This window comes from Temnothorax americanus, unplaced genomic scaffold (genome assembly GCF_048541705.1).
Source record: "Temnothorax americanus isolate GAGA-0224 unplaced genomic scaffold, ASM4854170v1 Scaffold5, whole genome shotgun sequence".
NCBI lineage: Eukaryota > Metazoa > Arthropoda > Insecta > Hymenoptera > Formicidae > Temnothorax > Temnothorax americanus.
This window is the reverse complement of record NW_027509657.1, coordinates 10,627-1,073,919: the sequence shown is the minus strand read 5'-3', so window position 1 is coordinate 1,073,919 and position 1,063,293 is coordinate 10,627. Positions and strand designations below refer to the sequence as shown.

General features: G+C 37.3%; 48 protein-coding genes, 6 long non-coding RNA genes, 2 other non-coding genes and 4 pseudogenes across 118 annotated transcripts; 36 read left to right on the top strand and 24 right to left on the bottom strand.

Moving 5' to 3' along the window:
- Positions 1-15,856: 15,856 nt before the first annotated feature.
- LOC143903734 (sperm flagellar protein 2-like) lies at positions 15,857-25,817 on the bottom strand. Its single transcript, XM_077417596.1, has 10 exons — positions 25,430-25,817; positions 24,264-25,139; positions 22,937-23,885; positions 22,372-22,661; positions 21,347-22,117; positions 20,267-21,042; positions 19,087-19,812; positions 18,566-18,839; positions 17,840-18,163; positions 15,857-17,379 (listed from the first exon to the last, which is right to left on the bottom strand). Exons 1-10 carry the CDS (start codon positions 25,694-25,696, stop codon positions 17,113-17,115), a joined length of 5,520 nt encoding a protein of 1,839 aa, XP_077273722.1. The 5' UTR covers positions 25,697-25,817; the 3' UTR covers positions 15,857-17,112.
- A 584-nt stretch (positions 25,818-26,401) lies between these two features.
- On the bottom strand, positions 26,402-45,637 carry Bsk (mitogen-activated protein kinase dJNK). 2 transcript variants are annotated; one of them, XM_077417694.1, is made up of 9 exons: positions 45,352-45,493; positions 39,973-40,248; positions 39,096-39,225; positions 38,200-38,397; positions 37,579-37,713; positions 37,357-37,486; positions 36,644-36,802; positions 36,361-36,485; positions 26,402-36,008 (listed from the first exon to the last, which is right to left on the bottom strand). In XM_077417694.1, exons 2-9 carry the CDS (start codon positions 40,107-40,109, stop codon positions 35,856-35,858), a joined length of 1,167 nt encoding a protein of 388 aa, XP_077273820.1. In that variant the 5' UTR covers positions 40,110-40,248; positions 45,352-45,493; the 3' UTR covers positions 26,402-35,855. The 2 variants fall into 2 exon arrangements, with proteins under 2 accessions (XP_077273820.1, XP_077273819.1); XM_077417693.1 differs by lacking the exon at positions 39,973-40,248 and having other exon boundaries at positions 45,352-45,637.
- LOC143903733 (uncharacterized) lies at positions 45,402-139,785 on the bottom strand. The gene is made up of 5 exons (XM_077417594.1): positions 139,772-139,785; positions 138,547-138,892; positions 101,813-101,853; positions 51,521-51,597; positions 45,402-45,785 (listed from the first exon to the last, which is right to left on the bottom strand). The coding sequence occupies exons 1-5, from the start codon at positions 139,783-139,785 to the stop codon at positions 45,607-45,609; spliced, it is 657 nt and encodes a 218-aa protein (XP_077273720.1). The 3' UTR covers positions 45,402-45,606.
- Positions 118,754-120,701, top strand: LOC143903872 (uncharacterized). The gene is made up of 2 exons (XM_077417885.1): positions 118,754-118,913; positions 119,276-120,701. The coding sequence occupies exons 1-2, from the start codon at positions 118,899-118,901 to the stop codon at positions 119,573-119,575; spliced, it is 315 nt and encodes a 104-aa protein (XP_077274011.1). The 5' UTR covers positions 118,754-118,898; the 3' UTR covers positions 119,576-120,701.
- A 37,827-nt stretch (positions 139,786-177,612) lies between the features above and the next one.
- On the top strand, positions 177,613-181,469 carry Pex2 (peroxisomal biogenesis factor 2). 3 transcript variants are annotated; one of them, XM_077417701.1, is made up of 2 exons: positions 177,613-177,635; positions 178,850-181,469. In XM_077417701.1, the coding sequence occupies exon 2, from the start codon at positions 178,870-178,872 to the stop codon at positions 179,770-179,772; it is 903 nt and encodes a 300-aa protein (XP_077273827.1). In that variant the 5' UTR covers positions 177,613-177,635; positions 178,850-178,869; the 3' UTR covers positions 179,773-181,469. The 3 variants fall into 3 exon arrangements, with proteins under 3 accessions (XP_077273827.1, XP_077273826.1, XP_077273825.1); XM_077417700.1 differs by lacking the exon at positions 177,613-177,635 and adding an exon at positions 177,817-178,482; XM_077417699.1 differs by lacking the exon at positions 177,613-177,635 and adding an exon at positions 177,818-178,438.
- Positions 181,470-182,313: 844 nt separating this feature from the next.
- Positions 182,314-218,545, bottom strand: Bicc (protein bicaudal C). 4 transcript variants are annotated; one of them, XM_077417670.1, is made up of 15 exons: positions 217,387-218,545; positions 215,389-215,684; positions 213,087-213,124; positions 201,062-201,131; positions 194,781-194,860; positions 191,247-191,462; positions 190,416-190,655; positions 189,873-190,091; positions 189,147-189,447; positions 188,437-188,817; positions 187,845-187,943; positions 187,497-187,747; positions 187,010-187,238; positions 186,759-186,878; positions 182,314-186,365 (listed from the first exon to the last, which is right to left on the bottom strand). In XM_077417670.1, the coding sequence occupies exons 2-15, from the start codon at positions 215,615-215,617 to the stop codon at positions 186,241-186,243; spliced, it is 2,598 nt and encodes an 865-aa protein (XP_077273796.1). In that variant the 5' UTR covers positions 215,618-215,684; positions 217,387-218,545; the 3' UTR covers positions 182,314-186,240. The 4 variants fall into 4 exon arrangements, with proteins under 4 accessions (XP_077273796.1, XP_077273797.1, XP_077273798.1 ...); XM_077417671.1 differs by lacking the exon at positions 186,759-186,878 and having other exon boundaries at positions 217,387-217,883; XM_077417672.1 differs by lacking the exons at positions 213,087-213,124; positions 215,389-215,684; positions 217,387-218,545 and adding an exon at positions 202,538-203,407.
- A 2,288-nt stretch (positions 218,546-220,833) lies between these two features.
- Mettl14 (methyltransferase like 14) lies at positions 220,834-223,968 on the top strand. Of its 2 annotated transcripts, XM_077417692.1 has the most exons (6): positions 220,834-221,126; positions 221,184-221,345; positions 221,767-221,943; positions 222,042-222,359; positions 222,662-223,044; positions 223,645-223,968. In XM_077417692.1, exons 2-6 carry the CDS (start codon positions 221,280-221,282, stop codon positions 223,880-223,882), a joined length of 1,182 nt encoding a protein of 393 aa, XP_077273818.1. In that variant the 5' UTR covers positions 220,834-221,126; positions 221,184-221,279; the 3' UTR covers positions 223,883-223,968. The 2 variants fall into 2 exon arrangements, with proteins under 2 accessions (XP_077273818.1, XP_077273817.1); XM_077417691.1 differs by having other exon boundaries at positions 220,834-221,345.
- Positions 223,969-224,995: 1,027 nt separating this feature from the next.
- On the bottom strand, positions 224,996-244,912 carry Pten (phosphatase and tensin-like protein). 11 transcript variants are annotated; one of them, XM_077417686.1, is made up of 10 exons: positions 244,349-244,500; positions 242,998-243,559; positions 242,672-242,888; positions 242,361-242,490; positions 241,992-242,270; positions 241,749-241,894; positions 241,366-241,529; positions 241,007-241,288; positions 240,520-240,697; positions 224,996-227,761 (listed from the first exon to the last, which is right to left on the bottom strand). In XM_077417686.1, the coding sequence occupies exons 2-10, from the start codon at positions 243,172-243,174 to the stop codon at positions 227,742-227,744; spliced, it is 1,593 nt and encodes a 530-aa protein (XP_077273812.1). In that variant the 5' UTR covers positions 243,175-243,559; positions 244,349-244,500; the 3' UTR covers positions 224,996-227,741. The 11 variants fall into 11 exon arrangements, with proteins under 11 accessions (XP_077273812.1, XP_077273810.1, XP_077273809.1 ...); XM_077417684.1 differs by lacking the exon at positions 224,996-227,761 and adding an exon at positions 228,235-234,496; XM_077417683.1 differs by lacking the exons at positions 224,996-227,761; positions 244,349-244,500 and adding an exon at positions 244,894-244,912 and having other exon boundaries at positions 237,246-240,697.
- Positions 244,913-246,499: 1,587 nt separating this feature from the next.
- LOC143903780 (outer mitochondrial transmembrane helix translocase) lies at positions 246,500-250,444 on the bottom strand. The gene is made up of 7 exons (XM_077417696.1): positions 250,234-250,444; positions 249,813-250,010; positions 249,451-249,693; positions 249,172-249,373; positions 248,735-248,931; positions 248,499-248,671; positions 246,500-248,369 (listed from the first exon to the last, which is right to left on the bottom strand). The coding sequence occupies exons 2-7, from the start codon at positions 249,966-249,968 to the stop codon at positions 248,204-248,206; spliced, it is 1,137 nt and encodes a 378-aa protein (XP_077273822.1). The 5' UTR covers positions 249,969-250,010; positions 250,234-250,444; the 3' UTR covers positions 246,500-248,203.
- Positions 250,445-252,203: 1,759 nt separating this feature from the next.
- On the top strand, positions 252,204-256,554 carry LOC143903960 (beta-catenin-like protein 1). Of its 3 annotated transcripts, XM_077418080.1 has the most exons (11): positions 252,204-252,276; positions 252,405-252,584; positions 254,106-254,162; positions 254,361-254,611; positions 254,693-255,033; positions 255,124-255,353; positions 255,430-255,624; positions 255,685-255,823; positions 255,915-256,081; positions 256,170-256,347; positions 256,434-256,554. In XM_077418080.1, exons 2-11 carry the CDS (start codon positions 252,489-252,491, stop codon positions 256,520-256,522), a joined length of 1,743 nt encoding a protein of 580 aa, XP_077274206.1. In that variant the 5' UTR covers positions 252,204-252,276; positions 252,405-252,488; the 3' UTR covers positions 256,523-256,554. The 3 variants fall into 3 exon arrangements, with proteins under 3 accessions (XP_077274206.1, XP_077274205.1, XP_077274207.1); XM_077418079.1 differs by lacking the exon at positions 252,204-252,276 and having other exon boundaries at positions 252,283-252,584; XM_077418081.1 differs by lacking the exons at positions 252,204-252,276; positions 254,106-254,162 and having other exon boundaries at positions 252,283-252,584.
- Positions 256,555-257,552: 998 nt separating this feature from the next.
- LOC143903961 (speckle-type POZ protein homolog) lies at positions 257,553-260,545 on the top strand. The gene is made up of 2 exons (XM_077418082.1): positions 257,553-258,254; positions 259,113-260,545. The coding sequence occupies exons 1-2, from the start codon at positions 258,240-258,242 to the stop codon at positions 260,286-260,288; spliced, it is 1,191 nt and encodes a 396-aa protein (XP_077274208.1). The 5' UTR covers positions 257,553-258,239; the 3' UTR covers positions 260,289-260,545.
- A 1,543-nt stretch (positions 260,546-262,088) lies between these two features.
- Positions 262,089-269,836, top strand: LOC143903873 (uncharacterized). Of its 3 annotated transcripts, XR_013258819.1 has the most exons (5): positions 262,090-262,351; positions 263,407-264,084; positions 264,511-267,176; positions 267,826-268,009; positions 269,277-269,836. XR_013258819.1 is itself a non-coding variant. In XM_077417886.1 (3 exons), the coding sequence occupies exons 1-3, from the start codon at positions 262,274-262,276 to the stop codon at positions 264,548-264,550; spliced, it is 717 nt and encodes a 238-aa protein (XP_077274012.1). In that variant the 5' UTR covers positions 262,089-262,273; the 3' UTR covers positions 264,551-264,683. The 3 variants fall into 3 exon arrangements, 1 of the variants encoding a protein (XP_077274012.1); XR_013258820.1 differs by lacking the exons at positions 262,090-262,351; positions 263,407-264,084 and adding an exon at positions 267,376-267,545 and having other exon boundaries at positions 265,138-267,176; XM_077417886.1 differs by lacking the exons at positions 267,826-268,009; positions 269,277-269,836 and having other exon boundaries at positions 262,089-262,351; positions 263,407-264,005; positions 264,511-264,683.
- Positions 269,837-272,783: 2,947 nt separating this feature from the next.
- Positions 272,784-281,658, top strand: LOC143903871 (uncharacterized). 5 transcript variants are annotated; one of them, XM_077417882.1, is made up of 8 exons: positions 272,784-272,888; positions 272,986-273,271; positions 273,875-273,958; positions 274,598-277,000; positions 277,135-277,301; positions 278,187-278,453; positions 278,560-278,817; positions 279,677-281,658. In XM_077417882.1, exons 2-4 carry the CDS (start codon positions 273,110-273,112, stop codon positions 275,777-275,779), a joined length of 1,428 nt encoding a protein of 475 aa, XP_077274008.1. In that variant the 5' UTR covers positions 272,784-272,888; positions 272,986-273,109; the 3' UTR covers positions 275,780-277,000; positions 277,135-277,301; positions 278,187-278,453; positions 278,560-278,817; positions 279,677-281,658. The 5 variants fall into 5 exon arrangements, with proteins under 5 accessions (XP_077274008.1, XP_077274010.1, XP_077274009.1 ...); XM_077417883.1 differs by having other exon boundaries at positions 272,797-273,271; positions 279,677-279,830; positions 280,191-281,658; XM_077417881.1 differs by having other exon boundaries at positions 272,797-273,271; positions 278,563-278,817.
- A 2,769-nt stretch (positions 281,659-284,427) lies between these two features.
- On the top strand, positions 284,428-288,008 carry LOC143903849 (protein maternal effect lethal 26-like). 2 transcript variants are annotated; one of them, XM_077417845.1, is made up of 3 exons: positions 284,428-284,803; positions 284,904-285,217; positions 286,106-288,008. In XM_077417845.1, the coding sequence occupies exons 2-3, from the start codon at positions 285,017-285,019 to the stop codon at positions 287,165-287,167; spliced, it is 1,263 nt and encodes a 420-aa protein (XP_077273971.1). In that variant the 5' UTR covers positions 284,428-284,803; positions 284,904-285,016; the 3' UTR covers positions 287,168-288,008. The 2 variants fall into 2 exon arrangements, with proteins under 2 accessions (XP_077273971.1, XP_077273970.1); XM_077417844.1 differs by having other exon boundaries at positions 284,901-285,217.
- Positions 288,009-291,385: 3,377 nt separating this feature from the next.
- LOC143903848 (UPAR/Ly6 domain-containing protein crok) lies at positions 291,386-294,160 on the bottom strand. Its single transcript, XM_077417843.1, has 3 exons — positions 293,997-294,160; positions 293,179-293,364; positions 291,386-292,354 (listed from the first exon to the last, which is right to left on the bottom strand). The coding sequence occupies exons 1-3, from the start codon at positions 294,148-294,150 to the stop codon at positions 292,137-292,139; spliced, it is 558 nt and encodes a 185-aa protein (XP_077273969.1). The 5' UTR covers positions 294,151-294,160; the 3' UTR covers positions 291,386-292,136.
- An 11,477-nt stretch (positions 294,161-305,637) lies between these two features.
- Positions 305,638-308,555, top strand: LOC143904145 (uncharacterized; annotated as a pseudogene). The gene is made up of 8 exons (XR_013258859.1): positions 305,638-305,711; positions 305,860-305,991; positions 306,141-306,350; positions 306,448-306,984; positions 307,040-307,235; positions 307,351-307,554; positions 307,710-307,944; positions 308,018-308,555. The product of XR_013258859.1 is annotated as an uncharacterized LOC143904145 (transcript).
- A 703-nt stretch (positions 308,556-309,258) lies between these two features.
- LOC143904144 (luciferin 4-monooxygenase-like) lies at positions 309,259-312,650 on the top strand. Its single transcript, XM_077418497.1, has 8 exons — positions 309,259-309,596; positions 309,687-309,809; positions 309,967-310,174; positions 310,270-310,769; positions 310,843-311,017; positions 311,091-311,363; positions 311,468-311,706; positions 311,791-312,650. The coding sequence occupies exons 1-8, from the start codon at positions 309,585-309,587 to the stop codon at positions 311,944-311,946; spliced, it is 1,686 nt and encodes a 561-aa protein (XP_077274623.1). The 5' UTR covers positions 309,259-309,584; the 3' UTR covers positions 311,947-312,650.
- Positions 312,651-357,153: 44,503 nt separating this feature from the next.
- On the top strand, positions 357,154-403,813 carry LOC143903774 (uncharacterized). 2 transcript variants are annotated; one of them, XR_013258802.1, is made up of 6 exons: positions 357,154-357,784; positions 363,997-364,606; positions 386,540-386,658; positions 391,867-391,960; positions 393,691-394,114; positions 394,610-394,741. XR_013258802.1 is itself a non-coding variant. In XM_077417669.1 (5 exons), the coding sequence occupies exons 2-5, from the start codon at positions 364,397-364,399 to the stop codon at positions 394,775-394,777; spliced, it is 591 nt and encodes a 196-aa protein (XP_077273795.1). In that variant the 5' UTR covers positions 357,155-357,784; positions 363,997-364,396; the 3' UTR covers positions 394,778-403,813. The 2 variants fall into 2 exon arrangements, 1 of the variants encoding a protein (XP_077273795.1); XM_077417669.1 differs by lacking the exon at positions 393,691-394,114 and having other exon boundaries at positions 357,155-357,784; positions 394,610-403,813.
- Positions 403,814-434,872: 31,059 nt separating this feature from the next.
- Positions 434,873-442,147, top strand: LOC143903891 (uncharacterized). Of its 4 annotated transcripts, none has more exons than XM_077417922.1 (12): positions 434,873-435,190; positions 435,876-435,923; positions 436,002-436,139; positions 436,488-436,650; positions 437,017-437,138; positions 438,518-438,756; positions 439,619-439,791; positions 439,880-440,057; positions 440,268-440,385; positions 440,680-440,839; positions 441,128-441,255; positions 441,729-442,147. In XM_077417922.1, the coding sequence occupies exons 1-12, from the start codon at positions 435,145-435,147 to the stop codon at positions 441,815-441,817; spliced, it is 1,602 nt and encodes a 533-aa protein (XP_077274048.1). In that variant the 5' UTR covers positions 434,873-435,144; the 3' UTR covers positions 441,818-442,147. The 4 variants fall into 4 exon arrangements, with proteins under 4 accessions (XP_077274048.1, XP_077274045.1, XP_077274047.1 ...); XM_077417919.1 differs by having other exon boundaries at positions 434,875-435,190; positions 436,002-436,166; XM_077417921.1 differs by lacking the exon at positions 434,873-435,190 and adding an exon at positions 435,518-435,578 and having other exon boundaries at positions 436,002-436,166.
- A 12,206-nt stretch (positions 442,148-454,353) lies between these two features.
- Ret (protein kinase receptor Ret oncogene) lies at positions 454,354-515,887 on the top strand. Its single transcript, XM_077417887.1, has 20 exons — positions 454,354-454,562; positions 455,247-455,458; positions 486,756-486,977; positions 487,091-487,209; positions 487,534-487,669; positions 488,846-489,099; positions 495,912-496,092; positions 496,200-496,297; positions 499,929-500,200; positions 500,871-501,062; positions 502,600-502,766; positions 503,256-503,468; positions 503,778-503,880; positions 505,697-505,865; positions 509,872-510,179; positions 511,039-511,240; positions 511,666-511,795; positions 512,229-512,430; positions 513,353-513,531; positions 514,023-515,887. Exons 2-20 carry the CDS (start codon positions 455,386-455,388, stop codon positions 514,430-514,432), a joined length of 3,630 nt encoding a protein of 1,209 aa, XP_077274013.1. The 5' UTR covers positions 454,354-454,562; positions 455,247-455,385; the 3' UTR covers positions 514,433-515,887.
- A 328-nt stretch (positions 515,888-516,215) lies between these two features.
- LOC143903878 (uncharacterized) lies at positions 516,216-520,648 on the bottom strand. The gene is made up of 9 exons (XM_077417894.1): positions 520,227-520,648; positions 518,966-519,026; positions 518,740-518,889; positions 518,384-518,614; positions 517,986-518,294; positions 517,780-517,884; positions 517,326-517,483; positions 516,765-517,170; positions 516,216-516,570 (listed from the first exon to the last, which is right to left on the bottom strand). The coding sequence occupies exons 1-9, from the start codon at positions 520,344-520,346 to the stop codon at positions 516,341-516,343; spliced, it is 1,770 nt and encodes a 589-aa protein (XP_077274020.1). The 5' UTR covers positions 520,347-520,648; the 3' UTR covers positions 516,216-516,340.
- Positions 520,649-522,319: 1,671 nt separating this feature from the next.
- On the bottom strand, positions 522,320-539,949 carry LOC143903880 (cytochrome P450 4C1-like). Of its 3 annotated transcripts, none has more exons than XM_077417898.1 (13): positions 538,931-539,944; positions 534,711-534,931; positions 533,451-533,560; positions 533,142-533,232; positions 532,380-532,565; positions 530,610-530,703; positions 528,961-529,063; positions 528,669-528,774; positions 528,352-528,458; positions 526,562-526,630; positions 524,597-524,765; positions 523,186-523,365; positions 522,320-523,110 (listed from the first exon to the last, which is right to left on the bottom strand). In XM_077417898.1, exons 2-13 carry the CDS (start codon positions 534,862-534,864, stop codon positions 522,932-522,934), a joined length of 1,548 nt encoding a protein of 515 aa, XP_077274024.1. In that variant the 5' UTR covers positions 534,865-534,931; positions 538,931-539,944; the 3' UTR covers positions 522,320-522,931. The 3 variants fall into 3 exon arrangements, with proteins under 3 accessions (XP_077274024.1, XP_077274026.1, XP_077274027.1); XM_077417900.1 differs by lacking the exon at positions 538,931-539,944 and adding an exon at positions 538,709-538,820; XM_077417901.1 differs by lacking the exon at positions 532,380-532,565 and having other exon boundaries at positions 538,931-539,949.
- A 2,347-nt stretch (positions 539,950-542,296) lies between these two features.
- Positions 542,297-549,319, bottom strand: Hgo (homogentisate 1,2-dioxygenase). 2 transcript variants are annotated; one of them, XM_077417906.1, is made up of 9 exons: positions 549,161-549,318; positions 548,647-548,782; positions 547,743-547,888; positions 547,132-547,318; positions 546,868-547,047; positions 546,375-546,598; positions 545,978-546,104; positions 543,008-543,339; positions 542,297-542,675 (listed from the first exon to the last, which is right to left on the bottom strand). In XM_077417906.1, exons 1-8 carry the CDS (start codon positions 549,176-549,178, stop codon positions 543,011-543,013), a joined length of 1,347 nt encoding a protein of 448 aa, XP_077274032.1. In that variant the 5' UTR covers positions 549,179-549,318; the 3' UTR covers positions 542,297-542,675; positions 543,008-543,010. The 2 variants fall into 2 exon arrangements, with proteins under 2 accessions (XP_077274032.1, XP_077274033.1); XM_077417907.1 differs by lacking the exon at positions 542,297-542,675 and adding an exon at positions 542,716-542,880 and having other exon boundaries at positions 549,161-549,319.
- Positions 549,320-553,894: 4,575 nt separating this feature from the next.
- Positions 553,895-569,872, top strand: F (espin protein forked). 2 transcript variants are annotated; one of them, XM_077417889.1, is made up of 12 exons: positions 553,895-554,820; positions 559,412-559,537; positions 560,176-560,449; positions 561,621-561,822; positions 562,535-562,713; positions 563,299-563,371; positions 564,351-564,493; positions 565,787-566,039; positions 566,996-567,378; positions 567,910-568,085; positions 568,259-568,449; positions 569,180-569,872. In XM_077417889.1, exons 1-12 carry the CDS (start codon positions 554,809-554,811, stop codon positions 569,421-569,423), a joined length of 2,256 nt encoding a protein of 751 aa, XP_077274015.1. In that variant the 5' UTR covers positions 553,895-554,808; the 3' UTR covers positions 569,424-569,872. The 2 variants fall into 2 exon arrangements, with proteins under 2 accessions (XP_077274015.1, XP_077274014.1); XM_077417888.1 differs by having other exon boundaries at positions 559,409-559,537.
- Positions 565,928-662,023, bottom strand: LOC143903890 (uncharacterized). The gene is made up of 3 exons (XR_013258823.1): positions 661,508-662,023; positions 661,251-661,403; positions 565,928-565,989 (listed from the first exon to the last, which is right to left on the bottom strand). It is a non-coding gene; the product is annotated as an uncharacterized LOC143903890 (long non-coding RNA).
- On the top strand, positions 571,245-583,269 carry LOC143903879 (putative inorganic phosphate cotransporter). Of its 3 annotated transcripts, none has more exons than XM_077417895.1 (8): positions 571,245-571,801; positions 578,830-579,137; positions 579,420-579,665; positions 579,932-580,016; positions 580,228-580,445; positions 580,666-580,815; positions 580,950-581,082; positions 581,364-583,269. In XM_077417895.1, the coding sequence occupies exons 1-8, from the start codon at positions 571,777-571,779 to the stop codon at positions 581,801-581,803; spliced, it is 1,605 nt and encodes a 534-aa protein (XP_077274021.1). In that variant the 5' UTR covers positions 571,245-571,776; the 3' UTR covers positions 581,804-583,269. The 3 variants fall into 3 exon arrangements, with proteins under 3 accessions (XP_077274021.1, XP_077274023.1, XP_077274022.1); XM_077417897.1 differs by lacking the exon at positions 571,245-571,801 and adding an exon at positions 573,770-574,221; XM_077417896.1 differs by lacking the exon at positions 571,245-571,801 and adding an exon at positions 577,256-578,292.
- Net (atonal bHLH transcription factor 8-like protein net) lies at positions 630,887-650,004 on the top strand. Of its 2 annotated transcripts, none has more exons than XM_077417842.1 (2): positions 630,887-631,530; positions 646,799-650,004. In XM_077417842.1, exons 1-2 carry the CDS (start codon positions 631,509-631,511, stop codon positions 647,977-647,979), a joined length of 1,203 nt encoding a protein of 400 aa, XP_077273968.1. In that variant the 5' UTR covers positions 630,887-631,508; the 3' UTR covers positions 647,980-650,004. The 2 variants fall into 2 exon arrangements, with proteins under 2 accessions (XP_077273968.1, XP_077273967.1); XM_077417841.1 differs by having other exon boundaries at positions 630,894-631,560.
- A 413-nt stretch (positions 662,024-662,436) lies between the features above and the next one.
- Positions 662,437-667,411, top strand: Surf4 (Surfeit locus protein 4). The gene is made up of 3 exons (XM_077417915.1): positions 662,437-662,622; positions 663,615-664,289; positions 664,682-667,411. The coding sequence occupies exons 1-3, from the start codon at positions 662,572-662,574 to the stop codon at positions 664,766-664,768; spliced, it is 813 nt and encodes a 270-aa protein (XP_077274041.1). The 5' UTR covers positions 662,437-662,571; the 3' UTR covers positions 664,769-667,411.
- On the top strand, positions 666,674-670,516 carry Smyd3 (SET and MYND domain containing, class 3). Of its 4 annotated transcripts, none has more exons than XM_077417904.1 (6): positions 666,674-666,805; positions 668,587-668,828; positions 668,909-669,213; positions 669,380-669,659; positions 669,802-669,964; positions 670,241-670,516. In XM_077417904.1, the coding sequence occupies exons 1-6, from the start codon at positions 666,675-666,677 to the stop codon at positions 670,464-670,466; spliced, it is 1,347 nt and encodes a 448-aa protein (XP_077274030.1). In that variant the 5' UTR covers position 666,674; the 3' UTR covers positions 670,467-670,516. The 4 variants fall into 4 exon arrangements, with proteins under 4 accessions (XP_077274030.1, XP_077274028.1, XP_077274031.1 ...); XM_077417902.1 differs by having other exon boundaries at positions 669,353-669,659; XM_077417905.1 differs by lacking the exon at positions 666,674-666,805 and adding an exon at positions 668,139-668,392.
- A 563-nt stretch (positions 670,517-671,079) lies between these two features.
- LOC143903877 (rab-like protein 6) lies at positions 671,080-676,606 on the top strand. Of its 3 annotated transcripts, none has more exons than XM_077417892.1 (6): positions 671,080-671,236; positions 671,738-671,915; positions 672,024-672,514; positions 672,972-673,777; positions 674,079-674,583; positions 674,704-676,606. In XM_077417892.1, exons 2-6 carry the CDS (start codon positions 671,789-671,791, stop codon positions 674,899-674,901), a joined length of 2,127 nt encoding a protein of 708 aa, XP_077274018.1. In that variant the 5' UTR covers positions 671,080-671,236; positions 671,738-671,788; the 3' UTR covers positions 674,902-676,606. The 3 variants fall into 3 exon arrangements, with proteins under 3 accessions (XP_077274018.1, XP_077274017.1, XP_077274019.1); XM_077417891.1 differs by having other exon boundaries at positions 671,103-671,236; positions 671,711-671,915; XM_077417893.1 differs by lacking the exon at positions 671,080-671,236 and adding an exon at positions 671,290-671,646.
- Positions 676,607-677,193: 587 nt separating this feature from the next.
- Positions 677,194-678,597, bottom strand: LOC143903889 (uncharacterized). Its single transcript, XR_013258822.1, has 3 exons — positions 678,452-678,597; positions 677,491-678,225; positions 677,194-677,413 (listed from the first exon to the last, which is right to left on the bottom strand). It is a non-coding gene; the product is annotated as an uncharacterized LOC143903889 (long non-coding RNA).
- A 16-nt stretch (positions 678,598-678,613) lies between these two features.
- Rnh1 (ribonuclease H1) lies at positions 678,614-680,692 on the top strand. Of its 6 annotated transcripts, none has more exons than XM_077417908.1 (7): positions 678,614-678,771; positions 678,888-679,058; positions 679,134-679,298; positions 679,404-679,599; positions 679,781-679,911; positions 679,987-680,251; positions 680,409-680,692. In XM_077417908.1, the coding sequence occupies exons 2-7, from the start codon at positions 678,958-678,960 to the stop codon at positions 680,499-680,501; spliced, it is 951 nt and encodes a 316-aa protein (XP_077274034.1). In that variant the 5' UTR covers positions 678,614-678,771; positions 678,888-678,957; the 3' UTR covers positions 680,502-680,692. The 6 variants fall into 6 exon arrangements, with proteins under 6 accessions (XP_077274034.1, XP_077274040.1, XP_077274038.1 ...); XM_077417914.1 differs by having other exon boundaries at positions 678,616-678,771; positions 679,002-679,058; XM_077417912.1 differs by having other exon boundaries at positions 678,616-678,771; positions 678,987-679,058.
- Positions 680,693-680,820: 128 nt separating this feature from the next.
- LOC143903888 (uncharacterized) lies at positions 680,821-681,608 on the bottom strand. Its single transcript, XM_077417918.1, has 2 exons — positions 681,258-681,608; positions 680,821-681,147 (listed from the first exon to the last, which is right to left on the bottom strand). The coding sequence occupies exons 1-2, from the start codon at positions 681,338-681,340 to the stop codon at positions 680,997-680,999; spliced, it is 234 nt and encodes a 77-aa protein (XP_077274044.1). The 5' UTR covers positions 681,341-681,608; the 3' UTR covers positions 680,821-680,996.
- Positions 681,609-681,772: 164 nt separating this feature from the next.
- Positions 681,773-686,757, top strand: LOC143903887 (uncharacterized). Of its 3 annotated transcripts, XR_013258821.1 has the most exons (6): positions 681,892-682,044; positions 682,680-682,733; positions 682,810-683,032; positions 683,263-685,083; positions 685,746-685,799; positions 685,924-686,092. XR_013258821.1 is itself a non-coding variant. In XM_077417917.1 (4 exons), exons 2-4 carry the CDS (start codon positions 682,681-682,683, stop codon positions 686,514-686,516), a joined length of 459 nt encoding a protein of 152 aa, XP_077274043.1. In that variant the 5' UTR covers positions 681,773-682,044; position 682,680; the 3' UTR covers positions 686,517-686,757. The 3 variants fall into 3 exon arrangements, 2 of the variants coding, with proteins under 2 accessions (XP_077274043.1, XP_077274042.1); XM_077417917.1 differs by lacking the exons at positions 682,810-683,032; positions 683,263-685,083; positions 685,746-685,799 and adding an exon at positions 686,334-686,757 and having other exon boundaries at positions 681,773-682,044; positions 685,876-686,098; XM_077417916.1 differs by lacking the exons at positions 681,892-682,044; positions 682,680-682,733; positions 682,810-683,032 and adding an exon at positions 686,334-686,757 and having other exon boundaries at positions 684,766-685,083; positions 685,876-686,098.
- A 1,295-nt stretch (positions 686,758-688,052) lies between these two features.
- Rpb7 (DNA-directed RNA polymerase II subunit RPB7) lies at positions 688,053-689,505 on the top strand. Its single transcript, XM_077417817.1, has 8 exons — positions 688,053-688,221; positions 688,347-688,456; positions 688,526-688,685; positions 688,795-688,845; positions 688,967-689,032; positions 689,104-689,175; positions 689,243-689,276; positions 689,358-689,505. Exons 1-8 carry the CDS (start codon positions 688,210-688,212, stop codon positions 689,372-689,374), a joined length of 522 nt encoding a protein of 173 aa, XP_077273943.1. The 5' UTR covers positions 688,053-688,209; the 3' UTR covers positions 689,375-689,505.
- Positions 689,506-689,672: 167 nt separating this feature from the next.
- Positions 689,673-692,785, bottom strand: LOC143903830 (uncharacterized). Its single transcript, XM_077417816.1, has 5 exons — positions 692,425-692,785; positions 691,198-691,725; positions 690,921-691,009; positions 690,600-690,824; positions 689,673-690,343 (listed from the first exon to the last, which is right to left on the bottom strand). The coding sequence occupies exons 1-5, from the start codon at positions 692,563-692,565 to the stop codon at positions 690,157-690,159; spliced, it is 1,170 nt and encodes a 389-aa protein (XP_077273942.1). The 5' UTR covers positions 692,566-692,785; the 3' UTR covers positions 689,673-690,156.
- Positions 692,786-693,373: 588 nt separating this feature from the next.
- On the bottom strand, positions 693,374-698,180 carry Naam (Nicotinamide amidase). 2 transcript variants are annotated; one of them, XM_077418494.1, is made up of 6 exons: positions 697,904-698,180; positions 697,551-697,791; positions 696,220-696,698; positions 695,525-695,723; positions 694,949-695,193; positions 693,374-694,711 (listed from the first exon to the last, which is right to left on the bottom strand). In XM_077418494.1, exons 1-6 carry the CDS (start codon positions 698,035-698,037, stop codon positions 694,156-694,158), a joined length of 1,854 nt encoding a protein of 617 aa, XP_077274620.1. In that variant the 5' UTR covers positions 698,038-698,180; the 3' UTR covers positions 693,374-694,155. The 2 variants fall into 2 exon arrangements, with proteins under 2 accessions (XP_077274620.1, XP_077274621.1); XM_077418495.1 differs by having other exon boundaries at positions 695,525-695,766; positions 696,347-696,698.
- Positions 698,181-698,341: 161 nt separating this feature from the next.
- On the top strand, positions 698,342-699,315 carry LOC143904139 (uncharacterized). The gene is made up of 2 exons (XM_077418489.1): positions 698,342-698,492; positions 698,735-699,315. The coding sequence occupies exon 2, from the start codon at positions 698,741-698,743 to the stop codon at positions 699,248-699,250; it is 510 nt and encodes a 169-aa protein (XP_077274615.1). The 5' UTR covers positions 698,342-698,492; positions 698,735-698,740; the 3' UTR covers positions 699,251-699,315.
- Positions 699,316-699,565: 250 nt separating this feature from the next.
- LOC143904133 (b(0,+)-type amino acid transporter 1) lies at positions 699,566-720,233 on the bottom strand. Of its 2 annotated transcripts, none has more exons than XM_077418477.1 (5): positions 720,085-720,233; positions 701,693-702,822; positions 701,251-701,464; positions 700,524-700,829; positions 699,566-699,978 (listed from the first exon to the last, which is right to left on the bottom strand). In XM_077418477.1, exons 1-5 carry the CDS (start codon positions 720,107-720,109, stop codon positions 699,914-699,916), a joined length of 1,740 nt encoding a protein of 579 aa, XP_077274603.1. In that variant the 5' UTR covers positions 720,110-720,233; the 3' UTR covers positions 699,566-699,913. The 2 variants fall into 2 exon arrangements, with proteins under 2 accessions (XP_077274603.1, XP_077274602.1); XM_077418476.1 differs by lacking the exon at positions 720,085-720,233 and adding an exon at positions 704,565-704,671.
- On the top strand, positions 704,999-718,504 carry LOC143904142 (uncharacterized). Its single transcript, XR_013258858.1, has 2 exons — positions 704,999-709,589; positions 718,233-718,504. It is a non-coding gene; the product is annotated as an uncharacterized LOC143904142 (long non-coding RNA).
- Positions 720,234-720,372: 139 nt separating the features above from the next.
- Positions 720,373-724,160, bottom strand: Cyt-b5 (Cytochrome b5). 3 transcript variants are annotated; one of them, XM_077418491.1, is made up of 4 exons: positions 723,686-724,160; positions 723,376-723,504; positions 723,225-723,289; positions 720,373-721,553 (listed from the first exon to the last, which is right to left on the bottom strand). In XM_077418491.1, exons 1-4 carry the CDS (start codon positions 723,845-723,847, stop codon positions 721,484-721,486), a joined length of 426 nt encoding a protein of 141 aa, XP_077274617.1. In that variant the 5' UTR covers positions 723,848-724,160; the 3' UTR covers positions 720,373-721,483. The 3 variants fall into 3 exon arrangements, with proteins under 3 accessions (XP_077274617.1, XP_077274618.1, XP_077274616.1); XM_077418492.1 differs by lacking the exon at positions 720,373-721,553 and adding an exon at positions 721,975-722,219 and having other exon boundaries at positions 723,686-724,156; XM_077418490.1 differs by lacking the exon at positions 720,373-721,553 and adding an exon at positions 721,975-722,181 and having other exon boundaries at positions 723,686-724,154.
- A 1,475-nt stretch (positions 724,161-725,635) lies between these two features.
- Positions 725,636-728,922, top strand: LOC143904136 (torsin-like protein). The gene is made up of 4 exons (XM_077418482.1): positions 725,636-725,756; positions 726,596-726,987; positions 727,772-728,037; positions 728,118-728,922. The coding sequence occupies exons 2-4, from the start codon at positions 726,789-726,791 to the stop codon at positions 728,718-728,720; spliced, it is 1,068 nt and encodes a 355-aa protein (XP_077274608.1). The 5' UTR covers positions 725,636-725,756; positions 726,596-726,788; the 3' UTR covers positions 728,721-728,922.
- Positions 728,923-729,162: 240 nt separating this feature from the next.
- Vav (Vav guanine nucleotide exchange factor) lies at positions 729,163-737,334 on the bottom strand. 3 transcript variants are annotated; one of them, XM_077418473.1, is made up of 9 exons: positions 736,719-737,334; positions 735,597-736,111; positions 735,416-735,484; positions 735,031-735,157; positions 733,298-733,660; positions 732,734-733,054; positions 732,206-732,610; positions 731,483-731,754; positions 729,163-731,245 (listed from the first exon to the last, which is right to left on the bottom strand). In XM_077418473.1, the coding sequence occupies exons 2-9, from the start codon at positions 736,001-736,003 to the stop codon at positions 730,888-730,890; spliced, it is 2,322 nt and encodes a 773-aa protein (XP_077274599.1). In that variant the 5' UTR covers positions 736,004-736,111; positions 736,719-737,334; the 3' UTR covers positions 729,163-730,887. The 3 variants fall into 3 exon arrangements, with proteins under 3 accessions (XP_077274599.1, XP_077274598.1, XP_077274600.1); XM_077418472.1 differs by lacking the exon at positions 735,031-735,157 and adding an exon at positions 734,014-734,203 and having other exon boundaries at positions 736,719-737,327; XM_077418474.1 differs by lacking the exon at positions 736,719-737,334 and adding an exon at positions 734,014-734,203 and having other exon boundaries at positions 735,597-735,665.
- A 378-nt stretch (positions 737,335-737,712) lies between these two features.
- LOC143904138 (uncharacterized) lies at positions 737,713-950,911 on the bottom strand. 5 transcript variants are annotated; one of them, XM_077418487.1, is made up of 4 exons: positions 950,459-950,911; positions 944,406-944,842; positions 791,981-792,058; positions 737,713-738,663 (listed from the first exon to the last, which is right to left on the bottom strand). In XM_077418487.1, the coding sequence occupies exons 2-4, from the start codon at positions 944,655-944,657 to the stop codon at positions 738,619-738,621; spliced, it is 375 nt and encodes a 124-aa protein (XP_077274613.1). In that variant the 5' UTR covers positions 944,658-944,842; positions 950,459-950,911; the 3' UTR covers positions 737,713-738,618. The 5 variants fall into 5 exon arrangements, 3 of the variants coding, with proteins under 3 accessions (XP_077274613.1, XP_077274614.1, XP_077274612.1); XR_013258856.1 differs by lacking the exons at positions 944,406-944,842; positions 950,459-950,911 and adding exons at positions 839,271-839,627; positions 842,291-842,818 and having other exon boundaries at positions 737,716-738,663; XR_013258857.1 differs by lacking the exons at positions 944,406-944,842; positions 950,459-950,911 and adding exons at positions 839,271-839,512; positions 842,291-842,818 and having other exon boundaries at positions 737,716-738,663.
- Positions 738,578-743,716, top strand: Dnaseii (deoxyribonuclease II). Of its 3 annotated transcripts, none has more exons than XM_077418481.1 (8): positions 738,578-738,718; positions 739,830-740,222; positions 740,738-740,915; positions 741,257-741,436; positions 741,737-742,061; positions 742,464-742,566; positions 742,657-742,795; positions 743,165-743,716. In XM_077418481.1, the coding sequence occupies exons 2-8, from the start codon at positions 740,128-740,130 to the stop codon at positions 743,288-743,290; spliced, it is 1,146 nt and encodes a 381-aa protein (XP_077274607.1). In that variant the 5' UTR covers positions 738,578-738,718; positions 739,830-740,127; the 3' UTR covers positions 743,291-743,716. The 3 variants fall into 3 exon arrangements, with proteins under 3 accessions (XP_077274607.1, XP_077274605.1, XP_077274606.1); XM_077418479.1 differs by having other exon boundaries at positions 741,728-742,061; XM_077418480.1 differs by having other exon boundaries at positions 738,592-738,714; positions 741,728-742,061.
- On the top strand, positions 913,529-913,601 carry Trnav-aac (transfer RNA valine (anticodon AAC)). Its single transcript has one exon. It is a non-coding gene; the product is annotated as a tRNA-Val (tRNA).
- On the top strand, positions 914,084-914,160 carry Trnav-aac (transfer RNA valine (anticodon AAC)). Its single transcript has one exon. It is a non-coding gene; the product is annotated as a tRNA-Val (tRNA).
- Positions 950,912-968,910: 17,999 nt separating the features above from the next.
- LOC143904137 (nucleoside diphosphate kinase 6) lies at positions 968,911-969,903 on the top strand. Its single transcript, XM_077418483.1, has 3 exons — positions 968,911-969,137; positions 969,289-969,592; positions 969,680-969,903. Exons 1-3 carry the CDS (start codon positions 969,060-969,062, stop codon positions 969,853-969,855), a joined length of 558 nt encoding a protein of 185 aa, XP_077274609.1. The 5' UTR covers positions 968,911-969,059; the 3' UTR covers positions 969,856-969,903.
- LOC143904134 (uncharacterized) lies at positions 969,868-972,639 on the bottom strand. Its single transcript, XM_077418478.1, has 5 exons — positions 972,366-972,639; positions 971,676-972,210; positions 971,077-971,367; positions 970,629-970,765; positions 969,868-970,517 (listed from the first exon to the last, which is right to left on the bottom strand). The coding sequence occupies exons 1-5, from the start codon at positions 972,424-972,426 to the stop codon at positions 970,357-970,359; spliced, it is 1,185 nt and encodes a 394-aa protein (XP_077274604.1). The 5' UTR covers positions 972,427-972,639; the 3' UTR covers positions 969,868-970,356.
- Positions 972,640-992,181: 19,542 nt separating this feature from the next.
- LOC143903732 (uncharacterized) lies at positions 992,182-998,953 on the top strand (annotated as a pseudogene).
- A 740-nt stretch (positions 998,954-999,693) lies between these two features.
- On the bottom strand, positions 999,694-1,005,612 carry LOC143903731 (uncharacterized; annotated as a pseudogene).
- A 116-nt stretch (positions 1,005,613-1,005,728) lies between these two features.
- On the top strand, positions 1,005,729-1,008,467 carry LOC143903730 (uncharacterized). Its single transcript, XM_077417593.1, has 2 exons — positions 1,005,729-1,005,837; positions 1,006,165-1,008,467. Exons 1-2 carry the CDS (start codon positions 1,005,729-1,005,731, stop codon positions 1,008,465-1,008,467), a joined length of 2,412 nt encoding a protein of 803 aa, XP_077273719.1.
- A 5,864-nt stretch (positions 1,008,468-1,014,331) lies between these two features.
- LOC143903922 (uncharacterized) lies at positions 1,014,332-1,016,732 on the bottom strand. Its single transcript, XM_077417993.1, has 3 exons — positions 1,015,272-1,016,732; positions 1,014,757-1,014,992; positions 1,014,332-1,014,659 (listed from the first exon to the last, which is right to left on the bottom strand). Exons 1-3 carry the CDS (start codon positions 1,015,288-1,015,290, stop codon positions 1,014,429-1,014,431), a joined length of 486 nt encoding a protein of 161 aa, XP_077274119.1. The 5' UTR covers positions 1,015,291-1,016,732; the 3' UTR covers positions 1,014,332-1,014,428.
- An 883-nt stretch (positions 1,016,733-1,017,615) lies between these two features.
- On the top strand, positions 1,017,616-1,021,912 carry LOC143903921 (uncharacterized). Its single transcript, XM_077417992.1, has one exon. The coding sequence runs from the start codon at positions 1,020,294-1,020,296 to the stop codon at positions 1,021,323-1,021,325; it is 1,032 nt and encodes a 343-aa protein (XP_077274118.1). The 5' UTR covers positions 1,017,616-1,020,293; the 3' UTR covers positions 1,021,326-1,021,912.
- A 1,955-nt stretch (positions 1,021,913-1,023,867) lies between these two features.
- LOC143904052 (uncharacterized) lies at positions 1,023,868-1,026,544 on the top strand. The gene is made up of 3 exons (XR_013258839.1): positions 1,023,868-1,024,570; positions 1,024,638-1,025,574; positions 1,025,889-1,026,544. It is a non-coding gene; the product is annotated as an uncharacterized LOC143904052 (long non-coding RNA).
- Positions 1,026,545-1,036,319: 9,775 nt separating this feature from the next.
- On the top strand, positions 1,036,320-1,038,124 carry LOC143904026 (uncharacterized). The gene is made up of 5 exons (XR_013258835.1): positions 1,036,320-1,036,336; positions 1,036,413-1,036,609; positions 1,036,705-1,036,916; positions 1,036,996-1,037,093; positions 1,037,628-1,038,124. It is a non-coding gene; the product is annotated as an uncharacterized LOC143904026 (long non-coding RNA).
- A 5,453-nt stretch (positions 1,038,125-1,043,577) lies between these two features.
- LOC143903729 (uncharacterized) lies at positions 1,043,578-1,044,646 on the top strand (annotated as a pseudogene).
- A 365-nt stretch (positions 1,044,647-1,045,011) lies between these two features.
- On the bottom strand, positions 1,045,012-1,045,969 carry LOC143904257 (uncharacterized). The gene is made up of 3 exons (XR_013258884.1): positions 1,045,842-1,045,969; positions 1,045,662-1,045,761; positions 1,045,012-1,045,591 (listed from the first exon to the last, which is right to left on the bottom strand). It is a non-coding gene; the product is annotated as an uncharacterized LOC143904257 (long non-coding RNA).
- A 302-nt stretch (positions 1,045,970-1,046,271) lies between these two features.
- On the bottom strand, positions 1,046,272-1,048,339 carry LOC143904143 (DNA repair protein RAD52 homolog). Its single transcript, XM_077418496.1, has 7 exons — positions 1,047,926-1,048,339; positions 1,047,715-1,047,836; positions 1,047,348-1,047,531; positions 1,047,060-1,047,259; positions 1,046,880-1,046,979; positions 1,046,687-1,046,809; positions 1,046,272-1,046,605 (listed from the first exon to the last, which is right to left on the bottom strand). Exons 3-6 carry the CDS (start codon positions 1,047,511-1,047,513, stop codon positions 1,046,694-1,046,696), a joined length of 582 nt encoding a protein of 193 aa, XP_077274622.1. The 5' UTR covers positions 1,047,514-1,047,531; positions 1,047,715-1,047,836; positions 1,047,926-1,048,339; the 3' UTR covers positions 1,046,272-1,046,605; positions 1,046,687-1,046,693.
- A 1,822-nt stretch (positions 1,048,340-1,050,161) lies between these two features.
- Positions 1,050,162-1,055,221, top strand: LOC143903728 (uncharacterized). Its single transcript, XM_077417592.1, has 8 exons — positions 1,050,162-1,050,813; positions 1,051,077-1,051,327; positions 1,051,559-1,051,859; positions 1,052,046-1,052,169; positions 1,052,235-1,052,501; positions 1,052,659-1,052,916; positions 1,053,044-1,053,874; positions 1,054,621-1,055,221. Exons 1-8 carry the CDS (start codon positions 1,050,162-1,050,164, stop codon positions 1,055,219-1,055,221), a joined length of 3,285 nt encoding a protein of 1,094 aa, XP_077273718.1.
- Positions 1,055,222-1,063,293: the final 8,072 nt, after the last annotated feature.

Here is a 1,063,293-nt window from a genome sequence, read left to right as displayed (position 1 = left end):
AAATGAAGAGGAGAATCTACATATTAATTCATCGATTTTAGTTTATCTCTCAGTGGCCAATTAATTTTAATTTTATTTTAACTTTCTTAAACAGAAGTTTTCATCATTATCCGCATCAAAAATTAATAAAGAGAAATATTTTGTTGCGAAACATGTTTAAGGGGTGAATCCATATCAAAAAGATTTAATTGTCAAAATCGAAAACGTTATTTAATTTTCTCTATTAAATTCTCTATGTCCGTAGAACCAGAACTATATAGAGAAAAGTTAGTTAAACTGTGATAAATCGTGTTAATCAACCGAAACCAGTCACTTGTTCCATAGATTCGGGTAACGGGGTGAAAACGCTTATCGGAGTCTCACATCGCCAACCGCCGACTCGCGAAACGCGGAAGAATGGGGCGGTCACGGGAAGTCAATCGGTAATGTAATTAAGAGCTTCGAGCTGCGATCAATTCTCCTCGAAAAAGTACTTAAGTGCCGTTCGATGTATTTTGCTAATGGACGGCTCCCAATGGTTTTCAACGACAAGACAAAATTGGTAATTTATTAAAAGAAAAGGAGAGGCAAATAGTCCAGAGAAAAGTCAACGTTATTTGATAGTAAACGTTCAAATTAATTGTTCTCCAAATTTTAACATCGGAAATATCTCGGCAAGAGTAAACTTGTAATACAAATAACTATATTTTGAAGATCTAATTAAAAAACTTTTAAATTAATTTTTGCTAATTTGTAATTGAAATAATAAAATTTCTGTTTCTCCGTTAATATAGAAACAATAGCCCTATACCTATTACTCGATTTGTTCAAAACTTGTTCGAATCAAACAATATCCAGTAGAAAAGTTTAGCTAGTCTATTAACAGATAATTTCGCTTCGTTCGCTTTTATTTCGCCAATATTTGTAAAATTTTTATGTGCCTCGAGATATAATTTGAGAAAATAACATACTTGCACATAATACGTTGACTTAAACAATCTGTCTGATGCTGCATTTTCCGCCTCTGCTCTGTAGTAATTCACATTAATCTGCATTCACGCTGATGCATTCCACTTCACGCGCGTCTCATTATGCAACTATATAAAAGCGAATTCGTGATGATCATCTTGAATCAATTATCTCGAGCAAAATGGATCGATTATATGCATCGATTATAAGCTCGCGCTTCTGTCGATCACTAATTCGTCATTTCAGGAAAATTATTTATGTAACACGTGCATGAAAAGTGGCCCATTACGCACGCGACGCGTGCGTGATAGACCACTTTCCACGCACTTGCAATATAAAATAGGGTATGCAAGCCGTGCGTGAAGATGAAAATTCCCGGGTGCGGTGACCGGGTCAACTCCGCACCCGTGAATTTTCATCTTCCAGCACTTGTTGCACAAATAACTATTTTGCATAAATATCGCATGCATAATTTATTTTTTCCCTCTGGGGCAATTTGCTCGAAGACCTGGCTATTAAAACGCGCCATGCCAAATTCATTTTAACCGTTAAAAAATTAAGCGATTCCCCATTTGCCCTCGCTCGTTTCGGATTAATTAATAACCTGTTCTAAAATTTATTTTATGAATCAATTTATATCTGCAATAATATTCGATAATTAACGTAACGTCATTTAATAATTTCTCTGCTTTGTCTCTATATGTACGATCGAAGAAAGTACGTACTAAAATCTAAAAATAATGTTAAAAATATTTTATATTAACATAAATGGTGGATTTATTAATATTCACGTCGCCAATCGAGGACAACGATAAAGCGCGTTGCAACGAGAGGTATCGCGGTTACACGACATCGCGCATGCAATATCTTACGACACGTGGGATATTTACGATCGAAAATAGCGGCTGTTGCCGCAAACCCCGCGGTCGTTACGAAACCCGCCGCTATATCGATGATTATGACCGCGCAATCCAGGGGAAAGAGCAACCGCCTGGCCGGCAAACGCAGGCTCGGGATCAACGATCGGTTGACATCGTACCTGCCGCAGCGCATATAATTTACGTTGTAACGCACCGCTTGGCCGCGATGGGGTCATTATCTGTAAGACGGAACACCGCCGTACCTCCCACGAAGCTACCGTTATCATTATCTCCGCACGACGAGTCATTACGGGTGCGGGAATGGCGAGGTCGTCACGTTGCTAATTATATAGACGCTCGATTGTCAAATAACGTGCACTCTGTATATAATAGCACATAATTCAACGTCCGGACGCATCAGTCTCTCATCGATATTAATGGCATTCGTATTTATTGTATCAATAATGGGATATTAATGAGCGGGGAAAATCGATCGGGGCGGATGCATATTGAAACGTCATGACCGACGTTATAAATCAAATGACACACACGGGGAATTGTTATTATTTAGGGATCATCGGGTGCAGCAAATAATTTGTTCTTTCCATTGACAAATTTGTTTGCCTCGCGAATTTACATAAATTTATGGCGTCGAATAATTCCTCATCCGGACGCTATTAATTACTTGGCTAGCGCTATAGAGAAGAGCTATAAACTAACCGAGAAAATTAGCGATATATTTATTGTAATTAATATTTACAATAAATTACTGTTTAATGCGATGTCGTCGAGATAAATATAACATATAAATATAAATATAACAAATATGTATCGCTGGCTATATATAACTTTTAATCATGACTACAATTAATTATTAGTTTATTTGATAACCATGCAATGATAACTTGTGTAAAACGGGAGAATTAAGGCGGTATATTTTATTTTGTACGCAATAACATCAGTGAATAAGCCGTAAAAAAACACGTACGGCTGTATAAATGATATTTGCGTTTCCGCGGGCGACCGTTTTCCAAGATTCCCGCTCGCTCTCTGTTTCTTGCGCACAGGAAGTCTCGTTAGACGCGATATATGCGTAGATACATCGCGCTTTCGAATTTCTACACGTATAAATTCCCCTCCGTATGCGTATGGTAACTAATGCCGTGCCCTCGCTGTATCCTTGTTAGCAAAACGCAAGGCCCCGCATACCGCCTTACCGCATGAGATAGAGATTAGTGCGCGGGGAAATACGTACGTTTCCGAACGAAGTCGCCTCCTTAGGCAAACTTCCCATCCCATTACCGTGGCAATAATAATAATTCACCGGGAAGAGAGACCTCGTTATCTCGCCATCCGATTTATTTTCCTCGCTGTCAGAAAGGCAGGTAGATAATTGAAATCTGATATTTTAATGGCACGTTGTGTACGTTAATATATTTACGGCACTAACAAAAGATACGCGCGTAACTTGTTGAAAAAAATTATTCGTATATGCTTGAAAAATCGCAGGACCAAGATATCTTGATAAAAATTTCACAGTTCAAAGAGTCCATTCGTATTAGATATGTTTAACTTCGAAAATTACATTGTAATATTCTAGACGGAATTTTTCTCGTGGAAAAATCGACTTCGATCTCTTTGATGAATCCGGAAATACAAAAGGAATGGAAAATTCTGTGTGGTCTGGTGGGTACCTACCGCCCGAGATATTCGGTGTAATATGTAAAAATGTAATATTTATCTGCGCTGGCTGGCTGATACCGGAATTTCCCAGTGATACAATAGGAGTAGTCTAGCTTATATGCGGACCATACCTCGGCCCTGTGTGTGGGTAGTCGGTGTGAGCGAATAAGAAAGCTCCCTCCATTCAGAACGAGCGAATGGAAAAGCGGCTTTCGGACGGCTGTACACATCCTGGAAAATATAAAGGGAGGCCGGGGAATACATGGGTTTCGTTTAAACCCGGCATACAGCGGCACACGCTGTCTCTCGAAGTCTGCTGCGCCTCAATAGGTTCGCTCTGTGTAATCCAGTCGCGGGCAAACCCAATTGCATTTTGCTCAATATTAATTTCGCCCGACGATATATACAGCGTGTCCCCTGGATCTGGCGGTGTAATTTCCTTCAGCTATAATACGATTCTTCGACTCGAATTTTTTAACCGCTTAATCTAGCAAAGATACCGCGGTTTGAATTAACCGAGTTTTGAATTAAAATGATAAGACAAATTTTCTTCCAGCAAGCAAATAATTTAATTCAACTCATATATCTTTCTAATTTTCGTCGTTAAATATATAGCGGGATTTAAACTCAAATTAATATTTAATGATTGATTAACGTTAAATAATGTTAAATAATGTTAAATAATGTTCTATAATAACTTGAACCTCGAATCACCGCACACTGCAATTTTCCATTAAGCACACAACAAAAATCTCTCACAAGATTTTTAAATAGATTTCATAAATGTGGGCAGATATCGTTTGTCGATTTAAGCTTTTTAAAGATTAAACGCAATATCTCGAAACTACTAGACGATCTCATTCTTGGATTTGGCAACGAAAATGTTTAGCAGGATAAACGTTTGAAGCACTCGTTTCGAGATAATCTCAAGGAAATAATTTTATTCGAAGCGCTTTGCTATCTTTCGGTTCAAAAATGATTTTGCAGTTACCGACATAAAGCAGCGCGGGTTTGATCGGGCGGTTTTCATGAAAAGGCTGGAAATGGGCCCTTTTCGGGAAAATCCACGTATGCGCGGTTCGAGTATAATCCGAGTTTGTGTCCCCGGGGAGAAGAGCAGCCCGGAATTATATTGTTATCAGGGGCATTCGAAGCGATACTCGCGCGCGCGCGCGGGATTATACTCTCGTGTATGCAGTAAAAGAGATAACCTAGCGCGCTATAGCCACTTTTCCACGTTTCATTAAGCGAAATCCTTTTGAAATTATAATCCCACTAATCAGTCCGAATGCCATCCAAAATCCAAATCCCATCGGCGCTCGCGCACACACACACACACACACACACACACACACACAATGCTGCTGCGAAATGCAAAGCAATCCATAAAAGTAAAAATGTCAATTCGATAAACGGATGAAGAACGAGAGTCACCTAGAAACGGTCGCGTCGAGAAGTATTCAAAAATAGTTAGATAAAATAAATTATCTAAGATAAAATATAAATAAAAAATTAAATTTGTTTTAAATTATAAATTATAGCGAGAAATTTTATATAATATCTACGTATAATTATATGTATAAACCAAGATAATATTAGAACAAAATTAATTAATGTACTAGTAATGTACTGATGAAATGTACTGATTTATGTCGTGATACAACAAACAAGTATTTCGTTAATAACAAACATTTGATTTACCTGCGTAAACACGTTCATTGTAACGCGCTTTACGAAGTAGTCTGAAACCGGTAATAAACACTAGCTGATGTTACGTGGTTTAGTGGGCACTAAATCTAAGTTAACTGTTAATTGTTACCAACAGAAACAGAAACCTAAGTGTTCAGAGAATATGGAGTAGCCTCTTCCACATAAATACGTAGGATATCATGATGTAAAGTTATAGAGCATATATAAGATGGAAAATATATCGCTTCGCTGGGAAAATGTCCTTCAACCCTAACTTTCGAGAGATCGCGTTCTACTTTCTCGCGTCGTTGACTCTAACTTATGTTAACTTATTAGAAATGAGTATCAGATAAATTTCTTTCCATTGCCAAACTTTATTTTACCGCACGGTCGAATTAATTTTATTTCTACACAAACTTTAGCTTACATAAATTTTATATAAAATTAATGCAATTAAATATAATAATATTATGTGATATCAAGGCATTCGCCAAGTTATGCATTTAAAGATCTAATTCAAATTGTTCGCACATGTATACTTCTGCAAATTTATAGGCGCCAATATATACACGATATGTATTTGGCGGCCCAGTTGCAAGGCGAAATTGTTCTTCCCCAGGGAAAGAGTACCCTCCTAGAAGCCCCGTTATTTCCTGTGGATGACCAATTATCGGAAATGATCGAACGCAAATTCGGGAGGAGAGGATTGGGACGGAAAGGACAGCCGCGATAGCTAGATAATTAGGCGAACGGGCCAACAATTAAATAGTACACTCGTAATGAATTACCGGGCCAGGTTGATATAGGATATATATGCGTGTATGTGTGTAGCAGTCGCACCGACGGGGCGGAAGAGGGTGGTCGGAAAGAGAGGAAAGGGATGGAGAGGTCAGATAATTGCGACGGCGGAACAATGGGGAATTCGGCGGCATTTCCGCCTCCGGCCCGGAACTAATAACGTCCGTCGCGCTTACCGCCGCACAAATGAGCGAAAGATTGTTAACTGATGATCCCTTCCCTGTATAATCTCCGTGTATATGTGTGTGGTGTCCACACGGGTCAGCGGATTTCGTTGCATTCCCAAATATGCGCTTCCGATGCGGATGAATATTTTCTTTTCTTTTTTAATTGCCGCGTCGGAATAAAAACTTTTTTTTAATAACAAAGAGAATGTATATAACATATATTTCCGAGTGCATATAGACGAAATAAATTCTATGTTTAATTAATAACAAAAAACATTTTTAAGCTTTTGAAGTAATATGATAAAATAATACAAATAAAATAAAGCAAATAAATTTTTATTTTACGACCCGATAATGACTTTTTAAAAGAGTTTCACAAAATTAATATCATCAAACATTTCAAAAATACGCGAAAAAGAAGTTATTATTATCGCAGTTTTTAATATATAGGTGACTACTAACATATTTTAAAATAACGACTTTATGTCGGGAAACAATTTGAAGGTGCTCATGCAAAATTCAACGTATACGTCGGGAAACGATTCCTAAAATAAAAACGATTCTGGGGTTTCATCGCGGGGGACATCACCAGACGAACGAACGTTTCTATCGGAAAACTATATGCATGTTCGCCATCGCCGCCGAAGTAATATTTCGCGAGTACTTTCGCGAGTTTCGTCTCTCGTAATGCCGAACACGTATTGCGTATCCATCAACCGTATAAGCGAAATGCGCCTCTTTTCCCTCCCTAATGGTCCACGTACAGAGCGTTTCACGGTTGCCGTTCGTTCCTTCGAGAGAACTTTAGACAACGTATAAACAAATGATTGAGAGCCAGCAGATATATCTTTTGATAAAGAATAATGTTTCTTCTACTTCTTTCTCTCATATTTTAATGCAACTTTTCATCGATATCCTCTTCCAAATGTTAACGTTCTTGTATTAATTTTTATTTTCTGCCTCTTATTTATTGCTACCTTATTAACAACTTTAACAAGGGCTCTTGTAATTTTCTGTTAATGACCCTAACGAAACTTCCCACGCACTCAATCTAAATCTTCCATCTAAACTATACCTGTCTGTCTTTCCTGAAAGAAGAACGGTGAACTCTCAAGTTTGCCGAGAATATATTGACGAACTTGTGGAGAAGTATAATACCGCGGCAAATTGGATGGAATTTTCTATGTTAATTATCTTCCCGTTTTGCTGGAGGCGCAATATCGATTTTCCCGGAAGAACGTTCAATCGCCGTATGCTCTCATCTTCCACTTTATCAATGTTTGACAGAGCAAACCGGCCTTTGTGTTCGGGCTTTCGTCGACAACGGTCTCGCTCTTTGTGTTTAATTTTTAATTTTACGTAAAAAAACAGGGATAATAAGGCAATGGATTATATACACAGTGGATTATATTACATGCAGAGGTAAATAAAAATTACAGGATAATGAATAAGATAAAATTATACTCCCGAAAATATGCGGAATTATTTTATTAACTTCGGTATTATTTCATAATTTCAATATTTGCACATCGAATATATTTCATTACCCAGTATTCATTTCGAAATTGTATATTAATTGTTTATTTCAGTAATTCTGTAATCAACTTTGTAAATAATATATGAGTTCGTAAATAAAAAATAAATATATCGAAATGTATATCTTTTTATATATTTCATATATTGATAATATTCTCTCTTAATTACCTATCTTGCTTTTCCATTTATCTCAGGCTTGCGCGCGTGTTGCGTATATTACCCGTTGTATCGTTTTATTTTGAGAATGTAAAAATCTGTTCAGGCATTTATGGATTAGTATTATACCTTCTCAAAAAGTTATTCACGATAAGCTCATAATGACATCACGGGAGGCGGCAGGACAACGTATATAGTCGAATAAGTTCAAGGATCGATGGAGTTTTGAGCTGTCCTGCAGTACCTACCGTCCAGGTCGTCAAGAAAAAGAGAAGTTAACGCTAATACGGGAAATGTTGGAAACGCAATCTCGACAGCGGAAGAATCCCAACGTAATCTCTCTTGCTCTCACGAGTGGAGAAGTTTTTCGCAACAACATAGTCGCGCAATAAACTTCTAATTACTTTCTGCCCGCCGTACAGACTGCATTCGCGATCAATATATACACTTTGCTTCGTTCGTGGAGTATCTCTATATCGTGCGAAACTCCACGAGCGAGCGAAGAATATCCTATTCGTTAATGTCCCATCGTGTTTTACCGAAAGGGGATACCGAATTGGAGATTCCATTTACCAGCCAGACCTCGCCATCATCATCTGAATATATTCCGTGTAAAGTTAAAAACGATATTTCCGTAATAATTTGATCTTTAAATAAATGATTTTAACTAGAGCTACCGGAGATTATTCTATATTCATTTCTACCGAAGAAATCTTGGAAAAGAAAAGAGATAAAGAGAAAATTGAATTAATAAATTTAATCGTCTATATGTAATTTCAATAAAAATGAGGGAAAATTTCAGAAACTAAAATGTTTTAAAAATGTCAAACGTCATTTTGATTTCTTGGTAGTTCTAGTGTTAGGAATGTATTAATATTCAAATTGTCGCGTGCGTAAAAAGTTAAGTAAAAAATATTAGTGTAATCCTTAAATCGCTTGAATAAATTTAGTTGAAGCCCTGCTTGTTTGAATCGACAAAATTGAACAATACGAGACGAAGAGTGTGTCTGTCACACAAATATCCAGACTTGGTTGAAGGATGAATTCCGTTTACGTTTCGAAACCGATGTGATCCGATATAAGCTTACAACGGTTCGATGAAGGCGAGCCGAACGTGTTCCTAACAATGTACCGCTTCCTCTTTACATATTTAAACGTTCGTATATATAGCCTGAGGGAACGACAGCAGCCGAGAAGGAGGGTATACCGTCGACCAAAATTGAAATCGCTAAAGAATAAGAAAAGCTCCTCCATATAAGTATCGATTGTACGTGAAGGCAGCCAAACGTGTGCCGGCAAAGTCAACCGTGATTGAATGAAAGAACTCTCGAATCCCTTGTCGGTGGCAGAGAATAAAAGTTGGAAAAGCCTCGAGGTCAAGGCTTGAGGTCTTTTGCGAGAGAAAATTGAAGGAACTTGAAAAAAGCTTTCCAATAAAAAAATTACTTGTTCTCTTGACATATACTTCATCGATATAACATGATGTAATAATTATAACATAATTATATTTTTTATTAGTTTTTGTAGCATTCTTATACATTTTATGTATTACTATTTTTTTATTTTACATAAAATCCTTGACCGTGCATTAAAGAGATAAAGAGAAATGAGCGAAATTTCTTACGCGCGGTAATCAAATCTCATTTCCTGAATCTCTCTCACGATTGTAGAAGTCAGTTATTATAATTCTCTTCGCCGTGAAAACCTTGTCGTCGGCTAGTGTTATCCGCGAGATTAATTCACCATTCGCAAGAACATGACACAGCTCCCTCAATCGCGACGTCGTAATGGCTCTCGCCAGAGTTATATGGCATCAATTATACTAAAGAGATAAAGTGTCAAGTGCTACATCTGCGCGGAATAACAGCGACGAATCGCAGCATCTATCCTTGTCGTGCTCGCGCCGAGGCTCGCGCGAACTATACGCCGCGCCGCGCCGTGCCGCGATAGCTTTCGGTCGCGAGAGCGACCGTCGTTAGCAAATGATTCGGCGAGATTTCTTGCGCATACTTACTTAATAAGCGACAAGGAAAGATAGAGAGGCTATCCGGAAAGGCGGAGGGGAAAGGGGAAATGGGGGGACAAGGGCTCGGTTCGGTTCCATAATTAAGTAATTCTCCGTCGAGGCAAACTTTCCTTGTCTGTCTCGGTTCTCTTCGACGGAATTGCATCCCTGATTAAATTACGGTGAAGCAGCCGCGGAAGTGAGTTCGCTGTCGACAACGGAAACAAGAAAACAATATTGATCCACTTTGGCAACGCGGCGTTTTACATCGCAAAAGAAACAGTCACGAGAAAAAGATATACCAAACTAATTTAATTGCTCCCGTAAGTTAATAATACTATAGACTGCTTTACATATAAGTTAATAATATTATAGACTACTTTATATTACTCTGGAATTAACATTAATTATTCTTCATTACAGTTTATATATGTATGTATACATATATAACTTTTAGATAATTAATATCTAAATATATAGAAAGATTTTGTGTTCAAATACATATTTATAATTATTTTATAGATTATTTATGTCGTATATTAATCAATATATGTTTTCAACATGTACATGTATAATTCATTAAAAAAGTAGTTAAAAGATCATTTTTTGAGGGTAAAGTTTGTCGTACGATACACTAGGGAAGCCAAGTCTGCGTGAATAAAATAATACGATACTGATAACACTCTTGTAAATAAGGTCAACAAGCAATTAATTAGTTGAAAACATGAATTCTCACGAGGATACTGTTATAAAATATTCCGGACAACTTTATGTATTACATGATACGTATATATTAGTACCTACTTTCAGTCGAGTAATTTTGTTTGCAATAATTTGGTTAATGTTAACAAATTTGGTTAACATTAACCAAATATGTTGTCATAATCATAATCACTAAACCCTTTAGTTGAAACTATTTCACCAAGCCTTGGTTATTATAACCAAAACCTTTTTTCAGTGTAGTAATATTCCCTCAAAAATTGTATAATAGTCAAAGAAAAAATAACACGCGTATCATATCTTGTTAAAATATGTTTCATTACTCGTATGTCGCATATATTTCATTAGAAAAATATAAATAAAATATATTTTTTAAGTAATTATTTCAAAAATAACGGATAAATATAACTGAACACAGACACAACGAAAAAATGTGCAGAAAATAGTTAATATAATAAATGTGCGATAGATACGAGTATAATCACGATATCGTTATACGGTAATACATCGACATTTTCTTACGAGTCTGAAAAATTATGGTTACGCTTTGGGAAACGCAGGAAATTCAAGCTTCCAATGCATTTCCATGTTACCATGTTAATCAATGTTGCAGTCGTATCGGGTATATAAAAATAATATTTAAAACAAAATTGTGTGGAAGCTGAGAAAGAGCAAAAGAGATGTAATTGTATAAACCGGTTTACACATAGATGCGATTACTATGTCGCACAATGATCCGCAATATACTAGGACCACTAGGTAATGGACGAGTATCGTATACGATTCTTCGCGGTCGTATCGGAGTCGAGAACCGGCCCGATAATTGTATTATATCCCTGGAATAATCGAAGGGATCGATGGAACATCGGGGAAGCGCTCGGACGTGCACAATACCAAAACGCGGCGCAAACATAGTCCCGTTCGATTCGGACGGACAGCTTTCAGGTATACGTATAATCGAGCCGCGAGAGACAAACAATTAATCACAGCCACGTGCCCGGTAACGATAGTCGTTTCGATAATCTTACCGGCGATTTCAATACATTACGAGCGACCGACGGCCATAACCGTGACGTTACTCTGATATTGTGTCACGGTCGCTTGTCACGAAAGCGATCGCTCGTCATTGTTCCGGTAGGAGACACTTAACGATCGCGTACACGAACAATCTAACTATTATTTAATTATATCACCAATGGAATGTACGGCAGGTCAGCAATTCGCTCCCATCCAGAAAAAGCTCGGTGGTACAAAATATACTTAATAAAACGCCGATAATCGCGAAAGTTATTTGCGAAAACAACCACCCATGCAAAACAAATTAAACTTTCGAACGAAGCTACATATTAATATGAGTCGAGTTAACACGAATATATATATATATATAAATACACCGCAGCATGAAAAAGCTCTCTATTTTTTTATACATTTCTCTTTTATTTCTATATCTTTAAAAATATCGAAACACTATGGATTACGAAAATAGTATCTCGGAAAAAATGTGGGAAATACAACAAAAATAATTTTAATTAAATTTTCAATTGTTTCCACTAAATTTCAATTTATATTTAATTTCCCATGTGTTATCGGCCCGATCCTTAATACAAAATTTTGTATAAGAAACATAAAATTACAAAATATTCATTTCGCCTCGCGCGACAGTGTTGCGCGTTCGGGAATTTATCGAAATGCTCTGTTTGCGCGCCAAGCGAAAGCCACAATCGAAACGCCCGGCATTAATTACCACCACTGCACGTAGGATGTAACTAATGACTCGTAGCATAATAAAGTACAATTTGCTGCAAAATTCGAATTGCCACCAGCCGGCCTGACGCACAGAGAGAATCGAATTTGTTATAATGTATATCGAATCGCACACACAATGGCAACGCTCTCGCACTGCCTCGACGTTATAATCGCCGAAATTTACAGCGCCCCATTAGCGTACAGAGAACTCATCTCGTTATATACAAAAAGCACGCGGCGTTGCGTTTAATACGCACGCACGCACGCGTTATAGGCACACGTGCCGGTCATTTTCACGCTTTGTTCACCGTTATGGTCGAATATCAAGTCCAACGCGCATGATTGTCTCTAATCATTTATCTATCGACCGGCTGATTATTTTCCGTTGATCCCAAATAATCAGATGAGAGAAAAGAAGAGATTAGTAAATGTGTACAATAAAATTAGAATTTTATCATATAAGACACTATAGAGATTTAGATCAACTTTTATAAATCCCATGCATAAACGCGCGCAAACAAATGAGAATTTTGTGCTACAAAAAAGCGGAGAGAAAAGATATTTATCGTTATAATTTTCTGCTTTTAAGCTAGAAAAAATATTTTTTTAATAAAAAGTACATATTTATCTCGTATAAGAGTTTGCGTTTTATATGCTTGAACTTTCTCGTCGAGCGTTTCCAGAGGAGCAAAGTTTCGCACGCTGTCCGGACATTATTTCGAGTCTCTCTCTCTCTCTCTCTCTCGAATAAACAAGGGAGGAGACTACTCGCGAGATGAATAAGGAAGGTAAAAACCTCCACTCTCTCTCAGCGATGAAGCGAGAAGTATTTTTTTGCGAGGAAGAGAAAAAAGGCGCAGAACGCGCTATTCGTCCCCGTTCTGTCCCCCGCGCCTTTATCGATGCGCGCACGCTTCGTCTCCGCGGATTAAAAGCGTACTGCCGCGCATTTAGGTCATCGTGCAACGTAGGGGTTTCTGCATTGTTTTTTTTTTTGCACAATAGCATCACGGTGATTTTGTCTCGAATTTCAGATTTTATGCGACCGATAGACCCCGCGTGGCTGTTATAAAAATTCAAATTGTCGCTATCATCAAGAGTTATATGACTGCGTTAAGCTTTCCATTTATTACAGCGATTTTCTCTCATTGCAACAACTCGCAATTAAATTCCCGATCATTTTTAGATATTCTATGTTATATACGTGTCAATTTGCAGCTTCATCTTGAACAGTTTTTTCTTAAAATAATTATAATTTTTTATCTTAAACAAGAATCGGAATACGAACTTTTAACTTTTTAGTTTAGAAATTTTAAACCTTTTAGTTTATCCCTCGAGTTTAAGAAAAAAATTGAAAACTGATATAAGTACCAATCTCAAAACTTTTTACTGCCGCGTGACTTAAAAATTCGAACGCCGCTTTTATTAAAGAATTATTTGACTGTGTTAAGCTTTCCTTTGGTTATCTCCATTCGTTGCGGTAATTCGCAATTGATAAAGTTTTCACAGTTTGATAAAGTTAATTTGCAATTTAATCCTGAATATCATTTTCTTAAGAAGAGAAGTTTTTATTTTTAAACAACATTCAATGTACGAACTTTGAATCGACAGTTTATTTATCCCTAAAGCTTTATAAGAAAAAGTTTTAAAAAAATTATCTTAAGAAAATAAGAAATATTCTTTGCTTTAAAGAAGAATTTTTTAAAATTATTTTACAACTTTTAAATTAAGAAAATAGTAATATCTCCCTTAAAATAGCGGGATGAATTGCTGTTTGTATTATATTCATATTGTATAAATTCAAATTAAACAGCATTTCAGTTTATCACCGCGTAAAATAACTATTGTAATAATATTAATATATGTATAACAGGTTGACTATTGCAATATTAATCCCACCGCGCAGCTTGTGCTCGTTAAAATCGATCGCGTGTAAATTCGAAATTAACAGGTTTCAAAATGCACTTCATTGAGACTAATACAATATTACGTTTTCCGCGTTTATAACATAAATGTACCAAGTTTGAGTTTGACATGTGTCCGGACGCACATTTGTGGGAAAACGTGCCAAATTACAATCTCCAGTATCTCCACGAGGTTTAATAAGCGACGAATTGTAGCGTATTCGCGAACTTATTCCTGCAATTTCATTTGGCCCGCGCGCTATGCATTAATGCAAAATGCGCGGATTACGTATAGTTTCGCGTTATGCGTCCCCGTTATACGAAATGAATTGTGTAATTTCGCCGTATTAAGTATCATAATCCGAGAAATAACACGGTACGGATAAGAGTGCACGCGAGCGTTTAATACCATTTTAAAATCTTCACGAAAGAGAGAAAGAGACAGAGAGAAAAAGAGAGAGAGAGAGAGAGAGAGAGAGAGAGAGATAATATATCTCAATTGGTTATCACTGTGCACGCAAGCTAAAATTGGCCGATTAATATCTAACAATGAAATAATTGAGACATATTCCTCTCATCGCAATTATATGCTTCGTCTTATATAATATTTCTTCGTGTAAGTTCTGTTAAAAAAATTGCATATTTAAAATTGGCTTAATACTTAATACCATCCGTATTATATTAAGTCCACTTCAGACTACAATTCGCATCATCAGAATTCAAGGATAGAATTCTATTCTAATATCTAAATACAAAAAATATTTGCAGCGTATGTATACGCATATATAAAACATATTTATTAAATTATCAAAATTATTTATTATCATCTGCACATATTTATATACGTATATATTGTTTAATATTAAAGTACAAATTTAACATTAAAGCAAAAAATATATGTATATATTAGAATATACAGAGAATGTAAAAATATCTGTTAAAAATTACTACAATTATTTATTATCGTATATCTATATATTCATAAATATTTATTATCAGAAATATATATATAAAAATATATATCAAGATATAAACGACATCTAATAAATAGAATTCTATCTGATGCGAATAGCGAATAGTGTCTAAAATAAATATCTGACATAAGTGGAACTTGACATTGCGCTTCGACGAAAAATAGGTTTCGAGCCTCTTATTTATTATCGCGTACATATTTGTATACAATACGATTTTAATATTAAATTAAAATACATACACAGAGCACATATAATATAAAAACATCTGTTATTACCACAATTATTTATCATCGTGTATATATTCGTATAAACATTTATCATCAGAATACATACATAAAAAATATATGTCAAAATATATACGGCAACTAATAAATAGAATTTTATCTAATGCGAATTATGGATCGTTTAAATTAAATATGACATAAGCGGAACTTGACATTTCGCTTCGACGAAAAGTAGGTCTCTCTCTCTCTCCCTCTCTCCCCCTCTCTCTCTCTCTCTCTCTCTCTCTCTCTCTCTCTCTCTCTCTCTCTCTCACCCTCTGTCTCTTTCTCTTTCAGCTGCGGTAATCTCTCGCCATCAGCTGTCACGTGAGCTGTCAGCCTGACGTAACCCACCGCAGGACATAAACAATAAATAACACGTCGACACAACACCGTGAACGCCTTACCTTTGTCGCGACGAACCGTCGTCGATCCGCCGATGACCGCGTCACCGTCTCGGCCTCCCTGCCTCCACGACGCGGACACGCAGCATCCGGATTCCAGCGGAGCGAGCGGGGCGAAGGGCAACACCACAACGGCACCGAAACGACGTCACATCCCGAACGCGCGAGATGAACGCGCCGACGTCGCAGCGTCGCACTGTTCGTCAATTCGGCGCTCGGCGCTCGCGGACGCGCATATACGAGGTCATACGAAGAAACGGACGAACGAACCGAATGAACGCGGAACGAAAGTGTAAACACGAAACACGATCGGTCGCGGAGGGGCCCCACGTGATCGCGTCGCGTCGGATCGGGTGACGTCGTGCCTGTTCGCGCTGCAGCTGCAGCTTCCAACAGCCGGCCTTGTCGCGAAGACGGCCGAGGCTGGCCGAGGCCGCCGCGTTAATTCGGGCGCGCCTGGTCTTTCCCTTCTCCCTTTCCGGCCGTTTCGGTTCTTATCGAATTATCGGCGCTGCCAGGGGCCCCATGAATCGCGGGCGTCGCGGCAGGCGTGCCGACGACGGTGCGCGGATAACGTCGTACGCCGGACGACGACGATCGCTCGGATCGCTCGTCTTGGAGCGGGGCGAGAGGGGGCACGGAGCTCTCCGCGAATCTCCACTCCACCGCGGAGGACATCTCGTCGCGAGACTGTGTACGTGTGTACTGTGTCGCGCGCCGCGAGCGTCCGCGGCCGCGGCCCGCGGCGGCGCCGACGGAAACGCGGCGCGCTGATTGGCGGAGCCGCCCCGCGGCCCGCGGCCCGTCCGACGAGCGCCAGCGCGCCGGCCGCGTGGCGGCATCTGACGGCTGACGGCGCCGACCGATTGCTCGCGCGCGAAAGGGCGGGAAAGGATCCGTTATGGTAAACTTGACCTCGCGGGGATGCCTTCACCATCCAGCCTCCTCGGATCGGGAAATCTGGTTCTCGAGGCGAACGCATGATCCAAATACTCGTGAATCACGATCGCCTTAGACGATTTGTAATTCGCGACATGAGTTTCGAAGCGAAATCTCGAAAAAAATATTTACGATAATTGTCGAGTCGATTTATAATAAATACTCCGTTTAAAAAGAATGGAAGACCGGAAGGATATTCATATATCTCATTTATGTTTATAAATCCCATTTATATATTTATATTTATGCACACTTATTTTTCGTTGATGTTATATTTTATTTTGTGTATTTTTATATTATAAGAATGCAAACTTTCCTCATTACGTCGTTCTGTCGTCCTCGTCCTTCAAGATGCTACGGAGCAGATCTGCCATGTTTCTCGAGGCAAACTTGGAAGAAGCGCGGAGCAGTTCGCGGATGAAGCCATGGTTCACCAGACGGTGAACTAAAACGAGGTCTTCTTCGTCGTTCAGCTCTTCGTTCCTCAACTCGTCGTACACGCGCGCTATTCCTTCGCCAAGGCTTAGACCGGTTTGAAAGAGATGCGCTTGTGACGCAAGCCACGGCAGGCACGTGGACAGAACCGTCTGAAAAAGAATCGACCACGTTTAAGCGAGATTGTTTAATTCTAATAAATTCAATAAAAATCAGAATTTTAGATAGATATGTCACGTCATTTTGCAGCTTATTTTGTTAACCCTTTTATCTCCCTTTTGTTTTTAAACATTTACATGACTCGTGTATACCATCAGTCAGGGAGAACAGAAAGTCACAATGAAATCAAAATGATGTCAAAATGATGGTAAATTGGCCAAAAAATCATCATTTTGCAGCCATTTTGACTTCATTGTGACTTGCTGTTCTCCCTATATTCGCTTTTCCAACTAAAATTCTGTTATTCCTAATATTCACTTATTTCCAACTTAAATTCTACTCCACAACGTGTTCAGAATAAAATTGAGCCTTCCGATGAAAAATATATTTTTTATTTTAAAGAAAAAATAAATATAATTGTAATTACTTGCGAGAGCAAACGAGAGGATTTACCAGACAAACATTCCGCGGCAGCCAGAAGATCACCCTTTCATCCTGTTGAACCCCATCGTGATCTTCGAGCGTTCCATCTTCGGTTGACACGAGAGACTGCTCGTATTCGTATTTGTCACTGACTGCCGACGGATCTTCCACAACTAAGTGTTCCGCTATCACTTCCGGTGGCAAGAGTTCAGACGGATCTATCTCGCTCGGTCCGTTCAGCTGCTGAATCATTATCCGACGTTTCCGATGTAAGTCACGATCGCGGAATCTTTCGAGCACGGTGACAATCTCTGCCGTTTTATTTATTATATAATTCACAATTTCTCGCCCTACCTGGAACCCGATATGTCGAATTAAATTAATCTAGTCTTTTTGATAACAAATAGTTAATATGCGCGGCAGACGCATTTTTTACGTATTTTTCAACGTTATAGTACTATACATAAAAATGCATACATCTGCATGGACATATATATAGTTATATATAAGTCATATTTATTATTATATATATAATATAATTGTTATTCACAATTATTTTTATATTATTTTATCTCTTTCTCCCTCTCCCTCTCTCTCTCTCTCTCTCTCTCTGTCTCTCTGTCTCTCTCTCTCTCTCCCCCTCATCTTATCTTATCTTTTATCTATTTAATTATATTATACGAACGCGCGCGCAACAAGTCAATGCTAAATGATGTGCGATTGCGTGAATCAGTATTAGCGTAAGTTTCAACGTACTTCGTATGCTTCCACTCGAAGATAATCTCGGCTCAATTTCAGCTCCTTAATACGGCGTTTCTGCTCAACAAGCTTCTCGACGTATCTTTCACCTTCTACTATATCAGTGCAAACTCTAGCTCCCATGGCAAGGGTGAACGCTTTTCCCAAACCTTCGCTAGGATTCTCATCCTTGCAGAAAGCCAATAGCATGGCGGTATAATGAACCGAGTCTTGATTTACCAGATACATCCGACAGAGAAGTTCCTTTGCCAATATCAGCCTCAGTATTGCGCTGTTAAAACAACAATTTACGAAAAATTGATTGAAAAAGAGAAGCGTGAGGATTTATAGAAAAAACATTGTTTGGAAAATTTTAACCGAAAACATTTGACCGAACGGATTATCGAAAGTGATTAATCAAATAAAAAATTGTTCAAACGAGAAATAAATTTTTAATCAAATTAAAATTGCGGATTCTCAATCCTTCTTAATTTTTCACTCCACAAATTTTCATTGTTCTCAATGCGTTTTCCACATACCCCGAATCGTCCTCGCTCTTTTCTATGAAGTCGCTCCCCAAACTTGAAACATTCTCGCCTAATTGTGCTTCCTCGCGCAGTATTATATTCTTTATCGTATCGGAATCGCTGTGATCAAGTCTCTCGTTTGAGAAACTCTCGTGCAAGGTGGACATTTCGAGAAACCACAAGGGTGTCGAACGGAACTGCTCGCGTGTGACCGTGTCTCTTGACTCGGGGTCCTGCACCCTGAAGGCTGCTCGGGCTGTCAGAATCTCCTGATGCAACGGCACAGGCAGATCCATCGCGTACAAGACGAATTCTCGCCACTCGATATACTCAGCGGCACCGCCGAACAGTCGTTCGATCAGGACCTCGATATCCGGAGGTCGCAATTGTCGCCAGGCGCACGGCACGAAGGGCGGATAACAGTCTTCCTCCCCGCAGGATACCAGGTCCTGGAGGACGTAAACCAGAACGCGTTCGCTCACGAGTCCGCGCGGGGCGATTCGTCGAAAAATGTCTATCAATCGGCCGAGTTGAACGATTCGGAATCGCAGAGGCGAAGGCGGTTCCCTGATCGGGGCGGCGAATCGTCCGTGATCTTCGGGAAACATTAGAACGTTCGGTCTTACGACGAATTGATCGCCGTCTAATAATAATTCCTGCTGAATCGGTCTCTTTTCCTCGATAGCGAAGCAAAAAACATTCGCCATTTCGCTGATGCTCTCGATCTCGCGTTTGTATCTTAAAATATATTAAATAACCACTCTTTAGAAATTAGATATATAGTATACAATCTAAAGAATGATTATTTAACATCAACTAATATTAATTATAAATAATAAAACATATAAGTAGCCATTTTAAAATTCAGATAATATTGCCGTTTAAAATTCACAGAAAGCTTTATGATGTTTTACTAAAAGAATTAATCGCAAGAGTTGCTTTTCATTCAAAATGTAAAAAAATAACGCGAATGAAATTATTCTACTATCTGCAACGAAGATAAAACATTAATGCAAAGTTATCAAATTTTAAAAAATTATATAAGCAAATAACAATTCTTAATAAAACAATTTAACATTTTTTATATCAAATGTTTCTACGAAACCAAACTACTGCATTCTCATTATATATCTTGTAGTTTTGTTAATTTACTAAATAAAAATTAATGCGACAAGTAATTTTTTGAGTCAACCTTTCGACGATATAATCGTGAATGCGATGGAAGGTCTGCCTCATGGTATCCAGCAGAAAGGTCACGTCTGATCGAGCAGCCGCATTCAGCACGTCCAATCTCTGATGCATACGACCGATCTCGAACAAAACGGCGTACCGCCATTCCTCAACTAGATCGCGATACCTTCTCGCTAGTTTGGCGAACGTCGAATCTGGCGAAGCGTTTCTTTTGCCTTTAATTTCGGTTTTTGGAATCGCGGCTTTCTCCTCCTTCCTCAACGTCTCCAATATCATGGACGAGATGGAATCCACGATATCTCGCACTTGTCGAACATTATCCTCGATAATATTGTAAACGATGCTCTGGTCAGGATCAAAGCTTTTCGATACGTCGATTAGCAAAATTTCAATCTCGGTCTTGAACTGACTCTCATTTATAACTCGAGCGGAAGCCTCGGTCGGTTCAGCCTTCGTCTTGGACGCCGTTCGTTCTTTATTTTTAACCAATGAGGTTTCCTGAAGAACGTCCTCCAATTCGACGTTGTCAAGAACGATTTTGGAGAACCGCGATTCCTGCAGTGGCTTCTGCGACATGGAGGTGTAATAATCCTGAAGGAGATGCATAGTGTCGACAAATCTGTCAACTTCGGTTTGCAAGATTCCGATGTACACGTTAACGAGGACCACGGCTCCCATCAAGGTCCACTCATTACGCAGCGTGCGTCTTCTCTCTTCTTCAGCCTCGTGTTTTCGCGCATCACACAGTTCCCACAATTCTGTTCGAAAGCTGTCGACCTAACACGATAATTTTAAGATTCTCAATAACGAAAAGATTAATATATGTATACATATAATCTTCGGTGTATATTATCAAAATAAGAAAATCGCATATTAAAGTTAAATTGGGATTAACTGATTTAATAGCAAAACCTCTCCGTTTCCTCACTTTTCTACTATATTATTATTTTCTATTTAATTTATATTACGTTTTAGTGGTGATGAAAAAGTACTGGCAATTGTTTTATTAAGAATAATAAATTATCCTTTAATAATATATCTTTCTTTTATTTATATAAAACTTCTGTGTGTTTTAACTTACTCGGCAATGCAACTCGCATTTCATGTCCAAATCTTCCCTGAGGTCTTCATCAATTTCATTAAAGGCGCGATGAAAATCTTGCAGCAAGATCTGCCGCTTGTCGGGTCTGTCCACAAACTTTATCAAATTACTGAGAACAAAGTTCTTGTAGGGTAGAATAGCCGATGTGTGCATTCTCTTTAAGGAAAGAATCTCTTTCAAATTCTCAATGTAGGCCTGTTCAACGCTTTCCCAAAGTGTGGCCAAAATTTCGAGTAAAGCTGGAGGCTGGAAGAGGTCTAACCATTGCCAGCCGCCTTCCCCAGGTCTGACATAACCATCTGCTAGCTGCGTTTGAGCTTCCAATTGTAATTCACGGCTTTCAGCTGCAATGTCTCTCTTCTCTTCGTGTTCTGAGAGTTTCCATTTAGATTTCGGTATTAAACGCTTGATAACAGCCGCCTTCGTATCAATAAGAGATTTTTGCTCATCGTGATATATCTTTTCGGAGAGTTCCAAAGATTTCTTTTTGTGAAAATGACCCGTGATAAGTTCGGTCAATTGTTTCAAGGTTGGAAGATCGAGAACGTTGTAAAAAAATCCATATGCGATGTTTTGATTAGCGTAATATTCGTCCATCGGGGTAGCATCGTCGGGTAAAGGTATACAAGGTTGTTCTTGGGTGTCTATTGCCTTTGGTTTCGGCATTGTCTTGATATAAATTGTCATGAACGTCGGAGAAAAAGTAGTATAATCTTTTGCTCTTGAAATTGGGTTCGGCAATAATCTGGACTGCCTATTAAAATTACATTAACTTTTAGAAAATCCATATTACATAACAATTAATAAATAATTAAATCAGTTTAATTCAAGATTCAAAACAGAGAGCGAAATCGAATTGACGCTTCAACGCATTATTATAAAAACTGTGAACAATAAATGAATCTGAATATATTAATAACGTTAGTAATATTAAATATCTCCTCCAAATCAATATATTAATATTTATGAAGCCATAAATTAATTTCGACATGAAATGATCGAACGCGCCTGCATATCGCAAATGTGTCGATCTCATCACCGTCGAACACAATCCTGGGAAATGAAGAATCGATGTCCTCGATGTTGACATTAGTAAGATTGACGGAATCGGGAGGTAGTTCGCGTCCTGTCAATGCTTTCTCCAACATCGCCATTTGCTCATACGTATTAGGATAATTTATTAATACCCATCCCACAACGTTTCCGATTCCTTTTAGGTACTCAATCAATATCTTCGTATTTAACTCGTTCGAAATCGGTTGACCCAAGGTGAGAAACTCGTAAGTCCATTTGCCTAAACATCGTAGATAGCATTAGTTGTTATTCTGCGATTGACAATAAATTATTCTCGGCTTAGGTTTTTCAAATTTCAATATTCATTAAAAAAGAACTAATTGTCTAGATACAGTACTATTTTATCTTTAATGAACTGTATGATATTTGTATATGTTATTTGATGTTATGAAAGTGAGAGATCATTAATTATAAACCGTGACTTCGGGCTTGATCTGATAACAAAAATTTGATTGTTATTAATTGACTTGAATTTCTATTCTCAAATTTCTCTACCTATATACGCAGTGTCACTTAAAATTGGGTCCATATCGTCATAGGGTATCTGTCTAGGTGTTTGCGTTTGTTTCTCCTCGGCTACGTTCTGCTGAGGCGTTGCTAATTTTGCTGATCGTTCGATCTTCTTCGGGTGACGCTCCCTCGAGTCGTCCGTCTTGTTCTTAGCTTCCAATCTCTTGATGCCTTTCGTCGTCGTTGAGATGATGTTCAGATCGATGTACTCCACGTCAACCATTTCCCGCTTGTACCTCTCCAGACAATGATTGATCGCATCTTCCATCGTCAGCAAACGAATTCCGGTGTTTTCCAACAACTCTCGCAGCTGTTCGTGCAAGGTTACATTTGTTATGCCCAAGATAATGGCCGCGACCTTAACTCTAGGCACTGGACAACCCACAATTTCGGCCGGATAAGGATATAAGATCTCCAACAAGCGATGAACGATGTAACCAAGCACAACGCAACCTAGTCTGTAAACTTCTTCAGCTTCCTCTTCTATTTTTGGTAAGAATTGATCCCAGGGCGAAGCTAGGTCCTGATAACTCTCAAAGTCTGCATCAGCCAGAGATCGCTGACGTTCCAATTCCAGCTGAACTAGTTTCTGCTTTTCTTCAGCTTTCAATTCTTTTTCAATCTTTCTTTCTTCGCTATTTCTTCTCGTACCATTCTCCATATCTATCACTTTATCGTCTTCATTGATTTTCATTTTTTCTTCGTTTTTCATTTCTTCTACATCTTCTTTTTCTTCGATATTATTAAAATGATCCGTAAGTTTAAATATCGGTTGATTTTTCAAAAACGACATTCTGCATTCGTTCCAAGCGAAATTTGGGATATGATTACCATTCGCCTGATGACGATAATCAGCAATTTTTACTGCGATGTCCGCGAAATCATTTATAATCTCTGAACAGATGTCTTGATGTTTCTCTTTCATCCCGCGCACCTTTAAAGTGTAAACATTTTATATTTGTATCTTCCATATAAAAAAACCATTTTTTAATAATTAAAATTACTATACCTCTCTCTTATTTCTGCCTTTTTTACATTCAATATATACATATATAAATATTTTTTCAATGTTCAAAATATTTAACTTTTGTATATATGTATAATGTCTTTTGATTTTGTATTCTAATTTTTCTAACTTTTGCTTTCTTGAATTTTTAAATTCAAGTACTATTCTATTCTTTATCCTGTTTGTTTTCACTTAATTTATATTGGTTTAAGTATTTCGTATAACCACACGGCTTATATTTTTCTTTCCATTCTTAGCAAAAGAGATTTTGTCTTAGGGCATGATAAAATATTGTCAACCACTCACTTTTTCCTCGCGAATTCTCCGTTGAAGCTCGCGCATTCTGTAGACCTCCATTTCCACGTCCTCTCTCTCTTCCTTTATTGTTTCTTGATGACGATCTTCCTTCAATCGCTGCTCGCTCTCTCTAGCCTTCAACAACATCTCATCAACCATCCTACGATTCTCCACGATTCTATTTCTCAAGTCTCGCACCTCGCACAGCTTCCTCAACATTTGTTTTTCGTAGCGCGACTGATCCAACACTCGTCTGCCGAGAGCCTCGTCGAAAGATCTGTCCTGTTTCCTCAGCAATTGTTCCCAAGCCTCCGCCATCATCGTTGTTTGCGTCTTCAGCTTTAACTCGTGAGATTTAGCTGATTTTTTGCTGCGCTTCTTCAAGAAATCGATATAATCCGCGGCAGCTGCGGGATCTTCGACCTCGTGGGACACGTCCAAAGATCTCTTCGAGGGGCAACACTCGACCACTTGGTATCTCTTCTTCGTCTTGCGAGCCGGATGCTTGCGAGTGAATTCGTCCAGTCTTTCGCTCACCTTCTGCTTCTTGTCCGGCAACTCTTCCGGGACGAAATGCTCGATCGGCTGTATCGCAGGATATTCCATGAGGGCCTCGAATCGCTCGCGTTCTCGTCTGCAGGCTTCCGTAATCGCCCAAAACTTATTTCTGTGCCAGTGTACGGTATCGGCTGCCTCAATTAACGGTGTCGAGAGAGAGTGCTCGGGTGGTACGTATGGAACTGGATCCTCGGACACAATGGAGACATCGAATCTACTGGGCATGTACTTCCGCTCTTTCTGAAGAGCGATAAAATGCAGTCGGTCCTTACCCTCGAGGCTCAAGTAAACCTTGTAGAAGAGCTGGAGAGACGCAGCGCCTTTACCCTAAAGCATCGTTCGTAAAAGTCACCTTACAACATAGTGTCTAGCATTTTTATAAAGAAATATATAAATTAATAAAAGTTGATATAGAAATATATGTCTATAAATTAATAAAAATATTTATTTCGAGATCAGCAATATATCTGAAGTTTTTCAAATAATGATGTTTACTTTAGGAAACTCGAAACTGATTTATAAAAATTTTTAATGCTTTTTTCATTTCTTTCCCTAGAATCCTTATAGCCAGCTTTATTTTTTAAAGCTATCTATTGTGCTGCTTCTTCAAGTGATACTTTAGAGATCTCCTCGATGCACTCGTCGCTCAGCGTGACGTTAATGAGCTTCAGCCAGATTCGCAGGGTCCTCAGGTTCACCCTGGACAAGGCGGGATCTCGCGTAAGAAGGATGGTGCTTAATTGATTGCTGGTGATTATATCGTAGCTGTGCAGGATCTGGGCCAGCAGGGTGCCGTCTCTCGTGTAACGACCGAACGTCTCCGGCGTGAGATCCATGATCGCACCCAGTCTCGTACGCAGCCATGCCTTCAGCGCACTGGCCATTCGTGGGAATTAAACGATTTTACGGAATTTCGAGCGTCTCGGGACCCAAGAGTCGCGTTTCCGACGTTGACGACGTGATCGAGACATCGCGACTTGACAAATGTGATCGTACGAAATTAGCATCGTATACACGTTTGAGAACCGAACGTCGAATTTTTCGGATAGAGCAAAAAATGAATAACGTGGAATGGTAATGATAAAGTAATAACAATAATGTAATTTTAATTTGTGTATTTCTTATTATGCATAAAAATGTTTAGAGACTTTGGTTTTTTCAAATATATTTACGAATTTAATATTTTGAAATCTGTTGCACATTTATAATGTCTGATAATTTTATGTTTCTGAAAATATTTTGCGCTTCTAGTCATTTTATATTTACATGCTGTTGATTTTCATATCGTTTATTCAAAGCTTTTGAGTTTGTTTAAATAGTAATTGTTTGTATATAAATTAAAAATATGTTGTCGCTGTAGAGGCAGAACGTAAAATATGCTGCAACGGGAGAAATAGTTACAAAAAATGAGAAACCCAGGTCCGATATTTTAAAACATCAATTTAAATAACCAAATAATTCATTCACACATACAACATGTGGCATATGGTATATATATATATATATATATATATATATATATATCTCCTTTAATATTAAAAATAAAAATTTATAAATAATGCATATATAAAAAGTGTGTATCCTTGTTGTTTTGTTTCTGCTTTTCTTTTTTTATTATTCCCTTATACTTCGCTGCATATACACGTTACAGGCCTATAGGTACAGACAGGTAAAGAAAATCGTGGTTCGTCAGCTTTTCTTTATTATCGATTTCGGACCAACAGCAGTGTCGCATTGAGCATTGGTTCGGCTCGCCAAGAAATAATGTACGGATATCTCGATTTCTCTTGTGCGAATCGAAATAAGATCTTGAGTCGAGACTCTCTTGGGATAAAGTACGCGCGTGAGAGAGAATCGTTCTCTCGTAGTGTCATCTCGTCTTACGTAAAGATAAAAAAAGGACGTGCACGGCTCCTCCGTGTTTTCTTCCCAGTAGGGGAAAACATGGGTGAATCGAAAGAAATTCGGTCTCATGAAATAAAATGGAATAATTTTTTTTTTTTTTTTTACATTTCTTATATCATTTTTTAGACTTTTTATTCAAAAAATATTTTGGTACGCGTTTAAACAAGTAAAAGTAAAATAAAACAATTATTTATAAATAATTAATTTGTTAAATAAAACGTTACAATAAAAATATTAAACAATAAAATTTAACAATAAAAAATGTAGTTGTAGGTTTTTGAATAATTTTATAATTTTACTTTTAGAAAATTTTAATAATTTTATAACTATTAAATATTTGCCAGTCTTTAATATTTTTATAATTAATCTTAATTCTGAAAAAAGATATAATTTTTTAATTTATTATTTACTTAAATAAATAGATAGAAATATAAAACAAATTTGAAAATATTTCCAAGAATTATGAATCTAACGTGGCACTGATTTCGAAGCCTAAGAAATCCCAGTTTCTTAAAATAAACCTCTTATAATTTTTTGCCCATTTTTCGCAAAGTCGCTTCTGATGAGCTTTGTGTATGTGTGTATGTATATCCCTAGAAAAATTCAAAACAGAAACGAAAAGGCTATCGATCAACGCGACTTAATATATTGGCATATCTGCGATACACTTGCAACAATGACTTGCGTGAACGAAAAAATTCGCAATTTTTCATGAAAATTGAAACGCTTTCACTTTTACGATATCTGCTTTTTTGATTGATGAGTGCCCGATTGTCTCGAATATACCGAAATAACCTGGCATCTTTGATAACGATTTCGATACCCGAGACAATGGGATAGTCATCAATCAAAAAGCAGATATCGTAAAAGTACACCTCATACTATCATAAAATATTGATACTGTGTCGCACTTTGGTATCATCCGTATATCTTGGTAAAAATATTTTTGGCGATAATTTTGTTGTCCGTCGCAACAAGGAAAAGAAAACCATCGAGTTCCACAAATAAAAATTTCCGCGGTTTCCGAATGTCGCGCGCGCGCGAAATTAATTTTCTCGATTTACTTCATTAAAGTGCAAGGAAAAAAGAAAACGCCGTTCCGAGGTTTCGCACGACGGTTCAACGGTGCCAATTGAAATAGAAAGAAAGAAACACGGTGGAATTTCTGATGAGGCTCGGCCGTGCAGCCTGGTCCGTATCGGTGGAATAATTAAGTACAAATGACACGACGCTCCTTGGATTTATTCTTCGTTTACTCGATACTGTTGCACTCACTCACGCCTAATTGGACTCTCATTCTTGTTTCAGTATATATTCCTCGGTACAATATAATACAACCATAATGATCGCAATAATAATGGTAATCATTATTAATTAATAATATTAATATAATAATAATAGTAATATAATAAAAATCACCATTGTCTTCACCATCGTCGTCGTCGTCGTCGTCGTTTCACTATAATGTTATAATATTTATACCGTATATGGGTATGTGTGTGTATGTGTGTGTGGATCCATACAATTAAATCATCGTATCGCCGCGAGTATAAGTATATAATTACAATCACTTATTAATATTCACAACTTAATAATCGTTCACCATTGTTCTCTTCTCCTTTCTTGCTCTAGAAACAATGCGCAATTATTGTGTTTGCCCCCGTTCTGCCGTTCGTCTTATCGCTCACGATCATCAATTATTAATCATTATTATTGTTGCTGCTTAATTGTATATACAGAAGAGGTATATATTCAATAATGTTAATTAATATTAGTATTTATAATAATTTAAGTTTACGCTTCACACGTGACTACCGTATGTGTGTGTGTGTGTGTCTCTTTGCGTGTGTTTATGAGAATTGGTGTTTCTAGAAAAAAAAACTCGACTCACTTCCGTTATCTTTTTCCTCCTTCCGCTTTATCCCCCCCTATTATTCTTATATAAGACCACGTGTATTTTTAAGAGTTTTCACCACAGAGTAAAATTTTCCGTCAGCATTCTTTACCTTCGACTTATCATATCAGAAAATTATTCTGTCGAGAGTCACTCTCGTACCAAAAAGTTAAGAGACTTGTTACATCGGATTTATTACGTATGATTCTCAAGTGGATTCCTCGAAAAATTCATTTAAAGCTCTCTAGATTTGTAAGAGAGCTCTCCTCTCAAAAATCAAAATTTGAGAGAGAATAAAGTCACCGCTTTCTCAAAGAGGTAAGATATTCCAATCTAGAAACTCTCGCGAGTACATCGGGACCGATAAAGTCTCTACGTCTACAAGAACAAATCCGGTGCCTGCCAGATTCTCGATGCCCCGATAGGGGATCGTCAGCGAGGAAACGGGCGACCATCGACGTCGGGATTTCCAGATGTCGATCGCTTCGATCCATTTTCATATAGGCAATCCGCCGACGCCGATTCTCGCGCCGAGGACGAGGCCGGAGTCGAGTGAGAGACTCCAAAAGAGTCACATAAATCGGTAGAAGTACATTATTGCTCGGGCGATTGGTTCTCTCCCCTGTCGGCAGGGAAAAATCACCGGGAGCATCGATCGGGCAGGCGTCTTGGTGGATCGTTTGGCCAAAATCATAATCGATCAATGCTAGTCTAACTCACTATGGAGCTCGAAATTCGATGCCAGTGAGACAAAGTTAAAAAAAAAACCGCTGAGTATGCGCGACGCGTCTTAATTGATATTTTAATTCAACTTGTCACGAACTGACGGAAGAAGAATCCCCTCGTCGAAAAGGATCTTGAAAATTTCCCACGTGGCAACGAAAAATCAATTCTCATCGACCGATTTCCGATCCTCCGCGTTTCGCGCGTGCGAAACAGGAGCTTGGAGGAAGAGCGCTCCATTTCTTCCTACGGCGTCACCGGAAGTGCCGGACTCGCGATGGTATTCCACCGTTGGCGTTTCCGGCGCTACGTTTTTTTTTTCTACGTACGAAGGAACGGGCTCGATAATTACCTAGAGATATAGCCTAAGTGATAACGTGGAACACTGCTCTGTTCGTGTGTATCCCTGTTTCTGTGTTTGTATGTTTTCCCATCTGTCTCTCTCTCTCTCTCTCTCTCTCTCTTTCTTTCTCTCTCTCTCTCGCTCTCTCACTTTCGCTTGTGTCCTAAAAACTAATTTGCTTTATAAACTAAGATGTCGCCTATACGCGATATATCTACCTCATCGCTAAGTTTAGCAACATGGACATTGTTATTTTGTTTCTTTTTATCAATCTCTCTATCTCCCCTTTTCCATCTCCCGCATCCCGTTCCACCCTCCCTTTGCCCACCCAAAGCTTCACTTTGTCGTTCAAAATATTCCATTTTTGTTACATATTAACCGTTCCCTTTATCGCGCTAAGAAAAAAGATTATTGTTTATATCATACACGCATCATACACGCATCATACGCGCATACACACATAAACGCTTACATTACACATACACACACTTTCTCTCTTGTTTTTTTAATCACGATGATGTTTCTTCCGGGTTTCTCCTCTTTCTTCTCTCTTTTTTTTTTCTCATTTATACTCTAGGTTCTATATGTATGTATATAATGTACGGATTGAAATTTTCCCTGGTTTCGGAAGCGATTTCGGCGGCTGCCAAGACGTCGACGGGATCATATCGCGAGTCGAGGACTCGATTCTGCTTCACGAACGCGCAATACGGTCGCGGTATCCTCGAATGGCGTAAAAACATCGAACGAGCGAGACCGAAATGCGAGAAGCGACAAAAATCGGGAATAAAATCGCGCTCGACGAAGGAACAGTTACCCAGGAGTGGATCAATTCAACGACGGAAAAAGCAAGAAATTGAATGAAGAGCCTGAGATACAACGCGATGAGTCGCGTATAGTGGAATAGAAATGAGAAAATGTCACGACTCATTAATTATATACAGTAATTATTAAGATTATGAATGCTCGCAAATGCGAAATCTTGATTTTCAATATCTACTCCTGGTTCCACGTTCCTGCGTCGTGCATCGTTAAATCGTTTATTGCTTATTAAATTTGATGTCCGATCTTCGAAGACGTTACTTTAACAAAGCGACAAAGCTCCAGACAGTCGTCAATCAGTTTCACAAATACAAAATGTTCAGAATAAAATAGGAGAAACTCAATATCGTCAAGGGGAGAGAGAATTAGTCTCTTTCACTACTAAAATAACGTCTTCGTCTTTAGACTGTCTCTATTCTTATCCCCTATCGTCTTTCGGTCTCAAGTGGTTCTAACAAATGTGGTTTCTCTTCCAAGGGTGTCAAGAAGGCACGTGACTGAAAGATATTTTCGCTATTCTCTACAGTCGTTTTCTCTCGCTCGACGATAAGCGCGCCTATCGCCCCCATTTCTTCTTCATTTTTCTTTCTCTTTGCCACCGATATTGCGCGTTCCGAGCGCGTCCGCCGCCGCGGATTATAACAATCGTATACAGTCGTGTTCTACGTATTGAGAATAGTGGGTTAAAGTAAGTTCCGATCCGATCGCGATTGATTTGCGATCGCCTGAAGAAACGCGCCGGGAAAATCGTCGTAGCGCGGCTTTTTAACGAGACATCACACACCGGGCGGATACATCCCTCCCTCCCCCCTTCCTCCCCAGCCTTTTCGCTATACTTTACTCCTCTTTTTATTTTTATTATTATCCTTGACTATTTATTATGTTACTTTACTCGTTATATCGTTACTCGCTATCGTTTATTATCCTTGCTACTACGCTTGCTTTAACTATGGAAACGAGAAGAACGTGGTACGCGAGCTGCCACAACTACGGTATGTACGTATGTGTATCTATATCTGTGTGTGCGCGCGCATATATGTGTGTGTATTTTATGTGTCAGACTGTCTACGTCACACACGCACACACACAGAACGTTGATCGAGGACAACGTCCTCCGGTGTGATCCGGGTCGCGCCACCGCCACCCCCCCCATCGTTCGCTTCGATAAAAGTTTCCGAAACCGGGCAAATATAATTATCACTTCGTTCTCTCGCTCGCTCTCGCTCTCACTCTCTTTTTTTTTTACATATCCAAAAATCTTTAGAAATTCTGTCTTGCGGTATATATAGGTACAAATATCGCGGGGAGAGATTATCGTAGCGAATGTTATAAAATTCTCAGTTTTTTCTCTCTTTCTCCCTCTCTCTTTCTTTTTCTTTCTTTCTTTCTCGTTTCGCAGACGGGAAAGAAACGTCGCAAGCGATTTAGCGATTCTCGAAAGTGATTTAAAAGATTGTGCTGGCTCACAAGAAGGAGCTGGACGAAATTTCATCAGGAATCACATAGTTCACCGAGTTTTCCTTCAGCGCGCTCACTGTGTGAAGAAAAAAGCTTTTTGCAGCTTGTAAAATGGAAAAATGGTTGTATCTCTCTCTCTCTCTCTCTCTCTCTCTCTCTCTCTCTCTCTCTCTCTCTCTCTCTCTCTCTCTCTCTCTCTCTCCCTTTCTCTCATCTCACATTCTCACCTTCAACCGCATCTCGTCTTCGCCTTTCGGAATAGCTACAACTTTTTTCTGAGTTCTTTCTTGCATTTTTCCCTTTCTTTCCTGTTTGTTTTTTTTTTTCGGTTAATTTCGACGAGAATCACCCTGTGAGTACACGCACGAAGGGCCGCAGAAGTTACCCTGTGTGCAGGTGCAAATGCCCAAGAGATATAATCTGGGTACGCATTTTTTTAACTGCTAAGTATCGTCCGCTGATTAAATATAATTGACTTTACTTAACGTGCATGATGGCGGCGAGGGCCATAAAATATATCTCTTATGTGTTAACGCGTTCGTTCTCGGGGTTGGATACGTGCGCAATAAATTTGCGAAGTGGTTGGGCGGAAAAGATATAGCTAGTCCACGCTAAACATCGAAATGCCACTTTAAAAACAGAAGAGAAAGTTGGCGAAAATCGAAAGACAGACTAGATAGAAATTTTCATTCTAGGAAATTGCTCTAGGAAAAGAAACACTGTTATTCAGAAATGTCGTGCGAGATATTAGACGAATATGATTTTTTTTCCTTAAAGACTGTCTTTAACAGACAATCCCAAAAATTTTGAATTTATTGTCTAATTAGAATTTTGTGTCCAATCCCCAATTATGAAGATTGAAGAAACATAATTACATAGAATGATCCTTTCAATTAACTTATGTTTTACGGGATTAACACCTAGAACGCCGGGAAGATGTTGCGTTCGATTTTCATCTTAATCACATTACTTTCGATGAAGTGTGTTATTGCAAAATACAACAATCTGTAGATATACATTTTTGACGACGAATTTTTTAGGCGCGTAGAGTAAAAAATAGCGCGGCGAAAAGATGCCAAAAGTGTTGTAATGATACTCTTAGTTTCGTAATGAAGAAGCTCGTTCGTAATATGCGTATATGAGACATGTACACAGTGATTGTTAAGACGCGAAAGAAATGCGATGATGGAAAGGGATGTTCGTCGTGGATCTACAACGCGACGACTAGCGACAACTAGCTGAATTTGTAAAGATTTTTGGCGCACTACTCTGAGCTTCCGTACACGTGACAAAATCGAGACTCCGCTTATTTGCAGCACATACTTCATAATTTTTAACCGTGTGTGTGCGATACAATTACGTGTAATTAGCAGTATCATCATTAGACTTTTTATTATAATTAGTGTTACAAAAGCTTGATTATATTTGGATCGGACTGTAGCAATATATTCACATAACTATCGTCGTGGAAAATAAAAATTTAACGTTTACATTATACAATTGTTCTTCACCATCATTCATCGATTCGCTATTTATTTGTAGATTCTCCTCGTCGATTCACGTAATAAATACAATTATTTTATATAATTATCATCATTATCATCTTTATCAGCATCATCGGCTCTCCCAACCCAGTTCACTCTCGTCCATTATTATGTACCGTTTTGCGATATTCTAGTCAAAAAAGTGTTTTCTTTTATATCATATTCCCCTATATATAACACGAATCACACGATCTATTTAAAAGAAGAATAATAAAAAATCAATAAACATTCGGCAAAGATTCACATCTTCGCAAAACAAACTAAGCGAAAACCGTCCCTTTTCGCCGCTTTCTATGCCGTAATCGATTGCAGTTTTATTCCACCGATTATTGCGTCGATTTTACATCGAATTCTCTCGGTTACTTCACCGATTGCAAAATATTAAGCACCGTGAGTTTTACATCGCGCGACACGTTGTACGCGAGATTGCACGAGAAGAGAATAGTAACGTTTATCACGATACTACTCGGGTACTAAGGGTATAATCGGTAATCCCGGGACCTGACGCAGAGATCGAGCGTTGTGACATTGCGCTACCTTATCCTTTTTCTTTCTCCCTGTCGATTTGATAAAATTATTTAGCGTTCGCCAATTTGTTTCTTACTTGACTACGAACCTACGAATATAATGAATCGCGCATCTACTGGTACTGATAACGACCGAGACGAAAGCACACAGAGCGGAGATGCAAAGTATCCGAACGAAAGGGGTATACGCTTATATATTATATAAAAAAAAAATCTGTATCGCGCGAGATCGTGCGGACACTCTCGTTCACACACAGCACTAAATTCACAATAATCAATTATTATGTACAAAAAATTCTATACTCCATCGATCGCGTCTCTTTCCTTTCGCAATCGGTTTTCGAGACTCAACGTGTAACGGCGTCATTTCTTCTATTTCTCTTGCGCCTCACACACACGCTTCATTGCATTACGCGGCAATCGCGGCATGCATATGTCGTACGGAGCCACATGAATTAAATATTAACAAATATTACCTAACTTATATATTTTCCTCGCGACTTCCAGCGACTTAATAAAACGAAATCCTAAGGATAGCCTCGTCCAGGTGATCGCCCGTTACATCCGCGACACGAAGATCGAGCGATTATAAACTCTGTAATAAATTTTCCTTTACCTCTTTACTTTGTTATCTCTGTACCCCGTACTCCAAAAGGGCATAGGGTATGTCATGTTAAAAAGTTACAATACATGATTCAGATTTGTGTGTTCCCGTATGTGCTTAACAATGGTAAGAAAAATATATAGTATATGTTGCTCGCACGCAAACTAAACACGCTCGACCGGTCTTTTCGGAAGCTGTAACGGGCGATCGGTCACTTAATCCTCCGGAAGTTAAAGAACGATCAGTTTCTTTTCCGACGTTTGTAAAACTTCATAACGGTATCACAGGAACGATATTTCTACATCGTTTCTCTTTCGCGTCAACTTTATTGCTATGAAATGCACGGCAAACATCGTCCGTGATTACAGGACGATCAGAGAGTACGAAACGACATCCGCTTTCAGGTTGCAAAGCGAATAAATTTGTACCAAAAGGAAAGTCAAGTAGACGCAATGAGGAATCGAAATAAAAATACCGTACTGTAAAACAAGGACTTAAGGGTTCCCGGAGGTGTTCGAAGAGCTCGCGTTGATCGAGGAAACGAATAAACTGAGGGGAAGAGAGAAGATACTCGTCCAACAACCCAGGCTGGCAGTAATTGAGGAGAGGGACAACGCGCGTGATAATTTCTCTTTCATCCAGGCAGTTCCATCGCTCCTTTTCTGATCCTCTTCTCTGCGAACTTGTCCTCCGACCCTGAAGATCTCCCTTATCCGAGCTCCATTGCTCTGGTAAAACGTAAAGAAAGCGACAAAGGTGTCTTGAGTGTTCCGGTGGCACCTGTCAAAGGTGCCGCATGGCGGTCGCGAGTCTCGCCCGCCGCAGAAACGTTTATCCAAGTCCACCCAGATCATTCCAGGAGAGAGAAGATCGAACGGGGGAATCGTTAACTGATCATCTTCGAGACTAGTTTCGTCACTTGATCACATGTGCTGCCAAAAAGATTATGATTTGTCTCCCCTGCGACACTCGACAGAGTAAGCTTCTTCCCTTTCCATGTTTTTTCCCACTTGCATTTCTTGCCTTCTCGAAGAAGAAGGAGACAGATTCGTGGACGTCGATTTATCTTCTTTCTTTTCTTCGTTCTTTCTACCCTTTTCTTACTCCGGTTTCCCCTCCCTCTCTCGCTACGACGCTCCGGGGATATCCAGGCGGTAGGTCAGCCTATCCGGATGCTTTCTCGATGAAAAGGGGACCGTGGATGGGCTGCTGTTCCGCGGTATCTACCGACTCCCAGCGCTCTCTGACGACTGAGCGACCGCCGCGGGATTGTGGCTTGTCTCGTACTCCATTACCTCTTGATAGATCAGCTCCTTCCACTGGTCCACCGTGTGTTCCCTCTCGTCCACGCTATGGTCATACGGACCTGGTGCGGGCTGCAAAACATATCAAATTTTCTTGTGAATCATTGAATAAAACGGAGATTAACAATCAATTTTGTATTTCATTAAAGCAAATGGAAAGTACATTTTGTTAAGAAGAGTTATCGATATTTCTTTATTACGTAAAAAAATAATTGTTTCTTAACTGTTTCTCATAAAATTTATTAGAACTATATTTTCCATCATTAATATTTTAAATAAGCTATTTTTTTAAAGATGCAAAAAGATTTTAATGTAGTTTCTCAAATTAAATCAGTGACTATGGTGAATCCTGCGGTCTCCGGAGAAGACAGTACGATTCGAAGCGACCATCCATTCACGCGATCAATCGATAGAGCCTACTTACAGCATTGACTTCCCCCTCGTCGTACCAGACGTTTATGTAATTGTGCAGCAACGCCTCGTCCACGGAAATGCGTCGCTCCGGATCGATTACGAGCATGCGCGACAATAGATCCCTGGCTTGGCTCGCTAGAAGAGGAAGTAAAAACCGTGAAAGGAAGAGTCAGGGGGAGGGCGAGGCAAGGCGATGACAAAAATGCGGATAATCTCGTCGTCCGTGCGTCGAAAACGCGCGCGTCCCGCGATCAATTTCGCGACGCGGAGCGTCGACTTGCTGACCTACTCACCTTTTAATCTATTGTGTTCCGAGGAGTCCGAGGGGAATAGGACGTCCGGAAATAGCCTCTCGAAGGGATAGCCTGGATATCGCGGCCTGTTCTCCACGTAATTCCTGACGGTCGGCTGCAGTCGTTGCATGAATTCCTGCGCCGGTGTGCCAAGTTGTTCTGCAGATAAGAGCAACTATCTTATTTTTACAATACAATAGCAGTCTGCAAGAAGAGTCTCTTCGCGATTATACCTTTTGTGATAAAAAAAAACATCGAGAGAAATCTGTAAGTACCACGATTAACTTTATAATAAAAATTATTAAGGAATCATGTAAGGTAATCATGATTATCCGCTTATAATAAAAAAATGTCATAGAATCTGTAAAGTATTCATCATAATTATTCCTGTGAGATGAAAAGTATCAGATAATTTATTAGAATTAATTAGAATTGCCCTTCCAATTAAATAAATTAAGTAATAATTAATGTAAAAATATTGCCAAGTGTCAATGCAAATAATTTTGTAGATTCTATTAAAATTATTTTATATTTTGTTTAACTCCAAAGACACGTAGAATGAATTATAATAGCACATACATAACATCATGAAATTTTATTCCAAATTTAATTATGTTCTCCATAATTTAAAATCTTAAAATTGAGTTTTATTTCATAAGATTTTATTAGTATTATAATTATCATTATTATCGTAACGGAAAACGTAGCCTTACCGATTATTTTGTTCCACTGGTCGATGTGATCCGTGCCCGGGAACAGTACGCCACCGCGTATCATCTCGCCCATGATGCACCCCACCGACCAAATGTCCACGTTCTCCTTGTACCCCATGCCCAGAATTACCTGGCAAGAAAAGACGAACGCTCCGAGTGAGCGAAACGGTCGAGCTAATCGGGAACAAATTGTGCGAAAAATTACAAGAGGATTTAACTCACCTCCGGCGCCCGATAATACCGCGTGACGACGTAGGGCGTCATCATGAATGTGGTACCGGCGGTCCTCGCCAAACCGAAGTCGAGAATCTTCAACGTACAGTCGGATTTTACGACGATGTTGCTTGGCTTTAGATCCTACGCGGAAAAGAGAACCGAATTTTAGAGATTCATCTTATAGTTTGAGAATCGTCAGAGAGGTAATGATATAAAACATTGATAATGAAAGTCAATAACGCGAGAAGATTCGAGCGATTGATAATAATCGCGAAACAGCGGGTATAGCGGCGAGTCAATCACGTTCGAGACCGTTCCGGTTGTATGAATTTTAATTTCTGGCACGTTAATTACGCAGGCAGTCCCGCAATCGTTGCGCCGCGTTCTCACTTTTAATGAGCGCGACGCCGGTTTTAGCTATTCTATTATAACGCGCGGCGCGCCGGGAAATTAATCGGAACGACGGCAGGTTATTTCTTTCGCCGGTGGGACAACACAGCAGCCAGGGGGGCCACGGAATGCAGAAATGGTCGTCGCTAATGAATCTCGTTACGGTAGATTAAATGGCTCCGCCCGTTATGCAATTTTCATTGGGGCTGCAACGCGCGAATAGCCGATGTCACCCACCCTGTGGATAATGCCGGCGGAGTGCAAGTGCTTGATGCCGCACAGCATCTGGTAGAGGAGGTACGACATGCGCTCGTGGTCCAGATCCATCTGGATCACCTGGCATAAGTTTGCGTCCATGAGCTCCATCACCAGATACACGTCTTGAAACTCGTCCAGCGACCGTTGCGGCGTGAACGCGTTCAGAAGACCGATTATCTGCAAGGCGATAAGTCGTAAATTGACCAGTCGACTTCGTCTCGGAAATTTTTGAACAATTATATTACAAATATTACGAATAATTGCGAATAAAACTTGCCCTCCTTCTGCTCCTTTCTCTCAGATTATTTAGAATTCAGATTATCTTTCTCGAAATTACGTGAACCTATTTGCGTTGTTGTTCCAACACCATCCAACATATCTCAGTTATGCTCTTAACAGCGAATTAAAAGGAATGGGATTGAAATGAATTTCCACAAATTAAAACCGTTGACTCGATTAGAACATAGACTTATGCATTCACCTTACTTTTAATTTCTATTATAATCTCTCGATTTACAATTTCATTAACAAAAACTACGCTCTCAGAAATTATTTGACGACAAAAACAAATTATAATTGCGAGTACAACGAAGAAAAGTAATGGCCGGAAGCTACTCGCGATGTATTGTTTACGTTCACTTACATGACAATATAGTACAAAGCGCTCAATTACAATTTTTGCGAGATAAAAAGTACGCTGTAGATGTGCTTAATTCAGCAGCAAGGCTTCATTAATAAATATTAGACATTTATATTTTAAGCCAATTTAAGAAAAAGACATTTATTGTACGTATGCAGCAAAGAATATATGTATATGTGTGTCACGCATTGCAAAAAACAGACGCAGTGGAATAAAATTAGAAGAAAGAACTTACGTTTTTGTGATTGACCAGCTTCATGAGCTTGAACTCTCTGTAGGCCCTCTTCGCGTGTGTCACGTTTTGAAAAGGTCTGGACAGTTTCTTGATCGCCACATTTTGCGCAGTGACGGTATCGTACGCCGCGCTGCAACAGAGATGGAGGAGCAATTGAAGATTATTCGATCATATACGCCTGACCGCGCGATGTTATCAAGCTAAATATACGTTAAACTCAAATAAATAATTAAAACTGAATAAATACTTCGTCGTTTAAAAATTTATATATCTAAAATTACTTTATTTTAGTTATAATAAGTCTTAGCGTGCGCCTATATCCCGTCTGTGTGCGGCACAAGATTCGATCAGATTTCTAATTAGTAAAGTAAAAAATATAGATTCATATTATATCATTTAATAGAAACAAAGCACACGCATTTTATTAGAAAAATTTCTCGTTAATCGAATTAGGGCCGGTTGTTCCAACCTGTTGGTAATCTAACTAAGTTAAATCATATGTCTATCTTTGTAAAGGATATGTAAAGGATAAACGAAGACATGTATATATATATGATTTAACTATTAGTTAGTTTACTAACAGGTTGGAACAACCGGCCCTAAATGTGGAAAACAATAAACTCGCACATAACTTAATTTGAAGCAAAATATATAACGAAAAATAGCTACTAAAATGTGAGGGAATACTACTAATGGGAGCGCAAAGGTCAAAAGATATGCACCAAGTTTTCAGCGGTGGCTGCTGCGAATTAAATGTACCTGGACGTGATATAAGCGCTCTTCGACGTAAAATTTAATTATATTAAAGTCAGTGGAAGAGAAAAATAGACATTCTTGCAGCGTATGATCCATCATACGGGCCGTAGATTTTACTCACCAGACGATACCCTGAGCGCCGACGCCACGCGGTACGACGTCGACGTATCTCTCGGGTATGCAAAGCTCGGTGTCGCCGAAAACGTGACGACGATAGCCGCTCCGAACGTTGCTCGTTTCCATCGCGTTCGTCGCCATCGCATTACCTCTTTTTAAAATTCTCTCTTTCTCTTTTTTTCTCTCTTTCTCTCTCTCTCTCTCTCTCTCTCTTTCTTTAGCTCTTAGACTCGTGGCGGTTCTCGTGCCTTAACTTAGGTAGTGTATATCACGCCTCTAGCTACCAAACCAACGACACAAGAACTACAGGATACAGGAAACGAAAACGATCAAGCCGATCGCGGCAACGGAGAAAATTTATCGTCGCCAGGGTTCGGCGACTTTCTCGCGGCCAAAAGCTCGTTCTCAGCGCGATTAAACGGCGCAGATTACGAGCCCGTAATAAAACTCATTTATTTTTGTTAATATCATAATTTATTAAATAAGAAAAGTAAACTCAACAATATTATTAATGTTATTAATTTACAACATTAAACAATTAAAATTTTAAACTTCTTTTGAAGACTTTTTTTTTCAAGTATAAACATATAAAAAGCTTTTTATTCTTCTAAATTTATTTTTTGCGAAACAAGTCGCCTAACAACGTAAATTAAAATACATCTGCGGCGGCAGACAGTGAGAATTTTATTTTATCACTTATCACAAAAATGTAGAAACTTGTCGAAAAATATTAAATTGTAATTTGCGCCTCGCGTTACAAAACGCGTCGCGTTTCGCGGAAACGTAATTTTTCTCCGTCGACCGCTGCAACAACGTCACCGACAGCAGTCTCAAAGGACAAACGAGCGAAATGTATAACTCATCTTGGAACGAGCTCGAGTTAAGCTCGTCGTTCTACCTGGCAAGATCTCGTTTGCTTTCTCTTTCTCTCTCTTTCTCACTCGATTTTCCTTCGAGAACAGTGTCGCGCGTGTTCGCTTGATGGTCGGAACCATCCATACAATCTAATCTTGCGCTTTTGCAAGATCGTAGCATGTATTTTGTATTTTGCGCCAATGTCAATCGCGTGTTAATTAGTGGTGCAAGAGTGTTGGATGGATCCAAAAACCATGCAAGGATAAGCAATAAATCGGCAAAATAAAAAAGAAATATAAAGTAAAATTAAAATCACTAATAAGATTGCTATGATACAATTGAAAAATTTTGTCACTGAATAATTACTATTCTAAATTATATTTTATACATATAGTTAAAATATAGTTCAGACTATTACACACACGGAGAGAATTTTTTGTTATATTTTACCCTTAAATTCACTACAAACTTGGGACAACTTGGCAACCAAGGAATTATTAAAACATACAAAAGACATTTTACAAACAACGTGATAAAAATTGCCAAGCAGATTGGCAAATTTTGAAAAATTATTGAAATTTCCTAGATATATTTGAGTAAAATTAATCAAACATATTTTATATTTTAATGTAATAGATATTAATATTTTTTATTATGGTAGATATTAATCAGAATAGCTCGCACACATTCTTGGTGGTACATGTTGTCCCACAACTACCATGATTTCAGGGTAAATTTTAAGAGAAAATTCCGTGCATGTATATGTCTACATAGAACCTCCTATAAAAAATTTATAAAGATAAAAAAATCGATTGTGCAACAAAAGAATTGAAATAAATATGTCAATGTTTATCGAGCCGTAAACACTTCATACGTTTCTTACAAGAAACGGTAATTTTAAGCTTCTCTGAAAATATCTATGTATAAATAAATAGCTTTGAGATTTTTAAATTTATAAAATTAGCAGCGCACATTAGACATTAAGATATTCACATCAGACAATCAGATATTAAAAATCAATCTACTAAATTTTTCAGGCAATGTTTCTTGGTATTGTGCTTCAGATTTTAAATTACATCGTGAAAGATTGATTTCACGATCTAAAAATACTTTCGCGGTTGTTCGCTCAACTTTAAGTACATTTGAATATGAATGATAATTATCAGAGAGTCTAAACCGGAAAAATAATGAGCGTCGCCAGAAATATGTTGCTAGAAAGCACTTGAAAGGCATACTTCCGTCGAACATGTATAATCGTAAGTATGGATGGTTCTTCACGACAGAACATTACCTTCGTCCTACCTTTCGAAATGTCGTGTTCACGACCGGGACCGTTTCCTCGTGAGAGAAATCGCATTCGACGGCCGGTTAAACGCGATCAAACGCGCTCAGAGATCTCTCCCGCTCCTCCTCAAACATTTCTGTGTACCTTGCAGCTTTAGGATAATGGTAAAAGCCACCGGGTATATTCTCGCAGGGATTTCAAAAAATCATTAACCCTTTCCCTCCGGAAAAGTCTGTGACTTCAAAACGACGTAGCGCATCTGGGCTCTTTACAGTAAGCTTCCGCAGTACAAATTGTCACAGTTCTGCAAATCGTAAATAAGAACTGCAACGCTATAAATTTCAGATAATCTCTTCTTAAAAACCACGACAATAAAAGAAAAGACACGATTAAAAACAAATGAATCGATACAACAGTAGCTTGACCCACTTTCTAAAAGAAACTGAGAAAAGTAATCTCAAAAGGTTGAGAAAACGAAATATAGATTGATTTCCCGAATTCTTCAAAAATATGCGTTGTATTGAAATGTGATCTCTTTTAACAGTTATTAAAGTCGTAAAATATCTGAATTACATTGATATTTCCATAAATTCTTAATGATACATTTCAGTAGGACGCAGAGAAATATGAAAGAGTAAATCATTTCTTTTGCTCTCTCTGAAATAATTTCGGAGAGAGAATGTGTGCATTTTCTTTCAAAACTTTCAGAATATATTTAATCTCCGAGAAACGCCGCCAACTCGAAATACTCTTCAGTGGCATTTTACAGCATCATCTCGATCCCAGCAATATCGAGATACCTTTCGTAACTACGAATTTCAATGGATATTTTATCCTCTCACAAGAGATCTTCGTTATAACATTTTCTTTATCCCTAATATTTTATTATATTAAAATAAAAAGGGCATCGCCTGATTTCTATAATATTATTTTTTTTTTATAGAATAATAAAATTTCAACGTTAGCAAAAATTATCTCCGGTATTTCTGATAACGCCAGGATTCATGTGCAGGTCACAGATTCCATCGTGAATAACATCCGGCCGTCGTTAGCCGATTTCCTTTCGCATCCTGACCTACCTTCCATGCGCGCGAAATCAACCGGCCTTTTTTCGAGAGCCAAGCCTAGCTCGCTCCTCGAGGGACGAGGTAAAACGAAAAGGCCCCTCGCATATTTTCCGTAATGGACCACGCTACGGCAGAATTTTTATCGAAAATCGATATTCCGCATTCCCCTCGACCGTCCGTTCGTCCGTTCGTTCGACTTACCTGCATACCACGGCCACCGTGTATTGTTCGAAATTGCGCTTTCTCGGATAATGCAGTATTTCAGTTTCTATCGGACGTCAAAGGGGAGACACGTGCGAGGGATGAGAAAGGCGATCCACGATCCACGGAACAATTATCATGATGGATCCTGGCTTATACCCGTATACGATCGATAATATTCGTCGTGAATTTCAACAATCTTCGAAGTGCGGTCGGAACAAAAATCGACTGACATTAACCCTAACATCACACTAACACGTTGGTAGAAACTAGAGCGAAGAATAAGAATAATGGCCAATTTGCGAAATCGTCAGATCTACTAAAAGAACAAATTAAACGGTATATAATAATTTGCTACTAGATTCTATATCTACTTCATCAAAAACTTGAGAAAATCGACGTTGTCAAAATTGGGAAACTTAAATTTAAGTAATTTTCTCTCAAGTTTTTAAGAGCAAATAAGTCATATAAAAAATGCAGAGAACATTCCGATTTTACTATTTAGGGGGAGTCCGGGAGACTTGACCATAGAGGAGAATTGAACCACTTCAAATATCTCGTTCAAATTTTGAACAAAGAGCTCAATCCGAGCACGTGACAACATGACGCTTGGTAGTGCGTTTCGACTGTGAGTGAGACAAACGTGTTTTAACGTGCTCGGATTGAGCTCTTTGTTCAAAATTTGAACGAGATATTTAAAGTGATTCAACTCTCCTCTATGGTCAAGTCTCCCGGACTCTCCCTATGTCTCTATACTAATTATATTCTAATTCTAGTTTTGGATTGTGATACTTTTAACAAAGGGTCGCAATTACAGTGAATATTCACAGTGATATCGCGAGAGACAAATCATATATATTTAAATTCAATGTTTTAAAAATTAATCTGCAAAATTAAAAATCAAAATATATAAAACAAAAAAAAACAAAATATATTATATACTAATTTAATTTTTAATTTCGATTTCAATCCTTCGTCAGTTTCTTTCTTCTGTTCGTATATCTTATCGAATCTTCAATGCAATCTCATTATACTGTTACGATCGTATTACCCTCTACCGATTGTTGCAAGATCTAAGTACCACTCTGAATATCCTCGAGATATGGAGGGAGCCACGACAAGAGATCTATGGCTCGGATATTCACGAGAAAAAGAGAATGTCGTCGAGACTTAATTTGCCTCGTCTGAAGATCGGGTATCGACGCGGCAAGCACGACGACGACGAGGAACGAGGAACGCCGTGAAACTGTCGTCGAGGACGATTTTTCCGACATCACGCCGCCGGCTTACAAGAAAAGGGCGTTCTCTGTCTCTCGTCGTCGTCGCTCCCCGTCGTCAGAAATCCGCGTACTCTCGCGAAGACATTCTCCCTCGTTCCAAATCGAATTGCCCGATTTACTCTGCCGCCCCGTTTCTCCGCGCGCCGAACGGTGCCGCCCGTTCCCCGTTGCCGTCGATTCGGGTCGGTCCTCGAGCGCGAGTATAAGAGAAATCGTAAGTTAATCCTCTTTCCCCCCTCGAGATATATGTCGACGTAGCCCGGCTTCAAATCCACCTCGAAACTTTTACCTCTGATGGATGCTGGCATTGTTATCGGTTGTATACGTAGCTTGAAAGCGGATGACGTTATTCTATCTAGGAAATATCAAGGCGGAACGTGTGTGTAATAAACATCGCGTGTGATAGATGAAACTTTTCATTCTGCGTATTCGATATTTGACGTTCAGATCAGTGTACTTTACGATCGTTCTCTTCAATTTTGCTATTTTTCGTTTTTGTGTAAAGTCGTTTGAATACAAAAGGAATTGGGGTTTCACTGAGAGTTCCACTGATGGGACTTCCAGGAAAAATTCACCGGTTCGCGTGACTCGCACGTGTCTTTCCTTAAGTCTAATAGTCTAATGGTCTAAGAGTCTAATAGTCTAGTAATTATAAAAAGAAAACGTCGAATTGCAATGGCTACTGAATCACTCACCAGACTATCCCCTGCGCGCCCGATCCGATAGGCTTGAGGTTTTGATAGCGCTTCAGGATGGTGAACTTGGTGTCCCCGACCTCGACCGTGTAGAACATGGCGGACAGCCGGGTTGTCATGTCAGGCCCCAGGTAAGGCATGCGCCTCGGTGTTCGTCTCTCTTGCTGATGCTGCTGCACCTGAGCCGCCGCCTGCACCTGCACACCGTCCACCCCGCTGGAGCACTCCTGGTGCACTCGACGGGGACTTACGCTCTTAGCCACTTTGGACGCGAGATTTCCAGTGCACCCACGGAATAGTAGCGGCGACAATGCAGGCGGGTGTTCCCGGAGTGCGCGGCACCTGATGCGAGTGCCAGGTCAGACCGTTCCTCAGCGGCAGATCGCGCCTCAGCACGCTGCTGCCCGATGAGTCCTTACGTAGCCCAGAATTGTCTGCAACGAGAAAAGGATCGAGGCGAAAGTTCGCATAAATCTGTTATTTCTAACAGCTAATTGTTAAATCGATATTGCTTGCCATATTGATCGCAGTCGCGAAAATTATATGAATCTTCAAAATGTAATAATTCACGACAAACCGAAATAACTGTTACCGTTTATTTTGATTTCACAGTAACTTTGATAACAATAGAGCGGGATTTTGCTATCAAGAAATTAAAACGAAAGAGAAAGAGTGACCTGAAAAGTGTGGACATTTTACATTTAGAGAATTTCACGCAACAATCTAATAATAATTTCTCTCAAGGACGCGGCAGCAAAATGCACGCGACATTTGCATAGCGGATAATCGAAATTGTATCATTTGTATAAGCGCGTGTCAACGTCATTTACGCAGATCTGTGCGTGACTGATTCACGTGTATAGTAAACAAACATTAATCAACGTTGGAAAACGCGACGTAAAGTCAAAGGTCGGAAATAAGTTCGTTATATTTCGTCACGAGAGCGAATTCATTCTGACGAGAAAAAAGAGACGGGGACTCCAATTCAAATCGAATTATAATTTGGATTTAGATGAGAACAAAACATCAGATGTGTCCAAATTGGATATCCGGTATGTAGATTAACACCAAGATTTGAAATAAGTCGCGATGTTTCAACGACGCTCGTGCCATGCATTCGAATATATGTATTCGAGTACTCGCTGGAAACCATTTTAATGTTTCCACAGCTCGTGCATAAAGCCAGTTAGAACCCGCCTTTGAGCTCATTGTTGGATCAAGCCTCAAGATCCAGCGAAGATCCACTTAGGATCTACCTAAGATTCAGCCAGGATCCAGTCTGAATCTAAAATGGGATCCAACTCTCTCTCCAAGTTTACATTAGAAAGTCAGGAAGAGTCCATTTTATGACTTATACTATGCAAAATACATTTTATATTTTCTTTAAATTATAGTTTTACGATTAGCATACTGAGTTACGGTTTTATAATCAGCATTTCTGAACAAATATTCAAGTAAAAAAATGGCATAATTTATCGCCACTTTAGAATTTTTTAAGAATTAGAAGTAAAATACTATATATATACCATTAATAATGCACAAAGACATTAGATGCGTTTGTTTCAACTCATCTCACATATTCTATACCTAATATGTATGTAAGCGTTATAAATAAGTTTATTAATAACTCTATGATCACATATCATATCATCAATCATAACAAGATATAATTTACCCGATAAAATCATAACTCGCTTTTGTTCACCGAGGAAATCTGACGTATCACCGAACACACTTAATACAACCAGTTTACATTGTTTGCAAATATTCCTTTTTTAATTTTAATCTCGTGTATCACGTCAGCAACGCAGAAAGAAAGAACAAAAGTATTTGTTATCTTTCAATTTTAAAAGTCAGCCACTCGTCCATTATTTTTTTGTTGAAAGTAAGAGAACCGTTACGAAACAAAATGTTTATTTGTTAGTAGAAATTACGTTATAAGAGCAACGAAACACGGTGCAAATGCACAAATGGAATCGTATCTTATCTCGACCTCCTACATTTTTTTTCGGATGGACAGAAAATTATACAACATGAGGAGCAGCTATCAAGGTAGTCGGTAATGAATTTTATAAAACTATTGTTTTATTCTGTTTCTGGACTAAATTCAACAACTAAGAAATAAGAGGATAAATAAAATAAGAAATTTTTAATAATAAAATTTTGAAAGAAAAAACTATAAACTTTAATATTGAATATGTCCTTTATTATAAATCTGTCAAACAGCATTCAATTTTACCAAATAAATAATTCACATTTATTAAAAACAAAATTAATAAGAATAAGATTTACATTAAACAAGATAATTCAGCAAATGTAAGTAGTAAAATTGAGAATTGCAGGGAAACATATTTAACGAGATTAAATGAATAAATGCGTGAATAAATAGAAAGAGGCAGAGACAGATGCAAGCGTACTTGTTGATAAAAGGATTTTGCGAGAAAATTATATTCTCAGACAAGAGATTAAAAAAGAAGTGAGAAAAGAGAGATGTTGTTTTATTTTCCTGAAAAGTCTCAGAATAAATATAACATCAAAGATATAATTTTTGTATATAATAACTAAGGAGTTTAAAACAGATTTAAACTCTAAAATCGGCCAAAAGTATATCTATTAATTTTGGCATCGTAATTTAATGTTATAAAAGAACTAATGTAAAATTTTCATTATTTTATTAATAACAAAGTGCTATTAATAATACAACTTCCTATTAAATATCCGATAGCTAAAGATTTTTTAAATAAGGGAGCAGACGAGCAACAAGATCTAAGTATGTGACTAAAATTAATTAAATAAAGATTTAGCAACTTACAATACTAAAACAGAAATAAGAATTTTGAATGCAAAGGCTAAGCAAGAAGTAGATTAAAGCGTTGAACGAAGATGGAGCGTCAAAGAGAAACTTCCTAACTAAAAGAGAGGAAGACAAGCAAAGATGTTTTCATCAGCTCGCAGAAACCAGCGCTCCATCAGCGAAAACCACAGCGAAAGGGAAATGAAGAGAGACGCGAACTCAAGGAATTCCATCAACGGGCGTAGCAGCGGCAGCTGTATAAATCGTTAAAGATAATAGTACCTGTCGCTGAGACACGTGATAGGGAGGGTGGACTATCTCCGTGGCATCTCATTTCGAGTGATCTGGGTCGTCTTGCCGCTATACATCGTTGTCGAAGACTACAACCGTAGAGAATCCAGCATCGCTACAATGTCCGTCATCGTGAACCCTTTGCGATCCGATCGACAGGGCGAACACACCACTGTGAGCGAATAAGCGGTCAAGCTTTCGAGCTTTGTGTGTAACGCAACTAACCCAATTGTATCTCGCGTCAACGCGTGGATAATGAGAACTCAGCCCTGTCAACTGAAGTATCGATCGATATAGAAAGAGAAAAAAAAAGAGAGAAAAAGAGAGAGGAAATTGACAAAAATGTATACGCGCTTGTAACTTTACTGCGACATAGTACAAGGAAAATCAATTAAATCCACTTTGTTAAAAAAAAAGCGACAGCTCGGTGCCGGGAGATGTATTAATCATTAACTATGCGATAAGAAAGTCTTTCAAGTCCCTATTTGTAAATAGCTTTGTTTGCGCGTCAAAACGTTACAATTTTTCCTACCTTTAAATTATTTTCATGACTCTCTCTTCTAGCTATTTCAATATAATATAAATAATTCTTTATATTATTTATCACAATTTTAATATTGAAATGGCAAATCATTAGATCATAATATAATGTTAACGTGTCGCAATTCGGTCGACGACATGACATCTCCGTCGCAGCGGCGAATACTTTCGCGGGAGTGTTTTCGTGCGCGCCGATATCTCTTCTAGCACCTCGGGATTCCCCCGATTATTTATAGCGACTGTCGCAGACGTAGACCGACAACGACAACGACGACGACGACGCCGCCGCCGCCGCCGCCGACCGACGCCGCAGTCGTACTCTTCGTTGGTTGCTGCTTGAGCCAACCACCTTCCATCGTTCGCCACCTGCTATCAATTACGTAAACACGTCGATGAAGGCGCAGGCCTCTAAAGACGTCTTTGTGGAGATAAAAAAATCATTGAGCCATGGCGATGCTTGTAAGATGCAAAAACGTTTGATCGAGATCTATTAAAAGCTGTAGAGATGTTCGGATTTCGAGAGTTACGAGGATTACCAGTCCGAGCTTTCGAAAGCTCGACGAAAACACTTATTAAGGATCTTGAAATTACGGAGACATTCGAGATTGAGGATGAACGAGATAGAATCGACACTATTTGATGAAGAGAAACAAATGATAAATTGCAAAACTTTTAGCATCTTGGGTCTTATCGACGTCTTAGTCCTTGAAGTGTAGAGTTACGTTCGAAGTAGTGATCTTTAAGTTTTAAGATTTTTAGGGGTCAAGGTAAGCGCGGTTTAACCCAGAAGTGTTTCGTAAACCTGAATATGCTTCGGTTAATTTTTGTGCTAGAAACTTAGAAAATATCACGTGCTAGAAAATATCACGATATTTAATTCTAATCAAAATATATTGTGATAAAACATTTAATTTTTACAATCGCTTTCTCGCTCGCGAGTAAACTTATCGCGTTTTGTATTTTCAGCCATGACGATGAAACATGATTGATGTTGAAGCAAACAAACACAGCAGGATGGAAAACAACACGCAGCCGAAAAAAGGGTACAGTATTATTTTCTCCGGTTCCGGAAAGCACTGAAGTCCTTTATAAAAATAACAAACTCCGGTGAATAGAAATACAAGAGGCTATGGAATTTTTACATACTTTTCAGCTTGGTGTGCTTTGTCAACTTCATAAATTAAATAAAAACTCCGCGAATAGAGAAAGTGGTCGCTCACTTTTACAGAGTTAACAGTTCATAGCTAGTACTAACAAATTCGATGTCAATTTTTTCCCGCTAAAAATATGAAGAGAATTCACCTTTTTTCCAATTAATGACTCTCGAATTAAAACAATAAATTAAAATTTACCTAAAATTATACAAAAAGTAAAATATTTTGTCATGGTTTCTCAAGCTAAAGACCATTTCTTAGTATGCGACGTGTAATGTAAAAATTATTAATATTTCCGTATGAAGAAGGTCGGTTTCCTATTTGGATCCCATGCAAAGATTGTGCCATTAATTTAATGGTTGATCCGGCAGGAGAGGAGACACCTTCTATATAAATTATTATACGATCTACGCTTCATTTTTCGTCTCGACGGGACTTCGGGTTCAAGTTAGGCGTGTTCCGAAAGCAACTCGCGTGACGGCCATTGTCGCGCGACCATAATTCAGCGGATAAGACGCGCGGATTTAAGAGAGTTCAGCTTCACGACGTCTCTCGCGCCGGAGATGATTTAGCGCGCGGAGGGCCGGATAGCTTCTCGTCTATCGCGCCTCTGATCTATCGCATTTAGGATGTACTTACAAGAATATACACGTTCGTTCGTTCGGGTAAAATTTATGTTTCGATTTGGAGAAACTTCCTGGATATATTTAGTACCGTGTCATCGCCACCAGCGCTGTATACAATTGATAAATACGGCGTAAAATGGGAATCTCTACGGGCCAATATTTCAATGTGTAGCAAAAATATTATAATAAATCTTCCTCTAATGTGTCTATGTTCTAAAATTCTTTAATATGTTTAAAAATTCAAAAGAAATATCGCGTAATATATAATCTGAAAAATAATAAAAAATAATATGAAAAATAAAATATCTAATAAATAATAAAAAAAATAGATAATATGTACCCATATTAAAATTTAAAAAACATGACGCGTTTATTTTGGCGTCATATCTGGCTTGATTTAACTAAATCGTACTTTTTTTTCTCTGTAACCAAACTGCAAGCCAAGCTCGCAAAAAAGCCATTTGCAAGCGTTCGCAAATATTTGAACAGCAAAGAACTATTGGCAGACTTCGTTACATTCGGACATTTGACGGGAGACGAGCGTTTCGATCGTAATCTATTTTAGTTATTTCAAGGGTGCGGGGGGAGGGGGAGAGAATTGATCGTCCGTCAGAAACGTTGCGCAAATTAATATCAAGAGACACGGTAGTGTCTCGCGCCAAGTACACGCGAAGCGAGACCGCACCGTGACTCTTTTACGCGAACGCACGAGTTGCGAGTATTCGAGATTTTGATGAGATTATACCGTTAACGCACACACTCACCATAAATAGGCGGCCATTGTGGATGCGGCGGCAAAATGCTGATACGGCCGTGCGGGGACGGACGCGGAAGCAGGGATCTGCAAGCAGACAGAACAGAGACGTCCCTCAGAGAGCGTGTCGACAGAAATTTGTATGCGTCCGCGGATGCGTTAATGCTCTGCATGCGCCTCGCTCGCGTATATATGTATATACGCGAGCGATGCACCGCGGTCCATCGATTCGCGCGCACGGGTGCCACTGTGCCACCGTGTAGCCTTTCGCTCGATACCGTTGCACCCCGTTGCACCGCTATGCAAATCAATGGCGCACGTGCGGCACGAGCCCCCCTCGCCCCCCCCCCGACGCCAAAAATTCAGCGGGGATCAAACGACTTCGATATTGCGGAACAATTGTGTAATCCCATTTCATAAATCGGTACGGACTGATCACACAAAGCATATCTCTCTCGCAGTAATGTTTATAAATTTATCATTATTATATTACTATTAATGCATATATAGAAACGCTTGGCTATCGATTAAAAAAATATGAAGTTTATGAAAATTCCTTCTCTCTGATCACGGTGCATTTTGATGATTGATGATAAAATATATCGCTTGAATCGCTTCTATACACTATTAAATATTAAAGGATGAAATATAAACCAATACCTTAAGTTAAATAACAATTTGTTACTTTTAATTACCATGTGTATCGAAATTTATTATTTGAACACAATACAGTATTATTTTAACTCTATCGCGGTTTAGTTAAATTAACATATTAAGGAGGAGCAGTGACGACCTATAGAAACGGTTAAAAATTGAGTACAATTGAAGCTATAAATTTAACGATGTATTAACAGAAGAATTAAATTTTTTTTCTCTATCAAAATTTTGTATATATTTTTTTAAATTAATTAATATCTACATAATAAAAATATAAATTCCGAACCAACACGAGCTGCCGATACCATCTTAGTTTTACCAGAAACGTTCACCCGCTCGGCGCAATTCGTCGGTTCAATTACAACGGGAATAATTAAAGATTATTCTTTTTAATTTCGAGGGTCTTGTCACTACTTTCATAAATTAGGGATTAATTGCCGTACTCTCGGCAACTCGCTTCTTGTATCGCAGAATATTTAACGAAAGCCCTTGGGAGACGATGCGAATTCCTGTGCTACGCATAATTAAGTTATCGATCGTCTGGGAAATTGCAACTCAGCTATACACGACGCGCGTCGTGAAAAATGCACTGTCCTTGCTCGATAATTCGCATATGGCCTAATTATTCCCGAATTCTTCAACCCCGAAGATACGACGTATCTATAATACGTGGGAGAAAATAAACTAATTGGGAGTGGCACATATTAATAAAATACACAAGTACAGTTGTGTTTAATTCCAGAAGTCGCGTCTCCCTTTGACGGGGATGTTCTCGTCGATTTATTTCTGCGGGCGGTCTCGCCTAATACTCGTCCCACGAATTTTCGGCGTTGAGAGCTCTCTCTCTCTCTCTCTCCGTCCGTCCCGCGCAGGAATGCTGAAAAAGCAGCACAAGCGCGCGCTGGCCGGTGCGCGTTAATTCGAATATATACCGTGTCTAAAATTAATATAAATTAGCGCCGTCGTCCGGCCCGCCGGCCGGAATGCCAGCGTCGTTCCTGGTAAATTGAGACAAGTCGCGCGCGGTCCGCGACCACCGCGCGCGAGATGGTTCCAACTTAGGGCCAAGGCACGAACATTGCCGTAGCGTCTTACGCCAGTAACGTAACGCATGTAACGTATAATATGTTACGTTACGTTTTTCTCTATGTGCGTTTTCGTACGTTCGGCTTACGTGTGGCGTAAGGCAATTCTCACGTAACGTGGCGTAAGACGCTACGGCAATGTTCGTGCCCTGGCCCTTACTCTCGGACTAAAGCGCCTTATTATAATGGCCCCGTTGTTTCTGCCACCGGCGCGGCGTTCGCCAGATAGATTCGCACTCGACGGATTGCGAGCAAACGCGCGATATGAATGACGGTACGTTAATTAAATTACAAAATTCATAGGCCAGTTCTTTTTACGTTATCGTTTATATAAATCGAAGAAGGTTCCGTGAAGTCCTCGATTTTGCTGCCAAAAGACCGACAAAAGTTTGAAAATTATAAAAAGAGATCATCACGTGCCTTGTAATATGTACAAACATGTATTATTAACTTAATCATTTCGTTATAATAACTGATCCTCTCGAAATGTAAAATTTGCAGCGCATTATTATTGTCGGATGTGTACGTCGAATCACACTTCATCAGAGTCGCCGAGGTAATTCCGCGTCAATCGCCACCAGCATAAAAAAAAATATATAATCCGCAAGCCACAGTTGCGTTCCAACGCAACACGCGTTACACATAGAGCAACGCTAACCCGGATTGTTTCATTAACCAAGTTTCAACGCAAAAAGTTACAGTCCGTTGGCTTTGTGGAGCACATCACAGCAAACCGATGCACGCGTTTGGTTTCCCTGTATAAAAAAAAGAAACGACGGGAATATGAAGGGAATAAAACTCGCAAACCCAGTTATACCGACAAAGAGGATTACGCGATTCTCGCACTAAGAATCGTTTCGCCCGAAGAAGGCCAAAAGGTCAGGCTTCTCGAGTTACAAGCACGAGTAGCAAAGTTCACGAGACTAGTCGCTTTCGATCGGTTTTAATCCGCAACGAGCGAGCCGGGAAAGCGGCGCGGCGGCGCGCGGCGGCGGCGGCGGCGGCGGCGGCGACTCGTGAAAAAGCGTCCCTAAAGTGTCGTCGATGGCGAGCACAGGGCGAATCCGTTCCGAAGGGTCCCAGAAAGTCGTTTCGGAACGGCAGGGACATGTGCCGCCTCCGGCTGCTAGAAGGAACGATAAATAGCGTCGAGAAGCTACGAAGCTAGTCTTCTCAATTAAGGACGATCGACGTGAATTGGGCACAAAGTGCTCTCTCCGATCGAGACACGATAAATATTTTCTCAAATTGCCACGAGAGGAAGGTGGATCGCAGGTTTTCAGCAGTGCTTCAAATTGAATGCAAAATTAAACGTTCATAAATGGGGAATTCTTGCGAAAGCGCGAGAGCTCTTCAGTCAGATATTTGCGGAAGTATATACAAGTTATAACGCAGAAATCATATGAAATATTCATATCCCATCCTTTTCAGGGAAAAGTATAGTAACTGCACAAAAGTATGGAAATATTCTAGAAATAAACTTCCATCTCTAGAATTATAATACGTGCCTAAGTTTAAGTCGGAAGTTATTTACAAGCTCAGACATGATCCACTGTGTCATTTCTCATCTTCTTTCCTCATCGGACAATAGTTACTTCGACAGACGTAACCGAACTTGCAGAACCTCCGGAACATCGACAGATCCAAAATGATCCAAGATGGTCAGAACTCCATTTCGTTTTGGTGATCTCCCGAAATGGAATATCACATTCTATCGAAATCATAGTCCAAAATAAAATATGTTCAATCCATCAGGAAATAGAGAAAAGGATCAGAATATTGTGTCAAGTTGCGTAGAAATATTCTGCATATTTTTTTCGTTTTTAAATTAATTCTAATCAAACAGATCAATTTAATTCTAATTTAAAAAAATGTAGACAAATTTTGAGTAATAAAGAACGATTTATTTTTTACAAGTAATAAAAGTAATGAAATTTAATATTAATCGATCTCACCAAAATAATGATTCGCGAATTAAAAATTGAGAAACATTAGGTTTATTTGTACATGGTGTACAGTATTTTCGACCTACCACGTCGAACTGCGATTTCGCACTGCGGACGGAAGTAAACGAGATAGCAAACGTATCGATGTCTCAGGAGCGAATCGATAATACACAGTGATGCTGCTCGGTCGAATCAACGCGCGAGCTGTCTGTTATGAAAGGGGGACGGAATGTCGATTCAGATATTAAATTTCCTTGCACTCGGCATGTTCCCTGCAATGCGCGCGCGAGGCTCGTCACTATTTCCCACAGGACCCCGCCGGCTTCTGTCAGAATGCATCGCTCACCCCGTTCGCTTTTACGGTGTCGTTTTTACCCGACCGTGTTACAGGACTCGTATAATGGCCGACCTGTCTCAGGACGACGATGAGTGGTCCAGCTACGACCACGTCGTTGAAATGAAACTCTGTGCGTTTTTATTGCGATCGGAGAAGCAATTGTGCACGTGAAATGCACAATTTGCGCTTGCATTTAAAAAATATTCTGAATTCTAGTTCTGTTAAACAATTTACAATTTTAAAAGACGCATCAATTAAAGTCATTTAATTTCTTATTAAGTAATTAATTTTTACAATAAATTGCAAATTAGAAATTATGTATTACATTAAGATATGTATTAAGATATATATCATTTATTAATATGTATATACACATATTTAAAATATTTATTTCTAATTATAAGAAGTACCTTGTTATAAAAACAAAATATATTTAAAGCTCCGATATGATAATCTCAATTAATAAAATTTCTTTTACATTAAAATTATTTTTGTTATCCTTAGAAGAAACCCAAAAAAGACGCAAAGGCAGAAAAAGATAAAGAGATAAAAGTTGCCTTTTAAAAATTATGAAACAGCATCTCTAGCTCGATTCTCGTACAGCTAGAGATGTCCGAGACGCCTCAGAGCGTTCCAAGAAAATCGAATTTGCTCCCTCGACAAAGCGCAGTAAGTCGTAGAATTCTGACATTCGATTTCAAAGCGTTCTTTCGAAGCGTATATCCTTCGTGCATCTATGAGTCTTTCGTTTCTCCTTTTCAGTCGTTAGACACGCGTCTCCGTTCCAATAAGGAATTATATTTTCCTATCGAAAGGAGTCAAGAGGACTTTTTCTTGCTGCCAAAAGTCGAAAGACTATACGGCTTGTATTACTGCTTACCCGTGACACTGCTGTGAGTGTTGCGTTTAATATAAAAAGAAAATATAAGTATTAAATTTATTAAATCCCTCGCAATTAATTTTTTAATAAAAAAAACAATATCAAGAAAATTGAGAATAAAAATATTCTTGCAATTTACGAACTGATAAATGAGTGTATAATACTAGATAATAAGACATATCTCAGCGGAGATTTTGTTGCACGCTTTAATTACACTCGGCAATATCACAAGACATAACTTTTTCTCGTTGCGTTAGAAGAGAGAGGAATTAAAAGCGATATGGCTGAATGGCGGGAGAGATGCAAGAAAGTACCTATATCATTAAGCGAATCCGTCGATAGTGAGGAACGTCGGTAATTCCATGCTACGGCTTCGCCCAACGAAAGGGAGATTCATCCCTCAATCAGACCCCGCCCTAGAGATTTGTCAGATAAGAAGTTGTCCGCAATAAATTTCGCTTTCTCCCTACCTACCGCCTATTACTTTGCCGTTTTGCCCTTTTCTTTTACCTATCGCATCGACCGTTTCCCGTAACTCTAACTTCGACGCCGTACAAGAGTCTTGGAAAAAAGCGGATTAAAGAAATTAATGGAAAGTTGCGCTGAAAACTCCCCCCAACGTAAGGATTTAGTTTAAATCCTAATAGTCAACGTTTAAATTCCTTCCTGTTTCTCTCCAGTCTTTTCAGAATTCTCTTACGAAATGATAAGAAATTGTAATAGTAGAATTAGTATCACGTTTTAGATTAAATTTTGTGTCATTAAGATTTATTTCGTTTAAAAAATCAAAAAAAATTAATTCGTTAGTTCTTAAAAAAAAAAATAAAACTATAATTAGAGTTTGATGCAGACGATCTGTCATATTTATCAAATAAAATTGAAAATAAAATTTCAGCAAGATCAAAGTAAAATTGTCCCGCTATGGATTTCGATATATCATTTTTTTTTATTTAAAGAAAAATTTTTCAATCTTGTTTTCAAAGAAAGACGTTTTCCAATAAAAAAAATTACAATTTTTTGTATTAAACTAAAATCAAGCTCCATCTCCGGAAATTAGAAATTTCTCAGATTGAGTTCTCATCATAAATCCTTTTCAGTCTCACGCTTGTCTTGCGCAAAAGCATATAGGTACTACTCCATGCATACGTCATATATAACACTCGAAATCAGCACCTTTATTATTCTCTTGAAATATTGTAAGTAGAAGCAAAAGAGACCATGCGCGACTCGCCTTATTTACACTGAATTTTCGCATAAATTTTTTAAATACAATTATAAACTTTCTAAGTGAGAGTCTAACATTAGCGAGTTTGGTCCAACAATTGTTGCTCGCGCACAGAGCAAGTTTTAAACTCATTTACGAAGTCAACATTAACCCTTTACAGACTAAAACTCCCGAGGGATGAAAAAAACGAGCTGCTTTATATCATCCGCATACTTGAGAGAAGAATTATTATGCTGAAACTATTATACGCGCTTGATTTACAAGGAACAGGAATAGAAATACATCATTTTACGATGTTAACAATTGTCCAAATCCAAATTTTCCCTTTCGCAAACTTTCCCTTTCGGAAGATTCTTTGAAATAAACAATAACGGAGAAAGCAAATCGGAGTTATCCGGTTGAAACGACTACGTCGTGTAATTTCGAATCCCCGTCCACGTGTTTACTTAACCGTTACAGGAATTAACCGCGGGTTCACGAACTAATCGACGTAGTCCAATGGGGAGCGCCGGGACGCCCGTTCGCGAGACGCCTCCGCAAGCTCGAATTACAAAAGCTGCCCGGTGATTTAACGGTATCGCATCACCTCTTGGCAGTGTCCTCGGGTAATTCGAAACCACTGTTTTGGCGCCGACGGCGGCGACCAGCCGACTTGTGTACGATCGTAATAATGGCGCTAACGAGTTGACGCCACCGCGCTTTCCAGACCATGACGACGACGTTGCAGGCTAATGGTCATAACTCCGCCGTTCTGCCGTTGGGAGAACCTTGCGAATCAATTAACGTTAGAAGGGAGCTCGAACAAGAATCCATTTAACCCCTTAACGCGATTTAAATGCGCCAACCGAGTCTATGGCTGCAGCCGTAAACAGTCTTTAGAATACAAACAAAAATTGCAGTGCGCATATTAATCGGTTTGTAAAACTGTCTCCATATGATATATTTATATCATTAGATACGTAAAATGTACATAAATTTTATTTCGATGAGAAATAGTTTAATAAGAGTTGATTTTATAAGAAACAATCTTGATATATGTAATCTTAAGATGGATAATCTTACAGAGCTAAGTTTGGTTCAATTATAAATTAAATTAAAATGCATTACATTTTGCGTCTCGCTCTTCAAATGTCAGATATACTTAGAATCGAACTTCTTTTAAATCCCTTCGAGAAATCCAGTAATTTTTTCGTACAACAAGTTAAATATAATATTAGAATCTAAATATAAATTCAGGAACATAGTGCATAGCGCGTGTTGTGCGCAAAGCGCTTTAACGAGAACGCATTAACGACGGATCTCTCTGTCATTCCCTTTTCTCGCTTTAGAATTTTGCTCCTCAGGTATATACCGCACCAGGCCGAAGTGACGCGCACGAGCGTTTCGTTATTGAATGTTAAATTCGTCGGCGTTCTCTCTACCGTCACGGTAATTACTCCCAATCAGTATTCCGCGGACGGCTGCCAGAGAGGAACGTCCCACCTCATCACACCTCACCTCGCCTCACCCTCTCCGGTACGACACCGGTAATTACCCGACGATTCGCCGGGACGAGAAGACGAGATCAGTTGCGGGTTCATCGACCGAATTTTCCGAGGGGCAGGGAAGCACACAGAGAGGGAAGGGAAACCAGGCGGGTGGGCAACCGGAAGCGACTGGGAAACCGCGAATAATTGCGGCCTAGTAAGATGGACGGACGAAGGAACGGGCGGGCGAAGCGTCTTGAATAAATCGCGACGATAATTGGCAGAGAACGAAGAGCGACGGTTTCACCGCGGTTTGTTACGGTGGTTCGCCCGCGAGGTATCTGGTTGAACCGGCCACCCAGGCGACGACGGCGTCGTCAGCGTGTCGCGCTGATCGACGTCGCGGGACGCCGCCGCGCCGTGCCGCCTAATCGTTTAGCAGCTCTCTTGGGCTGAACGGGCCGGTGTCAGGAACGTTGGCGTTGATCACTCGCCGCGCTAACTCTGTACGATAGTTGTCACAAGATCAAGATAGTAGTCGAAAAAAAATGCAAGAGAAAATACTAAAATATTTCAAAATAAATGTGTGTTTAAAGTTAATTACAATATTATGAACTGCTGATACTCTCTGCGAAAAAGAGCAAAAATCTCAACCTATATATTTAGCAATGTCGAATGACAATTAAATTAATTGGATCATTGGATGCAGTTATGCAATAAGGAACCAAGCGCCATTTTCATAATTTTTAGTTCTGTATTGATTTACATTCTGTATTTGTGGACAAAAGACTTTCTAAAAACTCACGTAACATATAGAATTGTATTTGAGGAGGATTATATTTCGGTCATTATATTTGAAAGAAATAACGTTATTGGCACAGAATTTTATTTCTTCTTATTTCGCGAAATTGCGGTTCTAGCGGAAAGATGAGATTTTGGAGTTGATTCCGCATTGCAGAACTTCAATTGTAACTATTGTAGTTGCCCCAACTATTAAAAGTTGCACTCAGACTATACGAATAGAAATGTATTTTTATGTTCTTTTGATATTTTTATATTCTCGGTATTTTCGAAAGAAATAAGACAAAAGCGAATATAGCAGAGTCACATTTTCTCGGGATATCGCGCGTCAGCGGTATAACGATTTATTAGCAACGACGATCACTGTTACGGGAGCAAACGGCTGCCGGGTCGGTCGAGTAAAAGCGGGAGTACGATCCTCGTGGCCGTAAAAGCCGCGTCCTACAAGATCGTAAGCCTTTGACCATTACTCGTCGTCGTAAGAGAAAAAGAGATAAGGATAGGGCTACTTAATTCTGCAAGTAATGGTCGCCAGAGGAAGTAAAAGAAAAGAAGACGAGAAAAAGGCTCGTTAGCAAATCGTTAGCCGCCAACATTCCCGCCGATCCGCTGTTATCCGCGTTAATTACTGCGAGAGAAGTCGAAGATATATCTCGATCGAGGGAACATCAGACGACACGGAGGCGACAGCTGCCGCCTATCTAGAACGTGTTCGGATAAGCGCCAAACCGATTTCCTAGGCAGGTGTCTGGGAATCAGCAGAAATTTTGTCGACGACCTTTTTACTTCCGTCTGCGAATTTAGACGGATATAAATACTTAAGTAAAGTAGAGAGATTTATTCAAATTGAAGACGATTCATAAAAAACATCAATTTCTCGAGTAATCTTGTAATAAAATGATCTTCTAACTCGTATATATCTGCAGAGATTCTAACACTCATATCACTAATTATTCTAATAATGCTAATTAATAATAATTAAGAAAATATGTCTATATAACAAATAAAATTACAACAAAACTGTTTCGTGAAATTTTCGTTAAATACTCTTTAAGATCACGCAAAAAGCTCCAATTAAAATTACTTTTATAACAAAATTACAAAAAAATTATGTTCATTAAATTTTCGCTAGTCTTAATCGCTATATAGTCTTTAAGATCATTCCAAAAAGTTCAACTTATAATTACTTCTGCTAGTAAAATTTGTGAAGTAAATAAATATTGAGAGTCTAAATTTTATATTACTTCAAATACACCGAACATTTTATACTGAATATTCCCTACATCACGAGCTTTCATAATTTGAAATTAAATATATATGTGAGTCTTCGTGCGAAAAGCAAGTGGTAACAGAAAAAGGGGACAAAGTAGCGCAGAGAAGAGATCGCGATAGGAGCCAGACGAAAGAGCATTTCGTGAATTTCAAAAATGCCACCAATGTCAGCGCGGCAGACAGTGTTGCACGCGGTGCGTCTATTTATAACGCGGCTGCGTGCGAAATTGGACGATCGTCGCGAAAGAGACGTCGCGAGGCGGTCGCGAGCGTTCGATCGAATTCCCCGCTGAGGAGAGAAAAAAAGTTCCAATTTCGTCGCAGAGTTCGTCCTCGGGATGCGACGCGACAGTCACACCGCATATGTGGCAACTGCATCCCCGCATCGCGATGAAACATTGGACGGCATCGCCGGACACAAATCAGCGTCGAGAGTTGGCGCGAATTACGGGGAGTCTGCCGCGAGGAAAGAGCGGTTATACATTCAGAGGCGTGAACAAGCGCGACGGATACTTTGAATTAACTTAAGACCGTATGTGCGCGAGAGAGATACGTCTGTTTCGTCTGTGAAGATAATGGAATACCGCACGCGTGAGAGAATTTCGGCGCGAGTCCAATCTCGCGCGTTAGGTATGCGAATCCTGTCGCAAGACCGTACGCTATTCTTATAAAATTCGTACTGAAAGACACTTGTATATACAGAGAGAAAACTTAATTCAGTATTCAAAGCATCATTCTCTTTACTTCGCTTGAGTTTGAATATTTATTTGTTCCAATCAATTATTCAAAGACTTTAACTTTTCGATCAGTTAGACAAGGGCTTAATAATACCACGACATATATGCGCTTATACTAGAAATAATTTCCACAATCCTACAAATCCCGTCCTCGTGTCATTTCTCTAAAAGCGAAACTCTCTTTAACAACCAGAAGTCACTAAAAGCGCCGAGTACGGGCTTTTTCGTGTTCAGGCACACCGGGAAAACGATTCCTTTCCGTCGGATTTGCTTGCGTGTAGACGGAGGGAAGACCGGAGGATAGGAAAGCAATCTCGTTAGGCGAACGCGAATCCCGCTCCTCCGCGATCCGCCGTTTCACTCGAACTTCGGATATAAATTAAAGGCTATATATTTTACGACTGTACGGCACGGCGTACGGCCGACCGGTCCTGATGGAGGCAGGAATCCGTCTGCGGGTCCCGTCCGCACTTCCGTCCGATTTCGAAGCGGTAAAACCCAGTTCGTCCGGGAATATACACGAAACGCGATATATCTTACGAGCGACATAGAGACCGATTAAAGTCGCGTTTTACGGTCGCGCGACTACTCGTCGACGGGCTTTCAAGCTAAAGATTATCGCTCCATATTGCGTACGATCGACAAACTGAAGAAGGACATTTATTAATTCCTCGAAGAACCGTTACTCGACAGGTACTTTTAATGCTAATCCGTATATCAATTACGAAGAGCAAAACAATAAGATAATAAAAATAGATCAAATATATCTTTTGCATGACATGAATCGGTAGAAGGATCGATCGACAAAAGAGCTCTAAAACAATGCGCCAGCGAAGGTCACCGAGATCAATTCGATCGCTGCATCCTTCGGATACTCTGGCCCGCCCGTCAAAGACAAGAATTAGAAGAGAACCCGGCGATAAACGTGATACTTTCTCGCATACGTTACGGTTGCGCGTCGTTTGAGATGAGACAGAGGAGCAAAAGACAGACGTCGAGCTGAAGAGTGTCGCGTGCCGACGTGTCTTCGCTCGGTCCTCTTCTCTCTCTCTCTCCCACTCTCTGCTTATCCCTTTCGCTTAGAAGCCCGCTTTTCTTTCATTCCCTGTCTCTTCTTCACGCACGCACACTTTCTTTTTTTCTCTTATTTCCGTTCTTCTCATTCCACGCCGCGTTATGCAATCCGCGGACGAGCGAGGGGGATGATATTTGCGTCGCGGAATGCCGCTAATTGGCCAAAAATAAATACCCATGTCGAAGAATGTTACCCCTTTTCTCTCTCATTCTCTCTTCTTCCGTTCCGAATCGCTCTATTATCGACCCTCTCTCGCGCCGTCAGTCGCGTAATTGATCGGCCAGCAGGACATTTTCATCTATCGTATCTCATAGTATCCGTACGAAATCAAATAAAATAATTTCTTTAGATAAATGTTTAGTTTAAAAAATTTTTGGTCTTTAATTGTATAACAAATATATTGATGTATATATGTACGCATGTATCAATATAAATATTATACACATAACATATAATAAAATATTTACATTATTTTCACATATATTTACATATAATAGTATAATATTTACGACATGGTTTTATCCAGAGATGGAAAACATTTCCATTGTTGTCGGGAAAACAGATTACCCGAATGTGAGAGTAAAGAGCCGCTGCGACTGCTTAACTATTTAATAAATAACTCGTATACCATATTACACTGTTGGGAGAATTATGTGCGTTGCAAGGATCATTTAGAGTCTGCAAAGTGCATCGGTGGATTAAGCACGACTTCGTCGTTAATTCCGCTTAAATTATATATCCCCGTCCCTCCCTGCCCTTCCGCCCCTGTTCTTTTAGCCGCGGATTACCTCGTGTAAAACCGACGCCCCGGAAGATCTACGACGCGACGCACAAGGTGGTAGCATACGTTTGCGAGCCGCGAGCAACGTGGAGAGTTCTATTTGTAACGCGTAGAAGTGGCCACAACCTGTCGGAAACAAGATGAATCTCGGGGCAACGCCCACGCGATCTCCGAACCGTCGTTCGTAAATTTTCATCCGCGAAATGTCCCGTCGTCTCGTTTTGGCCGTGCGCGCGCACGCTCGCTCTCGCTTTTCTCCACGCCCGATAAGTGTACTTCTCCATAAGAATTACGAGATCGCTGCCCCTCCGAGCGAGGTGCGAACAGTCGCGTTTCGAAGCTTTCGATCGCCAGTAAATCGTGCGGTCTCGCTCCGCGATCTCCGTAGACGGTAGAAAAAGGAGAACCGAGAAACGCGGTGCACAAAAAATCTTCTTTCGATGCTATCGAATCTTCGGTCGACCACAATTTGAAATTTTTACCGGATCATAAAATACTGACACGTACGTATCGTATATAAAGTTTTATAGCTCCAGCCTTCGAATCGTTAAAAAAAACATCATCGTTTGAAAATATTTATTTAACAACATAAAAGTCTTACAAAACATATTCGAGTATACTATAAATTATATTTATACTATAAATAGCTAAAAATTACAAATTCGAATATTTATTTTAGTCTTTTATAAAAAATGAAGATGAAAATACTGAAATATATGCATATGGCTCAATCATTGCGCATTGAAAATTCTCAAAAAGAAAGTAAGCTTTTTTTTTTATTTTGGAAGAAAATTTTACTAAATCTTGCTTTTGAGTGAGATAAATTCCACAACTTAAATGCAACTTGTGGAATTACAATAAAGCACAAAAAGCACTAATGGGTGTCTTTAAAAGGTTACACTTAAGTGACCATAAAACCTATTATTCTCTCCGAAAAGGACCGAGAAAGATTAGTTAGCAAAAATAGTTCCTCTAAAACCCAAGTGGCAACACGATATCAGGCTGGCGCTTTTAGCGTTAAACGTGCGCTGACAATGCGCCGCGAGTACACTTTATCCCTGCACTTTATGTAATCCGTTCCACGGTTATCCTTATCACTCTCAATCCTATAACAATTCGTTCTAAACCAAGACAAACGCCCGGCTTCTGACCTCTGAAATAAGTCGGATAGCTGGAAATTCGGCGGATGGAGAGAAAGAATCTCAATCGGCGAGAAAATAGAAAGGATGCAAGTCCGCCTTCTGATATCCGCTTCGGAATGATCGCGCGGGTCTGAGAAGAAAAGAAGAAAGGAGAACGCGAAGGCAAAGGATTGCCGGAAGGAATAGGATAATAAGGCAATAGGACGTGTAGAGGATTCCGGTATCGTCTCCTTGTATCTGGGCAATCAAGAAAAAGGAGCGCGTGATGGCTGGTCAAACCGACGTCACGTTAGATGAATTCTCCCGGAGAATACGTCGGCGTTGTATGTTCTGACGTATACGCCTCCACAAGATGTGCGAGTTAATGACCGTTGCAAGGCTTTCTTCGTTCTACTGTTCGTTTTCCGGTTTTTCAGGAGAAGAACCGAAGAAGAGAAATAAAGTCAAAAACCTTCGCTCATCCATCTTCTTTGTGTCTCGAACTTTTAAGTACTCTTACACTCTCTCTCTCTCTCTCTCTCTCTCTCTCTCTCTCTCTCTCTCTCTTACTTTTAACATTGTTAATTTTATTGTTAAGAACTAAAAAAGCTATATTGTAACTCTTCACATTGTTACTCAATATTTCAAAATTAAGACAATATATAATATAATCAATATATAGTATTTTTAGAGTACGGTGTGATATAAAATTGATATATAATCAATTATTATCTATTTTTACAATTTTGCGAATAATGTATATTGTCATATACATATAATAAATACTTTTATATTTCTCACTTTTTACTCTTATATAAGATGTAACATTATATTTTATTAATACCGTATAAAATTACAATTAAACTGCTAAATTTGTGTGCAGTACTAGATCTTTAGATTCAAAGACAATACTTCTTCTGGGAGAAATTTAATAAAATAGAATACGCGAAAGATCTAATTGAAATTCCTTGAGTCACGTCGACGTGCTCCGTTCCTCCGTCGCGTACAATAACGTGCGTAACAGTTGCTGCGAATCCCCCGAAATGCGAGCGTCGCGCATTTCGCCAGATTCGCACGGAGCGCGCACTTGTTACTTACCGGCACGAGAAACTGCGAACACAAGCGACGGAGAGTTTCGGCGTCGTTCCCCGTCATTCGTCTCGAGTATAAGTATACGAAGGAGCAAGTATACAAAGTTGCGCTCACGTTCCTGCCATAATTGGCGGCGGAGAGACTGCCGTTCTGCGTCTATTTTGCCAATATCACGCGCGCACCGTGCACTCGTACGCGTCGCAAATCTCGTAGTAAATTGTGGGATACGCATGGAAATCGTCACGAGGCCAGTGGGAAAAATAAACTTCTTTCTCCCTTTTTGTTTTTATTTTTGCACGAGATATATTAGACGTTTGTTCCACATAATTTCTGAATGCATGCCAACAATTTTCTTCTGTTAATCAGAGAAATAGAAAATTTATGTGCAAAATATTTAAGTTTTTTCTTCTAATATACTTATAAATAGTGTTTCCATTTTAAACATATTTTTCTTTTAAAATTAATATCGCTTTATATATATTTAAAATTTACTTCAATTTATATATATATATATATTTTAAATAAATTTCTCCATATATATATGCTATGCATTGCTAAATTATTAATAAGATAAAAGAAAGAAACAACTTTGTCTTCAAATTATCTTTATACGGTTTAAAAGAGGTCTTTACTTCTTCAATCGTATACATCTTTAGTAAAGTTATACACGGCGTATAAAAAAAATCGTTATCGTGGAAGTGTAGAAGAGCTCGTATACTTGGAACGAAGAGCTCGTATACTTGGATCGAACATTGTTTTGCGAACAACTCCCACAACTTAATCGGTTTATAAACTTCCGTCGATTCAACTCGCCCGGTTTTATTGATGCGCTATGTGGCCACCTCGGCCGTATTATAGATATATATTATATATTAACTATATATATATATATATATATATATATATATATATATAAAATATATAATAACCGTAACGTTCTAATTAGATGTAAACAGTCCTCAGGAAACAATGCACTTTGAACCAATAAATATAATTACCTTCTTTTCTGTCTTCTTTTCATTCTACAAGTAACTGTATTTCAGAACACAATATTAAGACAAAAAGTTAGAACTTCTATTTATAAGACTGTACGATGAACGTACACCGAATTTCAATTATCTGTTTCTCATTTTCAACATTAAATATCAGCATAAATAATTAAATTTTAAGCTAAATTTCTAACAGCGCTTAAGAAATCAAATTTGCTTTTTTTTACATCAGACGAGTTGTCTAAAAGATATCTTTTAACTATACATTTCCTGAACGAGAATGAAAATAAACAGATTATTCGGAATTCCTATGCATAGCTTGCATAAAATATGCTAGTGAGAGTTAATAAAGACACGGTAAAAATGCACGTAAACTTTCGCATCTCGTTCTCATTTGACGGCAATAACAGTTAAAAGCGAGCGGAGTTTAGAGGCCAATATTGAAAAACACAGAAATTTAAATATCAGCAATGATTTATTTAAAATTGTAATTGTGTAATTGGAATTAATTTGATTACAAACAAAAATATTGATCAAACAAACTCGAGTAAAGTATCTTGCATTTATAGCGCATTGACAAAGCTTATGAAACAAATAAAATCATACACTTGTGTAAAATGTCGTTTAAGATTTTATAATTTTGCAGGAAACATCTCGATGCAAAAATTTAGCAAATTACGACAAAATATCATTTGCTATAAATAATAAGGAATTATTTAAAATATTAATAAATTACTATAATGTGATATTACACAAAATTGTTGCTTTCCAAAAAAAAGTTTCTTACACAAAGATCAATATTCTTATATAAAAGATTTATTGAAAATGAATAAAAATTAAATATCATATTTAATTCCATACTTGACGTTTATTAGTAACTATGTAACATGTACATCCTTTCGTGCAACGATTAGCGAATAAGCGCAAGAGAGATATCCATTGTAAATGCCAACATCGAGGCCAACATGCTAGATTTCGTTTCGTCGACGATGCATGGAGATACGGTTCTCGTCGAATCATGGCAAACATTGAGAAAAGGAGGAGACGTGAATCGAAGGGAGCTTGGCAACGGGCGCAATTGTCGAGCGCGTTTGTATAACGATAATGCTTGCGAGAAACGGCTTGTTAACGGCGCACGACTGAAATGGCGCGAACGAGGTGAGAATAGCGATCGAATCGGGTGGAGAGCTCGTTATTTCGCATATATGTATACCCGCGCAGCTGTGCCACTCTTATTACATGTGTATTTATGAAGTCTAGCCTAGAAATGTCCCCAGTTATTGACGATAAAATCTCATAAAGTGTCCTCGAATAATTCTCGTCGATGACATTTTTAAATAACCTAAATTTTCCAATTTACTTTACGACATTGAGGCATAATTTGAAAATTGTATTTCTCGATCGTATGGAGAATTGCTGAAGCAGAAGAGCACAAGACATTAAAAAACCATGCACACATTATACTATAACTAGATATTTACATCGGTGATGTATGACCTAATTTGATAAGTATCGACCTATCAAGCTCCGATGTACCTATATATCTTCTAAGCCGCGTGCGCGATACGGGAAATCGCACGCGATGCAAAGATATGGCTTCACCGCCCCTGACACATCGGAGACCCGAGGAGACGACGAAATTATCGAGGTCTCGTCGTGGACCGATAAAATATCTAATACAGATAATCCTCGTGTGGAGCCGGTATCGTAAAGAATGGCGGCGGGACGAACTTCGACGACGCCCGCACCCCCCACAGTCTGATTTATTTCCGGATTTATCCCTTGGCCGGCCCCTTTCCCTTGCGTATTCCGGGGTGCGACGTTTCGTTTTCATTTTATTGCGTCGCTTTGCAGAACATAAGCCGCTCTACGAACGACTCTCTGACGCCGTAAACATGGAGGACTCGCTGGTGGACAAAAGGCATGCACCCGTCTTTGTCCTGCCTCTTTGCTCCTCGCCTTTTGGAGAGATCTACGTTCCCTCGATTTTTCCTTTGTCTCTTTGGCAAGGAACCTCGACTTGAAAATTCCCTCGCATATTTGTGCGAAAGATCAACGGTGATACAACCGAACGATTGCTCAGAATGTGACGGGGATATATTGAATCTGACAGGAAATAGCATAATATCGATTGAAATAAATATAATATCAGTATCTGTTACGTTTGATCAAAAATAGGTTTCGTATAAAGTATATCATAAATACTCGAACAAATAGCAAGCTTAAAGACTAAATTTTCTTTACATAACAGCATCCAAATTTAATATCAACTTAATTGTATAATAACATAATAACGATTTTCTGAGGGAATCAAGAGACACGCGGTAGTGTCTCGTGCCAAGTATACGCGGAGCGAGACCGACCGTGACTCTTTTACGCAACGCGACGGGTTGCGAGTTGCGAGTACTCGAGATGTTGAGATCTCGATATTTATTAATACAGCGATAAAAATACACCTAATTCGACTCACACTTAATATAATCATTTTCGTTAATCACGATTTCCAAACCACTAATATTAGAGACTCTCATTTAAATCAATTAGACAAAAAAGATCTGATGTACGTTGATGACCTTAACTCCTCAGTTAATAATTACGACTGATGAGTTGTAATTATGTTAAGTATCCAGAATACAGACCGGATGACTGCAAGCATCAATTGATACATGTCTTTTAGTAGAGACAATTCTAATATATGATGATTTATAGAGGCAAGATAATATAGCCCAACGAAATGTAAATACCGCCGACGCAAATGCCCCTAGGAGAAGACACCCCCTAGGTAGGTGGGGAGAATAGCTTGTTTGTTAGATCGAACAAACGCTCCCTTTTGCCCGCGGGCTCCCCGTGGACTGTCGCCCTTGTTGCTTATTTGTATCCGCCATTGGCAATCACCCCTGCATTGCCGATTTGCCCGTTAGATCGCTAAAGCGTGTTTCCTAGCATCGCCAGTGGTACACCGCTAACAAGTGCGTTCGACCGACAGAGATTGAAGTCAGTAGATTTCAATGACGGATAAAGACATGAATTCGTATATATATTAATACATCCCTTATCTCGAGAATTTTTATGACAGCAGAAGTCCTTCGATGGATATATTATTACGATCGCACAGAATTTTTAGAGATGGAAAAAACGTAAAAATTTGTATCGTTATATTCTCTAAATCTGAATCAGTAAAAAGTCATTGGAGTGGCATACTTTAGACCGATGTCAGATTAAAATATGTCATTCGAATGACTTTACACTGATTCAGATTTTCATATTTAATGTGTAATCAACTAGAAACATTATAAATACACGCTTATTGTGTAATTCAATATAATCTAATAATTATTTTTACTTTAAATATTTATTTAATCCAACCTAATATTTCTTAATATTTTCTTATTCTATAATACGAAAACATAGAAATCTATATCTTCGATAATCTCGATCTCATGATTTTATTTCATATAATATAATCATGATTTCTCTTATTATTTCGCGCAGCAGATAGTTAAGACAGAAGGAGATAGCGTTACGTCCGTAAAGCATAATCGCATTTCACGATGCAGTTGGATGATAAAATCACGGCGGAGGACGAAGCGACACGATACACCGGTTGCACCGTCGATTAAGTTTAACGACCGAGTTCTCGCCCGAATAGCGTGAACTGTTCAAGAGCTCCAGGTATATATCGGTAAACCGCAGAATTTCCGGACGAGTTTTGCGAGCAAATATTAATCTCCCGCTCTGACGATCGGCATTAATTATTGCGAGCGCAAAGCGCGTCGCTCGCGAAAGTCGCTCGATGATGTGACGGACGGAGTCCGTCATTAACACGTAGGCAGTATAATTAATTGCTGCGAATAATAGTGAGGGATGGTCGCAGACCACATTGCTCGACAATGTTTCGGTACAGTTGCCGTGAAAAATAGCCAGCCGAGCGTTTCCTATCGCGATTAAACATCTGAGAGGGCCAATAAAGAAACTGAAATAGTTTTGTTGGTTGTACCAATTTTGTTCTAACACTAAATACGATTACGGTCTTTAGATAAATTTTGTAAAATAATAGTAAGAATTTGTAAAGAATGCAATGCGATTTCAGGCGAGCGTGAGTTATCACGCCGGCTCCAAAATCTCGAGGATCGACCCTCAAAGAGAAACGGCTTTACTCCCCTTGGTATCTTTCGTATAATTACAAGCGCGTATAAGCACGTCGTTGTCTTAAGAGTGGTCGAAGTCGAGGTGCACGCACTCCGATCGTTATTTCAAGTCGGAAGAGAGGGAAAGCCAGACGCTACAGTCAGTAAGATATTCATTTTTACGGCCCCGTCTTATGAAAACGACGCGAGAAATGAGAGATAATAACGAACTGGTGTCTCCTCACGGCTGTTTCGCGTTCGCCGTGGGGTGCGACGGACTTGATGGGCTACGAAATTTCAGGGAAAGGGGAAGCCGCCAAGCCGCCGCCGCCGCGCATTATCCGGGCACGTCTCATACCGGCGGATATTCACGTTCTTCTTTTATGTCACGGCGATAAATCAATGCGCTTCGGTACGGTTACCGAGTTGCGCGCTGGCCGGGATGGCGAGACACGGAACCGGTAGACAGCTATAGCCCCGGACGGTGATAGCTAGAAATGGACGCAGGGATATAGAGACTGACTCTGGTCGCCGAGTCTGCTCGACCTGATTCTCGGAAGCAATCGCAGCGATCTGTTAGTATTCTAGAGCAAAGAACATCAAAGAGGGAGAATAAAGTGTAAAAAAAATTATGCAATAAGTAAAATAAGCAATAAAATAATAATAGCATAATGGAGAATAAAGAGTAAAGCGCGATATAAAAATATTAAAAAAAAATGCATGGAACATATAAATTAGTTGAAAAAGATAAAATATTAAAATGTGGAAATTTATATATACGTGTACTTATTTATTCGATTATTAATCAACCGATGAATCATCATCATAATAATATAATAAATTGTTTATATATAAGAGCTCGTAATAGCACCTCAGAGAACAACTGCAGGGAGATTATTGTCCCACATTTACATACAAATTTTTCAAATATCAAACATTTGCTACATTTTTTACTTCTTCCGTTTTAAAAACTATCGAAATTATTATCCTTTGATTATATCTTCAATTATATCTAACGACATTTTAGTTGACGTTATTATAAAGTAAAATATTAAAATTTGTCCTTATATAGCCAATATTTTATTATTTTTTGTAGATTTAAGATTGCCAATGTCAGGGGCATAAAATAGAAGGGCGTAATACGTTTTAGAGGTGTCTCGTTAATGGAAATGTCCCGAAATCATACCGCGCGCGTTTCTACTTGCTCTCCACCGCTTCGCAGCGGCGAGCCAAGAATCTGCGGAGCCGTCACGAATCATCAGACGCGATTCGATGCGTGGAAACGAGCTGCGGCAGCGTCGCGATGATGCACGTAATCGTTACGTGCTGATTATACGACGTCTAAGAATACGACGCTTTGCCCAGCTCTTGTCAAGTCGAGAACTTAAACTCGCGGACAAATGTAATACGTCACGTTTGCTGGTTCTAAACGTCAAATTTTAGCGCAACGCTTCGCTAATGAAGAATTAAAATTTAACAAAAAAACTTAACGTTAAAAAGTAGCTAAATTAATAATCATATACATATTATTAAATCAGACGTCGTTATTACTAGACGTTTTACTGTTGCGAATACATATTACGCGGAATTAAATAAATATTTTTATTTGATTTTTGATAAGTCTCCTTTTCTAATATAGTCGCCATATTCTTCATAATTACTCACAACATCCATACGTGCGTGGGACTGGAAGAGGAGACTCAAATGGATATCCAAAGATCCATATGCTTGCATTGGGTATCCCCGCGACGCGACGCCGGAGACAATAATCGCGGCGCAAGATTGCATCGCAACGTATTTGTGCATGCAATGCGTTAAGCCGAGAGGGAACATGAGAGAGAGAGAGAGAGAGAGAGAGAGAGAGAGAGAGAGAGAGAGAGAGAAAGGAGGGGGGGATTATGCGACCGGTTGCATAAATATCACCCGGCTCATCTACTAGCCGTATCCGTCTCCCTTCCTGGACGGGGACGAGCGCATTGATTTATTGCGACGGCGTAAAATACGCGCGGAACAGACCGCCGTCGCCACCGCCCTTCGCGCATAACACGCGAAAAGCTGAGCGCACCGAGGTGTATAAATGTTGTCTTTTTTTTACAACGTCATATTGGAATCGTCGCTTACGCAGCTGCATTGGTATAATATACAAGATGATCAAGGTGGCAAAAAACAAAATGGATTCATTTGTCATTCACGGTGAACGATTTGCTTTAATGGCAGAACATTGTTGTGCTGGAAGCACTCGACATTCTTCATATTTTGCATTTACATAATAGATATTAAAAATTCAAAACAGATAGTAATTTTTTAATTCGTAGATACTCATGTATTTAGTAAATTCGTAAATTAATGATAAAATGAGCATTGAATTATACACACGATATTAATTAATACTAAGATAAGTAAAAATTTGAAATAAAATATGATATAAAATAAATTTGTTGAATTAAACTGAAATATGTTAACAATTTAATTAATCACCACTTTTTCAAATGTTAATCACTGAAAAGTTCCGTATATACAAAAATTTTTGTGTGTGCGTAATTAAAATTTAATTTCTTTAATAATACATTTAAAAAGATCAATTTCAAAGTTGACAAGAAGGCTGCTATTAAAATCTAGAGTAAGATATCTAGCGGAAAATACAATCAAAAGGATTACGACGGTATAATGTATAATGAAGTTCGCGTACAACGAAGTAATATTTCATCGGCGCCTCCCAATTCCCAATCCGGTATCCAGTTGAACATTGAGGAGAAGATTTTGAAAATGAGTCCTTGCGGAGACTTCACGCCTTGTATAAAAGTAGGTATTGAAATGAGATTCTTTGCATTAATTCAACGATTCATCGATTCTACATTAAACTTCCACCCTCGCGGAAATTGTGAGGGAGCAAAGGAGAATTTCTGATTACACCGACATACCTCCTCCCCCCAGCTGAGCTTTCAGTTATTCCATCAAACCCTTTTTGCCTATATATGTGTTACAGAGAAATCCATTCGCAATCGAGTACGAAAGAATGTTTAATGTTTAATATATCGTGACATTAAATCCATTATTCAAAAGAAAGTATCATTAATCGTAATAAAATTATATTACTATCTTTCATTTCTTAATATTACACAGCTTACATATTTGGATGTTGTTATTTGAGAAAATAAAAATCTGTGCATTACATGGGCGAAGCTAAAATTGTGAAAATGAAGAGTAACGTCGCAAAGAGACTGTGTTAAGACATTAACACCGTGGACCTTTTATTATAGATACCAGAAAAAGGTAAAAATCACCGGAGCCTTCCACCGCGCGAAATTTCCTTAAACTAATTGGATGAAAGTGGTTGGTGATGTTTCGCTGCTCCCTGACAGGTTAATAACGGCAGACTAAAATCACGGTAGGTATATGCGGAGACGGAAGAATTTCTCTAATCCAGCAGAGTTTCTCGTGCACGACACTCGTTGACGGCCCGAAACTTTCTCTCTACGGAAACTTCATTTATCTTAATAACATTATTTAACAACGCGAAGAATAAAATGTCGACGTAAGTATGTATCCTCCGATTGTCTTAATCCCTTAATAGGAGGCAGAATCTCGCAAATTCATGCGAGAAATCTTCAGTCTTCTGCACAGCATATCTCATTCTGTAAATAATAAACTTTCACAAATTGTAACTATATCATCACTTTAATTTAAAACAAAAGAGATAAAAAATATTTCAACGAAATATTCTTCTCTTTAGTGTCAAATTGTATGAAAAGCTTACAACATGCCATTCTCCCGGAGTATTTTATTTTTTTCAGCATTTTATAATGTGAATCTCCAATTAAAGTTTCTTTGCAGTCAAATCTAGATTTAAAATTATCCAAGCTTTTTTCTATCTATTTCTATCTCTGAAACACAAGCTTTTGGGCTGATATCGCTTTAAAAAATGTTTCTGATATCGTAATAATCACTATTTCCCTCGGTCCGATTTACGATATCGCTCAACAGTCGCGCGCGTACGTCAAACGGTCGGCGGCCACGCGACGTGTCACGATGCTTATCCGGCATCGATTTTTCGCCAGACGACTTTCAAAGAAAGTCCCAAGTCCGACAAGCATGCTCGTGACACACGCACGCTTTTTCATCTCGCACGCGAGACACACACACTTTCTGCTTCTCCACGAAAACACTCACGGCGTCAGCTGATCCGAGAGTTTTCGGAAAAATCGATCGTCGCACGTGACCCGATCCACTTAAGCCAGCCTGCAACTGGGAGCATTCCCGCGCGCATTCTTATCACGTGGATATTCTTTCTCGAATTTCTTACGTTATCCCAAATAGTCATAATAACATTTGAAAAATGAAAGTCCTTATTCTCTTTCTCCACTCCAAAATCTAATAAAAGAAAGAAATTAAAAATCGAGCAGTAATAAATCAAACTTAAATGAAAAGTGAGTTAAATTTCTTAATGGATCATGATAATTTATTTATGACATGAATTTATATTATGTAGATCATGCACTTAAAAAATAAAGCGATCAAATTGTTACGCAAATTTATCATCTTCAATAACAGAGTAAAAAAATCGGAGTTTAAAAATATTATAAGATTAAGATACTATTTAAAAAAGTCAGAGTAAGCTTCTTAAATTTAATTAAGTAATTTAATAAAGTTAGAACGCGTAAATATGTTTACGCGTTCTACCTGCTCTTTTGCAAAGTTCCCTACAAAAGATCGAACTTTATGTTCGGATGCGACCCATAGAGCATTAAGATAAAATTTCACAGGCACACTTCGGAAAGTCAGTGAGTCCTGAAAGGGATAACAAATAGCTTGGCGACGAGAACGAGGTGCCTTCCCTCGTACGTTTCGTGGGATATCTCGAAAAGCGTAAATTATGCTCGCAGCTCGTTAAATGCACGCGAATATCTAGTAGGATACAGTAGTATAGGTGCAGATAGAGTACGGACAGGGCACACCGTGAAATTTGATGAGAGATATCGCGGAATGGTCGATAAAAATAATAGAAGGAAAGAAAGAAGGAAAAGAATGAGTGACGTGGGAAGATTTGCAGATGTGCTGCTGCGTGTCAGCTGTTTTTCATCGGTTGTTTTCTTATCGAGTTTACGAAGCATAGAATTTCCGATGTTAACGTTTACGTTAATATTTCAAACATAAAAAAAAAAAAAATTCTGACTCGCCGTTATAACTTTTATGAATATCAGACTAAAATTCTGAAATGATCATTGCTTTTTCTATCATTATCAAGAATTGTGGTCTATATTATATCTGAAGTCTATCTATCTTTAATTGTTGCTATCATTATCGGTCGTTATACCTTTACAATCTTTTCTGATTTTATAATAAAATTATTTTATAATCGCAAAAATATGATTTAATAACAAAAAAGATAAAAAAGTGAAGGTAGAATTGTAAACAGACATTAAGACGCGTGTTCTCAGCAGTGCCGTTATTACAGAGACGCCATGAAAAAGTAGTCGTCGTGAAAAAATAACGCGATAAGACAGACGGAATGATCTGTCGCGAGAGATAGGATAAAGTTGTTGAGATAATTTTAAAGAATCCACTATAAAAGAGAGAAAGCGCGCAGGTAGTTTTCGAGCAAACTCCGTAGACGCATCGTCCCCTTTAATTTTAAATGCAAATATTTCCGGCACAGTCGCGAGATAAGAAGAGAACTGTCGCAAGATCCTTCGGAGTTATTTTTGTTTGTCGCCCTCTATAGCTTGCGACCAGAGCTGCAAACATCACCGTTGCAACCCTCCATCGTCCCCCCAACTTGTAATCGAAACTTGATACTCGAGCTTTATACTCGACTCAGGCTGCATTACGCAATTGCAGACTTATTTTAGCGTGTCGTGCTGTTTCCTGTGTCTCGCGATATTTCGCGTTTGTTTCGTATACCAGAAGCTTTCATTTATTATCAAATTTATTCATCATTTTTATTTTTCCTTATTATAATTTGCTAATTATTCAAGCTTTGATAATCTATTTAACGCATGTATAATTTGTATATATATATTTTTTTATCAAATAAATTTATTCATCATTTAAAAGTTCATCAGATCGGCGTCGTTCTTTTGCCGACTTGTTAATTTATTAAGCGGACATCATAACTCGACGACGCAAGCAGATAACAGAGAAAAATCTCACAAAAGTCGGTTCTCCTTCGCCATTTAGATTAGATTTGCATATCGGAACCATTCGTGACCGCGCGCGGCAAATCCGCGATTAGAACGGTGAAAGGGAACGAAGGATTGCTCGAAAAGAGATATCGAACGGCCGATAAGCTCGCAAGATTCATGATAATGGATTGCCGGATGGGAAACCTTCAGTGGAAAAGTCGCGCCGCGGTCAGCCACGTTACGCGAGTTGCATTTAATTCCACGTCGATGCCAAATAACATATTCCATATTTCGGCAACAATATCAAATTGATTGTGGTAAACTCGTGACTATTTAAAAAATCATTTTACTATAATATATATCTATATTTCTTCCATAATATTTTTATTTTAAATAAGAGCTTTCAAAAATATTTACAGATAAATTAGATTAAAGATTAACAGATATTCAAATAATTAATATTTAAACAACATTTAAACAACACCTCATATGAGTAATATGAAAATTCCTCTAATTATTATTAATAGCGTGAAACAATAAATTATTGTCGATTAATAATTATGATAATTATAAGCATTATAATTAAATAATAAGAGAAAACAAGACTGCTATGATATACACAATCGAATAAGATGCAAGCCGTTTTCGGTCTAAGCTTAGATCTTAGGCAGCTCAATATTAATTTCCGTGTATAAAATATTATTATATAATACATATACATATATGTATATTCCAACTTATTACTGCGCGCCAATCACGTTATAATTAAATGTTTAATTGGTCAAAGGCTGCGCTATTTCCACCAATCGTCCGATTGATCCGAAATTTTGCGAGCTAGTGGCAATCGAGGGCGTTAATTAATCGAAATTGTATAAAAGAACTAGAGTCTTCGTACTATATGAGCTGCACTTCCTGCAAAGAGACCCCGAACACATTAGACCGTCGCGTCGCAGCAACTGCGGGCCAACATATGCCAACGGATGCGACAGAATTTCGCGTCCCTTGCCAGCCACACGCTCCGGAGTAGCCAAACTTCTGCCGGTGTGCTTAAAAGTCAACTCGATTATACGGGCTTCCTCCACTAATTCGCCACCTGGCTAACTCTCGACGGCCGCCGGCAATCGTCGTGATCCGTATTCAAGTTCCAGCGTTTTACTGCTAAATTTAGTTCAATCTAACTTTCAGATATAAATTATGTATTTTCTCGTAGGTATTAAGTTTTACTAATAATTACAGATCACGTTATCTCATTTGTTATAATTACATTATTATATTATCTGCCCGTGAATATAAACGTATTATAAATTATTTTTTATAGATGCTATATGCGCGACGTAATTTATAATTGTAAACGTACGGTATTTAAATTATATATATTATACAAATGCATATTATTTACGCTCGATTTATATTTGTATAAATGTAGTTTTAAATTACATTGTGTATATTATTTTATTCTAAATTTATAATTATCGTTAAAAAATTAGAGAGAGACTCCTTTAATCTTGATTGTTATTAATACGATAATATTACAACAAAGGTTCAATTATAATCATCCCACGGTACAACTAAAAATACAAAAAAAAAAAGAAACAAATTGACCATAACAACGCTTTTGAGCCATCTAAAAGTGCAATTAAGTCAAAGCGACGTGGCGTAAAAGCGTCACTGCTTCCGACAGGACACAGTTATTGTTCCCATTGGGATTTAGTGCGCGTAACAAACGAAGCGCGATACCTATATTGCACTTGAACAACGGAAAATTGACCATCCACCGACTGCTATCGGCCGTTTGGTATTACGGACTGGATATGTTTGCGCCGCGATTCCAGCAAAACAGAAAAAAAGTAATAAAGTGTCACGCGGTCACGAAACGAGCGTCTCATTCGAGCTGGAACAAAATCGATCTTTTGTCGGCTTCGGTGATCCTGACGCATTTCGCCAGGAATGCGCGTGTGGAATACCTCACGCCCCGATCGAGTGACCTTAACGAACCGCTGCGAGTTAATGGCGCTTAATAATATAGATTGCGTCGAGGATAGAATGTCAAGCACTCGTGAGCAAGTTTATGATCAGCGACGTGGGTGGAGCATACATTCCTGACTCCTACTGTGCTTAGAAACATCCACTTTCTAGAAAACTAAAAAAAATTCATGAAGTTGAACATTAATAAAGTCTTTAGGATACAACAAATTTTATTTACACTAACATACGATAATGCTCCCTCCACTCCCTTGAACAAATTATAATAGATATAAGATAAGACTGGACTTTACCTCGCATTTTACTTCGATCATTTTTTTTACGGTATAATTTATATTTATAATTATAAATTGTAAAATAAAACAATATAAAAATGCATATTTATAAAAATGATTGGCTGAAATATTCGAAACTCTAGGGAAGTTGTTAAAAACTTTAAAGAAACTGAGAGTCGTAGATGTCCATCTCTTCGTTATTTACAACACACGACACTTGTTTCTTGAATTTTCTTTATTCACATCTCTCTCATTCTTTGTTTACTATTCTGCAAAAATATCAGATCAAGAATCAAGCCTGGATTTCTAAAAGAGATAATTTATAGATGTGTGGACATACATTATGCCTGGCGCCGTGAAAACCATATTTCAGAAGCCTACACCGAGAAAAAGTCAGAAGCGAGCAATAACGGAAACGAGACCCTCTGCGATTCGATGTATCACTGTCAGAGTTTTTGATAGCTAGAGTGAATCCGCGGAAAGGACCAACACCTGGAACGACCTTGTTACAATCGCTCCCAAAGGAGTCGTGAGAGGAGACGACAGGATCTCTCCCGGGATCACCCGCAGCGACTCCGGAGTCCGTCACCGTGCACAGCCGCCTACACAGTATCTCGAAATTGACATATCGTCCCCGATGGACAATATTTGTGTTGGCAGGCTTCGCTAAATATTGTATTTCAGATATCGAATGAAATATTTGAACTCGCAGCACGACGATGTCGAGATTGCTGCCCATCGGATGGATGAATTGAAGCCTATAAATTTACAGCGCGATTCGTTAAGATTGCGGCTTTACATTCAGAGTTAAAGTTAGTTTTCCTATTTTTATAGATAAATATAATTTGTAATTAAATCTTAAATCACATTGTCTTTCAAACAAAAATCTTAGAATAACATTCTATTCGTTAAAATAAATTTTTTATTTATAGATACTCTTAAAAATTAATCACCGGTTTTTCAGCCGTAATTTTTATATTACTCATAGATCTTAATATTTTTTTTAACAAGAAATCGATGTCATTAAATATTAAATATTAAATTTAAATTTTTTAAATTGAACGATATATTACTGTTGTTTTGAAACATATTTTATATATGTGCACAGCATTTGCTATCTACGACAGCAATGATTCTTGCATTATAGCGACCGAGATGCAAACACTGCAGACTCTCGACCGGCAAAGTTTTATGGCTGGACCACCGTCGAAGTAACTGGGGCTCTCATTAGCTGGCCAGTCTAAACGGGCCCGATGAGTACCCCAAACTTCCATCTAATATCAAGTTACGAGTTGCGTCCTAAAACCGGCTGCCGCATTAAACGGCCGGGATAAAATAGAAAGCCGTTTCGCTTCGCAACAACAATTACGAAAGGACGATAAAGGCTATTTACGAAGAGGACATGTTAGTACTCGGATTAGCAGTTGAATACTAATGCTCGTATTAGATGAAACGATTGCTAACTAAATGTTTTCATTTTTCAATTTTATAATTCTATAAACAGTTACCAGGTTCATATTTTCAATCTTTTAAACCGGCATGCCGCGGCACATTTCTCCGAATTTTATAGATCAAATCAAATATCTATCAAATATCTATCTATAAAATACTTCAAAAATCATTATTTCATTTTTTTGTATATTTAAATATTATATTTAAACAGTATATTTCTCACTCTCTCAATATATTTGTATAAATTATTTGAGAAAGCTGTTTAATTTTTTGATACATTAAACGCAACTCTGTTGCTAAAAGCGAGTTTAAATTTTCACCAGAACGCTAATATAAAATTCGTGAAGGCATACGTTCCTGAGATTTCCCCGCATGATTTATGGGAGCGCTCCTGCACATCCAAGCACTACACTATATCGCAGAAGTTTGCATAACTACTTTATTTCCAAGATATATCGCGCGCCTTCGGCGCTTTTTACATGGCACATTTCGCAGCCATATCTTTCTCGAATTTCCACCGTCCGATTCTTCGGGACGGTTACCGGCGTGAAGCAAAGGACAATAAATCCTCCGAGAACATTGAAAATTCAACAGAAAACATCAATGTAAAATACTATCAATATAAAAGTCATCGTAAAAATATTTAAAAATCATAGATACATAAAAAATCTATCAAAACAATAAATAAATTTATTTTTCGTTGTCATTCATCGCAATTTTACAAATCGTTCACGCTTTGTTGTAAATTTAAACGTGACCGTAGCAACTGATAAAAAAGCTGAATATTTTAGAAGAGAGTATTTTAGAAGCTTTTTAAATAGTTAATAAATTGAGAAAATTGAAGTTTTTCTGTGCATTAATGCATTGCCTGAAATAAAAATTAAAAACGAGATAATTACATTTCGACAGAATAACTTCAATTCTCTCAATTCATTAACTATTTAAAAAGCTATTCTAAAATTATAAATTATTCAGTTTAAACTCATTTACTATAAATAAGTGTGAGAATAGTTATTTGTCAACTCCGCACTCGTGAATTTTCATCTTCACGCACGGCTTGCACACCCTATTTTATGTTGCAAGTGCGTGAAAAGTGGTCTATCACGCACGCGTAGCGTGCGTAATGGGCCACTTTCCATGCACGTGTTGCATAAATCTATAATTTTCACGTTTCTATTGCTAAGTACAGATAAACATGGAGGAAGATTTCTCGCGTCGACATCATTAAAACTTAAATCAATCGAGATTATGTTACGGTTTGAAGTTTTCCTTTGAGTACAAAAGCGAAACGAGAAAAAGACGAAGACAACATCGAGGCGAAAGACCGGGGGATTAATTCTGGTTGATGCATCGGCAGGAAACGGGAATTATCCGCATCGGGCTGATGCGCGCCTGGCTGCGGAGTCGCGGATTCGCCACATAAATCGCGCGTTGCGCCGCACCAGCCAGCCGCGGGTGCAGCCACGTGAGAGACACTTTCGAATTATGCATGCGGTGTTACGGCACGAGTATGATGCGGGAATGTAACGGCATTACGCGACGTAATCCACCCGCCAGTCTTGTCGCGATTGCTGCGTAGTCGCGGTTTAGACCCGCGCGATGAGACGCTCGAGGGGGACAGATGCAACAGTGTGCGAGAGATTTGCAAGGCGCCCGCGTGGCATTTTAATTAAGACGTCCGGGCCCATAAACTTCGTAGACCTTAGCAAGTACTTTGTCTTCAGCAGAAGCAGCCATTAAGCCATTAAGCTACTTGCGAACGGTTTTTGCATTGTCAAAGTCGTAAGCCTGGTTGTCATCATCGTGTAACGCTCTGTTTTCAATATAAATTAAATCTATAATACAATGTATACGTATATGAAGGAATTAAAAATGCTGATTTTTTTAAATAATTGTATTATATAATCGATATCACAGCTATTTTCAAAATATAATAATTTTCTAATTTTCTTATCTTAATGCAATTTCTGGTCCTATTTCCTTTTTTTAATTAAGTAATATAAATAAATAAAAATTTACTTCAGCTTTCGCTATCCCCTATACTCTTTCTATATTAAACACGCCGTATATGAGCTAGCTCTTATTCCTATTTTTCTCATTACCCTTTAAATTAAGTTATATGTATATTGCTTCGTCATTTTTCATCAAATGTTTATTGTACTATCACTCAAAGAAATATATGCATATATAAATGTATGACGTTCAAATGCATGCGAGTATGCAGTATATATAGAACTCGGATCCGTGCATGAGTTTGCTAACCGAATAGCAGCGCGCATCCGACATCCTTGTGGGCAACTTGTCCTTCGCATAAATCTCGCTCGCGCAACTTTGTGTAGAAAGCAAACAAATATTCATATCTGGCCTCTCTTCTCCATCGACATCGGATTAAGTACCGCTCGCATTTAAGCGCGCGCGCGATGATTCACCGGCGACGCCTGCGACGATAAATCAACCTGTGCCCGCCACCCCCTCGCAAAATGAAAGACAAAATGCACTTTTGCGAGGATCAGAATTTCAGCTACGAGCGCACAAAGCGGCGCGCCGCGGCAGCCGCCGCGCCGCCCGCGCGATTCGCGCAATTTATAATTCCGGAATGCGCGACGCCAGTCGATTTGACCTATAGCCACGAATTTAATTCCAAATTTTAGCTTCAATCCCTGTAAAAATAACTACCGAAAAATATGACCGAAAATGTAAAAATGTGACAATTTTAATAAATTAGTATTGTAATTAATTTCATTTCAAATTATATATAGTATAGTTAAAAGAAGTTTCATGATCCATTTTGTCATTTTCTAAATGCAAGCGCGATCGCGTATTTATTAAAATTATCGATGTCAATTTGACGAGTAATACGATATATTATCTACTGAAAATAAGAAAAGTGATAGATATTAACACGATTGTATCGCAGATCGATGTCAAATCGAGTTTGTTTGTGCAACATTTTTTCCAATCAGATTTAAACTATTATTCCTCCGGTTTTAGACACAATTTAACAAGTTCAGGATGGCTATATTTAACGCGAAACGAATTGAATAACATCTCTCTGATTTCAAGAAGAAATGGATCACATCTCTCCGATTTCAGCAATTTCAGATCTATAGATTTAATAACATAATTTCGACCAAAGATAGATATGTTAATATTCCCCTCCTTTTCAAAACGCTTGAAGATTCATCTTTTAAATCAATAACAATATGGGAGATGTGACATATTACTTATATTAAAAGGATACCGACTCGACTCTCCGAAAGTATCAAACTCAATTACGCTTGCATTCAATTTGTTATCGTAGCATAATTTTGAAAGCTGGACGTTTTCTGCCATTTTCCAACACGATCGCAATTATATCTACAGCAAATTCGATAATGGCGATACTGGCAATACGTCCAAAGTGCCAAGAAGCCGTGGCTATATAATACCGACTCAATTCTCGCAAGAGCGCGACGCGTGCCACGAGTGCGTGGGCGCGCGGTAACGCGCGTCGCGCTCGTTCGCGCGTAACCGCAGTTGCATCGAGCCGCGACGCGGACTGGCGATTCTGGCGAATGGATGGAGAGACGACGAATACTCGGACGACCGACGTAGAGTGGAACGAGGGATGGAGACACGAGGAAACGGTGAGCGCCGGCGCGACGTTCCTCTCGTCGTCGCGGTAAAAGGTCTGCGCCGCCGCCGCTGTCGCCGCCGCCACCGCGAGACTTCAAAGAGACGATAGAGCGCCGCTATAGAGCCGGTTCGTGTTTCTCGGAACCCCCGTAACGCCGGCGGGACGGAGAACGTACGCCGGATTTAGAATGAATTACCGAGGTATTAACGTTGTGCGCGCATGTATACGGATAACGCGCGATAAATATGACGGGATATCGTCGCCGTTCATTGCGAGCGACGAGCGACGTCCGGACAGACGTGTTCCTTCGACAACGACGCCGCGACGACGACGACGACTGAGATTCGTTGTGGCGTCGTCAGACATTGATTCAGCGAGAAATTAATGAGGAAAGGAAACTGTCGTGTTTTCTTTATATAGTCTCTCCAAGATTATAAATAATGTTAGAATTTATTAATTTAAAGTCATTAATTTAAAAAAAAGGCGTTTTAAATTTAGAATTTATTACAATATAAGGAGATTGATATGGCTAACAATATATGGATAACAATACGAACAACGTATTGTCGGCCATCAATTTCCTTATATTGCATTGCATATAACGAGCTTAATTTTCTATTATTTGGAATCCATTATAGAAGCCTGAACATTTTTAAAATAATGCATGAAATATAAATAATCTAGAAAAATCTAGTCACATTACAAATAAAGGTCGTAATTGCAGAAAACAACTTTACGAGAATTGGTCGCGCGCAGATGTGAAACTAACGAGACTTACGACAACGATGAGATTATCATGAGATCGAAACACGTGTGATCGTAATTTTAGGCCCTCTCGGAAGCTCGTCGCATGGATTCGTCACTCAACAATACGGTAATTATGTAGATGCGACGTATAACTCATTAATTCTAATTTAATCCGCGAGTGCCGACTTTCAGCGACTTGGCATTATACGGTCGACATCCGGCGCGACTTCAATTTTAATCGTTTACAAAGTCTTCACTGCAACAGAATACTTTTTTTATCGCGAAGCAAATAAATTGCCTAATCTAATAAGTAATGTAGAAAAAAAGAAAAATAAAAATTTCAGTAAGTATAACAATGTATTAACAATATCGAACGAATACATAATAATCTGTATTATTAATAAAAATTATTACGTAAAGATTATTATCAATATTCCTCTGATATAATTAATATTAATGATATGCGATTACAAATTCATCTTGAATTTTGAAAATATCTATCTATTAGAACTTCTATATCTATATATAAATCTATCTATTAAGACTTTATGAGCTTAAAGCAAGTTGGCTCGGTTAAATTACGTGCGTTCCTCAGTTTTATTGTGCGTCGCGCAAAGATCTAATTTGTGCATTGTGCCAAGGTTTAATTTGCGCACCATCCGCGAAATAGAGCCGTGTAAGAGAGCGGTATCCCGAGGGCAGCGACGCGAATAATTTATGGAAACAGGCAGACGAGACAAATAGATGAATCGAGTCTGCAGGCTTTGCGTATATAGTTCAAATCGTTCGACAAAGTGCATACATCTCCAAAGGTACATACGAACAAGACGCGTTGCACCTCGGGCTATAAATCGATTGCTGATGCCATCTCGTTCCATCTCGTTTCTCGTTTTCTCATACGGATAAAGCACGCTGTATATACATATGTATATTAATATGTATGCGCGACGCGCAAAATATTATGTGCGTGCAAAAACAGCCGCCGTGTTCCTCAGCGGTTCTCTCGTTCTGATAAAACGGCCGATAAGAACTTTCGGGACGCGAGAAATCCACGTCGACGGATCTATCCAACGCGCGCAATTCACGGGACAATAGAGATTCTCTCCCCTCAACGACTTATCGAAACGCTCTAATATAGCTCCTCTGACTTTTCGCGAAAGAGAAAATTCTGGGATCATCCGTTGTCCCGGAGGAACGGCAACCCCCGGGTCGGGCACAGATTTCGAGTTTTCCGGCCGGCCGGGTCCGAGGGATGACATTGGCAAGCGCAACGTCGAGTATCCCTTCGCGGTTATGCCGTCTGCATAAAATTATTACCGTACCGACCGCGTCCCCAAACTGTCCAAACTTTCCCTGGCGACCGCGGGGATCCGTTATTTATGCAACTCAATCAAACATAGTGGCGGTGAACCCTCTCGTACCCCAGATTTGCTGTAATAAGAGACTGGCTGCCTATATAAACGCCTTACAAACCGTATAATATATAGACGTCACATCTGGTAATTTTTTTCTCGCCATTATGATCTCTTTACTCTCTCTCACGTTTCTTTACGATATCTTATTATTCCAGCGAAATAAAATTTGCCGTTAAAATAAATTTTCATCTCATAATTGCTTGAAAGAAAATATATTTTACTTTGCGTATGTTTATTACATAGTTTTTAAGATATTTATATTAAAAATGAAAGAGAGAGAAATTTATATACGCATGCAGAATGAAATATATACTGAAAAATTACCTTTCAGTTTAAACTGATAATTTTTTTACTGTTATCATTAATATTAATATTACAAAATTGATTATATTTATTATTATTTTATATAAGGGGTCATTCATAAATTACGTAAGGCATTTAGGGGCGAGGGGGGGTATAAGCTCAATATTACTAATTCTTACTATAGAGGAGGGGAGTAAAGAATTTGATCTTATGTAAGTTTTTGAATTTAAAATCTACTACTTTTGCGCTAAGAAATGGCGCTATTGGATAGCGAATAAATGGACTCCCGATTGGTACTGTAGACATGTGAGGGAATCTCAGTATTTGCTGCAAATTAGCAAATGCACGGAATCTAAATGTTGTGGAGATTTAAGAAGCAGTTTGCGAATAATTCTACAAGATGGATTTATTCCGCCACCGTGTCCCCTTCAACAAACGAAAACTTTAGACATCCCACTTCCTAAAGACTCAGCAAATGCTAATTTTTGCCTTTTATTTGTCCAATTATCTCTAAACATTGAGATTCCTAGTCGCCCAGACTTTATTTTAGCACCATATGACTTTTATTGTTCTACCGTCCAAACGCAATTGAATGGACGTACACGTCCAACATGTGGATTGTATTTCGCATCAAATAAAAATGTTAAAAGTCAGTATCAGTTAGTTCATAAGTATCAGTGTGCTCGAACTGAAAAAGTTCAACCGATTTAAAGTTGATACGTCGTCGAGCTGGACAGAGTTTGGGTCTCACACCCTACACCAATAATAATGTTCACGATATAGAGTGGTACGAAGATGATGAAATTGATGTTGAAAGGTCGGAAGAACCTGAAGAACAAAATAATGAACCAGTCATCCCTGTGATTAATTCAATATCAGACTGGTTAGTCAGTCCATGGATAAATAAATAAGTAAAATTTGGATTAATTATCCATTTATATATTTTATTTATATATTTATATATTTTATGCTATTTTTATATATTTTTTATTTGAAGCAATTTAATGCAGCAATAAAAAAGTTAAGACGATTAATCGAAGTATAATTGCAATAAATAATATTTTTTAATCAAACTGTCTTTTATTTTATCAATACGATTTCTTACGAAAATTTCTTATCAAGGGGAAGGGGGGGTAGTTGAAATCTTGATATCTTACAATAAAGGGGGGAGGGTCAAATTAGCTTTAAAAATGCCTGACGTAATTTATGAATGGCCCCTAAATATCAATAAATAAATATAATTATAATTTCTGTAAGGACAAAACATCTACTGTGAGATAAAAATCATCGATTCATTGAAGTATTAAAATAACCGCAGAAAATAAAACCAGATTAAATCAGACAAGAAAGTAGTAGAAAACGTTTTCGACGGACAAAATGCGACACTACTTCTGTTACATACACGTTTTTCCGTGAAATGGGCAGACAGTACAGTCGCTGTAACGTTATTATACGACTGTACACATGTCACGGACAATCCGCTTAAGGAAACTCTCAACGCTGCCACCGTTACGTAACACAAACGCGTTCGTTTCGAGGAATTTTCGAGGTGGGTTTAACCGTCCCTTCGGCGGTTCTCTTAATTGCAAATATGGTTTTATGCAAATTGCCCGGATTAACGTTTACGGCACACAGCTCGTCTTACTTACTTTTAATGTACGCTAGCATTACTGCTGATAAGATATTATTTCTTGTTAAATTAGATGCGTGTGTGTATGTTTCCTTATAAATGTTTAATCCGCCAAAGAAATTATCTTTAAAGGATTATGAATCAAACTTCCGATAAATCTTTATCTGCGGGTGCAAACGAGATAAAATAGATATCTAAATTCTCATATATTTTTTTTAAATTACACTTTTGATATCGTGACAAACTGTATACTTTATCAATTTTTGCAAGTGTGTGGATATTCGAAAAATTATCCATTTTTTTTATTAAACCGGAATACGCGCGCGCGTGAGTACCTACATTATTTAATACACTACAGAGCGATATAAAATTATAAAAATATTATTAAAAAAAGGATGCGTGATTGATATCACAAATATCGATTAATATCAAAATACCAAAAATTATTCGTTTCTTTTTATAATTTTTCTAAATAGCTGCGTTTGAGGAAAATGCACACAACTATTTCTCTATAAACCTGCAATCTTTTTGAAAGTGTTAACGTTGTATCCTTAACTGCGCGCTTGATGTATGTGTGTTATTTTGAGTGCGAGGGACGCCAGACAATAGCGTTGTTACGACGTAAATTGAACTCTTGTCTGTGGATTGTTCGCGTCTTCGTCTTTCTGTTCCCAAACGGTCATGCAATCGTCGCCACAACAACGTAGAGCGAAAAGTGCGCTTTATGAGACAAAGTATAAATGCTCGGGTCGACCTCGTCAGCGATACTGACAAACGTATATATACGAGAGTCGAATTAATTCATTCGCGTGGCGGTCCGGATTGGCTCCGGCCGTTCATTACTCGTGCGAAAAGTATCATGCCCGCCACTGTCATGATTCTAATTCCGGTGAGTTGTAATGAAATGAAATATGGACCTCTATTTTGGAAGTACGCAGACATATAATTCGCGGAAGAGTGGTAGCCGTCCTAAAGAGATTATAAACGGGCTAGAGAGATTTAAGTCTCGAAAGCGGTAAAATATAAGGCGCTTTCGTCAGTGACAAGTTGCTAAGTGTCTTGCGTGTGAAACGACATGGAAATACCGATATTTTTCGCTTCGTTGAAATTGAAATACTACGCTTCGGTTTGGCGCTCGCAATGCAAATTTAAATGGCTTGTGTATAGTGAAGTATATAATAAAAACGTTGTATTTTTCTCTTTTTCTCTCGTGCAGAGAGTCATTCTAGAAGATAAAAGCAATCCCATGTCGACACACAATGTATACTCAGATTAGGTAATTAATCCAATAATGATAAGATAAGATATATTCTCGTCAATGACAATGAAAGATATCAATCATCGGAATTAAAGAGCCAGAGTATTTTGCCATAAATAAATTTGTTAGCAATGTTTACTAAAAAATACTAATATTACTTACACACACACACACACAGACACACACACACACACACATCAAAGGCAAAAAAGCTACAAATATCACTAAGCAATATCGTCAAGTAGTATACCGTTTCTGAATATTGTCATCATCGGTAACTATTACACTGTAAAAAATTTAATGTCAATAAAAATTCACTCTAAATTTTGTGTTAAAATAACTCATTCATTGTGTTATTTTAACACAAAATTTAGAGTGGACTTTCATTGACATTAAATTTTTTACTGTGTAAATTGCCTTAAAGTATTGTTTTCGTCGACTAATGAATCGTCTCCTAGTGCTTTTGTCCTCAATTCCATCCTTCCGAATAAAAGACATTAACGCGATAAGAATGACATACGTCTCGCTAAATTCCAAGTTGAAATCCCACGGCCGGTCCTCGCGACGACAGTCCGACGCCATTTCCGGCCGTCGCTAAATTCCCGCGACGATACTGTCGCAGAAAATACGCCACCGCGCGACCGTACGGCTCGTTATGTACTCACACGACCAATCGTCTGTGCACACCTAAAAACACACGTATACATGCGCACACGGGAGCATCGAGCCCGCAGCGAACGCGCTCTTTAATGAGAGCGATGCCGACATACGCGAGGTCTCGGGTCCCTCCCGAAGAACCCGAGGGTAAAACCGACTGTTTCCCTTAAAGGGAGACGGTGGGGCGGTGGGGTATCGTTATATTAACCCGCGGCGGTGAAAAGCCCGTGCCTCGTGGCGGCAAGTGGGCCAATCGTTGTCGACGCGCGATTTTTTGCGAGAGAGGAAGAGAGAAAGAGAGAGGCAAGCCGGCTCGATGTGAAATTAACTTTTCCCTCTTTTAGCTTTTTTTATTCTATTCCGACGAAAAGGGCGGCCGAAACCTGGCAAATCGCGCGCTAAAGCGATCTCGCATGACTTCCTCGGGCTAAAATAACGTTCTCTTTTCATATTTTCGATGAATCTGATTAAAGCATGGCCGGATAATAGAGGTTTACTTGAAATAACAAAAGAGCAATTTCCAGAAATTGCAATCAGTTTCTTTCCAAAAGATCCAAAAGAGGCTTTAAAATTGATTGATAAATTAGGGAATAAACAAAAGATTGGTCAAAAGTATAAAGTATCCTCTTCTAAAAAAGGCATGGATAGTTTATTGTTGCCTCTTTTCCGCGATGCTGATTGGTTCTCTTGCTGCGCTTACTTCATTTGCAGCTGTCATTGTATATTTTGACAGTTGTGTGTATCATGGGGTTAATAGTCTAATAGTAATAGCATAATGTTAAAGCTAAATAGCGCGCGCGAAGCGCGCGTCTGTAGTGTCTAGTAATATAAAATATAACTGTAGCGTTTTAGAAAAGAATCATCTTTTTCATTTGTCTTCGAATTAAAAATTAAACAATTTCGTACCGAGTTTAAAACAGATGACAATAAAAAATATAAACTAAATTTTCTTAGAAAAATCAATTTATCCCAATGCATGGATAAACTGTTTCTTCAATTTATTTGCTTTACTTCGCCATAGACGGATTCTGACGCGGCACTGCAATAAAACATCCTGTACGCAATTCATAATTACCATTCAACAAATTTTACACACATTTAATCGCCATGAATACCGAATTATATACCCGCATATTACAGCAAATTTAATCTCGATGCTCGCGTAATAAGTACACAATACAAATGAATTGTGTACTTTCGGTACACAATTCGTCGGTCCCATCAACAACACGCTTACGCGCGATTATTAATTATTCGTCAATAACGAATTTCGGTAAAATAAATACAAATCGTGATTACATCGGGCGACAAAAACCGAGCAAGGGACATATGCGGCTGTATGAATGAGGTGTCTCAGGCTCTCGGATACGCGCGTCAGACGGCTAAAAACTTTCGGTCGCGACACGTGTTTCGCATGTACTTATATAGGCCCAACTCGTGCGAAGCTCGATTCGAGCAACCAGAAGAAGGTCTCATTTGAAGAGCGTTGCCTATTATTAGCTCGCTGCGAGGAAAGCAAACTTCGTGAAATATGCAGAAAAGTTCCTTGAAGATCATCAAGTCTCTTACATTCCCTTTTTAAGTTTGGTGAAATTTCTAGCCTCTTTTTAACGAAGATCTGACCAAAAGTTACATTACAGATCTTTAACACTGGAGATTACAAAATTCAAGTAAACTGAATGTACCAATGAAACCGTGATATAAATAAATAATTACTTCAAAAAGTCGTTTAAATGCCAATTCTATAGCAAATCGTTTTAATATACGATATTAAATTCAGCAAAATCTATAAAAGCAAGAGAGTGTGTGAATTCTGGAATACCAGGTGTAGTCGAGACATTCATTCAAAGTAGCTTTATTTCGGCGCTAATGTATACTGTTACTAATCAACATAATATTTTAATTAAACTTGCGCAAGCTTTGCATGACATAAGAAGTGTGTCGTATTAACGGCGCGCTCCCCCCAAGCATGCGGCAAGTCTCTCGCAAGAGTTTTGGATATTAAATCGTATCTTGCGCTTAGCCACGTGCTACTGCGTTATCGCGGGTATGAGAATCTGTAGTCTGTAGTCTGCAATGTGCTCGGCATGGTTACGCAAACGAAATTCGCGTTTAAATAACACTATCCATGCAAACGCATCGTCTCGCTGGAATTGATTACGCAATCGTGGAACACATCGAACAGCTCGTGTACAGCTCGAACGAGGTACGGAACTCGATTTTCGTCGAATAAAATTGCCAGTGCAGTTGGAAATACATGTAGTTTTCGTCGGTCATTTCGGTGCTGTCTACGCCGCGCGTATCGTCAAAAGGTAGTTAATACATATACGGCATTAAAAGAGGAAATAACGAGAAACAAAAATAAAAAAAATATTCGCGTTTGCGCGCGTTAAGGAATGCCTTGAAAACATTTTTAAAGCTGAACAAAATTCGTTGTTTGAAGTTTTATTCAAAGTTAAATAAATGTTGATGTTACAATTATTTTACTTATTATAGAATAAAAAATAAAAATGACTTGTGAATAAATCAGGTTTTAAAAACCGCAAATTTCCATTTTAATAACGCTCCGCGAAATTAACCGCCAAGATAAATAACTAAATAAAGATGAAATAAATTTGTTCTAACAAAAAGTTAGCTTTAAAAACAAATCAGTGCAGAGTGAAAGATCGCATAAAGTTTTGCCGTATCTTTGCCAAGTAGTTTTGCCACACTTTTTGCTGACTAATAGCGCCGGTCGACACGATAGGCGTCCATTAAGAAGTTATTACGGGGCTTTCCATAAATCATAGTCTCTCTCGTCAGATCCCTCAACACGAGCATATACAAACGAGACTACAAATAAGTATGTTTGGGCGTGCCGCGTGCGCACGGTGCGCACCCTTCCTACACCATAATTCAGGAAGATGCAGCGGTTCTTACATAAGACACAGCCGGCAACCCCCTTGGCACACCCATACACACACGCAACCCATACACCCCCCCAACTTCTCTCTTCCTACGTTTCACTTTCCTTCGAATTCTCCGCGTTGCGAGTTGCGCGATCGACTAAATCTTTTTCTCCCGAGAGAGAGAAAAGCAGCAGTTAAAAGTTTCATACTTCTCCGTCGTCCGAGAATGTCATAATATTTGTTCACTCGGTCAAAATCATTCTTTCAATTACAAGATTAATCGACCGCGATCGCTGTGAGAGTCAATTTATCTGACGACAATGTCGCGCATAATGACGCAAGTATCTCGTTGTTTCGTGATTAAAAGATAGCAACGGAATTTTTAAGTTACATCATATCTCACACTGCAATTGTATATCTTTCTTTCCTCTCGGCTGCACTTTTCGCGATCGCGGGATCGATGAAATTTCTTTTCTCCGAGGATTATGATAATCTCGCAATTATCACATTGAAGTTTTATCATCTGAGACCGTAGCTCGCTCTTCGCGAGGGGAGTTTCTGAATTTTTCTAACTACAAATTGCATTGCAAATTAGCTGTCGGTCGATGAGCTTCGCATCAATTTGCGTTCTTCCATAGAAGATAGAATTACGGCGAACGGTACCAACAAATATTCCCGACGAAGCGCGGCTGAACGTTTAACTTCCGCCTCTCACAGCTACACGAGTGTCTCATTACTGCCTTTACGAAAGCCTTTACCGCGAGTCCTTTTTATCGGGCCACCTCGAAGAAGCGAACGCTAATTTTCCTTTTGCGCTTAACGCTTAATTATCGTATACCTGAGCCTTTTACACGCCGACGCGCATTGTCGGGTCGTTAAAAGCGGATCCTATCCTTTGGGATGCCGACATCAAAGGCCGCCAAAGACGACGTTCGCTTCCGAGACTACCGTGTCTCGTACTGAGAAAACGAACGTTTTGCGTGGAAGCGACTAATTAGATATATCGTCCGCAATTGAGTCGAGTGAATCATGACATTGTCACTCATCTGCATTACTCATCGACTGTTCTCCTATTTTTAAACTACTGATAAAGCGCGATAAATTAAAGCAATAGCGACAGTGACGCGCATATCTAAACCTGTCGGATACCTCGACTAGCAAAATAAGTCCGCGAAAAGGAGAATTTTGAATACGCGAAGTAGCGGTGATTCTAAAATTTTCATAATTTTATTAGGACCAAAATACAAATAAGAACGATAAAAGCGAAGAAATATCTGATAAACAAGTGCAAAAAGTAGATGCAAAAAGTAAACACGAAGAGAAGTTTTTGCATCTTTGCGAGGCGTGAATACAGAAAGTAGCGTTCTTATCGTTTCGCTAGTTTTTATAATTTTCTCTGCAATTTGAATTTTTACAGTTTTAATGTTTTGAATACTGAAATCTTAATAAAACTGGAATACCAGAATGGAAAAACAAAAACAAAAAATTTTTTGCAAATTAGATATAATCCTTGTATATACTGTAAATGCATTAATTTTTCCTGCCTCCGAAATACTAAAAATTTTGATTAATTATATGTAATGAATTATTAAATATTTTTCTATTATCGCAAGAATTTATCTTCACAATCTTCGATCTGAAACCGTCTTATTGCATGTATTTAAAGATTTTGAAGGATGTGCCAGTAATAGGTGAGATTCAACCAATTTTTAGAGCGTTTGTGTAAAAAGTGAAGGTGTGAAGACAGTGATAGTGAGAGTGTGAAACGCGCAGCGCGGACTATTCGTGCGAATTTGACCTGTCATAAAATTGTCTTACGTACTTTTATCGCAAACATAAAGACGGATTAAGGGGCGAGTACCTTCAGCTGTCCCTCTCTATCTGCCTCTCCTCCCCTTCTTCTTTCTCTTCCTCTCTTTCGCGCGTATTTGTTTCGAACGAACGATAAAGCATCGAGACGGATCGATTTTAAGACGTTTCGAGAGCAGGTAACGAATGACGGAGAAACGAAAGGTGGAGATATAAAGCGAAAGACAATACCTCGTATTCTCACCCTCATTTGCTGCCCCATTTAGCGCTTAAGTACCGTCTGATCCTAGTTTTATGGGACTGATACCGAGACGGTACGATGTTAGGCGAGGGTCGAATTCGCTAAATATATATTTCGCGGAAAAATGTAAAAATGTACGGTAAGAATTAATCTAAGCGCCGAAGAGAGTAATATTACAATTTGATATTTGAATCTGACATAATGATAATTGCACAAGATTTTAAAGTATATTTTGAAATTTATATGTAACGTATATTGTTGAATGATTCAGAAAGCCATACAAATAACTAACAACGTATTAAAACACGTAAATGAGAAAGGGGAAGACAAGGGAGAACTGTGTATTTTTTCTTTCATAATTAGAAAATTAATTAAATTTATTTTATCTATGTCTGCGTTTTCAGTATAGGTATATAAACCTATATATATTGGTTTCAATTAATTTTACGTAGTTACATAAATTAGACTTTTCATTAATTTTTAGCTTCTCTAAGCTGAATTTATTCATTTCAAATTTATGACATGTAATCCTGCGTTCAATGTAATTTTGTAAGTAATAGAATTATCGCAAAAAATAGCAACGAATTAAACAATCCCGCGGCCAATTACATTGCGTGAGTTTCGATTTGTGTTGCGCGTCGTGACTTATTCGACTGCCCTCGCAGTTCCGGCAGGGAAAATAACGACTCGAACTGCAGGAAGGAGAAGTAACAACGAGATAGATATTCTCCGTGGAAGGATACGGAATGAGTGAGGAAAGGATAAATGGGTGTGTACGAACGATCCGCCGAAATTACCTACGAGCATCTTTCTCCCCGTGTCTATTTTGCTGTCTGGTTCCTTTAGTTTTTTCGCTTTCTTTCTCTCACATACGGGAATAGCATTTCACGTGCAGAAATATCTTGTTAATCTTGTCATTCTAGCAAGATCCTATAGTCGTAGTTCTTCTTCGTACAAATAACTGGAGACTTTTAAAATTATTGTTACGAGAGTAGCGAATCTCATTAAAAAATAAGAAAAATAGATGCAAATGAAGAAGAGATGTAGGAAGATATTACTTTTCCTAAGCAAAAGAAAAATTTACTAAAAATTATCAGTATTAATATCCTATTCAAAGTTTATCTCTCATTTCTTCGAAGTTTTCTAAAAAAGAAATTCATATCGTCGATATATATAAAGACTAAAAGGAAACGCAATAACTCTGTGGTACGTATATACAATGAATGTTTCACGTTAGATACGACCAAAAGTTCTTCACCATTGTTCAACTTAAGAATTTCAAGATTGCGTTCTTCGCGCTCGTCGAGTCTCACGTGTCTTTTGTGTCCCCCTGTCCTCTAAATAGTGTCCCAAGTACGTGAGAGCAGCCATTTTGGTTATCATCGCTTTTGTCGGCGAAATCTTGGGAAGCTTGCCGCACCGGAAATGAAACAATCGTGATTCTCCATCCTTTCTCTTTACCCTTCATGAAACACACGTTTCGTCAATTTATTTTCCTCTTACGCGCGCTTTGTTGCATACGATATTTGTTTCACGCTTTTTCCAATATTAAATGATTTTATCGGGAAGGTAGGGGCAAAGTCTTTCCAATAAAACCCGTGTGAAATATCGATTACACAATATGGCGTTATTATCACTCAGTCAAACGAAGTGCATCGAGAGAAACCAGGGCGAGAGGCAACATATAAAATATTCTATGTCGCGAAACGGGGCGAGAGCAATGTGAAAAAAAAGCCAATACTTCAATGTTCCGAGGTAACCCATTTAAAAAGAGAAAAAATTCAGCTCACACATTAGAAAATATCGGTCGGCGAATAAATTTTATAAGCATTAACTTTCCGAGAACCGCAAAATCTCATTAAAATATATGATTTTTCAGGGAACTCTTAAATTACAAAATAATTTTTTAGAGAAGATAAAAAGATCCCTTTGTGTGATTCTATATTGTCAAAATGGAAATCAATATATAAATTATATTGTATAATAAATATCATAGTAAATAATAGATATATAATCAATATAGATTTAAATTTAGATTATAAATTTTATAATTGTATACAGTTTTGATTTTCTTGTTAGTTTCTACGTTTAACATCGATAGGGTCAAACAAATGACAGATTCGAGCTATGCTGTCGGCGCTGTAAAATCATGCACGTAGATTGCGTATACGCATATTGAACCACATGCCCATTGGTACAAGCCGGAAAGAGAGAGTAGAGGCCGGCAAAAGCAGGACGGCAAACTATGGATGGATATTGATTTGCCGTGGCGCCCATCAGAGGAGCAAAGAGAGTGATCAATCGTGAAAGTCGATGAACCGTGCAGGCCTAACGGCGGAACGCTTTTTATGGCCGGAACTTTCATAACTTGTCGTGTTACATTCGAAAAATATTCGCCTATAAACAACGCTACGCCTATGCCGCACCGAAAAGTTGAACGAATCATTATTAATTCTGCAGAAAGAGAGTTTTTTAAAAATTCCTCCTCAACTCGATTCGTAAAACTTGCCGTATATTTTCTTCGTTTTTCAATCATTATTTTTTCCATAATTAGTTATAAAATGGAAATCGGACTAAAGTACCGAGTGTGATGAACTCGATTAAGCTGTCTCGGCTTCGAATTTACGATGGCCCTCGACGTATCTCGCGGCGCTCTGTCGCAGCGATATAAATATTCCACGAAAAGTTTCGCATATCAAAATCAGCACGCCGCGCGCCGTTCCATTTTTATTCCTTCGCGATTCTCCTCTTACGCAAAAAGATATATCGCCGTATATACTTTCAGAGAATCAATATAATAAGTACGATGCACCATCCCCGAGTATATCGACAGGCTCGCCACAACGTGCAACGATAAATCGCGTATCGAAGTACGAGCAGGAAACTCGAGGAAGAGACGGATGAGTAGATCGGCAAGTACGATTTCTCAAGAAAATTGCGGCTGCCCGACAATGCGTACGCAGAGGATAGAAGAGTGGGACGATATTTGGGAAAAAGGTCAGCAATTTACGGGCATCCATCGACTTCGAGGGTTGCGGTAGCAATAAGAGACCCCGCTGCACGGTATCCTGACCGTCATGCGTCAGGTCGTTCCTACATGTATCGCATCTTTGCGGAATTCTGATCCCCGCGGTGATTTCCTCGCCCCCTCGCTTCTCTTTCCCGACGCTCATTCTTCTTCTTCCCGATTCTAGCCCCCATTTTGACGATGGCGGTGAAATTCATCGCGATCGCTCGCAAGGAAATATCGAGAAGTTCTTCCTCTCCTTCTCACCCCTTCTCTTATACCCCCGTCCACTCCTTAATCTCGTTCGTGCAAAACGCGTCTCCATTTCCGCGGAATGAATGGAGAATCCTCGGACGAGGGGTAGAAGCGAGAGCGGAGACGATAAAACAATTCCCGGCGGCCCGCGATTCGATTTATCGAACAGTTATGGCGAGCGAAGAAAATCCGACGGCTATAAAATGATCGGCGACGGGAGTGGTTTATTAGACGAAAGAAGAACGTCGTAATGTCGATCTCCGGCTTCCAGACCCAATATGCTCCGATTATAAATTTCACTTATTGCAAAGTTGAATCACGATTCATTTGTTATCCGTCTAGCGATATTTTATCATCAATTTGTTAAATATAAGCAATCATTAAATGAGTTTTCGTAATTAAAAGTTTTTTTATAAAATGTTTTTTTTTTTTTTTTAACTTTGAATTTACATGATTCCAATTCAAAAACAGCAGGAGAACAATACGATAAATATAAATTGACTGCTATCGATAAATTTATTTTTCAGGTGAAAAAAGAAAAAGATTTTAATCGAATAAGACACACCGGAAAGATCATGAAAAAAAGTAATTACTAACGAGGTCTCAAAAATCACAGCTGTACGTGTCTTTAATAATATTATATACGGCGAGTCAACAAGCTACATGCGATTATAGCTTCTTCGCGGCGGAGCGCCTTGCAAAACTGTTAATTCTCGAGAGGGTTATTGCTTATAATTACACCTCGCCGTTAGACATTATCCAACGCGGCATTCGCTCTTTCTACCCCCTTCCAGAGAAGTCGCTGAGCCTTAACGAAGGATAATGTCAGCCGGCTGGGCAGGCACAGCTCCTGAACATTAGCAATTATCCGGGGGTCTACGCAAACCCATCATTTACCTATACGCCATATTAACCCTTTCAAGACGATCATTTTCACGGTTTAATTCCATAGATAGCGTCTTTTGTCTCTTTGAGCAATGGATAATTAATTACGGTAAGTTTTCGCTGAGTTACAGTAATTTGCACATATTATACCTATCCTATAATGAGATATTACAAATGTCACCGCATCGTGTATGAACTGCGAATGCATGCGAATAATTTATAATAATATACAATCAATTATTTGATAATTAATTGCATGTTATAATTACTTTGTTATCAATTACTGATTCATTAAATGATTAAAACGCGTAATTTCCAAAGAGCGCTAAATATTCTATAGGACAATCTTTAAAGGGTTAAAATCGCGTTTGACTATAGTATAAACCATATTAAACCGCGGAGAGTTGAATAGAACGATAAATGTGTATACAAATCATAAAATGCAAAAGGCATAAACTCGCTGGGTCGATCATATCGATGGCCTACTTTAATAATCGCCACGCAGCTTGCGGGACACGCAAAGTCGTAATTCGATCTCTCACCGTACTTCGAACAATTCTAAGTAATTATTCAAAAGCACCCCGGTTATATTAATCCAGTCAAGTTACATGATAATTAATTTACGTCGGAGAAATAAATACACATGTCTCAAATGTAATCCTTTGAGATTTTATGTTACTTAACTTATAAAAAATGATCTTTTTAATAATTTGTTTTTAATTTTCATGCCAATTTTAATTACGTTTTTAGATTAATCAATGTATTTAACTATTGTAAAACAGGTGTATGGCATTAATTTATTGATGTTTATGACCAATATATTCTTCTATAGAGGTTTTCAAAAGCGCCTGATCATTCGCGAAGGATTAAGAAAGCGGAGGAAACGGAGGTGCAATGCATCGTCCGTCTAAAAAAATTTGGCAACGACCATCGTGTATTCTCCGCCCTTGGCAATTAATCAAGCTCGCAAGTCAAACAGCCTAATGAACGGGTATGTGCGTGATCGAACTGCCAGACTGCCACTCCTCTCATCTGAAGAGTCGACGAAAAAACAAGATTTCATTTTTTCTGCGATGGACGATTAATTAATGCATCGTGAACTATAAAATAAAAAATTATGCCACATGAAGATCCTTAAGAAAAAAAAATCATATGTCTTTCGTTAATGTCGCGTTTAATCATTTAATAAGTGCTCAATTATTACGTGAAATATTTCAGATATTTTAAAATTATTTTTTTTTTGTTTCGTTTTTTTGCGTAGAGAGCGATTTTGTTAAAATATGTTCTGAAATCATTTCTAAACATGCAAATTCGTTTTATTCGACAACTGGATATATTTACTGAATTAAAAATTGTAATATTTTCCAGGATGTATCGCCGAAAAAGCATAAAATTACATTTTATGTAAATATGTAGCAGAATTTTGATGTTTATACCTTCCTACCCACTCAAGCATTATTGTTGAATGCAAATGTATTTAAATTAATTGTCCGCAGTATCGATCGCGAACACTCGCGAATCCTGTAATGTTGTACCCGATGATTGCCCTGATGTCACTTCAGACTGGATGCAAGCGAATCGATCGGTCCTTTCACCCACGAAGCCGGTACTCATCCTCCGAGAAGACCCGTCAAGGAGCATCTCGACCGCGCGCGATCGATAAGGCATTGCGTATGCACCCACGCACGTACGCGTCGTTCATCACGTTCTGACAGATAGGTTCGCGGTTATTAATTTCGAAACTCACCGCCAATTTAGGTGGGTACGGGCGTGGAGGAAGACACAAAGCGAAATTCACGGTCGCAGATCTTCCCCACGTTCGTTAACGCATAGAACCAGACTCGCGTTTCGCGAAAATCTTAATTCTTATGATGATCAATAACAGATGAGCACTAATAATATTTTGATGGACAAAACTATCTACTATTTATTGCTTGATACGTGAAACTTTTAACTTTTTGGAGTATTAGAAAATCGCGTTAAGATGTTTCCTGACCGTAATATCCGTACGCTCGTTACAGACGTATCTACCTGCGTTACGAGCGTTCGCAGTTTTACGAAAGAAGACCCCTGAGGGATTCCTAAAAGCCTTTTCCGGGAGTAGTCCTCCACGAGGAAGCGGAGTAACTTCGAATGAGGATTGACTCAGGAAACGTTTGAAGACTTACCCGACAGGGAAGAAGACGGCCGCGGCGTGGATCAGAAATCCCTGGAACAAACAAAACGAAATTAGAGAAGTTTTTAGAGCGTACATTCTTCTAGTCGCAATATTACGGTATTCCACCGCTCTTAATCCTTAAAAATGCGCAAGTTTCCTTGCCACTGATTTAAACCGCTCCAAAGTTATACGTGACAAGTTTTACAAACGCGAAAAGTGTCGGGGAAAAAGAAATCCCGCGCGGTTGAGAAATAAATCATCTTTGGCCGTTTCCGAGGATATAATTGGTAGAGCTTGTTCCTGAAGCGAGCTTGTTCTTAAATCCGTTTTTTTTTTAATGGAGATTAAGCGATATAGGTCTTTGGAAAGCTTATAATAAGATCGCAAGAAAGTAATTTATACTTCCTTAAAAATACAAGCTACAGAGATGGTTTCGAGATAAGCTCTTCAATTATGTGTACAATCTATTTTATACTTCGTTTTATAATTAGGTATTAGAAAGGTCGAAAGTTTATACCTTGTATTTAATTAATTAAAAAAGATTCAAAAGAAGGACTTCACTTTTCAGCTAGTAAAAAATCCATGTTTAAAAGAGCGTATCTCTCCGAATAATCCAGATTAAAATGTTTAAATCGAAATAAAATTAAATAAAGAATTGGGTTTTATTATCATAATAATAAATATAACTCATAATCTACTGCGCTCATATTAAAGAACATAAATTATAAGTATATACATGCATGTATATAACAGAAAAGATTCGTACATAAGTATAACATTCATACATGCGTGATAAGTTTGAAGCACCTTACATTAATGTCCAAACATTTCACAGACCATTCGTTTCTAAAATCATGTAGCGCCATATATTAGTCGTGTATCCTGTATATCCCGAATGCTTTCCTTTGACGACATCCTCATTAATTGAGTTCACTCGGTGTTGCAGCTAATATGTCACTGCTACAGTCGACGCCGCGGTGAAAAGACGGTTCAACAAGATATCCTCGCTTCTAACTGCGGAAATGTTTCGTCGACTTCATGCCCCACGTGAATTCTCCGCGAACTTTCCACGACTTTGATGTACAGCTATTCACATTATATCCCGTCGACCGACCCGATTCATAATGAATCCCTAACGAACTCAGTGAATTAGGAACACAGATTCCTCTCAAACGGTTCGCAAGTTATTCCCCGAGGGTATCAACTGAATTTTGTTCGTATTATACAAACGTATCCGCGTTGCCTAAAGTTATTCGGCCTATCCGGATTTATTCGTGTTACCTGAATTTACTCGTATTATCTTGAAAAACGACTTCAAACGTTTGCGTTTCGCTCGAACACGTTGCGGAGGATCGTAGAACCTGCAAACCGACGATATTCCGCGGAAACTTTGAAAACGGTCCACGCACTTTTCTCAAGTTTTTAAACGGCTATCAAATGCAATTTCCCGACAAGACTTCTCGACGGAATTCCTGGTTTAAACCGACTAGAAAAAGCGTCGGCTCGTTTGAGCCGAGTCTCGTATCTCTAAAAACTTACTATTCTTTTACCATTTTTAGTGCGTAGCCGCATGTGTAGCCCTAAATAAAAACGTATTGCAATAAAAAGTTTTCACACATCTAAATCACATCTAATCTTCTAAATTAAATAATGACTAATAGTTCGTGCGTAAAGTTAAGAGATTCCAATGAAAAGTTTATAAACATATTTATACGCGCGTGATATCAGTGATAAGCCCATTCTATAAAATTCAATAGTTATGACACAAACTTGACAAAAGTAGGTACTTTACTCTTGAAAGCTTTTTCCACTTTTTCGCAAATCCCCAAAGAGTTGGCAAATACACCGCTTTGCATTCACGAAGAGGTTTTGCCGGTTTTACTGATGCGATAAGATGCAAATGTCGGTGGCTGTTCATAAATCATCTCGTGCGCATTTGGAAATCGAAGTGCGGCGATGCTAACCGGCGCCATTCGGTGGCGCAATACCGGTCATTAGCGTATGCACCGCGCGATGCCATCGTCGCGAGCGAGCACGATAGAACCGCCGATGTAGTAAAAGCCGACACATTAAGGCCAGCGAAAAGCGCAAACTCGTCAACACGTGCGGTTACTACATGCCTCGCGTCGTAACATAAATATCCGACCGGCCACGTGGTCGTTGGGTGGCCGCGTTCTCTCGCGAGGACAAGTCTTGCGCTCTCTCTCTCTCTCTCTCTCTCTCTCTCTCTCTCTCTCTCTCTCTCTCTCTCTCTCTTTCTCGCCTTTTCGCAGCGATAACGAAAAAAAATTAACGGCGAGAACGCAGCGTCATGAAATTTACGAATGAGCTCGATTCATCTTGCGATTTCGCGAAACACGCACTTATTTTTGCATTTGCTAAGCTCTAATCACTCTAATAATTTTTTCCTATTACAAGCCACAAAAGTTTCATTCAACTGTTTCACAACTTATCACTTATCGTTTTTAATAGCGTAACATCCGTGTTCTTGAAAAATTTATATTCGGATCTTAATGACAGTCGGATGCAACATTTGCAGATATAATGGATCGAGTGGTGTCGGTATTAGGTAAGACGTAAGAAATTATATGGAGTTTGTATAGATTCTATTGATACTGACAGAATTCAGAATTTTATACAGTTTTTTAAAGGTCTGTTTTTTTTTGCAGACCCATCCATATCTATAGAGATCTACAACCACATTTTCTGTCAACATTTTCAAATCTCATATTTCTCTGTCGACATTCCAACTATATGTATACAGCATTGTATTCTGAGTCTTTCTTCTTTGGAGTAAAGAAATGCGGTCGACTGCATCCTTCAGAGTATCACACAAATAATCTTCCTGGAAAAATCTTATAGAGATTTCACAATTTTAATAAAAAGAACTTCTAATGATAAATATCGCGAATTCCACATCCAACAAACATTATTACGAATTTTTTGCAATAATAATCTCATCTCATTTTCATAGCAATATTATCCCTACAATACGCCTGACCTTTTCCATCAAGAAAATCTTACGAATGGTTGCATTTCCGCAAATACCCGAGTTTTTTCATCGGATATATTGTCTCAAATTCTTTAATCTGTCTTCGGTGAGTAAGACGTTACAGCACTTCGAAAATCGCGTATAAAAGTCGCACAGAAGCGGAAAAACGAAATAGTTACTTTTCCTTCGCTTCGTGTACGAAAAACAGGATAATATCCTTCTCGCGAGGAAAGGATCGGGAGACACCAAACTTCTCGCATTATCGACACGCGGCGTCTCGGCCGATATCTTTCACCCGTCGCGATTCGCTTTTCCGAGGAAATAGGATGCGTCCTGAGGTATAAGAGAAAAGAAAAACTTTCCCGTCCTAATCTGAATTTGGCACTCCCCAATTTAACTTCGTTCGAACCAGCAGATTACCGGGCTGAGTCTGCAACACGGGACGGAAAACGGCTCTCGGAGCCTTTAACCGGCATGTCGTTTTCCCAAGAGTCTTTTTCCGGCAGCAGGTGCGCCGCGGCCTTTATTTTCTCCCGTGTCTACAGTTCGTCAAGAAGCTTTAGATATATATAATATTGTTATTATTAACCTCTTGGCCGTATTCGCACGATGTATATAAATCTAAATAAGATTGAAAAACTCTTAAAAGTAAATAAAATTTGAGATAAATAACACAGGCACACAAAAAAAGAAAAGTTGTCTGAACAGAATACTCCACTAGGCTATCTTTATGTATTTTGACGCGCTGAACACGAATCCGTCGTTAGATTAAGGGACATCTTCCATCAAGATATGAAAAAAATTGAAAGAAAATACCAGGGCAGATGAGATGTTAACATGATGGCGGACTACTGTTGGTTACTGAAAAAAGTAAATGAACGCGACAGTATAGTTTGAAAAGAGTTAGAAACCCACTGCACAGGTCGTTCGAGAATAAAAAAATATACGTTACTATTACAAACATAAACTATAGTAAACAGAACAATAGATTAAAGTATACATTTCTTCATTCGAGATAACGAAATTATTTCAACTGATCAGACTGGGGCTTGAATCATCTCCTGCGTTTTTTCAAAATACTCAAATTGGAGGAGGTCAGGCAGCTCAACCAATGCCAGATTCGTGTTCAGCGCGTCAAAATACATAAAGATAGCCTACAGTGGAGTATTCTGTTCAGACAACTTTTCTTTTTTTGTGTGCCTGTGTAATCATTTAAAGCTCTTTATTAGGCCAATGTTGATTTATCTTTTTTTTTTATATTGATTAATACGGAAATAATAAATTCAACAAAAAATAGTTTTCGTAAATTTTAATCAGCTTTTCCATAACTTTGTACGCTACTATAATGATAGTATAAAAATATTACTGATTATACTATAGAACTATTACTGATAGTTTATTACTTTCCAGTGGTATCTCAATAAATCGTAATTACAAATTTCCATAGGATCTTCGACGCTTTGATCGTAGATATCAAGAGACATAGTGTTTTTTTTTTTTTTTTTTGCGCCAAGTGTACGAGCAACGTGACACAGACCTATTTACACAGACCTGTATTTCCTTCCTTGTGCGTCAATAATCGAGCGATAAGCGCGATATATCTCACGTGTTCCAAGAACGTTAAATCGGTCGTAAGCAGCATCAAGATACTCGGCCGTGTGTGCCTGATACGTGCCATGATTACGAATCGAAATTCCAAGTCGAATGTGAGGTGGAGATAAGATAAAGTGACGGTGTCGGCACAACGATACAGTTACTTAATTATACCGATCAGACCGATGAGTAGCTCGTCGCATCGATATAAGCACGCAATATAAGCACCGTCATTTTTTTTATCGCGAATCGGCGATCTCCTTCGATCAGGGGAAAACCTCAGGAAAAACGATAGGGACTTCTTGTTGAACGATCGACTTTGCGAACTTTCGCTGGTTATCCCGTTGTCTGATAACGCGAGTTAATATGCAGAACGATATGCATTAACAGTATTATCGGGTAGCTTCGGGGTGTCTCGAAAGTCACGCACTTTCGTGGAGCTAGAGATAATGGAAGCCGAACTCTAAAGAAGATTATAAACGTATTTCAATGCAAAATGGTATTGACATTTCAATGAACTATTAATAATTTAAATGTCAGTGATTACAATATTTAAATCATCTTAAGTCTTGATTACATATAAGATTATATATTAAATTGATATTTCAATATTCAAGAGTTCTATGAAATGCAATTTTAATTTAAAGATTTGACTATCGAGATATATTCAAAGCTGAAAATGCTGAAAAAATTGACGCCAAATCAAGTTCACGCTGGAAAGACGTTACACACCAAATTTTTCGAGAAATTCGTAGTCGATGGGAACATTCGTGATTTGCATAACACGTACGCTATATGTCACATTTACAACCGCGGTTCGAAAATCCGCGAGTTCAAGAAATTTTTATAGAGGCGTATTTTCCGAAGCTTCACCTTGTACATCGTTAGTTTGATATCGAACTTGGCTTTATCCGCCGCGTATGAAGACCGGATGCGACTCGCTCCGCGACAACGGCAAGCGATCTGTCAACGTCTCGCCGTCCCGCCAGGGAGTCTCGACGAGTTCTCGTTGCGTATAGCTTCGAGCTTGTCTGGCCGAACTTCAATAATGTGTAAGAGCTCTCAACTTTGCCCTCAAACATACGAATCTCTGCACGGTTCTCCGAGGAAACTCATATTCTCTTTCTTACCTCTCGTATATTTTATTTTTACGTTTAACTTCGCTCTAAAACCTGAGTTTACAGTTAAAGATACGTCTCTGCAAATTTCGAGAGCGACGCAACGGAGGGCCGGAAAATTGTAAACGAAAAGAGGAAGATTTAGGCTGGGTGTAAACGAGTCGAGAGGGCGAGGAGTCAAAAGGGGGAGAAATCGGGACGACGCCGACGGCGGCGCCAGAGGTATTTATACCGTGGCGACCTTTGACGGCCGCGCCGACGTCTACGTTGACGTCGACAACGACGACGACGAAGACAACGACGTTCAATGAAGAGCCATCCGTCCAAGCAAACGTGGAAAGAAGCAAGGTAGAGAGCGGAAATTCGCTCGACACTCTAAATGTCATCGTAACGTCGCGCATCGGCGCCAGAGAGTATAGTCAAAGAGAGTAGTCTTTTGCTTTTTGAAAATCAGTGTTTAAAAAATGGGCTAATTTAATTTTCAGAAAAGGCTGAGCAAAATGTTTCATTTTGATATTATCTTCAACAAGGATTTCACATTCATTTATATAAAAAAAAAATTCTCATTATATATATTTAAAACTGTGAGATTGGAAACCTTAAAATAAATAAAATACGACCAAAATATAATTTTGTGAAAAATTTAGTAATAAATCAATCAGTTTTAATAAGACATAATAAAAAATAAGTCGATAGAAATCATTTCCATAAAAACAAAATTGTACGGCTCATTAATATTTTATCTAATTTCGTTTTTTTTTTTTCCGGAAAAAGTTGGCAATGTATTCTCACAATCAGTGTGAAAAATACGTACTTGAAGAATGTAAACGCCATGAAACTTTCGCAATTTCAAACGACGCTCAACTTTCTTAGCGCTCACCTCGCAGCGTAATCATCGATTTAAAATTTTAAATCATTTTTAAATTATTGCTTAACTTCAACAGTCAAGAATTGGTGTCAAATTAAAGAACTGATTAAAGCTCATTAAGATTCATGCAATTATATACGTAATGTAATTGTTAAACATTTTTCAAAACTTGCTAACTATATACAATATTGCGAATATTTATAATGCACATAATGTATAACAGTGCGTATAAAAATATATGTCTTTCTGTCATTACTCATCTTATTTTCATACTATTTTAATCACTCGTTTCATATTTACCTGAGTTGTATCTTTAAACGAATCAACTCGATGATTAATTAATGCATGATAAAGCTATTCGATACGATGTGTGTTTATCCTGCGATGAACTGATATTCAAAATTTATCAATGTCAAACTAACAAAACTAAACTCGATCGTTGTCGTTGCTGATCGCGATAAACTATAGCTATAATCAATCTTAATTAGCAAGAGCTCGGCAAAATTTTCCCCACTCTTTGAACTTTCTCTCTCCCTAAATTTTACGGACAAGCTACCTAAACGGGAAAGACAACCGAGAAGAGAAGGCGAGATTGCGCGCTTCGCCGGCAAAAGCTTCGATGCTTAATTGAAACTGCCGAGTAAGCGGGGCTCGTCACTTTTGCTTTCGAACCTGTGACCCTGCCCACGGCCGAAGGCGCGACTTCCGGTGGCGACTACACTTTCGAGACCAATGGCATCGATATGCCCTTGACATATCTCCTCAGCGTGAATAAAACAAGAAAAAAATCATTCACTTTCATAAATAATCTTTTATGTTTGTTTTATTTTCTCAGTAATGGTGTCTTCAATTCTTCATTAAATGTAATTGCATCACAAAATTTTATTTTTAACTGATTTCAAACGAGCTTTATTTATTAATTTACTAAAAAAGAGATTTGATTCAACTTAATATCTATACATAATTATGAAATACATTTAATGTTAAAGACAAAAATCTTTACAATAAATACAATATCTCGACTGTTTAGTGAAGAAAAGCCTATTTTAAGTTAGTCAAAGAAGATACATATGGAACGATTTTATTTTCAAGACAGCCATATAGAATATATTATTGGCAGCTTCCCGCTGTGCAATCAAAAAACTCGATTTCCCCGCGATTGACTTGTAACTTACGGGATTCTTCAAGTTCCACTCGCAGCGATAGAGCAAACGAGTATAAGCGCAAAACTACGAAAGTTATTGACGCTTTATGAAAACGCCAACTGTATCGCGCGATCGAGAGAAGTTTACGATGACTAACTTTCCCAACACGGTGTAACAGGTGCTTCAGACTGACGTCGCAAAAGCGCATCCACGTTTGGTCGATCCGCCGACTCTTGCTAAATTTTACCCGATCCACCAACTTCAAGCCGATCGATTAAAAAATTTAGCGTACACGTATATGTATGTTTAATGCTGCGTTATTCAAAAATCTGCGTAGCTTTGCTCTCGTGCCCGATCATTGACCTGACAAGTGCCGTTTATCTACGTATACTAAAAATGCTTCAAAATATCTTCAAAAATTCAAAAGAGATTAAAGAGATTTTTGAATGAAAAAATGAAAGCCAAAGTTAATACGTGCTATATGCTAAATTTAATTATAAATTTTATTCATGTTAATTGAATACTACCTTTGATATATGTAATATAACCTTTTAATACTTTATAATTTAAAATGCCATACTTTAAAACATCTTTATATTCACAAGTAAATATTGATTAATATTCTAACTTTTAATATTACAAAATTCTGATTTGACATTTTATCAATTTTTTCAAATATGACAATAATATCTTTAAAATTGCTATTTTTGTTACTCTTATTCTATCGAGCAATAATTTGATTCAGCGAGGAAGAAAGCAAAATATCTTTTCAAACTCTTATCATATGTATCGTACATGGCTAACTTAATAAAAATCTAAGTTGTTTAGACGTTTTATCATTTTTCAGTGATCGTTATTCAGCTCGAAAATAATCGAATAATTCGTCCGAGCGAACTATTCTCGGTATATGTACGTACCGATGCCATTTCTCGTGCTGCTGGTATATTATACTGCCTGCATGCTCTTGCCGACCAGCCTGTGCACTTCGCCCCTTTTCGGTCCGAGCTCATAAATTTTGAAACATTTTCCAGTTCGCGGCTATTGGCCGCGCTGGAGTTTGACAAATGGTATCATATCCCACCGACCGGAAACATTGTGCGTCTATCTCCACGACAGAATCTGGCGAAAATGATTGTGATCGACCGTCCGATATCTCAGGATATCGTATATTTAGAGAACATCGAGATCCTCTATAGAGAAAATCTATATTTGTTAAACCTCACAAATGTGTGTGTGTGTGTGTGTGTGTGTGTGTGTGCGTGTGCGCGCGCGCGCGCGCGCAAAGAAATATAAGATCCAGAACATGATCTAAAATCGTCTCTTTTGAAAAAGAATAATACTGCCATGGTCTCGTTTCTCTTCCTCTCATCTTTTTTTTAAATTTTCTTTTTAAAAGCGAGTAATAATATTCCAAAGAATACACTATTCTTCAAACTAGAAAAGAATAATATAATAACTGCTCTTTTAACCTGAATGTATTATACATTGTCAAGTTCCAAGAATATTTGGATGAGTCACCATTAAAATTTAATATATTAATTTTGCCATTACGCATTTCGTACCGCACTGCCACTCCGGTTCCTCGCTCGCAACGTCAACGAAATCGCGAAAAATTTCTTATGATGCGTTTCGGTCGTGCGAACGCGTACAGAAATCCAGAGGGGGAGATCCTTCTGCGAGAAAACCGTATCATCCCCGGGGGACGTCGACGCTCTTGGATTTCAAAAGAGCTTTCTTCGCGGCTCTCAACGCGAGTCGAAGGGGAACGTTTTATAAGAAATAAATGTTCTCCGTCTCTCACTGTCGCGATCCTTCTCTTTCACTCTCACGCTATGCGATTGGTGACGCGACGCGACGTCGTTACCGAGGTATTAACATCTGAGAAGTTGCGCTTCCGCCGCGCCGTCGAATCGCGCGTCTCCCATCCGCCGAGGAAATTATTTTTGGACATGTTGAATCGATGCCGACATATTTCGCGGTCCGCCGAAAATCCTGATGCCACTTTCGAAGAAGACGAGTGTTTTGCGATGTGTCCGATAACGTCAGTGCGCCACCCCCGTCTTCTATAATTGTTTGATGATTCCATCAGATTTGAGGAATTTCTTTGAAGAAATCTTCAGCCCGCAAATACGAATCCGTTATTCGTAATAGCTAAATAAAATTATGTAACTAATTCTTTTCATTTTTATGAAAAAATTAAATAGTTGTGCTTGTAAAAATTATTAATTTTTTGTTTTCTATATTTTTGTTGTCTCTTAATAATCTACTTAAAACTTAAGCACTAAAATTCTTGATATCTGTTATAACACAAGTATTACCATTACTAATAATTATTTTAAGCAATTATCAATTTTTTACTTTCAAAGATTATTAATAACAAATGTTATTACTAAAACTAAACACACTTAATAGTATCAAAAAAATTGCAAAATATGCAAAAAATATCAAAATTTATTTTTTTAAGATATACATATATATACTTTAACGTATTATTAAAATTTGAAGTAGACACAGTAATAACAAAATTCTTATTATAACCATATTAAAAAGACCTAAATCTTTGTACAGTTAACGGAAGTCTTGAGAATCTGAAATTAATATCAACAAATCGCAATAAGCTCGCGTCACGACAGTCAACGCTTTTAGCACGGCTTATCAAGTATGTTGACCGGATGATTTATCTGCCGCAACAGAATCTCTCTTACGAGTGGCTTATCTCATTCCGCGTCGTTCGCCACCCCCTTTCAGAATAACATTCGGTCTCCGACCGACGGCAAGAGCGAATGAAGGTAGGAAACGTGGATGGAGGTAACATGGGAAAGAAGAGAAGGCAAGCGCGCGGAGGTGGAGGACGAGGTGTTGCGGCACATTGTTCTCTCATGGAATCCGGAGGTTCGCGCAATTATTTTCGAGCGGCCATCCGACGAACGAAAATCCACTCCGTCATCGTGAAACAAAAGTCTCCCTCCTTCTCCCGAGGGCTTCGAGAGGTATGGAAGAGGACGAAGGTGGAAACGCGAGAGAGGGCACCCGCGAGAGAGGACCCTCTCGTGGCACGCAGTTTCCGGCGTTATCGATCCCGTCCTACGCTCACCCGACCTCTGTCCTCCGCACGCACGTCGGCAGACAGGACCTCTCCTCCTCTATCCTCTGGGAAACGAAAGAGATAGGGTTTCGTTTCTACTCGCGAAACCTTAAGCCGGCGTTATTATACGACTTTCACTTAACGCCGTGCAATTTTCAGTCTCCTCTATCCTTTACCCTGCCGCATTAAGCAATCCGATACTTTCCTTTATTCTTTTCCTGATGGCCGGAGCTATTCCGTTTGTTAGCCTAAAACGATACTTCTAATTGTTTTCCGCACAAAATGTGTCCAGATTAATGGTATTTATTTTATAGATCTTTTGATCAAAGATATAATATTTCTTGGAAATGCAAGCTTATTGTTTATTTCCTATTTAATTATATAATTAAAAATTTAGAACAGAGAATCAAGGCTTAAATTGAATTATTGCTGACAAGGATAACTTAAAATGAACTAAAATACAAGATGTTAATTATGTACTATCTTTTACTTAACCCTACTCATAGAGTTAAAATTTAGTTTCTAAAAATTTAGTTTCTTGTCATTTCAAACTACAAATAATTGTCTTATAAATCCAATTTACAATTAAAATTAATTAATCAATCAAATAGATTTAGTAGACAGTAATAACGAAATTCTTATTAAAAAAATCTAAACCTTTTGTATAATTAATGGAAGTAGTTTAAATGTAAAATATTATCTATTTTTAAAGCTTACTTTTCATTAAGGTAAAAATTAACTCCGAATTGACGGGAGAAAAATTCATTGATAAAAGAGACATTTTATCTAATACCCGATAGTCAATCGTCCTTTACTCTACCATTTACTTTTGAGACAATGAAATATCGATGCTTCTATTCCGAGATACTCCGTTCGGTGCTTATCTATAATGAATTTAAAATTGTGTCCCGAACGAAAATCGATTCGCGGCGATCCGATTCAAATTGTGATTCGGAGTCCGATACCGAAGCAGCAATCGACCAACTAACCAACGGGATCAACGCCATTCGACTTCCCATTTGATCGGGAAAGCTATTGCGGATTCCGGCAACGCAAATATGCACGGAAATCAAATATCGGTCGCCACCGTCGTAGTCGTTCACAATAAGTTGACTTTCGACATTTATTTAAAAAAAACCTTAACCCGACCGACCGACCGACCGGCCGGGATCGATCGAATGAATCGTTTCATCCCGACTGCGAGGATTATTCATTGATGCTCCTCATCCCCGATAATTCTCGAGCATCGCAAACTTTTAAATTCGATCATCTAAACCAGAGCAGTCGATTCAAATTTCCTATAAAACTTCTCCAATAAAAAAAAATTCATGCAGATAGAGTTTAGAGCGTTCATAAATCATAAAGAATATTTATTTATATAAAAAATTATAACAAAAAACCAATTTAATCACTTGACTATTTCTAAAAAGCTAATACTAAAAAAATAACTGTTATTTTTTTCTCGCACGTGAAAAGGAATATGAGGCACAGTATAAGATAATAGGTATCAAAATAGGTCTCTTTCAGACTCTTCTTGCATTTCCGCTCGCCTGAAAGTACAAAAAACGTAGCGCACCGACGACTTCGCAAAAACGACAATGACAAAAGGAAGCAACCTCTCATGGAGGATCGACGTGCGTCGACTGCTACTAGTTGAAATAGAAAATGAAAATAAGAGGAAAAAAGAAACAAACGCAAAGAGGCAAAAGGATAAAGCAGAAAGAAGCGAAAAGAGGATAAGACAAACGCGCAATGTGAAAAACAGAAAGGAATGAATATATAGCGGAAATTCACAATGAGAATAAGAGATCTTAAAAGAACTACGAAACAATGTCGTAGGACACATGCCATCTGACAACCGTATATTCTGAAAAAAATCGACGAAAACAGAAAGAGATAATTAATACATTATTACATTAGATAGTAATATCAGATTCTTATCATTATATACATTTGCTATGTTAGTACTATTAATATTAAATGTTTTAATTATTCGATTAGATTGAATACATTTATTAATAATTTCCCCTTCTCTCTTTCTATGTATATATATGGTCTAAAAATACTCTATCCGATTATGGCACCCTGTCCGGAACAGCGTGTACATTCGTCCAACGAAATACATACGCATCTGCATCGGAAGTTTACACGAGCTGTGTTGTAACGAGTATGACATCGTGGGGACAGCAAACAGCGCATATAGCAGCGGTATTACGTATACGAGTTGCGACGACGCGGCATCAGGGACACCGAGCTACTTATGGGTCCGAGTTGCTACCGGAATTTCAAATGTAGAAAAGCGACTGGAGAGGAGTTAAGTACGGAAAAAGCGATGTGAAGTCGGAAAATGACGAATGTCGCCTAGACAATTACGAGAGCTTCTTCATCATGAGAAATCGGAAGAGAAGGAAAAAAATTTAAGTGCGATTCTTTTTGCGTTTTATGGCATTCATCCTGCAAACAAAATATTAGAAAAAAATAAATATTTCTTTCGAGACATGTTTTTTCTTACATTCAACAGATTAAATTCTTAATTATTGTTATCTCAGAAAAAAATATTCAATAGGGCTCATGCACAATGAGAGGAATAAGGAACGAGGAATTAAACAGAGAAAATGTCATAGAGTCGCATCTTTTTTAAAGACAGTCTTATAATTCTCTGACAATTCTCTCTATATGTTTAATTTCTTTATTTCTTTCATTGTGCACATGAGCTCATATTCTCTTTTAGAAAATAAAGAAACATTTGCCGGCATTACATGTATTATCATTTCGTTCTTTTATTGCCCTGACTACTATGTCCCTGACAACCAAATAAAATTACATTTTTCACATTTTTTAAATATAACTTTTTTCCAAAATGATTGATTCTATAATATAATGAACATTTTCCTATTTGTCTATTTCAGAATGTAATTTTACTCCAAAATGCACTGAATACGGTTTAAAATCGATACTTCAGATGCAGAAATCTCCTTCGTGTCGGGAAAAAAACGCGAACGGCGCGCGAGAGATTCTTTACTCGCCCCCCGACAGACGAAATGGCGCAGGTTTATGCTCGTTTTAGAGTCCTTTTTATTTTCGGTTTACGAAGCGAGCATGTCGAATAACCAATCAGAGTCCTATGGGAAAGAAACGAAATAACTGCCGCAATCGACGGATTTTCCTCACTAGTCGAGATCGTCGTTTCATGTGTATGCATAAATAACTATAATATATCGTCTTTATCGCATTATCGTTTTTATAGAATTTATATGTAAGAAAAATAACGCAAAAAATATTATTAATTAATTTTTTAGCTATAACTTTAATATTATTAATACCTATAAATTTCCTACTAATTAAACAAAAAATTTTAGATCTAGTCGTTATTTGTATATAAAAAAATTTTAGAAAATAAAAAATAACTAATTTTTTATAAATTTAAAACACTGAGTTTCTAGGTTCCTGTAGAATTTTTCTGATATTTTATTTTATTTGAAAAAAAAAGGATTAAAATCAGATACTGATTTTATTTTAATAATAAAATCTTTTAGGATTAAATAACTCTTACATTCGCTACTCAATTTCATTTCACAAATATTGTATTCTTATTCTCTTGTATCTTTATCCCGCATAGGAGAATAAAGAGTAGCAAAAATAAAGCTGCAAGCAGTAAATATAAAATAAAATCGCAATAATCTCATCGTTGCCGGTGGCGAATATTCCTACGAAGATTACTCTACTTAGCATCCAAGTCGACGAAGCGACTCGGTATGCTAATACCGACGCGACGCGGATAAAAATACGGCTAGCAATCAACGTTTATATGAAAAACACTCCTCCGACACCCCTCCGACATCCACCCTGACAAACTGCCCCCGACCGTCGTCGCCGCTTTGCGATGCCGCGATATTACTCGAGCCTTGCCTCTGCGAGCCAACAAGTCCGTACTCTTCTCCTCTTGCGGCTTTCTTTCATCGTCGAGAGCGGAAAAATGACTGGAACTTTGGACGGATAATGCGAGACGCCCACACCCTCAGCCACCCTCTCACGCCGTCCTCCATCCCGCGACTTTACTGCGGATTTTCATCGAAAATCTTCTTTATTCGTCTGTTCGTCTGCAAGCGTCAGCTTTCCCAAAATGAGCGAGATAACAGAAGTAATGGCTTGTGCTAAAACGCTATCCTATACGTTACAGCCATTTTATATCGCATCTTGTAAGCTAACTATTGTTCGAATATATCTAATTTGATATTTTTGATCGAAAATCGAAGCTTTCTGTACCTAATAAACAATTTATCACCTCCAATATTAAATGAAATATTCAATACAAATATCTGTGTAGTATTATATAATTTGCAGGATATCTTAATATTCTTGTCTCATTAAAAATATGAACTCTATTATTTCTTAGCAAAAAGATTAATAGTGATAATTGTTCAAGCAAAAATAGATTTCGAATTTCACAAGAAATAATATATCTTCGCGAACTACAATATATTTTCATGGATGTATTCTAGAACATTATTTTAATGTTGCTGTGCTACGATACAACAAGACGGGATCGCCGAGATGTTATAGAAGTCGTCGAAAGGAGATCATCGAAAATGATGCACAATTTCGGCGCCGCGACGCCACGTTGTTTCGCGCAAAACACAATGCAACCGGCTGCAGCAACAGACCTTCATGAAAAATTGATCTCCGGCACTGAAAAGAGCGTAACACCGTGTTTCCAGCGCGATAAGTGGACCTGAATAAAATATGATTAACGACGGATCGTTACTCTTGTGCCAAGTTACTGCAGCTACTGTGTCGGGAGAGGCATGTATCGCGTGTGCTTTTCGTCTCTCGCGCATTGTCGTCGTACGAAACAATTTCGGACGGTAAATCATGCCAAGAATTCCACGTAATTCTTACGTGACCGCGCACCAACCGAGATATATTTTAATGACAAATTCTTTGAGGAAGTCGGAAATAACCTCTTCTGGAATACTTAATAAATGACTACCAAATGCTATTTTCTTTTCACACATTTTTGACTCAATATCCTGGAAATTGAATTTGAAATCTCACAACAAAGTTTGCGTAAACATCAACGGATAAGCGCGATTTATTTTCGAATTGGTAAATTAAACTGTGCGTTAAATCTTTGCTGAAAAAGACCCGTTTAAGATTAATCCATTTCGAACGAATCTATGTCATATCGAGTTATCGTCTTCGCGAGTTGCGGAACATTGTATAACAGAATTCCGCTTCCGATAAACGATATCGTTCGGGTTAACGCGATTAGCTCGCACGACCCGAGTCGAGAAATCCTGACTGGCAAATTGGATTCTATTGGACTTGCAATTTTCAGGCACCATTAGCGACCCTGCGGGAGAGACGTACACCACTCGGCCCTGCTCAATGGCGCGGGGACCATTTGGGATCCGCGGCCGCGAACGGGGTCCAATCGGGTACAAGGCTAGAATAGCTAAATCGTAGCCGTATCGTGAAAATTGTAGTGACGGCCGCGATTGCACGGAATATAAATTAGCAGTATATCGACAGTCTTATACTGACACTATTGTCCGCGAAAATTTGCAACCGTTTTATCAAATGAAAACTTGGCATTTCCTTACTTCAATATTAATGACTATTTGATTGAGCATATTTTATTTAGAATCGAAAATATCTTCAATTAAAGACGGACACAAGAGAATATTTCCAAAGTTTGGGCGAATCGCATTTGAGCATCACAGAAGCCAAAGATTAATTCTGTTTTTTGTAAATTTCTTGATTTTTGTATTCACAAGGTAAACTTGACATGACAAACTTATAACTTTATCAATGATCTCTCTATCTTTTTATTTCATGAAACTGGTCAGTTCAGTTTTTGAGAATCTCATTTGTCTCCGGGATGCATTATTTATATTTTGTTTCTACCGAAACGTCAACAACTCACTGTTATTCTAGCTCGAGACAGTATACAGAAGTAAGATCGCAGGAATTCCTAAATGCGACGATCGGCGGCGGAGCGTCGAAAAATTCTTACGTCTTCGTTTGGACGGCGGCCAAGGACGGGTTGCTCAACTTCGACACTCGCATCTACATTCGCGATGGTGCTCTCCGTCTCCCTCCGTCTGACGTACAATGTCACCAGAACAATAATTGCTATGCGCGATTACGCCAGTCGAAAACGGTAATCGCGAGTCGGTGCACGTACGCCTGAGCGCGTATAAAAGTACGCCACCCCGAGAGCACGAGCATCAATCGATCTTCGATCTTCGAGCTCTCCGAGGCTTTCCCGATCCTCTCTCAACAGCCAGCAGACATGAAGTACTTCGCTGTGAGTAAAATAATTGCATTTCTCTTCGTAATATCGAGTCTGAGCTAATATAACAGCTGTGTAATATAAGAACATCAATTAGATAGTCAACAAATTTTTGGCTGACTTTCGGACAGTAACACATTTCGCGATACTTGTTCAATTCTAACATGGAAAGAAATATCGAGTCAAGATTAAAAAGCCCTCGTAATCACATTCTCACCATCGATAATAAAAACAAAAGGCATTTTCTTTATTTTACGCTGGCCTGAAAGCATCGATTTAAAAAACTGAAAGTTTAATAGTCCTGAGTCTTTCAGAGCGCATATCGGACGCTTTTTAACGCAGTGACACGCCTTTATACTTCTCTTTGACGTCCACAGGCTATCGCTCTGTTCGCCCTGGTGGCCGTCGCCCTCACGGAGGCGAAACCCACCGGAGTGGAATCCATCGAACCGGCCGCGGCGGCGCGGGCCGAGTCCACCTCGCCGGAAGCGGGTAGGAACAAGCGAGGGCTGCTGCTGAGCGCGGCTTACACATCGCCGCTCGCTTACAGCGCATACACCGCGCCGGCCCTGTCGTACTCCGCATACAGCTACCCCTATGCGTACACGGCCTATTCGGGCTACCCCTATTACGCCGCTGCCTACAGTGCGTACAGCGCGCCCTATTACTTGGCCTAGATACGCGACCGCACACGAGCCCGAGGGAACACGCCAAACTACCGACCAGCCTCTCTAATTTCAACGACGACAACCGGCGACTCGACCGGCCGCACGAGGAGAACAAACTTGCAACGCGATCACGTAAGATAGTTTCATCGACAGAAGTATCTCATTGCAATCGGAATATCCGATACGTCAAATAAAATCTGTTTCCGTCAAGAAAAGTGTTCGGTTCGTTCACAAGTGAAACGGGTTATCTATATTTGCTTGATTCGATTTTCGTGGAAAGAGATTTCGTTTTACGAAAGTACTTTACTCGAGTTGCGCCGGTTCTTCGTAAATTATTCTTTGCAACTTGTTCAAGAGTCATACACAGGCACGCGGAAAAAATATGGGCATGACGCAAATAGTCATTCGTATGCATGACAAAGATTCTAAGAGGAACGCGAACAAACAGGAAGCGAACCATATTAAGAATCAGGCCTTATTCGAGTGAGGTACCTTCACTTTCGTTGCCGGTAATACCTCTCTTACAGTTGTATCTGTGTGGACTATGTTATTTACTCTCTAAGAAAAATACTCATACATTTATATGATCTATTTGTGGGACACTTATTACACCATCACATATATATGCACACGTATCTCTATATAGTACCTCTTATCAAATAATCTACGTATTTACATGAACATGAATGAAACGGACCGTCCACCATCTGGATTTGTACAAAGAGAACCATTCGCACAACGCGAGATATGATATATACTATATTGCACTTCATTTTATAAAATGTAAAAAAAGATCATTGATAAAGCGTTGTCAAGAATGTCTCTTTGGGCATACGATGCATTTACCATATAATTCAGTGAAAATACCGCAATTATAATATCACAAACCGTGTATTCTGCTATTTCGCCTAAATGTCTGTATAAATCTGAGTTTTCACCAAAAGAATCTCATTGTCAGCAGCGTGACTCTGTATAATATATCTCTTATCGCATAAAATATTAACAAAAAAAATTGACGGAACGCTGCTAATTCTTCTTCGCGCTTGTGTATCTTCTATAAGATATCTGTTGTGTATTCATAAATCATGTAAGTCACTGTATAGAAAACAAAAATATAACGCATAATACAACAATACTCACAATGTTTTTCTCTTTCCTATTACTTCGTAAAATTTATCTGGTAAAACGGCGTATTTTTAACAAATACAAGCCTGACTTTTCCTCCGTCACAAAAATTTAGAGTAAGAGATATGATTAATATTTAAAATAAAGGTCTTGATATACCTTTAATATTATTCTCCTTAAGAAAAGTTAATTCCCAGCTGGTTTATACAAACAGAATTTTAATCGGGGCATACTTATACAAGCGGAATATTTAATGTTAAGTACTTATTAAAGTTAGCCAAGCTGTGGAATTTCAAGGTGTGGAAGGTCGGTATGAACGTCGGAAAAATGTCTCGCTTGACCTATATATCGCGGGGTGTTACTCTCCTAGGCAGATAGAACTGTATTCTCGCCGATGACGACGACAAATGCATTTTTAAACCCATACCTTTAGCAAGAGTTTAGAAATCTTTCAGGGAAAATGGTAGCGCAATGTGTCGCGGAAGACTGCGCGAAAAATTCCTGCGAGAGAGCTTGAAAATAGAGTTTAATACTTTGCAAAGATAAAAGTATCTCAATCTTCTTATCTCACTCTTATCTAACTTATCTCTCATCTTCATTAAGTCTTCATTAAGTATAATAAAAAATATTCCGTCATAAGTTTTCTTTATTTTGTTTGATTATTCGTTAACCCTCAGTTACCTTACGTTTTTACAACCCCGATATTACCTCACCAGAGTCTGAGACCCCTGCCGTTTTCTCTAGCTTGTATCTTTAAGACAAATGCATCAATTTGAAGTCTTTTTTTTTTAATCAATGCGTCTTTTAAAGATCTACAAGACTGTGCAAGTTAGATTATTCCAAGTTAAAAAATGTAAATGTTATTTAACAAAAAAAAGAAAACGTGTTTTTCTGAAAAAGCAAAAAAGATTGCTTTTTTTTAAGTTGACGTAGTACTGACTAAAAAAAGATACAAGGGTTTTATGAACGTTTTAAAGACCCTGCACGTTTTAACAATGTGCAGGGTCTCTCAGACCCAGGTGAGGTAACTGAAGGTTAATTTTCTACATATTCAACAATTTCGCAATTCTACAAATTTTTTATCCTACTTTACCAATTATTAATTTCTTGCATTCTTGTATTACATTTTATCATTTTTAGGTATAGGTATGTACTTTAACGAATATTAAAATCGTTTTGAATAATAAAAAAATGGATTGACGTTTCTCAAATTAACTGATATGTAAATTGATATATAATAAACAATCATAAAAATGTATTCTTTTAGTAAAGTAAACGATATTATAAAATATTTTGAAGAAATTACTTCTTTTAACAAGCCAAATAACGGAGATCTTAAAATTTAATAGCCTAAAAAGCTGACGCCCCCACATAAGCCGTAGCCTATATTCAACTTAACGATGGAGGTATCTCCGTTGGCTCACAACGAATCAACGATAACGGATAATCCATAACGATCGGAAAATCTAAACCATTTTAGCGGAGGTGAAGCGATAATAAAATTGGCACGCGTTGCACATCGAATAAAATATATCGCGGTCAGAAGTGCACTATACGTAGCCTAATCAGGAAGAGGGGGGAAAGAGTTCACAGAGCCGCAGCTTCGATAACTCGGGTATGAAAAAACTTTTAATTGCTTCGTTTAATTGCCACCATTAACCGTGGTAATTAAGTTGAGTCGCGCGACACATCCGTCGTCGTGCCGGTGCGCTAAATTATACCGAGATTATTTCGCGCCGCGAGGAATGAAGGATTCTGAGATTTCATGCTAATCTTATCTTAAGAAAGAAATAAACACAAGATACACTTTCAGAAGTTGAACCTTCCAACTTTTCATATATTTTAAAACCAATCTCTTTAAATAACAAATGCATCATGCAAAACGCATAACAATAAAAAAAGCTCTACTTTAGAAAAAAATATGCATACTATAAATAAATTCTATAAATATAGAAAAAAAGAATAAAAATCAGATAAAGCTAGAATAAAAGATATATTATTTAATTAAAATTTGAATGAAATTCTGCAAGACATTCTGCAAAAGTTTATAAGTAGCATTAACGTTTATTTGCATAGTCCTCCAACTTTACGATAGCACATTTAGGAAACCAATTTAATTCATTATATCATAAATTAATCAATAATCAATTGCATTCGCGCCTCGCGGAAATGTCTAATCAATAAATCAAATAACCGCCGAAATAATTTTATCGACGGATCTCGTTATAATCCCAGTAACTACATTCGCAAATACGTTCGCCGCATTCGAAGTGAAATGCGAATTTCACATGCAACGTCGTGTCGCATATGTGTCAATGAAACTGCCCAAAAGTTCGCGTGTGTTTCACACGAATGAGTTTCGCGACGATTGCCCTGTTGACCCCTCTATTTCCGGTTATAGGTTTTAGTTCGCTAAGCGTTCACTAACAAATATATTTCTCGAACAAAAATATTTAATATTCATAAAAAGTAAAACAGTTTCTTTTTAAAGCCTTGATGAAAATTTTATCAAATTACAGTTATATGCATCGACATTAAATATCTTAGAAACCATCTTCTCCAGATTCTATAGTAAACTTAAAACTCACCTGAGATTAATCGAGGAGGAAAAATTTTATTATTCATTTACATTTCTGAAACGGTTGCAAGACCGCTTCCTTCAATCGATCATCAAGACGGACCACTAAGGCGCTGTCCGTCCCGCGATATTTTCGTTCAACGAATATTATTTCAGGATTCGCCAGGGAATACCGCCACGTGTATCGAACGCCTATTTTATCGAACGTCTCGTATATAACCGGTATAGAGGCAGCGAACGCACGCGCGTAATCCCGGGATTTGAAGCCCCGTACCGGCGCGGTTACCGAACCGAAACGGCCGGCGCATACTAATGGGCCCTCTTCCAAATCGTCGGGCGCACGTCTCGCGTTGTTTCGCGTATATAGCCGTAGTTTCCAGTCTGGTAGCGGTATTAATTGCCGCAACATCGAGCCCGAGCGAAAATTGCTCGGAAATTTCCAATCGCGATAACCGGCGTAACGGCGCGGCGTTTCGAACTTTGTAGTAACTTTGTCTCACAAAGTAATCGATTTTAATTCTTTGTTCCGGCGCTGCCAAACCACTAAGTGCGACTATAAACTATATTGTATAATAGTATTCGAAAATCTAATTCTAAAACTGAAAAGGATAAAAATCAGATTCATGAAGTAAATGCAATTTTGCGATATCTTTTCTTTAATTCTTTGACGGACGCGAGATACGTATATACGTTTTCGAATTTTTGTTTGAATTATGGAGACCCGAAAGAATCTCTTGACATATCGAAACGTTTTGAATATACGGCCGTTATATTTTCCGCGAAATGGGGTGCATAAATCTTCTCTGTACCATACTACTAAATTTTCTTTCGAAATGCGTTAATCTCGTTATTTATTTGCCGTACTTCGTGAAAAATCATGGAAAGCTCCTCTTCGTCTCATATCCTTTATCACATTTTCGTATAAAATATACATAAATGCAGAAACGATTAAGTGCGACGCAAGTTTTCGGTATCTCTGCGAAAGTCGCGACGCATAGCCCGGAAATGTAAGCGACATGCGCAATATGCAATCCGTATAATCACCGCAGTGGCAACTCATGCACATACGGTGTCCCTGATATTGCGTACTTTGTCCCGGAAAAGATCGCTTGTTTTTTGTCGGAATATCAAAATAACTCTCGAGTTACACATCTCATTTTTAAAATGAAGTATAAACGAATCATATAAAATTTAACGATGCAAGTAAATAATAAACAATTTTTAATTCTAATGGACAATAATAACAAAATTCGTAGGGCTCTAATCTAAAATGGAAGAAATAAAATATGAAGTTTTTGTATAGACAAAAGTTATTCAAAATTTCAAAGAAATAATCTCTAGTTAAAAGGAAACGTAATGTACAGAACACCAAGTATGTAGATGCAATATTACGAGGTGATCACTCTCGCGATAGCTACACAGGCGATGTAGTAGCGACCCCGGGCATATTTACCGAATTAATTTTCCAGAAAAGTACACGCGGAACGCTATTGTCACCCTCGACCCCTTAATTTAAGCCATTAATTAAACGTAACATTGAATGACATGAGCGTGCACTCTTGATGTTCATTCTGTATATACCTTGGTATATTTCGGAATTTCAAAACATATTACCTCTTATAAGCATAGTTTTCGATTCGAATTATGCACAATTAATTCCATTACACAGAGTGCCTTAAATTGCTATATTAGTTCTTTTTTTACGAAGTTCAAACACTTTTAGAAAAAGGGGTCAAACTAAAACGACTGCCACTTTTAGAAAAGTTGTCACATATATAGTTTTTTAATATTAATTCTTTGACTGGCTTAAACTCAAGCTAGTTACATTTTCGTCTTTTTTATGAATTAGTACGCACTATCTAATCAAATTAATATAACATATGTCTTTACTTAATTAGCCAAACATTAATAATTTTCAAAGCTGATTCTCACATAGATGCGCACATTTGTAACGATCGCTCCTTGCAAAAAGAAACAGTGCATTTGAATAATTAATTTTCTACGGGAATAATCAATAGCAAAGATAGTATAATACCTAATAGAATTAGTACCTAAAGAATTAGTATCTAATAATGAAATAATAACTATGTGTTAAATATCTCATTGCAGCAAGTCTCTAAATTCGAAATCGTCCTTACGAGATACTAATAAATTCGTCGGGCTTTCCTTAATTAAATACGAGTTCGCGGGCGTACAATATCTCTCGGGGACTACGCCGGAGGCTTTGCATTGCAAATCGTGGCCTCCGACAAATCTCGAGATCTGCATAAGTATAAAAATAACGAGGGGCAATGGCGTCCGGGCTCACGTGAATCCCGAGACGCTCTGCGGAGAAGGGTCGATATAGTACTCGTCCCGAAATTTAGATTCGCGGAAATAAACTCGCCCACGTTTTCAACCCTCCCGCAAACCCCTCCGGCGTTAATTAAACCCCAATAAAAGTGGAGTGCTCTCCTCGCTGTCGATATTTAGAACAGTTTCATTTACTATGTGGCAATTAATGGTTTTCGAAGCAAGCTGCCCCTGTAGTTTCACATCACAAAACTTGGTTTAAAGAAAAGAATTCGAGATAATAAGAAATAGTGATCAACCATCTTATATACACACGCACTAACTACATCAATGATAAGAATTGTATTTGTCTTTAAATATATTCCTAAGATAAATATTCTAAAGATGAGATTCAAGACTCTCAGTGTATACATATTTTTGGAATATTTTAAAAATATATATTTAAAAGTATTTGCAAGTAAAAAAGATAGAAACATCTTTTCAAAGCGAGATATTTTCTCCTAAACTATCGCCTCAATTTTAGGCCAACTTAGCCATTGCAGAGCACTCGATACATGAGGAAAGGCTATCGACACGGATATACAAACAGTCGTAAAAGAGAGTAACACGCGTTACGGAAATAAAGCTTGCGGATACAATAAAACGCGGCTGCAATTATTTCTCGGCCATGGAGAAGAATTACGACCGCAACTAGCACGCTGCATATTGCCGAAGGGACAGGAAAGGGTGAGCGAGTCGGCGAAAATACAACCGGCGTCCGATAGCAAAAGGGGAGGCGAACGGCGATCTCATCCGAATTCGGTCGGGGAGTCTGCTTAATTCCCGCGTGTAATAGAAGACAATTCATTTCTTTTATTCGAAATAAAAAGCAGCCACGCGCGTTCACGAATTATACCCGATGCTCGGAAGCATTCAGTGCGAAAATTGAAAATGCCTAAACAGCGTATCGTATAACGAAAAGAAGAAGAAAAACATATTATTATAAGATATATAGAAATAAATATACAGAAAAAATTGAAGTACGATTTATATACATTGTAAAGTTTCATTTATGCTGTTCGATACTTTTATAAGAAATATTACTTCTATTTAATACTTGTTTCAAATACTTCCTACCAATATCACGCGATCCTTCCCAGGGTTTCTTTTTCTTTTCTTTTCTTTTCTTTTTTTCCAAGAGACACCTCGAAAGAACTCTTCGATCACGCGTAAAATCATACAAATTCACCGAGCACCCTCAAAGTCACACGTCTCACTGAAGTTTCTCTTTTCACGAGGGGAGGCCTCTACGCAGTGCGAAAATACGTGGAAATTTTTCGTAGTCAGTTACGGGTCGACATCCGAAATAGGACATCGCACGTGTAACGATAAAGTGACAGCTGTCGAAGTCGTCGTTGCGATTTAGCCGTAATGGAACGTCTCTCTTGTCGAGGCGACGGGTTCCATCCCGGTCTCTCGGCACACGACACGTGCTCTAACAATTCTCGTGGAAAAAAGTTCGCATGATAATAGCAACCGACCGATCGATTTTGCGATGAAAATAAGCGATGGCGCAGCTCGATACCGACAACGACGATTTAGCACGAATTTATTTTCGTACAGGGACGCAACGCCGATCGAATCAATAAGGAAGCACATGATGCGCAGAGGCGCCCAGCACGACCTATTCCGGATCGACGTGAACCAATTTCTGCGGGAGGCGCGAACTCGAACGGAAGAGGCGAAAATAGAGGACACGGCTTGCTCGGTTCGCACCGTAAAAGCCGATACGTTAATTAAAGGAATCAAATGTACAGAAAAATTATATCGCGCATTTAAAATATTTCAAAGTTATATTATTTCAATCCAGGATATAAATTCTGTTATTTATTTGAATCAATTCACGAAGAATCGTCTTCTTTCTCAACTACCGTAGCACACGAGAATTATTAATCGTTCCATATTTCTATCGAAGAAAGATCAAACTCGTCAAAGAAATTGTCATTAAAATTGATACTGTTTGCTGGACTCCTTTTTTTAACGTGGTAATTCGAACTCTTGGATTTTAATCGATCACCATGACTAATTAAAAAGCATATCGTTACTTTTGTAAAAGATAAAGAAAAGTTCTGATTCCGATATCCTTGTCACAGAAATATATTTAAAAAAAGATTTGATGCAAAGATGTCCTTATGATATAAAATGTAAAAATTAATTACCTCTTAATCCAATAAGTACAATTAGTTGAATCGCGGATATTTGTAGAATGTGGTGAGATACATACCTGAAACAAAATAAAATAATCTTCTTAATTACTCGAAACATCAATAATTTCATGTCAACCGGTAAATATTCTTCAATTACCATTATTACAGTTTGTAAATTATTTTATAGAGATTACTAAAATGTAGTTTGCTTGAAGATAATTATTTACGTCCAACCGAAGAGAGTATATTGTCTTATTTAAGAAATATTAAATTTTAGTATCTCCATTCGATGGCCACAAAATCTCTGTCAATTTTAAATTTCATTCTTAGTTTAATATAAATATTATTCAGTGAAATTCAAGAATATATGTATAGTAATATCCAGTAATAGAGAAGAGGCAGTGTTATATAAATATCAGATAAAAAATCTCTCTCTTTCGCAAATTTATTTAACAATTATCAGTATTTCGATACCTATACTCCATGATATTCATCTCGCGAAAATTGAAGCACTTTTCCTATAATTAAATAATTTTAAAAAGAATAACAGACAAACGTGAAAATAGCCTGCAAAATATACTGCATCACAATTTAGATTAATTTAAATCACATTTAATTTTCCCTCTTCAATCATCCCCGTATAATTTTTCCAGAAGGGTGTAACGGGTGTCGGTACGGCCGCGACGTCTGTGATTAACACCATGACGCTTCGTGTTTCATCGGCGGGCGGACACATCGCCGTTATTAGCGTGTTCGATCGTAAGGAGGGCAATTTTCGGAGTCGAAAGGCGCGGTCGGAGGAAATCGATCAGGCCGGTCGACCGCCGGTGTCAAAACGCGGGACCGCCTGCAATTTCTCACCCCGAAGAAGCGCGCGATCGAACGAAGGGTTAAGGGTGAAAAAAGAAGAGAGAGAGAAAGAGAGAGAGAGAGAGAGAGAGAGAGAGAGAGAGAGAGAGAAGGAAAAGCTTTCGCCTGTGCACGAAGAAGAAAAAGGAACGCGAGAATGTGCGACCGAGAGAAGGGATCGAGAAAATAAGGGCGAGCAGCAGCTTCACGAAACTCAGCGGAGGAGAGAACGGCGACGAGAAACTTCCGCTATAAATCAAACGACCCTCCTGCGAATTTCGCGGGGACGGCCCTTTTCCCTTTGGCTTTCGGGAGGCAGGGACACGGTAAGGCAGAGAGAGAGAGAGCGTTTCTCACTTTTTCCCGGGCGCGCAAATCGGCGCGTTACGAGTCTGCAAGGGCAGATCGATAAAGGCCCACGCCAGAGATTGCCCGAATTCCACAAATATCGCGTTTTCAGGCGCGTGACGTGAAGTTCGGAGTCAATTAAACGGGACCACCCGGTACACATAACTTTGACCGTATCGAGCGACGCAACGACGAACGTTTCGTCCACATAAGAGATTCGACTTTTATCTCGAATTCTTACGCGATTAAAGTGTGCGCATATATATATGTCGCGTGATAGAAGTAAAATTGTATAATATTACGAAAATATTTCACGATTAAAAGTTACTCAGATCTTTTATCAGGAGACCCCCTTGATCATCGGATCTTTCGAAAACAGCTTAAACATCCCTAACTATAATCGTCGGACAACGTGTAGAAAACGCGGGTGCGTACTGCGAAATATGATTTGATGCGAAAATGGACCTTTCTCCGAAACTATGGACGCAAAATAAAATTTCGCGAACACGCCCGCGGCGGAAATGTCATGAATATGAAAATTTACGTTTTCCACGTACATATATACGTATTCATAGCACACTCCGCACCAAAGCAATTCAATCCACACCGAACAAATCGGAAACGACAGACAAAAATACGGAAATATACGTTCATCGTTATTACTATCTAGTCGTGCAGCGTAAGGCCGTAAAAGTTCGGGCGCGTATCTAGCTAGATCGGTACTAATGGCCATACAACACAGGCCAACGCGGAACACACGTTCCCGAACGCGGATATGCTCGGCTACGGGGATATCTTAATACCGATCTGCCGAGTGTTTGCGGAGAATGAGGAAAATTAATGTAATAATATGGGACAACGCGGTGCGAGACCGACCCCCGAGTCGTTTATGTCCCCGTTGCACGTGATCCCACGTCGAGAACCAGGCTGCCATGCAGTTCAGCCGTGCCTTTATGACTTCGGAGACCCTAACCATCTAAATTACTCAGGACTCCTGCTATCTAATTTTTTAGAAGATATATTTGCTTTTATGAAAACATAAAGAGATATATACATATGTATATAGGATTTATTTCGGTTTATGTCGAATCTTTCCATTCGACAAAAAAGAAATATCATCAGAAGAAAAATGAAAAATCATTATTGCTACCAAAAAATGAAAGTTTAAATATTTTTTAAAACTATAAAGAATATGATGTTTCTTTCAAGACATCTGAATCACTGATTCAGATTTAGAGAGTATAGTTCAGTATTCATCGACTTTTTATATAAAATAAAAAGAAAAGAAATAATAAAATGTATAGTTATTTCGTATTTGAAATACTTTATAGTCATTGTTACATTTACGTAAATGTAACTCTAAACTTCTCTTCAAAACATTAATTACTTGTCACTTTTTTCATATATAGAAATAGAAGAACTCGAGCATCTTCTAGCATCTGCAAATTTAAGACATTTACCTCCGATTTATCGATGCCGGTAGTTGCTACAGGGAACTCGAGGGCGTCGGGACATGTTATTATTAAGTGTTTATAAACATATTGGTGACAAAGGGGTGTCGCTGCTGTCCGACCGATGGGGTCCGCGGAAGAGGAGAAGGTGTCCGCGTTTCCGGCCAAGGGTTCGCGGAAGAAGGGGGGAGATTCGTGTTCTAGGGCAAGGGTCCGCGGGGGAAGGGGGGAGATGTCTGCGTTCTAGGGCAAACGGGTGCCTGGAAGAGCGCGCGTCGGTTATGGCGCGGCGGGGTATTACAAAGGCTAGCGGGCGCCGTTCGGGCTGCTGGAATTTTATCGGCGAATATAAATAAAATAAAGAGTTAGATCGCGAGACACTCGCCTCTGCAATGATCTCATCCTTTTAGAACATGCGAGCCGCCACTTGGTTATGGTGTCTCACACTACAAAAGCGAGCGCCGATGGTCCGACGACGGTTTAAAGATAAAATGTAGCCGAGGTAAACAATCGATAAAATTTGTCGTCGATGACGATTTAACCCCGTCGCGGAGTCCTCTTCATGTTTTTTTTCTAAGAAAAGCCGCTGCCGATAAGTCTAATTAAATTACCTCGTTAACCTCTGTCACCCTGAAAAAACGTTCTCTTTATAAAGCGTGTCCGCGTGATCTCGAAAATTAATCCAAATTAAACGCCAGCCTCGCCCTTCGTCTGCCCGAGAAGATATGCAGCTCGGACGTTGGCCGCCATCGAGAGGAAGAAAGAAAGAGAGAACTCTCACGTAATCCGCTTCCATCGCGAAACTAATGTCGCGTGCAAGGGTAGTGTCACGCCGATATATGATTAACTCATCCCTTGGGCGCAAAGGGACGGCCGAAACAACCTTTCCCATACGCGCATAATTTTCTCGTCACACGTGCCGTGCCAATTAGGATTATTCCGGATTTGTCGTCATTTTACGTCACGCGACTGATGTACGATTTAGTTGCCATTCTAAAGGCGGAATTACGACGAACTTAACGTATTAACGGAACGCGACGGGACGCGAAGTAACGTAAAACCTAAACACATTGTTTTTATATGCGGCTGATTACGATCGACTTTACGTAACGTGACGTGAAATATCAAAAAACAATGTGTTTAGGTTTCACGTTACTTCGCGTCCCGTCGCGTTCCGTTACGTTAAGTTCATCGTAATTCCGTCTTAAGTTACGTTGCGGTAATACAGTAAACAGCAGATCTTTGCAAAGCGTAACCTAAGATTAATATAGATTACTCCTGGCGTTTGCCAGAGATTTACGTCGGAAATTCGTGATACGCATGCGTCAGATATCATGTTACATTACAGCATTACGTAATAACCTCTTTAATGGGATAGAAGTAGGAATTTGAAGAAATTGATATGGAATAATGCGTCAGCAAATCAATTTTAATGATGTGTTTTAAATAATTTCAAGATTGCCATCAAATTTTTTTTAATCTAAAAAGAAAACTTATATTTATATTCCTGTTGGGAGAAAATCAAATGCAACTTCGTCAAAAAAGATAACATTTTGTAATATAATTATACATAAATACACGTAAGATAGAAGGACCTATTGGACTCATCAAAATGAAAGTTGCACGTTACAGAAAACCGACAACAACGTCTGCATTAATTGGAAAACAAGGCGAGAGATAAAGTGTTCACGGTAGCCAAAACTATCTTATTTTTACCCTCGACGATCGTCGTTTAATTAAGCAAACGGGCCGTGATTTCTTACAACGGTCTGATACGCGAGACGTTATCTCCAGACGAAGAAATTAATTAACCGTCGCGAGATCGAATCCGCGAGGACGAATCCCCTCCACGAAAGACGCGACGGAGAATCGGCGTTTTAATCGGTTACACCAGCTCAGCTCGAGCTAAAATTTTCATCTCGCGGCTCTCGAAACTAAATTAACGGCCGATCGATACGTCTCGACGAGTGCGCTCATAATTTCAACCGGGAGGAATTCCCAGCCGCTAATATAAATCTACCTCATCGGTGTAGTTACGGTGTGTGCATCGATGTGACTGCGTCTTATACTGACTATTTTCGTCACACTTGACAATTAATGAATAAACATTATTTATATGGCAATATCTGCTCCTTTCTAACTTTTTAAATTATTAATTTATTTTATAAAACTCATTACTATCAGCCGAAGATAATTAACAGCCCATCAATAACAGCAAACTTAAAAGATAAGTAAAATCATAACTAAATCACAATTTGTGTGAAAGACATCATTAAAAATATTTCAATATATATTTCGTTACTTCTCTAAAAAGATCGCTTAGAATTTTTTCATGATATATATTTTGTGGTAAATCCCTTACAGCTTCCATTATTTCGGATATACTTTCTCTATGTCCACTAAAAAAAAGATTTTCGACTAGATCTTATTAATTTTGGTAACGAGCGAAGGGTTAATCATTAAATATTAACTGATCGACGTTAATCAACGTCGGGATGCAACTGAGCCTTAGGATCTCCCGTGAAACTTAAAGTGACGCAGAGTAATACTCGGTGGGACGAAGGCAAACGTGTTGACTGTTACGTCCGCGGACGTATGTACGCGCATAATTCTCGAGCGTGTTACGTGACCGGCTGTAACCGCGCGTGTCCGCGTTTGCGGCGCGGCGCGGCGAAATCACGCGCAATTAGGCGCGAGCTATTGCGGGAGCAAAACGCGAGACGCGATGTGCGCGATTTAACAATTCCGTATGAGCGCGCCGTTGCATTAATCAACGTCAGATACGGCGACCGATTACGCCCCCGATGGCCCCGATATGAATCGCGAATATCCCCGTTGTTAAAAGCGCGGCTCAGTATCAACGGATTTCCGGTATGATTCGATCCCAGATCCCCGAAACAGCCGACCATCTTTTTGCACACACAAACACGCCGCGGTTAGTAGTCTCGTCGATGTCCTATATATATCGCACGCGACATTGACATTACAATTGGAATTGTGTATGTCTCGCGTATGGCGTATTTGCAGGTTTATTTTCAAAAATTTACAAACTTGCAAATATTTGATGCATTGTGATGTTTATTCATGTCGTGCGACGCAAGCACGCACATTTTTTTTTTTTTTTTTTTTTTAGGTATAAACCTGGAATCCTGTATGAATCCTATATATTATTCGCAAACATCGCAAACAGTTTTTATGGAGTATCACTTCTGTTAATATTAACATCTTTTTTTACTCCAAAATTTCATACATATTTGACAGACATTATTTCCGTCAAAAATAGATTTTTAAAAATTATAATTCTAAAAATTATTCACATGACAAATGTCGCTCTATAATATATAGTGCAAAACAGGATATATACTTTATTTTTGGAAAAGTAATCCTGAAATTTTGTATAAGGATTATTCTCAAGCAAATGCATTTCTCTTTACAAAATAATATCATATTTTTACATATCATTTTCATCCTACTTTTTCCAACAAAATCTAAAATACCTCGCATATGTTTAATTAAACTTACATTTCGGCGTTAAAAATTCACATATGGCGAATATGCCATCCATTTACATCATTTAAACCATCAGGATACGCAGAGCATACAGAGATCTCTAAAACGAATTCGCATATTACCTCTTGAACTTCTCCAAAATTTGCTCCCTAATCTTCCCTGATTTCTCGCGTCTCGTCTTCACCCGAGAGATGTGAGAAGACCGAGAGACTTCACGCTCGCCGTGAATTATTCTCGCTTATACTCGGAATATCCGCCTAACCGATTACCAGAGCGCGAAATAGGAAACGGTTATATATATACGTATATATAGGCTCGCCTAGGCGGCCGACGGATTATTAAATTTAATACGGCCAATTACTTCGAGGAGAGCGACGAAAGCTAATAGCCGTGGACGATGGCGTCGCGGTCCTTATAGGGCCCACTGGAAGAAAGTGGCTCGACGATACACAGAAAGTGCGAGGGAGAGAGGCGTGAGCGTCGTGAGCGAGAGAGAGAAACACGGTCCCTAATGACGCCGTTAAATCAAACAGTCGCGCCATTATTAACTGCGGACAGATCTAACGGCGGACGAGCGCGAGAAATACCACCTCGAGTGGTGGCCGAGAATAAGCACTCTCGCAGAACGCGGCGGTTAGGCAGTTGCGAAATTGTTCGGCTGCCACGAAGAAAGCGCTCGGTTTTGCTCGCGAAGATTGTGCGGTATACGTAAAATTTCGTGAAGGCATTCGTAATTGCTACGGACACAGGGAGGATGCAGCGACCGCGAACATAATATAGATACAAGCAGGTGACTAAAAGTATATGGTTCCTATATAGTAAGGTAAAAGATATGAGAGTAACGTAGAGCTCGTTGAACTTATTTTTTGTTTTTAATATATAATTTGTTTTATTCAGTTACAATATCATGTCAGTGTGTTCGCATAATCATCAAATATATCGATACTCATTTATAGTATCTTAAAGCAATTAAAAAGTAGTACATTTTGATAATTTTTCTCTTTTTACAACCCTCTGTACGTAAATATGTATTTATGTGAAGCATAATAGCAAATAGGCCCTGCTTTAATATTAATTTCCTATTGATAAGCAGAAGCAACAAATTAGCGATTATAATTGGCATCTAATTACTGTAAATCCAAACATGATTTCCAATGACAAGAGCGGTAGTTTAACAACAAGATTTTAGCGCTCGTTCTTCCTGTTCGAACAAAAAATTCCGGACAAGCGAATCCCGGCCATTCCCGGACACCCTCGGTCATCCCCAATGGCGCCAAGAGCGCCGCTGACATTTCGATCACGTGACAGTTCGTCACAGCCTTTCGGAGCGAAGGGCTGACACGGCGTTGACAAACTTTTGGAGTGTACATATAGTCGAGGGGAGAAGTCAATATGCAACTGGGGAATAAAGTGCGTTTCAAACGCACCAAAGATAAACCGAGAAATGAGAAATTATACAATCAATTTTGATTAAACATATATGTGTATGAATATAACTGGCCAAAATATCTCGAGAAATTCCCATTAAAAATTTCACTGACATTTGTTTTAATCTGTAGTTATTTCTTTTTAATTACAATGTATAATATATTCTTCTCTTTTCCGAAATTTATAATCTCTTTTACGATATATATAGTGTTCCTTAAACGGTGCGGTGCCGGCGGTTTAAGTCTTCTGCAATTTAAACTTCAGTGATTTGCGGTAAAAATAATCCGCAGTCGAAAATTCTCGAGGGATGTTTGAGAATTGCTGCTTTAGAAGTAGCTTTCGTTTCCACACCGCACTCTTTAGCTCGCGAACGAGTCCGAGAAGGCTTCCTATAGTATGTTACGCAAGTGGAGTAAAGAAAGGGAGAGCCCGTTTGAACCTGATGCTTTCAAAGTAAACACATTAACGATCGCCTTTTTCGCGCATGCACGAAGGTGTCTCGAAAGTCCCGGGCATTTTCTCTCAAAGCGGGCCTAACTGAGAAGAACCAGTCATTACTTTCGTATGAAAGCAAAAACGGTTCCGAGGTTAAAGCCATATTCATAGCTCCGTTACTCCCTCGTATAAGGTACCCTTGTTCCAAGAAACAATTATATAAATACAAATCTCGTTTCACACCGGAAGTAAATAAGCTTCCGCCGCAAGTGGCTTGACATTTGAAAATAATAGAAAGGATTTAAACAAGATCGAGATTAAACGGAGTATCAGTGAGTTAAATCTTGATGTATCGTATCTCGCAAGAGACGTACCTATGCGTTATATTGTCACGCGCATATGTTACACACGTAACGTCGGTATGTCGGGAATGCGACTAACGATCCAAGCTGGTGCACTCGCTGGTCGAGTAATTACCTGTATTACGCCTGTGAAATGACTGCTCGTTACTGACCCGAGAATAGCTGATAACTCGCGTCGATTAGATCCCGAATGGGAGTGGCGCGTAACATTAAGTTATAGTTATGTTATGTTATCCCCATAAACCTAATGAAAACGTTCAAATAATTGGTCGTCTTGCATCCACCTCGGATCGATATTTAAATGGTACCTAATTAGCAAATTTACTAATCAAAGATAATATTCATCGTTTAAAAACTTTCCTCTTAATTTTTAAAAATTTTCAATTTAAAAATAATTCTCGTGTAAAACCTGTATAGAAAAATACTGCAAAAAGATTACTAATAATACTCTATTGTGATTTAGGTTCCTTTTTTCTAAATCTTAATTTAGAACTAATTTTTTCAAGTACTTGTTCTATTGATATTTTGATATACATTTTAATTTTCCAACATTAACATTCATTTTCTCGGTTTTCTAAAGAAGTATATGCGTAAATTCACCCGTTGCAATTAATTCCTCAATTAAAACTGTACTGCTAATGCAACGCTATTATATAGAGATTACTAATGCCGCATCAATATTGTGCAGTGTGTACAGATATCTGTACTTGAATATTCATCGCGAATTTCCCCTTTCACCGGGGTAAAACGGGCAATTTCATCTCGCAATTCGCGCTCCCATTATATATCGTGAATTCGCAAAAGGATTCATTGATGGCTCTGTACGCGTCCGGCGGCGTCCGGCGGTTGTTGGTCAGATTCTAGAATTGTTTATGCGTCTTTACGATTAAATACGTAAACTCCGCGTAAACCGCTGCCAAAAGAGCGCGGTTACCACGCGCGGGCTCGTTTGCATCCGTACGTTTTTGCATTAGTAAGGTATATATTTACCGCGCGAGCACACTCTCTCGAGAGCCGGCCTCGCTCGCGAACACGGAATTACGTAACATCCTTTATTTATGCATCCGCATTTTCACTTTGTAACTAAATAAGTTTTTGCGCGTGCCATTGCTCGACGCACCGACTCATCGCACGGGATTAAATTTTATCCTGCAAAGTAATGCACACAGGCAAACGAAAGAGAAAATGATAATACTCTTCCAGTGGCAAATATATTTTAATTGACAATGTTGAAATTTCCTACACTGATATATCGAGAACTCGGCAAAAGTGATGATATTAAACTTTATTTTTGCATGGCATATTTGCTAATTAAGCGCGCTCTCGCATGCACAAAATTATTTATTGCGTACACTTGTTATTTTGCGCTGATTTCAAATGTTAATTATTAAAATTAAATTTATATATTACTCGTTGAAACGTATAGTTCGGTTGTTGCTTCGTACAGTTGTACATTATTTCCGAATAAATAAAATTTCTTATAAAGTGGTATACGCGTTTTAAAGTTATATACCAATTTAAAGAATTTTTATCTTTTGCGATATTCACCGACATAGAAAACGCATTTTTGTGCCATATATAGATACTAAAAAAAAACTTGTTTCAAGACTGAAAGTGATTGAAGCAAACCGAAAGAATTCCGGTCACTGCAATGCGATCGATTATTGCAAATGTCTATTATTAGAAAAAATACACAGAGGATTGTTATGCGAGCTTCGAGACGCTTAACGTCGTTTATGTAGTGGACTTGTTTTCGCTGTACATTTAGGTCTCCACGCAAAAAATAAAATTAAACGAACCTGTAAAGAATCGCGTTTTTTGTCGATTACTAAAAAAAAAGAAAAATCCGCAAAACCCACAAATAGAATATAAAATAATTTCGTTATTCATAAAAAAAGGGAAAAATTGTAATGAAAAGCTTAAACGCCTCGCATTATATTGTTTAAAATGCGTAAAAGCACAAATATTTGTCACAATTTCCGCACGAATTCATCGCAAACAACGTAATTCGATTTAACGATGACATTCACGTGGGATGATTCCAAACTACGCAAAATGCATACTTATATATAATTCATCGACAGTTACATAATCGTAATCTCGCGCGAAAAAACAATCGCCACTGCCAAATAAAATTCTAGGACGATATTTCCCGAAGAGAAAAAATTCATAAATTTGATTTTACATTCCTTTCCGGATCAAAAGATCAATCGAGGAAAACACACAGACGTGAAGGGAAACATTGGAAACGATATTTACACCCTCTAATTCTATCGGAACAATTTTGCGCGAAGAAGAACAACAACGTCGGCGCTAGAGATCAGTTCGAGGGATGGAAGATTCGGAGTCTGTGAACATGACCGCTCATACCGGCGCGGCCGAAAGTCGCGTAGAGAGAAGCGACGAGCCATCTTACCTCGTAAATATCGATCCCGCGACGGCTTCTCGCGGGGGTGGTGGTAGCGGATGGCGGCACGAGTCGACAGGGGTTGTAGAACGAGGAGAGCGAAGCGAGCGAGGCAGCTAGGCAGGTACGACGCGAGCGGCGAGCGGCGAGCGCGTTCCGTGGCGCAGTAGTAGAGGGCTTGCACTCGTCGGGCCTCGCGGCGGCCGAAGAAGAGAAACAGAGAGAGGGACACAGAGAGGCAGACACGAGGAGGAAGAGAATCCGTGCGAGAAAAGCACGGAGAGCACGAACTGCGAGAATCGATCCGTTCACAAGAAGAAACGTGTTCCTTTCTCTTGTGTGATCACACTTATTTCTTATTTACTTAAATTCACGCGCGCGCGCGCGCACACACACGCACACACACACACTCACTTTTTATCATTCACGCGGCGTTCCGCGAATCTTATCTTCACCGGGTACAATCACTGCGCGCCGATCACTTTAACATTAGTATACGCACTTGTGATCGACAACTAGCACACCGTGTGATTTTCGACACGAGTTTGCGACGTTCGGATTTGTTTAAATATTCTCAAAAAGTTGTTGAACTACGTGTATAGTTCTTTTACGCGACGCGCTGTTGACTGACACACAAAGATCTCTTTGGATATACCGCCAGAAAACTCGAGTGCTATAGGTCACCCAATGTAACAACGCTGGTGTATAAAATTTTTGCGCAATTACGCACCACACGTAATCGTCTCGCACCGAGAGCTATCCGCTACCCAGAACGGAGCGTCGCAACGTAAAACCGTCGCGCCGGAGAGAGCGCGCGAAATTCTCGGCGACACGCGCCGGTCGTGCCACCACGTGGTCCAGAGAGCACGCGATTCGCTTCACTTTCTAACTTCCGCGTGTGGCACATACACACATATACGAAACGCTCCCTCCGCTCTGCCGGAATGGAGAACGAGAGCGCACGGTAGCCGGGCGGAAAATCGGCGGCTGGACGAAAGGGTGAGGCGCGGGTAGGCGGGCGGGCGAGCGGCCGGGAAACTGACGTAAGAACCGACACTGATAACGAACGGAGGGAAGCGACACGACGCACGCGAAGGGCCGCGAAAGACTGAACGAAAGACGGAACGGTCGGAATCGGGGTAGTCGGAGCGTTGGAGGTCGACGCGTGCGCGGCCGGGTCCCCCTCTTCTTGCCTGCGATAGCTACCCCCACCACCACCCTCACCGCCACCCACCTCTCCGCTACCATCTCCACCACCAGCTGTCCCTTCGACGAGGAAAGCAACCTCGGGAACACGCCGCGATATCCTTCGGAGCGCGTTAACTCCGTTTTCTATGATTTCCACTTCCGCGTCGACTTAGGCCTGGATTTCGTTACGCGCGTTTCGCTTCACCTTTTCCTTCGCGCGATTTGGTTGCGCGAGACGCTTTCTGGATAATTGCTTGCCCTAACGTATACGCGTATAACAACGGTGAAATTGTAATAATCGTTGCAATAAATTGTTAGAATTATCGTAACGTATATAGAATGGATTGTATATAACCTGGTTTTTTTTGCAATAATTTTAAACGTTAAATTAGGACATAACTGAGAGAAACGGTCGATCGATAAGCAAAAATTCCCGATTTCAATTACCTGATCTAATTTAACAATATTTTTCTTCTCATTATCGCAAATTTATCCCAGCGAAATCAAACGTGCAAATACCGTCTCCATCCACTGTGTATCTTTCCTCAACTAATCTTTCGTTCTGCTATAAAAAAATAGGTACAAAATGAATTTCATAAATTTCGCGTTTACTTAAAAAAGTAAGTTTGCATTCCGTTACATTTATATCTCAGTTTTATTCACAAAGTCTCTTTTCCCATTCTTCCCCTCTGTTTTCTTTAGTCCCGGCGCGCGAACTCGGTACATATGTTATCCTAAGCGCGATAAGGAATCAATAACGAATGAATGCCCGATGCTCCCGTGGTTCGCAAGCCTCGTTATTCCAATGGGAAATGACAATACGTCTGCTAAAAATAAACATGCGTCGCGTTATCACGCATTGCACGGCGTCCGATGCGATTCACGGCGATCGCATTCCTGCCGAATTACAGGTTGATAAAAATATCACGGAGACGTCGACATATGTAACGCGACGCGACGCACGTCGACACTTTTATTTATTTATCTCGTCGACACATGCGCGCGCGCGCGCGCGCGCGCGCGCATGGCACGTTTGCTGGATGATGTATCGGCTGATCTCGTAAATATTTTATGCAAATATTTGCGTATGCCTCGGTGAAGAATAAAAATTGACTTTCGAACCTTTCAACGCCACTTTATCGAGTTTGCCGGAAAACTGCGAGAAAGTATAGGCGCACATATGGTTTCCCTGCTCCCATCGCGGCGGAGCACATATGTTTTCACGTAGCAATAAAATAGTGCCAGACCACATGTGTAATAGACCCTTCGAACACGAAAACAAGTATTAGATAATTCTGATTATCATATAACATATCAAAAATTAACAAATTTTAGAAATTAATGATGGTGTTATTATTGATATTTACTTTATTAATGCTTAATTTTAAAATTTTTTATACCAAGGATATGTTCACTTTGTCCCTCAATTTAAAATCTTTTCAATAAAATATACATAAAACATATTTATAAAATACAATATAAAAACAAAACTTCCTCTATGAGGAAGCAAAAATTGAATAATCCAAGGCCAAGATTTTGTCTGATCTAGCTGTGTAGATAATCGCTTTTACATAACACAAGAGGAAAAAAATGTATACTTAAAAAAAAAACTTAGGGATAACTTAAGTAAATGTAATGAAATGCAAACTTTTTCAAATAAAAGAGAAAATTATTCGTTTAAAATTCGTTTTGCATTCTTTTAGCCCTGCAGTAATAAACGCGCGTATGCAAAATTTAATTATTCAATTATATTATAATAAGCATATAGTCGCCTTATCTCGATTTAACTTTTTGAATAAAATACTCAAGCACAAGATATCAAATAACGTAAGCCGTAAGCAATAAGATTAGAATCTCTTATCTATATTTGTATATGCGCATTATGTACGACCATTTTACCCGAGAATACAGAGCTAGAATTTTTTGTTTGAAGTTTTACGTATCATCTGACCTTCTGCAATATGCAGACATATCTCCTAATCTCCTAATAGATTTGCAAAGTATCAGTCATAAACCGCACCCTTCAAAAACCATTCTCGGAGAAAGCCTATGTTTGGCACAATAAAATGATAAAATAAAACCTAACGAACTATAAAAGCAAAAAACTTCCCGACGTTTCTGAGCCTTTAAGAGAAAGACCCTATCCCTTTCATATATCTACGTTGGTTATTCCACTTGTAATGCACGTAATTAAATAAATAAAACACTGATGTATGAAATGTATGTGATCTAAATTTTGATTAAAACGTTTCCCTAATCCAATTCCAATTTCCCTCCAAGATCCGTGATCGAAATATTCCGGCGCTGTTGAGAACTACACCGTCTATACGCGATGCAACGCAGGTGCGTCTCTCATATTGCAAAGTTCTCGCACGATCACTAGATATGCGCGAGATTTGCTTATTCCGAAAAAGAAATACACAAAACCCCTCTCCGATCGCGACGAGATAAAAATAACGATTTGAATACGTTTCCCTTTCGCTCGTTTTTTTCGTCGTTTTCTTCGTCGGTGTGTTTGAAAGTCTAATAGCGTTTGAGTTTTCCGCCGTTTTCTCGCATGTGCAACTGGAACAAATGTATATATACCTGCAATGCACCGCTTTACTGAACCACATGCGATTTCGCCTAATACAGTAAGTTTCTTTTACCGACTTTTTAATATTTCTTATTTCTTTTTCAATAACGACGCAAATTATGCATTAAAGCATATTTAAGATTTATATGAAGAAATTAGTTTACTATACTAAATGAGATTCGAGATTCTCGTATATAAAAAATTTAAGATTTTAAATATATTTATTGACAGTAAAAAACAGTACTGGAATGTTAACAATCGTGTTTCTCATCTCGACTGGACTGGTGCGAGTTGCCACGAGACTCCGGCTTACACGTGCAATTCTCGCGCAAATTGGAGCATGTTCTACATCCGTGCAATCGATTGCCGCAACGAATTGCACGTGCAATTTACACTCGTCTATTAATTTCCTAACTTCTATTAGGTTAGATATTAAAATATTCAATTTTTAATGTATCGTTGAGAGATCGAAACATCGAATTAGGTTTACTTAATTCGGTTTAACAGGAACTTGAATTTAAATGTCGATCGCTTAAATATTTTTAATTTACTATTCTGTGAGAAAGAGGAGATATGAAAAGCATCGATCGCTTTACACCTTTGGACCACGTTAAACTTAAATATGCTCGCTGTATCGATCGACAACTATCACTTTTGTTAGTATATAATTTCCACGCGACCGTATTTTCTATAGGTTATAGGTAAAGAAGCGAGTCTCCAACGAAGCGGCAAATGAAGAACCAGGATCGACGCACGCGGACGAGCTCGTAAGACGACCGGCTCAGCCGAGAGGAAGAAGTATCGAACCAGAAAATCGACCCGACCGGCTACAGCGATGATATATCCTTATAATCGGCTTACGATATCTGTTACGAATACAAACACATATGCACACACATGCTTGTGTCATGCGTAGACGCACGTGACGCGAATTAAGTTGTGAATTTAACGACGATCCAGCTATTTACTGACTACGCCATAATTAGATCGTTTGCGGTTGCAAATATACAGAATTGCTGAAGATTATGTACTATGGAGCTACTTTTATACAGTACAATATCAAAAATATATAGAAGACAGATATATACAAGGTTAATTATAAATCTAAATCGTGTATTTTTCCTCAGCAGGAAAGTGACCAGGAATATCTTTTTGTGTTAAAATTATGTTATTTTATTCTTACCCTTAATTAAAGTTTATATTAATATAATTATTTGATCAGAGATACGTTAATTAGCGATATTTAAAATATATTACGTATCAATTATCTTGATAATATATAAAAAAATATTGCAAATATACGTCAATCAAATTTTAATATCCATTCTGACAATTTTTACTTGTCCAAACATGTTTTCTAAAAAGTCAGTTCTCCAAGCATATAAGTTTTACACATACCTACACGCTCATGAGAAACACATGCCGGATTGCTAAGCCGCCGGTATGTTAATCTTGCTGCTGCTCTTAATCTCGGGGAGATGCGAAATCACCGGGCGGTGTGGATTAATTAAAGTTAATTAAGCGCAGCAGACGTGATGCGTTTCGCAGGGATCGCTTTAAAAGGTCCATCGTTGTCGTATTTGACGTATTTGAGTTCGCCGACGATGAACTCGCGCTTTTCCAACACATAAACATCCATTTGCCAGACGAAAAAGAGAGAAACGAAAGACAGGAGAAGGAGAGGGAGGGGGAGAGAGAAGGGAGAGAGAGAGAGAGAGAGAGAGAGAGAGAGAGGTAGGATTTATAATCTTCTAGATGTTCGTCCCTCTCTGCAGCTAAACCGTGCTCGTGCTTGAAGTTTCCCTCTGTATCTTGAAAGTATCCTCGACGAATCAGAAATGCAATTTTGGTTATCATCCTTCAAGGAAATTCCTTCGCGTGCGCGAACGGATGCGATCTTTATGAAATTTCCTCGATGGAAAAGCGATGATGCTTATACAAAATTACGGTAGCTGGTTTACCGAAAAAACATAAAAGTAAATAACTATCGAGACCTATTCGCTTGAATATACTGAAATTCGAACGAAAGAAAATATATTGCGTTTCTCACGATCGCTCACTAGAAATTTAATAAATTCAATTTTTAGAAAGTTTACGTCAAACCCTTTAATATATTAATTCTTTAATTTTCATGAACTATATAGGATCTATATATGACAACAGTAATCAAATTTCAAAATCAAACAGTGATCAAACTTAATAGAATTCTTGCCAATTATATCTAATTTATATTATAAATACAGTCGATTCACTAATTGCTCAAAAGCAGTAAAAAAGAAATTAAACCCCTTTAAAAAAATAAAAAATTGTTGTTAAACAAAGATTCTCAATGGTTGTCAAAGCGCAAAGGCGATAAGCATTTGTGGAAAATTGCGAAAATACAGAGCGTATAATATGTGCAAACATAAAATGTCGAATTGGCGATTTACGATTGTATCGCCGACACTTTCTACGGGTTACACATCGACCGGTATTTGTATATTTTTCTCCACATTTATATACCTATGTGTGTGCACTCCTCCTAGACGTATCGCAGATACGACTTTATGGGGATCGTTTATGGCACCATAGCGAATCTGGAAACGTAAAGCGTCGTCACTGTCTTCGCTTGGGCACATATAATTCTTGCATCAGACTTCAAATAAACACGAATCGCGACAAGATATTCACTTAAGCGTTCGCTCGCTTTTCGATCTGTTACTTCTTTTCCTTTTACGTTCTAGCTCAAGTAATCCTTTATATATAATCAGATCTTTCATTGTCCTATCATTGTATATATTATATATTCATCTTGTATAACGGAATTTCAATTTCGGAACAGAAATAGTGTTTGTTTAATAAATTTCATTTTAAAAGACAAGATTTGTAATATATACTCTGTTATTAAGATAATATTTCAATAAAGAAATTAGAATCTTGTCTGTGTCTTGAATCTCCAAAGCACATCATATTTTAAAGTACGATTTAATAAATGTTTCACGCGTTTCGATACACCGTTATTCTGTTTCGAACTTACACGGTAACATTAGCCCGATGACCGAAAAATATCCGATCTATTCACTCGATGAACGCTACTTTACGATTCCACGTGTGTCAATCTGGTGACATCCGTGACATAGAGTGGCGGGAGTTTCAGCACGAAGAATGGAAGCGGGTCGTCAGAAGAGAGAGTGGCGAGAAGGGGAGGGATGGAGGGGGAGAGGCGCGGACATCTCATCGGACGGCTACCTTCCAACTCCTAAAATAACCACTTTGAGTCGCGCTTCCACCCTTTCCAACAGCCAGCCGAAGTATAGCTATACCGCGTTTGCCGAGAACGCCGCGGTAATAGTGATAGCGATGGTGGGGTGACCCCGTGCACAATTACACGTAATTGAGTTAGGCATTATGAATGCCCTCGAACGAGATCGCATCAGCAGAACGGAGCAATCGCCGGATAAACTTCCGAAAAGTTGTAACCCTCTGATTGCTTTAAATATTTCTCGAAAAGAGAACGAAATCTCTGAGACGAAGGAAAGATCCTAGAAATTCTCCTTTCATCATGACAATTTAATTCTTTAGAGTTAACAAAAATAACGTATAGTTATGTCTTGTTAAAGTCTGCGATTGCTATTTATGGAAAAATTAATGACGTAAACAAAACAAACTTGAGCATTATCCTCGCTTTGCGTTGCTCTGCAAAGTAAATGGAAATTTATAGACCAGTTTATCTCTCAAAGTTCTCAATTTTGGTATATCTTCTCTCTCCAAATTTGCGGATCTGTATCTGCAGAATCGCCGCGTAAAATGCGGCCAACACGCCAAATATCTGTAATCATCCCACGCTCGCCTCGAGACGTTCCCGCGGCATGTTTCCTCCCGTATCAGCGGTCATCGTCCGTACCTAACCATGAAACAAGCCACTCGCTCGCTGAGAATCCCAGCTGCGCGAGGAACCAATTACGCATTGTACGGCCGGGACTTGTAGTCCCTGGCCGTAGAATTTACGGGATTAATGCCGATTGGAAACACCGCCACTCAATATATATATATCACTTGCCAAGCCCTAGTACTTGGTAATATTAGTACTTTGCTTCGCCAATAATGCTTCCCGAATTTTTAATGTCCTCTCGATTTAGCGATATTAGTACCACCATATGAATAAATTTCAATCGACATCGCTTTACATTTGTGTTCATGTTTTGGTAAAAAAATGTACATTAGCTTGTATCTTAATTTATCAATTAATTCCTGAATTTATTTAATTTATTCAAAGTGATTTCGATTTATAATTAATAAATTTGTATTATCAAAGTTTTTATCTATAAAAATCAATTAAATAAAACGTTACGTGAAAAATTTCAGAAACTTATACAATTATTTGTAATATTTATATGTGATTAAAAATAGTTTAAATACAATTTGCATATAAAAATGTTAATATATGAAGTTTTAAAATTCATGGCATAATATAAAATGTGCACATTTTTCTCTATTATATTTATCTATTGCAAAATATATTTATCTCCGCACGCTCGTCGCGCCGTAAAGTGACTTTTTGAAGGCGCTAGCGATCACTGCCGGCGTTCCGCGCTATTAACGGATTACGTCTAATAATACGGACGGTACGGAGGTTCCGTGTCATTAGACGGGTGAATTAACGAGACACGCGTACGGGTAGGCCCACGAGGAACGCCCACGGGTCGTTCTCACGATCCACGTTGGGCCACGCGAGATTTTCTACTTTAACGAAAGGAAACGCTTCTCCGCTCCACCCACCTGATGGTTATTCCATGCTCGTTCGTGGTGGTGTCCCACGGGTAAATACAGACAAACGAAAATACGGCGAGATTAGAATCAACGATATATATGATTCATAAAATCGATATTCCACGTCGAAAAGAAAGCATCAACTTTACAAGGATGTTCTGACAATGAGACACAAGTTCTAATCTTAAAAAGAATTCGAATCTTTATGGAATCTTATACAAAACGCTGAAAGACAAAATTCACGCTGATGATAATAACAATCATCAAACGTAATTGGTATTAATACTATCCACTATTCATGGAAAGAAGATATATAAAAAGAAACAAGAATTGTTACATTGATAAATAATTTATAATTTATATTCCCAATATAATCATTATTTTCAATTCTAGACTCTATATAACCCATGCATAAAGGTTCAAAATTGCGCAGACAATAATTTCTTCTTCTTTCTTTTACCTTTTATCGTTTGCTATTTTCCTCCCTATATACTGTCCGAATGTCAAATCATAAAGTCACGAGAACCAAGAATATCTTCATCGATTGCCTATCGCGTGCAACATCCGCTTTAATTCTTCAAACGTAGCGCCGGCGACACTTCGCGCTTTGCTGAGCGTGCGTCAGGGACGATGTATGACGTCAAGACTTATATATATGTATATATTATACATATAAAGAGAGAATATATATATAATATGCATATTTTCTCTTTCTCTTTTTCTACACAAATAAACGTTCGGCGCAAAGTGAATCTGGAGAGAAAGAGAGAGAATCTGATGTCTGATGACCAACGAGAAATGCCGTGGGCGGAACAGTGACATGGCACAATTAAGTGACAAACGTGAGCATACGAACGAGATTATAAGGACAATAGACTTCGAATGGCTAGTCAAGCCAGAATCGCTAGAGAAATCCTTCCTAAATGTATCACAGTTGTCATCTTTACGAAAGTTCCTGTGCGAGATAAGCAACCATTTCAAAATCCTTCCGGATTTTGAACGTATTGTTGAACTAGTATAGTTTTCACGATATGAAATCTTCTACGCGAGATCTATTTCTGTAGCACAAAAAAGGTCTTAATTGCTTTGCATCAAATGACAGACCTAGGTCTGTATATTATACAATCGTTTCATAAATTTCAAAAATATCAGATGATATATGAGTTGGAATATTTAGGATAAAGTTTAGTATCTTACAACACATAAATTCACATTTTGATTAGAAATCAACTGAGAATATAGCTGTTTGTGAGCGGAGAAAAGATTACTCCTGTAAAATCTGACGCCATTAAAATATTGTACGAATTTTATGGAACGCTCCACAATATTACATCTGCGATAAGATACTTATTGGATCTCTCAAGCTACCAATAAATAAGGATAAAAATAAAAAAAACTAGAGTAAAACTAGCTCAGTTGTTATAAGAGTAGATATAAATGTAATAAATACCAAATTGGCTCTCAAAACCTATCAAATCGTATCTCAAGATTGAGATCCTTTTTCTAAGCTCGGATATAAATACGGGCTTAACATGATATAAAATTGAGGTTCTTCCTCTTTCATAATAAACTCATTCTTGTAGAAAAACTTTCCAACGAGATTGGATTAGGTCGTTGCTTAATAATGTAAGAGATCTGATCGATCAGATATTTTGTGCTAAGAATAGAATTTATGTAAAGATCTCAACTTTGATATTTAATGTACATCGAAACCCTTCTGAACCTGGTGTCTTTAGCGAATTGTCCCTCATCTGCCAAATTAGCAGATTAAACGCCCGTCAAGGTGGAAATTACACTTGACAGTTATGACGTTTACGTTACCTTCTTGGCGCGAATGAAACATTCATGATTTGCCGTAGCAATCTGTGCCACAGTATTAGATATCAAAATATACATTTCCCGACAACCTTTATTATTACAATCATCAATATACTTTACGAAAAATCAAAGTTGTATAGCATTTGAAAAGAATTACACAAAGTAAATCTTGATAGAGAAGAATTAACGATATAGTTTCAAAGTAATTTTTTCAAACCACTTATTTTCAATGATAAATTACAAGACATATCTAGTTGCAATATACTTTAAATGAGACAAAATTACAGTTAATTGCACAAGGATTCATCAGTGTCGAACTATTAGCACAGTAATTTAATTTTAATTAATTCATTTAAACCTTCATTTCTCCGTTAATAAATTTAATTAATTTATAATTACATCGGTTCAAACTGAATGGTTATTAAACGCGCATATCTTTTTACCAGCATTTCTCAGAAGTAATCAATCACGTATAGCGGTCATTGCCAAGAGGAAATGCGGTTCGTCAGAAACATTCTATACATTTGTTCCATATAACCGACGGTAGTCTCGCAGGTAATCCGATCAGTGGGGAACCGACAAGCTGCGGCCGGACAGATGCAAAACATCCCAAATTAGTGCGATCTCGATTATACGAGAAGTGACTATCACGTTGATCGGTTTCGCCCGTTTCCTAATTAAATTACTTATCACGGGAAACACCAGGGAAACATTGTGAGACGCAGGAAATTAGGCCATCCTAAATTACTATACACGCACGACTTACGATAATCCCTCTATACATACCTTAATTAATTCTGAAATGCTGAAAATCGCGAATGAAACGAAAAAGAAATACGAAATAGCACAAATTATTTATGAATTATATTTCGTCACTCTTGAAAGCAAATTAAATTGTAATCTACCAGTAATTTGTATTATATTTGTTCCCAGTCTTCAAAATTAAATTGAATTGAATTTTTACGTTTTCTTTAGTAATAAAATTTAACTGAATTAAATTTTAATTATCCCCCTTTCATTGTTATACGTGAAAAAATCGTTTAATTCGTTAAACAGTATTCAATTACAAAATTAAGATAAAAAAAGAAGACAACATCGACTCTTATTTATAAAAATTGTCTCAAATTGCAAAAGTCAGTTAATACACATCATATACGCACACATACATATCCTCGACGTTATCCCAATCTCTCCAATTATTCTGAATACGATAGCAGGATTTTATTATTGCGCTCGGCCAACTGCGATTGTCGCTCGTTTTTCGGTGCGAAGAGCGAGAGTTGTAATTACACGGGCCACCAGCCAATGACGATACTAACATTCAGCCATGACGGCGGGGCGGTGGCAAGCACAAGCTACTGTTTATTATTGTCTGGCATACCGTGGCTAACGATCCCTTTCGCGTCGACGCGCGTTAACCGTGAGATGTGGCGGATGCCACGACGGATTCCTTCCGCAGGGTCTTCTCTCCCCTTGCCAGTCTGTCGGACTACGCCTTAGCATTCTCCCCCTTGGTAGTCCTCGGGGTCCTACCAATTTGACCAGTCTAGACTACGATAAGCGAGTTTCTCGCTCGGCAAAGACGCGCACTCCCGAAACTGAACGGCAGACACCCGGCAAAAGCGATCCTGTCGTACATCGCGATTACGGATGATACTTGGCATGAAACCCTTCAGGCACGACGATATATCTATTGAGGAGAATGCCGAAGGAACTTTGTGAAAAAAGCGTAGCTTTCGAGAAGAGAGTGTGGGAAATGTAATACATTGTTATTATAAAACTTGATTATTATAGTTATTGTATAATTTTATAATAGATATTATTAGAAAAAATAATTTACACAATACTTTTTTGCAATTTAAAATAACACAATCGACGTGACGTATGCAAATTCATTTATCTATATTAAAAAACCGAACATTATAATCTTTTAAACATACTTTTTCTATACAAAGATACAGTAAATTCAAGTCGAACGAAGTAAATTGAGAAAGTATATAAAAACAAAAAATAAATTAAAAATAATATAAAAATATATAATTTTTTACAAATTTAAAGTACTTATCGCAGTAGTTATTAAAACTTTTCCCACACAACTTTCTCTGTTTTTGCAATATAACATTGTTTTCCCCCTCATATTATACTTGGTTCTTAAGGGCATCCTAAAGTGAAGGCTGAACTTCCTCGACGTCGGTAATGTCAACATTTCTAATCCTGTTTTCTATGTCGTCATATATCTATCTGTCCTTGTCTAACAAGAGGCATCTGTCCTTGTTTCGATTGCTGCGCCATCTCTCGCTACACGCAATGTCAACCTGAATGTGCTTTTGCACATATAAAAGTTTATTTAAAATCTTTTTTTCTAGGCTTTTTCAATCTTAGATCTAATTGCACGATATTGTTCTTAAATGTTGTCCCTAGGTCATGCCGGTCTAATTTTGTGGATATTTGTTGTGGAAGTTTTGTACAAAGCAAATATTGTCGTCACGTATACCAAAAATTAACAAAAATATTAATTTTTTCTCGTTTTCGATATAACGTCGACCACCATGACCTAGATTTTGATGCGTACTTTAATTCTAGACAAGAATTTTGCATTTCTATATAAAGCCAATTAAAAGATTAGTGCTAAGAAAAAAAGCCGGTATTACAGACGGCTTTAGGATCCCCTTAATGTTGCACAACGGCACTTGAAAATTTATATAACTAAATGGAAAATACCGATACTAAATATGGAAGTGTCGTAAGTATCTTTATGCGCATTTTGGCTGGTTCAACGCAGGCCAAGCCAGACTAGACCAGAACCAGACCCGAGAGCATCGGATCGAATCGTCGGATGTCGACAATAAGAAGCTTACCGAGTTACACGGAGCCTGGGCGAAGCCCGGGCCTCTCAGCCGAGCTCTCGATTTATGCCACGTTTACCGAGCGTGAAATTCTCTTCAGACATGTGTCCTCTTCCGATTTTCCCGGGAATCTAAATCAGCGTTTAAATCAGCGACCTGCTAAGCCGTCGTACCGTCTGGGTCATCTTCTCACGAGGAGAAAAGCATCGAGTAGCAGAAAAAAACGAAAGTGATCGATTCTTAAGCAATTTATAAAATTATTAATAATATAATGTATATCAAAATCTAATATATAAAAATTACATAATCAATCAATATTAAATAAGCCATTTACGGTCCAAGCTTGGATTTTAACTAATATTTTCTGTGTATTACACATATATTTTTTCCAACCTTAATAAACTAACTTGTCAGACTTACAACACAGCTATCGTTGGAGTAAAACCCCCTCCCTCCCCCCAATTAAATCAATTTGATTTAACTTTCAATTTAACGCTAAGCATCTAAATAACTGTAAAGAATTTATTGCGAAAAATATTACCTCAGCCAAGGTTCGAACCTGGAACCTTCCTCATTCCGTGAAAAGTGTCGTACCAATTCGACCACTGAGGCATATGGTAATATTTATCGCAATAACCAATTAACAATAGTTTAAACGTCTTTCTCAGGCAACGTAAAATAAATAATAAAAAAATATATATATGATTATATTATATTGTATATGATATAATTATCTACAAAGAAGACATATTATAAGATCCTAAGAAATACACAATTACGTTTCCAATTATGCGTATTATTTTCCCTTGAGTCGACATCTCTGCCGGCAGCTCGTAAGACGTAACATACTTGACGTTCCCCAATGCATCAATCTAATCCGTTAATTACCTGCGGAAGCTACGCAGGTATGATTCGCCCAAGGCAATTTGTATCGAGCTTCGCGCTCGTATATAGATGCTCGCGTAATTGCGCGGACACCTCGAAACGCACGGGTCGTTATCGTATTACGAATAAACAGTCACTAGTCATTGTTATATTATAGTCGCACGAGCAGCCCTCGAGACAGGGCCCAGCACTATCTTATGGAATCCTCCTCATCCATTTTACCTCTGAGAGAAATCTGTCCGTGCATGACGGAAAGAGCTTATACCTCGTAATTTTTATCGCTGCGATAATCGTGTTACGAGTAAATCGTGAAATATTGTCCGTGCAGTAGTATAAGCTTTTTAACTTTGTTAAAAATATTTGTCCTAACATGTTACACCGAATATATAAAGTTGAAAAGAAGGTAATCAAATTGTTCATTTATTTCAGACTCTGTATCACACGCTAAAGTTACTATAAACAATAAGATTAAATTACGAAGTTCCTTTTAGCGCGGTCTTTTCTAAGCTTCTTAATCGCAAAAGGCTGCAGTGCGCTCTCTCTCTCTCTCTCTCTCTCTCTCTCTCTTCGAAAATATCTCGACCTTATTTGTTTTTTACGCCGTGAAAGCCACGAATTTGCCTAGATTGGTCGCTTGTTCATGCCGCGTTTTCTTAACAAGGATCCGTGAACCAGGATCAGCGAGATTTTATTATTAAGTTTCGCGTTCATCTTGCGGTGCACCGTCGCGACAATTAACTGCAAACGAGTGCACGCGAGAGGGTGTTGTCGGCCGAGCGGCTCTTCCGGGGTGCGCTCTGCGCCGACGAGGGGGTGTTTATTAATTAATGAAGCGCGCGCGATATGTGCATGACTTGAATCGCAAACAACGTTGGAAAGACGAGCCTGTGCGCGAAGGGGTCCGAACGTTGTCCTCACTTTATGAAAGTTGTTGGTACGGAATACTGATAGAGAAAGAAATAAGCAAAATGGATGTTTAAAATTGGATACGACTAATTGTCGAAAAAAAAGAAAATTATTCGAACTCGAGTATTTATATAGAAATTCAAAATTAAAAAGCATAGTATCAAAGATTAGAATACCTATAAATATTAAATTTTTGTTCAGTATTCTTTATAATTAATTTGCAAATAAAAATAAAAATAATTTAATTGCAAAGTAAGATCAAGAATAAGCTTTTATTCTTGTCATTTAGTTTTAATTCTTTCCTTAAAACTTATTTAATCGCTATTGATATTTCGAGAAAAGTAGATTGAAGCAAACGGCATTTATATGTTCAGTGCTTGTACGATCTAACTCGAAAGAGTACAATTCCTCTAAAGTATATATCCAAAAGTGAAAAGAATGATCATTGTTCTGAAGTAGAAACGCGAATGGTTTTTAAGTCGCAAGTGACTGAAAACTATTAAAGGCTTTTAGTGAATTGAGTTTTAAGAATGTGAGTTACGAAATTTAACTTTAATTTCGTACATTTTTATCGTTAAATATTCAAGAGACGGATGTAATATTAAACTTTAGTTACATTACAAATACAATTTCTTCAAGCAAGCTCTGAACGATCTCGTACAACAATTTCAATCTAAAAAACAACGGCCATTTTTTTTTCTCTCCCGGAATAGTATTTCCGTTGTTGGATACCGAACGCACACAGATTTCTCAATTTACGACCAAGAATTTGACGAATATGGCGCAGCAGAAGACGTTAACGATGCTCATCCGCGCGCGCGCGAGCTTACGCGCCGAGGACAAAAAGCCGAGCGGAACAAAAGCGGAAGAGAAAGCGCGCGTGCGAGGTCGAGCGGACACGAAGAGAAAGAAGAGCAGAAAAGAAAGAGGATTGCACGGGAGGAAGAGAGGGTGAACGAACAACGGTGGAGGGTCTCGGGGCTGGCTGAAGAGGACGAGGGCGAAGGGTAGGCAACGAGATCGATAAACCAAGATGGCGACGCGTATTGCCGCAGAGTACCGCAGCCCGCGGCTCTCGACCGCCGAATCATCCTCCGCGTGTGTAGCTTTTACACGGATGCACACACAAACGTCCATTAACGGGATATACACCGGTTGCAGCGTGTCGTCGTCGTAATCGCAACAGAGAGCGTTTTCTTCCCACGGTATACTCATAAATATCGGCAAACACGCGCGTATTCGAGTATCCGACTCGATCATGCTTATGTCACCGTCGGATGTGGTCGGATGTTTATACGTTCGTTGCACTAAATCGTATAAAACTCGCTCTTGAAAGCGGAGGAAGACAATCGCGCGAGTCGACTGAACGCAACAGTGATAGAAACGTCTTCATGGTCAGACATGAGTCTGTTTCTCGCGTTCCGCTTCTACTTAGCAGATATATATCGTTTTATTATCGCGGATTATTTTTTGCAATGTTTTTTTTTAAATAAAAATTTCGATATACTGAAAAAATATGCAGCTAATATTTCTTATTTTTAGTTTATTTTCATTAAACTCTTCTGATTTCTATCTTATTTCCAATTGTGATAATGAGACTTTTGTCTATTCACATAGCAAGAATTTTATAAAAATTAGAAAAATAACTTCTGTCAATTTCGTAGATTGTTATATTGTCGTATGTATATGTATTAATAAACGTTGTATGTAAAGATACCAAAAAATATTAAATCTCTTTAATCAATTAAAAAACATCGATTAAAATTTTAATAAATAATTATTTTAGTGTGTAAATATATTTCAATTAAGTTGTCATTTTAATTAATAAATTCTAAATAAATTTTAATAAATTATCGTTCAACGTATGCATACTTTCATAAAAACTGGTAAGTATTAATATTTAATTGTAATAAACAAGCATTTTACTCTTCTCAATTATATTATAAAATATACCACGTATTATATGATACATTCTAAATAAATAAATTTTGATTTTAATAAATTAACGTTCCATATATATTATGCATTCAAATAACCAACAATATCAAACTATACTTTTCTTCTCCTCACAAATATTATAATAAAGATGGTTGCGACAATTAAAGCACACTCTATACTCCAGTTTCCTTTACGCTAAACTCGATGAATCGCGATTGTGCGATTGAAATGAAACTCGGCTCAGGCATAGGTATAAAGCACAAGCCGGATGTGTATTACACTCGCAGAAAATTGAAAGGCTGATGCGAGCCGCGAGGAAAACGCGCACGAGATTATTCCGCCCGGTATGCCCTCCCGGCCTCGCGTCCCCTTACCGCATCCGCCACTCGACGAATGCACTCTATGAATACCTGCAGACACCTTCGATCCGCACGCTCGACTGGTTCCGCGCTCCTGAGAAAAATTTCCGACAAGATAGCCCGCCGTAGTAGCATCACGCCACGACGCGTCTCTATATGTTCCAACACGAGGGAAGATTACGGGGATGTGATAGATAGCGGAATAAAACGCGGAGTTGTTTAAAGCCCCTTGCACAATGCCAGGCAACAGGCAATAAGAACAAGAAATAATCAAAAATTCGTTAATTATATACAAACCTAAAAACTTCGAATGCTATATGATTGGTTGGCAACAGGCAATAGGCACAGAATTTTCAACGTGACGGAAACTCTGTGTCTATTGCCTGTGCCATACTGTTTATTCTGCATTTATACGTGATTTATGATTTCTATTCTCTGTTCCTATTGCCTCTGTTGTTTGGCATTGTGCAAGAGCCTTCACTCCTTCACGGTTATATGCTCCCACGAAATATGGAATGTGCGTTGTTATATATAAATACATTGTTTTTGATCACTTACACAAACTGTTCTGTTCAATTAGAGAAGTTCATCGAAGCCTTCTTCTCTCGCATATTCTCTCGCATTCACCATCCCCCTCGTGAATCCCTCCATCTTCGCGTTCATCCATATATTCACCCTGTCTATACGTCACACATCACTAACAAACTTCCGTAACCTCGGAAGTAGCGGCGACGACGACAACGTCGATCGTCTCTCTCTTTCTCGCTATTGATTCGTATCATGTTCGATCTCGCCTAGCTCGCAAACCAACCGAGACCCTCTGCTTGATGGGAACTCCTGTGTGTGTGTATGTGTGTGTGTGTGTGTGAGGGGGGTGGGAAAGGGAAAGAAAGCGGACTCGTCGTCATCGTCATCGCACAAGAGGGGTCATTACAAGACTTAGAGCGTGAGGCTCCGAGATGTGACCCCAGAGAGTAATTACGGACGATAGCTGTTCGAGAAGTGCCTGAAGCGTTTATAAAGTCCCATCAAATCCTCCAGAAAACCGCCTAACCGCGATGTCAATCATAGTCGTGAAACTGTAAGCATCAGGAACCCACTTGGCACGTGTCCGTGCAACTTCCGGTAAGATAAGAATTGAGCAGTGTACACTGGGAGAAGTGTGCTCAATACGTCTCCCCGGAGTGCAAGCTCCTTGAGAAACTCGATATAGTATTTTTTTTAACAGAAATTTAATTAAAATAAGCTTCTCTCACAATATCAAATGTCGACGTAGAATATTTTAATAACATTTTGGAAAAAAATATCGGCAAAGTTTTGAAAAGCAAAATTCTTCTGATATTTCAACTTTTTACACTTTAAATATTTTGCTAATTACGCAATAAATTAATTAATGAAATAATAAAATTCCAAAAACATGAACTTCACGTTTTATTAACTACCGAGAGATGCAGGAGTAACTTTTAGATCGTTACTTTGCAAATCTCGATTGCCTCTACGGCCTCCCGAAAGTGCATCGTCCTGAACAAGAAAGAACGCTCGGCTTTAACATCCACCTTCTATCGCGTGACTAACTATAGCCGCGACATGCGATTCTGCGGCTGTTTGCAAAAGAAAAGCTGTCGACTTCCGAGCTTCGCCCGTGAAAAAAGAAGAGCTAAATAACATGTGAACTTATTATAACGCGCCAACCACCGTATTTGTTGAACGTAAGATAACATAATAAAACAGCTCTTTTATATATTCCGCTGTAAATTGTGCAGTGTACTCATTGAAGGTGAAACTTCGAATATTTATGTGCCGTCATAAAAATCTCAACTAATGGTCTAATAAGCATGTTAACCAAATCAACAATCTCCATCTTTCCTTACTTATCTTCTTATTTAACAAATAAAACAAGATAGTCACCAAGTTATGAAACCACTAAAAGGATAATAAGCAAAAACAGGCTCACCGTTCTTCTTAAAACTTTCTGAAACAGCCAACAGTGTTGTAATTTCCCTGTATCTTTAGCATTTACTTAATACTTCCTAACTCGATTTTCCGGCAGCAATTCCGTCATTTATCTACATTATCGCGCTAGGCACTTTGTCTCTCCTCAAGACGGGTATGAGATATCGATAACACGACGGCAGCAGCGAACGCACGAAACATTCGACGTAAAGGGGGATAGCACGTTGATGAAAACAGATCAAACATTGAATCGCAAAACGGAGCAAAGGGCGAGCGAGGAAGCGAAATGACTGGGACGGTGTAAATCGCAAGTAAACATGTTTCCTGACATCACTCGTGCTGTTCGAGGTGGACATACATATACTACATAAACCAAGCAGAGCATGTGGTTGTGTAAAAAGAGACTATTCGACTATTTCAATAGCTTACGCGCGCGAGGAGAGTCGTTTCTGTGAAACACCACCCCCAGGGGATGAATGCTTCCTTTCACATTTCGCATTTTTGATTTTTGCAATGCCTCCACCAAGCCTATTATTCATCAACGTTTTTTTGTATAAATTCACGTTTGCAGAATTAGCAGAGCTGCTGTGAGTTGGTTATTTAAGTTAATAAAGTAGTAAGTACAGTATCTTCCTATACAATAAAAACAAGTCTGTTATTTGCATAGCAGCATAGTAAACATCGATCATTATTTAAAGTAAGAGATACTTTTCTTTTAATGCAAAAGAATAAATATGCATTTTAATACGTTATATACTAAATATGCTTCTCGTAAAATAATGTAAAATGTAATAAATTTAGATGTCGCTTAATCTTGATATAAAAAATTAAAATACATAATAATAAAAATATCAAAATTGATGACCACTTTTGATATTTCTTTTAATGAAACATTTCTTTCTAATTTTGTATACCTACAAAGATTATTTGAACAAATATACAATTTTATTAAATTTTAATTTAAAATTCCGCATTAAATCCGCCTGAAATTATCTGAACTATATAGCATTTGTATAATGAAACTTATAATTATAAAATTCTTTCTTCTAAATCACTTTATAACTCACAAGACTATTGGTAATTAAACTTAACACTTATTACATCAAAAAAAGTGAGGAAATTAGGTTTAAGCTCGTAAATCGTAAGTGACGTATCCAACATATACGAGATGCGAGATGTATGAAACGTACCCACAAAAATGGTTTGTGAATGGATAAACTTATGTATGTCCAATCAATGGTAAAATATGAGAGCAGCCCACGAGGGTGGCTGCGGACATGTACGACAGCCAAGAGAGATCGTTTATCCGAGCGGAAGCGCGCGCCGGATTCTTCGCGAGCTGTCGGCTCCGGCGATACGAGCAACGTCAGTTGACAATATGCAGAGCGCAAGGAGGAGCGTGGGTCGACACGCGAAGGTCGCGATGCCCGAAAATCCATAACTATTCCCATTACAGGGTTGCGCTTGCGCGAGAACCGCTCTTCTCGCTCCCGAAGAAGCACAGGCTAATAGCCCGTCCGTGTCGCGCCGCATTTTTGGACGATTAGGAAGCTTATCTACGCGATTTGTATAGAAATGCAAATGGATTTGAATAATTAATTGGAATTTAAAGAGGTCAATATATATAAAAGTTGATAAATATATACAACATGTATATAGATACAATTTCAAAAGATTCTAACAATTAGTGATCCGAAAGTTTTCAAGTAAAAATGTAGAATCAATAATAGAAATGATTGTGACATTGCGATATTATTTATGCAAAATACTTTTAGTCATCTAATTTTTTATTAATATAATATAATATAACCGTAATGATAAAACTTTAAACTTATTAAATTATTAAAATCATAATTTAAATTATTATATAATATACCATTATTGGGAAATTCCATGTCAAAATCAAGGATCAATAAAAGTATAATTATGATATTATGGACCAATCAAATTTTCTGAAAGCTATTTTCTAATAGTAAAATTATTTATTACATTAATCATAATCATCAGTAAGTCTTAATCTAACTAATAGAGAATTATGTTCCAGTTATTCAGAATGTTATATAGTTATTCTAATTTAATTCCGGACAATCTTCCAAAACGGACAATCTTCCATCTACAGATCTCTTAATAATTAATTTAAAAAAAGCATTCGAAAAAGTTGTAATAGAATTCCTTATCGACATAGGGAGTGCGATATCGATGTAAAATAAATGTCGCGCAGACGCTGATTCGATCAACGCTATTGTGTTACCTAATTAGAAACGACCACGTGACAAAGGCCAAGCTCCACTCAACACAGTCTAAAAAAAGCGAAAAGTGTGACATAAAAGAGAAATAGATAATCCAATTAAAAGGGGAACACGTTGTTTCACAGAACTCTGAGTCGCTTTTCGCTTTTTATCCGCGAGCGCTTGATTAGTTCTATTAATTAAGGAACGAACTGAGATGCTTCGATCTCGCGGAACACAGTTTCGTTAATTAATTAATCCAACGTATAAAATTAATCCGTTATAAAAAATAAAAGTTTCACAATCGTAACTATTAAGCATTAAAGATATTTTAACATTCGGAAATAACGCGGAAAATTAGGTTGCGCAAAAAAACAGAATGTTAATTAATTTTTAACCATATTGGCATATTAATATGTGAACTTGTGTTCTATATTCTCTCGTGTTTTTGAATAAAAATTATAAAATAAACAAATCAAAAATAAATAAAAGTTAAAATTCGTAGAAAATTTAACGTAAAATACTTGTATTTGATGTTCACAAAATTGTTATTTATAAGAAAAATTGAAAATTAAGAAAGAAATAAAAGTTGTAAGATTAAAGAAATTTGAGCGAAATGCCGACTTAAAAATGTTAACTTCTTCGCCGGAAGTCTGCGTTCGCATCAATAAAACGATCAATAACGTCAATAAGATGCCATGTACCGTTGTTCATTAGTGGGGGATGCAAGCGCAAGACTTTAATTACAGGGTCGACGAGCACGTCCGAAGAGTCACCGCGAGATCTTTCACTTCTATAATAATCCCCGTCAGTCGGCAATTAATTACTTGCAAAATGATAACGTCGCATCGCCGAACATTGTCCGGCGCAGTTTCGATAATAATAATCCATTCGCTGATGACACACTCGGAATCGACCTTTATATTGATTGACAACCCTTAACGAAGATAGGTACTGATTTTCGAGCTTGTTATAGAGTTTTAATCATCCTTCTTTGTTTGTCCATCCATAACAGAGCTTATTGTCATATATTACATCAAGCAAACTTCCTTTATGTTCTTCGAATTTCTCGGAAGTAGCTTTATATATATATATAATTATTATCACAAATCTCGTTATTCGCTATTCAAATTTGAGAGTAATCCCCTAATACGACATAATTATACGTAATTGCTTTGATATGATCGCTGATAACGAATTTCCTTATATAGCGTGGCAAAGATGGAAATGAAGACTCACCGAATCAGAACGCCACGAAAAATCCCATGTTCCTCGCTGTTGATCCCTGATGTAACAGAGAGATTCGGACATCAGTCAGTGGGAAATTAACAAGACACTCGAGGCAAACAAATGTCGAAATCGAATAATTACAACAGGTCTGAGGGGAAACGATGAGAATCCGGCACTCCTTTGTTCTCCGGCGGAGGATCGCGATCAAATAAAAGGACGAATAATGAGAAAAAGCTCTAATGAGAATTATTCGAGAACAACGCAATCCTTTCACAGGCACAGGGCCGAATCTACTTCCTTTAGCGTATTAAACAAAGATGTTAAAATATCCTTCTTGCAAACAATATATGTATATGTACAACTATTTTTAAATTATCAAAAATATATTCCATAAAATTATTTGTACCCATTAAAATCTTTGTATTAAATTACTTAAATTAATTATATTAATTGTAAGAAGTTTAAGTTTAAGAATTTTGCAAGGCAAGATAACGCAAATTAAATAATGTAAATAAAAAAGTGATGGGTCTTTAACTTATTCTCAGTCATTATTTAAATTCATTAGAAATTAATTTGCCTTAACTATATCGATAAATTCTGTAGGTACTTCTCGCCATTTTGTGCAAAATAAAAGCTATCAAGAAACTTATAATTATTTACTGAGAGGTTTTCTTCAAAAATGCTCGAAAAATCTAAACATTTTAATACACAATTGCTTTTTATCTATTATAGCTCCTATAATGCAATCGATTTTGAGTTTTATCAGTATTTATATTATAAATAAAAATAACTTTCAATTTAATTTCAAATTAAAAATCTAATAATCAGACTATGCTGTACATTAAATATGAAATATATACAGATCCGAGTGGTGAAAAGGTCCGACCCTGTCCCGTTTCCACTCTGTCTGACTTTCGCAAATCCGCGGAGACGCGGTTGTTTTCACGGGCGCGGTTTCCTTCCCGCGTTTCCGATTCCACGAATGAACGAATGACTCCATCGGGAGAAGCGGAGTGGCCCCGAAGAGCCCTTCTTCGCCCTATGGCCGTTCGCGGCCCCCAAACGATGCGTCAACGTCGCCGTCACGATGCATCGTCTAATTGAAAACGACGTCTCGAGATGCGTAGAAACGAGGGTGAAAGCGCGAACGCACGAACGCGCGAGGAATACCGAGATAGTTGCTGAAAAGACGAGGGACTCCGAATAAAAAGGGTGTACCTTTCGGTGAAACGGCATATCGAGCAAATTGAGTTCGACGCTACTCATCCTCCCTTTTTCCCCTCGTATCGCCATTTCCTCTTGTTTGATATTTGATCAATTATGAAAATTAAACGTACACACTCTGCCGAACGTTTTCAACGATCCGAGGAGAGTTACCTTCGTTAGATTAACGAAATAAGAGAGGTTGATTTTCTCACCAGCCACGATTAACGAACGTTCTCATTTAATTTCAAGCGGATTTCCGTCCAAAGAGACTCCTGTTAAAAAAATATTTTTTTTTCCTCGTTATAATTATGGAAGAAATTGATGTGAAGGTATACTTTAATTTCTCAAACGAGCATATTATCTTTTTTATTCTATTCTCTTTTTTCCTATGTTTATATAAATATATAAGGTTATATGCATATAATAACATTTAAAAAATATATATATGCAAAAGATTGGTCTATTTTGCATGATTTCTACTAATTTAATATGTTATTATTAATACTTAAAAATCATATTTTTCCATAAAATTCCTTAACGTAAGGTGCGTAAATTCGTTCAGCTATCAGTACTTTCGGTAGCGAGTTTATGTAAATTAACCGGACGATAACGACATTTCGATAAGATGGCGCAACGGTGATTAATGGCAAGCTGCGGTGAGAATGTGATTCACACGCTCGTTAATTGCTATTAGGGTCTTACGGCTGATAAAGATAACGCAGCTGCCGATCAATGGTTTCACAAATTCCAACTTTTGCCACTATAAATTCCCATGCATTATACCTACCGAATATGGTCCTGGCTAGAATACGCTAAGTTTTTAACCGCTCAGTTTTTAAACAAGCAAAAAATTTTAATATCTACCATTTTTGGTTTTAATATTGACGTATATGTATAGACGTAAGCAAGTAATCCAATGTATGATTTTTTAATTCAAAATTGTAATTTCGAACTGTAATCCCGAAACTGCGTAATAATTACGCGTATATATATTTCAACGATTGTCGGCGACGCGTGTCGACGGATGGGCGCAATCTGCCGTCACAACAAAACATCGACGCGAGAGCCATTGTCCAATTTAACCGAGAGGTAGTACGAAGGGGTTGCGGGAGAATCAGACGTCTACCCTTTCACAAGGATCGGATACGCAACGTTGCAGCAATTATTTGGATTAGTGTGCGCTAAGTGCTCTCTCCTGACAAGATACGATTGCGAGAAATGTCATTTACAAAATAATGATATTTATTACGTAATAAATGAGAAATAAAGCGCTTCATAACCGTATAGGATGCTGCAAAAGTATATACTCAACAACTTCGATCGAAATAGTAATAAATCTTTCCTTAAGAAAACTGTCAAGCCCTTGATTAGTAATAGTTTATTTTTAGATAAATGTTATTAGACATAAAATACTCATTACACGAAAAGTAAGTTTTAAAGATATAGAAATAGATATAGCAGAGTCTTGATGGGAAGTGAAGTTTGCTTCAAACTTTAAACTTCAATATATAAGCTTGCTTATCAAATTATTAATTACAAGTCTTTAAAGCAGTCGTTTCTTAATCCTCGCTTGCTTATTACTTCCTGCTGGTCTTCCAATCTTATTCCTCGCCGCATGCGTATAATGGCGTTATAATGGAAAACGACGCAAATTTTAGTTAATGTTCGCGATAGTCGGTGCGACCATGATGTTAGTCAGTCGCATAAAAGTCCGCGGTCATAGTAATTAGCTCAATTCGGCCAAATTAACGTGTTCTTAGAAAGGGATCATAAAAGTTCATGCACGCGTAGTTTTTAATTAAAACATTGCAAACAATTCTGGTTTTGAAGTCGCTAGCGAATAAAACAAATTCGGAAGCAAAGCAATCAAGTCACTGATTCGCAACAAAAGATAAAAACTAAGCAAATAAAATCAGTCGTTTCTCAAAAAGATTTTATATTATTTGATATATACACATATAAATAAAACACCACAAACTGGATAATAACAACTATAATAAAACAGGCAGACAGGTAGACAGATGGAAAAAAAGAGAAAACAGAAATGGATAGAGATATAGAGATAGAGGAAAGAACGAGAGAGAGAGAGAGAGAGAGAGAGGAAGAAGAAGTCGAATGGTTTCTAGTAAAGATATTAGGTGCGATCATGTGCAAAAGACGATGTTGACAGAATCGTTGGCGTTCGATCGAGTGCATTCCCGAATGCGCAATAAGATAGAAAGCCGATTTCGATAACCTCAATCGAACTTCGATGAAAGATTCACACACACACACGCACACACACACACACACACACACACACACACACACACACACACACACACACACGCACACGCACACGCACACGCACACGCACACGCACACGCACACGCACACGCACACGCACACACACACACACACACACACACACACACACACACACACACACACACACACACACACACACACACACACACACACACACACACACACACACACACACACACACACACACACACACACACATTTGCTATTTCATATTAAATAGATCAAATATAAATTTAAAAAGTTGAAAAATGATATTTATACACATGCATATTCGCGATAGGGATATTTTTAGGCGCAATTAGACTATACAATACTAATAATTTCATAATATTTCAACTTATAATTTACAAAAAAATGTGGTTATAACATAATAAAAAATATATTCACATATTAAAATAAATATTTGACAGATATAAATTATTCAAAGAAAAGAAAAATTAATAGAAAGTATTATAAAGATAATAATATATCATATTTTTTATGTGCTAAATATATATAATATATATACTCTTTCTTTCGCAATCAATATAATAACAATTATTATTAAAATTTTAATTGCTACTGTGCATTTTCTCGACATTTGTAAGAGAAATTAAGCTTGAAATATAAATGTCATGTCTATCATCAATATAAATGTCATGTCTATCATCAAAATTTTGTCGGTTATTTCTGTGCGTGACGATAATCACACGTTTATATCACGCGAAATTTCGAATCGATAGCGTGTCGTATCCAGGTACAATAACCGCGATATGTGGAACGGGACAGAAATAAAACGGGTCGCAGCGTACGCGACAGAAATCCTATAAAATCCCAGAAGCGCGATTACCTGCTGGGAAAGCTCAGCGGAGTGATACGAGCGAGGGGGCGAAAGGTATTTAAATATGGATAACCAAGCCTGCGGGCTCAACCCCTTCGTAACCGAGGGAGACGGATCCCGTAAATAGACTGTGGACCCGTGAAAGACTAGCAGCATCCAATATATGCGCTTAGAAAACGCACAAATTTTTCCGCCTTGCCTCTCTCTCTCTCTCTCTGTTTCTCTCACAATATTTACGGCAATCTAAAATTGAACTGCCAACCACCAGTAATGCAACGGCGCGTATCGCCCCGCGATCTTCCCGCTTTTTTCCATGCTCGCCGACTTATCTACAACCGCGTGCCTTCCCCCTTTATCCGATCTTTGACGCATTGCACCCCCGGGAACTACCAACAATGTCAGGACGACTCGCTGCTTGTACATCCCGTTGCTTTATCTCTCGCAACAACACACCCGTTATATGCCGTCCACGTCCTTTGTTCGCACGATCCCGCGTGGAATCACGAATTACTCTCGCTTATATTGCGAGAATAATATATTATATAATAGAAATTTGTTTTATATGGCAATGCTCAAATCTAAATTTCGCTCGAGATTAATAATCGGAATTAATTGGAAGACTTCGAAACAGATTGGATGCGAGATCATAAACACCATGGTATCAACATCGTAACAGCCTAAGAGGCAATAAAGCAAAGGACCTCGGCTTCCGGCCATTCTTGGAACGTAATTACGGGGCTTCCAGGCCGTGGTCGTCTCGGCCTGACGCTGTTCGAGTACTCTCCGGGCAAATTCGCCTCCTAATAAAGGCTGCGGCTCGAAGCGGCAGGAGTATAGGTCAATGTGTGAAGCGACCTACTCGCAAAATGTCGACAAATAGCCACTCAATCAATGTGGTTAAGCCAAGGATCGCTGAACGCTCTAAGTGTATTGTTTGATATTCTAAGTATATTGCTTAGTATATTCTAAACTTTCTCAATGAGAGAACTAAGAAGGTTCTATTTCTAACATTCCAAGGATATCGTTCCAAGAATCACACGGCGTTCTAAAAACTTCTTCTCCTCCTCTGTATTTTAAAGGCTAAAAGCATTCTATTCTCAGTAGCTCGGAATCTAGAAAGAATCTGAAAAGACACGTTGAAATGCATCCTTCTACCGTTAACATAAATATCTCATTTGACATGAGAAATCCATGGGTTCCGTATAAAGCGCATTTATCTATATCATACGTAACATTTGCTATGAAAAAAAATGCACGCATATGCGCTTATTACGGAATCTAGGGGGAGTATTTCAGATAATTAAAATATATAAGTACGACAAAAATGCGACTCAAAGAAAAAAAAATCTGATTATATAATTTAGTTTACTTCTGTAGCAGGTTAGAAATATAACTTCATCATATTGTTATCTCGTGCAATTATTTGCTTGAATTGCTTGGCTTGTATAAAGATTAAATTTTCAGACACTATTTATTTTGCATCAAAAACGCACCCGTAACCGTTTTAACTTATGCTGTTTTATATATCTATGCTCTCAGATTCGAAAAAATATATCCATTATAAATTATTTCATACTTCCACACACAAAGGTATAAGTACAAATTCAACAGTTCGCCAGTGTGACTATACGTCACTGAATGTTTAAACTTAATTAACCACATCGATTACAATGTTATAAACACGAGAAGCATTTAATGCATAGCAATTACTCCGCGGTCTCATGCAGCAATCAGCCATATTGATTCCATATTACACGGAATCAGTGTTTCTGCAATGCGAGTAAGTCGGAATATCGGAGAGATTCGACACGTCCCGATCTTGTCGCGAAACGCATAAACGACAAAGATTTCTGTCGGAAACAGCGAGAATAGGGAGAAGTAGGAAGAAGGAAGAGACTGCGGAAGCGAGGAACAAAGCTGCGAAAATCTCTCGTAGGCGGCGAGCGTGAAATTCTTATGGGAGCTTCCGTTTCGTTGATCGTGGACGGAATCTCTAAGTAGCCCAGGTGCGCGAAGGTGCTCTTGCGGAGAGCGCAAATTTAATAGATGAAACCTGACAGAAGACGCCGTGGTCCGCGGAAATAAAACCTGATGAAAGCGAAGACAACGAAGTGAATGGGAAGGAAAGGAGAAGAGTCCCTGGAAGAAATTTATAAGCCGAGAGGGCGCATAAACGACCGCGGAGGAGCGGTGTCACGTTCCCGCTCTCTTCGCTCCCGTTTTCGCGCCCTTCGTTATCTGCCGCGAAATTTACAGAAATAGATTCTCTCCGCCGGTGGTAATCGCGCGACCGCGCCGCGACATTGGATTTTATGACGCGCGGTATAATATACCACGTCCACAAAGTTTCGGGATCGAATGAAGAAAAAAAAAGAGACCGTCGCGCAGATAAATATATCGATACAAAGTGACACGTGTCGAGTTTGATATTTTTAATACGATAATACACCACGCGGAAGAATATCTGAATATTCCTGTTTCTCTCTCTTTTTAATATAAACTGAATTAATAATAAATATAATTTACTGAATATTAACACGCATTAAATATGCATAAAGAATAATATATAACGAATATTGATGGGCATTACACATTAAATTATACAATGAATATTCATACATAAAAGAGAAAGATTTGGCTTTTCGCACATTTTTCATGTTTTAAGATCCTTGATGCTTTTAAACAAATGATAACTTTACAAATGATCTGTATGAATTAAAGTCATTTAATTGAATCTGTTTCTTCCTTGGCCGTTACTAATTTTTCTCCATTTTCAAAAACACTTTTCAATTAAAAAAAACAAATTATTAATGTTTTAGAATATTATTGTCATAAGAAATAAAAAACAAATAGAAAAATGCTAACATAGTAGCATTCTTTCTTATCTTATATTGTATTCTGAGAATTCCAAAATTTAACAGTTAATTACAAGGTTATAATTCAATTTTTTTAATAAGCTTAAAAATGTTTCGTCTCTACATTTTTAATTTGTATTTACGATATAAAAGTATATTGACAAGACTCGGATACAGTTAACGTGATCCGAAGAAGATCCAGGAGGATAAAAGAAGAAAGCCCATATAAGGCGATCCGGCGATCATCCCTCAGATATAGCGTCATCGGATTACTTAATGCGATTCTACGTATTGCATATGCATGTGCATAAAAGTACAGATGGACGCGCAAAATGAAAGAACTTTCTCTCTCCCTCTCTCTCTTACTTCTCACTTTCGCAAGCAAAATTGCGCGCGGCGGAAATATAATATAATTATATACATGCCGCGAATACGGCAATGGTGCATAACGAGGTGGTCGAGTATCAATTAGTCGACAGCACTACTAGTGATTTTAGTTCCGTCATCATGCTCTTATCTCCATGTAATCGCTGTATATATATATATATATATATATATATATATATATATGGCGAGAAACATGGAGATATATATATATATATATCTTAATTATTATTTTTATATCAAATGCCCGCGGAGAATTAAAATTTCCGCGCGAAACGAGGAGATACGTAGGTCGCGTGTATAGTCTCGGAGGTCTTTCATCGCGTGACCTTTCCAAAATGATTACGAGCACAGTGGCAAGGCGAGGATTAATATACAATTGCATGTCAGATAAAAATCTTGAAAGAGTCTCGACAACTCTTGTTCAGCGTAACTATTTCTTTGCGGAATACGTAAGTAATTTAATTAAATAATTTTTTTATCTATCAACTATATGCAGAGTTTATAAAAATTAAGCTTGATTGATGGTTATTATTGTAAAAAAATGTATAAACTATATGTCTCTAAGACAACTGAGAAGAAAAAAAGATTCGAATAAAAGAAACATACTATTACAAAATTTACATATATATTTTTCTAAAAAATTTAATAATTATATTCAAAATTCATAGCATAAATAAATCTATAAATTTAAAAAATTCTAATCAATTTTTTATATTATAAACTAAATTATAAATAATTATATAATAGAATATTAGAAGCTATAATTTTCTTTATAAAATTGCTTGTCTGAATATAAAATAAAACACTTTTAAGAAGGCTTGAAGCAATAATAAATTTTTATCAATGATCAAAACAGTACGCAAATGTTATTAAAAGATTTTATATTAAAGAAACCACAGAGAAATTTAAAAACAGTATTAAAGATTAAAAACTATACACGCAAAAGAATAAAAACAAATTGCAAAACTTTATAATGATTTATACAGATTGTTCGCGAACTGTACAATTCTGATCTTAATGCGATATATGTATATTACTGCGGTATCGCATGGCTATTAACCCGTTATAACTCTAATTAAGTATGAATTCTTTTAAAATCAAGACAGCTTTCCGTGTCAAGCAGGTTAGGCTTAATCTCTAAATGACACTTCCTGCGCGAAAATAACGAAATTTCGGTTGTTGGCTAATCACGATATAATGCCATTATACGAATCGCTGACTTTATAACTAATTTAACGATAACTCCTTGGCGAATGTTTACACGCCTCGTCGCTTACACATATGCTCAGGTATAATATAATTACATCGCTATATTTGTAATTACGTACCAAAATTACAACTAGAGTTTCGTGACGTAAAAACGATATTTTTTCTTATCTCATCGGTCATTAGAAGAATACATAGTTGTTCGGACAGGTCCGTATTTAAATGATTCGACAAATTTATGTATAAATCGTTAATGTTCTTTAATCATTACTTGGTAAATTCTTTTAATTCTTGTTGCAGATTCATAAGAAAATAATATTTTCTAAATTTAAATCTTTTTTAATAAAATAAATTTTTAATGATATGTTAATTATTTAACTAATTTCCTTATAAAAATTATAAATTTTATTTAATTAGCCAAAAATGTACTAAATCTTCAATTACATTTAATAATAATGTTATTTAATTTGCAATTTTTTAACGAGATAAAACAATTAAAGATAAATCATGGAATTTTGTAGGAAAGTAACTATCAGTAAACTCTTTTTCTCATTTCCTATTTTCAATATTTTTTGTGCAATTTTATAATTTGCCATTAATTTATTTATCAAATAATTAAAAACATTATATAAGTATAAATCTAAATTGCAAATATGCTTCATCAAAAACCTTAAGATTATGCAGTTCAATTTGAAAGTATAAATTCGAAATGAAAAATCGAGATTTCAATGAACACCAGAAGCGATTATAAAAGTATTACAGTAAGAGGAACAATATATGCTGCGGAGAAAGACATTTGAGTTTGAGTTCATCTCTTTTATGGAAAAATATTACTCTCGGTCAATATTACTTGTCATAACCTCGAAATTTCTGAAGTCTTTACAGTTGAGTGCAACAACTCGGAAAAAAATCACATCGCTCTTTCAATAAATAAAGATTGCCGAAGGGGTTGAAGCACCGACACGATCATCCCAACCGGTAACGTTCGTTTCGTCGTCCCGACGTCGAATGCCATCGACTACGACGAAGATGAAGAAAACGCTAGATATATGAGTGGGAGAAAAAGACAGAGATAAAGAGAGCTCTGGTAGGGGTTGCCGACGTTGAGGGGGGAACAGGTGGGGCAGCCGGGGGCGGCGAGGGGTTTAAACGGCGGATGACGTCGGTCGGTCGTTCGGTCGAGGGGCTGCAAGGGGACGGTCAGGGGGAAATCGCGCCACGTTCGTGGTGGCGATCAATACTTCGCCCACCACGCCTCGCCTTCGCCACCACCTACCTCTCGCGTCGCGTTGCGAGAGAGCAAAACTTGACTCTCTCTCCCTACGTCACGAGCCAGAGGGGTAGAATCGTCGAGCCGAAGAACGCCGATCACCTTGGACTTGGACGGGTCCGAGCTTTAACACCCCCCCCCTTCCTCTTACAAGAATCGCCCTCTTCGAGAAGGAAAAAAGTGTGGTGTCGTGAAAAACACGCAACCTGCGCGTGCCTCAATTTATCGCAGTATAAAAATTAATCTAAGAATGAGTTATTTCAGTAGGCAGCAATTTTTAACAAATTTTTATGTAAAACTGCAAACTTTTTGAGTGTCGATTATGATGTGTGTCTCGTCTTTAAATCTTTAATCTTTGGACGTGAACGCGAAATCTCTAAACTTTAATTCTCTTTCCTTCTCTCTCTCTCTCTCTCTCTCTCTCTCTCACCCCTAGGATTTGCTCCTTCAATGAGAAAATAACGTACAATGTATTTTCCGTGAGCCTTTTTGTTAAAATCGGATTTGCAGAAACTAATTCAAAATAGTTTCGAGTATTCTAAAAATGCAGAGTTATCAACGTTCAATGTAATTGTGTATTTAATCCATTGTTCTCAATTCTGTGAGTAGTTTTGCTTAATAATGTTAATTTCGCCTACGAACAAGTTATATAAATAAAGCTCTATTTGTGCTTCATAATTGTATATCAATAGTATTTTCAATATTTAATAATTATCTGAAAGTAGGCCACTCTGAACTGTACACAGAAAAATACGACTGCTCTTTGAAGAGAATCAAAGTTTTTAAAATTTGTTTCGGCGATTATTATATATATCTGTAAATATACGACTGATGTTTAAGATAAAAGGAATCTTCTAAAAAAATAATGAGATCCCTTGCGACCTAATGCAAAAGTAGGGAAGCTTGCTTGCTCGCGAGGCGTTTCTTCGACGAGCGAATGCTCGAACACGCGCGTGACCTCGTTCGATGGGGTCACGATACGGGGATGAAAACGCGGAAAACATGAGATGGCAGCACGTTGCAACCGGGAAAAATTTTTGGCACGTTGCTTCTCGTATGTGCACATCATTTCACTCGATTAAAAAATTAATATATACCTACTGAGAATTATACAGATCGCTATATATACATTGCAAAAAATCCTACATAAAATACATAATTATTATATATCAGTATAATTGTTAATCTCATTTAACACAAATTTATTTCCTGAATTACTATCTATCTTCAACAGATTATTTTTTCATTCTTAATCCTATAATTTATTCTTAATCTACCTAATAATTCGAGCCATTTCAATAATATAGTATAAAAAATTAAAGCCTTACCGCGCGATGATTTATACTTTTCCCACCTATTGTTATGCGTCATTAAACAAAAAAAAGATAATCTTAAAACAAATAGATAAAACGTAAAACATGTGATTAATTTATAGTACCTTATAATTCACGAGCGAAAGATCAAGAATACGCGTAAGTTAAACACGCGTTATCATGGCAGTAAACACGGCGGATAAACCACTGACCAGTCTATAGCCAGCGATTGTCCGATTGCTGCTGGACATCCGTTGTTTCGCAGCCAAGAACGACACGCGCGCGTGTATTTTATCACTGAACATAATTTTAATAAAATGATATCGCACATATAGACCACCCACGCAAGTCTGCCGATATCACATAATGGAAATTCCCTGCATTCTTTCTCCAAATTGACTGTTAACAATTACAATGAATTCACCTTTTTCATTGCTGAATTATCAAGTGACACGTATAAATGAAAATTAATTTTATTCACAAACTTTGAAATATATTATAGATATCATTATTTCAAATATATTCATGTAAATTACAGAATTTTCATAAAATTGATCAATGAGACCATTGTATATGAAATCAATTCTATTCTATTCAGCTCAGCTGGTAACATTTATGATTAAAAAGATATATAAACGATATTAGAGATACGTTCTAGACTACAAATATACATGCAAGTGCAAGGGTTTATTTTCAAAAACACATATACATATAATTGAAAATAACCCCTTAAATCTTAAATCAATTTAAATGTATTTAAATTACTTAATTTTCATAAAATTAATCAATGAGCCCATTAATTGAAATCGATTCTATTCTCTTCAGCTCAGCTAGCAACGTTTATAGTTAAAAAAATATATACGATATATAGATACGTTCTAGACATCACATTGTATATATTCAAAGATATACCCTTGAAAATAACCTCTTAAATCTTAAAGCTATTAAATCTTTCGGACCCAGTCTTTCTCTTATCAAAATTTTACGAAAAATCTTCTATCGGATCGACAAGTGAGACCATTTAGATGTCAAAGGCAAAGAAGAATTGGTATAACGCTTTCGTTCTCTGCAATTAAATTTCATCCGGTTGTACAAGTCGGAGTAATTAACGCGTCATATTTCAGGCATATCGGAACGATTGAAACGGAAGTTTCAATCGCTTGTATATACTTTATTAATTTTCTTCTATGAATTATTGCTCCCTCGCGCGACAGTCGCGCATGATAGATCGATACTGCACCTGCACCTCGCTTGGATATATGCAATCGAATGAATTATTCCTTCTCGTCAAATAAAACAAAGCTGTGCGTACCGCGCCATAAAATTATTCTACAATTCCTCCGCGTGGCATCCATGCGACATTGCAGGTTTTTTCTCGGCGCACAGATTGCAGACTACATCGATTGCGTAGGAAATAAACAAAAATATTTTCTTCAAGTTCCTTATTTTTGCACGCGTAGCAAAATGAATAATTAAACTTAATATAATTGAATTTTTTTAATTACATATCTAAAAACTAAAATATTATAGCACAAATCACAAATTTCCATTAAAATAAATTCCATTTGTGACCAAGAAAAGATATGCTTTTCAACTATTGTATTTACTCTCCAAAGCCTCAATCCGCAAATACACTTCAATCCTCATTATCTTTTCCCTCGTATTATGCGAATCTTACAAAATTCTTGCTAATTGTAAGAATATTTCTATACAGTCGATATTTTATCCTATCAAAACTTTATATACGGTAGCGGTACAAAAGAAGGACGTCCGATGCATCACATACAAAATTATTTCGTACGAGATGAGTCTTAAGGGGAGATCCGATTTCGGTAACGGTGAAATCTCGTCACGTGAAGCACGTAACAAAAGGCGGCAACAATTCTCGATAGCCAACGTAAATAGATCCCCCGAATAACACCACGTGCGCGCGGCTAATGCGAGGAGTGTGTGTAGCAGGCGGGTCCGATTTATCGGTGATATCGACAAGCCTTACCTCAGCGATAACAAGGGACCGAGTACGATGTAACGCGGCGCACGTCGACGTAGCGTCGTTGTCGTCGTCGCGCCGCGACAGATTTAGGCGCGTCGATAAATAACGTCGCCAGGTGCGCGAGCCACGCCGAAAAGCTCGCTCGTTCGCGCGAATGAGTCTTCTACGTCGGCGGCTTGCTTCCACGGGCCGTAAATTAAGGTCAGAGCCAAGAGCGATATAAGCGGCAAATCGCGAGAGAGAGAGAGAGAGACAGAGAGGAGAGGCAAAGAGAGAGGGGGAGGGAAGAGAGAGATGCGAATAGATATGCAAATCACGTATACACGCTCGGCTGTTTACGTCTGTCGATCTGCTGTCAAAGCAACACGCTGCTGCCGATATAACGTGAGCCCTACGCGGCAGAGAAAAGAGGGAGCGCGAATTTTTTTTTCTTTTTTTTTCGGCTGATAAACAAACTTTGGTCACGGGTAAGCTTCGATAAAAAAAAAAGCTTTACTCTCTGTTTCTTCATCTGAATTAATCTAATCAAGCAATATAGTATACAGTGTTGAACGATATGGCGAGACTGTCGTTTTGTAGTGTTTCAAAAAAAATTGTTAAATAAAAAAGAAGTGTCGTTCGACAAATAATTACTCATGATTGTGAACTAAACTCGGCGTTCAGTACATAATCGCAGCTATAATATCCGTTTCTATCAATGCAGATTAACTTTGATCTTTTGGTTTAACTCACCTTTTATCTTTCTCTAATTTTAAGAACTAGAAAAAGATGAAAAGAGTAAGTTAGACCGCGATTAAAATTAATCTACATTGATATAAATAGACACGAGAGGATTTATTCGATGTTAAAAGTCGACGATAATGTGTGTGATAAATGTTTCAGTCGGGAAAAGTCGCGCGAGAATCAAGTTTATCAAGAAATGCGTAAAAGAGAAAATTATAGGGCATCCTCTATACTAAATAAAAGACGATAATTTGTTCAGTAATTGACTTAGTAAAATTAGCGACTCCGTTATCACTTATTAATTAAATAATAATTAATTTCCCTCGAACTTGTAAGAAAGGGAATAATGCGTGGTGTAAAACTTATCTCATTAGACGGCAAGTCCAAGTGTGTTATTTTTACACGCATAAACGTCTAAAAATAACACATTAGATTGAAGCTCTTTTTACACGTTTCTTAATTTATTCTTGTGTGTTAAGTTAATTACATCATTTAACACGTTTGAATCGTATTAAATTAAAAGTTAATACGTTCAAGCGTATTAAATGACGTGATTTAAAAGCAAGAAATGTATAAGAAGAGCTTCAGCTAAAAAATAACCCCACTTGGATTTGCAGTGTAATCGCGAGTTTTACGTGCTTTATTTTTACACGATTGACATTTACTTCCTTTTGGTCAAAGTCTATTAATTCTATACATACAAAGCAGACACAAAACAATCTACGAGAAAGATAACGTATCTCGAAATATGTATGACGTATAATATGCTTCGCAGCCATGTGCTGGCGCTTTAAATGCGATTAGACTGCAGTTTCCCTTTAACACCTGAAATCCGGTCTACGTGTGAAACTTTAATCCGCATCGGGCTCTTTAATCCGTATCCCTCGATTAAAAAATGTTTACCCCAGGATAATTCCAAGATTTCCCTCTCGCTTTAAGTAATATGCCACGATAAACAGAAAGATATATATATATATATATATATATATGAGAGCTCGCGAGAATCCCTTTTTAATCGACGGTTTAAAACATTGCAGTCACGGCAAACGCAGCGTGACAACTATAATCACGACGACGAGAATAATTCTCCGGAGTCAGGTAACAATGTCGCAACAGAGCGATAATAGCCATCAATGGTAATGAACAACGATGACGATAATTAAACGGTAGCGATGAAATAATGTCGGATAATGATCGCGCGCTACGCACATTTCAAGGTTCACAGTCCGGATTCTTTCGTAAATATCACGACGTAATGATCGGTCGTCAACGACGAGGACGTCGACGCGTCGAGCAGGCGAACGGGCCGGGGGCGGAGGGTAACGCGGATCCCGCGGCCATGCGCTTCAAAATGACACGCTCGCACGTTATCGTCGGGCTTTCCCTTTAACCTGATTGTCACAGCAATGCATGGCACAATTCGAGCTCGCGATCCTTCTCTCGAGAGCAGTCGTCGCTCCGAGAGCTCCGCTCGCTGCCCGGCGAGGCTGTTTCGGAGCAGGATCGAGAACGAACTCCCCCGCGAGGAAAAAGATCGTTTCCATTAAACAGAGAAAAAGAAGAAGAGTCCCCGGTGCTCTCCTCGGCTCTCCTCGCCTGGCCGAATTGGAGGTTAACCTGTCACTCGATAGCGGATCGATTTTACGTGCGCGCGGGCGGGATGAGCGGGAGGGGGCGGCGAATCGCCGTTTCGACGTCGCGCGTAGACGACATTATGTAATTTCTGGCACTCACCTGGTTCGCCGGAGCCGTGCGGACGTTCCGCGGATGACTGGTGCGGCGGCTGGCGGCTGGCGGCTGGCGGCTCCCGATGCGGGGCGTCCCCGTCTGCGTCTCCGTCCGTGGAGAACGGCGATAGCGGCGCAGGAGAGACGGACGGCGATCACGGAACGGAGAGCGAGAGAGAGAGAGAGAGAGAACGTGCGGGGGAGAAGCGGCGAGGTCACATACACGCGTATACACACGTCGCGGCGGGTCGCGCCGTGGCAGCCCGCCGATGCGAATGATGCGGATGCCGATTCGACCAGCGACTCCGACGGCGGCTGCACACTCCGCGGTTCGCGAGATAAGAAGAGGCGAAGGAGAGAGAACGAGAGAAAAAGAGAGGGGAAGAGAGAGAGAAAAGGGAGGAAGAAACGTCAAACTTTATCACGAGAGCAGCATGACGTGCGACGGGGCTGCAGGCGGCGCGGACGCGCGACAACGGCGACGGGCGAGAGGAACGACGACGACGACGACGACGACGGGTACACACGCGCGGCACCACCGACACCGACACTCGATGACGTCATACCACCGGCGGCAACATGGAGCCTGCACGACGTACGCGCGAACACGAAACACGTACGCGAACCACGAACCACCACGCGCGACGATGACGATGACGATCGCGACGGCGGCGAGTCAGGTCGATCGCTTTCGCTACCGGCCAAAGAGCCGTGCCCGTGCGCGGCGTCTAACCTCGAAAAACGTTAGCGCCCCGGAGCCCGGAGCAATCGCGAGGGAGAGTGTGAGTGAGTGAACGAGAAAGAGAGAGAGAGAGAGCGTACAGTGTGCCAGCCGCGCGCGGCAGCGGACCGGAGCGGACGCACGACGCACCCCGTGCGCAGCGGCGACGAGAAACGAACCCGAACTGAGACGAAGTCCCGGCCGAGCCGCGCCGAGTCGGCCCGAATGCGCCCGCGAGCGCCGCGCGCTCTCATTGGCCGAGCGCCCGCCCCTGCCGCCCGCGCCAGGCTCGCCGGTCGCGTATGTTCGGCCGCTCTCGGCCGCGGCGCGAGTCATTCCGGCGACGCGTACGATGCGACGCGGACCCGCGGACGTGGAGTACGTGGATATTCGGAGCGATCGATCGTTCGGTGTCACTCTAACCTCTTCGCGAACGCGCACGCGAATCATCGACCGAAAGTCTCGTTTGATCGCTCTCGTCCGTGAACGATAGCCCGTCGAGCATCTGGCGCGGTTTGAACGCACGCATTTTCGCGCGATCGCTCGACCGTGGCTAACTTCATTCGCTTCGAGGGAGTCGATTCGAAAGTGAACCTTTCGCCCGGCATCGCCGCGCCTTTCCAACGCGTCATTCGTATATTTGGCCTCTCGTCGACGCTGGACGGGAAAGATTATTTAGACGCCGCTTACACGACTAGGTACGGGAAATGATAAGCGGAAATTGAATTCCGAGAATGACGAGGTAACTTGGATGAACTTTGAACGGCAGGTCGCGGCGTGCGCGTATTCCAAGGCCGCCGCGCGATTTTTTAGGCGCGATCTTGCGCAATCTATTTTTCTTCGGTAACCAACGTCGAAACGAAAGTCTTCAATGTTTAATTAAATATTGTCAAATTCCATTAAAGTCTACGCGATATTTAGAAAATTGACGCCTTATAAATTTTGTCGAACAAAAGTGGAGTCTAAATATTTGCTCGAAAAAGAATGTATTTTCGTGATATATTTATTAATTCAAGAAACTTTTTTGTAATTATTATATTATGTAATTAATGAAACGTTTTTCTACGTTGCGTCACGTATTATCGCGTAAAAAAACAAAATTCTTTCAGAGCTCCCCTAATCGATCGTCATGACGCCGTCGCCTTACGTCTCTCGAATAAATCAAATCGACGCCGCTCAGTTGGACACGGAGATCTACAAGGTATTGCGGAATCAAGCCAGGGAGATCGCCAGGTACGGCGCGCCCGGCAAGATCGACAAATGGCAAGCGGAAGTGGACGCCGTCCTGAAATTCTTCGTCTGGAAATTCTCGCTGCAACGTGGCTCCTCCACGTTCGGCCAGCGGCTCCTCAATCTGCGCTACTCCAACATCGATCACCGAAAGGCCGTGCTCTACTTGATTCTAAGCGTTCTTCCGCGGTATCTGAAAGACAAATTAGCTCACGAGAACCTGTCCGAACGTGGCGCGTTCGCCCAAGTGCTAAAGTCGCTCGTCGACTGGACGACGAACGCGATCAATCTCCTCGAGCTCGTTAATCTGCTGTTCTTCCTCCATCGGGGCGTGCAACCGCGCGTGATAGAGTTTCTGCTAGGTCTGTCCAGTCAGTCGATAACGACTCACCGACCTAGAATCATCGGTTACTCGTATATGACGAGGGAATTGCTCTGGCACGGTCTGATGGAACTCTTCACGATCGGCATACCCATGATAAACTTCCACTATCTGAAGCACGCGGCGATGAGGCTGTGGCGACGGCCGGAACCGTCGAGCGGCCTGTTCCCGGTGATGAACGCCACGACCAAGTGCGCCTACTGCTACGAGGACCCGATTCTGCCGTCGCACGCCGGCTGCGAGCACTTGTTCTGCTACTATTGCCTACAGGCGCACTTCACCGCGATGAGCGCGTTCCATTGTCCCACCTGCGACGCGGAGCTCCGTGCCGAGGATATGAAAAGATACACGGTCGCGAGCGCACCTCGGAGCGACGACGAGGAGTCGGACGATAGCTTCGAGAAAGTGGACGATGGATAACCGCGAACGTACGTATATTTTCAGTTTTATCAGAGACAACTGATGGTGACTCGAAGTGACGTGATTGTGATGAACGAGTCACGGTGCCAACTTTCGCTTTTACAGACCTCGTCAAATAAAGTGAAAATGATTGATGTTGCTGCAATGTGTGATAACGTGTTAATTCCGTTAGAAAGGATTCACCTCAATGACCAAAGTAATAAAAAATAAAATATAGAAAAGAATAAAAGAAACAATGTTTTTTGTCGCAAACGCGACAAATATAAGTACAAAACTAATTTTGTTATTATATCGGTGTTAATTAAATTTTCTAGAAACAAATAAAATTATGAATGGAAAGAGATTCGCCTCTCTGAGATCGCCGCATCGATTTGTCGCGGGACACGCGACGGAGGGGTGTATGCGCGTGACATTAATATTTTGTTTTTATTAAAAATAGCAATATACAAAATCTTCTTTATTCTTCATTTCAATACAACAAATCCCGATTTCGGGCGACTCCGACACTCTCGTTTTTTTTTTCTACTTTTTTTCCGAAACAAACAATAATGGATCAATATATACTCTCTTGGCTCTTATATCAAAATTAGATTACATTACATCATATAAAAATATTATGCTGCGCTGTATATTATAAAACGCTTCATCTGCCGCCGCGCAGGTTGATGCGGGTCGATTGTTCAATACGTGCAATAATGACACACATTCATCTCGATTAATTTATCATTCAGTTGCTGCACCTGCGCTGGATGGGCGGGCACGTCCCCGGATTTATTACACGAGAAACAACATTATGAACACTATAGCACAGAAAGGGGGAAAAAAACGCGAAACACATACACATAAATTAACACCTTCCATCCGCCTCTCCTACGACACTACAGATTTCATTCGAATCCGAACTCTTATTGTCTTTTCCTGGAATGTATGGATTTATAGTACGAGTATAGCGCGGTTTCTTTCATCTTGTCCTGTGAAAAATTTCTTCTCAAAATATCGGGCTTGTTAATTTATTTCCTGAGATATCCGCGTTTTACACTTGCGCTCCGCTCTAACATTAATCTTTACTAATCGCGAACGGAAACGGAGTTCGCCCGAAGAAAATAATAAGACGCACGGGAAGCATGATTTAAATTACACAATTCGATCTTTTTCATTCCTTTCCCGAATTGCGTGTGTATCGCGCGCATATCCTTCTTAAAATTAATTCAAACTTGGAAGTGTATTACTTTTCTCAAACTTGCCGCTATTTGTCGTTTGTAAATTCTTTCCTCGGGCGAACTCCTTGATTATTCTCTCCGCATTCTTTACCGGCACTTTAGCGACGATACTAAAGAGATCGATACGAAGGGCATCACTCTCTTAGGATACACTATCCTAAGAGAGTGTCCCTTCTGTACCGAGAAGCTTGCGATTTTACTGTTGGTCTCGCTAACAATAGGTAAGCGAAAAACACAATTTCCTGATATTTCGAGTATGAAAGAGAGAACACAATAGTGCGAGGCATTTATACTTATTGATACGTGGAAACGGTTTGCGCCTAAGTGCCATTATAGCTGCTGAATTAAACCGATATTACGTCTCGGACGAGATCGACATATTTCCCGAATCGCTTGCGTTTCACAATTTTTCGAGCTTGTCATTCAGGCAAGATAAGGTGCGATGTACTATGTATAAAAATAAAAGATTCAATGCAATACGGTGCATATCTCGCCTTTTTAAAGATTTGAGAAAATTAATAAAGTTGAGGAAACTCAATCAATCGATATTACAATGAGTTGGAATAAAACTAGATTTAATTCCAATCCAAATTGGATTAATTGACTTAATTTCAAATAATATTTGAAATATAAATTGCAATTAAATCAGATTAGGTTAAATTTTGATTTCCGCAACTTTGAGATTAATTTTCTGCAATTTTTAAAAAGTGTGATTAGATCGCTGAACCCTCTCTCTGATCGAAGAATACCTTCGAATTTTATAAGTAATCGCAAATCTATCGTTAAGACGTGGAAAAATCGTTGCACAACGATACGGCCTGTGGACTTAAAATCTTCCCGAGATTCTCAGAGAAGGTCTATATTATTTTTTTCCCTTTTCAAGTCCATAAATCATTTTTCATGGAAATTTAAAAACCAAGAAAATGAAAGTCACTAAATTGGGAGCGAAAACGGATTAATCCATAATTTGAGTAAGAGTCATATTTGACGTCAATCACACAAATTATAAGCTTAATCCGCTTTAACTCCGAACGATTTGTTCAAATCTAAAGAGTTAGGTAGGAAAGAGCGAGTCCACAGTTTGCTATTATGAAACAATATTAATGATTCGTTTTCGACGCAAAGACACAGTGAAAAAAAACATGCTTGCGATATGCAACTTCGAAGATTTACAGCGCATTCTCGTAAACGCAACGGGATCCAAATCGCGTATAAGTTTCTTAAGCGCGAGTTCGAGCGCAATTGACTATACGCATATATATCAGCTGACTCTAGGCTGAACTCATACTCGTTTTGCTTTTCTTTCTTTTTTCGAGAAAGAGAGAGAGAGAGAAGTATGTCATGTTATTTGCTGGATGCAAAAAATGTCAAGTGAGTAGGGACTAGAGAAAAGTGGTAGTGAAGAAAACTGGTTTTACAGTTTGTATATAGGTGTATCTTCTCTCTTCTCGATGTAAATCGATTCTCGTTAACCGAAACGCTCGAGAACGCTAACTAGAAACTCTTTGTTTGTCGTCGTCGTCGTCGTCGTCGTCGTTGTTCTTCTCCTCGCACGCGCATTTCCCTCTTTTTTTAACGCTAATTTCCGCGACTATACCTATATTTTACCCGTATACACTAAACTTTGCACGGGATCAGTGCGTATTCACGTAGGAACATTGACAGATTTCTTCTTAGGACTAGGCAGAAAAACCGTCGATTATTGGCTGGCAAAAGGACGATCTCACCGTATAATACACAGGGTGTTTTCATCTCGAATTCTGTAGTCGCACGATTTTCGAAAATTGCAAGTACAAAAAATAAATGTCGAGAAAAGAGGCCTGAAAGATTCCTCGAAATCAGAAGGCTTTTTTCTCTCTCTCTGTTACTTTCCGTTTCAGAATAAATTTAACTTTTTAATTGAATTTTTTTCAACTTTTGCTCTTTTCAAATTCTCGAATTTCGAGGTACCCTGTGTAAGGAACGAAATGCCAACGACCTTCGAACGAATGGTTTTTTAGACTCGAGGACGCTTGCGCTGCTTCGTTGATTCACGATTATGCGTACGTGTACATTTTATCCGCAGCGACAATGGATATATTACACATGATATTCGTTCAGTCGCGCACACTTCTTGCTTACATGCTTACATTTATTTTCCTTGGCGATTATCGTTTTGAAAAACCCTTTACCAATCAAAACCCTTTTTTTATAGATAACGATCATCGCTGCCACAAAAACCATTACCTTTTGCCCCTTATAAGAGAACGCAGCCCCTAAGGCAGCATAAGTGCAGGCGCAATTGGATAAAGGTGATATGCAGCATTTAGACAACATAAAAATTTAAAGAACTCTGTAGAAATTATTCAAAAAAGTCTTAATTTTTTCGAATGGAAAAAATTTATCTTGTCTTTAAAGTTTTTCTAAGCGTCTTTTAAACTTCTCTGAAATTTAAGATCGTACCAATTGTCGTTATCAATGAGATTTAATACGAATGAAATTCTTTAAAAATTATGCCGTCACAAATATAATATCGAGTTTACTGATCGTAGCAAAATACAACGTTTCACAATTTCTAACAAAGTGTTGTTTTAGAATCTTGTTAGGGGAACGGGGGGGTAGCCCCGGACAGTAGGTAGCCCCGGACATTATTGAAATTTAAGTATACCGCGTATCTATGGCCATTGTTTAAACATTCTGCATATGTCGAGATACGCATATTAGAATGTTTAAACAATGGCCATAGATACGCGGTATACTTGAATTTCAATAATGTCCCGGGGCTACCCCCCGTTCCCCTACTAAAAATTTTGGAATTTTTCTGATAAAGTAAGTTAACTGCTAACGAGACATCTATAAATATTGAAATTTAAGTTCACGAATTATCCTCTTAAACGGTAAAATTGTCAAAATCTATAGATTATTTTGTACAGCTAACGAGTTTCGCGGCATATCATCTTCATCTATTTGTTCTGCAATTGTTAATCCTACAGCTCTCGTGACGACCGGATCGTCCTGGAAAATCTTGGGACCTTTCTGTTTTAGATCATCGTTATTATCACTATTGAACGAAAAAAAAAAAAAAGAAAACGGACAATAGAACCAGGACAGTCCAAGATTATATCACACGTATTTGCGAAATATTCTTAATTCTCATTAGCTTATTCCTCTTTTCCGATCTATCTCGCGAGCGCATAAATAATTTACGCTTAAAAAGATTTCGCAAAAGACTTAGTCAAGAACTCTTCGCAGTAAAATCTTTCGTTAGGCACATGTTCGATCAGCTCGATCGCGCGATTCGGTCCTCTTTTAATCTCTACTCTTTTCTAAGAATCTGACGATTCTCGAGATTGACGATCGTGGTCTATGATCGCGCGATTCAAAGATTTCACGAAAGAATCGATTTTTTTTCTCTGCAAAATAATCGTACTTTCTTCTTCGATTCTAGTTCGATATAACATGCTACATTGACATCTGAATAATAATGCGCGTGACTCAAGAACTAATTTACCTAACGCTTTCATTCCTTTGTTCCAAAAAAAAAAATTAACAAAAATAACGCTTAAAAATTCGAATAAATTATTACCGAAAACGAGATATATCTTATGTCTATAAAACAATCGTTTTGCGAAATCGACTGCGGCCAATGGAGCTCTCTGCGTGCGAGGATAATCGGAAGAATCTAAACTTGGCAATATCGTTTTTAAAAGCGTAGACTATATATAAATCATATTTGCATACGTCGTCTAAATCATCACATTCGTATTATTATGTCATAAATAAATCTTAGGAAAAAAAAGAATTGCATTAAAGAGAGATAGCATTTTTGTATATCTGAATATCAACTTATGAACTTTTTTATATATAGTTTTTACATATATATATATATATATAGTTTTTATATCTTTCGCTATGATACAATTTCAAATTCGTTTTTTTTTTTTACTCTGCCAAGTTTAGAGTTAATTTAATAACGAAGGCTTCCTATAATTAACACGATGATCGTCGTCGTAAATTGTAATTTAGTATCGCTACCCGATTCAATTGACTCCTCGAAAAGTATCGGTTGCGCGGAGAGTGACACATGGAATATTTGCGCTATAGAAACCGTTCTGTCTTCAACACATGCTTTACAGGAAAAGTTCTTGCGGTCCATTGTTTGATGTGCGTCCAGCGTCTTTCGCGAAATAATTAATAAATACTTTGCAACTTATACTTACTTTGTAAAACTCGAGATCGCAACCTCATGCAAAGTCTTACCGCAAACCGCATTTGTTCGTCGCGCGACGTCGAATCTGATTAGCATCGATCGCTTATTCCGACGGTTTCAATTAAGAATACAGTTTCGGCGGACCCACGGTTGCATTCGAGCTTAGTCTGAATTAAATATATGTAAATTTTTTACTAGGACGAAAGGCCGCTGAACACACGGGACATCCCTCGCCCATCGCATTTCATTTTAAATTTCTAGTACCTGATATAAACTCCTTTTTTATTTTTTTATTTTTTCTTTTTTTTTTTTTAGATTTTGCTCGAATCACTTATGCCCGGTGTTCCATGCACTCACACACGCACATACACTCACACGTACCGATCACCCGGTCATCAAGCGAATCACCACACGATGTAACGAATAGGACGCGCGCGTCGACGTTTCGTGAAAGTTTTAAACACAATTTTACATGATTCTTTTTCGCCGCGCAACTGACGCGCTTTGCTTTCTAAGACTTAATTGGATCGCAGAATTGATTATATTGCTAAGATTCACGTAGAAGAACTTATTAACAAGGACGAAACGATAACGACGCGAATGTCCATCTTGGATAACGAACAAAGACTGCAAAAATAATAACGACTAATCCTAAGGCACCTTCCGCGCCGCGCGCCGAGAACAGCGAAAAAAAATGAGGAAAAAAAATAATACAGCCAGTTCTCGGTCACAAAAATAACTTTCTCCTGATACTTAAGTAATTTTAAATCATCAACATGCAAACTATTTGGCTATTTACATCCGTCGAGTTTCTCACGAGCTGAATAGCCAGATAGCCTTCTTGGTTTTTCCGTAAATCCGCGTGTGTGTTCCGTCCGAATGACCGATGTAACAGGGTAATGGTCCCCCACAATTACGCACGCGATCGGCATTATTAAGTACGTCTGTTTCCGCAATTTCGATCGATGTGCAACGGATCTCCGAGATCGGCTTCGAGAGCGCTGATTGAACGCGTCATTGCGTTCGGAACGAATAACATACACGCGATTGTTTTTCTTTTTACCATTTGGTGTCCAAATTGCATTTGCCCATCGACGACGACGTTGGCGCCGACGACGAGGATGCCTTCCGTTCAGCGCCAGGCGCAGCGCTTCCAGAGAACGGACTAGTGCGTTTGTTCATTTCTGAAAGAGAAAAGAGTTATCGAGATTAGCAGGGTATAGAAAGAAAATAGGATATATCCAGTTCTCGGTGTTCGTAATTTTTTTTTCTCTTCGATAATTTTATATCGTAACACCTAGATAATTTTGAATCATGCAAAATAGGTTTGGTTAGTCCGATAGCTTCACAGAGATTTCGAGAGAGAAAGAATTTTATAGAAATATATAGATATAGAGAGAAATATAGAAATATAGAGATTTTGCCAGTCCTGTAGTAGAGTAATAGTAGAGTGTAGTTGACAAAATGCAAAGATCAGCTTCCTCAAAATCTTTGTTTTGCTGTTAGATTATGAAAATCCGTTTAATTAGGCTGCTCGAAGTTAGGTAAGCTGCCCGTGCGTGTAAATTCTTACGTACCAGATATTAATAGCATTATTTTGCGCCTCGCACCCCAAGCGGTAATTCCGATTTCGAATAGGTCCTTCTCTGTCAGGGAAGGAAACGTGGCCATGTCCACCTCGTGAGACGTGAACAGGCCTAGCGAATGAAAAGAAAGCGGTGCTGCGTTTCGATTTTTTTCAAGCAAAAGCAGAAAATAGAGTAAAAGCAAAGCAATGGCACTCAATAGAAGGCGTGCAATTACTAGATTGTAACTTTTCTATACTCACGTATATATTTCTCCAACCCGATACTAGTCAACATGCTGCCCAGATCATTGTAGCGATGGGACGATGTAATTTTGTTCAAATGGGAGGTCGGCGTGTGATCCATATAATTTGAGGCCATCCCAATCTGTCCAACGCGGTCCTTGCTCGAGATAATACTACCGAAATCCATATCGGTACTGAACACCGGCGTAGTTGGTTCTTTCCACAAGTCTGAAGGATGTGGCAGCTCCTGCAATTTAAAAATTCTTGCGTCAATATCTCGATTTTTAATAAATATTAATTATTGATTTTATTAAATAATTATTGTCAGAGAAATAACTATTCACTTCAAATATTTCAAGAAACTGTTAGACGTCTATTTTAGATATTAATCTATAAACTCGCAAAGAATATCAATATAAATCCTTGATAGATTTTACTCTCATAAATTTCGGAGTTATTGTGATTTAATTATTTTTTATATAGCCAAGAAATCCGAAATAGTTACCTTGCTTAAATCACTCGTAGTTATGGACGGAATACTTTGGCTGAGGCCATAACCGGACCAAGCGGACGTTGGTACACGGAAATCGTTGTTGCTTGACTTATTCTGCATCGCCTTTGTAGCCAGCAGTTTCTTTTGCTCATAGTCGAAGGGCGTGAAATTCTGCTGTGCAGCCATCTCGAGTGATTTCTTCTCGCAACCAGGTGCACGTCGATCGGCAACCGGTAAATCGGACAACATGCTAGTTAGATCCGCTGAGAAAAAAAAACGAATTATTTGTAACTTGTAAATAGTAATAATCGATTGTTCACAATAGCTAGATCCGTTGGCTTCTCGAAACGTTTGACTTACCTAAGTTAGTAGCATCCGTAGGGTTGACGGGTGAGATGTTACGAGGACTGATGGCAGGACTAGATAGGGAGCTAGAAACGCTGCTTAGCGAAGAATAGGCTGCAAATAAATTCGTCGAATGAAAATCAAATCAGTTTTGATGGTTCTTATAATATAAAACGTTAAACAATATCGGGAAAAATGTTAAGTACTAATAACATTAAAATATATATTAACACTTCGACTGCCAATCCTACACGAATTGATCTTGTTATTCAAAATTCTTTTCTGCTTTGATACCTCCTAATTTATTTTTTGTGTAGCGAAACATTTTCAAATTCAAATTCAAATTTCATTAAACTACATTTATATATATATATATATATATATATATATATACGCAACTTCCTCTCGCTGCATCTTCCAAAAATTAGATCAAATAATGTCACGCGTCTTTTTTCATCTTACAAAAGTTTTTATATCTTTTTATATCTAAAAGTTTTCTGTCGTGAAAATACTGAAAAAGGCGTGGCAATCAAAACGTTAAGTAAATATTCGTACAAAATTGAAATGTATAAAAAATTTGCGTGGAATAAATCGGGTAATCACTCACCACTGCTACCGTCTTTGCTATCTATTAACGAATTGGCGTTCAGACCGTGGATACCGGAAAAGTTGGTCGGTAAATTGTTATGGTGAAACGCTCCGAGACCGGGAGGCATCACGTGGTTCGATAATCCATGGGGCCCTTGAGAAGATCCCATCATATTGTTGTGCAGCATGTGTTGCGTCGTCAGCAAGTGATTCATATGAGAGTAGGGATACGGATACATCGACTGATAATAATGATGAGCGAGGCCCCAGTGTGACGACAATCCCAGAGAATTCGGAGAATGCGAGATCGGTGATACGCAGTACGGCGAATTTTGCGTGTTTACATTTAACATGCTCGAGAAGTTTTCCGGTACGCCGCTGATCAGATTGTTAGTGGAGCCTAATTGAATATTAAACAATTTATATTAATATTAAAGAATAAAATAAAAACATTTATAATGAAAAAATGAATATATAACGGAATTGATCACATTCGTCTTTTTTTCCAAAATTCTTCTTTAATTATTAACTCGAAAATATATGAATGAAATTTCGCTAAATTAAAAAAAATTAAAAGATTTAGTTTTAAAAAATTAATGAATTTATTGAAGATGCCGCGCGACGTGGTTCGATTGCCACATCGATCTGTTCGAAGATTACATTTCTTTCCGATTATTACATACGTAACATATGTACAGTTACGATCTATTTCGACGAATTTATACTCACCGTCGTTATTGAAATTGCCTTGAAAAACATTGCCAGCATTCGGAATGTGATAAGTAACCGGTATATCGGCGACAACCATAGGCTCGTCCAGTCCCAACAACTGCTTCCGTGCCTTGTAAATATTACTGGCCTTTCTCTCGATTCCCTTGATAATCACGGAAAGCGTACTCTGTTTCGGCTTGTGGCGAACGTTGATAAACACGTCCAGAGATTGCATGAGCTGGGAGATCTTTTCGGTATCCACAGAAGCGGTCATAGAGTCTTCCGGCAGATCGAACATAAGTACCAGTGGTAACGAGCCCTAAACACGCAATCATCGTCACGGTAGTATCGTTACGTAGAGTAGTTAGTATAAATGAATAACATTTATACTAACCATACAGAGAGCCGAATTGTGAAAAGGAAACACGTAACATATGTACAGTTATTTCGCAATCAAGCATAAAGTAAATATATTTTGAGACTCTGTTCCGATTATTCTATGTAATATATAACGAGGCATGTGTAATAATTGAAAATTATAATATGTAATATAAAAATCATTAAAATTGCTAAAATTGAAAGTATAACGTAAAAATAAATTTTAAATAGTGAAAGATTAACTCTACAAAGTAAAAATGTTTATATAGAGGAAAAAATAAGAGAATATACAATAGTAATACACGTTTAGAAGGAGAAAAGATAAAATTTGGGATTAATTATAGAAAGCCGGATGTATAAACTTACCACTAACTGTTGCCTGGCCAAATAAACATTGTTTATGTCGCCAGTAATAGTGACGTTGCTTTTTTTGAGGCTGGGTATATTTGGATCGCCGGCATCCGGGAACATAATCTGCGTGGCGGTACGCTGCATTATCATCTTCAGATTGCTACTCTGTTTCCCTAGCACAATGCTATGGTGTTGGGGTGAGATCTCCATCGACATTTGTACTTGGATTTGACTCTGTGAAATGAAACATGCAAAAAAAATTAGTTTCCGAATAAAGAGCAAAAATTTCCAAAAAAAATATGACAAAAGTACTATTTGCTTTTTTCACACATTCGACTTTTTGACAAAAATTAGGAAAACGATAAATTGATATAATATATATTCTGAATATTGTTAATGAGCGAATCAAGAAACATGTAGAAAAAATGAATTACAAGACAGTGATCAAACAAGATTATTTTCATAGGAAGAAGCTGAAAAACAATTCCGAATTTAATTTTTCCAATTTTAAGATTAATTTTCTCTTGGAAACAAATCTTTCAATTTCTTGTTACTCACAGCTAAATTTTTGCACATATAACGGATCAGCAGATACGTCGCCTCTTTGACTTGGGCAACCTCCCACTCGCATCCCTTGACAACCACCAGGGTAGCGTGCAGCTTCGGTCTTGTGCGAAACATCACCTGTACGTTGTACTTCTCTTGTATCTTCACCACGTACGGTGAGGTGCAGTCTGGCATGCTCTGCGAGGCGCCCATTATAGGCAGCTCGAAGGAAAAGATCAGAGGCGTCAGATTCTAAAAAAGACAGGGATTGTAAGCCGATGTTTCTCGAACAGTTTCATCTTGAGGTGGGTATATGAGCGAGCCAACAATGAATGAACAGCGAATGCAAATTCCGCGCTGGTGGAAATTCAAGAGGGACCGACCGTTTACCGTGCAAGCAGAGCATATTATTTTTTAGCGTTCGCTGTTCGTTCATTGTGTTCGTTCCTGACCCACCTTCATATAAGATCTCCCAAAAATCGTCCACCACTTTTTTTACTCTCGATCAGAGATCTTTATTCTATCGCATAACACATAATATTTAACACAACATTAAATTCTTGATACCCATGCCTGAAATAGAAATTCTCAATTAACGTGGTGTTCAATTAATTGAGAAATAAGATTGTGTCTTCTTTTGAGATGTAACAACGTCTTGCATGCAATTTCCGCATGCGCACCGAATAGAAATATCGTGGATATCCGAGAAGTAAATACTATTTATTTTTTTACAAAACAACTCAATCGCTCGTGTTCGGTATTCACGTAGAGTGATTACCGAGCGTCAAAATTGTACATCTTCTGGGATATCCTGGACACACGATCTTGCGAGAGAAATCTCACCCTGACACGAGCGCGGGCGCGCTCGACGCTCTCCATCTCACCAGCGATGGAGACCTGATTGCTCTTGTCTTGGTGATTGCTGCGGTTGCTGTCTGGGAAATGGATGTGGCAGCCAGTTTCCTCCATCACTCGTTTAATTGTCAGGCCGCCTTTGCCGATGATGTGCGAATGGTCGGTGTAACTAACGTCCAGCTTCATGGTCACTCTATTACTTTGCTGAAAATCAAGTTTGCAAGATTGATCGTCTGTCGAATCGACATATTTTATATTTGCAACTCCATATCCTTATTGCCGATTATAGTTTATTTCGATTCGTTATTTCAATTTAACTTTCAAGCATCTTCGGTTTCGTTACTCCGAGAAATTAGACATTTGCTACTTGGAGAAATGCAGTTTCTCCAAGTGCTGCGATAAATTAAGATTAATAATCTCAGAAAACACTATCAAACATACCTAATTAAATATATATATCGATAAACAATTAAAGTTAACTCTAGATTAAAAGAAATTTAATTCAGGATTTAATATTATCAACTGAAATAATCTATCGAATATCGAAAATGGCATCAATGATGATGATTTCTCTTGAAATTATCATTGAAGGTAATCTAGATAAAATTCACTTTGATAAAAATTGACATTGCGATTTCATTGATATTATTAATGAGAATTAATAAAAAACCAAAAAGTTTCTACCAAAATATTAACAGATATTTAGATGCAACTTTTATATATATAGGAAATTGATTCCGTATCAGGAAATTATCGGCTACCAAGAGAAAATGCGAATATTTCCCGTATACCTATATCCTAATAATATTTCCTCTATATGTTTTTTCAGCCGGCATATTTACACGCGCATTACATTCCGCGCTAATGTAATATCTCTTCTCCGGCAATTTACATTCGTTTGCGTTACACTCCGTATTTCCACCAACTTCGAGATCGTCGACTTTACGCGCGTGAGTTTCTCGGACCATATCGCCGATCCGCCGCGGAACAACTCGTGCGCGCAACTTTAGATATCGCGTGGCTGAACGTTACATAAAGTCACGCGATAACGTCGCGCGATCCACCGTGCAACTTCAGGAATTCCTTCCTGACCATATAATGAGTCGTCGTCGTCGTCGTCGACGTATCGCTTCGCTCGCAACGAGGCCGAACCAAGAGTCTCGAAACAACTACTTTGTAAAATCGTCACAATTGCGAACGAAAAAAATATTTGTAAGAGTTAAAATACATTCAACGACAGTTCGCAATTTTTATATTTGACTAAATTCTACTGAACAAAATTCAAAATTTTGCAAATATACCGATAGTTAATATTATTTTTTATAATAGAGTTTTGATTTTGATAACGATGATGTTGAAATCAAATGGCAGAAGAAAGAACCACAATGGCGGTTCCGCTCGTACCATTCTATTCCGCCAGTTTAGATATTCAGTAAATGATTTCGAAAACCAGACAGATGCGATTACGATTGCGAAATTCAGGACGTCGACGTCCTGGCGTCGGCTCGAAAAGATATTGAATATCCACGCACGTGTCCGACTGAGCTCTATAAATACCTTTGCGCTATTTACGCACCATTCGCGGTCCGTAATTAGCGCTATATGCACAAGTGTCGCTGTCGCGCCACTTTTGCATGCTTGACGCAAAGCATGAAATGTCCGTGCACTTGCCGCGATTGCAATTGCCATGCGCTAGAGTAGATCACGCGAGGAAGAGGTGATATGAGGAAGGACGGCGGATTCTCTCGTGCCCGAAGAAAAACCGAGCGCAGAATTTTATCCACGTTTCTCTCGGGCGCGAGGGTATATATACGACATACGTGTTCCTTTCACACGTCCTTCTTTACACCGCTTCTGTCTCCGTATATATTCGTGTCTCTGGAATGTACGCGCGCACGTCGGAATGTACATTCGACAAAGTAACAGGAATCGATCGGTACGCTCGGTATGGCTGGCATAAAAGCGACAAGTCCGGCTCGCCTGCCGTCTCGCGATTTAACGGTAACGGAACCGGTTAACAACGTTTCGCTGCGTCGCGTCGTTGTCGTAACTTTTTTAGCTATATAAGGGATGTTCGCAACAATACGAGAATACGAACGAAAGATGCGGCGTAGTATAATAATCTATAAATCGCTCTTCTATAAGAATTTCAGAAAATAAATTTTAAAAAATCACAAAAAAATCAAGTTCGATCAAAATTCGACCTAATTTTCAAATATTAATTTTCGATTCACGAACAATTTAATCTCAAATTAATTTCCTTCTGTTCAAATTCTTTTCCTCGAGTTTTTAAGAAAGCTAGTGGTGCTAATCGTCTAATTAATCAAGATATCCATATTATCATGTCGCTTAGCAGTGACTTTTATCTTCTCTCTCTCTCTCTCTCTTTCTCTTTCTGCACGGCAATTCGGCTGCTCGTCTAAACGTAACGATTCGCTTTCTCGCCTGGGAATTTGTGACCGCGAACGGCAACGTATAAATAGAATATGTACGTTCTTTCCGCGTAGTCTTTCGCCTCTCCTTCCTTCACCGTCTACTTCCCTCGACCTTCCTCACTTGCGACACGCGTCTGGTAATTAAATAGAAAGGTGCACGAAACCGGATAAAAAAGATATCAGCATAAACCGAAGGGGAGTCGATCTGAAAGTCTATAATGACCCGACTAAAAGTCGTCGAATTAATCGATATCGCTCTTACTCGCAATTAGATAAACAAATTTAAATATGTATATATTAATACTACTATTTATACGTTAAACTTTCGATAGCGTATATTCTATAAAAGGTCTCGTTTATTTTTTATCGCCTTAATCTGCACTTTGTTTTGACAGTTTACAGGACAGTATCCTTATATTCGTGAGTGCCTAAATTATACAATTGATTATATAATTGATAAAATCTCCGATTCGTTACAAATTCAATACTGCTATTGATGACTATCGCCCGCGGATGATGTAACACTTAAAAAAAGAGGAACATACGGTCGATCTGCCATATCACGCAATCGAATTCGGTAATCGTCCATACCACATTTAACTGATAACTGATATACTAATAGATACACGTCCTTGCGTTCGATCATGCGCGCGAGTCGTTCCGCGTGCGACGTCGTTTCCTCTATTCTCTATTGCGAGACCGCTGCTGGTAATTGTGCCGCAGACAATGTTGCACCGTAGTAGAAAAAGACCTCTGTAGCCATTGCGTTCAATGTTTGCAGTTTAAATATTCGATAGATTCCCGTTACGCTGACACACTTCCTTCGTGGGAATTTTGCTCGTCGACAAAACGATTGCCCCTTCACAAGAAAAGAGCTTGCGATTATCGACGACAATTTTGCATTTTATTATTTGCAATTTTGCAAATAATAATTTATCGTGCCCCACTCTATCCTATTCATCTAAGATGCTATATATTTTTAATTACTAAAAGACCATTCCTATCTTTGTAATCTCGCAGTATTAATTGTGAAACTGGGGTTCTGTCGATATACCGGGTAGAAATGTGTACAATATATATGACTTACCCGTGTGTCCAAAATTTCCATTATCTTCTCCTTCGCTGATCGTACATCATCTAATCGTCCCGCGACTTTTATGTGCGGATCTGCGAAAAAAAGGGCAGAAAATTGAATTACGATAACGATCCCGCGTGTGGGCGTATAAGAGAGCACGTAATATTAATTTAAGGCGGCGGCGAGTCGCACCTTTATTACACCGAGCAATCAATTATAATAGACCTCGTTAATTACACGTTATACATAATTATACTTCGTTCTGCGCCTGGCAAAATAAGCAATTAACGGAAATAGTAACTTCTTCTTTAGCTACCAAATATCTCTCAGGGAATATAGATAGAGAGATTCTTCCTAAAAGAATATTTTTAGATATTTTCCACGTGTATATCTTTTGTCCGTATTTTTTCGGATTTATCGGATAATATAGCAATAGGCCCCTCGGGCAAATTGAGTTATATTGGAACCATCGACAAAGATTTCGCCGATAATGCTTTCATCGATACCGAGTTTGACCGACACCGAATATATGTTCACGCACACTGACATAAACAGTCACAGACTTTTGTGTATCGTCAGAAACTCTTTTGGTTTGTTACGATTTGAAAACAAAATATCTGCAAAACTGGGTAAAATTTTTCCTTTGTAAACGTCGACGAACTCACCGCGCTTTAGATGTATGTAACAAAGGCACCACCAGCCTGTAGCAAAGTAAGAATTCTACCGATTCAATGAAAATATTGGAGACGCATATATTGTAGACGATATACAAAAACGTTAGTATTGGTGAATATATTTGTGTCGCCGAATACAAACTATATCGGTCGATCTTGATGTCGGCGAAACAACGTCGACGAGAATATTTTCGGTAAAAAGTCTGTCGATGATTCCGATGTGATCCCGAACGACGCGGACGCGCAGGGCCCCGAGGATAGAAATACGTCGCTGGCGAGAATTGGCCACTGCAGAAAACCCGAAGAGTCAATCGATAATCATTTTAAAGTCAATCTTAGTATTCGTGAAGCGCACGCTTGCTTCTTCCTGAACGCGAGGCCTTCGACTGTATAACGTGCGTGTTCCAAAGTCGAGTGCGATGACGCGTCATTGACGCTGCATAATGATCGCACGTGCACGTTTCGCTCGTTACTCGATTCTTATCACGCATGGACGAGACTCAATAATTCATCCATTTAGATACAATAATTATTGGGAATTAGGAATCAATCATTAAATGTAAATAGATAATATGCGCGAAATAAAAAACTATGATTCATTGACGCTTAAAAATGTGTGACTGAAATATGAGTTTTGATAGGAGAAATCGACGTTTTCTCATTCCTTGAAATTTTTACTGAATAATCTGGTTATGTAATTTTTCTTACTTTTTTTAATAAATATTAAAAAATTCTGGCGCGCAAGTGGATAATGAGATCTAATTTTGAATTAATCTCAAGTAGGTTTGCTTCAACAGAAATCGAGTCGAAAATCGATTATTAAGGTAACATCGTTGTTTCAGTGACATTTTCTATTCAGTAGAATTGAGAATCATTTGGAGATTTTGGCACTGTCGCATTCTATTCCCGAACGGAGATTTCTCTGCGTGAAGAAAGACAAACACGCGTTTTCGGAATTTCATACAATCAAAACAACGATACCATATCGTCTGGCGTCGCGAAGTTCGCACTTCTTATCTCTCCCCGATTACGTAAGAGAGATACCGTGGAAAATAACGCGATATCTATATAAATAATAACGCTTTCGAAAATCAGAGTCCGATCAAATTCTCCTATACGATCGGCGAGGCGTTTAGATCATAGAAAATGCTACGTGTTAGTGCGATTATCTATCAGTCCTCGCCGCACAATCCGCGATTTTATTTTTAGAATCGACGCGACGGTAGCACGCGCGGACTTTTCGGTGCGAGACTGAGGCCTGACCTGACCTCTTTAGCCGCGCCGAGCATAGAAAGTAGATGAATCCTGTTTGCACAACGCGATAAGGAGTGTCGGCTGCCGTTGCGGTAACAAGAGAGAGGCAGGTGTCACACACGGAGGCTCGGCTGATTATCTGAGTGATACTAGATGTTCCTTAATAAAATGTATAATATATCGCTGTGCTGCGTGATCAATTCTCGTAAGAAGAGAATGCATACGAGGGGAAACAATGATAACAATGAGAAAAGTTATAATAATAACTGTCATTTAAAAATATAATATTTGTATCTGGATACACTGAAATTTAATAATAATCGTGGTTTCAAATAATCTTTCGTTATTGATCTTTTTAGTAACGATAAGTAATATTTAATCAGGTAAGTCACTTTTTTAATTCAGAATAATTTTAAAAATCCTTTTTCATAGCATTACTTTATACGTTGCCTATCCTATTTCCAGAATTTATGCTCCGATAAAGTTGTAACGAATTAAATCAAAACTTCCTCGATCGATCTCACGATAATCCTATAAATTTCCTCGATTTCGATCGGAAATAAAAGTTAGATAATTTTATGAAACAGTAGTATTGCGAAGTCACGCGATATCTGGTTTTTTGAAGTTTGTTGTTTACTTTGCAAACACACATCGTTCAATATCTGTTGACTAAATATAACTGTGATGTGATGAGCAAACAGAAAACTGGCAATTTATTGAGAAATAAATACAGTTTCAATTTCGAAATAAAGCTCTTTATCTCTCTCTCTCTCTCTCTCTCTCTCTCTCTCTCTCTCTCTCTCTCTCTCTCTCTCTCTCTCTCTCTCTCTCTCTCTCTTCCTTCACCTATTTTATTCTTTATTTCAAACTTTTTGATGTAAATATTTCTGTAAAATAGCAAATGTAAAATTTACTATATAATTTAGTTGGATTATAAATTGTATATAGATATTCGTTTAACCCTTCACCCGCAAACCTGGGTCATTTATGTCCGGGCGAAAATCAAATGTAGTTGTAACTTTTGAATACAAATTATGTAAAAAAATTAAATTGTTTATAATTTTATGATTGATATTTCAAAGTGAAGCTTTGAAACACCTTCATGAATTTTTTCAGATTTTTTGCAGCCCTTTAACATTGCACTAAAAAAAACATCAGGACCCAGGTTTGCGGCGTAAAGGTGCCAAAAAAACCTTTGCGGGCGAAGGATTAAATTCAATTTATAATTAAATTCATCTAAACTTGTGATTTCTATTTGTATCCTCTTTTCCTATTGATTCCGTGAAATAATACATTTTTTACTTTTATTGATTATACACTGCATGCATTGGATCGTTGTTGCATTTATAGAAAATATGATTGAATCCAGACATAAATATTGTGTAACGGTTATTATAGTTATTATAGTCTTTCCTCGTGTATAATAGTTACACGTCCGCCAGAGAGAAAAAACTACGTATAGTCTTATCACTCGAAGAGCACCGTGGCTTACGTGACTCGCAGCACATCGACATCTTCGCGCGGCGAAGAATTAGAGCGGGCTACATGATACTGATTGACGCTTAATTCGATCACAGACAATTATCCAGCTGGTTAGGCCGGACTAGAATCCCGTCGATATCGCTGCGCAAAATTCACAACAACGGCTTCGAGAGCAGGTCAAATCGCAAGGTGATATCCTATCGCGACACGGGGGAGATAACTCGATAATATCTATTAACCCTGAAGAACGAGTGATGTGAGTCAATTTGACCCATTCGCTGCCTCGAGTAGATTCCATTTCAAGTATTACATCTGTGCGAGAATACTTACTGCCATTCGTAATTTTCTTATATCAACTGCGAAGACGCGTATGTGGAAACATGTATAAGTTCGCAGAATATTTACAAAAATTTTTTTAATTAAAGATTATTCGACCAATTTCTAGAATTACTTAAATAATTTGAGATTATCGGTCTTCTTTCGATATTAAAGTCATGTTACTCTGAACATTAATTAAAATTTTATTTTAATAAAATTCACTTGACACAACTTAATAAAGAAACAGAATAATTAAAGGAAAGTTTTTTATTTTATACGTGCACGCGTGACGTATACGTATGATACAAAAAATGCCATTACTTTTTGTTTAATTTATTCGGAAGATATAAATATATATCAAACCTAATTAAATAAAAATCTGATTAATTAACTTAATGCTGAACAAAGAACAAAATTTACTTCAAATCAGCTGGAGCCTTCACCAAATAATAGCAATCATTTTAGAGCATTCTACGTATAGTTAAAAAAAATGCATTAAATAAATCCATAACATTCCGCAAATAATATTTCATGTAATATTCCGCAAGTGAATTTCTACAGAATTTAGACTTGCGACAGACTCTTGCGTTATCGTTTGGTGGTCGTTGACGTTTCCGCGATTGCATACAAGAAATTATTAGAATGACTATACCAAAACTTGGTAAATGACTCACAGTAATCCGATCATGCATTTGCATCCGCGTATGTGAATCGTTTTTATATCTGTGTATTTATTTGTGTTTGTGTGAGATAACTCACACGTTCTAATCATAATCTGAAGTCAAAACGAACAAGAAGATACCTGAGTTTATTTATACCAGATTACATGGGCTACCACGCGTGAGCAAATTCGTAAAATAAAGAAAAAGCAAGCGATAGAGAGAAAAAGAGAGAAGAAACATATATGCAACAGCTGTTTAGGTCACGAGAGGGAGGGATGAATCACCAAAAAATTTCCACAAGGTCCGGTTGTACGAGGCGACGACGCCGCCGCTTCAACGAACATTGGATCGATCGACGCGTCGTAATTTATTTATCGAGAAATAACTGACGAAATAATCTTGCAATCGACGTGAAAAACGTCGATGGATGATTAATCAATTGTGGCAGATACATGTGTCTAGAATTCTCGAATTTTAATGCGATCATTTTTATGCGAATTTTTGTGCGAACGTGCGATCTTTCGACCTTTTTGAAATTCTCATTTTAACGCTTCTTGCAACGCAATAATTTTTAGCGACTCATTAAAAATTCGTGGATTATCAAATGTTTTGTAATCGAGATGACATTTCGAAGTATAAAAACTCACTGTTCTTTGTTTAATTATACACTTCATTAATTATGCTCATCTCATTATAGAATTTCACAAAAACCCATGTGGATTGAAGTTTTTATTTAAATGTTAGAACATTGTTGGGTGCATCTATAATCTCAATTAAATAAAAAAATTTCTGGCAAGTTTTTAGCGCCAGTCAAGTCCGATCGATCTTAAAATTTCCGCTAGGTATATGCAAATGTTTTTTTTTTCGCACGCGATTTTACTTGCGCCAGCGATGAAACTTTAAATAGCGATCGTAGAGCAATGTGCGCAAGATGCGCGCGCGTCAGCTGACGAAGAGGCACGACCGACCACTCCACTCGGTTGACGCAATCCGTGAACAACGCGTATTCGCACGATTACGCACGAGTTCGAATATGCGGAGAAACGTGCGGAGGATCGTGAAAGATGATTTTCTCCTACGGGTGTATAATCTACCAAGGACGCGCGACACACCGAATCTGAATTCCGCGTCGCCTTCGAGCTATCGGTATAGCTTCCGTTTGCGCGTTCATTTCACGCTATCCTGTTTGTCACGAGAAAAAAACCCGGTAATCAATTCATGCGGCACATATTTTTAGGTGAATTTTGAATCTCGGTAAAGAAAAACATTACTTTTCCATATTACTGCTTTCGCACGGATATTTATAATTTTAGAAATTTAATTATTTTTAATTGGAAAGAGTACCATTCGCTTGGAATTTTTGCAATTTTTGTTCACGCTACCTCGGGATTAAACGAAAAACAGGCCGTCACAGTCCAATTATATTTTCGGCGTGCGTTTGCATTTGTTAATGGATATTTGGTCAACGTCAGACGACGATGACAATGCTACCGTATCAAATGCAAATGAATCAGTTGGCTTTTAGAAAGAACGTTGCTCCCCAATTCTCATTTGTCAGGAAACACAGATAAACATAATATTAATAAGCTAAAGGCATTCCGTCATCATGTCAGCCGTTGTAATCATATATATCAATAGCTCAAATAATGCCTTCTGGCACAAATATACATAGCAAGGAAAAATTTTATTTGCATTATTCGTATGGTACTTAAAATTTTAGATATTCCTGTTCTTAATTCCTAATCCCTTCGGCCTATGCTATCTGTACGTGCAATACAATACGACAATACAAATTTCTATATCTATTGTTATCTTATTGACATTTTAAACCGAAAACTTTTCTAAAGTAAGCAATCCAAATAACAGATTGCCTTTAGATGACTAAGTCAATAACAGTGCTTACCTTTCTTCGACTTTGCTCCGATCTTCAGTCTCGATGGCCACGTAACAATAGTGTTTGTTCTCTCCATAACCTGCAACAACGAAAAATCGCTATTGTTCTGCATCGTCAAATAATTTCTTTTGAAGATCTCTCTCGAGATACTTAATAATGCAAACACATGTGTCGTTAAAATGTACCAAAAAATTTTCGAAATATTTCCCATCTGTGGGTTTTTGCCGCACCTTTAGAGACGGTTCCTGAATTTCTATACATAAACTTCTAGATACAAATTATTTATTAATTATAAATGAGCTATGAGATATCTTTAATATTTTCTTAAATTCTTCATTTTTTGCTTAATATTTGTCGATGATTAATGATTCAGTGTTTAACATTTCTTATCAATTTTTCAGAATATCTCGTTTTTCACATGACCTTCACGAATATTTAATCTCTTCGACACGTAGCTTTTATCGAAGTTATACATTGACTGTTATTCACTTTCTGGAGCAATCGTCTTTATCTCATTTCGATTTTTATCAATTTTCTAGTTGCCATATATTTATATAACTTTCGAATATTTAATTTTTTATACACGCACGTACATACAGCACTTAATTTTAGACAAACATGCCCCTATTTTTAATCACGTGCGTTTATCATGAAAAAACAATTATAGGTACATATAACTTGTATTTCAAAATATAAAAAATTATTAGTATATTCTTTAATTAATTCTTTCATTAATGGAATTTCTTCATAGTGTTTTAGGATTTATGAGAACCTAAATAAATTCATTAATTAAAAACTTCTTACGGAATATAATGGAATAATTCTTTTTCTTAATGTGAGGAAATCTTTATTTCAACTGCATCAGTATCATCTGCACGATACTTAATTATTATTATACTTAATAGTAGACTTTAAAAAGGTTGCAGCAATAGTATCTATATGATCCAATTTTCGTTGAAAAGAATTTGCTACAATTATCGAAGGTTTCGTGTATCATGAAAGCGTATCGCGAGTGAGAGTGAGAGTATTTTTCTACAATTTCTATCTTTAGCCTGCATCCTTTACCTCTTTGAATTATTAAACGTCTACACAAAACTTTTAAATTTAGACAGAAGATAACTATTTTTGGATGCAAACTTCTGCCCGTAGCTTCGAAGAGAAACTTGCCTTAAACTATGAATTAGATTAAATCATATAGAATTCAGAATATATAATTTCACAGCATCTGTTCTCCAACCTAAGTACAACCGTGAAATTGTAATAATTAGAATCTAAGTATTATTAACTAGAATTTAATATTATTAACTTCTTAGGTATCCTAGACCATAAGTATTTGAATCAGATTTAGCATTAAATGTGGCTGTTTAATTTCCAATCCGAGAAAATGTTGCATGTGCACGTAAAAGGAATAAAACTTAAAATCGAACGAGCACAATGTCAACTGCAAAAAAATTTCCATTTGAAACTGAAAACATTTATCATTACCACGGTCATTTTCGTTGAATGCGTATCCCTCAATTGTCAACGTCCAGCTGCGAAGAAGGCCTTCATCTTCGCAGTGAAAACGAAAAGAAACGAAAGACAAAGGAAAAGACAGTCAAAGAGCGAATTCCCAGGAGAAAAAAAAAGGAGTTTTCACAATTGTCACTTATTAAAAGGTCGCTCTATGCGACACAGAGCGACCTCCTCGAGAATGGGAGGCGAATGGATCACTTTTTCACGATAACGATAACGGGTCACTCGGTTGGATTCGTAGGCACTGAGGCGCTAATCGCGCTACGGATGAATCGAGATACCGAGTTTACTTTCACTGCAGTCACCGCCGATTGCGGTAAAACATACCGGAAGATCTAATTAACTGATCGAGGAGGTTCCGGGGCAGGGTCGCGACATAAGTAATTGTCTCCGCGAGTTTATCGGCCGCACGATCAATCCGTCGGTCGCCGACAACGAGGATCCGATGTCACAAAGTGCCTTTTTAATTATTTCGCGTCGAAGATCACCGATCGATCGACCGCGATTCCCAATTACGGTTATTAGGCGGCTTTTTATATCACTCTATTCCATTTCGCCGCGCGATTCGACGCACGTGGATCACTTTGAAACTATACTACGATTTCAGTCGTCTCTCTCTCTCTCTCTCTCTCTCTCTCTCTCTCTCCCTCTCTCTCGGTACAAAAATCTTCCCCCCTCCCCTCAAACTTGTTCACAACCGATACGGGATCGCACCCGTCAAATACGTAGAATTTCGAGCCGGGACTTTTTTCTTTGCGCGGCCGAGTTCTCGTCGTCGTCGAATCGCATCGCAGGATCACCGCGGGATCACTGGCACGAAAGGAAACTGACTAACTGACTAACGCGAGATAATATAACGGGTCGGTCCGATCGAATCGCCTCCCACTACGTTTTCCAACTCCCGCCAACGGTCACGACTCACGACTTCACTTCACTGCGCACCATGTTGGCAGTCATCGCGACCCTGCCTCCGCGCGAACCCCCTTTCTTCGCTTCCTTACCTGAGAGACTCACAAGCTTCCATTGTCTTATATAAACCAAATTAAGACTAAGACGAATTAAAGAAAGTTCCGGCCCGACAGGCATTTCTAATCCTCCCATTGTTATAGAATTTATGTTTCTTTTTCTGTTTTCTTTGGAAACTGCTTGGAATTTGGAAAGTTTTATGGGATATTTGAACGTGTCTTTTCGAATATGCTCGTAGCTTCGATGAGTTTCGGTAGCTCAAAAACTGCATTGAGAAAGAAAATATGTTAATCCTAAAAAAATATTTAGTCCGATACGCGTGCAACTAAACATATTAGTTAGTTAACTAAACATCGGTTGTTTCAAAAATTATTACGTTGCACTAAAAAAGATATAGTGCATTCTTGTCAACCATAAAAACTTTTTAATCAAGAATTAATTAATTCAACTTGTGTTTAGTTAAACTAACTGTTTAACTATGTAAAATGTTTAGTTGCACATATCGGACTAAATATTTTTTTCGGATTAACAAGTTCTTTTTCTCAGTGTGCGGACAAGGATCTACGCTATTTTTAGGAAACGATTTTCCCGAACTCGTCGAAATATAAATGTTGCAATTTTTGTTATTTGCTATGCACATATTTATAATATGCGCATTCTAGACATATTTCTCGACTATCGAATATCTTAATTTTTGTTAAATAACAGTGAATCATATGATTATCTTATTCCTTTGAAACACTCGTCATGTGTGCTCAGTGATACACGACAACCTTTAGTCTTTAATATAATAATAACATAATCCGCGTCCGAAGTACTCTGTGTATCTTTTACTCATCTTAAATTATTAGATTCAAATATTAAAATTTAAATGTGAAACTTACCGAAAGAAGCGTCATGTTTTATATAAGATGAAAACTGTCTTGCTCTTTTAAAAATATCTAGATATAGATATCTACAATGTTATAGATATCGTTCCAGCTCTTCCTCGAATCCTCTTCAATCAAAGTATATTGCACCGAGATAATGTTGTACGAATAGATACTGTAGATGATACTGTATCAGCACAAATATCTGCGATTATCGGGTCGTATATTAGCCTGTCTATCTTTATGAGAAAATATTACTTATGATCACAGCACAGTTGTCACGTATATTTTTATTAAAAAATTACGAAGATATATACGATGCTCTGACTTGTTGCTATTGCACTACGTACTCTCTCTACCACGTCTCAGTAGAAACTAAAACCTAATGTCGACTGGAGCAACTCAGGTACTGAAGTGAACATAGCTCTGTAGGGCCTCTTTATAGGCCTGCATTCGGGGGTCGTATTGTTTCGGTTCTAAAAGGGCGTTTCTTTAAAAGCTGACCGGATTGGAAGCGAGGGAGATGCCGCACCAGCAAATTGCTGAGCTAACTGGCCATTGGCTAAATCCGAAATTGTTGATCTGTAGACGTTGCATGTAGGTATAAGTATATATTAACACTGCGCTCTTACGTTGCTATATTTTCACATACGACGTATAGTAGTTTTTGCTGCAGTGTCTGCAACAATGACAGCGAATGTAGCAACTTACAATTATAATGCAGCGATAACAGCGACGCGGTAGCAATTACAATTACGATGCAGCGATAACAGCCGACAAGTTTGTACATACAGAAAGATATATTGATACTGAACGTTGAATATTTAACATCTGCAACTTTGTCAACCTCTGCACAGTACGGTAAATTTTCAAAAATCCTATCCCCCATAAATCAGAGAAACTCACGAGATAAGATATATTTTCGCTTGCTAAAACTCATAAAAGCGATAAATAATAATATTTTCGGAATGTAAAGTTTATTTCTTTTCACAAAATTTTCCTGTGACAAATGGTTTAAGAACTCATATCACTTATGCCCGCTTTCACCAACGTCGCTTAACTTTAATCTGTTCAATTCACTCTTTGTCGGTTTCGAAGGGAGACTGTTAGAAAGACGTTGGTGAAAAAGGGCATTAAGAAGTCAAAATCTAACGAAACTATCTCTTTCTTTACCTTTTTCTTTTTTTTATTTCCTATCTTATTTCTTTTGTCGCAAATTAACTTTTAGTCATCAAATCATAAATAAAGCTTTTGGAATAAGACTTTCGTATTTCTAAACAAATCTACTCGGCAAATTTTTTCTATTTCACCAAAAAAAACCTTTTACTGCAATATTAAGTAAGAAAAGAATATAATAGAAAAGACTCACAAAAGAATGTTTTCAGGTAGAAAATCGTGCATTCACGCGTAAAAGTATTAATTAGACAGAGGATTTAGCCCAAACGTATACCTACTAGCACATTTTCTATTTATCTGATCTCATTGTGGACACGTGTATACTTTCACTTTACTTCTTAAAAATCCAGATAAAAAGGTTTACAACGGTTATGTCAATATTTCCTAGGTTTACAATAGGTACCTAAAGATTTATGTTTCTGCATCTTAAGTCCTATATTTGCGAAACCTATTCTATATACCTACATATAAAAAACTTTGCCATTTTTTGTCTAACGTTTCTGCTTTCACTCATTAACTGCCAAAAAATTTCAATAGAATATAGAAACTTGGTTATTTCCGCGATTGCTTCATACTTTCCAAATTAAATATCTAAACAATTAAATATATTGAAATTTCAAAAATCTTAAGCTAAATGTTTTTTAGACATTAAACATCAAATTAAAAAAAAAACGAAATTGGAATTTGACACAAAATATAACTTTAATTCGAAAAAGAATATAATTATGCAAGATAATTCTATATATAATTATGAGGATTTCAGATTATAAGATCGTTTAATATTTTAATCTTTTTGTTTGTTACTAACTTTTATTTCACTTATATCTGTAAATCCTCCGCAAAATACTTTGTCTCAAATACCAGGGAAAATTTGCATCAAAAAAATAGTTTTGTTTAAAAATACTCGGATATATGTTTGTTGCTGTTATATCTATACCATCTATTCGAATGTTTTATTCACGGAATATAATAACGAACAGCGAATTGTGCGCGAGTGTGTGTTTCTTTCAATAAAATTGGTAAGATCGAAAAAAAACCGTGCATCGTGCGACAAGCGAAGTTATCGCGAAGACATGCGGGTCTTTATCTTCAACATGCACGAGTCGCTGATTATAGGAACCAGATAAATATGTGTGCCGACTGGATATGAAAATACTTTTAATCGCATGTATCGATTGCGCAACGAGTTAACAAAGAAAACTGTGGACATTGAAAATATCGTGACAAACTTGACAATTTTATTCAACTATATTAAGTCATACTTTTTAACGAGTGTTTGACGGTTAGGTTAGGTCACTAAAATAGATTAGTGATTTTAATCTTTTTCGTTTTGCAAATGCTGAAAAAATTCTGAACAATTCAGGTGAAAGTTCGCGGGATATCATCCATTTTCCATTTTCAAATTGATTCCTCGACATTTCCGACTATATTAATCGATGGAAATTAAGTATGACAGTATACTTTAAGAACTATTTGATTAACATCTGTAACAAACAATTCGAAGAGAGGTTACCGATATTACTTAATTGATAAAGACTTAATCTATCGGCGATATACAGTATGTTATTGCGCAAAATGCTGGCTTATCACATATCGCAATTTAAAAACTCGCATACATAAAAAGCTCGACCACGCAAACTTTCACCGAATTCGATTGCTCTTCAAAAATTCCAGAGATTAAAGTACGTATACACATGTTTACTTGCGCAATAAAGCATCTTATTATAAAGCGGGATAACGCATTGCATTTAAATATACATATATATATACAATAGGGACTAAAAACTCTAAAATTTTCTCAACGTACGTCCGAAATCTCCCTTTTTCCGATTTTTAGATACAGAACTACAATTTAAAAGCAATTACAAATTTTGAAGTAATTGATAGAGATACATACAAGTGGCAAGTATAATCAAAGTCTCGATACTCAACCCGCGATTACGGTTAAAATTAATTTCCGGTTTAAAATCCTGGGAACGCTCTCTGGTCATGTGTGTGGTGCCCGTTATCACTACACGCGTTATCGTCGTTTCAAATCACCTCGGTTGCGTATATCGCGGTAGATTACGCATATATACAACTTCAACGAATCGCGAATTCAATTCGACGAATCAGAGCAGCGGTTGTGTATATCGCGGTTTTTTGGAGCGAAGATCACGCAATATGTATTCGTCTATCTATCTATACAAACGCGTGCGCTAGATTAAAATATTTAAAATACAAAGACGCAAGGATAGGAAATGCTCGCTTGAATTATTATTGACGTGAAGAAATAAGCTATGTGAAATTGATAAAGAAATCGTGAGCTCTCTGTATCATCGATATTCCACGAATTTCACGAAGGATTTATAGAAGTAATCATTCTTATATGCTTCACACATTATCTAATATATTCATAAAATTTTCTAAAAACAAGTTTACATCTATCTATTTATTTCATTATCACTTGATTTGAATTTGTTAGATATGTATTCGTGTCGTATACGTATAATGAGATTTTTTTAACGGTGCACGTCCTAACGCTAGATTTCAGGATTAAATGTCAGAAAGCAAATAATTAAATCACGAATCTAGAATTTTTCGTTTTTTTTCAGGCAATTTCTCTTATCTCTAAACTACAACATTACATATAACGATTTATATTTCATTTTATCTTGCTGCAGTTTCGTGTTTAAAAAAATGTCGAGATAATTCAACAAGAATTGCCGGCCATTCAGCATATAGTTGCTCAATATGGAATTATGTTAATCAAAAGATGAGTGACTATACCGAATAATCAAGCAAAATAGTTTTCATCAATTTAACATGCATGCAAATCGCTAAAGAAAAAAAAACACTCGAGCATAAGAAAACAAGTTCTTTCGAGCTGGTCGAGTTTTACAAATATTATTGACGTGAAAGATAGCGTTCAAGTATCCTTGAGAATCGCGAAAAATCATGCACGCGTGGTTTCGAACCGAGCACAAAGATGTTGAAACGGTATCGATATCGGTGTCATGATTAAACTACAGAGGAGGAGAAAATCGATTCTAAATTTTCGTAGAATTCATATGTAATAAAAATCCCTATATCCCAGAAAGCCCTATACGTGATAAATAAATTTGCCAGATTGTAACAAGAACGCATTGTTAAATGTGCATTATATTGCTATAATATATTTGTATATTGTTTGCTGACTTTTAAGCAACGATATTTGTATATAATGTCGATTCTAACAGATTATTTCAGCAAATATCGTAAGAAAACTAGCGACACTTGTAAAATAGCGTACGCATAACGAAGCGGTAATATGCGAGCATTATAAGCATTTCTAATTATAAGTGAACGATGTCAAAGGAGCAGTTGCAAATTGAAGAAGAAATTAAAACGTGACACACAGAGCTGCGTCTTGTACCAGAGGCGGAATAATATTTACGTAACGCGAGAGATATTGCATTTCCTTAGGTAGATTAAAAGATAATCACGAAGAAGAAACGTGATCGCGAAAATTAAAGCGTCCGCCCGCAAGACAAGCTCCATTTTGTAATTAATCGGGATTCAAGTTAAACGAACGAAAGTATCTGCAAGAAATTACAACAAATTAATAAAATGCATTTAAATGCGATTTGAGAAAGATAAATTGGGTATAATTAATTAAAATCAATTAAAATATACACTAGTCCCCTTTCCCCTTCTCTCTCTCTCTCTCTCTCTCTCTCTCTCTCTCTCTCTCTCTCTCTCTCTCTCTCTCTCTCTCTCTCTCTCTCTCTCTCTCTCTCTCTCTCTCTCTCTCTCTCTCTCTCTCTCTCTCTCAGTTCCTCTTCATACACATATACCTATATTATATATAGAAAAAAAAAACCATTAACCGATTATTGTAATTTAATTTGATAAGATAACAAAGCATCGATTATTCTTTTCAAAAGCCCATATATGAAATAAGAGATCTGAGTTAAAAATGATAATATCGATTGTAACGAAATCCTATATCTCAGCAGCTACGCTATTCATGCTAATTTAGGAGTTCCGAGCTATTTGCCTTACCGAATCAATATGCCTTACCGAAGAGGCAATACGCACGCGGACATTAATTAATGAAGCGCCGACTAGCAGCGCGCGCGATATCTCACTCGTTGTTATCGGCATCGGAGAGCCAACAGCGGTCAAGGATTACACCGTAGCGCTATAATTAACGTGGCGTTATCGTCATCAGGAGAAAATGAGAAAGAAAAAGAAAGAGAGAGAGAGAGAGAGAGAGAGAGAGAGAGAGGGGGGAGGGCAAACCGATATATTCATCATATTTGGAATATGTCATGCTGTACGGCGCGAGTTCGGCAAAATTTCTCACATACTCATCGGCGATAATGCCGGGTATCGCGCCGTGGAATTGCTTACAAGTGGGGAGAGGGCGGGGAATAGCGGGGAGAATGCGGTGCCGTTAAAGCTGCTCTATAAATAATCGGCCGGTGTATTTCCAGGGCCCCCCCCCTCCTCGCTTACGCAACGTCGTCGTGCAAAGGCGATAAGGATAAGCACGAACGTTGCCTTCGAACTTGCTTCGCTTGGTGGAACGCGCGGCTTTTATAAGGCCCCGCGGCCCGTACACGATCCGGTTATCGGCGCGATCTTCTCGCGACGTTTTTTAATTCACCTTTTTAATTCTCACACATACACTTATCTCTCATTCATATCCGATTTCCCTGATATAGGTTCTCCTTTCCGTCTATTAATTTCCTCATCAATCATTAAATATGTTTCCTGATGGATTGAAAAGGTTATGAAAAAGTACCTTGCAGAATTGCTTATAAGTTATCGAATTGTTGGAAAAGTCAGATGCATTGTAAGATACAAAAAATAATTATTGTCTTTAGAGAATTAGTAAAGCTCGATGCCAATAACATTAATATCAATTAGCTCGCAAGTCGTCAAAGTTATGCCATTGGAATGTTGCCGCGTCATCATGATACATACTTAAATCTCACGATTTCATTGTTTAACTTGGAAAATTCTCTTCTCTCAAATCTGATTCGAGCCGAAAACGTGCACGGTTCTCGACGGTTTCCCGATTCACGGCGTTATCCGATTACGCGCTTTCTCATTTATCTCTCTCATCGGTGCGAAAACCGCGATCCCCACGGATCGTAATTCGTCGATTGATTCTCTCTGTCGAGCTGTGTGTGTCGGGCGAGCGAAAGGGACCGGGGAAGAGAGGACGGGCGGAGAAAGTATGCGGTGTTACGTCCGAATCGGTAAGCTTCCTACTGCGGGCTCATTTAGCTCTACGATTGTAATTTCGAGTTACGTTATCATGACGAGGAGGAAGACGAAGGAGAGAACGAGTTTCTTTACGCGCTCTCGCGTTCGGATTTCTCCGCGCCGTAATCCAGATTTTTCGTGCGTCGTCGTCGTCGTCGTCGTGTCGACGCGCTCGAGAAATCGCGCGTTTGCTGTACTTACTGATTCTTCTACGAGAACACGCTCGCGAAACAACTTGTTCATTTCCGATGGCCGTCCCGGTGTTTTGATTGAAATAACAAGCGCGATCGCTAAACTTTGACTTGATAAATACTTAATTTGATCTGCAATTCCAAAGTCTTTCTCTTGGCAACGTACGACAACTCTTTGCATTTTACAAGATATTGCATATCTTTTATCATTTATATGAAATCTTCCTCTCCCCGCAATTTCTTCTTGTGATTATATTCGAAAAAGATTACGCGCAAGAAATAAGGAAATTGAAGGAGATCAAACGGCTTGAAAAAAAAATCCATGTGAAATTCAATATAAAGCTTCGGTTATGAGAAAGCCTGCATAAAAATTGCATCCAACGATTGAGTTGGCGAAATCTCGAAAGAGACAGGAGAGAAGCTTACGTATCTCGTCGCCGTTATCAGCGAAGAAATCGTATTGCGCGAACCAGTCGCAGTTCGCTCGACGTAACGCGAGTTATCGCGAAAAAGGAGAGGGGAGGAGATTGCGGCGCAAGAGGCGAAAATACATAAAAATAGCCTCTTTCGCTTTCGCATAATCACAAGGTCAGTGCAACGTTGCCTCGACAAGGAGACGCCTCGCCGGCCTCGCCCACGTCAGCAATTATCTAAGCGCGATCACCGAAGTCGGCCGAGTCAATCAAAAACTGCTATATCCATTGACCCCTTCGATGACATATCAATACAATAATATCCATGTCTTGTGAATTTTATAAGTTATGTATATGTTAGTCTGAATTTTAATATGTATTGTACGGGGATATCAGCCCTGCCGCCTCGTATTAGCTTCTATATATATCCACTTTTATATATATATATATATATATATATATATATATATATATATTCCACACTTCCCCTTCTTTTGCCGGAAAAATTGCCTATACTCTCGTATAAACATGGCATGAAAAAAAAAGAAGAAATTTAATTTTGTTGTCTGATAGCCGGCATGAAATCCAATTTTGCATCGAAAATTATTATTATGGCAATTAAATGAAGAAGCTCACTTGTCATAATTGTATGTACGTTACCTTCTTACAAAGTGAAAGCTACAGAAATTCTATGCGAATATGTGTATATGTATATAATCTATATAAATTCATTTAAAAGCTCTCACTTTATTATACTAAAAAAACAACGTTCTTTTTTAAGTTAACTACTTATTACATCGTATTTATTATAGTAATTTGCAGCAAGTTAACTTTTGTACATATAAATAACTAATTGTATGGCATATATCGTTTTAAACACTGTTTTATTAAATTCGATATTAAATGACGATGTAAAAAGAGTTTTATAAAGATTATCTTAAAATTTATTTTAATAATTACTTGACTTATAAATACTTAATTATATCAAAATAATGCGATATTTGAAGAAATCACTTTAACGAAATAAAAATAACTCGGCACAAACACGGCCAAGAAACTTTTACTGATCTTGCATCAAGAAAGATCTTTTGTGGTTGAGAGAAAGGAGTTGCATCATGAAATATCGCGATCTATCTTACGTGTCATTTATCAGCAATTGGATAGAAAGTTCTCACTTCTCACTAATCGATCAAAGAAATCTTCGCAATGAGACTTTACTTTTCATACTGAGATTTATAAGCAAGTAAACACAAAATCAACGACATTAATTATTCGTCGCTAATATTTCAACATATTAAAGATAGTGTTGAACAATACTAACTAGAATTAATTAATTTATTATTACTTAATTAATTATTTATCATTTCGAAATCTTTTTTGTTCTTAGTAATCTTCTTTCTCGTTCATTTTTTTATATTAAAAAAATTATGTTTGTTGAAAATTGAAAAAAAATTAAGAATTTAAACGATGAATTTTAAGAGATATGGAATCCTATATAAAGTATATTAATCTTGAAAATATTTTACTTGATTTTCTTTTCGCAGTGCATTTCGCAGTACTTATATGCGGTCTCGTTTCGCGTATACTTAGCGCGAAACACTACCGTGTCTCTTGATCTTATGACTAGAGTTAATCGGTCGTATAAAAAGAATTAAAAAAAAAAACTCACGCCGTGGAAGAAGGTATCCGCCGGTTTGTTGACATCACCTGCAAATAAAAAGATAAAATTAAAACACAGAAAGGTCTTTTAAACACGACGATTATATATATATATATATATATATATATATATATATCTCTGTCTCTCTTCCCGCCTTATCTTTATTTATCTTAATTTTATTATACCCTTATGTATGATGTAATCCTTGCCTCACTTTCGTGATAATTTAAATTAATCTACATAATCGTGTACGTCCGTTCCTCGTATCGATACAGAATCGACGAAAATCAACGTAAATACACGTATTCTGTAAGTCAAAATAGATTAATACGCCATTACATCGCCGATCGGCTGAGCGCGATGTTACAAGGCGCGAAAAACACCGGGGCTTGACAGCTGGCTATATAATCCCGTTTACAAACAAGCTGTCTATTTAAATCGTAGTTCCAGGTATATACCATTCGCGAATGCAAATAGCGGAAGCAAAATGAACGAGAAACTGCTGCCACATTTCCTCGATCAGTCTAATAACGTCTAATAATGTTGATAGACTTGACATTCGAGTAAAAAAAATAAACGATCGCGTTAAAAATAAGTATTACGATTAGAAGTTCTCAGGCGACGCAAGACATTGTAATTTTTTAAAACTTTTATCGCTTCCGTGAAATCCTCATTAGACTATAATATAGCAATAATGAATCTTCAATCTTAAGCCTGATCTTTTTTTCATCAAAAACTAATTGTATTATTATTTATGTAATATAATAATACAGGTAAGTAATATAAACGAGAGAAATAATAAAATTAAAAAACTTTTTTCAGTAAGGGTTTTTTTTTTAAATTTCTTGATTTTTAAAACAAGAAATATTTTATTGTTCGGTTCAGTTGGTCGGAAAAATTTTCGCAAACCGCGAATGCTTTCGCCGGCGCGGAAAGACAGCGAGAAGGAATCGAGTCTACGTTCGACGGGAAAGCGAAAGTAGACACCGCGGTGACTTGTTTCGCTCCTCGAACGTTATAGACACTCCAGAAGCAATGAAAGCGATAAAGGACACCGGAGTGCTTAGTGTGTCTGTATCGAGAAAAAGAGAGAGAGAGAGAGAGAGAGAGAGAACGGTAGGAGGGAGGGAGATTAAGCGCGAAATACATAACGGCGAAGTTATTGTGGCCCGTTCTTGGCGTGTGATTTAACGCTGAATACAGTGGCGATGATCGCGCAAGCTAACAGATTTTCGTCAGAAAACTAAAAGTCGAAATATAACTAGTGGCATTTAACGTTAAATTAGGGCAATTAAATATGCGCTGAATTCGTAGACTTGTCCGAAAGGTGACATTTTATCACCTGTAATCATGAAATAATTTCATAGCGTCTTGGTTCGCGTCAGAATCTTCAAGTAGTTGACAGTTCAGAAACGAGTTAGTCTATTTGACCATTGGTCCCTGACTATGTTAATATTAATATATTGACTTTCTTTGATAACCATCTACTCTCGGAATCTGATTCCACTGATTCGTGGTTGGGAGAAAGTGCGACAGTAATGGGGGACTTTGTCGTGTCACGGACAGATTGGATCGATCCTTGATACACACTTGCCATTTAAATTAGATCAATTCTCTTCGTAACTATGTAGTCGATTCAGTTTGCTTTCTATTAATGTTACATACGTATTCCATGAAAATAATCGATTTATCATTCCAGTATCTTGAGATTAGAACTAATATTTTATAAGAATAGAACGCGCGGAACACATTTTTTTTAATAGCTAAGAAACAATCTATTTAAGGATCTAATTTTATATTTATAGTTTAAGGATTAACATCTTGTTTTCGATGTTAATTACCATCCAAACAATAAAAGCATGATTAATAATAATAAAAGAAATTACTTATACCAATGAAACTTTTATGAAAATTTCTTATTATTTAAGAATATTACAAATAAATATGAATGTGTTATATCTAAAAAAAAATATTTTAATGTCGAATAGCGATGATAAAATTGATATGATAACATAATATACATATAAAACGAAAATGACTCTCTTTCTCTATAATATAAAATTATAAATAGAATTAATATAGCACAATTTCTTTCTCTTTTATTTAGCAAAATCGGCGGAATATATATATATTCTTCCATTCTTTTACTAATCCAACTTTTATTAAATTTGCTGCTAAAAATGACTCTAAATGTATGTTTTTCTTGGTTGATCACCTATGCCGTCGTACACGGTGTATCGATGTATTCGCCGATTTTGCTAAACGGTAAGTTCAATTAAGACTGAGAGATCTCTCTCGCGCTCACACTCACCGAGAAGCATCTGCTCCAGCTTGCGGCGGTCCACGCGGAAGCGTTCCTGGTGCAGATCCTCGGGATCGCTGATGCCCAGCAGGGCCGCGAGGTCGCGCAGCTCCTCGCGGCTCTCGAATCCGGACTTGCCGGACACGCTGGTGGTCGCGGTGCCTTCCGACGTCTCCGACATCGTCTCCGCCGCCCGCCGTGGTTCGCCGTTGTTCACCACCATCTCGTCGGGCCTCATCCTGCCGTCCGACGAGCGACGCGTACCCGCCGCGACCTCCGCCTACCTCACGCACCACGTCGCGACGCTGCCGACAGAGGAAATAGAATAACTCAAAATAGAAATTAGATATTACTTATTTACGCGGCGTACCAGCGAGAGAATCGAAAGCACAATTGACAAACAAGAGCGAAACGATATTATTAGATAACATCGTTGGCTGACAATGATGGTTGGGAGGTGGGGAACAGGCACACACATTCCATCCCGATGAAACTATCGCGCGGAATATTCCCATCCGGAGTTAATATCGCGCAGGATGGGCTCTTGAAGGACGCGGAGAGAGAGATTTCGAATTCTCATTCTTCGGTACGCGTTTGAGCCCGCTTCCAGCGTGGTTTCTCAGCGATTTTGAGGCGATCCTCGTCGTTCGCGATGGCCCGCGAAAAAGTACGATCGCGCGGCGGGGATCAGCAGACCTGTGGGTGTCATCCACCGTGTGCCACGTGCACGCCACGTTGGTTTAATCACGTGAATTACCGATAATCAGGATCACGTGAACCGTCTCTCTCTCTCTCTCTCTCTCTCTCTCTCTCTCTCTCTCTCTCTCTCTCTCTTTTTCTCTCTCTTTCTCTTTCTCTCTCCGGCGCATAATTTACGTCTCTCATGGCGGATAAGCGGTAGTTCCTACCTGCCGAGGTAGAAAGGCTCTATTCGGAGATCGTGAACCGAATTCCGAATTATTGTTTATAAGCCTCGTGTTCGTTTAAAATTCTATATAAAATTCCAACGTTTTCTTCCGCGTGCAGCAAATTCGCCGAAATTCCTTCATAATTCCGGGCAAGAAGACGGCTTGTTTGGCTTCTGCATGGTTCATAGTCAACGCGAAAAAAAGGTAAACATCACGTAGGCAATACCAGTCACGTAGACGTAATTTTAATACTCTACGGAGAGTCCAGGCCGGCGAGTTCGAGGACCATTAGACGAACTATTGTGTCCAATTTTGAACTATTAATTGTATGCGCAAACATAATAATAATAATTTAATATTTTAATAATAATTTATTGTCACGAGAGAAGTTACGCTCTATTTTTCTCGAATTTCAAAATTCGAGAAAGCGAGAAGAAATCGATAGAATCTTCGAGTTTGAAAAATCGGCAAGTTATTAAACGGACGTCGTTTAATTGCTTTCGATTTTCGGAGTCGTCCCGGAGTCACGAGGAGAATAATTCGAGGAAATCGAGAAAGAATTATTCTTTAAGGGGGCATTCTTCGTCGAGGGTGATGCCCCCTCGATTAAATGTGCATCCGGGACGCATTGAACACGTAGAAGACATTTCATTTTCGAACCAGACGCTTTATTCCCGTGCTAATTTTGCGGACATGTATCTCGGCGAGTCACACGGTATCGTCGAATACAAACTATCCCGGTATCGGGTCAAACCGTGTAAACTGTGTGGGGAGTGCTGGCGGCTCTTCGGAATAACATCACCTCTCGTCGCGCGGAACTGCCGGATTTTGAAATAACCGGAGGAGTATATCTTCGGAAAACGAGCATCTAAAGGTAGGGCACAAATTACTCCGAAAAGTAAAACAGACAGCGGTGTTCGTTGCCGAAGAGAGAGAGAGACAGAGGCTGGAGGCAGCAGGTGGTATCCGGGGGTTACATCCCGCAGGATGCGGAACCTAGATACGGGAGGGATATCCGAGGGGGGGGCGGGGGTGAAGGATATGTGTGTCCGATTACACTTCACATCACTGTCGGCGATCGAGGAGACCGCGAACTGACCTGCACGACGACGATGGCACTGCGTGTCGATCTTATCGAGATATTCGAGGTGATGGCGGTGTGGTGCCGCGGGGTCCTGGGTCCCGCCGCGCTGGGTCTCTATCTCCTTCGTCCCGGGTCTTGGTCCTCGTTCTCGCCGCTGCTGCCGTCCAACTCGATCGGCGGCAGCGCTGTAACCTGTCGTTGTAATCGGCGCGAGCGGGCGCCGAGCGACCGAGCGGAGCGGATCGGGCGATCGAGGAGCGACGGGTGTGCGGCGCGGTGTGCGCGGTGTAAACAAAATATGGCGGTGGTATTAAGTAAAAGGGGAGTTACCCCGGCGAGAGGGGGGTCGCGGGGCGCGCGAAGGGCCCCGGCACCGTTTCCCGGAATTCGGCCCGGTTTTCGGGGTAAACGCCGGGCTAACGGGGCGGGCGCGGCCGACCAATCGCGGCGCGCGTGCCACCGGCACCGATTCACCCGGTTTTTGCGCCGTCGTGTTATCCTCGGCTCCCTGACGAACGTTTCCTCAGCCTCACCCGCCCCCCGACACCGCCGACGCGCGTCGGTGTACGATACATTGCATATGTATGCGTGGCACACTTATACGTGTATATACATGTACGCGCGTAACAAAACCTTCGCCGGCGGGGGAACGCCGGCAAAAAATTGTTTTCTTGGACACATGTCGAAGAGCGGCGTGTATTACACGTCCGACACATCGAATTCATTTTCGAAACGATCTCGTGCTTACGACGATTGGAGAAACCAGGAGCGGAATCGCGGGGCGAGTAGAAGGGGACTTATTAGGGGAGTGACGCGGGCAGGTGGAATTTTCATGGGGCACGTGGCACGTCGACCGTTCGGGGGTGGAGAAAAAACGCGAGAAAAGATTCCTCATCGATATATCGAATGATTATTATGTATATAGTTGAATTTTTTGACCAAAGAAAGAATAACGATTCATTCTTCTTTGACGGAAATATTGGATATACGAGAGATATATATCTTCCTTTTCCATTCGTAATCCTGAAATTCGGGATGGAATTTTATTCGTGACAAATCTACAATCGCATGCACGACGTAATTAGTTCAGGGTTTAAAATTCTTCGGCGTCCACCAATATAAGATACGCGTTAATATAATTTCTTTGCGATATCTACACTGTTGAATTCCTAGTGTTAAATTTTACTCAATTTGAGTCATTTTTAATAACTTTTCCTGTCGCCACTGCTCCTGCTCAATATATCGTTCATTTAACTAACTGTGAAACAATTTTAATTAAACTATAATAATAAAGTTAAAATAACACTACTTAACTAAAAAGATTAAAAAAAATACTAACTTAACTAAAACAATATTAATTAACAAATAACTAAGTAAGGTTCTATAATGTAAAAGAAAAAAAGAAAATATTAATTAAACTAATAAAGTTAAAATAATAAATCGGCACACATGGTAATTAAAAATAACAAAATATTATTTAACTCAATAAGGTATCGGTTTAAAAATTCCATCCTTTAATATCTAATAGTGTAATAACGGAGAAATAAAATTAAATTTCCTCAACGAGAAATTAAATTTCCTCAACGGAATTTTAACGTCGTCGATGCCGCCGCGCCGTGTCAGTTCCTTCGTCCGGCCAATGCGATTCCTTCTCCACTGCGCGCCTCCGCTCCTTCGGTTGACCGCAGCCCTCCTTTCCACTGGGCCGCCCGGCGAGGCCCTCGCCGGAACATGTGCTCCCTTTTCTACTGCATGTCGCTGATTTCTTGACATTTCTTCCCTTCTCTTTTTTCTTTTTTTTTCTCTCTGAGTATACGTATTAGAATCTCTCTTCATCTCTTTATATACGCTGAGAAAAAAAATTTTCTGTATTTTAGTAAATAATTAGTTTACATGCAACTGTGACTCCATTCACTAAAATGAAGGAAATTTTCCTTTTTATTAGTATATTTTTTCTCGTCAGTGAATACACATATACTAATAAAAAGGAAACTTTTCTTCATTTTAGTAAATCGAGTCACACAGTTGTATCCAAACTAATATTTCTTAAAATGTGAACAATTTTTTTTAGCGTACATATGTATGTACAGATGTATAGATACGAAAAATAAACTTCTCCCATTTCTCGTATTTTTCCACGTCAGTTTTCTTTTCATTACGCGTCGTGAATTTTTTCACTTGGGGCTGCATCTTTCTCTTCCACTGCGCATCGCACTGGTTCCTTCGTCTGATTTCCTGCGCTTTTTTTTTCCAACTAACAAGTGCTGGCCGTTTCTTATTCACTACGCTCGCATTTCTTCTGTTTGATCTCCCTCACACACTTTCTCTCCATTTCTCTCTTTCTGTCAGACTATACGCGATGCATTTTTCCCGCAGAGAATCAAGCTAGGGCCGCGTTCATTGCTCAAATATTTGCTAGGCCACGTGGCACGGCATACGAGATGCGGTATATTAAATTCTACACGATCTAATTTTGCAACGTAATAATACTGTAATTATTTATGTGCAACAAAGCGGTAACACGTCTCGTAAAAATATAAATGGTGATAACGAGCAGAATAATAAGAAATAATAAGTTTTTTGCCTCAATAAAACTCGCAGCACTTAACATAATAATGATAAGCATAATGATCGGGTAGTCATTACTAGTGAAGTTATTTGACGATGTTTTTTGTTTTTCGCTATTTTTAATACATACGGTCTGGCTACGGTCCACTTGACGCTACAAATACTTCGAAAGCATTCCTTTTCTCTTTTTTTTTTCAGTGAAGAAAGAAGGAGAAGAAGAGAACGCTCCAAAGCATTTGTAGTGCGTCAAGTAGACCGCGGTCTCTGAAGCTCCTACGGTAGTTTATAAATTCTGTGTAATATAATAAATAGTATCCGTTACTTGTGTGTGTGTGTGTGTGTGTGTGTGTGTCCCCCTTTACGTCAACATATATAATGTATAATAATATATAAAAAAATTAAAAAATGAAATACAAACAAGTCGAAAAGAAAATGGAGACTATTATATATATATATATATTATTGTTTTGGCTTCTGCATTTTTTGCATTTACATATCTATCTATAGGTATATAGTATATACGTACAAGATGCGTTGAATCTTTCACGCACAAACATTTTTTGATTAATTTGAAATAAGTTTTGTAACAAAAATTAATATGTCGAACAAAAAAATCAACAAATTTTGCAATGAAAATTAACAGAACGGCATCGACAGACGATACGATTGCCTCGGCTAATTCTCCGATAGTTGGTGCAACACAGTGGTTATTTTTCTCGTCAAATTTCCTTTTTTTTTTTTATTACTCTACATTTTGTACGGTAATCCGCGAAGAGATAATTTTATTCGCAATTTTCAGCTTCGTGACACTGCACTAACGATAATTAAGAATGACGTGGTAAATGCAGCGAGCGTCATTACCGACGCAACTAGAAACGAAATGACGTAATCCGATCGCCTCGCCATGGCGTCGGGCGAGTCGCGATGGTCGCGAGTCTTGGCTGTCATACGAGGTTAGGTTAGGCACGTTCATGTTATCGGCGATTTTTCAAAGTTTCTGCAATCGAACAAAGTATCGGAGGAAGACGCGGGGTAACAAGAAAAAGAGGACGCCCTGCCGTGTTCCGAAGAGAACGGCTAAAAGAAGAAAAAGATTAAATTGAGAATGAGATCTCTCTCTCTCTCTCTCTCTCGTTGATCTTAGACGAGACGGCGCCGTGTAAATAACAACCGAGTTCACATCCAAGGTAAATTCTTCTTCGCGAGTAACGCGAATCACGTTTTGCCGGTTCGTCGCTCTTCAGCTTCGCTTCCTGGTGCCGGTGATGGTGATTCCGCGAGGCGAGACGAGACGCGAGAACTCCCTGGACATGGTCTCACTCACGACGACGTGAACGAGGATGCAAACGATGCTGCAGGCTCGTTGGGAACGCTCTCAGAAACGCAAGAAGCTCCTGGCTCAGACGGTGAGTATCAAAATCTTCGATCTATCTCGGAAAAAAAACGGTGACTGCCGTGGTAAGGTTGAGGTAAACCAGGGGAGGCACACCGGAAGAAACGCCAGTTCCTGGTGTGTCTCCCAAACGTTTGAGATAGGCCACCCAGGGGAGTTTTAGCCGGTAAGGGTCTATCCGGACAAACTTGTACAGGTGTATAAGGAAATGGATTGATCTATTTCCCTATGCACGTGTATATGGACCAATCGATTTTCTTACGTTTATGCCCTAAGCAAGTTTGGCTGGATAGACCTGGATACCCTAAGAATCCAGCATACTCCCTGGTCTCTCCCCAGGGACTAGGGGAACCTACGAAAGTTTCCCCTTTGTAAAAAAAAAAGGTTCAGATTAACGCCAGTATTTATTCATGTGTTTGTCCTTTTATTTGCAGCTGGGAGTCTCGAGCGTGGATGAACTGCGACAGATTCTGGGAACGGATGTGGAGGATACGCAGAAGAAGAGAGGCAGACTGTCCAATGACAAGTCTGACGGCGCGGTCAAGGATTTGAAGGACGACGCTGCTCCGACGGACGAGATTGTATATAAGGATTCCTCGACGTTCCTGAAGGTACTTACTGTCATTTTATACGTAGATCACAGGCATCTTATACAGTTCCATGTTGAGATACTGTATGTCTAAAATAATTTGTGTGTGTGTGTGTAAAGGGAACGCAATCGTCGAATCCGCACAATGACTACTGTCAACATTTTATCGACACTGGCCAACGGCCGCAGAATTTTATCAGAGACGTGGGTCTGGCGGATAGATTCGAAGAGTACCCGAAACTACGCGAGCTGATCAAGCTGAAGGACGATCTAATCGCGGAGACCGCGACCCCACCAATGTATCTAAAAACAGACCTGCTGTCGTATAACCTGAAAGAGCTCAATTGTAAATTTGATGTCATTCTTATAGAGCCACCTCTGGAAGAATATCAGAGAACGTGCGGCGCAACCAACGTGCAACTTTGGAACTGGGATCAAGTTGGTTGCATCACAATCGATCATGTTTAAATTACTTCAAATTTTTATTTTAACGATATTTCCTTAAAGAAAAAATTGAAATGCATTCTTGAAAAATTTATATTAAATATTCCTTCAACTTTTTCTATATGAATTATGAATTTCATTTGTGATATTAATTTTTGCTAAACAGATCCCAACAAATTTTAATCTTAGTTTCGAATTATTTGTAATTTCCATTTTCTCCATGTTGAGTTTACATCTAAATAAAAGTTTTAATAATAGAGTTATTATATGCAATTAATTCTCGTATATCTGTGCAGATAATGGAGTTGGATATCGGCGAGGTGGCCGCCAATCGTAGCTTCGTATTTTTATGGTGCGGTAGTAGCGATGGATTAGATATGGGAAGATTTTGTCTGCGTAAGTGGGGTTTCCGTCGTTGCGAGGATATTTGTTGGATCCGCACGAACATCAATAATCCGGGTCACAGCAAGAACCTAGACAGTAAGGCAGTGCTGCAGAGAACGAAGGAGCACTGCCTTATGGGTATTAAAGGAACGGTACGACGCTCCACCGATGGGGACTTTATTCATGCCAATGTCGACATCGATCTCATTATATCTGAAGAACCCGATTACGGATCCATCGAGAAACCCGTAGAGATTTTTCACATCATCGAGCACTTCTGCCTCGGCCGAAGAAGGTACGAAAATATACATATATAAAACTATCCTTCAGCTTTTTTTTGGAATATGCAAATTAAATTGTTATTTTGCGATAGATAGCGTGGAATTTTTTTTCCTTTTAATTAATAGGATTATACATATACATATAACATTATTAGAATTGTATATATTAATTGAAATATAGATTCTCGAAACGGATTGTTATTCACTTCGTGTTTCTTCACTCTTACGATCTTCAATTTCCAATCTTGTATAAAACTCAAGTCATACCTACATGAGATGAGGATTGTGATTAAATCCACAACAAATTAATGTATAATTTAACATGTAGAAATAAAACTTTATATGAAGATTAAGTCGTCATTACACAAATTTTGAAATAATATTAACAAATATAATTATGCGCATTAAATTTTTTTACACTGATTTTTTTATTCAAAACAGATATAATGAATAAGACTTGTGTTATTGGACACTACAAAGTGATTTGTTATAAGAAAATACATAGAGTAGTTTTCCATAAAGATGTAATACTTAAAGTTATATGCATCCTTTTTCCAGTATCCGTTATTTTTTTTTTCCTGGAAAATATTCTTAATTATTCTGTTTTCATTCAGGTTGCATCTCTTTGGTCGTGATAGCACCATTAGACCTGGTTGGCTCACCGTCGGTCCGGAACTAACGAACACTAATTTCAATGCGGACCTGTACCAAAGTTACTTCGCCAATGGTCAGATCACTACCGGCTGTACCGAAAGGATAGAAGCGCTCAGACCGAAGTCGCCGCCACCAAAGGGAAAAGTATCCGGCCGAGGAAGAGGAGGCTTTAATCGTGGCAGAGGCAGAGGGAGATAAATAAATCAGATTCTTGCGTTGTATGTCTTTCGAACATTATTACAATAGATGTAAGAAATCTGAAAATATAAATACATAAATAATTACGAAGGCATGCACGAGATATATTCTTCCTCTCTTGCTCTCTTGCAATATTTCATTCTTTAACAACATTCTTCCAGAAATTAATCTATTTACCATATAAACTCGATAGAATAATTATCGAGCTTGCTTATTTGTCAATATCAAATATTGATTTTTCGCCTAAAAGATAAGATTTTTATAATCTATTGAAAATCATTCACCCACGCACAGCTTTCTGTATTTATATTTTAAATATTTCATTCGTCATATTTTAAATTTAATTTTAAAAGTCTGTCACGTTGAAAAATAGTTTAAAATTGCATAACTGAATAAAATCAGGATGCTCTATCAGGATTCGTACAGGTTCTTGATGTTGTACGAGGAGTGGGATAAAAAAAAAGGATAAAGCATGTTGTTTTAATATCAAACTTATTGTTATTGCAAGGTACATTGTAAAAAACGCAATTTGTCATTTGAACGCATTATTACATGTAACTTAACTATCTGCGGATAGTATATAGTATATTGCCTCTATCTTTAAATCATTAACGATAAATCGGACTGCCAGAGTCGCAACTTAAAGGAGGAGGAAGGGGGCTGTTAAAATAAGACGCTAAAATGATCGTGTAAAATCCAAATTCGACGAATTTTCAACTAGACCGCATCTAACTGCGTTATATAAATCGCACTAGGAACAAAACGAATATACATATATATTATTTATATATAAAAATAAAACATATATTTCGTTGTTGGGTTGCGGAAGCGAAAAATTGTAATCGGGTCTTTCACCTAAGATAAATTAATGAATTAAATAATAGCGAAGAATTCGTTCTCGAGAAAATAAAGAAAGGCGCGCGCTCCTCGTCAGTCGTGCAGAATATCACCGAGTTACGCAAACAGTTACAAAAATAAAAAAGTTCTAAACAAAAAAAAACGAATACTATTATGACGTTCGTAATTACTATGGCATACTTCCGAAGGCGTTCTCCTCTCATGTTTTTTTTTTTTTTAATCTGTTTAAAATTCTTCTGTCGTAGTTCGGGTAAAATAAATGTTTTCCCGTTTCCGCGTATAAGACATATATCATTTAATATTGGATTTATTCCAAAAGTACGAATCATCGTGCTACTCACAAATGATGACGGAATTTTTCAGACGTCACTATCGCGTATATTCGACGAGAAAATCAATGCGATTGATAGATAGAGATCGATGTGCGATAAATTTAGAGGCTTCTAACTTTTTTGTTGTTGTAATGTAAAACCTGTCCTTTGTTAACATGATTCCTTAAACGTATACTCTCAATGATAGCCGTTCAAAAAAATTATCGCCGCGCTCATTCAGAAAGGCAGAGAAAAGGTAATTAATTTTCTATTTAAATCTGAGATCAAGTCACGTATTTTGTACTCTATAGGCTGAGTCGAGTAATTAATTTATAATATATACCATAAATATATAGAGCTCTTAAAATTAAGATCGCCAGCAAAGAAGAAAGAAATACGCAAACTTACAAGGTAGTTTTATTGGTCCCAGTAAAGCTTCCGGTAAGTGAAATGAAATTCTGTCTGAAAAGGCAAAATTCCGCAAAGTCCGTTCGAATGCCTTTTTTTATTGCGTGGACGCATGTATAGCGATTAGGCTAGCGAATATACATATACTTCGTTTTGTAATTTGTAAAAAAGCGGACTCTATTAATGATGCCACAAAAATCGTATCTGCGTGCCCAGGTCGCACGATGTACTCGTATACGTTAGCGACAAAACTTAAGCTCCTATTGCGGAATACATGCGAGAAATATCGATTTATTCTATTACAACAGAAAAGGTATTGGTTTTTTCTTTTTCTTTTCATTATTTTTTCTATTTTTTTTGTTTGTTTAATTATAATACTAAACGCGTAGAAATAAATCAAACGACGCGTTCACTTGTTTATTGCTATACTTATCGATCTAACGTAAAAATCGTCTATTTGTAATTTCAGCTATGATGGATCTTACGTACCTATTCTCTCGTAACGCCTTCTTAAATGCAACGCTATATCTCTAACTTTCTCGACGTCATTCCTCCTAAACGATGGCATGATAATACAAAAAAGATCGGAATATATATAATATATAGAGTATTAAAAACCCTGGTACAACATGATCATAAATAAAATACATAAACGATCCAATTAATAATAATAATAATAATAATAATAATAATAATAATAATATAATAATAATAGATAACAAAGTCTATTTTTCCTCAGAAACAATTGTATTTCGATACTGAACACCAATTGCATACGTCAACAATCAGTCATCATGTTTTCTTCTCTCACTTTCTCATCATTTTAACGCGATTAAATTAATAATAGATGACCACTATACACAATTATTATACGAATTAATTGTAGCGTGCATTTTTAACGAACAATTGTTGATATTTTATAATAATAGATATTCTGCTTTATAAAAAAAAAAGAACGGAAGTAATCGTATAAATTAAACCGACGAATTTCGTTTCAAGAAAACGAAAAAAACAAAATATAGGCGAACTTAAAGTAATAATAATATCAGCGCGCGAATACACAATGTTGCAACAAATCGGATATCTACGTCGTCGAAATGAATCGTCCATCACGTCGAAGAGACACCAGAAAAGAAAAGAAACGCTTGCGTACGTATATTATATAACGAATAAAACACACGTCGGGGAAAGATAATAAATAAGTTATTCGCGCAAGACACGAATATCGTTACTGCTCTCCTCGGAGAATGAATAAATAAATTAAAAAAAAAAAAAAGAAAAAAAAAGGAGAAACTCGATTTTACATCTCATCTATGCGCGTTACGCGCGACAGCGCGTATTTTAGGGATTCTTCGTACTCGAGGAGTACTTCGTACCCGGGGATTCACTCGACTTGTATCCGAAATCGATCCATTTCCGACAGCGAAACGCGTTTCTGACACGCGAGACTGAAACGAAAACGTTTGCCGAATATTCGTTTTTTTGTTTTAAATATATATAAAAAGATCCTCTAGCTAGCACTAATGTAAACAGCTTTTACACAGAAGAAACCAAGCGCCTCTCCGTGCAGCAAATTCAAAACGCGCTCCTAAAAGCTTCTTTAAAAAAGTTTTCCGCAATCTTTATCTTATAACTTCATCTTAATTTTTTTCACGGCAATAAAAACTTTTCCAGAAGATTTCTCTAATTTTCGTAAAAGCGTCTCTATCCGCTTGGCGCAGCCAAGACAAGGATTAATCTACTTAACGCAACGACCACTGGGTGGTAATCCGAGGTTCGACTTCGATCCGAATAATACCCCGTCGCGACTCGAATGATACATTAATTCATAAATACATTTGCGTTTATACAAAAAATCACGTGTTTCGCTATCTAATAGATCGTCGCGATTCATACAAATATTGGGGATTAAAAGAAAAAACTGGCGCTTTATTTCTTTCATATAAAAGCCGCGTACTGATCACGCGCACGATGCGGCACACGGCAATACGTTAAATTAATTAACTCTAAATGATAACGTAAACCTCTTTTCTTTCGTGAAGCATCAGCGTGTGTGTACCAAGAAGAGTTTTTTTTGCGGGGCGGGGGATGGCGGGCAGGGTGTGTATGCATGCGTGGCGTGGCAGACACGGGGATGGCGATGGTGGTCGTTTTCATCTATTCGCACACAATTCGTTTCGGTAATCAAGCGGTGCGGAGGTTTTCAGCGGTCAGAAGGTTGATCGTCACACAGGGTTTAGCCCCGATCGGCCCCGCCATCATCATCAGTCAAGTCTCAACAGTCACAAATATGTCGATTCCCCTGCAAGCAGACCTATCGTCAGTCGTGGAGAAAGGCGCGATGTCGAGGCGAGATATCGCAAATTTCTGGGTCAACCAACAGCTACGGGCGGGACATTTGGGCGGGTAGGTGGGACTGTGCGAAAAAAAAATGCCGTTTATATGAAGAGAAGCGAGGATAAGCGAAAAAAAGAGAGAGAGAGAGAGAGAGAAAAGACAAACGGACCTCTTTACACGCACGTTTACGTTCGGAGATGTAAAAAGATATGAAGCTCACATTATTCTTTCCGTTCTCCTCAGATCTCGACGCATTTTTCCAAATTTCCCTCACGCTTTTTCTCGCTTAAAGGATATTTAAAATGCAATGATGCCCTGTTAGATGAGAATACTTGTTTCGATAACTTTTATGTAAAAATAGGCGAGAATCAGAATTATTCTGTGAATAAAAAAAAGAGTAAAATGCGCCGAGTTCGAGGAAAATGACGCAAAAGAAAGTAAATTTCATTACGCTGCATTTTATTTGCATAAAATATGAACTTTTCGACAAGATTTCTTACTTATTGCTCTTGAACTTACCCTGACGAACGCAACGGACCTGATTGCGAAAAGAAAATGTATAAGATTATACATACATTGCTCATACATTACTTTTAGATTCGTAAGTTCGAGAGACACGCTCCAGAGTGAATTGTACAATCGTTTTATTTCGCAATAATGATAAGAGATTTAATCATATGCCTTTATTACATTTATTGCAGAGTTTGATCCGACAACTAATAGATATTAGTGTCAATGCTTGCGGTTCGCAATGGGGTTTGTTAAGGCAGGAATATTAATACAAGTTTATATCGAACATGTTTTTTTTTCTCGGACAAAGGACAGGCTTATATAGACGCAGGCAGACATATCCGTAAACATGATAAAATATAAAACTCTAAGAGTTTTGTGCGCGCTTTAATCTCTTTATAAATTCTGGAAATGATCAACGGGGTATAAATTTGCAGTTTTTTTTTTCCATTTACAAGTATTTCTCTCGTCATGTATCATACAATATCTACTTGTCGGAGAAAATTAAGTCGGAGGAGAGAGAGATGCGGCTCGTTCGAAAGAACACGAACAGGGATATTCTTATACACAAACTGCATCGTGTAACTTTTATTTGTCAGTAACTAACGTATGTATATATTCACAATTTTATGACAAAATTTTACTCTCGTCGTCGACACCGATTGGTGCGATATAAAAAATCGGCGAAGTAAACGTACTTTATTATCGGATCGCTCCGCGCGCTCTAAATCGATCTCTAATCCATATTATTTTGTTTCGTTCTAAATGATAAGTGACGGGGTAATTCACGCGTATAATCGTTAATTAATATTCGTATATAATATAATATGAGATCCTATATATTTTATACGCATCGAGAGGTACGCGGGCATACATACCTGCATCCAATTTAACAATAAGGAGAAAGTACAAAAATACGTTTATCGCGTAGATGTAAAACGACCGAGTGTCGAGTAGACGCGTTCGTGTGACAAAATGTACGAGAAGGATCTTTCGTCTGTCGTGTTTGTGAATGTTTATACAGAGGCAATCCAGAAAAGTTGGAGATTAAGAAAAAGGATGTGTTCTCAGAAAAGAGCGCGACTTTTTCAATTCAAATGTGGATAAACACAATAGATTGTGTCTCATAAAAAATAAATAACAAATAATATCAAAACAATATTCAAAAATTCGTAATATAACACGTTAATTAATATCTTTTATATATATATATTTTTAAATATGTACCATGTCGCATATATTATTAGTTTTAATAAAAAATTGAAGTAGGATAGCAAGATCTTTTATCTTATGGAATTCTGTTCATAGAATTGTCATACGGTTATTTGCATCGCAAATAGCAATAAAAAATCTTCGGTCGAATTTGCTTTAAGCAAAAATAAGTTCTTGATTTGCTCAAAAAATATATTATACACTGCCGTCACCCTTTTTCTGGACCGCCCAAACGCCTTTTAATGTAGATCGTGGATCGACAATGATAACTTTATGATAATCACCATAAATTCCACGCGCAACAGTAAAAATAACAGAAATCGATCGTTAACACGCGACCGCGTGTAAAATCCATATATATGCTGTTTTTAATCGTTCGCCTTAAATTGTTCGCCAGTGTTAAAAACAAGCTTCTCGCGTCGCTTTTATCGCGAGCTTTATTCGCAGCTGACACGTGTACACTGATCATCGATAGGGGGGAAACCCGTTTCGGGATTTTTCTCGCTTTCCGCGAGAGTACCGAGTTCGCTCATTAGACTCACTTAAACGCAACAATCACTGATACGCAGGCATATAGCAAAGTAATCGGAACGCCCATTTCTCATCTTTTTTTCTCACACGCAACTTTTGTACAACGAATTTGTTTGTCGTGTCGAAAGAACGGCTTCGTTGATTCTCTCCTCGTCGGCTTCGCTTTATCGACGGCACAAACGGGATGTCCCAATTCTCATTTATACTCCCTCCTCGTGTTTCGCGCACGAAAGTGAATCTTCTCCAAGTCCAAAATGTGTCTCGTTTTTCGATTAATAAATGATACATCGATCGGCGTGTGTGTGTGTGTGTGTGTGTGGCGAGTGGTCCCCTAGAAACTACATCTAGGTGCTTCCAATACATTCGCGAACATGTCGAGGACAAAAGCGAGCGGTTTCGAGAGGATAAAATTTCTCTCGAAAATCCTTTCGTCTGAATTATACCAATGAATATCAATTTGAAGAAATATAGATATTTCCTGAAATGAGATTCTAGGCGTTTATAAGGCGATAATAAAAGAGAAAAAAAACTCGCGACAAAATATACTTGCGAAACGTTTCAATTTTCACCCCGAAGAGACGATCAAACAAAGATTCTTTGTCCTGGACATTTCTTCAGATCCGAGGTACGCGTGTATTACGTTTCCGATGGACCGCACCCTGTTAGAATCGCAACTCGGCTAAATCGCAGCTTTTGATTTACAGTTTTGTTTTACTCTACGTGTAGGAACATTGGCGTCATCGTTTTCGGAAGTGGCTGCTTCAAGGGAGAGCCCTAAAACTTTCTATGTTAATTAGCGAAAGATCTAGGTCAGTGGAAGCTTGCTGATTATTTATATCAGACATTTTTATGTGTGATGGTTATTAACACTTTTTAAAAGCTAGTAACTTTTGTACGCAAATATCAATTGATCACGTTGACCAATATATTTATCGCCCAACACTAAAACCAAAATGAATATCATAGCTCAGACGTAGAAGAACAAATATAGCATGTTTAATAAAGATACAGACTTTCCAAGCTGCACGACAACGCTGATTGTCTCAGCTTTTTAAAATATCCGCGATCACCATTCGAAGTAACAGAAATTCTGAAAATACTCGATTAATCGTCATAAATGAAGTGATCAAGATTATCAAGAATATTAAACCTAGTTCCGTTATCTCCGCCACTTCAATATGCATGCATATGTACAAATGAAGAAGAGTATAAATTGTCCTTTATGTAACACAACTTCCACTGAATTACCGTTTAAACAACATCTTCCCTGACGATGGTCGTAACGAGATTCGTCTGTACATTTTATTAATCGAAAAAGTCAACCATTGCCGAGCGTTTGCCGATTGCGTTCGCCCGCGAACGGTGTGTCTCTCGGAGATTATGCAACAACAACTCGCGGCTTCCAAATGTGTACCACGAAGCTGGACAGATGTGTGTGTACAATATATACCGAGATATATACATACATACATACATATTATATATATATATATATATATATATATATATATATATATATATATATGAGAGGTGCTAGACATACTTCACACACACATACAATTCTCAGAAGAAGTTTATTAAAGTCAGCATTCATAAAGAGGTGCAGTGACATTTTTATTCTGAGACATGGCAGGTGGTTTCGCAGTGTGTGGTTTCATAGTGTTAGAACGTATAGTCCTAACTAACACTCGCGTTACTATACAAGTGCTCTATATCGATGCAACGCAAGACAATGCAACGGACCAAGGACAACGCACCGGAAAGAGAAATTCAGTATGTCAAGTCGGCGTAAGCTCTTTGTATAAACTTATTTATACACGCAAGGACGTCAACGGAGGATCCACGAGGTGAAATCCTTGCACGTATCTACGTATTTATCAAGCACTTCGTATGCCGAAATAGTGCTGAATATTAAGTGGAAATAATATTTGAAGGGTAATGCATATAATTTTCCTTTCCTTTTTGTAGACTCTTGCGCACGCGCGAATCGTGCTGTGAATTTATGTCAAAATGATATCGCACACGAGATGAAGAATTGGAGGATCGAACACTTTTAAAATCTGTATAACAGTCGAAAGGTATCAAGCAAAACAACGTGCCTTTCTATAGAATTTCGTAGATGCACAGGGTATCTAAAAAATATCACGATCTCTCCCAGCTACAAATTCCTTGGCAAAAGACTGTCCCGTTTAGCATAAATATAAAAAAAATTGTAATTATCAACATCAAAATAGAAAACAAGAATTGTGACAAATTAATCTACGATAAAATTATTTCCGAGTTGATTTTAAAGGAACATCATTTTACTTTCTCTTAAGAACGTAAAAGTCGCGCGAGAAGATACAAATATGTGCTGAATATAGTGATCGAGTTCGCTGATGGAGCAATTTGAAATGAAGCGACGAATCTGGGCGCATTCTGTGAGTCTGGATGTTAATAAAAAATCAAAAAAAGATTCTCGATCTCTTAAACGCGTTACCAGTCAATATTGAGCTCTATCAGCGCAACAAATCCCCTGCGAATCTTGCCCCGATTGTTGCAAGCGTACGAACCGCGAGAGACTCGCAAGGATATATATATATATACGGTGAGAATAGGTTCTTTCAGCGAAGAAATCACGAATGGCGATTGCATTCCATACAATATTCTCTCTAGACGTTATTATTATTGACTTACGATATTTATTCTTATGAAAATATTCGTTTTTTTACAGCATTATTTTCTCATTTTCTTTCCTTCCATCTCAGTCCATATAATAGTTCATATAAACATGCACTTCCGCGCTACGCCATATATGTATATATAGCCCGTTCATTTGTTTTCGACCTCTACCGGACACAATGCATCTACATCTGTCGTCGTTTTGAAATTTGGCTATATACCTGTCCTCTTTGTTTCTTTTTCTCTTAACCATCATTAATCACAGGTTCGCAAGCGGAAAAAAGTGCGGGATAAAGTATAAAGTATGTATCGATAATACGTTGAGCTTGGAAGTTCTCTATTCTTGTATTTCGCTTTCGTTTGACAAATGGTATGCAAGGTGGGACAGCTTCACGAGGTGTTCCTCGAATATTTGAATGCTTAGAGAAAGTTCAACTGCTCTTAACCCTTTCTCATTTCGCATTCATTTCAGACGAAAATAGTGTTTACAAATACGTGTCCGTGACGAATTCAGCATCCAAGAATTTACAAGCTCACTTGTGACAAATGTAAAACTCACATGTTTATATAGCATTAAAAGCTCCATTTAGAGAAGTTTCGCCAATTCCCTAAGCTTTTGCACGCATAGACAATTTTGCGGCACAATTCGACGGATCTGCTGCATCATTAGAAACTCCAATAGAAATAGAAATTTCTAATCGAATTAGTTACGAGAATAAAATAATAACGAGAAAAATTAATTACTCGAAATATTCATTCATAAATGTAATTATATCTCGAGATAGTTGAAGTTAATTAAAATTAATCGAAAACTTACTAAAAATCTATATATATATTTATGCGCATTTTTCGGATAAGTATTTGAAATAAATTGACAATAAGTATAAAAAATACTTGGTTGTTCTTACGTGTATGAGATTTGTAATTTTAGGATAATCTCCAATAAACTTTTTTCTTCAGAAATATTCGAGATAAATGAGAATTACGTTCAAACATGAGAAAAATTGTCTATGCGTCCAATTGCCGTATGAAAAAAAAATAATGTGCCATGTAAAGTGAAGCGAGCTCAACGTTGTCCACAAACGGTATCGCTCACAGAAAACAAAAGAAGAAAGAGCCCAAGTAAAAATGTGCTTAATATAAACAATACATTGTTAGTAACTCTGTGAATATGTTAATTTTGATTAGGTTCTTACGGATAATAAATACTTTCATTCCAATCACTCGGTCTTTCTCTCGCTCATTTTCTCTTCCATTCTTTTTCTCTCTCTCTCTCTCTTTCTTTTTATCTCTCACTCCCACATCCATTCGTAACAGTAATCATTCGCAAACCTAATCTCTATGTTTCTCTGTCGCGTGTATACATCGTGTAAAATCATCATCAATCGTCGAATCATAACGGCAAGAAAGCAAGTTAGTCTCGATATATATATATATCTCTTTTCCTTTTTCTTCTTTATGTAGAAAAAAATCACATTGGCTTGTTTTCTCTGGCCTTAAAGAGGATACTAACTCAAGTACAAAAGCTTAAACGTAAATGTGGACGCGTATAGTATTTCTTCGACGCGGTAACGTAAGCACAACGTCCGCGTCAGTGTGCGAATGTATGTGTCTCTGTGTGTGTGTGTGTATGTGTGTACGTATGTATGCATGTATGCCTGAAAATTTATTAAATATTAATGAAGTCGAAGGATGATTAGGGATGATTGGCGATGGGCTCACAAAAGATCTATCATCCCTCCATCCGACAGAAGACGGTACCGGCCGACGCGCTGGTCCAAGTCCACTAAGGGTGAACAGACACAGAGACACAATCGGTCAGTCAAATGGTTACAATGGCTTATTTTAACGGTTTTACATATAAAGAACGACGGTGGAAGGCAAAAAGTGCTTCTTCCGCTCTGATATCATTCTTTCGCTCATTGTCAGATTGGAAGGCGAGACACATTGAAATTCTATATTACTGGAAACCCGAGAGCTTTGTCTCTCAGGTATACGAGAGTACCGAAACTCGAACGATAATTCTGTGAATTACTTATACGTGCGATTTTTAGCAAAGAAAAATTACGCCCGTCTCTCGGGGAAAATTGACTCGTCACTCCTACCCTCACCTTCACTTCGAGAAACATTGTCTTGTCCTACAAAAATTTATCGAGAGCGACATGATACTGATAATACGTGAAAAAAAAATTGATGATAACGACCTGTAACAATGTACATTCCGACGGCATGCAGTGAACATATTAATGCGGAGCAATAACGATGCAATAAAATCGAGAATAGTGCAGTGTTGAATCACAAAATATTTCCTGTTTTATAGAATAATATCGTTCATACAATGTGGTCGTGATTGTGCTCTAATGATAATTAATGCAATATGTAAACAATATAAGAATAAGTGAGCACGTATAAAAAGCACTTGAAAAAAGACTGCCTGTGACGTGATTTATATATATATAAACGCGCCAATCATAAAAAAAGATCATTTAGAAAGAATTTATACAAAATAGCACAATGCAATCTCTTATAAAATTAAATTCTTCAATCGAGATATAAATGGATGGATGTAAAATATAAAACTTTCTAAGTTCTTTAGAAGATAAAAATTTTGTAACCAAGATTTTAAAACCGAGTTCTCTTCGGCAGTCTTCTTTCAGGATTGCGATCGAGATGTGACATTTCTACATATAAAAGCGGATTATAACAACATTCGGTGCAATAGATAAAACGCAAGCCTTTATGGAATTAATCTAACATAACTTCGCGCGCGCGCGAATGTGTATTATAATACACTTCGGTCCTCTCAACGGGCATCAAGGATTGTGAGGGGATATCAAGCATTGAGAATATAATTGTTGCAATTACGGATGTCGCTACACGATCCTTCCGGGAGGGAAGAGAAAGAGAAAAGAAAATGGTTGAGAATGTAAAGAAAAAACATTGGAGATAGGATTGAAAAAAGTAACATGTATGTTTCTCTACAGAAATAGGCGCTGCAAATAGAAAATATTACAAAATGTATAGTACCACGTATTTGTATGTAATGTATATATGCATATATATATATATATATATATATATATATATATATATATATAATCTTATCCTTAAAAGTATCGAATTACAGAAGTACATTCGTAAACATAATAGTACATTATAAACATAGTAGTACTTTGAAAAATCGTTAACATCTCAATTATGTTAAGTAATAATTGTAAAGACACTCTCGTGGTTGATTGGAGAATAGCATATATGCGTATGTATATGTATGTACATGTATATGTGTGAGAGAGTGTGTGTGTGTGTGTGTGTGTGTGTGTGTGTGTGTGTGTGTGTGTATGTGTGTGTGTGTGTGTGTAGGTATGTGTGTGTGTGTAATAGCAGTAGCTATTCTCTAATATATTAACATATTAATAGTACTAATAATAATGATAGAACAACGATACGGTTAGTAATGATAATATAAGTATATATACGAATAGTATCACAAAATAATTATTATACAATTAAAACAGACGTATCTTGCTTATACAGATCTTGCACATGTCTCAAACATTGTAACAATATCTTCAAGTAGTCGCAACTGTATAAATTATTATTTACATGCAACAAGAACGAATACGAGAAGAGAAATGGGGTTTTAAAATAAAATATAAAAAAAATTATACGATGAAAGAGGGAGGGGGGAAAGAAAACGTAAACGGGGCTTCGGCTATTCGTTTATTCGTTCGAAAGGTATCGCGAAAGGGAGGTATGAAAGAACGAGAATAAATTGCTTCTTCGTCAATATCATAATACATTCGACATCCATGCTTTTCAGAAAATCCATCAAGTATAAATCTCAATGCCTACGACTACAAAAGTGTCGAGAGAAATCAAAGAGGGACTCGTCAAAGCTCGTTTCCGCATTTATAGAAACCCGTAAGAGCGTTCCAGACTTGGTTAAAGCAACGTTTACGGATTCTTCGATCAGTTCAAAGATCATTATTTTTGTCGCGCAAATTTTTCACAATTTTCAATATTAAATATATTTGCACATAACACTGGTCCCCAACTTACAAATTTGTTGCGTTAAAGTCTACCTAAAAATAAATAATAAATAAAGTTTTGCGATTCGTTTACGCTAGAATTTGATTCCAGAAAAAATTATCTATTTTTTTTGTTTGTTGAAGAAAAATCGACCTCAGATTAATGATATCAAAGAAACCGTAGACCGAGAAATAAACTGCCAAGGCTGGTACACTCGAATTAACTCGTGCCACACCGAATTAATCTGTCAAAATTAGTCCTTACGAAAATACATTGATACAATTAATCGACTACGTATTTACAAAATTGTGCGATAAACACTTAATTCTATCTTCCGGGAGGGGGGGGGGTGTGGGAGGAAATACACCGCTCCGAAAAATTTACTCGCGATTATACACCTCGCGAATTTCCTGGCCGTTTGACAAACTAATTCACCTATTTTTCACGATCACGGGCAAAGGAAACATCCGTAAAAAAATATGTACTGTTATTTTTATCTTACTTTCTTTTATTTAATATAAACTAACAATTTTTTTTTTTATACGTAATATTATGTAATAAATATATAATTATATTTCCTACACATTCAGAGACACGGCGGAACGTATGGAACGCGTCCCATTTTTACTATAATAACCGTTCGAAATAATCGCTTTATTAAAATCGTGAAAGAACCGTGCTAAACCCTTCTCACTCTTTTCTTCATTTCCCACCTTTTTTCTTTCTTTTCCTTTGAGACTTATAATAAGATAAGATATATTCCAAGTGTCGTTAAAATCCGACTCCGTGCGAAAAGTAAAACGCGCGGTTACTTTACCGTATCACAAGTCTAGCCTTGTACAAAGAAGAACGAATAGCTCGACAACGTAATACTTAGCGTGTTACCGCGCTAATCGAATTACGATTACCGATATCTATAATAATTTCGCTTAGTTAATGAAACAAGAATCGTAGATCTTGTGATAGTTAATTACGTAATAACTACACGTTCGATCCCGAAGCCAGTTGTGTGTTTTGTGTAAGTGTGTGTGTGTGTGTGTATTCACCGTCTAATAATTTATGTTTCTTTATATTTTATATATATATATTTTTTTTACGCAACAATAGTTACGTCTTAATCTAAGATCGCGTAACTCTCTCTCTCTCTCTCTCCCTCTCTCTCTTTCTAAGAGCAATAACCGACAAGCAATCGCGATTTTTAATCTAAACTCAGATTTTCCTTTTTCTCTTCTATTCCCCAACGCCGCCTGAATTCCCGTATTTTCCTCCCTCATCCAAAGTCCGAGTTCTCGTTTGAGAGAGTCATTATTACGAACCGAGTGCAAAAATCATCATCTAGTAATCAGCAGTACCCGCCGCTTATTTTAAATCCCACGACGTATACAAAGGCTGATTTCTACGTATTTGTACTTCCACGACAAACGGATCTGTCGTCGACAAACGGATAAAACGAAGGTTTCCTCGCGTACGCCCGAGCCCGTGTGTCGAAAGAAAAATTCCGGAAACTCTCTCGGTAAAATATCAGTTTTAATATACCGCTTCTTAAAATTGTATTTTACCGTCGATCGCTCACCGCGCCTCGCTTCCCTCTGTTTCCCTGCATCCTGGTTATAATTATCCCAAATAAATTATTCCGGAATTGTACAACGATTTATTTCGGTGGCATATAGCTTTCAGACTACACATAAACCCGAGACGTATTTCTATTACATTGATCAAATGTAATTGCATTTGTAAACCTTTCTATAACAATCTCTCGACGTCTTCGCATGTATCTCTTCTTCATATATACATATATAGTATCTATGTATGCATTTCTATATATGTACATGTATATGTATGTGTGTATATATGTCGCGCGCGAGCGTATATAGATGCACGTATATGTATATGTGTATCATGTGGCTATAATTACAAAATTAATATATATATATATATATATATATATATATGTGTGTGTGTGTGTGTGTGTGTGTATGTGTGTGGCCAACGAGCAATATTATTCTTACGAAGTTAGAGTGCATCGGCGCGAATGAGGTGTGCACGGAAACGCGAGCTCAAAATTGTTCGTAGAAGATATCCAAAAATTTCAGATACCGCACAGCCTGACCACGCGTATTCTGTTGTTCTTCCTTTCATCTTTCTATGTATACCGCGATTCACGTTTTATGTAAAGCTTAGTGCAAACTTGCGATTGTTCTCTACGCAATTCGACTCTAACGCGCTCATGGAAGTTCATTCCAATTTTCCCTTTTTACAACCGGCTTGCCGCGAAAGAGAAATATTGGAATTTCAAGTTTTATCTAAACAGAAAAATAGCATCGATTTGATCCGTTGGATTATACAGGTATTTCCGCTCTTATTTAAAAAAATATTAAAAGAAAAGAACAAAAGAAAATGAAATCAATAGAAGTGCCACGTTGTTTCGCGACTTCACGCGATAAAATATATGGATTGTTAAAAAAAGAAAAAGAATAAAACCTGCTTCGTTTGAACAGCGCACTTTTCACATTTTAAATTGCAGAATGTTATTGAAATTTAATTTTGTGCGTGACTCTATATAAATTTTCCTTTTCTCTCCCTTTTTGTACTCGAGATGCGAGTTAAAGCAATTTCTGTGTTTGAAAGAAGAAAAACTGGAAGAGAAAGATCTGCCCCGACGGTTTCCAGTATAAGTTTTTTTTTCCTATTAAACCACCTATCGATATTTGAATTACAAATCACTGTTTATCAATTCACTTCGGTTTTCTTTACTCATGGTAATTGTCCTCGGCTATTTTAAAAGTCTTTTAACAGATAAATGCCCATCCCATTTGCAATCGTTTCAACATCACGAAAAACTTCGGAAAACATGACACGAATCGTAGCGGGAGCAAAATATGCATCCTTCTTTACAGGTCGCGTTAGAATTTTATCATGTCGTAGTAATGAGGGTTGGGCTAAAGGTCGTAAACGTTCAGATGTGCATCTCCTTATTAAAATCACATTACACCGGTGCTACTTCTCTGCTACTACGTGGCAAACCAATCAATTTATACTCTAACGATTTACTCGAAACTCTTAATTGGTGCACATTCACGGTAACAATCTCGTTATCGAGCATTATACGTGAAAAATCGACCAACAGTTAATACTGTTAATAGTACCGTAATCGATAAGATATAAATCGTCAATACGAAAAAAAATAAAGCTCATGGTCCCACGACATAACAAAGAAAAAGTACTGAGAGAGAGAGAGAGAGAGAGAGAGAGAGAGAGTGGAGGGGGGGAAGAGAAAGAAAGAAAGAGTGAAAAACGGAACGATCGTGCAAAAAGAGAAAGAGTAAAGTAACGAGCGGAGGTCGCAAAAATGTCGTACAACGGATTTCTTCGGATTCTAGTCATCAGTTTTGCGCGTACTAAGCTGTCCTATGCGCGTCTGCAAAGGGGGAAAAAACAGAAGAAAAGCAGGACGCGCATGTCGCGACTTCGCGAAACGCGCGATCTTCGTGAAAGCGCGAAATGCGTTACGATGCGAAGCACCGCCGATCGTTCTTAAGTACCGAAAGCGTTCGTTAAGCTACTACGTGTCGAGAGTGAACGGAGCGGAGGAACGTTTCGCGCTTGCATCGGCGACGCTCTGCCTGTTACCGTTCCGGTTTTTGTCGCCGCGCGACAGCAGACCCTTGGCGGTCTCCTTGAGATTGCATCGCGGACGGAGACTGCTAACGTGTGTACGGCTACTGCTGTGTGTAAGAGGGTGGTGTTGGTGGTTCACCACCAGGGATGCAGAAGACTCACCGGATTCCCAACCGTCCTCGTCGCCGGTGGTGTCGCACTCGCTGCTGTCCGCTTCGCTCGACTCGCTCGGCGTTTCCTGCCCGCCTATCCCCAGCTGCACACCGTCTCCACCTCTGTTCGTCGTCGCTGGCACAGCTGGAGATATGTTCCCGCCCACGCTATGCATAAATAGACTCACCTGCAATTAAAAGACCGCAAATAATCAAATGTTTATATCTTGCGCTTGATAAGATCTCACTATTCTAACTTAAATAGATTGTAATATTTAATTGCTTTTATTCCAAATTTGACTAACAAGGTATCTAATGCTAAGTACTTGAAATTGAGACACCGTATACATTTGTTTTCAGAATTCTGATTCTAATTGCAATGAGCAAAATACCTAACGTTGAATGTTTTACAAGACATGCATACATTCTACATTCTACATTTGCTAAACTTTTATCATTTTTTAAAATTATATTTTGCAAACACGAGACAAACTAACTTTAAAATCCGGACTGTACAGCTTGTGATTTTTATCCTTGTGTGCATTGTCCAATCCTGACTTGTCTATCCGTAAAATGAGAGTGGGCGGCATAGGACCGAGACTGGCCAACGATCCAGTTCTAGGTTTCACGTGCGACATAACCATCGGTAATTCCATTGCTGTGCCGTCGCAGCTAAATGCCCTCGCCGATCTTTCAACGTGTAATTCGCCATTGTCGCACTCGGAATTCGCTTTCTCACGGACGAAAAATGTGTTGAACCAAAAATGAAACATTTTCTCCTGGGAAGTACAGTAAAACACAGTTCGTTAATCTATCACGCCAAATAAATTGATACAAATATTGTAAAGATACGTACCTTTCGTTTCATTTTTGGCCTGTAGTTGTAGAACTCCACCCGTATATCTCCCGTCAGAGCGACAGTGTGTTGCAATGGGATACAAATAGAAGATGTACCTTTCCGAACTTCGTAATCATCAGAAAATATCCTTTTGTTCGATTCCGAGATTACAAAATGCAAGCCTAGAAACACAATGTACAGAAATAACATACTTTACATGAGCTACAATACGATCAGAAATTATAACACACAAATATATATATAAAAGTCACGGAGAAAGATATTACGGAGCAAAAAAAGACACGTTTTTATTTCTTGCATAAATAAAAATTAATAAAATGATGTAAGTATCGATTGTTAGCGATAATATAATTCGTATAACTTTTATACAAATTACTTACAGCCTTGGCCTCCGTTGAAAATAGGGGCTGGATCCAGTTGTATCTTACGCAATAATAATGTCACTGGTTCATAACTGAGACCCTCTTGGAGGAGGGTAGCATAATAATCTACGTATCTTCTTTGCGACGGTATCGTTACGCCTTTCCTGGATCACAATAAAACCGAATAAGTAAGATAATTCTCGATCGTCGAGCCATCGCTACATGCTAAATCCTCAAAAGTGTCTTGTAGTATCTATTTACCTATCGTGAGTCCGTTTAGTTCCATAATAATTAAGGGCTTCCGTGGCAGTGGGAAACTGTTTGCTGTGAAGTAGATAACAGCACACCATTACACCCGTTCGACCTTTGCCCGCCTTGCAATGAACTGCGGCTACGTTGTCCTTATCTTGGGATAGCCACGACTGCACGTCCTCGCAGAAAGGTTTAATCTGTTCCAGCTTTGGCGGATTATGATCATCGAACGCGTAAGTAGCCACTCTCTGCTTGAACTTTTTGCAATCATACGATCGCTCGGAACACCTGAAACATTAGTGTAACGTTGTATTAAAGACATTTGTGGCGAAAGAGACATTTTAAGAGACATCAGTTAAGTCTTTCCAAAGAACTTACAGATTATAAATCTTATAATGATCTTTATGTTTCGATTCCAGCAGCTTAACAACGTCATCAATGTGATTTCTATACACTCCCTCCAGCTTCTCAGCAGGAAAACCCATCGCTATTAAATTCGCTTTTATATCTATAACGTCACAATAGTTAAGAAATTTATCCAGCGTCATCCAACAGTTGATTCATATTAGAATCTATATCGGTACTTACATTGTTAGTGTAAATATAAAATATGCAGAACGCATAGTATTCTAATATCTAGTTATTTCTACATGTTCGTGTGTGTACGTGAAACAATTAGGCAAGGATACATGTGAGATCAAGATTAAAACCGTCCTCCGTGAAACGTTTGCGGCGTTTACTAACGAGTCCCTTTATGGGATTAGTCATCTTCATGTTGCTGATAGTATTGGCCATACTCGGCTGGCTTTGTCTTAACTCTCCTGTCTCGATTTCGATCGAATCACCTTCCGCCACCTCCTCGGGAATCTCTTCTTCTGCCTTTTGATTCTCAAAGGTCCTTTTAACCTGTTACCAAGATTACAAATAAGAAAACAGTGTCACAAATTTAATTGTCACAATTTATCTTAATGGCACGCTGAGAGTTTGACAAATCAAAATATAAACGCAAGCTCACCTGAGGCTTGTGAGCTTGTGAGGCGTCACACGAGCCCAGTTCTGGTCTTCTTTGTTCCTCCAGACAAACATGGAGAGGAGTTACGGAGGCCGAGATATGCTCAGATATTTTACCGTTCAACCTGCCGCTGGTGGGTCTCCTGCAGGAAAAGCATATACCCATCAATTCCCAGAACATGTGTTCCTCTACTTAGGCATTTTTTTCATCGAGCATGTCCTATTTCTCCACCGTGAAGCTCGGCACTGGTTCTTGATCGGACACGGACCATTTTATGACGACATTTTATTATCACCATCGCCAAGTCCGGCGCGCGATTTCACGGAAAAACACACACAGCGAAACACACACTCCACAGAGAACGACGGATACGGTCTTCGAGGAGAAGCTGTCCACGCAGTCGCGGTGGCACTGGTGGCAGACAACGCGGAATATAAGGGAATGCACACCATACACTCTTTTCACAGGCTCCGTAACTCAACAGCTAGCCATTAAAGACACTGGCCTCCGGGTCGTTGCATTGTCCATCTTGTTCCTTCTCTCCGGTCCGCTCAGACAGGCATTCCTGCTTCAAAAATCACACAAAAGATCACAATCGTCATCGTCGGCAGTCAGCAGCGGCGATGGAGAAAGAGAAGAAAGAGAGTGTCTCGCGAAGGAGATCGCGAAAGACTCGGCGAAGCCGGAAGCGGGAAGGATCGCGGAGAGTACCGGGCGAGTCGTTCGCGGGTCCGTCGAGACTGTCGAGAGTATCGTCAACCTACATTCGCGTGTGTTTACGCCGTACGCGGACACTGGAGTCGCGGGTGGAACGGCAGGTTAGCATCGCGCGAGACGAAGCAACGGCGACGAGGACGATGCGCGACACTCGGCGGTGCGTCCCCGGGTCCGTATGCGATGCGATGCGACGGGACACGATGCGATTTGATGCGACGCGATGCGAGGGACGCAGGACGTGAGGACGTCGCGTCGCACCTCCCGCGTTCGCTTCACCGTGCCGCTTACCCCAGGCCGAACGACGACGGGGTCCGCAGGAGCCGCAGGAGTGCGAGAGAGAGAGAGAGAGAGAGAGAAAAAGAGAAAGAGAGATACGGTAACGAGACGGACGACGAGGCAGGGGTTTTAGATTTTAGGTTAAGCGCGCTCGCACTCTCTACGAAGGAGAGAGAAGCGGCTCTCTCGCTCCCACTTACGCGCGCTCGGCGGCGGCGGCGGCGGCGGCGGCGGCGCGCGGCGCGTTCGCTTTTCGCTTCTCTCGCGATCGACGGCGACACGGAGGAAGAAGGTTTCATAGCCGTGGAGTCGCGTCCGCGATCTCGTGCACCGTCTCGCGGGGGGCACGTCGAACGTTTACCTCTTCCGCGGATGAGGCTGGCCCGTGAGGCAGGAAGGTACCGCGAGCAATCCGAGCACGACGACCACGGCATGGACTCGGCGAGTTGAAGCCGAGCGGCTGACAACGCTCGCGCTGCTCTCTGCTCTCTCTCTCTCCCCCCTTCCTTCGCTCTCGCTCGCTCGCTCTCACTCACTCGCTCACTCTTTCTCCGTACCCCGTGCGCGGACGGACGGACGACGACGACCGCCGTCGCTCTCGCGTACGTTACCCGGGGGGGAGGGATGAGGGGGAGGGGGACTGTTCCGCGACGGAACGGCGGGGTATTACCGGCACCTCGCTTCGCGGCAGCGTCGCCGACGGCACGTAGTACGCTCGACACGCGTCGTTAACGTTAACGCCATGACAGCGTGTGCGTGCACGTATTGTGCGTATGCGTGCCTTTTCGCCGCTTTCTCGCCTCTCGATCCCCGCGGGCGGCCCACGGTCTCTCTCCTCTCCGTTCCGTTCCGTTTCGTTCCGTTCCGTAGGGCACACACCACACACATACACATACACACCCACACCCACACACATTCACGCACGACCCACTTATGTGTGCGTGCCGTTCGCTCGCTCTGACTCGCCCGCTGCAACTGCAACAAACTGCAACCCGCGGTCCGTCCGTTCTCGCGTTTCTCATTCAGCGCGCGCGCTCCGGCTCCGGTCGCGTCATCGCGAACGAATCGCGGAGATCTTTCGGGGTTTCGGATCTCGGGATCGGGCGGAGAAGCAGAGCAGGAGGCACGCAGGAGAGGCCGAGCGTCCACGTCGTCCTCGGCTCAACCTCATCCGGCTCATCCTGGCTCATCCCGCGACCCGCTCAAGGCTCATCCTGCCGCCGCGTCGCGGCCGCCACAACAGCGGATCTCGCATCTCGCGGCGGGTCGCTCTTCTTTATTCGCGCTTTGTCGCGAGAAGCGAGTCCCGAACGTCTCGGTGTGGAAAAACGAGAATCTTTTATTTATTTTACTCGTGTGCAAATGTACATACGAATTAAAAGATTCTCGTTCGCCGAGAAACTATCGCGAATACAGTTTATACAGTCCCCCGCGTCCCCCGTTCTCATCCTTATCTGTACTCCGTTTCCTGGAAACCTCTGATTCCATATCCTTTTATTGTGTCGAGACTGAAAAGCGTCGGTACTTATAGGAGATCGATGCGGTTCAATATATTCCGGGATAATCGGGAACTGCAATGTTCAAGGCATATCATCGCTTTGTACCCCGCGGTGCCCTTCTTTTGTGCGGCGCCTCCTAAGTGAGATACCGATGTATCAATGTGGTTAGCACCTTATCTAAAATAAATGTTCTAGGTGACAAGATTCTTTTCTCTCTGGAATCGGTAATTATCACTTTTTGGGTTGCGACACCGCCTCTTTCTCGCCTCTCACTACCTGAACCCGACGATTTTGTTCCAATATACCCTATATGTAGAATGAACCATTCTGTTCTCCCGGTATTTCTTTCGGTCACTCTTTTTCTCTCTCTCTCTCTCGCGTGTTTTCGGATGTTTTCAAAATTGAGAGCTCGACAAAATGAGAAGCGAACGAAAATCGATTTTTTTTTCTTTCTCTCTCGCCGTCTTCGTCTATAAAACGTACAACGCAATTCGATCGTGGAAGACATCTCTTTCACTGGCCGAACCGACACTCCCTTTGGTCTCTTTCACCTCTTCTTTCATTTCTTCCTCTCTTTACGAGGATGAAAAGAGAGGTTCCTTCGTTTACATCTCCTATATCGTCGTCCTTCTCTTTTTTTTTTTCTAAAATACGTAGCTCGCTTTTATTATTCCCAACGCGGAAAACGCGAGAATCTAAATCGATGCGATTTCTTTGGTTCCCCGATTCCGAGAAAACTGAGGAAAAAGAAAAGATTAGCTTTCTTTTTGTAAACGTGATGCAGACGAAGGCCGGTGCTTTGTTCCTTGAATGCACGCCTGCGATTTCCCTCTACCCCCGTGGCTCTCCTTCTATTTTACGTTTGATACGTATTTCTTTTTTTAAATTTTTTAATGCAGTCTCTGCGATGGATGTAATAAAATATTTGTATATAGTATTGTTTTTCAAAATTGCGCGAATTTGACTTACAAATTGGTTCTCGAAAAGTTTATCAGGAAATAGGTGTTGAAGGGTTTTCTGTAAATCGAATTTATTTCTTGATATAACATACATGTGTTACATTTTTTTAATTGTGCGCAATCTGATTTAATTTTAGACAGTTCCCGAAGATGTTTGCGAAAGTGTGAAGGTCTCCCGAATTTATATATACCTAATTGTTTATTCCCTTTCAATATTTCTTGATATATGAATCTTTTTATAATCTTCCTAAAATAAAACAGTTTTTATTTCGGAATGGCAATATACTATCATTAGGTATTGAATTAAATCTCATATTTTATCAACATCTATATTACATAATATAGAGTTGATAATTATTGTTGCTCTATTATATATATATATATATATATATATATATATATATATATATATATATGTATATCTTTCTTTACATATATTTACAAGTGTGAAATTACATAGTACACATAACCATTGCCAGATACTAATTGTAAAATGGAATTTATATTTCGTAATCGCTTAGAGACATCAGGTTTAATGTCATTTCGAAGTTGGAAGGCAAAGTAAAAATATATTACACTGCGAAGCGTAATTACATCTGTCATAAAACTGTAATATATAAAAATTTTTGGTGTTTTTGTCAGTAAATATAATTCGTGTGTGTCTGTGTATATATAAAAACTATATAATATATATAAATATATTAATATATTTATATATACATATAATGTATATAAAGTTCCTAATTTTTCTTTTAATATTTTTCTGTGAAATACAAAACTTATTAATAATGATATTAATCTATGTACTCAGGTAATTAAATATTACAAACGATAAAAATATTATATAAGCAATAATTTAATACAATCCGCAAAATTATAGTATCTTTTTACAGTTCCAGTTATATAAAGAAATGATTGAAGGTGGAAAAATTGACTCAAAATTGAATTAATTTGTTACATAATAGAATATACAAAAATGCAATATATGTGCCGTTAAAAGGTATAATAAATATAATAATAACAATACATGTAAAAAGGTATCATACATAAAAATCTCGTATAGCATTAAGGTACAGTTCATCGGAAATTCCAAAATTCTCAAATCGATATCATTGCTGTTAACTATTGACAATCAAACATTTTTTTCACTTTTTGCACAATTTAATACTTTGTTATACATTTTACATAATTTTGGACGTGTCTACCAGATTTAATTATAATAAATTTTAAGTGTATATGTATATTATAAAAAGAAATTATATTTTAAACTTATTTAAGTTTTTCAATTTTGAGAAGAAACAAAAATATAATTTAAGTACCTAATAGAATTACAATAAATTATATTTTCTACAAAAGAAACTAAATAAGATAAAATAAAAATTTTGACATAATAGAATTTAATGACGCCCTTGTCATTCATTGTCTCTCATCATCGATGTTTAATATAATATATTCAGAAAAATTCCATTTCACATTATCATACATTTTTTTCCTATGATGTCTTTTACTATGGAATTGTAAACACTTCGCTCGACGATTCTATTTGGGCTACTTCAACAGCATAATGCATTCATAAAAATTTTTAAATCGTTTACGACAAGGAAACCACTTCCAACAGCATCGAAGATTATAGTTTCATGACGAAGCGGAATATCACTGTCATCGTCGTCGTAAAATTTATGTAACACCTGAAGAAGTGTAAAAAAAAGAAAAAAAAACAGTCATAGACAGCGATTAACAGAGGATAAATTTCTTTCCTTAATCTAGATCCAGCTGCCTTGTACTGAGCGTTCCCGTGTGTAGTTTTGACGTTCTCATTTTCCTGAATGATTTGAGTAAGTCCTCCATCGTGATGGGCCGCACGGTATCGTGAAATTCTTCGTCATATTCATCGTCCGTATTGTTCTCGTACTTGAGCCCGTCGCTGTGAATTAAATAACATTATATATAGAAGCTGATACAGCGCGATTTCAATTTTTGGAACTGGCACAGTTCTGAGCTGTATATAATACCGATATTCAATTTACTTTTTACGAAGTGTTTAAATACATACTGTGAATATAAGTAATCTCTAATACGATATATAGATGCGTTCCGACAAAGTTCTTGTAAATCAGATCCAGAAAAGCCTTCCGTATGTTTCGCCAACGTCCCCATTTCGACGTTGTCTGCGGTTGGCTCGTTTTTCAATATCAATTGCAAAACTTTCAACCGCTGTTGCTCATTCTGAAACATATATTAGGATTACTTTCTATAATTATGGATTAATAATCGCATAAATATACGTACCGGCAATCCAACATGGAAAGTCGCTGGCATACGGCGCAGAATCGCTTTATCTAAATCCTGTGGCCTATTGGTGGCTCCCATTATAATCACGGTACAGTCAGGATCGGTTATCAAACCATCCCACAACGACATGAACTGTGCCTTCATCATTGCCGTGGCCTCGTGATCCTGTGAATTGCGCGATCTCAAAAACGAATCTGTGTTAAAGTTAAAAATATATTAAAACAAGAAATTGTATTTGTTACAAATAGATCTATTGTAATAAATTATATACATTAACAGTTTCTGTGATACCAATAAATTATATTAGAAACATATAGTAGTTGTATCTAGATTTATTTTACAATATTTTTATTACCTCAGAATTTTAAAAAAGAATAACAAAAATATTCTAAAATAAATCTAGATACAAAAGATTACTATTCTTGGTGACGTACCTATCTCATCAACGAAAATAATGCAAGGCTGCAGTTTCACTGCCAATGAGAAGACAGCAGCGGCCAGCTTCTGGCTTTCCCCATACCACTTATCAGTCAAGATGCTCACGTCTAGATTTATAAAACGTGTTTTCGCCTCCCGTGCGGTAGCCTTGGCGATCATAGTCTTGCCGCAACCTGGCGGACCGTATAGCAATACTCCCTGAAAGTAACAAGCACAAGGCATATTTAAAATATTGATTTCTCTTCAAGGAACAAGGAACCTGATCTGGTACCTACCTTGGGCGCTTGAGTCAGCTGCGAATCTTCAAATAACTCTTTCCTCTGTATAGGCAGGATGACTGTCTCCTTGAGTTCTTGAATAACGCTGTCTAGACCGGCAATGCTGCTCCACGATACTTTGATATCATTTGGATCTACCAGATGGTTGGCTATTATCATTTCGTAGTCTGTCAACTGGTCCATGTCGAAGGATCGCGCGTAACTGTCGCTCTCTGCCAATTTACGTAACTGCTCCCGAGCCTGAAACAATTTACATATAAGATATAAACCACCAGTTACAGTTGAAGCGTTGTTTGCAAATTGAAGACAATTTGTGATTCTGAAATTTCCTTGAGAAGATATGTAAGATGACTTCGAACCTTCTTCTTGGCTCTTTGCTTGGTACTCCTGGTAGGATCAAGCTGACTGATAAGCCACCTCATGCTGAAAAAACCGATCGCCGCAACACATGTCAATCTCGCTACCAGCATCAGCACCTCATGTCGCGTGAGACCAGCGCTCGCTGCCACGTTCATCGTTCACTAGGATACTCTGTTTGCCAAACTTGATACGTTGTGCTGAAACATTCAACATGGTTACGCTTAACAAGAAGAAACGAATAAATTCAGGAAATGCAGCAGTTGTAGAATTGTTAAGAAACTTAAAGCTGAAAGTCTGAATGAAGAGAGGATGAAGTTTTGTTAGTCGCTATTCGTAATACTTAGTCTCGTTTGTCGGACTGCGAAAAAAAACTGCAAAAATCTATGGTATACGCAACGGCGGTTTACCCACAATCATTACCGAATCGATGCTGGTCTGCGACACGCCGAGGGTCACTCCACTACGTACTCCTGGCGACCTAACCTCTCCGGGGCTCGCGATTTCGTCGAGCGAAGAAAGCGGAGTAGCCGAGTAGCGGACAGCGATTTGTAGGTTAGAGCGGAACGCGAGAAAGCGCAGGAAACATGCGCGGTGCATTGCGGTAACGTTGCGCCTTGAAGTCGGATTTGTTCAACGGCGCCTACGTTACCGGTTGGCGGTTACTCACTTTCTGCGCCTCGAACAAAACGCTCGAGTAGCTGTGAGTCTAAAAAGATTTCAAGTTCGACTGATCAAGATTCAACGGAAAAGCGAATGCGTATAATGGAAGAGCAGGAAGAGGAGGAAGAGATGGAAGAGGAGGAAGAGGAGGAAAAAGAGGAAAAGGAGCAAGTAAATTCTTGACAGTTGTTTTCTCAACTTCGTTGACTACCCAGCAAAAAATTTTTCATATATAAACATTTAAATATAAGTAATTTAATGTATAAAATATGTCTATAGATGTTTTCTTTCTTTTGTACAATCTCTGTTCGTATGTACAAGACAAATAATATGAAAAAGAATTAGAAAATAATTAGAAAAATTACTTCTTTTTTTTTTACGAAAAAGCAGTCTGAATAAATAAGAAAAATTTGCCCATATATAATCATTTTATATATGAATAGAGATTATTCAAAAGAAAAAAAACATATATAGACGTATTTCATATAATATGATTGTATACATATATATATATATATATATATATATATATATATATATATATATATATATATATATTTAAATATATTTTTATATAAAAAATTTTTTATCGGAGTTATTAGAACATTAGAAAGCGCATAAGATTTTGTATATAAACAAATTAATACATTTGTGATATTTTCTAAAGTGACAATTCCATGCACTCTACATAACAAAGAAAATTTACTTCCACTAGCATGTGTAATTTGAATGCGATTAAAAAGTTTAATGCAAAAAGTCTGGTTCAGACGAATGCATTACTTTTATCAGAAAAGATAGAATTCTATTTAGGATATATAATATAAAAAAATATTTAAAAAATTGGATTTATACAATATACATCAAAATGCATAGGATTATAAATAAGAGTTTTTTCTTAAATTTAACGGGAATTATAGATTTAAGTATTTAGACTTAGACAAAGAAAGCAGTTACAAATAATTCGTAAAATTTGACGCAAACTTATGACAAAACTTTTATTTATGAAATCAATTGTGATTAACGAAAATAGCCGTATTTATATTTTCTTCTATAATTTAGCTATTTATTCAACTTTTTCTGATTGTTTTTTTAATATAAAGTGTTATTTTTGCTTAAAAAAAGATATAAAGAAATAAAGAAATAAAATCAAGAAATAAAGTTGAAATTATTCAACATCCAACGCTGAATCGTTGATCGTCCCAGTACACTCAAAAATAAACTTTGAAATACGTAAAATATTAATTATTTTTAAGTAATATCTTCAAGTAGTAAAATATTTTACGGATATACATATATATATATAATATTATTTCTGAAGATTTTTTTCTCACTGAAAATGAGCGTCGAGCCGATCGAGCGTCAACGTGAAAAAGCACCTTAAGGCAAACATATTGAAGACTTGACCTTGAATGAGTTCGGTTTAAAGATGAAGAATCAATCAAATTTATAATAGGAGAGGAACAATATGTTATATCAAGAAAATTGTTGTGCGCCACGAATAGTATTAGTTACTTTAAGAATATTTGCCTTACACATGAGAGAATAGAAAAATATGTGACAAATGAATTAGTAACGTTTAATGAGATGTAGATTAGTATACATGTTATTTATTAGTATACATGTCCTCTCTACGGTAATGTCAGAAACCGGCCTCGGTAGCACGTGAGGTCGCGCTCTCAGCGCTCATATACGTATGTACATACACGGCACGCACATGTGTGCGGCACGTGATCCATTCCCTCCAAGTGTTACCGTATTCTACAGAGGCCGGTTTTCGCTACCTTTCCACATATCTTATTACAGGTGAGTCAGGGCTCAAATTTGGCATCTCAGAAGTGATCTGTGGCCGAGATTATTTGTTAATTCGCATTGTTTGTTGCACATCTTGACGTTATATTCACCAGTTTGAAAACTTGATTTTTGATAAAAAGAAATCAAAGAGGTACCACAGTTGCCACATCTCTACACGCATTAGTCTGATAGCTTCTTCATCTGTGTGAGAATATTACCGAAGCATGTCATCAGGGAAACGTAAGATCTTAAGTTCAACTAATCAAGATTCAGCGGAAAAGCAAGAAATATGTAAAATCAGTAAAATGGAAGAGAAGCAAGTAAGTTTTTAACAGTTCTTTTCTCAATTTTATTGCTCTATAATTAGAATGTTAGAAAGCACACAAAATTTTGTATAAACAAATCAGTATATTCGTGACATTTCCTATAAAGTGGCAATTCAATATTTTGTGTGACGAAGCAAACTCATACACATTAACTGACATTAACACATATAATGTATCAAATCTTGTTCTTCTGTTTCTTTTACTAGCACGTGATTTGAATGTAATTAAAAATTATTATTGTAAAAAGTCTATTAATTATCAGAATTTATAGAACTCTGTTTATACGTCATATGAAAAAAATTTTAAAATTGTATTTATATATATATAATATATATACATATCAAAAAATACGCATGTGATGGTATACAATTATAAATAAAAGTTTGTCTTTAAATTTAACTTTTATAGATTGTCTAAGACTTAGACAAGAAAGCAGTTTTCTAATTATGCTTGAAATTTAACACAAAATTTTGACAAAATTTTCAAGTATTTATCGAAATTGATCATTATTAACGACAACATCCATGTTTAAGTTCTTTCCTACAACTTGACTATTCATTGAATTTATTCTATTTATGATTATTTTACATAAAAAATGTGTTATTTTAATTAAAAAAGATATTAAATATAGAGTATCTCAAAAATATTTATGTACTTTTGGTGAAATCAGAACAAGTGGTTCTTATCTGTACATGTAAACATGTTACTACATGTTAGGATATTTATTTGAAATTTAACGTATTTTAACAAAAAAAATTATATATATATTATATATTGATGCTCTCTGAATAAAATCAAATAAGGTTAACAAAATTAGCAATAAGAAGAGTATCTCAAAAATATTTATGTACTTTTGGTGAAATCAGAACAAGTGGTTCTTATCTGTACATGTAAACATGTTACTACATGTTAGGATATTTATTTGAAATTTAACGTATTTTAACAAAAATATATATATATATAATATATATTGATGCTCTCTGAATAAAATCAAATAAGGTTAACAAAATTAGCAATAAGAAGAGTATCTCAAAAATATTTATGTACTTTTGGTGAAATCAGAACAAGTGGTTCTTATCTGTACATGTAAACATGTTACTACATGTTAGGATATTTATTTGAAATTTAACGTATTTTAACAAAAAAAATTATATATATAATATATATTGATGCTCTCTGAATAAAATCAAATAAGGTTAACAAAATTAGCAATAAGAAGTGCAGAAAATAGGGCGCGTATATATTTAATTATAATATAAACAATATTTTCAATATTATCTCATCTTTTGTTTATATGTATATATAATAAAATATATATGCTATACTTACTGCATCCAGCTCTTATTGTCAATCTATTTTATTAAACGCTAAATATCTCGCTTCGCAGGGCAGACCGCCGCAATTTTCTGCCAGATTCTTTCGTTTTGTGTCAAAACGCGCCGAATGAGCATAATTTTATTGACATTCGAGGTGCAGCGCGTATTCTAAATAATTACCGACACTTTTTTCTGCCAGATTCTTTCGTTTCGTACAAAAACGGGTCGATTGAGCATAATTTCATCGGGATTTGAGGTGGGGCCCCTAAACTGTATAATTACCATATTTTGTTTAATTTAACTTTCTCACTTATGTGTCATGACTTTTGATTTATCGGAAATTTTCATCGTGAAATTTTTAATTTCAATCAACAAAACAATCGTGAAATTTCACGTTTTTCCGTTTGTTGCAAATAACGGCGATATGATAATTAAACGATGGTAATATGTACAGCCCCCAAACACACCGAAACGACCGGCAGCGGGAGAGGAAGACGATGACGATGAATGGGAGAGTGTGAGACAGCCTAAGAAGCTCGGCGAACTAACGGAGAAGGAAAAGCAAGATATATTGAATGAGGAAACTGAGGCGCCTGAAGTCGAAGCGTTGAATGAAGCGACGCTCGAACGTCTGATCCTTCTATTCGAGATAAGAGCTCTGAGGAATCAAATAATGAGACTCAAATTCCCAGATCAACTGGAGAAGTAGGTGAATACGTAGAAGCTAAATGTCGGATGGAAATCTCAATGTATAATTGTTTTCGATTTCTTTTTGGCCTTTTGCAGGTTTATGGAATCCGAAGTAAAACTGCACAAAACTCTGCAAGAGCTTCAAATTGTAGCAGCAACCAATCCAACTAATTTGTATTATACGTTAATGGTAGAGTTAGGCGCCGTACCTTCTTTACTAGAATTGTTGTCTCATGAAAATACTGATATAACAGTTGGTGTGGTAGATCTTCTGCAGGCATTGGCTAACGAAGGTATATTACACAAATTTCAAGAAGGCGCGGCTACACTTATTGATGCTTTGTTGGAGCAACAAGTTTGCGCTCTCCTAGTACAAAATCTCGAGAGTCTTGATGAAACAGTGAATAAAGAGGACAGCGGTGTTTATAACACACTTGGTAATTACTTAATAAACGTGCATATCGTTTATCTTTCTGCAAAATAATGTTTCTACTAGATTAACTCAACGACGGTTTTTTGATTTCCAGACATTTTTATGAACCTACTGGAATTTAGACCAGATCTATGTGCGGATGCGGGAAAGCAGGGTCTAATACAATGGTTGTTACGTCGAGTTAAAATTAAAACAAAAACACCTTTTGACGGGAACAAATGGTTAGCCAGTTCACTCCTATCTATACTTTTGCAGCATACGCCAGAAAATAGGCTCCTTTTAGGTGATTTGAATGGAATTGATGTTTTGCTACAACAATTAACTGTATGTATTTGTATGTTTCTAAGCCCTTGCATATAACATTACCAAGCTGAATTATCTTAAAACCGATTATTTACAGTATTTACAGAGTCACGATCCGCAGACTGCACAGGAATATGAGACGAATGAAAAGATAATGGAAAATTTGCTTAACGTTTTGTGCTCAAGCTTAATGGCTACTGTAAATCGAGATAGATTTCTGCGTGGCGAAGGCCTCCAACTTATGAACTTAATGTTACGAGAAAAAAAGATGTCATGGAATGGATCTCTCAAAGTGGGTTTATTCGCAACAGACTTTGTTGGATTTATATAAATTACTATAGTTAAATTATAGGTTTTAGATCACGCTATGAATGGCCCGGACGGAAAAGATAACTGCAGCAAATTTGTAGATATTCTTGGATTGCAAACTATATTTCCTCTGTTTATGAAAACTCCAACACGCAATAGAAAAAGAATGCTTGCTGCAGAAAGTATGGCCTCGATATATCTATTAATATTAGTAAGCAAAATTTCAACTTATTTAACTGTTTATAGCGAAATAATTAATAATTAATTTTACAGAACACGTGATTTCAATCATAGCAAGCTTGTTAAAGAACTGTAAAGGACAACAGCGTCAAACATTACTTAGTTATTTTACGGAGAATGATTATGAGAAAGTGGATAGATTAATGGAATTACATTTCAATTATCTTGAAAAGGTAGAAGAAGTGAAAAAGAATGGGAAGGTACGTGCACAATGAAGAACATTTAACACAGACATCTAAAAATGAAGACGTATAAAAATTTACACTCTCTTTTTATTTTTATCATAAGGACGATGAAGACGAAGAAGAATCGTACTCGAGAAGATTAGACGGCGGGTTATTTATATTACAGTTAGTAGATTATGTACTTTTAGAAACTTGCACTGGTTGTCCGCCTGCAGTCAAGTCGCGAGTGACAAGAATCTTGGCGCAGAGATCCCTTAACAGAATTCGCCACATCATGAGAGGTAAATTATGTATAGTATAAAATCTATCTACATATTTAATTGTATTAACAATGTATTCATTCACATGTTTTTTGTTTCAAAACCAGAATACGCCGGTAATTTAGGAGATGCCGGTGATACCGAATGGAAAGAAGCAGAGCAACAACGTATCTTACAATTAATTGACAAGTTTTGATATGACTTTTCACATAGAAGAAATTAGGGATGTTACAGAATTTGAAAATCTATTGCAAGAAGATTTAAATAAGATACTAGAATTGACAGATAAATTTACGTTGGCTGGTAGTGATTCATAAATTAATATGCATAATACGAGATAAGGATATTTTTTTATTTAATTAATAAACATGGTTTTTTCTTTTCTATAATCATAACTTTCAATTTTTATATATGTAAGAATTTTATATGCAAATAAATATTAATACAAATAAAAAATAATTCATGATTTGAGTTTAGATGCACGAATAAAACTCTCTATTATTAATCTATATATATAAATTAAAAACTATTGAATTATACTTATTGTACTTATACTTATTAGTTTAGTTATAAGTTTCTCAAGTCTACAGGCTGATCTAGAACAAAAGGAAATGGAAAATAAGAATCCTTACAAACCTATCCTATGTTATCTATAAATATTTTATTTAATTTTATCAGTTCTATATTGTATTAAAAAATTCCAATTGTTCTGTAGATCATCTTGTGCATATTACAGTGTCAGAATTTTTAGCATCTACCTTTTCAACGAGCAAGTTATCTTTCATAAATTTAAACTCGATTTTTGTTGTTTAATGTTTATCGCAATTATACGTTTCCGACGTTGTTCATTAATTGGAGTTCAATAAAATGCGATTAAATTAAAATAATCAAATTCTTAATTATTTCTTAATATACATATACGTAGATAAGTATATATATAAATTATATTTTACTTATTTCTTTTTCTATCAGTTTATTTATCTTTGTTTTTATTTCAGAGACATATGGTATTGGCAAATTATGTGTATAGAGATATTCGATTTAATAGAAATATACTGTCCGATCATCGGTAGATAGAAGAAATCACTTCACAAAAATTATAAATCGGTTATTCAAATTCTAGTTTAATTTGATAACTCATTATTTTAAATTTTAAATTTGTTTAAAAAATAGAAATTAAACAAATATAATAGTTTTGGTAAATTTTGTATCTTTTTTAATATAGTTTCTGTGCTTAACCCTAAGGTGCATACGTGGGTCTACGGCGTCCGAGCCAAAGTGATATCTGCTCGTAACTGTAAAACTCGCAAACCTGTCAGAAGATATTAAATAAACGATGTTTATCAAAATAATTATAAAATCGTCAACTACAATATGTAGACATGTTTTATGATTTTTTTTTTTTTTTTTTTTAATGGAAGGAGCAAAGAGCCACATACGTGTGACACACGTAAACTCGTGGACAGAAAGGTTGTCCGACTTATACACCCGTATTCATACTATGAATACGGCTCAAAGTCGGACAACTTTTCGGACAACCTTTCTGTCCGCGACCATACGTGATTTTCTTAGAGGATGCGTATCCCCTTCACTTATTTTACGGGTGACGGTGAGCCCCGGGCCCCGAGCGACCCGGCTCTGTCTTGTGCAATGGTCGCGTTCATTTGTTCATTTGCATCGTTTCTCGTTTCTCGCACATCACATCTTGCTTGGCATCATATTTGCAGTAGCTTGGAAACTTGATTTGACAAAAGGAAATAAGAGGAATCAGTTGCTATATCTGTACGTGAACGCATTAATCTTGTAATTTCTTCGTCTGGACGGTGTTGGAATATTGGCGAAGCATATTGTTAGAGAAACGTACGAGCTTACGTTCGACTGATCAATATTCAGCAGAAAAGCGAAAACGTATAATGGAAGAGAATAAAGTAAGTTTTTTTTTCAACTTCGTTGAGTGCATGTTATTAGAACGTTAGAAAGTACATAAAACTTTGTATAAACGATACAATATCAATGCATTAATAACATTTCCTAAAGCGATAATTCCATGCATTCTACATAACATAAACATTCATACACATATCAAATCTTTTTCCACTAGCGTGTGTAATTTGAATGCAATTAGAAGTTATTGGTGTAAAAAATCTACTTCAGACGAATCTCTGTTACTTGTATCAGAATTTAAGATAGAACTCTGTTTATATATGTGATACGAAAAACGTTTTAAAAATTCGATTTATACGTGCATCAAAGTGCTTTTGGTGCTGAGGGAGAAAGTATAAAATTATGAATAAAAGTCTCTTAAATTTAACGGAATTTATAGATCGTGCAAGACTTGGGCAAAAAAGCAGTTTACTAATTATTCTTGAAATTTGACGCAAAATTGTGACACAACTTTTATTTATGAAATCGATTGTGATCAACAAACATAAATGTGTTTAAGTTATCTCCTGCAATGTGGCTATTTATTCAACTTTTTTTTGTTTAGTTTTTATTGTTTTATTGTTAGTAAAATGTTATTTTTATTTAAAAAAAGATACATTAAATATGTAATCTCACATCCCCCATCAATGTGTATTCTAATATTAGCCAATGTAATCTCAAAAATATCTGTATTTTAAGTTAAATGCAATTTCAAGTGACTCTTATCTATACATTTAAACATGTTAATTACATGTTAGGATATTTGATTGAAATTTAGTCTATTTTATTAAAAAGTACCGAAACTTAGGATATTTTGATATTGATCTTTTTTTATCATTCATAAGTAAATTAATTATTTTCAGATTTCTGACAAAAAAGAAGTTGAGAATATCTCTACTGTGATTACCTCGGAAAAGGAACAGACGGTATCTTCACCAGCTTTGCCTTCATATATCAAAAGCTATTCTCAAACACATATTGAATCGACTATAGTTGACCAAACATGGAAAATTGATAAAATTATGCGTTTTAATATGATCACGAATACAATACCGTTTCCATCGTTTCTAAAAATAGGTCCATGTAAGATTGAAATAACTTTTCCATTTAATTATTCGAACATTACAATTGATTTAATACAATGGTTTCAATTGCGTATACTTACTAATAAACAATCATTTGACGGTTCATGTACCACTACTATAATGGTACCACCCAAAAACGTTTTATCATCAAGATTCATTTCGGGTCGTATATCGGATAAGAGATTGTTAATTGAATTCTCGCTATCTGACTTGATTATTAATTATACAGATACGCTTATAATACGTTGCAAGTTTGAAATTTTTCACAATCTGATAAATAAAACTGTACATATGAATTTACTACCATCGTCAACAGAATTTTCAAAAAACGTGACACATGTTGAAGACTCGACCTTAGATAAGTTTCGATCTAGAGAAGCGGAATCAATTAAATTTATAGTAGGAACAGAACAATATGTTATATCAAAAAAATTGTTGTACGCCACCAACAGTCGTTACTTTAAAGATATCTGTCTTACATATGAGGGGATAGAAAAAGATATGAGAAATGAATTAGCAACGGATATTGAGTTACAAACTTTTGAACAGATTTTATTATATATTTTAACTGGCTCAACAGAACAATGTGATTATGAGATGCTTATAAAATTGTTAACAGCAGCTGATAAATATGATGTAGCAACTTTAAAATTAACGTGTGAACGTTATTTGTTACACTATATTACAACTGATAATGCTGTGGAACTTATACAGCTTGCGTTTTCGTCTAATGCACAATTTTTAGAAACACATTCGGCAGCTTTTATTAAATTTCATATAATTGAAATTAGAGATACGAAAGAATTTCGAAATCTACCATCAGAAGATTTTAATAAGATAATGGAATTGATTGGGAAAAGTGAAGTGCTTGAAATCAGTACTCATCAATTTTTTTCGTTACCACCTACGATAAAAGAAACATTTACACTGAGTGAGATTTTTAATAAATATTGAAGTCCTAAATACATTATTCATAAATAAGACATGTAGAATGCAGAACATGATAAAGATATTTTTTCTTATTTAATTAATAAACATGATTATTTCTTTTCTATAATTATATAACTTTTAATTTTTATAGGTATATGTAAGAATTTATATCCAAATAAGTATTAATACAAATTAAAAATAATTCGTGATTTGAGTTTAGACGTACGAATAAAACTATTATTAATTTTATCTACTTTTTTATATTATACTTATTAGCTAGGTTAGTTATAAGTTTCTCTCAATAAATTTCTACGGGATGATCTAAACCAAAAGGAGAAAAAAAAAGAATTCTTACAAATTCTTATATATCTATAAACGTTTTATTTAATTTTATCACTACTATATCTTATTAAAAATTTGCAATTGTTCCGTAGATCATCCCATATACATATTATAGTGTTAGAATCTTTTAACTATTTTGTTCAACGAGCAAATTATTTCTTATAGACTCAATTTTTGTTATTTGATGTTTATCGCAATTACACGTTTTTGATGTTGTCATTAATTGGAGTTCAATAAAATGCGATTAAATTAAAGCAATCAAAGTCTTAATTATTTCTCAATATACATACGTAGCTAAAGATATAGAGAAATTATTTCACTGTTTCTTTTTCTATCAGTTTATTATCTTCGTTTTTAATTAAGAGATGTATATGTATGGCATTGGCAAATTATGTGTATAGAGATGTTCGATTTAATAGAAATATACTGTTCGATCATCGGTAAATGTAAGAAAATGTTTCACAAAAATTATAAATCGATTACTTGTAAATTCCAATTAAATTTGATAACTCATTATTTCAAAATCCAAATTTGTTTCAAAAATAGAAATTAAACAGATGATATTTTTGGTGAATTTTGTATCTTTTTTAACACAGTTTCTGTGCTTAATTTGAAATAAAACTTTACGTTATATTACTTCAGGAGAAAATAATTTGAAAGTAAAGGTAAAGCAAAGAGCGAACCACAAAAGTAATCGGATAGAAATCTATTCCTATACGGAAAAAAAATGATGGTGTATCAATAGCATCATTTTTTGTATCAATATAGCATCAGTGTTATTGAGATAAAATTTATTGATGCAACTACATCAATATCAATGAACAAAAAATATCAAATAATTGTTTTGATAATTTAAATATTTGGTCCAATAAAATATCCAATTGTGAATTAACTATATTTATATGCTTGTGGCAGCTCGTGACGTCGACGTTTAATTGAAGCAATTTTTTTTTCCGTGTATAAGCAATAATAACATTTTTAAAATGTAATGCTGGATCTGTCAGTTTGTTAGCGTATTTTAGCGATGAAATTAACAGTTATCGCATAAATGAGGAAGCCGATACGCGTGTTAATTATTACAGTGGACTTGACTAGGCCAAAACTCTAATAAAATATTTTAGTATTTTAAAATTAATCCTCTATTGTGTGTCAGTGAAAATAGTCGTGAGTTTATAAACGTTCCTCGTGTAGATCTAGCATCTGATTATTCAGTTCCTTTCGGCAATTGGCAATTAATCGATGTACCATAATTAAGAAATGTCAGATTTGAGATTTGAACCGTGGCGCTCGCGGCTCACCCGGGAGATATAGATGGGGGGGACACGCATTCTAACAAGGAGCCACATACGTGTGACACGCATGGCTGCGTTCGGAAACGCACACGGGTATACTCCCTTCTCCTTCTAACTCGCTGAGATAGAAAGAGGAGGGAGTATACTCGTGTGCACTCGGGTGACGTTTCCGAACAGCCCATATACGTGCTCACATTCATTTGTTCATTTGCGTCGTTCCTCAACGTCACATCTTGTATCTTTGTTATTATATTCGCAGTATAGCTTGGAAACTTGATTTGACAAAGAAAAAAAAAAGAGATCAGTTGCTACATCTGTACCTGTAATGCGTTAATCTAATAATTACCTCATTTGGACAGTGTTTACAATAGAAGCATGTCATTAGAGAAACTTGAAAGTTTAAGTTTAACTAATCAAGATTCAGCGAAAAAGCAAAGAACGGAAGAAGAGCAAGTAAGTGATCTTGACAGTTTTTTTTCTCAACTTTGTTAAGGTGGTCCTTTCGTGAGAACAAGTATTAGATGGGTACCTAAATTTGATATACAGTAATAAGGGGCATGTGTACGAAAAATCGAGTGAGGTTACCGACACTTTACAAGAAATAAGTCGTTATAAAATGTGCGTTCGCGGAGCGTGCCATTGTCATTCTATCCTTGTTTACATAATCTAATGAACGAGAAAGATAGAATGATGCAAATCGCCACGTCCGAGGTTTTCAACGAATAATACATGTGTGTACTTAGCGATCAGATGAATACATTATTCATGTCTTAAAAGTTTCCGGATTTCGTACATACCTTGAAAATAAGGGCTTGCCGAATGTTTTGCTCTGATATATGAGGTTAAATACGTGGTGGATCCACGCGCGTATTGCTAATTGCTTTACTCGTACTGTCATGCCTGATCTAACCCTAAATCGAGAGTCCGACCGCACTACTATTGTGATATTCTTTTAATTAGTAAATAATTAAATACGATTAACGCGTGCGTGTAAAATCATGTTATATTATTATAATTATTGGGATGTTGCGCGTAATGTTCGTCAATATGTTTGTTTTTAATTATCTCATGACGGACTGTTACTTGACTAGCCGGGTCCGCGAAAGGACTACCTTAACCGCACGTGTTATGATCGAGGACGTCAGAGAGTAGAGCACATAAAATTTTGTATAAACAAATCGATACATTCATGACATTTCCTAAGTCCTAAAGCGAACAGTTCCATGCGTTCTATGTAACGAAGAAAATTTATGAACATTCACACATCAAATCTATTTTCCAATAGCGCGTGTAATTTGAATGCAATTAAAAGTTATTAGCGCAAAAAGTCTACGTCGGACGAATGTGTTGCTTGTATCAGAATTCAAGACAGAACTCCGTTTATATACGCAATATAAAAAAACATTTGAAAAATTGGACTTACATGTATACATCAAGGATCGAAGTGCTGTTATAGAGGTGAAAGGGGTATAAAATTATGAATAAAAGGAATACCGTCTTTCGCTCAGGTTCCGATGTCGTCCGTCGCGTTCGTATTATCCACGAGCGGAGGAAGCGAGACAACCGAGACTAGTACTCCGTCAATCAAAGCCGCGAATCTCTCCGGTCCGCGCTTCCCGATCGTCTCGAGCTCGAGTGCCACACCGCTATTCAACGAGTCGAAGTCGAAGACGACGATAGCATTCGACACGGACAAACCGTCGTCGTTCGCCGCAACGGGCAGCAATGATAAGCTGCCTGCGGTTTTGCCAGGATTTGCCATGCTCGAGAACAAAATTCCAACGTTCGGCGATAATGCCGAGAGTAAAACAGCGATTTTCGGTACGTCGGAAACGAAGTTGCCCGTATTCAATTCACCACCGCCCGCGGCAACTCCTCTACCAACGTTCGACACACCGTCCAACAAGACTACTTCGTCGCCCTTCGGATCATCTAATGCCTCAGCTTTTGGAAACACTGCCACACTTGCTTTCGGTGATGTTACGACAACACCTACTATAGTCTCAACCACGAAGCCAGGCGAGACTAATGCGCCGAACTCGTCTTTGTTCACGTTTGGTTCGGCTTTGTTGCAACAATCGGCAAGCAGTGGATTTAAATTTTCTGCGTATGTTAATCCACCACCGTCCGCGTCGTCTGCGGAGCCACGTCGTCTGCGAATCCATTCGGTGAAATTTAAAGATCGTGTAAGACTTAGGCAAAAAAGCAGTTTACTGATTATTCTTGAAATTTGACTCAAATTTGTGACAATTTTTATTTATGAAATCGATTGTGATTAATAAAAATAGCTGTATTTATGTTTTCTCCTACAATTTGGCTATTTATTCAACTTTTTTTATCGTTTATATATATATATATATATATATATATAACATAGTGTTATTTTTATTTAAAAAAAGATATATCAAATACAGGGTGTCTCAAAAATTTCTGTATTTTTACAATAGTTAAATCCGATTTCAAGTGGCTCTTATCTATGCATTTAAACATGGTATTACATATTAAGATATTTGATTGAAATTTAGTCTATTTTATTGCAAAGTACCGAAACTTAGGACATTTTGATGTCGATCTTTTTTTTTGTCATTCATAAGTAAATTAATTATTTTCAGATTTCTGACAAAAAAGAAGTTGAGAATATCTCTACTGTGATTACCTCGGAAAAGGAGCGAATGGTATCTTTGCCATTTTTATCGAATATCGAGAGCTGTTCTGAAACACAGATTAAGTCAAGTACACTTGACCATACATGGAGAATTAAACAATTTAAGTGTTTTTATGAATTTGTGAAGACGATGGAGTCTCCACCATTTCCAGAAACTGGTCAATACCGGATTCAAATCGAACGTCAATATGTACCTCACTCTCCAACGTATAATGTAGTATGCTTTTATATATGTACTAGTAATACATTTAACGGTTTGTGTATCACTACTGTAATGCTACCGTCTGGAGAAGTTGTATCATCAAAATCCATTTCAGGTTCTATATCGAATAACACATTGTTAATTGAAATCCTGGAAGACAAGCTTCTGTCAGCGTTAGATCATATAGATACGCTTACAATACATTGCAAGTTTGAATTTTTTTGTAATGTGGTAAATAAAACTATACGTTTGAATTCACTACCATCTTCAAATAAAGTTTCAGAAGACGTGACATATTTTAAAGACTTGACTTTTGATGAGTTTCGGTCTCAAAAGAACGATTTTTTGGAAAAAAAATTACTTGATGGAAAATAAATGGTACATAAAAAAATTGTGTACCAACGGTAGTTACTGTTTCTGAATAAATAAAATGTATGGTAAAAAAAAAAACAATGTGTTATACGAAAAACGTGCGCTACCAACAGTTATTCTAAGAATACGTACAACCTTGTAAACGATTTTTTTTTTATAAATTATACCTCTGGCTCAATAAGACAATGTGATTATGACATGTTTTAAAAAATTATTAACAGCTGATGAGAGTAATGCATGATGTATCAACTTTAAAATTAACGTGTAAATTATGTGCCACGGTTATTTTATTATTAAAAATGCTATGAAACGTCACCATTTATGACAGATAATAAATTAACTTTGGCTAATACTGGATTCATATAATATTGCAGTCTTTAATATAAATTTATAGAACATGAGGTATTTTATTTATTTATTTAGTAAAAGTATTATTTTTTTCTACATGGAAATATTACAACCTTTAATTTTTATATATGTCAGAATTTATATGCAAATAAGTTAATATAAGTTAAAAGCAATTCGTGATCTGAGTTTTAGATGTATGAAATTATTATTATACTTAATATAGTTATTTATACTTTTCTCAAGAGTTTACAGGCCGATTTAAAAGAAATAAGAATTTTCACAAACCTATGATATCTTTATTATTTTTATCAGTACACTAAGGCTGCATTCGAGGAGCGCGCTATTAGCGCTATTGCATCATTCTGTCTTTATCGCTCATCAGGTGTAAAACAAGGATAGAACAAGCAAATAGCGCTAATAGCGCGCTCCCCGAATCCAGCCTATTATATCTTATTAAAAATTTCTAACTTGATTTTTGTGTTTTTCAATGTTTCAATGTTTATTTCATTTATACGTTTTTGAAATTATCATTAATTTGGGTTCAATAAAATGTGATTAAACTGAAACAGAATCAAATTCATAATTAATTACTTAATATATGTAGATATATTTTACAAAATAAATGAACTTATATTTAGTTATTTGTTTATCTTTTTATCAGTTCATTTATCTTTTTTACTAATTTAGAGGTATATGCATGTGATGTTGAGCAAATGAAAATGTATGGTCCGATCATCTGTAGATGGAAGAAAATACGTCACGAGTTATAAATTGACTACAAAAATTTGAGTTGAATTTGGTAACTCGTTATTTCAAAATCTAGAAATTTGCTTCAAAAATAAATATAAAAGAAACGTGAAGTTTTTGGTTAATTTTGTATCTTTTATTGAAATAGTTTCTGCGCTTAACTCGAAATAAAACTTTATATATATTGTCGCTTTGAAAGAAGATAGTTTGACAATAAAGGATGGCCAAAGTGTGAACAGTGAAAACTCTGTAGCTGGTAAAAGAAATTTATTTTTAAACAATACAAATTTGTTGAACTGCAATGCTGGATCAGTCAGTTAAAACGAGAATGTAATGTATCCTGATGTATCCTACATAATGAAGGAAATTCGTGACATATGATTCATCGAATCTATATTCATTCGTTTATTTTTTGGCATATTTTAGCGATGCAATTAAAAAAATGTTCTAATATTTTGAAGTCAATCTCAGCGAAAATAGTCTTAAGTTATAAAAGTTCTTCATGTAGATCTATAGAATCTGATTATTCAGTTCCTTTCGGCAACTAATCGATGTACCATAATTAAGAAATGTCAGATTTGAGATTTGAACCGTGGCGCTCGCGGCTCACCCGGGAGATAGATGGGGACACGCATTCTAATGCATTCTAATAAGGAGCCACATATGTGTGACACACGTGTCTCACATTCATTTGTTCATTTGCGTCGTTCCTCGTCACATTTTGTTATTATATATTCGCAGTAGCTTGGAAACTTGATTTGACAAAGGGAATAAAAGAAATCAGTTGCTACATCTGTACCTAATAATGCATTGATCTAATACGTTCTTCTTCATTTGGATAGTGTTTGAGCAATAGAAGAATGTCATTAGAGAAACTTGAAAGATTAAGTTTAACTGATCAAAATTCAGCGAAAAAGCAAACAGGTACAATGGAAGAAGAGCAAGTAAGTTCTCGATAGTTCTTTTCTCAACTTTGTTAACTACGTGTTATGATCGAGGACGTTAGAGTAGAGCACATAAGATTTTGTATAAACAAATCGATACATTCATGACATTTCCTAAGTCCTAAAGCGACAGTTCCATGCGTTCTATGTAACGAAGAAAATTTATGAACATTCACACATCAAATCTATTTTCCACTAGCACGTGTAATTTGAATGCAATTAAAAGTTATTAGTGCAAAAAGTCTACTTCGGACGAATGTGTTACTTGTATCAGAATTCAAGACAGAACTCTGTTTATAAATGTAATATAAAAAACATTTAAAAAATTGGATTTACATGTACATCAAGGATCAAAGTGCTGTTATAGAGGTGAAGAGAGTATAAAATTATGAATAAAAGTTTCTTCTTAAATTTAACGGAGTTTATAGATCGTGTAAGACTAGGGGTTCGTTCCGTTTCACGCATGATGCGCGCATTGTCTATAGTAAACGTTACGTATGCTATAGATAAATGCGCGCATGTGCGTGAAACGGAACGGACCCCGAGTGACTGCCTGCGTTGTCCGCGTTCATTTGTTGATTCTCAATTCTCATCTTTTTTCACATCACCGGTTAACGTTGTATAATAGTATAGGTTGTATTCGCAACAGGTAACAGCTTGAGAACTCGATTTGATAAAAGGAAATCAGAGAGATCAGTTGCCAAATCTCGTTATACACGCATTGATCTAATATCATCATCATCGAGAGTATCTAGACAGTGTTCGAATATCATCGTAGCATATTGATAAAGAAACGCAAGATCTTGGTTCGACTGATTAAGATTCACGGAAAAGTAAGTACGCATAATGGCAAATCGACTAAAGTTCTCAACAGTTCTTATCTGAACTTCATTGACTACGTGTTGTTGGAACATTAGAAAACATTAGACTAATTATAACGAATTAATCATGAAATTTCCTAAAGTATCAATTCTATGCATTCTACTACATAGCAAAGAAAATGCATATATTTATATATATACACGTATCAAATCTATTTTCTACTAACAGGTGAAATTTTAGTGCAATTATTAATCAGTAAAATTATTAATGCAAAAAGTCCACTTGAGATAAATCTGTTGTATCAGAATTCAGGACGGTACTCTATATGTAATATAAAAAAATATTTTAATAATTGGACTTGTTTACATATACATCAATGTGCATGAAGGGGGATAAAATTTTACCCTTCGCAGAACATGTATAATTTACTGTTTCCGTCGAAAACGTGGGTCTTTTAGGGCAGTTAAGATTTTCAAGCGGTAATAGTGCCATAAAAAATCCGAAATATTCAAGTATACTTTCGAAAACATTAAGAATCTATTTATACCGTTAAATATGCATGATTCTTGTTTGGGGTTTTTTTATTAGTTCGTAAAATGTTCGAAAAATTCAAAATATTAACCGGATCAACCACTTGTTCACTTGTGAAGGGTTAAATACAAGTATCTCCTTAAATTTAACGGGATTTATAAATCGTGTAAGATTTGAGCAAGAAAACAGCTCTTACTAATAATTCTTGGAATTTGACACAAATATGACAAAAGTCATTACTTTCAAGTATTTATGAAATTGATCTTGATCAACGAAAATAATCATGTTTAAGTTTTCTTCTACAATTTAGCTGTTCATTCAACTTTTATGATTGTCTGACGTACAATTTATTTTTATTTAAAGAAAAATATGTTAAATATAAGGTGTTCCAAAACTTTTTATGTTTTTCAGGTTCAATCCACAGACTTCTATATGTTTTCACTTTATTATATTTGTTATATCTACAGACTTCTATACAATATCGCTGTATTTTTGGATAACGGTTAAATACATTTCTATCCCACAATAAAGACAGCTGCAATACGAGTAGCAGTCTGGAGTAATATATGTAGAAGTTTGTGATTAAACCCGATTTTAAATGGCTCTTACCTGAGCGTATAAGTGTATTATATGTTAGAATATTTGTTTGAAATTCCATCTATTTTATTATAAAAAGCACAGAGACTTTCTTAGGACATTTTGATGTTGATCATTTTCATTATTCATTAGTAAGTTAATTGTTTTCAGTTGTGCAGATCTGAAGAAGATAAAAATACCTATACTGAGACGAAAATGGAACAGAAAGTATCTTCACCATTTTTACCTTCGTATACCAAGAGCTATTCTCAAACACGATTTGAAGTGACTACGTCTGAGTATACATGGAAAATTGATCAATTTGGACGTCTCTCTGCAATCGTAGATACATTAAATTCTCCACCATTTGGAGAAAACAACCAAAAGATTCAAATGAATATTTCACGTAAAGATTTGTTATGTGCAATACGAATTTCAATACGTACTAATACAGCATTTAGCGGTTCATGTACTACTACTATAATGCATCCGCCTGAAAAGGCCAGATCGGAGGCTACTTTTCGATATACTGTTGAGAATATATCTAAGATGAAGGTCTCGCAGTTGTCCCCTGCATTTTACGTTCGCAATTTACCATGGAAAATACAGGTGCGTCCACCACAGTCAAGTCAGATACAGGAGAGACAGCGATATCTTGAATGTTACCTTCAGTGTGATGGAGAGAGTGAATCTACATCTTGGAGTTGTTACGCTGTTGCTGAGCTGCGTCTTCTTTCTTGCAAAAAAGGACAAGAACCATTTAGCATAAAAATTAAACACCTCTTCAACAGTAAAGAGAATTCCTGGGGCTATAATAATTTTATGATATGGCAGGATGTTTTAGATCCTGATAAAGGTTTCATAAAAGATGATTCAATCACGCTTGAGGCTCATGTAGTGGCTGATCCAGTTTTATCGTCAAGATCGTTTTCGGGTCTTATATCGGATATGGCATTGTTAATTGATGTCTCGGACCGCTCGTACATTTCTACAGAGGCATTTATAATACATTGCAAAATTGAACATTTTCATAACCTGATAAATAATACTATACACATGAATTTACAACCATCTGCACCGGTATTTAAAGAGGTAAAATCTCTTGAAGATTCAACTTTTGAATTCGAGTCTGAGAAATCAATCAAATTTATAGTAGAAGAAGAAGAGTATGTTGTATCAAAAAAAATATTGTGCGACACAAACAGTAGTTACTTTAAGTATATCTGTCTTGCACATAAGGAAAAAGAAAAAGATATGACTGATGAATTATTAACGAATAATGAGGTAGAATCTTTTAAACAGGTTTTATTATATATTACAACTGACTCCATTGATCAGGATGATTATGAGATGCTTAAAAAATTATTAACAGCAGCTGATAAATATGATGTACCAACTTTAAAATTAACGTGTCAACATTATTTGTTACGCAGTCTTAAGATTGAAAATGCCGTAGAACTTGTACAGCTTGCGTTCTTATCTAATGCAAAATTTTTAGAAACGCATTTGGTAACTTTTATTAAATTTCACATTAAAGAAATTAGGGACACTGAAGCATTTCAAAGTCTATCGCAAGAACATTTAAATAAGATAATGGAATTGATTGAGAAAAGGAAATTTAAAGTCAGCATTGATCAATTTTCTTTGTCACCACCTAAACCTAAGACAAAGACACATCAGAAATCTAATTATAATTATGCTCAAGATTATAATTATTAACATTTATATGTATAAGAATTTATATCCAAATAAGTATTAACATAGATTAAAAATGATTCGTTTTTTTGGTTTTGATGTACGAATGAAACTGTTATTAATTATACTAACTCAACGTAGTTTAGTTAAAACTTTCTCAAGTTTACAGGTTGATCTAAAACGAAAAGAAATGGAAAATATAAGCATCCTTGCAAACTTATGTTATTTAAAAAAATGTTTTATTTATTTTTATCAGTACTATATCTTATTAAAATTTCCAATCGTTCTGTAGATCATCCTGTGTACTATAGTATCAGAATCTTTAACAGCTATCTTTTTCACCGAGCAAATTATTTGTCATGAATTTAAACTTGATTTTTGTTCTTTTATGTTTATCGCAATTATATGTTTTCGATGTTGTCATTAATTGGAGTTCAATAAAATGCGATTAAATTAAAACAATCACATCGGTAGATGAAAGAAAATGCTTCGCAAAAATTACAAATGAGAGTTAAATTTGATAACTCATATTATTTCGAAATCTAGAGATCGGTTTAAAAATAATAATGTTATAATTATGATCTTTTTTTGGTTAATTTAGTATCTCTTGTTAATCTAGAAGTTTCTATGCTTACTTCGAAATGAAACTTTATATTGTTGCTTTGAGAGAAGGTAATTCGATAGTAAAGGGTAAAACAAAGTGTGAATTATGAAACCGGTCCTTTATAACCGAGTAGAAGAAATTTAATTATTCCTAAGTAATAATAATATTGAAATGTAATGTTGGATCTCTGTCAGGTAAAGTGAGAATTCAATTCTGTTTAATGTATTCTGTTTAATGTATTCTGTTTAATCGTTTAATGTATTCTATGTAATAAAGAAGTTCCTGACATTTCTTATACGAACCCATTTGTTTATTCATTATTTTGCTAGCATATTTGAGCAATTAACAGTTATTATTGCAAAAATAAGGTAGTCGACTCATTAATTATGAACTTGACTGCGCGAAACTCCAATAAAATATTTAAAATATTTTAGCATTTTGAGAGAGAGAATTATAAAAGTTTTTCATGTAAATCTAGTTTTAGGTCCTTGTTGCATCTTAAGTATCTTAAGTTATACCTAAAGTAAATCAATTATAAAGAATTACTAACAATACCTAAGCTAATTTTTCTGCTGATCATGTACATTATAAAGAGTACATTCCTAAGTCAATTAATAATTGAAAATCCATAATTTACATTTACATATGCTATATAGATTTTCAGTACCGATTACCGTCAGTACATTTCAGAATACGCCATAACGAAAGAATTAAGGTTTTTAAACGCTATGTGACAAAAGAAAGCATCTTTGACACAAAGATATACGAGAGCACATTAGGGAATTTTTCAAGATGGATTCCGATTAGAATACTTTTGTTTTCCTTAGAAGAGTCTTTATGAATCTTTATAAAATATTGGATTTAATTGATTTCCACATTAGTTTCAGAGCCAAAATCAGTGCAGGATTCGAGAATAAGCATTTTACATAAATCTGATTGGTTGAAAAGCTTTATAAGATTTTATTTATTTACTGAAACTTAGTTTATTGTGATTTGCGTGATATATTTATAATTTATTCGAAAGAGTTTTACAAGAAATTATACATATAAGTCCAATTGTCCAATTCCGGTTTTATATCGAATTGTGTTGTTATATATGAAACTACATCAGTGGAATATAGTTATATACAAATTATACTCTATTTGATTCCTGTCTTTAGCTCCTCATTGCACACATCTAACAATATAAAGTATCTTAAGTTATACTTAAAATAAATCAATCATAATATTAAAGAATTACAAGTTATAAATTTTTTTGAAAAGTATAACTTAATTATAAATAATGCATCAAAGAAAGAGCCAATAGGATGTGTGATAACATGTACGTGGCTCTTTCTTATTATTGTTAGTATACCTGTCCTCTCTTGTACATACACGGCATGTATGTACATGTGTGCTGCACGTGATCGTCGCGATCCGTTCCTTCTACGTGCTACCGCATGCTATTGAGGCCGGTTGCCGCTACCTCTCCATATATCTTGCATGTGAGTTGGAGCTCGAATCTGACATCTTAGCAGTGGCCACGTTTATTTGTTCATTCACATTAATTGTTTCTCGCACATCTTGACGTTATATTCGCAGTAGCTTGGAAACTTGATTTGCTAAAGCTAAAAGGGAAGAGGAAAGAAATCCAGTTGCTATACATCTGTACACGCATTAGTCTAATAATATCATCATCTGGACAGTGTTCGAGTATAATTAAAGCATGTCGTTCGATGAGAAATTTGAAAGATTTAAGAATCTTTATCCAGAGAAACAATTAAATTTTTCTGAATATTTAACGGAAGATTTAATGGGAGATTCAATGGAAGATTCAACAGAAGTGCAATACGTCGAAAGAACAATGTATAAAAGTAAAAAGGAGCAAGTAAGTCCTAACATCTTTTCTCAACTTTGCTGACTACGTGTTATTAGAACGTTAGAAAGCACATAAGATTTTGTATAAACGAATCAATATATTAATGATATTTCCTAAAGCGACAATTCCATACATTCTACATAATAAAGAAAATTCATAAACATTCGTATATCAAGTCTATTTTCTACTAGCACGTGTAATTTAAATGCAATTAAAAAATTTGATGCAAAAAGAACTTTACATCAGCCGAATCCATTACGTTTATCAGTATTTAAGATATCATTTATATTTGTATATTTATAATTATTAATTTATATTTATTAATATTTATAAGTTCTATTTACATGTAATATTAAAAAAATACTTAAAAAATTGGATTTATACATATATATGTCAAAGTGCGCATGGGGTATATAAAGTTATATAAATATAACTGTCTGCTTAAATTTAATAGGTATTATATAAAATTTATAGATCGTGTAAAACTTGCAATTAGGCAAGAAAGTTGACTAATTATTTTTGAAATTTGACTAATTATTCTTGAAAAATAAACTTGAGGACATTTTGATGTTCGTCTTTCTCATTATTCATAAGTAAATTAATTATTTTCAGATTTCTGATAAAGAAGTTGAGAATATCTCTACCGAGAATACACCGAAAAAGGATCCGGCAGTAACTCCACCATTTTTATATAAGGTGTCTCAAAAAATTTTTATATAAGGTGTCTTTATGTATTTTAAGTCAAATTCGATTTCAAATGGCTCTTATCCATACATGATTTATGCCTTATTACATGTTAGAATATTTGTTTGAAATTCAAACTATTTTATAAACCTTGCAACCATATATACATGTAGGTCGTTTGCGTCCTCGGCATTTCGACTATTACTACGTTTACGCGAGCGTTACTTCTGTAGTAACTTATACGATAATTCCTTCGCGTAAACGGGATTTTGTAGTAATCTACGATAATTTACTCCGCGTAAACGAGTAATATATCGTAAGTTACTACAGAAGTAACGCTCGCGTAAACGTATAGTATATGTGGTATTTTTCAGAGGTTTAACGATTAAATTAACAATTGCAAAATTAATTTTATAATATTATTATTGTTTAAACTTATAATTAAGATCTCAAGCACCTATGAATTTTTTCAGAATGTTTGGTAAAGTTTTAGGTTGTTTAATATATTGCCATGAACGGAAACGTTTTCATATACCGTTAGTAGGGGCCGAATAAAAGTGTACGATTGCAGGGTTAATTAAAAGCATGAGACTTGAGGACATTTTGATGTTCGTCTTTGTCATTATTCATAAGTAAATTAATTTTTTTCAGGTTACTAAGAAAGAAGTTGAGAATATCTCTACCGAGAATGCACCGAAAAAGAAGCAGACAGTATCTCCACCATTTTTACCTTCGTATACCAAGAGCTATTGTCAAACACATATTGAATCGACTACACTTGAACATACATGGAAAATTGTTCAATTTATACATTTTTCTAAGATCAAAAATATGATAACGTTTCCGTCGTTTCCAGAAATAGGTCAATGCGAGGTTCTAATGAGTATTTCACGTCAAAATAGTTCGCGGATAAATGCAATAAAATGTTATATACTTACTAATAATTCATTTGGTGGTTCATGTACCACTACGATAACGTATGCGCCGAGTATGCACTATGATGTGTTGTTGTCGTCAAACTTTATTTCAGGTCATATATCCAATATGACATTGTTAATTGAGTTCTCATCAGAGAAGTTTTCGTTTAATCCAACAGATGCGCTTATAGTACATTGCAAGTTTGAAATTTTTCATAATCTGATAAATAAAACTATACGTATGAATTTAAAGCCTTCGACAGAAGTTTCAAAAGACGTGATATGTTCGACTTTTGATGAGTTTCGGTCCAGAGATGAGGACTCAATCAAATTTATAGTAGGAAAAGAACAGTATGTTCTATCAAGAAAATCGTTGTGTGCCACCAATAGTAGTTACTTTAAGAATATTTGCCTTACACACAAGGGAAAAGAAAAAAATATGACAAATGAATTAGTAACGGATAATGAGATACAAACTTTTAAGCAGATTTTAATATACATTTTAACTGGCTCAGTAGAACAATGTGATTATAATATGTTTAAAGATATATTAATAGCAGCTCATACGTATGATGTACCAACTTTAAAATTAATGTGCGAACATTATTTGCTACACGATATTATGATTGAAAATGCTGTGGGACTTCTACTGTTTGCGTTGTCGTTGAATGCAAAATTTTTGGAAACACATTCGGCGACTTTTATTAAATTTCACATAAAAGAAATTATGGACACTGAAACATTTAAAAGTCTATCGCGAGAAGATTCAAATAAGATAATGGAATTGATTGAGAAAAGTAAATTTGAAGTCAGCACGCATAAATTTTTGTCACCACTTACGACAGATGGGGTATTTACATTGGCTAAAAATCCAGATAATAGAGTCACATCAAAAGACGTATTAATTTTGTCTTAATGACGTCTTTAACGTCATTGAGACGTCTTTAGACGTCATCTTGCTACCTGGGGATTGATTTGTATATGATTGCAGTCTTAAGTATAAAATCATAGAACATTATATATTTTTCTTATTTAATTTAGTAAACATGTTTTTTCTTATCTCTACAAATATAGTCCAGTTTTAAGTTTTATACAGAGTTGTTTGTTCAAAGAGCGTGATCCATTATAATTACTTGGCGCTATTCTTTGTCAAAAACTGAGTCGAGAAATTTTGAACCATTTTTATTCTATGATGCTCAATACAGCAGTAATTATTAAGTAAAGTCAATCTAATCGGTGCCGTTTTTTAGCCTGACATACGCTCGCCAGGTGTGTACGCCCAGTTAAAGGATGGTGCTGATTGAAAAAAAGAATTGACTTTATTCAATATAATTATTAATGTATTGTGCATTATAGAAAAAAAATAATTTCGGATTTTTTTACTTAATTTTTCATAAGAAATAGCGTTATCAGAAATTAACTGCCGTTCTTTAAGAAACAGCCTGTATACATATATGTAAGAGATTATATGCAAATGAGTATTAATACAAATTGAAAAGAATTTATGATTTGAGTTGAAATGTACGAATAAAACTATTATTAATTATACTTAATATAGTTTAGTTGTAAGTTTTTCAAGTCTACAGGTTGATTTAAAACAAAATAAAATAAGAATCCTTACGCCTATGTTATCTATATATAAATGTTTTACTTATTTTTATCAGTACTTGTACGTTACATATCTTATTAAAAATTTCCAATCGTTCTTTTAAATCATCCTGTGTACATATATAGTACAGTGTTATAATCTTTAGCAACTATCTTTTTTAACGAGCAAATTATTTTTCATAAATTTATACTTGATTTTTTCTTTTCAATGTTTATCGCAATTATACGTTTTTGATAGTGTCATTAATTGGGATTCAATAAAATGCGATATTACATTAAAACAAAATCAAAAATTCATAATTATTCCTTCATATACATATGGATACATCTGTAGAGAAAAAAAAAACTTATACTTTATTTATTTCTACCAGTTTATTTATCTTTGTTTCCAATGCGAAGACATATAATGTTGATCAATTATGTATAGAGATATCCGATGTAATGGAAATATACTGTCCGACCATCGACAGATGGAAGAAAATGCTTTACAAAAATTCTAAATCGGCTACACAAATTTCAATTAAATTTGGTAACTAATCATTTTGAAATCTAGATTTGTTTTAAAAATAAAAATAAAACATGATCTTTTTGGTTAATTTTGTATTTTTTATTAATCTAGTTTCTGTGCTTAATTCGAAATAAAACTTTATGTTATCACTCTAGGAGAAAATAATTTGAAAGTAAAGGATAAGGCACAAAGCGTGAATAACGAAAGCTCTGCAACTGGGTGGAAGAATTTACTCCTAAAACAATAATAATATTGTTGAGATGTATAATGTTGGATCTTTCATATAAAGAGAGAATTGATTTCTACACAATGAAGAAATAAGGTTCGCGCGGGTGATATCAAATCTATATTCATTTTCTAGTATATTTTAGTGATGAAATTAACAGTTATTATTGCATAAATGAGGAAGTCAACACATTAATTATTACTGTAAAACTTGTCTAAAAATTTCTAATATTTTAAAGTTAATCTCACAATTTATATATATATATGAAAATAGTCGTGAGTTATGAAAGTTCTTCATGTGTAGATCTAGCATTTGATTATTTAGCTCCTTTCGGCGACTGCCAATTTTATACAAAATATTTCATCATCCGACGTACAAGATTTATTTTTGAACATTGTTTCAGTCGAGTATATTTAAATTTCAACCGCTTTATGAGCCTTTATAAAATATTGGATTTAATTGATTTCTATACATTGGTTTCAGAGCCAAAATCAGTGCAGAATTCGAATAAGCATTTTACATAAATCTGATCGGTTGAAAAGCTTTATAAGATTTTATTTGTTTACTGAAACTGAGTTTATTGATATTCGCGTGATATATTTTATATTTATAATTTACTCGAAAGAGTTTTACATACATATAAATCCAATTGTCCAATTCCGGTTTTATATCGAATTGTGTTGTTATATGAAACTACAGTGGAATAGTTATATGCAAATTACTCTATTTGATTCCTGCCTTTAGTTCCTCATTGCATCTGACAATATAAAGTTATACTTAAAATAAATCAATCATGTTAAAGAATCATAATTATGTTATAAATTTTTTTGAAAAGTATAACTTAATTATAAAGTATATATGTATTCCGAAATGTATTAATAGTATTGAAAATCCATAATTTACATGTATCTTATAGATTTTCAGTACTGTAAGTACATTTCGGAATACAGATATGAATGTATATCCTCTTCTCTCTCGCAGAATTTTGCCAGAACTGTCAAGTCGCCAGATGGCTCCGATTAGAGGGATTCTAACTCATAAGATAAGTGGAAGGGGCACGCACCAAAGAAAGAGTCAAGAATGTATGATAACATACGTGGCTCTTTCTTATTGTTAGTATACATGTCCTCTTTTGTACATACACGGCATGTACATGTGTGCTGCACGTGATCGTCGCGATCCGTTCCTTCTACGTGCTATCGCATGCTATTGAGGACGGTTTCCGCTGCCTCTCCATATATCTTGCAGGTGAGTTGGAGCTCGAATCTGACATCTTAGCAGTATCTTAGCAGTGGCCACGTTTATTTGTTTATTCCCATTGTTTCTCGCACATCTTGCGACGTTATATTTGCAGTAGCTTGGAAACCTGATTTGCTAAAGCTAAAGGGAAGAGGAAAGAAATCAGTTGCTACATCTGTACACGCATTAGTCTAATAATATCATCTGGACGGTGTTCGTGTATAATTAAAGCATGTCCGAGATCTTTTCATTGGAGAAACTTTATTCAGAGAAAGGATTAGGTTCAACTGAATCTTCAACGAAACATTCAGCGGAAAATTCAATGGAAGATTCAACGGAAGAGCAATACATACATAAAATGGAAGAGGAGCAAGTAAGTTCTAACATCTTTTCTCAACTTTGCTGACTACGTGTTATTAGAACGTTAGAAAACACATAAGATTTTGTATAAACGAATCAATAGATTAATGATATTTCCTAAAGCGACAATTCCATACATTCTACATAATAAAGAAAATTCATAAACATCCATATCAGGTCTATTTTCTATACTAGCACAATTTAAATGCAATTAAAAAATTTGCTGCAGAAAACTACATCAGACGAATCCATTACGTTTATCAGAATTCAAGATAGAATTTATACTTATAATTATTAATTTATATTTATTAATATTTATAAGTTTTATTTATATGTACAACAATATAAAAAAGACTAAAAAAATTGGACTTATACATATACATCAAAGTGCGCATGGGGTATATAAAGTTATAAATATAAGTGCTTAAATTTAATATTATAGGATTTATAGATCGTGTAAGACTTACAATTAGGCAAGAAAGTTTACTAATTATCTTGAAATTTGACGTAAAATTATGATACAACTTTTTTATTTAATAAATCGATTGTCAATAACGCGAAACTAGCGGTGTTTAAGTTTTCTTCTACAATTTGGCAATTTATTCAACTTTTTTTTATTGTTTAATAAAAATGTAATTTTTATTTAAAAGAGACAATTAAATATAGGATGTCCCAATAATCTCTATGTACTTTTAGTGAAATCGGATTTCAAATGGCTCTTATATGTATATACATATAAATATGTTATTACATGTTAGGAGATATTTGTTTGAAATTCAATCTCTTTTATTAAAAGGCATAGAAACTTTTAGGACATTTTGATGTTCATTCTTTTTTTATCATTTATAATTAAGTAAGTTAATTATTTTCAGATTTCTGACAAAGAAGTTGAGATTATCCCTAGTGAGAATACTTTGAAAGAGAAACAGACAGTATCTTCGCCACTTTTACTTTCGTGTACCAAGAGCTATTCTCAAACAAAACTTGAATCTGCTATATATGATCATACATGGATAATTGAACAATGTAACCATTTTTCGAAGATCAAACATATGATTCCGTCGATTCCAGAAATAGATCAATGCGCGATTCTAATGAATATTTTACGTGATGATAGTTCATTGATTAAGGAAATAAAATTGAATATACTTACTGACAAATCATTTGATGGTTCATGTACCACTCTTATAAAGCGATTGTCTGGAGAAATTGTATCATCAAAATCCATTTCAGGTCATATATCGAATATGACATTGTTAACTGAGTTCTTGACACCGTACTGTGGGCTTGATCTTGGAAATACTCTTGTAGTAAATTGCCGGTTTGAAATTTTTTGTAATCTGATAACTAATACTATAAATATGAATTTACTGCCATTGTCAACAGAACTTTCAAGAAATGTGGAAAATTTTGAAGACTCGATCTTTGATAAGCAAGCGAATAAAGATGAGGAATCAATCAAATTTATAGTGGAAGAAAAACCATATGTAATAGCAAAAAAATCGTTGTGCGCCATCAACAGTAGTTACTTTAAAAATATCTGCCTTACACATGATGAGAAGGAGAAAGATATGACAAGTGAATTAGTAACGCATAATGAGGTAGAATCTTTTAAACAGATTTTATTATATATTACAACTGGCTCAATAGAACAACGTGGTTATAACACGCTTAAAGATTTATTAACAGCAGCTGATAAGTATGATGTACCATGTTTAAAATCAACGTGTGAACATTATTTGCTACACTATATTACTATTAACAATGCTATAGATCTTCTACAGTTTGCGTTTTCGTCTAATGCAAAATTTTTAAAAACACATTCGGCAAATTTTATTAAATTTTACCTAAAACAGATTAAGAATACTAAAGAATTTCGAGATCTATCGCAAGAGAATTTAAATATGATAATGGAATTGATGGAGAAATTACCTGAAGGCAGTACTCATCATTCTTCGTTACCGATTAAGGCAGATAAGGAACTTACATTTGCAAATATTGGAGTGTAATATTGCATGTAATACTGCAGTCCTAAATTCATAGAATATGATAAAGATATTTTCCTTATCTAATTAGTATATTTTTTCTTTGCGCTAATACATATATTCTAGCTTTTAATTTTTATACCGAATGTTTCTGTAAGAGCGTCCATTAATTACATATATAGCGCTATTTTTTGTCAAAAATTGAGTCGAAGAAATTTGAACCATTTTTTTTCTATAATGCATAATTCTAATGCCGATTCAATTAGCACTATTCTTTAACCGAGCGTACGCTCACTGACATACTGATTCAGAATTTTTCAACTCAATTTTTGATCAGAAATAGCTTTATGTAATTATTGGGTAATTATGTAATTCTTTAAGAAACACTATGTGAGAATTTATATTCAAATAAGTACTAATACAAATTAACAATAATTCTTGATTTGAGTTTATGTACGAATAAAACTATTATTAATTGCACTTAATGTAGTTTAGTTATAAGTTTTCTCAAGTCTACAGGTTGATTTAAAACAAAAGGAAATAAGAGAATTCTTACAAACCTATGTTACCTGTAAATATTTCATTAATTTTTATCAGTATTATGTCTTGTGAACAGTTTCGTTCTGTAGATTATTCTGCGTACATACACATTATAGCGTCGGAGTCTTTAGAGACTACCTTTTTCAACGAAGTATTAATTTTTTTTAAATCTAAGCTTGATTTTTGTTTTTCAACGTTTATTTGCGTTTTCGATATTGTCATTAATTCGAGTTCAATAAAATGTGATTTATTTGAAACAATCAAATTCATAATTATTCTTCAATATATGTAGATAAAAAAATAAATAAACTTATATGTTTTATTATTTATTTGTTTACCAGTTCATTTATCTTTATTTCAAATTCAGAGACGTATGTGATGTTGAGCGAATTACATACACAGATACTCGATTTAATAGAAATATACACTTCGATCACCTGAAGATAAAAGAAAATGCTTCACAAAAATTTATAAATCGGGTAATTGAATTAAATTTAATAAATTCAACAAATTTGAGTTAAATTTAATAACTCATCATCTCGAAATGTGAACATTTTGTTGTATGTAAACATTTTGAAATAATATGTTATTAAATTTATTCTTTGAAAAAATAAAAATAAAACATAGCTTTTATGATTGATTTTGTTTCTCTTGTTAATCTAGTCTCTGTGCTTCATTTGATATGAAACTATATCGTCGTTTTAGGAGAAAGTAATTCGAAAGTAAAGAATAAGAATTAAATAATTAAATAATATCATAATAATTATTACGATAAAATTGTGCAAATCTTTAAAAAAGTATTCTTATATTTTTAATTTAATTTCACGATGGGCGAAAATAGTCGTGAGTTATAAAAGTTCTTCGTTTAGATCTAGCATCCGATTATTCAGCTTTTTTCGGCAACTGCAAATTTTATACAAAACATTTTATCGGAAAAAATATTGACTGTTTTTAGCAATGATAAATGGGTTGATTATTTACAGATTTCTCGAATAAAAATAAAAATATTCGAGATTGCGATAGCTTAAAGATAGCGATAGATTCATAGCAGGCGCTTATCATAACGAAACTTGAACCGTTCTCGGAACTTCTGCGGCGATCGATGATTTGAACGTATGTTTCGTAACTAAACTACGTGTAAATTTTTCTCTTTCCCTTTTGTATATTTAGGCTGTTTAATAAGTGTAACAAAAAGTCACACGTTACACTTATATCTTAATTTGCATTAGTGTTAGTACGTTCCTACATAACATCACATAACTCGGCATCATCCATCTTCCTTCCTCACGCGCGTCACGCGAACAGATATCCTTACTAAAGATAAAAGAAACAGGCTGTATTTTCATCATTCGTCATACGACAAGATTTATTATTGAAACATTGTTTCAGTCGAGTATATTTGAATATATCTGGACATATTTTGATCGTTCTATGAGCCCTTATAAAGCAGTGGGTTAATCGATTTTTACACAGTTTTCAGAACCAAATTAGTGCAGGATTCGAATAAGCATTTTACATAAATCTGATTGGTTGAAAAGCGTCATAAGATTTTATTTGCTTACTGAAACTGGATAAAGGGACAACCAACCATTGCGACCCTTTAAATTTTGCTAAATTTTTAATACACCTCGTTCACGGTACACCTCATTCACTAATATAAGATACAGTAATTCTGTTTAATGCGTAATAGTTTATGAAATATTAATGTTTAAAATTTGTCGTGTGCGTAATTGTTTTAAAACTCTGCAAAATAAAGTTTATTTATGTACTATAATAATTATGTATATTATAAATAAGAAGAAACATAATTATAATGACTTTGCAAAGTAGTATATCACAATTAACAAAAACACATTACATAACAATTAATTAAACTTCACTATCGAAACTTTCAATTTGAGCACAATCAATATCATCATGATCACATTGTATATACGTTTTTGGATGCTATCTATCATAAAAACATTTCAAACACATAATTTAACCAAGCGCATTTTATGAATGCAACTTCTTTGTATATAAGGATGATTTACTTACCATTAATATAAAAAAAAAAAAATACATATTTTGAACATTAATATTTCATGAACTATTACGCATTGGAAGAGTTACTATATATCTTGTATTAGCTAATGAATGGTGTGTACTGGAACATATTAAAAATTTAAGGAATCAAAGGATGGTTGTTCCCTTGTAAGCCATAATAAATCAAAAAGAATCCTATGACAAGCACTAAATTACTGTATTGAGATTGAGTGTAGCCGTAAAAAATTTGTGTCACATGTGTCACGTGTGTGTGTCACGTTGTACATACGTCATACGTGGCTCTCTCTCTCTTAAGCCTTAGGCCTGTTCGTTTTAGCTGAACTTCTCGCACCGCGGTTCAACTTTCCTCTTTTTCTTTTCACGTTGGAAAGAAAAAGAGAATAAATGAACTGTGCAAGAAGTTCAGATAGCACGAACAGGTCTCTTGTGTCCACGATGCTAGAAATTGCCCCGAGATCTCAAACGGAAAAAGAATTAACCGCAATCGCATTGGTCAATTGAGCCAATTGTTTAAATGTGAATGGTCAATTCTTTCTCCGTTTGAGATCTCGGAGCGATTTCTAGCAACGTGGAAACACGTGGACACAAAGGCTTTAGGATGCGTGTCCCCCACCACTAGGCCTGTTCGTGTTATCCAAACCTCTTGTGCAAAGTTTATTTATTATCTTTTTCTTTCCAACGTGAAAAGAAAAAGAGGAAAGATGGACCGCGGTGCGAGAAGTTCAACTAAAACGAACAGTCCTAAAGCTTAAAGGTCTATCCATAACCATATATGCATAAAGAAACGGATTTATTTTTGAACAGTGTTTTAGTTTAGTCGAGTATATTTAAAAATATCTAAGCATATTTTTCAACCGGTTTATGAGCCTTTATAAAATATTTGATTTAATTGATTTCTACATTGGTTTCAGAGCCAAAATCAGTGCAGGATTTGAATAAGCATTTTACATAAATCTGATTGGTTGAAAAGCTACAGATGATATGAATGTATATCTATCTCTCTCGCAGAATTTTCCAGAACTGTCCAGTTAGCCAAATGGCTCTGATTAGAGGGATTCTAACTCATAAGAGGTTTGTTCGCGTTGCATGCCCCACCATGCTCCTAATCACTCCAACGCACTCCAAAAACTCATCTGCTCCAATCGCCACCTTTTATCCGTGATCCAAGTGCTCTTGGTGTTTATTGGAGTATGCGACGCGAACAAACCTAAAATAAGTGGAAAAGCCGGAAAAGGCACGCACCCAAAGAAAGAGCCAAGGATGTGTGATAACATGTACGTGGCTCTTTCTTATTGTTAGTATACATTCTCTCTTGTACATACACGGCATGTACATGTGTGCTGCACGTGATCGTCGCGATCCGTTCTTTCTACGTGCTATCGCATGCTATTGAGGACGGTTTCCGCTGCCTCTCCATATATCTTGCAGGTGAGTTGGAGCTCGAATCTGATATTTTAGCAGTGGCCACGTTTATTTGATCACTCACATTAATTGTTTCTCGCACTTCTTGACGTTATATTTGCAGTAGCTTGGAAACTTGATTTGCTAAAGCTAAAGGGAAAAGGAAAGAAATCAGTTGCTACATCTGTACACGCATTAGTCTAATAATATCATCTGGACGGTGTTCGCGTATAATTAAGCATGGAAACAACATTAAAGCAGCGTTTGGCGGAAAAATTCAATTTAGTCAGTTTATCTGATCAATCATCGGGAAATACAACGGAAGATTCAGCGGAAGATTCAGCGGAAGATTCAACGGATGATTCAACGAAAGATTCAATTAAAGATTCAACGGAACAGCAATACATCGAAAGAAAAATACATAAAATGGGAGAGGAGCAAGTAAGTTCTAACGTCTTTTCTCAACTTTGCTGACTACGTGTTATTAGAACGTTAGAAAGCACATAAGATTTTGTACAAACAAATCAATACATTAATGATATTTTCTAAAGCGACATTTCCATATATTTTACATAACAAAGAAAATTTACAAACATTTATATCAAGTCTATTTTCTACTAGCACGTGTAATTTAAATGCAATTAAAAAATTTGATGTAAAAAAAAACTCTACATCAGCCGAATCCATTACGTTTATCAGAATTTAAGATATAATTTATATTTATATACTTATAATTATTAATTTATATTTATTAATGATTATAAGTTTATATTTATAAGTTAATATTTATTTGTAATATAAAAAATTCTTAAAAAGCTGGACTTATATATATCAAAGTGCGCATGGGGTATATAAAGTTATAAATATAACTGTCTTAAATTTAATATTATAGGTTTCATAGATCGGGTAAGACTTACAATTAGGCAAGAAAGTTAACTAATTATCAGAATTATCTTAATGACGTAAAATTATAATACAACTTTTTTATTTAATAAATCGATTGTCATTAACGCGAAACTAGCGGTGTTTAACTTTTCTTCTACAATTTAGCTATTTATTTAACTTTTTTTTATTGTCTAGTAAAAATGTTATTTTTATTTAAAAAAGACAATTAAATATGGGATGTCTCAATAATTTCTATGTACTTTTAGTGAAATCGGATTTCAAATGGCTCTCTTATCTATACATATATATAAATATATGTTATTACATGTTAGGAAATTTGTTTGAAATTCAATCCTTTTTATTAAAAAGCATAGAAACTTTTAGGACATTTTGTTGTTAGTTCTTTTTTCATCATTTATAATTAAGTACGTTAATTATTTTCAGATTTCTTCGTGTACCAAGAGCTATTCTCGAACAAAACTTGAATCTGCTATATTTGATCATACATGGACAATTGAACAGTATAAGCATTTTTCGACGATCGAACATAAGATTCCGTCGATTCCAAAAATAGGTCAATGCGCGATTCTAATGAATATTTTACGTTATGATAATTCATCGATTAGGGCAATAAGATTGAATATACTTACTGAAAACCCATTTTATGGTTCATGTACCACTGTTATAATGCGATTGTCTGGAGAAACTGTATCATCAAAATATATTTCAGGTCATATATCGAATATGACATTGTTAGCTGAGTTCTTGACACAGAACTGTAAGCTTGATTTTGGAAATACTCTTGTAGTAAATTGCCGGTTTGAAATTTTTTGTAATCTGATAACTAATACTATAAGTATGAATTTACTGCCATTGTCAACAGAACTTTCAAGAAAAGTGGAATATTTTGAAGACTCGATCTTTGATAAGCAAGCGAATAAAGATGAGGAATCAATCAAATTTATGGTGGAAGAAAAACCATATGTAATAGCAAAAAAATCGTTGTGCGCCATCAACAGTAGTTACTTTAAAAATATCTGCCTTACACATGATGAGAAGGAGAAAGATATGACAAGTGAATTAGTAACGCATAATGAGGTAGAATCTTTTAAACAAATTTTATTATATATTACAACTGGCTCAATAGAACAACGTGGTTATAACACGCTTAAAGATTTATTAACAGCAGCTGATAAGTATGATGTACCATGTTTAAAATCAACGTGTGAACATTATTTGCTACACTATATTACTATTAACAATGCTATAGATCTTCTACAGTTTGCGCTTTCGTCTAATGCAAAATTTTTAAAAACACATTCGGAAAATTTTATTAAATTTTACCTAAAACAGATTAAGAATACTAAAGAATTTCGAGATCTATCGCAAGAGAATTTAAATATGATAATGGAATTGATGGGGAAATTACCTGAAGGCAGTACTCATCATTATTTGTTACCGTTTAAGGCAGATAAGGAACTTACATTTGCAAATATTGGAATGTAATATTGCATGTAATACTGCAGTCCTAAATTCATAAAATATGATAAAGATATTTTCCTTATCTAATTAGTATATTTTTTCTTTGCGCTAATACATATATTCTAGCTTTTAATTTTTATACCGAATGTTTCTGAAAGAGCGTCCATTAATTACATATATAGCGCTATTTTTTGTCAAAAATTGAGTCGAAGAAATTTGAACCATTTTTGTTCTATAATGCATAATTCTAATGCCGATTCAATTAGCACTATTCTTTAACCGAGCGTACGCTCACTGACATACTGATTCAGAATTTTTCAACTCAATTTTTGATCAGAAATAGCGTTATGTAATTATTGGGTAATTATGTAATTCTTTAAGAAACACTATGTGAGAATTTATATTCAAATAAGTACTAATACAAATTAACAATAATTCTTGATTTGAGTTTATGTACGAATAAAACTATTATTAATTGCACTTAATGTAGTTTAGTTATAAGTTTTCTCAAGTCTACAGGTTGATTTAAAACAAAAGGAAATAAGAGAATTCTTACAAACCTATGTTACCTGTAAATATTTCATTAATTTTTATCAGTATTATGTCTTGTGAACAGTTTCGTTCTGTAGATTATTCTGCGTACATACACATTATAGCGTCGGAGTCTTTAGAGACTACCTTTTTCAACGAAGTATTAATTTTTCTTAAATCTAAGCTTGATTTTTGTTTTTCAACGTTTATTTGCGTTTTCGATGTTGTCATTAATTCGAGTTCAATAAAATGTGATTTATTTGAAACAATCAAATTCATAATTATTCTTCAATATATGTAGATAAAAAAATAAATAAACTTATATTTTATTATTTATTTGTTTACCAGTTCATTTATCTTCATTTCTAATTCAGAGACGTATGTGATGTTGAGCGAATTACATACACAGATCCTCGATTTAATAGAAATATACAATTCGATCACCTAGAGGTAAAAAAAAATGCTTCACAAAAATTTATAAATCGGGTAATTTGATTAAATTTAATAAATTCAACAAATTTGAGTTGAATTTAATAACTCATCATCTCGAAATGTAAACATTTTGTTGTATGTAAACATTTTGAAATATATATATATATATATATATATATATATATATATATATATATATATATTTAATTATATATATATATATATATATATATATATATATATATATATATATATATTAGCGTGCAACATCAGTGTTAACTCAAACAACTGATTTCTTTAAATTGCTTTTTCCTTAGAGTGCAAGATGGTAAACGCGTTATGAAAATAAGAAGTGTCGTTAGAGAGGTTAAGGTCGCGCACTTTCCACCCTTGCGGCAACTAATTAAGTACGTCTTGATGTAAACCAGAAACTGTCGAGCCACCCATGGAAAATAAAGCGTCCGATCATGAAAATCACTGATATACCGTACTTTGTCTACAAATTTTATAATTTTAGCGGTCACAAACCTTTGCGTCTCTAATGACACATATGTATAAACGTGCAAATTCTTTTGAGAGGACAGGATATATTTTATATTTTGTAAAATCTCGTTCTGCCATGAAATTAGATTATAATTTGCAAATTATTATTTACATATACAAGGAATTCTTTTATATTTAAAGGATTTTTTTCAATATATAAAATACATCAGAAATTAAACCAGCGTGAAAAATCTTTAAACCGAATCCATTTTATATCAGTAGTTACATTTCTAAAGTTTTATTTGTAAAAAAATCTCGTTTTTTGTCTCAATTCTAAAAAAAATTTTGTCTCAAGTATTAACAGATAATGATTCCGGTATTCACGGTAAACACGTTCTATGCGTTGGTTGCGAGATACCCGATACAATCTAAGTCGGTCTCAGAAGGCAAGTATCGTTCTTTGGTGTAAACCTTCGTGGAAACCTTCCGGTGTTGTGTTGGGACGGAAAAGGGATCGGTGCGTAATAAGACCTTTCCCAAGTATTATCAACCAGCAACGCTGTTGCTGTTGCTGCTTTAACGCTCGCGGCGACGACAAACTTAATTATCGCACGGCACCCCGAGTAACGAGGGTTGGCACGTGGTGACGTAATGTACGAGAAGGGCCTAAATAGCCGAGACTATTGTTGTACATACAACGCGTACGTCGGATCTGTTGAGGCATTAATAGTCCCGCGTGACGTAATTAACTCGGGGTCGACGAATTTCCGGCGTTACGTGGTGACGTACGTTCAAAAGGGTGTCCTCAGGCTCATGTTTGGGATACCAGAAGTGGGGTATCCACATTGAGCCTGAGGGCTCAGTCGGGCGCAACTCTTCCTTACAAAAGTTCGGCCCGAGGACCGTTTATTTACGCACAATGTGCGTAATTTAATGCGCGTGTCGGTGATGTGTGATGGATAAGATGTAGGTATAATGTACGGCGTATCCCCGATGCGCTTTGTTCCTCGGAACTATTACGAAAGGAAATTCGTTATATAGATATATATTATAAATATCAATCATATTTTTGAACGAGACAATGTTTAATCTTCATGCTGTTATATTAAACGTTTCCAACAAACGTTTCTTTTAACAATGAACGTCATAGAGATAATAAGGAAGAATTAAATATGATTTACAAATAATAGTTTATGCAAATTGAAAAAAACCTAATAATACATTTTACTTTATATCTTTTAGATTTATTAATTTCATAGAAATAGATTAATATTTATTATTCTAAATAAAAAAATATAATCTTTACATATTATATAGTTAATCAATTATTGCATTTCTTTATGAATTTTTGAATAATCCCGGATTTTTAAAGAGAAAATATTCTTCAAAAGTCGTTAATTATACGGCTATGAATCGAGTAAAATAAAAGTGTGTAAAAATATAAGCATTAGATAAGCATGCATCATAAATCTAGATAAGAAAGGATGGTTTTAATCAGTTGTGGCGTTAAACGCGGCTGAAATAGCGTAAGTTGCACTTAAGCAGGCGTAAATAGTTTAGCAAATGAGAATTTCGCGCGGATGCGATCAGCACCGCCGCGGAAAACATTAATCTCCCGGCTCGCGAGGCGTGTTTTCTTCTCGGGGCCGCCGCAAAAAAGTCAGTCAAGTCGAGAGACAAAAGTAGGTTTCATTTTCGCCGTGTTTTTCCACCCTGTTAATGTTACCGCGTGCGACGTGGGCGAGCACAGGCGAGCACATCTAATGGCTTTTCAAAGATTCACGACCGTACAAAAAGCTGCGAAAAGGAACTGAGAGGGGAAAAAACGAAATAAAGCAGCTCTATAAGCAACGCAATCGGTTGCAAAAATGCGTGTCTGAGTTTTCTTATTAACTAAGTACGTTTTGAATACTGAGACTCGGATATTCTTCTTGTCACTGATTTCGGTTCTTATCTAATAAAAGTTTCATTGTAGATTATGTATCCTTAATATGTAGATTCATTTACGTGTTTCTTTTTTCTATATTACTTTATTTATACATAATAAAGTATATACAATTAAATTAAACAGTAAATCTGTTCTTTTTTAATTATGCAATACATGCATATACATAGAAAAATATAAAATGCTTTAAAAATTTAAAAATTGCGATAAATAAGTCGCGGAATTTAAAGCGACGCCGACGATGTGTAAAGCGACTAAGCAACATGAGAAAAAATGATATGAGAATATTTATTTATTTAACAGAGATTAATTAAACTGCACAATTGAAAATTATAGCATACAATTTCAATTCCATTCGAAATTGTAGATTCTTCAAAGTTCAAGTTGTTTAAGAGTTACGTAGTTTTTTGTAATACTGACGTATTGTGTAAAATACATGTAACTTACACTTAACTCATCGTTGCTCTAAATCCGTATTTCATCTAATTGACACGCTAGTCTAAATAGATTATCGAAAGCGATTGAACACTATCTCTGTATATAAAAAGGCACTTTTAATAAAATTTATTTTAATAAAATTCATTTTAATAGACTTTAAAAGACTTTTAAATTTCTCGAGAATAAATATATGCCATCTCGCCGAAACAGTTAGATACTTAAAGCAACAGGTTTGTCTCACTATTGTTCTGAATATTTTAAACTTACTTCACACTTATCTCGAAAAGTAACAAACAGATCTATCGTCTTAAAATTTAATCAGCTTCTGTGATTAGTCCTTTTTAAAATTACATTTAGTAAATTAGTCGTTTTATAGCTTAATTAGAGTTTCATTGAATAATATATAACGTTTCTTAGACACGTTAAAATGGACGGATATATAGATATAGAAATGCATATATCTTAGACTATTTACATAAAGGAGAATTCCGGATATGCTTTTTAGATTAGCATACGGTATATGGACGGATATATAATTTAACGTATTTACAAGCTGGCTCATTAAAGTGGAACCAGAGTATACTCTTTGGCAACTTCGGAATTGATTTTTTTCTCTAACGATAGTTTAACGACCGTTATAAGAATTACATATTAAACACTAAAAATTCTAGCAACGTTCTTTAAAAATAGTATAAACGAGATTTCTCGCTTCTGAATTATTTTAATGAATTTTGAATATAAATTGAGCATAGAGACATGAATAATGTTGATGGTGGTTTCACGGGAAGTCACAGTTTAGCTGAAGTATATAAAAATTAGGTCAAATACAGATCTGCAAAAAGTTTTGACCTTTTAGCTTGTCTAATATAATTATTTAAACGGTCCAACGTGATTATTTTCAGATCTGTATCTGGCCTAAATTTTAAAGACCCTAGCAAAATCATTCTGTCCGTATTTCAATCAAAATTTTGCTAAGAAGAAAACCAACTCCGAAATTCCTCGAAAAAAACATCTCTGTGTCATTCTTTGCTCGCTCACGTTAGCTAAAATCTAAACTTCTCTCATTCCCTACAACAAAACCTCCAACATCTATTCTTTCTAGTCGCCAATATTTATCTCATCGTTTTCGTCTCTCGAAAACTCGAGAACTCTGAAAAATTTGTTTCACTTGAAACAAGATAGCGTAACGATGACGCCGCACGTCGTGAGGAGCAGCGTGGTAAGGGATATCAGACTGGATGCCGCGTTGCAGGCGTCCTCGGAGCAGTAGCATTCCTGCCAGTAAACGCCGTTCTCGTGTACGCCCCAGTTACAGACCCCCGTGACCCCGGTACTGGCGACAGAAGCGCATCGCCGGATCACCTGTCGCCACCTGCCATCCCCTTGAACATCACCGATTAATTAATTAATTACGCACTCCACGCGCGCAATATATACGCAACACGGCATTCGATGCTGCACATATAACGTATGTCAGCTAATGCATTCGATCAGTCATGTGTTTTCTCATAAAGCGCGTTTAGTTCATAATTTCATTGTGGAAGATTAAATTAAAAGCTGTGTTTTTCTAACACGAGATTTCTCTCTGTTCGAAAATAAATTTGTGGGTATTAGATCTAATTTTTTGACTTGTTATTCAAGATAAGATAATCATCTTCGTCTCTGTATTGCGATTTGCGCTTTTATTTATTGTATATTGAGCAAATATAACAGCGTAAAATTTAATACAAAAAAATACCTTATATATATTGTAGTTCTTACTTGATAAAAAATTATTTTCATATAACTCCAAAAATTTTTAATTTTTTATAATTTTGTAAGTTTCTTTAATGAAAGAAACTTTTAAATTAATTAATTAATTAAAAATCGAAATGCACAAACAATAATAAATACAACTGATTGAGAAAAGTAGTTAAGGCCATTGATGGAATAAGGCTGTGCCTTTTCTGTAATTCGTCTGAATTATATATATATATATATATATATATATATATATATATATATATATATATATATATATAACATCTGAGTCGATTTTCGATCGAGAGACAAGACACGTAAGCCTGTGCCCTTTTTCCATCAATGGCCTCAATTCCAATTATATTTCATTTGTTATAGAAACTAAAAATGAGTCACAATACTAAAATATTTCTTTCTTTTTGACTACACAATACTATATAAATATTATTTTAATAGGTATACTTACAGATGAAACCACGCGGGCTTTGCTCAGTGTATTTAACACAAAATGTGCCAGGCATGTGTGACTCCTCGCTGTTACATTCGATAGGCACATTCCTCTCTTTGTCGAATTTCGTGTAGGCCCCACAAAGGTCCTCCTTGTCCGGATCAGTGTCGGAGCTGCATTGGTAACAGCGTATTGCTTTAGTGCCTGCGCATTCCGAAACAACGTAACAGCGTTAACCGTACGTTCGAGTCAACCTGAGGTATCTAATTGAAGTAATTAATTAAAGCAGAACCGTTGATTAATCTGAAGAATTACCAGTCCGCAGTAAACTAATCATATGTGGAGTATTATGATTGGAGTAATTGATGGAAAAACCTCGATTCCCCTAACCTAGAAATTATTAATACAGAGAAAATATCTCTATATATTACGTTTTTAATCTCTTTTCTACAGTTTTTTGCGGAGAAACGCTGAATTTTCTTTGTTGTCATTCCGTTTCTACTTTTAACTATATCTGTGATAAATTATATTCCTCAGAAAATGTAAATTTTTATACTCATGTCCCCCATTGTGCGTATATTATTTATTACATTATTATATTCTCCAAAAAGATATTCGAATAACATCCAAATATCCTCGAATAAGTCTACAGATGATTAAAATAATTAAAGGATCATATGGAAGTCGTTGAAAAATTTTCACGCCCATCGGTAAACAACCAAGAATGGGTCATAGGTTTGTTTCCAAAATGGCGATCGCAGGTGGCATTCGCCGAATTGCTTTAAGCACGTTTCTCCTTCGATTTATCCTCGGGATCTTCGTTTGGGAAGTCTCACCTGTCGTGGCAAAGAACAACAGCACGCACAACACAATCGTGATATCCTTGCGCATCATCGTTACGTCGCTCTCTCGGTTTTTCTTTTCGGAGTAATTGACGCGAGCAATTGACGCGCGTGTTCCACCGCACTGCACGTACGCACCTGACGTCATTCATTGGGCGTAACTGCTATGAGATAAATCGACGATCTCCCTCTCTCGACCTACGATCCCCTCCCTTAGGCTTCCTGCAACAACGGATCGTGATGCGCAGAGACCCCGAGTCTATATAATGATTCGCAGTGCCCTTTCGGAGTAATCTTCAAAGTTCCAGCTTTTAATAGAAGTTTAATTCCGATTAATAAGTACGGGATTTATAACTTTCAGTTATTTTCGGTTGATCTTACATAAATTATAATTTGGTCTTTGAATTGAATCAATCCCGGTGAAATATAATAATGCTGTACTCTCTAATAACTCTTATAATGCTGTACAGAATATAATACCAGGAAAGACTTTTATTGTTTAAAAATTGTCTACTAAAGCGTTCATTATATTATGAACGTATTTATGCGTTTTATATTTTTATTTCTTTCAAAAATGTTATTTTGAAAAAACTTCATTGGAATATAAGGTGCTTAATAATTTTAACCAAGGCTGTATAATCGATTATAATGAAGGGGGAGAATTGTCTTCTTGGCTCTTATTAAAGAAAGAAATGTGGTAAGAGAGAAATATTTTATGGAAGATCGCAACTAACGAAGCTCGTTAAGCAGTGAGCCAGGAATGTCGCCATTCGCTAGGCTAAAGTTTTCGAATTAAGATAAGAGCGCCGAGAGCTTCGCGGCTTCTTCGGATGGAGGCCGGGGAATCATTGCTCGCATTCTCTCCTCGATCCTTCCCTTTCTGACAAGAACACAGATGAAACGACAATAAGAGCGGACAAAAGGTGCACGATATCATTGCAGATCGCTGCAAAATCGCTGAACAAAAAAGTCGCTGTCTCCAGAGAGAGTGCTCTAGAGCGTGTCTTATCTGCCTCGCAACAATCTCAGGACGTTTCAATTTGTTCGCGTTTAACTAGCGAGGTGTCACGCTAATAACGTAACGACTAGAGCCCCTCTAATAAGAGTCGCGACACGGAGCTGCAACTTTTGATCGATTCGCATTTTCGGCAAAAGCACGAGAAACAGAAAGAGAAAGAGATGTAAGAGAGAAAGAGAAAGCGATGTGAATGTATATCCTTTTCTCTCGCAAGATTTTGACAAAACTGGCCTTATGGCCAGTCTCTTATTATAGGGTTTCTATAGTAACGACGTAGATGAGTGCAAATCCGAAGATATAATATCTAATAAAAGAGAGACCGATGGACATGAGGGATATAGGGAAAAAATAAATTTATATTTTCGAGCCATTCTGAAAGAATTTTAAATAAAAATATATTAAAAGTATAATTAAAAGAATTTTAAATAAACATTTTTTGAAGAACACTGCTACGCGCGAAAGGTACATTTTTCGGTATGAAATAATATATTCGAAATTTCGGAAACAGCACTCTTCCCTTTTATGTAAAATTATCCTGAAAGGACGAAGTATGTAAATAATTTTTTTAACTACGAATGTGAATCCGTAGAGTATGCGCCATTTTTTCACGCGTGTAACGTTGAATTTTTAAAAGTACCATGTAGCGTTGGAAGTGAATGTACATATGAAGTCTCTGTAATAAATTGTAATATATGTATTCTTGGTCACAAACATTTCAATATTTATAATGAATAATGATAAATAAATAATAATATAGATACATATAGTATTCACAAATTTTATTTTTTATTGTAAATTTTAATAAACATTGGAGCAAAAAATTATCAATAAAGTATTCAGGAAATATTAACGTGTTTACACATTTCAAATATTTAATTTCCGTACCTTTACATTCTACTCCTCTATATTTGTAAAAATTTATGGAATGGTTTATACTTTTGACAATACTAGAATGATTCGCGATAAATTGATTTTTTTTGCTTCCAATCACGATTACTTATCGCTCTTCGAAACGTATTTTCCGTAAGTCCCGGTATCTTTAATCGCGCAGGAAGCTCCACAGATCATTTCTTCTCAATCTCGCTACCAATCTGCACCACCCCTTTCCGAAAAGATGCGTTCCGAGCCGCTGATCGGAATTCTCCCGTGATTGGAAGTAAACTCGATCTCATCGCAACCTTGACACCTTCTTTGGCCCGTCCCCCCATCTCGCCGCGTGAAACAGATAGCCTCGGTAAATTATTCAAAACGTACCCTCTATGATCTATGGAGGCGCCCCTAAGCCTGGCACTGGCAATCCATCCTCCCTGCTCCCCTCTTCTCTCTCCCATCCCATCCCACCGACTGGCCTGTCCGTTCGTACCGCAAAACTCACCTCTTCCTCATCCCGCCCCCCAACCCTTCTCTCTCTCTCTCTCTCTCTCTCTCTCTCTCTCTCATCTCTTCTTCCTCCTTCTGGATCTTGCCGATTCTCCATCCCCTCATCACCCCGTTCCCTTGGTTTTCTCGCCGTCCCTCCCCAACCCGACTCGCTCGCCGCTTCTTCTCACAACAGCGCACACCATCCCCGGGGTATTCCGACTTTTCTGACAGCCGCCACCGCATTTATCCCATCCAACGTCTCCGGACGACGAGCTTACAAAGACGGCCCGGAATTCAATAAGTCCGATAACGTGCGAAGTCTTTCGCGATTGTACATAATAAGCTAGCCGTTCCCGATAACCGCCAACGCGAACACATTTGGACCGTTACTTGTCAGATCGATTGATCAATCTATAGTCGTCTAGAAATGCACAATTTCTAAATGAGGGAAAGATTCACACAACACTCAAGCAAAAATTAGTAAATTTAAGTTAGTAAATAATATTTTGAAATTATTAATGTTATTATATTATAATAATATTAATAAATAATACTAATGTTGTTACGCCAGTATTATTATTACATTTTTGTATTAATAAAACTGTCATTGTTATATTATAAAATTATCACAAAATGCTAATATTACTATATCATATTTTGGAGAGCATGTTCATTGTACATTATCATTTTATCGCAAAATTTATTTGAAATGTGCTATATATATATTAATTTCAATACTCTGAATAATTTTATTAAATGATAATTATATCAAAGAAGGAAATATAGATAGTCGCTACATTAGCACATAATATTAATATCAAATTAAATGGCGTTGTAATGTACTGAATTGGATGTGTTATCCACATTCAGAATGCGTAACAAAGAGCCAGCGCGCGCTCTTCACCGACAAAGACAGCGAAAACGCTTTTGCAAAATGACTACATCGTGTATATGCGCCAGCGAAGGGAAAATTGGTGAGGCAAAGGCGGAGCTCGATAACACACCGCGTCGTATATTTGCATTTCGGATGGGCTCCTTCGGAGCAGCGTGCCTTCCCTCGTAAAACGGAAAAAAACTTGTCTCGCGCGTGCTGCGTTAAATTCTTTTTCCGCGGCAAATTGCCGCACCGGCTGCCAGTGCACTCGCCCTCGAAGCCGTCCCGCAGTCAAGTATTTTCGCGGATAATATTGTATCGAGCAGCGCACACCGCGCGCGATGCACGCGTCAGATGCTGACAAGTATCGGCTTTACATCGTATCTCTGCCGCCCGATTTTTACACGAATGCAATTCGATCATTGTGTTTTCACTTGTGTTTTACAATGCGAGATAAATAGACAAAAAATTAGGATTTATTTATTAAAGAAATAAATCCTAATTAGCACAATTTATTTATTAAATAATGAAATAATAAGAAATTAGATGATAAGACACAATAACGAGAAACGTGTATAAAAAATATTGTTTTCTTAAAACAAAAAGTAGAATATAATGCCGAGGATATGCACTCGTGTTTATAACACATGTCAAGCTTTTATATTAAATTAAATTTGTCACATGCCCAAATGAAGTAACTTAGAAACCGCGGATTAATTATCCCCGCAACTCGATTCGCCGTTACGACTTCGCCATCCGCCTATATGCAGCAGCATTCGCTTACTCGCGAACGAATAATGTTATATTGTGACGTTTGCGTTTACGCGAGGAACACATCGATCCGCGTTGTCGCGTTCCGCCAAATACGATGCCATTGGAAAACGATAAGAGGAGCTCCCGCATGCACTCCCGCCCGCGCCGCTCGCCCGGGAAGCTGCAAATCGATGGGGGTGCGTATTTTATTTAAATTCGCGCGACGGAGAAAGACAAAATGAGAGCGCGCGAGGGAGGAAGAGAGAGACGGGACGCGACGCAAATTTGCAATTTCAAAATATTTCAGTGAAAAAGAGAACGCTCGGCGGGAGGAGGAGATGAATTGGAGGGATAGGGGGCTGGAGGGATTTAAATTCCCTCGCGTCGTCCTCTCGTTCTCGGCGCAATTGTTATTTTAATTCGACTTTTTGTCATTAGCCCGCCCGCGCTGCTAATTCGGCCGAACTCGCCGTGCTTCCATAATGCTTCCTTATCGCCGCTCTCCCTTTCTCTCTTTCTCTCTCGCTTAGTCACAGTCTCATTAAAACGATGTCAGATTGGCGACAGAGTGCTCAGACGGACTGGAGCGCACACAACTCCTGCCGGTTCAAGAGCAAAAAAATTACTTTGTGCCTCACCCAGACGAATGACAGTCCTTCTTGTCCGCTCGCTTCAACGGAAAATGTGCATTTTCTCGATTTGGCGAATTAATTCGCGACGCAAAGCGGCTTTTCAGCGTTGCTATTAGGCGTCTTACGCAAACAAAAGCTACGGCGTACAGAGCACTCGTAAGTATATACTGTTAGTACCATTTTTAGTATAAGTGTAGATTAAGGAAGAGTTACTTAATTGGCAGTATAACAACTTTTTAAATTATTTTAATATTTTAAGATAATTCAAAGTATATTACACTATTTTAATAGCAATAATAACGGTAATAAATAATTAATATGTCAATTGTTTGTGTCTAAAATTATATTCACTTCTGAAATTGTTAACAATCTCCTACAAGTGTTTTCTGTGTCTAGAATTGTTATACTAATAAATCACATAAATTATCCCAATTTTCCACAAGCTATGTATTAGTGTTTCATCAAACCTGCTTCTTATAAATAAAGATCAAATCGCCTAAGCATCAGTTTTGCCCTTTTGAAAGTTTCAATGTATACGCCGACCGTGGACAAAAGGTGACGCGACAGTCTTTTTACCAATGAGTTTTACGAACGCATACTTACGGAAAACCCACGAGATCACGATTTTTCCACGTTCCGAAACTCATCAAAGGGAGACAGGCGTCACGTTCCTTTTGCCGTGTAACGGCTATTCAGATGCAAAAAGGGGGATGAAAGTTGCAAGCGTGTAAAGCCGCGCGAACGCGATGGCCCATGTATCTATAGTGCTATCGGCACCTAGGTCTCGAGCTGAACCCGTGGTGTGGACAGAGACGAGAAAGTGATAGCCGGGGAAATGAAGAAAAATAACGCATCCGGTCGACGAGACGCGGACAACGACGCCGGCTCGTCGCGACGAGGCGGCGGCGGCGACGGTTGCGTTCCTACAAAAGCAATAACGACGTGGCCCGTGGGCGCGTTGAATATTTCATAGGGTAGCCACTATGGATGGAGAGAACCGCGAATGTTCGACCCATTCCTCTATCTAAGCGCACCCCGTCGCCGTTCACCTGTAAGCTCGTGGCAGACGCATGGTGCAAAAGGACACGGGTCCTTTTGCCGCGGCCGAGAGTTTACGTCTGCGAAGAATGAAAAAATATACTCACGTCTAACATTTTAATCAACTTTTGCAGTGATATATTACAGTTATAATTTATATAATCCCTAATAAGAAGAAATATATCGTGTACATATGTGAAATGTACCATTGTACAAATAAAATGTTTTTTTGCAATAATTTTTTTTACAGTAATTCTAAAAAGAATGCTTATATTTATTAGCATCAAAAGTTACATCGATTGAAAAGGGTCAAACCCATGGTCGAAACGTCGTGACGATTATAATTAATTAATTAATATATAAAAATGGCCAGTTATAGGTCGAATAAAAAATCTTTATTGTTATATTAATTATTTACTGGTGAAGTAAAAGTCTCTGATTTGATTTAAAATGTTTTTATTTGTGGAAACGTTGTTACTGCCATCTCGCTAATAATAATTAAAAAATTTGTTAGATGAGATATGGCCATAAGATTATTCTAGATGTGCCGATTTATTGGGAAGCAGTGATTTTTGTGAAGCTAGTAAATGTGTGGTGATTTTTAGGGGAAGTCTTGCTTTATATAGTCTTTCCCATGCACGCAACATTTAACTTCAAGAAGGTTCTTTAGGTCCCTAGAATGTTTCGAAGCGTTTCTCCACGTGGTGCATACTGCACAGTGAAAATCTCATCGCGATGTTCGCTTCTAAGGTCTTGTTTTATTAATAAAAGTGCTGATTTTATTAGGCGATATTAGAGTTGATATTTTATTCAAAACTTCTGTTGCAAGTGAAGGATTGTTAATACAACACGGAAGAGCATCGAGTGAAACGAAGGTTGAAGAATTTGTCGTGAATCATAGCCAATGTGAGTAGTCGTGCATGTGTTATGATAAAATAGTGATGTAAATAGATCGTAAATAAATCGTTGTGGAATATTTCTCATATGTTCTGTGTGCCTTTCAACAAATGTATCGCGGATCGGCCGGTGATCCTAAAATTTCTTTTCAGATCAAAAAGAAAACTTTTGAGATACACAATGTTGTGCCGTAAAGAATTTCTGCTGGACATATCTTCAAAACTTCTTTATAATATTTAATCGTGGAACAGCGGGTGGGTGAGCGATTATTATTGTTGCCTCGGTAAATAGTTGTATTTTTAAGAATAATGCCACGTCATTCCATTGGAAGATAAAGCTGAGATCTACGTGTTCTTGCACGTTCGAATGCACGTGATGTACAGTTATGCTTTTTTCATTGTTAAAAGATGATTATTAATATTTATTTTCACGATCTCCATTTTTTGAAATAAATTAAATTCATTTCAGAAGGCCCTGTTTCTAATTAAAATTACGAGTGATTCTGATTTATCCGAAAATATGCGTTTTCCAAAATTCGGTTTTAACATAAATTTTTTTTATTAAGCGGTCTGATAGGCATGGCATACTTTCTTTGTAAACTTTTTGAATTTTTGCAATATCTTCAAAATTGAAGAAAATATAGTACACGAAAATGTGCTGTGACGTCATACGTTTTGAAGTTGCCGTCATCAAAGAAACTTTAGCAAGCTGTAACTTTCTAAAATTTAGGTTTTTTTTTTTAATTTAAAAAGTACTAAAAATCGGCTTAGATTCTCTACATTAATTATATAGATACCGCTTAATAAAAAAAAATGTTAAAACCGAATTAATGCAATTGTAATAAATGTAATTAACTCTATTATCAAGTTCTATCAAGAATTATTATTTCGATGCGATTTCTATAAATTCCAGAAATTCATCTTTTATTCATATTTATTGTAAAAATTTGTTTTCTTATTCAAATAATTTGCTTTAATCTAAACTCATTACAAAAAATTTATAAATAACAATAGTTATTTTATTTATCGAGTATTATATTCGCAACTCTCTAAAACATTGCGTGCACGCTATTAATTTTTTGCAAGGAAAAGTTGGCTTCTCAGACATCTTTCGCTATAAATCTAGATATCTAGGATGTTTTGCTACAAGCGATCGATCTTTTCTTGCCTCACTATCTTCTACAGATGATTTTAGACCAATACCTCGCACACAGTAATCCACATAACTTCAAACAAAGCTAGCGCTAGGCCATGCAAGATAGCACGCGCTGCAACTTGCAACTTGCAACTGCAGCGTGCAGCGATCGAGATATCTTCTGTGTGCCATGGGCTTTATTCCGTCTCTCGTACCGAGCCACGTGTATACCGGTAAAACGAGGATAGCACACGTACGAAGCGAAGCTTATAGAGAGAACGGAGGCGAGCGAAAACGCCCGCTCGTAACGGAACCGAAGTGGTTGTCGGGGAATTTGCAATTCCCATCGGGCATTCGGCCGCCGTTCTCTCCGAATTTTGGAAAATTCCATCCCGGAACCCCCGGCGGGCTGGTTAAATCGCGCTACTTACATCGATCGATCGCGCACAACGAAATAGCTAACCTCCCCCCTCTTGGCGTTCAAGACACGCTTCATTGTGATTTGGATCTAAACGATCCGCGAGATCACGTTATATAGTTTAGTATCGTGAATTTATACGAGATAAAGTTGCAGTGATATTGAGTCTTAAACAAAACGCGTATATATATATATATATATATATATATATATATATATAATGACATATATATATATTATAAATATAAAATAAATAAAACGATATACACACACACACATATATATACTATGGTTCAGATGTTTGGAGGTACTGCTGCTTCCAAAGAAAAATGTCATAAAACTTTACCGTCTGTTTTAACTAATCAACACAGAATTATTTGTTTCTAATAATTTTCCAAGGAAGTATTTCATTCAAAGAATTTTACCGAGTAAACATGTTACGCCATTGTTTACCATCTATTATGAAGAAAGAGCAGGTTTTCATAGTTTGAGTTAAAAATATAATAAATATCAATTGTCAGAAAAAATCTTTAATTATATTAGAAAAAAAACCATGTACTATATATATATATATATATATATATATATATAATAATTATAAGTAAAAGAGAAATAAAATAAAATTATCGACAATTTAACGTTAATCAAATAAGATTTATACATGCAGAAATAAAGATCGCTATTCTGCAATTATTTTCACAAAATCCTTAGATGAATCTTTTCCATTGTCGTCTCATTCTTTATTTTTTATCTATCTAAAATATTATTTAGCCACATATATATATATTCTGTTGAAGCAAGACTTTCGGCTAGTTCCAGAACGAGCTCTTTTATTCGAAAACGGTTAAGTTTTTTTAATCTACCGCATCGGACCTTCGAAAGTACAATACAATCCTCGTGATGCACTAAAATGAATTCCCTGAAAAGAGAAAAAGAGAGAGAGAGAGAGAGAGAGAGAGAGAGAGAGGGAGGAGACAGAGAAAAAAATAGAAAGAAGAAAAGAATTCAAGCTCCTGTGGATAATGTTTTTGTTCGTCAGTTAAAACGTGAACAAAAGCGACGGTAATGTTCAGCATTCCCAATGGGGTTTTAGTCACAATAAAGCATTGGGTTCGGTAATATTCTAAATTTTAAGAAACGAGTTTCAAAAGTATGGGAGCAGTTTCCATTTTCTCCGAGCTACTTTTTTAAAGCTTCGTTATCGACAATTTTCGCGCGATTTTAATTTCATCTTTCGCGTTTTGCTTGCGGGGAACATCGTAGCCTGCAGTGGCCGATAAAGCGACGAGTGGCGAAGCTATAGGTAATTGATGTATCGTCCTGACTCCGCGCGACCGTTCGACCCCTTTGTATTTCTGACGTCAGGCCAAACCACGACCCATTAGTTACTTGGCGCTTTAGACGCGCACCTAGGTTCCCCATGATTCCTCCGACTTGTCGGTAGTAGGGTCAGGTGGCCGTGAGATTTTGGTGAACTTATGGTTGATTGCCGTAAATTGCAGCGCAGCTAACCAATATTGAGCTAGTGAATCTTCTTCTGTGTATATAGTATATAAGTTTATAGTTCAAGTCAGAATTTAGAAATTTAGTGAGCAGGTAAGTATAGAATAGATTGACTTGCGTTTAACAATCAAGAACTTGCGCTTACTTTCATCTGGCTTTGATCTCATCAGGAAACAGATGTAACTTTTCGAAACAAATATTTCCACACTAACTCTACTGCGTATTCCAAATAAAATCCTTCCTTAATTATATGAGATTATAATTCAGAATTACAGATTTTTTAAAATTGAACTTAAAAATATAATTATCTTTTAATTACCTATTAATAAGGAGTTACCAATAAAACGATATATATTTTATATTTCACAAATCAATGAATTAAATTTTATATATTATCAAAATTTATAGAAAAAAATTAAAAACTATTTATTTATTTAACATAAACAATATATTTTTTTGTAAAAAAAAATCAATTTTGTTTACAAATTTATATTGAAATTCACCTAATAATGTCTAGTAAGGTGAAGATACATAGTGATAGTATCTAAGTATCTATATATCGACAAATAAAGTGTTATTACACTTTCATCTATTTATCTATACAATTGGCACGGTGAAAGATTGATGAACCGATTTTCCTTTAATCTACATTACCTCCCGTAGCGTGCTGCAATTGAAAATCAATTTTCCAAGCACGATACATTAATTCTATAAACGCGTTCGAGGGTCAAGACGAATTGAACGCATTTTGAACGTATTGTAAGCGGGAAAACGAGAGAAAGAATTCGATCATCGCTAGCTATGTTATTCCCGGCTATGAGATATGATACGCGAAAGCGCGGTATAATTCATTCCAATTTCGACGCCCGATTTGTCATCCGCTTGGAACACAATTGCGTGCAGTATAGGTATTACGATGCCGTGTTACGATGCCGCAACTGCTATCATAGAAATTTTAGATTCTACGGTACAAAACTTCTTCGAGACGATTTTCTAACAAATAATACTTTATAAAATATCATATCTCCAATATAATATTAGATCATTTATCGCGCTATCCGTATTGTAATTTTAAAGATAAGATATTTCCTAACTCCGAAATTCGAAAACTCCGAATAGGACTTTCTCAATCACTGACTTTTATCCAATTTTTATCGCCTTTTCTTACAAATTCTAAATTTTATCTTCGAAATTGAATTAATCTTTTCTTTTTTTCATTATTAGGGCACTTCGTATTATTTGGTTACGATTATTTTAACAAAGAACCGCCTTGTTCATTAAGCGAAGATTTGCCTTGAGCTCAGCCTCAGTTCGCGTTAGCAATTCATATTATAGCAAACGAACCTCCGTCTTCGATGCGTTACCGTATTGTAATCCTATGTTATTTGAATAAAGCTTGAAAGTGTTTTACCATTTTCAACCCTTCAGAATATTACGCTGCGTTTCGCACGAAACGGCAGGCGGCGACGCGAAACGAGTCGCTGCTGACGATATAAATTTCCCCTATATTGAAAATCGACTGAGATCGACCCGGTTGTGTTAAGGCGATATGCTCGCCGAGTTTCGCGTATATATCGTAATAATGTCGGAAGCAAGAAGATTTTTCTTGCACCATACAACATTGAAAAAGCAGGCATAATCGAAATATAATTAATAGACACAAATAAACAAATTGAATGCGTAATAGATACGATAGAGGCATAAGATACGAGAAGGGCTTAGAACAAAAGCGAGAAAATTGCAAAAAGCGATAATATCGAAAGGCTAGAGGCTCCAGATCGGTGGTTTCAGTTGAATTTGATACGGCATCTCTGAGCAAAATATTGTCTTCTTGCTCAGCTATTTCTGAGGCAAATACTTTCACTAAACTCTTATAGCCGCGAGGTTACTTACACATTGTAATCATAAACAAATATTGTACTCGATAAAATTTAAAACTTAGTCACGTATAGCATTTGTTAATTGTGATATAAACAGCGCCGTTAACGTCTTTCTGCTCCCAAGAACATTAACGTTGTCGTTAGCGTCAAGAAACACGCACTCGCTCATCGATATGAAACCTGTGAAAAATGATTTGAAGGTAATAGATATGGTGTACATGTAAAAGATGTATAAATATAATACATATAAAAAATATGGTAATAGATCCGGTAATAAAGTACATTCTATCACACTTGCAAAAATATAGAGAAGCATCATCACTAACATTACCGTATATCTTTTTATAGTGTCTCTGTTCTGTCGACAAGCCAATAGAAACAAGCCAAAATTTAATTGGTGACCAAGATCTGATTCCCGAGGAAAATATTGGAGACTCGATTTTGAATGCATTAAAATCTAAACCGAATTTCATCGGACAGGTATATCAGTTTCTAACGATAAAAATTACTTTGTGCTACGCGGACAAAGGACGAGGAAGCATTTTTTAATAAACAAACGCGAGAATATATAAGGTACTATACTACTACATAAAATATGCAACATTAATTAAAAAGAATGCGATTCGCAGGTGAATGCGGAGACGGAGAAACAAATTACGTTCCAACAGATGAGAGAGAATAGCGTGAAGTGTGCATTATGGCTAAAAAAAGTAGGCGTAAAGAAAGGCGACGTAGTAACAATATGCACGCGCGCAATCCATCGGTCATCTATATGCCGTTTCTAGCGAGCATGTATATCGGCGCTATTGTTAATCCGTGGGAGAAGAAGTATTTCAGAGGTATATAGATTTACCATTTTCTGAAATTCAGCACAATTTGTTTTCACGCCAATGCCTAACCCATTTAATTATCTCCTACTTATTCAAATGTTTTTAGACATGATACGAGTTATGTACTTTCTGGTGATAAATGAACCAAAGGTGATCTTTGTCGACCGCGACAATTTTACTCCAGCTTCTCTTATCCATAGTGATCTTAAAAAGTATTAAAAAGGTAATTAAAATCGTAACCACGCACATCGGTGGGATTAACATTTCAATAAGGTTAAACTCCCTGGAAACTATTCTGAACGACGACTTTGATAAGGCCGAGATCGACCAATTTTCCTGCGAGAAAAACCATATGATGGATACTGCGATTAGGACATTTTCTTCCGCTGCGACAACTTATCCCGGTCAGGTAGACATTCCTTACATAGCGTTTACATCTCCGTCAAACAAGCAGATTATGCAAGCACCCGTTATGATTCCCGGTGCTATCGGTTTATGGTACGGATCTTTATGTTGGACTCACGGTCCACTCTTGACCGTTCATGCTATACTTCCACGTGTGACAGCGATAAAATCTGCGGTACTCAGCGAAGTTAATTTGTATAAGACTGTAAAAGAACTATAAGGTAATATGCGGAAGAGAGTATCCGAATTGTTTTGAGAGAGTGAATAAAATATTTTGCATGTGTGCTTCTCAGGTAACGTGGGTGTTTCTTGAAAGCGACGTGTGAAATTCGTTGTTCCCGTTCCATCAAATCCGCGGCCAGAACTTACTTTCGAAATATGACGTATCTACCTTAAAGACAATACTATTCGATAATTGGACAATACACAATCTTGTTCACGGAAAACTTATTTCATCGCTGCCAGACGTTTCTGTCATTCGAGTATACAGTGCGTAAATTATTATAATTACACTCGTCGTAATCAATAAAATTAATGAAATTGCGAAGCAAAAATGTAAAATCGATGATTCTTGAATTATGGGCTGTGTAATGGGCTATTTTAGGTAAACCAGAAATTGGCGTAATCGCCTATCAACGAGACAACGAGCTAACAACCGGATCTGCAGGTTATGTAGCTAAAAATGTACAATTATCGTTTATTAACAAGGATATGGAACATTCGGCTCCAAACAAAGGATTTATACAAGATGCCGATGTCTATTGCAAAACTCCGTATATAACACGTTGTAAGCACGGAACAGAACAACGTATGTGACACGAACTGTTGACTCCGATGTCGATAATCCGTAACAGTTTTTTTTTTAATTGTTCTTATACATTTTGTAAAATAACTGAAATTCAGAAGTTTACAAATGATTACGAACCATTAATGAAGAAATACTAACGATATTGCATCCTACAGCGTGGTGTTTCATCGGAGATAGGGGCTTTTATAGTGAGGATGGCAACATCACCGTTACCACTGATACAGTCATGCAATTTATTGAATATAAAGGGGGCCAACTCTCTATCCAAGAGTTATCGAAACCACGCTACAGCTCCATCCAGCTGTGTCCGAGGTCATTTTAACAGCTGTGCAACATCCTATTGATTTTCTGCATCTTGTGGCTTATGTTAAGACAAATCCCGGAGCAAAGGTTTAAAGCTGGTTGTTTTTGTCAAGTATATATTTATGAAAGTTCAACGTTGAAAGATTTCACATTGTCTTAGGTGACGGTGACGAAGTTGTAGCAATTAGTGGAACGATTTAAACTTCACGAAGTGCGTTTTATTACGTACGATATGCCATGGCTACCAAATGGAAAAATAAATGGAGAGTACTTCCAATTGCTCAATAACTGATCATTACGATATTTCTATTGTAATCATACATATATATTCAAGTATGAATGAATATATAATACTATGATGCTAATAATGCCATCTATATAAGATTAGATTGCAACTGAAGCATGGCATGCATAATACTCTAATATTGTATATACTTATATTTTGTTATTCATGTAACGAAAAAGAAGATATACTTTTTGCGGATATTATTAAAAATTTAAAAGTTACCGAGAATGTGTAAAGACTGGAATAAAAAAAATGCGCTAAATGTTGGATAGCTGTGACGGATGACATATTGACTGAAAGCATCGCCAATGACATTGTTCCTCCCGGCAAATATGGAATTTCTATAAAATTGATTAAAAGAATTGACAGTGATTTTTACAAACGTGTATTATTAGAATGTAAAAATTGTAAATGTAATAGTAATAAAAGACTACGTAAAGCAAATACAATTACATTATTATAATTAATTATATTAATGTAATACATAATAAAGTTACAATCTAAAATTTTTGTATAAAATACATTGCCTGAAATTCTTTCGATGCCAAATTACAATACTATAATTTCATGTCCGTGAACAAAAAAATCGTAAAGTGCGTTTTTCCCGATGCAGTTGGGAAAAATTGGTCTTTAATAAAAATATGACTAAATGAGACAATCGGTCAAAATATCTTCATACTGAAGAAAAGAAAGAAAAAATATACACTTTCAATTAGCCATCGGATTTTTATAGCAATACGGAAAAAAACAAATTTCTCCGAAAATCGTAATAGTACTTAATAACAATGAAAATTTTGACTCCCTCGAATTGATTCTTAACGGCGACTTTGATGAGATCAAAATTGGCGAATTTTCCTGCGTAAAGAAGGATCCAACGGTGCCGATGTTTGCTACCATTTGCAACTTATCCTAATATTGAACAAATGTTATGTCGACAAATTGTCGATAATGATTCGAGTCAGTAATTTTGAAGAACATAAAATCACCCATCTTTTACATTTATGAATAATTCTATATTACTTAACATGTTATTATTTGATTAATAAATCGAGAAATAAAGAAAATATTTTTATTTTTCAGCAAAATAAATATTCAAAGCTGCAAGTGGCAAGGTGTATTGAATTAATGGAATAAATCAAATCTGAAGAGTTTAGAAAATTATTCGGCTATATTTCAAAGACGCGAAATATATAAATAAAACGCAAAACAGAAGAGAAAACATTGTCACGTAACATCAGCTAGAAGCAACTTGAAAGGACATCTCTAAACAAAACAAAATTGTTTTACTTATAGCTGTAACGCCATTTCGCGCGCACACATAAATAAATATCAGTAGAAATTAAAACTTGTGTCCGATGCGGTACAAGAAGAGCTATTCGACATTTCTGTGATTTCAATAAAGTGTTCTCAGCATTATTAATTTAAACAATTTAATAGCGATATGGCGCCTAAGGTAACAGATATATATAAACATAATAGAGAACTCATTCTATATTACATTATTAAAAATGTAAAATTAGTGACATTATCGTGCTTCTTTTAGGATATACCTTCACCCGAGGAAAAAACTAATGTACTGTTCGGGGAAGAAGAAGTAGTTCATAATATAAATATTGGAAATATGATTTTGGACGCATTTAAATCTAAGCCGGATTTTATCGGTCAGGTAATAATAAAACTCTTTCCCCAATAATAAGATTTATATTATACCCAGAGAAAGCATTCGAATAAGAAAACATTATAAACGAATATAGCATCTTATTAACAAAAATGTATTATAATGCCAACGTATTTAATACCAATGCGACTGATACGTCTTGTAGATAGATGCAGCGACGAGAGAGGAAACTACATTCAGGCAGATGCAAGAGAACAGCGTGAAGTGTGCATTGTGGTTACAAAAATTACGCTATAAAAATATCGTAATATCAATATGCACGTCATGTAATCAAATGCTCGCCTATATACCGTACCTAGCGTGTTTATATACCGGTATTACTATCAATCCGTGGGATGCAAGCTATTTCGAGGGTACATCGATCTCTTTCTCTAAAATTCAGCGTAATTTACCTCTTCACATATATACCTACATATCTTTTATTTGCTCAATAATAAATATTTTTTAGATGACATACGACTTATGTATTTTCTGGCGGAATACGAACCGAAAATAATCTTTATCGATGGTAACAATTACAAGACGCTCATACGAGTTATCAGAAGCTTAGTTAATCAAGGAGGAATAACTCCTTCGAAAATTATAACTTTCGATAGGGTTGAAGGTGTCGATTCTCTCGAATCAATTCTGAACGCCGACGTTGACGGAGCCAAAATTGACACGTTTTCCTGCGACGAAACGGATCCTATGACTATTATGGCAGAAATGTTTTCTTCCAATGCAATAAGTTATCCTGGTAAAGCAAACGTTCGTTACTTCGCGTTGGCGTTTCCGTCGAACCAGGAGATACCCGCAATGTCTCCCGGTGACGTTGGCCTATGGTATGGATCTCTAGTTTGGACCCACAGTCTGATATTGACCGTTCGCAGCATTATTTCGTACGTGACAGTGATAAAGTCCTCCAATTTCACCGCTGAAGACATGTACGAAACGATAGAAAAGTACAAGGTACATAAAAACAATCAAATTTTTTTGTTTCGAAAATTAATGAAGTACGAGATATTTATTACGCATATTTCAGGTGAAATGGGTGTTTCTTGAAAGCAAAATGGGCCGTCAATTATTTCAAACCGATGTTCGTATGTATGATATCTCTTCCTTGAAGCAATTGATATTCGGTGATTCCACCATCGAGCAGAGTACTTACGAAAACCTCATCGAGTACTTTACAAACGTGTCTATCATTCAAGTGTACAGTACGTATAATTTTAACCAACTGTCAATAATAGGAATGTATTGTGTGAAATTGATATTTATTGGATTTTTCAGGCATACCAGACTCGGGCATAATTGCTACTTATCAGCGGGACAATGATCCGATCGCGTCCGGCGGTTATTTGGCTAAAAATATTCAATTAATGATTCTTAATATACAAAAGAAAAAAGCTTTAGGCCCAAATGCACTAGGCGAGATTTGGTATAAATATACGTGCAAGTGGTGCGACGCTGAAACATGCCAATCGCTATTTTGTTGTAATAACCGAGTGAACAAGAATAAGACTAAGAATAAGAATAAAGCGAAGCAGTTCGATAGCGCTGCTAGTCAGTATAATGATTTCTCTTGATTAACGTATTGTATGCTTGTAAAAGGCTTGCAAAAAAACTAAGTATTAATTAAAAAATAAAATAATATTATATGTTTTCAGTTACATCTACGTGGCATTGTACCGGAGATTACGGCTACTACGAAAAGGACGGTAAACTCATCATCATCGATAATATAAACCGCCTTATTAAATATAAAGAATTTCATATCTCACCTCTAAGAATTGAGAAAGTGTTACAATGTCATCCGGCTGTGGCGGAAGTCACTGTACTGCCTGTGCCAGATATTAATAATGGTCAACATCCTAGAGCTTTTATCGAGATAAAACATGGAGCGAAGGTTCGAACCTGATTGGTTTTTTTTCCCCGTAAAGAATTAAGTAAGAGTTTCTGTTTACGAAAAATTCACATTGTTGTATCTTAGGTGACAGCAGAGGACCTAAACCAACTTGTAGAAGAACATTTGCCCGACATCTATAAACTGCGCGGGGGAGTGTACGTCACGACACTCATGCCACATCTTCCCAATGGAAAAATCGATCGGATGCTGGTCCAGCGCCGGTCGCTGTCCACTCTGTGATTTAACGTTAACAGTATTATTTTTTTTTTTTACAATCGATAGAAGTGTTTCAGTAGACAATTTTATAACAAAATGCCCGAAAATCATCGAATGTCAGGTTTCAATGACAGATTCTTTAGTCAATTAAGATGATCAAATGATTTTTAAATAATTTTAAAAAATGACCACTTCCTTATCAAAAGGAAATGATTCAGAGATTATGACTTGCTGCAATATTTAAATTTATTGCTACATATATAGTTTTATAACTAAAACTGAAATTAAAAGTCTATTGAAACAAATTCCATCTAAAGATTCTAATGATTGTAATTTAGTTAAGAGCTATTCAGCTAAAGTTTATTTCGCGAAAATTCAATGCCCTTTTTTGTCCAACATTTTTAAGTTGTTCGTAAATTTAGAAATAATTTGACATTTAAGGGAAGCTGAACATTGTTTGAAGAATCTCCATTAAAAGAAATATAAATACAACGATTTTGGAATAAGGTCGAATTAAATAGTACAGAGAGAAAAAAATCATGAAACTCTCTTAAATATAAAAAAGTATTTTTGTATGATATTTCACGATAAAGCGAATTGTTATAGTGTGAGATTTATCAGTCTATAATATTTCGTGATATAAATGTATGTAGAATTAAATGACTTTATAGTATTAAATGACTTTCTTATTTTGTATAAAAAATATATTAATAATGCAAGTTTTTAAATTGCATATGTAATTACGGAAATGCTACGGAAATATTGATAAGTTTGACAATAAAGTTTGAAAATATAAGAAATAAAGAGAGAACTACTATACGAACAGTACATGTTACAGTTTTCTTTCATTCGTTTCTATATTTTTGATCTTAATAGATGAAACAAAAATGGATAACAATATTAAGATCGAATGGTTTAGAACTCTTTCATTTTCAAAGTCTTCTTGTCTCAGATTCCCTTAATGAATTAATATTGCCAAGTTGCAGTATTAACTTTATAAGCCCGTCAATGAAGAAAAACTCACAGTAACACACTGTTTTTATATTATCCAATTATACTCAATTTGAGTCAATTTTTAACCATTTTTCCTATCTAGGTCGTCACTGCTCCTACTCAATGTGTCATTAATTTAACTAAACCAATGGAGGTAAAATAATGCTGTTTTGCGTTAAAATAAATTTCGATACGCGTGATAGTTAAAAATAACAAAATGTTATTTAACTAAAGATATTGGTTTAAATTTCATCCAAAGAATAATTAGGAATGGAAGAATCACAGTGAAAATATGTCAGCGTCAACGAATTTTTTTTTCACCTCGAGGATGGCAGATATTCGAGCAATGTCACTATACGGTGAGACTATTAATCAGCAATCTATCGTCAATCGTAATGTCTCGCATTCACGCGAACTAAACGCAAATAAAAGATGAAAGGCACCGATCAGACGAACGCGCGCGCGCGCGCGCGTGATAGTAATCACTTCCAATAAATTGCATTCCTTGGCATGTACGTGCAAAAAACGTCATAAAAACATCATCAATCTACGCTCTACGATTTAAGCGAGTTCTTACGAAGTTTTCAGACACCCTCAGATATTAAAATTTTAAAAGATATAAGTAAAAAAAGAACAGTTTTTTCATATGTTAGAAGAAAATATTAATAAATAAGAATAATTACAAGTATAATTCTTTTTTATCTTAACTTTCGATGTGTGGAAGTTCGCGATGTTTTATTGTTATTATATTATATTATATCCTCCTGTGTATACATATATATTACCTCGATTATCATTAAACATTTCACATACACGAAGTGTGATTTATGCGACCTACACGGGCACGTCGATATTGAAATAAGTCAGCAGATCGGATTTGACGTTCACTTATACCGGATGTACGCTTTACATATCGATTCTGGTACAGAAATTTCGATCGCCACCGGGAGTAGGAAAGTTAAATGCGATCTCTCAAAGTGACGGTTGGTAATGGAGGCGGATTACAATTTTCTTGTGCCTCGAGATTTCATTGAATATGAAACTTGCCCTCCGGCCATTCGAACGATAGCCCTCCCGCATGAGATTCGGCTATGTAAAATAGGGGTCATATACGGGGTGTTCTGCTCCACTCCCTACATATAACGAAAGGTCTCCCTATAAGAGTAACTCAGGTCTATTTATCTTCCAAGTAATTCCGCTTATTTAATGAGGGAAAAAAATAACTTCTTGAAATTTTATTAAAATTTTACATGTATCTTAAAATAAATATAAATTCTAGTATACTATAAATTTTTGCATTTAATTATATATAATTCAAAAACAAATATAAATTTCTAATCAAGTATCTACATACTTGTGTGGTATCTACATACAAAATTGTTAAAGTTAGTTTAACAATCGTGTATTAAAAAAGTAGGTTAAAAATTACATATGATATTAAAAAATATATTCATCTAAAATTATCTGAAAGATAAGCTTTTATTTCCTCTTTGCGTTCTTATATATATATATATATATATATATATATATATAAGTTTCTCAAAGATTTTGTTTTATAGAGTCTTATATTTTAAAAGACTATTCCAAACGCGATACTTTGTATTCACTGTGCACAAGTTACTATAAAAGTTTGAAATGCGTCTTGTTAAAGAATTGATTCCACATCGATCATCCAAGATCAATAAAGCCAATAGCGACTTCGCGACACCTCGTATATAAACAACATGCATTTCACAAGCCGGCGATAACAGTCGCGTCCCTTATATAAGTCGGCCGGGGTCGCGAACTCGATCGACGCGAACTTTCGCTATAATGCGACTTGTAAAACGCATGAGAGAAGGCGGTGTCGTTTAAAGTTTAAACGCGCCATCGCAAGTTCTCGCGAGCGGATTCAGCGAGCTAGCCATTATCCGCCAAGTTCCGGCTTGGCCTGATGTCCTCGCGCGGATTTACACCCCGTGTGCAATTCGCGTTGGGGTGCATCTAAAAACAACAGTCCGGCTCTGCGTTGGTTCTAGGCTGGCTTGATACAAGAGAGAAGACGCGTGTATGCGATGGCGACGGTCGCAAAGCCGGACGAGAGCTTTGTGGTGTTAACGCGCGAGTTTCGCGCGAAAACGAAGCGAACTTTCGCGACTGGCACGACCGGTCATAAATATTCCCGGACAAGATTGAAGCGATAAATTCGCAAACTTTCTCGATCACCGGTGTTTTAATGGCCGCGACGAGTCTTTGGTGATGCCCGCCGCCGAATTGCATGCGGGATCACTGACCAAAAAGTTGCGATAAAAGTGCGACGATTCTGCGTAGTTATGCGACGATCTTCAATCCTGTATATCTTAATTTCTGTAATAAGTTGAGCGAATTTGTTCATCAAGTTCTGGTAAAAAATACGGGTATATATAACGAATTGAACATATTTAATAAATTCAAATTTTTATTTGTTGTCGTTTTTCAATTTTATCAGCAATAAAACTAGAAATTGATGCAATTTGAAAACTATTTTACTACTTTAAAATTTTAATTAATTAGATGAAATAAGATTATTATATATAAAATTTGGAATTGATTAATTATAGTATAATAACTATATACTAATTGTAAGTATATAAGTATAACTATATATTCATATGCAATTTTAAATATTAGCGAGAATAGATTGTGACGTAATGGCAAGGACTGATGTTATAAACGTTCTCGATAATATCAGGATTTCAAAGAAGGATACACGACTCGGATCAGTACAGTGAGAGAATATAATCTTTATTATACTTTCGAGAGATAAATTAATCGTACTGATAGCTTTTGTGGTGTCTCTGCGCTACTATACTGTCGCCGGGCGCTCCGCTCCTCATTCTCTAGCTCGCGCCTTATCTTTTGTTTACAAGCGATGCCCCGGGTGCATTCCCTCTATTTTTCCAGAACAACTGGAGACTTGAATTTACTCCTGGATAGGGTACTAATTCGTGAATATAGTATAGTGTAAAAATGTTTTTTAAAATTACCAAGTATTTTATTTCCAGTGGGTCGATAATAATCTATCATGCACGAAATTATATTACGGATCGTTCCTCAGTATAAAGTATATGTATAATTGATATATTTAACATTATTTTTTAAATTTTATTTCTAATTTTAACATTTAATCTATTTTCAAGGACTGTTTTATTTTTCACAAATTAAAATAAAAAGATATGTTAACTTGGAAAGAAAGAAACAGATCTGTTTTAATAGACGACAACGCCGCAAGTTCAACGATGAATTATGGCAGGACAGTTCGGATGCATTTGGCCTACGGGGATTATTTGGTTCTGATGAATCAAATCTGAATTAAAAAGAACTAAAAATTAAAAATTAAATTTTCTTTTGTAAACATTTTAAAATAAAAATTTCTTAATGTACTTCTCCTTTATCTTTTTTTTTCTCTGCTTTCTTTTCCTATAAAAAAAAGTAAAATAATAATAAAAAATAAAAAAAAAAAATCATTTATATCAAAAATTATTAATAAAATAAATACCACAATAAAGGGAAAAAGAAAATGCATATGAGAAAAAAATCAAAGTTAGAGAAACTTTTGCTGCTGATAAAGTATTTCGATAAAATAATTGTGATAAAATGTAAATATATATTGTCCAAGTTCGGTATGCTAATAGACATATAAAATGCACTGCGAGCACCGGTCATCGTCGGTACCAAAAAGATCTCAATGTTCTCCTTCGTGGATAACAGATTTTTACAAGTTAAAACACGCGAAAAGGCTCTTTCGCGGAAGTAAGATTTCAAAGTGCTGGAGAGACTGCCGGATATCTGAGAGTAAAAGTGGCTTCGATAGTCGATTCTCAAAAGTCTTCGTAGGGCGAGGTGAGCGAAGTCTCGACTAGATTGTCGAGAAGGAGCGCAACTTTCACGCTTATCGACAACGAGGCGCAGTTCCGATACGTGCTTTAATCGCGAGCTTTGATATAGGACGAATCGATAGCTGCACGCTGGTAGCGATTGCTCACAAGGGATTCAACGAGAAAGAATCTCCTTCCGGTTGGTAACTTGCACTCTCTCGCCGCTTTTACGACCGGAAGATTAAATAACAAACAGGAAGCAGTTTTTTAATCTTTTTTAATTTTTTTGAGTCAAAGACGAAAATATTTATGAAAGAGAATGTGCATATTTTTATGCCACTCATTTATAAAAAATACGGTCAATACAAAGTATAAGATAATTTAAAATAAAATTGATGTTTAAAAATCAAAATTAAGAAATTAAAATTATTCTGACATTAATGTTTATGTATAATTATTATATGAAGAAAGATATAGAATTTATGTGTATCTTTCCAAATATAGAAATAATTAATTTTTTCTAAAAAAAACTAAGTTTGTTAATTAAGAAGAAATCCTAAGTATTATCTAGACATTTTGTGACACCCTGACGTGCATATTACGGTTGCGATAATCCGCAAATCCGGCGGAAATTCATTATTACATCGTAATGATAAGCAGGCGAGAGGACATCTGGGAATATCGTGGCATCGATTTCCATTCGATTAATAATGAATGAAAGTGCAAAAGCCGAAGCGAAAGGGGTTTCGGCCGTGATAATGATAAGGACACAATAGAGTGCAATCGGTGCAACTGGGCACAAGCGAGCTAATTCGAGCGGCTGGCCGATAGCCCTCGGAAATGCCGATCCAATTAAGTCGGCGCATCGCGTTCATTCATCGCCAATTTCCGCGAGTTAGACTACAGACCGCGATATAATAGCTTGCGTTTTGCGATTATTTCGACGCGTATCAAATACAAAGTATTCGCAGAGAAAGTGCGAGATATGTGTATATTTGCAACCAAGTTTCCAACGCTTGGCAATATCTCAGAATTTGTTCTGTGAGAAAACTATACACACATAATAAGAGATCAAAATTAAAAAAATTATCTATTAAAGTATAAATAAAAAAAAATTGCAATTTGTGTTCAAAACAAAGACACAATACACTGTTAAATTAAAAATAAAATAAGTGTAATATGTATAGCAATTTTAATAAAACAGTAACTAATAAAACAAATAATTAAAAAAAAATTCGTAAAATTTTCTTCTTCAATTATTCTTAAGCGCGAGTTTTGGTTTATTTGAAATCTTTGTTAACAAAATTTAAAATCAATTTTATCACTAAGATATTTAATACCGACAGTGAAATAATGTCGCTCTATTAAATTTTTGTTTGTAAAAATCCTGCCATTTCAAAATTTATCTCGGACTTCTCGAACAAGTAGTCATAGCTTTCAAACACCCGGTACAATGTAACGCTGCTGCACTTCGCAAGCGCGTTCAGCATTAATAATTCTTATCTTTTCATCCGATCTTTTCGTCCGAGAGAGAAGCTCGCCTCTCGAGCTGCAAGAACGGCGACACTCGAGAATATTTCGCAGTCTTTCCTCTCGACAATCCCCCATCTCCCTATCTCGATCTTCAGCTCCTTTTCCTCGAAATGTATTCGAGGATGCAGCGTGACTTCCGGTGGGCGAGCGGAAGTTGCAGAGAAAACAGAGCGGAATATTTAAGGTAATGCGCTACAAAGAGAGAGAAGAGAGAAGAGAGAGAGAGAGAGAGAGAGAGAGAGAGAGAGAGAGAGAGAGGGGCGCGTAAACCGAATTTCTTCACGAAACGCGAGGGTGAGAAGAGACAATGCAAGACAGGGAAGGAGGAAAGGAAGAGAAGGGTCATTGGTCGATGGCAAAGGCAAAGACAGAAGGTAGCCAAAGAAAAGCCGGTCTTATTTTCCGTTCCTCAGATGGTCTCTTTTTCTTCCGGCGAAATAAGATTGACCCACACCTCGTTAGAGAATCATTAACAACGCTTGCATTGCCACTTCCGACAGACGGAATTCCCCATTTCCTTCGCGGTTCTTTCTTCACCTACCGTTCTTTCCGCCACGATCAATATAAATTCCCAGATCTTCATCTCTATAAAAGCGTATATAGTAAGTGCTATAACAAAGGTAATAAATTTTAAATCGTCTCTCAAATTTTAAGATTTTCTCGCTCGTCAAATTGAAGGAAACGAAAGTAATAACATTACTATCCTCTTTGTAAGTATATAAACGGCCCTTTTTCTAATAAAAAAAAAATTTTTTCTTTATAATCTTTGTTAATAATTAAAGACAAACTCATAAATTCTTTGTCAATGGTATTGTATTTTTCCGGAGCTGTAATTATTTTTTCTTCTATTTGTTAATAGATATCTTCGTACATTTGGCAGAACATCTATCTTCGCGCTTATATTTTTCTCGATATCGTATTTTCTAAGGTTCTCAATTTTCTTTGCTTTTACATTATATATTGAACAGTTTCGCGTTTATTGTGAAGTTCTCTTGTACGTCGCATTTTGGCACGGAACATGATTTAGACAAATGCATCACCGGGGTTCTTGTTACTACGGTGACTTGTCTGTTTAACCGCTACGACACGATATATCGCTATGACAGCGATATGTTTGCGTCTGCGTCTCCGAAGAGGACTTCGAACGCGCTCTCGCCTAATTACGGTCTAGACGAAGCCCTCATTGTACCTGGCATCTCTCTTGGCGTTCTCTCGATGATTAGCGCGTTCGCGACGACGACGACGAAGAGATATGTACATGGCGCGTCACGTAATTCTAGCTGCGAACGCAGCTGGCAAGCTTATTGCTCCGGGACGCTGAGCTCGAACAAAATATCGCCCGCGAAGCACCTTCGAGATAATCCTGACTTTCGATCATGTTTAACGTGAATCGCATTTTTGTTGTTTCATATATACGGGAGTTAATGTTCTGTACTGTTTTAATTTTTCGGACTAAAATATTCGGACAAAAAACCTTGTTATGTATTATTATATATTATTGTAATATATAATAAATATTGCACGATTGTCAGTATTTTTACTTAAAAGTATAATACAAATTAATTAAATTGTAATATATAATAATTATTAAAAAAAATTGACATTGCAGACATTCGAATTCTCGTCGACCACAAATGAAAAAATATATCATCGTACATTTTCAGTTCCCTCAGCCACAACACTTCTTCTTACCGCGTGACAGAGTTCTAATATTTATCTTATAGCTGGCCAGACACACGCACGCATGCACGCACGTACATTCGCGTGCACACACGTAGAAAGTGTTGAGGGACGAGGAGTGATTGTGAGTAAGAACTGAGAGTGTATGCGCGAAAACAAAACGGCAGTAATATGATCATTTGATTATCAATGGTTATCCAGTTGAGACGCTATACTCGTTACGCTACGACATAGTACAGCAACGGAGCGAGAAATATTATAAGCCTGTTTTAGCTGAACTTGTTGCACGGTTTATCTTTCCTCCTCTTCTTTTCACGTTGGAGAGAAAGAGAGAAAAGATAAACCGCGCAAGAAATTCAGCTAAAAAGAACAGACCATATGACACAACAGTATAGTTGTAACGCGTAAAAACGTGTTATATATTTAAAAAATTAAATATTGTGTGTTATATATACGCGTGTGTGACATAACAATGGGAAATCAAAGAAGGCTACATGGTCGATCTAGATTTAATATAGTTTAACATTTCACACACGTTTAAAAATGTTAAAGAAATATATAATAATAATAATTGGCTAATGGCGAGAATTAAGTAACAGATTAAATAATAGGTAATGATAAACTATGCTGTATAAAATTACTTCTTTCATGAAGTTCAAAACTTGGAAAGCATATTTTGTCGAAAGTGAGGAAAATATTCATATCAGATTCAGAAATAAAAATCTCTTATGAATATTACATAGATAAAATTTATAATAAAAATTTCTTCTTTATTAGAATATATGCAAGTTCTTCGTGAAATGGATGATATAGAAAAATAATAATACAATAAAAAAGTATTCAAGATTAAGAAATGGATCAACGTCGTGAGAGTAAGCCGATATCACAAGCGACTGATACAAGCTTCCTGCAACATCAGCTAGTATATCTCAGAGCAAACGTTTTTCCTTTCAATTTCCTTTCATCGCACGCCAAAGTTTGTTTACTTAAGTTATTGGTCGTCCCTCATGCATTTAACGAGCAGAACGATGCTTAGGCGGAACCACTGTCGTTTAGCGTAACGCTCGTGTAACGAGGGGTATTTTTCCAGAAATTTTTGTCGGTGGAAAACTTAGCGGGGTAGGGGAGGGAGTAAGTCTTATCATCAGCTGTGTGTGCGCCGGACAGCGCTACAATGCCGGTACTGGATCGCCGTCTTTCGGTTCAAGCCTCTGAAAGGTTTCCGAGTATCAGCCGCCGCATTGTGGCAGAATCCTCTCTCGCTCTTTCTCTTTTGGGGAATTACTCGAGAGAGACCCCTTTTATACTTCTCGGTTACCCTCGGTATAGCTCCGGCTTGCGCGTCTCTAGATTTTCCACTTCGACTTTTGGAACGAAAGCGGGAGCCTCCTTGGCGAGATACGAAGGGTAATTGGCGAGAAATTTAAAGATGAAGTTGATAAGGATGGACGACGGTATATAATTCTTACTATTGTTATGGATAAGTTAAAGATTATTTATACCTGAAAAAAGTATAATTTTTATGCGGCGATTATAATATTTTTTTTTTAAATACAGCTGCGTATAAATTAATTGTAAGAAATTATGTATAATTAAATTACTCCAAAAGTACTATATACTGATTTTTCTAACTTATCTGTTTCTACCTCATGTAATATTATATAACATGTATAAATGATACAAATGCATTTAGAAATACATAAAATAGAAAATTTCAATTTCATGTTTTTAATTCAGCAAACTCGACGCGTTGCAAAATATTTTTTGTCATTATACACATCGTGCAATAACCTATCATCCCAAATTATTCTGGAACGACGTTACTAGTATGATTCATCTCTCACGTTAAAGCTCTCACGCCCGATCCGCAAGCTAGTTTACGAAACTTGGCGAAAGTGGGTACACACGACCGAGGAAAGAGAGAGGGAGAAAGAAGGAAGATCCTGTGTGTGGTGGAACTTACTAATAAAAGTTTATACGTCACTCCTAGGTAAGTAGCGCCATTTCAGACGTTGATGCTCGCATGAAATATTCCAACGAATTCACTTCCACCTCCCACCTCCCATCATTCGCCGTCGTGGTGCCGACAAAATTCGAATGATATACAAATCGCTCCGCGGCATCTCTCTCTTTCTCTCTGAAAAGTTTCCCGAGAGCACGATACAAATACCTCTGACTTTTCTGCATCATTTTTTTTTTCATTTTTTCCTTTATCCTCTTTATGTATCAGCATGTATATATTATTAGCATTTATTTCCGATACATATGCGTATTTTCTTCCCTATATTTCATCTTCCTGCCTTGCAGGATCGCAGGACTATGTACCACAAATTACATTAATACATTTTCAATTCCTCTCGTCGCGCCGCTAACTTCGATATCCTCTCAATAAAGACACACAACACAAGCTCTCAGGTTATTTCCGCTCTTCGGGAGCGTAGCCGATTATTTCGCAGCAGTTAGGCGAATATCGATCGTACCATTTACAAGGGACCAACTACCGACCCGCGTAAGGCGAGGGCCAAGAGCAAATAGAATTTACGAAGCTGCGGCATTAGAGCGGCGAACGAGCGAGCGACTTCGACTCGTATAATGCGATGCCCGTCCCACTCGAGAGAAGCGGCGCGGCGGGTCTCGCAAGGAACTTTAAGAGGACGGATCGAGCGAAATTTGAATAAAAATACCGTCTCGCGACCGGCCGAGGGAGATCCCATGGGAGGCAAAATAAAACTCGATGTTGGGAGGGGCACGCGGAAGGAGAGGAAAGGATCGCGGAGGAGAAAGGAGGGCAGAGGACTGAACGATGGAAATACGCGTCGAGTAATAGCTAGATTTTCCGATACACGATACTAGATTCCGGATCACGTATTTTCTACCTACTTGGCTATTCCCTCCGAACATCGACCGATACACTTCAACCTCGCCCTCCCCCTCCTCCGAGTGAGAACCGTACGAATTTTTCGCTATTGCCTCCTCGCGTTATATTATTTAGATCGCTAAATGCGACTAGCGAGTTTTACCGTGAGGAATATTCGTGAATTCTCTACAACAATAGAAACCTCGTGCGAATGTAGAACGGCACGATATAAACATATAATTGGATGATGAACTTCTAAAGCTTGTTGCTTCCAGTTTTACATAATGATCGTTTTGGAGAAACAAAATTTTTGATGTAGCTTAATAAACGTTTAATTTGAGACTCGTAGTAAATGTAGTAATAAAGTGTATGAGAGTCCTACGGAATCCTAAGAATTCTCGAATACGAATAGCTAGTCGACGTCGCATACGACGACAACGAATACGAGTACTTGTCCCGATCCCGTCGATAGCGCGGTGTCGAGTGCGACTATCGTAGGATTTATTAGACGTCGGACTACGCGCGAACATCCAATTTTGTCGACGGATGTTGTCACGAGGCCGACGCGCCGCTTCGTGTCAAGCCCGGCGTCGTAATACAGCCTTAACGAGCTATACGCTACACAGCCAGTCTTAGCACATCGCTCCGCTGCGGTCCTCTGCGTTTCCCGCGTCCCCGTAAATAACCGGGGGGTACCGTCAGGACCGTTTTCCGTCGGCGACGCGAGCTAAACGCCCGGTTAACTCGTCGGTTTCGCTCTCCTACTTCGCCGTCGGATGCTTGGCAGATATAAACAGAGGGTCTTTATACTAAACTGCAGCCATTTAGGGGCTGCAGTTGTCCACCCGTTTTGCCACTTGCTTAGTGGCAAAATTGGGGTAATAATGATTGCATTATGCGTACAGTCTATTTCTGGCCTACTTCTTTGTTCATAAATTTGATCAAATTATTCTTTTGGTTAAAAAATATATATACATATAAACGCGTATAAAATTTCTAGAATTATACATTTGATAAAATTGCAATATTATGCAACAGAAATTGTGGACATGTAAAATTGGTCAAATAAGGCCGGGAAGTAAAAAGTAATTAATAAAATTTATTATAAAATCTATTTTAAATAAATCAATTTTTTAATAGTAAAACTGCTCTGAATTCCTTTTATTAATAAGAATCTTAATCATAAGCAAAGAAATACATATGTATAAGGAAAAAATTGAGATTTGTCAAAAAACTCAGTTGTAATATTTCATATTTAATCTCGAAAAAGTATCTGGATGTTTTTTTGGGGAGAAGGGAATAACTTTCTTCTGTAATTTCCAACTTCCGATGAAACAACGAGGGGCTGACACGATAGGACACCTCCATACGTCCTTCGGCCGAAGCCATCCCTCTCGAGGTACGAATCATCGTCGGTGATCGTTGTCTTTCAACGTTTCCTGATCGTTCCCGAGGAGGGCGAGCACAATGACGGTCGAACGACGTTTTATCGCGAGCCGGGACCGTCAAGTTTATATCCCGATCGCGTCGAGAACAGGATCCACGTAGCGGACATAACGGCGGACGGTATTACGACCGGGATGGGCAGTATCACCTGCAGGTAGCGAACGAGGCAGGGGGGGGAGAGAGAGAGAGAGAGAGAGAGAGAGAGAGAGAGAGAGAGATTTCCACCTCCCCTCGTGTGCCGCGAGGAAGAAACGAAACGACCCGGCGAGAGGAGAAACGGCCGTTCGCGCAGCCTTATCACGTGCGAAATCCCTCTACCGAACTCATCTCACGTGTCTGACTGTGCAGCTAGCTGCTCTACTGCGCGCCCACCGCGGTGCGCTGATGGTTTATCTCCGGGAGTGACGTAAATCCGAATTTCTTAGATGTTCGTGAAACATGATAATGCAAGATGGCCTATTTACGGGTGTCCTAAATAAAATATCACTCAAGACTCCATTTTCTGGGGAGAAAATTAACATTAAAATCATCAAGATTTCAAGATCAATAAGATACGAGTAATTAATAAGTAAATCTTTAACGTGATAATAGTGGCAATATACCACTTAATTGTTAATTATAATTATCACATTAGAGAATGTATATTTTATATTATTTTAATATAATACAAATAACATTAACTTTATTTTTAGGAAAAAAATTAATACTTTTTGAAATGATTAAAATTCAATATGATTGATATAAGTATTACAATAGATAATTGATACAAATATGTTGTATATAAGTAATAATGTACAATTATTATTAGGACAAGTTTATAGTTATTAAAATGAAAGATGCACTTAGTCTAATTCAGTTTAACGTGTTAATTAGCTAAAAGCAAAGCAAATGCGAGAGACGTTGCACTTATTAAGTTATGTTGACATTTGACAGAGAAATGAAAATCATATGCGGCATTTTACATCGCATTGCGGCAATTAGCACGATTGCGACAAATTTGCGGTAATTACAGGCAATTGGGTGACAAGATATCCTACTAGGGCGAGCTGTGATATATGTGTATTATCGACACGCGCGGAAGAAATGTATGAGCGCGATAAAATTGCGCGGGTAAACAACATTTGAGGGGGGGGGGGAGACGCGTTTTTACGCGACCTAATTTCGCAACTGAATTTCGCCGACGTAGTCGCTGCGAGCGCAATCGCAATGCGATTCGCGTGTCGATAAACAAAATTAATGACGCAATAAATCGGACCCGTTTATCGGCCCAACTTATCTCTCTTTTTCCCACCCCCCTTTTCTCCTTCGATACCGCCGAGTCTCGGCGGTAATAAAAAAAAACACTGATCGTCCATATAAAAAATGGTTGCGGAGAATGGTGGTTGCGATCTGATGAAAAACGAGCAAGTGTATATTTTTCCGTCCGTATATCGACGTAACATGAAGATGCTGAAGAATAATATGCGAATGAAAAAGTGTCGAAGTTCTCAATTGAATCTCGCAAGACCTTTACGTATGCAGACATTTCAATGACGACGACATTTTTGAGACAACGGCGATTTACCTCAGTTTACGTACGCAACGTTTCTAAAGAAAATTCTAGGAAGTGAAAAATTCATGAAGGAAAGAAGCATTTTGAAGATGTGAATCAAAAGCATATACTGAGCAATTTATTATCGAGCGGATTAAACATTCGTTTCTCATCAAGTTTGAACGTCTGATTTACTTCCCATCGTTTGCTTGCTCTAAAATATAATGTTGCAGCCTGAAACCACACGGCGGAAATCCATCGGGACGGGTGGGCAGAAACGAAGAGAGAGATAGAGAGTCACGAGTTAGTGCTCACCGTCGCAATCTTATCGAGAACCGCGCGATCGATTAAACATTTCGCGATTGCATCGCCTCTATCGTTCCACTCGAGCTGCCTCCTCGAAGCGTTTTTCTTTTGTCCGCTCTCTCGCGGAAAAGAAAAGTTTCCGCCGCGATTATATACGCGACAGACACACGGGAGGGTCTGGAAGAGGAGCGAGCGAGCTGCGGGCGGCGAGAAAGGGAGAGTCGATGGGGAAATTGGTTTTGCATTACAAAGCCGGTGGTCCGTGACAATGGAGCACTCCGCGAGAGCGCAAGTACGCGAGCGCTTATTCGCTATGAATTATCCAATTACATGATTATCCGAGACCGCCTGCGATCGCCGGGCGCGATGCTCGTTAAATTCGATTATCCTGCCGATTTTCGCGCCGAAACGAGATTCTTCTTGTCACGACGCCGATTCCGTTCCGTTACGCGTCCGTTTCTCGCGATAAAGCGCGGTGGACAATGGGTATATTTGAAAATATAATCTCGGAAAAGAATAATTTTCCGCGCGGATATATACAGGCGCGGAAAATAAAAGCCCGGCGGGATATGGTATGGCCGAGAGCCAATGAAGAATTGGATTATTTAGCCGGCAATTTGGGAACGCGTGATTAAGGGCGCGATAATAATGCCGATCCAAAATTATTCACATAGAAAATATTCTCTATACAGGAATAAGAGTTTTATATATTTATTACAATTATGGCTGCATTCCGATATTCACTGTCAGTACTGCAAATCTATATTTTACGTCACGTATACTATAGATTTTCAGTATTGAAAGTTGCTGACAGTGAATATCGGAATGCAGTCTATAATTATAGTACGAACATATTATATACCGTAAGCATATTACGGAGTTTGTGTTCATATCATGCATTAACATTTTTATCAGCAATTAGTAATTTTGCCGGATTTCATATATTATTGTTAATTTCTATTATGTCATTTTTGTAAAATTTTGTTATTAGGAGATATTTCCGAAATAAATCAAATTACTGTTACTAATTTGCGTTTCATTAATATGCATATATTCGATAAAAATAAATAAAGACCTTTTAATTCAGGAATTCATTCGCAATATTAAACTATAATATCTTTTTATCGAACATGTATACGATTTGCGAATGCTATCCCGAGTACATACATCTTCATATTTCCTTCTAAATTCGACCTATCGTACGGAAGAGCCTTCGCCGTGGGCCACGAGATTTCCCTTTGCTCGCATAATCCACTCCGGTCTTCCCTCCGCACGATCGGAAAATGCAACACGCTCGCGTCTCGCTATATAGCCTTAGGACTCCGATATGTGTGCCCTATAAAACGTGAGGCGCCTTGGTGAGGTCCTGGAAGGCGGAACGGAACAGCGGAACGGAGACGGAAGCGGAGCGGAGACGGGAAGTGGAAAGAAGCGATCCAGACTTTTCAATATCGAGCAAAGACGCGCGCTCGCTGGACCGTGACAAGCATCGAGGACATAATAAAGTCTGGATAAACGAGCGGGGCATCTCGCCGCGACGATGAAGCCCGAAAGTTTCGTCTCGCGCCCGCGAGTTTGCTTTGCTCGTCCGGCAGTATGAATATATAAGTTCGGTAATAAGTCGAAATATTGTCGAGACGTGAACAGTCAAAGATAATTATAACAAAACTTGAACTTCTAAAGATAATTTTAAATAGATCTCATCTCGATATAATCTCAGTTTATATCATCTTCGAATCTTGTAATTTTGGTAGACGAACATTATTATAATATTATTGAATGTTATTGATGTAACGTTATTAAACTTCAGCGCACGCATATCAAGAAAAATAAGGAACAATAAAAGAGAGGAGCAACACGCGCGACCAATTTCATCGGCCGTCCTTTGAAAAATCATACTCTGTAATACACGCCGTGTCGTCCTTTCCGCGGGATATTTTCTGCATCGTTGGTTCCGTTTGATGAACGGATTCCTGGGTGGATGCCGGCGGAGAATATACGGGGAGGAAAAATAATAAAAATAGCAATCTCGGTTTTTTTCGACGTAAATTTGTTCAGAATCTCACCCGGGCTATCCGATATTCTATATGTCAGCGCACGAAATCGGAAACGACAAAGCGAACGAGCATGCACTCGGTTATCGTTATCGCTCGTTTTTACGTGTCGTGCAGTGGGACACACTCAAGATCGCGTTAAAGAAAATCGTCAGTAATAGCCGTTTCAGATATTGGGATTTATTGTTAGCGCAATGATTGATACCAATAGACGTAATAATAGCTTTATCTTTGTCGTATTCTTTTTCGACATTATGTAATTTCAGTTACGCTTCTTCATGAAAGCGATAATTGGTAATAACAATAATAACAAGAATTTAATTAATGTCTCCCTTATTAGTTGGATCTGGATTTTGAATTCGCATCCTTTCCCAGTGCTTGTTGTATACGGCGGCTCTTTACGATGTAAGTAAACGTTATTCCAGCGGCAGCAGGCAGTTATGCATAAGGCAGGTCGGAGCGATACTATAATACTAACATGCGACTCGAAGCGTGGTGCAACATGCATCAAATGCATGTTGCACACGAATCGCGCGCGCGCATCGATTTTGACAAAGATTCATGTTCGATACGTGTTGCATCTAGAATCGCGCATCGCAGATTTCACACCGTGCTTGCTTTGACATTTGTATGTCGCGTTTCGATTATTGGATGACGTGCAGCTCTGACAAGGCGTTCCAATCTCTCATTGAAAAATATCCTTGTCTCCCCGAACGAACAATTAATTCGAAAATAATCGCGCCAAACAAAATTTGTATTTTAGTTAAGAGAAATTAAAAAGAAATTATTATTAGATTTATTACATAACTAATAATTTCACACATAATTATATTTATATATCAGGCTATTTTCTATTTTCCTCTTAAATGCGGTGAAGGGCAGCACGTCGAACCTTTCCTATTAAGGGCGATAAACACGTTTACGGTGTTCGCTTTCACCGATAACCATTTTTAGCCGGCTAATGGCTATATTTACTAAGCGTGTGAACCGTGATGCTGCAAAACCGCGGCAGACATGTATTATTCCACGTTGGGGGCGCGACGATATCCCGGAGTGGCCACTGTGAGTGTCGAGCCGTGTTTACGGCGAGATCGGTTCCCGTCGCCGCTAATGCCGTCGCCATCAGTTTTAGCATAAATATCACTATCGTCCCGAGACTGTCGCCATGAGCGACAGGGCGATCCGGCTTTTGATCGAACTATATACGCTATATCGCTTTCTTTCACTCCATTTGCGCGTAAATCCTCCCCGAAAGGTAAGACTATTTTTTTTTCAAGCTTTATTTTAGAAGATAAAAAAATAATGAAAGACTGAGGAACTTCTTAGGCAGAATAAATGAACGCGGGAGCGAAAGAGAATTTTACTCTTTAAGCTCGGAAGAGATTTAAGAGTCATCATTTAAACTTGTTTCTAACTAAAGTAGAATGTATATGAAAACATTTTTGTACTATATATAAATTATACTGCATTGTGAAATTTTTTTTAAAATTTATTTCTTAGAAAAATTTATTTGTTTATAAATATAGATAACGATTAATAATAGCGGGTGATTTATGATGTCAGAGTATCAAGTGTACTACACAAAAAAAATGTGGTTTTGTTCTCGCGGTGCAACCGCGATTAATCGTCGAAGGCGCGTACGATACTCTTATTACTACACCCTATGTCTAAATTAAGGGAACGTTAAGAAAGCCGCATGTACGCCGTGGCTGCCGTTTGCGAATGCCGCGAAACGTAAGTCGAGGTCGAAAGAGTCGTCGCGCCGCGGAATACGCGGCGATAAATAAATTAGCTAGGCACTAATTGACAAATTGCTAATCCTCCGGGCCATTACACGCGCCCGCAATGGTAACAAATGCGGGCAATAACGTCGGCCGTCCGACACTGTGCACGAAATACGGAGATCCCTCGTCGCGTTACATTACCTGGCTGTGAAAACCGACCGGGATGCGTCAGGAGACTAAATGCCAACACTGACAAAATAGTCATGTAATTCGATAATTAAAAATTAAAAAAAAAAAAAAATAAATAACAAAATACGATATAAGTTCTTATACATATTACGTGTAATCAAGATTATAAAATCAATAAGACACTTCCATATAAAAAGGTCCTACGAATTTTTCTTTTTTTTTTCGCAACAAAACATCATTTAGTATTTAAATAGCTTCAATTTTTAAATTTCTGATAACAATTCTTAATCTCTGTGCACTGACTACGTATCGGAACCATACAGTAACCCGTTTGATTGCGAACGTCGCGATAAATTAAGTCTACGTAACAAAGTCCGGGTGATTATTCTTTCCTATGTGGACTTCGTTATCTTGAATAAACGGAATAGGTACGTTTCGCGAAACTTTCCCGACGATGCGCACCCGCTGCGGGCGGAATCGTCCAATAAGTCAACTGTTTTCCTACTCGAGACTTCGTTTTTCCGGCTGTAAGCCGGCGGGTGGTTTATTGGCTCTTTCTCGACGAGAAGGCTAATGTAGCGCCGCTGACAAATCAGTGCCTCCGCCAAGGACCCTAAGCAAGAACAACACTCCTTCGTCTCGCTTTCCCCATCGAAAGCGCGCGTGTTTATGGACCTCCGGCGTGATGGCGCCATTCTTCCCGGCGAGAGACTTGAGGCTATCATTGATTCACAAAGTCAGTGAATGAAGATGTACGATAGCAATTAATATTAAGATTAATGTTGAAAATGTTCAATTTTATCTTTTAATAACAAATTTTTCTTGAATCTAAAGATTATTATTCGTGTCTTGGTGAAAAAGAATTATATAATTAATACAAAGAGTTTTGTGTAAACATTGAAATTAAAAGATTGATGTAGAAGAAATTCTAAATGATTAAGTGTGACTTTAGTACGCTCTGTATCGTATATGTAACGTGTACATACATGTGTTCTGACTGCACTCTGCTCGTTTCTACTTCCTGCATTGCACATGTCTACCCTGTTCCACCCGTATTTCTTTTACTAGTTCGATGATCCCTGGTGTATATCGCGGAAATGCGCGCTACAGACAGGTTCGTCGATATCGACATGTTTTGCGAAAGGTGCGAGGAAAGGAGAATCGCGACTTGCGAAGAATAGTAAAACATGTCTGCAAGAACGCGTTTTTTGCACGCGTTCTCGGTATTCATACCTATTCTCGCCGAATCGAGGAAATGAGAATGAAGCCAAAAACTCAATTGGCGAAAGCGTGCTTTTGCCAAATTGAACTTCGAAGGCAAGGGCGAATCCTTTGGAACTGATTATGTTTTTGCAGATGTATCTATTTTAAAACAAAAAACTCCATATTTACCTAATTACAACTATTTTATTTAAATGCAAACATAAAAAAATTTATAGATCAAAGGAAAATGTGATTTCGGTGTACAGTCATTCAAGTATTAGAAATTCTAAATTAAGCGTAAAATTTGATATTCAAATACACATTAGATATTTTAATATTATAAGGATTCATATTTCATATAAAATAATATGTATTATAATATTCAAATACAAATTAGGTATTTGAATTACAAGAACTCATATTAATATGGATTAATATGTATTATAATATTAATAAATTTTGAAAACCAGCATAAAAGTATATATGTAGTGGAAGTTTGGAGCGTTCTTGGAGTTCTCTTCTAAATATAAAAATATTTATAATATTATTACCTAATAAAAAAAGTGGAATGGAAGAAACGAAGGAAAAGTGGAATATGGTAGTCAGGATATAATTATTTTTTGTTGTTGTACAGCACTCTATTATTACTTGCTAACTTAAAACTGATGAGTATATCAGTGTGTGGATGAAGCTTATTCTTTCTAAATCTCAAAGGTCATAAAGCTGGAACAATATTTTCATTCAACATTTAGATTAAAATCTGGGAAAGAGAAGATTGATTCTGAAAGCCGTACTCCCTGGAGATCTTATGGATCCATCTCTGTGTTCGGTTGGCAACTTTCTGCTCGCGACACTCCAGGGAGGAGTGCCGGACCGCTGATAACGATAAGGACAACCGCGTATTACGTTTACAATCGTATTCGTGAAAGTCACGTAGGTTTGGCAAAAATGTACGTGGGTGTATTCAACCTCTGAAAGTTGCTCATGCTATTCAACCTGTTATTATTCCGCGTAAACTCAATTCCGACGTCAGTGTGAAACTGTGCGATTCCATAGCCAATCGAATAAATTTAGAAGTGCCAATCTGTTTTTTTTGTTATATAAAAACATTATCGTATTTTATTAATATTTAATATTTTTTTTAATTGTTTAGTATAATATCTCTTGAATACAAAAAGATTATATTTGATATTTTATTTTATGTGAAAAAGATTTCACACACACACAGAAACAAACATTATTTAAATGTTAATCTCTCGAATCCATTACAATTATATTATTCTCCATTTCATTTTCTATATATAGATTTGTATTTGTCATATTTTCATATCTCTCAAAAACTAATAATTTTCTTTTCTAAAATATCCATATCTTCCTCTCAAATATCTCCATTTTAAATGATTTACTAAAGATTACTAAATTTATAGTGTGTATGTATGTAATAGTATTACAATTTACTTGCTTCAAATTAATTTTAATTTTTACCTTATAATTGTAATTTTACATTATGATTTACGGGCGTAAATATATATTGCAACAACAGGAGATTTTGTGGTTCTGTGTGATGAGCGATTCAATAGCAAATACAAAATGGAAAGGTATGTTTACTATGTAAAGCACTGTATGCGGTTACAATAAAGGATGCGCTGATATTATCATCGCAAACTTCCGGTCGATATTTTGCAAGTTATTTTCGTTGTACAAACAATTAGAATCAAAAGCCATGCGATCCAAGCTTAGGTCTTTGAAAGCCTTACGTATACAGAAACTAATATAAGGCTTTCAAAGACCTAAGCTTGGATCGCATGGCTTTTGATTCTAATTGTTTGTATATCGTTACAATCCTATTTCTCTTATTATTATTTTCGTTGTATTCATCGATGAGTTTGATATGGCACAATGACATGATCACAATGCTTTCCTTGTCGCACTTTTCCCAAAAATATTTACGGAGAAAAATACGTTTATTAATCTACATCATCCGCATTGATAACTTTTACTATTTATTACCATTTTTACTATCTTATCTATCCTTTATTATTAACTATTATTTATCCATTCAGGATGTGTTATAAAGATTTAGAAACATTCTATTGCTTCTATCTATAAAAAGAAGTTAAATTTTATCGAGTCATTTTATTGAGTCATCTTTTTATATTTTGTAAAAAATCAATTATTTAAACAACTAGTCTAGGTAATTAATCAAAACACCACTTCCTGCTTTCTATTTTTTAATTCTTTGATCGCTGAAGGGCGACGCTGCTGCGCGATTAGTAAGTTTCGCATATGTTCTCGGACTTGGCTTTGCCCGCTAGCTTTCTGTCATGAATCACGCGACAAGCTTCAGGATCGAGAGAAAACTTTTCGATCCTACGGAATATACAAGGAACGTCACCGAGACGGGACCCTATGACCCTTCGGGACTTGGCTCTTGGCTCTCTGCCTGCAGAGATGTACCGAGTTTTGGAGGATTACTAAAGCTGCGAAGGATTACCCATCAGGCACCTGAGAAATAGCTGATGTGACTTAACGTGACGCCGAACCTTTCATCTTACCTACGGGAAAGGTTGAAACAGATTTCAATATTTGATCATCCACCTCCTTTTCCCGAAAAGTTTTTTTTCCGTTATTCTCATATAGGTATATATTTCATATCTATATTTTTGTGTACGAATACAATTTACGTGCATATAAAATAAAAACGCACATTTCAAAAAATCCTTGTGTTTTTAATACACCATTGCCTTACGCGTGTTTAAAGTTATATTAAATATCATTAGATACATTTTTTTAAGAGTTCAATAATAAATGGTAAATATTAAACAGCGAACATATTGTATCAAATATATATTTATTTTCAAGTTAATATTTTAAAAGGAAAATTTTGGATTAACTTTCTCTTACCCAAGTATCGCTCTATTTATATACCTATATATAAAGTATAATGTTTATCGAATATTTATATAATAATCATCGTTGTACTCCGTGAATTTTTCATCCCATCCACAATATACAAGAGAAACAACTCGAAAATAAAATCGCTATACTGGTTTTTCCAACACGTGTCACGTAATCTTGCATCCTGACGGGGGTAAGCGCGTTCGACCGCTTCTCGGAAAAAGGAACGAATCGAAATCGACAAATATTGTCGTCACGTATCGTGTCGGCGATAAGTCGCGCTCGTTCGATCTGGCCTCTCCTCTCTCTCTTTCTCTCTCTCTCAGGAGAGATATCCAGGACGCAAGGTTTGCGAGAATGGTCGGAAGAATGATGAGATTTTGTCGAGACACGTCAGTGGATCCGGGCATTCTCGCAGTCATTCGTCGAGGACGTGAGTAAATATATTGATGCGCGTGATTCGATCGCGCGCGTCCAGGATAAACGAGCTGCGGGTGCCGATTGCCTTCACCATCGTGTGTATGTCACGGTGTTTTATGACCACGATTACTATAAATATATAGTGCCATTAACCGCGTTTAAAGAAGCGATTGAAAGTTGTCCCATAACGAAAATGTCAATCTTAAACGATCAAATCTAACATATCTTCATTAAACTGCAAATTTTAGATAAAAAATTGATTTCAATTCGTTTCTTATAGATTTAAGCTTTTATCAATGAATAAAAAAATCTTATTCACTTTATAAATCCAACTTGATTTTCTGCAGAACTTTAACCCTTCATCCCACTAGGTGGGTCGTTTTCGTCCGGGCGAAAATCAAATGTAGTTATAATTTTTGAAAACGGGTAGAGTGGGCGCCACTGCGCATCCGTAAAAAAAGTTGTGCTCCTCGAGAACCCGCCTACCGAGTTTCAAGGCGCCAGACCCTCTTCAGCCGTCACAGAAGACACGTAATTCTTGAAAAAACGAGGTTGGCGGCGAACACTTAAGCACTTCATTTCAAAATAATTGCATGCAATATTTTTTTTATGAAAGGTACGTTTTTCCCCTTTAATTTCTTTTTTTATTCATTTCGATATCTTTATTTGTCTTAAAGTTATGATTTTTTGAGTAAAAGATGATTTTACAAGTTGTAGTTGTAGTTGCTCCATTTTTTAAATACAAATTATGTGAAAAAATTAAATTGTTTATAATTTTATGATTGATACTTCAAATTGAAGGTTTGAATTACCTCCATGAATTTTTTCAGATTTTTTGTAACACTTTAACACTTAAAAAAAAACGTCAGGACAAAAACGACCCACCTATGCGGCGTAAAGGTGCCAAAAAAACCTAGTGGGATGAAGGGTTAATTAATTAATTAACAAGATAATTAAAATTAAATATTTAAAATTGCAATAACTCTTTTGAAAAATACTTCCTAAGGACAGTTGAATGAAAACTTACCAACGGATATTTCTGCCATTAAACAGGATTTTGTGGAATGATTTAATTTAATACTGTAGAATTACGCTTGATAATTATCCAATAATATAAATATGGAATATATTTATTTAATACATTTCTCTCCCTTTTTTTTTCTTTCTTCTTAATATTGTATTATTTTAGATAATGACGTAAGAAATGTATTCGAATAATAAAACTTATTTATACAATTTAAAAATCTGTCGGACAATTTTTCGATAAAATTTCGTTTATATTTATTGAGTGACATTTCTGCTTTGGAAATACTCAAAAAGCGTTGAAATTTTTTAGTATAGTTGAGTTGTGTATATTAAAATTATTCAAATTTTGTTCTCTAAAGATGAATATTTTCCGCGACGCTTGGGGCGAAAACCAATGGCAATGACGGCTGACTGATGAGACGTGTCAGTCTCGTCCTTTCTCTCTCTCTCTCTCTCTCTCTCTCTCTCTCTCTCTCTCTCTCTCTCTCTCTCTCTCTCTCGTTCAATCAGAATATTGGATATCAATAACAACAGGCGAAGCTGATATCGAGGGCTTTTGTTCATCCACTTCATTCGCGAATAGGTATGAGTGCGGTATGACCATGGTGGTTCTGTTTTCTGTTCCTTGCTGGAGAACAATAACGTCAGATAACACGCGCGCTTTTTCTATATCGCAGAGGTTCCAGATTAAACTGAGAGGAATGTCCTCTGTATCAATAGTACGTCTCGATAGTTCATCTATTGTTAAAAGTGCTTTTGTTGTTAAAAAATCAAAAGACTTCGATTATTTTCTAATTTTATTTATAGAACATTAATTTGAAGCTTTTTTGATTATTTGACAATAAGAATTAAGGAAGTCGTGAAAAAGAAATTTAGCAGAAAATCCAATTTATTGCACTTGCTGCCGAGAAAATATCGCGCATCGTCTCCGATTAATTTATTGAGTCAGTAATTCTATCCTTAATCCTTTGATTACGTCACGAACGCGATAACATGAAACACTCCGTTCATTCGAGCGGTAATAGAAGACGTAACTTGCTTACGGAAATAGAAGAGGAATAGTCGTCGGATGAGAGCAACCGGAGGAAGCTGGGGAATTCGGAGCGTCAGCTTGAAAAGAGCTATGGTGGTCCGAGTAAGTTTGTAATAACCTTGCCAAATAATGAACGGCCGAGCGGAGATGAAGGCGGAATGCAGCATTTATAGTGTTTCGGAGTTATCGCCTCCGAAGTAGAATGGATGCTCGCAGCAGCTAACTTTATTAAACGGATATCGCCCAACTCGTTTAACGGCACGGAGAAATTCCCGAAGAACAAATCTGTCTTTGAGAATATGTAATTCCTGCGATTTCAAGCTGAATAAAACCTAGTTACTGCAATGGGTTACGGCGCGATTTTGATAAAACAGACTTTAAGGTAATGTAATTCAGAAGTTAAACAAGGAATGAATGACGAAACGGACTTTTCTCATTAATTGATTCTATCAATTCGTATTATTCGTATTACTTTTGTCATTACAACGTATAATATTAGTGTAGTAATAATGTAAATTGTAATTATTTAATGTTATAAGTTAATTTTAATTTTTAGATACGTATTGAAACGTCTTTTTATGTATGAAAGTATCAAATCGAAAGAATTTCCAATATCTCTACTTAAAATCCTTATAATCCTTAAAATCAGAATATTGCTCAAAATCCAACTCGTCAACCGATCCGTAGATAATCATGGTTATCTACGGATCGGTTGACGAGTTGAATTTTGAGCAATATTCTGATTTTAAGGATTTTTTTTCTAAGAATGCGACATGCTTCGTTCACTCACAATCAGCCAATTGGCGACTGGATTTCATGCAACGTCCATCGCAAGAGACAAACCACTCCTTAGACAAACAAACGCCAGCCCTCGAACAATATATCACGACTCGGCCGCGAGTCGTAAACGCGGAATTTTCGCAAAAACGGCGAATGTTCGCAAAATATCTCGGGAACAGCCGCGACAGCGACGCGGCTACAGCCGGTTACTATACTACGTTATATACACTATACGTAATGTCCGTAATAAATCGCGGTGAACGGTGAGTCGACATAGTCCGCTCTCGCGAGTTAACTTAGTTAACTCGGAACTTTGATCTGCGATTCCAAATGGCCGGCTGGCCGGCAAGCGCTTCGATTTCTGCACGGTCGGGCTTTTGGAGATTCCATTACAATCACGCGCGCGCGATGGCAGGGATCAATATTTAAATTCCTAATGGCAACGATCTCGATGGACCGCGATCGCGAAACGCGGGATGTATCCTGATGAAGCGTGGAGTTTCGGAGCTCATCTTCAGAGTGCACGCTTTGATAAGAAGTGAATGAGACGAATGCACTTACTTGATACATATCACGGAAGCATGTTAGCGCGGGTTGTGGTATACCTACTCGTGGTGTCCCATCAGTGATACGTAACACGCTTGAAAAAGAGAGAAACTACAATTAATACAGTAAATTAAAAAATAAAAAAAATAGTAGAGAAAGTAGAAGATACATATATGTATGTGCATTAGATATATGTACCATATATATGTACCAAAAAATAATAAAAGAAAGCCAGTACGCGCGAATTAAAAGAAAACATCGAAAAATATTACGTTAGATGATAGAAAGTTCGCTTTTTCGTCTTATTATTTATTACTATTGTTATACTAAAACGTACACAAGAGCCAGAGTGAGGAAAAAAGTAAACTAATTTTTTACAATCCTTCTAATAATTGCACAGAGATAGAGTTCATCGAAAGATGAAAGCGAGAAAGTGCAGAAGAAGGGATTTTGAATTCGAGAAGAATGCGCACCTCGTTCGAATGAAGATCAGTACGATCTTTCGGCAGGTTCCATCGGTCACCCGCTCTCGGGGAGATGAAAAATTTTAGATTAGAAATGGAGACATGCCCGGGGGGTATGATATTTCAACGACAAAGGCCGTCGCGTCGACTCGGTAATAAAGACAGCGAATTAAGGAACCCTGGGCATGTAAATTGCCGCTGATATGATTTACCGGCAATTTGAATGAAGAGCGCGCGCGCACGGGCCGTAATGTCGATTAGCATAGATTTGAATAAATTGCGAGTTACTACGACGTCATTAAGCGCGGCGAATCTTTTTACAGGCTACTTGTACGCGCGAATATACCCTGCAGTTATTACCAAGCCGCTGTCTCGCGAGGCATCGCGATTAGAAACGAAATGGGAAGCAGATGCGATTCCGCTGAACGTGCGATATATTATTATCGCCATTAACATGGATTTTAATGTTCTCCCGATGAAACCGACGAGGCCGATTTTATCGGCGACAAAATTTATGGATGGCCACGTGAATTATGCGTACATGCCTCACACGTTATTTGTATTGCATACGTGTTTTATATTGCATGTAAATCTAGGGAATAGTAATAATCAGATGTAGTAATTATGTATTATCCCAGATATCGAAATATACCAGAAATAGTGCAAATGCATATAATTACCCAGGGAGTTCATTATCGGGAGTTCATATTATCCTGATTATTCTTGTTTAAAATTTATATCAAATTCTGAGATACAATCTACAAATTATAATTTTCGTATATATTTTAATTTTTTTACGTTCATAATGCCTAGCGTTTTGCAGTTATAATTAATCTTTATTATATTCTGTCTTTTCCATTTCTTACGCATCTGTTCAAGACATTTTGCTCAAGAAAACGAACTTGTGTGCGAATCCGATTTCTATCTTATAGAATAGCATCTTTGTAAATCGTGGACGTCTGAGAATCTACTGTTGTTGGCATCGCTCGAGGGTTAAAAACCCATCACGGTTATTGTAGTACGTGTCGCTCTCTTGACGTGGGATTGGACCGGACAGACGGACGGAAAGCTGGGAGTTGGTCGTGGTGGAATTGTGCGTGGATCAATAAATCGCGCGTGGAACGACGGAGACGTCGAACGGCGAATAAAAAGGGAGCTCTGACGGCGGACGCGACGAACGGCTGTACAACGACGATTTCGGTGATCAAAAGTGGTATTGGCGACGACGACTCTTCGCCGGGACGACGACGGCTTCGATCGGCGATTTGCGAATTGGCCTGTTTAAGCTCGGGCCTAGTTTAATCCTTCTTACGACTCGTCTCGTAAATCGATTAACTCGCGAGCGCCATTACGAAACTCGGGATTGGAATTCTTCGAGTAATACACCAATTATCGTTTGATCGGCTCTCTCCTGCGCGCGCGCACGTATAACAATCGGATTAAATTAAGGGTGCGGATCGATCGGCGGGATATCGAGGCGCGCGAAATAAGGATTTTATCCCCGCGCTTGGATCTACCGTGAAATGTATTAGGTAAATTAAAAAAGAGAGCGATAAAGAATACAGAATAAATAAAATCTCTCGGCACATCATCTCTCTACATAAGAGTCCAACAATTATAGTTGACAGTTAATGGTAACATAATCCACAATTCCTTGATTATTGCACGTATACCTATGACATTATTGTACGTATATAAAGACATTTTTTGCACGCTCGTATGTGGAGACAATTTCTATGTCATATAAGCAGTAAGTAATCAGAAAAGACTTGTTGAGGGACAAAAATAAAATTGTACCAAAAGGACAAAAAAGTTAAATTTTTTAGCGAGAAAAAATAATCTGCGAATATATTTTGACAACTGAAATGCACGTTTTTGTAACAAAAATATTTCAATATTTCTGCGTAAATTCAGTTTCCGAGATCTGCGGTACTGCAATTTTTCTAAGCGCTTTGAAGAGAAATACCGTTGCAATTTTCATATGCTCGTGCATTAAAACACGATGCGGTTGCCCCGTATTGTGGGAACAATGCCGTGAACCATCTTGTCCGCGATTGTCCCGCGGATATCGTAACGAGTGCTCGCGGTCATTTTGCGGAGTTTAAAAACCAGTTAGCCGTAAAATCCACCGTATTTTCACGTGAACTCGGCGCCGCGCAAAGGCACGCCTTAATGAGCGGAGAATACATATTTACGCCCTCGACGATCGTTAGAGGGATGAAGTTCGGTGCACATTTTGCAAACATTATATGCGGGAACAGCGGAAAATTCAAGAAATGCTCCTAAAAATGCGAACTGTATGTAGCAAATACGTCACATTTTCAAAAATTATTCGAGAATTTAATGCCTCGTATTTTTTTTCTTCTTTTAATAAAAGTTTTTCATGTTTAACATAAAAGAAAAAAAGGAGAATGTAAAACACTTTTTATATAGCTGAGCATAAAAAACAAATGCAAAATAAACGCAACTGTGCGACAATATGTAAAAATACATATATAATTTATATATGCACAAAAAAAAACATTTGTTAATCCCAAAAAATATTTAGTCCAATACGAGCAACTAAACATGTTAGTTAATTAACTAAACATTAGTTGTTTCAACAATTATTAAGTTGCACTAAAAAAGGTATAGTGCATTTATGTCAACCTTTAAAATTTTATAATCAAGAATTAATTAATTCAACTAATGTTTAGTTAAACTAACTAAAATGTTTAGTTGCTCGTATCGGACTAAATATTTTTTGGGATTAACAAATTTTTTTTCTCAGTGCGTGTATACATATATGTATGTATGTATGTATGGATGTACCTATACATATATGTGTATATTATATATATGTCACATTTTCCGTACATCATCTTTCGGGTCAACTCTTCTCAATTGCACAGTTTCCGCCTGTATCCTTGCTGGATCTCCGCGAAATAGCGTGTGCGGAGCTACATCGTGTGTGTTGCATTATTCGCTTTTACGGTCAACATAGCTCCACTCAGCTTCGTCCAACCTCGCCGATGTGCGGCATAACGGATGTTTCGACCCTCGTCAGAAGCATTATACGTTATTCGTGTAGGTATTTATCACTGTATTCCGACGGGAAGCTGCAACTCTTCCTTCGACTAATATACGTAACAACGTAAACTCGATATATCTATATTTGATTGTTGGAACACTATATAGAGTTCCCTGAAACCTTGCTTTTTTTCAAAAACGCACATGATTGATACGATTGGTTAAAACGACTGATGGATTGTCAATTCAAATGGACATGGTGTAATTTATTACAAATACAACGGAACGTACGGAAAAATAAAATAACTTTTGCAGTATTCTCGAAAGCTCGTATTCTTTGTTTCTCCAGTAACAATTTGGAATTGGTAAACAATTTTATACAACTATAAATAATTAGAAGATTATGAATAATAGTAACAAAGTCCAAAATTTTGCTTTTAGAATTTGATTTGATTCGGTTACGTTCTATTTAAATTTAATGTTGTGTTTCAAGAATGCATCTAAGGCATTATTACATAGCCAAATAGGTTGTAAACGAGATATTACATTTGATGTGAATAATAACAGCGTGAAAATGAACATAACTGATAAGGCGAAACGTGACGAGAGGAAGGTTCAGCCGTTCTCATCTCTACTTCATTTGCATGAGTATATAATTAAAATGAGTATATAATTCAATTATGAATAACAGTAACAAAACTCAAAATTTTGCTTCTAAAATTTGATTTGATTCGGTTACGTTCTATTTAAATTTAATGTTATGTTTTGTGTTTCAAGAAGGCATCTGAGACAGACAAATACACGCGGCAAACAGATCAAGATTAATCCAAAAAGATTTATACACAGCCAAATAGGTTGTAAACGAGATATTACATTTGATGTGAATAATAACAGCGTGAAAATGAACATAGCTGATAAAGCGGATCGTGACGAGAGAAAGGTTCAGCCGTTCTCATTTCTACTTCGTTTGCATAAGTACGTAATTAAAAGTTTGTGAATAACGGTAACAAAACTCAAAATTTTGCTTCTAAAATTCGGTTTGATTCGGTCACGTTGTATTTAAATTTAATGTCGTATTTAAAGCATCTGAGGCAGACAGGTACACTCGGTAGACAGGTCGGAATTAATCCTAAGAGAGACTTATATACGCCGCGAAATAGATCGTAAGTGAGGTGTGTACATTCGATGCGAATAACAACAGCGTGAAAGTGAGCATGGCTGATGAAGTGAAACGTGACGACAAGAAGGATTCAGCCTCATCTCTACTTCATTTGCATGGGAAAAGGGGTAAGGGCTTGGCGTGGATACATCTCCTCGCTTGACGCCAATAATACGCAACTGGTCAACCAAACGACCGGAATTCAATTACGCGAATGTAGTCGGACGCGACCGCTAACTCAAACCCGGAGACAAGCGAAACCTAATAACCAAACAATAGAGCGCATTCTCTCTATTGCGTACAGAGCCTCAAGGTTGCCTCCGGGATATTGATAAATATACACCTATACTACAGACTACAGACTGTGTGTGACAGCTGCCTATATATGTAATACACGTATAGTTACAGTATTATAGTAATTAAAATATAAAGATCGCATATGTTACAATAATCTTACACATACATCTTAAATCTACTTTAGAATTAAGAATTTTATTTTATAAGATGCCATTTCGCAGGGATAATTATTTTTTATACAACTTCTTTATTTCTATGATATAAAATCATAGAAATGATATATAATTATAAAGAAAAAATATTTTTGTAATGTCGACTCTTTAAACTACCAAACAATACTGCGTATTTCGCGCACGATTAATACAATCCGTACACACGCAGTAAGGAAATCTCAAATATAAAGTTGAAATCCAGATTTCGAGCTACTTCAACCGCGACTATGGACGATCTACGGACGAACGAAAGTACTCAATTAATCCTTCGACGTATAGGCAGTGCAAACCGGCCCGGGTCATTATGGGGGAGGGAGGAGTTAAATTGCTTTCGTGCGCGGTGCGCTTATGTAGTAAATTGAAACAATGTTCGAAATTGCGCGCCCCGCCATTATGGTATCCGCTTAAACTATTAACGCGCTCTGATGGGCTAAGCGCTCGCGAAAAATCCGGACAGCGAGGAGAAGAATAACCGCGGGACGGAAAAAAGGCACGGGAGGAAGGAGGGACTGACTGGGTGGAAGGGGAAAATAAAACAGCAATGAATACGCTTCAATTATCGCGCAGGAGAGAAAATCCATTTTTATCCTCTACAAAATCGAATATCGGCCATCGCGTTACACCGTTGACTCCGTATACAGAGAATAGTGGACCCCGCGGGAATTTTCGGAAAATCTGGAACACAGCCAATGGGCGCAGCTTAGCGTTGTCGTTGTTCCGGGGGATAGTATTCCGCGCGGGCACTCGCTATCCGCCGAGTTTATATACCTACGGTCTACGGGCGAATTTTTCCGTCCCGCTCTTCTACGGGGAAAATTAACCGCGCTGGCTGTCTGTCGAGGATTACCGTCATTGTACCGCGAACGTAACAGGTTAATCCGCCTGTCAGAAAATTTTAGAATATTACGGTATTATCCCGTGTTATTTCGACAGAGCCGCAATATGTTATATTTTTAAGTTGTTTTAAAAAATATTTATTTAGCGAAAAGAGATATCAATTTATCTCTCTTCCCTTCTTTTCAGAATTTTACAATATATGGAAATAAACATTAATGAATAAAATTAACAATGTCAAAGCTTCACGAAAAAATGATAGATTTCTAGAAAACTTAATTCTGAAATAAAATAAAAATTCTCTAAATTATAGTTCACGCGTAAATAGATTCTAAATATTATTTCGTCGTATTTGATTAATCCCCGTTTCACACACACGTCTGCCATCGACAGGCATTTTTCCATACACAACGACTCGATCGTATTTTGCTAACATAAGTCGAGTGGTGTTTTCCTAGCGATATGAATGTTATTTCGTCAGATAGAACGCGCGCGCGGTCGCGGGAAATTGAAAATATCTGGGGAACGCGGGTTATATTATTCGGAAAAAAATATATCGAGGAGGGTGGACTCTATCGTGACGGTGTTGGGGGAAGCGCTGTATCGAATCGCCCTACTTTCGAGCGAGTCGCGGCAGCGAGTCCGGTACGCGGGATTCGGTCCGAGTGACGTTTACATTACAGAAGTGCATCGGATTTCTCGCCGATGTAATCGTCGCTGTAATCTCTGCCTCGCGCTCCGCGCATCTGCATACGGCTTAAGATATACATATATATTTTACATCATTGATAACGCTTGATAAACTTTTTTTCAATTAAATCGGGTTTCTGTCACATATACTTATAGAGATGGTTGGATTCGTACTCGTTGATCGTTTTAGTAATGTCGCAAAAAACAGGCGAGAAACATCAGAGACAAAGACTCGGACTAAAGTAATCTGCTTCTCTTCGAGAAACGTCAAGATATAAAACTTTGTGACATTCTAATTTTAAAGTGTCGCGTGGATTTGCGCGATTTAATTTACAAGAATCTTTGAATTTGCCAAGAGTTGAACATGTAATAAAGATTTCATATTTATATTTATTTCTGTATTTTTATTTATTATTGAATTTATCGCTTTTCATCTTTATTGCGCGAGATTTCATTTAATTCGCCTATTGTTACATAATATCTTTTCAATTAGTTTCCAAACAATTCGTGTTTGGTTTCCACGTAAAAAGGGGACGATTGTGAATCATCCGCCGTAAGACAATGACGAGCCGCCGGTATTAAAGTTGAATTATTAATCGGGGGTGGAGGGAGAGAGTGGATGACGGTGAAACCCTTTGACGGGGGTCGTGGCGTAGATACGCACGCGCTCGTCTGGGGGGGAGGGGGTCGTTCGTTTCATTATTGAATGCAAATAGGTTCGTTAGGACTCGTCGTTTTTAAGTGCTCGTCGAGTCTCGACCCTCTATCTAACTGAGCCTCCAGAAACAATACTACTCCCGCCCCCGGGAGAGCGAGGAAAATTACTCTGCGGAAAGTTTAACGTGTCGTGTCGTGACAACCGACCGTTGAGATCGGCGGGAGCCCCATAAATATACAGGGTGTCTCCCAGTCCTAGCGAATTATGTTTCACGGAAACTGTGGAACTATTTTATATTTAACTTAGAAATCACTTTTAGTGCTAAATTGAGCCATGTAAACAGATTGATATTAACATTACAACAAGTTAATATAACGTTAAAAGAGGAAGATGAAAAAGTGGACGCGATAAAATTAGTTAGTTTAATTTCTGCGTATTCTAACCGAGCAATAAAAAGGAATAACAAAGATTAGAGAAAGATAGGGAATTTACTGGAGAATATTTGTTAGAATTTAGAAATGTTTGGCTTTCGGATACCGCAATTGCGAGAGCCTGATCGACAAGTGTTATATTCTGACTACATCAGAATTTAGGGATGTCGAACGCATCGCCCCCGTTATTCGAATTACGATTAGAAACGTGCTGATCGCGTCCGAAACAATTGTCCCATAACACCTCGATCGTGACACAAATGGGATCTCTATTGGCGTTTCTCGTCCTACCCTCGCCCACACGCGATGCCAAAGCGCCGCCCATTGACCAATTCAACATAGAAACGGGAACGTGATCGGCGCAAGCAAAAATCGAATATGCAGGTCACATCCAGCAAAAAAATGATTACACAAAACTGGAAATAAAAATAGTTATTGCAAAAATAACATTTTGAGAGAATTTCCATTGAGAGAATTTCCATTTTTTCAGCAACTTCTAAAAAAATACAAAAAATTAATAATAATTAATCAATCTCAAGAAAAAAAGTAAAGACGAAAAGAAAGAAAAATTGAACAAGAATCAAGATAAAAACTAATGTAAGTATAATATAAAAGTATAAACATATGTATTAACAATAAGATGGCAGAAATGAAAATCAAATTAAATTATGTTATATATAGTATGTACATACAATTAAATTACATCATTTCTTTTTTGGAAAATTTATTATTACTTAGGGATTGAAAGAAAGCCGATTTAACATTGGTGTAATGGCCGGCGCGTCTATTAGTGTGTCAGACATTACGTTACTATCAATTATCGTAAAACGAGCACGGGACTGGAATAACGAGCGTCTCCAAAAATCGCTGACGCCGCGACAGATTTTACGACCTAATGCCATTCGCTATCGCGCAACTTGTCGCTCGTATGTAATTGATCCAGGCCGCGGCAACAGGTGATTTACGACGATAATTTGGTAAATATGACGACGATTCGTCGCGTCATTCGCCGAAATCGTGATAAACGCGTTAACAGCGCGTAGCATGTAGTATCAAATCCGATAGCACGATTTTGGAAAAGTTTTACTACTAAATATTCCTATGAGTCACAAAAAGTGGAAATTGTCGGAATAGAAATTCTGACCATGTATACATATTTAGAACAATGTTATTTTAATAAATGATAAAATAATGAGAAATAGATGTATATATTTTTATATCGTACCAAAGCGAGCGTTACGATATAAGCATGAAAATGCGAGAAACTACCAGACATTGAAAAGAAGTTACTTGACGGGTCTCATTCATTAGACTCATTCCTGAAGAACGCGATGAATGTATAAGGTGAACGGCAGTGGAAGCGGGCGACAATAGCTTCCGCGACGGGTTAGTAGGTTCATTTCAATTAAGAGCGAGCGACAATGAATATAGACGGAGAGAGTGACAGCTTTAGCGATAAAACAATGGGAGGCCGGCTATTTGTCATTGACAACGGATCGGATTGTTGCGGGGGCGAAATTCAATCGAGCATGGCGAACGTGCAGCACTCGCAACTGCGCGTTCAAGGGAGTTTAGAGTTTCTATACCATTCCACCATATTCAATCACGCTAAATTCCGTCTATGGCTAAACTACAATATACTAAAATGATTCTACAAAGGTTAAGTCGCGCGCGCGCGTACAGGAAATAATATTAATTAAAGAAAATAAGATAAATAAATAACATTTACAAATACAATGCCTACAAATTTGCATTATTTAACTTTTAGTCACGTACGCAGTTTAATATTCTTGATGGAACAAAGTTCGCATAAAAACAAAAAATTGTTATTTTTCTATAAAGGTTTAATTAATATTAATCAACAAGTTTGATGAATCCATTTTTAACTAACGAAGATAGAATTTGACATTTTTGGAAATATCCGATAATCAAGGGAGCTACCGGGACGTTTGACCTCGAAACGCGTCACTGGCAGTTCAATGATCCCTTATTCGAGCCGCACGGTATGCTGTTTCAAATAATCAAGGGAGAGTATATATCCGAGGGACCCTCCTTCCTGTACGTATACTGCCGGACGATCGAGATGATAGCAATTTGCACTGCTCGGCCTCGGAAGGACCCGGATCGCGTCGGAGGGCCCGCATGAATGGCGCGGAGGCGGCGGCGCGGGCGTGCCCGTGCCCGGGCTCGTATATGCGTGCCAAAGGGAGAATGGACCTGATACTCCTTATACCGGCGGCATAGTATCTATCGTTAATGGTCACGAAAGCGTGGTCGTAGTGCGGTTACGTGTTTACCGGGCTCGTTGATTATAATAGGATCGCTGGTATAAAGACATTTACACCGAGGAAGACATAAAGACGAACCGTGCTACAAATCATTCAGACCGAAAGAAGCTTGCCTCGTATTAAGAAAGTGTTAAATTCAATTGTATTGTACAACTAAATTATCTATAAAATAATGTGCAATGTGCAAGATAAGTTTCAGATGAGACAAAATTAACGAATCTAAATTCGTAATGTCTAAATTTCTAATGTTTAGATCCAGTCGTTGATTTCAGAACGCTCTGTAAACTGTAATAGATGTTCTAGGTGTATAATGCAAGTATAAATTTTAATACGCTATAAATCAGGAAGTCTTAAGAAACCCTAAGTCCTCCAGTATTATATACAACAATTACTTCGAGATTAATGATGATTCCAGGCAAGTTTGATATACTTCCCGGAAGTTCGCATCATCTAAATAGATACATTATTATACGGGTGCGGGACGTTCGCTATCATCCACGTGTTTATACTCGAAATATTGGCACGCGTATAAAATCGATACTGATGGTAAGTGCGTGAAAGCGTGTTGCCATGTTGCCATCTCCCACTTTATGAGAAATTCGCGTCTTACAGGATGCCCTTCTACTTCTTCGGCGATCGACGTGACGGTGCAGGAACGAAAATGTTGAGATAAACAAACTTCTTCGCGTCGACATCAGGTTTCGACGTATTGTACGAAAGCCATCTGGTTTCCCGGTTTCGACGGGTAATCCTTCAACAGAAGAGGAGAGAGAAGGGGGTAGGATCACCCCCTTAAAGGGAGTAACCTAAGCAAGTCTGCGAGGGAGAGAGAAAGAGTCGGGACATAGACGCGTTCGCGACCATAAATAACGCATACTGTACACATAGGCATCGCGTAGACAGCTTATTTATATTCATGTGTATGTACGTATATACGTACATACATACATACACGTGTACACGAACAGAAAGGGAACTGCAGAGACGGACGGATAGGAAAGTGCGAGACAGCTCGCTACTGCTTTCGGTAGCGTAACCCGAACCCTCATTCCGCTTTCCTACCTTCTTCTCTTTCCGCCCTCCTCGCAGCAGTCTCTTCATCAACCCTGATGTACTTTCGGTTACCTTCTATTACCTGACTATTCGTATTCTCGCGTAGGTTTGTGGACTTACTTTTAATTACTTTGATCTCTAGATTTTGTATTGCTGTTCGGCGAGAATCGATGAAGGAAAAAAGATCAATCGTGTAGTTGTCATTTCAGAAGAACTGAAAAAGCTTCATAAGCGAGTTTATAAGTTAATTATGTACCATGTTTTTATAATTTCCTACGGATTCTCCAATCAACTGAAGAACTGATGATCAGAAAACTCTGCTGCAATTTCAATTTATTATATGTTTCTAACATTATTGCTACAATGCTGTTTGATAAACTTAATTTTAACCTCGATTTTAACAAATAAACGATACATATATATACTTATTATATTAATTTTGCTCTATTAAAATAGGATTAAGTCAATTTGTTCACCTCAGAACTGCTAAATTACAAATTATTGCTGATGATCATCTTGATATCGTCGCATTCGTCGTCATTTTGCTTACCATAGTTTTTAGTTTTCGTGAAAGACTATAGAAATGGGCAAATCGTGTCGGCACGACAATCGTGTTAGCGATTTCGACGCGAACGTATCGAGAAAAATGTCGGATGTCTGGAGACACGGATGATCGGACATGAAAGTCGGGGGCGCGCGAGAGACTCGAGAGAGAAACGTGTACTTTTATTTCGGAAGGTCTTTCGCGCGAACTGAAGGAGCGGCACACGGCTGTGCGACTTCGGACAAGCGGAACGTTAGAGTCTATGTACCGTGGGAAATATCGTGAAAGCTACATGTTTCCTTGCATCGAGTTCCCATCGATCACGCACGACACTTTCGCTACGCGGAGCTGCCAAAGTTCGCGATTGGGGTGATTAAGATGACATCGCCCCCGATCCGACTAATCCATAAGGCGAACGTTAATAGAAGCTTTAATTAATTTGATCAATGCGCGGAGTGTACTGCAGGTACAGATAGAGCGTCGAGGCAATCGCAATTTATCATCCGACGAAAACTTTATACTTTTTAAGATAAAGAATTTTTCATTTTTTCATTAATCATGTAATTACTAGTTCCTTGACCTAGTTCTCTTTAAGAGAGATAGAAAAACGAATAAAAAAATAAAAATATAGAAAAATACGCTAAAATCTTTGAAGTTCTTTCAATATTTACGTTTCAACTTTCATTTTAAGTAAAATATATTTGCGAGATAACGCGACCTTCTAATTCATATCGAAATTTCGGAGTAATTTCGGAACTCGGTTCAATCTTTATCGTGAAATGCTCGAAGCTGTTTTACGTTATTCATTGCTTAATTTAACAGATCCAAACGAGCCGTAGTCATCCGGAAAATGTAAGACTCGTAAATTGATTGCATAAGATCGCGAAAAGAAAGAAAGAACACTAATGGAACTTATATCCTTGCAGATGGAGTTCTGAGATGCGCGCGTCAATAAAGAGTTTGACGCTTTACGTTTGCGAATCGTTTGTGTAACAAGTCATCGAAACTTTGCAGCAATGGTACGTTTTTTTAATCAAGATCCGAGCTGAAGGAAACGGGAGATCGAAAACTTGTTCGTCGATTCCGTTTGAGAATAAATTAACTGGAGAGAAAAAAAAGGAGAAGATAGAGAGAGAACGAGAATGCCGATCGACAAATTCGAGCGGATCAGTTAAAGTGCACGAAATCACTTTCATAAATCAAAGGGAGCAACGCCGATCTCTCGAGAGAGGCTTCACGAGCGTTGAGCAAAACATCGCTTTGAGGCGCAGTGCTCGTCGCAATTAACCTTCCGGCAATCGTGCCATTTCGCGCTTTACGAGCGGTCGAGCTGGTACGAGCTGGTATACAAAGTACTGAGAGTATCTTCGGGAAAATATAGTCTATTCTGAATTTTTGTAATTAAAATTGTTAATTCTTCAAACAAAATTTCCGGAATTTCCTAAATAACAGAATATATCTTATTTTTTATATAGAAAGCATATAGTGCGGATATAATAATATTATCACATAAGATATATATATAATTTTCTCTTTCTCGTCTTTCTCTTTTTAATACACCTATATCTTATTCTAGAATAGTATTAAACACAAAAAAATTGTTTAAATACGAACCGCAGATCGATTAATAATTTCAGTCGATGTCGACTAACGCTTTTTTGTGTTCTATACGTTGCGCGACCCTCGGAAGATTAATACTGTTCCGGTTCCACGTGCAGCAAGCAACTAACGGTTAACCGGTACGTGGGAATGCCCATATGTAACGTTGATACGCGCATCGTTTTTTCTTTTCCAATGGAAACTGGAAACATCACCGTGCATCCATTTGACGCAAGTGGCATCGCGCATTATACATTCGAGGCGTGACGCAACATATGCTGCAATAATCATTTTGATTCTTGTTTTCGCGCAGTCACGCGTGCTTGTTTTCACGCTGGGAATAGCCGCGTTTATGTATCTCCACCTTTGTTTTTTTTTTTTTGTTTTTTATTCGTGATTGTGCTTTTGTCAGGATGATTTTCCCTTCAGCTCTGTGCGAAACAACATCCGAATAGATGAGCCCAAAATTACAAAAATTCATTGCTCATGCAAGCAACAAAAAATTTGATACAAAATTGACACTATTCTTTGTAAATCCTAATTTTTTTTATACAATCCGAATTTAATTTATTCACTGGCGGTAAGTAATCTCTATCAAATTAATCTTACACCTTCTAGTTAATTATTATAATTTATCTTAATAAGTATTTAATTTATGAAATACAAATACTAAGAAAATATGAGTTATGAAACATTCAACGAAATGGCGTAACTTGTGTACAAATTCGCTCGAAGGAAATCTTTTCTGGACCTTGTTTTTAGAGGGCGATGCTCTCTTGAGCATACCGGCGGTCGTCCGAATATACTCGTATACCGAGACGTTAACGAATCTTCTCCTTTGCGAACGAAATTGAAGAGTACGAGTATGCGACATCGTTAGCCGCGGGTATGCGACACATTCGTATGCAAACGTAGCTGCACGTGTGAGTCCCCGATGTCCCCGAGAGTTCTAAAGTTAGAAACATGGGACGGGAATACACACTCGCTCGCAGAGCCGTCTGAACCCTTAGATCGCGAATGTAGTAATCCTGCTCATTTTATGTTAATTTTAACGTGCGTCTGCACTGTACGAGCATCGCTTTAATAACGATATTTTAATTAGACAAATTCCATTTGGATAGACAAAACTTGCTTAATCCTTGAATGCGCAATTTTTCGTAGCACTCTGAGTATTTTTAAAATAAATAGTGATAGACCCTTCTGGGTCTTTTCGTTTAGAAAGGAAAAAAGGACCAGAAAAGGCCCTTCACAGATGTGCAAAACCATGCGTTTTCAGTTCGAACTTCATAAGGGAGAGTACATGAAATCGCAGCATCAAAAAGTCGCTTTGCATATATGCTAAGCTGCGCACTTAAGAGTAAAAACCAATGCCCAATAATAAATCTTCAGCAGAACCTAACAATTAACTGTAATTTGATTGCAATTAGTTGATCAACTTGATCACGTGAGCAGTTCAATTCAGAAAAAATTTGTTCCGTACTAAAAAGACGAAGCAAAAAAATTATTTAATTACTTTGATTAAATTGGAAAAGAAAATAAAAAATACAATTTTTATTTATTAATAGTGGCACATATTAGTTTTATGCAATAATAAAAAAAATGATTGTGTGTGTGTGTATGTGTGTGTGTGTGTGTGTGTGTGTATGTGTGTGTGTGTGTGTGTGTGTGTGTGCGCGCGCGTATGTTTAAATTAAATAAATTCTTTTTCACTGAATTGAACTTTTGTGCGAACATTTTGAAAGCTGATGTCGAATGGCTCTAGGCCATTTAATTTCAAATGGTCGAGGCAACTCTGTGTTCGCTCGGCCGTAGTATCTCGCGAACTCGAAACGCACTAATAACGTTAACGGAGAAAAAAGGTCTCGCGACAGCGAGACGAGTTTTGTACGCGAGCGTTGCAAAAAGGTCAGATCCTCCTGCGTCTGGCAAATACGTACGTATAAGTGGAGGAGGATATCACCAGAAGTACCCCGTAATAAAAATGACGGACGGTGTATGCGGATGTGCATGCATGCTGCGAAAATTTGCAGTGCCGAGTGCATAAGAACGATAAAATGTTACCGAAAATTAATTGTTGCGTCATTTATTGCTTGCTTTCGTCAATGCTCCAATCGTTTAACTTTTCATAATTCTGAATAAATTTAAGTATCCCATGTTTTGCGATTAAGATTATAATTAAAACAGAGTTAACTAATTCAGGCCTAATTAACTAATTCCATTGATAGTGACTAAAGCAGATATGATATATTCTTACAAAAAAATATTAGCCATTTCATTAATTTTTACGTAATTATTTTTTTCTTCATACAATAACAATTTTTATAATATTTTTATAATAAGACGTTTATCAGCAGACTGTGGGTGACAATATATATAGGTACTTCCTTTCACATCACGTTATTAACTCTGTATCATTAATTGAATAATAAATTATTAGTAATCTTGTAATATGCAATTCTTTCCTATAGTCGTAGTAATAGTCATTGTAAATAATGTTTACAGCATAAACTAACGATCAATATTACATCGTGTTCTATTTGCTTCTGCGCATTCGCTGTACTTCCACCCAGTGTTATACGTAAAGCCATGTTAATTGATAAACATATTACGTTAATTAAGTTTAATGAGCGTATATTTGATTACACCATCGTTATTCGCATCTCTCTTTTCTCCAAAGATCTATAATCAGAAACAAATTAGGTATATCGATATTTCTATTTATTCTTGAGAAATCAATTGTACTACAAGAATAAGACACGTTAAAATCCGATTAATGTAAAAAACAAGAGAAATTGTATAAAATAAAATTTGATGAAAGAAGAACAAATTTAGGTGAAAACTGTTCGTTTCCCGAGCAAGTGTATCAAAAATTCGATGCAGTCTCCGCTGGTTGGACAGGACAACAGATTGTGTCGTCGAGATGTCATCCTAACGATATATGTATACTTTTTCAGTTTACTTTCTCAACCGCAACGCGCGCAGAGATCAACGGTAACTTTTGGGCAGCGACGATAGCGATCTCACGGTATTGCTGAAAATGCAATTCGAGCACTTGCTCCGGACACTCTAATCCTGTCCGTATCACGGGGAACGAGAATAAAAGCGGACAAAGAGGATGAAGGGTATGGAGCTGCGCGGTACGTGACACTGTGTGATGTACACGTGCGAGCCGACGTGCGTGCGTGCGTGTGTCCGACGGCCCGCCACGGAGCTCTATATCCGGTCTAGCTTCCGTTTCTCTGTCAGCCCCCGACATTATCGTCCCTCAGATCTTTCCCCGAGTTCGGCCTAATCCGATTCAAGGACTCGTGGTAGAGCGACAAAGGCACGGCCTTGTCCATGCGTTATATAGAATCGTGCGCGACTTTGCGCCGTGACTCGAGACTGCGACGTTAGTTTCGGAATAAAGGAGAAGAACATACACAATTTTCCATGTATATTAAAGAACTGACTTCTCAAGGCGGAAGTTTCACGTATTCAATCAGGATGCATCACTCGTCGCGGAGTCCTCCTCGAAGATGTCGATGACCGGCCCAGGACGATCAATTCTTAAAACAAATGCTTCGATCGTCCCAGTTTGCGTCTTGCGGTCGCGCGAAAAAATGAGATACTCGCGCCTTACGACTCGTCTCCTGAAATATTCATTCTTCCGGTTACTCGAAGATGCCTGCCGATGGCATCTCAACGCGGCTCACGTATCGCATTTCTGGGCATAAGAGATGCGCGTGCCCAACGGTCGAAACGATCCGCTTGGGATTGAGACGTGTCCATATGTCGCGGGGAATAATTGTCGTTAGCCAAGATTTCCTTGCGATTAATCGGCAGCGCTCGCGTCACACCGGTCGTAGTACAAAAATCGTCGCTATTAGAAAAAAATATGATGGAAAAGAGGTAATAGGAAATTTTCGTCTTATCGTGCGCTGTGTTCGTTCGAAACCCCTGTTCCCATTCGATACGATTTATGATCGGAAACAAGAAAATCTCATTATTTTTCCGCCATGTTAAAATTTCTCCTTTTTATTTCCGCTCTTTATAAGGAAATTTTTGCACTTTATAAGGGAAATATAGAGCGACATCTTTTTCAGTCACGTTTGGATATTTCAAATGAGTTACGAGATCGTGATGGACGTAAAAATGACCGGACGTGTTTTCCGACGTCTTCGGCGACTTGAAGTTAGACGTCCGTTTTAACGTCGAGCACCCAAGAGTAAACTGTAAGATATAAGTAAACGAGAGCACACTGCGCGATGGCGGTGGACGGCTACGAGAGAAAAGAGACAGAAAGGAAGAGAAAGAGAGAGAGAGAGAGAGAGAGAGAGAGAGAGAGAGAGAGAAAGGCAAAAAAGTGAAAGATACGAACAAACAACAGATAGATATCAAAGAAACGACTCGTGGAGACGATGCCTTGCAGACGAAGTGCCCAACTCTCGTGCTCGTTTTCCTTTACAGAAAATAAGAGAGAAGTCGGAGAGAGAATTGAGGAAGCGAGAGGAATGGTGATATTCTGTGGATCCCGGAGATGTACCGCCAAGGCACGTATACACGCGCGTACACGGTACACGGAGACGCACGCTGCACCACCAAAGGGTGGAACGGGGGAAAAAGCGGTAGCGAGATAGAAGCACAAAGAGTGGAAAGGAAAGTGGAGAAGGAGATGCTGCTTCCTGTCCTGTGTACCGCTTATTAATATACCTTTCGAGCCACGCGAATTGTGGCTGGTATCATGGCAATTGCAGCAGCGTGATCCTGCAGGATCTCGTGAATTGTCATTCTTACCGTGAAGTATGATACGGTAGTTATGCGACGGCGCGTGGTAGTTACGCGACAATATTTAATAACGGCCGGTAAATGGGATTTTAAATTAGACGCTCTCATTCGTCCATCCCTTTCGCATTGCTTCGTAGTAAATCTTCTGATTGTTTAATTAATTTCTGCAGTTTACGATTGAAAGCGTAGATTTCGAATGCAGAGATTTCAAAAAGATATTTGCACATAAATTATGACAAAAGAATGAGATCCAGTGAAAATTGCGTATTTTTCAGAATTTAGCCAAATTATATTTAAAATGTAGATATACGCTTTTTTAATGCTAAGATTCGTAGATTTATTCATTAAAAAGTTGCAAAACAATATGTGAAATATGCATTCGCGTTATCAGAACGATTCATATTTTTTTTTGATAAATTATTGAAAATGATCTCAATTATAGAATACAAAATTAAAACACAAAACACTAAATTGATAAAATCAGCGGCAAATAATTACAAAGTAAAAAACCAGCCATCTCTGTATAATTTATAACTGACAACTGTACAATAGTTAATTATTAAAAGTTGATATAATGATACAATAAAATTAATTAAAAGTTTAATTAAAATGAAAAGGGAGAATATTACTTACAATAATGTATAATTATATTATTTTATGTGACCAAACAAAAGTATAATATCTACAATGTGTATATATATATCCATTTGTTATTTATATTTTCATATAAGGTGTCGCATAAGTTTCAAAGCTAATATTAAAACACTACAATTCTGAACCAGATAATAAATATCCAATCAAAACCGTTATAGTTATTATTTTTTGGAAATTTTTTAAAATATGTACAATTTGCGTATAATTAATTTAAAAAATCAAACGTGCTTTTCATAATTTTTCTATGAAACACTCGTTTTCGGTTGGATTGTAGTGACATGATTTTGAGATGTATAATATTCCAGGTCAGAGGTTTCTAGACAATCGTGAGTCGATTCTTCCCCAATGAAACGATTATCCTTGACGAAAATTCTTCGGCGAGAGGGTGTGAGATCGGCGCGACTCGGGCACACGCGAACGAACGCAGGCTCGAGGGTGGGCTCCGGCTCCGGCTCCGGCGACGCGGCGCGGTGTGGCGCGGCGCGATGCGTCGCGTCGCGTCGCGTCGCGCGACGCTCGGCGCCGTGGCCTCCCTCAGTCAGCCCTGCGCCGTACGGGCGACGACCACGAGGGAAGAGGAAGCGCCGCCGCTTCTCGCCGTCGCGCGAGCCGACGCGACGCGACGACGAGCGCCTGTCCGTTCGTCGAGAGCTTTAGTCCGCGTCCGCACGTCGACTGAAACACGCGACCCACGTCCACCCGGTGCAGTGTTGCGCGGCTTCCCTTCTTCCTTCTGTCGCTCAAACGTGTACCGAAGGAACGGCCAATACTACCAGATCAGACAACAGAGTCTGTTCGTTCCCCTGCCGTTCTCATTTTTCGTCTCTCTCTCTCTCTCTCTCTTCCTTCCTTTGTCTCTCGTTGTCCTACTCGCGCCAGTCGTCTGATAGTTCTTGTCGTTCCTACTCCTTCGACAGATGCTTCGCGAGCCTTTCTGGAGATAGATGGAGGAGAGGATGTTTCGGGCGCGTGGGAGGAAGATTAAGACCGCCGGAAATTCGGAATGTAATATCCGGCGGCCCTAGTTACGGTATGTGCGCGCCAGTCAGTTTTCCTGTCTTCAAAGTCGGAGCAATTTCGATACAAGCCGGAGTAACGGAGGACGTTCGCGATATTTTGGTTTCGATCGGAGGATTTGCTCAACGAAGGTACGTTTCCGGATAATTCTATATCGTTTCATTTTATTATTCGGATTAAGAGACGAAAGTATCGCTGGACAATGCAATTAGTCATTTATACTCCTTTGTATTGTCCAAACTGAGTGCAACATTAATAATTTATAACTTAGAAATAAAAGCTATTTCAGTATAGTAAGAAAATATTCTTGTTTTTGTTTAGAATTTGCGAATTTCTATCTCAATGGATTCAAATCATACTGATTTGATCATTTATACATACTCACACAATGTTCAATAATTTTTTAGAGATGCTTATGAAAATTATCTGTACCAATAGTTACAAAAAACTTGTTTCACTCTTTTCTCTAAATCCTATAAAATTAATTTTTTTACAGCTTTAATTTATTCTTTTTCTACTTATTAGAATTACTTTATAAGATTATCGAGTGAGCGAAACGACACTCGCGTGAACAAACCACACATTTGTACACAATTTAAATATTTTAGATATATATTAACTTTTTCGATAAAAAGAAAAAAAGCTTCAGTCATATCATTAAGTCGCAAGAAGTTTAAATGCACCAATGTATCCAGCAATATAGCCTCAAAATACCGCGAAAAGTTAAACACAGTCCAACATGGTAGAAGATTAGGTATACGAAGTTCTCACATTACGAGAAAAGTCTCTTATTACTTAAAAAAAAAAAATACTTATAAATGAATCATACTACCAATTCAAGAATTTTAAATTTAATAAGGGAAAAGTTTCGTTGTTGTAAAGGCCGCAACATGTTTAAATTCACCACGGTATCCCGTTGAAGAGATATCGCGGAAGTTATATCTGCTCGACAATGGTTACAAGAATATTCTCTCTCATTCTCTCCTTCCGCGCTCGCTATTCCCACGTACTCTCGTAGACAACCCCTGTACGTTGGAAGGTGATTCTCCATCCACCCGTGCGACGCGGTGCGACGCGACGCGACGCGACACGACGCGGAGAGCTTCGCCTCAAACTTTTCCGTAATGAGATTTCCCGGGGAACGAAGAGGGATTACGGCGCGAAGAAAGAGAGAGCGAGAGACTTTTTGCTCGTGTCGTCCGCGCGCGTATCGCCGCGGTCCCATACATCAAACTGTCGGCCGGGGATGTTGCAGGTGCATATGATACGTTCGGCTCCGTTAAGCGCCTTTATTACTCGCGGCGAGGCCGCGGAAATGCGTATCGGCGAGTGAAATTTTTCCGCGAAATTCCCACGCGAATTAATCGACGTTGTTTCAGCCCTCAATCGGCCCCAAACTGATGACTTAACATCGTTGATCTAATACCGTGCTGAGAAATTAGCACCGTTAATCTCATGCACGTCAATGACATTAATCACATTTAACGCTATTGATCAACTTTTGAAATCCCGATTTCGGAAGCACTTATTTCCACTTCTCCGGTTCTCTCGCTTCTGCTCCGTTCGGAGAAGACCTGGCTTGTTGAAGTTCTCGGAGCGCTTCCCGAGCGCACGTGCTCGCTCGCTCGCCGCTTGGACGCGTGTGTTGTCGCACATGTGCGCGATCGTCCCCTCGCGCGGAGTTTACATTAACCTCCGTACGTTAGACATACCGACTCGCGACTGTTTATTTGCCGCGATAATTGTCATAGAAGTTTTATAAAGTCCGGAAACGAGCTTGCGCGTGCGCACGTGACTGCACTCGCAACCGGCACGGCTTGTTACAAAACTACTCGTCGAACTTACAAAAGGGGAACGCGCGTCCTCATCCGAAGTAACGACAACGGGATTTAACGAGCGTACTTTCTATATCGTATAAACGTGCGCGGAAAACACGCTTGTAACAACGAGCCGCACTTGCGAAATATATATTTCGACGAACTTTTCCGCGAAAACGACGCGCGAATATCAAAACTTGCTCCATTTTTTCGCGCTTTTATTTCTCGCGCGACGTGTCGCCGCCACTATAATTCCGGAATTAAATATAGTGAACCTAGAAATTGCCCTCGTTAGCTGCAATTTATTGAGCTGTCAAGCAATTAAAAATCGCGATACTTTGTCATTTTCAATGTTTACGTCCGCGATTTCGGTATTTCATTTCTATTATCGTATTTTTCATTCTTCAAGATTGTAATGTTGAATTTAATAACTGTACTGTACTATATAATTTCAGTTCCAGCACATTTACAAGAGAAAAGTTTTAAAGTAATCTTTTTCTTTTTGTAAAGATCTCTTTTGTTGGCTTTAATTAATTTCGTTTTTAATACATTAAAAATGGCATTTCTATTATTTTATATGTTTATATCTGTGTTCTCGTCACTTGACACTATCAAATTGCCTTCGTGAATACTCAGAATAAACTTCGTTACTCGATAATAATGAATCCTATACAAACTTTCTTGCGTAAATCGCATCAATGACCGATTTCTACGATGCGTCGCGTGTCGATACTACTGAAGGGGTTAATCTACGTTTTTACGGATTTTACGTTCCTTCGATGTCGCCTCTCGTCCGTAAGTTTCGCCGCGATTTAATTAAACTCTCTCCAGCCTGCCGTCGAAAAATCGATGCTGTCGCCGTTGATTTTACTAGCGGTTCCGCGAGACTCCGAACGAAGCAATTCCGGCGAGATCGGTCAAGTCGATTTAGCTCGTTCGTGCAGAAATCCGTGCCCGAAACTAGTCAGCCGACCCCGAAAAGTTGCGGATTGCAGGGAAAATTCACAGTGACGGCATGCAACGACAGCGACAAGGAATTGCTCCGAACTTATTCAATCGAGCTAGTTCACGATAGAACAGAATGCTTCGTCTGTGCTGTGGCAGCGATCGATATATTAACTCCTTAAACACTCGAATAAATATGAAAGTACGTACGAAAGAGAAAAATCGCGTCAGAGTGGAGACACGTATGTCGAAAGACAAAAAAAACTTAAAGAATGCTAAAAAAGGTAATTAAGTAGGTATAATATGTGTGTAATTATTAAGTTTGGCGCAATAAATACTATAAACTTTGCTTAAATTTTGTTTTCTTCGTGGTCGTGAAAACAATCGCAGTGACGTAATTAATAAATAATTATCAGTCGTTATCATTGTCGTGCAATCAGAAATACATGACTGTTGTAAAGGTACAATACATTAATATCCTAAAATAACCCATCGCTCATGTCCCGCTGCGCGATCCACCGCATTTTGCATAGCGCGTTATGTCAGAATAACGAGAACTCGGGATTACACTATGCTTTAGTGAGTAATCTATGACCACTCGGCCAGGAACGAAACGAGAGCAGGTTAAACTCTCGAGGGATAGCTCTAAGCCGGGAATGTCACGGTGAAAAATTGTTACATCAACGGACGAATGGGCCCTGAGAGAGAAAAAGAGAGAAAAGGAGGGAAAAAAGGCAGAAAAGGAGGGAAAGGCGAAGTCAAAAGTTCAAACAAAGAAACGCACTCGTAACACTCTCCGTTAAATTTTATTCTTCATGAACCCGCACTTCTTGCTTGATTTTCCGAGGCTCTTCTCACGAGGGTGTACGTTACGCGTGTTTACGATAAACGTTTGTTTAGTAGATTTATTTAAACCTTATGACGCGAGAGATCCGCAGATTTCCATGAATATGGAAGCTCGCTTCCGCTTCATCCACCGGGAGCCGTAAAATGTTTATCACCTGGCGTTTCCCACACCCCGACCGATACTGGTTAACGATTCAACGCTCTACTCTGGATACGAAAAATCCACCGATAATCCTTTGTTCGTCTCGTTAATATACTGATAACGGGTCTGTTAAGGATATCGATCCGTGTACGACAGTTATTTCTAATTATTTTTTAGTAATCTTTTTCTCAGACACGCAATAGATGTAAGAAGATGAAATGAGGAGTGAACGACATTAATTGTAATTAATGCCAATTGATATGACGTAACCGGAAAATTTTCATCTCTATGTTTAAGTCCTTTCGTTTCGCTCATCCCGCATGTTTGACCGATTACACCTCTTTACGACGCGTGCCGGATGATTTGAAAGTCTCTCTCTCTCTGCCAGGAGGCAGAGGCAGATCTCGGGCTACTCACGGTTCACGGCCTGCACTTTATTAAACGCGGGCTCGAGACGACGTCATCTGGCACAACCGTAAAGCAAACTTATCGCGCGTCCTCTCGGCACCTCGGCGACCCGTATTACGAGGTCGGACAGGAATTAGATTCAAAATTTGAGGAAACTGCGGAAAGCCCTGGGCGAGTTTGCGCGAAGTGCGTTCGGCTTTGTCTTGGGAAACGCGAAAGGGGCGTCTTCGCACCTCCACCGGAAACACATATAAATCGTGGCCCGATTAATCTTTCCGACTAATGCGACTGCACATTCTACCAGGATGACTCGGAGATACCGCTATATTTTTCTTCGCCGGATTCCTTCGCTGAGCATATTCTCTCCTAATGAATATTTTTTTTTGTATAACTTTTATTCTCTTATTTTACACACTAAGACATTTCTATGTACCCCGAGCTTAAATATAAACCTTATATCTATCTGTCTACATAATGCTAAAAAATAGGACATATTTTTCGATTAAGATTCGGCTAAAATGGAAAAGTTGAATTTTTTGATGGACCTACTTACTGTCGATCTTTTGTTGAAGGAAACGGAAGGTGGAAATTTTTCTCGCTATATTTTCTGTAAGCCGAATGATGTTTGCACAGTATGCGACGCGTTTATTACCCAAGAGTAGGGGAGACACAGCGCGCAAATTTTCCATTCTTAAATTAGGTCGCGCATTCCGTGACTAACGCACGGCCGACGACGACGACGACGTTTCTCATGAATTGCAAATTCCTGTTGTTTTTCTCATCTTTATGGCTTCACCATCGCTTCCTCCCTCGCTCTACCGCCTACTTTAGTCAGTTTGCATTGCGTTCGTTTTGTTTTGTCAGGAAATAAAACGTACGTCTCCACTGACAATTTCTCGGATGGCTCCGCGATGTAATCGAATGATTTGCATATACCATTACACATGCAATATATCAGTAAAAAATCGCTTTAAACAGAAAACCGCCTTCCTATTGATAATATATTTTTTTCTAGTTTAAGTTAATAGTTAATAGAGTTAAATTAATTCTTACGTACAACTTACGGAAAGAGGTGCAATATAAGCGCATTATTTAATTAAAGTTAGTAACGTTAGTTAGTGACACTATGTTTACCGTAATTATTTCTCGGTAATACTTTATTGAAAGAAAGAAGTTAATTACAGTTCAAAATATATTAATTGTTTGCAAACATTGTAACTTAAAAATTCATGTAATTAATATGGCTGTGTTAGCCACATTAATCACATGTAATAATTAATGTGGCTGTGTTAGCCATTAATCACATATTTTATCACCAAGACGTTCTAGTTTCCTTTCCTCGTATCTTACGAGATATATATATATATATATATATATATATATATCTGCCTCAAGATCTAAATAAATTATATCTATTTATCTCAGGTCGTCCTTAGAGAATCTATATGGCGGGAGGAAATTCATCCATCTACGGCGCCTATCCATCTATCCACCGATTTATCAAAACCTACCACGCTTTTCGCAGCAGTCGTTAATTTAAGTCACGGAGATCGAACGGCAAATCTAACGGCCGTTGATTTACGGAGAGCATGCTTTTTTGGCGCGGTAATGGATCCGGCCGTAATTCGAAGCGACATGTACTCGGATTTAATCGGACAGATTTCTTCGAAAGTCTGAAAAGCACGAACGACATTCGCGATGGAGCGATAACGGTGCAGCTTGACGCAGATATTCAAGGCGGGATTCGCTCCCCTCTTTGATGTCCGCCACGTTTCGCAGTTTTGTCCCGATGTTTCGCGAGAGAGCTCGAATTTAATTGACCCACCTCGGAATTAAGCTCCGCCGTGTTTCACGAATGCACTTCGTTCATTCGTAGTAAAAGGCAGTTACATCCAATTTCGAAGCAGCATAAATGTTAGTTTCTTTCTTATGAAAAACGATGTACAGTGCAGATAGCGCAAACGCGAAGCTCGTTTAATCTTCAGGATTCATGGCTGACGATTAATATTCCTCTTCTGTTTATCTGCTGTTTGTTATACTTTTGTGCTCAAGATAAGACAAATATGTGTGTTAGCGCTTTGGAGACAGCAATAAGAACATGTAGTTAAGAAAACTAAATCCATTCGCATATATACATATATCTAATACAGAGTTATCTCTAATCCATTTCCTTTTCTTGTTTCAGATCTTTACAGTGCTCATCGCCAAACGGCAGATAATACAAGATAATACTTGTTGCCAAATTTACGCCACGTGACAACCATCGTCGCCACCGCTTCAAATTTGTCCCTCTTGTAAAAGCATACGTTAACGAAGCCACACGACGCATAACTATTTGTTACACAATAATTCACAGTTAAAAATTACCAGATTTCTAATGAGATCTCCGTTATAAGAATTTCTTGAAGTTGGGAACAAAGTACAGAATTACTTTCCGAGGAGGCGAAGAGTTGGCGACCAGAAGGGCACAATGAAGAGATTTGTCTTCAGCGAAGCGAAGTGATCCTCGAAGAAACGAGGAAGCGAGGAAGAATTCGAAGTATTGGATCGGGCGAATCGGGCCGGCGACGGGCCCGATCGGTGTGATGGTCTCGGGGTGGTGCCCGTGCGTGCCACTGGGGCGTCGGCAATCGCCGGTCCAGCAGCAACAGCAACAACAACCGCAATCATCATCTAGGGCGCCGTTCACCGTCAGCGGCGCGACCGATCGCGCGGACATGGTGCAGATGTTTTACTATGAGAACCATGGCAAGTGTTGCAAGAAGCTGCTCAGATACAACGGATACCCGAATAAGGTTAGACAATTTGCCATCACAGTCTCATTTCGCAATACCATTGCAGAAAATTCAATTTGCTCAGCTACGCTTCATTATGGCCATTTAAAGATTTGACGTTGACCATGTTTGAAAGAAAATTCATAAATCTCAGTAAAGTAAAAATGTACTATTAAAAAATTAAAAAAAATTTTTTAAATTTAATTTCTTATTTAACTTTACTTGAATTAAAAATTGTCTAATATGTAATTTAGATGTTATATATTGTTTAACGATAATTAGTTTGATATAACAACCGGTGATGTTTTGTATCGTTTAGTTTTATAAAGTTTAGTGCGTCTAAAGAATTAAGATTTGAAAATTAACATCACGAAATTCTTTTGCGATTATTGGGTGAATAGTCGCGTGTTCATTGAAGACACGTCAAAGCGAATCTTAAGGCGCTTCGTCTCTTTTCGAGGAGAGCATTAATTATTTGACGAGCATCTTGATGAGCTTTCTCTAGAAAAGCACTTAAACTATTCTCCCGAGTAGTTTCTCGCGAAGACTTAATGTGCTCGTCCTAGTAACCTATTCATATTGCTATATATGTATATGAGCGAAACTAAAAGTTAAGAAGTTAAGAAATTAAGATAAGTTTAGTTATATATCAAGTTTTATTCTTCTCCATCGAATGCTAGTCTCGAGAAAATGCAATTGATTTACATCCACAAAAATCAATAGACTATCTCCTTCCAATTTTTATCTTATTCCTTCCTTAATCGTTCTTTATAAATATTGTGATATCTCCAATATATTCTAATGGTAATAAGTTTTTTTTTTTTTTAAGTTTTAAGCTTTTTCGTAATTTTTAAGTTAAATAAAATTGTTTAACCAGTAAGAATATACTATAATCTATATGCAAAAATATACGATTTGAATTCTTGATATTATTTTTTACGAAAACTATTCTGTATATCGTATATTATGTGCATGTAAGGAGAACAAATTTCATGAAAATGTGATACTATTCATTCAATCGCTTGGTCTTTCCATTAACGGTTATCGACTTTTCCGTCCGCTTTTCTTAATTGAATGTGATTTTAATCACATTTGTAGAGAAGCAATCGTCCTGATAGCATTATATTGGAATCTCTTCGATAATTGACCTAACTAGATATAAATCTACCCACATATCCATTTATCTATCTAATGAAACTAACTCTCCATCCATCTATCCATTTATCCGTATAATTAAACCGTCTATCTGTCACTCGATTACGTCGAATTTCCTGACTAAGAAGATGCTTTTAAAGCGTTCGATTGTTACATCAAAACTGAATTTTCCGGTAAATTAACACATAATATTAATTTAACTGTAACTTACATCATTGTTATTAACATAATTAGATTTAAATAAAAATAAAATATGGTTATTATTCATTTATAAAATACATTGGATCATAATAATTTATAAAATAATTTTAAATAGAAAAAACATGCGTTTTTAATTTATGAAAGAAATTATTACATATTTCAATGTATAAATAAATTCTCAATTTGTGTTGGGCTGGGAGCATAAATTGCAATTTATCTCAAGTGCTTCCCTTAACGGTCGATTTAGAAGATTTAGACAAAATGTGGCGATAAAAGTTTTGCGAAACGAATGTGACCCAATGAACATTTCACGCTCTATGGCAAGTCCAGGGTCTCGGGACCCCAAAGTGCACCGCAAAAGCGAGATAGAGGAATGAGAGAAAGAGAGAAAAACAGAGAAGGAGAGAAGAAGAGAGAGAGAGAGAGAGACTATTCCAAGTTCACAGCAGAGATGGGCGAAGTTTTCGAAAGCTCCCGGGGAAATAAATCGATTCGATATCTGAATAGCCATTATGCGGACGTGGCTTCGCGGAATAAAGAAAGCGTAGCAAAGTGGTCGATGAGAGGGAAAGGAGGAGAGGCGAGTCTCCGCGGAGAAGAAGTGGAGGAAGGGCCTTATCCGAGAACTAGGCTAATGCTGCGAGTTGGAAAACTCTCGTATCGGCCGGAATTTACTTTCAATAACCGAATTATTATTTATCGCGGTCATTTATTATTCGACTCGAATAAGTCGACGCTCTTTCCATTCCTACGTCTTCGTGTCATTTTTCCGCGAATTCTACACGCAAAGAATTCTTTTTCTTCGAACAATGTGGATAAATTGCGTTTCTTGCCGCTCCGGGGAGGAAAATAATGCCAGGCAGTCTAAAAGACGGAATTTCGGTGCAGCTATCTGATGTCGATCGTCGGGTTACGGGAAACGAGTCGCGATGCTTATCTCTCGTCGGAAATTTCAATTGTCTGATAACGGGAAGCGGTGCGCGGCGCCAGCTCTTCGCGTGGCTTCTCGGACGGATTTTCTATTTTCTTGCTCTCTCGTTTTCCTCGAAATATGCTTTCTCTTCCTGGTATATCTTACGCATCAATCTTAGACATTACGCGGACGCTCGAATACGGAGAATCTAAGAGTTATCCCAGATCCAGAAATATGAGCGCGGTAAGTTCCCATTCCGTGAAGATATTCTTCTCAAATTCCGAATGCCATTCTTGCAATTCCGAAGATGAAGTATAAGTGGATTCCTGAGATATCGCCTTGTAGTTACGTTTTACAGCGTTTACGTACAATCGTTCTCGACGATAGAAGATTCGGTTTGTTATATCGTTAATTTAGCACTTTTTAAAAGATTTAATCATTTTGATCACAGGCGATTTACCTAGTTGTTTATGGAATATTTGATTACGAGAATTATACATCAGCAAAATAGCACAGATGTTTTTTTTAAGTGTTACTTCAATCCACGACAATACTATCTTATATCTCAGCAACTGATTCATTAAAACTTCCTCGTCGCTATTCTCATTCGTCAAGCTATATGAGAGCGTAAAAACAATGTAATTCTAACAATAGTCGTTGGACTAATAATATGTAATTAATAGATCATAGATACCCACATTGTGGATTTTTCCTCGTCAATATGTCATTGACGATAATGCCGCAGTTATTTTTACGCGCCCTTCGATACTTCAGCGCGAACTAAATGGTAAACGTAGAAGATACCTGTGATCAGAGAGAAGAAAATGTTAGGGTCGATTGATAATTTTATGAGAATAAAATTTCTTAGAAAGTTACTAAATATAAGAGCAGATTATAAAAGCTGCCTGTGAAATAATCGTTTTCTTTTGAAATTCTAATTAAACTAGAAGCAATATTACACATATCTTATAAAATGTTAAATAATTACATAAAAATGTAAAGGCTATATATACATATATATATACTTAAATATGTCTTTGACGGTTGGTGTAAAATTTTATCTTTATATATTTCTAGATTGTTTTTTATGTACCTTTATATACCTCTACATATTTTAAGACTTTTATTTTTTAGAGTTAATAACACATTCTTTCTCGAAGCAGTAAGATAGCTACATTACTTTTAATATCTTTTCAAATATTTTTCCAAAGAATAAACAAAAAAATCCAGTTTTAACAGCTCTGTAATATCAGCGTAACTCATACCCGCAAAAACCTTGAAGAACCTATGAAAACGTCTGATCGAAGGGAGAAATGATTCACGAAGAAAAAAAGTGGCACGCAGGGATGCGCCGCTGATTTTAATCCATCACGCTCGACGTGTTGGTGATTAACGAGCGTGTCGCACTGGTTCTCTGGAGTTTGCGACTTAACGCGCGCTGACACGTGTTTCGTTAGCGGCGATGGTTACGGCATCGACTTCACCGAGAAGGTATCCTCGTGACGTCTATCGCGCTCTGATTAATCGCCTCAACTCACCCGTTTCGCGGATGATCAATGTACATTTCGCGGGCAATGGGCGAAAGTACAATTGGTACTCTCCCGCATTGTCTGACATTCGAACAACGGTAATTAACGATTGTTCGCGGACAGTCGTGTTCTCCGTGATTGTCATTTCCCTCGAGAAAGCTCCTTAACTTCTGATTTATGTAATAATCTGATTTTACACATCTATATGTGTATATAAAATAGAATGTTTGCCTGTGTGTGTGTGTGTGTATGTTCTCTCTATTAACTCCTAAACCCTTTGACCAATCTGGACCATATTTTGCACAATTACTCTCTAGATCCCTGCGGAAAATGCGGGCTATTATGAAACTTGGACTGCTTCCTCCCTCTGATTTAAATCCCATTGACACCTTGTGATAATCCCGGATTCCGGTCAACGTTGGGTAGTTTAAATTAGTATTTTATAAAGCAGAGAAAAGAAGAGAAAAAGCGGGGAGAGAGAGAGAGAGAGAGAGAGAATAAAAATAGTAAATTTCAAAAAGATTATCATAATAAATTCGTAAAATATATATTAATTCGAATTTTTAAATATAATTATTATAAATTTATATTTAGAATATAAATCGTGGACTCTCTTTCAGAATTTATTTTAAAGATTCGAGTCTTTATCGATCGATAATGTTAATACGATAAAAATATAGTATGTACACGTTAATTATTCGTGTATAAAACGAGGGAAGAGTTAAGAATTAATATATACGTACTTGTGTATTTTTCCTTGATTCTCTTGTATAGAAAAATAATTCTTCATGCGTACCCGGGAAAAATGAGGTCGCTTAGCTTATAACCCGACTGCGCGTTATCTATTTGTTCCTGTTAAAAGTTAATTAGCGAACCCGGCGAAATTGCCCGGAAAGATCTGACGGGAAAAACAGCGCGCGATCCAGGAAAATATATCTTTCCGCGAGAAATCTCTCCTCTGCACGAGATTGAATGAATCGTTATTAAAAGCGCGCTCGTGCGCTTATGGAATTATCCGTAAATACGAGCGATATACCGACTGGGACGGGATAAAGACCCAAATATATTGTATGACGTCGCTATTAAAGGCGCTTTTCGCGGCGAATAAAATTATCCGCGAGTGCACATTCTTTTCGCGAGGCGCGCGTGCACACGCAAGTATCGGTGGGGCACTTTGTCACGAAATGCACGATACGGTTGCAGTCATGCATGTGCACTCGGAAGAAAGCGGCGCGATTACAATTTACCCGCGGCATCAGCGCCGCGCGCCGTCGTATATATCTCCAGCGACGTGCTCTTCCCGCGCGGCGTCGCTTTCTTTCCTCCTCTTCTTTTTCTTATTCTTCACCCCTTCTTCCTTTTTCTCCTTCTTCTCTCATCAGCCACGGGAAATTTACGCGACTCGGGGAATAAACGCGATTCGCACGCGACAAACGCGTTTCCCGCGACCTTTGAGAGTCGGCCGAGCGGCAATGAGTAATTCAAGGTATAGCAAAGTAAGAACGCGCGCAAAGCGAGCGATTTGCAAGCGAGAAGTAGTCTCGTTGCGAACGGCTCTTCGTACGACGAGAGTAATTGCTTTTTAACAAGCGGGTCCGGGATTCCGGCACGCTCATTATAATAGGGATTTCCTTTATCTCTCGCTTCGGTGTGTGAATATGCAATTATACGGTTTGTATAATGACAGGAATATCAATATTTTTATAACGCTGATCGATTATTGATTACGGAAAAACAGAATTCTTCGATCAATGAGTAAAAAGCGTCTTCAGCGAGAGTTTTAAGTATATTAACTAAATACATTTTTAAATTATAATGTTAAGTTTTATATATAATTCGCACGCGTGTGCGTATGAATTATTAAACATGTCATAATATGAAATGTTTTTCAACCAAATAATTAGCCAACTTATTATGTTAATTTCTGCATTTCTCTCAAATACAAACGTAACTTCAGATTTAAGATATTTTTATATCAAAATTTTCTTAGGACATGAGTACGTACCCATTGATATTGATAACAAGCAATTATATCGACAGTTTAGATATTATCGCTGAAGAGCAATTACTAAATGAAGTCGTTTGTTCAAGCTTGCGACTCGTGATCGGTCACGATCCGCGATGAACACGTCAGGCCTTCGTGAAATTTCGTCGATGCGATAGTCACGTTTCGCGGGCCGTTATTACGCATTATCGATCGTTATCGCACAACAATACCGCGAAAGCGAAGCAGCAACATATAACGCAGTGCAGCGCAGTGCCAGGATTAAACTCGCCATGACGAAATAAAATCGCGTGGTGGACGATGCGCGATTAGATGTCGGAGAAGAAGGGAAGAAAAGAAGAGAGGCCAAAGCCAGCCACCGTTGCCTCCGTTGAAAGGGAGTCAGCTTGGGAACAAAAGAGGCTAAAGGGCCGGCAAGGGCGATGAGGAAGGTGGTCGGGGATGGTGGAGAAGGCGGCCGAGTGAATACGTATGTATACGGGGGAGAAAAACGCAAACGGTGAGAACGGTGGCAACGGTGCATGGAGGAGGGAGAAACAGAGAGAAGAGAGGGGAAGAGAAAGCGAGAGGGAGGGAAGAGATGGTCGAGGGAGGGAAGCAGGGAGAGGAGGGAATCGCGGAAAAGAGGCAGGAGGGTGGATATTCCAGGCTGCACCCCCGTGGCAGCGGTCCCAGAACGTATCGCCATGGCAACCGACCCTGAAACACCCTCCGGCCGTCGCACTACCATCGCATCGGAGAGAGCTTCGCTTTCCGATGGCAGTAATAATGTATCCTCGCTCTCGCTGTACTCGCGCCCGTTGTTGATGTAGGTCGCAGGACGTGGTGCATACCTACCGCGCGCGCGGGAGCGCAATGCACGCAGCCGTTTCCTCCCCCGAGACGCTGCCAGACGGGAGCGAGTATTTCGTGCTCGGTTCCTGGACCACCCCGATATCGCGTGCGCCGCCGAGATAAAAGCGCGTTGTACGACCGTTGTATCTTCGTATCTTCACACGACGAGACATATGTTTCGCGCAGGATATCTACTGGGTGGGCAGATCTAACAGCCCATCTCTCTCTTTCTTCTCTCTGACTTATTATTCGATCAATTTAAAAACAATAACCCGACAATTTTGTAATTTTAAAAACAATTCTGTTAAATTTAAAAAATTCAGGGAACAGCAAATAAACGATAGGCCTATCCAATAGAATTTTGATTTGCGGCTTAATTAATAGAATATTTTATTCGGCTGGTCAGACTAATTGTAAGATACTTAATATTGACATTAAAGTTGCGTGATAAAATCTTCCTCGCCAAAGAAAAATCGACTTTGAATAACCTAATTTCAAAATGTAATCAGTGGAGACTTTTTCCCTATATACTGGACGAATTGGAAATTCGTAATTTTAATGAATTGAACGAAAGATGACTTTGAATAATTTCCGAAGTTAAATTAATCGATTTCAGAAGTGCTTTGTTCCCTTGTGTCTCGTTTGAAGACGCATGTGGACATGTGTTACGATACTCGGTGACGTAATTCTTGCGTTTAGGATATCGCGTAGGTATACGGTACCCTTTCGCGTTTCGCCATATGGGACATAGAGCCCCGAAGAAGAAAGAGATACGACTACCGCGCTGCCATTAAGGATAATACGGACAAACTGCCGCGCGGCGTTGTAATAATAACGTAATGGCTCGTGACGATACGATACGATCTTGAATTTACCGTGTGCCGCCTAAGTCTCCCGTAATCGCGGGATCCGCCATTGTCTTCGCGACCGGGAGAACGAGAACGACACAATAAGCTTTCATGCTGATTGCTTGCACTCGGGGAATGCGTTTTTCATCGTATCGAATTATTGAGTTTCTTTGTCTGCCCTCATCCCTCCGGTATTCTGCATAATTTCGTATACAGCCGTGGAGAAGCGCGCTTCCATACCTTTAATTAAAAAGCGCTGTTTTCCTTTTTCTCCCTTAAACGAAGCTTTACGAAATTTGGCTCTGTCAACGTTGAAAAATGTTTATATTTCGTCGCTGTTCTTCTTAAGAAATGAATAGTAAAATAGGGCAAACCCACGTTTTTTTTTTCAGCAGGGTGATGCGGCGGTTTGTTCTCTATCCGTCCTCTCGGTACGCAACAATAACGTTTTATTGCGATTGCACCGCTGATCGATCCCCAAGGATAAATTTACTGCCGGCGGGTATAGGTCGGAATTTATGTCGGTGTAACATTCGAGAAACCGCGAACGGAGTCGCTGGTCTCTGAAGGTTGCAAGCTTGCTGCAGCTCGTTATTTCACTTCAAACGATCGAGAGGAAAATCTGGACGATAACACATGTAATAACAATCATCTCTCAAGCGGTTATAAATAAGAATTGCATCGCGATTCACTTACAACTTTTTAACCTGTATAACGTGCTAATCGCAGATTCCTAAATTTATAATTGAATGGCTGTTTATTGAGTACCATTTAATTATTTTAAAATTTTACAATGGAAATATTGTACTCTTTTTAGAAGTATATTATAGTTTTAGAAGCATAAGCATGTGAATTAGAAAAGTCTAACAATATCTTTCAAGAAAGCTTTTTTCTCTTTCTTTTTCTCTCTCGTGGTATATTCTCTTGTCGAGAGAAAATTAGTACATTTAGCAAAACGAGGTTAATATAGGTCAAATACTGCAGAGATCTAATATTACGAGATTCTAGCGCGAATCGTTTATCGCGGGTCTACCGTGTCCCGTGCCATTCCCCAAGGCAAAATGCGAGAGAAATGCCAGACAATCTCGCGCAACGTACGCGCCCGCTTTAAATATTATTATATATTACGTTATTATAACTTTGACTGACGTATCGTTAGTCTTAAACAGAACGTTCTATATGCCGCGCGCTTTTCCGACATGCCACGAATCCATTTCTCCACTCAAATTATGCAAAACGCGCCAGGGAAAAGTAGGCGCCCGCGCATGTATTCCACTTGGCCGCACGCGAGTAACTGTGCAATATTACAAGATATTACTAGGCAATGGGGAGGACTAGCGGTGTGCGAGCTGTTCGGGATGAGTTGGCGCCTTATTTATGCAGTATTCAACAATTATATATTTTTATGCAAATGAAACTTATTTCTAGTTCGATGAGAAAAGATAATATTTCTCTGCATTGGAATTAAATTTCGTTAATAAAATATTCCGCAATTTTTCGCATTTTCCTTCGGATAAACTTCTCGGTTTAATAATCTAAATCTTATTGTTCTTTTACCATTAATTTAGACTTCCTCGAATATAAACTGTTTCATGGAGAGAAAACAATTGCTTCATGGTAAAAGTCTTTTCATCTAAAATCTGAGCATTATGGTAGAAGACAACGCTATACGGATAAGAAAAAAAGAAGTAAAAAAAAGGATATATAAAAAATAAAGAACGAGGGAAGAAAAGAAAATGCAGCTTGAAGAAAAGCACCTTCGCGTATTTGCCGACGTATCACAGTGAGAGCGGGGTCGGCGTTTTTAATCGACGCCACTTGTTCCTAACGAGCCTCCCTTGTTTAAAGCCTCTTACCTGCACTCAAACCACCGCCCTTCTCTCGCGAGCATCGCACTGTGGATTTAAATAGGTTAAGAAGCGGATGCGGATTTTTATTGCATTAATATTACATTTTACGCATTAACATTAGGCGTGCTATTGAACTATCTAACTTATTAATAATTATTTATTATATTAATGAAATATTAAAAAATCAATTATTCTACAGTTAAGTCACTTTAATTTATGTTTATTATTATAGTTTATATTATAATATATATATATATATACGATTTACGCACACGCTTTATTATTATTTATATTTTATTTGTATTATTATACCTTTTATTCTACTCCAAATTATATTTATATTTTCGTATTTTATATTATTATAAAATTAAAAATATGCTATAATATATTAAATACGTTCAAAATGAATTTTTTAAAAGTATGCCAGACATTTTCAATTTATCGCGTAGAGAAATATCTCGCAGATCTGTCTTCCTTTGTTTGCCGCCATTACTCGCTGGCTATCCTCTCGATCATCCTCACGTTTTATCCTCAGGTTTCCAGTTTGAAAAGGGGTTACGACGTTACCACGTCGGCCATTGTGCCCTTTAATTTACGAGACACCATCGAGTGTGCCTCGTTTGCGGAAAGCGAGCATGTGAAGGCGTCGCATGACAGCCTGCGAGTTAGGCTGACAATTTATGCCTATTATCTTATGAAACCTCATGAAAAATAAGAGATAAAACATTGAAAGAACTACGGAAAGCGTATTACTGTCAATTAATTTTTAAACATTAACACTTTTTATCGTCAAAATTCTATCCGTAGAAAGATCAGATTTTAACAAACTTATGCGACTTAATTGACGATTACGTATGGAATTTTTTCGATATACCTGTATCGAATCAGAGGTAATAACAAACAAACGAGTTCTTTGTCCACGTTTTTTCCGATGCAAGGAGTGCGAGGGGGAGTTGATGTTCGTGTTCGACATAGTCAGTACGTATCGAGACGGTAGTCCCGCCTGTCCCGGTAAAACTCGATTGCTACGGTTTTAATAGATCATTAAAACTCGACCGAGCGAAGTGCGAATTTCATGGATAACAACTGAATGTAGCAGGTACACTGCGCGCAGCACGCTTAATTGTTCCGTGATGTGTTTTTACGATTTAACAGGGATGTGTTTTGCTGCTTTCGCAGAAAAATTGCGTTGCAACAACGGTGAAAAAAAACTTGAAGAGCATTTTTTTCGTTTTTAGAGAGAGAAAATTGCTCTTATTACTTTACTCTCTAATTATTCTCGGATTTAAAAATACATACACTGCAGTTTATTACAAATGTGATACATTACAGCGTATAAATAAAAAGTATATACTGTTATAACAGTATGTATTATAATACGTACTGTTTATAAATATGCAGTAAATGTATACATTATAATATATACAGTTTCATTTAAATCACATAATTTGAACTATACTGAGATTTCAGAAGCATATTCAATAAACTAATTTTTAATTACAAAAATAATATAAATGAATATTACAAACGGACAAATCTGAAACAGCAAAAATCCACATTAATATCGGCGCGGTCTGATCAACACCAGATCTCTACAAAATGTTTCATTAAAGAAATGCTATTGTCGATTTCATATAGCGTTAACGGCGTGTCAGCCGTATTCGTGATAAGTACTGGCGAGAGAGTAAATTCGCCCGGTGCAAATGAATGCCAGTGGAGAAACAGCAATTTCTCAAGACATAAATGGGAAACTTCGCGAGAAGGACTGGAAAAGTGAAAGAGAGACGAGGCGAGGTGGCGGCAACAGGATTGATTGAAATCGATGCCGTGGATATCTTCGGATTTCTGTCAGGAAGCCACTCTCCACTGAGAGAGGGGGAAGGGGGAAGAGAGAGAGAGAATTGCTCACGAAAGGAACTTGCTGGGGTCTATAGTTCGGAGAGTGCATTAAATCGAGGGAGACTGATTCGAAAAGCGGATAAAGCGAAGCAAAATGCGGACTACGTTTCGCTTGTCATTCCAGTAAATTATTGACGAAAAATCAATTTAGGATTAGCGATTCAGTGGCAAATATATAACGTGTTTGATGTTCACATTTTCTAAATCCCAGATTGTATTAAAAAGTGCGACTTGTTAAAGATTTAAGATTCATAGCATATATGAATCATTGTGCTATATAATTAGATATTTTTTTAACATTATTGAAATTACGGTAGTGTATCGTAATATTTCGTAAAAATTGATTCTTTATCCTCCAAGATGAAAATTTCGGACAAAATCCTACTGCATCTAATTAGATGTCGCCAACGAGTTCGCCAAGATGGACGAGAGAAACAAGGTCCGAATTGACATAGCACGATTTCTGGCATTTCTACGGGAAAAAAACCAGATTTAATCTTGATATATATTTATCGGCCGGTACCGCGCATCGTTCGCCCGCACCGTGTGTCGTTTTGCTGGTCTTTTTCCGGAACAAGGCTAACCCGGAAAATTCTCTCGGCACTTTGTCTTCGAGGTGCGAGTCACCAGCCCGCACGCGAGAAAGAACAAAACGAAGCGGCCGATAAAACCCCGAAGAGCGCGCAGGATAACACTGAAACGACGTAATCCGCTCTGAGACCGCCATAAGAAACACGAAAACGTGACTGCTGTCCCTTGTAAAAAGCCCTTTTCATACCGATTTATTATCTTATTTAGTTACCTATCTACCACTTCCTCGTTTAGAATTAATTTATTGTTGCCGATTCATGGGTAATTGATAATTTAGCGTCGCTTGTTTTTATATCTAGTTGCAAGTGCGTGGAAAGTGGTCTATACGCGTGCGTGATAGACCACTTTCCACGCACGTGTTACATAATACACATTTTATTAACTAATTGTATACTTTCCAGCGTGATCTTAGTTGCCCATATTCCCAGATATATACTCTATATATCGACATCTATGCTGTATACGTGAACTCGCGCGTAGTACACCGAAATTTCTATTGTGGCTTCGCACTTCGGCTAATTTCTTGGCCAAACTCGAATTACAATGTACGTGCGTGTCCTGAGAAAGCTCGGTACTGGGTGCTCGATTGGAGCTTAGCTGGCACAGGCGGAATATCATATTCTCCTTTGTCGAGCGGGCGCAACAACGTTATTTGCATGCATTCGACGACGCGTCGTCGTCGCTGGCCCACAGCACGTCCTCGGCGAAACTTGCCGGAGTCGTCGTCGCATGATCTCGCTAAGTGACGCGACGATCTTCGCATGTCTACCGCGACATGCTTGCAGACACCGGTAATTCGAACCGACACACAACGCGAACTACAAACTCGACACGACATTGATAATCATGGTTGCACGGCGTTTGTTCTCTTCTCTTCTCTTCTCTCTCTCTCTCTCTCTCTCTCTCTCTCTCTCTCTCTCTCTCTCTCTCTCTCTTTAGATTATCTTGCGGATTATCGCTGTCTCTAGAGACAGCATCCCTCGACAAGTGGGTTTCTTATTCTCGATCGTTTTGCAGCGGTCGGTCCTGCGTAATATACAGGCGCGATTAATTGAAGTTGATATCAAATACGATGTCATCATGTATATACCTATCAGTTTGAAGTTAATACGGACATTGCAATTAATTAATGTTTCGGGATTTTTGTTATAGTTAATATTAAATTAAGTTTCTAATTGAAGAGATTGACGAAATATAGCAATTTTTTATATATTTCTTCGCAAACTCGAGAAAATTACATGTTCAAGATCAATTTCAAAAATTGCTTTTAAAAAGTATTATCTATATATAGCATGTTATTATGTACCTTATATTGTACGCCATAAAGACAAAATTCTTGTGATTCATCGATTATCATGCACGCTTCTAACTACACTAGGCATAGCGGACGTTTGTAACGTCTAGAAGGGAAACGTTCGCCGGTCGCCTCGAATTACGAGGCGGGAGAATCACGGCAAGTGCGATATCGGGTGTCCTACGGATGCTTGGACATTTTACGGACAATATATCGATGCGAGGTTTCACCGGTCCCCCCGGCATTCTCATTCGCGACTCGAGATCGTCGACCGCATTTACGTGAGCGTTTTAGGGGCGCCGAGGATTTTCCGTGGTTCGCTTTCGTTAATCTCTCGCAACTTAAGCCGATTTTAAACATATACAACTCTATAGCTTCGTTTCTTTCGCTATTGATTACGCGAAAATCTAACGCTGCAGAACCATTGCAATTTAATATTTTTAAATATCGTATAATTTAATTCATTCCTGAACTATTTCAAGTTTCTATTAAAGCTTTAAATTTTTAAATAAAAATAGCCTTTATATCATTAGTTCGACTTGTAATGACAATTCTCTGAATATTTAATAACACACTCACTGTTAAATATTAAAGGAAGAAACCAATATCTTGAGTTATACATATAACATTTGGTTATTTTTAACTATCATGTGTGTCGAAATTTATTATTTTAGCACAAAACAGTATTATTTTAACTTTATTAGTTTAGTTAATCAACATTGTTTTAGTTAAATTAACGACATATTGAGTAGGAACAGTGGCAACCTATATGAATGGTTAAAAATAAGTATATATTGACATTACAAACAGTGCATAGGTACAAAAATGCAAATGAGATAACCCGAGCCGCCCTGGGCATTGCCGATAATGGTGCTGAGTGGCTCTATAATAACTAAAATGAATAAATGATATCGTGCGTACGGCATACGTAATAACTCGCTAATACACGTCGCTGAGTTTCCACGAGAACGCGGAAATAGGTTGAACAAATTTAGCGACGTCGACGGCGATGCGTATATGGCAACGTAACGAACCGAGTAATCCCGTTAATACGTTAATCGTGCCCCCCTAATTAATGGGACTCGATGCAAAAGCTACATGTTATTCGCGAAATATCACTATTCTCCACTGTAGATTAAACAATTCACTCGAATCACTGAGGAATTATCATAAAGCTTCAGTATCGAGATATAACTTCCCTCTGTTTATTAGAAAGAAAACATAAACATGAATAAATAAATAAATAACTAAACCACTGAGGAAATAAATGGAAAATATAAAGGCTCTTGCGATACCTTGCAATGTTGCGAAATAAAATTATATTTAGAGATTTGAGTGAAAAAATAAAATATTCCATAAAATATTCAAAACTTATTTCGATACTGTGTTTGATGCGATAACTCCGTTTGCAATGCAGACGAAAGAAAATTAAATACACCCGTACATATATGTATCATATGATGCAATGTATAATCCAGAAAATCCTGTTTATATTGTCCTAAAGGAAAATCGTAGATGTATATTTTCACGTGTGACCGATTTCTCCTGGCGGATTACTGGATCAATCATCAGATCTCCAGTCGCTCGCGCGACTTGATGCAGATGTATACGATGCAGTAGCAGCACGTCCCACGATCGCAATTCGCAATAAGCTAATCCCAGGCGGAATTTAGGTGCCGGCGCAATTCGCCCGGTCACGGAGAAAGCTGTCCGATACTTCATTCTGACAAGCAGATGGACCGAATCAGCGGCGCGTCGCATCACGATACGTCGAACAACGATGCCATCCAGTCGAATCGCTCCTCGAAGGACAATGACGTTTATCGTCAGTCCATCGATTTTACGTCCGCAGTCCATTAACCCGGGATTGGATTCGCGATCACTATGCGCGTTCGTTCCCTCGATAACTATAATGTACAACGAACGTATACAATCAGCGGAAACTTCTTGCATGTTATCGCATTATACTTGGCTGCTCAATGATCAGTGATATTAATGAAGGGTAGAAATTTAATCAAGTTTCGTTCACGGTGATGATTAAACATTCGGACAATTGTATTCAGAGACCGTGCGCTATATTAACGTTAGGATCAATAATGTAATTTCTCGCGAATTTGGAAATGCATAATGTTTTTTCTTCAGTAACGATAATTGCGTTTCCAATTGTTTATTGTTCGAAATCGATCGCGGTCACCTCGGTCTGAGAGACACCGGTGCAAAGAAATGCCTGTAGAGCTATTGTCGCGCGAACGAAGGGATGCTGCGCGTCCAGCATGGCTGCAGGGAGTGGGACGGGATTATGGCAGGGCAATGGACCGAACTACCGGATTATCGGGTAAACCGGTATCCCCCTATGCGCAACGTGCGCGGCCAACACGGTCGCACGAATGGCGAAACGCGGGCTATCGTTCACCGATGGCGAATAACCTCGCCTCGTCTCGCTTGCGAAACTGCACAACCACGCTTCAGCGGTCGCGCCGCCGCCGCGCCGCCGCCGCGCTTGTGCGTCCGAACCGGATTTTCCGAAATTAAGGTGAGCATGATACGACGGCAGCGAGGCGTGCACGATAAAGCTGCCTTGGCTGCATTCGCGCGATACATTTGACACTTGACAACCCTAATAGCACAAATTGATATTAGGTCGACAATATCTGGTACCAATAATGGATATCAGGATCGGCAATATCTAGTACCAATAACGGAACTGCTTGGCTTTTGTTGCTCAAGCTGTTATAGTTGGTTGGTTGTTTCGCATGCGCCCTGTTTGAGGAAACACGGCATCAATAACAAAAAATAATACAATAAATATTTTAATATAATAAATAAATTAATATAGTATATATAAAAAGTATTCAAAACAAAAAATATATGTGTATAACAAGTAGGAAGTGAAATGGAATAAACTTTCAGGATAAACAAGACAAAAAATAAAATTTAAATTTGAAATCGTTATTTATTTAAGATCACCCTCAAACGTGTGTGTGTGTGTGTGTGTGTGTGTGTGTGTGTGTGTGTGTGTGTGTGTGTGTGTGTGTGTGTGTGTGTGTGTGTGTGTGTGTGTGTGTGTGTGTGTGTGTGTGTGTGTGTGTGTGTGTGTGTGTGTGTGTGTGTGTGTGTGTGTAGGTATGTGTGTGTGTGTGTGTGTGTGTGTGTGTGTGTGTGTGTGTGTGTGTGTGTATGTGTGTGTGTGTGTGTGTGTGTGTGTGTGTGTGTGTGTGTGTGTGTGTGTGTGTGTGTGTGTGTGTGTGTGTGTGTGTGTGTGTGTGTGTGTGTGTGTGTGTGTGTGTGTGTGTGTGTGTGTGTGTGTGTGTGTGTGTGTGTGTGTGTGTGTGTGGGTGTGTGTGTGTGTGTGTGTGTGTGTGTGTGTGTGTGTGTGTGGGTGTGTGTGTGTGTGTGTATGTGTGTGTGTGTGTGTGTGTGTGTGTGTGGGTGTGTGTGTGGGTGTGGGTGTGTGTGTGGGTGTGTGTTTGTGTGTGTGTGGTTGTGGGTGTGTGTTGGTGTGTGTGTGTGTGTGTGTGTGTGTGTGTGTGTGTGTGTGTGTGTGTGTGTGTGTGTGTGTGTGTGTGTGTGTGTGTGTGTGTGTGTGTGTGTGTGTGTGTGTGTGTGTGTGTGTGTGTGTGTGTGTGTGTGTGTGTGTGTGTGTGTGTGTGTGTGTGTGTGTGTGTGTGTGTGTGTGTGTGTGTGTGGATTAATTCACTGTTCATGAATTATTTATTTTAAACGATATTTCGGATTCAACCGTTAAATTTTTATTTAATACGGTGTATATTTTAGCATTATTTTCTCCATTCCCTTTTTTCACGTTGTTAAGATGTTATGAGGTTTCAATTGCTTGTAAATTAAAAGATCCCTTCTCTGAAATTTTGCATTAAGAAAAGTATTGTACTTTGTTACAGTTATTGTCAATTATAATTGCTCTGTTTCTACACCTGTTCCATTTCGTCGTTAATGAGACGCATTGGCTCGATAATGGGACTCCAAACGCGACCTAATTACGTCAAATATTTTTTCCAATGTCTCCATTGTTCGTGCAGTACATACTAATGCTCTGGTCAACTTCTTCTTGGGCCGCTTGTATAAAACGCGCGGAAAATCGATCGCGCAAAATTATAACGAGCGTCAATGTCGTTTCCGACGATAATTAAGCACGATTCGTGACACGCGGCAGTGGAATAGGGAAATAGATGACGGGCGCGCGACTGAGAAAGGAATCGTTGCAAATTCCGGTCGCTGTGTGATATGAGATACGGTGAATTACTAAAGAGAGAACTCGCGAGTCGCGGAGAGAGAGAGGAAGGAAGTCGTGGCGACGACGGCGTGAGATCCACTTATTCAATCAACGGCATTCAGACCGATATATAAATGCGAGTCGCAGCGCGATCCTTGCGCGCATAATATCGGCCGCGTTTGTCGACGACTACGTTCCGTTCGTCGTTATCGCGGCGCGTAAATGCGACGATAACAATGCGAAATCGCGAGACTCTGCGCAAACAAAGTCAACGGAATAATTTCGCGGGTGCAACAGCGGTCCAATTCACTTTTTCGATGACTCGACTCGAAATTAATCTTGGAGCCGAGAAAATTAAACTCGTAAAGCTTAATTTGGCCCGAACTTTAATTGCGGGAGCATTAATTGCAGGAGAATTGCGGCGCATTGCGCGAAAGAATTTTAATATCTAGGATCCGAGTATATATATAAATGGATAAATGAAACAGAGCAGGTTGGTTTATTTTATCTCTAAATTTCGCGATGACTGATGATAAATTGCATTCTTGATAATTACATCGAATTTACTTTTTCTTTTTTTCATTATTTTACGCGTTAAAAGTAATTGCCACGCAACATAAATAAGAGATAAAAATATTTCTATTCAGCAAAAAAGGAAACCATAACGACGACAGGCAATTGGAATCGTTAATGGACAAATTGTTCGCCTCCGGGGGTTTCGGTGTTTGAACGTCGATAAATTTGCATGTTCGACAGGAAAGGGCAGCCATTATACAAGCCCGCGACCGCTTTCTGATCGTTTCCGATCCGCGAGAATTGGTTCAATTTGTTCGATTGTTCTTCTGCGGAGCAGAAAGGAGGATTGCAATTGTGGTTAACGTGTTCTCGTAATCGCACAGTGCCGTACACAAAATATCACTACTATCTTGTAAATTCGTATTAATGGACTTTGCTTGAAAAATATTTTCGTTGTCACATAAAGCTTTTACTAACTTCTCTATTTCATTAGTATGTGTATTTATTTACTCGTTCCAAAAGAAAAAATATTTTAATAAACAATAAACAAAAGTCTGATGCGTCGTCCTCAAACTGCGAAATATACGGGCGAAAAATACGGAAGCGGGACGGAAAAAAGGGATTGGAAAGAAAAATAGACGAGAGGAAAGAGCGCGGAAACTTTGGTCGAGAAATTCCGTCCTCCGTCCCTTCGGCTGTTTGTATTCCGCCCTTTACTCGCAACCCTTAGCAGCGCGGTCGCTTCTTTTTGCTCCACTTCGCGCGGGCGCGCGCGTGCATGGTCGTTTGCTTTTATTTTACTTTGCCCGAACTTCGTCCTTACGATCCACCCGCGCTCGAGCTTGAATCGAAAGCGGAAATTGCGAGATTCGTGCGTGATCCCTGCTTATTAAAAGCATCAAAAAGGCGGATATTGGCGCGTCGCGCGTCATTGGCTCGATTCAGTATACCCCGATACAATATATACAAGTAATTGCTGCCTCGAGACATTCTCGGTTAAAATTGAACCCGGGCTGAACTCCAATCAGTTTCCGTCTGATACCTCGATACATTTGACACTCGGATATGGAATCCGAGATTCTATAATAAAGCATTGATCTTGCGCATTTTTTGTTGTATCTGAAGCTTTCAATTATATTATCTAATTACATTAAAAAGTTTCTTCTAGGATGAGATGAATAACGCCGTTTACTTCAAAAACGAATTAAATTAATATCGAAGCATACTTAATATGTAAACCCCGCCCTTATTTGCATTTTAGTAATAATGATAAATAGAAAAAGAGGAGGAACTATAATAAAAATAAAAATAATTATATCTAGATAGAAATCATAAAATAGCAGAATTTTATATAGCAGGACATGTTAAAGACTGCATCATTACGGTCGGAGCAAAGATAATCACTGTGATATCATACCTGCCACGCGTTATAATATACCGTAGCACAAAATACTAAATAATGTAGATTTCACCGAATGGATGCGAAAGCGGATCTCGCTACTCCGACTAATGCGACTCGATGATTCGCGAAACATTATTAAAGACCAGTAAACACGGCCATGAAGCACGTTCGATTGGTTGCTGCGGTATCAAATCGTGGGAAAGAGAAAGAGAAGGAGAGAGAACAGTGGAACCGACATTGCGAACGTAATCATGCGAGTTTGATCGGCGAGCAAGCAAATAATTGCGCCAGTCTATCGCGAATTGTATTTCCAGCTTTATACATACTTTATGGCCGCGGGATAGATTTTCCACGTTGCAGAGATGTCGGTTTCGCTGTGATCGTTGTATATAGGCAATGCTATGCAAAAATGCTGTGGAAAAATTAACTAGCAGAAAACTTCAGGCAGCGAAACTAGCTCGCGCCAGGTAATATGGAACTTTGAATTTTTAATACATTAAAAAGTTCAGCAAAGTACATGTACATATATTGCGTACATGCGTTACTGTCATTTATTTCAGTTAAACTGGAAGTAGAAACGCGTACTTTTTCAGCTGGCATTTATACGAAAATACCCGGTTTCACGAATCGATTTAGAAAAACATGAGTTATGTGTAATATATAGTTGGATCAATAAAATGAAAAACTCAACGTTTTAATCTAGCAAAACTCATTATATATAATGCATCATATTTGTTTAAATAAAATCAACGGCATTAATGCATAAAAAATATTAAAATAGTTTTTGTAATGTAATTAAAATTAATACTTGCAAAACCGAATATTCAGTTTTGCACAACATCGTATACATGTATAATAGGCTGGTGCATTCGGCGATTAAAATCTAATATAGTTTCGAGGATTGTTAGATTATCGCGCGTCGATTTGGCTACTATTGGAAACGAGGATGAAAATAAAAAGAGAAAAGCAGGGAACGGACGTTAATCGTGAATTTGTTGCACCACTCTCGACTCGTATCGGAACGAAGGATGGAGAGACGAGGTGGAGGTTCATCTGAATCTCGATATATTCCCGTTTACGTGGCTGGAATGCAATTTCACGAGATCCGATAAAATCGCGCTTTCCTCCCCTTTCTCCCCCCACTCTCTCTCCCTGTCTCTTTCTCTCTCGGAGATTGTTCCCATCGACTATTCCGCTGTTCCAGAACGGCGAATCAAGAAATTTTGGCAACGAGCTATCTCGCGGCAACCCGAAAAAGAGAGAGAAAAGGAGAAAGATCCGATCGTCGAGAACGCAGCTCTTCCAACCCTTCGTCTTTTCGACTTCGCCGTGTATTCCTCTTCTCGGGTCTCCCTCTACCCTCACTCTCATAGCTCGAGGGAAGAAGAAAGCGCATTCTTGCTGACAGATAGCAATTTACGACGTATCATAATTTCGACGAAAATGCACGGTTATCGCGGAATATCTTGGGTGCCAGCAAAACTGTTGCCAAGGGAGCTTTGCAGATGCCGAGTAATAGTAATGAAGAAGCGAAATAGTTTGTGTTGATAAAGCGAATATTTGCCTCGGTACGTGATTTAGTTGAATTTGTTAGCGAAATAGCGCGGAATTTCGCATAGCTTCTGGGAGATAACATTAATTATATTTTACAAATACGAATTTTCCATGGAACTATTATATTAAAAATGGTGAAAGATGAGTATGATGCATAATGGTCATAAATATTTTAACGATTTGGATTTCATTTATAACGTTCTCAACAATAAAAACTGACAATCAGATCGATGTAAATCTGGAGGAGCTAAGTTTCACGCAACTCACCCGTTTCTGCCAAACTGTCAAGCGAAAGAAGAATAACCATCTTACGTGCTTCTTGTGAGATATGTGTACCGATTAAAAAGCAATTTATACACGTTCGCGGCATAGAAAATCCTCGAAATGACGGATGCCTGCATCGCGTGCGAGGGATCCGTAGGAGGAGAAAGACACACGGTGGTTCCTTCCTCTTCGTCGCGTGCGTAAGGGAAGAAAGAGCGCTCGGTGTGCGGTTTCAATATTTCGGTCACATAGCCGAGGTTCGGGAAAGTCGAAGAGCGGAAACCGGATCACCGGGGTGGGACGCGTGGGGTGGAAGAAGGTCGAGGGGGATGATTTTTTTTCTCTCGCGGAGGATACGTTCGACGGGAAGGCGTCCTCCTCCTTCCGCGGAGGGGAACTCGCTCCAACAAATCTTCCTCGGGAAGCCTCGAACTCGTCGAAGACGCCGCGAAGAAGTACCGACGGAGCCTTTTTCCCAATCCCGTCTACTTTTATTTGAGAGCGCTATAGCTTCTCCAGCGAGCTTACTATCGACGTTCTACGTTCTATTATCCTACACTGAGAAGAAAAAGTTGCCTGATGGAACAAAATGCATTCAATCAAGAATAAAATCAAGCAATTCATATAATTAATGAGACACGTTTCGTCGATAAAGTTAGATATAATTAAAATACATTGACGAAATTGCGTCAACATACAGTTTGTTCGATAAATTTGATATCTTTTAGATGAGAATGAGATTGTTGGTTTTATTCACTTGAGCAAACTTTTTTCTCGGTGCAGTGTTTCCAATACGTTACGCATACATTTGAAATTTTCAAGTGGAAGATGATGAGATGATATATAAAAGGTGACTTACCATTTGTCGCAGGTTCTTTTGTTCCCCGAAGAAGGCTGGGCGAGAAGTGCGAGTAGTTCCTACTGGACCTTGACGCCGTTCTGGTGGAGCCGGAGCCGGTGCAAGGTCGTCGAAGTCGCTGGAACAAGAAGGTGAGCAATTATTATTAAATTACAGTTGCAACACGGATGCAATTTCGATATTCAAGAGGCAATCAACGTATCTCCTTTTAAGCATCTTGTGTTTCATCTGATAATTCCGTAACGCCACTTCCACAATCATCGTTCCTCATCCGTTCGATATTCGTTTATATTCGATTATTATCATGTGATACCCGTTTGCAACGCGTTTCGGATCTTGACGTTCAGGATGCGCGCCGCGTTATCCCCGTCGAGATAACGAGCTCATGAGGGCACACCGTAAAGTGGATAGAGGTGGATAGAGGTGGAACGCGAACGGAGACAGAATACCGTATAACCGAGATAGGGTGAGACCTCTCTCCTCTCGGCGCGGCGGTCGTATCACTTTGGGAAACTAGGGCCCGTCTAACTTTCCAGCGACCATAGATTTCGGCGCCGTTAAGGTCGCCGGTCGGTGGTCGAAGCCGATAAGAGGTTCGCGATTTATAGCGATTCGTTCGATCGCGCGTGTGCGCAGAAGAAAAGACGTCCTCATTGTCTTCCTCCGAATGCTGAGAGCCATGATAAATCTCGAGGAGGTGGAGACGAGTCGGCAAGCTTTGGACCGTGCGATAAAATCGCGATGTTTTACGACGCCCAGGATCAAATGTTGTACCTTAGATTTTCTAGAGAAAATTGTGTGTATCCTGCGTTTTTTTTTTTTTTAAATAAAAAAAACCGCCCGCAAAAACATCACGGAGAGAATTTGTTGTTATATTTTACCCTTAAATTCACTACAAACTTGGAACAACTTGGCAACCAAAGAATTTTTAAAATATACAAAAGACATTTTACAAACAACGTGATAAAAATTACCAAGCAGATTGGTAAATTTTGAAAAATTATTGAAATTTCCTAGATATAATTTAGTAAAATTAATCAAACATATTTTATATTTTAATGTAATAGATATTAATCAGAATAGCTCGCATAAAATTCTTGGTGGTATACGTTGTCCCGCACTACCATGATTTCAGGGTAAATTTTAAGAGAAAATTCTCCGTGATTATGCGCGATGTTTATTTTAATAACTAATAATATACTGACAGAAGATATTTAAATATCTTGTTTCTGCAAATTATTAGTAATAAAGGACATTAAAAATAATACTTATTTTAACTCGTTAATTTTATATAGTTTCTTTCCTACATATAATTTATCATTTCAAATAAAATATTTCTTAAAAAAGTTAAGTACTAGAACAAGAAATGTATCTGTCAATATCAAAAAAGAATTATACAATTTGATCATCTGTTTCAAAGATAGAATATCAAGAGAATTTGCGCTGAAGGCTATCCCATAACCGTATACAGGTCATATTTTGAATAAAATAAAGTAAAATATTTCTTAGAAAAGTTAAATACTAGAACAAAAAATGTATCTATTAATATAAAAAAAAGAATTATACAGTTTGATCATCTGTTCAAAGATAGAATATCAAACGAATTCGTGCTGAAGCGGGTGTGCTATAGCCGTATACAGGTCATACATCGATTAATATATGGTCAAAATGGATTTCGGAGGCATCCTTAGCGCGGCGCACCGGGCATAGACGAGACGTCTCCGCAGGATCGAACGGAGTTTGCAAAGACGCGACCGAACTTGCCTAAATATCCCTCGGCTCCGCTGCGGAGTGCCTGTATGCCCGTCTCCATACGGCTAGCTGAGCTACGAGAACCAGGCTGCCCGTCTTAGTAAACACGTGGCATAACGGCTCTTGGCTGCACAAATCAATTTCTACGCTCCTATCCGTGGACACGTGTACAGTTCGCGTTATTCTCTCTGACAAGGATACCAAATACAAACAATATTACTCCATGGCCATGTATTTTGACCGACTGTTCAATTTACTCCGATCTCGGCCCGATTTTCGCGAAAAGACATTCCATTTCGATTCCGATAGTTTTTTTGGTCAACAAAAATTTTCAAGATTGAAATAAAAACCATCTGAGATCTCGAAAATTGTTACTTGGATTTTTAACCGTTTTTGTTTGACCAACAAAAATTCTCATAGTTAGAGCGTTAAGATATCTTATATTTAACCTGACTCGAATCTCGAAGATCGAGATTACTCCATTCTAATCTTCAATCTCGCTGCTTCAGTCAACAAAACTTTGCCAATCTCATGTTAAAACATCAAGATAGTTACATCGAAGTCCAATTGATCCCCAAAAATTACTGTTTTATACCGATCCCCATCACTGCTCGGTCAACAAAAGCTTTTACGACGGGTTGAAACGCAACGACAGTTCGATCGGCTCGTTGGTCGAGGAAATCTCGCCCATTTATCTTCATCGAGGATTTCGACCTTTCACGCGGTGCAATCGACTGCAACCAACATCAAACCGATTGGGGATACTTGACAAATATGTCGCGATGAGCTCGTCAATTTATCAATAATGAGCCAATACATGCTCTAGAAAGTAAACAATATCTCGAGAGTATCGATAATATAATCACTGATGCACATTAATTATCAACGTAATTATCGTCGCTAATTGCATGGTTCGTGATTTTGCTAATTGGCATTCGATATCACCCAATTCTTTTTTCCTTCAAAAGCTTAATTAATACTTGTCCCTCAAAAAGTGTTCTTATCACAATTTTATCGTAATGTTTTAATTTACTTCTTCGCTCAACTGATACTACATTTACGCGAGCGTTACTTCTGTAGTAACTTACGATAATTCACTCGTTTACGCGGAGTAAATTATCGTAAGTTACTACAAAATCCCGTTTATGCGAAGAAATTATCGCGAGTTACTACAGAAGTAACGCTCGCGTAAACGTAGTATATATGAGAGAGAGAGATAGGCACTTATTGTATATTATTTATTATAGATATTTGTGATATTTCGCGTAAACTTGTCGATACAACGGTATGTGATCGCCGATATAAATAAATAACATTCGATCCTGTGTAGCTTTCATTTTTCCTCCCAACTGATAGACATTTATTACAAGTATTCGATCGTGTTCGCTGCCAGCTGGTACGCATATATTAAAAGCACTTCATGCAAGATCGTCGATAACGTCAAAGCGGAAATGTCGAGAGACGTGTTGAAAAGCGTCCTCGAGGCGTACGTGTTTACGTCACGGGCACACGAAGTCACTATCTACTATGCCCGCATAGTTGCGTAAACGCTAGAAAAGTGACGTCTACATGCCTTTCTTCGACGGTTCGGATTTTCCCTTGCGCACCTTTTCTTTTCGGGGAAAGCCAGGGAAATCAAAGCGACCGAGACGCGGCATACTTCAAACCGAGTGTCGGATGCGCCGCTGTTCGCCTCAATGGAGGCCGTTTAAACTTTTAATGATCGTCGTCGGTCCTCGAGAAGTATCTCCGCCGGAATAAGCCCCTCGAGTCGACTGTGCGGGTGTTGGTGAATTCTACTGCCTGCCACCTCTGCCTCTTCTATCTCTCGTTTACTTTCTTCATGCAGAAAAAAAAAGAGTTTTCTTCCTCGAAAGCCTTTAGATAGAATCTTTTAACTTGATATTTGTTATTTTTATTTTTGCACAGTTTGTGTATGTCATTATTTAATTTACGTTTAACAGGGAGAAAGAAAAAGAAGGAGGATCTTCTAACATGAAAACATATTATATATCTTAGTTTTTAACTTAATTTTCTTCTTGAAAAATAAGAGAGAAAATGTAGCTTTATGCGTGAAATTCATGTATTAAGTTAGACTTATAAGATGTTGCTTTTAAAAAAGATTTGAAAAGATAATACAGTTCACACACACACACACACACACACACACACACACACACACAAATATAACACATAAACATATATATGTATGTATATTTATTTCACCATTATTATTATTAAGAGCTCGTGATTTCTCCTCTTATAATAAAGTTTTTATAATAATTATACTTATATATAAGAATCTAATAAATATTATAATACAATTGGAAATGTACATTTTGTTGTATACTCTTTCCCTTATCACAATCATAAAATCTCTCGTCACCAGTCAAGTGAAAGTCGCCCTCGTCTTCTCAATCATGCATTCCCGCTCTACAATTTCCCCTTCGCGTTCATCGCATCGATGGAGATCGTGTGGCCTAAAGACACGGCACGTAGCTAACGATCGTCAATTACCCTAATAACAATGCGCATTTGAGATGGCCCACAAAAGTTTCAAATCGGCATCCAAGTTCAAACACATCAAAAACTTCTACTGATGTCCAATAAGAATTTTATACTGACATATAGCAGATAAATTAATAAACTATATAGAAATATAATTTTTTAAATTAATATTATTATTAATTAGCAAAAAAAAGTAGAAAGAATTGGGACAATTAAGAAATGTTGAATAGCTTTAGTTTTGTTGCTTAAATCTAAAAGTTTAGGTTTCAATTTTATTTTTAATAAAAATAATCTGTCAGAACAAAATGTGCACGGAAAAAACAGTTTTGCTGAAATATCTAAAAATTTAGTTAGATGCAGATCTAAAAATAATTTTGTTGCACCATCAAAATAATTACGTAGAACACTCAAACTGATTGCTAAAAATATCAAAATTTTTTACAGCATTATCATCATACTTCAGCGACCTACTATAATTATTTTGATGGTGCAACAAAATTATTTTCAGATTTGTATCTAGTTAAATTTTTAGATACTTCATGTTCTTTCCGTGTGGTATCTTCAAATCCGTAAAATGTACTATTACTGTATCCTCTAATTGCTCTTAATGAAATGCGTAACAAATTGCCAGAATTTCCTATCGTAATATAAATATTTTCGCAAGTTTTTACAAAAGAGTAAGTAAGAATTGATGAAATCGCTTCCTTATATAAGGAACGCCTTTTATAAGCATACACAATGCCTCGCTATTGTATAGTGCAACTCGGGACAGAGGGTAAGAATATCGAGAGTGTGCTCGAGGGTCGATCTTCTTCTCAAGAATTATGTCAAAGACGCTGGAAAAGCGAACGAGCTAAAGATGACGAATTGATAGCTCTCTGCTATATTCGGTATATCAAAATCGATTACGCTTTTTCTTCTTTAACATTTCTTTCTTCTCGATAATATCCTATGAGAGAGACGCGATTCCTATTTTTTTCTATCCATAGATTTTTCCACCGACTTGAAATCGATTGCTTCGTACAAAAAATATTATTGGTCATAAGGTTTTAATTCGAAAAATCGTAATTATTTTTCAGGTATAGTACTCAGGCAAAAATGGTGGACACGGGTACGGGCACGCTTTATATTATCGGCTCGTTCAAGAGGATGACTACCGATCCCGATTTCAAGGTGTGGATTTATATACTTAAATTTATTAAATGTGTATTTCTTAAATCTAAGTTTAGGTTTCAATTATTCTTATTTTTAATAAAAATAATCTGTCAGAACAAAATGTGGTATTTTCTGATTTGTAAAATTATACGATTACTGATGTATCCTCCAATTGCTATTAATGAAATGCGTAACAAGTTGCCAGAATTTCCTATCGTAATTCCTAAACTCGATAACACGCTCCATCAACTATAGCTCGCGTTAATTGTTAACAAACTCGTCGCTTGTCGTGCTTGTTAGTAGAGAAATTGCCTTTAACCTCTTTAAAGGCTACACTACGTTGTATATTTTTTCATACCGCTATTTACCTTGACTTAAATTTATTTCGAAATCATAAAGTAATAATTTACATATCTATAAATACATTACAAATAAATAGGTAAACTATAAAAATTTCCTTCTATTAATGCTATTCTTTTAATATATCCCCTCTTTCTTTAATATATCCTTTTAATACATCTGTTTACTTGTGTAAACAGGAAATGTATAATTCATATTATAGAAATAACCTTTAGTTCTTTAATTAATAGTAGAATTAAATTCATTAATTCGAATTATACCTTATGTCGCACTAATTATTTTTTATCGCCGAAAGAACGTCGAGGCTCGCACAATTCTTTTAAACGATGCACCAGACGTTATATCGGAAGCTCGCAGTCCGCCCCAGCTATAATCTGCAGATTGTCGGATTACGAGAAATTTTGTCTCCGTGATATTTAAGCTCGCGCGGGCAACGTATTCACGGCGCCGCGCGCCGCGACGCGATCAACATATCTCCGCACTTCGTTTCTTTCCGCGTAAAAAAGTATCTCCCGGTAAATGCGCGCATGCAATTTTTAGACGCCTCTATCTCGAGAGCCGAGAGTACGCAGCGAGGACGATAATTAAATAAATGAAATAAATATACGGCAACGCGGAAAACTTGGTATCGTTGCGCATTGTAACGCGCGCGCATTCGTCGTCCCCGTTTTCGCAATTGCGAAAACAGGTCGCGCGCGTTTTCTGCAAACGAATTAAACCAATTGAAGAATCGCATTCCCGACCCGCGCGGATGTCCGTCCCGGTGAATTAACAAGATCGCTTGGCGCTCGTCAAAAAAAAATACATCTCGACGGTTCGTCGGGGACGGGGATGCCGCGAAACAGCCGAGGAAACACGCGAGAGCGTGACGCCGCAATATTTCCCGTCGCGATGATAAATTTCATATTCGTCAAACGTGCGAAATAACGGTTATCGAATTTATCACGGGATCATCATTACGTCGCGCTCGTTCACCATCGTGATCGCGCCGGTGGATATACATATACCATACGCATAAAAATGCGATTCTACAGCGTAACGATCGTTAAGTAATCTTTTTACTTGAGAATATACGCCACGTTTAATCATCGTCATCGATCACACCGACATACTCTTTACGCGTCGAAATGCGTTGTCATTATTGTTTACCGCGACTTTTATTTTTCGCCCCTTTTCAAGGAGCCATGTACAAAAATCCGCGAACGGACTTGCTAGAATCTCGGAGGGGAATAACGAATAAATGTCGGCCGACAAAAGGCGTCGACGCGTCGCGCCTATGTATGTAGTATGTACGTTGATGGCATGCCTCTGGCACACGTCGCGACGCGTTTTCGCGGCGTTTATCGAGCTGCCTGGAGAGGAGTCAAGTGCAGACTTTTTCTCCGCAGAGGGAAGACCCCGGGACAACCACGCACGTATTCCCCAAATGCTCGCCCAAATGCCTAAAGTAGATGCCATTGCGGGCAAACGACGGGGGAGTCGCATAGCTGCCGCGGGGGTTTTATGACGACACTGAAAAGGCGAAAGAGCCGCAACGTGTATGTACATGCGCTTATTACGCGTGTCGTCAAACGTATACTGGAATGTGTAGCGCGACTGGCGGCTGCTGCTGCTGCTGTCGGAAAGTAACACGTGTCCACGCGCCAACAGTCAGCCATAACTGTCGCGCATGCAATTTTGATGGAGCGCCCGGCCTGCATAAAGGACGAGCATGACCAGCGTCGTGCTTTGACAAGGCAGACGCGAGCTTCCCCTGTGTTCTAATGATCTGCCATTGAAGTTCGTCGGATTGCGTCCGAAATATCATCTCCGGTAATAGCGAAGGCACGAGCTACGTTTTTTAAATGTAAATTACCAAAAGAGCTCTGGGACGTTTTAATTAACACAGATACGCTTTACGGCAATTTTTTCCCAACTGGTTAACTTTTAATTACAAGCAGTCTGAAGGGATTTGGACGAATGGTTTTAGCCGCGCTTTTTTGTGTGTAAAATGAAATAACTGTATATTTACGTTAAAGAAATACTGGCACACAAACGTAACAAAATTATGGCTAAAAAATACTTTTTATCATATTACTATTCTTTCAATATTATTATCAATGTGATATCATTAATTTGTTATTATGGTTTTTATATATGTGTGTGTATCATTTACATTATATTATTAAATAAAATTACTATTATTGTAATATTAGCCTGAGGAATGTAGTGGAAAGAAGCTGCAGGAAACTCTTTTCGAGTTTCGTGTGTGCGCGCGAGAGCAACGCAGTGATATCGTATCGATCTGTGCTTGCCGCCCTGTTACAGCTGTACCTGACGTCGAACGTCTCGTCGAGCGACTTCAACATGGGCTACAGTATGACGGGCACGCTGGAGCGCGGCTACAAGAAGACCAACTCCTTCCAGATGACCCACTTCGCGGTGATACGGCGGCGGGACTACGAGAAGGCGTACGAGGACCCGAATCCCACCTAGTGTCCGTCCACACCCACGCTCTCCGAGTGTGGGGACTGCGAGCATTACACGTAGCTGGGGGGGGGGGGGCAAGGGGCCGCCCGGGTGCCGGGAGGAGCGAGATGCACTTCCGCGTGCGTTTGCATTCGCCGCACGATGGATCGTTGGGAAGGAGTCGCTCTCTCCTTAGCGCGAGATCGATCACGAAATCCCGAAGCTCCAGCTCGAGGCGGTTCGATCGCGGATCGAGAACCTTTTAGAGAAACATCTGTGTACAACATTAGACCGCTAAATTCGCTTGTTTGCATTTCTCATTTATCTTGCTCGCTTCTAAATGGAGTAATAAAGATAGGGTATAATCGTGCATAGACAAAAGCTGGAGATAGAAATAGCTGGAGAATAAAAAGTAAAAAGTAATGAGGGGAAAGTGGTTAAAAAAATAGTAGAAAAGATAAACAGAGAAGAAAGGCGAGCACCGCATTTTATTCTATATAGTTATCTACATTTCTCTTGTAAGACGTTATAAGGATGGGAGATAATCAAAAGTGCGAAGAAGGAAGCTTTAATTCGCGCAAAATCAACATTAGCGCGTGGTAATAAGAGATCATGGAGATGAAAGGAGGAAGTGGAGATCAAGATAGAGTGAATTATGAGGCAAAAAGAATGCTGAGAGTTTTAATTCCTACAAGATAAATATTTCTTTTGCGAGATTTTCCACAAAATAAACCCGGGATGGATCTTTCACGGTAACCGAATTCTTTGAAGATGGCAATGTTCTTTTGACTTCTAAGATTATAATATGCATATAATTGGTACAATTTTTTTCTGTATATCGGAGCTTGCGTTAGGGTTTAATTAGCGCTCTAATGGACTACACAGTGTCTCTCTGTTACCTCGAATTGTCAAGATACGTTATTTTCGCGCATAATCGAGTTCGAGATCGGATGAAACCTGCAGACGCTTCGTTTCTTCGAGGAGGTAAGAATGGCTGTATAGGGGTTCGTTATTATCGCGAAATATATAGAAACAAAATACCAAAGTTGAGTGGCGGCCCTGCGCGACAGAGCCAAACGTCCAAAGATAGTCCTTAAATTAGATCGAATTAATTAGCTCTTAATGGAAGTCATCGAGCGATGCGTATACCTAATACTTATAAGCGAGGAAGCGTATTATATATACAGAGAGGAGACGTTAATCGAGAGGATGCGAAAACTGTTTTACCAAAGTACTAGCACGTAAGTTACTAGCAAACTTTCTGCCGGCGATAATCCAAGATCGCAACACACACTCCTCCAATCCACAAGGTACACTGCTTCTCATCGATCGACGCATCGATGGCCGCCGCCGCCTCGTCGAGATTACAATTAGTAAGTGATTAACGACTAAGGCTTTTCCTTTCGGCGAATCAGCTGCCTAGAGTAGTGTTATATGTGCCAATTCAAAAAAGCCATCGTTGACGAGCACTGTACCTGGCAATTACTACAAAGTCAGAGCGCGCGAATGCGCACGGTGAAAAGCCAGAGACGGACAAAACGATGTTTCAAAGCCCATTTCGCGGCCAGTCGAAAGCTTAAAAGCATTTAAAAGAGATCCGCAGAACCATTGGAAGGGATTAACACATTGAGAAAAAAATTAAAACGTCTTTCAGCTTTGTATGACACTGCCAACTTTCTAACATATGGCATCGTTTGGCTTTTGCTCTCTTCAGTTCTCTTATAATATGTTCATACAAGTAAAAAATTTGATCGACAGTAAATTCTTAGAATATCTAGTCAATAATTTTCCTTCAATATTTATTGTAACATAAGTATCAACATTTTTTATGCAATTTAATTTTCGTACACAGTTCATCAGTTTATACCTTCAACGATCAAGTTTTCCTATTTTGACCGGTTTTGCCGAGGGACGTCTAGCGCATTTCAAGTTTGACGGTTCGCTAGAATGGAAAATTTCATATGGCGGGGCCCGTGTCAGGACGCCGGTTATAAATATCGTTTCGCTGGTCTAAGGCTTTATAGGCAGTATATAGCTGTAGCGTGTAGCCGGCTTACAAGGTATTTCAAAGCTTGTTACGCGCCCCTTTCTTTGAGCCACCGCCGACGGACGTCGCTCAAGGAAGGAAGAAAAGCCGCGGGAGAAAGAGAGCTTCGCTGCACTGACGCCGGACACATCGCACACGTGACACAAAGCGAGAGGCGTCTCTCTCGCCCTTATACCTTACGTACGGGATCATCGTGAGCCGGTGTTGTAAACGCGTAACACGATACTTATTTTTGCTAAAGAGTAGGAAGTCACTCACACCGGTCACGATGTATCCCGATGAGATCAGTCAACGATCGCCGATCGTTCGTTCGGGACGGGATGCGATCCCGGCGAGAAAAATAAGGAAAAGCCGTTAACGGGACGGCCATAAAAGATTTGACGAGTCTTTCTCTATGTCATATTTTATTAACGTGAAATGATTGATTATTATCCGTATTAGCGAGTAAAGTTACGTTTTGATGCCAAATTTAAATTATTTATTTATTAAATTATTGTTACTTGGCTCCCTTTTCGTGATTGTTTAATAATATTAACATCAATGTTTTTAATGTTGCGTCGCGAATTCTCAAATCGTTTCTACAAGTACCAATGGCAGGAGTGTCTCGTATACGAGTTTAACACTGCAGTCGTTAGAGAGGAGCCGATGAACGGCGAACGAACGGTCTCAGAGACTCTATTATAATAAACTCGTCGTGCGTAACTCCCCTTTATATAGTCCTCGAAGAAAATCTAGTACCTACCGCTTTTGCTCAAGGAATTACCTATAATGCCAAATAAATACTATGTGCAATAGTGCGCAAGAAAGTTGAGTCATTTGCATTTTGATATTAAGATATGCATTACGTTAAGAGCTTTCGTTTAACTATTGAGGTAAAGTAAGATGCATTTTTCGAGCGTTGAACAAAATTCTAGAGAACGCTGTTTTAGATTCTTTCTCTTAAGGACGCATCATGGTAGTTACTAAATCTATGTGTCAGGAATTCATGAAAATAATCCTTTCAGTATCAAATTCAATACAAATATTGCAACCATTACTTTTCATTAATTTTTTCATTAATTTTATTATCGATTGATTTCTCGTTAATAAACGTTAAATTAATGATCCGTGAATCTCTGAATATAACAGTGATTTTATAGTTACCGAATCAAGAAAAGATGATGTTCAAACGAACTTTCATAGTTTAATGAACATTAAACATATTAATCTTCTTAATAAACTACAATCCTAAATTATTAATAAAGTTCAATCTTTTGTGCATGGTAGATAACAAAAAGTAACATGCAATTATGGCGTAACCATACTGAAAGGATTAAAGAGAAAAACTTCATGGCTGACTGTCTTAATTGTTCTTTACTTTAACGTTGCTGGATAACGCGCGCATCGACGCTTTTCTCGAATTAGCGTGGATAGAGGCAATAAAATCCAGTCAGATTCCTCGAGTCTCTCATTCGAGTGGAGTTACATGTTTACAGGGTTTAGCGTTGTTTCGCAATTCAAGGGAGTAAAAAAAGTTTTTTCAACAATTTTTACCTAATCAGCGCTTCGATAGAAATTCCGATCGCTGAAGAAAGGAATAATTCTGTAAGCCGATATTGCTCGTGATACGGTAAGCTCTCGTTAGCTTGAGTCGCTCAACGCCACAAATCCTTCTCTGCAGCTATTATCCATCACGAACTACACTGCTAGTTTCGAGTTTCTCCGAATTCGCTCTAACGAGGGTTCATTGTACAGGTACTTGCCACTGTGAGCGCCAGAATTAAGTTCGTTATCATTCGCTGCGTTACTTGAATTGCGAAAATCAAGTAAAGAATTGATAAGATAAGTGTACCATTGCATGTATATAAGTATATAGTGTACATACAAAACTCCTACGCATCTACACTCACGTACACACACACACGCACGCATACAATAACTCCTTCCGCGTGTAGATGAAATTTTGCGAGATTCTCGTTGATGTTGTAGATTAGTAGATTAGCACTCATCAGTCGCTTCTTTTAGCCGATCTAGTCCCTAGATCTAGCACGGACCGCCCGTAGTAGGTAGATTGTTTTCAGTAGCGGCGGATTATATACCTAAAGGGTTACACCGAGAACGTTCGCAAGTCTATGAACTACAAATTCAGATTCTAGAATAGATCGACAATAAAAATTATATAGTGGCAATTTTCGTAACTCGTTTTTTCTAACTGAGGGTTATTTCCCTATTAAAACATAGCGCGCTTCGTTCGACACAATCCGCTTTTCTTCTCACTTACTGAAAAGCTTCACTTCTGTTTTACAGCGCCGCGGCTTCCAAGCTCGACAACGAAATTTCCGGCGTCGAACGAGCGAGCGAGCCCAGACGAGACGACGACGTCTCGCACGGTTTCCTGACTCTTAAGATTCATGACCGCCGGTTTATGACGCTCTCGATTGACGTGACTTGACAGGAAGTCGATCTATGAGCGCGGAACTTGTTAAGACCCTCGGCGAATCGCGAATATTTGTTACCTTCCGCTCTCTTATTCCTACGCTATCGGTGCCATTTACGGCCAAAATTCCCGTTGACTTTTAAAACCCTCGCAAAACGCGACAAATATTTTCGACTACGTGGCAGTGAAGCGCAACGAGATGTCGATAATATTGGAAAATTTCCTGGATAGTCACAAACACGCGTCCATTATATAAAGCGAAAATCCCGAATCAACTTTTTTCCAAATAAAAACGTCAAAGTGCTAATTTTTCCAAGTTATTAAAATTTTGCCTTATTTTTAATTTAAGCGATTAAATTTTCAATTAAAATGCATGATAAACTTAAGAAATAAAAAAAATTTTATATAAAAATTTGATTAATACGATTGACACACACTCACATTTTTGAAACCGCGGAAAATCACAGAAAATGTCCGATATTATTATGTCCAAGTTTTTATTAATTGCAAATTCAGGACTTTAAACAACTGTTATTTTGGCGTATCATCAGTATGACACGCTGCGCATTTATTCAGTTCATGTTCGTTGCGAAGGTTGTCGGTTTCGCCTCCAGCAGAATAATATTATCGTGTCGCCTAAAATGTTAGTGGTCGTAATGTCTTCACTTTTTGGGGTAGTCTTTTATAAGCCTTTTAGGATGATTTAAGTAAATACGTACGTCCGATATCACGGTCCCTCCTAACTACTTAGCCGTAGTCTAGACCCACTGATGCACGCTTCCTTCAAGTCTAAAGAGAGGTCACCTATCTTCGTCTTCAAGCTGCATAACGGGTCTCTAGTCTATTTTATTGCGTCGCGCTACCTAATCGCATCCGAATCGCTCAAAGTATATTCAATTTAACTTTTAGACGTATTTCGAATAGTTACATTTATTTAATAATTTCGTAAGCTCGCGTAAAGGAAATCTCTCTTGAAGTCGAGGCTGTGTTTCTTAAAGAATTTAATTTTAATTAAAACGCACTAAATAATGAAACATAATTATAAATAAAACACTCGAGAAATCCTTACTTGTATTATACCTCGACAGCTTTCAAATAATTTTTAATATACACGAATTTGTTAAAACATTCTTTATAAAGGCCAAGCTGTAATACTTGAGAAATTTTATTTTACATCAAATTGTGATAAAAATTAAAATATAATGATTATCAACAAAGTATATAAAAAATTCATTTCATATTTAACTTTATTCAATACAATATTGTTAACGACAACGTTTCCGACTTATCTCACTTATCCCTCATCTCACCCATGAAACCCGAATCAAAATCGATCTCGGTGATCCGGATGCGACCGAGGAAGCGAGCCGTGCCCTATCTTCGAGATATAACGAGAACGTAAACGTAGAGAGCGCCAAGTAGTGATCGTAGCAGAATCGATGGTCGTTGTCGTGCTCATCATCGGGCGTCGTCGACGCTCCGTTTCTCGTTTCTCTCCGAGTCGACCTCGGTATATAATACTTCTCTTTTTCTCTATTTTCCCCTTGTTCCCTCTCCCTTCCTCTCTCTCGTAGAGAACGCCAGTCGAATCTTCACCGCTCACGAGAACGTCGATCGGCAAATCTTATTTTTTCTAGGCGGCTAAGATCCTCGACTCGCGATCTCGCGCGGTCTTCGAATATACCTAATAACGCGCGCGCCGTGGGAGCGTCGACGATCGCGACGGATCGGTGATAATTTTCATTGAGAATTGGGATACGACAGTCGGTTTCGGTATTAACAAGTAATAAGATAAAAATTAGTGGACGATCGAAATGAATGAAATGATAATATATTTAAATCAATCCTTAGAAATTGTGAATGTTTTTGAACGTTTTGCAACTTTTGAATGCTGTGAATGCCACGGTTTTACGCTAAAAATGTGCAGCATTGGGTTAATTTTAACCCAAATTTGCCACATAATTCATAGTTGGGCTTGGAACGCGAACGTAGCTTTTATATATAGACTGTACGGTACTAGGAAACTTCTCTAATAACGTCACAAGCCTATTTTGCTAAAATTATTTTGAGGTAATGGTCTCTCTATGTACATAATATCACAATGTTATTTGTGGCTTTGCGACTTTTATCTTTATATATTAAATTGGTAATGCGCAAAATTGGGCAGTCAGTCACATTTGGCGTCATTAGAAATAGGAATACAAATAGACGTTATTAATTTGTTTCATAAATGTCTGCTTAATCACAAGATTAAGCATAATATGACACAACTAAAAAGATTTGAACAAAAATGTGTTTTAAATTTGACGTTTCATAAATTTCACGCTGCTGTAAGTGATCGTGCGACTGTCGCATCCGTGTTTCGTTGTAATCGATGTGTAGTTACGTAGCAGGTAGCGAGAGAATGTATCTTTGTAACAACTGCTAAACTGATTATGACGCTATACTGGTCTTAACGAGAAAACAAAAAAAAAGAAGAAAAAAAATCCGAATGAAACATTCGTATTCAAAGCTATGGCTGTGATCCTCATTAATTAATCGGTAAAAATCGGTTCATATTGTGTATTCGACATTATATATATATATACATATATAAGAAATAAATATATAAATATTATATATATTATATATATACACATACACGCGTAGGTTACGGCGATATATATTTAATGATAAATGGAAACGATATTTTGCACACATTGTTGCGTTTTGCGTTCGCATTCACTTTTTCCTTTTCTTCTTTCTTTTTTTTTTTTCTCGGCCGGTCGAAATTTACGCGCTCCTCCGCGGCGGCGCGGCGATATAAGCGACGACGGCGGCAGCGGGGCGGCTTTATTTTTTTTATCTGGTGCTAAATCCCAGAGAGTACTAGCATGCGATTTCGTTGATCGAGACATTGATCGGTCCCCTAGGTGTTTTACCCGGTGGCAGGGAATTGAAACCGGTAGAATTTCGATGGCGTGGACACGCAAAAAATGATCTCGACAGCGCTGAAATACGGGGCGATATTTTACACGTGAGTCATGAGTGAAAGCAAAGCGAAAATTCGCGATACAAATGTGGCTTCTAAAACCCGCGGTTTTTTTTTTCGTTTTTACGCAAATGGGATGTGTATGATAAACGAGAATTAAAACGATCAAATTCGTCTAGCACAACGTCAAAACCAATTTTTTGAATAATGTTAGTTGCAAATTCTGAATTGAAAATTGATCCTGCATTTTTCTAAAAAATTGAAACGACTACAAAGTTGGCGATTCTATGATCGTTATATGAAAATCTATGTTTATTCAAAAATTGTGTTTTTTAAATTATTATTGTCGCTTATTTCAGAGATTCATTGTTGAATGACGAATATTTATGCGCGATAATTGTCGTGCGATAGACTTTGCCGTGTTTACAGTACGAAAAATTGAGATTATGTCGGTTTTGATTCACGCGCATCGGGCATATATATAATTCTGTGGTTTCTAGAATAACTGATGTTCGGCGAATGATTGCTCATCACTGTTTTCGCGTTTGATTGAGAATCAAATCTCGAAATCAAAGCCCGTTAGCGCGATAGCTCTTAAGGTCTCTCTGCGAAGCCATCAATGAGTAACGCACACACGATTCGTTTAACAACGTAACGTCTAATTAATCGATTAGGCCGTAGGCTTAATGAGCGCGGTAACGCCGTGCGAGATTGCAGGTGCAATGGGTACGCGCGATGAAAGGGCATTCAACAGTGGCTGACTGTACACGCTGATTGCGCTACAAACCCAACTGAATAAAGGGGCTTTACAACAAACGAGAATGATGCGGATGAAAGCAACGAAGAGTATATTTGGAACTCAAATGGAGCAATAAACAAATTCCTCTGTGATATATATTTATATCTTTTTTTTATTTATATATATATATATATAAACAATTTTTGGTATAAAATCTATCTACTTATATAGATCAATTAAAAGTACTATTTTGATTTCACTGTACTTATAACGTAAATAATTGATACTAATTTATTTGTTGTACTTTTTGTATTTTAGTATCTAAATTCATGGAAAACATATATTTAACGGATATTTCCTTAGATAAATTCGATTGTTAAATTGACATTCTTTTGCACAGCATAATTCTAATGTTTGATGTATATTCTTTTAAGTTCAAATATATATAATTTAAATTGTGCAAGACATTTTTACATTCAGTGATGCCAATTGCGTTGTTTCTATATTCTTGCATCAGACATACATGCAGTATTGGTCGTAAAGCCTTTTCGTTCGTATGATATTGCATGGTACCGACATGAAAACGAAATAACAGCAGAAAATGTTGCCGTCGTACGCGAAACCCGAGGCTATATATTTTCTATGAAACGTATATATTCTCTCGTGCGAACGTGTAATCGTATATATTGTATATTATTCTCGCCATTGTTGTCATGTCGTTAATCGCGCGATACCACGCGCCCGAGAAGATGCTCGAAATATTTTCGAATTTCCTCTCCGCGCCTGCATCTGTAAAACAAGCGACAGAGATAATCAGTTAATCGCGATTTCTTCGTTCCTCGGATTAAGAGCGTCGTGAACGAGACAAGAATCAAAATATAGTGTTCTTTCCGATGTAGCAAAATCAAATTAGAATCATTTGAGATATTTTTCCTAGCCATAAGATAAATGTCAATAAAGCTAAATATCAATTAATAATATATAATAAAGGCTTTTTGCATTTTTAAACAAATTTTTAAAGCTCTAGTTTATATACAGTGCATGCATGGATTTCCGTTTTTCTGTATAAGCAAAACTGTATGTACAATCAAAATATGTTAATTTTGAAACTAGGTAAACATTGATATATACAAAAGGATCGGAAAGGGTTAAACGAGAGATACAAATATGCTTATATTACTAGTAAGAAAATCGCCGGAACGAAGAAAGCGTGAGCGTTTGATGTATTTTCACTACAGTCCTGTCTACAGTCAATTCATTTTGTAACTATACCTAATCTATGTATCTATGGTCATAATTTATGCTGAATAAATGTTACATTTACGCATAATAGGACGAATTTTCATCTTTTCTTCCGACTCTCCCCCCTCGAAAATGCAAGATCTGTGTCGGAAAATGAAGGCACGTATATAACTCGAACGACACGGAGGTAATTAGGATAGCGCGGCGAATTATGTAGACAGTGAAATGGAAATAGCACGCTAAGAAGTTCGATGAAATTCGTTTAACTTTAATTGACTATACTGTTTCAAAACACTCGCGAATAATGAAGGATAACTTCCCGGTTCCAATGGCAAGTTTGCCAACGATAAGTAACTCTCCGTCGTAGAACTTTCCTAATGTAACCGACTTTATCTGTCAGAATCCACGGATCCTCGGGACCTCGGCGAATTAACACTTTAATCTATCTTTTCGTCCGATATAACAAATCTTCTTTTCATAAATTACGTGTAAACATTGCGAGTATGTACTTATGTAGTTAAAATTAAAACTAAAGTACAGTAATGCAACTTGAGATTCCGTGATCTCTATCATATAATCTGTAATCTTAAAGAAATAAAATTCCGTTTTCTTCATTTATAATCTTTTAATCTTCTTCGTTTAATTTTTAAAATTTCAGTCACGAATGAATTATGCAGAATACTCAGAACAGCAAAACTTAAATTTTCAAATCTTAAAGATCCGGTACTCTATTATACATGGGAATATTAATCGATATTTCTCATGGTCTAAAATATTTTTTAATCAACATAAGAACGCAATTTATTACCATACTTAAATACTTATGTAATATAATTAATATTGATTGAGATAATATCAAAAGACACGGTAGGGTACCGCGCCCGTAACACGAGAAATAGAAAATTTAATTAAACACTTTAAAATATTAAAGCCTGTGTGTGTGTGTGTGTGTGTGTGTGTGTGTGCGCGCGTGTGTGTGTGTGCGTGTGTGTGTGTGCGCGCGTGTGTGTGCGTGTGTGTGTGTGTGTGTGTGTGTGTGTGTGTGTGTGTGTGTGTGTGTGTGTGTGTGTGTGTGTGTGTGTGTGAGCGCAACAAAATTGGAAATTAATCAATCACATATTAATTTCGTCGAACGTGACATCGGTATCCATCACCACGTGCGGATGAGCTGTCGCAGGTGCGATGCAAAACTGCTTCCGGCTGCTGAAAAGTTTTATAAGTATTTCTTGAACGCTTCGCTAACGGGTAACACATTTTCGATAGTAACGTCGCGTCGGAGTTACTAAACTCGCCGAACTTTTCGATCAGTCGCCGCACAGTCGGCGTCCGACGACGACGTAAAATTCGCCGGAAGTTATCGCGAGTGTGGAAAAACTTGCCGAAGAAAGAGAAGCGACTTATAATCGAGGATATAGGGCTGGTTTTATCTGGTAAATGTCCGATATTATTGACTTAATGAATAGAGACGTTGCTATTCCTGCTATACCCCTATATTAGCACAGCTTATTCTTTCCCCTTAAAGCAGACCAAAATTAATAACTCGGTGCCATCAGAGGACTTATCTCATGATCGAATACGAAAGTTGAGAGATACGAATAACGCATAAGAAGAAAGAAGATCAACCGATTGTTTTCCCGATATTATAAGAACGTACACGTTATTTTACATTTTATGTAAAATAAAATTTTGCTCTTATAATGCAATGATATATAATATGGACATGTACCAAAATACGATATAATGACCGAGAAAAAAATAAATTTTAATACGCTTGTCCCCTGAACCGACTTGCGCATTACGTTAATCATCAACCTATATATATCGTTGCTAAGGCCGCTTCGAAACGACAAAATCGATGCGAGTGGCGTTTAAAAACGCGCATAATATAACGTGCTGGAAAAATATTCCGATCACGTCGCGCGCCTCTAATCGTTCGGACGTTTCGTCGCGGTGACGAAAAGCAAATTGGATTATAGATTAAACGTACGTAATGGTGCCGTATATACGTCGTAAATCAGCGATTCAGAGCGCAATATTATACCAAAAACATAAATCCGTCCAGGGGGATCGATCGTCAGAAAGCGGGCTAGGAACGGCGAACGTGAAATCTACGCAACGACCGCTGAATTTCGCCGCGGAGAAACTACGGGGCCGCTATTCGAAATCTTTCCGCGAAATCCATCGCGATAATGGGAAGTATTTCGCATTCGTTTCGAAAAAAATCGCCGTCGTACGAGCGTGTCTAACGTCGCAGCCGCGACCATTCTTTCGGATTTACGTAGACGAATAGCAGTGGTTACGACTCTCACGTCGGCAATAATGGATTACGACTCCGCGTACAACGCTGGCGAGAGAATCAGAGAGGACGGAGAAGAACGTCTGTTTCGGAAAGTATGGTTACATTTGTTTCACATTGGGAATAATATTCCTCTGAATGAAATATATTACTGTGAGTAACTTCCAACCTTAAGCATAGTTTCAAAGTTTTAGATAAAGAATAGAACGTTAAAGACAATTTAAATAACTAAATGCATATCAATGCCATTAAGTATAGCAAAAGTTTGGGCTTTAACTAAATATATAATCACACGCGACTCTACATTCGTCAGAAAGAATGCACATATAGATATAAAATCAAATTTAATGTATATTTCGTATAACAGTACATAGAATCGTTAGATCGCGTTTATGCTATTCAGATCTTCTGTGCGTAATGTACGTTTTCGAGATCCCAAGGGTGTCGCAAACGAAAATCGGGAACGATTTGGCGAGGCAGATTTGCGGCTAAATTTCCTACCGCGTCGCCTAGTATAACGATGCCGATAAGATCGTCGTTAAATCCGTAATGGGATCTTAACGCGACGTGGGCCCCGTCGGTGTGAATTATAATTATTACAACGCAATCGTCCCGAGATAAAGCCACGATTTAAGTCACGGAAAGCCATGCCCGCACTTCGTGCTAAATTAAACGTCAGATGGATTCCATTCACAGCGTGAAAGAATCCGAGTGTAAAGTAATCGTAACCCATTTAACAAGTTAACTAACTAGGTATTTATTACCTCTCAATCTTGATCAGTTATTCAATAATTACGGTTATTTTATCTGTATTATACATATACGTATACATTGTGTGCACTGATATAACTTCCATTTTTCCTGGAAATACGATCTGTTGATTAAATTTAAATCAGCAAATAACCTAGTTATGTTTATTAATTATTTTCTTGGACAATAACTCTAAAAAACCATTTTGAATATAATGTATAAAATATACATATATATATATATTTGTATAAATATATTAAAGATAAAAAGATACAATGTTTAATTAAAATCTAAAAAATAAATCGTAAATTATTGCAAGAATCCAGTAAATGGAAAAGAGTGCGGATAAGCTGGAGAGCATACCCTATGTTTATTATCGATATTTGTACATCTCGTCGTCGGATAAACGGAAGGAAGGGGTGATTACTTCGCGAATCTCTTCGGTATAGTTAGCACGAGGAAAATGTTCTCCGGGAAGCGAACGAGGGGGGCGGTTGTATATAGCATCCAGCTCAGTAATTGAACTGTCCAAGTACGAGATGAGAGCGCTTCGCAACACGGTTGCACGATAGGGATCAGTTAGTGAGATATTACGAAATTGCCCGCCATATTGCAATATTTATCGGCACGCCGCGCGCGCGGAAAGTCGCCCCGTGCCCGATAAATCACGTTCAATCTCTTTTGTGCCGAGGCTCACACGCGAATGGAGACTCTTTCGATCAAGAGGGTGGAATCTCCGTTTTGCAATTTAGATCAACGACACGGCGCGCGAACCTTATTTCGCTCGTACACGGGTCGTCAGACAAGCGGAGAGATTATTCAATGTCGACGTGTTTTTCAACCGTTTCTCAGGAGAAGTCGAATACTCGATAAAAGTTGAAGTAATTTACGATGATTTGGAAAAAAATTTTTAAGCACGTTGTCATATTTATCCATTTTTCTCTTTTCAAAAAGACATTACGGATAAATATCTTGAAACTATAAATTATGAGATATTAAATATCCTGGAGTTTATCAAGTCACAGTGTTCAAAACCGTTTTCATCTATAAAATTAAAATTTTTAATTTAAACTGTCCACGCAGTAATTAAGTTAAATTTTATTTAATAACAATACTTCTAAAAATTGTTATAAAGTTACTTAGTTCGCTTTTGATTACATTTTTGCCAACCCTACGTCGACCTTATGCATCCTCGGTCGATGTCAAACAAATCGATGATAAAACGCTTCAAGCGAACATAATTTTCTGTGAAAATCATCTCCCTCGAACGTGGAACGAAAGGGCGCACGGATGACTTCAATCTCGTTAAAAGGGCGTCACATAATTATCGACCATCATAGTGTCCGCCATCTAATTAACGCGGACGTCCGTCGATCGAACGCGTCGACGCCGTCTCCGAAATCTCTCGCTATACTTTGTATGCGGTCGGCCGAGTAGCACACGCACGCACGCACACACACGCGCGCGCGCACGCGCGCACACACACACACACACACACACACACACGCACGCACGCACGCACGCACGCACGCACGCACACACACACACATAAGCGCACACGTGGCTCTGCATTGCCAGTTCAAAATAATTCAATTTCAATAGCAATGACTAATTTAATTGTCTCTCTCGCGATAATATCGCGCGCAGCACGCGACGAATTCTAATCGCGTGCTTTCCGTGCGCGAATTCGCGCGACGGCAAAAGGGACGGTGGCGCGTAATGTAACGCCATTACACTAACGTCATCCCTGCAGTAATCTCGCGCCACCCCGACACGTTCGCATGCCAAGTCGAGTGGCTGCCCTGAGAGTCTCAGAGTATTCACTCGAATTTCTCAGACGAATCCCGCCCAACTGCGACGATTAATTCTTTTTAACCCAATTGTATTACTTACCACCGCAGAACTTAAGTACTTTACTATATGTAAATACACAGATGCAAAAAGAATTTAAGTATTTTGTATCGCAAAAATCTTCCAATAAACGTTTCACTGTCAGAAAAGAGCAAATAGTTTTTTACGTCAAAATATATTTTTCCATTTAAAAGTAAAATTCCCTTTAAAAATAAATGGAGATGTAAACTTGCATTTTTTAAAATCTAATTTGCTATTGTTTTTTAACACTCGTTCCACGCAGTCGTGAGTCAGAATATTCACAAGTTATTTACATTTAGTACCACTTTCCGTTCTGTTTATTTCAAGAGAGATTAATCTTTTTGTTAAAACAACCAAAATGCATTAGTCAGGCACATTTGCTATACCTTTAGTATACCTTACTTTTTTACAGAAAGCTTCAAATACTCTTTTGAAAGCTTTCGAAATGGGTATTTCAAAAGTGTCCGTTTGATCTTCTTTTCGCTTGCATTCACATTGTTGGAAATTGATTTGCAAGCGTAAACTGATTTGCGTACATAACAAATATAATTGAGGTACCTAATGTTTACAATAGTCAATAAAAACGATATCGCATAATCCATATTTAGTTGCTAGGAGAGAGGAACTGAAATATCTTTCTTCACTTAAAATGGACCTTTGCAGGTCTGTTTCTTATTGTAAATTAAAAAAACAGCATTAAAGCACACCAATACACGCGCATGTACGAAAGAACAGCTCGCGGTTGCGAAAAAGGTAAAAAAAAAATGGGATGACGATATTAACGCAAAGCATAATGAAGTTTGGTGTGGTCTAGAAAAATCTCCTTATGAAAAAAATCTGTAAAAAAACATGAAAAGCAAATGCATAATGAATGCAAAGCAGAAAGACGCGAGTGGAAAGCAGATTTTTCGATGGGACCGCCCTTGTAACTTCATCGGTGTTGCATTATCTTTGCTTATCCGATATTTCCAGAAAATGATGAACGACATGATGAACGAAAATCTTAGAAAATTTCGCAATGCATACGAAATAAGAGACAATAGGCTTTCTCCAGCTTTCGTTAGATAAGTGAAGTCAGAATGAAGTACACGAAGGCTATCTCACGGTCGAAATTCCATCGAACGCCCACCATTGCGCGTGTGCACGGGCGTTTAATTTAACGACGGTCTCGCTTGGGGAACTTTCGCATCGCGAAGTGCGATCGGAAGTAAATTCGGAATGGATCGTAACCGGTGGTGAATTCCTTCGCTCAGCGATTTCGCTAATTTTCACGGAACTCGCACTTACTTCTGCGTTTAGTTAGTTTGCTTATCGTCGAAGTTGCGCAATTCGGTTGAAACGACATTTCCATCGATATAAGATATATCGATAACAATAGATTCTTACATTAATAAATATATCCTTATGAGTAAAAAGACCAGATTTGATAGAATTTGTTGAATCTTAAGTACATTTTCATTACTTTTGATGGCAAGACAAATGTTCAAGAAAATGCTTTATTTTAAAAAGAAAAATCTAATATAAATAAATAATTCTTTCGAGAATCACATCTTTTCTATAAAATCAAAGCTATTAACAACGTCTTTTTCTCTTTAAACATGATTACATAGTTATTTTTAATCTTGCAGTGATCAAATTTTTTATAAGAGTTTAATCTACGTTTCGTTCATTAGAAAAGATGCGAAAGTAGTATACTCCAACTCCACTTATGAAACTTCAACTCGACTTTCTTTATAACAATTCGGCTCCACCAGGCAACAATGGTACCTCTTCAACAGTGAGAGTTCAGTAACCGCATGTTTTGACGCATTCTCCAAAAGTTTCGTTCCCTTCGCTCTCCCCGACTAAAGACACTGGGTCAAGCGCACGCGTTGTTTCGCGGGACAATGAAGTGCTCAAAGATCATGGCGAAGGAACGCGAATTGGATATTTCGAACGGTCGAGGAGTTAGTAAACTCTTCGTGTTGCCTCCTTTCGCCGAGATTAAACGATTCCTGGCCCGGCAAGCAAACGGCGAAGTACGGATAGGGGATAAGTCGGTTGAAGGGGGTTCACGTGACGCCTTAACTGATTTCGGCTTATCTCCGAGTTTCGTCGTATTTAGGGAAAACACGAGCGCGAGCCCGCAGGATCGTTAAGGAAAGTTAGGGCGCGGAAGGCACAATGCCGGGCGCGTCTTTGAAGTAACAATGGTAAATGCAGTTTGCTGACAGTTCTCCGTCTGCCTTTGCGGGTCTTTCTCTTCTCTTTCCTCGCCCCGCTCTCGCCCCGTATACATCGCCCTTTTCACAGTCGAGTCTCTCGGCTCTTCAGTTGCCACCCTTCCTTTGCAAGCATAGTCACCACCCACGAACAACAACATCACGGCTTTACTATTGCCTTTAGTAGCAAATTACGCCGAGTGCAGTTGAGTCTTGTATTTTAAAGAGTTCTCAAAAAAAAAATAAAAGAAATAAATTGAATAAATTAAAAGAATATTACGAATCATTTGATTAAGCTGATGTTCTTGATTGAAAGATATTAGGAAACTTTGTGAATCTGTAGTATCTTGGATTTGTAAGATTTTAGAGATTAATTTCATCCATAATTTTTACAAAATATATTTGTTATTTTTCGACTACTTAATTCAAACGTTTCGTTGCTCGATTTATAGTTGCTTTTCGAAAGCTGAAGATGTCTCGGTTCTCCATCGTTATTATCGCCGCTGTTCGTAATTCTACGCACCGTGCCTATCGGCCTGACTTAGTTACAACCTGAGTAGGAGAACTTTTACACGCCCAAAGTTTCCTTGACAATACACCGATTCCGCGCACGACGCGCGCCTTGCCTGTGTATTGCGCCTGCTCGGTACGCGCGGCTGTCGGAGACGCCGTTAATTATGAACTCGATAACTCGTATAGCTGGAGCAACGGCCGGAAATTTTGGTAGTTGGGCGAAACGCGCGCAGAATCGATTATATCGGATAATCGATGTTTAACGCGCCGACAAGTTGCTAATCTCGCGTAAGAAAACTGTTTTCATTGATGTCGTAATAATCGAACCTTGGATGCGTCGGAATGCTGAGGAAACAAAATACTTTCAGCTTTCAACTTTGAAAATTTGTTAACGATTGTGCATATTTATGAACAGGATAGGTCTTTCGCGGTAAAAATACGACGTTTTTCCTCGTGCGAAAAAGGACCGCATTAAATGCTCGCTGGTTCCAATTAATCGTTTCGCGGTAATTTTATGCAAAGTAAAGTCAATGTTGGGCACCCAATGAGAGTCGTAACTCTCACGAGGAATCGCCTCGTGGCCGAATTCCATTATAAGCACGCGGTGTAACGTTAATTTTTATGGCTAGTAAAACTTCCTCTTTACGTTCCCCCGATCGTTTCCCCGCCCGCCCGTTTTTTTCTTTGCCTGATTTATTATTTTCTCCTAAGCACTTGGTATCGGTGGTGCTTAACTTTGTTTTACGGTGGCTCGGATATCTGTAAAATTTCCCCGGAGTATCAGATGAGTCAAATAAAAAATCGCATATATTAACCCCCCCTCTCTCTCTCTCTATCCCTCATAGTAATTAAAAAAAGACTATAGAAATAATTCACAATAAATAAAATCTCAATTTCAGTACTTAAGAAAATTCTGTTAAAAATAAAAAGCTTTCTTTTATTAGAAAATGTAAGAGAAAAAAGGAGTATGATATAATTCTAACAACACGGAGAAACTGAGTTTTCCTAATTTCATTGTGTTGACAGACATTGTGTAGAAAGTCTTTCTCTAATACTTTTTACTTATCCCTGCTTTCACTGAGAGGATATAAGATATATACTGTTGGATGTACGTAATCTGTCGCAAATGTTGTATGCGATGCGATTCCATTTAATTCTGCAAAAAATATCGCGGTATTCAGCATGCGAATATGTAAAGAACGGAACGAAATTTGAGGGAATATTAAATGCAGCGGTCGGCTATCACATATATCGAGCGAAGCGAGTCGGATGTCGAGTCGCAACTGCCTTAAATCTCGCGCGTTCCTAACTCCCGCATTGCGCGCGCTGCCTCGTTGTTTTAATTTGTTGCCTCGGACAACGCTTCGGAGCTGCGGTAATACCGCTTTCGACTTATTTGCATTATCCAAGCCGTCGCGTCCGAGCGGCGTAATGAAACGCCCTTCTAACGGGAGACGAGTGGAGAAGCAAGAATCTGAATAAAGGTTTAATCGGATTCGCCCGGCACCGAATGGCGTCGATCTTATCGTATACTCGAAAAAAGTTCCAATCGGCTTAATTGCTTATATTTTATATATATTCTGCTTACGTGCACGATGTCTTAGAAAAGATGTCACGGTACAGACGCACGCTTCAATCAATTTGGACAATTTTTTTCGATGTTTTGTTAAAATTTTATCTCAGATAAGCTTCTGGCCCTTTATGGATTATCGGAATTTTAAAAAATCCACTTATTCCCTTTGATTTATATTCCATATTTTTAAGTCACACGATTAGTTATTAATTTAAGTAAAACTAAAATGTTGCAATTTTTTACTTACCAAAAAAAATTAATATTTAGCATTATAAATATAATAAATACTTTACAGAAGCATTGAGTAACATTTAGAAATTCAATCTATAGAAGTTAGCAACTATTTTCATTAAATTTTTAAAGTAGAGAACTTTGTTAAGACAAGATTAATTTTGTATTTTAAGAAATATAATTCTCTTAAAACTAAATATTCATTAATTTATTATTTTCAAAGATGAAGTCTTTATTTGCAAGTTATAAAGACTTCCTAACACTCTCTAATTCGCCGACTAAATCTTCGTGAATAAAAGATTATCTTCTTAAGTTTGTCGAATCGTAAATTTCTAATACCGAACTTTCCACTCTTTTCGGGATACCTTATATACCTTGCGCTCGCGTTCGTCAAATGCAGTGAATGTCGTGCAAACGTCCGAGTATAAGTCTTCTTCGCGCTTTCTAGTCCACGGCCTTTGTTTCGTATCACGTCTTCCGCAATTTACGTTTCACAGCTATTCTCCGCACTCTCTTCTCTCCCTATCCGCTGACAACTCTCTTTCCCTACTGCCCCTATACCTACCCAAATATCGACGTCTAATGGAGATGTCTCGGCGCTGCATACTGTTTATTCAAATTGCCTGTAGTATCCAGTCGCACTCTATCGAACGAAGCACTTAGTGATGCTAAGTCCGGGATCGATATCTCGAATCTTAACGTTGAACTTTTCTATCGCATTTTCTTAAAAGGTACAAATAGTAGTACGTGCTGCTACAAGAAAAACTGATTAAATCTGGAGATTTTATATAATAATATTGCAAAAAGCTTTTGGAACTAGCCAAGTTTACCCTTTTCAATTAATAAGTCACAAATAACAGACGAATGACGAATAAATTCACAAAAGTGCAATATATTGATTGTTTGTTCCTTTAATACAAAAACTAAATAAACCGAATACCTATTACATAATAATTAAAAAGTAAAAAAAATATAAAATAAAAATTGCGTTGAATGTTTCCGATAACATTTTTAATAAAAATGGACAACTGTTATGATTTTTTACAGTTTTCTTTCATCTCTTTCGGTCCAGCAATGAAACTTTCTGTATCTATCAGCCATAAATTTAACTCTTATACTTTATTCATAACGTGCACATATAATTTTTTACCGTTAAGCAAATACTAATTTTTTTCCTTCTATAGAAAATTTGAAATTGAACGAACAGTTCCCATTTTTCTCATTTCGCGATATAAAAGAGCGTACGTGAAAATATTGAATATAAAATCCAGTTCACGATCGTACAAAGAGAGAAAAGATTGAAAATTTTCTCCCATCCTAATATAAGCAAACAGAATCTAATTAATTGTATGTACTTGATTGGATTAAATCTCCGTACTCTCTGAAATATATTGTATATATAATCGATTATTATATATATATATATATATCGCTTTGTTGTATACACAATATTTTACACACGGGGGGATTACTCGCGGCAGAAGTGCCGCGGAAAATCGCGATACGATTTCAAAAATCGGTTAACGTGATCGTGGCGACTGGTAAGTAACCTCCGATTCACGTTCACGCTTTATCGATAAACCCACGGGAACAGTTGGTATCCTCGCGACAGAGGGAGGGAAGCAGGGAAAGGCCGATTATTCAGCTTTCACGGATCTTGCTGACCAGAACCACGACTGCCGTGAGCTAGGGCCATCGAGTGTGTCCCGCCACGCTCGAGAGTCCATAGTGTATACACTGGGGCGATACGCGCATTTACACAGAGCCGTAGATCGAGTGGCATTTCTGTCGAGCTCGGAATACGTTGTAAGGGCTCTATATTATACCGTCGATAGATCCGTCAAAGGACATCGATACTAACGCGATGACGCTGTCCTCTGAGCTGGGATTCCTAATGTAATACGAGATGCTGAAGACGCAATCGGATACCGCAAGCGTCACAATATTGACATAATATGCAATGCCTGATGTAGAAATTCATGCATCTGAATTCATTTACGACGATCGTACGTATATAATATTACACAGAAATTGTTCGTATATGTATAATTGCATATAAATGTACAATTATATTTGGTTTCGCCGCTTCTCATTTATCGATCTGTAAAAGATCTGTTCCTATATCGACGTGGTGAAATATTCCTAGCAGGTGGAATGAGTCGTGAGAATTAAAAGGAGGCGAGCATCGTAATGAAAAAACGCGAGAAATTTTCGCACGAGCGAGGATAGAGGAAATTTAACATTTTTTTCTCCACTTCTCCGGTCGCCGCAGGGTACGCAAGAAACGGAGTTCGCGCGAAAGAAGAGAGGAAGCGCGATCGCTCAGGCGGAAGAGGTAATGGAAAATCTGCGCGATGTTACGCGCCTCTTACACTTCCGGAAAAAGAAGGCGAACGATATCGGGGGAAGAGAAGAGTGCGAGCTCTTCATTCTCCCGCTCCGGCACTTCGCGAATCATATATGCGCCAATCTTTTTGTAATAAAAATAATGTAAAAATTCTAATTAAAAAAAATGTAGCAATTAGTCGACAAAATTAATAGCTACCAAATAAAACTTACAAAATAACGATTAATTATTTCATCATTTAAAATTATGAATAATGTAATATTCATGTAGAACATTTAAAAAATTAAGTTGTTGTCAATTAAACGTGTTAAAACATCTCAATTTTAATTAATAGACGTCTATATAGCTTCAACTTTATCTTATTTTTCATAAGAAAAGGAAACATGCGGAGAGAACGCTATTATAGATAAGATTTAATTTCAGTAGACACACAAATAATTAGCGAGCAATGTCATGCCAGATCTGGTATATCGGTTAGAACTGGGCGATCCTAGTAGAATGAGCGATCGAGCTTTTCAAAAACGATTGGCACTTGAATGAGATAGGATAGATACTCAAGACGTCTGAAGGATCTCTCGTTCTGCGATACAGAATAGAAAGCATTCGAGGCAGCACCTTCTCGGACAGCCGAGAATCGTAAAGAAATAACGATAAAACGACCGCGGAAACGCTGCCAAATTGCATGAATTCACAATTACGATCGTTCTAGGTTGTTGTTGCGGTAATTTGAGAGAAGGTGAATGATTTGCCAACGAAACGCGAATGAGCCGTTATTTAACCAGATATACGCTACGATTGCCACATTGGTGAAACTCGATATTAATTTCGGATTGGTCGGAATAATGACAGAAATTCACGGTATAATCTACTAATATGCAAATATTTATCGTTATTAATATTTTATTAAGTTGTACTATTAATATAAATTAAATGAATATAAATTAGTGGATTAAATTTTTTTTTTAATTAACGGAAGAACTGCTTATAATATTTTAAAATTTGAGAACTGCAAAAATACGGTTTATTTCGGATGCAATACGCTTGCAACTTTTGGCTTGCAAGATTACACTTGGAAAAGTAACTGTGGAAAAGCGCATCGCGAAGGATACGCATGGTGTTCGTATTACACGCAGAATAACGACTCCCCTAAAATGTAACGTTGCGTCGCCTCGTCATTTTTGCACATGCATGCCACTCCACTTCGCATGAGTCTTTATACAACTGTTTGTGAAACAGTCGTTCGTGGTGCGTTGCGAACGGTCCGATGACCCGCTTATTCCGCCAATGTAAGCACATTGTCGTGTAACTTTGAACTTTTCGTCGGCAAGCGAGTCATAATGAGCTCGTAAGTTTCCTTTTATGTCCCGCATTGACAAGTAAATATCTCAATATTTGAAGCACAAAATATACAGAGCTAAACCGCAAGTAATTAAGCATGTCAAATTGATTTTCTAGCTGCTAAGCTTTCACAATACTTTTCACTTTGCACTAAAGTATGAATATTCAAAACATTTTATAGATTTTATGACAGAGATAGAGGAGAGGGAGGAAGGAATTCGACAAAAAGTGATAGAGATCAGCCTATCAGATAAAATAAGTTGTAAAAGATAAAGTTAAAAATAAGAGGGGTAAAGGATTATCTATTAATATAATAAAATATCACAAAGATCTCACGCAATTATTGAAATGGTTACAATTAGGTCGATGACTGAAAAATATCCCGTTTATTTATTTTATATTATCAAAAGTGTAATAAAAAAGGATTAACTAAATAATTCCTTATTGCGGTTGCGGTTATTATTAATTATTATGAGAATTTCTCGCTAGGTTACAGAGTAACCAAACACCAGTGAATACGCTAACTTCCAGAGGCCAGAGTCGTGACGAATGCGAATGCGACGGCGTGCAATACTCGCGTTAGTGTACTCAAAGCGAGACTTACTCCGAGGAAGAGTCTGGGAGCCTACGTCGCGGAATATTCAGGAATCGCGTGATTCCACGAGAATTTCCATTCTCTCAGCAAGTTTCCGTTCGGCGAGAAGAGTTCTCTCGCCAAAAGGTGTGCTGGAATTCATTACCGCCTTCGCCCGCTCGCTCTCTCGCTCGTCTGTTTCGTCCTCGAGTTAGCTGGCGCGGTCCTTCCAATTTCACGCTACCTTTCTTCCGGTTTAAAGCCCATCTCGTTCGCATTCCATCGCGACTTACAGCTGCGATTGGTCGAAAAGGCAGACGTAGCGATTTTCCGGATTGACGGAAAAAAGCGAGGCTTCGTTCAAGGCTTATTCGTTTGAACCGTGCATACGCTTCGTTTCATGGCTTCGGAAAATGGGCGGCCCGGCAGATTACGAAAATTCGCCCGAATCAATTCGGCAATTCACCGAAATATTTTGTCGACATAAGCAAAAAATGACTTCTGATTACTTTATGCTATATTTGCAAACAGAGGGAAAGTTTTTTTTGGAAGTTACATATTGCCTGATATACGGCTTTTGAACAGATAAATTATTGCACTGTCGACAATAATATTTTCATTTGATTAATATGATCAGAAAAATATTATCGTACTGGAAAGCCGACAAATTTTTTGCCCTGATAAATATTCTGATAAGTGAGAGCGCGCTTTGAAGCACCTCTCAATGAAGTTGAAAAGAACCTATTAAGATCGAGAATTCTGAGATGTCCTGTATATCTTCGTTTCGAGAACGAGAACGTTTGAGTTAAAAAAATTCATCTTTTGTAAGTGTTTTCTTATTATATTGACTATTTGCAGATAATTACTTACACTTTTTTTATAAATCTATTTTATATATTTATAAAAAATAAAATCTTTCAAATTACTTTTGCGGAAATGTAAACCGAAACATAATTGAATAATCCAATTTGTACCACTTCATTTAAACTCGCACGCATACATCTCATTAATTTTAATTAAGCTAAGGTTAAAATCCTCAACTGCCACTAGCAAATGAAGTATAAGTTGAAGAGCTGATTTAATAATAAAGAGCAGTTTAGCTATACAAGCCACAGGAGAATGAAACTCAGAGGCGTGTATATACCTCACAAAATCATCTCGAAATATGCACACGCATTAATTCCGAGTCGCCAAACACACGCGTCCGCTAAACTGACGAATCAAAGAGAAACACAAGTACGAGCTATCGAAGCGAATGGAAAACCCGCAGTTGACGATGACAAGTGGTGTCTAATCGAATTAGCGATTGTTAACGGAGCGTAACTCCGCGAACCAAAATCTCGAGCAAACACAAAAAAGAGATTCTTTTTATAATACTTAATAATAAATATTTAATAATAAATTAAATTAAATACTCTTGTATTATAGGTATTTTTATATTTATGTAAAAGTACCATATAAAAAAAATCTTACGTATATTCATTATGCTCTGATTCTCAATCTATATAAATTCAATAAGATTTTTTATATTAATATAAAATACTGTTTAATATTTAACACATTTACTATTAAGTAAATTACAAGTAATTTTCATTTAAATATTATTGCTGTTATCTTTATTATTATTTATTCTATATAGAATAATTTCTACAAAAAGTATAAAATTTATATATTGCTAAAAACTATTTAAATAAATTGTGAAAAATACTGTTTTTGAATAATATTTTTAAGAACTTGATATGAGTGTTTCAACTGCTAATTAAATTACACATTTTGCCTTGTCAATACATTAACTCTAGACGAGAGATGAACCCCAACAAAGTTTGCGAACGGAGATGAAATAAATTTCGGCGTTCGACCTTGTCTACGACGAAGCGAACGACGATTCCTTCCCTTTAAGGGGGACATTAGCGTGGTACCCCGGAGGCAATAGCAAATGGCGTGAACGTCGTTCCCGAGGGAGCGGTGCACCCCCCATCGAATGTCCCAGTCCCTGGAAAGAGCTGTTCTAGATTCTACGACTTAGTCTGGGAAAAAAGGGGCTCCTGCGAGCCATGGATCGAGGGAGAATAGACGAGTCGCCGGTAGATAAAGAGAGTTACGGTAATTGCCAAGTAAAGACAGAGGACCTATATGGAAAAAAGAGAAATTTCGACGCGAAACGGGTTTGCCGAAGAATAGTGCACGAGATGTTTCAGAAGTCGTTCGCTTTTGTCGAAACATAAAAAAGTGAACTAAAAACAATAGCGGTTTTCCCCCAACGTTGGTGTCAATAACATGAAAAAATATGAGTTTAATCCAATTTCAAGAAATTAAATTTTCTGAATATGTAAATAGGTAATAGAACTATATTAACTTATGAAATTTTACTGGCAATTGGGAATTGCATTAAACTCTACTAGTTTAAACTAAAAAAATCTGATTAAAAATATAAAATAAATTGAAAATAAATTAAGCTTACACTTAAGGAGGTTCTACAGGTACTCTCTAGTCAGTTTTAGATACATCTATTATCTGTAGAACCTCTTTAATTTAATTATTAACATGAAAATATTCTACATCAAACATTAAAAACTGTAGAGAAAATATTATCAAGTTTTTTTTGCTAAAAAAAATATATGCTATAAATTCTTCAAAGAATAAATTTATTATCAAAAAATTTTTTTTTGCAATACTCGTGGTGTACTATACGTTTTATTTCCCGATATTTTCACGGGACTTTGTGAGAGCGTCTAATACCATCAAGTACGCGACTGTTTTCGATGTACCGGCGCACGGCTATAAAGAGTATAAAATATGAACCAAACATAACGATAGAACGAAAAGGAAGCCTAGAAGGAAACAGACAGATGGACAAGCCGATGCTCGCCTGTATAAAGTATGAAAGAATTTTCCCGTCACGTGTTCGAAAACGGTGATACACTCGGGAAGATGCTACGTGCTCATCGATGATGGTGCATAACCCTCTACCGCAAACGCGAAAAATTTTCTTTAACGACACGCGATGTCGCATCTCACGGTTGCCGGTTCGAAACGTCTCGAGTTTCAAATATTGGAGGGCTTCGGAAAAATTTCAACTTCTTAATTTTAGAGCCTTCTCCCTTTCCCCTTCCGTGACCTTTTTTCCTGAGGGGAATCGGTCCGCGGGGATATCAAACGAATTCTGTCAGCTTTTCTCAAAACGACGGCCGGCCAACTTCGACCGGCGAGTTTTAAAGAGAGCCTCTCTCCCTTATCACTCTCTCACTCTTTCTACGAAAACGTAATTTAATTAACGCTTTACGACGCGCTCACGGAAAACAAAGTGAGGGAGAAATTTTCCTCTCTTTCTTCGTTTTCTACCTCCGAGTTGTTTCACAGCACTGACCCGGCACTCAGCCTCCATCTTCTCTGTAGTTCGTCATAAAAGAGTGTGAAAAAGAGTGTAAAAAAAAGTGAGGCATAGAGATAAGAAGCCTATAAGGAATAAGTCTAAGGACTGTTCTTGTGCGAGAAATAAACATCAGGACTCTTTGAGAACCTGCATGTGCCCCAAAGACATCTGGTTCTATTTGAGAATACTTACAATTTTTCGATATTACTAAAATAATTACATTTTGTTTTAAAAATTCTATTCAATCGCAACTTCGTAAAGTTATTGAAATACAATGATGAAATACACATAATTTGATGATTGGAAATCACTGGAATGTCGCACATATAATATTCATATAGAGAAAATTAAAAATCAATTTGCGAATGTTAAGAATTGCAATTAATTTGTACCTGAAACTTGATATATTCAGGATTGCTTCTATAAATGGAATATTATTAATCGAAAGATATCCGCTTTGTAAAAATAACATTTCAACTCGTTTCAGCAATCTTTCAAGTTTTCATCTCGCGATGAATACTAGTGAACTACTTGACGAAAGGCGGTCGACACCATTAGAATAACTCTTACATGGTTAGAACGGGGCGGCGCGCGGCGCGCGGCGCGAAGGAGGGTCTGTATGTAAATTCGCGGGCGAAAGTCGCGGCTGAAACTCGGAGAGGAAAGATCGCACTCCCGAGGTCTTGTCAGAGTTCAGTTACTCCACCTCCGGCTTCGGCAACGTCTCGCACTCCGCCGCCTCACTCCCGCGCATAATGTCCCATTGAAGTTTTAGTCCTCGTCAGAATAACGGTATTATCGCACCGATAGACCGTAAATTGCCTCGTCCTTTTGGGGTTGCGTACAATATACACAGTGTGCAAAGTTTACAGCGTGGATCTTCGAATCCTAAATAGTAGAAAAACCCTTTACATTTTTATTAAGTATAATTCAATATTCTAATTAGATAATTTAAGAAACTAAAAAATTTTCTTTTGTAATAGTTAAATTTGTAATAGTCTCTTGTTACAATAAAAATGTCAAAGTTTATATATTTCGCACAAGTTACAAGGGTATATAATTGAAACACCTTGTACTCACAATTATCTCGCATTTTTTAAAAAGAATCTGAAATTCTTTCAAGAACCATATTGTCTTAATCGAATACCGGTGCTCTCGATAGAAGAATTCAATTCTTATCGGAAGAGAATAAAGGAAAAGCTGCTGTATTGTATGAGAGGTGTCTTTATGGCGGGGACGCGTCAGGACACTTCGTCGTCCCGAAGAGCGACGACATACCAAGCGAAGGAGGTTCTTTGAAGAATCAGCCAGGAAAATAAATTGGCTACCTCGAATATCTCTCGCTTCAACGAGTACCCGTGTAACGTTGCAAGTGTAGCGCGCGTGCTTCCTGTGCGCGACGGTATCTCGTACCTCGTACATGTCGCGTACACGTCGGCGCAAACAAACGGAAGAATTCGAGGAACGAGGGGAAAACGCGAGGAAGTGTAGGTAGCACGGGCCGACTGGTAAAATGGGTTACCGTGGTGGCATCGCCTTCGAGAGGGATCTTCGGGAATTTCTTTCGCCATGGGCGGCCCTTCGCCACTCACTTGCTTTTCTTCTCGGCTTTTTTCCTCCGAATAATCGCTTGCTCGTCGTACTCGTCAAAGCCGCCGGTCGCATTACGATTTATGCGATTTTCCAAGAAAAGACGATATAGTAGTTATGAACGCGTTAATTCAACCAAGAAAATGAAACTAGAAACTTAATTCGTTCTCGAAATACCTTTTTCTCAAAAACTTCAGATTTTTCTTTTGGGACTTGAGAAAGATGTATATTCAAACAATACTGCAAGTTTGTATCAGTTATTGCAATCAAACACACATTTTAAGTAATTGTGTTTGTGCAAATAAAATTTGAAAAAAAGACTTAAAAGATTTGTGCATGGGCATGAATGTGTGTATATAAAAAAAGATGTATAAAGCTGTCCATGAAAATGCCATAAGTAATAGAAAAGCGGAAATACAAATTTTCAATGCAATGCGCGCGTATAATTGAAAGGGAAAAATATAAGATTTTCAAGCGCTGTTTCTGAAAGTAAAGCGTCTTCAATAAGATAACCAATAACAAATTCCATTAAAAGAGATTCACGAACAAACAAGCAGAATATTGCATTGTAAAAGAGCTTCCTTTTAGACGCTGAATAGTAAAGATTGAAGATGAAAGGCAAAGAACTGAACAAAATACAAGGAAAAATTGTGAAGGATTTAGAAAAGATTATTGATGCAATAGAAAAAGCACCGCGCGTTATTTTCTCTGTTTCGATAAAAATAAATAAATTATTTCTGTGTAAAAGAAGAGGAGAAGCTTTGTCCAAAATCTCCCTTAAGTAAATTGATTTAATCGCAGTGTTGGAAATCTCAACATGAAAGAAAAACTCTGCATACGTAAATTGGCAAATACAACTGTAACGGCCTGTACGAGAGTGTCAAATGTAATATATTTATAGCATCTGGTAATGTTTACTGTATATACGACCAATTTTCGCAAATGTATCCGAGATTATATCTTACGACCAAAGGGAGAACTGAGATGCGGATAGCATCTGGGTTTCAAAATTCAGAGAGCCTTATAGCTCCGCGTGAATTACCGCGGGATCTGGTTTTCGAAAGGAAAGAGGAGGAGGAGGAGGAACAGCAGGAGGAGCGCGAGAGCGGATTAGCGCACGACTAGTTTGTCTTTGTATCATTAGCTTTTGACGTTAGCACCAAAAGCCGACGTGTTTCCAATATTTGCTTACATCAATGGAGTCTGCGGATTTGCCGACGCAATGCTGCGCACGCCTAGCGCAAGCCGCAATATTATACGTATACTACTTGCCAGACTTTACAAATGCCATGGGTACCTACGATAATGAATTCGTGTACACCGTGTCCCGAAAGCTATAATACGTAACTATCCCTTCATAGATTTCTAATAAATAGACAATTATTTTCCTAAACGAAATTTTTATCGTATTGTCTCTTTTAATATTTGCTATAAAATAGCTTGTTAGTCACATTAATTAAATTACGTTATTCATATAGCGATATTAATAATTAGATTGCAACACGTTGAAATGATAATGATGCAAAATATCAATCATAAAATATACTATGCTATCAATTATCACATCCTACTTTTGCAATTAAATGATAATTGTGATCGTGTATTACTATTTAATTAATCTCAAAATATTGTTGTAACATGTATCTACAAATTATAATTACTTTTACACAAAGCAATATAAATAATATTGCTATAAATAATATTAAATGTGTAAATATAAAACAGAAGATAATCACAACGGAGAATCCTTTTTTAACCATCTTCGAAATAAATAATAATTACACATCTACATTCTATTGCCGCAATTATACTGAACGATCCGATTCGAAGTCCACGTACTTCGGCCGTATACATGATTTAAAGACACTTCACTGTCGCAATTAGCGCGCGGATTTTATTATTTCGCACGCAATCAATTTCAACACGAGAAATGGTTACGAAGCAGAACGCATTGTATACCGAACAATTATCTCGGAAGAATCTCACGGGAGTCGCAACTGGGCTGGGATCCGAAAAAGCGAAAATTCCACTCGTGAAATTTTCGCTGATTGCTTTTCCCCTACTTTTCAAGCCATCTCGTGTGTGTCCCGATATACGAACGTTCCGCTCCACATTCGTCCGTCGGCAACGGCAGACAATTAAGGCGCTTCACCGCTGATTCGGACAGCTCGAAGCGGAGAATAAGCAAAATTGAGACACGACATAGTATTATACTGAATGTCCACGCAGTCACTGTTACACAAATGACCATTTCGGGCATGATTTTACTTAAATAATGAAGTAAAAATTTCATAAAAATCTTCCTATGTGATCCTCTCGATTTTCAGAGTTAAATATTTAAATATCATGCTAAGTGAATTCTAAATTAATTTTTACCTTCAACAAAAATTTTACCCTCAAAAAATCTTTTATTACCTTTTATTATCTTTTCTTCTTTTTATCTACAAGATTAAATATTTTGATACCGTGAAATTTGAAATTAAACTTACCTTAACCTTAGGGTTTATTTACCCAATTTAATTTGTTCCAATTTTAACATAAAATGCTTTGACAATAAAACTTTAAATTCTGCTAAAAATCAAAGATTGAAATTAAACAACCTAAATTCTAAAAATTTTTTACCAAAAGTTAAGAATAGCGCAAACAAAATAAAATAGTCATTCAAGAAATACGAGATATTTTCTATCTGTGAACGTAAAATACGTTTGGTACTACACCGCTACTATATTTTTCTATAATACAGTCTCTCGAAGATGGTCTATATACTATATTTATTGCTGAATACGGTCGCACTCTGTCGTCAGCAATAGTGGATGGCAACGAAACACGTTTATCACTGGTGTAAACCAATTTCGTCCGTAGATCCTGCCGAAGATCTTTTCTATCCTCCTTGTGTTGTTCTTTCCTCCTTGCCATAATTCGATATCTACCGGTTCGTTAGCCTCATAAACTCGCCCGCGAGCTCCAGAATGGAATCGAATTTTCTGCGGCTCGACTCGAGATAACAGTCAATGACAAAGCGCGAGTAAGTCGGATATACCGTTCCTTTATATCCTAATCCTTTTCTTTTTTGTATCAACTTAACTCCTCCCATTAATCCTCACACGTCATATGCATAGCATATCGCCTTTAAATAATTTTTGAGAAAAGTTTTCAGCCTCATTCATGTTAATACTTGGTACGCAATTTGTGGATTTAAAATTTATCTCAATATCTTTTACGAAAAAAAAGTAACAGATAAAAAAGTGCCAAAAGACTTTAAATAGACTAAACAAAAATATTAAAACATAGCAAGAAACTTGATATTATTTTTTATATATAATAATATCAAGGAATCTATATCAACTTCAGTTAATAAAAAGATATTGATAAAATGAGTGTATAAATTACTCTATATTTAATTTTAAGTACACATCGAGGTACACATATTTCGCAGTGTGGTATTATTCAAACTAAAGAAAATTATTTCAAGGAAAATGAAGAAATCACGCGTGGACCGTATCTCCAATATTAGGCGAACGTATGCGTTTAACACATCGCAGCAGATGCAAGACCGCAATGATAAACTTCCGCGATAATAACCGTAATAAATGACTTAAGGGCGGCACTTCGTACTTCCGCACCGTCACCCCGATGCGCTTCCGAGAGTACCCAGTAACCGAAACGTACGGGAGTTTCGTGGAAGATCGCGAAAAGGTATATCGCCATCCTGAAGAGCACGTACGTGGCCTCTTTCGAACGTTTCCGCGTTTTTACGAGAGCCGGCGAGCCCGGAGGCCTCTGACTTTTTCATCGTCGCCATACTTCTTTCACAGCCCCCACACTTGTGACTTATACTTCAGCGAGCTAGCTTCGATATCTCTCGTGAGAAATGTCGACGAAGGAATCATTAAGCATTCGGTAAATAGTTTCTTTACGGCGATTCCTTATAATGTTATGGATCTCGACAATATGATATTGAAACTATATAAATAAGTCTTCAAGTCTTCAAATAAAAGCTTTTTTTTTTATTCGTCTCTGATCTCGAAGCGCTATTGAAATCTTTCACTTCTTCCTCGTCAGAAATTGAAATCTGTTTCGTATTAATTACATTCATATTTCCGCTTTACAGCTCTCGCTAGCCGCGAATATAATCATGCATGGATGTCGTATAATTGTGGATGCTACATATGATGTGTATTATACAGAGATATAACGTCGACGTATATGCGAACGCATAGAAATTACAGACGGCACATGGTGACGCCGTATGGTCTATGGCTCCATTAAGTCGTCGGTTAGTGCATGTGCCGCAAGGATCGAGGGATCTCACGCAAGACCCGCGGATATTGGATGGCATCCGCTGTATAACCGTCCCGTGTGTCTACCTACCAAAGGCCGTCATTTAGCGGGATTGATGGACTAAGACCTACGTCCAGTGTCCGTGAGGGTGCATATATTATTGTACGAGATGAATCGAGGGGGGTCCGTAACAAAAACAACGGCAGCGCGTATGTCAAATATGAGGTATAAAGTAATTTAACGAGACAGTAGTTAAACACCTTTATATACGATTTTTTTACAGCAAGTCTTATTACAACAAGTCTATCACATATGTATTTCGGACTTGTTTATTTTCGCTTTTAAAAAGTGAAAAAAGAATAAAAAATTGCGTCTATTAAAAGACGTAATAGAATATACGTAAGTCCTATTAAAATAAGATAGTATTTTCAAATGAGCCAAAATACAATAGGGAAAGGGTAGATTCTATTTAAAATAAGTCGAAATGATAGAATAATTTTTTTTCAAATAAGACCTTGTTTTCGAGAAAAGGAATTTAGAAAGTTAATTAAATAAATAATAAAATGATTATTACCATATCATAACAAATAATTTTGCAAATTACGCGAAAATTAACCCAGTTAAACGTTAATTACATTACATCAAAGCTATATCTTTAAGTCGCTTCTGACTCTCATCCTCTGTTGTGTGTATGAATCGCATAATTAGTACGAAACAATATACAGAGCACGTGACACCGCGGAAGATAATTGATACGGCAATTATACGCGCCATGCATCGTAGCGAAATTGCATCCTTCCGAACACGAGTAGGTATACCTAATCAGCGTCACCGCGTCGGTAACAGATGAATGGAGAAAAATACCGATTGGCCTTTTTAGGACTTTCTAGAAACATGGCAATCTAAAAGTTCAAAGTCGTATGTTTCTCTATCTTCTGATCACTTGCGTATCGCGTATCACCCACGCTTGTGTTTACGTCAGCTGGCGGTTACGTCACATCTGAGATACGCGTGGCCGTTGTTAATAACGTAATAATTCTCGTGTTTGTTTCCCAAACGTACATCGATTTGTCGTCTAGTGAATGGTCTGGGTAAATAACCGAAGAAAACCACACGGTCCACACGTAGAACTTCGATTAAGAAGTTCGATCAGAACTTCGTTCATGGAAAGACTCACGTTGAGGGGTTATTTTCCGCCGAAATCAGAAAGATTAAAGATTAAATAAGCACGGAGATATCCCTGATGGAGTGCGGAAAGATAACTTCTGATTATTTATAAGGATATCTTTGGCATTGAATTGAGAGAAAGCAAAAGAGGAAGAGAGAAAGAGAGAGAGAAAGAGAGAGAGAGGGGGGGTGCAATGCGATTGCGATAGATTTGCCAACGAAGATGAATGAGCAGAGTTATTTTAATACATTCCTATCACGTGCGATTCGTGATATAATCAATGTAAATAAAAACGTCGGTAAATAGATAAAAAGATCAAAATGTACTCAAGATTAATCCGAGAACACCTTTTTTTGTATAAATGATCACTTGGGGTGACTTTTCTACCTCAATTAAAAATCATTAATTACATATTGCATATTTTTTATTCTTCTATAATTTACTATTTGAGGACAATATGTGTATAAATTTACTTAACATTTTCTGAAAAAAAGTAAGAAGAAACCACAAAAATATTTTAAAAACGAAAGAAAGAAGCACATTTTAAAATTACTGTGACGTACCATATATACACGTAACATAAATATAAAATAATAATAATAAATGAAATCATTATGTTATAAATTATACAATCAATTAGAGAGAAATCGCCAGGTTCAAACTCTGGCTAATATTTTTCGCAATAATACATTTGAAAACATTTGAAAAATCAAAATACGTACATATATAAAATGTATATTAAAATACGTATCTTAATATACACTTTATACATATCTACGTATATTAAAACTATAATTATATATGTATATTTTATATATATACGACACAAAAAATTAAAAATAAAATTTTATCTTAAAATCTGACACAAATTATAGATCGTTTAAATAAGTTTTACCTAATATCATATTAATATCACAATTGCGTTAGTTTAGCATGAACAAATAAATATGCAATATTGTTCTGCATATTGATTTGAGTATCGTTAACATCATTATGGGATAAATATAAAATCCCAACGTGTAAGTACTAACTTTGTACGGAAAAAAATTGAGTTTCGCGTGCGTTACCAGATTGTGAGCTATCAATCTGCTGATGCGAGCTATAAATATTTTTAAAAATTGCTGGAAATATTTGCGATCTTCCATGATAATTACATTGGTTTTTCATACAACAAAAAATAGATTATTTTGTGAAATGTTATAGATTCTATTCGCGCACGTGATACCATCGAAAGATACTACTCCATATATAATCCATTCGGAAATAACTCTCTCTCTCTCTCTCTTTCTCTGTCTCGCGCGCGCGCGCAATAACGGATTTTCCGAGTTCCATTCCATTCGCTAGCTTAAGTGCACGCGCAAACTTGCCATTTCCTTTCCTTTTTTTCGGTGTTCGATGTGCGAGGAGGATCGCGCGAATTTACTCGCAAACACGAGATCACGGTTTCGAAGAGCTCGGTCCTCCAACTCTTCAATCTGAGATAGAAGAACTCATTGGAGCGGTTTCAAACACAAAGTTTGTCTTTCGCTTTCCCAAATTCAAAGAAAAGGAATAACGTAATATTCCTTTTACTTTCGATTTATAATCTTTCTCTTTCTCTCTCGGTTTTTTTTTCATACTTTTTGAATTTTTTCAAATTTCTAATCTATGCAGCTTATATTTGCAGATAATTACGGTGTTAAACCGTTTTTCCACAATTTCCTTCCTATGTGACATCCAAAATGTTACAGTTTCTCAACGAGTAAAAAGTTAAGTAAAACCGACGAATATGAGTAACAAGTCGAGAGTTAAGTAGATACTAGACTTACTAGAGAAACGAGATATCGTTACCGCTCTTTCGGCGTAGCAGCATCCCTGCAAGAATCCGAGAGCAGGGTGTTGCAAAAGCCGAATAAGTTTGAATAGAGCCCGCATTCCGCATCGAATATCCCGAGAAACTCATTAAGTGAGTTGCCCCATCAAGCGAGCGACCGGGCAGAGAGCGGCATGATGGTGGAGGGTGGAGGGTGGAGGGTGAGGGATTGACGAGTGGGTGGCAATGGCAGCTGTTTGTTCGACTTTAGACGGTTCGCAGCAAAAGTATCCGACTATAGTTACGAGGCCGCTTCGTTTACCTCGCTCGCTTCGTGACGATAACAATAAGCGTGTTACGCTTGTCCGGTTAAACTGCACTTGACTTCGAAATTACCCGAATTACCGTCCAACTTCAACGCCGAGATCATTTACATTACTTCTCGCATCGTCTCGTGTTTCTACTTCAAAATTATTAATTAATAAATTAATACGAATTGATGCTTGTTGTGATTGTGTGTTTAATAGTGAATATGTTTAATAGAAAATATATACAATTTTAAATAATAGTGATGGTAATAAATCAATAATAGATAGATTTAAGATACCAATAAGAAAAGGAGAATGTAAGCAAGAAACGTGAAAAATAAGAGGCAATATATGTAATTAAATCCAGATAAGATTAATTGAACCATATTTATATGTGACAACGTATAATATAAGAGTTTATTTCCTATCTATAATAATAATAATAATAATAATAATAATAATAATAATAATAATAATAATAATAATAATAATAATAATAATAATAATAATAAAATAGCTCATCTATAAATTTGAATTGCTTTAACACAATTTTAGCTATGTTTTGTACAGTTTATTGGAGAAGAAAGTTCTCAATTGGATTTCCAAATTGGAAATTGATGGTCCAAATGCTCCAAACAATTACAATTCGTAAATGAAACCACAATGGCCACTAATAACACGCTATTTTCACAGATTGTCGATATCAGTAACAACTATCATTAACCGACAATATATTGCAGAATATTGTATATCTTTTTATCACTTTTTCGTATATGCTATCGAATAAATGTTTCAATATAGATATATACAGATATTCAAAAAATATTTATTTAACATTAATTTTATCATAACTTTCAAGTCAAGGAGATCAAATTATGCTGTCGATAACAGCTTTTCTTAATTGCTATCACGTCAATTAAAAACTAAAAATAAATAATATAATATCTTTTCACGATAACCTTCCAGGAACGAAAAAAAATTTCTGTCGCTCACCGCGCTATCAGATGATATCGTTATTAATATGCCATGTACGCGATGCAAGTACCTGATTTCTCATCGTCGTACACCTGCGCGTGCAGTGATTCCGAAATAAATACGACAGTGAACGCACACGGGCGACACGCGTACAGCCGAGTGATGCAGGTTTTTTGACGATTTAACCGCGTCATCGAAAGACCATATAGTATTTTATTAGCTGTCAGAACGCGGTGTGCGATGCTTTTTATTGAAATCATATTTGTCTCTATTTTTGCTGAGTATTTTATCGAATATCACGAACGTACTTTCGTGGTAAAAGCGATGTTATCTAAACTGCGAACATTAAAAGTTATAACCATATCTGTGCTATATATCTGTTATCTAAATAATCATTTCCTGTTTCTCCAATTCCATTAAGAGCTTGTGGTATAAAAACTTGTTTAAAAGATACAGAGAAAGTGCTGATATTGTGAAAAGTGAGGCAATAAACCAGCATGATATCTAGCCTATTAAGTGTGAAAATTGAGCGGACAGTAGCGGAATTACTAGCTGCTGCATCCTTAAGTTAATATACAAAGCGGCAACGTAGTACAAGGTGTCATAATACGTTAAATTAAAGATTGGTGTGTGTATCGCTTACTGCGTAAGGTTAGTTTATAAACTTGCGTAAGGTTAGTTTATAAACTTTTATTTTGTGCAGTTAATTTACTTCACAGATACTTAGTACTTACAATTAGTCGCTTTTTATTGCACGTAAAACTAAGACAGAAATTTAGTGTAATCTATTTAGCAAGTGTATACATTTCATCATATAATGTATACATTTCTATTGTGATAAAAAGGTAAAAATACCGATGTCATCAGATAATGCGGGATCTACTTTTAGCTTCACAGACCTAATCTAGTAAAACAGAATCTACTTAAAATCTAACAATGATAGCGGAAAAATGCTGGAATCGTCTTGTACAAGAGTTTTTTCTACAATTGCCGACAATTTGTATGTTTACTTCTCTCGCTATTAAGCAAAAATCATCGATTACGGACTAGAGAGAAGACTATGTTGAATCCAATTTGAACCTGGTGTGGCACTGCTCTTGCATCTCTGTCAACTGGGTCGAATACCACTGAGAGAACTCTAGTCGGTGATCAAAGATCAGTGCGCGACACTGCCGGATCAAATATCCATTTCCGTTTCTATCGACATAAAGCGTTTGCATGGCCTGAAACCGGAAATGATGAGCCCTGCCTTTGCGATGAAATGAACGCGGAGAAAGAAAAACTGGTTTCTTTTCTGGACTCTTTTTTTTACATTAATAATCCAACCGTTCCTCTAGAGAGAATCTCATCAAGAGATATGGATCATGATTGCTTCAAAAAACATCCTCCTGAATTGTAATGGCCATTTAAAGCAACCTGATGCATTAAAATATATGTATAAGTATATAAAAATTTGTAGATGTGTATAATAATGACATATTAGGTCAATATCTTCTTCGATGCTTATTATTACTGTTATTATTATTATTTTATTTATTATTTTTTTAGGCATTATGAAATAAATTTAAATTAAAAAATGCAACAATAAGTATTAACGCAAATAAATATATATGTATAACTATTGACTTCTTTAAAGAAGTTTTATTTCATTTATGGTAATGAAACAAATTTAAGTGCGTGGTATTCGTCTTATAGTGTTATCTTGTTATCTAATCAGAGAAACGCAAACTTCTTGCATGAATAAATCCAAATAACGATCAACGACTACTTCTTTTGCCAGTCATATCTTGATAATTAAGGTAGCAAATAAAAAAACGCGAACATCAACATACACATGTGTACTAATTCACACCAGCGCTGCAGCGGTAAATGAGTGTATTTGCATAGTAACTGTGTAATATGTGATGTGTTAATCGTGATAAATGTGTCACATGCGATGTGTTAATCGCACGCTATTTCTTTTTTACGAGAAATTGAAAGTGAGAATAGCATTGTGATACCCATCAGCCATCACTCCATCGATATATTTTCTTCACCACGAATTCCGCTGAGTTCTATGTTATCATTTCTTCCTATTTTTAAATTGTTCGCGTTCTCACAAATAAGTTCCATTTATTTTAATATAGATCCGTTTTGTTTTTCTAATAACATTCGATCGAAAAACAAAAGAGATTAAAAGCACTTAAAAGCTTATACTCGCGATTAATTACACGATAGAAATTTTCTTTCTTCCTTTTGTCGAAATCGAGTGAACATGAATACTGAACAATGAAAACTCAAAAAACCATAGACCGTTTTATAATAGTGCTTTTGCTTTTTTATAACGTGTGACTGTCGAGATGGCTGTAGATATGTTAATATGACTTTTCGATTAATTGCTTTTCTATATGGTTTCTCCACGCTTTTTCTATGAAATGAAAATTTATACAATCTTATGAGATAATTTTTCTCTAAGTTATAAAAATAAGACCATATGTTCAATAATAGTTACTAACAGATGTTTCTAATCTTTTTTTCTAATCATATCTAGAGATTTCTAGGATTCACTGATTATTGCTTCCGGATCAATCTTTCCCGCTCGCTTAGATTAGCTCATAAACGCAAACTTTGAGAGAGAGAGAGAGAGAGAGAGAGAGAGAGAGAGAGAGAGAGAGAGAGAGAGAGAGGAGAAACACTGATTTACAATATTTATTATCTGCCAGTCTAACAAACAAGAAAAAAACATCAGTAATGAACAAAATTGAAGTGTGCGCAACATTGTTTCTGTTTAGTCTTTTATGCCGCTTTATACTTTAAGACGTAATACAACCACGTATGCGACACTTTATACTTTAAGGTGTAATACAATCATGTATGCGACGCTTTCGCACCTTGCCTGTCTAGTCCAGGCAGAAAGTCGACTTTGGTATTGTAACGTATTGTATGTGCATAAGTAACGTTACAATTAAATTACTAAAAATTAGATAAGAAACTGCAATCGTTTTAAATTCTCAATTAATATGAGTAATATGAGACTGTCTTAATGCGGTTAGTAAGGGTTGACTTTATTACGACAGCTTTGATAACGACAGATATGGTGAAACAAATAAAACGATTTAAATAATCGCTTTTATATAAATAAAAATTTTCATAATTATTTTAAAATGCAAATATATAATGATATTATCAATATCATTTCGTTAAATTAAATATAGTTCTCTCAAATATAATTTAAAAATAATAAGTAATAATAAATAAAAAATTTAAATTATTTATTAAAATGTCTACAATTTTTATATTTTATTATTTTTAATATATATATATATTTAAATTTAATCTATATATATATATATATATATATATATAGATTAAATTTAAAAATCAATATTTAATCTAAATTATAAATCGACTGATTTTCAAGACGCTTGATTCATTAATGAAAAACAGCTGAGACACATCCGTAACAATTGAATCGTTTAACCCGATTTTATTAGCGGGTTACGCGAGCGGGAAACAGAAAGAGCAATCGCGCGTTTTATAGTCCGATCGCACGCGTAGAATCGTATCCCACCGCGGATTGCACCGATAAAAAAATGCATATCTGAGCACATTCTCGCAAAATACATTTGCTTTTCTATCCAAAGTGAACGCACGGCCGGATACTTGGCGCAATTAGTTCTGTTCGAGAGCAACAAGGAGCATCTGGCGAAGAACGAGCTACCTAAATCGACTGGGGTTTCTATTTTCGTCCTGAGAGAAGCGGGACAAACTTCATCACGTCGAGCACATAGTCGTCTCTTCAGCTCGTCGCGTCGGATATGCCCACTAGTGACCGGGATCATGACAAGATCGCCACGACAACCGGTGAGAGCCCGAAGCCCTTCTTGCGTTACATCCGCGGTAGTGTTAACCCTATATACTTCGAAGTCGAAGTAATTCTACATAGTGAGTTAACGAAGTGGAGTACATAGGAGCAAATGAGAGTCATCCCACGAGTTCCTATCCAGATTACCGAACAGTGAGATATTAAGAGAAAATATAATTTTACTAATTAGTCTCTTTTCTAACAGATCTACTTCTGTGTATAAGTGTAAATTTCTGTATAGATTGAAAACATGTATAGATTTCTATGCTCGTCTGTGATTAACATATCACTTTGCAGAAACGATATGCAGACATAGTTATCACAAATTGTATGTATGTGTTATGCATGATTTTAGAAGAATTTCATATATTATAAGTATCTATAATTGTAAGTACAAGCAGACATTTTAATATCTATTTTCTCAATGACATATACTAGATAAGTTACGTTCTCACCGGCAACTTTGTGGTGATGTGTAGCATATCGTAATTATTTTCAAAAAATCTACTGAATATACGATCCTTCGTTTTCTTCTTTCTTCGTCTTATCTATAACCAGATGGTACTTTCTGCACGTAAATATCTCTGTATATAAATATATATTTTAACTACGTCGTTTGTTACATAATTCACAATGTAGATACGAGGTCTCATTTCGCAAACTCACTCGCTTTTCGGTTTTCAGATAGCACTAGCGAACCCGCCGATTTCGATAGAGCCATCTCTACGACCGGTAAGGTTTCTTAACGTCATTTCAAATGCATAACCATTTTTACTTATTTTTAAATCTTATTTAATTTTTTTGTATCAGGCTATGGGTTATTTAATGTATTGTTGTTACTGGCGGTGTTGCCAATCGCGTGGACCGCCACTTTTGACACCACTTCCGGCGCATTTATCTTGGCATCGGCCGAATGCGATCTCCAACTCATTACGTTCTTTCGCAAAGGTGTACTAGTTGCATTCCCTTACATAGGTACATAAATTTAAATTAGGATCAATTGAAGTAATCATAATAATCCTGTATAAATTTGATACTAACAATGTATAGAATCGTGATAATTTTTTAAAAGATTACTATATACTAAAACATATACCAATTTAGCATCAAAAATTTTCAATTTCTTTACATACCCTTTTAAAACAGTAAAATACTATATTAGACATTATTATATATCATGTTACAGATTCTTTATCGCAATTAACTTATAATATCTATTAAAATATTATTTTATCTCTTTTTATCTTACAGAGTTTAATTTATATTATATATTGTAATATTATTGATTATTTACAGCTATGATAACAACTGGTTTTATATGGGACTACATAACGCCCTACATAAGTATGAAAACACTGTTCATCCTCGCATTATTCGGTGATTCGATTCTGAACATTGTAAGCAGTGGTGTACAATCATACTATGTATTTCTACTAGTCAAATTTATCAGCGGAATCTTGTAAGTATTTTTTCTAAGAAAACTAATAAGAATTTTTGTTTAAAAATCTCTTAAAGTACAACTGTTTTATGATCGTTTTATTCTCTTATTCTGAAAAGAATATTTACTATTTATTCATGTTAAATATTTTGGCGAAGAATTATTTCTAGAATTTCTACTTAATAAATTCTAATTAGTCAAACATTTAACATCGACATCTATTTCTGATTAACAAAATAATACTTTCTACGTTAATCGAATTTTCTTCTAAAATTCTTGAAAATAATTCAAGCACATCCTTTTTTAGCCTAAAGGTTTATCGCGCAACCTTCTCTCTTCGCAAATCTTACGCCTGATAAAATGTAACGCGCAATCTATGATTTACAGCGTAGGCGGTCCATTGGCGATGGTGATGACGTATCTAACGGAATTTCATTCCGCGAAGTACAAGCCCCGCTTCACCACATGGACGGGATTTCTCTTCGCGGTGGCGAACATCGTACCAGCAGGTAAACACGCGATCGCATAATATAGCGTTTAATGCATCGTATATAATACCTACTTATCAATAACGATATATTTCTCGCACAAGCAAATAAACGACGCATGTAAAGATAAAAGCTATATCCAAGTTGGAGAAAACTTAGAAAGAAATATACATACATAGTTGTGTAAAATAGATGAACTTTATATACGAGGGAGAGTCAATAATTATCCGCACTCTATTTCCATAATTTATTAGAACAACAGCAGAGAATATACAATTACATCATTCTTCAACGTAGTCTTTTTGCTTTTCAATGTTTTAGCTTTCCACAAGCTTGCATATACTCTCGAAAATAAAATTTTTTGTTTGTCCTCAGCCATGTATGCACCGTTTCTCGCACATGCGTTGGTTGTTGTTGCATGACAATGCATATATTGCTATCCACACGCTGTTCAAAAGTTACATAAGATCTGTTTTTTATAGTTAAACAAGTGTACATTCTCTGTACTTAAAGTGAGATAGGTATAGATATATGTTTGAAATAGCGAAAGAAGGAAAGTTTGTTTTAGTATAGTCCATGTAGCAATAAAAAGCAAACCTATACAATCCAGATCTCGCTCCTTCGGATAACCATTTGTTTAGTCCACTTAAAGATTCTAAGAAATTCTCCCTTAAGAGAGGTCGTCGATTTGCCACAGACCAACATGTGCAAGAAATACATAACTGAGGGACAAACCAAAAACTTTTTTTCGAGGGTATATGCAAACTTGTGGAACGCTAAAACATTAAAAAGCAAAAAGACTATGTTGAAGAATGATGTAATTGTACATTCTCTAATATTGTTCTAATAAATAATGCGTGGATAATTATTAACTTACCCTCGTACATGACAAGCATCCACGTAATCGTAATAATTTTTATTTATTGTTGCGTCTATTGTTTATTTTATTTGCACAGTTAATCTGTCTTATAAACGTATAACTATAATAAATGACTCATGTAAAAAGGATTCAGAAGCGATCTCATAGCTCTCTTGTTGCCGAGGTTGGCGAAACTAGTTCGAAACTAGATTACTTATACGTGTCACTATCGCGACGTCCTGTGTATAATAACCAGCAAACTTTATTTAACAACGCGTACGGCGAATCACATTGACACCGAATAGTTCCGGCTGAATACGCGAGCTATCGAGATTGCAAAACTTTAAGAAATAAATCAATTAGTTTTGGACTGAAGGACTAATTTTCTGTACGATTAAGACTTCTCATTGTCGCCTATCACAAAAAAGACAACGCGAAAGATCGAAAAATCGGAAGATTGTTCATATACTTCTTGGGAAGAAAAAAATTAATAAAGACACAACATGGATTTGTCCCAATAATTAAACGTACGACTCGACAGCTCTGGGTTTCACGATACTACCGTTGGACTGGCACATCGGCATTCTTGGCCAAGATTACGACTCTTGGCGTATATACCTACTTATCTGCTCAATACCACCCGTCGTCGGCCTCGTGACGGCGACCATGTTGCCGGAAAGCCCTAAGTATCTTATGGCAATTGGCAGGTCAGATGCTGCTCTGAAATTGCTTAGAAGGATGTATTGTATGAACACTAGGCAACCTGCGGATACGTTCCCGGTAAGTCAAATAACGCGTAAAACGACTTAACTTTTAATTCTAGATCTCTTATTTTTCCCTGTAATTATTTTGATCTTCCAGATCGGACTATTCATTTTTATTAACCTTCAACCGAAACGCGCTAAAACCTAATTTAAAAAGTTTGATCTCTACAGATATTTTAGTTTTTATTATTTTCTATATTTTTCAAGTAAACATTGAACATATTGCTGCATTCGTTGTTGGCCGTTTTTTGGCAGGATATATACAGAAGAAGATACCATTTTTATTTCTGACTCGGGCAATAAAAATATTGCATTATTCGGGCGTTATTAACTTTTTACCGGCTTATCGAGCAAAACTCGTTATTTCGGGCTCTAACAAATGACCGGGAGATATCCGTCGCGACTTCATAGCACCTCGGCTAGATACAAACGACACGTTTTATTTGTGGCACGTTCGCAACGAAGAGAAAAAGAGCGAGAAAGCGGCATAAAGCGGAAACGGAAGTAGAGAAAGGCGCAAATCGTATTTTCCAGGCGAATGAAGGCAGGGTCGGTACTGGGCGTCACTACACACACCCCGAGCTAATTTAAATTTTGTCCTTCTTTTTATCGCGAAACCTTTTGGACAATAAATCACCATTTCTCTCTCGTAGATCTATTTATTCAGATCTTGGATAATGAAAACAATGATAAATTTATACCGTTCATACTTTGTATCATACATTATTTCCCTATCTTATGCTGTATGTCTGTGCATTCGTATTCTATGCCGCTGCCGCCACTGCATTTAGATAGCGGTGCACAAATCGGACGCATAATTCACTCGGTGAGCCGAGAAAAGGGCGCCTTTCATCTCGTCGCCTCCCTTCTCGTTGCAGATAAAAGAGTTGTTCGTTCGGCAAAAGACGCAATTGGCGCGTCCCGCCGTGCTCGAAACGAGCCTCGAGAAAATGCGCATCTCGCTGTACAACACGAAGGTACTACTGACGACGACGGCCTACCTGCCCGCCTTCTGCTTCGTAAGTTTTCTCCAATTTGGAAGTATGCTCGGGTAAGTTTGGATAAGGCTCAGTGCCCTAAACGCTTCTCGATGTGATAATACTCGAAAGCAATGACGAATATTGTTCGATTGCGTATAGATTCAACACGATGAGGCTGTGGGTGCCGCATCTCTTTATCATTCTCAACAACTTCGACGCGGAGAATTGGACACCGGAAGAAAGGCAACCAACCATATGTGAGATGCTGGACCGTCGCGCGGCTTTACCGGGCAGGCAAAATCTGAATTGCTCGAACTTTGACGACGCGTGTTTCAGGGTTGGTAAAAATCGCGCGACGCCAAGAGGCGAACCTTGCCGTTAATCTAATTATCGTCAAATCAATATTAAAAATATCAATCTTGGAGCAAAACCGCAGTGTTTTTAATTAACGGATCGTCAATTAACCGCAAACTGCGAGCCTCATTAACAATTTTCCTCAATAAAATTTATGCAATATAGCATTTTTAACGCCGTGGTCTTTTTCCAGTGGACTATCAATCCCTCGGTTTATCAAAATTCCACCATCATCGCATCGTCAGCCGTTTTATTCTCATTTCTCGCCGGATTTATAATGACTACCAAGCTTCGAAAACAGATCATAATGCGTAAGATATTGTATCATTACATTTACTGTGTCAAACTTAAAAAGTATCATCCTGTAAGCAATATATTTTGTTAGAGAAATTAATATAAATTATCTTATATTAAAAACGAGCGCAATAAGTGTAGTCACTGAGTTACATAAAAATATTTATTTCCTTTTCAAAAAAATGTCAATGTTTTTTTGCGTATTTTTACATACTCTATAGCTAGGCGTAGAAATGGCTAAATGTAGTCTATGGGACGGCTGTTCCGCGGGAATAATCCATAAATTAACGTGTACAACACCATTCTTGCAGTCACGGCCCTCTTGATATCGGTGGCAAGCAGTTTCGGAATAAATTGGGCGCAGTCTCCGCCGTATATGCTGACGCTGGCGGCGGCGGTTATCGTGACGACAAGAATAGCGGGTAATATCGTTACCGCGGTGAATGTCGACGTTATTCCCGTCCCATTAAGGTAATGCCGCGCGAATATATAAGCGCGTCTCTTTGACGCACGCGACCGTATATCCTCTGCACTCTCGCCCGCGCATCCCCGTGTAATTCCGATGAAATTAATTGCGCCACGTGCAACCACGTGGCAGATGTGGCAAACGCGCGAACGGCAGCAATCTCGGGACTTATCGAGCGCAATCCACGATTCGCCCGCTTATCAACGTCCGTATCCGTTAATGCGAGAAACGGAGATACATCGTCGCGAAAAATAAATATAATCGGTCGACGAAAATTAATATTTTTGTTGCAGAGCCACGAGCACCAGCATCCTCGTAATCATTGGAAATATTGCCGCTATCGTGGGAAATCTGATTTTCTCCGCGCTTCTGGATACCAAATGCATCATCGCGTTCATGGGATTAGGTTGTTTTTTCTCCGGTACGATCAATGCAACGCTCAACAGTTTACTTAATCCTTTCTATACAAATCGTGTCATATTATAAATAAAATAAACGTCCCATCAGTGGCCGGACACGTACCAGTGTCCGACCATATTGGAGAAAAATATTTACTATTTATTTAAACAATGAAAAATAAAAATAAGCTTTTTCCCAATAAATTGTTATAAATATTAAAGCTTTTTAATAATTATTATTATTTTTAATTTTAATTGTTTAAATAAATAGTAAATATTTTTCTCCAATGTGGTCGGACACTGGTATACGTGTCTGGCCACTGAAACGTTTACCTTAATAGATGAGAATGATGAGATTTATCTATTGCATTTTTTAAGATCTCTCAATTATTTTTCTCAAATATTTTTATTTGACTTAATTAGATAAGTAAAATTAATCCTAATTCTCTGATAGAGTTTAACCTAATTTCTTTTCTAATATATTTTCTTTTCGCAGTCTGCTTCTGCGTATCTCTATTCTTTCCGCAACCCGTGAAAGAATCGCCAGCGAAACCTGCTGACGTTAGCGAAATATCGAAAGCGTGAAGAGTGCAACACACAAATACTTCGAAATCATCCGCATATCCATAGAATTGTAAATATTCAATTAAATGTGTAGTTGCTTCGAAAAGCTCTCGGTTGCTCTAGGCTGTGATATTTATCTAAAAATAATTTATCGGAGAAAGAATTTAGAAAAATATAGTAACAAATTCAACGTTAAATAAATCTGCCTCTCTTTCTTTCTCGTTGAAAGTAGATGTAATATAATTTTTTATAGAACTTTACGACTGTCTCTTCTTTTATCCTTTCCCGATACTTCTTAGCCGAACAACGCAATATTTAATGACTCACAATAAAACAAGTACTTCCGACTTTTATGGAAACGTTTCGTGTACCTTGTTTAGAAAAATCTTTCCCGGCGTTACGCTTCCCGGCAGTAATTTACCTTCATAAAAGTTTATAGCGTCAGAAACAAGAAACGCAAATGCGAATATAATATTACTTTTTACGATTATGAAAATATCACCTATTAAATAGCGTTTTTAATCCTAGCAGCCATCTTCATTTATATTTTATATGTACGTGATATTAATTCTTCATTAAACCTTTAAAGTTTCTCTTTATAACATATTAACATTTCAAACAGAATAATAAATTTCTTTCGCCAGTATATAGAATAACAATTAAAGTAATGTAAATCGACCTGACTGGCAATATATATAACGTCTTTCCGATATGAAAATTGAAAAACTGTGAGCCAACTTGGTTTGTCGGATTCACACAGCACTTTTTTCAGATCAATATCGAGACATTATTAATTTTGACCATAATTTTGGTCCGTTGATGTAATTTCTAAATTAAATAGTTTTTAATTTTATTGCGAAAAATATTACCCCAGCCAGGGTTTGAACCTGGAACCTCCCGTATACCGTGCGGGTGTCGTGCCAATTCGACCACTGGGGCTGTGGTAATATTTATCGCAATAACAACTGTAAGATGGAGCACCGATTACTAGGTCGACGGTGTATAATAAACAGAATAATAAATTTCTTTCGCCAGTATATAGAATAACAATTAAAATAATGTAAATCGACCTGACTGGCAATATATATAACGTCTTTCCGATATGAACATTGAAATATTGCCAGTCAGGTCGATTTAAATTACTTTAATTATTAACATTTCATTCTAAAGAGGATCAGAAGCGATCTAGCGTCTTATTTTACCCATATTTTCCATCTTTCTATTCGCAAATTTTACATATTTGCAGGTAAACTGCTTTTAGTTTCGTCCATGGGATTTAAGAAATCACATTTGAATTGGAAAGCATTTTGCACTTCCGATTTGTTCGGAATTATTCAAAGTTCCTCAACATCGCTCGGTAACGACAGACTTACGTCAACCTGCATGAACATCGCGTCGCGGATTACGACGACAGGTTGATTACGTGTAAGCTGTGAGACGCACCGCCGCGGACAGTCGTGGTTATCGAAAGTTATCCGACGCGATAGTTAATTAGCTATAGTTGTGCGCGGAACAGGCGAGAGGCAAATTCACCGTAAAGTTTACCTTTGCCGAATATGCATGAGGGAACCATATAGCGCATGCTTATTGCCATAACGGCGGCAAGGCGAGAGTTACTTCGCTGGAGCTGCACTTCTCGGTTTTGCTCGAAGCATAAACATCCGAACTTGTATACGCAGTTTCCTCTGGTTTGGCGCAATCGTGCGATATATAGGGCAGCCACCACCGCGGAATTAACGTAAGCCGTACAGTTATTCGTCACTTAACCCTTTCGGGATAACTCCGGGGTTAACGCGGTCCCAAAGAATGTTTAATGCTACCTAGGGATTAAGAGCTTTCCGTACGTTTCTAGCTTACACGAATGCCGGGAGTTGTCTGAAGGAACAAAATTCAAATAATTGTAATATTTTGAAAGAGCAACGCGTTATCTACGAAAATTCAGTTCGAACTTGTACAAGAGTAATTTTTACATCTATGAAATTATACACGCTATAATATTATACAGGGTGAGTTTCGTGTACTAATTATCTCCGCCAATTATCTCAAAAAGTATTGGAAAAATGTTTCAGATAAAAGTTGGAGGGTTCAAAAAGAGCCAATAAACGATCTTATTAGATTTTGCGTCCGAGGCCTGTGTTAGGCCCTCTCTGAACCCTCCAACATGAAAGCTCCAAGGAGATGTATACACAAATATTTAAAAAAATTGGACTAATATTGCAACAGCATATTCTTAAGACCAAGTCAAGTTAAAAAGTATTGTACCACTTTTCCCTCTGACAAACAATTATCGAGATATCGTAAGCTAAATATTGAGAAAATTACCAAGTTTTCTTTGAATATCTCAAAAAGTATAAGCAAATGAAAAAATGGTTGTTCAAATCAATTAGTGGAAAAAGATAATACAATAAAAAATGGGGTTTTCATTTAAAAAATTTGACTTGAGCCCTACTGGGCTCAACACGGGCCCCGGACACAAAATCTAATAAGATCGTCTATTGGCCCCCTTCAAACCCTCCAACTTTTATCTGAAACGTTTTTCCAATAAACCAATATTTTCTGAGATAATTGATGGAGATAATTGACATACAAAATAAAACACCCTGTATAACGCACTGGGTTTTAGTGGTAATTATAAATGCTACAATTATCAGGTATTTCTGACAATTTATTATATCATAATTTAACCTTTCACTCTGTTTAAAAATGAAATTAATGCGTTATTATTTGATACAAAATTGACATAAGCGCTAGAATTTCACGTTATTTGGAAATTTACAAATTTGTGTGGCGGTCTACGTGGTAAACAATAATTTCATGATTTATTTTACAGGATTATATACTGAACAATACTTGTGTGAAATGACTCATCCCGCATCATTATTTAAACGAGTCCATGCATCATTGATAACTTCGGCAATTTTATCTTCGATTTAATCTCTGTTGCGTTTAATATATGTGTTATTCATTTTGAGTCATGTAATAGTCATGATGTGTCATTAATATTTTATCGCGATAAATATCACGGGTGCTTTATTAAATGCGTTAATTAAAGGCAAATATATAACGAAAGATGTTTGCACAAGCGTATATTAACTGTAATACAAATTGGGTAGCCTGTGACGTTATGATTTTCGTAAAATAAATATTTTGTTTTTCGCAAATTAAAGCGTTCTATAGAGTATAATTTGGATAAATTGTTATGCGACGATTGTCACATCTGTTATATTGAATTTTAAATAAATTCTAAATTGAAGTAATTTTTTAAAATCCTTTATTGTACCGATACGATATTTTTTTTAATTAAAAAATATAAATAAAAAATAAATTTCAGCTTTTACTAGCCTGCTCTCTCTTTCTCTCTTTCTCTTTCTGCATCTTTGTCAAATACCATATATACATATCTTGTTTTCTAGTCTTCTTATTGTTCTTAAACTATAAATTGCATCTTATTTCTAATTTTGCTCAAGTATTTATTATACGCGCATAAAATCGTGTGTAATAGATAATAAGAGCATATAATGCGTAAATATATGTGGGTGTTCGCAATGTATTGTGCTCGGATCTGTGGGTAGCTTGGAGGTAGCATCAAAATATATACTCTTCATGCCCTCTGATGTGAACCGGACAGAGAGATGTTGAAATTTCCGACACATATACTCCATGGATTATATAATAGAATTCCTGGAGTAGGTATTCGCTATTTTCGAACTTCAGGGCCGTTTGATACCTTTGTATTATCGGTTGAGTAAAAGTACCAAATACTGATACCTTATCTACTTGCAGCCATTTTACCGGCCGTCGCGTCATGCGCGATATACACGTGTTTACTGACTGTAGATTCTCGTTTTCTTGGAAATGCAGATTTTTGAAAAACAGCTTGACCCTCAAATGCATATGTAGAATTAATTTTATCTCAGTAGACAATAAATTCAAGACATACATAAAATTAGAATTAGAGATTCTGTGGACAATATTAATAAATACTCAATCAAAATTCGTTTATTTTATTCTTGTATAAAACAAAAATGCGTCGAAAAAATAATAAATATAGTAAACATGTGATTATATATTTTTAGGAAATATTCTGTTTCTCAGTAGTATTATATAATTCTCAATAATAGATTTAATATATATCTAATTAATATAACCCATTATACTCGCGTAAAAATCTTCCATTTGCTCCAACCTAAAAAGTGCATTTGCTGCGATAAAAGCAGGAACACCAGTAAGTATTCCTCGATAATGAAACATTAGAGTGAAATACACGCAAAAACTACAACTATATATATATAAAGGCGCGAACTACATTTTAATTTTCGTTAAAACATCCGCGAGATTATATACCATCTCATACCTCACCTACATAGCTATCTCATCCCGATCCTCTTTTTTCATCCTCCATCTTCTCCCTACAAAAAAATAGAGTAACAAGAGAAAGAGAGAGGGAGAAAATTTGTAATTATAATAAATTCTCGTGGTAAAGTGCTGTTTAGCACCTGCATCAATGCCAAGTCGAGTGCAAATCAACCCCTTCACTGTGGCCGACCCCGGCAGTAAACTGGCCATGCAGATGAAAAATAACACGAAGCTGACACGGCGATTTATCTCGTCAGAATTTTTCCACGTAAAAAAAGTTTTTATAAAACAAGTAACTTTATTCGCGCGCGATCGAGCAACTTGTCCGAGAAGCATTCGAGAATAAAAACTCTGAAACTAGTTATGTATAAATTTTCTCATTCAATTCTTCGCTGATCCTCTACAAACGCATGCAGTTTATGCAGTTTGCAAATATTGCGCGGCTAATATAAATCGCATTTCCGAAGCAACAAGTTCAGAAATGTTATACAAAATTTTAACAAACTATTTTTTTCTCGTATTATTCTCAACAAACAAAGATATTTACAAAGTTTTTAAATGCTCTCATCTTTTTAAAACAAAATATCAAAAATGTAACTTCTAAAATATATTTAGACATTTTCAGATAAATTCGTTTCTATTTATCATAATCTTATTCATCGTTTAATGCGGTTTAACACCGCATCATCTATTATAAAATCGTGTTATAATCAAATAAGCCGAAACAGAGAGAGTCGAATAATTTCCCCTTCATTTCACAAAAGTTTCGACCGCTTTAAGAACGCCGAATAAATATATTCACGCACATTCTTAAATAAGTACACGGTCTTGCAACCTCCTCGATCATGAAATAAAATCCGCGCTCTTATCGGTGGTAGAATCAAGCGTAGTACTAAGCTTTGCGCCCCCGCACCTCTATTTCGCCATGAATAATTCATCGCGTGCAACGCACTTGTCCGTAACAATGCATGCGGACGCGATCGACAAACCTCGTCATTCGGGAAATTAGCATTTTTACTCTGCGGCGCAATGCCGACGGTTCGCCGCGTTCGCCTGCGTAACTATAATCGATCCCCGAGTTTCGTACGATCTTATCACGATAATATGGTAAATGTGTCTTACGATAAAGACGATCCATATTAGGGGATCATTTCCTGATGACATGACATCGTGATGCGCGTATGCTGACATTTCACGTTGCTTATCGCCAATCAATTCTATGTGTGCCGAAGATTTCACCTCGTAGTATTTCCCTCAGAATTACATTCGATCCTGCCATCATGATTACGCTCGCGCCTCGCTAAAATATGTATCACGTTTCATCCCAAAAATGTGCAGATAAAATTGTTAGATTTCACCATCGATAATCTCGCGGCTCACGGCATTGCAATTTAAATAGTGGAAAATATTACGCAGAAATTACAATGTCCACGCGGCCGCATATTTGCGAAATTCCGGGAAAGCTGGAGCAATATAAAAAATTCGAATACCGAAATTCGTGGTCTATGCATATGTTTCCGATTCGATCCTGCTAACTATAAATTTTGCGAATTATATATGGCGAAAAATTGAATAATTTTCCTCTGCAGATTATCGATTAACGTCGCTGAATATTCAAAAACTGCCTTCGAATGCCACAACAAATTAAGTCACAAAATTAAACTGCATGCTACATTAAATTGAGAGATCTGTTATTGGTTTTCCAAGTACTTCGTTATCATAAATACAAGTACAAATCCATTTTAAATCATAAATATACCTAAAAAGCTTACGATACCGCTGGTCGTCAAAAATGCAATATATCTTTAACTAGAAACATCAATAGTAGAAGTAGAACAGCTAAAATAATTCGGTAAAAAATATTTTGAAAAGCATTTTGAAATCAGAAAAATGGGTCAGTTCATCAAGGACGCGATGTTTAAAAAGCCATCATCGCGTTATAAGGTTTTTTTTTCTTTTTTTTTTCTTTTTTTTTGTTTTTGTTTTTTTTGTTTTTTTTTTCCAAAATTAATGAGAATATATAGCCTTGAAGAACCGCGGTACTTATATCAACAGAAAGGAGAGACAAAAATACACTACCCGGAAATTTCATTATGTACCTTCCAAACTTATGCACCCTCAACTCTTAGATTTATTCATAAACTTTCAGGATATGATATTGTTCTTTTAAACAATTTCTCAGGATTTTACATGGCTCGGTAAAACGATTTTTCCAAGCGACAAATGAATTTTTAACCCATTACCTCCACATTTGTCATTTAGGGATTATAATTTTTCTTCCGAGGTTTATACATCAAACTGATTTTACGAGAAAGACTCTTAATGCTTCAAAGGGACTTATTATAGCTCTTTTAATTCGGTTCACTTTGAGGTATAATTCAAACAACGAGAAAAAAGATATTTTCTCTTTTGTGTAATAACACGTGTTATGTTCTATTGTATTTAAAAATACTATATTCATTCAATAATTTCGAAAATAATTAAAGATATTAATCTATAAATTAATATTCAGTTAACTAAATTAATATAAATAAAATACAATTATATCGAATACAATAAAACGTATTCAGTGTGATAATTTTGGTCTTCTGTAAATAACAGAATGTTCTGACTTATCCCCTTTATTCCAAGCATCAAAGGATCAAAGGATTAATTTTCCTACTGTGAGCTGTTGTGAAAAGGATGAAGCGAACTACTCTTCTCGGGGGATGATTCCGCCACTCTGACTCATCGGGATTTCCCGGTCTAGACGCAACGAGAGCGCACCACATCTTCCGCTGGGACATCGCGTTATACACAATGAAGCAATAACATGTGACATCATCAGTATCCTTGCAGTCATATCGATAAATCACAGACTGCCAGTCACAGACGCAAGGCAAGCATCGTTATTCATCTCATTTGCCTAAATAATGCATAACGTATACTCAAATCAAATTCTGATCAATAAATATAATTTTTCATGTCACACAAACAATAGATGAACAAATTGTTCTACGAAATAGATATTCCAGCAAAAATAAGATGCTGCAGGAAGAAAATTATCGATGTATAATTATAGTACATTTGTAAAATTGAATAAAATAAAACAGAAAATAACAAAAGTTGCCTTTGTTCGTTGTGAAGTAAATAAATAACGGTAATTTTTATCAAAAGTATTATAGTTAAACGAAGTTCGTAGAAGAATTAAAGCTTGATACATCGAGAAATGTCCTGTTTATCTTATTCGCAAGCTCGTCGCAGGAAATCGCGTAAAACACAGTAATTAGTTTAGTGTGGTAATTAACGTTCCTCCACAATAATTTGCATCCACCCTATATATTCGCAGCAATCGAGATTAGCGAGACTAATGGCCTTTCTGCTTTTAACGACGCACAAAAAATTTCGTCTGCCTGCGTTTTTTGTTTTGTCAGTAAGCATCAATTTATAATCGCACGTTTTTCTCGCTCGTTAAATGAACAAGAAACTCGGGAATGTGTGTGTCATAAATACAAAAGTAAAAGATGCAAAGAAAATTTCTGTTCATCAAAAACACTATTCAATGCTGCGAATAAACATCCTAGCCTCGTTGAAGGGAGAAATTAAAGCGTATAATGGGAGAAAGGAACAGAGAATCATTCTTTAGATATTGATTTTTCTTCGGACAATCGAGAAGTCGAATGCGTTTGCGGAATGAATCGTGAAAATGAGCAACCCTTCAGAAATTTCGGAACCATTAAGCATAAAACTTCTGTTTTAAGACAAAAGACAGATGAACCATTATATATAATTTAATATACATGAAAGATGTTTCCTACAAAAGTCACGCATCTTCTTCGAACCGTAGATAGTATAGAAACAAAAAAAATTGTCATTACTGTAAGTATAATGATATATAGGCAATTAAAGATTAAAAGACTGAAGGTAATTAACATCTTCAATATACTATTGTTCTACGCGGCTAATTCCCGATAGATTTTAAGTAATCAATTTGAAATAATTATAAGAAATTTAGAAGAAAGAATAAACAGAGTCAACATTGATTTCGTTGAACAATCAACGAAATCTGTTGGGTATATATTATAAATTCTGTATACATTATCTTCGAGCACTTAAGATTTAAAACTAATCAGAGAAACTCATTAGCTCCTTTTTGCTCAATTGCATCAATTAATTATAATCATCAAGCATGCCCATAGTAGAACTAATAACGTCGATGACCTTAATGGAGAAGCGATTGCTCTTCAAGGACATTCCAAGCAAGCGCACACCGAGACTTCGCGTGCGCTTCGTTATATACGATAATGTTGGTCAACGAACCCTCCTCGCGCGATAACGGTGGATCAATTGAAATGCACCCCTCGCGCGCGCTATCCCAGACCGGCTATTACTACGATGCAAGGGGCACTCCATTTTCTTGCTCAAAACATCAAAACATATATGTTTCTCGGATACAGGATCTCCTTCGAGTTGAAGTACTCGGGAATATATAAGCTTTTCGATACGCGCAATCTGAGATGACGCGAGATGACGCAAACAATTCTAGCAAAATTTTATGTCGCATCCATCATGCATTATGATTGTATTACGGAAATAACTGAATTATTTTCCACAAATATCTCTCGCAGCTTGTTTATGAAAAAGATGATGCAATCTTTCAAAAGATAAAAAATTTTGGAAATTATTGAAAATCAAAATAGAATTTTTATTATTTGAGAAATTATCGAAAGTTTATTTAATTGTTTATTTAAATGAAAAACTCAATTATTTAATATTTTCTAGTAAATATCTATCTATCTTTCTAGTAAATATATATATATATATATATATTATTTTCGATACGTCTATCCTATCTAAAGTGAAATTGGAAAGATATGACGAGAATCGAAAGGTTGTGACTTGACCAGCCGTAATACCAGATGGCAAACAACGTTACTACGCTACAATCTATACGCGACTATTTCACGGGGTGAGTTTTATCTTTTAGTGCAGCGTGCATACAGATAAAAATTTCACGATGCGATCGTCAGCGTCCCACTCGTGGGAAGATAGAAATGATAATATACTCGTCATATCGTTTGCGCTGTCATCGACGTCGCGACAAATAAAATGTTATGATCGCTGTATCGATTAATAAACGACTCGTGTCGTGCGTTGCAGTCATCGCATGGATGCTGGACGCTAATCCTGAGATATTGCGTATAACGGATCAACACAAAGAAAGCATGCAGATTCTCAGAATCTATTGTTCGACTTAAATAGCAAGCGCACTAAAACTTCTGAATCTTGGCGTAATAAAAAATGAGGGGAGGTTTAATTAAAAATTTTCAGATAGTTACAACTTTAATTATTAGTTGTAAATGGGTTATCATATTAAATACAATTATAGAGTTAGAGATACTATAAGTGTAAATATATTATAATAAATCATAAGAATTCAATATAAATTTTTAACAGAAAAAACACAATTAAAGTTGGAGATATATGAGAAATGATAATTAACGATTATCAAATATAATTCATATAAACAATTTTTCATCGGTATAGTCAATATCTTCTGACATTTTTGCAATCTTTTTAACACATAAAATTATCCTCATTGCTTCAATACGTCATTTTGCCATATACCTACATAATAATTATGCTGCAATAAATGCAGTCATATAATAAGATATAAAACAGACGCACGTGGCAAGAATTATATAGAAACACACAGATTACACGAGCCAGACGGGGGACTCTAATCTTTTGACTATACTATTCTAACAAAGACCTCGTAGCGTCGAATATATGTATAGAGCCAATCAACCACTTGGTCATTATGTCACTTTTCCCTGTAGGGAACGGCGTTTTATATATAAGAGAATTTTTTAGTCACGTCAATCACGAATACTAGAAATTAAATTCAGGGAAATAATATTATTTCGACATGCATTAATGATGTCAGAATCAGAAAAGTTTTTGGAATAATAAAATAAAATTTTTTAAAAAATTTCTAATTCGGAAAAAGTGACTTCTGCCACACCTTAAGGTGTATAATTTATGCTAAATTTCATAATTTGTTTATTCTTATGCATTGAAAATCGCGAAATCATGTAAATCGTGAAATTTACATGATAATAATAACGATTAGATCGACTTAATAAATTAATAAAAGTTATCAAAATACAGTTTCTATTTGTCTAAAACTTTTCTAATATATTGCGTCAAATTTCATAAGAAAACTATCAATTTTTCTCGCGATCTTATCTCAAGAATAAAAGACATCTATAAATCGCACCGAGTTTTCTATTCGCAGTTTTGCAGCATTCGATTCGTGACAAGATGTAGTATTATATAGCAAGATACATATCGTAAACGCAAAGCAAATGCATCATTCAAAGGTCACCAGCGACGACTTCGTTGTATAAATCGTAAATCATATGGTGCTGGACATTTGCTTCTGATATCCCGATAAATTTAACTTTTTACGAACTTTGCGAAGCAAAACGACAACGCGCAATCTTCGCTAAAACATGCGGAAGAAATTGCAGTAACGTCTTGAGAGCAATAAGAAAATAAGAAATAAGTATCCCCCAGTATCGGTCATGAATAATATATAAAAGAATTTATCCCAAGTTTCTAGAATCAATAATATATTGGAGAAAATATTTGATACATTTAATTTTAATATTTTTCAAAAACTTGTTTATTTTTGCTTTTAAACTTGTTACTTATTATTTTTTTAAATATGTTTCAAATAAAATTTAGAAATAAGTAGTTTTTAAAATAAAATAAAATCATTGTGTTTATAGTGTCATTTAAATGTAGTAAGAAAAAGCAATATCTTATATAATATATATAACTTATTATATATAAGAATTATATACAAATTATTTTAATATCCCGCGAGGGATCCTCAAAAATATGATGACGACACTGAGCAGGAAGGAGCATTTACTTAAGTATATTCGTCGACGAGAAAGTCGCTAAATCATAAAGACGCTTTTCATCGCGAATGAAATGTCCGCGAGACTGAAAAAACGCCGGCGTCTAAACGTCGTGCTCTAAATCAAACGCATGTCACGCGTCTAAGCGTCCTAAGAAAAATAGGGGAGAAACACAGCGGCATTCCCCTAACTACAGGCTCGGCATGAAGGGAGTACTAACATCTACGATTTCACGAGTCCTCCTGTTTACGGGAAGCAAGTGGGAAACTGAGTGAGCCTAGCGCCAAATCGATGTTCTAACTGAATTAGGAGAAAAAGAGGTGCATGAATAATGTAACCTAATCGCAGATGAGGCAGCAGAATACGATCAATACACAATTGTACGTACACACAATTGTATGTACTTTAAAAATTGATATAAAACCAAAAAATATATATATGTATATATATATAAATAAATGTAATACATTCAATAAAATAGTGATAATTATCACAAATTGTAATAATATAACGTGTATTTAAAAAATATCTTCTTTTACGGAATATTTTTTTATGTCCAATATTTTTTAAATATATATTCTTGCCTTCATAAATTTGTAACAAGTTTATATATATTTTGCACTTCTTATTCAAATAATTGATTGTAAATGATTAGTAATTTTTTAGATAATTGTAAAATATTCATCATCTTTTTAAATATAGCTATTCTTATCTTCTTATATTTATCATCAATATAAAAGATTTAAACTATTTTTATATAGTATATATTTTTCGTATTGTGTGTGTTATCATTATATAAAATTGTTCATTACTTCATAAATTTTTTTCTTGAAAATACCGCTTTATAAAATTTAACTTTCAATTCATTACTTTATCAATTTTTATTTCAATTTTTCTTTAATTTAATTTACATTCGACTTATAAATTTCTTTAAATCAAATTTCTTAAAACATTTTCGCTGCAGATCAAACTATTTCTGCTTCAAATCAAAGTGGCTCGAATGCACTCGCACTTCGTGAAACCGCGTTCATCGAAATCGTTATTGCGTACCGAGGGTACCGAGGCAGTAATAATCGAAATACGAGCGTAGTCCTGAGCCTACGAACGACGTGCAAAAGAGAAGTCGCACCTATTCCCAGTGCGGCCATAGGGGATTCCCTCGACATTGTCGCTCCGCGTCACCCCGCACCGCTTCAGCAGCCCCATCGGGTTCCTCGGGGGCGCGTGCGCACGAGTGGAAAATTGTGTCTGATAACGGCGGGTGTCCCAACGTCGTTTTAGTATTGGCCGCAACGCCGTAACGTCGCGACGTCTGGATACCGCCTCTTTTCCCTTTACGATATTTACGTCTCCAACGAAAACCGTCAAAACGCGATATCGAAAAATGAGACACCGATTTGACGCGGTAAAAAACGATTCCAACCTTCCGAGATCAGCGCCGCTCCGCATTGTTCCGGTTGTCGCACGGCCACGGCCGGAAGTATAGCGGATTTCGCGAGGAGGTATGATTGTGCGTCGGCTTAACAATAATCGGCATTGTTTTCATTAACAATATCATTAGCACTTTTCCGTTATCTTCGATGCAGAAAGCATGCAAGCAGGGTAGCATATATTTTTATAAACGCGCAAAAATCACCGATATCCAGAGTGTACCGTAAACAAATTTATTTTGAGATCTGACAGTACCGATTACTTGGAGCAAAGATATTTATCTTAGAATTAATAAATAAGAATTTTACGGAGTACGTTGATTTAAAACGGAACGGAAATAATTAACAGTGTTAATTATTCATGCAGCGAGACTCGAGAAATGTCAATCTAATGTACAATAAGATTTCACAAACAATAACGTTTTATTTTCTCTTTAGTTCAGAATTTACAGTATAAGTGCTCGCGAAATCGTACACAGATTTATACATTCTCTTTTGTTTCGTTTTCCAAAACGATCGCCATTACTATATCTTCCAAAATATTGACATTCCTTGGCGGGACACCCTGTATGTACATCTCTGCACCAAAGAGAACTTCATTCATTGTTTCGCGAAAATCAATCGCGGTTGTTCTATCATTGTTCACTTTCTATACCGCATTTTGCTTTGCAACGAAATATTACAATTATTTGAAAATTATTTGACGAATCATGCTTTATTACGCCAATTATAATTTTAATTTCTTTCACTTGACAGGAAGACGGATGTAACGGACGCAGCGGTGCATTTTGGCGAAAGAATAACTTCGCCGAATCAGTGCAATTTCAAGCCGCAGTGACTACGATGTCAAAGTGATTTTTGCAATTGATCGAACGAAAGACGTGTGTCATCCATCATGAAGAGACTTGGACTGCAGTTCGTGACTTTACTGTTATCCTCGTTGATAATAAGGATATCAGTGGTTTCAGGTACGTCCTAAAGAATTTTGCAAACATTTTTAAGACAGATTTCATCTGATGTGCATCCTATAACGCAAACATCATCTTTCACTGTGACAAATTGAAGTATAATTTTGTATTCGCAATGATAAGTTTAGATCGCAAGCAGAAAGTTTCAAGATTATTTTATATTTATACAATAATCTTTTTTGCCACATAATCTCTGAACTATATTTGTCCGACGAAAATAATAATCGTACTCTCGTAAATATACACGGTATATAATAGTCTCGCGCTGCGCGTGTACTTGGCGCGAAACACTACCATGTCTCTTGATTATTTCTCAGTTTCAGGAAACTTCTTCTTTCGTTTATAATTTATGATTTATTGAATAACAAAAGATAATAAAGTAATAATTTCGTATAAAATTTATAAGAACATCAAAAATACATTATTTCTGATTATTTGTGGTTTAATATCGTTACCAATAAATCCAATATAACAAGAATCCCAGGCTGTTGACCGCCTCATATTGATATATTTTTTAGCTGGATACCGTAAAATAGCGATATAATAATATAATTTTTAAAACAACAATAAAACAGACGATAGAATACAAGCGATCTTTTATAGTACAAGTAGTTGTAACCGAATCTTTAAGTCGCGCCAGATCCATGATTAATTAATTAACTCGCATCATTGTATGCTAAATTGCTATGTCTTATTTGCAATCCTATGTCGAAACACCGTCACGCAATATTTGTTGGGCTAAAACGGCTGGCGATGAGTGACGCATCAAAATTAATAAGCAGACGCGCCGTTATCGAATCTCGTTAAGTATAACATAGCCATTAAACGTTAACAGATATGCCAAAATTTTCCGCGTTTAATTTTTTTATAGAAACAATCCGCCCAAAATCCCGTTGTTAAATTCTGCACAATAAACGTCTAACGAGATAATTTATTTAGGCGTAATTATAGCAATTTCAACTTTACAGAACCAGACTCTGTTCAATTATATCGCGGTCCTCAGAATAATACAATCAAAAATCAGAATTCTCAGGGTTAATGGCAATTATGTCGTATAAAGAGAAGCTCTAGATGACAACCTAGTTGACCTAAGATCATCCTATATTAGACCAATCCCTAATTGGAGAGCGGAAATTGGGAGGGTGGCTATGAGATTAACCTTTGCACTTGGAACATAATTCTCCGTGTGGCAGATGCGCCGCGTTTTCCTAATGCATCGATGCTGCCGTGCTCATCCAATTATCCCCGGCTCGCGGCTCGTTGCGGTAAACGTCAGTGATGGAAGCAAAAGGTTTTATTCTGCAACCCCGTTGTTGTAATATCATGTTCTAAAATATCGTGGCGACCTAACGATCTGATAACATTATAATGTTACCATTATTAAATTGTAATTATAATATTATAATGTTGCGCTATCGCGGGATATAATAGTTATAACATTGTAATTGTACAATGTAAACTACAACATGATAATATTGCACTGACGTTTTCAGCGATGCGCAAAACCGAGCTCGCATTTAGTTGTAGCTTATAACAAGTCGCTGTTAAATTGCCATCTCTTTGCAACACTGGGAACACATCGCTCCAAGCGACTCGCTCTAATTCAATTCTTACGCTGTACGCGTTTATGGAATATAATATTCTAATGTAATTCCCAGGAAGCGGCATGTCACAAGACAATGCGCGAATTTCATTAACGCGCGGGAGACGGTAGGCGCTCGTAAACGCCACAAGTTGCAGACAGGCCTCGTCCGTACTCCGTCGGTCTTTGCTCGATTTCTCACGCACGCCTACAGGACTATCGATTTCGCGTACAAAGCCGCGCGAGCGCGAAAAAGGGTCTCGGGCAAGGGTGCATTGATAGGGGCTAACGATAACGCGTTCGCAGAACGCAGCTCCAGGTGCACCGGCAGGGTCGTTTCGCCCTTCAGGTGCTATAAGTCACGTTAAGCACGTAACTAAAATCTACGAAACTATTCGAGATCTAAAAAAATTACTAATTAAAATCCACAAAGAAACTACAAAAGTTGAATTCAATAAATAAAATTAATAAAATCAAGTCTGTTATTAATTAATAAGAGAAAACAAGACCGCTATGATATTCAATCGAATAAGAATACAAGCCATTTTCGGTCTAAGCTTATAGATCTTAGGCAGCTCAATATTAATTTCTGTGTATATATGTATTATTTATAATTATACATATACATATATATTCCAACTTTTTAAACTGCACGCCAATCACGGTCGGACTTGAAACACAGTTGTTGTTGGGACAATAAATCCTTCCCTCATCTCCCTGTGATTGAATCAATTTAATTTAATTATCTAAAAACTGCAAAGAGAGAGAATTTATTGCGAAAAATATTACCTCAGCCAGGATTCAAACCTGGAACCTCCCTCATTCCGTGAAGGTATTTTTTGCAATAAATTCTTTGCAATTTTTAGATAATTAAATTAAATTGATTTAATCACAGGGAGAGAGGGATTTATTGTTGGGATTTTCTATGATTATATATATATATATATATATATATAATATATATATAACTTGTAAAATTGTTAATAATCTTGACTATTTCATCAGGCATTATGTCATTAGAGTATTATGCCTTTCAAATATGTTTAAATATTACTTTTTCATATTGATATAATGTCATATTCAAAAGCGCTATTATGTCGCTATGAAAATTTTTGTAGACTCTTTCTTTTGTGCAGTTTTATGTTTGATATGAAACAGAGTAACGTTTTACAAAGCCTGCTGAAGTGCCGACGGCGATTGAGCCTGAGGACATCGAGGCAAAAGTCACGAATAGCATACCTCTTTGAACGATTTCGTAACAATGCTACGTAAAAGTTGACATTTTTATTTGATCATGCAACGATCACGGTGTCGCGTGCCGACCGCGTATTCTCACGTGCACGGCTCCGATGAACCGCGAAAATCGATACCGGCCTTCCGCATACAACTGTATTTTTTGCCAACCATTCAGGTTGATACGTCACGCGTAACAAGATCGAGTCGTGCGACAGTTCTCCGTATGGCCTATCGCAATTATAATATCTGAAGGGCAATCCTTTTTCAAGTGTAATCTTGGCATAATCCCAAAAATAAATCAAATAAAAGGCATGGCATATTCCAACCCTGGTAATATATACTTCGGATCTCTAAAAAAATATCAAATAGTAAATATCTCTTAAAATCTTTTTTAAAAGCGGGATTTATATTTCCAAAAAAATATGAATCAAACTATATTATTTTAACTTTCTATTATTTGCAAAAATTATACCTGCTCTAAAATATTAGAAAAATATTGTTTAAGCAATAAAAAGGGTTTACCGTGCCACTGTAAAAGCCATATGTGGGATACCTTTAGGCTCGGTTCCACCCACGTCACTTAACTTTATAACCTTATAGCTTAACTCACTCTTCGTCTCTTTCTAACTGTCCCCCTTAGAAAGAGACGGAGATTGAGTTAAGCTAAGGTTAAAGTTAAGTAACGTTGGTGGAACCGGGCCTTTTTTTAAGTCTTGTGTCTACAATGCTAGAAATCGCTCCGAGATCTCGGACGGAGAAAGAATTAACCAACCGCATTGGTCAATTGCTGCATTGTTTAAACATGATTGGTCAATTTTTTCTCCGTCCGACATCTTGGAGCGATTTCTAGTATTGTGCGGACACAAGGCTTTAGAGTCAAAAACATTCTCTGGAAAGTTGACGTCATAGTTTAAAGTTCAAAGCAATTAAACATCTCTCCATTGTCCATTAACTGCATTGTTTACACAACTATAAAAAAAGCTCGATTGCTCGCGACTGCATGAAAGAGAGGATTCTTTTTTTAATCAAGTTTAATTTTCAAGAAACTTGCGTAGCTGCAGGTTGCAGACCCTATTTGATTTTATCGTGCTATATCAAGGGGATCCGACTATGTTTGGTATCGACGGTTTCCCGCAGATGCGGCTTTTTTGCTCCTTTTCTTGCCGTGGCCCCGACGCATTAACGTATAGAAGGAGGATACGACGAGAGTGAACGCGGCGGGGTTGGTCCCACCCCACGCAGCCCACGACGCTGGTGCAGAATTCTAGCATGGCAAGACTGCGCCAGTTTATTGCTCGCGTCACGCTATCGCATTCGCTGTCCGGCCGAGCAGTATACGAAATTTGGCATCGATTTCGTCGAAGAAAGTCGCGTCGCGAGCTTATTCATTGACATTGAGTGCGCCATTCAATGGCGAGCCGCGACCTTGGCTGCGTTCCCGCGGCCGGCGTTTTCGCTTCGAGGTCACCATCGCGAAAAACTATAATTCACTTCTTCTAACGCGGCGACCGTCCCCGTTACTTTCGTCCCGAATATAATGGACGTTCTAACTAAAATAACGAAAGTTTATGAAGCGACAAGTCAGAATTCTCGACGAGACACCGCGTCATTTTCAAAAATTAATTATAAGAACAAGACTCATGCGAATGTGTAATTTAGCAAAGCAAGCACACGCGATCGAAATACATTGGACGACAGGAAGCTAAATGCGCGAGGGCTAATGATGTTCCGCGGAGATAGGTGAAGAATTGTGCATTTTTTAACGCCAAGCGCAGTTAGTATATCGGGTGCAATTTGTAATGGCGAGCTAACAAAATGCTACGAATAAGAAAAGTGTAAAATATGCAGGGCTCGACACGTATACGCACACGTGAGAAATATGAAACCTAACACGGCGTGATACAGAGGGCCACGAAATATACGGACAAGCAGCGGATAAGCATACAGTTTCCGACGCAAAAAGATAGGCGCAGCAGAGTTTGGTTGAGATAAGTTATCGCGCGCGATGGGATAACGCGAAAGGAGATATTAGCATTTCGCACGTATATTTCGGCCAAAAATAGAGAGCGGCGTAATTTCGGTGCGATATATATTCTTCGGCGATTCTGGTTTCTGTGAACTTTTCAAGTAACGCGACACACGCGATATATATTCGCATATATCGAAACTAGAGCGCTAGATCGTGGCCGCGGTCCTGTCGTACAATAGCGTCCACTGTTGACGGGATCCTGAAAGGGGCCCTTCACGATACCATCGATAAAGCCCCGCGCGAAAGTTCGATAAGTACAAATCGTCGCGCGACGTGAAACCCTTTCGAAGCACGCGCGTCATTCACGCCCGACGTTTATCGCCCCGCCGCAATAATAGCCTTTTATTTGCGGGCCGAACTATATAGCGTCCGCGATGTCATACGGCCACTAGGTTGCCTATTAGGATCGATAATCGAAACTCCGCCGCGTCGTGACGATGAAGAGTCGCGTATGAATGTTAATCCGACGTAAACGACACCCACGCCGCGCGTCGGTATTTATGCGAGTAATTAATGAACGCTATCACGTGTAGCGGTGGGCGATTGTGGGAATAAAAAGGACACGGCGAGCCGCGAAAGCAATGCGAGCGTGAATTGCAAAATGTCATTTTGGATAATGTTTCCGCAATTTTTTGGAAAAAACAGTATAAACGAGAATGTTAATTTAAATTTGCGCGTTATAAAATGAAATATAATATCCTGGGATGTAATTTGTATTTTTATTAATTTTATTTATTTATTACATAAATAACTCTATATAGTGATTTATAGTAACGTATACTATTCGAGTTAAAGTCTAATAACAATTTTCCAAGCGATAATGCTTCAATGACCGAATATTTCGATGTAGTGACAAATCCTTTTCCAAAATATAAATTTTCCAAAATATCAATAAGCGATTGGATGACTCGAGAGTAGTGAAAAAAAATTTAATCGTTCGTCATCGTCGCGAGGCACGACGCTTCACGTTTGCGCGTCAAGTCATCGTATATACCATATGAATAGTAATGAGAACGGCGAGACTCCCTATTAATGACGCGGCAGAACACGCAGCGGTGCAAAACGTTTGGCGTGGGTCTTCTCGCCGCAAAGTTACAGACTCCGTTTGCGGCAATATATTTCACGGCGGCATTACAGTTGCCAGGTTTAAAAGGAAAACTGTTTTTACTCTCCTAAATTAACTTTCTAAAGCGTGGGATCTCTGAGAATTTGTTAAGATTATTTCACCATCTGATTAGACTCGTAGCTGCACGATAATAAGCTGTTTTAAGTAAAGACTTGTAAAGAACAAATTAATTGGTTTTTGTAAAACTCGTATATAATAACACATTAATTGAAATTCATAAAAATATATACATATATATTTTTCTCGTATTCCTTTATACAATAAAAGCTATTTCATTTAATGTTATCGATTTTATCATGAATACAATATAATATATTATAAAAGGTTGGTGGTAATCGCTCCAAGCTATACCCGAATTTCGAATTGTAAATTCCCTCACAATTTGTCGATAACAATCGAAAATTAATGCACATTACAACTATAGAAACAGAAATAGGAAAATCAAACATCGCGTGCCGCATCGAAATCGTTAATCAAGACGAGTCCTGAAAGCAGCCCTCACCCTCGCTGCAACCTAATCAAAGGGCGCGTGTGCATTATGCGCACGTAAGAATCGATTTCCAGCGCCCGCCATTAGGCGGTGTAAGAAGGTATTCAAGTTTGCTTGATGGAAACTACAGGTTAAATTTAGCAACTTGAAGTTAAAGATATTTTAAGATTAATTCTTCTATAATAATCTAAAAAATATATACGAGTAATAATGAAAATTTGAACAAAAGGAAACATAACTTTTAAGATCGCTAAAGTACAATATTTTTTCTCTCTTGTGATTCGATTTTTGCAATTGACTCTAAATTATATATATTTCGACTATATAGTTCAGCCAATTCTAAATTGCATGTTTCGATTATGATTCAACCGATCGATTTCAATCAAGATGAGTTTGATTGGTAGAGTATTTCCTATATTAATCGCTTGCATCCTTAAGGATGAATAAAACAAACAAATAACATTTCTGCAAGTACGAAATTTCCTCGAAACTGTGAGCTATTTTACCGTCTCAACTGTTCTCGAGTGCTTTCTATGAATCACTGCCCGACAGCTGTTCCCTCCCAGTGAACTAATGGCCAGAAACAACCGAAAGGATTCGAATCCTAGAAGAAACTGCATCAGAGTGTCAAGGATATACGGAGTGTTCCAAATCGCACCTTTTCTTCCCACAAAACTGAGTGTGTCTCAACATGCTCCATTATCGTAGATAAATTGCCATGAAGTACATCCATTGTGTTGTTAACGGACGCGATTATTCCGCAGTCATTTTCGCGATTTGTGTTTTGCGAAGCACGCGAAATAATGCGCATTAAGTAATGCAAAAATGCTGCATGGTAATTTAATCAGGCGTTAAGCAACAATTATAATTACAATGTGTGTGCGACATTTTTAATTAAATTAATACCTCTATCACGAAACAAATGTTAAAGAAACGTCTGGCAAATTACACTTTCGAGCAAAAGTAGGCTGGGATCATTCATGTCACGAACGTGTTTCCAGATATATGCTTTATAAAATATTATCTTTTATATTTTACTGTTTTGAAATAATTCAGAGATATGACCGCTTTTCTTTTTGGTAAAAAAGTCGGCGTAGATTTAATTAGACAGATATAGAACAAACAAATGTAATGGAGGGAATAAAAAAATCTTAAAAGCTTAAAATTAAAAAAATTATAAACTTAAAGTAAATAGCACCATTTTGAACGTAATGAAATCTCTCTCTCTCTCTCTTTCTCTCTCTCTCTCTCTCTCATCAAGAGTAACTTTTCAATTCTTACAATTTTAAGACTAATAAGTCATTTGTTTATCAATTGAGATTGTGTATCACAGTTACATGTTTAAACATATATTTCGCGAATTTCATGAACAGTTAATTAATGATGCGGGCCAGAAAATGCCGAGATAAAATGTTGAAGGAAGAATTGATGATTTGGGTGAACCAAATAATTGTTTTACGACCATTATTCTGACCGTTGCACACATAATACGGACATATATCGACCGGTATATCCTGCATTCGCAATGCATAAACGCACACATACGTATTTTATACTATAGGTATAGCAGGAAATAATGCTCGAGGCATTGTTCGAACATGCAAATGCCTGGCCTTAACCTCGACGATCCTGTGTGCTTTTCCGCGTATTTCTAATCTTTTCTCATCAAATTCGCATCAAACTGTGCATTATTATTATTATAACTTAACAGTACCCCGAATCGAACAAACACTTTAGTCGTACCTGTACGTACGTATACAGCCACAGACGTATCGAGTACTTGCAAATTGTTCACGGTATAAAACAGTAAAACACGAAGAATTCCATCGCGTACCTTGGCCTTACCGTGACATTTCACGAAACATACAATTGTGCCACCCACGACCGCGTGTGTCCATTAAACGTAATCGCGAGCGCTTATCTCTCGTGTATGACATACAGTATTAAATGTGCTTATAAAATTGAAATATTTTTCGCGTTATAATACGGTGACTAGAATATCGATTTCCATCTCTTTCACGTTGCTTCTCAAAGCTTGCCACACCGCACAGCCGAAGAATATTAATGCGCGTCGTAGTGCTGCGGTGACACAAAGACAACGCGTCCATTAATTTAATAAAGCTCCGCGCGTAACGAGCGAAGACGGGGAGATATTCGACATAATAGCGCCAGTAACGAGGCTCCACGCTCAATCGCCATCTATATGTCTCATATAATTTGGCGGTTACGCGATAATCTTGTATACCTTAATTACACGATAAACTTCTGACTTTAGTGCTCCGCTATTCGACGGTGTGTATGCGTAATCACTAGGAAAGAATCAGAAAACATGTCCCGAATATGATTTATACAACACACAATCAGGAAAAAATATTAACTTTGAAACTGTTAATGATTATCGCGCCACTTTATTCGCCCACTTGACTCTAACGCATATAAGACATAAACTTCATGTATTATATTCATGCAGTACAATCTGATGAGTGCAGAATAATACGAAGCCGTCAATAAGTCGATATCTTAAAAGTTGCATCTATTACGATAACGAGGTTACACGCACCGTGACTTCTCTATACGGATTTCTTTGATCTCTCAGGTACATCAAAGGATTAATCAGTAATCATCGTATCGCCACCTTGCTTTTTCGTGTTCGACATCTATATAGCGTGAACGCATCGCGAGCGGTCCTACAATACACGCGTTACAGACACGTACAGACAGTACTTTACGATAACGTTTTCGTTCGCGTAATCATGAAACGGTACGATCGCCTCAGCAAAAATTGGAAGCATTTTATAGGATCGTTAACATGCGGCTGTTATCTGGGCCGCGTGGAAATAGAGCGTTTTCCGGAAAATAACGCCGACTTTGTGAAAACACGCCCGTCCAGTCATAACGGCGATTACGTGACTCCAAGTGAGCATTGTTTGCGTCGCACCGCGCTCATAATGAATATACGGTATTATTAACGCGATGTAATGGGACCGGCGCGATAATGTAATCGAGGGACTCGCCTCCCTCGACACGAATGCCCGTTACAACGCACCGTTGTAATTTAATCTGACTATTGCCGCCCCGCGCGAAAAGAGTCAAAGACACGTATGTAGGTAAAAATCCATCCTGTCGGTCCCACAATAAGAGGGGTGGCTGTCGCCACACCCCGTAACCCACATACCGAAAACGCACGTGTGACACACCACACACGGTGCGCGCTAACTATGTTGGCGACAACCGACCGCTGACATTTGTTACTAATTAACTGTGTACGCAAGATATGATTTCGCACGTACAAAGTCAAATGTCAAATTTCTGAATAATAATATTAACGCCTCCGCGTCACGTATCATATTTATTACGCAAATTGAAAATATGCTACAATTTCAATTACTCCCTATTAATCCTTTATGCCATATTATGCCATAAGTAAAAGAAATTATTTCATTGTAAATAATATATCTTGCAACATGCATTAATTTCTTTAAATATGAAAGGCAATATTTAACATATAAGATATTGCATTAATTTATTTGTGTAATATTAGTGCGTTAAAAATTTTTATTATTTAATTATTTTATATATATAACGTTTGCAATATAACAACGCATTTTCTAACGTTAAAGTTCAAGTTTATATAAGACGTTTACTTATATACCGTATATAAGTAAACGTCTCATATAAACTTTAACTTTAACGTAAAAAATGCGTCGTATATAAGATACGATTATACGATAATATATAGGTATATCTTACGAGATAAAATTCGGGTGTGGGTCCGATAAATGTATCGCGAAGCAGGTAAATATTTTCCCATAAAATTTCTCCTTTATATGAGAAGTCGAGTCACGTACCAGTTTTAAGTATCTAATTTTCTCTCTTGCCTAGATTTTTTAAATTAAAGCAAATGGGCGTTATTAATGGTTGCAAATATCGCACGCGATATAGCTCGTCTAGACATTATCGGTAGAAAATATAGTAACCTTTATTGTGTCTCGTAACATCTAACCTTTAGCATCAGCCAGACGTTTCCACTTTAAATGGGACGTCGCGGAATAGTAAAACGAGTTGTAAGACGCGACGAGAATATGTCGTCACGAAACGAGCGATCGAGTTTTTGCGGACGATCAATAGTCTATGCAAGCAGCATTTATTATATCAACAATTAATAAACGACGGTAGTGGACAAATAACAGAAAATGGTTCTTCATTGTTTATGTGTCTGCTTAAATTGTAATGAACGTTAAGTAATCGAAGGATAATTAAATAATTAATAAAACATTAATATAATGGTTTATGTAGATGACAAATGTAACAGTTTATAACAAACGCATTTTAACTATAATTCGAATATATGGGATAATCGACGACAATGAATTATTATTTAAATTCATCCCAATTTAAAAGTCTGATATGAATCGAGTCTGTGACAACGGGATGGGAAGAACGATACGCGAGAAAGTATACGAAAATGTATTCGCAGCTGTATTTTTCACGTGTTGTCATCTATGTAAATGCTGGGCCGACTTAAGAGGCAAACAGAATTCTCTCAATGTTCCACCTGGCGCTTCTATACGGGGTAGTCAAAACATCCATATTTAAATACATATTTTATTAATTTATGGTTGCTTTAAATCTTTCAGTTATGCGGTTGTTGATATTTGGACGAAGGATATTAAAGAGATTAATTTTATAAATAATATACTTTTTTGTATATTATATAACATTTAACTGTCGCGTAAAATATGGATTGCATTTTATTTCGATCACCCTGTATCTTGTCTGTCGCAGGCTCTATCTTCGAGAATTTCCACGGTAAATCCGTTTAAGCCTCAAATGTTCACGGCTGTCGTGTGCTTCATAATAGACCATTAATTTCTTCGTTAGGCTTCCTCAGCGTTTTCCCTGTTGTAGCCCGTATCACTCGTATTGCACGGTTTTCCCAGCGGAAATCATCCATTTTCGCGCTACCCGACACAACACAAGTCGTGTATCTCAGCCGACACATGCATGGTGATTAAAAAAGGCATAGCTACACTTCGGTGACCTGATACACGCCGCGAACAAAGTTTCGCGCAATCTGGGTTACCGTCAACTATACGTGAACAAATTGGCAGGAAAAGCAGTAATGCGGTGGAATAATAGTGATAACGCGTTAACATGGAAATCGATCGAAATTAATTAATTGGACTTTCTATTCAAGATGAAATTAATTGTGGAAATTGAAATTTTCATTAATTGAATAACATCATTAGTGATACATGATTAATTTTGTAATAGTCAATAAACATTATAATTATATCATCGTAATATTGATAAATTTCTCAAAAAGTTGGTTTTTAAATGAAAGTGAGATAGCTACGCGAATAGAGGATTCTAGAGTCCCTTTAATAAGAGTCGCGACACGGAGCTGCAACTTTTGATTGGTTCGCATTTTCGGCAAAAGCACGAGAAACAGAAAGAGAAAAAGATATAAGAGAGAAAGAGATATAAATAGGTATATCGCTTGTATATTGCTTTCTCTTTCTCTCTTATTTTGCTGAAACTCAAGATGTCCCGACTCTTAATAGAGGAACTCTAGAGGATTCGGGCATTATTAAAATTTACTTTTTCATTGGCGGGAATAATTTCCACAATCACAATAGAGATTTAACAACGCGATCACAATAACAGTTAGATCTCTTTCTTCTCAAAAGAAGGATTCGGTATGCTAAGACAGTCCTCAATAGCGACCGTTTTAGACATCTTTGAAGCGTTAAATCTCGTTCCTTTCAATGAAAAGATTTAGCGTGCTGGAAGAATCCGCGATAAGCCGCATGTATATAGTCAGTGTCGCGGCTATATATATATATTATATACATATATAGCCGCACAAACAATCCGCATCTTTCTAATATTTACGCAGGCAATATCGGAGACGAGAACGGCACCGCGCACGTCCGATCGAAGATCGACTCGCACCACTAGCGCGACGAAGGGGATATAAATCCCGCAGCGTGGATGCGAGAGGAGCCGCCGCCGAGAATTAATCTCATTTGTAAACACGAATGCTCGTCCCCGCGGGAACGAGCAGACATGAATCATGGAACGAGCAAAATTATTCGCACCTTCGAATATCGGAGGATACGCCACGGAGACTCCTGCACTCTCGTCGTTCGCATTTCGGCAAAATAAAAGGAATACAAAATAAAATATGAATATGGAGCGCGCCGTGATTTTTAAGCATCCTGCGCGGAATATTTTACAAAATGTTGAAACTTAAGCAAGCTCGGCTCAGCATATGACATAACAATGATAAAGTCTGCGTAGAATTATTTATTTTCATGCGAAATCTTCTATATCTTTTTCTTTTGTTTCTAAAATTTTCCACTGCGACCTTCGTGTTCAAGCATTTTAATTGAAAAATGTGCTCTGGTAAAAAGATCAATATTAAATATTTCGTATTATATATATTAAATTGCGATAACGCGGCACAATGGAAAAACATCGCCGATCTCGATCTCTGATATGTTAACGGTTGACCATTTCGATATCAGCCAATCGCCCTAAATATCAATTGTCGACGTAGATATATACATATTACATTACCGTTTGCATCGATAAGCTAATATTTACGATTCAAACGTGAACAGAGTTGAAACGAAAGGTCAAAGCGATAGGAGCCTTTAATAAAAAAATAACGAAAAAGATGTATGTTGCATGAGAAAGAGAGAGAGAGAGAGAGAGAGAGAGAGAGAGAGAGGGGGAGAGAGAGAGAGAGAGACGATAACAATTAATTAAAAATTACACAGTGTTATAAAAGTTTACGAGACACATTAATTTGGTTTATACCCTTTACAAACACATTGTTAGAGAATTTCTCTCGTGCCACGAAAATATATATATTTTTCACGTGGGTTAGAGACATGAAATCCGGCACCAAAAGAGAGCAAAACTGTTAATGGATAACTATCCGCTCGTCCGAGCGTTACGGAGGACTGATTGAGTTCGCTCGCGACCTAAGCTCGGTGCGTTGACACGAGCGTAATGCCGGCGGAATTAGCATGGTCGCGCGTCTCGTTGTTTACCGTATCATTTTCGCGGCACATCCGCAACATTATCGTGCGAAACGTATATGCCCGAGAGCAAACAGAAAACTGTCGCGCGCATACGTTACCCCCGGGGTCTGTCAACATCGCCCCTCTGCGACGTATCCGTCCACCTCGATATAGCCACGGACGACGAAGAGGACGGGCCTGCCTGCGTCCGGGGGAGAAATTAAATTCCCCGAAACGACACGCTTGTCCACGTTAAAGTATACCCCGGGACACGCGAAGTCTGCATCCTGGGACAGCTTTCTCCCACAGATTAATGCATCTCGGCGTCGCGGTCGCGAATGGTTCCAACTATATAGGTACGAGCGAAATTTCGCAGCTCTCGACTCAATAAGAGAGAAACGGAACTCTTTCCTCATCCTCCCAAATAATCCTAATTAATTAATTAATTTTTGAATAAAAAGAAAGTTGTAATAATAATTCTCAAAAAATAAGAGAATCTTATATATATATATATATCCCTGTTTTGTAACTTCGCAATAACTTCATTTATGCAAACGACTACGTAATTCTCACGTATATTCGTTTATTAAATTGTAATCGGCGTCGTGAATGTTCTAACTGCGAGTGAAATTTCGCAAGTCTGAACTCGATAGAGAGAGAAACGGAACTCTTTTTTCGCCCTCCCAAATAATCCTAATTGGATCATTAATTTTTTGTGAAAAAGAAAGTTGTAATAATAATTCTCAAAAAAATAAGAGAATCTTATTCCTGTTTTGTAACTTCTTAATAACTTCATTTATGCAAACGACTACGTGATTCTCACGTATATTCGTTTAAACTGTATCGGCGTCGTGAATGTTCTATAACTACGAGCGAAATTTCGCAGATCTGAACTCGAGAGAGAGAAATAGAAATCTTTTCTCATCCTCTCGAATCCTAATTAGATCATTAATTTTTAAAGAAAGAGTTATAATAATTCTCAACAAATAAGAGAATCTTATTCGTACTTTGTAACTTCAAAATAATTTTATGCGCAAACGACTATATGATTCTCACGTATATTTGTATAAATTATATTACGCAAGGAAATATGGTTATATTTCTCGCAATTATACGGTATTATATATAATGAGATATTCGTTCTCTGCTTCAAATTAAAGATTCAGTAATATTTGCAAAGTACATAAAATAAAGTAATACAATAGGGCTAAATATAAAATTCACTTAATTTACCTCTTGTTCGCAGTTTCCCTTGAATTTATGATACAATTTGTCATTCCGCTGATACAGGGGGATTAGATCTTAATGCCACAACGAACTAATGACTCCTAACGAGTGTCGAGAAATTCAAACGACGTCGATTGTCACCGTCGTGCTATTCTGAGAACGAACAACGTTTTGTTTCCCGACCGCGACGCCTACATCGTGTCCCAAAAGCAAATACCTCGAGATGTTAAAGATCAGAAGGCAAAAACGTTACATAAGAAATGTCAGTCAAGGAATATGTAAAAATGTCACCGAATACCGTAAAAATATATCCAAATGCAGATTACATTTCTTAAAAAAATATATATATCAATATTCCTCTATTTTTCTATATTTTAAAACAGTAATTTTATATTTTTAAAATAGAACGTTTTCTGTGTGTGTACATTTTTAAAAAATATAAAATTTATATATCTTTAAAATATTATAAAATATAAAATATTGACTGTATAAGACGTGTTTGCAATTGTACTAAATAATTAAAATTTGATTTGGGACACAAATATATGTAAAAAAGTATTTTCTCTACTTCAATGAAATCTGGTTACGCGTAATCTGCAGCTGTGAATTAATTGAGAGAAAAGATATGTTGCATAAAATGAAGGGAGGCATTGCGATTTAACGATCGTGAAAACAACACCCGGCATCTTTAGCTATGCAGGCCAAATCTGGAGCACCTATTTTCATTCGCGTTTCAGATAAACAATATATAGCCACGCATAAATATATTACATAAATTCACACACACACACACAAGGGAAAGTAAAGAGAAATAAATTAACCAGATTCCCAAATATCGGCGATATTTAACACGCTCGGAAAATAATGATCGAATTTTAAACTGCCGACAGTGCCATTTTATTATTTATCGTAAGGTATAAATATTAGTTTCATAAATTAATTTTAGATATTGTTTGAAACATTTTTGTTCACATTTCACATTTCTCATAATCTTTTAGATTTTATATTTGATATGATTAATAAATTCTCTATTTTTAATTATTGATTCTTATACATATATATTTCTTTCCTAAGATTTTAAAAAATAAAATAATTTTATTTTTCAATGTTTGCTTCTTATTTTAATTTTCCCTAAAATACTTTATAATCTTATAATATTTCTAACAATGTAAAACAATGTACGAACGATATATGATTATCTCAATATTACTTCATCAACTTTGCTCCATAATTTTCATTTCTCTTTAACAATATCTTATAATAATAATTTTAAGTCGTACACACATAGACACGTATATGAATAATACGTCTCTTTATCGTTTTCTAAAAACAATGGCCGCAGGCCATTATTTTCCGAGCGACCTGCAACGATAAATAAAACTTACTCACCGGTCGATGCGCCGCTGCCCGCGCCACTGCGTTGCTCCGCGCTCTCCGATTCACCGCTGGTTCTCTGCTCCGTCCTGTATCCCGTAATCTGGTCGCTGTGCTCCGTTTTTCCTTGCCAATCGCCATTTGATCGCGATTCGCATATACACACTAATCACTTCACTGACTTCACGCCACGTCAATCGTCCGTTATTCCACTTATCGTACCGCGACGCGATGCATCTCGAATCCGCGTAAATTCCGCTAACTTGAATCACCAGCCGAAACCAAAGACCTAAATATACTGTAACATCCTTCGAACATATATACTCGCGAATGAGTATACGCGAAGATCACAAACGATACGTGTAGAATCAGCGAAATTGTCCTGCCGTTAATCTGACCCCCTTTGTTTCGAGCGAACGCACCGCACGACGCGAAATATCGTCCGTGGATCAGAGAGAGCTCGGCGTTCTCGATTGATTATTTTCAACCGGCGCGACGTCGAGATTCAAAAAGTGTCATGGCGGACGCGTGCACTGACCACTCTCAACGTCCCTCGTATATCTCGACTATCTCGAGCGAGCGACACGCAATTACCTGCCTGCTTCGGCGGATCCGTTGCGGCAATCCGTCGACGCTCTTTATCCCTCGACGTATCGATAACGCTCGCGAGCGATTAACGCGAGATATATATCCGCGAATCGACGTACATATGTATACACACACATACGTATATCGGAGTCCGGCGATGGGATCCGCTTTCACGGACGCCGACGAGGAACGAGGAAGAAGAAGTAGGACGCGATTCCGCGCGCGCGGGCGACCGCAAGCACCACCGGCTGGATTAATGCCTCGAAACACCGGGCCGTCGCTAGATCCAGCACTCACCTGACTCACCCTCGCTCGCAATCCTCGCACAATATTCACTCGGGACGGTCGAGAGGGACGCGGGGAAGCGGAGCATTCGCGATTCTCAACCGGAGTCCGGGGACGCTCGGCGCGAAATGACCGGCCCGGCCCCGGCCGTTATAATGCCGCGTGACGTCACGCCAGTGCGCCTAATTTCACGCTGATGCTACGGCGCCGAAGGGACCCCTCTCGCGCGGTAAGTGATTTCCTTTGGGCGATTTTTACGTTTTTATCGATGTACCGTGATAGAAGAGTCAATGGCACGAAGAATTGAATTAATCGGGAGCTCCGGCACGAGATGTGTGTATTCTCTTTCGTCGAGTGCGTATAACGTATGAAAGTTTCAATCGAATATTTTTATGCTCACTTTTATCGGTAGAAATTCTTCGACGGCTCGCTTCTACCGGTATATCATTTTTATAGGGATAAAAATTCTTCGGCGGCTCATTGAGATATTTAATTAAGGATATTGGACCGTTGGAATTTCAGCCGCTCGATATTTGTCTTTAACGAATTACCGACAATATGTAAAAAGTTGCAGTCTTATTTACAAAGGAATATATAAAATTGAATAATACAGACGATTTAATGCGATCAACTTCGAGCCACTCGATATTTTCGGCAAACTGCGCGATTCGATGTATATTGTATTTTATCGTGTTTTTCGTTTCAAAACCCAACAGGTGTAGCAAATTACCGTATAGATAATTAAAAGAAATATGTATATAGATAATCAATCCGATGTGATTTGCGGTACTTAATTCTTCGGCGAGTTGTAACGAGATAAGTAATTCCTCGCGAAATTATCAAATGCAGTAATCGATCGAGGCGAAACGACACACGTATTGTACAACGTGTGATGATTGATGATAGCGGCACGTCGTCCAATTTAGAACTGCGTGGCTTCGGGATGCGAGCGAAACGTGAAATAACGTGGCTCGATCTCGATCCTCGCGGGCATGCGACGCGGCCGAGCGTTCGCCTTCGTATGATGACGACAGACGATGACGATGACGACGCCACGGTATATACCGTGACGACGCGCTCGCGCGCCGCTCAAGCTCAAGGTGGCGCGGCGTTCCGATCCGACCACGTCCCGCGCCCCCCGCGCCCGAGGCTCGGATTCCGAGAAGTCGCGCGGCGCGCAAAAAAACAACAACGGCTTTCCCGCGTGCGACAATACCGATATGCGCTGGTTGACTATTTTCAAATTTTTCGTGCCGTATAAATACATAACTTTCCGATGCTCCGCGCTTATCCTCCAGCTCCACGAGCGAGACGTGTCTTCCCTTTCCATCCCTTCCTTCTCATTCCTTACATCGCTCGTATGTACATCACAGGTATGGCACGTGGCAATATATTCGCATGCCCCTCGCGGTTTATCGTTTTAATCGTTTTTCTATTTTACGAACGCTTCTGTAGATATATCAGTTTTATGTAATATTTTTAAAAAAAATTTTATGTATATATTAAAGAAGAAGAATTTGTGGCAAGTCATATTCTTTATATATATATATAATCGATTACTTTTTATTCAATTATTTAATTATATATTTAATTATGTATATACGATATATAAGATATATATCGAGTACGTTGCATTCGCTAAAATTCACTGCACCGATATTTTTATTACAGCGGAACATTTATTTTTTCAAGTTTACATTTTTACGATTATTACGAAAAAAAATATAGGTATAAAGTACAGATGAAATATGTATAGAGATATTTTGTGAATATTAAACTCGTTATAAATTTGCCAAGCTTTCGAATTATACTCTCTTTGGTTGGTTTATATACTATTTATTCCACGCATCATCTGATTTTAACTGCAGCCGTTTGCGTTAATGAAATGCATAGACGTGAAATAGTGCATCCGTGCGGTTGCGAGACGTCGCATTTTATCTCGCACCGGTGGCTTTTACGTGCTCGTTTCAAATCTACATGTACAACACGTTGCAATCGGAAGACGCAATATTATCTTATAGATATATATATTTGCGTGGAAAGTTCAGAGCTTTGCTCGAGAAGTTGCAGTTATTTATTCGAAAATTCTCCGAGTAAGTAACAAAAAGTCAATTGTGGTTATACCAGTTTCTACGAGGTGTTAAACTTAATTGTAATAAATTTGATATTATAAATTAGCATTTGCCTCTCAGAAAAATATGCATTTTCCGCCAAAATTTATGTCATATTTCTCTCAATTTTTATACGGTATATGAAAATGGATGTAATAAAAATTTAATATCAAAATACAAATCGATTTGTACAATATAATGTATATTAAAATATATGGTTAGATAAAATGATGATAAACGAGTAAAATTGATTATATACGATATGGTTAAGTGTAATACTTATTAATTATCCAAAATAAGAGAGCATTTATGCGCGAAGAACGGTATTTCAATGTTTTAACATTATTCAATGTTCGCCGTTGAAATTTCGATGTTAAAGTTAATCGAATTAACGTATAGTGTTAATGGTATTAGACATTAATTGACCATTGTCCACTGAGCTCGGGGAACAAAATTAAGGAAGCAGTCGCGCGTGTTGGCCGTCGGGCGATCGCGATATGAAAACTGGGCCATGTTTACCGAGACTTTGATTAAGCCTTCGGCACCTTATTGCCGCGGTAAAAGCGCGCCGGTGTGCGCTCGTTCTCTGGGTAAACTTAGCTTAGTTGTGAGGCCAAGAATGGAACATAAAAGTCGAGTTAAAAGCAATTATATCCGTCGTTCGTTAGAAGGATGGGCGAGGAAAAATCGATTATCATCGGCACTAACCTGCGCACGCGAATTCCTAGCTGTTGCGATAATTAACGCGAGTGCAATTGCGACGCGATCCGATCGATTCGATACGAACTAAACGCGCGTTCCACGAGAACACAATCGTCCCTGTTCATAATTTATCTGCCTAATTTATTCGCCGTACAGCACGGGAAAGGAACGCCGCAGTTCCGCTACCGGGCGTACAGAAATTACGCCCGCCGCGTATTTAACGAAGACCGAGACTCGGCTGGCATACAAGTTTAATCCCACAAGCTCCCTAAAGCTGGCGTAATCATCTTTACGACTATTAGAAAATAATGCGATCTTAGGTACGTAGATATACACCAGGAATCCTGATATGAGGAATCCTGTTACATGGATTATAATTAAAGAATATTATTTTCAAACTTTCACCATAATTGCGTTTTCATCGAGAGTGGTGTTCAATGTGAAAAAAATTGCCGCGGTGACTGCGCGATCGAAAATCAACAAGTTAATATTTATTATCACGATTTACATCTATAAATTACGTTGATTCACTTCACTATAATCCTTTTATCTATATTGCGATACCTATCGAAAATATTTTTCAGGCGATCATTTAATTTTATTCTTCTCACTGTCAATAATGCAAAATAAATGCAATGGAGAGCAAATAAATCTCGAACGATATATTACGCAATATATTTTTTAATCTAACTAAAATTGTATCACACACACACACACACACACACACGAATTTATCTCGTTGGCAGAAAATAAATGCCGCGAGAAATAGATGTTAGCGAAAAGCAGCGAGATGAACATCACACGGATGGGGAAAAAGGAAAAATTTCGTTTTAATGAGTAACCAACTCGTCGTGTGAGCGAAATTGGGACGCGCCGGAAGACAAAGAAACTGCATGGCCTTTACGTGTTCGTGCTCTGGCGGGGAAGAATACCTCGAGAATATCTCGAAGAAGCTATTTCCGAGTTGATTTTGTTACTCTGTAATGCACAATTCTTGGAAAAGTTTATTTGTTGCCGCGAAATATAGCCAGGTGCATCGTTGCTCGTCGCGCCATTAACACGGCCTGCCGTATACCATAAAATTTAATGTACATCGCGCACACGGCAAGCGAATTACTTAAGCACGGCGTTACGATATCGCCCGCAGTATTATTCACCGCGGATGATAAGGCCGATTACCTGAGCAACATGAATGTAAAATTTAATAATATCCTTACCGACAGAATATCGTGGTGGTCAGCAACTATTAGGATACAGCTATAATTAATATGATATTAATGATAAATATTACAATACAACTGTGTGTGTAAAATAAACCAAATATGCTTCTCAATAATAATCTTATAAATTAAATGATAATTTTAATTTCTATATTAAAACGGGAATACTGAATCTAAATTTGATTTAGAATAAGCGCCGATAAAGCGTGTTTTTGTGTGACTATCATCTCTCGATTATTCACAAAAATATTTTATAAATCATGGGTTTAACTAATTTATTTATAATGTAATTTGGTGAGGCTATACGAAGATGATTGATTTTAATTATAGAGATATATGTATAATTTTCGTTATTAATATCTCAAGGTAATTATAGGTAATTATATGAACGCAAATTTATGATAAGTTATTAGTTATTTGTTAGAAATGTATGAAGCAGAAACATATGCGCCAACTCATTGGGATAATGGATATATGCGAAATTTATATAGATTTCTCGCATCCGACTTCTCGTGAACTCAATAAACTCGAAATTATCGCTTTCCGCAATAAATACCTCGGATACATAATTAAATAAAGTTATCTATTATGAAAAGAATAACTTGCCACAAATTCTTTTTTCTTAATATATATCAAAAAATTCTTTAAATATTTGTAATAAAGCGAACACTAATGTTATATTAAAATTTGACGTGCAAAATTAAAATGCCCAATGGTCTAAAGAACTATAGTGGCCGATCTTGGATTACATCAACGTCCTTTTCAACCCTCTCCCCAATATAAAATCACTTTCGTTGGCCAAATGGAGTAGGGCCATTGCTATAACGCAATAACGAGTCGCAAGTGTTTACGGTTTCATTTCTCGCCACATTCGTTACAGCACGTACTTACGGCATTAACGCACCATGCCGGATATTAACGTGTCGATGTTAACGAGGCCGTAAGTTCGTCTCTTAAAAGGTGCGGATGCCCGACAACCGCGGAGTTTTCCGTAATGCCATGTGTGTGTGTGTTGTGTGTGTCGAAGTGTTCTAAATATAGTTAAAGCTATTTCGGTGATCGGGATGGAGAGAGGTCGGCCATCGGGATAAAAGCGGGAAAATGAGGGAAACATAGGAGGGAGAAAAGAAATGGGATAACAGACGGCCCTCGTTATTTATCGGCGTCGCATGCACGCAGGTGTCTCCGCTTCGGGATCTATATAGTGCTCGCCAGTCGCGTGCATCGCGCCAGGATCATCTCCTTTGCCAAGTGTCGCGACAATAGCCAGCCGCTTTCTTCCCTCCAGCCTCCTACCTCGAGACCTATTGACACACGTGTTCTATATCGCATCGGTCTGTCGTCTGCGCATCAATACGTCAGCTTTAACGGATCGTCGGTCGGTATTAAGTATCAAGATATTCTTCGTGTGTTTCTTCATACGCAAACGATCGAGCGAACGATGGCGTATCTTTCACATTTTGTGAAGTGAAAAATACCGCTTGAAATTCGTCGATAATGCAATGTACAATGTATAAAAACAATGTATATAATATATTCGTTTTTATGAATTAAAAAAGAACGAAAACGGAATTTGCGTAATTTAGCAGCGAAGATATTTGAGGAAAGAAGAACAAAAAAGAAGAATGTTATTCTGTAATTTGGAAACCGAAATGCGCCGAAACGTCAATCGGCACGATTGCGTGGTTCAGGGGGGAAAAAAGGGCCTCTTCTCGAGATCGAGGTGCGAGGGACGCTACGTTGTACGGCTGCTCGTATCATGTTCACGTTCTCTATTTTCGGGAATTGTAATTCGATGTGCAAATACGGGGTTTCTACGTATAACGATCTCCCGCGTGTACCTGCGTTCGTGGATGCATACATGCGAGCGAGCGAGCGTGCGTGCGTGCGTGCGTGCGTGCGTTAGCATTACGAGCGTATCGCCCGCATAGACTGCATCGATCGGCCCGGACAGATTCTCGCCTCGATTCTCTCTATCTTTCCTACATTGCTTCGATGTCCAACTTCGACACGCCGCGCGCCGTCAATCGAACTTCTCAAAGTCGGCTTGTACGAGCCATTAGCTGGAGATTAACTGATAAGTAGTTTGCCATCGAAATTCGTACAGCAGCCTGCGCCGTTTGCTGCGCCAGTTCTTAGTTCGATTACAGCGCCAATTAGCGCTCTACTGATCAATTTAATTCTCCTATATGTTAATTGTATAAGACCAATATTGCTCGTATAATTTAATGTAATGAGATTTTTGAATATTTTTACTTAAATAAATATTTATACTTGAGTTATTTATTCAAATAAAGAGAGAATAAATGCATCCTCTTATTAATAATTCTGTGATTGTAGTAAATTAAATCATTTCAATTTTATATTAATATGGATAATATTTAATGGCGAAAAAGTGAAAATTAATGTCTTCAGTGGCAGTGTTCGAGATTACGATAGCTTTCAAATTAGCACTAGACTTATCAGAGGCACCGACATTCTTATCAATTTTCTTCTCTCTGTTTTTATGCCTCATAACAAAACTTGAGCCGTTCTCGGAGCTTCATCGGTAAAAAGCCTCTTGGGCAATCAATTGGACGCGTGTTGATTTCACGCGGAATCAAGACGGGACCAAACAAAAACCGTTATCTCGCTAGTGCTGCATCAAAAACTCAATCACAACAATTAATTCCGCGAAGCCTATTGATCTATCACTTCCGCTCGTTGTAGCCAAGGGCCCGGAGTCTCTGGCATACTTTTTGTTCTTGATGGCGAGTGTAAAAAACCTCGGAACTTTCTTACGTTTGCCAGTCATCGGTCATTCGTCGGGCAGTTACTTATCAGTCAATATCGGTCAGTCTTTTCGGTCGAGAGAAGTCGTAACTAAATTACGGTAAACGAAAATGTAAACGTTAGCGATTTCGATCCAAAACACTCTCGCCATTTGGTTTCTCTCTAAATTCTCTAAATCTCATTTAAATTTCGTTGTTTTCTGTTATCCATTGTTATATTTTTAGTTAAATAAAGTTACGCGTTATGCTTATATCTGTGTCACTTACTACGTTCACGCGAGCGTTACTTCTTGCAGTAACTTACGATAATTCACTCGTTTACGCGGAGTAAATTATCGTAAGTTGCTACAAAATCCCGTTTACGCGAAGGAATTATCGTAAGTTACTACAGAAGTAACGCTCGCGTAAACGTAGTAAGTGTCACAGTACATTCTCACACATATATAAAAATGTCTATATCTTTAAATGTCTATATCTCCCATTAAAATTAAGATGGTGATAATGCATCTTTATAGCTGGCTTATACTTCATTGTTGCGGCGTTTATTGTAACATCTTTATAGCGATATTAGACGAAGTGTGATAAGAACAGCAGAACAGTAAAGAAGATGAAGCGCGCGAACGTCAGGATATGTCTCTCGTGAAATACGAACGCCTCGATATGTAAGAACAGATATTTGTACCTCACCATATTTCTATACAAGAGAATAGAAGGGAATTTATTTAAAAAGTATTCCCTGTTATTTGTGAATAAAATTTCAGGAAATAATATATTTCGTATTACAAATGATATACCATATTTTATAACTTTAGGTATATGATATAACAATGTGAAAAATAAAGTACAAAAAATTGCTACATAAATCAGATATTTATATCTTTTGATTATTTTAAAATATAAATATCTGATTTATGAAGCAATTTTTTGTACTTTATTTTTCACATTGTTATACTCGTTGTTATATCATATAAAGTTATGAAATATGGTATATTTTAAAATAATCAAAGATTTCCTAAATTCTCTTTCTTTTTAATTTTTAAAAGGTATATATTTTTCAGCTGTTTTGAATCTAAATTCTAAAAAAAATATAGTTTAAGATAGGAAAAACATGATTAATACATGAATTTCATGTATTAATAGGATTTACGACGGTTTGGAAATAAGCTCTTCAATCATGCCTCTCCGCCTCTGAAAGAAAAATCAGGGAAATTTTCTTGCCAAGTCAATAACAGTGTTTGCGCTGCGAACTTCAACCTAATATACATTTCATGAATCTATCGGGTTGGTGTAAAAATCATACGAACGAATAGACGCTTGATATACGTCCTTTCGACATTATGACGATGAAATGTCGTGGTGCAGAAAATTGTATAAGCGGCATAACCCAAGCTCATCCGCCACTTTCGTCGCTCGGTGTCGAAAGCCCTAAGCGCTCCCGTCTCGTAAGTCATATCGACAACCTAGCACTTAAGAATACGAGCGTTGCAATGTTCTTTTTTTCCGAGCAAAAACTTTTTTAAGTAGAAGAAGCCTTCCATGAATATGATCAGCTTTTCTTTCACCACGATAACACATCATTGCAAACGTTTAAAGCTGCAGTGCTTTGAAACATACACATTATCCTGGCACGTTATTAACGTGCAAAGTTTTATAATATAACTTTTATCTTGAAACTTTAACCATACAATCATATTTGAATCTTACTTTATAAAGACATTATCATATAAGAAAGACATTTTAAATAAAAGAATATGTGTTCAAAAAATACACATAATTTAAACAAATATGCAACATAACAAAAATCACTGTATTATTACTTTTATCTTTGAAACTAAAATTGTCACAAGTTTTTTTATCTCGCAAATTTCGATTATTTTTTTAATTTAAACGCTATAAAAGTCTCGCCATCTTTCTTGCTTGAACTTCTTACTCCAGTATGTATGATCAAGTGAAATTGCGACCGCGTTCTAGGGAAGCTTGGATGACGATATATATATAATTCATTCCTAATCCCCGACGAAAGTCAGGTGGATCTCGATTTTCCGGAACGGGAACGAGCGCGTGCGTCGAGAGACGGACGACGCCATAGACACGTCGGGTAAAATGGTTTAATAAACCCATGGTGTCGTTTGTATGTCTCGGGGTGGGCTTGGACCGCGGAATAAACAATTCCGGGCATCCGTGGAGAATCCCCGGGATTAACGTTCCGCCGTCAGAGCAATAAAGCGGGGTTACAGAATGTCATTATCGTAGACAGGCGGCAAAAATACCGCGCACCTACTTCATCTACTAGGCGAGGCCCCTTTTATTTTCATTGTCACCTCGAAAAATTACACTGCCGACCACGCTATTTTTACGACTCCTCGAAACTACGCTCACTTTTATCTAAAAAGCGCGGAGAGCCTTCGAGAACAAGCGGTGACAGTCAACAGCGTCGGAATTAAGTATATGAAGATCGAAACACAGACGTTTGCATAACGCATAATGCATAAGAAAATTGATTGATGCATGTACATTTTCTTATGCTTATGCATTGTATGCGTTATGCAAAAGCCTGTGCTTCGGCCTTAAGCGCGTAAATATCGCACTATAACAATTCGCAAAATAAAAAGTAGTATCTATAGATAAAATAATCATTAAATCAAATGGTCTATAAAAACTCGCGCACATATTGGTTAAAAGAATCATAAAATCTAAGGAAAAATCGTAACTACGATATTATTAATTGTTTAACGTGTAAAGTAACATTCACAACAGAAGTTCCCTTTTAAGTAAATATTTGTGTTGAATGAATCTTAACGACCGCATTGAAATGCAAATTAACTCCCCTACGCCCTAACTCGTTCAATATCATCCGAAAATGTTGAATCGATCGAAAGGGATAGTGAGAAATGTGGCAGCCGAATGTTCATTAGACTTTGTTCCACAAATATAGGAGAAACTTGTCACAGATTGGTCACTGGTTTATAGGGCTAAATGCGATGCGCCATTATACTTACACGATAGCGTCCGGTTATTAGTGTATTATGGACATTTATCAAGGAAGCTTATTTCGTACAGCTGATTCCCCAAGATTCGCGGCTGATTTACGGCTCACATAAGCGCAGATCGAATCCATCCATTGCGAAAATGATCGTACGCGGAATTCCAAGTACGCGGTATTCTCAGTAGAACCCGCAAACTACGTCTGAAATTCGCATATTAATGGACTTGCCGATAAATATATCTAAGTAAAACATGCTAGCAATAGGTTTCTTTGATAATTCGATTGTTATTTGAATGGGGATACAGACTAAAAGAAAATTTTTATTGTTATCTTACAGTTTATCTATTATTATCTTAAAATGTCTTATATGTATTTATTTTATATATATTATTGACTTTATATCTTTAAAGCTTGAAATATTAATTTTATTTATTTATTTAAAAATTTTTCTATACATATATATTATATAATATATAAATTTATTATATAACATATATTCTATTATATATAAGGTGCGGTATCTCGAATATGTAAATATGTTGTCCCCACGTTTCAATGAGGCTGCCTGATATTCGGTGCCGAGAATTCAATTACAGAAAAGACACAGAAGGAGACGTCTGTGAGACGTATCTGTCTTGGCGGCGTTATCCACTCTTGAATATGCAAACGCTGCTCCGTGCGACGTTTAACACGCGAAGAACTCCCCTACGGTCGATCGCACCTAGGCTACAGACGGTCTGCACCGGGTGTACCTAAATGCATGTGCAACTTTAGGTACATGTTTCGTGATAGAGTGGGATTTATTCAGCGATAAAGCACCGTAGTATAATGCCCGAGATCCGTGTGAGTATCTTAAAATGAAAGTGCTGGAAGAAATTCCATTTACCGTGTTTCTTCCTATTTATCGGTTTTTTTTTACCTATTATTATTTTATATCGCATTAGGTTTTATATATTTCGCTGTTTTAGATTTTAAAATTTTATAAAGTTACTAAAATATTTCTTTAATAGCATTCCAATTTTATATTGAAATTTATGTATGTATCTTGGAGAAGAAAAATCAATCAATTTCATTCTCTAACTCAAGAGTATAATACTGTGGAAACGCAGAACATCGGTCTTTGTTTTCATGTCGCAGAATTAATTGTTCTCGTTCCAATGAGAAATAAGAAATTATTATTCAAATTAAGAACCCATGCTGAATATGTCTTATCGACAATACAGTGGGAGGAGGAGACAATATACATATGGTAATTTACACTTGCTTACACAGCAAATTAGCATCTGGCTAGACGTACTAAACATGAGCACGTGTAAAGAAATTAACTACTGCTTAGAAAGAATTTTTCGAGAGTGACCATTATTTGTCGCTGATTTTCAATATTAAAAATAGCTTTCTCTTAAATAAAATTAATAAGAAGATATTTAAAAAAAATTATATTTTGAATAATATTTTATATCTTTTTATATAAGAAATTATAAAACATTAAGTTTTATAAAATTTTAATAAGTGAAATATTTTGAAAAACTCAAGTGAATCTTATTTATAATTTTATTTATAACAAATGTATATAATGAAAAATCTTGCACTGAGATTGTTTCGCGATAATGTAATTTACGAAAAAGTTTTTTGCTCTTATTATGATTTCCCATTCGAAAACTCTTGATTATTTAGATATTTCAATCGCAAAAAAATCTTTCGAGTTCTTAATAAATCTATAATTAAAATTGATAGTTTTGGAACACACTATACACCGTGTGTGTCTGAGAGATATCTTTCGAGGATGGTGTATGTCGAGGAACTTGCGTGGGAGGAAGGGCGGGTTGTAAAAGTGCTCGTAATCGTTCCGTCTGTATCTAACCGCACACGCGATCCATGGATTAAAATTAACAACCGCTCCGGCATATATTGATTGCGCACTCACCTTGACACCAAGCGGGAGGTTCGTTCCTCCAAGCCGACAACGATGGCCGCACGCGAAGGTTCCGGTGTAGAGAACCTCGGTAATGTCTCCCTCTCTCGACATTGAACCTGCCCTCGTAAATACCAAAATTAGATGTCGCCATCCATTGGAAAATAGGATCGTTGTTTCAACAATTAACGTGACCTCGCAGTAATCTCTTTGAGATTAACTTATAAGCTAAAATTGAGTTTGAAATTTGAATTGCGGCAATTCTTCGGTAACTCCTCAATTAACTCCAACTTGTTTAATATATGTTTCAAATTATCTTACACTAAAAAATATGACGAAAGAAATTTACAAATATATTCAAAAAGGTCTGAATTTTTATTCTTCTATTAAAATTATTTTTGAAGTAAAGTTTATCAAATAAGAAAGATTGAGAGATTTAACAAAGAATAGAAAATACATAAACACAATTTGAACACAAATTTAATAAATTAATTAAATCAATGTAATAATAAGATGTGTGTGTGTGTGTGTGTGTGTATGTGTGTGCAAAGAAATTTAGATTGAAAATAAGTATTAAACGATAAAATAACATTGTTTTATACAATATTATGTATATTTTACGTATATTTTTATTTATACAAAAGACATTATAAAATCCTGTCAGTATGTATAAAATGTTGTTATAAATATGTAACCTCTGTACTATCTCTAAAATTCCTCGATCCTCCTTGACAGTTGCACTTAGGGGAGTAATATCGTCATTTCACAATGGCGACAAAATATCCCTCGACCGTTCCCCTAGCATGATCGAGTCGATATACAGGCTCTTATCTCTGAGTATACGGACTATCGACGAATGTCCATTCCAGTCGAAATTGGAAATACTCGTCGAATAAGGAGAAACCCACCGAACCGTAAGAAACAGAACCAGAATCAGAACGACTTTTCTAGTTTCTCGCATGAATACTGACCAAATACTTTTCTATTTCAGGAATAACATGTCTGTGTTTTCGACGTTTGTTTTACATATAAAAATAAACATTTTTAATTTCCTGACTGCAGATTTAATTTCAATTTTGCTAAAATAAATACAGAGCGCATCACATTTTTTTTACATCTACATTTCTCTGAAATGTATATACGCTCCAAGGTTTCGAGACAAACAGCCTTTATCACATTGTTATATTTTTCCATATCTCAGATCTGAAATTGCACGTGTGCGGTAGAAAGAATTTTCTCTGTTTCTCGCGAGCGCTTATCGCCCATATAATTTATAACGCATAACAGGAGACATGAGAGGAAAAGTCGCCTCTCGCGACATAATTTATTCGCCGAACGTGTGCGCGGCGGCGCGGCGGCGATCTCCAGAGCGTGTTCGACGTAAGCTCAAACGTAGAAACCGCCAGACGATCGGCTCCGACGTCTATATCGTAACGTATGTCTTACGCCAGACGACATTTAGATAGTCTCACGGCATATTTTATTCAGCGAAGCACATTTTTGCGGCTGAACACGCTTCAGCCGTTCAGCGATGCAGGTCCTGCATGCGCATACCGAAGTTCTTATGTCGGAAAAGCTTGCAAAAAGAATCCTTGCGGTATCACGAATGCGAGGAAATACTCGGTCAGTCCTCCTTCTACTTCCGCGAAATTATTTTTGTATAATATTTTAAACGAAGACGCGAAAAACTATCGCTTGGATATTCACTTTTCGGCAAAAATGCACACAAATTCTCTTACCGCTATGAAATATACATTAGAGAGATAGACTTTTCTACGATATGATTTATTCGCCTCTTTCTCTCTACATAAAATAACAAAATTGGATTCAGATAAACGGTAGTCTTCGTTTATTTAAACATTAAGCATAAGTTTTTGCAACATTATTGAATTTCCATTCAACAACAGATTTTAATTTTATGTTTTTTGCACTTTTTAAATCCAAATCGCCCTCGGTTCCACACGTAGAAGAAATAGTGCAAATATTTATATAATAGAGTCGCTTGAAAATATTCTTTTCGATTCGCGATTTGTTTTTTGTAACGTAATAAACAAAATATTGCTATAATATCGTTCTTAGAGAAACAGAATTAATAAGAATAATTAATAAAACCGTTATCACATTGTCCTAAATAAAAAGAATTTAATAAAAACCGTTCTCTCTCTCTCTTATTTTCTTCTTTTTCTGTTTGCCGATATATCCGCGCTGCACCTGTCAACCTTCAACGCAGCAACGACGGCAAACAGCCGCAAGATGTATACGTGACATTTCCGTGTACCAAGTAACTGTGAGACGTGTGCGCGAAATCGTCAGCAAAATCGTCAGCGAAACTAGAGTTACTACGCCACTATATGTCGTACATACCATTTACTGCCATTCGCTTCTCGAAATTCGGCCGTACCCTCCTACGCTTCCGAGTCTTCCGGCGAGCCATTGAGTTCGTTTCACGGGAGAATTTACGAGCAAGGAGCCATTGTTCCGGGTGCGACAACTTTCGGGAACGATATCCGATATAAGTCAGCCTAAAGCGCAATCTGAAAGATCCTAGCTGGAAAATCCGGAAAAATTGCAGGAAGAAAGACCACCTTTAAGAAATGGTCAAGTGTATTTCCTTCTTTGTGTTTCAGGACTTTACTTCCCGCAATCCAACCTCACTCTAAGGTTACCGTACTTGGCTCATAGCGAATTCGGTTGGACGCAGGTCACCGGGATGTATGTAATCGACCTTAGAACCCTTCGGAATGACTCCAGCAGACCGCCAGTGGAGTATCAGATCCTCATGCCGCGGGATCCGTCTGTAGTTTATCTTGATCGTAGGATAGTCAGACTAGCGAGTATTCCGAAAAATGGTAGGTACATTTTTATTTATTTATTATTTCCTAAGAAAATTTTATCTAACGTTGTAGAAAGATAATATGTATAATCTTAGCTAAAGTAGTTTTTTTTATTTTTACGTTGTAAGGCACCCTCGATATCGTTATTAAAGCGACGGAAAAGAATTTTGACGAAGCGGTGCTGGAAATAAAAGTGCAACCAGTACCGGTGATGGGAAAAACAATCAATTGTGCAGATTTCTTGCAGGTAAATTGATGTGATAAATTTCTACTTTCTTCTAAATATTCGCGCGAGTGACCCATCTAACCCATTAATCATTGCAATAGTCATTTGGAATTTGTACCGAAAAGCTATAAATAATAAAAACTGATTTTGATAATAAAAGAATTAAATAACAATCCATTTATTATATACAGTGAATATAAAAACGTCAAAAATAGTCGTAGACGCATTTGTTTCACTTGATGGCTTTGCGATACAAGAAGATAAACGACCATTAACGGGTTAAACTGGTTAAAGCGAGATATATTTTATCGGAGGTGTTGGTCTACATTGTTGCTAGTGTTGTAGGACATGTGCTTCTGGAACACGTCGAGATACAAGATTTACGAGAATCAACCGGTCACCGTGATTGGCAGGTTCGCCCCAAAGATAAACAGCTACATGTGTTCCGAATTTGACGTCACCGGATATGAATTATTGAATGGCAAGTATCTTCAGTGACATCTCAATCCTTTCAAATCCAATCTCGTCTCGTATAATTCCAGACACATTCGATTACTTTATTTATATGAATAAAAATAATTCAAATTTTAAACATTAATTTATCCACAAAAAAATTCTCAATTTCTGATGTATCTAGCGTAAGGTAAAACTCATTCATGAGGAATTCAGAAACTTAATTCTCCTCGCGTTAGAGATCTTTATCTTCTTTAGTTAAAGTGTTTTCGATAAATCGTGTTGTCGCCCTAGCGATCTTCGTTGAACCGTCAGGTTCATATTTACGAGAGATAAATTTTCCATCAAGGGTCGAGCATTTTTCACTGACAAAGGCGGGAAAGCAACGAAACGGTGATTGATTGGAGTCATTCGACGTAAAATACGAATAAATCGTGCCACAACTGTTCGTGGCAGTGTGCAACGCTATAAAGCTGCCGTCGGATCAGCGCAAAACTGTCGTCATTAAAACTTGCTGAAGACGTCGTTACTATTACAGTGACATAATAATACGTAACAACAGAAACCTGCGGCTCTGTTTGTGTGCGTCGAATCATATATCAAACCCCCGAATCTCTTCACCGACGGTTTAAATTTTATTTTTCGTCCGCTGAATACAATAGAAGTGTGGTTACCGGAAAAATGTTGCAAGCGCCATATTTCAAATGCAACTTTTTGGGAGAGATAGTTTAATCAAACAATAGTGGAACATGAACATTTTAAATTTTTATATAAAACTGCGAAATAAATATATTTACACACGTGCACGCGCATGCGTCAGTATTGCAATATTAATAATAACTTTGATATCCCAATATCCAAAATTATGATTGTAAAATATAAAAGTAACGCTTATGTATTAATTTGAATAGTAACTAGTAACATATTAAAATAATACATATACATATATTATTAGAACTTTTTGTCAGTGTTATCAAATATTATAACAATATCTTTTTATTAGATTCACATGTATCTGATAAATTTGGAGCTTGTACCATAAAACTTTCTCAGAACCTCTTTGATTATGTTAATTTATGTTAACGATATAGATGCTTTGCTATTGCAGACCACTTTTGAATAACGTACATGTTACTGCATTTGATATTGATGATGCATGCCGTTATAGGAACAATTTAAGATAAGTTTTATTCTCGTCTTTCAGGAACAGACTATTTTCATATAGTCGACGGTGAATTATTTGCGAACGCATCCTTAGACCGAGATGTTATTGGACCTCCGGGAGGACCTGGACCTCACGTCAAGATCCAAGTGAGATGTGTCGTTTGGGAACAAAAAACCGGGATGCAATACGTGCAAACGGACGTCCTCACCATCGACATCCTGGATGAAGACGACAATCCTCCGACGGTGCAAGGCGAAACTTCCATCGCTATAACACTTCAGGACTTCTCCAAGGTAACTTTACAGTATCAAAGAGCGAAATCGAGCCAACGTTCTAAATTAGCGCTTGCCACGATTGTTCGAGTAGCTTGGGACCAATTAACTTCCTGGTATTAAGGAAGTCATAGATTTATCGTCAGCGGAGCATAAGGGCGCCGCTGATATATCGAAATCCTGCCCGGTCTATGTTCTAATTTTAATCTAATTATGAATTTGACAATATCCATTCTTTTTGTTATCTTTTATTTAAAAAAAAATTTTAATTGTTATTGACTCAAATTTTAAATGGCGCCTTTATTTGTGAATAAACATATACAAAGTGTAAAAATTAAAAAGAGTAATATAAGATATCGTGCCTAAATTACATTTTTACAAGAATATCATAAAAAATAATAATAAAATATAAGTAAAAATCGTCGAATAATAAGGATTTATTTTTTTGCGTGAATAACTTTAATTGCCCTTATCTTTTCTATTAACATGTTTAACACCCGCATTTTATTTGACAAATTTCAGCGAATAAATCGCGTTTTTTAACCACAACATCATCACGTCGGAAAAGAGACTTAATCAAGCGCTCATTGTTCGCGTAATTACGGCGTTGTTTTCAACGCGACATGCATAATAAAAAGGAAACGCCAAGTGCGAATATTACAAAAGACATGCGAGAGTGATGAAGTATACCTACGACGAGAGAGGAATAGCTTCTGGGATTGATCTTGATTAAACCTCTCTCGGGATACCTCTCTCCAACGCGTCAAATCCTCTTTTCCTTCTTCACTTTTTACAATCCTCGGTAAACATCTTTTTTTTCTTTCATTCAGCGGTTACTTTTTATTGTTTATTTCACTTCCATGAAAAAGCAATTGTTTCGTTCGAATACTGAAATATCTGAGGATTTTCTACGAACCTAGTTGGACTTTAATGAGCGAAGTTCGATCGATTAATCGAAATCTCGCGTTGTTTCGTTAAGTGCAGTGAAAATACTTTATAGTTAAGTACTGAGGCAATCTAACACTATTAAAGATTGCAAAAAATCGTCACGCTAAAAAATAGCTCTCTCCACTTTTCTAAATATTGTAAAAGTATAATAAAACCGAACATTTTCTTTATAATTATAGAATAAATAAATTGTAACAAAAAATTATTGAAATAATAAAGATTATCTATATATAAAAAAATAATAGATAAAAATTATATAAATATTAATCAAGAGACACGGTAGTGTCTCGCGCCAAGTACGCGCGAAGCGAGACGCACCGTGACTCTTTTACGCGAACGCATGAGTTGCGAGTATCCGAGATTTTGAGATCTCAATAACGAGTGAACGGATCAACTTCTAAGTAGGTTCGATCGATAGCTTGGGGTTTGATTTATAAATAAGAGTCTTTTTTTTTTGTTACGTGCCCTACGAGCGAAGATATTGCAATGCAAAAACCAAATGTGGAAAATTTTTTTTTAAGAAACGTCCACGTCGGACAAAAATGGCGGCTGGTGTGTCACTTTCCCATTTTTGACACAAGAGTGCACTCGTGCACTGTCGCAGTGCGTGACAGTTTTTTACAACCTAGAAAAGGATAAGTGTAAGTGTGTGATAGTCGTGACCGTTGCCCCGTCGTGACAGATAGTGAAATATATATAAGTATTGACCGTAAAGAGCTGATGCCGAGAGATCTTTAAGAAGGAAGGTGTATCTACAAAATCGTACAAACACGTACGTATATGCTGCCTTGTAAAAGTTGTCAAACTGTATGTTTACGCGAGCGTTACTTCTGTAGTAACTTACGATAATTTATGCCGGGATTATGATGAATTTAACGTAACGGGACGCGACGGACGCGAAGTAACGTAACGTGAACTTAAGAAATTACGATCGCCGTAATTTAAAGATAACCTTAATCTTAACCTTCTATTCATACCAAGCTGTCAAATCATTTCTGAAATGCACGCTGCTTCACGTTACGGCGATCGTAATTTCTTAAGTTCACGTTACGTTACTTCGCGTCCGTCGCGTCCCGTTACGTTAAATTCATCGTAATCCCGGCATTACTCGTTTACGCGGGATGAATTATCATAAGTTGCTACATAATCTCCATTTACGTGGAGGAATTATCGTATAAGTTACTACGGAAGTAAAACGCTCGCGTAAACATAGTATACGTGACAGATAGTGTGTGTGTGTGTGTGTACTACGTTTACGCGAGTGTTACTTCTGTAGTAACTTACGATAATTTACTCGTTTACGCGGAGTAAATTATCGTAAGTTACTACAAAATCCCGTTTACGCGAAGGAATTATCGTAAGTTACTACAGAAGTAACGTTCGCGTAAACGTAGTGTGTGTGTGTGTGTGTGTGTGTGTAATTAAAATTATTTATATTTATATTATACATGTATATAATTTATTTAGTATTTATAGGATGATCTCTCGGCAGCAGGACGAGAAAAGCGGAAAAGCGACAACAATATTTCGATAGATTCGATAGATCGTATGGATGACATGCCCTTTTTAGAAGAGGATGTAGGCCAGTCATATTAGACATCGAACCTTCCAATTACTCTTTTCAGGTTCCAACTACCATGAATCGTTTTAATTTAAGGTGCTGTAAGTGGGATTAATTTTGCTTCGCATAATTAATGCGCATTAAAATGTTATTAACAATATTATCAACAAAAAACGCAATTTTTTTTATTTTTTCTCAAATATCTCGAAAACTAAGCAAGATAGGGTAATTAATTATACGTACCTTTTTTGTAGAGCGTAAAATTATCTACAATAATGATCTGAACAACATTTATCGTCAAGTCAGTCGTTTAGCTTGCACGCGCCGTCAAAGTCCGAGACTCGGATCTCGAAAACCCTCGATTTCATCGTTTTTTTGATGTTGCGTCGGTGATTTTTTTCAGTCATTTAAAATGGAATTAAAAATTTCCAAAAAATCACACATCATCTGAGAACTACAAAGAATACTTTTCAGGGTGTAACCGATTTTTTAGACCCTTTTTCTTTAGTTTGTTCTATGTAAGCAAAAAATTTTGATTTTTTGGATTACTCTTAATTTTTTGCTGTTTTCAGACCTTAGAATTTATTTGAGACAAATTTTATCGTATGCATCTTGTTGTGGACGAAATTTGCAAGAAAAAAGGACCCTTGTATTTTCTTCGTACGACGAACGCTGATTTTTTTATTCACGCGCAAAGTTATCTAATATTGCGCATAGGTCGGATAACGCTTGTTTTACACTAAAATAATTATTTTTTATTAAAATTTACGTAATTTTTCGCATTATTATTGAACCATATTGCAAAGCCGTTTTCAACACATTTTCTCATGTTTACTTATTTATTAACAAATTGTTTATTTAAAAATTATTATAAACAATTAGAAAAACATGTTATAATCGTTGTACTCGTCGTCTCATATCAACTCGAAAAATGTTTTTAAAAAATTTATTCATATTATTTATAACATTTTTATTCAAACATACAGGCAGTGCACCTTTGACTATTTTCCACACCACCTCTGAGGTAAAGTCAATGGTGCGTTTTTTTCCTTAAAAAAAAACCCCCCGAATTTACTGAAAAACGTACGACTTTTTGACGATCTTGAGGCAAATGTTAATATTCATCAACATCTGCGTGTTGGATAATTTTAGTATCCAAGAAATGTCAAAATAATTATCACATAGAAAGGACATATATTCAATGCTTGTGGATTAGGCCTACAGGGAAAACCACAAAAAACGCACCATTGCATTGGCTCAGAGATGGTGCGAAAAATAATCAAAAGATGCACTGCATGTTTGAATAAAAAAATGTTATAAATAACATAAATAAATTTTTTAAAAACATTTTTTGAGTTGAAATAAGACGACGAGTACAACAAATATAACATGTTTTTCTAATTGTTTATAATAATTTTTAAATAAACAATTTGTTAATAATTAAGTAAACATGAGAGACGGTGTTAAAAACGGCTTTGCACGATGGTTCAATAATAATGCGAAAAATTACGTAAATTTTAATAAAAAATAATTATTTTAGTGTAAAACAAGCGTTATCCGACCTATGCGCAATATTAGATAACTTTGCGCGTGAATAAAAAAATCAGCGTTCGTCGTACGAAGAAAATACAAGGGTCCTTTTTTGTTGCAAATTTTGTCCACAACAAGATGCATACGATAAAATTCGTCTCAAATAAATTTTAAGGCCTGAAAACAGCGAAAAACTAAGAGTAGTCCAAAAAATCAAAATTTTTTGCTTACATAGCTACAAACTAAAGAAAAAAGGTCTAAAAAATCGGTTACACCCTGAAAAGTATTCTTTGTAGTTCTCAGATGATGTGTGTTTTTTGGGGAATTTTTAATTTTATTTTAAATGACTGAAAAAAATCACCGACGCAACATCAAAAACTGATGAAATCGAGGGTTTTCGAGATCCGAGTCTCGGACTTTGACGGCGCGTGCAAGCTATACGACTGACTTGACAATAAATGTTGTTCAGATCATTATTGTAGATAATTTTACGCTCTACAAAAAGATACGTATAGTTAGTTACCCTATCTTGCTTAGTTTTCGAGATATTTGAATAAAAAAATAAAAAATAAAAAAAATAAAAAAAATCGCGTTTTTTGTTGATAATATTGTTAATAACTTTTTAATGCGCATTAATTATGCGAAGCAACATTTACTTACAAACACTTACAACATCTTAAATCAAAGCGATTCATGGTGGTTGCAACCTGAAAAGAGTGATTGGATGGTTACCCCTCTAAATTAGTCTAATATGACTGGCCTAATGCGTAACACTACAAAACGCATGATATCAGTACAAAATTACCTTTTTCAAAAAAGGTAAAAAAAGGGCGCCAAGTACACGCGTGGTTGTTACCTCGAAAAAAAAAACCCAAGTGGTAGTATCATTAATTTTATTCAAAAATAAATAAAATCTATTCTAACCTAGGTGGTAGTAGCTTTAATTTTTTTAAACAAAATTATTAAATTACAAAATTGTTACTTTATTTAATCCAAGTGATATCTACTTCAAAAAAGCCTAAATAACAAGTAGTATCTATTAAAAAAAAAAAAAAAAAAAAAATGTGAAATCTTTTAATACTGCGCCAATTACAATTACAAAGAGAATATATACCTAAAATAAAAACCAAGTGGTATGTATCTTTGTATTCCTGAGAGTCTTTCTATCAACCCAAGTGGTAATATAATAGTTTTAATTCTCCTTGATAAAATTATAATATTACAAAGAATTATTTTAATCACAAAAAATTAAAGAGGTAACATTATAAAATAAAAATATTTAATTAAAATAAAATAAATAAATTTTTCTTGTAAAAAACTTGGCGCTGCTTTGTCCAAGGTCAACCTAGACAAACTTGCATAGGTGCATATAAGCATATGCATAAAGAGATGGATTGGTCTATTTCCTTTTGCACATATACATATAAACCAATTAATTTCTTATGTTTATGCGCTATGCAAATTTGTCTGGATAAGAGCCTCCGCACAAGACTCTCGTATGATATCGTAGCGTAACGTAACGTGGATTAACGCACAAGAAACGTATCGGTTAGAGCCTCCGCACAAAATTTTCGTATGGTAACGTAACGTAGATCAACGCACAAGAAACGTATTGACGTATAAAGCGTCATGTGCGTTTCTTGTGCGTTGACCCACGTTTAGTTACACTACGTTGCCATACGAAAGTCTTGTGCAAAGGTTCTAAACCTTAAAAAAGCAGCGCCAAGTTTTTTACAAGAAAAATTTATTTATTTTATTTTATTTAATATTTTTATTTTATAATGTTACCTCTTTAATTCTTTGTGATTAAAATAATTCTTTGTAATATTATAATTTTATCAAGGAGAATTAAAACTATTATATTACCACTTGGGTTGATAGAAAGACTCTCAGGAATACAAAGATACATACCACTTGGTTTTTATTTTAGGTATATATTCTCTTTGTAATTGGCGCAGTATTAAAAGATTTCACATTTTTTTTTTTTTTTTTTTAATAGATACTACTTGTTATTTAGGCTTTTTCGAAGTAGATATCACTTGGATTAAATAAAGTAACAATTTTGTAATTTAATAATTTTGTTTAAAAAAATTAAAGCTACTACCACCTAGGTTAGAATAGATTTTATTTATTTTTGAATAAAATTAATAATACTACCACTTGGGTTTTTTTTTCGAGGTAACAACCACGCGTGTACTTGGCGCCCTTTTTTTACCTTTTTTGAAAAAGGTAATTTTGTACTGTAAAAAATTTACGCCGTTAAATCCATTATAATATGGTATAATACTTACATTCGTGACTTGAAGCATTATGAAAAGAAATATTTATGTTACAGTTACATTGTTCTAGCTTGGTAAACGGGAACCTTATAAGCAATATTTACAGAACTGTTAAATTTATAATACCAAATTATACTCAATTTGAGTCATTTTAATTATTTTTGTAGGTCGTTACTGCTCCTATTCGATATGTCGTTAATTTAACTAAAACAATGGCTGCGTCCAGCAGAGAAAGCTGTTTTGCAACTGTTGTAAAATTTGTGAATTTGATTGGTGTATACTCTTAGCTTCGGTCAAAATTAAAAGCACACACCAATCAGATTCACAAATTTTACAACAGTTGCAATGCAGTTTTCTCTGCTGAACACAGCCAATGTTAATTTAAATAAACAATAGAGTTAAAAATAATAAATTTTGACACGCATGGTAAATAAAAATAACAAAATGTTATTTAACTAAAGGTATTGGTTTAAATTTTATCCTTCAATATTTAACAGTGAATATTTATGTTACAGAACTCTAGATTGGTAGACGAGAACCGTTTGGTCGTGAAGGATGCGGATACGGTGACCAGCAACCAGTACACCGTTCACTTACTTGATGATACCTCCAATGCGTTGGACTTGATTTACAACATCCTGCCGATCGAGCATCACACGCGCCCGAATAAAGCGCCTTCCACCGCCATTTTTCCCAGTGAGTATCGAGCACCGTCCTCATTTCGCACTTTATTTTATATTTTATTCCATTTGATAAATGTATCGTCCGCTCGTAATCGGGAACTCGTTTCACGTGTTTTCCAGTGATCTACGCCAAGAAGACATTGCTGCCGAAATCGCCGTATCGCGTAGTTCTTCAGGTCACGGATGAGTCGCTTCTCGCGGGATACGGGGCGAATTCGGTGAGTCACTATCGATTCTATGTCGCTGACACTCGCAAGCTACTTGAAGCATTCGCTCCATTTGCAATGTGTCAAAGGACAGTAGTGGCCAAGTAACTTAAGAGCCGATTCCGAGCATGGTAGAGCATGTGGCAGAGTAAAAGCCTAGTTCCTTAACTTTCCTCAATGCACTTTAAAGGTCGGAACACTCCAAAGTACTCTGCCTCTATAATTTCTCTGATCTTACAGTTTGGAGGCTTAGAAGGATTTTTTATTTTACTTCTTCGCACGTATTCAAACAGTTTATATAATTTGAAGATCAGAAAATTAGATTCTTATTAATACTAACAAGATAAATCCTAGCTCAAATTTACAAAAAAAGAATAATATTTGCAATTCAATAAAATGCAATTTGTTAAAAAATTGACTGCTGCATCAGATAATCAAATCAGAGCTTTTCGTAATGCACTCGTCCATTCGTCGAAATGAACGAAGAGAACACGCGCAGCATGCCGCGCTGGGAATCTGTTGTTCGATTAAAAAAGTTCGCGCCGATAAATTTCGCAATATCGGCAGAGGTCCCCCGATATCTCACCGCCGCGCCGTATGTCATTTTGCCAGTGAACGGCACTGGAAAAACTCGAGGCGGAAGTGCGGAAGTGCACCGTACTGATCTCATAACTCGCGGAGAGCCTGGTTTAATATAGGAGAAGACCAAGACGCCCGCGTGATATCTCCGAGTTAGATCTATGATCACTTCACGCGAAACGTGAAATTTTCATTCATGAAATTTTCATTATTTTCACTCATTTACAGCAAATAAAAATCTCTCCGATAATCGGATAACGCCTACCGTACGTTTGCAATACTAGAAATTTATATATAAATTGAACAACTGTTAATCCTTAATCCTTTTCGAGACAAAGCTCTTTTCCAGATAAAAATATCTAATCGATCTCTTATTTGTTAATTTTGAAACTAAATTAATTCTGATACTCTTGTTTTTTCCCTCAAAAATGCGTATTTATATTTTCATAAATGCAAGCCTCTTAATTGCGAATTTCCTCTCATTTCTGTCGAGTCCCCTCCCGATCGGCACGAAACGACATCGATCCAAGCTTGTATCAAGGAAGCCGCGAAAGATAAGGACTCATTAATGGCCATTAGTCGTGCGCCTTGCATCCGTAATCCTCGCCTCTCGCCATATAATCGGAGGCCATTAAACAATTAGGTAGTGAAATCTCGCCTTGTTAGAGGTTCCTTGGGTGCGGCATTGATTTCGCGGAGGCGGCTAATCGTGGATTAAATACCCGCGTCCGCCATCTGAAATTGATGTGTGGGTGTAAAGTCACTTATTGCCGAGTTTCGTTTCGAAATAATGCGATTGTCGTTAACGCGGCTCTCGCTGATGTTTTTCTTGACAAACGAATGAACGGACTTTTCGGAAATTTTTCCATCCTCGGAAAGAGAACATTCGTTCAGTCGGAGATAAATCTGACTGATCGAGCTCGATGTGATGAAATTCGCAAGGAAGCTTCGGGAATTGCGGCATAAAGCACGAATAAATGCATTGTTCCGCGTACGTATAGAATGCAAATATTTGGCTCATCGTTTTCATGAAAAGAATGTTTAATCGTTCCCATTTAGCAGAATTTGTAGTCGATTTATACAGAGTACGTGACAATTAACAGCAAGAAAAAAAGGGTCCTCAAAAATCTTGAATAAATTCAAGATTACATGTAATTGCATACCAGCATATACCAGAGATTTCTTTTCCTAACATGATGAATTTAATTGCAAAACAATTTAATATACAAGTTAATCACGTTGAAAAATAAAATTTTATTTTTCAACTTCAAAAATATCTATATAATGTTAAATATTATATATATATATAAGAGAGAGTTACATTCATTTTTTACTACAAATCGACAGAAAAAAATCTTTTCGACTTGTCAATAATTATTATAAACATATCCTACTCTTGACATTTGCATCGTTGATGTTAAATTGCCACTCACGCGGCAATATCCCAGTATCACACATGCGGAACATACGTCATCCTGAATATGTAATTGGAAAGAGAATAATGATTGTAGAACGGTATGTGAAAGCGATAATAATCGGATGATATTCGTTCTAATTCGAGAGCCGCGCTCGTCGTGCACCTTTAATGGGTACCCTATATCATCCGCGCTGCGCACGACTAGCTGTTTAAATTGAAACCACGCGAGAAAATAAATCTTGACGCCGATATCCAAGCGACCTCGGCGACCTGCTCTTGATATATATCCCGTGACCCTTAAATCAGGCCGTGTCTGAAGTATCGCCGATCCTCCTGGGTAATCACGTCTTTCCTCGTGAAACGCGATACCCTAACGCTCTCGCAGTTGAACGCTGATCTTTAGCCCACATGGAAACGCAAATCCTTGCAAATCGCTCTCGTTAAGTACGCGTTGGAAGTTATTAAACTTTCTTCCTTCCTCATTTCTTCTTAAACAAATAATCAAAACTTGTTTCTCTTGACGTTATTAACATTAAAAATATAAATTAATATTAGACATAATTTTTTGTAACAAACAAACTGCAATAAGGTTTTATTCGTAGTTTCTACGCTTCCGTCGCTACCCGTCGCTTCAGAAAAGATTGGTATACGTGCGTTTAAGTACCATGAACACTTTTTCCGCCATAATCGTTCCATGGGTATCCCAAGAAATGGACGATAAATTCTAATAAGAGAGTCACGTAGCAGTCGCACCTGCGGTGGTCTTTAATATCGATCTTTTGCGGTAAAATATTATTTGAGTTTCTTTCGAGATCCTTTCTAAACGTGGCAAATCTTCTTAATCTCTTTTAAACCGGTTCTACAATACGTCGCAAACGATGGCAACTGCTATAGTTGAAAAGTGTTATTTCCACGTAACGTTTCGCTTGTCAATTGCGGTTGTCAAAAGAGAGTTGGCGAACTTTTAACTTTTTTGGCGACAATAACTGGCAATCGGCAATCAGAAATAACACTTTTCAACTAGCAGTTGCCATCGTTTGCGACGTATTGTAAAACCGGCTTTAATGTAACAATACATCGCACGCCTTAGACGTGATAAAAATGTCTTTTAGCTATTTTTAAAATAATTACAACTTATAATATTGTTAAAAAAATAATTTAGTCGATATTTAAAAAAATAATTAATATAATATAATAAAAATTATTATATTGAAAATTATCTAGAAATATACAAAATTACATTGATAAAAATAAAATGAGGAGCTTATTCAGAGCAATTCAAAGCAATAATATTTCTTCTCGTTATACTTTTTTGAGATCTTCTGTGAGCAAGCTAATCCTTCTCGCATCATTAATCATTATGTAAGCTCTTATTACAAGAAAAGCTTCCAAGTATTAAGAGTATTTTATTTACATTATTAAACATTTAAAAAATCAATACTTGTATAATAGCATCATAAAAAGTCGCTTGATAAAAAATGAGATAATAAATAAATCAAATTTAATTAGAAACGTAATAACTAGATAAATAAAAAATAAAAGTAATTATAATACAAAAAATAATATAATAATATATAATAATTATTTAATTTTTTTTAAATTTTATTTGGATTGGCTCGACAATAATTCTTATTTTTTTTTATTTAGGTGAACATCAGCATAACTTTCTCGGGGCCGATACATCAAGCTTTAACAACCGTAATACCGTCAACTGTCGCAACGTTCTCGTATCCGTCGAATGTGAAGATAGCCCGGATTTCGCCCAGATATCTACGCGTGGCGCAACCCACCACGAAGCCACATCCTTCGATAACTTTCGTCCTGAACGGTTCGGGCGCCTTCAACGTCACCCAACGGGACGGCATCATTTATGTGTCCAATGAAACTAAGCTACGATCCGAGCCCAACAACACCGTTCAGTAAGTCCGTCCGTGTCCTATAAATGACTCGATGTCATGCGAGAAGGAACTATTTTCAGTAGTCAGATAGCCATTTCTGTATAGGAAGAACAAAATGCTATTAGCATCTCGCAGATGTTCCTCACCTATAGAACGTAAATGAAATTACAATATTTTCTGTCGGTCGATTTTCTATATTTAAAAATGTTACAGTACTTATATATATATATATATATTGAAATGTGCCCTATCCTTCGAAACGGATTAAATATCCAGATACCTGATCAGGCACGAGTATGACCTAAATCTAAACAACTGTTTTCCGCACTATATACATAAATACTTGTATTACATTTTTATTGGTGTCGAGCATCTAAATATCTTAACTAAAGATACTTATATCGTTCAAGTATTTTTACTAAAAGAAGATCAATAAGATTTAAAAAAAACTTCGATACTTTATATTATATTTTTATCGCCTTAATTAGGAACGTATTTGTTTTCAGAGTTTTGAAATTGATTTAATTGAACACTATGAAAATTATAAGCGCGAAAAATAATTAAACTTAATAGCGTCCTGAGTAGATTTGCGTCTCGATCACGCCGGGTCGATGAATAACGACATTTTGCCCGTCCAGAACGAAGCTTCTTGTCACGTGAGCATAATACGGTATATCGATTTGTTCACCAGACTGAAATTAAGATGGATCGGAGTAAATGGTACTGCTACGACCAAGACGTTGCGAGTGAATCTGGTTGACGTACCACAATCGAAGATCGTCACGTGCGGGCAATCGGCTCAAGAGGAAATGCACTTGTGTGCGAACGCGGAAACACGCGAGAAATGCGAAAAGTCCTGCGGAATTGGCAGCGGAGTCCTTAGGTGTGTATATCATCTATTCTTCCTCAGACTGCATATAAGTCTCTTTGAGCAACCGTAATCCTTTTGGATGGTAAATACCACAAAAATCCTTAGGAATTTTATTTAAAAGATTTAATATCTCTTTAATAACGATTAAAGTAAATTTCTTTTATAAACATAATTGTCAATGTTAAAGAGATCGAATCGTGGTTATATATGAAACGAGATAATAATTAGTGTCTATCATCTATAGATTCTATAATGTTAATTATTACTAGGATTATAATTAATTTTAATTGTCTGCTCTTTTGCCGTGTAGATAATTATTGGCAGAACTTTCGTTAAGTACCTTTTCTTATTTTATGCGACAGGAACGTTTCCTTTAATTTCCAAGTGGTGTAAATCTACTAGAGTTTAACAGCAGAAGCGAATTCCACAAAGTGCTTGCGTTTCACACATGTTGCATATATCTTACTTTATAATTGCATCGCTGGAAAATGGCGCATAATCCCACTTGCTTCTATGTGTATCAAGAATTTTCAATTTACTAAATCTTTCATTGTATACCGTTTTTTACTTATTTTTTATTTTACTTTTATTTTATGATAAGTCTAACAATAAGAGGTCTATATTGTTTGACGAAAAATGCGGAAGCATATTTAGATAAAATTAATAAGTTTTTAAATAATAAATATAGAAGCCATTGTTCGAAAAATACTATTGACCGATAGCGACTCTTTATACTTTATATACAAAGCAAATCCATTTGATATCGAACCTCCGCACTATCATTGTGTCTCGGAATTGATGGTGATTTTCTACAATGAAATAAATGAGGAGACTGGGTCATTACTTTCGTTCTTTTTCCCGGAAGAACATCACATCGCCACGAGGCACAATTTCATCGTAACGATTTCGGGTGATAGCGCGTCCAGGTTTATGGCTCCTCCATTAGGTTCCACTTGACTTGCTTTCTGTATTCCTCTTGACGATTATCGTTTTCTGATATGATAAGGTAAAAGATGTTAATACGACGGATTATTTTTTCTATTCCTTTCTTTCCTTTTGCTTTGTCAGAATAAAATAACGATTATTATCGTTTTCGCATTTAAGTTTGTTTTCTGCATTAAAAAATGCCAATTTAATATTATATTGGAACAAACATCGTTTATTATTAAAATTATAAACAAAATTCGTTACAAAAATGTCTATTATTATTTAATTCATTACCGTAAATTTTTCTTTATTTATATTTTATATCTTTTTTTTTCCCTAATTAGTTTTTATTACTAAATTAAATTCACATCATATTTTATTTTTCTAAAAAATAATTTTAAAAAGTATAATATAAATTATTTATTTTAGTCTTATAGATAATAAAATAATGTATGATTAAGAATATTATTTCTTTACCGTTTAATATAATATAATCCGTATAATGTGGAAGCTACTTCTAGTAATACTGAAAAAAAAATAGCTTATAACACTTTATATATGAACCTTTTTCCGCATGTCGTAAATAATCATAAGAAAGCATTAATAATGAATTTATGCGTAGCAAGGGCAGTTTCAACGGTCGATGCGTATGGAGGAGCAACAACGCTACTCAAATGTCGGAATATTATTCCACTTGTTCTCCGAATCTGTTGTACTGTCCGGACAACGAATGCGACGAACTGGAGCGCAACGTTCCACATATATGTCCGCAAGACTGCACTGTCGAATGTGAGTCGCATGTATTGTTTCGTCGATCGAATTAGTGTAGTGAACCGGCCGTGTTAAAAAAATGTCACAACACCATCGCATGGGGGTTCATCGTATTGTGAAAAATAAATGATCAAATAGAAAATTATTCACGACAATTAAAGCGCTTTTATATATATATATATAAAAAGAGAAAATAGTTTTCGTATAAAGGGCCTAAAATTCATAATCTCTAAAGTTCCAAATGATTTTAAAACGATACTATAAGTTCTAGATGAGATACGTGTAGAAAAGTTATTAACATATATATAGAGCCGTGTTTTAGATTTTCGGCCTTGACATAGATACTTTTGGGTCCTTTCGTTCAAAAATCTTTCATTTAAAAGGATTTTGTATTGTCGTAGTATAGTATTTCATCGAAAGGGCTTTAAGGGTTTAAAAGAAGGATTACTATACTTTTCTCCGAGAAGCACTCGATCGATCTAAGAGTGGTTGTATTCGCGTTTTTAGCTGACGTTTTTCTCGCTCACATGAACAACGACGGCCGCGGCATAAAGAGCGGCCTGAATACTTGCATCTGCAACGATGTAATGCAATGCACCTGCGGAGTGGACTCCTTTTTGCAAGGAAATGACGTGCCTGAAACGACAAGGGAGGAACGACTGGGCACCGGAAAATTACGTGATCGAGGAAACGAGGTTGTCGTGTCGGGCGCGCGAAAAGGTCGGTTATCGAATCTTTTTCCCCATTTTCTTTTCCATAGAAATTATTTGTGCCAGGCAATATTAAGTCACAGAGAAGCCTAAGTGTAACTGTTGCGTAAATATTTATAAAAGTTTTGAGTATTGAAATTTAAAACTAATATTTCAAACAAATCAACTTCCAACATATCAAACATTCCATTTTCAACGCTTTTGGTTGAAAAAAAATTACGTGATCTTTCCTTTTAATATAACATCAAATTTTACATCAAACGGCCTATTTTTCACTTTATCAAGCAGCGCTAACCTTTGTCCTTTACGTTTCGTGCAGCGTCCAGCGGACCGTGCGGCCCCACATGCATGATGGGTGTCATCGGAGCTAGTCTGTTTGTGTTGATCGTGATTGTGGGGTCATTCGTGATGTGGAGATATAGGTAAGACGCCAAAACAGTTAATTATACAAGATATCACTATAAAATCAGATAAAATTATTTTCCCCCAATGCGATTTTGTATACATTATAAAAAGTTGTATATATGTACATATAAGTCTTCTTCAGAAGCACATAATTTTTCTTTTGCAAGAGAAAGAGAAGTACATTCTCTTTCTCTTGCACGAAAAAATATAAATTTATTATTATTCTTATATAAATTTATACATTTAATCTAACGATAAATAAGATAAGTCTAATTAGACTTATATAATATATATATTAGATTTATTTTATTTATTATTAGATTGAAATTTTAAAATAGCGGTGGAAGAGAAATATTAAAACTTGCTTGGAAAATCTAATATTGTTACGATGGATTTTAAGATGGTAGAACGTGACTATATCTTATTAGAAGTCTTTTGGTCCGCGCATGGATCTTAAAAGGATTTAGTGAATCGCTTCTGGACCAGTGGCTTGTGCAGAGCTTATCGGTTCGAATCTTATGTTTACAAGGAATTAAGGGCAGGGTGAAGCTTGTAATAACCGGGATTTGGACATGGTTTATTTAATCTCAAGCTTTCCGGGATTATACAAAAAGACGCAGATGTAAAACGAAAATGTATAATTGTGGAGATTAATGCATATTTATTAATACCGAAGTATAAAATTTTAAAACGTTATTCCTAGAAGTAATGCGCACAGCGCAGATAGCACGAATTGATAATTTATAAAAGTTTGATGATTGTTATATGCAAAGTAAGTTCATCGCTCAGCGTCAATTCCGTTTAAAAATCTGTAATTTATATCTCTCTTTATATTTTATATACATATATAACCAGATATATATTTGAATTTTATAACTTTCTGGCACATATCAAAGAATTCATTGCAAGAATACAAATCGAGAGAATTTTTCACGAGAGGAAAGAATATATTTGTTTAACTTACCCAGAAGTAAAGTCGAACTCGAAAGTTTCTGGCAAAAAGCGGAATTGGGAAAGTTTCAATGATATGCATGTTGCGATAGCACGTTTCCTCTTTACGTTCACAGCTTGGAATTGGTTACCTTTTATTCTTTTAGTGAATTTTTAGGTATATTTTTTAATCGGTTATTTTATATCACTACGCGTTTTTATCATTTTTTTATATGACAATTTTAAACTAAAACTGGATGTGTCTGAAAATTTAGCATTCAACTTTTGCCAAATAAATTTCTATTACATTAGCGAGAGATATTGTGGACGCTGGCATACCTTGTATATGCAATTTAAACTCACAAGCCTGCGAGCTATTTAAACTTTCGAATTTGGGTCAATGTCTACCAGAATTTCTCTCTCAGAGTGACCACAATGGGTTAACTTCCGCTAAGTTGAATTAATACACTCTTAAAATGATTCGATCAAAACAAAAGAAAAAAGATTAAACATGGCCGGTATTCATAGTCGGATCTTATATATAAGATTGTCGGCTACGGAGTATGTAAAAATGAATTTAAGACAATCTTATATGTATAAGATCTGACTATGAATACCGGCCATATTGTATCTTGTGATCAAATATTTATTGCATTAATTTCTTTTTATTCTTTTACTTTTTATTAAGTAAAAAACCATCAATTTTACATTTAATTATACAACGTAATCTTATTATAATTAATAATTACTATCGTAGAGAAGGCTAAAGTAATTTACACTGCCATAATTGATAATGGGTACGGTATGCTCAACCCCAATTATATCCCATTTCACTCCACAAACCAAAATAGCTTCATGAGCCAACATAGCTCGTCTTCCGCATCGCGATGCTCTGCGTTCCAGGATGGCGGCGAAGGGCGCTCGACGGGAATGCAAACACAGGGTGGACGATGCGGCAAATGGTATTGGTATTTTGCCGTCCGACTACATCGATCGCGGCGATGGTCTCTTGATCGGTTTGGACACGTTCACGGCGGCGAATCGTCATCTATTGTTACCGAAGACATGCCCGGTAAGAAATCTTTTACCTCGGTCAGAATATTTATCCACTAGAAATGGAAAAATTTAGCATAAGAATGAGATAAACCTGAAAATTATAGGGCTTACCTCATTCTTGGGGTGAAAAATCTTGAATTAAAGTTTGTATAATTTTATTGGAAGATTTTCGTGATTTCCGTATAAAATCTCTATTCCTTGTCATAAAAAGTACTTATGATTAGGAAAAAAAATTAAATTGTTTCTTTATTTATTACAAAAGCACGATAATCGGTCGAAGATGCATACTCTACGTTTGTAAGAGTGAATACTGAGTTCGCGGTTTTGATCTTTTCAATATATTACTCTCGAATAGACATTATCTAAGATACAGAGTGTGCAAAGTTGCAGAAACTTTCTTATTACTTTAACGTCGGTGTTATCTAGCGGCGGCAGACTTTTCCAGCGAAAGACGCAAGATAAAATAGGCGTTTTTTAACAGAGTTCTCGAATAGTAATATTCAATTATTCTGTAAGCTACTTCATATCCAGATTATCACGCCGCACGTCTGAGCTAGTAAATTAATCTTGCAATTCTCAGAGAGGTTTCCAAACATAGTTCAATGAACATTTATCACTAAAAAAGAAATTATAATTTCTTCACAGTCATGCACATTTGTTGCGCTTGAAATAAAAGAAAGAAAATGCCAAGAATGAGACAAAATGAACGGATGATGTACCGTTAAATCCTTTTCACATATGAATTCAAGAGAAAAGAAGCTCTTCTCTTTTTCATTTCTTTTATTAATTTTTTCTAGTCACATAGGTATATAACAAAATTTAATAAAACCACCAACGCGCAATATTGTTGCGAATAAAGTGATCATAGCTTCACATCTATACCAAGAAGTTTTGCGAGAAACTTTTAACACAGGGGGAAATAAAAATTTCTCACTTTTATTTATTTTTTAAATAAATTTCCTTCACGTGTGAAGAAAAATCGTAAAAATCGCCATCTTTGCACAGCTGTGCCAGTACTTAACTGCGCAACACGATCTGCAGAAACTTTCTCCGTGTATAGTCGCCTCCTGCACGTGATATGTCGTACGTGCGTGCTCGCGTGTTGGCGCGCATCCGCGTAAATCCCGCAAGCAGCGTGCTAAAGCGCATAAGCTCCCTCAGCTTTCCGCACGGAGAAGCGCGAGACTTCAAGAGGGTTGATTCTCGGAATCTAAACGCGCCTCGGAAACTCGGTCAAGCTTTCGTTATAGGTCTTCAAGTTCAGGATAATTGTTTAGCAGTGTCGTTGCTCGCGCTCGATCGTCCATCTCTTAGAAGCGCGTTAAATCGCGGAAGACGCATTTCCGCAAAATAAATGCGCGTATTCTTAGGAGAATTGCTCTTGGATGCCCCGCATTCTCTTGGAAAGATACGGCACTCCAGCTGACTACTGATGAGGGAATAAGAAATTGAGATTGCTTCAATTTAAGATTTAATCTAAAATTTTGTACACCTTCAAAAATTCTTCGTAAAAAGTCTTGAATATTTTTCATGAGAATGTGATACTTTGCGAATTTTATATATGCACATTATATCAGAGGGATTACGCGGAAATAGACTTATCAGCATTTTATTATTTTTTAGAAATAAAAGTCCGACGGTTTTCTCATCTTGTCGTTTTTCGCATCGTTGTTTTCTATATCTCAAGCAATCGCGTATTTTACCGCGCGCTTCTCACGTTACGATCGTGAATATCGCTCTTGGCCCGTAGAGACTTGTAATTTACTTTGAAAATACGCAAAGGAATCTCTCTTATCTAACGTCTGCGCTCACCCCCCCCCCTGATTACAGAAACTTTTTAGCACTCGTATATTTACCCTCAGAATTACACGAAATTAAAGTTCGACTTGGCATCTCTCTCCCGCATTTCGGACCAATTCCTAAAGTTGTTTGGCGTAATTAACAACGCTTGAGAATATATATGAGGGTCAACAAAATTTTTTTACAGAGGACTGTCAAGGATCTTCTTGAAACACAAAGTATCTTACTTTATGCAGATTTCTCTTGTTTCGTAAAAAGGTCTAGTTAATAAAAAGAACCTTTCAACTGAAAATCCCTTCTTTTACCTTTTAAAGTGGAATGCGAATATACTTCGTTGCATCTCCTTCAAATACCACAAAAGCTCGGAATATGCAAACATATCTCGTAAAATAATAAAATCTAACAAAATATAAAATTTAATATAATATACATCTTATATGCATTCAATCTGCTATTTTCTTTGCACAATATTCAAATTTCAAATTAATGAAATAATATTTATTACATACCCAAACTTTCTTCTGTTCTTTTTAAATAAATAAAAAAAATAAAGAAGGATGCACTTTCGGTTGTTCGGAGTATCCACAATCAAATGAAAGAATACGATAAAAATATCGATAAAATAAGACAAGTAAAGCCGCGAACTATCGTTGGAAAAAATTCACGATATTTCTATTCTTCGCGAGGCGTGTTCCTGAAGCGACACCAGCGAGATAAAGTCACTTTTATTCAATAAAGTCGAAACGAAGTCGGATCGACTCTAACATGGCATGTGCGGCTCAGTGAACAGTAGGTTTACGAAGGTAAACCCTTCCGTGATGTACACGCTAATTCATCGAAAGCATTTTTACGTCATGCAAATTTCATTCTTCATCATCAAACTTTTGAATGGATCGAGTGATTTTATCACAAAATTTCTTTGATCGGGGCGTAAATTAATCTGCTTTAATAAACAATTAATTTCCTCAAAATAGATTCTACGCAAGTTTGTTTGCTAAATTGCTTATTCGCAGCAAGGTCTGTTTAGCTTCTTGTTTATCGTAAACGTGACGTACTCAATAACCTTGCTTGAAAGTCGTGAAATTGAAAAGGTCGAAACTCTATGCCAAAGCCACGTCTATTTTCAAGCAAAAATACACTCTCTATATGAATTTTTGTTACTTCAATAGAAAATAGATACCAATCTTTCGAAGAAAATTCTTCGGAGATGTCGAAAATAACACGGTAATATCATTTTGAATTTCATGGAGTCAGCATGTTACAAAATTTATACATCGAGAAGCATTCCGTTCCGAAAAAGTTCTATTATCATGCCGGGAGAAAAAATTCCTGAGATCGCGATTTTTTGCAAAATAAAGCGGAATGTATAAAAAAAAATCCAATTTGTTATTCTTTCTAAATACAATCTCTGGTTAATGACTTATATTACAATTTATTGATTAAAAACTAATCTCTGTAACACTGATGGATACGAATTATGTCTAATTCAAAATCTTGTAACGAAATTCTCAGTGGATAATACGCTGATACTAATTCAAGGTGACTATTAATTTGTAGAGGTATTTCTCATTAGCTACGTGATCCTATTATCATTCTTGAACCGTCGTTTAATTGAGTATCCGTTCGCGTCCTTTACGAAGCAGATATCGTCTGACACGAACCTGGAAACATGTTCCACCGAGGCGTAAACACTGGATTAGAGGTAGCAGAGCTCTTATCGTATACAAGCTCGAAAGGATTTATTAATCGTGCAAGCGTTCTCCATCTTCGTGTTCAGGATTTCTCGAATTGTTCTACACGCGTTGCAGAGAAAGCAAACAAAAATTAAAATAAAAGTGAATTTATAGAACAACAATTTAGAAACGAGCAAAACCCATGGTCGAAAAAGTTTTGACGATTAATCTGACCAAAACCAATGGTCGAATTGTCACGACATTAGCCAAACGTTGTCGAATATAAAAATAGTCTTTCTCGTAAAATAAAAGTGATTACAATAAGATAACAAACTAAAATTACGACATTAGATGTAAATATAGGTCAAACGAATAAGTGTCTAAAGATAACGTCAAAATGTTAGCCTATCAACGATGACTGAAAGTTTCTCTATATAAGTTCAAGAAAAGAAATTAAGATCGTTATCCGTTAATCGGAGTGAACTTATGGTAAAATATGAAATTGATCGTGAACATGTCTAACTTCCGAATTTTCGCGTGTAATTTCAGCCGGATCCGAAGTGGGAATTTTCACGATCGCTCCTGAAAATCGAGCAGGTGCTCGGCGAGGGTGAATTCGGGCGCGTCTTGCGCGCTAAAGCTATGAACATCGGTGGAATTCCCGGTCTCACGACCGTCGCGGTAAAGACCCTGAAGGAGGACGCGTGTGCTTCTGAACTGGCAGATCTACTTTCCGAATACCAATTGTTGAAGGAAGCGCAGCATCCGAACGTGATTCGGCTGTTAGGCGCTTGCACGACACCGCCGGGCGCGCCCGTCTATCTCATCATCGAATTCGCCGAATTCGGCTCCTTACGGTAAGTGCGCGCCGTGATATATTCGACCGTCGCTGTCCTGGCGCTATTTATGACCTTTCCGTTTCACGAGCTTCTGGTCTTATCGATAAAAGTCCTGCTACGACCGCTGGAAGCGGAATGACGCGATTCGTGCGTCATGCCTGTCGAAATTATAATAGCTATCTTTCTTTAGATACTGAATAACACCCATTTTTTCAAGATTAAATTAGAGAAATCTTGTATTTATGTTTATTTTGTTATTTCTTATATCTGCAAATTTTTTTCTATTTTAGCAATATGAGAATAAATGTGATTATAATTTACACAAATGTATTATAAATATATATATATGTTGTAACCGATAATATTTTGAAAGATCTAGCAAAGGACTTAAACTAATGTATTATTCCAGAAAGTTAAAGGGAAATTTTTCTCTTTCTTTAAGCGTATAAAGACGAACAAATAGCGCACGGATATTACTGCTTGGTATTCATAGTATTTTCATTGTCTCGTTATAGTCGAGAGATCAAAAGTCGAACAGTTTTATCTTCTATTTATGCCAACAATGCCCCATATACGCGTCTAAATGAACGACGTCGCAACGAACGCGGCGGACTTACAAACGCGGAAATAACTCTGGGGGAATTCATCGCGATGCGGAATTCCGCCGCATGGAATTCCACCACTGCCAGGGGGGGGGGGCAACAACCTTTTAAACTAGTTGCTCTCGGTAATTAAATTTTTCCGCGGACGTGATGCACATGCCGGGAGATCCATCCCCTGTTCATCGCGATCCAAGTTTCTCCAGGAACGGACGGATTATTGACCACCAATTTCCCGGACAATGCGGCTTATAGAATAAATTTACACGAAATTTCAGTAACTATCTGAGGCGCAGCCGGCACTTGGAGTCGGAGTGTAGAATACCCGCACCGACGTCTCTGCTTTCCACTTCGCCGATCAACGCCAGTGAGGAATCGCAATGCAGCGATAATGCATTGAACTATACGATAACGCCGCGCGATATTCTCTCGTTCGCCTGGCAAATAAGCAAAGGGATGGGATATCTGGCCGATATTAAGGTACAATACCATTTCCAAATATCTATTAAATTATTTGGAATTTTCTTTTTTTTCTAAATTACACTGAACTCATTATTTTTACGAATTATTTAAACTTAAGGTATAATACCATTTCCAAATATCTATTAAATTATCTGGAATTTTATTTTTTTTCCTAAATTACACTGAACTCATTGTTTTTACGAAATATTTAAACTTAGAATGTCTAAGACATATAATAGAGTTAACTGAAAATTGATAATAGAATCCTATCAGTATTTAAATTGACTTTTCTTAGAACTTAGTTAATGAAATTTAAGGGTATATATATTCGATTGCAATTCTCTCTCCAATTCTCTCGAAGGCAATGCCAAAGTCGTGAAATGTCTCAAGTCGACTCTCGGTCAAGTCATTAGCAATTAATCAAAGTTTCCTCCGCATTGCAGTTGGTGCATCGGGATCTCGCGGCGAGGAATGTTTTGCTCGCAACCGGGAAGGTTTGCAAGATCTCGGACTTTGGTCTAACTCGTGATGTATATGAAGACGATGCGTATTTGAAGCGAAGCAAGGGACGAGGTGAGACCACTAATTAATTTCCTACTCCGAATCGCAATTTGCAGACTTTGTGTTATGTTCTCTCATCATTGAAATATAACGTAGTAAATCATAACAACATATCTTAAATAACTATGTAGATCAGTGTTCTTTCAATAATACGAATGCAATCTACACAAAAATATCATATAAATCTTATAAATTATAATCTTATCGCAATGATATAAATCTAAGCTATTAGACAAATAGCGTAATTCAGCATTGAAAGGTGCAGTATTGCGAGGTGCAGACAATATTTTAGCAAGCTTAATACTAACGATCCTAATTCAACCACGACGGAGTAATCCGGGTCGTAATTCTCTCGACGGATTCACGGGAAAAAACACCTTTAATGACTCGCGCGAGCCCGACCGTTACTTCGCGTTATCCAAGGTTTTACGGTTTGTGTCCGCAGTGCCCGTAAAATGGATGGCGCCGGAATCCCTGGCTGACCATGTGTATACCAGCAAATCGGACGTTTGGAGCTTCGGCGTGCTCTTGTGGGAGTTAGTCACGTTAGGAGCTTCCCCGTATCCTGGAGTGGACGTACATAATCTCTACAATCTGCTGAAGGCCGGCTACCGCATGGAGAAGCCGTCTAATTGCTCGCAACAGTTGTAAGTGCTTAACAATCGTTTCATCCTCTAGTGATTTAAAGCGCTTTAACTTTCATTAATCTTAAGAAAATCATCAATCTTAAACCCACTTTAGAAATGTAGTTCTACCTATTAAATAATATTTCTTATAATTGTCTTTTTACTTTTACAAAAAAATTACTTTTGCGCTGATCGCTTTCAACATAACGACTACTATTTTCCTTTCATAGTTGTCTTTGTATATGAAAATTATTCTTCATTATTATCTTCTTTCTCGCTCTTCTTCTTCTCCTTCTTACATTCTTATTCCTCATTATCTTTTTAGAAAAATGCAATTTACGTTCTTTAAAACTTAGCTTTTTCCGAGTTCTAATTGAAAGTTAAATTAACTTATAGCTGACTAACCAACGCTGATAAAATCAAAGGACCTAGGGCTGTGTGTAACTGTTACTTATGCGATATTCATAATTACGAGGAACTCGTACGTAATTATCACAGGGAGTTCGTGATTATAGTAGCGTGACTTCATATCACATGTGAAACATTCATCTTCTCTGAAAATTAAATCGTTGTACTGCGAAGTCAACCTTAATACATATGCTGTGTGACTATATTACTGAATTAATAACATAGTGATAAACATGTGATATGAAGTAACACTAATAAAGGGAAATGACCGAACCTTCGAACGTGACGTGCACGTGGTCTTTTCAATTAAACTATTGCCAAAGCTATGCCCTTGGAAAAGCGTTGGAAAAGTGCCAGTACTTAAAATAAAGTAGGTTAACTATTTCAGCTCGTCGTAAAGCTTGTCGTAAAAGTACATTCTCTCTATCGTACAAACGGAAGACGAAAGTCATTTCCTATTTTCTACAGCTTCTGAGAAAACATCTTCATTCGATTGTAGATAGAACGAGGGATACATTATTTTATATTTTTTCAGATACAGGTTGATGGTGTCCTGTTGGCATCAAGAGCCCGGCATGCGACCGTCGTTCAGGGAACTAACCAGCCACTGGGAGCGTATGCTGGAGGATGGTGTCGAGTATCTCGATCTTAATCCACGAACCGTCCATAATCAAGCCTACTTTGCGTCTCTGCCAATTTTGGACAACGCAAGTGGTAAGTAAAATTAATCGATTCGAAATATTGTTATCCTTATTAATATTTATAATACTCCAAAGATAAAAAATTTCTGGTTTTTGGCAGTTCCAAATTATTTTCAAATGTCACTGATTTGGATCTCATGACTCAATCATCATCAACAGTCGTTTAACTCGAGAAAGGGCGCCTGGGATGATTTTTACTCTTCAGTGAAACTCACGTCACAATAATTTTAATGTGCTTTTTTCGTTTTTTAAACATTCTTTTATTTTTCCCAACTTTTTTCAGAAAATATTGAGTAAATCTATATACATATTATTCTCAAATACTAATACATTATAGAATAATTAAAATTATGTAATTAATAACAATGACTTTAAATTAGAGTGTAAAAATTACCCCAGGTGACCATTTATGCAAAAAGAAATCAGGCAGCCGTTTCTGGGCTAACTATTTCAAATAATACGCGATTTCGAATTATCTTAAAGTTCTCGTCAACTCTTTTGCAGGTTCTAGCAACGACCAGATTGACAACGGGACTGCCAACGGGACTTTAAGGACGGACACTGTCAACTACCTCGGCCGGATATCTTCTGAGCCCGTCACCAAGTGCGACAAGGTGGACAAATTGCAGGCGCTCTGGCAGCCGTCCATAGCGTCCTTCCCCGAGGAATCCATAAAGTCGCCCTACGTGAACGAGCGATCCGCGAGCTTGAATGCCAATCATTACGAAAGCCCGATAAAGCTGAGAAATACCAGCGTGGCCAGCAACAGCGAGAACGACTTGAGAACACCTCCCAACGAACGTCCTCAGTCCTACATCGATATGCAGGGAAAGAAATCGACGGAGACGGAGGATCTCTTGGTGTTTGGGAGCATGGACGACGACGACAAAAACGACAATAACGTGACGAATTGATCGACGTAATCTCACGTTGGACGTTTGACAAATGAGAGAAATTCAAAATAGAAAACGTCAGTTTTCTGAATCTCAACGAGCTTTCGTTGTCTCGAGGCGGATGAAAAGAAAGTAAAGGTAACTAATTGAGGGAGCAATCGTTGATCGCAAATTATGCGAGAAAGAGAGGAATATTTATTTAACGAGGAAGTATGAAAGAGAATTGTGTGCGAGTAATTGGAAACGAATGATTCGCGATAGGATGAGAAGGAATTGCGCAAAATGACGATGACACGATGATGTGCTGGATGAATGAAAATCTGCATTTATAAAAGCAAATATTAACTCCGTGGAGTTGAATAAGTCGCGATTTAAATTATATCGCAGAAAGAATTCCTGAAAGAATTCTTGATCGAACGAAACGCTCTGTAGGAAGTTAGAGATAAACTATATCGCGCAAAACGGCTGCTATACCAAGTATAAATTAATAATTAATTTGCCGTGTTTTTATGTACTTAAAGTCGGCTGTATGTTGATCGCCATTGGTAAGACCGCTTTTAATACTATTGAATAATAGTTACGCATTACAATCATTCGTGCGATTTCTCAAAAAGATCATCGTACTTTCAGCATTTAAAAATCTTCCGTACGTCACACCATGCAACTGTGACGAGGTTTGATAGTGGCTCATTGAGAATGTCGAGCTTTCCAAACTGACATGAGAGTCATAGGTTGTTTCCTAACTGTCGTTAGCAATCTCTGTTAAAAGTACAAGCTTCAATGGAGTGCAATAAGTGAGACAACATTTTTCACAGTTAATTTTAAAATGTTCACCCGCAGCGTAATTTACGAGCGATATTAACTGTTTAAACTTGAGAAGTTGCACATTTGGTCTTCCATCAAATCTTTTTTGATAGATAGATCCGTGGTTGTGAAGTTGTACGGCACCGTATTCAACTCGAAACTTTAATCGTCACGCTTCCTTTCGAGACGAGATACTTTCTATTGTCGCACTAGCTTTTATGGCTTTCGCGTGTCCGACACAACGAAGCAGCAGATCGCACGCAGATCGAGATGATAACGACCCAGGCGTAAGAGTAGTATTTTTTACGAGACGCGTGTGTGGTGGACTCCGGTTAACGCGACGTCATATCCGAAGAAGACTGTGTTTCGCCGTACCTCACTGGGAACGGAATCGTCCCTTTTGTATTTATGTATAAGATGCAACATTCCACCCACCGATTTAGCCTAGTTACTTATCGTACAGATTTTATATATCACGACTGCGTATGATTTCGACTAGTACACGTTTACGGGCTACGCGTTCGATATTTTTCCTGTTTCCTTCTTAAACTCTCCGGGGCGTTAACGACAAGGATGTGGAGCACGCGTGTTACAAACCGGTTAATATTGTGCCATATTATTTTCTTGTAACTGATATATCACAAAAACATATAAAAGATGCTTCAAAATGAAGTATTCTATTATATTACTCTTACCTGATTCCCAATGCGCTTGTCCTCCTGTCGCAATGGTGATCTTCTTGAAGTTGGAGAAGAAAAAATGGAGAAAGATAATAAAACAAATTATAAGAAAAAAGATTAGTACGAAAAAGCGATTGCTCATATTATTATCGTTAGGCATTGCACATTTTTTTGTTAATATTTTTTGTTTTTTATATGAATTTTGCATAAAACATGATTATAATAATGCAAGAATTTTTTAATCAAAATGCAATGTAATTATGTGCGTGTGTGCTGTGTGCGTCGAGTTTCAGGATGCAAGAACATTCAAGACGAGCCGATGAACTTTATCGAAAATTATTTATTCTAATTAACTATTACATATAAAATCAATCGATAAGAAAATGATAAGAAAATAATCTTTCACGAACTATACATACTACACATATAAAAAAAAAGATAAAAATCACAAGTTCAACTTATCTATGCGAAACTCGCAATCATTCCTCGCGGAATTAGTGACAAAGGATTTCTCTTCGTCAATCTCACCAAGCAGATTCAGTTCGTCGATACGCGTCATGAAAGACTGAGGTATGACATCATTATCCGATGTGTCAGGCCTTCGGACTTCGATAGGAGGTCGATTGGCATCGCAATTTGCAGTCTCTCGTACGACGATCGGTGGCAATAAATCGTCTAAAAAAAAAATCAGACCGGCTGAACGTAAAATTGCTGATACAATAATAATAAAATAATATATAGCATTATCGAGAAAAATCAGTCACTGATATAGGAATCGAGGACTTGTACACGAGAAGGAGAGAACAAAGCGATAGCAAAGTGTTGCTACAGTAACAAAATCGAGCGTCGATCGCGATAAGGCCACTCACCGGTCTCCTCGGTGTTCTTCGTCGCGTTCGCGGTCTCGTCCTCTGATATCTTTGCCGTGGCGAATTTGATGCTTTCCAGCAGCTCCTGGTCGGTCGACGGGAAGAATCGCAGACAGACGATACCGTGGATCGTCTTCACGAGCTTCGTCAGGTCCTTGGGTATGCAAAACTTCCTGAAGAGCCGCGCCTCCTCCGGCAAATGCTCCGACTTGCAGTACGGCAGGTGTATCGCGTAATACCTCTTGTTTCTCCGTGGATAGTTCTCCTTCAGCAGTCGCAACAGGTGGTTGTCTACGTTTCGATAAATGATCGTCGCGTCGAATTTCGCGGACATCAACGGCGGAGACGTCACAACCAGGACAACGTCCGCGGTCTGAAACGCGGTGTTGCACCAGAGTCCCGGGTCCTGCGATCACGTTACACGATTATTTCGCTAAATCTGCCCGCTGAGAACTGTCGCGTCCGTAAAAATTATTATTAAATAAATCGATGAAACTCGCATTATCGAATCGTGAATCTCTATCTCTTTGAAAGGAATTGTCGTAATATTTCATCACTCACTTTGCTGACGGTTTGTGCGATGTCGACCATGTCGATCATGGCATTGATATTACAGTATCGTAAGTACTTTGCTAACTCCGCCATTACGTTCACGTGCGATGGATGCGTCGGTGAGTACACCAGCAAGCAGTTCGGCCTTATCGCCATTCTCTTCAAAACTGTATTGGGAAAAAAAAAAATGATTTATCAAAGCGAACTTAGAGTCCTTCTAATCAGAGTCTAGCCATACAGTAGCAACTTTTGATTGGTTCGGGATTTCTTACAAAGAGAAACAGAAAGAGAAAAATATAAAAAAGAGAAAGAGAAACCGATATGAATGTATATCGCTTGTATGTCGCTTTCTCTTTCTCTCTCACAGAATTTTGCCAGAACTGCAAGTTGGCCAGACTCTGATTAGAAAAACTCTAAAAGCGAACGAGTCAGACATATTCACGAGAAAAAAAAAGAATCTCACCGCTTTTTTTGTACAGCTTGAACGCGTGGTACAGCGCGTACAATATTGTAGGTGGTATCCATATTAAGCTGATTATCATAATCAGCAGTCGATGAGACGCGTGTTCTGTGAGAATAGAGAATAGTTAATTAGCGGCGTTGTAAGAAAGAGTCGGAAATGAAAAAAAAAAGAGAAAAAAAGAAAATTTCGAGTTAAATCGCATTTACTTATGTATATACAGGGCGACGTGCTGTTCGCGCATCCGTGCTCGCCGCACTCGGGATGCAGGGCAGCGACTTTGACGTAATAGATGCCGTCCGGTGCCGAGAAATTGTGTCGCACGTGCTCGTGGTCCTTGCTCGCGGACAAGATCACGGTAACGATCGTCGACTTCGTGTCGTTGTTAATCAGCCACGCCTTGTACTGCGTCACGTTGTACTTCGACGGGAGCGGTTGTATGTACAACGCCGGATTCGACGGATCCGACACGTCGATGTATACGAAAGGCGTGAACGTTTTGACCTGGACATCATCGTCTGGAAGAGATTCGCGGTCAGAGATTTACGCGAACGCGATCGCGCGAAGCCGCGAAACAGAAAGGAAAAGAGATAAATGAGAGACCTACCGATAAATTCGTGCTGCGGCACGTGGAATACGTATTTTCTGCTGTACGCGTAATGTTTTCCGATCGCGAGATACTCCAAGCGATACGGGGATCTCTCGTACGCAGCACCGGAGAAGGGGCACGACACGTACAAGTCTTTGGGCGCGGGATGGCTGGCGTTCCCGTACAGCTCGATGTGCCTGCACGCGTTCTCGTCGTCGTCGTCGATGTTTTGATAACGCGTGATTAACCCTGATTTACAAAGATTACAAAAGATTACAAGATCTTAATGTATACGGCAACGAGAGGTATTAAAAATATATATTTATATCGAGCGAGTTAAATATATCTCGATAGAGCAGTTGATGTCTCCTTACTGTGAAAATTAATATCCGAGACTGATAAATTGAACGCAGTCGCCTTTTCTTTATCGAAGTTTTTCACATACGCGTACAACGTGAAAATTGCAGCGTCATTCCGCATGGATGATGGTTTTCCGGCATCCACAAATCTTAGCTTTGCGCAACCTGGAAAGTCGTGAGGTATATTTAACGAATCTGAGAGAGATATTCTTCCAAATTATTATGGATTATCGTTTCCTACCTTCCCCCCTTTGTACTGCTGTTAGTACACATTGCGAATCCGGTGATGGTCCCAAGTGAGTCTAAAAAAAAAAAAGAAGAAATAAATTTACTCTGGATATAAAGTCTTGTAATTTTCTGCACACGATATTGGTAATTAGTCAATTCGAGGTGAAAATAAAGATTAAATATGACACAGCTATACTTTTAAGCTGTATCTTTTGTTTCAGCTTTTATCGTCGATCACTTATACATAATGCAAAAAGTAGCGTTTTGTTATTTATCGATTCTTATTATCTACCTGCTCACAATCCTGAGCAAATTAATAATTGATTATCGACGTTAGTCATATCTATATGAATAATAGCCATTTTCACAGAAGTTATACAAGGTGGTCCTCTACTCGCCCATTAATTTTTTTAACGGCAGAAGATAGATTAATTTGAAATTAGCTTTTTTGTGAAACTGTTTATAGTAATTTTTCAATTTTTAACATTATCTCTTTTGTGACAAACATTAAATTACAATTTAATTAAAAACTTTGCCTAAAAACTAATTAACAAATATAATTTTGACTCCGTAATATTTATAATCTGTAAAAAAAACTTGAGAATATAAGATTTTTTAATTTATTTTCTATTGTTATTGTCGCTGAAGATGGCCTGAAGTGGACTCGATACGTTCGGTTTTGTAATTCATCCTATATTATACATATAATTAAAAAAAGAACAACGTACACCCACAACACGCGCTAACAACCGCGTCACTGCCCTTTATTAATTCAAGTTTTGTATTCTATAATTGTCTTTCTAAAAAAAATTCAATTTGTTAAAAGACTTTTGGGGTCTCTCACTTTCTCTCTTTTATAACTCGAAAATTATTAGCATCTCGATATTTTGAAAGAAAATTACCTCTAAATTAAAAAAAACCATTGTTAAAAGATAAGAAAAAGGACACCCTGTATATAACATTGTTATATATTGACACACAAAGTGGTACTTTGCTCCAAAGATAACGCCCTGACAACATCTGAGCAATTCTATAGTTATAAAAACGATATAAAAAAAAGGCTTGTATCTTCGATCTAATTTTTATCTGCAATTAATATGTCATTGATAATTAGAGAGTTAATATAATTATTAATAAATCAATTTATCTGCGAGTTGACGTGCGAAGAAAGCACGTGATCCTCGAGACATCCAGTGTCCACGGCCGATGTGATACTTCGGAGGAACCTGGGAACCTGGGAACCCCGACACGGCTGGAGTAAGTCATATACTTACCAGATTCTGCACCAGACAGTAGTCATCCGGATAACAATGCGAGGCCGAGACGTATCCAGTCAAGGAACACAGGACGACCGCGGCGACGACGAGGAAGCCGTTGTTCACCGTCTCTCGCATTTCTTTTGGGTTATTGCCCGGTCGATCGACGATGCGCAACAATTCGGTGGACGGCACGTGTCACCGACCTCGACATGTCAACCGCGCGACGGAATCGCGACAACGACGGTAATTCGGATGTTCGTGGCGGCACCGATTACCATCCCAAAGTTTCCGGACTCGCACGCGACTCGCACGTCGAACGACGCAAAATACCGTACGTGAGTGTATACGTGACTAACGTGACCGCGGAAAACGGCGTCAACCGCGTCAACAACAATCACTTCTGTCGTCGGACGCGAGGTCGCGAGCGACGCGAGCTACTGCGCACTGCGCGTCGACGCGAGGAAGGCTCTGCTGGAAATGCCAGGTACTGCTTGCATCGCGTGTCGTCGACAAGAACGGAGTCTACAAGACGGATCACCGATGAATCGAAGTCATCCAGCGACTCGCTTCGTCGAATGGTTATGATTCAAAAAAGGAGAGATAAATGGAACAACGTGTGTATAGCGCGATAATATCGAATATATATCGATACTTCTTTTCAATTTTGGAATAAGTTATGTATTTTTAGCACGCAAATCGCTACAGATTATATAAAAGCGCGAACCAGAAACCCAATTCCTGAAAGGGAGATAAATTTCCTGACATATTGATAAGATAAAGAGCAAAAGTGTGTTAAAACGATATCGATTTTCAATGCGGAAATTAAACGTGAGATGTAATTGAAGTGAAACAAGAGAAAAAGAGAAAAGTATAATTATTTTTTTTTTATATATAATTTTTTATTTTTGCAGAAGTATGAAATGTTCGTTCAATTATTCGTTCAAAACAAAATAAACGTTGTTGCGGTGCACCTACTCTACCGGCATGAGTATGTCATAAACATATCAAAAAATGTCCAGGCATTCCTGCCGGTATTTAACGTTATTATTAACTGCGTTAATCAGTGAGGACAATACAGCATAAAGTAACTAATTCCAGGCGTTGCCATTGCAGGAAGAAAATAATAGCTGTGCAAGCAATCATCAGCGATTGGATGATGGAATCTGTAACTGTAAAATCATATAATTATTATAGTATTCCAATTACAAAAAGTGTGCACATCGTTTCCTCATCATTACAGATTGCCACCATTGCTCCTATTCAGAGCAATTTAACATTTTATTTCGCTCATAAAGCTTCCTCTTATGAGGAAGCTTGTATTTTGCTTGATGCATAATTATTAGTATTTATTAGTTTGGCTTCCTCATAGAGAAAGTTTTATGAACCAAATAAAATACGAGCAATAGCGATCGATCTGTAATGATGAGGAAGCAATGTACAAGTTGCTTTTTTGCACATTTTTTTTAAATTTTAAATTTAATTTTTTTATGAATTGATAGAGAGTCAGCTTAGTACCACAAGTAAGGTTTTACAATCGACGTAATGTCAAATCGATGTTGACTTCGGGAGTTCAGGCTATACGGACCATATATGGACCTTTGATCGCACGTATAAAGCTAGGTATAATCAACCAAATCTTAAAGAATTATATATGAAATAGGGGTAGATAAGACTGAAGAATGTAATGGAATTATAAATAGCCCAATACCTCAAAATTTGCGAAAATTTGCGCGCGCGCGCGTTAAGTTCCAGGTTCGAACTTTGGCTGAAGTAATATTTTTCGCAATAATTTATTTTGTCAGTCAGGACATCTTATATATGATACAATTATATATGAATTTTGTCTCTAAATACATTGGCAGCGACAACTTCAAAAAATTTTTTTCATAAAAAAAGAAGACAAGTATGCAAAGATACTTCAAAGAGAATAAAAAATAGAAAAAAAAATCACATTTTTGTTAAGTGTGGCATATTCCTCCCCAGTTACCCTAACTATATTTTTGATGTGTTTTATACTGCAATCGATTAATTGTGTAGTTAAGAAAAATAACATAGTTGAAAGATATTGGCGAATAGAATTTCATTCAATAAACTAAAATAGACCTCACTTACTCTATAGAAAAATTCTGTATATTTCCAATATAATATATATAATATCTAAGTACACAATATACATATATTTCATAGTGTGCATTTAATATATACAACATAATATACATAATAGTTCTTTCTATAATGATTCTTTTCTCAAATGTTATTAAATATACATTCGATTTGTTTTAATCTTTAAAATGCATGCAACCATTATGTAATATATATGTATGTTATAGATAATATAGATTATTCATAATACGCAAAACATATCTTTATCTTTGCTTGTAAGTTGTAAGAAGATTGCCAACAACATCGCCTGCGCATAAGCATATCGTACACAACGTGATATTATTGCACGTATATAAGTTGCATACACGACTATATTATACATATAAATACATAGCACACACCACTATATTGTACATACATATAAAATAGTAAAATCGTAGGAATTTTGTATATATTTTATATTTATTGTACTATATTTATATTTTAATTTTATAACTATATAATAATGACACGTGTATAAAGTGTTAACAGTACAACGCTATTGGCAATCAAATTGTAGGCAAATAGAGTCTTTCTTTTAATTGCCTTCTACGATGTTCATTAAATCGCTATTTGCTTCAAAGGCTTGAGTTTCCTTTACAGACAGGAATAAATTTTACACGAAGTGGATGAGCAGGGCGAAGTACCAAATCAACCTGCATCCGAAGATTCTTTAAATAATCAATAGGCTCCAAATAGAAATTGTGTACCAGAGGAGCTATCATCGCCTTCAATTCCAGCATAGCAAATCGTTGGCCTATCGTATAAAAATCAGTTTATGTAACAATGTATTATACATATATTTATCAGGATATAAAAAATTATAGTTTACCGATGCAGTTACGTGGTCCAGCACTGAACGGTAAATACGAATAAGGATGACGATTTCGAATCTTCTCAGGCAAGAATCTATCGGGATCAAATATATCTGGATTTGGCCAAAAATTTGGATCTCTGTGGACCGCGTAAATATTAAGAGACACAAGTGTTCCAGCCGGTACTAAATATGACTCTGAAAAGTTTATTATACAATAAGATTTACAAATAATATTTGAAAACCTTATTAAAATTTAAAATAAATGTACATCTAATATAACATAGAAATAAATGCCTATAGTTTGCACAATAAAAAATAGAATGTAGGGGAGATCGATGCGGAGTCGTCACCAGGGTGGAGTCATCACTACAATACTACAATATCTGAAAATCTGTATGTTGTGTGAACTCGCCATTAATATTGTAAACACTACTTATGGTGCCCATGTAACCAACGGAGTTTAGTGAGATTATATGCCATGTTGTGATTTCCATTAAGGCAAACGTGTTTTCGGAGGTCAAAAATAAAATTTTTTGCGCGTCGAAAATTTTAAATATTTTAAATATTATTTTCTCTCCGAATCTCGAGATAAGTGATTCTGAAGAGTAATGCATGCTGAACACGAATTTTTTATTTTCATTGATTTCTAATATTTCATGAGCAATCAAACTTAAAATCTGTGTCCGGGGTAAAGTCGTCACCAAGCCATATCATGGAGGCTTCAGGCGAAAATCAAAGTCAAAGAAGCAGCAGTGGTCGGATTCCGGCGAGGACTTAGACAATATGTGCTGCATGTGCTCAGAGATGACAGAATAGAGCTTTCTTGTAATTATTTTCCGCCATCGTGTTTTTAATTAATGTTTCCATTTTTCTATTAAAAAATAATAAAATGTATCCTATTATTTTTCATGATCGAAATTATGTATTTTTATTTGAAATCCAGTCCGAGAATGGAGTGACGACTCCGCCCCGGCAATTTTGACATTTAAATTTTTGCACTTTTATCGTTTTTACTTTATACCCGTTGAACAAAGCGACGTAGACCAAAAATGTTTTTATAAATTTTGTATCCAAGTATACAACGGTATACCACATTTTACTAAAATTATTTGTTAAAAATCGGCACCGAAAAAATAGTGACGACTCTGCCCCGGTCTCCCCTATTTAAATTTTATTACGTGCCATTTGCTTAACATTATTATCGGAAAATATTATATATGTTGTATTATGTGTAGCATGTATAAAACTTTTTTTTTAATATTATATAAATAAACTTAGCAATAAAACTTACATAAATTTTTAAATCTTTTCAATATATAAAAATCTTGCATTTTATGCGTATTTTTAGCTTATACATTTAATGAAAACGTTGCGCAATATATTATATTAAAAAATGTAAACAATAAGAAATTAGTTAGATACATACGTAATTTTACGTCTTCCGCAGAATATCGTGATATTAGAAATACGCTAGGATATAAGCGTAACGCTTCCTTTATACATCTATCCAAATATGGTAGGTCTTGCAATAATTTCATAGTATACCTCTCGTCATTCTCTTGCAAAGCAGTATCGATTTCGTTTCTGACACGATCCTGTATCATTATCGTTAATTAAAAAGCGATTCTTGTCATATATGGTAATGTTTTAATTCGTTTAAAAATGTGTATTGTCACGTCTGTTTACTTGGTAATCACGCCCGAGACGCAAGACGGATCAAAAGGGGGGTGAGGAGAGAAGGATGACGGGCCTCTCCCACTGGTCTCTCGCACAGTTCGACAATTATACTCAAAATCAAAGTTGGGCGCCAGACGCGTAAGCTCGCGTCCACAAATTTATACCAAAATCGCGAAAACCCGAAAATAAACACGATAGCGTAATTAGTCAGACGTGCGAGAGATCGGCCAGCTCGAACTAACGGCGATGAGCGGGGTTGATAAAGGGGCAGCGCAAAATTTCGGCGGGATGACGGTTAAGCAACACTCAGATATTTAATAATAATCAGTAACAATGTTTATTATAACTTGGCAATACTGTAAAATCGCAGGTCAAGAAAACTGAATCGAAGGACAGAATAGCGGAAATCAGACATGAATCGGAGTAGAATAATGCCGAAGACTCGTCTGTGTCCACTCGTCTGGATCCACGATCGCGATCTCCAGGAGCCTGCGGTAATCGATAACCCCTTTAGCCAATGAAACTATCCCGGGGCCTCTCGCCTAATACCGACGCTAACATAAAAAATTACGCCCTTTCGGCGATGTTCACTAATAAACTGCGGGTCGGCACCAGAGCGGGAACGTGACCCGGAGGGCTGGTTCGTGGCTTTACAAAGAGTTCAAGGCAACCTCACCGGCGTACGGACTCCTCTCTTACGCCGCTGCTCTCAATTCTCGAGGCTCAGGCCGGGACTTCGTCAATCTTATACGGTAGCCAAAGGTGCGCGGAAACAACGCGATTTTTCACGCCGGAGGACGACCAGGAAGAGATCGAGCAGAATTCGCTCGATAACGCGCCCCACTCAGGGAGTTGCGCGGCTCTTCTCATATATATATATATTTAAAAAGTCATTTAAGAACTCTTAAATATTGATATACAGGGTGTAACTAAAATAAGAGGACAAACTTTGGAGTCGTGCTCCCTACACCAAAACATGATAAAAGTTTATATCAACATATATCTGCAAACCTACTGTTACTGAGATACAGCTCAAAACGTTTATAAATGCAATTCAATATTTCTAATCGGAGCGATTGCTTGTCGGTCCTTGTCTAACTTACCTATTTATTTGATCTGTGACTATTTTCTTGTACAAATACTATGTAATGTATTGTTACATTGATAATTACCCCGACAGATGGATAGGTAGAGCAGGACCAGTTGTATGGCGATCCCTCGACCTCAATTCTTTAGATTTTTAACTGTAATTTTTAACTTTATATGAAGTTCAAATCGACAACAAAGATATGATATGCCAATTGATGGTATTAATGATATGAAACCATTCGCAACTCGCAACCGCTCCGAGATCTTTGAAAGAATGTGGCAGTCCATGAACCGACGTGTCCATGCGTGTATTGAATTGAATGAGAGACACTTTGAACATTTGCGCTGTAATTAAAAATTGAAAATAAATAATATTAAATAATAATAGATATTACTTTCATTTTCCACTAATAAATATTTGTTTGAGCTGTATCTCAATCACCCTTCTAAGTGACCTTCTGAAGATATCTGCATAATTATACTACTTTTTTCATGTTTTGGTGTGGAAAACTCGCCTCCAAAATTTGTCTTCTTATTTTAAAATCACACCCTGCATGTTTAATAAATAACTTTTGGAATTAATTGATTTTTTGCTTAGGAATGGCAACTCATACTTGACAGATACCTGAATGTCCTTATGCTCAGCTAATAGTGCAAAAATGAAGCACAGACCCATTGCTGTAGTGTCATGACCCTGTAATCATATGTGTCAATATAACATTATGTACAGGGTATTCCACATAACTCTTTCCAGCTCGATATCTCGAAAACTATTTCATCGATTTTAAAGGTTTAGATCTTGAATTGTATGGATCTGAAGGGCCTTCAATCTAAAAATGAAAGTTGGTCTTTCAACCCTTTTTGCATGAGTAAAACAGAGATCAATTTTAAAATTTTTAATGGAAACCCCTATAAAAAATTATATTTTTGAATTCTATAGAAGAAAACAGCTTAGTTTTGCCCGAAACATTTTTTTATCAGATGCTTCTATTAAAAAATGACACATGAAGTATTTACGAAATCAAAATTACACACAACACTCCTTTCTGATTTATTCAATTCATTAAATGTTTAAATTGTCCATCATGGATTTGCAAACATTTATTTAGCCGAATTAACAATTTATTCCTCACATTTGATAACATTTCGAGAGTCACTAAAGTGCAAACGTGGGGTGAGGAGAAGCACAAGGATACGCTACGCTTGCGCTTCAATGACTCTCGAATGTTATCAAATTTTAGAAATAATTTGTTAATTGGGCTAAATAAATGTCCATGGTGGACAATTTAAACATTTAATAAATTGAATAAATCAAAAGAGAGTGTTGTAATTTTGATTTTGCAAATGCTAAAGTCTCTTTAATTAGAGTCTGGTCAACTTGCAGTTTTGGCAAAATTCTGCGAGAGAGAAAGAAATATACACCTCTGTGAAATTGGCCGGACAACTTCACAGAGGTCTATACTTATTTCCTTCTCTCTCGCAATAAAGTTGGTTAGACTTTGATTAGGGGGACTCTAATAAATGCTTCATGTATAACTATAAGTCGAAATTTACACCATCATATTTTTTAATAGAAGCATCTGACAAAAAAAATGTTTTGGACAAAACTAAGCTGTTTCCTTCCATAGAATAACTTTAAAAATACTGGTTTTAAAAATCTAAAAAAAAATTGACGTTCGTTTTTTGGTTGCATAAAACGTAGAAAATTCAGTGACAAAATTGGTGTCATGACTTAAAGTTTTGTATTTATTTTGTCCCGCTTGACGTGTTTTTGCTCATATAAATAAAAAAGTGTATAAATTAAAAATTTGCACATTTTTTTGCTTATATATAACTCAAGAACTAATCAACCAAATTTTAAAAAATTATATATGAGAAAGGGGTAGAAAAGATTGAAGAACATAATAGAATTAAAAAAAAAATTGCCAATATAATAAAAATTAAACGGGCACAGTAACAACTGTGCCGCAACCAACAACGTAGTATATGTATACTATAATACGTTTACTGTCACTATCATGTTAAAGTGTTCAGCGTGACAGTAAACGTAGTTTTACGTTGTTAATTGCGGCACAGTTGTTACTGTACTCGTTTGATTTTTAAAGAAGTTTTCATTAAAATTTTAAAGTTGATCCATCCACGCTGTTCCATCTACGCAAAAGGGGTTGTGGGACCTTTTTTAGATCCATACAATTTAAAAGATTTAATGTTTAAAATGAATAAACCCCGATAGCACCAATATCCTATAAATATTCATATAACATCCATAGGCATTCTGGACATAATATGAACATCCATAGGATATTGTGTGCTGTCTGGGAAATCGAGGTGTAAAAAGTTATGTGAGCTACTCTGTATATCAATAAACTAAATAATCAATAAGAAAAGTTAAAGAAAAATTACAAAAATAGATACCTCAAACATAAAAGTGTCGATCTCCTCCCTGACATCTAAATCAGTCATAAGACCTTCGCGAGATGCCGCTATTAGAAGATCCAACATTGCAAGCCGTTTTTTCCGTACTAAATATGACAGCACATGGGAATCAATAATTTAATAGCCTAATTATTTTCTGTGATGTTTTCATTGCATAACATTGACTACGTTGAGAATTTAAACTACATTTAGATTTTAAGCTATATAATATTAGTAAGTTGTAAAATATAAATTATGATATTTAACATCGACTAAATATAAGAAACAGTTTACTGATTATTATATACATTACGTACTTCCTATCGGTTCTGCGTCATCTCTCTCTGCCGATGTCTCATTACCAAAGCTTTTCAAGTATTGATTATTAGTGCGATTATGATAAAGTTTTCTTTCAGCAATAATCTGTGTAAATATATTAATGTTTCTTCAATGATTTATATAATTTATTAGCAATGTGTTGTCATCATTGATGAATTAACTTAGAATATTATCTTACGTTTCTATACGATAAACGCATGGAATATTTTTTGTAATTTTCCAAAGTAGATATAATGTCTAAATATAATATTAAGTAGCATTTTTACGTACTTGTTCAGTAAATCCATGTAATATCTTCAGAATTTTTCTTTGCTCTCTACCTGTTGGCGTCAACCAGAATATCCAATTGACGTGCAACCATGGCCTCATTAATCTAAACCATAATTATTTAATAATAGACATGTTACTTTAAGAAGATTATAATGTAACTTTATAAAACGATTATTTGAGTTTTTTATACATATTTACAATTAGTAATATTACATTTACTATATAAAAAGAAAATATGCCAGGAAAAAAAAACCTCTTATTTGTTCATATAGTAGATATATAATTATATATGGTCATATAAGAAATGGAAATATAATTTTGAACAATATTATATGGCTAAACCTCTTTAAGTATAACTTTATATAGTCATATATGGTCTTATATACTAGTATATTATCATGTGTGATTCTTATATATAATCTTATATAATCATATATATGACTATATAAGTTCTTATCAGGTCAAAATTCATATATGAGCATATAAGATCGCTTCTTATATGATCATATAAGACATTATAAAAATTTTTTTTTTCCGGGATGTAAATTAATTAAACCTACATTGATCCTCTAGCATCTATAGATGTTAGAAAATTTAGGTCAGAAATAAGTCCAAAATTTCGACTCGGGAGACGAGATAGTTTATAATCTGCCACTTTTTAGTATTTTAAGTATTGTATTTTATATTGTATTGTTTCTTTTTCTTAGGTGTAATATTATTACAATGAATAGATATTAATGAGTAGTATATATGAGCAAAAGTTTTAAACGTCTAACATGCATTTGTATGACATTGTTACAAAAAGCACAAAAATTAAGAATAGAGTTTTTTAAATATATTTATAAAATTAAAAATTAAAAATAAAGTTTTTAATATATTATAATATAATAAATATATGTAAGGGAACGCGAGGAGTAGCCCCGGACATTATTGAAATTCAAGTATACCGCGTATCTATGGCCATTGTTTAAACATTCTAATATGCTTTTCTGCGTATCTCGACATATGCAGAATGTTTAAACAATGGCCACAGATACGCGGTATACTTAAATTTCAATAATGTCCGGGGCTACCTACTGTCCGGGGCTACCCCTAATATAATAATTATTATAAACTGTTTCGTTATTAATATGCTTCAAAATAGAATAAAAATTACTTTTTTGCAAGATTGATAAAGTGATACCTATACTTTGCCTAACATGGTTCACTTTACCCGATAAAAATCTACCTTCGAAAATTTTGCTATAACATTAAACTCACTATAAATAAACGAAATTGGCTAGGAACACGTTGTAATAAACATTTGGCATTACAACTCAGCGTAAACAAAGTTCAGCTATCTTTAATAGTTTTCAAGTTATATTTAAAAAGGCTTAGGGTGGTTTTTCAGAATACCTGAACTTTCTTTAAGGAATAATATACTCAAATATATTAATTATTATCAAATTAAGTTAACTTTAAAAATTGAATTTGACAGCCAAAAATACGTCTTATATGCGATAACGCGATAACGTTCTTTTACATATTTTATTAAAAATTAAAAACTGAAAATTTGACCTACTAGCCTCGATCTCCTCTACAATACGAAGTCATATCTTAAGACAGAATATGAATATACAATTACTTATTATATCTGTAAATTATTATACCTATAAATAAAATGTTCGCCCATCTGATGAACCGCTTCGCGATACCGCTGCTGGGACGCACCAAGGTCTCGTAGTGAAGTGCCCATGGCAGTTTCTGCAAACGCATTTGTAAAAGTATTATGATAATATTGTCAAATATATTTCAGAAACATTTGTAGCTATAAAAAATATATCCCGGAAAAAACCTCTTATTTGTTCATATTAGTTTATATTAGTAGATATATAATTATATGTGAGACTGATTTCTGAGCATTTTGTTGCCCCCGACGGGCGATTTGATCAGGTGCATATTGACATTATCGGCCCATTGCTTCCTTCCGAGGGTTACTCTTATTGTCTCACTATGATCGACAGATTTTTGCGTCGGGCCGAGGCAATCCCTCTTAAAGATATCTCCGCGCAAACCGTCGCAAGAGCCTTTTACGATGTATGCATGGATTTCCCGTTACGGAACCCTCCGGTTACTTACTACGGACCAGGGAGCCCAGTTTGAATCCCGCTTGTTTGCGGCGTTGCTCTCATTAATCGATTGCGAGCGAATTCACACGACCGCCTACCAGCCGGTGTGAAACGACATAATTGAACGTTGGCACCGGGTGTTTAAGGCCGCAATCATGTGCCACGCCGATTTGTGCTGGACCCGTACTTTGTCCACTATCCTATTAGGACTTCGGGCGCACGTCCGTGCCGACACTAATGCATCACCCGTCGAATTCGTGCTCGGGACAACGCTACGACTTCCCGGGGAATTCTTTCTCCCCGACGATTGCACACCAAACCCCAATTACTTTCTCGAAGAGTTCAGCAAATATATGCGCCAGGTTTGGCCTGTTCCCGCGTCGCGCACAAACATAAAAAACGCGCCTTTTACTTCAAGGATTTATATAATTGCACTCACGTGTTTTTACGTAACATGGCTAAGAAGGCTTTGGAGCGACCGTATATTGGCCCGCACAAGGTATTGCAACGCGTCTCGGAGCGTGTGTTCAATATTGACATCAACGGAAACCCAAAAATTAGGCACAGTTTTTGTATCGGTTGTATCGTGGAGTCCACTTTTATCAAGACTCTTATAATAAAGTGGCACACTTAAAAAATAACATTTAAAAATATATAACAATTTTCTGAAACTTATTTAAATATATATGTCCTTATATATAATCTTATATAATCATATATATGACCATATATGGGCGGCGGTGTGGTCTAGTAGAGCGCCAGACTCGTAATCTGAGGAACCAGGTTCGAGTCCACAAGAGCCATGTATCATGGAAAAAGTTTTTTCCGAAAAACCGCGCCCCTCCGTGCAAGATGCGGAGAAAACTGGGCTCCGTCTGTCGGAAGAGACGTTAAACCGTTGGTCCAAAGGGTTAAATACCTCAGGAAAAAGTCACCAACCCGCTCGATGAGCATGGTGACTTCTAGTTAGCGTAGGGCTGACAACCCACCTAATAAAACAAACCTGTCATGAACACATTACTATAGTAATGCAGGCCAAGGCTCTCCCGAGCTGTAGTGCCATGGATTTATTTATATGACCATATAAGTTCTTATCAGGCCAAAATTCATATATGAGCATATACAATAAGATCGCTTTTTATATGAGCATATAAGACATTATAAGAGATTTTTTTCCGAGATACCAATTTGCAGTAGATATAATATTGTAATATCAATATTTATAATAAAAAAATTTGATCTTGGTCCAATGTTATTTGTCAATAAAAACAACATATACTGTTAAAATGTACATTTATGAACGCATCATACCACATATTGCATTTAGCGTATGTTTACTAAAAAATGGTACTAAATCTTGTACAACTGTCCCTTCTGTATTTTTCAAAGATTTGGTCATACTATCGCCTTCCTCGATCAAAATCTCAACAAACTGCTGCAATATATTAAAATGAAATGTAGGGGTTATTATTTTCCGTCGTAAATGCCACTTGGCGCCTGAAACATAAACAACAATGTATAATTGTGAGATAACGATGTGAAACAAATATTGCGGTGCGATATATATATATATATATATATATATATATATATATATATATATATATATATATATATCGCACCGCAATATTTGTTTCACATCGTCATATATATATATATATATATATATATATATATATATATATATATATATATATATAGTCCGGACTCAAACCTAAAGGTAAAGTCTGTCCGAGTCTTTGGCTATCTGTTTATTAATGTGTGCTTTTAATATGAGTTTGTTAGAAAGTGGAGAAATGGCAAAAAAATTTTTTAACCAATTTCTTTATCACATTTTCAAGATAATTAGCTAACCGGTATTGTTCGCTGATCGGTATTACTCCGTTCTCCCCTATACTATTTAAATTTAATTGCAGAGATTTTTTTGTTATCAATGAAATTGGAATTTAAAACAAAATTTAATCGGCATCGCGGAAAAGCGCAACCAATAAACTTCGATAAATTCGAGTATCGACTTTACATGCCTTTTTTAAAAAAGGAGGATAATGAAAAAAATATTATTATGTTATATACCTCCACTAGTGAGAAGACCAGTACCGAGCCAAGGAAGTAAACTATCATAAAGAAAACTCTTTTGGATGTGTTTCGTACTGCTTAATATTGTCTAAAATTACAGAAGATAAGTTAAACGTTATTTAATTCAGACGCCATTTAAATAAATAATTAAATAATTTTAAAAGTATTTCGAATATTAAGTTATTTCAGATTTTTGACAAAAACAAATATTTTTGCAAAATAAAAAACGTAAAGAAATAAAGCATCTTATCGTTAATTTATCAATCCTAAAAAATAAGAGATTAAATTGTTTTTATATTTCATCACCTCTAAATCATCCGGATGACGGATGGATACTACGGGAAGAATAAATTCCCAGAATTTTAAAATGGGATAGTACTGGTTAGCTAAGGTAACCAGCTGCTCCCATAGTTTTTCTAAAAAAACATATGTATATAATTATTATGTAAATCCACAGAAATATTATAAATATTCCTCAAAAAATATACAATTAACTTTATCAATATATTTAATGTATTTTACACAGTAAAAAATAATACGTAATTTTAACATTTTTTACACGTCCCAGAAAGTCCACTCTAAATTTTAAGTTAAAATGTTCATCGTGTGCTTGTTGACAAATTAAAAATGTTAACTAATTGACATTATATTTTACATTTATATTTGTTCTTTTGACTTTATTTTTCAAGTTATATATTAACACATGATATTAATTATTTTACAGATTTTACTTAAATTGTGTGTAATAGAAACATTTAATTTTAGTAAATTTAATTATTTTGTCAAAGTTTACGATTATTTAAAAATTTACTTTAACTTTTCTTTATATGTTAAAATAACACATAAGACATTTAAGACATGTTGATTTTTTAAAGTAATTGTGTTACAAGAACTCAAAATAATATTTAATTTCTAAATAACATATAAAGTGTTAAGTTATCACGTTGACATAAATGTAACACATGAAAATGTTAAGAAAATAATAACATAGCTGTTGTATGTTAATTTTACATTGAAATAATCAAATCTTGGTAATACAAGAAAATTTTAACATATAGACCGCTATTTTTTACTATGTATACTGTTCCTCAAATAACTTCAATAATCAGAAAATCAATGTTATCGGTTTTGTTAGCTTCTTGGGCAGGGAAGATTATTAAAGACAGCCCGTTTGGATTATTCCTCAGTGTTTATTACAATGTATCCGGTAACTCAAAAACGCGGCTGCGGCTAGGCTAGGTATGTATCAGTATACACATATATTATAAGAGAAGAAACTCGTGCGGTAGAGCAGGAACAATACAACGCTATTGTAACTCGGTAAAAAAACTTAGCGGGTACATGAAAATAACTAAACATGTATAATATTATGTATATTACTATATCTCTACAGGTTTAAACAATTTATAACTTTAAATAATTCTTAAAATATAATTCATCAAAAAATGCAACAATATCAATAAATATTACATTAAGAAATTTGTGTACAAAAGCAAATAATAATTTGTCCAATATTACAAAGCACCACACTATTTCACTTCCTCTATATAAGAAATTTTAACTTACCTCGTGAACCAAGAAAATCGAATAAATTTCCAACAAACAGACTTCTTGGTGGTCCTGGTATAAGATTAATAAGTCGTCCGTTTCTTCCATGATGCAGATAATAATTATACATCAATAAAATAAGGATAAGCAATAGAAATATAGTAATGATCATCGTTCGTTGACGAAATAATTAGCTGGTTTAATCAAGTTTCGTCTTCTTCAGCTCTCTTCTTTTAGTTCTTAAATTACACAAATCATTAAAAATGTATTATTTGCTTCATAATAAAAATGCATTACATTCTTTAAAAAATTAAACAGTAGTACGTATCCAATTTTGTATTCCAATTTATGTATCTTTCTATTTTAACCCAAGTGGTAATAGTTTTAATTCTTCTTACGAGAATAATATCATAAAATTGTATTACCTTCAACCCAAGTGATATGCAAAAATTAATAAAATATTAAACATATACTTCAAAGAAATAGATAATTATTTCACAGAAAAAAACGACTTCGGGCGCCACTCACGTCTAGATTGTTAATTTTAGAAAAATGCTCTCCCGAACTTTTTTATAGGAAATTTAATTCTCTAAAAATTGCCTATGTGCAATTTTGCTGTATCTCGAACGGTTTTCGCAGCGTTTCACATGTAAAAGGTTGAAAGGACTACTTTCTCAGGACGTTATCTCAATTTTATGTCGCAAAACCTTATTTCCCAAAAAAAAGGCACAGTAATGAGCAGTGTAGATAGAGCGTTTTTACTGTCACATCCAAAATTTCATTTAAAAAATATAAAATGTATAATAGACACGCTTTTAGAGATCCATTACCATTTATTTTCAACACAATACATGAATTAAGTCTCTACTTAATAAATGTACACGCAGGCAAAATGAACCTTCACTGAACAACGATAACGAGAAACAACGCATCTGGTTTACTATTCCTTATGTTTCAAACATTGCGGAGAAATTTAGAAACGTTACTAAAGATTTAAATGTCAATCTTTCTTTTTTCAGCCTGAATAAAGTGCGAAATTTCATTAGGGCACAGAAAGACACTCTTCCAATCCAATCAACAAAAATGTAGTTTACAAGATTATGTAAAAATTTGTGATGCCCTTACGTCGGGCAAACGATGAGGCAACTAAAAACCAGAATGTCTGAATATCGGAATTACATCCACAGAAACACTACAACTCAATCCGTTATCACGGAACATAAGAATTTCGATCATGAATTTGATTGGGAGAATGTTGAAATACTAGATAGAGAACCATATTTAACTAAAAAATTAGTTTATGAAATGGCGCATATAAAGTTACAGAAGAATAGCCTGAATTCTCAAACGGATATTATACAGATTTCCTTCATCATGCTTATGTATCCATATTAAATAAATTGTAAACCATGCTGATTGCCTGTGTATGTACTGGGTCTAAGATGTACTACCGCTTTTGTCACTAGAAATGTTTATACTGTCGACCCTTATGTTTCATCTGTTATTTATAACAGTCGGTCACAATGACCCGTGACATGACTAAACGGAATCGACGTTAGATATTTCGTATTTGTCTTCCTGACAAGTTGGTTGATTCTATCTCTTTATATGCGGTATTGTACCTTTTTGGATGACACTCTTTATACTCGTAATATGGCTTTGCAATGGTCTCGTTCTCCTGGATATCGCGGGTGAGTTTTACAATATCATTGAAAACGACTTGAATTACAGTTAACTTTTTTACAGACATCAATTCGATAGTCAATGTCGTTTTTGGATCTTCCAATCGTGAAACTCACTGAGTAAGAATGGAGAAGGGGAGCAATTACTAATCAATTTTTGTATATTTTGCTGAAGACAGCTCAATCTCGAGCCGAAACGTTCGATTATATATACACTGTGAATAAATCAGTGAATTGAATCTTTTACGCACCGATAACTGCGTCTGACTCTCATATATAGCCATCCTTTATCAGTTTATTTAATTTCGAGAGTCCAATATTCATTTTTTTATTTAATCGAAATCGATGAATATTTCAATTTGTTTTCGATACATGTTTTTGATATCAACTTGAATCAATTCGATAAGATTTCTCGCTGGGTCAAGTTTCAGATAAAAAACTTGTACATTTTGAGTATGACAGAGCAGTCGTAACAGAGAACAAATGTTAAATTAGATAAGATCCCAGATAACATGCATGTTGCATAAGACGTCGTAAAGATATCTTTAAGACAATTAAGATATCTTAAGATATGTCTAGGATATCTTTACGACGTCTTATGCAACATGCATGTTATCTGGATTTGGGATATCATATACATATAGCTATATATGTTTATCCAGATAAAACGCGTGTCTTAAAAACATAGTAAAATATGTTTTTTAAAGACATCTGTAAGACATAACTAAAAGACCACTTGAAAAGTGTTTTCTATAAAATATTTCTTTGAGACATACTTAAAGATGTGACAAAAAAGACGTCTTAAGTATGTCTCCAAGAATCGTAAAATGATAGATATTTTGTACCGACTCTTGACTTGAGACTTCTTGCTGCGTGTTTACGGTTTCATATCGTTTGCTTGCGTCGAGGCGACAGGATCTCCGGATCGCTCTTTACATAATTTCTCACCATGCCTTTGTGTGGCACATACTATTGTTTTTTCTGTTCTCCAGACTACTTGGTAAGTTTTCTGAACTTGTGAACTTGTCTGGATTTTTACATTAAATTAATTTTACAGACTTGGCTGTCGTAGTCGTAAGTTTCTGCAAATTTCCAAACAGCAAACTTGCTATGTATGAAGGAGAACGTTTATTCTAATTTGAATTACTGCTGAGGATGACTCGAATTAGAATCGAAACGTACGGATTGTTTTATTGTGAATAAAATTGCTTTGAGACTACGCTTGAAGAACCGCGTGTGACCCTTACAGCCTTTTCCTTATTTTTTTTAATTTCGAGGATCTTGTCACTACTTTCATAGATCTTTTGCCCTATAAGCAAAAGTGGAGTGGACCTCGCTTGCCGTGGAAAGTTGAAAACTCGTACCGAACAATGTTATACAGAAAACTGTCCACGCGAAACAAAGTCCACCCCACCCCACCCCATCTCTGCTTATAGGGTAAAATGAGGTCTATCATTGTACGATTCAGGTTTTTTACTTTCCATGTGAACCAAGATCGACCCCACTACTGCAGGTGGAGGGGCGGTAGTCCTAAATGGTAGTAGCTTTATTTTTCTATATCAAAATTATTATTTCATAAACTTGCGTTACCTAACTTAACCCAAGTGATATTTTCTAAAAAATGTATGATTCTTTAAATTACTCCAATTACATATGTGTCACCTCGAAAAATAATTTTTGCATTTTTAAAAAATTAAATCCATGTGGTACGTATCTTTGTATTCCCATTTAAGGATCTCCTTATTTCAACCCAAGTGATATATAGTAGCTTTCTTTCTCCTTAAAAGAATAATATTATAAAATTGTGTTACCTTACTCAACCTAAGTGATATGTAAAAATTAATATAAAATTCGACATTTACTTAAAAGAAATAAGAATTAAATATACAGAATTAAAAAATTTTCAAAGTTTTATTTAAAATAACTAAGCGCTGCTAAACAAAATAGTATATTAAAATATTAATATAATATTTTAAATTAATTATATTTATTGCTTTCTCTCAGATATTTTGTGAGACAGACTGTTTTATTTTCAATTTTATTATTAATTAAACATCCTTCATCCGCCGTCCAGACTTTAAGTTATACAAAATTATTTGTTGGATGCCAAACAATTTTTATAAAATTGTTAAAGTATTAAAACAAGCATAAGTCAAGAGTGGACAGTTGGAAGGACTCTCAAATATGACAGATCATTCAAGATATATGTAAAATTGAATCAAATATATCACATATATTAAAACGATATACGAGGTCCGACAATAAAGTAATGAGACTGATTTTTTCCGCCTATTGCAGCAACCCTGCAGCCTTCTATCACACACCATGTTTTACCTTGATCCTATCCTCATCTCAACTCCAACTGGTACGGCCCTGCAATCTCTCAGTCTTGAATAGCTACGTAACTAGTGAAGACATGCGTGTGCTCCTCGAAAATGGAAAAAATCAGTTTCGTTACTTTATTATCGGATCATTTATATATTATTATATTAAATAATTAAATCTCAGATTATATGACTCAGGCAGGAGGATACAGATTTATTAATTTATACTTACAGTTGCCAACAGGAACTGTTTTTCTCGACAAATTCTTATCTCAAATATATATATATATATATATATATATATATTTTATATATAATATATATATATAAAATAACTTGGTGATACACACACGCACACACACACAATACAGCTTCGACGATATATACACAATCACTTTATTCAATGATAGATTTAACAACTCCCAGAATTACAAAGATGTATACAGTAAAACAGATTTCCGCAGAGTGAACTTTCCGGCAATCCGGTTCTCCGGCAAAAGTCCAGCATAGGCCGCTTTGATAATATTATTGACGCGTGCGCATCTTATTAGATTCGGACTTTGTCCGCCTTAGGCCCGAGTCTGAATGTATCTAATATCGCTGTATTCTTCTCGCTCTTACAATTAGCTGACATCACGAATCGTTTTCCCATCGATAGTTCCTTCATATATCGTACATCATCTACTGTTACTTTTCAAAATAATACGCTTCCTGCTCACCTGAGTCATTCTAAGCATCAACATAACATATTTTATACAGAATAATAATATTTTATATACATATACTAGCTGGTTACCCGGGCTTCGCCCCGAAGGACATGTATGTAATAAGACACGCAAATAGATGATAGCATATATTTATATTTAACGCCAATAAATCAAAATCGGTCCAATACTTTTCGAGATATAAAAGCAAACATACATACACACCTATTTATTTCGAGTATCATGTAAGTGAGGTTGGGATTGAATTTGACAATGTTCGTTAAAACGGTTCTTTTTTAAGAAAATTTGTACTTTAAACTTTTTGTAGAAATGTTTGTGGTTGCTCTAACTTCCGCTAATTTTTTGATATCGATCTATTTCTAATATTATAATATTCTTCAGTATTTGTAAAAAAAAAAATAATAACGACTTTCATATATCTATATATATATACAATATATATAAAGTAAAATATCCGTATAAAGCAGAATAAAAGACAAAATAAATTATGGTGACATAATTACTCAAATTACTAAAGAGAGTATATATACTGTTCAATAACATACTATACCTTAAAAAACAATATAAAAATAAAACTTACACCAATAAATTTATGTTTTGTACTTGTGTTACAGTTGCGTTATCCATAAAATATGATGCATAATACTAATAATATTCAGCACGATATAGAATTTAGCTCAAAAAACTTAGATGAAAATGGACTTGTAATAATATTTAAAGACATATATTCGGAGTAAATTAACAAAATAAAATTTCAAATAATTGCGATGCCTATAAAAAAGCAATATGCGAGTGGATAATGTTATATATACATATATATATATATATATATATATATATATATTATATATATATAATATTATTATATAATAAAATTTCAATCAAGTGCCAGGCAATCTCCTCGCAGAAAAAAAAAACCGTTTATAGATGCTTTCAGATAGGAGATAAATAAGTGAATTCCACACACACACACACACACACAAACACACACACACACACACACACACAGACAGAGGAATTCACTTTTTTCAGAACAATTTGTGAAAATGGTCGAACAAATTATGTTTTCAAAAATTAATATAAAAATCCTGAAAGTCAAAATATCGTCATGTAATGATTTTATGACGAGTCACTGTACAGTCATTTTGGAGTCATAATAGTTCGGTGATCAATCTTCCCGTCATTTTGACATCACAATGACATCATCTTGACTTTTTGTTCTCCTTGGGAAATACTTCGAAGCATTCTTCTTCTTCTTTCTTTCAATGAAGAAAGAAGAAAACAAAGAACGGGCGCGTTAAGTATGTTGCTGCTGGAGATTTTGTCCATCTCTATATTTTATCTCTCATATAATTTGCTGCTTGTTATAGATACTATTATATCTTTTTCAATTTCTACGCTTCTCATTACGCTATCTGTTAAATTTCATAATTTTATTGTATTTTACTTTCTACTGTATTTTATACATTTTAAATATCTTCCACATCCTATATATTAAGACTACTACAATTTTGAGAGATACTTTCTAAATTTCTAAAATATTGTACGTATTCCTTTAAATTCAATTTTGTGTACAAAATATATATATTTATGTATATATATATATATATATATTTTATGTAATATTACTTATTCTAAAATAAATATACTTGAGAAATAATACTATTATTTTACTTCTTCTTCATGGAATTATATTTAATTCTTTTCTTTTGTGTTTTTCAAATAAATATTAATTATTTGCATGGTTTGATCAGATCAAGGAAACGCATGGTGACAATTTATTTAAATTTATTGAAAATGGGAACGTATGCATGATGTAAGCCTGATCTACAATGTGTTCTTTGCTTCTTGTTCTTTGCTCTTTTAACCTCTTTGCGACTATCTCGTATTTCGCAATTCCGTCGCGTAACGCGACTTTTTGTTCTCTGTCGCCCAAGATAAAACTCACGGGTGCAATATTTCCACTGCTTTCGCGTTTTGGTTATCCACGCGGCCTCGTGTGAGTTGCTGCTCGCGTTCTGATCTATTGTATTTCCTGCGCTATATTACGAACGGTTTTGTGACCGCTTTTTCCTATCGGTTTGAAACTTTATTTGTATATTGTTGAATTTTCATTGTTAATATTAAACTTGTATTATATTAAGAAAACTAAGTGAGTGCTTTCTCCTCAACATTTACTGACACTTGTGCTTGCATTAACATAGAATTTATTAAGTAATTATGTTTGATTAATTATGCAAAACAGTATAGTACTAGATATTAGATACTTATTAATTTAAATTACAAAAACATTTATTCAGAAGAACATATCTCATTATGAAGAATTATACCACTTCTGTGATAACAATCGCGTAGATATATTAATACTCAAAGTTACGCAATAATAATTCTCATAAAACAATATTAATATTAATTACTTTCTAAGGAAATAAATTAAGCCAAAGATATAAGGCTGTGATAGATTAGATTTAAAAAGTTAGGTTAGCGTAAGAGAAGTAGCTAGTGTACGCATGGTATGAATGGATGAGTGTGGATAAGATGTTTTAAATTGTAAACCAAGTCTCTTCCTGGCTAATTTTGTAAAGCTGAAGTAAATAAATTCTATCTATTAATTACTTTCTAATTGTCATTGTAGGAGTTAATTACCGAGTTATCTTACATTTTGAGAATTAACCTACGCTAATTTAGTACAATTCATCAATTAGTTAAAGAAATTAGAAATACTGAGCGTGTCAGAAGTCAAACTGGCCAATTCCATTTTTGTAATTTTCTTCATTTTGCCAGGACAGAATAGATTTTATTTTATAGAATTGTGATCATTTAGCTTCTAAGAAATTTATCCAATTTACATATAGCAAGTTTTAAAAGCATAATTAATGATTTGATAATATATATATTTAACTATCATTTTATAGTATAATTTTACATGTATAATAATATAATTAATAAATTTTTATAGTACACAATCACCGTAATAAGTTTCAGTATATACATTTAAATGTCAATAATGCATAAATTTAACATACTTTCAAATTACATATCGAGAATTTTGACTTCGGTAACAGGTAGATGCAATTAAAAGTTCCTCGCACCCGGTAACATTCTTCATACGCAATGTTGACGAATTTATAATCAGTCCCAGCTTACACGCACCAGATAACTTTTTGCAGGTTTCGCACGATATCTTCGTGGATGCGACACCCCATAGGTAAAAGAGGCGACCAAAGAAAAGAAAGATCGCAAAGCGCACTCCTTCAATAACAAAAATATCAATATTCGTTTATGTTATATGTTATATTACCAATAATAATAATAATTTATTAGTAAGAAATATCTGAAAGACTTTTGGTTGCTATATTGAAAGAAAAACAAAAAAAAACTCTCATTGCTTGTTTTTTTCTTTTCATCAAAATAAATCATCAAAAAATTTTTTTTTCTCGAAGATGACACAGAGTTGCTAAAATAAAATGTTCAAAAATAATAAGAAAGAAAAAGAGATGTAAAAAATTTATTTTGAGAGCTGACAACAGTGTCTCCCTCGTGAATACGTTAAGATAGAGACGTGGATATTTTGTTCAACATACTTGTTAAGCAATTTTGGCCTGCTTATCAGTGAGATCGAAATGGTTTTGTAGATTCTGCCAGCATTTGTAGTAGTCGTCGTCCAGCTTATTGCAAAGCTTACTGGCCCATTCTGTCACGGCCATGCTATACGAGGTCTCGAACATAAAGGCCTGTGTATCGTCAGCGATCCGTTCTGGAACCAGCTCGCTGTTGGACGCAGCCTCGACGCATTGTTTATCGGGACCGTGCGGAGTCATAATGGAATGTAGCGATGCACCACCGGCAGAAAAACCATCCTCCTTTGCCTCGTAGCAGCCCTTTATTAATCCCATAAATTCGCTCATGCAGTTTCCTGAAAATCCGATAACAGAATGCCAGGCTTATTGAATATGCGTTATATGTTACAAATATAAATTATTGTAAAAGAAATTAGATAAAGAAAAAGATAGACAAACATATAGTAAATATCTAATAATATATTATTAATTATTAAGAAAAAGTTACTTTTTAGTATTTTATTTTCAATTTTATTAGATGAGAAACTAATGTATACCGTAATTTCTTAAGATTTATTTTTTTATAAAATTGTAAGGATTAAATTTAATAATAACAATTTTTAATATAATTTTAACAACTTCAAAAAGATTTCGTTGCGCGTAGGAAAAGATACCACAGCGAATAATTCTGCTCGATAAGATACCTATAAGCCACAAGTATAACATAAATTACGTTTTGAAAAAAAGATAAACAAAAGATAAAAATTGCTCATTGTCTCTTTCGAATTATCTAAACTAGTTAAAATTTCAAAATAAACCGCTGAATCGTTAACTGCGCGTCAATAGCGCAAATCAATTCTGCGAAATATTCGCGTCTTGTTAAAAAAAATACAAGAAAAAATTATTGGAATGTATCTATACTCGCTCATACAAGTTCCAACATTCGTCGATAAAATTTCTTTCTAAATAACAGCTGCGATTTGACTTTATAAATGTCAAATATCATTATATCGACAAAACTTATCGCAAAACGCATAACTCGGTGTTGGCAGATGCTGAATGATTCGTTTAGTATCAACAATGGACCGACTTAATCCGTCAACGTTAATCCTCATCGTCGATGGATACCATCGACAAGTCGACATGCGGGCGCGTATACGTCACGAGCGATTCGCGATCGCGCAACAAGACGCAGCGGCCGGATCTGCAATGGAAATTACGTTTATTTTGCATATTATCGCTCTCCACGCGCCGCCGATTTATTCATTAACGTGGAGAATGGTCCGCATTGAATACGCCGCTATACTGGTTATCGAATCTCGGAGAAAGCAGCGAACGGCTATACTCTTACTGGTGCTCAAACACATTTCGAGATACGTATTGCTTGTAGCCTCGTATACGTTGTTGTTGCGCGGTTTCACATTAGCAAAATTGTATAAATATCAATGCAATGTATATAAAAAAGATTTAATTAATTGAACATATTATATTAATTAAATTCCAGTGTTCTAGAAATATTGAAAATAAGTAAAATGAAATAGAACTAAATACGAAGTAAATTAACTGGATTAAAGAATTAAGTAAGAAGTATGAAATTAATAGAAGTTATAAATAATAGAAAATCTATATTAGAAATCTTTACTCATAAAATTACTCATAAAATTAAGATTAAAGAGAAGTTATCTTTAGCCAATTATCATTGAATTTTATTTTATAAAATATTTTTATAGAACGTAATAAAAGTGTCTCACAAAGATACAATTTTTAGTCACGTTTTCGTAGCCGTTTTCCATCGATTTCAGAATAATTACGGAATAAGTATATATAATTTCCTTCATAATAAACGCACATATATATATATGTATATATGTACACACTTTCGATATTCACCGATAACAAAAATGCCAATTACTCTCCACTTATTTATCACAGCTATTAAGCGAGCCTTCGTCAATTTTAATAAGATTACCGATAATCGGCATTAATTTTACGATTGGAAACTATCACAGCGCGCTGTCACAATTACTCGCCGATCGATTCTATAATTTTGCACGTAACTTCTGTACCACGGAATGGTACACATTGAAGACACCGATAATGGCCGCTTCTTGTGGTTTTCAATTACTCAACTCGTAAGAATGCAACCTCGTTGATAGGCACATCGTGCCTATCCGTCTTTCTCCTTGCACGCGATGGACTTTCTCAACAAGAGAGCGCGAATAACGCAGCGGAATATGACGAGGATAACCGGCGACGTCGAACGAAAGTGGCCCGTCCCGTCTCGTCATAATCGATCGGCATATTGCGATCGGCAGTGACAGGAAATCGGTGAAACGACCTACCGGGGAAAGAGACATTGTGCGATCGGTCGCCGGGAAAAATTTCGAGTTTTCTCCGAGCCAACTCGGTTGCACAATTTTCAGGGGCGCTCTTCTGGAACGAAGACGCCGCCGAGTCGAGTGCACTCGCGCTCGAACTCTTGCCGCGTGTAATCGATCCCACGGGATCGGCGACAAGGAAAAGAGCCGCAGAATCCGCATGTTCTTGGTGGTATACCGTGTTTAGTAAACGCGTCGCGGATCGTCGAATCGGTAGTTTAATCAAGATAGGTACCAAGCGGTTACCAAGCAAACCAAAGAACCAGTCTAAAAGAGACTTGAAAGATATGTCAAGTATCTAAGACGTTTACCTTAAATACCCTTAAATACAATATCTAATCTTTAACTATAATTTCTACAATTTTTTACATATTCCTATAATTTGGAACGATATTTATCAAATTAGCATCTTTTTCTTGCTAAATTACAACTACTGGAAATAATGAAGCACTTATAGAAGTAATCCAGTAATCTTATTAAATATTATCGGCATACGAGATTTATTTTCCTCGTTAAATTGCGTTAAGAAAAGTTTACACAGATCAGTTTCATCTGTACATCGGCGCGTATATATATATGAACGCAAAAGGTATGTACTTTCTAGGAATATACTTACGATGATAATAAGGGGGTCGGAAAGTGTGCTCCTGTACGGACCATCGGGGTGGAAAGATAACAAAGTCGGCCGCGGCGGTTCCAGGCTTGTTAGTGGGGCACGTCAACACGGTGAAGATGGAAGGATCCTGCGGAATTAATTGAGCTACTTAACATTCCGAGAGTGAGCATGATAAAATCCGAAACATCCGATGGATATATATGTAGAAGAATTTTAAAAAATCTTACTTATCGCACGTATGTATGTTTGTTACGTTAAAACACAAAAATGTAAAATGCTAAAGAAAATTAAAGAAGAAGCAGAGTAACGCAATTTACTATTGAAAATAATATTAAATCGTTAATAAGATTTTCCCTTGCGTTATATATATATATATATGTATATTGTTTATACTCACGCAGTGATCAAAGGAAACGGAATTGATGACCATAAACCTATTGAGATCGTATTTGTACGGTACGTAATTGCCATGCCATGCGACGACGTCAAAGGGACTGTGACCTTGATTGGCCACGAACAGCTTTCCCTGATATTTACATATGATCTCGTAATCGATCTCGCGATCATCGTACCAAGCCACCGGTGTCTGAAAGTCTCTCGGGCTCGCCAAACCGTTCGCCCCTGCGCATTTAATTCACATCCCAGCTCATTAATCCGCTTATTAAGGAAATGCGAATGTATCGACTCCCTATAGTGGGAGAAATGTAATTGTTCGACTACAGCATAATAGCATTATGTCGTTTTTCAACAGCTTTGTTTCGAAGATAAAATACGAAAAGTTTTATTTACCATTGTTGAGAGAAATGGGAATAATGATTAATTTTCTTAAGTTTCTACAAAAGAAATGTTACAAGCTACTCTTCCACAATTAATTCTTCGAATCGAATTACCTATTGGTCCTAATTCGGGCAGCTGGAAATGATTGTCGAAGACCTCGAGGATATAACCCCTGGACGGGCCGAAGACGGTCACGGAGAATCGCATACCTTGCTGAACGACGCATATCTCGTTCGGCTCGCATCGCATCTTGCCGAACTCGGTGACGATCTGCAGATCGCCCAACTGTGGCACTGCAACCGGAATAGAAATTTGACATATGTATATTCTTTTTTTTTCTAAAAAAAAGTAGATGTTGCATTCCTGTTACCACCTACCGATGAGAAAATCGCCATCAGCGTTATAGAAAGCCCTATTCTTCATGGAAGCGTTGCATAAATACACGTGTACCGCAACGCCCTGGCGTATCTTGGGATCGCCGGCACCGCACAGAGTGTGAAGACCCTCGATAAAGTCGACTTCGGGATCTCGTCGAGTCGGGACGTCAAAGGTCTTCCATCTTAACTGAAACGCGAACAATTAGCTTCAGAGAAGCTACTCCTTTCAATAGTTCGTAGATTGAAATATTCAGTACAACAGAGATTTATTTTATTTTTCTGTGAACTTAAGGGGGCTTTCTACGTCTTATTGCACATATTTTCTATAATATGGGCTACCCTTACATTTGTCGCCATAAATAAGAAAAAAAAATTTTTATGTACTTCAATATATGTGAGATAATATATAAAAATTTCGAGATATTTCAATACATTTTACTATGACAAAAAAATTCTTGAAAATATGTGCAATAAGACGTAGAAAGCCTCCTTAAAAAAACCGTAGGAGAAAAAGAAAAAAAAGAGATCTAAAAAAAAGTTAAATGTATATTAATCGTCTAGTTAAATCGTTGTTGCACCGAATCCTTGAATGTAATATTACGAAAATTTACCTGGTTAGGATTAGGATGAGTATCGTTCCAATCGTTCTTTACATAAGATTCGGCTCCACAAATTTTAACGAAAGGTTTGAACGGACTGTGAACAACGGATGGTCTTATTCGATAGAGCCATGATCTTTTATTTTGTCCACGCGGAGCTAAAAAATGGAAATATGGAATTGGCATTTTATAATGGAATATAATGGAATTGGCATTTTCGAATAATAAATTAATGTCTAGTATTATAACAAAAATAGGATGGTTTGTTCCGCCAACAATAATCAACAAGAAACGTTTATTAGTTTCGACTTCTAATGGCAATATAAATTGAAACGTTGCTACGTTTCGACCCCTCGGATCGGGTCCTTATCAAGCAATCTAAATAGAAAAACACACAATCCGGTATAACAAATAATTCGGTCAGCAGGATAAAATTAATAGTCAAGAGAACATATTACAAATAAAGCGATACCTGGTAACTCTTCCTAGTCTAGTATTATATATATTAGGGAAATAACAAAATTGAACTATTGATTTAGTATCGCGTTGATAAAAAATTCAAACCAAGTGACATTTATTACTACAGAATTCATATTATCTTAAGACTTCTCTTTATCAAAATTTGATAAAAGACAAGTTAAAGACTCGCGACAGAAATGTAATCGCACTCGAGCTAACAATAAGTTTACGTCTTTCAAAAAACGTAAATTTTCCATTTATTTCATTACTTTATAAATTTATACTTTGATTGACAGATTTTGGATGAAATTAAATTTTTTCAAGTTCTAAATTTATACTAACTTTTTGTTTGACAACCGTAAAAGTTGAAAATGTGTAGAAATCAAATCAAAACGTATAATTAAAATAGGAAGTGTTTTTTAAAGACAGATTCAAGAATAAAAGGATTTTTATTCACCAGTGAACGCTGTGCCCGACAATTGTTCGGCATAAAGACCGTATGGACACTTCTGCGGGTTATTCTGCCCAATGGGTAGCGCTCCCGGACAACGCTCATCCTCGCTGGAGAACTCACAGCCGAATCCCGTAAGATACTAAAAGACACTTCTCGATAGAACAAGCATTCTGTCTTTTCCCCGTTAAATTAACACACTATCTTGCAATGTCAAGCGTTAGTTTAGATTTCAGCGGTTCCTATATATATATATCACATTTTCCTATATCAAAATATTCTTTACTGTCAGTATTTTATACTCTCTTATTTAAAATGAGAAATATATATTAAATTCTAAACAAAATTACTCGAAAGAGTTTGGGTTACTCGCGGGGCACCATTTAAAAATTAGATCAGATAATTTTCCAGCTATCATTTCCACAATAAAAAGATAAGCTGTTTTTAACAGAAGATACGTTCCGAAAAGTGTTGCACACTAAATTCTTTTGATCTGTCAGAACCAAAACGGTTTTGCTACCTTGAGCTCGTCCTTCATGTCGCCAGCGATCCTTTTCTCCGGCGATACGGGCGTTTCTTTTTCTGGTGTGAAATACAGAAATTTCCGCGGCACTCCCCCGTTTTATATGAACGCGATCGTCCTTAGGCGACGCAACGACAAGAGATCGGTGTTATAATACAAAAAACATGTTTACTCACTCCTGACTCCTGGACCAATCGAGCGCGTAAACACGGCTTGCTTCTGATAACCAGTCGAAGAGCCAGAAATTCCACGTCACGCGACAGAATTTATCGTCAGGTCTCTCACGGCCGGGACGAGCCCCTCGCAACGCAACAACACGAAACTCATCGTACGATATTACAGAGTCGTGTGAACCGTATTCAAATCAGTCTCTGACACCGCCAGCAGGTATTTTCCGTGAGAGCGTCTATTAAATCATGATTTCATTATTTCGGCAATTAATTAAATTCTAACAGTTAAGCTCCTTAAATTGCTTACGCAATGAAGATTCTATTTAATAGTAATATTCTCCTCTTTGACGAACGTTTTCTTTTATTGTCATATACCCGATATATCTCCGTTTCGCACTTAAATTGGAATTATTAATCTAGTAATTGATATATGATAGCGTTTCTAATAATATGAGAATTTTAATGCATATATCATTATTTTTTTAAATACTGCATTATATTTTTTAATTCCTCTTTCTCGATTTCCATCATGTTTACCTGGAAACACTCTCGTAGCTTTGAGAAGGATTTACGAGTAGAAAATAGGCGTGTACCAACAACGTGTGTCGTACATTAAATTATAGCTGTTTTGTTGCTGACTTAATATCATTATAAAATTTACAAACTCGACTTGTTTGTTACATTCAATGACGTATCATTGTATCAAAGTACATTTGCGTTCTATAACATTTATATAATTTGTTTAATTATTTTATACAATTATTATATTATTCTTTTTTTCTCCTTTTTTTTCTATAATTGCCATATAATAAAATATAACTATTATGTGTATAGAATTTCAAAAAATAAGGAATAATTTAAAAACATTAGAATATTGAGAAACATTTATTTAATCTTAATTCCGTAATTTTTTAAATAACACCGATAACATCAGCCGCACCGATTTCTTCATTTTGTCATAACATACCTTATATCTTACAGATTCGTGAAGATTAGGAATTCAGTAATTTTCACATCTTTATTCTGGTAAATGACACGGGCAATGCTGTAATTTAACAGGAATTTGTTTCGCTTTTCGTCGAAGTTGAATGTTTTGCCGCCTCTGAAACGAGCACATAGCTCGCGCGCATTTAACGAGTAAGTACACAGCATCGCGCGCATTTATGATATATGCACGAACGTCAGAGGATCCTACATACTTATCTAATCGTTTTCACCTTGACGGCTAGTTATCGGTTATCGCGGAGAGTTTATTGACCGCGAGAAAGTTTTACGTTTTACGTCACGCCGAACGAGTATGCCTCCTCGCACCTTTGGCGTAATTATACGCGCAGTTTCCATCAATCATGATCGCAACGAAAACGTCTGATGCGCTGCAATCCAGATGAAGCAGCGGTAAAGAAAGCAACGTTTAATTCCAGATTGTCTGGCTACTATCGGCAACTCCGCAACGCTTTAGTAATTATTATAAATAAGATTTATATCTGTGTCTTATATAACATTACATTAAAACTTATGTTATGTTTTCCAAAAATAAAGCAAATTTAATTTACACCCGCGAATAGTCACAATAATATATATAATAGTCTGTTATTATAATTATATGTAGAATTATATTTCCAATATTCAATTATATTCGTATTAGAGCTCCAGATTTAAGCTCGCTCGCGGAAAGCGCGGTTGCAATGCAGAAAATAAGACTTGCCATAAACAAGGCATTTGTCATAATTGGCGCTCCATATTCTCGAACTTTCACCGTGCGGAAAATCAGTCATTTACTGATGGTACATAATAACAAGTCGATCGCGTTCGCTTAGGAAGGAAAGCCTTCGGTGTCTTTTTACGCTGTGAACAGAATCGAATTATCGGAATGTTTTTTTGCGCGCCGATCTCGATATTACGAGTAAATGGAAATCGCCACGCAATAATAATTAAGATGCGCGATGAATTTGCATACACGTTGTTTTCGCGAGCGACACAACGTGCGGTTGCGGAAAAAAAAGAGGAATCTAATTGCAGTTTTTGCTACAACTGGTAAACAGCTTTACGATCCGCGGTTGCATCGCGAATAAATCGACAAAGGCGCCACAGCGTGAGTCACAATCATGCAAATAGGGCAAATAAAACAATTCGCAAAAGTGCAATATTGTGGGGCAATAGGACAATTCCTATTCCCGTCATTCTTATTTCCGTCACAACAATATTCTATTTTCTCCCACGAGACAATAGACATACGTTATATGAAAAACAAATTTTCACGTTATTTGGTATTTTATTATGTAATATTATAATATCTAATGCTCATATATATAATACTTAGATATTTTCAAGTTTATTACTGATTTACGACGAAATAATAATTCATCTATCTGTATTTATACGCTTCGCGGTTTAACCGCCAAGTGTTACTTTACAAAAATTCCGATACATAAAAAACAATGAAAAATTCTACTGCACTCTGTGCATTGCGCAACACTGATCCGACTGGTTCCCGAACTGATAAAAATCGAAGTGACAGTCCTTAGGCTTTTTCGATAACCGGCTGCGTGTCGGGGAGCGAATGAATTCTCGAAACGCTGACGACGTCAACTCGGGACTGCTAGTTTTATTCCAGTCACAAAAATTGAAAATGCAGACTTGTTGAAAAATTAATGTACGCCCAACCTAATTTCACAGATGATTTAACAACGCTAAACTTAGTAGACCTTAAATTTATTGCTTTCACGTTCATTAATTCACATCCAGCAAACTAGTAATCGTGACATTTTATCGAATTCTATATAGTTTAATTAAAAATGCAAAATCTCTGTAAGAAACAGTGAAAGAGTTTGATCAGTAATATTACAATTAAAACGTTATAATTGCAATTAATCTTCATAATCAAACAAACAAACAAACAAACAAACAATAAGAATCTTGAATTATTCCTTGTCATGTCAATTTACATTTTATATTTTAAATTTAAATAATAAAAAGCAAATGACTTTGGACTTTTTTTTGCATATTTCAGACTACCAATGTTACTCGATTAAGTGGACCTGAGAAGAAAAAATACTGAAGCAATCCGCGTTAATAATATGAAATGAAGAAAAGAAATGGTCTACGTTGACTAGACTAGACTTTCTTCAAGCGGCATTAAAATCGCTTAATCCCACGCTGAATCATTCGGAAGTAAATATTCACAAAAAGCTGCGTTGATATTATAATTTTACGAATTTACGAGTCTCTATTCATAAATCGCTTATGAATAAAGCCCGCGATCACGGAGAACTCGCGATCGTTCGGTGCGAGACTTGCAGTAGCACCTGAAAGAAGAAACGCAGCCCAGCAGCAACAGCAGGGAATTATTCTTTACAGTTAGACGTAGTGGGACCACAAGCGAGGAGGAGGCGAGAAATTCTCCTCTTGGTGGGAGATGATAAAGTCCGCCTCGTAGAGAGGAAAGAGCGGTGCCACCTCGCGGCGCGGCGACGACTTCTCTCTTCCATCTCTCCGTTCGAGAGGAGACTTCCTTTTGCATCTCGGGAGAGAGAACTAACGGGAAATGCACAGATGCACACCTAAAGAAAAAGAGCTCGATCCCGTGCACGCTTTCTAGGTCGCGCTTACTTTTCAAGGAGGCGCGCGTCGTCTTCTCATCGAACTAATAAAGAGCAAAACCGAAGATGAATGTTAATTTTTATGTTTCAATAAAGATACCGCTTGTTCGAATCGAGATTTAGTTCGAATTGTAATCGAGATTTGTTTAAGACAAGTAAAAGCAAAAAAATCATTTGACGAAGCGAATATTTCCGTCAATTCTTGTTTAATATTTGAAAATTAATAAATGAGAAACGCACACCGTGTTCTTATAAGTTTCCCAGAAATTTCCGAATCATCTACAATCCGACAATAACAGAAAATTCACAGAGAACTCTCACAGAAAAAATGTAAATAAAATAAAATAAAAAATTTTACATACAAGTTGCATAGAAAAAGTTTCTCAATCAAGAATAATATCACGATACAAATGCCTCTAATAAAAATAAAACCTTCCGCGAGGACCAATTAACCTCGATCCTTCCAAAGATCGGAAGGTAGAACGGAACGTAGCGGGAAAAGCCGCAGGATTTGGCGTAGTCAGGACTAGGACGACCGCGAAGAAAGGTAAAAGGACGAGATCCGAGAGAGGTCTTCTCCGGTGGAGAGCCGCAGAGCCGTATATCCCTACCTCGAACGTCCGGGCGAGAGCAGGTGAGCTCTCGACGATCTGTTCGAGAGCGGCGAGAGAGTCCCGGTCTGCCGCCTCCTGCGCTCGCACCGCGGTGGCACGCACCGGCCTCCGAGAGAGAGACTCGCGCGAGAGTTCGTTGGCCGACCGTCACCCGCACGCCCGTTTTCCCGATCGCTCTCGCATTTGCTGTTCTCCATCCGGGAGGGCCACACCAGATTCTGGAAGCTGGGTCGGGAAAAGGGCAACCGGACCTGAACGTAGCGCGGGTGCGGTACGACTCGCCCGCGTTGTTCCCTTCTCCGCCCCGTCGATCGGAGGAGAACCCGCGCGAGCATCGTGGGTTCCAGTCGAGAAATCGACCCGCGTCACCCGCAGCCTGCCGGCAGGTGCTAACTCGCGCGTGACTCCGGTGTTAGCTCGCAGTCATAGTCGCGCGCCCGCTCGCGCTGACCGGACGTGTTCGCCGAGCTGGCAAGAGTCGGTGGGAAACAGCGTCGCGTGATTATAAAAACTTCGAGGACTCTCTGGAGAATTCTGACTGCTTTAAAAAATTTGGAGCTATTTAAAATAACCGGAAGATCCATTTGGAGATTTGTCCAAAATTAAAGACCTTTTTCATGGACCAGACTTGAAATTTGAATCTGCGAAAGATTCCGTTTTCTAGAGTGCGAAGATAATCAGAAGTGACCGTAAAACACCTGGAAAAGTTTTGAATATTCTTTGGACGGATCATACAGTTATCATATTTGTGATATTTTGGAAAATCCTGGATACTTGCCTACAGCACGAGGAGGATAAGAAGTAGCCGTACAGGCTTGGAAAAAATTAGACACCTGGACGGACTAGTTTAGAAATCCGAATCCACTGAATCTTTCACTTGAAATTTAAAGAAGGTCAAGAACAACTGAAGCCTATCTCGCTTAAAAGGTTTCCGACAGCAGTTTGGAAGACTCTGAGATTCCCCTGGACTCTCGTCTGGAGTACGAGGAAGATCAGCCGTTCGACCGACGCGGAGCGGAAGTACCGTTGTCTCCGGTCGTACTGGAGACTCGCGGATGAACGGCCTTGACGGCGCGAGCCTCAGCTAGTCTCGACTGGTCCGAACTAGGACAGCGAAGCGCGTGCACCGATGCATGGACGGGAAGATCGAACGAAATCTGCATCTTCTTCCAGAACGGAGAGGGCTTCCCTGAACGGCGACCGGTCGACCTGAGGCTTTTGGTTTTACGACGTTACGCGGCAGCAGCGAAATCCGGTTTTGCATGGGTGTATATGTAAGTGAACCGTAATCCGTAAGTACCGTAATGTCGCGGGGGACTACTCCTGATGCGTTCCCGTGAGGCGACGTTTAGCGCTGTTGAACTCTCTTCGCAGATGACTTCGAGATAACGCGTCGTCGAGATGCTACGTCTTTAGATTTGCGTCTTGAACAGTTAAAAATATTAAGCTGTACGAAGAAAGTTTCGCATTAAATAGTATTCGTTGTTTTTTTTCATAGTATACTGTTAGAAATTTGATTAGCAAATTTAAATAATTCGAAGTTCAAAACTTGAAGGTCGACTCCACGCTGACACCGACTCGCCTTTCGACGATGACTCGAAAGTTAGTAAAATCGGCTAGCTGTAACGGAGAACCGCGGTTTCTAACGTATACGATCCGGTTTTGCGTGCAAATCTAATAGCTGCTACTTTTCACTCGTTAATGAGCGGCGCGAACGTTCATGCGTGTAAATGGGAAAATACACACTTACGTGCGCGTATTTCCGCGTCGAAGATCGAGATAAAAGATTGTAAAATCGATATCCGAAATGCTTATTGCCCGTGTATGACTGGCGAATTCTTCTCGGATATTAATTTTTAATCCATAGCATCATCGCAACATATGGCGGTCTCAGGTTTTACTCGGATTAAAGATGCAACTTGCGTTTAATTTAACTCGAAGTATCACGTTCGGACAATTAATTAACATTATAAATTTAACGCGTAACGTGCGCTGCAATGAAAATGTATGAGATGTAAAACGGACATCGCGCGTTTTCTACAAGTTCAATTAAATAGAGAATAAATTTTTGGGAAAGCTTCCTCGATTGTTCGCGAATTTTCTTACGTTCACCAATATAAGTATCTTCGTTCGCGATTTACGCTTTACGCTCGATCGATCGGCACTGTCGTTGCGTCCGCGGTCCGTCGTGAATGAAACGGAATCGCAGTATCGCGAATTGCATTTTGCAGCGTGGCGAGTCGACCTTGCGCGGGTCAGTTCTACGCATGTGAGACTCGGATCTCTCTCCGCGTATCACCTTGAACGTCAACCGCCCGCGCGAATGCGCTCGCGAAGATAAGACGGACGCTACAACGCGGTTCATGGCCGATAACGAGACGAGGTGAGACGAGGTTAAATCTACTTTTAAGCGCGTTGTCCGCAACAATGGAAACGTTTGCGACGTCAAGCGTGAAATAAAAACAACGCAGCTCAGAAAACACGAGAAGGAGAGAGAGAGAGATTGATTTCTTAAATTTAAATAAATAATTCCAGGGATCCAGTTAAGTCAAAAAACACGGTACTTTCTTATTTTATATGAATTTTCACTGCTCTTATTATTTTTGTCTTACTTTTAATTTCTCTTAGGAGAAAGTGACGGTTGATTAATTCATTATATTATTAATACTTTTGTATTTTAAAGTCTTTTTTTTTAGATATTTTTAAGTTTCCCCGGGCAGTTTATTTTCAACGGTTTATCTGTTGATTCTAACAGTAAGATCAGTATAAGATCTAAAATCTACATTAAATCCATTTTCAAGTGAAATTAGAAGAAGGAAGTTTTTGTCGACTTTCTCGAGACCGATACATTTGACTTGACGCGTGTCTAAAATCACCGATTCGACAATAAAGATGTAACGGCTATAAATTCGTGGCTTTCTAATGTTTGCTCACACGAATTTGCTTACTTTGATTCACGGCAAAAATGCGCGAGATAGCGGGAGGAAGTTGCTCAGTCGGAAGCGAGAGATGCGCCAAACGTTGCTCGTAATTACGGTGGGCAATGAACCGACTATTGAAACAATATGTCAGCGGTGATTTGATCGACGTCGAGGAGAGGAAATCGCACACCGCGCGCACCTCGTGTGATCGCACACCGATGCGAAGAGTTCATTGCCATAATTACCCGACACTTCGTTAAAGACTCCATTGCACTTACAAAATTTCTTTTAATAACGCACTGTTTTACTTTGCGTTATCTTGTTTCGTTCGCGCTCCGAATTCTATTAAAAATCCGCCTGGAGCGCACCGTATGAATACATTTTTTTCTTTTTCGCTTTTCGTCCTTCACCCGGTTGAGCGGAAAGCGTGTCGTTGGCGCGTATCGCAACGGGATACACGTCACATCAGGGAAAGGATTCGAGTGGACGGGCATTTTTTCCGGGGTGGTGCCCATCGGTGACCAGTGACATCGCGCTATAGCTGTCGCGGCTAAGGCTGTCATCAAGGCTTTCCGTCACGATACATTTTCATACCTTCGTAAAGATCCGAGATGTCACTCAGGCTCACGCAACACTCTGATCAAGAAGTCAATAAGACTGCGGCAGACTGTGAAATCACAGTTGCGTTTTCTCCTGTCCAGTTTTGACGAGAACGAGATGAGACATATATATTATATTTCTCTCGAGTAAAAGAAATCTAGATTAAAACAAAAAGGATTCTTCAAGAAAAAAAAATTTTAATGAGTTTGTAATACAAATTGTGACGATTGGTAAGATAGTAATCGTGAGAAGCTGATTGATCCGTATATTTAGACGCAAGAACGTTGCGAGAACGAGAGATTTCGCGGCGCGAATTTCTCCTCTCGACCGGCACGGAAATTAGAGTACGCGTGTAGCCATCGTTTAAATCATTTAAAGTATCTAAACCACTTTCCCGCGTGCAGGCCAAGCGACACGAGATTTGTCACTTTTATCGCTCTGTAGAGACTAGATCTCAATCTCTTGCGCGATCGTGCGCTCTTCTTTCGCTTCCTTCTTTCATCACGCGACCCAATTACGCCACAGGCCAAGCACATCGCACGCGAATTTGCATAACTACGACGTACAAGTGTATTTCCGCAATGCTAAGACGCACGGTAGAGCAAGAACTAATCTCTTGATCACTCGTCCAATTCTTTTCTCCGTTTCTTTCGAAACAAAATATTTCGATATAATAAATTTTATTAATTTTAGACAATTTGTATTATAAATATTTTAAATATTATACTTCTGTAATTGTAATGTTAATTTATTAATGACAATTGATCAAACAATTATGATGCTAAATGTGGCTAAATAAAAATTCGTGTTTATAATAATAACGTTACATTCTCAATCGATGCTGATGCTTCTACATTTTTCGATTAAACGATAAAATCAGTTTTATTTGTTTCGCACGACAAGATATTCCAAAATGTGTTCTAGAAATAAACTCCCTTTGTCGCGTGCATTTCATGTCGAGTTAATCGCACGCTCGAGTGTGGAATCTTGCGCTGTATCAACAACGCGGTTTCACCTCGATGAAACGAGAGCGACTGGGAAGCGACGGACGCGGCGCGCGATTTTCACGCGTACCTACCTGGAATTACGCGGAAAGGGAGTTACAAGCCCGGTATAGCTTACGGTATAGCGTGTCAGCGGGTTACCGGTCTAACAAAATGTAAAATAATCCGGTTTCTCGACTGGCGACGTGCTAGTTAAAGTTGTCCCGCCTGGGGTTCTTCAAAGACCTGCGACACGTGTTTTGGACCATATAGATTCAATTTGCTTTTCCCGTGTCGATGGAGCGATCGATAAGAGGTCGACGTCCGCCACAGCTTCGCGCAAATCGTTATAATCAATATTATTATTATTATTTCTAGCCGTTAGAACAGATTAATGCGGAACATATTTTATTCATATTGCGCAAAGCCATAATTAATTACGTTTTCCTTTCGCGATCTTTCCGCTTTATTTAAATCGTAAAACATCTCATTCATCGTTTAATTAATTTATTAATGAATTTAAGATTGTCGGTAAAATGAGAAATTGATGATAGGAATAATACAGGTATGTTTTTTCATAAGTTTATATTATAAATCAATATATTACATATATAAAAAAAAAGATTTAATTGTTTCTGTGAATTAAACGAAGATAAACGGTAATATTTTATATTTTCTCACTTCTCTCATTTTTGTCGTTCAGACCCTAAACTTTATTATACCTATTCCGCGCTCGCTCTGTAAAGAAAAAAATAAATTCCTTCTCCTGACCTTCGTAAAAATTATATAGAAGCATTAATCGCGCGCGCGCGCAACCTGCGCGCTTCCACTTTCCTCCGCCTTATTACGAACTGCTTACATATGCAAGGTTACATATCATAAATAACCGCGCATCCTCCCGCGACAATAGTATAGTGTTCTTGCGACGTTCGCCGAATCATCGGCATTTTCCTCCTTCTTTCTTGGAGTAAACTTTTATTCGGTGAACGAGGTCAATCCCAGACTTTTGCGCATAACCGTAGATAATCGCTATTAGGCAACGGGGATTATCGCAAGTCTGCGGGCATAGTGTTCGGCAAACGCAATCGATTGCGGTACCTCGAGGAAACGAGCCAGAGAGATAGGGAGAATGAGAGAAGAGTGAGGGAAAAAGAGAGAGAGAGAGAGAGAAAGGAGGTTCGGGCGCTTTTATTACTCGCTCAATAAGGAAGAGGCGATCGCTTCCGCGACAGGTCCCACACTGCTACGATCAGGATCATTTCGATCTAATTGGATCTGCGGATAAACGCCGATCGGTTCTAATATTCTAATCACCGGCGAACGGTTCTAATCGCTCTTGCATTTGTCCCGGTATGCAGCAGGAGACCGGCAAGCCTCCACCTCCTAATGTCACCCCGAAGATGGCCAGGGATCGTGCCGGGTCGGACTACTCAGGCCACATGAGCGACACCACCACGTGCAGCTGCGTCGCAAGCTCCATCGACAAGGTAAGGACTTCGTGCACTCAAATATTTATTAACCATAATTGATGGCTATTAGACATCGCGTCAAGAGAAAATTTGCAAAAGTATACTTTTAAACCAACCTTTTAAAGAAAGAAAAGCGTCATGAATGACATCAAAAGTTTCCTTGATTTTTAATTCGACAATTTTTACTTCTTTTTTTCAAAACATTAAGGCAGGACTTGCTTCTGGATTGTATATAAACAAGATCTAAGAGGTTTGACTATTTGTTTTGACTATTTTATCTATTCGTGAGAATTTACATTTATAAAATGTACACGTATACTTAATAAATTATCTTATAAAATCTTAATCGGCAAGAAATACTTATTTCTAAATTTTAAAAAGAGATTATATAGATGCAACACTGTTAAATATCAAAGGATGAAATTTAAACCAATACTTTGAGTTAAATAACATTTTATTATTTTTAACTACCATGTATTCATTATTTTAATTGGTTTAGTTAAGTTAACGGCATATTGAGCAGCAGCGATTTATAGAAATAATTAAAAATGACTCAAATTGAGAATAATTTGACACGAATTTAAGCCAATAAATTCTCTTTCTCTCTCTTCTTGTGCATTTTCGAATGCTAAAGCCATCACTAAAACGCGTTGCAGTGCTCGTTACGCGGCTGCGGCATGTTCCAAGAGCCGTTCTTTCTGCATCCGCCGGGCTCTCGACCGCGGGACGGTATCTACATAAATCCCATGAGTGCGTACATCGGCGAGCCGCCCAAGCCCAAGAACACGGCCGAGTCCTTCTACCTGCACAGCCCGCACGATCTCGTCTACACCAGGATCACGCGGCTGTTCGGCGACGCCGAAAAGCCGCGGAACGGCGTCGCGGCGGAGCAGCGCCATACGCCGGAGAGGAAGGACGAGACTCTGACTGGTAAGTAGCACGTCCCAGATACTTCATCGCTACATTATAACGCGCGCAATACACGGTGTCCAGAAGATATCCTGTCGTTGATCGTCAAAAGTGAAGGGGTTTTAACCAAATAGCGATCACTCGAAGCGACAAGTCACCGGATTTACAATATTAATTCGTAGATGAAGGTGAGCATTCTTAGGATCTTAACTCAAGGCAAGGCTATTTCAATTAAAGTGTGAAATACGAGAGTTCAAAGATATATTGGAAAGATACCCCGAGCAAACAACTCGAATTTAAGAAAAGATGAATCCCATTAATGACTGAGATAAATTAAAGTGATAATTCTGAGACACCCTATTTACTCCGTCGGTTCTCGACAATCACTGCGGCTCCAGGGCGACCTCGATTCGCATCCGATGTTCGGTATCGTCTCTCTTTCGCTCTTCTCAATGATATTTACAAAGATCGAGCAAATGGAACCATTTGTCATGAAGCATTGTTTATTCCGCTTCATGTATCGATTCGCATCCATAAGAGATTAGGGTATATATATTTTTCTGGCAAATGTTAATTAATTATTAAATAAAAATCGCGCGTAAGTCGACGTCTGTACAAGATCTAAGAGAATTTCAATCGTAATTGCCCTGCTTATTCATTTTACTTTGCAAGCAGTAAGTTTAATCGTTCGTTTTATACGAACGACACGTGACTAGTGCATGATAGACTGTCGCAAGATTGATCTCGAAGAAAGAGAGATACTTGGATAATTGTCAAGGGAGCGAAAAAAGCCACACACGTCGCGAACAACGCGCGCGCTCTGCGAAACCGCTTAAGCCGTTACTGTGCACTGGCTCTTAATAAGCAAGAGCAATAAAAACAGCGATCGACGGATCGAGCGAGTTCCAGCGAAACGCGTAAAATAGTCGCCGATACAGCGCGAGAATCGAAATAAAGAAGAAATTTAAAATTTTATAAAAAGTCGAACTCCGATCTCTCTCTCGCGCGGCGCTATATAGAAATTATACTACAAAGCTGTCGGCAACTTTTACTAGTCGCAAGTTTGCGAATCGTTAGTTTGAGTTTAGCTCAAGATGATTTCTGGAAAACTTCTCGAGCGTGATGCTTTCTCGTGGAAGGCAGTTTTCTCGTGCGCGATACGTAATATTCCGAGCGGGGCTTTGGCTTTCAGTGAAAGTGGACGTGCACATCAACAACGGCGGCGGATTCGTCAGCCGGCCGCATACCGGCAACGGACATGCGGCGCGCTCCGAGATCGCGAGGGAGTCCTCGGATCATGCTTATGAGCAGATCTGCGTGAGACAAGAAGAAACGAGCAGCGTGAGTTCGTCGTCGCGCAAGAAGCCGGCGGACAATGCAGGCTCCGACAGCAGGTAACGTGAGCAATTTCGCGAGCGAGATCAAAAGGGTTTGGTCCATATAACATCTGATCTAATCTCCTAGAATTGAAAGAATTAATTTAAGAATCAAATTTCCCAAGTTTTTTAAAAAAGAAATATATTGTAAAGCTTTTAACTGAATCAATCATTCCAAAAAGGATACGCGTTCCAAAAGGTAGAATATTAAAAATAATATAAAAGTAGTAGAACAATAAAAGAAACTTTTCAGAAAAGATATACGGATCATATGTGTTTATTAGACATCTTGTTTTATAAAAGTTAAGTCACGTGTAAAAATTTGTCTGGCAAAGTGAATTTGTTAACTCAAGTAGACATTGAAGTCGTTCTCGCGATACCACGAATTACACGTCAAGCTTCTAAAAAGAGATTATTGATGAGCGCAGCACAACAAAATATCAGGCACTATATAAAAGCGACCGCGAAGGTAAGCAATATATCAAGCGATGTATCAACAAGTGGAACGGTGTGTAATCCTGTTACGATCGAAATTGTCTTTATAATCGTTAAGAGATGACTGTTCGTGGGCGCGTTCGGGGAACTGCATCGTATCGCTATTTTTCTCGCCCGTTCATTTATCTCGCAGATAAGCGATCGCGCGCCAGGTACTTAATCGGGCGTAGATTAAACTTAACTCGATTCGTGGATTCGCGAAACACATCGATAAAACCGTCTCTGAACGTTTCAGTCGTTCTCGCAAAACCGACAGGCGATACAGTCGATCCAGCAGCGCCAGCGAATCGTCGAACATGAGCAGCGAGGTTCACGGACTCTCCTCGACGACGTCCACTCCGTCCTTATCGCGGCACAGTAGCAGCGAACGGATCGGCAAGCCGGGAATCAAGACGAATGCGGAAGCACCACGCGGTACGTCGAAAGTAGCCGGAAATTTCTCGCAGGATGGCCACAGTGTCTATATGATCAAAGAGTCGTACGCGCAAAGTATCGCGTATGCACAAATTGTGTACCGTAACGAGTCATTATTAATGACTTTAAATAACCGAAGTGAAATATCTTTTCAACTTTTATTATGTGTGATCTATTGGATAATAAGATTAATAAGTATAAAATATATATAAATCATCGTGTGAGAAGAAAAGAAATCGTTTCAACAAGAGAGAATAAAAAATCGGAATGTATTATTCATAAAGACAATTATGCGAGGTAGAAAACAAAAGAACGGTTTTCTAGTGTGCGTTCGTTTACCTTTTGTTATTACTGCATTCCACGATTGTGTGTGATTGTGTGCCCGTGTCCAATGAGTAATGGAGTTGGAAACAACTTGTCTTAATTCGTCATCAAGTTTAACACGATGCAAATCGGCGCTGACAATTTTTCGACAAAAAGTGACAGGGCATTATATAGTGGCTATCCTGCGGAGTCTCGAATAAATTACGATGACGAGAACGGCCGCGATTGACCGGTTATACGCGATTCTGTTTCGGTTCGCAGAGAGGAAGGACTCGTCCGGCGCGCAGGTGGAAAGTGAAAAGGAGATCCGTACAAATGGCAACGGCGGACCTAGGTAAGTAGGGCGAATCGATATACCGGATCGAGACTTAAGTTAAAGCCGCGCCAATAAGAGAAGAAAGCTCGATCGAAAGTCGATCGAACGGCGGAGCTGCTCGCCACACTTCGCGCGATTCGATTCGCTTCTTTCCTTCTCGCCATTGACTTTGTTCTCCAATGATCTCCGAAGCATTTTCCCTTTGAGATATCATGCGGATAGGGCATGTTGTGAAGGCCGTTTTCTCTCGCCAGTAATCATCTCCGGCTATTAATATATTGTAAAACGAACGTGAATAATCGCAACGATAATCCGAATCGTACGATTCGTTCAGGCGAGCGCGAGCAGATTAAAGTCGATTAGCATTAACCCCAGACACAGTGACCTCAGATAAAAAGAGACTCTAAAAGATCCTTGAATGAAGGAATTACTTTCGAAACAAGATGTCTACTCCGCGTCGGCACCTCCATCAATTTTATTATCTTATAACCGTTTAACTTTCCACATATTTTCGCTCGTTTACATTTACTATCATTGTCTGCAATTAGGTGCAATTAGGTGTTTGCAATCTATTATCATGATTGTTCTCTATGATTGTTACTTTCACTTGTCTTCATAAAACTGATAAACGTTATCTAATCCCTTAATTGTTTAATAGACGAAATTTTTATTGCTACTATTTATTTTTATCAGACGGATCACTATAATGCAGATCACTATAATACGGAATGATAAAACTTAACTTCACCAATTTTCCGTAATTTTCTTTGTCAGAAAGATGATTTATACTTTCATTAGTACATGGGACCAATAAAAACGTTCATACAATCAAACTTTATCATTCGCGCTCGATCAACGAATATTTATCAATACTCTTTTAATCAATATTATTTAACAACAACATTTTTACGCGCGGTATCAATTTATTTTTCTATTATTTATATTCTTTGAATGATATTTTTCACGTCACATTAAAAACAAGATTTTTATTCCACAGTCTCTTGAAACCACCGCCACCGCCACCGCCGCCGCCGCCGGACGACGACGTAGTGGTCGTCCTGGTGAACGCAAAGCCGAACGCAGACGTCGACAAGAAAGATGCGCGAGGATACAGCCAGGACGCGAGGACCGAGTCTTTTGGTGAGAAATTGCGCTTGACGCCCATTTCCTCTTCGATATCCTCTCGTTCCCTTGCGAAATTGCCACGTAAAAGTTGCAACTCGACTTTGAGCCAGAAATGCGTGCACGCACATTCACCTGACATTTTCCACGCGGGTTCACTGCGAAAAATGCTTTCAATCCGAATCGGGCGTTTCTCCTGCAATTACAGCTTCGAAAGATCTCTTGGAAAGATCGAAGAAAAATCCGCTACTTCTCGCGCACGTGCTATGTAAACGCGATCATTGAAATTATGTTTATGTCTTTTACATTACTCCACGATGGATATGAAAGGACATTTTCTTAATATATAACAACCGTAATTTCACGTTATTCGCAACAATCGTGAAAAGAGATCGCGCGTCGCGCATCGACGATTTTATGACCGATCGATAGGCATCTTATACGACTACCGGTCAACGCGAAGACCATCGTATATACTCCCAATCACTTCCTCGACAAATTTTACTTAACGAGTCGATCTGTCTTAATGGCGCTAGTTACGAAGTATCTCCCCAGATTCGGAGTTTGTCTTCGACATTTAATATACTTCCGTAACTTAATTATCTCCGCTATAATTAGTTGATTTTTGTCGGAGAGAAAGATCAACTCTGAATTCGTTCAAGTCCCCACCGGCCTATAACCAGGAAATGCGATAACTCCGTTATATACAATTCGCTATTACCGTATTATTTTTTTTATCGCTGCGGTAATTGCCTCGACGGCCGTGTTACGCTCGTGCGAATTACGCTTACATTTTCGGGGCGCGTGCCTCCCGACTTTTCGATACAAACGTGAAGGCAATTAGCTGAATCGACTGTGATCAGCAATTACAGTTAAAATCGGGTGAAATTAATTCGTATGATGTTAATCAGCGCCACGAGTCTAATTAGGCCGGCTCGACTCGCGATCGGACGAAGGCGCGGGTAAGGCGGAAGGGTGTGGGGGTGGGAGGGAGGGAGGGAGGCGCGGGCTCCCCGTCGCGTCGCGATCTCGATTTGGGCTGCAAACGCGTATACTTCGGCATTTAATTAAACTGTTAGCGGATCATGCTCAGCGGAGGTGGCCTCACTTACTAGACCATGGCGCTCACCGGGCATATAATATACTTACCTAGATTTCACTTGCCCCTCGGTAACGACCGTCATCCAATGCTAGAGGATATAACGAGAGAAGCCCTCTTCCTCTTACTCCACCTTCTCTCTATCTCCCCCCCCCCCGTCTATCTCCGTCTCTTTCTCTTTCTCTAACGCTGGCTGGTCGGTCTCGGAACAGCGGCCAACAAGTCCGACGCATCATCCTCCGGCGAGCATCCGCAACAGCCGGAAGTGCCGGCTCCCGCCAGTGCGCCGGCGGACGCGGACGAAATTAAAGCGAGCCAGGCGTCCCACCTGGTAAACAGGCACATGGTGCTGCCGTTCATACCGCCAAAGTTCGCCAACGCGGACTCCAACACCCTGCTCAAGCCATCGGAGTACCTGAAGAGTATCTGCAAGGTGTCAGCTAAAAACAGCCTGTCGAAGGCGAGGTCAGTGACCCTTCCTATTACATACTTATATTATACGCATAGTGTTTACTTCTATCTGTTTCGTAACCTTTCGCGTATATAAAGTATGTCGCGATTGTCGTGTTGTTGAAGTGGCGAACATTCTTCTATTGTTCGTTTAATTAAATCAATTTCAAATTGACGATTTGAATATTCAAGACATATATAGTGCATTTCAGGGATGTCTGGAATATATGGAACAAATAACGCGAAATAAGAATTGCTTTGTGTGCTTTATCCACTTATTGTTAGATTACTTAGAAAGTGGGGATTTAAAATCTGTTCGAAGTGTTTCATTTATATTGTTTGTACGATTACTTATACTGTAGGCGCGCAACATTGCGCATGTTTGATAAACATCTAACACTTTGAAGTCTGTTATTTATCGTTAACATCTATGATTTATCCATTCAATCTTCGCGCACATGAAATAATATCGACAATCACTTTCGTAATGATCGTTAAAATCAGCTTTACGGCTGATGTAACAGGTGTCACCAGTTAAAGCCTTTCAGCTATGCGGAGAAATGTAAACTCACATGTGTGCATTTGACTTACCGATTACATACGCATAGAAATGTAAGAAATCAATTTAACATGATTGACGTTTTACTTCCGAAGAAATACTTCTTACTCGTGAGAAGGCATTTTTCCTTCGAAATAATTAAAATTTGACAAAGATTGATTTCTCGAACAGAAATTAATATATGAAACGTTTCAAATCTTTCGATACATTTATTTATATATGCTTTTATATGAATATAATTAAAAATATATGTTTATTAACATACATATTTAACACACGCTCAACAAAATAAAGGTAATGATTCTCTAAAAGGTATAAAACAAATGTTATTCAAATAAAAATAAATCAATCTTCGAGCAGCGCTATTACCAAATTTTCCGCTCGCGTGACAATGCGAAAATCGCGCTCGCAGGTCAGTGGACAACTTGGACATTCAGAGCCGGAATACAGAGCAGGGTGAGGAGGAGGAAGAGGAGGAGGAGGAGGAGGAGGAGGAGGAGGCGGACGAGGAGGAGGGGGCGCGAAGGAGCAGCGAGGAGGTCAAGGGATCTCCTACGGGCCCCCCGCCACCGCCCCTGTCTCCCTTGCAACAACGTGCACGGGGAGGGAATCAGGCCCCGGGTAACGCCGGCACCGGCAACGAGACCGAAAGCTCCAAGAGCTCCCCGCAACAACCCTTGGCCACAATCAGCATCCAGGACCTCACAAGTATCCAGCTACGACGGACCAGCACGAAGATGAACGCCACCAAGACGTTCTCCGCTCCGCCTCCTCGCAGCGTGTCCATGACTAACGGTAAGCTGGTCCGCGACACACATGCACGTATAATTTCACGCTTTTGCACGGACTCGAGCGTACACTGTTAAATATTAAAGGAGATGCAATTTTAAGTAATACCTTGAGTTAAATAACATTTTGTTAATTTGAATTACTATGTGTGTGCCGGAATTTATTATTTTAACACAAAACAGCATTATTTTAACCATTGGTTTAGTTAAATTAACATTGTTTTAGTTAAATTATCGACTTATTGAGTGGGAGCAGTGGCGACCTACAGAAATGGTTAAAAATGACTCAAATTGAGTATAATTTAACACTGCGAATTTAACAGTGCGTAAAGATTCAGAGTTCATTATCCTCTTATCCGAGAAATCCCTTGTTTGTAACTATATTCTACGTTACATTAGCGACTGTATATTTATTCTGAGGTCATTTCTACTATGTTCGTTACGCATGCTACACAAAATTTATACAATCATATTACCTTGCTACAAAGTTTAAAAATAGAATCATGGACAAATTCAAATAAGACCGTATCGATCTCAGTCTCGGAGCCATTCTTCGTGCAAAAGACGGACCTAATCGCCGAATTGAAGCGCACAAAGGATATACCTGGTATCAAAAAGCTAAAGGTGGAGAGGGCGCAGGTCGAGAAGACTCAGGAGCAGACCCTCATGTCGGAAATTAGCAAAGCGTTCAGCGTTACGAATTTCGTTGATCAAGTAAGAGCATTTTATTTGTCATTCTTCTTGAAAAATATACGTACAATCATATACAAGAAATTATATAAATCTCTAAATTTTTTAAATGTTTTATTTAAAAAACTTTTTCCTTTTATGATACTTTTATAATTTTATGCAGTTAAATTTTTGAAATTTTGAATCTTTTTTTGTAGATTCCCGAAAAGGACAGCTCGGGAAACGTAATACCAATCTGGAAGCGACAGATGCTGGCGCGAAAAGCCGCCGAACGAGCGAAAAAGGAGCTCGAGGAGCAAATAGCGCGAGAAAACGAGGAGAGGCGGCAGAAGGCGATTCCGCCATGGAAGCGACAGCTTCTCGCTAAGAAGGACAACGAAGAAAAGAGGTAACGGATCGAAGATTAATGGATCTGTATCAATCAATCAATCAGAAATGTAATTGGATGCTATTTCTCGGTGATTGGAGAAAGCCAGATTTAATTAAAACGAGTTTTGCAACGAGTGGAGAACGTAAATTTAACCGCTCGTCATAAAATCGTACTTGGATTGCGACAGATTTCAGAAGAGATTCATCTCGCGTTATTTTACTATATTTAACTCCGTTTTTAACGCAGGCAAGGAGGGGAGAGGGCTAAGTGCTCCAATTATTGCGAGTATTATACAATTGCTCCTCGTTGCAATTGGTCTCAAGTTCCCCCGTTTCGCGTTACATGCAAAATTACGCGATATGTATAATATTGTGCATAATATTTTATGCGTGTATTAATATTAAAAGATTGGTCCCTTAAATCCGACAATTGGCCATTTCCAAGTATAGAAACATCTTGTTATTCAGAACGTCTTGAATTTTCTTAAATTTTCAAATAAAACGAAAGGGAGGAGAATATCGAGAACGAAAGAAAAAGAGAGAATTTAATTTTTATATTTCATTTACTTCTCGAGATCTTCTCAAACATCCCTTTCTGTTACTCTATTTCCTTTGTTACGTCAATTATTACGAAATAATGTTGTCTTATCAATTAACTTTTGTACTCATTAATTAACAATTAATTAAATATTAATGCAAAAATTTTTCACGCGCTTTATTCAAGCGTCGAATTATCGGTTTGATTACAGACTGAATCCGACGCAGGTAACCGCGTCGACGAGCACAACGACAATGAAATTCGAGGCAACGTCGGTAAACCCGAAGAGGGATGCTTCGCCGGCGGCGCCGTCGTGCGTCATCAAGAAGGAAGATAAACCCGAGGTCGATGAGAAGCGGGATGATCCTGCCAAGGACGACTCCGACGACGGTCAGATTATACCATGGCGGGCGCAATTAAGGAAGACCAACAGCAAGCTTAATATCCTCGATTAATCTTGCGAATGCCTTTTCTGTTTGTCGTAAGAAACGCGTGTGATGTGAGTATTGTGTTTGATCGTTAAACGCGCGGATTTATGTACCATGAAATCTTTCCAAAAATAACGGGACTTACGCAATATGGAAAGAGTCTGTGTGAATGTGAGAAAGAAATATATATGGTAATCGAGATAATAAATGAACGTATAAGATGGTATCACGGAATTACACAACACGAAGCGTGTTCGATAACTCGTAAGACTAGCACGTACTGTACAGATGATCTAAGATGAAATCGAAAAAATACTTTATACGTTTCGTCGCAGAACCTCCTCGTTTGTAATTAACTCTGTAATATCAAACATATACATATGCATATCTTGATCTTTATTTTTATGAAAACTATCTTGGAACGGAGTGGAATTTAATAGTTATTTCATGGTTCCAAGAACTCAAATAAATGGGAACTCACACAAGTAATTCGTCCGTTTTACTTAAAATAACGGAGGATGAGAACAATCTTTTGAAAATACGATTGCTGAAATATTTGTTCGTAAAAAAAAATATGCAGTAATCGTTTCGCGAAGTTAAACGGAGACGAAGATACATCGGAACTGCGTAATTAAAGTTAATTATCATGCGTCTTGAATTGTATAGTACGTTGCGATATATGTAACATACGAATAAGTCTTACAATTCGTTTGCATTGTAAAGCTTGAGATAGCCTCTATTGCCGTTTATCAATTTCAGTTTCATCACTTTTAACTTTATCGCTATTGAAAAAGAAAAAGAAAATCTGTTCCTCACTTTAATTACTTTCTCCGATTATTTCCACTGGACTCAACGGAAATATCGTTCTCCGTTCATTTCAATTCGGTTACTTCAACGGACAATCTAGCATTTAATCGCGCAAAGTGTCCGAAGAGACAGTTGGCGATTCTAGGCCTAATTAATCGTGTCAGAGAGAATCATCAGCAGCGTGGCGAATATGCTTGGTAACTACCCAATTACAGTCATTAGAACGCTGAAGCGCCAGATCAGCGAATTAATGCTGACGTTGATTAATAACTACAACGTCACGATAACGCCTGGCGCGTTACAATTGTATATCGCTCGGACAACAGTTATCTTCCGCCTCTTTCGCGAAGATTTATCTCTTCGTGAAATAACGGAGCAAGGAACGAATGCGAGATATTTTGTGCGTGGAATTATACTAACCTCTTAACTGCGATATCACTGAGCGCGAATCCACGATATATTATCTAAGAAAAATTATATGTATATAACAATTGATATTTCTATATATAAATATATTTGTATAATTAATAATGCTTTGAAATTGTATATTATGACCATCTAGTAATTTTTTTCTCACATTATTACTTGAATTAAACAAAAGTTTGCGAAGATCTAACTTCGATAAATGTATAACAAGAACAAACTAGTTTATATAGTTCATCTAAAAATTAGATAGGAAAAAATTTGAAGACGATAAAAATATTATTTAAAAATTCGAAACACTGCAGGAGTTGAGTATTCGAAAGTCTTGAATCTTCTATATATCTCTTTCCAACGCAAAGGAAAACGTTTCATTAACATTTTGGTTCCACGTAGCTGATCCCTCGCTGTACGCCTCCCTCTGGGCGAGTGGCAGACACGGGGGGTAGGAAAAATCGTCCGTTCATTTGATAGGGCGCATTTATCTTCTCGTGGGCGCGCGGCGAACAAAGCACGTCATTGTACACAACCGCGGACGTTCGTGACGTGCGTGGTCGTGCCCCTCTTTCTCTCTCTCTTTCCCTCTGCCTCTACTACCTCGTCGTTTCATGCAGCCTTCGTTACGACACAACGAGAAACGTTACGACGGAACGAAGCGAAACGCGAAGCGGGAGAACGACGCAGCCCGCGGAAGACGTCGGTGTCGCAACGACTGACGCTGTTGACGGGCCTCTTCTTCGCCGTCTCTTCGCCTTTCGTCTTCCGAGCAGCCAGCGCCGCAATTTGAAGCTGAGATTTTTGGCAAAGCGTTTAGAGCAGAGCACAGTCAAAGCGCGGCGAGCGAACGAGCCAGTTGCAACGCTAGCGAAAGCGTTCGTAGACGAAAAGCAAGCTCTGCTTCCAAGCTCTTCACATCTCTAAGAGGGGTTGAATGCTCTTTCTCGTATCAAGAATCGTTCGAGTGACATGATGGTTTACACGTGAAAAATTTCAATTCAATTGGAAGAATATAAGTTTATATTCGTGTAGAAATATATTATAATAAAAAACTTTTTTTATTATTTCTAAATTAAATCCAATTTTTTAACAAGTGCGCTGAAATTGAGAAACAGAAAGACCGGAAAACCGGTGGGGAATTATCATCACCGGTGACATGGCATCCAATCGCAGCGTGCTAGGTAAGTCGCAGTATGGTTGACAAGGGGTTAGAGGAATGAATAATTTGTTATCTCTTTAAGTCCTTTAAGATCACAGATTATTTTAACAAAATAAGTGATTAGCAAACGAAAAATGTGAGAGATGTATTAAAGCATGTCTGATGTGTGTTATATTTACAAAGTAAATATACAAAAATAATATAGTGAAAAGAAATTAATGTTATGTTATCGTAAATATCATTGAACATTTGCACAATTATTATTTGTAGTAAATGTGATTAACGCGAAAAAAAAGAAGCGTAAGTCTTAACAATTAATAAAATAGCTGAAGCAGTGATATTTATTTTAACCTAATACCTTTTGTTTATCTTGATTTAATACCGTTAGGTTTAAATAAAAATTTATATCTCGTTGTGTCAGAATGTAAAAAAAGTCTATAATGAGAAGTAAGACCATTATACGAGCATTAATAGATGTTACGAAAAATTAATATCTAATTTTTATATGTATTATTGTAACACATATATATTTCAACTATTCACTGTGCTCCGATCACAGCCGGACTTAATACACAGTTATCATTAGAACGTTAAAAAACCCTTCCATCCCCCCACAATTAAATCGACACAATTTAATTATTAAAAAACTGTAAAGAATTTATTGCGGAAAAATATCACCTCAGCCAGGGTTCGAACCTGGAACCTCCCTCATTCCGTGTAGGGCGTCGTACCAATTCGACCACCGAGGCATGTGGTAATATTCTCCGCAATAACCGGTTAATAATAGTTGTAAACACTAAGACGCATTGTAAGGTCAGCTTGTAAGTTTCTTATTGTAAAAAGAGTCTTTAGCAAGTTGCACGTTTATAAGGTCAAAATTTCTTGAGTATTGTATGACGAAAATTTATTTATTGAAGTGCTTTTGTTTTATAATACATTATTAGTGTTTCTAAACATGTGATCTTAAAAATGTATTCTAAACGTGTGATATGCGATACCATACTTATTGGATGTTTGAATTCGCAGAAGTGACAAAAGATTCCATAATTGGTTTTATTAGATTTTCCACCATTAGCATGATGTTCCAACACGAAGTCATAATTAGTTCAAGTGATATGTTTGTTTTACACATCTCGTATCTTTTTCGCATCGCGTTCGGCTTTTCGATTTCAAACGAATAACATTATAAAATTGAATTTAATAATTTAAAAATTATTGATTATCGTTATAATCGATGTGAATATGGATAAAAATTATACTTCGTAATAGATTATGAAGTATTATTGAAGGATTATTTCGTTCTCTTCTAAACACGAATCAGAAAATCACTTAAATTCAATTTCTAATGTCGTGTTGCGTTTCTTCAAAAATAATTATTATGTTCCTGAAAAGACTGTTATGCGGGCGCATAATTTTCTTGAAAGAAAATGAACGGATTCATGTGTGGACAAGCTTGAGTTGCATGCGTGTCTCGTGACGGACGGCAACGAACGCGGCTTCCGCTTGGACGTTAATGTATTCTTTATTACGGGAAGGGATGATGATTCGTCAAGATGCCGACGCATAATTCGACCAGTCGACGGTGAATTAAAAAGTTAATAAAAGCATCAACATCCAGTATAATATATATTATATATATATATATATATATATATATGTATATATTATATATTAAATATATTATACACATATATATATATATATATCTATTATTATATATTATTATAATATATATTTATATTATTTATTATCAGAAAACATATATGCATGTTACTAATATTATTTTTTCTATCTTATTAACTTTATATACGTATAAAAAAGTAAATCATATATAAAATGAGAGTCAACCTAAAGACAATAGAGTTTTAAAGAATGATTGAAAACATTTTATACAAATAAATTCTATATATTTATACTGAAATGAATAGGTAATGTTAACTTTGTCTAAAGATATAAATATTATATGAGATAGAATTAATAAGGTAGAGTTGTAGAGTACAAGAAAAAAGGTATTAGAGCGCATTAGAGAGGCTCGGTATATTTAATACATATATGTATAGAGGAAATGATTGTTCAGGTAATCTATGATCTCTTTGAATGAAGTTTATATGAAATATGACCATAGTTTATCGCGATTGAAAATTCGCAATCGCCGTTTGCCCGCGGTTTGCCCCGAACCCTCACCTCTACATTCCAATAGCTCATGACGTTCGATAGAAGACGGTCGCGTATTGATATAATTCAACGCTTGTAGTCCACGCGACGCGACGTACCAGCCTCTAATCTTTGGCCAATTAGACTGCGTATAGCGATGAATGCGTATAGCAATGAATTTCATAGATAATAATGCCGTCTGCATCGTTAAACTCGTGTCTTGACCTGAATCCGGTGCTTCCGACTGTCGAAGCTGCAAGTCATCAAACTCGACTTTAAGAAAAGCAGGTATACTATTTTGAGCCTTCGCGAAACGACGAAAGCGCTATAAATAGCCTACGGGAAAACGTGCACAGAGTTCTGGGTGAAGGTCGTAATAGCCTCTGTGATGTACGACACAAACGATGGCGCCCAAAATGTCATGCATCTCAATACGAGAATGCGTTTCCACGAAATTGTGAAACAGAGCAACGCGATCACGTTGCAAACATTTATCTATTAATTTTTCACAATTTTATAATGTAAGATTTATATGTATGGTTTGCAATTTTATCAATCATTTATACAAAAGAATCGTATGATATTTTACGCGTTACTCTGTGTTAATTTTTTATAGAACGGGTATGTGAAGGGAAAGGCGGAAATGTTTAACGTTTATATATAAATAATTGCGTTAATATGTATATTTTGTACATCTCATTACTTACACGACTCATTAATGTCTTAATATTTTTATTGAGCAGACTCGGTTTTGATTTAGGTACCTTAATTACATTTCGTATAGAATTAATTGAAAAAAATCCGTTATTTTCGGGAATAAAGGTCAATGTACACCGATTATATCGGATCATGTTACCAAGTTTTCCAAGACTATTAAAACCGGTGTCACGTTATCGAGGTCATCTACGATATAACCCTGCGCTCAAGTGAAATCGGCTTGGTAATCAAGTATAAAGGCAGCCATAAAAATCGTGATTAGAGGCGCCGAGTATTGGTCAGGCTGACCCTGCTACATACTAACATGAAACAATGTGTAATTGACATTAATATGTTTTATATAAATTTATGACCAACGTAGACTGCTTATTAGTAGCAGAAAAGAAAGCGCTACTGTCTTTTGAAAATGAATAGTATTGAGAGAGAGAGAATATATATATATATATATATATATATATATATATATATTCTATTATATAAATAAATTTGTATATATATGAATATTGTATATATTGTATATATGAATTTATATATTCTATTGAATAACTTCAATTGATTAAATAACATTGACATGGGATTATTTATTCTATTATTAATTAATTAAAACAATTTTGACATTTTGAAAAATTCTATCTTTATCTATCTTCAACTCAATTCAAAGATTATCATTTCTCGTAATATCAATATTCGACTTTGATTAATTTAATAATGCGGCACAATATATTCATTAGAATTAGATCTTAATAGATATTAAGATCGATAAAGTCCGTAAATTGAGTAAATTATGTTGAACTATAATTGACCTCATGTAATCTCTTTCTTCGTCGATTTATTTATCTTCCACATATTGCAATCTCCCTGTTTCGCTTATCGATCGAAATTTTTCGTTTTGACATCAGACTCGAACTGAATCGCATGTTTTTATTATCATAATACGTCGCTATTATCAGCAGACGTTCAAAGTCGACAAATTTCAAATACTAGAAACACAATATATTTCCCGCATTTAAAGTATCAAGTTCCATTGCCGCATGATCGGGGAGCGTAATGATCGCAATAGCGGTTAAGTGGGTAGCACGACACACGTGGCTCTCGATTCACGAATGTCATTATTATATCGGTCAGATTGGGCTTTTAAATAGGCACTCCTCTCCAATCGTCCAAATTGCATTCACGGGCATCTCGTCCTCCCCAAAGCAATCCTACATGCGCGGATGACGTATATGGCTGATACGTTAAAATGAAAAGTACGATGGTAAAATGTCAAATAGTGCGTATAACTGTAACGCTACAATGTCAATTTGGAAATTTTAGATAAAAAAAAAACTTTATGTAATATAAATAGAACGAGGATGTCAGTGAACACACAAATCGATTAAAGTGAAAATAAGAAAGTGATCGTTCTTAATTAATTTCATTATTGTCGCCAGTATTGCCGTTTCTTCATGTAACGTGGAAAAACGGAGAGAGAGAGAGAGAGAGAGAGAGAGAGAGAGAGAGAGAGAGAGAGAGAGAGAGAGAGAGAGAGAGAGAGAGAGAATATAATCCATTGACGCAAATTAAATTTCCTCATTCAAAAAGGAGCAGCGTTGATTGGGAAAGCAAAGTTAATCTCGGAGTTTTATTTTACGCATTAGCGCATAATAAATAAAATCACAAATAAGTCTTTAAAAAAAGTTGTAAATAAAATTGAAAGTAAAATTTAAACAATGTGTGATAAAATTACCTTCATGTTAAATATAGATTTAAAAAAGAAGTATCTTATTTTTTTATCATTGTACAAAATGTGTTTTAGGCCAATTACATTTATTTTCCACATCTTTTATCAGTCGGAAAGCCAGCATTAATCTGCTAATTAAATTGAGCAATTTGTACGCAAAATACGGAAGCCAGAAAATACGGAAGCGGCTTTAACGCACAAAACCGCTCAAATTTGTCAAAATAAGAGTATTACTTCCTCGCGATAAGAATGCACCTGTCTGCAATTTCATATGACCTTACTCACGGTTTTAGTTACGTCAGATACCGCGGTTAGAACACGACTTTAGATCGGCAACCGCTGACATAGGTTTGCGTCGACGAATGTTTAACTTGCAAATTGTCCACCGACTTTTTGTCGCAATGACGAGGCTATCTTTTCAAGAAATTCTAATCCCGCGTATTGATGACTTTCATAGTCGAAGGCAGACACGTACGTTGCGATTGCGCAACGGGGCACAAACTTATTTGTCTCTCGACACGCGCTTCTCTGTTGTAACAACAAAATGCGTCAAAGACGAGAACGATTAGACAGAGTAAATTGACGTAAGAACCGCTGGCTTCACCCCATCGTAGTACATTTTTAGCAATCTGTTATTCCTCGCAGATAAATCAAATAAAATTCTGAAGTAAAGTCCATATATGAAATCAACTTGCCTACGATGATCTATCTATTTGCTGTTTATTTAAATTGCAGAAAATAAAGCTTCGTTTCCAATAAAGGCCATTGCACGCAACAAAGTCTCAGTCACAATCTTAAGGCCGCAAAAAAAACAGATCAATCACACTCGATTATTCTTCGAGCTCAAGGAAAATAATCGACTGTGATTGGTCTATTTTCTTACGGCCTTACGATTATGACTAAAACTTTGTTACGTGCAATGGCCTTAATTAATTTTCAATAATTATTTTAAAGTTGCTTACGTTTCGATTCGTGTTTTCAGCGTGGAAAAAATCGACTAAGGGGATTTGTCATCAGATTCTATACGGACTGGAATTTGATACTTGTAAAGCATGATTCATTGTGTGTATACATGCAGTAACATCGAATGCTACCGCGATAACCTTTAACGCAAATTCGCGATAAGCAAAGTAACCAGTCGGCTTTGCGGATACGATCACGTAGTGCATGCAAAGCGGACGATGCAAGGCGACCTAATGCTGACTATTAATATCGGGGACGAGGTGCGCCTGTTTGCGCTCTGCGATTAAGTGCGGGGCGTTTTTGCCCCGCGTCTCCGCCCCGCAAAGCTTCTTTCTTCTACAACTCATTCGGCACATTGACGTAACGTCCCGCGAAACCTGGAACTTTCATACCTCGACACGCGCACGTGTCCGCGATTTGCGAAATCGCAAAATGTTCGCGCGAACGATGAAGGAAAGGGAAGGGAAAATAATTGGCCCGTTTGCGCCATTCCTGAAATAACTTCGGCGACCTGCCAAAGAACGAGGAAACCGTCGGGCGACACTCATGTGACACCGCAGAGGTTCAATATCACCTAGGATATACGACGACTCATTAAAGCGAAACAGACGCGATCGGCCGAGTCATGAATTGGCACAACCAACCGCGCGACGCGCTTTTAATTAATCCATTCCGCCTTTGATTTGCGCTGCAAACTGTAGACATTTGCGTAGTTGCATGATAATTCCCGGGGTTTTCGTGTGTGATAACGCGGTGTCCGATGATACGACCGAGAGAAAGCGGGATCACGCGTGTTGGGATCTCCGGGATCCCCAATGATGACCTCGAGATGAATCGCAGTTGTGTACAATAGCACCGAGATCGATAATGGACCGAAACTATACGTTAGTCACGTGTATTGCGTGCTGACGTTACGTAAAAATTGTTTACAGCACTTGTGAGACGTATGACATAGATAAGTACGTCCTGTTTTCAACATACACTGTTGAATTGTGCAAAAAAAATCCTGGAAGACAAAATAATTTTTATGCAAATAAAAGTAACGTTACTCGTACATATAAGACGGAAATCAAATAGTCTTTTCTGGATTTCCACAAATACATTATTAAAAATATGTAAAATTTTGAACAAAATATTTATTTAGATTTAAAAAGTATATCAAACTACAGAAAAAAATCGTAACGCAAACAATCATAAACAAATTATTATATTAATATAACAACTGTTCTTTTCTATGATTATATTTTATGTCAGTATTTTTTAAAAATATTAATTTTCAGAACCAATAATTTTAAGAATAATTAGTATCTATATATATTTTATATCATGTTCAGAAATATAAATATCTTATTTTGCAATTTGTAATAAGAAATAAATAAATAACAACATTAAAATCGACCATTACTATGCATCAGTTTAATGCATCGACTAAATGCTTGCGGTCGATTTCGAGCCGCACAAGACCGCGAAACGAATAACCGCAAATGTTTTTCCAGATCGTCTATCATGCAGTCAGGTACTGAATATCATGGTGATTCTCGGCTTCATGTTAAACTACATGCTACGCATGAATCTGACGATAGCGATCGTTTCGATGGTGATACCGAGCAATAGCAGCGGTCAACATTCGCATTCCAACGGATCGACGTTGGTGCCGGATGAGTGCGGTGCCCAGGCGACGATGATGAACGACTTCACCCCTATCGGCGACACCAGGACCCCGGCGATCGGCGTCGACGTTAATAGAGTCAACGAGTTGAACAATAACGACAGCACGCTCGCGGCGCTCCCACACTGGCACCGGGTTCGTTGAAACTCGCGTAAAGCCGAACTTGCACGGTGAATGACCTCATTGCAGCAATCGCCCATGGCGAACACATCGCGCGAGCGAGATTTCATTTAATTGCAACATCGATACGATGTTTAACCGCGATTAATCGGAACAGATGGATTGTTTTGCTCTAGTCGATTATTAGAACTATATTTTTCTAATTCACTCGAATTCGTATTTTTGTTGATCGAAGCGAAAATTTTTTTTTTCTTCGTTCAATTTTCCTTTCACGAAATCTTCGATTTTCAATCTCAGGAGGAACGAGCCCAGACCAAGTATCCGTGGAACGAATATGAGGTAAATATGATTCTTGGCAGCTTCTTCTGGGGTTACATCTGCACGGAGTTTCCCGGTGGCCGACTCGCCGAGATAATTGGCACCAAACGGGTCTTTGGCTACAGTATGATGGCGTCAAGCTTCGTCACTCTGCTGACACCACTGGCGGCCAGGTTGGGCTACACCGTGGTCGTCGCATTAAGAGTCGTACTGGGATTTATGCTGGTACGTCGTTATCTCTCATCTAGGCATCATCATAATTACAATAAATCTGCGCGTCCGCCTCGTGAGAAACGATCTAACAGGCGAAAAATCTGACATCTGAATCTATCGAGCATCTCTCTTTCTCTCTCTCTCTCTCTCTCTCTTCTTTCTCTCTCTCTCTCTCTCTCTCTGCACGTAATCAAATTACGCTCATCGATCGAGTTTCACACGATCACGCAATCATTACTGACAACAATCTCTCAAAATTGATTCGTCTCGTAAATCAGGGTGCCACCTGGCCTGCCATCCAGCCAATGACTGCTCGATGGATTCCACCGACGGAGCGTAGCAAGTTCGTCTCTCACATGATGGGTAAATGATCATGATCTAATTCGCCACGCGATCGCGAAATCCAGGCCAATCGATGCCATAATCGTCTGCCCGCCCTCGTTCTTGGGGCCTTAAGAAACTGCGAAACGTACATACACACGAGATAGACGCGGCCGTTTTATGGTCGCGCGACAGAGATGCGCCGGTTGCGTCAATCGCCGCGCCGTAAACTTTTGCATCGTTAAACTTGCAGCCTCGTCGCTCGGCGCCGCGATAACTATGCTGATGTGCGGATTCCTTATCGCCTCGCTCGGCTGGGAGTCGGTATTCTACGTGACCGGCGTGATCGGGATTATCTGGAGCGTGGCGTGGTTCTGGCTGGTGTTCGACTCACCGTCGCAGCATCCGCGCATCAGTGCGGAGGAGCGGCACTTTATCGAGAGCGCGATTGGAACGACGACCACCACCAAGGTTGTGATCCCGTAGTGCACATTTTATTCTATTTTAGTTTTTTCTTTTCATTATTTTACCTTCATCTATTTTAATCTTCTAAGAAGGACCAAATAACAATATAAATTGTGACAAATCTATTTATTAGTCCCGGTTGGAAATATCTCGTTTTACTTCCTCTTCTGCGAGATGTCTTAAACAATGTTTAAGATACTTAAATAATACAATACTTTAACTGCAGCATCTACCCATACCATGGCGCGCACTTATCACCTCGGGACCCGTTTGGGCTATCGTGATAACGCACGCGTGTAGCGTCTTCGGTTACCATACCATTGTTAATCAGCTTCCGACTTATATGAAGTACATCTTGCACTTCAATATTAAAGAGGTATATATCGTTAATTATATTACTGATGGATAAAACCTTTTTCATGTCGTCGTTGTTTCACTGATCGATATACTGTATTCAATAGAAATGGTATTTATTAATGGTACACACACTGATAAGAATGATATTTACAGAACGGCCTGTTATCCTCGTTACCTTACTTGGGCAAGTACATTTTTGCCTTATCGATGTCCATCTTGGCCGATTACCTGCTCCGCAATAACAAGTTATCTGTGACGGCAATACGTAAAATTTTTACGACGTTTGGTGAGTAAAACGTTTACAAACGTTCTCTCTTTTTTTATGCCTCTTGTCTATATTAGGACGATAAGATCAGATTTTGTAACTAATAATTTTTTTAATACTGTATAAAATCTTTTTAGATATATACATTTTAACACTAAATAATAGTTTGTAAAAATTTCAATTATGCGCCAATTATTCGTGATCATATAACAGTCAACGTGTTGATAAAGTATTTGACTGTTATAAATAGAAAATTTTAATCTTTTCGGCTAATACAGAGAGACTTCGATTTTTTTTTCTAGCTGTGCTAACACCCAGCATGCTCATGGTGATGCAAGCGTACTACGGTTGCGATCGCGCGGCGTCGGTCGCCGTGTTCACCGTCGCTTTAACGATAAACGGCGGCATAACTGCCGGTTATCTCGGAAACGGTCTCGACATCGCGCCCAATTTCTCCGGGACCATATTCGGCATCGCCAACACCTTCAGCTCGATAGGCGGTTTCCTCAGCAGCTTCATGGTCGGCAACGTCACGTACCACAATCAGACCTACACGCAGTGGAGCATCATCTTCTGGATCCTAGCGGCCGTCTACTTCACCGGCGCAGTGACATTCGCCGTTTTCGGCACCGGCGAGTTACAAAGCTGGAACAATCCGTCCGGCAGCCACACGAAAGAGAACGGCATGACGGTGGAAGACGGCGCCGAATCGGTTCCTCTCAAGAGCAAAACGATTTCGTAGCATTTTAAACGGAAACGCTTAGATTCTGCTAAGAGATTGACGAAGAGGGTGTCGATTTATTGCGACACGATAAATTCCAAACGGGACACAGTATTCGTTTTCATTACCTTCGGATTTTAGGACGATGAGTCCCTCAGCTTGGCAGTAGTTTGCAAGACTTTTTCCTATCTTTTAATAGCCTAATTTCTAACTTGGAGATTTGAAATGAGACTTTTAATTCTCAAAATCGATGTAATTTATTATAATTTAATATTTTACTTTTTTAAATAGCGTTAAAAAGAATTTTCTTTGTAATTGTAAGACCGATTTTTTAACCCTTAAAGGCTACTATAGGAGGTCCATATATGGACCTATTCATAAAAGTGTAATTTCGCGTGTACATCTTCAAAAATTGATGTTTTTGAACAATTTAATATTAATAATTAGCAATTTTTTAAATTCTATTATATTCTTCAATCTTTTCTATCTTATTTTATATATAATTTTTTTAAATTTAGTTGATTAGATCCAGAGTTATACGCGATCAAAGTTGCGAAGTCCATATACGGACAGTGCGTAGTCTCAAGTGGTTGAGACTTGAAGTGTAGTCTTTAAGGGTTAATAGCTTTTATCACAATTATATGTATATCAAGTTAAAATCGCTTCTTTAGTTTTGCCAAGTTTAGGATTGAATAATATAGAATAATTGAGTGCGTTTTTTTACACTCATTTTCTATTGATAGTATAAGTTTGTACAGTTACTGAAAGAGAAAAGAAAAGACACGCGGCTAGAAGTATCTAATAGAAAATTCAGTGTGTGTTCACTCGATATTATATAAATAAATATACAATTTTTAGCAAATTTATCAAATTTCCTCTAAAATGACAGCCATGATATCAGTCTTAAGGGTTCATATAAGAAAAAGCTTTATTAATTAAAATCTTATTAAAATACACATTATTATCATAATTAAGTAATAATGTAGCTGACCAATGTATAAATTATTTATGTCATGATATGACAAGTTAACACATATTCAACTTACTATTTAATTTCTATGAAACAGAGAAAGTACGCGATTTTTATAATATAGAGACTGTATACATTCAGTTACCGACGTTGGTAAAAATCTGATTGATGATACCAACGATAAAGATAAAATCTCAAATGATGATTGTGTCATTAACGATACCAGCGCAGTGCCTGACCGATCAGTGAATTAACTTTAGAACCTATGTTGGTAAAGAGACTCAACTTCATCAGTATTGCCATCTACCATGAAGACATCCTACTGATTGTTAACGTCAGTATGCCAAGTTGCTGAACAATGACTGTTGCTTCTTCGTATGTTCTCTGACCAAGAGGTGGCGTCGAATGCTTGATAAACACAGCAACTCCAGAATGAATCAGTGCCTTTTAAATCGTGGTTTTAAAATCATATATATATTATATCAAAGGCAGAATAAAAAGAACTTTTTTACGACTATTTCTAATATTTATATTAAACTAAAATAGACTGAATTTCGTAAATGCCCTCGCCTAACTATTAGAGTATATCTTTATTATTCAACTGTCTCACTAAAATTCGAATTAAAACTTTACTGAAACAAAATCCATGTCACCAAGAATAAGTTTGTCTCTCACACAAACGCAAGTTTTTTTTCTAACTCAAAAATTGGTTTAATTGATTTTGAAAGCCCATTTTTGATCTATAATTCGCGTTAGATTTATATTATAATTTTATATGCGCCGTATTTTAATATACATATTTTATATGTGTGTAATCATTCATGTTACATAACATGAAAAACAGAACTCTATCTTGAGTTCTGACACGATCAACTAAAGATTGCCCAAAGCGGGTTTAGATAACTCAAGACTGCGGCTATTGTTTCTCGTGCGGTAAAGCTTTCAGACCAGGCTGAGGCTTGGCTTAAGGTGCTCGAGCGTCTTGGCACGCTGTTGCCCCGTTCCCATATCGTCATCCGCATATGCCGGACGTTGCTGGACGCCCGCCCGACGCGACGACGGTTCGAGGAGCAGCGCCGTCGCGGCATCGCGACGATGGTCGGCAGGAAGGAGTCAAAGGCGCGTAACGTATCACGGCGTGGCGTGGCGTGGCGTGGCCGCGTCGCGGTGGCCGGCGTAAGGGCGCCGCGCGTTGCGATGGTGCTCGCCGTGACGCGTGGCGCTGCGGCGCTGCGCCGATGTGCCAGGGGATCAGCTGCCCGAGGAGGTTTCCTCCATACTTGTGTCTCTATCGTTTCCCCGCCCGTACTCGCTCGCTCTCCGTCGAACCACCGTTATCCGCTCGCGTTTCTCCGCGTCCTCGCGCTGGGACGCGCGCACGCGGGAGAATCACTCTCGTTTCGTTCTCCGCCTCGTGTGCATCAGTACGTATATCCCTGCGATCTGACGGTCCGCGCCCCGCGCGTTTTAACGAGCCGAAAGCGAGCATATGCTAGAAACGGAAGGACATCAGTCTTGCGGGTGTTTTCCCTTCAGCAAGACGTGAGGAATTTCATTCCCGAAGAATAAATTATTTTCATTGACACTCCTCCGTCAGAGATGTCAATGTATCTGATCTCGCAGCGCTGAAGCTTCGCGCCGGCCGGCGTTCGACGCCCGTTTCTTCTCCTCGTCCTCGACCTCCGGAACGGAAGAGGAAACGGACGGGAGGGAAAACCGCGGTCGCGGACGTCGCGAAAAGGGAGCAGCCGCACGCAACACGCAACACCCGGACAAAGAGTATCGGCGAGCGAGCGCGGCCGTTAGGTATATGACGGCAGAATTTCCGGAATTCGCGGACTGCAGTACCGAATTCAGTTGCTATGTCGCGCGCAGCGGGCGAACATGAGCGGCGCGGAGCGCGCGCCGCGCGCGTCGATTTGCCGCGCGGGACCGCCCGCTCGCACGAGCCGCTACCGGGGGAACACGTGCCCGAGGAGTCCGTACCGTCGCGCGCCAGACCAGGGGAGCGCTCCGCAGCGCTCCGTAGTCCGTAGGAAGCGGGGGCAACTGGGGCCACACTGGGGGACATGCGCGCGTATGAGAGGAGCCGTGGGGGAGAACGCCCGGGGAGCGGGGGAGACGGTGAACGCCCCTATCGCGAGAGCGGAACGGCGCGGTCGACCGGGAGGGAAGGGGGATCAGGCGTACACCTCCAGTCACCTCATGCCGGCCTGCTCGGTTGTGATTAACTAAGGTTTAATCAGCTTTACAAGCTAAACTTCCTTTGTCGTCATGTGCACGCGCATGATAATCCGCCGGACTATCTCGCCCGGAAAACACCTCCGGCGCCGTCGGGGGATCCTACTAATATGAATACGACGTCGCGCGCGTCAACGAGAGACGCGCGTTGTGTTCCGGTCGCTGGCTCCGGGGACGAGCCCGCGCGACCGCGTCGTCGCTTCTCGAGGCACTCTCGTCTCCCGCGCACTCGGCCGGCCTTCATACGGTCCTAATACCGAAATTCGCGCGATGTTAGATGCAGAGTCTCTTCGTGACGCGCGAGACGTGCCAGCGCGCGTCCGGGACGCCGCGCGCCGCCGTCTGCGAGGACTGCGAGAATCGATTAATAGCTCGCGACAGCGCGCTCCCGCTGAACGTTCGGCGACGAAGGGCGAGAGATATCGCTCCTATTCATTTTCACTTTTATGCCATGCTATATAAAAACGACGACGCGTTTATTTATACCGCAGTCCTTTGACGGCGTTTCGTCAGATAGATGTTATAGATATACGTCAAGTTTGATCGTTAACATTCAGCACTTGTCTCGAAATATAAAGAAATATAAAGTTGCGTTGCCCATATTTAATTGTCGACAGGTAATGTCGATAATTTTTCATTAAATTGTGTCGAGAAACCAATTGTCGCAAATGATGACACTTTATTTCGAGAATGAAAGCTTCATCTCGCGGAAGCGTTGCGAGTAACGAACGACCGCGCGCGCAAATTATACCTTCCGTCGACATTGATCTGCGAAGGCCAAGAACTTCTTGCCTCGCATCGCTTCCTGGTTTATCCCATCGCGACATCGTCGCGAAATATTCGCGGCGAATCATATGCGACGTAATGCGTTCACCAATAGTGAAATTATTCGCATTCCTTGTTACATCTGCTGCTTTGATTACGCAAGATAGACATTTTACAAGCTAATCCTCCAAAGAATATCTTTCGAGAACTGAAACCGTGGAGTATCGGAGCATTAAACGTTTCACGAATTAATATCGACTGTTTGGAATCAGTTTTTCACATTTAAAAAAAAAAAAACAAATGTAAAGTATAATGATCTTCGACAATCAAAAATTTGTAATTTTTGATTAAAACAAATTTTTTCAAATAACTTATACATATATTGCACTTGTTTAAAACGGTATATATTTAATTGTCGAAACTCATAAAATCGAAAATTATATATGCAATTATTGCCTATTGTCAAGATTAATAAAAATATTGAAGCGTAATAGGCTCAATTAAGTGAACCATTTTTCCTTACACAATCCTAATGACTCCGACGCTTTAGGGAGCTTTAGATTTTAATAAGTTTCCAAGATAAAAAAACGAATTAAGCTTCGTCAGTTCTGACCGATAAAGCCACAAGATATGTCAGAGGCTGCATCGAGGCAACTGGCTACTGTGTATACGTTGTTGGAAGAACAGCTAATCCGATAGTTGAGATCGAAGCGAGGAAGAAGAAACGAAAGGAAGTCTCTTCGGGGGAGATAAAGAAAGAGAGAAAGAGAGAGAAAAAGAGAGGCAGAGGTTAACTTTCGCACCGGGTTATTAAGGGTTCCTGTAATAACGTGTTTGTGAGAGCGCGCGGTTGCACGCACCGCTCACGAGGTGGAACATGGCATGGCCCCCGGGTGCTCTCTCGGACCCAGCATCTTCCAGAGCCTACGAAAGCGTCGGCGTGGCCGCCCCCGACTCATGGGAACGTCCTCGGGGCAGCATAGGGTCGACGGGATCGCGCACAGCCGTAGAGCCGCCGCCGTCGGAATTTTTCTTAGGAACTTATTAAAATCTAAGGCTCCCTCATTAGAATTGCGTCGGAGTCGATTGCGCGTTCACAATCCCCAGATAGTTTCTGCGAAATCATTAGGCATGAATCGATTGCAATAAGCAGCCACGAAATAGTAATTACAGAAATAACAACCGCGTCATTTAAAAAATTGCAGTTATTCATCCGTTCGTTGTACGAAAATTTCACAAAAAGACGAATACTTATGACTTCTCAAGAATAAAAAATTCGGTCTTCAACCGACTTTTACCTAACAGTATACTTTGATAGATCATGGCATACTTTCTTGTAAACTTTTTGAATTTTTGCAATATCTTCAAAATTGAAGAAAATATAGTACACGAAAATGTGCGTGACGTCATAATGTTGTTGCGAAATCTTTTAAAGTTGCCGTCATCAAAGAAACTTTAGAAAGCTATAGCTTTCTCAAATTTGGGTTTTTTTTTTTAATTCAAAAAGTACTAAAAATCGGCTTAGATTCTCTACATTAATTATGGATACCGCTTAATAAAAAAATTTTACTTGAGAACCCAATTGTCATCTGTGCGCCGTGTGTGTCTTTAAAGAACTGCTATTAATTTCGCTCTCTTCGCTCTTTTAATTATATATACTTGTAAAAAATAAATAATAAAATTTGCATTAAAAGAATATAAACGAAAAATCTTAATTAACGCTACATTTTAATTAAATCTTCTATGCTCGTGGATATCCAAAGGGATGCATTATGCTTATATGCTCTACGTGTTCCTCTCTCTCTCACGGTGCTCATGCGATCGGTTTCTCAACATCTCTGTTCCTCATTGTGGGACCAGAGTTCCATCCCGCTTCTTCCCGAGGCCGCTCCTCTACGATTCTAATTCCGAGACACCCGGCATTGGCCGGCGGAAGGTCCGAGAGTTTACCGGTAGGCAATAATTTCGCGGGAATGCGGCGGCGCGCGCGTCGGCGGCGGCTTTCGTGTCTACGGAAAAGAATCTCGGACGGCTCGATAACGGATCTCACGCCGGATTCCGCGCCGTGAACAAATTGGACTCTCCCGAACGATCGGACTCCGTTATTCCCGAATAGAACGGTCGCCGCGAAAATTAACCCTCATCAGCGCGCGCGCGGCGGTGCGGCTCGCGCTTATCTCGCTGGAATGCGCATAAATATACGAGACACGAACACGAAAATAAATTCGTATAATTAAGTGTCTAATTTTATGGGCCGAGCGTAATGGTATTTCTATATATCTACGCACAGCGCAATATTTCATATTCCTACTTTCCCTCATACATTATATTCCCGATAGTCTCTAATCCCGTCCTAGGAAATCCTCAAGTAGAAATAAAAGGGCGATCCGCCTATCAAGAATTCTTATCTCGTACAAGCACGAGCGCGCTAAGTAATTCCTAAGCGAAAAGAAAGAGAGAATGACGACGATCCAAAAGAAAGATGAAGAGACGGAAGGAGAGCGGGAGACCGGGAAAGGATCAAGAAGCCGAATGGTAATGGAGAGGACGAGAGAAGAGCAGGAGAAGCCGAAGCGAGAGACGGGGGAGGGGGAGGAGGATGAGAAGGTGGCTGGCACGTACGTCAGGTATGCGGGTGAGAAACACCCTGGGGGCGCCCCTGCCGTTCCGCCCACGTTTAAGGTGCCCGTTGCGAGCGGGGCCCCGCGTGCCCCCGGGGGCCCCGCGATAAACTCCCGGCTCGGGCAGCACTCTTTTCCCTCTCGTCTCCAGCTGCGAGACTCGCACGCGATCCGCAACTCTCGAGGAGAATCGAACGCCCCCGCGGGCACACGCCGTCATCACGCGAACCTGCAGGTAGAAGGTGGAAAGAGGGGCACAACGCGGGGCCCTCCTCGCGATCATTTCTGCGTTTCAGACATCATGGGTAATCTCGTGCCCCGCCGCGGCCTTCTGTAATTTCCATGTGGGCCCGTTCTTTCTTTTTTTTCTTTTGGAACTCTTAGACATTCCTCTCGATTTGTTCCCCGGGAAATGAAAATGTGTTCCTTGCGTATATCGTCACGATGCGAGCAAACATGTGAAATCATTAGAAACGTTTCGCAAAGCGAAAGACTGTTTTATACGACGAGCAATTAGCATAATAATAAAAATGAAAATTCGATTGCAACTCGAGAGTCATTACTACGAAACATGATATTTCTAATTTATTTCCTAAAGTACATTTTCCTGTATCTTCTGCAAAGCGTTCTTTATCCTGAAATATATTGCTACCAGCGAAGAGGAACGCCGTGCGACTAGCAACCCTACCGTCGCCCATGTATTAGAGCGCCCATTACTTCTTCTAGAGCAGTAGATACATAACAATATGCAATCATAATCATATATAAAGAGATTTCTTGTCACGATACCGATACGTGATAACAAAAAAGTAGCCCAGAATTTACAGACAACGTCAAGAAGAATTGTTAGGGGATAAATGCTGTGTTTTTCCATTATTATACGTCTCACGAGGCTAATTCGGGGTCCTCTATAATTCCTCGCCAGATGCAAAAAGTCCTCGTGCCGATCTCCAAGAGGGGGCCCATATAAGCACGCAGTAGCCGCTGTATACGCGCGATATCATCCGCGAGGAAGAGCGCACTTTTCCCGCATAGCGGTCCCACGCTCTTCGGTGCATTACAGGTTCATCTCCGCCTACCGACCGCTCGCGGGGATGCGATGCATGTCGGCGATCGATATGCACGACCAAATCGAATCTATCGTATAACTTGCACTACTACCGAGCGCGATCGTGCCGCGAAAACGAAAAATTCTCGGTCAATTACAAACACTGCCCGCGAGATATGGATGGGTCGATCGAGTTGGACGGGCGATAATTAAAAGATCGTGGAAATTGAAAAGTGAAACGTGACATCGGGAACGCGTCGCTCAAAAATTGAATAACTTTTCTTTCCCCAATTTCTTTTTAATAAGGATTAAAGAAACATCAAAATTAATCATATAACCGCGAGAAACGTTATAATTAAACTTTTATCGCAATTAATCTCCTCATTCATGTAATTTGGCTTTTATACCAATACGCTTCGATTTTTTTTTTTTTTTTTTTTTTTTTTTTGGATCTTTTTTAACTTTAGATTCTCAACTGGCTGACGCGAACGCGGGGCACGCTCGCGCGATTCTCATGTAAATTCGCGCGCGATGTAATCCTTACGCGCGGCACCCGTCTCTTTCTCTAGGGACGGCCAATTTTGGGCATTACCGGCTATACGTGCGTAGCCCGGCAAATTGCGCGCGATGTATATGAATAGAAGCGGCGGCGGTTGTCTCGCTCGCGCACGGCGATTGTCATTAATTAGACAGTTGGCACGCGCCAGGTGAAGCTCGTTCGTGTTCACCTGCGACGAGTCACACGCGCGTTTCGTGTATATTATATATATAACACGAGCGACACGGCTTTTCGGCTCGCCGCCGCGCCGTGCCCGTGCCGCCGCGCGCCGCGTTGTGGCTTTCGTGCGACGGCCGATGCCGTTTATAGGGGTCGCCCACATGACATCTGACCCACATCCGGCCGATGTTCACCGGGCATCGATATCGTCCGGGCCGTGCCATTAAAACGTCGAATAATTTCGAGCCCGCGACGTATATGCTCGGGGGATTTACGGCGGTTAGATATACGCGCGATATCGCGGTATCGCCGCGCGAGCGTCGCGCGACCTGCTCCTATGATCAACGAGAAAGCGAGATTATTCGTTAAGTTTTTTATTTCAAACGTGGCAGTGATGAATAAAAATGTGGCGGGGATGACCAAATATGATTTAGTTATCTTATCTGTCATCCTGGTAAGCTATTTTAGTTACACGACTATTTTATCTCTGTTAAAAAGGATTGCCTATTCACAATCGCAAACTGAACCGCTTTAGCATATTTTATATGTTTTATTCGAATTTTTATAACCGTATATAGTTATGATAATAAAGCAATATATATGTATATATAAGTTTTATTATGTTTATATAAGATAGCAACAGTCTTATTGATTTCGCATGAGACAATTCCCATACTTATTCGTAAAATTCTAATATTGATATGTTTATTCGTGTTTAAAACATTCTCTTTTTTCACATTTATACTTGTGTCTTTGTGTAAAAAAGCAATAAAGGTATTCCTGAAGTGAAAACAACTTCCGCGTAAACGATACCTGCTTCTGTGCACCTTCTGGAAATTAAAAGGCAACACCTGTATCCCCGTGCACTCGCGCGCACTGCAAGATGCCGCTCTCGCGGGCGATGTAACACAATGGGGCGAGACGAGGAGAGTGAGCGCGCGGCGGCGCGGCGGGGCAACGCGCAACGAAAGCCACCGGGGCCCGCCCGGCACTCGATAATCGCCAGAAATTCCCGATTATTAAGCGTACAGGTGTTTACACCGGGAACCAATTCCGGATCTGCCCGAGACGCCTCCGAGGAGTACGCCGCGCGTACACGTTCGCGCGCGTGAACGACCCGTGAGGAACACCCTACACACTTGGTCGAGTGTATGCGTTGCCGTTGCGGGTCTTGCAGAAAGAAATTCTCTTGAGTTGCAGCTGGTGCTTTTTGCGCCGTTCCGACCTGAGATGACTCCTCGCGATAATTATGTAATATTGACTTTATGACGATAATGGATTACGTTTACCTCGTCTATAAGATTAATATGTCAGTTACGCGTAAAATGTTACGTGTCAGTATCTGAGAACTATCGATTATTAATACTAAATATCAATTAAAATTTCGATGACAATGAAATATCGTTCTCACGATTTAACTTTGAGTGGGTTACTTTTAATAGAAGTATAACAGTTTTACTCAGTATTTAATATCAACGTTATTTAAATGTCTAATGTCAATAAGCTTCGAATATTGCGAAAAGGTTTCCCAGTTAGATTTTGATGGGGCAAAAATGTCAGTGTTCTATAAAACATATATATATGTAACTATATAGTCTGCGTTTGTACTTGAGGACATTAAGAAATATGCAGATACATCAACTCGTCCCAGTAAACACCTTATCGAGCTATAATTATACGCGCACCTGAACGCGCACGAGAGTCGCGACTCTCAAGATCGCGAATCGATTCGTTGTTGCGGCTGTCTTGTTAATGCAAATTTCGCTGACATGCCCCTGTCTCACCTCCCTCTCGCTCCCTCCTCCATCGCGAAGCGTTTCACCCTAATTTCCTGCGCCGTAGCACCTGACGGTGCACGAAGTGCAGCGCTGCTCGCGTGCTCACCCAGCAGCTTCCGGTTCCGGCGCGTGCTTAAGCATTCCGGCTGTTTGCACTCGCGAGCGTGAACACGCTGAACGTACATACAAACACACACACACACACACACACACACGCGCGCGCGCGCGCGCGCGTGTATCCACCTGCCCGAGCATACGAACGTCCGCGATGTGCCGTTGCCACCCTGCCTAGGGTCCCCCTTCTCCTCTGCATTGTGCACCTGATGCATCGAGGAGCCGCGCTTGTAGATCAACCGATAGAGATGTTAATGATCGCGAATTGAGACAAGGAAAGGGCGCGCGGCTCGACAAATGGCCCGCTGAAAATAATTACTGCCCGGCTGCTGCCCGAAAATGCCCTCGCGCGCAAATCGATTCGGGATGCAATCGATATGATCGTACAATGAGCGAGCCATGCTTGAAGATGTATATCTTAAGAAAGATCGACACTAGATTCATCAAAGAGCTCGTCCCATTTCGAAATGACCGAAAAATTTGCAAAGAAGAATAAATAAACGACAAGAATCGCATATTTTCTCGTCCCGAAAGACGCCGCGTGAAGATATGCTTTGATACACGAGGACGAAGAGATATGGATCCTTTAATGGCCATGTCGCAGGTGCGAGAGCAGGTCGGTCGGTCGGTCGTCCAATATTCGCTTCGCGTTTCACGGGCGAGCAGTGACGCGCGCCGATTAACATCGTCGCAAAACGAGAAACGTGTTACACGACGTCGGTTTAACGCGTCGCATGCTAACCGGCAACGGTTTTCTTTTATACCGTAACCTTGGAATTAAACAAAATATTTGCACTAAATAAGTAGTAAAAAAAATGGAGTAAAATGGAAGTTTTAATCGATCCCCTTAGGGTTACAATTCTCATTCGTCACTACTCACTTTTCTCCTCTTACTTAACCCTTTGGACCAACGGCTTAACGTCTCTTCCCGAAAGACGAAGCTCAGTTTGCTCCGCACAAGAGCCTTTCTCGCGCACGGAAGGCGCAGCTTTCGAAAAATAAATTCCATGTTTACCTGCTCAAATGGACTCGAACCTGGTTTCTCAGATTACGAATCTGGCGCTCTACCACTAGACCACACTGCCGCCTAAATAAAGTAGTATATTATTGCCATAAATAATTGTTTACGAGTTGGTCTTACACAAAATTATTAAGCGCAACATTTGCATGTAAATTAGTGTCAGTTATTCGAGCGCGTCGTTTATCCGTACAATAACATTGCTATTACACAATTTTCGCACGATCAATTTCGCATGACCGTACGACTCCGAGAAATTGAAAAAGCATTAACTGATCTCAATTACTCTCATGACACAAAAGCTGCCTCATTCTTTCTTTGAGATTTTTGAGAGATCAACGGATCCCGCTAGATAAATTAAAGTGTCGCGTTGTACGCTTAACAGCACGGAGATCACCAGGTGAGCATTCAGTGAGCAATCGGCGCGGAAAACTACGCGCAAGCTGGTGTCGGACAAATATTATCGTTGAAACACATCGGACATTCGGGGCGGTCCAAATGCTGGCAATTAGCGGTGGCAGGTGGTGATTACCGGGGCCAGAATGATCCTCCTAAACACCGGAAACGTCCCTCTCCGCCGGTCAGGCGTGATTCTACAACCTCGCCGTATTAAGACGGCCACGACGCGGGACTCTACGAAGCGAAGGCGCAATAATTCACGGGCGATCGCGAAAGAAATTGCCGGTCTCGAGTCTCTCCTACAAGCACTAACGATCTTCCCGACCAATTACACGCCTCGCGGGTCGATAATCAAAGTCCTTTCCGCGTGTGCGGCGATTAGCGTCGCGGAGCTCTTACTTCGCAAGAAATTCAATAGATGAATTAAAAGGGGAGAATTATGAAAATTCATTTCGTAAGATTGAAATTTCTAATCTGCGAAATGGCTGATTGAATTATTCCTGCCTCCTATCTCCTCTCGGCGTTATAACACCATATGGCGTTTCACATAAGAAACCTAAGTAGCGTCATGGGATATCAAAATTCATTTAAATCTACTTAAATATTTATTAATGTGTTTTATTTATCAAATAATTATTAAATTGAGTTTTAAATTAAATTAATACGCACAAAACTAATACTCTCTTAATAGCGAAATAATTGTTTATAGATTTGCATTCCTGTACTAAATAATTGTGCGGCGAATATTCGATAATTAGAAGCGAAGCGCGATCGCGCCACCGAAAGTTCGCTCTCGAGTTTCTCACCCTTCTTCCCAGTCAGCGCGGAAGAACAGCGCGCGAGAGGGACAGATGGAAAAAAGGAATCCGACGCAAAAAGGGCATCTCGTTTGCGGCCGACGAGGCATGGAGACCGTGATTCGCTGCCTGGCTGACGCCATATGGCGTGCAAACCGAGAAGCTACTAGTCGATCACCGTTTCGCATTACGCAAACGAACGAGCCGCCCGCGTCATTCTGTCGGTCGTTCTGGAGCGTAAGTACCATAAATCCACATAAACAGAAAGGACGGCCGGAACGATCGTGGAGTAACGGTCCAGCTTCTAATTAGATCGCTTCTGCGTTCGTTTAACACGATGCATTTTTTTACATGGATTAGAAATGGAAATAAAATATTTTTGATCGGACCTTTAGTCATTTGTTTTTTTTTTTTTTGCAAAAAGTATCAGTGTGCAAAAATTAGATTTTGAATTAGCCTTGACGTTTTCTATATATAAATTTTTATTAATATTGTCGAATTTATTTAGGAATGGAAATAATCAAAATCGAGAATAATCGAAGTTGACCGTTATCACAAATTTATTTGTTTTGCGACATACAATATAGCGTGAACTGTTATTAACAACTCTTTCGCACTGGGTCGATGCTCGCTTTTTAAAGCCTAAACGTATATGCACATACGATTAAGCAATGTTTGTTTCTAATTACGGAAGAAAAAGTTCAATGACTCCAAAAATCATGTTACCACAATAATGTGTACGTTTTTTTCACTCTTCCATTAACACGTGAATGTATAATATTTGAGAGTTGATTGTACTAATTGTAAGTGGATTGTTTTGAAAATTCGGTCATCCATCATTTCAAGGCTCGTTCCAAACTGTCCAAGGCAGATCTCGCCTCATCGATCATCAATGGATTTATAAGCTCATATAGAAGGCCGCATTTGCAAATGTTAACTATCTCAAATCGCATAAAATATCAATTTCTTTCTGCGAATCCATTTCTAAGATAAGATTAGAAACTGGACGACAAGGAAAGCGAATGGAGAAGATGAGAAAAAGAGAGCTTCTCTTTCCCATGCCGTGGTTCATTCCGAGAAACGAAAGAGAGAAACCAAGGGAGAGAGAGAGAGAAAGGGAGAGAGAGAGAGAGAGAGAGAGAGAGAGAGAGAGAGAGAGAGAGAGAGAGAGTCTCTCAATGGCCATAAAAGCCGAATTATAATCGCGGTATCATTAACGACGTCGTGCGAAAGAAGTAATTAAAGCGCGTGGCTCGTGTTCCTCGTGAACCCGAACCCGGCTGGCTCTTTCTCGGCTCGAGTTAACGGCTCCTTCTTTCTCGCGGGGTTTTGCCGCGCAGCTCCCGAGACTACGCCACGTCATTTCGAGCAGCGTCATGAGCGCATCAGAGAGGAGACACGCCGCAGGAACGCCTCTACCTGCGCGCCGCAAAAAGTTGATCTGCCGCGCCGGTGGAAAGACTCGTCGGCGCCTCTCTCGCTCCCTCGTTTTTTGTATCAACGCTACTTACTTGTTAATCAAATCGCGGGGAGAATTTCAAGATTATTTCTACGCGCTAAGAAGCGATAAGATTAATGTACGATCGTCAGCTTGCGGCCGGTAAATTATAGTTCATATCTCCTAAGCGAGAAACAGTTTTCGGAATACGCATATCTTAAGTGTTCATTATTTATAACAGCAAAGCAACAATTTTAATTATTGCTTCAATTATTAAGATTAAATTGTTAAACCGAGATGTCAATCAATTTCTGTCGGATCTTCGAGAAAGATTTTTTTTTTATATACATATTTATAATGTCAAATGAAAAGCATTGGCAATTAACAAAATTTTACGTCGAAACAGAAACATCCTTTTGTCGGTTATTGACTTTTGGCATCTGCGTCAGTTCATTTCCGAGTCTGTTCTTATCCGAGGGGCAATATCGAGCAAAAAGGCTCATGAGAGACCGTAATTATACATCTCTGCGTGAGATAAAAATAAGCTTCCGTGGCTAACAACATATAAAGCATTTAACTGTAAGTGATTTTATTTCTTTGTGTCCTAGATATACGTATCTAAATGCATTTTACGTCCTGACCACCTGTATCACCCAGATACTGAAAAATAAAGGATTATATGTTTTGTATCCCATATCGACCGGCTGGAAGGTGGGTCGTATCTCCGACGCGGCGCGCTTCGACATCTCGTTTCGCATCCGCGATGATAAAGGGCCCCAGGGGGTGGGAGGAGGGGAGGGAAAGGGTTACGACGGGGCCCGTTCCTCACCGATCCTCTCTTCCTTCCTCCCTCTTCCCCTCGTCCTTGTTTCTGCGCACAGTAGCCGAGAGACGAGAGGCTACCTCTGAGTTTGGCTCGGAACTGCATTCCGCAGCCGGCTCCGCTCGAATCGCGTTGCACTCACCGCCATTGGCGCCACACGCGCATTTCTCGGCGTCGCCCTTTTGCACACGCACGTTTCTGCGTATAGGCACACAATACACATCCACACGCGCGCGCGCACAATCTAACAACGCCCGTGTGTGTGCACACAAACTTGTGTTCCGCGCGTCGCATAAGCGAAGATAGTAAGAGACCATAAAATTACGTCGACGTGATTGTTCGCGCGTGTCATCGTAGCCACCGGAATTCCGCAGCTTCGCATTATAATATGAGACGTGTCTCTAATTTCGTATCTACTTCGCTATTCTCTCTCTTTCCTTCCTCGTAACACTATCGCAACTTAAAATGGATATGTATAGATATTTGAGAAGGGATACCTATTTGTGTGTGTGTGTGTGTGTGGCAAACGAATATCTTGTTTGGTTAAATAGATATCATTAGGTATGTCATCTTTCAACGTCACTTTACTACTTAAGAAATAATTTGATTTTTAAAAATATACTTTCTCTATTGCTTTACGAATTATCAGCGAATTGCTCTTTATTATATTAATTATTATCCAATTAGGTGTAATTATTATTAACGTGTCACCCCCACACACGGCTTTTATTATCATTGTTTGATTTTTAATGGATATACAAGTAATAATAATAACATGTTTTTTATATCTTATTCAAACTTAAAGATCGAGTCTAATTGTTTTCGTCACATCACACAATAATCACCGTTTCGATAAAAACCGTGTTTCTTCGACTTCATCGACAGTTTCGACCTCGGTTTCGACAGCACGTGGCATACGACTCGCGCGCGTATTCCGGGTTTCGCGCTACCGGCTCATGAATAATAAAGCAAGTCGTGTGAGCGAGCAAGCGAGCGATCGCGAACTCGTGTCGATGACTCATTCGATACGAGGACGCGAGGCAGGAGGAAAAGGAGGCGTTACGCCCACGCGACGCTTTCTCACCCTCGCTCTCGGGAAAAAAAAAAGAACTGTCCTCGCGCGCGCCCGCGAATATGGAGATACATCAAATTAAGATACGACCGAGTTCCGCGGGGACAGGTGTCGCCTGGCGAGTGATCATCCCTTTCGAGGAATCGGGTCATCGCACGCGGCGGCGTCAACGTCGACGAGACGGAGAACGTTCGATCGCGCGGAAAAAAAGCGAAGACCGGAAGAGAGAAAGAGTGGAGCGCACGGGAGAAGGACGAGGATGTCGCCGATGCTGTACTTCCTCCCTTCTGGGTAAGTCCGTGTTCCTAGGATTCATTCTGTTCTCCGATCCGCCTCGGACCGGCCCGACAAACGTGCGCTGCGGCTCGCATGCGATGCATAATAAATGCAACACGAGCGCATATACGCCAGCGCGGTTACACCGCGGCGGGACTATCCGCCTACCTACCTACCTACCTACCTACACCACCAGCTATCTAACCATCTACTTATATCTATCTGCCAACCCCCGCATTCCCGCAGAGATCTTCGCGCCCGTGTTTCGGGGAACGCCTCGCTCTGTTCGGACTTCTCAATAGCGAGGCGCCCGTCTCCGTTTGCGAACGAGATCTCTAAAGGAGAAGATGCGGTTCGCGAGTAATTAAAGTCTCCGTGTCCCAATCAATCGCAAACAGTACTAATCGCGAACAACGTGATTTTCGTGCTAATGTAAGGCTCTTAATAATGAAAACTTTGCATAAATAAGCTGAGAGATGAGCGAAATAGCAGTGGGATTAAAATATTTCAATCTCATTGTCAATTTCATTTTTAAGCGCATGCAGATTTATTCTCAACCGAGAAAAGATCTAGGGATGGGACATAAAATGTATACAATCTCTCTCTCTCTCTTTCTCTCTTTCCATTATATAATTCTCTATTATAAAACTCCGTCTGCACGTGACGCAAGATAGATCGCGACCAATGGCGCCCAATTGGCCCGCGGTTAAAATTAATTCGACGTCGCGAGCATCGATCCATATTTTATTCCCCGAGTCATTGTTGTTGTTTTCGCGCAGATGTCCCGCTGACTGGGAAGAAAATGTCCGCGGCGTCGGATTCGCTGCGTTACACACAGTGTCACCCGGACGGCGAATACCGCGAATGTCCGGCCAGTGTGGCGCCGGTAACTTTATATCGGCACGTCTGTGCAGAGCACGGCACTGGTGAGGGCCGACATACCCGGTCACGACTCAACGACTCAAGCCTACCGAATATATTTATACGACAGGAGACACGCGGAGGGCAGGCGGGGAGTAAAAAGGGGTGGCGGAGGGCACGGAGGAGAAGGCGGGTACATCTGTTTCCATCCGGGCACGTGTCTACGGAATTAGAACGTTTCGAGGGAGACGAATACGCGCGGAAGAAAAGACTCGTGGGGACGACAAATCAGATTGAAAATATCCCACCCGCGGCCCCGCAGCCGCTGGACCGACCGACGGATTCTGGGATGCCTCGCGGTCAGCTGGCGCGAAATAACAACGCGGCGGGCGAGCACACTTGCCTCGAGAATAGTGCTCGAAGCGGTATATATATATATATATATATAAATGGTACCATTTGTTAATCTTTCACTTCCATTCTCTTGGATAGCTTCCATGTTCTTAATTCTAAAGGTGCTTTTTCACGCTGACGCTCGACGCTCGATTTTGGCGTCAAAATTGATCACGTGACAGGTCACGTGATAGTCTTTTAAATTCCAGCGTTAAATGACAAAAGCTCAACTGTGTTCAGCTTTGACGCTTGACGCTCATTTCGGTCAATTGCTCGTCAATTGCAAATCGTTGACTGTAAATAAAGTGTGTATATCGTTAAAAAATAATTAGACGTGTTTTACCGATGAAGTTGGTCACGTGACCAGTTTTGACGCTCAAATCAAGCGTCGAGCGTCAGGCATGAAAAAACCCCTTAAAAAAACAATCGACATGATGAAACATACATGTCCAAACTGAGGTGAAAGGAATTAAAGATTCTAATGCGAAAACTGGAGCAATGACGTAGGTTTGTATAAAATCTGATAGAATCACTAGTTCTATCGCTTGTGAATTGTTTTACCAATTTGGAAGTAGCTTCTTCCTCATGAAATATTATATGAATAATTAAACGTCGCTGGTGTTAATTTCCCCAAGTTAACAAAATCGCGAATCGACACCCTTTGATAAAGGGCGTTGCGTTGCGCGTAACTCGAGACGAATGCGTTCGTCTTTCACCGCGCCAGAGAAAACGACATCGCGGCGGGCCGGCGCGATCGAGATAGCGCGGAATTCGCGGCGACGCGCGGCTGTGGTACGTGTCAAGGGGGTGACAGGGATGCCAGCTGGACGTCGGCGCCGTGGCGTCGTCGCGATCCGACGTCCTTGTTTTGTAAGTCGCGGCGCGACGCGTCGTAAGTCGTCGTCGTCGTTGTGGCTGTGTGACACTTCGCGCATGACCACGCGACCAGACGAATGCGTGCAGGTGTTCCGCGAGTGGAATAGAAATGGTCCCGAGTTTCTAGCGTTGTGGATGTATAATTAGAGCATCTCGAGGCGTTCGGCGAAGATGCCAGCTTTGAGTTCCTGACAAATGTCCCGGCAACAGACGCGGCGCTCTCGACATCAAACAGGAATGTATTATATGTGGAAACCGCCAGGAAAAGAGACAAAAAGAGAAGGATTGTTTCTCTCTCTCTCTCTCTCTCTCTCTCTCTCTCTCTCTCTCTCTCTCTCTCTCTCTCTCTCTCTCTCGTGGAACTACGTAATCTTAGTATCTGCTTCGTCTAATATTTTTGCAAAGAGAATACTTCTCATATTTATAATAATACTTTATAATAAAATATATTCTATTCTATATTTTTTAGTTTTATTCTAATTCTAATTCTAATTCTGTTTTTAATATATTTTCTACTTCATATTTTCTGCACAGTATATATACATCCTGTCATTTCATTTTAATAATCTCTCTATCACCTGCCATGGCAAGCCTACTCTCTCTCACTGATGGTTACACATGGAATGGATGTTCAGGCTTGTTTCATGTATTCCGCTCGTATACACGCCGCTATTGTTCGCGCTTGCATATACGGCGGGCCGTAAAACATTCGCGAGGGCGAGTGCCGTTCGCCTTCGAGTGAGCGGATCTACGCGGCGGCTCGCGCCTCGCGCCTCGTCCCGCTCGTACGGACTACCGGACTGTAAAGAGTGTGGCCAGTGTGGGCGAGCGAGCGACTCGATCAGACTCGATCCCCCGAGCCCCCGAGCCGCGATCTCCGCGAGAGGAGAGCTCACGCTCACGGCAGACTCTCGGCATAAAACACATGGCACGTACGTGCGCGCGTGTGTGCGTGGCGCCAGATGTCTCGCCTCGTAATCTTTACGCCGGCCGGCGGTCGCGCGGTTTCCCCGCGCGACCGTCCCCGCAACCGTCGCCATCGCAGCATCGACCTTTCTCTCGCTCCCTCGCTCTCCCGTTCCATCTCGCTCCCACTCCCGTGTCTTTTTTTATCGCTCTCGCAGCCGAGAGAGGTCTGCCTTTCGCGCGAAGAGACATTGGAACCGCGCGCGCGTATCGTGTTTCTATAGCCGCAACAATAACGGCGAGTTTATGCGCGACCGGTCGTTGGTGCCGACATCGGTAGCGACGCCGGCGGAACGGGCAACCGGTAAAAAATTATCCCGACCCTAAAAACGTGTGCTTGGGGAGTCCCGAAAAACTCCAACGGTTCGCCCACATTTTGCGGAGGCCGCGGAGGCTATCACACGGCGGGAGATCTCGCGTGCGCCATCTCCATTTTTTAAATATCTGATCGTTTAAAAAGATGACACGAATAATTAGAGTGGCAACTATACATCGCAGGATTTAGGTGTTCGTGTGATTAATTAAATTTTTTTATCGCAGCGGCGCATCCACAAAAAAATGTGACGACATTTCTGGGACACCCAGTATGATGCGGTATAACGACTCAAAGGATACCGATTGCCAGAAAGCATGAAATTGCATTAGTCACCGCGTTTAACGTTCACATCTGGCCGTGGCGCGATGAAAATAACAGCTCGGGCCTGGCGACAGTATTAACGCGCGCGTGAAACGCGTGAATTATTATTTTGCTACCGATACACGAGTCTTGTGAAATTTTACGATTTACACATTTGCACCTGGCACGCTCGTTTGCACGTAGTAATGACCAATCCGTTTGGTCGTTACTGGTCTTCGCTCTGTGAAGCGCCTCACTTGGCTACGATCGCAATTTTATATATCGATATCGTGCAAACCTAGTTGATTTTTTTTAACAAAAAATCGTGAGAATTTTTTTACGAAAATTGATTTCTTTATTTTTAATTTACACACGTATCAACTGTAAATGACACATTTTTACTATTTTGACGTTCCACCTAAAACTTGCTATAACAATAAGAGTTAAAGTCCCCCCCCCCCGAATTTCATCTTTTTAATCGCAAAATATCAAATAGCAACAAAATCGAATCGTGATTGTTTTCGTGAAGCCATTTAAATGTTAACCACTGATGACAAGTCATGTAAATTTTTATCACGTGATAACAAGCCATTTAAATACCATTGGATGCAATTCCCAAGGCTAAGTCACATGAACGAACGGTTTGACAAAGTTCGAAGAAGCAAAACATCTCGCTGAGATACGAGACATTCATCCTTATTCTATCTCATCTGGCAATGAGTCGCGGGCTGACGTTGCTCTCGTTCCAAGGAGAATCGGCAATTCGCGTCGATTCATACAATCGGCGGGCGATTTCGCAAGGGCGGTTTGCCGGCTTGGATGAAGAGATTATGAGATCACATATATCTCGTAGAAGGCGCATCTGCCGCGCATTTTCCGCATCTGCGCCGAACGATCTCTCCGACTGATGTTGAGAACATCGATGAGGGACCATTCCGCGCGAATCGAACACACACGAATGCTCCACAAACGTCTCGTTCCCCAATGACGCGTGAATCACGCTCGCGATAACTACGTTTCGCGCGTAGGTATCTCGGCGAGAAGGTATCGGGACGCGAGGTATCTGTCGCCTCGTCGGGATGTCGGACCCGTAAATTAACATTTACGAGATATCCTTCCCGGAATCGATCGGGCCGCCGGCTACGAGCCCGTTTCGAAGGCAGAGATCGAGATCGCATGCCGCCGACGAAGATAACCGCTGATCTCCGCACGCTAACGAGAAAACAGGACCATTAGGGCAATGAGCCGTGTGCGGGAGATAACTCGATTATCGATTATCACGCTCGATGGAGAAGCTGGCGAGTCCTTGAGGGATCGACTAAAAAGAAATCGTGCTTCCACATTTCATTTCGTTCAGATCCAAAGTGCCGAGTAATCAGCAAGACAAAGACATTTAACGATTAATCTAATAAACTCATATGAATAACAAATCTCTAAATTTTGAAATTTAATTCATCCGTTTTTAACGTAAAAGCTGTGATGTCAAAGAAGAAAATTTTTATTTTGAATTGAATTTCGCTTTATCTTTATTCTTTACCGTTGTCGAATCGGCGATTCTTTTCAAGGCGCGATATGGAAGAACAGCTCGCGAGGCGCGCAGAACCGACCGTCCGAATGGCTGCCAGGCATCCGGTAGCATTGGTCGTCGTGTTTATATGACGACGATAAACGCCTTCGCAAAGTCTCATTTTTTTCCCGCTTCCTAAGTGCGCGTACCTGGCGGCTCTTTCCTCTCACCGGTGTCCTCGCCGTCGGTCCCGCTTCCAGGAACGATTCAATGGGAGCGCCGCGCCGAGATTATCTTGTTTGCGCGAGGTTTTCTCGCTACAAACGCGGAGGACCTACCGGCCGCGGAAGGACCGAACTTCTATCTTTCGGTGGATCAGCGGGCAACTTTAACCCAGCGGACCGCGGGAGAACGGTTGCAATTAGGCCGTAGAAACAAAGAGAATCGGTCGTCAACCTCAAAACAGCCGACTTGATTCGAAAAGCCGATAATAACGTAATCGCAATAACGACTAACGATTCAAACGGCGCGATTCCATTAGGGATAATGACGCCCGGCGAGGAAAGACGAACGGTCGAGCAACTGCCTGTAATATTATTACGTTCCCCGGGTAATTCCTCGGCGCGCATAAACAGTCGCCAAAGACACAAGCTCGTCTCCCCACAAGCACGAGGAACCAATGATGGCAGAGGCGCGCACTCGTCGAGAGATATACGCGCATTATGATTTGTAGAACGAGGCTGCCGCGGCACTTTGTGTTCCCGGCGTAGGAGAGCGATCTTCGCGGATTACGCATACGACCCGCGTTCTCTCTAATGCGGAACGAGACGCGTGCCATCGAGCGCGAGAGTATCGGGTTTCCCCTTTTCCTCATTTTATATTCCCGTTTACCAGGCCCACGTTTTCTGGAATCGCTCGACTCTCGGTCCCGTAAGGCGCGAATCTCATGTATTACGCGATAAAATCGTTCCGTGAGAGATCTGTCTGTATATATAATGTATATATATTTTGCAAAGAAAGCCAACAAAGTTAGAAACACGCCTAACACTAATCTCTCCGTATGCGCGTTTGTTGTGGATCCAGGAGAAACGTAGCGACTGCACGAAGGTACCGCTAATTAGGCGGGTCGAGGGAACCGCAGGTAAAAATCCGTGGCCCGTTCTCGCGCCAGTGTAACCTGAGACTATTGCTTACAATTTATAACAGCGAGGCAGAAAAGTATATTTGGAATGCCGGTGACATCGATACACACAAACGGCCGTGCCACCTGGGTCACCGAGTCGACGCGGACCTAGTTTTCTCTCTCTCTCTCTCTCTCGAGTTCTCTTAACACCTGTGTCTACTTGCCTACAACACACCCACCGAGTCCCTTCTTCTCTTTCTCCGGTTGGAAGAGAATGAGAAAATGAGTGATGCGATATTAACGGCCAAGATCCCGACCGAGGTCGTCCTCGTGCGGACTTTTTACCCGCGATACCTGAAGCCCTTGCGGTTCAGCCCTATTTGGACTCGTCTTTGTCTCGTCTATCCTGTAAAATATTGAGATATAATGTTTTATAATTTTAACTTGTACTAAAAAATTTTAAAAGGATCATGCAAAATTTCGTTTACAAGATATTCAATTGATCGGCGTTTGAATATTTAATTTCTCTTTATTACAATAAAGAGATTTACACTAAAACAATCAATTCCGTCAAAACGACTGATTTCAAATTTCTTGTTTTAAATTACAGAAATTATTATTTTTTAATTAAGATGTTTTTGTTGGAATTTATGTTGACTTTTGTCGAGATAAAAAAAATGATAATATATGCTAATTTATTTTAATTTTAAAGTTCTGTATATAGGATGTCTACATCTATCAAAACAACGCTGATTGTTCTAATATATAAGTGTGCGTTTCAACATAAAAAACAAAGCAGGAAGATTTAAAAAAAAGAGAGAAAAAGATAGTAAATATTGAGATCCTCAAATATTGTTATAAATTTGCACATGTAAACAAAATACTTTTAATTGGAAATATGCCACTGAGTGGCAGCATAAATTTTCATATTCAAGAATTCAATTTGCCCTCGATAATTATGATTATTATTCATGCTAAATTAATCCAAATCTAACAAAATTATAAAAGAAACATATTAATTATTCACTTTCTCAATACCATCTGAAAATTCCAAAAGACCTACGAAATATTCATCTATTTCTAGCTGTCGACGAGATTATGTATATTTTTCAAAAAGCCGTATGGACTCAGCACCTGTCTCGAAGGCTATTCTCTTTACATAAACCTAACATAAATCAGATAAATGCCTCGGTCAAGGAAGAGGCTCCTTGCGCAACGAGTATCCAGCTATCTAGTCAAAATTCTCCGGAACGTCCTATCGAAATGTGGCGCAGCGATAGTATAAATTCCTTTAAATGCACAATGGCGTCAGTCGACGCCACTAACTTTCGGGGATGGCGGGACCCTTGCTGCGTTTTGTAACTGATACCTACCTAGAACCGATCACCGATGGCACCTGTTCGGCTTGCCTCGGCAGGCCACTCGAGGCGCAACTAATCCGACTGTTAAAAGCCCTTTCAAAATTTTGTCTCGAGAAAGATAGAGTTTATTGTATGCATAACGTAATTCCCTCTTGAGACTGAAAGTTCTTTCCACTAGAAAAATGTCAAAAAATTCCAGACTTTTGCATTCCGAGCATAACTGCGCAGTTTTCTAGCTGCGTAGGCGCGACAGATAATATCGGTCATAAATTGAAGTATTTTTCAATCTGAAATCTTAAGCTGCCAGTAAAACTTTTAGGCATTTCTGTAAAACTGATAGAACATTCTCTATCGAGAAAGAACAATGTCAAGAAAAGTCTAATCACAATCTTCTTTCATCTAGCAAAAAATGAAAATTAAATGTTGTGCTTTGTAAAAGAGAAAAAATGAAAAGACTTTTATTCCGTCTTATCGAATTCTCTCTTTGTCGCGCGATTGGACGCCATTACGCATTGGTGATTAGGAATCGATATTCCTTAGCTTGATTAGCCATACAAATCTTTGTTTATACACTTGTTGCATCCGTGACAAAGGTATGAGTATAATACTCAATAATATTAAGCGTTAAAATAAAATTTAGAAGTGTGACATACGGAACAAAGTGCTCCGCTTCATTTCAGGAAAAGTTTACACAAAGCAAACGTAAAAGGTAAAGGCTATTTTTTTCTCAATCAGTTTGAAGTATATTTTAACGTCACTTTCAAAGCTTGATTTGTAGAATAATTGATCATCTCGGGCAGTAAATCACATCGGGCAGTCGTTAATGTCAAACTTTCTCTAGGGAAAAATCGACAGTAAATGATTTGAAAAAACATCGTTATTAAAATACACACCGTTTCTGTGGGTAGGAAGGAACTAATCATCAAATCTTCTCCATTTCGTGCCAAAGAAATTTCCCCTTCTTCCAAAAATAGCGCATAATAAATCCAATCCAAAGGGTGTGCCGAGACTAACTCCGCGTAGACGTGGAGAAGGGATGCACGGATGAATTTCTATAGCGGGTAACAGAAGAGAGCAAGCAGAAGGGACGAGAAAGATGATGGGCACGTTTGGAACGCGTCGCTGAGGATTCTCCGCAAGCGAGAAGCGAGAAAAGGGATGAACGAAGGAGAGGAAACGGGATCGAGAACCCAGGACCCGACGAAGAGGAGCGACGGGAAGACAGAGGGGGGAGAGGAAGAGGAGAGCAGAGGGAAATAAAGGCAATGAATGATGCCGCGGCAGGTGCGTCGTGGCGTGTTTAACGAGTGATCCGGTCCCAGGCTCCGGCGCACCTGTAACACTCGCGTCGAACGACGAACCGGGTCGAAAGAGGTCCCACCATCGACGGAGAGACGTTTTCCACTCTCTCCGCCTCCCCCTCTCTTTCTCTCTTTGTCTCATTCTCTCTCTCTCCTCTAACTCAGTCCCTTTCTTCCTTCATTTGATGGCGGCCTTCTTAAAGATAAATTACGCGGCCACGAGTGCGTAATCGCAGCGCCGCTGATTTACGGCTTCGCGGAAACGCGTATCGAGGTAGCCGATGCGTGGTAGACTTCTCCTCGAGGTGCTACTTCTCTCCTCTTCCGCCTCGTGTAATCATCCTGCCAAATGGGCCGAACGGCATGATATACTTCTCGCAATCGAGACCTCTCGAGAAGAACAGTTCGAGCCGTCCGTGAGACATTTATCAATCGCGACGACGTCGACGCGTCGTGGATGGATACGGTTACTCGATAAAAAAAACTACTCAGAAGAAGATTAAATAAATTATCTTCATGCGTCCGATGACGTCAATAAATTGTATATACTTATATACTGAAACTACTTCGCCCTTTCAGCCTTACTGTCAAACTGAAGAATTTATTTCAATGACGATTTTTGTGATAAATTGTCCTTCACTCTGCAATCTAAATCTATTTTACGATTAAATTACGTAAATTTTATTTTTTAAAAAGACATTTTTCACGATAAATTAATGCAAATGATACTTTACTCTATAAATATTTAATATACGTATGTACATTCTCCTAAAAAATAAATTCTTTAGAATTATTCCAAAATATTAAAACTGCATTAATAAGGATCGCTACTTGTGATGCTGAGACTTACACAAGCAAAAGTATCGATATCGCAGTCGAGCGTTGCTATTCGCGACGCGCCTCATCGAGGTCCGTAAGTCAGGAAGCCGGATGGCCGGGGCTTTAAGAACGTGAGAAATAAGCGGTACCGCGTATGTACGAGAGATGAAATACGATCGCTCCAGCCACGCTCGGAGAAAAGCCATTTCAGACGCGGCTGTGTGAGTGCGTGTATGCCCGTGCCCCGCCTTGCCTCACCTTGCTTCGATTCGACTCTCATTCCGCCACCCGATACCCACCTGTTGATGCGCCAACGGTTGCTCCGACCTTTCTCGACGATACCACCTACCTACGAGAACCTTTTTCTCTCTTCATCTCTTCTATTTTGGATTTAAGCAACGCAACCGATATTCTCTCTAATATAAGCAACGTGCTTTAACAATTTTTCGTATAGCACTCTTTTTATTACTTAATTGTTTCAGAGAATATTGTTGGAGTCAAATAAAATATATTAAAGTGTATATGTTTAAAAACTCCAATATTTTGTATATAGTTTGTAGATGTATATTTAGATTTATATCATATATATATGACTTCAATATTTCAAAAAATCTAATACAATATAAAAAAAAAAACAAATTTTTTTGATAGAGTTTCCCTTATCTTTTTTTTTTAATAAATATCTTGAAAACAGGGTACAAACGTGAATACATCAAGCAATTCGTCACAACATTCTAGCACTCCATTAACAATATTTAAAACCATCAAGAAATGCGAACAGAACACTGATTCTTTCACGGTGAAAGACGATAATCTCATATTTGATCGACGGATTCGATTGTAAAATCGATTTACACGAAAAGGAAAGAAGCGAGCGATCGAAAGCCGACGAAATCCAAACCTCGTCACGTTATGTTCGAAACTTGGAAGACGTGAAGCGTCTCAGGTGGCTAAAGCTCTACAGACGAAGAAATGGCTTTTTCGCCGGCCCACCGATGAAGTAGATCGAGAAGATAGAAGCTGGATTCGCTCTGAAATCTACCGGAAAGATATAAAGACGGAGATGGTGCCTATATCGGGTGTCGTAAAACTACACAGACGAACATCACCTAGACTTTTCGACTGATTCGAAGTCGATAATTTAATCGAGAAAATTTAGTTCAACTGGCTGTATATTTTTTTAAACCTCTTTTTAATTTCTAATGATCAGTTATCTCTTGATGGCTATAAAGCTTGCTTTAAAAATCTTTAAATAAAGCTAACTTGAAATTAATCTATCTGCTCAATGGAGGAACTTGTTTCAACTCATTGTCTTCTAAATTAAAGATAAGAGATTTCTTCAGATTCGTATCCAACTCTGTTTCTCGCTTTGCAATGTCGAAGTTTGCATGTGTGATTCCTTGGCACCGTGTAGAGAAGACTCGATATAGCGCGGCGCAGAGACAGAGAGAATAGAGAAGACGTGGTATATAGAACCCCGCGCCTGGGGTCGGGGTAAGGAAAAGGGAAATAATAGGAGCGAGAGGTGGGAGAGGGAGGGAAAGACGGGCAGAGGCGCACAGGTGTGCCGGGCACCGTGTAGGCGCCAGGTCCCTCATCGGACAATCCTGCCACCTTTTGCTTGCTTTTTTCTCATCGCCTTTTACCTGGGAGGGGCAGAACGAATCTTAGATCGTGGAGAGTCGATCGCTACGAATTCCTCTCGGTGAGACAATCGTCCAAAGTACCATTTTATTTTTGCTCCAATTCGCTATTGACTACCCCCTAAATTTTTTGGCAATGTTATATTTTTTAATGAGAAATTAATGACTTGTACGTAATGAAGGAATAGCGAAAAATATTTAAAAATAATATTTTGATTTGCTTTCTGTGCGTCAATCTCTCGTGTCCTTGTTAATCGTTTAAGGCAAGAACGCGTAGGTGGCAGAGGGAAAGGAAGGTTGCGCCGTCATACCTATATATGTATAGCCGTAAAAAGGAGAGCATAAGTCGTCCTTTACTGTCAGTTACTTGTCGAAAAAAATCGGATCTTTGCGTACGCGAATGACCGTGCTGTTCGAATATATCGCGTCGATGGATAACGCTTTAAGCCGCCTCTCGGTTCATTGCAAGCGTGAGTAAATAAAGATATAAAGGACAGACAGTATCACGCCGTAAATACTGTAAACAGCCGATGATTCGATGAAGAACAAAAAATGTATAACTCGTTTCTTGCTGTCGGTTGTCTGTCGAAAAAATCGGCATCCTGATGCATACGTGAGCGATTGAAACGATTATAATATTAATATAATCATGATTAGCATAAGATGTATGATAAGTTAATTATCAATAATAAAATGAGTAGCCTTTTAATTAGAATTAATTATGGAAATTTATCTTTCTATAATAACGTGTAGGAATAGCGGAACATTCTACTTGTCGTATCGGGCACAAGGATGTTAGGGATATCCACTTAAGGGTCATCCTGGTCCATCTTTGTGTACTTTCACATAGGCAAACACATCGCGACATAATGCTAGTTAGAGAACGCACTTTTACAACACTCGTGGGCGAACGTGTGTATTTTTCTCACGGGTGAAACCCCGCGGGTCTATTAAAATTTTTTCGGAAAGTCCGATTCTCGGAATCGAATTCCCATCGGTAACGTCCGAAGTAAGATCTACGATCGATTTAACTCTTTCGAGACTATAAAGAAGGATGTGAGTCATAAAGATAAGAAGAATCCTGTAGACTCTATAGAGTCTAGAGAATGATGCTTCTCTCTTCACGCTAAATTACAATATATTTTATACTTCCCGTTTATACGCACGACTGTCAGATATTATCCTGAAAATCAAAGTTTAAAAAATTTCAACTTGCTTCTCCTCGATTTATTTAACAAATTATATTTATTGCATAGCCGAATAAATTTCGGTAACATTGAAATTTCCATATTTATCTAAAATACATCGTGAAGCGATTAATGCGTGCCCTTGCATAAGTTTGACACAGCGGAAAAAAAGTCGATCTTTGAAGGATTAACCGGCATAACTACGGGGTACCGGGATCCGCCCGTGATCCTGGACTTTAATCTTGAGATAGTCTCGCGGGCAGCACCTTGACACTGCACGAAAAGGACCACTCCTCAAGCCGGACGATCCGGTTCTCCTTGACGTGAGTGTGTTAGGTGCAAATGCCACTGCCACCGTGTGTGCACTCATGTGGCTCGACGGCCACTGGCCGAACGGCTCCGAATTTTCGACGAGAGCCGGGCTACCGCGTCTCATTCTACCTTTTTATATTGATTAAATGCACAACGATTACAGGCATTAAAGCTACGGGATGTATCGTCGGATTTGCATAAAAATTTCAAGGTGCGCTCTCCCCCGGCGAATTCGAAAACGATTTTTTCCCGGCGACGGACTCGATCGGATGATGAATTCTCAATGCCGAATATTTTAGCGACCAAGCTCCAAATTAGGACTTCGTTGAAATCGAGGGCATTTGAAATTATCGCGAAGTCCTGAATCCACGAATCATACGATATCTAATAGGTATATATATATTTTTTTGATCAAGGTATAAATTTGTAATCATAGTATTGTTATTAAAAATTAATTAAAAAATATCAAATATTATTTTCAAAGAAAATATATAATTCATTAATCATGTAGTTTTAAAAAGACAAAACAAAATAATTAAATTTCATTTCCAGATCAGTTTACAGCAGGCTTGCTAAATAGGTACTATCAATCTCGACATACTCTTCCGGGTGTATTGTCGAACTTTTTCGATAAAATGCATGTCGGCCGGAACAGCGTGCGCTAGGAAAGGTCGATGGATCACGATAAAGTCGCGTAGCAAGACGGGAAAGGAGCAGCGGGAAGATTCCACTGGTTCATTATCGCGTAACTGCAGCCAGCGTGAGAGACTTCGGAGGCTTCTCTCCTTCGGCGGAGAGAGTCAGCCCCGAAGGGATACAAATTACTAGTATAAACTTTTAATGCTAGCTCGCGCCGTCGGCTAAACCGATCCCGCACACCCCGCGAGATGCGTGTTGCGCGCGTCTTCGAATTCCAATAGGGCGAGCGGAAACGTTCCCGCTTACTACCGGAATGCCTTCTCGCCACGGGAGCCGAGTGAGACGTCGGATCGGAACACGACCGAAGGGTAATCCGGAGGAATGGAATTCCACAGCGTGGGTAAACTGGGGATATCGCGTGTTTTGTTAAGATTATACAAAATTAGATTCCCTCGAAAGAGATTAAAAAAGAGCATTCTGATATCGATTCAAAGTATAATCGGCGTAATGTAATTATTTGAACACCGTTGCATCTAGAGAACTAAAGATACAGCGACGTACCTGCACTTCAAAATTATCAGTTTCTCAAATAGCGTTTCATTTTAGTAAATTTTCAATTTATTTGAATATATTTTAGGACTTAGAAGATAAGATCGCTCGCGCGCGTCCGTGAATATATCGACAGATAAGACGAGATAAAGAGAAACCTCTAACCACACGCATCCCCCGATCGTTCGCACGTTCACGCGTTTGTCTCCCACTCTCTCTCGTCCTTCCTGAAATCTCGCCTGCTTCCGTTCAGAGGCGCGCGAGCCTAGGAAGGGAATCGATCGCACAGGTGCGCCGACTAAACCGCGATTTCGAAAATCCTAAAAAAGGGTCGAGGAAGAAGGACTCGCTCCTCGCGAGTGGTAAAACGCGGTCTGGAGAGTGCGGTTTCCAGCAATCGCGTCGACAATTTACGGGCGGCGTTAGAACCACGATGTACGGACACGGTGCTATATATCGAGCGTATAGGTTGCCTCCTCCCTCCCCCTCACACACACATGCACCCTTGGTCATATATGCGCCGCGGCTACGCGGTTTCAGCTGTTGCTACTTTCTGGCGAGCAAATAAAAGCCCGAGCACCTGCGACCGCAACGAACGGCGGCGGCAGGCGGCGCTAATTAGACGGGAAAATACGATTCGTGTAGCGTGTCCCGCCATCCCCGTGGTCCTTAGCTACCGATGTCGCGACGTTTTGTGGAAACTCGCACCTAAGTGACATTGAACACCCGCATCGACTCGAATTTCTCGCGATAGTGTCTTCGTGAATTAGAATGTCCGACGAGATCGTTTGCTGTGTCGATATCGAAAATATTAATTAAATTTTCTATATACATAGAAAATATTTGATTAAATGTTATATATAAAATATTAATATTACATATCATTGATTATATATCGGATAACATATATACAGCGCTAAAATTGCACGTGTAACAATTTCAGTTAATATTATTGAAGGTCGGATTAAGAGGAAAACGAACTGAGGACAGCTGATCGTTTGAGAAAGTTTGACCGGAGATATTCAGATTCGGCGCGAATTTATTATACATTCGCTCGATTTCACCAATTACTCGTCGATCGAATCGAAAGAATACACCTGACATCTCCAACACGTTCGATAGAGCGACAGATGGGACGAGCCGTGCAATCTTCAACAGATAATTCGGACGCTTCGATGACACGCATACCCACAAGCGCGCGCACACACAGCGTACCCTACATACACGTTCCATTCTCTTATTCGCATCACGTTTGCGAGGAAACAACGAATTCGGTGATTCTGAGTCAAATTGCAGCACCTGCCTCCGAATGGAAGAAGCCATCGACCGGAATGATTGGATTGGCCGAAACTTACTGCTTTAATTCGCCGGCACTTGATTAACCCTTATTGCGAGACGCGCCGCGCCGCGCCGGAACCCCGAGAACCGATTAATTACGTATAATTGGCATTTGAACTTTTGCTTGTTGCTTTAACTACTTTCTTACTGAGAGTAGCAGCGTGTATCCCGAATCTCAATTTAAAGTTAAATTCGGGCAACTCAATCGACTCGACTGGATCGCGTACACAGGGTATATGGTCTAATTTTTTTCTGAACGCGATTTTAATCGAAGGCTCGTATAGAGATACGCAGATACTTTAATATATAAAACAATCTCGGATTTAATTATCTCAGATTTAAGATATTTTTAATTTTAATGATGGAAATCAAGATGAATTTGTTCGTGCGGGGCGATCCAAAATTGCATCCGTTTCCCAGTTTTCGGGTTTACTCGTGTATTCTATAATTACAAGTTTTTTTCCGTGCCATCCTGGAAATCCTCGGTTATAAATCAGAAATAGCCAGATGCACGGGGTAGAACTTATTCTTTTTCAAAACATCCCCCGCATATGGTGACCAACAACACATTTCAGCGCAGCCACGTCTGGCAACTGGATGGTCCACCGGTGATTTCCTATCTGCACATCGGGGAAACTCTGCACATCGGTGAAACTCGACCACTTTTTTCCGCAAGGACATCGTCTGTTTTGGGCGTGGTGAAGGCAATCGTCAACGAAACGACGATCGTCTAACCGACCGAGGAAAACCTGGATGAGAGAGTTTACCCTTAATTGCCCTGTGTCGAGTGCTCGACGACACGTGTTTCCAGTCTCGCTCATTTATGACGACCAACTATTTGGGCGTTACGCAAATGACGTAAATCAAAGACAAATAACAGAAAAGCCGACGACGGAGTTCCAGGTGTGGGTGTGATATAGGAAAAGCGGTTTAATCGCTTCTGTATATATGTATATATGTATATATAGGTGTGTAATATGTGTATGTAATTCTTAGATTTATAACACTTATCAATTTATGAGAGTCTGCTTTGTAGGATGCATCAGTTAGGATGTAAGAGAAATGTATAATCAACTTCATTAAAAATGTCTGCACTTCGTCTTATTATCGTTATTAACTTATCAAAAAAATATATTTACTTACTACTCCGAGGTAAATTATTTTAAAATAGTTGACTTTTGAAGTATTCTCGAAACTGTTGAAGCTTATAATATGTACATTTTCGGATGGTTCACTATTCCACATGTAGTGCTGTTTTGCACATGGCGATCCCTTCTTCGTCTATATTTCATGGGCTTTGCGACCCATATATAATAATATACGTTGCGTATAGGTATATTACAAAAGTCCGCATAGTTTTTATACGTTACATCACTCTTGGACATGTCGAACACATGTTCGCGAGCAAGAAAGGTCGAAAGTGACCTGGCTCTTCATGCTCCGGAATTTATTACACGCTCCGCGGCGGAAATGTGCGCGCATGCATTTGTATTCGATGATGTACGGTAGCATGATTTACGTCGTCAAACACGCGTTGTACGTACACGGATTGTCGATTATCCCTTAAAAAATTCGATCAAGTATCATCTTGTTCGATTTTTAACTTTGTACATTAAAATTTCATATAATTTACTGAAATTTCTCTCAAATACTTTTAAAATTACTTTGTGATTGAGAAACGTAGTTTTATCTATTCGTAATCTCGAGAGAATTTAATTCACTTCTTACACTTTACATTTATTATATTTTTATATTAAATAATCCTCGAAAATCAAAATTCTATAACAGCATACAATTTGTAATCAAACCAGGAACGATCTTTCTGCAAGCCTGAGATTTAATTTCGAGGTTTAATTCGTGAATCACGAAACAATCAGCACTATCATTTTGCCCCGCGCGTCCCATTATACATAGTATTATACATAGTATTCGCGGACGGGATTCGCAATACAATACTTTTCGGACACCGCGTGCATGCCGACGCGAAACCAGCCGACGCGCGAAGCGCGATCGCGTTAGTATTCACGGTGATTTGTCGTTCGTGCGACGGATAGCGTAAACAAAGGGGAATGTCATCGCGCCGCGCGTTGACAATGACGACCATCGTCAATGGGCGTCCCGACGTTTGTACGTGATTGCAAACAACCGCCGTTGCTAGCTCCGGAGGTATATTTGATGTCTCTCGCGTGCGTGTGCGATGCACCATCGGCCGCGCGCGCGGCGCATACGGATGAAGACTTCTTCCGATTAATCGCCGCTCGATGAGTACCGAAGTTATTTCCCGAACCTTTTACCCCGGTCCTCATCGGGTGGTCTACGATCAGCGTGGACGAAAAAAATAGGCGAATATTTTCGATGCGCCAGTAAATTAGATTACAATTTCCAACAGTTAGGATTTACGCTAGTTACATATATATTCACAGTAAATTTAATCAAAGTAAATTTAATTACGATTTCCAAGAGCTAAGGCTTCAGATCCCAGGTAAGCCGAAAGAAACAAAGAGAATTGTTGCAGCACGTATGATTGTGTTCCATTAATGTAATAAAAAGCTTGTAAAATGAGATAATGCGCGAGTATATCCTTCCGATGCTTCGAGTTAAAAGCTAAAAATCTACACCAGCTGACGTCACGTCCATTAAAATGATTGGTAGCGTAAAAATAAGTTCGACCGTTGATCCTTCAGGCTCAAGTAAGCGCAAACAAGTTCGCGAGGCAGCCCTCTTCTTTACTTATTTCAGCGAGGTCACCACGTGTCATTGTACCCGGCTGAAAAAGAGGGTTGAAACTCGTTCTCCCTGTTACTCTCTCGACAAATCCCGCCCTTACAGCGCTGTAATTGAAACAGCACGTGCCTCCCGCGACATGCGGCGAGCTAATGGCGACATCGTGAGCTATCAAGGACGAAGGAGGCAAGTGGGAAATGGGGGGAAAAATTAGAGCTCTCTCTCGTGGTTGCACGTTTCTGTTGTGCCCTTTTCTGCGGGTCAAATCGATAATAATGACTGCTCATTTCGAAACCAAGTTTCCTTCCTCAAGAGTAGTCGATGTTTTTAGGAAAGTATTTCGGAAAAAAGTAAAAAGTTACCTTTCGGTTATTCATACTTCGAAAGGTCCTTTGTCACGCAGGGAACCATTAGCAGAACCAAGAAAATTTGGAACTCGAAACAAATTGACCACAACATTATACCTACTTAGGAAAACAGAAGAAATATATACAGAAGTTGATTAGGTCTGTATCTTAATTTCAAAAAGTCTGGTGTCACGCGAAAAATTTAAATATTAAAAAACTAAAGACATTAGCGATGTTCAAGAAATCGATACCTATGAAATTACCTAATGTGAACAGAATTGAAAGAATTAGACGAATTCAAGATCAAAAGAGCGAAAAGTAAAAAAAACGTCTCGTTTTTAAAGCAGTTTGAAAATTATTTCAACAATTTAAGACTTAGAATAACTGTCCATATCAAAAAACAAATCAGAGAAATTAAAACATGTGATTTGTGCATAGGTACCAATACCCGGACATGTACCTATATCTCCGGACACCTTTATTATTTATATAGTACAACGCAAATTAAAATCAAAGATAAAAGTATTTTTTTGTAGTTTGAAACTTCAGTTGTAATATCCACAAACGTTTATTTTCATAAATTTATATTTCTTTAAAGGTACCCGGACACAGATACGTGTCCAGGTATCGGTACATTTCCTATGCTTAAGTATCCGGGTATTGGTACCTTTACCTTACCCGAATTAAACGACGACCGCGTACGTAGCCGGGTATGTGAACACCATCCGATCCGACCGGCCGCATCCGTTCATCTATCCATCAAATCCGATCATAATTACACACCGTACAGCGGTACAGCGATACAGTCGGGATCCCGCCGCCGCGCCGCGCCGCGCCGCGCCGCGCCGGCTAAAGCGTATCCACTGTCACGCGAGTTGTCGCGCGACCCCTCGCCCGCTCTTGATTTACGAAATTTCGTGTACACACCGTGAATTTCCAACTGGCGCGCGTACGCGTGTATCGCGCCAATCGCGTCACGCCCTCGATCAAATGAGCATAATAATAAAGAGATCCCGACCCGAGCTGTGTAATCTTCCCCTATTATTCCGAATGAAAACGTGACGAAATGAATGGCTGGCGATTTGGCGTAAGAACAATTTACACAGAAAAAATTAATACCCAGTTGGAATTTTAAACAAACGAAATTGTTTTTTGGACGAACGCAAAGGTTAAATTAAATTTTTGCGATAGTACAATCGGCCAATGTCATTCCATGCATAATGGAGAATTCTAATTAGCAGTAAAGACTTTAATCGACCCTACTGGCTATCATTATAATCGTTGTGACAATACGGCCATTGGTTTTGGTTAGTTATCATCAAGACGTTTTTCAACCATGCGGATTTTGGTGCTTCTAAATAATTGATATAAGTTTGATGCTTATATCTAAGCATCCTATTTAAATAATTTAATTTATTGCGAAAAATATAATATTACCTCAGGCGAAGTAATAAACGTTTCTTATTCGGTTTAAATTTATTTTTATTTTTTATTGACAAATAAATTCTTTTGTATTTATAGTTCACAGCAGGTATGGTAATAACTGTAACATACACTAGTTGCTTAAGCAACGTCAAATTCCGCAGCGGGGTACTTTCGAAATTGCGCCGTGTGTCTCAGGAGTGCCGGCACTCCTTCGAATTTCCACACGGGTCCTCGCGAGAATCGCGAAGAAGGGGGTCACGCAGGCGGCGTGGCAAGAGGGGTTGGGTAGGACGGATTAGGTACCCGGGAGAGGACATATGGCGGAGCTTTAATAATTGAAGCCGACACTGGCGCAGATGCGGCCACCACGCTATCGCCGCGCGCGCGGCACGGTCCGACCATCAAATATTTAGAGATTATAAACTACACACGGCGTGCACACACGGTTGTGTGCACTGCCCGCGTTCGTCCTTTCCGCGTTTTTGCAGCGACGCATATGCGCATCGCTCTTGCCAGTCGCATCGGAAACGCGCGCGACAATAATACCGATACGAGCGACGATACGTTCTCGTTCTGCGGCGGACAACTCGGCGCGCAAGTAACTATATTGAGCTATACGATATAAAATACGACAGGCTGCAAGGTCGTTCTTGTCCAGATAAATATTAGGAAACTGATAGATAATTTGCACAGAGAAATAGAAAAAAAGAATATAAGTTTGAAAAAATTTCAACTAACAGTAACATTACATCAATATTATAATTTCTCACTCAATATGTTGCAAATAACAGTTACATTGTTGAGCAGGAAATTATAATATTGTTACTGTTAGTTTGCTGGAATATTTTTTTAATTTGGAATTTTAATTAAAGACGAGCCGGTTTCAAATTTGTCGCTAAATTTAGATTGGTGTGGACCTCGGTGTGGACTGTGAAACTCCTGTATATCCCTATAAGCGCATATATATATATAATATTCCTAGAATATTATATAAATATTAATATTAATATTAATATTAATATTAATATTAATATTTAATATCAAATAATATTACGCGCTTATATAGGGATCTTACAAATTAATAAACTTGAGTAAACACGAATTTACTACACACACACACACACACACACACACACACACACACACACACACACACACACACACACACACACACACACACACACACACACACACACACACACACACACACACACACACACACACACACACACACACACACACACACACACACACACACACACACACACACACACACACACACACACACACACACACACACACACATACACATACACTGTTGGAAAATTTGTGTTAAATATAACATAAATCACATGTCCAAAACGGTCCACTCAAATTTTTGTGTTTAACATAATATGGATGTGTTAAGTGGTAACACTGATATTATATATGTTAAAATATTTCAACAGAAAGGAAATGTAATTCTGATCGTAATTTGAAGTTAATTATGTGTACAATTAACATAACTTTTATGTTGAAGATTGTAAGATAAAATCAACATTCTATTTCATTACATTTTTATTCCTACTTCTTTTATAGAGTAAAATCAACATTCTTTTTCTGTAAATTTTAACACATTTAATAAATACGTTCAAATTGTGTTACTTAAACATAATTTTTAAGTTATTTTAATTATTTTACATTTTGAATTTGTAAAATTCAATTAACATAGCAGGCATATGTTAAATCTACACACGTATTTGTTGATTATTTTACACAAAAATGTTAACAAGGACTTTTTTTAACACACAGGACCTCTGTTTTCAACAGTGTACACACGTGCAAACGCAATTAAAATATATGATTCTCAGCGAATTATAGAGAGACACGTAGCACGATGCCTTCGAGAAATACGTTAGAATGCCAATGGTACAAGAGCCACTAAGAGATTACAGTCGTTTCTCCGAGTCTGCGGGTAAGCGACAAAATTTATTAAGGTAACGTGCGGGCAGATGAGAGCAGCGAGCAGGTGTACTTTGGCCATAGCAACCAGCTACCAGACGAATCGCGACACATTGAAGACGCGAAACACAGTGGAATGGCATTGCGAGATCAGACGAATTCGTCATCGGGTAATTTTGGTAAGCTGACTAAACAAATAAGCGGAAGATGTCTGCGTGCGTATTTTACACTATCAGATAAGATCAGATTGGCATTAGTCATCGGCCAAGCCTTTACACGCATTGACGCATTTATCATTAAACAATGTTATCTTACAAAAAAATATATACAGCGATTTAAAACAACAACTATCTCGATGGCACATAGGATAATCATTTAAACCGAAACGCTCGAGAGGATGTAATAAAGCACTTTCAATTTGGAAATAATTTGCTTGAACGTGTCAGTTCATGGAAAATAATAAATCTGATCGCCGCTCGAGAGAGAGAGGCTTCATATAATGAATAGGCGTCGAGATCCTTTTCTCTCTTTGTTTATCTCGCCGAAGAACCGCAAGCAAAGAAACGGGAAAGAACGAATCTGACTGAAGCTGCTTGTCAGGTGGCGCGGGATTAGTTGAGGACCTGCCATCTGGTTACCCTCGAGGTCCCGCCGGATTAGCATGCCGTATCCTTCACGTGCCACTCGCAGGAGGGTCGTCCTGGCCCGTCGCGTCGGTCGATTGCAGGACGACGCCAGGATCGCGTTGAGAATGGCGCAGAGGGTGGCGGCGGACTGGCGGGATAATAGAATTTGAGTGCCCCAGCAGGCGGTCACCTTAGACTCAGACAGCCACGGAATGTCAACGCGATAGGGCTTGTGCCTTGTGGCACCGGGGTATATCTCTGGCTCTGAAGTGGCGCAGTGTGGAAAGGCATCTCGAGCGAGAATTTTGCTATTCTTCGAAAAAACTCACGCCCGTCCGGCCCGTCCCAAAATATGTAAGTCAAGTCTTTACTTCAAGACGATTTTCAAATAGCAGGAATTTCGCTCCTCTATAAACATTTTGTTTTATATAATGATAATGATAGTTTATTATGTATGCCGCTCGCGACCAGATTTTGTATTCTCTGTGAAAGCTAGTATGTAAATGCGGCTTCATGTAAACTGAATTGATATGCATTAATATAAACATAAATAAATATTAATTGTTGACAAAACGTAATATTATACATTCAATATATTTTTTTATTTTCTCCCAAATTACAAACAAATTTGATTTCGCGTGTAATCAATAACTATCGTAGGCATTTGTCTATTGGTTCTTCTTTTTTGTTCAAGTTTTTTAATAAAGAATTATCCTGATAGTGCACTTAAATTCGTTTCTGCGGAAAATACCTTGAAAGAAAGGCCCAATATCTTGAGTTCCTTATTAGTGTAATGTAAACACTTAGAGTACTCGAGGCTGATTAATGGAAAGGGACAGAACTTCGCGTGACACGCTCAAGGCGTGTGCAAATGGTCCACGAGGCGAGGGCGGCCTCGGGAACCCTTGGGAATTTCCTTGGCCCTTTTAGGGGAACATCTGGCCGACACACGCATCGGGGCTACGTGCGCGCCTTGTTTCCCCGATGGCTTCCCCGACGCACCCCTATCGGTGCATATGTTTCGTAGATATACCCGCGCGCGTGACGCGATGTGCCCGGTGTGTAACCTACGCGGCGCGTCGCGGAGATTCCCCCGCGGGCCCGGCCGAGCCCACGCATTATTGCACCAACTGTCATTCACAGTCCGCCGAGAAAAGGCTGCCGCCCCGTCTAATCGCGCCTGCGAAATCGGATCTTATTAAGCCGGCCTAATTTTATTGGCGGCTGACATGCAATTTCGCTGTGCCGACGCGAACGCGCGCGCGTCTGATTGCACCTGGGGACTCTCGACGCGTTTCTTGCGAAACAAGCTCTCGCATGACGCATATTCGACGAGTTTAATACCGCACGAAACTTGGAAAAATTAATGAAGCAAATCTTTTTAAAATTTTTGCAATAAAAATTATCGAGGAAATATATGATTAGAGATTAAAAAAAAAAAACTACTGAGACACAAATAAGAATAATATTTTTCTTGTCTATTGCTCTATTTTAAGTGGACTTTACTTTACCAGAATATTTAACTATATATATTTGTTTTCGGAGTTGTGCAAGAACATTCGATGTCGAGGATTAAAAAATCGTATTCAACAGCTTGGAATTCCTTCCTTGAAATTTCTCCCGAGAAAATTGACTCCCGATCGCCCCGCAAGATTTATCAATAGACCTCGATCTCCGGAAGTAGCAGGGATGACGGACCGCCGTATATAAACAAGCGATATGGGGCTGTTCCAAAAGGCAGCGACGATAACCGAGTGGGCAAATGCAGGAAGCGTGTGTCGCGCTCGCGCCACGATTACTTTCGCGGGGTGAACGCACGCACGCACGCATGCATACACGCATCGTTACGTTACCGTCACCGTAAATATAGAACGACACCCCGCTGCGGCTGTCGGCCACGCCATAAGGCACCGCGACGTGACTCTATATGGGGTCGGGCCGGGGCTGGACTTCCGCGGCACACGATGACGCGCTAACGACCCTCTGTCACGCCGAGTCGATTGGGTCGATTGGCTTGTAGGTAGGTCATGTACGACCCCTATTATCGAAAAACTGCCACGGTCAATTAGTATCGGTACTGCTATCTGATCGGTGGTCTCCTAATTATCGAGGATATCGTCGAAAAAATAAATATTATATTATAGATTAGGTATAAAAAAGATTTTTTAAATCTTTTAGTTATATTATTACTTATATTGTAATATTCAAGTAGTATGCTATAATAATTCAATTAGATTTAATAATCTTTGTCTTGAAATTGTCAGAATAATATTAATAGGTAATATTATATAATCGAAGAACTACAATGTCGCCATATTAAATGTGTTATAAAATACTTATATTAGCGTAAGGTAAATAAAATTTTTAATATAATAGAACGTAAATGTATCACGAGATTTTTAACTTATATCACGTTACAATAAGTAGATTATATATTGTTTTTTATATGTTTTTCATCTATATTAGTTTTAACGGGATAATATCGAGAACTATACGATATTCACGAAACGTGAATCAATGAACTGACGAGATAAGCGCGAATGCGTAAGAGATAACGCGTTAAATATTAGCGGATGTGTCACGTGTGCTGTCTTGGTTTGTTAAATCTGGAAAATCGATAAGCCAAAGCTTTTCACATGTGACACGCTCCAATTGTGCTCCATGTGTGTTCTGTCCAAGCATTTGTCAGGGAACAATTACCGCGTATCTACGTGTTCTGGTTATCGTTGGTAACTTTCTCAATTAGTTTGGCAGTTCTCGCCTCTGTAAGTGAAAATGAAGTGAAAATTCTCCGAAGTAAAATTTTACGCAATGTATTTCACGAAATTTAGAGATGCGTCTCTTTTAGAGAAATACTAAATATTTATATATCAATATTTTACACGCACACATACATATATGTGTGTGTGTTATTCTTTCTCCATTTTTTTTAAATAAAAATCTAAAATAGTACAGAAATATTTAATTTTATAATAATCAATTATAGGTTTTTAGTTTTGTAATAAAAAATAGCGATACAAAAGATTTACCGAACGTTGCTTAAAATTTTCGAAATAATACATAATTTATCTCGCAACGTGAATATTAAAGAAGAGATTATCTTAAACAAATTTTTATCTAGATCCTATCATTAGGAATATTAAAGCAGAATGTGACAGATTTTAAACACATTATCAGGCTATATAATTCCTATATATACTGGGTGTACCGTAAAGACCGGATCAACTCTTTTAAGGGTAGATTCCTGAGATCGTTTGGAGACATAAATCCTAATGCCAAAATGTCGAGGCTGCCAAATTGTTATCCCGATATTCGTCGGTCTTGCGAACAGTGTACAAAGAAATAAAGTAAATAATAATTTCAAATATTTCTATTGAGTTGAGTAAAATGTGCAAGAGCTGTTTTGACATGCAACGTCCGTGAGTGCGCAAAATTTCGACAAGCACACTAGTAAACTTTAAACCTTTTTCGTTTAAACACTGTAGCAGCCTCGACATTTTGGCATTAGGATTTTTGTCTCCAAATGATCTCAGGAATCTACCCTTAAGAGTTGATCCGGTCTTCATGGTACACTCTGTATATAAAATTCTCAAGTCCTCGTTCGAGGCTTTCTCGAGAAATGATCAGCATGCTTGTTGAGGCCTGTGAAAGAGAAGCGAGAACGGGGATAATGGGACAGAGTCAAGTTGTGAGGTATCGAGTGCAAGCACACAACTCTAAAAACGACACGAGCAGGCGCAACGGGCGTCTTGTGTGTGTGCGTCCGTTAACAGTGATTTCTTTCATTTCGTCGCGCCACTCATCGTCATATGGGAAAGGGAAAACTCCTTAAAACAAACCCCCTGTTCTCGAACTGTATTTTTTCCTCTTACAAAAAAAGACTCGTCAGAAAGAAAGCAAAGACGACAATTTTGTCTTGCAGTCTCTATAAGCGGTTGAAACTTTAACAGCTAGATCAAGCGAAGTCTCTTCAAGAAACTCGTGTGTTTCTTGCTTCAACACATTTTTCGCGTAACCGTGATGTTCTCCATCCAATGAACAGATGCGTTAGAATCGAAAGAGAAGAGAAACCTTAAAGAATTGTTTACCTACAGCTGGAATCTTTCTTACGTTATAAATAACTTTAGAAAATAATTGTAGATATAAAACTTTGCAATATAATATAATAAACAATTATAAATAATTTTTACAATATTTTTCTCAGAGCTACTGCAATATCTTCAGTACATATATAATAAAAAATGATCTATACAAGATCTATACTAGATACAAAATAATAATTTTATATAAAATATTGTTGTTCGGTGCTTATCATGGAAGATCAAAACATCCTCTTCACGGACCGCGCTAGCGATAATAAACGCAAACAGTCATAAAACGATAACATTCCCCCCTAAAGACCGAACCCGAGATCATTCTCGGTCTAAGGACGGGTTAAGCGATACCCGCGAGTGACGATGACGATGTCGAAGATCGTTATCCGTCTCGCGTGCGTGCACTTGTACGCGAGTACGCGAGCACCCCGTATTCCGATCTGATACGCGGTTCGGCTGTACGTCGGTTATCGCGTAATGCGTATCGGATGCGTTTAACGCGTCACGCGTCTCCCGGCGTACGGCGATGTAAGTTTTTATCGCGCGCGCACTCGTATAAAAATGGAACTCGCGCGATAAGAGCGAGACCGACGCTGATTCTGCGAAAATCGATTTTCGCGCGAATCGCGGAGTCGTCCGCTAAGATCGACGAGTGGCGGCGGCGTGGCTTTCCGATGGAAACGCGTCCTATCTGACGAGGGTGTCACTCGATACGACATTTTCAGAGACAGCGTTTTCCTCCCATCATTCGAATATTATCGATCATTAATATGGAAATGTTTTACGTGGCGAGCGTGGTTTATTCCGCAAGAATAAACTCAAATCCGCGGTATAAATATTCATCCTTTCATGTCGAGTATTACGTTATTTTTATTTACGTATTTTTATCAAACATTTTATATATTGAAATTTTTATCGATACGCGCGCACATACGTATATATTAAATAAAGTATTTGTTTATCGCAGCAAAACGGACTAACTTTCACGTAGAACATGAGCTTAAAAAACGCAATATGGACTGATAAAAATATTACGGATTCTCCCTCTAGGATAAATATGTGGGATGTGGGATTAATATACCGTGTCGTGTTCGACGCATCAAAAGTGACGTGTCGCGGTGAAAGATAAAGGCCACCTCCCGCCGTGCGCTCGTGTGTTGACTGTTAACGTAAATTACATGGCATTCCCCGAGTTAGTACACCGCCTTTAACGCGACCATCTACGTAGTCTCCTCCTCTCCTCCGCTCCCGCATCCTCCCCCGCAATCACCAGCTGTCGTCTGACTTCCGTCCCTGAGTGAAGCGTTCTTCGCTATACTATTATTACAAACGTGCTCGCGGTACCGAGATTGCGGGAGCACAAAAAGCTGTTGCTGTTATCTTCCCCACAGCGGTACGATAATTATCACACGATAATCTAAGACTGATTATAGGATAGGTCATTTGAATCCTACAAATGTATTAAAGTCGATACGCGCGATCACCGTCCGTTTCAAGTTCAATCAATAACAAGAATCATTAGAAAAAATAAAATAAAATAATAAATTTGTTTATAAACAATTAATTAATAAATTAATAATTAGTTACATTGTTATAAATTATAAATAGCTCAACAAGAATTATTAAAAAGATAAAATAATTAATTAGTTAATGAAAAGTTATAATTAATAATTAGTAAAATTGCTATATATCATAAAGAGCTCTTGCTAACCAGGTTCCAGATTAGATACATATAACTTTACTAAATTTTAATATTTTAATTTTTAATTCAATTTATAAAATTTCTTAAATTAATCTTTTCTGAGAGTTACAGATTCTTTTTATGCAACCTTTTTCTTTATTTGCAACCTTTGCACGTTTATAAACAAAAGGAAATAAGAGATCGCGGCCGTGTCCGGTGCTGAGGTTGCTTTTTGAATCCGACGCGAATTGAAAGGCGACCGAGCGCAGCACGGGCGTGTCTGTTTTGCGAGTGAACTCGTGCAATTGCGCACGAAATTGCCGGCCAAAATAACAGTCATTAATATTCTTTTTCTCGCTCGCGCGACTGATATTCGCCACGATTGAAAGCAGCTCTTTTTACAACACTAATATATAAATACACTGCGAAGGAGTGAAATATCTGACAATATCCGTTTGTTTGTTATGGAAAAGATCGTGGGATTAGCAGCGAATTCCCAAGAAGAATGATTGGATCGGTAGATTAACCAATTTCTCGATATAAATAATGAACCAACAAAAGAAAATTATCTCATCGACTTATGTATCTTTGTTTATCAGCATATAAATTGCTGAAGCTTTTTATCTTTAAAAATAAATTTCAATTTAAAAAATATATACCGTGATATGCAATTGACGCTCAATAATATAATCTACAACATATACGATGTTAGCGAAAATATTTAGGTGTAGTCTTTATCGTTATCAGGTCAGCCGTCCTTACTTTAAGATATACAATTTAATCGCCGATAGCTCGCGAAAGTAAGTCAATAATGATAGGATTCCCGATAAAACGTTTAACCGTCAGGTGACACGAAGAATTTTATCTCGATTAACATACTTTATCGAAAGAAATCTTCATTGAAATAATCAAGTCCCGAGAATATCACACTAGATTACGCGGTTCTTATAAAAGCGCAAAAACATGCGTTTTCGTTGAAAATTCTCGGTGCAATTTAATCACAAGTCATGCCCTATACTTATATAAAGTAGCGAGAAACAAAACAATATTTTTGTATATATATTTAACTTTAAATTAAGAACCGTAATTTACGTATAAATTTATAAACCTATACTTACTTATTTTATAACATTTATTTATATGTATTGATTTGATTTTTTCGCGAAATTTAGTTGCATGTAGAGCTTGAATTACATAGTCATCAGGATTATGTAATGTGAAAAAATTTCTGCACACGTCTTAAAATTAATCGTTTGAAAGTAGCTGCGTCACTTAAAAGTTCCGACCAATTCCAGGACGTAGTAAAAGAAAAGAAAGTGGTATAAATCATACTTAAGATTACAACCAAAAATCACTCAAGTATCGTTTTGAGGAACGCAGGTGTATTTCTTTATTTCTTTATTTCCATTTCCGGACGTTGTCGGTATACCCAGAAAGAGACGGAAACCAGAAACTTTTCCGGTCGGTAGACTCAATCAGAAGTGTGGTAATTTAAACTGCCGAAAGCTCCCTAGTGCGAAGAAAAGACCGACGTCACAAAAACGATGCTAAAGCCGAGCGGTTCATTTCGCAAGAGAATGCGTCAACTCGCCTATTTCAAAGAAAGAACGTCTGTCGATGATTATCTACAAATTCTGAATAAAGATGCGACCGTCTTTCAGATTCTTCTAAATTGCGATTATTTTTATTCTTTTAGATTTTCCGCGAACATATTAAGATTCTCGCTCATATAGTGATAGAGAGATAGCAGATATAAATAGATAAGTGACGAGTTTTGTTTGTTTTTCTCTTCAAGCATTTCTAAATACAAGTATCACCTTAATTTCTAAAATAGCCATGTTCTATCAAGAAAGCGCATCAAGAATATTAAAGGTTACGAAGACCACTGATAAATGATAATAATACTGAAAATGATCAGAATATCTAATAATTTATAAAATCTCCAGAAATCGTATTCTTTGATAAGAGATTGAGGAATTATATTATATATAATGCATACACTCATACATATATATTTTATACGTTTTATATTTTATACTGTATCTAGAAATTCACCATAATATTCTCCCCCCCCCCAATCTTATACATTAAGGGTCGATTGTTCCAATCTGTTGGCAAGCTAACTAATAGTTAAATCATAGATATGTCTTTGTTTTTCCTTCAATTTAGACAAAAATAGACTTATGATTTAAACATTAGTTAATTTACCAACAGGTTGGAACAATCGGCCCTAAATGATTAAATTTCATTAACGAGAGAAAGATCATGAAAGAACAAATTGTTTATCTCGTTAATTGTATATTTTGCTAGAGAAGAAATTGCAGCTTTCAATTAAGCGTATTCGATCAATCGAATAAAAAGGAGCAGTTACGTGCGCCGTGGGAAAATAATAACGCGATTAAATAAAAAGTTCCGGACGGCCTTGATCGGTTACGCTTGTTGATGCGCGGCCAATTTCTGGTTTGACAAGTCCGACTACTGTCGAGACGAAACACGGGACTCGTTGCAACCACGAAAATGCGACCCGCAATATGCGAACCACGTTCGAGGCACTATGATAGAATTGTTCCACGAGAATACAATTAAAAGATCATAAATGTTTTTTTTTATGTTGAAATAGATTCCGTCTTCGTTTATCGACGAAAATTATAACTATAAGAAAAATTGAAAATTAAATAGGCCAAGGAAAAATGAAGATTTAACGATTTCATTTAACACTCGAATTAACGATTCGAATTAAACGAAGCTGGTAATTCCGTCTCTTACAAAGCAAAATGCGCTAATCCGAGCGGATTGGCCATATGGATTCGTAGATTCTGGAGAACATACAGCTGTGTCTGCAGATGGTGACCATACGAACACGTGGTTACGGTATCAAGTACGGAAATATACTGAAATATTTCCAGAATCATAAAATCGGTAAAATAATGGAAAGACTGGCACTATTGTCTCGCTACTTGACCCGTAGAATCCTGAATTACATATGACGAACATGGATGCATGTTGCATTTGTGGCGAAATAAAGTCCCACATTTCGAAAGGATGGAAGAAAAATGTGTACATGTGTTAACAGTATGCAAGTCAGTTGCATGTGAACAAAATGTAACGCTCACATGGGCAATAATAATTATTTTAATTCGTAATTATGTAACAATTAAAAAACAAATATATGATAATTCAGGAAACTCAGAAAATAATTCAAAATTGAAAAAAAAAATATATATATATTAGTTGTATTCTTTTAATTAATACACACACACATGCAATAGAAATCATTTGTCTTTACATATATAATTTTTTCTTTTATATTTCTTATTATTGTCTTTGCTACTTATATCGATAAGTCTTATATAAAGTTTAAAACACTTGATTCCACTAACTAAATTTCTAAATAGATACAGATTCAATGATTATTTTAACTGCTCATTTATTGATACACCCAGCCTGCTTTAACATCAAACTTCGATTTTGTCCTGTAATTATTTTACCGCGACGGATTGTCGTTGCGTTCGCACAAGCCCGCAAGTATTTACGATTCGGCGGAACGACGATCCCGAGGAAAGAAGTGGCCCTAATACCCGCCCGTGCGCAATACGCCCGCGGGTGTTTCTCATGATTTTGGCATAACGAGAACATTCTTTCAGAAGGACAGGAGCGTTGCACCGGGTCTGCGTCCGGCGAACACGTGATAGCCGTGGATAGCGGAGGACACTGCGAAAGGGAGCGGAAAGGGCGAGGATGGTCGGAAACGAGGGGGCGGTAAAAGAACCAAAAATTCGGAGGTCGAATCTCCGGGAGATCAACGGCGGTAAACGGCCTCCGTCTCGAGACTCGGGGAAAGACTCCTGCGGTGGTCAGTGAGTCCCATAAACTCGCGATTCTTGGCCGCCCGCGGCATATCTCCGCACACGCACATTACACATGCAAACCGCACACTCGCAGCACGTTCGAGAGCGCTACCACTGGTGGGTGGGCAGAGCGGCTATAAGGCACGACGAAAGAGAGATGAATGTAGAGAGGAGAGACCCGTAGGGTCAGCGCAGTGGAGACTTGGGGGAAGGGGGACGAGGCGAGGGAACAGGCGCAGGGAGAGAAAGAGAGAGAAAGAACCAAGCGAGTGGTACAGAGAAACTGTGAGCTAAACTCTCAGCCTGCTGGCGCCGCTCAGTCGGCCCCCGCTAACTCCCGCCGCCAACAATGCGTGCACTTCTCCCCTTTCCCCTCGTCCCCTGTGGCCATCGCCACCACCGACGCCAACGCGCTGCGTCGTCTAACATCTCGGTGGTTACTAATACCAGCGGACGGCGACATCGCACCACAATCAACGGCGCCAACATCGGACACCAGCAGTGTCGCATCGAGAATCATTGATCACGAATCAATAGAAATCATTCAGAATCGTCAAAACCATTACGTCTTAACGTCATTAGAAATCAAGCATGAGAGACATCAAGCCATTCATAATTGTTATGCTACTGCGTCGGACCCTAACGTCCATCGAGATTCAACATAGCGGACCAATATTCTTATTGTCATAAGCTGCGACGCGCCTAGCATCACAGTGGAGTGACACATACCACTACTATCACTGGCGCCAACGCCAACGCCGTGCCGCTCTCTGTCACGGGATCTTTTCCGGCGCGATGGAACCCCCACCATCGCGACACTCTCGTATTGCCGCGTTTCGAGTCGACAAAGCTTGTGGGTAAGAGAGGGAGGCCGTATCCGCGGCGACGTCAGGTCGCCGGTGTTGCTGATATAGTGGTAGTAATACAGGCGGTAGTAGTTCAGTAGTACTACTAGTGTTGCTGGTGCTGATAGCGATGGTGTGACGGTGCGACGATGGTGGTAGTGGTGACGGAGTGGTGGTGGTAGTGATGGTAGCGCGACGACGTCTACTAGTGGCGGTAAAGCTGGTGATGGTGGTGGTGGTGGTGGTGGAATGGAACACGGACCAGTCGAGCCTCCCTCGCACACGTAAGAGCATGAAACGGAGTCGAGAGTACACGAGGCCAGCCAGTTCGCTGTCGACTGCGTTCGGAACAGGACGTCTGTCGTCCCGTGTCGAGTTTATCGCCTGAACGCAGACTCGCGAGGGAACTTCTTCTGAACATCCCATTCGTTCGATAAACAGAGTTTATTTTTTTTTGCTGGGATTACCAGGACCCAGCCAGAGTTTTGTTCTATACGTGTCGAGATTTTATGGATCTGTATCACTCGAGGGGAAAAAGGAAAAAAGTGTATATATTTGTGCGTGAGGGTGCGTGAATCGAGGAAGGAAGTAAACCCGGTGAAGTGCCGGTGATCCATGAGAGGAAAATGACCGACCACGTGGTGGAAAGTACGTTCGAGCTTTCAGCTTTCATGAAAGGTGAATTTTAGCCCGTAGTCCGTAGCGCGCGCTCCACGGACTTAAACAGAGGGATGACACGAGACCAAAGCGAACGTGATCACTTTAGATTGCTGATGACTTTAATCTCGGTTTAACTTACTTTTTTATCCTCTTCTAATTCCGATAATTAGAAAAAGATTTAAAAAAAAATAAGTTAAATCGAGATTAAAGTTAATCTACATTGGTAGAAATGGACACGAGTATTCCATCTCCAGTTCAATCTAAGTTTGTTTCCCATTCCTTCAACATGCTGAAGTTGATACAGAAATAGTTGACGCGTAACCAAGCCGTAACAAATGAAAAATTCGAACAAATAATTGGCACTAATAGTCACTATTTACCTATTTACCGCAAACTGTGAATAACAAGTCTAAAAACAGAACAATGTTCTAAATTCTACATCTGAAGTACATCAACCCACTTCAGCCTGTGATAATTATGATAGATAATTTTCCCATTTATCTGTTCTAGATTTGATGTCTTAAGAGCATTCGTTTTCGCACATTCTCGTGTCATCGCTCTAAATACTCTAAACGCTTTCAACTAGAAAATAAGACTCCAAATTGTGAGAAGATAATAATCCCCGCACAATTTAAACTCATTTACATCTCTAACCGGCGTGCGCCAGATTGGTTTCGTCGATCGCCGACTTTAAAATCGACATGTGCCAATTTGACATCTCGATGCGCGATAAAATCCATTAAAGCAGTATTCCGCTGAATAACACCAATATACCTCTAATGCACCGTAAATCATCATGTCGATCGTTCGAATGCGGGCCGATCGATCGGCCTCCCCTTGGTGTGGGGGCCGATAATTATCATTATAACCGGCGCCAACGCCGCGGAATGGAAAGATCGCGACTGGATGAATCAGGAACGGGGGGAACGAAAGGGGAATCGCCCTGCAAGGGATGATTGGAATGGACTTGTATACCGATATAAGGATTAGGCGAGTAGATATCCGCGCGTAAATGAATAGATACGCGGAATAGGATGAGAGAGTACACAAATGCGGGAAGATTGCCCTTATTAGCTGCACTCTCGTTGCGCTCTCCCGTCTGCATCCTATTTCTCTCGAAGCGGGGCGGAGCAAATGCAACTTGAATACCAAACATCTGATATTCATTCATCTGGGACATTTTTAATATCCCAGTCGAATATCTTGGCTTGGCTCGAATTAAAATAGATTTAGTGTAGCTTAGTGGCGATTTTAACGAAACATTACGAATTTGATTGAAACGATTTAAAGATTCAAATTATTAAATCTATGATAATAATATAAGGATGTTTTCTTCTTTTTATATCAAAAGCGTCGACTTTAAATTCACTAACATATTCACAACTGGGAGACTAGACTATTGCTGTTTACGTTAGATGCCGGATAATAGTCTCGGCATTTTTACTGGACGCCGAAGGTACATAGTATCGCGATCTCGATCGAGAAAGAGAGAGAGAATAGAAACGAGAATGCGAGGCAGAAGGCGGCGACGGCGACGGCGACGGCGGCTGTGGCTGCGACGGCGCCAGCGTGGGTCGCCACATACGCACGCACTGCTACAGAGATACTATCCCGGGTAACAGACGACCCCCTTTGACCGAGCTTGAAATCGGTGCTGAACATCTATGCGTAAACAACGATGCTCGGAACAGCAGAATCAGCGCGATGCGCCGATTTAAGCTAACGCCAGCGGAAGACCGAAACCTGATGATTTGTATGGCTGTATGTATGTGTATATGTATAAATGTTAGATATATGCGTCTCGATCTAACAATCGGCATGAGATGTCACACGAGAATAGAGTACATTTTGTCGTCTGAATCTATTGATGAAACGGTTGAAAATTATTACGTATGAAGTGGTCAATGAGATATTTATCTATGATATTTGATATCAAAACGTCATTTTATAGATGTTTCTCAGAAACCGATAACGCAGAAGTATGCAGTCGTTGAATTACCAAACCTTCGAGTGATAACAGTTAGGAGTAAAAACAGGATTCTATCTAACCATGGCAAGCATATATCTTTGTAATCGAATCCTAAAGTGACAACTTGTTAAACGTAACAGTTTTCGTGTAATACTTGAAGGATTACTTTAATTGCACAAAATTCAGTTATATTGCTAGTTATATTGCTCGCTATTTTACTAATTTTCTTAATTTATTGCCGCTCGCATTATATCAAACTTATTATTAATATCTTCGTAATAGAGAAAATTAGGTATTACTTATTCCTGCAGTATGAGAATATTATTATATCAAACGTCAAAATTACAGCAACAATATTATTAGGATTTTTTTTAGCAAAGGATTTAATATAAGCACATATAAGTGTGAAGAATTAGTATTGCTTTTTAGTTTCTTGTTTCGCTGTTTATCGTGATGGACGAATTTTCGCAGTATTATGGAAGAAATAATGTTCGATCGTGTCTTACTTTCCACTCTTCGCAAATCGAAAAAAACAGATCGAAAAATCGTGTCAATAAACTGTTACACCGTTGATCAATGCGATTAATCGTACGTATGTTAATGTCAATGCTTTAATTGTGACGTGCTCAAATCCAATATTTATCAGCGGTGTTAAGAGGTTACATATACGTTTGACACGTTGGCCTTAAAAACTAGGTCGAACTTAACGAATTTTTATTGTAGGTAAAATTATGTTTTATTAAAAAGTAAAAATACATGTCTTGTAGGGTACTCTTTTGAGAATATCTCTAAAAAAATTAAAAACTCAAAAATTGAGACAGCTATTTTCCTGAAACAATGTTTTAAAAATCGGTACCAGAAATATCTCGGAGACTAGTAAACTGATTTGTGCATAAAAATTTTTCAATCTATGGCTCAGTTTTTTATAAATAAAAGAAGACCCCAATTTTTGTAATCAAAAATCGCATTTTTCGTTACGAGTTGCTGTCAAAAAATTCGAAAAATCAATATTTTCAAAATCGGCTATGACAAACACTTTCTTCATCTGACGGTAAATTTTTGTTTTTTGTTTCACATATGAGAGGGGATGGAGGTACCGCAAACACCATTTTTACAAACACCGGTCGGGAAAATAGCTGCCAGGACCTCGTTTGATATTTTTTATTGAAATTTTCAGGAGATATCCTCAAAAAAGACTACTTTACAAGATATGTATTTTCATTTTTTATATATAATACATATATAATTTTACCACAATAAAAATTCGTTAATTTCGATCTAGTTTTAGGCCTGTCAAACGTGTGTAACCCCTTAAATGCATCGATCGCGATAATGTCGTGCGTGGACGATTGCGTGAGTCGTAAAAAAAATATTAATGAAAGACTAGATTGCGTGCGTGCCGTTCGATGTTTTCTTGCGTAAATCTACGCCCCTGTCGGTATCATCAACGAGACATAAAGTTAATTGAGATAACTGAAGTGCTGTTAGCATAATACCGCGATATTATTCAACGATAAAATTAGTAGTCAGCGTTTTCCGATGATTTCTGCACGCCTGAACGGTTAATACAATAATTAATAAGTGGTCGGTACAAATGATAAAGTGTGTCGAGATATTTGTAAATAAATAATACCTATTTAAACACACTCTAGATTATTTTATTATCTCACTTAATTTACCTCTGTTTTTTTTATTTTTACCTGAGTTTAACTTATTTTTTATTGCTTCGTTAATTTCCGTTATTTTATTAATCTTTTTTCTACATATTATCAAAAAATTATCCAATAATTGTAAAAAATCTGTTACATAGTAGTGGCTCTGATTGAAACGAACTTTACAACCAATGCCGTTTATTATCAGTTTATTGATCTCGGAGCAATCATCAATCTTATCGTGGAGAAACATCGCAGCTTCATTCCGCTATCATAATCGGCCGACACGAAAGCGTGCAGAAAACAAGCATTTTAATTAGATCGTGTCTGCCCTCCACGCCATAACTAGTACCTATCGCCTGTTACTACTTATAAGTTGCTACGCGCTCATTTGCATATCTCATCTCCTCGACCGACTATACTTTTACTCTCAAACCTGCCGCCGGCATCGGCAGCAAGTGGCGTTACACCTGATTTCGACTGCAATGAGTCGCAACGAAAAAATGACTTCTCGTAAGTTTCACGGCGTCAAAATTATAAGAGAGAAGGAGACAGAAAAGAGAAAGAGAAAGAGAGAGAGAGAGAGAGAGAGAGAGAGAGAGAGAGAGAGAGAGAGAGCACCGTCATTCGTTTATCACTGCATGCATATTCTTACGCGCAAATGGGCGCACTTTTATGCGCTTCATTATTCGCGATGTCATTGCGACGTATTTGCCTTTCGCGTGATATCCGTCGACTTTGACCGAAAGTAAATATGTTTATGTATTAAAACAAGAAAATACGTTTATATTATTAACACAGAACATTATACCAGCGCGCAGTGCTATACCGTATGCATATAATAATTAAAGGTCGACACTGCAGGCACTTACAATAGCATGGAAATTTTACAGTGTCCGTGATACACTCGGTACAATTCACTTTTAGATATCTGAAAAGTTTTGACCCGATCTTTCTCTTGGCAAATATTTGATTATAAACGTCATTTTTTCGCCGCTTCGTAATTTTCTGGACAATTTAACGGCTACTCAATTAAAATTCTCGAATTAAAATTCTATTAAAACAAACACGTAGTACGGGGCACAATATTATTACATTTAAATAGCATTGTACGAGATGTCTATAGATCGGTCAACACCCCGTTCTGCTGACACTTCGTAGACGCCTCGGGCAACGGCACAATACTCAATACAAATTTCGCTTGGGGTTTATTGCGCCGGCTTTGACCTCGCCTCGAGAGTGTAATCGATACCCTATTGAGTCCCGTCACAAATACAAAGGATGTCACGAGGCGAAGGGACTCCCCCATCGCCACCCACTTATGCATTACGGTCCCGCACCTGCTACCTGCTACCTGCGGTGCCACTAACTTCGATAATAGCTATCCTCCGCGAAAAAAAGGAAGAGCCTCTTGACCTTCGTCCTGTTATGAAAACAAGATCGTATCTGAAGAGATCTTCAATTTCCGCGTAGATTTACATAACGCGCGATTAGTAAAAACCGAAGGCGTATAGTTTTGACTTACAAGCGTCAACATAATTGTTTACTATTGCCCAAGGAACTTATCTTAAAAAATGACGTAAATACGTGTGTAATAATTTCGAAACCATCCAACGTATATTATATACATATAATCGATGATGTACGATGAGAGCATTGCGATGCACGCGACAGCGAGCCATCACTTGGTCTCGATTGTACGATTGGATTGACGTGATTAAAATAAGCGGTCCTCGGTATCCGGATCTCACCCGCGCCAGAAATAATCGACGACGGGAATTCCTCACCGTAGATAAAAAGAGATAATATAATCTGTCGGGGGAGATGCTGTAATAAAATTAAAAAAAAAACGATCGTCTTCGAACCCTTTTTGCACAGAGCTTACAAATCGCCACTGATACGAAATTTACGCGATATCACGTATACGCATTCGTTCGTATATTATAACTTACGATTTTCTGTTAGTTTAAACTTTAAACACAGATGAGTAAATACGAGCGATTTCGCGCGAGTCGGCGGCGTGGCACGTGGGCGATTTTACACGTGTTTATTACGGGGATTGATATGCACCGCAGCACATGCGTAAAATGAGAAAAACAAACATTCGATAGGTAAATTCATCAATAAAATTTTTACCTATTTTTAGGAGCTGTTTTAACGACGAGCAGATTACATATTTTGAGAAAAATAACGGTGATTTCAAATAAGATAAAGTAGTATCTCTTTTTAAATGTTTGCGAATTGCGTTAATTAAAATGAAATTAAATTTTGGAAGGAAAAACGAATCTTTACAGATATATAAATAAATAATAACGTCTTTATTTAATTATTTTTAATGTGATATTGAATATTAAAAATGTTTGAAAGTTGTTTATTAAGAGAATATTAATTTTAAATGGTTTGAACTTTCTTTTTTTATTTGAATTTAAAAATATTATCAACCTGAAAATACGCATTTGGTAATTTACAAACTTTTAATGAGTTAAGTATGAATATAAGAAGTTAAGTATGAACATAAACCAGTAAATATTTACTACAAATCAGCGACATGATAAGAGACTTGAAAGTTATTTTGAAATGTACGGAACACACGTAAGGCCGACACAGAATGACATCAGAAAAATTCATTCAGATTGGATAACTTGGGAGGTACCTACAGCTAAACTCACAACGATTTCTTGGAATTCATTATTCTTTTCTTATTAAGACGATATCTTCTTTCATTTGTAGAAATCTGATATATAAATCTTACTGATTAAATATATAATTATCTCACTGTTTGGATAAGAATTTATTTTGTAAATCAAGTCTCTTCCTGGCAATTGTAAACTGAAGTAATAACGTCTATTCTGTATAATTATTTCACATCACTGGTCTCTTATTATAAATTTTATAATTACATTATTACCAAAATTATTCACGGTTAAAATTAAAGCATGCGGAAAACACGATACTACTCGAAGGTTCGATATCGGTGCGAGTTAGGCATGCTGGCAAAGGCCAAGACATAAGGTCAATAAAAAAGAAAGAGAGAAAGAGAAAGGAAGAGAATTCTCGTATCACGTGTCTCCGATCGATATCTTCATTTGATGTTATTAATGCCCGTGCACTTTCTCTAATGACGCCTTATGAATCATGATCAATATTTTATTGTGAAAAGAGAACTAAAGTATAACACAGTAAAAGTAAATGTTACTTAATATTAAAGAAAAATATATATAATAAATATATACAATACACACATATATATAAATATATAAAATAAATAAATGTATTATTTAATATGAATTAGATATTTTTGTATGAATTCTAAATAATTGTATGATTTTCGTGGATTTTTTAACCCTATTCATTCCAATCAGCCCTTTCGTGTCCCAACGGGTTTCTAATCCTCGCATCATAACTCACGAACGAATTGACGAAATTTAATGTTCCAAAGCGCAAATTAAAGCTAAAAGTAGTAGCTTTAATTTGCGCTTTGGAACATTAAATTTCGTCAATTCGTTCGTGAGTTATGATGCGAGGATTAAAAAGGGCGGAAAACACGTTGGAGTGAATAAGGTTAAACTTATTTTTTCTATATAAATAAATTATACATATATTGTCTAATTTATATTTCTTGTAAAAAAGAAAATTTTAGAATTTATTGAACCAGTAAAATTGGGGAGGGGTCACGAATTCTATTTCTATTCTCTTCCATCATACAATTATGCCAAATGCAATTAAATTAAAAATTAATACTTCAATGCTGCATCGTTTATGCAAACGAGCTGTCGGAATAAATCATTTTTTTTTAAGGAAGAAAAGAAAAGAAAATAGAAAGCATGAGCGAGAAAACAATTTGACTCCTAGATCACGCGCGAGAAAATATTGGCAAAAACCAAATTACACTTTCAGCACGTACCGGCATTGTGTTTACGCGAAACCGCCCAATGCCAATCGACCAGAACGCGATAGAACGGACATATAACCGCGCAATACGAAAAAGCGGCGGAAGAGGTGAAGAAGTAGAAAACAGAACGAGCGTTCTCGCGATCGGGCCGGTCGGTCGCGCAAATGACCAGCCCGGTACATCGAGTCACGCTCGCTCTCACGACCATCTGGGCTAGCGCCATTGCCTCTCTCTCTCTCTCTCTCTCTCTCTCTCTCTCTCTCTCTCTCTCTCTCTCTCTCTCTCTCTCTCTCTCTCTCTCTCTCCTCCTCCTCCTCCTCTCTGCTATCACTCTGCTTCTCTTCTAGGCAATCTCCTCCGATTCCTGTCCCCAAGACGACACTGAATGCGCACGTTCGCATCGGGCTTTCTCTTATCATTCACGAGAGAGAATACTCGGATGTCGTGAGAGACATAAGAATAATTTCACGACGAGCTTTATAGATCGTTTCGCGGCGAATTAAGTTTCCTTTGGTAGCAGATTCTACGAACAAGTTCACCGAGCGTGATTTTTCCATTTTACGTAACAACACGGTAGTCCGTAATGTAATAAATAATTGGCTAACGATCGCGAAGGTCAATCGCGTCGGATACGAAAAAACGCGGTGGCAGCGACAGTTTTGCTGGCGACAGCGAAATTCCATCTCTCATGGACAGACGTGCTCCGATCGAAACCGCGAAAGTATTGATGCCGTCTCGTTATCCGGATCGAACCGAATCGAGCATGACGAACGAGCGTGTCGATTTTTTTACGTCGGACGAAGAAACTGCGCGACTGGTAACCCTCGCCTCAGTTCGGAAATCGGAAACAGCCGCTCTTGGCGCAGCGCGCGATAAATGCCGCGCGCTCCTCGCGCCGAGGATCGGGACAGGAAACGGCGCATCTCCACACACGGCGGCGGCGCGGCGTCGCGTCGCGTCGGCGAGATTTATCGGCGAGATGTTTTTTTTTTTTTTTTTTATTTCCTCCTCCCTTCCCTTTTCTTCTCTCTTCCGCGCGCTCTCTGGCTTCGCCGCTCGCTTCGCGGAAAGCCTCCGGCGGAAATGCGACGCGCCGCCACACGAGAGTGGAATATAATAGCGCGAGAGCGAGGGATAGCTCTCCCGTCGTTGCGCAGTCTTCGCGCACAATTTCCCTTTTGAACATTACCGAAATCCGTTTGCATCTGGCTTACAATTAATTCGAAGAAGCACGACGATTAGGCAAGTTAATCAAAAATAATTGTTTATAAATGGATATTTTAATTTCGTTAAATTATGTCTTTTACTTTTGGAAAAAATCCTCGTTTCAACACTGGGCTATCCTCAAAGAAATATTTTATTTTAATTTTTGTGATATTCTTTTGAAATAGTCAATTACATGGAAGCATCGTTGACAGTCCAAGTTTTGACGGTCCAAACTCCGCAACGTCACACGTATATTGATAAATATACTTTAATATTTTTCTCTGAATGACATGCAAGTAAATCTTATTCTGCTAATTAAAAGACAATTTGTTTCGTTTTCTCGTTAATATAATGCACGTATTATTCTCTGTTTCATTTAAAAAAAACAAACGTATGCATTGTATTAATACTAAATTTTGCTCAGATTCCTGGATATTTTGATCGATCGCATCTTGTTTTAATCCAAGCCCCCACAGTTATGTCTTTTACAGCATATATGCCCTGACGCCGGTTATTTTCGCAAGCGCGACGAATAGCGTGAGCAATGCACGGCGTGCCGTCCCCCCCCTCGCCCCAAGAAAAAGAAACAAGAAAGAATAATCAGACGCTTAATTCGGTCGGCGCGCACACTTTCGCGCCCACGCTCGACATGCCGCGGTCTTAAATCAACGCTCTCAAGCTGTCGCATATAATTCTCCCAATAACGCCGCGGCGAAGGCGACGCGCACGGTAAACGCGCCCACGAGCGGCGACTGCGAAACGCATTGACACGCGTCAAAACGGTAATCGCTAACAGAGAACCGCTCGTTAGGCAATCGTTAAGTATCGCGGTATATCGGAGGGAGATCATTAGGCACACATACGACACGTACCCGTATCGATCGGCGATCTAAAGTCATCGTCTCGGCGGCGCGGCGGTCGTGCGGACTCTCGTATTACGTCGCCATTACGCCGCGGTAACAGGTGATTATTAGCGGCCCACGGCGGCGCGCGGCGCGGCGTCTCGCTCGGCGCCGGATTGCGCCGGATGTAATTGGCGTCGCGTAATTACGCGAACTGGTCGACATCACGCGGCTGGCGCTTGACGGACAAGCGTCAGGCGGTACAAGCAGCGCGCGATGACGGAAAACCACTCGGCGAATGGATCTACGATCGAGAACAACCTTATTTCCCTTATTTAGCTCGGCTCGAATCAGTTCATTCGCGGGAACCCGCTTATCGATGAAAGAACAGCGGTGTCTCAATTTGATGTCAATATCTTGCGACGCATTCCCTCGAGATGAGCTTTAATGATCATTTCTGGTTTATCAACCCGAAACTTAACACAATTATTACACATCCTATGGTAATTTAGAGATAATATCCTCCATGAATACATCATAGAGATAAGGTTTCAATTTTGAAGAAAATACTTAAAAATTTTCCTTTGCATTGTGCTTTACGTATTCAAACGGAAATAGACTGATTGTTGACATTAATATTATCGTCGCATTCATTGGTGTTATGAAATGCGCACAGCGAATATTTTAGACGCATCAATCATGCATCCTACGTGCACGTGCTCTTTTTCCCTGTTTTCATCGAATCTCTTTTAATTGAGGCCATAGATCACGCTCGAATCTCTTATCGCTTATCGAATTCTTCTTGCACATTACACTACTGCGCAAAAGAGACTAGGAAGCGCATAATCGCTTCCTAAACAATATCGCTCGAATTCATTATCACAATTTCGAATGTCGTCGCGTGGACGATTGAATTTCGGCCACGTGCGCAAGAAGCGTCTGCGTACTTTATATTTAGCTACTTCAGTTCTATAGAAAGCTCCCGAGAGCAGTTGGATGTTTTCCGACACGTTCCACGTGTTCCCGCCTTCGCCGTCTCTTCAATCTTCCACGTGGGATGCACTCTTTTAGTGCTTCCCATCTCAATTAAAAAGAGAAAAACAAGCTTTCTGTTTTCTTTTTCTGCTTATGAATGAAATGGAAAGTATCCGGATTTATTTTTATTTAACACGTTTGAAATCTTTTTAAATATCCTATTCCAAATTTCTGTTGAATTTATCGAATTATTAATAAATAAACTAATGAAACTTATTGAATAATTGTCCCGGTAAAATTCATATTCTTTGTCGATTAATAAATGCCACGGCGAAAATAATAATACATCTCGAATTAAACTTGTTAAAACACTCATGATTCATTAATTTCGTCCTCCATAAAAGAATTTGTAATGATTAAGGAATAATTTGGACATCAGAACCGAGGCAATGACACGGTCGTACATATAACAATGATTTCGATAGGGCAAACACAGCTGTGTGGCAGACGCAACATCAAATAAGAAGAATTTTTTCCACGAAGAGGACGCTTCTACGAAGCGTCGTCACGTATAGAAGATGCGCACCCGGCGCGACGCGACGGAAGACCCGGCGGAAGATCGGCGTTACAAGCCGTTACGTTCTCCGGCGCGAGAGTTTGCACAGATGTGCCCGGCGTGTTTGAACAAATGCGAACGAGACGGTGGCGGCGGAAGTACATACATACGTCCCCCGAGACATTTCGCGAGCCTGTCGCGAAATGGCACGAGCGCGGACTCCAAGTGCGCGCGTCCGCAGACAGATCTCGATCGCCCTCTAAACTGACGACGGTTCCCAGCGGGATATCGTTATTCAATTAGCCGTCTAGAAACTGCAGAGAGAGAGAGAGAGATTGAGACCCTTTCTATAAGGTCAAAATTGCTCCACGTGGATCGTAATCGCGTCCGAACCTCGGGCGGTCTAATTTTGTATTTTGCGAGGAAAAGAACGGCACGTGTGTCCCCTTTATTCGTCTTTGTTCGATCGTTTTATCCGGTTATAACTTAAACTGCGAATATTCTTCTGTTTTTTTTTTTTTTTTTTTTTTTCCCGGAAAATTTTGAGGGGAAGATACATCCTGTTTGAGATGACACAAATCGAGATGACACAATCAGTGGCACGCAACGAGTCGTGAACGCGCGACCTCCTTCGTCGACTTGATTTTTTTTCGTCCGATCGATATTTATGAATCGGCCGATGATCAAGCATGCGTCTCGGCCGGCGCCTACCGATGATGACCCCAAATGACCTAAACTCTTCCCGGCACCGTCGCGATAATTTCCTTTCCACGCGCTCGCGACCTTTCGTTTTTTACGCGTGCGATAAGATTACGAGGCGATGAAAGTTTTTCTATGTAGAGATGCATAAATTTAGCAGATTGTCGTTACTTTTGGTATATCGGTACCACGCACGCAATATCGTCTTCGAAAATACTTATCGCTTTGTCCGCATTGTTTAAAGTAATTAAAGAAAAACTGATAAAAAATTGTGTAGAGATCGATATTTAAGCGCGTATTCTCAGTTCACTTTTATCATAAATGCGCACATTTAGCATATACATAGTTTACGTTACATATACTGTGGAATCTCAGAAATAAATGGCGCGCAATTATCGATGAAAGTTAACTGAGAATATGGGCCTTAGTCAATATCGAAAATGCAGCATTATGGGTACTTATAATATCGATGCATCGGTAATAAGCGAGTTCAAGTAAACACTACAAGGAAGAGATTTCTTCGTTCGTTAAACAATAATAATCGTCGCCAATGGCGGTGACAGATGGCCGCTATCGAGAGTGCGGCCTTGTTATCGGTACGATAACGCTTCTAAACTAACGCGCGCGACGAGCAGAGATGCCAGGTGGCCAGTTAACGTTATCTCACTTTGCGCGAGAGCAGCTCCGCCTCACTTGTTCGCGCTTTCTCGTTCTATTATAATTCGCCCTGTTTTTCGATCCAATTTGTTCGGCGACGAAAAGAGGAGCGGCGGCATTGAACAAACTAGGATCTCGTTCCAATTAATCCAACTTTAACCCATGACTTATCGCGTCGCGAGAAGTCAACGCCGGTTGGCCGCGCTCGAGCCGAAACGGCGCGGCGGCGGACAGAGAATCTATGTTTGGCTCCAATCGGCGAGCACTTCAGGGCACTTACCGCGCTCGGAGGAATTCCGGCGAGGAGCCCTTCGGTTGGACGGCTTCCAAGATACGCGGTATCTACGAGAGATTTTCGGGAAAGCGTCCGCGCCGAGGTCAGCGTGATCGCCAACCAGAAAGGAAAGACGATCCAGTTGCGATTCCGTCGCGATCGCGATGACTCCTCTTCTCAAGGAAAGTCAATAAAAGGAGAGCAACGAACAGACGAGGTTGGCGGCCGTGCTCTGCTCTTCCCGGCTTGTTTCTCTCGAGAGGAGAGGACACGAGAAAAAGGAAGAGTATATAGAGCGGCGGAGAGGAGAAGGGTGAGAAATGGCGTTTATTAATACCGCAGCATCGAAATCCAGCCAGTTTACGCCATTTGTCCCTTAGATTTCTAATCGGAGAACCGAGAGACTCTTATTAGCGTATTTTCCAATTATATCTTATTGCGTTTAGACGTTATGAAAATAATTTTTTTTCGTACACACATATTTTATCTTATATTTTCTATTACAAATTATTCTAATTAAAATTAGAGCGTTACAAAATTGGAGAGTTCAAGAAAGACAGCTAGTAATATATAAAGACCTTGTGCCAAACGCCTTCGCCGGCTTCGATTTTGAATAAATATAGCGTCAGACGCCTCTTAAGGATGTTAAACTAATTCCATTCACAGTAATCGTATTTGGAAGAGGAGACCGATAGTAAGACAGAAAGAGAGAAAGAGAGAGAGAGAGAGAGTGAATGCGAAAACGAGACAGAGCGAGATGAAAGAATCGCGCGCCGGCTGTGGCGCCAGCGATCCGCGTTCGAGAAATCCGATGCATCTGCAACACTGCAACGCTTAAGTTGCGCTCGATCAGTCGCTGCGCGGTGAGCGATCGTCGGCTCGTATGAATTATTAGCTTCGATCGATGATCGAATGAAACCGACCGTTCGTTTTCGCTACCGAATGCCCGCGCGAGAATTCATCGAATAATTTACTTACGTAATCACCACGGGAAGAATGTCAAAAAGTTTGAGATCGCGTATCACTCGCGGAATTTTACGTGTCTCGCGGTCGGGAAATGTGAGAAAGGTCGTGAAATCGCGATCGCCGCTCTGACGCCGGATAAAATTACGCACCGTCGTGTTTGCATACGCATTTGTTACACAAACAAGACGATTACGTCATTCGGTTTGATAACTCGCGCGTTGTATACAGTTTCGCGATTCTTGACTCGTGCGCGTCGCCTTGCGAAACGCGTATTGCTCCAGCTTTTCCAAGAATCTCTAGATATTAAAAAAAATATGAATATATATATATATATATATATCGCGTTGTTATTTCGAGGAAAGCAAGAGAACCTCGGTATCTGTAAAAGCACTAAAATCGTGCGTGCGAAATCATATAGAAATCATTTTGGCCCCTTCCGAAATGCATCAGACGATGAAAACGGGCGAGGTGGAACTGTTCGCGCGATGACAATAAGCGTCTTCGCCGGCGATACTAAAATCAGCGAAATTAGTCTCCGCCTTGGAATCCGAGAGTCGGCTCGGGTCGGCGAAGCGGACGGGAGGAGAGGCGAGCGAAGACGGCGCGAGTATATTATAATCCTCTATCGCTCGGGTCGGGGTCCCTGTGTGCGCGCCAGATGGTACCAGCTGGATGACGCATCAAAGCAGCAAAGCAGAAAACCTCCCGCGTGTCCGAAGCGCGGTTCCGCCCACGGAATCGCGAGGGAAACACGTGCGCCCGTGCGCCTCCGCCGCTGCCGCCGTCGCCCGTCGCCAGCATCGGCCTCCGTTCTATTGCGAACACAATCTCATAGTGCGAGAATTCGGTAGGATTTCGTAACGCGCCTACATTACCGAGGAACATTATTTACCTACATGTCGTCCGCAAGTGGACACTCGCACCGCGCATTCAATGACGAATTCCTCGAACGGTTTATCATACATTAATCATAACCTGATTGATTTATGCGGTAAACGATGTAATTTTCGTAACATTTTCTGTATAATAGAGCGACGAAGTGGACATTATAAACCGCAATTTAATAAAAAAATCTTCGTATTATATTATATTATATGTTCCACATTCTAAAAATACCACGGTATTAACGCACATATAATAATACAAAGGATAATAGAAAAGTTTTGATTATATTTTTAGATTCAGTACACGGAAAAAAAATGAAGTACTGCTTCAATTAAACGTCGACGTCACGGGCTGCCACAAGCATATGTAGTTAATTCAATTGGATATTATTATGGATCAAATATTTAAATTATTAAAACAATTATATCCGATGTTTTTTGTTCATTAATATTAATGTTGCATCAATAAATTTTATCTCAATAACATGCTGTTGATACAAAAAATGATGCCGTTGATACAACATTATTTTTTTCCGTGTATACCTATAAAAAGGAACGAAAAATTAAATTGTGTGGCGTAATTAATTATTTATTTCTATTGTATCGTCTACTTATTATATATAATACTTATAGTGCAGGATAGCCGGTCATAACTAACGCGTATTTTTCTCTATTTTGTTACAGCCGGTGTCATGGCGGGTTCCGAAAGGGACAGCGGCTCCTGCAGCAGCGTCGACGAGGACAGCAGATCGAGCCTGCATTCACCTACTTCGTCCGAGGATAGTGTCGAGGTGCAGGTGATACCGATCTCGTTGCGAAACAAACGGAAGCTAGCGGAGCCGCGGAAGATTCAGGAACCAGCGGTCATCGCGACGCCATTGAAGAAAAGACGATTCGATCCTATTTCCTCCTCGGAGATCGTCTCCTCGACTACCGTGGATCAAGAAGAGGCCAGGTCGCTGAACACGCCGAATCCCTTCCGACCGTGGATTCCTGCTTCCTACAAAAACGAATCCAAGACAACCGTGACTTCGACGACGACGTCGACGAGCACGATCTCCAACGCGACAACGACGACAACCACGACGACAACGGCATTGTCCAGCGAGAGAAAAGAAGAAGAAAGGAGGAGAGACCAAGACGAGACGACGCAGAGGCTGCACGAATCGTTTAAGAGACTACAACATTCTCCCGGTCATAATCGATCGGCTGTTTCCTCTCGACGAGAGCCTCGTCAGCGATCGTTCGAGTCGGCAACGCCAATAGCGACAACGACGTCTCCGTCGGGAAGCGTGATCTCTCTACCGCACCCTAGGCTGCAGGACGAACCGTTGTCCTTGGTGGTGAGAAACGAGGCGCCCCGAGTGCCGTCGCATCCCGCTGTAAGTGGTTCCTACGAGAAAACGCCGTCGTACATGATGGAACACCTGTTGGCGACTTCGTCCGGTCGTAATCATCAAAATCACCAGGCTCATCAGAGTCAGCGAAGTCACCAGAGTCACCAAGCGGCCTCCGCGTCGAGACACCACCATCAGGGCGGCCAGCAGAGAAATTACAAGAACATGACAAGGGAGAGACGGATAGAGGCGAACGCTCGAGAGAGAACCAGGGTGCATACCATCAGCGCGGCCTTCGACACGTTGAGACGCGCGATACCCGCCTACTCGCATAACCAGAAGCTGTCGAAGCTATCGGTACTGAGGATCGCCTGCAGCTACATCATGGCGCTCGTCAAGAGTCTCGAGAAGGACGGCGAGGTGATGGCCACAAAAAGCAACGGCCTGCAAAGCTTGAGTAGCTGCGTGGAGCTGGTCTCCAGGACCATTCAGACGGAGGGCAAGCTCAGAAAGCGGAAAGACGACTAAACGAATCGCGTTTCCACCTGAACAACGGGAACAATATGAAAATAAAGGACAGCGGAGAGTCTGTAACGGAAACAGAACGGGAGAGATGTTCCGCTCCGCGCTGTCAAACGCTTATACACGTCTTCTATTCTCGATGCCATTTGATTCGCGGGGAGGGGAGGACAACCTAGGGTTAAGTAAGCCGTTAACCTAAGCAACTGATCCTCGCCAGTTTCTACGCTACGCGTATTAATTCGTATAGACTATAGAGTATCGACCAGGAATGCGTTAAATAGAGTCGCGATGGAAGAGGATTTTCGAAAAGAACGATGATAAGATAATTTAAATTACGTCTTGTTCGCAGAAAACGTTATAGGATATTTGTCGTTTTACAAAAATTGTATGTTATGCTTTTTGAAATCGTAATAAGCTTTAAATTTTAATGGACACACTATCAGCATCAGAGAATTTCTCGCGGCGCCCGCAATGGGGATTCGTCTACCTACATACCGATAGCAGTTGCGCACAATCGGACAATAAATCTTTAGAAAGATTCTCATACTTAGATTACGCTCGATTTACAACAGACACTGCTGCAGTCATTACACCGCGTCACGGACATTAGAGAACGACGAACGTTTACGTAGAATTTGACAATTCATGATAGAAGCTAAGTCTCGAGGCTATCTTAACCCTTTCGAAATGATAACGGTAAATTTATTACATCTTATTTGCTAATCCCACAAAATACATCGGTATTTTTATCTTAAAGTAAGATGAAATTTTGAAAAATATGATTTTTGTACATTCGTAATATCATGAAATCATTTTTCATAATTTTTATAACAAAAATATAAAATCTATTTCCTTATTTTTTTCAATCCTAGAATCCTACAGACAGAATGATTCTTATGAACAAAATTTATTTTTCATGAACATAATAATTCTGTAAATTTCTATTTTCACGACGATAGATTCACAGAGTATTATAATGCACGATGTATTTTTCTGGCGAAATTTTAAATATTCTTCGGTATACGTTGCCGTTTGAAAGGGTTATAAATGTGAAGCATGCGATTGCGTCTTAGCTTAGCCGAGCGGATTCGTGTGTCGCCTAGAGCGATGATTTTCAAGCTACGATTCATTGAGATGCACTTATTTCAATGAAAGAACAAAAGGAATGATCGGTCGCCTCAAATCTGTTGCACTAGCTTACAAAATGACGATCTAGGAGACATATGCGCAAAAACGAAAAAGGACGAATAAAAAAAAAGAAAGACAATAATAATGTTGCTTGTGTGGTATTCTTGATAAGGCGGTGAATGTTGTGCATTAAATTACGAAGCTACAAACGGTATCGTCTTCCTAGAACATATGATAGTCAGGTAATGTGTACTGAACATGTGTAATGAAAGTATCATCGCTATAATTGGATAGGATCTGCCAGGATCGTCTTATTTTTCGAGAAGACTACTACTTTTCAATTTTTGGAACTCACTATTGATAATCGAAAACAGAATGTAAATGATATAAGTGTAATCTGTGGTTTTTTTTTTAGAATTGGTTTTAATATTAAATAATATTGAATGTTAATATCGGTAATCTTAAAAAAGTGTATTGAATGATTTTTACTCTGGGATATACGTTGAATTGTTAACAAAAGAATAATTGTGCGCAATTTATTAAAAAAATATTCCGTATAATAGCGTTAACGCTATCGCAATAGGAGGACGTTACCTGATACTGAGCTAAAGCTAAAAAAGTAATCGAAGAGGAGTTGATCTGTGCTCAGTCTTTTCGCGCAGTACCGTCGACTGCGTCTTTTGTAAATAGTGCGAATTTTGTAAATAGTGAATGTAATGATGTGTTACGACTAACGATATATGCCGAAGCGAATGTACAGTAATTGAACGCGGTGCGAGAAAGGAACGGATGTGCACGTTGGCCTTACGCGACGATCCGATGCGATATCCGATGTGTACCTTTCTATGTTATAAGATAAAAAAAACTTCAAACAAAGTTCAAATGAAAGTGAAACTCAACAACACAAAAATCGTGTCTTTTTTGTGCAACAGCCTTCCGTAGCCATTGCGCTGGCCATTCCACAACCTTTCCCCATTCTTTCCTATCACATTAGTTGATAACTATATTTCCCTGAAATTAATATCATTTCTTATTCGCGAATTTTTCGCTCATCAGAAATAGAGCAAAAATATACGGAAGCTCGTCAATGAGTTTTTAATTTATTCTGAATATTATTGCGTACATTTTTTTTATTCGTTAGCTTAGATTATAGAATTATCAAAAAAGTTTATCGCGACCTTCATCGAACAATTCTAATGAAACAATGGAAATTTTAGCACGAAAGTATAAGATATATGAGATAAGACGGCATCCGTATCGTCTCGCGAATACAATGTCGAACAAAAATTCGTGCATGGTAAATTCATCAAGCTCAGCGGACACATTGCTCGGTCAGGCGTACGTGCATAACCAGTTACAGCCAGATTTCGCGAGTTTGCCTAAGCACCCGAGATGGAATATGAAATCGCGACTGTTATCGCGGCGACGAGGTAAAAGTGGATCTAAAAGCGGTTCGTAAAAACGCGTACAAACGCACGCGCACGTGGACACGGAATGTATTCAGGTGTAACAACGCTGAACACGTCGTCGGTGTCGGCACGATGACGCGGGGGTGTTCCCCGGGCGAATCCACACATCTGGCCCACAAAAGATAACGATATCGGCCAACAATCCAATTGTGTTACTTGCCACTGCACAATAGACGGGACACGACCAGTTCGGTACGTATGTATATATGTACTCGCGAAACTGCGATAGTCTCGGCGATAGTTTTGCGTCGCTCTATTTGCGACAATCACAGCATTTTTTAAGTTGCGCGATACTTCCTTTATCTATTAATCTCAAATATTTTGTTTGTGTCTTTTCGGTTTCCTTTCGGCGCTTTTCGTAGAATTTTTGAAAAATTATTAAGATCGGACGGATCTGAATAGAACTCGATGCGCTGCAAATAGCACTTAACATTTTTTAGAGATCATGCAAATGTATGTTTTAATTGTTGCAGGGAGAGGGATTCGAGATGTTAAAGTGCGAAAGAATTTTATCTCCCGCATGTATATAGCTTTTGCGTTATAAATCTTCAATTTTATTTAATTATCCTTTTGTAATTCGATGTGACAGTCGGATTATTAGCGACGCGACGGATCGGCGCGAGGCGCGTTCGGGCCGTGTCCGGTTCGGCAGCTGTTTAGCATAAGGGCAAATTGCTTGAAAAAATAATAATTCTCTTGCGCTGCCGTCGCCTCGCCTCTCGCCCGTCTTTCGCGATCCGCGCCTCCTTCCACCATTATCCGGAGATGCGGCAGGTGGCGATGACGTTCTCGCGCTCGGCCGTTCGGCTACCTGCCTCGAAAACGCGAGCGTGCGCCGGTTTTACCCGCCGCGCTACGCCACGGGCGGCAGCATCACATACGCATGTAACACACGTGTGCATGATCGCCGTCGGCCGGAATCGCCACGAGTTGCACGTGTAACACAGGCGTTAGGGGAGTAACCTGGGCAAGTTGACGCGCGGGGGCTGCATGGAGCCGCAGGGGCGAGAGGCGGCAGTGTAAGAAAGATGCGTGCGCAACGAGATACGCACGCGGGAGTACAGAACAGAAGAAGCAACCGGGTATGCAAATATTTAAATGATCGTATTATTTGCGCGCACGGATGAATTCGGGCCTCACAAAAGTATTTGCATATTCGTACAACTTCGAAATGAAGCGAGTACTCAGAATATATCGGATTCCGTTCTGTGCCTACTCCGTCATTTAAGCATCGAGTTAATTGATCCTAATAACGGTTGATAAATTAAAGATTAAATAAAAATTGGATCGGGTTTTATTGATTCGTCTTCTATTTGTCGTATGGTATCAGTTGTACCCATTGAGTTAGCTAACCCAAACCTAGTAAAAGATTTAATTAATCTGCCCGAAGTAAAAGTGTGCCGCATCAAATCGATTATATGGATATATCGAATAGCGTTTTTCTTAAAGGAAGGAAAAAGGGCAATCTCGAGCAGGAGCAAACGTTTTTAAAAGGCACGATTCTCGCGTTTGAAAAGCGACGAGTTACAGCAACAATCTTGATTAGTTAATTACCAGGGATGTAGTCCCGTTACAGATAAAAATAAATACATGGAAAAGGTACATGAAACATGTTCCGTGTAGACCGTACTAGATAACACGTTGTCTATAGTGCGAGCGGAAGAGAGGAAATCGATTTAAGCGTTGATCGATTTTGACGCCACCGGAGTCTCGCGAGAGGTACTATTTATGACTTCCACTTGACTTCCATTTGCAATTAGAGCATCTCTATGCGCGATTCACGGATGGCAGTTTCGTTGCCTGCAGATGAAGCGAAAGAATGCCGACCGGGCGAGCGAGCAGGTGCTCGGAACGCAACATCGCGATACGGGCTCTCCTCTCTTCTCTTTCAATATCCTCTCTCACGCTACGAATGTCCCTTACGTTCCTCGCCCTTCTCGCGAACATATCGTTCTCAAGTATCAAGTATCTTAGACATTTCGCGGACGAACAAGATAACTGAGGAAAATCGATACATTTGAACAGTTTAAATATCCTGTTATATTCTAAAAAAAAAAAAAAAAAAAAATAGTGACATCAAAAATGCCACTCTTGACAAACGCAAAAGATGTCGATAATCTTTTGCATGACACACGGTCGTTTCGAATGAAATTTGAGATAAGATTGTTCGCGTTTTCTAACTGGTGTTCGAATATGACTCTTTTTATCTATATGCGTTGCAAAGATTGTGAAAAAAGATTCTAAATTTGTAAGGAATTAGAAATAGAAAATTAAGTGGCGGTGAGACAATCTGCCGTCGTCAACTACTATATCGTCGCTACGAAAGATAAAGGTCAGGAGATGCTATTTTGCGGAACCGTATAGCAACAATGAGAACCGCAAGGCTTACATGCGTGCACGTACCGCGAGGCTGATTATGCGTTTGCAGCGCAAGGACACGCGATCCGGCTCCACGCCTCTTATTTTCGTGTGAGGGCCCGAAAAGCCCGAACCGAACCGTGGGTACGCACCTGCTAAGAGGCAGGCGCAGGTGCATTTATCCGCCTTCATAAGCATTACTTAATTTTCGACGGTTACACACATAGCGCGAGTATAGTAATTGGCTCAGTGCATACCTGACTTGAAAAGGGATAAAAGGGCGCTCGTCTTGAACGGTTATGTTCGACTTTATGTCACGAGCGTTCCGTCGTTCCCGGTTCCTTTATCGTTCATACATTTTCTTTAATTTGACGTGAAATGACTAAAATACTTAATATTGAAAATCATAAAATGACGAGAGAAAACGTAATAGCTAATAATAATTGCCGGTCCTGTTATAAAAGAAAAAGAAGAGACACATCCCGGACGATCGTGCTTGCCTTGATCATAAATGTTCCACTCCTCTCTTTCTTCTTAATTCTTTCCCCCTCTTTCTCTCTCGTTACACAATTAGTATATTAATATATAACATTAGTTTTAATTAAAACATATAATTTTTAATATTACATTGTAGACATAATATTTCTTAATGGGTGTTGGTGTGTGCGTTGTGTTTTGTGTTAAATAATTTATTTAATTAGGAAAGAACAAAAATGTGTGTAAAAAATAATTTCGTTACAAAAGAATTAGAGAGGATACTTACTGTTTGAATTCCTAATACGATTCGACTAAAAGTAGCCTTCGCAAGCTTTTTAATGTTCGCTCGATACGCTCATATGTCGGCTAGATCAATTTCAACGTTTCGTTAACAAAGATTGCTCTATCATTTTGAAACAGAACACATTGCAGAGTTTGAGCACTTGATTACTGGCGCATTAGCGATTTTTGCACTGGCACATTTTGATCATTTTTATCATATTTCGCCGCAAATGCAATAGTGTTCATATACATAAACAATTTTAAAACATGTGGAATTATTTTAGAGAACACGAACGAGAACAAAGATGAATTTTTGATAACATTATTGATAATACGATCCGTGTATAATAATCCGAGTAACAGTTTAGAGATTTTCAATCTAATTTTGGACTCTGCAAATTTACTTTCACAAATTTTAAGTTTAATTTTAAGATGAGTTTTAAAGAAAGTTTGTTATTATTCTCCGTTTAATTTTTATATCGTGTAATGTACACACGTGACGCGTACGTACATCTTCATTACATATAAAACTCGCAAGACATCGAATATTTTCGTTTATTCTTTACCGAGTGTTATTATTTTAAATTTTCTTTCGAGATTCGTATCGTAACAGAGTCACAATACAGGGTCTTTTTCATGATTCGACTTAGGAATTCGACTTAAAGCTGTTTTAAACGGCGGATTGACCGGCACGAAGCGCCCATCGCGCCGAGAGAAATCGCGAAGAAGAGCGCCGAGGAGGAACCGAGAGAACGAGGGACTTAGGTGCAACAGCGGCTATAAAGCAAGATTAATGAGGCGAAGTGCGCTCTGGTAGGAAGCTGTCATGGTCCTGGCGCCAGCTGACCAGACGACTCGCACAACCAGCCACGGTATCGACCACACATACACCTACATGTATTTCACCCACACACACGCATACGAAATACATGAATCCGCGAGCTATGATCCAAATCCTCCTCTCTTTCTCCTCATCATGACGACGAACTCGCTCGTTTTGCGTCCTCCAGAAAATAGATCTCGTCAACGTAATCTAACAACAATTAATGATCCGGCGTAACGACAAAAATATCTAAAAATTAGAAGAAGATACGATAAAAGAGCGGAGAAGAAGTATAATAACAAGTGATTAATGTGGATTTCTTATGTGTATTTAGGCGAAAATTGAAGGACTTAAAACATAAATAGGTACTTCTGCCGCGTGGTTCCATGCTATTTTTTCTTTAGAATTGAGGGATGTTGAAGTTTCACTGATTGTAAACAAGCAATTATGAACCTAGAGTTTTATTAAGAAGGCCCTAAGGTAAAATATACAGAAGATTTCTTAATCACTATTAGGTTTAAAACACTAGTTTGTACTCATAAGGAATAAATCTTTCTTCTGTTTTCCGTTATACAAGAAATGTGCCTCGTAATTTCTTACGAGGCCCGAATCTATTCCTATATATATAACGAGGAATATTAACAACATTTGAAATTTTAACAAGTCTATGTATCAAAATGTCATACTTTTATCCCTTATTTATCATATAATAAGAAAATTATTACGATAGTTGATTACTACAGAACGGGACGATTACAACAGGAGATAATAATAGGTGATTATTATCATCTGTCATTATATCACTCGTTAACTCTCTTAAAACCGTTAATTAAAATCGATCTCCCACATAAATGATAAGATTCATATGAAACCTGCTATGAATTAATTCATGCCTCCCCATTGATAACTTCTTAACCCATATGCGATAATTTTTTCAGGCGAGGGACTGATTGATCTCTTTATCGGCGACGATCGTGACATTCAAGAACGCGGGGCTATCTTTCAGGGCTGTGGGCAAAGAAAACGCGGCAGTCTGCGGTCTGCGTGCGTGTGTGTGTTTACGTGTTCTCGACGCGGCCTTCCGCATCTTCTTCCCAGGCTGCCATCGATGATCGGACCGACTATAGTCTCGTGATGGTCGGCGTCGAGAGAGGAGTTCGGGACACCTGTCTCCGACGGTTATTCCACGTTAAGTACATAACATAACCAGTTTCGCAACGCGAGCTCGACTAAAGCCCCGCCGCGGCTATACCAATCGATTCGCCGGATACACGGACGCACATGCATCGCACACGCATAAGAATCGGACGCAGAGGACCGCTCGCTCGCACGCGTGCACGCATATAAGATCATACACGCGCGCGCGCATGCACGCACGCACGCACGCACGAACGCAGGGATGGACGGCCGAATTAGGCGAACGATTACGAATGCGGCAAATCGAATCGCGATAACGTACAGGGTGTCCTGGGATTGCGGTAGTTTCTATCAATTATATAGGAATCCCCCCGGGCAATGTAAAGACGATCTTTGGATATACTTTAATTCCAGAGCAATTTTCTGGTTATCTATATTTTATGCGATTTATGTATTTATGTTTATGAGTTATCGGATAATGTTGAAAACTGCAGAAATATGTTATGTCGAATTAAAATATTACGTGCGAGATGACATAATGAGAATTAAATATATCTATATATATATAATTACTTTAAAATGTACCGTTCCGGTAAGTAAAATATTTTACTTAATTATATTTTATAGTCGAGATATTTTTGATTCTTTCAAAAACATAAATAAAATAATTAAAATCAAAATATAAATATTAATACAACAATGTTACATTTTGCGTCAAATAAATAACTAATAATTAATAACTGATAAAAAAATATGATATAATGTTTTTATAAACACTTTTTTCTCAAAAAATTTAAAGTTTATAAAATATCTAGGAATTTCCCCGAATTATCGCGCTTTCTCCCAGCTGCGAACTCCTTAATCAATTTGGCGTCGATTTCTCTTTAGCGAAAGTTTAATTGGACGTCATCTTTTTCGCGCCTTCTTTATTTTCAGCATCAAGCGGCAATTAAACGGCACTTCGATCTCAGCATTTAAACTTCCGTTAAACTGCAGCCCATGAGAAATTGCACAAGGAAGATGACAGTCGTTTATTTGCAAACTTAAAACTTGGCTCGTAAAAATTTCGAATCACTTATAAATTTAAGAAATAAACATATTTAATTTTAAGAAACAAATTTTTAAAATATATTAATAATCTTAGAAATATGTATATATTGGCTTGAAATTGCTCAAAGATCAATAGATTAGATCTGCCGTAGATCAATTTATATTTACATTTTTATCGGATAGCAAATTCTGTATATTCGTCTTGCTGTGACGGGCATTTGCACGAATACGATTGTATTCGATAGAAGCGCGTATTGTAGTTGCGTATTCTCTAACATTAGAAAATCTAGAAAGTATCATTTTTATATCGATATCAAAACATTTAATCCGGATTATAAATACAAAAAATTAGAAATCTTTGGTTGCAAATAAATCCCACTTTAATATATGGATTTTTTTCAAGAAAACTTTTTCGTTGACATATCATATGTCTAATCAGAGTCTAAAGTATTTTATTACGCACTTAAATGCAATACTCTCTTAAATTATTAGGATATATAATGTTGAAAACCGCGCAGAATAATAGATTGCGTTTTCGTTCTATAGGTATGGAGTTCGGATTATTCGGAAAAATCCATTAGACAGTAGCGAGACGCGATTTCCGAGACACCCTCTACACGCCGTCGTATATTAGGTTCCGACCGCTGCGGCCGGACGAATACAAACGCGAATACGAATGGCAAATGGCGGGTGACAAGGCATCGGCATCTGCGCTTAATTAATGCAACACCGGCCGCAACGATACGGCGAGGAGGAGCCCATGAGAATGCTGCGGAACGATCGCTATGCCCGGACCCGGAGAGAGCACAGCGGATCGTGCCTCACGGAACGACGGAACGGCGATGAGGACGACGACGGTGTCCAAACCAGTCCGGGGTATTCAATTATGCGCGCCATCGACCCGCGCTTCGCGTCTCCGAATCGACTCGCACGAATGAAAAAGAAAACACGTCCGGGAAACCGATTCCCTTTTTCCGCGTAAGCATCGATCGCGCCGATAGCGCGAGGCATCTGTGATCGATCTTCGTGAAAGAATAATAATAAGAGTCAAGTGGTGATTCAGCGGCGGCCGTTTCGGACTAACCAGTTCTGCGAGAGCTCAAGAACTTGAATCTTGATTTGCGAGATTTTATGTAATTTCACTTTGGAATCAATTAAATTAAGTTTAACCTAATTTATGAGAGATTCTACATATATATATATATGTTTCTAATTAGTGCACTAATTAGGAAGTTATTACGATGTTAAATATTGAAATAATCCATTCATAATTAGAAATTAAATACTCAAATTTTGCTCGGTACTTGTAAATCATGCGGAAATTCAAAACTGTACCATCAGCCACATTATTTCTACTTGTTACTAATGAAAAACTATTACTATTACTATAATAATAAAAAATTTCACATTATAAGATATATCTTCATCAAACTTAGCTTCAATATATATCAATCTAATTTCCTAATCTAATCTCTTTATATACGACAATTCCATTCGTTCTATTTATTCTTCAAATTCATCCATAAAAGTTAATCTAAAATAATGACTACTCTTACCTGTCCTACATAACAAAATGCTTTTTTCAGTCGTCAATCAACATTTGTCAAATTATCATCAACGGAGTCGTGGATCGTTCTGCCCAAGGCAAAGACACGCCAATCGCAAATATCCAAATAATAGCGCGGCGACGCACGCGCGCCTTATTAAGCATCGGTATTTCGAGATAGGTAATAGTTCCGATTTTTTCCTCCTTCCCCTAATTTATCCCTCTACTCGTGCGGACACCCACGAGAGGACGACCGTCTCTCTGTGTCTCTGTGCGAAAGCAATCCTCTGTATGAGATGCGACAGCGCGGCGCCAGACAGCCTCGTGCGCGCACACGCAGAGAGCCGGGTTTTCTCGTCGCTCGATTCCCGCTGCGACGAACGCTTCGAGGAACGAATGCGACCACGGCTTGGTCCTCGGCTTACGTAAGTAAGTCTCGACCGTACCCGTGTGGCGATACGACCGCGACCGCCGACCACGCGAGGTCGGCGCGAAGGGATGCACTTGCAACCCCGCGGCGGCTTTCCAAGAAAGCGAAAACAAGTCCGAGAAGTCACCGTGTTGCGGGTACAGTGCGCGAGATGCTTTATCTTACAATTAGACTCGGATGTTGCTGGCTTTTCTCAGAACGTACATAAGATAATTAATATGAAAATGTGAATATGTCAATATATGACGATGTTATACTTCATATTAAACAGATCACTAAATTCGTCCTCTTGAAAAATGATGTAAATACGTAAAAATATAGAATTTCTAAAGTCGTTTCTATCAATGTTAAATTGCTGCAAGACGAGTGAAGCTTAATCAGTATTTTTTACATGTGTTCCTTCTTTTCAAAACATTAAAATAAATTTCATCTTGATTGTGTAAGATCAATGACAATTGAGCGCAAGATTAATAATCTTAAAATTAAATAATAAAGTAATTATAATAATTACATATTAAACCTCTGTGAATGCCGATAAACCGAAAATAATAGTCCAACGCAAAATATTTAAAGACCTAAATAGAGACTCGATCTCTACAAATTAAAATTAGTTATTATTAATTAAAAAGTATTTATTCCACGACTTTCTGGAGAATTGATATAAATACATACATGATGCTTCTCTTTATAAGCACTTGCAAAAAAAAAAGTTAAATCTTTGTAAAAGAGAAAAAAATATTTGTTCGCTCTGTCGGGGCACTTTTTTCCTTCTCCGATTAAAGTTTCCATTGGGATGTTGTAAAACTTATCCGACGAGCTTGCTTCGTAAGTTACAAGCGTACGTACGCGGAAGTTTAGCAAAGTTTCCGCGTTGCTAGAAAACTACCTGCGTGCGTGTGCCATTTAGAACGCGTAAACGCGAGCGAGATCAACGGGCAGATGCTCGGCTCGTCGGCTCCCTTTCCTGGCCGGTCCCAAATAGGATAGGGAGTCAAGTAACTCGGCGCCTACCGGCACCGCGGCGGGCGGCGATAGTAAACCTACTCGTCTCTATTGCAACCTTGATATACGCGACGTATACACACGTGGTATTCGTATTCGTATTCGCGGTAGCCAGATAGCGGCTATCGCGTAGCGGCATCTCGGAGCGAAAACTGTCGAGCTTCGTCGCTCGCGAGACAAAATGACGACGGTCGCATTTGTCGACTTTGTGCATTCGCGAAAATTTCGTCGAGACGCGATTCGCGAAGAAAATCTCTCGCGGGACGTTAAGGAAAATCGAGTTTGAGATGAGCGAATACGTGACTCCTTGTTCTCCGAGCAAAGTTCACGAATCGTATAGCAAAAAAAAAATTAGATGAAGATATTCTGCCTTCGATAAAGCGAAAAACAAATTAAAGTCAAATTTTGTTATTTAGTCTCGATATAACAATTACAATATTGAAAACGAGACGCACTTATTGATTCGCCAAGTTCTGTATAATTATATGCATACTGTTTCTTGATGGAAAATTTATAAACGGAAGACGATAAATATAACAGAATGTATAATGCGCTCCAAATTTTAAAAATAAGAATTCAAGACTTTTTCAAGATTAAATTTAAAAAAAGTTGCTACATATATTATCTATCAGATAAATAATATACACACACACAGCAACTCTTTTTATTTAATCTAATAAATACCCCTTGCAGAATTTTTTAATACTGTAACACCCACAGAAAAGATTTTTAGATACAATACTATTTAGGATCGAAATAGGGCCAATCATATTTAGTATTGAAAGAAGAATATTTTAATCTTAAATAGAGGAATTCTTAAATCTAGAATAATACTGAGAAAATTAGAGGAATAGCATCAAGATTATTTTATTCTATATTTAAGAATTCCTCTATTTAAGATTAAAATATTCTTCTTTCAATATACTGAAAATATGATTGGCTCTATCTAGAAGTCTTTTCTGTGGGTATGAAGGGCCGGTTATTTTGCAATCCTGTTGGTAAACTAACTAACAGGTTAAATCATATATATGTCTTTGTTTATCTTTTACATTAAACAAAAAGATAGACATATGATTTAAAAATATTATAGTTAGCTTATCAACAAGTTGGAACAACCGGCCCTAAGTGATTATTTGGCTAGTAATTAATTATTTATTTTAAATATTAAAGGCACTAGCTGTTTTTAATGCTTCGAATACTCAAAATAATTAATCACTAGCCAAATAATCACTTACACTGACTTACAGTATTAAATTTCTGTAAGGGACATTGACAGACAATTGAAAGAAGAACTCCAAGATAATTAAGTGTTATTTATAATCTATCAACTTTTTAAAGAATATACCCTGCGATTGTATATTAATTTTTTTCACAAAGATTTTACATACATTTTCTATTTTCGTATAGTCGCAATAAGACTACTCCCTCCGTATCGTTCCAATAATTTTAATATATGTATAGATACTGCCGAAGCGCAGTTTGTAAACATCGAATTTACAAATACATAATGCTGCCATCTAGTGCAGCGGACAGTACTGCGAATAGCAGTATCGATCAAAAATGAGTGGTACTTACCGGCGGAAGACAAGTTGTACTTATCGACGGAAAGCAAGTAGCAATCATGGCGATTCTTCCCGACGTTCCAGACGACAATATGTGAATTCCCGTTCTCTTTCAAGTTGCGTCGAATTTCCGCTTATCTCCCACTGCGTTCTCCATTTGCATTCCCTGTATGCACATAAAATGAGCTTTTAGATATATATATATATATATATCGGATGATTAGAAAGGTCGAAATTCATTAGTCTCAGCGTCGCGTCGGCGAGATATACCTCTGAAAGGGATCCACGATCCCGGATATAAGTTTTCGCGTCCGCCAAGCGGCCCCATCGGATTCAACGCGTTTACGACGAACATCGAACATCCGACCCTCGACGAGACACTCGGATAGAAAGAGTCCACGACGATAAAACGATCGCGAGAAACACACCGGAACCCGGAACGCGCTCGAACGCGATTCTACGATCCGTAACGTACATACATAGGTACCACGCAACCTGGATCGCCATTCGCCATTCCAAATCTACGCGATGTTGCGATTCTCGAAATATCGAAGCGGCGTGAACTCAGTCGCGAAATAGGAAAGGAAGTATTTCGCGATGTTGCAAAGAAATGGAAAAGATATTGCGTGACTCGAGGAAGCCGAACGAATATATTATATCCGAATAAAATGAGAAAACGCGATATAATCTCCAGATATACACGAAAATGATAACCTCGGAATACGTAATATATATATAAGTAGAATTCACACAGAATATAGTTTATTCAAATATACAACTCCCCCCCCCCCCGACATACAAATAAGTAATACCGAAATAAATACGTACAAAAAGTGAAAATTCTTTCAAATTCCTCGCTCTCGACGAGGAGGAAGCCGGCGCGCGGAAGGATCACTCCGAGTCGCGCGTCCCCCGCGTTCTCGGCGCGCGCGGCGCGAATCAAATTCGACGGCGAGAGAGCGCGAGAGCGGTGATGCGACGGCGCCGGCGACCGGCGACTCTGCGACAACCACGTACGCCGGAAGCGATGCGCGCGCAGCCGATCTCCACATCACACTTTTCGGGTGCGCGCAGGGGCGCCACCGAGAGCGCCCGGCGCGGCGTGAGGCGTCCCCACCACTCGCCGTCGCCGCGCGCCACCCCGCGCCAACCCGCGCGCCTTGTGGCCGTCGTGGTCGTGGCCTGCCCGCGCCGCCCGCTCCGCGTCGAGCCGAGCCGTGCCGCCGTGCCGCCGTGCCACTTGCGTGTTGCGTGCGCGCACGTGTGTACGTCGGTGTGTGCATGGGTAGATTTTTTCGGTTTTTGAAAGACGGTGCGCCGTTCGGTTTTGAAAGATGGTGATCTCGCGGGAGGTGCTTTCGAGGGCGGAGGAGATCGCCGACCAGGTGAATTTTACGTTCCCACGAGCGCTCAGCTGTCACGTACGACGGACGACTCTCGCGATTCCGATCCCGACAGGGGGGGACCCCGTGCGCGAGAGCGAGAAAGAGAAACGGAAGAGAGTCTGGGGTCCTGCGGGAGAACGAATCGCTCTTCCTGTCAACGTCATCGTTCTCTCTCTCTCGTCGCGCGTATTTTTCCATATTTTCACACGCGCGAAATTCGTACTCCTCGCGGTCGCGATCGCGTTCCGCGCGTCGTGCGGCCGCGATTAAAAAGCGACCGCACGTATTTGCCGAGGTTATGAATTCCACAGGTGAATTCCTCCGATATGTCACCCGGGGGAGGCGAGGATACGCGCGAGTCGCCGACGATCAGGCTGCGACACAAGTTTTTTTTTGCGTCTCTCTTTCTCCGCTTACCGGTCACCCCGCGTAGTTACACTCGTTTGATATACGAACAGATTTTCAATTTTTACGATTGCACATGTGTAGAGTGATGACTCTGGATTATTCGCTGATATATCGCTCTTATCATCTGTACGTTGTTTTGTAATTTGCTTCGTACGAAAAGATAATCGAGCGAGTTTTATTGATGGAAATATTGCAAGCGTATAAATGAAAATATTACATTTTACCTGAATGTGTTTATGTACGATGAACCGTAGTGGACATATGGATCTTGCTGACGCACTTTCACAGACCTACTTTTTATACCTGTGCACAACAATTATGATGCATATTTGCTGATCGGCAAGTTTCGAACGGAAAGATAATCCGTATCAAACGGTAACGTAAGACTTGGATAACAGAAGACGAGCTGTAAAATTTCTAGATAATCTGCGGCTCATAAAAATGTAACTTTTGAGACGCCAGACCTTGGAGCTTCCAACAAAATTCTACGAATCATGTCCATTCCTCGACGCAATCTTTTTATTCAATCGAATTAAGTGATTAAAGCATTGTATTAAGATATTTATTTATCTGTTGCGATATAGGTGATTCGCAATGGCAAGCACGTGCTTCCAACGATGGCACGATTGTGCCTTATCGCTACATTCCTAGAAGACGGTTTACGAATGTGGTTCCAATGGAGCGAGCAACGAGAATACATGGACGCTTCCTGGGGCTGCGGGAAATTCCTGGCTACTGTCTTTGTCCTGGTTAATCTTGTTGGACAGCTCGGTGGATGTATCATGGTGATTGGCAGATGGCGAGTCAGCATAGCCTGCGGAGTCCTGTTCTTCATCGTGATTCTACAGACCATCGCCTACAGCATTTTGTGGGACATGCAATTCTTGTTCAGGAATTTGGCGCTGATAGGCGCGCTCCTGCTGGTATTGGCCGAGTCCCGAGTCGAGGGTAGATCGCTGTTCGCCGGCGTTCCTAGTCTCGGCGACAACAAACCTAAGAATTTACTACAATTAGCCGGTCGAATCCTGCTGGCGTTCATGTTCATCACGCTGATCCGCTTCGAAATATCCTTCCTGCAAATACTTCAAGATGTCGTTGGCAGCATCCTGATGGTGCTAGTGACGGTCGGCTACAAGACTAAGCTGAGCGCGTTGCTACTTGTCTGTTTACTGACCGCATTGGACTTTTACCATAACGCGTGGTGGTCCATTCCCGATTACAAGCCACTCAGGGATTTCCTCAAATACGACTTCTTCCAGGTAAGTTTTTCTGGTTTTACTAATTCCACCATTTATTCGTGATTGGGGAAAGTATCAAATACTTTTATTATATTAAAATTTATCACAACAAAATACAAAGAAATTAGTTTTTTAAATATTTTATTTACAGTGCGGAGTGAAAGAAAAAATTAAGAACTGTTAGTTAAATTTAAAATAGATTATTAATTTTTATGTAAGAAGAAAATTGCTGATTGCAGAAATTGCAAAGAAAGAGTTAATTTCAATTATTTTGAATCTAGATTCTAATTATTGTTTAATTTTGGAAAGATTGTAATTTTAATATGATTCGATATAAGTTGAGCCTGAGGTTTGATATAATTCTAATGTTTAATCTCATCCTCTCATTCTCATACATTTGTATTTCATTCCAGACACTATCAGTCATCGGTGGCCTTCTGATGATAGTCTCTCTAGGTCCAGGCGGTGTATCGATGGACGAACATAAGAAAGAATGGTAGAAATAATTTTTAAAGATATGAAGGATGTATGCGTCATTGGGTTGTTGTCACGAAAGTTAAAGCGAATTATCATGTCTCCCATCTTTACCCCCGTATGCGCTCAAAGAAATTTTAAGCGAATCGTACGTCGAACAACAAGAAAGCCAATGCATAGATATCACCAATCCAGAGCGATTATTTTGACTAATCGGTTAATCGAGTTTTATATTTTAACATTACGACAAACTCGAAAGTCTTCGAGATGATCAGTAGTAAAACTATCCATATTTTAGGCCGGTATTCATAGTCGAGGGGATTTTATATTTAAGATCATCTTAAGTCTGGTCAAAGTATTAAGACTTCATCCAGCCAATGAAATTATCGTATAGCGTCTCGAGACGGTACTTAAGACGATCTTAAATATAAGATTGTACTATGAATACCGGCCTTAGAAAGTAAAATTAGAAAGAAAAGACAAGAAAAAAGTACATACATATACATACACACATATATGATGATATATAAGATATGTAAGACGGTTAATGGCATTGTACATACGACGCTGCGTCTCTGATGTGGATAATGTATTTTTTTCCATATATTTTTAATTTACCTAATTTTAATTACGAACTGAAACGATTGTTTTAAAACTCGTATTTTAATATCGGATATATGCTTCCACTTTCCCGAATCTAACGAGGAAAGCCTCAGAACTGAACTCCACCGATTTCGATGAAACTTGGCAGGATTTGCAGAGAAAGTTCCCCCGAATGTAATGATACCCTTATTTGGATACAACCGGTCAACTGTTTTCGAGATATTTTAATAATCTTTAATAGAGTTTATTAGAGGACTTTCACATACGAGTATTTGTGGCACAGTGGATATAATAACTGCCTCATAACTTGTGTATATTCGAGTTTTTAATTAATTAATATTTTTTTATTTTATATAAAGAAATTATTTTAATATATATATATATATAAAATATATATAATATATAATTTTAATATATATATAATATAAAAAATATATATTATATAAATTGTAATATAAACAGTCATGATATATGAAGTCTATAAATTATAAGATACTTACCATATCCACTACACCACTCATATGTAAGAGTCTTAAAAAACTCTACTAAAGACGCTACTAAATTTATTATTAAAATATCTCGAAAACGGTTACTTATTGCCCAATTTGAAATATTTGTCACCTAACATAGGCACTAAATCTCGCACTAAATATGTGCCTTACGAGAGGGATATTTTCTCTTATGTCATCTAGAAAATATTTTAGGGGGACTGACAGTATTCGAACCATTTCTTAAATCTTATTTTAATGATTTTGCATTTAGAACTATTGATACTACAGATTGGTTAAATTACTTGTATCAAAAATTTCCTAACAATAAGGAGGTAACATCGGTTGACCGTCTGCACCCAAATAGGAGTATTATTATCATTCGGAGGAACATTCTTTGTAAATTCTGCCAAGTTTCGAAATCGGTGGAGTTCAGTTCTGAGGCTTCCCTTGCAGAAGATCTACGAATTTCCGGAGAGAAAAAACCCGTTGTGACTCTAGTTTCACTGTAAACTTCTTTTTAGCTTAATTGACTGTAAATAAGTGTTCCAAACTTGTTTTAATTATGAAATATAATAGAGAAAGAGTGGGTTGTTAATGAGAAATCAGCAGGTTAAGGGTTATTATTAGGTAGCTCCAATAATATGTCGTGCGAAAATAAACCGATCTTAAAATAGCGTGCGTTCGAACCTCTCTCTACATCAGCGAAACAAGGAGAGGGAAGAAAGAGAAGCAAGGAGGACGCAGTCCTATAAAGCTACTAGGGAAAGTGCAACGCCTTCTCATTTTTACTGTACAAGGCTAGCCGGCGAGAAGGTAAAACTCCAAGAAGTCTGAAAAGATGAGAATCAAGAATCAAGGGTGTAAGCGAGTACCTGTAAATAAAGGTACCACTATTTTGTACGGACAACCATTTGCCTATGTTGTAAGATCGGTGGTGCGCGACGAACGATGCGACCATTGCCTACGAAGGTAAAAATGTTTTATCAGATATATGTGTATACATATACATACATATATATATATATATATATATATATATATATATATATATATATAAAAAGATAATCTTGATAGAACCGTCTTATCCTATTGTTCCTTCCTACTGAACCTTATTTTACGCTATTAATTGTTAAAATTTTATTATCTTTATGAAGATTGCTAATTTATTGGGGTCAATTCGTAGCAAAATTATTGTAAAATATTTTATACAAATGTATATAAAATTCAACAATTTTATTTGATAACAATTGACACGTCTCATAATTTATCGAATAAGTATTACCTATGAAATATGTCAATGATAAATGTCCCCTTATACATATATTGTGAATACGGCTTCTGTAATTTTTATACAAAATTATATGTAATGTGTGTTGAATGACAAATTATTTAAATTCAAATTTTACACGCATGTATGCATATACATATACATTTTATATTAAATCTATTTACAAACCTTTTTTTTCAATGGTGCGAAAGTTTAGCACTAAATGTGAGGCACGAGCTCAAATTTGAGTCAACTACTTTTTGTTAGCCCGATATTTCTAACAAATTATATAAATATTTTATTGATAATTTAAGCTTATTTTTTTAACCATGTACTTGTCAATTTTCTGTTTTTACAATATATTTGAGAATATAGTTGTGTTTTACGTTGGGTAAAACAGGTAAAACTATAACGAATTTGAAAAATTAAACTTAGAGTCTTTCTTTTCCATTTCTATTTTAAAAGATACTAATACAAGTGCCGCATTAAAATTTTCGGGAATGAAGGAGAGAGAAGAAAATTGTATCGGGTCTTCTCATAAATAATGTCCCATATTTTGGAGATAATTTTAAGCAATAAAAAAATACCAGAATTTTAAATTATTGCTTACAATATTCTTCAATTTCTAATTTAAAACATTTCACATTTGAATTAATTTTTAAAATAATGAATATTTTTGACACGAAATTCTTGGTTTTCAATTTTTCATTTAAGTCGTCCGAATTAATGTTTTAAATAATAAATAATTCAACATAAAAGACAAAAAACGATATTCAACATAAAAATATTACTTATGGGACGACCTAATGGAAAAAAAACGTAAAAAGTACAATTTAAAAAGATGAGATGTAAAAATTGCTAGAAACAGCTGTTGAATTAAAAATCTGCAAAACTAAACATGCATTTCTATTTTTTAAGTAACTTTATAAAACTTTATAAAAAATAATTGTTATAACCGTTATAATTTTTATTTCAATTATAAAATACTATATGCCACGAATGATCTATTGAAGAAAAATGCACCAAAAAATGCAACATGTTAAAAATTTGAGGTTATGAACAATACCGGTGTTTCGCTCGTCGAGCGAAGGTTAGGTTAGGTTAGATTGCGCTTTAGAATCTTCACGTTTACGAAAGATCGAATGTTTCGTAAATATAATTTACACCTGTGCTTGCAAAATGAGTGGCGACATAGTAGAAAAAGGAACAACAATCTTTACCGGCAAGCCATTCGTCTTTACTCTTAACTCGAAGCACAGGACTACTCGATGTGACAATTGTTTGAAGAGGTATAGAACAGCTTGTGAAATTGCGATATTTGCCATTTAATGATTTTCTATCACATTATTTTAAATTATTTCGGATGGGATTAATTTTATGTATGATAAATTACTATCAAATAAGACTGTACATTTAGCGTACACCGCATAGTACATACCTCTTTAAGTACCTCACGAGTATCTCGTGTGATTTATCATTGCAGCGGAAAATTGTTAAAGTGCTCGGGCTGTCAGTATGTGTACTACTGCGGCCGGAATTGTCAGAAAGAATCGTGGCCGATACACAAGGCAGAGTGTGCACGTCTGAAGAAGGTATCGCCGAAAGTGTTGCCAGATGCAGCCAGACTTATGGCGCGTATAATTTTCAAGCTCAATCAAGGTGGAGCCGATGAAGTGGGCTATTACACTGATAAAAACTTTAGGAAATTCAAAGATCTAATGTCCCGTAAGTACTTTCGTATCTTCCTAAGAAAGACGATATTAAGAATCATGAATCTATAATCAACTTGGATCTCTGGACTGTAGATTATTCGGACATGAAAGTGGATGCAAAGCGACAAGAACATTTCGTCATGCTGTACGGAGTTTTGCTCCAATTTCTCGACGAGACACTCATGCCCAACATCGCGGAGCTGATGGGTATTTATGGCAGGATATGTACTAACTGTTTCAATATCCTGGATGTAAATATGAATACCATTGGAGCTGGCATCTATCTGGGAGCGTCTGTGATGGATCACAGTTGCAAACCTAACGCGTTCGCCGTTTTCGAAGGGACCACCATCGTCATCAGAACGCTGACGGATCTTCCCTCTTTGGACTGGTCACAGGCAAGCATTGACAAAGATGCAAACTCCAATAGTCGAAAAACATTTGACCTTTTTAGTTTGACTCTCAAAAATTCAATTAAATTGGTCTTACCAATAATAAAAGCGGATTAATATAATTAGGAAATGTTTTACATTTCAGAATCTGTATAAATTTTATTTTGCGCAGGTAAGAATCTCGTACATCGATTTACTTAATTCTAATAAGGACAGACGCGAGGAGCTGCACAGTTCGTACTATTTCTGGTGTGATTGCGAAAGATGTAAAAAAGAGGAACCAATGGCCGAAGCGGCCGCATGCCCGAACTTATCGTGCGACTCGCCGTGTTCGGTTGAAGCTGATAAATGCGAGAAGTGCGACACCAAGATATCTGTAGAATTTAAGGAGACATTTCGGGAAGTCGTCGACTTTACCGCTCATCATTTGGAAAAAATGAAAACTATGGCTTGTATCCTTTCAAGATTCACATTAAGAAACCTAATAATAATTGTTTTCATTTCAATAGATGTATCAAATTTTGACTCAATGCATTTGTTCTGTACAATACAATAATAAACATTTCCTTGATATTTCCTTATTAATGGCAATAGATCTCGATGTTAGTAAAATATGTTTGAAGAAGCAGAAGGGTGTAATGCATAAGTTTAATATACAGCATGTCCGTACTCTAGAAATGGCTCATATTGCGGCTATGAATCTGGAGTGTTGGGAAGATGCGGAGTTTTATGGCAAGGAACTCGTGCCAGGATATTTGTGAGTGATCATTTACATAACGTATATAGATAATAAGATAATTCACAAATCATTTTCTAACTTTCAAATATTAATATCAATGTCTTTTATTTTTTATATTTGCTTATTTTATTTATTACAACATTGTAATAAGTCGTTGGAATGTACACGTGCTCTAATTAGCTGAGAATTAATTCGAAATAATTGCCTAATAACGATTCTCATTGGCGGGTTTTAATAAATGAAAGTTAGAAAGTTAATAATCCCAAATTAAGTATACCATTGCTCGTTTTTCAGATTGTATTACGGGGAAGTACACCCTTTGACAGGGTTGCTATATCTCACGACGGGAAAGATGCAGTTGCACTTGGGAAAACCGAAAGAAGCGCTCAAGGCGCTGAACAAAGCGAGCACGGTGTTAATGATAACACATGGTGATAAGCACTCCTTGGTGAGGGAGGAATTGAGACCTTTGCTCTATCAAGCTGTTATGGAGTCGAACAGTGATACTCACGGCGCGTAGCAATCTTATATTTTTGTAATTTTTAGTAATAAATTATTTTTCAAACGCGAGCTCAACGCATTGCTCTATGACCAGCTCAACATATTTCTCTTTTGTTTTCCTCACATGCTGATTATTATTATTTTTCCGAGAGCATAGATAGCTTATTATTAATCTCGTTATTAATACATTAATACATTTATTAAAGCATTAATTTTTTTTATTTTTTTTTTGTATATTCGTAATATCATGTTTATGATTAATTAGCTTAAATTGCTTAAATCTATTTAAATTTTAATTTTAAATAATCAAATTTAAATTTAAAAAAAATTGGGACGGTATATAAGAAAAGAGAAATAAAAATGCTATACGAGAATAGAGCGATCGATATATTTTCCTCGAAAAATCGAACTCGAGACGGTAATTAGCCTAGATTTTTTTCACATTTTTCTTTGCGTTTGAAATGAAGTAAATAAATGTAAAGTAAAATTAGCTCTAGCGAGATGTAAGGAAAAGATGATATTTAAAACGAGAGGAAAATTGCACTCGAAGATTAATTTGGAGAGATCTGCGGTTTTGTTGCTGCGAGGGGGGTTTATCGACGATCGATTTTTTATGAATGGGCACGTCGAGAGCGATCGTTGGTTGGCGCTGCCAACTTTGCGGCGTCGAGAAAGAGAAAGAGAGACAGAGAGAGAGGAACAGCTGCTGCATATGACAGCTGTCTCAAAGCAGAGTCGCATCCAGAGATCCGGCTTCGTTCACGGGGTTCGGAGCGTGCGACACACGTGGTAAGTGCGATTTCACCCGAATTTCCGACGAATCCTCGGGATGATCCTGGCCGCGCGATTTGTTGAACTTTCCCGACGATACCGTGAAAAAAATTCGATTTGGGTTAGAATGTCGGGTCTCGTACGCGAGGATGCGTGAGCCCTAATTGTTCCAATGCTTACATTCCTCCTATCCTCCTCCGAGGGGGGACACGATATGTTTCGTGATAACGAGGTGGACGGAATTTGTCGCCGCTGTAATAATCGTAATAATAGTCGAGTACTTAGAGCAATGAAGTTCTTTATCGTTATCGCAATGTTTTTAGTTCGCGTTACAAACCACGAAGTGTCCTCCAATAATCGCGTTAAAAACGAAAATTGTGCAGTCTTCATGTCCTGTGTTCAATAAAAAATATTTATGTTACTATTTTGTAAGTATTTTTATGTTATTTTTGCTACATTTTTAAAATATTTATTTTAATATATTTTCTGCAGGTGTTTGTGGTTGATTCCCCTTTTTAGGCATCAACGTTAATTTCTTGAACCGATGCTTCTTTGAGAAAAAATCGCACCATGTTTTCTGCCATTAAAAGACTAGCCGGAAAGTCTGACGGAGTCGGCAATGCGTCTCCCAGACCGGCCCACCAATCCATGCCGACGAATCTTCAGAGAAAGTTCGCCAAAGGCGTGCAATATAATAGTAAGTACATGTATGTGGATGATGCTAGAATGATGATGTAGAACAGCTTTAGATATAGATGATCGATGGAACACCGGTTGTAATGCAAATTTTACGTATTATTTTTAGTGAAAATAATAATAAAGGGGGACAGGAATGTAGGAAAGACATGTTTATTCTATAGACTGCAGGGGCAAAAGTTTATCGAAGAGTATATACCCACGGAAGAGATACAGGTGGCGAGTATACAGTGGAATTACAAAGCCACCGACGACGTGGTCAAGGTGGAGGTATGGGATGTTGTAGATCGCGGCAGACGCCGGCGGAAGTTGGAGGGTCTGAAAATGGATAACGCGCCGACTAACGCGGAAAACGCGATCGAGGAACCCGCTCTAGATGCCGAGTTCCTCGACGTTTACAAGGGTACCAACGGCGTCATTATCGTGATGGACGTCACGAAGAACTGGACGTTCGATTACGTACAGCGTGAGCTGCCGAAGATACCTAGCCACATACCCGTCATTGTCCTCGGCAACCACTGCGACATGTCACATCACAGAACCGTCACCGCGGATCACGTGACGTACTTCATAGATTCGCTCCGTGAGAGAACTGCACAAGTAATTGATTTATTTATTAATATAATGATTTATTTTGTGTCTTGCAGATGTTTCTCCAATAATGAACTAAAAAAAGTTCGAATTAGCATGTCCAACAAGAATTTAATTGGAATTATTATCATAATTTCTTAATTTCTAAAATTCTCAAAATTAAGAAATTATTGCCATTTTATCACACACACAATTTAACAGTTCTCAATATTTTAATAAATGTTATTAAAACATAGAACCATATCGTACTTTAACAAGTTTTAGTAATGCTGAGGGATTCCGTATATAATTGAGAGAGAATTAAAATTTTTATAAAATCATATTTTATTAACTTGATTTTATCGAGTTTATTATTTTATCTTGAAAAAAAATTTATCGGTCCATGTAACTTATATCGAGCAATATTCACAAATTCATCCCAACTAAAACAGTTTACTTAATTCTGAATTTATATGAATTGTTGCAGGTGAGATACGCGGAGTCATCGATGCGAAATGGCTTTGGCCTAAAACTGCTGCACAAATTTTTTAATCTACCGTTTCTGCAGCTGCAACGCGAGACATTGCTAAAGCAGCTCGAGACCAACGAGGAAGAGACGCGCCTGACTGTCCAAGAGCTCGATCTCTTCCAGGACAGCGACGATGCTGACTACAACAAATTCCTGGACAATCTTGTGAATCGTAGAAGAGCCCTTGCCGATTCAGTGTCCGCCAGTAATCTAGTCTCAAATGTTTCGTCGTCTATGAGCAACTATCATCTTGCACCTTCCAACGCAAATGCTGTTGGAGAAGTCAAAAGGTCAGCCTCGATGCCCGGTCCGATCGGCGGCGGAACTCCAATACCGATGAAAAATTTAGAGATGAAATCGTTACCGAGAAAAGAGAGTTCTACGGCGAGCACATCAGATAACGTATTTAATTCTACGAAAACGTCACAAATTTCCACATCGTCCATTTCGCAAAATTCCGCTGCTAAAATAGAAGCGGCTAAACCGGCTGAATCTGCCAATAACAACGGCGAGAGAAGAGATTCGCTTAATCGGCCATCGCTTATGTCCAAGATCTTCGGTCATAAGAAGGAAGACGAGACAGACGGGAAATTGCCAAATATTAAAAATGTTAGTTTAAACGCACCGTTGACTAGTGTCGAAGACTTTGTGCCGGATGGAATGCTGGACAAATCGTTTTTGGAAGGCTGCAGTATGAGCTCCAACTCCCTCACTCCAGAGCCAGATCCTGTACCTGTAGCTCAAGAAGGTGCGGAATCTGAGAGGTAAATGCACAGCTTTCTAAACTATCTTCTAATTACAAAGCAAATTGCTTTTTACAAACTTATTTTAATAATTAAAGATATTAAATTATTATATCAAAACTTTCTATTTAAGACTTCTTTTATTTTCCCCGTGCATATTAATGATTATTTTCTATCCGTTGTAAAGTTTTTTCAATAATATAATTCTTTCTATTCTTCAGTATATTATAAATACAATCAATATACAATAATTACTGAGAATTATTATCATTAAAATTATAACTAGTATTAATATACATTACAATATGATTTTTTCACACAGTGATGTGGAGACTGGTAATCCTCTAGTAGCCGGTTATGAGGATGACTTGTCGTCCATCGAAGAAGTAGTTTCTCCTGTACAGCCAAAATTAGCAGAGAATCCGCTGTCCAAACAAAAACACAAATTAGAACCATTATCAGGCCCAGAGATAAATATCGAGAAACCAATACAAGTCACGAAACGCGACTCTGTTTCCTCTATAGAGCAAGAATTGCGTATCTCCAATGAATATGAGCAACCGAATGAGCAATCGGACATAAACTCAGACGCTTTTGATAACTGGTTACGACGAGATTCCAAATGGCGGCAAAGTCCTGAAGGAGGTGAAGATGTGAGTAGCACTAGTACGAGGAAGGATAGACTGGAATTGAGCGATAAGAGTCTGGATGTTAGCGTGACGAGTTCCAATGTTCATTTGGAGCTGCTCGATGATACTAGCATGCGCCAGGTGAGCTCCAATGCCAGTAGTCCGGTGATGAAGGAAAAAAAGAAACACAAAGAGAAGGTAATTGTCTTTAACAGTGACATATAAAAGATTGTTAGTTGAACTAGAGAACGTATTCCTTTCAATTATCATGATAGATTTTGAATTATGGATTTATTACTTATTTTTTACCGATTCCAGGGAGATGAGAAGGAGAAGAGGAAAAAGAAAAAGTCAAAAGACAAGGATAAGGATAAAGAGAAAATGGAGAAGACCGAGAAGAAGAAGAAACGCTCGTCGCATCGAACGAAGGAAGATCGAGAGCGAGACGAGCTTGAGGAATTTTTGAACGGCTCGGTCACGAGAATCGGCGTTGATGTGGCCTACGAAGCGATTTAGCATTCCGGAATTATTATCAGTAACGATTTTTAAAAGCCACGCATTTTCCAAAAGAAGAAGTCTTCGCTCTCCAATGTAATATATGTTATGCTCTCGAAAGCGGAGAAATAAGATTTTTCGCGAAAGAGAAATAATGTACTTTGGATTGCGATCTATTAATCTGCGAAAGAATACATTCATTTTCCGCAAACTCGGCGAGACGTCCGTTCTGAGTCACTTTGACCTACGTTTCAGTCGGGTTCGGCATTTCAGTTTGCCACGACAAAAAAAAATTGTGATTTTATTAGGAATGTGTTTCAGCGATCAAACCTGCACTTATTTATATTGCATTTCTTGAATGTTTGTCGATTTTTAACGAGTATTCGAAAAATCCATATATGGCGATGAGTTTGTTGCGTGAATGGATATAATATTGCGAATATCTTTTACCCTGTACGTGATATCACGTGATATGACGACTGCGGCCAGTATTCATAGTTGGATCTTATTTCGAGACCGTCTTAAGTAATGTTTGAAAGTGCTACGGCTCTGTGATTAGTTTATGACATCTTAAGATTGTACTTAAGATGGTGTTAAATATAAGAACCGATTATGAATACTGGTCTACGTGACATTATAATGGCATATTTACGAAATTATTTATTAAACTTTTATTTTCAATATTTGTGTTCACTCGCATTAAGATTTATATGTATATTTATCGTTGATATCATTTTTATAAATCTTCTCTTTAGCTTTTAACACATATGCTCTGTCCTTGTTGAATATAATTCTTTTAAAGAAGTTATCCTATATAAGAATGTTATGTTATTGTTGTATTTTTCATAACGATGTATAGCATTGTATGATCATTGCAGCTTCATGTTAATAAATATATATACAAGTACGTGTTTACGTTCTTGTCTTTATGAGAAGATGAAAAGAAGGACGGTAAAGCGGATAAAGAGTTTTAAAAGTTCTATAAACATTAAGCTTCTAACAGCCCAATAGCTCTTTTCAGTAATTTAATGTGGATACATTTGCGTCACTATATCCTTCATATTGGAATTAATCGTTGGTCAATCTAATCCCAGATCAGAATAAAATGATCAAAAAAAATATTTAAAAAACAGATAGCTGGAAATAAGCGGTAAAATCCCGAAAATGTTAGCTTGGAATTAAGAAATCAATTTTACATAGGATTTACTTGAAGCCTTTCTTTTACAGACTCTTGTAAAAATATAATAAAATGCAACGTAAATTGCATAACACAAGATGTTTAGCTACAATTATTTATATAATGTGATATTTTCTTTTAATATTAGAGTAGAGACATTGGCTTGTAATCATATAAAATTTTTGCAAACGTGTATTGCCAGAAAATATTATCGTATATAGTTACACATTATGTATCAAAATTACTCGATAATCTTTCTTTGTGTATCATATTTTATTTAAAACTAGCAGTAGTTAATACAATATGCAAGTTTCTAAAAATAACAATTTCAAAATATAAGTTTATAATATTAACGATAGTGAGATACCTAAGCCAGTTTTGCAATATTATAACAATTTATTAATTAGAATACATATATACAACATGATAATTTTCGTATCGACAATTTGGTATCTATGTGTCGAAAATTTTAGATAATGTTTGTTAATAAGCAAAAGATTTATGCGTGTATACGTTTGTGTAAGCATAATAAAGAAATGTAAAAAGTTATATATTGATTACAAATGCGGTATGTCATACTCTTATACATATAAGCAGAATATGTTATATGATATCTTGTACTCGTATGTAAGCAGAAAATTTATAATAAGATTAAACGAGATAATATTTTTCGGGATACTACATTAAGATGAGATTGAAAGGGCGATATATATGAAATCAATATTCAGAGTGTTAAAAATATATACTTTATTTTTTATAATAGACTTATATACAAGTTGTATTCACAATATCTAACAATTCGATAGTTGCCGAAAGAACAAGATGTAACCATATCGTTAGTAGAATAAATATCGTATATCTTTCTTCTAATTTTCACATACGTATTAATTTAAAAATATACCATATAAAATAGTCCAAATAAAATTACAGACCATGGGCCCAATTCTCTAACGATAAACGTATGCGTAAACTCTGGTCTAACAGAAAAGCTGCAAACTTATTGGCTAAAAACTGTGCGATAGCTAATCACGTTGCAGCCTTTCTGTTAGAGCAGAGTTTGCGCATACGTTTCTCGTTAGAGAATCGGGCCCCATATGTCGGTCGATATTCTAAAAAAACTATGACTTATTTGTTTATAGTAATGTCATTTAGATTTCCTAATATTTAATGATAACTTCATGAGAAGGCAATCAAGATTTAATTTTTTGCAATGGCGAATCCCACTCGGTCGTTCCCCATGTCAAATACGGTGTAGTAACGACCAATAAATACATAGCCCAAAATCCATTCTATACCATCAAACGGAGGAGCAGCTTGGAAGCCGGGAATGCATTTATTTTCAATTTCAGCGCCGAGCTATGAGACATATTAAATATGGCATGATATTTATATTCTAAAAACAATTTAAACTTTTATATAATAATATTTTTTACCTTTTCAAGATATAATCTTGACCAGTGAGTCGAAACGTCTTACCACCTATGACGAAATTGATATCGGGCAATTTAGAAATCATTAATCGGAGTTCAGTAAAATGCGATTAAATTAAAACAGTCAAATTTTTAATTATTTCTTAATATACACATATATATATACGTAGATAAATATATATATAAATTATATTTTACTTCTTTCTTTTTCTATCAGTTTATTTATCTTTGTTTTTAATTCAGAGACATATATGGTGTATTGGCAAATTATGTTTATAGAGATATTCGATTTAATAGAAATATACTGTCCGATCATCGGTATTATAGGTGGAAGAAAATGTTTCACAAAAATTATAAATCGGTTACTCAAGTTTGAGTTAAATTTGATAACTCATTTCAAAATTTAAATTTGTTTCAAAAATAAAAATTAAATTAATTGATATTTTTAGTGAATTTTGTATCTTTTTTAATATAGTTTCTGTGCTTAATTCGAAATAAAACTTTATATTATCACTTTAAAGCGCGTCATTGCACTAATAACCTACATAGGTTAATGACGCGCTTTAAATAGTTAAATACAAAATATATATATCTGCTTTAATGGCAAAATCACACCTTCAAAATAATACATTCAATTTTTATTATTTATTGGATTCATATTGATCTAACATTTCTTTATGGAAAAAAAGGCTGTAACTGATGTATGTACACACGGTTGCGTCGCATTTGTCCCATATGCTACAAAGAATAAAAAACAATATACTTGTTTTGTATGCTATATACTACGTTTACGCGAGCGTTACTTCTGTAGTAACTTTACGATATAATCACTCGTTTACGCGGAGTAAATTATCGCAAGTTACATACAAAATCCCGTTTACGCGAAGGAATTATCGTAAGTTACTACAGAAGTAAAGCTCGCGTAAACGTAGTAATAATTATCAATAAATATTGAAAGAATTACCTCATGATTTAAATATCGAAATCTATATATATACTCAATATTGCGCTTCCTCTCAGCTCTCAGCTGTGTATATTTAAAGTTGGCGCAGTTTTCCATGTGCGTGCGGACTGAGCATGCACATGGCCACCATTGGCCATAGGGAATGTTCGTAGTCGCTACAGCTCGTCGGTATGACAGGAATCATAAAATCATAACCTAATTTTTGTCAACTTTAACGTTTAATATCTCGCTTCGCGGGGCAGAGCGACACTTTTTTCTGTTAGATTCTTTCGTTTCGTGCAAAAACGCGTCGATTGAGCATAATTACATCGATATTTGAGGTGAGGCCTCTAAACTAAATAATTACTCTACTAGTAAGAGATTTTCCTAAAAGATTCTTTAATTTTTGTGTCCTGAGAAAAAATCCTGAGAGTAATGCATTAATATTATTTGGTAGTAAAAGTGGAAACATTAATTAGCAAAAGTATGACTCTCCTGAATAAACGTCATTTGTATTGAGCAAATTGATGAAATTGAATTTCATATGTACAACAAGGCATTATTTCTTAAGCAAAATGCCTTACTACGCAGTAGCCAGGGGTCGAAAACCTGGAATTTACGCCACATGGTAAGGAAATCAATTTAATGACTAATAAATTATTAGCAAAGATAAATTAAATAAAGAGTTTTTCTATTTTATTAGGGATGAATGCAGCGCTCAGGTTCTTAAGTTTCCTGGATCGATATATAAGAAATTTGCAACGGGAAGCGAGGCTCAAAACTTCATAAAGGAGCATTCCTCTTCAACTGGGGAGACAAATTCTTCCGAGAGCCTTCTCCTTTCGTCAAAAATTGTTAAATCCGCGAGGTAAAACTTGAATAACAACTGTTCCTTTAATAACAAAAGAGCATTGTGAAGCTAATAAGATGGAAATCTCATTACAATATCGCTCAAAGTTAATATTTTATCTAGATCTCAGACTCTGCCGAAACAACTATATTTACTTGGTGGTAAACAGTCTGTGGTAGCCCCGACAAAATTATTCGCATCAGTTTCAAAGAGGACTTTATCGACAAATGACAATGCTAATGAACAATCGAGTAAAAAGAGAAAAATAGCGTTGGATATTTCAGACAATTGCCTGAGCTCAGCTCAGTGTCTTAATCAGGTTTGAAATAAATCACAGGAATTATATAAACTCTCGAGAGCTAAACTAATCAATTTCATTTTTTGTAAACTTTAATATCAGAGTGCGTAATCAGTCAATTCATTAATTTTTTTTTCATTCCATGGAATTGGGGTCGATTAGTATAGTTTCTGACACTCTTGTGTGATTTGGAATTATATAGGATGACAAAGCGGACTTTATTGTGGACGAAGACGGCTATGTGGACGTTTTCACGGATGGCGCGTGCAGTTCAAATGGATACAAGGAGGCGCGAGCCGGTATCGGCGTTTGGTTCCGAGACAATCATCCCTTGTACGTTTCATTTTTTAGTCTGTCAATTGTCTGTCGGAATCCAATGAATCGGTGTATAATATAGCTATAACTTAGAAACGTATCTGAACCGGTGGAGGGACGAGCTACCAATAACATGGCAGAGATCCAAGCCGTCACGGTAGCTGCGAGGCAGGCGAAGAAAGCTGGAATCAAAAAGCTGAAAATCAATACCGATTCCAAATTCCTTATCTCCTGCATCACGAAATGGATGCCAATCTGGAAGAGAAGAGGGTGGAAGACGGTGCAGGGCAAGCCAGTTATAAACAAAACAGAGTTGCTGGAAATGGAAAAGGAACTGAATTCTTTGACTATTGCTTGGGTAAGCAATCTTTTAATATTTAATTTAAAGTTTTATAGAAATGAAATTTAAATGTCATATATATATATATTTTTTTTTTATTTAATTAATATGATATAGATATATATATATATACACTCTGTACTATTGTAAAAATACCAAATATTTAATTTTCTAGAAACATGTGAATGGACACATAGGAATTCATGGTAACGAAATGGCAGACAAACTGGCAAGAGACGGCGCCTTACGATATAAAAGTCAAGTTTAACAACGAAGATTAACGGTACAAAATATTTTCTATAAATTGCATTCTAGATTATCTAATTATTTTTGTTTACGTAAACTTTCCTATAGAAAATATTATGTGATTAGACATTTATTATAAAATTTACTAAATCTAATATGTATAATAAACCTTTTCTTTTACAATTCTTGTGAGTAAAGCAGATTATGTTAGTAAAAGATAAATTGTAAGCTAAAAAAATTGCTACAATTAAAAATTATTTACACTACTTAATTATATTATTTAATACAGAATGGGGTTGGTTCTCCTTAAGTAAGGATAAATATACTGAAAGATACACAAATTGTTAAATTAAAATTTACATTTATATCAGATTTATAGCAAATCGTACAAGTTATATATCTTTATATCTACATAAATTATATACATTTCGTCTACGCGTCAATACATTTTTCGTAACATAATTAAGAACATTAATTGCTAACGTCAGTCTGATAAAAACGTCAATTTGATAAACAACTATTGTTTCCTCGAAGATGAGCCAGAAGCGTGCCCATCCTCATTTATCGTCTGTCGTTTCACCGATTTTGATGATCGCGTCGAGATTCGTTTGAGAAGAGTATAAATATCCTCTGGAGACACTTGTAACGCCAGTAATTCCAACACGATGCTGCAAACGGAGAAAGAGATTGTATCGTGTAGAATTGTGACAGAACATGCGTGGAGGTTATGTCACGCGGACAATGTGCCACTTTCGTCATCGTCGAGAATGTGTCTCACCGGAAAACGCCGGGTACCGCGGAGATTCCCGTTATCTCGGCCAGTTCAATCAGTTCCTGTTGATGCGACTGCGAGAACGCCATTATTCGCGAAATTTTGGATTTGCCGCGCGAAGAGGTGTTCGCGGACAAACTCTCGAGATTCAGATCCGACGAAGTGACAACTGTCGCGATCTATTCGCGCTTGCAAACCCTTTCTCTTCCTTCTCCTCTTTCCTTTCTCATTTTGACGAAGCCATAAGTATTTGTAATAGGGCACATGGAGCACGCTTTGACTTTCTTTCTCCCTCCGATGATCTCTCAAAACGGAGAAGCAACGCAAATATGCGCGACATTGCGCGATAAATGACTAATAAATGTTTTTGTCCGTCGTGCTTTTTTTATTGCTACACCATAGTGCAGCAACAAAACAACACAAGAAAAACATACTTGAAATGTTTCTCAACATTCATTGGCAACACTGGTGACTGGCAGCGCGCCGAAAGGATGACGTAATACACTTCCGATTTTCCTTATCTCTGCCCAATGAGATTTCTCGAGCGGCCACGTGACCCGCGAATCACGGGAATCACATATCACGGATTCAAATTTCCAAGCAATTATTTACCGTATATGTGTATCTCTATATAATATGTATATATATGCATAACAGATCGCCGCTCACAGCTCACATAACGGAAGAAGACAAAGGTCTCCTCGCCATTTTCGTACGTCTTCTGTCGAACGGAATCGGAAGGCTGATCTTTGAGATCGTTGGTCGGACCTTGCTGACATCGCAAATTGATCAAGTAAGTGGTTTAACGAATATTTGACGCTTTCCTTTGGCAAATATAGGATGACGTGGAGATCGATAATCGGATAATCCTGGTCCAGCTAGCGAGGCCTTTTTTAGCTTCGTTGCTTCGTTGTTTTGTGTCGTAAAATAAATCTCCTTCATATGTGTACCCATGTGTGTACCTATAATGTTATAATTAGGACTGCAATTTAAGAATATCACGAAATAGTTGAGATTTGATTAAGGATTGATGTTGATTACAAAAGAAAGGAAAAAAGACCTTTTCTTTGGACTATTCTTTTCTTTTTCCTTTATAATTATGTTTCTATTAATGCCACATTTTTAAGACCGTAATTATAGGTATAATAAAATAAAGGGAGTTTTCGATGATGCAAGATCTGTTCTTTTGTGGTCATACTTATTGTTTACATTCGCAAGATGGAAAGGAAAAAAAAGGGAAAATGGAAAAAATGCAAAAAGCAATCATAATTGGCACTTTTTTCTTTAATGCTACTTTTTATTTTCTTTTTTTGTAAATTCTAAGTCTATATGTTAATGGCATAACAATAAAATTAATAGTAGTGTAGCAATAGACAATATAAAGAAATGAAGTATGAAGTTTTGAAATTTATTATTTTTTCTTAATAGAATGCCCTACTACGCAGTGGCCAATGGTCGTAGGAATGGAGTTTATGACAATTGGTAAGAAGATAATGAGATAATTGAAATAACGCTATTTCTGAATAAAGCTCTAGATGAATGCTTTCTGTTATTAAAGGGAGGATTGTAAGGAACAAGTTAACGGATATTCTTATAACAATTATAAGAAATTTGATACACCCGACCAAGCTTGGGACTTTGTTGACCAACATTCTGCGAAAGGAAAAAATGAGAGATCATTTGATAGCAACAAAGCTATAGCTTGTCGAAATGACAATCAAGTTGCGATAAGGGGCAATTACCAGAGGGAAACTAGCGGATATCAACGTACTGATTATACTGTATGGAATAAAAAAATATCTTGGAAAGTGCCAAAGATATATATGTACTTTAACGTTGCATAAGATAGTTCAGTGATTACCACAGTACTTTATTTCAATAATACACAATGCGATAAAATATATTTCTTATATTTTATATCTCAATTCTAGTCATTTCAAATTTTTCAGCATTTTTAATTGCTATTTTTATTTTTATTTTCCCTTTGATGATGATTTTTGTTGATTTGCAGAAAGGAAAAAACTCCGTCGTCGTACGCGAACGTTCTTACAGGAGTGGTAGAGATGGAAGCGGATATTATGTCGAGAAATATATACGCACCTACTGGAAAAATAATGATTCGTCATCCGATGATGATTAACGAGATGCCAGAGAAAAATCTCCATTTCTCCATATACTGAAGAGTTATATAAGATATAAGTCAACAGCATGATCATGTTCTGAAAGAACTAAATAGTTTAAGTTGAGATCAGTTAGAATGTTATTTTTAGTTTTATATATTATCGATTACATATAAGTCACTGATTGATCATGCTTTTTTTAATATATATATATATATATATATATATATATATATATATGTCATTATTACTAAATAAATGCTATATTCTATGTACAACTAGTTTTAGACTCGGAATCACACATGATCTTTGATTTTTCATACAAATGGTAATCTTTAGAAGGATTTGTAAACAAAATCATCTCTGCTTTGAAAAATTGAGCTTTGTTTTTAAAACGTATTTGAAGATTTTTGTCCTTCAATGAACGACGAGATTTGCTTATCCTTAGGTTACTTGGGGGCTAAATTCATATTTTGATTTTTTTTCTATTGGGACACGTATAATACAGATTCCAATCGGAATTGATGAGTCATTTCGTGTATGCGTGGCGCGCGTGCGTATGTGTGTACATAGGCGAGGCGACAAGATTCTGAATCTGAATTCTTTACTTGCTAGATTACTAGTATGACTACTCTAGCATTAGATTTTTATAACTATTTATGCTTATATAAAAAGCATTTATCTATATAAAAAATTTATATATTTATAAAATACAATTATAAAAACAAACTATTTTTCTCTCTTTATTTTTCTTTCTTACATTTCTCCTGTTAAATAAATTTTTTCGATATTTGAAATGATAGAAATAAAATTCATTTAGTACGAAAAAAGATGACTGCATTTGTAAAATGCGCTTTCAGAATAATACTTGCTATAGGGATTTAAATTTCATGAAAATCTGTTTTCTCAATTCTCAAGCCTTGTTGTGTCCACGATGCTAGAACTGTGTACAAGGCCCGGCTTCACCAACGTGATTTAATCTACTCTTCATCTCTTTCCAACTGTTCCCCTAGAAAGAGACGAAGAGTGAATTTAATCGACCGATTAGATTAAATCACATTGGTGAAACCGGGCCCAAGTTTCGGTTTAAGCCAATGAAACTGCTACTTTTCTGTAAGAGCTACTAGTTGATTGGCTTAAGCTCGATGTCCACGATGCAAAAACTGTGTCCAAGCTTTGATTTAAGCCAATCAACTTGCAGTTCTTACAGAAAAGTAGCAGTTTCATTGGCTTAAACCGAAACTTGGACACAGTTCTTGCATCGTGGACACAAGGCTTCATCCCCTATCCGATTTCCCTATCTCTGCCCAATGAGATTTCTCGAACGGCCACGTGACCCGCGAATCACGGGAATCACAGATCACAGGATTCAAATTTCCAAGCAGTATTACGTATATGTGCATTTCTATATAATATGTATATATATGCACATAACAGATTAGCAGATCTCTCGAAGGTCATGCTCTAAGAAGAAGAAGAAGAAGCGTAACAGATCGCCACTGATATCGCCACTCACATAACGCCGTATTGTCCTATGAAAAGAGGAAGGAGCCAACTGAATTAAAGAAGAAGAAGAAGAAGCCACTCACATAACGGAAAAAGACCTTGGGCTTCGCCATTTTCGTACGTCTTCTGTCGAACGGAAGGCTGATCGCTGATCTGAGATCGTTGGTCGTTTCTTTGCTGACTTGCTGACATCGCAAATTGATCAAGTAAGTGGTTTAACGAACATTTGACGCTTTTCTTTGGTAAAAAGATAGGATGACGTGGAGATCGATCTCGGATAATTCTTCTCAATCCAGCTAGCGCTTTTTGTTGCTTCGTTGCTTTGTAAAATAAATCTCTCCTTCATATGTGTACCTATAGTATGTTATAATTAAGACTGCAATTTAAGAAATATCACGAAATTGTCAGCCAATATTAACCATTTGAAATTGTTGATTAACGCAATAATGGTTGAGACTTGATAAAGGATTGATGTTGATTACAAAAGAAAGGAAAAAAGACCTTTTCATGGACTATTCTTTTCTTTTTCTTTTATAATTATGTTTCTATTAATGCCACATTTTTAAGACCGTAATTATAGATATAATAAAATAAAGGAAGTTTTCGATGATGCAAGATCTGTTCTTTTCTGGTCATACTTATTGTTTACATTCGCAAGATGGAAAGGGAAAAAAAAGAAAATGGAAAGAATGCAAAAAGCAATCCATAATTAGCACTCTTTTTTTCTTTGATGCTACTTTTTATTTTCTTTTTTAGTAAATTATAAGTTATATGTTAATGGCGTAACAATAAAATTAATAGTAGTAGCAATAGACAATATAAAGAAATGAAGTATAAAGTTTTGAAATTTATTATTTTTTTTTAATAGAATGCCCTACTACGCAGTGGCCAATGGTCGTAGGATTGGAGTTTATGACAATTGGTAAGAAGATAATGAGATAATTGAAATAACGCTATTTCTGAATAAAGTTCTAGATGAATGTTTTCTGTTATTAAAGGGAGGATTGTAAGGAGCAAGTTAACGGATATTCTTATAACAATTATAGAAAATTTGATACACCCGACCAAGCTTGGGACTATGTTGACCAACATCGTTTAAAAGGAAAACATGAGAAATTATTTGATAGAAACAAAGCTGTAGCTTGTCGAAATGACAATCAAGTTGCGATAAGGAGCAATTACCAGGGGGAAACTAGCCGTTATCGACGTACTGATTATATGGTATGGAATAAAAAATATCTTGGAAAGTGCTAAAAACATATATGTACTTTAACGTTGCATAAGATAGTTCAGTGATTACCACAGTACTTTATTTTAATAATACAATGCGATAAAATATATTTCTTATATTTTATATCTCAATTCTAGTCATTTTAAATTTTTCAGCATTTTTAAATACTATCTATATCTTCTTTAATTTTTTCTTTGTTTGATGATGATTTTTGTTGATTTGCAGAAAGGACAAAACTCCGTCGTCGTACGCGAACGTTCTTACAGGAGTGGTAGAGATGGAAGCGGATATTATGTCGAGAAATATACACGCACCTACTGGAGAAATAATGATGACGATGATGAATCGTCATCAGACGATGATAATGATGACGATGATTACGAATCGTCATCAGACGATTATTATTAACGAGATGCCAGAGAAAAATCTCCATTTCTCCATATACTGAAGAATTTACTATATAAGTCAAACAGCATGATCATGTTCTGAAAGAACTAAATAGTTTATAATAGTTTATAGAAAGAACTTAATAGTTTAAGTTGAGATCTGTTGGAATGTTATTTTTAGTTCATATATTATCGATTACGTGATTGATCATGCTTTTTTTTTTTAATGTATATCATTAATAAATGCTATATTCTATGTACAACTAGTTGTTTTACAGACTCGGAATCACACATGATCTTTGATTTTTCATACAAATGGTGATCTTTATAAGAAGGATTTGTAAACAAAATCATGTCTGCTTTGAAAAATTGAACTTGGTTTTTAAAACGTATTTCAAGGTTTTAGTCCTTTAACGAACGACGCGAGATTTGCTTATCCTTGGGTTACTTGGGGGGGGGGGGGCTGAATTCATATTTTGATTTTTTTCTATTGGGGCACGTATAGTATGGATTCCAATCGGAATTGTTGAGTCATTTCGTGTATGCGTGGCGCGCGCGTGTGTGTATGCGAGGCCACATGATTCCGAAAATTAAATCTGAATTTTTTACTTGCTAGATTACTAGTATGACTACTCTAGCATTAGGTTTTTATAAGGATGCGTTCCCACTATACGCGTCGCGTCACGACGCCGCGTCATGAGTTATCCAATCAAAACGTTTCATTTTATGACGTCATTTCTGACGCGAGCGACGCGTCACGACGCCGCGTCAAGAGTTATCCAATTAAAACGTTTCATTTTACGACGTCATTTCCGACAAGATCTTGCGTCGGAAATGACGTCATAAAATAAAACGTTTTGATTGGATAACTCATGACGCGGCGTCGTGACGCGACGCGCGACGCGTATAGTGGGAACGCAGCATAAGGCTGAGTTTCCACTGAGCGCGTCACGCGTCGCGTCGTCCGAGTTGAACCAATCAAAACATCCCATTTCGATCCCGTCACAAGAATGTAATGAAATGGGATGTTTTGACTGGTTAACTTGTGACGACGCCACGCGTGACGCGCTCAGTGGAAACTCAGCCTAACTCTTTATGCTTATATAAAAAGCATTTATCTAAAAAATTTATATATTTATAAAATACAATTATATAAAAACAAATTATTTTTCTCTCTTTATTTTTCTCTCTTACATTTTTTCTATTAAATAAATTTTTTCGATATATTTGAAATGATAGAAATAAAATTCATTTTTTAGTATGAAGAAAGATGACTGCATTTGTAAAATGCGCCTTCAGAATAATACTGTTATAGGGATTTAAATTTCATGAAAATTTGTTTTCTCAATTCTTATCATAAGTTTGTTCGCGTTGCTTAAATCCCCAAACATTTTTGCACTTGAAATGAGATAAATATATATTCGGTCGTTGGAGAGAGAGAAAGCGAAGATGCTGAGTGCAAAAAGTGCAAGCAACGCGAATGGAGTGCATGTAGCGATGTAGCGCGTAGCACTGCGTAGCACCAGCACAATATACTGTGGCGCCACTCGCCAGGCCGCCAGTATTGGCCAGTCAGTAATCATGTTTACCGGAGTCCAGAATACCGGTTGCAGTTGATTGCGTTCTAACCTATACAGACATTTGTTTACTGTATTCATCCGAGGAACTTGAAAAAACCCCCTTGTTTACTGTATTTCAATTAATAAATAACCATCATGTTTTATCACGTAAGTAAAACTTCTTCATACTGTTTTCAAACTACTTCATTCTGTCATGCTCTTCCATCAATTATTCAAATTCACAAGGAAACATAAAATTTAATCGCTCTTTAACTTCTCGAATAAATACATAGATTTCGTTGGAGCATGAGATTTTGTTACATCCCCGGTACTTCGGTCCCCAATTACTCGACACTGTAAAGCAGAAGCTCTATACGGAGGTAGAAGGCACTTGCACAGGAAAGTGAGTACCGTACTTTTATTTTGATATTCAAATTCCCAGATCTTTTACTTTATTTACATGCTTGGTCAGATATGGTTTCGTCGTCGCAGTCACGACGATTGACAACATAGGAGCTGGTATTATACAACCGGGACAGGGCTTTGTGGTATATCCAGTCAAATATAAAGCGATTGTATTCAGGCCATTCAAAGGTGAAGTGCTGGACGCGATCGTAACTCAAGTGAATAAGGTAGGAATAGATGCTTTTTTTTTTTTCAAAAATGTAAAATGATCCGTTTGAATATTGATTCATTAAAGTATTGATCAACGGTGATGTTTCATGTTTTTCACACCTGTAGGTTGGCATGTTCGCTGAAATAGGTCCACTTTCGTGCTTTATATCTCATCACGTGAGTAATTGTAACGATTATGAAATTAATTAATTACTAAAATAAAATATTAATTAGTACAAGGTTAATTATTAAGTTACATACGATATATAAAATAATATATGAACCTTAATTCCTGTAGTCAATCCCAGAGGATATGCAGTTCTGTCCAAATGTGAATCCAGCCTGCTACAAATCGAAAGAAGAAGTAAGTTGTGTGTAAAGCATCGCAACAGAAATTTCGTGATTGTAAATTTACAATAACAATTTTTCTTTCAGGACGTAGTTATCCAAGCGGATGACGAGATTAGATTGAAAATCGTGGGCACGAGAGTCGATGCTACGGGAATTGTTAGTATTAATTAAATGAGAAAATTATTCTGTTTCACACTAATTTACATGTTAAATTATTTTTCAGTTTGCTATTGGCACGTTAATGGATGATTACTTAGGTAACTGCATGTTTAACATTATTGTTTGCACACACGATACATTTAAATGCAATATTTATAATTGATTTTTCCTTTTTCTAGGTCTTGTATGCAACTAGCGTGTCTGCAGTCTGCTTGTCCAAAAAGATTTTATTAATTTATCTAAATAAGTTTTTATATTCTGGAATTTATATTCTGGAACGGAACGATACAAGTGTCTTAAAATACTTTTTACGTTTTTATAGCATAAGATACTGATATAATCAATCCGACAAAAAGATATGAAAATATAGTAATAGTATAAAAAAGCCACATTTGTGGATGGAACATAATAGTAATAAATGGAAACGACTCATAGGAATTATAAATATATTGTGATAGATAATATTTATGAAATAAAATTTCAAGTACGAAATATATATTTAATAAACATTACTTTAATCATGTTATCTTACGCGTTATTAACAGTCCACAGAAGCGAAGCAAATAGATGCTATGATACACTGGGTGCTTCGTTAACTCTATTAAACAATCGTCTCATTTTTCAAAATTTTTCAAATATACTGTAATATAATCATGTTTTCTTACAGAAATACTAACGTAAAATTATTCGGATATTGCCACTACTAAGACAATTAAAAAACCAGATGTAGGTAGTTTGTAATCATACAAAGATACTGTTTAGGTAATTTACATCTTTTTAATTCACATATCTTATTTACTACCAGTCATCATTTCACAATGATGCATTTGTAACGAAATGGATACGCCAGCAACATTCGAAACCATCGATTCGTGGAAAAAGCATTCCTCTTGGTTTATTCGTTGTGACGGATAAAATCGTGTAATTCTAGCACTCAGCAGTGGATTAACTTCAATTGATGCGATTTTAAAGCGGAGCTCAATTCAAAGAATCCTCGTTGTTACTAAATATGTTTGTAAGGCTTGTGAATAGCGCTAATTTCGGTGCCATGCGTAGGTCTTCCTTTTTCGTGGCTGTATCCTGATCGGGCATCATCTTGTCCGCAATATGCTTATAAACTTTCCCATCAGCATTAACGTAAAAAGTAGAAAAGCCGTCGTACCATCTGAAATCGTTATATATAATTGTCTTGTTATTATAATCAATTTTATAATAAATATTGTATCCTCTTCGATAACACACAAGCAAAATTAATTTGAGGAAATCTAAATTATAATCTTTTTCCGGGTAGAATAAAAAACTGAACCAAAAGCGAAGTTCTTTCCAAATAATAGACAACTTTAATTAATTGTAATTAATGTTTAGAAGGACAATTTTATATTACTGTTAAAAGGAATGTTTGTAGCACTGATTACACTTACACTTCCTGGTCAGCGCTTATGGCATCGTGTATTTTCCAAATTTTATACTTCCAAAACATAGAAAATACCTTCCAGCCTGTGACACCTCGTATACGCCAACGAACCTGCACGGTACTGTTTTCAGGATGCATTGTGATCTTCATGATGTCAAACTTGACGTGTGCAAACTTTATATGACCAACGCACCTTAATAGTATCAATTGTTTCGCATAATTGGTAAGTCCCCTGCAATATTTTTTAAGCACGTACATCATGAGAAAATAAAAATACTCAATGCTAAAAACTCTCATTTGCTTTGGATACTTAATAAAATTAATTTACCTCGTCGTTACTCCTCTAATATTATTGATAAAAGTTATATCATCGGTATATATCGAAAAATTCTGAGGTTTTACAAACAGCTTTGGCAACTGCAAGCAACGTTTCAATCAGAAAAAAAATTATCTAGCACAAGAAGCACTTCTTGTGCTAGACAATTATGCCTCAAGAGTGTCTCAGAATTATTGTACTTTGTTTCTGAAACCGCGAAATTGTTCGAAGAATCCAAGTTAACAAAAGTGCAATAATTCTGGTATCTCCTATGAATCACATGACATACATCTTGACTAAGACAATCGACTATGGACTGCAGTTGTTCCTGCGATGGTTTACCCTCGTTTTCTCGCGGTGACGACTGTTGCGGGCTCGTCTTTAGAGTGCTCGTATCATCGGAGGTAAATACGATACTTTTGTTAATATTTGTTTCTCGACTACTGTGTAAGCTTTTAAAACAAATCCTATCATTATCTAGAAATGAATTATCTTTATAATTTCCTATAACACTTTGTGCCTGAAATATTTCAACGATGTCCGATGCGATTCCTATGGGAGCTACGTGTTTCCTGCTTTTCAAGAGGGCAACGCTGAGCCTCTGTGTCTTGTGCGGTTTGCGTGGGTTCCGGACCCAATACGTCATTGCGCTCTTGCTCTCGTCGTCAGCGTGTCGTTTGACTGGCTTTTCATTCCATTGATTGTGAACGTCGAGATAAGCCAGGGATAAATTTGGAGGCAATGTACATCCCACAAAAGGTAACGATTTGCCTGCGGTATTTGCTCTTACGGACAATGCTCTCTGTGTACCCAAGAACTGAAAATTGAGACAGATAGTAAGAGAGACAGTAAAAGTTATAGAGCCTTAGTAAAAGTGTACAGCTAAGATATAAAACTATAAGAAGCTACAAGAATATAAATTATTCCTATTAGTCATAAACGTGTGAAATAGCAGTTACTAGATTTATTTGGAATTCGTGCTATGATAATTTTTATTTTTAAACTTAGAATATAGCTCAAGTGTTGATTCGTAGCTCAGTCATTTGTCCATTATCGTAAATTTACGAGTCGTTGCTCCTCGTATTTTTGCTAAAGAAAAATTCGCCCCGAATAGTTTTGTAATTGAAAATTGAAAGGAAGAATATTTACGCAATACTTTCGGAACATTCCGTCAACAAACAATCCGGCGTTTTGGTCTTTGCATCAACGTGACGCGTGACGTCATCCGAGCAACTTTTGATCGTCACGATGTAACCGGGAGTCGGAGGCTCCGGTTTCGCGCGGCGTTACCGCGAAATTTGCGACGGAAGTCCGCGTTTTGGCGCATTTCCATCGAGTTTAACATTCACTTACAACTCTTACGAGTGACTACGGAGTCACGCGATTATGTTATGTAAGCGTTTGGAGGTTAGGACGGTCGGCCGCCGCGCCGGCGGGCACCTTCCGCACGCCGCGACGCGACGCGCGACCGCGCGCGGGACCCGCCGAGCGGAATCGGCCGTCGCGTACGACGCACCTGCTTCAGGAAGGCGGACGACTCGACGTTCTTCTGCAGCTGCAGCTGAAGACGGTCGAGCTTCGACAGCGGTTTTCGGCCGCCGCCGCCGCTGACGAGCGACGACAGCCGTCCGGGCAGTGTGCGAAAGCACTGAGACATGTTGCGCGAGCGTGCGCGACGACGAGTACGACGACTAGTCGTTTAGATCGACGACATCCTTCGCGACGGCCCGCAAAAAACGCACGGTGCCCTACTACGCGGCCTGCGCGCGTGCTTTTTGCTACAACGCAACGCGGTCCGTCCAGGTCCGTCGCACCGTCGTCCGTCGTCTATTTTCTCCGGTTCCGTTCCGGCTTCCGGCCCGAACGACGAAGCAGGCGAACTGCGCTACTGCGCGGCGAACACGTTCTTGCGCTTGCGCTTGCGCTCTTCGCGAGATAGCGCTTCGCTTCGCAAGGTACATACGTCAAAATACATAATTTTTTAAAAATGGCTCGAACTCATGCTCGAAACTCGTGAGACTACGGTATTTTTTAATCTTAACTGTATTTCCCGCGCTTCATTTTCTTGCCTGTTAATTACATATGTATTCAATATTTTATCCAATATATATATATATATATATATTTCTATTATTTGTATATAATTTTTCTATTTCTGTTTTTCTCTTTTAGTCCTATATATTTCTTATAAGAAATATATTTTTGATATTATATATATAGGTAATATATATACATATACATAAAATAAATATAAATGACATTAAGATTTTATATATAAATGTTTATGATAATAAAAGAATTTCTGTGATAAAAGCGGCGGTAAATAAATCGTGTCCCGCGCTAAATTCACGCGATTTATATCTAATATTTCTATTTATCTAATAAAAAAATGTCTCTTAAAATCTTACAACGTAATTGCAAATATCGACCGATTATTTTCTTAGAAATACACAACACAATATATATGTATTAATAATTAATTTATTTTCAATATTAGCAAAATCTATCGTAAATAGGAAACATATAACGCGCAAATTGTTGCGTTTCTAATACAAATAAAACGTGCGATAAAACTCACGCTTCTTTATTTTCTCCTCGCAAGATATTTAAAATTATTGAAACTTTACGTACTACCAACACATGTAACACACACATCTAAGATTTTAATTTTACCCTTTATTGTTCCATAACATTGTAATACTTTTATAGGAACCCATCGAACCCATTATGCGAATTTTGTTCCCAACTAACTTCACTCTCATTAATAATATGTATGCATGTATGTACAATGTACATACATACATGCATATAGATAAACCATCTTCAACGCAACATTTACTTATATATAATATTTAATATATAAATATTCTTTCTCTTCAAGTTCTAAAATAGAGAAATTGAATTTCATATATATCTATACTAAGTTTAATAAATGCTTATATCACTTATCACTTTCAGATCTTAGATCCAATTTTTATAAATTTTATCTCTCTTAAAGAATTCTAAAAAGATAACAGACTTATATTAACAAAAATTCAACGTTCACTTTCTAACAACTATTTTAACTACCTTAACACTCAGCGAAAAAAGGGATACATGCATTCTATAACTTTTCTGCAACTTTTTCTTTTTCATTTTCAACTGTTCTATGCTTACACAAAATCTGATTCAAAATGCAGATTGCCTTTCATATTAATCTACCAATCGAATGTTTCTAAGTATGTTAGTACTACACAATTTACTACAATTATTCGCCTAGGCTCATTTTTTGCTTGATTTCCAATGCAAGCTTGTAACCGAGCTCCGGTCGTCGGTCTCTTCCCTCCACCATTCCCTTCACCTGGGTGGAATTCACTATCACGCCGTTGCTGCCTATCACGGTGGCCTTGGTCTTCTCGATGTCGACGAGATCCACGCCGCGGCTGCAGTCATCGATCAATATAGTGCGGTAACCGCTGGTGAGCGCATCCACCGCGGTAGCGCCTACGCAAACATCGTAGGCCAATCCGCAGATGTAGATATCGGTGGCACCCTTTTCCTGCAGCTGCGACGACAGCGTGGTCTCGGTGAGCTTCTTGTTGTCCCAGAACACCGAGTACGAGTCGACCTCCGGATTCGTGCCCTTATAGATCTTGATCGCGTTGTCGCGGATCTTCAGGTCCTTGTGAAGCTCAGCACCCCATGAATCCTGCACGCAATGACGCGGCCACAGACGTTGCTTCAGCAACGGTGGTCCCTGGAACGTCACTGTGTCGTACACCCGCGCCGCTTCCTTCGAGATATTGCTGCTGATGTCCACCTCTCTGATAACGATCGCAAATAAATAAATATCAGTGCGAAAAGCTCTTCCCGCTTCTTTTACTTTCTTTATTAATGACCTCTACTCGATGTCTTTTATATCGAAAACTATATTAATATAAACAAAAGTTGAAATACTTTAATAAAAATATAGCAATTATAGTTTTAAGACAAACTTGTATAGACATTTCTTAAATAAAGGCATGGTAAACTTTTGCGTTTTGCAATATACTGATAATTACCTCAAGTGCAAATTATCAATGAAGGATACGTGATCCACGGGATGCCAGTCCAGGGAGTAAAACACCGCGTCGAACGGCACAGTTTCCAGCAACCGATTAATCGGGTCGATTACTTCCGAACCATCGTGCTGCGCAGCGCACTGCTTTATGTTCAAGGAACCTGTTATAAAATCATTTTGCACATCCACAATGAGGAAGGCGCTTTTCGGACGCGTGCATATTTTAATCCATCGGTTCCAGCAGACCTACAAAGTTGCATCAATGGAAATAACATTAAAAAAATAAGTCAATGTAAACACTTTCGGTAATTTAAGTGACCCATTTCAGAAAGTATTCTAAAATACCTAAACGTAAAACTGGTCGCATTAATATTATTACATAGACATTCTATTACCTTTCCAAGTAAGGCAGCAGAAGTAAAATTGTTAAAAAGACATTAACTTCCTCTAATATACTTTCTATTATTGACGGCGAAAAAGCTCAAAGTTAAATCATTTTCTACATTTTATATTTAAAGTTCTCTCTCAAAACACACGAATAATTTGATTGATAACATTCTGAGCACTCTTTATGTACCTCAAACTCTTCCCTGTCGATCAGGCCGTCGCCTTTGAGATCAAAGATCGAGTATACCTCGCGCAGCTGGTCCTCCTCGAGGCCGTAAATCTTGCCGCGGTCATTTCGAAACAACGCGCGGCATATGAGATCAAATTCGGAGATCGACAGAAATCCGTCGCCGTCCTTATCGAAGGCATTGAAACATGCGTCCATGTCTCTCAACGCTACTTGCCGACTACCTGTTTCCAAGTTCCAATCCACTTGTTTAATCAATACTCAGATTAGCGTCCGTCCGATCACTTTACACCTGGACCGCTCCGCCAAATATAGATCTATCGACGGAAATACTGCAGTATTCTATATATAATACTTATCGTTGTTACCGCAATATGTAATCTAGCCCCACTCGATTTTCTTGAAGGGTAACAAGTGTTCCGTAAGTATCGTTTTTTGTCGTCATTCGGATTGGTTTATTTTAAAATGGCTCGGTATATCACACCGGTATATTATACAACGGTATATAGAAAATTCTTTTATTCATCATGTCTTTTACATTTCAGAATTGCAGATGGAAGAATTAATTTTATCCATTTACGGTATTTAGGTTCAAGTTTAAAGCTTTATAATTGTACCGCGTCCCGAATTACAGTATTATCTCTTCATTTGGCCGGCATTACATAGATTGCGTGAGTCTCTGATGCGTCAACAACGACACGTCGACCATCGCTTCGGGATGCAGCAGTTCGTGCACTTCGTACTTAGAGGACTCCTCGTAAGCGTACGTCACCGAGGTATCGGATAGCAACATGTTACACTGCGCCAGGATCAAGATGCAGTTACGCAACCGTGTGCAGACGTTGCGATTTTCGACCGGGATTTTTGACAGATCTTCGGTGAAACCTCCCTCGGATTTATCGACGTTCTGAATGCTTGCGCCGATCCATATGTAGCCGTTGTAACCGAGTATCATAGTGACGCCGTTCTCTAGAGTGTGATAGTGCGTCTTCTTACGTTGAATCAACATCGGCGGTACCTTCAGCATTATTCCCTGCGACAGCTTGCCATATTTCAACACCCGTGTGTGCAAAGAGAGTGAGCCGTCGGCGAATATCGATTGTACTTCCGCGCAAATCAGGTCTCCCTCCTGCAGGTACCTGCGCATCGTCTGCTCATCTTCGGCGGATCTTCTTCTCTGTGAATTTTAAGAGCAATTCAATACATGGCGCATTCGGAGCTATTGGTATCTTTTTATTAATTTTGACAAACACGCATTAGCGTTTCCTAAATAGAAACTTTAGAGAAAATTTAATTGATTACAGTGGTACTTGATACCTCTAACAGCAATATATCTTGACTGAAAAATATTTTAATACACTGAAGAATAACAATAATGATAAATATCAAGACTTTATTTTCCACGAATTAAGTCTAACTTATCTCGTTGGATAAATTTGATCTTAAAATCAAGAACCCAGTATTTTCATGCATTTCAGGGCCACTTCGATCAAACTCCGATTAACGTAATCGTTGATAAGTCCATTGGAAATGACCAATCGCATTTGTCAATCTGCTTAATGAGCAAATGCAATTGGTCATTTTCAATGGACTAATCAACGATTAAGTTAATCGGAGTTTGGTCGAAGTAGCCCTCAGGTACAGTTTCACAAGTGTCGGTTAACTTTTAATCCGAGATTAACTCATTCTTCGTCTCCTTCTAACGTCTTATGTCCATTTCGATCAACGCAGGTTAATTTTGATCTTGGTTTAACTTATCTGTCATCTTTTTCTAGTTCTAAAAGTTAGAAAAAGATAGAAAGTAAGTTAAACCGAGATTAGAAGTTAATCTACATTGGTAGAAATGGGCATTAAAAAGAAACGAAGAGTGAGTTAATCCAAGATTAAAAGTTAACCGACACTTGTGAAACTGGGCCTAAAAAAACTTGTGAAACTGGTCCTTAGAGTTATTGAAGAAAAATAAACTCGAAATATTTTGTACAGATGTAAAAAAAAAAAAAAAAAAGTACTCCATTTATATGTGCCTTACCAATTCACCACCAGGCAGATTAACACTGGACAATAACAGGACAGCGTCAAGCTTGGCATTTACATCGACTTTCCAACGCTTCTGTTGCACTTCCGTTATCCTTCCCACAATGAGATCTCCGATCTCTCCGTTGTAGCGCGCCTTCAAGGGCCTGATCGAGATGAGTTTGTTCACCTTCTCCAGGATCCCAGCGACTGAGGCGCGCAACGTTTTATCCTCATCAACGTAAGTTCCATGTCCTCTAATTAAGCAATGAGTTCCAATGAATAATCGATTTTAATTAATTAAACATTCAAATGAATTAAACAGTCAGTTCCATAATCCCACGTTGCGAACCGAATATATTTATTTACCTCAGAAAATCCGGCTGATTGGATATCTCCTCGCCGGGAGTGTAGAGCCGTGGCTGGATACCATCGTTCGCTATTAGATTGAAGTCTACCCTATTCACCGCCAGACGTACGTTAATGGGCGGATATTGAGCCATTGTACAATAATATTGACAAAATTCGATTTCCCGATTGTTCTCACCTTCCGGCAATTCAATTTCTTTTGATTAAGCGTCACCGGCTGATAAATATTGTTGATGCTATGTCACGCACCACGTGGATTCCGATGAATAGGCATATGGATCTACACCTTCTCGTGTATGAGCACCGACGAGGTACATACACGAGGTGTCATTTTATTGCAATCAGTGCAATCGGTGCTACACTGCTCAATGTGATTGGTTCTTTCCTCTGGATTCACCAATCACGTTCCAAAAATAAAAGAAAGATGAAAAGTGCAAAAAGTTCAGTAACAAAAAGTAAACCTAACCTGAAGCAACAACGTTTTTACATTTCTGTACCGTATCTAATGTGAACGCGAAGTAAATACAGATAGATTTTAGAGCAAACCTGCGAATCAATTTTTCTAACGGAGTTATGTTTTTAAATTGATGTAAGTTAAATATTCACAATCACTGACACAGTCACATACATGTAGAAATTTATTTTATATTTTTCACCTTCAAAACATTTAAAGTTCGTTTCCGTGACTCTTTAATTACCTTTAAAGTTATGAAAATTAGTTTCCCCCTAACTTGTATATTGTTAACGGAGGTTAGGTTAAGAGTAGAAGTAAAGCACTTGTCTTTTAATATTAATTTCAATATTCTCACCTTTATATTAATTGTCTTTCAGTGAGAAATGGACGACTTTGTACCAACGCGTGGGTCTCAAATCAAGAAAACTGCGACGAGTAATTACGTCTCTGTGAATTATGAGACTCGAAAGAAAAAGCCAAAATCTACAGATAACTCGGATAGTAAAGAGAAGTCTGATGAGTCCGTAATGAAACAAACGCCTGCTGAGCTGAAGGAGCAGCAGGAAAAAGAGATGAAGAGGTTGCGATACGAAATTATCAAATTTGGTATGTCCGGTTTTGAGAAACCAAAGGCAAGGCGAGCAAAGGTCGAGCTCGCTATTAGCTTAGGTGCCAGACCTCCTAAGAACAGGAGGGTGAATTACAAAGCGTTAAAGACGAGTCGAAAGATAGAGAAGGAGAAGGAGAAGAAGAAGGAGGGACATAAGTCTGGACTCGCCAGTAGTTTGCTCAAACCCAAGTCTAAGAAAACGCGGAAGAAGGACAGCGGTATTCTACGCGTTTATGGGAAGGTGCCGAAGGATGTCTTGCTTAAACAGAAGCAGAAGAGCTGAATTTATTGACAAAAACGTTTTTTGAATCATGAAATTTTGTCGAGATTGGCAGAGTCCAGAGGAAATATGCCCAGAATATGTATAAATTATCTTGTAACGACTGTTGATTAGAATACAGACAAATATATTTGTTAATAATTTTGTCAATCAGATGTTTAATTTAAATTTTGTAATTAGCTTAAACATGAATTGTTCTTGAAAAGTAACGTATGAAAGAATGAAAAAGAGATTTGCGAATAAAAGTGATGTACAATAATTTGACTGATGGAAATTCGGGAAAAGGATAAGAAGGGTGTACAAAGAAAAAAAGTCAAATTTGTAACTGCAAACATTTAAAATATTTTCTGTTGATTCATCGCTTTCTCGTTACAACATCAACTATCTATTGTCTAACAATAATATCTCTTCTGCATGTTGTATACTATGTACGAAGAATAACAAGTAATAAAATAATATTTTTATATAATATATATGCCTTTTTTTCTTTATGTGGATTAATTTTTTTTGGGCCAGCCTTGAGCTTTGTAATACATAGGATATAACGCTCTCGTCTGCATGTATTTAAAATAGGGTATATTCAGGTGTGTGCATACAGTTCACGCAATGCCATAATGGAATGATTCGGCATTCTGGAGAACTGTACGTTGATCTTTCGAAATGAAATCAGTCGAAGGCGGCCGCCGTTGGAGCCACCTCTAGTAACATCTGCAGGAAGGCATTGACACCTTCTACAATCAGAGAAAATGAACGAAAACGTTCGACATAAAATTTAATATCAAACAGAGGTACAGTAGAAATATAAAACGGGGAAACAAGATTAAATTTCAATGAAACTTTTAACTTGAAATTTTTATCTTACATTCTTAAAAAGAGATTCGAAAAATTCTGAACTTAAAACTTATCTTCAGCTTTTTTGTGAGACTCGAAATTATAATCTTAATTTCATTAGAGTTCTTGTGGCAGCTAAATTCTATATATATATATTTCTTTTTAAGCTTAATCTCAGATTTTTTGAAATTGAATACCAGACTAGTCTTCAATTTGAATTTTAGATTTTTCGATCGTGAATGAGGGACTTGGAGTTTTACTTTTTGTTTCCTCATTTTATCAGCAAGATATTTAATTTATTTCTTTTTTTAAAAACGAGTTTATATATCGTTTTATATATTACGATTGAATAATGATTAATACAGGACACTGTAAAATTTCACCATAATTGTTCATTAAACTGAGTCGGTCTTTATTTTGGCCGTGTAACGGGATATATACCTACCCATGAATTTGGGCACATATCCAAATTTTACGAAGGGGAGGTAGACGAGCATGCCCGCACCGATAAAGCCAGCCGCGTACAGGTACTCGATCTGGGGCTTGTCGATAATCGGCGCCACTATGAGATACGCGGAGATGACGAGCACAAGCACAGGTATCACTAGCGGGCATTTGTACGGTCGTGGATGGTTGGGCCTGGTCCTCCGCATCACCAGTAGGGCGAGCATCGCGCCGCCGTAGAATATCCATGCGGTGAACGAGAAGAAGTCGATCAGCGAGTCAATGTTACCGGAGAGAACCATCGCGCCTGCGAAATCAGTAATTTGGCTTACAACACATTTAGATACCTTATAGTCGACACAGTCCGTATGGCAACGGTCTCGCCTTGGAAGTAGAACAACACATGTTATATAATATATAAAACAAAATCTCAAATAAGCCGGAAGAACGTCTACGGCAACTCGAAAATTTAGGTCTCCTAGATATCTAAAAGACGATCCAAAAATTTACATCTTAAAAATGTCTAATGTAAGAAACAATTTAAAAAATTTAGGGCGATTGCGTAAGGTCAGATTCCAAGCAAATAAATATATGAGCGAACACGGACAAACGTGAATAAACGCAAACGAGCAACTTTTGGCTTGAGTGCGAACGATAGTGTCGATAGTATACTTATCGAAGTTGCCTGGTCACATCTGTTCGCGTTTGATCTGGATTTAACTTGATACCTGCTACGAGGGAATGGAAGATGAGGCCTGGGGCAGGAGTGAAGCGTCGCACGTGCACGTAGCTCAAGCAGTCGAGCAGGTGACCCTGTCGCGACGCGGCGAAGCAGAGCCTACCCGCGGCGAACAGGGTGCCGTTAGCGGACCCGAATGTACTGATCGCTACGGAGAGTGGCATCAGCCATGCCATCACGCCCAGTATTCGATTGCCGAAGGTCTGCGAAGGAACATCCGTCATAATCAGACTATAGAAACAAATTGATCGGGCTAAGGTAGCGATCTGCATTCCCGAATCTACAGCTTCTCTGATGACTCGGCTTAATCTTAACTCGCAAATAAGCGACGTGAGAGAATGTACTTAATCAGAAATTATCTTGGCGCTATCGCGTTTCTCGACGTTTTCTCGATATTTCCTAAACGCGAATTTTTCGTCGATCATGCTCACCACTGCCACAGCCTCGCTCTCGATCATTTCTGACGGTGACATGACCGCCAGATAGGATACGTTGATGAGCGCGTAGCAGAGCGTGACGAGCGGGATGCCGATCATGATAGACCTGGGCAGATTCTTGGAAGGGTTCTTGATCTCCTCGGTCACGTAATTGAGATTATTCCAGCCGTCGTATGCCCAGAGCCCGGTGTAGAAGGCGGTGGCGAGGCGGCCGATGTTGATGGTGCTACCATCGATGGTGTCGAACGCCGTTTGCAGATGCTGCGTGTTACCCTGTATCAATTTGTACGAGCCGCCAGCTATCACCACGAGGATGGCCATCAGTTTGGCGGCGGTGAAGGCGTTCTGCACGCCGGTGGCCAGATTGACGCTGTAGCAGTTGATCAGGAGTATCAGAACGATCGCCAGCAGGGCGACGATCTTGACCACCTGGTCGGGCGGCTCGCAGTCGACGGTGAACGCCTCGACGGTGTACTGGGCGAACGACAGGCAGATGATCGCCATCTGCGACGGCTTGAGCACCAGGGTGGACACCCAGGAGAAGAGGAAGGCAGGCGGGGCGCCGAACGCGTCCATGAAATACGCGTACTCGGCGCCGCTGCTCGTGTTCATGGTGCCCAGCTCGGCATAGGCGAGGGCGCCGCAGAGGCTCAGCAGACCGCACGAGGTCCACACGAGGAAACTGAGGCCGACGCTGCCGGTACGCAAGAGCAGACCCGACGGCGAGACGAAGATCCCGGAGCCGATCATCGTGCCGACGATTAGAGCCACCCCACTGACGAGTCCCACCCGTCTCTTGAGGTGAACAGGGTCGTTCGCCTCTGCGTCCGTCCCCTCCAGCCCTCCGCTCCCTCCACCCCCGTCTTCGTCATCCCCCACACCCCCAGATTGGCCTTGTTGTTGTTGCTGTTGTTGCTGTTGGCGCCGCTGTTGTTGAGGATGGTGTAACGACGGTTTGCCGTTGCTGTTGCCGTTGACAGATTTTCCGGATCGGCAGACCAGCCCGCCGACAGTGTCGCCGGCACCACCTCCCAGCCAGCCCCCCGATTGTAGTTGCTGTTGCTGCAGTTGTACCTGACCGCCGTTGCTCGTTTGCGGATCATGTCCGGCATGTCCCACGGTAGCTGCGAAGGAAAAGATATCTTATTGTTATTTTGCTATTTTATACGTTATCTGCAATTCCGAGTCTTACAATTAACAGACTGAATACATTGAAAATTAACATGGCCAAAGGAATGAAAAAAATTGTAACGAAACAGCTAACATTCACGAATTATCGTTACGCTATCTTGCTTTGTAAAAAAAAATAATAAAAAGTACTTGAAAATATATATGGAATTAAGTAAAAATTACTAATTCAATTACATTAAATGATTACTAATTTGTAAATTAAATTTATTGCGCACGCTGCTTTTATTTGCCGGAATTTGAAGCACGATCTTCTTATAATCAAAAGCTGTAAAAAAGCTTGTTCTTATCCAAGCATGTCTAAGCAAAAACTATCTTTGTTTGTTCAGACAGGAATAACTCCGTATTCGCAGAATTATCTAATGAATAATACAATCTTGTTATTTGCTCGATGGATAGATTACTTCGTTAGTAACTTTAAAGTTGATTTGAAAGATTAATTAGACACAACGTTGTTTTGATACATTGTTTAATTTTTCAGGTATTCTGCAGCCATCTTTCTCGTCGATTATCCGATTAAACTTCTTTAACGAGTTACGTTAAGAAAGTCAAAAGACGGAGTAAACAGCGGTGAACTTCTCATAAATAATATATTGATTCTGTTGAAGTTTTGAATAACAAACTTTCCCAGTTCTTTAAATAGCAACGATCAAGTAACAAACTTGTCCGGGAGGCACGAAGTTGATTACTTCGCGAAGTGGTGCCGACTCGATTAAAGATATGTCGATTTTCTGATTTAAAATCTTATTTCGCAATTTATATCGCTGCAATTTATATCGTTACGGATTATGATTCCACTTCAATCAGAGCCATTTTACACTGCAGAATCCAAAACTTAGATCGATAACAGAATAACAGAATAACACAAGCGAGCGAGAGACCTGAATCCGGGTCATCGGACTGATTGCTCGCGGAAGTTTTATTTCCATTTAGCGAAACTGCAGGGTTTCGGAAAGAAACACTTACCACTTAAAGAAACATCGCGGTGGAGTATCGCGATTGGCACTTAGAGAGCATGATCAATAGTGAACGGATATACGGAAGTTTAGCGAATGGACCGCAGATCGAAATCGATAGGAACTGTAAACGCGGAAATTAAAGCTTAATAGTTAGGCGAATTTATATAATTTTTACACGCCAACTCGTCGCGCGATTTCTATATATTCATCGCGTTTCGCGCACGTCTGCGAAAAGGAGAAAAGGAGAAAAGAGAAAGCAGAAAGCGCCGTGAAACCAAATGGACTTCGTTATATTCGATTTGTGCCGGTTCCTAAGTTTAGAGCCACCCCCCCGGCGAGAGGAGGATCGGCGAGAGAGGACCACGTGGTCTGCCCTCGTCGTCGTCGTCTTCGTCGTCGCGTAATCCGCGCGCGGAGTTTCGTCGCAGACGCGCCGGGCTCGAAATAATTCTGGATTTCGCCGCTTCTTATTACATAAACGCGAAAATTGTTACGCGCTTCCGCCTCTGCGGCAGATCTCCCTCCGGAGACCGGCCGCGTGCGTAATTTTTTTTTTATGGGAACGAAACAACGTTTTGTGCGAACTGGTTTCCACCGCGCACCCAAAATCGTTTACATCGCTGTTTGAAATGTAATTATTAAAATGTAACGTTTGCGAATGTTTCGTCAAATTTACAATCGTGTGTTTACGCATTAACAAATATAAAGATTTATCATACCGGGTGTCGCGAACGAACGGATCGCCGAGCCTGGATAATTACTCGAGGGCGCGACAAAGAGACCGACCAACCCGTACCGCATTCCTCTCGCTTACTGGGATGCGCTGGAATGGTAAAAAGCGCGCGCGATTGGCCCGCGGCGCCGGCGGCCACGTGACCGGCCGCCGCCAGCCAACCCCCGCGTGTTCCCCGCGTCACGTGACGACGATGCGATTATCATATTATTATCACGAAGTCACCGCGTCGCGACCGTAATAGTTCGCGTGGCCGAGCGCCAGGGAGGCATCGCGCCGCCCGGCTCCTCTTTCGCGGCGATAAATAACGAGCGGGGAAATGCGCGCGAAACTCGCCCAGTCCTCTCAGGACGGCGCGGGAAATTTCGAAGCGCCCGCGAAGCGGGGGCGGGTGGTGCGCGTCCCCCTTCTCAAGGTGACCCCGCTCCGAGCTATCGATCTCATTGGATGCGCACCTAATAACGATGCCGCGCGTCGCGCTCCGCTCCGACGTTGCTCGCGAAAATCGAACTCGTTCATCGAAGAACGAATGGCGGGCAAATGAGATAACGTATACATGTACACGATCTATGGAGAACGGTAATTTTATTCGAGACTGCATTCGCGCGAACAAATGGGTAATTCAATCGATGACAGACGTGTCCGATGGAAGATGGAAATGCGTGTTTTTCATTTTGATCATCGTTTCCAGTGCCAGCGAAAGAATATAGCGTCGAAAATAAACCGTTGAGTTTCTAGGATATACTCAGCGTTTTCGGCAAGCGTGAATTTAAGCGCGCAATTAATGTTCTCGTTAACACTGAAACAATCAACCCCATCAAAATGACCAATATCAAATTTCTTAGCTGAAATTACAGAAATTGTTAAGCTTTTGTTGGAATTTATATTGGCTTTTGCAAAGATGAAAAAAAAAATTATACATGCCAATTTACTTTCCATCAACCACTCTAATTCCAAAGTTCTGTACATAGGATGTCTACGTGTATACCAAAATAACGCTGGTTGTTGTAACGTTAAAATAACTGGAATTATAAAATTATAAAATTATAGAATTGCAGAACAATTTTGTTATTCCGGGGACAGATCGTCGGAGTTATTGCGAAAGTTACCGCCGAGGATCGTAAAAGCTCTACTTTGACCCTGCGCGTGTATTTCTGAGCGGCGATACACCGGACTGATGGTCACGTAGCGTCTCTCCCGCTTCTCTCGTTGACTTGATTATTTCGTATATGACAGCTGCGCGCTTCGATCGTACAGCCAAAAAACGTGGAAGTCCAACAGCGACGAGAACAGGTCACTTATACCATGCAGCAAAACAATATTTCTATTGTTCACGATTTTACACGCGTGTGTGCCCGCGCACGCGTGATGTGTGCCCGAATCAGCGAGAATGATTGCGCGATATCGCGAAACGTGCGTAAATCGTTGAGGCCGTAAAATCAATAATTACCGATGTAACGTCGTTTACCGGGCTATTAAAGTGCGCTTATCGTAAAATTGACCGCATGGACGGTTCCGCAGGAAATTACATGCAGATTCGACACGGTATTGAAGTCGACCTATTATAACTTGTCAAAATTTTACGCTGAAAAGCTTTTCATCTCATTGCATTTCAATCACTTCTCTCGCGAATTTAAATAAAGATTTATTATTTATCTTTATAGAAAATCAAGCAAATATGTATGTGATAATACAATTAATTAATTATAAAAATAAGTACAATCTAAATTACAAAAAGTATAATTTATAAATTTATGAGAAAGCAGAGTCGCGTATAATAAGAGAAAAGAATTTCTAAGATAAATTACATATAAACGTCTAAAGGTTTACAAAGAGTTTTCTTCAAATAAACGCTTTTATGTACGGCAGGTCTTCCTCAAATACCGAGCGATGACATTTATCGATCTTTAGGAATTAGTCGCACTTAAGAAAAGAATCGAATAGAATGACATTGTCCTCTCTATTACGTACCGACAGACGAACGTATACATTATAGGCATTGGGAAAAAGTACAATGCCCTTGCTAAAAGAAGAACACTGCTATGCAGAACATTTATAGCGAATTCGGGCGGTTGCATTATAATTAGTGCACAGTGAGTGCGGACTAAGGCTTGTTTATAATCTGTTCTTATATTTAACACGTTCGAAAACTTTTTAGCCAATAAAACAATCCGTATGGATGCTGCACAGATTATTTTACTGGCTAAGAACTACTTCACGAGGTATTTAAGATGATCTGTAAATAAGAATTGACTAAGAATAAGCCTTAGTGTGCACTGTGCACTAAGTAGTGCAAGCGGCCAAATTCGTTCTATAAGTTAACTCGAAGAATGTAACCACGCGAAAAAAGTTGATAAAGCAAAGACCGATAAACCTTGCAGGTTTAATAATAATAGTGACAATAGTAATTTATTGCCGAACAATATAAAAAGTAAATGTAAATTATATAAAACTATAGCACAGATAACTATGATGTCGATATATAGGTAGGCAAAAAATATATCGTACATTAGATTACCAGCAACATTTTATATATACTGCATCAGAGAGAACGGGTTACGAATGTAGTTAATTCATTAACTATAGTTAATGAGTAAATCCTTATGCAAAAAATGCAAATTTTTTGAAATCAATTATTGATAATAGGTATATAGAATAGATGATAAGAAGATAAGTATAAATTCCAATTATTTAACTATGGTATCTATTAAGCAGTAAATCGATTAAGCATCCATTAAGTCTTAATTAGGTTTTCATTGTCATGGAGCATCGCAGAGCTGATTAAGATTCCTCGAATTCTCAGCGAATGACCTCCGATCTGGCAAATAATATACCTAAAAAAATGATTGGAAAAAGAGATGTAATTTTTAAGAATCATCAACTACAGATTCGCTGGCAAAAGAACAACGGCGCGAGCAACGGCGTTTTCGAGGTCGATTTAACGGAACAAGGTCGCGGGATCGTTATATCGTCGAAAAACAATAGATCTGTAGCCCTATTCTGTAACTCTAACGACAGTATCGGTATCGTTATATCGTCGTTGCGCAGGTTTTTTTTTCTATATAATATACCTATGCGCAACGACATCATAACGATAACGACACTGTCGTTAAGAGTTACAGAATAGAGGTACTGCTGAACGGGAGAAATGATCGCTATGCAAACACACACGCGTTGAGCCAAATCGCGAAGTAACTTCTATACACGCAGAATGAATTGTTAGAACTTTGTCTAATTCATTTCTTATGCAATAATAGATTATTGATTAATTAATCTTTCACGGGAAAAAAAATTGAAAAAGAATAAAAAAATATATATATATATAAAGTTAGAAGATGCGGATTTTCTATATCAATTATGCCATTAATAATAATCCTCTATCAATTAATATTGTAGCTTGTAGCAACTTAATTGTGGCCAAGGCGGGATGGATTTTCGTACACTTGTCACTTTAATTAATATTTAATTAAGTTTTATCCTTGGAGGTGTCGGAATTCTGATTAAGATAAACGGCACGTAGGGAATCCTGGGGATATTCCATTAAAAGTGGATCTTCTCATTATATTGAGAGGACAATTATAAATTATACGTTACTGTTTGCGTGCATTTGCATAATTTATTTTAAATAATAGTTAAGATAATAGTTAATTGGTTTAGAACAGTTTTTTGGGAAGAAGAAATATAAGAATTTTTTTTCAGAAACAGAAATTAGAATACCACTCCCTATATTCAATTATGTAATGTATAGGTGAAGAATCAAGTGGTAGCAGTGCAAATTAGTCAGACATGGCTATTTCAGTTTATAATAACAAATCGTTTTAATTAATATGGATATACTTCAACGTTATTCAGTTCCCAGAGATTTAATTATCCACGATACATGACTACAGTTTCCTTTCCAAACGAATTTGCGTATACGTATAACGTATAACGTGCGAGAAAGCGTTGCAATGCGCGCAATATGGGCTTTGCAAAACATCACGCTGAAATGTTGCGCTAACGATACCATATTCAATTTGACAGCGCATTGTCGTGACTGTAAATTATCCCTTTTGGCTGACTTTCGTTGTCTCACACTTTCGGTAATGTATTTTTTAGTTGGCACCGAACTAAACGGACTTTACTTGTCACATCGTCTTATAACTCATCCACGTCGTTGCATCACTCGTCGAAACTTTGCTAACTATTGTAACAACTGCCAGTTCGCGATGTTCTTGTGTGCAAAATACGGGAGTGATGTACAAAGGCGCAAACACATAAATATACTATAAATATAATGAGATGCGGGACGTGACGGTAAAATTCGTACTAGCGAGAGATCATTTCACACTTGGCGTTCAAATAAAATTACTTATAACTTATTTACTGAGTTACTAATTATAATGTTCTTAAAAACTGCACTTAATAATTAACAAGAAAAGTGTAGAAGCATCTTTGATTTAAAGAAAGATTACAGATATTCTATATTTTGAGAAAAATAATTTCTTTTAACGGTAAAAAAAAAACGTAATATAACCATTAAGTGCAGCATTAAAAGAATAGCACGCAATCGGATCGTCGTTAAGCCGATTAACTTTCAATCAGCGACGCGGCAATTTTCGACTTTTGTGAAATTTATATTGTCAGCGACAAAATGGAAATTGCGATTTCTTTCGCGTGACCGAGCCTCCGTAATCCGGTCTCATTTAAAACCAAGCGCGACCGATATTCCGTCGTTTAACGATGTAATTGCCGATGACGCCAGGGAATACGATCGTACGCGCGCTTCTAATGATTCTAATGGCTCCTCCGTCTACAATAGCTGTAAGAGTATGCAGTAAGACGTAGGCAGTAAGCTATTGACCAACCACAGTCGATTATTCTTGAATTGTAAAATTAGTTAATAGTTTACTGCTTACGTCTTACTGTATACTCTTATGGCTATTGTAGACGAGCCATTAAACGACGAAGATGACGACAACGAACACAAAGACGATAAGGACGGGACGGCGCGGAGCGAAGTATAAAGAAGGTGATTCCCCCTCGATCTTTCGTCTCTCAGCGCGGCGAATTGGGTTGGGTTAAATTACAAAATTCTGCGAAGTGTCAACACGACAACGACGACAGCAAATTGGCCGATCGGATAGCGTTCATCAACACGTGTCAGTGTTGATAATCGTCGTCGTCGTCTGACGCGTACGGCGCGTCGACATACACGGGGTGTCGCGAATAAAGACTGTCGAATAAAAAAGGATCGAAGTTGATTTCGATAGATTCAGTAGCTGGGTTTAAACCGACGAAGAATGTGGAAATAAACTTAGAAATTTAAGAAGCCCAAAGATACACAAATTACGCAAAATATTCTAGAAGGTGTCTTTTAAGGCAAGTAACGTGCGGTTGCAACTCCTTCGAATATTATTCGATATTAAATTCTTAATGACGGATCTGTACTATTTCCAATTAGAGCGAAAGCTGAATTATTTTTATGTCGACTTTTAATTAAAATCTTTGAAGCAGTACGGTTAAAAATCAACTATAACTAAAATTTTTATACTTAAAAAAATGAAAGATCTTAATAAGTATATAGCTGACACACAAACAACAAATTTTTTAAATCGATGAAAATGAACTAATAAGCTTATCCGAAAACGGATAACTTTACTAATGATAAATATACATTATATTATTAATAATAAATAGATTTTTCAATTCGAAAAATTGAGACCTTTTTTTGAGAAATTGAGAAATATATATTCATAGTCTGACGTCTGACATATGAATTTTCAATTTCACTTGACTTCGTATCCGCGGAGAAGATTTCCAATTACGAAGCTCATGTTTTTTTGTTAATAAAGCTGTCCGGTCAGCGGATGGATTGAGTGATTGAAAAAAAAATTCGTTGTTTGCATCCCGTCAACTACGCATTAGCTCTTATTGCCCGGTTTTGCTCATGGATCTCATGTGTTTGCATTGTTTCGGACAGTTTCGATTAGAGACCGGATCAATTTTCACCTGGATAACCGCGTCGTGTATGTTTTATCGCGTAACATTCGTCGTATGTATCTCGGGAGATATATGATACTGAGGATCAAAACGACACGCATTTTGCGCACATTAACGCGCTGTCGCAGGTCAAATCGTATTAATAACCATAACCGCGTTCACCATGAAGTGTCACAATGATCCAATTGTGTCTGACTCGAAGACGCATATATGCAGTACGGACGAAGCGTTTCCCATCCGCGGAGGTGTCGAAAAGCGGAATTACTGTAACTGCGTTTCACGGACAAGGTCGTGTCGATCGTAAGAATCCCATCGAGCTCGTTGTCGGAGTCGTGTCATTGCGTTCATCTTATCGTTTGCCTTTTACGTTGAAGTCGGAATTAAATAGAAAAAGTAATAACTCTCAAACTGAATCTTTCAAGAGCGAACAGGCAACAATATTATATTCTTTTGCAGAAAAATAACGCTTCACAAAAATTAGAATATTATAAATGTAATTAGAATATCATTAGAAATTATAAAATGTGCGCATATTAAAATACATTATTGGATAAATCTATTTCTTTTTTGATATTATAAAAGCTGTACGAAATATATTATATATATATATATATTTTGTAATAGGAACTTTCAGTTTAAATTCCAATTTGATTTTATGAAAATCAAAGAGAAATTTGTGTTACTCTTACAAAGGAGATGTTATAAAAAGTAATCTCCCAGTTTTCCCGGATAATTTTCAACTATAATATATATTTTCCAGCTTCTTCTAATATTTCTGGTTGAGAGAAAATTAAGGACACCTCGTACGTAGCAAGAATAAAGTAATTTCCAGTTTTAATTCTCAGCGGACTTTTTTATCCTGATGCTCGAGATCTTGCGATTTTAGAGGCCACTTCCTATTTGAGTCGCTTTTTGCACAATGCAACTTTTTTGTCTGATAATTCAACTACGATGGAGTAACGAACAAAAAAAAACCGTCATCAGAATGATTGAAATGACGTCAATCTTTGTGCGGACTGCGTACAATTTCGCATCGATGAAACCGAGCCGTGGCAAAAGATAAAATTTTTAAAAGAAATCTGAAATAAAATTCTATGTAGTATTTAAAAAATAAATTAAATAGATGTACAGTGTAAAAAATTTTGTAATGTAAAGGTAAAGGTACCACAATACCTGGACATATACCTATATCCGGACACCTTTATTATTTATAAGTATATCGCGAATTAAAATCAAAGATAAAAGTATTTTTTTCTTGTAGTTTAAAACTTCAGTTATAATATCCAAACGTTAATTTTCCACTAAATATAAATATATATTTATTTTTTTATGTAGAAATATCTACACAATTTTCAAATTTCCGCTATTAATTGCGTAATTTTTACACTTATTATTTACGTAATTTTACATACTTTTTTTACAGTGTATGTATGTTATGTATTTTTAATCTTTATTTTAAATAGCGTTTATCACATACTGAGATTAAATTTCTGAGAGAAACATAATTCTTTATCGTACATATTTTCACTCTATGCACACGTACATTTTCCCGCAAAAGGCCTCCACTATATATGTATACTTATTGTTAGATTCCAGTAAATTTTTCCTGAAAAGTGAATTTACGGTTACCACATTTCTTTCAACGTGATTAACGATATTGTTTCGCCAATTAAGTCACACATTAAAAACAAATTTCTTGTCGTTCGCAAAGCAATCGGTTTGGCTTCAAGGCGAGAGCATTTTTGCATCAAAATTACGCTCGCCTAGAAAGTAAATTTACTCAAGGTAATTGCTGTCAAATTATGATTATCATAATTTATTCGTTAATAGCTCGTTACACGCGTTCCGAACATCGCAAGACTTAATTCTTACAATGCTGACGAGACGTACGTGCCTCGTCGCACACAAATATTGTCTCTCAAAAAGACTTCGCTTGAAATCTGTTCGGGAAGTTATTTCAACGCCGTAGTACGAATCTCTCTCTCTCTCTCTCTCTCTCTCTCTCTCTTTCTCTCTCTCTCTCTCTGTAGTTAAACACAACGCTAATGCGTACAATGTTATGTGCTTCACGTTTGAAATTACGTCATGCGTCATAATAGCAGTTCATTCTTCCCAACGATCGAGTCTTATCGTAAAATTATATATTTTTTTCATAATTCTATAAGTATGTGTACAATTTTATAGAATACGTTTTGAATTATATATGTCTAATATATTTTAAAAAATTTATTAATAGAGGAAAGTCTCCTATTATGAGACAAGATCCTAATATGAAATATGTTAAGCTAAAAGGCCCTATATATATATAGGCCCCATCTGTTGATCCCAACATGAAAAAACCTCGCCATCTCATATTAGGATCCCTATCTCATAATAGGGAACTTTACTCTAATAATATAATAATAAAAATAATAATAATAAAAATAATAATAATAAAAATAATAAAAATAAATTAATAATTTGAAAAATATATTTTCTATGAGAAATTACACATTTATATTATTATTATATGGTGTATAATACATTTATATAATTATATGTACATATATAATATATATGTGTATTTATATTTCTTATTGTGCAATGTAATTTATCCGAATGTAAATCTAAATTTTTTGAGAGTCTAAGATCGATATTCTATTAAATTGTCTGTAGTTGAATGCATTCCAGGAATGTATATTACGTTGACTTTAGAAATATAAAATTGTAAAGTTATTAATAGAAAAAAATTGTATCGGGTACAAATGGGAAAAAACGGACGTGGGCGAATTGAAACCCTGGTAACTTTTATTGAGAGCCGATAGCATCGGGTGTATCGTTCGCGCGGCATTCGGGCTGATATTTCACAAACATTGATTTGGGAATGCAATTTTTCTCAGAAGCGCCTTCGTTTCACGATCTGACGCGCTGCTTTAATAACGTAACCGGCGCGAGTATATTGGTCTCGCATTGTTCGCCTTCACGTTATTCGCGTTCTATATCGATCGACACGCGTGTACGATCTCGTATATAATCCGCCTCGTACGGCAGTTCAGAATTTCCCGTATAATAAGTGTGTCTTGTTACGCGACGCAAAACCGTGACGTTGCAAAAAAAAATCGGAACTTTAAGAAATTACAAGAGGACACTTCGTTAAGAAATTACGATGATGAATTTTGATGCACGAGGTGTCCTCGAACGGGCAGATACGTAGCACAGTCCCTTGAGAAGCTTAGAATGAATTTTCCATTAGCGAAGATGTCAGGAGAATAGAAAGAAGGGCCATCAATTTATAATCTTTGAAATTTTATTAATTTTAACTTTTATACATGAATAACTGAAGCTCTGAAGTTTTGAAATCTCATTTAAATTGAAGCTTACTTAAAAAAACGTATAGAGATAATTATTATAATATAATATTGTTAGTTAGTATAGTAAAGCAAATTATAATTGCTCAGGCACTAGTCAAAGGGCCAGAAAATAGAACGTTAGTCAGATGTAATTTGGAATTTAATTATTACTTTACGTTAATAATCTCCTTTATTCACAAAGTTATTAATATTCTGTGAAAATTGTTATTAATTCTATTTAAAAAATAGCAAATTAGAATATCATTAAAAATATTTTATATATTATATATTATATCATACACCCCCCCCCCCCTAATCTCTCCGTTATTAATAACTCAATTCCTAATTCGTTAAAATCGCTATACGTTCAGATGTATTATACGTTGCATTTAATCGAATCAGTTTATCACATTTTGGTCCTTATTAGGGTGATTTATGCAATACGAGAGCAAATGCGGAGGAGGCTATGTGGAGTTGCGTCATCTCGTGTAACCAGAGAAACGCCAGGGGGAGAAAAAGAGAGAGAGAGAGAGAGAGAGAGATTCTGGAGCACGCAATGCCTTCCGTTCGACCGAAACGCAATTCGTTTCAAAAATATCCACGCTTCGTTGCACGTGTCATCAGTAACATTGAGCGCGAATGAGGTGAAATCGATTTGCTCGATCCTTCGTCGCTTACGAGATTACGTAGATATTACGTTACGAATGTGTCAACGTGGCAAGAAAAATAAATGTGCCTGACAAGCTGATTATTGTATTATAGCGCACAAATATTTATACAGCAAATATATGTACATATATTTTAAATATGATTCTATTAATTGTTTATTTCATTATCACAATAACTATACAAGATATCAATATAATAATTATGTACGAAATTAATAACATTAATTTATCATTGTAAATTATTTTATAAATTTAGATAATATATATAAAATAAGTAATTTTTGTTTCTTTCTCTCACAATAATTATTTTTCAAGAACTTTCAACGTTTCATTAGTTTGCTTATAACTTATGTTTTACAATGTGCTTTATAAATTTGTGAATATTGTACAGAAATAGCACGAACAGTCTTCTTGCTGACAAAAGGAGATACCACGTGTCTTTAGACGTGAAATTGAACGTTGACATGATTCTCGCATCTGGCAAATCACACAAATAAAATTCACGTGATTAGCGTGATCTGACGCTAAAGATATAGAGTCGCGACGATGCGGCCGAATGACTTCTCCGACATTTTACATATGTATAAAAATATGTATATATGTCGAAAAGAGATATTTCCTTATTTTCGTAATTTAATTCGGCAATACACGCCGAGGCTTGTCCACGTGAGCGCGATCACAAGATTATTTTTAACGATTCCAAATGGACATGCGGCATGCTAAAGTGGCCATAAATAGACGGACACGAGAAATAGACAGACTTCTCAACGAGCTCGAATCGATGAGAGACGAGAAAGAGAGAAAAAAGAGAAAGAGGGAACGGCAACAAGAGAGAGAGAGAGGAGCCGCGACGTTCCGTTTAAGCCAATCATTCTCTGCATGCGAACTCGTGCACGAGCCGCTTTTCATCAATGAATCCACGCTAAAGAAACGCGCGATAAAGTGCAACAGCACTCTATACTTCTCGTCGGGAGACGCGGTCTAAACAAGGCTTGGTCATAATGGATACAGTCGAAAGCGAAATTTCTTTTCATACGAGGTGCTAAAAAGTTAAACTATTATAACGCTGCATGGCCAACATGTATATTTACAGAACTTACAACGATAATAAATTCCTATATCTTTCGTATGTGAACTTTAAAACTACGTTTTGACACTCGGCCATTCGTTTCATATAGAAGTTAGCAAATTTTTATTATCTTCCATTGCCTTCTATCTCTATACATCGACTCTAAAAATTATCGTGAAAACTCGTTAATTTTCAAGCAATAATTTCAAGCATATCTTAAGAAAATCTTATCTATTTGCAATTCTTATACATTGTTTAACATATTTTAATAAAATAAATAAAACACACATAACAAAATTTACTTTTAAAAGACATTAATAAAGTTAATATGAGATAGACATAAAATGTTAATTTTTGCAGTAAAAACATAAATTTGAATTTACTTCTTAATTTTATTCATTAAAGTAGAATGTAAGAGAGAGACCTCGTGTAATTTTTTAAATCTAATATATAATTCCAGGATAAATTCCAGTGTCAAATGAAGTTTTCTTAGCGTTTTATCTCTCAAAACAAACGAGATCGGACATTGTCAGCATTGATAAAACACGTGAATCGTTCGCCATGGCGGCTGAGTAATGTTCGCATTAATCTGTCGAGATTAGGACGTACCGTGGCGAAAGTTGCGAGATGTAGGCGGGAAAGTACATTAACGTTATCGTGTAAGTACCTCTGTTTCTACGTAGGAAAAGGAGAAAGAGAACGTTGCAGCATCGTATTCTACTAACAATAAGTCTATTCCTGGTGCGTGAGAGGTCACGCGCGATAAAACAAGTCTTTACGCCAAAGTAGAATAAACTTGCGAAACTTGTTATAGAGAAGCGACTCTAACAAAATCGATGTCTCTAAGACTGTCATTTTTATCCAGTTTTACTAGTTAAAAAAGAACGGTGCATATATACGAGAGACAGGGTGAATGACATGAGAGAGAAAGAGAGAAGATACTTTAATTATATTTTAATTAGAATTATATGTGTATATATATATAATGTAATTCAACAAAAACGAAATGTTTAAAACGAGAATAATATTAAAAACATATTTAACTTTGGCATGCAATTAATTTTGAAAAATAAATTAATAAAAATCAATAAATACAAATTCTCATTAAAGAACAGAATTTCGTTAGTTGATCGTATAAATAATCACAATAAAACATATTCATTTGCTATTTATTCATCAAATAAATAATCATAATAAAAAATATAAGACGCAAGACAAATAAGAAGCTATATTTCGAGACATGAAAATCTTTACGGTATACTTATTAAAGTGTATAACACACTTTTGTAAAATAAGATTATTAAGTAATTGTAATTTTATGGATGAACTCTACATCTCTCATTGTCAGGGGATATATAAAAGGATATATACTAAGCACGCTAAGTATATTATGAATGGATGAAACCCGATAGCATCGTGATCGCTTCATTGGCGATTAATCATGAATTAGCGGCCCTCGTCGATTCAAGTGGACGCTTAACTTTATCGCGCGTTAAGCGCGATTTGTAACAATTGTGCGTCAACAGTCGTGAGAAAGCGGTCGATACAATAAGACAAGAAAATCGGCTGATACCGGTGATACTCTCAAAGTAGAGGCTCGCGCCCGATCTCGAGTTATCGTAGAATCGATCGTGTTCCCCCGCCTGACTATTTTAGCCCGTCTGACCATAACGTGCTGTTTTCACTTAAACGTAATTGCTGGCGTTTGATTAATAAATTATTAACATTCCCATAATAATATTACACAAATAAATAATCATAATAAAACATGTCCATTTATTATTTATTCATCGAATAAATAATCATAATAAAACATGTCCATTTATTATTTATTCATCGAATAAATAATCATAATAAAACATGTCCATTTGTTGATTAATAAATGATAAATTTGTCACGCGACCAATGGTTATAATACAGTTTTAATTATTTTTTTACTATTATTAATTGCCATATATTATCGTTGATAGTTTGAGTTGTCGCGGTTATCGTCGGTTTGATTACATTTTGTCTGACTACGTCCTCGACTAAGTAGTAAGTACGCGTGAAATTCAAGCGCAGGATTACGCAACGTACCGTTTCACGTAGTGTCGCATCTAAAAATGATTGACAGCCGCGAACTCACCGAGTCGCACCTAGCAAAACCCGTTTTTTTTTTTTCATTGACAAAGGGAATAAGAGGCTCGACGGCGAGACGTTTATAATTAGCAAACATCTCGAGACTCGAGCTATCGCGAGAGTAACCACTGGACACATCTTCTTGGCACACTACGCTCGATCACGAGGACGCGACCAACAGGTTTTTCGTTAATACATCTAAGTGTATTCGTGACGCGAAACGCTCGTTGCCTTCAATTGCGGGCACACCGGGTGCCCGGGAATTATTTATTGCCCCACCAAGTGACTAAAGACATAAAAGGAGAGACTTACGTTCTCTCTAAATCCGTCTTGCTATCGTCATGAATTCGCAATCTCTACCAGAGCCTTTAATAGACTTTTAATGCAAAGAAAACATTAAACCCCATAAACACCTCTACGATAAAGAAATACTTTTATCTTTCACAAGACGCTGTACTAAAATCATAGATATTTTCTTATTTTTGCAGGGGTGGCACACCGTTTACGCGATGCTATCGTTTTTCATCGATCACGCCCTGAAAAGGAATGTCTTCGTAATGTCCACGTGTTTCTCGCCGGCCTTCAACTACTCCTCATGTTTCATAATTAATAAGAGCACGTCTAATACCTCTTAAATGTTACCCGCAGCCGTAAAACGTCGTCGATACTCGATATCGACGTCACAGGAGGCGTTGAAAGGAATTGTTTACTCTACACTCGAGATGAGCTAGCGAGAGAATATAGATACTCTTGAATGGTTGAGCTATTTTTTAATTGAATTTTTTTTTCTTCCTTTCATGTAAATCCCCAAGAGTGCAGGCGCACTCTTTCCTTTTTCCCTGCCTCCCTTTCATTGTGCTAATAGGCTAGATTAATATTCGCAGAATGACGTCGGTGCTTATGTCGCATAAAACACATACATGCGCGCACATATGTATGCACATACATATACAGACAGTCCGAGATGATATTGTTTTCATCGAGATAATTCCCAAGATATTCTAGACCTAATAACATATTCTTGTGTAAGGGTATTTTCGTTTTCCAGCGCTATTTTTAACTGAAGGAAACTCAGTCGCGCAATTATTATCGGCTTTTACAACGCTTGCTGTTCTATTTGTTTTGTTGGTTTTATTATATTTTGCCGACGCGAAACGTTTCGATTCTTTATATAAAACTTTTTTAAAACCAACTGTTCTGGTTGAAGTTACTTTTCCCGCTGAGAAAAAAAGGTATCTGGACATGGGTTAATCGCGCCTTTTTTTCCTTCTGCTGAAACGGTAAACCGCGCCGATCGAGAATTTGTAATGACTAATAAATTTATTTATATAAATTAATAATAAAAAATAAATTTGTATTAAGAGAGAGATATTATATTTCCAACAATAATGTACGAAATGTGCACGCTATTTGATTAACAATTTTGTTAAACTGTCTTTTTTCAAAATCGAAAGACAAATCCCAAAGTTCTAACAAAAAAAAATAACATATATTCGCAAATAATAAATGGCAATTTAGCAACACTTTATGTAGGTGGTTTTCATAAAGTTCTATAATATCTAGAGTCGTTTTCTCATTGATACTTATTATTTTGTAATTAATTCGAAATTGTTTGCTTTTCTGTCAGAAAAAATATCATAACGAATCTCTCTCGTACGCAACGCGCGGACAAAGATTATTCAATTAAAATTTCATTACTTTTAAACGTTCCAGCAGTTTTTTTCCCCCCCCTGAAACAATTAAGCGCACCAGTTGTTTCCATTACAAACAAACAAACGTGAGCGTATCGCGTGCATACCGGCGAGGTGTGGGGACCATTAATCGCGAGGCTTTGTGGCGGAATCTCTTATACTTCTCCAGGAATTTGCAAGAGTTACTGATTAATTTAACTTTACTTTCGCACGAGATCATCTTTGTACCGAAGTCCTTAAGTTCTCAGTTAGAGTGAAAACAATATAAGAACCCTAAATAAATAAGTACAAGGTCAACAAGAACGTTCTGAAGCTAGAATTCACTCTACTTCTTGTATATACCGAGGAAGGTCCGATCGCATCGCAATCTCATTCACGGGTGAAATATGAAGAAAAAATTTAATTAATTAATTAAATTAATTAATAACATTCAGTTTTAATAATCCTTAAGATAGAGACTGGCTCGTTAATCAACCGTATATGATTTGGATCGACTCTCTTTCACGTTAGAAGACAAAATTGTGCGAAGCCGGTTAAACCGACCGATTACAGCAACGATTCGATGCGACCGGCATCCCTGTCATTGGCGGCGCGATCCTCCGACGTAGGAGGGTTGCTCATATACGCCGGGTTGCGATTACGCGCTTACCTCGTTTGAGGGGCGCGACATGCATGACTCTTGGAGGGACCGATAAGAAGGGCGGACCGTGAGACCGCCTCTCATGACACCACGCCGCTACGTTTCAATGCAACCACCGCCGTTCGCGCGCCTTACGCAGCTGCTATCCTCGCGCGTCCTTCCACTCGTCGTCTCCTCGTCCACTCGCACCCCCTTCTTCACTGCCGCCCCGTCGACCTCTGCCCTTCCACTTCCGGGACCGGCCGCTGCTCTATCTCCTCTCTCCTGCTGCCCTTTTCAGCGTGCGTTGCGCTCCTTTCTCCGCTTTCTGTCCTCCGGTTCTCTCTCGTTAGCTCTCCTCTCTCGTTTCTCGCTCTCGCCCTCGCGACGACACCGCTATATTCGGCCCGCCGGATCTACTTGTTCGCGATGTGTCTCCTCGCCCCCGGTATCTCTTTTCTCTCTAATAGATTATTGCTGACGCCTCTGTGACAGAGTAACGCTCCACGATGCTCACCTAGCGAGCTTTCGCGGTATACTGGGCGTTCGCGTTCGTCGGAGTCGGAGGCGAGGTCTAGCCAAAGCCGTCGCTGACGAGGAAGTGGAGAGACGCGAGAGGAGAGGGTGGACTGTGTGGAGACTGTGCGGAGAGACGCGAGGGCGAAGCGAGGAGAGCCGGCGCGGTGCGCCGCGGCGCAGCGCGGCGCGACGAGACGCGCGCGTCGGAGAATATTCGCTCGATAACCGACAACGGAGCGACGCCGCGGTGAATCCTTACTCCGGAATGGTGCGAAGCATCCATTGGTTTATCCCGCGCTCGTCACGCGGCCCCTGCGTGCTCCAGGACGTCTCGACGCCGGCGTTTAATTTCAACGCCAGCTCCGTTGAATTAGTCTCGTGCGGTTTAGATGAACGCTTATGCGCCTGAATTTTTGCAACATCAGAATTTTTATTTATGAATATATAAAATATATACAATATGAATATTTAATATAAATATGTATAAATAAATAAAGAATATGTATATGTATAAATTTTATACAAATAATGTAAAATGTATGTAAAACTTATATAATTTATAATAGGATATATAGTCTTATTAAAAAAGAATGATTTAATGGTAATATATTCTCTTTTTTTTGGTCCGCATGATCCATTTAAGAATGATTGATAATTTTCGCAAATACGGAATCGATCTAGGTTGAGATTTAGTAAATTTAAGTTCGATTCAAGTATCAAGTATCTCCAAATTTTGTACAGCGTCCTAATCTCGTTTGCACACATTATTTTCATTAATTCAAACTTTATAACTCGTACGCGTTATTATTTAGGTTTCTCGAGATGTATCGCGCGTTTATCGGTAAATAATTTGTCGGAAAAAAAACAAGTAAATGCAATTATAAATTCATCGTACTCGTTATATAAAATATTATTTTCGATGCAGCCACTTTTTTCTTCTCACCAGCGATGCGGTTGACACAGTCTTCTGGATCAAATTGCTGCAAGAAGTGTAAATAACGTAAGCAATCGCAATCACGTTTCGTACGGGATGATTGATGAATTACTTTGATTAGTTTTCGTCTGCTCGCAGCCGCCTGATTTTTTTTCGTTTAAGGATTTAAGGACGGGATTTTACTTCTTTGTTCCACGGGGGTTCTTCTTTCTAAGGAATTAAAGTAGTTTATTTAATTAAAGTCGTCAATTCGGAAAACGACGTCGCGTACGAACGCTACATGTACATATGCATATATATACCGTGTGTACAAACGTATACATATAAATATATAAATGCGCGTTATTTGTATATCATTATATAATACATCGTCGACTTTTCTCCTTATCCCCCTTTCTGTCTCGGTTTTAGAGCCTATAGGCCAGAAAATGCGTTATTTGGTTCATAGAAAACAACAGTGCGCGACATACATTCGGAAAAAATGTATAACAATTTATCAATCAATACATATGTATACATATCTATCTATCTATCTATCTATCTATATATATAGTTATTAACAAATAACATATGAAAAAGGGCTCGGAATGCTTTAATGTGGGCTGATAAAGTAGCGATAGAAGATGGTCGCACACACCCCGATGGCGATTGGAATCAACCAGGACCACCAAGAACTGCAATTGCCAATCATCACATCACGATGCAGCATCGACTATTTACATATAACGATTCTTAAAAAGGGAAACCTTGTCAGTTTCCAATAAATATGAATTTAGACAGTATGAACACGTTCACATTTGATTTTATTTATGCAGGTGTTAAATGAATTAAAATCAAACTGATGTATTTTGTCTACAAGTTTAGCGAGACTTTAAAAAAACATATTGAAACAAAGAGAAGCTAGTATATTAAAAATTAAATTATTATTATTATTAAATTATTTGTATCAAAAAGCCATAGTTCTCTATTTTCAGTGACAAATAAAAAGTATTTCAAATGTAAAACTAGACTTCCTAACATAATGCTGAATATTAATAGCATTGGAAAAGAAAGCATTAGCATTGCTGAAACTACTTCAAAGCATGGAAAATTTAACTAACAAAAGAAAATATCGTATTCTTGGAGTTACATAGGGCCAATTCCTTTTAGCGACACAAGTCGACGCAAACATCGTTTTATCCTTCTTGGCATTCAATGAATAACACTTGTGTCGACTTGCGTCACTAAAAGGAATTGGCCTATAATAAACAAGCTAATGAAAAATTGTGATTTTACTGTGATAAAAGACAAGTATACAAAATACTCAGCTTTAATAATCATTACACATCTGCATGGCCCAAGTGCAAAAATATCCAAAATCAGATAACGTTAGATAAAGTATTATGACATCATCTTTATTGAAAGCAAGTTTCTATATTCATACCGTCTTTGTGGAATAATCAAAATTAAAGAAAGTTAAGAAGAGAGAGGAGTTACTTATGCTAATGGAAAATTTAGAATTGGCTGTGAAACTGGAAAATTTAGGGATGGCTGTAAAAACGGAAAATTTAGGAATAAGTTAAAACTGGAATTGTTTTGTCAAAGAAAATAATCTTCTGGAACAGTAAACAAAGTATGATTATTCTGAAATACTGAAACGTGTTAGAGAATTGTTAGAAGAAAGTTTAGAGTCATGTTCTTAAAATAGCAGGGTAGGAAAATGGAAATGAGATCATACCTAGGATTTTCATTTCCACTAGACCAGGTTTTACCCTTCTTTCCGCCATCTTTCGTCCTGTCTTCCTGAAATACAAATAATTGACAATAAGAAGAAAAAAAAATGCAAGAGTAATATAAAACGTGACTTGAAATTAAAAATTAATTCTTACTTCTACCAGCTCTCCGATTTTGTACGATTCCATCATTTGTCTCGCATCGGTCGAATGTCCGATATCCTCGAAAGGTTCCGTAGCGTCGCGTCCATTTTGCTCCAGGAGTACCTCCTCGCCACCGGGGTGCTATTACAGAAAATTAACGCATTAGATTAGTTCCAACACGAAATATGCATGTATTTTGAATAAGAAAGACTAAGAAGATTTAGATTCTCATTGAATTTGATTCAAAGATACACAAGTCGGTGTCTAAAGTTTCTCTTTTTTTTTTTTTTTTTAATATTTGCGGGAGGGAAAAAATTGTAACCTCATTGAGAAACGGAGTGACATTGTAAACGTTATTGTGAATGATGATCCACGTATCCTGGGAGGCGTCGGTGTGCTTCGCTACTTCCGCCCGGGTGAAGAGCTTGCCGGTTGAAGTAGCAGCGGCCGCGGTGGCATCATCCTTAACGTCCTTAGTTGCCATCTCGTCGGTTAGCGGGTCTCGATCCTCCCCGTCGCCGATTCCGCTTCGTCGGGACTAAAGATCACGGTTCTCCAGCAAACAATTCACGTAGATTGACTCAGCGTTTTTTCTCACGCTTTCGTCACAATCGTCAGTCACCGTCACCGACGCGCGCGTCAGACCGTCAACCCCGTCAACCAACGACTAGTGCTCTATCTAGGCCTAGGGCCTCTAGACTCTAGTGACGCGCGCGGCTCGCGGTAGGATAAGATAAGCGTTTTCGATCGATCGGTGCCAGCGATTTCGTGTTATCATCGGTCGCTTGACGCCGTGCTGCTCCGGACTCCGGGCCCCGGGCGACACGATCGTCGAGATTCGAGATCGTCGTCGAACGACCGGTTTACATGAGAGTACGCGTAATCCGCACTTTCTACACCTAAAGCCCGTGTCACACTACGTATCGCGGACACGGATCGGATTGAGATTGCGGATCGCGGATCGTAATCGTAATCTAGCCAATCATAGACGAGTAGCTCATCTGTGATTGGCTGACATCCGATACGCGATCCGCAGTGTGACACGGGCTTAAGGCCAGCTGTTCTTTTAAAAGGGCGACAATTTCCAACGTCTGTTAACTTCTAACCGACCGTTAACGGCGTTAACTATCGAAATAGCCAACCTCTATTGATTATTTAACAGACGTTGGAAATATAGTGACCCTATGTCCGTTTTTACCAATACGGATTAAATTCTTAATATCGGTTTAATTTACTTTTTATTTTTTTCTAATTCCTAATAATAAGAGGAAAGATGAAACACATGTAACAAGCAAATTCAACTATAATGTCCATTTCTACCAATGCCAATATTGCCAATTAATTAACTTTAATCTCTAAAGTTATTAATCGGCATTTTGGTAGAATTGGACATTATATCTATTTCTACCAATGCAGATTTTAACTTTAATTTCAGTTTAATTAATTTTTTATTTTTTCGTTCTAGTTATAAGAATTAATTAGAAAAAGATAATTAAGTTAAACAGAAATTAAAAAGTTAAGGCCTATCTAAATCTATTGATACAATTAATGCAAATTATATGTTGAACATTATGTCTTTATGTCATCTATTTAAATAATGAGTAATCTATTATCGGAGGAGATAAGCAGACTCATATTTCGTTAGAAATATCGGAAATTTATATTTTGTTTGCAATTTTATTTTCAGTGTTATTTTATAGTTTGGGCACAATTTTTAGAATGCCAGGAAAAATTAATTAAAGGGTTTTAATTAAGGATTTTGATTTTATATTTGTGATAAAAGAAAATAAATATTATGTGCATATTGTAATGTATATATGTATTGCAACTGTATAAGCTAAGCAATACTGCTTTTTATTGTTTAAAAGCTCACAAGTCAGCTGATCAGCTAAATAATATTTCTATATATTGGTCACTATCAAGTTAGTCGAGGAAACGCTGATGATTTTCACAGGATATGCGAATTAATTTTACTTTGTTTCGTTATTTTGGGTGGAAAGTTGGATTTTATAAGAAACGCGAGAAATTAATGATGCAAATCTGCGTATTCTGACAGGGTGGTTTCTCTCAAATTTTCGCGATTACTCTTGCTTATATACATTAGGGATTAGTTTAGTCGTTAATTTAGTTAAAAAATGCGAAATATTCTTGTTCTCTTTCCCTCAATTTATATTATACAAAACGATTTCGTGTCTGACGGCAAGAATTGAAGTCCCAGGGGCTCCGAGGTGGTGCGCGGTCGCTTCATGGGATACAATCCAAGTGTAAGTAATCGAACACGATGAAAACAAATAACGGTATAAGCCGGTTCTCGTTTGAGTGACCTCCGCCCTCCGCCAGAGAGAAACCTGAGAGAGGCCATCCCGGCCTTTTTCGTCATCAATGGTCGAATTGTACTTACCTCGCGTTTCGATTCGCGCCACAACGGACCACGACGGATGCGGTCACGCTCAGGGTGCCATTACATGGAGCGCGGAAACGCGGAAACGCGGAAGCGCGGAAGACAAAATTTACTAGATTTCCGTCGATCCGTTCCGTCTGTTTTGAATGCCTTAATATTACATGGAGCATATTTTGAGCGGAAAAGCGGAACGGAGAATTATAAAATATTAATTTTTAACAGTATTTATTGATTAAAATGCTTGTATTCAATAGATAAGCTGAAAAGATAAGCATATTAATAAAAATTGCAATGAATTAAGTGAACACAATTTTAAGAAATGAATACAAATGTCTATTTGTCACTATACTGTTCCGCTTTTCCGCGCAAATTGTGCTCCATGTAATATAAGGAGAAACAAACTCGCGGAACGAACGCGTCAAAATCCGTTGTCAACGCGGATACAGTATACTCCATCAAATTTCGGAGCTGTTTAATCACATTGAAAAAAAAAGCTTTTACACATACTCTTCGATTACTTTATTATTTAATAAAAGTGGCAGTATAATATTATAGATCCAAACATCATGTTGATGGTTATTATGAAGTATATCTTATATGCAAGCCAGGGTACATACATAGGCTGCGTTAAGTACTGGCAGTGAATATCGAAACGCAGCCATACATACATACACGATAATAGCGGATTCCGCTTTTCCGTTCAAACGTGCGGGACTCAACTCGCGGAAACGCGGAATCTAGTTACTATTCTGTTCCGCGCTTCCGCGTTTCCGCGTTTCCGCGCTCCATGTAATGGCACCCTCACGCATTTGCTTACGCACGTTTTTTCAGGTGACAGATCCGCGATGGAGCGAAGAGCCGGAAGAGCGACGTTGGCTCGTGACGCAAGACGCAACACGGCGCGGCATACCATCACCATCGAGAATCCGTCATGTGAACCTGATGCGAGCATTGTGAGCGATGTTTACTTGTGAAGGGAAACAAAGGTGGAGAAGAAAGCGAGAAAGTACCCCGACAGCCAAACATGAATCTCGCCGATCGCGTTCTGGTGCCTTTGCTACTTATTTCTACGTTCCTCGCGTCCGCACAGTGCGAACTCATAACGCTCGGTGTGGTCGGTGCGTTAAGTGGTTTAAGTGGTTTAGGTTATTTCGCGTACGACAAGTACAAATGCCGGTATCAGGAATGCTGCACGGACGAGTACATCCATCCTGACTTAGACAGTGAGTGCGAATAATTTTTCTTCCGAAGAAAAGGAAGCTTAGATTCTCGTATCTCCATTAAATCGAATCGAAGACGCCTTTTCAATCCGATGAAAGACTCGTGTGTGTCTGGTGGATTTATTATTTTTATTAAAACTAATTTGATTTCTTTTTGAGATTTCCTGTCATTAAATTTCTTTAATAACCTGTCGTACGATTGTCGATGGTCATTAGAATTTATATTTAATTATCTATTTGTGGTATATTGTACTTGTATATTAAGAAGGAACCTTTCTATTTGCTAATTAACAAATGTTTTTTTTTATAGAGATCTAGCTTTGAGTGATTAGTATCTTTGTATTTTTCAATAATAAGAATAGCATATTTTTTACTAAATAAATTTCTTTATTTAATGAAAAATAAGAAATTAATTTTGAAATTCTGCAAGGAATTTAATCGTATTGTCTGTAAGACTTAATATTTTTATGTATTCCCTATACGATATTAAGGCTACGGTCAACGTGACGCTACAAATGCTTTGGAGCGTTCTTCTTCGCTTTCTTTCTTCATTGAAAGAAAAGAGAAGAGGAATGCTTCGAAGCATTTGTAGCGTCACGTTGACCGTAGCCTATGATAAAAATAGAAGGACTATGGCTATGGTCAACGTGACGCTACGAATGCTTTGGAGCGTTCTTCTTCTCCTTCTTTCTTCATTGAAAGAAAAGAGAAGAGGAATGTTTCGAAGCATTTGTAGCGCCACGTTGACCGTAGCCTATATATAATAAAAGAATTATTGGAATTATAGGATTAGAATACATGCTTACCGCTAAGTTATACGGACAACAAATTGCTCGTGAAACAATCATAAATGCACTGCGGGGCCACTGGGAAACTCACAATTCGCCCAAGGCATTGGTAATGAGTTTTCATGGTACGCCAGGAACTGGCAAGAACTTCGTGGTGCAGATGATTGCGAGAGCTTTTTATAAAAACGGTATGGAGAGCAAGTATTTCCACTTTTTCAACGGCCGCAATGATTTTCCTCTAGAACGAAAAGTAGATGAGTACAAGGTACGTTCAAATATATATAATTTATTGTATATAATATACTAAAAGAAAATAAAAATGTAATAGACAACTTCTTTTTCTAGGAAGTTTTGTATAAAATTATCTCCAACGGCCTGCAAGAGTGCGAGAGGTCGATGTATGTATTCGACGAGGTGGACAAAATGCCGGAGGGCCTGCTGAACATGCTGGTTCCCTTTCTCGACTACAACAGCTATCGCAAATCCACCAAGACAGGAGAATCCATGTACCAGAACAAAGCTATTTTTATATTTCTCTCGAATACCGGCAGCGCACAGATAGTGCAGCATCTCACGAACCTGTGGGAAAGGGGCAACAATCGGGAGGACACGCAATTGCAGGATTTCGAGAAATTGATAGCCGACGGAGCGTTCAGTGAGAAGGGTGGTTTCTATCACAGCGACACTATACAGACCAGTGTGATCGATCATTATGTGCCTTTTCTACCTCTTGAGGAGGTGCACGTTAGAAAATGCTTGGCAAGAGCTTTCACCGAGCGAGGGGTCAATCCAAAGGATGATGAGATAGAGGAGGCGCTATCGCACCTGACCTTTGGCCCCGAGCCGCATAATCTGTACTCGATGGCCGGCTGTAAGAGGATAGAACAGAAAGTTGCCGCGATTGTGTATCGTAAACGATCGGAGACCAAAACTATTAAGAGTGATTGAGATAATTTGAAACACTCGAATTGTTAATAAAAGTAAAAATATTGAGACACTATCGTATAAGCATTTGTATAACATCTCGATAAGACCCTTTATTTGATAGAATTTCTTATTGGCACACTCAGAAAAATATGTCTAACAATTAAAAAAATAGTAAAATTAATTTTTTATACTTACATTAAAATATATATATCTATTTATTATATATATATATTTTTTTGCATCTATATAGTTATTTGATAACCAGTAATATAACTAGAAGTAATATAACTATAAGAAAGAGGAATAATTTCTCAATTTCTCGAATACATTTTCTATAATTAATTAATTTTGTTACTTGGAATAACGATATATCAAGCAAATTTTACAAGCCGTTAATAAGATTTAGTGTATTTCTCTCCTAGACTTATAAACTAGTACCTAAATATTACTATTTTTCCCATCTAGACATTTGATTTGCACTAATTGAGCTTATAATAAATTAAAATTTTTAGGCAGCTTTTCTCTCGTGGACTTGTAACTCCAAGCAACAATCAGATCATAGAAATTTATATACAATTATATTTTATCTAAATACATGATATTATAAAAGTCAATAGACACCGATAATTAATAGAAAAGTATGAGATATCTTCAAGAATCGTAAAATTGAACGCGCTTGCAAAATGAATAATTTCTTGAGATATAATTAACACGTGAAACACGAATATAATTTATACAAATAATATGATCTCAGACTTAATGATCTTATTCTTGACTTGATCTTAATGAGAAATTGCTCTCTTTGTTCTCCAATTACCAAACACCCTGTATACAATTTGTGTACTTATTTGTTCGCAATTTAAATATAACTAGAAATATCTTTTATTAATTGTACGAGTAGGATTATGTACAATTAATTTCTGGCAATTGACTCTGAAATTTAATCATAAAGAAGAAAGTTGTTGACAAGAGAGATATAGACCACCACACATATAGTATGCTCATAGAAAAAAGGGAATCGGAAGCATATCTTTTAGGCGAAAAATTCACATTTCGTTAAAGTTGAAGTAAAAAATATTAGTTTCAATTCTTTGGTATGATTTTTCTCTTCTTTTAATTTTCTTTAAGAAAAATTTTATTCTCAAAGAAAACAATGAAGCTCCCGTTCTTTTCAGGAACATTTTGTATGTGCACATATTTTTCTAAATTCGCACTTTCAGACAAACAACTTTAGTCTTTATGATATCGCCTAACGATTATCAGGAATGCCGCGTCGCAGTAAAAAATATATATACGCAATTATCTTTATAATTCTATACACGTGGCTAAAAATATTTTTCTAAGTCTGGTATTCATAATCGAGACCGATCTTATATTAAGATATCTTAAGTACAATCTTAAGGTGTTATAAACCAATCACAGAGCATCTTAAGACATTACTTAAGACGGTCTTGAAAGATAAGAACCGACTATATATGAATACCGGCCTAAGTGTAGCGCCATGCACACATCGATGTGACGCGTTTTTATCTCGTTAAACACAAAAGAACAGTAGCGTCAAAATTACGCATGCGACGCGCAAACTGTGCATACATTTACCTACTTTTTTTTATACAACGCAAAAATGCCTCGTGAATATAAACTCGTCTTCTTATTCTTCCCTACTGAGGTATGCGTCGATAGAGTTATTATAATTGCACCGTAAGATGATTACCATGGCGTTTATCGGCCATTGAGAGGTCAACAAATATTAAGTCGTTGCATATAAGATGTCGGTTCTATAATTAAAAAAAATTAGAAGTTTATGTATTGTAAAATCTTATTTTTTACATTTCACCTTCGGTTATATACAACATTCTTCGTGCCGTGAGGTTAATAGATCTTACGTTATCACACAGAAGATTAAAATATCTCCTCCTAAGTGTAAAATTTATGTAACAAATGTCATATCTGTGTATGTAGGGATCTCAAATAATATTATACGTATCTCCTATAAAAATATCTCACAAATTTTCACCAATTCATTAAAAACTTGAAAATTTATATTTACAAGTATGCAGTTTCATAAAAGAATCTCATTGTTTTGTCACAATATATAGTAATCAATGATAAAAAAACGTCTAACCGAAAACTTGAGAATCCAATATATTATATGCAACGATATAATAACGGTCCGTTTTTAATAATCCTATTCCTCCTCCACATATTCTTTTGGAAAGAATCCTACTTGATCGCCTATTTTACCCTTCCACCATCCTTTGGCATCACCTTCCTTGCTCAGCACCACGACTCGACAACCACGTCGTAGGCTCAGTTGATTGCGTTCGCAGCCGCGGAAGTCGAATAGCGCCTTGGCCAGGACACGCCGGTACGGCCATAATAGACGCTGGTCCAGTTTCTCGAAGTTCTCCGAAAGCGACGCTCGTTCGTAGTACTCGACCAACTCAACGACACTCTTGAAAAACCGAGACTCGCTAAGATAGTACAGATCCGCGCCGTCCACATCGCGTTTGAACACTCGAATATGCTTGACTGCTCCTTCCGCTCTAAAAGATATAATATGGTCTTATCAGTATCCAATGAAAGGCTTTAAGAAATTCCAATAGATAAATAGAATAAATAGAAGAATGTTTAACTTTAAATATTAAAAATTTATCGACATAATAGAATATATATAAATGATCTAAATATGTTTTCTTCAAAATAATATGGAAACGGAAAAGATAAAATTAAATAGAATTATTCTAAAATAAAAGGATTTTTTGTCGCGCGTGCAAGCTTACTTGATACTAAGAGCGTAATTGGTTTCATGTTTAAGACGCGGTTGTCCAGCCGGACGGACGCGCAGCATGTAGGTGCCATCTTCACGAGATTCCAGTTTATTGGAAGCTGCATCTCTGCCCATCTCCCCAACGAACCACAGCTTCATGGTGAGTGCACGTTCGCACGGTAGCGGCGGTGGCGGTGTCGGCGACGGCGGCGTGGGCATACAGCGACCCGAGTGCGCGATGCACTGCTTGTGCACGGCAAGGCGACATACCTCGCATTTATAGCCCTACGTGATACGATACTCGATTAAAAAGTTTGTGAATTGGATTTTCTGATTCTCTGAGAAAGATCAAGAAACAGAATGGCAAATTTTGGAAATGCTAATTTCTCATATCATCGATTTTTACATTTCTCATTTTTATAGATTTAAATTACTTTAATTCTTTCTCTCTCTCTCTCATACTTTCGTTTGAATCTTGAAAATTACACGATTCAACAAGTTCTCGGTGAATTTTTATTAGAGTTTTATTAGGATTTTATTATGAATTTTATTAGTTTTATTCTCCAAGATTTACGTAATCCAATTTTTAAACAATTGGCACTTTTGAAAAAAAATTATAAAATTGGCACTTTTGGTATAAATTGTGTCCACTAAAGATTAGATTATCTATTTTTCGTATAGCTATAAGCGACTGATAATGCAAATAATTAAACATTTTGCGAGCTAAATCATTTACCTGGAATATGCGGCCTTTAAGAAATTTTCCACATCGTTGACAGCTCTTAGGTGTGTCGAACGTTGTCAACTTGAATTTATGATTGGTATTCCGACAGGCTGCAGGATTAACATTATCCATTGCATCCTGCAACGCCTTTATCCAGATCTGCTTTTGCTCCTCCGTTCTCGCATATAAAGTGTATGCCGTGTACGCCTGCTTATGTACAAGTAACCACTGGTAGGACCAACGTGAATCTCTGCCCAAAGTTCGCCGTCCTATGTGGTCCTCCAGTCTATAGTCGTCTAATCGTAGAGTTTCTCGATAACAATATTGATCTCCTCTGCCAGCTTTGCAAATCAGTACCACTTGTTCGAACACGAATGCATAACGGGCCTTTATTCGCTGGTCGCCATGAGCTTTTACCTGCAGAAAAACTGAATTAGTCATACGGTTCAATCGTACTGAGCTAACTTTATATTCCATTGCAACGTCTTATTGGAAATAACTGAACGTATCTATTTTTGTTCAAGAAGATATTAAGCAAACCTTGAGCTCGCCGTCACGAAGTAATCGGCCGAAATCCTTCAGTTGCGCATCCTCAGGCACATCCCAGTCGATTATCGATGCTTGGATGTCTTTGATGATATCAAGCGTGTCGGAATCGCGTTTCACTTCGTTTATATACTGAGCGACATCGACCATCACTTCCCTCGCCTTGGCCAACGCATGACAGTCCTCTACCCACTCGCGAGGAGTTTCCTCCACCAACTTATCCAATAGCAAGTGATACTTGAGCACCCTTTGCATCGGCACAGACAGTATATCGCGCAGCTTAAATTTACCATTGTTAGCTTCTTGTTGGCACCTCTGTAATAAGTATCAATGTTAAAACAGTTCAAATATATTACTCTGTTTTATGAATTAGTGATTTTATACGATTTTACAGGTATTTCTAGATATTATATTTCTGATATTATACATCGGAATATTAAATAAATTTGGCGAAGTATTGATTTCTTTAATTTTAAATCTAAAAAGTCTGAATGTAAAATATAAAACTTTCATTTTTTTTTTGTAATTTAGTTTTACGATTTGCACTGTAAAACTTACGATAACTTCTTGATTGGCTACTTCGTTACGCGCGCAGACTTCCTGCAGAGTATTTTGTGCTACGGTGAGATTTGCGCAGTAATCGCCGTAAATGAGGAACTTCTCCCGCCAGTCCAGGAAGACTTGGGCAAGCGCGGCGCCGTTTCGCGCCTTGCGTAGTTGACTGTGAAAGCCTACGTGGATTTCCGCGAGCTCCTTGATACCGAAGAAGATGCGGGCGCAATCTTCATGCCGGAGTAACGACGATAGCGGTCGGGCGAAGTGTCTAAGTAGGCTACCGAGAACTTCCGTGTAGTTTCGCTCGGTCTCCACGAGCTCCTGGATAACGTAATCTCTCTTCTCACCTCCAGAAATGGCACTACTCTGTTACACGAAGATTATCTCGATAAAGAGAAGCGTTTTTTGTGCGAATTACAAAGTAGTATGCAAGGTGTAAAGCGTAGCGCATGGTGAATAACAAAATTAATTGTACGTAAATGCGCTAATATAATAAATAAGAATTCACTCGATTTTCCTATATTCTCAATAATGAGATTAAACATTTAGTACATTCATGCAGTCTTTCTGCATTTTAGCAGACGGTCTCTCTGACTAGCTGCTTCTTCTTCAAGTTTTTCAAATAATGGCCGAAGAAAAAAGGGAAGGTTTGGCAACATCTTATACAATAGTATAAAAAGTTGTTAACTGAATAGAAATAAGGGAAAAAAAATGATAACCTGCGCAACTGACGGAGGAGGTGGTAAATGCAGACTACAGAGGTCCTGGTAGATCTCCTCGCTTTGCGCGTGGCTGCAAAAAGCTCCATACCCGTCTTCCTCGCCGACTTGATCCTCATTATCCCTCCCGCCGCCCGTCTCGTCACCCTCCCGTCTCCTAAACCTCCTGCGGCGACCCTCATCTTCGCGGCTTTAGCATAAAAACACGAAAAAAACGCGGCCATGCACTATGACATGCATACTGACGGGAATTGCTAAGTTCTCGGCAAAAATTAAAATTATAATATAGCACAATTATAAGGTCTGCCACTTATGATAACTGCGTTCAATATGTACAATCTTCAGCATGAAGAGCGAAACAGTACCACCATTGTATCGTGTAGACAGTATATATAATTTATGCATCAACATGTAAATTTAATATATATTATATATAATGTAGACAGTATATATATAATTTTATGTATAGGTACATGTAATTTTTTTAAATAATACACAATATGCACGTATATATAGATCAGTTATACATACATATTTTGAAAAATATTACGAGCAAATATTTATGCTTTATAAAGCATATAAAATATTATGAAATAGAGCCTCTTCCACACAGAAATATATACATATCTGTATAAAATGTATCATGCACAATAAAAACTTTCAATATTAAAAGAAATAATCTTTCGTACAATAAATGTAACTTATACTTATGTTTAAATAATTTTGCGGTATAAGTCGAGACAAAAATTTGACGTAAGAAAGTATCAGAAAGATTTCTACATTCACGAAAACGAAGCTGTTTGAATCAAAATGAAATTTTTTCCGAGCAATAGGTTTTAAATCACAGCATAACATTTTGTTTGTGTACACAAGAACGTTTCGATTCATGCTTTGGATCGTTTACTATTTATAGATTGAAGAGGCATAGACTGCATTTGCGAAAGAAGGATACAATGATGGCTGGTATTCTTTCAGCAAAATGTTTTCAAGATTGTTAAGTCATAAAATGACGTATACCTTCTCCACGGAAGGCCAGTTACGTTGAGAATTGCTCGAGAAGCAGAGCAATTCCTGATAAACCCGAGACTCATCTACGTCTGCAGCTCTAGTTTTTATGGTAAACGCCACCAATCCATGTGTGGCGCTAAACCAATATAAAAATTACTAAAGTCTCTGATGTTATTTTTGAAGAACAATACAATTATTTCTTTTCATTAATCGTTATTTAAAAGTTATTTATTTAAGAAGATATACACGTGTCTGTATAACGTGACAATAGAAAATGGAAGTTTCATTTTAAAAGAGACAAACCTTAATCTTTTAGAATCAAGATACAGTGCTTTTGGACTTCAATATTTAATAAACTCAAAATGTAACTATTATCTTAGCAATAGGTTCTTACCCTGCGCCAGCACTTTGCAAATCCTTATAAATGTCCTCTTGTGATCTTCCATGGCCAACAGAGAATCCACTGTAACAAATAAAATAGATTTCTTAATTATTTCATAATTATTAATCTATTTATCTTATAATTATGGCAAATTCTAATGTAATGAAAAATACAAAAATCGAAAGTTACTCACAGTATACCCTTTCGCCTCAGTCTTGGACAATTGGACAAAGCGGAGAGTGTGCAGAGGACGCGATGGAAGTTAGAAAGGTCGAACAGCATAAACGGTTCGAAGAGCTCCGAGTCGGAAAGGCCGAAGACACTCGAGCACACCGATAAGAACACTTTTATATTACGCAGACACAGGAACTGTGCCATCTGAGGCTTCTGATTCACATCCTTCATGTCTATGCACCCAGGATCCACAATGTTCAGTAGATTACACAGCAACACACCGTCCCGTAATGTATAGGCCAAGTCGAACGCAGTTGCCTGTGGCCAGTTGGCTTTGTGATCCGCTCGTAACGCACCACATCTGGTCAACCAACTGGCACACTCGTGCCAGCCCTTACCAGCATCCTCGCTCTCTGCCCTATTCATTTTGATACTTCTTCTTCTTTCAATGGTTAGAGCATTGAAGGCACATTTATAATTTTGCAAATACTTCACGCATTAGATTCTCCAAGGTTCCATTCGTCAAGCTGCTACCTGTTAAATACAAAACTATTATAAATATAAGTAGGTATAATTATTATAAAAAGAACACAGAAAAATCTTTTAGTATTTATTGTGGCAAAAAATTATTAAAAAAAAAAAAAAATAAGAGGATACTGAGAAACTTAAATAAATTTAGATTATTTAAGTAATAGCATGAGATTTTCACAATTCCTAATTTGTGATACTCTTTCATAAAATTCAAGATAAATACTAATGCAAACATCATATTGAGTTATATTGAATGTTCTAGTATAGGAATAATAAAAGATAAATGAGAGAAATATTCTTTTACACACATATGTCTGCTCTTTGTTACTACAATAATTAAGATGTTAATAAAGTATATTCTATGCTGGATAATATATATTCGTAGTACGTAGTATTAGATAGTATAACTCTTCTTGAGGAAAAACACGTGCCAATACTCAGGGCTTTATCTTTATTATAAAAATCGGCATTTTACGTCATGACGAAACGTTAGCGAGCAAAAGAATCTTCCTACAAAACACGCTGTTGGAGAGACCAATTTGTGAGATTAAATCGCGTGTGCGTGATTCTTATCGCCTCTCGATCTCCTCTATCGCGAGAGTGGACTGACCGACAATTCCAAGCCGAGCATCATCTCTCGGGACACCGGGACGGAAGTCATCGACGGACCCAACGACGCTCGCGTGGACTCGGTGGACTCGTACCGCGGACGGTGCCATCGGCTATCACGGCGTCTCCTCTCCTGCGAGAAGGGGGAAGGACCACGTACACACGGACGCGAGCAGCGAGCAGAGAAGACGAGAGGACTGAGGAAAGGCGGCGGACGGTGCACAGTGCACAGAACTCACAGAAGAGCAAGAAGAGAAGAGACGAGTCACTCGCGTCGCGCGCGTAGCCTAAGCCTCGTGCTGCACGCCACGCGTCGCTCGGTCAATCTCGTGATCCCCGCGGATCCTCGATCCTCTCGTGACGTTCGGCACCGCGTTGCCTCCGCACGGCGAACTCGCGCGTCCGCCATACACCGCCGCACGAATTGACTGACCGCGGACCGCGGCGGACCGACAGGACAGACACCGCACACCGACCGACCGACGGATATCCCCCACAGGGCCGGCCGCAAGCGCTCGGGAGCCTCGCGCCGCGCGTGTACATACCGGCGGATGTCTCGGATGTGCGACCGGATGTGGATCTTTTCAGTTTCGTCACGGCGAATTTTCGCTCGAAAATCGAAGAGCTTTGAAGCAGAATAAAAAAATATATATTTTTAGCAAAATTTCAATAATGTTCATACATTGTACGTCATATTTTTAAATCTTTTTCTGAGATTTTTTTTTTTAGTATTTCTCTGTGAAATTTAAATATATCAAATTAATTTCGTGTGTTTTAAATATTAATTGTATACTTTTGTTCATGCATGATGAGTTATTAAAGATTTCAAGCGATAAGGAAACATCTGCTTTAATTTAATTCGTTATCTAATCCTTTTTTCTCCATATATACTAAATAACAAAAAAAAAAAAATCATTCTCTCTCATGTCAACAAAATAATGCAGGATATTACTTTATAAGATAAGTTAATCACCGATTAAAGTTAAAAGTTTGAGCGAAAGTAGATATTTTATTTAAAAGTCGCTTGAGGTAGCAGTACAATCGATTACTCGAATTTCTTGGATCGATCTTGCGGGCTCGCGCTAGACGTTCAAAACCAAAAACAATTTTAAGTGCGGGTGCTTCCACATTTATTATCTTATTTATTATTATTTATTAAATATATATAGTTATATGTGTGTGTGTGTGTGTGTGTGTGTGTGTGTGTGTGTGTGTGTGTGTGTGCTAGATATTGAAATTATATTTTATAATTCAAAGAATGCAATGAGCATAAATAAACACGATCAATATACCACCTGTTCCTGAATAAATAATAAACTAGAATATTAATTAATAAACCAGAAATATATAAACCAGTTTATATTATACAAGTAATACAAGTATATTCGCACAAAGACAGATGCAAGTAAAACATTATAAAATGCGTGTAATAAATGCATAATGTAAATCAACAATTTCTTGATGTTTAAAATTCTCACGTTTTATTTCTTTATATTAGAACTCGTGTCTCTTCGTGATTCAATTCTGAAGAACAAATATAATAGTAATAGCCAATTAATGCATACGTTATTTCTATTATTTTTAATAATTAAATAAGTCTACATATACACATGACACACAATACACATATATACGTGGTGCCTGACTTTTGATACGATTTGTATACATAATTTTAAGATTATTGTATTAATGATTGAAATAATCTTAAAATTATCACGCGCATTATTCCTATTTCTCGCAATAAAGATCTAGTGTTCTATTGCAGGAATAATGCATATCGTCTGGATGCATTGTGCGCGTGGAAGGGACCGTGTGACGTCATCAGCGGTCACTTTTCTTTCTTGTGCTTTCGCGTCTCTCGGGCAGTCTTGGGTGTCTTGACGAAGTCCTTGGCCCTCGCGTCAGTCCTCGTCGCATTCATATCGTTGCGGCGAAGATACTCTGTCCTGCAACGGTATTAATATCATCAGTCGAAGAAGCAGATCGTGGGAAAGACTGTAGGTAAACATGTTTTCTTATTATTAGACGCACGCGTCTCTCATTTCGATATTATTAATAAAATTCTCACGCGGCGCTGCTGCACTATCAAAGGTCATCGCGTGAAGATAGGCGCAGATCGCGTGCAGAGGCGGTGCGCACTGCGCAGTGTGAGCACTGCGCGGCATCGCTCTGACGTTATCTACGTGTGGAGGCGGCGGTATCGCTTTGTTCTCTTCAAATAATTCTCAGTATTATACTGTGATATATTTCCTTTCAAAACGCTTAAGTTAATTTAGCATTTTAGTTTGAAAAACGACATAATTTTTAATATACCGAGCGTCAAAAATTTTTTGTTGGATTAAGTGACATAGAAGAATTAATTTAATATTATAAACTCAAGGAATAAATAGATCACATATTTTTCCATTAATCCAAATAAACTTTTTACGTATTAGATTTAAGATATACGTATATATCAACCTGTAAAAATATATCATAAAATAAATAGAGAAAAATAAATTTTGGGAAATTTCAAGTTGTAAATTTATATAAAGAATCTATTTTTATTGATAATAAAATATTAATAAAAAAAATCGCTCTTTTTCAATTTATCAAAATTTTTAATATTTAAAATTTTTTAATGAAATATTTATTACATAATATAGAAATTTAGAAATATAAAATAAATAATTATTTTATGAACTAAAAATATTATTTTACTAAAAATAGTCGAAATTAAAATATAGACTATTATCTTTCGCGCTATACGGATATTATGTAACAATTAAGCGGATTTAGTAATCAAAATGTATAACGCTTCTTTTGTGAAGAAGTGGAAAATTTTCATCAAATTTAACTGAACACTATATTTCTTTGCAATTCTTTTTGCAACTTCCAGATTTTTATTGCAGACAAATTACTTTTGACAAGAAACAGCAAGCAGCTTATTACATCCTAAGTACTCTGTACATATATATTATATATATATGTCTTATGTAACTTTTTATCGTTGTGCAAAATATTTGGAATGCTAATAATATGATAACGATTACAAAAAGGACATTATTTTCACGGCAAATGCCAATGTTATTATAGCTGCAAATTTACATATAAGTTCGTATATGTGTTCCAGAAAGTGATCCGACTGAAATGTGCGACGTTCGCTTCAATGGGCCGGATATAATGCAGACCGAACTATTTGTCGGCGCGACTCCAGCTTTCGCTTTGTAGTTTGTTGTTATGACGTAACCGTATAGTATGGGCATGGCGATACAACTGATACAAGGACAGTAGAAGTATATGTGTTTGTAGATGCATTTTTATTAACGCTATTATATATCATAAATGTTTGCTAATTCAGAGCAGCAGATCGTGATCTAGTGTGTTCGTGATCGCTATGCATTTTCGTCAAGTTTGGATAACATAACTTAATGATGTTTTCACTATTGTTCCTAAGCATTTTGTTATTTGTGTGTGATGCCGCAAATCCTCGGTGTAAAGATGAGAACAATCGAGTCGTCGATTGGTGAGTGCTTTGAACATGTTATGTATGCTTATGTTTTCGCTGCTGGTCACAAATTGTGATAACTTTCACAGATTTTAGAATTTTTTTAAAAACAAGGTCGACGTTGTCTTAAGTCATTACAATTTATAAGAAAAAGGCGTTTTAGATCTACAAATAAATAAAATAATATAAAGAATTTAATATGTATGCAATTTATGTTCATTATAATACAAGTTATAATACTTACAATTATTTAATTTAATTTAATTTAATTATTTATTTAATTTAATAATTAAATTTTAATTAATTCTATTCATTTACAAATCTTTAAATCTTTACTAGAAAAATTGAGTACTTATGTATTTCAGCAAACGTGAACAATCGTTATTTTTTAACGAGCTTATAACGAACGTTATTTTGTAATGTTTCCTCGCCAGTCTTATTAATGTTATCAATGTTGCATATTGAGCGTGCAATTATATCGTGTTTCCGCTATCGCGATAACTTATCGATAAATTACTGCAATGCAATTTCAGGTATGTACTTTACAAGTTGCCGAAGGTATCGGAAAGCAGCAATCCTGTGGTTAGACGTGGATTAGCGTATTTATATATAACCAGCAATACTGTCGATAAAGGTTGGCAGTTATCCACGAGAAAAATCAGCGCGAATAATTCTATACCGGGAAATACCTTAGCACCTTTATACGATGACGTAAGAGCGAATAAACTGTAATGTGAACGTGTATTTGTTTAATTATTCAGGCGTGTTTAGCACATAAATTATTTACGCTGGCGCCAACTGTCAGTTTCACTGCTGCGTAATAAATAACAAAATTTAACTTTTTCTATTAAATCAATCTAAATTATAAATTGATAATAATATTTTATTTGATTTAATTTTCAATTCGTTACAGTTCATATTTCGGAGAATTTTTCTTCTCGGATATTATAAAAATGTAAAACTTCTAATATTTTTCGGAATATAATTTTTTAAATTATATTATTCTTCAAAGTGTGCACGTAATATTTATTTATGTAATTGCATGCGTTTAGTCAGTGGCGTCGAAAGCTTTTTGGATCTTGTACAATGACGACCCGCCTAACAGACCTATCAATGGAAAAAACGGTCATACGAAAGGTGTTGTGATGGCGAACGAAAAGCAAGGTTTCTGGTTAATTCACAGTGTTCCGAATTATCCACCTGTACCCAACAACGGTAACGATACAAGACGGGTACGTATAAGCGTTTTGAGTATAATGAATATCGATAATTCCTTTTCATTACTCAGTTTTTTCCATAAACGTTCGATAATTGGATAATTTTATTATCAGCAAAATCGTCAGATAAATAAACCAGATAACGATCATCCGTTACAAAACAAAATTAATGTCGTCTTTTTTCTTTAACATTTTCGTTGCAATCATTAATTTAATAATTGAAAATAGTACTTTTTACCCGAATGGTTCATTACTATTATGACATCTAAAGATATCTTTAAATGGATTTTAATGGATAAACTAAAGTTTTTTCAGAGACAAAACGTGACCAAAAATTCGACTCCGGGAAACCGGTCTGAATATGATTATCCGACATCCGGCATGCATTACGGACAGAGTTTTCTATGCATCTCCGTGGATGGCGATCAATTCGATTCGATCGGTCAACAGTTGATGTACAATCAAATAACAGTATATAGGAGAAGCATCCCAGTCAAGTTCGCAGCAGCGTTTCCGGTGCTGACGGACGCGGCTAATCAGAAGCGTATCAGAAAAGCACCCTTTACCAGCAAAACATTGTTAAAATCATCTGACGGCGTCCAATTCGTATCATTTGCCAAGAGCGACAAGTGGCAGAAAGGTATCCCTGGCACTTTTCTGTATTTCGATATTGCGTAAAATAATTTAGAGCGATATCTTTAAAATGAGACTCAAAATATTTTGCCTATTCTTAATATACGTAATTTTCATTGAGCATGTTTTTTTATAAGTCTTACATATCTTTTACATATTTAGCAAGATATACATTTTTGATATTGTATTATAAGATACCCTAATAAGCAATATCTTTGAAATATTGCATCTGGATATCTGCTAAATTTTAAGAACTTCTACTTTTAATTTTAATTATTTATTTTACGATTAGAATTAATTCTACGAGTGGAATAAATATCTTTTTTTTCTTATATATAATTAATATATATATATTTTTTTACAAAATCTTGTAAATAATTAATGTATTCTTTAATATGTTAATCTAAAGATTTATATGACGAGTTTGTTGCGCCGACACTAAAAACCGATTTATTTGCCGAAACGTGGTTGAACGGACGAGGTAGATTACCATCGGATTGCGCACAAGTGAAGTAATATATCACATTTTTTTCCGTTTTGATTGTTTAGTAGATTTTAATTAAACTCATATCTCATTCGATTAAATTTTTTTGTTTTTATAGAGTGTACAACATCATGTCCATTCATTTGAAGCCGGTTGATATCGATTTTAAGAGTAGCCACGATCACTCCAAGTGGGCGGTGGCTGTTGAAGGTAAAGCTAACCGAACTTGGGTCTGCATTGGTGATATCAATCGAGCGGTAAGTGCGCATCTTTTGAAATATTTTGCAAAAAAGAAAGTTGTAAACTAAAATTAATAAAATTAATTAATAAGGGGGAAAATTTATTAAATGGAGAGTTAAAAAGAAGAATTAAGCAGTAATAAATGAAATTGGATCGATATGAATTTCAATTAAGTAGGTAATATAAATTATATTAGGCTACCAAGATTCAGCCTGACCGAAGATGGCACTTCTCTCTATTTAATTGAAGAATTAATTAATTTAAATTAATTATGTTTTTTCAAATAACAGATATATTTAGTTTATAGCTTTCAACATTTCTTTTATGTCTTCAAGGCTCATCTAATTTAATAGAAAAGTATAATTTGATTTTTCATTATCTTTTAGGATACCCAATACGTACGAGGCGGTGGAACTGTCTGCTTTGATAATCGTAAAGTCTGGGACAATTATCGAAAATCGGTGAATGACGTGGAACCATGTCCTAAGCAATATAAGGCAGTTTTAGTTTAATAAATTTGCTAATAGTTTGACTCAGAGAATAGTATATAGGTATTGAAAGATCTAATAATTTTATTCTTATTGCATATTTATTGTAATTAAAAATTAATGTATAATTCATGAATTATAGAAATAGTCCGTTAAATAATAATGGAATAACAGTAGAAATAATGCTATAATCGATATATTATATGAAATAATATTTTTCTACAAAAAAACAAGCTGTATAGTTGAGTTGGCAGAAATGCAATTTTATAAAGCTGTATTTTGTTATTGTTATTTTGCATATTATTAATTCCCACACACAAAATCTTATCGGCAGATTCTCGATGGAATACGTTACCGACGACGTGAAAACTGTCGATGCGGGATTATTACATTTCACACGAGAGGTCTCGTCGTTACTATACATGATTTGGAATATAAAAGAGTTGACATCGTTGACATAAAACAAAAAGATATATTAATAAAATGTGTATGCCGAAAATAATAAAATTAATATAATAAAACATTATTTTAAAAAAATTATTTTAAAATGCGATATATATTGTTATAATTATCTGAAAAAAATAATATAATCGTTTTTTGTATACAGAAAGTATTTCCGTTTTTATTTTTTAAAATAATTTTAGATTGAATTAATATAAGCGCATAACACAAAAATAGTTAAAGTTTTGTAAGTGGTTTATTATTATAATTATTTTAGTAAATAAATAAATACCAAATCTAAAAATTCTGTTCTCTTTGTTTTCAAAAAGTTGCGTTTTATACTTGGAAAAAAAAGAGAGAAAAGTACATTGTACGTGTTTATGGCTCCCTACGTTTTACACATTATTCCTATTATGCATTAACTGCAATCTTGAAGAAAGATGTCCTGTCGGCTCTTCACTACTTTAAAAAAATAAGAAAAACGACGGGGGTTGGAGGTCAGAGTAGTTCTTAAATTGGATTTTATGAAAAGCCGGCGGGGCAAGTGCAATGGAAGGGGGGGAGCGACGCTTCTCCTCATTCTCGTAGCCTCGTATACCTCTTTCTTTTCGTAGCTCTACTTATTGTCTAGTCGAGGAAATTGTAGAGTAGCCCGAGACGGGCCGTTAATGAGAGAGAAGAAGAAGGCGAGATACAGCGCAGCCGAGGGGCAAGAGGGTGAAATATGATTCGCTCACTAATGAAAACTGTGGGAAATCGAGCAAACTTCGGCCCAGCCGCTACTTATCGTCCGACAACTTCGGGGTTTCATCCCTGCGATCGGCAGAAATTTTTCCGTCTAAAGTTATCGGTCGGACTTTATCCCGCAGCATCAAGATGGATTTTTACCTCTAAGCGCTTTACGACTTCCTTCGAGTTTAGCCGAAAGCTCCGCTGTCTCCTCTCTCCGTACAGCCCCTCGATCCTTGTTGCATATGATGGTGCTGGTGATCCAAGTTATAAGATGTATTCGATCGACGCAGAAAATTTACGGTTGCGCTGTCGAATTCCGTTATAAAGAATATTCGAATAAAGTTATTGATTCGAGTTTCTTTAAACGCAGGATTGGAAAGCTCTTTTCCCTACCCTACCTCTGATCCTTCTAAATAAAAAAAAAGTTTTGAAATTAATGATGATTGTTTAGAATTTAGATTGAAGAAATCAGTTCTCTCGTTCTATAAAACGATGATAATAAATCTTCTTAAATCGCTTCGCAAAAATAAGGAACTTAGAAAAGAACAGTCTCAAGTTTTGGAAACAGTCTGAGAAAAGTCTCAGGCTGTTTAAAAATTAATGAATTAATTTCTACCGCGACGTTCGCTCGCATTTTTCCCTTCCGATCCACGTAGACGCACGTGATTCGCAAAATACCGGCAATAACGGACGATAAATCACGACAGCGGCGGCGGATTCTCTTTCTTGGCTCGTCGAAGCCGACGTGCTGTCTGAATGCGACTATATATGGACCAGCAGCCCCGTCCCGAGGAATTGGCCTGAGCGTTCGTTGCCAGCTACTGGCTCCGAACCCTCTTAATCCCCTTATCCTGACGACAGGCAGCTTGTTTTTCCGAGTACTAACTAGAAGCTTCCAGATGCCCTCGAAACTTCCTTTCCGCCCGCTTTCCGCCTCGGCGACTCGTTGTTTTGCCGTTCGGCTAACACTCAAACTCGAGACGTTTGCTCCCGCTTAAGCAGACATCGATTAGGCACGTAAGGCATTCAACTATGTCGATGGGATTACTAATCTTCCGTCTGTGTAACCAATATCTATGTATCCCATTTAATACTGCCAATGGCTTCCTTGCTAAATTACTCGGCAAACACTTCTCAGACAGAATAATAGTTATTGTATAATATATTAAAGTGTTAAAACTTTCCCAATAGTTACTTAACAATTATAGTTGTAACTTTATGTATATATACGCATGCAAAACAGCAGAGGGGTAGATTTGAGCGCGCGGTTAAGGGTTTTGCGCACTCAGGTCTCGAAATATCGCGCAGCAAGACGACGACGACGATGACGGGGCAACATTGCGACGTTCTAGCGATATTTCAGCATTAAAGACCGGTCTGCTCCGCATGCTAAAATCCTGGGCTGTGCACCGGCCAAATGTACGCGCCGACGTTATGTGCATGGAACCCATATCGTTTCGCGCGTGTGCGCTTAAGTATTCGTGCAACGCGCGCACATATCGCATGTTTTACTTCTAACGCGTTATTTTCTGACGACGGACTCTCTTTCGCCACTCAGAAAACGAATCTTCTTGAACGGAAGTGTCGGAGCATCTGTAACGTTTTTATGATATTTCAGTGATTGAGAATAAAGAGTGTCAGAGACGAATGGCAGCTCTAAAGAAGAAATGGTAACATTATATTCTTGGATTAATTTTAATGAATGGAATTTAACAGAGTTTCAATCTTACATAACGCTAAAGATAAAATTGTGATGAAGAATTATTTTACGAAAGAATAAAAGACCTTCATATTATGGCCAAAGTAATATGAATAGCTTGAGTATTTTGCATGTTTGCGAATACCGAAATATTGTTTCTTCTCGTAAATATACATAAAAGCGAGATAAAGTCAGTATCAATTGAATAAATAATGATAGATATCGGAAATAAGATGGCATTTAAAACATTCATCGATTAATTTGCGAAGGTATCTCTTCGCAAGTTTCTGAACATCAAGAAAAAGTATATATACTTTGTCTCTTAGAAATTTAAAGAAGTTTGATACTGAAAAATTCAAGCAGTAAAAATTTAAAAAAAGCTTTATATTTCTGACGTTTAAAATCTTTTCGCTGCTGTATATATTTCACCTCTGAATATATATTTTTAAAATAATCGGCTCAAAAAAATAATTTAGATGAGACGAAACATTCAACCTCTTTATATTTACGCATTTAAAAAAGAATACGAAAAAACGGAGAATATGCAGCGAGGGGAAAAGGATTTATAATGGTCAGCCTTGCGTGAATGGTATATATCCTATCCACTTGTACGCTTCGTTGAGGCAGAAAAGATATATGTATCGCGCAGTGGATAGCCCTATGCGAAGCTTAATATTGCCTTATACGTATTCATATCGTGCGCTAGAGGGTCCGAGTCCTTTTAGGTATAGAAACGAGCTTATATGTCCCGCGTCCCGCGGGTGTAAACGGAATACGCGAACTCTTCGATGGAAAATTGCGAACAGCTCGACAGATTGGAAAGCCAGTGCATGTAAACGAAGGTAACGCGTATGACGGCGTCGTTGTTCGTCGCAACTCAAATTTGTTTGTCGATTGCAAAGTGCCATAACCGGTACGACGACTAATTCGGGTTAATTCTGCATATTCTAATATAAATGTACGAAATGTATACGATATACGTCTGTATAGTGCGGACGTTAGTGGCGTTGCGTTAGACGGGTATATGAATTTCTCCCTATCAAATAATAATGCCCTATCAAATGTTCAGTGCAAAATGTTACCAATATTTTGCTTTAAAAATTCAAAATTTAATATTTCGAATTAAATTTTCGTAAAAATAGCGCAATAACAAAATCGCCATTAAAAAAATATCCTTTGGTAATATATAATTCGACGGCAATTTGATATCACGTATTAAATAACAATGATTTCTCTCCCCCCATGTTGATAGTGGATAATTCACAATTTGGATTTAAAAATAAATTCGAGAGGAGGTGTTATTTACGTGCTCGGCTCATCAGATTTCATTTTAAATTCGTTGAACGATATCGCGCATATCCGGCCTGGCGTATCCGGTATGCACAAACGAAACGGATCGGACAACATCGGGGGGAACTACGTCGAACGAACGGCACAGACGCGTTTAACTTTCGTCCGACCTCTTTCAAGCGAACGTTTCCAGGCAGATGGATGCTCATTATGTAAATTATATGCAACGCGAATGTATGGGTGACGCGAGTTGAAGTTACGGGCGGCACTGCATTTTCTCGTGTTTAGGATGAGCGAGCCCGTGTGTGCGTGCCGGTCCCGTTATGACGCATTATAACGTTTCCGGGGCCAACTTTAGTACCAGCCTTATATGTATTCGTACCGTATCACACCGACGAACCGTCCGGGAACGTCCGGGAAACATCTCTCTTCGTCCGTGCGTCGCGCCGACGACGGGGTTACATTTGCGGACGGGATAAAATGAGCTGCCAAACTTACGGTCCCGCACCTATTTTCGTGTAAATCTAATTTTACCGATACGAATGAGCAAACGAGCGAGTGTGCAATTTATACCAGCCCAGGTCGACCCCTAATACGCGGCCAGACAAGGGATGACGCGTTGATGCGGGGGTAGTGATGGCCGAGGGCGATTAAAACTCCACGAGGCGTAAAGCTAATTGTAAATAAATAATGTCTAAAGCAAGTGAAAAAGCTATTTTCACACTCCATCTTTTCCGGAATAGATTTCCCGCGTGCTAGAGAGAAGAACGTAAAATTAACTGAAAAATCTAATTTTGTCGTCTATTGTGTCTCTCGAAGCTTCGGGTTCGCTGGAGGTCTTTCATCTTTAAATGTTCAATTATTCGAAAATAATATGTATGCCTTTCCAGACAACGCACATGTCTAAAAGACGTTTTTAAAACTTTATAGAAAGATGCCTTAAATTTCAAGACTTTTTAAATGGAACGCCTGAAAGTCTTCTAAGTATAAGATATTTTTTGGAACATGCACAGATATTTACATTATCGAATATAACATTAATCGAATAAAATACATATATGATATGGCCAATTTGAATATAACATAATCTACAAAACATTTACTGCCAGCTAATTTGGTACTCAGATATTTTGCATTATTTAGTGGTCACAACGATACAATTAAGGCGGAACTACTTGGAAACGCGTTAACAAGAAGATGAATACGAGACAGAATGTGGATAAATTATCTGATATATCGGTATTAATTATTTAATACTTACATAACTTTGCTAACGACAGAACCGCGATCTTTGTTGTAATATATAGATTGTTATCAAGAACTATGTAAATATTAAATTATTTAGATACCGATTTATCGAGCAACACTACTGGCTGCTCTTTCGTACTTTTCTTCTTGTTAACGTGTTTCCGTATATCATGAATTTTTATTTTACAATATGTCTAAAAGTAGTCGTTTAAATTAATTAAAATAAGACGCTTATGAGACTTCCATAAGACGATAAAATTATAAGACGTCTTTAAGACGTTATAATGCATACTCTCTGGGTCGATACTATATCGATATCGTTGAAAAAGCATTCGTTTATTAATATAGTAATCGTAGTAAGATGGTATCGGTTTTCCAGCGAAGACGCTGAGGTCGAAGGTGAGACGTCGTGCGCAACCCCCTCTCGGCTGAAGTTACGTAAACGGAACGGAACGGCGCGGCGGCACGGCGCGGCACTCCCGGCGCCGAAGTTTGATATTCATGCCGCACTGGATAACGCCCTAATCGAGCCTTTGCGTCTAGTCGTGCTTTGGGGTCAACGGCGAAGTCCGACGAGGTAACGACGACAAAATCGCCCCGTGTGCATGCTGCGTCGTCCAGAGCAACTTCCGGGAGCGGGACGCTCGCGCGCTCGAGAGAGCGGAGCTTCGATTAACAGCTATAAGACTATTACCGCGAGCAAGTTTAAGACTGAGTTTAGTTAAGCTCAGATTACGTGGAAAGGGGACGGAGATATATATACGCACACGGGGAATCCCTTTACGAGGATTAGAGTGATTCTCGACGGTTCCGTTTCCCGTTGTTCCGCGGGAACTGTCGACGGCATATGGTTGCGCAGCTTCATTGATAAACTTATCTTTCCCTCTTTGGCCACTCTCTTCTTCTGGATAGATTTGCATAATATGAAATCGCGTATTGCGTGTAAAAAATATATAATAAATCTATAACACACGATGGTGCGGGGGTGAAAAAGGAATTTAAAAATATTTTAAATCTCTTTCTCTTTCTCGCGTTCTGATTAGAAATTTATTTTTCACTTTTTTTACATTTAGCATCAGTATTTCTATACCTATCAGTCTTTCTTATATGTATGTAATATATTTGATATTTCATTTAACTTTTATGTACGTTGTAAAATTTCCTGATATACTCTCCTGAGTATAACACCTTATTAAAAATTGATTTTTTGCTTCCTCCCTGAAGGAATTTACGCTGTTTACCTTTTATACGTACTTCGAGATATTATTCGGTGCTCCGGCTACGTAGATGTTGTCCATTCCACAACGCGCCACGTATTCATTGTAAAACGGATTACACACACTCAGTGTAATTTTGACTGACGCACCTGACTTGACGCGACGCAAACACTGAAGTTGCGGCAGCTAGAGACTGATCTCGCTGTCCCGTCGAAAGAGAGGAAGGAAGAGAGAAAAGGGAGAACAGGAAGAACAGAGAGAGACAGAGAAAGAGAGTTCGTTTGCGCCATTCTCAAAGTAAATACAGAACCTGACCAACACTAACAAGGTTACACGGCTGATGACGCGGTCGGGAGCGAATTGAAAGTTTCCGGTATCTGTCGGCGGGCGATTCGTTAGCCCGATGTAATCGCTCGGCGTGAGCCGGGATAACCGCTACGGCGAATTCCATTGTCAGTTATCGCCCCCGAGCCAATTACGCCGAGTTCCGTCACTCAACGGCAACTCGCCCGTGCATTCATCTTCCGATTTGCGCGCGCGTTAAATCCCCTTCTTTAAACAGGACTACGTACACAGAGGCAGTAGCGTTGTCGAAGAAAAGAAACTTAATCTGGAAATATTTCCTTAAAGGAAAGAGAACAAGTTTCGAAAAGAAGTTTCTAGAGTAGTACATATTATAGTCAGAGAAAGAAGCGCATAAAGATACATAAAATGTCTCGTTTAAATGACATCTAGCCTTTTGCCAATCTTCTTATATGTTCTTATTTATCTTGTATTAATTAATACAAGACAGGAAATTTTGATATTAATTTCACCATTAAACGCAAGAATATCTGCTCATGTTATACCATCATCGATTTACTTGAGTAAAGAGTATTTATAATGAGTATGAGTACTGAGCAGATCATCATCATAAACACGCGTTTCAACGTAGAACTTCCTTGAGAACATGAATTTTTCATCGCACATATATGCTTATTTAGTGCGCAGAAGATCTAGATGATATGATATATTAAACAGCTTTTAAAAATCGACCTACCCTTCCAGTCTATCATTAGACTACCATTTTTAAACATATGCTTCGACTATTTTTTCGATCATGAATCTTTTATTGTACGCGCGTATGCTTATCGAGTAAATACGGTTTTTGAAATTCAATGGCTGTTTTACATCTTCCAAACGGGTCCCTCGTAATCAACGAGAAGACGCGGAGTCGACAGGACTCCTCGCGTTTTACGAGTAATCTCTATAAAATCGTGTCTACGTCGTATTATCGTCGTTTACTTTGACCCAGATTTACGTTCATGGGGGAAACGGTGCGCGCGGGTACTCAAAAAGTTTTCGGGCATCAGCTCGCTGCCTCGCAACTAGCGGGCGGGCGGTGCGGCGCGATGAAGAGTTACGGCGCCCTTTTAATGGCGCGCTCGTGACTCACAATCCTTCAGGAGTTTCCTTCTTCGCGGGAGGCTTCAAGCGGGAGACTTCACCTGACCGGAAGTTGCGCGAAGTCTCTCTTAAACGCTATCTCGTAGATGTTAAGACGTGAATTATACGAGATGCGAAACGCGCGCGACGCGACTGCATTTAAATTGTAAGTAGCGCACAACTCACGACACAGGCGGCAAGCTTCCTGCACGTCATTGTCCCGACGAAAGTCGACGGAAGTTAACTTCGACTTTCGCGAATAATGGAGACGAGGATGATTTTTGCAACGTGATGCAAAGATGACGGTGACTGCCTGTAAGATGTCGGAAGTATTTTGCAGGGAATTTGCGAAATTCATGAAAATGATGAACTCTGGATGTTAATCAAGAATTTGAATGACACGAAAGACGAAGATCAAGATTGCGTAAGTGGAAGGTAAAATAAAAGAATAATAATAAAGAATAAAATCGAAATTTGAAACGCTGCACTATTAATAATTTTGCAACAAAAATGATTCTGTTATTGTTTTTTTACTTAGTCGACTTAGTTAGGAGACATGTTAAATTTAAGCAGAACGAAAAAAGAGAATATTAAAGAAAATGAATATAAAGTTCAGAACTTTCTAAAAAGTATCTTAAAATAGAAAGTTTGGCTCCCTTTTTCTCTTACACACACACACACACACACACAAATAGTCTTAATCCCAATTTAAAAATTTAAAATTCAAAACCTAAAAAAATATAATTATTAATTAATGATGTACCTTACTAATAAGTATACCTACCCATTTTGTTCATACATATATATATGTATATATATATAGCTCTTTCAATCTATTAAATATTTAAAACAGACATAGTGATGAACTTAAACTATAATGCAAAGACGAAGTTTGCACTATTTTATAAATCTCAGATTTTTACAAATCTAACTTTTCTAATTTGCTAATAGCTAAATGCAATCTAAATCCTTTTAACCCAGATTTATTTGCATCTAATTTGAGCCTGCTCTCTATAGTAAAATTATATTTAATTGAATTAAATTAGATGGATTTTCCGTCTTTCTCGTAAAACGATCGACGTATTCCAAATAACCACTTGAAGATTATCAAACTTGAACCCGAACGTCGGCCCAGGTCCTCCGTGAACTTATCGGTTGGCAGAAGAAGAGAGTCGTTGACTACCTATCCCGCTACTTCCACATTTCCGGTTCTCAGAAATTCCTTAAGGCTAATAGAGGTTTAATTCGTTCTGCGACGAGCGAACCGTCGCGCTTTAAAGACGGAGCATCATTCCGGATAATTGAGAAAGCAAGAAGAGATATTCATCCCGAGTTTCCCGACTGAAGAAGGAACAAAGGAGCACTATTCATCATCTGAAATAGTACTTAACACGATCTTATTAATGTTGCCTGCTGCTTCTGAAAAACGCACTTTTTGCATTCAAACTTTTGATGCGATCGTTTAATTATCTTGCATTAAAACTTACAAGAAGACATTAATTATATTCTTGGGGGTATTAAAATATTCCAAAAGTGAATTAAACTCTTAACGTGTTACTGTTATTGCAAACTTATTCACTACAATTATTGCAGTATTAATCTGCAGTTATTTTAATCGTGTCAAGGAGTAATTCGAGTTAGTAATTCGAGTTAATAATTCGATGAGTAATTTGATTAGTGAAAATGCCGATAAAATGTGAATCGTATTTGTCGAAAAGATTCTTGAATAGACAGAACGGGAACTAGAGATAGAACGAGTCGAGCGAGAAGACACAACTTCAGAATCTATTTGAATGTTACAGCTTATTAAACGTGGCTGGGGAGAAGCGAGAGAGGAGAGAGAGGAGATCGATGCCGGTCATCGGAGCGCCGCAACAATTACCGTTTTGCAGCCGCGCAGTGGTGGAGATGCGGTTACAGTCAGACGCGATTGTACAAGTACAATAGGTCGCGTTGATGGTACCAGTGCATATGCACTTATCGCGCTCCCTCTATAGGCTTTGACGTCGTCATTATCGGTTCACGTGGCCACGATGAGTTCTATACGTATCACGAATACGAACACTATTATACTCGCTGAAACTGGTTCCATCGTTAATCTAGGACTGGCCAAAAGTATATCTAAAATGTTGTGAAACATTTGGTTAGATTGAATTAACTAATTTTTCTGTCTGCATTATAAATTCTATGCCTGCTGCAGTGAGCGTAAACAGTATTTCTAACTCGAGTAGATATATAGCCAAGAGTATTAGAGAAGGGACAAAGAGAACAGACGGGTTGAGGGTGCGGAGGGAAAGTTACAAGGTTAAAGTTGAAATGCGAGCCCTGGTGGGAGGGGCTCGCTTCAGACAAAGCCTAACGAAGCTCCTATTCAACAGCGACAGTAGGTCGCGCGTGTTTCCACGACTTCACTTCCATTATACTTCCTCACGGCCGTGGCGCGGCGCCGAGTGAATTTTATCCATCAATGCGGAATTTCAGGCTAAAGTCCTCTCGGCTGCTCCGAGAGGCATCTCTCTAACTTTGGCATTCAGCGCGATGAGTGTTTATTTATTTATTTGTTTGTTTTTTTCCTTTCTAGTAACGTCCTCTTTGTGTTTTGCCTTCGCGAAAAGCGCGCCTCTCGCGCGTCGGTAGCTTCCTCGCAACGGCTTTATCGCGACAACATTCTGTGTGTGTTTGTATGTAGCTCTTTCTAACGCCGGTGGTTTACCCAGCGCAACCAGAGTGGAAGAGGAAAAAACGTGAGAGCTAACTAGACTCTCACGTGCGCGAGATTTTCGAGAGATTTCGAAATGACTTGGTAATAACAATGAGATTGAAAAAGATATGTGCTAATTTAGCAAGAATGTATATAAAGTATAAAATGTATTGTAGGAATACTAATTTAGGTGGAAATGTTTTATTAAAAAATAATTATAAATCTCGTTTTTGATAGAAGAGCATGATACGGTTTTTTAACCAACATTCTCTAACTGTATTACGATCTAAAGGACAACTGATGTAGTTCGATGTAAAAAATCTCGCAGTCTTTGAGATTTTGTCTTATATTCAGGTCTAACTATGATATGATGATAGAAAGTTATGATGCGTTACGTTATTTCTAATAATATAAAAAGTATTCTGCAGAAAGTATAAAAAAAAAGTATTTTATTCATATTTTATATTAAATATATATACAATTTTTTGAATAAAAAATTTATTATTTTTAAATTCTTCTATCCTTATTTTTTATGAATGAGGCGCAGAGATGATTATAAGTACACTTCTTATTTAATTTACTTTATCTGTAATTATCTTCATAATAATAATATATGCGAACCAATTACTTCTGGTTCACCACGTACATTCGCATGACCGTATATCTCGATATAATTTTTGTTTCTCCTTTGTCCTTTCTTTCCCATAGGGTTCTTCAAGTTTTTCTTGCTTTTAAATTTATCGGTGGTCGATGGCGTTCCGGGAAGAGGGAGAGGAATGGGGGAAGCGGGACAGGGATATGTTAGCGCGGATCTGCGGTCGGGATAAGCGTGTCCCCGACGTAATAAAACTCTCGGGGGAGGAGCAGCCAGCGGCTTCGCAGTCGAAACTTTTCTACAAAGAAGAAGAATCAATCGGGCAGTAGCGACCGGGTTCTCCGTTCTCTCCCTCCCTCATCCCTCCTTGCGTTGCGGTTACGCGGAAAACTTGCGGACGGACGAGCTCGCAACGAAGTTTGTTTTTCCGCCGGGCAGAAACTTGCACATTTATCTACTTCCCGATGGTGAGGCCCCTCTCCGTAAAATCACGCCTTTGCAAAAGGATATTTCACGATACGGCACGCAACGCTTTGCGATTCCCAATACATCTTTTCGGCTGTGCCAGAAAAGATTCGACTGATTACGTTGCGTCTATGAGCGGTATTCGTATTCCGATATCCTATATTCAAGATCGTCTTAAGTTTAGTCATGGGCAGTCTTAAGACTTCATCCAATCAATGAATTGACCGTACAGTCGCGAGATCGTACTTGAGATGATCTCCTGAATATAAGCTAGAACTATGAATGACCGGCCTATATTTCATTTTTCCCTTATCGGTAAATCGGTCTTTTAATTAAATAAATGCATCGATATTCAAATCTAATAATAATAATAATAATAAAAAGTATAATAATGGAAATAAACAAAAACAGCGAAACAAACATGACATAAATGTGATGAAAACATAGTTAAAAGTTCAATTGTAATTTGATAAAAATATAACAAAAAAAGAAAGAAAAAAATAAAGTTATAAATTTATATAATTTGATTTCCGAAATAAAAACGCTACTTTTAGTATATAAAAGAAATTATAAAAGAAATGTATCTCTTTTTTTTCTTCTTTTTAATATCTATTGTTAATATCTTGAATTTTTACCCTTATTTTTTATTACCTATTATTTTGTACTGGTTTACACATCGGCCATTCGTAACGAGAAACAAGGAGAAAAAAAGGAACAAGAAGAGGATGAGATAAAAGCTCGGAAAAATGCGGGAGCTCGCGATGCGCTTAGCTGCCGCTATCGCGTTTACGCTTTTACAGCGAAATCAGGTCGTGTGATTTGACGATTTAACGAACTGTGGTACGTGGATCGGGGTTAGTCGGCACCGGCGTGTTTTACAGAACGATACCGCCGCGGTTTTTGCCCGTCACGGAACGGCAGCGGGGGCGGCGGGGGCGGGAGCGATAGGGTATTGAGACGCGACCAGGTCAGTCACAAAACTCCGGCTTCGACTTCTTGCTTCGAGGAAACTTGCACGTCCTCTCGCTTCCGGCTTTATCTACCGCTCTGCTCCTCGATCCCCTGTCCCTCTCAAGCCCGGCATACTGCAGGAAGTCGAGCTGTGTGACCGGAATCGTAATATTTCGAGACGTTGCCTCGACGTTTTCCACAAGGTTGACCTCGAACTCGTACCCTCTCCTACCCCTCCCTAATATATTGTTGTTACGGACTTCCACCTTGTATAGACTTTGCAGCCTCTCTTTTTCCCCATCCTCGCAATACTTTTATTCTTTCCTCCGAGTGCCTCGGGACTTCATAGTTGGGAAAATGAGAGAGTGCTGAGGCTGGATAGGAAAGGGTGCAGCGGAAGAAAGATATTGTCGACAAATTCGAAAGTCGATCCGTTCGGGTACACATGTAAAAGTTACGAATTTCGATCCGCCTTGTCGTTGTCATTGCATCCGCCCTTCCGCCCTCGTCTTATCCCTTGTTCCCGGGAAGTTCATCTCACGAAGAGACGCGGAGAGTCGCTTCATGGAATTCTTGAAGGGACCGGAAAAGCGGGGACACGGGCGAACGAGGTAATGTCATTTCGCCGTGAAGTGGAATTCGAAACTAAATCAGGAGCAAGAGTTGCAACTATCGATGTCGCGCCGAATAACGCCGTAAATAATTCCCGTCATGTACTGTTTTGGATAAACGTCTATTTTAGAAATAATACGAAATTAGAATTGTGGAGCGCACGTTTCGAATTAGCTGCGAAAACGAGAACAAATATTTTGAAGACGGCGGCAAATCAGATTTCAAATTTTCTCAAGTTAACGTCAGATAATAAAATTACAGCGAACGGAGGTAACGGATTTGTTTTAATGAGATTTTCAATGAAAAGTAAATGAGAAGGAGGAGAGGCAAAAACGATCCATCAGTTCAACGTTCAACTCTCAAGGAAAGATTGTAATTTTTAATTCATAAATTTTCTAATATACCCGAATTCAAAATAACGTTCTTTAATCAGTAATATATATTATATGAAGACGGAAGTTTCTTTCCTAGTGTTTCCGTCAAAGATTGAGGTATTATATGAACTTAGCCGTTGCGATTAATGTTGGAATTTCATCGGATCAAGTTTGCTTGTAAAACGTGATGCAGATAATAACCGAGCGGTTGCCGTAACTACTTGCAGACATCAATCAAAAATTTAGCGTCGCCCGAAGTAATCAGAAACTAATGCTTTACTTTGTCAATTAGCCTGCTTAAGCATGCGAGGAATTCCTATCTTGAGCCGGTAATAAATCGCTCGGAAAACGTTAAACTTCCCTAAGGTCTCGACGAACGTCGAATTACAACACTCTTGTGCTTTTCGCAAATCAGAAGACGGAGGAATTTTCAATAGCCTTTATAATTTTTTTTTTATAATAAAAAAGACGTTATAGTAAAGTGCGTAAAGAGTAGATTCTTACGTTTGAAAAGACGTGGAAACTCTTTTTATAAATATAATTATTTCAAAAATTGTCTTTTTAATAAATAAAAAGATAGGTATAACTAGATGAATTTTCTCCTTCCATGATTTCTTATCACAACTACTCTTCATTAGTGAGAAATTTATAAGCTTTAGCACCATATTAATAATTAAATTTTAATTTCAAAGTATCAAATAAAGCTTGTTTGAAATTAATCAGAAATAAAATTGTTAGACAACAGCCAATAACAATCGTATTAAGTATATGAAATCACTAAATAGACATATCACATTATGCGGCACATTAAAAGTTAAATGGTCCGAGAAACGACGTTACGTACGAGCCTAATATGGTTGTTATAATTAGCACCTGTAAAGCCGATCGTTATTCAGCTTTACGCGGCGCTAAATAAACCGCGTACGAGCACGAGAGCGTCCTGCTATCGGTAATAAATACCCAGTGATAAATAGCGGGGCAGGGGGAACGGAGTCGGCCCTTTGTGTCATCCAAGTGCACGTGGTGAACGCGGCGCGCTAATTAACAGCTCGTTAAACGGAAGAGGATTAAATTCGCCGCCGCCGCCGCCGCCGTTCAGATCCTCTTCCTGCATAAGAACGCAAGAGACGGTTAACGGCGCTCGTAGAAAGTGAAAAAATGCCGCCCGTTCCATCCTGATAAAAACGCAATATTATATCTTTCTTATCAAACTATACGTTCGTTGGCTTTAATGACTCTAAATCGCGTTGTACGTATTTAATATACATGCACCAAGTTCCGCGAAACCAGAATATGATAGCGATGGTTTATAGTAGAACATTTGCTTAAAAGAAATTGAGTTAAAAAAAGGCTTTTTGTCTGGAAAGAAAATTTGGTGTAAAATATTAAAACTTAAAATGTATTAAAACAATTTAAATTAATGTTATTTTGTAAATTTATGAACATTATTAAAAATAGTATTATTTTTCATGTAGCAGCATCTCATGTAATTTTACTAGCCAAGCTGCAATTAATAAAAATTAAAAGTTCCAGTATCAAGTTATATTATTTAATAAGATTATTATTTTTCTTATTTTATGTTTTAACAAACAAGACATATTATTAATTTACAAACTACATCATTAGTTGAAAAATGATTATTGATATGTACTTTATAATTAAAGAATTTATCGCTTTATTAATTGTTAATAATATAACATATTATTCTTGTTTGATTAATCAATTTATCAGTATATCAAATTAGTTCATTTAAACCAGGATACCATTAAACTAATATCTTCCTGCAACCAATTCACTATTTCTCACGGAAAGCCGAGCTCAATAACATTGCACCGATCGACAACGCCGAGGAAGACGGAGGAAGAGAAATCTTGCGCCTCTTGGCAATTTCCTTGGGCGAACGAAGGAAAATTGATAATAAGGAATGCTGCCCATTAAGCAGCGCGGAAACTACGTTTCGAGCTCGATGGGATTGATTCGTGAGTGTTCCCGAGAAATGGTCCGGCTGTTGCTGAGGACGGCCGAAAGGAGAAGAGTGTCGGGGAAAAAAGAAAGAGAAAACGGGCGGCGGGCTGACAAATGCAAGGGAATGGCTCTGTCCCCGAGAGTGTCTAGCAAGCTCTATATAGTCCCGAGTAATCGAGCGCGTGATCAATGGGCTTAAGTCCTCCTCGGTGGTGATGCAAGTTGAAAGGCGGACGGGTGGAAAGGCGACGGCAAGTGGAAAATCAGGGTAAAACGAGACGAGCGAGATGGTGAGGAGGAGGTGAAGGCAAGGAAGAGGGATGGGAGGTGTTTCTCATCGACAAGTTCCTCGTCTATCGCCAACAAGATCGTCCGGAATTATTGCGACTACGGGAAATTGATTTACAGCCACATCGAACGTGGAATTGCGTTTTATACGATTCGAAAGTGAAAAACAGTCTGACGACGTCGCAATAAAGCGCGCGGCCTGTTTTGATATGACTTTTATGTTTTTTTGCGACTGAATTCGATGTTATATCATCATGGGATTTATGATTTTGCACGATAAACACGCAGCCATTCACAGGAAGTACGCGTGCACGAAAACAGATACGGCGATAAATATTGCCTTGGAAGGACATTTGGTGTTGGTCCCTTTTACATGCCATGAAGACAAATATTACGATTGGTGCTCCTCCACAAGCCACTATTACATTTCAAAGTCAGAGACTAAAATAACGACTAGTCAGAAACTAAAATAAAGAGATAAATTTTATATGTATAAAAGTACAAACTGATATTATACTAAATTAAAATATAAAATAGCACTAATAAGTGTTAAAGCAAAAAATCAATAGATATTTTATAAATGTATCCGAAGTAGGTATAAATTTTTTATTAAAGCCAGAGCTTGATTGATATCGTCGTTATTGCTTATACATAAAATGCTAAATTTGAGAAGTAAATAATTGTGTATAATTACTTTTGCAAGTGGCAAGTAAAATAAAAAATAGTAATTTATGGTCGTCTGATGCCAGGTCTCTTTTCCTTTTTTCGCAGATTCGTTCTTACAACGCAAAACTCACGAAAACACCGAAAGCATCAAAACTCGATGCAAGATACATTCGGATCTTAAAATCATAATTAAAAAAATTATTATCGCTTGCGTATAAATATTGCGATATGACAATATTTTATAATTTCGCATATCTTTCCGATTTTCGAAGTAAAGCGAACAAGTAGCGCGAAATATTCGCTTCGATAAAAATAGTCGATAAATTTACATATGTCGCTTGCGAAAGTTAATTAATCGTATGCGCTGGTAAACGGCTAATTGCTCGTCGGAAATAATCGCTTTTGAATAATGCGGCGACACGAGGAGTAGAACGCGCTCTATTACTTAGCGTCTCGAGTCTCGACACAATGACAATAAAGGCGTGCGGCGGTATTGCGTACGTCGGCGTACGAGGCCCGTGCAATGCGTTACCAAACAACATCAAGGCTGTCAGACAGCTTCGTAACACGAAATATTTAATGCTATTTCTATGAAATAGCGATACCAAGTATTTCGTTACTTATATTTTAAAATAATTTCGGTAAGTGCTCTGTTATAGCACACATTGTGCGATGAAACACGCGCGGATATTTCGGATTAAACAAAGCAGTTCGCGGGCTTCGTCTGTTAATAAACTTTTATTCCATTAAAGATTGTTCTCGCTCTTGCACACTTTGGCACAAAAGGCAGGAATGTTTATTATATATGCAAGTACAAGCGGATACTTCGGGTTAAACGGAGCATTTCTAGGGCTCGCTATAACAAACTATTTTTTTTTTACCGTCATGAATCTTAGAAATTGTCTTTTTGCTTGTATATTTTATAAATGCACAAAATACAATTCATCGTTTTCGTGAAAATTTTATTTCTTTCAACTTCTTTTATCTTTTGTTATTTGTTTATTAATTCTTAATTGGTTTTTTGTTATAATTTTATTGTATATATAATTATATATTTTTTAATAATCTTTTTTGATCGGAGCAAATTTTTAATTTTTGCTTCAGGAACGCTCCAAATTTCAACTACATACTTTGATGTCGCGTTTTGCATGACGCCCCGCAATTCCGATAAGTCGTCGCGAAATGTGCGGTTTAATTAAAGTGTGTGCGCAAGAAAGCGAGTCGTTGTAAAAGTTTCATGTTAGTCGCGTTGTTCTTTTGTCGGGGTGATTCTGTGATTAATAGGGTGTGATCGCGTAAATATAGAGGGTTAAGGTATCCCATATTTTTTTATGGTTGCTCATAAAAACTTTCATAGGTATAACGCCGCATTCAGAAGTGTGACCTATGAGTTGTTAGTATAAGCAATTGGGATTCTCGTATGTATATACAAAACTGAGCATTACGGGAAATAATATGTAATTGCAAAGATTTTATAAAATTTAAGACAAAAAGAAGCGGTAAGCTAATTCTTTACACACCAAATAACTTTCTCTTACAATATAAGATTATGTACAACAATCATAACTTATACACGCGTAATAAAAAAAATTAAGTATGTGTTTTTCTTTTTTAAATTAAAATTAACATTACACAGTAAAAAATTTAATGTCAATGAAAGTCCACTCTATAAATTGTTATATCGACATGTTATATCGACATTTTTTAGTCGATATAACATTTCTAAATGTAAAAAATAACACGATGAATGAGTTATTTTAACACAAAATTTATATAGAGTGGACTTTCATTGACATTAAATTTTTTACAGTGTATATAGAGATTAATTTTAGGTAAACGAATAATTATCAAAGTTTATTTTCCAAACAGAATGATTTTTTTCTCTAAAAGCAACATTGATTTGTGAAAGAAGAATCACGATAAAATATTATTCGGACGAGCGTAGGGAATGTGTGAATTGAAATTTGGACATAATAAAAGAGTTAAGGGAAGAGACTCGTCTCTTATGAAATTTTTTTGCATTTTTTTTGCTTAAAAAATTCATTTACTATCTGAAGAACATATTCCCGAAGTATTAAAGCCAAAACACAACGCTAAAGGTCCCTGAGAAGTCATCAAAGTGATGAGTTCCAGATGTGCCGCGAGCAGGTAAATGAGCGGGAGACTCGCAGAAACTCGTCGATACTAGTATATCGTTTGTTTTCACGTAGTGTGATTTGTATTTTTTGTACTATAAAAAAATTTTTTCTTGTACATTTCATCGTCAACATTATCATGTATTTTATTAGGATTCAATAAATACTCTCAGTTCTTTATAAAAAATTATCAAAGAAAGGGTCAAAGAGACGAGTCTCCCCCCTTAAGTACATAAAAGGATTGGCGAAAGATTGGCCACTACTGTTGGAAGTTCGTCTCTGTCCAAGGGTGGTTCCAGAGAAATGGGCCAATTACACGCTGCAAATAAATCTACGAGGCTTTTCGGGTCGGTATATGACTGTTGCGAGACAGAGGCAGAATGGGTTTAGTGAGCGAGAGGCAAAGAGATATGGTATAAAGCGAAAGAACGATGAAAAGAAAGAGAGAGAAACAGAGAGAGAGAGAGAGAGAGAGAGAGAGAGAGAGAGAGAGAGAGAGAGAGAGAGAGAGAGAGAGAGAGGGACAGACATAGGTTGTGAAGTGAAAAGAGGGATAAGAGGGTGATGGGGCGTGCAAGGGTTTGGCGGTCTCCATTGTACACCTCGACAAATTTTGTTGGACATTGAAAAGGGTTGATTTGGCACTCGTGAATGTATATTACACTGGCTACGTTTACACCCAGCGACCTGATCGCGGCCTGACCTATATTGTGACCCGAAGTAGGTCTAGTCATCATTCGTTTACACCGAAAAAAACCTAAAAATTGACGGGATCGTATTTGGGATCGCCCTGAATTGCAGCGAACCCGAACAAGCAAATGAAGCTTTTAGGACGCGTCGCGCTTGATCGCGCGTTTACGTCGCAAATGATAACGGCCGATTTCAGGTCGGGTCACTAAAATACGCCGGCCTGATCTGAAGTCAGGTCCGGTCGTCTATCAACTGTTTACAGCAGGCGGGCTAAATAATTTAGGTCGAATTTGAGGTACATACAGGCCGCGGCCTAATTTCAGGGTGTAAACGTAGCCATTAGCACCCACTACACTTTGGGCCTTGACCTAACAAGATTTCGCCACCCTCGCTACCCAATCTTTTCTTTCCTCTCGTACGCATGTATAGATGTATACACCGCGCACAGAGACGATGATCTCGTCCCATATTAGATATAAATGGAATATGTGTCTATATGATTTCGAAATATGACGAACAGTAATATTGATCGTCTCTTCGCTAAAATGTATAATTAAAATTTTACGAAGATGCATTATCCTTGTTATCGTGTATATTATAGTATTATACCATTCGTGCATTATTTATTGCAACTCTGTTTTCGGTAAATATAAACGGTAATAGTTTGGTAAAAATCATTAAAGCTCGAACAGGTAAATTAGTCGTGCTTAATAATATAAAACTTGGAGAAGCTAAAATATGTTAGAATAAATAATTTATCTCCATCAAAACATCTCTCTCTCTTTCTCCGTATTTTTATCATACTCTAGAAAAAGGTTTGATTTTAATACTTTTCGAAATATGTTTAGAAGTTATCCAGTGGAATCAATTAGATCAATTATATACTCTAATATTGGGTATGATAATAGAGATAGAGTTTATTGCATTATTTACGTGACTTATAAATTTAAAACAGTAATACAGAGTACATAAAAATGAATGCCAAATCTCAAGAATGGCATTGAACGCCACGTTGTTAAATCATTGGAAAAACGCGCGAGTGATGCATTCCGACGAATGAAACGAACCGCGATTGTTGGCATTCATTCGCGGGGTGCTTTATTTAGAGTCTAATTGTCTCAAGCGCTTTTAACCTTAATCAGCGTCTCGAATTGAACGGTTCGAGGAGCCGCTGCTGCCGGCAAGCCGTGAAAGTGGAAACAGACGACAGACACAAGTACATATAGGTGCCGCACAATATACTACAAGTGATGGTGGTGAAATGTATTCCCACCACCGCACTCCGGTCGGTATTTACAAGAGGAATCTGGAGCACAGGGCAAACTTGAATCACTTCGTTCTCGCTTCCGTCTTTCTCTCTTTCGACGAGCAGATGTACATGAGGAGGGGGAGGAGGAGGAGGAGGAGGAAGAAGACGAGGTGCTTTTGTACGTCGTTTGCGGGAGAGATGGAAGCGTTGAGGGATGCATTAGCGGTTGGAAAAGGCAGAACTGGGAAGAGAAAGAGAGCGAGCTATGACGAAGAAACTCTCCTAAGATGGTAGTAAAGTAATAAGGATGCGAAAAAGGAGGAAAAATACTTGAAGTAAAACTTGAATAATGATAATGATTGTATGCCATGAGAACTCAAGTTTGAGTTTAATGCAAATGTCTGTAAAATGTATATAGGATGATTAAATGTTCATAAAGTACTTATATTAAAAAATATTTTTACAAGGAAAGCATTAAATTTTTATTAAATCTTTGAAATAATATTTTACTTATATAATATATCTTTATAGATATATTATGTATAGATGAGAGAGATATTTCAGTCTTTTTCAATTTATTAATATCTTTATAAATGTTAATGGAAAAATAAGGTAGAAAAAGTAATTACCTTTAATAATTTTGCTATATCAAGGTTTTTGAAGAAAATAATAAGAAAAATGTGAGATAATATTTTATATAAGTTACGTAAATTTTATACGTAAATAATTTTTTCAACTTTATCATGAATTCCCTAAAAAATGTAGAATTGAGAGTTTTTCTTTTTTATATCCTTTACGTAAATTTTCAAATCATTATTAATCATGAATTGTATCTTTTATTAATCGTAAATAATAAGCATTTATTTTAAAGGAAAATATTGTAGAATGCCAGTAATATACAGAAGATAGATTTGTTTGACAGACAAAACGCGAATTGAATCTCGAGTCGTGGAAAAAACAGAGACAGATAGAGAGAGACTAGAGACAACTTAATGCATCGTGATGGTTTCATTTGTGCCACCGCACCGCAGGCAATCGGCAACCAACGGTATACAAACTATTTACTGGTTTTAAGTGGTGGTTCCGCCCTACGAGTCTTCGCTGTCTGCCCGAGAGAAGAAGAGGCTGAGAAGGGGAAGAAGAGGCTGGAGAGTTTGGCACGCGGAAACGAGCGCGACGCAAGAAGGAACCGAGCGATTGCTGGATGGAGCGAAACAAAAACAATCGGAACGCAGTGAATGCAGTTCGGCTGCAGTTAGACTCGCCGTCGTGTAAATGCCGCTCGACGACTACTCGCGATAGCTAGTCCTTCCTGGAAAACGCGAATGGACGTTAATGGGTGGATAAGTTTCGCTCCATTGGAATCCCGGTAATCGACACTCGCGCGATCTTGATGGAATCGTCTCTTGTTTGTCATCATTATTGTACTTCGTGTAACCGAGAAGTAATTTGATGCAACCGAGAGTTATATTAGCCGATAAAATAACGTAAAGATCACAAAGAACAATTTACAACTTGTTCTTATTGAATTGACAGCTAAAAAAATATCGGAAAAGTTAAAATCTCACGGATGTAGTTTTATTTTACTACAATATTCTGTTCTTGCGATTAATATTATCCAAAATTTGACTTATAATATTTAATAAGAATTAAATATATCGAAACTCTTGAGGGAATTAAAATAGAGTACCATGTTTAGAAAGATAATTGAAAAAAATTGCATTTCTTTCGCATTGAAAAATTGAAGAGCTTTTAAAAATGTTTGAAAAATGTGAAATGTAGTTATTTTATTATAATAATTCTTTATTAATATTAATAATTCTAATTAAATTCTTTATTATTACAAAAAGATCAATTGTAAAAATATGACACCGTTTGTCTCAAAATATTATTGGTCAATGTAACAAATTCACTTTGAATTGCCGAATAAAACTTCTATTCTGTATTTTTACTTTTTGTCACGTGTTCAATCATAGTACATTATTTCTTTGGAACGAGAAGAACCAATCTCATTCTGCGGCTTGGAAGTAGAAGAAAGAAAATGTTGTATGTATAGATACAAGATATATATAGATACGAGATATTCCTCCCTTTACCTTCAAGTTCCAGGATTACATTGGCTTTTCTTGTTCCAAAGTATCGAATAAGTTGCACTAAGCTAGAAGTAAATTTCTCAAGATGTAATTTCAAAAGCAATCTAAAATCTTATGCATATTGTATATCATAAATACTAATATAATCTATACTATCGATTTTAAATGTAGTCATTATTTTCCATAATTTTAGCCGATCCCCAATAAACGGAAAAATAGCGAAATATCACCTTAAAGCTTCTGTTAAAGTTTCAAATGGTTTTAGAAATAAGTTCTTGGACAATTAATAATTGTTAATAACATTAGTACATTAGTACCTGTTATTTGACACTATGTTGCTTACTGGTATTACTACATTAAGTGCAAATAATAAGACATCGTCGCGCGGTAGAGATGCATGAAAAGCTTTCTATTCTCCTCGCATTTTGATTTATCATATTTTTCTGACGTTCAGTATCTGTCTGATTAAACCCCTTCTTGTCCAGTGGTTTGTTCGCTCTCGGCAATGTCCTGTCTACGGGGAGATGTCGACGGAAGAGTGAGGTCCGTGGCATGACGGCCGGAGAAATGTAAGATAGATACATGTACAGCGGAAAGCCGGAAGGAAAAGAGGTCCAGAGGTCTGCGAGGGCCGGGAATGTGTAGGCGGGGATAACCCAGGAGGATTTAGTAGCACGATATCATAACCAACAGTGATTTCCCGCTAAAGCCGGGGCGATGCTATACCAAAGGACCTCGGGGAAAAGCGCCGGCCTTCCGCTCGAGCACCGCCATTACGACCGCGGTTATGTATGGAATGCGGGATTACGTGTTTCTCACTCCTGACTTTCGTCCCTTAATTCGCTGATAACAGCTTTTACAAAGTGATAATGTTACCCGCAGTGATTGTTCAGTGTGACTCGACAAAATGTTTAAGCTTTCCTAACGGCGCGGCGACGTTATGTGTTAAAGCAGCGTTTGCATTCTGTTTTGGCATTATATTTATAGATTATATTTCATTAACGATTCAGAGGTTTTAATAATTTTAATGTAATTTATAGATGTATAACTGTAAGTTTTATTCGATGACTCGTAGTTTTTTTTTCGATTAGTCAATTGCATCATAATAATTGTATTTATATGTATATGTATGTTATAATATTATTTAATATGTTTAAAATAAGGATTTTAACATATCAGATATTGCTTTTAATACATTTAGCTGCAGGATCGCTTTAATTCAGTACTTTTCCGGAGAGTAAAGCATGCTGCATGTAATTCAGCAACTTCCGATCTCCCAAGCTCTTCTATGAAAAGAGTACAACAGTAGTTCGACCTACTTTTTAAAAAGAAAATTAATCTTACATTCGAGAAATTTAAATTTAATAAGAAAATTAATAGATTATACATTTATATTGAGCTTTTATATTTTATTATATGTATATCTTATGTGTTTTATTAAATTTTTTAAATTAAGAAAATAAAATATTTTCATCACTTTTTAATTAATGTTTGAGAAAAAACGAATTATGCCGCTATTACACCAAATCTTTTGATTTATCTCAAATATTTATCCCGTGTCGGAAATTCCACTTATTTCCTTGTCTTCTCTCAACGTCTCTCTCTCTCTCTCTCTCTCTCTCTCTCTCTCTCTCTCTCTCTCTCTCTCTCTCTCTCTCTCTCTTTCTACTTCTCTTTCTATGTGGAAAGTCGGTCGCACGTATGATCGAGTATGTCGCGTGCTTCTCCGTTAACAACTGTCGTCTGGCCGAGCTCCATAGGCTCCATAGACGAGGCGACGGGCAAGACCTCGACGTACGTGCTGGATGGAGGATCCTCGACTTCAAGTAGGTCTCTTTTCAGCGTCTCCAGTACAAGCAAACCAGTCTCTTGTAAAAGGGGTTGACGAACCGACCGACCAGCCGACCGCCTTGCCATCCTCCGTGAAACATCCGGACTCGGATTTACGTACAAGCCACATAACCACTAAATCTTAGAATCTCTCATTATTAAAAAGATATTCACTTCACATGTACACGTTTACATTCACATAGATTTTTTAACCTTATTTTTAAAATATCGATGTAATAAATTGAGAGTTTTAATTATTTCTTGTGGAAGAAATCTAGAAAATTTTTCAATACACGTTCAAAAAGAAACACATTTAAATATTTAAACTGACGATAAAAGCTCAAGTAAAATTTTTGGAATTACAAGGAAATATATTATACAGCTTCACATGTAAGACACGATGCTCTATAAATCTTATATAGTCATATTTAAGTTTGAAAACTCTGCAGAACCACACTTCTCTGTTCATATGTCTACTGTATGAAAGCTGCAAGCTGCAAAGTTCATAATCGCGAGAAAATCGACACGGTAGGTTTTTACGGCGTGGTTGCCTCTATCGCGGTATTGGGTCAACAAATAAACGACCGCGATATTATACGCGCCACGACCACGCGGTGGCCTAATCCACTCGATCTAGCTACCGTTATTGTTGCGTACACCCGGTATATTGTGGAGTGTCCCGCGGCTTGTAAATAACGGCCGAGCTGTCAGGTGTCGAATTTCGGATATCTCGGCGATTGTACGCGTAAAATGCGTGTGAATGTGCATGCGTATAATGCACGTGCATTTCTGCCAGCTGTATGTCGGCCGAAAGAGTATTCGGCCCTAGAGGCATCCAATAATGGGGAAAATCCGAGATATTTTGCGACAATTCGTTCAAATTCATTCAAAAAAAAGTTACATATCAATATTAACCGAAAAATAAAATAGATAATAATAAACTAAAAATTGTATAATTGTAACATGGTATCAAGTACGTTTTATCTCTTAAAATAAATTTTAAGTTTATAAATTTTTAATAATGCCTATACTGACTATGGTATGCATTTTGTTGCCTACAAAATTTTGTATCTTTATCTAATTTAGTTGCGTTATAAAAATGCTCTTTTCTCATCCTACTTTTTATTCAGTATTATGAAAAGTTACTAGTTTATTTTGGTATTTTTTGTTTCAGTATTTTTTATTTTCAGTATTATTTCAGTAATTTTAATCTTCTAATACATTAAGTCGTAATTTACAGCATTTTATATATTTGCAGTTTTGTATACTTAATGGATGCGTATCTTGTGGCTTGTGCGAGCATTTCATCTAGTTATGAGCGGTACTCTTCTGCCCACTTAAATGTCGTCGGGATAACGGCGAGGAAAATAACGGTGCGGGTCTCGCTCCGAAATCAGTCGTTCGATAAATCCCGTTTTCAGGATTTACTCGCGATTCGGCTGGCCGCCGCGCCGGTACATCCAAAATGCTCCATTTGCAGCACTGTAAATTCTGTGTAGACCGACTTTTTTTTATTCCACTCGCCCCTATCTCGCTCTCTTTTACGCCACCGCATACCGGTCGCACTCACGACTGCAGTATTTAATCCGTGCAGTTTATCAGCAAACCACAGCGAGAGGAGGGCCTCGATACACCCTGGAATTAATTCGCGAGATTCTCCCCCTTCTCCCTTTCTCACTCTCTCTCGTTCTCCCTGCCCGCGGCTTTTTTTTATTCTCGCGGTAGCACAATGGCGTGTCGATCGGCCGACGCTCGTTGATCATTCGGGATTAATGGACGCGCGTGGCGCGCGATTTTTTTCTTGCGCTTTTCGTTGGTATCGCGCATCGTGTTGAATGCAAGAAAAATCGCTCGCCATGAAATCGAAAGGATCGAAGAGCTGAAAATCTTGCGGATGAACAGATTACTTACTCGGCTTAGAAAAGAATTTTATGTTACAATAAATTGCATTAAAAATTCAGTTGATGAAAATATTAATACACACTTGCTGTCATTCAGAGATTTTTTTAAAAGAATTTTAAAATTAATTTTCTCTGAATAAAATTCTAATATTTGGTTTTTTAAATATTTTGTTTTAAACATTTTTTAAATAAAATTTCCAATTACGATCTCATTAAAGTTCACTTAAGGTGGTCCTTTCGCGGACCCAGCTATAGTCAAGTAACAGTCCGTCATGAGATAATTGAAAACAAACATAGTGACAAACATTACACAACATCCCAATAATTATAATAATATAACATGATTTTACACGCACGATTTAATCGTACTTAATTATTTACTAATTAAAAAAATATCACAATAGTAGTGCGGTTGGATTCGATTTAGGTTAGGTCAGGCATGACAGTACGAGTAAAGCAATATGCGCGTGGATCCACTACTTATTTAACCTCATATATCAGAGCAAAACATTCGGCAAGCCCTTATTTTCAAGGTATGTACGAAATCCGGAAACTTCAGGGAATATTTTAAGACATGAATAATGTATTCATCTGATCGCTAAGTACATGTATTATTCGTTGAAAACCTCGGCCGTGGCGATTTGCATCATTCTATCTTTCTCGTTCATTAGATGTAAACAAGGATAGAATGACAATGGCACGCTCCGCGAACGCACATTTAGAATGACTTATTTCTTGTAAAGTGTCGGTAACCTCACTTGATTTTTCGTACACGTGTCCCTTATTACTGTATATTTAACATATATCAAATTTAGGTACCTATCTAATACTTTTCTCACGAAAGAACCACCTTAAGAATAATCAATAGCAATATTTTGTTTTCTATTTGTAATGTCCAAGAAAAGCAGAATTTATAACAAATTTAAATTTTTAACTACTTTTATAATTCAAGAAAAAATTGTAATGTTTTTAAAGATTATCTATTACTTTTTATCTATTATTTATTGCATTATCAAAATAAAAAAAAAACCTTTATATCTCTTTCCTCAATATGCAGGATTAACGTTATCAGATAATTTTAACCGTATTTTTTTAGGAAAGTTCACAGATCAAGAAATTCTCTTAATTAAAATGTTAATTATTACAATTTTGATATACCTATATATACATATTTAAAATATATTTTCTTTGCATCGATTTGTCATAAAATCATATGCAATTTTTTGTACATCAGCAATGTATTTAAGATTAGCATTACGTAAAACGTATTACATAAGAAAAATCGGAAATAACATTTCTGAAATAACAAATTTTCTGAAATATCATATTTCTCTGAGATTATTTCTTCTCGAATCTAAACATTTGATATTTCTTTACTTGCTGACTTCGTTCGAATATGTATTCTATTTATTCTGATAAATTCTGATATACGAGCCGATGAAATTCAAGGAAGATTGGGTGTCGATATTTAAACGCTGGTCCCTCATCCTCTGAATCAAGAGGGGCAATATTCATGGTATTAACAATGCGTTATCTCGTATACACGGATAATTATAATTACCATTGTAACAGGATAATTATAATAGAGTGTAACGGAGTGACAAAGATAGAATTCTACACGTGTTAACAAGTGATTACAGAACGTTAATGCATGTAAATTACCATCACGAAGTTAAGAAGAATTGAGGGATCGCGTATTTTGGTGGAATACAGAAAATCAGAAATTCGTATAATAGCTGATAGAAAGCATTAATAGTTTATATCTATCTGTAATTGAATAAATTGTCATAGTATGACAAACTTTTATTATAAAGATCCCAGAATATAACATAAAATACGTTCTTTTTTAAAGAAAGAAATATATGTTCTTTTTCTCTTTCAGCGTAGAGATGTTTACTGACCGTCTTTAGAGACAAATCTCAGGAAGTCCTTTTAGAACTCTTTCTTTTTAGGGAGAAAACAAAAATTGTCGCTGCGCAATGTATATGCAATTTTACTATTTTTAACTATATATTTTCCTCGAATAAGTTTTTATATGACTTTAATATCTGTTATTGTAATTATATCGTTAATAAAATAAAAAGAATATCGTGAAAAACGTTTCAGTTTAAATTTTATTTACTGGATAATAAAATTCGTTCAATTTGTTGCGTGCCATGCTACAGTAATTATTTCTATTGTTAAAAATAAGATTCAATATTTGAGAAATGTGTATATAATAAGTATGACGGTTGTAGCAAGAAATTTAAACATCAAAAAGTGCCACAGAAAAAATATTAAATTGCATAAGTATTTTGAATATATGTGTGATACGCGAATATTCTTTTGAACTTATTTTGAATGCATACATATGTAATCATTCTTGCAGTTTCATCGTCAAATCATATATTACCTCCTTCAACTTTTTACATCAACGACAGCGTTGCCAAGTGAAATGCAAATTTTTTCACAAAAAATTAATGATTTACAAATTCACGTCGAAAGCAAATTTGGGTAAAACAGAATATTGAATATTCTTGCGTGTAAATTTAAAGAGAGTAAAAGAAAATATACAAACGATTCGTTCAGGAATGTAGCTCGCATTTGCGGTTTCGTCTAAAAATTACGTCATCTATTGCTTTGCAAAAAATCTCATCATATATCGTATAATAATAAGAGAAATAGGATCGTAACAATATACAAACAATTAGAATCAAAAGCCATGCGATCCAAGCTTAGGTCTTTGAAAGCCTTATATTAGTTTCTGTATACATATATGTCTATATATATACATATAATTTTTCCAACGAACTGCGCGCCGATTATTTGTCGGACTTAAAACACAGTAATTATTAGAAATAAAAACCCTTCCCTCCCCGGAATTAAATCGACTCGATTTAATTATCTAAAAACTGTAAAGAAACGCCCTACACGGAATGAGGGAGGTTCCAGGTTCGAACCCTGGCTGAGGTAATATTTTTCGCAATAAATTTCTTTACAGTTTTTAGATAATTAAATCGAGTCGATTTAATTCCGGGGAGGGAAGGGTTTTTATTTCTAACAATTACTGTGTTTTAAGTCCGACAAATAATCGGCGCGCAGTTCGTTGGAAAAATTATATGTATATATATATATAGACATATATGTATACAGAAACTAATATAAGGCTTTCAAAGACCTAAGCTTGGATCGCATGGCTTTTGATTCTAATTGTTTGTATATATCGAATATTTATGTCGGATGGCTTGTTAGTCCCACTTAAAAGATTCAAGTCTTCGTTGCGCGGTGCTCGTTTTGAAGTTGGGAAATAGCATTGAGTTTTTCTATTTTTATGTAAGGCTCGACGATATTTTGCGTCGGTATGCGACCCTAGAGAACCGCGGGAGCAACATAAAACACGAACCTCATTGCAATGTCTCCCTGGTTGGGCAAGATTGTTGAGGAAAAAAAATCTAGAAGGGGAAGAGTTAGTGGGGAATGAGAGAAGGTCGCATGAAAACGAGGTTTGGGATCATGCTTTGTCTTTTGTTGTGGGTTCTGATAATCTAATTTTTTATTAATTCTTTATTCTCTTCTTGTCCGGATTGTTCTATATTTTTCGTATTTTATATTCTTTATATTTCTTTTTGTTATATGATATCTAATCCGTTCTTTATAATACTTTCTTTTCTTTATAGATGCTCAAATAAAATAGAAAAGATATCCTTTTCTTACTGTCATAGATGATTGTATTTATCAGGTTAATTTTTTAGAAATATAATAGCACTTAACACTTAATCCAAAGAATTTTAAGAATTTGAATTCTTGAAGAAAAAATTTATAAAATTTTTTATTTAAGTAATGCCAGAATAATAATTGCGATAATCACTAATAATATGAACTTGATACAACATACGTACTTGGATAAGTAGATGCTTATATTACCAACCAAAACTAATTAATTAGAGAGAAAGAGAGAAATTAACTAAGTTCCATCAATAGATATCAAGAGTAACGAGCAACTATTCCCAGGACCTTATCTTGCTTCGATTTTGCAAGTTCAAGCTGCGCGTGTCCTCGGTGCCATGGCACTGAATTGATTCATCAACGTCTCGCGAGTTCGTACTTCGTACTTCTGCGTTCTGGGTCTCCCGTGCAGGTAGTTTGGTGGCAACAAGTGATACAAGCAGTTCTGTGGTCGGACACTATGTACCTGGTCGCGCTAGTACGCCGTAAAGCGCAGGTCCTGTGATTACCGTCGACAAGAGCTTGTGGCTTACTCGCGCAAGACCTTCGCATATCAAACATTTGCGATAGAACCTTGGCGACGTTCTCTTGAAATTGACTCTCTTACACGCTCTCTCTTCGCCTCGTAGTCGAATGTCGAATCTGTATCTAGGTTAATCAAACATTTTCAGATCGCTTCGAAAGACCTTTGTCTACAATTTTGAGCTCCAGAAAAAATATCGTCAACAAATTGATAAAAAAGTACATTTATTCTGGATTTTATCCGCTTTTATTATTTCTTCGTGTTTATTTTTATTTATTATTTTCTTCCAACGAAAACGTAATAAGTTAAAATCAAATATTCATTACACACAATTAATTATAAAGTACAAAACGTATATTATTGCTATAAATTGCGTTATTTTGTTACTTTAGAATCTTTACAATGTTCAGTAGAGATTTGTAAGAAATTTTGAGTTTCTAGAGAACGTCAAGTCGCACGACTATCTTTATTAATTATATTGCGACTTCGTCGGTAGATTTGCGTTTAGTTGAATTCGTAATTTGGTCACGGAGAAGTCTACCAAGTTCCGTCAAAGCAACGCGTATCCCTTCCAATATAGCGGACTCTTTCTAATGAGTGTATGAAGGCGCCGGGCGACGCGACTCTGCAAGAAGATTTCCTTGCTGGCGCACGTAAACCGCTTGCAAACGGAGACGGCATAAAGTTCAAAGGATCCGTCGAAGTCCGATCCGATGGTAAAGGAGAGGAAGTTCTTCACTTTGTCGCGGCCTCGTTATGTCTCGGAACTCGGAACTACCCTCGCTAACCGGGAATTCGGCTGCGCCCGTCGCAGAGTCTACGATTACGCTCTTTGTCTAACGAATATTATCATGTGCCGAATGTATTGAATGTCCTTCCTACTTCTAGCTCACCTACGGAATGCCCTTTTGAAGAATTTTCTGAATGTTCAAAGTCGATCTTTTCTCAAATTTTATACGTGATTTTAAGCTCCTCGCTGATGTATACAATATTTTTTAATATTGGGTTAAACTCGGCAATTGAATTCTCTGTAAGCGAAATATCGATAAACGTGATTTTTTATTTTCCTATCACTTTTCCTGGAATTTAAATGTTGCGCTTTTACGTTATCTTGTACATAAAGTTTCCTGTATAGGTATGCGTATGTACAAAAATGCGTGTGTGCGTGCGGATGTATGTGTGATGTGTGTGTGCATTTAAGGATTAAGCTTTTGCGATGCTCAACAATCTGCAATTCAAATAATGTAACGCAAATCCACTTACAGGAGATGAACTTGCGTCAATCGAGTGCTATCGAAAATTAAGCGACATTGTTTCACGATTGCGCTCGTAAATACTGCAACCGTGATTATTTCGCGTGTGTTCAGCAAGTATTACCTAGCGACAAGTTAAAATTTCGCCTAATGTTCTCCATCGGAACAATTGTCTTACGATTCCCAAGTTTTCAAGCTTACATGTAAATTACTCGTGATATACATACGAATGTCGCGAACTTCAAAATAATCCTTCAAAACTTTAATCCTTTATGTCCTTCCAGCTTTTATACTCCGAAAATTACAGAATAAGCTTTAGAGTCTACATTGCTCCATTTTATCTGATGTAATTCAATATATTAAATCTGCAAGAAAATAGTTTCTGTAATTATATTAGAATAAAAACCGATCCTTTTTTTATCTAAATTATAGATATATTTATTTTAATTATTGAGCTTGTTAAAAATTAAAAAATTAAACATTTTAGTATATAATGTTAAATATCTCTCTTTGTAAGTATAAAATTCTGTAAAGATAAAATGTGAGTAATATTAAATGAGGAATAAAGTTTGGCTGGTCAATTATCGTTTCATCGGACTTATTTAAATCGTCAAGTTCTCGAAAAATTTCGTTTGTTACAACTACATACTGCCAGACAAAAACACTTTAAACAGAGAATCACACACAGCATTGCACGCGAGCATGTTTGCGTCAAATTCGCGCAGCTTTCCTGCGAGGAGAGCTTGCACAGCCAGTTGGAAAAAGGGACATTCGGCCGACTTTCGGTAAAAGCCCTCGATCATTCGTGCGTGAAAGCTCACAGTCGACGCTCCTCTTTCTTTGAACGCTTTCAGCGGATCTCTCAATTTTATTTTCTTTTTTTCTCAAAAGGCATGGTATATAAGAATAAAAATGTTCTTTTTAAATTCTGTGTAGATTTTGAGTAAAGCGTCGTCCGTTTGCCGGACAGTGGTGAAAATTGAAACGTATAGATAAGAATTCAAAAATCCTGCTTTCAGGTAAAGTACTTAATGTAACAGTGCATAATATCAGTACGGTAATATAGAGTAAACAATGTATATAAAGTGATCACAAATAATGTACTTTTCTGTGTTTCTATATTGAACAACTAAAATATCTCTGATGTAAACCGAGAAAATTTATAATTAATTATATCATCAAACAAATTACAATATAATAAGATTTATACCTAACTTTGATATATAAAAGAAAAAATAGATTCGATTTTTTTCAGCAGCTGGGTAGAGGAAATCGCAGACTACTGTCTCTCGTAAGCTCGAGATTAAGCTTTGCCTGCTCTTTAAGCGAGCGAGCCTGTTAAAGTCCGTTGGATGAAAGCCGAAAAGGGAGAGAAAGGGAAGGGACACAGTTGGGGTTTAACAAACTATGGAGAAAGACTGGAAACGGAGCGCGAGTCTCTGGTGAGAGTTCGCGAACTGCGGCTCTTTCTCAACAAATTGTAGTTATTGTTCCTGGGATGCTGACACCCAGCTGGAGATGCGTTATAGCTCTGTATGCTTGCAACTCGCAGAAATATTTAAGGTTTTCGATCACCACTATATGAAGCAACATCCGTATTAGGTTTTGCAGTTCGCAGATTTGAAATTCGATTATAAGCTTAATTAATATAACGTTGCATTTCAAATTCAAAAATGTCAAAAATCGCGAAGACAATATTATTGAATACCTCATGTATAAGTTTAACTTAAAAGATAATGCTATGAATACCTTAACAATTAATTAATCCTCATCATTATCATAAAATTGTTTTAAAAATCTGAAATAATAAGATGGCGCCAAGAAATATCTTTATGCAATTTTTTTCTTAATTCATTTAAATATTTTTTAACCATATATCACGTTTTATACTAATATTTTACAATACATCAACTGACTCATTCGATTGTTATTATAGAGATAATGTGATTCCAATCTTATTGAAATTTGTAATGTTTGAATTTTCCAAAGACCATTTGTATAAAATAAGCGGCTCCTATGTTAATTCCGTTTCGCACGTTGGCTCTGCTTTTCGAACGTCCTTCAGGAATGCACCCCGAGAGAAGACTTGATGCGCTTATCGCAAATCTCCGGAGAGTCCGGAGGTGCATTGCCGTGCACCGTAGATGGAAGTGACGAGGGGGACGCTTCTTTCATTCGAGGAGGATTTTCCGAAGACAATATGTGGAGTCGCGAGTGGCAAAACAATGGACTTCAAATACGAATAGGAGACAAAGTGTGCTCTCGAAGATTTAAACAGCTTTGCGTTACTTTTTGCTAGTGTAAAGCTGCTCTTTCCTAATTATGCAGGCGGACGCGAAGACAGTGTATTGGATGGCTGTTGCACAATTTGCATTCTTTATTTTCGTGAATTACGTATTTCTTTATTTATATAATGCGTAGAATATACCGTTCATAATTTTCCATAAATTAACATCATATAGAAATGGATAAGTATTATGACTTCACGTTTACGGTGCTTTGTTTCGCAAATTATAGTAGATAATTTTGCGAAGCAAAACGCTGACCTTTTACGGTAGCGGAAAGCAGCGAGACAAAATTGCGCACATCTAGAACTAATGCATGTTATTGTATTACTTTCACTCGTGTGGCATTGTGATGTTTCAGAATGCAATTATGCCACAGGCGAGACACGCGCGGCATATCCAGCGAAATAAATTACGTTTCGCAAAATAGCTTTTGCCACATTCAAGGGTAAATTCGACGAATTAATCGTGCTGTTCTTGTGGTAATAGAAATGTTTCTTTTTCTAATTGTCTACGCGTTATCGCTTTTGTGCGTGTAATAAAAGAAATTAGTAACTAAATATTACACATATATAAAAATTACATATGTACATTTTTAAATATAATAACAAAATTATAAACAATAATATCTGCAATTGTATATATGTATATACAATTCCCCAGTATGGTTATAAATTCATTAATATTGATTAAGTATAAAATTACAAAAATAAATGAGAGCTACAGAAAAAATGACAGAAATGATCAATTATTACAGAAATTATTGATAAAAATAAGGAATCACTTTTTCTCTTTTGATGTGACGTGTCGCAAGAATGTGATAATGCAATGCAATTCTATAATTTTCTTCTGTAATAACATGTCGCAAGAATATACATATAAAATATGATATAATAAATATATTTTGACCAGCAAAATGTGTTTACGAATTTACGTAATTTATGTTTCTGTGCATCTTGTTAATGCTTTTGTTTCGGTTTCGATACGGATATTATATACTGTAATGATGATAAATATTCTGCAGATACCGCGAATATACATATATTTCGCACGAGAATCCTATTCAGCCCTGTATATATCCACGTAATCCGTATTCAACGCTTGATATCCTGAATAGCAAGCGGTTCGGCCGTTGCACGAAATTTCCCCGTCTTTAAAACCCATTGCTTCGCGATCCCTCGGGCGATACCGGAAGTCGTCCAGTGCTATTATGCAGCTTTTTAATCCTATTACAGCGGTTAATTACCGTCTGGTGGCCGTTAGCGAGGCACGGGCGAAAAAGGAAGAGGTCGACACGTTTCTGTAAGAGTATCATTTGTTTTCTCTTTCTTTTTAAGCCCGCGACCTTTTATCTTTCGGCGAAACAAAAAATGTGCGTCTAATTAACGATCGCCCTTTGCTCATTTTTTGGCGCACGCTGAAAAAGCGGGAGCTAAAAGCGCAGAATCCAAAAAGAATTTTTTAGAGTTGTGTACAGAATGTTTCAGAAGTTGAACATTTAAGAGAAATGTATACGACAAAAGAAAAAGGAGAAGCATTTAATCCTTTTGTTAAGATTCGTTTCATTGGTTTTGTCAAAATCTTTTTTGTAAAAGAAAAAGTATTGCATTGTATTTATTGTAAGAAATCGTATCTTATTCGGTGCAACTATTAGGTTTTACATTGTATTAAATTATTTTTTATAAAATTATTTCTTTTTTATTCGGAAAAATAGAGGTTTTCTCTCTATGAATAGAGAAAAATACGAGAGAAATACAAAACCATCATCTTTGGTGTTATCAAACGTAACAAAAAAAGAGAATTCAGCTCTGTTGACGCATATATACTTCGAAAAACACTACAGTTACAATCGGATTGTTTGTATTGTTACCATAGTATCTCGAAAAATAGCAAAGATAATAGATTTCGGGGGAAAAAAAAACAACTCCACACTTTCCCATTTGCGCTACAGTACATATACATTTCGATCCACGGGATGTCGAGAAAAAGTAGATCGGACCGAGAATCTTTTCATGCGCGCGACAGGATAACGAATCTTACCTCTACGGTACGAGGAGCACGGGAGAATAGATATCGCCATGTAATCCCTCGAAATTAAAATTTTAAGACGCGTCAGTTCTTCGTGCCCTCCCCCGAAATGCCCCCGACCCCGTTTTCTCGCGGTCCTCTTTTTTCTTGATTTTAATCTCTGGCCGGATTCGTATCCTCGTCCTTGAGACGCGTACTCGTTAGAAGATGTCTCCGACACCCTCTTTTCTTCGTTCACCCTCGGGGTGTCGTTCTCTCGTACCATTCAACGAGCGACTCTCGAGTCTCGACACACCTCTTTTTCCGACACTTACGCGTCATTCTGCTTATCTTCCTCGACAGCTAATCGAAAAAAGCGTTTTCGGCGCCGTTTTATCGCGATTCAGTCTTCGAACACGTCTCTCCTGGCTACTTGTAAACGATTAATTCGACTTCTTTCCTTCTAAAATCGTTCTTTTAAACCTAAGATATAGATTACATATTTATATATATCTCGTTTTTTTTCAAATTTATCTTCGGCTAAAAAATTTTTTTCCAAATACATCAAGAAGATCATATATTTATTATACTTTATCATGTACGATTTTACTCGAAAATTTTTTCACATAAAAGTTTTCTCTAAAACATTTTTTTATATATTAAATTTTTGTATTTCTCATGCATTACATTTAAAGAATAATTTTTGTGAATATACAAAATTGTACAAATTATGAATTATTTCCTATTGTAGCATAAGGACGTATATTAATTTAGAAGTGCAATAGAGTTTAACGAGGCTAATCTATGAATGAATGGCCTGCACTAGATCGTACTACCGTGTTGGCTAATTAAGCGTTAAAGTCGATAAAGTACTATAAATGTGCTTTATCTTACTAAATGTGATATAAACCAGTATTTATACGTTCCTTCAATTATCACATACCGGAATATTAAAATTTAATCTAAAATAGATTCTATTAACTCGTAATATGGATCTGATATTTCCGCAATAACCGCACTAATGGATATCGATATTAATATCTACAATTGTAATTACGGATATTGTATTCAAATATAAGTATTACATATTTTCATCTGTAAAAGTTTTCACTCGTGCTGATAATTAATACATTTATCAAATACATTTATTTTATTATTTCAAAAATCGAGGAGAAATTTTGTTTGAAACGCATTAAATGTCCTGCGAGGTAACAAATATCTGTACAAAATAAAAAATTGCAAATTATATTTGCATAATCGTCGAGATGAAACAACGATATTAATTTTGCAACTGTCAAACATTCGCTAGAAGCAAAGGAATTTTGCGTTTCGTGAATTTTCCATCTCCCTGTTCGTGTAACTGCATAATTAACGACTGATTTCTATAACGACATCATTAAAAAGTGCCAGCGGGAATTCAACGCTTGCCGACAACGCTCGCTTAATAAGTTCGGTGTTGACAGGTTTCGCTTCTTTCGTAGCGTTGTCGTCATTCCTTCTCTTTTTTTTTCTCGACTTCATCTTACAAAGTTGTCACAAGTCATAAGATTTAAAAGGGCTGTTCGAGGGCTTAACTTCGCCGCTTAACGGATATACGGAGTGAGAAGAGTGAAGTTGCGCGCGAGGGGAAGTACTCGAGTTTAAAACAGCGACTCCATGGGTCGGAGAAAAGCTTGAAATTATAAATACGCCGAGATTCGGGAATTCGCCGTTACGCTTTATAAACGGCACGTTGTTATTGTATTTAACAACGTAGAATCGCAAGGAAGTATTTCATTGTTAGTATATAGCCCAATTAAATTTTTACAATGGAATTTTTTGTGGTAACAGAAGTATGTTAAAATAATTATACCTCGAGGAAAGTTAAAATAAACTATATATTTGAGGGATCTGTTAAGATTTTTTCTAGAAGTATGGCACGTTAATTATCTCGATGAGTTTGATTGCACGCTAATTAAATGATACTATATAAATATCTCTATAATAATATTAGTAATTGTAAAATTGCAATGAATCTAATGCACATATGTAATCATATATGTAATTACTAATATATACATTTAAATTATTTATAGTTTCTTTTTTAATTGGATGTATGTATAATTAAAGTCGATATTGAATACTTTATATTCTGTAATTAACATTTTGTGATATAATGGAATATCCATATAATTTTGTTAAAAGCATTTAAAAAAAAATATTAAACTTTTTAAGAGATTAAGGCCCGATCGCACCAACGTCGCATAACGTTTAACCTTATAGTTTAACTCACTCTTCGTCTTTTTCTAAGGGAACAGTTAGAAAGAGACGAAGACTGAGTTGAGCTAAGGTTAAATATTATGCGACGTTGAAATCGCGGGCCTAAGAGCCTTATATTTCACAGTAAAGCTTAATTTTTAAGTTTGTATTAGAGGTAATGGTTGCTACATTGTAATTATTACATATTGTTTACATGTAAAATTCTCTCTTCCTCCCACATGAACTCTTTTACTGAAGTATCCAATACAATAATTTTTAACGTTTTATATTGTCTGTTATCGGTATCTTTTTGGATCATTTCGATGAAAGAAAATTTCGTGATAAACATAAGAATCTTTGAAGACAATATTATGCTTACAATTAGAAAGATTTGAGAATGAACTGTGTACGCGCAAAAATTTTGATGTTTCTTCCTTTCGGCGAAGCTGCTCATTTGAGCGAGAAAGTAAAGTGCTTATGACATGAGACAACAATACGATTATTACATTTATTAACTAACTGAATAGCTATATCGTTGTAAATAAGTCGACGCTGCAATCCAAATATTTTTCAATTCGGATAATTTAATTCTTTTTCATCGAAATAGAATATGGATCACGTATATCATTTCACAGATGTTTCACGTTTCATATTTTTCGATAAAAAAAATCGTTTTTATAATAAAAATATAATAAAATGCAAAGAAACATGTTGTTCGTTTTTACGTAAAAATACAACCCCATACATCCTACAGTTTCTTACCAATTTTTCTCTGAAAAAATAAATGTTTTCTTTTTTTTTTATATAATGAGAGATAACTGATTTAAAAATTTCATTAATATTCATCCGCAAGTTTTGTCGAATTGGCTCAGGATAGAATGAGAGAGCACGTGGAGTCTGCAAACGCATAATTGCAGATAAACCGGTGGACGTGTTCGTGCAACTTCGCGCTATAAGGTTTTAACGGCACGAAGAAGCGCTTGGCTTGCTTCTAGCCGGGCAGAAGCGAGCAAAAGGGACATCAGGCATGCCTAAAGTGCATGGGCAAACGAACAGCGATCCTGAGGGAAGTTTGAGGTGGCCAGCACTCGAGGGAATGGATTATGGGTCAAGATAGGGCGGAAGGGAAGATTGCTGGTAGAGGCACACAGCGGCGGGCGGAGCCAAGTGATTGTGTAAATCAAGAAGGCACTTAGAGCGCCTGAAATTCTGTTCTAATGGGGCTTTTGGCTTCAATCAGCCGCCAAGGATTACGCAAATATTCTTGACGGTCCCTCGAACAGTCATTTTCACAAGTAAATTCTTACATAATCAGATTTTTCTCATGTTATAAGAGAAGAACGAAAGTGAATTATATATATATACTATAGGGAATATTATATTTATCTGCCACTTATTCTTTTATCATGAATTTGGATTGTTTGATAATGATAAAGATTTAAAACTGACTTTTTTATTAAAAATAATTGAAATTTACGTTACTATTTAAACCCGGTCAACGAGAAAACGCCGATAATTGCACTTGACACTTGGAAATACATTCAAACACGAAATATTCAGACAATGTGCAAATATCCAAAATTTTACATAAAATCCTCTTCTAAAAAGGGCACGTATCGATACTCGAATCTATCAAAATATTGTTGTCGCTTTTCCGCGATGCCGATTGGTTCTCTTGTTGCGCTTACTTCATGAGCGGCTGTCATGGCATGTTTTGTTAGTTGTGTGGTTAATAATGTAATAATAACAGTGAAATATTAAAGTTAGATAGCGCGCGCATAGCGCGCACCTGCGATGTCTATAGTATAAAAAAAAGATAACGTCCAATAAAACTAAAAAAAAAGAAAAAAAAAGGGTAATTTTCAAGATTATTATAGATGTACGTTACATTTATTGTCGCCCTTTCTTTTGCTTTTATAAAAGAATCCCGCAAATCTTTTTTACCTGTTTTTTTTTTTTTTTATTCCCAGCGGACGAACGGGCGTTTCTATTGGCAACCGAGTCATGTACAAACAGTTTCTTCGCGATATTCCATCGCTTTTTGCGCGGCACACAAACACAATTGCACGCGCGAATAAGTTTCCTATGGGGACCCTTTCGGTTTTTTTCATTTGTTCATATCAGATAAGTCTCGCTCGCGCGATAACTTTCTTTCTCGCGAAGTTTCGTCCGGTGCGAGCGCGCGCGCGCGCGCGCGTGCAACTTTCGGTTCTCTTTTTCGCTCGTTCGCTATCGCTTCCGTCCAAATTTCCCTCGACCGCCACTTGTCCCTCATCCCTTCGTCGAGAGTCTGGCTGGCTTTCATGGGGGAAGTAACTCGAGCCGCGTGATCGGATAACGCTTAAACACTCGTCCACTTGGCGAATGCTTCCCGAAACGTAGCACGCGCGACACTTCCCGTCACGACTCGAGTCTATGATCTAGATTTTAGACAATTGCTGTGGAACGTAAACAATATCAATTAACCCGCTACGTTCATCGCGGTGTCAAAATCGTTCTCACGGACTCAAATCTCGATCTTGAAGAATGTAGCGCAATTCCTCGACGGCCATACTCGTAAGAAAACGGGAACGACGAGAAAAATCTATGTGGAATATGCGTTTCTTTTGCGCAGATAAGACGGAAATCGAATCTGTGTGGTGTGTGTGTGTGTGTCGTCCGCACGCGCGCCCATACGCGGCACGTATACCTGGCACGAATGATCTTTCATATATGCTCGATCGATTTGAAGAATCTAATCGCGTGCTCGATTAAACCATTGTGCTCGTTCGAGGGGCTCAGAGGATGAAAGCGTCATTAGGAAGGACAATATAAGCGAATCATAGAACGGCACAAACAAGAAGAAGAATGCCAATGTCTGGAAGACTATGAGGAATTAAAAGAAAAAAAATAGTGGAAAAATTAAATTGAGAGCTTGCGATTTTATTCGAGAACTCAGGACAACAATTAGTTTTGAGTTTCTGGCAATTTACCTAGAAGTTAAAATTTTATTAAAGTAAAATCATTAAACTTTCTGCGTTCCAGACTGAAGTTCTCTTCAGATTGAAACCTTTGATATTTATTTATTTATTGAATCCTTACAATGTTAAGGTTGAGGTATTCCCGTAACGTAAACTTCTCGGTTTGCAAATTCGATCTTTATCGCTTAATGAAACACCATGTATGTGCATGTGTATGATTGGTAGATGCTGATGTGTGTGCGTATCGTACATTCCTGACATTGTGTTCCGTGTAAGCTGCGCTTATATAGTGCACGCGAGTATAGACACGCACGCACGCACGCATGCCGGGGTTTCACGCCTGCGTCACACGACGATTGTCTCCGCTCTATAATACAAGTCACCTGTTTATAACATTATGTGCTTTGCCGCGAATACGTTATATATTATAATATTACAAAGGTAAATTTTTATCACTGATACACTCGTACCGTCCACGTAACGCCGTAGCTTTTAAGATTTAAAAACATTCCATTTTACAGATGAAAATTGTGCAGGCAACAACTGGAATCGATCATGCGATTTTAAGTCGCGAATTTACACACGTCGCTGGAGGACGTGATCGTGTTGAACTCGAAATTAATATTTCTGGCGTTTAATCGCGAGAATTGCTCGAATAAAGTGGGAATTTCGAAAGTCATTATTGGAAAATTAATACTCATCAGTCTGTATTACCGTTTCTGTAAATGCCAAATGCGATACGGTTGATTAAATGGTACGCAAAATGCGATATAAAATGAGAAAGCAGAGATTAATTTGCGCATTTTTTAACCAATGCGATCTCTGACAGTAACAAGAGTTCTGACAGTCGCTTCGAATCACATCAGGAAAAATAATGACGCTGCTGCATTCTGTGTGCTCGCTTTGTTCTATACTATTTTTTCCTCTTACACACATCTCTATTATATTATTATAGCGCTGATTACTAAAAGATCACTGCGTACAATTCAACACGACGAAAATAATTTCATTTTGATTCAATGCAAACTTCACGCCGCAATATACCGTGCGTAACGAGTATCGTAGTGACTTCGATAAATGAAGAAACCTCGTAATCCCACCTACTGTTTGATCTCGTCTCAGATTCTGCCAAGTCGCTGGCAAAGCCGAGTCCTGGACCAGTTCGCACGTCTTCCGTCCGTAAATACCTATCCTGCCGCAGGCGCATCCCTGCAACATCCTGCAGGGACGCCTCCCGTCTGCTTGCACGGATCTCGACTTTGTACACTCTCGCTCTTGTCAGGCACCGTGCCGGAGAATTGCTCGGGCTAAGCAATTTGTTAATGGCGATAATTTAGCAAAGCGGATTAAAGCAGCGCCGCTCCGACGCAGCATTAATCAATGTTAAGTCTCATCCGCGCGCAAACCGACGACGCGGGCTTATGCCTGCAAACGATCGACTGATGTTATAACTTAATAGACATGACTGCACTTGAGAAATCGGCGAAAAACGCAGAAAGATCAATTGTGTCTCTCATATCTTTAATTTCTTTAACATTTTTATACGCAATATATATAAGAAAAAAAATAAAAAAATCCTTTGACGGTTTTTAAATGGCTAACAAAAATAATAACAAAAATTAAATTTTCAGTGAAATATTTATGAAATGATATATTTACATATAATTCATAAGTTAAGAAATTATTTGAATAAATTGTCAAAAACTAAAAAAAACAACATTTTTTTAAAGAAAAATATTAAAGCTAATAATTATGCATTTATATAGATATACATAATGTATATGCTAATTTTTTAATAGAATTTATACATGTAATATTTTATAAGTATAATATAATATTATTATTATGTATTTAATATGCACTTTTTATATAATTTTATACTGCAAATTTATATGTCAAAATGTATACGAGATTCTTGTTTTCCTTATTATTTATTTTTTACTTTTAAATTTTTTACTAACAATACTATTTTTTTAAATATACAAATTTTATTTATTCGCGATTTTGGTTTTTAATTCAAGATTACGTATTTAGTAAACATTTTGAAAATAAGATCATTTTATCTATGTTATATCTTTTTTATTCTACATTATAATGGACCGTCGACGCTGAATGAAAAACGTGAAAGCCACCTAACCACGTTGTGAATATCTGTGTAACCGCCAATTACTGCGCCGAAATTAATGTATATAATTTTGCTTTGACGTGCTTTGTATATAACTTTCAGAATATGATAGCCAGAGAGAACAATGCTAATTATCGCTCTGCACTGCAAGAAATATTAATCAATGTATTCTCCAGTTAAGATAACGAGCGTACGGCGTGCAAAAACCTTCATTTTTATTCATTATGATATATACGATGAAAATATGCGTATACATTTATTTTGATAAATATCAAACGAGATATACCTGTCCGTTCTTTATTATTTTTCTTTATCGCAAAATTAAGCGTATCGAAATATTTATCGTCCAGTACGATCTCTACGTAATTAACGTAATATCTACATTCATGTGTCTATAATTGTGATACAATATTTTTATATTCTCTCTTACAATAAAATAAAAGTTTCCTATTTATACAGAATATAGAAGACAAGATCTTATAATTCTCCATCGTATTACTTGCATTTATCCTGTTGTTGCATACGTTGATTCATCTTTGAAAAAGCTTTCGCACGCGCGCGCGCGTCGCTTTGTTATAACTTGAAATATTTTAACTTTTCGATGCAACTCTGAAAGACAGAGATTCTTGTGTTGGAGTTAAAGTGATATGATTTCAAAGAACTCAACGTGAGAGACGGTTCTGAGAGACATGACCTATCTCTATATTTGCTTTTTTAGCGCCGTTCTAAATCGTATAAAAATGCTCGAGGTGCGGATAAAGCGTTGTGTGAACTGTTCAATATATATAGCCATCGATTTTGCGCGAACGTCTAGAAATACAGCAGCGCATAAAGTTTTTTAAAGAATTTAAAGAGATGAGATAGTATTTGATATTTTTGCTATGAGATTTTCGCCGGTGACATCAGCGAGCGGATGGCGGATTTTGGGCGTAAATTTCGAGCGCGATGCATCGCCCTCGCAAAAACGGAGAATATGGCACGAAACGGTCGAAGGGGATGAGAGGCGTTTTAGTGGCTGTCGTCTATACAAATACCGCGATCTTCTCGGCGGAATCTGCATCTCGAAGGTCTGTGACAGCCCACCCCTGCACACGCTACCACTTTTGCCTCCTCCTTATCCCGTCTCTTTCATCGCCATTCTTTGACTCTGTCATTTCTCTCAGCGCTTCGTATATCATCGCATTTTTCTTTCGTCGCAATTTTTTGAGCGCGCACCTCCGTGTCTCTCTTTTTTTTTCCCCCTCGCAGTATATCCAGAGATATTTCAGTACACCTGCGCGCATCCCCTTCTCTGATACGCGGAATGTGGAATAAATAAAGCAGCATCTAGTGGAAAAACGATAAATCCCGAGAGGCGTGCCAGCAATTTGTTGAATGGCGAGAGAAAGAAGGTAAAAGAAAGAGAGAAAGGGCCCAGTGAAAAACGGGTTCGAGTAGAAGGAAGGGCAACGTGAGAAAAGCGAAAGGCGGGTCAAGAGCTAGTATAGCCGAGACGGGCACGTTCGAAATCTTGGCGTGTAATTTACGAGAGCAGGCATTACGTAATCTGAGCGATAAATAATGTTATCATAGCACTCTGACCCGCGATTTATCACCGCGGCAATCGAGATCTTTTGTTTGTTCACTCGAGGTTTACTTAGTTTGAGCTTTATCTACGTTTCGATATGAAGAGAATTCAAGATCCCATTATATTGTGTGTCTCGTAAATTTATTATGTCACGTGGAATTATTTGCATCTACATTGTACTCCAATTTCTGGATGCTCTACAAGATATATGCGTTTAATTGACGAATGCATGAAAGCAATTACGTCATGTTAGCACAATGCAATCACGGTTTAACATTAGAGATATCGCTGTGAATCATTTTTTTATATGTGCAATTTGTATTTTTTTAAATACAAATTTTACAATTTTACAAGAGACCCACCAAAAGCAATAATGTAATAAAATGTAACAAATACCGAGGTTAATATACATATTATTTCTTTGAATATTTATAGGACTAAATGTGTGTTTGCTTGTATTTTAATATATATAAATGCAATATATTAAATATATTGCTCTTATATAGTGCTTCGTAATTACGTAACGCAATGCGGTTCTTAGAATAAGCAATATACATCGTGTGCCCCGGCTTCTTCCTAAGCTGAGGATTAAAACTTGCGAAAGTTTAATCGAGTCACGTGTATATTCACTTTTATCCGAAGCAGCCGGGGTTATCTTTGAAAATTAAATGTAAACGTTTAGTTTCTATAATATCCGCTGAGTAACCCGAGATAGCTTCCTCGTGTTAAAAGTTTATTTAAACAAGCTGCGAAGAAAATAATAAGCTTAAGTCAACATCAGACTAGCGTATAATTGAAAAAACTTTAATTTATAAACTAACTTTGATCTAATGGAAAAATAAAACATTTAATTGAAAAATAGAATTAATACTAAGTATATAGTGTGTACAATTAAATGTAATTCATCATAAAACAATTAGATCAACATGACAAACGATTCATGTTTTTAAACTCATAGAGATTATAGAAGAACGTATGTTAATAAAAAATATTGTTTTTAATTTTTACTAATTTATAATAACTCTTTATTATTTAAAAATAAAGTCTTTATTTTCCATTCTGTCATGTTTCATTCTTTTTAAAAGAAAAGTTATACGGTCGTTCTATGTGATATACAAAATTTTACGGGATATTCGCCCAATTTTATGAAATCCCCTATATATTCCGTATTTCAAATTTACGACGTGAAAATTAGCGTAGCGACCCCTAAACAGATGCATTACTCGCTCCCTCGCGACACATTCTATTTTTACGGACGTCAAATGCGATTAACAAATCGCGGTCACGATTTACAGCTTGTGGAATAAATCGCAAATAATTACGCGATATTTCGGATCACCGGGGAAATATCTGATGCCATTTATTAATATTGATGCGAATATGACGCTCGCGCTCACCACGAAAATGAGACCGTGCGGTATTCAAAAAAATGCAACGTATCTCTAATTAGGCCATTCTTGCAAAATTAATCATTCTAATTAATATCGCTTGATGCACCGCAAATTAATGTCCTACATTCACCAAAGCTGATCTGCAATTTTATTAATTCACTTGACGAGCATTTATTCGATCTGTTATTTTCGTACTTTGCGACTTATTGCGACGTATCATATTACGATGGAATAATGTCGTTAAACTCTTTCTATGAAACTATTTTACAGACATTAATTTATTGAGAACGTATTGTATTGTACAGAACTCACTTTTGTAACATCTGTATTCTAGGCATTGATTGAAATAGTTAATCTTCTTTAATATTCTATATTTCTATAACCTGATTTATAATCTTTTTTATAGGAAAGAGAGAAAATTATATATATATATATATATATATGTGTATATTAATTAAATTAAATTATATATTTATTCCTTTTAATAATAATAATTTTTCTTTTAAATTATATCCACACTGTTAAATTCATAGTGTTAAATTGAACTCAATTTTGAGTAATTTTTAACTATTCCATAGGTCGCCACTGCTTTTACTCAATACATGTAGTTAATTTAACTAAAATAATGTTTAATTTGACTAAAAACCAATGGAGTGTTAAAATAATCCTATTTTGTTTCAAATTAATAAAATTTTGACGCACATGGTATTAATTGGTTTATATTTCATCCTTTTAACCTTTCACAGTGTATCTTTCATTTTCATTATTTAAATAAAATTATTCTTGCCTATTTTTTAGAATATAAAATTGTATTTTTTGAGAAATGCGTTGCGCATTTTATTCAGATGTGTTAAAATGAGATATAGGCGTATTCGCTACGATATAGTGTAATAACCTCGCGAAAGTGGCTTCTTTCCACCGTTTTCCCACCACAACGATACACTTAAACGAAATTCCGCGAGCATAATCGAAGCTACGAGGATAACAGCAAAATAACCGTGCGCCATTTACGAGTATACTTCTGCTAAGAAATAATCCGAAGTCCGCTCGTAAAAGGGCTATTACCGCCCTCGCTTGTCGCATGCTTGTCGGACATTACGTCGACTATTACTACTTCAGTCATTTATGGCTATCACTTATGGATATAAGTGGTCCCGTCGTAGCAGCTTAACCGCCGCTACTTTTTCCTCACTTGCTTATGAATGTTTCACCGAGTTTTCCTGCGTGGAAAATACGGGGTGTTCAATAGGCAGCACGTTTGGTATACACGATAATTTACCTGGAAAACTAGAACTAATTTGTGTTCATAAAAATACTGAGGCATAAATAGCTCAATAAGTAAAAAAGGAAGTTTTGACGAATAAAGCACTATGCTTGAGGAATTTTATAGATAAAATCTTATTTCGGAATTAATTTAAGTACGTGAATTTTTCCTTTATCAAAATATCTTTGACTTGATTTGAGGTATAAAAGAGATTAAAAGTTAAATAATAAAAGTATTATAAAATCTAAAATATGTTAAAATATATATTTAAAAATAATAAAAATTACACTAATTATATAAATTTAAGCAGAATTAATATTATTTTAATTTTAACAAAAAAAGATCGCTTTTTATTGCCAAACGTGCCTATTATCAAGTATGTCAATCGACATAATTTTATACCCATTAAGTATAATATCGATCACACAATATATATGTCTAATATAGAATAAATAAATATTAAAATTGGATTGAACAGAATCTCAGACTTAATAATAATTCTTGTAATGTATAAAATTCACAAAATTATTATTAGGCATAAGAATGAACGCTCAATAACTGAAAATGTCAAAGTTTACTTGCATTTATGTTTCCTTAACGTTGTTTAGATTAAGTAGATACTCTTACTTATTTGATGCGTGAATTATTTCATACAAAAATTTAATAAATTTTTATATAGAGAATTTTAGAAAAACGTGTCACTTCTTAATGTGTTTGATATTTTGGAATTAATAACATGATAGTGAAATTGTAAAAGTAATCACAATCCTACAAATAGCGCATTGCAATAAAGTGTTGTAACGAAAGAAACATTATAAAATTTACTCACAATACATAATAGTTTGGAATGACTGCTATTTATTTTGTTCAATTCTTTATTCATAGCGTCAATCGATGTCCATCGATCCTGCAACATAAAAGCAACATTAGTCATTAAAATGTTGTACTGTATATAAACATATATTTTACAATGTATAAATCTCATCACATTAAAATGAAATATAATTGAGAATCTGTGGACACATTTGAAAGTCCATTAACGCCAGTAACATTTACACTTTCTGCGAAAATAGAAAAACGGAAGATACCTGCATGGAAATGGAAAATCGAACTAAGTGCAGAGATTATCATAATTGAGAGTTCATAAATTTCAAATTAAATAATGTGGCTGTGAAATTGTAGTAGATGTAATATCCTAAAAGTGGCGTTTTATAATGGCCAACAAATAGCGCGTTTCACTTTTAAAATTCTGACATGTAAAATCATGTCAAGATTTAAACGACGATTTGTTACGGAGGAAAACTGATACGAGAGAAGTCACGGCAACACGATAATACATCTTTCAACGTATGTACGAGCTGTCGGTGCTTGAATTTACGAAAAGAATGCTAATGTCTCCCACGGCGCGCTCGTTCTTATATAGCGATCACTTCGCGAAAATACGTGGCGCATGTATATACGAATATTTCGGCGGGCAGGTGCAAACAGAAATGTACTTAAAATATTTGTCACCAAACCCCCGATACATTTCACAAATAATTAAAAAGTTCAAGCTATATAAATTTAAGAGAGATATATGTTCGCTTACTGGATGTTTTTCTTAGTTTAGCAAATTTTTCGTTTTGTTTGAAAATTTATACGGAAGTTTTAATGGCAAACATTCTACTAATTAAAATAATTACAATAATAAATAATTAACATATTTTTAAATCTAAAGAAAGATACATATATTACGTAGATAAATCGATTTCTGTCATTCTTCGACGAATTTTTCATTTGATTTGGATATACTGGTATATTTCAATTTTTGCAAACTTAAATAGAAGAGATGTATATAAAACTTAAATAGGAAAGAAATATTTATATATATTATCACGAGTAAAATTTTTTGTTTGATCTAAACTTGTTGATATTTTAATTCTCCCATTATAGAACCCCTTATAAACAATTCGGGAACTTTCAAAATAAGATATGAGGAAATATTTACGCTCGCAAGTATACAAAGTTCTATCTTAGTTTGACAATTTTTTTTATTTGGCTTGAAAACTTATAATGACGTTTCGACCCCGAATAGTCGTGTCTTTCCTCGCCATCCCTTCCGTACGTCACTGGTTTGCAAGGCAGTTTTCCCAGACAGGTATAAGTTCGTTTTAGCAGGCCGTGCACGTGTGCGCGGTCGTGTGCACTTCTCGTGACACGCCAACCACGTACAACGGACTGCTGCGATGGTGCCGCGCGGCGTTGCAGGCTAAACGAATAACTTATGCGTTCTGAATAAGAGAGACCGGCGCCGTCTGGCTCGATGCCCTATACGTCACTACTTTCGCGAAACGTGCGTCTGTATATAGGCTGTCTCCAAAAACAGCTCCTGTCTTGCTTAAAAACACGTAGAAAATTGATTAAAGGATTATAAAAAAATTAAGCATACCGCATTGTATCCTGAACAGAAACACATTCTAATTCTTTTTAGCTTAATAGTTAAATTTTAAGACGCTTCCATAAAGCGTCAGAGTGAGAATTGAAGCAAAAATCCTACGGATATTTTCGCGATGTACAATTTGTTGAGCGTACCCGAGGTCGCGATTGTTCGAAGCTGCGTGAAAAATGCGCGGAAACGCAAACGCTGGTATCACGGCGGATTTCACGGAAATATTGGCAAGAGTAAATCAAGCCACTTTGGGGGAGCGATAAATTTCTAGCAACAAGCAAATACTAACTGTCTGAACAAAGTTGCGCGTTACTATTTCGTCCCAATATTATTCGACGCTGTGCGGCGCGCTGCAAAGTCGCCGTCGCCGGGCCGATGATAACGACAGCTCTCGCGCGCAACTGGAGAAACCGCAATTAGCGAATTAACGGGGTGCAAGGTGCAATTATCACAGAGGATTCTATATATTAATTCCTCTCTATAGAATTTCTAGTGGTAGAATTTAATGCACATTAAACGTGACTAAACTCTAAATATTTTTGTTAAATGCGATGCCGGCATATCTTATTATTTGATTTTATTTGCGCAGCTCATAACTTTTCATTTATAAATTATAAATTATCAAAGTTGTATCTTTAAATAAATGTATGTATCAATTTTATTAAAAAATATATAATATTGTTTAAATAATTAATAAGAAAAAAAGAAATAATAAAATCATTGTTCATTAGTAGATAAATTGTTGCTAAATCGGATCCGAGTGTTCTCATTTCAAAATACTTGGTACAAATGCATGAATGGCGTTAATTAATAGCATTAATTAACTAATAATATTAATTTTCTTATTTTCGTTAAAAAAGTAATCGTTTTATATGAAGAATCAGATATATGATGCGATGGCAGGTGTCGCTATCTTGCATCTATTTTGCGTTAGTCATTATTTATATGGTCACCGGTTTACAACGATAATTCTGCCAAAACTAGGCAATCACAATAGATCAGACAGCGATGTAACATTTATGCCGCTAAGGCCACTTATCCGTTCTAATAGTAGTTAATCGAATCGGCCAATCCAATAGGTAGTGGCCCAGGTGGCGGCCGAAGCAGCATGTCCGATGGTCCATGCTAGTATTAACCGATCCGTTCATCTGACGTCACATCGATCATCCGAGCCCTTCGACCGGGATGGGGTCCTTGCATGTATATACACGTCCGCCGGCTAAACGCGTTACATTTGTAGCTACGGGCGATACGCGTCGCTCAGTATAATACATGTGACAGCTTCTTTGTTGGCTATTGTCAAACTGATTCGACTGGATGCAACTGAATTGACAGCGGGCCTTCTGTCGCAATTTCGTAGATGAGCGCAATGCCGGAGCTATAATATTGACCGATTGCAACTCCGCCGTTTCGCGGATTCCAAAATGGACTCGCTGAACGATATAAATGTCTATCAAACCGCTGAGCGGATGCGACGATAAATTGGATGAATTGGCCGATTCATCATCAGTCACTTAGCCTTCTCTGCTCCCTTCCCTCCCCCACCCGCCCGGCGTGAAGTTCTCATCGCAATTATATTTGTCGCAGCTAGAACTTTGTTCTTTCACTGTAATCGGAATGTGTGATTTTCTGCACAGCATATATTATTATATGAATAACGTTTTGAAATAACCCAATTTTTTATTGTTTTAAAAATTTCAATAATTTCTCCCGACTCCAACAATTACAACTTAATTGTTTGATTCGTTATGACAATAAAACCAATATACTTTTGCTTTCTTTTTTTTAAGAATCTAGTCTTATTTTCTTCATTTTATATGTGAGCATGTTTTTTTATTTAAATTAAAAACAGAAATAAAATGCCGCGTCAAATAAATACATTTCATCTCGTGAATGCATTTTACAATTGACATCTATATTTTTGGCTAAAGAGAAAGCAAAAATAAATAGATATATTTGCCCTGTATACAAAAGATCATCGAATACGCTATGCATTATTCCAGAGTAGCAGATGTAATAAATCCGATTATCTTTGAAGCAGCGAGATCCCTTCCTGTCTAGTTTGGCTTTGATATTTGAAGGACTTGGATATTGCGGAAGACGTTATCCGTTGTGGTATAATCCTCGGGTCGACTACGAAATAATCCATGATTTTTTACATAAAATATTTATCTTTGAATATCGCTGTTATTTAGAAACAGTCATTGTGCTAATTGACATTCAATGCGATTAATAAATTGAGAGCAGCGATACTTAAGAAGCATAATAAGCATATTGATTTTATCACAATGATATATGACAGAATCACAATGATATGTCAAGAGAGAGTGACTAAAAAATTCTTAAATATGAAAATCTCAATTAAGGTCTCAAAATAACTCTCTTCTTATTGATAATTGCAATGCTAAAATAACGCGCTTGATGCAAAATGGGTTTTCTGCTGCATTTGTGGAATTTAGCGCATTAAATGCGAGACTACCTAAGAGGATAATTTTAGTTGGCCGCCGCCGACGACGACGACGACGATGACAACGCGCTCGCCGATCGAAGGTCAAGAAGCAAGTAACGAGATTCGAACTTCCGGCACTCGACTGTGACTGACAAATGAGAGGCGAAGTAATGGGCCGACGCTACCTGCATAAATAATCGGGCCGACCAATGCGGCGCCGCAACCACTTCCAGGAACAGTTCCACATCGCCACCCGCCCGGTGGTTTATCGACCTACGATACCGTTGACCTACACCACCACTCGCCTGAGCGAATTCGCGCTCTACTGTACGATACTTTATTTTGTTGCTCTATGGAATCGCATTCCTCTGACAACTCAACATATTTAAAACGCTTCAGAAAAAAAATGCAATTTTATATGCTCTAAGAGTAATTTAATTATTTATATTTAAATAATAAAAATATTTTATGTATATGCTATGATTAATCATATATAGAAAAATATAATTTATTTTCCGAAATAGAAAATGTGATTTTTACGAACAAAAGTATAATTTTTAATACTTATACTAATTGGTGTGTGAGCTCTGATATATTTCAAAATGTTATTAATACATTTTCAATAGTAATTTTCATAACAATTCAATTTACCACGCTTCCTATAAGTTTATTTCATCCTTTGACTAAAATGCTGTATCATAAACATTGGTAAAATATATTATCTAATCAACGTTCCATTGAGCGTCTCATAACTCTTTCAAACTGGTTAATTTACAAAAAAAATTTATTTGAAAGTTTCTATGAATGAAAATTACTTCTTTTGAGTATATACACTAAAGCCTCGTTAAGACCAATTTAAAAGGAATCATGCACAACCGGTGCTTCGCAAGCGAGTTCATCCATTTTTGTTCGGACTCTTTTCTACTGAATTATACGGAGTTTGCATTAACGAATATTTGATTTAACATTAAATGTACCAGATAATTTAAAAGAAAAATTTGTTAAAATTAATCACGCGGTAATTGAAGGTTTCCTTCTAGAAGGGATGTAAGCCAATAACACCATTATAAGAAAAATGACTTTTTAATAGTAACTGCCAAATTACTAAAATAAAAAGTGCTATAAAAATTCTTTTTTTTTTTTATTGTCACAAAAATCAGTCAAACCAGACCGTCATAATCGTCGCTATCAATGATGGCTATCTTGCTGATGTCTGTTCAAAAAAAAATTGAGAGTCAAGCTACAAAAATTAGAAAACACTTTTAGCAAACTTTTTAAATGTTTTTTTCATTGTCCCATCAAATCTAAAATAGTAAGTTTACTTATATTCCTTTTGCAACAAAAAAAAAAACAATATAAGAGAAGCGTACTAATTGAGAGTCAGACGCGGTAAAAATAATGCAAAAGTTTTTTAAATTTTAGAATAACGCCTAATAATCCAGTATATTACACATATTTTCCAACCTTAGTAAACAGCGCGCCGACTAAATTGTCAGACTTGCAACATAGCTACAAAAATTTGGAGATGTATCAATTCGACCACTGAGGCAATGTGTAATTTTATCACAAAATAACCTATTATTAGTTGTAATGTTACGCGTATTCTCCAATTCGTATTTTCGCGTATTTTCAGCCAGCGTGACTTAAATTGAGTATATAGGCTCCCTTGGAAATTTACGAATATAAAAGAGAGAAGTGGGTTAAATGAGAGCCAGACGTGGTAAAAGATGCGCGAAAGTTCTTTAAATTTGAGAATAACGCCTAATAATTCTGTGTATTACACATACTTTCCAACCTTATATAGATGCTAGCATCAAATTAAATCGAGACGATCATTTAATTAGGAGAGTGGGAGGGGATTTTACTCCAAGAGTTGTGTTGCAAATCTGACAATTTAGTCGGCGCGCAGTTTATTAAGGTTAGAAATAATAAGTACGCAGAATTATTAAGCGTTATTCTAAAATTTAAAAAATTTTCGCGCATTATTATTGCGTCAGCTCTCAGTTAATTCACTTCTCTTATATATTCGTGGATTTCCACAGCAAAGCCAATATATATCCAATTTAAAAAAACAATAGGGACGTAAATGGACTTATATTCCTCTTGTATAGAAGTCCTCAATTATATAAAGTTATTATTATAACAATACTTCCATTTTAATGTAATAAACGTAATCTTTTTGCGTTACCTATTTGTGCAAAAACGAGATTAAAAGAGAGAGAGAGAGAGAGAGAGAGAGAGAGAGAGAGAGAGAGAGAGAGAGAGAGAGAGAGAGAGAGAGAGAGAGAGACTTCATATTATTTTGATATAAAATGTAATTACTTGGAACATCTATTTACGCTTTTCTTTATCCACATATTATTTATATAAAAATGTTAAATGTTATCGTTAATTTTGTCACATCTAATGAACAATTTTGTTGCAAGCTTTAAGAAACAACAAATTTATTCGCGTGCTGGTTACAAAACAAATAAGTCTAGGATAAAGATTTATATTTGCGATACATCATGTATAAATGGAGAAAAAAAAATAGACGATGAAGCAAAACAGAAAAAATTGACTATTGCAAAATAATCCTATAAATGATACGATAAATCACCGAAGGTGTCAGCGACGTAGAAAACTTAAAGTTCTCTTGCGATGTTTAAGTGTTGCGGTTTCGTTAGAATTTCCGTCGTCTCATTAATCAGGAGCGTTGCCGTCGGCCGCGTCAAAGTGAATGAGATCTGCACTACGTTTCCAACGTAAGGCTTTCTTTCGTGACGTATCGTCTTTTTGCAACGGATATAACTTTATTCCTGGTTTGGTTCAAAAAGTTTTACGAGCCGTATCGTGTCACTATTGATTTTTTAGCTCGCGTCAGGTTCTGCACGTTTCGTATTTCCCTCCAAAACCAAAATAATTGCATTCCGTCCGTGATAGAAAGGATATATTGGAAAAATCACGGAAGAGAGTTAAATGAATTCGGAAAGAAGTTCTAGTGCTCTTGAACAAACGTTTATTGGAGACCGTAACTCTCAACGGTATTATACAAGTTTGATGAAAAATCCTCTATCTATATTAGCCAGATTAAATAATAATCAATAATAATTAACGTAGGTTTTTAAAATTTATAAATCTTAATTCATTATTTTAACCTATCTGAATTATTTATTGTTAATATTTGATAATTGCTATTGCATTAATAAACAGATTGGAAACGTTATAAAACTAGTAAAAAATCCGTAAAATGTATTCAGCGAACATTAATTAAAAGTTAGTTTGAAATTATATCACCTACATCTCTCCACGAAGAAAACAGTTTTATATCAGATTAGGTCGACATGCTTCTTTATGCAAGGAATGTCTCTTGAAAAGGAGGGAAGACTTTCTTTCGCGAAGAGCAAAGGGTCAACTGGGTCGGTTAGATAAGGGACGGCAAAGCTTCTTAAAAAATGAAATATTACTCGTGTACATTATCATATAAAACACTCAGTTGAAATTTCTGTCGTATACCCGCGCGACCGCGACGGCGTGAAAAGTAGACGTGACCGCGCGCGGTTATAGTATAAGCGCACACTCGGGCAAAAGAATTTCGCGCGACATCCCGCCACAAATCTGCCTATCTAAATAGGGATACACGTCCAAGTCTTGGAAAACGCTTTTCGGATACGCGACGTCGCGATAAGTCACATTCTAAAATATGAGTTATATGTAAAATTGCTAGCGCTGAATATGAGATAAACTCACGTAAAAATGCGCTAAGTAATAGAGAGGTTCGTTATACTTGAACGGCACAAAATAGAAGTGAAAATATTTTTAAAATTTAAGCTTAATCTTTGTATGTGTACATGATTTTTAATTAAATATAGTTATACATAACGTACACTGTAAATCCAAGTGTGTTATTTCTACACGCATAAACGTCTAAAAATGACACATTTGACTGAAGCTCGTTTTACATGTTTTGTTGCGTGTTAAATTAATACGTAATTTAATCGTATTAATTAAAAGTTAATACGTCCAATCGTGTTAAATGACCTGATTGAAAATGCAAGAAATGTGTAAGAAGAGCTTCAATTAAAATAACACATTTGGATTTGCAGTGTAGGCTGTCAGATATTTAATCTTAATTATCAGTAGATATATCATGAAGTCTTTAGGTAGTGTGGACTAAAGAACTTTGCTGTATATAGAATTGCAAAAAATAAAGTTTTATACATGAAATGAGATAATCAAAATTACTTTCATATAAATGTCTTAATTTAGTCTTAATAACTTTTAATATAATATTTACAGATTCTACGTGATACCAAATATGGTATATGATATATAATATATTATGGTAACAATATATTTATGGTAAAAAAGTTATCGTAATTTTTTTTATATAAATCGCTTTTTTGCATAAACTATTTACAATGTGTTATCAGCAAGGCAAGCTTGTAAGCAACAAATCTAATATTATAATAAACTATATATGATTCTTTCCACTTATGTAATGAAAGAAAAAATGAAAAACGTCAATGAAAAGCGATCCGTTGAAAAAAGCTCGAGAAGTGAATTTAGAATAAGCCTTTCAAAGAAACTTGACTTTTCGGTGACGTTTTCTAATAAGAAAATGTTATGTTACGATGACGTGGCTGCAAGACGCGTTTGTAACGAGTTCTTGCTGACAGAAAAGTCATCCTGCGAAGATCGGGACGATAAGAAAGCGTAAAGTCGAAGAACGAGAACTTCGCAAGTCGCTCGAGGGAGAGGTGAGGAGACACGATCGGTTTCTTCGCGCGATAAAAGGAAATCGAACGAGGAGAAACGAGTATTCATCGACGCATGTATAACGAGTATGTATTCGAGTAAAAGATATCCCACTCGTCAGCGAGGACTTTTTAACGGGGTTGTCGTGGCGAGAGGTGAAAAAAATGGCCGTAGAGCGTATTAGAGAGACGAAGAAGCATGAGTAAGCTTCTTAGACAAAGAAAACTGATTTCCATTCGAGAATTTCGTAACAAAAACGCATCGCGTTTCCGCAACTTCGAACGTGAAGAATAAAGCGATGCTTTAAAATAAAAACCGTTGGAAGAAACAAAAACAAAGAATTTAAAGAAGAATAAATAAGTATTATAAGAGCGAGAAGATGCAAAGTACAAGAAATATTATTGAAAGAGAAAGAAAGTATAAAAGGAATCGATAACAAATGAGAAAAAAATACAGATTTAGCTTAGAGAAAAACAAAAGCGTAGAAAAAAAGTGATAAAAGGAAGAAAATAAAGCTTCTGAACCACCTATGTAAAGGGAAAAAAAGAAAAGAGAAAACGGAATTTCAAAGAAAAATGAAAGTGACGAGGAAAAACGGAAGTAAAACTTGAGAAAAACGTAAATACAAGGAAAAAGGAAAAAATTGCAGACTTAGAAAAGCGTGAACATAAAGGATAAAAAAGCTGGCTCGCGCAATGAGATACGACACGAGATACGGTGAATTGGATGAAAGTAGAAGATAAAGTAAAGTCAATGAAAAGAAGTAAAGGAAGCAGAGAAAGTAAAGAGATTCGCAGAAAGATAGACTTGACGCAGAACGACGCGAAAGCGAGAGCTCAAAAGAATGAAAAGAAAAACTTGTCGGTTTCTCAGACGCTCGAGTAAGCATACAATCGTATTACGCCGAAAAGCAAAGCTTATTAGACTGCATGACGTTGCGTTGCACAAAGAAAAGGACGTTAGATAAGGGCGAGCCGGGTCAAGTTTTCACTTCCGTCTTTTCTTCATTATCGGGCGAGAAACGCGCGCGGGCACGGATGCGAAATGTCGTAACGGACGTTATCTCGCAACGGGTATTTTACGCGACGAGATTAAACGGTTAGATAAGAAGGAACTGCGGTAAGATTTACGAAGGAACAATTTGTAAAAAACGTTATGTGCAAAAGAAATTAATACGCATAATAAAAAAAGAGTCAGAAGCAAGAATATATATAGAGTGTCATAATCTGTGACATCGTTTTGATAATAGAAATTTTGCTGTTTTTCTCCAAAAAGAAAATTGTCTTAAAATTCATCAAGAAATTTATTTTGCGAATTAAGGTATATATTAAGAAATGTGAGATTAAAATATATATATACTTTTATATACAATTCTCTTAAGTTTAACCATATCGTCAGTTTAGACTTTATTGGCATTTTTATTTAATTAAAAATAAGAAATTGCGTAAAACGATTCAATAGACTTTTCTTCTTACAGAGCAATTTATTCTTTAAAATACATTTTCACAGGCTTCCAATTTCGACCTTCCAAGATGGGTGCAGGATGGGTATTCCCTCATGTATAACTATGATCTATTCCAAAACATGCGCATGATTGACTGCTAAAATTTTTCAATTTCACGTTGCATTTCTTACGACGAGTAACCGGTGCTTAAATGCAGAGTGAAAGTGACGGATTACTTGCAAGTGTGCGAATTAATATCAAGTGTATATGTAACATTAAATATAATGTGGGAAATAATTCATGCTAATTACGCAAATGTGCATTGTAGCATATATGTAACATGCATATGCTCGAGATAAATTATGTTTTATGCTAAATCCTGCCAGTGATCCGTCATGTCGAGTGTACACGCGAAGCTTAAAATAGTACACGTATATCTTGCATATGCAGCATAATTAAAACATAGCATCACGAAGGGAACTAGTGTATTGATGACGATATATTGCTTAGAATTATGTATAGCTCCGAGTTATTGAATCGCTGTGAGTATACTCTATGAATATTCCATAATTGCAGCATTATTCTTTAATGTCGAATGCATTTGACCGAAATTGACCTAAACGGTAATTTTCTCTAAAATTTACCCTACATTTAAAATTATTTATTGATCTGCAATTTAGCGCGCAAAATTATAAATAACAAAATAAACCACGAGATAATTTGTATCAAACTGAAAAGGTTTTAAGAGTTTGATATAGTGTTAAGCTTTAAAATATGCTATCAAATTTGGTGGTAAGTTCTAATATTATCAATTAGTTTTATTTTAATTATTTTAACAGATATATTTTACCCAAAGCTACATATATGTGATCAGCATATTTAATACGGAGGAAAAAAGAAAGCGACAGAAACTGTGACATCTTGTTTAATCTTCGCCAAAGTAGACTTCAAACTCTTCGGAGGAAACTTCGTTAAAAATCAACGCAACGATCGCGAAACATTCTGTATAAAGTCAAGATGAGAGGAAGCTGGCGCTTTTGCCGGACAGGAAGAAAAGGTGAAGCCGGAGGTGGAACAGTTCAAAAGTTCTTTCTTTCTGATCTTCGGTTGGCGATGGTTGTAAAAAGGTGTTATAAGCGAGAGTAAAGGGTGACGTTTGCGATGGTCTATGGTTGCTGGAAGCTCCGATAATCCTAGCTTTTTTCCACCCATTTTCCTCTCTCTTTCTCTCGTTCTTTTTTGAACATGAACGGCCGTGTACACAGACAAGGTGTACTTAGAAACGCGATGAAAAAGCGCACACGGACGAGTCCGTGGCAAGTTGGTTAAGGCGATGGTTCTCAATATATTATAGGCAGTATAAGCCCTTTAGGTGCTGTGCTTATATGTTTATATTTCTAAGGGATTGCATATAAAATACAAAATTATAGTACAAATGTCTACGAAAACGCAAACATCTTTTTCTCTTAAATATTAGATGAAAAAGTACACGAATTTGTGGTAAATATCGGTCGATGTAATGATCATTGATATAGACCACACGGTTCTTCGCAAAGTACTGTTTCGTATTCATAGATCCACCTAAATTCTCCTTTTCTAATTAACAGTGATTATAAGGATATATAAATAAAGCTCAGAAGGGTGTCGCTATAACGGAAAAAAGGTTGAGGAACACTGGATTAAGGCCACGAACACCAGTGGCGCGGCTTTCTGTCTCTGTGTAATTCCCGGTGTCAAATCTAGTAACGAGCTTCGTGAGTGTAGACAGGCTTAATCCATGCGGCTTACGCCGATAAAAATGGTACTGCACTGTTGGACGTACGTCGTTTCGTTTTTACGTCTTCGAGTGCCAAATCAATACACTTAGGAAGATATAGGGAAGGAGATAATAGACTTCTTTAAAATTTTGATGACAATCGGGATTACTTATCTTCAATTCATGTAAAACATATCAATTATAATTCAATAAAAATATGTACAAGCATTCAACGATTTTGTCTTTTGAATAAATAAAAGTTTATATGTATTACGAATTAATTAATAATTAAGAAATTAATGTTGTATAATCAATTAAGATTTATGAGTAAGCAGAATTAACATATTTCTTATTTTTGATTTTTAAATCAACGAATAGTATTAAAATAATATAATATTCAGCGTTAGAGATTTCCGCCGATAATATCCCGTTCATTCAAAGTTTTTCTGTAAATGTATCTGGGACGTCTTTTTACAATAATTAACCTAGATACTTAAATGGCTTCTTTATTTTAAGAGTCATCGTCTCACCTCATTATATCAATATTTCATGTGCAAGCAGCTCATCATCACCTTCTCTCTTTTTTAAGAGTAGACATCAGGAGGTTTGCATGGTCAAATTGAAGACTTTGCAAATTTATTTCAGAAAAAGGAATGAAAGATCCTGTCTTCAATGACAAAAAACTTCTACATTTTTAATAAGTTTTATATAAAAATAATTAATTTTTTTAATATTACAAATATAGTAGTTAATAATACCTTAAATAGAAAATTGTGTTCATTAATTATTTTTCTTGAAATACATTCGCAAATTCCGTCTCTTTAATTTGACACAATGATACAAATCATTTGATACGAATCTCCTTTCTCCTCTTAAGTATAAGAAAAATAGAAATTTATCGCACTAACAACAAGTATGTAGGCTGAGCTAATATTTATTACATTTTTATAATACCATCAGCAAATCTTCACAAGAATTAATAAGATTTACCGATTTCCTGCACTTTTCCAATTTATTGGAGGCCATAAGCTCGTAATCTCGGGGCAAATGAGTAGGAAATAAGAGATGCGTGTTTTCTTCTGTGACGGCGGTGGCGGCGGATGTACGTAATGAATTTTGAACGAAAGAAACTTAAGCCCGAAATTAACCCGAAGAATTTAATTACCATCCAGTAAAATTAAACTTTGCCTTTTGATGCATATTCATGGTGAAGCTGCCGCGGGCTTTCTTCGCCGGTTCTGGAAAAAGAAAGGGCGAAACGTTGCAGACTGAGAATAGTCAGGCTCGTCATCCTGTCTCGTAATGAGGTGCATTGTGTCGCGATATAAAAGCCAAGTAATAATCTCGATTAAGAAATACGATAACTGGTTTAGACAGATTTTGCTGTCTCGAGCCGTATATAGTATTCTTTATGAAATAAAATATTATGAAAAATTGTCAATTATTTCTAGAAAGATAAGATCATTTAATTAAGAATAATTATATGTTTAAAAGACGTTTAAAGATAATTACGTATAAGTTGACAATTACCCAGAGATTGGCACGTGCCTTTACTTTGTAATACTTATAATAATCTTCTCGGATTCAAGGCCACTATCTGTTTCTCACTTATTTCGTTCACTCACTTAAACGTTCCTGTCGCACGAGCAGGTGGGTCCTCCTTTTCCGCGCGCTCGTCTTTTTATTCATGAAATTCGCTCTGGAAAGATTTCGCGAACCCGCATGAAGAAAAAAAAACGGCAGCGCATTTCGAGGTTTAAAAGCGTTGTTCGTCAAGTCACACTAAGCGGATTTTGCCTCGCGTGTGCACATGAGGGAGAGAGGGAAAGAGAGAAAGAGAGAATTTTATGTTCTCTATATACTATATAATTTTGGATGCGTTCGTTTGACAATCTTTGTAGAGGACATAATCGAATTGTTTTTTTCAAAAGCATGTATTTGCATGATGGTATAAAGTTTTCAGTAAAAATTCATAAAATAAACTAGAGACGAAGTAATAAAAATAAACATTTGTTCACGTGTTTCGTGAGATACATGTATTAAAGGTGGTGTGTAGATATTTTTAATAATATTGGCATATCTGTTTCTTTAGAATTATAACTGTTTTTACGTTCCATAAAAGTTAAAAATTATAACAATGATTTTTGGGAACAAATGCTCTTTAACTTATTTTAACGATTTCTAATCGAATGTTATAGATTATTTGTGAAAGATTTCGAAGATTTCTTTCCGTAAGATTATTTCCGCAAAGCTGACTTGTAAAAGTTAAAAGGTCACCAGATTCGGAGCCAATCTTTGTATAAAAGAATTGGATAATTTAAATAAAAACTTGGCTCTTTAGCCCAGTCAATAGAGACATTTAAATGGAATTAATTCCGGGAAGCAATTTTTTTTTACTGTTTCGGAGAATCATGGGTATTCTAAAACCGGATTTTTGGGATTCTAACCCTGGAGCGTTAGCCGCCATTTTAATTAGAAGAGTGATTTTGTAAATGTCGCGTTGGTGGTTTTTCGCGATTTAAAAAAAATTGGTGTGGTGGGGGTCAATTTTGACCCCAGATTTGGATTCAGTACGTCAAAATACATAAGAAATGATGGGTCTAGTCTTTGGTACAGACCACTTTTTTTTTGTGTGCCTGTGTTATCAATAACATAATGTTATTATAATATTTTGTCATTATATAAAAGTTGCATAAATCTAAGAAGAGCATGAAAAACGACTATTAATAAGGGTTCCGGAGAATAAATAAAAGGAACTAGCAGTTCATTCACAAAGTACCACTACCACTTTACAATTTCATTGCCTAAAGTAGGTCCTATAAATTATAAACTCAATCTATTTTTTCCAATGAATCCCTTGAAAAGGTTCCTTCAACTACATGCCCCTTTACATCTGTCTCATATCAGCATTTCATTAATTTTCAGTATTAATAGAATCTGGGAATTACAAAATTGTATAGTTTGGGCATTATTTCTGAAACATGACTTACATGCGGTATATGAATAATTCGATTATCCATATATATATATAATTCATAGATATATATTTTTAAATATATTTGAGAGGTTCGGGGGAAAAAATATTATTAATCTAAGAAATATACATAATAAATTGCCTTTTAACTCAAGAGAGTATACACAGAAGAGTATACACAGAACGTCTAAATTGCTTTTAAAACTTTTATAATGCCTTGACTTTACCGTTCGCTACTCGCCTACTCGTTAGTGTCACCTTTTTAAAGTCTTTCTCCGACCGTTTGCCGATTGCTATTGTCGAGAGGTTGTCGCGAGGAAACTCAGAACCGCCCTTATAATGTAAACGGACCGGGCGGATCCGCTTTTACCTTTCACGAGAATCGAATCGTTTCCGCGTCGCGGCGGACCGTACCTTACACCCTCGCCTCGTCCTTCATCTATCTCTGTATCCAGTCGTTCATGTATGAGGGTAGTGTCCTCCCCACACCCTATTGCAATTTCATCTTTCCCGCAAAATCTCGCGAAGGCGGCGGAAACTCGAACTCATCGGAGCTCGTAACTCCGAAGAAGAGATCTAAAAGTGCCACTGACGATGAAGGAAAATACCGGAATGATTTTGCACGTGCATCCATCCTTTTCCCAATCTGCAAAATTTTTATTACACGCGCTGCTACTTTACCGAGGAAATTTTTCTTGCTACATACAATATTTATGATAAAATTTTTCCAAAATAAATTTTGATCGAATTCTCGTAACTGCAATGTGAATCAAATGTTCAAAACTGATTTTGCTAGGCAAATCAGAAAATAAGATCCCTAGTTCAGATCCCTAATTTCATCTTATGGTTATTTTAAACTAAAAAATAAAAATAAATTAATAACAATGGTAGTATAATTATTGGAAATTATGATTTTATAGTTATATTTGATATTTATAATATTCATAACTTGTATATTACCTTTATAGAATATATATATATAACTTTCTCTCTCTCTATTTGTTTAAATTCAGTTGGTAAAATGTAATGAAAAATAACGGGTTGAAGCGCAAGTGTGCAGTTTGTACACGCACACAAAAATTTCAAAGCAGATTAAAGTAATTTAAAAAAAATGGAGGAAATATATTTCAATAAATAAAATTATAAACACGAGAACTCTATATGTGCGATTTCTTTATTCGAATGATGATAATATGAAAATCGAGATAAACTCGACTTAACTTTCAGAAAATTGTTACTCCTACCGCGCCAGTGCGACTTCCTAGCTCGCGCAAGATAAATCGTCAGATTGATACGAGATAATCAGGTTAATTGCGAGCGGTGCAACTCGGACTCGGTCTATTCCGGCGATTAGGTAGTGTAGGAACTACGGAATTAACTACCCTCATTATATGCGCCGTCGTATATAAGTTCCGCTTGACCCGCGAGATCGATGCTCGGTTTACGTGACGCGAGAGAGATTGGAATTGGACGAATCGCTTGCGCGGACTTGTCTCTCCTTACAATTTTTATTTCTGAAGAATTGCGCTTCGACGAAAAGGTGATGCACTTGCCATTTTTGGAGCCAAATCAACGGGCAGTGAACAATGAAAAGAAAACTAGCGAAAAAAAATGCGCGTGAATAAACGCGAACTGTGAACGCGCCGAGTCGAGAACAAAGAGTCAAGTTTATTTTCTCGCGAATTTTTCCGGGAAAAGAAAACTCGCACGAAATGTAACGGACGCTGTGCTCTCGATCATCGCCGTTGTACCTAACTGCCCCTTCGACGATTTTCGTATCTGGAGCGTGTAATTCCGCGTCTACACGAATCTCTGCAAATTCTTCATTTAAGTCTTTGTTGGTTCAATAAAAAGAATGCTGAATTTCTCATTAAAGAGAAAAACATTTCTTTAAATTAGTTTCTCCAATATAAAATGCTCTAATATATTATCTTCGGTAATTATTTTCTCGAATGTTAATTAAGTTTAATAATTCTCAGAAATGTTATATATATGGCGTATGTGTGTGGGAGAATCAATTTATGATAAATAATTCTAATAAATATAAAAAAATATTATAGATTTATACGTTTAATTTTATAATCGTTCATAAAAAAGAGAAACTAGAATATACATATTTTTTTACTAAACATATAAAAAAAGTATAAAATTAGTCTTCTTGATCTAATTTTGGAATTATATTTGATTCTGATGGTTAAAATTGAAGATATTATCCGATGCAGTTCTTCAACGATCTTTCCCTACGGTAATTCGACTGTTCCTTTAATTCGCTTTCCGATTAAATCATCGAAGAAGGAAACGCGATCCAATCGAAGATTTTCTTTCTGCCAGCGAGAATGAAGAGTGGAGAGAGAAAAAGAGAAATAGAGAAAAAGAAATTCGCTACAGAAAAGTTAGCACGGGAGCGGGCAGTCGGCCAACGAAGTAGCGAACATCGGAAGTTCCGTTCCAGGAAAAATGCCCATTCAAATCGGCCGAGTAACTCCCTTCGTCGCGACCCTGGCTTGACGCTTACCTACCACCCCTATTTAAATTTCACCCAGCAAGGACAGAAATCCGAGCTAAAAGCGTGGAATTCTTGCTCGACAAGACGCCGAAGAAATTTGAGGATGAAGAGACGAGAAAAAAAATGAGGGAGGAAGAGTCAGGGAGGGAAGAGGGCAGCGTGCCAACCTAACACCGAACCCTTCATCGATCGCTGCACACCTACACCCTTATTCAGAAACTGCCTCTCGTCACTCTTTCTCTTTTCCTGCACTGCTTTACTAGTCTTCCTCTCACTCGGACTTTGCGCGTGTTGCTTGTCTCTTCCTCCCCTTGCTACCTTACACCTTGTCGTCTCGCTTTAGAGCTTGCCGCTTCTCACTTCTCAATGTGTTAGTGTTCTCTTCCTCTCTTTATTCTGTTACCTCTCTTCGCTATCTCACTCTTTCAATTCACTAATATGTTGATCTTCTTCGTTCTCTCCTTCTTCCAACCTTTCGCGTCGTTCCGACCTTCTGCTTATCCATGTGCTCGTATGTTATCCTCTTCTCTCTATGTGTTCTCCAACTGCATTCCTTAGGCAACAAGAGCCGAGGGTGGGCAACGTGCCAGCACACACTGATGTAATTAACACCCCGACCTGACTCTGACTACCCGCTCTTTTCGTCTCTATCCTATAAGGCCTACTCTTTTGACTCTCGGAAAATGGGAAAGACTGCCGAGTAGGTCGGAGTGCTTCTATTCCTCCCTCTCCTTGTCCTCTTTATCCACCGCCGTTCTTCTTCCTATTTTGCATATTCTTCGTGATGTTATACTTATTTCGCTATGTGGCAAGTCGCACGGTGAGAATTACGTCTCGCAGAAAGTACTAATTTCTTTCGCGGTAACTAACGAGAGAAGAGAAGAGAGAGAGAGAGAGAGAGAGAGAGAGAGAGACCCGCGTGTGTATAGTCCCTCGCTCTCTGCATGAATCATAATGCAACGGTTGCTATGACGTTGCAATTATGCGGTTGCAACTCCGAGGCGTGTTTTAATTATACATATATGACGTGGTATCATGATGAAACAGTAATATTATATTGCAAATTTTAACGCGCCCGGCCATGCGTGGCAGTTCTTTCTGTGCTTAATTTGTGTTTCGTTATTTATGAATTTACAACAAATACATTGATGTATTAAACAACCAGAAAAATATTGATGACACAAAGAACATTTACACCGAAACTTTCCTCAGAAAGAATATACGTATAAACGTTATGAAATGTACTAATTTAATATTGAAAGCTTATTCTATCCTGTATACTTACAAAATTATCGGTTATTATTATATTATAATTGTAATATTAGGTACTGAAAATTTATTATTTGATTGTTTCATTTATCTGGCTATTTTAATTATCTCGTTTGATGTAAAATATTATTTGATATATATAATATATTCCAGCACTCTCTCTCTTCTAAAGTTCGTGGCAGTTTCAGGCAACTTTCTAGATTTTTGATAAAATTTACAAAAATAGAATTACGTCACCATAATATCATATCCATTTAGTTACGGCTTGGCAGGTAGAAATTGCTCATGCTTTTCCAACTGTTCTCTCGCCGTCTCTGTATTACACGCGATATTCGCGGCATGATAAATCAAGGCAAGATTGTATCTCGCTGGTTGCCTCAAATAGAATTTTGAAGAATGCAATAAAATTTTGACTTTTATATATACAGATGATACGTTGTTGCTGTTGGATGAAATAATCAACGTACTGACATGATTCCGTTTACTGTGCGCGTTTGCGCTTTGCGGCTTCCGCGTTTGTGAATCGTCGGGAAGAAAGTTGGATATATTTATAGACTCGTCTTTAAGACAGGAAAATATCGCAGAAAGCAAAGCGACGAAATCATATTGCCTGTTCTCTCTCTCTCTCTTTCTCTGATAAAAGTTACGTAACGTAACTGTTGAATTCCAAGTAGTAGTATTAGTACCTTGTATTGTGCAGCTAGTAATATTTCTCAGTAAATATAATTATTGGAAAATATTGCTTATAATACTTAACCGCATAGTACTTAGTAGACATAAATAATAGGTTTCATATAATTGAAAAATTTGCAATTTATTGTAGTCGACATTGCATATATATAACATTAAAAAAATCAAGATAATCATAAATGGCATCAGAATACGTAAATCTGTCAATTAACTATTAATTAAGTAAATAAGTTATATTATAGTTTGGAAAATTCTTTTGTTAAACATTACAGTTAATCTGTTAAATAGAAATTTTCTATTTGAAGAAAAAATCTAACGAGCAGAAAAGCTTTGGACTTTTGAAAAAAAATATGGATGATCGATCGATTGAATCGCGATATGTTTCGTTATTTGAATTTTTAACAAAAAATGTGCGAGGAATCAGATGAGGAAAAGATTAATGAGTGGCTCGAATATATAGAGAGAGTATTCCACCTGTCTTCTCTTGGTCTCTCTCTTTTGTTCAAACGTGCGGCACTGGCAGTAAGCTAAAACAGTCGACCCATGCACCGAGTATCTATGAATCATGGACAAAGTCTGTCGAATAGCTCTTCGCTTCAACGAGCGTAGGATGGACCAGTACACGTAGGAGAGAAATTGAATTTGTAGCTCCAAAATTAAAAAAATAGATCTTAGGGCCGACTAAGGAAACAGTTTCTGATTTAATGAAACGCGTGACGTTTTGAGAATTTAGATCTCCGGTTATAATTTGATTATGTACATTTGAAAACTATAGAAAATCGATCGGTCACAATATTAAATTATATGAAAAATCTTACAGATATATTGGTTTCTTTTTTTCAAAATAATTTTATATATTTTAATAGAATTCATCTTACTATATAAATACCATAAATGGCCTAAAATATATAATAACATTTTAAAAACTTAATTTATGAAATTATTGAAGATTTCACGCAAAATTTTATTATGTATAAGCAATATTTTCTAAAACAAGAATGTTTTATCTTCCGCTATTTAGCCAAGCATTGTTCATTAGCCTAATTAGTGCTTATCTGCAAATGTGTCTAATTTGAAACTGTGCACGTTTTAGCGACTAACTGTAATTACTAACCGTATCGCGCATTCAACGTTAGTCATCATGTCGCACGATTAATTCTAATACCATAATTACACTGTCGAGTCGATAAACCGAGTAGCTTTTATGATAATCGAAACTGTGGACATTAGTATAATTATGGTCATAGGAAAAAATATTGTAATGTATAATAATATTCAAAACTACATTACAAATTATTCACAAGTAGCTTATTAATTTCTGTTTGAGAATTGAAATTACAATTAAACTTTTATAATTCAAATTCAAAGTATTAATTTTCGCAACAAATGTAATAATATACCTTTTTTATTTTCTTTTTACTCGTATAACACTTTTATGGAATCAGATAAAATATTATTGCAAAAAATATACAGTTTTGTAGGGTGTGCAGTTTTTAAAGCTATGTAATTAAGAAAATTTAAAAAAACACACGTTTTAGAATCAATAGAGAGTAAGCGTTATTCGATACCAGGATTAATACATCGAAGTTGTCGTCTTGACACGAAAGTGCCTCGGGCCGTTTTGTTCCGCAAAGAAGCACGTGTTCTCATTTGCGGAGTGGTGGCGCACGCCAGCAGAAGTACTCGAGAGCGTTAAGGGTGACGGCAATGTACGATTGGAAGTGCCACTCTGTGCCAGTCGCTCGTTTAATTCGACAGGTGAGATAGCTCGTAAAAGAACGACGTTACGTAAAAAGAAAGTGCCGTCGCAATTGTATCCGAGATTTCATTGAACTTTAGTGGTCGTTTCGTTATGATTAGGTTGTCGCTTTAACTTATTTCTTTTCTGAATAACGTTAATGTCTGAACGATAAAAAAGATTAATTTACTAAATAGCAGTTTTACTTTATACAAGGACAATTCCAGAAATGAGGCTTTTCTTTAATCAAGACAAGATACAATGCTATAGTGTGTGTGTGTGTGTGTGTGTGTGTGTGTGTGTGTACTTGTACCTACATGTATGTAAAGGCCTATACTATGAAGCACATGTTAGAATAAAACATTTTCTGAAACAAGAAGATCTATATTTAGTATAAAACCCTTTCTAAAATAAGTAATTCAATTTTTTTTTGTATACGTCAAATATAAAATTGAAATTGTCGAAGAAGACGTCACAATTCGGGAGATTCTAACGGAGGATTTGTGTTACGAGGTTGATTCCAGGAGAACAGCCCGGTCATTTAATCTGGGGATGAGACGGAAAAAGAAATGACCGAGCGAGTGTTTAATTCGGCAAGAAGCCATCGGCGCGAACACGGTCGAGTAATTGTTGGAAGCGAGAATTGCTCCCGTGACGATCCGTCTCATTCTTCTCTTGTACCGAGTCTTTATCCCTCTCTCCCTCTCCCCCCCCTCTCTCTCTCTTTCCACTAATACTCGTTCTTAAAGTTAATTATCGCATTACGGCGTTAACACCTTATACACCGTACCTAAAAAATTAGACACGATAATTAAAAAAGGGAAGGACAGACTTAGAGAATAAGAAATGCACGGGCGTGGTTTATAAACTCGAGTGTTCTGATTGTAACGCTTGTTATATAGGTCAGACCAAAAGACACCTGGAGACCCGTGTTAAAGAACACTGCGCTGACATTAACCCTTAGTTACCTTACGTTTTTACACCCCGATATTACCTCACCAGGGTCTGAGAGACCCCTGTCGTTTTCTCTAGCTTGTATCTTTAAGACAAGTGCATCAACTTAAAGTCTTTTTTTTTTAATCAATGCGTCTTTTAAAGATCTACAAGACTGTGCAAGTTAGATTATTCTTAAGTTAAAAAATGTAAATGTTATTTAAAAAAAAGGGAGACGTGTTTTTCTGAAAAAACGAAAAAGATTGCTTTTTTTCAAGTTGACGCATTGCAGTACTGACTAAAAAAAGATACAAAGGTTTTATGAACGTTTTAAAGACCCTCCACGTTTTAACAATGTGCAGGGTCTTTCAGACTTAGATGAGGTAATTGAGGGTTAACAAGCGTTTCAACCAGCACTCAGTTGTCAGCAAGCACAGATTAGATTTCGACCACAACTTTAAATGGCAAGATGTTAAAATTTTACATAATGAAGCAAACCTGAAAAAACGTGAAATTGCGGAAATGTTGTTTATCAAAAAACATACTGATGCTATTAACTTGCAAAAAAATACGGAAAATCTACCATTAGTCTATGACCGAATTATATCTTCGCTTTAGATTTGCCATCTATACAATTCATATGGCAGTTTGCGTTTGTTTATTGTGTATATGCCAGTCGCTTTCCGGGCTCTGCATGGCGCGGTCATGTCTCTAATGTTCGTTGTATTTCGGACCACATATTTTAACGATGACAGTTAGATTTAAAACTTGACGCCCAATTTATGTAAGTTTTGCATTGTTACTTCTACCAATGTATATTTATTGTTGTGTAATACGAACAAATTGTGTTATTCCAGCATTGCTTATAACTTAACTTGATAAAGACCCAAAGCACGGGTCGAAACGTCGTTGTAATACATTAAATTTATTGCCAGTTAGGCCGACAAAATTTCATGTTTTATTATTCTATCACTGGCGAAGAAATATTTTATTGAAATTAATTATCGCAGTTAACGATTTGTGACCACCTAGTCCTCAATTTGTTCATTCTTGATTGCCTTCGAGCAGGTATAATATACATCTTATCGAAAAAGGTTTACTGCTCTCATTCTCTTCAAACGTGTAATAGTTCTTAATTGTCCAGATAAGTATATCGGAGATAAACATCGGTGTTTTTCATGTACTTTTGATTGTTGATCTTACAATTAGTATGGAATGTATTATGAAATATGTGAAAAATATTTGTTACAGTTATGTAATAATTTTTCCATTAGAAAATATAACAGTCCATTTATTTAGGAATATGATAGACATTTTATCATTAAGATGTAATTAAATTCTGAGCTATTTAATGTTGGAGAATAATTAAAATTTAGATTAAACAATATTAAAATGTTAATTACAAAATATTCTAAATAAAATATAATCTGATGATAATTAATAAAGAATATATATTTCTTTATATACTTCTTTTTTCTTTCTCTCGTATATAAAATATATGTATTGATATATGTATATTAAATCTTACAGAAGTGGAGATATATTAGCTGAAGTACGATTTATTATGAAGATCAAGTCTTCAGGAGAGGATATCGGTGAATTCACGTAGTTATCTATCGGGTTATCGCCGCGGAGATTAATATGTGCATAGCGATATTCTCGATCTTAAGGTTCCAGAGAGGGGTAAGAGCGAAGTTAATACCTCGGGGATGCACGTAGTATATATGTATATCCTAAGATTTTATTCAAGAGGTTACTGGTCCCCGTTGTCTTCTGGTCGAGATGTCGCCGCAAACGAGCAACGACCAACCAGCCAGAACTCCTGCCGGGTTTACAAACTCCCACAACTACCGCCACTCATTCTATACATATAATATTTCGGATGAGAGTGAATAAGCGATCATTATCCGAGAGATATCGATAGTATATTATAATATTACATTGTGATCAAGAGACATAAAATTCTCTGCAATATCAAAAGATTAATAAAAATAAAATAAGATTTAAAAAATGAGAAAATAGAATAAAAAATCAAAATTTGGTAATAGATTTTCATTGTTCACTTAATATTGTCAAATAGAAGTAGAAATTTTCGTTATCTTGACTTTGTTATAAAAATTATATTTTTATTGATATGTTTGATAAGTTAAAAAATTATAATAAAAATCTTTAAATAGACCATATTCTTTGGCATTCGTAAAATTTTTAATTTTCAGAGCTACAAAAAGCAAATTATTTGCTAAACTGTCTTTGGGTCCGGAAGTATGTGTTTTAGGTCAACAGCGTGGATTGAAGTAATCAAGAATTATCGACATGAATAATTTTGTGGATAATGCACTAGAGAGCCGTCCTATCTTAAGAACCTTAATACCACACGAGATACGCGAGCTAAGATTTTATTCACGACCTTCCTAGTGACCTGGCGCAGCAACCAACTCGGTCATCGCCAACGAGCAAGAATATACGTGCCAGTAGCCATGAGTCTTCCAATTCCCCGAGCAAACCGCCGCCGTCTCCGAGGGGTTCGTTGGGGTGGTATCAGAAACGGGCGTAAGGTGGAGGTCGAGCGAGATAGTAGAAGCGCAACCGGGGGCCAGTAACCACTAAACTAGGCGTCTAATAGCTCCTCTCGTCCACCCACGAACAATAGCCCGTGGCGAACGCCATCAGCTCCCTTACGAGTCCTCCAGGAATAATACCGTACTCTGCGGACAGTCGGTACACGTACCGCATCGCGCATAAATTCGCTCAGCCCCGTTCACCGGAATACAATTCAGTTTTCATACTAACTCTTAGATTACCGCGTTTTGATTTGCTGTATAAAATAGTATGTGTGTGTTCCCCTGGATCTCTACAAATATGTTTATTTAAAGATATCAGAATTTATAATTCAACGAATGTGTTTGTCATAATTGAAAAAAACATTGTGCAGATAGAGAAAAAAAAACAATTAAAAATATTAAAAATAATATAAAATTAATTTAAAAATAATTTTAAAAAATAAAAATTACATCTTTCTAAATTTGACGCAGTTCTGCAATGCGGAACACACTTCAAAACCTTTTCTGCTAAAGCAAATTTCGCGAAACATTAGAAATAAAATTCTACACCAACGTAAAAGTAATCTTAAATATAATGATCAAACTATAATCCTTTTCAAATATCATTCCATGTATTATTGTATTATATGCATTTTCAGAAAATCTCCTGTTTATTTTCTGATCACTTTGCAATAGAGAACTAAAAATCACGAAAATAATTGGTTTCTTATTGCATAACTGTATCCAATTATATTTATTTCAAAAGCATGTTTCTTATTTTTAATAAAATCTCGCTTGTTGAGTGCATTGTAATTCGGCGAACGAATAAAAATAATTTCGATGAGTTGTCGCGATGGAAAGTCAGCGCCTTATGCAACGCATTCCGTATAGGGAAGAGATAACCATCCGTGATATTTCATCGTGTGTCACGTAGCGCTTTAAACGGTTTTCGAAATATCGCAGGACGTTTCCTGAATATATACGGCGTGCATGCGCAAGCACGGATGCACTATCTGCTCAATAGTTCGAATGCATTACACTTCTGTCGGAGGAATATTAAGCTTTCTTCAATTCTATAGATGCCATCAGAGACAGAATATTTCATTTCAGTTTATCGCGTTTGTACATTGCACAATAAAATTTTATATATGTTAGATATACTTATGCAAATATCAAATATTATATCGACGCGTTAATTATACCAATTTTCACTAGAATCACGGATTTATTCTCTTCTCGTGTTTTGAGTCTGATTAAACACCGATGTTAATTAATCGACGTCTGTAGGTATACAAATACAGCACTGTGAATATCAACATGAATACACCAAGCGTCGTCTCGAATTCGATGGGAATGACATGTAATCATGCCAATTACGAAACTCAATTTGCAACAATCACGGAACGTTTGTTGCACCGTTCAGGGAACAAGATACCGCGATATGTATACAATAACTGCTTATGTCAAATTAGAGATACGTCACCGCGTATATATAAAGAAATAATATCGGATAAAGCATATAGGATCAGAGTGCTACATTCATCGCTAAATGCTCCGCTAAATAGCAGCATGAATATCAAGTATCGCCTCGGTGTCGGCGACAATAAGGCATAATTATGCCAATTAACCAGTGTCAATTTCCATCGTAAAGGCCTTCACACACGAATCGACGGAAGACGTAAGACGTAAATTGTAAGGAAATCCACCAATCAGAGTCGACTATTTCCCTCTTTAAGAGGGAAGAAGAGGGGAATAGTCGACTCTGATTAGTGGATTTCCTTACGATTTACGTCTTACGTCTTCCGTCGATTCGTGTTGTCCAGGCCTTAATTCGCGGAACACGTTCATCTCAATGTACTCGGCGCGCTGTTAGACACGCTGTATTTCGCAAAAGGTGCAGTTCGCGACGGTTGAGAACGAGAGACGCGAAACTCCGCAGATTCGTTGCCACTGAGCTGATGCACGCTTTGTTAGGCATGTGTCTCTAATATATCCGCAGTAAATACTAACTAGCTAACTAACTGCGCCTCCATTCCCGCAACTTGGCTCGCTCCTCCCTCTTTCGCTCTCACCCGTTTTCGGCGCATATATACGTGTGTTCCTCGGCTCTCTATTTTCTGCACCGATCAAGCGAGTTCGTTGAAGCCTCCCTCCGTGCCAAATTGCCGTACAAGTAAGATACGTCATTAGAAATCAAGAAGTATTCTACCGATGGAAACAAGCCGTGAGAAATATGTGTGTTTTATATCTAATATTATTGTAAATTTTTTTATTAACACAAAGGAACAGACCATAAAATCTTGGTAATTGGTAATTTATGTTAAAAAAAAAGTTGTATTCGGAAGCTTCTCTCTCAATGCGTTAAGATATTCAATGCAGAAAATTAAAAGATTTCAGCAAACAATAATAATCTTTCTTCATTTTTCTGCTAAACAAGAAAGTCGACTTTAAACGTCTTAAATGCCCTGTGGCTGAAAGAAATATTCTGCCAGTGTCTGAGTTGTGTATGCTTTTTCGCAAGTACTGACTTCACTGGAAATATTGAAAAACGTTATTGCTTTACTCTGCACGCAAAATATGATTAAAAAGCTAAAATCCAGAGCTGCAAGAGTTAAGATCGGCAAAAATGCAACGTATGCAGCTTTTTCTCTCTATCCCCCCCCCTCTCTCTCTCTCTCTCTTTCTCTCTCTTTTTGTGTCTGTGTCTCTCTTTTTTGCCTTGTCTTCATATCTGCACAACTCCCCTGCTAGTTCTTGTGTTGCTCAGAAGGTAAAATTCTGGAGCACGACACATTTCACGGTATGAAAAGCCTCACTTAAGTTTCGTCCGGAACTTTTTGTCAAGTCGGAGTTTAATTAAATTAAATTGCGCGTTCTGTCCTGAGAAACGGCTACGAGAGAACCGGAGGTACGCGTTTTTCTTTTTGAATTTAGTCTCTGGTTTCGTATAATCCTGCTGTCATTGTCCCATCTTTGGTGCAAATGCTAGCCCAACAATCAGAGAATTACTTCCACTTAATTTGGTTTGGATCGAGCGCTCCTTATTGTTTTCGAAGAAACCGGCGGCACCTCGTTAATTCATCGCCGTTGCGTAAAATTAGCTTAGAACGTTTAATTATCCTAAATGTAGTAACTATATACACTTCGGTTTTTCCACCTCTTCTTGCTTGTTCCTTGGCGGGCATTTGCACCTCGTAGATTTAAATTCGATTTGCAACGTTTGCACGCCAGAACCACTAGCAAGCTAAAACTGCATCTTCAAAATTCTCTTCTTGAATGAATTATCTTACACTGAAGAGAGAGAGAGAAAGAGAGAGAGAGAGAGAGAGAGAGAGAGAGAGAGTGAAAGAGAGAGAGAGAGGGAAAAAGAGAGAGAAAGAGAGAGAGAGAGAGAGAGGGGGAGGGGAAAGAATTTTCTTCGATCGATTATATTGCAGTACGTAAAACTGGAATAAACCTCAAAAGATTTTATTTACAAATATTATTATGTTACAATATTTAATAACTAAAACTATATTTCTGTTTAATACTTATAATTTTTTCTTTATATTTTTATTTTCTTATTATGTGTGTGTGTTTAAATAGAATATATTATATAGATAAACTTTTAGATATACACATTATTTGTATGTACACATATTTAATAGCGCATTTCACAAAAAAATAAGATTGAATTTTGTTACATCATTATCAAATTATTCGCTCATAAATTATAAATACCTACCACACATTGTCATATTTGAAAATTCTGTGGAATATTATTTGTGGTGACGTTTTGCGGTTTTGCAACAATGATAAATTATATTCATGCAAACTCTCTCAGATATTATCTGAATCTTCTAACTTAATGTTATCATTGTTTTCCTCTCGATTTATTACAATTTATGTAAGCCATTTGACTGAATGGACTCTTCGTCACGTTTTTTTTGCTTTTCCTTTAGATTACTGTCGATTACTGCAGTGTTATTAATTTACTGCTAAGCGGATGGTGACTTTCCTCCCCGTTCCGGTAAAATTCTCGTTGCAATCAACCAATCCAATATATCGTGATAGTTTTTTTCTAATTGTCCGGCGCCAATACTTTAAATCGTTATTAGCGAGTGCTCGCTTCGTGCACTTTTATTCTGATTAATTAAAAAACTTTCTACAGAAATAGTCTCAGCATAAAAAAAATACTTATATTATCGATTAATTTAACATTCTTTTTTTTTTCAATTGTAATAAGTTGAAAATATAAGAAATAAATGTGTATAAAACTGTGGTTATAAAGTCTTGTGCATGTAATGAAGTCTGTTTTACTATTATTTTTGCAAAAAAAGAGAAAAAAAGTAAAAAGATGTTAACACATTAATTTTGAATATCTAAAGTAATTGCTTATTATTATTTTCCCACCCGTGTTAATATGCACACACACATGTTTAATGAATTAATAAATTGTAAGGTCGTCGATTATACGCAATAATAAAAGCAAATACAACGTTGAAAATTATTAACTGTGCATTCATCAATGCACTATCAATTAATATGATTATGACAGCAAATAATTTGAAATTATTTAAATATAGAAAAATGCGAATTATTATAATATGTAAGAGAAAACAGAAATAACTAATAATTAGTATTGTCGTAGAAATGTCGTGCGGAATATACATCTTAATATTTGAGATTTCTTTCAACAGAAATGTAAAAAACGTATTGTAATAATAATGTCCAACTTTTTCAATATCATGCAAACATACAAAAAATTCTTCAACGAATACATCGTGTTACGATGTAGCAGGTCGTTCTTTTTATAAATATTCGTATCTCGAGAGTCAAAATAAGTTAATAATAAAATATATATTTCAGTCTTAAAATTTATATATCCTATATTACGCATTTGTTTAGTGTTTTATTTTTCAAAAAATTGTTAAAATGTACAAATATGTGGCAATATATTTATCAACCACATTTATATATTTTCCAATAAAATAATAAAATGCATATTACTTTCAATAAAATTCGTTTTTTTCTTATTTTTTTATTCGTATATTTCGAATAGTATATGTTATTTATAATTGTTAATACTTTTAATTAAAATATCAGTAAAATACGTTTATAGTTATATAAAATTACTAATAAAACGCAAATTGAATAAAATACATGTCTTTCAAATTAAATCTAGTATTTTCCACATATTAATTGCCTTTAAGTTAAAAATGTGGAAGAGATGAAATTTGAATATCTCGACTTAACAAAAATTATGTAATATTTAATACATTTCTTTTCACGAAAATATTTAGAATTAGTGATTCGTAATAAATTCGTAAAATTATAGTCTTCTTTTTCAAAATATATATAAAATAAATAAAATAAAAAAAAGAATAACTCATAATTACATATGCATGTATATCGATTATATTTCATTATTCGTTATATATTTTCATATTTTTCATTATTTCTCCTTTCCTATATATCACTTGTTAAACACATTTGCTATTTTAATTATACTAACTAAAATTTCGGATTAAAAATAAAAAAAAAAAAGGTTGGCAAATTGGTTGTGACAGACTTTTAAAATAAGGAAAATTTATTCGCCCTAATAGCGTGGTATTAATAATGTCACACAAAGGAATCGTCTGACAACGGAGACGATTCAAGGCACAAGAGCCGTGCTCAACTGCTTTATCTTATGCCAAAAGGAAAGCATATTTGAATTAAAGGTTAATTTTGAACAGTGCTCTAAATTTGAGTATTCAAATATATTCAAATCTCCAAAACAGCTAGTTCAAATCTGACACCAGGTTAAACGCGCATTCTCTAGCGCATGTTGCAGTGTATTTATCATTGTTATATCCAAATAATAATTATGTAATAAAAAAATTCAATATTAATATACAAAAGAGTTAAAAATACAGATTTTTATATCATTTGATATGTAATAAAGAAGATATTCAAGTTTTCTTTTTAATATTTAAATACATGAACAATTGTGGGGGAAAGGATTAACCACTCTAGCTGACTGAGCCTTTGAGAGAAAAAGCAAAACGAGTAGAAAAAGGGTTGAAGAGGCAAGTGGCCGGAGGGTTACTCACTTAGGAATTGAGACATGTTACAACGGCGCGCGGAGGCGTGGAAATGAAAGTATTACCAGCAGGAAGCAATTAGGAGAAGGTAGTAGGTGCCTAGGGATTAATTCTGAAAAAGCCCTGGGAACAAGCCGGGAAAATGAGGACGGAAAAAAATGGCAGACGGTAGTTTAGATGGAAAAATGGTGAAAATAGTTGCACGTAGTCAGAACCTTTGTTGAGATAGTGGAGGAACCATTCTTTTAATAGACCACGCAAATTGCAACATTGGGAATTAGAATTAAGGCTTCTAGCAGTTACAAATTGGGCAATAAAAATAATAAAATATTTGATTTTATTTGCGTATGTGTATAGTCAAAATGTAAAATACAATATACATATGAAAAAGAGATATTAAATTAAAATGGATAGAGTATAATAAATTATAAAAGTAATCTACAATGTATAAATTACGTAGTTAAAACATGATATTCTTTTCGCGATATTAATTTTTAATGTAAATTTTTTTTCAGATTATTATTTTAGCATTTTTTGCATTAATGATACGTGAATATAAAAATTAGAACAATTATAATTAACGATGGATTTGTTTAACACCTCAGTAATCAATCGATAGTTCAGAAAGTGAAGTTATATAAAAAGGTTCAGAGTCACGTTAATATAAGGCGCAGATAGATTAACAAAAAAGAGGAATATTGTACTGGGGAGGGGAGGAAAGAGTGTTGCGAAGTTGATTTTTAACAGTGGAAAATCAGAACAGATCGGAGAAGACATCTCGACAACAATAAAGGGAAGCTTCAGTGAATTTCCGCGCATTTCGAAAGGGCTTAATCCTGATGTCGGAGGGCTAAGATGTTAGCGCCTGTAAGTCCGTTTCAGGGTTTTATACCGCTGGAACGTGGCCAAAACTTTTCTCTGCTTGCCTGTCTCTGACGACAACGATCGTTACAACCTGGGCAAAGTCCTCGTAGGAAGCGAGCGACATTTGCTCGCTTTAAAGCCACTGACATTTGTTTTCGGGTCAAGAGAGAAAGAGAGAGCTCGAGGGCGTCCTTCTACTTTTAAAGTGCATTTCGTCTTGCATTCTTAATTACGGTCTTTTCTCGACGCCTTGTCCGCTGTCGTCTTACTGTGTGAATATATATGAAGCTGAAATAAAGTGAGTCTTTTGAATCATGTAAGTGACATCCCGAAAATCTTGTTAACTTGTTGATAACTTTTTAATTTTAGGAACTAAAAGCTTTTAATAGTTTGCTCAAAATATTGAAATTGGCACGTTGTCTGAGATTTTATTTGTACATATTAAATTTTATTTTGTACATATATTAAATTTCTTATTGTTCAAAGAATAAAAAACAACAGTTTGAAAATAATTATCTGACGTAATTAGTGGGCAATCATGAAGTTTTGAAACTAAATGGATCGTGAAAATAGTGGGTATGTAATGTAACTTCCTTTTATTCTTTTATAATTCTTAAATTGTCAAATTGTTCTCCTCTTTTATTCTTATTAAATTTATTAAATTATTTTATTAAATTATCATAACATATGCTATGGCAATATTTTAAATTCATTTTTTAGAAACAATATTTCAGTACCACCCATTCTATACTTTTACAGTTTTAAATGTCACTCAATTGTAGCATTTTTACGAAAGTGACAAGCTGTTCAACCAAATTAGTTTAATTTTTATTTGATTATACAACTATCCTTCAATTTTCTCTTATTTGCAAAATTAAAAATAGAATTACTGAAAGAAAGGACAATTCAGTCTTGTTGGTTTCTAGGACATGCACGGAAACTGTGACAAGCGAAATGCAACTCGAAAAGAAAAGTTTAAAGCATGTTTGCGCGCGAGCAGAGAGATTGAAGTCGAGGAAAAGTACTGCTTGAAGAAGAGACAAACGATAAATACTTCCCTCAAAGTTTTGTTTCAGCGCACGATTCACTCATACGTGAAACTTTGTCGACGCACCTTGCATTCATCGTGAATTATTGCGCCTCATGAGTTTATTTAGGAGCCCTGTGAAGAAACATCAACGATTATCTTCCCTCTTCGCTCGCCGGATTTCTCAATGGTATTTTTTTAACTTTTACATTTTGATAATAAATAATATAAGTAAATATAGTTTTAAAAAAGATTTTATATATATGAGAAGAATATATAAAAAATATAAAAAACTACATAGAAAGTATTATCCTGGTAAAATTATTTAATTCTTGACGGTACCCTGACAACACAGTTTTTATTTATTTCAAATAATAAATATTCTATACATTATTTATTACTTCCGTTATAATTGTTACAATATAACAACACCAAGCGAGAGACATTTTAATTTTATGTTAATTTTCTGCTTTTGTGATATCTGATCTACTAAATTTACTGTGTCTGCGAGAAATATCGTATACCATTAAAGATAAATGATAACGATTAATCGGAAATCCGGCACGTTCGTATATATAAATCATTGCTTCTCTCCATCACTCTATCTCCTTTCTCCTCCTCTCCACCCTCTCTCTCTCTCTCTCTCTCTCTCTCTCTCACGCTTGCGTCTGTAACCTTATTGCTCCTTTATCTCGTACCCTTCAACCCACTCGATACTAAAGAAACCCATCAGCGATTCAACCCTCGTGCCATCTAATCCACGCTAGTCTGGGTGGCGAACAATTAATTTAGGGGAAACACGCCAAACCCTCGACGATCTTTCGGATCCAAGCTTGAAGATGATGACGGTGGATAACTAAAGGTCATGGATGTTTCATGGGATTCGTGGTAGAGGAAAAAATATTTGAAGGAGTAATTAACTTGTTAAAAAAATTGATTACACGCGATACTTCACTGTAGATATTATCTGAAATATCAATTCAAGTAAAAAATTCAATCTCGAATCGTAACAAGAAACAATAATTCAGTGATAAAGAAATAAGTTGAGTTTAAATAACATATTCAAAGTCGTTCTTTTTATTTTCTTTTGACACTAATTTCTTTACATGTATATATAGCACAGAGATTCATTCTTTACGAATCAATAATTAAAATTTGTGCACGCGCCAGTTTATGTATAATATTTGACACACGCGCGTATTTGTGTATCAGATGAAATATTGATGAAGATGAACTACAAAGTTCCACATTTTTCGCTACATTAATTATATCAGACGCACTTTGGAAAAAATATGTGGAAAAAAATCGCAGAATGTATGGTGAATACCGGGACGAAAATAAGAATGAGGCGGAACTTAATCAACCAAGCGAGTTCGTTATTCTTGAGGTCGAGGCGTGCCGGTAGTATGATGGAAAAAATGTGCAAGAGAAATATTTCCGAGGTCGTTCCACTTTCGTCATAGTCTTAAAAAAAAAAAAAAAGTAAAACGACCGCCGGCTCGCGTAAAATGCTCCAAGATGTTGAAGAAATTTGAACGAAGCCACCGTAGGAGTGAAATAAGGATCTTTGTTAATGGCCGAGAAGTAAAGAGCTCTTCTTGACACTCTCTCTCTCACTCTCTTTATTTTTCTCTCTGTTTCTCTCTCTCTCTCTCTTTCCTTAGGGACTAATTACGTTAATAGCGTTCGCTATGGATCCTATTGCGAGAACGAAAACGGAAAAAATCGAAAAATTTTATCCAGAAGCGTCGTACGCGCCGGCAGCGGGATTATATATAATCGTCGCTGTAGAAGGAGCTTACAAAAGATATGAGATAACGGCATAACGAATGTTGGTGGAATACCAAGAGCAAAAAGCGTCTCTGAGAGAAGAATGGGAAAATAGAAATTAAACAAATATTAGAAGAGAAGCTCATTGGATTACAATAACGTCTTAATGTCGAAATGTGTAATTTCGTCAAAGGCACTTTTTTGCCCGGTCGATTTTGATCTTTAATTTCAGGACGATTGATTCGGAGTAGAAAAGGAACTGATCCGACACTAATTGTAAGAAAAACGTAACGCTATATATACAGACGAGATAAAAACCGAACAAAAAGAAGCAAGCTGGATTACTGATCCAACTTTTCGTATCATCGCTTCTTTGAAGCAAAGATAAAAATCAACATAAATTCTATAAGAAATCCAAAGAAACTGCAATGTTTTTAATATATATGTTTTTAATTTATCGCATGTAGCTAAATGCAAGAAACCACATAGATATGTTAAACTATAATAAATGTGAGAAATTGCGATAAATTAATGTTAAATGAGATATGCTATCTAAGAATTTTTAATATATTTTTAAGACTGAAACGCGGTTTTTTAATCTTCAAACGTAACGCGTCATTCTTTATTTGTTGCAAATGTTCTTTTATGTTATTATTGTTATGTTAGTTTTTCTATATTAGATCTATTCTCACGAATCGAGACTTTATTTAGAGAAAATGAAATAAGAATCCATCATGGGGTAAAACTTGGAAGTGAGTAGACGGGCTCCGCGGCGCATTCCTGAAGTCAAAAATTAATTATCTGTCGAGGACAAATGACGAAAAGGGTCGTGAGAGTCCTTTCTCGCTGGATTGCAACCGGAAAAATGTGTGTGACGTAAAAAAAAAGAAAGAAGAAGAAAAAGAAAGAGAAGGAAAGAAAAGAAGAAGTATAAGGCACTGTAAATGCCGCGGATATTTTCCTTCCTTGCCGCGGATAAAAATAATTTTAAACTCGGCAGAAGCAGAGCGCGGCTAGGAGACGAGAAGGAAGTGATTCCCGAGGGACAACGATGGCCAGGAGCGCATCAGCTAGGCAGGCAAGACCGGCAAAAAATCCCATTCTCCCTTTTTTTCAGGGATTTAAGCGCTCTTGCCACCGTTGCCGGGCGCAGCTGCGCTTTTCTCAAGCCGGCGGACGCCTCGATCTTTCTTCTCGCCCGTCCGACTATTTTAACTGGAACCTGTGAGAGCCGTGAGCGAATTTCCTTGCCAGCGACCGGCCTCACAACGCAGACTCATCTGTTTTTGTTTGTTCTCGCGGCGTGATATATACTGCAAAGTGGATGCGTTGCACTGGACTCGAAAAGTATAGCTTATTTTTATCTTTAGGTAGAACGTAAGGATTCGTGGTTTTTCGAGATATGTTATCATTTTTTACGTAAAAGTAAAGCCCCTTGCACAATGTCAGGCAACAGGCAATAGGAACAAGGAATAGAAATCATCAGAAATCATGTATTATAAATGCAGAATAAACAGTAACACAGGCAATAGACACAGAGTTTCCATCACGTTGGAAATTCTGTGCCTATTGCCTGTTGCCAACCAATCATAGCATTCGAATTTTTTAGGTTGTAATTAACGATTTTTTTGGTTATTTCCTGTTCCTATTGCCTGTTGCCTGGCATTGTGCAAGGGGCTTAATATGTGAGATTTTCAAGATAAAATTATTATTATATATTAAATGCTTAATGGGTAAAATTTGTAGATACCCACACACATATATACATTATGCATGTGAGAGTATCAATAGAAGATTTAATCCATTAAAGTTCATAATTATAATAAACAGAACTTTAACCCTATTTCATCCAACGTGTTTTCCGCCCTTTTTAATCCTCGCATCATAACTCACAAATAAAACTACTACTTTTAGTTTTAATTTGCGCTTTAGAACATTAAATTTCGTCAATTCGTTCGTGAGTTATGATGCGAGGATTATATAGAAACCCGTTGGGACACGAAAGGGCTGGTTGGATGAAATAGGGTTAATATGATGTACTTGGCGCGAGACACTGCCGTGTCTCTTGATAAACTATAATTATGTATATTTATATCTCAAATCTCAGAGTAATACATAAATTATTGAATAGCTAATAAGTTTATGTTTACAAGTTATACGCATATAAAGGTTTCTATAAGATCGTCTAGGAATCAGAAATCATTTCTTTTTAATAAAATAAAATTTTTATTACAAAAATAAAAAGTTCATTCTTCGTGTAATTTAAAAAAAAGAATTACAAATACCTTTGGACTGATATTTCATATTGAAATGAATTGGTATGAATTTTCTGTTAGTTATAAATATTTCTTTAGAAATTCCTTTTTACCGTTTTCTTTTCTCGATCGCGCTGTTGAGAATAAATTTATTATTGGATTCTTCTTCGAGGACAATCGCGATTGAGAGTATGAATAAGAAGTTCGGAATCCGCTCATATGTTCGCGATCGTATTTTTCCTTTTGTTCAGAGGATTCGATCGGCGCACTAAAACTTTCAATAGAAGATACGCGGCTGGCCGCAATAGATGCCGGTGCGCGTCCGAACGAATCTTCTGTCCGTTTTACTCGTTTGAGTTTACTGTATCGGGTAGAGATCTAAGCTTTTGAAAATCTTGCAAGGAATCTTGAACGCATTTTTGCTGACTGCCGATTCCTCTATTGCTCGAAAAAGCTTGCTCGTAAATTTAAAACCTGTATTTCTTTGTTTCAGCTTACAAATTATTCATATATGTATAGTTATGTTTGCAACCAGTTTACGATTTTCCGAATAAAAAGAGAATATTGTTTAGAAAACAAAAAACAAATAAATAACTTATGACCAAATCCTTTATTATAAAAAATAAACGTTTCTGTAATTCTAAGTATAATTTTATATTTTTTTCCTCCACGCACTATTACTCTGCAATGCGTATGTATATAGTTGTATTAAAATAAAAAATGCGGGGAAAGATAAATTTTAATTACATTTTTTCAAGTGCCGAAAATTATAGCGCGACCTTTGTTGTTTAATGTTATATCTTTTCCTTTATAAATTCTATTTAAATTAAATAAAAAAGTTTTAGAATTTTCTAAGTATAAACGCAGCAATAAAAGTAGATAAATTAATATAACAGTAAATTTAATTAATAATAAAAGTTAATTAAAATTATATACTAATAACAGTAAATAAATAAGAAATTTTAATAATATTAAAATAAACATTACAACATATATATGCAAATTATCATAATTTCACGACAATTTATTTTCCTAACACTGTCTGCCCAATACTCGAAAGAAACTACTCCCTCTTCAATGGCAGGAAAAGTACTTATACGACGGTAGTTTCAAAGTTACGAGGTTGTGCGGGCGTAAAGAAGGGAGATATCGTCTCGACTTTCCTTCGTCGCGATTTCGTAATCGAGTTTCTTAAGGCTGACAAAGAAAGTGGAAAGTTACGGTTGCAAATCGTAACTTTTGCGTATCGAAACGTTCGTATAACGGCTTAATACGCGGCTTGACGAACCATTCCGCCACTTAGCGCCAACTTTTTGACGAAAACGACAAAGCAGACGAAATAGAAAATGGGGATGTCAAGAAATCGTGACAGGAAATGAGAAAGAGAGAGAGAGAGAGGGAAAGAGAGAGAGAGAGAGAGAGAGAGAGAGAGAGAGAAAGAAAGAGAGAGAGAGAGAGAGAGAGAGAGAGAGAGAGAGAGAGAGAGAGAGAGAGAGAGAAAACGAGGTGAGAACCTGACGAAGGGTTGAACGAGACGAAACGAAGGGAAGTTTTCCTTTCGGCTACTATATCGTGCGGACGGAAGCTTCGAGCTGTTGGAAGTTTTCAGAGCTACCTGCGCACGAAAGCACACGGTCAATTAAGTTAGTTTACAATTTTCCGGCCGTCGTCAACGATTTGCCCCTTCGATTGCAACGAGTTTGTCTTCCTTTGTATTATCATTGGGAGATAACAAAAGAAATTGAACTCGAGAGCGAAAAAATTCGTTATTCTTTATATTCGAATACTTGTATTTATAAGTGCTAGAATGGAAACTCCTACATTTTAATTCCACAATGCATAATTTTTTAGATTATCTTTAATAACTATATTTTAACACGTAAGACATCGCGGTATTGCAAAATAAAAAATACGGAAATTATAAAAAAAATAGTAGTCTTTTAATTGATATATATGTTTATATATAAAATAGGATGTGTTAATGTTCGAGAGCACGCGGTTGCGCGAGATAGCGCGAGGTAACGAGACGACCACAAAAACAAGGCACAAGTATCGAATAGCAAAATAAACGAATATATTTAATAAAGTCTAATATGTACAGGTCTATACAGTTTTTTCCCTTTTTTTCAAAGGAAGCCGTGGAGCGCGCACAGAAGCAACGGTTAGCGATGCGGCGAAAACGTTCGAAACGCGGAACAGCGGTGTGCAAAGCGGAGTGCGAAAGCGGGTTTTCTATGATCTGCGAGCGAAATCGATTCCGCGGCGCGAGGACGGTCCTTTTAACATCTCCGAGGCGAAACTCCCTCCCTGCGGGTTTCCTAGAATTTCGGGAGGGTGATTGGCCGTCGGAGGCCCGCGTCATGGGGCCGACGTCACCGATTTCACGTGGCGACCCGACGGGGTCGTCACCTGTTTTCGAGTGCTTTGTGTATAGCATGGATCTTTCCTTTGTTCTAGCGTTGTTGTTTGACTTTATTATTGATGGCAATGTTAAAGTTTCTGAAAAGCGAATCTCGAAAGATCCATGCTATACCGAACGCTTCCTTGCCAAATTTCATGCGACGATTTCACGCGAACATTAGTTACTTTCACCGTATAAAATATGAGCACGAAATTTATTGCAAGCGTGCAAGTGCTGACATGCAGCCGAACGCGATGCTACTTTGTCGCGATGCTGCGTTTGCGATCTCAAACATCCCGCCCGCCTCGTCATGCCTGACGAAACAGGCCGGTATGGTCGATGGCTCGCTCGATGAGGCGCCCGACGTCGCGGTTGAAAATCGATATGCGGTCGATTTGCTCGCACGCGATTCTGGCACGTGGTGCAGGCGAGCGCCGGCGGCGTGGTGCGCCTGCGCAGTGTCACAACGCGCGTCGATCCCGAGCGAGACACATAAACAGTCGCGATATGTGCGTAACGCGAATTCGGTAACGTGCGAAACGCGAAGTGAAGTGAAGTGATGCGCGAAAGTGATTTCGTGTGTTGCACAAATCGTCGAGTCGAGTCGGAGAACAGAAATGAGCGCTTGCGTGATTTAACTTGGGCAGAGGGCCGAAACGGACGCATACGTGACATAAATGTGAAGAATTGAAGGCTGAAGGCCGATAAAACAATAAAGTGACAGCGAGTGTCGGCGAGCTCACGCATCCGTCGGCGGCGGCTGGTCCTCCGTCCCGGGGAGAAGCACGAGTTTGCACAGTGGTCGCACGAGCTCTGACGTTGAGGTGCGGATTGTCGCCACGCGAACAATGCCATCGTCGCCGGGGTGCACTCGAATGATGCGGGCCAGTGGCCATCGACTCGGTGGTGTGCTCTCGGCGCGTACCAAGCACAGAGAGCCGACGGCAGGTGCGTCCTCGGGTTTGGTCCATTTTGGGCGAGATGTCATCCCGTTGATGTACTCGTGCGACCACCGTGACCAAAAGTGATCGCGCATCTTTTGGAGGTGTTGCCACCGTGAGAGTGAGCTCCCGGCGACGTCATTCAAGGCGGGCTCGGGCACGGCCAGAAGAGGAGCGCCGATCAGGAAGTGCCCTGGCGTGAGGGCGGATATGTCGTCCGGATCGTCGGACAAAGCCTGCAGCGGCCTGGAATTCAGGCAGGCTTCGACCTGAGCGAGGAGGGTGCTCATTTCCTCAAAGGTGAGCGTGGTCTCCCCAATGACCCGACGGAGATGGAACTTCGTCGACTTGACGGCAGCCTCCCACAATCCGCCGAAGTGTGGTGCAGCCGGCGGGTTAAAATGCCATTTGACGCCTTCCGTGGCAGCGACGTGGGCAAGGCGGCGGCCGTCGGCGGATGATGCTCGGAAGAGCTCTCGCAGGACTCGGTCGGCTCCCACGAAATTGGTGCCGCAGTCCGAGTACAGCTCCTCGCAGAGGCCCCGACGGGAGATGAAGCGACGGAAGGCGGCGAGGAAGGCTTCCGTCGTGTAGTCCGAGACGACGTCCAGATGCACCGCCTTGGTGCAGAGGCACACGAACACGGCTATGAACGCCTTGTGCGCTCGGTGTCCGCGGCCTTTGCTCGTGCGGATGAGGATCGGGCCGGCGTAGTCCAAGCCGGTTCGGAGGAATGGGCGCGCCGGAGTGACTCGGCCCCTCGGGAGGTTGCCCATCGGCGGTTGCGGTGCCGCGGCTCGCCAGCGGGTGCAGGTGATGCAGCGATGCAGCCGCTGTTTGACAACTGAGCGGCCTCGAGGGATCCAGAAGCGGAGGCGGAGCAAGCCGAGGGTGAGCTGCACTCCTCCGTGCAGAGTTCGACGGTGGCACGACTCAACGAGCAGCCGAGTGAGCCACGAGGACGGAGGTGCGATCATCGGATGTCGCTCATCGGTTGAAAGCATGGCATGCTTGAGGCGGCCTCCGACTCTCAGAACCCCGTTGTCATCCAGGAACGGACTCAGGCTCGTCAATGAACTTCGGTGTGACACTGTGCGGTTTGCCGAAAGTGCCGTGATCTCGGAGGCGAAGTGCCGTGCCTGCACGACACGGAGCCAGAGAATCAGTGCGTCGTCGATCTCGTTCGATCGCAACGTGAGTGTGGTGGTGCGGGAAGCGGTGCGTCGCCAGCGGGAGCACCAAGCTGTGACTCGTAGAAGCCGGTGCAGCGAGGAAAATCTGAGAAGCATCTCGGGTTCTTCCTCGATTTTCTCGGTGGCGACGTGTGCCGCGACTCTCTGTTCGGGCAGATCGGCGTCGGGCATCGGAGGGTCCGCGCTCGGCCACAGAGATCGGTCCTCGCGAAGCCAGGCGGGTCCGGTCCACCACAGGGGGTGGTCCAGCAGTTCACCTGGAGTGATCCCTCTGGAGGCGCAGTCCGCAGGGTTGTCCCGCCCGGGGACATGTTGCCATTGAGCATCCGGCAGCTTCTGCTGGATGTGGGCCACGCGGTTCGCCACGTAGGTCTTCCAGCGGGAGGCGTGCCCCCGGATCCAGTGCAGTGTCACCTTCGAATCTGACCAGAGAAAAATGGGTGCTGCGAACAAACGTAACGTTGATCGAGTGTGACACGCGAGAGAAGTGAGCAAGGCGGCGGCAGTGAGTTCGAGGCGTGGTAGTGTCACCAGCTTGACCGGTGCCACCTTGTTTTTCGCGGCCAGCAAGTGGAGTGCCACGGAGCCGCCTCGAGTGATGCGGAGATACACGGCCGCGGCGTATCCTCGCTCGGACGCGTCGGCAAAGCCGTGCAGCTCAACCAGCGCGCTCTCGTCTCCGCTGCCAAGCCAGCGGTTCACGCGCAGTTGAGATAGGAGAGGCAGTTCCTCGAGGAAGAGCCTCCAGCAGTCCGCGTCGGCGGCGGGAAGTGGATCGTCCCAATCCAGCCGCTGTAACCACGCGGACTGAATCAAAATTTTCGCGCGAATCACAACGGGAGCCAGCCATCCCAGAGGATCGAAGAGACGTGCCGTCTCCGAGAGAACGCGTCTTTTTGTGAACGACGTGACAGTGCGCGGGTGAATCGCGAACGCGAATGTGTCTTCGGTCGGGTGCCACAACAGTCCGAGGGTAGAAAAACTTTCGCTTTCCCACGAGTGCGGTTCATGGCGAAGTCGGTGCTCGGGAGGAATTCCCGACAGCACTTCCTCGTCGTTCGCGGCCCACTTTCGAAGCGGGAACCCGCCCGCCGTGCACAACCCGCGGAGCTCGGTTTGTTTCGCGACCGCGAGTGACAAAGTGTTCGCGCCCGAGACAACGTCGTCCACGTAAGTGTCCTCGCGCAAAGTGATTGCTCCTTGCGGATAGCGCGATTGTTCGTCGTGGGCCAGCTGTTTTAGCGTTCGGATGGCCAAGAAGGGCGCGCACGCGAGACCGTACGTCACCGTCAGGAGCCAGAACACGCACACGCGGTCGCGGAGGGTGCAACGCCAGAGTATGCTCTGGTATTTCCTGTCGTCCGGGTGGATGAGGATCTGCCGGTACATCTTTTCGATGTCCGTGACGAAGGCGTAGCGGTGCCACCGCCAGCGCATCAGGACATCGGCTAGAACGGGCAGCAGGTTGGCGCCCACGAGGAGGTGTTGGTTTAGCGACTCGCCGGACGTCGTCAGCTGCGACCCGTTGAATACCACCCTGAGCTTGGTGGAGGTGCTCGATTCTCGGAGCACACCATGGTGAGGTAGGTAGCACTCGGGCATGATTTTGCAGTCTGGAGAACCGGAAGCTAACTCCATGTGTTTCAGCTCCTCGTATTCCCGCATGAACTGGCGGTAGAGCTCGCCGAACCGGGGGTCCCTCTCGCATTTCCGCTCCATTGCGGTGAGCAGGCGTTCAGCTGGCCGGCGTGTCTCCGACAACTTTGTCGGCTCCTTGGAGAACGGCAATCGAACCACGTACCTCCCCGTCTCCGTGCGAGAGTGCGTTTTCCCGTAGAAGTCCTCGCACTTCTGTTCGTCAGGCGTGAGGGCGGCGGGAGCGGAAGGCTCCGCTTCTTGCTCCCAGAAGCGGCGCACGAGATCGGCCAACTCGTGGTCGGCCGTCGCTTGGAAGCTGCCGCGCGTGTGGAGGGCTGAGGCACCGCAGCCACCGGAGAGAATCCACCCGAAGGCCGTCTTCTGCGCGATCGGAGCGTGCGGTCCGCCCTTTCGAATGCCCTCTTCGAGGATGGTGGAGCACACTTCTGCTCCGAGAAGTAGCTCGACCGGGTCTCCAGCCGAAAACTGCGCATCGGCTAGAGGCAGCCCTTTGAGATGGGGCCACGTGGCGGGGCTCTTCGTCGCCGAGCCTTGGTAGAGAGAAAGACGGGGCAGCACGAACGCGACGGCGGTAATCGTGGCTCCGGTCGTCACGGACGTAAGGCTCACCGTCACCTTCCCGCGGGTTGACCCGGATTTCGACCCGCCGATTCCGAAAATCGACACGGCGGAGCGAGATCGTTGCAGGTGCAAGCGCTGCACGAGAGATTCGGCGACAATTGAGACCTCAGACCCTTGGTCGATGAGGGCTCGCACAGGGTGAGGGTCTCCATGGCGGTCGGCGATGGTCACTCGCGCGGTTGCGAGGAGGATCGCCTTGCGGTCGTCAGCAGAGCGCACGGCGGACAGCGCGCTGACCTCGGTAGACGGCGACGCGGGAACGTAGGCTTCGTGAAGCATCGTGTGATGCCGAGCCTTACACGTGAAGCAGTTTTTCGACGATTGGCACTTCGCGACGGTGTGGTTGCCAAGGCAATTAAAACACAGCCGACTGGACTCTACAACCGTCTTTCGCTCGGTTGCGGACTTGGCTTTGAAATCGCTGCACGTCATCAGCGAGTGTTTCCCCTTGCACAGGGCGCACTGCGGATCGGAGCTGTCTTTCGACCCTTGTTTCGCGACGTGGGTCTTCGCGGACCGAGTGGAATCGGAAGCTTTCGCGGCGGGTTTCGGTCTCGCGGCGTTTAGCGTGAGGATGCGCTTCGACATGAAGTCCGTGAGCTTCTCGTGTTCCGGCGGCTCGACGGAGTCCGAGACAAACGATTCCCACTCGAGTCGCGTACGCTGATCGAAGAGCTCGACAACCAGGTGGTTGAAGAGGTCCATTCCGTGGGACTTTATGGGCCTCCCGATGCTCTCCTGCGCATTGACTGCGGTGGTGACGGCGTTATGGATGCGGCTCAGCTCGTCAGCGGTTTCTCCTTTCATTTTCGCCACGGCGGTAAACGTGGCGAAGTTGGAGCGTATCAACTCCCGCTTGTTCTCAAAATGTTTATTAAGAATAGCCCACGCGCGGTCGTAATTGTCCCCGGTCACCGTTAATGAGCTCACTAATTTTTCAGCGGGCCCTCGCAGACACGATCGGAGGTAATGGAGCCGCTCAACGTTCGAAATCGACGAATTCTCACCGATGACCGACTTGAAGAGGTCTCGAAACGACGGCCACTCCTCATACGCGCCCGAAAAGTTCCGCAACTGAATACGCGGCAGTGACGTTTTGGGAGCGTGATCGCTGCTTTGCTCCGTTCCAACCGGCACTCTAAGCGACGCGGGTTTGAGTTTGCTTTCGAGCCCGAGAAGCAAACCGCGTTGATGCGCGTAAGTGTTTTCAACGGTGTCGACAAAGTCATTTTTTGCGTACTCACTCTCGCTGTAGAGTTGCCCGTAGCATGCCCGAATGAGGTCGTGATTTGACTCAAATTTGGCCCACAGGTCGTCGAGAATGCGGATGCGAGTGCTCACCGTGCCGAGGTTGAGCTTGTCTGCACCCAGCTTTCGGAGGTTGTCCATGGCGCGGGAGATGCGGCCGTGGATGTCGTACTGGCTGTTCAGCAAGGCGCTCTGATCCATGCTCATCTTGGCGGTCACTCGTCGAGGATGCACTCCCGAAGTCGCGGTTGCTGGTATTATCCGGCTCGAAGGACCAGAAATGTTCGAGAGCACGCGGTTGCGCGAGATAGCGCGAGGTAACGAGACGACCACAAAAACAAGGCACAAGTATCGAATAGCAAAATAAACGAATATATTTAATAAAGTCTAATATGTACAGGTCTATACAGTTTTTTCCCTTTTTTTCAAAGGAAGCCGTGGAGCGCGCACAGAAGCAACGGTTAGCGATGCGGCGAAAACGTTCGAAACGCGGAACAGCGGTGTGCAAAGCGGAGTGCGAAAGCGGGTTTTCTATGATCTGCGAGCGAAATCGATTCCGCGGCGCGAGGACGGTCCTTTTAACATCTCCGAGGCGAAACTCCCTCCCTGCGGGTTTCCTAGAATTTCGGGAGGGTGATTGGCCGTCGGAGGCCCGCGTCATGGGGCCGACGTCACCGATTTCACGTGGCGACCCGACGGGGTCGTCACCTGTTTTCGAGTGCTTTGTGTATAGCATGGATCTTTCCTTTGTTCTAGCGTTGTTGTTTGACTTTATTATTGATGGCAATGTTAAAGTTTCTGAAAAGCGAATCTCGAAAGATCCATGCTATACCGAACGCTTCCTTGCCAAATTTCATGCGACGATTTCACGCGAACATTAGTTACTTTCACCGTATAAAATATGAGCACGAAATTTATTGCAAGCGTGCAAGTGCTGACATGCAGCCGAACGCGATGCTACTTTGTCGCGATGCTGCGTTTGCGATCTCAAACAGTTAATTAATTTATTATAATTTTTGATATATTTTTCTAACAACTTGACGTCAATATATAAGTTTATTTTAGACTTAAGTTTATTTTAGACGACTAGATATAATTTGCATCAGATTTCAGGAGAGATTAATTCAATAAAAAGACCTGTTTCTATTTATGTCTCTCTATTGTGTTTGTTAATGTGTATTTTTATCTACATTTTACACGATATATAAAATTATAAATAGAATTCTATTCTGAATTCCGATATGAATTTCAAATCGTCTAAAATGGTTTCAACTAAAACATCAAGAAAATACTAGTTTTTCAGTTACATGAGAGATTAGAGGAATAAATGATGCACGAAGCTTAACACTGCGCGGACATCGTGTTTTTGGAGCACTCATCTGGACATTCTGGGACTGAACTTTTAAGTCGCAAAAGGGTTTTTTGAAAGCGTTTCTGTGTGTGTTACAAAAAATATAAAATATAAAAATTCATGCATCATCTTGAAAGTTTCAAAAAGTGATTTCAATATTTACATAGGCCAGTACTGTTGCATTTTTTCCCATGGGAATTACCTCAGGAATTACAAATGCGAAAAATCGACTGTGCCTTAAAAGGCCCACGGTGTTAAGAATCGTTTGCAATTAGAAAATAAAAATAATATTTTAGTAGAAATATAAGAAAAAAAGCGTTATCAAACACAGAATGTCTCATATAATAAATTCGTCGCACTTTATACTACGCGATATATGGGACACGCTGTATATGATAATGTGTTTTTCGACACAGGAGGAAAATGAGCGTTGAAATTCTGTTTGCATGCTGTGTAATTAGTGGCAATTTTGCAAAAGTTGCCGCTATATACCTGCTTCTGCGTCTCTGTAGATTAAAAGATAAAACACAAAGGTAATAAACATACATAAACGGCCGTCCACGCGTAATCCGCTGTCGTTCAACAGTTCGGTGAACACTATTCACAAAAGCAGATTAAACCAGCCAGCTATGCTATATATGAAGCAAAATGAAACAAAACGGTTGCGGAATACGCCGCGCGCCGGCTCAAAAATAGGCGGACAATTATTACAATGTAAATTTCCTGCCGTTTCGTTTTAAAATGAAAAAATGATATAGGATATATCACAAGCGCAAACATTTATTCCTTTCATTTCTTTCAAATGTGTCTCCACTTTTTTCCCCATATTTATGACTGCTTATTTTAACTAAGCTTTTTTTAAACAGATTTTCACGGATAAGCTGGATGTTTGTGAAAAAAAAAATGACATTGCAGCGAACGTCGCTCTTTACACCGAATGAACGCGAACAATTATTCATATACAATTTATAATAAATACTCTTCTTTGATCGCTTTTTGTTTAAGTACGCAATAGGAATTTCAAATTTTATTACGCCGCACAATTAACGCGGATATCGAGATAAATTCTGATCTTTTATTAATTTACGGGAGCACGGGACTTTTGTTAAAAATCGCGTTTATTGTAACAATGCGTGTGTGTGTGTGTGTGTGTGTGTGTGTGTGTGTGTGTGTGTAACGCAACGACGCGGACGGACGCCAGATTGTCCCGCGAATAAATGAACACTCGTGCAAATATCACGGGGATGAAAATTTACTCACCGGTCGACGAACGCGGCCGGCGCCGCTGCTGCCGTCCCATTGCTCCTGCATTCTGCATCTTGATCCTGCATTCCGCATTCCTGGCTCCTGGCCGATACTATATATGCTCCTTCAGGCGGCCACTTCTCTCGCACGCACATATATTACAGGCACGTGCGTCGATCGGAAGCACGCGCTGTTAATTATGATCTCGCGCACCAATTAGCGATCGTCCGTCGCTTTGTTGCGCGCACATAACGCACCTCCGATTAAATACATAACGAAAAATGAGAAAACGCGTGACGAGCCGTCCGTCGCGTCTCGACATACGTATAACGTATCTACAGCGTTTTACGTTACGAAAAGGTGCGTGTCCACCTGCGAGTAAGAACTCTCGAGAGCAAAAAGAGAGAAAGAGAAAGAGACTCTCGAGAGTATCTCTCTCTCTCTCTTTCTTTTTGTTCTCGAGAGTTCTTACTCTCAGGTGGAGACGCACCATAATAATAACGTGACGTACGCTTGATTCCACCCTCTCGCCTTCGGGCGGAAAAGTCGTGATCGCGCGCGGACTACGCCAACGGCCGGGAATTGTTCGCGGAAACTCTCGATAACTCGTTACGCGCCCGGTACACCCTCGGCCATTAAAAGTAAAAGTAAAAAAAAAAAATTTAGCGCGACGCTGTCAGCCATTTCGATGACCGACGCCGATTTCGACGCCGTATTCATTCGGGAGTCATACACGGGTGTTTTCTCACGTACCTTAATTAACGTTTTTGCTCCGATATTAGACGGCCTCTCGCGTGACTCCTGATTGCTCCTGATGCTCGATCGCGGGCTGCGCGTGACGTAACGGCGTTATTTTAACGCGAAACGCGAGTATTTAGAGCGTGTATCTCGCGCTCTGACGGACTCGAGTCTATATATATGCGAAATCCTGATCGATGACTCGACGCCACGGTTCGACGAACAGACTCGCGAGCGCTCGCGAATCGCTTTTGATCGCGATCATACGGTGCTAATTGGTACGCCGCGCCGACGTGGATCGCCGTTGTGATGTATTTCACCCTCGCACGCGGGATTCACTATTCACTGGTCACTCTTGCGACCAGCGACGAGCGACCAGCGACATGCAACTGCGACGGTCAGCTGCGCCACGAATATAAAACACTCACGACGCGACACGCGACACGTATCGCTGACCACACGCATTTTGAGTAAGATGTAACAGAATATAACCAATCGCGTTACTCGAATTGAGCAATGCGATTGGTCGAAACTTCAAGCGTTGTCTACAATGGCAGCAGAATGCAGTAAGACGTAAACAACTAAAATAGCAATTTCGGGAGCTGCACTATAGTGCACATGCACACTGAGTGCGCGCTAAAGGCTTGTTCTTAATCAATTGTTATGTTTACAGATCATCTCAAAAATACTTCTTAGTCTGTAAAATGATTTGTACAGCATCCATATTACAGATATTACAGATTGTTTTATTGGCTAAAAAGTTTTTAAATGTGTATTTAAATGACTTTAAATATGAGAATAGAGATTATAAACAAGCTTTAGCGCGCACTCAGTGTGCACTAGTGCAAGCGCCCGAATTCGCTATAAGATCCACCTTCTCGCGCGCTATCGTCCGAATGCGTCGTGCGCAATTTTTCATTAAAAGATTCGAAAACAAGAATATTATAGCTGTGCATAACACGCAATGTCGCACCCCGAGAAGAACACTCGATCACAATTCAAAAATGTACAATTTTCAGGAGAGAGAAAAAACAAATTTAATTAAATTTCAGTTTCGTGAAGAGGTCTGCTGCGATTCATTTGTCAATTCACTTATAAAACTATTCATCCAGGAAATCACAATACATATGTATAATCGGTTTAAAAAAAAATAATGACATTTCTGTCCCGTGCAACGGATTTCGCATATAGACTTGGGTCACTTATCGAGACACTGTTACAACACGTAGATAACGTTTTAGGCACGCTTTTTATGGGCTTAACTCAAAATTGAATTTTTTTTTAGTTGTGACAGTATAATTCTTCTCGGGGTGCGATATGTTCGCAATGCATTATATTTGCGAACGTTATATTTAAAATAATCGTATTAAACCGTTAAGGATTTGTAAGCGTGTAATGCGGTAATTAATTTAATTACATGATTAACCGAGATATTTCTCCGGTAATCAAATTATAAGCTCTTGATGGACCGAATTAAATTTTATTACATTCGCGACTCGGGCTTTTCTCCTAGTGCTTAAAATTGAATTGTATAAATTGCAATGTATGACGCGAGGCTAATCGAGAGCGGTCGGAAAACTAAGTCACGTAGACCCGGATTTAAAGCTTCCACATACTTGACTATCTCGGTTCAAGAAAGTTATTCCAATTAACGTTTGATCGAGCCGAGCGAGTTTACGATTTCTTCGTACACTAAAAAACGAGTTGAATTCACGAGTGCTCGGGTTGCGTCCAGCAAGAAAAATCAGCTTACGCTTAATGATTCTTTAATATAATCGAGTCTTAAAAGGCCGGCATTCATAGTCGAATCTTATATTTAAGTCCGTCTTAAGTACGATCTTAAGATGCCAATTAACCAATCACAGAGCCGTGTGTTAGCATCTTAAGACATTACTTAAGACGATCTTAAAACAAGAACCAACTATGAATACCGGCCTTACACTTATATCCAGTGAACAATTAAAGATATAGGAAATAATATTATTAAAAAATTACTATGCGCTTTCTAAACTACTTTTCCTGAAATAATCTCTCTTTTCGAGACGCGTTCGTGAAAAATTTAAATCAAATATCGCGAGATTAATGCCCTGATTCACGTTATATGGTTCATGTAGATAGATATCGCCAGTCGCACCAAGAATAAGCGACGCGACAGCCAATCAATTCGCCGCTTCATCCGCATTCGTAAGAGCGAAAGTGATTGGCCACCGCGTCGCTTCTCAGGCATTTCCGCGTCCTGCTCGCACCTAGAGCCTAGAGCGTCACGGCATCCGAGGCGAGTGTTAATACAAGCGTACCGTGCGAAATAAGTGATCCCAAAGGAATCGTGTTACATCGTATTATACGCGAATACGCGACCCGATAGCGAGAACGTTGCTCTCGGCGTCGGAGCACGGGAGCACTCGACCGACTGCCATATATGTACGCCGCCCGCGCGCGACTGTGTTTCAAACGGGAATTGGTACCTTATAGCGTTTTTCACTGGATAGCACTGAGTGCGCACCGAAAACTCGTTGAGTTCAGATGGCACTGTCCGAGTGCACTGAAAGTGCGAATTTCTTGCGCTTCCAGCTAAACATCTCAGTGCAGTTCTGTGCATATTTGTCGCTCTGAATATGGAAAGCTTTATCAGTACTCGTGTTGCACAAAACTTCTTATTAAATTTTTTCTGTTTATCGGACAGATTTCCATAATCCCTATAGGGAATCATTAGCCATTCCCTTATAGGGTATGCCGCATCTCCCAATATATGAAATTTCCCTTCACAAATTTTTTGTAAATTATCATTGATGTCCGATAATTTTAAAACTCGGGAATCATGGATCTTTCCTGGAATCCCAGTGAAGACATCAATGAATCTTTTTCGAGCATCACATATACCCTGTAATGTAATTGCAGGAATATCGTGCCTATTTACGTAAGTGGACTTTATTTTATGTGCTGGTGTTCGAACTTTAATCGACGTCCCATCGACACAACCAATCACATTAGGAAAACTAGCAACCTAAAAATTTATATATCTTTATAAATAATTTTAATTTATATATACTTTACTCGCCTAAAATTCTTAAATTAGTGTTAATAATTATTGACATACATGCTATATATATATATATATATATATATATATATATATACATATATAATAGGCACGATATTCCTGCAATTACATTACAGGATATATGTGATGCACGAAAAAGATTGATTGATGTCTTTACTGAAATTCCAAGAAAGATCCATGATTCATGAGTTTTAAAGTTATCGGACATCAATGATAATTTACAAAGAATTTGTGAAAATGACAAAATATCCAATTCTGGAGTGGTAGGTTCGCTACCTCCTTTGCTCCGATCAGATGGATAGAATCCAGAATGTGCATACATCTCTATTATCTTGTAGGCTGTTGTTCGTGTAACGCGAAAATGACTTTTAAACTATAATAATATAATTATTTGTAATATTGATACTAATTTATACAAAACATATTATTGTTTTACATAATAATACAATAATAATACAAATTATAATCTATAAAGATAATAAAATGTACATATATGTATGCTTACATCCTTATCCGTAAGGTTATGTACTACCTGAAGAAAGTTTGCAATCTTTGGAATTTTTCGCGGATTTTTTTCTTGTAAAAAATTATCTTCATCACTGCTAGATGATGATGATGATGAAAGCAAATCTAACAGCTCAAATATTAATCGTGCATCCCGCCCAGCCATATTGCACTAAACTGGCACCGTCTCTCAGAGCTCGTGCCGAATTCTTGCACTAAAGTGCGAAAACTCGGCACTAGACTTTCCAGTGAAACAGCACGCACCGTTTTCATGCGCACCGAAATGCCCAGTGAAACACGTTGCCCATGACGAGTGCGCACTCAGTGCGCACTAGTTCTCCCAGTGAAAAACGCTATTAGATACTTTGACGAGGAATTCCGAGAATCGAGGTTGTTTGTCTCGCGCGAGTCCCCCCACCCCGTGGGGGGGGGGGTAGGACTGACGCAGAGACGCCGCGCGCGAAGGTCGCTTCGAAACGCTTTCAGATCGCTCCGACTGCTCCGAGCTATCGGAGCGGCGCGGGCGCATGACAATGATCTGAATGATCGAAGATGCCCGATCTCGCTTTCGCGAAAAGCCTCGCTGTGTCGGATACGCATTCGTTGGTTCGATCGAAAAGTTATATCGCCGAGCGGATCGTCGGCGTCGGGGCGACTCTGGGATACTCGGCGATAATTGGCCTTTTGTCGGTTCTCGAAGCGATCGAACTTCGAAATTGGCGTTACGGCTTCGCTCGTTTCAGCACCGTACTTGCCGCTTTCCGTATTCTTAAGATATAAAACGAGAAGGAGAGCGAGGGAGATAAAGGGACGGGGGGGGGGGTGCGCGAGGTGCGGAAAGGGTTGGCGAAACGAAACGGACGTATCTCTCTCATCGACGCGGGGACGGTGAGTATGTGAGTGGTGACGCCGCGATTCGCGTAACGGCGTGAAGTTGCCGCCGGGTGACGCGAACTTCAACCTTCGAGCAGGCAGTGCAGGCACGTTCGCGAAGATTTTCGACGAGCATGTCGGGTGTCGGAAACGCCGCGCGAAGCGACGGTTAATGTCCGTGTGTCACGCGATCCGATCACCGCGAGCGCGTCGGGAGTGCGATAAACGTGTCGGAGGTGTACCGTGTATAGGTATTAATTAGAGCGCGTATTATCGGCCGCGTTTTTCCGATCGGTTCGTATTCACGCGAGTGACGAGTGTTCGAAACAACGGAGCAAGATCCTGGCAGCGCGCGGCACCGTTCTACGTGAGTACATTTATTTACTATAGTTATTTATTGCTCCGTATTAAATGGACGGTTTGTTGTTGGGTACGTGCTTATCAGCGACGATCGAAACCGATATGATTTCAGTGAATTCGATTTACGATGCCACACGCAGGGAAAGACTTCGCGCGTCGCGATTCATTTATTTTGCGAATAAAGATCATCATTCATTACCGTGTGCAGCTGAGATATCTAAATGCTCTGTGAAATTATATATATGTAATCCTCATTTATTGGATATATATTAGATTCTATTTGTTAGAGAAAGAGATGCTTTACAGTTTACATGCAGCTTACGTTTCGCATTATAACTCATAAACTTTGTCTGCGAAAATTGTTTGAATTTTGCAAAAGCTTTTCACGTATGAAACAGCTGTAAAATTAAACGCACACATATTCGCGATTAACGTAAAATATAATTATAATATTATACAGAGGTTAAAAAACGTATTATAATTATATAAAATAGGTGCTAAATTTTTGTTGCACGTGCGTGTTTATCCAAATACGATTTACATATGGCTTCTTATTCTTTTTATTAATAAATTTAAAATTTTATAACAGGAATGGAATGCGGAAGCAGCGGGACAGGGATTGTCATCGTTCGGTGAGTGAATTTATTTATTGCATTTGCATGAATAATTATTATTCGTTTACTCGCGCAACGATATTTTCGGTATCTCGCATTTCGACTGATGAACGTCGAATTTCATATATGCGCTCCTTTATTTCGCTGGTTGTCTTCTACCGAATCGATAAAAATCTATATATTTATTCTAATTTCTCGTTGTGTGATATCCGTTTTTTATATGGATTCTTCGCATGGGAAAGCTACGTAACTAATTAATAAAATAATATGAAAAATCCTATATTAAAGTACGCACGTGTTATGCGCAAATTCATCTGATTCATCGAATTTTAAAATTTATCGTTTTATTCAAATACCTTTGACAAGATTATATTGAAATTTATTTTGAATATTTCTGACACAATCTTTGATACGATAATTGGCAATTCGATTTTTTAGCGTAATATTATACAAATCTTTTTTTTTTATAGAAAGCCTATGTCGTCATAGGTTCGTCCTGCGATATTTTATGTTATAATCAAAACATTTAAAAAATAGTAATGATAACAACGACAGAAGGACACATGCGAATAAATGCAAAGGTTTGAAAAATATTCATGTATCGCAGAGAGTAACTAACAGTAAATAATAAATCAACGGCATATTTTAATTATGTCGACGCCAATTATTTTTATAAATGAAATCGGTGTGATGCAAAATCAGGAAGCGTTCGCCGGTTATGCTCGCAAGATTTTAATGAAAAAAAAAAGGTGAAAAAGGAGGAAAAATCCAGAATCACTCCTCTCGGGCGAGATGAAATTTTCAAAGTCCGCTTTGTTGCATTTCCGTCGTTCGTTTTTTGTTCTGTTTTTGATCGCGGCACGCGGCGTTTGGCTGCAGGATCGAGATGATTTATCGCACGTAGATCGCGAACGCGACGCAGAATCCGATTCATGCGAGCGAGAATAAAATAAATAGCTACGCGCTAGCGATGAAAATTTTCGTCGGGGCGAAATTCCAGTCGGATCCGAATCGAACCGAACGTGACGCACCTCCCTTTTGTTCCTGGCCGTTGTTGAGCGCAAAACGCTAGGAAGGTCCTGCGTGTGACGATTTATCGTCCCGCTGCGTATCCGTTTTACTTCCGCGCCACTCGACGAGATATCTATATAGAGAGGAAAAACTATATCCTGCGGGATTTTCCCGGCAGCGCCGATGTTCGGGAAACACGAAACGATCTCGACGTTTAGTCAAACCGCTTCGACTCGCAAATGGATTTCGCGTATAATTGAATGTCTCCTTTTTTTCCCGTTTGAATATTATAGTCGTGATCTGATCCATTTTATTCAAGCTATTGCGTGGAACAGTGTTAAAAATCGGATTTCTCTCGTTTCGAGAGCCAAAGGACTTTGCAAAGGCAACGAACCGTAAAGGATATAATAGGGATTGGTAAAATAAATTTAGAAACACGATGAATTTCAGCGAAACATAAGTACATAAAAATTGATGGACTATTTACTTTAACGAGAAACTCGAACGTTTTGTTTATTATAAAGTTTACCCATTTCTGCTTTTTTATCGCTAAATATTTTAAAAGTATTGGAGTTATTATTTTAAATTATACTCCTATAATAATAATATTTTATTGTAATCCCATTATTCACTTACACATTATCATTATTCTACGTAAGCCTTGTTTTATACGGGTAGGATATTTTATTATATATTTTGCAAAAGAGAGTAAAAGCATTTTAAGAAAACGTGTTTTTTTCCCGGAAAAGTAATAAGTAAATGCACTTTAGAATTTAATTTATTATGCCATTTGCAACATAAATCTCTATACTTACCTTGCGAATACATCTTGTCAGAAAACAATTTTCACATAATTCGAAATAAGATTCAGCTTTTGTTTGCATTTTTCTTTTTCGGTCAAATAAAAATTTTTACCGAGTGTCCAACATATATATTTCCGATCGATGGAAATATCTGTGTAGTACGAATAAATATTTGATTCGTTATTATATTCATAAAGTACTGATATGATTAATTCCATGGGCATTATTTACCCGTAAGAAGATAAAAATTGTAGTGATTTATGTAAAAAGAAAAACAGCCTGAGTATAGATTTCTCCGCATAGTTAATACTCGAATTTCTGTTTTGCATCCGTATGACAGATATGCAGCTGGCTATACATTTTTATGGGATTGAAAATACGTATAAAGGATCACGATAAAAATGAGAAGAAATATGTGTAAAATTTGAATCAATTATTAAAAATGTTATCTATATTGTCGAGGTAAAACTGGCATTAATAACTGCAAATAATAAAGAGATGTAAAATATAAAAATATATATAATATAAATAATATACAATGAGACTTCTCAGTCTCACACATACACACACACACACATAGACGCGAAATTGTCGTTGACGCGAATCAAATATATTGCATAATAATTATTTACTATCCGAATTATTAACTTATTCGAAAAAGGCACTCGACGAAAACGGCTTTTAATATAAAGACTATAATAATATAATTAGACAAATATTTATGCTCTTGCTACAGATCTTTTCATAAATTTTCAAAAGAAATACGTAACAATATGGTATGATTTGATCAGTTTTGTGAGTTACTGACGTTACTGTATATATGAAAAGAGAATATAGAATGACATCGTTGAAATAAAATAAATGAAAAAAAATATATACTCTCTCTTCTTATATTGACGAAATATTTTAACATTTTTAAGGTGGGATATATTAATAAACACGCAATGTGTAAAAAACGAAGAACTTTTTTTTTATTACATTCGTTGTGTCATGAGATTTTGTGGTGTCGTCGTCATGGCTTCGTCTACGGGGACTCATTTCAAAAGTAGCCCCCTCAATTTCTCACTTTCGCTTTCGATACACTGTATAACTGTACAATCGATCCGACCCGCGGCAGATCGAATGAGTGAGATTTTATCGTTTGCCTTATTCTTATACGCGTTATCATGTCGAATATTGATACCATTGGAAGCAACACTGTAGAAAAGATCGAAAAGTATATAAGTAACATCACTAACATCATAAAATTGGCAACTACGAGAAGAAGATCTATATTTATATTGTTAGGCTTATGCGTTACGAGAAGTAGTAGTAGTAGTAGTACAGAAGTGGGAGGTACCACCAAGGTCCCTATCGGCCACTAGATCTAACTGATCCTCTGCGTTACGAGAAAAATATGTTATATTTTTAATTTTGGTAATCATTTCGCGGAAATAATATTGAACTGCTATAAGTTCAATTTGAGAAAAATTCTCATAATAATTTTATTGTAAAATTATGTCACTTGCTTTTTTTTTTTTAACTTAATGTTTATGTTTATCTGATATATTTAATTTTTTATTCTTTTCTTCAACTTTTTTTCATATAGTTATTAATATGTAACGTAACTTTTGCATCCGCTTCTTTTATAACTCACTCAAGTAATAATTAAATACATCAGGAAAGAAAGTTTTAAGAGACTTTCATGTTGAGATTGAAGAAGAATTAGAAAGTTTTTATTCTCGGAATTGCCAATCTATCTTTATTTAAGATTCTTTAAAAGTATATAAAATCGAAGCATCGGCTACACAAATCTCGATGTAAATGCGACGTGAAATATCCTTATCTGTAAATCACTTCAACGTTAACGGCAGTTAGCGAGAGAGAAATGCACGACGCAGCAGCGCACGTTTGCATGTCTTTTAATATCGTGAAGTCATATTACTTCGATATTGCTTCGATCTTTCTTTTGGTGCGTCCCTTTTGCTTCTTCCACTCTCGCATTGTTCTCTCCTCGCCCCCTTCGGTCATACGTGCGATATGTACCAACGGATAGTTACAGCTTATTTGTAGGTTATTCATATGTATATAATATATATATATATATATATATATATATATATACGCATTTTTTATTTTTATATTTCTCCGCCAGAGAGTTTGTTCATTCTCGCCTTTATATACGTATATTATATACACGCGTTATACACATAAGTTTTTTATATATACCGAGTGTTCCAAGTATACACCATATCGTTTTTTAACGACATTAATCAATAAATCTGATTTAATTTTTTTAAAGATAATTTGATAAAGTGTCATCAAAGTTTGCAATTTCTTACTTCTTAATATTTATTATCTTAGTAATGATATGAGATATTTTACAAAAAATTGATTAGTACTTACAATTCGTAATAATCAATTTACAACTATTTTATAATTTTAACTTCGTCCAAGAATCTGTTTTTAAAAAGTAAGGTATAATGAACTTGGCACACTCCGTATAATTATACGTGCTGCGCGCATAATCTCACCATCTGGATAATTTCTGATTCCGATCTCGCATATTCTTATACCGATAATAGTAATAATTATCTATATAGATAAATCTGAGCCGAAAACCATCAGTACAACCGCAGCCGCGGACTTTCGCTGGGATTCATCTCGGTATACCGATAACAGAGATACGTACGTACGTGTGAGGTTCGGCAGGATCTTTCTGATTACAAACTTTCAGTATACATCTTCGAGGAATCAAGAATCTTGAACTCTCTTGAATAGAAATATTTTTAAAAAATCTTTGCTCGCGCGTGAGACACCAAACTGGCGCGACCTGTACTGTACGTCGTTGTACTCTTATTATTTCCCGGAGCGACGGGTATCCGAAGGAAATGCCCCGTTCGCATCCTGTCAGAATGAAATTCCGAAGATGTTCCGCGTGAACGTTTCGCAGAAATGTCATCGCGTCCTGATCGAATACATCGCGTTCGCATTCACGCCTCGAGAAATGCTGACGTTTCACATCCGGTCGATTGAAATTTTCGGCGCATTCCGACATTTGCCCGTATTTTATGCGGCACTTTACGGTGCCTCGTCAATTTAATATTAATTAAATTGAACTGTTTAATGACAGTCAACGAAACTGCATTTTTTCACACGCTTTTAATTTCGGGATCGTATTATCTTTTGCGGTGTATATCACGGTGTATATCGTATATCTATAATATATGTCACGAATTCGCAACTCGTTTTAGTACAGGGAAGCAGTTTTATAAGAAAATTATATACGTATTGATTTTCCCGCGGATATGCTCAGAAAATAATAATACAATAAATGCGTTTTTCCCCATGTCTCTAATTTCGGGAACGCGATTTCCTTTTCCGGTTTTCGCGTATCCGCAGATGTCGCGAATTCACAATTCAGAACTGGGTGGATTCTCGACACGCGATAGCGCTCTCGAGACGACGGCGATATGGATTTTCCCGGCGTAGTCAACGTCGCACCTGCGGGCGCATCCCGCGCGAGCAATTTAATCAGATCCTTCTGATCCTTAACCCAGCTGCGCGCGGTTGGCCTCTGTGCGAATAAGAGAAAAAGGTCGGAGACAGGCCAACCCGGTGCAACGAGCTCGTCGAGGACTATAGGATGGCCGGGAAAAAAAGATGACAGAGGGTTGAGGGAAGGGAGAGGCGTATTACCGGGAGCAGATGGGCTCTCCGTGAGCAAGACTTAACTCGCTAATCGTGAGTTTAAAGTTACCTTACGTTACTTTCTTTTAACGGTAAATTACGGCTATCGATCGTGGAACTTAGTGGCTAGTGCGTAGTTTACGTAATAATATAGTTCGATCAGACATTTCAATCGCTTTGACTGTCGTTGCCTTTTTTTCACACGTGTCAAGATGTATACAGAGCTTTTTATCATTTCTCATATTTTATGAGAAAAAATATTTGATTGTATGTATGCGTAAAATCTAGAATTTAATACTTAATGATAGAGTTGGTTAACAAGTTATGGTCATTTACATTTTAAATAATTTTTCAAAGTGATACAAAACAATGGATTTTATTTCATACTATAATATGCTGTGAGACACTTTGTATACACGAGTCTATTTTTCATTGGTCTTGGCCAAAAGCGATGTCGGTCCCTATAATAATAATCACAATAATAATAGTAATAATAATAATAAACGCATACACAATTGTCAGGGAAACGAGTTTTAAGCTTCTCTCGAGACTCTTCTCTTTGTTAGATATAATTTGCTTTTAATTTCGTAGTGAGAATGAAATCTAAGCTTCAAATATTACAATCAATGCGATATTTGTAATATTCGATTATCAACATGAGTTACTGATACTATATCTTATACATTATAAATTATGAATAAAATTACTTGTTTCCGTGTCTTTTTCGATCAAGTTTTCGGTCAAGAGCTTAAGAATTACGAATTTCTAAAAAGTTCAAGTTTAGTTTAAACATGAGAACGGAACAACAAGATCAGATAATTCTCTTCTCGTTTATCTGATTTTGCGACAGACAGAAGGAACAAAGAACCGTCGCTGGTTCTTGGGGTGGACAAGCCGTCGCGGGTGGGTGAAGCAACCGATTATCCGTATTCGTAGAGCGGCAAAACGCGAGAGAGGGAAGTTAACGTGCCTTTAATTAATTCCGTGAAACTTTCTGATCGGCGCGGCGGATAAAAAGGTCGGTCCAAGTTCGGAGCGTGAAGAAGGGTGTTGGAGATTGAATTTCAGTTGGATATTCTGGGAGAGAGTGGTGTTCCGCACGACGGAATATGTTACTGTTTCGCATTCTGCAAGCGGATCTATAACGTCACGTCAGTGTCATGGAAAGCCTTTACTATTTATAAAAAAAAAAAATTTTTATGTTTACTTATAGTTATTTTTATATGAAAATAACAATTTGTTTAAGCTGATGCCTCTGTTATTTTTATATAGAAATTAAACATCGACTTTGCATCGACTTGCATCGACTTCTCTCAATTTTAATTCAACCAAAAATTTTTCTTTATGATTAATTACATATAAATTTTGGAAATATTGTAGTTACAATCAATATAAGCTTTAATAGAAAATTGAACAATTCTCTGAAATTATATTTTCTGAAATATAATTCTCTGAAAATAAGGTAACAAAACTATTATAATAAAAATATTTGTTATAAATATATATTACTATCTATCATACTATAATAAGATATATGATAACAAAATCTAATATCTCCGGAAAGAATATTTCTGTAACAATACAAACTTTTGATCTCAGATATCTTAGCCTAAATATTGACGAAGGGATAACGCGGATTTAACGTAAACTAAACGTTTCATATGCCTACGGTTATGACAAGAATAATTCTATGCGTAAATCGGTTTCACGATAAATTCGTAACTGCGCGATCGTGCTTGACGGACCATAAATATGGAAAGCCTTAATGATATTGAGTACCGTGGCTGATCGGTTAACCGCCTTTACCGTTCGTGGTCGTCCACATAGAGCGGAAGCCACGTTGCGCGCGAGTAATGCGCGAAATTTCCGCACAATTGTTTCCTCGCCGCATTTGCGGCTATTTCGAGATTCCATGCAACGTCCGCGTTTGACTTTTAGTTTCGAAACTGGCGAATCATAACAATAAAAAAAAAAAAAGAATTTTTTAAGACGGCAAATCGTAATTGATATTAGAGAATATTCTATGTTACACATATTTGCACGAACATGATTATCCTTTTAACGTTCGAAAAAAAAAACATCATAAAGAACGATCATCAAATATGCAACAGAGTTATTAGCGAGTTTCAGTTCGCAATATTTTAGTAAATTATGTTACACTGAAGGAAAATGAATTCTATATAGTAAAGAGTGAATGATGGAAATAAACTCCGCACAATTCCATATAAATTCTGCATAGTCTAAAAAGCTGTTATATACTCTAATTTATCCGAAAATATCAAAATCCGAAAATTTCATATCGTCTCGCGAAGAATACATTGTCGAAGAACATAGGCGTGAACTTTTTACATCTCCAAATATAAGAATCAGCCAAGTTTTAATTAGCTTTATTTGTATCTATAGTTAGAAAATTATATAAAAATAATACTTGTGTTATGAATATATATGATATACGCCATTGCTTATTCGAATTTAATATTCTATCTCTTTTTGTTATTTTTATATCTATAAGATTCTTTGCTTTCATTCGTTGTGAAATCACGTTTGTTCCATAGAGTTACAGATATGAAATATTTTAAGATTATTCACAGAGCTACCATTATCTGACTTTTATGTTTGTGAAAATTCGAAATTTTATCTCTGAAAAGTACAACGCAGCCATATTGTCGATATACAAAGACTTTTTTCGGCGCGGCGTATCCTGCGAATTTCGCACGCACGTTTCCAACGTGTCTATAATCCACGGTTGAATTTGTAGCATGTGGTCGATACGGAAGCATTAATAATACCGGTTGTTGCGGCCAACCGGATAAATACAGTTACTACTGGCCGTGCGGTGAAACTGCTGCACGCAACCGACTAGCATTCAGACTTCGATTCTCGGGTTGTTTTGCGTTTCAAAATGTACCGAGTTTACTTTGTCAGCGGAAAAACAGCGCGGCGGGGCGAGCGCGCGGAGTAACGAACCGGAGTCCGCGAATGTCTCTGTGCTTTCATTGCAAACATTTATTCGTATCGGCATTATTTATACGATCGGCTCTAACAAAAGTTAAAGCATCGACTGACGATAGCGGCACTATCGGTGAAATCATTTCGTTCGCGAAATCACGTATTTTTCGTATTTCCATTGGCGGCTGCATATATCTCGCAATTATATATATGGTAACTGATGTTAAATATTACGGTGCATCGTTTTTCCTCAAAATAATTTAATTTTTGCCCTCCCATTTTTGTTATACCAAGTTTTTATCGCGAAATCTTGATTAAAAGCTTCTTCATGTCATGAATTATAGGCTTATCATGTTTGATTAGTAATAATTAATGTATAAATAATGCGCCAATTTCTATTTGTATTTCCATATTATATTGTTTTGTTTGTAACAATGTTTCAATACTGATTGGATTTATTTTTGCTAATACATTTATGCGTATTGAGTACACACTGTCACGAAATTCTAATTTAACTGAAGCATATAGTGATACATTGACGTTTATGCGAATATTGATTTTGAAATACAATTTGTACCATACTGTCCACTCTATTGTCGGAAACGATACGACATACTGCCTATTATATCAAAACGTAGCTTTGTTAGGCTAAATTTAATTTCATTTACGAATTGAATCATTAAAGTCATATTGTATACAAGTTATTCACGGCATTATAATAGTGAATTTATAGAAAGTATATTGTAATATTTCCAGTTTGATTGAATATAAACCGCGTTAATATCAAAGGATTGAAACGTTAATTAACATTTGTGAAACTAAACTCTTGATAGTTGAAAATGCAAAAGAGATATTATTTTATATATAACAAAATTATATACGTTTTATAGTAAATAACAATTATAATAAAATATTATTATTATCGGGATCTCAGATTTGTCAGATATTTTCTTAATTATTTTAATCTTTTTTTGCGATTTAAAAAAGTAATAAATAAAATAAATAAAATAAAAAAGTAAATAAGAAATATCGTATTTTTTAATACCTTTAATTTGAATAAATTGTTATTTTTTATTATATATTTTCTATTTAATTTTTAGTAATTTGATACTTATGGAAATTATCTTTTTAATGAGTAACTTATCGAGATAGTCTTAAATTATATTCTTGCTATTGCCAATCACATTTTCGCAATTCGATAACCTTAAGGCAATATACTTTCTTTATGTATCCATTCATATGCAAATTAAATTGATTAATTGTGAACTTAGAGGTGACGTAAAATATTTAATCGAAATTTATGTAGACGTACGAGAATAATTAGTATAATAAATGAGCCAATATCGTGTTATATAATATGTATATTTTATAGCTATACCACGTAATGTTAGGCAGCTGAATAGCAAACTTCATTTAGTATTCTTATTTGCGTTGTCTGCCGTGGGTGTGCGTTTACATTTTTCCACCGAGAGGAAAATCGAACTTTCAGACAGAGAGAGGAAAAGAGCGTTCGGTCGCCGCCGGTTTCAGCGTTGTCCTTTCATTGTCGAGAATTTAATCGAAACTCGATCAGTTCTACTTCGCGACGTACCGTTTCGTAAAATATTCCCGGGAATAATGGGCTATTCGATACTCAGCGGAAAGTAGCGGCAGAGAACAAATAGGTCAGTGGCGGCTGTATTCCGTACGCGTCTGATAAAAAATTCACTATTACTTGGCTTTTCGCATGACTCAATGAAATATATCTCAACGTAATCAAATTGGACAATTTTAGTAATTGAAGTTAATTCGAAAATGAATTTAAGATCGTTGAGAGTGATCATTATTATTACTATTGATATTATTTGAATTTATTACTTTTTGAGATGTTTACTGGTTACTTCTCGGGCAATATACATCAAGGTTTATTAATGCTTTAAGGCCTAGTTGCATTAACGTCGCATAACTTTAACCTTAACTTAACTCACTCTTCGTCCTCTTTATAACTGTCCTAGAAAGAGACGAAGAGTGAATTATGCAACCGGGCCTAAGTATTTCAAATTTTTATTTTTCAGCGTTGCTGATGAAATTGACGATTATGATGATAATTTGCACGCTTTCCAAAAATGCAACGGTCTTATTATAGCAATTTATCGGATGAAATCACGGAGATTTGTGATTTCATCTGTAAGGCAAACTAAATGATCTTGATATTTTCGTATTTTGCTCTTGCGACCCACTTTTGCACAGAAATTCCAAATGGCATACCGTGTAACGGAGCCAATAAAACAATATTGATTGACTGTGACGTACATGATTAATTATGATGAATGAGTTACCCGAGTAATAATGCAATTCCGTTTCGTCACGGACTTTGCGGCATTAGTGATATTTGTGGAAAAAGAAAATATAATCCGTCATAATTGGCTGGATAATCACTTGAAGTTTCAATTCTGTGAAAACGTTTCTGATATTCTAGAAACGTATTTCTTGAAATAACGTAAATCAGCTTTAAATTTCTTTTTGAATAATAAATAACTTTAAGACTATTTTATAGCATACAATAATATTTTTATATGTTATTTTATTCTATTTGAATATAAAATCCGATTTATTTATATTGACGTAATTAAACATAAATTAATCTTTATTATAATTATCCAATAATTCCAATAAATTTTGTGGGTGTGTGCGCGAGTTTATAAATATATTCTTATATTTTTTAAACTTTGAAATTTATAATTCTTAATTCCGTGTAAATTATATTTCCGTCCCTCCGCTTTTGATGCCTCAAAAGCTTTAAGATATATCTGTCGAAGCCACTGATAAAATATAAACGTGTCATGCAAATGCGCCGCATATACTATCGCGGTTTTTAGAACATTTCGGCACGTAGACCTAAATATTTCACGCTTCGCTCGCGGTTAGGTAATCTTGAATATCGATATTCACAGCGTTCGGGCCTCAGTATATCTTTCGTAGCGTGAATATTCATGCATGCTTCCACATATGTACGTAACGTTTGTATAACGGCGTCAATTTATAGATCTCGCTGCACGGGATTCAATACAGGGAGCGTAAAATAGCTACGCATCCTTCACTGTAAATATCGCAATCATTCGTATAATCGAAAACACCGACGGTCGCGAAGAAAATTAAACGATAGTAAAAAATCATATCAGTCATGCAATTTTACAATATATTTTGCCTTCTTTCTTCTATTAACTTTTTAGAATCATTATTAATATAATATCATGATGTATATTTTTAAACAAAAGTTACTTTAAATAGAACCTATTATATCTAGGATTTAAAAATTGATATACCAGGAATAGCACAAAATATAATTTTACTTAAATAGTAACGTAGAGAAATTTACTTTGGAAAAAATATAAAATTTCTCTTATTTTCCACACAATTTTTATTTTATGTACATTTAAAATATTAGAAGAGTTTTTAATATTTTGTTTAGATTGGTTAATATTTTATTAATGTATTTTTCTCTTTCATCTTTATCTATTACTTATTACATTAATTCTTCAAATTAATGCTGCTATATTTCTATAATTATCTAATTATCTTTCTCTTTCTGAGATGATAACTTTTTGAATCATTACGTACCGATTTTTCTCTGGATACGATTCTGATTCTAGACAGAGCTTTCTCTCCCATACTGGGTGACTCGTAATTTTGGCGTCGCTCTTTCTTTTCGTTCGCTACGTATGCCGACACCATTTCCGCGCCATTATCGCGCCCGTTTTCACGGCGTGGCTCTCTCTCTTTTCGCTTTTTCCAGTATCCGTAAGTATCCCCTTTCCCTACCCGTTTCCCTAACCCCCAGGTTGGCATGGTTTTTCCGCGCTTATCTACGCGGCACTTATTTGCCGGGGCTATCTGGAAATTTAACGCCTGCGCCCTCACCAGGAAGATCACCGCCATTCCGACACCCACCCACCGCGCTTTCGAAACTATCTCTCACATTTCCCGACCTCTCCGCGCACACACATCCACACACACAGACAAACACACGCACACTATTCACGCACTCGTCGCTTTTCCAACGGTAGAAAACTTTGACCGGACATTATCCTCGTGCACCTCTCACTCGTGGACCTTGTTACTCGACGTTGTAGATACATGGATACGAGTGTTAGCTATGTCGTGGGCCACATAGAATTCTATTACAAGGGAATTTCCGTGAAATTTGTTTGCATTTGTACTACGAGGTCATCACTTCATTTTTTTTTTCTGAAACGAGTGTAAGTTGCCAATTTATGTTGAATCCCCTTAGATTTTTAAATAGACCTCTTCTAATCAAAATGAAATAAGCAATGATTCTAAATAAAGAATTGATGTTTAACACATAAATTATGAAATTGATCGTATAATCATGCTGGTTTAAGAATAGGTAATTTTTTTCACAGAAATAAATTATTAAATTTTTTACACGCAATAATCTTGCTGTGCTTATTATCGCGTTGCATAAATACAATTCGCGGCGTTAACAGTTAATTTGCATGTAACAATATCGATGCAAGGGCCGGAATAATTTTTTCACGAAAATAATACAAAGTAAAGAGTCTCGAGAGGGAACCATTCCATTTCACGCAAAGTCTCGTGAAAGTCGCGTTTGGCTTTGACAATTTTTGCCTGCGACATTTCCATATGTTCCACTGTCGTCATGCCGCAGCATCGTCCGCACAAAAAAAAGAGAGTGAGCCTTAAGTCTAAAGTAGAGACGCTGCCTCGGAACGTGTTTTAAAGCTTATAGATTAGCTCGACAAAAATCATTTAGAACGCGCCGCTCGCGTCGGATCATTTCTCCCTTCGGATGATACCTTTCCTCTTTCTTCCTTGCGTCGACATGCTGGACCAGGGAAGAAAGGGCCGTCACGTGTTATAGAGCGCACTACTAGCAGTCGTCTTGAGTCGAGGACGATTGTAGAAGCGCTGCTACTCGTTCTGAAAAATCGCCCGAAGCTGCACCTGAACACTGCAAATATAAAGACATCGATACGTTGATAGCTTCAAATCTTTTACACTTGGAATTAGTTTTATTACGAAATAAAAAAGAAAAATTTTTTAATACGTTAACCAAAATTATTTTTCTAGTATTATTAAAATTGATCCAATCCAGATCGCGCTGATATTTAAAGATATTTGTATGTATAAACAAAATACATATATGTATATAAGAATTAAAACATAATATTTAATTTCTTGCTACTTTAGTTACGCATTAATAGCAAAATTTGATGCTTTATTATTACTTTTATATGAACATTTGCTAATTTTAGTAGCAAACTTATCTATTTTTTTTCTTTGCGTTAAACAGCAAGAAACGTTATTCGAATAACGTAACATGTTTATGGAGGTAAAATTAGGCAATAAATGTTTCTTGCATTTGTCTCGTTTTCTTTTTTTGTCTTTTTCTTTTTGCTATAACATCTATTGGACATGTTCGCTAGGGGTTGAAATTAAGAAACGCACGCGTGCGAATAAGTGCCATGATTCTTCTATTATAATACTATTGTTGTATTATTGTGTCTCTTTTTTTCCTATCTTTCGTTTATCACGTCGTCACATATGGACATCAAGTTATAACTGTTATAATTGTTATAATTGTTTATAACAATTATTGGCACTATAATTTATGTTATATATACATACGAGTGAAATAAATTTTTTTACGTATTTTGAAATTTATACAATAACATTGAAAATATTTTAATAGTATTTTCAACTACAATCATTGTCTTTGATATTGAAGTTAGTTTATTAAGGATATTTTAACTTTCACAATATTTTTTATTGCTATTTTCCAATTATTTGTTTCAAGATTATTATGACAAAATTGACAAGATTATCAGACAAAAATGGAGAAATTCGACGACAAAATCTAGGTGGAAAATCTAAAATTCTGCCAAAATTCTCGTGTCATTACTTACATAAAAACGCAAAGACAAAAAACAGTAGCAATGAGATAAAAAAGCTGCAAAACATTCGACATTTTGCCGAGGTGGAAATTCGAGAGGTTGCACGTGGTTAAATTGCAGCTAGCGCGCGTTTGCCACATTTCATCCCCCATGGGAAGTATAGTGAGCTTGAAAGTTTAATGTTGGTTGAAGCCGGATGTGCGGTGATGAGATCAAGTCGATTGACGACTCTTCGGATGATAATGTTTACTTTGAGAATACATTATCTCTTGTAGATTAATTATTAAATGGATATGATATTTATACATATAACGAAGGAAAATAAATGTTAAATTAATACAAGTATAATTTTAATAAAAATAAAAATAAATATATTTTACTTTTTACTAAGAGTCCGATAAATAATGTCATGTTTGCGCTTTTTTTTTCTTTTTTTTATCTATTTATCTGTCTATCTGATGGTCTGTCTATCTTTCTGTCCATCTTTCTTTTGGCGTAGCGCGGCACTGTCGTCAATGAAAATAGAAAAGTTTTCGCTCTCCTTCGCGAGATCGCTGAAGGCGCAGACGATGTTGATTTCCCAATGGAGTGTTGCTCGTCTATAAATCTACACCCAAGGTTTGTTTAGTCGGTCTGTGTGCGCCGCGAGCGGTGTATTTTTGAGTGACGCGGGAGGATATCCCGCCGAGCGGAAGTTTTGCGTCGTTGAGTTTGAGTTTAAACGCGGGCTACGGTTATACGATCGAGAAATGGGAAACAGCGGTCGTTTATTCGGTTCACGGATCGTTTCTCGCGACGCGACCACCATTTATACGGCGCGGGAACACCTCGGCAATTATGCGACGCACCGCGGCATTTATTTCAGGATCGTGTCGCGGACTTTAAAATTACGTCTGCGTGCGGTTTTTCACCTTTTTCAGGCGTTGTTCATTTTTTCCTCACGCGGACAGTAAGCCGCACGAGCAGGAGAGAGATAATAAATTGTTCTCTATTTTAATATCTTGCTGTTTTGTGTATACGCAAAAAGATATTAATAAGCTTTTTTATCAGAGATATCTATATAACGATATCTACACATATGTAAATAGCGCGAGTGCTGGAGAAAAATAGAATTCATAAGAAATTAATTTTTTATAAGTAAATAATTAATTATAACTAAAGAATTCCGAAATTAAAATGAGTAACGAAGAAAAAGGGGACTTTGAGAGTCAAATGCGCTTAATGTAACATTTAATTAATAATTCGATATATACATTATGAATCGTACGTTTTGATTCTGCGTTCAGTCATCTTCAGCGAAGCGGTGCAGGTGGACTCGGTGCGATGAATATCTTGAGATATTCATCTAATGCTCGTCGGAGAGCGTAGAATTATTTAATTTATCTGTCACCACTTCGTTGAAGATGGCTCAAAGTGGAATTAAAAATATATAATTTATAACTTGTATCAAATAAATGTTACATAACGTTAACTAATCGCGTTTGATTCTCTGCAAAGTCCACTTTTTCTTTGTTAATTGTTACTTTTATAAGCAGTTTTAGCTTAGTTTTCTTTATTTAAAAGTTGAGGATATATATTACATTAAAAATGATTAATTTTAGAATAACAATGAAATCGCAGTTAGTCATTATTATTGATATTTTTAATGTAATAGAAATTATTAATATAAACTTATCTTGCAAAAGATGAATTGATTAATAAGGAAACAGAGATTATCTTGCAGTTTTGGTGCAAAATTTCAGAGAAATCGTAAAAAAATGTCAAATTGGAAGGCGACAAGTCATGAAAATATAGGAGAATTCTCGAAGGTGTAAATTCCACAGAAATTTGTGGGGGACACTGTGGTCTTGGTGCTTAAACAAATATCCTTAGAGATCCTTTTGGCTAACGAGCGCGGTTTCCTCGCAACAAAAGTGATAACTCGAAGGTTTCGGTATAATTACGGGTAGATCTGTGATTTGTAAAGTTTATTTTCAATATGAAGTTACGTGAAAAGAGATTTTGTGAATTATGGGCTTATCCTATTTCTGCACAGAGAATTTTTCACTTTGTCCAGTAAAGCTCAAAAAGCTGGAAGTCCGATTTGCCAGCTTGCGGGGAGATTCTTGTCCCTTCAGGCTACTCTCCTTTTCTACGCACCCTTCCACTCTGATTTTTTATGCCGCTTTGCTACGTTTTCTCGCAATTTCTCGGTGTAGACTTTTTCTCCTTTTTCAGGATTCCCCTCCGGTCTCTTTTTCTCTCAATCTCTCGTTTCACTTCTCTTCCGACTCTCGCTTATCTTTCTTTTTCTTTATTTAACCTCAACGAGATAAACACTGGAGCTCGGCGAGATGGCCGCTGTGCGAAATATCATTGGCCTCTCGCGTAAGTATGATATTACGAAGGCAATGGGAATAAAAAGAAAATGGCCAGGAAATTTTTCTGTACCATCAGGAAGCATACTATGGAAATTTCCAATTCTATCCTCATGATGAACCTTTCTTCTATCTGGCTTACAATACGATAAGTATATATTGTTTAATATATGATATGTCAAATGGAAAAATATTTCTTAACGCAACTACTACTTAGGGAAAAAATTATAGACAAGAGAAACAATGTGATAATTATTAGGAGACGCTTTGTACAGCGTCAATCATCTACAATTGTATAGATAATACATGATCATGAACAATAGGGAAAATTTACATGTAGGAAACCACAAGCAATTATAACGAGTTAGAGAGCCACACATTCGCGCGACTGCAAATATTACAGGTTTGAAGTATCAGTGCAAACTGTAAAATAACGGTTAAATAGGCTTTACTGATTCCAGGCGTTTATTGGTAAATTCCGATCGCGCGTATAGTTAGTAACAGTAAATTCAATCCAACTCTATTTGCCGGCCGACTGTTTCATTAGATAACGATTACCGTCGGCAAACGCGCGTTTGTAGGTAAAGCAAACGATACTCGAACGTTATATCCGGGGGGCTTCTCGGTTTATGTACGCGCAATTATTATGCAAGCCGCGCACACGGTGTGTGCGGCCCATTACGCATCGCATGCGTATCACACAATTAATTTATGTAGATACGCGCGTCGTAATCGCGCACGCATACCGCTGCACCGCCGCGCCGCCGTTGCAGAATATCGCGTTGGGCGACGCTCCTTCCTCTTCTCTCTCCTGCCCCCTTTCTCGTATGAAAGACCTCATCTATAATTGAATTAATTAATGTGTATCTTCGCGCATTGTGAACGCAGCGTAGTTGCGAAACGCAGTTTTACAAAGTTTGCGAAGTTCTAGAGTTGCTCGTTATCTTTGCTCAAGCATGACATTATGAGTTCGATAAAATTGGATGCTCATAAAAGAAATGATAGTGAAAATATAGGTTAATAAATAACAACAAATTATTTAAATAATTTTGTTTTTGTTCAATTTTTAATTTTATCTTTTAATTATTTAATTATCTTTCTTCAATGTGCAAGTTGTTTGTAGATGAACGTATTGATTACTGAATATTGCATTTTTGAGAATAAAAGTTGAGAAAATTTGGAAACTAACAATAAGATTCTGGAAAATATTTGTAAATATCTTTCTTCTTGTGAAGATTTTTTATATAAAAATTTACTTTTGTGTTTGTACATCTTTATATTAACAAATTCTTTTCTTCGTCAGTGAAAAATTAACAAGAGTTATATATTTTGACTAAACTGACTTTAATATCGAAGATTATTCTTACATTAACTCGACGTTTCGACACTGGTTTTGTGTCCTTATCAAGAGATTTCTAAAAAGTATATATACATAACGAAGTCATTACAAGCACATCGTTACAGAAACGAATGTCGCACAAGGAACAATTAAAAAGGAAATATCTACCTATCTACCTATCTCATCATGTTCGCGAATTATTTTAGCCACACGTAAGGTTCTTGCAGTTCTAGTAACTTTGTTAAAATCTTTATATTAATTACTGTTGCGGCAACAACGTTATAATTTTAACAAAGCGCACTGGCGAACCCTGACATTAATCATATTAATTGCAAATTTGACAAGTGATGAATGTGTACACACGCACACACTCACGGTTGTCGGTCGAGCAAAGGGTAATTGATATGAGTATCTCGTATCGACGCAACACGTGTGAGAGGTATAATTGCACCGTGTTACCGCTATACGAAAAGTGTAATTTGATGACAATGAAATGCTAATTATATCGGTAAACCGGTTTAATGTTATTTCGCGTAATAAATATACGCGTTACGATACACTCGGTACACATTGCCGTTGTCTGTGTCGATGAGCAATGAAAAGATACGAAGGGAAATAAAATACGGAAATTAAAGTTTGCATAATGCGCATTGCACTCGAAAGAGAATAACATTTTTTTAAATTAATGACATGTAAAAGGAAATATGAATAAGCATTCTGTCTATCTTTGCATGAATTTGAGCTTTAGAGCAATTATTCGAAATGCCAATTTTTCAATATACTTATTTATCCCGAAAATGCATTTTACATAAAGCTGATGAATGTTTGTGCAAAGTATTTCAGAATCTGTCCCTTTACAAATTTTGCAATTTATATTTATCTAATGCAAATTCTTTTTGAGTCTAAAAATATCAAATAAATATAAATATACATAGAAACGGATATAAACATTAAATCAAATCTTTATTTAAAAAATGTATTTTGAAAGAAGATTTTTATTAGCTGGTTATCCGCCGCGGGCTTCGCCCGGGAGTCGTTTTTCTTAAAGGAGTTCCATAAGGAGTCGGGTTGATTTAAAGACGGTAGTTTAACTTTTACACATGAATAACACATTTTAGGTGCTTAAGTTTTAAACTTTTTTGCTTAACAATGATCACATATTGGATCAATTTTCCATGTTATTATTTTCGGATGAAATTGATATTCGTAATTTGAATTATAACTAAATGTCTCTAATTTCAAAATGGACCGCATAAATGATTTCATGGATTAACCATTTCCGCTTCTCCGATATTTCACTTACCGATTAGCGACATCATCCTTTTTGGTTTACCCTGCCGTTTTTTAGGGAATTTTGAGATTTCTCGCTCGCGATGAACACATAACCTCGATTTTTCACTTAAAAAACCAATGGAAAAAATCTGTAATCGGTAAGTGAAACTTGTGAAGCTTATATATTATAAGCCGTAGTTCTACGTCAAAACTATACACACTCTATAGCACTCTCCGGAAAATTCTACCCCTATTTCATCTGGCAAAAATTCAGTCCAACAGTTTTTAAGTTAAAAACGTTTAAATATACATTTTGGGTGATGTATGTTAAAACGTTTTTAACTTAAAAACTATTGGACCGAATTTGTATTAAAACCATATAAAATAGGGGTAAAATTTTCCGGGGAGTGCTATAGGGTATAAAGTTTTTCGTTATCTATTTTCTGGAAACCGATTTCTTTAATTTTTTAAATCCTTTTTTCTAAAAAAGGGCATGTTAAGTCGATACTCGCATATCTCGAAGTATTTTGTTGCCGCTTTTCCGCGATGCCAATTGGTTCTCTCGCTGTACTTACTTCATTTACAGCTGTCATCGTATATTTTGACAGTTGTGTGTATATATCAAAAAATTAATAATGTAATAGTAATTGTATAATGTTAAAGCTAAATAGCGCGCGCGAAGCGCGCGTCTGTGGTGACTAGTATTTAAAAAATAAAGAATTAAAAAAATCGGTTTCCAGAAAATCGATAACAAAAAACTACACACCCTATAGCACTCCCCGGAAAATTCTACCCCTATTTCATATATTTGTGGTAAAAATTCGGTATAGTTTTTAAGTTATTAACGTTCAAACATACACTACCCGTAAGGATTTTATATAATAGTATAATAGTATAGATGTATTTTTATACAAACATCAATTCTAGCAAAAATAATACAAAAATTCTTTTCCATGTACAATATACTTCCAAAAGTTAATATAATATTTCACTCCAATGCTGGATTCAGGCATCTGTTATGCATTCTTTTCCCAGATAAAAATCCGATCGAAAAGATCGGCTTGGGTAACTCAAATAAAGAAGGTTCAATGTATTGGGGAGGGAAAAGCAAGGGTGGTCCCGTCGCGGTCGGTCGGTCGGTTTCTACACCACCGAATTCTTTATTTCCTTTCGGCGATCCTTTTATATCCTCCTGAATCTCTCCGTCCCTCGCGATTGTATCACACATTCAAGTATGCTTCCTTTATTATATTGATTCCCCAGTCGGGGTATCTCGCTATATCGTCTTTAAGTCATTTTGTCAACTATACAGATACGAAACATAAAATATTCAACGGAATAAGATATAATAACTGTATAAGATAAATGTACTCTTTCTCGTTTCCTTTCTAAAAGGATAGTAATGTGCTTTACATTACGCAACAATACCACACACAGTTATGCTTTTATATTTAAACTCTTGCTTTTGCGAGATTCCGCGTGGTTTATTTAATATCACTTATGGCATCAATTTGTGTTGGTCTATTTTTATGAATTCCCGCTTCTACTTTCTCTCTTCGAATACGAATTGAGTGAAATTGCATTAAACTAGATGAGGAAACAAACGTGAGAAGAAATCGAAAAAGACTGTTCGCGAAGGGGATTTATACGGGGTGACGGATGCCGAAAAGTCGGTGCGAGTATAAGGAGAAACTGATCGACTAGAAAAAAAAGGAAACCTGAACAAAGCTTTCTTCGGTTTTCTGGCGCAAATATTTGCCCGATATAATCCAAGTTATATCCGAACAGAAAATGATATCCTGCTGGGAAAATAATAATTCTGTTGTATTTCATAACGTAGTTAAGAAAACAACTGTGATCTTTCAAGAGAACTCCGTTTATTTTTCCATCGCTCGTGAAAGTGTGCAAGTGGACGTGAAAGTATATATACTTTTGTATTTTCGATTTACTTTCGATTAACTTTATTAAGATAAGGAACGGATGACGGATTCTTGAGTATTAAATTTTTCTCGTTATCAATTTTCTAATCTTCTTTTAATCCTTAATCAAGAGTCATGCAAGAATAACGTAAGAAATAAAATTAACTTACTAAAATCATTATTTTCTTTTCTAAATGGGTATAAAATATATTTTTACTAACAAGACAACGAGAGCGATTATATATTTATATCTTGCATTCTTATTATTCTTATTTAATTAATACATATAATATACTATATATATATATATATATATATATATATATATAGTAAAGTATAACAGTTATCGTGAAAGAATCTTCTCTTCTTTAGATTGATAAGTACATGCTTCTCGCGTGTAGAAATTTATTATTTTTTGGTTCAAAGCTTGTAACATCGAGACGTAAGGGTTAAAGGTAGTTCATCAACCTGCTAAACGAATCGACCTAAAATACATCGCACATCGCCTATAATCCACAACATGGTTAAGGCGTAACTGATACCAATTAAATCGTGAATAATTGCGTTGGTTAGCCGTACCGTATGTATATCTTACATGCTCGCGGCAGGATCGGTTACGTTGTATTTCGTGCTTGTAACGCGAGAATATACGACGACCCTCTAAGCATCTCTCCACACAAGTGCAACAACGGCAAGCTTCCGTGAATGTCCTGGAATATCGCAGCAGTATTTTCCTATTAAAATATTGCAAAACTATTGAGCAATGTATCCAATAAAAATCCACTTGTGTATTTTGAATGAAAAAATTATTTTTCAATAATTAAGAAAGCATTTAAAAAGATTATTTTATTAATAAGTTAATATAATTAATTAAGATCGATAAAATGCAGTTTGCTTAGCTTTGCGCTTTATGTATTACTGTCAATATGAATTTTATAATTTTGTTAAATTTAACAAAAAGGAGATAAAGCTTCTGAAGATAAAGCTTTCAAATGAGTATCCAAACTTAGTCGTTCGTGAACCATGTATTACGATGAAACACGTTCGTTTTTGTTATGTGACATTATTCTCATCTCTATCCAGCAAATGTTTCCAGTCGCAGTTTTTGCAGTCGGCGAAGTGGTGCTCTCGTTACTCTTGTTTTATCCGGATAACTTCGGCTTTCGCTTCTTATCAGCTGTTTATCCATGTAGGAATATATATTTTTTATTGAAATAATATTATATTGAAGGAGATCGTTCGGTCCACAATCGTCTTTACGTAAATCCGCGTTTTATAACGTATTATTATTAATTTTATGTTCTAAAGTGACGGGGCGTGGTTTGCCAAGGCAAAAGAATTGTAAAAATTCATTAAAAAATAATATTATAGACATAGGCAATCAAGATTCGGTCTTGACCGATTACTGATGCGTTTGCCTTATAATGATTAATAATTTTATATGATTAAAATTGTAAAGTTTTTGATTAGCAACATTCTATTCTTTATCTAGTTTTAAGAGGGTTTTATTAAAACATATCAGTGTTTGTAGAGCAAAAAATTTAATTTAAAGTAAATCAAGAGAGTTTTTGAGCTGAAAGAAAATTAAATATTTCTAAAAGACTTTGTATTATATAATTATATTATTAATCGCACAACACATCTAAGATTCTATGTTTCTAGAATCTTGGCGTCCTCTTTGTTTATAGTATAGCACTTTCGTGCGTGAGAGAACAGTTGTTTCTATATCTATTTTAAGTCTACAGTCGTTGCAATCCATATTTACGTGGAAGTGAAGTGAAAGACTTGATGAAAAGAGAGAAGAAAAGCAAGATGCATGCTTGAGACGTGCAAAATCTTCTTGGCAGTACTCTGCTCTCGCGCGCGCGCATATTTTGCAGAAGCTTTCGCATTGCAATAGAAAATATTTCACGTTCCGCAAAAGAGTGAGACAGATCGTCACTTTCATACTGCGACTAGGTAACCTGAGTTTCGAAGATTTCAAGTTTTCTACGAAACTTGGTATACGTAGGTAAAATTCTTTTCTTGATATTACAAACTGACAACTCATATTGCAACTTATTTTTAATAAATCATTATATCTCTATTCTAATATAATATTTATCTAGTATTTATATAGTATAAATTAAATTAATGTTAAAATACGTGTACTTATTTATAATATTAATTATATAATTTATTATCTTTATATATACGTAGTCTTTTCTTTTTTATAATTTTAATTAGGAGAACGAGGGGTAGCCTCGGACAGTGGATAGCCCCGAACATTATTGAAATTCAAGCATCCCGGCGCGTATCTATATGGTCATTGTTTAAACATTCTGCATATGTCGAGATACGCCAGAAAAAGGGCATATTAGAATGTTTAAACAATGGCCATACGCGTGATGCTTGAATTTCAGTAATGTCCGGGGCTACCCACTGTCCGGGGCTACTTCTTTAATATTATCATAAATAATTATAAAATATATCATTTATATATACAAATAGAAGAATTACACAGATAATTTCTATGAAACAATTCTTCCCTTTGAAATAATATTTTCTTCGAAAAATTTTTATAGATAATGTAAGTTGTTTAATTAACGCGCGTAATTAAGAAATAATATTTGAAGCAACGTCTTTTCATATTCAATTTATAACGCTCGGACATTATGCAACACACGGATCTGAAGAACTCCATTAAGCTCAATTAAAACGCAATGTGGACGCCGACTATACGAGGAAGAAATTACGGGCCCGTCGTTAATCAGCGTTAGGAAGCACCTCGAGGGTGCTACTCTATTTCTTTGAACTTTCCTGGATAGGGAGAGAGCGGCCGTTCAATTATTCGTCAGAAGACGTGCATAGAAAATATGCAAGAACTCCTCGCCGAACCGGATGATCGAGAAATAAAACTTGTTCCGATCCGAATCACTGGGGAATCCGCTCCATTTCTATCGTAATTATTTATGGAAAGCAGCGCGGCAGGATTTAAACGTCCCTCGTGTATACTCCGGCCATTATCATTTAAACTGGAGACTAAGAAGGCCGAGAGAGAGATTGGCCCAGGTCAAACAGACTCAATTTTCAATAGGTATAATTTATGAAGAGCAGATGAGCGCAGGAGAAGAACAAAGGGGATAAATTCTGCGGATATCTTAGCTCGAACGAAAGAGCGATCGAAAAAGTCGAGAGAAATTAAAAAACATGACTGCGCGAAAGAATTTACTGCGCAAAATCATCATTACGTAGCGTAACTTTGTCTGACAAATAATTTTCTTTTCCACTTATTGTTTAGAATCCTCGATTCTGATGTTCTCTATGAATTTTTATTTCTACAAAACTCCGAATGCACGAAGAACACCGATAGATAAATTTAACAATTTTCTTTATCTGTAACCACAAAATATAAAATTATTTGTTAAAAAATAAATCTTTGATTTATTGATAACAATTTGCATGAGACATCTACATAGAGTAATAACGTTTCACGAGAGCCAACCTCTCAAAGTAAAAAATTGTCACTTTGCTCGAAAGAAATCGGTTAACAGAAAGAAGCGCAAAAGACATACACAGAAATCAGTATGCACCGTGAATATAAGCACATCGCGAACTGGCATCTCGCTCTTTTCGCTAAATCAGTAGGAGTTGCAGTAGGAAAAGGTGGAAGATGGAGGTGGATGCGACGCGGTGGTAGTTGATGGGGTTTTCGCGGAAATCGCGTTGGCAACAAGGGGGGCGTAGACGGCAAGCGGGATATAGAGGAGTATAAGGTCGTGTACTCAACCGGAATTCGATTTCTCGATCTAAGGGGGAGAGAAACGCGGACAGACACAGTCGGAATGCTCAAGCGAAATCTTTCGTCGCGCCAACAGCGCGGAGTTAAACTTGCTATTCGGCGTATGTACGATCCCTGGTGTGATTGTGGACGCGCCTCGTCAATTTTCCCAAGAGATGTCCCTCGATCACCCCTCACCTACCTTTGCTACCAGGAGAGAACCGCGATGGATGATGCGAGCGAAACACTTTACATTTCAAAAGAAAAAATTTAAATATCCTTATTCTATAATGCATTCAGGATGGGGATTTATTTGATTTTGAATTATATATATATATATATATATATATATATATGTGATATTTTTATATCTAACTTTACTATATAGCGATATAAAATTAATACATTTAGGTAAATTTGGATATTGTTAGTATACAGCGTTAATATTATTTAATTGATTATTGTTATATTATTTGTTTTAAAATTCATATAAAAAATTAGAACAGCATTGGAGAGGGCAGTTTCATAAAAAGTGCAAATTTTTAAATTCTATATTTTTATAAGAAAATTAATTTTTTGTATGTGTTTATATTTTATACAAAAATGAATAATGAGCAAAATTCAATAAGAAAGTTCCATGCGGCATCAATTTCGTTATTATTTTAATTTAAGTTGATTTTTCTAAATTTGTGCCAAACTAAACCGAAGTTGAAGTCGAAGCAGAAACAGAGAAAGGGAATGGTATGGACTTTTCAAAGCGCGCAGGACAGGTTTTAATTGACGCGAGAAAAAAAGGATTTGCCCAACGCATCGATCCCCGCAGACAAGCTTCAGCCGCGAAATTTAATTGGAATCTGAAGAAGAGTTGATCCGAAAATTTGTCAGTTTCGAATTCACGAGTACAAAGCTCGTAATTTAATTAGTAGTGTATTTTTTGGTGGGCTGCAATTTCTAATAAAAAAGGCGAACATAAAAAAACTACTGAAAGGCAGCTGCACGATAAACTTATTGTTTTTTATATCAATTAGTGATTTTCTTTGAAAAGTAATTATTGACAAGCTATTCTATATAAATTAAATTTATATTAAATTATATTATAATATATATATATATATATATATATATATATATATATATACACACACTGAAATATTCAAATCTTTCGATACTGTTATTTCAACTTTTTGATGAACAAAGAGGGCATTATGAATCTCAGCAGTTGTTCAAAAGATTTCGAGCAATTTCAGCAGCATTGCGTATATGCGTCACAGCATTTCATAAAGATATAAGCAGGTCGATACACCATCTGGTACATATGCATCGGCCAGCAGACCGATATGTATAGATAAGCTCTATTGTTGTAATCGGCCGAAAACTCATCGCTACAATGGCCGAGGACCGCTGAAGCAATTGAATTAATTTCGGTAACAAGAAGCCGCCGAGAGCCGCTAACGATAATTGCTCTGCCTCTCACTTCCATCTCTGTTGTCGACGAGCGAGCAGAGCATTCGAATTAAATTTCAACGTCTGTACCGTAATCCATCAGACAGACTCGTGGACAGCTCAATTTCGAACTTTTTTAAGGTTTGAATAAGTCTTGAGTTGCTCGAAACACTTTTACGTAGGGTTTCTTTGATTTATTTAGATAGATCCTTCTTTAATGAGAATTTTATTCAACACCATACCTTTTTGCACTATTCAATGTATTGAAAAATGAAAATATTTTAATACTTAAGACTTAATAGAGATTTTGCTGAAATATAATGGGTGACATATTAATAAAAGATCTGATATTACAATGTAAATTAATTAATAAAAATTAATTTAAAAAAACTAATTCTATTAGAGTTAAAAATTATACGTTAGATTTGAATATTAGAAAATAAAGTATTGAAAAAAATAGATATTAAAACTTAAGTATTGAAAAATGATAATATGTAGTAGAATTTTGTCATCGAGAGATTGTAGAAATAAGTTTGAATAAATTTAACTCGCGCAACGAAGTTTTATAATAATAAATTATGTTTTACCTTTTCTTTTTTTAGCACAATTGTTTTCAACTCTGAGGAAAATTTTCGACTCGAGAATTCCAATTAAAATAATGAACTTTGAACGAGGTCGAAGATTAGCTGCACTATTGTTAAAGATCCCGAGAGCTATCTCATTCTCATTTTCGAGGCAATTAGTGAATCGGAGAGATTTCTCGATCAAAGAACTGTTGCACAAAAAATAGCTTATATAATTGGAGGTTAATCTTTTTATTTAGCTAATTTTTGAAATATCGTAGCGTTAAATTTTAATTGCATGATAAATTTATGTTATTACAGTAAGCTAAGTATAAAGTTTAAAATTAAAAAAGCACTTTCTAAATCTGAATCAGTGAAAAGTCACTGAAATGGCATACTTTAATAATAACTATAATAATATTTTAATAATAACTGGCATAAATAATTATTTAGGTATAATGAGATGTTTATCATTTACTCTCAGATTTAGAGAGCAAATGATAAACATCTCATTATTCCTAAATAATTATTTATGCCAGTTATTAGAATTATTTATTACAGAACCGTTGAATTAATTGCGATATTGTAATTATTGTTATAAAAATTAGATCACACATTGAAGCTTACCAGATGTTATTATAAAAAGTATATTATTTTGTTTAATTAGCTTATTACTTTTTACGATGAGCAACAAAGACGACAGCTATTTCGGATTAAAATATATAGATTGATTATATTATTTCAATTCTTTGCGTTCTTTAATATCAAACTCAGCCATTGAACAATATGATATAATGAATAACACAATCGAATAACACATAAATTATAAAAATCGATTTTGCAATATAGCAAGTGCGATAGATTTTAATCACCTCTAAAAGTGTAATCTTAATCCGTAGCACATGGTTACGATGTTGTTGAATATCGTCTGGGTACCCGATTCCCCGAAGACATGTCCCGGCAGCACGCCGGTTATCGCAATATTCATTTAGAAGAGAGCCAAGTTTCGAGAGTTTCGGCGATTTTCACAAGTTCAGATTCTTAGATGAGAAGTATACAAAGTTGACGACAGCGATATTTCCACCATTAGCTCGTCGTACTTTCACACGCTCCATTTCTATCTCCGTTTAAATGCTAATACCTATATATAATACGCAATTACAATTACGTTTTGCTTACACACGACTCCCGAGCGAATACCTTCTGCGGAGTGCATCGACCACTCCTGGGGGGACAGTTAAGGAAATGACGCGTATCCTACCGCGGAATCATCGTGTCGTCGCGTATTGTCGTCTCATCGGAAACGGACGCTCCGTAATATGCGTCGCCGGTTTTCATAAAGTAATTCTGTTTTCGGGTATACCCTGGGGTTCTCAGGGGATGATTTCTCTCTGATACTTGTGGTAATGGCGGGCGGAGAAAGAAGTAAAGAAACGGGTGAGGACAGGAAGCCCAGACGACGGGATAGGAGAACGATCTAAAGTGTCCCCGGCGAAATCCCGACGAAAATTACGAGGTTAAACTCATTCCCCCCGACCATTCGGAAATCTTTTTTCTTGTCCTGCTCACTTCCACCTTGCGACGCATAAAAATAAAACCATGCTTCAAGGACAACAGCGAAATGCTCCCTGCAGAACTCTTTCGAAGGACCGGGGCGGGGATGGCTCGAGACATGAAAGGGTAGGGGGCATAACAATAAAACGCCAATAGAATATTGCGCATCAATACATATTGCATGGGCCGAAACCGACCTCTTTGCCCTCGATACCTTCGCGGAGGGGGTTTCCTATAACCGATAACATATATACAAAGCTATGATCCTTTAGATATCGCGTCTGCCTTCCTCAGCGTTTTTGTAGGCCATTCTCTAAATGTGCTTGCGGAAAATTATTAAGAAAAATACAATTTATATGCGGAATTGTTTAGATATGGAAGAATTTATGGTTAATTTTTTCTAGATTTTTCAGAAATTTCTACGCAATTTTTAAAACCTTATCGATGAATTTGCGCAAAGACACTTAAGTTGCTTTAAAATCTATGTTGAAAATGTTTGAAATATGGAATTAATTTTTAAGAAATAAACAATAAAACTTTATATGAAAGTTTTTCTTAGGAATTACTTAGAAAATGTTTTTAAGTCGACCTTATTTCAAGCGCATTAGTTACTAATTAAAAATTTTTTGATATATTTTGAATAATATAAAACGTTTAGAAAGTCATTTTTTATGCATAATTACATAGGGGTGAGTTTGAAGACGACTTCAACGAACTACATTATTGTATAGCGTTCATACGCAATATCGCACCAGGAAGGCTTATGATGATCACGAGGTGTCCAATTTTCATGTAAATTTATATATGCATAGTGTTTTGCATATGATGGAGGGTTGCAAGGTTTACTTTTCTCGGAAGTTTGCATCTTTCAATCATATGCAGTGTTTTCATCTACACACAAATTCTCATGAAAGTTGAGCACGTCGCGATAATACTTTTATTTTTTGAAGAAAATGATTTTGTGTAAATTATATGTGTGAAAAATCACACAGGTATGACTTAAATCACCATTTTTTCTGCGCGATATCGGATATAGCGTAATACTTTGAAGGCAACGAGAGAATATGATAGATGGGTCTTAGATAGGAACGACGTAAGAACGAGATAGTTCCATTGTCTCAAAGTGCTTTTCTTTTCGACGGAAATTCAGGGACGTTCAGGGAGACCAAAAAAATGGATAGGAAAGCACGATGAGATATTTGCGATATATACAACCGATATTTCTGCCACGCTAGAGTGAATTGCTTCTACTATCCCCATCCCCGGTATTCCCGGCGTCTATGCCGCCGGTACAACTCCGGAGGTCTGTTATAGCCCGCTCTCAAACTACCCCCGAAGAAATACTGAGACAGACGGACTCGGCGATAAATGAGACTTTCCCGCTGCTTCCTGACCCGACTACTGCCCCCCCCCTCCTACCCCCCTCTGAATTGAGTCTCGCTCTCGACCTGGTGGAATGAACAGGATGAACTTGTCAGGAATGTATCGCATGCGATCTGAGCCCATATGCCCATAGAATCTCCACAAAAAAATTACAGACAGATACATCAAAAGTTGAAAATAAATATGAGATAAACTATTAAAATATTTACGTTACCATTAAAATATTAATTTAACTTTAAGATGGATTTTATGATAGGAGAAATCGAGAAAATATAAATAGAATAAAATAATTAAAAATAGATAAATAAAAAGATAGCTTATAGATACATGTTAAAAAAAATTAAGTATATTTTATCGGCTACTCGCTAAGAGATCATTAGAATTTTTATATATTTCCAGATTGGGTAAGAAAGTTGATGTATATATAGTGTTTAAACAGAAAAGTTTTTGAAAGTTTAGCGCGATATTGAATCTTTATCAAGCCGACATGAAACATCTCATAAAATTCTAAGAAAGCTTTCGTTCTTTCTCCATTTGAATGTCAGTTTTCGCCTAGAAAGTTACGCCACTGAGGCATTCGAAATCGATATCCTGTCTCTGTCCTCTTTTCCGTCTCTCTTTTTCTTTCCTTGTTTTTCTTTTGCAACGAGTATAGATACACGATCCCACTTGGCTGTTGCTTCTATTTTGCAAGAAAGCAAGGTGTCTTCCAGCTCTCTCTCCCTCCTCCTCCGCTCCTCATTTCATCTACTCCTGACTTCCCAACCCTTCTTCCTCGCGGCTACGAACGGTACTCCTGAATTATGTATGGCCAACGGTAAAAGTTCGACTGTTTCTCGTTGCTGTTGGCCGTAAGGATATAACCAGGATTTCGGAAATGTCGACGAGGAGTCGGCGGTTCGTGCGAGGATCCAGAAAGGATCTAGAATCGTATCGAAGATCGAGGGAATGCGCATTCGCTTTAATGCTGAAGAATCGCCAGTAATCTTTCGGTCTCCACCGCATCTTATTTTCGTTTGCTAAATTTATTCCTCCGCACACGATGATCGGGGAATCAATATCTAGGTTATTAATTCACTATGGCACTTCTTATCTTTAAAAAGATTTTTTATTTATGATATGACAAAGCATTACAGTCTATTGAACTTGACGATTTATTAATTTTTTTAAAATATTTAGAAAAATATTGTAAATTATCATATTAATAAAAAATTATATAAAAATTTTATTGCTTTATGTCAAGTTTAATTTCTTTTGCTGAAAGAGAGGTTATCTTTGATTATATTGTTTAACGAAGTAACTACTAAACTAAAATGAATTGCATTATTAATATCTTTCCGCCTCTTTGAAATTGACAATTATTTCGTATATATCAGCTTATCTTTTTTAGAATTTATTATGATCATAGTATTGCTAAATAAAAGCGGTTATTTAAAGATAAATATGCTTTATATGTAATAATAATAATAATAATAATAATAATAATTGATTGAAATATATTTGTGGTTATTAAAAATGTGATTTTAACTATCTAAAAACAAATTATTATTCCAACTAATTTGATTTTCTATTAAAAATTGAGATTTTTTAAATTTGCTAGTTATCGTATCTCCATATAGCTTCCTTAAAGCTTATTCTTGGAAACAAATATTGATCGCACATTTCGGTTAAGAGAATGGATGATTTGTCCGAGGAAAGAAATAGAATAATAAAAAAATATTGATGAAGAAAGGATGGATGGTGCAAAGCGGTAGAAAGCGGAGCGGCAGAATTGCGCCCGCGGGTACATAATGAGAGCGCGCGATAGAAGAACAAAGGTGGGGAGGGGGGGATTGTCCGACGAAACCAAAAAGAAAGGACGGAGTTTTCGCCGCCGGGAGCCGGACAGATTCTGAAAATTATTCATCACCGCCGAGGATCTGCTGTAACTTTTAACCATCAAAGCGGTCGATATGGCCAGCAATGTCCGCGCGATTCTCTCTCGAGCATTATTTCAACGCGTTGAAAGCGTCGTCCTTTCATGGGGAGTGAGACTTGGCAAACATCGCCAAAATTGAAAACGACCCGACTGGGAAGAAAATATATTTTTAATAGAAAATTAAAAGCGTTTTTTTATTCGAAGAATAAATGTTTACATTTAATATTTAAATAAATGAACGGGATAATGATAGTTCGTAATATTTTAACTGTCAAAAACTGCAAAAAGGTTTGGAAAGTATTTCTGAAAGAAACCTAAATAAATTCGAGACTAAGTAAAAAAAACATACATTCATATTATTAAAAAATAAAAATACATTTTTAAATTATTAAAACAATTATATTAAAAAATATGTTTATTTAATTAAAGGATCTCGCATCAGCAATTCTTGAATATATATTCATAAATATTTTTATCAACATATATCATTACAAGCAAAGCAGATTATAAAACATTCATGACACAAGTTTATTTTTTAGCAAACAAAACTCTTCTTTCTGAGAGAAAGAGGTCAATGAACCCTTAGAATTCTCTTGATTGTTTTATGCCGACAAACGAAAAGAAGAGGCTCGCGATGTAGACGACTTCGCCGTCACTCACATTAGCGATGGATCAGTCGATCGATGTAAATTGATGCCGTCCGGATATTTCTAAAGCGGAAATCGCGATTTGTCAAGACCGTTCGATTGGAATGACATTTGGCTGTTAGGCGCGGCATGCATCGTCGCAACGCGACGCAACGCTTGATTTCCATAATTATGCGAGTCAATTTGAAGCCACTGTCGATTATAATTTACGCGACCCTTCGCTTGATTGACGAATCCGTCGCTCGATCAGCCATGTTGAGAAGTCCTACAATCGATGTCAGTCTTCTCTATTGCTGATGTTATTAATTGACTGATAATAGTTACACAGGCAGTCGCATAGTTATAAGTCTTTTTTTAGGAAGTAGTATAAATATCTTTCTTTAGTGACATATTTTTATCGGGATTTGATTTTCATGATTATCTTTGATAGTTATTTTTTATTATTTATAATGTAAAAGTTTTCAAAAAAGTTACAAAATTTTTTTAACAAAAAGAAATTTAGGATATGGTCGATATAGTATTCTCACTTTTGAAATGTCAAATAAAAAAGACGATCTTTATAATATTTTATAACAATGTCGTTATACATACATTTATTTATAATATTTAGTAGTAGGTACGATATAAATAATTACTTTTTAATAAGAATTTTAAATCTACAAGTAATGATTTCGAACAAAAGTTTGTGGCGATAAGTAGTACGGAACTTTTATATACGGAAATTGAATATTTATTACATGTTTGCGATAGAAAATATTTTAAGATGTCGATAATTTTATCTTACAATTAATTACGACTCACGCGTATTTCCGTAGTTCGAATGAAACTTTTGACCCGATTACTTGTTCTTGGTGGCGATTTGTGCTTCATGAATATTTAATGACAAATCTATCTCCTGTTCTTATTTCTGACAATGTACTAAAAAATTAGTTGCTTACGTCTTGAAAAGAAAGAGAAAGGGAGGAAAAGAGGAAGAAACTGAGAGAGAAGGGAAAAAGAAAAAAAGCGTAAAACTGAGGGTGCAATTTTTTCCATTGTTTTGGTTATATACAAAGTACATATATTATTATGTTGAGAATTAGCGGTATACTTGTAAACTCTGTCAATCTCTAAAAAAAATATAAGTTTTCCAGAGGATTGATATTGAAAGGAACAAAATTATCTCGAAACTAGCGCTTATATGTATTATCAAGATAATTATTAGAAGTCAGTATTAAACATGAGAATGAGAGAGCCTCATACTAATTAATATCTCATATATACATGTATACACACACATACTACATGTAATATTATCTCAATAGTTCTGAAAGAAATGGAAAGCCCTGCTTCTGTTTTTCATCGGATATTCTTTGATAAAGAAAACGATGGCTCGTTCTGGAATATGGTCCCCTATCGGCGGGGGCATCTTAAATTAAATATCCCGAAGATTTAATCTAAAGAAGCGCCGAGGATCTCGAGAATCTTCCAAGTCGAAGGAAGCCTTTTTTCTTCCCGGGCCCAACTCGACATCTTTTTTACCGCACCAAGGGGATTATAGGCCAATAATAAATTTTTCAGTCGAGCTAAAGGGTGAGGGTTGAAGGTCGGGCTAAGTCCTCGATATCGCGGATAGATAGATAACGTAATCCCAGAGGGTTATAATTTGGCTCCATTATCCGGGATACGCGAACAGAATAAGTAATCAGCGGGTGGCGCGATCGGAAGAGAAAAAGGGACAAGATGGCGTCGAGGATGTCTCAAGGATTCCGGTCGCGTCCCTCGGTGGTTACGTCTGTCTTCGCTTGCCTTCGAAACAATCGATATCCTTTCGTCGATACTTGCATCTAAATTCTTCAGATAAGACAAGGTGCATACGAGAAAGAGAATGATTGAAGCAGATTCTTTTGGCTAAACCGATATTAGCAGTATTAGCACATTGATGATGAGCCAATTATATTTTACGGTTTTTTAAAATAAATTTCTATTTACTTTGAGATCCACAATTTTTAAATATCAATGTTGCTTTTAACAATGGGAAGTGATGGTCTAGATGGGTCTTTCTATATACGTACAAACATAAACAGTTTTAGAATTAAACTAATATTAATGCGATTGCCATTTAATTGTGCTCTATTAAAAGAGTTATGAATACAATCATTATTAAATTATAATTGAATTAATGATATTATAATTAATACCGAATGTTGCAATCTGCTCATGTAGGTAATCTGCTCATATATCTGCAAAATCACTATTAGTGCTTCACTTATTTTCATCATAATACTTGATTTTTAAGTTGTTTTTATGTGTTGTTTATCAATTAATTAAAAGATCCTCGAACGTGTTAGAAAGTTTCATAAAAATTACATCGGAGGGCTTCGATACCAACGCAGAACATTTACGATCAGTGTTCGCGTTGTTCGATGTTATTTGGGGGAATACAGAAGTTATTTAATAAAAAAGTTTAGACTTTAGACGCACATCGCCGTTTGTTTCATCGTCCTCATAAATTCACGGCTTCGGAGTTCGTGCAAATTAAAATCGCGTTATATTGAAGGAATCGTACGACAATTCCGCAAAAGTTATAACTATAATTAATAAAAGCCCAATAACAGCTTCAGTAAACGTCAAAATATCGTTATTATTACTAACATAATAATTAATTTTTTCTATATATTGATAGTTTATGTTTATAATAGCGTTTTGTATAATATTATATTATTTTATTATATTTTCTTTCTACTACATGTTGTGTTTGATAAGTTCAATAAATATTTTTTTATATGAAAAGAAGTCAGAAAATTATATTTATAATACACGGAGAGAATTTTCTCTTAAAATTTACCCTGAAATCATGATAGTTGTGGGACAACATGTACCACAAAGAATATAATGCGAGCTATTCTGATTAATATCCACCATATAATAAAAAATATTAATCTATTACATTAAAATATAAAATATGTTTGATTAATTTTACTAAAATATATCTAGGAAATGTCAATAATTTTTCAAAATTTACCAATCTGCTTGGTAATTTTTACCACGTTGTTTGTAAAATATGTCTTTTGTATATTTTAAAAATTTTTTGGTTGCCAAGTTGTTCCAAGTTTGTAGTAAATTTAAGGGTAAAATATAACAAAAAATTTTCTCCGTGTATCTATATCAACTTCTATTTAATTTTTTTACTTACTTTATTTTTATTATATAATTACAAATTTTACCGAAATTATTTGAACCCTTTTCTTAATAAAACATTCTTTTTAATACAGATTTGAAGCTTTTGCGAAAATGAGAAGTGATGAGACAGTTGCTAAATTTGCATAATTTACCAGATTTATTATATTATTAGATTTGTCATGTATTATTAGATTTTCCCGAATATGATCCGCAAAAAATTTTAATTGCATTTTTTGGATGCAATCGATACCACGGATGTTTCTAAAGGGGTGTGGGATCAAAAAGTCGCAAGATACGCGTCCAAGATGTCTGATGTTGGCGACGTGTTATTCTTTTTCGATTCTCGCTTGCTCTTTTCCTTCGTACGTCTTGTCACCCGTAACAATGCCACGCGCTTCTCCTTTCAGCTGGCTATCCTCATGCCTGTACAATCGCCAACTCGCGACACAATACGCATTCAACCTTATCGCTTTACCCCGTGCTCTCTCTCTTTCTCTTTCTCTCTCTCTGAAAACTAGATAGTCAAAAGGAAGAAACGGGAGAATACGATGGCGAACTTTTGAGGATTACGGGAACGCGGGAAGGATACTTTCGATGGGTATGGGGATGGCGTGAAGAGTTGGAAAGGATCGAAGGGAATTCGGCAATAAAACTTTATATCGACGGTCAACCGCGGCGCTTCGTGGCTTGACCAGCGAGACATCAAAGCGAGACCTCTTTTATATACGTCTCCTTCTTCACGTCTCCACCTTCTCTTCGATTTCATCCCTTTTGATATCACGCGCTTTCTAATTTCAAAGATGAAACAACGTCGTTCATAGAAGCAGAAAAAGGATTCGCGAGTTAAACAATTGTAATGGAATTTTATATATATAAACATTAAAAATATTCTACTTGTATCTTATAAGTTATAAGGGTTACAACTACAAGTGAATATAGGTAGATATGCTTTTCAATGATCAGAAATTATTTCGAAGCGACAGAATCGAGGAAGCGAACCATCAAAATGAAATAACATTCCCTGCGTTGTGGTTAAAACGGATTCCGTCTTACGAAGAAGATATTATTAGACTCTTCCTGAGCCAATCTGCTTACGGTATTCAGTTAGATTTAATTCGCAGCAAGTCGTCTACCTGAAATTTACGTTATCGCCAAGCGCGCTCGCGCACGCACGTCACAGAGTCGCACATTCCGCGAACTTCCACGGCTTAAAGCCGGTTGAATGGAATGTAATTATGCGGGTAACTCCCGACGGTACTATAACCGTATTCTATATCTGCTGTATTATTATTCCAAAGAATATCGTGTTCCTGCGTAGCGCGCGCGCGCGCGCGAGAGAGAGAGAGAGAGAGAGAGCTCTTAACTTACTATATAGTCAAAAATTAAATTCTTCTACAAAACTATGGAGGAGATCGCGAAATTCTAATAATTTTAAATTTTAGCAAAATATTTTTTTAATATATTGTTAGTGTGTACTTTTTAATAATATAACATAAATATTATATTAATGCACTAGCGTGCAGCAAGTAACAAAGCACATTCACTATAATATATTATTAATACTATAAAGTTTTTTCTGAACCGCAGAAAGCACAAGAGCTTTTTACCGTTGTATTCAGTGTCTGCAACTTTAGGTAAATAAGTCAAGTTTTACCTCTAATCCGATCTAGTCTACAATCCCATTTGCTCGACATGTAAATTTGTCACAAGGCTGCGAGAAACATAATATAAGTGTACCCTCTTAAAACCAGAAGTTAAAGGCCATGTCTCCACAAAGCCAGTTCTGCTTGCGAATTTACGGACGGTGCATCGCGTATGTATACATGCACGCGCCGTGCATGTGTACATATACATTGCGTGTAGTATATATGCGAGGAAGCCGGAAGTGCCTGGGAAACGTACGTCCACGAAATTTCGCTTGGCGAAGGGCCTCTGTAAAGTGTTTTCCTTCGAGCGTGACAAAGGGATGGATTTAGGGAGGGAAAAAGCAATAGGAAACACAAGAAACGATGAGAGTGTATGGTTCGCTATCAGAGAAATCGGCTTGGTAGCGCTCTCTCTCTCTCTCTCTCTCTCTCTCTCTCTCTCTCTCTCTCTCTCTCTTGAATTTACCGAATGCGACCGTAAAACAGAGAGAATTGCAAATCACTTATTACGCATTCGACACGCGAATTATCGAATTTTTTAAACAAATTTTTACTCGCGGTACGCGCGAAATTTTCGAGAGATGTGACAATAACGGTAACCTTTAATCAACGTGGCCTCTTCAGATGAACGGTCGCCGTGGAAGCTAGTATCAATTTTAATATTTTAATCTTTTCTCTATTAGTTGCAACAATATTTAACGTTGTAATTAAAAAAGTTGCGAAAATTTTTGCTAGGGAAGAGTTCCAGGATTTCTCATTAAACTTTAATGCAACGGGGATACGACAGCCCCCGTAGTTTGTTCCGATAACATAAAAATGCATGTATTTAAGGGTTAACGAGGTACATAGCTCATAAGAATATGTCACTTCGTGCAGCGCGTAATACACGAAGGAGTTACCTCCGGCGTATGCAGAAGGGCTCGACTTGTTGGAACATGTCGGCACGGTAAAAAATCGCGGGATTTAATGTGACTGTCCACGCGATGCGGGAGAGAGGGGCGATGTTAAAGGGCGAGTTTTTTTGTCGCGTAAAATTTCGTAATGCAGTTAGCAACGTGGGTTTATGACGACGTGAGCTCGCAAAAGCATTACTCTTCGCGCGAGGTAACTTGCTTCGCTACACGACGTCCTTCCTGAAACCCGTTTTCGCAAAGGATCGCTCGCGTTTCGTGAAAAGATAAGGATGTTCTTTTATCTGCGCTCCCATATCGCTACGTTTGCTCGAGGATTCTAAAAATGACGGCCAGATTGCGCGGAATGAACGAGTTGTATATTTTTCGCCATTTCTTCCCAACAAACTTTATAATCATATGTAACAAACTTTATAACACACATTCTTTTTTTGTTTCTTTACATCTATGTAAGTTCTGGTTTTATTCATTTTACAACTTATTTTTTATATTTTGCATATTGCTACACTAGGTGCTAATTATTATAATCCCAGAGTCACTTTATTTTGAGTTCTGCCTACGGAATTTTGCATTTATACTTTTGACTACAAGTTTAATTTTATTACTTGACCTGAATTTCACGTGACAAAATTTCACTGGATACTTTGGACCAACATATTCTCGCCTCCGAACAAAGAATAAGTTAAATTAACATGTTTTTTTAACAATTGATTAAAAAACATATTTTTCTCTGGTCATGACTCAATTAACTGATCAACTCAATTTTTAAATACAAGATAATGTTTCTATCCTTTGTCATAGCCTCTTACTGACCTTATGCTTGTGTACATTTATATGTTTAATTTTAAATTCTTAACGTATGTAAGTTTTGTGGTAACTTTAATTTAATTTATATCGTTAACTTATTCACTCCGTTATTATTATTTTTTAATTTTAATCTTATTCCATGCAAATCACTTTGTGTACTAAAGAAGACTTATTGTTGGTATAGTCAAAACGTTTATGATTTCCTTAATATTTTGAGAATAACTCAATGTAACATCTTCTTTTTGTTCGTATTGTTGGCCCATCAATCTCCTTCATTGCATACAACGAGCTTAATTTTCTATTATTTTCATATTTAATACTTTGAAGAGAGTGTTTTTGAATTTTATACCAGAATTTCTGTAGTTCAGTATATCTACGAAGAGTATCTTACTTCTTACAACTATAAATTTAAACATTTTTAGAAAAGAGAGGAATTCAAGTAAAGTGACGTTAAAAGATAACTCATTCTTGCCATTTTTTTCATTTGTAAGGAGAAAAGTTTATAAAATAAGGAATTAAGCGCTAAAGGAAAATTAAATAAAGAAACTTTTACTTCAGTGACAACATTTGTTCTGCATATAACTTTATGTTGTCGTTTTTATTATAAAAAAATTAATTAAGAATTAAGAATTATAATCGACTGTACACGAAATCTAATTATTAGAGCTTTCATCACGGAAAGGCTCTTTGGATCTATCTGGTATTGCTCCCTTTAGTATTGCTCTCGCGAGATTCTATGTACTTTACCTCCTTATGCGGCAAATAGCACCGTACTTTGCACAAGTGGAAAAGGCTTTTAGTCTCAGACACGTAGCCGAGGAGATCGTAGCATCGTAAGACAAGAAAACCGCGGAAGATTCGAGAGTCGTCAGAGGCTCGCAGTGATTCTGCTCGCTCAGACATAGGAGGAGGAGGAGGAGAGGAGGTGAAATCTTTTTTACAGCCTGTGCGTGATCGTTCTTTCGAAATGCGAAGAAGGCGGTCATGCTTTGCCCTTAACGTCTCTCTTGTGCCATCATGAAATTTTGATATCGACTCGTAGAACGGCGATTTATTAAACTACCTATATTTGGAAAAATAAACTTCTCTATAATAAAATCAGTGAATCGCCAAAACATGTGTGTTAATAATTTCATGCGTAGATCTAATTAGAGTGTTATATAATAATAATAATCGATCTCATCTTCGAGTTGATTGATTAAATAAATATGCTGATAAATGATCTTTTAGAAGAAGTTAAGTATAAATCTTATAAAATACAAAGTTTTTAATAGAATCTGCACTATTCTCACCAAAGTTAATGTGGATTTATCATAAAAAACTATATGTCAAATCTACTTCGACCGAGATACTGCCGCAATGGGTTAAAAAGGCAATCCGTTGATGATTAATAACAGCGTTTCTTGCAAACGTTGCATCACGGCGACGCGATGTTTAGTTATTTCTAGAACGGCTGATTGCCGTCAGTCTCGAAAACGTGCGGGCGCATTTATCGAGCTTATTTCCCGCTTACGCATTAAATGGAGGCGCCTTTTGATACCGAAACGGCGCTCGTCTTTACACAACAATGGCGTGCGACCGGCATTCTGCGGATTCCACGAGAGCTTTGGTCTCCGTCCTATTCGCGAGAGTCGTTCGCCTCGGGCTATAAAAAGGCCATATAACCGCGGAAAGAATATCGCGGGAACAATACATTGCGTTACACGACTTGTCTTGTATACGGGGTGTCCGTGAGATACGTGCGTATCGGATTTTACTCTTAGTACAATAAAAAAATACAATGGAGTGGGTAAAGAGGATATATATACCTCCGTATACATATAAATGTCTAACAATAAGTCGTGCTCAGAATATATTAATATTCTAAAAAATATAAAGATACTACTAAAGAAGGATGATATACCAGTATAATAAGATTTGTATATTAACTAATTTATAAAGTAATTATAGCAGAATGAAATAGAGTATACTGTGTACTTTTACAAACTTTCCTCGTTTCTCTTTATTCCGTTTTAAATCATTTATATAATGCTCTTTATATATATATAGAGCGCAGGCGATTAGTAATTCTTCATATATTTTTACGTAAAGAAATAATTGTCATTTGACAGAATTAAATGTTATAAGAATTCCGATCGGAGGAGGACACTCTGTATAGCAACGTAATAGCAATACGCATTTTCTTGTCGTTCGACCCCATAAGAGGCACAGGCTTCGAACGATGCGGGTTGAACCACGCGAGAAGAACATTACGGAAACACGCATCTGCCGTTCTTTATTTAACTCTCAGCAGTCGCAGAGAAGGAAAGAGAAAGAGAAAAAGAAAGAAGAGGAGGAAAACTGGAAAAGAAAAAGAATGCCTCTATAAAATCGCGAAACGATCGTGTTCGCGAAAGCCGTACCGTTAAGATCGACCCGCGCGTTTTATCGCGTGCGCGTGCATAGGATTTTCGCACATCGCTGCATGACGGGGTAAACATCGGAAATCGCCCTTCTCTCTCTCTCTCTCTCTCTCTCTCTCTCTCTCTCTCTCTCTCTCTCTCTCTCTCTCTCTCTCTCTCTCTCTCTCTCTCTCTCTCTCTGTCTCTCTGTCTCTCTGTCTCTCTGTCTCTCTGTCTCTCTGTCTGTCTCATATTCTTATTTATCCACCACCCTCGTTCACACCTTCAAGCTTTTACCCCATTTCTCGCTATAATCTCCGGAATATTTAGAGATAAAGCCCGGCATAGATGCGCACGACGCGAATTGCGCTCATTTTTTGTAGTGGACGATTATGGAAATTATTGTTATCACTCCTCTTATATATAATTCGCATTAATACGGCGCGAATCCATATTTCAGAGAGGAAAATAACAGTTATTGAGATATCTTGTAAAATTAGAATAAAGTACCAGAGTAAATTGTACAGGAAAAGAGAATCTTATTAAATAAAAAGGCGTGCTAATGAGCAAAAGAGGAATTTCTTTGTCTTTTTGATTTTGTAACGTCATTGTTTGTGTAAGATTGCCGCAATGACGAAGAAAAATGTGATATGCGAAACTTTTCAAGATTTTCGGTAAAAAAAATAACGTTTCTTTAACAAGCTTCTCAAGTAAAATAACGAGACGCTTCTCTAACAATACAAGATTATTTGTTAGTTATTATCAAATTAAAAGATAAATGTCTTTATTATTATCCTGTATGTCACAAGAATATTAGCTATTCCATTTTCATGACTGGAAAATTGACATAATGGAACAAGTGGGTACGTACCCAGTGGGAGAAATTTTGTTAGACAAAAAAGCGAATATGAAGGGATAGAAGGTATTAACAATGCGGGGGAGATATATAGGACGCGAGCAGTCAGATAGAAGGATTTCGGAGTAGTTTCCTTGGAGAAGCAAAGGGCTGTATATATGTGGTCTAAATCCGCCAACCGCCTCCATTAGAGTTTCGGAGACTACCCTTCGCTTGCCCTTTACCGCGGGGCGGTGAATGGCCCTCCTAATGTGCCGAGTGCTTTATAGTCCCTTTTTTACGGGATGATTACAGTTGTTCGAAATATTATCGCGAGATATGACTTTATTATACACGGACGTTAAACGTAAACTCACGTTGAGGCACGCGATACTGTGGATTAATATCCGAGGTTAACGATTTCCTAAGTTGACAATCTTCATAACATATAACAGTCTTAAAGCGAGAGGCGGTTTCCTGCATGCCTCGCTCGTTTGCGTCGAGATCTGAATTTTGAGGTCTCGCTTAAATATTCACTAACTGTATTACGGACTGTATTACAGCCTGGCCTTATGCGTTTGTAATACAGGAGGGAGGAAGGATCACCGCGACCGCGGTAGAAGCGCTTGAAGAAAAGACCATCGTGGCCGAGGAAGGAAGAGAACGGGAGATATATTAACTTCCTCAGACGGCCGAGATATATAAGCTTTTATGGCACACGAAGGCGCATTCCGCGGTGTATTTATAAGCCATTAATGTCAATGGTGCTCGACATTTATATTCTTCTTCGGTAGTTTTTAAAAGATATACAGAAATGTGAAATAGTCGAAAATTAAGACAATTAATGTAAAGCTTCGGAAATTATTACTTTAATAATTACACAAAAAATGTGTTTAAAATATATTTTAAATAAAGTTAAAATTATCTTTTGCAAATGCAACTTTTGGGGAATTTCATAAATTCTCGCGAAGCGCATCGGTGGCTTATATATAATTAAACCTTAATCAGGACGAATCGCAGACCCGGCAGGCCAGACTTATGATATCGATGATATCGTTTAATTCATGGTGCATTAGTATCCTGTGCATTCTGTTGGCGAATTTAATGGAACCCGATACCGGTTTCCGGAGGGAAGAATCTACCTTTCTCCAACGTTCTCCTCTTACCACATTCATATCCTTCCCGGCTCTTGCTTTGAGCGCGGACGCAGCGCACGGGACAATCTCGGAGTCCTGCGGCAGATTTCGCGTAATCGAGCGAGCGGGACCGTAATCAGGCACTGCCGCACGGCGTTGCGAAGTAATAACCGCCCGAGAGAGAACCGAATACCGATGAAACGCATTAATCCAGCTAGTATACCGGCGAAGCTTCCACTAGGATGAAGTACTGATATTGGGCTCAAAGCATCTGTGATGATTAAGCATAGCATGAAGTTGCGGTGCTGCGTCGGTCACTTATTCATTAATTTGTGGACTTTTATATGATGTTTGAAATAAGAAAGGCTCCAAAAAGTTCAACGTTGATTTTCTGCAGATTACGGAAATATGAATTGACTTCGCTTCGCTAATTGATTTCATAAATTCGCAAGTGCACGCGTACTGCCTGCCGACGACAGATCTCGTTCCGCGATTTAATGGAATCTCAAAGTTTAAGGGACATTCTCCGGCGCGATCCTCTTTCTCGTACGAGCGTCAACCATATCTGAGGCAGACAAGCGAATAGTCAGCAGATATACGAGCCCGAGTGTCTTCTTGTTCGGGAAAGAAAGAGGAACGGATAGAAGAAGTAGGAGGCGGGCCGGTAGGTGGAGAAATCACGCATTTATTTTCGGGACAGGGAATCTCGCCGTGGCTCTCTGGATGGAACTCGTGAAAGAGAGAGGATTGCTACGACCCGCTGGAAAATATACGTCTTCTCGCGCGAGGAGGTATAGGCTGGATCCTGCTAAATCTACTGGAATTAAACGCCGTTGGGCACTTAAGGAAAGGGAAACTCGAGGGCCGATTTATTCCGCAGCTTTTCAGACCCGTCTGCGCGGCGATTATTTACTCGCGCGTATCTTCTATCCGATCGCGACTGACATCTTATGTTATGCTTCTAACTGCGTAAAGTTAGCGCGATTTTATGTAAAGAATGACGTTTCTGACAAAAAAACATTTTTGTGGTAGGAATTATTATTGTCGATTTTCTTTTAGAAGATTTCTCAAAAGATTCTTTCAGTCCCAAATGTTAATGAAATATACATATATGAAATAATATACATATAAATATAAAATTATGTAAAATTCTTTTATGAATATTTATCGGAAATTGGTATTAAAGAATAAAATGAAAAAAGTTTAGAAATAAAATTTGATATAATAACATTGCGAGTTAAAAAATTCAGATCTAGAATCGTTGTAAATGGACAATTGAATTAACATTGGAAATTTGTTAGCATTTTAAAAATGCCATTGCATCAATTACTAGATTATCTGATTTCAGTTAACCTGATTTTCCAGCTCGTATTTCTATATCAAAATTTCGATGAAACTGAATTGTTTCAAATATTGGTACGTTTTAAGTTACGTTTACGTATTTGAGATCTGCATAAATTACAATAATTAAAGCTCCGATTAAAATAATTACTTTATGATTATTTCTTCGTTAATTCTAACACACCGTACATTTGCATCTATACAAAAAAATAAACGGTTTGTCTAAAAATTTGTCTAGATACAAGTCTTAAGATAATTTTGTTGGATTATTAAAATAATTATGTAGGACGCTCAAGCTGGTATAGCTTTAGCAGAACTGTACTTTCCGTTTATTATGACTTTTATAACTATTGCAAAATTATTATAAAGTAAGAAAGTTTTATTATTTTTTTGAGATCTGTCATGCGGTAGTTATTTTTGCACATTAGTAATTCAATTATCATGGTATACGATTCACCAGAGTCATCGGCAAACAAGCGCACCAAAGAGATCCGAAAACGGAGGTACATAATTGGAAAATAGAGTTGGAGTCGCGTCTCGTCGCATTAGCATAAGATGCCATTATGAAAACCGATTAATTATGCTACACCGTCATCTCGCTGACGCGACGCGAGGACAAACGAGATATGCATTCGGTGCAGAGTTCTGAGCTTGACGGCTGTTATGCAGGTGCCTGTCTTTGTCTCACAGCTTTTGCTCCGATTCCGTGTATTCGCGAGGAAGGAAACTTCCGTGCGTGGACGTCTTTGTACGAGTGTATTTGTGTGTGTGTGTGTGTGTGTGTGTGTGTGTGTGTGTGTGTGTGTGTGTGTGTGTGTGTGTGTATGTGTGTATGCGTCGGTTTGTTGCCCGAAGGAACCTCATTGTCAGGCAGATTCAGTTTGCGGATTTGCTCTGTCCGTACGAAATGCAGCCGTTTGTATGCACCGCGCGTAGTAGATTTCTCCGATTTGATGAGCCGAACGTTGGCAACTTCATTCTAGCATTGATTTTAACTTTGTTACGGACATAGGGAGTCGTTACGGTTAATGAAAGGTATTCCTCGACGATTTTCAACACATGTGTTCATACACCATTGATTACCACAACAGACACCGCGAGGCTACGATAACTGACATTCATTATTTGAGCGCTTCGCGCTATAGTTAGAAAAAGATCAAATTCCTCATAAAAGAGATCGTGACTCTTTTAATGTAATGTAAATTATATTTTTGAGTTAATTAACTGATTAAAATTTAATCAAAATGATTTAACGCGTTATTTCACGTATCAATATCTCACACATTAAAACAGTTTCTAAATGTCGCTTTTTATTATTGTCTGCTTTTTCATTTTATCATGTAAATTATTATTTAAAAAATATAAAAGACAATATAATTAAATAAATATATTTTTGATAATTTTTAAACAATTTACACAATAATTTCTGTTTTATAACGCCGTTGCCAAGTAGCAGTGATTAAAAGGAAATTTAATCAGACCGATTTGGAATTGTACATCGTGTATATATAGTATTTGAATTGTTTATGCAACTTTTTTTAAAAGTAAAACGAGAAGTGCCGTTTTCTGCATAACGTTTCTGATGGCTCCTGATTGATAATCACCGAAATGCAATAATCTCGCTGCCTATATCGTCCCTCTAGAAATGAAACGATGATGAAACAGTTTCGATATATCGAGAATCGCATGCAATAAGCGGACTTTGAAGCGACCAAATTGTTCTATCTAGAAAACGTTTTTGGGTGGTTAAAGCGCTTACAATAGGAATATCATGCATTGATATTGCCTTTTTTTTATCTATGCTGCAGGTGCATTCATCCTGCATTTATTGTTCAAAAATTGCAGTTGTATAGACTTTTATATATATTCAGGTATACCTATACTCCTAACATTTTAAAAGCTTTCCATCTTTTATAGATCATAAGTCAAAATTATTTTTGACGTATAGAAATTGATTTAAATTATTGAAAGAAAATGCAGTACATGTAACATACGCGTACAATGTATTGCTTTGTTTGTTTTTTAATGAAAATGAAAGATACAAAAATACAGATAAAAATATTATATATAAAAATGATTAAAATAGAATTTATGTCGAAAACAGTCTAATCAATGTTATCTGTATTCTATATATATATATATATAAGAAATGTTTAAGCGCGCATGGATATGAATAGTTGAAAAAATTTTCAATTTTTGATAACACAGCTTGAGAATTTTAGCGCAAAATTTGCGAAGTTATCGGATGACATCGTGTCTTATCTACTCAGCCTCTATTCCTATAAGAAATGTGTATACTGACAAAAATTTTGCTGCTATGTCGAGATGCGAGGCAACGCCGGGAGGGACGTTGAAACGCTCCTCTTGCGGTGCCGAGTTCCGAGCGTCTCCGGTATGATGTTTCCGGCCTTTGAAATGTAGACGAGGACGCCAAAAGCAGGAAGTTCTGTTATTTATTTACATCAAGTAGTCCTTTATTGGAAACTTGAATCGAAACTTGAATCATGTTGAACAAGCGATACATACTATTGATGGAGATATATTCGATGAAAAAACGTTGCATTACAAAATCATTTCTGATTGTTACATTACATGTAAAAGCAGATTGCACAATGTAATTCTTTAATATATCTAATCGTTTGTGATATTTCATTTAAGAGAATTTTTTTCGGTTTAATAACAACTATGTAGTAACGGACATTTCTTTAATTATTAACATGTGTGTAAAAAAGCTTGGATACATTTCAATCAAAAGTATATATAAATAAAAGAGAAATATAAAATAAAATAGTTTTGTGAGAGAGTGGCGTGCGATCTGATCTATATAAATGTGGAAGAGAATTATATTTATAGAAAAAAGTTACAGAGAACATATATGCGTTTATTAGATTCAGCGGTGTAGCGAATTAAATTTTTGTCTATCCTTGAATGTAATTTTTGGGTGGTGCGTTTGGTAACCGCTGCGAGCGGTCGGCGGCGAGGGTTAAAGAGCCACCGACCATAAAATAAATATTTGCGGTGAAACGCGAAGCGCCGGAGGCACAAACTCTACCGTAAAAATATGCGACCAGCGCGGACCCCGGCCTTCTTTCGCGCGGTCACGTATAACCTACCTACCGATATTTTCGCACTGTGCTCGTCCTGAAAATATCAACCGTCACCATCGTTGCCCAGCATCAATTTCCCCCTTTTATCGTTTTCTTCATGATCTTTATCACGCCTCTTTTTTTCGCTCTTATGTTTCTTTAAGATAAGCATAAAAGAAACGCAAAGTTTTTTTTTCAGAAAAAGAAGGAATATGTAATTTTTCTTTCTCCTTAGAGCAAATATAATTAGATATTTAGCAAATATTTAGATATTTATATTTAAAGATAAACAATACTCGCCGCGAGTAAGAAACAATAACGGGTGAGATTTGTTAAGTTTTGAGATCGTTAAATTTTGATCAATTTTTTTCCTAACAAAAATACAGTCAAAAATTTTGAAGTTTTCAAAATTAGTCATAATGGATTTTTCGAAAAATTTAAAAAAAGTTTATATAACTTAAAAAAAATATAAAAATAATTATGATGCTTATTTCTCATGGCTTTATAGTTTTATTTATAAGAAAATTAATTTGAAATTTGAAATTTTCTAGTTAAATATGTATAAATGGAAGGAAGTAATTAGTTATGCCACTCTGAAAGAAGATTTCTCGGTAAGGAAACAAAAGTAAAGCGCACTGTATCCGGTTGTTATGACTGATATCAAAATGCATTCTAATTGTTCCGCGCTTCGCGTAAGTAATTACGCTTCAGTAATTACTTTACTCTTAATTTCACGGATCAAGTCTTCGGTCAATGAAGCCCGCAAGCTGTCTCGCAACGTGAAAACGTTCGAGGAGAAATCAGTTTCATAAATTAGACATTAAACTAAAGGGACAGACTCGCAGACAGTAATTTCCTGAGGGCGAAGTATCTTGTGGGAAGTTTAATTAAATTCGCAGCCACGCTATGCCGCGATCATTTTGTTTAAAAGAACAACATTACTCCCGTCGATTGTTCGTGGTCGGTTACGATTACGGTAACATGATTTCCGCAGCATAAAATTAATATCTTATCGAAGAGAGAGTTTCTCGAAGAGTGTTAAATAGATAGATTTAAAGTAAAGTGATTGAACTATTTATATTTTTATTTATCTTTATTTTTCAGAAGAAAATCTAGAAAATAATAAATTATTTTATTACTGAAAATAATAAGATAGAATAATATTTTATTTTAATTTAAATATACGTTTTTTGTACATATAGTAAAGTAATTTAAAATATATTTCTCATAGTATGAATATCTATATTTTTATTATATATATATATATATATATATATATATATATATATATAATCTGTTTTTAATATAAATATATTATTAAATCGAGAAAATTTCTTGTTCTTCGTGAAGACATCAAACAATTAGATGCATTGTCTTTATAAGAGTTGCTCAAATAAAATTATTAACTAACTTTAAATTTACCATAACTAAGAAAATAAAAATTAAATTATATTAAAAAAAAAAAATGTATGGAAAATATTATAGAGATATAATAAAATAATTGTTGACTGACGTTTTTGAGAGTTAAATTTTTGACAAAATATAACATAATTTAAAAAAATAAGTGAGAAGAGGGGTATTCACACACATACGGTGCTATTTTATTCCGTTGGAAAATTCAGACGTCTAACGAAGTTCTATCGGATAAGGAAAAAGTGGCGGGTAGCGGCGATGTCAATTTTCCGTGGAAAATGGATGTCGGTCCGTTCGTACGGCACGCAGCCGCAAGTTTATGTCCCATGCCATAAATCTTTTGCGACCGAGGGCAGGCGAAAGGCGCGTCGGTCATTACTTAAGGTTAGTGTGGTTTTAATGGCAAACCATCAGAACGGGCACGTTTCGTACGTACACACGTCGCGTGTGGCATTACTGGCTCTATCTATATATATAATTAGTGTTTACTGATTTTTGTAAAAGTTATTTACATATACTTTTCGCAAATGGAAATGCAGAACCAAAATATTTAACTGAATTACTTAATTACACTTTCTGTCAAAAAAGTTTTATTTTATGGAAAAAATTTTTATTTGAGAAAATAACACATTGACAGATTAATCTATCTTAGCTGTGCTGTCTTTACAATAAAATAAAATATTTTGAGCTTATTTTAAAACGCATTATGGATAACAATATATTTTACGTTTTTTTTTCTGCATGTTTCTGTTAAAATACGATGGAAATTATAATATACAGAGAGAATAAAATATTAGCCTAATGGCTAATTGCTATTATCCACTTTCGTTCCCTGCGAATATTGCTATCTCCTTTCGAATGTCGATCCATTCAATTTGCATTTTCCATCAGCGATGCGTCGTTTTCGGGAAACGTTTTTTTGTTACTGTCAATCATTTTCTAAATTCACTACGCGGCTGAAATTATTCTATTTTAATAATATTGATGGCTGAAATAATTACGAAATCGACAGATCATGTAATTGATAACAAATTAATTATTAACGTTGTGATTGGGATGATCGGATAATACGACGTGAAAATTTGCAAGTCGCGATCATTTGGCGACTTTGTGTTACTGCGCGAAATTTTGAGCTCTTCTCGAGACCACATTAATTCAAGAGCAACGGCTTTCTAAAGGGTTTGAGTGCTTTATAACTGGATAAAATATGTGGTTCTCCAGCGAGTGACCATATCTCGGTCGTATAATGACAGTCGAAAATGGTAGTGACCGTTTTGCCGCGCGCTCTCCAAGCAATTCGATAAGCTTCAGGAAGCGATAAGTGCTTCGTAATGCCATTAAATTTTGTGGCTGCCTGTTGGTTGGTCGACATTTCACGACGGTATCGAAAAGGTAGCTATCTGTACATATTGCGTGGTATAGGTTTAAATGTTAAAATAATCAACAGCGGATGTGAGCTTTAATGTGTTTAATTTAAGATTTTATTTTCTGGAAGAAGATAGATGAATGAATAGAGAGAGAGAATATGTGATATTTTCTAATTTACTGAAATTTTACAATCCTTTCTAAGTTAATGTGGTACGAGACAGTTATCTCCGCCTGTAGAATGTATAATTTATTACTCAGTAATTAGATAAACAGCGCCACTTGTAATTATTGAGTGTCGCAAAACAAAGTTAAGCTGAAGCATTATAATTGATTTACGGAAAGCGTCGCGAAACTTTTCTCTCGAATATTTAACGATAGAACCAAAATGGCGTGAGCGTAAATTGATGACTATAAGCTGTTGTAGAGAAGTCCGAACTTTCCGAATTTTCCATCTCTCGTCGGTTTCAACCTTATTTTCCAATATGCGTTCGTCAGAAAGTTACACTTGTCAAGAAAATTAATTATTGTCGGCTAAGTAATTTCGGAGTAAATTTATTTACAATTAACCATCTTTTCTCTCTTTCAAAAATGCTCGTCTTCTGTTAAGAACGCGTCATGGCCAATTAACTAAAACTTGCCGTAGATACTTTGCCCGTTCGTAATGTCAGATATCCCTTTGATGTCTTGTCTTTGCCTGAAGCTGTGGCACAAAGGACATATCAAGTTTCGAATATTTGCCCCTTTGTCCAGCTCGGGTAGTTTCCTTCTTATATCAAATTCCCTTTGGCTGGTTTCATATTTCAGTAAAAAGAAAAATTTTCCGTAAGAAATAATTTTTCCTTTGTACGCAACTTTCAACAGTTTATAACATTGGTTGTTAAAAGTGGCATAAAAAGAAAATGGTATATCAAATGCATTCTTCTGATTGGTCCAATGCACCAAATATTTTTCCTTCTAAATTAAATTTCTAGAGAATCTTTATTGTTACGATAAAAGAGAATATTACATTTTTATCGAGGAATGTTTTTATTTTTTTAAAGTCCGTGCTTAGTTGTGTTTTTGTTGAGGCATATAGAAATTAATCTTGAGACGTCATTCAATTTAATGAATAAATCTTAAAAGTTAATTCGATATTTGTTGTATTAATCTTGAAAGTTTTCAAATTTTGTTATAGTTGAGTATATTTTTAATATAATAATAGTGTGTATTACTTATATTTCGAATTTTAACTTGAAAAGAAAAAAACAAAACAATACGTGCGAAAATTAGACTTGAAAATTTTAAGAATATATTTTTAAAATGTTATAACGCTACAAATTATATTAAAAATACTGCTTTTTATTACATTTTTTACTTAAATAATAATATTGAACGATAATTTCCTTGTATTGCATATTGATTAAAAATGCAATCATGCGCACATATTTGAATTTAACTTTATTCAAACTCAATATGAATATCTCCAATATGAATATATATGAACAATATTAAATTTAATTTTATATGTAAAATAAAGATTATTTTCGCTTTAAGTGAGAAAGTATTTTAAAAATTAATTAATTAATTTATTTCTTCTTTTACCTCTCTCTCTCTCTCTCTCATGTGTGTCTTTAAAATAGTAAAATTGTGAGCTGTGTAAGAAAAGAATGAAGATAAATCGTGACATTTTTGCTGCAATTAAATTTGATTTTCTTGATTTAATATAATCATATAATTTTTTTTCGCTCTTTTCTCTCTAAAAGTTTAGCATAATAATAATAAACTTATTGTTTTTGAAATCTTTTTGTTGAAACAAATGTAAATTTAATTTTTTTTAATAAGTATTAAATTTAATATTTTTTCTACATTCAGTAGTTTATTAACCATTCAAATTTTTATTAAAAAAGGAGTTTAGATAATATGCGTGTACATTTAAATTACGTCGGATTAGAATTTAAGTAATAATGCTTTACTTTAAAACGCTCTTTTAATTAAGCGAAGTTAATCGTTATAGATTACGCTGGTAATTCCGCAGAATGAGCCGATATGTGATAATATCTCGTTTATTGGAATTAATTAATTTAAAATACAAAGAACAGAATGTTTGATATGTACCTATTTATTTGACAATTTAATATTTCGGCGTTAATAAATAGCCACAAAGTTTTGGCTTTGATGTTTGTTTGATTCGAATGAACAGGCAGCGGCGCGGAATACAGCGTGTTGTTGCGTATACGCAAGGTCGCCGCTCTACCATATTCACACGGCGAGACTCGAACAAGCCGCACCTAGCGAAATTCTCCGCGTATCGTTGCCATTATCTTTTAAAATATGATCGCGACAATTAAGTTGCAAAAGATATCAAATAATTCTTTGCGAATATTAAGTAATTTTAAACTCGTGCAATTCATTAACTTTCGCGATTAGCAGCTCGTGATATGTATAATTTTCCTCCTCAATTTTATATTACTTTGTCGCTTTAATTTACGAAACATTGCAGAAGATGTCAAGCGAATCGTATATCACGATAACATCTCTTCGCGTTATTCTTCCACCATTTTATAATTAAAAAATCCAATAACGTCGGAAGTGTTAAATATTGCACGATCGTCATATTCTCGTGAAAGCACTTTAATGATTATTGATTAAATTTATAATGCATTAGTTCTTGTCTTTTAGTTTTTCACAGCCTATTTATCAATATTTATAAATATTTGACTGTATACTTGAAACAAAAAATAAAAAAATAGTAAGATTTAATAAACACCACTTCGCGTGAATGTTTTACGATAACTCGCAATACTCTAATAGAAAATTTATTCTAAATATCTCAACTAATATGTTTTTGATGTGACATTCCAGTAATGAAATGCGTTTTAGTGTTGTGCGATATTGCGATGCTTTTGGAAGTATTAGAATTTTGGGAACTTCTCAGGTAAGCAAACTTCTTCTTCGCGATGGAATTTCATCAAGCAATCGTTTAATTAACACTCTTTTTTGAGGGGATATGCACTCTCCGTGGCGCTAACGTCGATGACATCGCGGTATCTCGGGCCTCTTTATTGCATGAGCACGGGAAACGAAATTCCAGAGGAGAAATCGGATAGTAATTAGTCCTCCCGCTTTCCCTTCAATCCCCTGTCGGATCGTCAATTAAGGCCAATGGCGCGACTCTTCTCGATTATGAGGGTAGTGCGTTCGAGAGGTGTGCTATAATACCCGACTTCCTGTTGGTAGAAAGCTAAGGGAGCCTTCTAATCGAAGGGGATATTAACGCACCAGCCGCAGATTATATATTAGGCACACCAAAATATATTAGGCTAACGGGAAAATAGTGAAAACTTTTAAGAGCTACCCTAAATAACTTGAAAACTTGGAAGATGTCTAAATGAAAGTATGTTAGGATATTAGAAGGTTTTTTTGAGATATTTCTCATAAGTTTAATTGATATTAAATACATTGTAAGTAAATAATTGGTTTTAAAATTGTTATTACTTTATTTAATAAATTTTTATCATTATCAGAAAAAACTTCCAAATATTTATGATAACCGAACGAGAATAAACAAGTGCGTTGCCGATTTTTTTACTTTTTTCGTTATTTTATTTTTTTTACTGTTACATATTTTGTAACAACTTGTTAATATCTCATTAAGAATAAATTGATTTGAAAGAGCTCACACTATGATTAATTGATCAACCGTTTACCGAGGATAGTTTAAATCTAGAATTGACATGAGCTTTTTATAGTATATGTATGTGGAGTGTAAATCTCGTCTCAAATATATCGACTTATTTATATTGATTCCTATCAAAGCTATTCTTGGACGTTTTATATGAAAAAACCGAATCGCGAAAAAAATTTGTTCGCTATCTTGCTATCTTTAATTCTGGAACTTCGTTTCCGTTCAGACGAAGGTAATGACGTTAAATATATTTTCATCGACAGGCTTCTACTCTTACTCGTTTTTAATCAATAGTCGTTTGATCTTCCGATAGCATTAAATTATCGTATATCGGATTTTTCCAGACAGTGTCATGCTATTATTGCCTTCTCAACTTTTCCGCGGCCGGACTTTAAAATGAGGAAGTAAATTGTTCTACTTTATTCATTTTAAAATATTTGAGATATAAACTCCATTAATTTTTCCATTACAAATAAAAATTGTTATTGAAAGAGATTTTGTTTTAAAAGAATAATCTTTTAGAAAAATTGTTAAAAAGAGAAGTTAAAGCTTATCTAGTTAAAGCCTCTCATCAAAATTATTTTGAGAATTGTTTTTCGGGTAACTCGTTAAAAACGATGAATATTTCATTTTTGCAAAGCAAAACGTTCGACAGACAAATCTGTCTAGTTTGGAGAAAGACGACGGAAAAGTTATCGCAAAAATCCGAAGATCACCGAAATGTGTAGAGGCGGTTATGCCCCCATTTTGCGAAATTCCAAAATTCCTTCGAAAATGTTTGCCGGGCCGATCGTCTGGAATTCAAGGCGCGCTCGCGCTGCTGCCTGGAAAAACATAGAATCGCGAGCAGAGTAACGCGTAACGAGGAAATAATGGTGGGACGAGCGCGTTGCACCGTTGCATTAGCGGCGAGCTGGTTTATACGTACATACGTAGGCGAGATAGTGGCGGCGATGCGGGTTGCGCCGTGAATTACCCGTGTTGTCCTACTGCTACATATGCATACGAGTGCAACCGTGGTCATTCCGCGAAAGGACGTAACCTTGTTTCATGCAGTCGTATCAATTTCTTTGTGCGCGACATTGAGATTCGCAAATTAAGAAAGTTTGAGAAGTAACAGCTAGAAGAATCTCGCAAGTCTTTCTTTGATTTCCATAAAATTAACGAGATCAGGTTATTCATTTTATCAAATATTTGAAATAATAAAGTATGGCTGTATGTTATATCAATATTTTATTGAGAATTAATTAATATTTTTAATGTTGTACAATAATTTTTTAATTATCATCCAAAGAGAGAAATATAAGAACATTCATTTCAATATTCAAATATCTGTAATCGAATTATTTCATAATTATTTTGTAATAATATATTTAGAGACGATAATATATTTCTAAAAAATAACGCAAGATCTCGTGTTGAAAAAATTTATTTTTATTTTGGCAAAAATGCACGAAACAGCGATAATTGCATAAAGCTTGTAAGGCAGTAAACTGTATGAGAACTATCCATTTCACGAATGTCATCAGACAGTTAAGGCCCAGTTTCACAAGTGTCGGTTAACTTTAATCTTAGATTAACTCACTCTTCGTCTCTTTCTAAGGGGGACGTTAGAAAGAGACGAAGAGTGAGTTAATCTAAGATTAAAAGTTAACCGACACTTGTGAAACTGGACCTAAGACGTCCTCTTATAAACTCGCGTTTTTACGATGAAATTTTTATTCGCGCGTAGTTTTTTTTATACTTTAGTGAGCGTTGTCGCAACGATGTTTCCGTTGCGACATGAACATTATTTTTCGTCGTGCTTTCACATAATCAACAATATATTTTAAAAATAATACATTTTTTTTGTAAAAATGGAAATTTTAGTTAACTAATATTAATCTTTCTGTAAACGAATTCTATATTATTTGCGCAACTTTTTCGTGGATTGCGATAAACGTTAGTGAATATTATATTTCATGCCGTTTGTACATTCATATAATACAATTAGAAATATCCCCGAAATTAATATGTTTTATAAAATTAATGCTGGAAAACTCGCGTTTTTCTCGCAGTTTTAAGCGCTTTTGCATTGTTTTACACACCGAATGAAATTTAATGTCACAGAATTTCTGTTTTTAATTAACACTGTTCTGGTCAATTGTTTTTATATGTTATTATTGAAAATGCAATAAAAATATTAAAAATACTTTTTTATTAATATGTTATCGGAATTGTGTTAGTGGAAAAATTATCTACTTCTGGGTTTTAATATTAAATCGTTATTTTTTTTTATTAAAGATTTTTATACAGGAAATCGTGTTTTCCCTACCTTACCGTTATCTACTTTGCTCTTTGGACGCGTCTGACCAAAAGTTTTCTTATTCACTTGCACGATCATTCTCTTTGAACAAGTTGCTCATGAATTAAATACAAGTATGTAATATCTTATTTCCCAATTCCCCATACTCATTGTCAGAAAGGAGATTATTACTTTTTATGTCCTATCTTTCAGGAAAAAGTTATTAAGAAGTAACGACAGGAATTGATTAGTGAGTTCCTCGTGGGGAATATACATTGTAATTTACTTTTCCCTCGTGTCGGGCGATTCACCCGGATAGATCGGTATAGGTGCAAAATGCTCCTTAACGACGAGAAGTCCGGCGGCTCGCGTCTTCATTCACTAGCGACCCACTTCCTGCGCCTTAATATCCCTCGCGGGTCGTTACTCCAGGATTAAGTGGCCAGTGTTTCCTGTCGCGGGATTCGCCGACCCACTCCCGGAAGGGTGGCGCGAGCGGAGGCGGGCTTATATGCCGGCAGTTGCACGAGTGCAAAGTTTGTTATTGACACGGTAAAAGCGGACCGTGCCGGGCATTATGCAGATCAGGAAATTCGTATTCCGCGTACGGGGGAGAGGTGTGAGCCTGGGGACGAAGCGGGGGGGGGCGGCGGGGGAGTTAGTTGTTGCGGCGACCACCCTTGCTTGGTGACTTCGGCCTTGCGCGTTTAGCTGCGAAGCTATGTGTACCCGCGTGTATGAAGTGACCTACTCAACCACTCCTTTCATATCCACTTTCGTAAAAAGGGACTAAAGAGGTTAGAAGAGCGGTTCTAATGTCTCGAGCATGCTTAGAAATTATATAAGAAGGTAGCAATTCCTATACTGTTTTCAGCCGAATTAACGCGATGCATCTCTCGCGCGAGATTATAGCAATATATTACATATATAATTTATACATGTACTTACCTATATAGATTATGTATTATATATTATAATACTTAATATATACTATACATATTATATATTATATACATATTATATATTATAATACTTAATATCTTGAATTTTACGAAATGTCGAATTTTTGTAGGAAATGCTGAGAAAAAAGAACTATATTCATGTCGCATTATTATAAAATAATGAAAATAAAGCAATCATCGTAATGTAAAATAAAGTGCTTCTGAAATAAGGTATAGCGCACCCTGTATTTCGTGGAATACATTTTTATTATAGCGGTGCCAGGTCGTTGCATAAGTAATATTTTCTTGGGGACTTGTAAGGAGAGATATATCAGCTTATGTCAAATAGCCGCGGCATTAAAGGGAATAGGGTGGAAGCGTAAAGAGGATTACACGTATTGTGCATGGTGTCAGAGATAAATGACAACGAATGCTCGGCGCGTGTCGGGAATTATACCGGCGAGTCTGCGTCTGGCATCCATATAGATGGGCTACGTGGAAATTTGAAAAAAAAGCGGATATAAAATAAAATATAACATCGGCGCATTGCAACTAGCTCACGCTGTATGTTTCGAAATATATATGCGCGATAACGTTTCGGACGCTAATAACGAAAAAGAAAAATATGACAATATTGCGCTCGCAGGTGATCCTGACGTTTATACCGTTATTCGTCGCATCATTATTATTCGTTAAATGAAACGTATTGATAAGCGCAAGGATTGTAAAGACGATAAATCTTGTATCTTAAAAGCGATAGGTGCCAAACGGTAAATCCAACATGCCGAATAAATGATAAAATGAGTAATATCAAAAGAGTTAACGGTGCGTAAATGTATTTGATAGTCTCTGACATGTAGAAATATAAAAAATATTTTGAATGAAAATAGTTCTCACATGGAAAAACGGTCACGTCCTTACAAACATATATATAATAAACTTGTATGGAACAATTTATTTACGCGAATAGATATTATATGTAAATATCATATCTTATTAGTAATATTTTGAGTTTAAAAGTGATATTAAAAGTATTTAAAATTCTTTAAAATTATGTAGAGATCAATCGTTGTTTGCGGCTAGTGTATCAATTATATGTATATACACATATATATATGTAATATATAATATACTAAAAATATATTACACAAAATATATGAATTAGATATACTTTTGAGGCTTTGTGATAGATTTTTTCTTCAAAATTGTTTAGAGGTTTGCGGATTACTACCTTATCTCGATACACCATTAATGCCAATTAGTGCATTAATGATGTATCAAGACACGATCTAAACAATTTTGAAGAAAATATCTGTCAAAGCCTTGAAAGTATATCTAATTCTTTCTGTGTAATATATTTTTAATGTATATACATAGTTTATATACACCAGCCAAACAATATGATAATATTTTTTTAAAGATGTGACTCCGATAAAGACTCCAAAAGAGTTCTACACTGCACTTTTTATAACAATTTTATGCGAAAGGATTCTTATATAAAAACTATGCAGAACTATGACGGAGGGATAGAATTGTTCTTTTGCAATGCGCACCTTTCTACCGCAAATTCAGGTGTTTCGCATGCAGTACACAAATTCGCAGCGACCGAATGCAAATTATAACGGAGTTTCTCACCTAATTATTATCTATCGTTGACGAGGTGGGCGAGGGAATAGCGGCTTTAATTCTAAAATAACGGCCTGCTGGTGTGGCGAGAGAGAAAGAAGGAGAGAAAGAGAGGGGAGGCTCAGGAAAATGCTAGGTTCATGGATTTTGAATCTCGTCGGGCAGTATCTGCGCGCCCCGTGGATGATCCTTCGTTAACGGGTTAGTGCCAGGATTCGTTGGCGCGATTACGGCTGCGTAACGCCCAGAGGAAGGGCATTTCTTAACTCAGTTAGCGAGAGCCGATAACTCGCTTATGTAACGAGAGTCTCATCCATGAGGTTTTCATCGGAAGCTTCGGAATTGATCGTGAAAAGCCGCGTGTTCCATAGCCACTTCTCTTCTCAAGCGGTGGTCTTGTGTCTTATTTCCGGAAGTTTGAGATTAAATAACGAAAGAAATATTGAAGCAGAAACATTGAAAATAAAAATAACATTCGTATAGAACTCTACTTTGTTTATGACAAAATCGAAAGATTCGAGGCACAAAAGCGGATTACATTTATAATTCGCGAATTCTTTTGAACACAAAATCGTATCTAAAGTGAATTTTAAAATTTATGGAGTTTATGATCTCATAATATATGTATATATATATAAGAGTTTCTTATTCTATAGAAATAAAACAACAGAATATTATATATATTACTTATATTATTTATTAATGATTAATATATTAATTATATGTTAATATAATTATGATTCAAGTTGTATATATGTATGTATGTATATATAATTTTTTTATTAACATTTGTCTCATTGAAGTGAAATGTCTAAAAGAAACTTTGTTGTTTTATTTCTATATTCTATAAAAGATATAGTCATTTCTCAAATTCTTTGTTAAAAGCGATTTTCACTCTTGTGAATTTGAAAGGAATCTCCAGGAATAGAGGAAACTGGAACACAGAATGAGTTAATTAAAATTTCCCGCGTAATTCCGATGATAAATTCGCCTTTCTTCGGGCGCGCGTCCGAACAATGACCTAGATATAAATTTCGATTTGAGGAACACCGCGTGGCTTTAATAACGGACGATTCGTGCGCCGGCAACTTTCTTAATTACTCTCGACTGGGTCACTCTGCCTGGGCCAATCTTTCTATCTCTTTTCTTTCTTTCCCTATCTTTCTTTCTACTCCTTAACCCTTTTGAATCGGAAAAAGGGCATCAGGAGGACGTTTTTATCCCGACCCAAACTTTTTAGCATAAATTCCGTGCTAACTTTGCTTTTTTTTCGTTAACCCAATGTGCTCTTGATATCAAGATCAATCAAGATCTGAATTTTGCAGAATTTAACTGTGTTGCGTGACGTAAATGTGGCATTCACGACAAACACTTTCCAGACTCATACATATATAGGCGTCAGAAATATCGATCCAAGGAGAGCAGCTTTGACATGCTGCAAAATATTTCGCTAAAAATTTCATATTGTTTCAATTTTACCCGGAGAAAGACTTCTAAGAGAGATGTAATATAATATTAAAATATTCTTCAATTACGTTCTTTTTTTTAAATATGTTTATGCACCACGTTTGTCAAAGTTTATGATACATTTTACGACGTGATAATATGTAAAATATAAAACGTTTTGAGAAAGTCTCAAAAGAAATCAGAAATACTTTGTTTGCAAGGAGAAAGAATGGAAGCCTGTTCGTCTTCGAAAGACGAAGACGAACGGCGACAGTATTCATTTATTTACTCGTGCCCGGAACCTGGAACTCCACCTGGACCGTGGCGACGTAGTAACGGAAAATGGCGAGTCCTGAAACTTTTACTCGTTGTGCCGCCGCGTACTTCTGCTTCGATGTGCTGTGTATGCATGTGTGTGTACGTTTGCACGAGAAGCAAGTAGTTACGCTCAGTCACTCGCAGACAAAGTAGTATAAACCGATCCGCCGGACCATCCCGAGCTTTCCACTCTTAAAGTACGGTGATAGATTGTTGGAATGGAGAACAAATTTTCCTCGATAATTCATTATCTTGATTATACAGAGTGTATCCGAAACGTCTACACGAAAATTAATGAGCGTGAGTATTAGAAACTATAACGGTCGCATCGATCATGCTGAGTGTTTGCTCAACAGCGAAATCTGAAATCTTCTATATCTTGGGACTTCGATCGAGGATGAGTTTTGAGATAACAAACGATATAATTTTATGCAAAACGAGATTGTACTCAAGTAAAGATAATTTTAAAAGAATCGATAACATTGCCAACGAGATTTACAACCCTCGAAGAAAATTCTGTGGGTGTAATCGATACGCTCGTGACCCTTCATTAAAGTCGAAGCTTTGATCGTTGTAATGAAGCATTCGTTAATACCATCATATTGTCCGGTTACTATACTTGTAACGAAGGTTCTCTCGTTTTGTTACGTTTTTACTTCCTTTCTCCATGCTGACCGTAAGTAAAATGTAAATGCTCTCGTTATGCTCTGGTAATCACAAATGGCCATTAGCTGCGCTCCGACAAAAAGGCTGCATTTTATTTTCTCATTATTGTACCGCATTTGGTTTGTAGAACAGTTCTCATAGTCAGACTCGGTGGATTTGAATTTGCCGCGAATTAAATAATGATAAAATTTCGACAACGTCAAGTCGCTGATTAAATAAAATACGTGAAATACGAGAATGTGTAAAATAAATAGGTAACTACCGGCGTATTTAAAAATAAAAATGTAAAAAAGTAACTTTTGAGAAAGAAGGAAAATCTTGAGAAAAATTATATTAAACTTTGTTTAATATAATATTTTATTTTATTATGTTCTAAAAATATATAGAAATTACTAATATTTGTGTTATATCTCGCGAACATTATTTTAAGTGTTATTCATCTTTTACAATGTTATCAGTGGCGAATATAGTTTTCTTTAATATAAAGTGATTGTTTGATTACACTATCATTTTTAAAAATATTTTAATAATGTTATACTTTATAGTATATACACATCACGAAAATTTTTCGAAAATAGTTCGATGTGTCAGCACCACGAACGTATCATATGACGGATGAATTAATGCAACGTATCGTCATGAATTATGCACTCGTTGTGCAACAGCATGTTGCGCGCATGAGTATTCTCCTTGTGTAACATAACAACATGATGTCAGTAGCGAGAGAACACGATACGTTGTTTTCCCAGAGCCAATTCAACCATTTTCCCCTCTAAAACGCATACAACACTATCCTACAAACTTTCTCTTTCTTTTATTTGTGTTGGATGCTGGAACGCTTAAAATGAAGATAGCTATCTATTAAATTGTGTACTACGTGGCAAATCGGCAGCGTTATACACCTGTCTTAATTTCGTTTACGACAGACATGTTTCGTAATTATTCTATAACTCGGCCGATTAATTTTATCTGGAATTTTATCTGGAATTAATTTTATCCTTCAAACAATTCCGCATCACCGTACGTCCTTTTTACGGCTATTGAGAAAATTAATTTAAAGCACCTTTTAACCTGCCGGCATCAGCTACGTTTGAGATTTTAACATCAGATTTTAGCTTCAAGAGCGATCCTTTAACAACTTTGTAGTTTTTTCTTTACGAATATTAAAAGCAATGTATAAAAGGAATAAATAAAAGTTAATCATTTTTCGAAATAATGCATTTTTTAAAGATAGAACGCATATGCTGCTCCAAAGTAACGATAAAATGAGTAAGATAAAAGTAGCGAGATAAAGAGAAATTGAAACGCTTTACCATTCTAATAAAATTATTAATTTATTTTACGAGATGAATAATCCTTTCTTACCTTAATTGTCTTTCTGCATGCAATTCGTAACTCCGTGCGTATTTGACGACACGTATTCGTATCTCGTAGCAAGCCGTCTAGTTGCCACGTGGCACAAGCTCGATAGACTCCGGGATTCATATTTGCGCAGAGCGGAGACGTTTAACGGAGTCCGGGTCCCGACGTGCTCCCTTTGAAGCTTCCTGTAGGCAGTGGTCCCGCCGTGCAATGGCATCGGGAAACGAGATCGCGGAGCAAATAGCGTGTTCGTGCAAACACAGCCCGGCGCGTCTATCGGGCTTGCCCATGTCCGCTCTGATGCACTACCGGGCGACTCCGTATCGAAGACTGACTCGGATACATGTTCTGGGTACTCTCCTTTCTCGCGCGCGTTTCATCGACCGCGCGTAGATACGCGCCTGGAGAATCTCCTGGTAGATAGCAAACAATTTGCGATTCCGTGTGCTTATATAGCTTTCGATCGTGCTTTTCGATACGTCGAATGGATAAATAACGACTAAAAATAAAAGTTTAAGAAGAAGAAAATGAAACTTGTTATATGTATAGCAAGATAGGCGCGAATTAAAAGAAGAATCAATATATATAGGGATCTTTTCACAGTTACATATGAATTTTTCGTCCTCAATCAGACATTGTTTTAAAGAATTCTGAGTTTCTTTGTAATAATATTTTTTTTATTTCTTTTTATTTTTATATAAATTGGGTGTCTCCTATTAATTTCTATTAACATCAAGTGATAAGAGCGTTTTTTAGTGACACTGATTATAACTTTATTATTGTAAAACTAGCGGAGTGCACGATAATACAAAAAAGTTTTAGAAATGTCAAGATTATAGATTCGCGAAGCCATGCAAAAACTTGCAGTTACGGAGTGTAGCGAATCGTTAATTGCGCGGCGTCATTTCGCGGATGCATCTGCGTGGCTTCGTCTCGGTCGGCTGGAGTTTAAGCTGGCGTATTTCCTGAGGGATGTGCAGCCAGTCGACGGTGTAGAAATCCCGCTGCGAGATCCTCGCCTCATGCACGGAGGATCGATTGATGGCAATCGATGTATACATGCATCTGACGTATGCAGCCGAGCGTGACTGCAATCCCTCTCTCTCTCTCTCTTTTTCTCTCCCTCTCTTTCACTCTTTCCCAATCCTTTCCTCTTTTTTGCCTGCCGTCCCATTTTCGTTTTTCTCTGCATCCTAAGGCTTCTTTTTGCCCAGTGACATCAATCAGTGCTCGATATTTGTTCGCGTATGTGACGTATAAACTATTTCTCTCGTCGATAAGGTCAAATCTTCATTAATATCATGAATAAATTCTAAATACCTGAATTATAAATATCTAAGTTAATTTTATTAAGAATTCAGAGACGGAATTTATATTGATTAGCGGAAAAGTAACTTGCTATGATTTACCATGAATAAAATAGATAAGGGTCGTTCGGATTGCAAGGATTCTTGCTATTTGTGAGAATATAGGAGCTTTATATATAGAACGATTGTGGAGGGGAGGACGGAAGTTAAACAGTAGACGGCATAAGAATGAAACGACAACGCAAGAGAGCGTCGTTGGTAATCGATATCAAGTGGAGATGAAGCTTTTCACGAAGGAGCGATCTTTTTCGAAAGCAAAAACTTCGTCTGAAAAACAGCCGACCGTTTCAAGTTGCTTTCGAAACGAGAATTCGTACGAAAATGAGAAAAAGATATCGATTGTAATGGCGTTTTGATAAATCCCAGATTCATGCCGGATGATAAACATCGCGTGTATATGTTACGTGGAAGAAACGTGCAATATAAAGATACATTTTTATTTTACGTCATGGCAAAGAACTCATTAATATATACACGATCGATCGTCATAAAACTGTGAAATGATATAAAAACTTTCGCGGGATTATTCATTATCCTCCAAATACATTATCTTTCTGAGATATATCCTGGCGAATGTACAAAAGTCTTGCTGTTATCATTTCACCGTATCCGATTATCCGTATCCGTAAATGTGTGCGCGCTCTAATGGACTTTCCATTAATATTACGTAAAAAGTGTATCGAAAATTTTTTCCGATCGCGAAACATAAAAGTGATACGCGCCGCGAAATATTTTATCAATACGTTAGTGAGATGTGTCTCAGGCTATTGAATATTAATGGAATCGTTTGCCTTCGATTAGCGAAACGTTCGATTGGCGGACGACAATATGCAGCAAACTCTTCGCGCTCTGTTTTCATTTTTCTTGCTCGTCCTTCGCACGTTTCGCCGCACGCTTTGCACTTTCGACGTTGAAATATCATCAATCTAGTCCGATCTTGGTAATTGTCTCGCCATCTTTCTCGATCAATCTTTCGTTCTACAACGCCGGTATTTCAATTAAGCACCTCGACGACCGCGTTCTTTCGTAATTACCCTCACACACATACAATGGTGGAGTAAAAAGAGGAGTGAAATCGTTCGCGACGTAGCTTTATAATTTTTCCTGGCAATATATCCCTGATCGTAGCATATACATATATGTAGGTATATACAACATAGGTTTGCATAAGAAACTTTGTCACTCTTTAAACAAATGAGGATTATTATTAAATCTCTCTTAATGATTTACGGTGTTCTTCGAACGCATCATTTGTAAAATTTGCCACGCGTGGCTTGGCGTGTTGTTGCTCAGAAACCCTTCATTTATAAGATGCGTCAGCGAATTTTCTCTGAACTCTTCGCGCGGCGACAGCAGATCGATTATAATAGCATACAGGCTGTGCCAATATCGCAAGATAACTTATATTGGCGCCGATAACAATGTTTTTTGGTGATGTTGAATTATTGCTGCTACGAAGTGGGGAGGGGGGGGGGCGTACGAAAAATATTATATCAAATCTGTTAAAAATACATTAAAGTATTTCCTTAAAATATTATGTCAACTTATCATATAACGTTATAAAGTTAAGTACGTAAATGTATCTACTAATCTACGTTGTGAAAACAGTAAGAGATTTTTCGATCTGGAATAAAATTTTGTGTGCAATAAAATAACGTAAATGTAAAATAATACGTAAACATTATTTTACTGCATAATGCATTTACAATGACGTACTTTTACCACAACAGGTAAAAAATAGCCGTAAAGCTCATTAATATTACACGAGAATCGTAAGTAACGTGACGAGAGCTTTTTGAGTCAGCTCGCGCGCGAACGAAGGAGCACTAATATTTTTTGTTTTCAGATAATAAATTGCCCCGTCACCTATTACTCCGCTTTTTTCCTGCATCTTTGTAGCGCTTGCATCATTGTTTCTCGAAATTTCTCATCCTCGCTCCTTTACGTCGAAGGTAATAATCATTGTAAAAGCATTTCTCGTGCGCCAGAGAGAACCGTAAATTTCCGCTGTTTTCCTTTCTCGACGATGGTATTGTGCAATTTTCCCCGCAACCGCATCACCGACGGCTTTTCTACGGTTTCCTAATACGAATCTGTTTTACAGCCGGGTAAACGACTCGTCTTTTTCGTCGTCGTCATGAGAAAGATGAGAAAGAAAGTTCTTCGCACAACTATACTTACTCTGAACAAACACTACGCGAAGACATTTATTAAAATATACGTTTAGGCAATTTTTAATGATATTATTGCATTGAGGAATTCCGATCTGAAGGCTCAGATTTATGCATTAATAGGAAGTATAGGCCCTCGACCTTTGGATTCGCAATAGAAGTTTAAGATAGTCCATCTATTTTAGAGCAGACTTTGTTTCCAATGTTTTACAAATGCATGTGCTAATGATTACAAGTATGCGGGAAGTAATAGAATGGTTAAAAAATATACAGATACTGATAATATCTTTCATATCTCAGGTTAATAGAGCAAGGCAAGATGTTGCAGATGATGCAGCAGATGATGTTGCGAATGATTTCCGACATGGAAAATGATTTGACATTTGACATCGGGCTGTGGTTACGCCATAAAATATTACGATATAATCTCGTCTCTTTATCTCTCTCTTCGGAGGCCATGGTTTGAAGAGCGTTCCTCATTCGCATCATTTGCACGACGTCATCGTTGCACTCTCGAGACGGAACTCGCATGCTCGCGGGAGAATTCGTCCGCCGCGCCGCGGCGACAGCCAATCCACGACAGCAGGATTGCCCCGATAAGATGGAAGTTTAGATTAAATCGTGAATATTTAAAGCTCGGCCCTCGAGGGACGCGTGCTTCCTCTCACACGCGTACTTTCAGTAACAAAGGGCTTACTAAAAGGCACTCGGATACGCGACACCCGATAAGAGAGAAAGATTATGCGAGTTGCTTTTGGGGATTAACCCTTATCCGGGAAATCAGCTTTTCCGTGCGAAAGGAAAAACCACTTTCCCTCAGATTAATTATTTAACAGAAATGTTTTGCGATAAAAAACCTCTCTCTAATTGGACTTTAACATCTGTATTATTGGTGACTCATTTTAGTAATTTGCAATAAAAATTATTGAAAGTAACATGGCAGTTGCAAGTTTAACAGAGTCGGTTTTGAAAATATTCTTGCATCGTTCCTGAAAATAAGATTATTTGATAGTATATAATATCCGGGAAAGTATAGAAAAGAGATTCTCATCGACAAAATACAATAAATGACTTTATTAATAAATTTCCATAGTGTAATTTCCATAGCATCGTGACCATTTAACCATAAAAAATAATATTTTTTTGTTATAAAATGACTTAAATTTGGACTTATATATATATTTAGCATAATAATTTTTTACAAGATAATACTTTGTAATAACGGATTATTCATATGTATATGCGTTTAAGATTACGTATATCTATAATACATTACGTAATGTTATGCTGTGATAACTAGTATTTCAACAAACATTTTTGGTAATGTCCGGTGATAAAAATTTTTATCAGGCCAAGTATACTAAAGTCGATGAATAAAAAGATATTATGCACGTAATTTATATTTTTACTTTAAAGAAAAATAAAGTATTAAAAAATTATATGATAACGTTTAAGTGGCAACTATATGTTTCATAAAAATTTCTAGAATAACGTAATACAATATGTTGTAATTTATTATACATGTTATATTACATTACATTATATTAAATCTTTTACAGAGTTAATTGATCTAATCTAATTGATCTAATTAATATTTAAGCAAATATCATGACGTAGATATACTTTAGACAATTTAGACAATCGTATTGCTGGTCACCACTTTGAAATTGAGTGAAAATACTTTCAACAAGTTTCTGTGGTGTAGTGGTTATCACATCCGCCTAACACGCGGAAGGTCCCCGGTTCGATCCCGGGTGGAAACATTTTTCTTTTGATATATTGGAAATTAATCTGAAACAAATAAAATTAAGCAATAAATTATATCAGAGAAAACTTAGAAAAATATGGTAGAAATAGAAATAAAATTATTTAAAAAATTTTTGTTTTAACTCGCGTATAGTATTTTCAGACAACGTATCTTTCTTAACAGTTAATGAAGTAGCAGCTGCCATTATTACCATTTTACAAATTAAGGTAGGAGCCCCGAATACATTTTTCTCAAAACTGGCTTTCTGCCAAAGTTTCCGTGAAAGTTTCTTTCGCAGACACTGTCTTAATTGCTGAACATTATGTAAAATGAGGATTTACGAAATAGCTGCATAGAGCAGACATAATTTATAATACTCTGTGCAGCGTGGTGCGCGTGGGCCGATACATAATTTACTAATTACATATGTGGCTGTAATTAGCATAATCGATGCCGTTCACGTAGTAGCTCACGTAGTAATATGTATGTGGAATATATGTTTCCGTGGTGCAGTGCATGGTTATCACATCCGCCTAACACGCGGAAGGTCCCCGGTTCGATCCCGGGCGGAAACATATTTTTTGCCAAAATTTGAGGGTATAAAAATGCGATACATATTGTATTTATCCGTTGTCAATACGAAAAAAAGAGAACGATGTAACTCGTGATCCGTGCGTAATGATCAGCATACTGGTATAAATATAATCAACAAAGTTGTAATGGAAGAGCATAATGATACAATTCAGAGTGGTTTAATGCAATAAAGTATTTAAAATTTGACATATACAATTTTTTTTCTTAACAGAAAAATACATTTTGATTTATTTCCATTGAATTGGTTCATATAAATTTTTACTAAACTCTAAATTCTCTTAACAGTAGTCTCTTAACAATAATCTTAAGTCCTTAAAATTGTTGTAAATTTATTTATCATCTGCATATTTTTTTCAACGGAATACTTTTTATTAAATATATTGGAAATTCTTTTATAATAATTTCCAGTATATATTTATAAGATTATAAATAAATAAATTTACAATAATTTGAAGGAATTAAGATTAGTGTTTCCACTTTGACACACATGGCAATCAATAATCGTCAAAGACAGTGGCGATATTCCGTCTGAGTGTGCGTATTACTCTCGCGCGAGAGAGCACTCGAGGAGATGAAATTATCGAACAATAGCGCGTGAGGGGCAAAGCCGCGTCTCAACAGAAACAATGGCAGTCGATTAACGGTAAACTAGCTGCCGATTAGAGTGCACGAAAGTACATGCATTATGCATGACACTCGTGTAACGATCGTGTTAACCCGCGAATCGAGTATGCGCGAGTCAGTGGGCCGCGCTTTGTGAAAGTTTAATCCGAACTATCGGCGCCATTAGTAAATCTACGCAACGCGTCACGGTTCAGGCATCTCTTTCACTTCGAAAAACTGGTTCAATTGAATTTGGTTCTCTCATTTTTCGGATTATGAAATCGCTTTCTATATCAAATTTTCAAAGGAATTGTTGTGAAATTTGTAGAAATTAATTAGGGGCAATTAATCAATATCAGATAAAATAATTTCAATTATTTATGTGCAAAATTTTTATGTAAAATACGAATAAAAATTAATAATATTTTAATAAGATTTATAAAATTTACTTGCGCCATTTGTGAAATAAAGGGTTTTGCATAGATCTCTTATGGAAGATATGTATATATGTATATGCATATTTTGCGTGGTGTACGTAGCGCAATCACAAAGTCCTCGACTCCAAAGGATTGACCCAGAAGAACGCCAGATTCACGACGCGGAAGTGGAAGCGCCGGCTTTCGCGGAGTTCTCAAGCTTGCAAGTTATAATACTTTGTCTCAGAATATAGGAAAATGCGGTCTAGACACCCCCCGATGTATCCTCCTCGTTGTCGTTTTTTGTTTCTTCTTCTTCTTCAATCCGAGCTTTCTCTATGGTTCTTTTTATTCCGCGCCGATCTCGGATACGTACAAGTTTTATGAGTACCGTTGCTACCCTACTGCCCTTAAATCCCGATCTCGTTTTTCGTCTTCTCTCGTTTCTCGCGACTCCAGTAAAGTTTCGCTTCCGGCCCCCCAGATGCATCCCCACAAATGAAGCACAAAATAAAGATATAAAGAAACGTAGGAAGTTATAAAATAATTCTTATTGCTCTAGATATATGTAAAACTTAAGCTAACAAAAATTTCCAGTCCCATTCAATTTACTGTATAACCAGGAAAAAAAATGTATAAAAGCATGCATGATTTCCTATTCGCGTCTCAAATATTTTGATTTTTCTTGTGTTCTTGTGTGCAAAAAAAACACACACACACAAATCACGTTTTTTCATGCGAGAAATTCCTGAAAAATTGCAGGCTTTCAAGATAGCTTTTCTCTCTTGTCGTCCTCCTGGTCGATGCACACAATGTAACTTGCACGCGATCGCGCGACGGCGATCGTGCGTGCAGGGTAATTTAATTATAAGTTATAAAAGCCGACATTATTGTCCGTAGTCGTAGTTTCGCGAACTCAATCCTATCTAACTTTCGGCTCACCAATGTTTGCGTTCCGCTTTTGTCGCACGCGCGCCCGCCACTTGTACAATTTATGTCGAAGCGCGCGTTGTGGCGCGTTGCGATGCATCCGATATCCGGTATTACAAGCGTATATTTACGTAGCAGTACTTTTAACGATCAAACAGAAGGAAGTAGGCTAATGTTGAGAGAAATAAGAATCTTTCAATTTTCATTATATGTGGAAAACAAACGTTAAAACAATACATATAATAAAATGCAATGTATATTTTGCGATATTATGTATATAGGATATTCTGTGTGTATTATAAATAACATTTATTATCTAAAATGGTAAAAAACAAAATTATAATTATTAATATCAAAATGTGTAAAAAATACAGAATATGTTCTATTGTTTAATAAAAGTGTAATTGCGTTTAAAATAATTTATACTAGCAAAAGGACAAATATATTTGCGTGATATTTTGATGTAACAAACTTCTGAGAATTATATTCAAAGAAACTGTTGTAACTTTAGAAACTTTTTTTATGAAGTTTTTGAAAAAAATTATTAGAGAATTTGGGGATAAATGTGTATACACTGTAAAAAATTTAATGTTAATGAAAGTCTACTCTATATATATAAATTTTGTGTTAAAATAACTCATTCATCGTGTTATTTTTTACATTTAGAAATGTTATATCGACTAAAAAATGTCGATATAACATTTCTAAATGTAGAAAATAAAACGATGAATGAGTTATTTTAACACAAAATTTATATATATAGAGTAGACTTTCATTAACATTAAATTTTTTACTGTGTATAGATTACATATGAGATGTTTTATGTTAGTGGTTTAATCAAGACACGCTCGATCTCTCGATGACAAGTGCGATAAATTGCGAGAGAATGACTGTGCGAAGGAAGGCATTAAGAGGATGGATTAGATGAGAAGAGAAATAATGCCATAATTATGGTGCAACGAGATAATCGCGGAATAGAATGCTCGTCTGACCTGGTCTGGCGGCTTTCTATTATATCGTTGCGGTGGATATTTCACGTCGCGTCGATCTAGCAGCTGCAGCTGCAATTTGGCACTTGCGTGGCGTAAACTGGTATCTCGAGAGATATTACGCGATTACCACATGCGTGCGTGTGTGTACGGACGCAGTGAGACGGCGCGGGCAAATTGTGCTATATCAACAAAATTGCGAACACCGTCAGCTCGCACAATGTTGGTTCACCGTCACTTTAGTTTAGTTACGTTGCGAGTGGATAATTTATCCGAGACGTTGATATTATTCATATTTTTATAATGATATACTTAGAGCGTTAATTACCAAATGCGCAAATTGATATGATCAAAAGCATTTTTTGTCCAATCACGTATTTCTTATCGATATAAATTCATAATAATAAAACGTGTAAAAGAAAAAAAATATAGCACAACTAATAACTTTATAGTTAAATAAAATTACTAATAATAATATTGATAAATACTGATACCATAAAACACTGATCATTAAAGATTTCATAATATATTTGTGTGTGTATGTGCGTGCGTGCGTGTGCGTGTGTGTGTGTGTGTGTGTGTGTGTGTGTGTGTGTGTGTGTGTGTGTGTGTGTGTGTGTGTGTGTGTGTGTGTGTGTGTGTGTGTGTGTTGCATAATAATTATTTATAATTAAAAATACTGGCTCAGAAAGAAAGAGAAATATTACAGCTATCTTGAAAAAAATATCTTGAAAAAATTATTGAACAAGGATATTTGAGGGGGCAACGACCTTGTGGTCTATTTTTCTAACAGGTAGAGAAAGAACACGGGGAACACGGGGAAGAAGTACAGACCTGGTAGTTATTATAGCCAGGACTCATAGGATGTTCGGCACGTACTGCGATATCAGGTCGTCTCGAGGATCAAAACTTTAACTTTCCTCGGGCAAGATTTTTCCCTGTAGCTTTACCGTGGTAGCTGGGACGAGCGACTTGAGGTTCGTACCTGACATTGCAAATCCTTCTCGTATCCCGCGCGACTCATAATTTCTTGATATTATTCGCGAATTGAATTGAGCATCGCGAATAACATAATCCAGCAATAATCATCGTCAAAAGATCGTCATAAAAATGGAATTGTTTATTAATTTGTAATAATTTATAGCATTATATGAGAGAGACAATTTTTATTTGTAATTATCTTATTGTGTTTTATATTACGTATTTTTAAATCAGTAATTTATATTTATTTTTGTTACCTAAATATTATCTCATACAATTTTTTAATTATTTTAAATTTGCAGGAGATGTGTTAAATTGTCATTTTTCTCTGGAACAAACTTTCAAAGACGAGTTTTATTTTCCGCAGAAAACTAATTTATTTCGTTGCAATCTTATTTCACGCGTATTATTCGTTTTTCTGAGCTTAAACATTCATTTGCTACTGTTAAATGTTACTCCGTTGGTGTTTTTCCTTGTTTCGTCACCACATTTCTCTAACTTGCCTACTTTCTTCTACGACCGCGGTACAGCATTGCGATGGCTGAGCGGGATTATCCTGAAATTCTGCCGGCAAGAGAACCGGGGACCGCGCAGGATATTCCGGACGCGGCGGTAATGTCTCGCCGACGAGAAGAGCTGAAGACGAATGATCCACACGGAATATCAAACTCTCTCGAAGAAAGCCCACACGAAGGGATTATTTTTTTTTCGCCGACACGAGCGCGCAGGGAGATCATATCAAACATCATCGTCACGAGTAGATGGTGGTCCTTTCAGCTGTCTAGTCTATTCCGATAAAAGCTCCCGCGGAAACGGAAACGCGGAAACATTTGCGGATATCTCTGAAGTGCTTTGAAATACTGGGGCAAGTATTGGTCGACCTCGTTCTCGTTGTATAAGAAAAGAGCACACAGAAATAGGTATTCCTTAACTACTATCAATTAATAAACAGGAAGAAACGGTCATTTCTTAAATAATATCAAGCATTCTAATTTTCTATCTTGATATAAGGCAATATAAGGCATTAAAACAATTGTAGATCGCATGGCAATCTACAATTCAATCTACAATGAATTATTAATGTTTTATTTGCTATTTATATTTAAATTTTATTTATTAGTTTTATATTTTATTATTTTTAATTTAAATTTGATTTATTTATATACATATATTTAGTTTTATGTTCTATATATATATATATATATATATATATATACTTATATATATATAAGTATAATAGTATTTCACTTTCTAATTTTTATTGAAATATTGAAGTCATAACTTTTAAATCCATATTGGGATTTTTTTATTGCGTGACTTCTTGGGTATCAGAAGCCTTGAGAGAAAAAATTGGCAGCATTTTATCACGGCGGAAAAACGCTTCTAGGTTGAGAATCTTTCAAGGTGTTATTCTTCTTATCCATCCCCATGGTAGAGGTAGAGAAATTGCGCGACTTTTTTTTGGAGAACGAACAATCTCTCTGAATTTGCCACTAGACAAAGAAAATGGAACCCTGTCATTATTGAATTTCTCTCATCCACACACAACAGTGGAACATAATTAATAATCTACATATATATATATATATATATATATATATATATATATATATATATATTATATATATATTCTCCTCTCCTCCTCAGAGTCTTATTACTCATGTCCGAGCGTGCGGTGACTTCTCTTGTGTGTATATATATATGTGTGTATATATATATATATATATATATATATATATATATATATACACACACACACACACACATCTCGAAGGTTTAAAGTTTTAAATAGGAAAATAATATATTTTTTCAGATATAAAAATAAAAGTAGCAACTTGATTTACTAAGTTTTTAACAAAGTATCTTAACTAACATATTTAATAGTGCAACTGCCAATAACACGCTGTACCTAGTATAAAAATTAGGCACTATAAAAATTTTTAATAGGATTTTTTCTAAACTTATATTTTAGGCCTTAGGCAGTAATAATAATAAACATAGTAGTAATAATAAACATAAGACGCTTTACCATTATACAATTTAAGCTCTTGTTATATTGAAAAGTGTATTAACTCTATTTTGATAAAAACTGAAGATATATATGTATAATCCTTTACCTCTATATATATATATATATATATATATATATATATATAAGGTACAGAAAGTATGAATAAAGTAAAATATTTATTATAACTTTTATTAGATACATCATGGAAATATATAAAAATTCTCATAAAAATTTTATTTAAAGCTGAATAAATAGCCGATTTCTATCATAAAATTTTTATTATAAAAGAGTTTAAATTAACTTTTTTTCTTTATTGTATTCATACTATTTTAGCGGCCGCTCTCGGCGGTTGTATAGCAGATATGATGATAGGGACGCGCGAGAATTAGTAATCAAGAGAAGATAATCTTGTCATACTATTTTAGTATTTTAGTAATTTAGTATTTTAGTATTTTAATATTTAACGTTTTTAATGTTTTGATATGAGAAGAGAAGATGAAACATAACATGTATTTCCGCTGAAAAAAATACCGACTTAATCCCTTTTGGAAACAAGTTTTTCAAATAACGAGAGAAAAAAGCTTACTGTTGTCACGTAAAATTTATCTTTAGCCACTATAAAACCATTAAAGCAGAGCAAGGAAAGAAGGGCTAAAAGAATCCAAAACAGAAAAAAATTCTGTACTATCGTAGTTTCCAGACCGGTGAAAATCAGTACCACCGTCACCGCGTTTCGATAAAGTAGGTTAGTAACAGATACGTCGGTTTACGATCTTTCTGTAGAAAGAAATCATCTTGACACGAACGAATGGTTTATTTCTTTTTGATTATCCGTTTTCACACATACACACAATACGAATAATGCGAAGTTTTTTAGTATGTGCGCCCGCGTAGGATGATTCACCCGTAAATAATAAACGGCAAAATTTATGGCGCGGCGCGCAACGAGAAACGTGTTTCGTCGGAAAGAAAGAAAGAAAGAAAGAAAGAGAAAGAAAAGAATAGAGAAAAAATCAATTAGATCCAGTTAAAAGTTGACGACTTCTTGACAGAATCGGGTCATGTATACCGCTTTATCATCTCTGATATCTCTTGCGTTTGATTTTACCGCTGTATCAAATTTTTTAATTTTTAACTAATTTCTGAGTGTTTTTGCTCTTCCCAATAAAATTAGAATAATTGAATTTTATTTTTTGATTTGTTTTATTCATCTTTGTCTTCAATTCTTGACATGAAAAGATGCATACGATACCTTGATATCTCTACTTCTATTCGTTGAAGATCCTTATTAAGAAGAGTTATTTTAGTAAACATTACTTTTTTTCTATTAAAAGAAAATACAGAAGTTCTCCATAAAAAGCTACAGAAGTTCTGCTATAAAAAGAGAAGAATTATATACAACAATACAAATGTATTGAAAGTTTACTTTTAACGATGGTGAGCAGATTTTATGATTATATAATTATTATATTATGTTATAACTCTCTGCTAATAAAAGCGTTACGTAAATTTTAGAGGCATTACTTTAATTTTCTTAGCATGATGAAGCATGCACACTTTTTAAACGTCGCTTGGGATAATAAACTCGATATAGCTTTCTTGTGCCTTGCCTTTGATGTTTGCCCTTAGATTCAATGGCTCAAATTAATACTTTTCACCCCTTCGGGTGTGCTTCAGAGCCTCTTGAAAACAGGTACAAAGCCGCCAAAGACGGGTGCCATTATGAAAAGGTGCTCGAATTTGTGTCTCAATTCGAAATTCCCTTGTAACAAGGGTTGTCACACCGTGCCTACTGTATATCGTTTGACATAATTAGTTCCCAATATAAAACTGTGAAGGTTCTATAGTTTAATTTAAAACACAAAATCTGAAAATTAATATTAAAAATAAAAAGTTCTTTGTTTAAATGTAAATAATTTTTTATAATTTTCTGAAACGCACACACACATAAAAATATAAAAAGCAATTGAAAGCCTTATGTGCTGTCAAAGAAATATATATTATAGTTAAAACTACTCTATAATAGTCTCATTCTCTGTTAACATTATCGTATTAAGACTATCTTTCATTTGGATATTGCTAAAAAAAGCGTCATGAAAAATTGAGAATCGAATGAATATTCGCCTAATCTCCGACAAAGGGGTGCGTCAACACTTTTAGAAGTCTTTTATCACAAACTGGAAACTATGCGTGATAGGAAGGAACGATGGAAGATCGGGAGAAAAGCAGAGCCTCGTTTAAGCGCGTTTAACGCGCCATTATCGCATTACGTAGCAAAAGTGGCAACGTGGGCATTAAAGGTGCACGCGGACAGCCGAAAGTACGCAAGAAGGGTGGGTTTTGCCAAGGGGATGAGACGATATCACATCCTGAATAACGGTGCGGATGAAAAAGAGACCCTTATTTAACCGAAAATACTCTCTTTTCATATAGCGCTCCTTTCTTTTTTCCCCCTATCGCAAGTTTGTCGTACGTGCGAACGGTTTATTCGGGGGAAAAAAAAGACAGGAGAGAGAAAAGAGAGAGAGAGGGAAATTTTTGACGGACGGCGAATCACCTTCTCCAGCCTTATTCCGTAGAAAAGTAGCGCAGTTGCGAGCAAAGTGTACGCGCGGGGACGCGCTCGGAAATTCCTCGGCTTTGCGAACTTTTGCATTTGCTTCGTTCCGCCCTTCCGTTCCTCACCGTTGTTGACTTGTTCTTTTTGCCATCGTTAGTCGGGAAAAATGTAATCGAAGGAAGACCGTCGTGCCGAAGAATATTCATTTCATGATTTAAGCTATTTAATGAAAGTTTAAATTAACACTCGATCAATGAGATCAAAATTTAAATCAAATTTATTCAATGATTAAATTTACTTTCTGAATAAGTTATGATAAAGTTATAATAAATTATAATTCTGTTATTAAAAAATTTTTAAATTTTATATAATTTTTAATAATTTTTTTTTATATTTTCGGAATTATATGTAAAAAATATTCGAATCGCCGATATATAATGCTGTTACAGTTGTATGTGAATGGAATGATAAACTAACTTAAGCATTTTTAAATAATATTTTTTTAAGTGTTTATAAAAAACTATGTATTTATTGTCAGATAAATTAGTTTTGTATCAACGTTTATCACATTAATTTCGTAATTTACTTTTAATTTCTTAATTTCTTAATTTACTTTAATTTTATCATATATGTATAATGAAGAAATCTTGGTGTATTTATTTTTTTATTTTTACGTTTGGTATTTTTATACTTACTTTGACTCACAATAACACTTTCATGACTCGTACGGATGTCTCATTTTTTTGAAACAAAATTGCTCAGACTTGGAAGGGATAGTGGTACATCAGGGACGGACTTAGGAGCGGTACTTTATTTCTCAGTTCGAACCCCGAATACCAATCATCGTCTCGTCCATCAACGTCGATGAGAAAAGGTCAGACGGATGCTGCTTTTTCCACGTCGTGGAAAAGGCATGCGAATTTTGTAACAGTCACGACCTCGGCCTCGGCACGAATTCACAAGCTGGACCATAATTCACCCGTTGGTCAGATCAGTCAGCTGATTAATTCGGGCGAGATTATCGCTCGCGTGAGGTTTGCTATTGTTACACTGCAATGTTGTAATGCAATTTTATCGCGTTGTTGACACATTTCACCCACATAGCTCACACAAAATGTGTCTTGGCTTATTGAGTAATTCCGAAGAATGCAGCCAATTGTAAGAGTAACACAAATTACATATTGCGTCAAAATTATGATTATAATATTTATGAAATATTTAACCGATGCTTTTTTCATTAAATATTTGATTTTTCTTTAATCGAGGTACTAAAATAATGTTTGGTTTGAGATTGACACCGCGAAAAAATTGCGACAAATTATATATCTGAGAGGTTTAAATAGATAAAAATGAACAATATTTCACGAAATATTTGCACTGAAATTTTTTCGAGGCTCAGGATACGCTCGTGTGTACAAATTGCACGACACCGTGCAAATAGTCGCGCGATAGCCGTAGCCAATTCAGTGGCACGGAACGACGCTGGAGCACCTGTGTCCCGGGGCTTTGAATGGTATTGCGCAGGTATCCCTGAAGTGTTTGCGGTCACGCAACGGTCGGATTGGTGGAATTGGTCTGCTGCACCTTCTTCGTTATCAAAATGTACGTAAATAGACCGCGCACACACGTATTCCGAAACGCGCGTTACCATTGCGAAATTAATCCAAATGGGTTCATCTCGCGTGAATAAATCTTTTCAAGGCATTTGTAAAAAGTGGTTAGCGATGCACGTGAGCTAACTTTTCTTACGATTTTGGTAAAAATATCCAACTGAAATTGCATAGACATGCATATTTACGTTAAGATATTTTCACATTCATACACTTAATATTGAAAAACCCATGATTTTACCCAAATTACAATATCTGAAAATTATGCAGTTAGGAATAAAAGGATTTGATGTTATTTATTATCGGATGCAATATTTCGCACATAGTATCGTTAAATATTTCGTAATGAAGATGTAACGATAGAAGTTACAATTTCCTGTAACACGATCGCGTAGAGCTTAGACGCGAGCTCGGAGGCAATTTAAGAAGCAATCAGTGTTTATCGAAGGGCGTAAAACTCGTCTGAAGTTTTCAGGAGGGTGAGAGAAGGTCCAAAGTGGCGACCGGTCTTTGCTTCTATATACGGGAGAATACCGATAAAACACGATACAGCGGCTGTCTCTTTTTATCTGCCATTTATCTTGTAGGTACGCCGCGCGCCGGTACGTCGTAACGGCATCTGTGACGGCAGAAAACGAACCCGACAACCCGAATCGGCTGCTCGTCGTGATTAAAGATACATCTCTTTACCAAAGAACGATGCCTTCGTCCTCTGGTTCTTTTTTTCTTCCCTTGTTCGGTCGTCCCCTTCATTATTTTGTATCCTTTATCTCGTGGACTATCGGGGCGCTTTAAGCGGAACGAGATTGTGTCGGATTATCTCACGAATGTAATGCAATTAAATCCCTGCTAAACTGCGCTTGAAACTTAAATAGTCTTTTAGGTTCAATTAGTTTAAACGATTGCGGAAATAACACTTACGCAATCTATAGTTTTATAAGTATTTAAATGGCAAAAGATAGAATAATCTCATTGTTACGTGTTACGATAGCATTTAAATCCTCGCGCCTTTATCTGTACGATGGCATATTATCGGAGTCAACCAAACGGTGTCGGAAGAATAATTTCCGCTTCTTACGAGACGAATCGTTCAAAAGAAATCTTCTACTTCGATTAGGATTGACCAATAATGCGAACAGGTATACAATCGCCACGTCGAAGTGCGCAAATTGACTTGGTCTGACCATTGCGTGACTGTAACTACTTGCAGTCGACTCTAATGCGCGCTTGCATTAAAACTTGCACCGCCATGAAAACTGCGAGCGACTTGAGAATTCATTCGTTTATACCTTTTCGCAGTCAACGGGTTGTTCCATAAAAATAATATTCTGTTAAATACTAATAAAATTATACTATAAAAACCCACTGTTTATAGTAATAGTTCATCATAAAATAAATTCTTAGTTTTTGTAGATAAATATATATTATACAGCAACTAAGAGGCAAAATTTAAAAAATTATGACTTTATTTTAAATTGTCATCAAAAGAGAACAAATAATATACAATATAAATAATAATAAATTTAGAATAAAATACTATTTACGTAAAGAGCATTTTACTCTAATTTGATTGTATATCGCAACAGTCTTATTTCTCTTATTATTATAAATAATAATGTAATAGCTTCTATAACTGTGCAGACAAAGTTTTTTTATAAAAATATAAATTACTTATATTTATTAGTATAATATTTGAGAAGCTTAATTCAGAAGAATTATTGCTTATTTTTGTCTCGTTTTTATTTAAATAATTTATAAATTATTAAAGTTCTATCTCATATATAGGTACGATATTAATATCATTCTCTTTTTCAGATTTATTTCTGGGATGCCTTTGCAGATGAAGATAGTCATCAACGGGTGAGTAATATACAACACAATGTTTTATTTATTATTATTTTAATCCTGCAAATCGCGCGCACATATTTTTTTAGCTCGACTCTCGATTTGACAAACGCATTGTGTCGCATTTAAAAAAAATTCGCTTCTCGAATTTTCGTGAATCCGCGGGGTGATTTTCCTTTTTTTTGTCAATATGTAAGTTCGACAGAGAAAAAAGCAAAATCGAAATCGACAACGCGATTTGTGCGTGCGATGCGACAAGCGCACATGTAAATATTGAAAACGATAGTATGGGCGGATGACGTGACAGTTTTTTCTCTAGAAAAGCAATTACCTGAAAAACAGACATTGCAGCGATTTTTTTCGCATGTGCGCTACGACAAAAAGTTTTATCCATAAATATCTCGTATTGTATTGTGCGTGAGTTGCATGTGCTATTTCCCTTCGATAGTAACTTTTTGCGAATTCGGATCTTTCCATCTACTCGTGAATTAAATCAACATGGTAATAGCTTTTTCCAAAAATCTCTGCAATCGACTGCATCGAGATGAATCGTCTAAAACGTTATCCATTTGCAATAAAAACGTGAACAGTAAATTAAAATACAAGATATCACGAAACATCGTAGATTACTCTTGAAATTGAAGATGCCTAAAATGAGATAGATTGATTAAAATTATTTGCTAAAATTTAGATTGACATATATTTGTCAACTGCAATATTGGAATTTCTATATCAGATAATTAAACTCTTATCTCTAATTTTTGAAAGCTGAATGAAGTGTTAGATTTTTAATATATGATGTTTGATAGATATTGAAAACTTGAAACTTAGATTTTAAGAAAATCTCTAATTTCTAAATATAATAGAAATATTTTCTAATTTTTTTATTTACTTGTTGTTAATACATTATTCTGATGACTTGGAACAAATTTTGAGAATTCACGATGGAGGCGTCTCGAGAAAGGAGGGTAAGATAGTTACGATATCTTGTCATTTTATTGGTATGCGCCCACAGGACAACGAATAATGTTGTTTGTTTCATTTTCAAGATAACGATGTCGCTCGCGGCAATTGCATTTGTAATTAGCTCCCGTTGTTTTCCGTTGACACCGGAAAGAGGCAGATATAATACAAAACGATTTTCCCATTTGGTTCGCTGAAATCAAATCAACGTCATGATACGCCCATACATCCTGCTGACCATGCTCACTCCTTTCTCTTCTCTCCTCTTCTTGTGTCTCCCTCTCCCTTCCCCCTCTCTCTCTCTTTCTCTCTCTCTTTCTCTTTCTCTTTCTCTCTATTTGTCTCGCTGCATGGCGTGCGTAAACATGCGTCGATGCACGCGACTGGTAACTCTGTATACTTCGTGTATGCGGTGTTGCAATACACAAAACTATAGCCTGCGCAGCAGGCGCCGAATGAATTTTGGATTTCGTCTGCGTCACGTGCATATCTCTCTCTTCAGTGTTTCTCAAACTTCTTTTCTTATATAAAAGATTCCATTGTTAGTTTATTTATTATTTTTATCTATTTCTCACATTGAGAATACTTAGGAATTCTTGTCAATATGTGTGGAATAATTTATTTTTATAGACAAGTATAAATATTAAAATTAAGAAATAGAAACAAAGAATTGCTTCTGCTTTGCACTATTATAATAACAAAACTTGAAAAAAAATCTGCGAACAATATCTTAATTTATTATATTTTTCAATTTTAGAAAGAAAATTATATTCTATTCTTAAATTTGCAGTTGACATGATGTTCAAGTTTTTTTTTTAGTTTTCCGGTCTAGAAACACTGCGAGATATAGATTACATTTACCTTCGTTGATTTTATTTTTCTGAGGCATCTAATACGTATTTAAACAAATGCATGAGTGTACTTCGATGCCGAACAGTTGTATCGACTTCGACGACTTGTCTCGTATTTCATCGAGATATAGATATAGTATTGTACATAGACCGCAGCAACCCTATTGGTTCTTTATCTCGCTATTCCTGCGCGTTTCCGTAGCTCGTGCATTCGTGAACATACGAAATAATATCTCGAAAAGAGATTTGAGAAGAGACTTAAAAAATTTCAAAATAGAACAGTGATCGTGAAAATATTAAGAAAAAATAAATTATGATGCATTTGAAAAGGTTTATTTATCAAATATTAATTCTAAAAAAAAATTATTCTAGCTGAATTGATTCTCGATCAGAGTAAAAGGAATTTTTGAAGTTTTAATGTCTAAAATAATTCTCTAAATAATTATATAACAAATTTAAGTGTGATCCAGCTTTTTTACGTTCATATTAAATAAGTTCCAATTCTATTTTTAATTACAGAGGTGTTTATTTTTTGATGAAGCTCCATATTAAATAATTTTTCTACATATATATACTGGACAAATCGTTGCTCAAATTTATCATTGTGTGTGTGAGACGTCATTTACGTTCAACATCTTTAGTTTTTGAGTCTTTGCTGTTGTGTTCACGATTCATGTCACTGTCCGTAAAATATGTGATCATCCGATACGTGTCTATCGTGTCAGAAACACGTCATCCACAAATTTACGCGAATTTACGCGGTTGTCAAATCGAGCCATTCAGAAAAAATGTAAAAAAGGTTTTTTTAAACAAATTCTTTTGAAATATTTGAGCAATATTATTATTAAATAGGCTATCTAGACTTATATATACGGATTCCAGCATGAAACAATAATTTATTAGATGTTATCTAATTTGATGGAAGCTACTTTCTGATAAAAGCTCTTCTCTCAAAAACTTATATTTTTTATATTAGTCTTTGTGCAAGCATTTCTACAAAATTTGTTATAACGCATTCCAAATCATATTTAAATGAGCATATTTTAAATAAAAGAAATTTTTAGCACAATAAATTGCCAATTTTCAGAGCTGTCCCCACACACAATTGTTTTTTATAATAATTATTTGTAACAATTATTATAAAAAATAAATATATAGCTTTGTTTGTTTGAAATGTCTTACCCGGAAAGATTTTAAAAGTTCTGTTTCATTTATGAAATGCCGACAAATGTGCCCAAATCTCTGTACAACTTACATAACAAACCATACCGAATCGAGTTAAAAAACGCATTTCTCTTACTGTTCGCAAATTTCCGAGTACGTACCAGAAATGGATAAGAGAATCAAGCTACTGCAATATGCATCCGCAGCGCAGGACGTATTGTAATGGTCCGCATTTCGCGAAGCAGCAGCCAGGGCTATTCGAGGTCGCCGTTTATCGGCTCCCGTCATCCCCGCGGCATTAGCGGTATTACATGTACGATTATGGGATTATATGTTATTGACAATGAATTGGGTCACTTCATGGTCGTCGATGCCCGATTTATACGCGTCGAAACGCGCGTTCGCGATTCGCGGTACCGTGAAACGCGATCTTCTCGTCGAAATGGCACGGTAAATGGATGAATTGGTCGCGTTGCTAAACTTACGTCGGTGAATTAATTCGCCGGTTACGCGGTTATGTTTCTGAAATTGCGTGAGGCAACAGTTGTGCTTGGGTATAATCGAAGGATTGGGTGCAGTAGCATGGTAACCCGAAATAGAGGAATATTACAGTGGGGAAGCACTATGAAAGGTTTGTCAATCGCTAATGAAGTCTCATATTTTTTTCTTACGCGATATTTATATAAATTTACATTTTAATACATCGCTCTTAAAAATTTCTCGTTATCTGGAAAATAATTGCATATAGTGGGCAAAACCGCATTTCTAGTTGCATATAATAGTAATTTTTTCTTATATGAATATCGCAATTTCATAAATATATGGTGATATTATATGATTTTGCAATTTTGAAAAACTTGCGACATAAATTTAAATCGTTCTTTGAATGTCTTGTGTCTTGAGGCAGTTATCGCTTCGCTTATCGCTCAAATCGCTCTTAATACGATCGCCATGATTACGCGAAAAGGAGCGGATGTTTAAAAATTTTCCCCGTGCGTGATTTATCGCGCAAAATCCGCGAGAAACGCCCTAGCCGGGAAATAATGTTATACGACTGTGTGCCACGGTGGACGTATCCACCTCTGGACAGTGCTATAAATCGTTCCGCACCCATAAAAGGACTAACTCCTCGTTTATCATGCGCTTTTCTGTCTGGTATCTCCGGCCGCGGAGAAATATCTCTCGCTACGAAAATACCAGAGCGTACAAAGGGAATCTGAAATTGTAAGATCCGCGTCATTCTTACGACACACCGACAAATCCCGGGGTGTACGTGAAGGCTACTTCCTCCGCTAGGATGCTATATTCTTCCCTTATGTACAAACTGCTCGACCATTAGTATCAAGGATTGATGGTTTCATTATGGAGCTACGGATTCGAAAACGTTTGCGCGGATCCCAAGCCACGTTTATTGATATCAAAATAAAATAAAATTTACTTGAGATTTACTTGAAATGTAAGATTTTGTTATCTATTTTGTCGAAAAAGATTTATATATATATATATATATATATATATTTAATATTAATTATTAAGGTGTGTTTATTATATATTCACTATGTTTAATCATTAATCTCAAATGTCAGAGCAATTACGATGACAATTACGATGTCAGAAAAGAGTAGAAATCAGATCGCTACATTTAGTCATTAAATTGTGTATTACATCGTATAGTCCTCCCCCCGTGCTTTATAGCCATAATTTGTACTGCATTTCTGCCATAAACAAATGTGTGTAAGCGAAAATTACAAAGACTTTCTTCCCAGCAGATCACAAAACTATAGCTATGGCAATGCAAAGCCATGGGAATTACGATTCTACCGGAAATTACACTGTCATACGTAGAAAGAATTACGCTCTCTGTAAAATTATTGTCGTTCACTGGTACTGAGACTCGTGTAAACATCTGAGGTGGTTCGACGCGGCAACAGATATAAATGAAGGCTTCGATGATACATAAAATAGTTCAGGATTGGAACAAGATTAAAATAGCGTGTTTTGCCTGGAGATTAAGTCATAAAATATCATGACAATTATATGTTTCTGTATCTTTATTTCTATAGGTTTACACATTTTTCCTCCATTTGTCCAATATATTCTGCATAATATTATACAGACAAAATAAAATTAATTGAATTGACATTCTCAGGTAAATCAAAAGAGTATAAAGCAATATTTTATTAATGCTAGGTGAAATTATTCATATCGGAGATTATATGTATGTACATATAAGTACTTCTATACGTACTAGAAAAAAAGAGAGAAAAAGAGAGAAAATATCTCACATAGTATTATCATTGCACATTCCTAAATTAATTTAGATTTTAGTTAATCAGTCATCAAATGCACATTATTTAAAACACGCATAAAATGAAACAAAGCACATAACCGCAACTTTCAGGCACTATGCATGCTAAGACTTGAATGATGCGTCTGCTGAAATAAAATTCATTTGAAATTGCTCGGAAAATAAGATCTCGTTATCTATTTATGTTATTGAAGCTCTTCTGTGTAGCGAGGAGGTTCCTCCCTACATCTTCTGCGGCACATTCTGCAGAAAAATGGTTGTGCGAAAACGAGCGTTGGCACATGTACGCACCAACCATAAATCGCGCGACATACGTAAATGCTGTGCTTACTTCATTTTTCATGTACCACGTCTCTGGAGCGAAGCGAATAAACACAGACGCATCGCTATGAGGCTGGCTCTCATAGGCAGGACTGCATGAAATCTTGCGGAAAAAATGTATTTTGATGACTGCAGAATACTAAATGTAAGCTGCAGAATAGTCTAAGGGACGTGTTTTAGGCATAAAATATAAGACGCTATGAGAAATGCGGTTCTAACATAAGTGCAAAAAGATAATTATTTTGATTTTTTTTACCGATTATTATACAATATGCGAAATTTATTATATGAATTATTTCTGACTATTTATTATTTTATGGGTATTAAAGTATACTAAATCATTAACCAAAACCTTAAAATATATTTTAAAACATTTGCGAAATACATATGTATATGTTTTTTGTAATATGTGTATATATTATAATTTTGTCTGTTTTGATAATTAATATTTTTTTAAGTTTTGGAAAAGAAAAATATTTATATTATTTCACATATACCAATTATAGATGTGTCGAATAGTTTAAAGTATAATATTGCATTTTTATATTAAATTTGTACAATCCTCATTTTAAATGACTTAATATTTTAACATTATCTTCAATACATTTAAAAAAAATGTATTTGCCGAATGCGTGAGCATTTCCTTCGAACGTGCGCTTACTCAGTCTTTCGTAGTTGGATACGAGCTCTTTGATCGGCGTGCCTATACCAAGTTTGCGCAAGTTTGTTAAGTTCGTGCGTAATTTACATACGTGATTAAAATCGGTCTGATTACGAGATGCTGCCAGCTCGTTTCCGCAGGCCATATCGTTCCTTTGTGACGTCTCATAAATGTAATTCAGCAGAGCTCTATCGAGCGACTCGAATATAAATTTTTTGCCGAGCCAATGTAATTTCTCTCATTAGTTATTACTGCGCGATTAGTTTAGAGCGTGCAATTTGAATTTAGCTTTCGAATAAGCAAAATAATATACGTAAAACGAACGAGAGGTAATATAAATTATGCAAACCACGGAAATATAATAAACATTGCATACTTTGCTGCGATTATAGTTTCACTAATAATCGCGCAGATCCTTTTACGTTTGTTAATATATTTTATGTAAATAAGTTAAAGATAATAATTTTTAAGAGAAAGAAGAACATTTTCTTGATTTCTCTCTCTCTCTCTCTCTCTCTCTCTCTCTCTGTCTAGTTTTTTAATTTTATATATGACTATAATTGTTCATCAAATATAAATTTGAAATTTTTGCAATTATTAGTAGAGCAACCTAATCACTAGTTATGACCACTGGAATACACAATGAGCTTAATTTTTTAAATACTTGCTAATAATTGCTTTTGCTGCTTTGTTACAAACTTGTTATTTTTTCAGCGTCTAAAGCATAATGTATTAACACAGAACATGATGAATTTAAAGGAATGCGCGCGCGAGAATTAGATGAGTGCGTGGTGTACCGATACTATAACGTTTCCAGTGGATGTGCGAACCCATCCCTCCCAAGCTGGCGTGTGTAATTTACATGCATAATTGAAGCGGGAGGGGGCTTCGTTACGAAACCGCCGCCGTTGCCCCTCTTGCGCAGCCTGTTGATTACTCCGCGATTCTCTCGCACTCGTCGCCCCTAATTAGTAGTCGAAATAACGCCCCGGCTGGTGCCCGTGACTGACTCGTGTTTGTAGCCTCGGGGTGTTACCCATATCCGTTAATTATCCGCGTTGCTGCTCGTCCGATGCATTCGTTGTTGCATTCACGGCGACTGGATGTATTAACCATCTATATTGTCATATATTTTTTTCTTGTAAACGGAAATTCACGATAATTGATTGTTAAATTAATTACTAACTACGTAGTAAATTGACCTACACACTCGTGGATCGATAACAATTATTTCGGAAATAACATCTTTTAATTAAAAGAAAAAAACATTGAGAATAATATACGGAATTCATCTCGCCTCTATAAGTATATATTTATGCAGCGAGAAGGAGTAGGTAAGAAGATCGGCGTAAATATCGTTACAAAATTCATAAAAGTGACGCTTATGTGGCTAGTCACAGTTCACATTATTGAGAAGTTAAACGTATATTTTGACGATCGCTTCTACTTTTGACTATAACATAATTTCTGCTTAGCAATTTAGATATTTTATTACGATTTATTTAAAGTAAAGAGTAAGGTCTTCATAAAACATTGAATTAACTAGTGTCATGAAAGAATCGATACACTTGTTTCGCGTTTTTCAAAGTTGATATTGCAATTTGAAAATCGATCTGCTTAAAACGAAGTTTATATGGCGTAATAAATGCCTTCCCACTTGAAGAGAGCCGTGTCCGAGTCGAATAATAAATAGCATTATTTGATCTATTTATTATTTTACTCGGACGCGGCTTTCTTCAGGTGGGAAGGCATTATAATGACCTCGTCTGTACATATGTATTATTTTTTTACACTTGTGTATTATTTTTCAATACTACTATGGTGACAGAGCGTGTAGATCTTTAAAGAAATTTTTCTCGGTTTTTTAAAAATCGCGAAAGAATCACACACACACAGGTTGTGGTTCATGCGTGATGTTATCATTCAATTATGAGATTCAACCTTCGTATAGCAAAGAAGTAGGTACAGGTAGCAAAAAAGTATGAAATAGACAATGGGAAGCGAAATGACGAGCAAATTTTTCCTGCACTCTTTTGCTTTTTCTTTTTGATTGGTAAAAAATTACATAGATATATTTTGAAAATGTAAAATAGATCAGCACTGAGAGAGAAGTTATAAATCTGATAGGTACGATAATTAAGGATACAGTTTTGTTATTAAATTTTGCTAATCAAATGTAGAATTAATATCTCTTAAAGCAAAGATTGATATAAAGTAACATGAAAAATAGTTTCTAATTTAATAATCATTTTTTTACCAACGCAATTTATATGTATATCTCGTCATGTTAACGAGTGCTCTAATGTATGCGTTTTGTACTAAACATTTTTCAAACGCAAACAAGATGAAAGAGATATAAAGGCCGGTTAGTTAAAGTATACAGGATTTAAGTGATAATCAGATAATCTCCCCTTCCACTTTTGCGTTGTGCAACTACCGGGTGGGTATGCGGTAACCTCATCATTCATGGCAAGGTATACGGGTCCGCCGTGTGAGACAATATCGCGCAACTTCAGCCATTAACGATATAAACAGTTATGCGACATTAAAGGAAATGACTTCGTGTGAGTGCAGATAGGCGAATGCGTTGCGTACGCGTGCGATAAGTAGTTATGCGGTAGAATGACTGATAACGCCGCGTAACGTATACATTCGTGCGGAATCATGCATGCTGAAACGAGGCAATCTCCCGCGTAATTAAGCCGTGAGTATTCGCGCTACGTGTATGGTGCTCACGCAAAAAATTATGTTTTCCTCGCGCGACGGTCGTAGTACTTTCTCTTGTACAAAGAAGGCAAATTGAAGGGTTCATTCTGATAATAGAATCAACCGATCTTTCAAGAAGTAGAAAAAATTAATCCACTTACATAATTTTAATTAATTTTTTTTTTAATTTAATCTTAAGATAATTAATGTACAAATAAATTCTACAAAAATTAACTTGTTAGAGAGAGAGAGAGAGAGAGAGAGAGAGAGAGAGAGATAAATTAGATAAAATTAAATAAATAATTAGATAAATTTCTAAACTGTGAAAACAGTCGCTCCACCGTTTAAAATTTTCAAAGCAATTGGTAGAATTTTCAATTCAACTTCTCTCGAAAAAAAAGTCACTCTTACGTCGTTTCTACAGTGTTCAGTTGTAAAAATAGGAGAACGTGGATTGCAAACACGTCGCGCAGAACGATAATCCGGAAATGCTCTCGGATGGCCAGCGTACCTGGGGCGGGGGCCCGACCAGGGTTATTTCTGTCGGTTTAGCCGCGAAACCAAACAAGGGGGTGAATGGTGGGAACGAGTCGGTGAACGGTAAACATCGCCCCGATCGTCGGGACACGGGTCGAAGTCGCGTGTGACCAAGCTACCGCATTTCCGAAAAGGCTATTTGCGTTACTCTCTACCCTTTTCGCTCACAGTCCCAGTCTCACTATACGCCCTCTCGCTCTCTCCAGCTCTTATCTTTTAGCCTCCGTCGGCGAAAGGAGGTTTTTCGAGATGTTTGTTTAAAGGGTTCCCCCTGAACACTCTGGCGAGGCTCATGCTAATGCAATATTTGGGGAGTATATATAGCCGCGGGTTATCCTAATTAAAATCTCTAGGTATTCAACCTCTTTGCCGCTGTCTACTCCGATGGCGGTTTACCCCCCGGGATCTTGTTCATATAATACGTGTTTCCTTGTACGAGGTTTTATAATAGCGTAACTAGACGAAAACATGCCAGGCAGCTCTGATGAAAATATCTATTGAAGAACTGATTAGTGTATATAATTGATATTTTTCAATGTGGGCAGATGATATGTGACATTTCCCCATTTTTAATATTTACTGTTCTAATAGAGTAGATCGCCGATAATGTATTGCGAGCATAATTATGTATGTCATGTAAAGTATCGAGTATCGGTTTGTTCAAAATTGGGAATGTAGTTTATACACTCGCTTGTCAACATCGTAATATTTATAACACAATAGCGCTATTATACGTCCGTAATTTGTTGCAAAAGGTAAGACCACCGTGGCTTTTAATAAAGTCGAGTTATTTATTCTCGATGGTGTTGCCTTATTTTTGTCGGCCTTTCTCACTTGTTGCTACAGAATATTTTACTTGAGACCTGCATTGAATCGTCACACGGTACCATGGTTATATACATAACGATTTACCGCAAAGGTTTCCAAGTTGCGAAATTCTTGAGTAATGATAAAAAAATGATGATTTATTTCGAAAGTTTTATCAGAAAAAAAATTGCCTCTAAATTTCGCAGAAAACGCTATATGTTCACTTTCCATCAATTTCAGGGTATCGTATACAAAAAATATGACAGATAAGTAAGCGTAAAATAAAAATTTGAGACATTTGTCGCGTTTATATTATAGTGAGTAGACATATAGCGATCACATGTCGCTAACACCGAAGGCTACTCTCACTATGGAGTCGTACTGGTTTCAATTCTTGGTAAATACGGCTTTAATCGAGCAGTGGAAACACGATCTGTGTGGTCAGGCATCAATGGGTACAATCCATAGTAAACCGCCGTGCCAATGGTGCTCGGCTCATATTGTGTACATTGTGCACAATCGTGAATAGTTCTGTCTTCTATTATGAATAAAAAAGTTGATTTTCCCTCAAATTTTGAGAATTATTAATACGAGGGTCGATACGAAACTAATGCCTCCCAATTTTTTTCTTTCGAATCTGGCGTCATAAAAATTTTGCATTTTACTGAGGATACGATCCACTTGGCGCTCCAAACGCTCTTGGAAGCATTTTATCCTTGTTGTTTATCAAATGTTAAACAAGAACTAAATAATACTCTGAAGCGTTTGAAGCATCTAGTGGATCACACTCTGAGTTGTTACTTGAAGTCCCTAGTTGCACTATGTTGAGTGGTGTTGTGATCAGTTACGTTTAGTGTGTCACACGAACAGTTAAAACCGGTGCGTGTTTTAGATACGCATAAACAGACAAGGGCGGTGCTTGAATTTCTTATCGTGGATTTTTGGAAGAGAAACAATCTAGTCTAATAAAAAGAATAATTAAGATAATGAAAGAATGTATATCAAGAATTAATAATAATAGATATTATTTCGCTGAGTTCAACTCTTGAAGCTGTAAGCGCGCGAAAAATTTACCTCGTTTCCTCAGTATATTTATTCACAATTTGTGTAGGAATCATTATTATATGCTTCTTATAGTGTTGAAACGCATCTCAATAAAATTATATTTAACAAAATTAATCGTTAAAACATAGAATTAAACATTCCGTAATTATTAAATATTTATAATCATATTTTTGTGCGCTCGTGTAAAAAACGTAATATTAGATTTGTGAAATTATTTATTGCGTGTCGGATTAATTAATGCCCCAATAATAATTGCGACATTCTGGGCCCTTGGAGCTACATGGTCGATGCTGAGCTGGGAATGCACAGGACGACTGCAATTGCACGCGCACGATACGTCACGCGATGTAAATAATCGCGCAGAATGTATACCGCCGTCACGCGCGTCAGCGCAAATAATTACGATTGTTACAAAACGGACGCGCTGCTGAGTGAAAATGTAATTTCGCAGTTTGCGATGAAGGGAATCACTGTTGTTATTCGCAAAGCATCACTTTTCATTGATCGTTTTGACCAATTTGTTGCCGATTTGTCCTTATAAGAATTTGGTTAGATATTTGTTTTTAAGAATACAAAAGCCCGAAAAATAGGAATAAATGATTGAAAAAATATAGAAAAATTTTTTGTTATTAATCTATTTCTACTTACTATTTTTATTCTTCTTTCTTTTCTTCATATTTTTCTCATATAAAAAGATCTGTTATTACATTATTTCTAGCAAGAGAAAAGTGGACATTTTTTCCCAAAAGAAAAATAACTCAGCTGTCTCGCAAAAGCTTAATATATATGTGTCTTTCGATTTTACGATATTTATCAATAATTATGTTATATAGGTAATTGGCATCTTCGAAGAAAAATAACATTATTTATACATCGAAAAAGTAAATTAAATCTGTATTTCCATTACGTTTCTCGCTAATTACAGACAACCATCAGTTATTAGTCCAATTTCAAAGAAGAATGTTTGTTTATAGAGGGTTAAAACAATAGCTTTATCTCTCTCTTTCTCTCTTTTTCTCTTTCTCTCTTTCTCTCTCTCTTTCTCTCTCTCTCTCTCTCTCTCTTTCTTTTTCTCTTTATTTAACTATGTACTCTCTTTTCGCACCGATTAATATCATTTTTTGATTATATGAAAGTATGAGAATATATAAAGTTTCATTTTCCGATCCTTTTTCTTTCGTTGAAAGCGACTGGGGAGTAAACAACTCTCTGTTTAATCCCGAGACGGGATTCTTATCGCTTCTTTTATACATACTTTGTAGATCTCGTTAGCGCTCTCTACGCTCTACGTACTTTTTCAACTACTTACTATTTAACGGAGCATTTTTTAATTTAGCGAGCGCACACGGAGCGCCCGCGGATGAAACACTCTGCGCGTGGATATTAAAATTCCTTCGAGATTCTTTCCAACTTTACCGCTCTTTCTTGGAGAAAAAAAATCTTCATTGAGAAGTAGTTTAACATTCTTCGACAGTAAGCAGCGGCTACCTATACATGTTTATGGTCTCTACGCATTCCTCTGTACTTTTTTGCGCAAATAAATGTTATAGCAGTTATTTATGAGCAAGGATCGTCACTTAACTATTGGTCTATATATCGTAGCTATAATTCTCAAAACGTTGAAATCGTATCGCATGCTATATATGGAAGGGTTTCTAATTTTTTTTAAATTCTATATTGCTAATATAACTGTTAAGTATTAAAAGATGAAATTTAAACCAATATCTTCAGTTAAATAACAGTTTAATTGTTATTTTTAACCATATATGTCGAAATTCATTATTTTTAATACAAAACAGTATTATTTTAACTCCATGGCATTGATTCAATTAAATTAACATTGTTTTAGTTAAATTAACCACATATTGAGTAGGAACAATGGCGACCTACAAAAAAATGATAATTAAAAATGACTCCAATTGAGTATAATTTTACACCACGAAAACAATGATGTTGAGTAATAACTATTTTTCTAAACAAAACAAAATTATAAATTAAAAATATAATTTTAATAGATATAGGTATATTTATAATACAGTAGAAGAGTAGAAGATAGTTGCTTCACTTTAATATTAACAATGTAACTAAAATATTAGGTCTACTTTCGATCAGTTTTAAAAAATAAACGCGAGAAATGTATGGCTACATAATTTCAATTGATATCACGACTTAGAAATGTAAAAAATATATAATAAGATAATTTAGGAATTAATAAAGATAAAAGATAAGAGCTTAATATCACGCACATATATATGTATATTTAATATTAAATTCGCATATATCTATATATTAAAAGAATGTAATTTTAAAGATTTTAGATGGATCTCAGCAAAACTCACTCTTTCAAGAAATGGCTAGCGTAATCTTATTTTCTTAATTTTGAGCTTGGAAAATTTGACTTTGAATATACATTTAAAGAAGATTTTAGTTTCTGCTGATTGAGACATGCAGTGAAATACGTTGTTTTTCAACGCGAGCACGATACGTACAAGTGCGAAGTACACTCTGCTATTCCGCGTTTAGAGCCGCGGGGTTTTTCTCTTTTCTTTTCTGAGACGAAAAACAGGTAGAGTAATCGACTGAATCAAAAGCTTCTCTGAATGGGAAGGAAACGGATCTACGCGTATTTACGCAAACTCGTACACGTATATGCGTGAAAGTGAGAGGAACGTGACGGGAACAGCGGCGGCGGGAAAGTGCAGGAAATCGTGCTGTTTTGATGCCATTTCCATGGAAATTGAGTACTTCGAGAAGGCCCGCCGGGCTCTCCGGTCGCTTGTCGACGTCTCGATCCGCGGCTCGCTATGGAACACGGAAAAAACGAGAAAGAGAGAACGAATTATCAGACTCCAATATAGCAAGAGAAAAAGCAACCGAAAGATCGGCTCACTATTTTGCGGCAAACTAAGAAATTAAAAAGTACAGACAATGCAAAACAGTGTAAAACGCTAGTACATATGTATATGAATATGTATATGCATACATACATATCTATATACATATACACACGCGTACATACTAATTTTTTAGCTTGCTTCAAAATAATATGCCAATCTTTTTCCAATCACTATAAGTCACAATTTCTAAATTATAATTTTCTTAATTATTTAAATTATGAAGTATAATAAGAAAAATATGTTTCTAATTTATATAATTTCAAGTAGAATGTTGCCGAGATATTAAATTGTCTGAAAAAAATTTAACTTTAGATATTAAATAAATTAAACATGAGAATATAAAATAAAGACAGCTGCTATATTTTGAAAGCTACAAGATGATTTTGAATATACATATTCCACTATAAATTCTTTAATTAACTCAGTACAAACTTTTTTTGACAATGGAAGATATCGCGATTCTTTTGACATATTTTATACAATATACATGGTTGTTATCTTATATTACTTTGTTTTATTATATTGGATTCCTAATTATGATTTTTTCGTTTAATAAACACGAAAGCACTACCGCGCCGACGGAACATATTTGGCATTGCCTTCGGAGAAGAGAAATAACCAACGCAAGCGATAATCCGGAAACAAACGCGCGACGAAAAACCAAAACGAAGATACCGAAGCGTAAATTGAAACATATGCAGCTACGGTTGTTTTGAAATAATTACGAACAACGCCGACGGCGTTTGTTTCAAACAAAAAAAGCGTATACAGCGCGTACTATTTTTTTGTTTTTATCAAAAAACCGAAATATTTAGTTTTTGCAACTAATAATTTTTGTTGAGTTTGCGATAGCATATACCATGCCTAAAATACCACAGTCGCCATTTTATGATATATTGGTTTTAGTACTGCTGAAATCTTTTAGTGCGAAAAAAGATGTTTTAATTCTTGACTTGCTCCATATCCATCTACATCCTTATATATCTTTCAGATATCATTAATTTGGATCAATATAGTTTTCAAAAGACGCTGTATATTGAGTTGCGAATTTTTTAAAAATTATGTTACATAGATGGAATAATAGCGTATAATTCCGAGAGAGGCTATTTCAAAAATATCGTAACATATCGAGCAATGAAATGCAACTCGAATTCGACGAGACCGACAAAATGATTTTACTGACCAATTGCCATGCGCACAAGCGTGCGCGTACGTGTGTATGTATGTGCATTTTCAATGGATCACATGCGATAACTCTCTTTGAGCTTGCAATCTCTTTCATTTAGGCTGTTTTACTGGTCTCGATTTTTTTTTAGTCCTTTTAACGCTGATATTCCTTTGGTGCGATTTTGCGCGATCGTGAATCAATAATATTGAAATTTGTCGGGAAATACGATCGAAGTGAGCAATGAAAAGTCACTTCTCGATCGAGACTATCTCCCCCCCGAGAGTCATTGATATTAAATAAAAAAGGAATGTGATATTTAAAGTTCCAATCATTTATATTTGTTGACTTCGCACGAAACGCACATTCAAATATAGACCACTGAACCACTTTACAAATTGAAGCTCTCTTAAAATTTAGTTGGAGGTAATCTTGCTATTATTATAAATTTGACGTATTCTCAATTACGCTTCCTTTTGCGTACGTTAAAGAAATGTAAATAATTTTTTATCGTTACCTTTGCTTCAAATGGTTGCTTTCTCATACTTTATAATGACGTACAGAATTCTTTTTCGTGGATCCCTTTCGAATGGCGATAGTTCGAGAGAAAATCGCGAACAGGCAGGCATGTAGAACGCTGCGACCGATCGGCTTTTATCCCGCGAAAACGCTTATCCGATAACTATTGTTTGCACGCTTCCATTTACGAGGTAAATTTTCCATGCCGCGGTCTGTGCCGTTTATCGGCCGTAACCATCGCTGGTGCCGTCTAATAAATATCACTGGTCGAGCGATTTTATTTTAGTACCTCTAACGTTTTCTCTCCTTCAATGTGATCGGCGTTATCGACCACACCAGCATGACCGCCGCGAGCTTAATTGGCCAACTTTCCAAAATCAGCGAAATTTTAGTAGTGTAATCAACGGTATTATATCTTTCAGCAATTTGTTCAAATGCGTTTAAATAAAATGAAAGGTATATTGGTTGATATACCAATCATGACGTCAATATTATATTAATATATCTTATTTTACCATCTCAACATTTCTTCGGCGACTTAGGCTGCGTTCCACTTATCGCTCACAACGTTCCCGAGCATCATTTCGTCCTTGTTTAACATTTGACAAACAACAAAGATGAAATGATTCCATACGAGCGTTGCGAGCGATCAGTGGAACGCACCCTTAGATTAAAAAAGACAGTTTAATTATTAATATTAGTATTACGTTAAAATTTATATTATATAAAAAGAAATTATAATAATATATATCTAGGTACTGCAGGATTGTATCAGACCACCCATCTCACCTGATTTTTTCGTAAACGCGAAATGAGAGGAAATTTGGGAGAAATGTTAAGCCCTTATCCAAAGTATCGAATAAAGATATTTTTGTTTTCCGGAACTAACCGGAAGTAGTGGCTATTGCGGTCAACTTTAAAATTTTAAATGGAAACATATGTCGTATAGGATATCGTTGAATAGATCTTGAAAAAAGAAACATCTTTTATTTGAACATAATTGCGATATCACCAACCGTTGAGGAGAAACAACTGGTAAACTAAATGGTAATGATGTCGTAATAATAATGATCGTATCCGAAACGAGAAGTATTACTTTTATTAAGCCTTACAAATGTTCAATGTGCCTTCCGTCTTGATTTAAGCAAAGACGGATTCTATCTCGGACGGATTTGGGAAGTATGCCGGTCGCTATAAGTGATGCAAAAGTCTTTCGAGCTAATAGATAACATCAGAGACAGAATCCGCCTTTGTTTAAATCAAGTCAGAAGACACTTTGAACATTTGTAAGGCTCAATAAAAGTAATATTTCTCGCTTTGGATACGAAACTTCGTTATTATTACGGCACCATCACTATTCCAGTTTTCCAGTCGTTTCTCCTCAACGGTTGGAGATATCGCGGTTATGTTCAAACAAAAGATGTTTTTTTTTTTCAAGATCTATCCAACGATACCTTGCATGATATATGTTTCCATTAAAAATTTTAAAGTTGTCCGTAGTAGCCACTACTCTCGGTCAGTTTCGAAAAACAAAAATACCCTCATTCGAATAGGATATGGGACCATTTCTTCCCAATTTTCTCTCATCTTGCGTTTACGAAAAAATCGGGTGGGATGCGTAGTCTGATACAATATGTATACATTTATATGCTATTATTATGTTTAAAAGAAAATTATAAAATTATAACGATTGTCAATCAAACAAAATTATCTTGAGCAAGAATTTAAATAGAAATATCCATAAATATCTATCAAGCGATAAAACTGTGAGTAACATATTTAACGAAAAAATGCTCGAATGCCTCACATATATCAATAGAGATAAAATACTTTTTATAGAGAAAATATGATGTATGTACGTATGTTGGCCAGTCGCGAATATTGGTTAAAGAGTCAAAGCCGTTGACACGTTCTCTGCAATATAGGGAAGATATGCAACAAGATCATCGTAAGAAAACAGAAGGCGCATAGAACAGAGAGGGAAATAAGAAGAAAATTTTCAGCACCAAGAAGGGAGTTTCATTTTTCCTTCGTATATAAACAAATACGAAAATTCATGTTTGAGAAAATTGAAATTCGGCCCTTTTCTTCGCCGCGAAGAATATCGCGAGTTTGAAAATCGACAGAGTATCCGGGGATATCGGTCATATTGTCGTCGTCGCGTTTTTGAATTGTGTTTCTCGAAAAATATCAATCTATAATCTTCTAAAGTCAATTTTTTGGTTCGTGGAAAATGAAATTAAGACTATCTGTTACGGCATGATATTATTTGAAATTATTCGCAGTATTAAAAAGATATAGATATATCAATACTGACTGTTCGCCTCAGCACGGTCCTGACGGTCTCCACGTCCTGTCGTGTGGGCCAACGAGCGTAGACAACGCCACTGAGCAGGACGACGAACACTCCGATCCAGATAGTCCATGCCAGGACATTGCGCGTTCTCGCGAGCAGTTTACGCGCCGTCCTCGTCGAGATCACTTCCTGCGTCGGTATCTCCAGTTTCTGAGCCCGCCTCAATATGTCTTGGAGTCGCTTTTTGGCCTGCTCCACGTCCGGCACCCCCATCGTCCTTAGCCTTATCTTTAACCACTCGTTTCTCACCACCTCGATCCGAGTCCCGTAGGATCCCGCGTCCTCGCGCGTAGAGCAGCTGCCGTAGGCTCACGATGGAGACATTAAGGGTTGACTGGATTGTAGGGTTGTCTCATATAGAGTCCTTGTCGTCGTCGTAATGGCGCGTCCTCGATTTTCTGCAAAATTCATCCCATACCCTGACTTTTTGTATTCCGAGGATCGCTCCTACTTTTGGAATATATGCGAAAAGTGTATCGTAACCTTGCTCGTCCGCGAAGTATAACCCCTTGGCATGTAACTTTTCTGATTTCCCTGATAACTTTGCATTCGCAGAATTATCTTTATACTATGAGATACTGATATCTTATATATATATATATATATTCCTTCAATATTTATTTAATATAAAGTTCATTAAACTAAGAAGAAGACAGACTTAATAGTTTCTACTGCTTGCTAATTCCGAACTGCGTAATCTCACTCAGTAGATATATGCGTGAACGATTTAATATTAAACGAATTGGCATACTTACTCTCTCTACAAAGGAAGAATTTGAAAATACTAACTTGTTTGCGGCTGCCTTCGTTTCTCGTACGTCTCCCGATTCCGACGTAATCGATTCTGGAATTATTCCCGCCGCACCACGGTAATTACCTAATAATTCCGGGATCGATTTCCCTTCCTCTCTCTATCTCGGCAGGAATGATGCACGCGGAAACTCGTCCCTAATTTCCTCCCATTTGAAAGTTCGACCTAGTTTTGCTGCAAGCTTCAAGATTATATAAAGGCTGGCACACGTGTCAGGCACGCTAACGATTTGACGCGCATCACAGTTAATAAGTTTCTTTCAAGAAGTCTCATCTTTAATTATTTATAAAACTATATAACGAAAACGGGAGAGCGATTTAGTGTGAATGAGAATGCGAAATTAAAACCAAAGATTTTTCTGAGATGTAATTTGTTACATCGAATGCCACAATTTCATGTAATTTCTTTTATTTTTAGGTATTTTATTTTTGGAAAATAATTAATTTGAGTTTTCTGGGTTATAATTTAATCGAACGGATTATCTTTTCATGACTTCTTTATGTATAACATTCATTTGTTTCCATTATTTCCATTAATATTCTTCGAATTAAAATCAATAATCGAGTTTATGTTAAAACTTTCGTTAAAATACAATTTATTCGTAATAAAAATTTGAAGAGAACATTACATTTATCTGTATAGATTGCTTAAAAGTAATTCTAATATTTGTATATTGCTATTATTTTTTTTTACATTATTCTCTATTATTTAATATTACCCTTTTTATATTAGTTCTGATTGTTCCAAACCTAATTTCTCTATTGTATGTAAAGTATCTATCATTGAGAATTCTATCTTTTCATCAAGTCTCGTAACTTTTCGCTTTCTCTGAATTATATTCAGACTCTATTCTACGATTGAATGAGATCGCTTTTCGGGTATCTCGAGAGTTTCCGGTCGAGAGAGTTCCTTCGTTAGTTTCTTATAAATTTTCCAAACGGGTATTCCGTTGGCCAGATTATGTTACGACGTAGTCAAAAAATCTTTTGTGAATCTCCCGAGAAAACTTTCACGCCCCCTTGGCCGCGTCTCGAGGACGACACGGAGGCTGAAAGAGAGTGGTTTATCTTCCGAAAGAAGTTTCCGCGTGTATGAGGGGAGGAAATACCCTTTCGATCAAACCACGACGAGCCGCGAGAAAGCACCGTGCCAGTGATTCTCCATCATCTTCCTCTTCGCCGAAGACGTCGATCATTTATCACATGCGCGTTCAACATTAATCAGCTGCTTTTGTACCGGCAGAGGAATCTCCAGAATTCATGATACTAATATAGGAATTCGACTAAACTCGAAATTAACCGCTAAGCGTCTGAAATTGCGAATCTTTTATGATTATAAATTCTGCTTGTATAGCAAAAGATTTATTAATAATATTTTTGATAAATTTAATGTCAAGATTCTTCTCTCAAAAAGTACAACAATTTAATAAAAAATTAAAATATAAATATATAGCAAAATTTAATTTTCAATTAATTCTCTGAATAAACTTAAAAATTTTATTACAATGAATTAATTTAAAATTTAATTACAAAATGTTTAATATTTTGAATATTAATTTAAGAAATGCAAAGCTTTTTTTAGATTGTTATTTACTATTTAGAAAATATCAATTTTATACTTTTTAAAATAGATATTTTATGAATATCATTTATAGTGTGCATTGTTTCCTAACTATTTCTGCAATACCTTAGAGATGAATGTTGTTTCAGAAACTTCGACAGTATCCTATTCTATTCTAAATACAATTACAATATAGAGACTTGCAATAGTAGCGATAGCATCGTGTTTCGAGCCATCGAATTGATGTTTTCGATACTCGGCCCAATTCCCCTCTTTGCAGCACAATGAGTTTCCACATTCGCGTTTGTGGACAACAAACTACGCTACTTGTTAAAATTGTCTTGTCTTTTTTACGTTTATTTCTTATTTTCTTTCCTATTTCGACTTCTCTCGAGTTTTCTTTACTATCACTTGACTTTATATAGTTTCACTTGAAACGATTGGAAAGAAATTCCTTTGCGAATTAACAATTGCAAGAAATACCTGACAAATTATTAATAATTTGTAAATTGTATATAATTTACAAATTAATTTTATTTAAACGGACTTTTAATAGCCAATCAAAAAATTTAAAAAGTGGCCAATAAAATTTTGGTTAAGAAAAAATTGTCCTTGAATCAGTTTGATCAAATTGACCGTTACACGAGGAAAATTCTAACGCGTCGCAAATTCTCGCACGAGGACCCCGATGGGAGGGTTAATGCAAATACAGAGAATTTATATGTATATACTCGGCGAGCAATAATACCGCGCAGTAAGCACTAAGCAGCGAATCCGTTTTGTGCTCTCGTGCAGAATAACTCATTTGACGTTAGCTAAACACGATGAACTCTATTCCGAGAAACGCGTAGGATATCGCTACCTAACGTCTACGAGTCCGAGATTGTCTCGGCAAACACGCTCGCTAATTCATAATCTCTCCGGAGACCGTTCTGAAGATGGAGATGCGCCACACTCGATTACACCCGAGAATCCCTTCGCAGGGAATCTTATTCCGACGAAATTACAGAAATCTCCCACGATGAATAGGGAAAACGTGTTAATTAAGCTTAGTCATTTGATATTAACAATTTTGCGAAAAATATTTAAATGAAGCATACGTTCAAACACAACAGATGTATACTATTATTATATGAAACGTGTTAGAAAAGTTGAAAATTCAAGATAAAGTTTTTAGATGAGTTTGATTTTTCTTTGATGAGAATATAAGAATTATTGGAGCAGATATCGTAAAGCAACAAAGAATATCATTACATAGTGCAATATAATCAAACATTCAAATTAAATATAAATATTAATTACTTTATATAAAACTAATCGCAATTATACAGATATTAATTAATTCAGATATATTTTTATCGTTCGCGTTTACAAGCGTTTGTCACGTTTTCTCTTTTTTGCTGTTTTAATTGCGATTCGAATAATGAGATTACCCCAAATATCGGAACAAGTTCTATATATGTATTCACGTCAGGATTTGTCGGAAATTATGTTGTAATGATATCGTGTTTCTAAAGTTCGGAGAGCAATCATATATGATTTGAAGTACGTCGTCTGACATCAAATCCTTCCGTCTAATTGCAGTGCTCTTAACTCAAAGACACAAGCTATTCAACCTAGAAATATCTTTCCCTACTGAACAAATTCGTTAAATTGAGAATTTCGAGTCTTATAAATTATTGTAGCACATATATTGTTCGCGTTAATTTATAAAAGAAATTTTGTTAAAATAGAATTTATTATTTTCAACAAAATAAACTTTTAATTAATTAGAGAAAATACCACTTTTAGTCGGGCTGGATTTTGGTAGCTCAATAATAATACTTTTGTGTGAATTTGATATACTTTTTCCAAATCAGTAAACTTATACGCTCCGATTGTTTGTCTTAAAACATAGCTTTTTTGTCGGAACAGTAAATCCACATACTTAAATCGATTTAACTTATGATGCTAATAAATATCTTTTTTTTAAACCACTGTAAAGAATTTATTGAGGAAAAATATTGCCCCAACAAGTTTGAGAACCTGGACTTCTCTACAGTCCATAACGAGCTCTACCAATTCGACCTCACTGAGGCAAAATAAACTTTACTCTATAATATATATCTTCGCATAATATATAATTTATAATATATATCAGCATTAATAATCAAATCATGATCGGTTAATTAAATATGTTTATAGTCTTAATTAAAATTCTCACGATCGCACTGTTAAATATACTCTAACACGATTAATATTATATTATAATATCGTTCCTATCAAACATAGTAGGAATGCATTTCAAAATAAAAAACAAAAAAAAGCTTGTATTATTTTTCTTTAATCTTCACGCTACAAAAATGTTGATGTCTTACTGTTCCAATTTGTATTCAAAAATTAACTTACAAGATTTTTTACAATGATCAAATTGCTCGAAGTTAACACAAGTCCTCTCGATAAGATATTATTAATTCTTTACATTTACATTGTTTCATGTTATATTACTTATTACTACGAATTCGACAATCATTGTACAGTATTGTTTTTTATAAACGTTAGTTATAATTAACTGGAAGATATGTATTCAACTTACTGCTGTTTTAGAACGAATCGAGGAACCAGTTATAAATTCCTGTTAACTCTAATAAGCTTATGAAAGTAGATTGTAGCGCAATATATAGTCGATCAACATTTCCACTCTACTATTAGAAAGTAAAGTTGGAAAGTAGAACGTAAGCATTTCGTTTAGCCGATCAGATATCTTGTCACTGTCATTAAATACATTTATATGTACTGTATCATACTGCCGAAACGTGAAAACTCGCAATGGTTTGTAACGTTTCGATTGATCATTATTTTCGATATACGAGAAGTTACATCGGTACACATCCTGCCGATTTTAACCAATTTCATCTATGCGAATATAGCACTCACTCGTATCGCTAAAAATCTAATCGCTGTATAGGATTTCGGCTGGTCAACAATGGCCGTATATAGAACAATTAAATTCGTGCACATTCCGCCCGCTTTCGAGTAACTTCGCTGGTTCGTCGAACTCGTATCTCTCATTCTATACTGCCTCATATTGCTGACAAACGAATGGGCAAGTGATTGCAGTAGAATTTTGACAGTACCTCGACCAACGTATTGCCCGGTAACATGTGACGATTAAATCGCTATACATTCCACTTGTGTTAGCCAACGTCATCGCCATCAATATGCCATTCACTGATATTGCCACATATTGCTATTATACAGTCATTTGATCAACGTTACTAAACAATATGCGACTGCGTGATTAGTAGATACGATATTGCTGGTCGACTAATTTTATCCTCATGAAATGTGTTATTCTCCTATCGAAAATAATTGGTGAAATAATAATTGCTAAAATTGTCATATCAATTCAACTAAAATCAACATTGTCAGGTGATATGCAATCGAATTGTCGTTTAAGTTGCTTAGCATCGCCGACGCGGAACAATTGGACCGACACACATTCCACACGCATTAAATTAGTTCTCTCGTCATCCGGCCGAATGCATACGTAGCTTTACACGCGATATCTGATGTGTGATGACACTTTTATTAAAATTTTATCGCCTGAAGCGACTTCTTGGGCGAGCAAGGTTTGACTTGACTGTGTTTTTGAGATCCTTACTGTGTATCGTCACTCCTCCCTCGGCGAGGACACTTTTACCCATCAGTGACGCCAGCGAGACCGATACACAGTCCCCGACTGGCATACGACACCCCACAACGTCTCGTGCACACGTGAGCTCAACTTTCGTGGGACAGGTTTCTAGACCACGGCCGGCATTGTGCGGCGTTTATTTCCCGTCGGCGAAACAACCCGCGTTTGTGCTCTATCGAGTGGACGATGAAGACCGGGACGAAGGCGGAATGCGATTTCGCGAACGGCGGCCCGATTCCCCGGACGGGCGAGAACTGACCGGCCTCGTCGAGGGTAGCTACCCTTATAGATATACGACGATGGGGGCGCGCGCATGTGCCGCACCGGCGGTGATGCCGCGCCACGCTGCGGATCCAGCCGGCGCGGCGCGCTAAAGGGACACGTCGATTGGTCGGCCGAGAGGGGTGAGCGAGCAGCTACCAGGGGAGAAAGTCGGTCGCTCGGCCGGAAAGTGACAGTGATAATAAGAGCCCGTACATGCCGGACGCGAGAGCGAAGCGCATAGATCTTCCGACGCCGCGTGAAGATGTTGATCGACATATTGTGCGAATTTATTCCGCGCGGGCACTATCTTTAGCTGTACAAAATTGACGCTTGATGGAAAATCGATTGATTTAATTAGATATCCAATTAAAATTGAAAACCAATTTGCATTAGATATAAAATTAGTTTATGAAAAATCTTTAAAAAATTTTAAAAAAATTTATAATTATTTACTTATTGCTATTTTGAGAATAATTCTGTAAAATATTGCTATTTTCTTTGTCTGCGAGAAATATGAATTATTATATAAATATTATTTATTATTTTAAAAGAACAGTGCTTGCGCGCGTTTAAATATGCATACACATGACCTAGCTGTAAAGTTATTGCGGTATATATCTAATATCTATGGCGGAACAACGTCGTGCAAGTTTCGACTTGCAGATAAGCCACATAACTTTGAAGCGATATGTTTTGTGTTTTAACATCTTTTGCATAAATTAAAAAAAATAAATGATTAAAACATATAACTATATAAAGGTTTACAAGATTGGACATGGAAAACGTTAATATTAATGTTATATATATATATATATATATATATATATATATATAATATTAAAAATATTAAATATATAAAGAAAACGACTTTTTTGAAATTAATTGATAAGAAAATATATTTTATTGCACAATTTTTATTACAGCTAGTAAATTATATAAAATTAGTATACATGGTATAGAAAATAAGAACAGTGTATAAAATTTGTGATGCTCATAAAGCTACGTGTTTCTTCTCACAATGCCATTCTTGCAAAAGGAGTTTTGCAACGAGAGTTGTTGTAAAACTCCCCTGGAATTACCGCGATTACCCTTTTTCGCCGAAATGCCATATTGCGTTCTCGCTGTAGGCAGTAGTAAAAAAAAAGAACAACGCGAAAAACTCCGGCACGCTCGGCGGATCAAAGAAAGGCGAGTAACCGAAGTGGCGCGCGGAAACGAAGTTTTTAATTTACGTCGCCGAAGTAATACTTATGTCGACGACGACGAAAACGCGCGAAACGTAGAATTCGGTGGGAAATATTCTCCCGGGCCGAGCAGTTCTCATTTCGCCCCGTGTTCAAATATGTGCCCTATACTACGTGTCCTGTGCGCGCATACTTCGAGTCGCACTGCTCGTGCCGCTAAAACTCCCGTAATTGCAAGAATCCTTCAGCGACTTCCCGCTACGTTTTTCTCCTCCTCTCCCTTTGCACCCAACGCTTTTTTATTGTCCAACCGGTTAGCAAACTCGCGCGAAAATGTTCATGCGCTGCGAGCTATATCCTAAATCGTCTGCTCCTAACTCGCTTCCTAGAAAATTGAGAGATTTCTCGACAAAATGTAATGATAATATTTAGCATACCATTTATTTAGCTATTAACGTTGTATCACACAAACTTTTATTTTACAAAGGCAGCACTCTGGGCCGCGTTTATTTAACAATTTTATTTTAACGTTTTTGAAAAATATTATGTTTGAATGACGAGTACTTTTTTTACACACATATTTTTTTATCTGTCTAACTTTTAATAATGCAATTTATGTTTGATATTATCTACTTTTTCCAAAATACATAAATCTCTTTAAAGTGGAGAGAGAGGGGGGGAGTGAGATATGCAAATATACCTGTGCAAATGCAACTCCGAAGTTGCTCATGAATATTACCAGTTGTTCTTTGTTTTTCTCGCAACCTGCTGACGAAACCACCACGTGCTCGCGTGCGTTTGCAATTTGCTCGCATGTTTAGCGTCGATAAGCGCTATCAGAAACGTTCCGGCTCATTCGACGCGCGACCAATTACTTTTGCCCCGGGCACTTAACGGAGACAATTGGGGCACGTCGATGGCGGAAAAATCAAGTGGCGGGAAAACGGCGGAGCATGTCACGTTTACCGTACAAATGTCGCGCGCAATCGCTCGTGAAGATAACGAGAACCGAGAACGTTAATTAGCGGTCGCGAAAGACGGCGCGAAAAGATTCGCGAATGAAGCGAAATAAAAAAGATTTTCCCCGCAAAAAGAACGTACAATGCGAGAAACAACTACAGTATAAAATTATACTGATAGATGGGAAATTCTCGGGAAATGCAAATATTATATTATTCTTTGATTCATAAATAAGTCAGGCTTGACTTAAATTGTTATATTTGTTACAAAAGATATATTTTGTATTAATAATGGATAGTTTCATTGTTTAATTTGAGAGAATTTAATTTAATTCGTAATTAAATAATATATTTAAAATATACCCTCGAGGTTGAATATAAAGTACAATTACGAAAATTGGTATATGAAGCTTTAATAAACAAATAATGAATTTATGAGTTAATTTATATCTAATTTATTGTTTATTCATGAAAAGATTTTACATTACAGAACTATGAAAAGATGTCAAACTACATATTATTTATAATTCAAGAACTATTGAATATGTCGATATTCAAACGCTCTTGTTATGTATGCTGCTACATGCAATTTATATTAAAATGTCATTTAAGTGATTTATTGCTTTATGCTATCTACTATTTATGACAAAGAACAGAGAAAAAGTTGAAATTATATATTTTCTCATATTTTCTACTCATTCGCACGTAAATTGTACCTACCTGAATTAATAAGGATAGAAAGCTTGAAAGAAAACAAAAATAACAGAAAAAGAAAGATGAGAGAATCGATTACAAGGTTCAAAAGGGTCCAGAAAATTACGGCGAATCCAACTCACGTATTTTCTTTTGTTGTGCTAATAAAATCTTTACGTAAAATATAGCAAGAAAACATTATGAGCGCAGGAAAACAGTGAAAAATGTCAAATTCTACCTTATGAGATTTTCTCGACCCGATCTCAATTTCATTAATTTATTACTTGATACGTCAAATGCGCGTTTATCCTTGCATTAGTGAATTTTTTTTTTACGAAAATCCTATTCACGTTTCGCGGCATTTAATTTTTTGAAAAGTTTTGATTATCCGCTTACGCGATTACATACAGAATTATACATATAATAAAATCTATTTAACGAAATGTATATATAAAATAGTAAATTGTTTAATTACTAATACTATATTGAATTTATTAAATTATTACATATAAACTTTACCGAAGTGTAAATATTAAAATTGTTAAAACTAGAATTTTAAAATCTTTTTAAAAAATCGGCAAAGAATCATACTGCACGAAATATTTAGAGTGCTAAATAAAGAATTATTTTTGTATAACATTAAATTCTTTCTTTTTATATTATTTAGTATAAGAACAAAATATAATATAAAAAATGATATTCATGTGACGATTAGGAAATAGGATTAAAACTTCATATAACTTCATATCACAATCGCTATCATATCAAAAATACATTGATGTATTTCGGCGTAAAAGCTGGTTAACTTAGCGTAATGAATAGAAGGGCTGTAGCGTCATTACGCGAAGTTTTAACAGGACAAAACGCTTTAATAATATCATCATGAACGCATGTACTTGTGTCGATAAAACCGCGTAGAAACGGAAGATAAAAGAATATTTAATCAGAGCGCATGAAGTGGCACAGAGATATAGGTAACAAAAAGTAGAATCGTCCCCCAAACGGAAGAGGCCCCTCGAGTACGAGATAGAGAGGGCGAGATAAACGCGCGGTTAATTATAGTATGCAAAGTTTGGGAATACCGTAGGCGAGTTAACAGGGAAAGCGTCGCCGCGGCGCGCGCCGACGGTGTTACGTGAAGACTTGCACAAATAAATTGCGGAGAGGTTATTACATCGCGATTTGCGCGATGCGATAGATGAAGCGTGAAGTGTAATTAATATGAGTAGTCGACGTAATTTAAAAAGAAATCTATCTTGCAACGCTTGCAGAAAGAGACTCACGGATGAGGAATTGGGTAATGGAAAGATATAAAAAAATAACAAATACAAAATAAAAACAGTATACTATAATAATTATATACGCTGATAGTATATATAAAGTTTTATGCACAAAATGCTTCACATTTTAAACGTTCTCTTTATTCATTTGCAACAGTTAATTTCTTTTGATAGACTATCTAAAATGAGCTTTTCATTGAAAAAGGAATTAGAAGTATGTAATTGAAACATTTGTATAATTCTCCCTCAAAGTATTTGTTATAATTATGTAAAAATAATACACTACACACGAAATTGTTCAATACAAATTGGATATTTCATGTGCAATAGTCCAATATCGTGAAAATACTTGTTAGCTTTGAATTGATTCTCAAGAAGCCTATACTACTGCTTAGTCATTTGATAAAGCATCAGATGCGAGATGATGCTCTCTCTTCGAGAGAGATAAAGATCGATTGAGGGGAAGCGAAGAGATGAACACTAAGTGGATGAGGGAGTATTTGGACGGGCGATATCGACTGGTGAAATCTCGATGAAACAAGGATACTGATCTCGCAGCGAAGTTCCGGGAAATCTGGGGGTAGAAATCAAGAGAGAGTGAGAGAGAGAGAGAGAGAGGCGGTAGTAACTGAGGTTACTAGTACTAGGCTACTACTCGATGCTATTGAGAAGGGCTACGGAGAATAAACGCTCAAGAAATGGATATCGAAAATCGAACGATTCGCATCTGCCTATGTGATTCGAAATGGGCAGTATTGGTCCACAAATCGTGAGAACGACTGTGGAAAAACGCCGAAATACAGTAATAAATCTCAAACGCGACTCTCGCCATATTTAACTTCAGTCTTGACAAAAATCAGAAAAAATCGAATAGAAAGAATTAAATTTATTTTTTTTTGTGCCTTAACGTAGCCGTTACCCGAACGTCGAGCGAGTTCCACAATCGGGATGTGGATTTATAGCTGGCGTATTCAGAGAAAGATTGGGAAACTAAAATTCATCCTGGAATGAAAATTAAAAATAGCGTTTTGCGCGACGAGGATTTGATCGTATCAATGTTTGAAATGTTTGAAACGTTTTAATCCCTTTTTTCAATCGTTTGAATTAATTTCTTATAATAAACATTATACCTAAATAAACATATCTAATTGATTAATATAAGTACAAAATTTTGAATTTTATTTGAAACTATAGTTTTTTAAATATCAAAGCTGAATTTACTTAAATGTAAATTTTTTATTACAAAATATTTAATTAATTTTCACTTGAATAAATAAAAATGTTTTAACTTAATTACATATCAAATAAGTATTTTTACTTCGCCAGAGAATAATTAACCCAATTAAGAATTTCCATTGACTATATACTAGCAATGATTATAATCGTTTGCCACGTCTTAATTAAATAATTAAATTTATTGCGAAAAATATTACCTCAGCCAGGGTAACGTTATTATATTATTTTATTATAAGCATTATATTATAAGCTTTATATTATAAGCATCTAAAATTAAATCAATTTAGAACGACCAGAATCCTTGGTCGAAACGCGGTGACGATTTGTCACGACGATTATAATCGTGGCAACGATTGGACGACACTGAAAATTCTTAATTGGGTTAATTATACATATATAAATTATAGCTTTATGGCTTATGTCATGTATTAGTTTTATTATGTGTTATTTTTTGGATCTAAACTAAGTTTTATTGCAAAAATTATTTTTATATTTTATTAATGCACATATTACACATTTGTACAATAAAATATATTTCAACGGTTTCATAATAAAAATAATTTTATAAAAGAGCATAATAGACTCTGCAGAAAACTGCGAAAAATGAGGGATAAGAATTATAATATGAATTAAGACAGATGTGTAATTAGGGATGAATCGCGTTGAAAGCTCATACGACGTTAAGGTATCTCGGGAATTTTTTTTTAGAAAGCGAAATTTCCTGCCGGGGATTACTTACTCCGTTGCGAGCGAACGCAAACGCGATACGGCACGCGAATAAACAAAGTATCCACGGACGTCATCGTGATGAAGAGAAATCGGGAATCGTCGTCGGGGATCATTTGTCAAGTAGTTGCACCCTAGTGCTTCTGCGCTGATCCGTTTATTATTTGAAATCGCTGAAAAGACTGAAGGAAAGTGATCGAGCAGTCGGATGAGTGCAATTCGAAGAGCGCAAGAAATTACCGGATTACGGTGCAAAATTGACGAGCCAGAATCGTAGTTATTAATACATTTTCCGTGCCCGAAAGTAGTAAAAATAATCATAACTTTTCAAGAAAGATCGCAAATAAAAGAATGAATAAAAAGAAACATAGATTTATACAACGATTTTATTTTCTTAAAAAAAAAAGAAAGTAGTTATATATAAAATGTTAAAAAACAACGCTTTAATCAATTTTTAAAATCTTATATCTAAAATTTTTATTAAAATTTTGCATTTAACTTTTAGTCTGTATTATATGTATTCAGCATGAGCACTACAATGGGAATCTATTTTCTAAAAATTCTTAAAATAAGTAAACACTTTATCAGAAAATCCATGCCTGAGTTCTGGTGCGGTACGATGCCAGGACACTGGGTATGCAAAGTCAAATGTACCGAGGGACATCCAAAGTGAAATGGTAGACCAGCGATTCGGCTGCAATCTTGACGAAGATCAGCGCTCAAGTACCGAACCGTTTGTCAGAGGGACACCGTAAAGATCCTTGCGAGTCGAATTCGCTCTTTATGCGCTCTAGACAGTCGTTTATTATCCTCGAAGGGTCGAGAGGTTGAATACGGTTAAGGGTAGTTCATCGCAGACCGTCTGGAGATGCCTATCGTTCCAGAAAAGCACCGTTTGCTTTCCTCCTTGTCCTCCCCAACTTTGTCACCAACTTATTTCGTTCTCTATCGATATTCCCCTTTCTCTCGAACAGTCCTGACAACGACATCATCGTTGATGAGAATATACTATTCCACGGTGCATGAATGAGTATATGTAGGTCCGAAAGTATGTTCCGGGACTTTTATTTTTGATATCGGTATATTCCGGGACATTTGGCAGTTTCCAGGACTGTCCTGGAAAAAATTGATGTCCTACGGCAATTTTCGGGACAGTTTTTTGAATCTGATTACATATATATGCGTTATATTCCAGGACTGTACATTTCAAAAAACGTAAACAGTCCCGGAACATACCTCTGGACCTACATATATAAGTGCAGGCATTATAATTAAGAGTGCTCCGCATGTTGAGTGAAAAACTCTCGTAAGAGTCTCTCTTGCTTTCGCATATTTATTTCTGGATTTCATGAAAATTTTTATATTCCTCTTGACAAACATTTTGCATAAAATAATACCTGAAAGGTTAATCTTAAATCCTAGAAAATTAGATTTTAAATTAAATTAAATTATACCTCTGTGTGCAAAATTCAATTTTCTGAACTTTGAGTTAAAGTAAATTGAATTATTATTATGATATGTTTCTATTTCGTTGCTCATAAAAAGAGCCCAAATTTCTATCTCAGAAAATATATCTAAAGTTATTTTTTGTTTTACAGAATATATATCTACATTACTACAACTTTATTAATAATTTACTGAATTATTATTACCACAAAAATGTTCCATAAACTATGACGAAAACTAGAAATTTTCAAAACTAGAAGAGTACTACAAACTTTAACGGTAATTAACATATAGTGGCAGTTGTTTTCGACTATTTTACAGAACACAATAAAAGAGCTCGAATTTATAGGAGCTACGTGTTTTCCAAAATAAAACTTTTCTTTATTGATATAATATTCTTTTCTTTCATCGTCGCAATTATTTTTTAGGCGCGCGGCTCGCAGTAGATTCGACGACAACCACGGCATCGCTCCTTTCAAGATATCCGGTCTTTAAGCGCGAGCAAAGCGTGCAAAGTGCGTAATTCACATGCAGGCGAATTCACAGAGCCGTTTTGCGGCAAAAGGGCCGCGCGTTCCATCATGTCGGTACGGGCTTAAGGCGGAGATCGCGGTCGCGATACGTCAGGGATTTAATTGCCGGCTCGACGAACTCAACCAGCTGCTCTCGGCGCGCGAGCGTATTAGCCCTTCCGCTGCCGCCTCCTAATTTCAATTATTATCCCATCCGTTATTGCCACTCGGAAACGCCTCTTTTCAGCTCTCGGCTCTGCCGACGAGCGAATAAATCGCGCGCACCGGTCGTTTACCACCGATTTATTCGCTAGTCTCTTCTCTCTCCCGTTATGATGAGCTCGCGCTCATAAACCCTATTGCTAATGCCACTCTTATTGATCGATAGGGTCTACCTCATTTTACAAACGCTATTTGTACGATTTAGGGGTAAGGAACAAATTACTCGCGCAATATCTCATTCTCACCTATGCGATCGACGAGAAAACGAATTCAAGATCCTTGATAACAGAAAGAATTAAATCTGTTTTAAGAGCTTTTCTTTTACTGTATAAAATATGTAAGTATGTTCTACAAAGAAAATTAAAACATGCTAACAATTGAAAGAATAATTTCTAAAAGATCTCGTTATCGCCAAAAGATTTTCTTCCAGAGATTCATATTAAAAGTTTGCATAAATAAATAATTTATATAAGAATTCATTGAATAACCTAGAATAATGAAGTAGAATAATTTGAACTTTTCATTCAAAATGTAAATATCTAGTAAATATTAGTTAATATATATTTTACATATGCATTTGTAGCGTATTTGTAATTGTAAAACCGATAAATTTCACTAATTTCTCGTCGTTAATTTTAATAATTATCGCATTCATTATTGCTCCTGATTCAATTTTGCCAGACAAACAAATAAATTATCCGCCATTTTATCCGCTTGAAATCTTGGTATATTACAGATCGTAATTAGTTCATTAACAAATTTATTGTCTTAATTAATAACATCATAACGCGCGTATTACTTCCGGTTTACTAGCATTTTCAATTGGCGCATCGGTGTAATGTGCACATTAGGAAAGATAAGCAATATAAATACTGACTGAAATAAAATCAAACACAATCGAATATTATCGGAACACACATTATCGCAATAATTATATTAAAGTAATAATTTTATTATTGTGTTGTAAATATTAATAAGGAAATATTATTTCTGCACATATTTATTACATATACTTTTCAGTTATCGATATATTCAATCGTTTATATATATTGAAAACCATTGACTCGATATTGAAACAACCGACATTTTTCTTCGTTTATTTCCGCATTCGATATATCTTTAGTTTAGTTGAAAGGAATGGTGCGAGTTCTGGTGGGGTAGCCTATATACATCGAAGGGCAGAAGAAGAACAAATTGCGCAACTTTCCTTAAGCTGCGGGGGAAGAAACGAAGGCGCAGGAGCAAAACGAAAGAGTAACGAGTGGCGGGCAAGGAGGGTGGATACGGATGATAAAGGAAAGTGTGAAGAAAATTTTTCGCAGGATGAAGAGACGCGTGACGCGATTTTTTGTTCGAAGCAACTTATTCATTCCCGCTAGTTCTCCCTTCCCTCCTCGTGCCATTTTTTGTCCCGTGCTGCTGGAGACTTTATGCTTGTCCTGTTCGCTACGGTGTAGTAAGAATTTTATACTTAGCTTCACCGTTTTTATGACTTTTCGCAACCCCACGAAATATTATATCAAAGACTCAAGGTAGAGGGAAATATAAGCATGAGCAGATTTAGGAAAGAGTCGAGGGAGGGTGCTAAACCGACCCGAGAACATATATATCAGAAAATGAGAATATATACTATAAAGACATTAAAATAAATCTGCAATTTTCTTTTTTATGAGCCTATATTTTCCTTTCAACGAAGGAAAAACAAGAAGCTAAAACTATATCATCCGGTGACAATAATTGTCAAAAAGTCTCAGGAGAAACTATTATCTAAAATTCTAAATAATAGTATCAGATAACAAATGCAGAATATTTAATTCTTGTCATTCTAAAATCGGTTTTCTAAAGTTTCATGATCCTCTGTTTCTATATAGTTTTGGTAGTATCCAATTTTAATTTAATTAATTTATCTTTAAATTTGCAAAATTGTTATATGAGAGAGATTACCGGTTTTTTAAGTAGGTAATAAACATAGTAGGTTAACGCTTGCACAAAATAAATATTAAAACTTTAGAATTAGAAGTATATAAATCCAATTATCGAAATAACATTAAAATTTAAGATATTTCAAAAGAAATTATGTCCAATTAATTTTTCTAAGTTTTATAGAAACATAGATAGGAAGAAACGTTAAAGAAAAGCAGAAACCCTCTATCCCTTACTTAAGAGCTCATCTCGCTTAACGCCTTTTGCCCGTTCTGTTTACACTTGCGGGACCACGTTCTCCAGCCTATAGGATGGAAAACTCGCTTTATCCCCGTAGACTTACCGGTTGGCAGCGTCGCCCGCGGGGGCGAAAAATATTAAAAACGATAAAGAACTCGGGCCGTGCTGTTTCTTCGTGCCTCCCCCGGAGATAGATCGTCGTCGTGCGAGTATCGTTTTATCGCCCTTACACGGGAATCAGTGCCCTTCGTGCGCGCGTGTGTAACCTAAGGCGTGTAAAGCAATAGCGACCCTCGGAAAGCGGAAACGGGGAACGGTTATAAATTTTTTGTAATAAAACTGCACCATCGCACGCGTGATTTACGCGCTAATAGAGAACGCACATGTACATACGCCACCACTGTACAGGATATCCCGCTGTCGCTGTTTTTTTATCTTTAGAAAAGTTCTTGGATACCTTGGAGTCAATTTTTACCGAACGGAAATATTGAGGCAGGAATAGTTTCTGAGTTATAAACTGTTATATTAAAAATGGAGAAGTTCTGGGGAACTTTAATAGAGCGTAAATCTGTATATTATTTTTTTAATTTTTAGTTTTAGATTTTAATTTCAAGCGAATCTTATTTTAATAATAAAATTATAATTTGCTAAGACATTCATAGTAAAAATTTAAAGAAGTTGCCGAGCACACTGGCATATATTAAAGGAATTTGAGCTCATATTGACGGCACGTCGTAATCTCGATTACATCTATCGCGATTACATCTATCGCTCGATTACATCTTTCGTAAGGTTTTCATCAAACTTCAGAACGGCTTCCTCCCCGATGAATACGACGACCATTTTTCTTCGGCGAAAGTTTAATTGGACGTCGTGCTTTTCCAGAACTTCGTAATTTTCAATATTAGACATCTTGTAGCTAATGTATTCTCTGTTACCCACGGGGCAAAAACCATTTTGTCATACTCATGTAAGTTTGACTGATCCTGCCGTGATGTGTATAAGATGTTCCTTTCCTTCCTTTCTTCCTTCCGTTATCAAGCCATCATACGACAAGGCATTTTAGTGCCATCATTCCTCGAAAGGACCCTCGAGGCTGTTAAAGGTCTCTCCTTTGAATATTAGGTGTCTTTCTGTGACCCTTGACGGTTTCGCTTTCCTGTCACGTCAAGCCGCAAGTTCTCTCCGAGGGGCGACTACTTTTATTCGATCAGTCAAGGATTTTTCAGCTTTCGTCTTGCCTACCTTCGTCTGGTCACTCACCTGTCTTCGCTCTTTCATCCTCCCTCCCTATAAGTAAACGAATTTTGTCCCGAAGGGTGTTCAAAGAGAACGTCCACGTCGAAGAGAAAAGCGCAAGGACGAAATTTAATTCGCCAGCAACGTGCGAGAGGCAGGGTGGAATCTTAAGGATCGTCTGAAGCTTTACGAAGGCGTCTGGATTAACCCAACTCAAAGGAGGAGAGAATGGTGTCAGCATCGAAAAAATTGAAACAAAGCTGAAAACAGAAAGCATGATAGGAAAAGAGATTATTAGAATAATATTGGATGCTTTATACTTAACTAAAAGTTGCTTTTGCAAGCGTGAATTAGAAAACTTGAGTATTTATTATAAAAGATTTTTTATTTGTTTAATTAATACTAATAAAATTTATTAAGTTTTAACAATGAATTTTTGAAAAATGAAAAATTTATAATAATTTTATATGAAAGGGAAATTTTCATTTTATATATTACTTATGTATATTATATTTAAAAAAGTGAGAAGTTTGTTGATGCCATATTAATTATTTACCTTCCGAAATATATACATACATTTTTTATACTGATTCGAAATAATACACGTTTTTAGAATAAAACTTAACAGTCCCGTACCCGTCGTTAGATAAAGGACTAGAAATAGGATAGAAGATCCAAATTAGCTGCATTTCTCAAGGTATAGGAGTAAGAGGTAGGAAACGTGGGGAGTGCTAATGAACGACGAAGAGGGTCGGAGTAAAGTGACCTCAAAGGGAGGGAATGGAATGAGTAAGTGGCGTTCTCAGGTCGGAGATGAGCATGAGCGGGGATTCGGGAAAGGACGAAATCTTCGGCAAATCCGGCCCAAGTCGTTCAGATTTAGCGGCATGTTGGTGGCGAATTAAGTTTCCCCGGTTCGCTCGTCGCCCTTGATTTCCACACCCTCCTTACGACAGCTGGCGTAACTTAGCACCCTGTTGCGAGAGAGGCTGTAAAATGCCTACCACTAATATTAACCACGGAAATTAAGTGTTCATGAAGAAGCGTGTTGTGTGACGAACAAAATTGCTAATTAGAAATTTAAGAAAAAAAGATATATATTTTAATAAAAATTTCCTAAAATTAAAAAAATAATATTTCTACAAATAATAAAAACATATAAATAATACAGATTTGGTAGCATATTTTTAAGAGAATATTGTGTTTTTATAGGGAAGGAAGAAATAATAAACCTAATAAAATGTTCAAAAAATTAATACAATTTTCCTAGAAAATAGAGTTAATCAAATAACACAAACAGAACTTTATCTAGATTTATGTGGGAAAAATGTAATTGGAAAATTTTGATTATTAATCCTGAGTTTTTAATAATTCGAAAACGTATAGATATGCTTATATACTAAAAAAATCTCAAGGAAAAGAAAATTATTTACTTTGTTTAAAACCTGTTCAGGCTTATTGTTAGATAATTGTAGGGTTTCTGAAAGAAGTTATAGTCTTAATAGTTTCTTTAAATGTTTTAATTAACTCATCCACGTGGAATTAATGATAGTTTGTACAATATGTTTGTTTGACATACGACGGAAAGTGAAAGTGGTGTCACGAGTGAAAAACCGCACTTCGAAAGTGCTAAAGAACATTGAGAAATAAGATTTAAAATTTGAGAAAACTCGCGTTATTTTGTTCACGTGTATGAATATTTTGCAGACATATTTATACAAAGATGAAAGATACATAAATAGTTTGTCTTAATAAATATCGAACTATTTAAAAATTGTAATGACTCATATTCGTCGCGTTTGCGAATTAAAAATTAAATTAAATTTTCGAAATATTTAAATTATAAATGCAGTTTGATACATAAATTTTTTGTGCTTTATGATATGATCATACATATATTATACACATATTTCTATGGAAATTATCATGAAAAATGCTGTATATACGTATATATAATATATCTCTTTTTCATCAATATCAATTAAAACTATTTTTTTATATTATAATTTTACTGTTTTCTGTATAAGTATTTACGAGTTTATCTTTTTCCTAATTTTTCATCGCGTTATATTGTCATATTATATATTTTAAAATTACGCCACTCAGTTTTTTAATAAAAAATCATTCCAGCCTGATTGCCGGTAATTCGCCGAACTATTCAAAAATGCTTCAAGAACGATTCTTCGCAGCTGCGGGAAAACATTCCGGCAAAAGTTTACGACTAAAGTTACTGAAGAAGATTCGCCCGTAGCGAATAAACTTCCTAACAAGATCTTTCTTTTAACTTTTGACTCCTCAACCGCTTTCTTCAGCGTAATAAATATTTGTGCATATTAATGTAAAATCAAACTGTATGAGATTCTTTAGAATATCCTTACTGACAATTAAGTAAAAAAATATTTCTAAAGATTTAGATAATATTTAAAGTCAAGAGAATTGAAATTTACATGGAATGAATTCCTTGTAAATCCATTTAATCTGCCCCAGACTCCAGATGGATTTTCTACCGCCGCTATCACTTATATATATATGCTTCGACTTCCTTTTCAAGCTCGTATATATTTCATCGATTTTGTACTTATCCCCTGTATTCATTTTAAGTCGTCTCCATTCTCCATTCGCTGCGCTTTACTCTGCCAGCACTACGCTCTTTGCTTTTTCCCTTCGGAAAGTCCCACTTTTCAGTAACAAGCGCCAAACCGCGCAGGGTATAGAGACGATTAAAGTTGTTCTTCCGAGAGGCCGAAAGAAGCCGTTTGTTGTCGTTTGCCGCCGTGTAGCCGCAGAAAGGGAGCAGAAAATAAGAGAGAGCTGAAAAGAAAGGCTCGGAAGAAGGAGAGAGGGAGAGAGGGAGAGAGAAAAGATACTGAAGCGACCCAGAATTGGTCCGGGCAAGAGAAAAGGGGTTGGGAAAACACGAAACACGATTCGCCGTTTTTACGGACAATCCGCTCGTAAAACTTCCACCGGAATTCGATTTGAAACTTTTCGCGATCTCATTTGTATTCTTTTATTCAATGGATCCGTTCACCACCATAGCTATGCGGTCAACGAGCCGGATAATTCGACGATACATCGTGAGCATCGGTGATAACCGCGCGGCGATAACGTGATGGACGATTTGTTTAAGCTGGCAAAACTCTTCCCAGATTCCATTTGGAAATTTGCATCTAATTGTAAGATTGAAACCGGTTATTTTAAACATGAGATTAAAAAGTGAATCTTTTTATAAGATTCAATTTTTAATTTATGCGACACATTTATCTTCGTAGTTTTTTCAGCGATTTAATGAAATCTATTCCTTCGATCAAAATTAAAAAAAAAGATTTTTAAAATGTTAAAGAAAAATAATTTTGACAGAAAGTTTTTTTGTGTCACATATTGTAAATATATGAAGCAAAACGAGTATCTCGAGATACTGAAACTTAGAAATTAATCAAATAAAAATAGGTGATAGTTTAGATTAGTTACACAAATGACATGAAAACTTTTACTAATTGAAATAATTGGCTCAAGGAGCCATCATCTTACTGCATCTTCGATGTTTACCGGTAAACAGTCAGTTATTTTAATTGAATCGATATGTTTTTCGGGAAAGACTACTCTCACGGATGCAGTTTGTTTGAATAATCGAAGTACGGCCGCTGTTGCTGCAATTTGAGATTGACGCAACTTACGAACAGGTAATTAATACGAACGGTAGTGCAATTATATATACGCTGGTACATTAATTCGGCGTAACGCTCGTGCCGACAAACCGGCGGTATAACCGGACGAATCAATATTTTATTCGTAATTTGTCACTCGTTCTCGTTACATTCGCTGCCTCTATGTGTGTGTGTGTGTGTGTGTGTGTGTGTGTGTCGCGTGTGTAAATACGCGCGCACACGCCGCGTGTGCGCAAATTTAACGACGAGACCAACCGCGGAGTGGGCACAATACGCGATTACCATTCAGGCAGGAATTAGTTGCAATAAATCAATCTGAAAGGTGTGAGATTTTTCCCGATGGATGGAACACAACAGCACCCGTATTGCAAAATAAAAAGACTCGAACTGCGGAAATCCATAGAGGAAAGACTAAAAAATTCCGTCGTTATTTTTCCTTTTTAAAATTCATGAAATTTGACTGAATTTTTAGAATAAAACTGAAAACTTCTCTAGCGATTTCTATATATGTTTGAGATCGTGATATCCGTATCACGAAAACCGTTCTCGGTTGTCTGATGTCCGCGTAAGCACGCGTGCAATTAATATTCGCTTAAAAATGCGCCTGAAATTTGTCACGGTAATATTCAGTATAGCATGGATCTTTCGTGATTAGCATTCTGGCAACTTCTTTAACATTGTCATCAATAATAAAGTCAAGCTTTGTTCGACGGTCCGAACGACTTATTTGCTCTTACACAAAGGAAAGATCGATGCTATAAACAAAGCAGTCGAAAACAAGTAACGATCACTTCGGATCGTCACTTGAAAACTGTGACGTAAGCACGATGACGTAGGCCGCCGATGGCCAATCACCCTCCCGGAATTATTGGTGATCAACCTGGAGGGAGCCTCATTTCGGAGGAGGTGATAAAAGACCGCCGCTGCGCCGCGGAACCGCTTTTCGCTTTTCGCACGCTGATAACGCCTAACGCCATATAGTATTTTTATACACCGCTGCTTATTAACACCGCCTTTTGCTTTCGCACTCGCGCGATCCTCGCCGCTTTGCCGTGTAGCTTCTGTGCGCGCTCACGGCTTCATTTCCTTCGCTGGAAAAGAAATACGACTGTACATATTTGTACATATTTGACTGTACATATTTGAAATTATAGACACTTTTATTTCGTAATACGCTGACTTTCAAAACTTATTCTGTTGTGTGTAAACTGCTCTTCCTCGTGCTTGTCTTCCTCTCGAACAATATACAAATCAGAAAAGACAACGAGCATCGAGCAAGTGTTTAAAAAAATGCAATAAAAATTTCTATTTACACTTATATTTATATACATATAGATAATCGTAGTTTCATTAATGATTAATGAAACAGTCAGTCATCTCTATTATAAAGTATTCTGTATAATTCTTTATTCTATAATCAAGATACGTTAGTTTTTATTATGTCTTTTCTAGAACTATAATCTTTCTTTTTTAAGCATTAAACTGTACAATGACTGTACGAAAACATGCAAATTACGAACTCAATCGAATTCTTTATGACGTGCTTTTATTCTATATACTTTTCCAATCAAGCGATTTTCTTTTCCATGATTATATTATATTCGAATTATTTGAGGATGGACAGAAATAGGCAGCAAGAAAGAGAAAGGGAAAGTTTCTTATAGTCTCGAATGACACGAAAGTCTCGAATACGCGACTCAAATAGTCCGTGATTCGTATCGCGATTTCTATATCGAGGTCGCTCAATTAAGCTCCCTCTCTCTCTCTCTCTCTCTCTCTCTCTCTCTCTCTCTCTCTCTCTCTCTCTCTCGCGGCGGCTTTGTACAAAGGGTGAATCCGGCAGGATCTAATGCTAGCGTTTCTAGGGGTAATTTATAGCCAGCCATTGTACTTCGAATGGCTCTCTCCCGGTATCACCGAGGATGCTACGGAACGGAAAGGAGAGAAAGAGACAGGAAGACGCAGGCGGGGGAGGAGGGTAGCAACGGGATGAGCAACAGGAGAGAAAGGGAGGCAGGATCGACCGTTGCAGATACGTCTGACGGGCTAAAGGGTTGCGGGGGATGAGGAGATAGTGGCTGTGTGGCTGGCTGGCTTCTACTATTGGCAACTCGGCGGCGTTGCGTATTGTTTCTACTTGCTTTAGAGTTTCTCGCTTCTTTCCGCTTTACTTCGTTTTACTTGCGCGAGCGCACACGAATGTACATATTTGCGTATCCGTGTGTGTTCCTTCCATTCGCCTCGGTGTCTTCACCGGGGCTTCACCAAGTCTGAGTACGATGACGCGCAGAGAGTATCTCAAAGCTACCAATCTACAGTCGTAAGATCCTATATGCGACGTTTCCTTTTTTTGTTCAATGTTTTGCCTACTTTTTTGCATCGCATCCCCGCAAAAATTTACGATGGATCTAATTAATAAAGACGCAGCAAACAGCAACCATATACTCATCTGCGACACATAAAATTGATATAAATCCACACGATATCTGATTTATAAAAAAATTAATAGCTTTGGAGCTTGGAACGACGTGGGGCAACAAATGATGTATAATATAATACATAATAACAATCGAGAAATTGCTGAAACTGAGGAGCTCATCTTATTTCTTAATGAGTGGACAGAACAAAATAAATTATAAACGACTATATCAGTAAAAGTAATCCATCGTTTTTGTCAGCACGGAGTAAAAAAAAAAGTATAAATATATTAACTAGTATAAACATAAATATTATAGAAAAGATCGATATTTGTCAGTAGTAGAAGTCGTCGCTGCAGTCAGACGAATCGGTCATTTTCGTCTCCGCTTCGGTTCAGTTTATGAATGAGCGCGATACGCGGCGTTTTTCCGAAACGAATACGAGCAAATACGAGATAAGTACACGTGGTGATGAACGCGTCCATTTGTCTGTCGTACGCGCGGTAACGCCGATGCCGCGTAATTCCTTAAATTCTTAGATGAACCAGAGGATGCTGATATGCAGTCGAGAAATTGTCTTCAGTTAACATTGGCGATACTCAAGCCGCACGTCGTCAAAGTTCCGTTTGCTCTTCAGGTACGACCCTAACCCTAACCTCGTTCTCACGGAGCAAAAATGCTCCGGTTAGGCTCCGCAGGATAACGGCGAGCGTTACGACCCGCGATTAGCGTCGAGGAAACGAGATTTGGGAGAAATTTAATGACTAAAGTTCGCACTGATTTTTCAGAAGATTCGCGATTTAATAATCGACAATAATTTCAAAGTTGTCAGATCGCGCAGGGCGACGATATCACGCGAGGAGGCCGAACTGTTTTACAAGGAGCACAGGAACAAGTTCTTCTACAACCGTCTCTTGACTTTCATGTGCAGCGGTCCATCCGACGTTCACATTCTGACCCGTCACAATGCTGTCGCTAAGTGGCGACAGCTGATGGGCCCCACCAAGGTCTATCAAGCGCAATACAATGCACAGGATACTATCAGAGGAATGTTTGGCCTGTCGGATACTAGAAATGCCACTCACGGATCTGGTAATCACCCACAATATCGAACATAATCATAGAAGAAATGCAGAACCTTGTATTTAAAAAGAAAGACATTAATGTTATTCGCTCTAGATTCGGCAGAATCCGCAGAAAGGGAGATAATGATATTTTTTAAAGACTTTAATATAAAAAAGTGGTACGACAATGAAGAGGTGTTTTATAACTTGGGAAGATTGCATTTCGATCCAACGTCCTTTGTGCACACCATTGACAGGACTTATGTACAAAATGAACGCGTTACAAAATAATTATGTACGACGTTAATTTATTAAATAAAATATTTATTATATTTTTCATAGGAGACAATCCTATCTACACAATTGCTAGCCAAATCCAGACTGTGCTTGTATGAAAATAGTTCGCTGTATTTTTCTCTATATATTTTCTAGAATTCTTTTTAAAATGCCAAACACGCGTCAATCAGATCAAACTAGTCAATTTTTCATGTGTATACGTCTGATGAGAAATATGTACAATTAGTTTTAGCCATTTTGCAATAACAAAATACGATCACGTTTGTCACATTAAATTCTCAAAACACTAAAATCTGTTCTATTTAGCTGAACTTCTTGCACAGTTCATCTTTTCTCATTTTCTCGCCAATGTGAAACGAAAAAGAGGAAAGATGAATTGTTTAAGAAGTTAGGCTAAAACGAACAGGCCTAATGTATGACATTTTGGATTGAAACACGGACGGACAATCAATATTTCTAAACGTACACATTGCGTTCTAGTCGAAGCAACACAATTTATGCATTTATTTTCACGTAAACTTTTGGACGTGAAAACACTTTAATCCCTTCTTCCAGTTTATTCAGTTGCTTCTCTATCTCAATCTTACGCCTCTGTGCTCTGAGAGTATCCGTTTTTATAGGCATCATATTTAATTCGTTGACATAATCTTGATAATCTGCATTCCAGAAAAATACAACCCAATGAATTTAAATAATCAAATATTAATATTTGAGACAAATAATGTTATGGCTATTGTTAAATTTTATTAGACAACACAGATACGCACTTTTTTTTAATAATCGTAGCGTCTCTTTGCGCTCGTGATCAGGTAAGGGCACGTGACCCTCTGGACAGTCAGAATGCAATGCTTCCGTCTTGGCCTTTTGTTCCTTTTCTTGTGCTTCTTTTCTATCTCGAAGGTATCTATTAAAAAAATTGTTAGAAAAAAGAGAATTAAATAAATTCACCTTTCGATTTAATAATTTTTACACCAATCTAATTAATATCTAATTTTCTATTATAGTATATTGCACTATACTATATTTTCTATATTTTATTTTATTTGTAATTACATATATAAGAATCTGAAGATTCCTCGGGTCTTATAGTATAACTAACAAGTTATATGTAAAATATTTCAAGAAAATATACTAGAATTTTAAAAAAAATCGATTGAAAAATAGGAAAGATAATAGAAAGAATGAATTTAAAGTCAGAAAAGAAAAGTAACGTACTTAGGTACAACTCCCTTGCGATAATTCGGAGGTGGCACACCATTATGAAGTTGCGTCATCAACTTATTAGCGACAGAAGTACGTTCTTTATTTAATTTGATAAAATCGATCTCCTCTTTAGATGTCGGCGACACGGATTTTCGTAAATCGATTTTCTGCAAGTCTTCGGGACCATGCATATCACCTCTGTCTGTAGGAGAATCAGATTGTTTCCTCGAAGTCTTCTCCTCTTGCTTATTTAAATCGCCATTGTTCGCTGTTTCATGCCTTGTAATGTTCTTTGATGGATATCTATTGACAAAAATCAGTCAAGAAAAAAATGGTTCATAGATAAAATCTTATTTGTTAACTAATTCTATTGTTAACATTATTTAATTAAGAAATTAAATAATACTAGTAATTAAATTATAGAAGATTAATCAATTAAATTTGTTTGAAGTAAAAAGAGTAAACGCTATAATATTATATAAAAAAAGCAAAACTCTTAAATCAAAGAAAAAATAAGCACATAGAAATTAATCAAAAGTGTCGAGAAATATATGTCTAAGATCTTTTTTATTTTTTAGCATTAAATCTATATATGTTTCAAATACACTTACCGAATTACACCTTCAGAATATATATTTTCCAATTGATCTGTATCTAAAGTCTGAATCCCTTGACTTTTGTACTTAACGATGCTTTGTGCATCTAAACCATTTGCAGCGTTATCGAACTTGTGCACATTTGGTTCGGATGAAATCTTTGGTTGTAATTTCTGTTGACTCTTATGTTTGCCAGTTCTCTTTTGTCTGCCTGATATGTTATTATTCACTCCTGGTCCAACAACCTTCTTAGTAGAACTAGTTTGCTTTTTATCATACTCAAATACGTTGGTCCCATTTTGAGCTTGTTCGTCAATTTCTACTTTGTCAGTTGACACTCGATCAATATTATAACTCTCATGTTTCTTCTTGTCTCGGAAGCTAGTGATCACTTTTGCGGGTACATTCTGATACTTGTCTGTACTTTTATGATGCTTGTGTAATTGTAACTTTTGTAGCTCCTCCACCTCCTTGCTCGCGTGGAAGCATTGTTCCATTCGCCGGAGGTTTTTCACGTTTTCCTGAATAAAATTCTTCCTTCTGACTGGCTCTAGTAACAACAAAGCAAAATATTCAGTATGTTATTAATTATTTACTCGTGCATCCAAATTTTAACTATTATTTTTTGCAACATTTTATGAAATAAATCCTATTTCTGTGAACTTCTGAACGATTGTTCAATAAAATATTTAAGATATTACTTACTGGGATCGGGGAAAATGCCCTTTAACGTCGTCACTTTCATCTTTCCGACAAGAAACGGCATCTGCCAATATTGTGACTCTGCTACATTTATAATTTACATTTCGGAAAAAAGGCAACGTTTTGGGGCATCCGATTGATGTCTCTTTACCGCATAATTTTCGTTTCGCGCACACGTCGCTTTCCTGCCGTGTCCTGCCGTTACCACATAAACAATTTTGTTTACATATCGGATAGTAGCTGCGTATAACCCTGATCTGTCAAGCACACCAGTATCGCCAACATCCAGTGTAGAACAGTTTATTCAGAACAATATAGAGGTCAGTCACGAAACACTTTTTATCAACAGACGGTCATAGGAGATGTTCGGTAAATCAGTTTTCCTAGCTTTAGCTACATTTTTTACGTTTGTAAATATTCTTTCTTTTTGCTATAATATAAAATTTTTCACTATAAACCATCAGTGTCCATACAATTTTTTATACAAAGTTTGATACAATAAAATGTAATTTATATATAACTAAGAAAACAATAATATACAGATTGGACCAAAATACGTGACAGAACCTATAATAAGGTTCATGTATGAAGTCCAGGAAAGGATTCTAGATTCTATAGTTCAAAATAAATGAAATATTATATATAATAATATATAATATAATAATATAAATATTTATCGAATAAGATCTCTTTTTCGAGAAAAAAAACTTTGAAAGAATTAACTTCGAGTACGCGAAGAATTAAAAGAATTAAAGATTGTAATACCAATATAATTTAGCATCTGATGAAATTTGTTAAATTAAAGTATAACACACAAAGCCATAATAATAATTTAATAAAGAAAATATACTATGTATATATATATATATATATATATATATATATATATTGTATATATATATATATATACATAGTATATTTTAATAATTGTGTATATATATATATATACAATTATTCTAAAAGTGGTATAAAGATTATATAAAGTAGCTGGAGACTGTTTATAGCAAACCACACCAAGTTTAAAAATATTATGATTTTAATATATTTACACTTTTATTACATATTTAATAAAATTTAATAAGAAAAGAAAAATCCAAGATTTTATCAAAGAAGTGTTTATCCAGAACTAATTAAAAATTAGAAAGAATTTTTGTTATATTTCGCATTTTTAAAGCAAATATTTATAAACGTAATTATTAAAAGAATTACAATAAGATATACTTAATTATTGATCTTTTTGTACGCACGGACAGCAAATGCGAGACAATTCACAATTTACTAGGTATTTTTAAAATTTAATTTTATCAGAGACATCAGCATCTTAATTACATTATGGATTTTAGATTTATCTTCTTTAGAGAGATTTCTTTACATTTCTGTTTTTATCTTTTTCAAGCGCAGTGAATATACATATATTTCATTTTAAATATAAAGAATGCACTCACATCAGATTCGCTCTTTGAGAAGAATATCGGTGATTATATTTTGATATAGTAATATCTTCCCAGGTAGCAGAGTGACGTCAAATGACGTAATAACGTCTTAATGACGTCTCTAACGCCAATAAAACGTCATTAAGACGTCTTTAAACGTCATCTTGCTACCTGGGTTATAATGGTAATATCATCGGTAAAACGTGCTGTACTGGGGCTGTGGTAATATATTTATCGCAATAACAACTATAAGATGGAGCACCGATTCTTCTGTCGACGGTGTATAACAAACAGAATAGTAAATTTTTTTCGCCAGTATAGAACAACAATCAAGTAATTTCTTTAAATCGACTGTGACTGGCAATGAATAACGTCTTTTCGATATGAACATTGAAAAACTGTGAGCCAACTTGGTTTGTCAGATTCACACAGCACTTTCTTCGGATCAATCATCGAAGCATTATTAATTTCGACCATGGGTTTTGGTCAATTGATGTAATTTCTAAATTGAATAGTTTTAAATTTTTATTGCGAAAAAAGTTGTTATTGCGATAAATATTACCACAGCCCCAGTGGTCGAATTGGCACGACACCCGCACGGTATACGGGAGGTTCCAGGTTCAAACTCTGGCTGGGGTAATATTTTTCGCAATAAAAATTTAAAACTATTTAATTTAGAAATTACATCAACTGACCAAAATCCATGGTCGAAATTAATAATGCCTCGATGATTGATCCAAAAAAAGTGCTGTGTGAATCTGACAAACCAAGTTGGCTCACAGTTTTTCAATGTTTATATCGAAAAGACGTTATTTATTGCCAGTCACGGTCGATTTAAAAAGAAATTACTTAATTTTTATTATAAAATATATAGAATGTATCATATATAAAATGTACAGCATATAATAACAAAGAACGTAATTCATTGCAGTTAATAAGTGCATCGATATCTTACGTCACCGTCATATATTCTACACAGCAATGACTGCTGCACAGTGCCGTACGGTACATTTTAACGCTGAACTTTGATATTTAATAAAAATTCGAAAGTTTATTATATCTTAATAGAGTTAAATAATATAGATACATATTAAATCATATTACAAACATAAATTATTAATAAAATATTATACATTTATATTAAATGATATTACTTATTATATTATATTTTTTCCGTGGTATCTTTTTTGTGGTATTATATACATATGTACTTTCTTTAGTAAAGCTATTCTAATAGTATTTTTTTATTTCGTCAGAAGTCCAACAGTTTTATTATTTGAATTATTAATTCGAATCAATATTATTATTGCTCAAGTTTCTTATACTGTGAAAGAGGTATTTAAAACATTAAAAAATAAGATCTTTTTTAGGATATAAATAACATATATTGTTATTTATATACCAAGTTGGCTCACAGTTTTTCAATGTTCATATCGAAAAGACGTTATTTATTGCCAGTCACGGTCGATTTAAAGAAATTACTTGATTGTTATTCTATACTGGCGAAATAAATTTACTATTCTGTTTTTTATAATAAATAATATATTTTTTACTGAGGCGAAGCAATTTAGAGATGCTACAAACAATCTGCCCACATTCAGGCCGAAAGATTTACTGCCCATTTGTAACAGAAATAATATCAGCTTTTGTATATGTGTAACGGTGCTCTATACCAACGAACATTATATTTACAAACAATTAAATGCCGAGACAAGTTGATGACTAGAGAATTTTGAGGGACAAAATCACTGAATGTGTTATTATAGTATGAGTAAAATTGAAAATAGAACGCAAAAAATATCACTTTTTACGTAATCAAAATCTCGGAATTGACTGTACCGATTTTATTCGGACTGGTTAAACAGCTCGCAATCGACAGCTTATATCGATTATGTCAGAAAAATGCCCTCAAATTATCAGAAAGCTGGTTAAGAGTTTCAGAGATATTTTACTCAAAAGCTTGACGGAAAGTTCCAGACAAACTTGGCATACATAGCACCTTGACATTGACGTAGTTAGTTCCTTTTCCGTTTACTTGACATCGCTTGACATTTGAAAATGATTTTACATATGCGTCAGATATTAAAGTTTAGCGGATATTATTCCTATTGTGAATGCGTAAATGCATGAATACATTATGCAAATAAAGTAGATATATATGACAATGACTACACAGTAAAAAACTGTGTGTCTTTGAATGTCTTTGAAAACTTTGAATGTCATCAGCTATTGATTGAACGTGTGCAGCACAAATTCCTGCGTATGGCCGCTTATCGGCTAGGTAATCCCATGTCAATTACTTGCCATGAATACTGCACTATATTAGATAGATTAAATCTGCTATCGTTAGAAAATAGGAGACTAACCTTTGATCTTACATTTATTTTTAAGCTTCTTAATCACTCTATTGATTGTCCGGTTTTGTTGGAACGTATCTATTTCAACATCCCGAATAGAGATATAAGACAGTACTCCATCTTCCACATCGAGTATCACCGTACTTTGTATAGCGCAAATTCGTGTGTAAATAGGCTAATAATATCTGCAAGTAATTTCTCCAATAGGGTTGACTTTTTTGGTGGCTCTGTATCAACTTTTAAACAAAAACTTTCTCGTCTACTCTTGTAACCTGAATTTCTCCATATTATGTTGTAAAATTTTTATTTTATCTTATTGTTCTTGTTTTTTCTTTTCTCTTTGTACGCTAAAGGGTTTATTACCCGTTAATAAAGTTTATTATTATTATTATTATTATTAAAACTTAATGTCCCAGAAAGTCCGCTCTATATATAAATTTTGTGTTAAAATAACTCATTCATCGTGTTATTTTAACACAAAATTTATATATAGAGTGGACTTTCTGGGACATTAAATTTTTTACAGTGTAAAATTAAAATCAATACTCATTTATACGCATATATATTGCACGCGTGAATTATGTATATGTATATGTATATGTGTCTAAATAAAATCTGAACAAGGATATTCCAATGTGTTAAGTCAGTACACGATAGCATGCGTAAAATACAATGCAAAATAATTATAATATATTTATATTAAAATAAATGGGTAAGTAATTAAAAACTTGATAATGAAATTAACAAGTAGCAAGTAAAAAGATTTGGGACACGGTCAACAGTGCGTAAGTTAACGTTATATCAACCTTTAATAACTAATAAGATACATAATTGTAATACATTGGACGGTTCGCTTGTGTTTTGAGTCGTCTTCAGCGATGTGCTAACAGTCAAAATCAAAGAATAATCAGCAGTGAAACTTTCCACGAAAAAGTGACATTTGATTAATAATAAGCATAGTTTGTGATATGATTGAAACAGAAATAACAGTCAGGACAAAGAAAGTAAAGTCACACACTCACCAGAGTTCAGAGAACGCGAGAATAAGAAACGTATAGTCGTAACTTTGTATCTTCAAATTAGTTTTAAAGTTTAGTTTATTTTATTTAAGCTATAACTTGTGAGTGTTAATATATTGAATATTCAATTAGTGAAAAGAATCAGAATAAAATCAAAATTAGAGCAAATACAATGCGTGCGTGTATGCGTGCAAGTTTCGTACAATAAGTATTATAGATTTACGCTTGCCAGCGTATATTCTAGCTTGTATATCTCTATTTAAATTGAAAATAATTGATGTAAAATATATAAGGAACATTTTTTTTTCAATAAACTTAGAATGTTCTAACTATGTTAGTTCATATATACTTACGTGAAGATATATATTGTATAATATATAATATAAATAATAATTATATTTTACATATCAGATATTAAAATAACAATTGTTTTACCTTTTTAATTAAATTATTTTACAACATATCTAAAACTCACACAATAATAATACTCACAAGCATAAAATGATAACACATAGTAATTTTTTTTATATTCTCTTTCTGAATTCATTCTGTTATTATACGCATTGGCAAACTCCTCAATAATTTCCACGATTGTGTGGTAAATATATCGTAACGGATGCGTCGCAGTTATTCAAACATTTACAATTTTAATCGGCTGCGTCATTATCATGTATCTAGAAGTATAATACATAACACAAAAAAAAGATCAGTTCAGTTTTTCGGTGTCGATAGGCATTGTTCTTCGGCGGTCACTCGAAGCACGAGAAGCTCACCGGAATTCCCACTCACACACTTCGCGGATACCGGTCACGGAAATCCGGCTCGAAGGACCAAAAAATGTGCGCGAATGGGCTTGGGATTTAGAGTTCAAAAGTCAATGAAGTTTATCCTTTTATAACAACGTCTATAATAGTCAATAGTTACAAACTATATTTACAGCTATTTTACAATAGAGATTCGATATTCTTGCGGGCGAATGCGCGAGGCGTGAGCCGTCACTCGAAGCACGAGCTGAATCCCGAGAGCAGCGAAAAGGCGCTTTGAGACCGATCGAAGTTGAAAACGAGACGCGGAATCGCAATAGCTCGCTAATTCGGTATCGTCGTCGATAGCAATTCTCACTTTTCTCTCAATATGACTCGGAAAACGAATGTTCCTTGGCGCGCGGAGGGCCGGAGCTTTTATCAGCTCGCACTCCGCCTCCCCGTTCGCGCTCCGAAATTTCGCTGGACCAATCGGCAATCGACCCCTCGAGACGTACGTCACTCGACAATTTCAGCAGTCCTTGGGGCCGACGACCGATCAGCTGTTTTGGTATTTGTCTCTCCCTGTGTCCCGAGCGTTTACCTCTCGCTTAGAGGTTCGCGAGACAAAGGGAGCGTATCGGTACACGCGGAAACAGCGTGACACTGTTTATGATCTCTCGCAACTTCTCGGAGACACGGCACTTATTCTTCGAAACGAGAATACATTTAGCTTGAAATATTCGAAATAATCCGATTACGTTGCTCGAGAAATTCTGCTATCATTTTGGCAGCAGTTCGATTTCAAACAGAATTAGAAAAATTGCTAATAAAAAAGGGGTTTCCGATGATGTGTATAAAATTATATTAATTTTGGACGAGTACCTTAACTATGCACTGCGATATCTAACGATATTAATATTTTGATCTCAGAAGATTGGACGAAAGAAATGGAAGATTACAAAAATTGTAATTATAAATATTAATTAATAATTAATTAAGTTTTATTTAATCTTGCAAAACGTGTATTTCGTGGGTGTAAAATAAAATTCCTTTCAATAATATTTATATTTTTTAAATAAATATACGGGTGAATCTTAATGGATGCACCAACTTTTTACCATAGGAGATGAGTTACCGACCGCAACTGTAATCAACCGAACGATCCATAGGTGACACCAGCTTGAATCGACCGCTTCGATCGACGAGTCCGAGGTGATGTAGTACAGGCAAGTTAAAAACTGTGAATCAAATAACGTATATCGTATGTACATACTTTTCTAATATATCCAACTGTCTTACGCATTTTTCTTTTTACATATAATTTTATCTAATAACACGATTTGATTTCTTATTATTCTCCATCTATGCGCAACGTATTTACCGCATGTACTACGTTTACGCGAGCGTTACTTTTGTAGTAACTTACGATAATTCACTCGTTTACGCGAAGTAAATTATCATAAGTTACCACACAAAATTCTGTTTACGCATAAGAATTATCGTAAGTTACTACAGAAGTAACGCTCGCGTAAACGTAGTAAGAGTATCTTTTTTATACGATTTTTTTAAATATTTATATTTTAATACAGTTTTACTTGATGGCAATTTCTTTTCACGCTTACGCGGAACATTTTAGCGCGTAAAAGAAGAGTTGGATATAAGCGGAAAAAAATATTCTACCATTCTTATACAAAATTGAGCAATTCTATTTTTCTACAAGAAATATTCTACTGTATACTTTATGGATATAAAAGTAATAATGTAAAAAATTAGAAGTAATAACAGTGGACTTCCGCACCACCCTTAAGGCACCACCAATAGCGCTTTAGGTTTTTTCGCCTGGACCCATAATGTAATACATTTTTAGACCTTTTTCAGTATAAAGGTTTAAACAGATGTACTAAAGTCATACTGCGTGTAAAAACGCACATCACAGATGAAAAATTACATCAACGTGTGACCGTGCGCAATACATTACCAATTTATCATGTTTTTACCTCAGTATGCGTACTCGAAATGGTTTCCCTCCAGCCTCTCACAAAATGTAGCCTTTTTTTAAATTACACGATGCACCCGGCGCAAGACCCGTGGACAAGCTCGTACAATTAAATCCTTCACATCTTGAGCACGTACTAGCAAGTCGCGTTGTGCAATAGTATATTACATTACAAAGGCAGAAAGTTGAGATTCCTGCACTGCGCACCATGATGCCCGAGGCGAAGCCGAGGTATCAATGATATTGATACCTGCCCCGACATTTGCTGCACGAGCGAAGCGAGTGCTGCTGGTCGGGGGCAGGCTTCAAATCAAATACATCTAAATAAATAAATGTAGTTATTATTCTGGAATACTTATTTTTTATTAATTTGTAAAACGAACTTTTATTATAGTTTTATGAAGCTTGGTCATTATTTTGCGAGTAATAAAAATTATTAACAATATTGCCATGAAACACATTAGAAATTGGTTATGATGATTTTCATGAAGAGTTCGAAGTTGATAATGACGCTTTAGCAGAGCTAGAGAAATTGATTCCACCAGAAGAATCGATTTTACCAAAAGAACCTACTTTACCAAAAGAACTGATTCTACCAGGACAGTCAAAACAGTCACCAACATTTTTTTATGCCGGGAGCAAGAGAAAAATAGTTGTAAATGCTAATAGTGAATCAATCAAGCCAACGCATTTCATGAACAAACCACCGATCTCTGTTGTTCACTGTCAGAAAGAAAATAAACCACCAATAAAAAGAAATAAATTTGAAACAACTGAAAAAGATAACCAGGCATCAGATTTAACTTCTACTCATTCAGCTAAAATCAAAGTTTCAAGTATAAAATATGAAAATTGTGTGTTTCATGGCAATATTGTTAATAATTTTTATTACTCGCAAAATAATGACCAAGCTTCATAAAACTATAATAAAAGTTCGTTTTACAAATTAATAAAAAATAAGTATTCCAAAAAAATAACTACATTTATTTATTTAGATGTATTTGATTTGAAGCCTGCCCCCGACCATACATACTTTTAATCCTAAATATTGGTGATCCGGCGCATCATTCATGAACTTCATAATTTCATCCCATGTGAACACAGCAGATTTCTTTGGTTTATAACCTTTGGCTTTATTTTTAATTATATTTATTAACTTGTAATACTTGCTTAAATCAATGTTCTCTCTTGTGTATAATATGTTTTTCAACATTGAGTACACACTCCACAACGTTGCCGGACTTAACCTTGTTTGTAAACTTTGAAAATATACTATAAGATTATCTTCTTCGGATTGTGACAATGCATTTTTATGTTCCGTTTTCCATTTTTTATATGTTTCGTACACAAGTAGGTATCTCTCGGCAGATTTCTTAGGTAAGGTGTCAGTTTCAATAATTAATTACGCTTCGGCTTCAAAATTTCTGTTAACTTCATCTTCATCTGATGATTCATCGGATGATTCATTTGCACTCATAATTGTAGTAATAGCAATTTCTATTATGCACAATTCACAAAATTAGATAACTGTCAAATATTGGCATACATCAATTGCAAATAAATTTTAAGGTTAGAAATCAAGAGTAGTTAGCGGAGTGTGGTTAGAATGTTAATACAGAAGATAGAGGTTCTACTGTATGATGGGAACTTCTTTTATTGTATTAATGCGCGCGAATAAGTTTCTATGTAACAGAGTGAGCGACTCTCGACTTTCGGCCGTCTTGTGTATTGTGTACCAGTCTCATCAGTGTACCTTTCGGCCCGCTGTCGCAGAGCGCATGCGCGACACTATCACGGCATAAAAGTTAGGCTTTCTGCCGTAAGATGGAAGCCGGAACGACGTACTTTCGGCCTAGTATTGAGAAAACTTAATTACTGCACTAAGAGCCGAAAAACAGTAATAATTCCTGTATTTTTGCTCACTCTCAACTTTTAATCTTTCTTACAGTAACCATTACGTGCTACTACAGTAAACATTCTTTCAGTAACCAGTACGGATCTCACAGTAACCATTACAATAAAGATCAGTAATGCTTCCGGTGTGAATAATTAAAAAAAAAAATTTTTTTTTATTTTCAAATAGGTTTTATTTTTTTGAATATTTTTATAGTTTAATTTGTATTCGTGGTTTCGCATATTTTATTTTATTAATTAAAATTACGCACTGTTTTTTACAATTTGTGAAAACACATTGACGGGAGACGGGATTCAAACCCAAGATTCCGGAATGACAGTTTAATACGCTAACGCTCTATTCTACAATAACTGTTATGAATCTCTCTGAACTGCTCTGAACTCGCGCGATAAAATGAATATAAAGAGCCAACAGTACTTAATGGTTACAGAATCACACATGATTGAATAATGGAACTTCTCAGCAATTATTTCTTTTCTATTATTTCCTTCAGATAGTATCGCTTACGATCTTAATCTTTAGATATTACTGTGTTTTTCAGTAGACATTACTTTTTTTTTTTTTAAAGTAAACATCTATGTATTGAGAATAAAAATTGAGAATAAACGAAAATCCAGAGACTATTACTGTTTTTCGGCTTTCAGTGTGCTTAAGATAATCTCACAAGAATAAAAATAAACTGATATCAAAGTTTTACATATAATTTTCTGGTTGATTCCTTGATTCCTACCGCGTGATGGCTTGTGCGTTAATTATTACGTCGTCGATATTATAATCATTTCTTTTATTTGCGCCATTTTTATCCGCGGTGTTCGTGTTGTACGAAAAAAAAGCAATGGAAATAATGATAAAAGAACAAAATGTTTAAAATCATATTACCATAAAATCTTAGAAATAAATATGTATTTAAAAATTTCAGAGATATTGACCATTTTTTCACAGCTACAACTAGTCTGTAGCCTCATCGAAAATATGTAGCTTGGCTACTTTTGCTCTGGGTATTTTAAAGCATAAACTTTCAGTCGGAAATAGAAGATAGTTTTCTGTCAGAATTCTGTCGATCTTCAATTATTTCTTTCACTGTTTCTACGTTGTTTTTTTATTGTTTCTACAGCTTTATCCCTAGCAAATTGTTCATTCCGTGTCTCGCTTCGATCCCGTGTGTTTCATAAACGTGATAGAACGTGCGGTCAACATGGCTCACAATTTTACGAATAATTGAGATGTGCGACATGGTTTTTTTGTACATACGCTATATGCGGCCGACGATTGCGGAAAACTGCAAGAGCGTATGCTCGTAGATACCCAGAGCGAAGACAGCCACATCATACATTTTTTCTGAGGCTGGAATTGCGGCTGCAAAGAAATGGTCAATTTTTACCTGTTAAGCCTGAAGGTACATATTTATTTACCCCTAGGGCTTTGCCCCGGAGGACATGTGTAATAAGACACGCAAATAGTCTCTTTCTCTCCCCCCTCCCTACCCCTCCCTCCATCTCCCTTTCCCTCTCCCTCTCCCCCCTTTCTCTCTCTCTCTCTAAAATGCTATAAATTGAAAAATATTATTTTTTTATCTACTTCTGATACCGGTTTCCAAAAAGATCGGTAACAAAAAATTATATACTTTATTATAGCACTCCCCAAGAAATTCAACACCTACTTTATGTACAATTCTTTGAGATTCAGTCATTCGGAATCTGTTTCCAAAAAGATCGGTAACACAAAATTAGAAAAATTAAAAAAACCGGTTTTCAGAAAATTGGTAACAAAAAACTACACTCTACACTCCTCGGGAAATTCTACATATACTTTTAATAAAAATTTGGTCAAATGGTTAATTCGAAAAATTTCTCATACCGGTTTTCAAAAAAATCGGTATTAAAAGTATATGAAATTTAATAAAAATTTGGTCAAATAATTTTTAATTAAAAACATTTTGGTACCGGCTTCCAAAAAGATCGGTAACAAAAAATAGTAACACTTTATAGCACTCCCCGGGAAATTATACTCCTACTTCATATATAATTCTTCAAGATTCAATCAATTATTTCCCAAAAAATTAGAAAAATTAAAAAAACCGGTTTCCAGAAAATCGGTAACAAAAAACTATTCACTCTACACTCCCCGGGAAATTCTACCCTTATTTCATGTATTCTTGGTAAAAATTCGGTCCACTAACGAATGAGTAATTCGCGGACAGACGGACGGACAGACAAACAGTCGGGTTTTATATAATAGTATGATAAGATCTTCTGAGATAAAATAATTCTAAATTGTATCCTCTTACTTTATTGCCTCGTACAGGACGACCCCCGCGCATAAATACTGCACAAATATTAGAAAAGGTCAATAATGACCCAGAAATTAGTATACGAGACGTCGCGCGGTATCAAAGAGTCAGCCAGGCAACAGTATGTAGGGCTTTGAAATCGGCTCACTTCCATCCCTACAAGGTAACCCTGACTCAAGAGTTGTATGCAAATGATAAACCTCGCAGATTGAGGTATTGTCAATGGCTCCTTAATGTGAGTGAGGAAAATTATTATTTTTCGAAATACATTCTGTTTTCGGACGAATGTATTTTCCATAATGATGGCAAAGTCAACCGCCATAACTCGCATTATTGGGCCACTGAGAATCCTCACTGGATATGCAGCAAGCGCATACACAAGTCAGGTGGTCGGTGAACGTTTGGGCGGGTATTTTTCGGAAATAAAGATACTACTGCTTAGATTTTTTCGAGATTTTTCGAGATATAAAGATCTACCACTTGTTACTTAGGTTTTTTCGAGGTAATACTACCACTTTTTTTTTTTAGTAAACAACATATACACTACTATACGTGTACTTGGCGCCTTTTTTTACCTTTTTTTAAAAAAGGTAATTTTGTGCGGATATCACGCCTTTTTGTAGTATATTACGCATTTTATAAACAGTATGTACAGGATAAAGCTATTTGGGGGTATAATACTACCACTTTGTTTTTTTCGAGGTAACAACATAACAGGGTAACAACATAATACATATACACTACTATGCGTGTACTTGGCGCTCTTTTTTATCTTTTTTTTAAAAAGGTAATTTTGTACGGATATCACGCCTTTTTGTAGTGTTACGCATCTTAATCTTATAAACAATATATCTTATAATCTTATAAACAGTATATAATACAAGGTATGAAGCTAAAAGTGTTACGGACTATTATTTCTAAAGAAAACAACAATTTAATATTTTGCTTAGTCTTTTTAAAATAATAATCTGTAACCCTTTTAGTTGTACACCTTGTATATATTTTTCAATTTCAACATAAAACATAATCGCAATAAAGCATGATTAATTTATTTTTACGTCAGACATAATTTTAATTCATCCAATTTTTATTATGTCTAGACATAATTTTCGTCCAATTTTTATTATGTCTAGACTTTAGAATCTTTTTTTAGCACATTATTTCTTACAATTTGATATCGCGTTTCCTTTAGCCTATTTCCCAGTGCCATACAAACTTCACTTGCGTCATGGGTATGTACTCTAACACTGTCGATTTGTTTATTTTATACTTAACAATTAATATTTAATTTATATTCTTTATCCAGAAAAATCGTGAGCCGTTCTCGCAAGCAATCAATAAAGAAATCAATATCTGAAAAAAAAACCTTAAACTCCTTTGATAGTTCCGTTGGCCAAGCTTACAAGCTGTTTCGATATTACAAAAAAAAGGTATCCCTTAATTCGACCACTCGCGAACGACATGCTGGCATGAACAAGATACACTCCGTTTCTTGTCGTCGATTTTGTTTGCAGATCTTAGCGACTTTTTTATCGAATATTTTATTGTACAACTAATCGTAACTTTAATTGGCTGGTTTCTACAAAAATACATAGTACCTCTATAGTACCCTCTAAATGACAGGTATCTTCCTCTAAATGGCATTCCTATAAAGCGTAAGAAACGTGAATCGATAGAAGAATGTTTCATGTCATAGCGCATAGCGCAGATTTCACGATCAACATACAGTTTGCGTTTATCTTGAATATGAAGAAATAATCCACGAGCAAGGCCAAGCCATTCAACGCATCTCTCCAACTCGAGTTAATTAAAATTGTCATGAGGTGGGCCACTCTTTGAAATCAAAGCCTTGATGGCCGGGTTTAGGAGCGCTGGCGGCATACCCACCTCGAGTATTTTCTCCTCCTTGATACGAAGAAGTATCAGGGTAATTACTGTAGGCAGAGTACTCACTGTAATCTGGAGTCTGGGTCGAACTGCTGCTGGATCCTGACGCACTTGAACCGGTATTTTGCCGCATCTTCATTTGTTACCTGCAACATTTTTATACAACACTAAGTCATCGTGCTTATTTCGTTCTAATAAAGTTATAAATTACGCGAATACATTTTACCTACTCGTGTCGCTCGAGCCAACTTCCTATACTCGCTTTATGCTTAATTGTTTACAATCCTATGATCTTTCAAGAAGTAATTTAAACCGGCAAGCATTATCCGAAAGAAGCACCGTGCGCCGTCTTGCTGGGATAAAATTTCATTCTGATTGGCTTCTCGTAGCCACGTGACCGGCGCGGGCGTAGCTAGGCTGCGTTCAGAAACGTCACTCGGGTATACACGGGTATACTCCCTTCTCCTTCTAACTCGCTGAGATACTCGTGTGCACTCGGGTGATGTTTTCAAACGCAGCCCTGTACTATTATTTCGTGGACGTTGGGACCCCCCACCATCTGGCACGGACGCGCGCACACAGCAGCGAACAGCCGGTACAGACGTGTGCGGCGGCTGTATGCTCGGCGTTCGGCTGTGACCGCACATGGGCCTGTGCTTTGAATAATTTTCTTAAAATGTACTCACTCGTACGTAACGGTCGCCACTTCGTTTTAACTGCGATTACGAAGAACGCTGATAGGCTGCGGTTGACTTTCGATTGCCATGAAATACTTTCTCTCGATCCTCAGCTTCGTCGCACTTCCGCTGCGATAATGCATTTGTCGACTACGCCCTTTGCTCCGATTGCATCATCTCGCTTCACTCGCGATTTTCGTATAAAAAACAATATATTTCCGAAAAATGTTCACTTCCGGATGTTAAGGAGGCTCTTACCCGGCTGCTCTAATCAATGTAGCAACCGAAAAATTATCATTAATAATTGGTTATAAAATTATCGGAAAATTAAATAAAAAAATAAATAATGATTTTTACATAGTGTAAGAGTAAGTTGTATGTTCTATTAGTGTATTATAAATATTAAAATGTATACAATAAGTCAGTTGACTACATCAGTGCTAAAGAGCAGAATAATAACATGCGCGTGTTACAACGTCGTCTGCAGCAGTCTGCAGCTAAAGGCCTTCACACATAAAATGCCGTAAGGACGTAAAACGTAAGCGTAAGAAAATCGATCAATCCCAATCGAGTATTTTCCCCTACTCGGATTACGGACAGTACAATACTTGATTGGGATTGGTCGATTTTTTTACGCTTACGTTTTACGTCCTTACGCGATTTTATGTGTGAAGGCCTTAAGTGAGGTGTATCCGTGTAGCGTTGTAGCGATAGATGCGATAAAGAGATGGAGCTAAAACAAAGATATAACGTGAGAATGCTGAAAGGGAAAATGAAAGGAAAATTCTCGAAAATAAAGGTTGTCAATGCGCGAGAGAATAATTATTCCGCTATCATACAGCGCAGAGAAAAGACATGTGCAAGTGAGGTTAGAAAGAATAATTAACATTGTTTATTTTTTGATTTTCAAGGTTTGATTGGCAAATAATTGAAACTTATTGTTTATATAGGTACAAAACAATTCTCCGGAATGTTTGCATGCAGAGGATTAATACAACATTTGTAATACAACATTTGAAACTTCGCGCGATTTTGACACTCGGAAGATCATTCGCCTAACCTGTCGCGTACGTCATATTAAAACTACAATATCTTTTATAACTCATCGTCAACACCAAGTTTTCTTCTTATCATTAGAAATATTATTATTTTAAGTAATTTTAACTACAATTCCTTGGTTTTGCTCGCAAACTTGCCAAGAAAATACATCACTTCCGGTAAAAATTTTAGTGTTTACCATATGCCCTGTGTTAAAAATGCGAATTTCAATATTGATATTTTTAAAATTTTTATCGTCAACCTATGCTAAAGTTTTGGGCATCGGTTCGTTGTGGTTCACTTTACAACATAATTTAATTTCATAAAGATCTGTCGTTTTATGATCGAGGTAAGAGCCTCCTTAAGGGGATCCTAAAGCCGTCTGTAATACCGGCTTTTTTTCTTAGCACTAATCTTTTAATTGGCTTTATAGAAATGCAAAATTCTTGTCTAGAATTAAAGTACTCATCAAAATCTAGGTCATGGTGATCGAATTTATATCGAAAACGAGAAAAAAAATAATATTTTTATTAATTTTTGGTATACGTGACGACAATATTTGCTTTGTACAAAATTTCCACAATAAATATCCACAAAATTAGACCGGCATGACCTAGGGACAACATTTAAGAACAATATCGTGCAATTAGATCTAAGATTGAAAGCCTAGAAAAAAAGATTAGTTTAAATAAACTTTTATATGTGCAAAAGCACATTCAGGTTGACATTGCGTGTAGCGAGAGATGGCGCAGCAATCGAAACAAGGACAGATGCCTCTCGTTAGACAAGGACAGATATAGATATATGACATAGAAAACAGGATTAGAAATGTTGACATTACCGACGTCGAGGAAGTTCAGCCTTCACTTTAGGAAACCCTTAATAAGCATGTAATAAGCCTGCGGATAACAGTCGCGGCCGGATACTTTCCCTACTCGTCGGTTGTCGAACGATTATTCACGGATCACTCGGATACGCGACGTGGACCCGACGACGGTTCGACATGGGAAAAGACCATCTAATTTCGATAATATATTATTAATCTTGTCGTACGGATCACGGTCGTAGCCGGAAACGATTTCTCTTTGCCCGATGTAAAACACAATACACGATTCCGAGAGATTCCGAAAATGATGTGCACACGACAAAGGTTCACGAAAAAAAGACCTCACTTTCCTCCAAAACAGGCAAAACATCTCCCACCTCGGGCTCGCGCTTGCGCCGCTCGCGATCGGCTCAATCACGCCACGCGCCCGTTACTTGTAAACACTGTTTACAAACCTAACCTTGCGACCGCACGCTTCGGAGGAGCAGCCAGGAATGGTTGATAAACCCACAACGAGCACACCCGCCGATAAAGGTACCGACCGAGCAAGCGGAGGTAACGACCTGGATGGTAAGGGTCGACTGTGATTCCTTGGCGGCGCCCCAAGTCCGGAAACCGTAGAGTCCCTCTAATAAGAGTCGGGCCGCGCAGGGGGAAGTGATCCGCGCAGTTTCTTGGGCCTAACGCACCCACGGCATTACCGATACCGAGTTCAAGACACCGCGGACATACACGAACAAGGATACATACACTCATACACTTACACAGTCTAAAGAATCGATGAATTACGAGTTGACGAATTTATATTGCGCAGTTTAACTTCTGTTTGGGTCGTTTTTATTGAGACGTTCATGTTAATCCAATCAAAGGCCGGTATTCATAATCAGATCTTATTTCAAGACCGTCTTAAGTAATATCTTAAGATGCTAATACGGCTCTGTGATTGGTTAATGACATCTTAAGATTGTACTTATAATGGTCTTAAATATAAGAACCGACTATGAATACCGGCCATAGTCTTACTTAGAATGTGATATACAGTTAGTGTTTATCGGTTTCTCTATATTATGGCCACATGGGATACCCCCACGGTCTTTTTTTTATCTCAAGAAAAAAAATAATAATAAGAGTCGCGACCACGGTTGTATACACAGGTCTGGAAACCAAGTCAAATTTCAGTGGTGGGGGTAGTCCGCTTAGAGTTGGAAATTTTATGACCCGGCTAGGACCGTTAACATCTCGCGCTAACATCGTTGTAAGCGCGTTCTAAATACAGCTCTATGTCTCTGGCCGCCACTACGCGTCGCTTTTAGTTATGGTACCTGGTTAAAATGAAGCGCGTGAATAACCTAACCTAACCTAACCTGCTCGCTCCTGCTAGTAAATAAAGCTCGCGTCCACCAGACAGTGATGTCGACGTAAAGTTTTGCATAGTGAGCGGCGATCGCGAAAAGTTCTTTAAAGCGGAGGAGCGCACGGTCGGTGATTTTTGCTTTCTCCTGGTTCGGATTCGAACCAGCAACGTCGACGTGCTAAATCGTGAACGCAAAAACCGATATGTGCTCGAAGTGCGTGCCACCTCGAGCAAACGCAACGGTAGAAACAAAGTGATTCTATCCGATTCTATCCGATCGAGTATGAGACCACCGTGACAGAGGACACGCCTTTGCATCGCAGCATACTCAGAGTAATCGCCGAAGACGCCGATATCGGCAGAAACGGCGAGATTTACTATAACTTTGCGGAGGAGACCGATCAATTATTTGGCGATGACAAAGCCGTGTGCTGTGCCGACATACCAAACGGGCAATAGAGACGACAAAACTAATCGATCTGTGTTTCGCGTGCCAAAAGATGTCGAGTGATTAAGACAATGGGTAGCAGCTATTCCCGGGATTATCAAACTGAAGCCAACGCACGTTATATGTGACAAGCATTTCGAAGACCAGCATATTATTCGTGAATGGATCAAACGAGATGGGAGCGGTCGCATCATTGCACAGGTTCGTTAATGATATAAATTTTATGACTGTTACGGAATGTGCTTGTGAATTTCTCACACAAACATTCGACACTAGTACACGTGAGCTGAGAGGTGATGTACACGTGATCCTAATATTCTGGCAGCGCTCTGTGACATTCTTAGACCCGGCTTATTCGTCGTAAATACTACGGAATACTGTTCGCGAACCGATTGGTCGCTAAATTCCCAATGCTCCGAAAAGCTATCGATCTCGCGCGTAACAGTCAGTCTGACAACGAAGTGCTCCGATGCTAGTCGTACGTTCAGCTCAATTGTAAAATTACTGACTGAGTAAACATAAATTTGGAAACAATGACTAATATGTGAAAGCGCAAATAATATCACATTTTCTTTCATATTACAGGCCCCATATAAGTATCCGCAGCTTAGGCCCAGTTCAACAGTGGCCAGTTAGCTTAACTAGTAGTTAACTCTCACTCTCTGTCTCTTTTTAACTCAAAGGTTAGATGAAGACGGGGAGTGAGAGTTAACTATTAGTTAAGCTAACTGGCCACTGTTGAACTGGACCTTAGTAAGCTTGCTGTATCAACAAAATTGTTACACAATGCTACAAACAATGAAGCCGTTGACCCGTTGGCCGAATCGTTTTCACATTTAGTGAGCTCTGTTATCAACTCTGTACATTGTGATGGGGCTACGCCTGTTAAGTCTCCCGTTCCGATAGAAGTCAGTAACCATCATACAGAAAAGGATTCAGCTGATGTATCAAGTAAAAGTCTGAATACTCCAAGGCAAGTCAACATCACTCGCACATCTATTATAGACACCCCTCACGTACAAGGTATGTGTTACATGGCTAAAGCAAATATAATGAGTATATATAGTCATTTAATTATATATTTTATATTTCGTTTTTGTATACAGATGTCTCATGTATTCAATTGCCTATTTCAGAAGATGGACAACCGCTTACAGCAATGGAAGAAGCTGATACAATAATGAAGACTCCAACGTCAGATCCGCACACTGAAATTGACAAACCAATAAAGCATTTTTTATATAAAAGTACTTTTTTACTGCCTTAAAATAATAAAATAAGTATATTTTCCTTTATGCAGTTTTCACAGTATTTGAAAAACAGAAAATCAATTTTATTAAAGAATCAATCGCTGTTACTTACCCTCACTTGCAAACAAGACTATCATTTTGCAAATGTCATATTTTACATTTAAAATACATTAATATATTAATATATTATAACATTATAGATTATTAATACATAAATTATTTTACATTTTACATTTTTTAAATTGAAAGTTTGTATTATAAAAATGCAATATTAATGAGTAGTCAAGAGACACGGTAGTGTCTCACACCAAGTGGCATTATCTTCCCGCAGTGCCTCTCGTGGCGGCAAAGCAAATTACAAGTTACTTCAATAAGCGACCTACCCCCTTCAGTGGAGTTTCCAGACCTGTATGTAAGACCGTGGTCGCGACACGTGGAGTTTCGACAAAATTCTGCCCATCTAGGCTGCGTTCGGAAACACCACCCTGAAGGTAGACCCGAGTGAGTAGTGGTGGGGGCAAGGTACACCCCGGGTGTGTGTAGTTTCCGAACGGCAATAACTGGCAATAAGTAATAATAAGACATGGCGGACGAAAGGCAATCCCAAAAAAGTGTTATTGTATCCTGCGCCGTGACTGCTGGATATAAAATAATCAGGATAGCTTTAAATAATTTGTATCCTGACAGTAATGATAATGAGGAAGATGGAATAATTGAGGAGGCAAATCTTGTTGAAGCCCAGCTAAGACTTGGTAATCGAAACCGTTGTGAGGTTAGGGAACAACTATATATAAATGAAATTATACCAAGATTTAATGATAAAGTATTCCGTCAACACTTTCGTATGACAAGAACAACCTACGAAAATCTCGAGCAACGGCTAACTCCGGCATTGACGCGAATAGAGATGGAAGGAAGACCAATGATTCCAGTTAGAAATCAGCTCTTGTCAGTCATTTGGCTTCTAGCAACACCGGATTCATTTCGGTGAGTGAAAGTTCTGTGAATGTAAGCATTAGATTTTCCTATTAATGTGCGCAATAATTAGGTTTGTGTTATAGGTCTGTTGCAGATCGTTTTAATATAGGAAAGTCTATTTTACACAATTCTTTCCGCAGAGTTGTGTATATGCTTTGAATGACTTAGCAGATAGTATTATTGTGTGGCCACAAAGGGACCAATTAACTGCTGTGAAAAACAGATTCAGTGAAATTGGTGTCTTTCCAGATGTCATTGGAACTATTGACGGTTTGCACATACCCATCCTTGTTCCACATGTAAATTTTTTATTTTTATGCTATTTTGATTATCTTCTCGTTGTTCTAATAACTTATCTTATTTTTATATTCTTATCTATATCTAGCTTCACTCTGAATCATACAGAACCAGGAAATGTGAATATGCTCTTACTTTGCAAGCTGTTTGCAACGCAGACCTGGTGTTTACAGACTGTTTTGTAGGGTTCGCAGGTTCTGTAAATGATTCCAGGATATTTAGAAATTCAGATTTGTGGATGTCTGTACAAGAGGATCGTGCAAAGTTCTTTCCAGGACATGAATATATCATAGGAGAGAAGGCTTATCCAGTACTATCTTGGTGCATCCCACCGTACATAAACAAAGGAAATTTGACAGAAGTTAGTTAACCTTATTGCTTATTCTTTTATTTTGTCTTTCATACCTGTATCAATTCAACTGTCATTTTCTGATGCTGTTTGTATGCAAGGTTCATATCAACTTTAAGGTTGTATGACCCGTAAGATCTCTGCCAAAAGTTTAAGAAACGTAACATAAAGCTAATTGTTGAAGTATGAGTATGTACTGTCACAACTTTTTTACTCCCGGACCGCTCCGGGACGTGTGCCGGATCAAAAGGGGTAAGGAGAGCGGGATGACGGGCCTCTCCGACGATTCCCTCGCACCTCCGACACTTCGCGAAACGAATTTACCGTTGGGCGCCAGACGCGTCAACGCGCGTCCGCAAAATCGCGAAAGAAAGCCAACACGAGACGCAAAGCGAGACGTGCGGATGTGCGAGGAATCGGCTAGCTCGACCTAAGGGCTGGGGCGAGGGTGATGAAGGGCGGCGCGATATTCGGCGGGGTGACACGCCATAAAGCGATTAATAATCAAAATAACATTTATTCATTAGAAATGCGCGCGTGAAACATATAACGACCGATCCGGCTTCGGTCGGTCAGGCAAATCCTATAATCAGTCGCGCGAGCGTCAGAGATGAAACAAAAAGAAAGAATGGTAGCGCGGACACCAGAATAAACGAAGTACGGCGTTATCGTATAATAAACGCGCAGAAGGCGCTGCGATGAGATCAGAGAGATACAGTATGACAAAACTTACAATTAACATGGAACATCAACCGTAAACGCGAAATAATCACGGAAATAGAAAATAAGATCCCGCAGGAAAGATCGCAAAAGGGCGATACCCCACGCTCGGAGCGCGTGAACGCAACGCCGGGAGTCGCGCGAGAATTCTGTCGCCAATTATCTTAAGCTTAGCGCAAGTATGAATCGTGGCGTAAGCCACGTCCCAACGTAATGGGGATCGAACGCAACACAATAACGCGAGATCAATTTCGGCGCGATCGCAAGGAGACGCGAAATACTATAACAAACGCGAAAATACGGACTTAATCTAACGCGGGAAATGACCAAAGGTAGCGCAAGTCATTCGGGCAAAGACAATACTGCCCTCAGTGATTTCCGAACGCGAAAATGAGACGCCGAGGCAATCGGCGTAGCGCGAAATACTGGAAGAAACGCGAGGAACATGTGCGGGATTACCGCGAGCAATAATAACACGCAATCACCGAACAACGCATCCAAACATAACTACCCTAACACGCACGATTCTCTGAAGCAATTAGCCACTCACAGACGGCCGATTAACGCGAATGATGTGCCGACGCATGCGAAACTCCACCAGAGCAATGGTCGAAAATTTGATACGCCGGGGATACGGAAGGCACGAGACACAATCGCGAGCGCGGACAGTGCACGAAACGGACTCGCAGTGACGGATTTCGACACGAATCTATCACGATCTCCAGAGGCTCGCAATCGTGTCTTTATCTCAATTCCGCGGCCACGATACCATCCCAAGGCCCTTCGCTCTCGCTGTCGATCGCCATTCGATACGCGGTCTCAAGGGACCGCACGCGTCGCGATATTACAACGTTATCCCGGACGAGAGCGTGCACCGGAGGGCGGCGTCGTGGCGTTACATTTCGCGATTAATTACTGCGGGCAACCTCACCAGTGTGATGTCTCCTCGTAGGGCTCCTTGCCGTCACCTCGTATGGAGGATCGCCGCAGCGCAACAGATTTTCCCGACTCGGGGCGGCTATCGCGTAGCTTTTAAAGAAAACGTTCGCACTCGCCGACGGACGACCAGAGAGTGTCTCGCTAGATTCGCTCGATAACGGAATCGATGCGGCACCCCCTTCCGTAGGGGCGTGCCAACCAATCGAGAGCGAGCGTGCAAGCTCGCGCGATATTTTCAAGCAGGATCGTCGTAAGGTGGATTCTTCGGGGGCGCGCAACGGTCCCTCGGCGGCGTAGCGACTTCTTCAATTTGTCCCTGGGCAGCGGACTGGATTTTGTTCTGGCCGGTGTGCCTCCGGTTGCCCTCGGGGCGGTGATCAGTCACCCCGCGGGCCGGTATTTCGTGGAGGCAACTTGCTGAGACCGGGTTTGCCCCGGTACCTGGGGCCCCGCTACCGGCGGCCTTGTCCATCGCCGCCTCATTCGCCGCACGCCTGCCGCGTTGCTCTCGCCGCCCGTGATCCATGTAGCTTCCGCTCTCGCCACCCCTCCTCGATCCTTGGTCCTCCCGGACCCCTCTCGTTATCGGTACTCCCTCGAAGATTCGCCGTGGTGCGGGTGAGGCGCCGTGCGCATTACAAGTTATACATGAAAATAAGAGAATAATCAAAACGCGGAAACGATATCGATTTCTGGCCTCTGGAGATCTCGTCGTCGCCTCTCTGGCTCGTCCCTGGGCGCAAATTTCCGCGCCTTGTGACGGCGGCGGGGCGCTGCCACGAAGCGGCGGGCCGCAACGTCACAGTACATTTATATTAGAGATAATGGATATGCGACGCCATCTTGGATTGTAAAAAACGTAGCGAATATTCTATCTATACTATTCTTATTCTGTGTTCTTCTTCAGTAAGAAAGGCTCTATATGGAGGTGCGAACATGTAGAGAAGAAAAGCTATCGTATTAAAGTATATAAGGAAAGTTATATCGAAACTGTATAATACTTCATTCTAATTGACGATCCCAGAAATAATCCTTCATGGTAGCAGAGGTCCGTGGTTAAGTAAAAAGAAAACGAATAATAGAAGTCTCAAGATTGATAAAATGGCGGAGAACCATGGAATACCAGTGTTCGACGGGGAAGATTATGGCAGTTGGAAGAAGAGAATCACGATGTACTTGAAAATGAAAAAGTGTGACATAGTAATTACAAGAGAAATGACGGGAACAGACAATACTGAGGACTGGGAACAAAATAATTTGAAAGCCATAAATTACATCTACAGTGCAATTACGAATAAGCAGTTGGAATTCGTCAGTGATAAAGAATCAACGTACGAAATAATTAAGAAGTTCAACGAGATGTACTTGAAAGAGTCAACGGCTTTGCAGATTGTGTTAAGAAATAAGTTAGAAAAACTAAAGCTAAAAGACTACAGTGATTCTGCAACTTTCTTTAGTGACTTTGAAAAAACCATAAATGAACTTAAGACGGCAGGTGCAAAGGTTGAAGAAAAGGAAAAACTGAATTATATGCTAAGAACGCTACCGGATTCTTACAGTTACGTTGGAGATTTGATCGATACACTCAAGACCGAAGATCAAACCGTGGAATATGTGAAAAACAAGATAAAAATGCTTGAACTGAAAAATCAAGAAAGTGAATTAAAGTACAAATTCCAAATCAAATGCATTTGTTACGGAATCAAAACAAAATCGAGAATGGAGAAATCCGACGAATCAAGGATGCTTCAATTGTGGAAAATTTGGACTTTATAAAAAGGACTGTACGGAGAGCAGCAAGGGTTCATGGCGAGGGCCACACCGTGGCAGCGCGCGTGGAGGAGGTCAGCAGCGAGGCACGTGGCGCGGTGGCGGTTACAATAGACGAGGCAGCGGCAGCACGAGCGGCCGCGGAGGACATTATAATTCACGTGGTAGAGGGCATCACTGGCAGCGGGACCAGAACGGACAAGAAGCATCCGGTGGAGGAGTATTCCATACTATAGTTGAAGTAAACTCGTTGAATAGAGAGGTTAAGGAGAGCAATCAGATACATTGGCTTTTAGACAGTGGGTGTACTGACCACATAATTAATAATGAAAAATATTTTAGCGAATGTACAACATTGAATGAACCGATTAACGTTAAAGTCGGGGACGGCTGAATATTGAAAGCAACGAAAGTAGGAAAAGTAAATATTTTATTTCCAATCTATAATAGAAAAAGAAAGGTAACATTATTTAATGTATTTTATGTAAAAGAAATGAAACAAAACTTAATTAGTTATTCTCAGGTAACAGAAAGAAATAAAATTGTATCAACAGGTAATAACTCAAAGATTTACGATAAATTTAATAGACTTCTTGCAATAGCATGGAAGGAAGGTAGGTTATACAAAATGACAAGTTTTCCGTGTGATGAATCAGAGGTTAATGTAATGAGCAGTTATAATAAAGTTGGAAACATAAGTCTGAAAGAAAAATGGCATCGTATACTAGGTCATGTGAATTTTAATTATTTAACTATTTTATGTAAAAATCAGCTGTTAGATGGTATACCTAGTGAGATAGACACTGAATATATGAAATGTAAAATATGTATAGAGAAAGACTGTACCTGACTTGCAACTGACACAAACTAAAATCTGAAAGTGTGAAAATCTTTAAAAAGTAACAAAAGATAGTAATTACTGTTTATAAAAAACTAATAAAATTATATTACGTTATTTATTTACGTCATTTATTAATAAATTAAATACAATAGCTCTCATAAAAAAGTATTTTGATCGCGACAACGTCGCATTTTCTGTAAGTTGATGGTAGCATTGATCTCACTCGACATCAGCTGCGTGAACGCGAAGTGTGCTCCGAGCACGTGTAATATACAGACGCATCGTTTGAAGTTAGTTTTTGCTTGCGCTACAAAAATGCCAAAAGTAAAACGTTACATGTGCCATGGAATTGTTACAATCATCTGGTGTGGTTTCGACTCGTGTCTTCAAATTACGTTTCCCAGTATTTGTCTGTGCTAACCGTTGATTGTACACTTTTTCAGTGACAACTTTTCCTTTCCACATGTAACGTTTTACTTTCGGCATTTTCGTAACGTAAGCGAAAACTAACCTCAAACAATGCGTCTGTATATTACACGTGCTCGGAGCACATTTTCGATACACTGAGGCTCTATTGGAAAAAGTAACGGACTTCTGTAGTATTTGTTATCTTTTTCGGAGAGTGACGGAGAGAGAGGTTCTAATGTGACGTCATAGTGCGCTGTTGCCGGATCTCTGTACTTACGAGTTCAGCGAGACCAAGCGAGACTGTTCTTTGTTTGCTTTTTATTCAATATTTCAGAAAATATCCTCGAAGTCATAATTTTTTTGGTTCTAATTTGTTTGTAAGATGTTTATTAATATTTCTGCAAAGTTTTAAAAGAATGCCATATTTTCTTTGATATTAAAATTTCTCAAATGAAGTTGAAAAAATAGTGAAACTTGATGAACTCCCATAAAAGCCCATGTTAAATTCAAATTGTTATAACTTTTGAACGGGCCTCGCAAACTTGTTCAAACTTGGCACAATGCTTTATTATTATAATACTCATCACCTGACAAAGTTTGAAGAATTTGGCATTTTTTCTTCTAAGGGGTCATACAACCTTAATAGGGAATTGTCAAGAATGCAGCAAGTAGTGGAGAGAGCATTTGCCCTGTTAAAAGGAAGATTCCGAAGACTGAAATATTTGCATATGAGCGTGGCAGATCTGATTTCTTATGTAATATTAGCTTGTTGTGTGCTACACAACATATGTCTTGAAGGATGTAATGATAGAGTAGAAGATTTTCTTGAAGAGGGAAGACAGCATGGTGAAAGAGATGGTGCTGAACAGAATCAAGGTCGAGGGCTAACTGACGAACTTGGAGTAGAAAATGTTTACAATGATGCTCAGGGTCCAGCAAAACGCAATTATTTAGCAGCATTAATAGCTTAAATTATAGGATGCAAGTGCAGTCTAATACTACTTAAGGATTATATATTTTACTCTGTAATAAGAAAGCAAGAAACAAGCACGATTGAAGCGATTATAGTTGCGAGTATGTAATTATTGTAAATAAAACCATTTTATCAAAATACATTTTTTTATTATCATTTCGCATAATCAATATTTGAATGGAGGGAACATTTGGCCATAACCACTAAATCTATACTTATAGATACAAGTTTTACTCTTAAAAATCATGAGTCCCTCATTTAACAACAAAAAATGTTACTTGTATAAATTATATTAAAATAACAAAAGATATACTTATAATAATATAGCACAAAATCTTGACTTTTTCTAATCCTATTTCAAGACAAAAAATAACATTTTCTAACTTGTAGACTAGCATTACAGACTTAACAGAAATACAATATTAAATAAAATTTATACAAAACTGTGTCCTTTTTCTATTTATTAAATAAACTTGTTTATTAAATAAACAAGCATTGAAATAAACAAGCATTTTTAATTCTTTGGCAACTTTTGAGATATCAAATCTTGCACTTCTTTCAAGAAAATAAAAAGATATTCATTAAAAATACCTTGTAGTGAAAATAACAAGTCTTATACAAAAATCCATATATATGGACTTAAACTAACTATATATTCTACTATGTAATCTACTATAAAAGCTTTCCAACAAGCGACACAAATCGACACAAGTATCGTTTTGTCTTTGTTATTTATTATCAATAAAGAAAGATAGAAGGATGTTTGTATTGACTTGTGTCGCTTACTGGAAAGCTCCCTATGTATTCTGCTATGTAATCACTTGTTAGAATATGACTTATCTAATAATCCTTATAATTTGTCTATGAGTTTTCCCATCATTTCTTTATATGCAGCAACTGCTCGATCAGATGCTGCCACCAGTTCTTTGTGACGCTGTGCTCTTGCCTCCTCCCTGTGTTTAGCATCTTCTCGTAAAGCAGCAGACCACTCAGCCAGTTCCCTCTGAACTCTGGTTTTCCTTACTTTTTTTTAATTATATTTATCTTTACCAGATTCATTTTCCTTCTCACTGTCTGGAGAACTAATGGTTGCTGATCGCTTTCGCAAATTGGAAGCCAGGACCACAGGTTAGACACAAAGTTTATCTCCTAACACTACCTCAAATTTATTGAAAAATTTACAAGTCATTGGACTTATTGCCTGATTGCTTGTTATGGTCTTTTACCTTAACGTACTTCTTGCGCAATTCTTTGAATTTGTTTTCACATTGCGTGCCAGTGTACACCCACCGACTATATTCTCATTTTGAAGAACAATGGCAACTTTTTTCCATACTTCTGAGGCCTTACATTTTCTACTTTTAAAATTATTCTCATGTTTTTTCCAAGCATAAATTAATCTTTTTGTAGCATTATTATCTTTCCAAGATGCTGTAACATTGAACAAGGGGTGTGGTTATGCTAAATTAGTTGAAATTATTTAATAATTATGACCCCTTTTACGCCTACTACAAAATTTTCTCTGAGGACGAAATTTTACTTTTTTTCGGACCACTACAAACTGGTGTCTTTTTTCAAAAACGTATTCACTCCATTGACTTTTTTCAAGGAGCCGCTGAGGTCTACTTTTTTCTATTTCCTTTTTTAAAAAAATTAAAATTAGTGGGGGAATCACCAAAAAACTTAAAACAAAAAATTTTTTTTTTTAAATTATCGGTTATTCTTTCAAAACATTGAAAATATTTTTGCTTAGAAATTTTTTAAAGATATTTTTAAAAAAAAATAAATTAATTAAATATAAAAAAAAAAACAAAATCGAATTGGTTTTAAATATATTAAACAGAAAAAATCTGATAAAAATTACATAGGAAATGAAAAATTTAAAATTTAAAAAATCCAACATTATTTTTTACCTTTCGCCCAAATTCACCATTTTTTGGGCTCAAAATTGAAAAAAATATGGTTAAAAAGGTTTTAAAGGACATAAATTAATTTTCCGATTTCATCAGCCTCATTTCAAAGAAAAATAAAAAAAAACCCGGGGATTTAAAAAAGTCGGACACAGAGATTACTAAAACTGATTAAAAAATTTTCCCTTTTTTTCGCTATAAAAATGGAAATCGGGGGAACAACAAATTTTTTTTGGGGAATTTTTCCAAATAAAACCTTTATTAAAAACTTTCGGGAAGGGTTACTTTGGATTTTTGTTTTTTCCCAATTTCTATTTTCTGGGGAAAAAGAAAATTTCGTTGGAATATATTCCGAAAAATCCCCATCATCCCCCTTTTTTTCCATAGAAAGAAAGCCCCATTTCAATTTTTAAAAAAATTCGGCCAAATAAAAATTCCCCCCATTCCCCTGAAATTTCAGGGGGAAAAAATTTTTCCCCCTGGGTTCCCCGGGTGAATTTCCGAACCCCCTAGATGGCGTATATTTCTATCTCCTCGAAAAATTTTTTTCGAAACCCACGTGTCGCGACCTTTTAGAAGACTCGGAAACCTAAGTAGCTACAAAAACTTAAGGGCTTCTCTCCGCCCTTTATCTAGAAAAAACGTTTTTGGTTTTTTTAAAAATTTAAAAACTTTTTTTAGTTGCTTTTGCTTGTATAAATTTCGTACCTTTCCGGTATAAAAAAAAAGATCGACTTAAATTTTTAACTTTTTCTAAAAAATTTTTTTCCGGGCCCAAAAAGAAAAAGGAATACGGGTTTGGTCAAAGCCAAATTTTTCTCCCCTCGCGAGTTCATAAAAAAATAGGGGCCAAATTAAAAAAAAAGTTAAAAAAATTTTTTTTTTTTAAATTTGGGCTCAGTACTTTATTTTTTCCGGAAAAGCAAATTTATACCCCAAAAAATTTTAAATATATATATTATGAAAAAGATTTTTACTGGCGCATTTCTTGCACCCCAATAATTTTTTTCCTGTTTTAAAGGGAAGATGTTAAAAACAAAATTCTTTTTAAATTTGTATAAAAAAAGGGAAGGCAAGCAAAAAAAAAAACGAAAAAAATTTTTTGAATTTATTAGGGATGGTTTAAAAAATGAAATTAAATGTAAAAATCTGGATGGATGTCGTTCAAAAACAAATTTTTAATGCAAATCAGGCCAATTAAAAGGAATTTCCAAATCCTTTTTTTAATTCCCTTTTTACAAAGCTACACATGTGTCACAAGATTTTGGGCCCCGAAATTATAGAAAAACAGTGACCAAAAGCTACAAAATTTGGGCACCCAGACTTTTAAAAAAAATTGAGCTTACAAATAAAAGGGAAACAAATTATCCCTTTTTTAAAAATTTATTTTTATTAGCACAAAAATACATTAATTGAAATAAATCATATTTTTTTATCTCAAATTTTCTTAAAAGAATGTATTTTTTTTGTCCCCCTATGAAAAATCTATATTTTAAAATTAAATAAACCCTAATTTGGTAAAACTATTTTAGGATACTCAAACCTTATTGTTAGACCGTAACTTTTTTAGAACCGCATCTTTACCGATTTTTTTGGGATATGGGGTTCTAAATATTCAAAATGTCGGGCTGTCTGCCCTAAATTACTGCGGAACTACTCATTTTTTAAATGGACCGTTTTTACGGGAAAACGGGTTTCCAAAAAATTTGTTAATTTTGGAAAAAATGTACTAATATATAACCCTTTTTACAGGGGGGGAAAAAAATTTGGGGTTTTTTTTAAAAAAAAAAAAAATTTTTTAAAATTTTTTTTGGGAAAAAGGGGGGAAAAAAATAAAAAAAAATTTTTTAAAATTTTTTTTTAAAAAAAAAGGTTAAAAATTTTTGGGGGGAAAAAAAGGAAAAATTTTTTTTTTTTTAAAAAAATTTTTTTTTTGAAGGGGGGTTTTGGGGAATTTAAAAATTTTTTTTTTAAAAATTTTTTTGGGTTTTAAAAAATTTAATTTCAAATTTTTATTAAAGAAACCCCAAAAAAAAAAGGGGGCCCCCCCTAACCTTTTTTTCCCCCCCCTTCCCCCCTTCCCCCCCGGGTTTGGGGTTTTGGGTTGGGGGTTTTTGGGGGGGTTGGGAAAGGGGGGGGGGTTTTTTGGGGGGGGGGGGGGCTTTGGGGGCGGGGGGGGGGTTTCCCCCTTTTTGGGGAACCCCTTTTTTTTAAAAATTTTTTTTTTAAAAATTAAATTTAAAAAAAAATTTTTTTTAAATTTTTTTTTTTTTTTTGGTTTAATTTTAAAAAAATTTTTTCCCCCCGGGGGGGGGAATTTGGGGTTTCCCTGGGCCGGGGAAACCCGGGGGGCCGGGGGGGGGTTGGAAGGGGGGGGGCCCCCCCTTTCCAAAAAAACCCCCCCCCGGGGAAAATTTTTTCCTTTTTTTTTGGGGGGTTAAAAAAAAAAATTTTTTTTTAAAATTTTTAAAAAATTTTTTTTTTTTATCAAAAATTTAAAAAAAATTTTTTTAAAAATTTTAAAAAAAAATCCTTTTTAAAAAAAAAAAAAAAATTTTTTAAAAAAATTTTTTTTTTAAAAAAAAAAAATTTTTTAAATTTTTTTTTAAATTAAAAAAAAAAAAAAATTTTTTTTTTTAATAAAAAAAAAAAAACCCCAATTGGGAAAAAAAAAACCCCAAACGTCCGGTTTTAAAAAAATTTTTTAAAAAAAAAATTTTTATTTTTTTTGCCCCAAAAAAAAACTTTGGGGTTTTTTTTTTTTGGTTTAACCTTTTTTTTTAAAAATTTTTTGGGGGAATTTTTTTTTTTTGATTTTTTAAAAAAAAAAAAAATTTTTTTTTTTTTTTTTTTTAAAATTTTTTTTGGGGGGGGGGAAAAATTTTTTTAAAAAAAAAGAATTTTAAAAAAAAAAAATTTTTAAAAAAAAAGGGCCGGCGGGAAAAATTCCCCCCCCGGGGAAAAAAAAATTTTTTTGGGGGAAAGGGTTTTTTTTAAAAAGGTTTTTCAAAGAAAAAAAAAAGGGAAAACGGAAAAATTTTTTTAAAAAAAAATTGGGGGGGGGAAAAAAAAATTAAAAAAGGGGGGAAAAAAAAATTTTTTTGGGGAAAATTTTTTTTGGGGGCGTTTAAAAAAGAACCAAAAAAATTTTTAAAAAAATTTTTCCAAAAACCCGGGGGGGGACGGGAAATCAAAAAAAAAAGGCTTGGGGAAAAAATTTAAATTAAATTAAAAAAAAATTTTTTTTTAAATTTTAAATTTTTAAATTTTGGAAAAAAGGGGGAAAATTTGGAAATTTTAAAGGGTTTTGGGGGAAAAAAAACCCCCTTGGGGGTTTTTTTTTTTTAAAAAAAAAAAAAAAAAATTTATTTGGGGGTTTAAAGGGGGAAAAAATTTTTTTTTTTTGGGGAAAAAATTTTTTAAAAAAGGGGGCCCGGGGAAATTTTTGGGGGAAAAAAAAATTTTTTTTTGGGGAAAAAAATTTTTTTTTTTTTTTTAAAAAAAGGGTTTTTTTGGGGGGGAAAAAATGGAAAGGGGGGAAAAATTTTTAAAAAAAAAGGGGGTTTTGGGGGGGGCCCCAAAAAAATTAAAAAAATTAAAAAGGGGGCCCCCAAAAAATTTAAAAAAAAATTTTTTTGGGGGGTTTGGGGGGGAAAAATTTTTAAAAAAAAGGGGGTTTGGGGGGGGGGGGGGGAAAAAAAGGGGGGGGGGGGGGGAAAAAAAGGGGGGGGGGGAAAAAATTTTTCCCGGGGAAAAAAAATTTTTGGATTTTCCCGGGGGGGGAAAAAAAAAAAAAAAAAAATTTTTTTGGGGAAAGGGTGGGAAATTTTTTTCCCCCCCGGGAAAAAAAAAGGGTGGGGGGGGAAAAAACCTTTTTAAAAAAAAAGGGGGGTTAAAGAAAAAGTAAGGGGGTTTTTAAAAAGGGGGGGCCCCCAAAAAAAAAAAAAAAATGGGGGGAAAAAGGGGGGGGGGGTTTGGTTTTTTAAAAAAATTTTTTCCCCCCTTTTTTTTTCGGGCCCAAAAGGGAAAAAAAGTTGGGGGGTTTTTTTTTGGGTTTTTTTAAAAAAAATTTTTTTGGAAAAAAAAAAATTTTTTTTTTTTTAAAAAAAAAAAAAAATTTTAAAAAATTTAAAATTCCAAAAATTTTTGGGGGGAAAACTTTTAAAAGGGGGGGGGGGGGCCTTTAAAGGGGGGGGATTTAAAAAAATAAAAAAACCCAAAAAGGGGAAAAAAAAAACAAAAAAGGGAAAAAAAAAGGGAAAAAAAAAAAAAAAAAAAAAATTTTTTTTGGGGGGGGAAAGGGGGGGGGGGGAAAAAGGGGGGGGGGAAAAGGGGTTTGGGGGAAAAAAAAAAAAAAAAAACCCCAAAAAAAAAAAAAAAAAAAAGGGAAAAGGGCCCCCCCGGGCAAACCTAGGGGGGGTTTTTGGGGGGGGGTTTTTTTTTGGGGGGGGGGGGGAAAAAAACAAAAGGGGGGGGGGGGGGGGGGTTTTTTTTGGGGGGGGGGGGGGGTTTTTTTTTTTGGGGGGGGGGGGCCAAAAAGGGGGGGAAAAAAAAGGGGGGGGAAAAATTTTTTTTTTTCCAAAAAAACCCGGGGCCCCGGGGGGGGTTAAAAAGGGGGGGGGGGGGTTTTGGGGGGGGGGGAATTTGGGTTTTTTTAAAAAAAGGGGGGGGGTTTTTTTTGGGGGGGTTTTTTTTTTTGGTTCAAAAGTCTGTTCGACCAAGCCCAACTTACGTCGAATCGACGTCGAAAGAAGGTAAGTGGGGAATAAAGTTGAAGTAATTTTACGGTTGAAATTAGGTAATGCAAGGCATTTCGCCTTATAAGTCATAGTCTGATTCGGTGAAATGGACTTATCAGAAGGTCGAATATCGGTAATATTTTGGTAATTTTGACCAATTTGTGCCCTCTCTTCGACCTAACTTTTGTCTTTGAGACATCTAGTAGATGGCAGCGCTGCACATCATGAAAAAATATATATTCCATATTAGTTCTACCAAGACGGGTCTATGCTACAGTCATAGCATATGGTTCAAACCAGCCATGGAAACTCGGAGTAAAATATTAATAGAGTCCACCACTACGTCGGTTTTGAAACTGAATATCGTGTGACATGTAACAGAAATATAAGTGCGAAAGAAAATTTTCTGTACAGAATTTCATTTTACTTCGGTAAAAGCAACGCGATGTCGAAAATAAATAATTTAAGCAATTATTAATTAATCGTTAATTATTTAGCAATAATATTTTTTGCATTTAGCACAATAAAAATATTTTAATCTTGCACCTAACGTGAAAAGTATCGCAAAATAGATTTTTTTTTCAATTCTTAGTTACTCTGAGAGATATAATATAATTTATTTTATAATGCCTATAATTTTAGAAAGCGTTTTGATCACTGATTTGTTTATCACTTTTACCTGTAATCCAAAGTGGAAGGATATAACAGATGCATTATTGCCTGGGCAAAAAACTCACGATCGACACGACATTATAGCAAGGGTATTTCATCTTAAGGTGAAGAAAATGATGGCTCTATTGAATAAAGGTAGTCTGTTTGGAAAAGTGTGTTGCTATATGTACTCTGTGGAGTGGCAAAAGCGAGGTCTGCCTCACATACACATATTGCTGTGGCTAGAGCAGCGCATCTTCTCTGATATGATCGACAAAGTCATCTGTGCGGAAATACCTAATCCTTTAAAAGACTCTCTTCTACACAATATCGTTAAAGCCAACATGATTCATGGTCCATGCGGGGACTTAAACCACAATTCGCCTTGCATGAAAGATGGTAGCTGCAGTAAGAGGTATCCGCGAATATTTCAAAATGACACTCAGACAGGAGGCGATGGATACCCACAGTATCGGAGGAGGTCTTCAGCTAATGGTGGATACACCGTAGAAATCAATGGAATAGAACTGGACAATCGTTGGGTGGTGCCGTACAACCCTGTATTGTTACGTATTTTTAATGCTCATATTAATGTGGAATTATGCAATTCTGTAAAGTCTATTAAATACATTTGCAAGTACGTGAACAAGGGAAGTGACCAGGCGGTTTTTGCCCTGGAGAGTGAGAAGGATGAGGTGAAGATGTACGAGAGTGGGCGGTACATCAGTAGCTCAGAGGCGGTTTGGAGAATCTTGGCGTTCCCAATACATGAGAGGTACCCCTCTGTCTTCCATCTCAATGTTCACCTTGAAAATGGTCAGCGTGTGTACTTCAACTCTACAAACTTAATTGAGAGGATGAATAACCCACCTCAGACAACACTATTGGCTTTTTTTGAACTTTGCAAAACTGACGAATTTGCAAAAACTCTCCTGTACTATGAGGTTCCTTCATACTATGTGTGGAAAAATAATAAGTTCGAGAGAAGAAAGAGGGGGAAAGATGTGGATGGTTGGTCAGGAATAAAGAAGGACCACGTACTGGGAAGAGTGTATACCATCCATCCAAACAACACTGAGTGTTATTATCTGCGTTTGTTGCTACATGAGATTCGAGGTCCAACGTCTTTTTTAGATCTGAGGACTGTGAATGGTGTCCTCTGTTCCACATTCCAGTCTACATGCAAGGCATTAGGTTTATTGGAAGATGACAAGCAATGGGACAATACCTTGGAGGAAGCTGCATTATGTGATTCACCTTTAAAGCTGAGGGAGCTTTTCACAGTGATGTTGGCATTTTGCCAACTTTGTGAACCTCTGAGTCTTTGGGAAAAGTACAAAGACAGCTTCTCAGAGGATATTATGCGACAGGTAGAGAGAGAGTTGAAAGGTAGTGCGCAGAACATGATAGATGAGGTGTACAACAGATGCCTGGTAATGATTGAGGACGCAGTGATGTCTTTGGGAGGACAGGAGTTGGAACAGTATGGCCTGCCTCAGCCAAAAAGGTTTGGAGAGGTATTGGGGAACAGAGACTATTTGAGGGAGACAAACTACGATGTAAATGCCTTGGAAGAAGTGGTATTGAATAACGAGGGTTTATTAACAGATGAGCAACTCGCTGTCTATCGGCAGGTTCTTAGTAGCGTAGAGTCAGGAGATGGTCAGGTATTTTTCTTAGATGCTCCAGGTGGTACTGGGAAAACCTTCCTCATCAACTTACTTCTGGCGAGGGTAAGGAGAGAACGTGGAATTGCCTTGGCTGTTGCATCGTCAGGTATCGCTGCTACTTTGTTGGAGGGAGGGAGGACCGCTCACGCTGCTTTTAAGCTTCCTCTGAATTTAATTCAAACAGAAATACCTCTGTGCAATATTTCAAAACAAAGTAACATGGCTAAAGTACTACGGGATTGTAAGCTCATTGTTTGGGATGAAAGTACCATGGCACATAAGGGGGGTTTTGAGGCATTGAGCACAACCCTCAAAAATATTAGGGGTAACGATGGAGTAATGGGGGGAGTGACCGTGCTGCTTGCTGGAGATTTCAGACAGACTTTGCCAGTAGTGCCAAGGGGAACTCGAGCAGACGAAGTTAAGGCGTGTGTAAAGAAATCACATTTGTGGTCCCTTATCAGGAAAATCTCTATCAGGAAAAACATGAGGGTACACTTGAAAGGTGATGTTTTTGCAGGGCAATTTTCAAAACTACTATTAAAAATTGGAGATGGAGAGTATCCTGAGACGGAAGGAAAAGTGATTATTCCTGCAAATTTAATGTTAGAAAATTTATCTTAATTTTGTTATATTTTATATATAAAATATTGACAACTTTTCTAATTCTATTATTTTCTTCAGTCTTTTCTACCTCTCTATTTTATATATAATTGATTCAGATTTGGTTGATCAGATCCTGTTTTTTAAAACTTCTATATATGTACAAATTCTCCGAAATTTCAAATGTGTGTAACACGAGATCTAATCAATCAAATTTTAATGAATTATATATGAAATAGGGGTAGAAAAAACTCAAAAATATAATAGAGTTAAAAATAGATCGCTATCTCAAATATTGAGAAAGCTGCAGCGTAAAACACATTTTTCAAAAAAATGAAAATCTGCATAAAATCTATACCGTTTTATGGATTTTAAAAAATTTGAGGAGGACATACTTTCTATGATACTCTATTTGTGTGCAAAATTTCAACCCGGTATCTAAAAAATTGTAGAAGTAGATGCGTGTACAAAAAATCCGTACACACACACACACACACACACACATACATACATACTTCCGGACATTTTTTACTAATACGATTTTTCGAGATAAAACCGAAGCTATCAAATATGAACATTTTAACTCGATTTCAATTATTATATAAATTAGAAACTGTATGTATAATTCTCCGAAATTTCAAATGTGTGTAACACGAGATCTAATCAATCAAATTTTAATGAATTATATATGAAATAGGGGTAGAAAAAACTCAAAAATATAATAGAGTTAAAAATAGATCGCTATCTCAAATATTGAGAAACATGCAGCGTAAAACACATTTTTCAAAAAAATGAAAATCTGCATAAAATCTATACCGTTTTATGGATTTTAATAAAATTTGAGGAGGACATACTTTCTATGATACTCTATTTGTGTGCCAAATTTCAACCCGGTATCTAAAAAATTGTAGAAGTAGATGCGTGTACAAAAAATCCGTACACACACACACACACACACACACATACATACATACTTCCGGACATTTTTTACTAATACGATTTTTCGACATTTTAGAACATTCTAAACCTATTTCCATCAAAATCTCGAAAAAAAATTTTTTCACCATTCACATAGACGTGCACACACACTCACACGACACGCACACACACACGCCCACGCAGACGCTCACACAAACGCACACGCAAACGCAAACGAACACGCACGCACGCCCGCGCGAACACACACACAAACACATACACACACACACACACACACGAATGAATTCAACGTTCTACAATTTTGGTTAGATTCATCCATGTACTTTTGTCCTGAAAAAAGATCATATCAATATCAATCGAATATAAATGTATCGAATTGCGGGATCCGTTATAACGCGAAACTAATTAACCAACTCGCTTATGTTTAACGCAGCTTGCTTCGCGTATTATCTTCTATTCGAGGTTATTTAATTTGCACCGAAAAAGAAGATTCCCATTAGGCGTAAAGTATTTTAGAGAGAGAAAGAGATAAATAAAGAATTGGGAGGAGAGTGAGAGAGTGAGTGAAAAAGAAGGTATAAATATTAAATAATTATTAATAATTAATTCTTATGATTATTTACATCATTCTCGGTTGTGTTTCTAAAAAAGAGTGGAAGAGATAAAATTAATTGTTTGGATAAAGAGCAAGAAGTAGAGAAAGAGAAAGATAAAAAAAATAAGGTATTTTTACATATAAAAATAAATAATATTTAATAAATTTTGTTAGATAAATATATTATAGTATGTTAATCCTTCAGTTTAGCTATCCCAGCTAAGAAATCGATGAAATTAGGATATATCGACGTGTTTTTGAACGCAACGAAAGTTAGTAACCTCCAAGGCCTATTCTTCAAAGGTATTCAAAATAAAGATTTTGAATAAATATTTTGTAAATTATAATTAATTATTTCGCGTAGATAGTTCGTTTTTAAATCTGATTACCCCTATTACCGCTCGAGGCTCAAGCGGCTGAGCCGCCGATCGAACACGTTACGCGTGATCTCAGGAGCGTGTGCTATAAGCATGATCGAACTCACACGAATAAAATTTTGAAATTTTAACGTCTAACATTGCTCGTTATTGGCCGGCAACCTATTTATAATTTCAAAAGCCTTAAACAAAATCAGCCTATCTGTATAATAGGGGAGAAGGAGGCACTTTAAGACAGAGGCAGTTTAGGATATCTTGAATAAAGAATAAATTTGTCACTTTTTTTCATGTTAAACGCATTTTTCGGTTGGCAACCGGTCAATAGATAAACTTCACATGAGAGCTTCCGCGCTGTTAGCTGTCAAACTAATCTACAAACTGTTAGTGATTTTCGCTGGCTGTTGTAATTATTTTGGCTCACAATGTAAGTATTTTTATATTAAACTATTGCTCAAAAGGAAATTCACTTGTATGTTCTGGTTATGATCATATGTTTTGCGTTGTAATGAGCAAAATACAACAACATAATAAAATAAAGTGTGCAAGTAGAAACTTGCACATTGCTTCCTCATAGTTATTAAAATTAAATAGGTGTAGGTTATGCTACATTAGTCATAGCAATTATTTAATAATTATGACTCACCTATTACGTCAAGTACTACTAAATTTCTCTGAGGATCGTATATTAGCTGGTTATCTGGACCACTACATAACTGGTGTCTTTCTTTCAACAACTGTATATGCACTCCATTGCTACAGTTGTATCAGAGGAGCCGCTGAGTGCTTCTACAGTTTCTACTTCCTTTTATAAAATTAAAATTAGTGGTGCAATCACCAAATAACATTAAAACGATAAATTTTTTTATTTAAAATTATCGGTTATTACTTTACAAAACGAGTGTAAAATATATAATTTGCTTAAGCAACTGTTAAGATATATCTTACATAAAATGAATTATTAATTAATATGAATAATAGAAAAACATAATCGTAATTAGTGTTAAGATATTATTAAACGTAGATAAAATCTGATAATAAATTAGCAGTAGGCAATAGAATATAATTAACATTACTTAAATCCAATCATTATAGTTACCTGTTCGACCAATTCGACCAGTTTGCTCAGCAAATTGCAAATAGATAATGGAGTTACAAAGAGTATTTAAACGGACAATAATATTAAATATTCGCGATATTCATCAGCCTCACTTCAAAGAGAAAAATATGTATAATACCCGGTGTATTGTATACGAAGTACTGGACACAGAGATGTACTAAAACTGATTGAAAATGTTCCGTTTTCGCTATAAAAAACAATGGAAATCTAGGGAACAACAGAATTTTTATCGGAATTCATTCCAAATAGAACACATATTATAAAACTTTCTGGAATGGATTACGATTGGAATTATTTAGTTATTTCCCAGATTTCTATTTTCTAGGGAAAACAGAATAATTTCGATTGGAATATATTCCGAAAAGTCCCATAATACATGCCCCCAGTTCCATAGAAGAAGAAACTACATTGCTACATTTTTAAAAATTCGGCCAAATATAATAAGTTACCCGCATTCACCCTGAAATTTCAGGGTGGAAAATTTTCCTCCTGAGGTGCACCCGGGTGAAGTTTCCGAACGCAGCCCTAGATGGCGTATATTTCTATCTCTCTCGCAAAATTTTGTCGAAACTCCACGTGTCGCGACTCTTATTAGAGAGACTCTAGGAAACCGTATAACGTAGTCTATCGAAAACTTAAGGACGTTCTCTCCGTCCTTATACTAGAGAAAATCGATTTTTTAATGATTTTTTTGAAACTGTGAATATACGTTAATTTAGGTGTGCTTTATGCGTGGTATAAATTTCAGTACCTCTTCCGGTATAAAAAATCAAGATACTGAGCTTCAAAGTTTCAACTTTTACTAATAAAAAGGTTTTCCAGGCCAAACAGTAAGAGATACGAGGTTGGTCAAGAAGACCAAAGTTGCTCCTCTCGTCGAGTTCTATAAGAAAAATATGCCAAAATTAAAAAAATTAGATTAAAAAATTTTTTTTTTAAACTTTGAGGCTCAGTATCTTTATTTTTTATACCGGAAGAGGTACTGAAATTTATACCACCAAATATATATAAATATATATATATTATGACATATATATGTGATATATAACTTACATTATTACAAAAATAAAACTTATTGTGAAATATTTTCGTATAATATGAAATAAAGTTTTATAACATTAAAAAAAAGAACAAAAAACGGAGTGTTTAATCAACATTATTATCCATCTAATTTTTAAATACATCAGGCTCTCAATATTTGCTGCAAAATTTTAACAAAAAAGTACATGTGCACCGCTGATATAAAATCATTTTGATAAATCATTCTAGTTTATTGTGGATTTTCTAAATACATCAGCAAAACACAAAATTCATCTAGGTTTTCATTTATGTCTTGCATGTATGTTGAGATACTGCACCTCTCTGGCCACCTTCTAATGCATAAAGCACACAGTCTTATCCAATATATAATACCGACTTCATTGGTACTATTTAATATCTTATTGATGTTTACTGCTTTTCTATTATTAAATTTTGTAGTTTTGGAATTTTTAATTATAACTCATATTTACCTATAATATATAAAATAGATATTATTTTCAAGTTACATCATATTTTAATCACAGAGATTATGACAGATATATTTATAGCATTATTTACTTTAATCTTACCATTGATAATAATGCCAAGGAGTTTGGTGTTGAAAATTTATAATTACTTCGACTGTATGTATAATTGTATATAAAATTGTATATAAAATCATTTTGATAATAAATCATTCAAGTTTATTGTGGATTTTCTAATAGCAAAACACAAAATTCATCTGTGTTTTCATTCATTTCCTGCATAACTAATTATAATGTATGTAAAGAGTTACTGCGCATTTCTTGCACTTCTAATAATTTTTTTCCTTGTAATATAAATGAATGATGTAAAACATAATTCATTTTATTTGTATGAAAATAAGTAAGCAAGCAACAAAAAAAAACGAAAAAAATTATTAGGAACTATATAGGAGATGGTTTATAATGCATTCAATGTACAAATCTGGATGGATGTCGTTCTACAAATTTTTAATGCAAATCAAGGACCTATTAAAGAATTCAAATCCATGTTAATTGCCAGTACGAAATCTACACATGTGTCACAAGATTTTGGGACGTATATAGAAAAAGCAGTGACCGAAGCTACTAAATTTGCATCCAGACATTTTAAAAAAATTGAGCTTACTAATAAGAATGGATAAGCGATTATACTTGTTAAAAATTATTATATTATTAGCACAAGAAATACATATAATTGTAATAAAATCATATTTTTATCTTTATCTCTATATAAATGAATGTATGTGTTTGTCCGCTATGCAAATCTATACAGTTTTAAAATTAAATCAACCTAATTTGGTATACTATTTTATGATACTCTAACTTATTGTTAGACCGTAGACGTATTTTGAGAACCGCATCATTACCGATTTTTTGGGATATCGGTTCTAAAATATTCATAATGTCTGTCTGTCTGTCTGACTTACTGCGAACTACTCATTTATTAATGGACCGATTTACTGGAAACTGGTGCCAAAATTTGTCTAACTTTTCGGAAATAATGTACTAATATATAACATTCTTACAGGTGGTGTGTACGTATGTTTGGACGTTATTCTTAAAAACTTATCAACCAAATCTTAAAGTATTATATATATGAAACAGGGGTAGAAAAACTAAGGAATATAATAGAATTCAAAAAATTGTTAATAAAGGTGTTACCGATTTCTGTCTAAAAAAAATCTACGTGATTCTCTTATATCCGTAAATTTTGAGATATCGAGCTAATTTTTTTTATAGATAGAGTATCATTTGGAAGGTTGTTGATGAATTCGGTGAGGATCATGGGCGATGTAAAAAAGTTATTGAAAATATGTTTTTATGAATTATATATTGGAGCATATATATATATATATGATTATACATATTATATATAAAAAAAGACGCCCGGGCAAAGCCCCGGGTAACCAGTTAATATATGTTCCACACATAAACTTTTCCTCCTCCGCGACCTGTTCCCCGACCTCTTCCCCGGCCTCTTAGTTGAGGTGTTGAAGGTGGTTGCAACGAGGGTGGCGGAGGTGGTTGCAATGAGGGTGGCGGAGGTGGTTGCAATGAGGGTGGCGGTGGTGGCGGCGGCTGTTGTAGCCGTCGCTCGCGGCGGCGTTGGCGATACCGCCTTCTTCGCTCCGACTGAGGCAGCTGTACAAAAAATAATATGAATTAATATTTTATTATTTTAATTTTGATTATTATATTAGTTATATTAGTATAAAAAATATTTCTACAAATTACTTACAGCTTGATGTTGTGCGCTAGGCATTATAATAATGCATGGCGGCCTGGGCGGTAGACCGCGCACCGGGAGGCCGTAGATCGGTAGGCCGTGCACAGGTGGGCCGTGAACCGGTGGGCCGTGAACCGGTAAGCCGTGTGCAAGGAGACCGTGCGGCACGGCAATCTCATAATTCTCATTCGGCTGATTTGGCACGTGATCAACCGGCACGGGTAGTCCCGGGGCCGGTAGCGGTATTGCTGCAAACAAATGTTTCATATGTTGTATCAATATATGAAATACATACAAAATATTATATATGTACACTTGTATAAATATAAGTATATACCTATATCAAAAAATTGACAGGTTGAGGGTTAAGTTTATGGAAAATTCTAAATATCGTATGTAAATAATGCTTTACATTACATTTTATAAATTACATGTACTAAATATGTATTTAGTATGTACATATGTACATGTACATATATAATATAATACATAATACATATATATAAATGAAAGAAACGATTACTCACCATGCTCTCGGTTCGCCATTACTCAACCAACAAACATAAAGGTAGTCGCGGTAGTCGCGCGACGCGCGACCAATCAAGAACTTTAAGTCGTCATTGGTTTGTGACTTATATATGTATTATATATATATATATATCTCGAGTATATTGTTTTTACTGCAGTCTGTTAGAGAACAGTACAGCGTACGGAGTGTTATTTTATTCTTAGCGCTTAGTTTTGTTATTATTGACTGTTGTTTGGAGTGTAATTTTATTAGTATTATTTATAGACATATGAGAAATTATATATAATACTCTCATTATGTCTAAATATACTTATATTTGGAAAACTCGGTCGGCAAAACGTATCTCTATGAAAAAGAGACTGCGTTTAGCACGACAAATTTTGAATAAGAAGTCTTTCATCAATGAAGAAAGAATTATCGAGAGAAGATCGGAAGTTCCAGGTACGTGTAATCAATTACATGCATGCGTCGATGAGATAAATGTTGATGATGACACGTCGACATCGCAAACATTATCTTCTATGGATACATTTTTGCAATCTGTCGATGCATGCGTGACACAAAAATGTCAATCGATAGAAGATATTTTTAATGGTAATGATTCAATGGGATCTCTATCAGACGTTCGTGAATATTGTATTACGAATGTGACGGAATGTGAAATCAAAGAATTCAGAATGCAAAACAGTATAATGGATGATATCGAAGATGTCGAAGACGTTGAAAACGTCCAAGATATCGAACATGTCGAAAACGTTGAAAACGTCCAAGATATCGCACATGTCGAAAACGTTGATAACGTCCAAGATAATAACGCAGATGTCGAAGACGTCAACGACGTCGAAGACGTTCATCAAGATATCGAAGACGTTGAAAATGTCGAAAATGTCGAAGATATTGAAAATTATGATTTGCATGTTGAACATGGGAACATTGACGCTGGAAGATTATGTTCTGCACAAATTGGTGGACGATGCTTCGTCGATTTCGGACAGGTTTTTGCTGAATTGCAGAGACTGTCCGCTCACTGGATCAATGAATGTCGTTTCACTGATCTTGTCATAACTAAAATAAAGCGTGTCGGTCTGAAAATCAAATTTATTGTAGAATGTCGAATGTGTCACTACAGAAGTAGCTTTTGGAGTGAACCGACAGACGACAGAAAATTAGATGTCAATAGAGGTATCGTAGCCGGTACTATATTGACAGGGACTGGTCACAAGCAGCTCGAAGAACTTCTTGCTGCTGTGGATGTTACATGCATGAGTAATAAAACGTACATAAGTTTTCATAATGAAATGTCGGAAGCCTTTGCCGCCGCTGCGGAAGAAGAAATGCGCATGGCTGGAGAAGAGGAAAGACGTTTAGCAATTGAAAGAGGAGATGTTATTGATGGTGTTCCACATATACCCGTAATAACAGACGGCTCATGGATGAAGAGATCCTACCGCAGCGGTAGTTATGATTCTCCATCTGGAGCAGCTATTATTACGGGACATTATTCGCAAAAAGTTTTATTTGTTGGCGTTAGAAATAAATATTGCGTTATTTGCGCAAGAGCAGCAAAACTTTCTGGAAAACCGAAAGAACATAAATGTTTTAAAAATTGAGGAAATAATCAACAAGTGGAAAGCGATATAATCCTCGAAGGCTTCCGGCTTAGCTTAGAAATGCATGGATTAATTTATGATAGATATATCGGTGACGGAGATAGTAATGTAGCAAAAAAATTGAGAAATTTTCCACCGTACCCAAATATTGTTGTGGAGAAGATTGAATGCACGAATCATCTTCTCTGCAATCTGTGTAATAAAATTCGCGAAACGGGTAGTAGTAGTGGTAGAAATATCGCAAAATTAAAAAAAATCGTTACGAACAGCGTGATGAAAATTCGTAACGTTGTAGTAAAGGCTATAACGTATCGCCGCAATAGTAAAGCATCCTGGAAGCAAAAAGTCGCAGATTTAATAACAGATTTACAAAATGTACTGAGCCATGTATTTGGTGAGCATAAAGATTGCGCTTCCCTTCAATATTTTTGTACTGGCGAACGAAAAGAAGGTGAAATAAATCTTGTGCCCCAATTGCAGAAGGCAGGGTTATTTTTAAAATTAGAAATTGCAATGAAACGCGTTATAGACAATGCTAATAGTTTATTATATCAATTTACTAGTAATTCTGTGGAAAGTTGCAATGGAATTATTAGTAAATTTATTGGCGGTAAACGTATACATTTTGCGAGGAGAGGCTCTTATCAAACGCGCGTGAAAGCTTCTGTAGTACAATTTAATAGTAGGAAAGCATTGAGTTCTACTTGTCGTGTAATGAATAAAAAACCACCTGCATGTACAAATGTTGTAGAAAATCGAAATATTAAAAAAATTGAGATTTATCAAGAACGCACACACGCGGCAAAAGAATTAGGTCTCTCTGTTCGTACATCAAAATATTTTGCTAAAACATTTACGTCCGATAAAGATTACGGACCAAATGCGGAACGACCAGATATAGAAGGTTATATGTACGAACAGTTGAAATCTAATCATTATCGAATGCTAAAAGATCAGCAATGCAATAATGTTGTATTGGAATGTGCTACACGGGGTCAGCATGAAAACCCGATGTGGCACAACGTACGGCGAAATCTTCTCACTGCTTCAAACTTTGCCAAAGTTTGTAGTAGAAGAGAAACAACTTCGTGTCAAAATCTTGTTAAAGCAATTTTGTACCCTCCTCAATTGACGAATGTGGCTGTTGAGTGGGGCAAAGAAAAAGAAATAGTGGCACGAGAGCAATTGCAGGTGGAGTTGGGAATAAAAATTAATGATTGTGGAATATTTATTGATGATAATATCCTATATCTTACCCCAACGCCTGCCCAAGCAGCAAAATAGGGCGAAATTACGTTTATTCGACCTTCTGATAGGTTCAAAAGTCTGTTCGACCAAGCCCAACTTACGTCGAATCGACGTCGAAAGAAGGTAAGTGGGGAATAAAGTTGAAGTAATTTTACGGTTGAAATTAGGTAATGCAAGGCATTTCGCCTTATAAGTCATAGTCTGATTCGGTGAAATGGACTTATCAGAAGGTCGAATATCGGTAATATTTTGGTAATTTTGACCAATTTGTGCCCTCTCTTCGACCTAACTTTTGTCTTTGAGACATCTAGTAGATGGCAGCGCTGCACATCATGAAAAAATATATATTCCATATTAGTTCTACCAAGACGGGTCTATGCTACAGTCATAGCATATGGTTCAAACCAGCCATGGAAACTCGGAGTAAAATATTAATAGAGTCCACCACTACGTCGGTTTTGAAACTGAATATCGTGTGACATGTAACAGAAATATAAGTGCGAAAGAAAATTTTCTGTACAGAATTTCATTTTACTTCGGTAAAAGCAACGCGATGTCGAAAATAAATAATTTAAGCAATTATTAATTAATCGTTAATTATTTAGCAATAATATTTTTTGCATTTAGCACAATAAAAATATTTTAATCTTGCACCTAACGTGAAAAGTATCGCAAAATAGATTTTTTTTTCAATTCTTAGTTACTCTGAGAGATATAATATAATTTATTTTATAATGCCTATAATTTTAGAAAGCGTTTTGATGTATCATGGCAGACATACTGGTTCTCATAATAATGGCTGATTTAACGTTTTTGTCTGAATTTCGACCTGTAAGTCGAATTTCCCTACTGTGAAAACCAAATACTAAATTTTGTGGGCAGATTTCCTTAATTAGGGCATTTTTACTTCAAAGTCGTTGACTTTAAAATCGTCTTGTCAATCAATAAGGCATTTTGACTAATAAGTCTGATTTCCCTATTTATAAGTTAAATTGACTTCAAAGATCGACTTCGAGATACGGCGTGCTTCGAGATCTGTGGATCGATATATCGAGAAATGCCGGTCGGCTGTGCCGCGAACGTAAACATTGATCATGAGTTCACCGTGTGACGCGGTCGAGTGCGAACGTGTTTTGTTCTGTAACGACTCTTTCTCGCAAATTCGCTGTTGCTCGCGCGAATCGTCTGGATTATTCTATTTATTACAGTATAGAGAGTTTCTTCTGTACTTTGTAACTTCTTGAAAAATCTCATCCCCCCCGGGTGACGAGCGCCGAATTAATTCCCGTGTGTTTGCGTTTCCTAGCATAACGATCGCAAGCCTTGTACAATGAGAAAAATACAGTAGGAAGATATTAGTGTGTGTCGGGCGTTAACCTCGATTTATTCATTTATCGATGAGGAACAATTTTATTTTCTTCGATAATGCGTCTTACAAAAGGTCTTACAAAATGGATAATTATTTATCAGCAAACAGGAATCGATACGTGCAATAATTATAGATAGGTTATGGTAACTTTCAATAATTTAAGGTCCAAGACCAATAACTAACTCTCAAGGCAATTTTGCTGGGCATTTCGACCTAAACTCGGACCAATTTCCCTTATAGGTCATTTTCCGTGGTAATCTCAACTTTGTAGTTAACTCGTAGTACGGCCGCGAGGTTTATTTCGCGCCTAAAATATTCCCTATTAGTCAAGTCAAACACACAAGACTTATATATGGTAAAAATTAGGTAATCCTGACCAATTAAGTCATATCGCCTACAAAATTGAAATTAGGTAATACAACCAGGTCACATTTCCTTCAAATGGGGGTCTAATTTTGACTTATAAGTTGAATCGACTTTGAAGGCATACCTTTGATCAAAATTTAGTCATTTACAACCTATTGTATAACTTTAAAGTCATTAAACTTTGAAGGCATTTTGTAGGTTTGAACTACGTAATTTTCAACCTGTACTTAAGACTTCAAACGCTATTTGATTTTTAAGACATTTTTTATGTCGAAAGTTGGTAATTCTTCACTTAATTAGGGCAATCTGATTTTGGTTTGGTTAAGATGCCCTGCTTTGCTGCTTGGGTGACGGCATTGTCGGAGACGATACTATCGTTGAGATAAAATGTCCTTACGCGGCGCGGCAAGTGTCTCCCACCGATGCAATGCTGAATAAGATTGCTTCCACTCGTACAATATTTGATAAAATAGATAATACTCAAATGAATCAAAGACACGCGTACTACTTCCAAGTGCAGGGACAACTCCACATAACGCAAAGAAAATATTGCATTTTTGCTTTGTGGACACCCTTTGGATTGAAGTACACGATTGTCGAGCGTGATGACAGATTTTGGGAAACAAAAATGTTATCGCTGCTTAAACGATTCTACGAGAACTGCTTGGTTCCTGAAATAATAGATAGTAGAGCAGCACGAAAAATGCCTATTCGGGAACCGCAGTATATCATCGAAGCACAAGAAGTAGCTAGAAAAAAAGATATAAAAGTAGAAAGTAGTATTGAAGCTAGCAAACAATTATTGTCGAACACTACTACCACTGTTGCTGTTCCAGAGCAAGATGACGATTGCATTATAACTGATTATTATATACGAGATCTAACTGAGGATGACATAAAAAGTAAAAAAAAAATGTTAGATAATGTAATAACTTCTCTCCGCTTATTGAAGGATAATATTTTGTCTATAACTAATAAATTAAATGATGAATCGTTAGATCTATTTTTACGCATTGTAAGTGAGACTTCTTGCTTTGAAACACAAAGTGTGTTATACTTACAATACCCGCACTTAATTGAAGCTAGTCGTAGCAATAAAAGCTTACAAATTATTGGCGGAACTTGCACAGATCATTGGCGATGTATTTATTTTGATGGCACCAAACTTCATGTGTACGACAGCCTATCTGGTACTACGTATGATAAATTGGCTGCTAAAGAGAAAGAATATATTCGCCTTCGTTATCCCACGATAACGAAATATGATATAATTTGTGAAAAAATACAAATAAAACAACGGGATTCCATTTCTTGCGGAATTTATGCTGTGGCTTTTGCTACAACTGTAGCCTTGAAAGGAAATACTTGTAATGAAAAATATTCTACTGACGTAAAATGCATGAGACGTTATTTATTTAAAATTCTAGAAAACAAAAAATTATTGCCTTTTCCGAATTAATATTTTTCATTATTTAACACATCTTTGTAAGCTTTTATTGCTAAATATTGCTCAATAATTGTTAAATTAACATTTGTTAAATATTACTAAATAATTGTCATTGTATAGAACATATAGTAACATGTAATTGTTACTGTATCTCGCATGCAAATAAAAATTTCGGAGAGACGATAAAAGAATATTGGATGCGTTCTCACGGGAATGGGCGTTGGAGGGGCCCATTCTATATTTCATATATGTAATATTTATTATGACAATTATTTTATGTTATACTTTTGTTTTGAAAATAGTGCATTGCAAATCAGATCGCAATTTGAACTGAGGTGATTGCGTCGCAAAGTGTTAATATGAGATAAGTTCTTTTTGTTTTGCAATGTACTATTTTTAAAAATACATAATAACAGGAACATGAAACAAATTACAAAATACAAAACCAAAGTTGCATGTAAAATAACAAAAAATATTTTATAAAGTATACTTCCCATAATATGGTTGAGGTCACTTTGCGACGCAATCATTTAACTTAGTTTAAATTGCGATCTACTCGAATTATTAATTCGTGTTGTTTATTCACATAATTTTATTGTTTTTTTATTATATAAATTCCAAAACAGTATTATATAATTTTTTTTATTTCATTAGTCATTTTAGCCTTTATATTGCTTTTAAATATATATTACATATTACATTTATATATTTTATGTATTTGTCAAATAAAGAAATATAATAAATAATATAATATAAATTATGTCACTCTTGGTCGTGTTCCGAAACTGCCAGTACTAAAAATCTATAGGTCACGTCACATGTATTACAGATTTTCAGCACTGGCAGTCAATTTCGGAACACAGCTCTACGGCCTGTATGACAATATATTGTACAAAATGTTTAAAATAGTCATTGGTAAAGAGGAAAATAAATTATTTGACGAGGTATTCAACGTACGTTGAATGTACGGACGTAATGTACGTATTTCATGTTAGTTTTTCAAGATAAAAACGGGTTTTGAATGACAGTCCTTTAAAACGTTGTTTTTTTTAAACAGTTGTACATAATTTTGCACAAAATTGTACTTTTAAGTACGACATTCTTATAGAATGTTTCCCTTGGCAAAATCAAACAACTTTTTCTATTTTAAATTGTGTAAAAAATGTGGAAGAAATATATATACATATATTATTATTTCATTAAATACATATATGTATATATGTATATGTAATCCGTGGTTATAAATTAAGTTTTATATCTGTTTTTTTTTGTAATAACATTATTTATATTGATTTTGATTTTATTATAACATATTTTTTTGTTAATTTCAAAAATTGGCTGTAGTTGTCGTAATAGTTTGGATGATTTCTGAAATATTTTTGCTATAAATATGTTATTATTTTCAGTATTATAATAAATAAAACATGTGCATTTTTTTCCGATTAAACACTAGAAATACCAAAAGCTATTTTCAACCGTTTCTATTTTTTAATATCCTGTTTTTTATTGTAAAAGTAGAAAATGTAGATTATAATAAAAAAATTATTCCAATGTGCTCTCGTTATCAGTACTCTTTCGAAGACTCGCCGTGGTGTGGGTGAGGCGCCGCGCGCATTATGATTATATATACATGAAAATAAGAGAATAGTCAAAACGCGGAAACGATATCGATTTTTGGCCTCTGAAGATCTCGTCGTCGCCTCTCTGACTCGTCCCTGGGCGCAAATTTCCACGCCTTGTGACGGCAGCGGGGCGCTGCCATGAAGCGGCGGGCCGCAACGTCACACTGTATATATTTTTTTACATGTATCTCTAATTTTTTGAATGTTTTTTTATAGCAATTTTGTCACAAACCGTCGTGAATTATAAATCGTGTAAATTGAAACTAATACTCTTTTAATATCTTTTCTTTTTCTATGTTCTGTCCTGTATATTTTTGTCTATCCTTTTATATTTTTTTATGTCTATTCTTTATACCAATTTAAGTCTTTCTCTATCTCTCTCTTTCTTTGTTCTATCTGTATTCGTAGGAAATGTAAAGAATTGTTTTCTTTAATATTAAAGAAAACAATTTTTACATTTCCTCTTGACGGAAGAGACCACCACCTTCTAGCGGTTTCCGTTGAGCAACAATATGTACGTTGTCCATGTATTTATTTGAGAACAAATATTACAATAAATTTATCATATTATTGCACAAATAATTTATTCCTTTTTTAAATTTTATATTACATGTATTTGCCATTAGCGAAATAATTATACTATCAAAACAATATTCCTAAAACAAACAATATATAATTTAATGTTTTATTTCACTTTTTTTGTGTTAACAATAATTTATTTTCTATAATACATAACATGATTTTTTTTTTAGAAGAAAGCGTACATATTGGCCAAGAGTGGATTTCTATTATTTACGCTTTTTTTGTTTTTTATTTCTTTTATACAGTTTATTTTCAAAATAAAGATAATATAGTTTTATTAGATATTATTTATGTAATTGATCAATTTTACTAACATTTTTTGTTATTAGTTTTATTACTTTTAAATAACAGACACACGATAGTGTTTCACGCCTAGTGTGGGAAGGGATATTTTATTGTCATATGCAATGTCATAATATATATTTTATTCATAAATAACATCAGAACGGATACGCGAGACATAACAGACGAGCCAAGTCAGCCGACGCGCTAACGCATATGAACGCATACGCCGACTTTCGGACCGGCTATGGCTATATGGCTATGCTTATGTATGCGCTCTTCTACCCGCCCGAAGCTGGCCGAGCCGCGCCGAGTCGCCGCCGAGCGCCCAGCGCACACGTACACGGCTCCGTCAGCCGTGTGCGTGTCCCCACTAGGCGCGCAGCATGAAGTAAGAGAGAAGGAGGCCGAACTCCGTGAAACAAAAGTGGTCCCGATTTGTGGCACCGAATTGAGAGGGAGTCCGCTGAAGGGAATGGATTCTTATCGATGGGCGCCATTTTCAACCTATAGTGCATGCAACATATACTGTAGGATTTTCTGTACTCATGAACGCACCCTAACCTTACCCGGTCAGCTGTATGTACATGTTGCGTCTTGCGTCACTGGTCGCTGTATATGTTTGTTATTCCAATTTGCAAGCCATTTATAAAGCCAAATAAACTGAGAAAGCATTAAAAGGAAGTCTCTTTTATTGCGTGCATTGTGTTATAACGTAATCCGACAGCAGGAGACGGAAAATATCCACATCAAAAGCAATAAAACAAAAACGTAAGTAATGAAAGTAAACAAGTAAGCTTGATTAAATAAAAGTGAATAATGCATAATATTTTTTCAGTCGTATAATGGAAGAAAGCTCAAATAAAGTAGAGCATGAGACAGATGAATTAAAATTCAAATATTTGCAAAGAAGTTTGAATTTAGTTGAACGGCCTTCTTTGAATTGGGGATTTTCAAGTGGAAACGACAAGTTTTTCGGTTTTATGAAGGCAGAAAATGATTTCAGTGTCAGAAAAAGAATCGCTGTATTCCCAAATTTACATATTAATATTTATATTGATGACAAGATTATGCCCTTTTCAAAACATATAAAGGTAACAAGTATTGATGAAATTAGCGAAATTTTAAAAACGCTGGATTCAGTTTAATTCACATCCTGTTAATTGTACATTTACAGTAAATTGCAAACGTCTGAATTTATTTTATACAATTATACAATTATCAAATTATACAATCATCAAATTATACAATTATCAAATTATATAATCATCAAATTATACAATCATCAAATTACACACATACAAATGGAAAAAGAAAATAAAGTTACAATTTTATAATTTATGTTTTTTGTTTTTTATTCCCTTTATATACATTTTCTTTATTTATTATTGCACTTTATATATTTTCTTCTTAAACTCTTATGCACAGGTAAACAAACTGAGCACGAAGGGGCACGAAGTAAGAGACCGGAGCCGCCGGGTAAGGTTAGGGTGCGTTCACGAGATCACGAGTGCTGAAAATCCTACAGTATATGTTACATGCACTATAGGTTGAAAATGGCGCCCATCGATAAGAATTCATTCCCTTCAGCGGACTCCCTCTCAATTCGGTGCCACGAATCGGGACCACTTTTTCTACTCGCGCGCTATGAAGTTCGATCTCCTTACTCTTACTTCATGGCGCGCAGGCAGCGGGCAAACAGCACCATTGGCACCTCTGAACACAGCCCTTGTCAGTATGTTACCACGGAAATTCCCCATAAGCTGCTCTTACTAGTGAGAATCGTTTGTCCCAAAGTTTAGCCTAATTACGTAATGAATCTCATTAAAATTAGACTCATTTTAATCAGTAAGATCAGCCGCAAGTTGGCACAGAGCCGGATTTTGCATTTTGGCTCTTAAAAATTTATTATAAATAAAATACGGCCTCGCAGCTGACCCAACCTGACCCGTGTCTAGCTGCGCGTTTCCCCACATTTATTATGAATTTTATTTTGATCCTTTTTTCAAAATCCGGCTCTGTACCAGCTTGCGGCTAATCTTACTGATTAAAACGAGCATAAGTAAAATGAGATTCGTTAATTAATTAGGCTAAACTTTGGGAAAAGCGAATCCGTAATTCCCGACCGGCCGACAGAGGTCTCCACTCTTACTCCTGTCGACCCTTAACATAAGACATACGGGAGCCGCGCACGAGTGGCGAGCGCAAAGTACATCCATGTGAAAAGAGCAAAACGCGATAATCTCCAGGAATAAAGGTTCGAAAGATTACGAGACGGACCTAGTGTATGTGACCGAACTTGCGGTCTCGAATAAAAATACACTTACTTGTATTACAATAAATCGGTTGCCACTGTGTTTTAGACGCTTACACAGAACATGTATGCTTTTCAGTCACCTTGATGAGAGGCTTCTTTCTTTTCTTCTGGTTTCGAATATCAGTACGCTGCTTGGCTCGTGAACGTTTAACGGACAATGAGTTCCTCAAGTCTCGCACTCGCAATCAGTTCGCGTTACGTTACGATAACGAATTATAGGATAGGAAATATTAATGAATATAGATTTGTATTGATTTAACAATAACAAAATAATATATCTCACTATGGGTACATAAATACGCAATAAAAGATCAAATAATTATCTAACGGCTATCGGGCGTTAACCGGGTGCGATCCCGTACTACGCGTCGGTTTATATCTTAACAATGTAATTGCCGCTTAACAATCGATTGAAAAGTTAAAGATGATTACAAGTATACGCTGTCGCGAAACTAATCTTTCCCTTATTCGAGTATCACGAACATTAATTAGAATGCACGATATATCTATCTCTGAACACTAATCGAAAGACTACGTTCTCACGAAGTGGCTTTCACGATATATATTGTAACGGGAAAGACCTCGAGCTCAAGCTCGGGCTTCCTTATATACTCTTCTAGCTGTTCATTCCCACCATCTCCACTTTGGCCAATGAGCAGTCAGAAGCACTACTCTGTTGCTATCGTTCTCTCATGCAGTCAACTGGTCTGAACATGTTTCCAGAAACTTCCTCGGGAAGTAAACAACTTCAAGAGTATCAAATTACGTCAAAGACATTTGTCGACGTTTAATTAAAATGCTTCTACGTTTTGGACATGCGACTACATGTTTTCATCATTCAATCTTGCACAGCTAGGCACGAATATGAAATAAAATATATAAATACATTACATGATAAATCCTACGCACAATAATCCTAAATGCGCTTTTGTGTCCATTTTGCAATATTACACACACTTATATTCTCTGTACAATAATTAGCGGTTAATCCCTGCTCATTACATGTGTTGCTAATATCGCGTATTTATTCATACATTTGATCTCCCTTTTTATTTTCAAGTACATCATTCAGGCATTCCAGGATTATCAGGACTCACCAGGTAGGTATAGGTAAGTATACTCAATGTATTAAACACGTTAATAACGTAAAATAATCGCTTATTCCCTTTTTCAGGAATTTTAGGTGAAATCTTATAAAACGCTCTTAGCGCTCGCAAAACGCATCCAACAATTTCTATTATATATAGAATTAACGAATCTATCCTTATAATTACGTTAACACGTTTATTTGAATAAATGACATAACTGACCTAGGTCAATATGAAATCTTCAAATACGTATCTTTATGCAAATCTGACTACAGGAATATCTTTCTTGATTCAATACAATTTCTCTTATGCAACAAAACGCGTATAATTATCGGTAATTATGAAATTCGCAAAATTTATAAAAATCTGCAAAAATGCTTCGATTTGAATAAATGAAGATTTGTTGGATTCCTCTTACGATCAATAAACTTATTCTAACAAAAAAAATAAATATTTATGCAAATTACGTAAGTTCGCTGAAATTTACAAACTTTTGAGATAATGACTCGATTTGGAATCAAACGTTATTTCTGGGCTTCTTACGTCCCTTTGAACTCATATCTATCGAAATAATCGTTAATTAATCAATAATTAACGATTTTGTCAAGATTGACCAACTTTCGTAATTCAAGGAAAATTAATGTTTTCACGCTATGGACGTCTTTAGACAGTCCCATTAAACAATACTGTGACGTCAAAAACTCAAAAACTTTATTATTTAAACTTTTGGCCAAAATTGGTCATTTCTGGAAATAATGTAAAAATTGAGAAAAGCACCTCAGATTCTCATCATTTGAGATCATTCTAACTCATATCCATGGTCAAACCTTCATCATTAGGCTTATTCTCAATTTTCGATGACTCTAATTTGAAAAGTTAAAAATCTCAAATAAATAAAAATTTAGTAAATAAACTATATGGGTCTCTTCTTGAGATCATTAGTAAACAATTAAAACCGTTCGCGGCTCAATCGTACGCTTATTAACAAAGTTCACAAAAATCAGTGAAAATCTAAAATAAAGCAAAATTCGATAAATAAACTATATGAGCAGTCTCTCTGAGACATGACAAAACACTTAAGCCCATTTTTAACGCAATCGTACCATAAACGGCGAAGTTCACCTAAACAGGTAAAATGTCGTTATTTTGAGAAAAATAAGTTTTTGACATCATAAACATTATATTTAGGACTAAACTAATCGTTTAAGACCTGAATCGTCAAAATCGGACGGTAAACAAAAAAGTAGGTCCGAAGGTGTCCAAAAGAAACAGGTAATGTGCGATTTGAAATAAGAAATGCATGGGTAATTCTTCAGTTTAGCTACAGCAGCACAAAAAACGATGAATTTAGGCTCATTCGACGCGTTTTTGCACGAAACAAAAGAATCTGGCAGAAGAAAGTGTCGCTCTGTCCTGCGACGCGAGATATTAAACGTTAAAGTTTACAGAAATCAGGTTATGATTCCTGTCATACCGACGAGCTGTAGCGACTACGACCATGTCCTGTGGCCACATACGTGGTCGCACGCGCATGTAAAACTGCGCCAATTTTAAATGAATCAATCGTGCAGAATAACCAAGCATCTCGATTCAAGCAGTTAGGTCTCACGCTGAGAGTTTCTTTAGTTTAATTATGCGTGGGAAGCATGCATGTGCTTTATAATTTCGCCGAAGGCCCCCCCTTGCACCCCCCGTGTGTGTGTGTGTGTGTGTGTGTGTGTGTGTGTGTGTGTGTGTGTGTGTGTGTGTGTGTGTGTGTGTGTGTGTGTGTGTGTGTGTGTGTGTGTGTGTGTGTATGTGTGTGTGTGTGTGTGTGTGTGTAGGTATGTGTGTGTGTGTGTGTGTGTGTGTGTGTGTGTGTGTGTGTGTGTGTGTGTGTGTGTGTGTGTGTGTATGTATGTATGTATGTATGTGTGTGTGTGTGTGTGTGTGTGCTTCCCCCGCATAATTAAATTAAAGAAACTCCAAGCGTGAGACCTAATTGCTTGAATCGAGATGCTTGGTTATTCTGCACGATTNATCTGTTTAATGATTTTCGTTAAAGCAGGGCACACACACACACGTGTGTATGTCCTGCTTTATAGAAGTTGTGATTTTCGTTAAAAAAAAGCGTCATTTAATCTATTGTACATAAATTAGATGACGCGCTTTAAACACTTGGTAAATATGTATAATAGCGGACCCAGCCCCAATGACCTTGACTTTGACATATGTTGTCAAGGGCACCTTCCTGAATGACCTTCGGAAGGTTTTAGCCGTCGCTCGTTACTCGTTAAAAAGTTATAAACAAAAAAGTTTGGAAAATATAGCAGCTATTTTGAGTATTGAAAAGTTCACGCATACACTTTCCACGCGAACCTAGGTCCACCCCCACCCTCCCCCTGCTTTCAGGGGATGTGCGGTAGCGACATATATATTGTGTGTGCATAAACAGTACACACGTAAGCGAGAAAGGGGCTACCGCACCTCCCCCGAAAGCAGGGGGAGGGTGGGGGTGGACCTAGGTTTGCGTGGAAAGTGTATGCGTGAACTATTTCGACATATATATTGTGTATGCATAAACAGTATACACGTAAACAAGGAACGGGCTACCGCACATCCCCCGAAAGCAGGGGGAGGGTGGGGGTGGACCTAGGTTCGCGTGGAAATAAGTGTATGCGTGAACTATTTCGACATATATATTGTGTATGCATAAACAGTATACACGTAAACAAGAAACGGGCTACCGCACATCCGCCGAAAGCAGGGGGGTGGTGGGGGTGGACCTAGTTTCGCGTGGAAGTGTATGCGTGAACTATTTCGACATATATATTAGTTATTTATGCCTTTCAATATTCAAAATAGCTGCTATATTTCACTTTGCATGCGCGTGCGACCACTGAGCATGCGCATGTGGCCGCAGGGCATGGTCGTTAGTCGCTGCATCTCGTCGGTATGACAGGAATCAGGTTATGATTGAACTTTAACAATTAATATCTCGCGTCGCGGGGCAGAGCGACACTTTTTTCTGCCAGATTCTTTCGTTTCGTGCAAAAACGCGTCGAATGAACCTAAGTTCATCGTTTTTTGTGCTGCTGTAGCTAAACTGAAGAATTACCATAACAGTAATGAATTTACCTGTGTCCTGAGACATATGAAAGAGACGCACAGTTTTGATTTTGAAGAAACTGTCAAAGACTTGACTTTTTATCAAAAAGTAAAGAACTGTCGCGTTAACAATTAACTTTATGTTTTTAACGATATACTTTTCTACAACGTATTATCAAATTACAGGTGAAAGTAGTTAATTATTGTTGAAGGTAGAGATTTATAACACCGTTAACTTGCAACTGAAAAGTTTATTTGGTTTACACACAGCGCAACGTGCGGGAGGCAAGAAGAACATAGACAACTAAAATACAAGACAGGGATACCTCGATTCGCAAACGTAACTAACGCCGCACTCATGTATTAAGCGAAACCTTTATTGGAATGTGAACAAACAACAATTATATAAAAAGACAAATTTAATTAAAACGATATATTTTCTGCGAAACAGAATCAGATAACGTTTTAGAGCATGTGAAGAATCAGCAACACTGTAATATTGCCACGCAAAAAGTTTGGGATCAGCCAGAGTAAATATGATTAGAATTACACAGAATTTATCTATATAAAAAATTATATTAATTATTAAATCTTTTACCATTTATTTTTTCCAGATATTATTTTCTTATGTCTGAAAATGACTCGTTTTTGTACAATCTTGACGCAACTAGTAACAGCGATGGAGAAAGCGATATTGAGAATCTTACTGAAGCAATGTAAGTATATATTGGAAGAAAATAATACATCAATTATAAAATTAAAACAAATAATGCATTCAAAAAATTTCAGGTGTAGTTTATAAACGATTTTCCCTGAATGGAAGCTACTTTATCCAGTATTTTAATCAAAAGTTTTTTGTTAATTTGTGTTATCGTGTGAAGTACTACTCGATTGCATCCTTATACATTAAGATTTCATATATATATTTCTGCTGTTATTATCTACTAATAAATTTATCTATATTAAGGAGGCTCTTTTACCTCGATCATAATATGACAGATCTTTATGAAATTAATATATGTTGTAAAGTGAACCACAACGGACCGATGCCCAAAACTTGAGCATAGGTTGACGATAAAAACTGTAAAAATATCAGTATTGAAATTCGCATTTTTAACACAGGGCATATGGTAAACACTAAAATTTTTACCGGAAGTGATGTATTTTCTTGGCAAGTTTGCGAGCCAGGTAAACAAAAAACTAAGGAATTGTAGTTAAAATAATAATCTTTCTAATGATAAGAAGAAAACTTGGTGTTGACGATTAGTTATAAAAGATATTGTAGTTTTAATATGACTTACGACAGGTTAGGCGAATGATCTTCCGAGTGTCAAAATCGCGCCAAGTTTCTAACCTCACTTGCACATGTCTTTTCTCTGCGCTGTATGGTAGCGGCATAATTATTCTCTCGCGCATTGACAACCTTTATTTTCGCGAATTTTCCTTTCATTTTCCCTCTCAGCATTCTCACGTTATATCTTTCTTTTGGCTCCATCTCTTCATCGCATCATTCGCTACAACGCTACACGGCTACACCTCACTTAGCTGCAGACTGCTACAGACGACGTTGTGACACGCGCATGTTCTGCTCTTTAGCACTGACGTAGTCAACTGACTTATTGTATAAATTTTAATATTTACACTAATAGAACATATAACTTACTCTTACACTATGTAAAAATCATTATTTATTTTTTTATTTAATTTTCCGATAATTTTATAACCAATTATTAATGATAATTTTTCGGTTGCTACATTGATTAGAGCAGCCGGGTAAGAGCCTCCTTAATTGCTTATTATATATGGTATACATTTTCTTAACTGTATGAGGTATAATAATCCGGACGTTTCGGCTCCACATTGAGCCGTCTTTAGCGGTGTAAAAATGAGTAAAAGTAAGATTAGATTAGAGAAATGATGAATTATATTATATATAGCTAGAAATTTTATTGTCAACAATTCTGCTTGGATTAATCGTCGATTGAGTTATTCAAAATTTACGAGGCGGACCTGGAAGATGACATCTTAGAATAAGATAATTCGGACGAGGGGAGCACCAACGGCGAAAATTATCCGTTGAATTCAGACTTGATGATGTGCAAGAGGTAATTCGGTCTTCAACCGACTTTTACCTAACAGTATATTTTGATAGATCATGGCATACTTTCTTTGTAAACTTTTTGAATTTTTGCAATATCTTCAAAATTGAAGAAAATATAGTACACGAAAATGTGCGTGACGTCATAATGTTGTTGCGAAATCTTTTGAAGTTGCCGTCATCAAAGAAACTTCAGAAAGCTATAACTTTCTCAAATTTGGGTTTTTTTTTTAATTCAAAAAGTACTAAAAATCGGCTTAGATTCTCTACATTAATTATGGATACCGCTTAATAAAAAAATTTTACTTGAGAACCCAATTAAAGACAGACGTGTTGGAAATTTTCAAATTTATGACTTGATCAATGCTCGTTCTTACGAATGTATATCTTTCAGCTGCTCGACTTGAAAATCAGATTGCAGATACGCTTACGCATATATTATATTGCTCTTTACTACATTGGAGATTATTTCAACTGTGCCGAGAAGGCTGCCCATGTTTTTCTGACTATCTGTGAAAATATGAAGGATAATAAGGTCTTCAAAAATGCGGACTCGGCAATTGAATCCGTTATAGAAAACGTAAAAAGCGTTAGCAGCTTGTACACCCATGTGTACATTATAATATATTATTATTAAATTATAGTCCAGTCAAAATACGATTAACCTAGAAAAAATTGCAACACAAGGTTTTATTACGTTATTGTGTTCAGAAAAATATACTGAACAACATATTCAAATTCCGCCATTTTCCGCTATCCCTAAGTATGTTTTTTATTAACATTTTATAAACAAATTTGTTTTTCTCCACAAATACGATGAATTTTGAAATTTTTGTAGAGATCAAAGTTGTAGAACAGACAAATATCTACAAAATATATATATATATATATATATATATATATGTGTGTAGGATTATAAAAAAATATATTAAAAACAAAAACAATAAAAAAAAATGGGGTGACAATCCAGCCAACAGCCTCCTTGTGGCCACCCTGGAAACAGATGCTAACTTATCTGGCTAATGTTGGCCGTAAGCGCGCAGCGCTATAATGTGTGTTTTGAGCTTCCGTTGCAAATATCTCAAATAATATGAAATATTTCGAAAAATTCATAAGAACATTTTTTGTAGATATTTGTCTGTTCTACAACTTTGATCTCTACAAAAATTTCAAAATTCATCGTATTTGTGGAGAAAAACAAATTTGTTTATAAATTGTTAATAAAAAACATACTTAGGGATAGCGGAAAATGGCGGAATTTGAATATGTTGTTCAGTATCCCAAGCAGCATTTTGACGTCCGCCCGACGTTAAAATAAACACACTTAACGTTGGTATCCAACGTTTTTGCTACGTCGTTTCAACCCTCTTTTGCACTAATTTGGGGAATCAAATTTAGGTTGTACCAACGTTGGAATCCGACTTATATAAGTTAAATTGAGGTTACATTTTTTTCACCAGTTTTAACGTTGGTATGTAAACTTTGATTTTGTACACTCTGCTAGACCTGAGGTTATTTTTTCACAACGTACATTTTAGGTGTAGTTTTCGTGCTTCCATTCAAACCATATGACGGCATTGGTGTAATAAATGTATCATAATACGTACTTATCAATTTAGCACAAATAAAATGGCTTTATAGGAAAAATATAGTTTGCGCAGTCTTTGATACTATTGTATAATTTTGCCATAAATACACGAACCCAGTACTGAAATTGTATAACAAAACCCATTTTATTGATAAATGTGGAAATGATAGGTCAAAATTAAACGAATCCTTTCTAAAATATTCCAATTTACTAAATATTCTAATAAATAACTAAAATTTTTTAAAGTGTAGATTTTAATTTTTTTTCATCAAAATTACTTTTAATATAAATATGTTGTCTCAAAATTTCTTAACAACAGATATTATATAAATGCTTTAAATTGTTAATAAAGTGCGTTAAAAAATTTAAATCTAAATATACTGGAAAATGGCGGATTATTTGCCTTCCTCTTTGAGGAATGAAAATGGCGAAGTCAGCGTTCCACACTATATCAAACTTTACGTAGTAAAAGGTGCGATAAATTCTACTAAAATTTGTCTTTTCGTATAAAATAATTAACTTTTTCCGACTTTTCCAAACTAAGTAGTATACCACTGTAGGCAAAATTGTACCTATATTGACTAAAAGTCTTAACAAGGTCGCCAAACTGACTTAACATGTCGATAAAGTATTAATTAGTTGAAAATTTTATACTAGATTTGCGAATGAGTCGTATATCTTAACCAAATCCGACCTATGCAATACCATCTATATGGTGATCTAGAGCATGGTTATTGCAGCCGTGCAGCCACGCGAACGCGCTCTCGAGCTGTGAACCGCGCGGCGCGCGCGCGTTGTTTCCCGACGACGCGACGATAACCGCGTGAGATGAGATGGACCGGTTCGGCCGTGGATCGTCAACATTCGTCGCATAGTCCTCGTAGCTCACGCACGACGCCGCGAATTGCCGTCGACGATGCCCGCTTGACGCAGCAGTAATCTGCTCTACATTTTTTTAGACAGAATTTGTTACCATTTCTCGCGATTTCTTAACGTCAGTCAGAAATGACCACAGGCGACGTTTCACAACGTTAGCGTTTTACAACGTTTGATAACAAAACGTTGGTTTACGTTGGGAATTACGTATTGAAGTCGCTCGAAAAGTGTAGTGCAGAGTATAACGTCAGGCGAACGTTAAATATCTTAACGTCGGGTAATAGGACTTAAACTGTTTCGAATTTGACGTTGGGAAAGTGATAAAAAAAGCACGTCGTAATTTTAACGTTTAGACAACGTCCAAAAAACGTTAGTAATTATAAGTTACATTTTATAACTTTCTTGAACCGCTTACAACGTTGTGATTAGTAGAAAAGTAGTCCTTAGTCGGAAAGTTAACCGAAAAATGCTGCTTGGGATATTTTTCTGAATACAATAACGTAATAAAACCTTGGGTTGCAATTTTTTCCAGGTTAATCGTATTTTGACTGGACTAAATATATACTTAGGTTGATTGGTTGCCACAAGATATACAAATTTTAGCGGCATTAAGAGAAGCTGGCGTTTCCAATTTGCAAGGACCAGGGGCCGAAATGAAAACCGTTTATACGTCCGCGGCACTCTCCGAGCTCCACTGATTGCTAGCAGCAGCGAAGAAAGAAATTTTAACCTGCAAAAGAAACAATCAAGAATTCACAAAGAGATTTTCACACAGACATATATAGCGACGACCCAACCCTAAGAGCACAGTTGACGGAAAGTCGACGGTAAGCTGACTTTTATAAGTCGACTTCTAGTCGACTTCTAAAAATGGCAGAAAGTCGACTAAAAGTTGACTTCTAAATAGGCGACTTCTAAAAATGGCGGAAAGTCGACTAAAAGTCGACTTCTAAATAGTCGACTTAGAAAAGTCGATTTTCCGTCGACTTTTATAAGTCGACTTCTAGTCGACTTCTAAAAATGGCGGAAAGTCGACTAGTCAAAGTCGACTTCTAAATAGTCGACTATAAAAAGACGGAAAATAGTCAAGCGGCGCGTCATGCATTATCAATATGGCGGCGAATCTCGAGGAGACTGGAGGAGCAAATTAAAGTTTACGCGAGTGCAAGGAATACATGCCGCGAGATAGGACACGATAAGACGTCGTAAAGCGCCGCGCTATCAACCACCGCCACGAAACGTCGTCGTCGTCGTCATCATTGTCTTCCCGTTGACTTCCTCGATTAGATCAGAATACTGGAATTTGACTGATGGTGCTGCAATATGTTTGAAACGCTTGTCTACAACAAGAATTGTTACAGAATGCCGTTACTAACCGACATGGAAGCGAAATTGCTGCGCCAGATAGTTCTTGCAGGTATGGCGGATTTAAAAGAGGATCGAGGATAAGGCCAAGTGGAAACATGCTTACAGGTTAGGTTAGGTATGGTGTGTTATTAATTATCACCGATAATTAAGACCTATTGAATGCGACCTCTCCATTCTGAACCATCTTTCAGAACAAATGGAGGAACCTGTGTTCATGCATTCTTCGTGCGTTCTACGGAAAATCAGTTCGAAATAGGTGGTTTATAAAAAGGTGTACGAAACGAATAAGATATATGCGAGGTGTCACGGCGATAGAACCCGAATGATTGCCGAAATTCGCTTCCACGCTATGCCATCTTAGTGAACCATTGGTTGATCCACCGCCAAGGTATTTTTATCACAATTGTTGCTTTATAATGTTTTTCCTATTTATTTATAAAGATATTAATCTTCATTATGATCGAATATTATTGTCATTTATAGATATAATCAAAGAACCGGGAAGATCATTTGCCGCGTGTCTGGTACATTTGGAAAGGCCGGATAGGCACTACCATCGATGGATATAGAGCATCTGTGGATGGTGTGAAGTAGTTCGCGTATTTCTTCTTGGAGGATCAAGTGTACCCTAAGCTGAAACGATTTGTTCCGTCGCTGCTGACGACACCTGGGAGCATCACCAAGTCATGGGCCAGGTAAATCGTTATTTTATCTCCTTTCGATTTCACGTTGATTCATCGAATAGATTACATCAATTCAATACGATTTTTTCAGGTTGATACCACGCACTCAAGCAATAGTACAAACGCTGTAGTCGCAGGGAGTCGTGTCCAAATACAAACTGCTAGAAATCTGGGGTTTGGATGAAAAATGTGAGATTTTAATTTATAAAATAATATTTAGATATTATCATAGAGTAGACTTCTATACAATACTAGACCGCTGACAGGCATCTTGGCCGTGATGCTTGCCGCCATGTTGATTTTAGTCAAGATATGCTATACTGCAGATTCTATACAAGTGGTTTTATACAAGATTTTTATACAATAGTCTGGCATATACAGAATGTCCAAAAGAAAGGGTTTAATACTACAGGAGTAGTGGTTCGATTTCGGCATTTAAGTACGCTACACGTTGAAGGCATGACTTACAAACTTATTGTTAACATGTACCAATATTTAACACAAAAACATTCGCCTGCTTCGTTATGTACTGTAATAACGAATGCAGATAAACGCACATCATGAGCAACTGAACACCCGATAGTGACTTATTGTTAATTCAATATGGCCGCACCCTTCACTAACATTTGCACCTCGCACTCGCATCAGCTTTTCGGCAGTGCGCCCATAGATGTTAATGGTCTAGTATAAAAGTCTGTGAATATTATATATTTATAATTTTAGTTCTGTTGTCAGCTTACAAGAAGTGGCTGCCGGAATCCGCGCACGCAAAAGTGGCACAGATATGACGGCACACAGTGGCCGCCTTTGTAATTAAGAATAAAATATTAAGATTGTAATTATACAGTTTTTTAGATAATTAAATTATTTTATATATGAAAAAAAATCGAAATGCATCAGTTTTAGTCTTCCAGCAAAGGGTCGATTGTGTATCTTGAAATAATGAGGTAAAAATTACAAAAGTGAGAAAATTCATTAACGTATCTACGATTTTATTTATCAAAATCTAATAAAATCTTTTAACTTTTGTCATTTTCACCTTCATTTAAGATACACAACCGACCAGTTTATTTTATCGACTTTAAAAGTTGGCGGGAAGTCGACTTCCCGTCATGACGAAAAGTCGACTTTTAGTCGGCGTTTTTTGAGACATTCGCCGACTTCAAGTCGACTTCAAGTCGACTTTCGTCCTTAAAAAAGTCGACTTTCTGCCAAGTCAGTATCGGTAGAAGTCGACTTCAAGTCTTTTGCTCTTAGGGAAGCCTGTCGAGAAAGAGTATACTTCTACTGTACATTGTGCTCATTTATTAAAATAAAAAATAATATTCTATTAATATGTCATTTAAATTAATGACTCTATGCTGAGAGTTCAAACGAGAATTCGTAGCGCATCGGTGTGCTGTGAATGAACGTACGTCTTGAGCGAAGACGTGTACATACATATATGCCGGCGTTAGGTGTGTATGCATACGTTTCTTGGTGTAGCCAGTCAAGGAGTATCCGATGGTATCGCTGGATAATTAGCTCGCGAGCTTAGGAGTTTCGATGATCGCGAGAATCGTCCTCGCGATCGCTCTTCTTAGGTAGGTCGCTTATTGAGGCAACTTTTAATTCGTTTTACCGCCACGAGGGTCGTTACGAACGAGTAATGCCGACAAACATAACCAACAAATCAAGCTTTATGATTATCACGGTCACAGTCAGACTGTAGTGATTGTCGTACCTAGCAAAAAGATTGAAAATAATTAAAACGGGATTGCCAGGAATTCAATTAAGGACTCTCCGAATTCCATTCTGTCCAAAAAAAGGGATTGAAATAGTTTCAATATATCATGGAATAAATGGAATTCTTTATTTTGAAAAGAATTTGTCTTTTTTGAATCCCATCCAATTCCAACACAAAAATATTATATTACTGAATGCCAGGTTAGGGATTGGAAAGTTTCGTGATGAATTCCATTGAATACCCTTGATTCCGTTAATGAAATGAATACCACTGAATGCCAGGTTAGGGATTGAAAAGTTTCGTGATGAATTCCATTGAATACCATTGATTCCGTTAACGAAATGAATACCATTGAATGCCAAACTAGGAATTAAAAATTTCCGTATTGAATTTTATTGAATTCCGTCTATTCTGACAATAAAATAAATACCGTTGAATGCCAGGATAGAGATTGAAAAGTGTCCGTGTTGAACTCTGTGGCGGTACGCGCCACCAATAGTACACGCCCGCGCGGTATCTGCATTACCGGCAGTTCGCGTCGACGCCGCTAGGCGTCGCATCGCCGGGGCATCTTCTCGAGTTCAAAGTTTCGTCTCGACCGCTATGTAAAGGGACCTTTTACAGGGCCTGACAGATCTTACAAATCTCATTTTTGGGCTAATTGTCCGTCGGCAGTAGTGCGTGTAATGCCCTTAGGCATACACAAAAGCTCACCGACGAACAACGGCGCTTGGTCGCCCAACGGAGGCGCGATAGGTTTCCTAAATCATCTAATGCCATGCAATTGAAAATTTCTTTTTTGGATTCCATAGGATTGGACCATCTCATTTCGAATCCCATCTAATTTCATCTAATTTCGCCAAAAAAGGGATTCAAAGGTATTAAAAAATTTTTTAATATTTTTTAATCCTGTTGCGTTTGCTGGGTAACTACGTAAAGTGCATTGTCTCCATTCCCGAGAATTCCATCGGCAAGACGTACATTGTGCCCGAGGAACGGCATAAAGCTCGCGTCCGCCAGACAGTGATGTCGACGTAAAGTTTTGCATAGTGAGCGGCGATCACGAAAAGTTCTTTAAAGCGGAGGAGCGCACGGTCGGTGATTATGCCGCTCTTTATGTCTCGTCCGGATGGAAACTATGTAGTCGTGCCCCTGCACGCGTATCAACAACAGTATTCAAAGCTCTGCCAAAAAGCAAAAAAGAGGCCGCCTCCCGCAGCCGCGCGCGCCGCGCGCCTGCCGCGCGCGCCTCACTTCTTCATTGTGTTCTGTTCGCTCTTATCAACAACACGTGTACCACATTTTTAACCTTTCGCTTTTTGTTTTCTTTAGGACTTTTTTTTCCGTATTAAGTCCGTTATGCCAAAGCATAAGAAGGCAGATAGACACTCTTCCTCGAGAAGAGGGTTTCGATATTATTTTCCAAATGAAAGCTCGCATAAACGCGCTCATAAAGACAGACATCGAAGGGAGAGATCCAGGGATTTCAGCTCATCGGACGACAGCTATTTAGCGAGAGAATCATCGACGCGACGTTCCCGGTCCAAGGAAAGTAACCATGTGATTCTCCAAGGTATTCAGCAATTTCTTGCGGATCGAAACGGCTCACATAACCTAGACAAGTGTCAAGTTAGTTCACCCGCAGAGGTTAGATCGGCCCAAGACGTTGCCTCAGCATTGTCTTTGGCATCCGTTACGCCACATGCTTTAGAGCAAGAGCATGAAGAACACACGGCCGCGCAAGCGAGTCGCGGCGTTGTACCAGGTATGTCCTCTTGTCGACCCAGTTTTTTTCCGGATATCTGGCAAAGAGAGGGCATAACCGATGTGTTTCTTCACTCTGTCTTTTTTCTGCGTAGCCTCAGCGGAGATCGTTACCATCTCAGAGGAAAACCGCACATCAGGGGTAATGTATCCTTCACCTACCCACCCGCCACTGTCGTTCCCGAATCTCAGGACCCGGAGGTCGTCCCTGAGACACACGCTTTACTCAACGAGCTTTTTGGAAAACCTCAGGTTCTTCCCACATCAGCTCTTTAAAATTCCGTCGTTTTGAACTTAATCCAGACGGAGTCGCGAGGTGGCCTTAAAGCTGAGATTTGCACTAACCTTCTGACGAAATACGAGATGAAGGAGGAGCTTGCAGCTTTGGCTCCACCAAAGTTGAACAAGGAAATCATCGCAGCATTGACCCCTTCAGTCATGAAAAGAGACGAGTACCAACTGTCTTCACAGACACAGGTAGGGGCTTGTCTCAACGCCTTCGGCACGGGCATGTCGCTGTTGTTGAAGCCAGAGGTTTTACAGGATCTCAGGGACGAGGCAAAATCGGCCATAACATTATTTGCAGAAGGCATTCACCTGCTTGCCGACCATCACTACCGTCTCTCACTCGCGAGGAGAGCCTTCACCGAGCCTTCTCTCAACATCTTGGGTAAAAACGCCGCAAAGTCAGCACTTATCGACGAGTTCCTCTTTGGCAAGAATTTTGCCGAAACGCTCAAAGCGGCTCAGATTTGTGAAAAAACCGGTCGCGAGGTCTCCAAACCAGTTCCTCAGGTGGGGAAGAAAACGCTACAACCTGTCCGTCAAGCAGCTCAGCAACGTGGCCAGCCTCAAGCATCTAGGCCTTCGGGAAACAGGAAGACCCCTGTCCGTCCACCAGCGGCTCGTCGATCAGGGGCCCACCACTACCAGAGCCGACGCCATCGCTCCCAGTCCTGAACCAGATCTCGATACCACTGTTAAACGATGTAAGTTTGGCTGGCCGTTTAGCCAAATTTTTTTAGGCTTGGTTGGATATTATCTCTGACCCTGTGGTTCTGGAAGCTATAAAGGGCTACCGTATCCCTTTTGCCAGCTCACCACCATCAAGGACCTTTCTTACTGAACCTAACCTGTCACCTGCTGCTGCACTAGCCTGCGATTCAAAGATAAAACGATTATATCAATTAGGGGCCATCGTTCCTGTCGAACCTAGCAAGGATCAGTTTCTTTCATCTTTCTTTTTAGTGGATAAACCGTCGGAAAATAAAAGATTTATTTTTAATCTGTGAGATTTTAATTCGCACATCGAGCCCCCACACTTCAAATTAAAGGATTGGCGCACTGTGATTCGCCTTATGCTACCGGGTTGTTACATGGCATCCCTCGACCTACAGGACGCTTACCTCCTGGTTCCAATCTTCGAGGGTCACAGAAAATTTCTTCGATTTTAGTGGCGGGGAAAAACCTTTGAATTCACAGCCTTACCTTTCGGCCTCTCTACAACCCCTTATATATTCACGAAGATCCTTCGACCGGTAATCACTTCCCTCCGCAGAAGAGGAAACGCTTGGCCGCCACAAGCCAGTTATCCCTGTGGTAACTTTTCTGACACCTCTTGCTGAAAACTCTTCAAGCCAAAAGGATCGATAGGCCGTGCTTTCGCAGTCTCTATGCGTACTGAACATCGAGATCAAGCCAGTTTTTGCCCTTTTGCTCTACGCGAGGTTTCTGTCCTTGCTGAGCTGGCCTTAGGACACCTGCGTTATTCTTTGACAGATGTACCGCCCCAGTCAAACTCCCCGTCTGGCAGTGTCCTCGAATCGGATCACGCGGGAGTATTAACGGCGATCGGCCGCGAAGCCTCACGCCACTCTGACACGCTTGGCTCTAGAACACCGTGACCGCCGGGACCGGGGGCACGAAACCCTCGGGGCACGCGCTCCGCCTAACCGAGTAAGTAAGGAAACGATGAAAGTAGTGGTATTTCACCGGCGATGTTGCCATCTTTCACTTATTTAGACGATTTTCTCCTTTTTGGCTCATCCATCGAGGAATGCCGAGCTAATATCACCGCTACAATTAATCTCCTGCAGTCTTTAGGTTTTGTGATAAATTACGCCAAATTGCAGCTGGAACCATCGACCAAGCGCAAATATTTAGGTTTCACTTTTGATTCAACAGAACAATCCATTACAATCCCCCCTCTTCGTCGGGAGAATTTATTAAATCTAACAAGATCCTTAGCCCAAAAGTCAGAATGCTCTATCAGGAAGTTCGCCAGCTTTATCGGGTCTCTTATCTCTGTGTGCCCTGCAGTGCAGTATGGGCTGCTTTATACAAAATTGTTTGAAAGAGAAAAATTTCTCTTTTTTATCGAAAATAACGAAGACTACTCTTCAAAGATGAACATCTCCCCACACCTTCGAGAAGACTTCGAATGGTGGATCAACATTTTTTCTAATCCGAGACAGTCGAACAGGATTTGTTCAGGTAGATTTGCTCAAGAAATCTTTACAGATGCGTCTTTGAACGGATGGGGAGCCTCATGTGGAGAGCTGCGTACTCATGGCTGGTGGTCGGAGGGTGAGAAAACCCTACACATAAATGCACTAGAACTTAAAGCGGCCTTTAACTGCGTTGTTTTGCAGCAGATTTGCAGGACTTCGACGTCTTACTTCGCATTGACAACACCACCGCTTTAGCCCTATATTAACAAATTTGGTTCCATCCAATTTCCTCACCTCTCCGAGATTTCTAAACAAATTTGGCTCTAGTGCGAGGCTCGTAACATTTTCTTATTTGCCTCCTATATATCATCTTTAGAAAACTCAGTCGCGGACGCAGAATCTAGAATAGCAGACCCAGATACAGAATGGTCTTTATCTGAGCTAGCTTCTCGTCGGGTTGCAAGGGTCTTTGGCTCCTTCGACATAGACCTATTTGCGTCTTCAATTAATAACAAATGCAGTTTGTACGTTTTCTGGTTTCCTGATCCAGGATCAGCTGCCGTAGACGCGTTTACCCTTTCGTGGGAAGAACTAAATTTGTACGCTTTTCCACTCTTCATCCTACTGCCTCGCGTACTTAGAAAGATAACTGATGACGAAGCAACGGAAACTCTAATAGTTCCCTGGTGGCCTTCGCAGCCATGGTTTCCGTTGCTCGGTCGTCTCTTGATTTCCGAACCACTGATTCTTCCTCCCAATTATTCTCTTCTATCATCACCTTTCAAGAGCTGCCACCCAACATGGAGGACTCTTTCCCTGGGGGTCACGAAGTTATCAGGGAAGCGTTCAAGGCCCGGTCAGTTTCAGATATAGCAATACCAGCTTTACTAGCTTCCTTATCGGAATCAACCATTAAACAATATTTCTACTCGCTTCGCTCCTGGTGGAATTACTGCCACCGTCATCGGCTATCGCTTTAGTCGCCATCAGTAGCTCACATCTTACAGTTTTTAGCTCAAAAATTGCCGAATATCTCCTCCTACTCGACCCTAAATACAATGAGATCGGCTATTTCCCTTATCTCTCAGAACGAAATCGGGAATCATCCCACGGTCAAACGCTTTTGTAGGGGCGTCTCCACACTCAAACCGCCTCGCCCGCGGTATGATTTTGTTTGGGACCCCGCTCCCGTGATAGCTAAACTGTCTTCTATCTACCCGTATGAAAAAGTTCCTTTAAAATTGCTCACTAAAAAATTGATACTTCTCCTCGCTCTTGCAACTGGTCACAGAGCTCAAACATTTTCTTTACTTAGAATTTCACAGATTTCTTTAAATGACAAACTAATCATTCGCGTACCGGATCGAATTAAAACCTCGGCCCCGGATTGGTCTCAACCTTTTTTTATGTTTTCCCGCTTCGTTAACCAGGAGAACCTTTGCATTGTTCGTCTCATGGAGCATTATATGGAAAATACTAAAGATTTGCGTCCTTCTTCATGCGATTTTTTATTTATTTCTTTATCTAAGCCTCACAAAGCTGTTTCGTCACAAACAATCAGTCGCTGGATTCGTAGCGGTCTGGAGGATTGCGGAATAGACACTTCCATATTTTCGGCACATAGCACTCGACATGCTTCAACGTCTCAAGCATCTTCTAGGGGAGTCCCCTTTGATTTCATTAAGCATGCGGCAGGTTGGACGGGCGAGTCCCGGGTCTTCGCCAACTTTTACAATAGGCCGCTCATTAATCCCGAGGAATTCAGTAACGCTGTTTTATTAGCTCAGCATAGCAAGCGATAGCGCAACTCGGAGGCATATTAGTTAGATTTGCGTTATTTTAATAAAGATTGATAGATCATTCACTCAACGTATATTATTTGTATAAGTATAAAATTATACTTTCGAACATAAGACTATATATTATCTTTATATAAGTATATATTATATTTACTTTTTAAGATTATATCCCGGGAAAAAATATTCATATCTGATCATATATGATCATATATGAATGGCCATATATGGTCAGATATGGAAATTGGCCAGATCTGAGGATATATGATCTGGTATTATCAAGGGTATTATTGTATATGTTAATATCTGATCAGGTATGATCAGGTATGATCAGGTACAAACTATATATTTATCAGGTATGGACATATATTTTTGAGTAAGTTTCAAAAAATTGTTATATATTTTCAAAAGTTATTTTTTAAGAGTGTGCCACTTTATTATAAAGGTAGACTCCACGATACAACTAATACAAAAATTGTGCCGCTCCATAGTGCGAAACAGCTAGTGTCGTGTCTTTTGATACCGTTCTTATAACATTGTTTGTCAAATTTTAAATACGACAAACAGATCCCATCGAATGCCATCTATCGAATACTTTTGAGATGCGACATCTGATCTGATCATATATAATCTTATATGACTATATAGTTCCATATATGATTATATATGCTCTATATATGGGTATGTAAAACTTATATCTGTTTATATCTCATTTATATATGTTGATATACTGTCAAATATGAATATTTTTCCCGGACATTTTATTCGCGGATATATTCGCGGTCTATTAACACTTATAAGAATTTATGCAGCTGATGACAGATATACCTAAGGTTTGGCGGACTACAGTATGATTCCACTTGCCTTCTCCAAAAACTTTATTGGCTACTGAGATTAAATCATGAAAGTTTATTGCTAAATCTATCGGTTCTGGGGCAGTGAACGTGTTGACTAAAACATTTAATTTTTCTGAAAATTGCGTACCCAATAACTGTATCACATCTCTTTGTATCATAGTTACCTCGTTCAGAACCAATCTGTCTTCGTAGTTGTTTCAGCTCTCTTTCCACTTTGTCTCCAAATGACAGGAGAACTCTAAATAAACCATTTATAGCAGAGCCCTGTGCAAACAAAAATGTCAGTTAATCATTCAGCCAAACTATAAAATGCACTGTTTATTCTTTCCAAGTGACTGACATACAATTCTAACTGTCTGTATCGACAAGCCTTCGTCTGCGTCGATATAGCCAATATCCTCGTGAAAGTTTCCATTCTCAAGCTGGATCTTAACGTAACTGACGCAGCCAGCACAATGTATACGTCCTGTACTAGCGGAATTTATGTCATTATCGAAATCTGTAACAAATCCGCGAGCTTATTTTTACAGATTCGCCTATTAACACTTATAAGAATTTATGCAGCTGATGACAAATATACCTAAGGATTAGCGGACTACAGTATGATTCCATTTGCCCTCTCCAAAAACTTTATTGGCTACTGAGATTAAATCATGAAAGTTTATTGCTAAATCTATCGGTTCTGGGGCAGTGAACGTGTTGACTAAAACATTTAATTTTTCTGAAAATTGCGTACCCAATAACTGTATCACATCTCTTTGTATCATAGTTACCTCGTTCAGAACCAATCTGTCTTCGTAGTTGTTTCAGCTCTCTTTCCACTTTGTCTCCAAATGACAGGAGAACTCTAAATAAACCATTTATAGCAGAGCCCTGTGCAAACAAAAATGTCAGTTAATCATTCAGCCAAACTATAAAATGCACTGTTTATTCTTTCCAAGTGACTGACATACAATTCTAACTGTCTGTATCGACAAGCCTTCGTCTGCGTCGATATAGCCAATATCCTCGTGAAAGTTTCCATTCTCAAGCTGGATCTTAACGTAACTGACGCAGCCAGCACAATGTATACGTCCTGTACTAGCGGAATTTATGTCATTATCGAAATCTGTAACAAATCCGCGAGCTTATTTTTACAGATTTGCCTATTAACACTTATAAGAATTTATGCAGCTGATGACAAATATACCTAAGGATTAGCGGACTACAGTATGATTCCATTTGCCCTCTCCAAAAACTTTATTGGCTACGGAGATTAAATCATGAAAATTTATTGCTAAATCCGTCGGTTCTCCGGCAGCGAACGTGTTGACTGAAACATTTAATTTTTCTGAAAATTGCGTACTCAATAACTGTATCACATCTCTTTGTATCATAGTTACCTTGTTCAGAACTAATCTGTCTTTGCAGCTGTTGCAGTTCTCTTTCTACTGTGTCTCCAAACGACAGGAGAACTTTTTTCAAAGCATTTACAGCAGAACCCTGCGCAAACAAAAATGTCTGAATTATTCAACCAAAATATAGAATACGCTACTTATTGTTTTCAAGTGACAGACGCATACGATTCTGGCGTTTTGTATCGACAAGCCTTTTGTAGATTTCTTTGCAATGTAAAAACCATCGTCTTCGTAACAGTTTCCATTCTCAAGCTGGATCTTGATGTAACTGATGTATTTGGTACGGTATTTCTTTCGTGCATTTATCTCATCGTCGATATGTTCATCATCGGAATCTACTTCGTTGGAATCTACATTGTGGAAATCTGCAACTGCAACAAATTCACGAGTTTATTTCTTATTTCTATAGACCTGACTATTCATATTTATTCGATCAGCATGACGCAGATATACATAATCCTTGTTTGACAACAGTATGACTCCATTTGCCCTCTCCGAAAACCTTATTGGCCACTGAGATTAAATTACGACGTTCTTCTGACAATGAGATTAATTTAGGATGTTCCACTGTTGAACAACAGGGTACTGCCTTCTCAGGCTTGTGCTCATTCTCCGCCATAGCTTGTTTTGCAGCGAACTGAAAAGCGAAAACATCCATATCTTTACATCACCTTGGCCGAGAGATAGATTACTTTCCATCCCTGGCGGAAATATTTCTACAAAATTTAAAAAATTTTATAGTTATTTATAAAAAAATTTTCCGCCAGGGGAACCACGAGTTAAATTTCTCAGGAATTATACTGCACCGCCGTATATTTACCTTGTAATTCTCCGCACGAGCTCGGGCCGACTATTTTCACGATCTATGCGATCTAAAATTTCTAGTTCCTTAACTTTTCTTTTTGGTTACTGGCTCCTGCTTCTTTACAGAGAACAATACGGCTGAAAAAAATTTGTAGTTAACCGAGTTAGCTCGAGACATGTGAGCGTACAAAATCGAGAAACGGTGCATCGATGGCTTGTGTACGTACGTAAGAATAGCTCACGGGTAGTCTTTATCGCGTTTAGGGAAACGCGCGTACGATCGACGACCACGCGGATCGATGGACGCTATATATGGCGATGGATTTCGACTCGACGCGACGTCGCGCTCGATGTTCGTTTTAGGGTTCAACGTGTCGCAAAAAAACGGCGAAATGTGAGGAGAAGGTTATTGTCACACGCGACGAGATCGCAATCACGATGAAACCGCGTGATAAATGGGCCAAAATGGGCGCGTTCAGTAGAACAAACCGATCAGTAGCGATCGAACGTGATTGGCTCTTACTTTTAAACCGAGCAAATCAGCGTAGCGTGTTGATAAGATGATACTCAACAGTTTTGCCTGCTGAACGCGGCCAATGCAATTCGAAATGACCAATCGACAATCGGCAAACAGTATTCTCCCGCGACAATGTCCCTCTCACGTAGCGAGCAAGTAAGCGCCGAGTAAGCCACACGTAGGCTGGATTCGGGGAGCGCGCTATTAGCGCTGTTTGCTTATTCTATCCTTGTTTTACACCTGATGAGCGATAAAGACAAAATGATTCAATAGCGTTAATAGCGCGCTCTCCGAACGCAGCCGTAGCAACCATTCTCTACATTTGAACTGACTGCACTAGTTCAGAGTTTATCTCTTTTACTCCACATTACATAGAAAAAGATAAACTGTGAACTAAGTACAGTCAATTCAGGTGCAGAGAGCAAACCCCCAGGCCTCTCATTTGTCTGTTATTTTTCGAAGAACCTCCCGAAGTACAAACACACGTGCACGCAATGGTGCTGAAGTTAGTGAACAAAATATACTTGTCTCACTTTACTTAACCGTGCACTTGTGTGTGCATCAGTTCCAAAAGTTCTTCGAAAAGGAATAAACCTATTAAATTCAAAAACAGGTCTTGGCTGGTGTGGCGGTCTACGCCACCGAAAAAGCGCGTTCGCGCACCTAATTGTGCAGCGCACCGACTTACCGACGCGACGGTAAGTTCGCAGCGACGCCGCTACGCGCCGCATCAAGAGAGCGGCTAACTCGTGTTTCATTTACAACCAGGCATAGTATAATAGGAGGCTCAGCGGGAGCCCAAAACCAGTTCCTTGGCGCCAGTCGCCGATATCAGTAGACAGAACTCTTCGCGCAAGAAGAGTTCGTAACCCCGCGGCGTTAATCGCCACAACTTCTCGGCGTAAATCGCCTGGAATCCTCGGCGTCAATCGCCGTGAGTCCTCGGCGTCAATCGCCCAAACGACTCCTAGGCGTTAAACGCCGGCGCCTCGCGCCCACCAATAGACGACGACGGCGACAACGACGACACTCGATACCGCCAGACGGCGCTCCGGTCGCCTACGGTATATAAGGAGGCGACGCAGCAAACACAGCTCAGATTCGACCTTGAGAAGGCGCTAGTCGCCTGACAATTATCCACGCGCCAGCACCAGCATCACCACGCCGCGGATTACAAAGGAGCGACCTTCCCCTCCTCCTCCGAAGGACGGAAATAACCCGGCCATACGTCGCAAGACGCGACCAACGCCGCTCCGGGTTACCGCCAGGAAGGGCCGAGACGGCATCTCCACGCGGCCACACCTTGGCGCTAGTCGCCAAAGATACGGCGCTTGGACGCCGTATACCCGCGGTATCCGGCCCGCGAAGTACGTGCCACCGCCGCCGCTTCCAGGGAGCAATCCCTACTCCAGGCTCATCCGCCCGGTTGAGCCAGTACCTCCACCTGGTGTGATTGTCGTACGCCGAAGGCCGGTCGTTTTATCGGACGCGCCGGCCAACACAACGAAACCCGGCAAAAGCGTCAGCCGCCGGACGACCTCGGACCGACCACCGACGCCAGGGGCGTTCCTGGACCTCACCGGCGAAAAAGGAGAATTTGCCACCGTCAACGAAGCCATCCCCGTGCACCTGCGGCAGAGGACGACCAGCGCTACGAGACCAGGCCACGCAGACGAGCCCGAAGAAGCTGAGGGACCAGGGGACGCAAGCGAAACACCGGGGCGGCCGATCGACATACCACCACCAATAGAGTACACACAGACACACATACAGATGTATAACCTGTAAATATATGTATATAATGTATATCTGTCTCCTATTGACTACCCTCTTGCGATTCACTATCCTTGGGCCTTTCCTATGCGCACCCTAACCACAAGCGTAAGTAAGTTAAGATATAAGCGCCCATAAATTGGTGACCCCGACGTGATCGCAAAGGTAGTACAATGGCAACGGGAGGCAACGGAAGAATACAGATAACCGAGGAAAGCGTGAGCAAAGTCGCAATACGCATACCTCCGTTTTGGAGTGACGAACCCGAGCTATGGTTCGCACAACTGGAAGGACAATTCGTCCTCAGTGGCGTAACTCAAGATTCTACAAAGTACTCATACGCCATCTCACAACTGGACTCTCGTCAAATAAAAGAGATCAAAGACGTCATCACACAGCCCCCCGAAGCTGACAAATACGGGACTGTCAAGAGAGCTCTTATACAGCGAATGTCTGTTTCCCAAGAGCAGCGTACACGTCAACTCTTAGAGCACGAAGAATTAGGAGATCGCAGACCGACTCAATTCCTGCGACATCTCCGTACACTAGCGGGTGAAAACATACCCGACAGTCTGCTGCGTACTCTCTGGCTCGGAAGACTGCCTACAACAATGCAGACTGTGCTAGCCACTCGAGCCGAAGATCCCCTTAACAGCGTAGCTGAACAGGCCGATCGCATCCACGAAATGACCAACAAGGCCGTTGTAGCAGCCACAGCTACATCAGCAGTCCCGAGAGAATCACTGGAGGCACAAATCCAGGCTTTGACAAAACAAGTCGCTCAGCTCTCCACGCGACTTTCGAGGGATAAATCTCGGCAACGCGGTAACGACAGAAGTCGAAGCCGAAGCCGCAGCCAAAGCCGCAACCGCGGAACGTCCAAGGAAAGAAGGACGATAAAAACGACAAGCATTGCTATTACCATAACCGATTTGGTGAAAAGGCGAAGAAATGCACGCAGCCGTGCACCTACAAGTCGGAAAAAAGACCAGGGCGGTCACTGATGGCGGCCAGTAGACCAGCCCCAAGCCCTCGCCGCCTATTCGTCACATGCAGAGAAACTAAAAAGCGGTTCCTAATCGATACAGGATCAGACGTGAGTGTATTCCCTCGCTCTATGACAGCAGGATACATCGCGCCTACAACCTACGAACTCTACGCCGCTAACGGCTCGACAATCACTACATACGGCTCGACCACATTACAGCCAGATCTTGGGTTACGACGTGCATTCCCATGGCGTTTCATTGTCGCTAACGTCACACAGCCCATCATCGGAGCCGATTTTCTCGCCCACTATCATCTCCTACCGGACCTACAAAAGGCATCCTTCTCGATGGTAAGACGAGTCTACGCATAAAAGGCACGGCAGAAAGAGGGGCTGCAGAATCGATCAGAGTGTTGGCAATCGAAAACGAATACCACCGAATCTTGGCAGAATTTCCAGAGATTACAAAGGCTACTACCAAGACGCGTACGGTAAAACACGCCACACTGCATCATATCAAAACCACGGATGGCCCGCCAGTAGCATTGCCGTCCCCGTCGATTAGCTCCTGACAAATTAAAGGCAGCCAGGGCCGAGTTCGATCTCTTGCTACAAGAAGGGATCATACGACCTTCAAAAAGCCCATGGTCAGCACCGCTACACATGGTACCTAAGAAAGGCAACTCCTGGAGATCCTGTGGAGATTACAGGGGGCTCAATGCACGAACGGTACCGGATCGATATCCGATCCCACATATAGAAGACTTCTCGCAATCGTTACACGGGAAAAAGATCTTCTCAACATTAGATCTTGTGCGAGCATATAACCAAATACCCGTTAACCCGGACGACATTCCGAAGACGGCTATAACCACGCCCTTCGGTTTGTTCGAGTTCCTTTTCATGCCATTCGGGTTTACGCAATGCCGCACAAACTTTTCAACGCTTCATCCACGAAGTCACAAAGGACCTGGATTTCTGCTACGATTATATTGACGATGTCCTCGTCGCGTCCAAAAATGAAGAAGAGCACAAAGAGCATTTGCGCATATTATTTAAAAACTGCAAGAATACGGTATCATTCTAAATCCTGCCAAATGCGTCTTCGGCGCGAAAAAGGTCCTGTTTCTCGGCTACGAGGTCTCAGAAAAGGGCACACGACCTCCGCCAGAAAGGATCGAAGCGATCAAGAAGTTCTCGAAACCGGAGGACGTCCAACAATTCCGACGATTCCTGGGAACCCTAATTTTTACCGCAGATTCATCCCCGAAGCCGCCAAGGATCAAGCAATTCTAAATGGCTTACTTGGCGGCCCGAAAACGAAAAAGAAGGCTCCAATAACTTGGAACGCTGAATTAGAAGCAGCCTTCGAAAAATGTAAGGACAGCCTGTCTCGTGCAACTATGTTGGCTCACCCGAAGCCGGAGGCAGAAATCATCCTTACAACTGACGCATCCGATACAGCCATCGGAGCAGTTATTCAGCAGCGGGGACGGAACAGAATGGCAACCACTAGCCTTTTTCAGTAAAAAGCTGAATCCGGCTCAGAGGAAATACAGCCCATACGACAGGGAGTTACTAGCAATCTACGCCGCCATCAAACACTACCGGCACATGCTAGAAGGAAGGCTCTCTTCACGGTTTTCACTGACCATAAACCGATCACATACGCTTTCCAGCAGGGATCTGCTGCACAGCTCTCCCAGGCAAGCACGACACTTACAATACATCGGTCAGTTCACCACCGATATACGCCATATCTCAGGCAAGATAACATCGTCGCTGATGCCCCTCTCAAGAATCGAAGAGATCCACGCAGCAATCAACCTAGAGGATCTATCCAGAGCACAGGAGGAGGATACCGAGGTCCAAGACCTATTACAAAGGAACTTTTCGCTCAAGCTCACTAAGATTCTGATACCTGGAACCAGTGCAGCACTGTACTGCGACACGTCAACCCCAATAGCACGTCCCTTCGTTACGCAACAATTCAGGAGACAAGTGTTCCAGTCATTGCACAGCTTATCGCATCCAGGAGTTAAAGCGACAGCAAAATTAGTCGCACAGAGGTACGTCTGGCCACGCATTAAAGCCGACTGCCAAGAGTGGGCACGAGCATGTCTCGCCTGCCAAAAATCGAAAGTTCATAGGCACAACCGATCGCCTCTCGGACAATTCATCGGCCCCACACGACGGTTCGAGCATATTCATATGGACCTCGTCGGACCATTACCTGTCTCAAGAGGCTACCGATACTGCCTTACAATTATTGACCGGTTCACCAAATGGCCTGAAGCCATACCGGTTACAGACATTACTGCAGAAACAGTCGCCCAGAATCTTTTTACACACTGGATTACGAGATTCGGCACACCTACGCGGGGTCACTACGGATCATGGGAGGCAATTTGAGGCCGACCTGTTCCGTCAGCTTACAAGGCTCACAGGCACTACGCATATACACACGACAGCCTATCACCCCGCAGCCAACGGCATGGTCGAACGCCTGCATCGGCAGATTAAAACGGCCATCAAATGCCACGCAACGGAAGCTTGGACCAAAGTATTACCCGTCGTCATGATGGGCATCCGAGCAGCATTCAAGGAAGATCTCCACGCAACTCCCGCGGAACTCGTCTACGGAGAGACATTGAGACTTCCGGGAGAACTTCTACAAGAAACTCCACAACCATTGATACAAACGACTTCATCCAAAAACTCAGACAAACGATGCAAAGTCTACGGCCACAACCAATCAAGAGACACGGTTCGCCCGCTACATTCGAGCATAAAAATCTTGAAAGCTCCTCACATGTGTTCCTCAGGCACGACGCACCAACGCGGGCTCTGCAACCCACCTTTGATGGCCCATACGAAGTCCTCAGCCGAGGCGAAAAGGTCTTTAAGTTACGGATATTAACGGAAAGTCCGTCCACGTAACAACAGACCGTCTTAAACCCGCCTACATACTGGTAGATCACGAGCAAACCGAAAACCTCCAGAGAAGCTCCAGCACCTTCAGCCTGACACTCCAGCACCTACGGAGGTCAGAACACGAAGCGGCAGAGTATCGCACAAAACCGTGCGATTTCAGGTAACATAATACAACGAAGGGGGTAATGTGGCGGTCTACGCCACCGAAAAAGCGCGTTCGCGCACCTAATTGTGCAGCGCACCGACTTACCGACGCGACGGTAAGTTCGCAGCGACGCCGCTACGCGCCGCATCAAGAGAGCGGCTAACTCGTGTTTCATTTACAACCAGGCATAGTATAATAGGAGGCTCAGCGGGAGCCCAAAACCAGTTCCTTGGCGCCAGTCGCCGATATCAGTAGACAGAACTCTTCGCGCAAGAAGAGTTCGTAACCCCGCGGCGTTAATCGCCACAACTTCTCGGCGTAAATCGCCTGGAATCCTCGGCGTCAATCGCCGTGAGTCCTCGGCGTCAATCGCCCAAACGACTCCTAGGCGTTAAACGCCGGCGCCTCGCGCCCACCAATAGACGACGACGGCGACAACGACGACACTCGATACCGCCAGACGGCGCTCCGGTCGCCTACGGTATATAAGGAGGCGACGTAGCAAACACAGCTCAGATTCGACCTTGAGAAGGCGCTAGTCGCCTGACAATTATCCACGCGCCAGCACCAACATCACCACGCCGCGGATTACAAAGGAGCGACCTTCCCCTCCTCCTCCGGAGGACGGAAATAACCCGGCCATACGTCGCAAGACGCGACCAACGCCGCTCCGGGTTACCGCCAGGAAGGGCCGAGACGGCATCTCCACGCGGCCACACCTTGGCGCTAGTCGCCAAAGATACGGCGCTTGGACGCCGTATACCCGCGGTATCCGGCCCGCGAAGTACGTGCCACCGCCGCCGCTTCCAGGGAGCAATCCCTACTCCAGGCTCATCCGCCCGGTTGAGCCAGTACCTCCACCTAGTGTGATCGTCGTACGCCGAAGGCCGGTCGTTTTATCGGACGCGCCGGCCAACACAACGAAACCCGGCAAAAGCGTCAGCCGCCGGACGACCTCGGACCGACCGCCGACGCCAGGGGCGTTCCTGGACCTCACCGGCGAAAAGGAGAATTTGCCACCGTCAACGAAGCCATCCCCGTGCACCTGCGGCAGAGGACGACCAGCGCTACGAGACCAGGCCACGCAGACGAGCCCGAAGAAGCTGAGGGACCAGGGGACGCAAGCGAAACACCGGGGCGGCCGATCGACATACCACCACCAATAGAGTACACACAGACACACATACAGATGTATAACCTGTAAATATATGTATATAATGTATATCTGTCTCCTATTGACTACCCTCTTGCGATTCACTATCCTTGGGCCTTTCCTATGCGCACCCTAACCACAAGCGTAAGTAAGTTAAGATATAAGCGCCCATAGCTGGTTTGAGTTCAATAAAATGATCTTAATTTAATACATAAAATCTTTTATTATTTTGATTATCTGACAGACTGGATATACTACTTCATTAATCCGATCGGGAGCAAACATGTTAAGTTTAGCAAACAAATTATTATCTTCGATCTCTTCTTTCTTTGGTCGAATCTTTGATTTTTTAAACCGCTGTATTTTCTTTTCAGATTTTGATTTATTGGGTTCTTGGACTAGTGATGTTAATTACTTTCACCTAAACTACGTGAGAATACAGAATAGAAGACAAAATTTACTATAATTTATATATTACTACAATTTATGTTGATTAAAATTTACCTTGAATTTATATAATTACAGATACAAGCTGAAAGGCAGAGTTTAAGCTGTGATCCACAAACTCGAATTGCATATCTTGCTGAGAGCTAATTATTTTTTATTCGTAACACTTGGTCGGTTTGATTGGATCTGTCAAAATATTATAATTTTTTACGTATTTTACGACATTTATTCATTCTACCGCTCGGCATCGAATGTCTTGCCTCGTGATTAATGTATGATTATGAATTTATCAGCGTGTGTTATGCTTTCATCCCGCTATAGGTATCCCGACGAATGCGCGTTATAATAATAATGTTTAATAGATAAATAAAGAAACGCTCGTTTGTTAAAATAAATAGGAATAGAGGCCAACAATCGAGCAAACACGTAGATGTCAATTTAAAGTAAATTTAATAAACATACTTATATACAACGGAACGTTTCAACCGCACAGGGTCTTCTTCAGCCGTTTTAAATTAAAAATTACATAGAGTCGCGCAAAGTAAAAATTAACATGTTAAAAAGTAATACAGTAAAAAATAAATAAATTAAAAAGTAGTCATTTCTCGATAGTAAATGACAAAGCCGTCTGGAGTCACATCTCACATGAGAGCATTCGAATATTAAACCTTGTATATGAATAATAAAATTGTATATAAATAAATATTTGTAAGTCTATTGTAAAATGTAAAATTATATATATGTGAATATCTATAGTCATTTTGCAAGTATGCAGTCAAAGAAGAGTCCATGATCTATTTTTCGTTGGTTGGCGAAAACGAACCAAGTCAGAAGTTAAAAGGCAGAAATCTTTGTAGTCAGTTTAACAAACGTTCTGAAATTCGATGTCTCAATAGTGGAATAAAGTCTATGTGATTGTTAAGTATGGACTTACAAATTAAAGAATTGCGTCGTGGTCCAAAACTAAGTGCTCTCGTGATCAATGTTCGCTCCTTTACGTCTCAAATAATAATGACAAGCATTCTCATTCTCATTAGATAACAGCAAAGATTAGTCATCGAAATAATAAATAGTTAAATGTCGGTGAGTTCGCAAAGAATACTGTAATATGTGTCCTTGTTCAAATTAATGCCATTTTTTTGTTCTTTAATATGTAGCATTTCCGAGACAAGTCTTTTATAATAGTTAGGTTCCGTTATCCATTATTTTGACGTTGTCCCAATCGAAAGAATGATTAAATTTTTTAATATGTTCGGAAATGACCGAGTGTCTGGATGGGTCCATTTTTATATTATTTTTATGTTCGTTAATTCTAGTTCTTAATTGCCGCTTTGTCTGTCCCACGTAAGAAGCCTCACAATCTTTACATGCAATCTTATATACAACATTACTATTAGTAGCTAATGAGTTCTTATCTTTTTGTGCTTTGATTACGCTACTTAATTTATTAAGGCATCTATAGCCAATTATGTGTTCTTTTCTATTGAATAATAATGTTGCTTTTTCAGATATGTTGTTGACAAATGGGATCACTTATAAATTTCCTATTAACATCGCTCGAATCTATCGAGTTGTTTACATTGTTTTTGAGTTTACCATTAATCAGATTGTCGAGAGAGCCTGGTGTTTATTTTTTTTTAAATTAAATTGACAGGATAACCATTGTCCAGTAATATTTCGATGACCATTTCTAAATTATTCTTGTGACATATAGGATGAGATAACAAAATTGCTCTGTCAACTAAACTGTAGATAGAGCCTATTTTATGGCAAATAGGATGATTTGAAAAAAATGACAAGTATCTACCCGAGAACGTTTTTTTGTGAAGCCAGTCGATTTGTATGGTGTTATCTACTACCTGCAGCGACAAATCTAAGAAACTAAGACAACGGTTATTCTCGTATTCTAAAGTGAATTTTAGGCGCTCATGATAAAAATCAATCTTGTTCAACGGGGCGGACATAAATATGTCATCAACATATCTGCAATAAATAGATAAACGTACATTTAAAAAATTTAACGTTTTTTGTTCCAAAAGGGAAAAAGGGGGTTAAAAACCCCTTTTTTTTTTTTGGGGTTTCCGGGGCCCCCAAAAACCCCCCCCAAAAAAAAGGGGGGGGGGTTTGGGGGGGGGGTTTTTTTGGGGGGGGGGGTTTGGGGGGCCCCCTTTTTTTTTTTTTTTTTAAATTGGGGGGTTTTGGGGGGGGGGGGGGTTTTTAAGGGGGGGGGGGGGGGGGGGGGGGGGGTTTTTTTTTTTTTAAAAAAAAAGGGGTTTCCCTTTTTTTTTTCCCCTTTTTAAAAAATTTTTTTTTTGGGGGGGGGGGGGGGGGCCCCCCCCAAAGGGGGGTTTTTTTTGGGGGGTTTTCCCGGGGGGGGGGGGGGGGGTTTTTTTTTTTGGGGGGGGGGGGAAACCCCCCGGGGGGGGTTTTTTTTTTGGGGGGGGGGGGCCCCCGGGGGAAAAGGGGGGTTTTTTTGGGGGTTTTTTTTTAAAAAAAAAATTGGGGCCCCCCCGGGGGTTTTTAAAAGGGGGGGGGGGGAAAACCCCCCCCCCAAAAAAAAAAAAAAGGGGGGGGGGCCCCGGGGAAGGGGAAAAAAAAAGGGGGGGGGGGGGGGAAAAAATTTTCCCCCGGGGGTTTTAAAAAAAAAGGGGGTTTTTTAAAAAGGGGGGGCCCCCCCCGGGGGGGAAAAGGGGGGGGGTTTCCCGGGGGGGGTTTTTTCCCAAAAAGGGGCCCCGGGGCCCCCCCCCCGGGGGGGGGGGGCCCCCCCCTTTTGGGGGGGCCGGGGGGGGGGGGGGGGGTTTTTTTCCCGGGGGGGGGGGGGTAAAAATTTCCCCGGGGGGGGTGGGGGCCCGGGGGGGGGGGGGAAAATTTTGGGCCCGGGGGGGTTTTTTTCCCCCCCTTTTTTTTTTTTTTTTTTTGGGGGGGGGGAAAAATTTGGGGGGGGGGGGGGGGGGGGGGGGGGGGGGGGGGGGGGGGGGCCGGGGGGGGGGGGGGGGGGGGGGGGGGGGGGGGGGGGGGGGGGGGGGGGGGGGGGGGGGGGGGGGGGGGGGGGGGGGGGGGGGGTTGGGGGGGGTGTTTTTTTTTTTGGGGGGGGGGAAAAACCCCCTTTTTTTGGCCCCCGGGGGGGGGGGGGTTTTGGGGGGGGGGTTTTTTGGGTTTTGGGGGGGGGGGGGAAAAATTTGGGGGTTTTTTTTTTTTTTTTTTGGGGGGGGGGGGGTTTTTGGGGTTTTTTAAAAAAAAAAAAAATTTTTTTTTAAAAAATTTTTTTTAAAAAAATTTTTAAAAAAAAAAAAAAAAAAAATTTTTTTTCCCCGGGGGGGCCCCCCCAAGGGGGGAAAAAAATTTTTTTAAAAAAGGGGGGCCCCCCCCCCCTTTTTTTTTGGGTTTTTTTTGGGTTTTTTTTTTTGTCCCGAAATTTATGCTTATGTCACGAAATGCCCCCCCCCGACGTGGTTTTCCTATTATGATCCGTGACTTAAGATAAAAAAGATACCATTAAAAAACTACCAGCATTTTTGCTTAGTAAAATCGTGTGACTGAATACAAATTACCGTTTTGGATCTCTTTTATTTTATTTTGGCGTGAAAACAAATTTCTGGATTGAAAAATTTTACTTTGAGCACTTGAAATCAAAACTTTCGTCATGATGACCCAAAAAGGTTTAAAACGCAAATCCCCTTTGTTGGTCCCAGGGGGAAAAAAAGAGACATCTGTGATTGAATTACAGATTTCTAAACAGCAAGGTTTTTTAAAATAGGCCCGCGACAAAATTAGCAGTTTTCACGAATACCCCCGGTTCCCTTTTCTAATTTCTCCAGAATTTGGATAAAAAAAGTTTCCATTCATGTTTTTGTTAAGCTTGAGTTTCGTTTGCAAAACTTTCTGTTCTCACAAAATAAAAAAAAAATGGCGCCAAAAATCGTGCAAAATTTGTTAACATAATCTAACAGCAAACAGATATGGTAAAAACCGAGCGAGAATGTGCACGGCGTAATATAAGAAAATTGACAGCAAATATCGAGCAAAAAATTGCCGTTAAGGGGAACTCGGTTTATTTTGATTGTGCCTTTTAAAAAACCCCTTTTGGGTTTCCTTTAAGTATTACCTTAAAATATTACCATTTTAAAAAAAAAAAAAAGGGTTTTCGAATTGAATCCCCCCAAAGTATGCAAGTCTTGCTCAATATTTGTTACCAATTTACCATCGTATTACACCGTGCATAATCTTGCCGTCTAACTGTTTGCTTGATCATGCCAGCAAATTTTGCGCGGTTTTTGGCGCAATAATTTACAGTCATTTTATGAGCAGTAAGTTATGTTACAAAATTTTTCATCGTTTTTTAAAACAATCAAAAAATTTTAAAAAAATTTACATAAATCATCGTTTTTCTGCCAAGAAAATTTGTTGCAGGGGGAAAAAGCTTTTTTTTAAATTTTACTAAAAAACAGGGTTTTAAATTTTTTTGTTTACAGATTATTATTATTATAAAAGTATAAAACGTGAATATTTATATTTGAGATCCCACAAGGGAAGAAGCTGAATTAAAAATTTTTGCCCCAATATTTTTTTATGTACGTCTTATTTTTTTGACATTTTATTACTTGTACTGTCGTATCTGTCTCAATTTAATTTGCCTTATTCCATTTTTGATTATTAGGGTTTTGACAATGGGTCTAGATGTTTCATCATTAATGTTGATTCAAATTTTTTTTCTTTTTTTCAAAAAAAAATTTTTTTTAGAAAAAAAAAGGGGGGTCTCCCCGTAACGGGGAAATTTTTTAAGTTCTACAGAAGAAAACCCCTGCGTAAACGTAGTATAGGCAAAAGAATAAAGTATTTATAAAACAAAATCAAATATAATTAAATAAAAAAAATTTATTGGGGGGGGGGGGGGGGAAAAAAAAAAAAACCCCCGTTATGGGATTGAAGAAAACAGCAAATTTTCCCCGCGGGTTTCTTGGAGATGGGGGAAAAAAAAAACCCCCCCCCCAAAAGAAATTTTTGGCATAATGAATTTTTGAATTCAAATTATCCACATTTTTATAATTTTTAAATTTAAAAATCTAGAATTGGTTTTTACTTTTGGGTATTAATCTTCCTTTTTCCTTTTTTTTGCCTTTTAAAATTTTATTTTTTTCCCATTTGTTTTTTCTTTTTTCTCCTTTTGAAAAATTTTTCCCCCTTTTAGAAAGTTTTTGAAAATTTTAAAACCCGTCAATTTTTAAAAAAAGAATTCGGAAAGGAAAATTTTTTAAGATAAAAATTTAAGTTCCCTTTTGTTTTTATTCACTTGTAAAATTTGTTTTATTTGGCGAAGGCTCAACAATCTCGGAACTCTGAACCCTTACAGATGACGATGGATTAGTCTTAGCAATTGTATGGTTGTTCACGATGGATACCAGAGTAGGATCTAAATACAGGTGACCTTCGAATAACATACTTCGATACTTGTATTGCACGAGTCTCGAATAGCCGAGTAAAAAAAATTAATACATTATCTCTTCGATTAACGTTTTTTTTTTTATAAAACTACTAAAAATATGTAATAACATTAGGCTATTTTTTGAAGTCTTTTTTAAATAATCCCTTAAAACCAAATGCCCAATTTCATATAGATCTGGAGTCTTGAACATTTTCAATAACACGAAACCAATTAATCGTGTTATTTGAGAGTTACCTATATAATTGAATATTGCTTATGCATTAAGTTTTATAATAACGGAGAAGCTGAGAACAATATAAAGATAAACAACGTTTATAATAAAACTGCAAAAACTCAATCTTGAAAAATTTGTAATTTCTCTAAGTTCTTATTTAGAATTATACAGTAACTTTTTTTTTAAATCAATAAAGTATCCTTAACACACTTCGTTTATATGTTGTAAATAAACATATATCATATAAAATCATTAAAAATTGAAAAGGTAGCTTTTTCCAGAGCGCTGAACAAATGAACAATTAAGAGAAAAATTAAACATTACAAAATACTTTAAGGGAAACTTTTTTTGAAAACTGTCTACAGTTTAGACTCATATTTCTGTATCTACATCCTACAAATCTGTTATTAACAGATCTCAATTTTCATTTAAATGAAGTTTACTGATAGAAACAAATCTAAGTGGTAAATACTCGTTACCGTGCATCACATTAAATAATTTAAAACGTTCGTTAACAATGATTTCCCAACTGCATTGCAGAACCGAATGTGTTACCTGAAACATTTGATTTTTCTGATATCTGCTCATCCAATGACTGTGCATCTCATTGCATGTCGTTATATAGTTTGTTTAGGACTAATCCTTCTCTGCAGTTCTTTTTCAATTTTTTCTCCAAACGACAGAAGAACTCTTTTCAAGGCATTTACAGCAGAACCCTGCGCAAACAATAAGTCCCAATCGTTTATAGTATGACTCCAATTGCCCTCTCCAAAAACCTTAAATTGCGCGCTCCGCGAACACACTTTTTATACGGGCAGTAAGATTCGGGATAATTATTAAGATGTGGAAAACCATGCAAGATGTCTTCTTTTTTTTATTTGCCTAGTGTTTATTCATGGAACGATTAATACAACCATCGTCGTCGGGATCGAACGTAAATATGACGAACAGAACCACGAGTTGAATTTCCCAGGAATTATACCGCGCACCGCTGTATATATTTACCTCGGCTCGGGACGACTATTTTCACGATCTATGCGATCTAAAATTTCTAGTTCCTTAATTTTCCTTTTTGGTTACTGTGACAGACATGGAACCGGTACCAGTTATGGAAATAACTAAAGCGGCGAGTTTTACCGATATAAATTCGGAGATTCCGCGACGTGTCGAGACGAAGGCAAATATCAAGCTGTCTGTGAAAGACGATCAAGATAAAAAATCAATCGAAACGAAACAATTTTATATTTCTTGTGTACGTACAGTCTGTGCGACTTTTGCAATTGTGCACACAACACGCTGGCATGGTTTCTATATGTAGGAGAAAAAAATCATATATATTACATATAATAGGTGCTTTCCATTTACATAAAAACTCAGATAAATCTCACTTGTGACGTCATAACTCAGTTAAATGCACGTTCCTTTTGATGCTGGTAAGTGAGATTCAACTGAGTTTTTGTGACGCTACAGCACACAATCGAAACCGTGTGCTTTAATGAGTCTAACAGACTCAAATTAAAAGTGAGCTTATTAACCTGTATTGTTATGAGATAGTTTTATTACCAAAATAAGCAGATATGACGTCATTCATTCCGAGTAAGGATACTCACATAACTGAGTAAATCACTTCACTTGAGTGTAAATGGAAAGCACCTAATATATGCTATGCTATATATTGCATAATATATACTACCTTGATAACACAATCTGACAGCAATCTGACAGCAATCTTTTAGTATTTGGATTTAAATATGGTTGATCGAGATCCGTACTACTGCGCATCCATGGAAATGAATACTTGTCTCATTACGTTATTGTTTAGCTCACCACTAATTCCACGTATTTTTTACATTAATCTTTCACAAATCTTAATTAGAAATCCATTTTAATTATATGTAATTGTTTGCGTATTCAAATTTCGCGGGTGCATTTGAACCCTAACGCGATTGGTCGAAGCGCGTACTACTGCGCATCCACGGGA

Excerpts from the sequence above, each read along its gene's own strand:
- LOC143903877 (XM_077417892.1), top strand. The coding sequence starts at position 671,789 with ATGTTTTCTGCCATTAAAAGACTAGCCGGAAAGTCTGACGGAGTCGGC. Across the intron at positions 671,916-672,023 it reads CAAAGGCGTGCAATATAATA|TGAAAATAATAATAAAGGGG; the intron begins GTAAGTACATGT and ends TATTATTTTTAG. Across the intron at positions 672,515-672,971 it reads TCCGTGAGAGAACTGCACAA|GTGAGATACGCGGAGTCATC; the intron begins GTAATTGATTTA and ends GAATTGTTGCAG.
- Smyd3 (XM_077417902.1), top strand. The coding sequence starts at position 666,675 with ATGAGAATCAAGAATCAAGGGTGTAAGCGAGTACCTGTAAATAAAGGT. Across the intron at positions 666,806-668,586 it reads TGCGACCATTGCCTACGAAG|CGGAAAATTGTTAAAGTGCT; the intron begins GTAAAAATGTTT and ends TTATCATTGCAG. Across the intron at positions 669,965-670,240 it reads GAACTCGTGCCAGGATATTT|ATTGTATTACGGGGAAGTAC; the intron begins GTGAGTGATCAT and ends CTCGTTTTTCAG.
- Rpb7 (XM_077417817.1), top strand. Across the intron at positions 689,033-689,103 it reads GCTACAAATCGAAAGAAGAA|GACGTAGTTATCCAAGCGGA; the intron begins GTAAGTTGTGTG and ends TTTTTCTTTCAG. Across the intron at positions 689,176-689,242 it reads GAGTCGATGCTACGGGAATT|TTTGCTATTGGCACGTTAAT; the intron begins GTTAGTATTAAT and ends ATTATTTTTCAG.
- LOC143903879 (XM_077417895.1), top strand. The coding sequence starts at position 571,777 with ATGGCATCCAATCGCAGCGTGCTAG. Across the intron at positions 579,666-579,931 it reads TCGTACTGGGATTTATGCTG|GGTGCCACCTGGCCTGCCAT; the intron begins GTACGTCGTTAT and ends CTCGTAAATCAG. Across the intron at positions 581,083-581,363 it reads TAAAATTTTTACGACGTTTG|CTGTGCTAACACCCAGCATG; the intron begins GTGAGTAAAACG and ends TTTTTTTTCTAG.
- Cyt-b5 (XM_077418490.1), bottom strand. The coding sequence starts at position 723,847 with ATGGCAACTAAGGACGTTAAGGATGATGCCACCGCGGCCGCTGCTACT. Across the intron at positions 723,505-723,685 it reads TCACTCCGTTTCTCAATGAG|CACCCCGGTGGCGAGGAGGT; the intron begins GTTACAATTTTT and ends TTTCTGTAATAG. Across the intron at positions 722,182-723,224 it reads AGTGGAAATGAAAATCCTAG|TTCTTGGTGGTCCTGGTTGA; the intron begins GTATGATCTCAT and ends TGGCAATTGCAG.
- LOC143904139 (XM_077418489.1), top strand. The coding sequence starts at position 698,741 with ATGGACGACTTTGTACCAACGCGTGGGTCTCAAATCAAGAAAACTGCG.
- LOC143904143 (XM_077418496.1), bottom strand. The coding sequence starts at position 1,047,513 with ATGGCGGAGAATGAGCACAAGCCTGAGAAGGCAGTACCCTGTTGTTCA. Across the intron at positions 1,047,260-1,047,347 it reads TGTTGTCAAACAAGGATTAT|ATTTCCACAATGTAGATTCC; the intron begins GTATATCTGCGT and ends TTGCAGTTGCAG. Across the intron at positions 1,046,980-1,047,059 it reads CGATACAAAACGCCAGAATC|GGTTCTGCTGTAAATGCTTT; the intron begins GTATGCGTCTGT and ends TTGTTTGCGCAG.
- LOC143904133 (XM_077418476.1), bottom strand. The coding sequence starts at position 704,646 with ATGCGGTACGGGTTGGTCGGTCTCTTTGTCGCGCCCTCGAGTAATTAT. Across the intron at positions 700,830-701,250 it reads CTTCCATTCCCTCGTAGCAG|GCGCGATGGTTCTCTCCGGT; the intron begins GTATCAAGTTAA and ends CTGATTTCGCAG. Across the intron at positions 699,979-700,523 it reads ATATGTGCCCAAATTCATGG|AAGGTGTCAATGCCTTCCTG; the intron begins GTAGGTATATAT and ends CTCTGATTGTAG.
- LOC143903922 (XM_077417993.1), bottom strand. Across the intron at positions 1,014,660-1,014,756 it reads CTAGCGCACAACATCAAGCT|CTGCCTCAGTCGGAGCGAAG; the intron begins GTAAGTAATTTG and ends TTTTTTGTACAG.
- Surf4 (XM_077417915.1), top strand. The coding sequence starts at position 662,572 with ATGGTGATCTCGCGGGAGGTGCTTTCGAGGGCGGAGGAGATCGCCGAC. Across the intron at positions 662,623-663,614 it reads CGGAGGAGATCGCCGACCAG|GTGATTCGCAATGGCAAGCA; the intron begins GTGAATTTTACG and ends GTTGCGATATAG. Across the intron at positions 664,290-664,681 it reads TCAAATACGACTTCTTCCAG|ACACTATCAGTCATCGGTGG; the intron begins GTAAGTTTTTCT and ends ATTTCATTCCAG.
- LOC143904136 (XM_077418482.1), top strand. The coding sequence starts at position 726,789 with ATGAATCTCGCCGATCGCGTTCTGGTGCCTTTGCTACTTATTTCTACG. Across the intron at positions 726,988-727,771 it reads CATCCATCCTGACTTAGACA|GATTAGAATACATGCTTACC; the intron begins GTGAGTGCGAAT and ends TTGGAATTATAG. Across the intron at positions 728,038-728,117 it reads GAAAAGTAGATGAGTACAAG|GAAGTTTTGTATAAAATTAT; the intron begins GTACGTTCAAAT and ends TTCTTTTTCTAG.
- LOC143903878 (XM_077417894.1), bottom strand. The coding sequence starts at position 520,346 with ATGCGAGAGACGGTGAACAACGGCTTCCTCGTCGTCGCCGCGGTCGTC. Across the intron at positions 517,484-517,779 it reads CAAGCTGTACAAAAAAAGCG|TTTTGAAGAGAATGGCGATA; the intron begins GTGAGATTCTTT and ends TTCCCAATACAG. Across the intron at positions 516,571-516,764 it reads GAAGAACACCGAGGAGACCG|ACGATTTATTGCCACCGATC; the intron begins GTGAGTGGCCTT and ends TTTTTTTTTTAG.
- Bsk (XM_077417693.1), bottom strand. The coding sequence starts at position 45,491 with ATGCCTTACCTGGGGCCTGACATGACAACCCGGCTGTCCGCCATGTTC. Across the intron at positions 36,486-36,643 it reads GGAACACAATAGATTAAAAG|CGAGCCAAGCCAGGGATCTA; the intron begins GTGAGTAGGTCA and ends TTCCTCTTCTAG. Across the intron at positions 36,009-36,360 it reads ACGAGGGGGAAGTCAATGCT|CCCGCACCAGGTCCGTATGA; the intron begins GTAAGTAGGCTC and ends TATGTTTTGCAG.
- LOC143903871 (XM_077417882.1), top strand. The coding sequence starts at position 273,110 with ATGTCGTTCGATGAGAAATTTGAAAGATTTAAGAATCTTTATCCAGAG. Across the intron at positions 273,272-273,874 it reads ATAAAAGTAAAAAGGAGCAA|ATTTCTGATAAAGAAGTTGA; the intron begins GTAAGTCCTAAC and ends AATTATTTTCAG. Across the intron at positions 273,959-274,597 it reads CTCCACCATTTTTATATAAG|GTTACTAAGAAAGAAGTTGA; the intron begins GTGTCTCAAAAA and ends AATTTTTTTCAG.
- LOC143903887 (XM_077417917.1), top strand. The coding sequence starts at position 682,681 with ATGCCCTACTACGCAGTGGCCAATGGTCGTAGGAATGGAGTTTATGAC. Across the intron at positions 682,734-685,875 it reads AATGGAGTTTATGACAATTG|GGAGGATTGTAAGGAGCAAG; the intron begins GTAAGAAGATAA and ends CTGTTATTAAAG. Across the intron at positions 686,099-686,333 it reads ATCGACGTACTGATTATATG|AAAGGACAAAACTCCGTCGT; the intron begins GTATGGAATAAA and ends GTTGATTTGCAG.
- LOC143903873 (XM_077417886.1), top strand. The coding sequence starts at position 262,274 with ATGTCATTAGAGAAACTTGAAAGTTTAAGTTTAACTAATCAAGATTCA. Across the intron at positions 262,352-263,406 it reads AAAGAACGGAAGAAGAGCAA|GTTCCGATGTCGTCCGTCGC; the intron begins GTAAGTGATCTT and ends TCTTTCGCTCAG. Across the intron at positions 264,006-264,510 it reads AGTGGATTTAAATTTTCTGC|ATTTCTGACAAAAAAGAAGT; the intron begins GTATGTTAATCC and ends AATTATTTTCAG.
- Vav (XM_077418472.1), bottom strand. The coding sequence starts at position 736,003 with ATGAATAGGGCAGAGAGCGAGGATGCTGGTAAGGGCTGGCACGAGTGT. Across the intron at positions 731,755-732,205 it reads TTAAAGGCCGCATATTCCAG|GGCTATAAATGCGAGGTATG; the intron begins GTAAATGATTTA and ends CGTATCACGTAG. Across the intron at positions 731,246-731,482 it reads AATTACGCTCTTAGTATCAA|AGCGGAAGGAGCAGTCAAGC; the intron begins GTAAGCTTGCAC and ends TATATCTTTTAG.
- LOC143903733 (XM_077417594.1), bottom strand. Across the intron at positions 101,854-138,546 it reads GCGGGATCGATATTTACGAG|GGATTTCTGATCCACGCCGC; the intron begins GTAAGATGGCTC and ends TGTTTGTTCCAG. Across the intron at positions 51,598-101,812 it reads GCCGTCTTCTTCCCTGTCGG|ATCCCTGCTTCCGCGTCCGT; the intron begins GTAAGTCTTCAA and ends GTCTGCTTGCAG.
- Bicc (XM_077417670.1), bottom strand. The coding sequence starts at position 215,617 with ATGAGGCCCGACGAGATGGTGGTGAACAACGGCGAACCACGGCGGGCG. Across the intron at positions 190,092-190,415 it reads ATATGTGCAAAAATTTAGCT|AGTCAAATCCAAGTACAAAT; the intron begins GTGAGTAACAAG and ends TTCATTTCACAG. Across the intron at positions 187,944-188,436 it reads TAGCAAAGACGGTAGCAGTG|CCTATTCTTCGCTAAGCAGC; the intron begins GTGAGTGATTAC and ends ATTTATTTGCAG.
- LOC143904134 (XM_077418478.1), bottom strand. The coding sequence starts at position 972,426 with ATGCCGTTTCTTGTCGGAAAGATGAAAGTGACGACGTTAAAGGGCATT. Across the intron at positions 972,211-972,365 it reads GGGCATTTTCCCCGATCCCA|AGCCAGTCAGAAGGAAGAAT; the intron begins GTAAGTAATATC and ends TGTTGTTACTAG. Across the intron at positions 970,518-970,628 it reads GCTACGATTATTAAAAAAAA|ATTATCAAGATTATGTCAAC; the intron begins GTGCGTATCTGT and ends TCTGGAATGCAG.
- LOC143903888 (XM_077417918.1), bottom strand. The coding sequence starts at position 681,340 with ATGGCGTTCTCGCAGTCGCATCAACAGGAACTGATTGAACTGGCCGAG. Across the intron at positions 681,148-681,257 it reads GCGGTACCCGGCGTTTTCCG|CATCGTGTTGGAATTACTGG; the intron begins GTGAGACACATT and ends CTCCGTTTGCAG.
- LOC143903780 (XM_077417696.1), bottom strand. The coding sequence starts at position 249,968 with ATGAACGTGGCAGCGAGCGCTGGTCTCACGCGACATGAGGTGCTGATG. Across the intron at positions 249,694-249,812 it reads AGCAAAGAGCCAAGAAGAAG|GCTCGGGAGCAGTTACGTAA; the intron begins GTTCGAAGTCAT and ends AAATTGTTTCAG. Across the intron at positions 249,374-249,450 it reads AGCTGACTCAAGCGCCCAAG|GGAGTATTGCTATACGGTCC; the intron begins GTAGGTACCAGA and ends TGTTACTTTCAG.
- Pten (XM_077417683.1), bottom strand. The coding sequence starts at position 243,174 with ATGTTCTGGGAATTGATGGGTATATGCTTTTCCTGCAGGAGACCCACC. Across the intron at positions 241,895-241,991 it reads ACTAAACGGACTCACGATAG|GAAAGGCGTAACGATACCGT; the intron begins GTAAATAGATAC and ends ATTGTGATCCAG. Across the intron at positions 240,698-241,006 it reads TGTACAGTCCGGATTTTAAA|GTGAGTCTATTTATGCATAG; the intron begins GTTAGTTTGTCT and ends TTTTAATTGCAG.
- LOC143903849 (XM_077417845.1), top strand. The coding sequence starts at position 285,017 with ATGGAAACAACATTAAAGCAGCGTTTGGCGGAAAAATTCAATTTAGTC. Across the intron at positions 285,218-286,105 it reads ATAAAATGGGAGAGGAGCAA|ATTTCTTCGTGTACCAAGAG; the intron begins GTAAGTTCTAAC and ends AATTATTTTCAG.
- LOC143903730 (XM_077417593.1), top strand. The coding sequence starts at position 1,005,729 with ATGGCAGCGCTGCACATCATGAAAAAATATATATTCCATATTAGTTCT. Across the intron at positions 1,005,838-1,006,164 it reads ACCAGCCATGGAAACTCGGA|AAAGCGTTTTGATCACTGAT; the intron begins GTAAAATATTAA and ends CTATAATTTTAG.
- LOC143903960 (XM_077418080.1), top strand. The coding sequence starts at position 252,489 with ATGTCATCAGGGAAACGTAAGATCTTAAGTTCAACTAATCAAGATTCA. Across the intron at positions 255,625-255,684 it reads CATGGAATGGATCTCTCAAA|GTTTTAGATCACGCTATGAA; the intron begins GTGGGTTTATTC and ends GTTAAATTATAG. Across the intron at positions 256,348-256,433 it reads AATTCGCCACATCATGAGAG|AATACGCCGGTAATTTAGGA; the intron begins GTAAATTATGTA and ends TTTCAAAACCAG.
- LOC143903891 (XM_077417919.1), top strand. The coding sequence starts at position 435,145 with ATGCCCACTAGTGACCGGGATCATGACAAGATCGCCACGACAACCG. Across the intron at positions 436,651-437,016 it reads AAATTTATCAGCGGAATCTT|CGTAGGCGGTCCATTGGCGA; the intron begins GTAAGTATTTTT and ends TATGATTTACAG. Across the intron at positions 440,840-441,127 it reads GTTATTCCCGTCCCATTAAG|AGCCACGAGCACCAGCATCC; the intron begins GTAATGCCGCGC and ends TTTTTGTTGCAG.
- LOC143903880 (XM_077417898.1), bottom strand. The coding sequence starts at position 534,864 with ATGATCATTACTATATTTCTATTGCTTATCCTTATTTTATTGATGTAT. Across the intron at positions 533,561-534,710 it reads CGATTTTCTTGGTTCACGAG|AAAAACTATGGGAGCAGCTG; the intron begins GTAAGTTAAAAT and ends ATGTTTTTTTAG. Across the intron at positions 523,366-524,596 it reads TGCGGAAGACGTAAAATTAC|AGTCATATTTAGTACCGGCT; the intron begins GTATGTATCTAA and ends TAAACTTTTCAG.
- Pex2 (XM_077417701.1), top strand. The coding sequence starts at position 178,870 with ATGACGCCGTCGCCTTACGTCTCTCGAATAAATCAAATCGACGCCGCT.
- Ret (XM_077417887.1), top strand. The coding sequence starts at position 455,386 with ATGAAGAGACTTGGACTGCAGTTCGTGACTTTACTGTTATCCTCGTTG. Across the intron at positions 487,670-488,845 it reads CGGATATGAATTATTGAATG|GAACAGACTATTTTCATATA; the intron begins GCAAGTATCTTC and ends CTCGTCTTTCAG. Across the intron at positions 501,063-502,599 it reads ATTGGCAGCGGAGTCCTTAG|CAAGGGCAGTTTCAACGGTC; the intron begins GTGTGTATATCA and ends ATTTATGCGTAG.
- Hgo (XM_077417907.1), bottom strand. Across the intron at positions 547,048-547,131 it reads TGATGGCGATTTTCTCATCG|TGCCACAGTTGGGCGATCTG; the intron begins GTAGGTGGTAAC and ends TTCCGGTTGCAG. Across the intron at positions 546,105-546,374 it reads CCGTTTCCTTTGATCACTGC|GATCCTTCCATCTTCACCGT; the intron begins GTGAGTATAAAC and ends TTAATTCCGCAG.
- LOC143904137 (XM_077418483.1), top strand. The coding sequence starts at position 969,060 with ATGCAGTCGAGAAATTGTCTTCAGTTAACATTGGCGATACTCAAGCCG. Across the intron at positions 969,138-969,288 it reads AAGTTCCGTTTGCTCTTCAG|AAGATTCGCGATTTAATAAT; the intron begins GTACGACCCTAA and ends CTGATTTTTCAG. Across the intron at positions 969,593-969,679 it reads AAATGCCACTCACGGATCTG|ATTCGGCAGAATCCGCAGAA; the intron begins GTAATCACCCAC and ends TATTCGCTCTAG.
- LOC143903848 (XM_077417843.1), bottom strand. The coding sequence starts at position 294,150 with ATGACGTCAGGTGCGTACGTGCAGTGCGGTGGAACACGCGCGTCAATT. Across the intron at positions 293,365-293,996 it reads GTTGTTCTTTGCCACGACAG|GCACTAAAGCAATACGCTGT; the intron begins GTGAGACTTCCC and ends CGGAATGCGCAG. Across the intron at positions 292,355-293,178 it reads AAGCCCGCGTGGTTTCATCT|GGGATGGCAGGTGGCGACAG; the intron begins GTAAGTATACCT and ends GTGATGTTCAAG.
- LOC143904144 (XM_077418497.1), top strand. Across the intron at positions 309,810-309,966 it reads AGCCGGATTTTATCGGTCAG|ATAGATGCAGCGACGAGAGA; the intron begins GTAATAATAAAA and ends TACGTCTTGTAG. Across the intron at positions 311,018-311,090 it reads GTCTATCATTCAAGTGTACA|GCATACCAGACTCGGGCATA; the intron begins GTACGTATAATT and ends TGGATTTTTCAG.
- LOC143904138 (XM_077418486.1), bottom strand. The coding sequence starts at position 944,657 with ATGGGGGTGCCGGACGTGGAGCAGGCCAAAAAGCGACTCCAAGACATA. Across the intron at positions 940,310-944,405 it reads GGACCGTGCTGAGGCGAACA|CGAGCCGCGGATCGAGACGT; the intron begins GTCAGTATTGAT and ends CGTGTTCCATAG.
- Rnh1 (XM_077417908.1), top strand. The coding sequence starts at position 678,958 with ATGAAATTGAATTTCATATGTACAACAAGGCATTATTTCTTAAGCAAA. Across the intron at positions 679,600-679,780 it reads CAGCTCAGTGTCTTAATCAG|GATGACAAAGCGGACTTTAT; the intron begins GTTTGAAATAAA and ends GGAATTATATAG. Across the intron at positions 679,912-679,986 it reads TTCCGAGACAATCATCCCTT|AAACGTATCTGAACCGGTGG; the intron begins GTACGTTTCATT and ends GCTATAACTTAG.
- Dnaseii (XM_077418479.1), top strand. The coding sequence starts at position 740,128 with ATGATGTTTTCACTATTGTTCCTAAGCATTTTGTTATTTGTGTGTGAT. Across the intron at positions 740,223-740,737 it reads AACAATCGAGTCGTCGATTG|GTATGTACTTTACAAGTTGC; the intron begins GTGAGTGCTTTG and ends ATGCAATTTCAG. Across the intron at positions 742,796-743,164 it reads TTGGTGATATCAATCGAGCG|GATACCCAATACGTACGAGG; the intron begins GTAAGTGCGCAT and ends ATTATCTTTTAG.
- Mettl14 (XM_077417692.1), top strand. The coding sequence starts at position 221,280 with ATGCAAACGATGCTGCAGGCTCGTTGGGAACGCTCTCAGAAACGCAAG. Across the intron at positions 221,944-222,041 it reads ATTCCTCGACGTTCCTGAAG|GGAACGCAATCGTCGAATCC; the intron begins GTACTTACTGTC and ends GTGTGTGTAAAG. Across the intron at positions 223,045-223,644 it reads TTCTGCCTCGGCCGAAGAAG|GTTGCATCTCTTTGGTCGTG; the intron begins GTACGAAAATAT and ends GTTTTCATTCAG.
- LOC143903728 (XM_077417592.1), top strand. The coding sequence starts at position 1,050,162 with ATGGCAACGGGAGGCAACGGAAGAATACAGATAACCGAGGAAAGCGTG. Across the intron at positions 1,051,328-1,051,558 it reads AAAAGGCATCCTTCTCGATG|GCAGCCAGGGCCGAGTTCGA; the intron begins GTAAGACGAGTC and ends GACAAATTAAAG. Across the intron at positions 1,053,875-1,054,620 it reads TCCTCAGCCGAGGCGAAAAG|CACCAACATCACCACGCCGC; the intron begins GTCTTTAAGTTA and ends TCCACGCGCCAG.
- F (XM_077417888.1), top strand. Across the intron at positions 566,040-566,995 it reads AACAGCCTGTCGAAGGCGAG|GTCAGTGGACAACTTGGACA; the intron begins GTCAGTGACCCT and ends TCGCGCTCGCAG. Across the intron at positions 568,086-568,258 it reads TTACGAATTTCGTTGATCAA|ATTCCCGAAAAGGACAGCTC; the intron begins GTAAGAGCATTT and ends CTTTTTTTGTAG.
- LOC143903830 (XM_077417816.1), bottom strand. The coding sequence starts at position 692,565 with ATGTCTCAGTGCTTTCGCACACTGCCCGGACGGCTGTCGTCGCTCGTC. Across the intron at positions 691,010-691,197 it reads TCGATTGTCTTAGTCAAGAT|TTGCCAAAGCTGTTTGTAAA; the intron begins GTATGTCATGTG and ends CGTTGCTTGCAG. Across the intron at positions 690,344-690,599 it reads ATAAGCGCTGACCAGGAAGT|ATGGTACGACGGCTTTTCTA; the intron begins GTAAGTGTAATC and ends TAACGATTTCAG.
- LOC143903921 (XM_077417992.1), top strand. The coding sequence starts at position 1,020,294 with ATGCTGAATAAGATTGCTTCCACTCGTACAATATTTGATAAAATAGAT.
- LOC143903774 (XM_077417669.1), top strand. The coding sequence starts at position 364,397 with ATGGTCTCGGGGTGGTGCCCGTGCGTGCCACTGGGGCGTCGGCAATCG. Across the intron at positions 386,659-391,866 it reads GAAGTCGCTGGAACAAGAAG|GTATAGTACTCAGGCAAAAA; the intron begins GTGAGCAATTAT and ends ATTATTTTTCAG. Across the intron at positions 391,961-394,609 it reads CTACCGATCCCGATTTCAAG|CTGTACCTGACGTCGAACGT; the intron begins GTGTGGATTTAT and ends GCCCTGTTACAG.
- LOC143903734 (XM_077417596.1), bottom strand. The coding sequence starts at position 25,696 with ATGGCCAGTGCGCTGAAGGCATGGCTGCGTACGAGACTGGGTGCGATC. Across the intron at positions 19,813-20,266 it reads CACGATTATATCGTCGAAAG|ATACAAACGCGAGATCGAGA; the intron begins GTTGACTCAAAA and ends ATATATTTTAAG. Across the intron at positions 18,840-19,086 it reads AAGAGCGAGGACGATTCGGG|CGCAATACTGAGGCTGATAT; the intron begins GTATGTGGAAAA and ends TTGTTTTAACAG.
- Net (XM_077417841.1), top strand. The coding sequence starts at position 631,509 with ATGACCGACCACGTGGTGGAAAGTACGTTCGAGCTTTCAGCTTTCATG. Across the intron at positions 631,561-646,798 it reads GCTTTCAGCTTTCATGAAAG|CCGGTGTCATGGCGGGTTCC; the intron begins GTGAATTTTAGC and ends ATTTTGTTACAG.
- Naam (XM_077418494.1), bottom strand. The coding sequence starts at position 698,037 with ATGGCTCAATATCCGCCCATTAACGTACGTCTGGCGGTGAATAGGGTA. Across the intron at positions 697,792-697,903 it reads AATCAGCCGGATTTTCTGAG|AGGACATGGAACTTACGTTG; the intron begins GTAAATAAATAT and ends TTGCTTAATTAG. Across the intron at positions 696,699-697,550 it reads ATCTGCCTGGTGGTGAATTG|AGAAGAAGATCCGCCGAAGA; the intron begins GTAAGGCACATA and ends TAAAATTCACAG.